The sequence below is a fragment of the Onthophagus taurus genome, chromosome 1, assembly GCF_036711975.1.
Source record: "Onthophagus taurus isolate NC chromosome 1, IU_Otau_3.0, whole genome shotgun sequence".
Classification (NCBI taxonomy): Eukaryota; Metazoa; Arthropoda; class Insecta; order Coleoptera; family Scarabaeidae; genus Onthophagus; species Onthophagus taurus.
Window position 1 is genome coordinate 16,128,090 of NC_091966.1, and position 1,116,702 is coordinate 17,244,791.

The 1,116,702-nt window shown below is 33.9% G+C and overlaps 32 protein-coding genes and 8 long non-coding RNA genes across 65 annotated transcripts; 19 read left to right on the forward strand and 21 right to left on the reverse strand.

The window, feature by feature from the left end:
* Positions 1–562: 562 nt before the first annotated feature.
* LOC111429523 (DNA topoisomerase 2-binding protein 1-like) lies at positions 563–16,027 on the reverse strand. Of its 2 annotated transcripts, none has more exons than XM_071197698.1 (10): positions 15,868–16,027; positions 15,670–15,812; positions 14,723–15,608; positions 14,378–14,671; positions 8,748–8,892; positions 7,455–8,695; positions 7,237–7,404; positions 6,973–7,185; positions 898–1,361; positions 563–844 (listed from the first exon to the last, which is right to left on the reverse strand). In XM_071197698.1, the coding sequence occupies exons 1-10, from the start codon at positions 15,955–15,957 to the stop codon at positions 643–645; spliced, it is 3,846 nt and encodes a 1,281-aa protein (XP_071053799.1). In that variant the 5' UTR covers positions 15,958–16,027; the 3' UTR covers positions 563–642. The 2 variants fall into 2 exon arrangements, with proteins under 2 accessions (XP_071053799.1, XP_022921232.1); XM_023065464.2 differs by having other exon boundaries at positions 14,723–15,611; positions 15,868–16,026.
* A 659-nt stretch (positions 16,028–16,686) lies between these two features.
* On the reverse strand, positions 16,687–19,302 carry LOC111413078 (uncharacterized). Its single transcript, XR_011640957.1, has 3 exons — positions 18,991–19,302; positions 18,608–18,807; positions 16,687–18,506 (listed from the first exon to the last, which is right to left on the reverse strand). It is a non-coding gene; the product is annotated as an uncharacterized lncRNA (long non-coding RNA).
* Positions 19,303–21,161: 1,859 nt separating this feature from the next.
* On the reverse strand, positions 21,162–23,085 carry LOC111429530 (lipopolysaccharide-induced tumor necrosis factor-alpha factor homolog). The gene is made up of 4 exons (XM_023065476.2): positions 22,995–23,085; positions 21,720–21,839; positions 21,497–21,656; positions 21,162–21,417 (listed from the first exon to the last, which is right to left on the reverse strand). The coding sequence occupies exons 2-4, from the start codon at positions 21,802–21,804 to the stop codon at positions 21,324–21,326; spliced, it is 339 nt and encodes a 112-aa protein (XP_022921244.1). The 5' UTR covers positions 21,805–21,839; positions 22,995–23,085; the 3' UTR covers positions 21,162–21,323.
* Positions 23,086–34,391: 11,306 nt separating this feature from the next.
* On the reverse strand, positions 34,392–42,434 carry LOC111413088 (lipopolysaccharide-induced tumor necrosis factor-alpha factor homolog). 2 transcript variants are annotated; one of them, XM_023043939.2, is made up of 4 exons: positions 42,243–42,434; positions 37,740–37,931; positions 34,711–34,873; positions 34,392–34,613 (listed from the first exon to the last, which is right to left on the reverse strand). In XM_023043939.2, the coding sequence occupies exons 2-4, from the start codon at positions 37,912–37,914 to the stop codon at positions 34,511–34,513; spliced, it is 441 nt and encodes a 146-aa protein (XP_022899707.1). In that variant the 5' UTR covers positions 37,915–37,931; positions 42,243–42,434; the 3' UTR covers positions 34,392–34,510. The 2 variants fall into 2 exon arrangements, with proteins under 2 accessions (XP_022899707.1, XP_022899701.1); XM_023043933.2 differs by having other exon boundaries at positions 42,316–42,418.
* A 17,913-nt stretch (positions 42,435–60,347) lies between these two features.
* LOC111429570 (R and B) lies at positions 60,348–70,083 on the reverse strand. The gene is made up of 6 exons (XM_023065515.2): positions 69,695–70,083; positions 69,380–69,636; positions 68,770–69,277; positions 68,353–68,713; positions 61,481–61,787; positions 60,348–61,429 (listed from the first exon to the last, which is right to left on the reverse strand). The coding sequence occupies exons 1-6, from the start codon at positions 69,956–69,958 to the stop codon at positions 60,427–60,429; spliced, it is 2,700 nt and encodes an 899-aa protein (XP_022921283.2). The 5' UTR covers positions 69,959–70,083; the 3' UTR covers positions 60,348–60,426.
* A 241-nt stretch (positions 70,084–70,324) lies between these two features.
* Positions 70,325–71,404, forward strand: LOC111429560 (mitochondrial ribosome recycling factor 1). The gene is made up of 4 exons (XM_023065504.2): positions 70,325–70,589; positions 70,647–70,784; positions 70,837–71,047; positions 71,098–71,404. Exons 1-4 carry the CDS (start codon positions 70,388–70,390, stop codon positions 71,336–71,338), a joined length of 792 nt encoding a protein of 263 aa, XP_022921272.2. The 5' UTR covers positions 70,325–70,387; the 3' UTR covers positions 71,339–71,404.
* Positions 71,352–72,371, reverse strand: LOC111429549 (Proteasome alpha6 subunit). The gene has a single exon (XM_023065495.2). It carries the CDS (start codon positions 72,269–72,271, stop codon positions 71,432–71,434), a length of 840 nt encoding a protein of 279 aa, XP_022921263.1. The 5' UTR covers positions 72,272–72,371; the 3' UTR covers positions 71,352–71,431.
* Positions 72,372–73,555: 1,184 nt separating this feature from the next.
* Positions 73,556–103,034, forward strand: LOC111429491 (LIM/homeobox protein LMX-1.2). 2 transcript variants are annotated; one of them, XM_071197553.1, is made up of 7 exons: positions 73,556–73,657; positions 90,656–90,836; positions 101,716–101,933; positions 101,992–102,188; positions 102,255–102,375; positions 102,435–102,602; positions 102,653–103,034. In XM_071197553.1, exons 1-7 carry the CDS (start codon positions 73,639–73,641, stop codon positions 102,838–102,840), a joined length of 1,092 nt encoding a protein of 363 aa, XP_071053654.1. In that variant the 5' UTR covers positions 73,556–73,638; the 3' UTR covers positions 102,841–103,034. The 2 variants fall into 2 exon arrangements, with proteins under 2 accessions (XP_071053654.1, XP_071053689.1); XM_071197588.1 differs by having other exon boundaries at positions 90,659–90,836.
* A 39,519-nt stretch (positions 103,035–142,553) lies between these two features.
* LOC111429499 (uncharacterized) lies at positions 142,554–143,346 on the forward strand. The gene is made up of 3 exons (XM_023065427.2): positions 142,554–142,824; positions 142,889–143,014; positions 143,075–143,346. The coding sequence occupies exons 1-3, from the start codon at positions 142,746–142,748 to the stop codon at positions 143,209–143,211; spliced, it is 342 nt and encodes a 113-aa protein (XP_022921195.1). The 5' UTR covers positions 142,554–142,745; the 3' UTR covers positions 143,212–143,346.
* An 11,919-nt stretch (positions 143,347–155,265) lies between these two features.
* LOC111429490 (LIM homeobox transcription factor 1 alpha) lies at positions 155,266–168,938 on the forward strand. Of its 2 annotated transcripts, none has more exons than XM_023065414.2 (3): positions 155,266–155,574; positions 167,068–167,766; positions 168,022–168,938. In XM_023065414.2, the coding sequence occupies exons 1-3, from the start codon at positions 155,487–155,489 to the stop codon at positions 168,252–168,254; spliced, it is 1,020 nt and encodes a 339-aa protein (XP_022921182.1). In that variant the 5' UTR covers positions 155,266–155,486; the 3' UTR covers positions 168,255–168,938. The 2 variants fall into 2 exon arrangements, with proteins under 2 accessions (XP_022921182.1, XP_022921181.1); XM_023065413.2 differs by having other exon boundaries at positions 155,268–155,574; positions 167,068–167,907.
* Positions 168,939–175,703: 6,765 nt separating this feature from the next.
* LOC111429487 (U6 snRNA-associated Sm-like protein LSm2) lies at positions 175,704–176,412 on the reverse strand. Its single transcript, XM_023065411.2, has 4 exons — positions 176,304–176,412; positions 176,185–176,252; positions 176,042–176,132; positions 175,704–175,986 (listed from the first exon to the last, which is right to left on the reverse strand). The coding sequence occupies exons 1-4, from the start codon at positions 176,304–176,306 to the stop codon at positions 175,861–175,863; spliced, it is 288 nt and encodes a 95-aa protein (XP_022921179.1). The 5' UTR covers positions 176,307–176,412; the 3' UTR covers positions 175,704–175,860.
* Positions 176,413–176,746: 334 nt separating this feature from the next.
* LOC111429488 (anaphase promoting complex subunit 5 ida) lies at positions 176,747–189,531 on the forward strand. The gene is made up of 5 exons (XM_023065412.2): positions 176,747–177,220; positions 177,274–177,769; positions 178,901–179,144; positions 188,253–189,215; positions 189,343–189,531. The coding sequence occupies exons 1-5, from the start codon at positions 176,803–176,805 to the stop codon at positions 189,460–189,462; spliced, it is 2,241 nt and encodes a 746-aa protein (XP_022921180.1). The 5' UTR covers positions 176,747–176,802; the 3' UTR covers positions 189,463–189,531.
* Positions 179,152–188,246, forward strand: LOC139430564 (piggyBac transposable element-derived protein 4-like). Its single transcript, XM_071197727.1, has 2 exons — positions 179,152–181,955; positions 182,097–188,246. The coding sequence occupies exon 2, from the start codon at positions 183,936–183,938 to the stop codon at positions 185,622–185,624; it is 1,689 nt and encodes a 562-aa protein (XP_071053828.1). The 5' UTR covers positions 179,152–181,955; positions 182,097–183,935; the 3' UTR covers positions 185,625–188,246.
* A 10,085-nt stretch (positions 189,532–199,616) lies between the features above and the next one.
* LOC111429500 (uncharacterized) lies at positions 199,617–201,596 on the reverse strand. Its single transcript, XM_023065429.2, has 6 exons — positions 201,289–201,596; positions 201,049–201,220; positions 200,746–200,988; positions 200,125–200,693; positions 199,910–200,073; positions 199,617–199,858 (listed from the first exon to the last, which is right to left on the reverse strand). Exons 1-6 carry the CDS (start codon positions 201,523–201,525, stop codon positions 199,696–199,698), a joined length of 1,548 nt encoding a protein of 515 aa, XP_022921197.2. The 5' UTR covers positions 201,526–201,596; the 3' UTR covers positions 199,617–199,695.
* Positions 201,597–219,904: 18,308 nt separating this feature from the next.
* LOC111429501 (Cytochrome P450 305a1) lies at positions 219,905–222,195 on the forward strand. The gene is made up of 6 exons (XM_023065430.2): positions 219,905–220,192; positions 220,458–220,712; positions 220,779–221,297; positions 221,354–221,534; positions 221,588–221,847; positions 221,910–222,195. Exons 1-6 carry the CDS (start codon positions 220,105–220,107, stop codon positions 222,101–222,103), a joined length of 1,497 nt encoding a protein of 498 aa, XP_022921198.2. The 5' UTR covers positions 219,905–220,104; the 3' UTR covers positions 222,104–222,195.
* Positions 222,196–230,386: 8,191 nt separating this feature from the next.
* LOC111429492 (lethal (2) k01209) lies at positions 230,387–239,309 on the forward strand. 3 transcript variants are annotated; one of them, XM_023065419.2, is made up of 9 exons: positions 230,387–230,668; positions 230,970–231,106; positions 231,165–231,338; positions 231,885–232,162; positions 232,217–232,540; positions 237,819–238,074; positions 238,128–238,273; positions 238,328–238,678; positions 238,736–239,309. In XM_023065419.2, the coding sequence occupies exons 1-8, from the start codon at positions 230,622–230,624 to the stop codon at positions 238,640–238,642; spliced, it is 1,677 nt and encodes a 558-aa protein (XP_022921187.1). In that variant the 5' UTR covers positions 230,387–230,621; the 3' UTR covers positions 238,643–238,678; positions 238,736–239,309. The 3 variants fall into 3 exon arrangements, with proteins under 3 accessions (XP_022921187.1, XP_022921186.1, XP_022921185.1); XM_023065418.2 differs by having other exon boundaries at positions 238,328–238,675; XM_023065417.2 differs by having other exon boundaries at positions 230,388–230,668; positions 238,328–238,666.
* Positions 239,310–246,288: 6,979 nt separating this feature from the next.
* Positions 246,289–248,345, reverse strand: LOC111429497 (xylose isomerase-like). Its single transcript, XM_023065426.2, has 6 exons — positions 248,222–248,345; positions 247,843–248,124; positions 247,609–247,774; positions 247,160–247,555; positions 246,846–247,104; positions 246,289–246,791 (listed from the first exon to the last, which is right to left on the reverse strand). The coding sequence occupies exons 1-6, from the start codon at positions 248,295–248,297 to the stop codon at positions 246,609–246,611; spliced, it is 1,362 nt and encodes a 453-aa protein (XP_022921194.1). The 5' UTR covers positions 248,298–248,345; the 3' UTR covers positions 246,289–246,608.
* Positions 248,346–248,777: 432 nt separating this feature from the next.
* LOC111429493 (threonylcarbamoyladenosine tRNA methylthiotransferase) lies at positions 248,778–259,969 on the reverse strand. The gene is made up of 3 exons (XM_023065420.2): positions 259,090–259,969; positions 249,442–249,715; positions 248,778–249,378 (listed from the first exon to the last, which is right to left on the reverse strand). The coding sequence occupies exons 1-3, from the start codon at positions 259,856–259,858 to the stop codon at positions 248,787–248,789; spliced, it is 1,635 nt and encodes a 544-aa protein (XP_022921188.2). The 5' UTR covers positions 259,859–259,969; the 3' UTR covers positions 248,778–248,786.
* Positions 259,970–260,219: 250 nt separating this feature from the next.
* Positions 260,220–269,596, forward strand: LOC111429498 (uncharacterized). Of its 2 annotated transcripts, none has more exons than XR_002708195.2 (7): positions 260,220–260,303; positions 260,476–260,521; positions 260,713–260,820; positions 261,014–261,061; positions 261,241–261,273; positions 263,012–263,060; positions 269,081–269,596. It is a non-coding gene; the product is annotated as an uncharacterized lncRNA (long non-coding RNA). The 2 variants fall into 2 exon arrangements; XR_002708194.2 differs by lacking the exon at positions 269,081–269,596 and adding an exon at positions 263,258–263,378 and having other exon boundaries at positions 260,221–260,303.
* LOC111429495 (SET domain-containing protein SmydA-8-like) lies at positions 263,174–265,331 on the reverse strand. Its single transcript, XM_023065423.2, has 4 exons — positions 265,236–265,331; positions 264,875–264,992; positions 263,672–264,805; positions 263,174–263,623 (listed from the first exon to the last, which is right to left on the reverse strand). The coding sequence occupies exons 1-4, from the start codon at positions 265,251–265,253 to the stop codon at positions 263,379–263,381; spliced, it is 1,515 nt and encodes a 504-aa protein (XP_022921191.2). The 5' UTR covers positions 265,254–265,331; the 3' UTR covers positions 263,174–263,378.
* Positions 269,597–269,888: 292 nt separating the features above from the next.
* LOC111429494 (SET domain-containing protein SmydA-8-like) lies at positions 269,889–271,927 on the reverse strand. 2 transcript variants are annotated; one of them, XM_023065421.2, is made up of 4 exons: positions 271,830–271,927; positions 271,536–271,653; positions 270,339–271,472; positions 269,889–270,290 (listed from the first exon to the last, which is right to left on the reverse strand). In XM_023065421.2, exons 1-4 carry the CDS (start codon positions 271,845–271,847, stop codon positions 270,046–270,048), a joined length of 1,515 nt encoding a protein of 504 aa, XP_022921189.2. In that variant the 5' UTR covers positions 271,848–271,927; the 3' UTR covers positions 269,889–270,045. The 2 variants fall into 2 exon arrangements, with proteins under 2 accessions (XP_022921189.2, XP_022921190.2); XM_023065422.2 differs by having other exon boundaries at positions 271,536–271,752; positions 271,830–271,915.
* Positions 271,928–277,407: 5,480 nt separating this feature from the next.
* On the forward strand, positions 277,408–278,542 carry LOC111429486 (Myosin regulatory light chain sqh). Its single transcript, XM_023065410.2, has 2 exons — positions 277,408–277,545; positions 277,690–278,542. The coding sequence occupies exon 2, from the start codon at positions 277,696–277,698 to the stop codon at positions 278,218–278,220; it is 525 nt and encodes a 174-aa protein (XP_022921178.1). The 5' UTR covers positions 277,408–277,545; positions 277,690–277,695; the 3' UTR covers positions 278,221–278,542.
* Positions 278,543–285,168: 6,626 nt separating this feature from the next.
* On the forward strand, positions 285,169–846,898 carry LOC111415750 (protein bric-a-brac 1-like). Of its 7 annotated transcripts, none has more exons than XM_023047588.2 (12): positions 285,172–285,350; positions 299,521–299,584; positions 350,749–350,814; positions 413,232–413,268; positions 461,052–461,169; positions 523,415–524,221; positions 793,573–793,590; positions 805,432–805,492; positions 830,948–831,211; positions 831,725–831,873; positions 835,516–835,626; positions 835,702–846,898. In XM_023047588.2, exons 6-12 carry the CDS (start codon positions 523,466–523,468, stop codon positions 836,335–836,337), a joined length of 1,995 nt encoding a protein of 664 aa, XP_022903356.2. In that variant the 5' UTR covers positions 285,172–285,350; positions 299,521–299,584; positions 350,749–350,814; positions 413,232–413,268; positions 461,052–461,169; positions 523,415–523,465; the 3' UTR covers positions 836,338–846,898. The 7 variants fall into 7 exon arrangements, with proteins under 7 accessions (XP_022903358.2, XP_071053911.1, XP_022903356.2 ...); XM_023047587.2 differs by having other exon boundaries at positions 285,173–285,350; positions 830,945–831,211; XM_023047590.2 differs by lacking the exon at positions 835,516–835,626 and having other exon boundaries at positions 285,169–285,350; positions 830,945–831,211.
* LOC139430596 (uncharacterized) lies at positions 516,954–517,694 on the reverse strand. 2 transcript variants are annotated; one of them, XR_011640996.1, is made up of 4 exons: positions 517,669–517,694; positions 517,306–517,610; positions 517,156–517,247; positions 516,954–517,098 (listed from the first exon to the last, which is right to left on the reverse strand). It is a non-coding gene; the product is annotated as an uncharacterized lncRNA (long non-coding RNA). The 2 variants fall into 2 exon arrangements; XR_011640994.1 differs by having other exon boundaries at positions 517,306–517,688.
* Positions 807,485–809,981, reverse strand: LOC139430629 (uncharacterized). The gene is made up of 3 exons (XR_011641022.1): positions 809,848–809,981; positions 809,284–809,620; positions 807,485–809,229 (listed from the first exon to the last, which is right to left on the reverse strand). It is a non-coding gene; the product is annotated as an uncharacterized lncRNA (long non-coding RNA).
* Positions 846,899–849,866: 2,968 nt separating the features above from the next.
* LOC139430600 (uncharacterized) lies at positions 849,867–850,484 on the forward strand. The gene is made up of 2 exons (XR_011640997.1): positions 849,867–850,131; positions 850,188–850,484. It is a non-coding gene; the product is annotated as an uncharacterized lncRNA (long non-coding RNA).
* A 6,393-nt stretch (positions 850,485–856,877) lies between these two features.
* On the forward strand, positions 856,878–866,405 carry LOC111415753 (membrane palmitoylated protein 7-like protein metro). 6 transcript variants are annotated; one of them, XM_023047593.2, is made up of 11 exons: positions 856,889–857,008; positions 857,399–857,448; positions 858,185–858,465; positions 858,515–858,646; positions 858,831–858,860; positions 859,136–859,303; positions 859,357–859,553; positions 865,047–865,162; positions 865,413–865,697; positions 865,755–866,098; positions 866,148–866,405. In XM_023047593.2, exons 2-11 carry the CDS (start codon positions 857,400–857,402, stop codon positions 866,322–866,324), a joined length of 1,779 nt encoding a protein of 592 aa, XP_022903361.1. In that variant the 5' UTR covers positions 856,889–857,008; position 857,399; the 3' UTR covers positions 866,325–866,405. The 6 variants fall into 6 exon arrangements, with proteins under 6 accessions (XP_022903366.1, XP_022903367.1, XP_022903361.1 ...); XM_023047598.2 differs by lacking the exon at positions 857,399–857,448 and having other exon boundaries at positions 856,878–857,008; positions 865,518–865,697; XM_023047592.2 differs by having other exon boundaries at positions 856,981–857,448.
* An 8,610-nt stretch (positions 866,406–875,015) lies between these two features.
* On the forward strand, positions 875,016–875,510 carry LOC139430655 (craniofacial development protein 2-like). The gene has a single exon (XM_071197868.1). It carries the CDS (start codon positions 875,016–875,018, stop codon positions 875,508–875,510), a length of 495 nt encoding a protein of 164 aa, XP_071053969.1.
* A 7,056-nt stretch (positions 875,511–882,566) lies between these two features.
* LOC139430616 (baculoviral IAP repeat-containing protein 5-like) lies at positions 882,567–883,343 on the forward strand. Its single transcript, XM_071197793.1, has one exon. It carries the CDS (start codon positions 882,651–882,653, stop codon positions 883,137–883,139), a length of 489 nt encoding a protein of 162 aa, XP_071053894.1. The 5' UTR covers positions 882,567–882,650; the 3' UTR covers positions 883,140–883,343.
* Positions 883,344–885,622: 2,279 nt separating this feature from the next.
* Positions 885,623–886,054, reverse strand: LOC139430712 (uncharacterized). Its single transcript, XM_071197939.1, has one exon. It carries the CDS (start codon positions 886,052–886,054, stop codon positions 885,623–885,625), a length of 432 nt encoding a protein of 143 aa, XP_071054040.1.
* A 147-nt stretch (positions 886,055–886,201) lies between these two features.
* LOC139430736 (uncharacterized) lies at positions 886,202–886,807 on the reverse strand. Its single transcript, XM_071197981.1, has one exon. It carries the CDS (start codon positions 886,805–886,807, stop codon positions 886,202–886,204), a length of 606 nt encoding a protein of 201 aa, XP_071054082.1.
* A 13,656-nt stretch (positions 886,808–900,463) lies between these two features.
* Positions 900,464–974,536, forward strand: LOC111415754 (ankyrin repeat domain-containing protein 33B-like). 2 transcript variants are annotated; one of them, XM_023047600.2, is made up of 8 exons: positions 900,464–900,732; positions 900,808–901,021; positions 919,530–919,742; positions 920,776–921,330; positions 956,134–956,263; positions 956,421–956,561; positions 972,040–972,267; positions 973,217–974,536. In XM_023047600.2, the coding sequence occupies exons 2-8, from the start codon at positions 900,959–900,961 to the stop codon at positions 973,537–973,539; spliced, it is 1,653 nt and encodes a 550-aa protein (XP_022903368.1). In that variant the 5' UTR covers positions 900,464–900,732; positions 900,808–900,958; the 3' UTR covers positions 973,540–974,536. The 2 variants fall into 2 exon arrangements, with proteins under 2 accessions (XP_022903368.1, XP_022903369.1); XM_023047601.2 differs by having other exon boundaries at positions 900,932–901,021.
* On the forward strand, positions 903,863–904,616 carry LOC139430798 (uncharacterized). The gene is made up of 2 exons (XR_011641171.1): positions 903,863–904,018; positions 904,105–904,616. It is a non-coding gene; the product is annotated as an uncharacterized lncRNA (long non-coding RNA).
* A 19,218-nt stretch (positions 974,537–993,754) lies between the features above and the next one.
* LOC111415748 (TM2 and DnaJ domain-containing protein wurst) lies at positions 993,755–1,002,869 on the reverse strand. The gene is made up of 5 exons (XM_023047584.2): positions 1,002,140–1,002,869; positions 994,936–995,083; positions 994,659–994,863; positions 994,390–994,593; positions 993,755–994,317 (listed from the first exon to the last, which is right to left on the reverse strand). Exons 1-5 carry the CDS (start codon positions 1,002,389–1,002,391, stop codon positions 994,044–994,046), a joined length of 1,083 nt encoding a protein of 360 aa, XP_022903352.1. The 5' UTR covers positions 1,002,392–1,002,869; the 3' UTR covers positions 993,755–994,043.
* A 563-nt stretch (positions 1,002,870–1,003,432) lies between these two features.
* Positions 1,003,433–1,023,173, forward strand: LOC111415746 (coiled-coil domain-containing protein 102A). Of its 4 annotated transcripts, XR_011641027.1 has the most exons (8): positions 1,003,433–1,003,695; positions 1,004,143–1,004,828; positions 1,004,897–1,005,122; positions 1,012,874–1,013,080; positions 1,013,132–1,013,406; positions 1,013,532–1,013,586; positions 1,013,725–1,013,826; positions 1,022,509–1,022,596. XR_011641027.1 is itself a non-coding variant. In XM_071197830.1 (7 exons), exons 1-7 carry the CDS (start codon positions 1,003,585–1,003,587, stop codon positions 1,022,515–1,022,517), a joined length of 1,569 nt encoding a protein of 522 aa, XP_071053931.1. In that variant the 5' UTR covers positions 1,003,433–1,003,584; the 3' UTR covers positions 1,022,518–1,023,173. The 4 variants fall into 4 exon arrangements, 3 of the variants coding, with proteins under 3 accessions (XP_071053931.1, XP_071053934.1, XP_022903349.1); XM_071197830.1 differs by lacking the exon at positions 1,013,725–1,013,826 and having other exon boundaries at positions 1,022,509–1,023,173; XM_071197833.1 differs by lacking the exons at positions 1,013,532–1,013,586; positions 1,022,509–1,022,596.
* On the reverse strand, positions 1,023,045–1,029,651 carry LOC111415751 (collagen alpha-1(I) chain-like). 2 transcript variants are annotated; one of them, XM_071197823.1, is made up of 6 exons: positions 1,029,411–1,029,651; positions 1,029,141–1,029,197; positions 1,028,802–1,029,087; positions 1,028,606–1,028,746; positions 1,028,260–1,028,517; positions 1,023,045–1,027,602 (listed from the first exon to the last, which is right to left on the reverse strand). In XM_071197823.1, the coding sequence occupies exons 1-6, from the start codon at positions 1,029,462–1,029,464 to the stop codon at positions 1,023,266–1,023,268; spliced, it is 5,133 nt and encodes a 1,710-aa protein (XP_071053924.1). In that variant the 5' UTR covers positions 1,029,465–1,029,651; the 3' UTR covers positions 1,023,045–1,023,265. The 2 variants fall into 2 exon arrangements, with proteins under 2 accessions (XP_071053924.1, XP_071053919.1); XM_071197818.1 differs by having other exon boundaries at positions 1,028,260–1,028,544; positions 1,029,411–1,029,650.
* Positions 1,029,652–1,037,395: 7,744 nt separating this feature from the next.
* Positions 1,037,396–1,042,871, reverse strand: LOC111429473 (protein snail-like). Its single transcript, XM_023065395.2, has 4 exons — positions 1,042,724–1,042,871; positions 1,041,563–1,041,819; positions 1,039,112–1,039,487; positions 1,037,396–1,039,050 (listed from the first exon to the last, which is right to left on the reverse strand). Exons 1-4 carry the CDS (start codon positions 1,042,782–1,042,784, stop codon positions 1,038,500–1,038,502), a joined length of 1,245 nt encoding a protein of 414 aa, XP_022921163.1. The 5' UTR covers positions 1,042,785–1,042,871; the 3' UTR covers positions 1,037,396–1,038,499.
* A 225-nt stretch (positions 1,042,872–1,043,096) lies between these two features.
* On the forward strand, positions 1,043,097–1,050,327 carry LOC139430643 (uncharacterized). Its single transcript, XR_011641036.1, has 3 exons — positions 1,043,097–1,043,331; positions 1,045,892–1,049,807; positions 1,049,870–1,050,327. It is a non-coding gene; the product is annotated as an uncharacterized lncRNA (long non-coding RNA).
* A 28,458-nt stretch (positions 1,050,328–1,078,785) lies between these two features.
* On the reverse strand, positions 1,078,786–1,090,965 carry LOC111429472 (ankyrin repeat domain family member sosondowah; the record flags this gene model as incomplete). Its single annotated transcript, XM_023065394.2, has 6 exons — positions 1,078,786–1,079,104; positions 1,079,256–1,079,419; positions 1,079,479–1,079,502; positions 1,080,044–1,080,133; positions 1,080,192–1,080,264; positions 1,090,939–1,090,965. Coding segments are annotated over 6 exons (546 nt in total), but the record flags the coding sequence as incomplete, so codon positions are not given.
* An 81-nt stretch (positions 1,090,966–1,091,046) lies between these two features.
* LOC139430656 (uncharacterized) lies at positions 1,091,047–1,114,121 on the reverse strand. Its single transcript, XR_011641044.1, has 3 exons — positions 1,109,853–1,114,121; positions 1,099,503–1,109,798; positions 1,091,047–1,091,136 (listed from the first exon to the last, which is right to left on the reverse strand). It is a non-coding gene; the product is annotated as an uncharacterized lncRNA (long non-coding RNA).
* Between the last annotated feature and the right edge of the window lie 2,581 nt (positions 1,114,122–1,116,702).

The window sequence follows — 1,116,702 nt, forward strand, 5'->3', positions numbered from 1 at the left end:
AAAGTTTCTCTGATCTGGGTCCCAGGTCACTCTGGGGTTGCTGGCAATGAAGCGGCAGTGTCGTCGATTCACATTTTAAAACCACTTTAACTTTTTTTAAATCTTCATTCCATGATCTGTTAGGCTTAGAAGTGAAACGCCTGAGCTGGAATCAGACCAAATATCTGTCTGTAGTGAATGCTAATTTTCCAAATTCGTTAAGCGATTTTTTCACGTTATGCACTATTTTACCATATAATTCATCACTCACAAAGTCTGTAATTGGTGACCTCTTAATTTATATTTGGGCGACGTAGCATTTTCGATAGCGTTATTTGATTTTTATCTTTATTATTTTATTCCCGCCGTATTTCCCATTTAATTTTAAAATACGAATTTTAAAATCAAACACAACTTTAAAAAGGTGTCCCCAATCACCGCGTTTTTAGAACGATGAACAGGTCTTTGTATCCTTAGCTTTTAGTTGCTACATCAAACGGAATGAAAAAGAATCACTTAATTTTCATCAAATTTTTAAACATTATATATCTTCTTAAATCATTAATTATTAAAATAAACAAAATTAATAATATAATTTTTTAATAATATTGAATAATAAATATAATGACATTTGTATAAACCTGAATTAAATAAACTTTTATTTTAATCTTGATAATATTTCGCTAACTCAGGTAAACACGCATCGCGATCATCTCTTACATTTCGATAAAGAAAATCGGAAATAAAGGTAATATTTACACAAAATATCCCTTGTTTTGCAAGGGGAATAAAAGAAGAAAAATCGTGTACTATTTTCGGATCAATTAAACAATGAGTTGCGTAGATATTATCTTCAAACGGTGGTCTAAAATAAAAAGATTTAATTTCAAATTTAATAACGCAATAAAAAATAATTACGTAGCATTTACAACCATCCCACCACCAGCCTCGATTATCCTCACAATAGCATCTCGTTTGGCAGTAAAAATTATTGCTCTCATGTCGTGGAAAGCTCCATATCCCCTTTTAGCTACTTCAACTCTCCAATAATGTACAGGTTCCATCCAAAGCTTTTTATCTTTATCAAATTGTACTGTTATATCCTTATTCGCCGATGGATTTCCATATTCGAATGCTTCACAATTTAAAAATCGATTTTCTTTCGTGCACGCTTCAATATAGGATGGATGAAGAATCCATTTCCCAGCTGCCATACACGATAACATTTTTTCTGTACGTTGTAGTTTCGGTGCTAAAAGATGCGTTCCATCGGGATCGTAAAATGATAAAGTTGACACTTTTCCTCCTAATTCTTCGATTTGTTTTATTAGGATATTTCTTAAATCATTTTCGATTGTTGATAGTATAAAAACTGGCGTGGGCTAAAATTATTAATGCATTTGTGTTAAGAATGGTTGGAATGTCAAATAACCAAGTTACATATAAAGGGGTACACACCGATTGGAGGAATGCAGTACTAAGAATACACTAAGATGCATTTTTTGTAATATGGAACATATGAGCAATGAAAGAGGCACTCCCGCAAGAAATAGAAGCTGTCAGGAATACTTGAGGCAGAAAAAGATAAAAGTAATTATGACAAGATATAACTGCTCTGATTTTGGGGCATCTCAGATGATAGGTTTCCAGAATTGCCAAACAATAAGAATACTCAATTCTCACAATCGTCCAGTTATACATAATTGACCCAGCCTCAAGATACCAGAAGATCTTACAAGAAAACATTATCTGTCCCAAAAAACAGAGTATCCCGGAAAAAAAACGTAAACACGAAATCCCTGCCGAACTGTTGTATGACTTTAACACTGACAAAAACTGTCCTGGTAATTCACAGACAAAGAGCTTCCTTTCAAATTCTACAATTGAACTAACCCAAAACTTTTACACCAATCAAAGCTGGAGTTCACAAATGGAGTGTGAATTGATATCTAGAGATCGAGACATGAACTCTGTAAAACTAATAAAACCTAATATGCCTACTCATCAAATAATCGATTTACAAGCCTTAACAATGATGACAACATTTTGAAATTAATGACCTGGAACGCTAGAAGTTTAGTAAAGCCTTTATGGTTACCTAAAAGATAACCCACAGGATGTTATAATTTGCGAAACTTGGTTGAATAAATGTATAACCACATATAACAATGTGTAATAAAACAAGATCAGACGGATATGGAGGACTTTCAGTCCTCATCAAGAAATCTTTAAAATTCGAAAATATTGATATACAAGATCCGTTACCAAATATTCACTTTATTATCATAAAAATGTTTGATATATCAATAATCGTAGGCTACATTCCACCAAACATAAACTTTTCTATAGATGAGTGGAGAGAAACTCTCCGAGATGTGGATGATCCATTTATCCTCACAGGAGACTTCAACTCACTCAATGAAAAATGGGGATGTAGTTATAATAACAATAGAGATTAAATCAATAGCTAGAGAAAGAAACTTGACGGTCATGAATGATGAAAGAGCTATACTTCTTTCATATAATGAACACACAAAAAGTGTTATCGACATAACTATGATACCAGAAACTTGGGTGGGAAGAAGTGTGTGCTACTTTAAAAATTTCTGTTTATCAGTGAATCGTCTGACACCATTAAATCAGATTTGGTAGAAAGTAAGGATATATAACCGAGTAGTTTTTGTCTACAATAGACAGACAATTTCGAGTGGAATTTGTGAATACGATAGCACCCTCCCACACTCCATCACTAGAAGAAATTCAATTACAGAATACCGAAATCATAAATACAGACTCATCCGGATGTACCGAACTACAATCATCTATCAGTAGAACTAACACTAGACCTAGAACTAGCAACTTTCGGGTAAAGTCGTGCGTCTTTTGAAAAAATTTTTGACGTTTCGGATGCCATGTTAAATTCTCCCAGCTATGAGCTAGCAGAACACCTTATCCAAATTCTGTCTCTTTTTACAGGTAAAACAGAGTCATATTTCAGAGATTCCACACATTTTGTAGAATCAATCAGGAATATGAAGCTAGACCCTCAGGATATCCTGGTAAGTTTCCACGTGGAATCTCTATTCACCACACTACCAGTCAAAGATGCTGTGGTACTCATCCCGGAGCGTTTGTTAAACTATGTCCCAGGACTAGTAGAGTACTGCCTATCATCGACATATTTTAGCTGGAAGGAAGAGTTTTACGAGCAATGCGAAGGGGCAGCCATGGGATCACTGCTGTCACTTGTGATCGCCAAGGTTTACATGGAGGTGTTTGAAGAGGAAGCGTTAGAGAAGACTCCGTGGAAACCGAAGTTATGGCTCAGTTACGTCAATGACACTTTCGTGATCTGACAACATGGCAATTCAATTTCATTTAAAGAGCAACTCCAGGAATTTCTAGTCCACTTCAATTCACAGCACAACAGTTGCCATTCCTGGATGGGGACATGGAAGTAGGAGTATATCGAAAGAAGACGTATACGAATAGGTACCTGCAGGCTTCACCCCACCACCACCCACAAAAGGAGAGGTCCGTGCTTTAAGCATTATTTCAGTGAGCAGAGAGAATATGTGATCAAGAGAACCTGAGGAAAGAAGAATGATTCCTAGAAGATGTACTGCAGAAGAACGGATATACGATGAGGGATATCCAACAAGCCACCAAACCACGGAAACAGAAGGATAACTCAGTAAGTATGACACCAGCCGGTTTTATCTGCCTTCTTTATGTTTCAAGTGTGACGGAGCGAATTACGAGGTGTCTGCAGAACACCTCGCATTAAAGGGACCGGTAGTCTATCGGCTATCGTGCAGTTGCGCGAAATATTACGTTAGCCAAATTGGACGTAACATCAAATACCGCATGAAGGAACACGAAAGGGCTGTCCGACTGAGAAAAGTCCAATAGTCTGAAGTCGCAGAGCATTGTCACGGAGGAGGACACACCTTAGAGTTTGACAAAACAAAAGTGCTAGCGTGAAACGGACATTACTTCCAAAGATTGACGAGAGAGGCGATAGAGATTCATCGATATGGGAATAACATGAATAGAGAAATCTTCTCCACCCGGAATTGACAAAAACAACTTAGTTGACAGTTAGACACTAATTAGTTATTAATTATCTTTTCATGTATTTTTTGTCAAATTTTAACCGATTTTGTCACTTCGAACGTGTTTCTGAAGAAGGTTGCAACATGGCATCTGAAACTTCAAACATTTTTTCAAAAGACGCACGGCTTAACCATGAAAGAATTTGAAAACTCATTTTTATAGAAAGGACACAGCATCTGGCGCCGATGATATACAGGTGTCTCAAATGTGTGGAATATAGCCAATAACTTCACCATTTGTGGTTTTAAAGAAAAATGTTTCAAATACAAGTTTCTTTGTTAATCGTGGCGCATTTTTTGGCAATATTTGCTTGTTCGTATTGTTTTTGTTTCGTTGCTATGGCAACCAACATTGTTGTCAAATGACAGTTTCAACAATTATGTATAATTAATAATGTATGGGCATGGTGACACACATTTAATCTAATTTCGTCATTGGTAGCTGTCTTCGGCCGTCCACTTTTTGGAAGCTTTTTAACAGTTCCGGTGTGAAAGAATTTTTTTAATATTTTGAATATCGTGGATTGAGTAATTTGTGTATCCGGGTAAATATTATTGAACAGTGTACAAACTTCACTTTGAGTGCGTTTTCTATCACCCTACCCATACATCATTAATATTTGGATTCTTTGTCGTTCGCTTGATTGCACCATATTTGTTTAAACAGTCAATTTTATGACGTTTAAAGCTGTCAACGGCGTTATTGCGGCGCCTACTTTCATTGTAATTTGTTAATTTAATATTTTTAGAAAATGCATTATTTTTCGATTGACAATGTAAACAACAATGTAAACAAACAAATATCGCCAATAAATGCACAATTAATTAAAAAAATTTTATTTGAAACATTTTTCCTTAAAATCACAAATGGCTAAATTATTGGCTATATTCCAGACATTTGACACACCTGTATACCAGAAGTACTGGTAATATACCAGAAGAATGGAAAATGGTGTTGATTGTTCCAATCCTTAAACCCCATAAAAACCCAAACGATTCTAATAGCTATCGCCATATATCAGTGGTTCCATAACGTCGATCGCGAAGCCATTTGGAGTCGATCGCCAACAAAATCATGAATCTGAAATATCTATAATGTAGATATTTATGCTATAAAATTCTCAATATGCAAGAAATCATGACCATAGCTTTTAAAATCAGTAATTCTATCCGTAAAAGAAAGCAGTCACGAAGGATGTACTGAACTTGTGATGCATACTGACGTCAGGTGGTTAAGTAAAGACAAGTTCTTACACTGTTTTCGCGATTTAATTGACGAAATTTAACTTTTATTATAAGAGGCGACGATTACAGGATGTTGGAAGATGACATTTAGCTTTAAGATTTGTCTTTTCTGACAGATATTACAAGTAAGCTGAATGATTTGAATTTAGAACTTCAAGGACAGAATAAAACCATTTTTGACATGATGAGTTCTGTAAATGTCTTTAAACAAAAACTAAACATAATGTTATCTAGAACGAATGATAATAATTTCACTTCTTTTCCCAATATAACGTCTCATTTAAAAAATGTTGCTGCTACCAATATCGATTTAAATAGGTATAAAAATGAAATTAAAAACCTAATTGCATATTTTGACAATCATTTTCAAGAATTTAAATAAATTGATGTTGTGGCACTTTTTATCACTTATCCGTTTAATAAAAATATAAATATAGAAAAAGTTGCAGAGAAACTGTCAGACTTGTTCGAAAAGGATGTACATAAGTTAGAATGTCACTACAAAATCATAACACTGCAAAACGATATCTATGTTAAAGCAAGGGCATCTGAAGAAAATTTGTTGAAATATTCATCGGAAGACAAGTATACAAATTTTCGCAAATGTGTTGAGAATTTGTACTTATGTTGTGGTTAAACATATTTATGTGAAACTGCATTTTCATAAATAAAAATAATAAAATCTAAATACCGAACGGCATTGACAGATACTCATTTAGAATCTTGTTTGAAAAATACCCTAAGTATTTATATTCCCAACTTTAAAAAGATTGTTGATTCACAGCAGTGTCGAATAAGTCAAACATGTACCAATGCACCTGGGAGAACAATTTAATATCTGTATTAAAACTTAAAATATTAATGAGTTAAACGAAATGATTTTTTATTTCATATTGTCTTCATTGAAAAGATGTGATATTATTATAAGCAGGTAGGTAAATATGATAGGATGAGCCAGTAAGCAAGGTCGATCTTGGTAAGACATTTATATAAAAGTCGATCTTTGTCAAAAATTAGTGGACACCACTGCCATATATCCTTGCTATCATGCATGCGTTAGGAAAATCTTCGAGCGCATGGTGGCGGACAGACTTGAATGGTGGTGTGAAAAGAAGGGAGTAGTTAATAGACTGCAGTTCAGTTTTAGAAGAGGAAAGGGAGTGCATCATGTCGTAATATCATTGGTGACGACATAAGAATGGCTTTTGTAGAAAGGAAATCATTGCTAGCGATTTTTATTGACATCAAATCCAACAATATCCACATCCCCACTTCAATTCAGATAATGCAGAAGACCGGTATCCCCTATCTCCTCTCTAAGACAATTCACCAACTATTCGCAGAAAAAAAATCTCTTGGTACAAAACGATGCCTTTTGTGTCGCGCCATTTCTCTACGCTTACTGTCAGGCTCAGACTGCGACACGCGCTAACCCCATCATACCTCCATAAAATTAAGGAAAAAAATCCAAACTGTGAATGCGGAAATGAGGGAGACTTAAATCATATTTGGGTTTAGCCATACATCTCTTAAGACAGCTTAAGACTTTAGTGTTAGTTCTAACGCTACTGTTAGCTATAGTTTTAGTTATTATTTAGCATTAAATAAATAATAATTATAAATAAACCATTACAATCTGTTCTTGCTGTTTTTTTTCCTTTTGCGAATACTCCTCCCAACCAACAATACCCGCTTGAGAAATTTTAATTTCCGTAACCGATTCACTACAAGATTCTTGATTAAAATTCGACTTTCTTCGGATTAAACTATTTTGGTTAGTTGACATCGATATTTTTCTTTGCAATTTATCTAAATTACTATTTATTAAAGCTTTCCGCGGGGTATCCTAAAAAAGAATTATTAAATCTCAAAAAGAAAGAAAAAATAATAAACTCACATTGGAGTCTTCCTCAGTTTCATTTTTATTTAAAACACTACTAAAATTAATTTCATCGGTGGTTTCTTCTGGGGATGATTCAAAATTAGGTTGGCGGATTTTTTTGGGAGTTTCATCACCTTCGTGTAAAATTTTCTTCCATAATCTTCGTTTTAGTTCAGAAAAAGGCTAAAATGTAATTCGTTATAAAGAATTAAATTTATTGTAAGTATACGTACGGTACTTAAAGGTTTTGGTTTAGCGTATGGAAGTGAATTGATCCATTGCAAACATTGTTTACGTAGTCTTGGAGATGGATTTGATTTTAAAAAATTTCCATATGGTGTTTCAGGGGTGTCAACTTCATTGTATAATTTAGGCAGTGCGGGAGTTGATGGGGACAAATTTATTTTAAGATTTCCCTCAAATCGTTTAACGATGTCTTTAAGAGGAGTAATATCACTCCAAGCTTGTGGCGAATCTTCACGAATCTTATTAATTACATCTTTTTTAATTAAATTTTTTTGTATATTAGTATCGACATTCTCTTTTAATTTATTAGATGATTTTAATTCTAATTTTGAATCATTATTCGCTTCATTTTCAGATTCTGATGACACATCAGATTCTGATTCAACTTCAATTGGTTTTGGTGGCGCTTTAGAACTTCCAACTAAATAATTTCCTTCCCATTTTAATTTGCCACTTTTACAACAATCTAAAAGCCAATCTTTTGTAATAACGGGAAGTCCCCACTTAACAGCGGCTTCATATTTTTTCCCCTCAGCAATTGGGTTAATTAAATGCGTTGAAGGTAATATTTCGTTCCTATTAACTCTGCATAATTGTTCTTGATAAACAGCACCAAGTCTATCGACTAAATCCGCTAAGAAACTTCTTTCCGTGCCGGAATAAGATGAAATTGTAACTACTTTTCCGCGCAAGGGTCCGTTTTCGGAATTATCTTCGGTTATATTTTTTAAAATAACCGGTTTATGATAATACTCGATTGAAACAATTTCCAAATTTTGATTACAATCGGTTATAAAAAATTCCGTAACAATTTTAACATCCGTTGAGGCAACATCACAAATTTTTTTATAATTTTTTTTCAAATTTTTATGGATAAAAGCGGGAACAACGATAAAATCGACGTTGTCTAAATTTAAACGAGCCAATTCATCATCATTATTAATCGATATCGTTTCACCTCCTTTTTCTTCAATAAAATTTCGAATCATACCCATTTGATCCTCATCGAACAACGCAACTACAACTTTGATTCGATTAAAAAACGATGGTTGTCCGGTTAAATCATCTTCAGTTTCCGAAATTGAAACATTTGATGGATTTCCTGCGATTAAAACTTTCCTCGATGATTCAGTTTTATCCGATTCTTTTAAAGTGGATGATTTATCATCGATTTGTTTTGAATTAAAATCATTGTTTTGAAGGAATTGAGCTATTGTATCTTCCTGATCTAAAAAATTAAATTCGTGAATAACAAAAATAATCAAATAATTCAATTTAACTTGTTAAAGCTGGGTTTAAATACTGCTGAAGAATTTCGCTGTTTATATCATTAAAATCATCGGTTGGGTTAGTAATCGTTTCCTCTTTTTTATCATCGGAATTTGAAATTTCTTTTGATAATCCACATCTTAATAACTTTAAACCCTACAATATTAATTAATTTAATTAAATAAAAAAAAATGTCTTAACCCTTGTATGACCAAAACTGTTATATCATAATATATCATATATCATAATAACCGATATATCATTAGCGGAAGAACTTCTCTCAATCAATTTAACATTAATTGGGACTGTTCGTAAAAATAGAAAGGATTTGCCAAAAATATTAATTGAAATAAAAAATCGAGCTCTTTATTCATCCTGTTTCTTATTTATAAAGGAGATAACTCTAATTCGTATGTAACCAAACCAAAGAAATGTGTGATATTTTTATTATCTATTTCCCATGCACATGAAATAAGTAACTGCGAAATAAACTACAAACCAAACATTGTCTTGGAATATAACGATACAAAGAGTGGAGTTGATGTCTTGGACAAACTCATTCGAGAATATAGTTGTAGAACTACTAGAAGAACTGCTTCACATTGTTTATGAATTATTTGGACATTGCGACATACAATGCGTTTGTAATTTGGAATAAAAAGTCCTGGTTGGGCTGGAAATGTTTCTACCAAAAGACGAAGGAAGATGTTCTTACAAGAACTAGGTATGTCACTTATCCAACTCAAAATAAATCGAAGAGCATCAAAATCATCATATTGAAAAAAGATGGAAAGGGAATACCAAATACACTCAGCGGCATAAAAAACACATCAACTAAATTGATGACCAGTTTCAAACTGCAATAACTTTTTTGAACGTATTGCTCGATTAGAATAAGGTTTTTTTATTTGAAAGTTTCTACCCTTTGCCAATATTTCTGTATGTGCCTTCCTCATTTTGGCGGTCTTCAATTTCAGCAATGGTGAATAACGCTAATGCTTGTTTTCTTCCTACACTTTGAAGCTTGCTGTGGGGTGTACCGACAAAAGAAATTAATTTTAAACGTAAGGAGCTTGTAATCTCGTCTATTCTGATCACTTCTGGTTTTTGTTCAAGTTTCTATTGTTGTTAACACTAAAGTTACAAGCTCTAAAATATAGCGCAGCTTGCTCGAACGCCATCAGAAATTAAAGCAAGCCATGGATTTTGATGAAAACATTTCAGTGACGTTTAGTGTTTTTAACGTCGTTGACTGTTGCTAGACAAGAAAAATGCCAAACAAAATGCCAAATTGTATGTCAAACTTGACAAATAGGTAATAAAGTTATTTGATTTTTTTAGTTATTGTTTACTGTTTGTTTTGAAAATGTCCGGAAAATTTTCAATTAGCGAACAAGTGGACATGTTGTTAGTGCTAGATTTCTGTGAAGGAAACTGCAGAAGGAGTGTTGAAGAATATCAGAGAAGATATCCTAATCGCGTGAAGAATATCGCAAAGTTCTGTACACCGACTTCTCTGATGTAACCTACTCCACCCGTATTATGTTCGAAAGGTATAGGGGTTGTTGCCGGAAGATTTACGTAAGCGAGTAACTTTCTGTCGATTTATTTAACATCAAAATATTCATTTTCAGAAGAAAATTCTCTTTACCGACAGTAATCTCTGCCAGATTGGTTTGACGAGGTGCTATTGCAACTCAGACGGGAACACTGGTTCATGCATGATGGAGCACTACCTCATTTTAGTATTATTGCGAGGGATTTTTTGATTCGCCAGTATCCAAATAAATGGATAAGACGTGGAAATAATTGCCCACTAGTTTGGCCCCCGAGGTCACCAGAGAAGAACCTGTATATTCTTCATCGGTTACGTCATAAGTAGAATTGTGGCATCGCATTACGGAGAAATGTAATACCATAAGGAATAATCATCAATTATTAGAAAGAGTGGATTTCAATTTTGCACGAAGAATAAGTTTATGCTTGAGAGAAAATGGTGGACATTTTCAAAAATTTTTATAAATTATAAGTGTTTTGCCAAATTTTTGTTTCTATTATTGTTTAAGTTGTTTTTTATTAAATCATATTTGTTTATTATTTATGTTGTTTTACTTGTGTTTTTAAGTAAAATTGATAAAGATTTTTAGTTGTTTGAGAGTTTATGTAAATGACAAGAAGAATGTTCAGAATTTTCGATGATTTAAAGTAACATTAACGAAATAAATGGCTATAATTTATGTGTCAAGTGGTATATCATTAGAATCGTTGAGAAAAGGCCTTTTTTATAAAGCATGGCCAACTATGGTTTCCATTAGAAAAATTACAAATTTGTGTCATACCTCAAAAATTATTGCTTAAATAAAAAAAACAGTTAGACTGCTTTATTAAACATGTAATACCCTACAAATTTTTCCTTTACACATTTTTCCTAAAATCAATAATAGCGGAGCCATAGGTATCTAACGATATAACAAAAAAACAGTTTTTTCGAGATATTTAGTTAGCCATGCATTTTATCCAAAAAACAAAAAGCTCATTAAATTGAGTTCATGAAACTGCAATTCTTTCCCTATTTAATTGTCTCTCTATCTCCGCTAGTTTTCAAGATCTTTATACTAAACATGGAAAAAAACTCACCCTGTATAATAATAAATTTGTTGTGAAAAATCACATGCGTAGAACTAGTTCGGTAGGAAGATTAATGGAGAGTTTGAGTCAACTACATAGAGATGGCAGGGTGGCTGATAGTAGAGTAGCACTGATTATAAAGAGATATGAAACCTTGTTACCAAGAATGGTAGATATGCGACGTACTAATATGTTGGATATGTTCAGAGTAAATTTTGATGTGTATGTTCATGCCCCCAAAGTGAGAACTGATCTATTGTGCGCTAAACTAAGACAAACGTTGCCTGGGTTAGCTTTAATTATAATGCTTAAATTAATTTTATGCTTAATGATTGGGAGTTCAGGCGTCGTGGTCAGGTGCAAAGTTTATTCTCAGGGATGTTTCGGTGATCCCCGATCAGGCGTGTTCATTTCGGAGTATATGCGCTCGGTTTAGAGTTGTCTCATTCGAGAAAACTATCGGATCATGCTAATATATTTGTAATTGAATTGTTTGCTGTATGGTGGGCAATGGACTATGTAAAAACAAATAGGGTGTCACCTGTGGTGATATTCTCTGATTCGTTGAGCGTGATTCGTGCATTGGAGGTGACCATGGGAAGAAAGACGAAGGTACATTATCTGATGAATAGGGTCAAAGAACTTAGCTGACAGTGTACAGTAGAAAATTTAAAGATTGAGTTGGCTCGTTAGCAGATCGGGAATGAGATGGCGGATGGTCTGGCGGCGGAGGTGAATGGTCCATTGTATCAATAAGAAGTAGAATGTTTATTAAGTTGAGAAGGGAGGGTATTTTTCTTGCATATAAGAGTTTTAGAGTTTTGAGAATGCTTCTTTATTTTTTCTGTAGAGGACTGGAGGCTAGCTAATCTTGTGGTGACTGAAACCAGAGTTGGCTGGGCCATACAGTCCTTCTCATCATTTAAATCTGCCGGTCCTGATGGTATTCTACCTGCGCTACTACAGTGGTGTATGGCGGAATTACTATTACACCTACTAAGACTATACAAAGATTGCTTAGCATTTCGCTATGTTCCCGTATCTTGGAGAGAAGTAAAGGTAGTCTTCATCCCTAAACCTGGGAGGAGAGATTACACGGACTCAAAATCATATAGACCAATCAGTCTTTCCTCATTCGTCGGGAAGGCGCTTGAAAGGCTATGTGAAAGATATATTAGAGAAACGACACTGGAAGGTTTCCCCTGCACCCAAGCCAGCATGCATACACTCTGGGAAGATCAACAGAAACTGCCCTACAAGATATCGTAAGAGTTATCGACAGATCTTTGGACTATAAAGAGTCCACTCTCGGAGTATTTATAGATATCGAAGGAGCCTTTGACAGGACAGCTTTCCATACAATTAATAAAGCCCGAATAAAATCCGAATAATACAGAGATGGTCCTTTTCACAAGCAAAAGAATGCTGGGTACCCTTAGAGCGCCCTGGCTTTGCAAAGTTCCCTTGCGTTTTGCCAATGAAGTGAAATATCTGGGCATTAACCCTGGATAAAACGCTGACTTGGAGACCGCACATCGAAGGTAAGGTAAATAAGGCACGCATCGTGTTTGCTCAGTGCAGAAGGGCCGTTGGGACCTCCTGGGGTTTAACGCCCAAAATATCCCTGTGGATATACACTGCAGTGATACGTCCAATGATGACTTACGGCGCCGTAAACTGGTGGCCAAGAGTTAGAAATAAAACGATTGTTTTGCAACGTCTGGCTTGTCTTTACGTTACAGGCTCGATGATAACCACACCAACAGCAGCAATGGAGAATGTACCGTGCCTTCCTCCTCTCAATTATCCCGTTGAGGAGATGGTGATAGCAACAATGATCCGGCTGCAAGCGGCTAATGACAAATGACTATATAAATGTGGAAAATCGACTAGCCAGCTATGGGAGGAAGCATGTAACAAACAGCCACTCCTGAATGGCAGGATAGATACGATTCCAACGCGTTTTATCTTTGAACGACCGTATGAAATAAAGGTAGGAGAACAATTCAGGCCTGACGAAACTGTCCTCCAAGTATAGGTGGACGGATCTCGTAGGGAAACTGGCTCTGATGCTTCGGTTTATTCCGTCGAACCAACAATAAAAATTTCTAAACCGCTGGGAATTTGGCCCACCGCGCTCCAAGCGGAGCTGGTGGTCATTTCTCTGGCCAAAAAAAATTAGTAATAAAAAAATTATAATATATTCTGATTGCAGATAAGCCCCCCTCTTGCTCGGACGGTATCGCTGTTCATCCTCGTTGCTTGAGGACTGCCATAACAATCTTTGTGAGGCAGCCGCTAGCAATGAGATTACGATCTACTGGATAAAGGGTTATTCGGGAAATAAGCTACATGGTGGACAAACTGGCTAGGAAAGCTGCAGGCGATCGCCAGAACCATTCATTGCCCCCACAATAAGGTCTTTAATAGAGCTTCAAAAAGTGGAAACAAGTAAGAAGTTTCTAAACTACTGGCACAGGACACCAGGATGTCGCTAAGCCAAGGAGGCTCTGATGTACCCTGATCCTAAACGAACAGATTTATTCATGAGGCTGTCCAGGAAGAACCTACGTTTGGTCATAGGGCTAATCACTGGACACTGGTATCTACAGAAGCACTTACTGAACATGGGAATAAGTGACACCGACATCTGCAGAGGATGCGGTGAGGAGGAAGAATCAGGAGATATCCAGATTAGCATGAGTGGAATCAGGGCAGCACAACCAGGACAAATTCTAGCTTTTGCCTCCAAGATAATATGGCTGGAAGGACCCTAATACTGACCAAATGAGGGAAGTAAGTACAAGGGATCTGCTGAGGTCAAAGTGGTGCGGGCGGTTCACCCTGCCTTCCCGCGAATCCAGAATCCACCCTGTATCTAATACAATATCTAAATTTAATGCATTAAAAAAACCTAAGATGGTTCACCACGCATGGGTCTAAACTGACCCGTTATGGTCGTCCATGTTCGTTCAATTATTTTGGTCGTACAAGGATTAAATATCAACCATACTTTTTGTGAAATTGGTGAATCAGTAACATTAGGAGATGCACGCGTTTGTAAATTAACGACATATTCATCCTCATGGACCACGGATTGCGTTCGAATACATTCACACAACCACTCCAAACTAACAACAGGGGCGGAATGTTCTTTATACAAAGCGCGGGCGTCGTTTAATGTGGGATCACCAACAATTATATGAGTTATTCGATCCGATAATTGGTCGTATCTTGTCGCACCTCCCAAATTTAAAATTCTCGAAACTTTTTCGCGTTGATCCGGTGAAAACCCCGCTATGAAAACCTAAAAAAGATATGAATTAATTTTAATTACAATAAATATGAAATGATTTACACAACACCCATCTAAAAATCTTCCAGCTTGTTTAACTGATTTGATATCAATTCCATCGATGATATCATTAACATCATTTAATGTAGAACTTCTTCTTTTTCTTGTTTGAGAAAGTGATGAATTTGAATTTGACATAGATAAGTTTACGGTTTCTTGTAAAACACTAGAGTAAGGTGTTATGGAATTAATTGCACTCATCACTGAGAAATTAGGATTTATGTTTTCACGATTTTTAGTTGGAGTGGAAGTCTGTTTTTTAATTGTATATTCTTCCACTTTAAGTGCATAACCGTTTCTTACACTATCTAATAACCAATCGTGAGAAACGCATTTTATTTTATTAGTTTTTCTAGCTACTTTGTATTTATCCGAAGTTGTTGGACCATTACAAATAAGTATATCTGTAGTATCACAATGTAATTGTCCGGAATAAGTACCTCCATTCTCAGTAATTATCGTTTTTAATTTCTCGCGTTCCTCGATATTTGTAAAACCGGTAGTAGTTATTTTTAAATTATTAAAAGGTGGGCAAAAATATGTTTTAAATCGTTGATCGTTGCAATGAACGTTTTCTGTTTGAGAGAATTCCCAAACTACATCCACCCAATCAGGTAACATTATTTTTAAACCAAGCTCTGCCGCTTTAACATATTTTTCAGTTTTAACATTATCGGTTATTAAATGTGTGTTAGGTTCAAATAATCCCTCAGTAAATTGACCACCCATCAATTGGATTTTTTCTTTAAGACAATCTCGTTTCGATTTAGTAATATGCGAGGTGCAAACAACGCAATCCGACATTGCCATATTAAACACCGGCCAAGAAAAATTCGGTACTGGACGCCCATCGATTAAACAAATTAACAAACAATATGCACCAACAATTCTACTATAAAATATTCATTGGTTAATAAAAAATTAATAAATTTAGTTTGAGTTAAACGTACGTTGCTTTTGAGTCTTTAATTCTTTCATAACAACTCCCTTCAAATTTATCAAATACAATAAATTCCGTCTTTTGTAGTTCGGCTTCTGTTAAACTGTTATCATCTCTAATCCATTCAACATTCACAGAATTTCCTTTACATGCCTAAAAGAATAAACAGCGCTAACCTCAAAATTTGACTAAAAAATAAACGGATTACTTGAAACGCAGATTGCATTATTTCCGAACATTGGGTTTCATTATCGTATTCTTCGGGGATAATAAAAATAATCCGTAAATTTGAAAACATTTTAATATTTGATTTATAACATAAAATGAAACAGTTCTTCTTTTGAAGAACGTTTTAAAACTTATAATGTCGCGAAAGCGCTTGCGCGAATTGTGAATTTTAAAGTGTTTGAGGTGATTCGCGCGTATTTTGTGTTGCTTTAAAATGCAATTATTGTATATGGTTTACTTTAATTATAAATTATCATTGTTGCAATTATAGTATGTATATTATTATACGAGCATATGAGGACTATTATTCACTAAGGTTAAGTTTAAGTTTGTATTACCAGCATAGAAAATAGCTTCGTATAAATGCAACTGTCGAAAAAAAAATCTCGTTATCCATATGAACGGTGTTGTTATGAACGTATCCTCCTGTAAAAGCCTATGTTTTTATTTATGTATTTCACTTAAGAAGCATTATACAAAAATATTAAAAAAAAGATAAAATAAATTTAAAAAAATATTAAAATATAAAGGGAAATATTAACGGTTATAATTTTATTATTGTTAGGTTATCCAACTTGACTCGGTTACTATGGTGATTAAGATCCAAATATTGCAGGTGCTTGTCAAAATTAAAATTGAATTTAAATTTTCTTAAGGAAAAAGTTTTATTTAATTGGTTTAAAAGGCTGTATTTAACTCAAAATTGGTTATCTAGGGTATTATAAACAAGGTAAGTGAATTAAATCAAAAAAATATATTTTTATTTCTCTTAATTAAAATCGATTTAAATTGACTACAATTAACGAATTTGTTATAAATGCGAGATGATTGTAAAGAATTCGAATTGTTTTAAAATTAATAAAAATTAGGTTAGAATTGATAAAAAAATCGGAATAAAATTTTATTATTTTAAGGTTATCCAACTTGACTCGGTTACTATGGCGATTAAGATCTAAATATTGCAGGTGCTTGTCAAAATTGACGTTGAATTTAAGTTTTTTTTAATGAAAAACACATAATTAATTGGATTTAAAGGTTGTATTTAATTCAAAATGGGTAAATGGATGAAATTATAAGCAAGGTAAGTGGATTAATCAAAAAAAAATTTTTGTAGATCAATTTAAATGTACAAGAATTTAGGGTTAAATAACAATTAAAACTAGAACTAACACAAGACCTAGAACTAGAAACAGTCGGATTTAGTCGTGAAAAAAACAGTTGTCAATGTCAACTTTAATTTTATTATTATATTCGTAATCTTCATAAAATAACCTTTAAAGTGAGTCCAAACTTGACGGATTTACCTCAAAAAACCAAATAGTTCGAACTTTCAACTTTTAATTTTGACATATTTGTCAACTTCATAAAAAATCCTTTAAGGGCCGGTTTATCAATATCTAGTTAAGACGATTTATCTGTCAATTAAAATTGTAGCTGATAGATAACGTCGACGAATCGTTTATCCACCCGTAGTTTATGGTAATCTTATAAATAAATATGACATTTGGATACCCACTAGATGGGTTAAGTTTATATTACGAGCATAGAAAATAGCTACTTCGTGTAAATAGCTTCGTAGAAATGCAACTGTCTCAAAAAAAAAATCTCGTACTACCAATTGAACGCATGTGGCGTCATCTGTTGGGGATATTTTGAAATTATTCAGCTAAGAACCGAACCATTAGAATACTGGTTGGATTGGGTTTATATCTAAAAGCTCCAACCACAGAATAACTATGTGGCTTCAATTAACGTTCCGACTGGTTGGGAATTACTCAGATGGAATTACACCTGTCAAATAACTCCGCCACATTTGAATTTCACTGTATCATTATGACATGTGACATTGGGCGCGTTTACCAACTGTCATCGTTTGCAAACGGAGACCAAACTGTTGGCAACATTTTTAGTGAACGCAACCCTAACTTCAAACTGCTTCAAACGTGTTTGGTAAACAGCCGTCATTTTATCAATCGTAAGATTTTTCCGTTAGCAAACGCAAACGATGTTTCAGCGTGTAGTCATTCGTGATAGAGTTCTCTTTGAGGGGAACTTAAAGCAAGATTTCAAAAAAGAATATGCTTTAGGACTTAAAAAATAAATTTTCAAACAAAAATATTTGAAATGTACTGAATATCTAACACCCTTGCTTTTGGTGTTTAACTTATACTGCTGGTAAATAAATGCCGCAATTGCAGGTGGAAAGCGTTCATACAGTAACCTTTCCCAATCGTGATTAGAGAGGTCAGCGATAGAAGTTGACTTTTTTTCCCGTTCTTTCCGCAATTGTAGCTTCAAACGGTTAACTTGTCGCTGCAAAGTTTTTATCTTGTCCCATAACTTCTTCTTACGGGGACTGTGAGCTGATAAGGTGATTGGCGTCTGGTTTCCTACCGAATGAGAAGCTTAAAAATAAATAAATAACATATTGGTTACAGAAAATAAGTTGACCTGTTTCTATTTTGTGCAAATCTATTATAATTTTGATAATGTTTGCACAAAAAAACAGAAATATGCAAAGAAATTTACGAGGTACTTGATCATCCTTATAAGTTTGTTGCATAACAACTTCCTCAGATGGTAAGTTCTCATCATTAGAGGTGGACTGTAAGGGATGTCCTACAAAGTAAATACAAAATATTAAGTACAAATGCTTAATTTCTGGCGTTGATGTTAAGCATAGTATAATTGTTATACATGAATAGATGCATTAAACTTACGAGTAATTTGATCCTCCTTGTTCAACATTAACGTTGGTACTGCATCGTCACATAGTCTTTTCCTACTTTCTCCACGATAAGCAGAGTCCGGAAAATGACGACTGCACACTTTATACGAACTATTACTCATGAGGAATCCAAATTGTAACTTATTCATGACTAAAGGTAACAAGCCACATACTTCACCCCATTGCTTTGCCCTACAGAAATACAGAAACAAAGAAGCAAAGAACATAATACAGGTGATTCAAAAGTAGATGGCTAAAATGAAACCCCATGTAGAACAATCAAAAAGTAGCTAATATGCTGTATGCTGTTCTATAGGGGATTTAATTCCTGCCTTATATTTTTGCTTGCATTGAGACAAACAAAAACATACATACCTTTCCTTATCCTTCAGAAACCGAAATAAATGTGTGTCCTTTGTCAACGGACACGTATGACAACAATTTCTCACACAACACTCACTCATTTTAACTTCACTAACGTTTATTACAATAGCAAAAACCATACAATAAACCGGCTGACGAACAACGATCGACAACGTTTAAAAGTGACATAAACTAGCGCCGCCAGGGGAGATAAAGCGAACTCAGCCTATACCTAGCGCGTGCGAATCAGATTTGAGTTCGCAATTTTTTGTCTTTGTCCTTACTTGTTATACCTATACGCTGGGTGTTTGGTGTCATCTTAAATTTAAAATCAACAAAAAAGAATGGCGGAAGCCCGAAATTATTTATTTAATGGGTTAGTGTATACTATCTTTGAAAATGAAGAAATTCATGATAAATTGAGCGGTATGTACGCTCAATTGTAATTGTAATTAATTAAAATTGTAAATAAATATCATTAAAGCGCCATCTGCGGTTATCAAATCATATGTCTATCGAAAAATTGGCCGTTCACCAAATTAGCAACGCAATCGTAACCCGTTTGCGTTTGCCAACGTAAACAGAATTCTCTGGTGAACGCGCCCGTTAGCTGAAATAAAGCTATAATTTCATTTGTAATCTAATTATTTAATCATACCATTCTTTATGATACTCTTACCGACAAATAACTTAAAGTGATGTTTTCATTTGTCATTCTAAAGATACCTGGGGCTGATCACGAGTGTAGCGAGTGCCATAATTAACCTGAGTGAATAATAGCGCATTATATATGAGTAGAATACTATACTTTGTCCACGACTGCTATTGAAATTGATTCCATAAATTTATTTTTTTAAATAAATTTTGGAATAAGGTTTAAACGTCAATGTGACATAAATTCAATGTTACCAACTGTAACCAACTTCACAACAATTTGTCAAAATTGAATGTCAGTTTTATGAAACGTCATGTTTTTGTACGAAAATTAATTTATGCTTAATCATACGAAAAAATGAATTTGTTTACGTTTTTTTTAATGTCAAACATTTAAAAAGTTTTTTGAAATTTTGACGTTTCAAATAATATAGCTTTGTTCGTTGGGACTGCACTAGAGTAAATAGATAATAATATAGTAGTTTAGTAGATAATAAAGTAGTTTAGTGCAACTGCACTATCCCCAACGAACACACAACATCTGCTTAGTGCAAGTAGTGCAGTCCCAACGAACAAAGCTATTATTAGTCTGCCAAGTTTATTGCCCGTGAATAATGATTATTCACCGCTATTATTCACTCCGTGAAAAATGACTACCATCGCTACCATTTTGTTTTAGAAAACTCATTTATAAGGTATACAGACAGGGCTTCTCAAAACTCCCGGGGCGCAGCTATGTTTTGAACAAATGAAGAAAAAAATTTGAACATTTGGGGATCACCAGATAGTTTAGAACTTCCATGCAATGAGGAGTTTTTTTCGGGGATGACCACCCCTACATTTTTAAATCGCAACCCCTGTCGAGTTTTACCTTATTTTAACGGTAATGAAAAAGAAACACAACGTTAAGTTGTGTAAGTTAGTAATAAAGTTGTGTTTTAAAAACTGTGTCTGTTCAATTTAAATTAAAGAACTGTTAATAATATTACTATTAATTTTATCTACAACTATTGAATTATCTATTCGTTATACAATTGATTTTTGACGGGTAATGACACTCATTACCCATGACAGACAAAGTGTTGAATAATGAGGCCATTATTCCACACTTCTGACACTGCCTACTAATCAAAAAATAAAATATTAACAGAAATGACAGCTTTCTTATATTGAGGTTATGTCTGAAATGTCTATCAAGTTTATTTTTTTTTCGTTTTTTTGATTTTTTTTTTCAAAATTAAATAGTTGTAGATAAAGTATAGTATTCAACTTGCGTATAATGGATGTTACCCACTCAGATTACAACACTCGCTCGCTTCGCTCGCTCGTGTTGCAACTTCTTCTTCGTGGGTAACAGCCGCCATTATACGCTTGTTGAATAATATACTATTACTAAACGGTCAAATAAAGTTTTGATCAAGGAGTATTTCAAATAGTTAATTGGATGATTTTCACATTTATGAAATGTTATACCACCATTCCACAAGATATTAAGCTTTAAAATAAAGTAAATTAAAAATTATCAGAAATAAGTAAAATAGTTTATTAAAATTAAACTTTTTTACACAAAAAGGATTATTTATTAGTAAGGAGTTAATTATATCAATAGTAATAGTAAAAAGTAGTAATAGAAATATGAAAAAAGCCTTTAAACATAATATTTTTTATATAAACACTTAAATAGTAATCATTTAACTTTGGTAGGTTCCCAAGAAATGGTCGCAATTTGGACAATAATGATTAGTGTTGACGCATGTAGTCATACAATGAGGAATGCAACAGCATCTAAAACAAAAGACAAATCGTAATAAAATCAAAACACCACTCAAGTTAATAATATTTTAAATCCTTATTTCTAACTTACAAACAAGGCGATAAAAGACATGCCCAAAGATGAGTTCTAGTGGTAGCTTTCGATCTGATCCTTGTGTGTATAACATGATTGCAAAGTGGGCAGGTGGCATTTTGCGATTTTGGTCCGTATTGTACCATCGGAATATGTGCAGCAAATACAGTAGCTTGCACTAAAAAATGTACAACAAAAAGATGTAATTATAAAATTAATTAAAATATCTTATAAAATTTACTTTGGTTAACTGGTGGAGCTGATGGTAACGCCGGCATTTGTTCGGTTTCTAAAGTAGCATAAAGTGAAGGTGATGGTTTTTCCATTGTTTTATTCAATCTCGATTACAAATCAAAATTATCTGTAAATAGTTGGATTCTAACAGTTACCATAAGTACAAATATTTTCCATATAAATAGTGTGATATAAGATTGATTATCAGAATACGTTATACTATTAATATTATCTAATTTTTTTGTCTAGTTCTAGCGTCTTTAGATGCATAGCTAAACCAGAAACTTTCCAGTTCTAGTGTTAGTTCTAGTTTTAATTGTTATTCAGCGTTAGATTGTTGTATGTATATTTTTATGAAACTAAAAGTAGAACTAACACTAGATCTAGAACTAGACACATTCGGGTTTAGCCATCTTAAGATACGTATGAATAACCCCAATGTTTCTATTTCACGGTCTAGTGTTAGTTCTAATGCTAGTATAAGTACTAGTTTTAGTTATTATTCAGCGTTAGATTGTTGCATATTTTTATTGAGCTAAAACTAGAAACTAACACTAATATTGTTACACTAGACCTAGAAACGTTCTAGTTTTAATTCCCGGGATGTAGCACTTCTCTTAAACTTTACCGTTCTTGGTATAAAAATAAAGCTACGTAGATCGAACGGTGTGGATATCTGTTCGAATTTGTGTGCATTAAAATAATTCGTATAACGGATTTTTGGCTATAACGGGCATTCCTTGCCTGTATTCATCTGTTATATCGAGATTTTACTATACATATTTATATATCTTTTTAAAAGATATCACATGATATCCAACCCTACCAAAAAAATTTTATTGACAATAATATTTTCTTTAAATATCGCAAAACTTAATTAAGTTACATTTTAACTAGCTACGCATTTTTGTTATCAAAGGAAATCTATAAATACTTTATGGTTTTTAACTCTATGATTTCATTTGTGTATACATGTATAAAATCACACAACATTGTTTCAATATACATTACTACATCATTTCGTAAAGAAAGATAATTTTGTAGCTTGTAAAAGGTCATTCAAGGGCGTTCTTTATGCATTAGGACCGCGCCGTATCTTGAATGGACGATATTATGAACACATGTGGTTGAAAAAGGAATGTGGTGTAGATAATTTAAAAATAGGTCGAAATGAAGGAAGTGTAAACTTTTACCATATCAAATTAAGGATAATTAACACTTAAAAAATAAAGCAGTGCTAAAAACAATAATATTTTTTAAGATTAGTATAATTTTTACTCACTGGAAGGAAGAACGTGCACACTACAGAACTGTACGAGTGGAAGTTTATATCTGTTGTGGTATAATCTCAACCGCCAGACTACATACTCTGCAAAAATTAACGGCGTTGTGTTACTACGCCGGTTTGGATTTATAAAACAAGAAATATAGACGTATATTTATTACGTATTATTGTAAGAAAAAACCGCTGATAAGGTGTATTACCATTACGGAGATTAAAATTTGAAATAAAGGGGTTCCCCGAGAAATTGAAAGATTATTATTGTTTTGTATTAGTTATTTATACAGGGTCATCCACGACGACTGTCCATTAGAACTTTACAGGGTTCTGGCCAAAATACAAATTTGAAAATTCAGATTTAAGGTCGCCGTTCAATCACGTGATGTTCGCAAAAGTGCAAAAAAAATTTGTATAGTTCCGCTGTTGGTTAAAAGAGGTCGGTTCCTGAGTTCAATTCAGTTAAATTCAGTTATTCATAGCGACGCTTTTTTATATCAGCTTACAATTAGTCATCCTACCGTTGAATGATTTTATTCGTTATTTTATATATTCCGGTGTAGTCTTACGCGATTCCTATTCTCGATATTATTTGGTGTTTTTTTCGTGTTTTTTTGGTGTTCGAATGCCTTTTGGTTTGCGAAATCTTGAGGTTTGAAGGCCCTTTTAAAGTTATTAAACGCTTTCAAAAAACTTTATTATTTTAACTAGTCTACAAAAAAAAACATAAAATGTACATTTGACGCCACTGTATTTTTCTTATGTAGTTTGGTTCCCTAAACCCAAAAATCACATTTAAAATTTTTTCTATGGATACGTTTTGGAGATATGATTTTTTTTAGGGGTAATTTGATTATTTGCAGCAAATCTCGAGTTAGAGATGACCGAGTTGGTCGTGCTATTCATCAAACTAAAGAGTATTGTATAGCCAATAAATGGAATTAATACTTATTCCAATCGGTTTGGTAGTTTTAAAACAATGTGAAAAGGGATTTTTTTTAGACGAAATGTGAACCAAAAATTCATTCGATATCCTTGAAGACTCCGTAAAGTTTGCTCTTTTAATAAGACAACAAGGTACGCAGAATGATGGACTATGGAGAAATTACTAAAAATTATGATCTTCTATATGTAAGAGCACAGCTTTTTCCTGTACAGGTGTCCCAACGCAAAAATGGCTAAAAATTTTGGTTTATTTTATTTTTCCCGAAAACCATTAACACCAAGAAAATGAAATTTGGGAAATATGTTTAGCTTATAATAGGGCATGTTTCGAGCCTATTTGTACTTTCAATCTTCCCTTCTAAGTTACTAAACATAACCATCCCCGTTCAATTTTTGTCTAGATCTTTTTTATGACGATGATAAATACATTGGAAATATTTTATTTAGATAGACGAAAATATTCTAAAACTTTTGTTGTTCTTCGAAAAGTTAATAGTTCCTGAGAAAAAAATTAATTAAGCAGACACTAACTGTTAAGCTGTAGCGTTGTTAATCGAAAGTTGGAATGAATTTTTAAAGAAAAAATCTTAGAAGGCTTAGCAATCTTTGTCAGAAATATTTTTGACGTTTAAATGTCAGTGGTTTTCTTACTGTTATAAACTATATACCCTGTATATAGTTTGTTGGGTATATTTCTTATAGTTATTGAATAATTAACAAAAATTCTTTTTGTTCTATCTGAAACTAATGTATGTATTTAAAAGTTAATGTTGCTATAGTGATAACCATACGCATTTATAGCTAACGATAAACTTGAAATTGCTTCTAATCAAAATTCAATTCCAAATAAATCTTTAAGAATACGTTTTCAAAATTGAAATATTTATAACTACTTGATTTACATTTCATTGTTAACCTTATTTCTTCTTGGAAGGGGGAGTATTTGTAGTGTCATATCTACAAAATCCATTTCCTAAATCCAAGATACCACCATATATTTTTCCTTCGTCAAACAAAAAGATTTAGGGACCTTGTTTTTTTAAAAATATATCTTGGCAACAAAAATTTGTTATTATATAAAATTATTCATTCCACAGATTCATTCCTTTCAATAAACTCATAGAAGACACACGTGTATAAAACTGCTTGACTAATTTAATTTTGATTAAATGTTTTATTAATTATGTTGGGAAAATAAAATCTATTAACAATCCCACAACATTCAATACATCACGAAACTGTTCAAAGTTAAAATAATAAAGCAATATTTTATTCTTTAAATATCGCCATCTATAAGACGGTTGCCAAAATACCAAAGTTAGGTTGTTCAGTAGATTCCCTTACATATTTCAATAATTACGTGAAAATTGCACATTTTTAGATAAAACACAATCCTGAGATAACAACAAATCTATTATACTTGTACTGTCACGGAATCTCTTCTTATATTACACATCTAGTGAATGAAGCATTGTCACCTCGCTTAAGTGCTTAATTTGTCATAAAAGTCAGTTTTTATTACACCCTTTTTATGACAAAGTTTAGTAATTTATTATTGTTAATATAACAACTATTTTATAAAATAAATTATGTCATTCACTACTACAATATGTGTACTTCAATCCTGTGTATTTACTTTTCTGTAATAATTTGGCAGAAAGTCATAAATGTGTTAGAAAGTAACCTCTATCGGCCTATATGGGCCCATATAAAAATGGCCATTGAACGGTGACCTTAAGAGGCCTACCTAGCTGGCGAAAAATTCGAAACGAGATTCGGTCGTGAACACGCCTAATGCGGCAACACCGCTCCATGTGTACTCGATCGGGCTGGCGTGCCAGGCCGATGGCGACTAGGACTGTCCGATTGTCGGGTAATTCCCCGACAATCAGCGACGTTGATTTTATTCTTAGTTGAATGCATTTGAATACGAGTCGGGGCCGCTTTTTGGAACATAGCTGTTATTACTAGTATTTCATTATTATCGATTGTTAGTTAAAATTATATATTTTCTCGAAAAGGGATGTTGGTGGATGCCGATCTTATCAGATTCCTCATTATAAAATTTCACAGTATACCAAATTTTATCTGTATATGACAAATAACTGAAATTATTGAAGGTAATCTATACCTTAGGCATTTATTGATTTATACAGGGTGATTTATCAGTTCACCATCAAACTTTGTCATATGATAGCTAATCCAATTACAAAAAAAATTTTAATGAACATATGTCCTATTTTAATTATTTACGAAATTAACATAATTAACTGCTACATTTTTTTAAAACACATAAATATTACAAATATTGTTCAAAATAGCCTCCTTCTGAAGGAGGAATACATGCTTCACAATGACGAATTAAAGAGTTCTTCAGTCGAATTAAAATGTCTGGTTGATTTCTTGTTTCAGTAGCAGCCATTTGTATTCTGTTTAATAACTGTTCTCGTGTGTTAATTTCCACTTCATACACAATTTGTTTCATATGACCCCATAAGTAGAAATCCAATGGATTAAGATCGGGGGATCTAAGTGGCCAAGCAAATGGACCATTATTACCAATCCACTTGTTTGGAAAATATTGATTTAACCACTCGACAACTACTCTTCCGTGATGAGGTGGGCATCATTGTGCTAGTACCAGATATTTTGAATTACATTAAGAGGTATATCTTCAAGTAAATCAAAAAGAGTATTGTTCAAAAAAAATCTGTAATTTACAGCGTTCAAACGTCCATCAAGTACAAGCAAACCTAGTAAATTGTTGTTAAATATTCCACCCCAAACGTTGATGCTGAAACGTTGTTGAAATTTTCTTAGTCTAATCGCATGCGGATTTTGTAATACCCAGATATGTTCATTATGGTAATTATTTATACCATCTCGTGTAAAACATGATTTATCTGTCCAGAGAACATTTGAAATGAAGTCATTATTTTGAGCATGTTACTGCAATAACCATTCACAAAATGCTAACTGTTGCTGATTATTTCCTGGCTGTAGAGCTTGAACGTTCTGTTTACGATACGGATGAAGGACTTGGCGGTTCAATACGCGCCATGCAAAATTTTGACTTACATGTATGTTGTGTGCTATTCTTCGAGTGCTGATATAAGGATTATCAATGACAGCATTAATTACAGTTTCTTCGTCCTCTATATTAACTACATGCGGTCGAATAGGATTACCTGTTTCTCGAAGTCTTCTGAAAGAATTGCTAAAAACTGAATAATATGGCAAATGACGCTGTGGAAATCTTTCTTGATATTCTGGTACTAATTGTCGAGCATTTCAATTGCAAAAACCATACACGAAAATTATATCAGTATACTCTTCAGTGCTATAAGCGTAGATTTTGAGTTTCTTCTTGTATGTAATAATTAAACCTTACAGCAAACTGACATATTACAATGACAAGTTTTTACTGACTATTAATACATTCGCTGCAGAAAACTTTAAAGTGTTATATATATATTACATATGTCAAAGTTTAATGGTGAGCTAATAAATCATCCTGTATTTAAAGATTAAAAACGTTTACACTAGTTATCATAATTTTTGCTCTAGCAGTATATGTGGTTGAAATTATGCCACCACTTACAGAACCACCATATATTTTTATACAGGGTGCCCATTATTTATGGAATATAGTATATATCTCGGTAAATGTTGACTTTATAAAAAAACATTTTATACAAAAGTTGTTTAATATTTTATTTGTCATAATAGGACAGCAACACAACATTCAATTGTTTATATTTCAGAAAACAAATGAGCAACGAATAACACTTGAATTGTTTTAAATGGCAATGTACCCTTTTGTTAGGTTCATTTGATAGAGATTGTTTTTCTCCCTTATATCAGAAAATTTTTGAAAAAATGCAAAAGTTGTTTATTAAGAACATTTTTAGTTCTTTATGAGTTAATATATTTTTTTATTATTTATGTTGTATTATTTATTTTAAAATATACCTTTGGTATTTATTTTAATAATTAATCTAATAGTAAATGATCAGATAATTGTGCAAATATTCTCATTATTAAAAATTTATTGCCACACTTAAACATTGTTTTGCATTCTACGTAAATTAAATGTTTAAATTTAAATTAGTGATATAAAAATTTTTTGATATATCTGAAAATATTAATCGCTTCAGGTTTGTTTTTTTTGAGAGACACTACGCCGACGTCTCGGTTACCGAGAATACCAAGCTCCACTATGTCTCGGTCAATGTTTGGGACGGAGCAATATTTGCGATGTTGCCGTATTTATACTCCGAAAGCAATCAAACCCGACTAAACGTTTTAAACCCATTTTATTTAAATTTGCTGCATTTAATAAAAAAATTGAATTCTTTAAATATGATTTACTTTACAATTCACTACCTGGTGATGCATTCCGTTTTTAAAAATTTTTTAAAACGTGATTTTAGAAACGTTACGCGACATTTTTTGAAAAAACTAAATGCATCACTAAAAACTATATAAAAAAATAGAAATTTTGATGTAACAAACATACAAAAATTTTAAACGATGGCTGAATAAAATGGTATTCGTTGTTTTCGCTAATAGGTTATCCTCTTAAGTATTATCAAATGCGTTCTCTTCGACTAAAATATTTTCAAATATCTAACACTTCCGGTTATACCGGAAGTCGCAACCTACTTTGTTTTTTTAAATGGAACACCCTGTATATTTTTACATATATGGATTTGTCTGTTTTCAAGGTTTATGAATGACTTTACTTTTTGCAATTTGATTAGGCCGTTCTCGAGTTATTCGAATTTTTCTAGAAAAATCTGCTCCAGCAGACATTTATTCAAAAAATCAGAGAACACTCGGTTTTTGGGGTATCAATTTAGGATTCAGAACATGCTTAAGCAACATGATGGAGTATGTTTTGGTGCCGAGTATGGCTGTCTAGAACGTTTGGTCACTTTACTATGGCACGTTACCTTTTCGAAACTTGGAAATACCATAACTTCATTTCTTTAAATGGCACCCCCCATATTTTATTACTTAGTCGTCTTCGGTGTCTCATTTTACATCTTTTATATCCCATATGTCCTATACCTAACATTTATAGTTTGGGAAATAATTAAGGTTTATTGAAAAATGCACACAAATATCGATATTTAACCTAGTGTGTCATGAATACCTAGTGCGATCTAGTGAATAACCGAATGAAGTGGAGGTTTGAAAATTTGCAGACTTGTGATGTTTGATGCCAGCTTTTTAACTAAAGTATTTTCAGGTCCGGGTACTTGTGGTTATACCGGAAGAGGTGACAATTTTCATATTTTAAATGGAACACTCTGAGTTTTATAACATTTTTCAATCAAAAATGTCAACTACAACGTTACTTTTTATAATTTATAATTCATCTACTTTGACCGTCGGAAAAAAAATTTTGTGTTGGGAATGTTGTTGTGGTTATGTATTATCAGAGGATCAGTAAGGAAAGAGTACAGTTTGACATTTGCTAAAGCTATGGAAGCTAAGCTATTTGGAATTTAGTAATGAGGATTATTTGAATTTGATAATAATTTATGGAGAGTGCAACCAAATAATTGCGCGTATGTGTCGGCTGCAACATACAGGAGCCTAAAATTGAACAAAAATTTCAAAAATGTAATGAAATACAGGATGTTCTATTTGAAATATGAAAATTGTCACCTCTTCCGGTGTAACCGCAAGCACCCGGAACCTGAAAATATTTTAGTAAAAAGCTGGCATCAAACACAGAAGTCTGCAAATTTTCAAAAGGCCAGTTCATATGGTTATACACTAGGTCACACTAGGTATTCATGGGACAGGACACTAGGTTAAATATCGATATGATATGTATGCATTTTTCAAAAAACCATAATTATCTCCCAAACTATAAATGTTAGGTATAGGATATATGGGATATAAAAGATGTAAAATGAGACACCGCAGACGACTAAGTAATAAAATATGGGGGGTGCCATTTAAAAAAATGATGTTATGGTATTTCCAAATTTCGAAAAGTTAACGTGCCGTAGTAAAGTGACCAAACAATCTAGACAGCCGTATTCGGCACCAAAACATACTCCATCATGTTGCTTACGCATGTTCTGAATCCTAAATTGATATCCCAAAAATCGAGTGTTCTCTGATTTTTTTAACAAATGTCTGCTGGAGCAGATTTTTCTAGGAAAATTCGAATAACTCGAGAACGGCAGAATCAAATTGCAAAAAGTAAGATATTAAAGAAAAGGAGCGAAATTTGTTTGTTTGAAGATACAAGTTTCAAAAAAGCAGCTACGGCAAAAGAAAGACTGCTCTTGACGCTTCGCTTTCTTGCAATAAATGATTCCTATGTCAGCCTTAAATATTTATTCAAAAGTTCAACATCTGCAATATGTTACGTCATTCCCGAGGTATGCACGACGATAATTGATGCTTTGAAGGAGAATGTTCAGGTAAGTTAAATAAAAAGCATTTGATTGTTATAGATTGTCGTTTGTTATATTAAATGTTTATGCATGATTAGATCATGCATGCTTCTAAATATTAATTATGTTTTAAATTTGGAATTTTCTGAATCCCCTGAGTTTAAAAGTGTCAGTTGTTAATGGGCGTCTAAATGATATACTTGAATAAAGAACTGCTGGTGATGATGATAACGTCGTTGGAATCTGTGGATTTGAAAAACTTCTAGGCACGTCATATTTCTGATATCCGCATCAAAAATAATGTTATTCATTAAATTTTGCACTATTTTTGAGCATCGATCCGAATAGCAGTCCAGCTTACTTGCTACATATATGATTATTGTTTTTGACAAATTTGTTGGCCATAGAGTTTTAGAATACGTTCGCCTCATCAATTATGGGATCATGCCTCGGTCTTTTTCATACTTGTTTGGCAGTTTTAGTAATGTTGGTATTCCTACTTTGATGCTCTTTTCTTTTTGCATGATTTTGCAGGATTTTTGGTTATAGTTGGATTACCGTCAATCATTTCATTTTCTTTCATTCTAAAACAATCGTAAAAACAGTTATTGATAAAGTTACTAAGTTATCATTTGTTGTTTATTTCAGAAGACGAAAAATCCTGAAGAATTGTTACAAATAACTAGAGGATTTGAACAAAGATGGAATTACCTCAATTGTTTAGGTGCAAAAACGACAATCTTAAATTTATATTCAAATGAAATGTGTATTACAGACGTGGGAAGAAGAAAAAAAACTGGTAACATAGCAAACTGTCTCGGTACTACCTAAATCCAAGAATTAATCCAAGTGAATGGTTCTAAATTAACTTGGTAAAAGAGATAAAACCTAAACAATTGCTGAAAAGAAAACAGTCGCTGAAAAGAAAAGAAGTGTCATAAATGCCACTAAGCTAAAAAAATTAAAAAAAAACACAGATAATACGCAATAAAAGACGTGGGGAATCTCTGCCGGGCCCTTAAAATTAACGTCAATACTGGACGTGAGTATTGAAATTTGACGCCCGTAGTAAATGGAAAATTAAGGTCATGCTGAAAAACCACCATACGAACACTGGTCCAGATAACATCAAAAGTGATGTCACTCAATGTGACCAATAAAATCATAAATGTGCAAAACAGGGAAATAGTAATTAATGCCAAACTCCTGCTATTTATGGTGCTCTAGGACAATACAGAGAGCACTGAAAACTCCTCATAATAAATTACGAGCAGAAGTTCAAAATGAAAATAGAGGAAATACAAAGGAACAAATGCAAGAAATTCAGGAGATATGGGCATACGAAAATATTCTGTAGTTACGCAGAAGTGAATAATGCACAAAAAACCAATCATTGGAGAAGTTTGCTAGGCCCAGGAGACATAAACATATAAAAAAATTCTATAGACACGCAGCAGTTTGTGTGAAAAGCCCAGAAAACTATTCGTCGGAGAAGTGTGCTAGGTTCAGAAATGTAGTGGAGTCGCAGAAATGGCGGGAAAACTTAGGCAACCTATAAAAAGCATCAAAATTTAGGAGTTTTTCTGCAAAAAAGTGTCTAGCGAAACTACATATTGATACGCACAATATTCACACCCTTTACATTAACGGAGTTCCCGTCCATAGCCACTTGGATTCTATCCACAATAGCTCAAATTCATAACATAATCTCATCATTCTTCATACTCTCAGCAATCCCCTAAGTGATAATTGTACCTTTACGACCTCTCATGGCCCATATCAGTAACTTTTCAACTTTTTGCAGTTACTTCAAGGGGTCTGTTTCGACAGAGACTCCAGACGGATGTCGTAACTTTACACTGTCTCACTTCCCATTCAGTGCCGGAGCTGTTCCACCCCTGCACAGAACTTTACGAGTCTCCTTTTACACAATACGGTGGTGCATTTACTACTTCTCACCGACACGTAACCTAGCTCACTACATTAAACACAACGATAATATAAACGTAAGAGCCCATTTGCTTACTCTGCTGATAGTAGAGCTTACTCTGCCCTTTTTCTGTTTCAGATCCAAGCGCGAAGGCCATAAGGGCCCCTGGACTGTACCATCGCAGAACGGCATTTTGGCAATACAACTCAGCTGTAAGTATACCTTCCCTCTCCCACATTTAACCTCTGTGCTTTGTTTCAGAACCAGTCCCGAGGACTATGAGGCACCCCAAGGTTTATAGAACATAAGGTTACCTCATTCCCTATGCCTCTGTAGTATCGATTATTACCCCGCAAATTGACGTCACTGGTTCGATACAGTCAGAATAAAAGAAAGCCTATACTGTGGTACAGTCTATATAAAACATTTAAACCTCGCATCGTGTTGTGTTGTTCATAGAACCAGCTACGTCACTGACCCACCTTGCCTCTCAGAGGAGGAGAATCGGTATTGGGTAACCTTATGTTCTATAGACCTTGGAGGCACCCCAGGACTGTAGCATCACAGGATGGCATCGCGGCGACACAACATACTACATATCGACAAACGGCCGGCACTGGCACTAATCACCAAACTGCTCTAGTGGAAGATAAAGAATCACCAGTCATACAAATATTGCCACAGATGACGGCCAGAATGGATGAGTTCTCATAGACTCGTGCGTATAGAAACCAGATAAATCAGACTATCTATCCAGAAAACAGTGCGAATGGAGGAAGTGCAGAAGTAATTCCTGAAAAGATTGCGCACTGTCAAGATTTATCGATACAAAGAAACGATTTCTTTCCAAGTTACCCTTTATTGCCCACCTAGTCCTAAAACATTATGTCTTGTCTATTGTGGGTGAAAGGGGAGGTAGAATGTAATGATTGAAATACGTTCTTTTCCCGCTTGCTATAATCGCCGTTATCATTAGCTGCTCCCTGATTGAAGGTTAAATGGATGTAAAAATTAAAGTGCATCTTCGTATTTTCATTTTAGAAAAGTATTTCCTTACGCAAAAGTCGAAAAAAGATTTTTTTCGGACACTCACTGGAAATGCCTATATTTCCTTATTACAAATCGTAAAGAAAAGTACCTAATTTCTTTATAGCAACCAAATAAACAATTAATTATTTATTAGAATAAATATTAAACGTACAATTATTAAGGTTAGAGAAGCTTATACTTGATGTACACTGTTGTAACTGTAAATCACCACATGTTAGTGACGATTTTGATAACACCTCCTGATGAACTCCTGATGAATCACTACTTTATTTTTTTTGTTTGGTTGCTGTAGTGAGGGAAACGGCAGAAACGACAATTTGATTCTCGTCGTGTACTTTTTAAATAATTTCTTATAAAATGTAGGTAATTCATTTAAATTGAGTGTCCGAAAAAACTTCATGTATTATTCTTAAAGAAAAGTAACTTCTTCTTTACTCATCGCGTTTCTAATTCGCGATTCGTAAAGAAAAAAGTATACTTTCTTTACTTATAATACAAATAACTATTTTTTATCATCATTGTCGTGTCAGATGTCTTGTGGAGATTGCGTTTGGTATTTTGATTCGACAATGTAATTTACACTTGCAAGCACTGATCAGAAATCGTCAGATTTGTTCCGATCAAATATTCTTCCAAATTATCGCCGCAGCCACATGACCGTTGCATGACCGCAGGAAGACCGTATGTATGTGTGACCGTGACTTTATCGTTCGTTAATTGATAGTGTGAATAAGCTTTTCATATTGAATATTTCAAAGATATACAATTAACTTAATCATATTTAAATATAAACAACTGTGTGGTGTGTGAGTGCTGCTTTGATGATTAGGAAGATCGTGTGTGTTACAATTAACCAGTGCATGAACTTCAAAGTTTTCATTTTTTTTTGTATTTATCTTCGTAAATATTTAAAAATTGTTCTCGGTATTATTCTTAAATTCAAATTAAGAAATATAATTAATTCTTTTTTTAAGAAAGATGTATCTCTAACATTACAATACTCTAATGTCCTTAAATAAATATGTTAAGAAAATAATATTCAAATAAACTACTGTATAATATGTGATAATAATTTTATTCTTAATTATACAAGAATTACATAAGAATTATGTATTATAAAAACTTACTATAGATATAAATATAAACCGAATACACACTAAAAATGTTTAAAGTTATTAACTTTGGTAAGTACCAAGGAATGCGCTACAGTTTGGACAGTAGTGATTTGTGTTCATACATGAATCCATACAGTATGGTATACAACAACATGGCCAACATCTAAAACAAAAAATCCATTAAATATTTTTAAATTTGACAGGAAACATTATGACATTTTTTTTTACTTTCAATTAACCAGAAACAAATAGATATTTACCCGCATATGAACAGACAAAATGCCCACAAATGAGTTTTTGAGGTCGCTTTAGATTCCGTTTTGGTTATAATTCTGTTATTACAACTCGGACATGTTACATTTTGTTGTTTTGGTCCATACTGGGTCAATGGAGCAACAGAATGTAAAACTGTGGTTGTGTGAACTAAAAAATCAAAAATTAGTTAATGATTTGACAAATAATTATTTTTCTTCTACAACAGTAAAAATTTGTATCATAATTTTTCAGTTATATACTATAATTGCAGAGTTATAAAGCGCGAAAATGACAAATGTTATAGAGATTTCTTCTCCACCGAAAAATTAATTAAGATTAATTAGTTCACGTGGCAGCCATGGGTTCACCTTTGTCACCTGTAATGGCCAATTTTTACAGGGAGATGTTTAAGAAAGAAGCATTAAAGAAGAGTTCGTGGAATCCAAAGCTATGGCTCCGTTACGTAGATGATACCTTCGTGATTTGGCAATTGGGCAAAGAGCGATTCCAGAAATTCTTAGACCATTTAAACTCACGACACCCTATCATAAAATTTACCATGGAAACGGAAGCTACAAAACGGTTAGCTTTCCTGGATGTATGGAACTGGAACTGGAAGAAAACACACACGAACAGGTATCAGGCTTCATCCCGTCAACATCCACAACAGGATAAGTCGGTGATCCAAGCCTTGGTCCAACAAGCAAAACGGATATGCAACAAAAAGAATTTAACGAAAGAAGGATTTCTACAAGATGTACTCCAGAAGAACGGCTACACTTTGAGGGATATCTAGCGACCCACCAAACAACGCAAACTGAGGGAAGACGTGGTAAGTATTGCACCAGCTGGTTTTATCTGCCTCCGATATGTTTCAAGTGTGACGGAGCAGATTCCGAGGTGCCTAAAGAAGAACGATATCGATAAGACAAAGTGGTAGCAAGAACCGGACATTATTTCCAAAGGATGACAAGAAAGGTGATAGAAATTTTTCGATTTAGGAACAACATGAATAGAGAAGACGATCGGGAACTCAGCCGCACATGGAAGATGTTAGTTAACTCAACGAAGCCTTCTCTCTGATCTGAGAAAATCAATTTAGATTAAATATCTCTTCATATCTATATTATCAAACTCAGTATAATTTCCTAAATATTGTATTATTTTTAGAAAATGATGCAGTTTGTTAGCTAAATAATTTATTCCTGAAAAATGGTTCAAAGTCAAGCATCGAATTATGCATCATTTTAAAAAGGGAGTTTTCAAGCTTTAAATTGTTGTTCAAATTATTTTTCCTATGTTGTCAAACTCTAACTGATTTCGTCACTACGATCTAGTTTCTGAGGCAGGTTGCAATATGGCAACCTAAACGTTAAACACTTTTTCAAAAGACGCATGACTTAACAGGGAAGTTTCTAGTTCTAAGTCTAGTGATAATGTTAGCTTTCAACTTATAAGAAATTAAATGTTTACTAATTTTGTTACAAGTACCATTTATAAAGAAAAACATTTTTGCAAAACCCGAGTTGAAGTACTACTTGAAAGACTGTTGTGAATTTTTAAAATCTTCTCCTTAAATCCTCCTTGTATAATCAAGATGCGTTATAAATTCAGAATAATTTTGGAAGATTTCTAATATAACTTCGAAATAACACTCTTAATAAACGATCAGGTTTATTAAAGAACTAACCTACAACAACAACCTCCAAGACCATGGGAGTGGCAACAGTTAATTTGTTTGATAAGGGCAGAATTGAATATCAATCACTCCCTTTCAGAACATCCATATTAAATAACAGGAAGTAAATATGATAAATAAACTTTTTAATTCACGTTTTGTTAGAAATATAGTTAGAAAAAGTACAGAAAACTGGAGATGGGAGGGAAAAGAGATCGAGGAGGTTAGGAAGTATATTTACTTGGGGTATATGTTCAGGGAGGACAACAGGGAGGGGTCGCATGTGATAGCTATGGCAAAAAAGGCGAATAAGGTGATGGGACAAGTATGGGGTTGGGGGAAGAGAGTCTTTGGAAGGAATGTGGCAGCGAGGAAGATTATGTTTGAAGGTCTGGTTAGCAATGTGATGATGTATGGAGCAGAGATATGGGGATGGAGAGAGCAGGCAATGCTGGAGGACGTGCAAGCTAGATACTGGAGATGGGTGCTTGGGTGGCGAGAGAAACACCGGGGTATATAGTGAGGGAAGAGGTAAAGGTGGATAAGATCAGAGTGGAGGCGGGCAGGAGAGCAGTGAAATATGAAGAAAGAATAGAAGGGAGGCCAAACTGCGGGATCTTGGGGAAGTGTTGGAGGGAAATTAGAGAGGGAAAGATCAGATATGGGAAAGGAGACAGAGACAATTATTATAGACGAGCGGGCTACTCGGTAACTGAGATAAATAGTAGACGAAGGGTGGGTAGGGAGATCTGGAGGGAGTTAAGAGATAGAGATCGAGATGTGCAGAGACAGGAAAGAAGGACACAAATAAAAGAGGGAGGTATAACGAAAGGTATAGGGACATAATTACGGAGGGGCTGCCTAGATACTTGTTATTGGAAGGAGATGAGGAAGGGAAGAAGTTGGTGGCTAGGTTCCGTTGTGGAAACGAAGAGAGAGCTAACAGATACTGGATGGCCGATGAGGAGAGGTGGTGTAGGCTATGCAGGGAGGAATGGGAAACGTTGGAACATATGTTGAATGGGTGCAGTGAGTTGAGGGAGGAGGAGTTGGACCGAGGGCAGATCTTAGGTGAGGGGGGAGAGGGGAAACGATGGATGAGAATGGTTGTGGGGGTGAGGAGATAAAGGGATGGATGAGGGGATGATTGGGCCGAGGAGCCGAGGGTATGGAAATGGAGGAAGAGGGTAGAGGGTGAAAATAATATACTAATAATATATATTAGAATGTATTAAGAGGAAAATTGTAAATATCAAAAACAATAAAATGATTATTATTGTTAGAAATATGACGACGGAAAAGTGTAAAAATTTAAATTTAAACAGAATTTGAGAAAAAGAAAATTTTTAAAATTACCTTGCTGTACCGGAACACTTTGTGGTGGTGCATATGATGGTACATCACTTTGTGTTGGAGTATATTGTGGTGGTGCATATTGTGGTGGAGCAAGATCTGGTGGTGAAACTCCGGGTGGAGGAGGATTTTGTGGACATGGCATGTACTCTGTTTGACTCATATTTGATTTCTCCATTGCTATCTTCTAAAGATCTAAAAGAAACGTAAAAATGTTTTGATATTAATATGAAAGATTGTTCTTTAAATAAATGTAAAAATTTGGACACTTGATATCTACAGGTGTTTCAAAACAACGTTTAGAAATTTATAGAGCGTATACTACAGTCAAAAACACGTTGAAAAGTCTTAATCAACATTGATGTGATAATTACATCAAGTAATTATTTATATTATAATAATATTATTTCTTTTATGGCGCTTTTTCAGCGAGAAAAAGTAACAAGATTAATTTGTATGTTTAGACTGGTTTCGACTTGATAATAATATTTTGTTTATTTATTTTTCGTTTTTTATGGCAACCAGCCACAAATATTCCCCTCTCCAGAGAAAAATTACTATTCATTTAAATGAAACATTTAAATTGTTTTTTCTTTTAACTTGTTCTATGTATGAACTATTTAAAAGAAAAGCAGGTTTCAGTTTGTCAACACTAATGAGTTGTTCTCGATTTTCTTTAAAAATGCAAAAAGTTTTAGGAAATTTTTTAATAATTTTAAATGGTCCTTCATACCTTGCAGAGAAGAAGAAGAAATCTGATTTCTCTAGATCTTTATGTAAAAAAGGTTTATTAAGGGAATGATGACGCATCGTGGTTGATCTCAAGTTTGCAAAATGATTTAGTAAACTGATAAGAAGTGGAGACGTATCAATTGAACTATGAGAACTTAAGAAAAATTAACCTGGGAGTCTCAAGGGTTGACCATAAACTAATTCAGGATATGAACAACCTAAATCTTCTTTTATGGTTGAACGTAAACCAAGAAGCATAATAGGTAATTCATCTTTCCAATGAGTTGTATTCCCTCTAGCAATTAATGCAGTTTTTAAAGTTCTATGGAATCTTTCGACAATACCATTGCTTTGATGATGGTATGTTGAAGTGTGAATTTGAAACGAACCAAAATACTTATTAAATTCTTTAAATAATTGAGATTCAATAGAGTCAATTGAGAATTCCAAAACGTGAGAAGTAGTGAACGTAAAGTGTTTTAGTTGATGCAGTAATTGATGAAAAAGGAAAAGCTTCTGTCCATCTTTCAATTATTGTTAAAATGTAAGAACAACCACCAGAAGGAAGAAGGGGACCTACAATATCAATGTGAATATGTTCAAAACGGCCTTTAGGAATATCAATCTTCATAATTGGAGATTTTGTATGTCTTTGGATTTTTGAAATTTGACATTTAACACATGCTTTTGTCCAAAGAGATATATTGGAATTCATATGAGGCCAAAAATATCTTGTGTTGATTAATTTTTTAGAAGCTCTTATACCTGGATGAGAAATACTATGTAAGTCAGTGAAAATCGAATGACGTAATTTATCTGGAATATAAACACGTTGATGGGAAGGTGAAGAAATTTCACACCAAATTGGAATATTAGAAAATGGAATTGTTTCTTGTTTTAGACGAAATTTAGAATTAGGATTACAATTTTGAGTTTTAAGTAATTCTTGGAGTTGTTGATCTGTAGACGGAGCTTGTTGCAAAGTTTGAAAGTTCAGTTCGTACAAATCAAAAGAATCAGCATTGTTCTCTAACCTTGATAGAGCATCGGCAACAATATTGTTTTCACCCTTAATGTAAGCAATATCTGTTGAGTTATAAAGATAAGGTTAAAGGCTTATGATCTGTGCAAATTTTAAATTGATAGCCTTCTAAGAAATGGCGAAAATGTTTAATAGCTAAATAGATGGCTAAAAGTTCACGATCATAAATAAGTTGAATATTTTATTTGACTAGGGGAAAGTTTTTTTGAGAAAAATGCAATTGGTTGTGAAATGTTGTTGATCGATTGTTCTAACGTTGCTCCAATGGCATAATTGGAAGCATTGGTGGTAAGAATCAATTTGGCAGACGGGTTAGTGTGAGCTAAAATTGTAGCGTTAGCTAATGAAGATTTTGCCTTTTGAAAACTTTCTTCACATTCATTTGGCCAAGAAGAAATATTTTTTTGTTTAAGATTTTGAAGTGATGTTGATAGAGAATGAAGAGGATCGAGTAGTTGAGAAAAATTTGGAACGAACCTATGATAAAAATTTATCATCCCGATAAATCTTTGTAATTGTTTTAAAGTTTTTGGAATTGGGAAATCATTGATAACCGATATTCTTTCATTTGAAGGAAGAATTCCTTTTGAAGAGACAGTGTGACCTAAAAAATTTAATTGTGAAACTCCAAACTCACATTTTGAGAGTTTAAGACTAATACCATATTGGTCTAATCGATTAAATAGTTGCTTAAGATGATCTAAATGTTCATAAAATTGAACGCCACAAACATCATCATTTGATCTGAATGATATGGCCAATATGGTGTTAATCCACGGTTAATATGGTGCCAATGGGAATGGTTTGAGTACGTCATTTATATGCGGAAATATTTTCCAATCAGCAACTATCGTCACATGTAATGTTTCAAACAGTTTTTCACAGAAGCTGCTGAACGTCCACTAACTAACTCGCGTAACTCACATTCTGTTCACTGATGAAGCTGGTTGTACGAGAAATGAAATATTCAAATTACATAATCATGTGGGGTCTGACGAAAATCGTCGAGCCGTTGTGAACCAGATATCAACATCGTTTTACTCTAAATATCTGGTTAGGCATCATAGGGGATAGGTTGTTAGGACTGCTGGCACATGTTAGGACGATTTTACCACAACCGTGCAACAGTTATACACATACTTTGATTTCCTGGAAAACACTCTTCCTAGACCTTTGAGAGTAACTAACATTCCTTTCGGTGATGAAGCTAGTTTTACCAAAAATGAAATTTAAAAAACAACGGAGAATAGAGGATACGGCACAACGACGAACTATATGAGATATGACAACACACAAAATTAATGAGGCTCTGCTGGGCAGAGACACGTACCCTAAAGAAAGTGTTTCTGAGACAAATAGGAAGAAGACGCACGACTGGTAGACCAAGAGCATGATGGGGAGACAACGTGACCAGAGACGCTCGAGAGATTCTCGCGATGAGAAGCTGGAAAAGGGTGACCAGAAACCGAGTCGAAGCATAGAGGCGAAGCAAGGCTCGATTTGGACTGTAGCGCCATTGAAGATGAAGATTAGCAGTATTTAATATTTTTCCCACAGTAGGTATCTAGTCTTAGGATAACAGCATCTAGACCACCATTAGCACTATCTAGGTCTCTTCCAATAGTATCTAGATTTCTGCCAGCAGTAAGTAAGTAATTCGTCTTATGCTTCTGTAATCAGTACACACTTTCAGCGGTATCTAGTCCTCTGCCAACAGTACCTTGTCTTCTTTCAGTAGTACCTTTGAACAATCGGGGAGATTTGCGCCAACGAATAGAACAGTGTTTGAAAGGGTGCAGGTTTGCTTTTAATGCAGAACTAGTAACTGTATTGATGCGTGTGTGCGATATTTTGCACAAAATATAAGAAGCAATAAAACCATTATAATAACAAATAAAACAATTTATTACTATTTGTTATAATTATTGTGATATGCAATAGAATCGTTTCATTAAGTCGTTTCAACTTGCTTTCGTTCGTAGTATACGCCCTATAAATGCTTGTGTATAAACGTTGTTTTGAAACACTCTGTATAAAGATATAAGTTCAGAATACCCGGCAATACGTTATAACAGCTCAATAAATATTTATCAAAGATTGCTTCTACAATTTCAAAATAGGTTTTATAATGTAAATCTAAAAACAAGATGCTTACTTTTATATTTTAAGGCTATAATAAATCGTTGTATATAAAGTTACATTTTCAAGGTTAAACTAAAATGCACCAACTTAAATTTTTTTAAAGTATTTCAGGAAAACTGTAATCTTAATATGTTTTCTACGAATTTTATACATTATAAATAAGATTAGTCATAGTGGCATAAGTTTATGATGAAATATTTCAAGTATTTTGCTAGCATAGGTATATTCTTGTTGCACTATTTATTTGATTCCGTCAGACCGTATTTCTGTTATCAAACTTATGAAGGGAGTGATAAACTGTGTAAATAATAAATCATGAGTACTAATTTAGACTATGCCATTGCAAAATCAAAAACGATACTAAAGTAAAATCATTAATGTGAATTAAATGTTGGCATATAGAGCTACTTATAATTTCCAAAAAAATAACAGAGTTTGATATGATTTTATTATTTTTGCGCCATCATAGTAAAACATCTCTAAAAAGTATTTTGTGTCAAATCAGCACGTTGTTTTGTCTTTAATTGGCTAACGATAGTTCATAGATGAGAAATCTAATTAATTTCAAAATTATTACAAAAGACACTTACTTATAAAAAAGGCACACTTATAACTACGAAAATTAATATTTAAAATTTAAAACGTAATCAAAAACGTACTCACTTAAAGAGCAAAAACCTTATTCACTTAAAGAGAAATTTACACTATTACTGGTGCTAATAAAGCAGTCTGGTTTGTATGAAAACGTTCTTTATGAAGTGAGCGTTAAATCTATCCCCCCTTTTACTTCTTATCTAACTTCAATAATAATTTAAATATCCTTTCGCGAGGTTTACGTACTGAAAATACTTACGTAGTATTTGAGATGTACTTTAAAAGAAAATTATAATTAATGGAATATAATAAAACCGTTATATTCCTTCTTACCACTAGAAAGCTTACAAATAAGACGAGCTACCAACGATTCAAAACGTTCAAGCAAAATTATGGTGCAACCCATCTAGACTTAGCCAAAAAAAATATGCTTAGAGAATCTGGTGTTCATGAATGTGTTGATTTTTTTAATAATTTTTTCATTTGTTGTGATTTGTTATTGTTATTATCTTAATGCCGTGTTTCAACATTTTCATTTTTTAATCTTTGACGTCGTGCCAGAAGACGTTTTCTTTAAAACTAAACGATCATAGAACATGGAAAATCATTGCAAACTTTGTCTAAAATAGTCTGTTTAATCGCTCAGCAATAGAGTTTTGTTGTGGTGTATAGCTAGAACTATATTCTTGGATTTCCTTCACATGTTTTTAACTTTCTCAATGTTTCCACTACGTGGCTTTGAAATATGCATATGTTATTATATTATTATATTAATTAATGGAATATTATAAAACCCTTATATTTCTCCTTACCACAAGACAGCTCACAAATAAGACGAATTACCATAGATTCAAAACGTTCAAGCAAAATTATGGTGCAACCCACCTAGACTTAGCAAAAAAAATATGCGTAGAGAATCTGCTGTTCATGAATGTGTTGATTTTTTTAATAATTTTTTTATTTGTTGTGATTTGTTATTATTATTATCTTAATGCCGTGTTTCAACATTTTCATTTTTTAATCTTTGACGTCGTGCTAGAAGACGTTTTCTTTAAAACTAAACGATCATAGAACATGGAGAAAATTATTGCAAACTTTATCTAAAATAGTTCTGTTCAATAGCTCAGCAATAGAGTTTTGTTGTGGTGTATAGAACTATATTCCTGGATTTCCTTCACATGTTTTTAACTTTCTCAATGTTTCCACTACGTGGCTTTGAAATATGCACATGTTATTATATTATTATATTAATTAATGGAATATTATAAAACCCTTATATTCCTCCTTACCACAAGACAGCTCACAAATAAGACGAATTACCATAGATTCAAAACATTCAAGCTAAATTACGGTGCAACCCACCTAGACTTAGCCAAAAAAAATATGCTTAGAGAATCTGCTGTTCATGAATGTGCTGATTTTTTTATTTGTTGTGATTTGTTATTATTATCTTAATGCCGTGTTTCAACATTTTCATTTTTTAATCTTTGACGTCGTGCCAGAAGACGTTTTCTTTAAAATTAAACGATCATAGAACATGGAGAAAATCATTGCAAACTTTGTCTAAAACAGTTCTGTTCAATCGCTCAGCAATAGAGTTTTGTTGTGGTGTATAGCTAGAACTATATATCCTGTATTTTCTTCACATGTTTTTAACTTTCTCAATGTTTCCACTACGTAGATTTGAAATATGCACATTTGTTGCTCTCATCTCATTACTAATTTGACTATTATATTCTTAGTTTCTGATTTATTTTGTATGAATCATCAATTAATGTTATATAATACCTTTCATTGTTTTAGTAGCTATATTTGTTGGCTCCAACACATCGGTATAGATTAATTCACCAATTCTCTTTGATCGTGGTTTTGTTGTTTCCTTGAATATGGTAACTGTTGTAATTGTAGCTTTTCCTTCCTTATAGGTTCTACACACTTCATCCGTGAATGTTAAATTCAACAATTGATGCTATGTCTTACGTATATGAGCTTTTTGTACAATGTAATAAGATAACAGAAAATTGGTATTACATTGTGATTACAGATACCACATATTCATAAAAAAGAAAGATACACAAATCGCTCAACAGCTTCATACTAAAAATTTGCCTTCCATAAGCTTCTACAACAGCACGTAAGCGTCGTGGCATTGAAGCAACTAAATTTGTTGTCTTTTTTGCTGTTATTTCAGCCCAAGATCGACTAATGCATTTCAGTGTTTTGATTTTGCGCTGCCGGATCTTACGTTCCAAAAGCTCCCAAACATGCTCGATTGGATTTACATCCGGACTCTGAGGAGGTGTATTCAACTGCCTGGGTGCATAATATAGCAACCAATGTTTGATAAGGTTTGCAGTATGCTTGGGTTTATTGACTTGTTTTCCACTGATGGCTTCAAATTTTATTTTACGTACTTTACAGTTGGAACCAAATTTTTCAACTCCATTACTGCGTTTCGTTTTCTCCAAATTTTTGCCCGACCATTACTTCCAAAAAGGTTGTTCTTCGACTCGTCAGTAAACAAAATCTTGGGTCAGAAATCCATTCCCTTGTCGATATGAGATTGACCAAATTCTAGTTCTTTTTCTGAAATCAGCGGTTTTTTTGGGGTGTCCTGCTGAAAAAATCCATTATCGCCTAGACCTCTTTGTACGTTTTGAATTTGCAGACTTATTAGATACAGTCGTGATGTGGTCAGCTAATTTTAGTGCGCTAACTCTTGGGTTTTTGCTCACTTCTTTTAATATGGAGCTAATCTCTCTTTTAGATAGTTTCTTTGGCCGACCTGTACGAACTTTGCTAGTGAATGAATCAGTCCCATTGTAATTTTTGACGATGGCCTGGACTGTTGCTCGGCTTAGATTTACTATCTTGGCAATTTCGCCTTAAGATTTCTTTTCGATATTTTATCACCAATTTTCTAATTTTAACAGAAATTTTTTTCGCGACAAACTAAATACTAATAACTACAGATTCGTAATCCCTACTGAATTAAGAAAAAAGAAAATGCAATGCCAGCTTCTTTATGCAACTCCTACTTCATTTCTTTAACTTAAGTGTATGTATGTAGACTTTGGTCATGTTAGTTTTTGCATTATTTGTTGAATTTTTATTATGTAGCTATTGAGCGATTTGTTTTGTTTTTTTTTTATGAATAAGTAACTCATAATTAAATAGTGTATGTAGACTTTTGTGCGTCACTGTATATCTTTCTCGGAGACAAGTGCTGTATTTCCATTTAAAGTATTGTTGACCATCATAAATCTTCCTATAAAAAAGTCCATTTTCTGATGAAAACTTTGTTACTTTGTCATCAACTTTTATTTCTCCTCAGGGTCGCCACGTATGAATGTGCAGGTTGTTGCATTTTGAGCAAACATAATAACATTTCAAAGAACAAAAGTACAGATTCACATTTTGTTGAAATTAAGCAATAGACTGTATATACAAAATGAAAATACTTTTTAAAGATAAAGATTGTTTATTTATACGAATCGCCGAGTAGGCGACTACCAGGAACGCTATGCAAACATAAACACGAAACACGATATGTATACCTTTTCTAAATTTTATTGCTTTAGTGCATTTCGGATAAAAACTGATGATTAATGTACGATAACGATAATTTCTTCAGTTCACCTTTCATTATCGTATTATTAGCGAATTCGGCCCTCCTGGGGATGAAATTTGGGAAATAAATTTACCTCATAATAGGGCACGCTTAGAGGTATTGGTACTTTCAATTTTCCCTTTTAAGTTACAGAACGTGACCACCCCCGATCAATTTTGCCTAGATCTTTTTTTGTGAGTGATAAATACGGCAAAAAATCAGTTAGATGAAATCAAATAGATGAAAGTATTAAATTTAATAGTTTCCGAGAAAAAATTATTAAAATTTGTTATGTATCAATCATCTCTCATCCAGGTTTGTTTATTTTTCGGACTGATAGAAGATAATGATATAACCCTTTTACTATCAACGTATCAATATATTCATATTATCAGAATCAGGTTGAACGAAATCCTATATATCTAACACAATATTTTTGCAACCTTTACCATGTTTAATTTCGAAATTAAATTACTTAAGCCTAATTCCCCGAATAACTTTACCAATAGTAATCGTTAATTTAATCCTTTGTTGAGATGTCAGATGTGTATGTACTTACATTCCATATTTTGATTTACTAAAAAAATGCATAATTTTAGAAAAAAATATATGTATATTAAAATATACAAAAGACCCTTCAACAGATTAAATGTAAACACAAAATAAAAACATAGAGTATATTTTACAAGTTAATAAAAACAGTAATACAAAAATTTAGTTGTGGAAGTCTTGTAAACAATTCTTATTTGGAACGAAACATTGAAAAGTCATATTTGATATATTTTACTTTCGCAATTTTCTGACATTTTTTGACACAGATTTTTTGCACTGTGTAACAGGGCATTTCTTTTTTGTGTTTTGATTGTGGCAGTGTGATGCTGGAAGACAGGTGACCCCATTTACTTGATTCTCCAGCCTAACATAAGCTTTGTGTAATGTTTGCTTTGATGTCGAAAAGTGACGGTTGATAGACGCCAGGTAATTACTAGGGTACTTAGGTCAATCTTTCTTGGGCCATATATTAGTTCTACAGGGTCATCCACGACGACCGTCCATTAGAACTTTACAGGGTTCTGGCCAAAACAAAAATTTGAAAATTCAGATTTAAGTATTATTAATTCATAAGTACCGGCATTCCAGCAGGTTCTGAGTTAAGAGACATTTAGATTTAGAACAAAAATGACAAGGAATGACACGTTTTTTATTCTGAATTTAATTTCGATGTACATTTCAAAAGCTACGGGGATGTAGGCAGTAGGCATTATTTTCAGTTACATGTTTAATTTATTTTAATTTTTTCCAACAGGTGTAAATATGTCTCTAAAAATTTATTTTTTACACTCACACATAAATTTCTTCCCGGAGAATCTTGGTGACGTAAGTGATGAACATGGCGAAAGGTTCCACCAACAAATAAAGAACATTGAGCGGCGTTATCAGGGAATTTGGGATGAAAGAATGATGGGAGACTATATCTGGTTCCTCATTCCTCATAAGAGAGACGATTTCTCAAAGAAAAAGAAGGCAAAGCGGGGTCAAAGTTATTTCTAAGACTTGTGCATACTATTTTATTAGTACCTAAATGTTATAATCAAAATAAACTGAATGAATCACTGTATTTCGTGCTTTTTGAGAAAAATTACAGAAATAGGAAAAGCTGGATTTTGGCACATTGACTCATAAATGATCATAATTTTGATAGTTATAAAGAGTTAAGTATTTCAGAAGTTGAGTATTCAGTATTTAAGTGGTGTTTATAACTCAAAAACCGTGATGACTAGAAAAATTCTACGTGCACCATTGGATTCCACGTGAAAAAATCTATTAGAACCCGTTTTTACTTTTTTATTAAGTTTCCGGATAGCCGAGATACAGGAGGTGTCTGAAAATCGTAAATTTCAAACACTCCCTGTATATCAAAAACGAAGAGGGCTATGAAAATTTGGTTTGCGCCATTGTAAGTTTCACAAAAAAGTAGCTCAGGAAATTTGGACACCTGTACAGGAAAAAGCTGTGCTCTCACATATAGATCATAATTTTTGGTAATTTCTCCATAGATTCTCATCCTCCGTACCTTGTTGTCTTCTTAAAAGAGCAAACTTTACGTAGAAGGAAAAAAGAATTTTTCTGCGACTCTCCACGGGTATTGAATGAATTTTTGGTTCACATTTTGTCTAAAAAAATCCCTTTATCACATATTATGGGCCATTGTTTTAAAACTACCGAACCGATTTTAATAAGTATTATAACATTTATTAGCTATACAATACTCTTTAATTTCATGAATAGCACAAGATAGGTCATATCTAACTAGAGATATGCTGCAAATAGTCAAATTATCCCTAAAAAAAATCATAACTCCAAAACGTGTCCATAGAAAAAATTTTAAATGTGATTTTTGGGTTTAGGGGACCAAACTACATAAGATAAATACAATGTACAGGGTGTCCCAATTTCGATGTCCACATAGGCTATCTCCGAAACTAAAAGAGATAGAAAAAAAGTAGCTTACATGTCATGATCTCGTTTTTCGAGAAAATGCTAATGCCGAAAACTCCGAACAGCTATCGTCTTTTGTTTTCGCCCTATCGGCTAAAACTGAAAATTTTGCGAAAACGACAATAGCGAATATCTCACTTATTATCAAAGAATTCAGTGGCGTAGGTAGAATTTTTTTCCCATCTTTTATTTTCGAGATTTGAGACATAACTTTATTTTTTTAAATGGAAACCATAGTTGGCTATGACCTAAAATAATTTGTTATTTTCTTCTGATAACAAATATATCTAGTTTGTGGGGTATATTTCTTATAGTTATTGAATAATTAACAAAAATTCATTTTGTTCTATTTAAAACTAATGTATGTATTTAAAAGTTAATGTTGCTATGGTGATAACCATACATACTATGATGGAACATAATGTATCAATTTTTTTTGTTCTTTCTAAAACTATTGTATGTATTTAAAACTTAATGTTGTTATGGTGATAACAATGCCACAATGGAAAACATTGGGTACGTTCAGCAGGTGTCAACAGTTGAATTAAATCAGTCAGCTAGTTGTATGAGCTTTTATACAGCGGAACGAAATCGGCTGAACAAGCAATTGAGAATTAGCAGTTCAGCATAACCTAAAACTATGGCCAACAATAATATTTTTGAAAATTTTGTGTTATTACAAGAGATAATGGATGATGATGTTGATTTTAAGGCTCATTTCATTTTATACAGTTCTGCCAGTTTTCAAAATTAAAGCGGAGAAACAAAAAATATTAATCCTAACCGAGAATTTCACAACCGCTGACAAACTAAGCGCAGATTACTTACGCTGAGATATTTACTAAACTGCTACGTAACAGCGCTGACTTAGCATATCGTTCAGCCGCGACTGCTAATATAGCAACTTAACAGTTGACACCGGCTGAACGTGCCCATTGTTTCCAATTATTGCCAAAGTTTGTAGTAGTATTTAAAAATTCACTGACAACTCTGGCATTATGTGCTGGTGCTCCGTCATATTGAAAATATATCATTTGAGACTTATTTAATGGCAAATTGTCGACCAAAGGCACAATGTGCTGCCTTGATATATTGAGGTATTACCTGAGTTTAAGTTTTTATGGTAGATACTATATGCCAAAATTCTATTATCTAAAAGGGCACACCATATATTGAACCCCAATCTTCTTTGAACACTCAGAGACTTCATTGGTCCAGATGACATTTTGAACAAACAGCAGATTATTTAATTTTACTAAATATCATCTTCAGCTTTGTATGGTTTATACATATTTTTCTTTCATATTCGGAAGCAGCGGTTTTTGGGTCAGACGTCTTGTTCAATTTCTCTGCAAGATGTTGATGGATTTATCGCAAGTGAAGCCAACACATTGACTTCATCCTCTTGCAGGCCATTTTGGTAAGTTTTTGCACGTGGTTTGGGGATGGACCAAAAATCTATTAAATTTTCTGCTAACCGGCTGAAGGTTCTTACGTGCGGTTGTCTTCTTTCCGAATACCTTGTGAAATATAATTCCGCGGCTAACGTCGCATTCTTATCTGATAACATATAGCATTCCATCATGTTACATTTTCATAATTTTCGAAGTTCATTGTAAAGTTTTATTTAGTTTTGTTATACTTTGACACCTAACATGCTGGTGCATCATACCAGCTCATAATGCCAGAGTTGTTATCGAATTTTTAAATACAAACTTTGGCAATTATTTGATACATTATGTTCCATCATAGTATGTATGGTTATCACCATAGCAACATTAACTTTTAAATACATACATTATGTTTAGATAGAACAAAATGAATTTTTGTTAATTATTCAATAACTATAAGAAATATGCCCCACAAACTATATATATTTGTTATCAGAAGAAAATAACAAATTATTTTAGGTCATAGCCAACTATGGTTTCCATTTAAAAAAATAAAGTTACGTCAAAAATCTCGAAAATAAAAAATGGGAAAAAAATTCTACCTACGCCACTGAATTCTTCGTAAAAAGTTGCCCATATAATGTTTTCGCATAATTTTCAGTTTTTGCCGATACGACGAAAACAAAAGACGATAGCTGTTCGGAGTTTTCGGCATTAGCATTTTCTCGAAAAACGAGATCATGACATGTAAGCTACTTTTTTTCTATCTCTTTTAGTTTCGGAGATAGCCTATGCGGACATCGAAATTGGGACACCCTGTACATTATATGAATTTTTTTTGTAGACTAGTGTAATCGTAAAACAATAGGGAACCTTACGACGAGAAGTAGTGTCAGGTAGGTAATTGTCTTGTTGCAAAACAATATACTTCAAAATCGTATATATTTCACCATACCACTTGCAGTTGTAAGACAAAATATCTTATAGCATCATATTTTGGCTTCTTCGGATTGTACTGTTTTAAGCTACTCTTTTTTTAACAATCATTTCATTTATCACGGTGTTATCCTATAGGGACAGATACCGTATTTTGTTTTAGTTTTTCAATGATATTTCTGAGTTTGAATAAATGGTCCGGGGTTTCCAAAGGAAATTGGAAATTATCTACAAAGTGCAAATATTTTCTCAATTCCTCTCATCTTTACTCCTAACTTTTTCGAGGCGTTACATCTGCAATATAGGAAATTCAACAATTACTTATATTAGTGATACAGACAAGCAACAACCTATAACAAATCCCCAAATGGGTTTGCTATTGACATTCTGTTTAAAATTTCTCTCAGAGTTATCATAGTACGCCGGGATTAAAAAAGGGAACGATCAGATATAATTACTTGCTCTACAAGATGCATACGACCAACTCAAATTTTTATGCAGCCTATCTGTTATTATGGCTGACCAACTTCTACCGATTCAGCCGGCAAATTGTATGTGCACCACAACGAATTTCAATACATCCTGGCCAATTCGGACAATATACAGCGAGACAGTTCGACTCAAACGACGTATTACAATGGCGAACAGAGTCGTTATATGTACATTCAGATATACACTTTTCACAGACTTTCACAATATTCAGTTTATTATAGTTCAGTAGCTTAGCATCCTTTTCATACGATTTGCTATAGGAGCAATCAAAAACCCAGAATCACCATAAATCTATGATATTAAAGAAAATAGAGGAATTGTCAATATGTTTCATTCAGATCTACAAAACAACATAGTCTACAAAAGTTTCAGTGACAGTGATAAAATAATAGAGTAAAGTCTCTTTCTATCAACCTCTGCCATATCGCAGAAACTGAAACTCAAATTTCATTGGCTTTGAGTTATAAAAATTATATTAATCATTAAGAAAAAGAGAAGTTGTCAATGTATTGTTGGGCAAAATGTTGTCCCACTTAAAAATACCTGTAATCACTGCGTAAATTAGGTATAACACTCCAGTGGCCTATAATAGCCTACATCCATATTGGTAAACTACTGCCTGTTCATTGCCAACATATCTTCCCCAAAAAATGAGACTACTGGATTATTCTTTTTAATGGGTCTATCGTCTTTCATCCTTTTTACGTTATTTTTGAGTTTTTGGTATAACACGAAATGATCTAAAACATGAATATCTAAAATTACAGTTTGCGGCTATTCAAAAACTAGTAACATGTTTATAAGAGTAATTCATCCTTTCAAGGTTACAGAAATCTTAGCAGTTGAACTTCCAATCTTTACAATCCAGTGTATCACGTGGCGTATGAGTATCTAATAATCGTAAAATCTGTCTACCTAAAATAGAAGTTAATAAATAAAATCTTTCATGCTAACAACAATATCCAAGCAAAACGTCAATACCGCGAAGAATTATTTGACCTACTCAAAAAACAATTGTCAATGTCTAGTGACAACGATTCTTAAAGACGAACAAGGGCACACTTAGGGATAATTTAAAACCATGGAACTCTCCATCTTGCACTTTAAACAGTACAGACGATATGGGGCAGGACAATCTTTAGACATGTGACCAAAGCACAATGGATTACAAAACCAATATTTTCGACTGAAAGCATGGCAAAATATTTGGTTAACGTTTATCTCTTCAGAAAGTGTATAGGTAAGACAAGTGTATAAACACATCATAACAGCAATAAAATTGAAACAGCGTCACCTATACTTTGAGTTCTAAGGAGAATATCATCTAAAAGTTGATTATTATTGAATTAATTGACAAAAATTCCTCCCTCAAGTTCAGGTCAAGAATCAACAGAATCTATTTTAAACCTATACCAAGGCAGTACAGGACTATCAAATAAATCAAGGGCAAAAACGAATATTAAAAAAATACATCCTACAGTTGGATGTTAATCCACACTTTCAATAAAAATATGTACTATCCGTGCAAAAACTCAAGGCCCCTCATTTTAGAGATCGATATCTTCGTAACCACTCGATGAAAAAAATTGCGGTAAAGTTTATTGTAATCAGTGAACATTTCTGCGTATCACATGTTAATTTGGAAATTTTCGGGACCATAAAATCATAAATTAAAAAGAAACAGAAATAAGCTCTGCGGGGAGAGGGGAGTTCTGTTCAATCGGAAAGATGGTGCGTTCCAGACAGTACGTCGCATCTTTATCTTACCTACATAAAGAAATAAGGCACTCCTGAAACCCACCTCTCCCCGCATGGCTTATTTCTAAAACTATATGGAATATCGTAAAAATAAAATATGCCCCTTATTAAGAACATATCAGATTACCACCTGCTCAAAATTGAAATATAAAAAACAGGAAAAGGAAATGTTGTAAAACATTATCTTTCACATTAGAATATTCCCTCAATACAGTTTTTCAATTCACTCGAATTTTTGTTATCAAAGGAAGTAAATATGTATAACTGAAATAAGATATGGCTACGTGTAATCTCTTTATAGAACAGGATGGAGTTTAGTTGATATATGATATCGAACTGCAAACTGCACACCCAGCAAAAACGACTGATAAATATTACACAGAGAATAAGTCATCATTGTAAATATATTCTAATAAATATATTATATCGTATTTATGTCAAGAAGAAAGTGGTAACAAAATCGTTTTATAGATTTTGTATACACGTACTATAGCGTTTTAGCTTAAGCCTTTAAAGATATCGCTACAAATTTTTGTGGATTAATTATCAATAAAACAATTACCTTTTTAGCAAATTGTTAAAGTTTATTAAAATTTTTGAACAAAAAGTTTCTTCAATTAAACTTAAAAACTTGATTTCGTGTGCAAACTTTCTTTAATTTTCGCAAGTAATAAAGAAAAGTGTTTTTAAGAAACTTTTTCACCAATAAAGAAATCGAAAAGCGTAATTTCGATATTTTAGAAAATTCTAAGAATATTTGAAATTCCCATATTACTATCAATTTACCTAAGATTGGGCCATTAATAGATGTAATATTTATCGAAATTGTTTACAGGACTCTCCTAAAGTAACAAAAATACGATACATGTACATTTATTTTAAAATTAAAACTTTAAATATTATGACTATGTTATGAAACTATATTCAAACTTTTTTACATTTAAAATTAGTTTGTCTGGAATTTTGACCTGCTTAATCTTCCATTAGCAAAGCGGCCTTCTTGTCGGCGTGAGTTTATTTATTTAACGTATGGGATTAAGACACATCGAAAATTTAATTGCAAATACAATCACAGTCACGGTTCCGATTGCAAACCAACATTTAGTTCATTTATGTAAGATATTGATTCTGGAGTCGTGAACAGGAAATCTTCAGGTAGTCCATCACAGGCAAGTCGGTAGGTCATCATCATGATTGGCATGACAACCCTTTGTGAGTCTTAACCTAGGGTTCTGATATCTCCTCCGCCTGGTCCAGATATCTCAGACTGGACTGGTCTTTCGGTCTTTTTCCGGTTAGTGTTTGTTTCAATATCTTTTTTGGGGTCTCTTCATCCTTCATTCTTACGACGTGTCCTAACCCGCCTACGTTTATTTTTATGAAAGTTACGATTTTGGGGTCCTTGTAGATAAGGTACAGTTCGAAATTATAAAGTCTCCGCCATAGATCGTTTTCTAATATTCCTCCAGATATGTGCCTCAAAATATTCATTTCGAAGGTAGCTAGTGCTTTTTCGACTGGTCGTATTAATGTTTTGGTTTTTTTTGTTAGGTATTTATATCTTAAGTGTCTGATTAGACCGTAGTAGGTTTTGTTTGCTAAAAGGATCCTTAGGATCGTTCTTTTTACTTCATCGGAGATGTTATTGTCTGCATTAACCAATGAACCCAGACATACAAACTATTTCACACCCTCGATGTTGTAGTCTCCGATTGTTAGGTTTTGCGATTTTCTTGGGTTATTGGTGTGCATGTATTTTGTTGGGTTAATTCTTAAACCACTTAGTTGTGCTGCTCTTTCTATAAGGTTGAATGTTTCGACGATATCCCTTTTTGATCTTCCGATTATACCCACGTCGCTCGTCTGCAAAAGCCAATGTTTGTACACACTTGCTCATGATTGAGCCCCTGATATTTATATCTGCTTCTGTTAAACCTTCTCAACGGTGATGTTGAAAAGTATGCATGACAGTGCATTTTCCTGTCGTATACTTCTTCCTACTTTAAAATGTTGTGTTATCTCATTCTGCGACAACTCAAGTCGGTGGGTAGTCTCCTATAATAGGTTTCATAGTTTGATTTTCACCACATTCGCAGAAGGACGTCGATGTCTTGCCCATTTATAAAAGCAAAAAAAATAAAGAAAGTAGACTCATCTACCATGCTAGCTCCGTATTCTGTTTAGAGTTGACCAGGTTTTGCGTGGTAAATAAAACAATTGCTATCAATATAATTGTTCTGCTTTGCTATCAATTGTTGATGCCATTAGTCAGACTGAATTCATCATTTGTGGTAGTGGCTGTTGTTTTGATCGGTAGCTTACTGGATCACAGCGTCCTCAATCTCCTTGTGTATTAATAAGTTTTGGTTGCTCAAGATTTTCTTGTACTCTTTCGCGAGGGCATTTATACAGTCCGAGTTTGGGAGTGCTATAAGACTTAGTATTGGTATCATCATGTTATTGAGCTAAGCATCGATTCTGTGGACATGGGGACTCTTAATCAACACTGATGCACATTATTAAGCGATTTAGAAGACAAGGCTCAGGGTTATTGAGCGTAGGGTGGAGGCTGAAGTTCCCCTTGTTGTTCCACAGAGTTTATTGTTATTCGTTTTCAGTTTCTCCGCTGTTTTCATTATACAAGTGTATCTAAATTGATGCGAAGGATTTTAAGTGATTTTTCAGCGAAAATTAAGTTACAGTTAAGTTACAATTAAGTTACTCTTCTCCTTCAAGGTACAGCCCTCTAAAATTAGGGAAAAATTGTTTTTCTTTAATAAATCCACTATGGAGGAATTTGGAAGGATGAAATTTGGCAGATAACTATTACTAATAAGGTGACATTTTTTGACGATTTTTATAACCCTAATATCTTTTTACAAGAGGCTGAAAAAATCAACCCCATAATACTTTGCATTAGAACTTTTTAATACGTCTACATTTTTCTATTTAAAAACTTGATTTAAATAGTGGGATCCAATACGCAACTTTTTTGTCTCTTAACCTTTTCTCCTAAAATTGTTAGTTTGATCACAAAAAAATAAAATAATACACAGGCTCATGTGAATTAATTCAGAGATTGGTTATTATTAGTCAATGAAATGAAGTTATGTCAAATTGATCCCAGCATTATTTTATTTTTTGTGATCAAACTAACAATTTGTTAATTGTAAAATATCTAGAGATAAGAAAGTTGCAGATTTTTACTTGGAAGAGAAGTTATATGAAAGACCCCCTTAATTTTCGTTGAAAAATCACCCCTTAAAATTTTTCGCATCAATTTAGATACACCTGTATATTCTTTGAATGAAAGCGTTCTATCAAGTGTAAAACCTGCGTATTTTAGTATATTGTAGTGAGTAAGCCATGCGTGAAAAGCTTACTTAATCCTCTATCCGAATCCATGAAAATATACAGGATGTTACATTTGACATAAAAAAGTTACTAGCACTTCCGTCCAAACCGGAAGGATATTTGGTTGTACAATACGTAAAAAAATCGCAAATCAAAATTCAAAATTGACCAGTTCGAGTATTTTTGCCGAAGAACAATTGCTAATATTTTATTGAAATTATATAGTATAGTTTTATAGCTATTCCATCAAATCCAGGTGATTTGTTGTTCTTTTGGGCTAGCAAAGCTAGCTCAACTTCCTCTAATGGAGGTGGTTCTATCAGAGGATGGTTCACCTGTTGTTGCTCTTGTTCTTGTTGGTGGGAGATTTCTTCTGTGTTTCCGAGAAGTTGTTGGAAATATTCTTACCATGCTTGTTTGGTATTTACTAGATCTGCTATTATATACCCAGTTTTGTCTCTCATCAATGTGGTGTGGGGCATTTCTGAGGTTATTATCTTTAAAATTCCTTTGTATCTCATCTACCTGATGATTCAAATATTATCGTTTCTTTCTTCTATATATTTTATCAGCTTTTTCCCTGCCTCTTCGAATTCTTCTTTCCTTTCTCTTGTGCTTTGTTGCATATATTTTCTATGCAGCATCTTTCTCGTACTCGTGTTTTTGTTTGCCTATTACTTTTTGTGCTGCCTTCATTGTTGCTAATTTTATTTTGTTCCAATGTTCTTCTATACTTCATTGTCGTTGATTTCTGTTATGTTGTTGTTTATCTCTTCCTCGTATTTGCTTCTTATTTCGGGCTTCTGTAACCTTTACAAATTTAGTTTTCTTTGACGTTCTTGTTTTTTTTTGGTCTTTGTCTGTTAATTCTGCATCTAAACTTGATCTGTACCACGAGATGGTCTGACCCGCATGAAGTCCCTCTCCTGCTTCTTACATCCATTATGCTTGTTGCCCTCCTTTTATCGGTCTGATTGGTGATTACTCCATCTGGGGAGATCCATGTTGCCTTGTGGATGTCACGATGTGGGAAGCATGTAGCGCTAGCTATAATGTTTCGGCTAGCTGCGAAGTCGATTGTCATTTCGCCGTTTTCATTTGATTCTCGATGAAGACTTTGTTTCCCTATTCGATACGATATTCGTTTTCTTTTCCTATCTTGGCATTCATGTCTCCCAAAACTATTTTGATGTCATTTTTTGGGGCGCTATTGTATGTTTGCTCGAGCTGTCTGTAAAAATTCTTCTTAGTTTCTTTGTTGGACAGTGCACATTTATAAGTGTTATATTAATCGATATTCTTTCAGGAGAGCTGATCTGCATAACCTATATGAAGCATTATTAAATGTCGATTGGAGTTACTTGCTATCTCAGTCGTCGGTTGAGCGTTCATGTGAGGTTTTTTATGGTGAGCTATACTCTGTTATGGACACGTATGTTCCTAAAGTCAGAAGGAAACACACAAGGTCGAGGTATCCTGTATGGTACACTGCGGAACTGAATAGAATGCTTAAATTAAAAAAGCATTACCAATCGTACAGAAGGACCCATTGCAGTTATCATTACACAAGATATAGTCGCCTTCGCCGAGACTGTAAATCACGTATTCGGAATGATCGTCGTAGATATGTCGGGTCTTTGGAGAGAGATATAAAAGACAATCCTAAAAATTTTTGGCACTTTGTTAACATGAGTAGAAACAACTTGAACTCCCCAAGTGTTCTGAAATGGAATGGTAAAACCATAACCGATTTAGCTACTATAGTGAATTTATTTGCTGACCATTTCGAAAGTATGTATAGTCGTACCTCATTCGCTGCCTCCAATAGCCACCATATCAATCCTGTTATGACTGGGGTTTCTTTCGGTATCTCTGAAATTAGCTATGGCGAAATGGTGAAATCCTTCAATAGATTTAAGGCAAAAATACAACCGGGCCAGATGGCATTCCTGCATTTATAGTTAAAGACTGTGCACCTGCATTTCTGCGACCACTGCAACATATTTTCAATCTAATTGTAAGGAACTCTGATTTTCCGGAAACCTGGAAATTGAGCAGAATTTGTCCTGTTTTCAAAAAAGGTGATAGGTGCTGTGTGATGAACTATCGGCCAATAGCTATTATAAATAACTTCGCGAAGCTGTTTGAACAAATCGTAGCATACAACATGGAATTCTACACCAAAGCACGAATGTCTGAACATCAACATGGTTTCTGCAAAGGTAGATCCACAGCCACTAACCTGTTGAGTTTTACCGAATACGTATCTAGGGTACTAGATCGCCGTGGACAGGTGGATGTCATATACACGGATTTCTCACGGGCCTTCGATTGTTTAGACCTCTTCTTGTTGACGGAAAAGTTGGAGAAGTTTGGGTGTGATTGTTCTCTTATACGGCTTCTGTCATCCTATGTGTCAAATCGAAGACAATACGTCGAGTTGGCTGGTATTCAATCGAGAAAAATAAGCGTTACTAGTGGCGTACCTCAAGGATCCATACTTGGCCCTCTACTGTTCAATATTTTTGTGAATGACTTACCAATGAGCTTTAGCACCAATGCCCTATTGTACGCAGATGATCTGAAGTTGTTTACTACTATTGGTAGTGAACAGGATTGCATTTCACTTCAGTTGGACTTAAATAAACTCTACTCGTGGTGTACTACTAATAGATTGATTCTGAATACTTCCAAATGTCAGGTAATGACATATAGCCAGAAACGTAACACCATCACTTTTGATTATGAACTTGGGGCTGACTGCCTATCGCGCATTTCTGTGGTGAGGGATCTCGGTGTATGGTTCGACACTGGTTTGTCTTTCAATGTACATGTTGACAAGACGTCGACGAACGCCCTCAGAACACTTGGATTTATAACGAGAAATAGTTTGGAATTTGCTCATATAAACACAATAATAAAACTCTACTTTACACTCGTAAGAAGCAAACTTGAATATTGCTGTATTGTTTGGTCACCATCTTATTTAAGGTACATCACCACTATCGATCCTGGACTTTGGTCATTATCCGCCTCGAGGGGAATTGAACTATCCATATCTCTCACATCGTTATGGACTCCAGAGCCTTGAAGACAGAAGGAAGTGTATGTCAGCAAGATTTGTTCGGGATGTGATGTCGGGTGTGGTGGTTGCATCGGGTGTTTTGTCGCGATTGAATATAAAAGTTCCGAGGTTTGGTGCTCGTGACTTTAATGTTTTTACTACCAATCGCGGTCACACAAATATTGGACTAAATTCCCCATTCAACAAATTAATACGAGCTGCTAATACGACCGAATGTGTATCATTCTTCAATGTTTAACTTAGCAGTTTGTTAAATTGTTGTTATTTGATTTTTCATTGAATATGTTTTCTTTCTTTTTCTTTTTGTTTGTATATATTTACTTCTTATTATGTCAATTAATGTACGTTCTTAGGCTTAATTATGTTGTTTATAATATTATCTCTCTTTTTGGAAAACAAATTTCTGTTGGGATACTAAAGTTATTATTATTATTAAGGAATTTTGTTCTTATCCGAAGTCGGCTTATTCTTTCGTTAATTGCTTGAAAATCTCCAATTCACATAATCAATTATTCTTCTAGTTATCACTATTTTTGTAGATTACGCCTTTCTCAAAACTTTTCTAAACGTTAGGATTCGTTTCGCTTCATTCACCTTTTTGTATGTAACATTAGGATGGATATTAAAAAGTTTTTGGGCGGTGGCATAACGTTATACCGCGTTTTCTACTATTCTTAAATTTAATTTTCGACAACCTATTAAATCAGATTCTATTAAAATAAATTCCAGTCCATTACTGTAAGTTAAAATACTATTAATAATTTGGGTTAAAGTACAATGATGAATTAATGAGAAACTAATCTGGACGGTATTTTACTAATATTAGCACATCTTGCGCGGGAAGCGACTAAACGTGTTTTACGCGGATTTTAACATCTTTAGCGGGAAGCGACTAAACTGGTTTTGCATGGTATTGATGCCCGCTACACGGTAAGACTTTGGCGGCAAGATGTGTTAAAGTAAAAATATAAACCACAACATTTTAATCTTATTTATTAATCATAATCCTCAAATAATTCCATCAATATGTACAAAGATGATATTATAAATGCGATTCACGCCATAAACCTAGATAATAGCTTAGATATATCATCAACTAATTGTTCATTATAATTTAACTCGATTAAGTTCCGAAAAATATTAAAACGTTCGAAATCCATCATTTTATAAGTAAGCGCAAACACCACGCATTCGACTCTCAAAATATTCGTTCTCGATTCAACAGACCATTGGTAAATAATCGGCATTGATTCTTGGTTCATATAAATATACTCAACGCACTCAGTTAAATACACGTGTAAATCTGGTAATAAAAACCGATCAGTCATTTCCAATAACTCCAACATTATTTCTAAATCCAATTTCACGTAGATTTCATCACGTTTAAAACGTAAAAGAAGTAATAAACCTTTAAATGCCGCTGATTTAGTTCCAACCATGTTTACTTTGCGTTCAATCGATTCCTTGAAATTTCCATAAAGTAATCCTTGAAAATAATCACTTTGCGTGCTTAAAAATTTCCGATCAGCTGGAACTAATTCTTCGCTATCTTCAAATTCAAAAAGCGTTAAATCTTCCGGTTCGATATCATCGGTTTTCATGGAATAATCATCGGGTTTTAATACTTGAACATATTTCAAATTGAGATTGCCTTTAGGAATTTTACGTATGTATGGAATATAAGATGTAGCTAAAAGATGCAAACTTGTAATAATCCCTTGCGTTACGTCAGTCTTATTCACAGCGCTCATTATCGTTTTTAAACCATCGCAGTACATCATTAAATTTCTTAATAAACTCTTTGAATTTATCAAGTACGAAGCGCAGATGGCAACCTTTAATTTTAATTCGGAATCTGATATGATTAAAATACGCGTAATTTTGCATTTTCCTAATTCGGAAACCGCTAAAACTTTTAAATAACGCAAAATATTTTCAGCTACCATTGATAAATGATTACAAATCGTACATGTTAATGTACTATGTATTGTTGTTGTCTTACTATAAATGTTAGAAATTAAATCCGTTTCAATCAAAGGAATCAGAAAATCTTGATGCCTAAAAATAATTTTTTTAATAAAATAAGTATCAATTATTTGTTTAAATTACTTTAATAGTGTTTCTAAAACTAAAGATGGAGATGGATGTAATTTTTCTGAACCAATCCATAAATTAATAAGGATTATTATTAATTTTGGGTTGTATATTTCTGTAGGGACCGGCTTAGTTCTTGAATAACCACAAATTAAGGTGTTAATTTCGTTGATTAATTCGGTTAACGTTCTTGAGATGGGAGGAGTTTCTTCTTCAGATGCTGAATCGTATATTCCACTTGCTTCCAGTGATCTCAAACTTTGAACTTCTATATCTTCTGTATCGCTACATACAGGAGAATAATTATCTGAATCACATATATCTGAAAAATAAAATATGTTAGTTGTGTAGAAACTATAAAAATTTAAAGATTTTGTGATGTAAATGTTCAGTCATGAGTTGTAATAAAAAAGAAAAGAGGATGTGACGAGTACTATTCCTAATAGGTATATAACAGTGTTGTCCACTAATTTTTGATCAAGATCGATTTTTTATATAAATGTCTTGCCAAGATCGACCGAATCTTCCTTTTTTGTTGCTCTGAGGCCCAGATATAGATATTTCAGATTCATGATTTTTTTGGCAATCGACGTTATGGTCACCACTGATTTAGAGCTTATAAATAAAAAATGGTAATAATTGGGTTCAATCTTGTTATGGATCTAGTCTTTATCGCCCATTACTAATGTTTTATGTATAAAAAGTTTTTCTCCATCGCTTTTAGTTTTTGAGTTATGATTGAGTTAATTTTCGAAAATCAACAATTTTGATGTTTAATCGATTTAGAGCTTATAAATAAAAAATAGTAACAATTGGGTTCAATGTTATTATGGATTTAGTATTTATGGACCATTACTACGGTTTTATGTATAAAAAGTTTTTCTCCATCGCTTTTAGTTTTTGAGTTATAGTTGAGTTAATTTTCGAAAATCAACAATTTTAATGTTTAATCGGTTGAGAGCTTATAAATAAAAAATGGTAATAATTGGGTTCAATCTTTTTATGGATCTAGTCTTTATGGCCCATTACTAAGGTTTTATATATAAAAAGTTTTTCTCCATCGCTTTTAATTTTTGAGTTATGATTGAGTTAATTTTCGAAAATCAACAATTTTGATGTTTAATCGATTTAGAGCTTATAAATAAAAAATAGTAACAATTGGGTTCAATCTTATTATGGATTTAGTCTTTATGGCCCATTACTACGGTTTTATGTATAAAAAGTTTTTCTCCATCGCTTTTAGTTTTTGAGTTATGATTGAGTTGATTTTCGAAAATCAACAATTTTGATGTTTAATCGGTTTAGAGCTTATAAATAAAAAATAGTAATAATTGGGTTCAATCTTATTATGGATTTAGTCTTTATGGTCCATTATTACGGTTTTATGTATAAAAAGTTTTTCTCCATCGCTTTTAGTTTTTGAGTTATGATTGAGTTAATTTTCGAAAATCAACAATTTTAATGTTTAATCGGTTGAGAGCTTATAAATAAAAAATGGTAATAATTGGGTTCAATCGTTTTATGGATCTAGTCTTTATGGTCCATTACTAAGGTTTTATGTATAAAAAATATTTCCCCATCGCTTTTAGTTTTTGAGTTATGATTGAGTTAATTTTCGAAAATCAACAATTTTGATGTTTAATCGATTTAGAGCTTATAAATAAAAAATAGTAACAATTGGGTTCAATCTTATTATGGATTTAGCCTTTATGGCCCATTACTACGGTTTTATGTATAAAAAGTTTTTCTCCATCGCTTTTAGTTTATGAGTTATGATTGAGTTAATTTTCGAAAATTAACAATTTTGATGTTTAATCGGTTTAGAGCTTATAAATAAAAAATAGTAATAATTGGGTTCAATCTTATTATGGATTTAGTCTTTATGGTCCATTACTACGGTTTTATGTATAAAAAGTTTTTCTCCATCGCTTTTAGTTTTTGAGTTATGATTGAGTTAATTTGCGAAACTCAACAATTTTAATGTTTAATCGGTTGAGAGCTTATAAATAAAAAATGGTAATAATTGGGTTCAATCTTGTTATGGATCTAGTCTTTATGGCCCATTACTAAGGTTTTATATATAAAAAGTTTTTCTCCATCGCTTTTAGTTTTTGAGTTATGATTGAGTTAATTTTCGAAAATCAACAATTTTGATGTTTAATCGATTTAGAGCTTATAAATAAAAAATAGTAATAATTGGGTTCAATCTTGTTATGGATCTAGTCTTTATGGCCCATTAATAAAGTTTTATGTATGAAAAATATTTCCCCATCGCTTTTAGTTTTTGAGTTATAATTGAGTTAATTTTCGAAAATCAACAATTTTGATGTTTAATCGGTTTAGAGCTTATAAATAAAAAATGATAATTATTGGGTTCAATCTTTTTATGGATCTTTTTAATCGGTTTAGAACTTATAAATAAAAAATGATAATAATTGGGTTCAATCTTTTTATGGATTTAGTTTTTATGGTCCATTACTAAGGTTTTATATATAAAAAGTTTTTCTCCCTGAAATTTGTTTACTCAGGACTTTTTTATTCGATCGTAACACATTTATTTTTACAGTTTCGAATAGTAAATTTAGGATTAAGAGAAAATGGATCGCTTAAACATAATTTTCTGAACAACGGCAACCCAAGGTCAGTTCGAACTAGTCAACTAGAAGAATTGATTTTAGAACATGTAGATGAGAACAGTATTTCAGACATGGCTAGGCAATTTGGGACGTTAAAAACGACAGTGTGGCGTACTGTTTGAGATCAGCACCTTTACCCATTTCACTGCTGTAAAGTTCAGAAAGTACAGCTTACTGATTATCCAATTAGACTGAAATATTGCCAGATAATGCAACAAAAAATACAAATTGAGAATCAGTTTTTAGAAAAAATACTTTGAAAAAAACTTGGAAATCACAATGGAGATATGCTCTCAATGTTTGGGCTGAGATTGTGGGCGATTTCATTGATGGGTTCGTTTTCTTGCCGTCAAGACTTGATTGCACTACATATTACATCAACTGTAAACATGTTATTTACTAACACGGAAACGTATGATATGTAGGGATTTATTTTCAATGTTTCGAATGTTGATGGTAACTGTATGGCCAAAAATGTGCAATGTAATTACCACAAAGAAAGACATTTTTCTCTAGAAGTGTTTTTACGATTGGCCTAGCGATTTCGGTTACGTGTCAGCCCATTCAGACACCTCTATGAATTCGTAAATCACATTAATGCGATCCCACATAGTCTGTGAATTCCGAAAACAATTGTCCATAAGATTCCTCTAGAGAATAATATGCATCTCTACCACATACATGATAAATGATAACAGACTGAACTATTATCATTGAGTTTTAAATATGATTCTGGCATATCCAAACTTTTTATCACAAATGCTATGGACGCATGAAAGGTCTTTCAATAATGCAGCTGGTGTAAACTTGCATAATATGTATTATTGATTCGAGCAAAACCCACATTGCTTCCACCCCTTTTAGATTTTATTCATGGGGTAGACTGAAAGACTTGACTTTTCAAGAAAAAACAATAATCAGGGAAAATATGACAAAATGGGCTGGGATTTAAGCGGCGTTTTTTTTCGTCGAAATTAGATTAAATAAATGCATCGGGATCGATGGAAGGCATTTCGTACATTTATGAGCTATTTTTGGCAAAAAATTAAGTAATTCAATTTAAGTGTTTTGGTTTATTTTGTTTTATTATCATTTTTGATGTTTCATTAACCTTTAAACACGCCTCAAAAGTTTAGGTTAGTTTTGAACCAGTTCTAAACTTGGATAAAGTGTGAAGGAAGGTTATAGGTAATAACATTTTTGTGCTCTCTTATTTATTTGTTAAGGTAATTTGATCCGATTAAGATATACGAATTTTTAACATTTTCTTCTATAATTCGAGAACGGATGGAGATATCGAGATGCGCTTATCACTAATATTTACCAAATTTTATGGTAACTAAAAGTCTGTGAAGTAAATAGTACCGTTCCAATTAACTTTTTTCCAAAAAAGTATATCTTTTAAGATAGAAAATATCTTTTAAAAGAACATAAAATGACACCTGAGAAATTTGCTCTTCGCGGACTTATTTCGGAGAGCTTTGGAGCGATTAAACTGATGCTGAACGAATTACAGGAGGTGTCTCGAAGAGTTGGACTAGTTATCAACATGGGGAAATTGAAATTTATGACAAATCTTGTTTCCAGTTCTAACATCAACATAACATGAGGTTGTGAGAGTTGACAGCCATGTATGTACATATATCTTGGCCATGAAGTTCGTATATTGAGAGATAATCAAACAAGCGAATTAAACAGAAGGCTCGCCTTCGCAACTTACGGAAAACTTACATATTCCCATACATTCGAAAAAAAAGGCTTTCAATCAGTGCGTGCTGCCAGTTATAACATATGGCTCTGAAACTTTAACATTAATGGTTGCTATTGCCAGGAAGCGCAAAATAACGTAAAGATACATGGAGAGGTTGATGCTGGGTGTAACTGTGAAGGACCATATCCGAAATGAAGACCTATGAAGAACTGGTGTAAATGATGTAGTTAACATTGGGGCAAAACTCAAATGGAACTGGGCGGATCATATCTCCCAACAAACAATTTATGTGTTGCTAAATCTTGAGCACATTTGAACATATAGTATTGTTACTATTTATTAATTGTAATATACAGGGTGAGTTATTAGTATCCCGGCGGACGATAAAAGTTGTTTGACGCACCACTTTTTATTACGTAAAATTATTTTCATTTATACAGAATGTTCCATTTAAGCGTAACGGAGAGTATGTAGATTTTTTTAAATGGAACACCGTATACATTTTATCATATATTAAAGTAAGTATCATATTATGAATATAAGCATTAAATTTGTTTATACAACCGTATATGTTACTAACTCATAGCGTTCATAGTTCCTGAGATATTCAATTGTTTTTCCAAAATGTATCCATTGCAGGATCTTTTAAAACGATGTAAAAACGTAATTTTTTCCAGTTTTACCTTGAAACTATGTCAAATAATAGATAGTCAAAGCCAGTAGATATAGTTCATAAAACTTAGTTACTTTTGATGTTTTTCAAATGGCTTCAAACAACCTGTATATACAGAGTGTATCTGAATGACTGCAACAAACTTCAAGGGGTGATTCTTTAGTGAATTTTAAGGGTACTTTGATATATGAACCATGGGCGACTTCGGCTCCCCTAAGGAGCTACACCCCTTCAAAAATGGCGGAAAATTTTGGTTTAATTTTTTTTTCTCAAAAACCATAAACGCTAGGAAAATGAAATTTGGGGAATATGTTTAACCCTATTTGTACTTTCAACCTACCCTTCTAAACTACTAAACGTAACCACACCCTTTACATTTTTGCGAAATTTTTTTTATGCAGATGATAAATACATTAGAAAAATTTTACATAGATAGATGAAAGTATTCTAAAACTTTTTTGTCTCTCTGAAATTTTTCCAAAAACGACTAATTTTTGAGAAAAAAAATAGTAAAGCAAACACTGCCCGTTATACAACGAGGTTGTCGATCAAAAGTGTAAAAGTTGGAATGAATTTTGAATGAAAATATCTTAGTAGGCTTTGCAATCTTTATCAGATATATTTTTGACGTTTAAATGTCAGTTTTTCTTACTATTATTATTGTTTTTCAAATTAATTTTTGAATAAAGTTCTATCGCATTTACGCTCGTTCACTCGACGTCTCAAAATTTTAAATAAAACAATAATAAAGTAAAAAATAATAAAGTATTTAAACGTCAAAAATATTTCTGACAAAGATTGCAAAGCCTACTTAGATTTTTTCACTAAAGCTTCAGCTTAACAGTTAGTGTTTGCTTAATTATTTTTTTTTCTAGTTTTATCTATCTAACTGAAATTTTTCCAATGTATTTATCATCTTCATAAAAAAAATCTAGGCATAAATTGAACGGGGGTGGCTACGTTTAGTAGTTTAGAAGGGTAGATTGAAAGTACAAATAGGGTCAAAACGTGCCCTATTATGAGTTAAACATATTCTCCAAATTTCATTTTCCTAGCGTTTATGGTTTTTGAGAAAAAGAAATTAAACCAAAATTTTCCGCTATTTTTGGAGGGGTGTAGCTCCTTAGGGGAGCCGAAGTCGCCCATGGTTCATATATCAAAGTACCCTTAAAATTCACTAAAGAATCACCCCTTGAAGTTTGTTGCAGTCATTCAGATGACTGTATATTAGACACCCTGTATATTGTACATTGTATATTGCTCTGTATCAGGGGCATACATTTCAAGGGTATACATATATGTATACCCTATGTATTTCTTGATAGATCAATTGAGGCATTTCAAAGGGTTGATTAAGGGTGATGGTCTCCTAAATTGTGACAGATTTTTTAACCTTTTGGCGGATTTAATACATTATTAGTTCATTTCATGTGGAATTTAATTCTAAAACTTTTTTACTCTTATTATTTTTAAAAAAACATTGTCGTTTTCATAGTAGTGTATTAAATCCGCCAAAAGGTTAAAAAAATCTGTCAAAATTTAGGGTAGCATCACCCTTAATCAACCCTTTGAAATGCCTCAATTGAGTTCAATTTGCTACCAATTAATACCCTTGGTACCCTCATAACGTATACCAAATTTGGTTTTTCTAGCTTAAGGTATTACAAAGATATTGAACTTTTTAAAAATTTAAGAGCCAACTTTAAAGGCCTATAACTCCTCAGGTGTACAACTTAGTATAGAGGTAAGTTACGTTAAATCATCTTAATTTATTGTCCTCTACATGTCCCTGCTCTATGTCAGTTCTTATGTGAATCACCGTGTATAACATTATAGTTATGTTTTACTCAATTTAATTTGTGTTTACCTTCTCGAATTGCAGAACAGCTTGGTGAGTTTGGTCCATCTGATGAAATATCACTCAATTCACTTGGGCTTGTACATCGATTATTATCCAAGTTATTCCTCAAACATCGTTCGAGATTATTACTAAGATTACTAAAATAACTTTCTGAAATTTTATATTTTTTACTTTTTTCTTCACTATATGGTCGCATCCGTTTTTTCTTTCCATGCTCAACAGCTAGGATTTCTTTCGAAGATTTCCCACACCATTCTAATTTTTCAATTAAGACGCCCACTGCACCCGCCATGATTTGGTTTTTAACTGCTATTTCATCATTAATACATTTCTTAAATATTGATAACACTAAAGTTGAACATTGAATCTAAAATTTAAATTTTATTAATAATTTTTGTTTTTATTATGAGCGATTTTTCTTACCGAGGAGTTATCCTTGGTTTGCAAACTTTTTAGAACATCAACAAGAAGTTTTGAACATTCTAACGAATTAACGTATTGTCGATATCCCGGTTGTTCTAATAACATATTCAAGAAACTTAGATATTGCTTTCGTGTTTGCGTGTCATGTTTTTTCTCAACACGTTCTAATAAATGTTGAAAAATCTCTTGAATTGGAAGCTCTGTTCTCAAAGTTATACCTCTAGTACAATTCATAATAATTTTTATTACTCTAAACGGTTGGAAATCAAAGAAATCTACCAAAGCATACAATGCGTTGCCTTTTTCTGTCGATATAATTGAAACAAGCATTCCTGAATAAGAAAATCTCGAATATGCATATAAAAGTCGTAGAATATCATCTACTATTATTTTATTTTCATTATTTTCTACCCAAAGCTTTTTATATTTTATTAATAAGAGACCTATTGCGTTTAAAACATTATATTTTTCTACTAAAAGTCTTAATGTTGAACGTTTTAAGAGCTTTCTAAAAAGAATTAAATATTTAAAACGTAAAATTAAAACGTTTTGGGCGACATTTAAAATGTCAAAATGACAATAAGATTTATATTAAAGATGAATTTCATACCTCAAAGCTCTTATAGCCATAATTAAACTTCCTTCACTAATAAAAAATAAATTATCAGTATTTTCGCTTTCAAACTCAGAACACTTTATGATATATTTTACTATTTTTGGTACTAAATCTTGCTCTTTTATCATCATAGCATAAGAACATGAATGGTCGCATAAATTGCCAATAATACGAAAAGTTCTTCCTTGAATACTATCTTTTTGGCACCTTTCTAAAAGCCTATTTAATGTATGTAAGATTCCATATTTTAACTGTAAATAAAGAGTTTGTTATTTTAAGATTAGTTATAAAAGAATTTGATGTGCTTACCAATTCAAGGCAGAAATGATAATTAATACAAGCATTCCCAATCAAGCTCAAAGTTACATCTAAAATTGCTACACTCTCCTGTTGGAGACATAAAGTGATGCTTCTGGTACAACCTAAATCGGTTAATTGCTTAATTCGTTCCTCACATAAATGCTTATCATTCAGCCCTTTACGAATAACGACTAATATTTGAAAAAGTCTCTTGCTATCTTGTTGTTTCAGCAAGGATTTGCATGCACTTTCATAGTATAAATTATTTTCCATAGTTTCAGAATTCTGACCCTATGCTTCCAGTGAATAGCTTATTAATATGGTAATAGTCACCTTTTGCTTCATTTCGATGATATTTTATGGAAAAAGTTGAAAAATTCTATATAATAAATTAATAACAATTTACATCTGTCAAAATAGATTATATTTGGTTGCTTACAATGTTTGAGGTTATGCCGAAAATATTTCCTTATATTTATATTATTGAACTATATTTATTAATAATTGTAATATATTTTATAATTAAATTAATTTCCGCAGAATTTAATTTAAAAATAATCAATAAATAAAGCTAAAATAATAATCTTCTTATAGATCACACTCTAAAACTATTAGTATATTCTTTGGAACCTTTGACACTTTTGACAGTTGAAAAATATTGAGGTTAATTTTAAAAAAACCTAACCTAAAAATTAATTTAATATGAACAATTTTAAACGTTTAACAACTTTTACGTTTAAATATTTTAATTACGAAAAATTTGTGATAAAAAGTTCAACAATACGTACTTTATCATCACGTTTTTATGCAAATAGTGATGTAACACTCACCAAAACTCCATTTAACCATCAGTTCCAATTCGTTAGAAATTATGCGAAAGGAAAAGACAAGAAAAAAGAGAAAGGTCGGTTAATCGTTCGTATTAAAATTACCTAATTAATACCACAATTTAATAATCTAGGTAAATCCAAAGTTGTTGTTAATGAAAATGAAATAGCATCCGTGTTAAATATTGAGAATCTTAAAAAGCAACTTGAGTTGCCTTTAGAAGTTATGAAGAACGAATATGTTAAACAACTTTGTTTAAGAACTTCAGCAGGTAAACTTATTAAAACAATAAATTAAGTAAATTAAAAAATTTTTGATTTTAGGCTCTCTCGAACTCCTTACAATAAATTTCGAGGGTAAAGATTATACACTTCAAGAGATTGCCCAAGTTGTCCGAAAGAATCCGACTACTTTAGTTATCAATATGTCTATTTTTCCACAAGCTATTCCGATGGTTTTAAAAGCAATTCAAAAATCTGGATTTAATCTTAATCCCCAACAAGAAGGAACAACTTTATATGTACCAATTCCTAAGTATTTTGATATAAACGCCTTTGATTTTTGTATTTATGAAGATTTTTTAGGGTGACACAAGAACATAGAGAAAATTTAACAAAAGCTGCTAAACATCTTTTTATAAAATGTAAAGATTCAATCAGGGATACTCAAAATAAGCATTCAAAAACATTAAAGAGGAAAGATGGCTTATCAGAAGATTTATTAAGAAATGTTGAACAACAAATTGTTGCTATGGCCGATGGTTATATTTTGCAAGCAGAAAAAATTTTTAATAATAAATCAAAAGAATTGTTAGGGAAAGATTAAGATTTCAAAAGTGTTGGTTTAAATTTAAATTTATTTTATGAATTAAAAAGTTACAAAATAATTAAATCATTCCCCTCATTTTTCAGTTAAATCTTATTCCGTATCCATAGCAACAGCAGGAATAGGTTCTCTTTCAGGTTCTTGATCACCAGCATCATCTCTTAATGGAGGTGCTGGTCCATCAGCTCCCCCACCACCTCCTGTAGCTCTACGTTCTTCACCTTCAATCATTCTTAAATAAGCAGCCATTTGTTCTTCATCCAAAATAACAAAAGGTTGCCCTTTCCCAACTAGTCCAATTGAAGCATTCTTTGTTGTTAATTCAACTTCATTAGGAAGTGTATCTCTTAAAGCTCTCAAACCATGTTTAACAAGTTCTTCCAAACTAGTTGATTGTAACCCATCTAAATGCTTTTCAAGGTAAGTTCTAGCACTTTGTGATCTTGCTCCAATTGCCATTGCTTTGCAATCAAAGAAATTTGCAGATGGACAAGTTTGATAAATGTGGGGACCAAGTTCATCATATCCAACAACTAATAATCCAACACCGTAAGGTCTTCGATCATATCTTTGAGTACAAACTTGCATTTTATTTCCTAATTGGTTAATAAGTCTACTAACAGGCATATAATCGTCTAGAGAAAATTTATGGTTTAAACATTCTGTACGCATGTAACGACTTAAAATTCTTGCGTCTGCGGTTAAACCGGAAATAGCCACACCAATGTGAGTGTCGATGGGTATAATTTTCTTTTGGTACGCCGCTAGCTCCGAAGAGGCTCTTTTCAATGCAATAACGACGGCATGAGTGGCGTTTTTTAACCCTACCGTTGCTGAACCGAGTTTTACGGCTTCCATGGCGTATTCCACTTGGTGAAGACGACCCTGGGGGCTCCACACGGTGACATCACTGTCGTATTGATTTCTGAACATTTTCACTTAGAATCTTATTCCACTTTGTTTGAGAGAAATGTTTGAAGGTTCGGCGATTATTGTGCAAAATTGTTTGTAATGCTGTCAAAACCGGGGTTTTAGGGATGTTTGGTGAGATTAGGTTGGTACAAATGTGAAATAGGTTTTATTATTTTGATGATTATTTTAATTAAAAAATTAAATTATTAATGCAAAAAAGTAAATAATAGTAAGTTATTGAAATATTTATATGAGAAAATAAGTAATTAAAAGAAAATTGGGTGTCAAAAAGGGATACCTTTCCGTTAGTTTTATAGTTGGTGGATAGATGGCTCTGTTTGGAGCAATTGAAATTAAGGTGTTAGAGGTGGTCTATATTAAAGTATCAATTTAAAAATAAAAATTTTAAATTTATTTTACATTTATAATATATTATTATGTTTTTTATTATGATTTGTATTAAGTTTAAACAATTAAGTCAAAATCGAAATGGGATTGTTGTTCCTTTATTTACTCCATTTATTTTATATACAGGGGAAAAAATAGAGATAAATGAAAGATATACTCTATACCACCAGAAGTGCGAATGACTCACCGCTTAAAATCGTATGAAAAGTACATTCATGATAAGCCATTTCACTCTAACACTTATGGGCATAATATCTGTACCGCATGCAGAAAATAGTAACGGAAATCGATGAGTTATTCGTGTCTTTCGTCTATATCTACTATACATCTTACAAATTTCTTATGAATCACTTAATTAATTAAGTACAATTTATTGTACTTATTAAAAAAAATATATCATACAAAAAAAATATCATTGTATAAAATATTTCATCTAGTAAATTTAAAAATTTAAGCAAATAATTAAAAAAAAAGAAAAGTAGGAGAATAAAGAATTTGGAATTTTCAGTAGTTCTCATAAAACTTATCCGAGCGGGTATTCTTTTTGTTATCTCTCGTGAAAATTTCACGCGGGCACGAGCATATCACGGAAAATAGCTGTGTCTGCGAAAAATCTTCCCCGGCGCTTCACGTAGTTGGGGGATAAGACGTCGTCGCAGCGCCGGGAAAAATCGAAAAACACCCCTACGTCCTGATGTATTGACATTGTCTGGCCGCCCGAATCCTCCCTTTCTCGCTGTTCCATTGGATCCCCTTTTTCCACGAAGGGGTGTGGTCTCACCCTCTAAACGTTGTTCCACCCCTTGGATCTCGGCGTAGGAACACCGTGATGGCGGAATTCATGATCCACCACCAGAGGGACAGTCTATGGCACATGTGCTAAGTTGGTGCCAACTTCATCCCTTAGTTCTCTGTATTATACCAAAAAAAAATTTATATGTATTAGTATTTTTTATACTGTATCTTGGACACTTTTTCGGATGCTAATAGCTACAATGGGTAAGCTATCTACATCTGCTTAAAAACATTCTTTATCTTTTTTGTTGCTGGAATGTATGCTTGCTTAAAAAGCTTTTTTATTCAATATTTTATGATGGTTAGTACAATTTAATTATTTATGTTTCTAATTACTTATTATTAAGCAATGCGAAGATTTTATTGAGATGGTGTGTTTTAGTTTTTGATTCGATTTTTCTTTATTATAAATAATTGGGGACCAAAGAAATTACATTTTCTTAATAATAAAATATACTTTAGAATTGGTTGATGATTTATTTAAAAGCTACTATTTCTTTTCGTTGACAATCGAGGAAAAGGTGTTCACGTTATTGGGGTCGGTAAAGTTAAACAGATGTTTATAGTCGAAGACAGATCTATTGCCTGTAGCTATGTTGTTTGAAATCGTTTGTATGTCAGAGAAGCATTAAGCTTAGCACGTGTTCACAATGCTTGTTTGAATTGTTAGAGATTTAATGTTGAATATGTTTTATTTTCCGTTGGCAATTTCGTAATATATTATAATACATCTATTACGCATCTAAAAACTAATATAATAAACCTTGCTCCTGCAATAACTAAGTTGAATTATTTGTTTTCGGTATTAATTTCATCTATTAAATTAAATGAAATTTAAGCTAAGTTTCACATGTATGGATTACTGGCGCCAGAAGTTGTTCCCACAAAAATGTGATACTTATGTACTGGCACAGCAATAAAAGTGGCGTCAAGTGACGTACTTCGTGCTGGCATACATGTGGTAAAGCAAATGTGCTCCTTGGAACTTCATATGTTATTACAAAAAAAAACGAAAACATAGCTGTTGGGTGCGATGGTGGATTGCACGTAGAAATTACCTAGGTGCATCAAGTACATTAATTAGGGAACTATGTCATGAATATACATAATTATGTACATTATTATGTCATAATTATACACATCGCCAGCTGATTTTCCACTTCTGCACGAATTTAAAACCTTGTGTTATTCACTTGTATACGCATTGCGGATACTTCGTATTTTTGCCTTTGCTAACTTTTCTACAAAATTTGGAATTGTTTTCGGCATAATATCAACTATCCTTCTTAAGACTTCATTTCTTGCAGTTTGGTCCTTATGTTCTGGAATTTTATGATTCAATAAACAATGGTAATCTTCATATGTTTCCAAAAACTGTATTATTTGTTGTGATGTCCATTTTTTGGACGGTTTATTACAAGATTTTCATAATTTTGGTGGACGAAGACGTTTATACAGTTGCTCGTTTTCTTTACCAACACTACTATTGGTGCCAAAAAGTAGACATTCGGTCAACTACTCCGTTCACTTGTTTTAGACCTGTTGGTGTGTCGAATTCTGAATTTGTAGCCGAAATATGTCTTGTGATGTGTCCTTTTATCTTTTGGATGATTTTCCTGGTGTTCGAGTATCTGCTGCTTTCATTCACCCTCATCACACGATCGTACCACACTCTTTTTCCGATATTATTTATCCGATCTCTTCTAGCCCTATCCAGGATACTTCGCAACGTTTTCATTTCGTCAACTCTTTGGAAATTCTTACTTTTGCTTCTATAAATTCTTATCTTGATGTCCGTTCGCATTGATTTGACCACACTCAAGCATCCTGATAACGATGTCGCTTTATTGAACTGGTTGAGTCTAAGATACTTGAACTGACTGACTTGTTCGATGGGTTTGTTTTCTACCACAAGTTTGCATCTAATTGTTTTGTTGCCGATTGTTATGATTTTTGTTTTATCGATGGATTTAGTATAATAATCAATAATAGACTATATAACATATACAAGATCAATGAGATTGTGCTGCATACAAGATATTAAAGCCTCTATGAAACACAGAAATAATCAAGATTGGAAAATACAGCAGAAATGGCCAAAGAAACTATAATCAAAACAGCGGAAGAGGTATGTAGCAAAAATCTAGTGAAATGGCACAGGAGAAAACGCGAGCATGGATTAGATACAACTAATCTGGAACAGAAAAAAATTAAGAATATTACCGAAAACGAAATGATGCATAAGAAACCATAAAGGAAGCAAAAGCAGATTCTTGGGAAAAATTATAAAGATTGCACAGGTAATAAGAAGAAGTTGTGGAATACAATCAAGAGATTAAAAGGAATTCAAAGAAAATAGAAAAGGAACATTAAAGATCAAATTGACGCTCTACTAAAGTACGCAAACACTACATAGAAATGAAAAAAGAGAGGAAGATAAAGAGGAGGAAACACAAGATAAGGAAATAGTAGTAGAAGACAAAATAAAAATAAAAAAAGTAGAAGAAGCTCTAAAGACAGTGAGAAATGGAAAGGCAGCAGAAGTAGATTACATTGCACCGCAACTACTAAAGAAAGAGGAAGACAAGTTGAAAAATGGGAATATACATTGTTGTAAAGTAAGGAATAAATTCGATACAAATTCAGGGAAAATTCTTCCAGGAAAATGCTTGAACATCTGTGTTATTTTTTAACGCGCACTTTTTGAGATTAAATTGAAGTTCACCTAAGTTCACATTTTTAAATAGCAACCCCATTTTTTGTTTCATTGTTGGATTCTACGTAAAATTCTGAGCATTTTTCATGTAGCACACCCTACGTCGATATTCATTTGTCTTCGAAAATATGGCGTTTAATAGACAGAACTGTTTTTATTAGGCAAAAGACAATCCCAATGGATGCGCAAACAACACAGTATCCTGAAAAAAATAGTGTTTGAGCAGGAATTATCAACAATCAAATCATTGGGCCGTTTTGAACGGTCCACTATATCTTGATTTCTTACAACAATGTATTATCCCCAATTTAAGAAATTCATTTCCCAGTGTTAATGACCCGATGTTGCATGACGAAAACTTTTGGTTCGTACAAGATGGTTTACCACCACATGACGCAGTTCAGGTAAGGCATTATCGCGCATGGCCCCTAACATCCCCCAATCTCAAACCTTTGGATTATTTTTTAAAGGATCATCTCAAAACTATTGTATACAAAACTAATCTTGAATCGCTTAACGGCTTAGTAAAGAAACAATTATTAGAGTCCAGTATGAATTTATCAATCGTTTGGGATACTGTCAGGCACAAGAAGGGTTTCAGTTTCAGCATTTAATTAAATAAATAATTATTGTTCCTTATTAATTACCATGTTATCTTTTACCCGAAATAAAATAGTAACAGTATTTTTTTAATAGACATTTTTTCGAAGACAGCTGAATATCGACATAGTGTGGCTACATAAAAATACTCATCATGTAACAAGAATCCGTAATTGCAACCAAAAATGAGGGTTTCTATTTAAAAATGTCAACTAAAGGAACGTATCTCAATTTTGGGACAATCTTTACATTTCAATTTTATTTAAAAAAATGCGTTAAAAAATAACATATTTGTCCGAGCTTTTTTTGCAAGAATATTTCTCAAACTTTTATCGAATTTATTTCTTGTTTTATGTACACAGTATGCAGGGTGATTCACATAAGAAGTTTGACCACAGAACAGTAGTATAACGTGACGAAATACGTGTCTTTAGTTATTTAAGTTTTTTTTGAAAACGATAAAGTTTTTTAAAAAATACTAAGAGTAAGAAAAATTTTTGAATTAAATTCCACATGAAATGAAGTAGTAATATATTAAATCCGCCAAAAGGTTAAAAAAATCTGTTAACATTTAGGGTACCATCACCCTTAATCAACCCTTTGAAATGCCTCAATTGAGTTCAATTTGGTACCAATTAATACCCTTGGTACACTCATAACGTATACCAAATTTATAGCTTAATGTATTACCAAGATATTGAACTTTTTAAAAATTTAAGAGCCAACTTTGAAGGCGTATAACTCCTCAGAGGTACAACTTAGTACAGAGATAAGTTGCGTTAAATCATTTTAATTTATTGTCCTCTACATGTCCCTGTTCTGTGTCGGCTCTTATGTGAATCACCCTGTATAAGAGGGCATGCATACGGAGTCAATACCGAGTGAATGGTAAAATAATACATTATTGTTATTATTCTAATACATTAAAACCCACAAATTGTGAAAATTACAGAGTAATAGATATATTTCTTGTCAGTAGCTCTAAAAATATACACAAAAATACTAGGAAAAGATTTAAGACAAGTCAATCACAACAGTAATAGATAAAACAATAGAAATGGGTAAGGATCTATCCCTAGCTTTTGTGGACCTTTCATAGACCACCAACTTATGAAGTCTAAACTTGGCCGATAAAATAAAAGCATTAACGCAAGTGAACATAATATAAACATGTTCAGTTGACTTAATTAATAGAATTTAAAAAGCTGTTTTTGCAGATCATCTTCCGTTTCTGCCATGATTGATGATCATTCTTGCTCATTCTATAGCTTAAATTCCACGATGACAACTGTATAACTTTGTGCATTATCAGATTAAATAGGCGTAGGCTTAAGTTGGCCTCTTGTCTAATTACGCCTGGTGTTAGAATATTAGCTGCTATGTGCTCGCTTGTTTTACTCTTTGTCATGTTATTAGTGTTTAGGATTTGGATTAACTTTACAATATTAGATAGCGTTTCTTTCGCACATAGTAATCTCAGAATGTCTTGTAGGTGTACTCTACCGAAGGGCTTCGTTATATGAACGAAGCAGATTTTTTCCTATTTTGTCTAAATCCTTGTTGTTCTTCCCCATTTTCAATTTACGATTATAATTTCTCTTTTAGAACGCTTACAAATAATTTCATTAATGCTTCGAAGAGTTATTCCTCTATAGTTTTCTGAGCAAGTCTTTTGGCCTTCTTTGCAAATAGATATTGTAATGCTTCAGTGTCAATCTTCTGGTATATACGATGAGTTCAAGATATGGTTGAAAAAATCTACAATTTTCCATTGAGCTTTTCTCCTACGTATTTTAAAGCTTGTCATTGTCCACTCCCGTTGCTATTCTATTTTTTAATTTCCTTAGTTTTCATCCAGCTCTTCCTCACTGATTGTTCATTTCTCAATTGTTTCATATTTTTCTATTTTAGTTGTGTCTGCAGTACTACATAATTGTTGGAAATAACTTTCCAATGTTTCTGGCGGTATGCCTTTTGTCTATTTTCTAGGATTTTCCGTATTTTCTTTTGTGCTCTGCACAGGTCGTGGTCCATGTCACAAGTAAATTTGCTCCAGCGATTTCTCTTAATGGCTTTTTCTATTCCTACACTCCACATACCTATAGTGCGTTGATACTTTATTGCTCAGCTCTTGAAGTTAAATAACTTTTCCTTTTTGTCTGCGAGTTTTCAGATCACATAATAACTCAAAATGTACGTGTGTAGCAATACGCGTACTTTGTAGTATTACGCGCTGTGGATGTGGGATATATCGCTAGAAAACATACTTTTTACCTCGAAAACTTACATGGCAACAGAAACAATAATAATTTGAAGATGTTGAAACTAATTCTATCGTCACCACTCATTCCAATCCTCTGTTTATTAATGTCTTCAAAGAACACAGAGATGTAAGTTGTACAGATACAACTTGTATCCATATCACCTATAGCTACCTAAATACTGTTACATTCTGAAGATGATCTTTTTAGTAATCTAACAATCTTGACTTTCTGAATTTACAGATGTTAGTCGTGAATATTAAGAATGGAATTTTTAGTAATCGTTGGCCGAAATTTTTTTAATCCAGTTTTACTTGAAAACACCAACGTTTTTGAAATTTTTGTCTGTTTTTCAGTTGTAAAACGTATATCCATGAATTGGGGAATAAATCATCAGATTTGGAATTGGAAACTAGATACGCATTTATCGTAATAATCTAGGGAAAATTCGTGTATTTGTCGTTTCGCTTTGTAGGCAGGTTTTCTTATAAGAGAAACTTATTATACAATAATAAGTAATATTATCTAGCAATAGAGTGTTCTAAGTTTAATTTAAAATATAAATAATTTTTTAACTCCTCAAAATAAAATTTATGTGATTTTTTTAATTTATTTTTTTTTTCTTCTTCCAAATTAGCAGCTTTTGTTACATACAAGATTTTTTATATCAAAACATTTTACTTCATGATTTATAAGATTTTTTTTTAAATTTTACGAAACCCGATAGGAATAGATCTGATATTTTTATCTCTTCTTGTAAAACTGTATTATAAGAATGATAACTTGTTAAATGTTAAATCGCGTTTAACTCCTTTGTTCTCTATAATCGAGAGTTATTGTCTTACATTTTGTAACAAATCTTTGATTATGTTCTTCATATAAGGATTTTTGATTGTAATACAGATTTTTAGTGTCCCAAATTTATAAACAAAAATGTTGACAAACACATTAGAAAAAAATTTCAAAATTGAGAAAGGTTATTTTGATTTCCATATATTACTTGAATTTGTGGCGAACTATTTTATTTCTTTTTCACAATTTCCAACATCTTATATGGTTCTTTATGGTTCTTTCACGGTCGACCGTTTCAAATCCTAGTAAAAATTAAACTTTTATTTTCCAGGTTGTCTTTTAGTTTCAGTAAAAATTGTATATCGTTTTCTAATTTGTAGCCTCCCAATTTCTCTTGTAATAATTTCCATTTAACAAATCTAGAGGTTGTATATTTACAGTAGAAAAGTCATGTTATTTATTTTTTTATCTGTTAGAATAAAAAATTTTCCCCCATAAAAATACGGACGAAACTGATCTACATTCCAGATAATAACCACTAATCTTGTTTTCGATCGCGAGGTTTTTTGAATTAACTCTGCTCCAATTTTCAATTACGTAATTGCTCACATTAGTAACAAAAAAAAAGATTCTATAAATAAAGAAGATAATACTATATCTAATTTGGATATTGGAGGATAGATTCAAAACTCTCTTAAATTGATAAGGTTTCAAAGTAATTTTGTCGGAGAAATATGTCTTCAGTAATAATCGGCTAAAACCACAAACGATTTGATAGCCTTGTTCTTCAGGGATGCATTCTTGTTTACGTTTAACGCGGTTTGCTACGTAGAGTAAAAATGGTTTTTATATAATTTTATGGGTAGAAAATGTTTTTGGTGTATTTTTAATAAAAATTAATGTAAAATTAATTTGAAACCAAATTAATGTTCCAATTCCTTCTTGAGCCAGAATTTTATCAATTTTGGTATACATATATGAACTTAACTTGTTATAAATGGTTATGCAGAGAGGAATTAAAAAAAAACATAATGTCTAAATTTGTAGAAATAAAGAAATAATTTATATCTTATTAAATAATAATTAGATTTGCATTAAAATTGTTTCTATTTTATGAAGATATCCCAATTCATTCCTGAGATACGGTATTATACGTAACCTCATTAATGACTGAGTTGAGTTAAAAAAATTGTACCAACAAGATTTTTAGAAGTGAGGAAATACTTTTAGTGTTATGAAACTAAATTAAGTTGACTATAAAATGCTTTTTATTACATCTTAATATCTCAATAACTTTATCAGATATGAATTTTTCAAAAATTGGAATTTCTGAAGTTAACCCGTCATAAAAGGGTAGAGTCATTAAATCAAAATTTGTAGAAATAATGATATAATTTTTAATTGCTTAAGTGTTGATTAAATTTGTTAGCTTTAAAATGGTTTTTATTTCATGAAGATATCTCAATTGGTTTTTGAGATATGATTTTTGGTGGATGCAGAGTTAAGTTAAACAGAATGTTTTACTGGGATATATAGAAACAAAAGAAATATTTTTGTTGGAAGTGAATTAAATTTCATATAAAATGGTTACTAAGTCATCTAAGTCTCTCAACTTAACATAAATGGTCATATTAAAGAAAAATAAAAATAAGTTATATCACCAGGATTTATAAAAACAATTTATTTTTGAAAAAAATATTTATTATTACATATTTTAGTACGTCTCTCTACTAACCAACTATCCAACAATCTGTTGTCATCCATCCGCCCCACATGGTCCCTCCATGCACTGCGTCTGATTCGGGACCATCAGACTATATCTTGGACACCGCAGAGTTCTGTGATGTCTTCGCTTGTTGTAGAGTTTTAGCCCTTGTTTCCACAGCGTAAGTCATAACAGATCTTACGCAGGTCTTGTACATGTGGATTTTACTTTGTATGGTCATGTGTTTGTTTCGCCATATTATATCTAGCAAATACCCCGATATTAAGGCTGCTTTGGTTGTCTCAGCCTTGACTTTCTCGCGAAACTATAATTTGAACGTGAATAATAAAATATCGAGAAGAAATACCTTGAAGCGTAGTGATATTGTTCTTAATTTTTGCCGCAGCGTTGTAAAGACGAACAACCGTGAAATTTAGTTATACTTACATCAAAAGAGTTTAAGGTTCATCGTCGAACTATATTACATTTACGGAATCGCGTGAGTGTTGGCTCTATACAACAACCTTGTTTGAAACTTTCTGTTACTGTAAAACCACCTATTAAGGCATTTCCTAGTTTTATTTGTTTCCTATTTTCTTTTACATGGTTTGAGTTAATGCAAACAGATGGTCAATAGTAGATCTCCCTACTCTGAATCTGTCTTGTTCTTCTGTCTCCATTGTACTGTAGTCGTTTTCAGTTCTAGTTTTAAGTATGCTTCCATATATTACGCTGATAGTATTGGTTCCCGATATTGTTTCATGTTGATACATGACAACTTTCACTTCTTTGGTACTTTCTGATAGTTTTGTGAGCATCTGGTTTTGTTTATCTGTTCCATATTCAATAAGTTCTCCAGATATATTCCCCGGTTCCACTGTTTTTCCATTTTTTAACGCAGTTTTTTTTCAGTTATTCTTACAGGTGATCCTAGCATAAATATATTTGTATTTTGAAACTACTTTCAGTCTTCTGCTAGAATCTTTTTGAAATATTGATTCCATATTTAGCCTGATATTGGTGAAATTTATCTTTTATTCGTTCCAGTCTCATCTTCGTGTTGTGACTAGAGCATGTTTCTCCTATTTTCCATGCCTTTTTGTAATAATTTTAGAGCTTAACACGGTGTTGTATGAGTGCGGGAAGTTAGCCCCCCATTTTTTGATTTTTAAATTTTTTATTGTTGTTCTAGATTTATAAGTACGAAGGCTTTCACGGCCGGTGTGAATTAAACTAAGATTAGAACTAAAACTAGAACTAACACTAGAAACTTTCGGGTTTCGGGGTTCGAAGTGTTTGAAACCACTCCGAAACGTCAAACCTTTTATTAAAAGACGCACGGCAAAACCCGAAAGTTTCTAGTGTTAGTTCTAGTTTTAGTTCTAATCTTAGTTTAATTGTTCTAGATTGTTCTAGAGTTGTTCTACATTGTTCCAAAGCGGCAAATCGAAAAAATAAAAACTCCGCGAGAAAACCGACAAAACAGGTTTTTTGACTAGCCCCCCATTTTTGGAAAAATCAAATTTTCTTTGTTGTTCTGGGTTGTTCTAGTTGTTCTAGTTATTGTTCTAGAAAATCAAAATTGTGGGATACAGCATTACGAAGTTATAACTAAAAATAGGTTTGGCCGCCGAAATGTCTGGTTGATTGCTGTGACCATAGCTTTTCTATTATCAATTCCATATTACAAATATATACTTATTATAGCTAACGCAATCTGGAACAGCTATTATTTTCACTAGATCAACTCTCTAAAGGGCACTTTACTCTTTGAAAATTAAAGTTTTTCGAAGTTTCAGTCAGTAATTCTTGTGTCAGCGGTTTTATATTACACAATAAGAATTAAAAAACACAGAACAATCTAACATAACTCAAACTTTGCCGATTCAAATTGTTCTAGATGTGTTTTGCGTTCAACACGAACATTAATTTTGCAAAATCACATATTTTTTGTTGCTCTAAATTGTTCTTGTTGTTCTAGGTACTTAAAATGTTTATTTAATCACTGCGGTTTTAGTTCTTTTAAAGTTTCATATTAAAAATTACTACTTACAACAATTAAAACAATTCAGAACAGCTGTTATTTTCACTAGAAAAACCTAAAATTTTATTAGTTGTTGTGATATCGGATAGGTTTTGTTGAATCAGTGAACCCAACCTTTAATATAATAATAGTTTTAAAAAATTAAAAAAATATGGAATAATCTGACCATCTAATTTTCTAAAAATCACCTTTCTATTTAAACTTGTAATAATAAAACATAAGATGCGATTTAAAGTGTATTTTATTTTGTAAAACTATGTAATAAATTAATAAATAAACTAAACTAACAAAACAATAACTATTCTTTCACAAAAACTGTACAAAAACTTATTCTAAAGTAAAGTATAACTAAATAAATTAAATCATCTAAATAGACTAATATCACGGAACTCATTTACACACATATATGCACATTTGTGCATTTATTTCTGTTGCTTCTTCAACTTGTATGGATTTTTTTCTTAAATCATTAAATAATAACCAATTGTTGGGTACAAATGCCGTGTAGTATCCTACATCACTCAAAGAGTGAGTACCTTCGTAGCTGATGATACTTGCGAGGATATAGACTTTGTTCTGGAGTTGTAAATTGCGGGGGTAATCGAGTACGGGACGTTAGCTCCCTATTTTTTGATTTTTAAATTTTTCATTGTTGTTCTAGAGTTGTTCTACATTGCTCCAAAGCGGCAAATAGCAATAATAAAAACTGCGAGAAAAACCAAAAAAACAGGCTTTTTACTAACCCTCCATTTTTGGAAAAATGATTTTCTTTGTCGTTCTAGTTATTGTTCTAGAAAATCAAAATTATGGGATTCGGCATTACGAAGTTATAACTAAAAATAGGTTGGGCTATTCATTTAGAAATCATGTTGAGAATGTTTGCACAGATTGCTTTAGTTTCCTAAAATTATTTTTAAAAACCGGTTCTAGTAAAGCAACATATAAAAAAGAGCTGAACTATTAACAGGAATAAATTATTTTGGAAGCCAGAATATTGCTGGCGTGATAATAGTGAATGCTATGTCAAATATTACGTTTCTTTGCACACAACTATTTAAAGAAGAATTTAGTTATTGTAGGACTAAAAACTGCAATAATGGTTTAAACGTTACTTTCCATAAAAACATAATTTTACCAATCGACATTGACATCGTAACAATATTTGGCTATGCATAGCTAAAGCAAGTAATAGAAAACTACATGCAAACCCTAAGCAACAATTGCAAAAAAATGTGGTCTGTTTATAGAAACAACGAATGGAGAGAACAATAAAACAAAATTGAGTGATTACGCACGCAATTTGTAACTCCACAACAAATTCTATATCCCCGCAGGTATCATCAGTTACGAAGGTACTCAAACTTTGAATGATGTAGGACACTACCTGGCATTTGTGCCCAACAATGCCAATTGGAAATTATTTAATGACTTACGAAAAAAATCCGTACAAGTTGAAAAAGCTACTGAAATAAATGCTTAAATGTGCATATATGTTTATAAATGACCAAAGTGATTTAACCGTATTATTCCATGATATTAGTTTATTTACATAATTTAGTTTATTTAGTTATAGTTTACCTTAGAATAAATTATTGTACTAATATAGTAATACTGATCGAATAGTTATTGTTTTATTTGTTTATTTATTAATTTATTACTTAGTTTATACAAAATAAATACACTTTAAATCGCATCTTTTGTTTTACTATTATAAGTTTAAAGAGAAAGGTGAAACTTGTGATTTTTAGATAATTATGATGGTCAGATTATTCCATATTTTTTTAGTTTTTTAAAACTATTATTATATGAAACTTTAAAAGAACTAAAACCGCAGTGATTAAATAAACATTTTAAGTACCTAGAACAACAAGATCAATTTAGAGCAACAAAAAATATGTGATTTTGCAAAATTAATGTTCGTGTTGAACGCAAAACACATCTAGAAGAATTTGAATCGGCAAAGTTTGAGTTATGTTAGATTGTTCTGTGTTTTTTTAATTCTTATTGTGTAATATAAAACCGCTGACACAAGAATTACTGACTGAAACTTCGAAAAACTTTAATTTTCAAAGAGTAAAGTGCCCTTTAGAGAGTTGATCTAGTGAAAATAATAGCTGTTCCAGATTGCGTTAGCTATAATAAGTATATATTTGTAATATGGAATTGATAATAGAAAAGCTATGGTCACAGCAATCAACCAGACATTTCGGCGGCCAAACCTATTTTTAGTTATAACTTCGTAATGCTGTATCCCACAATTTTGATTTTCTAGAACAATAACTAGAACAACTAGAACAACCCAGAACAACAAAGAAAATTTCACTTTTCCAAAAATGGGGGGCTAGTCAAAAAACCTGTTTTTTCGGTTTTCTCGTGGAGTTTTTATTTTTTCAATTTGCCGCTTTGGAACAATGTAGAACAACTCTAGAACAATCTAGAACAACAATAAAAAATTTAAAAATCAAAAAATGGGGGGCTAACTTCCCGCACTCTAGAATAAGTTATTGTACTAATATAGTAATACTGATCGAATAGTTATTGTTTTATTGGTTAGTTTAGTTTATTATTACTATTATAAGTTTAAAGAGAAAGGTGAAACTTGTGATTTTTAGAAAATTAGGAAGGTCAGATTATTCCATATTTTTTTAGTTTTTTAAACACTATTATTATATTAAAGGTTGGGTTCACTGATTCAACAAAACCTGTCCGATATCACAACAACTCAAATTTAAGGTTTTTCCAGTGAAAATAACAGCTGTTCTGAATTGTTTTAATTGTTGTAAGTACTAATTTTTAATATGAAACTTTAAAAGAACTAAAGCCGCAGTGATTAAATAAACATTTTAAGTACCCAGAACAACAAGAACAATTTAGAGCAACAAAAAATATGTGATTTTGCAAAATTAATGTCCATGTTAAACGTAAAACACATCTAGAACAATTTGAATCGGCAAAGATTGAGTTATTTTAGATTGTTCTATGTTTTTTAATTCTTATTGTGTAATATAAAACCGCTGACACAATAATTACTGACTGAAACTTCCAAAAACTTTAATTTTCAAAGAGTAAAGTGCCCTTTAGAAAGTTGTTCTAATGAAAATAATAGCTGTTCCAGATTGCGTTAGCTATAATAAGTATATATTTGTAATATGGAATTGATAATAGAAAAACTATGGTCACAGCAATCAACTAGACATTTCGGCGGCCAAACCTATTTTTAGTTATAACTTCGTAATGCTGTATCCCATAATTTTGATTTTCTAGAACAATAACTAGAACAACTAGAACAACCCAGAACAACAAAGAAAATTTGAGTTTTCCAAAAATGGGGGGCTAGTCAAAAAACCTGTTTTTTCGGTTTGCTCGCGGAGTTTTTATTTTTTCGATTTGCCGCTTTGGAACAATGTAGAACAACTCTAGAACAATCTAGAACAACAATAAAAAATTTAAAAATCAAAAAATGGGGGGCTAACTTCCCGCACTCTGTCATATTACAATTTTTACTCTAATTCTTTTTACCAACTACTCTAAAATTTTTACACGACACGATTTTTTCCATGCTATCCATGGATGATCTTCGTAGTTTAGTATTTAGTCTGGTTTTTAAATGTTGAAAACTTATTTTTTAACTTAATAGAAGAAACAAGTAGTATAAGAGGGGAGGTGTATTTACTTTCAAACATTTATATTTAATTATCAATTGATTATTGTTTGTAGTTCTTCTTAAATAAGGAAATCACCTGTAATTTAGATTATTTTCGCCCCCGAATAATATAAGGCCTGTCTTGCTATATGAATCAATTAATCACGCTTCAGTAATGCCCAGTAATCCCCCTTACGATCCGATTATACGGTCCCGTGCCTATTAACAACCCCATGGTATCCCCTAGGATGCTGTATCAGTTAGGAATTTGATATTTATATCCTAAATATCTTAAAAGTTTCCGGCTAAATTTTAATAGGTACATCCTAGAAAATAAGGAAACCTTTACAACACTTAATATGAACGAGAATAAAATCTGAGTTATCTTAGATTTTGTTAATCGGAGATTGATATAAAAGGGGTGTTTTGGTTCGTATACAAGGGGTTCTCTATAAGCGCTAATTCGTATGACGTTGCATGAAATTTGATATAAAGAGTTAAATGGTCAACTATACCCTTGCAGCACGTACTGCACCCCAACCCCCTATTGCCAATTTGAAGATTGATGAAGTTTTACCGCAGGTGGCTTGTTAGGGGATTTAAAATTTAAAAATAGAGCACCCATTATAGTTTAGTTTAGTTTCAAATAAAACTCTTTGTATGTAAGCGTATAAAACGTCCCCAATTTTATTTTGGTAGCTACATTTTGACCTATGCGAAGTTAGCCCCCAATTTTTCTAGCCCCCAATTAGATAGGATTTTACATGTATAGTATTTTGATTATAACAAGAGAACTAGTCAACCGATTTCGATAAACAATGTCTCATTCGAAATCTCTTTCGAATTCCGCTAAAACGCCAAAATAATGCGAAGGTACACGAAAACAACACAAAAATGACCTTTTTTAAGTGGTGATATCTCGTAAACGATGTACCCGATGATCAAAATCTATACGTCATTCGATTCGTAATAGTTTCTTCTATCGAAACCATAAAATGCCCGATTATTTAAATGACTTCACGTATCTACCGACTGGAACTCTAACCCCCAATACGAAAATATTAATTTTGATTAAATTCGCTATAACTAAAGAACGGTTTGACCGATTTTAATATTATATATCGCAAATGAAAAGGTTGCGTCTGGCTGAATGTAGAAGTTATAAACATTAAATTAACAATGTGTATACACGCATAACATAGTATTACATGAAACTGTAAGTGTATTTTTCTCGAAACATCCTTTTTACATCTGGTTAACACGATTCCTAAAAAACTACTCATTCGATTGACTTGAAATTTGAACTGCAGTTTCAAATAGCATCTTTCTATCGTATGATCTACAGAGAAGCTGATACGATATATACATGATTTATTTTTGAGATAAACTTATCGATTTGAAGAACAAAATCGATTATCTTAATTTGACTAGGCGCCATTTTGCCAATAACATTTTTTTTGCTTAGTTCTAGTTCAATCGATAATCACAAGTACATATATAGAAAAGAACATAATTTGATTTTTGAGTTTCAGATCATTTCAAGGATAGATATTGTGTCAACCAGCAACTTAGACAATCCACGTACCAACTTGGTTGAGGGACAATGTAAAGATTATTTTCTATAAACAATTCTTTTTAAATAAGTAAATATATCATGAAAACATATGCAAAAGATTAAATTGAAATACCACATAGTTTGGTAGCAAAAAATTCCCGAAGAAATCACGTTATTTAATACAAAAAAAAGAGACTCCCCCATTAAAAAGTTTGAATTATACTAGTATTATTTGGAGTGGTTTACACTCAATTTCAAATTATTTCATGTTTTGACAATGTTGATTAAAGCTTTATAATTTTTCAAGCACAAAATGAAAAAAATTCACAAGGCAAGCACAAATCCAAGGAGTAGCGTTCAAACGGTTTTTATCTGGAAAAATTACAAAGTTCAAATCGCGAATCTTCCCGATATGTTTTGATCAATTAATAAAATTGAAAACGACTCACCGAATGGATGTTGTTTCCCTTGTATTTTACTTCGAAGCTCAGCTGGAAAGAAACGATAAACTAATTTATTGTGACAAAAAAATTAATTAATACGATACCTTTTAACATCCATAAAATAGCAATCCCATGATGTCCTATATCACATCACCAATATCACCTAACACTTAGCATAAATATAGCACGCATTTATCACTTAATTCAAATAATAAGTTTTATTTTTCTAAACTACTTTATCACTCTTAAATGCCCGCATATCAACTAAAATGCGTTATTAGCGAATCAACTTCCAAACATCCCCTCCTTAATTTATTGTGGGAACAAGGAATACTGGAGGTGAATAAACAAAAAATGTAAAGACGACGGGCCAAAGCGGTTTTAAATCGTTTTTTGGTTTTAAAACTCAACCTTTCAATAAAAAAATTACTCGTTTTCTCGAAACATTTCAAATAAAACTTACGTCATTTTACTAAAATAAAACGCACTAATCGAATTTCAATGTCCTGCAAAAGAAAGTGTATTCCCCAATATAAAAAAATTAATTTAAACTAAATCGACTATAATTAGAGAACGGTTTGACTGATTTTAATGTTTTATACCTCAATCGAAAGTTTGGGGGCTAGACTTCCAATCGGCAGATTCACGGGATCATTTCAATAGCCGTACGCAGGTAATTAGTAAATTTTGAAATCGGGCATTTCCACCTTCGCATTCATTGTAGATCATACTTTCGATCGAGATGTTGATGACCAAAATTGGTCAATTAGTTGATGTAGATAATTGATGTTTGATTAATTCGTTTTTTGTGTTTTAATTAAAATCCCTAAATATTTAGAATCGGGCATTTCGACAACCGCATTCAGCCAAACACAAACTTTTAATTGAGATATATGTAAAACATTAAAATCCGTCAAACCGTTCTCTAATTATAGTCTATTTAGTTTAAATTATTTTTTTTATATTGGGGGCTAGACTTTCGGGCGTTCACACGTGCATAACCAACGAGAAGAACACGGTGTCATTCCGAGGGCTGTACAAGGTTAACGGGAGCGAATTGAAATTCGGGCATTTTGTGATTTCTATAGAAGACACTATGACGAATCGAATTACGTATAGATCATGATCATCGGGTAAATCGTTTACGAGTTATCACCACTTAAAAAATTTCATTTTTGTGTTATTTTCGTGTACCTTCGCATTATGTTGGCGTTTTAGCGAAATTTGAAAGAGATTTCGAATCGGGCATTTCTACTTTCGTATTGGCCAAAGATTAAGCTTTCGAATGAGACATTGTTTATCGAAATCGGTTGACTGGTTCTCTTGTTATAATCAAAATACTATACACGCAAAATCCTATCTAATTGGGGGCTAGAAAAATTGGGGGCTAACTTCGCATAGGTTACATTTTGATGTACTTTTTTAAATTTATTTCTGTTTCAGCAGCTGGAATTCTTCCAATATGCGGCATGTGCTGCAGACCAATCAACGATCGTTATTTATTAAGAGTAGGAGACGTTTCTTATCACGAGTATTGTTTGCAATGTTCAGCTTGTGGTGATCGTCTGCATCAAACTTGTTTTGTTAGAGATTCAAAACTGTATTGCAAATTAGATTATGACAGGTAAGTGTTGAAAATAAAGTAATTTGGTGAGAATTTAGTTATGATCATTAAAATTTTTGTAAACTCATCTATTTTGATTTACAATAGAGTGATCATGTTGAACAACACACAACGACCTACCACACAATTGTAACCGTTTGGCAATTAATTTCATTAATCGCTTTTCAAAACGACAAACGACCGACGGCAATTGTTTTTCCGTTCATGTTTTGTTGTTTCGTAACGTGACTGCCAGTTACGGTCGACACCTTGTCGCCATAAACGTAATATACGGCGGTAATAAACATCGGTGTGGAGATCGCGGTCCGCGGAATTCTGTCGTTTGTACCTGTCCAAACGTGCACAAGGGGGGGATTACGAGAGAGGGCGATAAAATTGAATTCGATTTCGATAAATCTCAATAAGCGTTTCTCCTTCTTTCTCTGTCGTTTACGTTTCCGTCGCCTCCACCATATGTGAGTTTAGGATTAGGGCAAATAACGTCTCCTGCACCATATTGGGTTTCCTCTACTTTTCCCCAAAGCGCAATATGTTTCTTGGTAGTCGTATGTAGCGGTTTATATAACCCTCAACATAAAGAGAAGAAATTGTTTTTAGGGGGAGGGCGTTTCAAAGCACCATCAACAATTACAGAAATTCTTGTTTGGTGATATTTTGACTTTTAATTCTTTTTGTTTTTTATGTAAATAAAAACCACCTGCTACGCATCAAAAGAGTACGTCTCGTTTTTCCCCTTGCGATATCATCCCTATAAAGGCATCAGATGACATCCATCCTTCGTCGATCTAGATTACTGGCGGCGAATTAAACGCCTCTTTAGCCCGCTGGAATACATTAGCGTCGCCGCCTGTGGGTCGCACGTGCATGGAGGCGCCCTATTGTATTTTTTTGGGGGTGGTCGGTCGGGTTTGAAAAGATAGGGGGTGACATTGCCCCATCCGAATACATGACGAGACGGCCAGCAGATGCTCCAGATTAGATACAGGGGGATCCCTCGTGATGCCCTTGTCTTATCGTTGCCCTTTTTGACCATAAAAATTTGTTATTTCGTGGATATAAAAAGTGAGATTATAAAGAAAGGAATTTATTATTATATGGTGAGTATTTTTTGTCCAGGTAAAGACTTATTAAAAAAAACTGTTTTTTTATAAAATTGAAACAAAATGTTTTAAACTTTGAATATTAAGTTTTCGAAACTTTGGGGTTAAGTTATAAGTAATCGAATGGATCATATTAATTGATTCACCTTGTTAATCTAATCAACGAGATTCTTCGAGGATGTTTCAAAAGCAACCTTCCAAAGGAAATTACATGAATAACAAAGAATATGATTTTTCCAAACATTTGGAATACTTTTCTAACGAAATTGTAAAAGACTTACTGGCATTGGATTTCAGTTATAATGTTAATAATGTACCAGAAATAAAAACCAATGATGAAGATGAGGATGATGAGGACATGAGGATGTAATAGAACAGAAAGACAGAAATGACACACCAAAACCTAAAGAACAGAAAGAGTCTAGGTCAAGATTACATCACCAGAGAGTTACTGAAGTATGTTGAAGAGAATTTAAATCATAAATTAACAACTTTAATCAAAATAATATGCTGCCAACGTAGAATCCTTGATGATTGGCAAATCAGCAATACGATACTATCTAAAGAATAATAAAAAATGCAAGAAAACTACAGAGGAATAAATTTACTATGCATTATCCAGAACTTAAGGACAAGAATCATAACAAACAACATAAATAAATATATCTAATAAGCAGACGAACAATAGGGAAACGAACAAAATCTATAACTACCTCGAAGACGTTAGGTCGTGGTCTCGAAAGAGGTCAGTTTATGGTATATACACGAAATCATACAACATTTTAAATGCCTAGACATCGAAATATTTGGATACGGGGATGTTGATACGGAAATAAGAAGTCAAGCTACAAGTGCATCAAGTACAACTGCACAATATACCTAAATGACACAATATGGCGAAATACACATACTCGAATTGAAGCCACAGCACTCATCTACAAGACCGTAATTAGAGCTATCCAAAAGAAAGAATACTAGAGATTACAGAAGTGAAAGTAATGCATAGAATAGCTGGAAAAACAGTGATGGGCATCGAAAGACGTGAGAACATTAGACAAACATACAGGATAGATAATATCAATGACTTGATTTATTGTTAAATAGAAATTAAACAGAAAGAAGAAATAGAATAAGTGCGTTAATACCATGACAGAGGAACGAGTGGTAACGAAGGACAAACTATCTGTAGGACGAGGAAACATCGGAGAATCTAGAAAAAGATGGAGCGACAACTTTTCCAACAACTAAATTGATGCCAAGGTGTGAACAAAAACAGGCAATTATGCCTAAATACAAAGGAAGAAATAGAAGAAGCCAAAACTTATCTGCAGTAACTTTCTGATTACAATTTTATTTGTACATTCAAGTATAATTCTAGCTAAATTTTTAATAAGATCTATATTGATGCCGGATATTTCCATAGTTCTCACTAGGTTCCTAAAAGGTGTTGAACGATGTACGACGTAATAGCGCAAATGATGCGCCTAACAAGTCTAAAGATGATTCACAGCTTTGTGTAGTCTCCTGAGCTTGCGGTTGAAGATAGTCTATTTTTTTTAGTTATTAAGTCAATGATACAGGTGGAGTACTGAATTTTGATTTTTTTCTTTGTGGCAGAGTATTTTTGATCTTAAAATTATCGTAGGGTGCAGTTGTTACAATTTTAGAAGTTACGTTTATAACACCATATTAATTTTTTTTAATTATATGCTAAGGCAACACGCTAGAAAAACAACGAGAGGGCAGATTGTTTTACACTATTATACGGATTAAGGATGCTTACGTTGAGGTGAACAGTGTAAAATCTCTACGAAAAGTTTCTCTGGGCAATAACGTTATGGTTCATCTTTACGATATACTTTGAAATGAGGTTCGGCTAACGGATATGATCCATTGCACAGAAATATATTTGGGTCTTTAACCAAAAGGTTAAAAGTTTTAGATTTTAGGTAATGAATCTTCCGTACGAACTGACAGTTAAGTATAACTCATCAGAACCTTTCACAAAAGATAGAAATTTGGTGGCTGGCCAAGAACGGTTTCGGTATTTTTTAAATAACATATGATATATTTATTCGTATAGTTGGGAAACCCCACAAAATGGTTGCAAGACAATAACAGATCCGATTGTTCTAGTGGAGAGGAATCTCAACACGTAACTATAGCTGGTGCAGAACCACATTTAATTAGTCAATCATAGCTAAACGATCTTGTTGGAGATTTATATTTGACCAAAGAAAGATTTAACCCTACCTTTTATTTAAAGAAAGATAATCAAGAAATTCGAGAAAGATATTCTGTAATAATATTGATGGTTCAATGGTAGCATTAGGTCACTATCATTTAGCAGAAGAATGGAGACTAACTATTGACGGATCAAAACTAAGTCAAAACTAAAGTTTTACTGTAGGAAACATATTTTCATCTTTATCTACATATTAAGGGGCTCATTCAAAAGAACTCTACGAGATTTTTAGATTTACTCTGGAAAAAATCAAATACGCAGGGTTTTATCAGGCAAATATGTGCAAATTTGGAAGTAGTGGCTTCAGTTTTTGGATGAAATTCGGCTATAAGAAGTATTGTTGTTTCATTCGTTATGTTAACCAAAACTGTCCTTTAAGATCTGATACTTTGTAGATGAGGAAAATATCAGCAATAAATGACTAGTGACACCCGACAAAATCATTTTACCGTCGTTGCACATGAATGTTGATTTAATCAAGGATTTCGTGAAAGCATCTCGTAAAGATGGAGCATAGTTAGAGTTTTTGAAAAGTATATTTAGTTTAGTGAGGCTAATTAAGCAGGTAATATTTGGAGAAGCTGATATAAGTTCATCGACAATCCCACTTTTTTAAGAAGTTTTACTTCCATTAAAAATCAGCCATGGTTAGTTTCTGTCGATGTCACAAAAAATGTCCTCAGCAAATACAAATCTATGAATTTTCATGAAATAATTAAATTATCACTAAATGCCTATCATAAACTACATTGTAATATGTCCTTAACAATCCATTTTTCTATCGCTTTCTCCATTTTCCAGTTTGAGAAGCGATATCAAGGCAGATGGGAACATACCATGCTTGTGTACTTTTATTGATACCAGTTATTATCAAAATATAACTTGTTTAATGAACGCTTTTGATATGCTAACTCTCCCTAGAACGCTAATAAACAGAAAAATGCAAGCAGTGTAACCGAAAGTAAGAAGATTAACATTGATTCAAAAAAATTATAGGATGCAAGACTTGGAAAAGACAAGCAAGAGATAATGAAATATGAAGGCAAAAATTGAAGGAGGCCAGGAACGGAGCGCCATAGAAGAGACTTAATTTTTATTCTATTTCTCTCTAAAAACTGTTATTTTTGCTGGTCTACAGTAAAGGTGTCCTATATCTATTTTCCATAAACGCTCTTTGAAGATATTTTCTAGCTGAACTTAAAACTCGTAATGAAACGTGTATAACATTTAGTTGTGTTGAGGGTGAATGGTGAAATTGTTCAGTTACTTTACTTATCAGATTATTATAAATATATCTTCACTTATTTATGTTGGTATTGATATACTCATATAATGACTTTACCCAAGTTTATATGTGGTTTTCCCGTCTTACCACTTTCTTGCCAGCCATACATATTTTATTTGCCTTGTATCTTCCATCTTGTATATCTTCCATTTTCTATTTTTATACCATCTCTTTTTCGTGATTTCCGTACTTGCTTATTTCAATTCAATGATTTTTACTTTTTCATTACTACCTATCAACAATACTTGTGTTTTCGTTTTATTCATTACCATTCCGAATTCCTTTATAATCTCATTCTATTTATTCAAACTCTCATTAAGTTTCTTATCACCTCTAGCTATAATAACCACGTCATTCGTCGAAAGCTCCTTCCAAAGTTTCGACCGCTTGCATATTTTTGTGTCCAACAAGAAACCTCTTTACCTTCTATAAACACAGTTGAACTTAAACACCGCGTCTAAAGCTTTCGTTTGACATAAATTTCTTAGACTTTAAGTTTTTATAGCTTTCTGCATTAATATTATGCAGTTATTTTATATATCACTTTTATAATGTTTTCTATAATTTGTTTCATTGTGAATACACGGACCTGGATACTTTTGCAATATCTAAAACCAATTTTTATTTCATCCATTATTTGTTCTAAAATTTTCATGTCCTTACTTATAAGTGTTATACCTCTATAGTTATTACAATTTTTATCTCCTTTTTATATATTTGTGCTAAAAGCAATTTGCCAATCCTTTGCAAAAAGTTTTTTCTTATCATCCTTGTTTCAATATATGTAGCAACACTTCTCTTCTGTGGATCCACATATTTTAGCATTTGTGAATGAGGCTTCAGCGAAGGAACCCAAGACTAGACTAACAAACTAAGGCTCGTAAGGAGGTTGGTCTACTCTATCTTTCTTTACGGATCAGTGTTCTTTAAAACAACGGAAATAAAGTCGAAGTTCTGGAGACATTTTTCTGGCGCAGACTATCACAACTTAGTTGTGGTAGTTGAAAACATTGCAAAATTTGTTGGCCACATGTTGCGAACAAGCGGTCTCAAAAGACTTATCTTAGAGGGCATAGTACCTTATCACAAACATCACGGGACAAAGTATGGCACACACATCAAGATGGCTGGGAACAAGGATGAATGGAGATATGCTCTGGAAAGCAACTCATGAAAGCACGATTCTCGAATACGAGATTCTGACTGAGAGGATAATTTCATTGACTGTCTTATCATCACTTGGTAATTTACTGTTCTTCTTATACAAATATAATTTAGTAGAGGTAGAACTATGTACCATATATAAACCATTTTTTTGTACACTCCATAATGTAAAATACATCAGTGGATAATGAGCTTTATGAGTTTTATAGCAATAATAAGTTGATTAATGCAACTTTTTCTTCTACTCCAGTTAATGACATTGATACTATGAAAAGCATATCTTCAATAAAAAGTAATTCTACGGATATAGATGGATTAAATATTGGTTTAATTATGTTAATCATGTCCTCATATTCTTTTATATTTGACTCATATTGTAAATTTTTGTATAAGTGATAATGATGTGTGGAAGATTGCTCTGGTTAGACCATTACCAAAAATAATAACCCTATTGATTTTATGCATTTAAGACCCATAAGCATCCTTCCTGTAGATACTATCGAAGGTAAATAAAAAAATTTTAGCTGCGTGATTTTATAGACAAAAACAATATCTTGCCAGAAATGCAGTCTAGATTTAGACCTGGCTTCAGCTGTACCACTGCATTAATTTCCATTATAGATTATGTGGTGTCTGAAATAGACAAGGGAAATGCCACAGTTTTGTGTCTTGTACATTTTTTCAAAGCATTTGACACAATCAACCATAACCTACTGTGTTCTATTTTGCAATTTGTTGGTCTGGATGACGGGGCCGTTGAATTGCTACGGAGTTATTTAAAAAATCGTTGACAATCAGTTATTGTTGGTGACAGTATCTCGGGTTCGTTGAGTTTATCGTCGGGTGTACCACAAGGATCCATTCTTGGACCTCTTTTGTATACTGTGTATACATGTCATTTTAAAACCTTCATAAAATATTTTAGATCGCATTTTTACGCTGATGACACTCAACTGTACCTCTTCTTTCCGCCGTCTGATGTGACAGCTACCTGCGAACGCATTAACTCTGACCTACAGAGTATTCCTGAACCCGTCAAAGACCGAATTAATCCTTTTTGCGCCTAAAAGATAGAGACAGACTCTCTTATCCAAACTTAATATTTTTGTAAACAACACAAATGTTACATAATAATACTGTAAAAAGTCTGGGACTATTAATTGATGACGCACTGAAATTTAATGATCACGTTAATAAATGTACCCAATTAGCGTACTGTAACTTAAAACACATTTACAACTGTCGAAATTTTTTAAATAGAAAACTTAGGGCTATGTTCTGTGAATCACTTGTTTTATGGCATGTCAATTATTGCGATGTGATATATTCTACTTTCATCTCATATCTCGCAAAGAGGAAGATACAAAAGGTATAAAATTCGTGTTTACGACTAATTTATGGTATTAAACGTCGGCAGCATGTTAGTGATTGGTCGATGTAAACTGGTTGAATATGCAGAACCGAAGAATTTTGCATTCAGCCTGTTTGTATTACAAAGTGATAAATTATCAACAGCCCCCTTACCTTTATAACAGGATTCGATTTCGAGCCGATGTCCATACATTGAATATAAAATTTAGAGATACACTGACTCCTCCAGTACACAACCTTCAATTTTTTTTAAAATGCTTTAATTACCAGATTACTAAAATATTCAATAATATTTCATTGGACATCAGAAAATCATTGTCTCAGAACTCAATTAAACGGAAATACTTTGCATTGTTATTTGATGCAGATTGAGAGCTCTCTGTGTTTGTTCTTGTCTTTGTTTTTAACTGCGTTGTTGTCATTCTTACGGATTATTATTATTTATTTATTAACTATTTTTGATGTGCACGCTTCAGTTAATTCTAGTTTGTAAAGTCGTTTACTAATTTGCTTTTGTTTTGATTTACTTTTGTTTCGCATAATATAATTTTTTCTCTCTCATGGTTCTGTTGAAAAGCGGTTTAAGACCGAACTTCGCCTTTTTTTTCACATTTGTATTTTTGATTCTTTATTTTTAAGTTTACAAGCATTATTTTTATTGTGTATTACTAGTGAAAAAAAAATAAAGTCATTTATTATTATTATTATTATACAGTGTGTCCGTAAAGTAACGCATATAGGGGATAAAATTATAATAAACGGTTTATGGAAAAATCCCTGAAACGGGTCTAAAGATTTAAACTTTTTGCAATTTTTTGGTGTAGATCTCAAATTTTTTCCGCCATTTTTAAACGAGTTATGTCGTCATCGATATTTTTTTTAAATGGAAATCTCATTTTTATTGCGGAATATGAAAGAGAATTTTTTTCTGAATCCAGTACAGTCAATATTAATATTGGTTACATAAGAAAATTTTCGAAAAAAATTACTTTAAGTTTTAACTATTCAAATTTGCTTAATATGATAAAAATAGCAACCAATTATTCTAAACAATTTCCTGAGTGCCAAAAACTGATTTAGTAAAGCTTTTTGAAGTGTGGTGGCGCATCATCTTGTTGGAATAACCGCCGCGCCGTTGGAATTGAGTTGTGTCAACATTATCGGGATGGAAGGAATGACATCGCTTTGAAAAAATTTAAACATTTCTTTCCACTTAAGGTTTCCTCAAATTTTTTGTGGACATTTGGTGTGCGACTTTCTTGGCTAATTTGAATTTTGGGTAGCGCAATACCGACAACTTTGTCTATTTACTTGTCCACTCAATGTAAATGTCCCTTCGTCAAAAAATTTGGTTTTTGACAAAGTCTTCGTCATCGTTGCAAAATTGTTGTTGCACAAACTACGATTCATTGCTCGTGAATGAGGTTTACTTTATGGGAATGATATTTTGCTGGTTTTAAAATTTTATGAACCGTTGATTTACTAATGTCGAAATTAGACCCAATACTCCTTACAGTAACATGAGGGTTTTCTTGCCCAGCCAAAACCACGATTTGTTGAACTTCCCTTGCAACATTTAGTAGGTCAGATTTCGAGAATTGCTTCGAGAGATGGCCATGATTTTAAATTTAGTCACAGTTAGGCTCACCATACTTTGGTTAATGAGTTGGCGATCAGAATATGTTGTATTAAAGAGGTCAACTACTTACTAAATCAGTTTTTGACACTTAGGAAATTGTTTAAAATAATTGGTTACCATAGTTATTCATGGCTACTGTTATTTTCATCATGTCAACAAATTTGAAGTAGTTAATCTTTAAAGTAATTGACTGTATTAGATTAAAAAAAAATCTTCTTTCATATGCCATTTGAAAAAAATACTGATGACGTCATAACTCGCTTAAAAATGGCGGAAGAAATTTAAAATCTATACCAAACAATTGCAAAAAATTTAAATCTTTAGACCCGTTTCAGGGATTTTTCCATAAACCTTTTATAATGATTTTATAGCCTATATCCGTTACTTTACGGACACACTGTATAACTCTGGCCCAAATGACCGATATCGCCATAGTTATCGATCAACAGCGCAATATTGGTTTGATATCTACATACATTTTCGTAGGAGAAACCGGCCATGAAAATTTTGGCAGACAAATGCAAATATTACGTTTTTACATTAATTTTAATCACGCTAAAATCCCAATTCAAAGCACCATTGTCTTTAAATATTACATATATTTAAAGACAATGTTTTTACTAAGTTTGTCATTACTAAGTCGTTGAATGCAACGAGCTGTATAGGTGACCATCTTTTTGCTGTATATAAGAATATATAACACTATTTCCTTTTCACTAAGCTGTCAGCGAAATAAGTCTGAACGAGAAGCATAAATGAGCCAGATGATATTTATGATAAAATGTATAACCTAAATTCACTTAATTAATGACTGTAAAATTTGATTATTATAATTTTAAACAATGTTAAATTATTTTTAAAATATTTACATGTGATGATTGGCCCTTTAGTTACCAAAGGACAATGGTATGCAATACGGGAATTGTGAGTTAAATTTCAAAATGTTTTTCATAAATTTCCATTCTTTCAACTCTAAAAGCATTTTTTCCCCCTTTTCATCGCTTTTCCGATTTTATAATTTGTGCTGCATTTTGTTTACCATTCGAATAATATTGTTAAATTGAACAAACGAATGTTTTATTACAAAAGCTTAGTGTTGTTTAGTCGAATGGATTTACGTTTCCAATGAGACGTAACGTTGGAAACAAGGAGGGAGACGTGCAGGCGTCTCTTTTGGTATCGCAAGCACATTGTACATTGTTCGTCCCGCTATTTCGACGACGGTATGCGAAGGGGGCACTATTTAATTTCGTGCACGCGTTCGGCAATAGAACAATGATAGGGCTGGGGAGCCACGGCGCTCCGTTGGAAAGGGCGAATAAAACGTACTCCCTTCCAGGTCGAATATCGCCAGTTTTATTCGACCTTCGGCCAATACCGAGAGGGAGAGTTTTACGAGACAGTGAATTATTGCCCCAAGTTGTGCCCACGATCGAATTTCAATTTAAATTTTTACAAATTGTTTAGGAGTTTTCCTTATTACTAATCAAAAAATTTTTTTGGAAATAAAAAAAGTTCATTTTACTTCAAACCTTTCAAGAAATGTTATGTGGAAATCGTCAAATATTTACTTAGCGAAAGGAACAAAGTTCACGTCGACATCGTCGTCAACGTAGAGACGGAAAGACAAACAGGAGCACTTTAGATATTGCGACGTTTGTCAGTTTGTCTCTCTTCCATCTCCGGAATTAGCTTCACTTCCTAAATTCCACGAAGCGGAAATAAAAGAGTGGAATCAAATTAGTTTTCAATTTTCAATCTCTGCTATGTGGGAAACATAATTTAGGAAAGATCTCGTCGTATTGTTTGCGGTCCCTTGACGTGGCACTTATCAAAATAGGGTCCACGTGTCGTTTTTCGGGTTTGTTCAGAATTCTGTCAACGCGTTCGCTTCGACCCTTAAAGCAAATAAACCTTTTTGCTCCTGGCTGCAATAACGGCATTCGTCTTTATGTTTATTACGTTTTCCACAAACGAAACGGTTGCCTATTTCACCTTTTATTACAACATTTCTATTTTCCCACCAAACATTCAAACTATTATTTGTGCAAAGCTAACAGAAAATTTTATTTCAGAATATACATCAAAAAATGTCTTAGTTGCTCTGAAAGAATATCACCCGAGGAACTTGTAATGAGAGCATGTAACTACGTTTTTCATTTAAGATGTTTTGTTTGTGTCGTTTGCGGAATTCGTCTCCAAAAAGGTGATTTATACATCATTAAACAAGGACAACTATTTTGTCAAGTCGATTATGAGAAAGAAGTTGAAATGCTTCAAGTTTATGGTCAAGGTTAAAACAATATCAAAATCATCAAAAAAAATTTAATGATTAATTTTTTTTTAAACAGGCGATTTTCTTTATGACGATTTATTACAATCTGGACGACCACAAGACGGTAGAAGAGGTCCTAAAAGACCGCGTACGATATTGACAACTCAACAAAGGAGAGCTTTCAAAGCTTCGTTCGAAATCAGTCCGAAACCGTGCAGAAAAGTTCGTGAAGCTTTGGCAAAGGATACTGGTTTGAGTGTTCGAATAGTACAGGTAAAGCGTATGCAGAAGTTGAAAGGATGGCATTTGAAAGGGTGGTAATCGTATTAATTCCGGTAGGTTTGGTTTCAAAACCAACGCGCGAAAATGAAAAAGATGCAGAAAAAAGCTCGACAGGACAATAAAGATACGAAAGATGGCGAGGATGAAAAGAAATTTAGTGTGAAAGAAGAAGAACAAAGTAAGTGGAAAATACGATCTTAATTATTTTTTAGTTTCGTTGTTAATTTTTATTTTTAGGTCCCGGAACACCGTTTTTTAATGAAAGTAGTGATAACGAAGCTGGTGATTTAGATCATATGCATCATAGTGATTTGGATAAAAAAACTTTCTTTCACATCAAAGAAGAAATCGATAACGAAGAAAATTTCTTAAAATATCAAACGAACGTTTTTAATTCCTATACCGGTAATAATTTTGTTAAATAATTTTTATTAATTACTATTTTTTAATGACAGATTTCAGCCATAAAAAAGAACCGAATGTGATGTGCATACCGTTACAATCGATAGAAGCCGCTCGTTCGAGATCATTTATGCTCCCATCTTTAGGAAACGCAAATCCTGGATTGAATCCAATCGATCGACTCTATTCGATGCAAAATTCCTATTTTTGTAGCGAAGATTTACCAACGATGGAACACTGAGGATATTGTGCCAATTCTGTACAGAAGAAATAAAACAAATTAATTATAAAAAAGAACTACTATTATTAACCATTTTCTTATGAAATTTATCTTCTATATTCTGATATAACGTATCTCACTATTAAATTGAACTATTTCTTCTAAACGTGTATGTGTCTGCATGTAAATAAAATGTATGTTTAACTATTACTTAAGGAAATATGTTATTTATTGTGTATTTATTGATATTAATTAATATATAGTATTAAAAAAATCATCTTTTTCTAAGACATCAAATCAAAATAAAATGTTTTAAATAAAAATGTTGAGTAATAAAGGTAATAACAATCATGACAAAATATGTTTTTTGCCACAAATTGTATCAAACTGAATCATTATAGATTTTTTTTCCTAATTGTTATTTTAAAGATAAACTTCAATAAAGAAATGTTTTGTATTCAAAACATAATAAAATGAAGAATACTGAAACAACAAAGGCGAAGGTGTTTGCAGGTAACTGGTCATACAGGTAATTAAATGTCAAATCAATTTGGCCAGACAAGAAATTATGAGTAATCCTAGACAATCGAATGAGCGATGAAACGGGAGCAAAAATGCTTTTAGAGTTGAAAGAATGGAAATTTATGAAAAACTTTTACACAAAGCTAGACTATCTTTGTGGACTTCTCGTGGTCTTTGTGGAAGAAATTGGAGTCTTACCCCTGAAAGACTGTACTGGCTCTATGTGACTGTGGTTAGACGTATGATCACATACGGAGCAGCAGCTTGGTATAGGAAAGTATGACAGATTTCAGTTATTATATTAGTAAACTTTCACGAATTCAAGGAGTAGCTGGATTGACAATCTCTTAGAATATCTCCTTTGCAACCATTTTCAAATTTAAGCACAAAACCGCCCCGACATGTCCAATAGGCTATGGAAGACATTATAAGCACTGATATTGTGTTATCAATGCCGTCAAATTTGGCAGGATCTGTATCAGTGATTACTGCTCGATACCAGATTGTACAGCCCAAACGGCAGTCCTGAATCGAAAACGAAAACTCTCTGGTTCAGGCAGATATTTGCATGTTCACAAATGGATCAAAAACGCCAGAAGGGGTCGGGGCAAGAGTATAGTGCCAAACACCTCGAATTAAGATAGCTTATAACCTGGGTACGTACTGTACTGTGTTCCAGGCTTAAATATTTGCTAATGATAAGGGTGCTAAAATCCTTCTTGAGAGAGGGGTGAAGAACATGACAGTACGATTTTTCTCAGACAGTCAAGCCGCTCTCCAGGCGCTGCAGGCGGTGAAAACGGTGTCGGCTCTGGATAATGACTGTAAAAGAACTTTGAACACACTGAGTTGTGATAACAGAGTTTCTTTTATCTGGGTCCCAGGTTACTTGGGGTTGCTGTCGATGAAGCGGCAGATGAGCAGGCACTTGAAGGCACCGCTAAACATTATTAAAGCGTTTGTGGGACCAGAACCAGCAGTTGGTGTATCATTTGCGATGGCCAAACATAGGATTGGACTGTGGGCTGAAGAGAGACTTCGCCTGCTGTAGACCAGATGTTTATTAACATCGCCACTGTCAAACCCGGGAATATTTTAGGACTTGCTCGTAGCAACACTAAAGTTGTAATGAGTGTCTTTACTGGGCACTGCCAATTAAAGATACACCTCAACTTGTTGAGTCTTGCCGATTATGTGCGGAGAACGAGGCGACGGTTGAGCATGTTTTATGCCACTACTCTGCTGTTAATCGTATCAGATTCTCGATATTGGGTCGCAGTTTATCTCCCCATAGGATCTGAATTCACCGAGCAAGGTGTTAATGTTCGTTAAGAGTTTTCTATTTGGGCATTACACGAAATTCGCCACAATCCTGACCTTTTCCATAACGTTTTGTTTGGCGATGAAGCGCATTCCAATCAATAAATTTGCTATCACCACAACCGTTTTTATTGGCACTACGAGAATCTTCATAGGTATTGTTCGCCAGTGGAATTAATAAAGATGTTGGTCCATAATTTCTGTCAATAATACTGATAAGCCACAAAGTAACACCTTATTAAATACTGTTTTTTAATATATCAGCACCTCAGAGATAAGGTGTGTTAAGTCACAAACTCGAAATTGTTAAGGAGAGAGATTTAAAAGTGGACTTAATGTTGGAGATAACTCATTTCGCAAAAAATGTTACTTAACACATCTTACCTCTGATTGTTAAGGAGGAGAGAGATTTGAAAGAGGACGTAATGTTTAAACAAATACACATGGTGGAGATAACTCATTTCACAAAAAATGTGACTTAACACATCGTACCTCTGAGGTGCTGATATGGATTGGACGAGGTAGACCAAAATTGTGGCTGTTCACTTTCTTGATATAACGCCAATACATACTTTTTCGTGGGAATCCATAAAAGAAGTGGTAGATTTTACTGTGTCTGTCGATGTAAATGACGTTATTGTCCGGATACACGAAATAATTGCAGAAATAAATGTTGATTGTTTCAATTCTGATTGCTAAGTATGAGTTAGGTGAATAAATTAGTCTAAGTTTTGAAGAGATTTCTTTATTTCCTTGCTAACATCTATGTGATCATAATCTATAAGTTCTTTTAAAGTTAAACATGTTGACATAAAATGGACATTCTCGTCTTCATCTTCTGTTAGTGTTTAACTAAAGTGCTAACGTGGCCGAACGGTTCAGAATTGCTTTATAAATACGATAATAAATTGGTTTACAAAAAATTAGGGTCGGTTCGTTTCCAATGTCCATTTTAGTTAGATGAGGAGCGCTTTTTGACAAAGATTCTCACCAAACCACAAGGTAATTGGAACAAAAATGCAATGTAGGTACCATCGAAAATCACCTTCAATCAGTGAAAAGCATAGTAGTGAAAGCAAGGGCGTTGGAAGGGGCATTAATTAAATAAAACATATTTTTATATTAAATAAAGTAAAGTAAAGAGTTATTACTAATTAGCTAAAGTTTAATCTATGACTCCATAGCGTAAAGCGTTAAAGTTTCACGTAATCCCCGGACAGGAATAAAGTCGTTCGAGACCGCATCAGTTGTAAATTTTTGTTTTACGAGAATTCGGAATCTTATGGTTCAGCTTCATCTCTTCAAATTTTTAAAATTATATTTTATTATTATAGTAGAGGTGTGTTAGTGTCATTGATGCAATGGATATACGAAATTACTCTAGAGATCAAGGATAGAGACGATTGATGAAACTCCAAATTACTCAATGAAGAAATCCAAATTGGCAAATTTTCTCTTAACCCAGTAATTAACATTGGTAGCTAGGTTTAGAATCATATCGTTGGTAGCATGGAGACGTTTTCTGCCATACCAGGAAACTCAATCGGTTGAATCGGCGATTATCATTATCCAGTTATTCTTGCTATTGATGTTCGTAAATTGATTGTAACTGTCTTCATTAAAGTCACAGGTCAGTTCTTTCAGGTATAAACGACGTTTTCTGACAAGACTATTGTTATTTGCTTTGTGAGTTATGTAATTCTTCACGCTGCCAATATTTAGCACCGAAAAGTGAACAGTTAGAGGCCAACCACAACTAACTCCCGAAACTGAATATGAAGTTTTCGTTTTATCGGCGACATGAACTACCACTTTTGTAAGATTGTAAAATGTAATCATCTCATCAGGTTTAAATTCTTCTCCTGTATATCTGATATCTAATGTATCGTCGTCATGCATGGTTGACAATATGAGCATGACATTCTTCTCTTTTTTTTGCACATAGGAAACCAGAACACATTCTTGGCCTTTTTTTATATTTAGAAGATCGTGTGGAATTTCTCGTGAATCTATGATTTACTAAAAGTTCTAAAGACATAGAAATTACGTAGTTATTCCCTGAAAGCCTCTAGTATCTCATCGCCCGTGGTATATTCGCCAATGTGGTAACTTGCTTTACAAAGATCAACAAATTCGTCGAATTGTTTTCTTGTTGAGGTTAAATTGTCAACTTATTTATTGATTTCTGGTAGCAACGTCATCAAACCTCGTTGCTGGTAATAATGTGTAAAAAACCTCCTGATTGACATTGTGGTCTTCAACCGACATCATCGGTTCACAATTTTGTAATATTCACATGATGATTTCTAACCCTGCTAGGTGTAGATCTATCAGTACCCTCGTTTCGTCAACGGAAGTATCCAGACAATCTTTCGCGACCAAACCGTTCGCGCAACCTCCCCAAATATACTTAGGTAAAATTGATATTTGAGAATATTTGCCAACACTCCAATGGAGTCTTCGCATTTCTAGTAAAAGATTTCACACCTGAGAGATGTGTTACAAAATTATGTTTCCTAATCTAACCTGCTCTAGAAGAGACATGTCTGAACCACTGCGTTATAAGTCATTTTCACTTTCAAAATTAGAATTGTGAGATGGTTCTGATCCTACATTATAGGCATTATGTTCACTTGGAGCGTCACTTTCTACATCGTCCGGCAGAAGTCTCACACCGAACGCACTCTTACAACAAATAGTATTTCACAACTAAACAAAACGACGCGTTACTGAAATAACACCAGTGGATGGTAGAATCTAATATAGCGACCAACGCCGCGTTAAAGAAGCCGGAAAAGTCTTTTTGGTCTGACGCTATAACAGTTTAAACTTCCTGGTCGCAATCAATTACAATAAGTAATGAGTTTCATTTTTAGTTTTATGTACATAAGATAATATGAAATTGAAGTAAATGTATGTGTAATAATTTTAAAGTAATAAAACTTATATCCTTTTTTTATATACTTTTAGCCTTCATTGGAAAGGGGAACTTTGAACGCTTTCGTTGTTTTAACCTTCAGAAAATTTAAAAATATAACGACCGTTATGGCGATAACTTTTAAATTTTTGAAAAAGTGATCATGTATCGCAAGTTTTGTTATCTAGTGATTGGCTGAAAATGCGACAAAGAGTTGTGGTTCACTTTTCTTTCATCTACGATCTTATTACTTCCCGCAAGCCATCTTATCTCAGTCGTAAAGTTACGATCAGAACAGATGTTCATAACTTGAATCTCTGCGTTCAAACTTATTGTTTTGCACGAAAGGGTGTTTGATATACGAGGCGTATCGGGAAAATAAGTACCGTATTGACCCATTATGTTGCATGAGATTGTCACAAAACGATTAAATTATCGGAAATTGTGTTCCCGTTGGGTTCCAAAAATGCTCACGGATGTTCACAAAACGAAGCGACTTGGAAGTGCTTTGACATTTCTTATTCAATACAATGATGAAGAATATGAATTCTTAAGCAAAATTGTGACCGATGATGAAACTTAGGTTAGTCATGTCACTCCAGAATCCAAACAACAATCGATGGAGTGGAAAAAAGAAAAATTTAAGACAAGTTTGTCGTCACTGGCGGCATCTTTCTATGAAGAGGATATAGATAAGTTGGTTTTCCGCTACGACAAATGTCTGAACAATGGGGGCAACTAAGTAGAAACATAGTTTAAGACATGCTCTTACATGTAAAAATAAATATTTGGCGCAATAAAGTATTATTATTATTATTAAATTTGTAATAGCAGGGACGCAGAAGGATTCAACAAATCGACGTTTCCACTACATAACAAATAGAGAAATATAGAAAGAAATTTCATTATATCATTTCAACATAATATTTTTCAGTAAATTTTGTGAATTTATTGAAATTTAGAACACAAGAAGCTGAAGGTGTGTTGCACGACTACTTTGACTTCTATGTCGTTAATGCAGAGTATAATTTAATTCATATTCAAAATGAACTGGCCTAGGTTCTAAGAAAAAAAGAGATTAAGAAATATCCCAAATTTTCTGCCTTGGCTGACGAAATGCCTGGCATTTCAGGAAATGATCAGTTGTTCCTCGTTATTTGGTACGTTGACAAAATCTATACAATACAAAAAGAATGATTAGGATTTCAATCATTAGAAAAAGTTGACGCCGAACTGATAAAAGTCGCGATCCTAATGACTTTCAATTGGACATAGACAAACTCGTGGGCCTTGGAATATATTAATGACAATATGCTCAGTTCGAGAAATTCAAAATTATTTTTCAATCCTTAAATATTTCCGAGTAAGTATTTTACATAGAAGATTAGTGATAAATTTATGCGAAACGGGATGGCAGCAAAATATGAAGCTATTCGATTTTTTTTCTATAACTTTGTCAAAATGTACAAAGCCTTGGAAGATCTTGCTACGACATTTGGCAACCTCACAATCAAACTTCATTGTTGTCATTGTTATAATAGCAAAGTACATTTCGAAAACAGAACCTACAAGTCAATACTTTTCAAGACGCTAGCATAAATATTTATAACATTCACAACCAAATAGTAACATTGAAATACAGAAGACACTACGGAAATTATTTTGCAAGCCTGTATCAAAGAGTCAGTGTAATGTAATGCCACATATTACATAACAACAAAAATATAGGTCAAAGCAAAATACAGGTACTAATTCGCACGATCAATACTGTCCTAAGATTTCTTTATGTACCATATTTAGCCTCTATTATATTTTCAATAACCAGTCAATTTGAAGAAAATAATATATCATCATATGCTTTGAGCTTGCTATACCCGAAATTATGAACATTTAAAAAATCTACAAATTTCAGAACTAAATTACATTCTTTTTAATTAGCGTTTTTGACTGTTCCAACAATGTTGCGTTGAAAGAAATTTTAGCACGTTGAGAGTTATTCATTTTGATATGATACTTTTGTTATTTTCGCACTCCAATGACATTAGTTTTTTTCTTGGTGCCATGATATAGTAATTCATTACACAGAAATTTTGCTTTTACAAATACATCTTTTTTGAGATTAGTTAAATTAAGTGGTTGTTCCAAAGTACCTACTTTGTGATTCTAGCTGTTTCGTTTCAAATAATATTATGCCATAAAAACTATTATTCCTATCAGATCTTCTCCACTTGAAAAGCGTTTATCATATTGCGTCGTTTACTATCTTATAAACCAGATGATTGAAGAAAATCGGTTTATGATAACCCTTTGTGCATCGTTTCGCTCTGTAGCTTTACTAAGTGATCCATTCCCATTAATCACCTCAAATTGTTTAAATAAATTTAGATTTTTCAGAAACCTTTAAAGTAGTGATGGAACGGATAGTGATTTTGCGAAAAGCCGGATACCGGATATTCGGCATCCCCTTCGGCTGGATATCCGGTTATCCGGCATATCTAACCGGCCATTATGGTTATAATTTGTGGTGCATTTCTGAAGTGATACCCTACATTGCCACATTATTGCGATATTTGAATAAAAATGAAATTAATAAGAAAGGTGATAAGATATGTCAACTTATTTGGATCGAGGATACAAAATGAACTTTTTTGATGCTGATTTAACTAACGAAGCAACTCTAAAAAGAGGATACTTTAATTAATAATTGGCGATATTTCCACAAGGATCCTTCATGAAATGAATTTTATAGAAAATTTTGAAAATTATCGATGAAAATGTTGCAAATTTTATCAAAACTTTAAATATTGTTTTCTCAAAACCTAAAAGTTATTTTTCAAAACGTGTTGGTTCATTGGAAAGAGCACACTTTTATTAACATTTTGGGAAATTTTCATATTCAGTCCAAGACATCGATTTTATATGAATTATTAAAATTTAATCGGCGAAAATTGCAAAATTCGAAAAATTGTCAATTATTTCAAAAAATTTTTCCTCAAGAACTAAAAGTGATTTTTCCAAACAGCTTGTTGCATTAAAAAGGGGATTTAATTAATAATTGGTTATATTTCCACAGGGATTCTTCAAGAAATTAATTTTATAGCGAGGTTTGAAAATTATCGATGAAAATTGCAACATCGAAAATTTTATCAAAACTTCAAATATTGTTTTTTCAAAAACTAAAAGTTTTTTTTCAAATCGTGTTTGTTCATTGGAAAGAGGACACTCTTATTAACACTTTGAGAAATTTTCAAACTCATATTACAAGAATGATATGGATTTTATACGAATTTTTAAAATTTAATCGGCGAAAATTGCAAAATTCAAAAAAATTGTTGGTCATTTCAAATATTTATTTCTCTAGAACTGAAAGTGATTTTTCAAAACGGTTTTTTGCATTAAAAAGAGGATACTTTAATTAATAATCAAAAGTGATAACAGCGACAGTTCTGTTAGTAATGAATGTGATGATTAATTACTAGCGAAGAGAAGAAAACTAGACGAAATTGTAACAAGAGATTTTATATATCGTATTGGTATTGTTACAATGAGGTTGCTAAAAACATACCTGATATAAATAAAGTTGTATTCAATGAAAAAAGTCTTATTGGGGTTGAACTTGATTATTATCTACAGTGTCCAACACTTAAAGAAGATACTAATTCCTGTGAATGATAGAGTACTAAGTAATAGATTTTTAATATCCGGCCAAAGCCGGATATTTGGTAACTATCCGGTATCCGGCTTTGGATGCCGGATATCCGTTCCACCACTAATTTAAAAACATCTTAAGTAAGAATCGGAGTCGGAAGAAGTCGGAATTTATTGTTATTTAGATAAAACTAAGATTTCTTTCATTAACATGTAGACAAGATGTATAAATACCAAAAATCATTTAAAAAAAAATTTATCAATGGGAGAAGTAATTTAATTCAATCATTGCAAGTTGTCTCAAGTCACCTGGGATGCCTCATATAACCTCTTTTGATGGTACTTTTGGCGGAGATATAAAAATAAGAACTCAAATTGACTTTGAAGCGGATAACAATGCAATAACAAAATTGTAAGTTACAAAATCGCATCGTAAAGCTACACAAGGATCGTGAAAATTATCGTGCCATGATTCATAATTATTTATATCTTTCATAAAAACACTATAAAACGAAATTTTTTTATTGTAAGATTTCGTTTGATTAAATAAAAAATATTTTTATCAAAAACTATCACTTTATTTTGTCTCTTATTTCCTACATTTACATACGATAAGAGTAAATAGCGTTGACAGTCAGGTGTATTAATGTATGTCAACCGTATAATAATAAAAATGAAAGAAGATTAATATTGTGAGGTTTACAAGTCGCACTTGTTGCTGGCTCTTATTGACACATGCACGTGATAACTTATCGGGGAGCTTTTTTTTATGGCTAGATTCAAATGCTTGTGCGGCGCAGGTGCTCAACCTTCATTTCGTCAAGGTTTACACCTGAACGCGTCACCTGATAACACATATTTGTGAACATCCTCAGAGAGATCACCGTCGCTGACATTTGCACACAATGGCACTATTTATTAGTGTTTGCCCAATCGCTACTTTGATTTTTTACCGCAGTTTTATGTGTCAGATTGTTTTTTCTGTTCCCATTTTGTCACCAGTTGACGATTATTTGTATTTACCATCCACTTACATAAAACTATATTAATATTTTCTCTTTTCGTGTATGATTTTATTTCTTATTTTTATGACGTTTTTTTTTTAATTAACTTTTAATAGTTTCTACAGAAAACATTTATAAAGTGTTTCGATATACAATATTGGTTTTTCGGAAATAAACTCGAACATCGTTACGTCGACGATTAAACCTAGAACGTTAGGTGACACTAATGCAAGTTTATGTTGGAAAGGGTCGAAAAGGCTTCCCCGTTCGATAAGGGAACATTACATAATACCCGACATGACCTCATGCAGAGCAACGTTACCATCATCTATTGTAATTGAATCTACACAGCCCCTTTATACTTGCCATAACGACCTTTTCCTGGTCCTATTGATATCAGATCTCTATCAATAACAAGATGTAATCAAATTTAAAATTGAAAACAACCACATTGTTGCGCTTTAATATTGTTATTTCTCGTATTTGAACTTGGAACTGACTTTTCTTTACATAAAACAACCCAAGATACATTCAAAGATAAAGAGGGACCAACTTGGAATTGCGCTGTGGAGTCACTATAAACAAAGCTGTGGGGCGGGGAACACTTTCCCTTCGTCTATATCCCATAGCAGTAAATTCGGAGTTCGTTCTTCCTTGCAGACGATACTACCAGTAGCGTCACGGCGCAACCTCCGGCGCAACTTTAATATCTCGCCGGGGGTGTAGTCATCTATCAGATCCAAACAGACAAGATTTTTATTAAAAGTCCGACCAGCTACGTCAATGGGACTCCGCCGCCACCACCACCTAAGGCGGCGGAGGGAGAGGTTTCCAACCGGATGAGGGTTGCTCGAAAGGGAGAAGAGAAAACGGGGATGCGAGAATCGGAGGAGGAGGGGGAAAGTAAAGACGTAGAGTTGGCAGCTTACATATGAGATGCTCCGATCTCTCTTCTTTATATATCAGTATACCGAGCCCAACCCCTCGTTTTCTGGCACAGGAAGCGCCGAAAGTGTCGACGTAGTCTCGAGGGCTCCAAGACGTAAATTCATATTAGAAGTTGTAAAGAGGTCAACGGGTGGAAAAGAAAAAAGAATTGAAACGGAGAAGAAGATGTAGTGTGTGGAAATATTAGGAGGAGTTGAAATCGTTCTTTTTGTTTCCTTATAACAAGATTTTTGAATTCATTTATAATTAGTTTATTTTAAACTCAAAGACTTTCAAAAAAAATTTTATCCTTCCGGATGAACAGTTTTAAAAGTCCATAGCCATATTTTGAAGTATTATGTTTACACAACACTCTCATCACCCTGTACTTTTATCATCATCGTCATCATCATGTGCGTTTTTAGATAGCAGATTTTCTTTGTATCGAACCCGACTTATTTGTCTAAATAGAAATGTGTTTTACGGTCATTAATGATTCGATCATGCGAACCAGTGAACTTGTGGATCGTTCGCGTTGTCACCGATGATGTATAAAATACTAGCGACGACATCTTCATAGCCCCCGAAACCGGCGAGGGTCGCTTTTTAGGGGCGGTGATTTATCGCAACGAATTTTCCGCAATAAATTAGGTGGAAGTGGAGTCGTGGACAAAGCAGGTGTTCGTGTGTGCTGCGCAGACTGACGACACTGAATTTATTATAGATTCAGAGGACCTTTTGTGGTTGTCCATATTCATATTATTTTATTTCATTCCCTATAAAAAAATTAATATTTAAATTAACTGATAAAAACTTCCCTCTCTAAAGACTCTCTAAAAGTCTTCAATCTGTTTGCGTGGTTTGGTGGCTCGTTGGATATCCCTCATTGTATAGTATTTGCCGTTCTTCTTCAGTACATCTTGTAGGGAACCCTTTTCTTTCTTTCGGTTTTCTTTATCACATATCCTCTCTGCTCGCTGGAATAAGGCTTGAATCACGGACCTATTCTGTTGTGGGATGGTGATGGGATGAAGCCTGCAGGTATCTATTCGTATGAGTCTTCTTTCGATATCTCCCAGTTCCATGCCCCCATCTGTCTTCCTAGTGACTAACACATCCAAGAATGGTTTGCAATTTCCGTTTCCATGGTTAATTTTATCATGGGGTGCTATGAGTTTAGGTGGTCTAGAAATTCCTGGAGTCGCTCTTTTCTGTGTTGCCAGATCACGAAAGTGTCATCGACGTAACGGAGCCATAGCTTCGGTGTCCACGTACTCTTCTTTAGTGCTTCCTCTTCAAACATTTCCATGTAAAAATTGACGATCGTAAGCGAGAGAGGTGATCCCATGGCTGCCATTTCGCATTGCTCGTGGAATGCTCTTTTCAGCTTAAATATGTTGATGATAGGCAATAGTCCACAAGTCTTCGGCAAACTCTCCGGGATGAGTTTCTGGCGAAGACCATCCACGGCATCTTTGGCTGGTACTCTGGTGAATAGAGATTCCACGTCAAAAGTTACCAAGATATCCTGAGAGTCTAACTTCATACTCCTGATTGATTCTACAAAATGTGTGGAATCTCTGGCATATGATTCTGTTTTACCTGTAAAAGGAGACAGAATCTTGGCAAGGTGTTTTGCTAGTTGATAGGTGGGAAAATTTATTTATTTTCTTTTGTAATTAATTTTTGTAATTCATATATCCTTGGAGGGACTGGGGCCTGTACAAATAAACTTCTCTGTTGTTCTGCTGCCCATAAAAACTTCCTTTTTTACTATTGTTAATATTGAAAAATAAATTTTTTGATAAAATTGATTTTTTTCTTATAAAAATATGTTCGAAATGGGTCATGGGAAGACTGTATATCAATTTTAAGAGACATTTAAAATTCGCAAGCAATCCTATATGTGTTAAGAATGAAAATTTCTTAGTTGGGTTTCGGGGAATTACGCCGATGATCATTTTTCTATGTCCAGCACTAGTTCATCATCGCTCCTTCTTCAATCTTCCCTGTAGAACACCAATATATTCCGCAAATTGTCTCACTCCATTGATAATCTAAAATCTTTGGTTCATTTTCGCATTTCCTAATTCCTTGAAAATCATCTTTGAATCATCTTCACTGATTTCCCTTTGTCTTACCTTCTTTCACAACTTCTCTCTGTTTACAGATTATGTAATATTCGCTAGGCGTTTCAATACCTACAGATTCGCTATGTGTGCAGAAAAGGTCCATAGTAAGTTACCTACCAAAAAATGTTACATGCAATTTTGTTCCTTTTAATCTATTACAATAAAGATAAATTAACTGTACTATAGGGACATTCACATATTTATAGAAATGTTATGCTACTTATTTTTTGAATAGAAAATATACAAAACATTTCAGATTTTCTTAAATTGTAAAAAAAGTATATAGTACTTTATATTCCTAAACTTAACCATTTTAGGAATAACATCAGAAGCAGATGCGCAAAATAGTTATACATATTTCCTCGCTAACTACCTACACTGCTATTCAGCTTTTCCTGAAATCATAACAAAAGGGGCAAAAATGAATTGTAAAAAATGGGAAACAGAAACATTAAAAAAAAATAAAAAGCCAGTTAGATGCCTTGAACACAATAATATCCGTAACTCAAGACCTCAGACTTAACGATACGTATAACGATACAATAATTTGAAAAATAAGTATTGAGTAGAAGTAGATGTGGCTAAGAAGGAAGCAAATGGTAGATTTATTCAAAGTTCTGAGAATAAGGTTGCAGCCGCTTGGAAGCTTTGTGAAAAAAGAATGCGGAAAAGGTGAAATTAAATCGCAAAAGCCCTCTAACTTAGAAATAAACGATTTGAATGGCTCATTCGTAAACTGCAGACAATTAGACTCTAGCAACAATTCGCCTAATACAAATTCATTTCTACTATCGAAACAAAAAACAAACAAATACATCGCTTGATCAGATTACGTACATAGAGGAAGAAGGACTGCTACAAATAGTAAAAGACCCATAAAAAAGGAGTACAATGAATATATATGCATTATCAACAAAACTCTTAAAAGAAGTAATAACTTGTGTTTCTAAACAATTAACAGACATTTTCAAAAAATTTATCAAAGAGGAAATTTTTCCATAAGAACTAAAATACGGGAACATTGTACCAATACAGAAAAATGGAAATCCCAACGACCTGAATAACTACCGTTCAAACTCTGTCCTACCTACAATGTCCAAATTTTTGGAAATTGTCATAAAGAAGAGCTTACATAAATATTTGACTTATGAAAACTTATTAACGACTTACCAACACGGTTATCAACTAGGTAAATCCACGAACACAGCACTGCTTAATGTATTATAAGTGATCATAAGAGGTTTTGATGAACAAAAATATACTCAAATTACCTTTTGTGGTCTTAGCAAGGCTTTTGATCTTGTAAATTATGACATTCTTACTAAGAAATTGTACAAATACGGAATAAATGATAAGGCCCTTAACCTGTCGGTTTCATATTTGGATCAGCGACAACAACAAACTCACTGGAAACGTGAAATATCGGAGTGGAAGAGATTCGAAACAGGAGTTCTTGGACCGATTCTTTTTTGATCTACATAAACGATTTTTCCGATTTTGTAGCATCGGATTCACTCTGTCTTTATGCGGACAATATTTCCTTCATAAACGTGGAAAAGGATATTAAAAGTCTTCAAAAAAAAAACTAGTACAACAATGGTTGAGGCTGAAAAGTGATTCAACTCGAACAAATTACAACTAAATAAAACTAAAACCAAGTTACTCACGTTTTGTACGAAAACCAATGATCACGTTACAAATCAAAAGACTAAATTCCTTCTCGTGATGTTTACGAAAACTTCGAGTTGGTCGGAACACATATCGCAGCTTAAAAAGAAATTAGCAACTTCAATATATTGTTTAAAATTAATGGTAAAAACTTACCATCGGCTGAATCACGAAATGTGTATTTCGCATACTTTCACAGCATGGCGGTGTTTGGCTTAGCGATATGGGTTGCTTCCAGTGACATAAAGAAGTTTTCAAACAACAAAAGAAAGCGATAAGAACGCTAGAGTTGTAGAGATCATTTTAAAACTCTAAAAATACAGACATTACCATCTTCTTCTTTTACAAAAACAGGGATTCACTAACTACAATTACAGAGTCTCACCCCTACTGCACCAAACAAGGAGATAACATCAAACTTCCATATCATAGAGTAACAAAATCACAAAAAAATTTTAACTTCATTCAAAACATTGAATATGAAGAGTTTTAAGAGATCGTTCAAGAATATGCGCTTAGGAAATTAATTCTACTCCATAGATAAATATTTTACAACAATGAAGACAAACTAATGAATACCTGTTTTCTTTGTTGTCATTGTTATTACTACTTTTATTTGACGAGAATATTGTACATTTTGATAAACTTATTATTATTATAATTATTAGAAGAAGATGGGTGAGGATATGCTTTAATAAATAATTAGGTTAATAATTAACTTGATTATCCACTTGGTAAAATCTCCTTTTACTCCATTTTATTTTTCGGTTTTCCCCCCGATATTTTTGCATACATTTTATATGCTGTTTTCGGCAGATTTATTCCTGAATAAGTCAATAACAATAATTAGTCAATAACGCTACTTTTCCACATCTAGCTTTCACCATTCCAACATTTTAAAAATATCATGCAACCTATTTCCTTTAAAACCGTTTTACCTTTTCTTCATCACATTATCTGGCTTCTTATCTCTAATTTCGCTACATTGTATGCATTTAACATATCACCACTCATTTCTTCCCAAACCCCCTCTATTTCATAATTTACTTTATCTCTTTGCAACTTCTATTTTTGTTAAGTAGCAGACTGAAGCTATCTCCTTGAGAGATCCTCTATTTCACATCTATGCTTCCTCCTAATTACCGAGCAGCTTCTAATCCAACATATCAAAGCCCTACAGTAGTCCCTATGGTAGCCATATCGGTTTAATCCTTTTTAATGTCAAATAAGCTTTGCAAATCGCAAGATTGAGGTTTTAATTCTATACAGTATATCCCCGGATCGAGTTACAAAGAGCTAACTATAAAAGTTAACTAATTATTCCAATTTTTATGTAAAAATTGAACTTTTTTCTAAATTGAAAATTTTTCAAGTTCAATTTATGATATGTAACCATAGAAACCATAAAAGTTATAACTTATGTTAGTGAGATTAAGTCTTTTCATGCGATGTTAACCGTGAAAGAGAGAATTTATTTAGTACTGTGCTATGGTACTAGTGAATCATGTTTTCGTGTAGTTATACAAAAATTCCAGCAAAAATATCCAGACACAAAAATATCTCATGTTGGGGCTCGCAAACTTATGAAAAAATTTTTGGAAACGAGTTCTGTATTATCCATAAAGAGGCAGACAAAGAGACTAAATGAGGAAGACGCTGCTTTTCAGATAGCTTTTCAACAAATGACATTTTTTCTTCCCAGCATTGTCGTTATTGGAGCGATGTAAATCCAATTACCCTTAAATTTTATACGGTCAATGTACTTTCAGCAAGACAGTTGCCCAGGTTACCATTCACACATTGTGCCAAATGGTTAAATTTACAATTTCGTCAAAAATGGATTGAACGAAATGGTCCTATTTGATGGCCAGCACGTAGTCCTGATCTTAAATTATGGATTTTTATTTTTGGAGACGATTGAAACAAATTGTTTACAATGAACCATTACAAGATGATGCAGAACTATTAAAACTAAGAATAATTAAAGCGATAGAATCTCTACCACTGGCGGAAATTCGAACTTCTTATAAAGAATTTAGAACTCGTCTTCAAATGTGTGCCGATTTTGAGGGAATTTGTTTGAATGTGGATTTGTTCACTTACAAATAAATGATATTTATTACTTACATAGTGTGTTATTACATAAATTTACATTTAAAATATTTTTTGTAATTCGCTACGGTAATGGAAGCTATAACAGTACTCAAACGGGTGCTGTAATGAGACTCTTTACAGCATCCGATGTTGTAATGAGATTTTAGTAACATTTTATGGAACCAGTTCAAGTTGGTGACATTGGGTCATTAATTTTTCTAGTTGTCAATGTGACAATTTTTGTCTATGGATGTTTAAACACGTTCTTAGCATCGAATACAAGGTCCACAATGATGAGGACATTGAACACTAAGCAATTCTCTTATTTTGGGAGGTGTACATGAAACATTTTTTTTCAGGTGAATACATTTTGTGTTTTGACAGTTTCTAATTGTCAATTCAAATTTCTATTTTCAAGTGTTACGGTGTTACCAACTGCTGCATACCTATTTCCCTACATTGTCAAAATTTATTTTATTTTTGTTAAAAAAAAGGGATAAAAACGCGAATTACAAAAAATAGCATAAAAAACACGTTTCATAAGACTTAAAGCACTCATTCATTAAAAAACTCGTGGCTTTGCCACTCGTTTTTCGATTTGAATTCGTGCACTTCAAAAGTGTCTTACGAAACTTGTTTTTTAATATACTATTATTCAATTAGCCATATTTTAATTTGATTTGTCCGTATATTTTTCACTAACATAAGTTGTAACTTTTATTTTATTGGTTTCTATGGTTACATATCGTAAATTGAACTTGAAAAATTTTTAATTTAGGAAAAGTATAATTTTTACATAAAAATGGGAATAATTATTTAACTTCTATAGTTAGAATATAAAGTTCGTGCGATTTAGTAGTTTGAACATATCCGACGCATTATTTATGCTGAAATAAGTTTGAGAAATCAGTAATAATTTTTTTTTTCCTCTTTGTAACTCGATCCGGGGACATACTGTATATTCATAAGAATTTTGTGGAGTGTTCCTCATCTTTGAGACCTACACAGTTGTTTTTCGAGGATAGCATTGCACACACACAACCATATTACGTCTGGTATGACTTCATAAAAAGTTCTTTCCTTGTATGATATTAATATACATGTATATGTTTATAAAGAGCCAAATTACGCGTAATTTTATGTACCAAATACTCCAATAATATAAAGAACAGAAGTAAACAACATTTATTAAGTGATTTTACCGGTTATGTTAGTAAGAACAATACATTTTGCATGAGCTGTTCAACAATACACTGATTTCTGAAAATGTGTATGCTGTGCGAATGCAAAAACCGCTAAAGTCGCCTAATAAATATACAGAGAGATAAATATATTGGAGTATTGATTTTTCTCTTTTATTTATATAAAATTGATAGCAATATGATGGACGACTTTACCCCTTTAATTAAAAAACATCAATACAAGTTACATATTTTTTAAACATTATGAGTAAAAATATAAACGATTCTCAATATATGCACTCAGATTGGAAATGATTTAATGTTTTGTCTTGAATTAATTAGTTAAACGCGTGAGAAAGTTTAAATGTGATCATAAATGCGAACTAATATCATGTGGTAACCGCCCTTTATAAAATTATATAATGAGGTTTAGATTTAAATGAGTAGTAAACCGCCGGCGAAGTCGCACGGGCGTCACTCGACCTCCATAACTCAGCCCTTAAAGCCCTAGTCGCGTGTCTCAGACATTTATTACTAGGAATAAAGGTCACGTGGCTGAGGTCATTAAATAGTTGCGGACTTCATCATTGCGGTCGTGGTGGTGGTCCACAACCTGGTTTAAACTTCCGTTTATCACCGGAACAAACTTTGAAACTTATCGGCTTATACTTTATAATTTAATTAATAAAATTAAGTTTCACTAAATATTTTTGGAATGATGAAATATGTATAGGTGTTTAGTTGTCTTCAAATGTTTTATACCAAAATGTTATCAATAAGTTGACTTGAAAAAGGAAAAATTGAAGAAATTGTTTTACGTTTTTATTATGAAACCATATTTCATACATCAATCTCAATTTGATATTCAACATAAGTTCGAAATCGTTTTCCACATTTAAGGTTCCTCGTGCATGATCAATCGATGTAATTAATAACGAGACGTTTAATTTCTTTCGTACTATGGCACCGTCATCGGGGGCGAAGCGGTAGCAGCAGTTCGTTCGAAGGCAGTGTGGTGTCGGCGAAGAAGAATGCGCCCCCGGATTTTTGCACGTGACGCCCGTTTCACCCTGACGCTCCCCGACCATTTATCTGACCTATTAAAATTCTCCCGACGGACGCACTGGCGGCAGTAATGTACAACTGGCAGCATGATTCACGTTGCAAGGAACCCAAGCACATACTTTGTCGACTCACGACACGTTTTCAAAAGACTTTTCCTAGTTTCCAATAAAAACGAAATGAAAAAAAAAATTAACTGCAAGAAATATCCTTTTTACAAAAATCAATGTTATTATAAAATTGTTGATTAGACTCAAAGATGGTGATGATTTTCGCTTGCACCATATCATAAAGTACTGTCTGTATTTCCTATAGTCTGTGTTCACTAAAGTCTTTAAAGGCGAGGATCTGGATAGTTAAAGAGGCTGGTGGAGGAAATATAGCTCGTGGAAGGACTGCAATAAACCTTTATTATCCTTTATAAACAGGTAAAAGTGGCTCGACCTGTCACGAAGGGCGACTCGGTGCCGCCCTCGTCACGCTGCTTAACTGCCACCCCCAAGCAACTGTCAAAGTGCAATATTGAGAACCTCCCCGTTTTACGACTGCACGACATGGCTTATGCGAACTCTTCTCGGAAATTACGACACCCAATTTTCACTGTTAGTTCGTAAGCATTTATACAACGCAATTATTATATTTTGTATGATCTTTTCAAATTTATCGAATTATTTAAAATTACAAATACTAACATAAAATGTAATATATTAATGAAATAAGTGAGTTTGATTTAATATTTTTGGAATTTAAAAACGAGCACATAACGAGTATTATAAATTCAGAATTTCCCATTGTCCCCTTTGTAATTGGGATGAGTATTTGTGCCATTTGTAAACAAAACCAAATAATACACTAATAACAACGACGAGTGGACGTTTATTGCTATAAATGTTGTTAACCAGTTGGCAGCCGTGGCAAATAACGATCTAATATGTATGAATGTATTGCAACTACTAAAACACAATAGCAAATGTTCCAAAAATACTACGAATAGAGCTTATTTCCGTTTAATTTAAACAACTTTCTTATTTCCTTTTTATAAAAACTCGAAGACAAAAAATAACTTTGGTAAAGTAACTTTGATAGTCGGGAAGAGAAGTAAATTGAATCCAGGCAAACATCTTAAGCGGGCCGGATGGAAAGTGTAAGGAGAGAAGCTGGTGTAGTTCTAAGTACCGCTATATCCGCGAACACGTTGAATACATTACCGTTGGAGACAGAGAGATTAAACTTTTGGGATATAAATGGGTTAATTTTCATAATCCTTGCGGTACCTTATTCTATTGTATCAGAGGTCCGAAGAATATTTAATCTTACTTTATTACTAAAACTTAAACTTTGTTTATTTTGTAAATTTATTCAGATTCTAAATGTATGTGGTAAATCAAATAACATTATATTATAGGATGATAAACATTTTGCTATATTTTATTTTATTTGTTATTTAACTATAGATATTCGAATTTAGTCTATAACATGTTCGATATGTCATTCTCTTACTCTTTTAGTCTTTAAAAGTCTAGTGTGATTCCTAGATATCTAACATCTTTTTTCCATTCTATTTCCTTGTTGTTGATTTTGACATTTTCGAGAGTGGGGTTGCGGTCTTATTTATGTACGAACATTACTGCTTCTGTCTTGTTTTCGTTGAATTTTATTTTCCATTTTTCCATATAACGTAATAAAGTAGTAAAGTTGGAATTCTGGAACGCCAACAGCAGCAGACCAAAGAAAAACGAAACAACGCTATTCCTACAAGAAAACAAAACAGACATCTTGCTAGTCACCGAGAACCACTTATAACCAGGAATAAACTTCAAAATCCAAAACTACAACGTAGACAGAAGGAACAGACCCGATGGAGGACGAGGACACGGAACTGCCATCCTCGTAAACAGAAATATCAAATATGAAGAACTTCCCGAACCAGACATCATCCACCTAAACTCAAACGGAATAAGGATAAAAACAAAAAAGGGACCAATAAACATCTTTTCGGTCTACCTCGCACGTAATGAAACGTTCAAAAACTCAGAATTCAAAGAAATTTTCAACCACAACGCAACTGCGATTCTCGTCGAAGATCTAAACTGCAAACAGCAGGATTGGAACAGTTATATCGAAAATAACCACGGAAATAGATTAAAACATCTCGCAGAAAAGGAATGACTAATGGTGATGGGCCCAGAAGAGCCCACGCACATTCACCCATCAAATAAGTCAGTAGACGTACTCAACATAGCAGTTGTCAAAAACTTAAAGCACCAAACTACGTTAAAAACAATAAACGAAGCCTCGTCCGACCATTACCCAGTTCTCATTCATTCAAGAAACGCAAGAAATAAAAATAGTCAACTGGGAAAAGTACTAATTGTAAGTTGCAATAAAAACCAAGATTGATTGAGGTTTAATCCACTCGACAGACGAACTGGAACACACTATTACAGACCTAGAGGAAAGAATAACTGAAGCCCTAAATTAGACCACACAGATGAAAACAATAGATCCAAAAAACATGCAACTTTTAGCCGAAGTAAAGAAAAAACTAAATGAGAAAAGAAAAATCAAAAAAGAATACGTAAGAACTATACATCCAACGAAATATACTAATATAAACTAATAAAAATATACTAACGAAATATACTGATGTAGACGGGATAACAAAATCGTCGAACTAAACTCGGAAGAACTTTCCTCTTGGAAAATGACTTCAATATTCACGGGCAAAACAAGCAAACCAAAAATCCCACCACTCAAAACAGAATTCGCAAAAGCACTAAAAAGCCCAAACCAAACAGCAACACAAACAAAATACGAAGAATTTCACAACCACATAAAAAACTCACACAAACTAGACGACGAAGAAGACCAAAAAGAAATAGAACCAGTTACTACAGACGAGATAAAAGAAATAATAAAAAGCTTAAAAAAAAAGAAAAGCCCCAGGAAGAGAAGGGGTCACAAACGAAGCCCTAAAGCATCTTTCAACCGAAGCTACAGAAGAAATCACAAAAATTGGAAACGCAATAATTAATCTGGAATACTTCCCCGAAATCTGGAAAGCAGTAATAATAGTACGCAAGAAAAACAAACCAAAAATGAAACAAGTTCATACCGGCCAATCAGAATTCTACCTTCAATAAGCAAAGTCATCGAAAAAACCCTACAGAAAATCATATACATATCAGATATATCGACCGACAAAGCCGCTATAGCACAATTCACAGATGACACAGCAATCTTAACTTCAGGAAGAATGAAATCAGCAATAGTTAAAAAACACCAACAAACAACAGACCAAGAATAAGTTATTCCCATTCGTGTGATCTCTGGGAATTATACCCCAAGAATTCGTTCTCCGAAGTACTCTTCCAAAACTTCAACCACTCTCTTTGTCTGATGAGATTTTGATAAGACTGATGAGAAATCTCACTTTGGGTAATAGAGATGAAATTATTTTCTGAAATTTTACCGTTTTATACAATACAAAAGATCACTTGGTATTCTTATCTTCAGTTTTCCGACGTGATGATGGTGAAAGCTTTTGAGTTGTTGTGGATGTTAAGTCTACCTTCATGCTTTTCATATAACTCTTCAATTTCTATCTTAACGGTTAGAATCAGGAGATGTCTATGTATAGGGATAATTTACTATGTTTCATAACACTTTATTCTGGAATTTTTCAAAATATTTGATGTTCAAGTCACTGGCATAGCTCCAAAGCTGGATGCCGTAGTGCCATATTGATTTCAGGATCTGATTGTAAGGCAGTAGTTTGTTGGGGATTGAAAGTTTAGAGTTCCTTCCCATCAACTAATAGAGCTGTCTGCATTTTAGGGCTAATTCTGTTCTTCTTTTAATTACAATCTTTCCATCTAATTTTGGTGTCCAGAGTCATGCCCAGATAGCTTTCTTCTGATATAAAAACAAAATCTCCGAAAAGCGTTGTATATTGTAACTCATAACAATGTTATTGAAATAGTGTGGTAAAAAATATGCCTTCAAAGCTTATTATAGTAAGAAGTTGAGTAAGATTCCTAAAGTGGTTCTTAATTATGACAAAAGAATTTGTGGTGTTGATAGAAGTGATAGAATAGTTCCTGACATACAAGTTACAAGAATTGGATGATGAAGTGATATAAGAAAACATTTCACTTCAAACGTTATTTACTTGAATTCTTACATATTGTATAAAAAATATAACTTATAATAATAAATTATTGAAAAATACGAGAGTTAGCAACAAGTACGGTTTTGTACCAACTACTCCATCAGATGCTAATTTACTAACAATAAAAATATGTACATTTCTTCAAAATGTATTGGTGAGACTAGTTACTTGTAGTCGACCTGCGAAGCGAATTTGATAAATTATTCTTGTCTATGAAGATTCTTATAACGCAGTAATTTTTAAGTTTTCAATAGTAATATTTTCTTCAAAAACGCATTATTAATTTTGTAACATATATAATAAAAATGTAACCGGTATGCAACTACGTTTCACTGCAAGTACTTGGCGCCGAAATATTTTAAGAAGGTTTTTTGTCACCATTTAAAATATTGGTGGCGAAAAAAGGGCAACGATCACGTGCTTTTTTGAAAATCACAGAATCTCTACCGTAGTTGTTTTTACCATATAAGGATCTATATTTAGCATCACGAATTTCTGGAATTTTTAAATCGTGATTGTTAGGTGAAATAGAGAGCAGGAGTAGTATCAAATTTCAAAGTTCTGTTAAAATAAATATGTTAAAATAAGACGAACCCTGCCAACGGTAAAACCATTCATAGACCTCCAAATCGCACCTTTTACCAGATGTAGATTTAAATTGCTTTCATTATTGGCAGAAAGTGAAAATATAATCTTTATCAAAAAAGAAAAATTTTCGTCTGTTGCTTACGAAGTCTGGAAAATGCTTAAATGTTCTAAAAACGTTTCTACCTCCTATACTAGCTGATACAATAAACCACATTAAATGTCTATAGCATCATTTTTCCAAGATTGATATTGAAGACTGCTATTGAAAGTTTGAAATTATGTTTAGTTATGTTTTGTATTAGATATGTTTAAGCTATATTTATAATACACTATGTTAAATGTATTAATTCTTTCATAATATTTTTAATGTTTTGCATATTATTGATAAAAACAATTTATTTCCAAGTATACCTTCCCTTCTTTAGTTTTCTTTGAGATAAATACTGTACACAATTAATCATCTTGTAACTTTTTCAAAACTAACAATTATCTACCATCTACTAAGTCACTAGAGAGAATGGAGTTTATGGTTATATTTTAGTTTATCTGAGGCCGATTTTGTTACTCTTGAAATTACAAATTAGTATTTATCAGATAAAATGAATATAATTGCCAAATTGTTATTTGAAAAATATACTGAACTACGCCATAAAAATAATATGCGACTAACGTTTTTTTATTTTATAGCTAATATATCTTAGATTTATTCAAAACTAATGCCTTAAGAAATAAAATTAAAACTAGAAACTTATACTGTGAATCTATTACAAAACTTTTTGATGTTGTGGAAGCCACGTGGCAACCGTCATTATGAACAAGAAGGTGAGAAAATTGACAATAATAACAATTTTGCAGTACTAAATTCACTAATTAAAGTGAAAAAATCCTTCATTGAGTCTAGTAATAACTTGCATATTCGGGTTAATTCTATACTATCCACTCTGTTGATGTTATTCTTATGCGAATAAATTTCTATAGCCTCTCAGAACATTCTCACAATTAAGTTAACAAGTTGACTTCATATCATGTCTTTCGTCTTCTGCTTCTCCTTTTTTTTTGCTTATTGGATCTCCTTTGGGATATAACTATTCCTCTGGAATATGTTTTTTAGAAGTTGTTCTTCATTCTTCAAATTTGATTACTGAAGAAATTCAAACAAGAAATTAAAAAGAATTCAGGAAATGACAAATTGGGTGGACACAAAAAAAGTCAAAAATTTTAGCTAGGGCATCAGTGATGTGTGCAAGTCATATCAATCAGTAGAAGAGCAACATTAGTAGAGAACCATTAGTAGGCATAGGTAAGCAGATAAAGCCTCTTAATCCTTTGATAATACCTTTGTCAGCTGGAACTACGACAAACAAAGGTTCGTGTTTTTTTCTTAAATCATTTAAACAGATTGCATCTAATGATAATGGCATCATGCGATGAGAACAAACCAGTTGGCTACTATTCCTTGATGTGTTAGTGACCAGAGCAACAATGGGTAACTCTAGCTAGTTCCATCACGCCACCTCTCACACCAGTAGATGTCTATAATTCGCATTCGTTTTCAAAGATGTAACGAGGTTTTGCAACAGGGAAAATTTGAAATATTCAGAACCCAGTTATACACCGAGAGGCGTCAAACGGGCCAGCAAGGAGATGAAGCAACAGACATTAACTTGTCAATTAGTTAACTTATTAACTTCATCTTCTCTTTGTTTCAGGTGTAACGGAACGAATAGCCAGGCGATTGACATTAATGGTCCATGAGACCTGGCGTCTTATTTCTTATTTAGACACCGACTTTTATCAATGTTTAACTACAACTTGTAATTTTTCAGGAAAATGTACTGAAATGCAATGCAATACGATATCAATAACATTTTCAAGCCATGAATAAAAATAAATGAGGATGTAATAAATAATGGATAACCACAACGCATTTCTTATGACTTATGAATTTAATATTGTCAAATAACCAATATCCATTCCTTCTTTGTCCATCACTGGTACACATAGATCGTTCTTATCGGCAGCCGTTTATTAATGCTTTCGTGACGTGAACGAGGGGTTTGAGCCAGCGGGTGGTCCCCGGTATTAACTGTAGGCAGGCGTCAGACACGCGCGGCTTTCAGCTATAATCCGTTCGTCAACAGGATGCGCCCCTGTAAGGATTAGCCCCCCGCAGAACGTGTTTATATCGCCGACATAAAAGTTCGGCCCGCTCGCGGATGCGGCATTAACTTATTAAACTGGTACGTCCGTTCGTCCAATAAAGCCAACGTCAATCCTAAATGTCAATCCAAAAACTCTGTTTTTTAAATCATTAGTTTTTTATCAATAAAACCGGAATCATTTATTAAAATTTTATTTCATGATACAAATTTTAAATTCTCAAGAGTGAAAATCGTTTGATTTTAAAATGATTTTGTCGTGTTTTGTTACAAAAGAACAAATCGATGGGAGATATTGAGGCGATCAACCGAACAACCCTATTTGCCTTAGATAAAGTAAGATGCACACGTGTAGAGCGCCGCTATCGACACACGACACTAACTTCACCTGTGACTAGCGTTTGAGATTCCCACGAGATAACCTAGTCATATGGAACTAATCTCCATAGACAGGTACTTAAACCGGGGTGTTGGTCGGAAGACTACAATGATACTATCTACTATACTACACACTTAAGTAGTTGTTTTTACAATCTTTTATTTTAGTTTCAATAGGTTTCCTAATAAACATATCGAATAAATTGAAATACTCGATCATTGTTATTGTGCGTTGATAGTAAATAATTAAAAAATATGACCTATTATAGCTCTGTCTACCATATGGAGTATTAAATCAGTCAAAAATTTTTTTTATTGTCCGAGGCTTGCAAACAGTTATACTGAATATGGTTATCGCGTTATCGGCGTTATTTTCATTTCCGTTCGCATAAATCATAATAACAATCTAATAAAGAGATCGACCGGGGCTCAAGTAAATAAACGTCAATTATTTTATTAATAACGCCCGTTGACAAATTTAATAAAGCATATGTGTCGTGGGCAAGATACGCGCAAGGAAGTATGTCACTCATTCGAACTACTACTTAGTTAAACAAACACTTAACAAATTTTGATATAACTTATTTACACATAGGTGATTTGTATGTATTGGAGTATTGTAAGTATTCACGTCTTATTAATGTTTCATGTACTGAAACACAAGATTTTCAATATTTGGTCTGATGAAAAGTAAAATGATAGCGATTGAGCTGAAATTTAATAAAGCTTTAAATAATAAGGAACTTTACTTTCATGTCTAATATCATGGATCTCATCGGCATATCATCGTGTCAATGTAACGTGCGTTATAACTTGGAATCTCTTCATAACGTCCATTCAACTGCACATAATAGGTAATCTCAGCGACGTTAATTGCAGGTGCGCCAAATGTATGCAGCAAAAAGAATTAAGAGAAAAATCAGAAGTATGGTGAAAAAATAAATGTAACGTTATTTTTTAATATAACATATTCAGACATCTTTCACAGCGTACTCAAACTACGAAATTTGAATCGAGGAAATAATTCCGTTTAAAGGCAACTTGAACATGACAGTGTATAATAGGGAAACAAAGATCCTGAGATGTGAAGCTTAGGGCTTAACTTATTTTGTCAATTCTCTTATACGACTTTATTATTTACCAAGTTTCCACTACTTTTTTGAGCTCGAAACGAACCTCGAAAATAATGTAGTCATTATGGTTTAACATTTTCAAATAGAGGAAGTAAACTTAGACTTGGAGGGAAGTTATGTGAATATACTACAATCAGGAACAATAAGATCACAAAAATAGACTCTGAAGAAGTTTACTGGACTCGATACATACAAAACTGGTTAATTAAACTTAAATTAGAACTACCACTAGACCTAGAACTAGAAACTTGTCTTTTACGTTACGAGCCGTATGTGTTTTAAAAAAGTATTTGACGTTTCGAATGCCATTTTGCAGCCTTCTTCAGAAACAAGTTCGAAGTTCACTTCGAACTTAGTTCTAGTGTTCGTTCTAGTTTAATTAACAATGGCCGCGAAAGCCTTCGTACTTATAAAACTAGTCAGCTTTGGAAAAACATTTTTTTACTATAAGCTTGGGTTGGTAATTGTGTTAATAGTGGTAATTGTGGGTTGGTATTTCATAAAATTTGGTTTTCTCTCGGATCACTTCTGTCATTGCGTGCTTCATTACACATTACATTGTACCTTCCTCTACAGTGTTTAATTTACTAGTGGTGGGTGCGTTGTTTACAAATTCGACTGCATTCCCGATTATTTTAGTCTTCCATCGCAAATATCACGAAAGTCCAGTATTTACGTAGTGTCCATAACCAATATAAACATGTTCAGGGTAAGAGAATTATAGAGTTTTGCAACAATGCTTTCAAATAAATCTTGACATTCCACAGAAAAATATCTATCAAAAAACTATTAACGCAAAAGGAAATAGAGAAATAAGTACAACGAATAATGAATGGCGAAGGGCACAGTAACTGAAAGGCAGATAACATAGAATCAGAATTGAGTGAATCTGCTGATGGAACCCCATTAGATGAAGACATGCCTTAATCTACAAACGATATCCGTAAACCTGCCAAGTCAGCCAAAGAAGTATTACCACACCTATCTAAACGAACAGCAGTGAGGAATATTATTCATTTGGTACTAACCCGAAAGGAAAAGTAAAGAATTCCTCTGCTATAAGCGGACACTTCTTGCATGCGGATGTTATATTAGATATTATTATCCCCGAAATTCGACACGAATGCAGAAATTACTAGGTAGGCCTAGAAATATTCTAGTCAAGCTAATATATCTCAAATATCAAAGAATGCTCTCCTTCCAATTTTAATACTTTCTGCAGCAAAGAAAGATAACCATTTGGTCACAAAACGTATGCTAGAGGATGGTTCATTTTATAAGGGGTGTATGAGTACTGAACGTTTTTCACTTTTGTTAAACTGAGATTCGATGATAGGAAAACTAGGCAAGAAAGAAAGATGCAGGATCCATTCGCACATATTTGAGCAATATGGAACATTTTTGATGTGCAAAACATCTTATACGCCATCATCGTATCTTACTATGGACGAGCAACTTTTGGGTTGCTTCCATGGTACTAACAAAGATGTTACCATGGATAACTGGTTTACATCTGTTAGCTTGGCTGACGAATTGTTGAACAATTTTTACAGACTCTATTATAGGAAGGTGGCATAAAAACAAAAGAGAGATTCCCCCGAATTATTAAATGTAAGGGGTAGACAACCAAATATGTCTATATTTTGTTTTGATCAAAAAAAGACCCTCTTATCTTACATGTCAAAGAAACAAAAAGTAGTTTCACTTCTTTCTGCAGTACACGAAGGGCCAGAATTATCAAAGATGAATAATAAGCCAGCAATTGTTCAAAATTATAATGTAACAAAAGATGGTGTAGATACCTTTGATCAAATGTAGTCTAATATGAATTGTTAATATCAATTTGTTGAGAGAATAACAAAAAGATGGATTAATATCCCAAAGATATATAGCAACGATGCAGAATCTGAACCTGAAAACATGAAACGAAAATTTTGTTTCTACTGCTCAAGTATGACCACCACATACCGCAAACAGTGCGAATATGCTATTTGTAGTGAATAGAGAGGCAATAACAAACATTTTTTGTGAAAAGTGTTTTTTGTTTTAGCCGTAAAATTTAAAATAGTCCAGTATTAACGTTCATAGAAAACAGTCCAGGGATCTAGGTTAACTTAAGATACCTTTACTTCGGATTATAAAATAATAAAACTATAGCTTTTTTATATCAGAAATAAAACAAAATTGGAATAATTTACAACCAATTTCGGGAGTCATTATTTGTCAATCTCTGAAAAGATCCTATCCTGTTATTCCACTATATTCTATAACTTATACTTGCTCTTTAATTTATCTATTTTATTTCTATGTAATTAATAATAAGCAAGTAATAGATAGCGTCCAGAGTACGCTCAAGAGTAGATAACCAAATTGTACTGATTACCTCCTTATGAATTTTTGTCATTCTGACGAAAATTTGAAACATTTGTGGAAACAATATTAATTTCGTTTGAAGAATCCTTTGCAGCTGGTATTTTTAAAGTTGTTCTTAGACTTTCTATGTGATGGAGGTAAGTTAAGGTGAGTCTTATCATGTGCGAAAGACAGATATCTCGAGGTAGAATTTTGTAATCGGGTGTAAATCTAATCTTCTTAAATATCCCGTATATCTTTGTAACATTTTGGTATATGAAATAACATTGTTATACCTTCATGTAATAAAAATGCATGTTTATTAAGTATTTATTAATTAAATATATGAAAAATATGCAATAAAAAATCAAATTACACGAATAATTAATCTACTAAAAATATTAAACCATCAACAAAGTTAACATATCCCTCCAAAAGGTGCTTAGATTCTTTTTATATAATTTTTGAGGATTTAATGAACAATAAAAAAAAGTAGGGTTGGATTGGTAAAAGGTTGGAAGTCGTAACTCCAACTTTTTAAAAAATTTTCACAACTCATTCACGGATAATAAAGGATAGTCAATTATTGCCGTGGAGAAGATAACGACGATAAAATTCCTCTGTGCCAAATTGCTACATATATGTAGTTTTGAGTAATATACTACATACAAAGTTATAAGTAATTTGTAAGAGTAGTAACATGATTTCAACACAGTTAACTTTAATAATTACGGAATGAACTTTAAACAACCATAACGATAAGGTTTATGAAAATAAAAGGAAGATGAGATGAGGGGAAGTTTACAGCAGTACTTAAAGTGTTTGCACTAGCGTTTACGAAGTCTAGTAAAAAATGACTTCCATTTCCTCACACGTATGATCTGGATTTCTCAGTGAAGACAACTGGCATCGTTCTGAATCATTTAATCAATTGCAATGCAATGCTACAAATCATCCTATCGAACTTCACATTTTTTCAGTATCTTAATAACGTCTTGCAAACGTCAAAAAAACAATTTTGTCGATGATTTCGACATAAAGTAAGGAATCTGCCAAATCAAATAAAACATGATGAATTGCTCGGCATTCATATCATTCTTCAATGACTACGTCTCAAACAAATGAGATAATCCAGAAATAAAAAAGGAGTTATTTCGCAATGTATTTTTCTGAGAATCTTTGAAATTAATCTTCACCTGAATAGAAATTAGCAAACCGATTTGAATTCAAATTCGACACAGATTTTAATTCATTGTTGGCCTTTTCATAAAACTTCATCTGATAGCTAAAAGATATGTGCGATGAATTGGTTGTAATTGTCTATAACTTATACTCTGGACTAAAGGCTCAAAAACGATAATGATGGAATCAAATTGCATGCAATTTATAATATGCAATTAATAATCAGTGCACCGATTATTAATAAGTTATATGGTAACAGGTAGTACATCCCAAAAGATCTACTGTCTAAATTTTAGTCGTTCTGGTCTTGTTGCAATGCTTTTTAATCATCTTTAGACATGTTGCTTGAAGGTTCCAAAGAAATTCTCTTTTTAGTCGATTCGATAAGAAAATCAAACAACATAGAAATGATAGGTTTTGAAAAACAGACTGTAAATCCTAAGGACATTGATACTTCTAATAAATCTTTGAGAGTCTTTGCCACTGTTGAGAGTCTCAACTACCTGAATGCTCGAATCTTTATCAAAAAAATCAGAAACAAAACTGTTTTCGGGAAAATTATCTAAGAGAATTGGTGCATATAACATATTATTGTTAGAACAATTACGTAAATTTGTTCTAAGCAAGCTCATTGAGTTACAAAACAATTTGCAAACATTTTTTTTTACATTTTTCAAATACATAAAAAAATAAATTTCTTTCTCTTAATCAACTATTACACTCATTATAAATTTTTATGTATAATAGTATTTTCTTATAAATCTATGGGAATCAACCAATTCTAAATTCCCAATCCTCTCGATACCTCTTTCTTTTTATTATCACCAGATTTTCCTGATTCCCCTTTTCCAAAACTCACCACACACCACGTAGTGACTATTTAACTACTGATTCACTGGTGCTGATAACCGTTCCCCGAAGGGATCCGGAGCTTAAGGGCCTACTAGGTGTGTGGGGTAGTATTCATAGGCCCCCGGGGAAGCGACGGTATCGCGTCGAAGCGCCACAGTTTCAATCGGCGTGCCCCCAAAACGGCTACGGCAGGCCCGGCCGGCGGCAATTTGTAAATAGCCGGGCCACGTGCCGCAAATACCGGAATTGAATGTTTTCTCGCCAGAGACACGTGGCCGAGACTGTTGACTGGTCCCACGCACCGTCGGATATTGCTAATATGCGGGGGGCGCGCACGATAGAGATTCGGGGTCGTCCCTTTCCGTTAGAAAGCTCCAACAACTTCGTTTCGAAATCGACACGTGAACGACAAAGAATTTCAACGCTGATGGAGATTTTTAAAGAACGGGTGGATGAACTTCAAAGAGATGAAAGATTTAAATTTAAATGATTAAAATTTTAGTGTAGAAACTACACTGATACAATAATAAATAATAAACTTATACATATATCTTTGCCTTATTAATAGATTAGATATGATTACAAAAATGAAATAATTTAGGATATAGAATGATTTTTGATATGTGGTAATAAAAAGGTTAGTCAAAAAGCAATCGAGCATATGCAAAAGTTTATCTTAACCCTGCTGAGAGGAAAAGGGTCCGAATTTTAATTACGCGACGTGAAGTGTTCGACATCCACTTCAGGATTCAATATTGATATAGCGAGAAGCGGCTCGATTCGAAAAGGGAGATATCAGCCCCCTATTGTTGGTTCTTACTTCGAATCCCCCCTTTTTGAATAAAAAAAAACGTTCCATCCGCATTCTTCTGATCATTGTTCGAAACCCCGAAAGAGAAACTAATATTGAAAAAAAAAATTATTGAAAAACATCAGTAAAAGAATTTTTTGTGCTTTAAACCGGTTATTAAGTACGGCGAAGAATTACTTAACATAGATTGATTACTTTGCGACAGTGGTAACAATAGATGAATAGACGTCTCATCAGGAGCGATTAAACCAGTAAAGCTGACACCGTTCTGCAGGTTTGCAAACTGAATAATTACAAAGGGTAAAGGAGTGGCGACCGGTTGCGGCTAAGGAAGTGCTAAATTCGTAAACAAAGCGTTACAATTTCCCTCTAAAGCCTAACAACCTGTGAAGTGATTCCGTTCATAAAGTACGACAAAATGCGGCCGCTCTGTTCAGCACTTGTTGAACTAATTTGTCGCATTTGTTCCAAACAAATCTCCAAATCCTATTATAAACACTAAGTTTAATTTCAAAATTCTCCAAAAAGTTTGCCTTTGATTGTTTGAAAATCGCTTTGATATCTCGAATCCCACGGGGAAGTTACCATTTGACCGTTTACACTTTGATTCTCTATATAAAACACTAATGTTCGTATGGTAGAGTATCGAACAATGGCCTGTGACACGTGACGTAAACAATGAAAGCAGTCTCGAATGTGCAAAACAAAGTAATCATTCCTGCCTCGCTTTGATGTTAATCCGGGCTTCACCTGTCCGGTGAATCAAATAAAAGAGAGACGGAGAGTTGATCCCTTTTTTTGAACAAAACCAGATAAAGCTTTTATGTACCTACACGTTCACCTAAATCATCTACTAAAACTTTACTAAATCCAACCCTTTTTTTATCACTTTTTTTTTATAAAATGATTTATTAAATTTAAGATTTATATTAAAATGTAATAAAATGAGATTTATTAATTATAAAGGTACTAATTTTTTACTGAAAATATATTTGTTAGTCTATTACTAAAAATAAGTGGTGTAAATAACTCAAAAAAGGCAATAATATTTATGTATGTAAAGATTAGATATTATATGTGTTAAATATCGATATTAATTGAATCCGAGAATACAACCAAAAAGACAGTAAAGGTGAAGGGTATACAGAAAGAGAATAAAAAGAAAGTGGTGAGATAAAACAATTTTAGAAGATCAAGGGGAGCAGAAGACAAAGAGAAGAAAATGTATTATGAATGAAGAAAAACAATCAACATAAAATGCTGTGATCGTTAATTTCGAACAAAAATTAGTGAGATGGAAGACGTAATATGGAAGTGAGAAGGCAGCGCACAATTTAAATTAATAGAAAGCAGTATAGAAGAAATGAAGCTTCTTACAAATGGAAAGACTTTTGGTAAGATAACGGTACGTCAAGCAGAGGAAGGAAAGTAAATAAAATAGTGATCAAGATGTTGGTTATAATTGCATTTTGCACAAGGCTGCACAGGGAAAGATGGGAACGGCGAAAAAGTGCAAGAACGAATCAAAATGCCCAAATTTCCAAGATGTAGAACACAGAGCAAACGTAGAAGATTGCCTGATATACAGAGGAAATGTAACAATGTACGGAAATGATAACATAGAAAGAATGGAAACAGAGTACATCAAACATTAAGCGGTACAAGAACAAAAGCAAGAGTTAGAGAAGAAAGAGAAACTAAAATAGGGACAAGACGTAAAACACTTCACGACGGTCACAAAGAAAAAGAAGAAATGAAAAGAATGAAACAAGTGCCCAAAGCTCTCCAGAGTCTCCTTAACATAGAGGAGATGTTCCTAGAGACAGCGATCCAATAACAAGGGGCTGACATAGCAGATTAACAAGAGACGAACACGATAAAAGTGGACAGATTGAAAACAGATAGAGAGGCAAGATACATTTATTCAAATAGTCAACAACTTCATAAGACATAAAATAGGACTGTGGGCAAGAGCTTCCTTGATGTGAATCTGGGTAAGTTTACCATCTGGTCTCTTTATTTTTTCCTCAAAACAGTCAGATGCCGATTTTGAAGAAATCCATGACGTCCTGGAAAGAAAATTGTTGCTCAGTTACAATCTGATGGAATCAACGAAAATTTCAGAACGAGGATGATGGACCTAATAAATAACAGAAAAAAATGTGGCAAAGAAAAAATTATAATTAAGAAGCACACCCGGTATAACAACCTATTCCGAAAAGCCCCTGTGTCATTGACATAACATTTGTATCAGAAGAGGTTTCCAACTCTATACTGGACTGGGTAAATGAAGGAGAAAATTGAAGTATTGAACTCCCTAACCGTTGCATTAATCAGCCAGTAAAATATAATCAGTAATAGAGCCGAGGACCGTGAATAAATTAGAAATCCTAAAAAAGAGTTTTATAATCTCCCTAAATAGCCAATCTGGGAGCACAAAGAAAACCAATGTATTTGTAGACCGAAGAAATAACTGAAGCAAGAAGAGAATGATTAAGAATGCATAAACAAGTGCAGAAAAGGAAAAGAGAACGAAATAGAAGCAACGTTGTAAGAAAGAATAAAAAATCAAATAACCAGAAGTGAATGGATCTTTGTCAGGAATTAGAGCAGGATATCTGGGGTACTGAATACTAAGTTCATCAATTCTTCAATAGAAGAGAATCAACATAACGAATATAGATGCACGATGATCCTTTCACCAAGGACGAGATGTTGGATACACTTGAAAAGTTGAAACCCGGGAAGGCTTCCGGAAAATGCAATATCATTAACGAGATTCTTGGAATGACTGCCTAAGCCAACGATTTAGAAGGAGGCTCCTCTGCCTTTTGACTACAGTTGGAAAGTTACTTGAAGGTTAATCCCGTATGGAGTCCTTTAAGGCCGGTAATTATACAGGTGATTCTCAACTTATACGTATAAAGTTGAGGAATTATTCCTCAACACGAAAAATGACACAAAATTTTTAGTAAAGTTTTCTGTTTCCTAGATATCCGTGATATTTACTTTCAAATCAAGAATACATAGAATATTTTAAAGTACCATCACAGCAAGTTTTTCAAGTTATTTGCGATATTTTCTATACACTGGCCCGGCCTAAAGTGTTGGCAGATTGTCTCGGCAGCATGTATCCGATTTTACAATATTGCTCAGTATTAACTTCCGTGGCATACACTATGCTTTTTAAGAGACTCAACATAAAAATCAAGAGTATTGAGGTCGGGCGATCGCGGTTTTCTAACCATTTTACCACCTTCTTTCAGGAAACACATTATCTACATGTCGCCAATTATATCGGATATTTAGGAAACTAACAAAGTTATCCTACAATTTTTTTCACCCGTTAGTCATTATTTATCATAAGGAATAAATCCCCAAGTTTATGCGTATAGGTTCAGAATCACCCTATATAATATAATAATAATAATAATAATTTGATTTTGATTTCCCTCAATCTGTTTCAGTAAAATTACTTTTTCGGATCCCCTTGGGTTTTCAGACTTTCTGTTGACGTTAACAAAGCACTATTGTCCGGTAATCTGCGGTGGGTATTTTCCAGGAAATATGCTGCATGTCAAACATGCTTGCACCTTAAAGATGCAATTTCAAATGTCCGGCAGACAAAATTTCCTCACCTCAAAATGAGGAATATTATACCCTTACATGTCAATTATTTCCTCTTTAACTATCTCAAATCAACTAAGAGATTACTTTGAAAACTAAAACTGGTGAAACGAACTGCTGAGAATACAAAATGACAAAGTAAACTGCAAACCAAAAGCGTAGTATTATATAGAGAAAGAGTACAAGTGCAAGATGTGTAAGATATCTGGATGTTATTCTGGACAAAGATCTCAAGATGACAACAGACATAAAAACAATTTCTGAAAGATTCAGATTCATACTGATGTCTAGAGTTAGTAGAAGAGTCCCTCGTACTGGAAGAAAATAGCGCTATCGTCCACAATCAGCTTTGTGATCCTCTACACCAGCGTTTCTTAAACTGTGTTCCGCTGAACCCTGGGGTTCCGTGGAAAACAGTCAAGGGTTCCGTGGAAAACAGTCAAGGGTTCCGTGAATCGTACGTGATACTTTTTACATAATATCAGCTTCAACGTCTAGCTGTTAAAAAGCTAGTCTTGAAAACAATGGCACCGATACAAATCAAATGGCCCCAAAAGAAAATAAGCCAGTTATAAGTGCTTCTACAAGTGTTGAATCTAAAATAGTTACTAAAAAACATAGGAGGTATGATAAAAGATTTATGAACAGTAATGCTAATCCGCAGTGCGTTATATGCAGCAAAGTTCTTCCAAATAGCTCTATGGCTAAGATGCGTCGACATATGGAATCTATTCATGGAAACCTTAAAAAAAATGTTGAATTTTTCAAGCGAAAGTGTGACGAACTTGTGAAATTAAAAACATTTATGGTTCAAACCACAAAAACGATTAATGAAAAAGCAACTGAGGCTTCTTACTTGGTCAGTTATCAAATAACTCAACGCAGTGAAGCCTACTCAATTGCGGAAAATCTAATAAAACCTTGCGATATGGAGATGGCAAAATGTTTGTTACATGAAAAATCAGCAGAAGAAATAGGTAAGACTATCAAATCACACGACAGCTCAGCGCATCAGAAATTTAGCAACCAATATAATGAATGAACTTACTTTTCGCCTGAAATCATGCAAATTTGCACTACAAATGGACGAATCTACCGATGTAGCTGGGCTCGGAATATTAATTGTCATCGTTAGGTACCAGCATGAAAACGCAATATCAGAGGATCTTCTGTTATGCAAATCTCTACCAACACATACTACTGGACTAGAAATATTTAGACTCTTAAATTCTTTTCTTGAACACAATGTACAGAATCTGTACAGATCTATCTATACTACTGATAGAGCAAAAACATAAGTGGCACAATTAATGGGGCTGTACAGCTTATTAAAAATATCGCCAAAAACTGTTCTAGCAGTCACTGTATGCTTCATAGGCAGGCACTTGCTGCAAAGAAATTATCCCCCAGTTATAAGAAGGCTCTCGATGATGTGGTCCAAATCTCGGCCTCTAAATAATCGTTTATTCAATATCTCTTCTGTACATACTGAAGTCAGATGGTTGTCACGAGGAAAGATACTAACCGGTTTTGTTTAAACTAAGAGACGAAGTACGTGCTTTTTTAGAACATAATTTCGAATTGGCTGCCTATTGGCTGATTACTTATTTTTCAATAATCTTAATTTAATACTTCATAGCAAATAGGTAAATGTATTTACTGCTACCGAAAAAAATCTTGCTTTCAAGAAAAGATAGAATTTTGGATAATTTGTGTGCGCTCCAATGAATATGATAGCTTCCCAACTATAAAAGACTTTTTGGAAGATGAGAAGATTGAAATACAGCAGACATTTATTGAAGAAGTTCTTCAACACCTGAAAGATTTGAGTGAAGCTTTTCATAAATATTTTCCGAATTACAGGTAGATTAAATATCAACAAGAACTGTGGATTAAAAATCCATTCATTATCAATACACGACCTTCAACCATGTCGCCAAAAAAATATGAAACTTTGATTGAAATGACGTCTCATTCATCGTTGCAGGAAAAATTTAAATCAATACCGTTAGTGTAATTTTGGTGCAGTTTGAAAGATGAATATCCTCAATTGTCGCAAAAGGGCGTTTTGGCACTTTTACCTATTACATATATGTGTCAAATACGATTCTCAGCTTATGTGTCGACAAAAAATAAATATCGCAACAAACTTGACAGCAACCTGACATGAGAATTCAACTTTCATCCATAAAGCCTAATATTAAGTATATCTGCGGTAATAAAAAGTGCCACTCTTCCTATTAAACGTTATTTTAATAACTTTTATATTAATTTTAAAAGTACTTTTTGAAACAAATAAATATTGTTTAAAATAACTCTAATTATTGAATGATAACACGATAAATGTGGTCATTAAAAAGGGTTCCATTCATCAAAAAGTTTAAGAAACGGTGCCCTACACTCTTCCCGCTATTCTCCTTGTAGTAGAATGAGACACAAAAGATAGATCAATGTAATTCGAACGATTCAACAAATATATACGATCGTGATCACATCCAGTTATTGCACCACCAATGGCGGCATACACGATCGGTGACTTTGTAGAATAGACATACCTAAACCTTTTGACGTGGGAGATGACAAGGACTAGAAAATAAAGAAATTACAAATATACAGCAACCATGTAAGATGATAGAGACGTCACAGACAAGAAGGTAGAAATTCCCTGCAGTACTAGTGTACTTATAAAAACATGTCAGGATGGAAAAATAAAGGCTCTTCCACAGACATAATACATCACAACACTAGTTACATAAGACAAGAGATTGCTGGTCATAGTTGCTTCGGAAGCTCCCTACAAGAAATAGTTGGTTGAGGGTTTTCGACTGTGCTAGATTTCAGGAGGCGAGGTGGATCTCCTAATGAGAAACAGCATAACCAAGAACACCGTCAATAAGGCAGCGTGAGCAACACATTATCTCAAAAAAGTTATAGAACCAACATCATTAAAACCTTAATCCAAAAGGTAATTTTTGATTAGCAAAGTAAATTTGATAGGGAAAGATCATGAATATAGTGAGATAGTACACTAAAAAATTGTATGCTGTGGTAATTAATTCAGCATCGAGTTCTTGTAAATATGAAGCTGAAATTTTGTTGAATAATAGTAAGTTATTGATTAAAAGGAAACTCAAAGCCATTATATAACCGCATGATTAACCACAAAAAGAATAAATAAAAACATTGGGTTTTTGTGTATTTCCAAAAAAAAGAAGCAAAAATTTAACCGTGACACTATGAAATGGGTGAAAATAATCGTACGCTATTCGTTTTTGCGTATCCTCTCTTTACGATTCAATGTTGGGGGAGCAATAGTTTCGGGTTTACAGGTGATCCGGAGTATTGTCCCGGATCCGATTAGAATTCGCTACGCGATAATGGGCGAAGTCGGTCTGCTCTGAGGACGTAAGGCCGTGACAAATTGGAAACAGCTGCGTGTCGCGTTTGACGCAACGGTGACACCCCATTTACCGGGGGTCTAATGCTGAAAGTCGTCGCCCCCAAGTCCAAAATGGGGGTCACTTGTCGCTGTGCGAGATTGTTCTACGTATTTACGTCGAGACCCCTGTCTAATGTTTCTTTGTTACAAAAGCTGGAAATTTGGCGTTAAATTAGATCGGAAATTTAAGGGTGATAATAAATTTTAGCAGGTGTAAATAAATATTTACTTTGATTCAAGATTTTGCTTAAACTATAAGAACAATTTTATTAGGAAACTAAAAAGAAAAAAATATAAATAGAATCAGATGTTTACTTGGTGTAAATTTAAGGTCAAGATCAACGAATAAAATAACATTAACCATAAATAGAATCATTTCAAAATAATAAAATTTTGTTTTTTTTTAAATTTGTTATTGCTCAAATACGATTAGAATCCTTAATTCTTTGATACTATTATTTCTTGTGTCAATTATAACAACAATCATACGCACCACGTGATTATAAAAATTAGATAATAAGCAAGCCGATTAATAAAATCCTTCTTCTGAATCATCAACGCATTCATTCTTCTTCAGAGTGTTCGCAATGTATTCGTTCGTTGAAAATGATGCAAACACTTCGCGTATTTATCGGATATTTTATCAGGTTCGAAATTAAAAAGTTACGCGAATATATATTGGGGCAAACTTCTTTCGTAATTGCACCAGTTAATTTTGCAAGTGTACTATAAACAAATCTAAATAAGTAATCTCTTAGAATGAATACTTCAACAATTATCGGAATATTAGTGGTTTTACAAATTTTAAACGTGTCGTCGTCACCTTACATAAGACAAAGTAAGTAATTTTTAATACCATTGAATAAAAATAAATGTAAATTAAAATCGGTTATCGTTTAAAGATTATAGTTCACGTGATTGTCATGGGTTAATCTGCCCTGAAAACACATTGAAGTGCGTTAAAAATAGCGTCATTACAGAAAACAAAGATGCGATGAGGTCGCTTATATCTTGTGTAGGTAAAAGAGGTAAATAAGATTTTATAAATTAATAATAAGATTTATTTATAATTGCTTAATTTTTTTTAGGTGTTGTTTTAATGACAAAAAGTATTTTAGAACCAAATGAAAGGAAAGATGGACCAATTCGCTTACATGTTGTTACAACTGTTATAGAAGTTCCTGCTAATATTAATAAAAATTATCATGGAAAAAATTACTATTAATATTTATACGATTTTATTTTACTGTAAATACTTAATCTTAATAAAATGTTTAATAAGCTATAAATAAAATTATTGTAATAAGTAATCTAAGCAAAATTAAAATTAAAAAAATCGTTGTGTCACTAATTCAAAGAACTGACAAGAAGATTATGTACAAAATTAAAGCTTTCTTTTTAGGATGTGATATAAACCTTAATAGAAATGATTCAATAATATAATAATGAAGTAATCACTTCCTACTTAAACACCATCTTAAACACCATCAAATTAAAGACTTAAAAATATAGTGCAAGAATAGCCGAAATTTATGAAAGAAAGTGGACCAATTAGAATACTAACCGAGAGAAATTAACGAGAAAATATTGATAGAGTTATTTGATTGAGAAAATTGACTTCGGATGGCATCCAATTCTGAAGCTAGCCTCTAAAATTGTCCTTATCGTGCTGAACATCGATAATTTCTTTACGATACGGAAATCAAAGCTAACAACAAAGCAATACCCATTAAACTGCTGCCAAATAAATGACGAAGCAAACTGCACTTGTACTGGTTATTAAAATATTCTGTATTAAACATAATCTGTCTGCTTTATTTTTTACATGTTTCGCCTGACTTAGTTTTATATATGTCTTTATAACGACAAATAATATAAGATAAGTTATAAAGACATTTTTTGACACGTAGCAAAAAGAACCATACCAAAAATGAGAGTCTCTTAAAAATGTACCCGTTATAATTGTGATATTTTAAGTTTTTAATGTTAATTCAAAATTATTATTTAATTATTATTATTATTATTCCTTTTTCAAATTGTTATAATTTTCGAGACATATTATGTTTAATACAGAATATTTTATTAACCAGTAAATGCAATTTTTTACAATTTTCATTCTTAACATTTTAATTGAAAACTGGTTAAAATGAACTTCAATATTAATTACAACACCAGGGATGAAGCCCTAGTAAACCAAAATGTCGCGAAAAACCTTCTCTATCATTGCTGAGACTTTTAAAGCGATTAGTAATGGGGCACCCAATTCTTGTAAAGTAAAATCCCAAAAACCTATAAAGTGGTTAATTAAATATCATCAAAGCTAAAGATATGTTGATTGCTTGAAAAGCTTTGCTATACAAACAACACTTGAAATGAGACGCGAATTTAAGAAAATATTTATAACCCAGTCTATTTTAATCGCTGATTGAGTTTTGGACCATTACTAGTTAAATGAATGACCTAAGGCTTTAGCCGATGTTTGAACACAAATTATAGGTTTCTGTGTAATCAGTCTCGTATCATCCCTTTAGGATCATCTATCAAATTGCTAAGTGAAAATAAAAGTTTTTCATTCTAATTCACATTTTCCATTTTAATTAAATCTGAGGATTAATCGTGAAAAACCTACATTATCTGTTCTGAGTTGAGCTGAAGCGATGAAATTTGTGTTAACAAGTTTTGGATAAATATGGCAACAATAACAATATCTTACCCACAAGCGACCTCGGTTTAATCGAATAAAATCGCTGAAGTTTGTGTTAATAAGTTAAATAAGAATATGTAAGTAATATGGCCTCGACTTAATAGAGTGAAATCATATATTTTGCACTTTAATTATAATAAGTCGAGGTGGCTTGCGATGGAAACATAGTAATGTGTTGATCAGTTTCGGATTGATATGATATTAATTGTATCGGCCACAAGCGACCTTGACTTAATCGAAAATACTTTTCTACATTTTCTCTTCTGAGTTCAGCCAAGATCGTTTGGGGCCGAGACGCTACCGTGTATGTTTGTCAGTTTAGAATGAATATGATATACCCATACATTCCTCACTCTAATTAAAGCCAAGGTCGTTCTACAATGAATACAATACTAGTAATATAGAGAAAAATATTCAGAAACAATTTAAATAAATCTAAATAGACATTATGAATAAAAACGAATACATAGAAAAAACCCAAAATTTTTTTAAAGAAACAATATTACTTCAATTAATTACAACCCGACTATAAAAGTTTACACCAAACTAAAGAAACTTGTTAAAGAATGTAACTTGTCTAAATTAAACATCAAGAGTTATAACTCAATACTCATGATCCTTTAGCACCTACTTTAAAAAGTCTTATTAAATTACACAAACCCGATAAAAGCTTAACACCTATAATTAGCAATAAATACAGATATAACAGTTATTATATCACAATTTTAAAAATCAATTCACATATTGCATTAAAAATTCAATAGATGTAATAAACACAAAAATTGAAAAAAATATACACTTATCTTCTTTGATATCAAAAACCTATAAACAAATGTATCAGCCTCTAAGACCATCGCCATAATAGAAAAATTCTTAGCTACTAATAAATTTAAACTAAACTTACAACTAACTGAAATATATAGTTTCCTAAACATTTTAAAACATATTTGCGATCAAATTTTTTTTCATATTTAATAATAAATTTTACAATATGACTGATCGACTCCCAATGGGTTCAAAAAACTTTTTTTAGATAAATATAGCCCTTTCACTAAAGACATAACATTGTATTTTTCGATATGTGGACGATATCGTTATAATTTATAACGGTAATCCCGTTAAATTTCATGCCTTAAATAATATCTTTAATAACATTTGCAACCTAAAATTCACTACTGAACTCGAGAATAAAAATAAAATTAACTTTTTAAACATAACGATTCATAAAAATTCTAGAAATAATTCACTTAACTTTAACATCTTTAGAAAAGATACAACAACCGACTGCATTATCCCCAAGAAATCTTTTCATTGTCAACAATTCTTATTCAATCGCTTAATCAATACATCCTTAGACAAAAATTCCTTTAATACTGACTTAAAGAAGATCATAAAGATAGGTTTAGAATTAGATAATGGATATAACTTCTCAGAAATACTGAACATATACTACAAAATACATAGAAATAATGTAAATAACGTCATATTTCCCAGATTCTACGTGAAGAAACAATATATATATAACATTGCCTTATCATCCTAATCTGGAAAATAATTTTAAATATAAAAAAAATAATATAACGCCCCCTTTTAAATCCAATAACAACATATGACACTCGTTAATTAATAACAAACACAAATTTTAATATTGGGAGAAAAGCGGTGTATACATAAGATTCAGTGTGATGATTGTGACATGTTTTATATATAGGCCAAACAGGCAGAAATCTAAAAACAAGTTATAAAGAGGATATACTTCAAAAACTAATTCAGGGTTTTTTAGGCACATTACGGAAAACAACCATAAAACTAACTAATAAAATAACTTCTACTTGCTTTATTTAAATATACAGTCGGACATGTTTCGGGAATTAAGATGCATAAACCTGACATACCTATCAGACTTGTTTCAATCAGACATACTTGTTTTAATTCATCACCAACAACAAAGATAGGCGAATTTTTAATGACAATTTTTAAGAAAATAGATTTTAAACCTACATATTCAATTCTTTTAGCTTCATAAATAAAACTAAAACACTTAATTACAAAAATAAAATTTTAGTCTCCTTTGTTGTCACTAACTTTAAATTTAGTATACAATATATTTAATGATTATTTTAATAATAAAAATACAGTCAAAAATTTAAACATTTTACTTGAACATTTAGTTACACAAAATTATTGTTCATTTAATAATGAATATTTTCATCATTTTTATCATTTGTCCGGTTTATTGTCAGATATTTTTTTAAATCACATAGAAAATAATTTTATAATGAATAATACTAATCCTTTTAGAAATAACATTTCAAAATTCGAAAATTCGATTGTTAAATTTATTGAATTTCTTAATAATTTTCATCCTAACAACTTAATTTTACTTATGAGATGGAAATAGAAAAAAGTATAAATTTTTTAGATCTAAAGATTAATGGGACAGATGAAAGTATAACGTATGATATTTTTAGAAAACCTACAATGGTTCCTTCTACAATACCTTTTAATTCTGCTCATCCATTAAATCACGAATTTCAGATTCCTTACTAATAGATGTTTGAATTATCTTTTATCTGATGAAAATAGAAATGCGGAATTTAATTATATATATAATTTAGCAAAAAATAATCGTTTCCCAAAAGAAATTATAGACAAACTTACAATTAGAATTCAGCAACAGAAGGATACATTATACATTAAAACAATAAATACCTCAATTTACAAATCCATTCCTTTTAACTTTATTTCCGCAGAAAGCAATAGAAACAAACCAATTTTAATGTTTTACCACTTAATATTTATTTTTTAAAAAACCTGATTTGTTAATTGTACCCTTTTATAGGTAAGACTTTCTTTCATTTATTCTCTATTATAATTAATTTTATTTTCAATTTTTCCTTAGATTTGATGTGATTTATGACGTAATTTAAATTTTATTACAATCTGATTTTCAATTTAACATGACTTGGTTTTTTCTTCAGAATAATGTTTTTTTAATTGTTCTATTTGGTTTGAAATCTTTCTTACGGTTCCTGATGGTGAGTTCCCTTTTCTCTTTTTCTATTATATATATCTTTTTCTTTTTTTAGTCTTTCTTTTATAAAAATTTTTTTTAATTGTTCAAAGTTCACATTTCATTTATAATTTGGTTAATTGATTTTTAAATGTTACCGTAAATAATATTTTAATTTGATTTTCATTATTTTAGCAGCTTGTCGCTAAAGATGGGAATATAATTCCAGAAACATGTACGACTGTATACAGGCTGTTTCGTAATATATGCGCAGGACTTCAGGATGTGATAAAGGCATAAGGATGCCCAAAAATTTGAAAACAAGTTTCTATCAACTTATCCTCTAAAATGCACCATTTTCGAACAACAGCTTTTGTAAGCATTTTCTACTCATAATAAGCTAAGTTTTGTGTGAGAAAAAAATTTTTAAAAGTCATAATTGGTGAAGATTTTGAAGGGGTAGTGGTTGTTTTTCTTACCAACTTCTACGCCCCTGAAAAAAGCACGGTTTTGAGACGCCCATTTGAATCGCCAATGTTTTCTACACAAAAAAGATACTGAAGGTCATGAGCTCTAAAGTTGACCGTTTCCAAGAAAAATCAACTTTTATGTAAACAATGTTAACTTTTATGTAATTATGTTAACAAAATTTATGTAAACGTTAAAATAAGTAATAAAAGCACGCGTTAACTTCATAATGCAAAATAAAAAAAATGAAAAAATGATACAAAAGTTGTCTTTTAAAAATTCTCCAAACCGACATTTCAAAACGAATTTCGGACATTTCAGCGTTTGTGTAAAAAATTATATAATTTATTTTTAAAAGTAGGCTTTAAATTTTATAACAAAAGTTACCTACCTCCTGTCAAAATAACAATTAGTTTGTACCTGCAAAAAGGAAACTTGTATTACAAAATTAAAAATGAATTACACAAACGCTGAAATGTGCGAAATACGGAATGACGTGCGGTAGAAGAATTCGGCAGAAGCAAGGCGGTTGTATCAAGAAAGACATCCTGATCGCCCAGTACCACACCATAACTTGTTTCTACGCATTCACCAATGACTATGGGAAAATAGAAGTTTTAAAAGAAATACTGCTGATAATAGGCGGCCTATGGAAGTTGCAAATCCCCAAGTTGAAGAGGATGTCCTCAACTAAATTGCTGAAAATCCGACCACAAGTACCAGAAAAATTGCTCACAACTTAAACCTATCTCACTCAACGGTTTGGAGAATTTTGAAAAGGTAACTTTTGCATCCCTACCATATCCAAGAGTGTTTTTGCACGTGGATGCAAGACAAAATAGCTTCTGTTTACCGATGAAGCATCTTTCTCGAAGGATGGTATTTTCAATTTTCACAATAACCACATATAGGCAGAAGAAAATCCCCATGAAATTGCAGAAGACCATCATCAGCAACAATTTTCCGTAAATGTTTGGATTGCCATCGTCGGTGATCATTTGATAGGCCCACATTTTTTATCGAACAGATTAAACGGTGCAGATTATCGATAATTTCTAGAAGAAGTACTGCCGGAACTTCTGGAAGGTGTACCGCTTCAAGTAAGACAAAACATGTACATTATGCATGATGAAGCTCCGGATCCTTTAGTTTGGTTGCTCGCCAATACTTGGATGACGAATACCCAGACCGTTGGATCGGTCGAGGAGGTCCGCACCCTTGGCCACCGCGATCTCCCGATCTTAATCGTTTAGATGTTTTCTTTTGGGGCCATCTGAAAACCCTAGTCTACGTTACTCCAGTTGAAAATGTTGACCAGTTAAGAGAGTGCATTGTTTATCTTGCGACATAATTCGGAACACTCCGCGAATTTTCCTGCGTGTTAGACAATCAATGTGTCGAAGAATTGCTGCGTGCATTGAAGCCAACGGCGGACATTTAGAACATTTAATTTAACTGTGTATGATTTGTAATTGTTTTATTTTAATTATGTAATTACGAAGTTAACGTTTGTTTTTGTTGCTTGTTCTAACGTTTTAGTAAAATAACATTTTTATTTCAAAAAATTGACCATGTTATTCAACATAAAAGTTGATGTTTCTCGAAAATGGTCAATTTTAGAGTTCATTGTACCTTTTTTGTGTAGAAAACATTGACGGTTCAAATGGGCGTCTCGAAGTAGTTTTGTAGTTTTCTAGTAGTTTTATAGTAGTTTTATTAGTTTATTAGTTTAGTTTTGTAGTTTTATAGTAGTTCTGTAGTTTTTCCAGTGGCGTAGAAGTTAGGGAGAAAAACAACCACTACCCCTTCAAAATCTTCACCAATTTATAAATTAATTATGACTTTAAAAAAATTTTTTCTTGCACTAAAACGCTACAAACACTGTTTTCTGTACGATAAACGGTTCCGGAGATATTCGCAAAAAACGATTTTTTTAATTAAATTTCAGCACCCTGTAATGCAAAAATGGTGCATTTTAGAGGGTAAGTTGAATGAAACTTTTTTTCAAATTTTTGGACAAGCTATCACATCCTGAAGACCTGCGCATATATTATGAAACATTAACTTGCAACATGGATTCCAATATATAACCATAAAACTAGCTTAAATAATATGAATAGTCTTAAAATATTGACTAAATCTAAAGAAATGGATATGTGGGAGGAATTCTACAGGGAGGATTTTAATACAAACCGATATTTTTTGAAATTTTTGTATACATTATAAACCCGTTCCTCGAGTCGTGGTATTTTCGTACGAAAGTATTTTATACTCGTTTGTGCTCGTGTTTAATATAATTTATAATGACACTTACAATTTTAATATTTTACAAGTTTGTAACAATTTAATTTATTAATTTTTAATGTGTTAAATTTCTGTATAGTTTTTTAATTAAGTTTTTAAAACACGTGTGACTGTTTATAAAACAAAATAGTTGGTCCTTTATATGATGTGCCATCACTTCAATTTAAGAATTTTTGACAATTAGACAGGAAGAACTTTCGTATTATAAGTTATTTATATAAAAATACTTTTTACTATTGCAATGGAGCCTGATGACGGTTGTAATACGGTGCCCGATTTTAATTAATATACATCATCTTTTGAAAAAGATATAGATTTTTTAATTTATTTACTTGATGCTATAAAGATGAACCTGGAGGCAAACATTGCTAATTTTTTTATGTAAAATTGAATGCTCTTTATGATTGGTAGGTCTTATTGGTCGTAGCTCGACAGCAAAAAAACTTATGATTTGATTTATCAAACGAGCAGTAACAAAACAAGTTTCAAATTATTATTTCTCATACTCGAAAACATAAAATTACCAAATGTTATGTTAATATATGGGAAAATGTATATGCATATATTGTATACATATAAAAATATAAAAAAACTTCTTACTTGCTTAATTTTTAAATATTTATTGGAACCGGTTTCGACACATAAAGGTCATCATCAGCCAAAATGTCATAAATGAAGAAAATTCTAACGTTGAATTTTATAAAAATACCGCATTGAATATTAAAATTTAAACGTACAACAAGACGAACACAGATTATTGTGCGCTGTGTTCGTCTTGTTGTACGTTTCATTTTAATTCGTAACATATTTATTTAATTTTAACATTTTACCTTAGTTTATTTATTTAAATTTTAATATTTTAATATTCAATGTGGTATTTTTATAAAATTCAACGTTAACATTTTCTTCATTTATGACATTTTAGCTGATGATGATCTTTATGTGTCGAAACCGGTTCCAATAAATATTTAAAAATTAAGCAAGTAAGAAGTTTTTTTATATTTTTATATGTATATGTATACATATACATTTTCCCATATATAATATAACTTGCAACATGGATTCATACAATCAGTTATGTTAATAGTACAAAAAGCTTCAAAATTATCAAAAAATTTCGAAATAAGAATTTAACTTTCAATGTCAGGGTGGGCAAATTTATGTGTTATTATAAGCTATCTCAGAAACTATAAGAGATACGAAAAAAGTAGGTGCCATGTCCCGGTCTCTCTTTTCGAGACTAACTCAATCCCGCAAACAGCAAACCTTTATCTTCTTTTGTTTTTAAGTTATAGCCAAAAAGTCAAATTTTCGTGATTTCAAAAAATGCTCATATTTCGTTTATTTTTGAAATTAGAGAAATGGGGTTGATACCTTCTTAAGACACTTTTTTAAGTAGAATATACTGCCGTTGAAAAATTTTAAAAATATTTGATGATTTTTGAGACACAACACAAAGTTGTATTTTTTTAAATACAAACTATAGTAGATTATGGTGTTATTGAAAAGAGCATATTTTTAGCTTTCCAATGATGTACTGCACGCATGGTGTATTTGCGGAAAATAAGCGTTATTTTTTAATTCTAAAATATTAAAGATTAATATACAGAATTTTAATTATAGTAGGCGAGGAAAACGTTAAATGCCACTTAGTTACTATAGTAACGTGAGTTTACTGATCATTTCATTTATGTATTTTTCGGAACGAGTTTCCCACTTAAAAATTCCTTATTATCTTTAAATACATATCCCAAACATCGTTTCAATGGAAAGTCCGCTGCCCAGTTTATGATCCCTAATCTTCCTCTATCTCACCCAATTTCAAAAGAAAAGGTTGCTAGAAAACTGGGAAGATACTACCGAAGATTTCATTCATTAATACCCAGCTGTTTTAACCGAACAACCAGTAAGTTTAGTAGAAAATGACAGTTTGTGACTGTTTAGTTCCTGAAGTTGTCCATATTTAATTATTCATTAATTAATACATTTCTAGTATTTTTAATAAACAACCTTTACTTGCTAACCATTTCTTATTGGTGAACAAAGTCAGGGATAAGATGTTGAGAAATGTAAATTAACTATTCAAAGTTTTTATTCGTTGGTACACAACCAACTTTATCCTGAATAATAGTACAAAACCACCTTTATTCTGTCATATTATAGCCACTAGGTAGTATTTATTGTCCGGACCCGCCTACTATAATCAAAATTTTGATTAATTTGGCGCTTACTATTTTGGAATTGAAAATTAACGCTTATTTTCTGCAAAGACACCATACATGCGATACATCATTGGAAAGCAAAAAATATGCTCTTTTCAGTAACATCATAATCAAGTATAGTTTGTATTTAAAAACACAACTTTGTGTTGTATCTCAAAAATTATCAAGTATATTTAAAATTTTTCAACGGTAGTATATTCTACTTAAAAAAGTGTCTTAAGAACGTAACAACCCCATTTCTGTAAATTGAAAAATAAACGAAATATGAGCATTTTTTGAAATCGCGAAAATTTGACTTTTTGGCTATAACTTAAAAACAAAAGAAGATAGAGGTTTGGTGTTTGTGGGATTGGGTTAGTCTCGAAAAAAGAGACCGGGACATGCCATCTACTTTTTTCGTATCTCTTATAGTTTCTGAGATAGCCTATAATAACACCCAAATTTGCCCACCCTGTACGTCGAAATCCACCGACATCTCTCTAAGAGATGATGGATTAAATCGTCATATTTTGGTGTCTAGTATATCCCGTATTCGAATTTCCCATTTTTTTTGACTGACCCTGTATATTTCGTTTAATAAAAAAGTTTTATAAAAAATGCATTCATGTATATTTGATCCTAATTGTCCATATACGTCAAATAGGCAAAAATTATCCAACATGCGTCCTTAAGTAATAATTACATACGCTCATCCCGCTGGGTTAACTTTACATGTTTGTATCAATTCCATAAACTAAACCCGCTTTTCAATGAACAACCCCAGTTTAAACAACACTTTTCGTTAGAATTTTCTTCCAATAAGTTCAAAAGACTTAATTAGCTGTTTCTATAATTAAACCTGGTATAAAAATTATGAATCACTTTTTGAGAAATGAATTGTTACCAACTTTCGATGATTATCTTTAAGAATGTTTACAAACCTCATTTCTTGGAAAGTTTTGTTTAAAATAAAATTGAAATACGTATAATTTAATAATAATGTGTGTCATTAAAAATGTTGTTTAAATTTTTTTCTTATAACATTAAATTTATATTATAATACATCATCCAACTCAACAATTAAATTGCACCCCTTTTAGTGATTATAGAAACGGAGTAGTGATGCGTGCACAAGTGTCCTAATAAACGTACCTATGTGGTCCATATAGGACAATAAGCAGTTTCGTAGAAACGCACTCGTTGCACGAGTGGGCCAACTAACTCGCTCGGTTGCACAATGAAAACCGCTGGATGCTGCTCTTGTCCGGAGAACCCACCACAACACATCGTAAATCGACGTGATGTCCCTGATGTTGGCCGCGAAATGAATGAATGAATGAAATTATTTTTGCATGAAACGAACGAACTGAGCGGGGTTCCGCCCTATCCGTTCCAGGGTTCGACGATTGTGCTTTGCCCACCATCGAATAGTTGATAGAGCGGAAGGATGTTTCGTTTATTTGATGGATCACCAGATCACTACCTTTTTTAACACGGAAACTCCAATGATATCGTTATTACGGTGAAGGATAATTGAAGTGGCTATTTCTCCCTATTTCCGATGGGACACTTTATAGAATTCTTTAATGTGTTTTTTTGTGGGGATATATCTTTATTTTTTTGTCACCAAAAGGGGGAAATAAACACATCTGCAGAATAAATTTATTAAGTTAAGTTTAAGTTTAAGAAAAGTTCACATCTCTTAAATAGCTCGCAAGCTTAACATTGATTGAATATCGTCACCTCTGTCTGCGTAGATAACAGGATTCCAGGCAATCTCGTCATACTCCTGCAATTGATAGCAACTTGTAAAGCGTCAATCAAATAATACACTTCTGTGCGAGTTTTACTCACACAGAGTATATGAAAAGAATTATATTTCCATCTAAAAAATCAATAGAAGATATCAATGATTAGATTAGGTAAGATTATGAAAAATATTAAATTAGCTCTAATAATTAACAAAAAGTTCAACATTGAAATATTTATTATTTTGTTTAATATAAAAAAAAGGATGGATAGGGAAAATATGATTAATAAAAATAACCAATTTTGAATTAATTAATTTTTGGTACTAATTTGTAACGAAAAAATTGTTTTAAATATCGCCGATAAAAAATATAAATCACAACAAAAAATTTTCTACATTGGTAATCCTCATCTACTTTTATTCAATTCGTAAATTTTTTGTTAAAATCAACTTTTCCATCCAGTTATCAATGCAACCCATCCGTACAAACCGACCTACTCATTTATTACAATCTCGTCAAAGAGAACCATGTTTACATGGAGACTTTTATATTAAAACATAAGAACTAATAAGAAAGGAGGAGAATAAAAAAGGAGAGGTCGTCGCTTCGGAAAAGTCCTTTGACAATAAAGAAAATTCGAAAGGCGCAAGCTCCCCACCGCCTCACCGGAAAAGCTTCGGAACACTGAAAACGAAAGCTCCGCCCACGATGCTGCGCACGATTCCGGGCGTGTCCTGTTTCGGTACTACGTTTTCGGCGGACGTCGAGCGTCGCGACGTCGATCGACGTTCAAAACGCTTACGGGGAGCTTTGAGGGTGGGGCGTTCAAACCACCACCCTAATAGCTGATATCAGTAACAATCTATACGCAAAGCTCACCGGTGCGACATATAGTAGACAGTGTGAGAGAACATTTTTGATGTGTTTTGGAAAACGTCTTTTTTGAGTTTTTCGAAAATAAATATTTTTTTTTGAAAAATATTTTCGAGCACTTTTTGTGCCGCTTAGAGTGCATTGTGTATTACAGTGTTATTTTTTTTTTTGGGAAACTTGGTGAAGATGTTGGAGTTTTATCCGAATTTGAATATCAATCCGGTTCTTTTACCGGACCATAATTTGCAAAACTCTGAAAGTCATGATAGAAATGGTAAATATTTGATTTTGATATTTAGAAATTAGAGTTTGCCGTGGTTGCTTTTTATTACCATTACTTTTGATTATTGTTTATATGTCAAATCAACTTTTAATGACTTCGTTTTGATACTGAATAATATCAGTTTTCTTATTTGCAAGCATTCAAGATTTAATGTTGACTTATTTGTAGCTTATTAATTGAATTTGAAACATAAAATATATGATTTAAAATTTTTCTATAATTAATATATGCTACAAATGCAGTACAATCATAAATAAAAATCATATTTTTATTTTAATTTGAAATTAGTAAATTTTTGATGTCAACATTTAAAATCCGTCGGAACATTTCTGTACTTTAATAATTATAACGCAAAGCGGGATAAACTATATTTTAAATTTATATTATCTTAAATAATATTATTCGAGAAATAGTTCTTGATGTGAATTAATAATTCCTATTTTAGTATTAGTTTTAAAAAGATACAATACTTACTTGACTTGACTTAAGAACCATTAATTAACTCGGCGTTTTTCAATCTGTAATCTATAAACAAATTCGTGTTCAAATTTTTTAGAAATTTTTTAAATTTAAAGAGTTTAGAAAATGGCACTGCTGCTTAACCCAGTAACGTTGTTTCCTTTAACCGTTCTCTCAATAATATCCCATACGAGTTGTCTTTCACATCAAACTGAATCTATTAAAGGGTTGGGTTGTCCTGTTTCTTTTGGGATTAGACTATTCGGAGCTGATGAATAAATACGCTGCTACTACCTTATGTCATTGCCAAGATTTCGTTATCAAAATCAAATCGGTTATCGAATATACCAGGTTATTTTCTTGCATGTCTTCATCATATGTTTAAAGCAATTGATTGAACTATTATATCAAGCTATCTTAGTTGTTCTTATATTCACCATTTTAAGAGTTACAGTAAGTTGAGGTTGGAACAAATTATCAAAATAAAATTTATAATGTTTAGGATATGGTATACTAGATATTAATGGATTGAGAAAACTCATCTAATTTCAAGGTTGTTCCACGATATACATATACCGTATTTTCTCGAATGTAATCCGCACCTTTTTTACAAATTTTATGTGCTCTAAAATCAAATGCGGATTACAATCGGGTGCGGATTAGATTCGCAGTCGTATAGTTGCAATTTGGAAAATAGCAAAATAAAATCACATTATAACAGTAACACTTTATTAAGGGTTTTAGAACGATATTTACATTTTATGTATCATTTTCTTCCCATATTACGTCATCTTCGGATCAATACGAATCAATTCGGATTATACAAAACTTCTTAAATGATGTTATAATATTGTTTTCAGGGATCGTTTTCCATGTCGCCTACACTCACTGAACAAGTTCAGAAGCTCCTTTAATTGCTCCCGGTTTTGTTAATTCTCGAGCTTGTAAATATACATATACATACACAGGTTGTAGTATGGATGTTATTCCACCAGGTATTATTATTATGACAAGAAGTCTAAACCAAGGGCAATTTAGTCTATGATTAATTAATATCCTTATTTAATAATCCTCCTGGTCTAAGACTCCATGCTTGTCTTAATCATTCCATCATCAGCTTTTCCATTATCCATCCTTTTTGTTGTGCCCTAACTAGGACGTCATTCGGGAAGTCTTTCAGATTTCAGAATGGTTTTTTTCTCAATATTACTAATGACAGTAATTTTTCCCTATCACTTGTTACTGCTAGCATCAATGTTATGCGCAATTTTTCGCAACCACTCGTTTATAAAGAAATTTCCCACACACCTCTTCTTTCCAGTGTGTAATTGGGTGGCATATCCAGATATACTACCATTTCGTTGACATTTACAGTTTGAGACAAATTGAAATTTTCTTGAAAATCATTAGGAGCTTTTGGGAAATATTAGTTCTGCGTCTCAACGATAACATCATTCGGCGCATAAATCCCACAGTCTAACCTTTGCTAGTATTAAAAATTTTTTAGTCCCTCCTTTCGTTTTTCTTGATAGAACTAGATAACTGCCTCGTCAATTTCATGAAATCGTCTCTCCTTTGGCCCGGTAAATTTTTTGCACGATGCCTCACAGTCTACAATACCTACCTGGTCTTTCCGCAACAGCCGCAACATTACTCTCATTATCAGCAAAAATTGTACCAGCTTTTCAATTTCCTTAACGCTAACTTAATAACATCTCTTTAAGCTTTGCTGTATAGAAGAACCTTTTAGATTTTTGCTACTTTTTTTTTATAATTACGCTATTATATATATAATTAAGCACACAGCATGTTCGAGCTACTACGAGGGCAGTATATGAACGGAATTCGTGCTAGGCATTACTATTTATTTTTAAAATTATATTTATTTTCCAATTTTTTCTGGCTTGGTAAATTTAAAGTCTAGTCTAATAAAAACTCGTCGTAAGCAAGGTTTCTTTAGGTGCATCAGCGTCAGTCAACACAAAAAATACATATTTATGGTTAACAACAAGCATCGCATCGTTTTGGTGTTGTCGAATTGCTCAAAGAAAGATGCGGATTACATTCGCAAACTAAATTTTTTTACCACTATGCATTTTTAAAATCGGGGTGCGGATTAGATTCGAGTGCGGATAAGATTCGAGAAAATACGGTATTCATTTAAAAGCAGTAACCGGTTTCAGAACTGTATAAAGATACAACCCACTTGATGTGATCTTTAGACGTGTTCCGCTCCTTCAAAAAATTTTGATTTATCCTCAAGACAAGCGGTTCCAACCCTTATCGGTATATTTCCCGATATAGTGATATAGAAGATAGTCTACCGATATATGACTTAATCTATCGATTTTTATGAGCTTTCTGTTTTATTCTACAATTCTAACCTATTGCAGTATACTTCTTAGAATTACGATTATATTGTGTTTTTTAGGAATGATAGTTTTAATTCTTATTCAGCGTTAAATTGTTGTATATTTTTATTGAACTAAAAGTAGAACTAACACTAGACCTAGAACTAGAAACATTCGGGTTTAGCCGTCTTAAGAGACGCACGGCTAAACACATTTGCTAATTCAAAGTGTGAAATAGTAGTTACCCATGAGTGACGTCACGAACGGGCCGTCGCGTCAAGCTGTACACCTGTTCCTGTATCAAACAACAATTTCTGACTTTATATTTAAACCTACCAATTTTTTGCCATTGATTCTGCCGATATTTGACTGACATAGGTTGGCAACGCTGCTCAAGACGTAATATGATTCTCAACATCATCTCACTTTGTGTTTGACGAAAGCCACCAGGTTGGCCGAAACATTATCGCGCTGATTTCGTTAAAAATAAATAACTTTCCTTCATCGTTTTTTTGTATTTACATCCAGTTGTAACTATCCAAACTTGATAGGTTCTTTTTTTATGAATTGTTTGAGATAAAGGTGGCCAAAAAATTATAACCAAATCATCAATAGTGAATTCGTTAAAAACAAATTTAAAAAAATTACTAGTTTAGTTTATCGATTAAAGGGCGAAATTTAAAAACTAAGCAAGTTCTTCATTATGTATTTGTTCAAAGATGCAAGATATAAGAACCCCTGTACTTGATGGTATCTAATAGCTCATATATTTTTTAATGTATTGAAGGTCAATGTCTTCATCTTTACGCCACTACATAAGTTCTTGTAAAAATCCAACATATTTTTATACATTTATTTGAGAGTTTAAAATTATGAATTATATTTTAAAATTCATCACGCACACTTTCTGTTATCATCAACTCTTTAAGTGATTTGTCAAAAAACTATTTACTAGTAGCCTTATGGGGTTCATCTCTATAATTGGGCTCATGACCGGTAATGGGTTAAAATGTTCAAGAATAAGCGCGACAAAAACGAAATGGTTTTGCTAATACATTTTAAGTAATTTATACGATTTTTGAAATGTTAGTAATTTAGGAACGGGAGGTATTATATATTTCAACATCATTCAGCGAATTCAGCGTCCATCTCTATTCAGTCAATATTTCGCTACAATGTTCTAACTATTTGAACACCTAAAAGTATGGACGCAATTTGCTAATTAATTTTTCCTCACATAACGAATTACAATCATTGCTTTGGCAGAAATATTTCGCAAACATTTGATCTTCAATAGAGAGGATTCCATAGTCGGTAGATTACCAGGTTTGTTGCCAAACGATTTCAAATCACTTGTTTATTTATAGTGATCATCGCAGGAACTCATAAGCTTCAAGAAACAGCATTCGAAATGTAATACTGGCCCACAAATAAAAAAGACTTTCAAATCAATCAAATTTTATTAACAATTTTAAAAAACATTTTTCCTTAATAGTAAGTAAAAAGTTTAAATAAGTCATCCCATATATAGTTGTACTTAAAGTAGAATGCCAAATAAAAATTCCGCATAGAAGAAAGTACTCTATTTTCAGTTAGTTTAAAATGAGTCTTTTTATATGAAATGTTTGTTTACATTAAAAATTGAATCATGGTATTTATTTCACTACATATATGAGGATTGAGGTACTACTAATCGATATTTGCCTGCATTAACATTTCAGAGCTGGTTATAATTATGTTCTTTGCCTGGGCATTACATCGAGGTCACCAAATATGTGGGATTGATTACATTACTACGTCATCATGTACGCATCACGCACAGATTAATAATTGTAAAATAATAAACAGTTGAAATTTAGTTTATGCTTTTAATTGAACACTGAAAAATAATAGTAATATAAATAGAATGATTACGAATATATATTTGATATATAAATATAATATATTATGAAAATTAATTATTAAAACGTAGATGATAAAAAAAAATTGCAGAATTTCAGATTTAATTAACTTTGGGTTAAAAAAAATTTAATGACCTGGAAAATAAATAACAATTATCTTTTATTTTTGTTATCGATTAAATATCCTCTCTCGAATTAATATCTCTTTAACGATATAAATTGTATCGTCTCGACCACAAGCACCCTAAAGAAAACAAAAAAAAAGTCGTAAGCGTGAAATATAAATAAATATAATATTAAAAAATATTTCAGCCATGATATTTAATAATATCATAGCCTTGGAAGCAAGCGACCTCGACACAAATATAAAATTGCGCGATCTTTGTGAAATAACTACAATATTAAAGGACATATGTGAGCATCACTGGGAATGAATTTAAACCCAACAAAGATACTTCCTTCGCAATATTGGGGTGTAAACACTATAATATAAAAAATATACGTGATATTATCAGTGTCGAATGCAGACTTAACAAAAATGTCTGTTTATTCCGCATATTTATAGTTAACTTCCTCATTTCGGAATTTACACATTTTTATGGATTTATACACTTTTTGTTCTTGCTTCTTATTTTATTATCATTTTGTCTTTGTTTATTTATCCATATTATTGTGGTAACGAACTAGTAATCGCTTGCTATTTAGTATCCTCTTTCAACCTTCGTGTCTAGTACATTATTTTTTGCTATAAGTGTGGATGACAGATCTTTTATTTCTACTTTCTATTTCCGTTTGGAATTGGTGGATGTCTTTGTTTAAAAAACGTATTTGTTACTATCATATTTTATATTGTGCAAAAATACAACAATCTTTCTTATTTTCTCTCCATGTTTTCCTATTACTCTGTTTCGATCTTTAATATAAATATCAATTGTATTAAAAAATGTATTAATTAACTTTAGGATTAACAAAATTTCTCTTTCAACTTAACGTTTTTTAACAGTCTCCATTGTGATGCCTTGGCCACACGTGATCTTAGCATTAAAAGATATGATTAGTGATGAATTTCAAATTAGGTCTAACAAAGGTGCCTATTTTAATTTAACGTTTCTTGAACAATTTACAATATAACGCCTCACCCGCAAGTGACCTCGGCTTAAAATTTCATGTTCTTGATATTTTTGTATAAATAACTGTTATATTGAAGAATTCTTTAAGCAAGAATTTAGGTTTAGCAAAATTTCTTTTTTAATGTAATTCAATGTCTTTTAATTATATGTAGATTGCATTTCGTAGGTTTTCGAATTTGGAAAGAAGTTGTGCAAGTAACAAATTTAAAAATTTATTTGGGTTTACAAATTCTAATCAAATTTGCTATATACAGATCATTGTCAGAATGCGATACCTGCTCCTATATTGGTTGACGTTGTTATCAGAAGTTGTTGTAGTTCTATTGAAAATCGATATCCACACTATTACAAAAGAACACAAAAAACAATACAACATTTTTTTTTCAATTGAAAAATAATATATTAGGAATCAATTCGATAAAAATTCGAGGTATATTCTATGTTATTTTTTAACGCGCAATTTTTGAGATAAATTCAATTCCAGAGAACCGTGATGCTATAAGTGATGAACAGATTAAAAATATGAATTCATTAGTTTTTGATTTACATAAGAAAAATATAATCATACAATAAATACAACAACATTTCTATCGCATATATTAAATTTAACAGCATTCAGATCCGAAAATATATTAATGGATCATATCGTTATCCTATTCAAAATCACGATCATTCGAAAAAGTACCTGAATCCGTTGGAAAATATAACCTAGAATCATTGATATTCTACAACACAAGCGTCTATACGAAAACAGAATAAAAATTAAATTAAACAACGACAAGAGAAAGGTTAAACATTAATGTAACCAAAAACACTAAACCCTAGTTTTGGGAAGAGGTTGGATATCTGACAGAACTAAAAAAGACTATGACCTGTATGTTGGTTGCTCACAAATCGAAAGAACCTACTCAACGTGTATGTACGGACAAATGTATATGTAGGTATAAAAGGAAGTTTGACAAAAATATTTTAAACAATTATACTCCACTGAAGAGACTACACATGTTAATGAATCTGCGAGCACAAGAACTACTATCCGGATAAACAGAGAATCTAAACAAAACAGAAATTGATTCAGCTATTTAACAGTGTGTTGTGCCAGTCAGAAATATTAACGAAACGGCATAATAGTATAACAACCCTATATTCAAAAAATGCAAAACACTAGCCTAGAAAATTACAAAAGAATAAGTTTTCTAAACACATCTATGAAGTTGCTTACAAGTGTAATAAAAAATAAGCGGGAAAATTTTATTACAAATACCAAAGAACAACAAGGCTTTAGAAAGAGTCGTTCAATAACGGAAGCGTCCGTTCAGCGCTATTCGTTATGAAACAATTAAAAGAAGAATTCACTGATTTCAACACAGCTGCACAGGTATGCTTTGTCGATTTGTCCGAAACATTTGACAGAGTGCGATAGGGAGATGTACTAAATGGGCCAAAAAAATGAATAATATACTACGTTGACAATATTACGATAATCGCCAACTCAGAGAATGACCTGCAAATACTACAAAAACTAAATGCATATGATATCGTAGCAAGATGAATTTTCGACAGGTAGATGTACATATCGCCAGTATTCACGATCCTGCAAAAGACCTGAGAAACTCAGGCATATGAATAGTAAAGTGCGGATGTACAAGAGCTGCATCCGCCCAATAATAACTTACGGCATTGTAATACATGAAGACACACACGAAACTAGGAGCATGTTAAGAGGAACAGAAATGAGAATGCTGAGGACAATCTCAAGAAAGATCAGAGCTGAAGAAGACAGCGCAACAAATTTTGGCACAACCACGTCAGTGAAATGTCAGATAACAGATTGCCGAAATTTGTGCTTACAAATAACCCACCCGGAACCAAACCTCTAGGCACCAAAAAGATCACCAAAGAGATAGAGAAACAGCTTCTGTCTACTTCTTAGGGTATAGTTCAGATACAGACCTTAACAAGAACAACACATACAACGGTCTAGAGGTCTAGAGAGAGGGGGAGAAGAAGAAGAAGACATTTTTATTCCCCAATGCCATGAAAGTTATAGAAAACAACAAATTCATAAATAAATACATTCCCATATCATTTTACTAATTGATGCCGTTAAACTAAACTGCAATTCGGACTGTTTGAGTGTTGAAAATGGTCATGGCTAATTATTAGATGATGTAACTTAATTAATTTTAGCTTGGTTCCTGGAAGAGTGGAAGTGTTCTCGAAAGAATAATAAGATTAATACCGAAGGTATATTTGTTTTATGCTGGTATGTTGGTATGCTGTTATAACCTCGAACAACAGTCGATTCAAAATTAATGATCATTTATGTATATTTAAGGCTATGCACAAATTTGTTCCTTTAATCAAATGTATTATAAACTCCACGTCACCATCCCTTTCGATAAAGGAGAAATCCACATATTTCTTGTCTACATCCACCCACATCAGCCTCTTGAAAAGAACATTTTCTCTAAAGCAGCACAATACAAATACGTAATAATAATAGGCGATTTCAACCTTAACCCATCTAAACACAAACAGTTTCAATCGTTCTTAGACAACTCTTATTTCAGAAAAAGACATGCAGACCCTACATTCCTGATGACAGCAAATAACGACACAACCCCGAATATATTAATCCACACTGAAAATATTACGGAAATTGTAAAAGACATAAGTCTTACAGGTGATTTATGCTTCGACCACTTGCCGATAACGTTCAAAATCTGCACAAATCAAACCCCACCAACCCATACCGAAAGATCAAAATATAACCTAACTAAATCCAGAACAACACAAATGAACTAACATCCTACAAGATTTTCACAACTCCCTTACACACGCCGCCACTCACCGAAAATAAGATACTCTCCATATATATATACACTCCCCAACTACATACTCGAAATAATTCACAACATGAGACGAATATACAGAGAGTATAAACGAACAAACAACAGAATACTAAAAAAAGTACTAAACAGAGAAAACAAAATAATTCAAAAATTAATCCAAAAATACCAACTGGATTTTTTGTATGTTTCTAACCAACGATAGATGTTGGTTAGAAACATACAAAAAAATAGAAACGGATCGCGGCAGAACATATGGCAGAAAATCAAAAAAGTGTCAAAATACAAGAAGACCAGCGACATTCCGACAATAACGTACAATAATATAGAATATAGAACAGATCAACAGAAATGTGATATACTTGCCCAACACTTTCAAAGTGCGTTCATCCCCAAACCAAACCACGATTACGACAATCATTACCAAGAATATATTAACGAATGGTACACAAGATTTCTAACTATAGCAACCCACGCGCATAACGGAATACTAGAAATAACTCAAGAAGAATATGATGAACAAATATCAAAAGGCAAAAGTTAATGCCCCGGATTGGATTTAATAACCAAAAAACTACTGAGACAACTAAACCTAGAAGTACATAACTTAATCCGTAAAATTTTCAATTTCTGCCAAACCGTATATTCCCATCAACATGGATAAAAGCTACAATTATAATAATCCCCAAACCTGGAACAAACCATTCTCTTCCACAAAGCTACCGCCCTATCACCCTACTGTCTGCAATTTGAAAAATCTACGAAAGTATTCTTAACTCCAGAATTCTTCACCTTATCAAAGACAAAACCCCTATATATTTGGCTTCAAACAGAAACAATCAACAATTCATCCACTCATTATTCTCACAAATAACATACAAGTAACGAACCTACATCACCGAAAAACCACGATCTTATTTCTTGACATAAATGAAGCCTTCGACACAGTCTGGCACCAGGGCCTTCTATACAAGATGGATAAACTAGGAATACCTACACCCTACCTGAAAATTATAGATGAATATCTTCGCGACAGGATACTGAGCATCAAAATTAATAATGCTACATCCTTCCCTTTCTCCCCTCTCCAAGGACTATTTCAAGGATCTCCAATCTCCTGTATAACGTCTACTGCTATGATATATACCCTCCAACCCATCCAGACACCAACTATATTGATCCGGATAGCTACATACTTCAGTATGCAGATGACACAACATTAATATCGCATGGAAAAACCTTCAAATAGTAATAGAATCACTCCAGACGCTATGCAACAACATATCATCATGGTTCCACAAATGGAGAGTCACTCCCCATCCGGACAAATTCAAACTATTGAACCCACATTCCAGAATCACCGATCAATTCCAGCACATTACGACAGGCACATCAATTACAAAACCTACAAACTTGGTCAAATATTTGGGCATAACCCTGGACAACAAGTTGAAATTCAAAGCACACTACAAAAAGATACAAACTTCCTCTGTTCACAAGACGAGTAAACATTTTAGATAAATAATCAAGAAAGCAGAAAGAAAATATTTACGAATTCTGACAAAAATTAGACACTCGAACAATCCACTTCACAACATAAACAATGAGGATCGACATTCAAGAATGGAAATAAAACCAATCTCAGAGAGGCATAAAATACTGAAAGAAAAATTCTCCAAAAATGCCGAGCAAGACACCCTACATCAGATGTGCAAGACTCGAACGAACGAAGAAAGTCTCTATCTGTATTATAAAGAAGGATTCTGTCGATTTCTATGGTTTATCATTTCATGCAGTCCAATCATTGCAAATGATCAAAAAGTTTCTTTATGTCTTCATTCCCAACAAAAATAAAACAAAAAAACAATTTTATTTGAGCTGAAAATCATAATCGATTTTAATTAGATGCAGTAATTTGTATACCGATGTCGTAAACTTTGCATTTCGAGATAAATTGCGAGAGATAGAAATGAAGCATTTACGACCGAGACGATGCAATTATGAGGCTGCTATAGATATATCACTGCGAATTAACGACAATGCTTTTGTATTTTTGGCAACCGCATAAAACTATAGTTCGGTAACAAACTTTACTTCGAAGTTTCATCGCCGCTTGCCTTTATATTTCGGATAACAAGTATGTTTTACTTGAACTGTAAACAGAATACACAAAACTAAATGCAAGTTAGTAGTTGGCAATATCGTTTAGCAGTTGCTAACCACCATTTAACAGTTAACATCAAATTAAAAAGAAATCCATTAAATATTTTTTAGTGCACTTCCTATTTGTTATATGTATAATATAAATAGGAAAATAGAATTGGTAACACTCAGCAAATTGACTCCTTAATAAATCATTTATGAGACTTTAATTAACCTTGCTTTCTTTTAAACATCCACCCCCTACTTCTCAAAGAAACAATAAAAATCGGCTAATTATACAGAATAAAGCTTTCCGTCATCTCAGTTCATGCGTAAATTCGCCTTTCAGTGGTTTTAATCTCAAAAGCCACCCCGCGTCCTGTCTTTTCCATCAGTCATCATACCACGCAGCCTCATTGACATTCATTATATACAGCGAGAAAACGGTTTCGTTGTCCGAAGGCTTTCCGCCAACATCGCCGTCTATTTGTTCGGCATTCATTATCCTCCCCGTAAGAGTTTCCTCTTTCCGTCGGGACGTTTAACGTTTTTCTTCCCCCTACGCACAACTGAAATCATTTCACACAATCCATTCCTAGTTTATTTATTTTATTTCGAAAGTTTTTTTAAAACGATTTCTTTTTTGCAGACGACGCCTTGATCAAATGCGAGAAAAATTATGAAATATGTGAGGGTTGCGGACAAAAAATTCACGATAGGTATTTAATGAGAGTTGCGGATTCAAGTTGGCACGAACATTGCCTTTCTTGTTGTATATGTGGAGTATTACTCAATCAAACATGTTATACAAGAAACACCAAAGTTTATTGCAAAACAGATTACGACAGAATATTTGGTATAAAATGTTCGAGATGTGGGGATCGTCTTTTACCCCACGAAATGGTTATGAGAGCACAACAACACGTTTACCATTTGCCTTGTTTCGTTTGCGTAGTATGCTGTCAACCGTTACAAAAAGGCGAGCAATTTGTTTTACGCGCTGGACAATTATTCTGCAGACAAGACTTCGAAAAAGAAATGTACCTTATGCAACAAGCAAGTTCGGGAGACGATGATATTTTAGACGAAGGAAATCGACCGCGCGACGGAAGAAGAGGTCCAAAACGACCGAGAACGATATTAACCTCGGCTCAACGGAGACAATTTAAAGCATCTTTTGAAGTCAGCCCGAAACCGTGCCGAAAAGTCCGGGAAGCTTTAGCGAAAGAAACCGGGTTAAGCGTGCGGGTGGTTCAAGTGTGGTTTCAAAACCAAAGGGCTAAAATGAAGAAGATACAAAGGAAAGCGAAACAGGACGACGGCAAAGGCACTTCAGAAAAGGAGAAGGGTGAGAAACACGACAAAGTTATTAAACAAGAATCACCGTCTAGCGAACATGGACATTACATGGGCCTCGGCAATATTGGCGACTCACATTTTCCAACCTCAACGAGACCGCTTAATCCCAATATACCATATTCTCCAGACGGTGAGTTTACATTTTGAAATGGGAATTTAAATGAAAATGTAAACTGTTTTGTTGTGTTACATTAAAATAACCATAAAATTATTTTAAAACTATCTTATTTTTATTTATTTCTAGATGCATATCCAGCACATTCAGGTGAAAGTTTCTGCAGTTCAGATATATCATTGGACGACAGTACAAATTTCGATCATTTAGACGAAGGAACATCTGATACGATGTCGATTCAAAACTTGGAACTCCAATCAACCCATCAACATAGTCACGAAACGATGTCCGCGACGGGTATAGCAAACCCCATCGATAAACTCTACCTAATGCAAAATTCTTACTTCAATTCGGAACAATGAAAGGCGGAGTTATAATCTGTCTATCTTCAGTATTTACTTTTCTAGTCAATTCCACGAAAAGAAAAAATAATAAAAAAAACTTGAACTGATTGTTTTTTCTAATGTTGAATGGAATTTAAACTCAAAAAGTTTTTTAAAATGTTGTGGATAAAAATGTGGTGTATGAAAATTTAAATGTATATATGTACACAAACTACAATTTTAGGGTATAGATTTAACGGTATTGCTCTTATAGGAGACAAAGTGCAGGCTGTTTGTTTTTTAAGACAAAGTTGTGTAATATATTAAGAACTCATTTTTAAACATATTGTATAGGCCTTAGAAACGGTCAATCTGAGGTATTAATTCTTAAATTTAGGATTAAATACAAATGCTCGGGAAATTAAAACATTCTAACTTTAAATAAAATTAACATATTTTCTCATGTTTTAAGTTGAAATGTTAGGAAGTACTTTAATTACATTATACTAAATAGTTTTTGTACATATCGTACAACTATGATTTGTTTTTAGAGCTTTTTAAATAGTTTCCCGGGACAGCTGTATATAAAACACGTGGTATCTCACAGAATAGATTATTCCAGTCGAATTATTAATTGTGATGATATATTTTGCCAAATATATAAATATATATGTACTTTTAGATTATGTATATTTTCAATAAATAAATCATATATCAATATTCTCAAGTTATTTCACATATTTACAATTTTCTGTAAATCCTTTTATTAAGTTCTGACTTCATAACAATTTAATTACGTTTGTACAATTGAAGCCTTAAAAATACGGACGTTAGTATATCAACCTAAAATAAAATATTCTTTGTTAAAGTAACGACTATGTACTTAATTCCTTGATAATAATCTACTGGAAATTACAATTTTTGACATTAAACGAAAAATTAAAAAATTCGTAATCTAAAACTGATAAAAAGTAAACTACTTTATATATTCCTTTCTGAAAAATATTAACATGCTCAAAACAGCACGTCATATTAACAGTAATAGTGAAAATAACGATTTTGAATGTGTATCCGATTCTGATAGCGAGAATGAATTATTGGAGGACACTGACGATAAAATTCAGGACCAAAGAACGAAAGTAAGAAGGAATAAATTACCGTAAACGTACATATTCGATTGAGTTTCACAGGACCAGAACCACTCAAACACTCATCGCAGTCGGTGCCGATAAATGAGGCACAGCTACCAAATCCAGCTAGCTCCTGAAAGTACTAAACATATTTTTATGCTAGATATGGATAGTTCGATTTCAACACAAGGTAGTCCTTCTCCTCCTATGACGCTGCAGCCCGCTGCCGAACCCTGACCTCCTACATCTTCATCCTCCATACTTCCCTATCTCTCGCCTCTCATTTCCAATTCCTACATCCCAGCACTTCTCTTGCATTCACATAGACTTTATCCTCCCATCTTGTCCCTGAGCCTCCCTTCGGTTTTACCCCCTGCAGTTTCCTATTTATTAACATTCTAGATGGCTTTTCTTCGTCCATTCTGTAAGTTATTGAAAGAGTTGAAAGAAAAAAGGGGTTTCCTTGCAAACCGCATAATCGGTCTATTAATGCTTGTTGCACTCATAGCTTCATATTATATCAGCATGGACTTAAGCTTGTTTTTGAAAGTATTAACTACACCTAATACAGAGTTTGACTCACAAGTGCTGCAAACATTATTTCATCTACCAAATATTGATAGGAAAGCATCGACTTAAGATAAACTGTGGTTGGCCATATAATAAATACATATGATCAACATTTAACAACCATTAAATGTGTACGGCTTTCTAATGCGTTTTCAAAATGGTGTATACAACCAATTGACAACATTGATAAAAACAACATTACGAAAAAACAATCTCTATACAACCAATTGTCAACATCTACATATAAAAATAGATGCCCAACCAAACCGAACGGGATCTGGGTACGCCAATTTTGTTTTTTCCTCAAGGAATGTAACTCAAATAAGCAGTAAAATGGAACCATTAAATTTACATACATGTAGTAATTGTAGGAGGAATTGTAGTTTACTTCTGGACGGGTCACAGGCTTTTGATAAAGGTGGCCAACTGGTTGTATTCATAAAACTGAAAGTATGGTTACCTCATCAACTGTATGTTGCGTGTATACTGCATTATGTCAGAAAAACCAAACAGGACAAGTTGTGGGGGTAAACGAATGCCTATCATCCTGTTGAAGTTAGAATCCTACGAAAATATCCTTGGATCCATCTTACACCTTTTATTTAATGTAAGTGCATAGATATGTTAATTAACATCTTTATATCTGCCTCTTATCTCTGAGCATATGAGTGGAACGATGAAGAATAAAGTAAGCAGACAGTATTTTGTGGCATCGAAAACATGTCCCGTTAAAGAGCTTTTTTTAGCCATACTATTTACAAAAGCTTTTTACAAAAATTGCACCACGGCATTCGTAAACACCATCATAGACGCCAATAACGTTAGCATCAACAATCGAATACAAAGTAATAGAAAACTTCTTGTAGGTAAAGAATATAAATATAACGAACCGATTTTTTAGGAGGCTGGATAATAAAATGTTTTACATCCATAACTCCTGAACAATTAGAAAGAAATGTTCCAAAGAGTATAAAAGCTGTCAATAATTTACTGCACATTTTGGTTATTAAATCGACAGTTAGAAAATAGCTGATTTCGTAATCCTAGGAACAGCCATTTGATTTTCAATTGATGTTACTACTTTCATGGAAAATTAGTAGTCGTCCAACGACTACCGCGCCTCATCATGCTATACGAGCAGTAGTTTATTCACGAAAATGCTGTGTGCGACCTCCAAATAAAAATTCTTTCGCGAGATAAAACAGAGACATGCTGAGGAAATTTGACCATATAATTGTTTAAAAAATTTGCTGCTACATTCAAAACGTTGCTGATCCATCATATACCAAGTTGTTCGTTCTCGACTTCTAATATAGCTTGTAACGACTTCCAATGGCGAAGGAATCTGAACACTTAGCTGCGTACATGACGTCAAACGAAACAAAATACAAGTTAAAAGTCATGACTTTTGGTATTTGAGAATGCCCCAGTTACTTTCTAAAACTGATTAAAGAAGAAGTTTCACCCAGATTCCATGGAACAGCTTCATCATCTCCTGTATTACTATCGCTAAACTTCGAAAAACTTTAAACACTTCAAGCAGACGCTAATAGCAAGGCATTGCTACGGTCCCGTACCAGAGAAAGGATAACAAAAGAAAAATTATTGGTTTTGCGCATTTTAAATAACATTTTACGGTTCACGTTTCAGCACGACAACTAGTCAGCTTTTTAATAAAACTGATTTCACTCTTTACACTCAATCTATGATTATACGTAACACCGGACGTGGTTGTCTTGCGTTCTTCGGGATAGTCTTTTTAGTTTATTAGCGAGTAACTGCTCATATAATGTAGATCCATCCAGCGATATCTGGGATTGCCGTTTGGAAGCTAGACTTTCCAAGGCATTACTTGCTTGCTTCAAATGTTCTACAGTAAACCCTCTATATAGCGAACACCGATGTAACAAAATTGTCGTTATTGCGAATCAAAATTATGTCACTAATGTCTACAACACAAGTTATATGGCACTTTTTTTATTATAACGAAATTTCATTATAATGAACTACGAACAATTATTTCACCCGTAGAATATAATTTCAATGAAAACTATTATCGTAATTGCGAACACGAAAATTTTCCTTGTCTACTCAGTCAAGACCATATTCCAGCTAGTTTTTAGTGGTTAGTTTTGGAAGTGGACGACTTCAGACTTACTTGCTTCGCGAATGTTTCGGGTTGAAGCCAAGATGAATCAAGATGTTTTTAATATTGATGAGACTGGTATTTTTTTAATCTAATGCCAAACCGTACTTTAGATTTTAAATTCAAAAAATGTTATGGGGGCACTAAAAGCAAAGAAAGAATAACAGCAGTTTTATGCTGCAATGCTAACGGAAGTGAAAAATTAAAACTATGGATAGTAGGAACATCAAAAAACCCAAGATGTTTAAATAAATTCGATCGTTCCCATTTGCCATGCCATTATATCGCTCAGAAAAATATCTGGGTAACTTCTATAGCATTTCGAGAATGGCTTCTTCGTTTTCAATGCAACATGGCAGCTCTAAACAGAAAAGTGTTGTTAACAATGGACAATTGTTCAGCACATAACGTTATCGGATTTGATTTGCTCAATGTTAACGTCGTTTATTTTGCGGTTTCCACAACAAGTGCACTGCAACCTCTTGATCAAGGCATAATTGCAGCTATGCAGAAACGATATCGTGCACGACTTGTTAGAGCAGCAATAGAATCAAAGCCAAAATGGAATATTTTACAAGCGATAAGGGCGTTGATTCGTGATGTAGCTCGTCAGTAGCTTTTTAGTTATATGCTTTACTCATTGATAGCCTGAATTTGCTGATGTAGAATGGGAAAATTATCAACAAACCTTGTCAGTTCAACTGATACAAGTTAGTTTTATTATTACATCAGAGTTGATGGTGCGATAAGGACTACAGAAGCAGTAGACATAGACTTAGCAGTAGTGAATATAGACCAAGAAACCGAAGAAAAAGAAGAAGGCGAAGAACACGATGAAGAAGAAGTTAATATAATAGCACCTTTAAGAGCTGAAGTTTTAGCCGCTCTCTATACAATCCAAAGGTAACACAAATATTATTAGTTATCCAACGATGTAATTTCATGGATTCTTTGAATAAAATTACTGAAGAATGCCTAAGACGAACAATGCCCATTCTGAGGCAAAAAATAAGTGATTATTTTCAAAAAATTTTTATTATGATATAACGTACTTATTATATTAAACTTATTACAGTCGATGCTAATACATATGTTTACGTAAAGTATATATTTTTAATTTGCTATTTTATAAACCTGTTAGTATTTTTTTCAACTTAAACAATTTAGCGACATATGCAGGCCACGCCATCTCACTCTCCACCACTAAGTGTTCTCGAGTTATATCTTTGCGCAGTAAAGCACAGCCCCGGCTACCTGCTCAGTCCATGCCATACCATACCATCAAGATACAAATACATTGACGAGTCGGAGAGCGAGTTTTTACTAGTTAGTTGCTGACAAGACCACCATTTTATCATTAATCATCGATACATCGATCAAGGTAAGCCGCAATTTGAAAATTTAATTCAAGTATTTTACAATTATTATTTTCTGTCTCCCTGAAGATGGCAGCAAATAGAAAAAGAAAATACTAAGACGAATTCCTTAATTACGGTATTACACAAATAGAAGACAATGGTACAATGAAACCACAGTGTGTTGTATGTATGAAGGTACTGACTTCAGAATCTTTCAAAAAAAGTCAATTGAAGAAACATTTAGATAATTTGCATTCACACCTGTCTTCCAAACCGCGAGAATACTTTGCAAATTTCTGTTAAAAGACAAAGGTTGAATAGCAACTTGTTTGGTACATTTGATCAGCGTTCAGCATCAAGGGCTAGCTTTGAAGTAGCCTGGTTGATTGCTCGAAATAAGAAACCATACACTATTGGTGAAGATTTGGTTAAACCAGCTGCTGTAGAAATGGCAGAGATTATGTGTGGTCAAAAAGAAGCGAAGAAACTGAATTCATTGCCCTTGCCTGCGAGAATTGTGAAAGAACGAATTTCTATATTAGCAGAAAATGTGAAGGAACAGGTTATTTTCGCATTAAAACAGGCTAAATATTTTGCTATTCAGCTTGATGAGACAACTGATTTTAGTAGCAATTCACAGCTAATGGTATATGTTCGCTACAAAGGTGCAGATAATTTTGAAGAGGAATTGCTGTTTGGTTTGGCAGAAGCAATTCTTGAACTTCGATCTAATACTGAAGCACGTATTCAATTTGAGAGTAAACCAAATCTGTCGTCTTTTTGGATGTCAAAAGCTGCAAAGGCTTTCAAAATTGCACATGAAGAGGCGGTTAAAAAATTGTTGCCATTTGGAACAACATATTTGTGCGAACAAGGTTTTTCCACTCTAATGAACATAAAAACGAAGAACAGAAATCGATTAAACGCTGAAGACTGTATTCAAATCGCTCTTACATCAAAAAGTCCCAATTTTTAAGCAATTGTATCGAACATGAAACAACATCATTTCTCCAAAACGTGAAAAAAGAATGTTTTCAATTATTCTTTTTTTTCTAATTTTTGTTTGTACCACCACTATTATTATTATTATAATTTGTTACAGTACCCAAAATTGTCAACCCTCAATTGTACCCCAATGGGTTTCAATTTGTTATATACAGTTGAGGAAAAAAAAATTCGCCCCCACAGAAAATATAAGTAAATGATAATTTTTTGTTATTTTATAATTCATATGATATTTTTCTTGTATTATTAGACGAAAAAACTAACATTGATAAATTGAATAGATGATGTTTAAATTAAATTTTTAGTTATTGTTTTCTTTTCAAAATTATCATGGGGGCTATAATATGAAAGATGCTAAAAAGAGGCGATTTCGTTTTTTTTGCTCTTCGCCATGGATAATATCAACTTACACACAAATATTTTGGGGTAATGATTAAAAAAGTTCTCCGACCGCTGCACTATAGCCTACCCATTATCATTAATTATAACAAATTAGTTCGTTATATCGCAAATACGAACATCTCATTATAACGAACGGTTTGCTTCTCTTCTTGCGTGTTCGCTATATAATAATAATAATAATAGTTTATTGGCATAAAAGAATACTACTATGCTATATCGAGGGGTTACTGTATTACACTTAATTCTTGTTTCGGGCGCAATTTTCTGTGTGTTGGTCTGGCGTCAGGGGATGTTTCCTGCTCAAGCTGAGAAATTTCAACCTCTAAAGATTCCTCAACCTGGGTTTCCTGTAAAACATAGTTACAATTTTCACACAGAACCGATACTGTATTCCAGGCGGAAGTATTTATTATTCACATGGGTGCAAAAATCCTTCTTAAGGGGGAAAACATGACGGTATGATTTTTCTCAGACAGTCAAGCCACTCTCCAGGTGTTACTGGCCGTCAAAACGGTGTCGGCTCTGATTAATGATTGTAAGAGAACTTTAAACACACTCAGGTGTGGTAACAGAGTTTCTCTAATCTGGGTCCCAGGTCACTCTGGGGTTGCTGGCAATGATATGGCAGATGAGCTAGCATGAGAGGGCTGCGCTAAAGCGTTTGTGGGGCCACTAAAGCGGTTGATATATCATTTGCAATGGCCAAACATAGGATTGGACTGTGGGCTGAAGAGAAACTTCGCCTACTATGAACCAGTTCACCTGGAATGAGACACCCTAAGTTGTTTATTAACTGCCGATTAAAGACACACCTCAACTTGTTGGGTGAATATTAGTTTCAACCATGAAAACGTCGTATTAGAAAAAAATATGTAAATATATTTTATTAAATTACTATTTTATTTCATTCCTTGAAAGTACCTTATTTTAACTTAATTAATTCCATAAATGAAAACATATTCTTATTCTAAATTAACTTAGTATTATTAATTAAGTTTAGGTTAAATCATTATAAATCAAATGTTATAACAGAACTATCTTGCTGGAACACTGCTTTCTTTCCTTGCAGCATCTTGTAACAGTTGAGTATCAACCTCATCCGCTGGTAATTGTACATATCTCACCACAGATCCACGAATGAAACAGTTTTTCACCGACAACTAAAAACATCCGTCTATTAAAAATATTTATTATACTTAAAATAGCTGTACATACCATGTGAGGGTATTTTTCAGTATCTGTAACACTTATATCAGTCAATTTGATATTTAAGTACTGATCCACGGAATGTAAAGTACCACAAATGCTATAAAAAGTAGTTATTAAACAAAATACTATATTTTTGGAGGTTAGGTTACCTTAAATCGTTTTTAAGTTCAACAACAACATCTTTTCCAACAAGCGATTTGAAAAATGAGTAGAACAACTAAAAAATAAGAAATTTATCTAAAGAGAGTTAATTTTAAATAGATCTTACCATTTTTTGTTGTTGTTAAAAACTGTTTATAACTTCAAAAATCGATACCTTAAAGAACCGGCAATATGTCATAGACTTATGTTGAAATGGAGATATTGTCCGTTTCATGATGCGATCAAAAAATTTTCGTTTAATAATTTCTACAGTTTAGTTTATAATTAATAATACATTTCACTGTAATTTAAATAATTAAAAATAAATATATATCAACGTTTTATATTAAATTTCTATATTACCAGAGTTCGTTCGGATTCACTTCATTTATTAATGTACCTATCAATCCGAATTCGAAGAGATATATTTCAAATAAAAAAAAAATTGTTTAATTTATTATTGTTTTAATATAAATAATGTACTTATAAAGTTTTGTGAATTAATTCATTAGTTTATATTAACGTTAAATTTATACATTTTACTTGCAGCTAACTTCTGAATTGTATGTATCTGTCAAACTGACGTTTAAAACTTTAAACGTTCATTTCACAAACATTTCGCAGACATGAATGCGTTTAAAGATATTTCAATAATAAAAAAGCGTTCCCGGCGTGAAAACATAACTCCTCACAGGTTATCAGTAGCAATGTTAGTGTACGAATTTTCAAAATTCCGGGAATCGACGGATTTTTTCTCAATGGAAGAACCTTTAAGGAGAAGTTTGTTAAGAACTTACTGTATTGTGATACAAAAGTTGGTACAAGGCCCCGATATATCTTTAGACGACTTCTTAAACACTCTACGTAATGTGGACCATATAGCAAATAAACGTATTGTAGACATGGTTGTTTCAAACATTAATTGTATGATTAATATTGGTATGAGATGGTTATTAGATGTTTTGGATAATATGGGTAGATTACCCCCTTTTGAGGATGTTAATATTCAAGGGATAATTACACATATAAGAAATAGTATTTTGGGTAAGTTTATGTTTTTATGTTTATATAAAAATATATTAATTATTGGATTTTAGGCTACTTCTTAAGAACTTTTATTATTTATTTTGATCAACTATCATTTTCTGAAGCTAGTCTTATATTAGATATGTATATAGCTTATGTAAATAAGTCTAGTTTATCACAAAATAGAAAACCAATCATAGAAAAAATTATTGCGTTGGGTAATGATTGGTATAATAACAAAAATCAATGGTCAAGAAGACAAGCTGATTTGTTTATTTCAACACAAGCTGGTTTATTAGCACATGACCAAACGAGAGCTTTGAATCCAGTGGAATTACATAAACAACTTAGATCTTTATTGGAAACAAATCCAGATATATCTGAAGCTTACTTTTTAAGTTATTTAAATTGTTTACGAATTAAAGAATTTTCTGGTGCCTTAGATAGTTTACATTTATGTTTTGATAAAACAATTTCAACAAATGGTAAAAGTAATGAAGAAAAAAATAAAAGTTTTCGTTATGCTGTGTTAAATTTAGCTATACTTAAATTTCATTTTAATCATAAGTAAGTTTATTTCTTTCCTAAAAATACAGCAAAACCTTAATATAAGGGACTAATACAAGGAAAGGAGTGTATGTTATAGCCAAAAGTCTGTTATATGAGAAATTTACACTTTAAACTGTTTGAATGAATAATTATAATGTACAGCTATCCATACTGTTGCGTTGTTTATTTTTTAGTTCAATAAAAATATACAACAATCTAGCGCTGAATAACAATTAAAACTAGAACTACCGACGTTGATTTATACATCATATAGACATAGACAACTCAAGGAATAGCCCTAGTTTATCTATGAACATAGAATAGAGCAACTTGAGGAATACCCAAAGTTGGATTTTATTTATGAGCGCTAACATTTATATTTAAATATACCTACTCATGTATTAAATAGATAATATTAATACTATGACTTAAGTCCATTACTATCATCTTTTAGTTAAGTTTATCTTAACCCTGTAGCCCATTATGTATGGAATATAGCATATATCTTGGTAGGTATCAACTTTATAAAACAACATTTTATACAAAACTTGTTTAATATTTTATTTGCCATAATAAGACTGTATTCAATGGTTTTTAATTCAGAAAACAAATGAGTAACGAATAATACTTAAATTTTTTTAAATGGCAATGTAATCTTTCTTTAGGCTCATTTGATAGAGATTACTTTTCTCTTTACGATGGCGTAAAATTTTTGTATCCTTACATCAGAAAATTTTTGAGAAAAATGTAAAAATTGTTTATTTGTTCATTTTTTTTTTATTTGTTGCTCATTTTTTTTCTGAAATAAAAACAATTGAATGCTGTCTTATTATGGCAAATAAAATATTAAACAACTTTTGTATAAAATGTTTTTTCAAAAAGTTGATACCTACCAAGATATATACTATATTCCATACATAATGGGCATCCTGTAGATAAACCCATCTACTAGCCAATCAGAGTGCGTAAAATAGCCGTAACCATGGTAATAATCCTTTAGATAACTTAACCAGAAGATGGTAGTAACGAGCCTTAAAAATATTTTGTCCGTCATATCCAAAGTCCGTTATATCGAGGTTTTACTGTATTATTATTTGATGCTATATTTTGTTGTTATACTTAAATTGTTTATGTAAAAAAATATTTTAGGAAAGAAGCATTGGCGGCTCTTAAAGAGTGTATAAGGAGTGCTCAAGAAGCCAATGATAACGTTTGTCTTCAATATGCTTTGTCTTGGCTGTGCAGCGTTTCCCAATCAAATAAAGATAAATTAATTGAACACTCAATTTTAAAAAGTTTAGAAATTAATTTATCGTATATCATGTCTTTGGGAATTTTATCTTTTGGTCAATTTGGAGGGATAACTTGTGGAAATCCAAAACAAATATTTGAGGTAATTATTACGACGTGTATTGTCGTCATAAGGAACCACCCCTGATTAGTTTGAAATCTGTTCCAGTATTAATATACAACATTGTTTATCACTTTTAGTTTTTCCCTATACAGGGTCATTAGTATCCTGTAGTGATGTAAAGTTTAGTTACTTTTTAGTATTTGTAACTGTCCGTTACTTTCAGAAAAAGTATTCGTTACTTTGTACTCGTTACAAGTAATCGTTTGCGCTTGAGGTTCCAGTACTAGTTTGCGCTCGAGGTTCGATTACTCGTTTTAGTTGGACTACATACTTATATGAATTTATTTTATATTACACTTATTTTTGAAAACAAATACTGTACGTATATTATATTGTGTTTGTTACGCTATTATGCACTGTGCACTAATATCAAAAAATAGAGTGTAGGTTATGGGATTTACTTTTTCACTGCATATTATAACGACGAATTTTTCTTAATTATTATTATTTAATTATTAATAACTTACGTTTCACTTATTATATAACAAAAATATTTGAAAGTAGTAACACATTAACAATGGAAAACAAAACTTCTTCTATAAAACAAGCAATAATAAAATAAAATAAAAATATTAAAACAACAATAAAAGATATTACAGCTTATTATTGCAATGTAAAAATAAATTTTGTTGCGCATTTCGACTTTTAAGTCGATTTCGCCTATCCAACAATACTTGGCCTTTGGAAAAAGTAACTGTTAGATCCAAAGTAACTGGTACCGATGTGATACGGTAACAGTTACTTCGGATCTCGCGGAGTAACGAGTACTCTTATAACGAATTGTTACTTTTTTTACATCACTAGTATCCTGGCGGTCGCAAATAAGTAAATCGTTTAAGAAAGAAAAAAATGTTTCGTACAAAAGTTGTTTGACTCACTACTTTCTATAAAAATGATTTTCCTTTATACAGGGTGTTACATTTAGGCGCAACGGAAAGAATCTAATTTTTTAAATGGAACGCCCTGTTTAATTTATCATATAATGAATACAATTAAGATTATTTATTCGTAGTAGTAGGTATTTGCCGATTAACAAACCTCCTCCTGGAATGTCAAGGTCATGGTGTCACCGCGTGACCTTGACCTTGCGGATCCAAAAGGAACTTCGCAAATCGGTAAATAGAAATGAAGGTCAACCCTCCCCCTAGCCATTATTTCAACCTTTAGTCCTCCTCTATATAACATTACGGTTCAGTTCGGTTTGTCAGGTTTGTCAGTTTGTATTCTGAGTTGATCATTTCACCAGATTGAATGTTTTAAGTAACCTGTTTGTTAATTTGAGAATAACAAAGATGACTAAACAAGCTGTAGTAGATTTGCAAGGATACAGTATCCCTCATTTTGAGATAAGAGAAGTTTGTGTATTGGACACAAATTCCACCGTATATATTGCTAACTCACAGCGTTAATAAAACCTGAGATATTCAATTATTTTTATAAAATGTGCCCGTTGCAAGACTGATACGTGATGACCTTGATGGGCTATTCAACCTGGACATAACATACAGATGTTCTATTTAAAAAAACTTATGAAAAAGCCATTTGGAAAACATTAAAATTTACTAAGTTCTATGAACACACATAGTTTAAAGGACAAATCAGCAAAAATGTCGTTTTTGAAAACATCCTGCAACGGACATATTTTGGAAAACAATTGAATATCTTAGGAACTATTAACGCTGTAAGTTAGCAGCATATACGGTTGGATAAACAAATTTACTTATATTCATAATATGATAATGATTGAGCCAAATTTCTCAGAAAAGCCCTACGTCAGATTCTTGGAATCATATAACATCCTACACCCTGAAAGTCATTGGCGGCGGCATAGCAAGTGGGTTTTTATACTTGCAATAAGCATTTGATTATCGTGAATTGCAATCGATTTACGTAACGTAAGTTGTTTTATGCATTTGCAGTGTAATTTGTTATGAAAAGAAATCAATGGAAGTGAGAAATAAAAGACAGGAACTTAATTCTCAGTCGAAGGGTGTTATATTTAAGGTGATTAATTATTTTAAGGCAATTTTTCCAAATGAAAACAGAGTTAAAAAAAAGCGTGTTGTAAGTGTCTCTGGCAACTATAAAGAGAATCTTACATGAAGGATGCGATTTACAAGCTTCAAACAATGGTGATGATAATATAACATTCAGTTTTCCTAAAAAACGTAAGAGAATGTGCACAAAAACCAACATACATAAATGGGAACAAATGGATATTAGAAACATGATTTATATTTTCCACAAAACCGAAGGATATCGCGTTTCTCTGATACAATTACAACAAAAATTAAGTGCCAAATATAACTTTACGGAAAAACGTACCTCCCTGCAGACATTTATTGGAAACCTTAGATTTAAGTGGTGGAAAACTATGGACAATCGGCGGTTACTAATAGAGAAGAATGATATTCGTACTTTAATGTTGAATTATTTGGATAAAATTAAATATTATTGGAGCCAAGGTAGACCTATTGTCTTTTTAGATGAAACTTACATTCACGCAGGTCATACTAGTTCCAGTAGATGGACAGACACTAGCACATTTTTTTTACTATCACCCATATCTAAAGGCAATAGATTAATTATTGTTCACGACGCGACGGTGGTGAAAAGGTTTCATATCTAGCTGTCTCTTGCCACAACTGTATGATATTCAATATCATAAAAAACAGCACATTGTTTACAAATTCGATCGTCTGCTAGAAGAAAACGGATATGTGGGTTTAAGGCTCCCATCCTACCACCCCGATTTAAATTCGATTGAAATGAGCTCAAGTTAAAAACAAAGTAGCGAAGAGAAATGTATTATTTCAATTAAACGTTGTGAAAACTCTGACAGAAGAAGAATTTTCGTTGGTTACTGTTGAAGACTGGTTGAAGTGTTGTCAAAATGTTGTTAAAGTTGAAAATAATTATTTAGAAAACGAGGTTCGAATTGATGAGGCAACAGATAGTTTAATTATTACAGCTTCTAATAGCGAAACTTCTAGTGTGGACGACTTTTAAAATTTATCTTATAAGCTGTGTGTCGGTTAATCCAATACAAGTTTCTTTGTATGTTCTGTTTTTTATCACCTGGTTTATTTTTTCAAAAAAAACAACGTTATATTTTTTATAATTTAATTTTTCACAACATTAGTTTCTGAGATATTCACTAAAAGTGCAAAAAATATTCGAAAAATAACGTGAAAAATTTAAAGGTACGCCACTGCTTGCAAATATCAAGCCGTGAATAACCGTTTTTTTAAGAGAATAGAATGTTATTGATTTTTTCTGGGAATTTTACCTCAACAAATATCGTACTGACTATACATACTTTATGTCACACCTAAATGCAATAGCCTGTATAAATGAAAATAATTTTACGTTATAGAAAGTGGTGACTCTATTAACTTTTCTATAAAACATTTCTTGCTTTCTCAAACGATTTAGTAACTATCGACAATCGCCGGGTGTGGCGTTACTTTTAATAAACAAAACAGGAACACAAGGAACACTTGTTGGTAGAATTTGGCACAAATTTTAATAAAAAAGACGACACAAACTTTTTTTTTTCTAGCAATAGCCTTCTCTCAGTTGACTATGTAAAAATCAACTATCGCAAGACTGCGTGTCGATATCCATACTGCTCGTTATTTACCTGGTTACCTGTCTTGCGAAAAATCAAACGGGCGGAACATCTTTTAAAAGTTGCACGCGCCATATTTTATAATATCTTCTTCTACTTTCAACAAGGCACAATTCCCTATTTGTCAAGCCTTGTGATTTGGGTTTTATTCCGTAGACGAAGAGATCCAGCTCTGAGCGCATCTCTTGGAATATCGTCTTTGTGGTCTCTTTGATTCCGGTCGTCCACACATATAAATTCTTGCCATTCTCTTCTTACTCATTCTTTCTACATATTCCTTCCACTTCTTTTTTCTGCTTTTTATCCATTTACAAAACGTTCATCCTGTATATTACATCTTTCTCTGAGGTGTTAATTTGTTTATGTCATAGTGTAACATGTAATAGGTATATAATAGGTATAAAACTTCCATTTCCATTCTTCTTATCTTTTGCTTAGTCTTCTATGTCTACTGCTTAGATGTAATCCCTGATTAAGGTATTAAGGAAGGGACATCTTTTTCTGATTTAAGCTTAAATTATAATTTTTTCCATAAACAATAGTCGAATGTCTTAATGTACGATACCTTTAACCACTTAACGTACATACCCGTGTCTGACACGGGCGCGCTTAACTGGCAATTTTGCACAAGCCCGTGTGTCGCACGGGCAACCGTATTATCTTACTAAAACAAATTTTATCGGCCGGTGTGGAATATTATCGAATTAAAATAAACTATAAATGTTTAGGAACATGAAAATGGATCCCAAATTCGCATATTTTCAAATAGATATTTATTTTTGGTGTACAAAAAAAATGTTTTGTTTTATTTCTTTCGCGTCTTCATATTTATTTAGTTCCGGCTGTGGTTCCCGCCTATTCGAAGTTTATTTACTACCTGCCTGTTCAAAGATACAAATAAGGATGTTTACAAAAATATCGTGTTATATAGCCGATCTCAGCGGCCCTTTAGCGCAGTTTAGAGCAGTGTTTGTGAGTTATAGTTCTTTATACAGTACGAGCGTAAAAATTATTTTTGGTTTATATTTTATAAATTCATCATTATAAATACTTGGTAAGAAATATTGTATGTGTCTATTTCATATTATTTTGTTACATTTGTTTTTTTGCGTTACTTATTTTAGTAAAACTATATCAAAATGAGTGATAGTAGTAGTAATGATACTGACGTCGAATACGGCAATTTAGAAGAAAGTGGATCTGATGAAAGTGAGGAGAGTGATCTTGAATCAGATGAAATCTGTTCCGATGAAGATCATTTTCATTTATCAAGAACTTGGTGTGCCATTGATACAGATCAGCCACCCCCTGCACCACCTAGATTTTCATTTGTGGGAACCCCAGGTTGCACTTTTCCAATACCTGATGGTCAAGATGTTTTGGCATATTACCAATTATTTGTTGATGACTATTTGATAAACCTTCTGGTGACCGAAACGAACAGATTTGCCCAACAACAGCCGGGATCATCAGCGACACCTTGGGCACCTGTAACTGTTGCAGAAATGCATATCTTCCTTGCCATAAAAATTCTTCAAGGTATTGTGAAGAAACCACAAGAAAGAATGTATTGGTCAACAGCTGAAGTGTTTCAGACACCTATATTTTCTAAACTTTTCACATACCAACGATTTTATCAAATCCAAAGATATTTACATTTTGCGGATAATGTAACTTACAATAGTGCTACACACCCACACCCCAAATTGAATAAAATTTGGCCTGTATATGAGAATCTAAATGGCAAGTTTAGTTCTCTATACATTCCTGAGAGGGACGTCAGCATTGATGAAAGTTTGATGATGTACAAAGGTCGTCTTAGCTGGATTCAATATCTTCCACTGAAAAGGGCTCGATTTGGCATAAAATTATACCTGTTGTGCGAATCAAAATCGGGCTATGTACATTCGAGTATAATTTACGCAGGAAAGGGAACCCTTATTAGCAATAAATATAAAAATTGGCCTATGTCTTCCCAAATAGTTTTGTCTTTGATGGAACCGTTACTGAATTTGGGATATTGCGTAACGACAGATAATTTTTACACATCCCCTCAGCTAGCAGATTTTTTAGCACAACGTAAAACAGATTCATATGGGACTATGCGAATGAATCGGCAAGAAGTACCCAAAGAAATTCGGGAAAAAAAATTAAAAAAAGGCGAAATTACCGCATTTCAAAGAGGAAAAGTTATGGTTTTGAAGTGGAGGGATAAAAAAGACGTTTGTATGCTTTCTACTGTCCATAATTCCGCAAGGGAAACTACAAAAAAGAGGGACAAAGACGGTGGACTGATAAAAAAACCTAAGGTTATTATTGACTATAATAATACAATGGGGGGCGTTGATCGGCTAGATCAACATTTGCATGATTATCCTATAGCAAGAAAAAGAGGGAAGAAATATTACAAGAAAATATTTTTCCACTTATTAGACATGTCGCTATGGAATGCTTTTGTCTTATATAATAAAAACGGTGGACAAAAGAATAATTTACAGTTTCGGCAGGCACTAATTGAGAAGCTTATAGAGAATTTTCATTCAACCTCTTCTACCAGGAAAGGTCGACCTAGCTATCAACCTGGACCCTTACGATTGACCGAGCGCCATTTTCCCGAATATGTACCACCAACGAAAAAAAAAGCTGCTCCATGTAGGTACTGCGCTGTGTGTTGCAATAAGAAGAACAAGGAAGGAAAAAGACCAAGGAAGGAAACTAGGTACTATTGCAAAAGTTGTGATGTAGGATTGTGTGCTGTGCCTTGTTTCATGGAATACCATACAAAACTGAATTTTTGTGTGCATGAAGTGGTTAAGGTCCTTTTATAATAAATCTTTGATATGGTGATATGTGGTGAACATGTTTTCTCATATAGAGGTCACAGCTGAATTTGTTTTTTCATAGATTCTGCTTCTTTTGCTTTTAAGTCGTAATTAATGCGACAATTGCAGTTTGGCAAATCTATCTTGGCCAGTCATTTGCAGAAGAAGGAGTGCAATAGTAAATTTTGAAATGAAATCGATGAACTCACAAGATCGTTGACAGTATAGAGCATAAAATTAAGCTGTTTGAAGGTTGTAAATTTTATTACGTTAACTCTATAGTAACTTTTGCTAATGTACATTTGTGATAATTGTGTTTTTGTTATGTGGTAAAGGAAACATCTATTAAACATAAACCCAGGTAAAGAAGTTTACTAAAGAGTTTACTACCTATTTTCTGATTAAAAATAAAACGAAAAAACTTCTTAACTTGCTATATTTAATAAATTTGAAGTCAAACTAGTTTCGGGGCTAGCCCCATCCTCAGTGACAATGTCAATAGAAGGCTAATATTGTAAAGTGAAGATAATCAAAAAGGCAATTGAATGCATGTATAAAACTGAAGGCGATATAATGCGGTGTTAAACGTGTACAGCAAAATGATTAAAATGGCAACAGCAAAAAAGCACGTTATTTTAAACGCTTGTTGAAAAATAATCAAAAACCATGTTGAACCTTTAAAGAGACGTGAAGAAACATTTTAATCATTTTGCTGTACACGTTTAACACCTCATTATATCGCCTTCAGCTTTATACATGCATTCAATTGCCTTTTTGATGATCTTCACTTTACAATATTAGTCTTCTATTGACATTGTCACTGAGGATGGGGCTAGTTCTAAGAATTTCCCTAAGCACTCCTTATCTAGCTGCTAGATAACAGCAACATCAAACAGAATTGTTTTCGTCACTCTCATCGCAGTAAACTAAATTGGATAATCAACAATTAATAAGTATGGTTTTTGCTAAAAACGCTTTCTGGGGTCAGAAACATCTTTGGTATCATAATCGATACTTGCTCTGTAGGTTCAATGAGTTGAATATTGAAGTTGGATAATTTTTTGATTAGTTTATGATGTATTTTATCAAAACATAGTCAAACGATGAAAACTTCATGCGAAAATATGAGTGAAATTTTCTAAGAAGACTAAGTCTTTGCTGTCGTCTCGGTACCATATGTTAGTATGGGTCGTACATTGGCTTTATAGTATATTTTCGTTTTTTCTTCTACGCGCATATATTTCTTTCGCCATACAGTATCCCTTACACAACCCGCTACCCATGTCGCTTTTGTGACTTGTGATTGTGTTTCTCAACATAGATCAATATGCAGCTCGTAGCCTCTTTTGGTTTTTTGGATATTACCACACATTTTCTTTTCTCCGTTGATATTGATTTCATATTATACTGCTTAGTTGTTATGTTGAATTAAACGGCGTCATCAGCATTGCAGACATGTTTTTGTAGCCACAACATCTAAACAAAACCAACGTGCCCTCAGTGTACAACTAACAACTACTTCCGCGCATGTTCAGAAGTTAATCGCAATGGCGTAAAACATGTAATATTTCATACAGCGCCGACTCGGTCATTATGACAGAGCCACATTTCCACAAATATCTTTACAGGGATGATAAATATTTGAAAGTTTTTGTGGTGGGACTACATTAGTCGTGTATAATTTATATTAAGGATCTCTTTGTTCCTTAATATAAAATCAATAATCATCTTTTGACTTCTGTTGTCAGTCCATGTTATTTAATTCCAAATGTAACATCCTTTCCGATATGGCCATTAAAGTTCCCTAATATTAGTATGGGGTTTCTTTCTGGTATTGAATTTAATAGATCTTGAATAGTGTTCATAAAATATATTCCTTTCGTGTTTGGGACTTTCAGTTTGTTGAGCGCATATAGATGTGATATGCAGTATAGAGTATGAGTTCTTTAGTGATGGAGTTATCATTATTATCTTTCATTCATATGGTGTATGTCAATAATACTATCTTTACCTTCGTATTTCATTCAATGAGCAGATGTCAATTTACTGATTTTGCATTACAATAATAATTTCTTAATCCTGTTCTTCCATGATTCAATGTTCCATGTAGCTATTATTAAAATCGTTTTCCTTTTTCTCGTCTGTGTCTTCGCCATTCCATCAGTCCAAGTCTGAGGCTTCATTTGAGTTCTGTAGGCATATTCTATGATACCACTCTGACAGGTTATTAACCTCATGAAAATGAGATTTTTTTATTCACCTTGTCTAGTCTAATTTGGGCCGCTGTGGTATGTCATTTCCCATCTACCCATCAATCCAACTAAAGAGCTCAGATTGATTGGGGCCCCTATCTGCCATTTGGGTACGCGTCCGATAGTAAACAGATAACTCCACAGGCATAATTAATATTAAAATAAAACAATGTTGACCCATTTTCCGGATAATCTAAAAGTGATAGATAATTTTCTATGCTAAATTATTTAGATTAAGACAAAATATAAATCGACGAGTTTCGGCTCATGATGATGCTTAATACTTATGACGCATACTGCGTTTTACTCAACATAGATTTATTTCATATAATACAATGTTTATATAAAATAAAACTTTGTTTTGTAAATTAATTTGTTTTAGACAATAACAAGAAGTGATGTATTAAATTGTCAATATGGTCACCGCGATTTAATTTCACACAGTTTTTCACAAAAATCAGCTTTATGGCAGTTTTACGGGAAAGTAAATATGTCATCATTATGGTCACAACTTCTACTAAATTTTAGTACAACAGATAATTCATTAACAAGGAATCATTACGACGAAGGTTTTTGTGAAGCCTTATGCAATGTAGCGAATAGTGTTTATTTAGAAAGTAATTATGATTCGGCAAATGCCATATTTTCATTTACAAAACAAAGATTTCCCAATGAACCGTCTTCACATAACTGGATGTTATCTGAAAATATTTTCCAGTTTACTTATCTTTTATATAAACAAAACTATATCGAAGCTGAAATTATAGCTGAAAAAATCGCTTGTATAAATAAATGGGATGCTTGTTTACGAATCGCCGAATTATTAATTCATCAAGAAGATTATAGTCGAGCACATTATTGTGTTAATAAAGTATTAGTAATATGTCAAGAATTTAAGAGAGTTGTGAGAATGGATATACAAGTTCGAGCTATGATTTTATTAATAGAAATCCAATCAGCGATTAGTTTTCCGAGTTCAGTACCGTATGGAATTTTAACACTTCTAAACTCAACTTTAGCGTATTGTAAAGATTATTATTTGGATTATTACACTTCATTAGTTCAAGTACACATAGCGAATGTACAATTGTTATTAGGAATGCCAGGGGAGGCTTTAAACGTTTTAAGTCATTGTGTACCACAAATATTATCACATGGGAATGTTTATAATCGGGCACAAGCTTTAATGGTGTACGTAAAATGTGTTGTGGCTGAAAGTTATTGTAAAAGTGAAATGGAAAGAAACGCAATTATTTTAAGGGCTGCAAAAATGTTGAATGGTGTTAACAGGGATTTTCAAAAATTGGAGGTTTATTATGGTGTTAAAGATGTTTTGTATTTGCAGGTAAGAAATTTATTGCTTCCTTTGTCCAAAAATAAGTCTTACAATAAATTTTATATCGAAGATTTATTTCTGCATAGAGGGGGCGTTTTGAAATAAAGGTTAAGTTATTAATGTTGAATGGTTTTAGGCTTGTTTGTATAATGAAATATATGAATTTAATGAAAGAAATAATTGTGCTTTGAAGTATAAGATTTTAGATGAAGATTGTCCTAAAACGAATTACATGACATTAGTTACTTTTATGTAAACTTAATGGTTTTATGTAAGATAATGTTTTTAAAATTCAAAATATAAATAATATATTATTTAATAAGTTTACTTGTCTTTAATTTCTGATAAAACGGCTAATATTTTAAATGTGATAACTTTTTTATTTTTCTTTCAATTTTCATGATTTTTTCTGCAAACTGTAGATAAAAATGTCGAATTTCATGTTCAATATCCAGCCTTTTGTTAAATGCTGGTCATTTAGTCGGTATACAGGGTTAATTGAAACGACGTTCTAGGATCCTAATTTTAAAACACCTGTGGAATAATTTAGTGTGTAAATTGTTTCAAAATATAATTTTTGTTAAGAACCATTCGTTCCCTACATTTTGTTTTTTGGTTCATGTCTCTAAGTGCATTCGTTCATTTTTAAGAGCGAAATGAATTTGTCACTAACAATTTACTTAAGATACGTTACTTTTTAATAAGGTGGCCTTGTTCATTGTTATTCTATAGATAGTTTGATAGCATCAGTTTGTGAGACAACCAATGAAAAGAAAAAAGGTAAGAAAAGCAAACAAAAAAAAGAAAAACTTAAAAAGACAGAAAATAAGAAAATTTATTAATGCAAAATAATTCAATTCTAACCTAAAACGTAACCCTATGTACAACTTTTTTACAAGACATTTATCTTAATATTTTGTGTTACGACCTCTAGCTCTTATCACAGCTTCCATATATCGATTCATGCTGTCGATAACATTACAAATGGACTGCTGCGTAATGTTTTGCCATTCTTCTTGGAGAACTATTCGCAGTTCATGTACAGAAGCTGGAGCTACTTTGCGGTCTCCCACCCGCCTACCGAGCATATCCAACACATGCTCGATGGGATTTAGATCGGGCGAACATGCTGGCCAGTTCATTTTATTAATACCCACTTCATTGAGGTATTGTGTAACAGACATGGCTATATGAGGCCGTGCATTATCCGGTATTAGGATAAAATCATCGCCTATAAACTCACTAAAGGGTTGCACGTAATTAACCAATATTTCCCCGATATATCGCTGGGCAGTTAATGATTCATCGATGATGACCAAATCAGTGCAGGCTTCCGGGCTTATTCCTGCCCACACCATTACTGAACCACCTCCATAACTCAGACGGGGACTGAATGTGCATTCCGCAAACCTTTCTCCATTTCTTCTCCACACTCTTTTCCGCCTATCTGAAGAATGTAAGCAGAACCTGGATTCATCGGTAAAGAGAACATTATTCTATTGCCTCAAATCCCAATGTAAGTGTTCGATGGTAAATTGTAGTCTAGCCACCCTGTAGCGCGGAAGGAATTTGGACTGCTGGTCTGCAAGCTTTCAACCCAGATTCCGCGAATTGTCCACGCACTCACATTTGTATCTTGGATCAGTCGAAGCTCATTTTTCGTCTGTACTGACGTTAAATGACGATTCCGCAAAGCTATAACATGTATAAATCACACACATTTATAAAATGTAAAAACAGCAGTGGTTTTTCGTTTTCTACCGCTTCCTGTCCTTCTCTTATTTATTCCAGTTTGTATAAAACGTTCTACCACTCTTTTAATAGTGGAGCGATGAACATGAAGGGTTCTTGCAACATATTCATAATTACGCCTATCTTCAACAAGAGCAACAGCTTTAGCGCAATTTTCAGCACTTAAAACGCTGTTTTTCCGCAGGGTGTTTTAAAATTAGGATCCTAGAACGACGTTTCAATTAAGTTAATGGTACCGATTAAATGACCAGCATTTAACAAAAGGCTGGATATTGAACATGAAATTAGACATTTTTATCTACAGTTTGCTGAAAAAATTATGAAAACTGAACGAAAAATAAAAAAATTATTACATTTCAAACTGCGTTTTTTTTGCACCTATAAATTGTGGTTTTAAAAGAAATGATAAAGTACTGAAGATTATAACAGTTTATTTTTGAATTTATATTCTACTAGATTATTTTCTAACTTTACAGCAAATTACAGCTTACGTAAGCGGCCTTGATTACAATCTTTTCATCATCAACATGATACTGTCATAGTATTTCCATACAAATAACTGTTTTAGAGAAACTTATATTATGGTAATATTATGTTATCAAGGTGGAGGGTTATATTACACCTCCCTCAGAATTATTGCTCAACTACACTTAACCGCAAAATTAACGCACCACTCTGACTTTTGGTTTTATTTCGAAAAATATTACATATTTCCTATAACTGATTCATTAATATCAGTTATAATAATTGGTTCATTATTACGCCTTTTGTATAAGATTTGTTCGTCTTCTTTATTTAATTTTGAAATCATAGCAGCTTTTCATGAGGGGCTTGTTTTTTAAGTAAATAAGCCTCACTTCTAAAATAAAAGTAGGTATTTTTTTTTATTGTTTTACCAATTGATAAGATAACTGTCATTCGTGCAATACATAATGGAGCATGCTAGACGAAATTTAAATCGTGATGAATGTGTTCAAATTGTAACTTTGTCCAATGAAGAACTAACAAATCGCAAACTTGGTAGGGAAGACTTAGTACTCAAAATTTACGACCTCGGGCATCAGCTACTGGTCCCAGATTATCTGCAAACCACCGAAGAAACAGATTGGCTTTTGCAAGAAGGCACGTGGATTCTGAAATCCATCATTGGGAGCAGGTGTTATTTACGGATGAGTCACGGTTTTGCCTTGTAAGTTCTGATCGTCGTCCAAGAGTGTACAGAAGGACAAATGAAAGATATTCCACATGTAACATTTGAGAAACCACATTATACGGAGGCGGTTCAGTGATGGTATGGTGTGGAATATCTTTAAGAGATCGCACGGAACCTTTTATCATTGATGGTGGACGTCTGAATTCTGAACGATACATAACATACATTTTAGAACCTTTTGTGATACCTTTTGCACCTTAAATTGGCGATGGGTTCATTCTTATACGGGATAATGCGAGGCCACATTGGACATTATATATATTGTTACTGAATATTTAAATTATGTTAATATTCAAGTCCTTGAGTGGCCAGTCTGTAGTCCAGACCTGAACCCAATCAAGCATCTTTGGAACATAATGGGACGGAGGATTAGAAGTCAGCATCCACCACCTAACAGCTTAGACGAGATGCGACAAAGTCTTATTCGCGTATAGGAAGATATCCCTCAAGAAATCATCAGATCTCTAATTGAAAGTATGCCACGACGATGTCTGGCTACAATAATAACCAGAGGTGGTAACACTAACAAGGGAAGTGTCACAACTGTGTCTCACCGATTTCGATGCAATTTGGTACAGTCATAGAATGGGCCAAAATAAGGTTCGTACATTTTTTTATACGTGCGGTAAAAGCCCCTGGGGCGAGTTATAGGGGTTGAAAGTTTGGAGAAAAAGTACGTTTTCACTTATATTTTAAAAATGAAAAGTGTTATCAAAATTTGGTAAATTGTAACTGATATTCATTTTAAAAGAGCTTTCTTTTGATGTATCACACATATACCAGAGGGTTAAGAAGGGCGAACTACCCCTATTTTTTTGGAATTATTTAAAAACCACCCTATCGATTTTGGCGGCATTAAGTATACTTCCAGCACGTTCAAAAATATTAGTTAAGGGTTTTTTCCCATTCGCTCTAGATCATCCCCAGCGAAGTTACGGGGGTTAACATGTAACCACTTTTCGTAAGAATGATGTGATAAAATTGTCAGGTATTTTGAAAATACTTTAACAAAACCGTAAATTAGTCGCACAATAAAATGTTTAATGTAAAATAAGGCATAATACACCATTTAGGGGTGGTTGGGGTTAACCACCCCCTTAAAAATTAATTCTATCCCGGGCATTACTTGTTGATTACGGCGAAATTTGGTACTGTGTTTGTTTTATATAGTTTATTAGTTTATTTTTATTCTACATAATGTTGCCAAAAATACACCTACCAAAAAAATTTTGGCACAATATTTGTTTTTTTAGTGCCGCTTGCTAAAGGTCATTTCTCAAAATAGTTTTTTCTAGTATAAAAGAACGTGTGCCCAGTGGGTAGATTTTAGTTTCAGAGCAACTGACAGAAGCAATGGTTACAATAAACCCAATAAACGTTTTAAATTTGCTAATGACAGTTTTTACTGTTATGAATATTCCCCAGACTCCTGTAAATGAAGCAGAAGTTAGTTTAAAAGAAAATATACAGCGTATTTTAATGGAAAGTATGGAAGACTACAATATGCAAATTGAAGACGAAACTGTATTAATTTTCGATTCATCCAATGGCATCAATGACGGTCAGCAAATTATTGAAGACCAGGATACAACTGACAGGTTTGTAGAAGATACTGATGCTCATTGTCCATTGAAGGATGACATCGACTACGAGTACAAATTAGAGGCGGTAAATTACTGGACAAGTGGGAAGAAAGGTTATTTGAAACTAGAAACCGTAAAAAACAAATACCGAAAAGTAACGTCAAAGACCCAATTGCACAGATGGTCTAAATATATTGAAGAAAGAGGGACATACAAAGAAAAATTAGCAGAAATTACCGAATTTGTAATTAATCAAGCGAGAGCCGCCGTAGATAATAAATTGCCACTACATGATATTGATATACGCAGATGGGCTATACAAGCTAGAAATGAAAAGAATTTATCTCCTCAACTGTTCAAAGCATCTCATAGCTGGGTGCAACGTTTTAAGAAAGCAAATCGGTTAGTAAGCCGAAAAATAACAAAATTTCTATCCCAAAAACAAATTGGAAATGTTGATCGAGTAAAAACTTTAGCAAAAGATTTCGTTAAAGAGGCAAAGCTACAAATCCAAATATATGGACCTGAAAACACCTACAATTCGGATCAGAGCGGTTTTAACTTGGAATTCCATTCGGGAAGAACATTAAGCGATTTAGGAGTTAAAACCGTAGAAAGTGTGGTCCAGTCGGTGTCATCTACAACGCACAGTTACACAATTCAACCCGTAATATCTGCTGATGGGAAACTTCTTTCTCCACTTTTTATTGTTTTAAAAGAACCCTCTGGCAGCTTTGGACCGAGGGTAGCAAATACAATGTTTAAAGCAGACAATATATACGTTTTGGCATCAAAATCTGGAAAGTTAACTTCAGAACACATGAAAAATTGGCTCCAAAATGTATATTTTCCAAATACTGGTTCTAAATCATTATTATTATTAGATTCTTGGAGTGGCCATTGTCCTGAAGTTATTAGTGAAATAACTCCATCAGGTACTAATTTTAAACATTTATCTATACCTGCAGGGACAACAGGTCAAATACAGCCCCTAGATGTATTTGGTTTCAGAATATGGAAAAATTTTATTAGAAGATTCTCTGATCAGATTATTCTTTACCAGTATGATGTCAATTTACATCAGAGGGATAACATATTAAAATTGCAATCGTTGACGCATAACCAGTTGGCTTCCCCTCGGTTTATAAATGTTTTTAAATACGCATGGTTTGCAAGTGGCTATATAGAGGAGAGACCAGACCATTTTGAAAATCCCGTGGAAGTTTGCTTTTCGAGTGAGAAGCCAACGTGTGATATCTGTGGGGATATAGCGGTCATAACATGTGCATGGTGTAAAAAATCCTTATGTTTAAAACATTTTTTCCACGACTTTCATTTTTGCCAACACTACGTAGAATAAAAATAAATTTAATATTGAAAATTAATATAATACATAAAAAACGTCAATTAGTAATGTAGAATAAACTTCTTTGGTATATTGAACTATTTTTTTTGTCAGTTGCTTTTTAACTCATAAATAAATAAAATATCTTATTTATCTAGTAGTTTTATATTTATTATTTAAAGAAAATGAGGGTAGTTTACCTCGTGGAACATCGATAGATAGATTTTTAAAAAACAATACCACAGTTACGATGGCAGTTTTCATCTTCGAGGTATAAACAAAAAACTACCCCTAATTTGTAACCCTTATAACCATTTTCAAAAATTTTTACTTCAAATATAAAACAAACACAGTACCAAATTTCGCCGTAATCGACAAATAACGCCCGGGATAGAATTAATTTTTAAGGGGGTGGATAACCCCAACAACCCCTATATGGTGTATTATGCCTTATTTTACACTAAACATTTTATTGTGCGACTAATTTACGGTTTTGTTTAAAGTATTTTCAAAATACCTGACAATTTTATCACATCATTCTTACGAAAAGTGCTTACATGTTAACCCCCGTAACTTCGCTGGGGTTGATCTAGGGCGAATGGGAAAAAACCCTTAACTAATATTTTTGAACGCACTAGAAGTATACTTAATGCCGCCAAAATCGATAGGGTGGTTTTTAAATAATTCCAAAAAAATAGGGGTAGTTCGCCCTTTTTAACCCTCTGCTATATGTGTGACACATCAAAAGAAAGCTCTTTTAAAATGAATATCAGTTACAATTTACCAAATTTTGATAGCACTTTTCGTTTTCAAAATATAAGTGAAAACGTACTTTTTCTCCAAACTTTCAACCCCTATAACTCGCCCCAGGGGCTTTTACCGCACGTATAAAAAAATGTGCGAACCTTATTTTGGCCCATTCTATGACTGTACCAAATTGCATCGAAATCGGTGAGACACAGTTGTGACACTTCCCTTGTAAGTAGTTACTGATAACCTAAATACGGTTCAAAAAAAGTTCTTTGTGTTCATAACAATAATGATCATTTTACATGATTTTGTTTATTTTCTGTTGCACTGGTGTGAAAACGCACCAGCGTTTTTAAAATTATTTTCCAGCCATACATTACCAGATTTCAAGGTGCTAGCTGTTTGAACGATAACACTATAAGGTTGTTAGGTTATACATATCAAAATATTTCATAGTTCTTGCTATTTAAACCATATTTGCATCAATTCTTTTCTATGGAACATTTCTCAAAATATACAATAGAAATAAAACTATTTTTAGTGCATAAAATTCTTTAAAATTTTGACATTTGCAAGTTTTTAATGCATATTTTCCTCATATATATCTTGAAACGAAAATAAAAATATGAATTCTGAAAATACGTCTTGAAACATTAATGGTGCAAAAACACACCATTGGGATGATTGATGAGATATAAGGATTACATTATCTTATATTATCAGAAACCAGTTTAGACGCATTTATTCGGTGATTTCCCTAGAAATAGTCGTTTATGGACATAGTGTGTCAATATATGTGTAGTAAGTTTAGCGGTTATTTACATGAAGAGTGCTTTGCGAACTATCATAATAAATGATTATACCGTTCATTCCATTGGTGCGTTTTTGCACCAATTTTAGTATAAATATTTTTGATCTTAAACTTCATACTAAGGTTGGTATTTGTTATTATTATGTTGTATTAGTATTATTATTTATTTACGGCTAATTTATTACTTAGTTAATGAGTGATAGCCAAAATTTTTGTGTTGTTGTTTATTTATTTTACCATCCCAAAAACAATTTTTTTTTCAAACAACTGTGTACATTTCTATACTTTTCATTCCATCTTATCTTACGGAAAATTATAAAAAATCGATTTTTTTTAATATAAAGCATCGTGGGACTAAATGGGTTAAGTCAAACTTATTGTTATTATCGAAATAATTCTGTTTATGTATTCTATTCCTAATATGTTTTTCAAAATGTATGATAATTTTGACTTTAATTATAATAAATCGAAATATATATGTTGTGCGTTAATTTTGTGTATATGTTGAATATGTTATATTTTTTAACGCGCATTTTTTTAGATAAAATTGAAATGTACAGGTGCCCCAAAATTTAGACTTTTTAGTAGTCTTGTTAGTACTTCTTGTAGAATCTTTGGCAGTAGTAGAAAAGCAGTCGATGTTTTTCTGAGGTTAGGTTTTCTAAGGTAGTTACAAAATAAAAATCCCATCATCTGTTATGTGTCATAAGTACCGTTCATCAATGTAACCTATCATGTTTATAAGCCATATTAGCTTAGATACCAAATAGAGGAATGAAACCTTGGGAATCTCTCATACAATACGTTGTAGAAAATCTTCAACTGTCGCTTATCAACAGCACACTTTGAATTTTGGTTTAGGCACATTATGCTTGATTCTTGGAGGACACAAAGTTCTGAAGCCAATGGTGTAGTTAATTTGAAAGCTAATGTCAGTTCACAACTTCCCAACATAAGCGTCTAGTGTGCGTGATGATTATGTTGAATATGTTTCTGGACATGGTACTGTGCCTTGGCAACTGAATACAATACACAACGATGAATAAATAATCTAGAAAAAAATAATGATGTAAAGTATACTTACTAAATTGGATGAGGATTTGATAATTCTGTTTTATACATCGTTCTAATGACGTTATTCTTCGGATAAGCAATAGTAAGAACAGAAATTTTTATTTTCTTGACAATAGAATCCAAAGCATTTTGTAGTAGACGTCCTTTATTTTTAAATTTATCCTTTCGATGGTTTCAAAGACATGATAACACTAATTAAGACACACTATTATAACACGTTAAGAATGTCGTTCCTTAATATCAGCGGTATTAACAGCATAACTAGCACCCCTCAATTTCGACAAGGACTCCTCTTTAACATCGTTTCAACCCAGCTCTTAATTAATATCATCCAGAATATACCTCTACCTTCATCCTGACAAACCTCAAGATTATCCGGCTGTTACTTAATACCACCCTTCAACATCGTTTCTGATACATCTCAATGTCACCCGAACCCAACATTTAATACGTCCCTGACTTACATCAACATCATTCCGAACCAACACGTAATATCATCCCAAATATTCTTTTCTATCGTCCCTGACACACATCAACATTGTTACGAATTTCTTTTAATATCGTCTCTGACACCCCTCAACAACATCCCGGTTATTACTCAGCACCATTCCTGGCAGCAAGACCATCGTATTGTTGTCTTAATATCGTCTTTGACACATCTCAAGATCATTTCAACGATTAGTACTTAAAACGTAATCATATTCTGGATTGGTGGCGCTGTTACTAATTTACCACAAGTAACAACTGGCAGAAGATGACAAAGGAATACTAATCTGCCTCAGAGTTAGCCCCAGAGAGCACGAAAAAGGGAGTGATGTGCATATCCTAAAACCACACAATGTCTCCAAAGAAATATCCTGATGGATGGTCTCGGAGAATAGGTTGAAGAGTTTTAGACAATTGTCTGAGATGTGGTCCATAACGCCCAGGACCGGGGGTACGCCTAGTTAAAAAAAAGATACTGCCAAGTTTAAGAAAAAAACCTGTTCATAGTGTTGCGATTTCCATGTCACTGAGGATATTTTCTATTAATATAGAAAATATGTTGCTGTTACAACAATATCGCAACAAGAAGATCCATTCAAAAATATAAACGTAACGAAAACTTGTCAGAAACAAAATTCTTCGGTAACAGCTGATTGTAAGATATCTTTTACAATTAGAAATAAGTGGACATAAAAATTCTTGTCAATGCATTTTTAGCAGAAATATACATGGAAATAACTGAAAAATTTGATTACGTAGTTTCTGATCGTGTATTGAAAATTGAAACCACATCTCGAATACAATTAAGTGTTGCATGGTCACCGAACAGGCAAAGTTATTCAGCCTCCTTGTTAACTGCCATCGGTTGTTGTCAAAAATAGAATTGCTTATTCAAGTATTATGATGAAACTAGAATTAAATCATAACCAGATAACATCAAGAAACCAAGATAAATAATAATTGTGCTTTATTGTTTGTCTTGTTTTCCCTCTTCTCTGATTTGAGACAATAACAGTTTCTATCAGTACAAAATCGATTATAGAGGCTTCATTTTTAACTTACAGACCCTTTATAAATTGATGCATTTCTTTGTCTAGGGAAATGTATTGATTATATTATGGTCATTGACAAGACAGAAATCAAGCATTCTTTTTCTATTATTATCATTGGTATTCTCTCCATGTTTTTCTATATTTGTTTCAACATTACCGCTTTACATTCCTGCTCTGCCATTAAAGTTTTCATTAAGTTTCTTATTAGAAAGTTTTTCCAAGAATATCACTTCTTCATTTAAGTCGTTTACAATCAATATTGACCTTAATAAATTAATTGAATTACTATCTAACTCGAAATCTACGAAATCTTGATATTAAGACTTTACAATATTTCTACTAGCGACATTGAAGAAGAAATGTGTTTATTGCAGTTAATGCAGTAATTTTATTTTATCCGCAAAAATAATAATTATAACTATATTATAGTTTCTTTCCTCTCTTCCTGTGAACTGAATGTTGTCTACGTTGTGTTTCATCATCGTGTAAAGTAATAGAATTCCAAACCCTAACATCGTCTGGTTGCATCTTATGTATTTTTAATCCACAATCACCATCTTCTAAACCTTTACCAACGTATGAGATTCTAAAAATAATCACAATAAATAGAAGACACCCAACTGTTTATACAGCTTACTCTGAGTTGTTATAGCCCGATTTAAGATTATAAACTCTCCCTTTAGGTGAAATAAACCAACAATAGTCAACAGGGTTTCTCGTAGTGCTACACCCCATGGAAGCTTCATCAGAATCATCATCAACCAATACAGTGTAGGTACAGTTTTTTGTAATTACTATGACCTAAAATATCTAAAAATCGCAAAAATATATATATATTTTTTTTAATCTTACATCTCGCTGTTGTTTATATGCATCTAATTGGCTGTCCTTAATAAAATAGCAAGTCCATGTTCCATTGTGAAATTCAGAATGTGGATCATGAATTATTAAAGCGCATTCTCCAAGTTCAGCTCTACTAATTACATCTGGTAGTAATAGGTTGCCTTTTGGGTCAAGAATAAAACATTTAGAATATGACTCTGGTACTTTACAACTGAACAAGAATTTTTCACGAGGTTTTATTGTAATGGGTTTAAATGAAACGTTTCGAAGATTATAATCAGATTCGTTTCCAACAAAAATAATATTTCCTCTATTCTCAATTTCACAAGTCCATGGACCTTTTTCTGAGTCCAACAAAGGTTTTTTGATTTCCAACCCGCAAATATTTTCTTTTAAATCGGTGTAAACGGATGTATATCTTGACGTTGCGTGTCCTGGCCATAAAAGAAATTTTTCGCCGCTTGGTGATGTCATCGTGCAATAACTCGGTGGTTCATAGCGTTTCCAATTTTTTATTCTACAACCGAAAGAAACGTATTCATCCGTTTCATCTAACCAATTATGTGAGGTTGATTTTCCTACAAAATATCCAACCTTGCTTAAAACTTTTGATGCAATTATTATTTCTACCTTCAATTTTCAGTTCTATGGTATATTTTAAAGCCTCGATAGATTGAACAACACCGACTTTACATATCCATGTTCCAATATCTTCAGCAGTTGGTGCAAAAGTATAAGTACAATCGTTTGAAACGAGCTCACCCTGGGGATTGTATAAGTTGCAATAAAGACGAGGAGTATATTCGATTCCACATAGCATCGTTGTTGTCGTTCCTAAATGCACTGATTTCACCGATCGTAATGGTGCAGTTTCTATAAGAAATTAGATTTTTTTTATTTATTATAATTTATTAATTTTAAAACTTTATTTACGTTTTTTGCTGTATACACCAACAGAAAATGAAGAATTATATGTTTTTTCTGGTACAGCGTTTGCAACAACAATAATCCACTTTACCGGATCGTTAAAAGTTGAATTATCTACCTTAAAACCACATCTTCCAAATCCTAAGCTTTGAATGCGATCTTTAAAATTAAATGAATCCTAACAAATACAATTATAATAATTTAATTAAATAATTTGTTATTTAATTGATTCAAATCATATCTCACCATAAAGTTATCGCTAAAACTGACGTTTTTATTGTGGAAATCCAACGAAATCATCACATTGCTGTTATTTTGCTTGAAAATTGCAGTACAACTAGAAATTGCCAAGTTTGTATCGGTTACCATCTGAAAATAACTGCCCCCTTCTTGAACCAAGATTTTAGGTTGCAATAACTTTATTGAATTGACTAAGTTCAAAATTAAAAGAAAGGGAATTAAATGTACTATAAAAAGTGCCATTTCTCATTATCAGTAGAAATAGCTTTTAAGGATACGTGTTAATGAAAAGACGAGTTGAACGAATTTCCAAAAAAATTTTTTAATAACAGGTATATATACACAGTGGTATCCTCGTGAAGAAAACAATAACAGGAAATGGAAACCCTGTGATAGTAAATTAAAATTGATATTTCGTTGTAATCAAATATTGTAACAAATATTTGTGTATTTTTATGTACAAAATAGAGATTGTATATCTTATCTATAAAAAAAACAATAATAAGTATTCTCGAAAGACCGTTAAACCGTTATAACAAAAAGAAACATTCCAATTAAACACAACAAAAGCAAATTTGTGCATTACAACACCCTTTCGTGTAAAGCAACGCACAACTCGCAGAACCGGGAATCGAATTCCAAAAACGAGCAACTTGATATGTGTCGGAGATTCAAGTTATGAACATCCGTTCTGGGTAATAATAATAATAATAGGAAACCATAACCGGCGAGACGATAGCAACAAACCGCCCAGCAACAAACTTTTTCCTTTATATTTCCACCTACTTCTAGGGCCCATATCTTCGTTATCTAGAAAGATAGCGAAAAACTAAGCACACGGTTGGAAAGCTTGGTCTTTTCTCTATCTTAAACCAAGATAACCAACCTATCTTTTTCGTCCGCCGATATGTTGATAATAAGAGCAAGAAAAAATAAGAAACGTCGCGCTGCATTCCATTTACCTCAAAATTAGTAAATTTCACGGCCTTGTGCAGCCGTTACCAGACGGAAATTCAATACATGATTTACATATTCGGAAAGAGGTGACCTTGGACTATCTTATTTCGAGTTTTTGTCCGTCAATATCTGTCGGCGTCTGTCAAAAAAACGCCCCTGAAAAGGAGCCTACAGTTGGCAACAAATTTTACTTTTGTATTTTCATCTATGTACTTTTCGGACGGATATCTTTGTTATTTATAACGCTAGCGAAAAACTAAGCACACGGCTGGAAAGCTTGGTCGTTTCTCTATCTTAAACCGAGTTTGCGTCGTCCGATATGTTGATAATAAGAGCAAGAAAAAATAAGAAACGTCACGCTGCATTCAATGTACCTCAAAATTACCAAACTTCACGGCCTTGTGCAGCCGTTACCAGATGGAAATTCAATAAATGGTTTACATATTCGGAAAGAGCTGACTCCGGACTATCTTATTCCGAGTTTTCGTCCGCCAATATCTATCAGCGTCTGTAAGAAAAACGCACTTGAAAAAGCCCCTACCTTTGAAAACACGCATATATTTCTTACACTAATAACTTTCCTATTTGACAGGGGGAAAACTCTACAACTATATTCACCTTATGGGAAATTTCCTGCTCTTTCCAACGATGTGTGACGCACCGTGATCATACATTTGCACAATCCTTTTTTCTGACTATGAACTACCTAAACCACGAATTTTTGTCGCGGCTAAACCACGCTTAGGTCAATAACTCTCTTGTATGACGGGGAGAAAACTCTAGAACTATATTCATCTTATGGAAAATTTTCTGCTCTTTCCAACGGTGTCCGACGCACTTCGCTTACGCGTTTGCATACGAGTTTTTTAAATTGATGAACTGAGTTAAAATGCAAAGTTGGTAACGTTACCAGATTCAAAACCATCAAAACACAATTCAACAATTCGAGTCTAAAATCACTCAAATTCTTCCAGATTCTGATAAAATAGGTGTAACATGAAATAATCTTTCCGTTTTGAACAGTTTAACATGTTTCTAAACGTAAAACTATCACTAGAACTAACACTAGACCTAGAACTAGAAACTTTCGGGTTCGCTTCCAACTTGTTTTCTGAAGAAGGTTGCAACATGGCACCCGAAACGTCAAACATTTTTCAAAAAACGCACGGCTCAACCCGAAAGTTTCTAATTCTAGGTCTAGTGTTAGTTGTAGTGATAGTGCTAGTGTTAATTTTAGTTTTATTAACACCGGTCGCGAAAGCCTTCGTACTTATATGTTTTTAAACGGTTTTAAATAAATTAAGAGTGAATGAAAAATTATCTGTCAACATGAAATGAGGTTAGGATTCTCTCTCGGGTAAAACTTTGTTCCAATTTTTCCTTCATCAAATAAGAAAGTTAAGGTAAGAAGTGATTGCGTTCTGCTACCTGTAGGTTGTCTTTCAGGTGCCTTTCTTTTACAGACGCCGGCAGATATTGACGGCGTCTGTAAATGAAAACTCGAAATAAGACAGGCCAAGGTTAGCTCTTTTCGAATATGTAAACCATTTGTTGAATTTCCTTCTAATAACGGCTGCAAATTTTTCACTATTTTTCTAGATAACGAAAATATTGGACTGAAAAGTAGACGGAAATACAAGGGGAAAGTTTGTTGCTGGGCTGAAAAACGATTGTGCAAACGTGTGATTGAGATGTGTTATATATCGTCGAAGAGAGCAGAAAATTTCCCATAAGATGAATATAGTTCTAGAGTTTTCTCTCCGTCATATAAGAGAGTTATTGACCCAAGCGTGGTTTAGCCGCGGCAAAAATTCGTGGCAGCGCGACGTTGGAAAGAGCAGGAAATTTCCCATAAGCTGAATATAGTTGTAGAGTTTTCCCCCTGTCAAATAGGAAAGTTATTAGTGCAAGAAATATATGCGTGTTTTCAAAGGTAGGGGCTTTTTCAGGAGCGTTTTTTTTTACAGACGCCGACAGACATTGACGGACGAAAACTCGGAATAAGATAGTCCAAGGTCAGCTCTTTCCGAATATGAAAACCATTTATTGAATTTCCGTCTGGTAACGGCTGCACAAAGGCCGTGAAGTTTGGTAATTTTGAGGTAAATTGAATGCAGCGCGACGTTTCTTATTTTTTCTTGCTCTTATTATCAACATATCGGCGGACGAAAACTCGGTTTATGATAGAGAAAAGGCCAAGCTTTCCAACCGTGTGCTTAATTTTTCGCTGTCTTTCTAGATAACGAACATATGGGCCCTAGAAGTAGGTGGAAATATAAACGAAAAAGTTTGTTGCTGAGCGGTTTGTTGCTATCGTCTCGCCGGTGAAACCATAACATAGTAAATTAATGTGATCACCAAAAGCAAGCTGATCATCAATGACAAGACCCAAACTCTTAACCGAATTCATTAGTATTAACCGTGGTCCAAGCATCTTAATATTAATTCCATCTGTATTAACACATAAACTACCCCTTTTAGTAAATAAAATACATTGTGTCTTGTCAGGGATAACCAAAAGTGTATGTCTCTTAATCTCCATACATAAGTATGTATTTATTTACGTGATAATTTAAGGTGTGATCATATTGGAGAAACTGATGTTGTTGGGTATGAGCAAATTTGGTTATCCATACGCATTAAATCGAAAACGTACGCGATTGGCTGTGTTTACAGGACTGAGACTGTGTCCCAGTGTGTATTCGTGGAAGGTTTTGAAGCCCAATTGTTGGAAATACGATTAAGGTTTGATTATGTTTTCTGTTTGGAGGATATTAATATTGATGTTCTTGATACTAGCTACAATTATGTTGTAAGATTGTTGAATATGTTTCAAACACTTGATATGACTCAACTAATAAGTGAGCCTACCCGAATTACTGATAGTTCGATGAATACTCTTGACGTTATTGTGGTGTCTGATTCATCTATAGTATTGGAATCTGGGGTTCTTCATCCTGAGATCTCTTATCATGAACTGGTTTTTTTATTGATTTAGTTGTGCAATGCTTAAACCATCTTCGTTTTGTTACACATACAGAGACTTCAACTCATTCAATTATGATTCCTTCGTTGCAGAATTAAGCCTGATATCATTTCAGGCTATTTTTGCAATGTCCATTGATGATAAATTGAAGTTTGTTAATGATCAATTCTTGAATTTGTTTGACAGTCATGAAACCTTGGATAACGGATAATATTAAGTTGTTACAAAATTTGAGAGATAAAGCTAAAAAAAAATATAAACGTAGCAAGCAAATATCGCATTGGGAATATTACAAACAATTGAGAAATTATACTAATTTTGCTATTGATGCTGAAAGGAAAGCATATTTTGAGCATTTGCACAAAAACTCTAATCAAAAAAGAATTTGAAATGTGTTAAGGGACTGTCGTATATTGCGAATTAAAAATAATAGCCTACCAGTTCATTTAAGAAAAGTAAATGAAATAAACTCAGCATTTGTATATAATGTTCCAGATAGTCAATACGATAACAGTCATTCTGCATTCTTTTATAATAGTAATACTTTCAACAACATCGGGTCTGTATTTCGACTTCGATCTGTGGATGAAGATATAATTTTAAGCTTGGTGATGAATATGAATGGCAGCTCTGTTGGTCATGATGGTATATCTATGGATATGTTAAAACTTACACTTCCGCTTACTTTACCATACATATGTCATATACTCAATTGTTGTATCGAGGAGAAATATTTTCCTTCCTCTTGAAAAATGGCGTATGTAATCCCTCTGCCTAAAAAAGATGCGCCTGTAACATATAGTGATGTTCGTCCTATTAGCATATTGCCTGCTTTTAGCAAGATTTCGGAAAAAATAATTAGCGTTAAATTAAGAGAACATTTAGTACATTATAACATTTTACCTGAGTGTCAGACAGGTTTTGTACCTAGGCGTAGTTGTACTACGACTCTTTTGAATATAACTGATGATTTGCTTAGAATTCGGGATCGGGGTGATTGTGGTATTTTGGTTTTATTAGATTTTACCAAGGCATTTGATTCAATTAGTCACCAATTGCTTGTATCAATTTTAAACTACATTGGGTGTCATCATTCTTTCCTAGACTTAATTAAATCTTATTTAAGTAATAGGCATCAATGTGTCAAGTTGTATGGTTAGGTTTCTAATCCTTTACATGTTAATAAAGGTGTTCCACAGGAATCAATATTGGGCCTTCTGCTGTTTACCGTTTATACGTCCTTATTGCATAATTGTATCAAATATTGTAATGTCCACATATTGTATGCGGATGACACTCAATTGTATTATGGTTTTCCGTTTAATGATTATGAAAATGCTGTAAATAAAATTAATTGTGATCTTCAGAGTCTGTCAGTTTATGTTCGTGAACATTTTTTGTTTTTGAATACGGCAAAATATGCTGTTGTTTTGTTTGGTAATGAAAGACACGTTCAACAACTGCAATCATTGGTTAAAATCAGTGTTGATAATAATGTGATTCCTATATCACTACAGGAGAAGAATTTGGTTCTTATTATTGAGAATACATTTCGATATCGGCAGCATATTTCTAGACTTATAGGTTTAAGTTTTCTAAACCTGAAGGTTTTGTATCCTTTTAGGAATGTTTTCAGCATCAAGCAGACAACTTTATGTGAAAGCACTGTGCTGTCCATTTTTAATTATTGTGCTCCAATCTACGGTCCTTGTCTCGACGTTGCAGACGTGTCTAGGATGCAGCGTGTGCAAAATGCTTGTATGCGGTACAAGCATTAGTACTTATAAATTGAAAGATCTTGGATGGCTTAATATGAGGTCTCGTATTAAAATGCTATCACTTACACTTTATCCTAACATGATTGTTGATCGCAATCCACCTTACTTAGCTAGAAAGATTTATTTCAGAGGTGACTTGCATGTCAACATCAGAAAGAGAAATGTTATAAATCCTTCTAAGCATAGGACCACCCTATGCTCATGCCTGAGCGATCATTTTCCTACTGTGTATATTCTCTATACAACTCTATCCCAGATTATATAAAGGTGCATGGCCGTGCGTTTAAGTGTTTGTTGTTTAATTACCTTTTTAACATGCAGTGATTTTAACATTGAGGAACATCTCGGAGGGTTATTACATTTTATGTTATGTTGTTTGATAGCATTTATTTAAATTTTAATTCTTTAAGATCGGTAATTTTAGGGATAATACGGAATTTTAGCTTTAAGTTCTTTTTAGGCATTTACCCTAAGGCCTGTTTTGATAGCTTTTTTTAAATTTAAGGCTGCGGTGGAAGAACAGTAATGGTCTTTTGGCCATGGCACTGAATCCGCGACCTTATGATTCTTCAACAGTTATTATTATTTTTCTTTTGTTTTATTTTTATTTTTTTTTTTAGGTTTAATTGGCATTAATACAGTTTTTGTATGTATTGTTGAAGAATAAACTATTATTATTATTATTATTATTATAACTGACTTAAATTCTCCGTTATTTTATCAGAAGCTTCCTATCGCTCACTAGGTAGGAAATCGAAATAAAGTAGGGAATCATCGCTACTAAAAAAAGGCATCATCATCTACCTTAACTCAAGAGTCTGTACTACAGTATGGATATTTCCAGAAGTCTGCGAGTTCAATAAAATATTAAGAAATAGAGTATCATTTCAATTTTATCTTCGACAATCTTGGTTCGATGATTTGTAACATTGACTAGGGTAAACACGCCAGTGGTCGACCCCTTAAGACATATTTCAAATTCAAAACCCAATAAAAAATAGACCTAAAGGCACAATAAATTCATCTTTTTTAAGTAAGATAGGTAGAACATTTGCTTTTGGAAATCTACAACCGATTCATGCTAGGACAAAATAAAACTAAAATTATCCTAAAAAAGGTTCAAAAGGACCTAATGTACCAGTAGTCGACCATTTCCTCCCTTGAGTCGACCAGTATAAGTCCAGTGGTCGACCGGCATTTCTTTAGTCTGCAGTCAGCTTATTTTTTATAACTCGTAATATTTTTTCAGTAAATTTATTTATAAAAATGAATTAAATATTCATGTTTTAATTTTTTATTTGGTCTAGTCAAGAACATATGCTCATTTATTAAATCAAAAATTATAAACATAACAAGTCAACTTAAAAAATTTACAAAGCAATGGAATCTTAACCACTACTGCAGAAATTAACTGAATTCTTATGGCAAAATTAGGAGCAGAGCGAACACTTATAATTCCTAAAGTCTTCTTCCTCGTAACCAAGTCCTATGAATATTATTGCTAATGCTTCATCAGCCTGTATAGCAGTGTTTCCAGCTATGTTTCCACTGTCACTAGATTTGAGGTCCTAGAAATTTGTGATTCTCACAAATAATCTAAGACAGTACTAATTTTATCTGTATCGATGTCTTTGGTTTCAATCTCTCTCTTTAAAATGAGAAAGACCTTTCTTTGTCGTATTTAAGTCTTCCATGGTAATTGAATCGATAGCTCTCAATGTTGTGTTTTCTAATCGATTCTGAACGCATTTTGTAAAATCTACGGCCAATCTCTCGGGTTTAGTGGAAAAAGACCACATCGTTTAAAGCAATTTCTAATATTTTTTGGCAAAGTAGACAAACGTAAGTAGAAGTGGTTCAATTCTCTGGACCATTTTCGTATTGTTTCCTCTGTAATTATTGCGCGTGATTTTGACAGAGCTTCGGGCTCCCGAAAGACAATATTTTGTCGTCTACAAAATGTCCGTCTTTGAATTGTGTTAGTCTTTTGTATGTATTCACAATGTGTTGAACCGATTTGAATAATTCTTCCTTCTTCAAGGGGAATCCTGTCATAGATAAATCCTTTAGCCACAAAGATAATTTTTTTCCTCTTCTTGACTGAGATACCCCCATAATCAAAGGCCTCATTTTTATTCTGCCTTTAAGCCTGCCTATCAGGCTAGTTTTGGGAATCTGAAAATTTCGAGAAGTTTCTCTTATTCCCATACCATTATGAATTGCATCTGTTAAAGATGTTTGTGAATATCACTCTTGGGAACACTCTATTTTTGGTTTTGACTACTTTGAATCGACTAGATTTGACTAGAGAGAACCATCTTCTTAGAGCTGTTTATGATTTTGAATAGTTCTTTTTTAAGCAATTTTTACGTATTTTAAGAAGCGGTCGATGACTAGAAAACGTTTCGTACACTAACACTCCAGTAGTCGTCCACTGTGGTCGACTAATGGTAGTTTATATTAATTGTAAAGCCTATGTTCGACCACCCGAAAATAAAAATATATACTATGTTTTTAACAACTTTATTTAAAGAAATAGTAAAACTGTTCTATTTACAATTGGGTCTATGTCCAGATTCTAATAAAACACGATTACAATACTTTTCTATGCTTATTTATGAAACACGTCATGCTTAGTAAAAATCCAGGTTTACTTAGCTCAAACCTTCAACTCGGTATGCACTTTTCTCAAATGACAAATCAGGGCAGAACTACCATCATTATTTACTTACTCATTTACTTGTAATTTGGATGAGAGACACTAGTAAGTAATTATTGACACAAATTTTAAAAGAGGAAATTTACTACTCTTTTATTTTTTTAACTTGTAGTTGAGGATGGTCGACTACTGGAAGCGGTCGACCTTAGGCGTGTTTATCCTACCAAGTTTTTACATAACAAGTCTCAACTTGTTGCTATATTAAATTTAATATTATTTTTATTAGATAAAACATCTAACGTCATTTCTATTACCCACCTAAACTTTTAAAACTAAAAATAACTAACTTAACTACATATATAACACCCCCTTTTCTCTTTTAATAAAGTTTATAATCATCAAACTTTTTAGGTATTTTTCTTTGTCTCCCTTCTCGCTTCCTTGATTCTTCCTTCACTTTTATTGGTTCTTGCTGTCTTATTTTGGCCCTCGAATTGTTAATATTATTCTTATTCGTTTCTTCTTTCAAATTGTTTGTATCATTGTTATTTGTTTCCTTCGTTTTCTCTTTTAACCCCTCTTCTTGTTTTTGAATTCGTTCAGTATTCACTTCCGTTTTCTCTGTTTCCATTCTCTTATCATTATTCTCACTACTTCATTTGGTTGATTAGGTATTTCAGGAATTAATGTCTCATTTTTGTTAATCTCGCTATCATGTGGTCTAATATGTATTACATTTCTTCTATACAGTGTTCCTTCCATATTAACTATACATGTATTATCATTCAGTTTTTCATCAATTTTCCCTTTTGTCCATGCTGTTGACTATCCAGGTTTCATTTGTATTATTACAGATTGTCCTATTTTTAATTCTGATAATTTTCGACTTTTCAGGTCGTAATAAAATTTGCTTTTCCTTTTGTTGTTTTCTAAAATTTTAGGAACATTACCTATAATTTTAAGTTTTAAATTGTTTATGGGTAACGGTATTCCGGTTCGTGTACTTCTCGAGTTGAGTCTGGAGTATTTGTCCAATGTAAAATACTATACCACCGCTGATTCTGTTTTTCCGTTTCCTTTTGGATGGTGTGGAGACGAAGTTGTATGTTGTTTTTCCCAGCTGTTACAAAATCTTCTAAATTCCACACTCGCAAAATTCGTACTGTTATCCGAACATATTTTTTCAGGTATTCCATGTCTGCTGAAATTCATCTTACAACATTCAATGAGTGTTTTTGGAGTTAAATCTTTTAATAAATCTAATTCGAAATAATCCGAATACTGGTCAACTGTAACTAAAAATTTTCGTACTTTGTTATTCAGTTCTTGTGTAAAAACGTCCAAAACGACTCAATACCATTGTGACTTAAATGAGCTTTTTCAATCATAGTTTTTCTCAAATTGTATAGTATTATTCCATCTTGCACTGATATTTCGTGTTTGTACTGATTGTATATTTTTATGTCTTCAGGAATGATTTTCATTACAGATGGCCAACCATCTATAATAAATGTTATCATTTTTTGTAAAGTTTTGTCTTTCAATGTTTCCTCTTTAATTATTTTAAGTCTCTCTTCGGTAACCTGTAAATAGGTCGCACTTTTCACTTTTTCAAATACTTTGAAAATACTGATTCTTTTATGCTTCGATATTTCATTATAATAACTATCGTTTAATGGAGTACGAGACAATTTGTCGGTTACTACATTGTTCTTTCCTGTGACATATTCTAATTCAATTTTATATCTTTGAAGTGTCATTAATATTTGTTGTTATCATTTTGGTGCATTGCAAACAGTTTTTTTCTCGATTTGGGCATATTTTTTCAGATTTAGTGAGTGTTCTGGATAAGTAACCTATAACACAATTCTTTTGAAATGCAACTGCTCCCAATCCGAAACTACTAACATCACATTCCAAAATCACAGGTTCTTTTGTGTTGTAATATTTTAAAGGTTGAATATTTGAAGCAATATCTTTAATTTTAACAAACTCTAATTGCTCCTGATCAGACCATTTAAAATTCACATTACTGTGCGTTAATTGTCTCAAAATAAATAATTCACTGCTTTATATGATTCTTGATATATCGACTTAGATAAGTGATCATACCGATAAATCTTAATAATGCTCCAATCAATGCAATCATTCGGAACTGGAAATTTCTTTATGGCATCGACCTTTTCCTGATCTACCTTTAAGCCATTGCAAGACAATATATGACCATAAAATTTCACTGACAGTTTACACAGTTTTAATTTCTTTTTGTTTAAATTACAATTGTTCTCATGTAGTTTTTCGAATAATTTTTCTAAATTTTTGTTATGATCTACATATACTTCTTCCTCTGTATTACCTGATCCGTAAATAAGAATGTCATCCGCCAAAACTTTAATGCCTTTTAAGTCATGTAGATGATGTAGCATATTTTGCATTTTTACTTGAAATATTTTAGGTGCTGATGTTATACCAAATGGCATCCTTTTCCACCTATACTTTCCAAAAGGTGTCCAAAATGTTGTTAATCTACTACTAGATTCCGACAATGTGACTTGCCAAAAACCCTTCTTTGTGTCTACTGTTGAAAAAACTTTGGCTTTACCCAACTCTGGCAATATTTCATCAACCGTAAATTGACAATGTGGTCTTTTACTTTATTTAATGGTATCGGGTCCAAACATATTCTAAATGTCTTTTCCTTCTTTACTAATAAAATGTTACCCAACCCAATCTGTGTTATGATCTTTTTTGATAATTATACCTTCTTTCTCCAAATGTATCAATTCTTCTTTCAAATCTTTTCTCAATGCTGTTGGAACTCTTCTCGGTGGTTGCCTTACTGGTCTTGCCTCTTCCTCCAACTCTATTTCTACATCCCCTGGTAGAGATCCATTGAATCCATCCTTTGAAAATATCTTCATAATGTTCTACTATATTTTGAGCCTGTTGCTTTAATTTGAACAAGCTGTTATATTCAATTTTTACTTCATTACAATATTTCACTAAACCTAACTCTTTACTAGCTTTAGCTGACAATAACAAACCGTGATCTATATCAACTACTACAAACTTAATGTTGTATATTTTATTATAACGTTTACATTTAAGATAAAGTTCACCGATGACTGGTAATTTTTTATCGGAAATACAATAGAAGCGGTGAGACGATTCACTCAGTTTAATCGAATTAGTTTTAATAAATTATTTAAATTTTCATATCTTACTATGCAAACGTTTGAACCAGTGTCAATGTCACATTGTACTTTCAGCCATTTATCATTAAAAAGAAAATCTAGCTCTGTAATAACATTACCGCCACTTGAACAATTATCGATAATTTTTTCTATTCGGAGTTCTTCATTATCATCCGAGATTTCTTATCTTCTTTCCAGCATTTCTCTTGGCATCCTTCTGGTCTTTCTTGCACACTATAGCGAAATGATTTCCTCCTTTACATATATTGCAGTGTTTACCATAAGCTTTACAAAGTCCTTCCTTTAATTCATGGTTTTCTCCACAAAATCGACATTTGTTTCTATAATTTATTACCTTGTTTACATTTCCTTCCTCTACTTGAATTTCTTCTAGTCTTTTTGTTGTTATTTCTTCAATTTTACACATACCAATGCATGTTTCCAAGGTAAGATCTGATTTAGACATTAATCTTTTTCTTAAATCTTTATTCTTAATTCCGAGTACGATTCTGTCCCTCAATAAATCATTGGTAAAATTTGTAAAATCGCATTTTACTATTAACAACTGCAATTTCATTAAATAATCAACAAACGATTCATTATCCCCTTGTTTACAGCTGTTGAACATCGTAGATTACATTTTTCTTTACTGCCAATTTCTTTTTTATTGCAGCTATTAGACTTTCTACATTATCTAACTCGTCTTCGGAAAGATTAAATCTATTGTATTTTATTCTTACATTATCACCTAACCCAGCAAAAAACGTTTTAACTTTCTTCTTTTTCTCACTATCGGGCTATTTGTCGATTCCGGACACTATGTCATAATTAAGAAATAAAAGAAAAATAACTTCTTTCTTGCTTTTTTATTAAATTTCCTCGGTACCTCGGTGACATGTCATTGTGTTATCGTTTTGTTATCATTAGAGCTTGGATTTTTATGCAGTCAAATTATAGGAAATATGCGCATAAATATGCAAGCTTTTTATTCGAAATATGCAAAAAATATACAACAATATGTGGAAATATGCAAAAATATACCTTTCTTATAGTTGTTATCAATCTATTTCTATCACATTTTTGTATGTTTTGCACTTTTCACATGTTGTTCTATATGGGACTTCTCACACGTTATCTTAAAAAAGAATATTTAAAAAAGTTAGCCATAGATACTCTAACAGATTAAATATTTAAATCTGAGGCTATAAAGCAGATTCGTATTTTTCATTGTCGATTGTCTAGAAACATATGTAAAAACATATCCCAAGAAGATGGGACATCAAATTTAATATAGTTTTATTTAGTTTTAATTTAACAGTTTTTCATTTTATTTTAACTCCTAGTGTAAAAGTCTATGAGAAATACAATTTCGTTGGCAACTCCGCTGAAAACTCTAATTTTTAACTTAAATCTTTGGCTAAAACGCTACGACATAATTTTTAAAAAAATATTTACAACTTTGGCACAAGTTTTACAAAATAATTCCTCATTATTAAAATTTAGTTCGGGATAACTTTTTATCCACTGGGACACAAGTCACGATATCACTTTAGGCATTGTAGATTAATGTTCACTCACACTGAACACTGCCACAGTAACTATGGTTGGGGATTTCCTTAAACTTAAACTCAACAGTACGAGTGATTCCCCGCATGTTTCTGTGAATCGTTGTAAACAAGAAACCAACCCGCATTCAAAAAATATCGTGTATTGTGCTTTAAACTAAAAGGTATGTTCGCATATTTAAAAATCACGCCGTCATTATACTTATTTTATTAAACAACAAGAAACAAATCTAGTAAAATGACAAAATATGCGAAAATATGCAGTAAAAGGTCGATTTATGCAACAACCAAAAAAATTGTAAAAATATGCAAAATATGCAATTTTTTCATTGTACCATCTGCCTTATTTTTATGTAATTCGCCAAGAAACCAATTTTGAAAAAAATATTCCAGAAAATAAAGAAGATGCATTTTGCATAAAATCCGAGCCCTAGTTATCATGTCATGTCCGTTTGGTTTGAGTTTTCATTTTTAATCTATTAACATCTGCTTATTAAAGTGTTTTTATCTCTTTACTTCATCACTTTTACTTCTCCAACTCAACATAACATAACCCCATTTTGGATTTTGAATCCCTTTTCTTTGAATTTGATTTTTTGATATATGTTTTGAGAAAGCTAATCACCTTCCATTATTTTCACTAAAAAAAAAATTTTATGCATGATTTATTTCATTGTGATGATGGTGTTCTCAATTGTTTCATAATTAGATTTATTTGACCATTCGGCTGAGGATGACTGTTTAGTCGAAACCGGTACCGAGGAAATTTAATAAAAAAGCAAGAAAGAAGTTATTTTTCTTTTATTTCTTAATTATATATAAATCTTGCAACATGGATTCTCTTACACTATGTCATAATCTTTCCAATTTTCTACAAAATGATCAAAGTTTTGCGATACATCGCCCTTGTTTACTACTAATGGTGAAGGCCATGGCATACATACTTGTTGTTGCAATGTTTTCTCGGATCGCGTTACTTTTATTTCTTCGTTTAATACCCTCAATGTTTCTGTCTGTTGCATTAAAAGATTTACCAAATCGGTAGGTAACGACATGTTTACTTATTAGTACCATTCGTCACACACCTGACACCATGTTATATTAAACTCCGTTTAATATTAAAAATGTATTTTTATTAGTTAAAACAACGTGGCTTCTTACAAGTTCTTACATGTCATTCTCTATGATCTAACGTCTTTTCTATTACCCACCTAAACTCTTAAAACTAAAAATAACTAACTTAACTACTATAATATATATAATACATAGTATACCGTAAAGAATTGGTCAGCCTAGAGTCCAGCCCTGAACTCCATCGAGATGTTCTTGGTGTATCAAGAAATGAATTGGATCGCAAAATTAATCGTCCAAAATCTGTGAAAAAAGTTACTTTAATTTCCAAAGTAGAGTGGAAAATAATACCACTAGCTATAATACAACAATTTGTGGAAAGCATGCCAAGGAGGATTGGGTTGCGTTGTATCAATACTTCATAGATAGTGTAGTTACCAGAACGACAAGAAAATTGGTACTAAATTTAAATACAACTATGAAACAACGGAGGTGTAAGGTAACTACAACACCAATAGAGCTCGACCAGGAGAAGAACTTTCCACTTACACTTCCCATCGTGTGTCGAAAAAAAATCCCGATTCAAACGCAGCGAACACATTTTTAACACTTTTTACACAATTTTATGAATTAATGATGTGAAGATGAAAATTGATCGTTGTAAATTACTTTAAAATAATTAAATATTGTACACTTCAAATGCAAAGTAATAAAAATTTAATATATTTAGTGCCAACAATAATATATTCAAGAAGATGTCAAGAAATGATGTTAAGAAAATATTTTTATTTAATTTACCCAATTTATTTAATCCATATTATTTAGAGAGATAATCAGTTTATTTTAAATTTAATTCAGAATTTATTAAATTTATTTAAACATTTTAAAAATCTTTTCAAAGAATTAAAAGACAGGAAAATAAAATAAAAGAAATCTTAGAAATACTTATATTTACTTAAATGCTCCGCATAAGTAAAAAGATTTTTAAAAAACGTAAATACATAACAAAACAACTGATATCACGGTTTTATAAGAAATAACTGAAAATACTTCTTCGAAACCATAAACCGATTGCGTAAAAGAATGCGAATGAAGAACTTTCCACAGCAAACAATAAAATAAGTAAAGTAATCCCGAACAAAATAGAATCCCTCTGGAAATACTACGAACGCTATGTTTAAATGTTTAAAAGTTCAATGATTGTACCGAAGGACCACTTCTTCTCACAAGATGAAAAACAACTAATCTGCACTAAACCAAAAATGTACATTAAATACAATGAAAAGCTACATTGAGACAATGAATTAAGTAATGGATTTTCAGCCGATTCAAAGGATTTTCGGCTGAAATGAAATGAATTCATTGTCTCAATGAAGAGTGTTACATTAATTATATGAAATCGATTTCGCTGTAACGATGAACATTTTTCATGAAATTATAAAGAACTTATCATGATCTAATGCAACTTTTCATTTGTCGAATGGAAACAAGTCTTTGTCTCAATGCGCCCATATATATTTATTATACTACATATTTTTGGAAAAATACACACTTCTTCACTCAACTGATCACTGTTAAAGATGCGACAATGCGACGAGTTGCGCAGTGGTCTGACGATAAAGAAATCGCTGACTTAAATTCGTGGAATACGGCGGTGTAGGCTTGTGATTGATGAATTTTATTCATTGATATAAAGAACAATATTCTTAGCAGTTAAAATCATTGCATTGATGAAACTTCTTCTTTAATACAATGAAGTATTTACATTATATCAATGACTAATAGTCGTTAATACCATGTAAAGTTTGATGAACACCTTCATTGTAATTACAAAAAACTTCTTTGAGCCAATGAAATGTCTTCAAAATAATATGCGTTGCATTAATATGCGTAAAGTAATATGCAATGTAATGAATATGCGTTCATCATATTGCTAAACAGGGTTTTTAGTCTATGAACAAATCTTCATTGTGTCAACGAAAACCTTCATTGAGACAATGAAAATCAGTCAACAATCACTGTTCATTGATATTATGAACAACATTGTTTTCAGTGTGGTCGAAAAGCTAAAATGAACGAAATGTCGTGTAGACCAGCTTGTCTGATAGCCACAGTTTATTTGGTGGACCTAATAAAGAGTTACATATCAAGTAAGACCATCGTGTCCAAATTAGAAAAAGCACGTTCTTACATGCTAAATAAGGACTTTGATTCCTACCATCAATACATGGCTGCGGAAGGGCTACGGAGAGTCAAACCTCTACCTCACCCAATTCCTGACAAGACACGATATCTGTGATACGTTTCTGTTTAGCATAATAGTGTGTACGGAAGACTGCTGTTGGAAAAGTTCAAGAAGTGTAACAGCCGAGTAGTGGGAGAAAAAATGCTTAATGCCATTTCTACTTCTTCGGCGTTACAGCTCGGGGTGAACCTTAGCCAGCTTCACGACTTCGCGCCATCCATCTCGATCTGCAGTTCTGCTTTTCTAATTTCGCATCTCCATACTTCTTACCAATGTTTGTTAGACTCGATCATTCTTCTGGTAGCTGGTGATTTGTCATTCTCATGACATGTCCAATCCATTTGAGACGTTGGGCCTTTACAAAGCGTACAATGTTTTCTCTCTCTAAAATACAATTGGAACATCGAATATTCGTCTGATTATTTTTCTTTCAAAAACAAGAAGTTCTTTGTATCGTTAGCTGTCAGGCTCCATGTTTCTTCATATATTTATCTATATATTTATCCATATATGGCAACTGGCCCAATCAGAGTTTTGTATATCCTGTTTTTGGTTGTTCTGGAGATGATTGTAGACCTGATAAACTTTTTGTTAGCGTAATAGGCTCTATTGGCAGCAAGTATTCTCCTGTGTATATCGGAGCCAATCCGGTTTATGTTGTTTATTTCAGCTCCCAGATACACGAAATTTTCGAAGTTTGCAACCTCGATAATGATATCATGTCTATTTCATCGTCCTTCTTTTGGTGACAGGTTTAAGTATTTTGTTTTTTTCTACGTTTACCTCCAGTCCAACCTTTCTGGCCTCCTTTTGCAGCTCGTTGTAAGTCTCCCTGAGTTGGTTTTGGTTCCTGTCAATTATGACGATATCATCGACATAAGGAAGGATCACCTTGAACTTGTAGAAAATTGTCCCACTATCCACGATATTTGTTTGTTAGTGCTGCTAGAAATGCCAAGTTGAATAATGTGGTTGAGAATTTAATACCTCTAATAAAAGACAAAATTAATAATACCATGCTTGAAAGCTAGATAGAGGAAGAAGACAACGATACTATTCTTACATATGAATGTTCAAGAAGAAAATGATACCATATAGTTACAGATATTCAAGCTTGTATCAGCGAAAGTTGTCGACCTGATTCAGCACATTATTTCTAGTAATAAAATACCTAGTCTAAATGTGATGAGATACAAACTGTCCGAAGTTGTTTGTGTCACGTTTTTTAAGTATAAAAAAATTAATCAATCATATGTTGTGTAAAGGAATGTTGCTCCCATTCTTAGTGATAAATATGTTATCGCGATATTCACTCGATTCATGACTGTATAAAAATGTATGTTGTCTAACTCTTTCTACTAATTTTTCAAATTTTTTTTTTATCAAAATTGGAATGCGAATCACGCGATGCGGTAGCAAAATAAAAACGTGATACGCGTGTTAGTAATACTACGAGATAAGACATAATATTTGCGAGATTATTTCAGTCTGATTCTAAATTTGGTTACACGCAAAACACTATTTATCAATTAATAGCAAAGTACATGATAAGTATACTCGGCGAAATAATTACACTTCCCATCGTGTGTCGGAAAAAGATCCCGATTCAAACGCCGCAAACACATTATTCTAACACTTTTTACACAATTTTATGGATTAATGATGTGAAGATGAAAATTTGATCGTTGCAAATTACTTTAAAATAATTAGATATTGTACACTTTAAATGCAGAGTAATAAAAATTTTATATATTTAGTGCCAACAATAATATATTCAAGAAGATGTCAAGAAATATTTTTATTTAATGTGCTTAATTTATTTAATCCATATATTATAATTTAGAAAAATTATCAGTTTATTTTAATTTTAATTCAGAATTCATTATATTTATTTAAAGATGTAAAAAACCTTTCAAAAGAATTAAAAGACAGGAAAATAAAATAATAAAATTTCTTAGCAATGCTTATGTTTAGTTAAATGCTCCACATAAATAAAGGGATTAAAAAAACCGTAAATACATCATAATAAATCAACTGATATGAAGGATTTATAAGAAATAACTGAAAATACTTCTACGAAACCATTGCAAAGGAATGCGAATGGACAACGTCATTACGGATTTATTTGAAGTATATAATGGGATATCCGCATCAAATTTCTATATATATAATACCTTCCGTACAGGCGATAAGCTCTTATTTCAACTTATGTATAGAGATATAGATAGTAATAGTAGTGTGTGTAGATTCTTGGCCAATTGCCCAACGGCATTTAGTCCCGATTAATTCATGTACAGACATTAATTCAATTTAACCGAGCAAAACGGGACGTTTTAAATTTCTGATTCACTTCTCAACAGCCTCAAGATGTTATTTGTCTTGAGTCTTATATTGATATTGATGTGTTTGTTATACGTACATACTTCTAGCAAAAAACCTCATAACTTTCCTCCTGGTAAGTCGCTCTTAATATTAATATTTACATTACGTCAGTGATTTTATCAATTTTATCAGTGAATGGGAGGTACATAGAGTTCAATATTTGAACTATTAAACATTTCATTTCAAAACACGGACAAAACAATTTACAATTAACAATTCACTTTGTATTTATAGATATTTTAATTTCATCTCATTTTTAGACACAACAGACTTAATTGAAGTTGTATATTTTGTGTAACATTTTAACGAGTAATTAATGAATTTATTTTTTTACACAGGTCCTTTTTGGTATCCTTTTACAGGATGTATAAAAGAATTAGGAGAAATCTCAAGAAAATTAGGAGGTCAACACAAAGCCTTCAATTTCATGTCAAAACAATATGAAAGTAACATCATTGGGTTAAAATTAGGGAATAGAAAAGTTGTGGTCGTTTTATCGTATCCATTAGTTAAACAAATTTTATGTTCGGAAGATTATGATGGAAGACCAAATGATTTTTTTTTGAGATTAAGATCGATGGGCCAAAAAATTGGTATAAATATTTATTAACAATCTTTTTTAATTTTGTGGAAAAATAAAAATGAATATATTTTTGTAGGTATTACTTCCGCTGATGGGGAATTATGGTTAATCCAAAGAACTTTCGTAATGAAACATATGCGTCAACTCGGTTTTGGTAAAGAAACTATCGAACGTATGGTTCACGAGGAATTAGAAGAGTTACTTTTAACATTCGAATATTCCAATAAAACCGCAGTACAAGTCGGTCCAATACTTTCAATGTCTGTACTAAGTATTCTTTGGCGTTTAGTAGCAGGAAGTCGCCTCCCAAAAGATGATACTCGCCTCCAAGACATGTTTAAGCTCCTAAAAATTAGACAATCCGCTTTTGATATGGCTGGAGGTCGTTTAAATATGTTTCCGTGGTTGAGATTTATCGCCCCAGAAAAAACCGGTTATAATTTAATATTGCGATTAAACGAGCAAATGCGATCATTTTTTCAAGAGATTATTGATAAACATCATGAGGAATGGAACCCGGGGAGAGACGACGATGTTATTCATGCTTTTATTAGCCATATGAAAGAAGGAAACGATGTTCATCCAAGTTTTACAAGTATTTTTTAATATTTTTGTATTTGTAATATCATATTTTATAACCATTTTTTTTAGATGATCAACTTTTAATGATTTGCATCGACATTTTTATAGCAGGATCACACACAGTTACTTATACTTTAGAATTTGCGTTTCTAATGATTATCTTACACCCAGCTATTCAAAAAAAGATTCAAACTGAAATTGATAACGTATTTGAGGAAGATCATGTTATAACTTATTCCGATAGAATGAAGTAATAAGTTATTAATTAAATAATATTAAATTATCTATAATAATTTTTTTTAGAGTACCATATGTTGAAGCTGTTATAATGGAGGTCAAACGTTTTTGTCATGTAACACCAATAACGGGTCCAAGAAGAACTCTTCGTGACACCGTTCTAGATAATTATTTCATACCTAAAGATACAACAGTATTAATTAGCAATTATTCAGTTCATATGGATAAAAATATTTGGGGTGATCCTGAAGTGTTTCGACCGGAAAGATTTTTGGATGAAAATGGAAAATTGGTCACTTCAGAAAAACTTATTCCGTTTGGATTAGGTTAAAAAAAGCGATATATTTAAAATGGTTTGATTTTTATTAAAATTATATGTTAATTTTAGGTAGAAGACGATGCCCAGGAGAATCTTTAGCCAGATCGTATATTTTTTTGATTTTCGTTGGCGTTCTTAGAAAATACATCATAACCAATGCCCCAAACCGTCCAAAACCAACAGGAACGCCTATTCCTGGAATTACATTAATTCCCGAGGAATACAAAGTTATGTTAATTAATCGAATTCAGAAGAAAGCTTGATTTTATTTGCAATTTTTGAATCTTAGCCAAAATTAGCACAATTTTTTGTTATTATAATGTATAATATTAAAAATACATTCCAAGTAAATAAATTGCTTTTTTATATCATAATTAACATTTTCTTAGAATATGTGTATTGAACTTAAGGAGAGAATTTAACTAATATTCTAGTTCTCTATAATATTCTTCTTATAATTAGTTTAATATAATAATTTATAAATAATAATTAATAATATTCATTTATAAATATTAATCATTGATTGATAAGCATATACGCAGAGCTCATAAGTTATTTCTGTTCGCTTCCTTTATGCTAAAATACTGCTTCTGCAACCCTAGTTCGGAAAGATTGACTTATTAGCTATAAATATTGACTTAAGCGTATACGCAGAGCTCATCAGTTATTTCTGTTCACTTCATTCATGCCAAAACACTGCTTCTGCAACCTTAGTTCGAAAAGATTGATTGTTAGCTAGAAACATTGACTTAAGCATATACGCAGAGCTCATAAGTTATTTCTGTTCGCTTCCTTAATGCCAAAATACTGCTTCTGCAACCCTAGCTCGAAAAGATTGATTTATTAGCTATAAACATTAACTTAAGCATATACGAAGAGCTCATCAGTTATTTCTGTTCACTTCCTTCATACCAAAATACTGCTTCTGTAACTCCAGTTCGAAAAAATTGATTTATTAGCAATAAACATTGACTTTAAAAAATCGGAAACATTGCTGTTTCAACCTAGTTATCGCTTAATCTGTTATATCACACCTGACTCTTCTGCAACTCTCACATACGTATACTGTGGGGGCCAATATTGCTTTCACCAGTTCATATCTACAGTACATATTTTAGTTCAACTTACAAATTGAAAGAGTATAATAATAACATTTATTAAACCCAAGCATTACAAGAAAAGACAATAACATCATAATTTAATACAATAATGTACATAAATAAGTGAATAAAAGGAAACAGTGACCAATCTAGTAACCGATCTAGAAAAGTATTATCACTTTGACAATAATGTGCGATCTAGATAAAAGAATGACTGTAGCAGAAGCAGCTACAAAAAATACCGTTAACGAATCTTATATAAGAACTATTCGTAAAAATAAAGACAAAATTCGAGAAAGTGTTGTAATTTCAATTTGAATCTTCAACATTTGGCTGATATACTAGAAAAGGACGTATACAAGAAGTTCAAAACGCGTTTATTTTATAGATGAGGATCAAACTCAATAAAGAGCTACTCTAAACTCTGGACTCATTAGAGATAAAGCTACAAACCTATACGACAATTTTATGAAAGGTGCAACCTCTTCATCAAAATAATGAACTAGAACCATTTGTCGCCAGTAAGGGTTGATTCGACAAATTTACAATCGTCACAGCCTTTACAATTTGAAACTAATGGAAGAGTCTGCTTCAGTCGATCACGAGGCAGCAAAGCTGTAATCAGAATTCCTAAAGAGGATACTTCAAGATAATGGTTATGTCCCGCAGCAAGTATTCAATGCAGACCAGACCGGTCTTTCTTGCAAAAAATGCTCTCAAGAACTTTTATGTCCAATAATGAAACTAAAACACAATACTACTTTACCACAATACGGGACAAATTACAACATTGCTGGTTATTATTAAAATTGTAGAACAGTCGCGCAGTGAATTGAAAAAATCCACATTGAATGGTTGCTGGAGGAAAATGATCTGGCCAAATGTTGTCACATTAAAGAAGGATGATGAGAATTTGCATAATGACATCCAGGCTACAGTAGCTTTAGGGAGGTCGTTACTGGAAGTGATCATCTCCATAAATTGGAGAAAGAGTAACAGATATGTTGATAGACAAAATTCCTATAACAGAACGATGTTTAAAGGTCAAACGTGAGATCAGTAATGCCTTAGCAAACCTTTGCAACAGGGGTTCCAAAATTAAACAAAACAGCGCAAAATCACAAATTTAAGTAACTTCAAATCAGTTCAAAATTTATGAATTCATTATATTTTCAGACAATGCAGTTGAGAACGAAATATAACAACTTACTTTTGCCTAATATGCTGTAATCGTCTGTCTTATAAGTAATTTTATTAAACAAATATGGAGGAGATTTATTAGTTAAGATCAAGGGACAAGCCGAGTGGAGAGCTCAGCGATTTAACATATTCAACCAACCCACCCATCCTAATGTATGCGAGATTCTCTCATATTTTCGAATCCCATAGACAAAACATTTTGAACTCTTTGTATCCTTGTTCTGTAGATACTGGCAATACACGATCCGTTCAAAACATTATCGTAATTAAAGATTGAGAGAACCAATGCATTACAAAAATGTATGCGGAGTTTCTGCTCCTATAAGTGTCTACTATTCTATTATAAAGGATTTTTAAGGTAACACAACAGTAACACCAAGATCCCTCGACTTCTTAGCAATTTCCAAAATATCAGAGTTAATTCGTACACTCAAAGTGTCATTGATCTTATCCAACGCTCTCCGGCCTCTAAAGACTATAACGGAAAGGCGAAATTTGATATGGGCTTAATAATGCTCTAGAGCCGAACACAGTTGGGAAGTGTAAATTGAAAACAAAATAGGTTTAAGTATAGAAGCCAGACAGCTCTCCATTAAATTACTTACTGTGATCGGTTGCAAAGACAATTCTGCCACTATCAATTCCAATTGTCAATAATATCCAAGAGAGTGGTCGTGCAACTGAAGCCAGAACAGAATTCCGATTGGAAAAGCTTTTTGAAAAACAAATTAAGACTGACAGGAAAAGGAAAAGTAAAACAAAGAACCACTTTACCACATTAAGAAATGTTGAATACGAATAAAATTGAATATAATTAATACCTTCTATCAAATGTGAAACGCTAATGTTCAGCGAAGAAAATGTTGTACATCACAATCATATGTTTATAAATTAAAACTTTTCTATAGGAGAAGTAGATCGTTCGGGCAAGGCAGCCAATAATTTTAGGATTAACCTGCAAGTTTCAAATCATCTGCACTGAAGACTGCGACTTAGCTTAGCGACACAGTATTTAGCTTTGTCTATGTATTGTGATCTACGTGTTTTAAAGCTGCGTTGGAGATGATCGCTCCTCACTGAGGTTAGTAACCGAAAAGACCAAAATAGTTTACATTCGTGTCCTTATGTAGGAGGGAAAGAAACATTCTTAAAAATGGATTAACCCATCAAAACGGCCACGGTACCATAAATTTAACTGTCATTTCATTTTTCTTAATTTTTATCGTAATTAATGAATAAATCGCAATTTTTTTGGTGTGAATTTCCTTTACTATGATTCCCACATCATATGGTATAAGAATCGTTAAAAAATAAAACCATAAATTTCGTTATTTTTAACATTTTTGCAAATTATTCGTAAACCACAACCGATGGGACACCCGGTATATAATTGTAACGGAATGCTAGTAGTAGTGAGATTGTCATGTTTCTGTTTAGCTGGGATACCTATATGGCGATTTTCAAATAAAGTACATGGTAGATTTTTAACTTCAACGTGGTTTATATGTATACATATAATAAAAGGTTTGTATAAATAAATACTATTTATACAGGATGATTTATTATCTCACCATCAAACTTTGACATATGATAGCTAATCCAATTACCACAAAAAAAGTTAATGAACATATGTATGTCCTATTTCAATTATTTACGAAATTATATATATTATTTAGTGTAGTTTAGTGCAGTTTCACTTATACTATTCGTTGGGCCATGCGCAGTGCAATTTCGTGCAGCCAGTGCAAGTTAGTGCAGTGTATTTGAGTGTAACTAAAATGGCGGAATATTTGGAAGCGTATTTTGTAATAATTAATATTAAATATTAAGAAATAAACCTTATAATAATATTTGTTGTATTAAAGAACACAGTACATTCAATCCCAGTAGAGGCAGTAGAAAATGGACAAGATAGTCGATAGATAAATGGACAAGATAGATTAAATCGAGGCGAACGGTATAGATTCGCGTATAGCTTGAAGACGAAAGCAGCTATCGAAATGTGGCAAATGTAAACTGATATCATTTTTAAAGAGGTTTTCATTGATATACACATATCTGAAGGTTTCAAGGGGTACACTACCCCTACTTTTTTGGAATAATTTAAAAACTACCCTGTCGATTTTGGCGGCATTAAATACACTTATAGTAACTTTAAAAATATTAATTACGTGTTTTTTCTCAATTAGGGGTGGCTAGGGTTAACTACCCTCACCACCCCATATTTTTCTTTTTGACAAGTGCTACTTATCGATTTTGGTACAATTTAGCATGTGATTTCTTTATACGTTAAGTAGTACTTTTGAAAGAACTTATAAGGGTTAGTAGTTTGGTGTAGAAAATATATTTCGCTAATAATTTTCATACTCCTGCCTCCTACACAAAAATCCTCAGCCACCCCTAAATGTCGTATACACAATTCCGACACTTCCCTTGTCAATGTAACTAAAATGTCAGAACATTTGGAAGCGTGTTTTGTCATAAATGAAGATGGAGATAAAATCATCGAAAAGAATTGTTATTTGATTTTTGTAGGTAAGTAGCCATAATATTATTATTAATACAGTCAGAAATAAAACCTTATAAAGCGCCCTTCACACGATCAATATATATTGTCAATAAAATATTGTCAATTGTCAATATGGCCAATAAATATTGACAAACTGTAATTGCTTCAAACTATCAATATTTATTGACAATCTACTTAGTTTTGCATTGGCTGTCAAAGATGTCATGTCATGTTTATATGTGTTAATGAACCATCCTGGGAGTTAATAGCACTTTCGTTCATTAAAGTATATCTGTCTGAATTCATTATTACGCGATATAATCCGTAATATAATCCTACTAACGTAGGATGGTCAATATCTCCCTCAAACTGTCAATATATCAAATATTTCCGTTTTCGTCAAACCATCCCATCAATATTTATAATATTGACAATATGTCAATCTTTCTACTCACACGTTCAATAATATTGTCAATACTTAGATATTGACAATATATATTGATCGTGTGAAGAGCGCTTAATAATTAATATTTGTTGTACTATAGAACACAGTACATTCAATCCCAGTAGAGGCAGTGGAAAAAGGCCAAGAATTTTATAGTTTTGAAGATGGGCGTACAATACGATTAAGAAATAGTGATGAAGAAAATAAAGAAAATCAAAAAAAATGGATTGGGATGTCGCAAAAACAAAATTATGACTGCATCTATATAAAGAAAAAAAAAGTTTTGTTGAAGAACGGAAAATAAAAACTTTAAAGAAAATGTGGAATTTGATAAGCGATAGAATGAAGGGGTATGGGTACATTGCATCTCCTCCCCAAGTAGAGAACAAGTGGAAGAGTCTTAAAAGAGGTTATAAAAACAAAATTTTAACATCAAAGAAAACTGGAAGAGGTAAAAGATCCTGCCCATACGAAACGGAATTAGACGATATTTTATCAAATTGTGTAAAACACAACATGCACGAATGAAATGACAAATTCTTTCTGGGCCACGAAGCTTCAGGTGGTACAACTGCCGGCATCTTTGTTTCAACAATCCGAACGTGAGTTCAATAGATACACGGCATTGGCTGTGTTTTCTATTGAAGTGTTTCTGTGCGAATGTTAGATGTCCATTATCTTTATATGGCACTATTACACGTTCTGATAATGGATATGCACTATCTCCTAATATACAGCTATCTATAAAACAAACAGTACTTGTAAATAAGTAAATATACATATACTACTGACTGTTAAATAATCTAAATAATTGCCTTCATCATTACTATATAAAAAATTATACAATGGAGAGTTTTGGAAGACTCGTGCATCATGAACAGATTCTGGAAATCCAATAAATAAGTCTATAAATTTTTTTTTATTGCATGTTCCTTGTAATATAATAGAAAAATAATCTTTTCTGTTGCAATAATCGGTCTCTCTTTCTTTTGGCCTATCAAATTTTAATATGTGTTCCATCTATTGCACCTGTAATAAAAATAAAAAGCAATTTCTTTAAAAACATGTTTCTTTTAAAATAAGGAATAACATCCTGAATTGTAACAATATGTATACTTAATTTACAAACCATACAAATAAATGGTGTGGCGAATCACACTAGGTTACGCGAATCACACTAATCCTGAAATTCTTTTATAATACTCCTTGGTATGTTTTTTCTTCTTTAGAAGGCAATTTTATAACATCACTTTTTTGGCCATATTACTTAGCCAAAGAGATACTCTTGTTATGATATCATGCAAACTACTTATTGATAGATCGAATCTATCAGCCACATCCCGGAATGACAGTTTAATGGTCACAAAACCATAAAAAAGCTAAATAATGCTTTTCCGCCTAAATGTTTCTGTTACCTATCACATGTTTTATTTATTTCAATACTAAAAAGAATCAACTGTTTAATACTATTACCTGCGCTTAATATTTTTTGATAAATTTCACTAACAGTAAATTTATCAATCAAAGTATAAAAGCTTTGCTTATTCTAAAGTGTGAAAAAAAATCAACTTCTGTGTAACTAGAAACTATTTAAAAACAATTATTTATGAATATAATCATGTCCAAATTATTTTATTTTTCCTCAGTGCAATAATTTCTTATGGTTGTCCTCGCGTGCTTGTCAACGCTATAAGAACATTTATTAAGTAATTCTACATCACTGTCAGATGAATCGCTACTAAAAAAACATTCTGCGATGATTTCATTTTCTGCGACTATTTCACTGACAATCTCCTGTTCATCCATTTCAAATATTATACACTTTTTTTGATAAAAATCTGTTCGTTGCGATCACGGTTTACACACTTTTCTGATCTGCACTCAGTTGACAAGACATTGCACTTACTTACACTTAATTGAACTAGCACGTCATACTAATGCCATGTTGTGCAGAGTAGTGCAGTCCCAACGAACAAAGTTCCTGTATTAACTATTTAAATGTGACAAATAATATTTTTGGTCCATTTTTAATACTTAGCACATGGGAGGACCCAAACGTAGAATTGCACTGGAATGAACTTCCAGGACAAAGAGTGGGATAACCCAGAAGTATGATAACAGAAAACAAAAGAGCTTTTATGCCTCAGCAAAGGGAACCTAAGGTCGCTCTCATGTTTCCTGACAGGCCATAGGCTCCTAAAATACCATCTATTCAACTTTGAATAAGCTGAGGATCAAACTTGTTGACTGCGTGTGAATGCGTTGCCAGAGGTCGCCTAAGACACAAAATTTTCGAAAAGGTTTTGCTGACACCTACTGTGACATAAACGAACAAGTTCTTGGAGCAATATTAAGATTCATCAAGGACCTAGATTTGCCGTAAACCTTTGGAGGGATTAAGTTACAATAGATCTCATAGATCGCGGTTACTAGAGCCCGGCAGTAATAATAATAATAATAAAGGTAGACATAGTGTTCTACAACTTCTATAATATGATTTTCGATCAAAAACGGCAGAACGTCTGGACTCAAGATCTTTGTTTTTTGAAGGTTCATCCTTAGATCCACTTCTACTGATACTTTTTGAAGCTGATCCAGCATATCATTTGTCATTTGTTGATGAAAAATTAATCATTTGTTTGTCTCTAGGCACTAACTATTTCTACGTAATTTTGAAGTTCTGCGTCTCCTCCTTCGGAGTGGTTCATTTCTTTTAAAACCCAGTGTACATAGAAACACCACTTTAATTATTAGCTCAAGACAAATATTTTTCGGTTAATTAAGAGTAAACTTTAGCAGTACTCATTAAGTTACTATCTTACATAATCGTTATAAAAATTAAGAATAAAAGATGTTTTATTTTTGATTATTTCGGGCAAATTAAAATCTGGGGACATTTCACTATAAATTCTAGGGGAAAATCAAATCTGACGTTTGGAATATTTTAAGAGGTAAACAAACTTACAGGTTATGTATGAAGTATGAAATATTTTTATATAAATAATGTAGAAATTAATTATTTCCGTAATGCTATCGTTCAATTAAATGTCTGAATATTATTTTAATACTGCTAATCGCTTTTCCAAAAACCAAAAACGCATTTCTAATATGTCTATTAGTATTTTTTGTCCACCCTGTACATAATTAATTTTCTCAATTCAATACAGGCAAATAAGTATGAATATCTGTGATTTTGTATCACATAATACTCCTAATATATCATTTTTAATCTCTTCTTTAGGAGAAATCAGTACTTACACAAAATAGATAAGAAAGAGATAAAAAGTAATCTCTTGGCACTGAATCAACAGAATCTACGTACCTACTTCCTATAATTTAGAGCGAGCATTTCTAACAGAGATTAGAGCAATTCCTAAGGAAACAACAAATCCATACTGCGCAGAATCTTTACGAAATACATCTCTCTTTCCAATGCAAACAGTTAAAGAGAGTGCAATTTGCAAAAAGAAAATACGTGCTAATTTGCTCTGACAGTAGTTCCTAAAAGATTTACAAACCAATACATAATGGCATCGATTCATTTTGACGCCCCGTCCTCTGCAAGTTCCGACAGGTAAACATCAGCCCCACCAAATAAATACGTGTATAAACCGTGGTTCCTTGTTATCAAGTACGGAAATACCGCGATGCGCAGAATTTCACGTGTGCTGTGTGCGAAACGTGGGAAATACACCGCAAGTTAGTCGTTTGCGACATTCCGTTGGTTCTTAACGGTGACGATATACGCTAATTGGTCCGGTTATTGCCAGTTTAGTGTCTACTAAATTGATTTTAATTTAGGAGTGAAAATAATTTACCGAAAACATAACCTCAAACGTCACCATGACTTCTGTAACAACCGTTCTTTATTGTAGCGATGGTGGCGAAACTCAAGCCGATTTCTCTGAGGTCTTCCCTGATATTGAGGGTGAGGAGGAAAAAAGTGGCGATTTTTATAATACACCGGCTTCTCCCATTACTGTACCATATTGTCCTCGACCGCCTTCAACTGGTAAAAACGATTATAAATCATAAATGTAAACGATAATTAACATTTTGAATTGATTTAGGTTCACAAAAATCTCCTAGACCCAGGCGGCAAAGAACTACTTCTATTAATCAGTCTTATAAGAAAACTGCCACTGAATCAATAATGCGTACAAAACAACATAGGACAATTTATACGGCTGGAAGGCCCCCATGGTACAATTGTGCAGGGCAACAAGTAGAACCCTTTGTGATAGGTAAGTAAATTTTAAATAAAAGAATTAAATTAAAGTGTAAAGCAAAATTAGTCATTTATTTTGTTTTCAAAGGTGTTTATCTTAACTTATTTGGTATAGATAACTCTTATACTACTTTAGAACATGTACAGAAACACTGATAAGATTTATTCCAGACCTGCAAATATTAAATTCTTTTTTATCACAAGAAATTCCATTCGATATCAAAAATACGTAAACATTTTTGTGGTTATAAATGGAATTATATTACACTTATCGTTCTATTGTTTCTTTCTTTTGCATTACATTCAATTTGATAAACAAAAAAAGTGCTACTTCAATATATTTTCAAATTAATACCTAAGCTAAAGCATTTAATAAATGACTTTAATGACATTGAAATTCTTTTAATTTTGTACATTTTTATAGAATTGCTTAACATTATCTATCTATAACATTTTGAAAATGTTCATTAATCATACTTAACCACTTAATCACTCTCTTTATATTATATTATGTCATAAGAACCTTTAAATTAATTAAAAATAATTTAATTACTTATTATAGGTATATGTGGAGGCAGCGCTTCTGGAAAAACAACAGTAGCAGAAAAAATAATTGAATATCTAGGTATACCTTGGGTGACTTTACTTAGTATGGATTCTTTTTACAAAGTATTAAACGAAAAACAACATGATATAGCCCATCGAAACGAATATAATTTCGATCATCCCGACGCTTTCGATTTTGATTTACTTATAGAAACGTTGCAACGACTGAAAGAAGGGAGGAAAGTTGAAGTTCCCATTTACAACTTTGTTACTCATTCTAGAGAAACTAGAACTGTATGTTGATAATTATTAACTTAACTTAAGAAACTTAAAAGTATGAATTTTTAGAAAACTATGTATGGCGCAAATGTAATTATTTTCGAAGGTATTTTAACTTTTTATAATCCTTCTGTTTTGGCAATGCTCGATATGAAGGTGTTTGTTGATACGGATGCTGACGTTCGATTAGCGCGGCGTTTAAAACGCGATATTCAACAGAGAGGACGTGATTTGGAAGGGGTTTTAAAACAATATACTGGGATGGTACAACCTTCTTTCAATCATTATATTGCACCCTTAATGGCGCATGCTGATATAATAATACCTCGGGGTGGTGAGAATGAAGTTGCTATTCAATTAATTGTACAACATATTCATACACAATTACAACTGGTAATTTTTACATCTTATTTTTATATGTATAGTTAAGTCATAATAACATTGAACTTTAGAAAATTATTTTTATTTTCAAATGGAAATTTGAATCTTTAGGTTCTACAGTGTGGATTTGAATACCTCTTACAGCTTACCAGGAAAGTTCAGCAAAATTTTTAGCTGCGCTGGGATCAATAGTGACTTCTCACTAAGAAAAATGTAAACTGAGGTCTTGAAAAGTTTGATGATTATTATGACTTGACTAAATATATTTAAAAATATGAAGGATAAATTCAATTGTATCACTAAGATCAAGGAATACCAGATACTAAATAATTGTCTTAGGTGTCTATTAACACAACATTGTCAACCTTATAAATGGTGAAACATGTTTTGTGGTATTCATTTTATTTAAATATCTAATAACTCATTTTAATCAAATCATTAAAGCTATTATACAGGGTCGCTGATATGTATGAAAATGATCAGTTATCTCCTAAAGTAGCTAGAAAAAAATGTTGAGGTACAAAAGTTTTACTATTTTTTAAAATCTATTACAATAAAGACAAATTAAGTATACAGGGTCAGCCAAGAAGTTATGACGAAACAAAATTACGTTTTCTTTACTGGAACACCTGAAACAATTCATGTAACACATCATAGACCTTAACTAAACCGTTTTCCAGATATCGAGCTTTTAAAAATTTACGAATTCATCAAATTAGTGACGTAATTTATCTTTGGGCGCAAATTATTTAAACTACTTTTGTATTTTTGACATGTGTTGCTTTGACATGCGTGACTACATTGCTATGGAAATGAGAAACTTTCGAGGTACCTTGATGAATTATGGACATAATCGACAAAAATATTTTTGTGTATTTTATAAGAGTGATTTTCAAAGTTCAATATCTCGAAAACGGTTAAGTTTAGGTTTATGATGTGCTACATGAATTTTGTTTAGAATTTCGAGATGTTCCATTAAAGAAAACACAACTTGGTTGCGTCATAAACTTTTTGACTGACCCTGTATACTTAATTGGTCTTTATTGTAATAGATTTTAAAAAACACTAAAACTTTTGTATCTTAAGATTTTTTACGTCTCTCATAACTAAACTCATAGAAGGGGCTTCCTGGTTGACTTTGTTAAAATAATGCTTCATTTCTGAGTCTGCTGTCTCTTAGAATCCGTTTCAATACCTAACCTTTAACTATAACGGTTTTTTTGGTTCACCATTACTTTCTAAAATATGTTCGAACGAAGTATTTTCTTCATATTTGTGTATCATACTCGATACACAAGAAGCAGTAGCTAAATCGTTCGATCAATTAAAAACTGAAATTGGATTTGAATCTTAATGGTTTTGAGTCTCTTAGTGGTAACAAACATCACGACATTTTTAACAGGATACTAATATCAAGAAATAATCGATTTTTCAAGCTAACTTTACCTTTTTTTTAAGTTGCACTAAGGATTTACCAACAGAAAACATTTCTGACTATTGATGAACCAACGCAGAATGTGTGATTTGCTTGAACTAACCAAACGAAATTCAGTTATGAGTTTCAAAAAGTCTATATAAATTGACCAATTTTTTTCAGTAGAAACGCTGCTAATGTTATGTATAAAATAAAGATCAATTTTCTTAAGATATTCGCTTTGAAAGCTTCTTTGAAGAGGTGTTTTTTAAAATATCATTAGATTTATTTGTCAGTTCGACTGGAAGAAGCATATTAATTATTTCTTTCAGGAAAGATTTGATTTTTATATTTGTTGTAGCCAAATTTTGTCAGTATGAAGGAAAGTGTTTGATTCTTTGCTTGTGCTATAGCTAGCAAAGCATATTGCACTAAAATTTTGTGCATAGTGGACGTCATTGGTTGCTAACCATTTAAATTTATATAGGTATAATATGGATCCAACAGTGGCGCCGACTTTTTAATATTTAAGGGGGGGCTGAACTTTTTCAAATGGTATACCTTATTACAATACAATTGTACACTTTTACAATTTTCCGGGGGGCTCAAGACCCGTGCCGCCGACTACGGGGGGCTCAAGCCCCACAGCCCCCCCGTAGTCGGCGCCACTGGGATCCAATGTCCACTAGAAGTTATTTTATTAGTTCTCCAAAATCACTTTTATGTGACTATGTATCTTTCTTTGTTTTACAATTTGCTTCTCATTTTTTTTATCTTAATTGCTTGACCTGCTTTCAAAAGGTTTAAAAAATACATAATTCGAATTTTAAGAAATCGTTCCTTATACAGGATTTTTCTAAATTGGTGCGAAAGATTTCAAGGTTTCATATAACTTTTTATTCAAAACCCCTTAATTTTACTAAAAAATCACCCCTTGAAATCTTTCGCATCAATTTAGGAACACCTGTAGATCTTGGTAAAGATACAAAAACAGATATAAGAAAACGTCTACCCTCAAACCACTGAGGTTGCTTGCGCTGGATTTGATATATCTAGACGAAATCGTTATTTTTAGGGGATTCTAGTCTCGCTCGCAAGCGACCACAGTGATTTAAGGTATAATCCTGTCTTATATTTCTTTGTAAAGATACAAAGTCTCTTATAAGAAGACCTTCAAACTGCCGAGGTCGCTTCCAGGCGAGGCGCCGAATTCCTCCTTTCTATATGAACCTAATGAGACCTTAATTTTTCGTAATATGCAGTTGACACGTGGTTGCTACGAACTACGAGCTGAATAGCATGATATGAGGGGGTGAGGATATAGTGCGTTTTATAAAAGCACAGCGGCTATGATAGCTGTTGCAGCTACACAGGATGGAGCATGACAGACTAGCGAGAGTGCTGACTGAATGGAAACCGACAGAGAAGAGAAGGAGGAGGAGGCCAGGAAGGACATGGAAGATGGCAGCGGAGGAGAATTTATTTTTAATTAGATAATAAGGGAGGCCAAAACCCACCTAGGATTGTTCTGCTGCATTTAGAACATATTGAATTTCATTTTTTTTTTCTGACGTCAACAGACTCTAACAAAAGTGACCCTTACAGAGCGGCAATATTACGGAGAATATGGTGTGAGCTTCTAACATTTAATGCGCTTTTAATACAGTCTGCGGTTGATTTTCCTCAGACACTGTGTAGTATGTACAAGAAGATCTATAGGATGGTCCATAAAGTGGTTTCTTTTTAATAATTAAAAAAAATTAACAAAAATCAATTTATTTCGGTATATTATTGGTTTATTCGAAAGACCAATCATTCCCATTATGAAACACGATTTCATTCATGTGGTTGTCTGGGCTAGCTTCACGGTAGCGCATCCTGTTAACCCTGTTTTCCAAGAACTTGACGCGCAAAAGATCGATTGTAGCTAAAAGCTGTGTGGCATGGCGCCCTTCAATTTCCGGCCACAAAAAATCTTTTATCATGCCTCTATAGCGATCACCGTTGACCGAAATTGCGTTTCTAGCAGCATTTTCAAAGAAAAATGGCCCATGATGCCAAAATGCTCCAAAATGCGCACCAAACTGTTACTCTCTGAGGATACATTGGCTTGTCGAGGATCACGTGAGGGCTTTCCGATCCCCAGGTGCGGCAGTTTTGCTTGTTAACATAGCCGCCGAGATGAAAATGCGCTTTGTCAGAAAAGATGATTTTTCAAGCAAAATCGTTGTCCATTTCAAGCTGCTCTAAGGCCCAAACCATGCCCAATCTGAGAAGCGATAACAAAGCGGATAGTCGTGTGTCTTCAATTGATTCAGCAATTGGACCTTGTAAGCGAATAATGTGAGGTCTTTGTGCAAAATTCGCATCCAGGCTTGTGCGTGAAATGTTGACTTGTTCAGATCGATGGCGAGTTGATGTTTCAGGACTGACTCGTACATCTCGGCTACGGCAGCCACATTCCCGTCAGTGCGCACCGTACGACGGCGGGATCCGTGAGTGTTATTCACTAGCATGCCAGTCTTACGAACTTTGTGCACAAACTTGCGTACAGCAGGCGCGGTAAGTGCCTCATTTCGGCCAAAACTTCTTTTCAATAAACGCACTGCTTGGGTTACACAACATTGACTTTGGAAATAGTTTTGCAATATTTTCCAACGTTGTTCAAGCGTAAAACGATTTATTTCGTTCCGCGGAGATATGATACTGACTTTCTGTCAAGATTTACAGCGGGAAAGAGCTGCCACTGTCTAAATAACATATTTATGATTAAAAAAAAACACTAAATGGACACCTTATGGACCATTATTTGGCCCAAGGATATCACAACCTTGTTTTCCATAGTTTTAATATTGGTCTCATATTAGTAAATGCTGCTGTATAATGCACCTCTTTCATTTTTTTTCTGTTTTGGGCGAAGATTAGATTACTAATTTCACAAAATGAGCTGAAGTTCGTTTTCCGGATTTCACCAAAGTTGATTCTGCCAAGTATACATTTTCTGATCTGTGTTCTAATATAACTACTTCATTATGCCATTGTTTATTGCGTCTCTCGAACAATATTCTTGATCTGCCATACTTCTTTTGCCAAAAGCTATGATGGCAGTATCTCCGGAACACCCAAGTCTTTATTAAGCCATGTCACATTGTTATTAATAAAACGCTCGCACACATAATTACAACCACTCTGATAGCAACTCTTTTTTCATGAGATAAATTTTTGACCCCCTAAAAGAAGCTGCTCAAGTAGTCACAGAAAGGTAGTATTGGGATGAGAATATAGTATCTGTTGATGTGTTTGAGTGCCACTTAGTTGACCAGAATGAAAATACTTAACTGTTTTCTTTTGAGAACAGACGTGTCATTAATGATGACCAAAAAGCAAGGACAATATTTTGGAACTTGATATTTCGAATCATATGAAGTCCACTCTCAATAAATTCTCTCTTATTCTCAAATCGACAGTGAAGAGAACAGTGAATCAGAATTGTGGTAATTGATTCAATATCCTAATCATTTGCTGGAAATTGCGGATTATGAATCTCTTTCATTTAGTACAGTTCTAATAAAGCTAATTAATTAGAAATTTTCCGAAAAAACGCATTTTCTGTGAAAATTCCTCCTCAACTATAAGATATAAACATAACCAACAGTTTTATAAACTTCTATCACTCACAGGATGCAGTCAATTGCATCCGTAATCAATTTACATTGATTCTGTAGCTTTTATTTTGCTATTTACAATTAATCAAAACCAATCAAATTTAACTATATTTAAAATGTAATTAGTGATTATGAAAGAATTTGTTCTCCCATGTTTTTAAATAATACACTATACTCATGCCTTCCTCTATTTTCTTTTTTTTTTTTGTAGAGAGGATTTAAATTGCGTGAAGAATTAGCACAAACTCATTGTAATTTAAACCTACCCCGACCAGATACTGTAAGATTATTACCTTCAACTCCACAAATTCAGGGATTACATACTTTTATACGAAACAAAGATACTCCTCGGGATGAGTTTATTTTTTATAGCAAAAGACTTATTAGGTTGGTTATAGAGTATACGTTATCGTTAATGCCGTTTTCAGAAAAAATTGTTGATACACCTCAGGGAGTTCAATATTATGGTAACAAAAATCGCTAAAGCACATAATTTTTGGAATAAAATTTTTCATATTAGGTAAAAGAATGGCCTCAAATAAAATATGTGGCGTTTCAATTTTACGAGCTGGAGAAACTATGGAACAAGCGTTTTCAGATGTTTGTAAAGATATAAGAATAGGAAAAATTTTAATCCAAACTAATTTTCATACAGGGGAACCAGAGGTTTTAAAAACTAACATTTTTGTTAAATGTTTCTTTTAATAAACTTGTTTATAGCTATTCTATTTACGACTTCCAAAGGATATTAAAGACTACAAAGTTATTTTAATGGACGCAACGGTTGCTACGGGTGCAGCGGCAATGATGGCAATTAGAGTTTTGTTAGATCACGACGTAGACGAAGCAAACATTCTAATCGTTTCACTTTTAATGGCCGAATCAGGAGTTCACGCAATCGCTTACGCCTTTCCGAAAGTCCAAATCGTTACGACGGCTGTTGATCCCGAAATAAACGATAAGTTTTATGTTTTACCTGGAATTGGGAATTTTGGGGATCGGTATTTTGGGACGGAACCGTCTGATGAATGTTAAGGGATAAAAATAGGAGCTTATCAGGTGATATTGGTTGTAATTACGTTAATTTACTTGTTAGAATAGAACAATATTTATTTTTGATTTTAACAGGCTCGAATATAAATATGGATAGAGTACTATAAAAGAAAATATAGATGCAGTTAATTTTTTGTAAGAAAAAAGTATACTACAACGTATTGTATCTTATTATCCTTAAATTGATGGTGATTTAAGATAACTTAAAGTGTTAAAATGAAATTGATGGGATTATTTTTTATCACCATTGATATTAAGTTGCCTTTAAATATACAAATAAGAATGAATGAAAAGAAATTTTTAAGTAGTTATGTTATGAGATACTTAAGTTTTTTTGTGCTTAAGTTATAAGATCTAGTCTCGATTTTTTGTTGCTGCTGTATTTTATATTAATCTAAAAATTCTGCACACAATTTTATTATTTTATCTGTGGTTTTATTTATTCGTTAGGACTCTACTTTTTATTAATTTTTTTTATTACTAGTCTTTATTTTAATGGCATAATGTACTATTATAAAAAAGTGTACCAAGGCTTTAAAAGAATTTAAGTTTTCTTTTTTAGGCTTTACCACCTTTAATGTTCGTTTATGTACTTTAAATAATAAATTAAGCATTATTAAATAATAAATTAAGCATTATTAAAAAATAATGATTAAATTGCTTCTTTAATCCTCACATACTTTAATGTATATTTATCGTATCGATCTTTTTTTAAGTTATTTTTATAAGTTCGAGACGACTCAATCGAACCACGCAATGAAATTGATCATCGCCCAAGGAGTGATTGCAAAACTGTCAAAAATTGAAGATCCGCCATTTCCAGTATATTTAGGAACGACCACAAACACGATCTCTTACTGGACTGGATGACTTACAACCAATTGTGGACGAAACTAAGGAGATAAATGCACGTTATAAAGAACGTTTAAAGAACTTTTGGGAGTATTTAATACATTCTATGAGAAGATCCACTATTTGCAAGAGTTAACAGGACCTCTTATTAAGAACTCATTAGTTCTTGACTTTAGAACAAGAACTAATGAACAACAATGTTCGTTGAGTAATACCTCAAATCACCAAGAGAGGAGCTTTGAATGCCCTGGGTGAAATAATAACAGCAATCTCTGGAAACCTGGACCAACACTAACAACCAAGAGTGGTGGACCAAAAGGATGCTGTTAGATATGACAGTACAATTGCCACACTAGAGAAAAACCAGTAGGAAATACCAAAGACATAAGAAAACAAATATCTTTATAATTGAAAGGTATTAACCTCTTAAGCGCTTTTTACGTCGAGCGTATGTGGACAACCTGGTGTGCGATTCGTTTTGACGCATGCGAACATATTCGTCACACCCATAATCTTTATTTTTAAAATCGTCATGCCCACTGCGTAAAAAATGAATTACAGTTTCTGCTTATTAGGTTTATTTCATTATTAAAACAACATAATAACTATCACTAGAACTAACACTAGACCTAGAACTAGAAACTTTCGAGTTAAGTCGTGCGTCTTTGCACTAGTACCGTCATTCTTTACTTTTGTTTTTATAACAAAGGACGCAAGTTTTGTCGGCTTTTGTTTTGTTGTAGGTGGAATGAAATCTGGGAAATGTCGCTCTAGTAGCCAAGAAGGCCTTGGTGTCCTTGATCGGTCTTTTGAAAGATTTTTCGCCAAGCATTTCACCAAGTTTTCTATGAATTTGGTAACAATTTATGGTAGTTATGTTCAAAAAGTGGCGAAATATTTTCAAGTAAATTTTTTTTAGGTTCCTGGCAGAGGAATAAAAATATAAGTATTGTCCGCTAGGTCTACACCGCGCATGCCTGTGTTGTATTCTACAACTGCTATAGGCTTTTTTTACTGTATGTCCTCTTTTCAAAATTACATCTTGAGTGTCGTTGTCGTGGAAGGAGCTTACCATTATCATATCTTTTTTGTCTTTCCATTTCAACATCATCTGCTTCTTTCTAAATTGTGCAATTTGTTCACCTCTTACTACTTTTGTGTTTTTAACTTCTTCTGGGATTCCTCTCCTGTTTGATCGGACAGTTCCTACACAGTCAGTCTCACATTTCTCTAATTTATCACTGAGATTAATACTTGAGTAATAATTATCTAATAATAAACAGTAGTCATCCCAGGAGTGAATGTGTACGTTCCAAAACCATGATAGTTTTGGAACTTACACAGAAGATACCAGTTCATCAGGGTAATGAGAACCATATAACGTATCTTCACTAGTGTATATGATAAAATGTGGTCGAGGAAGATCAGAATCGCTCCAAGGAAAGTCAACAAAAGAATCTACATTTTTATTTTCACTTTCAAAATCGTGATCTGAAGAATCACCAGAAGCATCGCTGTAATCGTCGTCCGTATCGGAATCTTCAGAATCACACATATATACATGTAATTTTTTTTTGCCATGTCCAAATGATAAGAACAAATCACCGAACAAAAGCGCAGAAATGTGTTTTAAAAGCGAACAGCGAATTAAAACGTGAAACCAGTTCAAACATGTGTTAGACCGAAGTCTATGCTAGCTAAATATGGAATATACTTGGCGAAAATCTTCGTGCCTATTGAATATCACTTTAATTTCTAAGATGCGGATATATTCGGCATACCCACTTCGCAGCGACTTTCGTGATGATGATTATATACGACATAGGCGCTTAAGAGGTTAATGAGCTTAAGGCAAATTTGGAGAAGATACAGAAAAAGCAACTCGTAATGGAATCCATAATACAGCAACTTGGCGAGACAATGAAAAAAGTAGTCATATTTGAGTTGGTATTGAAGAAAAGAACTGCTCTAAATGTTATGTTATTTCAAATTATCAATAATATCATAACTATTAATTTTTTATTAGATAAATTAATCGTAGCCAAAACTTTTGCAAAATTACAAACGTATTATCCTTTTACAAGAAATGAAAAATATTCAAAAACTAAATTCGAAAAGAAAATTACCCATGCTAATCAATGAAGACAATATTTATTCATTGGAAAGAATAATCACAGTTAAAGCGTTTAGAAAACAACATAAATACAATTTTCTCCTAGAAATTCCTTTATGAACCTCCTACCACCGACTTATCAGCTCAATATTTTGAAAATCACAATCTTTATTTGATCGAAAATAACATACGATACATTTCCACGAATTAACCATGCCAGCAAGTCAATGAAAAACGATTTTTTTGTATAACTAATAGTAAACCAATCCAAAATGAGAGTTTTGCACTTATGAAGCTCAACGTACAGAAAAACCGTTCGTTAAGAGTATTTCAAGAAATGAGTAGCCTTTAATAAGTCCCGAAAGAAAACGTGTTACAATTAAATGTGGCGAAAAAGAAAAGGATGGAATGTGGATTGGTACTCGCTGGTATCACGAAAATATACGAACTCAATCAAAATTCATTGTAAATCGAGAATTCCAGATTCATCAACAAGTGAATAACCTATCAGAAGCATTGTCTTAGTGGAAGTGAGAAGACTACAAGCAACCCAATAGCAGGACCTTAACCATACCACGGAGGCGCTATTGAATTGATTTGAAAGAAAAAAAAAAAAAGTTGTGGTTCATTACTATGAACCACAACTATTTTAGAATTGTGCATCTAAACGTGCGTTCACTGACGACTCACTTTCATCAGTTTTCGGATTTGGTTGAGTTCAGTTCTTTTGATATTGTGGCTATTACGGAGATCTGGCTAAGTCCGATATTATTTAGTCAGTGTGGGTATAGACGGCTACACTTTTGTATGTCTGGATAGACCAGTTCATAAACTTTTTGTAGGTAAAATCTTTAATTATCTCAATCTGAGTTGATAAGAACGGAGCGATTATCGGTTCAGGTGAACATGGCGCTCGCTTGGCAGCCCTTTTGGCAAGCCTATCAGCGTGCTTGTTACCTGAACAAGTCGAGTGTCCTGTTGTCCATTGAAATATAAGACAGTTATTCACTGCGGCCTTCTCCAATGTCAGATGACAGCCCATAACAAATCCCGATGTAATTGTTATTCTACTCAGGGCTAAAATAGCTTATCTACTGTCAGTATAAATTGTAAAAGACTTACCTACTAAGTTGGATCTGACAATAACGTCAGCGGCAAGTTGTATGGCGAATAGCACCGCCTGTATGACGGTGGTACTTTAACCATCAGTGTAGATTTTAGGGCTGTTTTTTTCCTCTACTTCTGTGGAACTTGGGTGGATGAGATATTTCTTCGTAAAAATGTGTTGTAGGGGTGTAAAGTCACTAGTACCGCTCAGAGTATATGATAATTTGAATGCATAACGAGTGAATACAATTATATTATATTCCAGAGGATACAATATATGCCAAAGGATAGAGGCGTGACAAATTTCTTTTGAAAATCGATGTCAGGCCTAGAAATAACTTTTATTTTAATTTTTTGTTTCGCGTTATTTTCACGTGATATTTCCTGAAAGTTATGAAATATTATTCTTAAGAATGAGTAAAAAGAAAGGAGTTCGAGATTTGTCAGAATCGACGCAGAAAGCCATCATATAGGGTGCTCGACAAGGATGCACACAGATCCAGCTTACCACGCAGATATCATCGGTATTGAAGACGTGGTTGACACTTGGTTGCTTCGTGACGAAGAAACTAAAATGATAGACCTCAAATCACCAACCGGCTGGAGGACACGAACGGCGCGATGCTGTGCAGAGCGAACACACGGCTCACGACGGTGGACATTAGGGTAGAATTGTGGTGTTCTGCGCAGCGCCAACCGTCTACATCGACGGTCAAGAGGAAACTGAAGGATGCGGGACTCATTGGTGGACGTCCGGTAAAGAAACCACTCGTTTCAGGTAAGAACAGGAAGGCACGTGTGGAGTAGGAAAACATCCCTGTGGAGCGACGACAGCAAGTTCTTGCTATTCGGAACTGATGACATATCGCATACGGCATCCTTTGGGCACTCGCTTCGATCCCAAGTACCTGCTTCCCACGATGAAGCATGTCGGTGGTTCCATCATGGTGTGGGGGTGCTTCAGCGCTGCTATCACCGGCCCTTCTGGTTCGCATTACGGGCACCATGGACCGCCAGAAGTACAGGGACTGTCTGCAAGATGACATGCTTCCTTGGCCACGCAAAAACATGGGTCGGTGTTGCCTGTTTCAGCAAGACAATGATCCCAAGCACACATCCAAGAATGTCCAACTGGATCGCGCAGCGTTGAGTGGCGATAATGGACTGGTGCAGCCAAAGCCCGGATCTCAACATCTTCAAACCACTGTGGGACACTCTTTGACACAAGTTGACGGGCATTCGGACCACTTCCGCCGACGAAAAGCTCCAACAGCGGCAGGCGAAGTGGGTGAAGATCGACCAGTCCACGGTGCATTGATCGATTCCATGCCCAGATGTCAGGCTGTGATCAACAGGATGGGTTACCCAACCAAGTACTAGGTTGCTCTACATGGCTGATTGCCGTTCACGATTGTTATGTTGATATTTCTTGAGTTATGATTTATTTTTGTTAACATCGCTTTATAGCGTATTTTGGTATTTTAATAAAAATAATTTTTTAATAACTCTAAGTTGAAACGGATTTTTCTATACAAATCTATGTCATGTGAAATACATTGCAAAAACTATGGTGAAGAAATGGTCTGCTTTAATAAAGTTTCAAAAAAGTTATGTGGAAAAAACCAAATTATCATGTACTTTTGAGCGGTACTGTACATTCCAGAATTGGTGAGAAAGCCATGTCTTATCTATAGCCCTCCGTCATTGACCGAATGCAACGTATGCTTTTTTTACTCTATTATCTAGGTGGGCTCTCCATGTCAATTTGTTGTCATGTGTGATGCCCAGATATTTGACCTCTTTTGACAACACCAATGGAGTATTAGCAAGGGATGGCATTCTGGGCTTGCCAAACTTCCTCATCCGTGTGAAAAGAATCAACTCTGTCTTCTTAGGATTCACAGGGAGTCTTTGTTCGTCATACCAAGTCTCTATCAATTTGAGAGCTACTTGCATCCTATCAAAAAGCACGTTTATGTACTTGCCTTTGACGAGAATGGTTAAATCATCTGCGTAACCAACTGTAGTAAAGTTGGCTTCAGCGAGGCGGTTCAAGAGGTTATCCAGGGTGAGGTTCCACAAAAGTGGGGATACTACACCCCCTTGTGGACAGCCTCGAGTAACTCCTCCTTGGAGACTGACATCGGCAGCCCTAGCTTAACTATGCTATGTTTAAGAGTGTTCTCAATCGAATTACAAAGAGTCGGTGGAACATTATGCTCTAACAAGGCATCGTTAATATCAGAGAAAGTTGTTTATCAAAAACTCCCTCTATATCTCTCTACAAAGCTGGTCACTGAGTGAAGAGCCGTTAGTGTGGACTTGCCCTGAGTGTAAGTGTATTGATTAGGATTTACTGGTTTAGTTGGAAGACAGAAATCTCTAATGTAGCGATCGCACAGTCTTTCCAGAGTTTTCAAAAGAAAGGAGGAGACTGATTGGTCTAAACGATTTCGGTGTGAAATAATCAAGCTTACCTGGTTTTGGTATGAAGTTCACCGTAACCTCACGCCACCGACTGGATATATAGCGCAACGCCAGGCATGCCTGGAAGATTTCCACTAGGTGAGGTACTAAATCCTCCAAGCCCCATTGTAAAAGGACTGGTATAATACCTGGTCCTGGTGTTTTGAGAAGCTGGTGATGGCCCACCGTATTTTTTCCTCCCTGCAGATCTCTTCGGCTGAGATCCAATCATCTGCACGGAACTACCGGAACCTGAAAAATATACTTCCATTAATAGATGAAGACTCTCCAAAATGTTGTCGGTATAAGAATCGTCAGCCTTTTTTAGTAAGCCAATTCGTCGTTCAGGGTCTGAAGCCAGAACCCGATTTAGCCGAGAAACTTCCTTGCAGGAGGAAACTTCCTCACAAAATTTCCTCCACGTTTCTCGTTTTCTATGACGAACGCTTTTTTTGAACTCCGCTAATTTTCTTTTATAAAGTTTCATCAGGTACTAATAGAGAGTATTTGACAAACCTGGTATTAAGTACATTTTGATTCGAATGAACCGGGTATCGAGTACTCCAAAATGTACTCGGAGTACATTTTTCTGTATTTTTACTCGGGTACTGCCCAGCTCTAGTTAGGGATAGCTGGATAGTTCTGAATTCTTGAGTGCGTTCGACAATCAATGATTCGACGATGCCAAGCGGATATTTACGTGTAACCATAACAAAATCGTAAATAAACGATGTGAAATTTGTTGTTGATTGAAATTAATCATTATGATGTCATTTTGTTTATCTACCTTGAATCATAATTTTGGAACTCGCGCGTAGCTTTTTAAGGAAACGCTTTTAGACACATATTTATAAGAACTTTTTCTACAGTTTGGTTCCATACATCACGTTAATGATTTAGATACACCCTATATAATAGCAAATTTTGTCAGTATTCATTATTTTATATAATAAAATAATTACTGTTATTTTTGTATTTATTATTTACATTATTTTTTATTAAAAATAGGTATAGAGATGTCACGAAAGATCAACATTACGGGAATCTTATAAAATCAATATCTTGTCCGCCTAACAAAAGTTTAAAAAAGTCCAATTTAAAGAAATTTTATTAACGAAACATATTTTTTACAAGAACAATAAAGATACATCCAAAAAAATAAATAATTTTTAAAGACAATCAATCGATAATAAATATACAAACATAAACAAAGACCATGTAGAAAATAGATCGAGTTTGAAAGGAAAAAAGTTAAGAAGAAGATCGTGTTGTGTATGAGGAAATGTGCTGAAACTGGTTTCTTTAATAAAAGTGCCAATATCAAGGTAATTAAACCAATTAACACTTTTATTATTTATTTAAAAGTGTAATGAGTGCTGAATCTTGTAACACAACATAAAAATCTTCTTCCTACTTGAGAAATGGCGTTTCAACGTTTCTGGTTAAAACTGCTTGCCAATGTTCGGAACGAGATGGAGGCGGCAACATCACGTTCGATTCTTGTTTTCTGCATTGATCTTCGCAATCATCCAAATTCGCCTCTGAACTATTGAATTTTGAACCCCAACCAGAAGAAAAACTAACATATCTCATCTAAAACGAAAAAATTATTAATAAAAAAAATTAAAGAAATCATTATAATTCAACCTGAATACTCTTATTCAATTGAATATCATTTATAAATTTGATAGCAATACGAAGAGCTTTAGCATAAGTATCAACGGCAGTGATAAAAGCTTCCGCTAAATCTTTGGCGTCAAAAGTGCTTTTATGATGCGGTACATAAAAAGTCAATCCGCCTGGTGACATTCCTCCATTTTCAACGATCGATTTCATGGTCATGGAAGCTTTATGAATGTCGTAAAGGTTTTTGTTTTTAACATCAACCGAACCCAAACTTCCATAACTTAATCAAAAAAGAAATTAACTTTTATAATAAAAATATGAACTCATTTTCTTACACATTTGCCATATAAGTAAAATGTCCCGGTTTAACAACCAATTTAACTTGTCGATCCAAATTGTAATGTTTCAAAAAACAAAGAGTACTGGAAAAATCGTAACAATATTTACTCCCCTCGTTTTTATTTCGCGTATCGAAAACGGTTTGCATCAATAATTGGCCGCGATATCCGATTCTATCCTTATGTTCGATCATCAATTTGAGGAATTTGTGGAAATTTTTCATTTCTCGATTTAAATCGGTGTTCATGACGTTGAAATAACCTTCTTGGGAGCCAGAAAACATTACGTTTTCAGCCCCCAATTTGTTTGCAATGTCCAAAGCTCGTTTTGTTTGATATCCGGCGTAAGTTACCACGGTGGCTTCTGGGTTGGTTACTGCTCCATTACGAAATCTATTAAAAAAGAAATAAGAAAGAATTGGGAAAAATGGTTTTACACAAATTACTTGTAAGTATTTTTAAAATCAATTCCAATCCATAAAGGACGAATTCCACTTTTTTGCTGGTACTCTTGAATTAATTCGACAATTTGCTCGTAATTGTATTGCGTTTCTTCGGATGTTTCTCCTTCCGGTGCCAAATCTCTATCATAAGCAGACCAATACTTCAATCCTTAAAATTACAAAAATGTTTTTTTCTCTCTCTAAGAAAACGAATTTTGATAATTTTATTAATCTCACCCATTTTCATACACAATTCAAACATAGCCCGAACTCCTCTTTTATAATTTTCCAAACTATGAGTATTTTGAACATTGTATAATCCAGTTGGGTTTTCACTCCATGGTCTTGGGGCACATCCAGGATAAGGAGTAAAAGCTTTTCCAAGAAAAATGCTGGGTCTCAACCAATCCTCCATGGTCCTCCCATGTAAGCGTTCGTTTGAATTATAATAACGAAAATAGAAGTTGTCTTCATGATGAGTGTAAGAAGCGTCCGGTTTGTAATCGATTCGTCCCATAACTGATGTTGAATATGAATACGTAAATTTGGAATAGAATTCTTCCGTTAGAAACGACGTGCACGACGCTGATTCCACTTTATTTAGCGTATAACTTACCTGGGAAATTGTCGTTGTCCAAACTCCTTGTTTGCTCGCGAGTCTTTTGGCGTTTGATGTTACCTGTCGCAAACATTTTAGCTCCTCTTCGATTACGCTGACGGAGACGGTCTGTGCCCGAGATGTCGCAATTCGCGTCTTTTATACCGGGGTAGTCTTTAAAAATTTGTTCGTGCGGTCCAGGGTCATTTCGGGATTCATGTATCCAAACTCTCTTTTGTTCTTATCAAGCAGCGTGAAAATGAGGATAAAAGGGAGTTATTGAAATTTATATGCTTCGTAACCTTGAGGACGTTCGAAGAAAAAATAATGTAAACGATCCTCAAATATATAATTTTATTAAATAATTTCATTGTGTTATTAAATACTTAATATTGTTTTATTACATTATTTTGTTATATATTGATTTATTTTAAATAGAGCTTTAAATCTAGATAACTCAATAATCCAATAAAGCTAATAGGATTTTTTTTAATTATATGTTTTGTTACAAACGATTTCATCCACTGCGTACAGGATTCATGATTTCAATTAAGGAAAATAAATAAAAATTCAATAATTTTTATTATAACATATATTTTGATATAGAAATCCAGATCAATCGGCAAATAATAGCAAAAAATAGCGCTGTTAAAGCATACCAAAGCTTACTTCCTTCTCTTAAAACCGTTCGTATTCCAGAAACTTCACCCTGCTTTAAAGGTTTAGTTAAACCAGGAGCGACAACATTTCCATCATAAACAACCCCCATCATAGAGAATTTTGTGGCACTTTCAATTTTAACGGTAACAAGTTTTCCCATTAACTCATCTTTTTTTGGTATTAAAACTTGTTCGTAAAATTTATTATGCCCCACGAAATGTTCGTTATCATGGGAAATTTCTGTTACAAGAATATCCTGGACTTCACCGACTTTATGGCCGTATGGTTCATAAGAATAAAACAGCTCTGTTAATTTTTTTGTGCGTTGTTTAACTTCTTGCGCTGGAATTCTTTGCATTTTTGCGGCGGGAGTACCTGGTCTAGGAAAGAATTGGTTGATAAAAAGACTAGGAAATTTATGTTTTTCGCATAAAACAAGTGTGTCGTTAAAGTCTAATTCAGTTTCTGTTGGAAATCCGCAAATTATATCGGTTGCTATTGTCATTCCTGGAACTCTAAATAACAATAAAATAATCAATTTATTATTTTTTTTGTTGTAATTAATTTAATAAACTTACTTTGATTGTAAGAAATCAACAACATATTCGAATTCTTTACATGTATATTCTCTTTTCATATCAGCTAAAACTTGATCACTTCCTGATTGAACAGGAACATGAAGGAAACTATAAACTCTTGGATGTTTCATTATTTTTGCGATTTCTTCCAAATGTTCAAGAATGTAAGGTGGATTTGTCATACCTAATCTTAATCGGCAACCTTCTGGAATTACCTCTACTAATTTCCATAATAATTCTGGTAAAGAGGAACCAATATCTCTACCATACGTGCCTGGAATAAAAAATGAGTTATAACTAGAATGGCCACAATAATTTAATTATAAAAATAAAGTACTTATATTAACAAATTTCTAATAAAACTTTACGTTGTATTTGAGAAAACATGATTTTAGGAGAAGAGAAAAATTCGATTAATCCTGCTAACTTCCTTGTTCTTCCCCCTTAACATTGTCTAACTATCATAATAAATAAACTCATTTCCAATATAACTAGTTAGGTTATATAAACTTACTGTGTAATCAGATATTCTAAACATATATTAAAAGTTGAAATCTACAGGAACTTGATCCGTTAGAAGATTTGGATGAGATGATGAGGAAGAATGATCTCTCCACGAAGAAATTCAAGAACAACCGATGGAACCGTGTCCCCTTAACATCGAGAAAAGCCAGAACGAATTCTTTGTGAACGGTGACCCATACATTTAACATAACAAATCCAAACATTTAACATCTTCAACTAAGCTTATTTACCACAATTTTCGCAGCATGCGACATTTGCTGAATGAAAATTACAGATACCTAATCTTCAGTCCAATTTCGTCCAAAGAAGCGAAACATAGAAAAGTCCCCGAAGAAATTATGTGATTCAGACAGAGCCCTAATGCTGACAAAATTGCTGAGCTTATCAACATGCGATGTTCCACCTGCTTTAAATCCATGTCACATGAAAAATGTTCCAACGTCACTGTTTTACAATGATTTTCCAGGTTAATCATCCGCTCCACAACAAGTGTTAAATTTATTTTTATTCTTATTTATTCATATTGTTCGCAAAAATGAAATTTTCCAAATGTTTCAAAACATAAGAATGTTTTACACCATGCACATGTTATGACCCCTATATCCCCACAGATAACACACGTTGGCTTCCAAAAACTTCCTTCTTACTCGAAAAGTAAACCTCCACGGGATTTTCAAAATGATCTGGTCCCTCCTCTACATATCCACTTGCAAACCATGCGTATTTAAAAACATTTATGTAAACCACATAATTGTTCTATAGGATCTGGGAGAATCTGGAGATCTATGGGACCTGCACAACCTGCACTAACTTGAAATAACCGACTCCCGTCAACGCTGCGCCAGCCAGTCGCCAATACCTTACAAGATTAAACACGTTTTTCTGACCGCAACTATCAAAACTTCAAAAATACAAATTGCAAATTATTTTGCATAATTTAAATTTTTAATTAGTAAAGAGATGGGATGGGAATTAGGAATGAATCGAACACTATGTAGTGAATGGTTAATGATAAAGTATAAACTATCACTGCTAAATATATAACTAATATACGTATGATGATAAATGTTAGGTATAAAAAAACTTTAAAAGATTATTATTTTACTTACTATTGAAAGTACTGGAAGTAGATAAACTACTTGAAGTAAACAAATAGTTCCTCAAGTATTTCTTATGACAAACAAGTAGCCAGTACATTTTAAGCTAAATACTGAAAGTACAAGTACTAAGTACCTACAAGTTGAAAGTAAACTACTTAAAGTAAAAAAGTACTGAATACTTTACTTGGAGTATATTTTTACAGCAAGTAGCTCAACTCTGTTTTCTGCTTACTAACTGATGTGCTTTTTTAAAACATTGCGGTCATCTTCTTTTAATTTCTGGCTTATATAGCCCATTTGCATATATCTATATAATGTAGTGGCAATTTGTTATCTATATAATGATATCTATTAGCTACCCTCGCTTGATTAATTACAGATTCTGTAATTACTACTAATTTTTCTCTATATATCCCTATTTCTTCTATATATTTAGCCCATATCTACAATTGTAGTTTTGATTGACTTATCGATATTTGTTTTTTATGGATTCTAGTTTTAAATAACCTTTCTTCCTACTTATCCAGTAATTGACCATCTCTAATTTCTAGTTGTAGTCGATGTAGTCATCCTTCAATGGACAATAAGCTCAGTATCTTCTACAAAACTTTCACTTGTATCCTGGTCTTCAATAATTTGCTGACCGTCATTGATGCTATTTGATGAGTCGTAAACTAACATAGTTTCGTCTTCAATTTGCTTATTATAATCTTCCATACTTTCCATTAAAATATGCTGTATTCTTAGTAATAAAATACCTTATTTATCTAGAAGTTTTATATTGACTATTGAAAGAAAACCCTACCTCATTAAACAGCGACAGAAAGATTTTTAAAAAACAATACTAATTAACATTTAACATATTATGATGGCAGTTTTCATTTTCGAGACATAAACAAAAATATTCTCTAATTTCTAGCCCTTATAAGTACTTCAAAAAAATTTTTTACTTCACATATAAAACGAAGACCGTGTCAAATTTTGCCAAAATCGACAACGCCTGGGAGAGAATTAACATTTAAGAAGGTATTTAACCCCAACCACCTCTAAATGTTCTATAGGTATGCCTTATTTTAAAGATTTACATCAAACATTTTACTGTGCGACTAGAAAGAAAAATAATTCAATTAAATACCGACAGTAAGCTCATTACATTCGCGTACATAATGCAAATTCTCAATTATTACGTTGATGAGGCGGTGATAGCAACAATGATCCGGCTGCGAGCGGCTAACGATAAATGGCTTTATAAATGTGGAAAATTGACAAGCCAGCTATGGGAGGAGGCATGTAGCAAACAGCCGCTCCTGAGTGGCAGAACAATCCATGCCTGACGAAACTGTCCTCCAATTATGGGTGGACGGATCTCGTAGGGAAACTGGCTCTGGTGCTTCGATTTATTCCGTCGAATCAACAATAAAAGTTTCTAAACCGCTGGGAATTTGGCCCACTGCGCACGGAGCTGGTGGCCATTTCTGTGGCGGCTAAGAAAATTTCCAAGAAAATTAGTAACAAAAAAAATTATAATATATTCTGATTGCAGACAAGCTCTCCTCTCGCTTGGGCGGTATCGCTGATCATCCTCGTTGCTTGAGGACTGGCATAACAATCTTAGTGAGGCAGCCGTTAGCAATGAGATTACGATCTGCTGAACAAAGGGTCATTCGGGAAATAAGCTTCATGACATAGTGGACAAACTCGCAAGGAAAGCTGCAGACGAATCTCCGGGATCGCCAGAACCATTCATTGCCCCAACAATAAGGCCTTTCATAGAGCTTAAAAAAGAGGAAACACGTAAGAAGTTTTTAACTTACTGGGACAGGACACCAGGATGTCGCCAAGCCAAGGAGGCTCTGATGTACCCTGACCCTAAACGAACAGATTTATTTATGAGGCTGTCCAGGATGAACCTACGTTCGGTCATAGGTCTAATCACTGGACACTGGCATCTACAAAAGCACTTACTGAACATGATGGGAATAAGTGACACCGACATCTGCAGAGGATGCGGTGAGGAGGAGGAATCGGCGGAACACATTCTATGCGACTGCGTGGCCCTCCAAACATTAAGGTTAGCCATTTTTGGAGATATCCAGATTCCCATGAGTAGAATCAGGGCAGTACAACCAGGACAAATTCTAGCCTTTGCCTACAAGGTAATATAGCTGAAAGGACCCTAATGCTGACCAAAAGAGGGAAGTGAGGCGGTGCAGCCTGCCTTCCCGCGAATCCAGAATAATGCAAATAATAATATAATGGTAATAAAACGTATAATTTTAGACATTTTCGTGTATAGATCTTTATACTTATATTGTGCAGAGAATTTTTAAGATGCCGCATTTTGGTTATTGTTCTTATGCATCTCCTTTCTGCTTTATCAATGACATCCTTAGTCTTACATACCGAGATAATTGTTAGTGGGTATGTGTCCATAGTCGAAAACCGGTCTACATATGTCCATTTCCATTTATGTAACCATTTTAATACTTGGTAGTAGAGATTTTGTAAATTTGCTGTAGCTTTGTCTAATGTGTTGCTATGTGTGTGCAACTAATTTACGGTTTTCTTTAAAGTAGTTTTAAAATACCTAACAATTTTATCACATCATTCTTAAGGAATGTGGTTACGTCTTAACCTCCATAACTTTCCTGAAGTTGATCTAGATAGAGCCAATGGGAAAAAACATAAATAACTAATATTTTTGAACATACTAGTACATTTAACGCCACCAAAATTGATAAGGCGATTTTTATATAATTCTGAAAAAAATAAGGATATCTCCCACCTTTTCACCCTATATGTGAGGTATATGTATGACACATCAAAATAAAACTTTTAAAAAATGAATATTAGTTTGAATTTCCAAAAAGTTTAAAACACTTTTCGTTTTCAAAATATAAGCGAAAACGTAATTTTTTCCCTTACTTTGAACTCTTATTCAACCTTATTTTGGTCCATTCTATGTACGAAATTTCTTCGAAATTGGTGAGACACAATTCGGTAAGACAATATTCTTATTAACATTCCTCTGTGTTAATGATATTTTAAGCATTTTTTGGATTAAAACCTTGTAATGGTAAATAACATGCTGATAAGTGAAAATATAAATATTTTGAGTCAAGTTTTGCCTTTTATGCTACTAATTTATCATACAATCTACTTATAGCAAGGAAATAGTAATATTCAAACTTGTTAGTAATATTTCTGAAAATCCCAAGCTTAAAAATCAAAATTAATAACGAAAAACCAAAATTCAACTTTTAGTTAAATAGTACTTATAGGAGGAGTAATACAATGAAGCTTCTGAAACTTGCTAAAAGTACTGTCATGTCTAAGAAAGAAGATTAGATACTGTAAAGCAGTGGTTCTTAACTTGTGGGTAATTACCCCTTGGGGAGTAAAATGTCAGTATGGGATGGGTGACCGAGCCACATTGATTTCTACATTGTTTTGGTAAACTGGCTCGTAAACTACAAGAATTACTACTATTAATTTTGATGCAACTAATGTGATAAAAAAACAACAAAAGAAAAATTATAACAGAGTGAAACAAAAGGCGACGCACATCTTATTCTTTTTGTTAAGTTGTAATGTAATCAATCGCGTTAACTTGATTGTTTAAGTGATCTTATAAAACCTTGCATAGTAGATGCAGTAAAGTTTGTTATGGGCGAGCAAAATGTTGCTAAAATTAATGAAATATCTCTCTTCCCCAGCACAATTCAAAATCGTATTGAAAAAATGAGTAACGATATTTTAGCCACAGTCATATCGGAACTAAAAGAATGCCCTATGTTTGTACTGCAGTTGGACGAGTCAACTGACGTGTCTGCTTGTTCACAATTACTCGCTTTTGTTGGCTATTTAAACGTTGATCGTGTTAAAGAAGAATATTTGTTTTCTAAATCGCTACTCACCAGTATGCGCGGTGGAGATGTTATTCTCACTCTAAAACAATTTACTGAAGAAAATGATCTGAAGTGGTCGTACATCGATATGCCTCGACTGTTAAAATGCTACCTGCTAATTGTCTGAGGGTGTTTAATGCAATAGTGAAAATTTGCAACCATATTCGGATCAGGGCCACAAATTCGAGAATTTTTACTATTTGTCGTATTTGACTGACATTTTCAGTGAAATTAATATTTACATTTATTTACATTACTCATTACAAGGAAATATAAGCAATATTCTGATAACGCAAGATAGGATTGCTAGTTTTTTGCGAAAACAAGAACTTTACAAACGTAGAGTTCAAGTTGGTGACATATCGATGTTCACGCACTTGTCCGAAATATTAAGCACATACAATGAAGAAATATTTCACTAATTCTACAGTTTAGCACCTATCTTCTTTGATAAATTCGTTGAACCAATATTTCTCGGACATAGAGAACCGTCAAACTTTATCCTAGATACTGAGACCATTTTCTACAGATGAAGAAATCTTCAAAGAGGAAGATGTTTCAGTTTCTCAAACTACGCGAAGAGTACATCACAAATGGAATTCCAAAATTGTGACTTAGCTTTGTTTTGGACAAAAAATCAGAGCGAGTATTTTATTTTAGCTGAAAGGGCTTAAGAATTCTAGTCCCATTTTGGAATACATATAGATGTGAGAGCGCCTTTTCAACTTTTGTTTCTATCAAAACAAAATCTAGGAATCGACCCAGTGTAGAGCATGACTTGCGATGTCTTGAAAAAATCTTGTAAAGAAGAAGCTAAATCTACCATCCCATTAATTATTATTCAAAATTTATGTGTAATATATTTAATAATAATAACATTATTATAGTACTGTATGGTATTTTTTATGAAGGGGTAAATCTCCCGTCCCGGACAGGTAATATGAGTAATGATGGTGAAAAGGTTAAGAAACACTGCTGTAAAGCAAGCAACCTTTTTTTCGTGAAACCTCCCCGGATTATAAATAATAATATTTTCATTAATTTTTTCTTTTGATTCAAGAAATAATCTCGGCCTACTTCAAAATCGTCAGCCGCCTCAAGTATCACAAATAACACTTATGGCGGCCGACGTCTTCGAAGCTGAGAAATAAGGAAATGTATTTCGCCCCCTTGAATTCTTTCTACGCCCCCCTGACTAGGAAATCCTGCTGTAAAGGAATGTTATGTGTCTTACTATTAAGCGTCAATGATGATTTATTAAAATTAACAAGAAAATTAATGTTACCACCAAATCACCTAATTGTTGATCATAAACTATAAAATATATTTTTAACATTAAATCCAAAGGTGGAACTAGAAATCTCATAATGTATTTTTTTGCCCAATCGAAGAGTGTATACAGATATGATTCACACCCACCTCACTGAAGGTATGAGTATGCTTTTTTCTTTAAAGTATATTCTAGAGTGTTTAGAATGGGAATCCATTGACAGAAAAAAATTTGTGGATCGTTTTTCTGTCTAAAAGTTCATTTTTGTAATGCTCTTGGTGCAGACTCCTGATGTTCCTATCAACTTTAATCCTCTTTTTCTGAAAACTAATTTCTCTAATCTGTGCACATAATTCCAACATTTTTCAGCGGATTTTCAAAATTTCATTTTATCATTTTACTCTAGGAAAGTACGTAACCATTTTTCGATATATGTAAAGTTGTCTACTTTACAACCATTTTTATGTATGTTTTTTATCAATAAATAGGACATTTCTTGTAAAATCAGCACAATTTCGTCAAAAATATATATTTAAAAAAAAAATCCTAGGCAGGTCCCTAGTTTATGAGTTTAGAAAAATAATCATAGTCAAAATTTGATTATTGGACTTTTGGTTTAGGAGAGGATTTCTCCTAAACCAGAATTAGCACACTAATTGACCCTGCATGGTTTGCAAGCCTAATATTGCAGACATCTAGCAGGTGAAATTTTAATAACTGTTAATAAATAAAATACGTTTGTAAAACGAAAAAAGCTGCTTATTAAAACCCTCCAACCCGTTTTTAGAAAACTTTTTTTCCCCACATTGTAAAAAAATCTTAAAGTTATCTTTATTTTTAGGTCTTTTTTTGGTGGTTCTTAATTCGTAGAAACAAAAATAAGAAAAATAATGAACATTACCTGGAAATGAGTAAACACATTTATATATATATTTTTTTTAATTTTATAGTTTTATATTTAAAATTTTAGGAAAAATTTAAGAATAGACATCAGGCTTAAAAAGCGTCGATTTTTTTTTTAACCGACGGAAAAATGCCTAAAAAACACGTTAAAAATAAAAAGAAAGTGCGGAAAAGTGAAAAAATGACCGAAAAATGAGTTTGAAATTTCGACGTGACGTCACAAAATGTGACGTCACGAAGCTTACTTACGACGTATTTAACACAATTGTATGGATAACCCAGGTCCGAGAAAATTATTTTTCCAGATCCACGCACACAACACGAATAAAGAAGTAAAAATTAAAACATTTTCTCAAATTTAATGAAAGAATTAACAACTTTTAGTATTATAACGCATATTTTGGGGTGATATACCCATGTTATTTTGGTTCTTGACCCATAATGACTAAACGTCTTTATTTACCATCTACCTGCTCGTGTAGATCTGTGTTTTTACCCCTGCTTCGAACCCGACCCGACATTTCGGGATTACGCACTAGTTTAAATGTTAATTAACCTAACTCAAAATCTAATTTCTACACAAAATTCGCAAAATAATCAGTATACAGCGTGTCCCGTATCTTCCGCATCAGAGCATTATACGGTTGTAGAATACATTATTCTGAAGCGATCTTTCTAATAAAATTTTTTCGAAATGTTTATAATAACCGCACGGGAACTGTTTAACGACGACCAATAACGGACAACTTTGATTCATCGAAAAAGTTTATTTCTCTTTCCATGACGAAATTATTGGTGAGTACACGTGGGAAACGAGTTATCATCGGCGTAGCGGACCGGCCGAGGGTGGCACCGATTACCTGAGTCTGATTTGCGATCTGCTGATTGGACGAAAAACAGTTCCTTTAAACAGTTCCCGTGCGGTTATTATAAACATTTCGAAAAAATTTTATTAGAAAGATCGCTTCAGAATAATGTATCCTACAACCGTATAATGCTCTGATGCGGAAGATACGGGACACGCTGTATTAGGTGGATCCAAATGTAACGTTTTTTTTCAACAAGACCATACCAATATTTGACCCACCCGCTGCTAAAAAATCAAATCTATCATAAAATTAATACTGATATAAATTAGTAAATTATGTGGATCCGAATGTAACGTTTATTTTCAACAAGACCATACCAATATTTGACCCACCCTCTGCTAAAAAACCAAATTTATCAATAAAATTAATACTGATATAAATTAGTAAATTATGTGGATCCGAATGTAACGTTTTTTTTCAACAAGACCATACCAATATTTGACCCACCCTCTGCTAAAAAACCAAATTTATCAATAAAATTAATACTGATATAAATTAGTAAATTATGTGGATCCGAATGTAACGTTTTTTTTCAACAAGACCATACCAATATTTGACCCACCCTCTGCTAAAAAATCAAATTTATCAATAAAATTAATACTGATATAAAGTAGTAAATTATGTGGATCCGAATGTAACGTAAAAAGGGGATTGGAGAACGGGGTTTCAGGTAGAACGTAAGAAAAGACATTTCAATCGTTGTGTCGTATACCTAAGATACAAGATTATTTAACTCGAAATGCGTTTTAAGAAACTGTTAATTCTTTATTTTTTGTTTAAATTATTAAATTTCCAATTTTATGGAATAAATGTAATGTGATTGGTTGTGAAAAACAAAGAAACGATCGGAATTAGCAGTGGTGCTGCGTAAATATACGAGTAGAGCATGGTTGATGACGTCAGAAAACGTGACGTCACATCGAAATTTCAAACTCATTTTTCGGTCCGTTTTTCAATTTTCCGCACTTTTTTTTTATTTCTAACGGCTTATTTGAGCGATTTCACACGGGTAAAAAAAAAATTGGCTATTTTTAAGCTTGATGTCTATTCTTAAATTATACCAAATTTTATACCTGTATCTTCTGATGTTAACCAAATTTCAACAACACCCTCTTGAAAAGCTTGTTGGGCCCTCTCAACAATTTCTTCAGGTGGATAACTCCCCAATTCACCCCTAGCATGTTTAGTTTTACAATAAGTACACTGATTCAAGCAGCCAGTGTTGATGGCAATAATTTCAATAAGAGGATTCTTTCGTACTTTAGGTAATAACAGCGAAGCGCCTCCAATTTTTTTGCCATTTTGTTTTTTAGTCCCATACAGTTTTACAATATGTCCTTTAAGAGTTTCTTCAACTACTTCAACCACACGATCAATTTGTTGTACTCCAACAACACTTAATCCTTGTAAATAACCGGACTTTGGAGCGCCTTGTGGAACACATCCAGCTAAAACAACATGTTTACCTAGCTTTTTGCCTGATTCTATAGCGTTCCGAAAATGATCCTCAGCGGGGTTTTTTACAGTGCAACTATTTAATAACCATAAATCGGCTTGTTCTTTATCATCAGTAAGTTTATAACCATATGCAGCTAATTGACCAGCCATGTATTCTGAATCTGAGTTATTATGGGCGCAACCCCATGTTTTAACATAAATCGTTTGAGTTCCTGGGATGTTATCTCCAATTGCTTGGGGCTCAACATCTTCAACCGTTTTCTTTTTAGCTCTAATTTTAATGGATTTTCTTGTACTGTAACGCTGCTTTGGTGTTATGTCTTGAGATGAAATCAAATCTTCAATATCATCGATTATTTCACTACAAACACCAGATCCTTCCATTATTATATTTGATATAAAATGAATTAAATGTAACAATTATTTTGAGTTGAGGTTAAGTTAAATGTAATAATTAGTTACTTTATTTATTTTAATGTTTGCTATGAACACGCTATTTATATGTTGGTAGTATTGGAAAAATTAACTTCCGTTAAATCTCTTGTATAGAGCAACCAATTTTATGCGATTCTACAATTTTAGAATAATTTTAAATATTCGTGGGGATTTGGTAATTTGTTGTTAATGTTTAAGTTAATTATTGATGAAATAATAACAAATATTTTAAAATGATTTGGATTGTACCGATTTGTTGAGATGTATTTCGTCATGTTAATATGGATGGGTGATATAGTAAGCGTCGGGTATAAATACCGGCCATCTCTCTAAAAGCCGTCTTTTTTGACAAAGATGTCTTCTCGTAAGGTTCGTTGTTGCTTATTGTTGAAAGGTAAGTTTATTTTGATCATTTTATAATTGTTTTATGGTAAATGATGAGATTTGTCTCGTTCGTATGAATTTGTTGATTAGAACTATTCACTAACTGATTTGTTACGTTAAAATTATTATTATAACCTCAAAGTTTTAGAACCACGTGTTTCATATCAAACTTTTATTTACAGATTATTTCCTAAAGCGACGCTTTTTGGGGTGTTATTATAACACTTGGTAAGAATTTTTACATACTATATTTATTGATTGGTTTAATTTTTCTTATTGAATGATGATTTAATTTTTGACAAGCATATGACAGAATTATTATTGTTGATACTTTGTTCTGATTTAAGAAAAAAGATTGTTTAATAATATTTTTGTGATTATTGTTACTTGAATTGTAATATATTTTCTACGTTATATAGAAATCTTTCTGCAAGAATCCTTGGATTTTGGTTTTGGAAGAAGAGGAGGGCCTTTGTGGACTGATTTAAGAGAATGAAAATTGAATTAAATCTGGGAACTGAGATTATGTAGGTAAAATTGATGTAATATGATGTATTTGTAATTAAAATTATTTTATTATGATGTTAACTGTTACCGTTTGAACAATCTTTGATTAAATTATAAGGCTGCTATTTTTATAGTTCTGAATCAATAAAAATATAAGAAATCTTTTTGATATTCTTAAATGATTGTATTTTAATATATTCTTTTTTATTACAGGCTTTATGCAGTAAAAGGTGCCTCACCATCAATATTATAACATAAAAGGTAAGCTTTAATTCATAAAAAAAAATTATTAACATCTAAAATGATGAACATTTAGTTATCCCTGTCTTACATAGAATTTGTGGGGAAAATTTCATTACTGATTCAATTCTTAATTTTTTTTTAATAAAATTTGGTTCTAATCAGAAACATGATTCTAAGAGTTTATTATTTTGTTACAGGAATAGTTCTTGGGGGACCATCTATAAAGATTAGTAAGTTAAATATTGGTTCATATGGAGTAGAAACTAAATTCTATGTTGAGCATATCAATGATTTTCAAGCCACTGAAAATAGCATCTATTAGGAATAAAACTTTTTTTTTTGAATGTTATTTTGTTAACCCTTCAGTGGTGACATCTTCATTTTTAACAAATGATAATGGCAATTTTATAGACCAAACAATTTCTTAATACATTTAAGCTAGGCACACATAGTCGACCTACATTAAACTTAAGATATTTATGTCCATCAACTAAACTATTGGTCGACTGAAAATTGGGTTCAAAATCCAATTTTGAAATTTTTCTTAGAAAAATACACACCAAAAAGTATATACAAAGTTATATACTAAAGTGGTGGAACCTATAATAAATACCTTATCAAAACTACATTTGGATAAGTACTGATGAAACTACTGATATTCTTGGTAAATACGTCGTTAATGTATTAGCAGGGGTTATGCATCCTACTCAGATGTCTCAACTTTCCTTAATTAAATTATCAAAAAATGAATGTTGGTGAATAAGTTACTAATATCCAATTGAAATTGTTTGGTAGTTACATTTCATTGATTATATTTGGTAACTGGTTACTGTTATTAATTATATAGTTAGGTTTGAAATTAATATTAAATTTAATAAACTTTTGTAATGTTTTTGATAATTTATATGTGCTGGACTCAGTGGAACTGATTATTGGCCTAACCGGTATATTACTGTTACAAATCTTTGGCAGGGCATACAGTTTAGTATCTGTGGCTTCATAAGTGTTAAGTTACAGTACCTAAAAGTTCTTTTATTATTTCTGTTTTCTTTAACTATTTGTTTTGTCTTCTTATGAAAATTAATTGTTGTGTCCTTATTTATGTTTTTGAAATTATTTTCATTCAGGAAATCTTCATATATGTTCTTGGTTCTTTTCTTCTTTTATGAGAATTTGTTGAATTTCCTTGTTAATTAAATTTTGTCGTTGTCCTTTAGTTGCTGCTTGGATTTTCCCTTTTTTAGCATTTCTTCTTCTTTCTTGCTAAATAAAAAAAAGTAGTATTTGTTACCTATGGATGAAACTTATGTATTTCTTTCTGTTTCTTTATCTGGTCCATTCTTTTTTGCCCTTCTTATCTCAACTTGTTCAACTTTTATAATAGTATTATCGATTCTCTGCGCAATTGCATGTCCATTGCGGTTCTTTCGCACATAAAACATCCAAAGTTAACAAAATTTTCTACAGCAAACGCCCAATAGTGGTAATTCTCGCTGTCTAGTAACTTTGGCACGCTCGAAATGTAATTTCCAGCCATACTTGCACTACTCGACGCGTTTTTGTCCATTACTTTACTTAATAACGTGCTTTTAGGTCTAGTGTTAGTTCCAGTGCTACTGTTAGCTCTAGTTTTTGTTGTTCTGCAAATATCTGAGCTTATGATGGAAATGGGTTAAGTAACGCCATCTTTTGCCCGACGATTACGGTACTGGAAGATTAAAAATCTGTTGAGCCTTTAAAATTTAATTGATGGTGTGCATCACCACTGAAGGGTTAAGGTTGATCAAATTGTTTGAAGAAAAAAATTATTTCATAAATGAAATTGTATCGTTTTAATGATGATAAATTTAATATACAATTATGAATACGCAAATCATGATTTCTACTTGCCCTCACTGAATAATTTAATCAAATCTAAAAAATGTGTGTGAAAAATATTTGTTATTAAATAATTAATTCATTTTATAGATAACCCATGAAGAATTATTGAATAGAAGATTAATTCAAAGTGTATGAGGTGAGTTACACCTGTAAATAAATATCTTAAATTCAATAAAATTTTGTAATTCCCTTAAATGATGGTTTTAATTAATATACGCTATGAATAACTTTTGATTATCAAACTATGACTGAAACAAATCAATACATTTATTACTTTTAGTTCTGATTTTGACCAAAAATATACATTTATTTTGTTTTTTATTTTAATTTTAGAACTAAACCACATGAAGTTCAATCCACATCCAATTCAAACTGTATCTGATTAATTAAAAAAAAAAATGTGTAACATCAAAAATGTACGAATAAACGATTTTAAAAGAAAGAAGAAAATAAATTAGATGTTATCAATTAAATCCTCCAAATTTGTTGAAAGTTGAATATAAGCTTGATTAGCCATCTTCCCAATCATTCCTTCCTGACTATTTTCAGGTTCTAATGTTAATATTTCAGAGGATTCTTTCAGTAATTTTATGGCTTCTTGAAGTTTACTTCTCAATTCGTCTTTGTTAATTACATCAACGTTGTAAAGGTTCCTTGCTAACATTATAATAGGGGCATGAAGTTCATAAAGAATCGTACCTAAAAATAACACGATCAATTGAAATTCTATAATTATTTTCTCATTACCTCTTAATCTTGTGTATCCAGGTTCAAGAACGTTAATATTCTCCATAATATTTTGACAAAGTTCAATTTTTCTTTCATATAAAATATTTGGTAGAATATCCATTGTGTATCCTTCAACTTTTCCATACATTTGTGCCAAAGAAATACGTAAAATTGTAAAATAGGCATGTCTTGGGTGAAGTATTGATCTGTATTTTCGATAAAGTGATTCTTTTGTTTCTATCGCTGAAGCATCTTGTTCCATGGCTTCAGCTTGATCAATTTCTTCTTGAATTGTTTTAAAAACTTTTTGGACCGTAGTTCCCTTTAAAGAATGCTGGCAATGGGTACATTTCCATTCTGATTCAGGATCTAAAAGTGGCGCTGTTGATAAAATTACCCCGTTATCGCACTTCATACACTTCAACGTGCTCATGTGAGTTCCTAATTCGGTTGGGTCACTACATCTTTGGCAGTTACAATCGAAATATTTACTTTCTTTCAAAAATGCTCTCCTTGCCATTGTTGGCCACATGGAGTATGTGTAACTTGTACAAAGTTCTTCGCCTTTATTGATTGAAACAGACGCTTTTAATGTTACTTTAAAATCTTCTTCGTTTCCCTCCCCATTACTTTCTATGGAGTGAGTTACGTTTGAGACGCAATTATGTGAAAAAGTTGATAATTTTGGATATAAACATCTTATAGCGTTTCCAGATATAGTTCTTGCTTCGAAAGCATTTACGTCCAAAAGACCACAAACTTGATGAATAAGATCTTCACTAAATCGATCGCATTTACAAGTTCCTCGAAGATAACCAACTATATTTATGGTGTTAAATTTCCAAATTTCTTTTTCTTTGCGGTCGTTTAAGTGTGCTTCCATGCAATTAACATGTTTATCCCAAATATCCGGGTGTTTTTCTTTAGCTAAAAGTACTCGAAGTGGAGTTATGCATTCGTATTGAAGACATGGTGCGTAAGGATCTTGAACATTCATAAATTTCGCCATAGCGTTTGCAAAAACTTCGCATTCTGCGTTTTTATGGGCCGGAATATTTTCACATGTTTCGTTACAAACTGGCCATGAACATTTTGAACATAAATATGTGCAGTCTATGTAAGCATAGCAACCTAAGCATACCGGTGGACTATCTACAAAAAATGAAAATTAATTAAGGAGAAATGGACAAAATGTTTCTAAAAACGCAGTTTCTACTTTACCGTTTTTGGGTCCATAAGCAAATGGCTTTTCGCTAAAAATTAATTCGCCAGCTTTTAAATCTCTATTGCTAACTGCGTACCGGCCAACTATGTCATTCCTACGCTCTTCAAAATCAGCCTAAAATAAATTTTCCAGTTGGCCAGACGATAATTTTAAGTGTATTCTGTAGGTTAGCACCAAGGTCCGTTGCGTGAACATACTGTGTAATTAATACGCAATGGACCTTGGGTTAGCACAGCAAATCGAGAGAGGAAGCAATATTTCAAAGCTCATTCTCGGCTGTGGTAAAACAAGCGGCAATAGTTAATTGAGCGACAATAAATGGTAAATAAATAAATACGAGTTCCAATTAATACTTACTTGTTCCGGTGTAGCCATCGTAAAATCGGTGCTCTAACTTTTGCAACCTGCCGCGATTTGGAGATTTAGTTATTTATGCCTAAATTTAAAGGGAGGCAAAAATAGAATTTCCACCTCCACCTCAATTTACTATTTTGGATCAGTTCACGTACTAATTAGTTGTTGGATTGAATGAGAGAATATATTAATATACTAGTAACTATTAGAGAAAAAATTTTGTTTTTTGATTTGATTCAATATTTGATGTTTAAATTGTTGTATTAAATGAAAATTGACATTATTGGGTTGCCTATAAATATAGTTCTCATAAAAATAATATAAGTATTTAATCTTTAATATTATTTCTTTATAAGTTAAATCGTTTCACTTCTCTGATATAACTTTATGGAAAATTTGATAGTTATTGTCTTTGATAGGTTTCCCGAGGAATGGTGTCAATGATAGCTGAGTAAATTGAATTGCCTATATCGTATAATATCGTCAATCATTGATAATATATTATCAAATTTCTTTAGATATCCTTTGAATTGTAGTAATTTTTTAGATTCCTAGGTGTCCTTGACACATCTTTATGACTACAATGGCAAGTCCTCTAAAAATATTTAGAAATTGTGAAAAATTCTTGGATATATTGGAAAACTTTTGGAACTGACTGAAAATTTAACTTAAAAATGTCAATGTCAAATTTACCACATTTGACATTGCCTAAAACTTATGGAAGCTTTCTAGGTATTTGACACCTGTTAACGTCTCTGGATATTCTAGAGATTCGTTAGAAACGTCTAAAAATTGTTGAAATTGAAACTTCTTTCTGAATAAAATTAAATAGTTGCAGTTACAATTTTTATATCATATAAAAGTAGCAAATTCTTAAAGATCACACTAGATGGCATACAAGTTATGAGAAGAATTATGAAGAAAATGAGAAGGCTCCTCAAAGCGCTTATTCGATCATACATTGTCGTCTGCAAGGTACAGTCACACGAAGCTCGTTTAGCCAGCGGCATGTCGGATCTCACAACAGCGCTTGACCTTGAGTGTGCATTTCCCGTGAACATGACTGTACAGGTTTAAGGTTAGTGACATGCATCTTGGTTGGTAGAATTTTACGTTTGTCTCTAGTTTGTGGTTGGCCCGGCATCTTCGATTATGGTATATGGTTCGATCCATCGATAACCAAACAAAGCCAGCCACCCATGTGATTAATCTCTTTTCCAGGTGTAAAATTCGCGTCTCCTGCAGATTATTGACAATGACGATACTCATTTAGGCTTGTCTATTTCGCTCTCCTATGTTTTCTGGTTGTTAGGAATGTTCTCGATGCAGATTTCCTCCCCATTGCGTTGCAATGCATACTGTAATAGAAGGTGCAGTCGTATATATTGTTTTTTTCTTCTATTCTTATTTCGATGAGATTTGCTTGAGATCCCACTTACGAATGGCGTTATAGAATAAATAGAAATCCATACTTTGAAAAGGTTTCTTCCGTTGTTGCAAGGCTTAGCGAAGACGGTGATGACGAGGGCATATCGATTGTTGCTGAATTAGATATATGTTTCCATCAAATCGACTGGCAGATAGTACTAAGAAGCAGCAGGATCGTGCAGCACATAACAGGCCCTGTCTTGAAAGTAACATAGGTCCAATATTTTCGATCCCAAAAATATTACTGATGGATGTGTCGATGTAAGTTAGTAGACATGTAATATTGTCTCACCAGAAGCGGTTGGTGCTACCAATCCTCTTCCGTTGGACATATTGCTCCATTTTCTTGGTGTACGTTCCCAATCCTGATTAGGTTTTCATATATTCAACGAAGTCTAGGAATTCAATAGGACGAACTAAAGGATCCAATTATTAATATCCTCTCGTTATCTAGTGAGTCCATTCAGTAATTTTTCGCGGATATTGGTTTGTGACAAGTAGTCCGGAAATTCATTATCTTGTTCTAGAATATGTTTGATGTTAAATTTAAACTCCTGTAATAACAGTAAGGTATATGGTATTGGTATGGATCGGTTATGTTTACTAAGGTTAATGACCTTCAGGGAAGAATGTTGGATAAAGTTAGTAATGTGGCGTAATCCCAGGTAGGTTGGGGAAGGTTAGTTATGTTCAGGGTTAATGATCGCCAGGTAAGAAATATTGAGTAAGATTAGTAACTAAAAACGCGGAAAGAAGAATTCTTAGAGGGCTACACGGACCAGTCAAAGACTATATCACACAGCAGTATAGAATGTGGACTAATAGAGAACTAGAAGAACTATATGTATAACCAGCAGATATAGTAAAAGTAATAAAAAAGGAAGATAGATTGGCCGGTCATCTGAAGAGACAAGACAAGTCGTTAAGTTTGTATGGAGAGTGTTCCGAGATGGCAAGCGGCTGCTAGGAAGACCGAGGATGAAGTGGAGAGATAATACTGTAGTTGATCTACGGACCCTAAATATCGAACTACCAGAAGAACTAATATTGGACCGCAGCAAACTGAGGCAAACTGCACAGTCAGCGAAGACCCACCCCGGGTTGTAATACTACGCAGAGAGAGATAGTGACAGATATGAGCAATGAGATTTTTAAAATAGCTCTTCCTTCTGTTATAACTACTACAGATAGTCGACCAATTTGTTGTGCAATCTGGACATGCATGCTACTGGTTATTTCAGAAATAATGACACAGCAGACAGCATCTGGGTAACGATCAATTATCATTTATATCAATTATCCTCCAGTTGACGGACTGAATCTGTAAGACCTGCCAAATTCATTCTTTTATTGTATCTTTCCAAAAATTTTTCGCCTTCTTATTTTTACTAAATTTTTTAAAAAGATATTTTTAAAAGCTCCGAGTGTCAATACAGGGTGTTCAGAAATAGGCGGATAATCTACACGTAGCGACATTCTTCGTTCGATTTTAAAGCGAAAATCTTAATTGTAAAATGTTGTACCATGCTTCATACGTCTTCATGAGGTTTTCAAAGCTCGGATAATTTGTCCATAAATAATAATCATTAATATTCAATATCAACAGATATTGAAATAAGCTGTAATTTAGAATAAAAATAATTATGAAAACTAGTTAGTTATTTTCTTTACTTTAAAGTTCGTTTTTAACATTTTTTCATTATCAAAAACGCATTTGGCAAGATAGTAGAACAACATTTTAACATTAAGATTTTCGATTCAGAGTCGGCGTAGAATGTCGCTACGTGTAGATTATCCGCCAATTTCTGAACACCTGTATATAGAGAATTATGTAAAAACTACCTCTTTACTACCTCTTCCTCCTTCACCAGTTATCACGCGATGGGGAACATGGATTGAAGCTTGTATATTTTAGGTATACAATTTTGAAAACATTAAAAACTGCATTTTACATTTAAAGAATGATTTGATACTTACATGGAATTATCCATACATCGGTCGTGCAACTTATCCACTCGCATTGTTCGATTAAGTCCATTACTTTTGCCTTCACTTTGTCATATGTTTGGGGCATTAGTGACGACTAGAAATATTTTTCAGATTTAAAACTGTATTTAGTATTGACGTTTGGATCTGCTAAACCAAAACTTCTAAAAACAGTACTTGCCACTATAGAGTATGGCGGCATGTCAACAATTATAAAGTCCATTGGCTTTATCGATTCTCTGAGCAATGTCCATTGCGGTACTTTCCCACTTAAACCTTCCAAAACTAAAAAAAAATTTGCAGTGAACGCCCAATAGTCGTAATTCTCGCGGCCTAGTAACTTTAGCACACTTGAAATGTAATTTGCAGCCCATACTTGCACTAGTCGACGCGTTTTGTTCATTACTTCACTTAATAACATGGTTTTCTTCTAGGCCCATAACCTGTTGAACTGGAGGATACAAAACATCCGCGTGGTACGAATGAGGGTGCTAATGGACCAACATTTTTTTAAGATAATCTCAACAAGGTCTAGTGTTAGTTCTAGTTACACCTGTTATTCATAGTGAATTATAAAACTAGAACTAATACAATACTAGAAGTAGAAATAAAACTGAGGACACTTGAGGTCTAGTGTTAATTCCAGTGCTACTGTTAGCTCTAGTTTTAGTTGTTCTGCAAATTTCTGAGCTTATGATGCAAATGAGTTAAGTAACGCCATCTTCTGTCCGACGATTGCGGTCACATAGTCAGCCGCATGAGACTGTAAGCCCGTGTACTGGAAGATTAAAAATCTGTTGAACATATAAAATTTCTTTGGTGTATTAGACCGTGCGTAACCACTGAAGGGTTAAGATTGATAAAGTTGTTTGAAGAAAAAAATTATTTTATAAATAATATTGTATCGTTTTAATGATGATAAATTTAATATACAATTATGAATACGCAAATCATGATTTCTATTTGCCCTCACTGAATAATTTAATCAAATATAAAAAATGTGTGTGAAAAATATTTGTTATTAAATAATTAATTTATCTTATAGATGACCCATGAAGAATTATTGAATAGAAGGTTAAATAAATATTTTATATTTAATAAAATTTTGTAATTCCCTTAAATGATGGTTTTAATTAATATACGCTATGAATAACGTTTGATTATTAAACTGTATGCAGTCATACAGTTTCAACTTCAAATCAATTCATTTATTACTTTCACTTTAGATTTTGGCCAAAAATATTCATTTAATTTGTTTTTTATTTTAATTTTAGAACTAAACCACATGAAGTTCAAACCACATCCAATTCACAATGTATCTGATTAATTAAAAAAAAAGATTTTGTGTAACATTAAAAAATGTACGAATAAACGGCTTTAAAAGAAAGAAGAAGATAAATTAAATGTTATCAATTAAATCCTCCAAATTACTTGAAAGTTGAATATAAGCTTGATTAGCCATCCTCCCGATCATTCCTTCCTGACTATTTTCAGGTTCTAATGTTAATATTTCAGAGGATTCTTTCAGTAATTTTATGGCTTCTTGAAGTTTACTTCTCAATTCGTCTTTGTCAATTACATCAACGTTGTAAAGGTTCCTCGCTAACATTATAATCGGGGCATGAAGTTCATAAAGAATCATACCTAAAAATAACAGAATCAATTTTAATTCTAACATTATTTTCTGATTACCTCTTAATCTTGTGTATCCAGGTTCAAGAACATTAATATTCTCCATAATATTTTGACAAAGTTCAATTTTTCTTTCATATAAAATATTTGGTAGAATATCCATTGTGTATCCTTCAACTTTTCCGTACATTTGTGCCAAAGAAATACGTAAAATTGTAAAATAGGCATGTCTTGGGTGAAGTATTGATCTGTATTTTCGATAAAGTGATTCTCTCGTTTCTATCGCTGAAGCATCCTGTTCCATGGCTTCAGCTTGATCAATTTCTTCTTGGATTGTTTTAAAAACTTTTTGGACCGTAGTTCCCTTTAAAGAATGCGGGCAATGAGTACATTTCCATTCTGATTCAGGATCTAAAAGGGGCGCTGTTGATAAAATTACCCCGTTGTCGCACTTCATACACTTCAAAGTGCTCATGTGAGTCCCTAATTCGGTTGGGTCACTACATCTTTGGCAGTTACAATCGAAATATTTACTTTCTTTCAAAAATGCTCTCCTTGCCATTGTTGGCCACATGGTGTAGGTGTAACTTGTAAAAAGTTCTTCGCCTTTATTGATTGAAACAGACGCTTTTAATGTTACTTTAAAATCTTCTTCGTTTCCCTCCCCATTACTTTCTATGGAGTGAGTTACGTTTGAGACGCAATTATGTGAAAAAGTTGATAATTTTGGGTATAAACATCTTATAGCGTTTCCAGATATAGTTCTTGCTTCGAAAACATTTACGTCCAAAAGACCACAAACTTGATGAATGAGGTCTTCACTAAATCGATCGCATTTACAAGGTCCTCGAAGATAACCAACTATGTTTATGGTGTTAAAATTCCAAATTTCTTTTTCTTTCCGGTCCTTTGCATGTGTTTCCATGCAATTAACATGTTTATCCCAAATATCCGGGTGTTTTTCTTTAGCTAAAAGAACTCGAAGTGGAGTTATGCATTCGTATTGAAGACATGGTGCGTAAGGATCTTGAACATTCATAAATTTCGCCTTAGCGTTTGCAAAAACTTCGCATTCTGCGTTTTTATGGGCCGGAATGTTTTCACATGTTTCGTTACAAACTGGCCATGAACATTTTGAACATAAATATGTGCAGTCTATGTAAGCATAACAACCTAAGCATACCGGTGGACTATCTACAAAAAATTAATTACGGAAAATTGGACAAAATTGTTTCTAAAAATGCAGTTCTACTTTACCGATTTTGGGTCCATAAGCAAATGGTTTTTCGCTAAATATTAATTCGCCAGCTTTCAAATCTCTATTGCTAACTGCGTACCGGCCAACTACGTCATTCCTACGCTCTTCAAAATCAGCCTAAAATAAATTTTCCAGTTGGCCAGACGATAATCTTAAGTGTGTTCTGTTAGCACAGCAAAGCGAGAGAGAAAGCAATATTTCAAAGTTCATTTTCGGCTGTGGTAAAACAAGCGGCAATAGTTAATTGAGCGACAATAAATGGTAAATAAATACGAATTCCCATTAATACTTACTTGTTCCGGTGTAGCCATCGTAAAATCGGTGCTTTAACTTTTGCAACCTGCTGCGATTTGGAGATTTAGTTATTTATGCCGGTTTAACTAAATTTAAAGGGAGGTAAAAATAGAATTCCCACCTCCACCTACAATTTACATTTTTGGAACAGTTTACGTGCTAATTAGTTGTTGATTTGAATGAGAGAATATATTAATATACTAATAACTATTAGAGAAAAAATATTCTTTTTTGATTTGGTTCAATATTTGATGTTTAAATTGTTGTATTAAATGAATGTTGGCATTATTAGGTTGCCTATAAATAGAGTCATAAAAATAATATATAAGTATTTAATCTTTAATGTTATTTATTTATAAATGAAATCGTTTCACTTGTCTGATACTACTTTGTGGAAAATTCAAGTTTCTTTAGACATCCTTTGAATTTTGGTAATTTTTTAGATTCCTAGGTGTCCTTGACACATCTTTATAAATACAATGGCAATCCTTGCAAGTCCTCTAAAAATATCCAGAAATTGTTAAATATTTCTGGATATACTGGAAAAGTTATACAACTGACTGAAAATTCAAGTTAAAAATGTCAATGTCGAACGTGGTAAAGCCTTTAAAACTTTGGAGTTCCAAAACTAAAATGCTCCAAACAACTGTTTGGAGCATTCAAATCCACTGCGCAGAGAATTTTGTTGAAGATGTTTGACCATCTACATTTTGTGCATGGACTGTATACAGGGTGATTCTCAACCTATACGCAAAAACTTGGGGATTTACTTCTCACGAAAATAAAATAACATCACAGCAAGTATTCGAAATTATTTTCTATCAATTGGGCTCCTCGAATCCACAATCTCCCGCTAGCGCGGTCTAAACCAGAGTGTTGGCGAATTGTCTGGACAGCAGCATGTATCTGATTTTGCAATATTTGCTGAGTATTAATAAATACAACTAGAACTAACACGAATAAATAAGACGGACTATCAGTAGAATGCAATACATTTAATATTTTATTGTGTTATTGTAGGAGGAATAAGCATCAAATTTTGGGTCTGAGAGACCGAGCCCGTCCAACAGTGTGATTTATAAACCACCCATGAACTGGTGTGTTAAACCATCTTCAATTATGACTTGTTTTACATGCTTGAATTTCAGTATATATGATGGATATCTGACATCTAATATAATTTCGTATACAGGATTTGACATCTAATATAATTTCGTATACAGGATTTCCCATAACTCCCGGGACGGAGCTATAAGTTTTGAACGAGTGAAGAAAATTATTTGAAAATTTGGGGATCACTAAAGTGTCATAAAAACGACATTTAATATAATTTCGTATACACGGTCTGACATCTAATATAATTTCGGATACAGGGTTTCCCAAAACTCCCGGGATGGAGCTATAAGTTTTGAACGAGTGAAAAAAAATATTTGAAAATTTGGGAATCACTAAAGTCATAAAAAGTACATTCTTGGATAGTTTAGAATTTCCGTGCAATGTGCAGTTTTTTTAGGGGATGACCACATCTACATTTTTAAATAGCAACCCCTATCGAGTTTTACCTTATTTTAAAGGTAATGAAAAAAAAACAACCTCATAAACCAAAATCCTATATCTTAATTCTTTCATGAATTATGAGGGGTTGACTACTAAATGGGAAAATAAAGTGTTTTCATGTGTATTCGCACGTTTATTACGATTTTTATAACAAATGTTCAAATTGTCGACCTTCTTCGGTCTCGCAATGACCCAAACGCTCATAAACCATCACGAGCACATCCCTAGTGATATTGGTGGTTTCTTCAAATATGAGATTTTCCAAATCATTTATTGATCCTGGTTTTGTTGCATAAACTCTACATTTCAGAAACCCCCAACAGAAAAAATGCAGTGGTGTTAGATCAGGAGATCGTGGTGGCCACTCAATTTCACCTGTTCTACCAACGGTTTGGAAACGTGCGACTAAAATGTGGAGGAGCACCATCTTGTTAGAACCACTTATTGTCAATACCATTACGGGCATACGGCACGTACAGCTCTGTTCAGATTTAGTGCGAATCGTCCGCTGTTAGCTCCGACATGATGCTGGTACTGGAAGAACACGGAGACATCTCTTCCCAGTTTGAAGTGGGCCGAAGAATGGATCACCCTTTTTTTAAATGTGTTAATTTTATATTATTTTAAATCTTTTTTGATATTTTTAAGAACAACAAATACATAATTTTTTATATGTTCCTCTAATAAATGATTTTAGAGTATTTCTATAAATAAAACGTCAGATAAAAATCTCAGTAATATAATTAATATAATATAAAACTTATAAATAAAGCTTTATGAAACTCTCTTTCAAATTTTAAATAGAATTATTCACTGCCAAAATTACGTGCATTCAAATTTGTCCGTTTTCTTAAATACAACATGCCTCTTGTTCCTGGTCAACGAGAGTCAGGTTTGATTACGAGGCGAGCAATTATTGCACTTCATCAAGAAGGAATAGATAAACGGGAAATTGCCGAATGTGTAGGCTTATCAGTAAGATTTGAAGAAAACAGGAAAGTTGGTCTTACAACATCTAGATCAGGCTGAAGGCTTATTCTTAATAATGCTCAACGAAGGGGAATTGCTGAATACGTCACCGCCAATCCATTTACAACGTCCACAATTATAAAATATTTAATTGGATTGAATACATTCGACTGCTGGAGGATGTTTTGATACCATCAGTAAGAACCTTGTATCCAGAAGGGATTGTCCAAGACAATTCACCCGTGCATTCTTCAAGAATTGTTCATGATTGGTTTGACGATCATAATGAGGTTAAACGAATACCCTGGCCAGCGCGGTCACCTGATCTTAACCCAATCGAAAATCTATGGGCTTTGGTGGAAAAACAGTTCAATAAAAATGCCAACTTTTCGATTCGCAACGTGGATAATCTGCGCCGCAACATTTCAGTTGTGTGGGAATTGTTTCACGGCAAGGATATGTGCAAAAGAGTAGTAAATTCGATGTCCACCAGATTGCAATGTTGCATAGAGAATAATGGGTTGGTATTATACAAAATACTGATAATATTTGATGGTATAATGGACCTTATAAAATTCTCCCCAATTAGATTATTATAATATTTATTATATTTTATATTATGTATTAATTATTTATATTACAAGTGGGCTAGAAACATAATTACAGTACGAGTGTTTTATGCTGTAATTATGCTCTAGCCCACGTGTGATATACAGCATTTTATCTACGACTGCTAAAAATTACTAAAAAATCAATTTCTTTAAAAAAGTCTATTTGACATTTATAAAAATATTCTGAAATGATTGTTGACAATTTTGAATTGTCAGTTTCAACAACATGTTTACTTATCTGGAATAAGTGTTTTGAAATGTAAAAACATAATAATTAATGTTTATAATAAATAGTATTGTTTATGTAAGTAGATAGCACGTTTTCTTTTGTATTGTTGCTCGTTTCAATAAATTAAGTCTGTTCTGATTAGGCTAAAAATGCGTTACGTAATGAAACCAGTGCGGTAATGAACTTCATTACGTAACTCAAATTACCTCAAATGAGTGCGGTAATGATGGCTTATCCAAGCAGTCGTAGATAAAATAATATATTATATTTTTTGTTATATAGGAGTAGTATATTTTATTATACTGATTTTTGATTTTATTATATTAAAATTGTTTGCGATATATTTCAATATATAGTTTATATATAACTTACTATCAATATATAATTTTCATTTCTTATGAGGTTCGACTTATCGTTCCACTGTATTACCAAAGTAATACAGTAATTATTAGTAATTATTTTCATTTACTACAGGAATTGTGTAAAGTAAATGGATTGCTTATACTTATTTATTTTCTTAATTTTTCTTTGTGATTCAGTCATCTTGGCCATAAATCACATCACCCCGCATGCATGTTCGGAACTTTTACAACACTACAGAGCAGATAAAACTTGGATTGAATGCCTCGTGAACGTAGGTCGTTTCTAGTACAATTTTATGCCTCTACGAGCGGCTCTTTTCGCATTATATCTGAACAGAACTGTACACTTGGAACCACTTGATTTTCTAACAGTTGCAGATATCAGTCTCCGTCCAAATTTTCATTAATTAAAAATGGACCAATTACATTCTCTCCCATAATACCAGCCCATATATTAATTTTTTGTGATCTCTGAGTATGATCTTCTCTTATTAAACATGGATTTTCGTCACTCCATTCACTAGGAAACCACCACTATCATTAGGGATATGCTCCTGATGGTTCAAAATTCCATTTATGAGCGTTTGGGTCATTGCGAGACCGAAGAAGGTCGACAATTTGAACATTTGTTATAAAAATCGTAACAAACGTGCAAAAAAACATGAAAACATTTTATTTTCCCATTTGGTAGTCAACCCCTCATAATTCTTGAAAGAATTAAGATATCGGGTTTTGGTTTATGGGGTTGTGTTTCTTTTTTAATTACCTTTAAAATAAGGTAAAACTCGACAGGGGTTGCTATTTAAAAATGTAGAGGTGGTCATCCCCTAAAAAAACTCCACATTGCATGGAAGTTCTAAACTATCTAAGAATATAGTTTTTATGACTCTTTAGTAATCCCCAAATTTTCAAATTTTTTTCTCACTCGTTCAAAACTTATAGCTCCGTCCCGGGACTTTTGGGAAACCCTGTATTTATATTTGGTTTTTCAGGCAACATTTCAGATGACAGTGAAGGCTAAATATTGATGTGAATCCTGCATTACTTTCTTGTTTAATAACATAGCTTGTTTCAACAAATACTTCATTTTTATATATTCAGTTTTTAATAAATGTTTCATTTAACGTTATGATTGAGTACCAACGAAACCGTTGTTGGTTCGTTTAAAAATTACAATTAATAAACGTATTCTTTAATGTTATTTGTAAATAAGTTTTAAATCGATATTATAAGTTTTAAAAAAGTATTTATGGAACGTATTTATAAATAAACGTTTAAAATTATGAAGAATACGTTGACCGAATTGAGTTCAAAATAACGTCGTTAATTGGGTTGCCTATATTTTATGAGTAACACATTAAAATTAATTTTTATAAAAATTGTACTTTATTACTAAATAATAATTATTTATATATAAAAGTTATGTATAAGAAATACTTTGTAGTTGTTTTATCTCTTAAAAATATAATACATAACACCAAAAATAAAAAAAAATTATTCTTAAAAAAATTAAGGTTTTTTCATTGTTATCTTACACCAAAACTGTTTTCCGTATATTTAAGATAAACTAAGAATTTTAAGAACTTTTATCATATGTTACGTTTATCGATGACTATTTTGCCCAAATAAGGATAAAACCGCCATGACCTCTTTTTACACAAAAACTTTCTCAAAAAAATCACCACATGGTAAAGATATTAAACTATTTTCGAATAATTTTAAAGAACATTACATATCTTAACTAATACTTAATTACAACCGATCAAATTCTAAAAGAAACTTTTAAAATTTCTCTTTTTCGAGATAGCAATTTAAATTTCCCGCTAAAACTTCAAAAAATCTTTGTGTTTTGATTGGTTGGTAACCTAGGTGTGGTGTGAGCAAACTGAATCACTGACCAGTTTTATTTACCCGAAGAAATTCCTCTTCAGTTAATCTACGTTGTTCTTTTGGATATAAACGCTTTTTACCTTTGCTTAAACTAACCGTAAGTAATTAAGATTTAATTAAAACCGTTTGTTTTCATATATTCATTCCTCATTTTAACCTTGCTTATTAACGTCTAGATTTTCCTTAATATTTTACCATATCCTTTTGTTATCATTTTCTGACGTATACAATTTTATTTTAGAACACCATGTCTTCCCGTAAAACCGTAAGCCGTCGTGGAACAACGAAAAAACGTGCTCAAAGAGCCACCTCCAACGTTTTTGCCATGTTCGATCAGGCTCAAATTGCTGAATTCAAAGAAGCATTTAACATGATTGACCAAAATCACGATGGGTTTGTTGACAAAGAAGATCTCCACGACATGTTGGCTTCTTTAGGTAAAAACCCCAGTGATGATTACTTGGATGGAATGATGAATGAAGCGCCAGGCCCTATTAATTTCACCATGTTCTTAACACTTTTTGGTGAACGCCTTCAAGGTACTGATCCAGAAGATGTTATTAAGAATGCTTTTGGGTGTTTTGATGAAGAAAATACAGGCGTAATCAATGAAGAACGTCTAAGGGAATTATTAACAACCATGGGAGATAGATTTACTGATGATGAGGTTGATGAGATGTTTAGGGAGGCTCCAATTAAGGGGGGAGTTTTCGATTATGTTGAATTTACTCGTATTTTGAAACATGGAGCTAAGGAAAAGGATGAACAATAAGTTTTGGGTATATTTGATTCGAGTAAAAAAGTAAAATGAGAAAGTTATTTAAATGAAGAAATGGTTTTTTTAATTTATAGATGTAAAAGAATTATAATTTAAGAGAAAATGAAAATTGGGATGTGACTGAAAGGGGTTTTATATTTCTTTTTAGATTTGGAATTTCTATTATTATGTAATAATACAATTTTTTTATACTATATAAAAATTTAGCCATATTAAAAAATTTTTACTTAGGTGCTTTAATGTTAGAATTATTTTTCATTCTTGGATTAATATTTGCAAGGTTTTATAACACAATAAATTGTAACATTATTATAAATTGTTTTTGATTTTGTTATATGCATAATCTTGGTCTTCTCTACTAGAAATTTCATATCTCACAATAACCAAAGATATGGAACTACTATGCACTTGTACTGTCTGACATAAAATGCAACATAGCTTAATAGTACAGGCAAAACTACACAATAATTTTCCAAGGAAAAGTTTTGCTTGGAGAAGGTGACGTCCTTATGATAACTCTGAGTTTTCGTCTTAAGAGACGCACTGCTAAACCCGAATGTTTCTGGTTCTAGGTCTAAAGCTGAATAACAATTAAAACTAGACATAGAAACATTTGGACGTCTCTCAATACAGCTAAACTGCAATGATTCTAGTTCTAGGTCTTGTGTTAGTTCTAGTGCTAGTATAAAACTAGATCTAACACTAGACATTCTGCACTACCTTTTCAAGTTCAAATTGGCACTAATCAAATTCGAAATGGCATTAAATAAAACCAATTTGGCAACTATCAACATCAAATTGGTATTAATCAAGATCAAATTAGCATTCAATAATTTAACAAAACAATCTTTAATTCATACTTAACATTTTAAATACATAATTTTATACTTGGTAACAAACAATATTGTTAACTTAAAAGGTAACATCCTTCATGTTTAAAATAGAGGCGATGTTCTTTTCAATTCCAGCTATAAACCTGTTACAGTTAGTAATTTTTGGAATATTGTTCCTAATTATATTTTCTAATTTTCGAATTCTGTACTCTGTTTGAGACAAATTTTCTCGGTCATTTGAATCTCCAAAATATTTGTAATTGCATTTACCAAGGCCGTATTTCAAAATTGACCAAGCGTGTTCAATTGGGTTTAGCATTAGCCTATAAGGACTTAGCCTTACATGTTTATGATTAAGAAATTCTTGTTCTTCAAACACATGTTCAACACTACAATGGCAAGGAGCATTATCAATGACTAAAGCCACTGAACTTTAGCTATAACGAGCTCTCCTTAAGCATTGTGTAACAAATCTTCTTCATTTATGATAAATCAATCCCAAGCTACTGATATATTCGATAAGATGCACATTTGCTACCGGCAGCAATGAAAGTACAACGACTTTATTTTTTTTGAACGGCTTGGATTTCGTTTAAATAATTTTGAGCGTTTTTTCACTTTGAATTTCAAGCAAATTTCTTATGTATTGAGATGTTTTTGTTTTAATGTGAACATGAGGCCATCAAGGTGTTGCCGAATACACTCCTTACTTACATTAAGCTGAACCTCATTTCGTAATGTTTCTTGCAACTGCTTAAGTGTGATTTTAGGATTTTCTTCAACTTTAAGTTCAAAGAAACGAATGAACATTACTCAACCTGTAATTTTTATTTTACGTTCCCTTCTCCTGGTTTTTCTGTTTCTTTTGATTTTCTACCCATCTGAACTGTTCTTTTCAGAACACCAAAAATTTCAGCTAAATTGCGGCGTCTGGCGCAATTGCGTATTGTAAACGGCACAAATTTGGTGTTTTAGGTTTGTTGCTTCCTTTTCTTTAATATAAGGCATTTTGTAGACAGTTCCTTAACAGTGACAATTTGTAATTGATTAATAATGAGTTTAGACATGCATGGATTTAGTGGCGCCAATAAAAACTAGCGCGTCAGTAAAATTAAATTGCATGTGTAAACATGAACTGTCATGTAAGTTGAAATCATGCATGCATGGATCGGAAAAGTCTGCACCCTTCTGAAACTGGCATAGATGAGTATCCACAAAAACACATAATTTTTTAATGTCGAATTTAGGTTATATTTCATTGCATTCAAATTAAATCCCAATTACGTCAACACATTTAACGATAACGTTTAATTATCCACATTAAACCTAGAATATATCTATTTTCGTTTCCGTTGAGGTCCTAATTTGTGTATATAGTTATAGTTTATATAGTTTATTATGACTAAACAAAGTGGTCCGCAGAACTGGCGTGTCACTTATTTTTCTTTTCGCACATGTAGTGTAAACCTTTACTGGCGTGCAAATTGAACTGGCGCCACCAAATCCATGCATGTCTAAACCCACCTTAATGTCATTTTAAGTTTGATTAGTGCCAATTTGAACTTGAAATGGTATATAATATAGATCATTCGAGTTTAGCCGTCTAGAGAGATGTGCGGCTAAACCCGAATGATTGTAGTTCTAGGTCTTGTGTTAGTTCTAGTGATAGTGCTAGTGTAAAACTAGAACTAACACTAGACCTAAAACTAGAAACATTCGGATTTAGCCGCACGTCTCTCAAGACGGCTAAACCCGAATGATTCTACTTCTAGGCCTTGTGTTAGTTCTAGTGATTACATTACATTACATAGACTACGTATCGGGTAGGCGGATCAATCAACCTTGCACCGCGACCGTAAGAATCTATTGTGCCCCGATAGATATCATTATCAAATTTCACCGTGCAGTCCAATGCTCTTAACGAACATTGGCAGTGGCATAAAACATGCTCAACCCAACGTCTCTGCTTCCTCCACACATAATCGGCATTCAACATCGTCGGCTAAACTCAACACATTGAGGTGTGCTTTTAATAGGCAGTGCCCAGTAAAGACACCCATTAGAACTTTTGTGCTGCTACGAGCAAGTCTTACAATATTCCCGGGTTTGACAGTAGCGATTTTAATAAAGACCTTAGCATGTCTCATTCCAGGAGAACTGGTTCACAGTAGGCGAAGTCTCTCTTCAACCCACAGTCCAATCCTATATTTGGTCATCGCAAATCATACACCAACTGCTGGTTCCGGTCCCACAAACGCTTTAGTGCTGCCCTCTCGTCCTTGCTCATCTGCCGATTCACCCAACCCAACCCAACTCAGATCACAGAAACTCTGTTATCACAACTCAGTGTGTTTAATGTTCTGTTGTAATCATTAACCAGAGCCGACACCGTTTTCACGGCTTGCAGCGCCTGGAGAGCGGCTCGATTGTCTGAGAAAAGTCGTACTGTCATGTTCTTCACCCCTCTTTCAAGAAGCATTTTAGCACTCATGTCAATTTGTTTGATCCAGGACTGCCGTTCAGGCAGTACAATCTGGTATCGAGCATTAATCACTGATAGTGAACCCGCCAAATCTGACGGCATTGATAGCGCAGTATCAGCACTTACAATGTCTTCCGCAGCCCATTGTTAGGACATGTCGGAACAGTTTTGAGCATATTGCTTAAATCTGTAAATGGTTGTTCTAGCCACTTTCTCTATATGCAAATACAGAGGAGATAGGCCAAGCAGAACTTCCATTGCTAGAGTTGGCGTTGAGCTTATCGCACCAGAGATTGTCAATCCAGCTACCCGTTGAATTTGTGCAAGTTTAGTAATAACTGAAGTCTGTCGGACTTTCCTATACCAGGCTGCTGCTCTACATACGAGGATCATAGGTCTAACCACAGTCACATAGAGCTAGTATAGTTTTTCAGGGATAAGACCCCAATTTTTTCTACAAAGACTGCGACAAGTCCACAAGGATATTTGTGCAAAACACCTTGCAAATGTCCATTCCATGACAGGGTTTTGTCTAGGATTACTCCTAGATAGTTGACTTCCTCTGCGAAAGGAATTTCTTCATCTTGGATAGTTGTACGGATTAGTCACGGGTTTGTCGAGAGGTTCTCTCCCTTACACCAAGCGCAAATGGTATCTAGGGTCACCTGAAGGACTTTAGATATCCTTGACAAACAGGTTCCTTTGACCATAACGACAATGTCATCAGCATAAGCTTGTATTTCTACACCAACGGCTTCAAAACGGCTAAACCCGAATGATTCTAGTTCTAGGTCTTGTGCTAGCTCTAGTTTTAGTTCAATAAAAATATGCAACATAGTGATATTTTATGCTAACTAAAGCTCCTGCTAGTGTTAGTCTAGTTTTAGTTGTTATTCAGCGCTAGATTGTTGTATATTTTTATTGAGCTATAACGGACTCTGCGTTCCTAGTATTGATCCGTTATATCGAAGTTTTACTGTAATGTCAAATTACAGTTAGTCACAAAAGTCTATATACAGCACCTAAAATAGCAATAATATCTATATAAATATAGATATCGCAATAAAGACTATTAAACTCATCTTTGTGTTACATTTAAAACTACTTGTGTTTATTGACGAGCATACCACATAAAATAGTACTAAATCAAGTGCTCCATAGACGGAGCAAAATATTGACTACTGACAGATAAACCTCACAAAAGTCAACATACAGTTACGCATTTGATACAAAAGAGCTTACACAGACATTTCTAGTTAATATTTATGTTATTTTATGTTTAAAAAGTTCACAGTAATAATTGTGAGATGTTCACAGTGATAATTTCAGTGTCAGTAATATTCACTAGTTAACTTACTAGTGAATATTATATAATTTAAAATAATATGGAAAGAAACGAAATATCAGTTGAAGTTGAAAACAAAAAAGACGCGCGAGATCATGTTCTATGTAAAATTTTGTAGAAATAGTATTTTATTTGCGGGGTATATCAAACTCCACCTAGTATGTACATGTGAGATTAATTCACCTAGTATGCGGAAGGTTAAGAAATGGGGGAAAATCATATGGTGAAATAGCTAAAACTGTTGACAAAAGTCGAGCAACAATCCAAACAATTATAAAAAATTATAATTTAAATGGAAGTGTATTAAATAAATCACACATTGGTTGTCCAACAGTTTTAAATCAACGTGATCTCCAGACAATTTTAAAACAGGTGTAAGAAAATCTTAGAACAAGTGCTCCTTAACTGGCAGAAGAAATTCAACAAGCTACCCATAAAGTCGTCCATCCAGAAACTGTACGTAGAGTGTTAAGATTTAATGGATGAGTTCCATGAAGAAAATCTTTGATTTCTCAACAAAACAGGCAGAAAAGGATTGAATTTGCTAAAAGATATCTTGCAAGTGACTTTAAATTCTGGAAAACAGTTCTGTTTACTGACGAAAGTAAGTATAATATTTTCGGATTGGATGGTAGACGAAAAATTTGGCGGGAGGCAAACCAACAAATGGAAGCAAAAAATTTGCTCCCAACCGTTAAACATGGTGGAGGGTCGGTAATGGCGCTCGATGGCGGCTTGTGGGCTAGGAAATTTGATTTTTATTGATGGTATCATGGACCATAGACGGCATTTGGAAATATTGCAAGGCAATATGAAAACATCAGCAAAGCGCTTAGGGCTTGGAAATCGGTGGATCTTTCAACAAAACAACGACCTAAGCATTCGCTACCCCAATCGCCCGATCTCAGCTTTATTGAGCACATTTGGGATGAGGTAAAACGAAGGGTCCGTAAATACAATGTTAAAAATAAGCTTTAAAAGATGCGCTAGACAAAGCTTGGACTGAAATACCAGTCAGTGTAACAGAGAATCTCCAGATAGTTCTCTCAGTCAATAATTTCAAGTTTTATACATGTGTTTGTAGACTTTTGTGAGCTGTTAATTTTAGTTTAATTTTTTTCCTAAGATTGTATTATTGTAAAATAGTTATGATGTTTCAAAATTGTCTACATTCAGATAGTAACAAATATTTTTAAAACGAAATGTTCAATAATATGACGTATTATTTAACTGGAGCGATTTACTTAGTGTATGTAGACTTTTGTGACTATCTGCATATTGACATGTTGCATTTTATGTAGGACAAAGTAAGTAGGTACGCCCTGGTTTCTTGGAAATACATTTTTGACAATTTTGTATATTGACAATTCTGTTTCATATGCATGAAATAAAGGGGAAAAGGATAAAAACATAAATATAATAATAAGTGGGGAAAGACTGGAAATTGTGGATAAATTTGAATAATTGGGCACCATTATTACTGAGAATGCAACAATAGACAGACAAATCCAAATAGAATGCAAAAAGCAAGTAATGTATATATCCAAATCAATAACACAATTGTGGGCAAGAAGGAAGTCAGAACAAATACAAAATTAAGAGTTTATAAAATTATATATACACCGACCCTTACATATGGAGCTAAAACATGTCCGATGAGAGATAAACAAACCAAAAAATTTCAAGAAGAGTAATGGAAATGGGAATAGTTGGAAAACGAAGGAGAGGCATTCCAAGAATGGAATCGAGGAGATAGTGCGCAAGAGAGAACGAAGTGAATAGTATGGCAAGGACCTGACTTATGATTAACCCAAAATAAAGGAATGACATCAAAACAAAGTTTCATATAGGCAACCAAATTTACATGAAACCTTTACGGATGATATTTAATAATACCATAATTTATTAAATATTCTTAATGATATGAGTTAATACTTTTTATATTACTTCGTTGTTTGATAACAACAAAATAATAGAAATAATGAATAAAGATATATTATCATTAAAAAAGGTTTCTGTAATCGCCGTCGCCTATAGTTCAAAAATTCTCCACCGCCGTCGGTTTAGAAATTCCACATTCGGCTCATTCAAACTGTCAAACAACACGTGCTCGCACTTTGAAACTGTAAACAACGACCGCGGGCAGCCATCTAACCTCTTCGTAGGTGGAAAATGATCAATTTTAAGGTAGGACTTGCATCGGGGATTGAGGCGTCGATTTGAACAGGTTCAGGGACCGGCTGGCGCCGCGACGATAGCGCCGCTACTTTCGACGTTCGCCGCCGCCACGACGCGTCTCTCCTCCACCTGTTTGCATGCATTCCTATACGGCGACAGCCTTTGGTCGTCGTCTCCGAAACACACTTGTTTTAACGCGATTTTAACAGTTTTTCACGTTTTGTGTTCAGTTTTTGATTAGAACGTTTGGTGCATGTCCGTTTTGTGCTTGCCTTGAGTTTGCTAGGTGAGATTTTTCGCTTTTTATTTTGCTTTTACTTCGGTGTGCCCACTTTTGTTTATGACGTAAACATAGTAGGGGTCACAAGACGCCTGGCGTCTTCGTGTCCCGCTCGTCGTTTTTGACCATTCCCGTGCCGCTTATTTTTACGTTAACGTTATTTTATGCGATTTCGTTGCCGTTTATTATTTTATTTTAACACAGCTAATGTTTTTGTTTATATTCTTCGATGTGAAAAGTGGAGGCGTGAGTTATAGGTTAGGTACTAAATCAACAAGTGGTTTTTTAGTACCCTACTATTACAACTTACATTTGATGTTGTTAGTTTTTATTCAAAACTTGATTAAGATCTTAATTTAACATAAACATTTAAAGACTTTAAATTAACAATAATTTTAGTTAAAAAAATTTACTTTTTTATCAAATTTCGTGTTTGAATATATTGAACTCTTTAAATATGTATGTTAAAATTAAGATAAACATATTTAATAAAAAAAAACGTTTGCTCTTATCTGTAAGATACAATTTTAAATATTTAAATAAGTTTTTTTATTGTGATATAAAACAGATATAGTTATCTATAAATTCCTTTCAAGCTTTCACTTTAATCTTGGAATACTCTCTATGAGATGGCGCCACTCACCTTACTTTGAGCTTTGTGGATATATGCTGAGGTTTTGTTTAAAATAGTTTATTAAGATTCAGATTTCACGTTTTGAATACTATTTTATAAACATTTTTTAAGAAATTTCATCCTAAATGATATCTTTATTTAAGTTGATCAGATTTTTTTTGCCAATACGGGACGAACTCAAGTTAAACGAATGTCAAATAAATTGGATTAATGATAGTCTTGTTAGGAATGCTTTTGTTTAAATTTTTGGAATGGTGTTTTTTATTTTTAATAAATCTAAATTGATTTGCGATTAATTTTGTGTAAAAATTAAGGCACTTGTGATTTTAATCATAATTTGTATTAACTGCCAACAAAGTGTGACAGATATGTCATATTTGAGAAGAAAGCAAGTTCAGCTAAATAACATACTTGCCATTTATTGGCTTTTATGACAAAACAATCTATAGTGTTTGCAATACTAGATTTAATGTACACCAAAGTGAAATGCTACAGAAATCACCATACCATATACGCCCTTTAACGAGATATACTTAACAACACATTGTTGTACTACAAGTTTTAGATAGATCTTGGACATTAATAAAGTATTGATTAAAGCAAAAATCTGTTTTGAACAGTCAGCGATTCCAATAATAGCAAGCAGTTATCGATGCAAAATTTATTGTAATTTCCTATTACCTAATGCAAATTGAAGCAAGCAAATTGAAATATTTTGTTTAAGGGGTAATATTAGAAGAGAACGTGCTATATTATTACTCGGTATTGGTTAGTAATTCTTCTCTTGAGTGCAGCAACAACCATTAAAATGCATAACGGAAGGGTGTGTAACTTACCTCTTGCGTTGTTATTTTACGCAATGGTGAAGAACGGAAGTCGTGTTTTGAAAGAGCCAGCACTTTCTGCCTTTTTAACTACCTACCAGATGTATGCTATCTATTTGCGATCTCTAAGGGATACTGAAAAGAACAATATTGGTAAGAGTTCGGTTGGTAGTCCAAAAACCAAGTTGTTAAAGCAAATAAATTTGGAAATTAACTTGGGACTAAAGAAGCATACTTTATTTAAAATTATTGCTGGTTAATTATTGCTGTTGATGTTTGAGCGATAAAATTATGCCTCTTTTTGTGTTTAGGTATCTAGTTTTGGCTGCGCAAATTCTTCTTATTGGATCATAGAAAAGCAGTTTTATCTGCTTTATAACTATGCAGTTATAAATTGCTAAACAGGATGCCACGTCTATGTTGCTACAAAATGACATACCAGACATAGTTGTCTTTTATAACTACAGGACTAGAGAACAACATAAATTCAGGGTAACAATGTTAATAGAATATGTAAATTAAATCAAGATATCTTCTCAGATGAAGATTTTTTGATAATTTGTGTATCAGTTTGACCACGTCAGGATATTGCATCGTTTGGTTTCTTTCGAAACAGAATGTTGAATACGGTCAAGCGAAGGAATAGATATGTAGCCGTTTAAATAAGATTGAATAGACTATTCAAAATCGCACTGGAATAGGAGCAGTTAACATAGCATTTCAACACCAGATAAAAGTACAATATCCTATCCTATTCTGCTATGCTATCCTAATACTAAGAACAAAAGTTTTCTCTTAATATATTTGGCCATAAACATGTTTCTAAGCGAATCGCTCAATGTTTTTATTTGAAGATTGCAATTCAAATATAAAGTAACCCAAGTAAATTGGTTAAATGCCAAAGGTATGCAATCCTAAAACAACACATTTGCAGACTAACCGCTTCTTGAAACAATACTACCAAACTTCAAAGCCACTTAAGCACAGTAATTTAACTCTAAAGCTTACGAGACAAACCTCAAAACAGCTCCACTCTAAACAAACTCAGTAATCTTCAAAGCCAGCTAATCCGACTCCAGAGCAACATAAGCCAACTCCAAAGGTTGATCATCCAATTGATCTTGAAAACAATTCAACACTAACGCAACACAACTAGAAAGTAACCTATTCTCAAAGCAACTTAATCCACACTTGAAGTAACTCATGCACAGAATAACTCAACGCCATGGCCAGTTTATCCAACTGGAAAGCAGCAACGTTATCTTAAACTTTAAATAATAATTGGTACAGTTGGCTTGAATCTATTGTAATAATAATTTAACACGTGATTGGATTAGTTTAGAAACTCAGTTCTATTAAAGAGCAAACCAGCTAACTTCAAACCATCTCAACTTTAAAGCAACTTTTTTTTTGTGCAGAGGAGGGGAAAATGCTATAATGGAGTACATAATGGCTTACTGTTGACGGCTAAAGATGTTGGGTGAAAACCATCATACTTCAGCCGGCCGTGTGAGAATCATATGCGTTACCCACTAAACCAATTCCATCGAGGTATTTCCATTTTACATGGTGACTCTTTTTCCTGACAGCTTGCGATCTATATTCTCCTCGTAAGTTGCAAAACAAACTTCTTTCCTACTTCTTCCATCTTCCGTTTCACTTCATGCAAAAAATCAATAAATAATAATCAATATATTATACTGCTACAAACCTGACTTGCCATATTTTTCATTTGCTTCCTTCGTCTTTATGATCTTATTATCGCTTGCGAATCTTTCGATGTTCCTCCACTTGTCTTCGCTCTCAATCATAGCAACTATGCAATTTTCCGGTATTAGTGTTCTTTACAATTTTTGGTTTATCTCCGCTCTTACCTTCCTGCACTGCTGACATTCAAGGTATCTGCTACACCATCGACTTTGTCAACGCAGTACTTTCCTTGTATTGATAGAGGTGTGTTTTAAAACAGCCATATTCACTTATGAATTGGCTCAGAGAATAGTTTATTTCTCCACATTGCTGTGTTATCTACGGTGTTAATTTTGGCATTATACTCTTCGTCCTTCAGCCTTGCCTGTGCCTCTAAAGCAACGCTATCCAACCCTAAAGTAATCTAAAGCAACGTAACCAAAATATAAGCCAATCCCAAAGCAACTCGGTTACAATGTGATTCCAATCCAAACCAAGTCGACCCAAGTTCAAAGAATTTGAAATTTGAAACAAACCCCAAATCAACTCAATCTTAAAGTAACATAATTACAACATAGCCATCTCTAAAGCTAACTAATCCAACCACCAAAGCAACCCAATCCCATAGCACCACAACTCCAAACCAATGCATTCAAACTCCAAAGTAACTCAAACGTCTAAGCAAGCCAATCTAATCCCAAAGTAACTTATTCACAGAATACCAACTCTAAGATCAATCAAAAACCCCCACTGTAATTTAAACTTGACGTGTGATTAGGTTAGGTTGCTTTCGGAATCCATGCCCGTCACAAAGCAAGCTAAGTCATCTTCAAGCCAACCCAACCCTAGCCATAAAAAGTTCCCGAAGCAACTCTCCTACAAAGTAATCGCGTCGAAAGCAAGTTGACCCATTTTCAAGGAATTGGAATTTCATGAAAATCTTCAAAATTCACTACAAATCGCGCATTAAAATATTTTTAATCCCTTCGGAAATAGTTTTCAATAAACTGATTTGTTGGACAAAGTAAAGTAGGAATGTTTTACTTTGTCCATGAATGTTTGTAATCGCCACAATTTATGTGTGAAACGTTTGAAATGTGTCACTATTTTCGAATGACTTTTAATCCCTTGTATATATAACAGTTTCCGGATTAAGCTTGTTTGGTTCCTTTTTTGTGATTATGAACTAGGAGTTATTTTTTGCACACATCTGATTAAATGTTCTCATCACTTTCCTCCTTAATACTATCACCAGAAGAGACAGGATTTCATACATTTCTTTCGTATTCTACTTCTTCATTGTCTGCTTCATTTATTTCTATTACTTCTACATTTATCATCATCATTCTTACTTTCTTCGGTTATAAACTCAGGTTTGTATATCATTCAATCACTTTTCCGGTCTCACATTCGGATTCAACAAGTTTGTGTATTACATAAAACACTACATTGAGTACTACTACTGCATTTATAGGGGGTATTTGGGTTAATTTTATATTTTTTCTTACTTTATCAGTTTCAACTGGCTTATAAATGTAATAGTGATGACTTCGAATTTGGAAATATAATTTGACCGACCTGATGATAACTGGTAATTATAAATATTGGAGGGCAATCGATGTAAGCGATTTGTTTGTTGCATAGCTTAATAAGTTGAAGAAAATATCCGATATATTTAAAATTGACTTGGTTTAGTATCGGAATTTCCTAAATAATGGTTAACTGAGAGAAAGAGTCAGCTAATAAAAAATATAGGTTATGAATGTTTTTGACACAGTCCGTTCATTTTCTCTTGAAAAAAATGTTCGAGTTTCAATTAGAAAGAAACCAAAGCTTTTTCAATCCGGTTATAAATTTCATCTGAATTCCCAAATCAAATACGATTCCGGACCGTATTCTAGGTCACATGAAAAATAGACATTATCCTCCGGGTAGTGCTGTTATATCATCGAACATTTATTCGGGGCGAAGCCCCATGGGGGCTCGCGCGCGTACAAACGCTGGTATTGTAAAAATACGGTCGCCGTCGGTAATTTCCACACTCGGCACATATGAGACTAACGTAAAACTCTACACAGTTGTAAATTATTGATCTCTACGACTCCCCTTTTATTTATTTTGGTCTCCCTAATTTATATTCGGCCGGACGGAACCCATCGCCCGATGGCTTTTATTGTTTTAAACGCCGAACGACCCCCGCACCGATGCCACAGAAAAAAAATAGAACGGTCAACGTTATAAGCCCCACGATGAACGTTCCGTTTGTCTCATCCTCTCTATATTCCCCACTTTTCAAATATCGACAAAGTTTTTACTTCTGGGGGAAAAACCTCTATAAAATTTCAAGAACTTTACAGTACACCAGATTCATTTTTTATTGGAAATCATAATCTTTTTTTATTATTTAAAATATTCATCAATAATAAACTTTACTAATTACATCAAATATTCATTGAATTCCATTCAAGGCTACATCCATATTAGCGTTATCGTGATGGTTGCCATTGTCATCGGAACACCTACATAGAACATAAATTATATCTCAAGTATGTGATGATTGCGCCTAGTAATCGAGGGGACATTAAGCGGCGTCGGTGTTCGCTTGCGCGCCTTCCTCCACGCGACTTCTTTGTCGAGGTCCCGTTTGGCTTCGGGTTAAATTGCATTCCAATCATAAATAAATAACGGCAGACGATTTTTCCACGAAACATCTCGACCGAGCCTCCGGGACACGATTACAAGACGTCAAAACGTCCGCGAGTTAGTAGAAATAGAGAGAGAACGAAGAAAGGGATTGGTGGAGCGATCTGAAGGAAGGAATGGGCCACGTTGTTATTTATCGGCATAATTACATCATTAATTTTTAATTGTCCCGCGAATAATCGGCGCGATTGTTAACATAAAATTACCTGTCAAATCGCATTACTCCCCGAATCAATCATGGTGCTCATAAGAAAATAGCATAAAAGAAGAAGAGAGAGACTAAAAAGAGATGGTGAAGAATGGTGAGATGAGGGGAGATCTATTAATATTGCGGATTTACTAGATTCTGCATCGTAAGGATATTGGGAATAGAGAAAAAATTTTAATGATGATGATACTTGATGGGTTATTGGACCAGCATGATACCAACATATATCGATCGTGTTAATATAGACTAATTTCCATACTATTTATGTAAATTGCTGTGTTTTAATTATTAATTTTCATGATGAGTCAAATTTGTATTATTACATCCTTTGTAATCAAATCGATAAAAACAGCATTATAATGATGTGAATTAAAAAAATCATACCAACGTTTAGAAATGAATATGAAACATTTTTAATTTTCACTTTAAACTGTTTGAATGAATAAATTTAATGCACACACATTCGAATAGCTATCCACATTGTTGCGTTCTGTATTAGTCTAATTTTAGTTCAATGAAAAATATACAACAATCTAGCACTGAATAACAACTAAAACTAACACTATACCTAGAACTAGAAACGTTCTGTCTTAAGAGACGTGCGGCTAACCCAAATGTTTCTAGTTCAAGGTCTAGTGTTAGTTCTAGTTTTAGTTGAATGAAAAATATACAACAATCTACAGCGAGCTAACACTAAAATTAGAACTAACACTAGACATAAAACTAGAAACATTCGGGTTTAACACGTTCGGCATGGCGTGGTATAGCATTAGTGCCTCACTGGCTGCTCTACCTTAGCCGGTGTGGCATCAATGAGTGCCTCAGTTCATAAATTCAAAAAGACGGCATGATTTTTCTATTTGCCTCACTACAATGTTATATAAATAGACATTCAAAAGTACCACTTGCTTCTAGTTGCTTTATTTTGAGCTACATTTCTACCGAATGGATTTAACTAAAACTAGAACTAAAGTAGCACTATCACTAGAACCAACATTAGACCTAGAACGGCGTTTCGGATGCCATGTTGCAACCTTCTTCAGAAACAAGTTTGTAGTGATTCTGTATTGTTGGCGTAGCAAACCACACATCGATTTCTCTTGTGTTCTTCCAATTTATGTAAGTTATTTGTTTCTTGAGGCTTCACCAGCAAGTTACTTGTAGATAAGAGTGTTTCGGCAATCTTACTCAAACCTTACTAAGTGTAATTTCTTTGAATAATAAAACTACATTGACCTATGCAGAACCTAAAATTAGTTCAATAACTAATTTTCGATACCATTTAGTACCTCGTCTCAGGCAATGCGCATATGCTTCTAGCTGGTCAGATAAGTCAATATAAGCTTTCGACTTTTTGTAGTCAAAAATAGCTAAAGGTTTTTCTATTTCCTTTCCACGTTGTTGAACTCGAATGATTTCGTCGGTATGTTTTGTTGTGAGTTTTAGCATAAGTGCTTTCTTGGGCAATCATTTCATGTATTTTCAGTTTTTAATATAAAACTTTTTTTGAATTTAATTTTGTTTGCCCTTACGGTTCTTACAAGATGTGTACGCCTTTTAAGCAGTCTTCTAGCTAAATAAACTCTGGTGTAATAGTTATCGGTATAGACTGTTCTTCCGGAATCTAGAAGGTTCTTTAGTAACGATAAAACAACATTTGAAGAAACATTGCCATCTCCTTGGTCATCTTTTCCACAGTACACCTGGAAATCATATGTGGTATACCTTTACTTGTACTTGTATACCTTTATGCTAAATTTATATTTCTTGTTTTTATGTACTGTTTGAACCTTAGACGCTCATGGAATGGCACTAACGTTTCGTCAATGCATATACAGCAGTCGGACGTAAAAACTTCTTGAAATCTTTCTGCTATTTTTTTCATCAAAGGTGTCAACATTCGGAGTATATCATTAGAAAAACTTGCATCTTCATTATTGTTGAAATGCCACATCCGCAATAGCTGTTCAAATCGATTTTTTGACATCACATTTTTCACTTTATTGGAATATACAATATCGATACTCCAATAAGCCTTTAGACGTGGCAATTGCATTAGTCCCATCCACAAAAACTATAAAATGTTTGAAACTATGTAAAACATTTATTATAACTTTTTTCCAGATAAATCCCCTACTGTCAAAATCGTTTGCTGTCCTTACTGAAAGAAAAATTTACTCTCCACCCATGCTTAAAGTGTTAACCGTCTTAAGAGACGTACGCCTAATCCCGAATTTGTATAGTTCTAGTTCTAGTGTTAGTTCTACTTTTACTAGCCGTATAAGGTCATATTTAGAAGCGGGGATGATTGGACGAAGGGTGGGCAGAGACTGAGGCAAGGACTCCTCAACTAAAAAGAGGAGTCCTTACCTGGTACACGCATGCTTCAAAGACAGTTGGATCTGGAGTAGGCATTGGCATTAGTGCACCAAATAGTTGCATTAAATTGTTCCTCAGCTCGGACATAACCTAGTTCTTGCTATAAACTTCTGCACCGCTTTGAACCTACAAAAGGAGCAGAAAGGTGAACCCATAAACATTTTCAAAGACAGTTGTGCCGCCCTAAAGGCAATTCAGGCCTACACGTGTGACTCCGCACTGATCAGAGAGTGTACCAATAACCTGTGAGAAATCGCTAGGGGCAATGATGTTACTCTATGGTGGGTTCCAGGTTACAGAGACATTGAGGGCAATGAGAAGGCGGACATGCTGGCCAAAGAGGCAGCGAAAACGCCCTTCATTAGACCGCAACCCGGTTGTGGACTACAAAAAAGCCATCTAAAACAAGTAATCAACAGTTCGGAGGCCTCAAAAGTAGCCTTATGCTGGAAAGAACTTCCAGGTGACAAACTGCGAAGAGTATGATAACTCCGTCGCAAAACTAAACCAAAGAGGCTGAGGCCTAGCAAAAGGGATCTAAGGACGCTTTCAGGTTTCTTAAGTTGCAACTTTCTCTGCGTTATCAGAGGCCGCCTAAGACACAAAATTTTCGGTAAAGCTCTTTTGACTTCTACCGACCTAAAGGAACATGACCTTGGAGCAATACTAAGGTTCATTAAGAACCTACATTTGCCCTAAACTTATGGAGGGCTAAACTTACAATAGATCTTATAGGTCGTGGTGATGAGAGGGGCGCCCCTCAGCCCGGAAACAATAATAATAATAATAGTTCTACTTTTAGTTCTAACGTTTACTTAATATTTGGGTTTATCCTCACTTGGGCGTTTATCTTTATATTATATCTTTACAAAATTGTTATAGAAGTCATTTTATGATTTTATTCTATAAACGTTTACATAATATAATAATAAATCAGTTTTACAGTCGGAAATAAAACTGTCATCTGTGCAACTTTAATATAACAAATCAGATTTTGAAGCGTTGAATATATAAACAATAAAATTATTTTATAACTCCAAATTTATAACAAAAGTCGTAATAGATCTTTTTAATTGCCAATAACTCATTGTGATAACACAATGAGGATTCTTCTATATTATAAATTTAAGTGTTAATTACCTTTCTTTCCGAAATGAATATACAAGCCATTGTTTAATAAAATTATTAACCTGCATTTAATAAAAAGTTATCATAAATGATAACCCCGGTTATTAATTGCTTTGATCGTCATTTACATAATCGAAAATAATTAAGCATAATTAATGTAAAATGGATGGATTTATGTTTCACATCCTATATTTTGCGATGAAAAGGAAAGTAATTGCAAACAAATTTTTACCATCTTAAAATTAATCACTAGCTATTAATATAAATAACCTCACAATACTTTCATACTATTTACTTGTTACAATTTGCCGTTTAATTAGTTTATAATGGAAACGTTTTCCTTAGAAATATAATAATAGAGTTGGGTTCCTCTCAAATGGCTTTTACTTACGATTAATTTCATAACAAAAAAGATGAAATAATGCATCTTATAAACATCCTTATTGTTTTCTGGTGGTAATATGAACATTTATACTAGACGCGTTAAAGTAGGTTCTTAAACTACATATATGAGACACCGACGCCGACTACGAAGTAATACACTTTTCGAAGGATAAAATTAAAACGTAGTCGTAACTTTTACGAGTGTTACTACCGTCGCGCCAAGTTTTAGAAAAGACTTTCGCCTTGGGAGTTTCGACCCGAAATGCTTCCTAAACAGTTAAAATGCAATATCCGATAATAAGCAACTTTTATATAAGGACAATATAGGCGAAGCCGCTTCTCTTATTTATAAAGTGGATGGCGCTCGACTGTAAATATGTACGACGACTGGCACGCTATTAAATGTAAAGAAGTATACTACGGGTAGAGGAGGCACTTTGGCGCGGGACGGCGAACTTTATTCGCGGCCAAGCGCCATTTTTAGTGTGTATAAAACTGAAAATTGAAAACTCGACGCTCCCGACCGAGGAATTATTGGACTGCATATGGGTTTCAAGTATGAATTACGTAGATGGGATGTAGCCTTACTCTCTTTCTCTCTATGTGCCTTAAGTAATATAGTTTTTGCATTTTTTCGTATTCGATGATCGTTGTAGGGAAACCGGTTAGTGGCTGAAAAGGACCTGCATTAGTCCTTTTTCCCTCTTCAAGTGCGTAAGTTCTTAACAATTGTTGTGGACTTGATGTAGTAACCTATTGTTAACTAATGTACCTACTCTTACTTATGTAAGTACAGAAATATCCAAAAAAATCCAACTCGAGTTATTCCCCAAGTTTTTCTATTCCATGTTCATAGATAATCTCGGGGTATTTCCCTATATATCTAGTAATATCATAATATCTATGAAGTCTGTACGATGTATAAATCAAGGACGGTAGTTCTAATTTTAATTGTTATTCAATGGCAGATTATATTTTTATTGAACTAATGACCATGACCTAAATTCAACTCAGACACTAGCAGTTAGAATGCACTTGATTGCTTTTCCACAGTTTCACAAATTTGAAGATGAAGGTGTTCATTAACGCCACAGTCATTATCACCAAATATTTAAATTCAACATAATTATTCAAAATTGCAAACGTGTTACCATGAGAGATACAGTTTCACTTAAGTTGTGTAATATATTTTCCAGGAATTTTTGTAAATGAGTTTTACTTAAAATTTTATATAGTCGGAAGGTTTTTACTGTGCAACAACAAAAAATAAACAGTGTAACCTAACCCTAAAAGCGCAGGCATATGAAGGACCGAATGTTTTCATATCAATAGAAGTTGCAGAAATTAAACCCTGTTTCTGAGACAAATCAGCAGACTGTACAGGATTTCTCTAAAGGCAATCTTTGCCTCATACGCTTACCTAAAAGTATTCATATTTTCCTACAATGTATCTTCGTTACATGTTTTTATCATTGTAATGATTATAGATAATGCATGAATTTTAAACACAGAAATTGATGACATTGTATATGACAAACAATTTGTCGGTGATATTTCGGGTTTCTTTTCATTACCATTTGCGCGTCCGCTGTCCCATTGCGTTGTGGAAATAACTATTGCCTTTCTAAGTGTGTTTGAATTAAGTTATAAATAACGCTGCTGTTTGGGTAAATCCCAGAAATTGTTCTATGCTATTAATTAACATAACATAACAAACAGTTAACAAACACTGCGACTTATCTGGGTTCAAACAATTTCATACATTAAACTTTGTCATTGTCAAAGCTTTTGACACTATTGGATATGCTTTGCGATAGTTAAAAATAGACTGCGGATGTTTATTCGACGTTGAGATCTATCAATCTTAGGCCATGAAATTGCCACTTGCCTGTTTAAATCTAGACAGATTAATCGTGCTACAGGGTAGTATATTATTATTTTCTTGTGAAACAAGTAAAATGTCATATGATGATTTACCACTACACGCATCTTTTGAGTACCAGAATTATGAGGATGCTTTCAGCAAGTTGCGAGAAATCTTAAATATTAATGATTTTGAGTTGAAGAATAACATAGCCTTAATCCTTGCAAATCAGCTGTAATCCTGTTTGGATGTGATAGACCATGTAAGACTGGAGGTTGGAGGGGTTCGGTACCTACAAAGCCTCCAAGGTGGCAAAAACCACATGTTTTGGATAAAATGATAGAGGCATTTAGACAGTTTTGTGTGTTCTCTATAAAAGACAACTAAAAAAGCTGGAGGCAGGGTTTGTATCACTGTCAAAGCTTTTGACACTGTTGGATATGCTGCGTTGTGTTTAGCTTTGCGATAGTTAAAAATAGACTGCGGATGTTCATTTGACGTTGAGATCTATCAATCTTAGGCCATGAAATTGCCACTTGCCTGTTTAAATCTAGATAGATTAATAGTGCTACAGGGTAGTATCTTATTATTTTCTTATGAGACAAGCAAAATGTCATATGATGATTTACCACTACAAGCATCTTTTGAGTACGAGAATTATGAGGATGCTTCCAGCAAGTTGCAAGAAACCTTAAATATTAATGATTTTGAGTTGAAGAATAACATAGCCTTAATCCTTGCAAATCGGCTGTAATGCTGTTTGGATGTGACCATATACGACTGGAGATTCGTAACCTACAAAGCCTCAAAGGTGGCAGAAAACCACACGTTTTGGATGAAACGATAGAGGAGTTTAGAGAATTTTGTGTTCTCTACAGGGTGATTCAAAAAACCGCTGACAGACTTCTAGAGTAGATAAATTAAGATGAATAGTCTTAATATACATGGGGTCGCAAATGCCTCGTTGGCGAGATATAGTGGATCAAAGTTTCTTTAAAATTAAACATTATCTGCAATAAAAAGCACTTTTTTAAAAATATTGTCTACGCCATTGCTTTTTACTCGTGTAAAGTGATCAATTATCTATCAATTGGTCTCTTACAAAACTTTGATCAAAGCAAGAGTTTTTAAGAAAAACACGTTTGTAGAAAATTTGTTAATTCAATCAAAAACTGTTCCTTTAATCAAAGTTTTGTAAGAGACCAATTGATAGATAATTGATCACTTTACACGAAAATACTGCGTTTGACAAAATTAGCAGTGGAGTTGAAAATATTTTTAAAAAAGGGCTTTTTATTGCAGGCATTTGCGACCCCATGTATATTAAGACTTTTCATCTTAATTTTTGATGTATTTCCTGCCCTAGAAGTTTGTCAGCGATTTTTTTGAATCACCCTGTATAAAAGTCAACTAAAAAGCTAGAGATGGGGTTTGTATCCACAACAAACGTTGTTACAAATTTTATGACACATGGTGCAAGGTTTACTACCGAACGAATTTTTGTATCAATATGTAGGAGTCGACGAAGGAAGAAGAATTTGTTAGAATCTAAACGAAAATATCCCTAATGATTGAATTGGATGATATAATCAATTCGATATGGTACAGTTTTCCTGCTGTTCCAGTTCATCCAATTTTTCTGTATGCAATGCGATTTCTTTTAAGATCAAGGATGTTTTACGAACCACTAACACCAAGAACTTCACATGAACTTCGATAACTTATTACTATAGCGTGTATTACAACATCCATCGAGATAAACTGCTTCGTGTATAGGTGAAGAGTTCACATCGAGTGTTTATTGTAATGATCTGTTCAAAAATTTGAACACTTACATTTTTAGTGTAACGTCATTTAATATACCTAACTACAATACTTCTTGAATTATAAAAAGTCTGAAATGAAGTAATGCTATCTTTTAAGTAATTAATGGTAATATTAGAGTAGCTATTTATTTTTATTCTTCCTCAAGTGGAATCCCGTCGATTGAAACAGATAAATCGAATGCCCGCCTGAGGTACTTCTCGTTCCGTTTTGTATAACCTCCCGCCTCGACTACTCGCGGCGTTAAATAATATAATCCTGGATATCTCAGCGGGATTTTATGGCTTCGCACGTTCTCCTCGTAGCAAGTTCAATCTGGACGCGGTACGATGACAGATGCGGCCCGATATTAATATCGATTGAACGAGAAAGAAGCTAATTGTTTCGCGAGGGAATTGTTTTGCCTCAGGAATAATTTTGAGTTAGTTACAACATTACCAATGCGATTGTAAATTAGAAAATATAGCAATTTATTAAGATTTTCGAAATGGCAATTAAATTTATTATGAGTGTATAAAGTATTCGTTTCTTTGTTTTAGGAATCGTACCTGTCAGCCATTATTCTTTGGAATAACGTAAGGGGAAAGAGGCCGTAAATACGAGGTAAAGCAAACATTACAGTTTAAACATTAAGAGCTTTGGTTGTACGCGGCGCGGTTCTCACCGCATTTATTTTCGAGTTGTAAAAGATTTCCCACTTTGCATATTATAGCGCTGAGCAAATATAGTAAACGCGTTAATCTTCCATTCTGTTGTACGTACGTACGGACCATTTTATGTTTCCGCGCCCGCGGAATTTATGGCAGCCTACTGTTGCGCATATCAAATTCGATCGGCACGTTTTAAAACAAACGGAGAAAGAGAAACCTTTGTGCGTTTTTTAAACCGACTTCCGACTACCGTTAAAACTTACTATACTTACCGTATCAATTAACACTTTGTTCTTTTAAACAAATTGATTTAGAAATTTAGGTTTTTTTTGTTTAAATTTTTCTAATGAGATTAGTAGGTAATTGTGTAATAAGTGAAGAAAGTGAACAGTTGGGTAGGAATCGCAAAATCATTGTGAAATCAGTGTAAGGACACTTTCGGTGAACCGACGTCGGGTTGAGTCGAGGGGCAGGAGTGGGTCGACGGGGGGTTGCGCCTGTTGCGAGGATTTCGTTCTCGGGCCGACGCTGCTGCCGCCGGGGGCGTCCGCCTGTTCGCCCGTAAACCGCACATTTACACAGTTCTTGACTCGCAATTTTATTGTTAACATTTTGCGGGCTCACTCGTCCCTTTTCGCTTTTCCTATCTAGCTCGTTCGTCCACAATAATACCATTAAAAGCTTGGTCACCTCGTTCTTTACTGTAATCATAACGGGGTGGTTTCGACGCCTCACTTATACATAAATTTAATTACCCACTCGTCAAATTAACAATTCGGAATATTAAACTAATACAATACTATAACATTAAAACAAATTAACTCATGAACTATTATACTCTATTTTTTTAATTCGGAGGAGTGTTTTCAAATTTAAGCGCCAAAAGATGGGTTGCTATTGGTCAGTTTTAAGCAAAAATTACACTAGGAAAATTAAACTAAAACTAGAACTAACACTAGACCTAGAACTAGAAACTTTCGGGTTAAGCTGTGCGTTTGTCTTCGAACTTGCTTGACTTCGAACTTGTTTCTGAAGAAGGTTGCAACATGGCATCCGAAACGTCTAAAACTTTCTAGTTATAGGTCTAGTGCTAGTTCTAGTTTTAGTTCAATAAAAATATAGAACATAATAGAACTAACTAATAGAACACTAGAACTAACACTAGACCGAGAACTAGAAACATTCGGGTTTAGCCGCACATCTCTCAAGACGGCTAAACCCGAATGATTCTAGTTCTAGGTCTTGTGTTAGTTCTAGTTTTAGTTCAATAAAAATATACAACATAGTAATATCTTATGTTAAAATATTATAATACCTAGAACTAACACAAGACCTACAACTAGAATCATTCAGGTTTAGCCGTCTTAAGAGGGTTTAGTGTGGCTAAACCCGAATGATTCTAGTTCTAGGTCTTGTGTTAGTTCTAGTGATTACATTACATTACATAGTCTACATATCGGGTAGGCGGATCAATCAATCTTGCACCGCGACCCTAAGAATCTATTGTACCTTATTGTACCCTATTGGTCTTGTGTTAGTTCTAGTGGTAGGTAGTGCTAGTTAGCATAAGATATTGCTATGTTGAATATGTTTATTGAACAAAAATTAGAACTAATTATTACATACAGGATGAGTCGGCAGGAACTGACTAAACTTTAGGAGTGTATTGTTGTTATCCGATAACTACAATTAAACATAATCTTATACATTAACATTCAATATTGATCATCAGCGTTATTTTAACAATTGTTCGAAAATATCGCCATTAACTTCTAAACATTTCCAGCTTCGTATACTAAGAGCTCTTGTTGCTTTCCTAATTGCTACATGATTTTCTTTAATATTAACTGCAACATTTAGAATGCGCCTAAGAAGTACATCCCTAGTGTCCACTTTGACTTTGTATACTTCATTTTTGAACCAGCCCCACAAACAATAATCAAGTGCTGTGAGGTCTGGAGATCTTGAAGGCCAACTAATAGAACTACCACGACCAATCTAACGCCCTGGAAACCGTTGGTCCAAATGTTGCTTGACCTGACGAAATGCGCCGGATCTCCATCGTGTTGAAAGCACATTTGCCTTCTAATCTTTAGAGGAACATCCTGCAGTAAATCATTTAATTCATTTTGTAAAAACTCTAGGTAGTGGTTTCTTGTGAGGTGATTCTCCAAAATGAAAGGGCTAATTAAATAACCGTTGATCATACTACACCACACATTTACCGAAAACTTGTGTTGAAAGTTGTTTTCGATTGTTGCATGGGGATTTTCATCGGACCATACGTGACTATTACGAGTATTATGTAGGCCGTCACGGGTAAATGTTGCTTCATCCGTGAAAAGAATATGCGATACAACACGATGATCATTATTTATCCACCGACAAAATTCGACTCGTTCAACATAATCTTCCGACAGTAGATGTTGTACCTTACCTAAATGGTATGGACATAAGCATTGCTCGTGGAGTGTGTTTATTACTAGTCTTTTGTGGAATGTCTAATTGAACAGCAATTCTTCGTGAGCTAGTCGTTGCATCTTTATCTACTAGATCCAAAATATTTTCTACTTCATTTAAACATTGACGCGTAACTCCTTCAGATGTTATTTTAACGCTGAGAAGTGTACCGGTTTCACGCAGTTTATTGAAACCCCTAATAAAAACGTTTTTATGAGGATGTCTGCGATTTGGAAACCGTTGACGATATTCATCTGCAGCAGCTGTAGCACTCTCGTCACAAAAACCATATACAATTAACATATCTGTATATTCTAAATGTGAATAAGTACCTGGCATCTTGTACCACTTAATACAAATCAAAATGTCAAATCTACGTTAAATGTTTAACAGTAGTTATGCAATCAATTGAAAACAAATGAAAATCGGATAACAACATATGGGTTTTTTTACATTATTTTCAAGCGTACAATACACTCCTACAGTTTGGTCCGTTCCTCTCGACTCACCCTGTATATATAATATATATAATAATAGAACATCCTGTATATTTTGTCATATTATGAATAGAATTAAATTTGTTTATACAACCGTATATGTTACTATTTTATAGCATTCATAGTTCCTGAGATATGCAATTATTTTTCCAAAATGTGTCCATTGCAGGATCTTTTTAAAAACAATGTAAAAACGACATTTTTTTAAATTTTTCCTTGAAACTATGTCAGATAATAGTCAAAGCCAGTAGGTAAATGATAGTATCCAAAGATATTAGATACGCTATATAGCGTGTTCATAAAGCTTAGTTACTTTTGATGTTTTTCAAATGGCTTTTTCATGTTTTTTAAATGGAACACGCCGTATATTGTGTGCAGGTTGAATTGCCCATCAAGTTACCTTTAATTAATGATAAGTGTGTCATATATCTAACTTTAATAGATTTCCTCATATTTAGAATTTAAAGAATAATGTGTAATAGAATATGCGTTATTGTACTTAATATTACATTCTGTCTATGTTTATCAGTTTTTTTTGTTCTTCCTTTTATTATTTGATTAATATTTTATAATGTAAAATAATTTTGCTGCCATATACCAGATTTTAATGCGACTTGGTACTTTATAAAATTTTAAAAAGATGTAAGTAATAAAATATGCAATTGTTCTGCCATATAATTTACAACTTTAGAGAAAATAAGATGCACATGTTAAGAGATACCTAAAGATCTTTTATACAGCACATTAATGCTTGTAGATGAGAAAATGGGCAGCAATTTGAACAACTTCTAAATATTAATTAAATTAATACCTACTTAATAATTTAGTAATTAAAAAAGGGATTTATTCTTCTGCCATTTAATTGTATTTTTACTGTATTTTTTTTAAATTTTATTTTAATATAATATTACCGATTTAAAAATGACAGACATACAAAAAAGAAAAAAAAAGTGACAATAAGGACATATCAAAAGGAATATCTGTCACTTTTTAAGTACAATAATGACATTTTATTATACGTTTTTCTTTAAATTCTAAATATCAGGAAAACTATTAAAGTTAGATATATGACATACTTATCATTAATTAAAGGGAACTTGATGAGCAATTCAACTAGTACACAATATACAGGGTGATCCATTTAAAAAACTTAAGAAAAGGCCATTTGAAAAACATCAAAAGTAACTAAGCTTTATAAACCTGTATAGTGTATGGAACATCTTTGAATAGTAGCTTTCATCTACCTACTAGCTTTGACTATTGTCTGACGTAGTTTCAAGGAACAATCGGAAAAAATGTCGATTTTACATCGTTTTTAAAAAGATCCTATAATGGGCACATTTTGGAAGAACAGTTGAATATCTCAGGAACTATGAACGCTATGAAATAGTAACATATACGGTTGTATAAACAAATTTAGTTGTATTCATAATATGATAAAATATGCAGGATGTTCCATTTATACAAATTTACGTACTCTCCGCTACGCTTAAATGGAGCACCCTGTATAAGTGAAAATAATTTTATGTAATAGAAAGTGATGAGTCAAACAACTTTTATATAAAATATATTTCTGTTTTTCAAACGGTTTAGTAACTATCGAGCGCCGGGATACGAATAACTCATCCTGTATAATACATTAAATTCGTAACTACAGTTTATTTAAAATCCTCTCTGGTTTTAAATTCCCGCCAAAAATATAGCTTTAAAAAATTACACTGTGTAAACGTGACTTTTCATTTTAATCCTCCAAATTAAAAAATAGAGTACATATACAGTGTGTTAATTAATTATCGCACCCGACCGACGACATCATTGCAGGTATGCAACCAATATCACAGTATTGGTATTGCTATATGCGATTTGCGTATTTGGTTGCATACTTGCAATGATGCGTCAGGTACGATAATTAATTAACACAGTGTAGAAGGTGCAATTTTAGCACCGTTTTTGAATACGTTACGAAAAAGTTATGAAATTTATTTGATATGATAATTTTTACGACACTGCTAACATCTTAATTTGTTTTTCAAATGACTTGTCCTTTGAGTTTAACAATGAATTTTAAAAATAAATATAACGCAAACTGAAAGTACCTTTTTATCTTCACGCTGGTCGTTCGGGCGTTGGATCGTTCGTGATGTAAAGCCACCGAAAGAGCACTCGACGTTCGCATATGGCTCCATAAAAAAGATCGAAACGCTAATTGATCGAAAAACAGCATGGCACCTCGACGTTAACTTAGTAATCTCGTGCCGCGGGCGACCAAAGAGCATCGGCGGCCGATTCCTGCGGCGAATCTCGCTGACGTCGAGGGAAGCCTGGGGACCAATAAAGCAGGGCCCCAGCGCACGCCAGACCTCCGTGGGTGGGCCCCAATCGCCTCCTCTTGATGCCGGCGCATCCACAAATTGATATTCCATCGACGTTGATTGACGCTCCAACCTGTTCCTCCATCCCGGTTTCTATCTATACTCGTTCCCCCGTTTTGTGGGGATGGATTTTTGGACGCGATCGCGATCGCGATCTAGGGAGAGGATTCTCCCCGACACCACCCCGGGACATTTTCCGGAAAGGTAGAAATGGAAAGGAGTCGAGGGGAAGTCAGGAAATAGGGGGGCGAAGGGCTTGGTTTTCGACGGGGCCGCGAGTGTCTGGCGGCGCTCCATTAAGCCCCACGGTCGTCGTCGTCTCCCCTTGCAAATATTTTGATCTAATAAACGGAACGTTAGATTACAACGCGGCGGTGCGATGATTTGTCGGAGGAGGTGGCTCGGGGGATCGTCGAGGGTTGGTCTTGTGGCTGGGGGAATAAATCGTAATTTCATTCTGGGAATGTCTGGATTCTACTTGGGGTTAATAACATTTAAAATTATCTTTTTACTTAAACTTTCGATATTCAACTATTAAAATTAAACGTTTGAGTCAACGACCTTCTCCTTCCCTTCACTATTCCCAGTCAGCATGTCGTGAAAACAAAGACTGGGGCAACAATCAAATCATCGTGAACGATAGACTATGCAACAAATTAGATTGTAGCTTATTAGAGCAGAATTGTGTTTGGAAGCGAACAATGTTGACGGTAACGCAGCGGATGTAAAGGCCATTCTTGCAAGTTCCCTCAGGTCCCAAACCGACCGATGGAGTGCGCCAATTTCGATCATTCAATAATTCAAGATGGACAACAACGTGTATATGTGATCCAATACACGGTTGGTCGACGTACGATGGCGGAATTCTATGGGGTTGTTGTTGGAATTATACGCGCGCTGCCCCACTCGTAGATGGCGCTGCGAGACGCGGCGGCGGTCCCATGGCCCGTCGCGACGAACCTAATAACAGAGTGCCTCGGCCATAATCTCCACGGGGTTGCCGCTACAATTATAGATATTACAATATATTGTCTGTCCGGTCAAATTACCTCCAATCACGGGCATTACCGGTCGTACCGGCTAATTGTTGATAACATTCCCGGACAGATGATGAATTATCTTCGATCTCCATTCTTAATTTTGTATGAGGGAAAATAATTGAGGGTACGATATACTATAATATTGTTACAAAATATAGGTGTCCTGTTTATGAGGTTTTTGAGATATTATCATTTGTGATTTATCCTTTTTATTTTTTTTTCTTTGGTTATTAAGTATTAATAAAACTTTCGTTTTTGTTTCGAGAGGTCGATGTGTGTGCTTTACAGCGGTCGCTGGGGCACCTCAGACATTCGATATTTCGCAATTACGATTAAGAATAAATTTAGCCTGAAAATTTACAACAGCAGTAAAACTAACGTTTTATGGCCGTTATTCATATAATAACATCCATGTTAAGCGATCCCTCCCGTTCGTTACGTGCCGTTCAGATGTGGTAATAACGTTGAAAATAATCCTCGAATTTATGGGTGAAAAACACTCGCGAGACTTATCACAACGGAATTAAACACGGTTGCCCGCGCGTGGGTTTTTATGCGCCTTGGTATGCGTTGTTTACGATAAGCTCGTCTCAGGTGTACGCACCGATGGCGATTAAGGGTTTAAAGTTTATATTTATTTCTTAAAAATATTGAATTACGGCGGGTAAAGTAAGGAGTTCGTCTTAAAACGAATGCATCGGTATAACAAAACCGACATAAATTTTAAACACAACAAGAATATGAATCGGGATTATAAATATGGAAATGTATTACTTTTTTATAAATGTAAAAGTTACATTGTATATTTATCATACATTTACTATTTATTAAGTTACAAAGTTACAAATAAAGATGCTACTGTAACTGTAGAATCTCTACCTATATATTATCCTTAAAAGTTGCTGTTAAATTAAGATATAATAAGTTACCATCTCTCGTTGTTCTTTTCAAAATTATTTTTCAAAGTAAGTGAGGGCTACTTTTCTCGATGATCTTGAAAATTTAATCTTGTAGTCGACTACAATGATTGATGACGTCGTCAACCATGAAGGTTACAGATTTTCATATAAATGGTTTATATGACGATGCGATCCCAGATCAAATCAGATGATAAATCATAATCAATTTAAATAAAGAGGTAAAAGTTCAAAGTCTAAAAGAGACAACGCCAAGTGCAGAGAGAAAAGTATGTCGCCCCTGGTTTTAAATCTGGAAACATTCCAAAACTCTTTTAACAAAATGCGAAAACAAGTCATAGGAAACGATTAGGAAAATCCTATCCGATTAAAATTTTCAAAACAATAGGATTATTCTAAAAAATAGATGTGGTTTAATGTATAAAGAATAAGAATTTAAATAAAACTAAGTTAACTTAAAAACCAAAATAAGCCCTTTCCTAGAAATAAGACTTACTACAATCTTCCTCACATTAATTTCGTAAACATTATAACAATATTGTAAAGTTGTAAAACTTGCTAAGGTTACATCTAAGCCATACACTTATGTCTAAGTATGCAATTAACTGTAAATTCTCATAATGATTGTCTAAAACATCCGATTCGGTTCCAACCACTTAGCTAGTACTTGGTAGTCCTTATTAAGGAAATCAAAATAACACAAAGGACATAATAACAAGAATGAAGGAGAATATCATGCATCCTACTCGAAGGCATAGTAAGCAAATCAGAGTACTTCGTGAATTACTGAAATTGTGACTATCAACATCAAAAAGCCTAATCAACATGATTATTATTAAATATTATATCTACGTGTGCCTATATGTAATATATTGAGTGAGTTTCATAACTCACTCAAAAAAGTAATCTTTTTCTCTTTAATTTAGGATTTCTTCTGTTATTGAACAAATGATGATGCCAAGATTGGTCCCATCTCTTTGGTCGTCTTCCTGCTGTCTTCTTCTCCCCTGTTCGATTGCGTTTACATGTTTTAGCTATTTGGTCTTCAGCCATTCTGTCCACATATTCTTTTCATTGTCAATGTAATGTATGTCGTATCTCTTTCTTATCGCCTTGTTTGTTTGCCGGTTATGTAAAGAAAGTCGTTGAATTGGTCTGCGGGACTCCATCTGTAGCATTCTTACTTTCTGCTTTATTCTCTATGTTTCTCTTCTGGTCTCTGTTCCGTAGGTTAGGACTGGTTGACCTATCGTCTTGCATATTGGGTCGCTACGATTTCTTAGGTTTTGCGCCTCCTTGTATAGATGCGATCGCTTAAAATTTCGACTCCCAAATAGTTGAAGATCATCACTTGTTCTATCACTTTGCCTACCAGCTCCAACTTGCATCTACAAAGCTCCTTAGATGAGTTTTTTTTTGTAGAAATCCTGATATTGTAGTATTACTGTTCATCCCAGAAAAATTAACATCCCAACAATCATACCCTCTATAGCTAATAGGGCCCATTTTTTATTATTGAACTTAATAACATATGTGGTGGTGTTAACAGAGAAATAGGTCATATTGAAGATTAACAAACCAGAAGCATTGAACTGGAGAATAATTGGGTTTCGGTGGCGTATAATGAGTGTTCTGCTAACATTTTAATCTTAACGTCTTGAGCTCTTGTATCATATAAATGAATTGAATACCTTTCAATCAGCAGATTTTATAATGAAAGAGAAAGGACTGCAAGATAATCTGCTTTGCAATCGAACAATAAGAATTATGCATGATGATCGTTAATTACACCCACACAAAATTCATAAGAGCCATTTGGAGTACAGGAATTATGCTGATTGAGAAAACTTTTTGAGGAAGTACTACAACTGAGTTATTCATTTGAACTGTCGAGCGGTTTCCGAAGCCTTGTTTCCGGAATTACTCCTGTTGCAGACCACACACTCTGATTCATACAGTTGGGTCATTGCTGTGTTATCCATTCTGCCAGAGTAGCTGAGGCAATACAAATGCTGATGGTGTGAAGACCTATCAGCGCTTGTACTAGATCATAATGAAACAATCTCGGATGGCTAAAGTCGTATTATATCCGAAGAACACGGGACGTGGTCTTGAATTGGGGGAAGTATCTGGGGAAGACGTAGCTCTAAGGCTGTGTTACCAACCAAACATCTACGAATGTGTTGGACCGATATACAGAACTAGCCTCAGCGGAGGAGGTTATAGGTATTGCCTAGGTACTTTATTGATAGTGACGATACGAGGAAACCCAAGTTCGTGCGGTAATGTATTAGTATTCAGCTGCGGCAATGCCAATTATTTTGCAGTGCCCTGTAACATTTTGCTCTCGAAAGGAAAATGGTCCTTTGAATCTTGGGGAGTCATGAACCGGAAATATACATTGTCCCTGTCTACTTACTCAGTAACGAAAAATATTGCTTCATTATTTAAAACCAGTTTGTCAAAAATACTATCCTTATCCATACACTATTCTATTTGTACACAAAACATAACTCGATTCATTTTGTCAGTAGGCACAAGGGTTTGTAACAATTGGAAGAGATTAGACTTCTGTGTCAACCAGTTGACTTCACATTACACAGACGTTCTGTAGCTTTAAATTGCTAATATCATCATCGAATAGAATTGGCATACGGCGCAACTTTTTGGAACTTCTTTTCTGTAGTGGCGTATACTGTTATTAAGCAGATTTGAATGAAATTAAAGCATACCATACGGTTTCTGCTGGTCTGTTATCAACATTGCTAACTGCTACTCTCCTTCAAATCTTGATAAATTGCTTTATCAAAATCATAATTAAATTTTAACACCATCTCATTAGTTAACCATTTCTTGTAATATTTTAGTTTTGCTTACATTTTGTTTTTCATACAATATATTTTTTCCATTCAATTCTCCTTCTCTCTGTGAAATAATTTTTATTGGAACATTATGGTTGGTTATAAATTTTTTGTTGGGCCAATCTATGAATTGTTATAACAAAATAATTTCGACTATTGGTAACGAGTACGGCCAATGGACGTGTTGCGGAAAAGCGCGGCGCATGTTTTGCACAAAAAAGGAGGTACAAAAATAAAAGGGTCAAATAGCAAATATTTAAATAAAAGAGGGCAGCGTACCGACGCTCCGGTAGGTGGCGGTAGGAGAGTGGCACAGCGCACATTCGTTCGTACCTCCGCGAGAGAGCCAGAATAATAAACGATATGGGTGGTCGGCCGTTCAAATAACTCCGCCTTTATTTGTATTGAACCCACCCAAATGTCCATTCAATACTTCCAATTAATATATCAAATATTTATGTAGGTATGCGCGCTCGCGTCCAGTTCCATTCTCTTGTTGTTTTTCATCAGAGCTTTCTAGAATTTTTTATAAATATATTTCAGTAGCCTCAATTTTTTTAATTTAAAATAACTATAAGATGAAGATTACTCAAGGACATTGAACATTATTAGCATGTATATCGTTTGAAATCTAAGGTCGGGTTATTAACGAACGTATACACATCCGATAAGGATCAAGTCTTGAGGCTATTTAAATGCACTATCATGATATCACCTAAGAAATAGAGCATTAAAGTTATTTTTACAACGAGTCATGCACGGTAATTGCCAGTTAAGTAAAATTAAAAAAATGATCTAAATGAAGATGTCGACTAAAATGCAAATGGGTTGATAAAAAAAACAGTATAACTTGTTGACCTTTGTGAGGTAATTAAAAGTTAATATAAGCATTAAAATTTATGCGACTTAGTATCGTCCTATCTAAAACATGGTCGCCAGTTCTTAATTTATGGCTAACTTCTAAATAATTGCGATTAATTAAGAAGTTCTTCGAATTCGCCCCCCAGTACTAATTATTACATATAAATCTGAGCTCGATCTCTTCTCGGATATTTCGCGACTGCAGAGGCGAACTCTTTAATTATATATCATAAAAGTTGGCGGCCAACTTTAATTATATAATTATTTATTTTTAGCCCTCCGGTTATTGCGTCAAAAACTTCGTCCCTCTCTGATTATATTCAGCGACTGAGAAAAAATGCCTAATTACTTTTTAATAAGTTCTGTCACCGAGTACCGGCTTATTACGATTCTTTTTTACTCATTTTATAATTTCTTTTTTTTTTTTCATCGTATAGAACCCAATACAGTAAAACAGACAAAATATTTATAAGTCAGTACATCAGTGTATTTCAATATTAATATTAACACTCATAGGTAGAATCCAATTCGGGTTATTCCCCAAAATGCCCTATTCCATGTTCATAGATAAACTCAGGCTATTCCCCGAGTTGCCTATTCGATGTATAAAGCAAGACGATTTTAATTATTACTTAGTGCCAGATTGTTGTATATTTTTATTCAATAATAAAAAGTAGAACTAACACTAGACCTGGAATTAGAAACATACGGGTTTAGCCGTACCTCTGTTAAGGCGGCTAAACCCGAATGTTTCTAGTTCTTGGTCTAGTATTAGTTCTACTTTTTATTCAATAAAAATATATAAATTAGTTTCTTGGTCGATCCAAGTGCTAAAACACTTGTTGATCTTCCAGCAAACACTATTATATATAATAATTAACCTAATCCCGAGCGTACAATTTGATACAATTCTCTTAAAGTAGTATTTGAAATGAAATACCTTACAATTTTCAAAAATATCTTTGGAGGAAGAAATAATAGTATAGTTAACGGTTGAAGATTGTAGTTCAACAGAAGATAGTGTGAAACCTTATGAACTATGAACGAAAAGTTACCCTGTTCCAGTGACGTAGCTAACATAACTGGCACCCGGGGCACATCATGTATTGGCGCCCCCTCCAGAAAAGATATAAAAATTATCCTAAATATTTTGTATGTGTTGGAGATTATTTGGCACCCCCCTGCAAGTGGCGCCCGGAGCATGATTGACCCCCTTGACCCCCCTCCCCTCGCTACGCTACTGCCCTGACCTACAGCCTTCGCACGCACAGGAACATTTGATTTTTGCAACATGTTAGATCTGGTGGAGTAAAGGTGGTTTGGCAGCACAATAGGTAAACAGTACTTATTTTTATAAATGTATCTACGGATAGCACTAACATATGAGTGTTTAATTTAAACAGAGTATCACTGGGAAACCTGCTTGAGCACAGGAATACACATCAATACTATGGTATTAATTTCTGAATCACTTGCACACACTAACAAACCAAAGCAAAACACAGACTGAACGAAAGAACAATAAAAGACCTTTAGATACCGCCAATCTACACAATTTCTCAACGTTAAGAAAAAAGATAGAAATCTGCGGATATTCTTAACTAAGTCAATATGAAAATTCCATTTAAAGTTTTCATCCACCATAAGTCCCAAGTACCTGATTCTGTCCGCCATCCTTATAATACTATAGCAAGAACAATTACGACCACCACTTATACAATCTCTATTATAAACACAAATTTCATTAAGATGTAGAGGGTAATTGTAAGTTTGGATCGTCAAAAAGTGGGATTTTGTGTCATTCAAGGACAGATAATTATTATCCAGGATGTACTTAATAAAAGACATATGTCTATTAGTAGTAGTAGCAGCGTCATCCCATGACACTCCGGAAACCGGAAGAATCGGGTCATCGGCGTACGACAACAATTATGCGTCCACAAATTTATGGAGGAGTAAGTCGTTAATATACATCAGGATAAGCAGAGAAACCAGGATTTATTCCTCCGGCACTCCGCAGGAAAAATAGCGACTATCACTGTGTTGTTGATTTATAAATAAGCTGAGCTCTATTAGATAAATAAGAATGGACAACATCAAGACACACCCCTCTAACACCTAGAGATGGAAAATTCTCGAGAAAAAAAAAAGAATATTCTCGATTTTGAGAATTTTCTGAGAACAAGCTTTTAAATACATGAAGGACATTGAAACATGAAATTAATTACTATGAAGGACTTATTGACGTAAAAAATAATTTATTCTTTGAAATAAATAACAACAACAACGAATATTATTCTAAGAAAAATTAAACAATTATTAGTTTGAAACTAATGAATTTTCAGACAGCTCTGGTAAAGTTTCCAGAGCTTCCAAATCACTGCATTCAATCACTTCAATATCAGAAAGGTCTTCATTGCTTTCATTAACCTCCACATTGATGGCACAATCGAATAATTTTAAATTATGAGCAATGATGACTAAAGCTGTAGGTGCTGAAGCTTCTTTCTGTTGCTGCACTCGACGCAGGCATTCTTAATGTAGACCCAAAACAGGTCCCCTTCTCTACCATACATCGGGATGTAGTTTTTCCACGGATTTTAAAATATATGGTTTTCCTATTAACCCTTCTTTAGATCAATAAAGGGTCAATTCTGCCATTAGCTCTGCAGACTCATCTGGGGTTGTTGCAGTAGCCATATTTTCTATACACTCAGATCCTTGTATTTGTTGTTCTCTATTAAAATGAATTCTATTAAAATTTGGATCTAGAAATTTTTGCAGCAAGATGGATCTGATTTATTGCCATTTGCTTTCTCTTAACTAAAAAGTTACTTCCCCTTCCTCTTGGTTAAGCGAAGGGCTGCTTCAAAATGACTTTCCAACTAATAAAAGCATTCAGCTACTTTTCTTAACCTTGGTTTATCTCCTTCAAGTTGGGTTATATATTTAACAATAGCGTTTATTAGGTGATAAAAGTTTAAATAAATGTTTTTAACACATATTATGTATTATTATGTTTTATTTTTGAAATGTCTCCAATTAACAAATTTAGCATATGAGCATCCATAAACAGAAATATGTTTGTATTTTTCATGAAGTATATTTCTTGTTTTAACCATTGAACTGGTATGTCGGTTACTATAGCTAAGAATTTTATAATATCAAGTACTCTCAAAATTTCATCAATTTTTTTCAGCAATATATTCTGTGGTATGTCGACAAATATTTGTTGGCAAAGTTTTATAAAACACAGGGTTTGGTGTAGTACTAATGAAGTTAAGTATGGATTCGTTCCTTTGGTTTCCTCAACTATAACACTATGCTAAGACAAGCTAAGAGCATTCGCTTCTCCAATTTTCATTTTAATATCTGCATCAACTTTTTCATCTTCGGAGTCCAGTAATTCATTTGATAATAAATAACGTGTACGTATTTTGAAAGATGGTTTCAAATGTTTGAAAAATAATTGCCAGTGATTACTTTCAACATTGGAAGATGGAGTACCTGTAGCATAAACAGCCCTAGCTAATAGTTAATCTAGCTTCTCTTATTAAACTTTTGATGAAACATCAATAAAACCATCGAGTGTGGAATTCGATGAGAGTCTCTTAACCTCTGATGTTGATGTATTATCCACAGCCATTTCATCGTAATCTAAAACTAAAATGTAAAAAAAGAATTTCCCGAACTGTCCGAGTTTTGTCACCGGCTGAGGGAGCCACCATGCACGATGAGAAAATTAGCTCGGAGAATTTTGTAGTGGAGAATATATTCTTACGAGAATATTCTTCTCTTTCATCTCTTTTAACACCATACAAATACAATTTTGCAATCAGTATCTTATGAGGCATAGTATCAAATGCTTTTGCCAAATCCAGAAGTATTCCTATAATGAGAGTAGAAACATCCAATGCATTACTGACTTTCATGGTGAATACAGCAAAAGGATCATCAATCCTTCCTTGACGAAAACCATACTGACAACTGGATGGAATGTTGCAGGAATTTAAAAAGTGTTTTAGCTGATCTTTTTATGCCAGATAGATGGACCTATAATTTGTTAGCCCTGCAAGACAACCTGTTTTATGTATAGGAATAACAACGGATTTTTTAGAACACGTGGAAAACATCCTTGCACCTAATATCTTTAATTTTTTTATTATACTTGCTGATAGGTTATGTACGTTCCTAGATGAACTGAAATAATATGTTATTATTGAAAACCTTGAACTACTGCCTCGGCAACTTGGCTTCCTCGGTTTCTAAGTCTGAAGGCACACGGCTATGGATAGCTGTCCGAATTTGTGTGCATTAAAGTGAAAATTACATTTTTTTATATAACGAACACTCAGTCCCTTCCCCGTATTAGTCCGTTATATCGAGGTTTTACTGTATTTAAAATTTTTATTTTTGGGTTTGCGTTTTTGTTCCGCGGAGCATCGAACGCGAAACACAACAAGGATTTTACTAAAAGGTAATCATAGATTATTCGTGTGAATAGAACCGCTCTAGACGTTTGTCCGAAAAAGGATCCTCCAAAGGGCATCGGAAAGTGTCCATCCCTTGTCTTCTACTTTGTCGTATTCTTACCCCCAAAACTACATCGTGCTTTCAAGATTTGAATAATTGACGAGGATTTTAAATCGTTCATGATCCGAAACGCACTTTCATGGATCACCGCTTTCCCCGGAAACTTTCTCAACTTTAAACGGATTTAAATATTTTAAAGGAAAAGGTTTTGACCTCAGATTTAATTACTTATAAAATTGTATATAATTTTCTTTAACTATATATTTTTTATTATTACACGTCTGCTACCAACTCAAGCGTTTCAGCTCCTTTTACAATTCATCTCTCACCGGAAACTGCTGTCTCTAAACTATAATTTACTCTTAAAAAATCTTAACGTCAACGCCAAAAAGCAGGTGCTATTTCTCAATGTAAAATTTTTTTTAATAATAAAATAGAAATTTTAACGATTAGGTCAAGTAGGAGATATAATGGATGTAATGTTTTAACGGTTCATTTTAAAAATTACTTCTAAAACACCGTGGTGTGCTAAGAAAACATCATTTACCTGAATTTTGTTCAATTACGTAAGCCAGTGGCGTTCGTTAAAGGATAAAAAAAAGTGGCGTGCTGTAAGGCGGCCATTAGAAAATTACAATTTGTTATTGGAAATAATAACAGAATAGCAAGGAGTGGCTCGTTTCAGCACTCAGAACTGCCCGAATGCACGAGATTTTCTTTACAGTATGGATTACTTTGTATACCGATCTATATTGTTTCGGTAAAATATTCTCACCTAAAACAAAATAAATCGAAATGGGGGAGCACTGCGTTTTCACGAAATGTTTAACTGTAACGATTTATTACATAAAATCGACTTGGGAACTTGCCCTTTCCAACAAAAATAACTCTCGCTCCGCGGCGTTCGGAATCATCGTTCGCTAAATTATTCATAAGACAAAGCGCTCGGATCGGATCGTGAACATTGAATGGCGGACGGAGACAATAGCGACTTATATTCTTATACTTGTGAAAAATGTACATCATTTTCGTGAACTGAAATAATGTAACCTTCTCGAAATTAACTTCACGTCTTCACGAGAACGTGAAGTAGATTTTTTTGACTCAACCTCTAAGAATACTAAGGTTTACATCCATTGAAGTCTTCTTATTGTATTTTCTGTTTGTATTGAAGTATTAGTGACGCATAAAAACAATAAATTTATTCATTTTATTTTTTTCAAACAAGTAGTTAAGCGAAGATTGATAGAGTTTCAGGTATGTTGAGCCTAAGAATGGCCAAAACGGCTTAATGTTATACAATTCGAACGGAACGACAGTCGTCATCGTGTATCATATTCTACGTATTTGGTCGGTCGTGTATGTATGTGTATGTGCAACCAACAATTCCTCGACAGAGGACCGCGGGGCCCGGTAGAATAATAATCAACGAAGATATAGCTGGTCGACAATATTAATCAATCACGTTCGGCTACGTTTCGATGCTAATGAAAATTAATTATTCGTCAGACTGCATGACACCGCCCCAACAGCACCTACTCTTCCGCTCTTGCCCCCTTGTTATAGTTATAAGTCATCGTTCTAATCCATATTCCGACACAAGGATAATTTAATTACTGCGCGGGCGGATGTGTACGAATGGCTCCGTTGTCTGTGCGAAATTTAACCGGTATAATTTCTCCCGTTGTATATAGGGGTTGTAAATACAACGGAAACTTACATCAATCAATATTAAATGGTTATAATTATAGTACATTTTAATTAATAACATTTTTTTATCATTCATCTTTTTATTCTTATTTATCTTATTTATTTATTGGATGAATGAATATGATGTAATTAAGACCAAAAGTCTAGTTACAATTAATGTTAAAAGAACATATAAGAAATTTGGACTTGTAAAACATGAACTCTTAAGGTTAACCTATGTTTTCGCAGAAAGTTTAAAACTTCCTTACAAGTTCAATACAGAAAAGCGAACTGGAACGAAAGCTTTACAAGTCTATAAGTCGATCTACCTAGGATATTAAGTGATGACGAAACGGGAGATTGTTGCATATATGAAAATGGTAATCTTACAACAATAAAAGAGAAGCGTTATGTTGGAAAATTGCAACCTTAAAAATGGGTCTTAATATCCCTCGTCATGTTATATGTTTTCTATTGTACTTCATCAACAAATGTACATGTTTTTACATAACCTATTGCAAAAGATCCTGTTTTGCTCATGGTTGACGATCATCAAACAACATGATCATCGACACAACGAACTTGACTTCATTTCGTATACTCTTTATCTCCAAACTCAACTCCTTCTGCCAGCCAGTTCCCATCATCCATATCGCTGTCAACCATACCAATTCAATTCTTCCTTACCTTCTCTCACTCTCTTCCTCTCCACTCTACTCCCATCCAAACACTCCTGCAAGGTAAGCTGCAGGGTGTCCGATCTCACTAAAAGAAACCATTTCATTTCATATACTGGAAGAAACCATATCCACAATCTATCTCTCCTATCTTGGCACACAAACAGCAGCCTTTTGACATATACTTTATGTACTATTCAAAAGTATGCTGCTAAAATCATGCTTGTTGTTTGTGAATGAGGCAAAAGTTGTTATAAGAAAAGCTGAATTACGATAATTAAGTAAATTTTTACCGTACCAGAATTGAAAAGGATTTGTGCTTCGGTAAGATCTGTTATATATCTTTGGAACGAGTTGTTATATCTTCTTCTGCGAAATCGACTGTCAGTTGTCTTTCTATCTCTTTGGTGGTCTGGTTCCCGGGTTATTTGTAAGCACAATTTATGGCAGTCTCTTATCTGGCATTGAACGAACGTGGTTGTGCCAAAATCTGTAGCGCTGTCTACCCCATCTCATAATCCTGTATTGGTCACTGATGTTAAAGTTATTAATTCTGTTCCATCTGGTCTTTCAAACAAAAATATATCTTTGTTACAAAGATATTACAAAGTCGAAACATTTTAAGCCTTTCTCTAATGGAACGAGCCGAAGTTATTTGCGGCCGAGGCGTTGCCTCGAATGGGGTTCATCTTTGAGTTTCTAAAAATAGATATTACGTAATCGCAAAGTTACTTGGTGATCAGTCCAAGCAATTATGTTACCTAAATATAGTGATGGAAGGCTGCAAATGTATACAAATATATCCTTCTGATCCACACGTTATCATTGAGTTGCATTTTATGGACAGACCGCTTACCGAAATTGTGTTAAATAGTGAAGGTTTATCACTTATTAAGATTTCAGGTTTAGTTGCTATCCTTATTCCAGGAATCCCTCCATTTTTCCATCAACCACTACATATTGCATCCATTGCTGTAAATATCTTCTGTGTCTCCTTTGCTAAAGAGAGGTTAAGAGTCGAATAACAAACGGAAGGAGTAATACTTATCTCACTACCCATAAAAGAACTTTGATAAAAAGGAGACAACTAAAATTAGAAAAACCGAAGATGAAAGAATTTTCACTCTTTTTTTGAGAATCACATACATTTATAATGTATGCCCTAGATATTGCGACCTTGGTTAATTTAAAATTGTGATTTACTTTATGCTGCAATTTTTTGAAGTCTGTGTATATTCCAGATACTGTAATTTTGATTACTTTGAAGAAAGGATGCAGAAAGTTTCTGAAACATTGCAGAATTGATTCCTACAAATATTTCTGCAATCCAGCTGTACAGTAAATAATAATCGTTTGCTACTCTAACTAAGACAGCATATTCAATGTATTTTCAAATTTTGCCGTCTTGGTTATGTTGAGATTGTAACATATACAATAGTTTTGTCTTCAGTTTCTTGCAGAATTTGTTACCAGTTTTTCTTCAATTATTTAGAAGTACATCGCTATGCTAAAAATATTTTTGAGGAAATTGTGTTCATTCATATCAACGTTGTATTCGATTCATATTCTTGTTTAATTTTTTTGGGGAGCTTTTCAAAATTAGCTTAGAGATTTAAATTCTATATGTCTCATCATTTACTCTAAACACGCTTATGAATAATTTTCGCAGAACACCTCGTTACCGTCTTTGTTTGTAGGAATTACAATCGAAGACAATCATTGATTCGTCTTCTTTATAAACAGACACTGAATTTGGTGAACAAAGAACACTAATTTAACAAAACAATTTGTCGCCACTCAACATCAAAGTGTGGCTGAATATCCTTGCTGACGCTCATATTAGTGAAGTATATTTAAACCTGAATGTCAGCTCTTTTAGAGTGAGTACAGGATGCTCTGCATCCAAATGTAGACCAAATGTGCACCCCAAGTTACTCTTCTCGGTGGATAATTGTGCATCAAAAAAAGAAATTTGAACTTTTAAACAAAAATTGATAAACAAAAACGGTTAAGTCAGTAAATGTTATTAGAACCTCAGATTTGCAAGGTTGATGAAACTGGTAAAAAAATGTCAATGTATCGTTATTGTAAATTGCGCAGAGCAGTAACGGTTAAAAACAAAAAGAGTCTTCCTGTTTCATACAAATTATATAACAAATTAGTGTCTGTAGCTAGAAAATTTCAGGAAGAAGAAATTGCTACACTACCGCATACAAAGTTTTGATGGGTTTTGTCACGAACGATGTATCATTTTCTGATTTCAAGTAAATTGAACGATTAAAGAATGTTCTAAACGGCGTTTGAGGTACCAAATCAACCTAACCACGTCGCTTGTCTCAAACCAGACGATATCAAAGATTTGGTTACAATTTCTTAGTTACTTGGCACATTGTAGGTTTTGTGTAGTAAAGCAAAAAAGCTTATTAATCAATAATCTATGGCAGATGCACAAACGAAGTCTATATCAAGTCAATTGCTGTTAAAATCAAAGGTGTCTAAGATGTTGATCTATGAATGTCATGAAGATAAGAAGTTTGCAAAATAACAAAGAAGAGTAAGAGGTGACAAACATAGTTGATGTTAATTACAACCACTAAACTGCAATAATGTTTCTAGAAGAAAGAAACCTCTTCAAAATCCTCAAGATATCTACAAAATAAAAATGAATAATGATATGAAATTAAGTGCTTCAAACAGTTCAATATATCAAAGCTTTCCGAAATAAGACATTCTTCTGATATCTTTTTACATCACCTGGAAAATGAATACTCATCAATTTATCATAATTATTAAGATGGTTATTGTTAAGTTTAATAAACGGTTATAGTTGCCAGTCATAGTTATATGATGTATTATACAGAGTGTTTCAGAAGTGAGGCAAGAAGAGAAAAGTGAGAAGGGGCACCGCCATGCATAAACCATATTCCCTGCCTATCGGCAATCGGAATGTCTTCTAGGAAGCTCATACAAGTTATTTTGCAGAAAAATCAAGTAAGATATTCTGGAAAGCCTGGGTGGTAAAAAGAAAGGGCCAATGAGATTGTTACCAAGAAGACCACACCAGACATTTAAGGAAAACGTATGTTGATAGTCGTATGAGGGTTTTCTTCATGCCAAGTATGGGTGTTTCGAAAATTAATAATCCCGTTTTTGGTAAAACAAGATCCGTCAGTAACTAGGAGGGTAGCTCAGGAAGTTAGGGTTTCGTGTGTATTTGAAATTTCTGCTCTTATTATAGTCTTCTATTATAGTCTTCAATGACCGCCATACGCTTGCACTCGAAACATCGAAACGAAGTAACAATCTTCTGGCGCTAGTACTAGGACATAACTGAACAGCAATCGAGTATCAGTTCTTCGTGTAGGTTTTAGCGTGCCAGTTTCCGTAAGACGTCTTTCAATGCTTCAAACGTTTTACGATTTGGTATCCTTCTAGTGGAAAAATTTTTCACGGTACCTTCGAACAGCAGCAGCTCCATTTTTATGTACCACGCCATAAATTAACAACATGTCTGTTTGTGCTGCAAAAGTGAACAAATTTGTGGTGTCTCCCATGATAAATAATAACAAATTAAATTCTTTGTACAGCACTAGAAAAACCACTACACCAACAGTGGTAAGCACTAATTAACATATTTAATAGTAGATATTTAATCATCTGTCAATCAAAAAAACAATATACGATTGTTGTCCATGGCTACTCGATTAACGCAATACTTTCAGATATTTTACTTCAACTTTAAATATCTTGGTAATAAATTAATTTGGGACATATGTTTATAAGAACTTTTCTGTTTATTTTGTGCTGATGAAATCCCTAAAACAGTGCCGTGCAATTTTGAAACACTCGGTATACTTATTATGTTTGTTATGTGTTATGTTAATGTATCTCCGGACTTGTTCTTAGAAGCAGACGCTTCATTTACCCGGTTTATATAACTATCTTAATTGTTCGCGTTCATAGAATCAATTATAGCACTTAAGGTGGTAATAACATATGGGAGTGGATGAATTAATTATGTGGCCATGTTTAGAATATGTTGATTGAATGAGACTGTTGTGATACTTGTTTCACAAATACATCTTTGAGCCTTACATTCAAGTAAATTGCCTCTTACTACCTAGGAAAGCTGTTCAATATAAAAATTTTCATTCTCACAGATCACTCGATACAAAGTAACTAACAGTAGTTTGGTTATATTGGGTTTAGTGTTATTTAAATTTACGAAGAGTCGGTCTATAATTTTGTGGCTATTACGCGCTGTATCCCACATTTAGATAATAACGACGAATCTCGTATTGGCGATCGTCTCCTACCTAATTTAATCTTAGGTTGCTTTTATTTAAACCGCCATCTCATGGAGATAATATTGGGCCGCGGCGAGCCTAAGCCGGCAATCGTCCGCCGGATTTTTACCCATCGCTCAAATTGCACTTCGAATTGCTTATTTATTCGCGCGCAGTCCGAAACAAAATATTCAGACATATCGTGACCGCCATCGGGACGTAATTCCTCGGAATCGAAGGCCGCGATCTCGCGCGGTGATATCTCGGCGAAATATCGGACCTCGATTATGGGGGGATCGGGGAGCATAGCCGCAATTAAAGGGGTCTTCTGACCGTGCGCCTCGGGCTCCCTGTAAACGCGGGAAATGGTGACGGAGGGGGCGAATCTCTTCGTGTGTGTGTACTTACCCTCGAGAGCCGCTACCGTGTGCGTATCTCTATCTGTCCGCTAATTACGGATTAAGATATATACGGCGAAGAACGCCCCTTCAAACCGGCGGCGTTTATTATAAATTTTTTTTGCGCTTCGAATTCGCGATAGCCAATGTGGTCGTAATTGCCGAGTGGAAATCGAGATTACGTCTGGAGAGCGTTATAGTTCTTAGTGTTTTTAGTTTTATGTTGATCATGATGGTTATATTTTTAACAGGTCAGAGATCTCATACGCAGACGCAATGCTGCAAAAACTTTTCTTCGAAGACATCCTTCCAATGCTAATTGGGAAAGCTTCCGTGCTTTACGTAACCGCTACAACTACCGTTGTAAGCATTTAAAAAAATTGTATATTTATCGGAAATTGTCCTATGCTATCCCCAATACTTTCTGGAAAGCCATGCGTTCTCTTGGTGTAGTTGAATCTCCTTCTTACTATTATAGTTTTGATTGTGATTCTCTGGTTAGTTATTTTGTCGAATCCCTCTCGATGATTCAATTAAGGTATCACTAATTCTCGCCATTAATGCTAATATCAGTTCCAGATTTTTCTTGAAGTTGTTTGACGAATTCCAAATCCGCCAGGCTCTTAGACATTCTCGGTCCACTAGTATTGGTGTTGATGGCTCCACTACTCCACATATTTAACTTCTCCATCGTCCTTCGCTTCTATTGGGAAACTAGCTTATGTTGTACCCATACCTAAACTTAGGTGTCCTACTCGTCTAAGTGATTTTCGTCCTATATCTATTATTTCCGTAATTTCTTGAGCGCTTGGTGTATATATGCAGGCAAAGCGGTATTTGGATGAGCACAAGATTACCACTGAATTTCAATATGGTTTCTGGCCAGGTCATAGCACGACATCCGTGCTTATCAAAATTACTGATGATTACTGATAGACTTCAGCAAGGCATTTGATCATAGCTTGTTGGTGGCAATTCTATTTTCTGTAGGTTTTTCGTCGAGTTGTGTCGCTTGGTCATACCTTTCTAATCGTTCCTTGTGTGTACGTGACTCCTCATCTTCCTACTCTGTATTTACAAGCCGTTGCGGTGTGCCTCAGGGCAGTGTTTTGGGTCCACTTCTCTTCTCCGTCTTCATAAATTGCATTACTAAGATAATTAAGTGCAACTTTCACCTATATGCAGACGACCTCCAAATTTATACATCTGCAAAGACTCAAGCTATTGCTTTCTGGTCAAGACCCATCTGACACTTGATGATAACATCATACAATTCTCTCAAACAGTTAAAAACTTGGGGGTGATGATGGATTCTGCATTGGTCCCAGATTCAGTTTGTCTGCAGGAAGGTTTATTTCTGCTTCTACTCACTACGCAAACTTGGTTGTTTCGTTCCATTTATTATTCATCGCAACCTCTGTTACTCTTTAATTCTCTCTCATTTGGACTATGCCGATGCCGTGTACCCAGACCTCTCGATTAGTCTCCGTAACAAATTAGACAGGTTACAAAATAATTGTCTGCGCTTATTTTCGACCTGAGAAACTATGACCATGTTACACCATATCGTTATCATCTCGAGATGCTCAACGTTGAGAGGCATAGATCCTTTCGCATATTAACTACTATTAACTTACCTGTTCACTGCATTCCAGATCATGACATCTCGCTGTCTTCCTACTGGAGCACAGTTTGATGTCTCACTCATGTTTCCCGTTCATCGTACTGAAATATATCACAGATCATTCACTGTACAAGCTATAACTCTGTGGAATAATTTACCCACAGAGTTGCGTAATGCTCGTAGCTTTTCCGTATTCAAAGCCTTGCTAAGAAATCAAATGTTGTCATCAGTTATCTGAGACTGATTTTTGATGTCATCTGCTTCTTCTCGTTTCCCTCTTCAACGGACAGCTTTATTTGCTCTTTTCCAATCATTTTTTTTTGCTTGATCTAATTTTCTTTCTTTCTTGTTCTCTTGTATTCTTTTTCTGTTATTTAACATGTAGACTTAGTTTTATAACTACGAAGGCTTTAATGGCCGGTGTTAATTGAACTAAAACTAGAACTAGCACCAGAAACTTTCGGGTTTTGCCGTGCATCTTTTAAGAAAAGGTTTGGTTATTGGAAACAATATATAAGTCGGATATCTAATTAATAATCAATTAAAGCTAATTATAAGGTAATTATAATTATTAACTAATTGCGTCGCGTCCGGTGTGAGGCGGGAGGAGGTCTTCGTGTTCACCACCATCTTGTATGTTTTGCTAATCTCCCAGCCATCCTCTCTGTTGACGTTATTTCTATGTCGATGGATCTCTATGGCTTCTCTTGTCAGTCACTGGTAATATCTGTTGTCCCTAGCCATCACCTTTGTTTGTTCGAAGTCTATTCGGTTCATCAACCTTACAGCCCTTTCATGCTCCATGATGCGGCACTCGACGTTACGTCCAGTTTGGCCAACGTAAACCTTCCCACAACTACACGATAGTCGGTAGACTCCTGCTCATTTTAATGGAGTTAGTTTGTCCTTGGCTATCTGGAGTGTGTTCCGAATTTTGCTGACCGTACCGTGCCTCACTATGATGTCGTTTTTCTTGAGGTGCCTGGCAATTCGTTGCGGTACACCTGAAACATAGAAAAATGGGGGAGACAGATAAATCCAAGTGGTTTTGTACATACCGCGTCCTCTCTCGGCTTTCGCTGCTTGATAGCCCGGTTGATGTCCCTCGAAGTGTATTCGTTCTTCTGCAACTACTTCTTAACACTAGAAAGTGTGCTCCTTCTTCAAGTTATCTCCTTCACATATTCTCGCTGCTCGCTAAAATAAAGTATGGATCACGGACCTCTTCTGTTGGGGATGATGATGTGATGATGCCTGGAAGTACCTGTTGGTATGGGTCTTCTTCTTATATACACCAAGTTCCCTATCTCCATTTATCGTCCGGGTGACCAATACATTTAGGAAAGGTAGTTTTTCGGCAGTTTCTGTTTCCATGGTAAACTTAATCATGGAATGTTGAGAGATCAAGTGATCCAAGAACTTTTGGAGCCGTTTTTGACCATGTTGCCATATCACAAACGTGTCATCCACATATCGGAGCCATAGTTTTGGTTTCCACTGGCTCTTCTTCAAAGCGCTTCAAAGCTCGTAAAATTCTCCTTTCCAGCTGAAATACGTCGATGACTCCACTAGATCTGGTACGTATTCTGGTAATCCCTCCGGAATAAGTTTTTGGCGGAGACAATCTACTGCATCCTTAACTGGTATTCTAGTAAAGTAAAAAGGGATTCCACATCGAAACTCACCAAAATATTCGCAACATCTAACTTTATACCTTTTACCAATTCCACAAAGTGTGTAGAATCTCTGACATACGATTCCGTATTCCTTGTGAAAGGAGACAGAATCTTTGCAAAATATTTCGCCAGCTGGTATGTTGGGGAGTTGATGGCACTGACGATAGGGCGGAGGGGGACGTCTGGTTCATCTTCGGTAGCCCATAAATTCTTGGTGGTACCGGAGCCTGCACAAACAAACCTTTCTGCTGGAATTCCTGTGGATTTTATCAGGTCCTTCATTATTCTTACGATTTTGTCTGTGGGGTCCTTCTTGATCTTCCTGTAGGTGGCTGGTTCCAGTAGGTTCATCATTTTGTCGTCATATTTTTTCTTGTTCATAACCACGGTGGCATTCCCCTTGTCTGCCGGTAACACGACGTGCCTTCTTTTCACCAACCGTCAAGTTGGATTTCGGTGGTTTTGCTGACTTCAGTACTCTCGCAACTTCTTGTCGGATCTCTTCGGCTTTTAGTGCGGGCATCCCACGAACAGCTGCTTCTACATCACAGATGATTTTCTCTTTTGGGACCTTCTTCGGGGCGATTGCGTAGTTTAATCCTTTGGCGAGCACAGTGGTTTCGTCTTTCCTTAGCGGGACACTCGATCTGTTGATGACGATTGTTTCTACTGGTAATCTCTAATATTAGACTTAGTTTCTTTGTTTTTTCTTTTTTTTTGTCATAGTTGCCATATCAATTATTTATCTGAATATATACATACATTTCCGGTTGGGTCTTTTTGAAAACATCGCTTCTGGCGATAAATTGACCTTATGTCAACCTTGTGTTAATTTTATAGAATAATGTATATTTTTCTGTTATTATTGTAATTCTTGGTTATATTTTTAACCAGTTTGTTGTTACATTTTTTTAATCAGTATTGTAAGAATTTATTTACTGATTGAGAAGTTAATAGATGTGTTGCGGTTGAATTGGAGCACAACTGGTTGTAAAACGATCGATGGTGACTTGACATGGGTAATATTTTGGTCAAGCAGTTAAATATATCAAGGGACCGCGCGAGCATTTATAATTAGGTTCGCGAATATATATCGGCATGTCAACGCGCAAGATATTTACAATTACACATCTAGGGTTCGTAATTTATTTATTGCATACACGCCGGCACCGATTACAAACAGCGGCGCAATAATTCTATCTTTACCTGCGCTCGAGTTCCGAGTTTGTATCGGGCCACGGCACTGCTAACGAAATAAATTAATATCGGTTCTCGTTAAAGTGGGGAGCACTCGAACTCCGCTTCGGAACGATTTCGTAGATTAAATATAATCCGATATTAGCTCTCGAATATTGTGTTCGGCAACTTTAAATTAAATTCGCCGTGCACATGAAATAATATAATTTGCCGGGGCGGGAGCTTGAGTGCACCCCTGGAGACCGCCTACCGTAATTATATTTATTATATTATTTATCGGAAATGCATGCTGCGCCTCGGCGCTTTCCTAGCGCGGATCGTTAACTGCGGTCTCTTCATAGACACTACCACCAACCAACGTAACACATTTTGTGTCGATACGCATATCAATTAAGCGATACTTATGCTTTTTATGTAATCGGTCTAATTTCCCGAGAAAACATAGTTTACATGAAAATTTATGCTTTGTGTACTTCAAAAAATGGATCAAACATGGGTGCGACCATAATCGCATCGAACCACAAGAACGGTCACTCTAATTGATACCGTTTGCGTTAGCCATTACCGACGGCCTTGCGCGAATTACTTGGGCCATTTTCTTAAATTGCCTATCAAGCAAATAAGGCACGTTTCCAGTTCTTTACCGAAGACAAACGGCCTCCTTGTTATATGATTTACAGGTCTCCAGATAAAAATAGCAATTCCGTTTAAAAGCTTGCCTCAAAAAAAAATAAAGGGGAACCGACAGGATATTTACTATGCTTTGTATCCTTGCAGCTCTCCATGTCATCATTTTTCCGTACTGAAAGTGGGTATAGTAGCCATTCCAAAGCGTCCACCTTGGTAAAAAAGAGAATTAACTAGAACGTTGTATGGGTTATGTCCTCGACGGCTCTTCGATGTTTTATTAAATGGGCGCGCGTTGCTCTGCATTTACCAAAGAAATTATCCACTCGTTCTGTTTGCGATCCTCTCAGCTCCAGACGCAGGATTGTTAATCTGCCCCTTCTCCTTCAGACATCGCCTTCGGCTCTCTGCCACTTTTATTATATATTCTTATTGTGTAGAACGGAAGATTAAAATTGTCTTTCCGTTTGTATTCTGATTAGAAGAATCATTTTAAGTGGATTGGTCCTTCTAACCGTTGAAGTATAAGCAAGGGTATTTAAAAATCTCTTGCAATTTTATTTAACGCCATAAACAAATAATGTATTATCGGGCATAACCATTTAGCGAGATAATGGAGCGAAGACTGGGTTACATATTCCGGTAGAAGATTCTTGCACAGAAACTAGTATATCGGTATTGTCAAACTCGTTACGTAAATCAAATTGAATTCCATCTCGAGCGGATACATCGCATCGAGCGCATCTGAATAATTTTGAATTCATTAATCGGTTGAATTGGTCCTGGAAGTCCGAGCGACGATCAATTTCTAGCTCTATTCAAATGCGCAAATTATTTACGACCGACTTGTATAATGAGAATAATCGGAGACACGGCACTTCCTCGTCGTGTATGAATAGCAATGGGCGTCCGCGGGTTCTCGTGTCGGCTGGCGCCGGTCGGCCGAAGGACCTCCGTTTCTTCCTCCGTCGGTTTCGTGTCGATTATCCATCGGACGATCGGGATTTGCATTATTAGCGAACATAAATGTGCGCCGGCCCGAGGGCATAATATCCCTGTTTAGTGGTAGCCCAATGGAAATGATCAGATGCGCCGCGTGGAGTATTCTCCGTATTATAAACAAGAGATTTTATTAAATTATACTGTACGCCGATAGCCACCGTAACATTTCCGACCCTGCTTCGAAATACTGCAATATTCGGAAGTACTAATCTGTGTGGAGGTCGAAGTGAGCAGGTACGAATTACAGAATATAAAAATTCGTTGGTCATGGGTTATTCCTGAAATTACACGCCGCCGATGAACTTAAGGCTTTAATATTTACTATTACCACTCAAGTTCATGGTTGAACCACACAAACAACAACCATGGGAAACTATAACGTATAACAGTATATACTAGTCTCTTCTTTTTTCAGGTTTATAAATTTGGGGCGAAAACTTTTTTTTTTATTGAAATATCCCTTTTTCTTGTGGCTTTTAGTTACCTGAATATGAATACTTGAAAGCAAAGGCTCGGTAGCTTATTGTGTTCCTTCTTCAATACGTAACAAATTTTTGGCGCCCACTTTGTACTATTTTTCTACCCTCGTTTTCTAACCCCTTTTCTCTTAAAGCCTTTTCTTACTCTACTTGGGTTGAGAAACAAACAGTTTTGCTGTTCGCCACCTTTTAGGCATACATATTTGTCTGTTTATCTTCTCTCCTATTTCCTCATGATTGCTGTTATTTAGGATTTCGAGAGATTTTCTTTGATAGTTTTTATGATGACTTCATGGAAATCGTATCAATCGATGGTATAAGCCTGAGATACAATATGAACTTGCCTCGAGAGGTGTTGAGGATGGTGTCGGTGTTGATAATGAGAGAGTCTATTTGGTTACTCACAGTATCCCTTTTGATGATTGTATGTGAATTAATGAAAGCTGTTGCTCCTGAAAATGTTGCGCAACGGAATCAATTGATGTTGGTTCTTAATACTTTTAACATGGATGTGGAACATGCTGTTAAAATTAGTCGTTGAAATACTTCTGCTGATGTGTCATATTTGGCTACTTTCAGTCTACGTTGTTGCTGTCGCTGAACCTTCTTCCACTCAGAAAGGAGAACCTCTTGTGTTGTCATCTGAGGATGCTGAAATGGCCGTTGCTTCTATTGTTGCAGGTTCTTCTATGGTTCCTCCGTGTAACCCATATTATGTTGCGAACTATAACGTCATTGTTGATTCTTTTGACTCATAGTGCTTTGTTTACGGCTACTCCAAAATTACTGGCTGATCGTGCGTTGTAGTTGTATCGTGCCCGTAAGAAGACATTAAATTCTTGACTATGATGATCGCTTACTGGAGGACATTAAGTGTCGTAGGGTGAGTTCTCCCTAGCCCATGAGTACCTATTTATTGATTATGTAAGGTTTGATAGAAACTTATCTCCATTTTATCAGTGTGCGTTGGCATTAACTGAGGTGTTTTCTACTGCTTAATTGTCGTCTTTCGGTAAACGAATCGAATGGAGTAAATATTATATGGATAGTTTTAAACCACCGCCATCCAGAAAGACCACAAAACTTCTAGAACATAAGTTGCCTTTTCTTCTGATTTTGAATCCTCTTCGTCAAAAACTAAAGATTCTGATTTTCGAGAATGTATAGCCTGTTTCTCGCGGTCGTAGTACTGCTTTTTCAACACATTTAACTCGCTGGAATTGTTAACGAACTGGACATGTCTCGCTTTGATGTCCATTGCCTCAAAGAAAACATTGTTATACTTGTGGTGCTCAAGGCGTGATCAAATTTTATTTGCCCTAAGTGTAATACGCCTACAGGAAACTAATTCGTGGGTTTTTTAGCTGAAGAGTGGTCCCTACTATTTCTTTAATCTCGGAAATTCCTTTTTCTGGTTTACCCGATCAACATCGTGCTATTCTAAGTTTCATTTTTGCTAGTGCTCTTAGAGATGAGAGCAGTAGCAAACACCCCCCCCCCCCCTATCTTGGTGTTTCTATTTATGGCTATACTATTAATGGTTTGTTCGATTTTGGTGCTTCTAGAACCGTATGAGGAGGTGTTGGGTAGAAAGTTTTGAGTGTGTTGGGATTACCGGTATCTGAGTGTGAGTCGTCTTGCTGTGATATTCTTATTATACCTGAGGTTTCTTCATCTCAAATTTTGGGGATTGATTTCTAGAAACTACTTGAGTTTGCACCTGACTTCTGGACTAGTCAGTGGAATTTTTCTAAGATTCCTGCAAACAATGTTCTTACCTTACCTTGCTATGATTTCTCTTTCGACCAACAACAAATGTTACACTTTCTTCTGGGTAATCGTGTCCATACTTCTGGTAACCTTGGTTGCTCTATTTAGATTGAACGTCGTATTCGTACTACGGCAGAACCTATAAAATAGAGTTGTATAATATGATTAGTTTAGGTGTGGTAATTTCACATATTTATTGTATACGACATGTTTTAAATAACGATAAGGTTACATGTAATTTTATTGGGGTCACTAATGACTGCAATGAAAATATTTTGATATGATACTTGCAATATGGGCGTCTGAGTTTCTGGGCGTTCCGTGATTCATATTTGATGTCAAGGTGTAAATGTGTTTGGGAATCCCTAATTTTTCTACTTTTTTGCTACTCAGTACTTTGCCTAATTCAAGTGTTGAGAACGTAGCGTTTTTATAATTTATAACGCTTAATAAAGGTGTAGTAGATATTTTATGACAGTTTTAAAGAAGAAACTGAAATTAGTGGTGAAATTGATCAGGATGTTACTGCCAATTTTGATGATAGCGGTGAAGAAGAGTTTTCTGTAGAATACAACCTCGAAAATGCATCTCTTCCTTGCTGTTCGACCCACTGGTTCAATCTGCAAATCTAAATGTTGCCTTGTTGTCTTCTCATCGCTCATTCGTCCCACGCGCTCCATCCATCAGAGTCTCGCTCGTAATGAATCCGACCATATAAAAACTATGTATCTATCAATAGTAATGCGCAGTGCTTCACGGATGGAGAAGTATGTGTGAAAAGATCCAAGTTACCTACCAACATTCGGGAAGTTTTGGATAAGTTTTTGTTTGGATATATCGACTAATACAGACAGTGATATGTCTGCGTCAGATGAAGAAACTGATAGTGAACTTCAATATATGTATATAAAATTTAAAACCTAGTTTGTTTACTCATGCTCAGCTAAATAATTTTCTGGGGTTACGGCTTAACAAAGAAGAAATCAGAAGTATTTGGTTCCACAGTCAAGGAGAAGAACTTGTTGACAGTAGAAACTATCATTTATGGATATAGGCGATGAGAGGAATATTTTTCTTAATATTTCAAACAAGCAGATGTTTTAGTATAGTATTTAAATATTTGTTTATCGATTTATCCGATTTGTGTATAGATTTATCTAAACGCCGTTCTATTACACCTTCATTACCTGTTGTTCATTCTGTACATATGAGGGAAATGTATAAAAATCTTTATATAGTTTTAAATAAAATAAACCCTGATTGTGCTCATGATTGGCAGATATGAGGTGATTTGAAAGTGTCAGGCATGTTTGTTGGTCAGCAAAGTGTTAGGCAAGTTCTAGCTTCTTTGTACCTGTAGAGAAACAAACCTTGTCGACTCGAAAAACTTTCGCACAAAATATTTGGACTAATTAAATAGCTTAAATAGCAAAAAATTAAAGAAGGCACGTTATTCGGCCTTGTACACGGAAACTGATATCCGACTCCAGCTTTGAATTGCAAATGACAGTAGTTTAGAGATCGGGGCAACAAAAAGGATACACTTTAAGTTTCTATAGTTGCCAATATGATGGAGAAGTCTAAATATGGATGTTTAATGAGGCTGAAGCTATAGTTTTTGAAGAAGCACCTTGATTTTGTTCTAGAGAATTTGGGTGATATTAGTAAAGAGTAAGGAGAACGGTTTCAAAAAGACTCAAATTTATGGAAAGGCGGTATCAAGGTCACAGGAATACCAACATAATAGGAAACTACTAGTGGTTATTTAAAAAGAAAACTAAGAAGACTTCAGTAAATAAAGTTGTATACAGGATATCGTAGACCAAACAATATTACAATGGTGACGTTTCTGAACATTTCAGAAAAAGTTTTAAACAATTGTCGTTTTTGTCTATTAATCCAACGGTGGCCAAACTGCGGTTCGCGAGCCACATGCGGCTCTTTGAAGGTTTATTTATTATGGCTCTCGATAAATGTACCCGAGTATCTTTTTTTTAGTATATTTAATATAATTTCTGTACAAACATTTTTTTGTAATACCTTTTTTGCATACCGTTTTAATATATACGTGTTTAATTGCGGCGCGCGAAAAATTTCAAGTTGAAAAATGGCTCGGAGTATCAAAGAGCTTGACCACCCCTGTATTAATCTATAGACAGTCAGGCAGAAAAAGAACTGTATCTACAGACGTAACTATCATAAAAGGCATAAGAATCAGCTATAAACATTAAATTGTTATTAAGAAGTTGTTTTTTTTTGTTCGATTGTGTAACAAAGAAAATAAAACACAACCTATCGAGAAGTAAGTGTCTGAGGAGTAATTCTCTATCCTGATGAAGTTTCCAATAGTTGTATTCTGAAGCCAGAAGTTATTCGTCGACGAAACGTGATTTCCGAACATTTCTTATAAAATAAAAATTAACCCCTCGTACAAATTTAATTTAAGTTTTACTACGTCGCATCGCCGCGATAATTTGATTCCGAAAAATTAAAGTTGAAAGGGGAGGCTTTGAAAAATCCGAGAGGAGGATTCGAATCACTAACCGGACTGTCGATCTTGATTAACGTCTCAGTATTCGCAATTTAACTTCGTTGAATATGTTTTTAACCACTCGACACGACTTGAAGAGAAGAGGAGTCATCCTCTTTCGCTACCGGGGTCACCAATAGTACTACTCTTCGATGTTACAGTCATGAAGTTCTTCTTCGTGCACGTTGTGTCCGGTGGCTACTTATAGTTTGGTCGTGTACCTCCTTATGTATATACATTTGCCGTGATTTGCCGTTTGCGTTTAGAATCCACGACTCAGACGGCGTCGTCGTCGTCGACGGCCATTTTGGATCGATCCAAGAATCGATATGTCATTATATTAATCCCCGGTAAATAACGGATGGACGGCGCTCCCCGGCCGATGGCCATTACTACCGCGATCGTGATTCCTCATCCTACTTAATGTGCGGGGGCTTCGGCAAAAAACTTTTAAAAGCGCCGTCGACATCAGGTCCCACTGACATCAGTCCGTCTGCATTATCTCTCCCTATCGAGGGCCAGGTTGTCGGTCATTTACATATTTATGGACGCGCTAAAAGTGTCCGACGTAAAATCTCCTCTCCACTTCAATTGACACACTACACTTAGTTATTATTTTTCATTGATGGTAATTTGACGTTCGGGATTTTTCGTCTCTCAACTCATTAAACTGTGCGGATGTTCTCTTTCAACAAATCCATAGAGATCCATCCCATATTCTGAAATTCCATTTTCTGGTCTTGCAATATTACATTATTATTGTTGATTTTGAAGAAATTGTTTCATAAAATTGTGTTGGTTATCTGAAAATCAAATGAGATACAAGATATGAATAAAATAAAATGAAGGCAACAGTTTCACCGTTGGTAATTATTTATAGCGTAGATGAGCAGGCTCGATCGTATTACGATCGGTCGCGGCCGGGCGTAAATTTTTCCGATAATATATTCCGATCGCGTTACACATGCCATTAGATGTGTAAATATTTCGCTCGTAATTGATAATTATAAATTTAATTATACCGGCGCGATTTATTACCTGCTATTTAGTTTCAAGCGGCAAAAATCACGGCGATCGTGTGATTTACGGCTTGTGACACGGCCCGAGGTTTGTTCGACATTGTCACCCGTCTCTGTAAAATTAACTGCCTGTTAATATAAAATTAATGTATTATAAATTTTCCGCTCGTCGTGTTTTTCTTGATGTCGTCGGACTCCGTCGGGATTATACCAGCGTCGATCCGCTGTAATAATTTAAACAATGTTATTAAATCTAGTACTATTGGGAAATCAGTGATTTAGAAACCAATAGTGGAAAGCTAATATAATTTCATATATCCACCCAACCAATTATAATTTATTTGAAACCATAAAATATCACTTACATTTTTTTAAAAAATACATTTAATTATTTATATTTATACTCACAGGAAGTTTATACTTGTTGATACATGTTTTTATTATTAGAATCATGAATATTAATTATTACCCGGTGAAACATGATAAAAACAGTGTATACCAAGAGTTATAGCTTCTAGTATCATAATTCCGATTAACAAAAACTTGTGATCAACTAGATGTAATCGTTCAATTAAGGAAGTTGATATGAGAGAAAATAAACTTAGTGGCGCGCAGACGTGGGAATATTACATGCTCTAAGGCGCCGCTTTGTTTTAGCACTAAATTACTCCAGCTCATATAATAATAAGTAATAAATCTAGAAAAGAAACCGGTCGTTATCAGTTGTGCTGACTTATTTATGCGAGCCGATTGATGTACAACGAAATTATAGGCCGCGCTCAATAATGCATCAACTAAATTTATACATACACAGTGCCGCCGCCGAGTCGCCTCCTACTGCAATATCGTGAGGGAGCAAACAGGATGAGGGGCAAAGGGGCTTTTAAAATATACTCCCCGAGAAACTTATCCTATTATGTACCCTATTCGGATTAGTTTCGGCTTTGTATACATAAAATATCTTTTGACTATCCCATAACTTTTAGTAGCTTTAACTTTTCATATATTCTATAAACAATACATCACAATTTCAAGGTTATCAAGTCATATTTTGTATAGATTTACCATGTTTGTTCATTCAAGTTTTCTTTTTAAGTGAGATATACGGTGTTGTATACACAATAGTGAGAGGATTTAATCACCTAGATGCATCACATGAAATGGGACAAAAATTCTCAATTTTGTATGAGATTATGTGTGAGAAGTATTTTTTTAATGATAGTAGAAATTATATCTATCTTAGTTTAAAATGAATACTCAATTTTAAATGATCTATAACTTTATGTACTTTTGAACTAATTAAATAAAGAATGTAATTGGAGAATAGTTTGTATACCTCTCGATCGCGTTTTATATTTAATAGTCTCTATTGTAGCGCCTCGGCTCCATGCGACCTTGGTTAATCCCTCCTAACCAGCAGATAAATCTTCACTATCTTACCATCTACTTGATAAACTATCTAGATGATAGTTGCCATGTTTACAGTGGTCTTAAGAGTAGTCTCCTTGTTAAGACTTGGATTTATCTATCGGATGAATAAAAGTAAAACAAATCTTTGTATACCACGCAATATTTTTTGGCTCGAATCCACTATGGATAAAACAGATATGTAAGGACTGCTTACATGTCTGTTTTATTTGTATGTAATCGTTTCATTATGCTTCATTATTTAAGATGAGTGAAAAAGTAAATGAAGGTATGTTACGGAAGAGAACTTTACACAGACAGCACGTAGTGAAGTAGTGAGGAAAGTGATATAATCGTAATTCTGGTGTTTGAATCTGAGCAAATACAAGAAAGATAAATCAGTATTGGGGTTACACCTATAAATATTATTACAAATGTGCATGTAGTTAAGGAACATTGTTCAGCATACTGGTGAAATTGCAATTGCTGACTCCAAAAACTATCACCCTGTTTATTGGAAATCATTTCATCTGAACAAAGTTTAAGAATTAATTGGGAGCCTAAGGATTGAAAGGCAGTTTTCATGTTATTGAGAACTCTAATTATATTTAGGCACATTAAAAATGAAAATGCTCGATGTTTCAGAGATTTGATCATTACTGGACTTATTACAACACTGGAACTATGTTTGCAGAATTAATTAACCGAAACTTCTAAATCCTTAAAAATTTAAATTCAATAATCCCATGATTGTGCTTGAATATAGAAAAAGCAAATACCACAAAATATTTAATATTGGCTATACCAGATGAATTACTCAGATGATTTTATTTTTGGGGTTGGGTTGGGTTGGGTTGAGAAAAATAAGTACTTATCTGATTAAGATCAGGGCTTTGGACAAACTGATGATCAAACTTGTCGACTTTGCAGCGACGAGTCAGAAACAGCTGAACATATACTGTGTAATTGCGTCACCAGAGACCGTCTAATTGTAAGACACAAAATTTTCGATAAAACTCTCTTGACACCTACCGACATAAAGGTTCAAGACCTTGGGGCAATACTTAGGTTTATCAAGGACCTACATTTGCCCTAAACTTTTGGAGGGCTGAAGTTATAATAGATCTTATAGGTCGCGGTAACGCGAGGAGCCGCTCCCCTCAGCCCGGCAGCAATAATAATAATATCAGGGCTTCAAGTATATTGACACATGATCAGCAGATATAAACTGAATGCTAGTATTAAAGTTCGATAATGATTTATGAAGTTACCTCTATAATTGTGCGAAAGTATCATTAGCAACATCATTGCAGCTTTATACCTATTGAAAACATTACCACCTGTTGTCATGAAATTTTTCACACTCTTTTCACTAGTTGATCATCCACATTCCATCAACAACACAGCCCTAGTTGATATGAATTGGTGTAGTCTTCATCTATATGTGTTCAAATTTCGAAAAGTGCTTTAGGTTTACTCCTCTTTGCTCCAAAAATTATTCATTGTGGCACGAACAGATCAAAGCCCTTTAACGGTTGTGTACTTAAGATGCTTCGATACGAGCTAATTTGATATCTTGCAACACTTCACATCGCCAGCTGATGACTGCTATTGCGCTCCTCTGCACTCAAACGGTAAATAACATAAATCTTCTGAACTACCATCTCTAAAAGGAGCATAGGCAGTTATTGCTTTTATATGCATAAATAAATATCTTATTTAATATTAAACGGTTGATAAAAAGGTTGTGTGCGAAATCATTACTCATATTTAAATTTGAAAAAAATTTCTTGGATTATTCTTCTTGGACAAGATGGTTCTTATTGTAAATGATTTTAGTAAAAGAAAATATGCGTTGTGGACGAGCTGTGTGGTGTCTTGGTTCAGGTTTTTATGTAACATAATCTGGGTTCCATGCAATATAATCTGTGTTTGAATGCCAACAAATACTTATTCGAGCTGGTACTCTATAACTGGTTTGGCTTTGTAAATCTAGATGTTGATTCTTGTGCATAGATATAGGGCCGAATAATAATAATTTTGTATTGAATGTTACGGCTGAATTGGATTTCTTTAATGATTTAGCGACACGGTTGCGGACATAGTCAACTAATTTTACTTTTTCTTCTACATCTGTTTTGTAAATTGACAGATTTATCTAATTTTAGTCTGCAGTAATGACTTGGCGGTAATGAATACAAAATAGAACCCCAACAATTTGATTTATTTTATACGTATACATGGACATCATGCCTGTAGTACTCCTAAAATACTCCTACAACATCTCTTTGTTTGTTGGTTATCCCATCATCAAAGGATTCAAATGATTTTGAAAATGTTTTTATTTCAAGATATCCTATGTTGTTATAGCTACCCAACAGACCGTGTATAATGCAAATAAAGTTATCAAGATGACAATCCGACTTGATATGAAACGTTGGAAAATAAATATAATGACTTTACTATAGAAAATCTTAATCAAAGATACAATGTATTTATGTAGTACTATTTTCAAGCTATTTTACTGTTTTACTGAAGTCAATAAATAATCCGCACATCTGTGAGTTATGCTATACACTTAACTGATTAACCAGTATCTTCTGCAAATCAAAACAGTGACTCGATCACAACAGTTCAGTGTTTACTTTTGAATGTTTCGAAATGTCGACATTACAAGTTCTCGTCTCCGTGTTCAGCACCTTCTTATTTATTTGACCTTGGGTTTGTCCCGCAGATTATAAGTTACAGATAGGACCAGAAAACTCTTCATTATGAGACAAGATTCATTTGGAGACTCTGTTTTATAACTAGATTTGCTTGAGTGATCTACAATATGTGTTACGATATTGTATTCTAGGAACAACGTATGGCAAACTTATACTATTTTTGAGTGTTTGAGAGTGCTTTTGAGAAGATTGTTATAAAAGTGTATAAGCTTAGTTAGAACTTGGTAAAGAACACTTTGGATGTATGTTTAGTAGTTGTTAATAATTCTTATCTTTGATGACACTCTCAAAGATAATCCTAAATACTTTGGAGATACGTTTATATCAAGAAGATTAATTAAAGGAGTGCTTAGAGTAAGGTGGATAGATTTAACTCCTAAACCACTCTCAATTGATTGAAATTAAATACGTTAGTTTACGTTAATTAATTGATCGTGCCGAGACATTTAAGGATCTAGAAATAGCACCTGATAGATTTCTTCGATTCCCTTAACCATTATATGTGTGTCTGTTTTTTAGAATTTAGGGTTTATTTTGAGAATGGTTAAAGGTTTCCTTGATTTAGATTCCTTCTGTAATCTTTCTTTTGACAAACCCAAATTTAGACATTTATCAGATCAAACTCTTACCATAATGTTATTATCAGCGAACATAACTTTATTAAAAAAATACATATTATCTTTAGTGTTAACTGTTTTAATAATAACGAAAAGATAAAATTGTGCATAAACTACAAAACTGATTCGTATAGAAACCTTTTTTTTACAAATTTGTAGGTATAGATAAGGAATGTGTTTTGACACACGAATTGTAGAGTTAACTATACTACTAATTTACTGTTATATCTCTTTTATTCGTTTACATTTCGAGAATTGATGGCGTGCATACGTCATGTGATATCAATTTTTTATGAGGAACCGCAACCGTGTTCGTCCACATATAGTATGCAGTTTGCATGCCATGCAATTGTTATATGTATATGAGAAAAAAACACCATAATTTGAGGTAATGTGAGTTACGGATTCTATTCGATATGGCGGGGCGCGCGTTTCAGGGTAACTTCCGTTACACAGAAACGCAAATTTATATCGTGTGTCTTTCGATTATTCTTTCCGAACGGGTTTAAATTCGTAAACGAACGAGACGGTTCAACTGTCAACTTTCGGGATGCATTATTTACATTTATGCCTTTTAAAGTTAGGTGGTTGTTTGTGAGCACGACCTGAAACTAGAACGAGCTAAATTTAATGTTATTCAAATATTAATTCTTAAAATATGGATTATTTTTAAAGTTGAACTTGAAAGTGTTAGTGTTTGATGTTGAATTATAATTTCAGTCATCAAATGTATTCATCTTTGCCAAGAAATCGAGCTTCTATTCAACAAACGGGTTCTTTGACTAATCATCTCCGTTACAGCTTCTAACAATCGATGCCTGGAGGCGTATTGGAAATCGGCCGGAAATAATTAACCGTCGGCAGCGCCACCTGACGGGTCGAGCGCGTAACGTTCGTCGGCGCCACGATGCACGCGCGCGCCCCGGCGTCAAATAAATTAATTAAATTAAATTAAATTATTCGCAAGGCGGCGCAATTATGCGAGCAATAATTAAATTGCGCGTTATTTATGTTAACGGTAAATTTAATTAAATTAATATATATGGATTTCGAACGGTTATAATTTAATTAACGTTCTGTAATAAAACACAATTAATGCCTGGTATATATTAGACGGGAACGCGCTCCCCGCGGCTGTAGACGTGGTAGTTGCGTTGGTTGTAATACTACTCTCTACTGTTGAGCTTTGCGGGAAGTTTGCGCAATTCCTGAAATACCATATAATTAAGTTTCAGCTAAAATGGATTACAATTTTTCATACTTATCGAAAATAGATTTCATTAGATGTTTTTTTTTGCAATTCAGTTCAAAATTGATCTTATTACATTTAATAAAATTACAAATACAAAGAGCAATCTGCGCGCACTTGGTTGCCACGAAATTAAGCCATAATTTTTTACCGAACCACCGTCAGCGGGGGATGACTTTCATGGCGAACTTCAGAGGGATCGCCTGATTTCGCAGTCCGCTACAATCAAGGCCCTCTGGGAGGTGAATTGACAATTTGTATCCATTATATTTATGCATTTTTACTAAGGCCGGCCTCGCCGGGGACGTGGGCGATGGCTCCCCCACGGTTCTGCGCGAGTTTTTTTTCCTACCGTTTCGCGTACGCGGAGCAACGCATGCCCCAGGGGCTGATTGAGTGCCCATCCATTCGATATTTGATAACCAAATGTGATATATTTGATTTTTTCGTTTTCCTGGCCGCCATTTTTTCGTTCCCCGTTATTGCCCTGGATGGATTTGCATTAAACCCATGCGTCCGCCCAACTCGGTTGGTTGCTTTGGGAGCCACGAAATTGGACCGCACAGATGATGTTTCAAATAAAAATATTTAAATATATGTTACTTATTTTAATAAGATTTTATGGTTACAACAAATATTATTTTATTAAAAACTTTTTTAATCTAAAATCTTTTCCATGTAAGGAGGTCTTGTTAGTAAAGTATGATGATCATGTAGGAAATAGGGTTAGTTTGATGATGAGGAGAATCGAACGGAAATTGTAAAGTATTTTGGATGAATACGAATTTTACAGATCGATACGGAGGGCCGTGTTGGAGATGACCGTGTCCGTGGCCCCAGCACACTGACCAATTTACATATAAAAAATTCGACAACGTAATAACAAGACCGAGTTGGACATGTCAATATCCGGAACAGACAAAATTAAAAAGTGGAAAAAAATTCGGACCGAACGGGCGGCCGCGCCCGAAAAACCGGTTTTATTTGTTTTGTATTAAACATTTTTTGAAATTCGTTTTCTGGAAATTGGAAAAACGAAAAAGACAATTATTGTACAGCTGCGCCAATACTTCCCATCGCCGCTCCCACTGCCTCGCCTACTGGCGCCCTCTAACCGATCGCTCTCTCGACTCGATATGCGAACGTTTACGCGGCACGCTGTTTCGCACGGGGAGGGCGCTCCCATTTTTTGCGATTTATATACCCTTCCGTGTCAAAATACTCCATATCGAAACATTCCTTCAGTTTATAAGAATAAACTATGATCTGGCACCACTTAATGTGACATCAATATTCTCTTCAAAACGTACATATTAACTAATTAACCGCTGCCAAACTGTTATTACTATTCCTGCCGGGTGAGAGGAGCGACCCCTCTTGTCACCGTAGCCTATAAGAGCTATGTAAGTAAGCCCTCCAAAGGTTTAGATCAAATGTAGGTCCTTGATGAACTCTAGTATTGCTCCAAGGTATTGTTCCTTTATGGCCGGTTTACGTTGTTCCAGTAGCATTCCAGTCCAGTGCTGGAAACTTAAGCTGGAATGCTACTGGAGTAATGTGAATGTACCCATTCCAGTAAGCAATCCCCTCCAGTCAAGGTTTATAGAACATAAGGTTACCTCATTCCCTATGCCTCTGTAGTATCGATTATTACCCCGCAAATTGACGTCACTGGTTCGATACAGACAGAATAAAAGATAGCCTATACGTGCCTATTCTGTGGTACAGTCTATATAAAATATTTAAACCTCGCATCGTGTTGTGTTGTTCATAGAACCAGCTACGTCACTGACCCACCTTGCGTCTCAGAGGAGGAGAATCGGTATTGGGTAACCTTATGTTCTATAGACCTTGCCCTCCAGTGACTGGGTCGACGGTCTACTTTTTCATTGCAGCTCGCCCATTCCAGCGCCACTGGAATAGTGTAGACCGCCAATCCAGTGCTGGATAGGGAATTCTTAACGAATCGGTTAAAAATCCACTGGACTGGAGTGACTAGGTGAATTATTAGACTGGAATTATGTGAACGATATGATCCAGTCCAGCTCTGGACTTGATCACTCGACTGGAATAATGTGAACCGGGCATTATGTCGGTATGTGTCAAGTGAACTATACTGAAAATTTTGTGTCTTAGGAGGCCTCTGGCGACGCATTCACACAGTATACAGGTTGTTTCATAATATATGCACAGGACTTCAGGATGTGATAGCTCGTCCAAAAATTTGAAAAAAAGATTCTATCAACTTACCCTCTCAAATGCACCATTTTCAAGCATAGCGATATCTAGTGCTAACCAGCCAGCCCCGGATTTAGGTATGGGCTTTATATTCTGCAGCTAATCAAGGAGTCCCCTTTCTAATTTACTGATTTAGCATACTCAGAAAATGCAATTTTTCTCGGTTTTTTTGTTATACAACCTTATGATGTGATATGTTCATCAAATAGAAGGAAATATTCTCTATCAAAATATTCAAAAAAAAAAAACATATGCGTCTCATTTAAGATAACAATGTTCGTTACCATAGCAACGAAACTAAAAACAATACACAAACAAATATCGCCAAATTTTGAGGGAAAAGTGTACGAAAGATGTGTTTCTTTTATTAAAATTAACAGTCACACTGGATTATATTTGTTTAATTCCCTACAAGCATTTCTACAAGAACATGGACTGCCTCTGGGGCCTCTGGTTAATTGCTGAGTGCAGTCATTTGACAACGTTACAAATATGACCGGGCAATATAATGGGTTATAAGAACATGTCAAAGAAAACAATAAATATGCTGATTATGTGCCATGTGCTGCTCAGTCTCCAAATCTTGTTGGTAACGAAGCAGTTAAGACTACAACTCAGATCATTAATTTTTTTGGAATAGTTCAACAAATATGTCTTCGTTTCTACTTCTTCCCACAGATGGGAGCTCTTAAATAGTGAAGAAAAACTCAAATTTTCAATAAAAAGTTTGAGTCAAACTAGTCTTGTCATTATGATGGTGTCAGAGCGTTAAAAGCTAGTTATGGCAATATAATGGTAATACTAAAAAGTTTTAGTGAGAATAGAAATGAAAAGCTCCATTTTCGATAAGAAGCTCAAAATATATATAATAATTATAAAAAGCTAGAAACCGCAATTTGAACAGTGTTTTGGGAGAAAATCGTAGAGGGATTTAATGCAATTGGCAAAAAGTTGCACACCCCATGCTTAGACATATGTGAAGGTTTGAAATTAATTAGTTGATTAGTAATATTTATCAGCCACATACGGGAGCAATCAGATGACATAGCGAAAAAATTTTCTGACAAATCGACGGCAAAGATCTTATTCCGTGAGGTTAAAAAATTTAATCGGGAGACACTAATTGTAGCTTTAGACAAGTTGATCGTGGAGTCAAATAAAAGAGATAATGCCTATAAAGTATTTAGTAAGATTTAAATTTTTAACTGATTTGTAAGACAAAAATATAGGGAAAATTAATCTGGAAAGTGCGTGTGTCTTGAAAGACGCGTAACTAAACCCGAATGTTTCTAGTTCTAGGTCTAGTGTTACTTCAAGTTTTAGTTTAATAAAAATATACAACATAGCGATATCTAGTGCTAACTAGCGCTGCCTAGCTCTGTCGCTAGAACTAACACTAGACCTAGATCTAGAAATATTCGGGTTTAGCCGTTCGTCTCATAAGACTGAATAACATTTAAATCTAGAACTAACACTAGCATTTGCACTGGCAATACTATATTCTCCATAACTTTTATGACATTAAGAAACTTTTCATTTTTTTTCAAAATAAGTACCTACACCTTCATTAAAAATGGTTTTTATAAGAAATTAATTTTTAACTACAAAGTATGAGTTACATCAAAAAAAAGTTTTTAATTCAGATACTCTTTTGCTTTATTAATTTGTGTTATTCATTATAGTAATAAATTAGAAAAAAGTTGTTAGATGTAGAGTGATGAAAAACACTTAATTGTTGATTATCATAATGGTACACAATGAAGGTATCAAGATAACACCAAAGATATATTTCATAGCATTTTATAATCAGAGCGGGCGTTATATCTCGTTCTATTTTCAATCTACATAATTACAGCTCACAAGGTAATTACGCATTATCATTAATCTTTCACCTATCATGAAGCTCCCTCGATTAAATATGAATTAAAATACGAACTGTTCCTTCTCATAATTAAGTCAAGTGGGTCGGTAATTAGGGCATTATTTATTAAAGCGTTCAAAAATTAATCGACCTCCACATTCTTTATTCCAACTTCGAAATAAGTACTTGTATGAGTATATTGTTACATAGGGATAGTGCATATCCTTATATAGTACGCACATACAACGAGAGTAACATTAATTTGGCATTGTATTAGCTTTAATCTTAGCACAATAAGCAGAGTTGGAATTAAAAAATTAGCTTGTTAACTTTAATCTGTTAACTAAGGAGGAATTAAAGGATGTGGTTGGAAGGAATGCAAATAATGGTATTCAAATATATACAGATGAAGCTAAATCTAATGAGAATGTAGGAACAACTGTAATGGTTTATGCAGTAGGCATAAAATTATACTTGAAGAAAATCAAATTATGAAAATTATATGTCAATTTTCATGCGGAATTGCTAGCCATAAATCGAATCATTAATTATATTATGATGACATATTGAAAGGTGTGATTTATGTACTGATAATATATTTGCTTTCGTTAGGTTGAAAAGTACGAGAACACCGGAAAGAAGGAATCAAAGAATTAAAATTATTTTGTCAGCATGTAAATAAACCATGGCCAACAGCTTTCAATGCCGTCCCAATATATGTGGATGAAAAGCAAAGCTCATATTTTACACACTTTAATTAATGATATTAATATAAGTTTAATGGTAACCAATTCACTCTGCTTGATTATGGTGCTACTCCTTATGATTATGATATGTAATGGAGGTAAAAGTTTTGCACTAGTGGTTCCAGGTTATGAACCACGGAACCAGTAAAGAAGTACCATAAAGTATTTGATCTCTCCACGAAGTAGGCAGAAGTAGATTCGAGAGTAAAGAAAATCTCAGGTACAAAGCAAGCGTTTTTATGCCGTTGCGTTCGCCACGCTTATTTCTTTGAGGGAAATAAGTAGGAAGGAATGGATACGGAATAGATTTACGATGAAGGCAAAATTCAAATTACGGAAAAAGTGATTCATATTTTTGCACGACAAAAATTAAGACATGGTTGAGACTCGTTGCAGTAACCTTCTTGATTTCATTTTCATTAATTGCGTCGAGGAATGTGTCAACATCTGTCATACTGCAGTTTGTTTTTCTTGGTCTGAGGCTGTCAAATGCAATCAAAACACCTTACTTAAATGACAATTCCACGACAATTCTCAACATCATTTTTGAAGAATGGAATACCTGTGATAAAATAAGCCAAAAAGATTTGCGAATCGAAAAAGGTGACAAGTTGCACTTTTCAAAAACAGATACAAAAGTGCCAATGATAAAGCAATTCAAGACAAATACTTTCCTTGAATTACGAACAAATATGTTCAATTTGTGAGTACAAGAAAAAACAATACAATAGTAATTTTTCCACTTATTTAGAGAAAATAAAACCGTTTTTGATACTTATCTGAGCTTTGATATTGACGTTGTCAACATACACCAGTGGTGGCAACTTGGAAACTAAAACAACTTTCTAGCTTATTCCCTTAATAATGGTAATGCTGGTAAGTGTATTTTATAGATTTTGCCGTTGCCGCTGTCTGCATCGATATTTCCTTAAAAGGAACTTTTCCGGGAGTTACAAGTTTCTTTTCATAAACACAAAATAGAGATCTCATATGTAATTGATTGATTATACTATTACTTGTGCCCAATTTATAATAACTACCTTCAGCTACTTGTCATATAATGCCAAGGACAGACCTTAGATATCTTCTTCCAAGGTCTCTGTTAAGAATTCTGACATGAAGTGTTGAACCAATTGCTGAGAGATGTAACTTATCTGAAGTAATCTTAATTGATTCTTTGACGTCATTATGCGTCATTCAATCAGCATTTATATTAAATTTTTGTATTACACATCTGAAATGAACTGGTTTTATACAGTCGGTGCAAATAAAATAATTTGAATAAATTAGACAAATTAGACACTTTGCTTCTTCAAATTCTTCTTTTCGTTTTGCACTATCCTCGTCGTTCCTTTATCGCCGTCATTGATGTTCGGTTCTTCTGCATATATTTGATAAATAATTTCTTACGGTAAAGAGCTAACTTTTCGATCTACACAAAACGTTCCCTTGTTAGGAAGTCGTTTGATGCTTGGATGGTAGCCTCAATTTTTCATGTCAAACAGAGATTTTTGAACAGAAAGCTGTTTTTTACATCTTAATTTGCCCTTTCTATATTGCCTTCCTTTGGCTTGCCCTGTACTATTTTTAGCTCATGTTACATATCTTGTAGATTAAAAACTAATAATATTTCAAGAATATGACACGCAACTTCCTCTGCGCGTTTTGTTGAGAAGGGTTGTAATACAAGAAATTTCGTGAGGTGATCTTAATATATACCATAATGAATTTATAATTTCCATCTAGTTGAGATTGGAAATCAATCAAATCCACCTGACGGCGACTATTTAAATGCTGAGAAATTAATGGTTTCACTACCACTCCTTTTTTTCAGTCTTCTTTTTTTGCTGACTTGCGTTACACTTGCCTTAATAACTTTTTATATGTCGTTGTCTTGTTTGTATCCTTTTTATTTACTTCCTCAAGCATCATATCTCTTCCTCCATGTCCGAATACAAGAAGGACGTCATAAAGCACGTCAAATAATTCGTCTCTTGTAACATAAAAGATTACTTTAGAATCAATTTCTTTGATCGGTACAATTAATTTTTCGGTGAGTATTACAAGTGCATCATAATGTTGGAACATTTTATATCTACAATTAAAATCATATATTTATCACGCACTATTTGTTTTCGACTCATTTTTGTTTATTAACTCTGTAATTTTTTGTTTCATTTTTCTTTTTGTTTCACTTTCTTACTGTTTATGGCTTAAAAATCGCCCTGGTATACATAAATACATAAACTGGACAAATGAGAAAATTCTTTTTGAAAAGGAATCTTAAACTTTGTTATATCGTCCTATTACTTCCAAAACTCGCTAAGTGACATTTTGATATTTTGGAGAAAAACATTTCAAAAGATTATTGATAGCTTGTAAATCAGTATTCAAATGTAATATTTTATTTCTTATATTTTGAATTATGTTATGTTGTTAGGTATTAGTTTATAATATTATACCAATTTCACAAAGTCCTATAAGAACAAAAACTAAAAAAAATTGTAGTTAGTTAATTTTTGCAATTAAAATAATAAGCACATTTGCAGTAATAAATCATATTATATTAAGGATACAAAGGCAACGTAAAATAAACACAATCTAATAAACAAAAACGAAATATGATACAGAACAAAAAAATAATATACAGTTTTATTGATCTTCTTTGGATTCATCGTCCTCTTCACCTATTGCTGGTTCAGTAGTTGTCTCTTTTAGTTTGTTATCTACAGGTAAAGATTCATACCACGGGTGTAGTTCCTGCGGTATAATTCCTTTACGACTTTCCTTATTGTATGCTTTTCTAATACTAGTCTGGCTTATGTCTGGATTTCTTCCTCGGCCAAGTATACTCAGTGTATTGTAGGGACCACTGTGGCCGTACCGAAACTTGATAGTGCCAGGGTTTTGTTTTTCATAACGTAAACATTTAATCCGCAACCAATTAACTTTATTCCCATCTTCGTCTTTGACACGATTTTTTTATAATTTTTTTAGATCCATGATATCAGTAAATGTTGATTGGTGTACATTATAGGGATGTGCATTTGATCGGTTTCTGGCCGATCTTGCTCTTCTCATAATGTTCATCCACTCAGATACTGAATAGACAGGTACAAAACGTTGTTCTTTTTCGATAGCATACTATCTACCTCCATAAATGAATGATTGGAATAAACGATGAATTGGAACTGCAATGCACTATTGCACTTCCAATCTCACTGCTGCCCCTTTTACCGTTTACTTCTGACCATACTATACAGTGTGCATCGTTGGGAGGCTTTGATTCTTAAATTGTAAAATTGTACATGTATAGTTTTTGGGAATAATACAGAAGTGATTCGGTAGCGGACGGAATCTGAAGAATTTTCGGTAAATCAAACAGTTACAGACAAAAATGCTGGATTCGAATTTGATTTTTGTTTGTCTTGTTCTTTAGCTTCATTTGCTTCACATTTTCTGGCTTGATGGTCTTGATACTTGGCTATCAGGTCGTCAGATCATGTACTTTTTGCCTCACTATACTGGTTGCATAATAGACACTGATTCTGTTTTGGCACGAAGAATGACAAATTATAGTGGGTGCAAAATATTTTTCTATACATCGCTAGACTTATAGGTATCCTGCTATTATTTCTGCAAATGTCTTGATACAAAACATTCATTCTATTAATTGAAAGTTTACAGGATATGCTGCTTGACTAAGTCTACATCCTTGTATGTATCTCTCCATGTATCCTCTCCAGAAAAGCTCCTCCTATTTGTTCTTTAAAAGCTGTTATGATTGGTCCGTTGCTTATACATAGTGTTGAAAAAAAACTTTTTTCAAACCCGTATTTTAATATCATTTTTAAGAAAATGAAAGGAACGGCTACACCGTCGTCTTTTATAGAGCAAACGTTTGCGTTAGGACGACGTGGTATACACGAATGTACGTGTTTTAAAATAAAGTCTTTCTGACGTTGGAAGTTTGATAATCCCCGAAACATTTTACAAATTTCTGCCCTACTGTCCTCATTAAAGTTTCCTACACATTTAAATTTATATTATATACAGTCTACTGGTCGGGGTAACTTAGCCTCACGTATGCCTTTTTGGGATTTATAAGGCCAGCAATCATAGCATCTTTGTTTTGCAACATTTTTAGCCCAATTGGAAGGATTCGATTTCGACCAAGGTGATTGTTTTTGCTTTTGTTTTTGTTCCCTCGTATTAGATCAAGCTGAGTGTTGATCCTCATCTTCTACAATTTTATCAAAGTTTGGTACCGAATCTGATACTTCAGAATCAGAGCTACTAAAATTCTGTTGTTTATTTGTAGATTTTGGATCCCACGTTTTGTCCTTCACAAAATCATTGTCAGATTCTTCCCAAAAAATAATTAACGTTTAATATTCTCAAGAATAATATAAAAATTGTTTTCATCATACGCTGTCCTCTAAATCCATTAGTTCCAAGCATGTTTACACACTTAAAATATTTAAGTAACTAGTCGTACACCACGAGGTTAACTGACCAAGGCAAAATCTCTAACTGGTATGTAAACAAAGTGTAACTAATCCATTTCTTGTAAAAGCTAAAACTCTCTAAGTGTTAATGAATTTTTGCGTTTACGATTTACCCACACTGAGAGAAATAGATTGTACGAATCGTATTATAGAAAAAATATTATACATGCAGCAATTCATTGTATTATATTCATTATATTTATTGTACTGAATACAATCTCGTCTCGCTGTCACTATTCGTAGTAAACGTATTATACCTTATAGTATATTTTTTGTGCATAGTCCATTTCTCTCAGTGGAATAACTACGAAACTTGCTTTAGGCGAAGTTCACTAATTGATTAGTTTTGATTTTAAAATAATTTTTGAAAATTTCCCCATAGATACTCCACTTCAAAATGCAGTTAGTGGTTAAGTTATTCCGATTTTCTTAAAAATGTCAGTTAGTGAATTTTGGCAGTAATAGGGCGATATATTCTTATAGTATTCGGAGGTATATTGTCTAAAGTAGATGGTTTTCTTCTTATGTGTTTAAGCTGAGTGAGGTATACTTGGATGCTTTACAATATCTTCTAACGGTATTAGACAATGGCACAAAATAAATTACGGATTCTCCGCTTTGTAAGCAGTCCCATTCAGACACACACGGATTTATTTAAACGATGAGAAACGCATTCCTCCATCAAATTACCAGATAGCCGCGGAAACAATGCGGCAACTTATATAAAGTATTATTTCCATGTCTCGCCGTTTACATATTACACGATTTATACCGACGGTTTCGCCGCGACTTGGAGGGATTTTCGTTTGGGGGGAGAGAAGGGAACGCGACGGTCGGTCTCGTCTGATTCACAGGAAACCGTTCTCCCATTGTTTCGCTCATTGTATTTAGAAATATTCTCCTCGCTCGCTCTTCTCCCGATTGCATATTATACTATACTACCGTGGCGGTAGTGTAGGTAGAATACATCCGCGTGTGCCATTCTAGGAACAATTTACTTAATGCAGTCTCTGCCAGTATATCTTCTAAATTCTTAGCCTCGGTTCATGTAATATTTTATTACAGCATGTATACGGCAGCTCGTTTACTCACAACTTGAATTATGCTCAACAAAATATGCGTATAATGAAAACGAAATAATCTACCTATATTATTAAATGAGAATTTTAAAGTTAATAAAGAAAAGTTATAAAATTTTAATTGACCTTTAGTAGGTAAATTTGTTTCCATAAAATCAGTTTTGTTCGCAGGTTCCAAAGTGAGAAAGAGAGAAGGAGAGCGAGTTACACGGCGAGCCACCGGACGCAGATTAACAGGTGAGATTATCTCGGAGACTATTAACTAATAGCACCGGCTTACTCGTCTTACGCGTTGACTTAATGCGCTGTCCACGCGGCCTTAAGGTATTACGCACGTTCGTATGCCCGATCCGGGGACCAATTTGTCGACGATTTAGCCCGGAACAGTTCCGCTCCGCGCCTCGGTTTAACTCAATTAAACAGGTGGTGACCACTCCATTTATTGCCATTTATCCGAACGGCAAATATTGTCAATTTTAAACGACTCGAGATTCGCGCTGGCTCGCTAATGGACCGCTATTTCTCTTGATCGGATTACGAACCGACACCGGATATCTGTACGAGTGCACGGCTCTCTCCGAGTCTCCGGAGTCCGTAGGCGTCGGACCACGTTGATCGTATCGAAATATCAGTCTTGTATTATATGTCTTTAGCCCTCGATAGGGGGTCCACACAAAATGTTCTGAATCTCCTATTGATAGCGATCGATATTTCTATCTATTCTTGTAAAGTACTAATATGTTCTAGAAAACTTAACGTCTTCGCGTAATATTAGCGTTTATCAATTTGATAATCTCGATTATCCGGAAATATTGTATTATGTGTATTAATGAGAATTATTGACATTGGGAATACTAAACTCCAACCGGAACCGCAAAATAATTAATTCGCCTTTAAATCTGTTTTCTCATATCCTGTAAATATATCATATAAATGAAAAAGAAAAACATTAATTTTAAATAAACGGAAAAAATTTATACGGAAACCTTGACATTAAAAAAGTGAATATATTCAGAATAACAATGTGTTATGATGCAATAAAGTAAACTGCATTAATTAACTCGATCTAATATATAAATTAAAGAAAACCTTTATATGACTATGTTTTATGTAGAAGCTGGTATAAAAACGAATATAAAAAGTGGAGTCTAATTAATTTTTAATTATCGTTGAGTTCTAATAAAAAAAATCGGAGTTAAAAGTTTGCTTGTGGTGTTTTCAATACACCTTTTGTTAAGAATTTTAAAGGTCTTCGATACGCTGAAAAAAAATTAAAACTTTTCTTTAAATAAAAAAATACCCGCATATACGTGTGTTAACGCTTCAAATCTTTTGAAAATGTACTTGTTGTTCCTCTTTGAACCCTGATTCTAGAAGTTGTTCCCGTTGAAATGTACAGATGGCGACACAGGGGTCGCTTTTTTGAATATTTACCTGCCCCGCAACACGCGTTCGGTTCCCGTATTTTTTACCTCTTTTATCCGCGGTTTATGGACGGATTCATTAAAAATAATTGTAGTTCTGACTTCTGTTCCGGCCCGATAAGTGGGTCACAGCAAAGTCGGTGAACCGACCCTATTGTACAACTCTTACTGTTGCGTGCCACCCGGTTATTGTTTGCAAATACGTGCGGTATTATTTTCAACAATGGCCTATTAAACGTCGCCCGGGTTCGTGCCATTTTGTTAGGAATTCGTGAATTTGAGCGATATGCATTTATATGTGGTTATGTTATATGTACAACAGACGGTGCTTAATACTTAAAAGGGACTATCTCTTGCCCGGGATCTTAGTTTTGCACTTCAGACGACTGAATAACGCTTGCAACTTAAAAGTTATAATAGTGCTTCTTGGATTATAAACGATCTATTTTAGATACGGTATGAAAAATGCTTTGTGTAGCATTCTAACTAATGTTTGTTATTTGCATTCATGTGGGATTTAATTACGACAACAAAACATGAATATGCAATAAGTTGTTCAACAAAAAGTTTGTCAAATTATGTAAAAAAAATAATTTTAATCTTAATAACATTTGAATGTGAATAAATAACTATCGTACTTTAACGATGAAATATTTTATTTTTATTTTTTAGTTGCTATCGGTTCCGGCGTGTTAATGTCATCCTCAAGAAACCACGTTATACAATTTTTGTTTTTCTCTTTATCATATTACTTTACTTTCTCTTCCTTCAACTTTTATTCAAAGTGTTTAATGTTCAAATTAACTTGTATTAACTCTATTAAATCTACAAGACCACGATGTTCTTTACGCTTGTGACTAAATTTAGTCACAAGACTTTACCCACAAGATTTATTCTAAGTGTTTAACGTTTAATAAAACTAGAATAAAAGTTGAAAGAACAGAAAGTAAAGTAATATGATAAAGAGAAAAACAAAAATTGTATAACGTGGTTCTTGAGGATGGCATTAACACGCTGAAACCGGTAGAAACTAAAAAATAAAATCTTTCATCGTTAAAGTACGATAGTTATTTATTCGCATTCATTAAACACACTATGATAAAAAGGAATCAAAACACAAATATCAATAACATTTGGTTGATTTTAAATAAATTGAAAATTGTTGATTAAAGTTTGGCATTAGTTGGCTGTTTTGATAAATAGTAATTCTTTCATCCAGCTACAATTCAAGATGAATTCCCCAAATATTGGAGATAACGTTGTAGTAAGGGTTATTGGAATAATTTAGTACTTAAATGAAAAAAGAAATACAGCTAAATGGCGTAAAAATAATTTTTCAAATATCAAGTATATTATGGATATTTTTTCAAAATTTACTTGTGATTTTTCTTGAACTCCAGTTCCTCTCAATTGGTTTTCTGTACTTTGGTTTTTGCAATATATGTTGCTCATATATAAATGTATTAAATAGCAAAACTAGTAGCAGGGAACGTTGTACAACACCTTTTGTCATTCTTTTTACGTTGCAAAAACTTTTCACTCATCTTCACCTGGAAGAAGTATCTATCCTTCCTTATCGAGTTTCCTTTCAAGTTGGTTTCGATCATATTTGCCAGCGGGCTATCTCGTTATAAGTCGTAAGCCGTATATTATATGATATTAATATTATCATACGGTATTACTCGGTGTAACTGGAAACTAATGAATGATATTGCCCAATTATACCAAGATCGCTTGCAGTCGAAGAGTAGTAATAAATATTATATGATATTAACATGATATAATATGTTGTTAAATGCAGGATATCGGCTAAACTAATGAGTCATTCTGATTACAATTAACATGATATCATATTATATTAATATCATACATATCAACATGAACAATATGTCTTGTAACTTGCGATTGAGACGCTGCAGTTAACAAAATATCATATCATATTAATATCTAATTCTTAATCCCGTTGAGATGGCTTGCGATCTAGGTGTTACATTTAATATCATATAATATTAACTGCCTACATATTCATATAACACATATTACAATGCCTCGGTCGCAAACCACCTCTGCTAAAGTAATGAGTCGGTTGGCTTGATTAGGCCGCAAGGAACCTCGGTGTAATCAAGACGAGTTCACTTTATAATTTAGCTTGACATTAGTGGCTGCTCTTCCCTCAATTATCTAATCTGTAAGTGAAGTAAAGTGATCATTATTAAGTTAAGATTTTAACACGTATTATATTGGTTACTCGATAAAAATTCGAACTGTTTGTGTAGAGTTAGGAAAATAACGATGGAGGTACCTAGCACAGTACGCGTTTGAAATTAGCAGAGGTTTTGTTGGAAAAATGCGGGATACTCAACGAATTAAACATATTAATAGATATATATCATCATTTAATGAAACTGTCATAAAGACCCATACATTACGAGCAGAATAAATTGTAAAACGGAAATAATCTTTCGTTATAATAGACATTTTCTTTATTGCCACTTTATCAACAGTTATATTTAAAATTACTTCTTATTTTTTTTCTCTAACGATAAAATAAGCGTCCCATCAACTTATGATCATTAATTTATACCATTATTATAGCGTATTTGAAGAACATATGTGGTGCAAAACCATTTATGAAAACGGACAACATGGAAGTGAAAGGGAAGACAAAAAGATAGCTTGAGTGCAAGGCAATTATAAAAGCGTTTAATGCATACATAGAATTATAGGTCAAGTGAAATGTCTTTGTCTGCTTGTAGCATAATTTGAGCTATATTTTTATTAACCGGGGTTGGTACATTGTCCTCAAATAAGAATATAACCACAGTTTTGGCATAGGAGATGAATTAAATAACTATTAACAAACTTATCTTATTGGTCTGATTATGTTTGTTAGTTATTACGTTATAAATAAAAATAATGATAAGTTGCTTGAGCAAGAAAAGTACGTATCCTTTTACAATATAACTTTCTTCTCCATATCAACTAACTGAAATTGATCTGTCAACCATAATAGGTGCAAAATGGGTATAATAATTGCAATTTCCAACTATAGCATGACTATCTTGTCATATATGAACTAATTTCCCATTCTTCGGAATAGCTTCAAGAGAAACAATCGTTAATAACAACAATTGTAGAAAGAAAATATTCACAAAATCTAAGGATTGAAAAACGCATTTTATTGCTTGCTCTTTTTCCGAAGATATTAGATTTAAAGACCTCCCAAAAATTACTGGTTGCTTTGAAAACGTATTATTATTATTAGCGTATCAATCGAGTCACAAGACCTGTGAGTGCTGAGAACATCATTCTATTGTGGCACAATATTAATTTTTGTGTGTCTCGGTTTTCTATTTTTTTTTTTTTTTCAACACTGCAAAGGAGTTCCATTTGTGTGCAGATTCTTAATGTCACACATAAAAACTTCTACAGCAGCCAACAATATGTAAATGCCGTTTCTATCAGTGATTTTGTATCTATCATAAATATTAGAAAAATAAAAAAATCACCAGTGGTGTCATCACCAGGTCATCACCAGCTTAGGCTGCTTGATATTGGATCATCAATTTTTAACGTGACAAGTAGTATCTTTCGTTCTTGTGTTTTTCTTGTTAATCTACATCAGCTATGAAGTCCAACGGTTTTTTCTTTTACCGCTGAAGCATTAAGAAATTGTTATCCTCTCCAAGAGACTGTATTTGAGTATCTTTAAAGATTAGTCCATGAGTACCTTAACAATTTATTTTATAAATCTTACACTCAGGGAATTTAGTAAATATAGATAGTTCTTCTTAACATTGATATCATTATTGAAGAAAAGAAAGAAGACGAGTCCAAATAATAAGGCAAACAGGGCATATTGAAACGAGAATATCAAAGGGATCAAGAAAGAACAAGTGTAAAGAACAATATCTCAAAGAAAAGAAAAAGAAGAAGAGGAGAAATTACATAAAAGAGACCAAACACGACGATCCACCGCCAATACGTAGTATAATAGTTATAAACGTAGCAGACGCAAGACGCATAAAGATAGTGAAAAATAATACGAAAGCAGTATGGGCTACAATGGGATTAACATTTTAACAAATGAAGTTGAGAACTTAAAAAGCCTCGAAGCCAATCTTCAAATAGAAGCATCAATACTTTACATCTATTAATTTACAGGTGAAAAAACTTATGGTCGTTATTAAAAGGAAGAACTATTAATAAAATAACAGGGATAAATGTTGATAATTATCATAAAAATAATGACCCCGAAAGGAAGAGTAGTTGACATGGTTATGGATAAAAGATATCCGAACGAGAAGGCATAGTGTGGATACAGTCATTAATAGTTCCAATATTAAAGATCGGTAAAGATGGAATAACCACGAAAGCAGAACACCAATAAGAGTGCTAAATCTAAGAGGATAAATACAATTGGACATGTTAAAAAAATACATTAAATAGTTACTAGAAGAAAGAAAAGAATATAATACTAGATGAGCGGTACGAATGCAGAAATGAGCAGAAGATAAGAACTAAAGAAGTGATAAAAGCACGTCGTAATTAAGAATGGCCGCAAAAGATATTTGTATCCATCGTGCAAGACAGAACTTTCTGAATAAGGCTAAAAAAGAGCTATTTACTAGAATTGGTGGTGTTGGTAGAGTGGTTACCAAAAAAATCACCACTATCATCAATCATATTCAATATAATTTGACAGTACGGCGGCATGTGAAAGCCCTAGAAAATTAAAAGACGTTATATTTACCCAGATGACATCACGGTAATAATATCGTGGGTTGCTTTTAGCACGAGATACCTAATTATATATTTATCGATGCCCTTCTGTCCCTTTTCTAGATTTTAAACGGTGCGGAAGTTTATAGCAAGAATTTCAGCTTAAAAATGGTTATGCTGAGTGGCAATTAAATGCGGCTATTTGGTCCACTAATGCCTATACCTACTCCGGATCTAACTGTTTTTGAAGCATCGGTGTATTCAATCATAGCTGCATCTAAACATGACCTTATACGGCTGGTCGAAATTATATTCTGTCGGTATAAAGGCTGTTTTAATTTCTATCAAGTAGTTTAGACATGTGTTCTTGAATATTTCGAGGTGTCCTCTGAGGTTACCCTGTATCAACTTGAGTGAAGAGCGTGTTTTCAGTGATAACGTACTTAAAGCTGCCTCCTTTTGTATGTATAAATGAAGTGGTGTGAGCAACCTTCGGACAAGATCTCATTGCGCTCGTTATATTAAAACATGCTAACCGTTGGATTTGTGTCAGCTCTTATTCTGCTGTCTTATGATTTGTTTTGGCCACCAAACCAGTGGGGCATAGGCGACCATGGATCTGAGTAGTGCTACGTAGGCCCAGTGAAGCACCCGTGGTTTAAGACTCCAGTTCTTTCCAAGGAGCCTGCGGCAGATCTGATTAGCCTACATTATCTAGTTAAGAAGGAGTGTCTATCTTTCTAAGAAGATGGATACAGAGTGACAACGAAGATAATAGAACCACACTTTATGTAGCCTGCGGCAGATCTGGTTAGCCATCATTATCTAGTTAAGGAGAAGTGTCTATCTTTCTAAGAAGATGGATACAGAATGACAACGAAGATAATGGAACCACACTTTATATATGGTAGGAAAGCGTATATATAGGTAATGTAGAATTCGGTACAATAGGAAAAGAACTAAATAAGGTATCCGTAGGAACAAGGACATGAAGTAATTCGGATATTATGCAGAATTATTGTCATCATCTTCAATTATCATCACTATTATTGTTTGGTCAATGTGGGTGGCAATAAGTACAGCGTTTTAGGATCCCTCTACAGACTTACTTAACAGGCCATTAATATGATCATCAAAACGTTTAGTTGTACTATAATATTCTTATACAGAGCGCGGCAAAACTCCCTCCCTAATTGTTGAAGTTTAATTAAAAAACAAATGGTACAAATTAACGAAACTGTATTAACATGAATGGAACCTGCAGAATAGGAAGTTACGTTATTATGTTTTACAAGTTTCTCTTTTTGAACAATATATCGCTCAAGTGTTTTCCTTCGTTATCGATGCATTGCCGAATACAAGTTCGGAAGTACGCCATTACTCTAATCAACATTTCTTGAGGAATACGAGCAATCTCTTCTTAAATCGTTTATCGTAGGGCTGGCAGAGTTCTCGGGCGATGTTTATAAACTTCAGCCTTAAGAAACCCCCATAGAAGAAAATCACAGGGAGTAAGGCCTGGAGATCGTGCTGGCCAGTGGATCCGCGCAAAGACATTAAGCGTTCTGGGAACAGCTGCTTCAGTTCTTGAAAAGATCTTCTGCTTATGTGAGCAGTGACCCCGTCCTGCTGAAGCCACACATCTTGTTGAATCTGTATGTCAGCAGTGAGTCCGTGGTGCCATAAAAGTTTGAAGCATTTGAATGTATCGATCCGAGTTAACGGTCACTGTCACTCCTCCTTCAAAAAAGTACGGGCCGATGATCCCGACACTGCTAATTACTTACCACACGGTAACACGTTCACTATGCAGAGGCTTTTCATGGAGTTCCCTAGAGTTTTGTGCACTCTAATAACGGTATACTGTATGAGCGATATACTGTACTAAAAAGAAACTTGTAAAACATAATAACATAACTTCCCATTCTGTAGATTCCATTCCAGTTAATACTGTTTCGTTAATTTGTACCATCTGTTTTTTTAAACCTTCAAATTAGGAAAGGAGTTTTGCCGCACCCTGTATTATCCTTAAAATCTAAGACTTCCCCAAAGCAACACGAACCATTCACTAACTTTCCGATTTTATAGAGATCCCTAAATTTAGATGTGAAGCTATCCCATTCATTTGAAGCCTTACATTCTTTTCGATTAAACAAATTACAACTACTTATACAATGTTATCAAATGAAACTGTCTGAAAAATATTTCAATGACATATAGAAAAAATTTCACTTTCTCAAAATATAATTACAATTTAATTTGATTTGAGTTTTTATTGCAAAAATATATGTAAGTTATTACTTCTAATATTCATTAAATAACAAAAATTGATCAAACTTCTTATTGTCCCTAAATCACCTGTGAAGTTTCAGAAAATTTATGGATTTGACATTACACGATAATCTAAAACGAACATTGAGAGAACGAAAAATTCACGATGTGTTTCGCATTATGCCCGAATTTTGTGTACCGGAGATCATTATTTACGGTGAGTGATATCTTCTAGTAACTCAACGATGTTGTTTGGGTGTAGCTATCCTAGGCAAAACAGGCATAAATTGCATCGAAACGAAGGTAACTCGGCGCGCGAGAGCACACGGCTGGCGCTACGGTTGAGTAAATAATTCGAAATTTCGGCTAATATTGATCTACGGCACGATTAATCAAACGTGACAATCGAAGTCGTTTTGTTAGCGTCCTTTTTTCGACGCTCCCGCTTTATGTAGCATAAATATTTCCGTTTATCGGTCGTCCCTCGCCGCCACCCGACAAGATATATATCGGCCACCATGACGTTTATAATAATCCAAAAATATATTTCGGGTAGGGGCCGTTATCCTGACAGTGGGCACTCGTCAACGACGATGGGACGACCCTAACCCTTTTGTTTTTTTTGCACACATATATATGCACGGGAAACAAAAAAAACGAACATTCATTATTCATCAAATGTGGGGGGACCAGTGTAATCAAAACAAATCGTGCTAGCAGACCCACTGCCCTACCTCTCGGTAATAACTTCCCTTGCCAGGGGGATGGTTTCAGGCAATGGGACCTCAAACCATGGCCTGCCTCCACGTGGGATTCAGAGAGCGGGGTTTGGGGACTCCCCCAAAGCAATTCGCCATGGGGCCTATATCGAAACCGAAACTCGGGACGCAACCCCATGCGACAGGAGAGGACCCCAGTTGAGTGGGGGCTTTAAAACTGGGGTGTTCGCGTACAATCAGGGAATAAACAACCAAGGACACGCCGCACCAAAAATGTTGGCAGTTTTCAAAATACAATATTGAAGAGTTCCACTGACACACAGCGAAAATGTGTGTCCCACGTGGACAACCGACCGACAATCGGGAAATTGTGCTAACACGAATACACTTCATTTGCGAGGTTTGCGTTATTGTTGATTCGTGGACACAAACTTGTAGAATGTAGGTGTTAAAACGTTTAATAATTTGCAAGGTAAACGTTGAATTTAAATGAATGAAAAAAAAAATACATTGTGAATAATACAATAACAGGTTATTTTTACATTAAATTGAAAGTAAGTGTTGTAAAAAAATGAAAAAGACATGAAATTACGAGTTCGTTATTGATCTTCGCCGTCGTCTTTTTTGATTTGCTACTTTAACTTCAATCGCCCACCGTAGAGATATTGTACAATTTCGAGTCGATACGACCCGTTATAAATCTGGACGAGAGATGAAATATGCAAAAAAAGACCAAGTGAAGAGAAATTTTATGTGAGCTAAAAGCCTCCCTTTACTCCGGGGGTAGCCATTAGTAATTCAGTCAACCCCGATCACATGTGGGCAAATTCCCCTCTAATTATTGTAATGGATGGCGATTCTGTCCGTTTTATTTTTACATTCGGCGCGGCAGAAAAAAAAATTAAATTAATATTGCATTGAATTTTTTTGACGCGCTTACGGTCGGACTTTTTTTTTCACACACATATGTCCGTCCCTTTGCAATTTTATCGCGAAAATGTACACACACGTATACGGTGGTATACGCGGGCCGGGTTCCGGTTCAAATTGAAATGGCCTGAGTATATATATAGTGGCCAGAGAAAAGGGATGCGGTTAATGACTGACATTTTAAATTTTTTTCACCAGCGCCGCCGCCATTCCATCAAACGACCCGGAATACCTACCGTTTTAAATATGGAAATACAAGATGTAAAGTACATGTTTTGCGAACGATAACGTTTCATAAAAAGAAAACCGAAATAAAGTACCTAATTTAAGCTTTCCGATTATTTTCTTTGCAATGAATTCGAAATGGGATTTTAAACGATGAAATAGTTGTTTTGTTTTTTTATTTTGTAAACTGAATATTTCTTTATGCATTCCATCCACAATACTTTGTAGTTGGTGTTTATAGTTCGAGCGAAACGTTTTAAATACAATGGAGTTTCAAAAATACAATAGCCGCCTATATCGTGACTTGTCAAACATTCTAAATTGCCAAATAATGAAAAATATTAATATGCAGGAAGTGAACTTCGTGTTCTCTTTTCTGTGTCGCTGTTATTTTGTACATGTGCGGCAGTTTGATTGCACGATTGCTTACTCATGCTATCCTCAATAGAATCATAATCATATAATACATAACGTAAAATTAACATTAAAATAACTAATGATTTAGTACAAAAATATAGTCAATCAGTTTTTTTTATTTTAAACATTTAATTTAGTATATAGTTATTATTTGTGCTTTTCCAGTATAATTTATTATTCAACATCAGCTCTATTTCAATTAGGTAAGATTAATTAAAAATTGGCGTATCAACATAATTTATGGTGTCCTAAACATTATATTCTAGACTTATTTATAAATATTAAATTTTTGGAATCACAATTAAGACTCACATGTACCTGTGGAAAGTTATGGACTTTTTAGTTAGTATGAAACACATTTCAAAGCGAGTTTATTCTTAAGCATTAAAAGATCAAAAACAGATACCACAACCATGTTTAATGTCAGTAATCAGTAACCTTGACTATTACAGTCATAATGCAGTGTTCTAGACGAATAATTTAATTAAGAGGTTCATAATATATAGAGTTGTTGACAACATGTCTAAAAAACGGATAAGATATGTTATTCAGAAAACATTGGACGCTGTATGTCCAAGTTTGTCTATGTTTTTCATTACTTATCATTAATGGGTTAGTTGTGCGTGAACAACGATTCAACGATATTTTTAATGCTATTAGATACAAAGGTTTTGATGTATTTGTTTTTCCTACACGTGGTTAAATAAGATCGATGGATCCACTTGGTTTGTTTTTGTATTAAAACAAGCTGATATATTTTAGACACTACCAGTAATATGAGACAACTTTGACTGGCACTATTAATTAAGATTAATGAATATACTCCAAATATTCCTTGTTAGGCAGAGACTTTTTCTACATGCTTGTATATCGTTGATTGATTTTGAACCTTGTAGATGTGAACTCAGAAACTTTGATGAACTTATTCTTTTCGTAGGAGCTAAGTAGTCAAGCTAATTGACGTTATTTTTACCATTAAAGATTCTCAAATATTTAATCGTGCCAGTCCAACAACAACTTTCTTTATCTTTATTTTTTTAACAAAATCTTTTCCTCCTATGATTACGAGTAATGCAAGCTTATTATGCCTTTGAGCTAAGATACAAGCTCATTTTTGTAATATTGAGAATATTCATAAATATATTATTATGTTGATATAGATAAAATAACTGAAACTGTCTAACTTTGAGTAGCTTCATTTGAAGAAGAAATCTTATTGGGATATTCCTGAATTCATTAAAGATATTTTCTGTATTGTATATTATGCCTGTTGATTTTAAATTTGTATAAAAATTTTAGTAATCACGAAGTGGACAGTTTTTTGTATAGTTTTTAACTTATCTTACTCATATCTTAAATTATATCAAAAATTTTAAATGTTTATATCTATTAGTTTACTGTTTGTGATTACTAGAATCCTTGAAAAGATGTTGAAACAATGGCTTGTAGAAAACCGTGATAAACTTGGGTTGCTTCTTTTAATTTAAGGAAATGAATCATCATAATATTGCGTCGATTACTGCTTTAGATTTTTAGTCCAGCTTACGTAAGATCTTTTAGTTCCGTTTATTTATTTTTTTTTAATAACATCTGTATTAGATATGATCAGTACAATCTTAATTTACAATTAATTTGTTACTTCTACAGAATTGTACCTGAATAACAAGCTAAACGAGTGCGGCTTAAGTGCAACAATAAGTATTTTTCTAAAATTAAATTTTATTTAAGCTAAATTTAGTTTTGACACTATATAAACAAATTTAACATTCTTCAATCATCTGAGCTCCTGGGTATTCCCCGGAAACTGGATCTTTTCAACGTTGGTATGTCACAGTAGTCTTTTTCATGTTTCGCTCCGAAATCTTGGATTACTTCATTAATCTATTTAATATCCATATAAGCATCAGTTTAAGAAATTTGTTTTGATTACTTTGGATGATCAATTGTTTGGATGGCTTAGTACCACACATCTGTATCTCGCGAAGATGTATCCAGTCAAGATGCGCTTAATAATAGATCAATAAAGTAATCACTTCGATCGTTGAGTGTGGAGCATTTAGCGAGTACATGTGTCTACTTTTGTCTAATCTCCTCAGTATTCTATCTAACATGATGCTTTCAGTCTACCATCAAGGTGGAGACCGAGATTTTTTTTTGATTGTGCTTGAAAAATGGAGCATTCTTCAAGAAATACAGTTAGGTTACTATTAATCGCAAAATTGACGTGGATCCATTTGAAGTTATTAAATTGTATTTTCCAATCTTTAGTCCATTTATAAATTTTGTTAATTGTTACTTGAAGTTTCTCCATAGCGTTCATTTGAGTTGAGTTTTTTTACCATAATAACTATGTGATCAGCAAATATTCCAAATACCTAAAAGTGGTCAAGTGGTCCTAAAAGACTGCCTTGTAGAACTTCAGCCTAGATCGGGTTGAATATTGAGTATGTCCCTTCATGTGACACAATAAACTCATATTCAGAATGAGGGTTTTTGCGAACTTGTAGACAAGTTCCTGACCACACCTTGTCAATACCTGCGAAACGTCTAGAAAAACTGTAGCACAGTATTTTTGCTCTTCAAATCGTTGTTGTATTCCCAATAACGGTTATCTCTCTTTACACTTGATCTATTGTAGAAGGGCGAATACGAAAGCCAAATTGGATATCTCATATTGATGAGTGGTTTAAAACATTTTAACATTAATCTATTTATGATGTCGGACAGATAACAGTGAGATAGGCCAGTATGATCCAATTTGTTCTGTCGATTTATCAAGTTTTTTTAGCGTAATTATCTGTGCCGTCTTAAAAAATTGCGGGATATGCTTCAGAGTAAGTAGCATTAAACAAGTATGTGTACATGTTGATTGCTTTTCTTGACAGTTCTTTTAATAAGTCAAATGAAAATTCACCAATTCCAAGAGCTGGTGAAACCAGTTGATTGTTCACCATTGATGTTGTGCACTTTTAATCAGTCTTCTTGCTTTTTTTTTTCTTTTATCATATCTCTAATTTCAAGGCGGTAATTAACTTCATGTTCTGACTTTGTTCTATAAGATTTTGAGCCTGAACCTCAAAATCATCTTTACTTATTAGTAGTGATCGGTCGATACAGATTTTTTTGCCGATACCGATATTTTAATTGTTTTGTCATTTTCTTATCCCAATCGCAATTTAAAGAAATTAAATTATGATTATTAGCGTCATGCGTTTCTTGCAACTTTTATTTAAACAAACTATGTACTATATTAATTTTTGCTGAAAATAGGTTGAATACCTTGTTCCTTTTTGTTTTTTAAACTTGTTTACTTGTGTTTTCCATCCTGTAACTCCTGAGGCCCGATTCTTGAATCGTAAGACTAGATTTTTATGAGAAAATGACACTACTTTTAGCATTATATGAGTTTTTGTATGAAAATTAAATGAAAATGAAACCTCTACGGGTTGGGTTGGGTTGGTAAAAACGTGTTTTTTCATTGACCTACAATTAATAAAAATTAAAAAGAAATAATTTATAGTTGTTTTATTATAAAAAAATGTTGAATGGATTTTTACTTTCAAATAATTATATAAAACAGTTAATCTTAAATATATATATTTATCAGCAGAATTTTGCCAATACCGATTATCTGCAAAATTTGCCGATATGCCAATACGATACCGATGCACCGATATTTATATCGGTATCGGTCGATCACTACTTATTAGTCTTGCGTTTCAACTAATACAATTTTCTAGCCTTACTCTGAACTTGTTTCAATCAGTATAGTTGTTAGAAATAATTTGTGTCATCGTTGTATATTTTTTTTTGGTTACATAAGTTATATTTTTAACAATATTGATACATGATCAGTGTTGTATACTTCTGATTAGCAAGAGACTAGTAATTATAAAAATCGCCATTGTTTCATAGAAAAAGAACTTTTGTCAAGATCTTGTTCAATTAAGTTACATTGTTATCAACAATACAAGTTTGGCAACGTTTAATAAATGTATAAGTTTCGGGTTTGAATCAGGTATCTGAACATATTAAAATTATGTCTATTTTTTATGTCCGTGTGATTACGTCCGAGAGATTAGTGAGTGTGGCGATGGTCAGCTTTCGATTAGTTATTTGAGACGACCTATGTTTCATAAATTTAGGTATTTCGAGTAGCTTAAATCTAGAGCAGTGACTTGAAAATCGTCCATTTTCGATTTGTCTTTAAAGAAATGTGCTGTTTCTTCCCATAAGGTTCACTTTCTGCAGATTCTATTAATATAAAGTATGGTTTATCAACAATGTACTAATTTTCACTCCTTGATGTGCTTCCGCCTGCAAAGTTAGTTGATGCGTGGGCGTTTACACACACCAAAATCATACAACCCCCTTATATTTTAAACGGTGTGCACATAAAAAATTCAAATTATAGGGAGTGGTTTGAAGTACTACGTGCCTGGTGTGACTAAACGTTTTGGAGAAAGTATTGGTAGCCGCATTGAGTCAGAGGAAGATTACCAAAAGGTTTAGGTGCATTTATGATTAACCAGTCGGGTTCTATTGTCGTACAGAGCCCACCTACATTACCACAGACTTAGGCCAGTCTTATAAACAACTTAACTTGCAACTTATCCTGCTACACGAGGTACTATAGTTTGTGTGGAACTAAATAGATAAATTCTAAACTTACCTTTTTTGCTATTAGTCTACATTCCTGGGATGTCATTTAACTATCACTTCATTTGTGGGATAGTTAAACTCAATTAACTTTGCGTGCATAAGTTTTGTAAACCCGGATGAAGTCCAAAGTATCTTCGGCACTGCCTTATTCAGCACTGAAGAGATTTTACCACCTTGAAATAACATTTGTGAAAATTGATTGAAAACTATTTAGTAATGGTTTTCTCTTTCTTTAGTCAAAGGATTGCTAATGAATTTTTGAAATATAGATGTTAAGTTACGTTGGTCTATTAACTTTATAGGCATCTTAAACGTTATGAAGTACTAAATGTATTTCACCTGCATTGAAAAAATTGTTATAAATTTCAAACATGCCTTTAGAACTGAAAGTAACTGTATGTAAATACTGCCTTCGTAAGTCAACTAGATAATCAACAAACCCTGTCGGAACATAACCTTTAATTATAACATCTGGACTGTAATGAAGCAAAAGCTTTAATAACACAACATAACCCCATAATACCTCGGTATGTTATCGTATATAACTCAGGAACGTATAATATTTAAGCTCCGGCATGAGCATGCAAGCTCGAACTAAGTATACACACGCTTCAATCCAATTAGTTGGCCACGGCATTTTTATCTCATTTATGAATACAAATTGACATGTTGCCACTCGGTTTTTTTTCGTTGGACATTATAATTACCGCTAATTGTAAGTACAGCGGAAACTTGTATGGATTTCAACTCAACGTATACATAAATAAACGCACACACACGTTAGGTATATCTATATATACGCGCCATTTGCGCGATTTACGTAACAGGTATCCCATGTTAACTGTACGAGCATTGCCGAACAAAGGCGGATAATAAGCATTATTACTTTTAATTAATGCCCGTTTGTGACTGACATTTGTCGGCTAATTTTTATATAATTCCCGGTTTTAGGCTGCACAAAGGATGGGAAGCGGGTTCGGTTACGCAACATAAACACGTACAAATACGCGTTCTAACGAGAGTAAATAGGAAGGAAAAAAGGACGATTGTATCGAAATCGCTATTATAACAACAAAACTAATAATAAATAATGGCGGAAATTGCCAACGTAACGCCAAGCGATACTGAGATACGTGTTGATTGCGTAATACGACAAATGAGATAGTTAAATTGTCTAGTTGTTCCTATAGACGGGCGGATAAGGTTCTCATTCGAACTGACGGCACGTTATCCTTAATCACAAGTTTTGTAACGGAGTATTTTTTCTCTTTTTTTATGTACAATTGTTTTGTTGCATTCGCTAATTATTATAACGACTTCCTCTTGCATGGGAATATAAATTTATACAATTATCTACTAGTGGACGGCTTCAAAGCGGTATTGTTATTTGTATGCTGATTTATAATTATAAAAATACAAAACATTTATCTTAAAGTACCGTCATTTACACGTTGTTGTTGAAATGTTATAAGATTTATGTTTGTGTATCTTTTTAAATAACTTTATTTTTTAAAAGAAACAATTTTTAAAGGTAATAACAATAGAGAACGAAAACTCGTGATAATTCTATATTACCGCTCTCTCTTTTTGTAATTAACTCTTCAATACAAACTAGCATGCAAGAATAAAATATACACAAACCGACTTGATAAATAAGCTACTGGTCTTTCTCTGTCTCACTCACTGCAAATATTATTCTATTTGATAGAATAAAGAATGGTGTCATTAGTGGGCGAAGTAGACGCTGAGGGGGGAAACAATAAAGTGGCAATTAGCGGTATTTAGCAAATATTCACGATGTTCTGCGGTAGATAAACATGCGCTCTCCTCAGGCTGACGTCGGCCGCGGGAACGAATTTTACTTTAATTGTCTACGACCATTAATCATGCCATTGATGTGTTTAAATAAACACGAGCCGACGTTTGTCTAAAAAAGAGAAAGAGGTCGAAGCTGAAAAAAGGCTCCGGTACAAGCCTTAGTCCATTGAATACACGAATATTAATTATACTTTTTATATAGTTAATTATATAGAAATGATGTATGGCGTGTTCGTTAGTACTTTTTCCAATTTTTTTTTTCGTCGTCCGCATTCGTCGACGTCGTAATTATGGTTTATTTGAAATTCGTGTTCCTTTTTGTTTGCCATGTTTTCCAGGTCGCCCCTATACGCGACTTAGTTAAATAAACCTTCATTAAATATTAATCAACTTCTTGATTGATTTGTAGATTAAAATGTTATTTTTCCTTGAACACGAATGCAAATAAATATGATACGTCATTCTAGTCTAACATAAGATATCGTCAGCAAACTTTCTATACCTTGTGTATAACATGTTTTACAATAAATAATTACAATGATATTTTACTTTATCTAACTTGATCACGTTTTATGTACCAACATTACAGAAAGATGAGAAATTACTGGTAGTATTTCAACAACCAATTCAGAGCGCCGGTGTTCTCGAAACTTTTACCGTAATGTAAAAACAAACGGACAGTAAAAAAGGCGAACAGTTCTTTTAAATATAAATTTATGGAGCACGTGTACATAATAGTGCGAGAGTCCGCGGACCAAACGGCCACGAATAACTTGCGTCGGCATGCATTCAATGCACGAATATTTATTGCTCGCATTGGACTGATTTACTGACGTAAGGATATACGGTTCTGTTTATGTGAAAAGGAGTGTAAGGGACAAAACAGAAACTATCGTGTAAATGATATGTTAGCTATGTAATCAATCCTCAATAATAAATACTGCACTAATACTAACAAGAAATGTATAGAGAAATATACAAAGTTTTTAATAATAAATAAATTAATTTATAACATTTGTAATACAATTTGTTCTAATTAAATATAGGAAACTTACCAACGTCGCGAAATATAAGTTACAATTTTGTGTACCATCAAAAATTTAAAGCATCAACTTTACGTTTGAGTAGATACTTAAAAATCTTATGTCGTCTGACTTTGTAGTTCTGTGTGGCCACATAATGGAAGGTGAAGTAATGTAACGAAAGAAATGCGCCAAAGTGTGTACCATTATTTGCTAGAAAAATTGACAAGAAGCGAAAAACCGAAAACAAATTTCAGCGTTTGGAATCCTGCTAGGAAATTCTTGATTCTGATAACATTGCTGCTGGTGCACCTATTGTTAAGGATATGACAAACTTCCTTCTTGTTGATGAGAAATGGTTTTATTTAAAGAATAAATCGTCAAGTGCTATTATTACTCACGACGAGATAGAACTTTATCAAATATGCAACATTAAGAAGATTCATCACAAAGGTTATGTTTTTGGCCGCTGTTGCTAGTCCACGGTGGGACGATTGTCGTAATCCGTAGTTTGATGTTAAATTAGGCATTTGGCAAAACAAGAACCAGCTAAAGGTAGAAGTAAAAATCGTCCAGCTGGGACTCTAGAAACCAAGGTCATCAATCTGTGACCAAGAAAGAATACAGAAACATAATATTGGATAAACTTCTACCTGAGATTGAAGCTAAATGGTCTAATAGTCGCACTAATATCTGTTTTTATTGAACAGGACAATGGTACTCCGCACTTTGATAAAACACTACAATGAAGCTGTTACAGTATAAGTACGAAGGCTTTCACGGACGGTGTTAATTAAGCTAAAACTAGAAGTAGTAGCACTACCACTAACCTAGAACCAGATACTTTCGGTTAAGCCGTACGTCTTTTGAAAAAGTGTTTAACGTTTCGGATGCCATGTTGAAACCTTCTTCAGAAACAAGTTCAAAGTGACTTCGAAGTTTCTGGTTCTAGGTCTAGTGTTAGTTCTAGTGATTGTGCTATTGGTAGTTATAATTTTAGAAGCTGTTAAATTTAGCAAATACTCTAATAAATGCAATGTGTCAACCTCCTAACAGTCTAGACACTAATATACTAGATCTCGGTTTTTTTCAGTGTCATAAAGATACTTCAGTACAAAATAGATGCTTCCAATATCGATCAACTTATTCATTCCGTCACTGCCGCCTTTAATCAACTGAATCGTGATACACTGAATAAGATCTCATCAGCAATACATTGTAGAAATGATAAAGTTAAATAGTGGCAACAATTATAAATTGTCCCATTTAGGCAAAGACAAAGTGACAAGAACCTTACAAAGATTGGCAAAGATTACAAATTAAGTAACTCCTACAGTCCGATGTCGGGCTTTGGCGTCCTTTATCAGGCTCCCCCATTCCTGCCTATCCCCAACTCTCCACTTCCAACACCTCGCACCCAGAACCCCCCTCGCGTCCTACTACACAGCATCCACCCATCTACTTCTTAGCGTTCCGACTCTCCTCTTAGCACCAAATTACTATTTAATATCTTCGATGTTCTGTTCTCATGCGCAGTACATGACCTGCTCATTGCAATATTTTAAGCTTAATAATTATGAAGATAGGTGGCTCCTCATACAAACTATAAAGATCATTGACCTTCAATTCCTCTCTTCTATTGTCCTTATTACAGTTTTATATAATCCTGTTTTCGTTATTCTATAGTAGCTGTTTGCATTTAAATATTAGTACGAGGGAAGATTAGTAAAGATTATCTCGTGACAGTCCTCACCCTCCTTTCCAAACCTGGACCTCAAATACATATATAACTCGTCAACCAATTATATGGAGAGACCTCTTCTATATCTATATGGGTTGGATGCATTTGGTGAGCACATGATTGGACCATTATCTTGGTTTATTTTAGATTGACTTCCAAACTTACTGTCCTAACCACCAATTTAGTCTCCTTATAGTGATACTTATTCCTATTAGGGATCGAGATATACTTATAATGTCATCAACGTATCCCATGATTTATTGTTGTTTTATTTGCTATTGCTGCCTTTAGCATGAATGAAATTGATGCTAAATGACTTTAGCACCAAATTGAATGCTGATGGCGCCAAACTGTAACCCTGCTTCAATCCCTGACTACTTATAAATCTATTTGTAAGCTTATTTTGGATTTTATCTTGATTGATAGTCTCACTCATAGTTAGCATAACTAATTTAGGTGGTTTTGCTGGTAGTTCAAATTATTATTAGGCTTGATACTATGACATTAATACAGGAATATATTATAAGAAATAGATTTTCAAAAAATTTGTGCAGAAATTTACATAGAGAAGAATTTTAATAACCTAAAATTAAAATAGAATCCCTATTAAATAGTTCAGATAATTAATAACCTGTACATAATGGGGTTTATTTTGTATTATAAAACTTTCGCATTCCATTCATCGGACGGCGGCAACGGCGAGCGTCGCGACGCTAGTCCGATGACAACGCAGATAAATTGTTCCCTGTCGATTTGTAAAAGTTCAATGCGGAATTTAGTACCGCTTCCATCGGCCAAACGGTAGTACCTGACAGGTTCAATATTCGTCACGAGAACTAAATAGTCACTTACTTACTCAGCGTTTGTGTCGGATGATTTCAATCTAAATTATAAAATACCAATCAATTTATTTACATTTGAGACGTTAAAATCCTATTTCGTTAATTTACACACAAAGAAAAATAAATAATAAACATTGCATTTTGCTCGTTTGACAAACAAAGTAAGGGTTTAGTTTATAAAGTGTTGTAGGGTATTGTAAGGTAACGAGCAGTGTATAAATATGTACCCGAGCGTTATGGGTCTAATGAATAACAACGAAACAGGAGAGTAAGCGTGGTATAAAAATGTATAATTAATAATTACCGCCAAACGGTTCATGCGTTATTTGCTCATTGTGCATTATTAACGGGGTTTCAGCAAAATTTACTTTATACGCGTCCCGTGAGCTCGCCTCCGCTCAATTATTTACAACTTACATCACGCCAGAAATAAAAAATTTACGAATACCCTGTAAGAGTAATTAGGCAAATTCCTCGGCTTTACGAGGAACGTGAAAGTTCGAAAACCGACGGTACATTTAGGTGAACGTTTGTCGTTTAATAATAAAACGGTCGTATCGGTAACGGGGAGTGTGCACATTTATTAAAAGCAATGCATTAAAACATCGGATTGTTGCCCTATTGTTCTCTAATCTGTAAGTTAAACACGCCTTGTTTAATAGTTGGCCGTGAGTCAGAATATTAGGTGTATTCATATTTTAATAATCACAGAGACGTAACTAATTTCACCGGAGCAGCCACTCCTAAAGATACATAACAACAATTTAAATAATAGGTGTATGAATATATGGGAAGGAAATAATATTGTAGTAATCAACCTTCGACTTCATTAGTCATTCGAAATTACATTTCATCTCTTCTTATAATAAAACCTATAACAGTAGAATCTAATTTGATATTATGAAAGTGTTGTACCTATTAACAGAAATTGATCAGTTTTATACCTACAACAGTGTATGTACTCGTAATATTTACCTGTGGGAATTTGTCGGGAATATTTTCGAATTACGGCTCAATCTGTTTTGTATTGCAAATAAAGGACCACACGGGAACAGCTTGGATTAATGAAATTTTTCAAAACTTTAATAGAACTGGCGTCGGGGGATGCCAGTGCAAAATTAAACATCCCCTTCACAATTATTTTTGCACCTCTCAAAAATGGAAATTACCTTCCAACAATTATTTTCGACAATTGTACATTTTTCGATCTATCCGGAAATAATTATTGATAGTCGTTATAGAAACAAACAACCGACTTTTAATCATAATTTCCATGTTTTCAAAATTAATATTCTAATTTTTTTAAGTAAATAATTTTACTTACAACAAATTAGTTCAGAATTAATTTTTGTATCACAATCTTCTTGGCGACTGGATCATCTTATTGAAGGTCTTAATTATAGAGAATCCCATTCATTCTCTATAATTAAGACCTTCAATGGAAAGAAGTCTGTTGAAACATTTACATAGTCCAAAAGAAATATTAAGTATTAATTAATTGATTAATCTATGATAACAGAGTTAACGATCAGAACTAACCAAGAAATAAAAAAAAATTACTAAAGAATGAAAAGCTTTGTATTCACCACAATACTACTAAAAACTAATTATTGGCTAAGCCCCACTTTAACAATTTTTCTGATACCTAGGCGGTTGTTACCATAGTTACAGCTTTCTTATTGCTTAAAAGTAAGATTTATGTATCAGATAAATTTATCAAGAGATTAACTGACGGCCACAGAAATTCTAAAAGGAATTTTGGACACAAAACTAGAGTGCTCCTAAAAAAATATTGTCATGTTCTTAACCTTGCATCACGGTGCAATAATAAATACATCAGCGTTTCAAGTTTTCTTGAACGACATATTGTATCGCATGTTCTGGGCTCCCAGTATCTTGAATTGGTTTCAAACTAATATGCATAGCGTGAATACAGCTAAAATACATGCTGTGAATTTCTCACTAAAATGTTGTTAAAAAGTCTGTTAAATATCAGGGGGTCTATTTCGACTCGAATCTGACGAGGAAGGTTCACATTCGTTATTCGCAGTCTGGGCGAGTTAGTGTCTTTTGATGTTTGATGAATGAATACCATGGTTATTTTTTAGGAATCTTACGCATTGCTTTGTTTAAAATTCGATGTTGTTAGGATTTCTGCTTTGTTTTTTTCCTTAATCAACGGTAATACTTCTGTATACCTGAAGTACCTCAGTGATACCTGAAGAAAGGAAATGTTTTCCCTAAACAAAAAGTTTCACAAAAGTAAAAAGTTTCAGTCTAAACTCTACTACAACCGACACCCTAAATGAAAAAGATATGTTTTCCCAAATCGAGAAAAACAAAGCACAAAAAATCTGATTTTGGAACGAAATGAAATGATTGAGAAATAGCAGTACCACCAACACTAAGGTACCGAGCAAAATATAAAGAAATCTCTAAAACAGTTAGAAATGACATCAGAAACTATCGCAGTTAAATAATTCAGGAAATGCAAGACGTTATTGTCTTGCTAAGAGCAAATCCGAATTAATAAAACTAAGAAACAAAGAGGTTTACCTTACTTGAATTAGAGATATCTGAAATATCGTGCAAATACAAAATATATAAAAGCCATAATCAAGAATGATTAAATCTTGACAGTCTTACTAAAGGATGTCATAAATCAAGGATCTGAAGAACAACCGGATATCACTATTGAAGAAATGAATGGAGCAGTGTCTAAGATGAAAACTATTAAAGCCCCGGTGTGGGTGAAGTTGTCGTAGAAGCAGTAAAAGCTGTGGACGAAGAAAGTGCGAAGAACATTTTAAGAAAATACGAACGCGTTTCCATCTATGCCTACAGTCAAGCGTTATACCAGATAAATGACAGGAAGCTATCGCCATAATCCTCTATAAAAAGGGGAACATTACGAATCTTGGATACTAACGCTCGATAACACTCTTTGGTCACCTTTGCACACTATTCACCAGAATTAGAGTTCTACCAAGTAGGATTGCAATCTAGGCTTGAATAAACGACTGTCTGCAAAGTATAAAGACCCTTATTGAGAAAACTTTATTTATAGACTTCCATAAAGCTTTCGACACGAACTAACTAAAAGTTATCATGGACGCCCTGGAAAAATACCGCGTGGAATATAGATATTTCAAACTCTTCTACAATATATATATGTATATATATGCTATCATTTCAGTTAAACTATATAAAGTTAGCATTAATAAAATCGCATTAAAAGCAGAAGAGGTGCACGACAAGGAGCTACTATGTCGCCCAAAATATTTATAATCATTTTGGAATACGCCTTTAAGAAATATGACTGGGATGCAAGAGGAAGAAATATAGATGGTGAGACACTTAGCCACATATGTTTTGCAAACCTCATCATCTTAACAGCTGATAATTTAGATGAGGCAAAAGATATGCTGTAGGAGTTGACGCATGTATGCTCTAGCGTGGGCTGAAGAATGAATCTTATTAAAAAGTAAGATTATGATAAACATAGTTATGAGTCAATAAATGGTCAATAAATACGTATACATAATATATTATGTGGGACACGAAATACGAATATCCCGAGATGATCAGATAAATATGGAGTAAGACCCTGACTTTAACGAGTGCATATGCAAAAAGACTAAGAGTCACACAATATAAGATGGAGAGGTCAATACTGGGATTGAGTTTAAAAGACCATATTACAAGCTAGGATCTGAGGTCGAAAACCGGAGTGACGGATATTATCTATCAAATAAACATACTGAAATGGAATTGTTCCGCACATGTGGCCAGAATGAAGTACGATAGGTGGACAAACAGATTGATTGAATGGAGATCATGCATAATATGTAATAGACGAAAACCACCTACGCGCTGGACTGGCGGCTTGAAAAGAGTGATTAGAAATTGGATTCAGGAAACTCAAAATAGGGAAAAGTGGAAAGCCATGATGGAGAACTATGTTCAGCAGTGGACGCCAAAGGTTTAGAGAGAGAGAAGCAACCTTCATTACATGTTACAATTTTCTCCTAACTTCATGTTCTATCCATAATAATAAATAACGAATAGGATCATCAAATAAATTGAATTAGTAAGTGGTCCTTAACCAAGTAATCATAAAAACTTTGCTGAATCGAATTTAATAAATAACTATCTAATAAGTAATAAGCGATTTAGTGTTGGGTTATTACAGGAGACTTAATCTACGATGATTTTTTAAAATGTTTGTAAAACAAGCGACGGATAACATTAATTAAAGTCCTAAACAAGTCAATGCAAGGATCACTTCTAGAATTCCTGAATGTATTATGAACAATGGAATAACTACCGCAAATGGGTTTGTTGTAGCATTTTTGCCATAACCTATTTTTATTGAACTTTGTATTACTAAATGAAGCTCACAAATCAGAGCCCATACTCAACGTTCAGAATAATAACCTTATAATAAGAATAAACCGGTGGTTAGATTAATCAAGATTAATCGCACTACATTTATATAAACAGACACCGAAACAATTCACTTAAGAAGAAAATTCTAGGACGCAAGTTTAAGAGAAATGATGGATAGAAATCAATGGGTAAAACCACCAATTACATTCAGAAATTTCTAATTAAAAAGTAGCAGTAAGGCAATTCACCCAACTTTATCCAAAGGTATGAATTTCTGAAAGTTGCAGAAAATGAATTTGTTTACAGGGATAATAAAAAAATCCTTTGAGTAAAACCAAACTAAATTGTCTTCAATTCTAAACAAGTCTTTTGCACCAGTTATATGTACCAACCTTTATATATGGATCGGGATTGTTGACCACCTGTTGAACTACATCTCCGAAACAGCAAGTACGTCACAACTCCCGTGTAATAAATAATTCCCAAGTTTATTTCAGTCCGTAAGATCTCGTGTTTAGATGTTACGCATAAAAAAATAATTAATCAAACAAAGGAAAAAACAATTAAGTATATCTTTACTAAAAACAAAATAATTAATAAATTCATGAATAAGCAGAAAATACAACGTGTGCTATTAAATATATTAACAATTAATTTTATGTTCTTACCAATTAATTAATGACTTCATAAAATTATACCGTGGTTATTATATAAAACAAACCACACTATAATGTTTTGTTTTAACATTTTTATTAAAAATAAGTAAATTGATTTACATCGCCTCTTGAATAGCGCTTTAATACCGCTAAAGCTCTACATGCCTGTAGGACGGGATTATTGTTCAATCATCTTTATTATTTAGCTTCTACCTGTGCTAAAAAGATTAGTGTTTGAAACTGAAAATATTTGTATTAAGTGTTTTCTTTGATTATGTGTGTATTCCATTCTGTAGGATGTAGACAGATTCTTTTTTTTTTAGTTGTGAAAAGCCGGCACACCTGGTGCTTTAATATGCGCGGATTGGTCGGGTTGGGGGTTTTGGAATTTCCTCGCTCTTCACTTCTGGTCGGGTCCGCTTGTTGCTAATTGTCCTGAGGGCGTACGTTTTAAAATTAATTGAATACGGTCGCACACGTGCGAACATATATTTCGTGCGGCGCGGCAGCGTTCTTTTAATTTAATTTCAATTAAACTTCGGTCGCCGTTAAAAAGTCGATAAACCCGATGGTCTCTGAATTATTCACGCAATTTTTATTATTATTTTTTTAGCAAGGGGAGGGTCGCTGGGCCCAATTTACGTCTTCAAGGCCGCGTGTTTAATTAAAAATTCCGATTAATTGGTCGCCAATATTATTCATTTTTCGGCGGCTCTTAGTGTGTTGTTTTCTGAATAAAAAAAAGTCGAGATTTAAAAATTGCCGAGATTTCTCATTCGTAACGGTTACATAAGACATCGCGAAGTCACTTGACGTTACGTTTTAAGCACGAAGGGGAATTAATTTTTAGAAAAGAATTTAATAAATTTATCGGGTCGAGTGTATATCACGAGTTGGTATCATAAAGGCGAGACAGTAAAGTGCGGACAAAATTAGTGAGCCCTTTTTTATGTTGAGGTGCTGACGTGAGCACGCGAACGAACTCACGCAAACATCGTCGTCTACGGAGTCTACGCGCGTCGCGACACCAATCTAGAGCATCTAACAAAACGGGTACACGCCATAAAGGCAGCTCGAGTTTAAGTAATTTACCGGGCAATTAAGGGCGTATATATATTTTAAAGTTTATAAACAGAAGGGGTCGTTGACAAAGGGGCACAGTCTACCCGGGCGGTTATTTCCACGATGGAAATGGGAACATTTATTACCCTGAAAATTACTACATTATTCTAAGTTAACTTGGCTCCCGAGCCGTTAACTATTAATAGTTTTGCGATGTATATAGGAATTACACGCCTTCCTTCGAGGTTAACATCCATATTCTCAAGATTGCTTTTAGAACTTATGCTATTAAACGACCAGCCTTTGTTTACTATCGTCCAGCGATAAAGGAGAAACGATCTTTTAAACATCCAACAGTATTACTTAAACATTTTAAATTGTTTTGCTAATAATGCAAATTTAAATTTTAATCGAAACCTTTTATAACATTGCATAGCTTTCATACATCGACCGGTGATCAATACTAATTCATAAATCAAAGTCCCTCCTTGTACGGGCAACTCACGACATTCTATCATATTTCAAAAACATCAACCCATTATTCTAATTACTACAGAATGAATATAGATGATTTTAATAATATAACGGCCCAACGGGGGGGCACCGTTGGCTCGAAGGGGCCCCCACGGTGCCCCCTTGTCCCCTCGGAGCGCTCGCCTGTGGCGGTGTTTTGCTTTTGTTGTGTAACTGAAATCGCGGCCTCGTAAATAATATAAGAGGCCCGACGAGTATCCGTCTTGGTCGGACCTTAAATTCGCATTAGTAATACGTTTTTGTTTTGACTTCTCTCTCGGCGGGAAATTAAAAACCGCGAAACAAAGACGGACGAGCGCGCGAACAATCCTCGAGGATTAATAGTAAGTCGAGAATATCAATTTGGTTAACACGTAAAAAGGACGAGGCGTGGTGAAAAATTGCTTGCACAAACTTTATTTATTGTTCGCTCTGCCAGATGAATAAATAAAACGGACCCTGCTGATTAATAAAAAATGGATACAAATTTTCAATTGTAAACTTCTTTCATTAATAATTTAAATTCTTTTTATTTAAGTTAATTTAACTTTTTAAATTGGAAAAAGCAATAAAATTAATACCGCCAGATAGAATTTTAATGATCCTAAACAAGTTACATTAAGATATTGATACTTGTGAAGAAGTAATATACAGAAGACGACGAAGAAGATAAGATCTCGAAAATGCCAAGAAAGAAAATGAATTAAGAACGAATTTATTTTAATTGATACGTGATACTGAAGAGATAAGAAAGTCTTAGAGAGTTTTATGGATTTTAAAGCGAATGCGGACTCAGCATAAAATATAAATGAATATCAAGATTATATTTTTCTGTATTTTATACAGTATTTAAATAAAAGTTGCCGTTTTTACGATAATATTAAAGCAAATAAATAAAAAGATATTCTATTCACAAATAAAAAACAAGCTAATTTAGTGAATTATTTTAATTGTAGGAAATGTTCATCAAAAGGAAAATATACATTAAAAATAAAGTTAAATAACCACCGCTACATGTGACTACATTATTTGAGCGATCATTCTCTTACAACTTACCGAAATTTTATAATAGTTTACCCCAATCATTGAAAATGTTGAGCTTGCCGGCGTTTAAAGTAAAGATCAAAAAATATTTATATGGAGAACAGTGTGATCATATACAGGGCGGGACGCATGGAATGCGATGATTTGGTTTTGCTTTTTATGCAATTATATTATTATTTCTAAAAATTTTTTTTTTCTTTCGTTTATTTTTAATTGGTGCGCTATTATTATTATTAGCTTTTTTTGTACCTAGTTTACTTTTGTTTTCTTTTTGTTTTTTTTTTATTATTATTATATTTTGTTTATTTTTATGGCAGGGTTGAGTGGAAGAGAAGACGATTGTCTTAACTTCGCCCTTGCCAACCAGTTACATTTATATTGTTATTTTGTGAAATGCCATTCTAATAAAGTCTATAATTATTATTATTATTATTATAATTTATGAATAATAAAAATAGAAGTGAACACATATTTGTAACGATTATAAATACAATAGGTAAAGCCTGTGCTCAACTTACTAAGAAAGATGTAATGATGTCAAAATAATATCTACTTAACTATCTTATTATGATAACCAGAAATATGTGGAGTGAATACATCGAGTTATTCCTTCATGCATATGTTGCATAGATAAGTTTAAAAATAATTGATCAAAAAAATTATTCCATTTTTGAAAGTTTACTGTAATGAGTTACATTTCTGTTATCATCATAATAAAATGTACAATGTAATAAAAGTTCGCGATGTTTACCTCCAGGTTCATCATTTTTCGTAAAAGAATATAAAAACCACAATATTTACATAAAACGATGACTAATTTATTATAAAGAAATTTCGGTGCTACAGATCTGTTTCGGTTACATATGTAACCGTCTTCAGGCACGACGTCGTATTTAGCACTTCATTACAAAGGGATTAACAATCATCATATATATTACATCATGGTGGAGAAGCATCATAGTGAAATTTGTGGAGTGAAAGCCGTGAAAAACTATTAAAATTCTTTCTTAAACATTAGCAAAATGGGGGGAAACAGTAACAAATTGTGTACGTTTTATGCAAAAAAATCCTTTTATTTTCTCGAATAAACGTATGTATATGAGAAATGAATCGCTATTAACATAAAATTAATTCTAAAGTGAAAAACAAATGTAATGAGCTGCGTACTCCAAGAAAGTCTGCACCAAGTTTTCTCCACCATGATGTAATATATACGATGATTGTTAATCCCTTTGTAATGAAGTGCTAAATACGACGTCGTGCCTGAAGACGGTTACATATGTAACCGAAACAGATCTGTAGCACCGAAATTTCTTTATAATAAATTAGTCATCGTTTTATGCAAATATTGTGGTTTTTATATTCTTTTAATAAAAGTTCGTTTGTAAAAGTGATGGTTTCCAATCAATATCTTGCAACATATTGTTTGTATAAAAATTACTTGTTGCATATAAATTTACTTGTTCTGATATTTGTGAAACCAACCACATTTCCTTAAATGCCAAATAGGTCTATAATCTTAAATATTCCAACATTTTCGCCTCTATTACTTTATCAATGGAAAAGTTGAAGTTAATTCACAGGGTTTTGATTCACATTTACTACTAATACTATTTCTTTTAGAATAGATACCAAAAGATAAGACATATTCTTTCATTTTCTTATATATAAAATTTTATAATCATCGCTGTCTAAATCAATATCATGGAGGTAATATGGGAATAAGTGACATATCAGTAAAAGTATTAGAAAGGTGTAAACAACATAAAGGCTAGATTAATGGAGAAGGAATCTAATGTTTGACGACATAATGAGAATTGATGTTGGGGTATGGAGAAAGAATTGAGACTCTTGGGTATATATGTAGTAAGAGAAGAATTGAAGTTAAAGAAAATAAGGTTAGAGGACATGAGAAGAGCAACAAATTATAAAGAAGACCTACAACAAAGGAAGATTACAAGATGTTTGTGAAGTCTGGAAAGATTATTGTAGCAGCGAGAAAAAAGTATACAATAGAAGAAATACAAAGCAAGACATGAGAAGGTGTAACAATACCGACAGTTCTAAATGGTAAATATAGAGGTATAGAATAAGAGGGAAGAATGTTGATGGTGATGGAAGAGGAGGACTTTTGCCATAGAATGTCTTTCTCGGTTGATAATTTAAGGCAGGAAGAACTTGTACTCGTTGGAGTGAGCAGCTATTTGAAAATTTTCAAAATTTACTGTCAGCAACTATTTTTTATAGTTATTAAATTTCTGAAACGAAACATACGAAGATATTTATTGTTTCTAAACACTCTATACTCGCATTTCAAATTTATAGCATGCATAATTGACTGATTATGTTATGTTGATCCGTAAAGCAATATTGTATAACACACTGAATACTTTCATTCCTATCATCGACTCAGTTAAACTACATAAACCCAATGTTCAAAACAACTGAAACCGCTTTATTAATTGGGGGTTTATTAATGAATTGAAGCGGTACACTAAACAACCACTAAAATTTGAAAAATTAAATTAACTACTCCCATAATGTCCTTCAATATATGTGCAGAATATGAACTAGTAGCTTGAAATCTTTAAAGCAGACGTAATCACGCAAATCGTCGTATATAACACCAAGTAAATGCATAGTTCATTGAAGAACTGACTTCTGAAAGGACAATTTAGTCTTCCATTGGTGTTATGTTTGTGCAGCAGTATCTTGTGTTCTGCTAACATAATCTATTCTTGTGCCAACAGTAGCTAGTCTTCTCCTAGCTATATGTTATCTTTACATTCTTTACAAGCTGTATCTAATCTTCTATTAGTAGTGACTAATCTTGCAGTAGCAAAGCCTAGTCTTCCAGTAGCAATGTCTAATCTTCTACCAGCGACAGTTAGTTTTTTGCAGCATTATGTGTTTTTTCTTTAACTATGTCTAGAATTCGGTCAGTAGTATTCAATGTTCTCCTAACATAACCTAGTTTTCTGTTAGCAGTGTTCAGTTTTCCATTGGCAGTATCTAGCATTCTCCCAGCTATATGTTGACTGCTGCAAGCAGTATCTACTATTCGTGACAAAAGTCAAGGCCCCTCACTTTAAAGATCGATATCTTCGCAACCGCTCGATAAAAATATTTGCGGTAAAATTTGTTGTAATTACTGAACATTTCATCGTAACATATGTTAATTTGAAAATTTTCGGATCCGCGGTTATCTTTTTATCGCGAGTTAAGAAACAGAAATAAGCTCTGCGGCTAGAGGGAGGTTCCGTTTAATCGAAAAAGATGGTGTGTTCCAGACAGTACGTCGCATCATTATCTTACCTACATAAAGAAATAAAGGCGCGACGTCCTGTCTCTGGAACACACACCAGGATCATGTTTTTCGATTGGACGGAACCCTTCTCTCCTCGCATAGCTTATTTCTGTTCCTTTTTAATTTACAATTCGCTTAAATCGCTCTAAAAAAAATAGAGAGACATCATATCTGACAAACGCAATATTAGTCATATTTTGATCAAAACCGCATTGAAGTCCGCCTACCCGTTTTCGAAAAAATAAAATATATTCCTCATTAAGAACACACCAGGCTACCACTTGTTCAAAATTGAAATTTTTTTGTCACATAGTTTTTAAGAAAAAAAATCGCAAATTGGACAAAGTTGCAGGCATCGTAAAAAACGGGTACTTTTTTCATTTAACTCGCGATAAAAAAAAAACCGCGGATCCGAAAGTTTTCAAATTAACATAATGTTATGTAGAAATAAATGTTCAGTGATTACAACAAACTTTGTCACAATTTTTTTTATCGAACGGTTGCGAAGATATCGATCTCTAAAATGATGACCCTTGACTTTGGGCACCGATAATAGTTTTCTATTAGCAATAAATATTCTTGTATTAGCAAAGTCTAGTCAACCATTGGCAGTATCTAGTCTCCTGCCGACAGTAGCTAGTCTTCTCTCAGCTATACATATAATGTCTTCTGTATGTAATATCTGGTCTTCTATTAGTAATGCTTAATCTTGTGTTACCAGGGTCTAGTTTTCCATTAGCAGTAGGTACGTAGACTTCTCTCAGCTATATGTTGACTTCTGTAAGCAGTATCTAGTATTCTATTAGCAATAATTATTCTTGTATGCGCAAAGTTTAGTCATCCATTGGCAGTATCTAGTCTCCTGCCAACAATAGCTAGTCTTCTCCCAGCTATATAATGTCTTCAGCATGTAATATATGGTCTTCTATTAGCACTGCTTAATCTTGTGTTAGCAGGGTCTAGTTTTTCGTTAGCAGTAGGTACGTAGTCTTTTCTCAGCTATATGTTGACTTCTGCAAGCAGTATCTCGCCTTCTATAAGCAGTGACGAGTTCCATTACTATTATCTAGTCTTCTGCCAACAGTAGGTAATCTTCTCCCAACTATATAAAGTCTTCTGCATGCAATATCTAGTCTTCTATCAGCAGTAACTAATCTTGTATCAAAGTCTAGTCTACCAGTAGCAGTATTTAGTCTTCTTCTAGCTTTATGTAGTGTTTCCCTAGCTATCTATATCTAGTTCTACGAGCAGTAAGTTGTTTTCTGCTTGCAGATCTAGTCTTCTAGTAGCAATATTTACACTTCTACGGTTCGACGGGCAATATAATATGATACCTAAATGCCTAAGCAACTTCTAATAATTTACAATGGTACCTATCTAAAATTGTATATGTATTAATTAATTAAAACATCTCAAATGAAAGATCAGTATGAAGAATGTAAAGCGAACACTTTTAAAGTGCTAAGAAACCAATCTAATTGTCTTGAAGAGATTAAAAGTGTTGCTGAACTTGCAACTAAATTACATAACTATTTTGTTTAAACTTATTTTTTCAAATGCAAAATAAAATTAATAAATTAATGTTAAATTGAAACATAATAGAATCACACCGTTATGGGGCATCGACTTGACGTTATTTGCTTTTCTCCAAGCACAGAAATTTTCATTAGCAGTAATTATATTAAATTAACTTCCATCATTATATAAAACATAATTCCAAACCAAAATGTTTGAAGATCCCTGGCGAGTATTACTCTCTTGATTTTATTTTGTTTATTCATGAAGGACTTCTTGCTGCTCGCCCCCATCATTAAGCTCAACTTTGTATCAAACGTTTCTATGGCTGGCCTTATTTTATTAAAATTTTCGGCACTTTTCGCCACCCTCGGCGAAATTATTATTTTGTTCAGATATATTTGAACCGAAGTATTTGTTTACAACAATCCTATCTAAACAAATTTAATAATGCATAGCTTGAATAATAATCCGGGATTGCAGCAAATAACCTGATAGAATATTTAGAACAATATTTTGCCTGTAATAGTAATGTTAACAGTATTTCTATACATTGTTTACAATACTAAATTACCCATGAATGATATTTATTTCAAAACAGAGAAATTAATTTATGTATATGTTAGGACTAAATACATTCATTTTTAACAATGTCCGTAGGGGAGTCGTTTCAATTAAAAAGGCTGCACCCAACAGTTCATTTTATTAAAACTTTAAATCCGTCCCAACTGATCAAATTTACCGGTGCCCCGTTGGTCACTCAAATGCAAAACAAACGCAACCCAATTACCTAATCTTGTTAGGACTGTTCCAGTCGTCCGCGTAAAAGGGATAACGTTCCTGTATACGCTTGGGCGGCCAGACGTTGCCCTGCATCCTTCCCTTACCTATCCCAACGACGCAACCTTTGGCCGGACGCTCAAGGTTGACCCCATTATTCGGTCGTCCGGCTGTGTCGGATCGACTACAACCCCCTTCTAATCGTATACAACGACGGATTTATCCAGTGGTATTTAACTTGTCTAGTGGTAGATACAAGAAGTATTAAAATAGATTTACACTGAAAAGGTATGTAAGTGAAAGTTAATTGAAGTGGAATTGTAATTAAATTACTTCTAACCACTTTTAATTACCTTATTCAAGTTTATCTTTGAAAGATAAAGGTAAAATTTATTATTTCCCGATCATGTTTGACATAGTTATTATGAAAATACATATCTAATACTTGTCTTTTTAGAAATAATTAAGGTTTGTGGATAATATTACGGCAGAATGGATATAAATTTATATCACTTTATTAGCTCGGATCACGTAAGCTATTAGGAGATCGGTCGAACGTACATTAAAGTAACGCCTAGTATTAAATTCCCTCTATTTCCAATTAACTCGAGTGACTGCGAAGAGCCTTCCGTATTTTTAAAACGGTAAAGATGACGTAAGATAACGAGGTCGTCGAACAGATACGAATATAATCTCTTAATTTGTCGATCGATTGATGCTTTATATTAATTCGTACGTATAAATATTGCATAAATTAATAAGCTGATGGTCAATATTACAGATTGCTACCATTATGACAAAACCTTCATTAATATTTCACTAACACAATGCGTAAAGTATTTAGAGGAGTGCACAGTTATTGTTATTGTCCTGACGGTCTCGCGCTGAAATTGCTCAGACTATAGTACAATTTCCCAACTATGACAAACCCTAATGTCTGGACAGGTCGTTGTTTATAATTAACAAGGAAAGGTCTGGGAGAGTAACTTTAGCGCGAGATGATTACAACCGACGTGTTAATATAAACGAATTTTAATAATAATCTTGGCTTTATTTCTCCAACAAGATCCAATTTAATAAATCTAATTCTGACATGTACAGTGCACGTTTATTATTTATCAACGCGGGTCGCTTCGGACAATTGCAGTTGACAAACATGCACGTACACGTTCGCTAGCGCCGCGGTGCTACCGGCTTGACGTCGTTCTGGTATTGCCGATGCCAGAGCGAAGCCGATACTACCACTAGCAAGCAGCAGCAGCGTTTCAGTTCCACACACGGTTCTCGGGTAACGAACGCAAACACTGCCGCCACCATCGGCGACTATTATTTGAATATAACATCATGATCCACCTATCGGCTGCATTATTAATTAATACAAAATACACAACGTGCATGTTTGTGCCGCATAATTGCAACTAAATTTGTGGCACTTTCATAAATTAACTGATATTGATATTGGTTAATATTTTGTTTAAATTTGCGCGCATAAATTGCATTTATTGGAACATTATGGATTCCTTGTTATTTTGTCACAATATTAACGAGGACGACCGATAGGGTTCGCACAGGATTGTACAACGGTTACGAGTTTTCGACGCGTTGCTTCGTTTCCGTTTTCGATTTCCGATCCTGTTTTCTTTGGAGAATCGCCGTTTCTCTCTAATTACGTTGTACAAATATACTCGCACGATACAACCGCAATTACGCAAATACTTTCTTCTATCTACGTTCCATCATTTTAACTGACGATTCAATCATACAATACACAACAAGCTTTAAACTACATACAAACAACACAATTGTTATTTTTAACGCAATTTATTCATTAAATACACTTTTGAATTTCTATACTCTATTTTTTAATTCGGGGGAGTGTTTTCAAATTGAAGTGTTAAAAAGAAGCGTTGCTATTGGTCAGTTTTAAGCAAAAATTACACTAAGCAAATTCGAGATGTTGCCGGCCGCCTAGAAACATGTTTCTCAGTATGGCTAAACCCGAATGATTCTAGTTCTGGGTCTTGTGTTAGTTCTAGTGATAGTGGTAGTGTAAATCTAGAACTAACACTAGACCGCGATCTAGAAACATTCGGTTTAACCACACGACTCTCAAGACGGCTAAACCCAAATGATTCTAGTTGTAGGTCTTGTGTTAGTACTAATTTTAGTTCAATAACATATGCAATACACGGTGATTTATTAGCTCACCCTCAAACTTTGACATACAGTACCGTTCAAAAGTATAGGATAATTTGGTTTTTCCTACATAACTTTTTTGAAACTTTATGAAATTAGACAATCTTTTCACCATAACTTTTCCAATGTGTTTCACATAACATAGACTTGTGTAGAAGAATCCGTTTCAACTTTGAGTTCGATGTCAACAAAAATAAATCATAACTAAAGAAATGTCAACATAAAAATCGCGTACAGCAATCAGCCATGTAGAGCAACCTAGTACTTGGTTGGGTAACTTGCTGTTGATCACAGCCTGGCATCTACGGGGCATGGATTCGATCAATGCATCGATACTAGGCTGGTCGATCTTCTCCCATTCCGCTTGCAGCTGCTGAAATCCGGGCTCTGGCTTCATCAGTCCATTACTGCCAATCGACGCTGCGCGAAGCAGTTGGCGACGTCCCAGGATGTGTGCTTGGGATCACTGTGTTGTTGGCACAGCCAATTTCCGACCCATGTTTTTGCGTACCCAGGGAAGCATGTCATCCTGCTGAATGTCTTTGTACTTGTGGCGGTCCATGGTGCCCGTAATGCGGACCAGGGAGCCGGTACGAGCAGCGCTGAAGCACACCCACACCATGACGAAACCACAGCCGTGCTTCGACATGGGATGCAGGTACTTGGGATCGAAGCGAGTGCCTGTAGGACAGCGTATCCACGACATGTCATCAGTTCCGAATAGCAGGAACTTGCCCTCGCCGCTCCACGGGACCTTCTCCCACTTCTGCTGGGTCCAGTTGAGGCGCGCTTTCGCCACTCCACGCGCAGCTTCCTATTCTTAGCTGAAACGAGTAGTATCTTTACCGGACGTCGACCAATAAGTCCTGCATCCTTCAGCCTCGATATGGACGGTTGGCGCTACGCAGCACTCCACAATTCTCTCCGTATGTCCACCGCAGTGAGCCGTTGGTTCTCACTGAACAGTCTCGCAACGTTCCTGTCTTCTAGCCGAGTGGTGATTCGAGGTATACCATTCCGTTTCTTCTTCACGATGCCCCTGCGTGTCCACCACGTCTTTAGCACCGACGAAATCATTGACTGTGCCAGCGAAAACTGCGTGGCGAATTGCATCTGTGTGCATTCTTGTGGAGGGTGCCCCACAATGATAGTCTTCTGTGTCAATTCCGCTAGATCTCCTTTCTTTTTACCCATTATTAAAAATAATATTTCATAACTTTCCGAAAATATCATGTGAAAATAATGCGAAACCAAAAATTAAAATATAAAGTTATTTCCAGGCCTGACATCAATTTTAGATAAAGGACTTTTTCTTCAAACGTCATTAAATGACAACTTTGTTGTCGTGTTTACTCGCGGTAGAAGTAAGTCATTGTTGCATAACGACGGTTGCTAAGATCAACATAGCAAAAAAGTACTTCAGCGTTATGGCGCTAAAGTAAATTTCACTTTAGCGCCATAACGTTGAAGAACATTTCACTTTAGCGCCGTATTATTTGCAACGTTTGAAGAAAAAATACTATGTTTTATTCGGAAGAGAAGCAGATTCGTTTGTGGCTGGTCCGTCATTGCCGGACTCACTTCGTTCGTCCGGCAAACTGTCGGACACGCCACAATTTTAACGGCTCATCTGTCATTAGCGACTCACTGCGTTCGTCGCTAAGCGACAGACCACGCCATAAAAAGCACTGCTTCTCTTCCATATAAAACAATATACTATTATGGTCCAATACACGCCATGAAAAATTTTGACTTACATGTATGTTGTGTGCTGTTCTTCGAGTGCTGATGGAAGGATTATCAATGACAGCATTAATTACAGCTTCTTCCTCCTCTACATTAACTATATGCGGTCGAATAGCTTTTGATGGAGCAGGATTACCTGTTTCTCGATGTCTTCTGAAAGAATTGCTAAAAACTGAATAATAGGGCAAATGACGCTGAAATCTTTCTTGATATTCTCGTACTGATTGTCGAGCATCTCCATTGCAAAAACCATACACGAAAATTATATCAGCATATTTTCAGTGCTATAAGCGTACATTTTGAGTTTCTTCTTGTATGTAATAATTAAACCTTACAGCAAACTGACATATTACAATGACAGCTTTGTTTTTATTGAATGTTTGAATTTACTGACTAGGTATATGTCAATATTCAAGAAGAAATTGAAATATTATGATATTAGAAACGTAATCGACTTAAAAATAGCGTTGAAGACTAAAATATCACCTCAATTAACCAGTAATTTAACGAAATTGATGTCGAAGTGTCTAGCAATAAGTGCTGTTGTTAAGCAAACAGGCAAAGTATTAGTGTTATTTCAAATGAATATTTTTCTGTTCACTGTTCGAATACGGTTTTTACTGTCAACTTGAGTAATTCGTGATTTTAAAATATTTCGGGGGGTGTTCGAATACAGATTTTGCATACTGTATATGTATATGTCACAGGTAAAGCGTTTATTTCAGTTAATGTACACATTAGCCAGTCATTGTATACATTAACGTAACGTTTTAGTGAAAGTATTTACTGATCATAGAGTGTATACATTTACTAGTGAATGTGTACATAAACTAGGCAGTGTATGCATTTGCTAACAGACGTTAGTAAAAGTTATAACAATGAAAATTTCCGGTATAATTTTTTTAATGGAAGGGATTGCATGTGATGCAAGTAGTAAGTAAGTAAGTGTAGTAGTAACCATTTTTTGGGTTGGGTTGGGTTGGTTTGGGTTTCGTTATGTAATGTACTAGTAAACGTACTTTAAGCTTTAACTGGGCGTCATTAGTAATTGTATACATCAAATAGTAAAAGTTTACGTTTCGTATTTTATATACCTACACATTAACTACATAAATTAGTTAATGTATGCATTGACTAGACCATGTGTACATTCGCGGAATGAATGCTTTAACTGTAACATATGCATCAATAAATATTCAAGTCAATCAATTGTAGAGTCTCGCCCGCAAGCGACCTCGGTTTTAGCCAAGACGGAGAGAGTAATATTACTGCTTATTAAGCCGAGCCGTTGTAAACTATATCATCATGTTTTGTGTTAAAATGGTATAAATTTCAGCCCTTCGACTTCAAATATTCAAGAGTTAATAGTACTAAATTATATATTTTCCGTTTGCAGCTAAGCCGAGGTCGCTTGCGGGCGAGGCGCTGTATATGATGACCATCAACGTGGTATTTATTGTAGCGCCTCGCTCGCAAGCGACCTCGGCTTCAATTACAGCAGATAAGTGTTATTTGTGTCTATTAAGCCGAAGCGCTATATCTTCAGACGTACGGCTAAACCCGAAACTTTCTAGTTTTAGATCTAGTGTTAGTTCTAGTTTTAGTTCAATCAAAACATACAACATAGTAATATCTTATGCTTACTAGATCTTATGCTACTAGGGCTCGGAATTTTACAAATTTAAATATTCGAATAGGCATACAATTTTCAGTTCGAATAGTCGAACAATTCGAATATTTATTAATATTCGACTAGTGGAATAGTGGTCCACTAGTCGAATCGTCGAATTTTTCAAATATTCGGATAATTTAATTAACAAAACGTATACTATTAATTTTTCAGAATTTCAGGAGAAACAAATAAACAATTAAGAATATGTTTTTTCCTCGTTAAGTTAAAAATTAATACAACATTAAAAATATCTATGTAAATATATTAAACGGAATGACAACATTAACGCACTGCAAAACAAAAAGCTGATTTAAGCAAGCTCTATAAGTAAATATTTTCTGTATAAACAAAACAAGATGACATTAAAAAAAAGAATGGATCAAAAAATTGTATCAAATAAAGTAAATTATTTTCTTTTAACGAATTTTCAAATAGTCGACTATTATTAGAATAGTCGACTATTCATATATTCGACTTTTCGGCTAGTAAATTATGAAAATTATTCGAATTACGAATATTCGACTATTCGAATTATTTGAATACGATTCCGAGCCCTACTATCTACCACTGCCACTAGAACTAACACTAGACCGAGAACTAGAAACATTCGGGTTTAGTCACACGTCTCTCAAGACGGCTAAACCAGAATGATTCTAATTCTAGGTCTTGTGTTAGTTCTAGTGATAGTGCTAGTGCAGTTTACTTAAAATCCTCTCTGGTTTTAAAACTCCCGCCAAAGAATAGCTTTGAAAAATTACACTGTGTAAAGGTGACTTTTCATTTTACTCCTCCAAATTAAAAAATTGAGTATAATATATTCATAGTTTAAACATAACTTTAACTACAAATCATATACATATATGCATGTAGTAAAACAGTAAAAGTTTACTCAATAAATTCATTGAATGGGCAGAAGCGTCTAGTGTTTATGAAGGTGTTCGGAGCCGCTTCATTACAACCAATAATAGGACTGTCCTTCGAGCAGTTTGTTTAATGTTTATGTGCAGGAAGACGCTCCCGTACACCTCGGCACCTATAATCTTCGTAGTCACCTGTATATAATTATATTACAAGTTAAAAATCTCGCGAAAGTGAAGAATTCATCACGCGTCGTCAGCCCGGTTGTTAACGCAAAGAATTATGCATGATAATGCCGGTAATCGAGGTTAGCCATAAAAAGAAGATCCGTTAAAACCGGACTGTTTATTATTAGCAAATGCCGAAGCTGGGTCTTGTTTAATTATAAACGTGTTCCGATTAGGATGTACATAAATGCGTTTAACCACGTCTTGTTTCTGGTTGTGAGCTGTGCCCACGAGGGGCGGCGTGTGATATATCTGTTCTGAGGCAATAACAGTGTACTGTGGCGCGAATGACTGTGACTATCGGGCTAATATTGGAAACTATAAATTGGCGCATTTATATATCATTAAACACGGACTGGGAAGACATCAATTCTCGGAGCCCAATAAATTATTTATCAACGGAGATATTATGGCGCGTAACCCACACATATCGCGGCGGCCCGACGCACACGGAGCCGACCCGGTCATTGTCTATTCTTACCGGATTAAATAAATTACGGGCTATAACTTACCGCGAAATCATGCATAGATTGCCGTCGAGGCGTTATGCACGGACGCCACTGAATTACCAACCGTTATTGATGATTATACAGAGAAAACTACCGCTTAAGAGACAATGTTGTTGATTGTCGATCCGAATTTTAATACTCATTAGTCTTTAACACATTATGTAAATCATCAATCTATTCTTATTTATGGTGTTTAAATACCATAATTAATTAAGTTATCGTTGGTGGTGGTTGATTTTGGAAATTTCCTTACTGTTTTAAACCTGTGGTCTCCATTGTTAACTATACAATATCAAATCAAAAAATATCTTTTTTAAAATCAAGGTTTGCGACACCCTGGCCTGAAAGTGTCATTTGCTTGTAGATTATATTCAGGCAAACATTGGCCATACATATGCGATAGAAACAACACTATTATAAAGTTTCTGTTAGTTAGATAAAGGGGGAAACTGCAATTTTGTGGATCCAACTTACTCTGTAGGTAGGCTGTTTAATCATTTACGTTTAACGATTGTTTAAGTTCTTTTTTCCATCAAACATAACATGTTCTTGCTAAATGATTTGCAGTATCTCTTGATAGTTTTTAACAACATAGATCCAAATGTCTTCTTCATAATGTGACAAGCCACTTCCAAAAACTGTCTACTACAGGGTTGAAGGGATTATATGTGTTAAGAAATATAGTAGTCCCACTTCTTTGACTTTTTACCAACAGGTTTATTGATGAAAGATTCGAAGTCATCTCGTTTGTAATTCAGAACCTTACTCTCCTCATATATTGATTGCATAATTAATTTATTAACATAATCACTTTATACCAAGAATACTGAAGAATAATCTAGATAATTCAATACTTAGATAAACACTATACTTGATTTGCACCCGAAACTGATCGTAAATGTGGACACTTTTGTAATGACTCACACCCTTATGGCTGAGGTGATAATTTTTATCTTTGTAAATTTCGGTATGTACTGAATAGTTCCATTAAGTAGGTACTGAAATGTACAAATATCTGTCACACATGATCTCCAGTTATATTGCCTGGACGAATACTTGAATAAAACCCCACATTGAATTTGTGTTAATATAAACGGACTCATTGCAATGATATCGTATGGCGAGGGCTTTTCTCTTATTGATTTGATAGTGAACAGGGAAACAAATGTCTTGATTTCTTCGCATCTTGTTTTCAATTGTGCTGTGAATTGAACCTGCTTCCACCTTTGCTGTATAGTTAACTCGAGAAACCCCATTTCATAATTTGATGTCTTCACACTATAATTTTGGAAGGCTTGTGCTTGTGAAGTTCACTAAGAAGAAATCTAAGCGCAAATAAACGAAAATGTTACTTTCCAAACCTCCATAAGTCTCAGACCATACAAATCATGAAACATCTTTATCATTTAAATTTTAAAATGTCAAGTTGTACACTTCATTTGTTGTGAGTTTCGTTTTGAAATATAGGAGATCAATAAGGTATACACAGACCTTGCCGGCTAAAGATGATTCGGTCGATTTTTTTATTTATTCTTATTTTTTACTTCGCGCGCTTGGTTTTTACTAGCAATGTACTGTTCATGAAGGATAACATCTAAATTTCCATTTTTGTGCACCATACAAGAATTACGTTGATCTTTACTTGGAGAGTATACATATATCTAGGTTCATTACCCTGAATGTTTTCAAGAACGTTCTCTAAGAATACGATATTTTGTTTTCTTGTTTATAATAGCCAAGAAAAATCAAATTTAGGTGTCAGTAACTGTTTCATATAAGTTTTAAATACAATTTCCGACTTGAAACTCCACAGTCATGCGATTCCATCTTCAGCAAATTTTCTAAAAGCTCAATTTTCGAAATGTCAAGTGTCTATTGTCTTTAGGATTTCTTCCCAATTGATAATGTTGCAAGGAACACTATCTTACATACTTGCCATACATTTTCACATTCCCATTCGATACCTCCAAATAATATTTAAATCGGATTTGTTTGCGTGATTCATTAGGTAAAATTGTCATTCAAAAACATTCAAACAACATTCAGAAAACATTCAAATTTTTGTTTTGAACCTTTACTAATAGTAGAATGGCCTTTCATCGGTACTGTAATTGGACGTTTCTGTTTCTTAACATTGTGTTCATATTTATCAGATGTGTTTTTAAATCTTATATATTCCTACATATCTTTCATATCCTCGGTCCGCATTCTTTAACCTTTCCCAATTTGAGGAATCATCTTGTTCTTTGGTTTTCCTCTTATATCTTCAACTGCCACCCGGGGGTAGTTCAACTGTTTGTACATACATCTTGATCATCAGAATTACACGTTTCAAGTTCGGAAGGTATATACTCAGAACAAGAGGGGTTTTTCTAGTTGCTTTTTAATCATTTCGTTTCTAAAATGTTCATTAACCTGAGATAATCCTCTATGTTCTTCTTCTACTAACTAATGATGTTGATTAGTTATTTGTCCTGGAAATGCTTCCGACTACTTCTCCAGTCCAGAAATTGGACTGATTGCTCTAAATTCCTTCTGCATCATACGATACAGTGTTGCTGTTTTATGGTATTTAACTTCTTTCTTCTTCTAGGATTTTCTTGTGTCGCCTATCGCATTGACTATTGACAAGCGAGGTTTTACAGACATCTAGAATACAACATAGTGATTACTTTAGCGCAAAATAACCTTAAAACGCCATATTTTGACATTACATTATCAACGACGATATGATATAACCAGCAATGTTGTTGATGTCGATAGTTTTTGTTTATGGCCATTGCTTTCCATTGATTACAGTCCAAAACTAAATAAGAACATGCAAACCTGAATCAAAATGTTTAAAAATTCCTACATTTTCTGAATTTCGGGTATCATACACCGAGAGGTATTTGGAATACGCAACAAATTCAACGATGTGATTATAAATATTATACAAAGGCGGATATATAATAACTATATGCTGGCTTATGTTTAACTTTTCGGCACCGAAAACACTATTTACTACATAATCATACGTGTTTCATTTAAACTGGGATATAACAGTCAATACAGAAACTAAATATGTCTCAACTATCTGGTCCTGAGATAATCGTGGAAACTTGAATAACTTTATAGTTTTGCTAAGGACGCTCATAATGCTTTGGGATTTAACGGAGCATTCTCTTCGCACTAAGGATTATAAATGATTCACTAATATTGTACGCTAATATTGTACACTAATCATAACGAGACGAGTATTATAAAACCACCGCTTTTTTTAACTCAATTTTCCATTAATAGATAGATACATAAAACAATGTATCAATCAATTTTTGAATAAATTGAAGTGGAATTTATTCAAAAATTCAATTAAATAACAATAAAGAAATCTATAAAAAGTCGTTTTTCTTTATTTATCGAGACAGAATCGAAACCGGGCATATTCGATAGGTACGTAGAAGCAATTTATAGAGGGCGAGTTAATTAAAAATATTGATTGGTTGATTTCATGTAAATTACTCTTGCAGATTGGGAAGATAACGGACCCCCTCTCCACCGGGTTCGGTGTCATTATTATTTTAAACGCGTGCTCGTAAATTTCTGAAAATTATTAACTGAATTTTATAAAGGCATCCAAGGCGCGCGTTTAAATAAAATTGACCCTTTCCAGCAAATAAGCAAACAATGTTTTACGTAGATTAATATCGTTACAAAAAATTTTTATCATCAAGTAAGTGTCTAATTAAAAAGTATCCTTAAACATATCGCCGTTGAAATTTGATCGAGCGTGCACCGCCCCGCATAATTCCAGTTTAATTATAAATTACCACGCGGTAGATCACGTGATTATTATGTTTATACCCTTACCGTTCCGCCGCGTTATTTATTATTTCATTTCCGAGTAAGTGAGGTGCATTATGGGTATATCGTGTAACATGGTTATGGTCGCGACATTGTGTTCCCTAAGGAACGACGTTCGTTTTAATTGTAACATTAAACCCTTATACAATCGCGAGCATTTTATTCCGGTAATTGCTTCGTTTATTGAAAACGGTAACGTTCTCGTATTGACGATCGCCACGGGTTTAAATAAGATCGAGGGAAGAGAATTAAAATGCGGAATCAATCACATGTGCGTCCCGCGATGTCCGTAATGGTTTTCGGAATTTACATTGCACCAACACGGTTTATCTTTGTAAAATGCACTTTGTACACAATAGAGTGTTACGCTCAGTAGATAGCTTACATTATGCTTCTATTGAAAGACAGGAATTTATAAGATTTTATACGCCACATCTGTTCGGTTATTAAATATGTTTAATTATAAAGGGGTATTTTTAAATTTATTCCTTTTAATTTTTTTTAATGGTGTATACTAACAGTTATTTTTATAATAGTTTAGTAAATACAGTAAATCCTTGGTATAACGGATTAATACGGGGAAGGGAGTGTTTGTTATTGCCAAAAGTCCGTTATAACAACTTTAATTTACACTTTAAATTGTTTGAGCAATTAATTGAAGGGCTTATTGCTAGAACGTGACAAGTGTATATAAGTGAATTGACCAATAAGTGTGTAAAAGCTCGTGAATTGGATCGCCTTGTGCGTGCAAAATGAAATGTAGGACTTTCCTAGAAAGATGTCATGAAAAAGTATTTAAGAAATTGTGGGATCTAGGATTCTATAACTTGGAGAATAGTTACCTTTTTGGATGTATTGAGTTATCACCTAAGAAACGTTCCTATCATAAAAAACAAACTAATCAAGAATTTAGCAGACACTTTAACGCTAAATATTTGGTGACTGTTGGTGAAAAACACATAAGGCTTTGCAAAATCGAATTTATGAGTGTTCATGGTCTTCAATCCTCTCGCGGCAGGATCAATAGACTCGTCAGCAAGAAAAATTTAGGAAGCTCAAACTGCAGGTAAGGACAAGAGAGGAAAGCACAGAAATCGGCCGAATCAGTTGACTGAACACCAAAAACAATCAGTTCGAGACCATATACCGATGATACCAAAGTATCAAAATCATTACAGTAGGACTGAAAATTTTGAGAGAACCTATTTAAACTGTGATATGACCATCGCTAGACTTTACAAAGAGTTTTATGTTCCTTGGTGTCAAGAGCAAGGTATAAATGCTGTTATACCTTGCTTTATAAAAACTTGCGACGATTTTAATTTGAAAATATCTAACAGTGCAGTAGCTTGTGCAAATAATGAGAAGGAATTACAGCAACTAAAAACACAGTCAAATTCGCACGAAAGTAGAGGCGGTTGCAATGCAAAATTTATTAAAAAAGATGAATCTAAAACAAAAGCAGAGAAAAAGTGGGTTATTTCATTCGACCTGCAACAGGCGATGTCTATCCCGAAACTAACCGCAGGACCAGCTTTTTACTGCCGAACGATTTGGCTTTATAATCTGGGTGTTCATGACTGACTAACGAACAGGGTTTTATGTATTTGTGGAGCGGATGAGGTAAGTCCCATTTTGAAAATTTTTTTCAAAACGATTTCATGAATTTAGAACCTTTGCTATCTAACATATCAAAAAATGCACACACTGACAAAGGTGGACAATTAGAGTTTTTTAAAGTTATTCTTTTCATTTTAATGTAGATGCTCCAAAATCATTCTTTATAGAACATTCAGTTAATGGAACTTATGATGAAGTTACCATTAAAAAGAGAGAGGGAGGAACAATCTCTACAAGCGATCTCAATAAAAAATATAACAAGCCTCTAAAAATTTTCAAAAAAAGTTAGATAATGTGTACCAACATAGACTAATATATTGGGATACGTCCAGTAGCCATAAATTTTTCCTCTCTCTGAGAGCAACATACGAGGAAATCGAAGATGGGGAAGTTGTAAAATGATTTTTTGTTAATACATCTTTTTGTTTATAATACAAGCTTTTCGAAAATATTATAAAGGTTTGTCATTATAATATTACGTTCTACAAATCGCAGTAGTTCAATGTTTTTTAATGTAATAATGTGACAAGCCACATTTATTCAAAAATAAAAATCATTAAATCTACTGGTGTTCAATTTTTAATTTCCTATTATGTTTCCTATTCTAGAGTAAAGTATAATTTTAATATAAAGTCACTTTCAATGTAAAATTTTCACCACAGAAATTTTAATATTTTTCTAATTTCTTGAAGCTGATTTTCTTAAAATTTTAGTTTGGTGGCTTGTCACGTAACAAAATCACACACAAATTCGAATAGCTATCCACACTAGAGATGTTGTAAACTAGTATTTTGGGGAACAGGTACAATATGTTCTAGATCTTGAACAAGAAACATGCGGGTTTAGCCGAATGTCTCTTAATACATGTACTTTATGGTGTAATGTGGATTTTTATATAATTGAATGCCTTCGATGGTCTTGACTTTCCGTCATGTTTATAACAGAAATGTCACATTGCCTAACGTGGGTAAGTTTCACTTTGTGAAGAGGTTGATAATATGGTTCATTTGCATTGAAATAGCCGAGATGTTGAATACTTACGAAGACAGTGAAGATGGCATGGAAGATGACGATAGCAGTATTGCAGATCCAGATTATCAAGCTGAAAATGAAATGGAGTAAGAGCAGTTTTCTAGTGATGAAAATGAAGACGATGAAGTGAACCTTGATGAGATTATTCATAGCTGATCCGTCTCCATCTACTGCTGTTGTACCAACTGAATTGCAATTCATCTTCCTCGAGTTACTAGTCATTGGAATGGCACCATTGGAACTCCTATAATTCAAGAGATAATGCTTGTAAAGATGTTTGAAAAAATTCGCCAATCCATTCATTTTAATGATAATTCACAAAACTTACCCCGCGAACATCTGGAATTTGACAGACTGTTCAGATTCAGAGCAATTGTTCAAAAATTGAACAAAAACTTTGCCAAAATTCCTTAAGACCAATATCTTTGCGTCGATTAGCAAATATGCTCTACGAAAGCAAGGAATAACTTGAAAAGATATAACCCGAAAAAGTCTCACAAATGGGGCTATAAGATTTACGTTCTTAGTGGAGTCTCTGGATTTGCATACAAAATTGAACCTGAAACTGGCTCAAAAAATGTGCTACTACCCAACGAACTTGATCTAGGCGCATTCTCAAATGTTGTCATGCGTCTGTCAAGTGAAATACCTCACAACCAAAATTACAGATTGTATTTCGACAATTACTTTACATCTTTGCCATTGCTAGAATACTTGTCAAAAATGGTATACTGAGTCTTGGTAGGATTTCAAGGATTTCAAATTATAAATTACCCACAGACAAAGACATGTCCAAGAAAGACAGAGGGTATTCTGTTGAGTATGTTGCTGATGTCAACGGTGTAGATGTAGCAACCGTAGCCTGGAAAGATAACAAAGTGGTTAATTTGGCATCAACTTTTGTGGGAGAAATGCCAAAAGCTCCGGCGAGGAGGAACAAGAAGACCAAGTGGTATCAATTGATCGTCCAAATATTGTTGGAGAATACAATCGCCACATGGGTACTGTTGATCTAATCGATAGCATCATGGGACGCTACAAAATACAGCTTCGCAGCAAAAGGTGGCAGGTTCGAATGTTTTACCATTTATTGGACTTGTGCATGGCAAACGCATGGCTTCTTTACAAAAGAATTCATAAAGCAAAGGGCTTGCAGGATAAACCTTTGAACTCGGCTTGAAGTTGCAACAACTTTATGTAAGCTTGGCAAAACGACACAAAGGTCCAGCACAACATGTTCCTCCAGTGGCAATCAGGCAAGATCAGACAGGACACTGGCCTGTATGGACAGAAAAGAGAATACACTGCAAATTTCCTAAATACTCTGGTGTCTCACATACAATGTGCGAGAAATGTGGCGTCGCTCTCTGCTACAATAAACACTACAATTATTTCAAACTATTTCACCTAAGTTAAGTTTCCGTTTTGATGCAGTGTGACATTTCTGTCACAATCCTTTTAATTCTATTTTTTACAGATAAAAATAGATTCTAGAGCCACGTGTATTTTTATTTCTTTCGATTAACATTTTTCACAACTTATTTTTAAATTTTGATATCTTGCACTACAGAGGGTTAAGACGGCTAAAACCGAATGTTTCTAGGTCTAGTCTTAGTTTTATTTATACAATAATCTAGAACTAAATAACAACTCAAACTAGAACTACCGTCCATGATTTATACATCGTATAGGCAACTCGGGGAATACCCGGAGGTTATCTATGAACATGAAATGAAGCAACTTGGGGAATAACCCGAGTTGGATTGTATCTATGAGCGCTAACCTTTGTATTTACATATACTGATTAATTAAATAGATAATATTAATAGTATGACTTAAAAATATTTTGTTCGTTATATCCGAAGTTCGTTCTAACGAGGTCCGTTATATCGAGGTTTTACTGTAATGAGTTACTGTTCTAATAAATATGTATAGTGAGCTAAAAATGTATCTCTTTGTAGATAATCATTCATTTTCAATTTTTTACAATCATTAAGCCACTAAATGGACGAATATATAAATCGTTGTTGATCATTAAAGTTTCTATAAAAGAAATTCCGTAAAATATAAACGTCACAAAATTGATACCATCTACATATTTTAGCAATATGTCTTTCGGTGTTTTAATTTAGTGAATGGCTCGTTGACATATAAATGACAAAATATAAAATTTACAGCGCAGTTATCATAATAACGAATGAGCTGGCCTAGTTTCTTTAACGGTACTTGCAATAAAAGAGCGATATGTGTAGTTTATAAGTATAGCATAGCTGCTAAGCTTTATGCGGCGAGTACTTTAAAACAGGAAAAAAAACTTAGTAGACGGGATAAGACTTAGATAAGTTTAAAGTTAATTCTTTCGCGCGGCGAAGAATTCTTGGTGTAATTTATAAAGTTTGGTATCGTTTGACGGGTAAAGAAGCAAAGTGGGGCCGGGATGCCTTATAACTACCGTGAGAGCCATTCAAAATGTGAAATATATCGATACATTTTTAAAAGGGGGAGACGAAGGCGCGGTACGCGAACCGGGGCCGTGGAACTTTAATGGTCTAATAACAGACGTGTTATACTCTCAAAGTATCCACGCCTCTCGCCGTTGTGTTATTAAGTCATTTGCGTCATAAATCGTCGGCAGAATACAACTGCGGACGTGTGTACGGCGGGCGGACCAAGAACGTGCTCTCTCACCGTTGTTTATTCCCGGATATATTTATATCTTCGCGGGGGTAATAACTTGAAATTGTTTTCGAGTTAGCGGGAATGTGCAATTATGCACCATTAGAACAGTTTGTCCGTACGTTTTAATGATGCATTCGTTCGTTATCAGCGGGTATAATTGCTACTGCGATTGCCGAATGGTAGGGAAAAAATCAGAATCTAATATGAGTGTGTTTGTAGCCCCCTGCGTTGTGTAGTAGCCGCTGTGGCTACACATGGAGGCGCATTGGTGTGCGCCGCCGCTGACCGAAATGAAAAATTCAGACGAGTTCGTACCGTAGGCGCAAATGATTTATTGGGGGAAAAGAAAAACACGAGCGGAGAATTCAAAACCATTTAGTCCCCCGTCCGCCGATTTTTATTCTTGATATTGATCCTCGAATTTCAAACGGGACGGCGGCTCGGCGATAAAAAAATCGCCAATAGCAAAACGCGCGAAATTGCCAAAATGGCGGCCACACCGCGTAAAAAAAAACCTAAAAAACAAATTGGCAGCCGAACGTTCCGTGAATTAACAATTAGAAATTATGAAATGCTATTCGAAATACACCGAAATGTTCATATTTTTCTATTTCGTCTTATTTTCATTACAAAACATTTCATCACTTTTAATACTTCAATAAATAACGATAACATATTTATTTTCCACTTATATAAAATACTGTCCACTTTAATATTAAAACAAATTAATTTTTTAAACAACTGCCTTTAATGATAAAAATATACAACAATCAGCGTTGAATAACAATTAAAACTAGAACCAACACTAGACCTAGAACAAGAAAATTTCGGTTTTAGTCGTGCGTCTAAAAATGCACGGCTAAACCCGAAACTTTCTACTTCTAGGTCTAGTACAGAGACTTGCAGAGAATGGCTCACATAGTGAATCATATGCGCTGATTCGTTGCTGCTGTGTTGCCTTCTTTCGTCAATAGTTACTCTGAATCATGTTATGTTCCTTAAGTCCGAACGACCTGCAACAAATGGATCACATGCCGAATTATACTAATCGATTCGCTGCTACTCTGTTTCTCTCATTCGTCAATAGAACCGACTATTTCACAAATAGTTCAAAACTATTTGTGAAATAGTTATTCGAAAAGTTCCGTGTAACGATGTAAATATAAATTTTTGCTGAAAAAGTACAGGATGACCAAATAATAATAATAACATAACTTTATTATTAATACATATATGGGAAAATGTATATGTATATATACATATAAAAATATAAAAAAAACTTCTTACTTGCTTATATTTTAAATATTTATTGGAACCGGTTTCGACACAAAAGTTCATCAGCCAAAATCTTTGCAAGCGGAAAATAAGAAAGAAAATCAAATCAAAATCTAATTTCGTTATAAAAATTATATAACTTACGTCATAAATGAAGAAAGTGTTAATGTTGAATTTTATAAAAATAACACATTTGAATATTAAATTTAAATAAATAAACTATTTTAAAATGTTAAAATTAAATAAATATGTTACAAATTAAAATGAAACGTACGACGAGACGAACACAGCACACAATAATGGAAATTTTACAATGAAAGTAAGTACACCACCCGAATAAACCTTTTTGATAAGAAGGAATATAATGGGGTTATAAAAAGTGTCAACTTGGTCGTTGAGAAAATTTATTTTTTTTATTTCTCCTATGATTATCGATTTCAAATGTTTCCAAAATATCCAGTAACGGAAACTTACTATTTTTTGGGAAAAAGGATGTGCAGAATCGTCAGGAATAATTGTAGGAACTGTTGTTTGTTTTCTAAATATATCATATCTCAATTTATCATCTTCATTAGTCAATTTTAGGTCTAAAAAGTTTAGTTCCTTATTGATTTCTTTTTCCAACGTGAACTTTGCATTGAACTTTGATCTGCAAGAAGTCTGCATTGTTAATATCCCATATTATAAAGATGTCATCTACATATCTTATCCATTTTATGATATTATTTTTATAAGGATTATTATTAGATATTATAAAATTATTTTCGATATAATCAAGGTAGATTTCTGCTAAAATTCCAGATAAGGGCATCCCCTTTGGTAAACCTTCATTAATCTTATAAAAGTTATCGTTAAAAGTGCAGTAGTTTTGTGTGACTATATGTTTTAAAATATTATTAAGTTGTAAGGTTATATTATTATTTTTGAAATGACTATCGAACAGGTTACTTGCTAGTTTTAGAGTTATATCTATAGGTACATTGGCGTAAGAGTTTGTAACATCAAAGGATAAAAAATTTTATTTGCTAAATTAAGATTTTTAGTGTTTTGAATGAATTCCAAGGAATTTGATATAGAAAATTTAGGTTTAAAGTTATCATTTGAAAAATATTGAGCGTAAACATGACCAGTTTAGATATTGGTGAATTATTGAAAGCAGTAATAGGACGAATAGACATGTTTATTTTGTGCAATTTAGGTAGAGAATAAAGTTTTGGGATTTTTGGGTTCATATTTATGAAGTATGAACTGAAAAAGTTATTTCTACGAGCAGGTTTTATATTTAGGTTAGGAGAAAATTTTATAAGTGTTTCTTTGTTTCTTCGAGAAGTTTATAATTTCTCGTTTTTCTAATGATCGGATCAAACGAATTTTTAATTAATTTAACGTGGCTATTATCTTTCATGAATTGTTCCGTTTTGTGTATATCTGTATTTTTATCAATGATTACAATACCCACTCCTTTTACTGCTTTTATGAAAACTGCATTATTATGTTCAATTTTATTTTTAATAGATTTGATTGTTTCATAATGTTGGAATGACTGTCCAAGTTGTAATTTATCATGAAGATGTTTATTTTTATATTTTTCTAGTTTTTTCCGTTACCTAATTAATAGTGCCTTGGATTACCCATTGTCAAAAGAAAATCGTGTTAAAGAAATCAATTATATCTGATTATTGCTTAGCTAAACAAAATGGTTTTTCAAACAATATAATCAACAATATTTTAAATAAGATTACATTAACTAAGGATGTTTTATATACTAAACCCTTAAAGAACAACATTTACAAACCTATTACTTTTAATGATACTTCTCAACAAACCCATAAGATCTTTGCTAAATATGATATAACATTGGCTTATAGTAATAGAAAAACAGTTCATAACTTGTTATCGAACCAATACAGTGAAATTCCGAAAAAAACAACATTTTTCAATTCAAGATGCCGTTTACGTCCTCTAGCGACCATCTTAAAAACCTGAAAATAATTTCCAGGATTTTCTCTTAGCCACTTTAGTTATTAAATTTTTATCGCAAGTCTCTAAAATAAGTAGTTTCCGAGATATAGTATTTGGCACGCTAATTTGGCCACCCTGTACTAAACTTGTACAAAGTTGTGTAAGTATAAACATTATCAAAAATATTCGAGATGAGTTTAAAATTAGTTAAAAACCCAAAATTTGTCGAAATTCATTTAAGGTTGACTAAACTTTTAAAAAAGTTTCTAACATAATAAAAATGTGTCTAAAACTGTGTAAACTTATCTAATTATTTAAAATCGCAAAAATTTTTCCAAACTTGGCTTATCTTTCACAAAATTTTGTACAAATTTTCGAAAATTTATTAAACCTTTACTAAATTGTCTAAATTTGTCCTACAAAAAAGCTAACGGAAAATACTCTGCACCAAATTGAAAGTAAGTGGCTTTTTGAATCATATTTTATAAAATTAAGATAATTTTGTACAAGTTTGGAACAAGTCCTTTTAAAATAAAGGACTCAATCTCTGGACCTTTTTAATAGATTTATTTTTAAGTGTATGTATGTACAAAAAATTACTTAAAAACAATTCTAAGAAAATTTACTTTAAAAATACTATACACATGTATTTTTAAAGTAAATTTTCTTATTTAATTAATTTTAAGGTTATGTTTTAAAAAAGTTAAAAACTTACGTCAAGGTTGAATTTATGTACATACTCTGAAATCATTAAAAATATTTTCATTTCTAATTGTAATTTTAAAATAAAATATTACCCCAGATGAACGAGAAATTCAAGCCATGGTTGCTTGAGTATCCCAATGTACTGGGTCCGCTGGCTACCAAAAATGCTTTTATCCCCAAAAATCCTACCCTAATCCTAAATTCCCACACTACCACACCCATTCAGTATTATATCGTTTAATACAAGTTTTAAAGATTTAAAATTTATTACCAACTTCACATCATTCAATATAACCTTGAGGCGTATTTGCAAATGTCATATTGTCTGAGAATAGCATTAACAGTTAAACTGAAAATAATATTAGATAAGGTTTTAGTTTCTGGAAGAAAGTTCTTTAAATCATTTTACAACAATTACCAATTTAACGAAATGAAGATATTTTTAATGATTTCCGAGTTCAACCTTGACGTAAGTGTTTAACTTTTTTAAAACATAACTTTGAAACTAATTATTCACATGTATTTTTAAAGTAAATTATGTTAGAATTGTTTTTAAGTAATTTTTTGTTTATACATTAGGTAGTTCTTGAGGATGATTGAATAGATCGTAACCGGTAAAATTTAAAAATAGAAATAAATCCATTAAAAAAGTGCAGAGATTAAGACATAGAACTAGAATCATTCGGGTTTAGCCGTCTTTAGAGACGTGCGGCTAAATCCGAATGTTTCTAGTTCTCGGTCTAGTGTTAGTTCTGGTGGCAATGGTGAAAACAAATTGGCAGCCAAACGTTACGAAAATATACAATTAGAAATTATGAAATAATATTCGAAATACACCGAAATGTTCATATTTTTCTATTTTGTCTTATTTTCGTTACAAAACATTTCATAACTTTTAATAGTTCAAAAAATAACAATAACATATTTATTTTAAAATTTAAAACATTGTCACTTTTATTTTATTGTTACAAGATGGAAAAGGAAACGTTAATAATAATATAAACAATTTTAGACAAATTTTAAATTATTTTGAACATGTATGGCCATAATTTCAGTAAATCATTTCAAACTATTTTGTAAAATGTTGATAATTTTAGATACGTTTTGAATATATTAGACGATGTTTAGCCAAGTTTAAATAACTTTGGATAAATTAATTTTGGAAAAGTTTAGATAATGTTAGTCACATTTTGATCAATTTAGTCCATTTTTTTATAAGCTTTGACAAATTTAAGTAACTTTCGACAAATTTTCGTGATTTTACACAATTTTGAACAAGTTTAAATAATTTTATACTCATTTTAATTATTTTAGCCAGTTTTGTAAACTTTTGCGAAATTTAGACAATTTTAGACACATTATGATCATTTTAGTTAATTTTGAAGTTTCGATAATTTTAGACTCAGTTTGATCATTTTTGCCAATTTTAGACCTAGGGATCAGACAGTTGGACACGTAATGACGTCAAGATCGTGAGAGATACCTTCCAGTCTCTCCAAAATTTGAATTTCCTACCATTATGTATCTGGAATTGTTATGAATTAAAAAAAGATACTACTATGTTGCGTAAATTGTATCTTAATTTAAACTTAACATTACTTTATGTACGTATTAAAATAATAGCGATTATATACAAAAGCACTGCTGTGTACGTGAGCCAATGAATCATTCTAAATGATTCGGGAATACTTTTAATAATTCGCTGCTTTCATCTCTATCGTTAGACGATAGAGACGTCTAGTACTTGATGTTATAGAACAACTTTGCAGCGTATTGAGCGTATCGTGGATTACATTGCTGCGCGCTCTTAATGTTTTAGTGTTGATTTATGTTTCACTCGAGCGAATGAAACCATTCATACAGGTCTCTTGTCTAGTATTAGTTCTAGTTTTAGTTCAATGACAAATGTACAACAATCTAACGCTGAATAACAACTAAAAGTAGAACTAACACTAGCATTAGAAGTAACACTAGACCTAGAACTAGAACCATTCGGGTTTAGCCGTCTTAAGAGGAGTATGGACAAATCCGAAAGTTTCTAGTTCTAGGTCTAGTATTAGTTCTAGTTTTACACTAGCACTTTCACTAGAACTAACACAAGACATAGAACTAGAATCATTCGGGTTTAGCCGTCTTTAGAGACGTGCGGCTAAATCCGAATGTTTCTAGTTCTCGGTCTAGTGTTAGTTCTGGTGGCAATGGTGAAAACAAATTGGCAGCCAAACGTTACGAAAATATACAATTAGAAATTATGAAATAATATTCGAAATACACCGAAATGTTCATATTTTTCTATTTTGTCTTATTTTCGTTACAAAACATTTCATAACTTTTAATAGTTCAAAAAATAACAATAACATATTTATTTTAAAATTTAAAACATTGTCACTTTGTAACGTTAACAAAATACTGTTCGAGTTAAATATTAAAACAGCAAACAAATTAATTTATTAAACAATTGCACTTAATGAAATAATTCAATAAACAACACAAATTTTTTTTACTTATAAATTCGTCATAAAATACGTGTAAATATTCGAAATAATATTCTAGAATATATTTCGCAATAACTGTTGTTGCCGTAGAAATCGTCCTTGAATAATTAGACGTCCTGATTTCAAACTTAACAAATCCGCTTTCTGAAGATCGCAGCGTAATAAAACAAAGGGACGGAGAGAGGGCATATTCCGGGCTTTGCTTAAGTATTAATGTATGCGATCGCATAAAATTTGAACTTTCCGAAATTTAATTTAACTTCAATTTTGTATTCCCGGATCGGCGCGCTGTAACAAAAGAATCCGAAACTAGCTGGTTCCGGAATCCGCCCGCCGCCGTTCGCGCACAAATACAATTACCGGACCCTATGCATAATTCCGTCGAGACTTTTATTATTAAACGAACGTAAAATCTATAAAATATTTCGAAATCGGTGCGTGGCACGGGGAAGGACGCCTATCCAGCCTATCCTAACAAAAAAATTGCTAGAGTTTAATATTAAATAATTAATTTTAATACCGCTCGCACTGGTCATAAATTCCTAAGCACTGTAAATATTTAATGCCCAAAGGCAAAGGCATCGGAGCGCGTGGTGTGAGAACCGAGTGTGAGTCTCGTCCTTTCCAAAGAGGGATAGAGCGAGAGAGAGGGAGACCGAAATGGCGTGAAACGACGGAATTTCGCGCTCCCTTCATAAGTAATAACGCTTCACATGCAATAATCATTTAGTTGCGAAGTAATTTGCGCTCCCTGCCCGCCTCCGGAGGTAAACAGCTTTATAACAACAAACATATGTTCGACTTATGTATGTATGTTCAACGTCTCAACTGTCTTCACCTCTTCAAAATCCATCCTTAATCATTTAGATAATAAAGAGCTGTTAGTCTACTCAGAAGATTAAATATATATAATTGTCAGTTATTGTATATCAAGGTAAAGTTTATCTTTAACGACTTGAGAGAGAAAGTGAGAGAACGCTTGCGGCCGAGGCGATATTATCTCGTATTGCCATTAAAGAAAAATCATATAGAGGTGTATATAATTTTCTTTTTGTAATCACATAAAAATACTTAATTATAAATTTTGGATTAAATTCATTTAGTTTAGTTCTGTTATGGAAAATTATGTCGACGTGTTAATAGGCTATTTATTACAGATTTAATGGTAAGTTTTATCGGTCTGCTGCGTTTAAGTAGTTGAACATTTTGCCGCTTTGGTCAATAACCCGACCAGCCCATTCATGCTGACATTATATCATAGGTCTGATCTTTTGTATCTACACGCTTTTTGCTGGCAATTATAGATGGTAGAAAATATAAACACGAATAATTATTTGAAATGATAATGTTCAGATAGAAAAGTACTAGTGGCCAATTTAATCAGCATGAATCCAGCATAATGTATTTGTTAAGTTTATTTTCTTTACTTGATTTTGTTTGTGCAATTTCAACTTTTTACGATTCATTTTTATGTTATCTGTATTTTGTAACTGTAGAAAAAGAAGTAATTTTAGAAGTCGCATTTTCTGCTGTTTTTAGATGAAAGGTGTTTGGAGGTATTGAAAAATTTGAATGTAAGATTTAAATTTTTTCACAATTTGTGTGTCAAAGTCGAGTATTCTGTTTTGGGTAAAGTTACTTTAGAGATGTATTAGCTTATTAGAAATTTTTTAATTTTTGTAGATTGATATTCTTGGGAAAATTTGGTAGACACTTCTATGTCGCCTGCGAATAACGCTAAATTTCTTCGCTGGGGAGGAGAGTATCGTTAAAGTAGTAGAGGAAGATGTGTGGGGACGACAGCTTATTTGAGGGTTGTGTTATGAACTGGTTGTGTTTTGGGGGGAATTAGTTCACAATTTGCTTTGACTTTAAAGAACCTCTTGTTCAGCAAGGATTTTATATTTTTGATGAGATTTGCTGCTGGATTAATTTATTCTTTTAAGTAATTTTATTGTCAGGCTAGTAAATTAACATACATTAACAAATTACATCTACAAAAGGACCCCGTCATTTACAAAATAATGATCATATCGTTATCCATGCTAGTTCAATTTCTTATTAATAGTTCACGTAGTTTTAATTCAAGCCATGAATATTCCTTCGGCTAAAGTCATACGGTTGTACTGCTTTTGTTTTTGAATGTGTTCGTTGTATGTTTAGACGAATTTACCCAGACATCGCAGGCATAGGTGAGTGGTTGAATGAGTGTTTTATGTGTCAGAATAGTACTAAGGAATAAAGTTGTTTTAACTTTCCGTGACTTTGGTTCATTTCTTGGAGTGTATGGTACTTCTATGTTAATCTGGTGTCAAGGAAAATATTAAGGTATTTGAAAGGTACATTTACGTCATTTCATCTTATCGCTTCTCCGTTGATTGTTAACACCGGTACATTTTTAATTTGCTGAGATGAAAAAATTCGTAAAAATTTCTTCACATTTGACTAAGGTGTTTATAGCCACTTGAATATTTTTAATCGCATCTATGAGTTATTAAACAGAGTAGGTATCATGATAGTGCCTTGTTGTACTCAGTAATGTTCGATAATTGTGCAGCTGGTGGCTGATCAACAAATGCTTTCGGAATCCAAAGCTATGTTCAAATTTACTACTCATTTATTGCTTCTTCCGTCGAAGAAGAAGGAATATGGCAAACAACTACAGAAAGAGGTTTAGAATCTAGGCTTTACTTGCTGTATATGTAATGATTAATTAGGGCCCGAAAATCATCATCAGTAGATGTGTTTATTTTAGTTGTGCCTGTAGAGCAATGGGGTTTTTAAAATCCTTTTTGAAATATTGGTGGAAATCGTTTAATATTTGGAGTAGTTGTTTGACCTGAGGTAGATGGACTTGGTTCATTCACTTTGTTCTTGGGTCAGCTGACCGATTGACGATTCGTTTAATTTTCTGTTGAGATTCATATTGTTGAGGTTTTTGTACCCGTTAGAGCTGCTTTTCGTTTATACTGTTATGTTGGGTTGGTGTTCCGGATAGCACTACAAAAGTTTAAACTATAATGGCTTAATATATGACTTGTCATGTCAGGCGCAGCCAAACATTTTTTTGATGTCAAGTATGGTCAGATGTGTTCCTTCATTATGTTTGTGATGGAATAGCAGGCTGTTTTGATAGTTTCGGTAAGCTTTTGGATAAGAGTATCAGTTGGAGCACAAAGTTTAAACCAACTTGTTTGCGAGTGGTATTTTATATTTTTATAATTATTGTGGTAGTTACTATAGGGTAGTGATTAGACGATAACTAGTTACCTTTGGATCACTTTGGGATTGGTGTGTTGAGTCTATTGCAATGCTATTATTGTAGGCTAGGTTGAGGATGTGGATCTGCACATGTAGGAATTTTAAGCTTGATCCTTAGTTATCCAGCTTTAATCTACTTACTTTTCTGTCGTTATTATTGTAGGTAAAGTTATTCCAGTAGTTGTTTAGAGTTGTATAAGCCAACATTGTGCGAATCTAGCAAGATTCGATTTTTATTATTGTTTTGTTTAAAAGAATAAGTGCAGAGGTGATGTGATTGACGTAAGTGATAAGACCTTGTTTCGTGGTTGTTTTACCTAAACATTTATTGTGGTAATAGTATCCTAAGAGTTAATGCAAGAAGGTTGTTATTAAAGTTTCTTGGAAGTAGATGATGTCACTTTCTTTTTGTGATGATTTTTTTGATGTCTGTTGTTGTTTTTTAAAAATCAACACTATGATTTTTCGCAGATTCTATCTATGTTCTGGCATATCTTAGAAGTCGTTTTATTGCGATGTATTTCACTTTTTAAGCATCATTGTTGGCAAGACTCTGGTTATTGATGCGTGTAATGCACGAATTCTGTCATAGTTAGATATTTAACGACTCATTTCTAGTCATCCTATTTCGTCGTACGGAGAGAGATATGTGTTGCTTTGTACTTTATTGTATAGTATTTCGTAACGCATCATTGAGATGAAGTTGTAATGGTCTTGCGTGATAAATTTAACCCTTATCCTTGCTAGTCTTCCTTTCCTATGCTACAACTTCCATGTCAGCATGTTGAACATCTTGTAGCTTCTCGTATTTGTTTTTGCTTAACTACAGTCTTTAGCTCTTCTATTATTGGGAAAGGTGTTACGTCTATGGACGTTTTAATACGATTTATAATTATTTTACTCACGTTAACGAATGCTATTTTTCTGATGAGGATTGTCTTATCCTGTAGGAGATTAAAGATGTTCGTTGGCTTTATATCGGATTTTTAGGACACTTGGAAAAGCAGTAAAAACTTTGACGATTAAGATTTACGTCGACTACGACTATGACCTTTGATCGAGAAAGCTCATTCGGTGTCCTTTTGTACTAGAAACGAACGAGCTTCCAGTATCCGATTTGCCTGGTATAGCTGTCTCCAGAATGTTTCTTCGAATGAATCTGTTAATTTATCATAGTTCAAAATTTCTATCATACAATAAGTTTAGTTGAGATGCAGTACCAACTTTATTGTTCACAATAACGTTGATGTACTAATTTTGCTTATCGATGCTCTACAATTTCTGTAAAGTATGATTCATATACAATATTCAATTTTATTTTCTAATGTATTAAGGTTAACAATTTTAGACATAAATACCATATTTTTCAAAGTATCTATCCATAATCTTAATATTAAATAACTGATATTTATTGATATGCATTTGTTATTGATGTTTATTAATGCGTAATAAATAGATTTGTTTTTACAATTAGACGAAGATCCTAAAATCGCAAAAAGAAAATCTTTGCCCAAGATTATTGAACTTGGTATACACACCTGAACTTACCTAACATTATTGTAAACATTGTGTAACAACCATGACCTTATGTAACATTCCTTATCTACGTTCATTGATGCCAGCATACAAACCTTCTCCAAGATAGCAAGTAATTATTACGCAATGTTCATGGCCACACTCAACATTACTTATCAAAACTTATTGACCCTATTAAACAAATCTGATTTTTCTTAACATAACAGGTACACATGAAACAAATGTATATAGCACATTTATACCTAATAAACCATATTTGTGACCTCTCATAATAAATCATATTTGGTTATCGATTTTATTGACACTGATTATAAAAATATTTTAACTTTGACTGGTTTGATTCGAAATTAGCCTTGTGTAATGTGAGGGCATTTAAATTTTAAATCTGACCTTATTGATCTGACTTACTAATATAATCATCGTTCCTCGTTGTTGTTTTACATAAAAGCTGTTTTCAGGCTTTTATAAAAGTTTACATTCAAACTGTTTTTGTTAAATCTAACTTATTGTGACAAATTTCAATTAATTTTCCTAATAATTTTGAATAATAAATTGAATTTCTCAAATTTCAATATTTATTCTGATTAATATGTTTTATAAATTAGAACTGCATTCTAAACAAATTTTTATGGGTTACCCGTTACATATTTGTTATTCCACCAAATAAGTGGAAACGTATACAGACATAGAAAGTGTAGAACATTCTCTCTATATTGTACCTATATATGTACATTTCCAAGATCCGAAACAGAAGCACATTTATCGATTTCTTCGCTGGTATTTACTATAACACCTTACGGGCGTATTTACACTTCTCATTCACAACGCCTCGAATATATTTCCTCTTACCTCGAAAACATGTATTTTTTTAATTAACAGTGATGTTGTTGTACTACCAAATACTTTTGTTTTAGTTCTAATTTCAATCTTATTTTTTAAATATGTTAATTATTAATTTGAATTTTTCAATTTTTTTCAGAATCATACACAACGTCTATATTAGTATTCGAAAGCTGGTAAGTACTAATTTAGGTTCATTACTGACTTAAAAAAAATATTCCACCTGTTTGTGTATTAGTGTAATGATGAAAAATTTGTACAAAAATGGAAAATTCGACCAGGTTGTTGGTATTATCCTTTGTGAAAAGTTCGTTTTGGAAGGTGCAAAGGTATACGGTTGTGTTATACCTATATTTGTTTATCGCATCTGTAACGTGCCGAGTTGTGGACGACCACCTACAAAAAAGGAGCACAACCACCGGCATACGAATAATTATAAGAGCATATGGCGTAACGTAATAAAACCGCTAATCATCTCTGCCTTTTTTACGTTTCCGTCATTACCAAATAACATAATTCCGACGTGCCGTGGCCCGTGATTACAGATTATATACGGACATACGCCGACGCGATGTCGATGTCGGTCGACCTGTTTTTAATTATCGTCATCGCAAATGACTACAAGTGGCAAAAACGTTTGGCACAACCTATGTGTGCCGTACGATCTAAACTATTTACATACACGTTACCTATTCTCGGTGCGCAATGGCCTCTCCCAACTTTATATTATTAATGCGCTGACCCACAACTTAACACTAGTTAATGTATATTTTATATGTAATATCGCATGGATTTACTACACCCTTTTTTTTGTTGTTTACGTGATGCATATCATCAATAAGTTACGGTCGCATTCCTGCACTATAATATCGCCATGACCATATTTTTTGATATTACATATTTATTATAAAAACGTTATTGCAAAAAAAATCTTTACAAATACTTTGAAAATACTTTATTTTTATCTTATTTAAATATTAATTACAAACACTTTCAATCACAACTTAATTCATAAACGTATTAGAAAGGAATTTAACCTTAAATGTTTGAATTTAACCTTTCAATACACACTCGTGGGTTATCAGTCCGCTCAATTTAAATTTTTAATTTCGCATTTGCGCTATCTTTTATTGGCTGGCTCTTTCAAATGACAATATTTAAATGAATACAAATATTGCATATTGTCTATCATTTTAATAGACATTATAAGTGCTATTATCATTCCGACTGTCTGCTTTAACTCCATCTACATCCGGAATTATAAGTACGGTTTCTACTACAGCAGCTACTGGATACTTTGCTTTTGAGAAGCATAATATTTTGTCAGCTTGCTTTTCTAGTGCGTGCTTTGCAGATAGTTTCGAGCTTCTTAAATGGTTGTAGATTTTTTATTGACTAAGAAGGTGAAATTACCTTTTCCTTCTATACTATTTTGAACTTGGTCATTTTTACCGATTTTTCCTATTGTGATTAAAGTAATAGCCAAGTTGTTTTTATTGGCTTATTCAAAAGTTTTTAAAATTGATTGACCCTATATTTTTAATTTTTGATTTTGAGGCTTAGTTTTTCAAAAAAAAAACAAATAAAGTTTGAAATCACAGGGCGCGAACTCTAAAGTACGTCACTCAGATTTGAGCGTACGATTGGAGCTCCAAAATACGTCACTCAGATTTGAACGTATGATTGGAGCGTATACAAATCAATAAAATTCCTGGAGAAAGACAATGCTACGAATCTTATGCGCTAGAAGAAAACAGAAGAAAAAACGTCATCTGGAGTCGGGGGTGGGTAATTTTAAACTTTTACATTAATTATTGCAAAAATTAAACAATTTTCGCACGTGAAAACGTTACTAATGTTCCTAATTTAATTTAGATTATTGATTTTTTGAAAGACGGTCTTTCTAATCGATTGGCCTTAACGGCCCTATTGTTAATTGCACATTTCAGTAGGATGATGTATTTCCATTTCCATATTTCCTTCATCCTCTGCTTCATTATCTTTGTCTTCTTTTGGAGTTGTTCTCTTAAGTTCGATATCTTTATTACAGTGCTCTTTTACACATCTTCAAATTCCTCCTCTGTGGTAATTTCTCAACTAGCATCTGTTGGCAAATATGTTTTCAAGCCATCTTTAGTTTTACAGCCTAACATAGCTTAATCTATTCCAGAATGATGAGCCTTATTTTTCATGAATTGGATAAATTTAATTCCTTTTGACCATTTTGTGGTATTATTTGTTTCAAGCCACGTAGGCGAAATACTTTTTAAGTCCTGATTGGTTCTCTCAACCGTACCTTGGGATCGGCTGTATCTCGGTTTCCATGAACCATTTTGAGTTCATATCACATTTCTTCACTAACTTTGTTACCGGCGAGACGATAGCAACAAACCGCCCAGCAACAAACTTTTTCCTTTATATTTCCACTTACTTCTAGGGCCCATATCTTTGTTATTTAGAAAGATAGCGAAAAACTAAGCACACGGTTGGAAAGCTTGGTCTTTTCTCTATCTTAAATCTTTTCGTCCGCCGATATGTTGATAATAAGAGCAAGAAAAAATAAGAAACGTCGCGCTGCATTCAATTTACCTTAAAACTACCAAACTTCACGGCCTTGTGCAGCCGTCTTGATAAACTATTATAAACTTTTAGTCGCTGTCTGCTTGTGACTGCATATCAATTAGATCTACCTGGCATCCTGAATTAAAATTACTACTTTTAAATCCCTTACTCCATGGCATTTTCTTTTTTAACATGTACTAGGAGCTTTTCTACACTTCCAATTTTTATATTGTCATAACTTTTTAATCATTGATATTCTTCATGGGATTTACCCGAACTCTTCTCTTTTAGATTTCAAGTTGCTAATCTATTCATTAAATCGTTTCTTCATCTCTTCTAAGTTAGCCATTATACTTGACGTTATACTTCACGCCCAGTGTTTACACATATGTCTTCACAAAAAGTATTTCCCTTGGGGCCAGTTTAGCGGTGTGATTGCCAACAACTAGTGTGACTGCCCAATTGCCAACAAACTTGCGTTTCCTTGGCAATAAAATTAAAATATTGAAAAAATTCTATACTCATGTACACTATTAGTGACGCACTTGAATAAACGAACAGTACAGTACTACTAAGTAGTGAATGCTGAACAGCATAAAAAATTAGTATGATGCGTACCACTTGGATTCATAACCAGGATTCATAAGCAGAAAATGTGGTAGTGCATATAGATATTTGTCTATATCTTTTCTTACATTTACCGACATCTTAAGAGAAGCACGGCCAAACCCGAATGTTTCTAGTTCTAGGTCTAGTGTTAGTTCTACTTTTAGTTGTTATTCAGCATTAGATTGTTGTGTATTTTTACTGAACTAAAACTAGAACTAACACTAGATCTAGAACTAGATACATTCTGGTTTAGCCGTCTTAAGAGACACATGGCTAAACCCGAATGTTTCTAGTTCTAGGTCTAGTGTTAGTTTTAGCGCTAGTGTTAGCTCTAGTTTTAGTTGTTATTCAGCGTTAGATTATTGTATATTTGTATTGACCTAAAAATACACCTAACACTTGACCTAGAACTGAAAACATTCGGGTTTAGTCGTCTTAAGAGACGGACGGCTAAACCCAAATCTTTCTGGTTCTAAGTCTAGTGTTAGTTCTAATGCTAGTGTTGGTTCTTGCTTTAGTTGCTATTCAGCATTTGATTGTTATATATTTTTCATTGAGCTAAAACTGGAACTAACTTAGAGCCGTGCGTCTTCAGAAACTCGAAATTTTATAGGTCTAGTGTTAGTTCTAGTTTTAACTGTTATTTAACGCTAGATTAATAAAACCCGACTCCTTCTTGTTCTCCATTTAGTGTTAGTTCTAATGTGTTAAGTTATATATTTTATACAAAAAAAAGTAAATAATATACTTTGGATTGACCGCGTGTGATTGTGTAAGCGAGTGTACAAGGTTAAAATATATTCATCATGATACTGTTTGTGGTTATATAGTCCTCGACAAAACCATTACATTAGAGATTAAAATCATTTTGATTAATACATTAGATAAAGATTTAAAATAGGTTGAGTATTGTATAATTTGACTCACGTTCTCCCCATCATAAACGATACGGTCGGAGAGAGATGAAAGTGCACGTTTATGTTATTCGGAAATGATCATGTTTATGTGCGAACGATAATCATGTATATGTAACCCGAAGCCGTAATCTCCTTATTAATTTATGAACGTAATGACGATGGTATTGAACAGCGAACTGCGACGACAATGACGTCCGCTAGTAATATTTATTTGGTTAGTAATGACATGGCTAATGCTTGCGCACAATGTATTAATATGTAGTATTTGCGAGACAGTACAACTTTTTAGTGCTCGCAATAGGTCATCAGCGCAACTGCATGTTTATCGGGCTAATAATACCTATACTTTGATGTGGAAACGTACTTATTATCGTTGGATGGTTTCATTGAAAGCCTATTTACCTTACAATGTAAACGATAAAGAGGCTAATTTTATCTAGCTATGATGATCATTTGTTAGTTTTAATTCAAATCTATACGATTCTCTTTTGAAGATTTTATTTGGGTAAATCCAAAACTTCTTGTTACTAAAATATAAGAAAAAACTTGATAATGAAATAACGAGAGAGAATATTAGTGCTTGTTTATCCGGTGGTCTCATCCTGTACTTTAATTTTTTTCAATGACTTTTGCCCGAATGGTACAAATTATAGCTTTACCCCGTGCAAATGATAATAATTATAGATTTCTTTGTTCGTGCACAGTCGGACCATGTGTTTTTTGACCCAATTATAGGAACCGTCTAGTTAGTGCAGTATTCACGAAAACTTTCACGCAATTAAGGCTGTTCTTTAAAACATATTTAAAAAAGAGTTTCTTAATATTTATTAAACGAAATTTATTAAATTTATTTCTAACTAATCTCAAAATATTTAAATGATTAAGTCGTATGAAAGTACAAGTTGTGGTTTTATAGAAACACGATTCGACCTCGTCGTTAACGTAGTGAAACTCGATTGTAATTTGCTTATAATTATTTGCGATATTTGAATGTGCCCCAATTTATATTATTTATTGATAGAATTTATGTATTATTAATATTGCGTGTTTAGGCACGTTCGGTATCGCAATAAATTATTATTACTGCGACTCCCCGCTTATTTATATTATAATAATATAAATACTAACCATGAAATACTAGCATATTCGCGTAGCGTGTTTGCCCGCGTATGAACCGTACATTTTGTATTAACAATCAATAGTGCATTACATTAGAAAAGGACGGAACTGACTAACTGTGTTCTCTATTTAAAATAAACAATTAGAATGTTGTAACCAATGATGTGTTGTTCGGTTTGCCAATATTCCAGATCATTAAATTCAATTTCCATTTGAACAAAATTTACGTACACTTCCTCTACAAAGATTCAAAAGGAATACCGCAATTTATTACAAAATAGTCTTTAGTTTCATTTAAATATTCAACTTGAGTACATTTCTTTCTCATATAATCGAAACCGCGGCCTTAAGTAACGATATTAAAAGCGATCGGACCGCATGAACTAATCACGATTGACGTCTTTATTGCCAAGGATTTAATTTGAAACGCGACCGAACGCGTTATCAGAACATCGAAGGGCGTTGTAAAAAATAATTCAATTACCGCGGACGCTGCGGTAATACACCGTGAAAATGTATGCGAGCCCGAGGCAATGTTGTTAATTCACTCAATTTATAGTTTCGATTCTCTTATTTCTCGGCTCTCGGGTGTCGCGACCGACCGTCGAGCGTTATAGGAAACTGGTAATCGTTTTATTAATAACAATAATTGCAATGTAGTCGATGGATTCTCAGAGTCTTTACGGCCCTGTTTATTGATATGCTCTTTAAGCTCCTATAACTAAACGTTCTCTAAACGGTTTCCAATTATTAAATGGTTTGAAAGTAGTTAAAAAGTTTTATATTGTGTATAATATTATATAATTTAGTTGATCTCATAGGTTTATTGACATTGTTAGAATTGTTTTAGTGGATGCTGAATTGTTTCACTTTTTATTGTAGGATATTCTATCTGGAGCCCTTGAAAGAAGGAGCTTTCTTAACTGCCAGAAAAAAAGGAACTCTTTTCAGTATCTTTCAAAATATCTTGCGTTTCGTAGTGTTGTTTTGAAATTTCGTCGAGTGTACCTCAGAACAATTGGAAACTTCTTATTAAGTTGAAATTATTCTCAATCTTCTTGAAGAAAAGGTAGCTTTCTCTTAAGTCTGCAATGAAAGGGTATGTCAAATTTTCTCTGGTGCATTGGAATCCTTCTCAGATTTCTTTACATATTCAGCCATTATTATTGTTGATCTAAAATTTATGGATTGTTGTGCAAGAAAATCTTTTTGAAGAACAGGTGGCTTTCTCGTGAAACTTCAAACTATGTCAGTCTTGCTTAGGAAAAAGGGAATCCGTTTGATTTTTTCTGGTGCATTAGAATTCTTATCACGTTTCGTTACGATATTTAGCCATTATCATTGTTGAACTGAAAGTTCTGGATTGTTATGCAGGATAATGAGGAATTTATTTACTAAGTTGGAGTTGAATGATAGAAACTCTCTAAGTCAGCATACAGCCTTTTTCATCAAGTCCTGGGGTCTTTCTCAGAAAATTGGAGAATTTTTCAGTATGAAAAAGCTTTTTCCTCATCTCCAAAAAAATCTCAGGAAATTATGTTTTTCTAAGGATTAGTTATTTGCTGTCTACAAAATGTCATTTCCAATCTTTGTCCGAATGCTACAATCTTTCTCAATTTTCCTCGGGGAGTCTTGAATATTGCTTAGGAATATGACGAATTTCTCCAAATTTGCGAAACGTTTGCAGTCTTACTTACAATTGATAAGTTGCCAAACGCTTTCAAAATGCTTGCAATACACGACACATTTTACCTGATTTAAATAATTATATATCTCCAACCATTTCCAAGTTCTCCATATGATGCAGAATTTTGGATAACCAATTTTTTATCATATCACAACATCTCGTCATGACTTACTAGTCGAACAGATAATTATGAAATAGTGTATACTTTAGCGCTGCCACCTCTGCAGATGTGTCGTATGGCTTTAAATCTGAAATTCATTATACAACAGCACGTATAAAATGCGTAAAGCAGAGGTTCTTTTTCAGATGTAGACGTCAATCATTCATATATTTTTATACTTTACAAGAACTCGAAGTAATGAAGACCTATTAACAGTTATGATGTTTATAGAGACTAGTCATAAAAGAGAAGATCAAAAGATACTTGACCAGGAACTGTATCGGCATTTTTTGGTTTGCAGAACGCAGGTTTTGCTTACTAAAGAACCTACTACACACTCATGGATTACCAATTTTTTCTTTTAGCTCTGCTATTTATCAATTTGTCCGTATGATCGTGTACCTTACTTTCTGGGTGATCTTATAACTTTTTCTTACTGTAATCTACAAAACTAACTTCGGCAATCTACAAAACTAACTTCGGCAATCTACAAAAGGTAATGCTATTACCAACTGTATTACAATTGCTTATCGTATTCGCCGCTAATTTAACAGTGGCCAATTCTGCATTGTTATCTATACTGAAAGATCCCAGAAAAGAGATTCGTGTAGTTGAATTACAGTCGAAGTTCAAATTGGCCTTAAAAAGCAGGCTTCCTCGCAATCTTGTTTTTATCCAACCCGTAGTCTTGGGTGGATCTTCAAGTATGCCAGGTTGATACACCATGGTTGCAGAAGTTTGTTCTGAATGTAATATTCCAAGAATACTAGCAGTTATTTTTAGCTGGTCAGCAGCTGTTCACGGAATGTCTTTCTCGTTTGGTATTCCGTTATCAAAATTTAGTCTGCTATCTGTTAGATACATGCTGATGTCTGCCGTCCAGAATCATGATTCTTCTCCTGAACTAAACCAGTTCCTCTTAAGGAACCGAGACTGAACACTATGTTACACATTCCAACATTTACAAACCCAACCAACTTGAATTTAAACTGTCGTATGATAACAGACATTAAATACATAAAGAATTAGTTATCATCAAGTCAATTTGATTTATAATCTTATAAATATTTGATTTCCTTAAGACTTTTTATTTATATGACATTCTAGCTCGCGGAGTTGAAGTAATTGGCAATCTCATCAGATAATCAGCTTGTAAACCATAACCTTAAACTTCTTATTTGTTTTAAAATTATTCGGTACCGGTTTTAAGCCATCTTGATTGGTAATTCAATGGATGATATAATTACAAACGTAAACATGTTTTGATTTCGTTAAAAAATGACGTTCAGCAGATGTTTTGTATAGCTCTCAATAAGGCGGATATAAATTTACATTATTCGATTCCATCAAGGGTTGAATGACAGAATTCAACGATTAACGTCACCATCGAACGGTTGGGTTGTATTGAATCTTATTGAGTATGTAAATTGATTCGAATATTCATAATTTAAGATAGAATGCAATAATAACAAGCAATACAATTAACCAGGTGGCCTTATATCATCACCAAGAATTAAGCTGTAGATTCAGATAGTAATACAATCAATCAATTCAATTCTGTCAAAAGGGTTTCTTGATAAAATCTGTTTATTGTGAATTTATGTCCATCCTATTGGGGACTGATTTTTTATTTATTTTTTCAGTTATTGTAGTTCATGTGTATACGGGGTGAATTAGGAAACAAATATTTGATCTGAAGATATTACACTCATAAAATTTAAACAAAATTTAATAACAATTAAAATGTCCCTTCGGTGTTGGGAGGAAAAGCAAATGTTCTGCTTCATACAATTGAGGTAATTGCCATATCAAGCATTATGTTTTGCATCTGTATATCTGATTTGCATACTGTTTAGCTTTTGGCGTGATTGAACTTATAGTTGTGTGACATTATTCCGGCCATGGCTCTCACGTTTGGACTGCATCGCCGTAAACAGTAATTTACGGCTTTGTGCATTCCTTATCAGATCCTACATTGCACAGTGACCAACCTGCACACACTTGCTACATATTCTATTCAATTGAGTTAGCTTATTCTAAAACAATAAAGCTAGTAAACAAACAAAAAGACGAATTAATCAAATTTATTCGTAATCTTGTACATCCGATTCTGTCTCTCCGTCTTCATTTTTTTCATCTAGAAACTTGACGTTCTCCAATTTTTCTGCATTAATTTTAAAAAATTGTATGTACGTCGGGCTCAGCAAAATGTTGCTACAGCATCTTGGGTGTCCTGTTTTATATAAAACAAAGTTGGCGTACGATGACAGGAGACATCGTTTCTCTGATTTTCGGTTTTTTAGTACATGATAGATCGGCACTTTGATATACCAGGTATGATGGCTTTATTTTGTCTGCATAGAACCGTTTAGTCTTGAGAACCACAAACACTTCTGAAATGGTGCTATACTTTCTTAGTAGACTATGTTCTAGCATCACTATTTCAAAAGGATCTTTAGACAAAGTATTCCGTATGAGCTTTATGTAATAGTCGGGATTATCAACTTTTTCTGTCTTAAGTTGTTTTTCTCAATCAGTGCGAAACACCGATCCACTGGCATCATGGAGTAGCCAGGTACTGGATAGTATACCACCACAGTTGTGAATATTCCCGATGCGCAAAGAGAATCTAAATAAGTAAACAAAAATCTGTTCTTATTTTGAGAAAAACCGTTGTCACAAAAAATGGTGAGATTGTTCTGATTTTCCTTCCTATGTTGCTTTAAATAATAATCTAACGATGATATCACCTCGTTAGGACCTTTTGTTGCAAAATTTTCAGTAAAGATAAACATGATGGCTTGATTAACCATAATATTGTTTATGCCAAAATTATGAAGCCACAACTACCAAAATGTTAGTTACGGGTAGAGGCAATTTTTTTTGGAAATCAAAACATAACTAGTTCATTCCTAGGTGCACATTCTTTTTTCTCTTTAAGTAGATAAAATCGGCCTGCGCTCATTGAAGATGGAGTTCCTTAGCTGTAGTGAGGGATCGTATTCTGTTTTCGTCCTTTCTGTGTTTTGCAGAATTAAGATCAGCTAAAAACCTGGTGCATATATCTTTTCTTAGATAAGCGAATCAATAGTGAAAATCTTCTTTAAACACTTTGTAAAATATTCCATAGTTGACTGGATTATCAGGGAACGTTTCGCAATAATACTTATGGAGATATATTGAGATATTGTAAGATCAGAACTTAAATATTTCTTCTATCTATTTCATGTTAGTTCTTTAAAAAATCAGTAACTTTCACCAGTGTGTCTGTCGATATTTTATTTTTTCGAGGACGATATTTTCCTCTACTATCCCTGACGTCATCTATCTCAAACTTTAAAATCTTTTTTCTTATTATATCTCTTTTTATACCGTGTAAAGCCAAAAAGGTGTTTTGACAAACAGTAACAGATTGTCTCTCAGCTGTAACTTTGTATTCAAAACGTTCCTGGGTGATTTACTTTTATTAACATGCTGCGTAGCCGGTTTTGCAATTATACGACCTCGTAAATACAAACTTTGCTCACTGTGGCTTAGTTTTTGGAAACTATATCTTATTAACGATATCTTATTTTTAAATTTATACTGCGGAATCTGGCGTTGTATTCGAGAATTTCTTAACGTCGTTTTCTTCTGTTCTCTTGCCCATCGCGTTGGATCTGATTTCCTTTTCCTAAGTTCCTCAGTCGTATTGGCTTCATCTTCACCTTCATTGTCGGCTGATGTTCCAACACCAGTAACTTCACTTTCGGACGGAAGCCATTCACCACTTCACAAACCATTTCACTACCCGGAAATGGTTCTACAAACATAGTACGTGTTACTAGAATAAGAAGAAACATACGTTTTATTAACTTACCAGGTACACTAATTGTTTCACTGTCACTCATATTTGGTGTTACATAGTAATAAGAGTAGAAGGCGCGTTGACCTACTGATAATGTACTAAACTTAAACTAAGTACCAGTAAGGATACTGAAACTATTTTTTACAACATGGGGACTTTTTCCAACATAGAGACTTCTCACAAGAAATAGCCAGTGGAACTATACAAACTCATATGAAAATTATGTTACTTAGGGACGTTATATACAAAAGCCAGTGGTAGCAAATGAAAGTACACTGTGGTAACTAATTATCGTATCCGACGCGCAGTGGTCCATTTCGTAAATCCAGGTGGACAAAATTAATATTGAAAAAAATACAACTTTTTTAGACATTACATTCAAAAACGCATAAAAAATGTTTTGAAAGTCTTCATCACTGCTGCACGAAACTAAATTCTTCATCTGTCGAGTCCTCCTCTGCAGTGATAGATTCCTACTCTTGAGAAGACTTTTAATAATGAAATTACTTCATCGGAAATATTCTCTATTTTCTTAGGAGCGAGACTTCTGAAGTTTGTAATTAAACTAATAACATATTGAACAGATCTAAGTAATTAAACTTGGGAATATCCACAAGTAGGCCCATTTCCTTGTGAAAGTGATCTTAAATTAATCTTTTTCGCTTGTCCACATTTTCCCGGTTCTTTTTTCTCACTTGCCAGGTTTGAACTTCAAGTCTGTAGACAATGTTCTGCAGGCTGCGTAAACCAGCTCTGCAGAAGTTGATGGCGCAACTACAGGTAGTAAGCGTCTTTTCTTTGTTTTGTCACTTGCCTCTTCGAAAACTTGTTTGGACGACCCAAATGTACCTTTGGCGATGAAACTTCACGAGAGGAGCCTAGTTTTCTTATTGAAGCCGCGTTTAAAACAATTTCAGGAAATTCAACTATGCCGTCGAGCGACTTAGCGTTTCTTGTTAAAAAGTTTTCTAGTATATGATGACATTTTTGCCAGCAGTCTTTTAAATGCACTCAAAAACTGTCGGTCACTTTTAGTACACATCCGGTTACGTGATCATCACAGTCTTCTAATCTTAATTTGTTTATTGTATAACTGTAGTAACTTTTTCATGTTTGTATTTAAAGTGATGATTTGATTTGTATAAATAAGAATGACAATTTTATCTGAGCAAATGTCAGTTTTTCCTTATACATATATATTATTGTGAAATCATAGTAAAAAAACAAATTATGATGCAAGAAGGAGATATGTGAATCCATATTTAATTTTTTTTGGAGAGGTTGGAGAAAGGATCAAATAACATTTAAAACTTTTTATTATTTAAAAGAAGGTGAGGAAACACTTTTATCAAACAAAATAAACAAAATAATTTTTAACAACACGTACAAGATATCAAAAATCTTCCTCAGAAGAGCTACCGACAGCTCACTGAAGCCACTGAATCGGAATGTGAGTTTTTTGAAGTATAATACTTCAACTTCTTCATTTTCTATTGCTTCTAAAGACTTTTCCTTAAAATCGCTATAAAACAACTCAGCTTTTGAGAGGTGTGTTTGATGCAGCGCAGCGCATCAAAGTTTTTTTCTTCTTCTGTATCTGCATTTTCTTTCTTATTATTTAAGATGTCACATGTTTTGCAAGTGTCTTTGCGCGCCATTTCGAACTATATTTGTGGTTTGTATGGACGGTTATCTTGTTTTAGTCGGTGCATATCCGGTTCGTATTTTAGACGGTACATTATTGATATGTTTAAATCGCTGGCCAGGTAATATTTTGTGGTTCTGTTGGTATGCGCATGCACATGTTCTTTGAAATCATTCGTAATAATACAAGGTCTGTTGGAGTGTCGACCCCGTTTATCTTGAACGGGTGTTACGTTAGTACAAAGATGCTTTGCTATGCGTTCTAAGCGTTTCTTACCAATACCATGAAGAACGCATACAGCAGTTTTGTAAACCTCGACATCGTTACTGGTTTAATCCCAATGTTTAATTCACGTGGCGTAAAGACATTGAAATTTATTGTACATATCACAGTTTAGAAAAATCATGTAAACTGCTTATCGTTGTTGATGTTAGAGAACATAGGAGGTTGTCGAGATGAATTCGTATCTTTATGCAAACATAGGTTAATACCATACATAGAAGGTTGTCTAACATCATCGACAATATGACGTCTGATCATAATACAGTGTAAACTGTCAAAATGGAATAAAAACTTATACATTTAATAATACTACCATGTATTTGTAAGTATGGTTTTCTTATTAATTTTTTTATTTCTTTTTTTCACTGTCTAACAACCGCTTTTACGGTATTAACCTCGATAAATATGAATCTTGTTTGTCCTGGTCTGCCAAGTTATTAAAAGCCGTTATAATTTTTAGTTTTTCCTCTTCCGAAAAATTTCTAACGCATCGTTTTCTGCCTTGCTCTCTTTCTGGCACAAGCTTACCGTTGATGTGGACTTGTAACATTCTCCTCTAGCCCTTTTAATTTTTTGTATATTTCGTTTCCATATTTCTTTTACAACCGTGTTTCTGTTTCACCCTTTCTTCCTCTTCAGACCTATCACTATCCATTTTAGTAAAGTTACTTTCACTGGAAGAGCTCATTACTGCGTAATGGCATAACTAGTATGTTCAATTAAAAATCTGTTAACTCTAAGCTACAAAACATTGCAAATGACATTATAAAACATCAATCAAACACCATCAACATAAAAATTTCAGTATTGTCCTCACGGTACAAAAATTTCATTATTTATGTGTGGTGGACAAATAATAGTATGGGATTGTCTGGTGCAATAACGGTGCAATAACTTATCCCATTATTGCACCCGTCTACAACACGAGATAAGTAATTTCTCTCACAATTCTGATTCAGTTGGCAGAACATAATCCGCATTTATGTTAAACGATAAATACGAATTTTTTTAACCGTTTTTAACACAATTCCCATTTTCTTAAAATTTGGCGTATATCCCCTTCTTGCACCAGGCTCTTCAATTGTTACAAACCACTTTATAAGAAAACACTTTTGTGCATTTTGTCCAGCTAAAATAGCAGTCCGAACCACTGTGCGACGTCATCATTGCAAGTATGCAACCAATATCACAGTATTCGTATTGCAATACCAATACATGCTTGCATGGTTGCAAACTTGCAATGATAACGTCGGATACGATAATTAATTAACATAGTGTATATGCTATTCTACAACAAATGGCACAAAGAGTACCAAAACCAGAAAATGTCGCTTAGGGACTTACTGCACGAAACCTTTCATATGGTAAATATATTTCATATAGATGAGATTGTATAGTAAACTACGCTGACTGTTGCTGATCGTGTGTTTCTTGCGACCTCGCGCTAGCAACCCGGTAACTCACGCTTTATATACTTTAATCAATATTAAGTCTCGTAAACAATGATTAAACTTAACGGTTATTGGTTTTGGTGCGGTCGTTGAATGCGAGACGCACACGGCCGGCGAACGCGCGCGCCATCGCCGCCGCCGGCCGGCCCCGATAAGATATACGGCCATCGCGTCCAGGACCGGGCCTGAACGCCTGGCTGTACACACAGATATAACTATATTTATTAATAGCGCCCGTAATGCCGCTCTCTCGGGGCCCGGGAACGTTATGAACATATACGGAGCAATAAATACGCGAACGCCGATCATTCAGCGGGCATTAGCCCGTTCGGGATTACGGAATCCGCTTGGAAAGCTCAGCGGTGGCGAGAGAGCGGCGGGAACGCAAAAATCGACGCGCTCCGCGCCTCCACCGCCCGTTCCGCCGACGTGTTCGGTCGTCTTTCTCGAATATAAATGGCGCTGCGGCCCGATGGTGGTTTTGTTGATAAATCATGCGCGATGTTGAGTGCGTTCGCTGTTACGTCGTCGGTGCGAGATTGCCCCGATACCTTAATGATTGGGATTTATAGTTGTGCTGGTGGTATTATGGTTTAATATAGGTGGGAAGATAAAGAAGACCAATAATCCCACAATTTCCAACGAATTACAATTATTCCATTTCCCTTTTCATATCGTTATTCTTTATCCTTTGATGTTTGAAAGTTTGTCTCAAATTTTCGAGAATTATATCTGTATAATTTATTAAAAGGACAGGGGAGCAATCATATTTTATTCACGCTGCAATTTCCTCGAATTCACTTGTAAATAGTATTGTAAAATGCATATGTAGCGGACCCTCATTTTCATGCAACGGCAATCTTCGGAGGACGCCGCTCGGATTATAAATATTATATGGGCCCGTTATGTATTACATATAAACGTAAAAAAATGGATTCAATTTCCATTGGTAATCGCTTATTTATTCATCTGAAGCTGTAATGTAGTTAAGAACAGGCAAAATTAAAAACAGTTTTTTAATACAAATAATATTTTCCATTTTGAAGTTATATCTTCGATCGAATGGTGTATGTTATTAACGCGGTAGCTAATAGCACAGGCATTCAATATTTAGACACGTGAGCGCTCTACTCAGGTTATTGTTGGCGCCGCAGCCGCCATTATTCGTCGCCGTCGAATTTAAAACAATGGTGTACATATACATAATGCAAATCGGCCTATAAATAATTCTATAATCATCCATTTATAAAGTTCCACTAGCTCCAAGTTTCGATTGGGTTGCAAATAATTCATCGCCTCATTTGTAATGGATGTCGACATTTTAAAGCGGCGCGGCTGCTAGGTCGCCGAGGAGAGCGTCGCGACGCCCGGTGTCGAGTGGCGCCCTCCCCTAAACTGACGTCAGTTTCATTTGTTGACTCTAGACTCTGCTGAATCGCGCCGCGCGATATTAAATTTTTAACTCCCTTTTCTGTCTTTCCATTCCGAAAGGAACATATGTTTCTGGTGACACCCATTTTTAACTTAATAGGAGATTAAATCAAATTAAAAATCGCCGGCCGTTTAAAACATCACTTAAACAAAATTCTTAGTAAAAGCTTTAGTAAATAGACGTTTTATTTCGTTTCCTTTTCCCGAAGGAGGATGAAAGCATTAAGTACACCTTCCTACACGTATCGAACGAAATCATAAACGATGCCCGCCACGCGGCACTTCCTCGACGCCTTTTATGCGTTTGGCGCATTTCTCCGGAGATCGCATTTGATGGGCAACGGAAAAATGCGTCGAGGCTATTAAGTCGTTTCCGCTCTGTGTCTCATTACCATCCGCGAAACGGGGCTTTCTGGTATGTACGTTTTCTTCGCATTGTGTCGCCCGGTGGTACACGCGTTTGCTAATAACGTCACCGATGCGAAATTTACGATGGAAACGATTATATTGCTACGTCATTACGTCCAAAACAATGGACCGGTCTTTGAGAGGCGCATTCAACTAAGGTAAACGTAAAGGTATAGTGCAGAACCGGCCTCTTGTTCATGAAGTAAACTACCCACGGACCCACATCCTGTGTTATATCCGTAAGCTTTACCACAAATATTTACCCTACTGTTCAATTGTATTGTAATGGAATTTCCTTTATACGTGATGGATTTTCATCGATTTCTGTTGAATTAGCTTATCAAAGATTATTATTTTTTTAAATTATTCATTTTTTTTTGTATGAGTCGAATTTGGGGTTTACTAAAATTTATACCTTATCATGTAAATATTATATAAAATTATGGAATTTTTTTATTCCGGTCCTGAACTTACATAGAAGACATTCCGTTCAGAACGATAACGTATTCTCGGACAAATAAATATTCCTTTGTGGGTGTCCACAGACAATTGCCGTTTTGGTCGGTCAAATTCGGTCAGTACGAGAGAGGACAAACGATTTGATGACACTGAAATTGTACGTCTCCGCTAAAAGCTAAATTGTTTAGCCGAGCACGTCCGGAAAATTGGATATTCCAATCCCGGCCGATTTTATTATAATATGGAAACTCGACGACCGTGAGGTTCCGTTCTCCCTTGGGAAAGGCGGGAAAACGCAATTCCCGTGCAGGTCGCGGTCAAAAGATTTTTTCTGGACGCGCGCTTACAGAAACGGAACGGAAAAATGTTGTAATCCGACGGCCGCGTACACGGGTCCGCTAAGTAATCTAATAGAGGCGAGGTTCCGCGTGTCTCGTTTGACGTGAGCTTTTAAGTGAGTTGTTCGCTGTTTGCGTAAAACCGCCTCTTTTTAATTACGTGACACGGTAATAATTTTTAAATTAACCGTTGTTGAAAGCGCTTTTTCTGAACGAGACGCAATTTTTCGTTTGGGTTGAGATAGGAAAAAAAATTTAATTATTTTATCGTTTCATCGCATAGCTACTGCTCTGTCTCTGTATCTCATATCCAAATGAAAGAAAAATGCAATATTGAACATTTAACTTTTTTTATAGAGTATAATCCAGCAAATGTCTTTAAAAATGAGGAACATCTTGTTTTTAATTAGATCTTAACCGTCGGAGTATACAGGATGTCCGGTATCTTTCGCATCAGAGCATTATACGGTTGTAGGAAAGATTATTCTGAAGCTATCTTTCTAATAAATTTTTTTCGAAATGTTTATAATAACCGCACGGGAACTGTTTTTCGACGTCTAATAGCAAATCGTAAATCAGATTCAGGTAATCGGCCCAACCCTCGCCCGGACCGCCTCGCCGTTCAAAACACGTTTCTCACGTATACTCACCAATAGATTCGACATGGAAAGAGAAATAAACTTTTTGTGTGAATCAATATCGTCCGCTATTGGACAATAGCGGAGAATTTTAAACAGTTTCCGTGCGGTTATTATAAACATTTCGAAAAAATTTTATTAGAAAGATCGCTTCAAAATAATGTATCCTACAACCGTATAATGCTCTGATGCGGAAGATACCGGACACCTGTATACATATAAGTTGGAACATGCTGTGCATTGTGGGATCAACTTGACCCCATAAAGAAATATAGGCTAGAAGCGTCAGAAGACATTTTTTTATTTCATAATTGTTAATAACTAGTCGATTACTGGGTAAAACATTTATTTTTTATTCGAAGTTTTCGGAACATGTATTACGCATTATAACACTGTGATCTCCACATATAAATCGTTTACAGTTTTTCTGAACACATCTATAAGCAGTTTTTCTATCTTGTGTCCTGGGGCAAAATGTACAACGAGACCTTTTCTTAAGAGTAACAGTAGCACTACTATTGGACTGCCTTGATGTACGTACTAGGTGTTTCAATGCCACTACGTTTCAAATTGTGTTTCACGGGATCCTGTAATCTTTGTTTTGTACTTCTTCTTTTCATGTGTTATTTAAGGAGAATGAAAGCTACAGTTCTTATAAAATGTCTGCCATGTTATTTATCCTTTATTGCGTCTGGATTCGTGCTGCTGTACAATACTAATGCATTTATAATACTACAGCACTTATACAGGGTTAGACAGAGAGGTATGGATGATTTGAAATAACAGTTACGCACTCATTTTTCAGCGAAACTTAAATTTTATTTTTTTTTATGTGTATCTTGAATGTTGCCATTACAAAAATTAAAGAATTTCTAGTGTTATTGTTTCATTTAGGGCTTCAAGTGTATGTGGTTTGTTTATGTATACTCGTGCTTTGAGGTTGCTCCATAAAAAAGTCACAAAATGAGGCGTCCAGAGAAGGTCTGCCTTAAAAATTCCATAGCTGCTCTCGATGTATGGCATGTCGCTCCATCTTGTTGAAACCATACAGTATTGAGGTTAATACTCGACCACGTCTCCATTGTTACTAATAACTAAATGGCGGCTCCTGACGAACAGATACCCCCACTCTTTATCCACCAAGGTTCTCCGCACCTTGCGTGGCGGTACGTTCAAATCATCCATACCTCCCTGCCTAACCCTGTATTTAGCATATGATAGAATATGGTTATTGGCCACCTCCTCGTTGCTCTTTGTACTGAATATGCACTGCATAATTTATCCAGCTTATCGGTTTTTGTTTCTATAGTGGTTGCTCTGTCATGAAATGTACTGAAAAGAACCACGCTTTTATTTATTTTGGGGCCGTAAGAAAGCATTTTTGATTGTGGTCTAAATCCCTCTATAATTGAGTGCACAGTACGACATTTGCTGAGTAAAAAATCACTGGGTATTTCTTTTCTATTCTTTTTTAGTGTTCTCAGAAGGGCGATTTTTTTTAAGAAGACTTTGTCCTACAGGAATAGAAGTGTACCAGTGGTTAAATTTCGTCCTGAATTATAGTATATTGGTTACGTGATTTCCATAACAACATTATGGGCCAGATCCTTTGCAAATCTATTGCCTTTCTTATCGGCATATACTTTTCCTCCTAAGAAATAAAAGGTACGAGCACAACAGATACCGAATACTTTTATACCGTATTTTGCTGGTTTCTTTTCCTTCCTCTAAATAGTATCAACATTCCAAAGTTGCAAATTCACTTATCGTGTAACATTTCTTACAATTTTCGACGAAAGGAGTCCAAAAATTTGAATACGCTGCTAATTTATTGGTGGGTCCCTTTCAATTTTATTGTCAAATCTTAAATTGGCCAAAAGGTATACGAAACGTCTTTTAGACATCGTTCAATGAAACATAGGAGGTCCATACTTAGTACTCCATAAGTACTTCATAAACACCACATAGATAAAGAAGACCAATTATTGCTAAGATTTCTTGGTTGTCTGTTTATTTTTCATAAGTTTGTAATTTTTTGTTATTTGTAGTTTTGCTCTGTATTTTCAGGTTGGTAAAGACTACTATGCAATCTATAATATCATCACTGATAAAACATCTCAGTGCGTCAATGGGAGTTCTTACCTCTTTTCCAGCTTCTTTTGCACCAGGTAAATTAGTCACCAAGCTCTTGGCACGAGTATGTGTGGTTGCTGGGGTAATTGCCTTCTTATACCACTTGGTTACATTATCTTTTCCTGAGAAATAACTATCACTCTCATCACTTTCTGTCGCATTACCACTTTCTGTATTGTCTTCATCGCTACTCACTTAATTTTCAGATTCTTCACCACTACTTTGTGCCTCGATCACTTCTGGCTCACATTCATCATCGCTCGATAAAATATCTGTAGGTTCTTCGGAAAAATCATCATCTTCCAGAAGGGCCAACAGTTCAGCTTCATTTAGACCATTTCTCGTCATATTTTACTTGCACTAGAAATGACATACATTTTACTAACTATACAAAGAAAAAAGTACGTAATATATTACCTCCAGTAATTCTAAAACATAAAATAAATGTTTTATTGTAAAACCTTACGTAAAATGTTACGAAACTGCATCACTTCACTAACATCTATCTTTGAAATATGTGAAAAACTCGATTGTTTACAACAGAAATCGTAATTCGGTGATTCCCCAACTAATAAATTTCTCCATTACATGAAACTGCAACTATAGAGTAATTCTTTTTAGTTTTGTGAACGACGGGAAGATGGCACTAATTGTTCTTTTTAATACATATTGATAGGAAAATTTATAAAATTTTGCGTCAAAGTCAATCTCTTATAGTAACGGAAAAATACATGGAAGGAAAGAAAATGTTAATTTCATAGCCAAATTTAGAACGGCGGTGTCATATTGGCCCTATTTATGCACTCCGAAGGTTAATCTAAATGAAATACAGCAAAACCTCAATATAATCGACCTCGTTAAAACGTACTTCGGATATAACGAACAAAATATTTTTAAGTCATACTACTAATATTATCTATTTAATACATCAGTATATTTAAATATAAATGTTAGTGCTCATACATAGAATCCAACTCGAGTTATTCTCCAAGTTGTTCTATTCCATGTTCATACACTCCGGATATTCCCTGAGTTGCCTATACGATATATAAATGAAGGACTGTAGTTTTAGTTTTAATTGTTATTCAGCGCTGGATTGTTATATATTTTTAGTAAACTAAAACTAGAATTAACACTAGAACTAGAAACATTCGGATGTAGCCGCCTTAAGACTAAACCCGCAACTTTCTAGTTCTAGGTCTAGTATTTGTTTTAGATTTTATTTAGCGCTAGATAGTTGTATATTTTTCTTCAACTAGAAGCAGAGCTAACACTAGATCTAGAACTAGAAACATTACGGTTTAGCCGTCTTAAGAGACGCTCGGGTAAACTCGAATGTTTCTAGTTCTAGTGTAGTGTTAGTTCCAGTTTTAGTTGTTATTCATCAGAACAAATCCGGAAAATTGGTTATTCCAATCCGGGCCAATTCTATTATAATATGGGAAATTGACAACCGTTTGGTTCCGTTCTCTTTTGAGTTATTGAAAGCACTTTTTCTGAACGAAATGTAATTTTTCTTTCGGTTGAGTTAGGGAAAGATACACGGCATCTTATATCCAAAAGAAAGAAAAATTTAATATTGTACATTTAACATTTTTAACTTTAACTTTTTTTATAGAGTATAATCGAGTAAATGTCTTCAAAAAGGAGGAACGTAAAACCATAGTCTTTTATTTTTCTAGAATACATTTGTTAAAATGCCGCTGTAACTTTAGATGAGAAAAGTTGGGTGAAGAACCCGTCTGGGAAGTTAAAATTTTACGCTTTGTAACGAGGTTTAAAAGGACAATAAAGACAAGTGCCGCACGGTCGATTTTTATAGATTCAACGGGATTAAATATTTTCTTTTTTCAAGGGAAAAACGGCGCTCCGACGGCGAGCGGCGCCGAACACTTCGGAAGTGTTTTATAAAGGCCCAGGTAAGTATGTAAAATACTCGCTCCGCTGAAACTTTCAGCCTTTATGTAAATAGAATAAACTTTTTACAGCGGGAAGTGGGCCGGGCTTTATCATCGTGCTATACACTTTTGTAATTAAATTTTATACAAAATCTTCTACAGGGATGGGCCGTCGCGCAATGTCGCGCCATCTCGTTTTTAATTAGATTTTAATCTAAATGAAATAATAGAAAATTGGATGGGATTTAAAGCTTTAGATATACTTCAACTCTGAGAAAAGTTATTTTTCATTTACCCACCTAACACCACACAGAGTGATCAATTGCGAAGCTGGTTAAAATTAATAATATAAAACTATACAGTGTGAGCAATCTAATTGTTTATACATTGATGTCGGTCATCATGGTCCATTTTTTAATGTACCACTTCCGGTTAAGACCGGGACCACTTTTTTTTCTGTTTTCTGTTTTATAAAATCTATCAACCTCTTCAGATAAATGCTTATGACACCTACTTTATATGAATTAGATACAAATTAATCACGAATCTGTGTACCTTATTACACACTTCTTATGCTTCTTCAGGAGAGCTTTTGAACTACTTGTTACATTCTCCATATTGGGCGTTCTTACTCTTACTGTACCTTGTCCTCACAAATTCCCATTTTCTCCCATTTTGGTTTCTTTAGACGATAATTCTTTTCAAATCAATTTTTTTTGATCAACGGTAACTTGTGATGTTATCCAGATAGAACAACGTTATCCTCTCACTGTCTTATAAAAGAGAATACCTTACTATCAACTATGCAATAAAGGTAAAATTTCTGAAGATGAGACATTTATTGACCACACTACAACTAAGTTAAGTGTAAATACTAAAGATTACGTTATCCGTAAATATACTGTCAAAAGGTAAGCAAGAATATGACGGTTTTTCATAATATGATAGACATTAGTGCATTGAACTAGTTTAGACATTTTCCAAGGGTTGTTGCATAAACACCTATTTTATTATCATAAAAATTACTTTTATATCCACCATTTCTGGGGCATGCTTCGTTGTAAATAGTCTAACATTTCAAATTGCTAATCAGTTGAGTGTTACAACACGGTAACTTCTCGTTACCGATCTCAATCCCGGGTAAAGGAGGAAGGTTGGGGTTGAGATTAGCACCCTATCCCCGAAAAGTGTATATTAGCTGACAGAACCCAAATAGAGGCTCGGAATAAGACTGATCACAATGACCACAAAACAGGCAACTGGGAGGCTAAAACGTATTTAGTGCAAAGGTAGCACAACGACTATATACTGATCTACTCTGGAAACCCCAAAGATAAAACTGCAACGACCGACGTACAATATAATCAATGACAAATGATTCAGACATCATTACCGGCATTGAATATAAAAAGGACAGAATGTTAAAAGTGACATTAAACATAATGATGGATACAAAAAGAAATCTATAAAATAAAAAAAGCTCGTTAAATCCATTCGATCTGTTTAAGTGCTTTTGAAACTTCATCGATTTTTGTCCATTGCCCATTTTACATTCTGATCACGCGATTTACATCATATTGGTTGTTGGATTTGTTAAGTTTCCTTGAAGAGTAGTTTGTCTCAGCTGATTTTTTAGACTTTTCAGGTAATGTCATATGGACGTGTTTTTAAACGTAGATAGGACATTTTGTTGTTCATTTTGAGTTTTGTTGTGCGGTGAATTCTCTTTTCTCGCATTTGCTGTAGAGTATTCAATCCGTCCATTTGTTCAGGTGCCGGTCTTGAAGCCCATGCAGCTTTCTGAATATGTAGGGTTTAATTTGTGATCGTTATTTTTATATCATCCCTCGATTTGAGTCAAATTTGGGGATCGATGGAGGTACCTAATGCATCTCCGAATACGTGCTAATTGGTGCTCTTGTTGGTAAGAAAAGTATTTAGAAATTTATTAAGTTCTGCGTGCATCTAGATGTAAATTTACAAAGAAGGGTGAATGGTCATATGATAAGTCAGAGAAATGGTCTATTGTTATGCATGTAATTCGATTATACGCCCTTTCATCACGCAAACATCAAAAGTGTCAGGAATTCGTGGTATGTCAAAGAGCCAGTACGTAGAGTGTCTTGTAGAGAGTGTGTTGTTCAACTGAAGTTAATAATTTTCTGCTTCTTGGTATCCTAAATCCTGGATCCCCAGTTGGATATTTGGCGTTTAGCATTATAGTCTCCAGGAGCTATGATCTGTCACCTAGTTCTCTATAAAATGTGTTAAACTCATCCGTTGAGATACTTTTATTCGGTGGGCAGTACATGGGTGATAATATTGGCTGGTCATGCCAATAGCCTATACTTATAGACGTAGCTCGGATGATATTGGTGTTCGATGATATGTTTTATAATTATTGCAGTTTTCCCTTTGCCTAAAGGAAGTTGCATAACATATAGCGAGTAGTTTGGCATTTTGCGAAAACTTTTCTTTGTCATATGTCTTTCAGAGATATTTGCACATCATAGTCATAAAATTGTATGTTCAACGGCTTAACGTCTTGGCCGAAAGCGACCTCGGCTGCAATCTATCCCGACTTACGAAGATAATGGTGATATACTGTTGGTATTTACACACGTACGTACATCTCATGGATAGACATTGTCTGAAATTAGTCAAAATGGATTGAAAGGTCAACAAAATGTATAAAGAAATGTTTAACAAAAAACAATTCCAGATAAAAAATCAGATATCTAGCGTACGTATTTTTGAGGAAATCTTTCTAATTTAGCACCATAATAGTGTTAAGTACAATATTTGAGATTCAAATTTTTGTAATTCAGCAATTTTCACAACCACCTTAGTATTCGACCTAACTAATTTCTTAGCAATGTATTTTTGTGTCTGGTTCAAAACTAGACAGAAAATGATTGCGGCGCCAGAACTTATTTAACATTTTGAAATATTAACATACATTGACATTTCTACGAAGTACTTATTGATCATAATTCGGCAATAAATCCGCGTAACTGCTACCGGCTATGTTTACATTATTTTCGGCGGTAATAAACAATCGACGTCGCCGCGCATACTTATTAACTGCGGCTTGATTGAATTCTCCTGCCTTTCGGCATAAATTACACCGTGGGGCTTAATTCGCGAATATATTAAATTATCTCCTCGGACTTCGCCCTGAGGGGTCTCGTCTCTTCTACACGCGGCCGCCGTACGTGGGCATAAAAAATGAAACACCTATCTATATACATCCTTGCGTGCGGACGCAATAAATAATCATGAAATAAGAGACATCTGGGAGACGCCGAATTAATTTTCGAAAGTCCCTCGCTGAAAGAACGCATCTCTACCCCTTTATGTTCCATGATGGGCCAACGAACTCGACTCCATGAATGGATCGTATTTATGGTTTATAATACCTACCTAATAAATAATTTTCTCTTGTTCGCCTTATTTCCGTTTATTATAATTGCGCTCGGGTTATTTTTCTTTACAAGCGGACGCGAGTATTTACAACACGCATAAAGATATGTGGACGAACGAAATATCCCATACATAATAAGAATGTAGTTAACACCTCGCATTGATGATTAGTTACTATAATTTTATACAGCTTTAAATAGAAAAACGAATAAAAATAAAAAACAGGTGAAAACGATAGGTAAAGGCAGAACGAAATTTATTAAGGAAATAAAAATACTTTGTGTAGGACGTGCCATTTCCTTTGTCCCTGACTAAATAAAGCTTATGTGCGCCAGAACACGTGCGGAAATTGCATTATTTTATTTATTCTGATCGCCTGAGTCATATTTCAAGTCCTGGCAATTTCTTTGTGTTTGATGGGAAATGCTTCACAGAATATTATTTTGATTCTCATGTGTATGCAAATGATTCCTGGAACGAATCGTAAGGCAATAATATATATTTAACACCATCGCTTTTTCGCAATTTATTTTAGTACCTTGTGAATGCGTGAATAATAAAAGATCATTTATTTTCATATATTTTTTTTTAAGTAATTGGAAACCTATTTCAAATTTAAAAGATATTTCGTATCGAGTTAGTTCGTGCAGTGTTACATTAGAGGAACATGAGCGCGTTGTAAATGTGAAAACCACAACTCAATGCCGGGTTAGCATGTTTTAAACGTTCATTTAGTATAGCTTCAGGCTCCTGTTCGCACTCAGCTACCGTATTATTGCACGCAATTCTCGCTTTTTGATTGACACATGTTCGAACGTTTTCGTCCAACCGTAAATGAATACCGAGTCATTAAGAACTTAAATACGTATTACGTTAGTAGGGCTTGGTAAAGTTGAGAATGAAAATGGAATGTGGAAAGAGCTAAAGTGTAAGGTTATGTAGATCAGAAATAATGCAATAAAGAGCGTTGCACGCGGATGTTCGTGCTCTAAACGCTCACACAATCTGATGAGGATAATTCCCGTGTAATCAGCAACGTTTGGGCGGCCAGCCTGATGCTCCGAATGTTTGAATTATAACCGACCGTAACCAGTAATTTGGCTAAAATATATTATGACAAATAACACTACTTTGATATTTATATGCGACATTTAGCGATCGGTGAGATACGGGCTCTCGCGCCCTTATTAAGCAATTTAACCGTCAAAAATGGCGATGTTATCCGTGCGAGCGGGCTCGAGGATAGAGGAACACCGCACCGTGTCTTCGAACCTCGGCTTCTTTACTTGCTCGGGCACGTTCTGTCGCTTTGCCACTCTGCCGCGTGTAGCGCCCTCCGGTGGACGACTTTCTGGCGGAGGCGGTTTTCGTGCTCGCTTATTATTAAAGGCAAACAACGTCCATGCGAAATGTCCGTAATGTGACACGATAACGTCCCCAGTATTACGTTATTCATATCTTAATAGTTTCGTTTGAATGTTGACCTACACGTACTCTGTGCTGCTTTATATTGCAATAAACATATCTATATTGCCGGATTTTCACGATGGAGAGCTTTACGTATAGCTCGACATCCAGGTGGATCTTACTATGTTGCTAAATCCGGTTTAATATTTAAATTTACGACTGTATGTGCTATTTCGTAGGTATAGCCATACTTATTTTATGAGGTGTTGGGTTACACCATCACTTTTAAGTGACCTATAATTATATCGACTTACGTTGGGACTTGTTTTGATTCAAAAACGGCAACAAAGACACTTTCCTTCATCACTAATTTCCTTTAATACTTTTAGATCATTATCGACAACCTCATCTTCCCCTTCATAAAATAAATAAATAAATTCATTCTTTTACGTCTCCTTTGCTGTTACTAAGAATGATTGGAAACTGATTGGAAACGATTTTTCCGACACTTATGAAGCTATTCTGTAAATGCATGATACACATTTTACTTCAAGAGCAACTAGAAATCCGTATATGTGATCTGGACTGCGGAAAGGGGATTTAGGTGTTAAGAGGCCGATTTTGAGATTTTGAATCATTTTAAAAGTGAATAGTGCGGTCTTTTCAATGAACGTAACCTCGAAAATTTAATGACTAAATTAAAAACGCAAATTGTAAAATTTAATTTTAGATTTTTTTTTCGTAGAAATGCTTATAAAATAAAAAAAAACACATTGAACTTTTTTCGAAAACAATAATGAATTTTATTGGCATTAATAACAGCAAGAATTTAAGAATAATAATAATTACTTGAATCATCTTCAACATGTCTCATTTTTCGTCTTTTTTGCGCCTTTAACACCTTTTTCTTTTTCATGTCTCTTTCTTTTCTGTTTTATTTTCACATTCTGCTTCTTCAAAATATCTTCATTTATCCTACCGCGGTTATCTTTTGTTTTCTTTTTTCTAACTTTTTCAGCGGTTCCGGTGCTAGTTCATTTTGTTTGTTGGGATCAGTTACTAAGTTCTGAACGATCTTGAATAAATACCACTGTCATTCAAGTGACTTTACGACCGTTTAAGCTTTTCTGGCATTTTTTGCTCATCCACTGGCTTGAACATACGTCAGTCGTATGTTCAAGCCTGCTCAAATTCTTCGCTATTTGCATATTGTTTCAGCTTCACTATGCCATTCTCGCAAATTATAAAGTTGTGATTATACCTTTCAAGCAAGTAAAATATTCTTTTAAATATGATATCCAGTAGTACCATGTAACTTGTTTAGCCGAAACTGGCTTGTTATGGCCGCTGGGAGACGAATCGGTGACACATTTCATCAAATCTCTATACTTATCGATATTACTTCGAGCGTATTTACAGTTAAAGATGCCAAAATACCTATCTGGTGAAAATTTAGTATGGCCCGTGAGAAGGAAATTGTATAAAATAAATTTCTCCATTCCACGAGCCACTCTTCACAACAACTATGCCAGTAGCGTATTATTTTTATTTTGTCCCACGCAATTGTCGGAGAATAGAACCAGATTACCACTTCTAACCGAATTTTCTAAATAACGATGCAAGGTACTAACGACACAGTTAGGACCTTTTCCAATGTCATCCTCTTCATCTATGAGATAATTGTACTGGATTTTTTTTTTTTCATTGACGATACCAAATACAGCACATTTTCTCAGCGCTTTGAAGTACGCCAACCCAGGTTGCTGAGGGCTTACTGGGTAATGTACTGTTTGGCCAAAGTCGAAATATAGTACTTGAGTTGGATCTTCAGTGGTACACTATGTTTGATAATAAGATCGTTGATTCTTAACTTTTGCAATGTGATCTAAAGCTTTTCGCAGCAACTGCTTTTTCATGCCCGTTACGTACGGTATGTACTTTATCCAAATTCTACTAAAAGATTTGTAGCTTAATTTACGTTCGTCCCTCCGTCCAGGTCACATATAGTAATTTTCTTTGCGATAGAACGTATCACACATATCGTTTAATTGATATTGGGTAATTTTTGAATGTGATTTTAGTGATAAGAATTTTATATATGCTTTCAAAATAATTAACAGAATAATAACAGAGTATTTATTCTTTGTAGCAAACCAAAAATATTACTTCAGTACACACCGCTGGTGCATCCTAGGATGAGATTCCAGTTTTAAATTATGAATTTTGAGATCTTTTTTGACCTAACATGGGAGTTTATGGCTTTTGTTATGTGTTTGCCCTGTTGTAGTCGGCTCTGTATTTCTGCTTGACATCATCTGCTGTGGTCTATCTTAGTTCCAAGGTAAGAGCACGCTTCGCATCCTTTAATTACGATGTTTATTAGGTGTGTATCATTCGGTCGTATACTTCGATTAATTTTCTTGCCATATATTCAAGGTCTTCTTCGTCCTGCGCTACTACCACCACGTCCATCCCTCTACATTTTGCTTTCTATTCTTCAACAGTGTTCTGCATATCTATGTTGAATAATAGAAGTGACAGTGTGTGTCCCTGTATATTTCTGATATAATTCTCCTCTGTATAATTCTTGTACTGTCTTGATTAACGTGACATTTATTGACGTTTGCGATAGCGGTTACCGCAATTTTTGTTGAGTGTGGCAGGATAACGTCCCCAGCATTACGTTATTCATATCTTAATAGTTTCGTTTGAATGTTGACCTACCGGGCGCACCTACTCTGCGGTGCTTTATATTGCAATAAACATCTCTATAGGGTGTTTCATTAATAATGGGAAATATTTTAACTGGAGATACTACGTGTCAAATAATGACCATTGACCAAAAATAGCTTTATTCAAAATCGCACCGTTTTCGAGATGAAGGTCTTCAAAGTTCCAGAAAAAAAATCGTTTTTTCCATCTTTGAAAAATTAAAAAATTTTTGAATTGTCATTTTTGTACAATTTTTCGATTCTTCAATACTTCCTATGTAAACAACATACTATATATTCACCCTTCGTAACGATTAAGTTATTATTTTTCGAGATATTTAAAGTTAAATGAAACTTATTATTATTTATTTATTGTTTATTTTATAATGTACAAAATTTAAAAAACACGTAACAATTGTTCAATGTGACCCCCATTAACTTAAATAAGTTTAGTAATTCTTTCGCTAAAGGATCTTCTAACTTAAAAAAAACAAATGAGCAGAATTGACTATTTGCTGCCATAGTTCCTAACGATTATTTATTTCTTGTGAGTATACCATTGATTTCATATGGCCCCAGAAATAGAAATCTAACGGATTACAATCAGGAGTTCTAGGTGGCCACGGAAATTAACTACCCCTGCTAATCCAACGATGGGGAAATTCCTGATCTAGATAGATGCGTACCATCAGAGGATAATGAGGGGATGCTCCATCTAGCATGAACCACATATCTCTTCTTTGGTTAAGTGGAAGTTCTTCTAGCTCGTCGAAAACTGAAGTTTGCAGAAGCTCCAAATACGAGTTACCATTCATATTTTCTGGCAATTCATAAGGTCCCAACAGACTATCTCCAAAAATACCGCACATCTTAAATTCTTGTTGAAAATATGATTCTCGGAATAGATGGGGATTTTCAATATCCCAACTGTGGCTACTTCTCCAGTTGAAGACTCCTCTACTTGTAAAACTGGCCTCGTCGGTAAAAAGAATGTTTTTAATAAAATTGCCATTTTAATTTTTTCTATTTAATATCCACTGAGCAAAATTTAATCGCGAAGGATAATCTCTAGGCAATAAGTTTGTACGGATGTAAAGTGGTAAGGCCATAGATTTTCTGGTTTCAGTAGTCGAAAAACTGTTGGGTAGGTTACTCTAGTCATTGCTGATAAACGCCGAGTGCTTAGTTCAGGATTATCAGCGATTCGCACTAAAATGTCGTCCTCCTGATCAACAGTCAAATTTTTAGGTCGTCCCACATCATTTTGGGTTTAAATTGTCCAGTCTCTCCTAATCGACGAAAAATGTTACTGAAAGTTTTGCGATTAGGTTGAACTCTGTTTGGATACATGTCTTGATACTTGTTTTGATTCAAAAACGGCAACAAAGACACTTTCCTTATTAATTATTTTTCTTCGAGCAGCAGCAAGGAAGGAATAATTTTCTTCTGCATAAACACCAAGCATATTTCTAATATTTCAAGATTCGAAAAATTGTTATGACGTGGCATTAATCAACTTGTTAAATTTGACAACTATGAGAAGCAAACAATGAAAATCAACAAATGCATAAACTGACAACATCCTACTAGATCGAAACGATTAATTCAGACCAGAGCCAAATACACAATACCTGAACTTATTTTTAATATGTCGTACCCACTTAATACCATGAACGCATTATCATTTACTAAATGATATGCAGAAATGATTAAAGTGGCATTTACTGATCGTGATTTTATAAATAAATGTAATAATCAGTTTATTTGTCATAAGTTGTTTTTTAAATTTTGTTCATTATTAATTCCGCCAGTGACGTAGAATTTGAGTGTTGACACACTCGGATTTTTGCTGTTTAAACTATTTTTAGTCACAAATCCTTCCGAACTTTCTCGTTTTTCTCGAAAACCAAGTATAACACGAAGTTTCTACAAGAGGACTATATTTTTAGCATTTTAACTGGCCTATTAGGTGATGCTAATTTCGTGCTTGTAAATCGAAAAACAAAAAAGTTCTATTGGTGTTAATACAAGGGGATATTTTTTCTCCTTGCTGTAATTTTGCTGATTTTGAAAAATTCCACCATAAGAAGCATGTAATAATACTAAATCGCCATGCCAAATTTTATTTTCATCGAACAAGTAGATTAGCTTAAAGATGGAAAAAACAATTTTTTTTCCAGGAACTTTGAAGACCATCATCTCGAAAACGGTGCGATTTCGAATAAGGCTATTTTTGGTTAATGGTCATTATTTGACACGTAGTATTTCCAGTAAAAATATTTCCCATTATTAATGAACCACCCTGTATATTGCCGGATTTTCACGATGGAGAGCTTTACGTATAGCTCGACATCCAGGTGGATCTTAATATGTTGCTAAATCCGGTTTAATATTTAAATTTACCACTGAATGTGCTATTTCGTAGGTATAGCTATACTTATTTTATGGGGTGTTGGGTTACACCATCACTTTTAAGTGACCTATAATTATATCGACTTACCTAGGGACTTGTTTTGATTCAAAAACGGCAACAAAGACACTTTCCTTATTAAAAATTTTTTCTCCTTTTTTTCTGTGTCGGTAATTTTTATTGTTCCATGGCGTTGTTTCCTTATAATTAAATTTCGTACATCAGTGTCTTAAGCAGCTGCGGAGACACGTTTACAATACCCCCGACCATCTGCCCGTATCTATCTGAAATCTCTGCCCCCGTTCTCGGTTACTTCCCACCAGGTGAAAGTTAAAGTTCGGCCGGCGGCAAACGAGAGAACCGCCGCTTCACACACAATCGACCATGTGTGGACGACATATCGTACGAGTACCGCAACACGTACGTCATACGCGAAGGTATGCAAATGTTGAGGAAGACGTTCAGGTCAGCCGGAGGACGCACAATAACTTGCTGCCGCTATTTTATTACTTTATTACTATTCTAATTTTCGATTTAAATACCTTTTCTATGCAAATCGAGGCCGATCTCCGGACGATATCGCGAGGCGCTCTCCCGAAACGCGACCGGGCGTCATAAACGCTCTATACACTGGTTTCATTGTACAGCCCGAGTAGAGCAAAACGGCGAAACGGCAACTGTGCACGGTTATAATTTCGCGCACCCTCTTCTGGCGAAATATGACGTGCAGGAAACATCGTCACGGACCTATTTGCACGTTTAAAACTCTTCCATATCCCAACAAACGAACTATAAGTTAACTAACTGTACTTCTCTAATCTGATTTCTCTTTCTTAATTACTTCTTAACCTGTGGGTGTCTGTATACATGATTACTACTTGGGTTATTAGTATCTTGAAAAGGTCAATACTTATATCCACCTACAGAAATAATCCCAAATTATTAAACTTTATTAGGAAAACTGTGAAAGTCTTGGCTATTAAATTGATAGATTTTATATGGGTGTTTGCGAATCGAAAAGCGTAAAAACATGCAAATTCTGTTAATAGTTTCTTCCTCATAATCAACCTGGTGGTAATTAATATATGGAACTCATAAACAAACCATACAAGCGCAATAACACAGTTTATGGTCGAAACTGAGTATCACACGGCTGTATTTAATAAGCACTTACTAGATTTAGAACTCATCAAAATAATTACGCGAAGTAAAAACTTGCGCAAACCAATCCGTTCGTTTAATGCGTCACAATTCGTCGGTGGACGATGCATGTTAGCTTACGCTTACGTAAGCACGTCGACTTTACTGGTAGGTTTCTTTGATTTTTAATTTAAATTAAGCTATTAAATTTTACTTTACCGTTGGAAATTGCATTAAACGCGAGCTGCGTTTCAGCACTTCACCGTTTGCAGAAATATTGCGTTACAAGGCTTGGAAAGGGAGAAGTCGTGAGGGCGGTTTCTGCATGACGGCCGGGCATTGAATGTTTAATGTGGCGCTTGTGGTTAATGTGTAAGTAATTTATAATATTTTAAGCCAGCAAAATGAGCTTTGACTACTAGCGGAACGAGTTTTCAGATTAAGTGATATGATTATCGTTAATAATAAACTTGTAGGATTTTAAGTTTTTTTTTGTGAGAGGGTTACTACTTTTCTCTATTAAATCAGTTTTGCAGCTCCAGTTTATTACAGAATCTCTTCCGCTTTCAAACCGAAAATTATTAAAGAGTTTATTTTATTGATTATGTCCTGTATTTTTTGTTATTATTTGTCGACATTTTGTTTCGTTCTGCGTTGTTTAACGTTGCATTAGTTTAGTATTTATTTATGATAAACTCTTTCAATACTAATTTTGACGCTTTTGGGTGGAGGAATACTCAAAACCGATCTGTCATCAAATTCCTCGAATATATTTTAATAATTTTGCTTCATCAGTACTTGATATAATTCATAACTATAAATATGAAATGTTTCAGTTAATGCTAGGGATTCCTGCAAGTCAAAGCATTGTGTCAACAGTTCTCCATCACTAATACCCTTTAATATTTTTATGTGATTGTCGACAACCTCTTTTTCTGACACTTATGAAGCCAATCTATAAATACCGTGATATAATAGCGCATCTGAAAACACTTTTTCGTTTTCACATTTTACTTCAAGAACAACTAGAAATTCGTATATAGTAATTTCCTTTGCGATAACAGGTATCACACATATCGTTTAATGGATGTTTGTTAATTTTTGAATGTGGTTTTAGTGATAAGAATTTTACATATGCTTTCAAAATAACCTATCTCTGACGCGAGGCGACAAACAGAGTGTTTATGCTTGTAATAGACTAAAAATATTACTTCAATACAAAACGCTGCTACATCCTAGAATAAGATTCCAGTGATGATGTAAAAGTCAATGTAAACAATAAGTAAATGAATTAATATCAAGTATACATTTCTGGACACCAGTTTTTCTCCATGCATATTGATTCCATTGTCATATCTTTGGGTTCTGCAGTTTTGCAATAATATATATCCAGTTGTTTTAGCTGTGAGATTATATAATTAGTGTGATATAATGTGGTTTTTGTCTGCCAAGAAGCAGATAAAATGTTCTTCAATGATATATTTGTATTAAAAGGCTCTCTGATAATTGACTCAATACAATTGACAACTTATTTTGAATATTTTTCCGAGATAGTGATATTTGCTTTTGACATTTTGCAACATTGCATCAAACCATTAGGACTCAATCTAAGTCAGATATTAATATCTGTGTATGATCTCTTAAGGCCAAACTATGAGATATATACTAAAATCTTACATTTACAAATGTTGTTACAAGCTTTTTAATCTCTTCTCTAAATTTAATCATTTAAACATACAATCTTCATACAGTTGACTAGAATTATAAGACTTTAGCTAATCATTAAGGTTTTTCCAAATACACTCTCCCTAATTATATACTAATTCTTGTAATTTCGAACATTTGATACGGAAGGAAATAACTTTTACCCTATACCTATAATTATTAGTGGTTACAAAGGTAGATCATTTAAAGATTTAGATTTTCAATTCCGCCAGTTATACGGTGGCGTAATGATGATACTGTTCATTCATTATTCTCGCTATCACTTTCAGCTGAGTTCGGGTTAGAGTGTGAAACTGAAAGTGTGTTTAGAAGTTGAGCTGAAACTTTAGATGTGCAACTGAAAATATGAAAGTGAAATTTTTGTTCTCATCAAATTCATGATTTATCCATTGTTTTTATGTTTCTGAGTCTTTTTGTTTCTTAGTACTGAGGTATCTACCTCAGTACTTTAGCTCTAGCACTGTATCTAATAAATACTAAATTTGTTTCAAAATTGTTTTGATTTTGTATGAAAGTTGTCGTAGGTGGTTGATGGACCTAATTAAAGGACCTAGGCAGTTTCTGACGTTATTTTATGCTATCAGTTGAATGACTTGCATTTTATGTTTGGATTGTTGTGGTGGTTGTTCTGATGTTATGGTTTTATGTAAATATGTTTAAAACGCTAGGAGTTGTTAGGTTGCACAACGGTGTGAGTCTTGTGAGTAAGTGTGAGTTGGTTTTATAAATATATTAAATTTAATTCATTATTTGTCTTCAGGTAGTCTAAAAATATATTGGCCAATACTAGGGAATTTAAGGGAGGCCCATATTCAAATTAATAGTATTTGTTGTGAAGGGTGAAGAAGTATTTGTTTCTCAAGAAGTTCTGTTTCATTTTTAACATTGATGAGACAGGTTTGTTTTGGAAGAAAATGCTTGCATGCATATTTATAGCTAAAAGGAAATGTCTATGTCAGGTTACAAAGCAACAAAAGACTGCAAACGTTAATTTACAAGAGATAAAACCCTAGAACAATTATAATGAGTCTAATATCCTTCTTCACCATATATCTAACAAGAAAGCATTTCTCAAAATTATGGTATTACAGTATTGAAATAGTGCGAGATGCTTGAAAAGAGTTTAAGGAAACAACAATTCAGAAAGCTTGGAAAACGTTATGTCTAAGAGTGCGTTCGTGACCCTATAACTGGAAATGAGCTGTATCTGGACGTAAACGAACTCTATGGTTCCCATGACCAAGAAAGATCTATTTGATGAAAACATTGAAATACAAGAAGAATACAAGGAAGTTATGATATTGAAACATCTCTAGGATTGAAAACTAAAATAGTAAATAAAAATAATAAATTTTGAGGTCTTTTCTGACCTAACAAGGGAGTTTATGGCTTTTGTTCTGTTTTTGTATATGTTGTTGTCCATCGTAGTTCCAAGGTAAGCAGCATCCTTTAATTAAGGTGTTGTCATTCAGTCGTATACTTGGATTAATTTTCTTGCCATATTTTCATTTTTTTTTTTGTCTTCTTCGTCTTGCGCTACTACCATCTGGTCGTCAGTAAAATGTAGGCTATAAGCGTTGTATATTCATCAAGTTCTACGACCATCCCTCTACATTTCTTTCTCAATTCTTCAAGAGCGAAGCACATCTATATTGAATAATAAAGGTGCATGCTTGTCGGAGTCGTTTGATGATGTTGAAGCTTTCTGATATTTGTTTGTTTATCTTTACTGCTGCTTCTGCCCCTCTATATAATCCTTGTATCGCCTTGATTAACGTGATATTTTTGCTTGCCACAATTTTTGTTGCGACATCGTGTCATTTGTCTTGATGACATCCACAAATAAAAGATGTGTTTTTCTTCCTGTAGCTACTTTCTTCTCTGTGATTTGGTTCAGACTGAATATATTATGTTGAATAAGTAGATCCATTCTTTCTTTAACCAGTGCGGTAATTAAATAAAATCGAAAATTTTTGTTACAACTGGTTTATTTTTAAGTTTAAGTTCAACCTGACATGTTTCGGTCAAATGACCATCATCGGAGGTTTCGTACAAGGATATATGAGAAACAACATACAATAAAATAGAGCAACTGCTAGCAGATGTGTGTGGAAATCTTCTTTGTAGGTAATATCAAGATAACCGGGAGCCACGTTAAAGTTGAAGGTTAGGATGCATTGTGACATCAATGCATCCTAACTACATTTGACCGAACCATGTCAGGTTGAACTTAAACTTAAAAATAAACCAGTTGTAACAAAAAAATTTCTATTTTATTGAATATATTGTCCTTGGACGTTCTACCCGCTTTGAATCCCGCTTGTTTTTCAAATTTGTATCAAATTTTTCACTATTCGACTGTATAGTCTGCTTAAGAAATTTGTGACTATTATACATATCGGTAGTTATTACAGTTCTTTCGATCTCCTTTTTTATGGATTAGTGTTATCCACTCTTTCTTCCAAGCCTGTGGAATTTCTTCGCCATTCGCAAAGTCTTGAAAGATATCGGCCAATATTTCTATTTCTCTATTTTAATTAATAATTTTGTAATACCTAATAAGGAGTACGCATAAGACAGTTAAAAACCAGATTAAAATTTCCGCAATTACCCCAAATGGTTGCAATCGACCATTTAAACTTGGTCATAACACAAAACGCTTAAGCTGTTCTCCTTCATTTCCCCTTCAAGAAGTAGAAACAAAGCGAACGATGTAAATTACGATGTTTTTAATTTCGCGCGTCTGGCGTGTTCCTCGTTCCTATTTTTTTCTTTTATTTGCATCGAAGGGGGAAAGCCATTAGTTTTAAAATTAAAATATACATCACTCGCGGGCCCGGCACCGAAGCAAAAACAAATGGCACCCGGGCCCTTCTCGCGATATTACACTATGAAATTTATGATAAGTTATAAAGAACGGGGCCACGGCTAACACAAGCGCCATTAGCGCAAGCAGTTTGCGTTGTTTTTTTTTACGGCGTAACCGCTACATCGAAGCGTTATAAAGACGTGCTGACTTTCGTGGATTTATACTTCTCTGGTTTAGATTTTCGGGTGTATGGTCTGGTTCGCCATGACGACGACGACAAAATTATCGAAACGACCAACTTTGCTTTCGCCTCCGCATAATTGAGTTATAGTTAATGCGTTTTGTCCCCCTTTTACGTGCCTTGAACTTTTGTATCGCCAGCCCTTTCGCGTCTCGTCCGTGTTTACCCTAATTAACGGTTTGCGTCAAGTTGCCACAACGAAAAGTTTGCAGAAGTTCCATTAAAATTCTAATTGGAAAACTACGTTTTAACTGTTCAATAGGCACATTTAACTTATGATCAATAACAAGCTCCGTACAATTAGTTATGGGGAAAAGTATGATATATTAATAAATTGCTAATTAATAATTGGGTTTTATAAAAGATACGGTTATGGTTCGTCTGATTGTCGTACAAGAAGTATATGTAGGTTATTTTTCCTTAACTACACCATTAAATCAAACCAAGTTCCATCAAGATAGTAAGGAGAATACAAAGCGGTTACACGAAACGAGTAAAATATGCAAGAGGTCGATGGTATCGGGCTGCCTACGGATGACGACATGAATTTATTAGTAATTATTTAAAAGTGTAATTTATCACGGTTTTATGGAAAGACGTCCTGCAGACGGCTATTTTCGGTCCGCCCCGCATAAATATCGTTTATTTACGGATGCATTATTCACGGCCGTTCTACGTAAAACAGTGATTGACGCTAATTATACGTGCGCCTATTTATTTGTTGTGCGTGGGTAAAATGAAAGGGTGCCAAATGTTTACGCCGCCCGGTATTTCTTCGTTATATTAATAAATAAACAAACATGAATTAATTAGTGCGCGAGCTTTAGTATTTGTATGATATCGAATAGTTTGTATTATTGTTTACGGAACAACATCACCACATTTTATACACTTTTTTATAAATCTTTATTGTTCGTTATCCAAACAGTTTAATTATTATTTCCGCACGAGAATAAATTACTGATTTCCTGATTTATTCAATTAAATAGAAGATTACCCAATTAGCATTGAGTATGTGTAAATAAAGGATATGTTTACATATTAAATCATTCAACGGACGTTAATGGTAAAGTGGGTAAATGTGATCCAGAAAATAAAGATAAATTTATCGATAAAATGTTGAATTGTAGTGACCTAGTAAAAGTGAATTATTTCTTTTCAGTTAAAAGAATTCATATAGTAATATACTAGAATTATTATGACGATAAAATTTATGTAAATTTATATGGAATAGTTAAAAGGTAACTTAATGACGCAACAAAATAATTCGCTGAATACTGATATCATAAGATAATGTAGTATAGGTATAGTTGAATGTGATTACAATATTTAAGATATTTAACAAATTAGGAAATATACAGAAACCATCTCGACTTGTGATGGAATTAGTCGGTCAATGGGGTTACAGCATTCTCATCCAATGGCAAATGATGAAGTAAATTGAACATTATTAACAAAAGCAAAACATAGATGAACGAAAACTGACATTATTGAATTTTGCACAGAAATTTAAAAACTATTTATAATATTTTAAAAATTTAAAGCTTTTCATTTTTAGGAACTAATTCGTTTAACTTTAAATTAACTCCATGAAGTGGTTCATTAAAATTTGGAGCAGTTGGATAAGTTGATCTTTAGATTTAAATTATTCAAGGTGGCCACTTCCGGCATACTAGAATATTTTTTATTACATATTCCGAATTTCCTTACAATATGTTGACATTGATTGATGTTGAGGATTGGTCCTTTTAATTTCGGCTTTTAAATCTGCATTTCTTGTCCATTAATTCAGATAGAAAGATAAAAATTGGGAATGTTTTCAGTTATATCGGTCTCTCATACAGAATGTTCAAAAATTTAAATACCGTTTTGTTATATTTACTTGCCAAAAAGTAAAAAGTTTTAAATGAATTACACCATATTTTATTTGTCTTTCTATATTGTTTTATTTGAATTTTATTTTGTATTGTTTTATTTTTGAGATACAGGAGTAACTCGGTTTACGTATTTAATGGAGAATACTTTCACTTTTCGCACGTACAGTAAAAAAATACGTAAAATGAAAAATATTTCTTTCTACCTCCTTAACATAATCCTCCAGTTTTTATCAAACCGAACTTCACAGGTTCCAGAATTTCTTATCAAGACTCTTTTTCATGCAACAAGGTCTTCCTCAAGGCTCACCTTTGTCTCCTTCCCTTTACAATATTTTCTGCCACGACATGCAGTGAATTTCCCCTAACTCGAATCACTAAGGGAGCGGAAGAAAACTTCGAGTTATGGAAAATTCGAGTCAGAGAAACACATTTAAACACATTTGAAGCCTAGTCAATCGCTTGAGCTTAGAAAAATAATTCGACTTAGAGGATAATTCGAGATATAGAAGTTCGAGTTAGGGGAATTTCACTGTATATAACATCGAACTTATGTATTTTAAAAACGAATCCTACATCCTCCAATATGCCGATGACACTGCCATAATAGCACATGCCAAAAACTTTGCCAGATACGATTAATAAGACGCAAAATATGTTCGAGCGAATTAGAAAGTGGTTTCAAACATGGAGAATACAGTTACATTCAAGCAAAACTCAGTTACTTGTTCCGTTTCACTGAATCAACGAAAAATCTCCAACAATAAATGTTTTGAGCATCAACTTTTCTCCATCACCTACTGCCAAATATCTGGGTATGCTGTTGGATGGTAAATTCAAATTTAATGTCCATGCCATCAAAACAAAGATGAAATGCAGAGTGATAACGGCGCACTTTAAGTTATAAGCCTATAGGAACAAAGGCATTTCACTCAAAGTAGCAACCCAAATTTCCAAATCCATCTGCAGGCCCTTGATCGAATACGGAATAGTATTTACACGATTTTCTACTCCAAGGACAATACAACATTTAGAAGTAGCAGAACGTACTGCGCTAAGAAAGATTACAAGAATTAGACATCCAAACATAACCTTTCCAACCAAGTTTTATATGAAACGACTGGACACACCAATTCAGGAACGAGGATTACGACTAGCATAGAAGATTAGCAAGTATTTTCCAGAGTCGGTGCTTGAAAGATTGATGAGGACGAGTACAGTCAACGTTCCAATATTTCCCACACTTTTTCACAATATTTCAAGAATGCAAAATACTGAATAAGAAATAGTCAAATTGTACATTATTTATCTCAGGCTGAAAGACCTCGGTCGATAGCCTGTTTAGGACCTTAGGACAGTTTAAATTTAGTTTATATTCTTCACATTGGTATAGATGTATTATATTTTATTTTATTGTTTTATCCATGAGGTCCTAAATAAATTTTCATTACTACATATTATTGAAAAATATTTTTCATTGTTATCACAGCTATGTGTCTAATAATATGTCTATCATGTCGAATAATGAAGTCTAATTCAACATCCGGATCATCCTCGTTTATTTGATTCCCCATCAAGAACAATGCAGTGCAGTATTGTCATCTTCTTCTTGTTGTTACACCATATGGTCTGTTTAGTTTGTCCATGTTATGTCCTAGGACGTAGATTGTCAATTGTTCCGCCATATTTTTGGTGGTCTGCTAGGTGGTCTGGTACCTGGGCGTTGTATATCAAGACAGCCTTGGGCTATCTGTTATTTACTTATTTGGCATTCTGTTTACGTAATCATGGCACGCTTTTTTTCGTTGTCTGCCCCATCTGACGATATCCTGTATCTCGTACTTTTCTCTGATGTCCCTGATATCGACATACAAGAGATGATGGAGGAGCAAACAACGATAGTCAACGAAGTCCAAAGAAGACAGCCCCAATGCGGCCACGTTCAAAGAATGGAAGAATCCCGAAGAAAGCGATGCAATGGAGTCCTACAGAAAGAAGAAGTAGGGCATCGAAGATAAAGAAGGCATTCTTCGAAAGAAACCTGGCACAAGGGGAATGGGAGGACCGCAAAGGTTGGAAATTTGCAATCGGAAAGCGGAAAACGCTATGAACCGAACTTATATAATATATATAATTAAAAATCACCTTGTTACATATTTCAAGAATTGATTGAAATGTAAAAGTAATTTTGTGATGTTTAATAGGGAAAATTTCTGAACATGTGTCGAATAGAGTGATGAGGAAAAATGGTGGAAAATGTATCAATATATTTTTGTCGGATGTGCCTTTATTATTTTGCAGCAGTTCGAACGGGAACGGACAAAAAAAGGAGCGCGCCAGGAAAAAAATATAAAAAGGCAACTGCCGCGCGCGGGGTTAGCGCGCTATTTTTTCAATGAAGCATTATTCAGACGGGAATATTTATTTTTTACGTAGCGCTCTTGTTTTACGGTCCGATAGGAAATGGGGAAAAAAAGAAATTTATTCGACCGTTTCCATTCTGATTTGTTGTCTGTTTTGCTCGGCGAAAAATTAAAAACGGCACAAAATTTCGACGTTATACATCTCGGCAAGCCCGTCCCCAAATTGTTGTATTTTCAGGTGTTAAATTTGTATAATTAGAGTCGCCAGTGGCGTACGTGCAACGGTCACGCTCGTTCAACTGTACAGATGTAACAAACAATTCACCGACCGTGCGGTTTTGGTCGGGCGCGAACGCTTATTGCGCCCAATCGATTAAAAGTCGCTGTAATTTTTATTGCGTACCAATTTATTTATTTAATATTGAACAGCCCGTTTGCGTGCGGCCCGCACCGCGGAATCAACAGGTTTTTCACACAATTACGGGATTAATTATAGGCTACATCCAAAACCATTTCTACACTAACGCGTTGACGGATTTTACGGTAATCAAATTATTATGTTCCTTTATTCATAAATTATTTATATTTAGAAAAATCGTTTGCTAAAATGGGCATATAAACTTTATTTGAATTATTAATCAATTAATTAATTAAATTATTATGATGTTATTAAGCGATGAGGAGAATATATTAAAGCAAAGGCTATCAACTTGTTTTTTCAATAGATATTATATAATATAATAGATTCCAGTTTATTTTTATGATCGGTGGGTCGCTTTTAATACTGATTGAGTCAACTGTGATATAGATAATATAGTATATATTCATTAAAAAATAAATACTTATTATTTATTATACATTGAAATCTTAGTCAATAAAAGCGCACTCATGACAATAATCCCTTTGTTGCTTTAACAAAATGATAATAATAGTGCCTCTTATCAGGTCCACATCTTAAATTTGTTTCTTTACTGAAAAATAGATAACGTTTCAATTCGGTAATACTTTAAAGCCATAATATAAAAGTTTGCTAAAGAAGTGTAAGAAGTGTTAAGTCAGATTTTCGTAACTGATAATTGTATTGAACGGATTTTTGGAATATCAAAATAATATGCATTACTTAAGGAGCGTTCAAGTTGCCTTTTGATGCATGATCATGAAGAATGTGAGAATGATAAAATAGAAATTTCAAGTTCAGCCTCTTTACAATCTATAAAACTCATCGTAATGAACTACTCTTGAAATTCTATAAGAAGAGGAGGACCGTTGATAACTTATAATAGCAGAAGTAATCATCTTACACTCATAAGAAATGAGTTTAGTTTAACAAGAATCTTTTAAAAGGCAACCAAATAGAGATACTGTAAGAAACGTATAAAAATGTTTATGTTTGTTGAGGAATATGTTAGTGTAAGAAATTGCTGGATTCAAAATTACCGAATGTTGATAGCAATGGGTAAAGTCATGTCTTCAGATATCATTATGAATTAACCTATTTTCGTTAATTATGTTGTCAGCGATTATTGCCACGTTACCAACTTTGGACGTGGATCGCACAACGAAAAACTGTTTTATTAATTTAATAAAACATCAAGGTAACTAGCGTTGTGCTCAAATAGCATTTGATCGTTAAAGAAGTCTTGTCGAATAAAAAATGATTATTTTAAAACCTTTATCACGTGATCAACGAATAGCGTCATATCAAATAGCGCTTATTTGAGTGAACTTAGAGGTCGAACTATTATTCAATCCACAGATCACAAGATGATAAATATTGAGGTATGCTCATTCAATGCTTTATTAGTCAACCGTGTAGTATTTTATTATTTTACAAATGTCAATTAACAAAAAGAAACTGTTAACTTTGAAAAATTGTATTTTTGACAATGAGATATGGCTCCAAAATCCAAATAAAATTTAAAGCTTCCTTTTTAACCTTTAGCGGGCCGGGATTTTAGTTAACATATTGTCTGAAGAAAATCGATACAAAATGTACTTTATATGATATATTTATCATTTATAAAGTACTGATAACAGTACTGATAAGTGGTGGTCTATGATTAATATGATGTACGGCTCTAAGTAATGTTACTTGGAAAAACAAAAAAAAATATTTGAAAATGGATGCAATGCCGATTTTAGCTTAATGTATCAAGAAAACTTGACAACTTTAAGAAATTACACTTATTTTATTTATCAATATTAAGAAATAATTTTATTACCAAATGAAACCTTAAAGTTTTATTTTTAATTGATTTGTCACACTCAAGTTTCATTAAAAAAAAATTACAAAAATTGTGTCGGTGTGTTGAGAATCAATATTTACGTAAATTTGGGTGGAGGCGATGGGGATCAATTTTTATCAGACATAATCTGACATACATAATCATTTTTAAAATAGTTGCTTAAATCAGTTAAGAGCTAACATAATCAGCTAATTGCTTAATCGTCAATGTTTCTAAGCCATCCATGATTATCATTAATAACTAGGGTACTTTGGATGAATTGGGTGATTAAACACGTTGAGAGTACTTACAGAATTTACTCTCTAATCTTTATATATCATATACAGTGTGGCCCATGTAAAAGCGAGACCCCTCGTATAATTTGTATTTATTGTCCTATTTTGACAATTCTAAAAAATTGTAGAGTGGAAACAGTTTTTTACCATAGGACAAAATGTCACATTTTGATTACAAAAACTAATGTCATGTTCAGGGCTTTTCTTACAAAAGATCTGAGTACACCACTAAATTAGGCACGCTTCGAAATGGGTATATACCGAAAATATTCAATGGTTTCAAAATGCTGAAATGAAGAAAAAATATATAAGATATTTGATTACTAAATCACTCCCATACTAGATTTTAAAGTCTATTACAGCCTTGGCAATAAGTATTAAGCACCCAGGTTAACTTCGGAAATATCAAATTAAAATAAATTGAAACAACTTGTATAGGTTTATAATGTTTATTGTTAACAAAAAATTAATAGGCCCACCTTTTGCCTTAGTCACGGCCTAATTTCTTTTTGGTAACGAGGACACAGGTTTTTTACAGTCTTCGGAACTTATAGCGTTCCACTCTAGGCGCAACCGGTCTTTTAGCGCATCTTTTGAATAAGTAGTATGACGCCTAACATTACGCTTCAATAAACTCCATAAATGCTCTATGGGGTTTAGGTCCGGAGATTGGGCAGGCTAGTCCAGGAGCGCTGTATTATATTCTCGAAACCAAGTCATTGTGCGCATAGCTTTGTGGCATGTTGCGTTATCTTGTTGAAATTTAACGCCGTCCAAGTTTATTCCAAGACATTTTTAGGGTACTCAATACTTTTGGCCAAGACTATAAATACTGAACACTCCCACAGCGTTGGATAGAGACTTTTAAAAGGTGTACATGTTCTGGTGCTCTTGTATGCGCTTGACCCTCGTAAAATTCAATTTGGAATCGTTACTTATCTGGTAATAGGCAAAAATAAATAAAAAACCGATTGGGTTGGGTTAATAATTTTTATACTTTATGTTATATTTAGGCATGCAGAAACTTAGAGCTATGTAGTTCTTCTAATCTTCGAAACAATATATAGGGAAGTATTTGAAGTGACCCTACAATATCTACTAAGTTAAGTATCTCTTTTATATGACAATATTTATTACCATTTTTTAGTTACGAAAAAAACTGAACGCGTAACTGTGTGTAAAAACATATTTTAAATAGTGTCGTATATAAGAAATAAGTAATGTTATCCTAATTTTCTGTGAAAGGAATCCGCGAAGGGTGTATCTAACAACTCTATAATGGAGTTGTATGTCTTAACCACTCACAGAATTCAAAATTATAATCATCACCTGTGGCGCTACAACCCTTTGTGAATCTTGGCAACCCAAAGTTTCCTCTTCCATTAACCTGCTAAACACAACAATACTACAATACAACAAATGCTGTTTCTATAAAATTTGTGTGGTTAGCATCTCTTTCATGTTGATAATTTTCGTTTGTTGTATTTATTGTTTATTATACTTTAAAGTCAATATTTGTGCGTTTAATTATGGTTATTGGACCATTATGATATTGGGCAAATTGTTCAAAAATTGTGTTTCCAAATACTTTTGTCTTTTTTTGTATTTTCTGTTTGGCACATCCCTACTCATTATCTTTTTCCTTTTACCTTTTTCATCATTATCACAAACTTTCTTCATACCTAAATAAAGACGATACATTAAAGAAATATATAATAAGCATAAAACAAGAAAACACATTTTTGAAAAATGAATTAGTGAAGAAGCAAAATTATAAAATTATTATCGGATTTGAAGATCAATACGGTGATCTTCGGTGATCTTAGACTGTTTTGTACTGGTTCTGGTCTGGAAAAAGCTGACATTGTCATAATCATCAACGACGAGCAAAAGATACCGATAATACATAAGTAAGTTCTTGTGGCCTAAACTGGATAATATAGTCTGCACTAGGGATTTGTGTAACTATAGTACTGGAATTTTTTATCACTAGATCACACACCATAAGATTTCATTCTTTATTGCTACCTTAAATTTGCAACATAACAAACACCATCTAGAAAATTTATTTAGATTTATGGCACAGTTCAAAATATTCTGTCAAATAAATAAAATATGGGTGAATAATTTTAACTGTAGTTTCATTTAAAATAATAATCAATTAATTCGATTAAATGACGCATATTTTAATTAAACATAAACAGCTATTATATCTACATTTATATTACTATTATTATTAATTATTAATAACATATTTAGTTATTATAGAGCACAAACATCGCTGGAAACCAACGGTAAATGTGTCTTACAATTACAGCAATATAGTCTCTCTGACAAATATTTGTGCATATACGCACCACGCAAGTTACTCTTAATTATACTGAAGTACCAATTACATGAAAGTACCCAACCCATAGAGAAACACCGTTACAGTCTATTTAGCATTTAACCTATTTAGTATAGGTGTACTACACATTTCACAAAGATCATTTAAAATATACCTCAATTATAGAGTCATTTTTATAAATTGAGTTAAACGCAACTGTGAAATACTTTAGAAATACACATTTTTATCAAGCTTTAGAGATTATCGCAGATGGTATTAAAGAGCTCTGGTCTCGCATTTAATATAAATGTAAAAACGTTCAAGTTAAATCGCTTTATATATATTTTAATGAAACTCGCTCCGAGCTCGTCGCTCGTTATATTTAAAATTCCCTTAATTTAAATCGGTAATGCTTGGGTCCGCGTCTTGGAGGAAATTATGTGAAAAACGCATTATAAATCGCACGTTCTCGTAGTCGCGGGCACCAGGAGCGTTAAAATTCTAATTTGTTATTACCTCACTGAAGGGATTCCCACCCACCGCGGAAAGGGTCGCTAGATACGTCTGCGAAACTATTACCTTTTGCATATAAATTATGCTGACGGAGTCTCCCCGGTTTGTAATTTAAATATTTCGCATTAAATTAAAAATACAATTTACTTTGCAAACATTAAAACTTGAAATGAGAATATTAAAGAAAAATAGGATGGGGGGAAACTCCCGGAAAAGTTTTTGTTGAAAATATAATATCAGTTAAAAAATCGTTCTCCGGAGAAACTCATTTTTCGACAGAAATTCGTAATTAACGTAGAAATATTCCGATATCCTCGAGTCCGTTAGGTTTACTGCAAATTTTTTCGCTCGACTGTCGCAATATGGAGGCCAAAATAAAAATAAAAAGAATCTCTGCGCGAATTGGCGAACGTTTGCATACAATATTGTTCCTTTTTTAGGCGACGCCGCTTTAATTAATAAAAAAAATCTCTCACACGCTTGGCTGCCGTCGTATATCACGCGTTTTTAGCATCAACGATTGAATTGTCGACGGCCGCAATAAAACCGTAATCATTTTACATTGTTTTGCTGGGACTCGACCCCCCTAGAAATCGCGATAAAACACCAGAAACGAACTTTGTTATACCGTAAAACTGCAATATTAATCGAGGGGCGCGGGCGAGGTTCCAGTTTTTCGCGATTTCCAGTACCGCGTTCCGTTTTTCAACTCGGATTTTTCAACGCGCCGCCGAAATGGGCGTCATAAAAGGAATGGCCGCGATTTAATGAAAACTATAAAATATTCGCTGCTCAGTGCACTTTGCTTTTGAACTCGAATTTTTATCCTAAATTATTAATATTGTTATCTATTCTGCATATTACGTTATACCTACAAGTTCTATAATATTAATTAATATTTTTTATTTTCAGTTTTTTGTCTCGATTGATTACGAAGATCTTGTTGATGTAAGTGGACAATCTTGGAATAACGGTGGCAAAGTGGGGATCCACGGACTCGGATCAAAATCATTTTTGTTGACTTTACTGAGTAAGTAGATTCTTTTTTTCATATTCTTATTGTGTTAAGTAGACACTTATGAGATTTCACACATTTGAACGTTTTAAAATCATACTTGGCTTCACTTCAAAGTATTTCATTAAAAGTTGTCGTTACCGCTGTTGGTAGAGAGAAAAAAAATACAAACGGCTAGACGTTCGTACGGAAGGGGGCGTAAATATATTTTGCTTTCCATTAGTATTTCCTGATTTAAAAGTTGGTCGCCGGTCCATTTGACAGTAAGCTAGTTAGCAAGCGAAGCCCGAGTGCAAATCACCAAGAAAAACTTTTAAACAGTCATTGCATAAAGCAAGCTTTCAACGGGAACTTTTCAGGGCCGTGGAAGGGGTGTAAAGTGAGGATGGTGGGCGAACGTCGTGGACGTAGGAAAATTTCCTAGAGAGCTGTCGATCAATAAAATTAATTTTTGTTATTAACGATTATAATATATTGCGTGAACGCTTCAGTTTTTCTTTAATTAATTCTTTTCGAAGTAAATTCAAGTCCGGTTCTAGCGCCTTCGAAGCCTTCCTTACCCCCCTTTGGAAGCGTCGCGTCCTCCTTCTCGCTTTAATTTAATTAAGAAAACTTATTTCGCTCCAAGAATTATTTGAATTTTTATTCTTTGCTTTTTTTTCATAGCCCGTCTCACTCCGTGTAACTTTTAGTTACCCGCTCGATAGCGAGGAAAGCTCCGCTCTTTATTTTTCGAGATGGAAATTCTAATTACTTGTGAATAATACCCTTAATAACCATATTTTTTCGACGTTTCATTAAAACTGTTTACTAAGTCCCCAATCTGAATTTTCCTTATTACGAAATTCGCTTTCCCTTATTTAATTAAAACTTTGTCGTATTTACTTTAGCATTTTTCCATCACCATTCGAAAGATGCGAAAATAATATTGTTTATTCGTTTTTATCGACTGCTTTTTTATTGAAAATAAATACAGTAAAAATTTAATATAACGGATTACTACGGGAAAAGCTCGAAGGCCCGTTCGTGACGTCAGCACTGAATAACAGTTAAAACTAGAACTAATATTACAGCTAGAAAGTTTCGGGTTTAGCCGTACGTCTTCAGACTTAGAAACCGAGGCAGTCGAGCTGCCGAGGCAGTGGCTCTAGTACTTAAAATAAAGTAAAGTTTTCTTTAATAAGCCGAGGCAGTACTTCAAGGTTTTCAATAATAACATATTATTTAGATACCGTGCTGCCGAGGCAGTAGTGCTAGTACTTAAAATAAATTAAACTAGTTACATTAAATTAAACTTAGTTAGAAGATTAGAATTACTTAAAAGCTGAGGCACCCAAGCTGGCGAGGCAAAATAAAGTTTTCCTTAATTTTAGTTCAATTAAAGTCTCTCAGAAATAAAGTCTCTTAAGACGGCTAAAACCGAATGTTCTACTAATGGAAATCTGGATCCTCCTTACAGAAGTGTAGAATATTATTAGCAGCCGACTAGGTACTGCTGACCAAAGGGCTACTGGTAGAAGATTAGATGCTGCTTACAGAAGACTACATGCTATCACTACAAGACCAAATACTACCTCCAAAAAACTAAATAGTGCTAATACAAGTAATATCGTAATTTGTGGAATGATCTGCCTTTTATCTCAATGCACTGATAACTAATCTTTAACCAAATTGTTACAATGGAATTACACTAGCCAAACAATAAAGTGTAAGAAATTACCAAAAATGATACTGGTCAAACTCTAAATTGAAAGTTATTGTCTGAAATTACACTGGCAACAGTCCAAATTGTTAGAAATTGTCCACAAGCATATTTGCAAAACTCTAAATTGCAAGACATTTTCTGGAATTACATTGGAACACATCAAACCACATAAAATATGTGTAATATCACTTGGAAAACTCCAAAATATTGTCTGCAATCATACTGACAAGAGTGTTAATTGGAAGAAATTTTCTGGAATTACGCTGGCTATCTTCGAAATAGCAAGAATTGTTGATATTAAAATTCCTTGAGTATAAAGAATTATTTAAACGGTATTGATTGGGGATCTGTCTTTGCCGGGATGGACGTAGAAAGCATGGTTGAGGTTTTTTCCGCTCATGTTAACTTTGCTATTAATAGATATGTTCCGAAACGAATTTTACCTACAATTCCCTTGTTCGTATAATAATAATCTTTATTTGTTTGTCAATACAATACAAAAACGTCAAGAAAAAAGGCAAAAATATAACCATTCTACCATTCGTATTATTGAGGAAAAGCTACAATTTCACAAAAAGTGGAAGTGCGGTGGACGGAACTGTGATTATACAACAATCTAAAACTAGAACTAACGCTGGATCTAGAACAAGAAAGTTTCGGGTTTAGCCGTGCATCCTCAGGCCTAGAACTAGAAACGTTCTAAGGGACGCTGGCTAAACTGGAATGTTTCTAGTTCTAGTTCTAAAAATATACAACATAGCGATATCTAGATTATCTAGTGCAAACTAGCGCTGCTTAGCACTATCACTAGAACTTACATTAGACCTAGAACTAGACACATTCGGGTTTAGCCGTTCATCTCTTAAGACGTACGGCTAAACTCGAATGTTTCTAGTTCTAGGTCTAGTGTTAATTCAATGGAAATATATAACAATCTAACGCTAAGTAACAACTAAGACTAAAACTGATCCTAGAACTACAACACTAGACCCAGAACTAGAAACATTCGGAGATAGCCGTCTAAGAGACGTACGGCTAAACCCCAATGTTTTTAATTCTACACTAAGAAAAATAATAAGGTCGATTTGCAAAGTACACATTGGTAATTTGGACCCTATGATATGGTCGTATTATTCAGTTAAGATAGTAAAATTAATCCCTATAAGGAAAATTTACAATCAAGGAAGAAATTTACAAGTAATTTATCAAGTAATTTTATTCTCTATATTGTAAATTTACAGTATTGAGGGAATTTTACACCAACTTCTCTATTACGAAGACTTTGACATATGATAGCTAATCCAATTACAAAAAAAAATGTTAATGAACATATGTCCTATTTTAATTATTTACGAAATTATAACACTTTAAAGTTTTAATTTTTATATCATAATTAACTGCTACATTTATTTTAAAACATATAAATATTACAAATATTGTTCAAAATAGCCTCCTTCTGCTAGAATACATGCTTCACAACGGCGAATTAAAGAGTTCTTCAGCCAAATTAAAATGTCTGGTTGATTTCTTATTTCAATAGCAGCCATTTGTATTCTGTTTAATAACTGTTCTCGTGTGTTAATTTCCACTTGATACAAAATTTGTTTCATATGACCCCACGGGTGATCCAGGTGGCCAAGCAAATGGACCATTATTACCAATCCACTTGTTTGGAAAATATTGGTTTAACCACTCGACCACTACTCTTCCGCGATGAGGTGGGGCACCATCGTGCTGGTACCACATATTTTGAGTTACATTAAGAGGTATATCTTCAAGTAAATCAAAAAGTGTATTGTTCAAAAAATCTCTAATTTACAGCATTCAAACGTCCATCAAGTACATGCAAACCTAGTAAATTGTTGTTAAATATTCCACCCCAAACGTTGATTCTGAAACGTTGTTGAAATTTCCTTGGTCTAATCGTATGTGGATTTTGTAATGCCCAGATATGTTCATTATAGTAATTATTTATACCATCTCGTGTAGAACATGATTCATCTGTCCAGAGAACATTTGAAATGAAGTGATTATTTTGGGCATGTTGCTGCAATAACCATTTACAAAATGCTAACCGTTTCTGATTATCTTCTGGTTGTAGAGCTTGAACATTCTGTTTACGATACGGATGAAGGACTTCGCAGTTAAATACGCGACATGCAAAATTTTGACTTACATGTGTGTTGTGTGCTATTTTTTTCGAGTGCTGATGAAAGGATTATCAATGACAGCATTAATTACAGCTTCTTCGTCCTCTACATTAACTACATGCGGTCGAATAGGTTTTACTGGAGCAGGATTACCTGTTTCTCGAAGTCTTCTGAAAGAATCACTAAAAACTGAATAATATGGCAAATGACGCTGTAGAAATCGTTCTTGATATTCTTGTACCGATTGTCGAGCATTTCCATTGCAAAAACCATTCATGAAAATAATATCAGCATACTCTTCAGTGCTGGAAGCGTACATTTTGAGTTTCTTCTTGTATATAATAATTAAACCTTACAGCAAACTGACATATTACAATGACAACTTTGTTTTTGTTGCATGTTTGATTTTACTGACTATTAATAAATTCGCTGCAGAAAACTTTAAAGTGTTGTAACTTCGTAAATAATTGAAATAGGACCATTAGGTTCATTAACATTTTTTTTTGGTAATTGGATTAGCTATCATATGTCAAAGTTTGATGGTGAGCTAATAAATCACCCTGTGTTGTAAAAAAAACTGTAGAAAGTTGGTAAATATGCGATAAAATGTACTGTTACAAAAAATCACAGTAAAAGTTAGGAGTACAATAAATTTATTGTAACTCATACCATAATATAGTTGTAAATTTCATAGCATTTTTCTCAGTGTAGGGCTAGTGTTAACTCTAGTTTTAGTTCAATAAAAATATATAGCGGTGAATAACAAATTAAAACTAGAACTACCGTCCTTAATTTATACACCGTATAGACAACTCGGGAAATACTCCGAGCTTATCTATGAACATGAAATAGAACAACTTGGAGAATAGCCCGAATTGGATTCCATCTATGAGCGCCAACATTTATATTTAAATATACTGATGTATTAAATAGATAATATTAATGGTATGACTTAAAAATATTTTGTCTGTTATATCGAGATTTTACTGTACTAGGAATCGGCTTCTTCTTTTTTGAGTGATGCGTCCTCGAGCTGAATTAATTAACATTTCGCGTGAGCATTCATTTTTATGAGCACAATTCAACGGCAAGTTTACCGAGAACACGACCGTACGCAGTCATTACAACAAAACGCTAATTTCAATTAATTTTAAACGGCAACGTCCGCAGGTACCGTAGCCATTAGCAATTACATGCTTTTGCATGTCATCGAAACATTTAAACCTTTAGCGTTCTCATACTAACCTAAACTATGTTTAAACTATGTTTAAACGGTAAACAAGAAAAGATTGTAACTATAAACTAAATAAGAGTTAATTCTCGACAACTTTACAGAATTTCTTTTTGTATGTTTACAAACTTGTTGTATTTCAATGCTAATTTGACGTTATTATTAATTCAATGATGTTTGTCTAAAATCAAAGGTAATGTGCCAGCCTCGATCTTTGGCCCGTAACAGCAAATTACCTTTTCCATTACATTTAAAAAACGATCCGTGTAATGAAGGGCGATATCGAATGGTTGAGTTGACGCTGTAAACGAAAGTGAACTCTGTTGGGGCAAGACGAACGATCAAGCGTAGACCGTAGCGGTTGGATATTATTGTGGTGGTAGAGAACTTTAATGAATTACCAGAGGCGTATCTTGATGTAGTACAAATATTTATGTTTCTTATGAAACACAACACTAAATTAACATTACTTATAATAGATTATCTGACTTCTTTTTTGTTTTTTTTTCTCCATTTAAATTTAAATTTAAATCACGATTTAGTGCATCAATAATTATTCAAAATTACATCAAAAATAATTAACGAAAAAACTGTTTAATTGATTTTTAAATTTGTTATTAAAACAAGTTCATAATGAAATTATTAATACATCTGTCCGAAATTCTACGAAGAAGATTAAATTATTATGCTGGTTTTATGGCTCCTTAATTGGGACGCCACTGGTTCCAAGGATAACCGTGATCGGAGTCGCGACGGTGACGGCGGGCGGATCGAGATGGGTGGCCGTTGGCTCGATTATTATGCGCAGATGCATTCAGCAAAATATAATCGCTAACGAGAAAACGCGATTCCGTTATTAAAGAATCATAACTTAATGGAACATGCCGAGGCGGGGGCAGTGAGATCAAGTCGTAAACATGACGGATTTCGCGGGCTACGCCATGGGAACCTGGCCCGATGAATCAAACATCAAACTAATTTATCCAGTTCGCGACGCTTAATTTTAGTTACAAATCATTTGCTAATGTTTGCGCAGCGCGCGGTTGCCATATACGACCGCTCCGCGTATTATGGCTGCGCGTCATATTAGATTTACGCGAGCACCATTATGCTAACTCTCGTGGTTTCGAATAGGAAAGAACGACGACAGCTACACGGCTCATATTGATTTGGTTTAGGATCCATACAGAATATACAAGAGTATTAATAAACAATGAATTATTGGGATAATGCTATGAATAGACTATTTTTCAAAACTCAATGTTTCCATTTTTCTATTAATATACATGTTTAATACATATGCCCATAAATGAATCGTTTCGTCAATCACGTTTTCGTTCCGGATGTAGTTGCTCGACGACGATGCTGAAGTCGACTGACGATATTTTAAGATGAAGTGATAAGGGTGTGTTTACAGCGTTTGGTTCGTTCTTATTCTCTCATGTTCTTTGTCACTTCTATCTTTTCCATCTCACGTATAGAACGCAACAAGTTAACATAGGTGATATCTTAGGGATAAGGATTTAAGGCGCTCTTGTTCTACCTTCTCAATCATCTTGTCATCTTGTATATTGTAAAACAAATGTGTATGCGGACAATACCCAGTTTTTTATGAATACTTAGCTAATATCTGTAAAAAAATTCAAAGCCCCTATTAGTTTGATAGCTATTCAAAACACTTGTTTGTGATATATCTTTGTTATCCAAAAATGTAATGCAATATCTATAAACTTCAAAATGTTCATTGATTAAAAATACACTCTAAAATGAGTTCATATTTTGATTTTTTTCATTTTCTTCATCGTGTACGTTGATTATTCCTCAAATACTAAATTATTGCATACTGTTTAGCAACTAGCAATAACAATACTGTGGTGTGCATGTACTTTTACGTGGGGATGAATTCCTTCACAGCACTTAGACGGGCCCTTTGCACTTGCCCACAATTAACAATTCATTTAAAGGACAGAAAAGCAGCCCAATGTTTTAATGATTAGTAAGTGCAATGATTCTTCTGGATCCTTGGCAAAGCTGCCATCAGTCTTTTTTAGAATGTCACAACTGTGTTTTTAGCCGCGAGACCCACCTTCTCCACCTTCTCACAAAAACCTCTCCAGGCTTCTGACTGGTGTGTTTTAAACAAAGTCCAGTCAGAATTCAGTCTAGTTTGTTTTGCTTTATTAAAAGCTTTCCTGCAGGTGACCCTCAGTGAATGTACATCAGGAGTCCACCATGGTGTTGCCCTTCCTCTCTCCTCCACTATTCTCTCAGGACATGCTCTGTGGAAAGTCTGAGTCAGTGTGTCACCTACGAGGTTTGAATAATTCTCCAATTCATCGGTATTCCCAGGAAGGGCATCCGGTAAATCTCGCAATTGCTCGTTTAGACAGCTTGCAAAAATGCTCAAGTCAGTCCACCTTTTTATACCTTACCGTCTTTTTGAAGAACGTAATTGGTCCTAATTCAAAAGTAATCCATCTATGGTCAGATATAGACGCTTCCTGGCAAACACACCACTTGTTAATCAACAATACTGTTATCGTCCATTTAAACAAGCAATTTTACGCATAAAAGAGAAATAATAACAATAGTCTAGTATATTTATGTAAATTTTTCGATTTTTGGTTCAGTTGGTATGAAGGTTTTAACTGATCTGCGTCATCTAGTTTTCAAACATGTTTCGTCGCTATAATTTGAATCATTGAACTAAATCTCCACGCTTCAACATTTTACCTCCAATCAATTTATTAGGAGTTCCTTTTTAATAGTTCTATTATGTGTGATAATATCGTTTTATTTTCTTATTGCTTTTTTTTATGTAGAAATAGACATAAAGATTTGTTAAGTACTCCATGCTATTTTAATTTTAGTTATTTTCCGTTGGCTGTAGAACTACTTTTCCTATGTTATTTTCTGGATATACAAGTTGAGTTAATATTCCCCATCCCTCGAACATATCTAACCACTGTTTCAGATTTTCGATAATTATTTTGTACAATTTTTTTTAATTCTACATAGTCGAGTTTTTATAGTAGAAGTCGTCCGAAATATCTTTAAACAGCATATTTCTATCTATTGAACATTACTACGCATCATACAATGCACATCTTTTCCATAAAATAAGATACAAACTTTTTTCTGCAAACATCCGAACCTATAATATGTACTTTTCGTCTTCTTTGGACTGCACTGTTATCTTTCCGGAATCTAAAATGGTTCATTGCCACCATGTTATCTCTGGAAATCTTCAGTTTGGAAATTATGTTAGGGCATTATTTTGTGGCAAGGGCCGTTGTCACACACCACTTCAACTTAACTTTTCGTTAATCTATTTTTAAGAGTTGGACTTGTTATAAGTTTCTATGTATTGGAAATAGGGTATGGACTCTTTCATTAGAATCATCAATCCAGGTTTTGCCATGGACATGCGGAAAATGAATATGCATACATTAATTACTTAAACATAAAAATTTTTGAAATAGTTCAGCTTATATGTACTATATTTTTTGTGCCAACATTTTTAGAACACCTTATATATTATAACTAAAATATGATATTTGAAAGACAATGAAATAGTGTTGCTTTTAACAGCATATAGTTAGCGTTTGCGCACAACCCTGGTTTATGGTTGATTTCAGTTTTGAGGTGTTATTGCAAACACGCCTAAAATATCTTAAAAAATTATAAACTTACCTCCGGGGTACTGTTAGAACTAGAGGCTATAATTAAGGAATTACCGTTGCTTATGAAATACATATGGACTTATAATAGAATAATAGGTAATAATGTTTGAAGATTTGAGAAATGAAGAAGTAAGAATTCTAAAAATTGTTAAAAATCAAATAAATTCTGACAATTTTGATAATGTGATACTGGAACTTATCCAGTTGAAGAAATTGATGTTCAAATAGTTTCGTGGAGTATTAGTAGGAGAATAGTTTGTGATCGCCCTATGCCACTTATCCATACAAAGATAGGCTCATTTTAGTTTAATTCCTAAACATTTATGTGCACTTTATTAACTTAACATGAAGAAAATGCACAATTTCAGTCGTGGGGTTGTAGTCTTTGATCACTCCCCGACTACTTTCTATATTGTGATCGATTTTTTCCTGCTATCTTTGAGTTTGTCTTGCTTCAAACTATTACTCATGAAAGAGTTGTTTTCATTAATTTTGAATGAGGGGTTCATTCAATGATCTCTATTGATCATTCACTCTGATGACTACTTACAACCAACCTGATAGTTCGAACAGCTTGGCGATTTTTAATATACAGTTGTTGATAACTTGCCAGATTGGACTCTGGATAGTTATCTACTTCGTCTTGTGTTAGTCATTGTGCAAGTGTCGTTTCATAGGCTGTGGTGTGCATAAATTCTAATATTTCTGTTAGCTTCTTCTTCTGCTCCCATGATCTTTTTCGATCTCTATTGAAAATGCCAAATGATATGCTTCCACATTAAGACATCTAAATACTGCACCAGACTGTAAACGCAGTTGTGAAAATTTCCATATTTTTTCCTCTACCCATTACATACTAGTAGGTCAACCACATTTCTATTTATTATAGATTCGTGTTAACCAACATTTTTATTTTGAATTATCATAGGATAAAAATAACAACTCAAATGCAGAAATGACTAGCAGAAAAAAGATTGTCTGCCATATAGGTATTTAGGATGTTCCTTTCTCTCTAACCGTTGATTATTTCAGTATAGTACATTTTAAATTAGTATCAATCGCCTGCAAGATTTGAAGAACCATGACAGTTTTAAAAAATAAGATACAACCGTCATTAATATCTAGGGCCTAACTAAAATATACACTAACCCACAATATTCAATATTACAAATCATTTGACGGTATTTATTGTTAAGAATTACAGCTAGTCGTTTAATTTAAATCTTTAGTACCAAGTTTCAATGTATTTCGGCTGATATTAAATTAAAGCTAGCTTTATTTCGTAACTATAACTGACCATCACATGATTTGTCCTGTTGAGAACGAAGACAACGCTTAAGCTATCCACTTCTCTACTTCCTGAATGATTTTGATTTTCATATTATTGATTTTCATATTTCTCATCTCCAGTATAAAGTTGTATTTCATCTAATTTTTTCAAGATAAAATTCGCTGTGATAAAGTATTCTTCATCCTTTGCAGCTAGTCATAAACCAGTTCCCTAGAAAATTATTGGAAAAAAGATTATGTTACGTAGCATATTAAAGTGTTGCACATATTGTGCCTAATAATAACTCTAGTCGCTTTACTTCGGACTAACTTTTGCTTATCGTGTTATTTACGTTTTATTTAAATAAGTTTCTCAATTTTTAAAATATTTTAGTCATTTGTTTTTTTCTCAAAGTGCCAACGTCTCAATATTTCACCCAAATTATTTGAAAGGTTGATATTCTTTCAGTCATTTCTATCTCTTGTTACTTAAGGCATATTGCTCCTCTGGCTAATTTGTAAATTACAAGAGCAATACAATGCTTTCTATTGTCATATTAGTCTTCAGAACTTGTTTAATTGCTCACTGTTTCTTTAATTACTCAAAGTACCAACGTTTCCATATTACGCCAAAATTATTTGATAGGTTGACATTTTTTTAGTCACTTTTATCTCTAGTTACTCAAGGCATATTACTTCTTTGGCTTATTTCTTAAATTACAAAAGCAATACAATACCTTCTATATCATATTTGTCTTAAAAACTTGTTTAATTGCTCACTTACTTATTTCATACCAAATTTGAATAATTATCAGTCTTGAAAAACTTTCAATAAATTGGAAAAAGCATAAATTACTGCACAGGTTGTTCAGAACTTTTTGTTGCTTTAGACTGTTAGATAACTTAAAGGTACTTGATTTAACGACCTCGTACTCCCAATAGTGTTTTTACCACAATTATAAAATATACCTAAAAACTGCGTTTGCATTCCTATTAAAACACTTAATTATGTATATTTAACGAAAAACCTTACATACTTTTTTAAACCACAGATTTCTTGTAAGCATTTAGCAATAAACACTACATACCCATTATTAATTTTTATCTAAATCGACTTTCAGTATTTTTAAAATGCTAGAATGCAATTAGCTGTAATACAAAAAATGGATTATGCATAATAGATCATAGTTGATGCAATGCAGCCCGAAGTGAACGCGTTTTGATTACGTCGCATATCCTGAGGGCTTTATTTATCGCCGAAAACGGCGGTTCGGCTAGCACGTTGCACTCTCCATACAAATGTAAATATGCAGAAAGTCCACTTGAATTATGACGGGCCGCACTTTTTGACAATTTTAACGCCGCCCGACTCCGCTCGCACCATAAAACTGATATAGTGCGTCATTGGCTCTACTCGGGCGAAATCTCGCCATTGAGTTATTATTGGGTTCGGATTATGCGGAATGGGTGTGGACTTGCTGTCTACCATAAACGCCGTTTACCGCGTGTAAAAACCGATAGAACCGATAGATAGGCAAATTGTGTTAAGTGCCGTATAGGCGATCGTAATTCATCCGATAGGTTACCTTTTCTGTATTAGGTTTTATTAGACCAACGATCGATTAAGTCGTATTTATGGGTGCATAATAAGCTCTTGAGACCAACAACCGTCCCATTGATTGTATGAAATTCCAAATATTTTTTTTGAATATTCTTATAATCTAAAGCACATCAAAAGAATAGCTCATAATTATAGTGTCATCAGAGTTTGTACTGTTAATAGCTATGTCGGTCGTGACAGTTGTGTAAAATATATTTCGTCTTCACGGGATGGTTTTTAAACAATAAAGAAATTAATTATTCCAACACAAAGTGTTCCCCACAGCACGTCATTATCTATTTACAATGGTCGGTAAATTACAGCTTGTGTTTTAAGAGTACAACATCTACGTTTTACATCCAAATGAAGTTCCTAGTCTTTATGATGGGCATTTAAAATCTTAATCCTTTAAATAATCCAACTACAAATTAATAAGAACAATACATAAAAGGATTCAACAATCGGCGTACGTGACGGATTAGAAATGTAAATTTCAAGAAATCCATTTAATCGGTCCCGATAATGGATATTGTAATTTAATATATGGTAATAAAACATAACGCCATTGTGCCGCACTTAACGTTTTTCTTAAATAGAACAAAAGCGTATTGTTACAGGTTATTGCTAGTAAAAATAATAACGCCAGATGTGATTCAATGCAAATGTATTTGTAAAAATATAATATACGCACACAATAATTTTATTATCGCGTCGTTGCAAACGATTTCCAAACGCGATTTACTCTATCGTCTCGCACGGTATAGCCCAAGAAATATAAGTTTTATCACGAGCACACGGTGTTAATAGGAGCTTTGTTCTTAGTTACGGAGCGAGGTGAGTTAGAAGTTTGTATTATACGGTCGGCTACAAGTGGAGTGATTGATTGATTGATCGCCAGGATTTATGATGCGATGAACTACAAACCTTTATATTGATCGAAATAAAAAGTTTTATTTTCGTTTTATTTTTGGGACCACATCTAATTTAATTTTTTATTGGAATATCGATCAACATGAAAACTTTCACATTGTAACTAAAATGAGAAAATTTTATTTCCGTTAATTACAGGATTTAATAACGTACCATCGTCAACAAATATAAAATCTAATGTGCAAGGATAATGACCGTCGGCTCGATAGGCAGCCGGGCGACTTTACGGCGTGCTAAAACGATCTCATTGCGCAGAATGGCCGTTTTTAAGTGCTGAAATTTCTTCGGGACGCGATAAATTTGTCTTCGCAGGCGGGTTGTACTAAGTAAATATTTAAATTGCTCCCGGAATATACCGCTCTGTGTGCCGCCAGAGGTCGCCTTGTCGCGATTTACACGATTTCGACTCTCTCAACCGAGCTTAGTGAATTAAAATTATTTTATTGTCGAAGTTTGTGAGAAAATTGTTAAAACTTCAGTTTCTTTGTTGTCTCAATGTAATGCATTTTAACCGGAAACTTATTTGAGATTGAAAAGTAGTAGGTTGAAGAATAAAGCACAATTGGGTATTATGGACTTGGGGTTAAATCAACATGAAAACCGTAAAGGCGAAATATATAAAATAGCAGGAAAATTGTTATTTTGTCCACGTTTAAATAAAATATTAGGAGTGCAGCTTGATACGAGATTAGTGTTATTACTGATTGATCGATACGGCAGCCATTCCATTACTTGTGTAAACTTTAAACCAACCCATCGTATATTATTTACCGGCGCGATTTCCTGTATAACGTGCCTGAAACCGATATCGGCGTTCCCATTACACCAAAAGCTTGCTTTTTCAGACGTCATTGAACCAATGCTTCATTTCACAAGTCCGACTTTTTTGTCACTTTATACCTAAATATTATTTTCTTTAATATCTTCATTTATATGATATCCCACAATTATACCGATAAATTGATAAATTCAGTGTTAGTTCTTGAGTTAAGATTCAAAGATGAAAAAAGTGTATATCTATTACAAATTTGATTAATGAACATGTTATGACATTAAAATTTTTTACTCCACCTTTTTTAAATAAATAAAATCATTAATATACGACGTTTCGACGTGTGCACATTTATCGTTCCAATCGTGGAACCACATCATCGATAAACATTTAAAATAACCAATGCTTATATCAAAATGGTAGCACCAAAAAAACCTTGTAGGGAAAGTGTGAGTTGACGGTGTAACGAGGTTTTATTAAAAACGATAAAACTGCTTAAAACTTACAGTCCAACTCAACATTTTTCTATTATACTAGAAAATAATTAATATTTGCAACCAAAAGTTTGTTTTGTTTTGAAGATGTTGATTTCATTTAAATCTTCCAAAATGTTTTTATTGTGTATTAGTTTTTTGTTGGAAATTTGTTGTTAATAACTATGTCGTTGTCTTGTAGGAAAAACTCTTCTAAAAGACATTGTTTCTTTAAGGGTTTTTGTTACGGTAGGAGTTTGGCTTTATACAGGGTGTCCCTCAACGATTGTACAATACTGCATCAGCGTATTCTCTGATCGAAAACAGACAAGAAAAGTCTAATAAACATAGGTCCGAAAATGGACCAATTTCGAGATATTCAAGTCGAAGAAAATCGTTCAACCAGCATAAAAACAACGAATATTTAACAAATTGGAAAAGATTCATGTCATAATAAATGTTCAATATGCGCACCATTTACTTCTAAACACAAACGGATACGTTTTCTAAATGAACTTCTAATGCGTTCAAAGATACCAGGAATTTGTTTTACTGTGTCAAATGCGTTACTAATTTTATTCTTCAAATCCTGCACATTTGTTAAATGTCCCCAAAACCAAAAATCTAACGGATTTAAATCTGGTGAACGAGGTGGCCACGGGACAGGACCTCCTCGGCCATACCACTTACTGCCAAATCTGTTATTTAAGTATGCTCGAGTAGCGCGTGCATAATGTGCTGGTGCTCCATCGTGCATAAAGTAGCAATCTTCTAGAATTTGTTGAGGTAATTCATCAAATGCCTCTGTAAGGTCATTTTGTAAAAAATGTATGTAGGCATCGGCTGTCAATCTCTTTGGAAGAAAAAATGGACCTAATAACTGATCACCTATAACTCCAGCCCATACATTAACACTGAATCGCCACTGATGATGAGTTTCTAGTATTGCATGGGGATTTTCATCGCTCCAAACGTGCTCATTATGAATATTAAAAATTCCGCTTTGAGTAAATGTTGCTTCATCCGTAAATACAATGTTTATGGGAAAGTCGACGTTTACTACCTCTTCCTGTATGGTCCACCTACAAAAAATCTCTCTTTTTTCGCCATCATTTTCTGTTAGAGCTTGAACGGTGTTGTAGTGATAAGGATAAAGCAACTGCTCCCTTAAAATGCGGTGAACGGTTGTTTTGTTAATGTTTTCTTGTGCAGAAATTCTTCTAATGCTGGTTGAGGCATTTTCATCGACTCTTCTCAAAACTGCTTCTTCTAATTCCACCGGCCTTGTGTAATGTCTCTCCGTGGAATGGCTGTGGGTTACGCTTCCCGTTTCTTTTAATCTGAGAAATAGTCTGCTAAAGGTGTGACTATTAGGCAATCGTCTGTTCGGGAACCTTTGCGCGTAATGATGAGCTGCTAACGACGCATTTCCATCAGCTAGTTCGTAACAATACACCATATCCGCCATCTCTTCCTTGGAGTACTTAATAGGAGCCATACTTAATAGTTTTATTAAATTAAATAGTAAAATAATAATTTCGTGAAGTATTATTATTTTTTTTTGATTAGACAACTTATCGTAATCATAACGACTTAATTATTATAAAAACAAATTTAAATTCATGATGTTAACAATATCAACTTATGAAACTAAATCTTTGAATATCTCGAAAATGGTCCATTTTCGGACCTATGTTTATTAGGCTTTTTTTGTTTATTTTTGATCATAGAATACGCTGATGCAGTTTTGTACAATCGTTGCGGGACACCCTGTATACTGATTTTTATGTTAGTTTAAATCGGTCTTAATAAATACATAGTGATATATCTAATGAAACAAGTATCTTGTAGATCGAAAAAACCTCAACAATCCCTTAAAAAATTTAAATCTTTTGTAAATCATGTACAAACATTTCGACATTCTAGAGTAGAGTGGTAAGAAACGATTTGCCTCTGATTTAACTTGAATTGGCATTAACAAATACGACTCCATAAAAAAGTAGTAACAAACATCAAATGTAGTATTGACATCAAACTATTAACCTCTTAAGCGCTTTTTACGTCGAGCGTATGTGGACAACCTGGTGTGCGATTCGTTTTGCCGCATGCGAACATATTCGTCACACCCAACATCTTTATTGTTAAAATCGTCATGCCCACCGCGTAAAAAGTGAATTCCAGTTTCTGCTTATTAGGTTTATTTCATTATTAAAACAACATAATCTTCACATATTCTTCACAGAAATAAATATTATATGTTTACCCCATAAGTTTAAACTAGAACTAACACTACCACTATCACTAGAACCACCACTAGACCTAGAACTAGAAACTTTCGAGTTAAGTCGTGTGTCTTTTGAAAAAATGTTTAACGTTTAACGCCATGTTGCACCAGTATCGTCATTCCTTTCTAATTTTGTTTTCATAACAAAGGAAATCTGGGAAATGTCGCTCAAGTAGCCGAGAAGGCCTTGGTGTCCTTGATCGGTCTTTTGAAAGATTTTTTTCTTTAGCATATTTTTCAACAAGCATTTCACCCAGGTCCATCAAAAAATGTAGCCGATGTTTTCTATCACCAAGTTTTCTATGAATTTGGTAACAATTTACTGTAGTTATGTCCAAAAACCAGTAATATTTTGTTTCTTGAGGTTGCGATTCTGTAAATCTTAAATTCTGTATAAATCAATTTTTTTCTTAAAGCTAAATAAAATCCTTAAATCTAAATCTTTAAATTTAAATTTACAGCTAAATTCTGTATAAACCCGGCATTAATTATTGCAATATCAATGCAGAGTTTACACAAGTTACTGCAGTTTTTGAAACAACAATATAAATTTACATCTTAATTATACAGCATAACAATGGCAGAAAATTGTCTTAAAAAATTCTTCCAAGACCTAAAAATCCAGTTATTCCAGTTATTCCAGCGGCATGTGGCAATCGTAAAAATTTTGATGTTTTTATTGTCTTTATCAATATTGAATTTAGGTGTGAATGTTTTATAAAAAACTACACAATTTGAAACGATGAAAGTGATATATTAATTTATTTCTGTGTTAAGATCGTTTCAACCAATATGTTGGTCTTCATCAGGCACTTCTAAAACGGATGTATAAAGTTTGTTAGTTATGATACATTTTAGGAATTTATGGACTTTCCTTTTTGTTTTTGTCTGTTCTTATTCCCTACCTGACTGTTTTTACATGACTACATCTTTATACTGCCACCCAGAGGGTTATTTAGTACATGTTGCTCCGATAAATTACATCTTGTGAGATCATCAGTTTAATATTCGGAATTAACAATTTGCTGTCTCCATTTTTTTTCAACTCTCCATTTGTAACACTTTAAGATGGTAAATATTAATACTATAAAATGTATCATTACCAACAAACTTTGTACATCCGTTTTAAAAGTGCCTGATGAAGACCAACATATTGGTCGAAACGATCGTAGCACAGAAATAAATTAATATATCACTTTCATCGTTTCAAATTGTGTAGTTTTTTGTAAAACATTCACACCAAAATTCAACATTTACAGGATGAACACAGAGTCAACACTACCGAAATTTATCAATATTATCAATTTCTTTTTCAGTCTGGCCAGTTCATCAATCTAACCAAAAAACAGAGTTTTGCCGGGTGTTTGGTAAAAAACCGTGTTTGAACCAATTAATGGCAAGATCGGATGTTAACTTGCCTAATTTTTTTACAAATACTGCAATGTTGTCTGCTTTGTACAAAGTATTTACATGCATCACCACTTGTAGTGATGAGTATCCATGATTAGTTACTGTTAAGAGTAGTTTTTGATATTAACCGTTTTCTAGAAATCCGCCTTAAAATTATCAATTGTTACATTTTTATAAATTTTCCGTAATTTTTAACAAGGATGTACAATTTTCAAAAAAACGCGCCTCGCATTCTGGATTCCCGAAAACGGACATCAGATTCGTCATCAGCGACCCCTAAAACTCCCAGTGACATGATTTCGCAACAATCGCAAAAATAATTCGTAAAATAATCGTACTTATCTGCAAAATCAGAAAGGGTGATTGACCCTTAAAACGGCGATCGGGCAGAAATGACAATATACGTGTCGAATATTTTTCCATACACTACTTCCCTAGTGTTACTTGTAAGTTTTACGAAATTCGAAGATAGCGTATGCGATTCATTTATTTCTAAAGACTAGGAAGGTAGGAATGGTATAATTCATTACATCCACCTTATTATATCGTCCTTTTGGTAATGAATTAAATGAAAGATTAGATTTTTGTGTCATTTATTTTGAGAAATTTGCCCATCGTTGCCTCTGAGAGCTCTAATAATCTAAGGAATTTATTTACTCGGAACTAGTAGGGTATCAAATTACAAATTCAAAAGAGATCAAGAGACGAAGAGAAACAAAGTGTCACACAGATATTCTGAAGAATATTGTAGATCCGTACAGAGTATTATTAACGAATATAGCTCGGTATATAGCGAAATTGATTTAATGAATTTTGATTGATTTCTCATCTTATCAATATCGTAATGAAGAACGCGTACTTTATACATCGTTGAATCCATGTTAAAACAATGCTACAAATTGAATTTGTGCTTAACACCGACACGCAACTGCCTCAAATTGTTTATCCCATAGTCATAACTTTCTTTTTTGCCCTTTCTTGATAATTCATTTTATCACTTTTTATAATAAAGGTTGTATAATTAATGTATGTTTTTGTACTTGCCGGCATATTTTGCCTCAAGACACAACGAATATTTTCGCACCTGCAGATTCATTCTGATGGTTGTGATGTTGATTTCATTGTTGTTGTTTCATGTTGATCATTATATTTTCATTAAAACTGCACTCGAACGAAAGTTTTATACCGAAAGTAATAATATAAATGCTACTCTGAACCCTTCGGTCCGTTATTATTTCTTATACACTTCAGATTACCTTTATCTTTTATCCTGTTATTCCCTTCTTAATTTAAATCAAGAATTCAAAAATGTGAAAGTCAAAACGATTAGGAGAATTTTAATTAAAAATTACCTCAAAATGAATAATAACAATAACAATCTGTAATACAGTTTCTATTAATAATCGTTTGAATATCTACTTTATTTATAAGTTATATAATTACAGTGCCCTTAATGAAGTTTCTTAAAATGAGAGAAGATGTAAAGTTATAAATTTTGTTGAAAATGCGAAGATATACGAAACTAGAGATACAAAATAGCTGTATGGCTGGTAAAATAATGGCACATTAGTCTGTCACAAGACCGGCACATGCAACATATTCCACACTTCGAGACAGAACGTGTGCACATATGCCCAATGCTTTTGACCCGTAGGCGTTGAGTAGCTGCAGATCGAATATGCGCCAAGTGCGTTGCGAGCCATAAATATTTTAATTATAAATAAATACCAGACAAACTAAAAATAAATCTGTAATTTTTAAGTGCGTTGCACTCGTTCTCGGCTCGCCTGCTTTAATTCCTTTTTACTCTTTTTTACATAAAGGCCCCTACTATATCCTCACGTCGCGTCGCTTATTGTAAACATATTTACTTCGCTCGATCAAAATAAACTTTACAGAGAATTAACCTTTTTGTAAGCTACTTTTCACACGTTTGCGGTAGTCGGTTACGTGCACTCGGCAAATGTGAACGTGTATCGCTACTACTGCACGGACTGCTAATTTGAATTTAACCCTTTTTGCTCAAAGAACCCGCCCTGTCTTTAATGGACGCCGCCAAGCGCTGAATAAAATAGAGATAGAAACAGAAATGTGCGGCAGAAACGAGGGGGCAGGCCTTTTAAAATATGCTCAACCAACTACATGTGTGCATTACAAGTAGCCGTTTTGATCACACCAAAAGAACAAGCGTGTGTTTTAGCCAATCTTTGTTCTCGTCCCCTCCAGGGTAAAATATATAATTTTCGGATTTTAATTTAATCCTTAATTTGCATTTACGACGACTCATTTGAATATTTGATTATATCATTCTGCACAGCTTGTTTTGTATGCCATATTTTACCTTGGAGGAAACAAGATAGATGAAGAAAACTAAAATCGTAAATACTGTTGTGTTTCGACTGGTTGAAGTCGAGTAATTATATACTTATAGATTGGGAAAAACAAGGATATAAATATGATTATGTAATAAAAAACGTTGATACATAATACATAATAATGCGTATGAAATAAAAATAAAATATATCGTGCCATTCTACTTGAATAAACTTTGAAGTTTCCTGAACTGTTTAAGGCAGTCGTTTACTTTATCGCAAAAAGAATGCGCGAATGGAGGGAGAAACCTTCGTCTTTTGGGTAATAAATCGCGAATGAGAAACGGGCCGAAGCGAACGAAACTTTTTATATATAATAAAAGTTCGCTAGAGTAAATTAGACGTCGGAGCGTTGTTACTTATTTAGATGCTCACCCTCTTCTTCTGCCGAGGACCGACCCCCGTTGAGAAGGCTCGCTTTTATAAATATTACAATAATTAAATATAGAGTGGATGATGTTAAAATTGCATAGGGTCGGTCTGGTTAACGGGGCGGGGTGTTGCAGGGTGCCCTTCGTCAAATAATGCCGTTATTTATTTTTATAAAAGCACCCCGATTGGAAAAGTACGAGGTATTGATTTTTCTTTCACAATATACTCTAAATTAGATTTGAAACAAAAAGAAATTTTAATATTGTCTCAAGTTAAAACGTTATCTTGTTGTAATTTAAAATTTACATCAGAATACTTTTAATTTTAATAGAGGCCACCCTCCTCTGAATTTTTCTCAGAGTTTAAACTTTATGTTTCTGACAGCGCGAAGAGATAAGAAGCCTCCGCCGCGCCGCACAACCCCTTATCCTTTAACGTCTTTTTCAATCTGCTCTCATTTTAATATTAAAGGCAGTTAATTTAAGGTTTAAAGGAATACTGAATGTTTTAAATAATTACATCCAACTCCACACTTAGACCTTGAAGAGTTTCCCCATTCTCCCCGTCTCATTTCGGCCTCAAAGTCCGCTCCGTTTCGATGCGTATAACAAAAGAATAAAGCGGCCGAGTTTGGAGCGGCGTATTAAAATGCGAAATTAGCGTAGCAACGATTCGGGTTCAGTTTAAAACATAAACGTTAATATTAAAGGGGGCAGGGAGTTGAGGACTGAATCCAAGGCTCCTCCGTTTTCTCGGCAGCCCCGCTTCTCGAACAATTGAATTATTTACCAAACGGATTGGCATAGAAGAGCGAGTTCTATTCAAATTGCACCTTAAATATTACATAAATGAACCGAAATAATTCATAAGTTTGTAGTCTGCGCGTTTAGGGTTATTTACAATGCACAGGGAAATATTTATGACCCTTGGAAGGGGATACCGTGTTGTCTTATTGCCGAGTTTGATTCGACTCAAGTATTCATGCCCACGGCCCGACGTCCTCCAGGGCCGTCTTCCCTGCAATTTGTTAATGCATTACGTACTGGTTCTCTGGACAAGCTTTGTATCAATCATTTCGCCAATAGGGTGGAATAAGAAACGTCCCTTAGACTATCCGCTTTAGACTTCTTTTCATTTTGAATTTTAAAAGATGAGCACTTTAGTTATCGGTGTAATTTTGATGGCCGTCTTCCTTTAGAAACTTCATAATTTACTTTTTCGTTATAAGAACAACCCAGATAATCATAATACCACGTGTAGCTAAGTCCAATCCGTGTGTCTTGTGGGCCACTTCCTCAAAGTGAAATACTTTGAAGTCTTGAATAATGAAAACGGCCAGGGCATTACTCTAAAATCGTTAATAAATGATGACGTGGTTAGACTCGTCCCCTCGCGGCGTCTGCATCCCCCTTAAAGAGCAGCACACACGTTCAGCTGCTACACTAATACACACACGACGGCGCACCATCTTACGGGATGCCCACTCTTCGGAAGCTGTCCCCCTCGACTCCACCGCTCTCCCCGCACCGTTTAACACTTAATAATTCATCGCGTAGTCGAGATAAGACGGGGATTGCGTTTTCGCGGAGTCGGTGGCGGCGACGAAGGGCGGCGGATGGTGGCGGCGGCGCGAACGTACGAGGAGAGATTATGCAGTTGTCGGATAACGCTTACAATATGCGCCTGCCGCGGCGTATTAAAATTAAAGCCCCCACTGTTCCGAGATGCTTAACAAACCTGATACTTAATGGTCGGAGTTTAAATACAAGGCTCTTTTATTACTCGTAGTTGTAAGATGTAACGTACGATGATATACGTGATTTAAATACCATACGTAAACTATTTATAATATTATATGTTAACAGAGTTTTAGTCACCGGGATTATTATTTATTGTACATACAAGATATGGTTTTATTTCATCATGAATTATTTAAACACCCATCCAATAACAGTTTTGTTTATAGTAGACTATAGATTTATCGACTGTCAAGCAATAATCCGCAGGATCTGCATGTCTATGTCAGTTGATATCTACATTATTTTAAGAGATGTGAGAGGCGGGTGAAGGTGTGTACTTCAATAACCTCAAACGAATATTATTTTCGTTAAGAACAATTCGTTGCTTACATTATTTCTTTTCTTGGTGCAGTTAAAGAAGCTTACAATTTCAGGTTTAAGCAATTCTTTTAATTCTGGATAATAACATGGGAAATTTCGTTTAGAACTTTTAATTAGTTCTACAAGTCGTACGACGAAATCTTGTGGTTCCATCTGAATCATTCCTCTTCGAGCTTTGACCTTCGAGTTACAAGCTTTTGACAATTTATTCAGATCCTGGTAAATTTTGAAAGCTTATTGTAAACACAGATCTGGTTTTTATAGCTTGATTTCCTGGACAATATTTAGTTTTTTCATCTTTGCCTCACATATGTTACCTATTAGTGTTGGAATGCTTCTCAGTATAATATTCGTTGTCATTAACTTCTTCCTCACTTTCAGAGCTCATTTGCATGGTTAGGCCAATCAGCATCTCTCTCTATCTCTATTCACATTGCAGAACGTTTTTGTTTTTCTTCATAGGATATATTGAAAAATTTACTTGTAATAAAAAAAATGTAACACATGCTGCTGATACGAAAACTTATGACTTATGACCTATCATGAATATTGTAATAGTACTATGTTGTCTAAATTGACGGCTTGAGTACGAGCTTTCTATTCAAGTGTGTAACCCTTAAGTGATTAACTATCGCCCGGCGAGTATCGGGTCATAATGACCAAAAATGTTACTTATTACAGTTTAACGATGTTAAATTATTCATTGTGACTATGTTACTCATTACAATATCTAATTCGAAAATTATTTATATAATTGAGTCAATAAGAAAAATGGAAAATATTAATAAATTATGTAATACACTAAATGATATGGAACCAGAAATTCAAAATAGTAAAGTGACACAATCGGATGAAGAAAATGATAATTGGGTGTATCGCCTGTATACTGTATATAGAGATAGTTCTGACCAAAATATGCTGAACTCTCATAGTGTGTTTGTCAAAACAGCCGCAATAGTCAAAATGTAAACGCAATGTAAGGATGTTTCAAATTATTTATGGACGATGAAAAATTATTACACACACCAATCAAAAAGCTAATGCATATTATGCTGCTGATTCTAAATTCTAATTCTAATAATAACGTGTGCAGAAGAGATCATACATTATCAAAACAAATATGTCATCAGATTTGATGATATTGAAACACAAAAAGAAAGAACATATTTATGTAGATAAATTAGCACCTATACGATACTGTGGTTGAACAACCAGTGACATATCGGGAACGCTGTTGTTTGCCGTCAAAAACAGGCTAATTCGGAATAAAAATTGATCACTTTAACAAACTATTGTTACAATTTCGAGGTTTATCTTGGAAAATGCTGCAAATTCCTGAAAAATTTCACCGTGAATGGGTTGAAAAACAATTAACTGATTTTTGGAAGAAATCTAATAGTGTAATAACCACAAATATTTTCTTGTAGGAACAATACGTAAAAATGGAAAAGACCTGCCAAAATCTTTAGTCCATGGTTTTTATATTCATCATAATTTCTATTCACAAATAAGATACACTTTTTGATGTGGGTCAAATTCGGTTAGCGTGTCGCTATCCAGCTATTCGTCATCATAGTGTTAAAATATGCACACCACGTTAATATAATGACTTCGTGCTTGATTGCCATAAAGAAATCATAAACTGTCATTACAATACCAGATTTTGTTAAAGTTGCTTTATATTCATAATATATATGTATCACAAAAACCACAAAGGTAGGGCTTTGAGTAGGTGTTCAACTAATTTTAATTTATTAATATTTACTAATGTAATAATAATTCTCCAATGTTGTGCAATATTGTTTTCAGAAGAAACCTCGAGTATCTTGTGGTAATTATAAATACTGCAAATCTTCTTTTTACTTTATATTAAATAAAATCAGTATTTCCTTCTTTTCCTTCTTGCGTGTCAACCCATAGTGGTTGTAGCCTGCTTAGTGATATTCCATACTCTCATACCATCACATAATCGCCTCCACCTCCTAACTCTCATTCTTATTCAAATCTTCCGCCACATCTTTCATCCATCTCTTTCTTTAGTCTGCCTCTTGTTCTTTGGCCCGCTGCTTCATAATCTGCAACTGTTCTTGTTGTCCTCTCATCGCTGATTCGTCTAACGTGCCCTATCCAACCAAGTCTCCTACTTTTAATGAACTTGTCAGGTTCACCATCTATCAATTGGTCTAATTCGTGATTCAATCTGTGAAGCTAGAAAGAAGAACTATTGTACTGTTTGAAACGTGTTATCACCAACTTTCAGGTCTGCATTGTTGCTTATTGCTGCATTCTTCTTCGTTATTCAATATGGTCAGAGAAGTGAGAGAAATCCTGATCCTCTCAATCCTCTCACCGTTGTACTGATAATTACTATGTGTCATCGGTTTAGGCGAACACTTGCGATGTTTTACTACCAATACACTCCACGGAATTTAAATTTCTTCCATCACCAGATTGAACAGTGTAGTTGACAGCTAAATGTAAATATTAGCTCTTATTAAGCCTAGGAACGGCATAAGGCTGCTTCTATTAATTTTACATATTTCATCAGTATCCTGAATAGTAGGATTATGCAATTGTAAAATAATTTCAAGTGTCCATTTCTTTGGGATTTTCTCTTTGATCTATATCGGTATTATTAAGTCATATATTCTCTTCCATAGTTATTTATGATTCTCTAGGGTTCCAATTATATCTTTAACTTCTTCATAGGTAGAGATGTTCAACATACTCTTTACATCGTTGCAAAATGTCATTTTTCTCTGCAAAAACATTTCCCTGCTCATTTTTACATACATTTTCATCTTTTCATCTCTTAGATCTAAATACTATCGTACTTTCTTTCAATTTCCTATAGAACCTTCTACTCTCATTTTTGTGGTGAGGTTCTACCATTTCTTGTACCTTTCTGTTAAGAGGCTCTTTCTTTTTCTAAGTTGAATCACTACACAAAATTTTATTACAAAATTTTGTTATTCTATGTCCAAGTTTTTTATCGATTCGACCCACTGTACATCATCTACGGAAAGCCAACATTTATTTATCTATAGCAATGTACGTGGAAATGTACAATATTTTGCTAGACTGAATAAATATGTTCCACATTTCTCGTTTGGTGTCAAAGCTTCATTACAATACAGTTTTATCATAAAACCTAAGGCGGTCTAAAAGAACGCAATTAGTAAAAAATGCATTGTTAAATCGCGCTTTTATTCTTGTAATTGCTTGCTGTCAAATCATTATTCAAAAAAATTTCTTAAAGACATAGTTTCAGATTTGAGAGATTTATGACCATTTTTGCGTTCGATGAATGTCTTTTTAAGTAATATAATATGACAATCCTTACCAGCTGTGCCGAATATACTCAATAATGGTCGACATATCTAAATCTTCCTTTATTTATTTTAAAATTATTTCCGACTTCTATATATTTATTTTCAACTTGATTTCTGTTATCAGATTCAAAAATACATTAAGCATTTTGTTCATATTTTTCAGCAATTTTACCAGAGTATTATTATTATTTACTAAACGATATACAGAGCAATATTATCGTTTCGGAACAAAAACTTTGGCGCTTACAACAAAAAGAGAGAAGTAGATTTCAGGTTGTAGAGATAAAATACATGAGAAGAGTGTAAATATAGAGGGCATATATCAATGTTGCCTGTCATTAATGCTTATAGTTTAAATTTGATACCACATGTTCTGCTTAATTTCTTAATTCATAGCAATGACACGGTTAGTTGAGATGAGTAACACTTCCTCAACACTTATTACGCATTTTTTTGTTTTCATTAACATAGGAAATTAAGATCTAGGAAGTATCATTTATGTTCCTATACATTTTCGATAGTTACCAATGGTAAATCTTTACCACCATGATAATAATTTTATGTACTTGACACTATGCACCATAAACGAATAGTGATATTGTTATCATACAATAGAAATATGGAATTATTTCGCCTGTCTCCATTAAAAAAATTATGAGGGATTTTTCATTTTAAGAGTAAAGCACAATAAAATAAATATCTCGTACAATATCGAAACGATATTTATAAATTTAAACATAATAAAAGATTTGTTTGATCTTAATAATTTTAGTCATCTTTATAGATTTTGTAATGGTTCTTAAGAAACCTTTAAATACGTACATACAAACGTGTGCCAAATTTAACATCAAACACGTGGCCCCGAGCGCATTTCATATTGAATTAAAACCATTATAACGTTTAATCTTTATGCCCGTGTTTACGTATCGGGCGATCTGAGGGGCCGGTTGTTTTGCTGTTTTCGATACATACAGTTAGCTACTTTACGATCCTCGGCTACAATAAATCTATAATAAGTATTGCGCTCTTTAGTGCACGTGCTCGATTTTGAAGACGGGCGTAAATCTCTCGATTTTATTTATATAATTATTGTTTCAGATGCGATAAATCCATTATGGCCGCGTTTTTTTAATAAATAAATTTTATTGCCCGGATCGTTTGTTATTGTTGAGCGAGGACTCGGAAACGGATTTTATTTATATGCGTATATCTGCCATCTCGCTCCTCGTATCCCGAAAGCGGCTGGTTTTGTGAATATCGCTCCGCTTATGTGATATTTTGAAATGAAAAGAGACCATCCGAACAACCTCCAAGCTATAAACATCTCCATAATGTTGAAATAATAACCATTTCGATGTCGTTATGTATACCTACTTTATATAACCTAACGTTTTTTTCAAGATTGTATAGGAAGTAGATCTTATAAAACTGACAGCAATGTATAAGATCTATCAATAAATATCCATGTTCGTTGTAACGCGGAATTTTATATACGAGTTTTATGAAATATTTCATACTTTTTTTGGTAGAACGAAAGAACTCTGAGAGTGTTGAAAATAGATATACTGAGCGTTTTCTGCGAGCCTATATTTTGCGATTGAAATTCCTCTTTCGCGTATGCGCGAATTCCGTTTTAGTGGAACCGGCACAACGGCAAAAAAATCGCGCCCACCGCTCGGGGATAATATGCAGCGAGTTTTTAATTCGATCAAAATCACGATTCCTCAAAAATCCGCCCAAGCGACGGTTTATTAATCTTGGGATTGTGCAATTTCCAATTTGGACGCGCTACCTTCGTGCGAATTTTTGTCATCGTAAATTGGAATGCTTCCTACCGTTGCATTGCTTTCCGTTTTTTCCAAATCGGCCAGACAAATATTGCAACATGATATGTGAACGTTCGGTTCTCTACAAAAATTTCAATAGGCAGGTTTCATCATTTCACCGATACACTTTTTTTTTAAGTTTCCAAAGAGTTATATGTACCTGAAATTCCAAATTTAAATCAACAAAAAAATTCCGCGAATCTAATAATTTAGTTAACGAGAGCGTCGAGTGATTTTTTTTTAAAGTTCGATATAAAGGTACGCCTATATCGAGGGATTTGGTAGAGTGCACATACCTCGAACTATATTTCAAAACTATAGAAATATCGGAACAATGAGGTGGCCGCGAAGCACGAGAAAAAAAATATCGCGAGTTCCCCACGTCGAATTTTTATTTGCGACACGAATAATTAGTTTCGCCGCAGAACAAAGAGGTAGTTTTTTCTGTCGTGCATTTCCCAAAAACAGTCGAAAATATTCGAATTTCGGATTGCATCCCTTTAGTACTCGCAAAATTGATACGCTCTCTGTAGAACGAAACGTGAGGCCGCCGGATATGTCAGGATAAATATGCTGTATTTGCCATATCGGACGAATCGAACATAGTTACAAAGGACCTTATGGGGTAGCTATCGATAACATTGCTTATTATCTTTTTTATCTAACTCTAATGAAGGGTTGATGAAAATATCGAGATATATGCAGCTTGGGTCAAACCAATTTATCTATGATCTCAGTAGTTTACATAACAAATAAAGTATATTCAAAATTTCCATATAAATAGATGTAACGTGCACGATTTATAGCACCCAAGTTTATCTAAATAGATGTAGGACGACATTCAAATTATAAATCCAGATGAAACTGAGTGCTAGGTAAATGTATATTTTATCGGGTCAGGCAATCTAGCAAATTCAATTAGACGAAGATTAGTTGTAGAGGGAGCCTGAATTGCAAATTAGTTCTGGTCTAAGTTCCTATCTCCGTCTCCTTCCAGGTTTGGCGTTTCTCGGTATACGAAGTTAACTCACGAAGTTTGCGACTCGTCCAGGTAGAAAAATATAGAAGCCTTCGGATATCAATTTGTTAGCATAATTTACTTAATTAGGCCAGACCGGCTCCTAAATTTGTTTGACGTTGATATAAAGGTCTCTGCGATTACCATAAATACTTGCACGTATACGTTCACCCGCCTAATTGATATTAATTGATTAGGCTACTTAAATTTATCGCTTTCTAAAATTGTTAGGCTAAGATAACCAAGTCAAGGATTTACATAAGAAAGGATTAAAAAATAACATATTCTACCATTATAAATTTTATTTTATAAGGAAGAGAACTCCCAGACAATATTTCCAACACCATTATAGCATAAAAAATCAAATATATTATGTATAATACTGATTATGCGGGTAAAGCTAACGCTCATCGTATTAAAACGGGAATAAGGCAAGGGTGTCGCATTTTTATGACGATCATTCGTTGTTATTTATACCCGGATGATCTCGTCTGAATTCCGTAAAGTAAATTATAATTTACATCTCATTACTACATCGTAAAACTAACACTATATCTATTTTTTTTTATTCGAACCATGTCGGCTGTTATAGGTAACAGGTAGGCAGACGCTAAAAGGGCAATTAAAATGCTTTTGAAATCCCGAGAATACGTGTTCCCAACGCGGTGTGTCGCGATCAAATTTGTTAAAAGATGTTTCCACTCAATAAAAAAATGATGGTATTAAACTCGAAAAGGAACGTTTTAGTTTGGATATTAACAATTATGGAAAAACGATCATTTTAAAACCGCTATATTAATTATTTTTGAACGCGTCGGAATAACATTTTAAAATTGAAATCGCTTAATTGCGCATATCATTGGAGCGTATTATCAAGCCTGGCGGCAGCTTTTATAATTAACCTATGGCGACAAACAAAACGTGCAATTTTACTCCAGTTTTTGTTTGGACTCGCCCCAATTCGCGAACAGATTCAATTTAAACAATAATATTTTAGATTAAACGGTCGGTGTCGATATATGTATTTTAATAGTTTTATTGCGACGGCGATTACATTAACAATTGGCGAATTGAAAAGCGGAGTCCGGCGCGGATTTTTCGATTAATTGTTGCCCACGCCGCCGGAGCCCGCACTGTTTCGCGATCAATTAAAATAAAACAGGTGCTATTTTGAAATTTCGCTCTTGACGCTGACCATTTACCGGCGCAACTCAACTCGTCCGATGGTGGCCAATGGTGTCGGTATTTGAACGACACCCAATTAAAAATAAATCAACCGCGGTGATGATGTTAATCGCTTTTCGAAATTTTACAACCAGTGCATTTGATTTAAAGCATTAACACCCCACCGACCCGAAATTACACGAGTTACATTTGTTCTATTTGTCCGCTAATGAGATTTATTTTATATAATTAAAAAGTTATTTTCTAATTTAAAATTTTTGATCGATTCTTTTATATTTAAAAGTGTTTATTAAATACGTATTGCAATTCAAGTTCGTATTTATTATTACGTAAGATAAAAAGAGCCAAGTCGAAATATACGAGCAGATTTATAGAAAGCGTCGTAAAGTCGCTCCATTTGTAAACCGGCCAATTACAAAATTAATTTATATCCTCCATATTATATCCGACAACGCGAGATTCTCACTAATGGCTGTTCGAACGGCGATTCCATTCAGAAGGATTAATGCTGGTGGTCGCCGTGGGGCCCGATGTAATCACTGCGTGTACTACACGGTCTCTACGTAGGCAGTACGTTAAAATTTAGAATTATTTATAAAGCGCCGAGTGCCGCGGCGAGACGTTAACAATTCCCATATGTATATTCCTTGCAGTTGTAAATCAATCATCATTAGGCCGCCCGGTACGTAGTTTCATTATCAAATCACCAGGCGAAATTACGTTGTCATGCATTATGCCGTTCAACCATTTGTTACATAGATCGGAACGGCTAACCCTCTCGACCGAGAACAATTCAATTATTATTACGATAAAACCACTAAAATACTGTATTTTCGTTTATGTAATTCTAAGGGACTTTCATACGAAAATAGCACATTTTGAATAAACATTAAATTATGTCAATGATTTCTTTACAAATAAAACCTATACATATATTCATTTCTCAGTCAACATTCATTCCCCAGCCATCAGATATATGTTAAGCTCAAAATAAGAATAAAAATTAACATCAGTAAAATATAGTCAAACAAATTTGCAAAAAAACTTGTGTTTCAAACAAGTTGCATGAATTAGCATCAGTGATACCAGCGCCTATCACTGATGCCCGTCGTTAATACCTACCCGTCGTTAATACCCGACGGGTAGGTATTTCTAAAATGGGTATTTATCCGGATATTTACCGGATTTTATTATCAGATTCCAAAAAAATTAAGAGGAAGATGATGAAATGAACGTTGAAGATGAAGAATTGTCAACAATCAAAGACGTATTATCATCAGACGAATCTGTCGTAATTTAGATTAGATCAAGTTATTATGATTATTATCATCAAACAGCCCTCTGCGTCCATCGTTAGACATAGACCCTCTTCTGTTCCATTCTTCATTCGCACGACATAACCCGCCCAGTTCCACTTAAGCTTTACCACAATGTTGACCATATCATTTACGCCAGTTCTTCTTCATAGGTTTCCATTTCGTATGTAGTCCCTCAGAGTTAGACCCTGGATCGACCTCTCCATCTATCTTTGCGTTACATGGACCCTCCTGGCAGTGGCTACCATTAATGTTAAAGTTTCGGAGCCTTATGTCATAACCGGAAACACGGATTGATTGAAAACCTTTCTTAGCCTTTTCTCTTGAAGATGTCTGTACGTTTCCCGTAGGCTGCCCATACGAGTGTGATCCTTCTGTTTAGTTCGCTTGTTTGATTATCTCTCGATACACGAACCTCATAGCTCATATATACATAGCTGTCAACCCTTTCAATCTCATTATCCCCAATGTTGATGTTAGAGCTGGGAACAAGATTTATCATAAATTTTGATTTCTCCTCGTTGATATTTAGCCCGACTCTTGCACACACCTCCTTTAAGTCGTTCAGCATTAATTTAATCTCTCCAAGGCTATGCGATATAAGAACTATATCGTCCGCGTAGCGCAAATTACTTAAGCATTTACAATCAATGTTTATGCCTTTTTGGGTCCAATCCAGTTTAATCCTGTTTAAATGCACTTTGAGGACTGTGATGAACAATTTGGGTTCAACAGTGTTTATTTAATTTATTTAATTTGGGCTTCAGTACTTTCATGCAATTTTACCGTCATTGTAGCATTCTTGTAGATGTTATAAATAAGTTTGGTATATCGATAATCGACTCTGCATTCTTGAAGTGCTTGCAAAACTGCCATCAACTCAATTTAAATTAAATATTATAAATACCTACGCCGTATGGGTATATACGCCCTACAAAATGTATCATTCCAAAACTTAATTTAGAAAATGCGCCAGTTCACCAGTACAGATTTGTCTTAAAATCGATCCTCAATCTTCCATTTATGATGATGTCTTCGAAAATGCGAATAACCCGGAGCTGATCTATTAAGAGTTTTAAATTTTTCCACCTGGTCATTACATGAAGTCATTCACCACAATCCTGATTTTTTCAACTGTATTTTGTTAACGTGTGGATTGGAGTTTAGAAACAGAATATACTTCATTTATATTTTTTTCAAAAAATACTAAATTGTTAAACTTACAGTAATATTTGTACGAACTTTTTGCCATGTCTCTGACAACACATTTCTTGAGTACAACGTGCAACAATATTTTATTACCATGATAAGAAGTACGGGACATGTATTGGGTTGGACCAATATATCTCGCGAAAAATCTTATTTTACTGTGCTAGTCATGTTATCGCCCATACAATTTCCATATTTACCACTTACCATAAATTACAAACTTGTATTGACCAAAATATTAACAGTGTTGATGGTTTGTTGAGGAATTAGATAGATAATTTTCAGGTTTAATACGAGGTAAACTACCAACATTTCATTAATTATGACAAAGAACAATTTCCTGATTTTGCATCTGCAAAACTATTATTTTGGTCGCAGTCAGCATCAATTCCATTACTGCTAGTTTCATTTGATAGTGTTTTAGTTTTTTCTTAGGTTCCTCAATTTGGTCACCATCCTTTTCTGATTATGATTAACACACTTCACCTTCTTCACACATTGTATTGTAGGCCATGAAATCACCCAAGTATTTGACACAGCGTATGTTATATGTGTCTGCAGACCCAAAATTGAAAATGTTTATACACAGTAGGATTAGTGGGTGCGGCGATCAGACCAAAAAAGTAACTAAATTATTACTTGCAATATTTCGAAACTTTATTGTATTTCTACAGGCAATTACTAAAAAACAACGAAGTTACTTACAAGAAAAAACAACCTCTATATTTACTTACATCATAATTAAATGAAATCGGTACTGTTGAAATACATCAAAACAATTCTTGACTACTCATCAAGACCAAAAAAATTCAAAGTTAATTAAAACATTACAAGATGGATGAAGAGTTATGAACTTAAAACGTGTACGAAACGAGGAATGCGTCGAAAACAATTTTTGAACCGGTATGAAAAACTTTGCGTCTGCGTATCATCCACTATAACGTTCAACGCGCAAGACAAAAATAAAACAGAAAACCGCCAAATTTTGAATTTGAAAAGTTAACAAAAGAAAAAAAAAACCCAACAAAAACAACAAATAAAAAAAAATATAGTCAAAATTTAAATTAAAAAGTTAGTGAATCATCATCTTTAGGATTTACATTAATCTCCTTTCTGGTTCTACCCCAGTGAAAAACAAAAGAGTAAATGTTACTTAAATTACTGGCATCCGTCTTAAAATTAACAGTATTTTCATTCAAATTAATTTGATACATCAAAAGCAAACTATTGTAATAATTCGCATCACTGTCGAGAATGATAGGATTTTCAAAATCAAAAGTATGATTACAAGTGACTATATGATTAGCCTAAGCACATTGAGTTTTTTTAGTGTTAAAATAAATTTAATGTGACCTGATAAAAATGTTTATCGCTTCAGATTAGGATAAATATTGATTATTTCCCCAGATTGCGCATAGTCTTATTAGGTTTTCTTTTACAAGCAAAATACTTGAACAAACTATCAATATCGACAATTTTGTAGCTCATCAGAGAAGACCCTGAGAGTATTCAGGAACGTATGAGCACCGGTTTGCTAGGAGTCATTACTTGCAATGTCAATAACCGTCATAAATATGATAATTACTGACAGGTGCCATAAGATTGAAGATATCGCAAAGTTTTGTAATCGCTGCATTTCCTTTACCTATAGTTCGCATAAGGACAACTAATGTCCCGTTGCCAAAATGCAATAGTCCTATAACATAATATAGTGATTTTCGACCTATAAGCATATTGCCATCGCTTTCTAAAGTTTTAGAGAGGATTGGTTGTACTCTTGTGCTCTTGGATTATTCTAAAGTCTTTGATACAATAAACCATAAATTATTATTAAGTATTTTACATTATATTGGCATAGATAATTCAGCAATAATTTGTTTTAATAGTTATCTTTTAGGTAGATCTCCGCGAATTAAAATTAATAACAACTTTTCAAACGCGCCTGTGGTGTCCCCCAGGGAAGTATATGTGGTCCCCTTCTTTTTATTATTTATACAAGCATGTTTAGTAAAGAAATTAATTTTTGCAAATTTCATGCGTACGCTGATGATACTCAACTGTCTTACTCTTTCCATATTTCCAAATTTCATACTCATGTAAATATTATTATTCGAAAATCTTATTGTATTATAAAATCTTTATATTCTTATAGGCATATTCTGAACCAAACTGTCAAGCGTTCACTCACCGACTCTTTGATTCTGTCCTTATTTAATCACTGTGATTCGGTCTATGGCAGTTGTATTACTAAGGAATACCAAAAGAGAATTCAGTATGTTCAGAATAGCTGCTTGCAGTTTATTTATTTCTCATAAGCTTGAGAACTGTGGATGGCTAAATATGTCAGATTACATGAAGGAGTACTATTTTTCAAAATACTCGTCGATAAGATTCCGGTATATTTACATAAAAAAATTAGATATCGTACTGATATACATAATATAAATATTCGACGTAAAAATCTGCTTACAATTCCTCGTCACGTGTCGTCTGCGTTTCGTCACACTTTTAGTTTCAGAATTCCGGTTTTTGGAATTTTCTTCCGGTATCATTTAAATCGACAAATCCCAAGCATTTTAAATCAAAATTTAAGGGGTTATTGTGTGAGCGGCAGTTCGGTCAGGGGTAGTTTTTTTTTCTTTTTAGTAAAGTTTATAGTAGTATAGTTTTTGTTGTTGCGTATATTATTGTATTGGAATGTAATTTTGTTTGTTTATGAGGGGCTAGCGGTTGAACAGGCTGCATTTCGATGTTGCCTGAGTTGGCCCTATTAGCTTTTACTATGTATATAGTACACATTGTTTTTTCTTTTCATTGTATTCAAAAAAAGGCTAATAAAAGTTATTATTATTATTAATACAGTATTAAGGTCAGTAAGGTTGAGTATTTTATAAATTGAATAAAAAGTGAAAACTGATTCACATTATCAAGACCAACAAAATTTTCTGTAACGCAGGTCCTATTGATTTAGGACTAAACCGATTCACCTTAACAACGTTCAAACATCCTTACTATTAGCTTCACAACTATCTCTCTTGTATTAAGAGACACACGTTTCTCTCTCCGTATCCAGTCGTTTGTAAGATTTCACAATATTTTATATGGTCTTGTCGCGAAGATTCTGCATAAAATGACTAGGAGCTTATGACAATTCAGTAAATTCATTATGATAATACCTTAAATATTCTGCCATCCTACCCACATATGGGACCCACATATCCGACGAGTTGTGATTGATTTTACCACTAGAAATGAAGAAACAGAAAGTCATGTATCAGCTAGCATTGCAGTAAATTCTCATGTTAGTATTCAACAACTTGCAGATGACGCCACAATATCGAAAATAAGGACCACATTCTGTTACATTCTATCGCTTCAAGATGATTTAAACATCGATTGAGTTTTTACCAAATTTTGAAGATTCATAAAAAAAGCTACATCTTTTGAAGAAATATTTAACGTGGTTTGTACTTTTCTTCCATTTTACAATTTTAACATTTTTACAGTTTTCAATTTTAAATTTTCAATTTTAATTTGTTTCTGTTCAACTTTATTTTATTGTGATAGCGTTTTACATTGTTACATCTTTATATATTGGAATGTTTATCACTTTAATTTTTTGGCATTGTTTCTGAGGATGACTTTCACCAGTCGAAACATGTAAAACTACAAAATAAATACAATATACAAGTATGATTATTGGTTAAAATGGATTTTGAACTAAATCAACTTACATCTTTTGAGCCTCATCCATATATTCATGTTTTCATCATCAACTTTGGCATGAGCACACTGGGTTGGTTTTAGCCTATTCTAAGAATCTCCGCGATCTTAGGAGAAGATCTTATCTGTTCTGTTCCGCATCTTTCTTCTATAGTTGATGATAATGAGGAATTTAATGTCTTCTTCCACTTGATCCATATGTCTGGTACTTGAGTTTAGTAACTCTCTTGGCATTTCCTTCGTCCCTCATTCCCTCCATATGGCCCATCCAACCCAAGCGGTCGATTTTTATTAATTCGGCAAAATGCTTCTATCATGCCTCTTCGTGACCTTGCAATGATGTCAATATCCTCAACAAATGCCTATATTTGTACGTCTTTATTCTTAATTGTACTTTCGTATTAATACCCGCATCTCGTATAACCATTTCGAGTACAATGTTGAAAACCCTTTATTTGTTCTAAATCTTAGTGGTGTTTCATTTTGTATTATTAATGCTAAGGGTAGAACGTGCATTGTTCTAATAGCAGAATTAGGTGTGTGAGTATATTAAACTTTTATATTTAAAAAATTTCCTGTAGATGCTGTCATAGGCACTCTCAAAATCGGTAAACTAATGGTGAGTTTTGATGTTAAATTGTTTTGCCTTTTCGAGAATTTGACGTGTTACAAATAATTGGTCGCATAATAGATAATATCTTGTAAGCCGAATTTAACAGGATGATTGTTCTCTAGTTGAAACACAGGAGTCGTTCGCCTTTCTTATGTAATGGAACTATTACGCCAAGGTTCAGGCTCAGGTAATCGGTTAGATGTCCATACCCTTGTGACAAGTTCATGAAGCGTCAGCATCAGCTTATCATCTCCTTCTTTTATTGGTTCCACTGCGATTTCAACCGATTCTGGTGCATTATTATTTTTGAGTTTGTTCATTGTTGGCATAATTTCACTATATGTCGATCGTGCTTTTTATTTGTTGTCTGCTAAGTTCAGCAAACCCTCTTCGCTCTTATTTCGTTCCCGTTCGTTTTTTTTCTTAGTAAATTTAGCACTAACAAGTAGTGGTCATAGTCGATGTTAGGAAATCGTCTGCCTTTTGACTTCTATTATAGTTCTATCATATTGACTATATGGCCATCTGATACATTCACGTTCTCTTATGAATGTTAAGATTCAAATTTTGCAATTAAAAACATATTGTGCTGTTTAAAAAATTGTGAGTGTCACCATATCTGTGTCCAGCAGCGTAAAAATCTCGGCTTATTGTAGGGCTGGAGTTAATGATAATTGAGGGGCAGTACTCTTACTTTCTTTGATAGATTTGGTATACTAGTTCGTATCTTCTTGTTTTTTTGGGGCAATTCGTTATCGCATTATTCAGTTTGATTATTTTGTTATCTACTACCATAACGATCATGATGATCAGCCAAAACTACCATGGAGGCCCTATTTACAATATTCTAAATAGATTATTGAAAAGTTTAAAAACATGTCAAAAATAGTACAATTATGTGAAACCAAGGTAGCAACAAAATAAAAATGGTGTGAATACTAATCATTACTTGGCAAATTGGTGAATTGTTTTATTTTTTATTTGTACTTATCTAACACTTCCGGAAAATTTTCTGAAATAAGAACAAAACAATCTTGATGAATTCATTTTAAACTAATAGTCTCCTACTCTTTAAATATCATAATCTCGTTAATGCTCTTTTATGTTTCCAACCCAACCCAACTCTTTACCCAATTACAATTTATAAAGTGTTGGTTTTGCATCAACCGAATTTCCAAAAAATTTAAATTTAATCTTAAACTCCACAAATAAAAGAAAATGTTGTTTTGCTCAAATTTAATTTTGAAAAGTCACTCTACATTTCCGGTTCAACTCTCTCGTTAGGATTCAAAACCGCTCCAATCCGAGAGAACAACCACGTTTATCGCTCGTTTGTGCTGGAGCACACCGTCGGTGTTGCCCGGACCGCAATTAATGCCGCGCTCGCCATTATTTTAACGTAGCAATTTGTACGTCTTAAACAGTGTTATTTAGACGAGGAGAACCGTGCGGAGAGAACCGCGAGACGACCGCCGCCGCAACTGGACACTTCCTTTTATTTGTTTCCAAACGTTGAAATTAAAACGCAATTATGGATTTTTTCGGACTCCGCCACCACTTCTCATCCGACAATAACACAAAGAGAGGTGAATATCTTCTACAGGTGCGAAGAAGTATGCGTTCACCTGCCAAATGCGAAAATGATATGGTGTATAGAGAGAATCTTTCGTTTTGTTTAAGGTCCGTTTTGCACGATGACTTAAAATTAACGTTCTAAGCACAACTTGAAGAATTGGTTTACGGTATGTTATTTTCTCTGTGTGGCATTTGAAATTTTAACGAAAGAAATAATGACAAGGAAGGTTAAAAAGGTTTGGAACGCCTTGTTTCATGGATAAAATTGTTAACGCATTTAAATTTTTTTGGCCAGTTTGAAAATATCTAGTTACTTTAAAATCGTCATCCCCCATTTGATTTCAGAACGCCTACACGAATGATTTTGGTCAGGTTCTATTATCCTTCGTTCTTCGTCTCTCTCGTCCAAAAATAATAGTGTTTAATGAAGGTGACAGCGCGTCGTGCTCCTCTAAATTGAGTGACTCGCGTTTTTAAAACAACAGTCAATTAGTAACTCACTGGTCGAGGCGTTGTTTTAACTAAAAAGTAAATGGCCCCCCTTTTTTCTTTCCCGTTACTGCTTTGGGACCCCTTTCGTTTTGGCGTGGGTTGTCGGCGCGGCGACCGGTCGTTAAAATAATTTCGAAGCTCGGCGACACAACCTTTGTTTCGACTGTGCACGCCGGGAGCTTGAAAAGTTTAACATCGGATGCGTTTCGACGTGGTCGTTTGTACTACTTGATGTTTTTTTCTGTTGGTGGCGCGGTTTCAAAGCGAACCTTGTAACGGTTGTAAATTTTCAAGGGTGAAGTTAAAACTTTACGTAAGATGAATATAAGAATCCTTGGTTCATAATTTGTTGATGAAGCAAAAAACAAATTGGGAATGACTAAGCCAAACCGTTAAAAATTCTTTTTCCGCGGTTCGTTAACTGAATTTCTTTTGAAAATGTATAGCTAAACGAAAACAAAACTTGGGCGTGATGTCGGCATCATTACACGTCAGTAAAATCTTACGTGCGTGCGTATTTATAACAAGCGCAGCTGGTCGAACACAGACGGTTAAGTATTACTTTAATAAATTTAATTGACGTAAATTGTTTAAATGGTTATTCTATTAAATGCTTGCGTCGTAAATGCCCGTAGCCGGGAGATACTGTTCGCAGTTATAATAATAGAACGACGTATTATTTGGTTCAATGGAACGCCAAGTGCGCGCCGAATGAAACCATACCGTAATTTCATGACACGATAAAGGCTTATTTTGCCCAGGAGGTTGTTATTATCATTCGTCGACGTGCACTCTCTGTTATTGTAGAGAAAGTAATAAATGTAATGGACGGTGAAATTACTTTTCTATGTGTGCAGAAATAGAAACTATGGTAATTAGCTACGAGATTTGGTCACGTATGATTATTAGCAACTGTAAATTTGATTATCTTGAAGGCCAATAAATTTAGATAAAATTTTACAAAGACACAATTATTTAATCAAATAGAATGTATCATGGAGAATGATATTTGGGGATCAGAAAACTCGATGGTTTATAGGTAGTAGATCTCTATTGTAAAAATACTGTAGAAGGGATTACTAACGGCTAGTTTGAGAATCTTGATACATTTATATCAGAATTTAGATTGAATTAGTTACGTTGTTGTGTGTGCTAATGGAACTTGTTTGAATACTATGTGAGTTTAATGATTTTCACTTACCTCTAAACAAGATAACTCTATCATTTGACCATCCATCAACTCCAAACCAATTGTAATTCCTCCATGCCTCGAGCATTCATCAGTTTTTTATACTGCTTTATGTGCACATTTGTGCTTCTTTTGTTCGCGAAATATTTGCTTTTTCCTAAGGGGCGCTGAAACTATACTAGTTTGTGCTGCAAACGCAAACAATTCTCACATTATTGCCCAACATTTGGGGACTGATATGGTTCAGAATGTTTATCTCAGCCAATTGTGTCCATGTTTTGCTGAACATATCTTAAGATACGCTATATTCTTGATCTTCCTACTTGATGGATATTTAGGTTCGTAAAATGTTCCAACACGTTGTAATTCCTTTGTTATTTCTAACAAATTTATCAATAAGATTTTAAGGTTTGTTTCACTTTCTGCTCGGTTTTTGAAAGGTAGCCACAGATATTATATTTTGTAGTTTGGTACTAATAATTTTCCACACAACAAGAACTTAGCAGCTAATTCCACCGGATTGAAGAAGCACAATTCTAAATCGTTTGATATTCCATATAAAATCATCTTAAAATCATCTTCTTTTATAGGTTTAGTTTATCAACAAAATATGGATTTTCTTAGTTCTAAATAAGCCTTACATTTTAGTAATTTGGAAGTATTAAGTCTTAAGTATTTGTTACTCATCATGTCAAAATTTAGCTTTTTGGAGAATCGCTAAAATCGGCTATTTCTATGTGGAGTCAATAAGAAAAATCATAAAAATTAATTAATAATAAAATCAATAAGACATTAGCGGCAGTTTTCTAGATTTCGGCAAAGCCAGAAAAGTGATACATGGAAATTAATTTGATTTACTAACACTTACTCTAGGGAGCAAGGGAGGACGTGTCGAGTTGTCTTCCATAGACTGCTGGTAACAATTTCTCACAACCATAATCTTGTATGCAAATACAGGTCATTATACGGAATTCCCCTCAGATTTTTCCGAAACACGAAGAGTAACATTTTGCTTCCAATTTGGACGTGATAAAGTATGCTTCATTGAGCTCGTTATTTGTCTACTATTTTTATATTTTGGAATTTTTACTACCATGAAACAAACAACTTCCGATTATCAAAATAAGGTTGATACCGAGCCCATCAAGTATAAAAGAAAAAGTTAAAAAATAAACTATTTTGAAGTTTGGTTAAAATGAATAGTCGTAATGAAAAATAACTGATTATGCCCCTAACTAATGCCCCTAAGTTGGACTCTCTACCAAACCTGCGTCATATCTCTATCTAGTTTACGTTGAGGCAGCATCATATAAAATTTACTTAATCTCTGCTTCAAGTATTCACCATGTTTTTCTATCAAGTCAACTTTATACATAATGAAATATCCATCAAGACCGCATCATATCACTGTCTGGTCTGCAATTCTGCATTTGAATGTGCATCAAGGTTGCATAAAACCTCAATCCACTCTTATTAAATGAGAATGATATCTTTGAAGTCCACGTCAAATCTCAATTATCTATCCTAACTTGATATATGTATTAAAGGTACATCAAATCTACTTTAAATCTTTATCATTCCTGCATTAAATCTTCATTAAGTCTGTATCAATACAACTCCATAGAAATTATCAAGATCATCTATGCATTAAATTCTCACTATATTAAGTCAATTTTGTATATTGCTAAGTGTCCATGAAGTTGTGTAGATTTCTTCAACGTTACGGATCAGATTTAGAATTTAAATCTTCATTATCCAAATATTGCCTTTCAAGAGTGTCTAACATATCCTTGTCGTTTTCATGCTCTAGCTAGTGTACTAAAATGAAGTGTTTAATACTTAATCGGAATGTCATACTGGTCGAATAGCTCCATCAAGATTCTTATATGCAATGTATTCTATATTTAAATTAATTGTTTTATTGGGACTGGGATGTTTTTCACTGTAAGTTACTTAATTTCCCATTTCTCTGCTACAAGATTCGTTAATGTTAAATAGTTTAGAACAATCTCCTACTTTTTACAAGCACCCGATGTTTTAATTTATCTCAACATTCTGTTAAAATATTCGTTTGAACCTTAACCGAAGCCGATTATTTCCGAAATAAAATGCTCCTCGAAAACACAGCTCTACAACAAAAAAATTTTTTTTATTGCCCTGGATATCTTTGCAAATTTTTATGTTTTCAAGTGCCCAGATTACGAATATATTCATGAAAGTACTGAATCTGCTTTCATGATGATGTGTTTTTTATGATTTTTCCTTATCTTATATTTTGAACATTTATCGACTTGTTACTAATAAAATTTATTTTCCCAGTCATAATTAGGCTTCTGCGCAACTTTTCCGCGCATACAAACATCACGTGATCCCCACTCTAAGACCCCTTGCTCCGCAGAACAGCTGAGATCTCAGTTATTTAACAATATTGAAGTACTTACACGTGAATCTGGATAAGTTGTCATGTGTTAATATTTTGTTTCAATTACTGAATGTCCATTCTAATATATTTGTCTTGTCTTTTAAAACATGAGTTCGTCGCGAAGAAAGTATGTTTACACTTTCTTCGTGAGGATTTATTTTGTCGTAGTGATTTATTTTGTCATATTTGCGGTGTTTATATAACAAAAAAACTAAAAAGAAATGTCACAAACTTTATCGAGGAGACTTATGCTGAATATTACGGTTTTAAAATGGACAAACTAGATAAATCATGGGTTCCTCATAAAGTTTGTAAGTCCTGTATTGAGTCTTTACGGTTGTGGAAAAAAGGAGAACGTTGTGGATTAGGCTTTGGTATTCCTATGATCTGGATGGAGCCTAAGAATCATTTCGATGAGATGTCCAGACTTACAATCTACAAAATGTCCTGTTCTACGCAGTGAAAATCTCCCTCGGCCTATTTACGTTTCTAAAGTAATTCGCATGCCCTCAGAAACAATAATGTTGCTAAATTCACAGAAATCGGAACATTCAATTCCAATTGCCCATTCAACAAAACTCAAAGAAGAATATGAAAATGTAAAGAAAAAATTTAGTTTTATAAAAAATTAATTACTCGGAGAATGGTTAATTTTGTACTTGGTCAACAAAGTGGATACACGAAATACCCTTGCTTGTATGTGGGACAGTAGAGCAAAGCAACTTCATTGGGAACAAGATGTTAACCTGTAGATCAGTGTTATTCGTCAAACACCAAGTAGCGCTATCTGACATTTACATGATATAATATATGTTTCATTTAGTAGTTATTGAATGAAGTAAAGTTTTTAGAAAATGTTTATATTTCTACTATCATCAGTGATAAATAGACTTGTTTGTAAGTAACGCTACCTACAAATGGGTTGAGTTGTAAACTTATGAAATTACTGCCGACTCAAAAGTTGTTCATATAATGTGTGAACAAGTTGTACCACTTTTTAAAGAAGTATTAAACTCAAAATTATTGGAAATTTACTGTAAAATTACTTAATAAGAATGTTTTATAAAATCGGATTAAGTAAGACATGACATTTTTATTACTTTATAAAATGTCTTCAGGAAACAAAGAAGCCTGTAAAAGTTTATAAAACAAACTTTTTTCCTTTTTATGGATAAAAAAATGAAAACTTTGGAAACTTATTAAATTTAATAACTTTTCATACTATGGAAGAAATGAATTCATTTCTTCGAAAGTAACACCAATGATCGTGATTCGATAAAAATTAATTAAATTCCATTCATTTATCGAACGGTACCACACCTAATGAGAGGAATTGGTCGGTTGTGGGAGTGAGAGAGAGGAGACAAAACGGATCATTGTGCGCCCCCTTGAAAGCCGACAGGCATTCAATTCGAGACAGGCATTCCTCCCCGTTCTTAATTAATTATTATTCATAATTATATTGAATTATGACAGCCGATTTACATTTTCCTATTGCTCGAATACTTTCGATCCGCGTCTCCCGCGGCCTCCACTCGATTATTGATGGTCAGCGTTAATAACCGCCGCCTTAATGAAGTAATTAAAGCGAACCGAACTCGGGATGTGATAAAATTTTTAAACGCCGCGATAGAAGTGGATTCGTTTTGGGAAGACGACTATGGAGGGAGGGAGAGCTTTATTAATTCTTTCGCGGTCGTTTTCGGCCGAATCTTAATTTGACTTCATGGTTGATCGTAAACGTTAAGAATATTAAAACAGTTTCTACAAAGAGCGTTTTATTTAAGAACGTCACCACCTGTCAAGAAGTCGAGGATAATAATGATCTAAATAGCTCAGAAACTTCTTAAAACTAATTAACATGAAACGTTTCATAGAACTATTTGTCTTTCTCTTAGTATAGCCACATTTGCCAACACTGTCTCATTGTCAATTCAATCTATCCGGGCTGTCTTTTATTTTATGATTTTTTTCTAAGTCGAATGTCCACTCGACATAATTCATGTGTGTGCCTTGTATACGTAATTAACTGTGTTTTAGCACGGACAAACGTGAAGTTATTATACGGAAATGGACGACGCATTGATTATTCGAATGCAAATCGGTTTGTTCGGTTCGGATGCCATTGCATTTACTTACCTTGGTTGTTACGGTTGTTATCGTTACCCTTCTAAATGCGAAACAATGAGCTCGCGCATAATCCGCACGGTTCGACCACCACAATTCGAGAGGAGCGTTAAACGACGAGCAAAAGTGGGAGAACAATCGCATAATCCGTTTTTTACGGCCCTATATTAATGCATATGTTCTAATGAATTGGCTTAATTTATAAAAGACATAAACCGCGCGCGCACGCCGCGCTTGCATTCGCATGGACCGATAAAATTTATGTGTATTCTAATAAACGGTTTTATTGTTTTAGTTGGAACGAAATAGCTCGGCGCCGATACCGTTTCCCAGAATAATTATTACAATTACTAATTACGAATTACGATTACAGAACAACCGTTCGATGCCGCCGCCGTCGTCTTCTCTAGACAATGAACAGTTTTAGTTCTCGTTAAATCGAAATAGAAATAAACCAGGCTATAATTTGTAGTTAAACTGAAAACAAACATTATTTCCTTTTAATACTTAAATTACAAGAAATCATTTAATATGAGTATTAAAAGTAATCTTCTCCTTTATGTTAAAGTAATAGAAAGCGATAGAAGTGTATATTATAATCGTAAACTCAACTTTACTATAGCCGCTAGAACTAATAAAATGTAATATCTATAATAGTGTAACGACTACGTTATTTACTGCTATCAACTCGCAGTCTGGAGCTACATTGAGCTCTTTAAGTAACTAACACTGACATTGTAGTTTGATATCACTTATTTCACAAACTATTTGAAATAATAAGAATTTGTATTAAAATAAATAATTCGTTATATTTATCCCAAGTATAATATAATGAAGAGGTTTTAAATTTTAATAAGAGAACTTTTCAGGCCAAAAAAATTTCTAACCCACCAGCTTTCGAGTCAATTGTTGGAAGCAGGTAGATTTATAAAAAAAATTTTTCAACTAAAAACTTGTCTAGTCGGATTCTTTCCTTTTTTAATATAATAGAAAACCAGACGTCCCTCTATTTAACGGAATATATAAATATACCAAAGTGATTCTAAAAATATAATAAGAATTTTAAAGGGGGACAAATCTCTTTATAAAATCTTTATGGCAGGATATCTATACAGGAAAACCTCGATATAACGGACCTCGTCATACATATTATCTATTTAAGACATCAGTATATTTAAATATAAATGCTTGTGTTAGTTCTAGTTTTAGTTGTTATTCAGCATTAAGTTGTTGTATATTTTTCATGGCACTAAAAGTAGATCTAACACTAGACCTAGAACGGCTTTATTGTTCTAAGTTTAATGTTAGTTCTAGTGACAGTGCTAAGCAAGTTAGCACTAGATATCGTTATGTTGTATATTTTTATTAAACTAAAACTAGAACTAACTCTGGACTAACACTAGACCTAGAACTAGAATCATTCGGGCTTAGCCGTGCGTCTCTTAAGACGGCTAAACCCGAATATTTGTAATTCTAGATCTAGTGTTAGTTATAATGCTAGTGTTAGTTCTAGTTTCAGTTGTTATTCAGCGTTAGGTTGTTGTATATTTTTCATTGAACTAAAACTAGAACTAACCCTGGACTAACACTAGACCTAGAACTAGAAACATTCGGATTTAGCCGTGCGTCTCTTAAGACGGCTAAATCCGAATGTTTCTAGTTCTAGGTCTAGTGGTAGTTCTAGTTTTAGTTGTTATTCAGCATTAGGTTGTTGTATATTTTTCATTGAACTAAATTTTCTAGTTCTAGGCCTAGTGTTAATTCTAGTTTTAGTTGTTATTCGCTAGGGTATTGTATATTTCTATTGAACGAACACTATACTTAGAACTAGAAACATTCGGGCTTAGCCGTACGTCTCTTAAGACGGCAAACCCCGAAAGTTTCTAGTTCTAGGTCTAGTGTTAGTTCTAGTTTTAGTTCAATGAAAAATATACAACAACCTAACGCTGAATAACAACTGAAACTAAAGAACGCAACGGTGTAAATAGCTGTTCGAATTTGTGTGCGTTAAAATTATTCTTTCAAACAATTTCAAATGCAAATAGACACTCCCTTGCCCGTATTAATTCGTTAAACTTTTTAAATGTATCAAATTTTAATGTTGAAAATAGATAACACATAATTCTGAACAACACCAATATTCTTTACCTATTAATTTCGACAGATTTCTAATTTGTTGGGATATATACATTCGTAATAATATTTTCCTTTTGCGCCCGGTCAAGATGTAAATATAGAGAAACGCATATAAGCTTCTGAAAATAAATAGGATTTGCGCGGTTTAATCTGTAAAGTAAATTATTGCAACATAAGCAATCCGTTACACAATAAACGTCTTAAACAAATTGTAAGGATATCCGGTGGTGCAAATCCTTTAGATTTATCTGAGGACTCTTTGAACTGTACGATTTCAGTGTAAGCAACATTAAATCTTAAAATTATTATTACCCGATCTGAATTGTTAGGTATTTTATACAATTACAAATCCTTTTATCTATCTTTCTAATAAATTATTACCATTAAACGGGACATTACTAAACTATTAATAAAACATTTATGTTTAGAACGCAAAAGTATATAGATATACTTATGTAGGTTTTATAGCCCAATGGTGTTTATTAAAACTGACTGAAATTCAATTATTCAGAATTAAAATCACAGCGCATTAGCATATCGCATTGTATTCGTAAAAAGTGTAACTATTTGATACTCAATTGCACTTAGCAAAAATTATCAGTTGCATGGTCTACCATCTGCTGCTTCCGACTCCATTACAAATTTTACTTCCGACTAACGTGTTCTGACATCTACTGATGTAGAAGCCAATACAACATTAATGTTCTTAGTTGGTGAGGAGCCTGATGTAGAAGTTGTAGCGTCTACATCAGTAACTGCCAACCCAGTTAATAACGAATTAGAATTTGTAATAATGTCGGAATCATATGTTGACGGCATTCCAACAACTGATAATAGTATTAGGCCTAAAGCATTAACATTATGACTCATCAAATGTAAATCTTTAACTTTTTCTTCGATGTAGATAATAATAATTTCTTCAGGACCCCCAGCGGTCTTCATTGCATTCATACGAATTCTTACATTTTTTTTCGCACTTCCTTTTTATTTTGGTCGTACTTTCCTTTAACACTTTTTACATCCCGGGCAATACCTGTGGTCGCTGTCATCAACCGAGCTATTTCACTCCATGTCTAAAATAATAAAACATTTATTTTATATAATGTACTACAGCGGATGTAGAAGCATTATTCCATACTAATTGAACACTCTGTATAAATAAAATTATGTACATACTTGTTGTTTTTCTTGCCAGTGCACAGTGTAACTGGTTTCAATTAGGATTACCATTTTCTCTTTCGAATAGTTCGTGTTTCTTCGTTTTCTGTTTTAATTTTCCATTTTCGGGTTTGAGAACGGTACAGAATAGTCACACATAAACAGTAAACACGCGATTGCACGTGATTTGCGATGACATTTGAGGTTAGAATCAGTTAGAATACGCTTGAAATGTCAAAATATTAGGCCTTTTAACTGTATGGTTGCCCCAAAAAACAACACTAGATTGTTTGGATATCTGCAAGGATTTCCTAGCTGTGAGATAACTTGAGGTGGTAGGAAGTGCGGGAAGTTAGCCCCCCATTTTTTGATTTTTAAATTTTTCATTGTTGTTCTAGATTGTTCTAGAGTTGTTCTATATTGTTCCAAAGCGGCAAATAGAAAAAATAAAAACTCGGCAAGAAAAACCGAAGAAACGGGTTCTTTGACTAGCCCCCATTTTTGGAAAAATCAGATTTTCTTTGTTGTTCTGTGTTGTTCTAGTTATTATTCTAGAAAATCAAAATTATGGGATGCATCATTACGAAGTTATAACTAAAAATAGGTTTGGCTGCCAAAATATGTTGATTGCTGTGACCCTTTGATTATATATAATATGGATTGAGCCAACGAGAGAGATAGCTTGCGCAAGGTGATCGAACCGAGATAGACATAGAAGCGTACTGCCATATAATGGGTGTACTGATAGAAGTGAGATAGATATAAAAGCGTACTGACATATAATATATCTATCTTTGTTACACTTTCACATTATCGCTTTCCATCTGCGTCTATTCACCTTGAGCAACATTTTTGTTAGTAGATATATTCAGTTAGCTCAATCCATATTATATATAATCAAAGCTGTGACCATAGTTTTTCTATTTTACATTCCATATTACAAATATATACTTATTATACCTCAAGCAATCTGGAATAGCTATTATTTTCACTAAAACAACTCTATAAAGGACACTTTACTCATTGAAAATTAAAGTTTTTGGAAGTTTCAGTCAGTAATTCTTACGTCAGTGGTTTTAAATTACACAATAAGAATTAAAACACATAGCACAATCTAAAATAACTCAAAATTTTGCTGATTCAAATTATTCTAGATGTGTTTTACGTTTAAACTAGGAAAAAAAGGTTTTTCTGGTTACACGAACATTAATTTTGCAAAATCATTTCTTCTTAAAAATACAGCAAAATGCAGACCTGACAAGAAAAATAATAAAACAACAAATGAATAATCCAACTATTCGATCAGCAAACAAAAATCCACTATTTATGTATATATACATTATGTATTAAAAACTAAATATCTCTCTCTATCTATATATACTATACATATATTTATTATACAGGTGTCCGTAAATGACGTGTACAACGCAAGACCACAAGTACCTTGACCAAAAATATGATAATTTAACTTAACTTATCTATATACAAAATTGCTTAGTTTAGCATCAATTGTTTCCATAGCATACTACCTGGGCAGTTGTCCAATTAAAAGAATAAATGGCTATAATTTTAGATCGTTATATGTTTTTTAATTGTTATTGTATCATTTAAAACCGCTGACGTAAGAATTACTGACTGAAACTTCCAAAAACTTTAATTTTCAAAGAGTAAAGTGTTCTTTATAGAGTTGTTCTATCGAAAATTATAGCTGTTCCATATTGCTTTAGGTGTAATAAGTATATATTTGTAATATGAAATTGAAAATAGAAAAACTATGGTCACAGCAATCACCTGAAACTTCTTTCTAAGAATCAATATGGTTTCACTGAGGGTAAATCAACAAGTGATGCCATTGCGGTACTTACAACAAAAATTAAAAATAGTTTTGAGAAATCAAGGTCTTGCCTAGCTGTTTTTTTGGATCTAGCTAAAGCCTTTGACACGGTTGACCACAGTTTTTTGTTGCGTAAGCTCGATATTTATGGAGTGAGAGGTATACCTTTGAAATTAACCCTAGGATGCATAAACCGGGGCTCACAGGCCCGGCGAGCATTTAGTTACTATAGTTATTTGATTGGTTAAGTATCCTAGGGTTAATGTGAGACTATCTGCACGAGAGATCTCAATATGTGAGGATTGGTCAAAGTCTCAGCTGTTCGGTATCGATGAATGTCGGAGTGCCACAGGGAACAGTTTTGGGTCCGCTTTTGTTTTTTATTTATGCAAATGACTTGCTTTCATTAACACTCAATGGAGACTTAATCTCTTATGCGGATGATACCGTTCTGTTTGTGGAAGGCCGTTCTTGGGCGGATGTTGAAGATAGAGCTATAGCAGATTTGAGATTAATAAATAACTGGCTAAATAGCAGTAAACTTATTTTAAATGATAGCAAGTCATATTTTATGAGGTTTACCATCAGAAAGGATACCATTAATAGCTTTTCTAGCATTCCAATTCATGAAAACGATTGTTGTGTGGACGATTGCAATTATTGTAAAAGAATTACATCTATGCAGGTTGCTACTTATTTGGGTGTATTATTTGACAATTATTTGAAATGGAATGCTCATATTGCAAGGATGGTTGACAAGATTCGGCGTTGTACTTACATGTTCAAAAGATTACGTCATGTATGCGATTTCAAAGCTATTAAGATATTTTACTTTGGAATTATACAATCAATCTTGCAGTAGTGCATTTTGGCATAGGGCTCTGCAGCTGATTCTTAATAAAAATAATGATGCATAGGCCCCGTACTTTCCCATCTGCGTTGTTGTTTCCTGAGTGTGACTTACGTTGGTGAAATCTAGGTGGAAATACTTTTCAAAAAGATGGGTGAAATCACTTAATGATGGCATGATAGATGGAATTTTTTCAATTATGGTTTAGGTCTTTCAAAGTTGAATTGAGTGTTGTATAATTTGTTATCTTTGTTCACAGTAAGAATAATGTTTATGTTTGAATTTTGATCATTTTTTTTTTCGAAAGCCGCGTGCAAACTGATTTTTCAGTTTTTGCGGTTACCCCCATGCGCCAGCTCCTGGTACTGATCATATAGAAATTAGTTATATGGCGTGTTACCGGAGTTTTTGTTTTATTTATTTATTTATTCATATTTGGGACACGTACAGGAAAAATCCCAAAAAAGTGTCCACTACAATAATACAAAGGAAAAAAAACCAAACTACATAAGAAAGAATAAAAACAAAAAAAGACATCGAAAGCATGAAACAATTGAATTAAATTAGCAAGCACGAAGCAGAAAAGAAAATAAACACAGACACTAGATTGGTCCACATAATCATCGATGTTACGCGAATAGAAAAACAGAATAATAAGGACTATAAGAAAGGACAATTTTTGTTGCTTTTCTTTTCTGCCCCACCACTCGCAAGAAATCAATTTAAATATGCTAAACGAATGTGTATCGATTGAGTAAATTAATTTTACAAAGCAAAGAAAAACTAATGACAAATACTTAAAGTTAAAACGGATTTTTTAAACGACATCATTGAATTACAAAAGTGATCAATATTGAAACAATCAGACTCAATAGTTGTGTTTACTTATGTTTACTATTAATTTCTCTGTAATTTCTCTCTGTAAACTGGATACAAAGATAAATAATAATAATAACTAGACATTTTGGCAGCCAAACCTATTTTTAGTTATAACTTCGTAATGATGCATCCCATAATTTTGATTTTCTAGAACAATAACTAGAATAACCCAGAACCACAAAGAAAATCAGATTTTTCCAAAAATGGAGGGTTTGTGAAAAAATCCGTTTTTTCGATTTTTTCGCCAAATTTTTAATTTTTCTATTTGCCGCTTTGGAACAATGTGGAACAACTCTAGAACAATCTAGAACAATAATGAAAAATTTAAAAATCAAAAATGGGTGGCTAACTTCAGAATACGCTTGAAATGTCAAAATATTAGGCCTTTTGACTATATGGATTCCCCAAAAAACTCACTAGATTCTTTGGACTGGTGTGAAGTTATCCATAAATCCCAGCAATAAACTTAAAACATTAATAATTCCGTAACCAATACGATTTGGGTAACCAAATTTCACACACAGGTCACTCTTACCCTCAAGAACAGCTAACCACCCCATTTGGTAAAAAAAAAATTTTTCAACCCTCACCCCCGAAAAAGGGATGTTTTCGCCCTGATGGGCACCTTCGAATTAAACGAAATTCTACCACATAATAGAACACACTTCTAAGTATTTTTATCAATTTTCAAAACACCGTAAGCCCTAACGGTTTTCGAGAAAAAAAATCAGTATTATAAACCGCGGATGGGACTTTAGGGGTGAATTTGACCCCGTTGGGCACCTCCAAAATTGACGAAATTTTAGGATGATTTAGAGGATGCCTTTAGCGATTGAAATCAACCATCCAAACACCGTAATGTATTACGGTTTCCGAGAAAAAAAATCTGTTATTAGACACTATCGGTATACAGCGCGGCGCGGACTTTGGGGGTGAATTTGACCCCGTTGGGCACCTCCAAAATTGACGAAATTTTAGGATGATTTAGAGGATGCCTTTAGCGATTGAAATCAACCATCCAAACACCGTAATGTATTACGGTTTCGGAGAAAAAAAATGTGTTATTAGACACTATAGGTATACAGCGCGGCGCGGACTTTGGGGGTGAATTTGACCCCGTTGGGCACCTCCAAAATTGACGAAATTTTAGGATGATTTAGAGGATGCCTTTAGCGATTGAAATCAACCATCCAAACACCGTAATGTATTACGGTTTCCGAGAAAAAAAATGTGTTATTAGACACTATAGGTATACAGCGCGGCGCGGACTTTGGGGGTGAATTTGACCCCGTTGGGCACCTCCAAAATTGACGAAATTTTAGGATGATTTAGAGGATGCCTTTAGCGATTGAAATCAACCATCCAAACACCGTAATGTATTACGGTTTCCGAGAAAAAAAATGTGTTATTAGACACAATAGGTATACAGCGGGGCGCGGACTTTGGGGGTGAATTTGACCCCGTTGGGCACCTCCAAAATTGACGAAATTTTAGGATGATTTAGAGGATGCCTTTAGCGATTGAAATCAACCATCCAAACACCGTAATGTATTACGGTTTCGGAGAAAAAAAATGTGTTATTAGACACTATAGGTATACAGCGCGGCGCGGACTTTGGGGGTGAATTTGACCCCGTTGGGCACCTCCAAAATTGACGAAATTTTAGGATGATTTAGAGGATGCCTTTAGCGATTGAAATCAACCATCCAAACACCGTAATGTATTACGGTTTCGGAGAAAAAAAATGTGTTATTAGACACTATAGGTATACAGCGCGGCGCGGACTTTGGGGGTGAATTTGACCCCGTTGGGCACCTCCAAAATTGACGAAATTTTAGGATGATTTAGAGGATGCCTTTAGCGATTGAAATCAACCATCCAAACACCGTAATGTATTACGGTTTCCGAGAAAAAAAATGTGTTATTAGACACTATAGGTATACAGCGCGGCGCGGACTTTGGGGGTGAATTTGACCCCGTTGGGCACCTCCAAAATTGACGAAATTTTAGGATGATTTAGAGGATGCCTTTAGCAATTGATATCAACCATCCAAACACCGTAATGTATTACGGTTTCCGAGAAAAAAAATGTGTTATTAGACACTATAGGTATACAGCGCGGCGCGGACTTTGGGGGTGAATTTGACCCCGTTGGGCACCTCCAAAATTGACGAAATTTTAGGATGATTTAGAGGATGCCTTTAGCGATTGAAATCAACCATCCAAACACCGTAATGTATTACGGTTTCGGAGAAAAAAAATGTGTTATTAGACACTATAGGTATACAGCGCGGCGCGGACTTTGGGGGTGAATTTGACCCCGTTGGGCACCTCCAAAATTGACGAAATTTTAGGATGATTTAGAGGATGCCTTTAGCGATTGAAATCAACCATCCAAACACCGTAATGTATTACGGTTTCGGAGAAAAAAAATGTGTTATTAGACACTATAGGTATACAGCGCGGCGCGGACTTTGGGGGTGAATTTGACCCCGTTGGGCACCTCCAAAATTGACGAAATTTTAGGATGATTTAGAGGATGCCTTTAGCGATTGAAATCAACCATCCAAACACCGTAATGTATTACGGTTTCGGAGAAAAAAAATGTGTTATTAGACACTATAGGTATACAGCGCGGCGCGGACTTTGGGGGTGAATTTGACCCCGTTGGGCACCTCCAAAATTGACGAAATTTTAGGATGATTTAGAGGATGCCTTTAGCGATTGAAATCAACCATCCAAACACCGTAATGTATTACGGTTTCCGAGAAAAAAAATGTGTTATTAGACACTATAGGTATACAGCGCGGCGCGGACTTTGGGGGTGAATTTGACCCCGTTGGGCACCTCCAAAATTGACGAAATTTTAGGATGATTTAGAGGATGCCTTTAGCGATTGAAATCAACCATCCAAACACCGTAATGTATTACGGTTTCCGAGAAAAAAAATGTGTTATTAGACACTATAGGTATACAGCGCGGCGCGGACTTTGGGGGTGAATTTGACCCCGTTGGGCACCTCCAAAATTGACGAAATTTTAGGATGATTTAGAGGATGCCTTTAGCGATTGAAATCAACCATCCAAACACCGTAATGTATTACGGTTTCGGAGAAAAAAAATGTGTTATTAGACACTATAGGTATACAGCGCGGCGCGGACTTTGGGGGTGAATTTGACCCCGTTGGGCACCTCCAAAATTGACGAAATTTTAGGATGATTTAGAGGATGCCTTTAGCGATTGAAATCAACCATCCAAACACCGTAATGTATTACGGTTTCCGAGAAAAAAAATGTGTTATTAGACACTATAGGTATACAGCGCGGCGCGGACTTTGGGGGTGAATTTGACCCCGTTGGGCACCTCCAAAATTGACGAAATTTTAGGATGATTTAGAGGATGCCTTTAGCAATTGATATCAACCATCCAAACACCGTAATGTATTACGGTTTCCGAGAAAAAAAATGTGTTATTAGACACTATAGGTATACAGCGCGGCGCGGACTTTGGGGGTGAATTTGACCCCGTTGGGCACCTCCAAAATTGACGAAATTTTAGGATGATTTAGAGGATGCCTTTAGCGATTGAAATCAACCATCCAAACACCGTAATGTATTACGGTTTCGGAGAAAAAAAATGTGTTATTAGACACTATAGGTATACAGCGCGGCGCGGACTTTGGGGGTGAATTTGACCCCGTTGGGCACCTCCAAAATTGACGAAATTTTAGGATGATTTAGAGGATGCCTTTAGCGATTGAAATCAACCATCCAAACACCGTAATGTATTACGGTTTCGGAGAAAAAAAATGTGTTATTAGACACTATAGGTATACAGCGCGGCGCGGACTTTGGGGGTGAATTTGACCCCGTTGGGCACCTCCAAAATTGACGAAATTTTAGGATGATTTAGAGGATGCCTTTAGCGATTGAAATCAACCATCCAAACACCGTAATGTATTACGGTTTCGGAGAAAAAAAATGTGTTATTAGACACTATAGGTATACAGCGCGGCGCGGACTTTGGGGGTGAATTTGACCCCGTTGGGCACCTCCAAAATTGACGAAATTTTAGGATGATTTAGAGGATGCCTTTAGCGATTGAAATCAACCATCCAAACACCGTAATGTATTACGGTTTCCGAGAAAAAAAATGTGTTATTAGACACTATAGGTATACAGCGCGGCGCGGACTTTGGGGGTGAATTTGACCCCGTTGGGCACCTCCAAAATTGACGAAATTTTAGGATGATTTAGAGGATGCCTTTAGCGATTGAAATCAACCATCCAAACACCGTAATGTATTACGGTTTCCGAGAAAAAAAATGTGTTATTAGACACTATAGGTATACAGCGCGGCGCGGACTTTGGGGGTGAATTTGACCCCGTTGGGCACCTCCAAAATTGACGAAATTTTAGGATGATTTAGAGGATGCCTTTAGCGATTGAAATCAACCATCCAAACACCGTAATGTATTACGGTTTCCGAGATTGTCTGAAATTTTAGGATGATTTGGAGAGTGGATTTTTGATAGAAAAAAAAACTTTTGATAAAGAATGAAATTTATTATATTAATGGTCTGTTTTACTTATAATTAAATTGTGTAATGGATTGAGAATATTATTATAATTAGTTGCTACCGCGTTCCAAACCGCTTCCAATCCTTGTTCATTTAAGTGAATGCCATCCCTGTGTAGAAATTTGTATTAAACACATAAGAAAAGAAAAATTTTCACGTTGTGTTACCCTTCCATCATGTTTCTGTTAACAATTGCTTCAATGTCGGTACAATTGATTTGCTTTTCAGCACAAAACCGTTGAATGTAATGATTGATTTCCTATAAAGGCATAGAGAGTATTTATTTATAGCATGACATAGAAATTATAATATCTTACGTTCACAGACTCGAAGTTTTTGCAGGGAGGAATTGTGCAAATTTGTATTCCTTTAGGATTTAAGGAAAGAAGGAAGCGGAAGAGGTGAGAATATTGGGACTTTAGTTGGGATGGTGATGTTTTGTGGAGTATATCGTTAGTTCCTATCATTATAACGATATGTCGTTCAACAATATCTCCACAAAACCAAGGGGAACATGTTTTTGGAATACACTTTGCGCGCCGCAAAAGTTTTAGTATTGTTTGACCGCCTACTGCTAAGTCGAGGAAATATTTTCCGTTGCTTGTCCGTTTTGATTGTCGTCCTAAAAATATATACCATTAGTAGGAATTAACTTCATATCTGTTAAAACAAATACTTACTTTGTATAGTACGTAGCATTCGGCAACAATTACTATCGCCCAAAAACAGTAATTTCGTCGGCATCTTCGCTGGTCACTGGTTTTAACAAGAGATAAGCAGAACAACTGATCTCTGCAATAGCTGAGGAACCTTTATATATTATTAAGTTCTTACCTGTGTTACAGTAATATCGATGGCTATGATTGGTCAAAGCCGGTGTAAGTGTACTTACAATGCACTAACTCGTAAGCCACGTACCTGCTTAAGTGACCTTTTTACTGAAAAGAAGTTAAAAAGGAATTCCCTGTACATTTATTAACATCAAAAATAAGTTTCTGAATATCACTAGTTCTTTATTAACTTCGCGCTTCTAAATGAAGACGTCGTTACCTCGCCAAATATTAATATATATATATTATATATTTAATTAAATATAACTATATTTGTAATTTATAATTTATATTATATATAAATATAATAACTTATTTATACACAATATATTATATACACAAAAATATTAACGAAAATATCGAAGCAGATTGATTCTAAAAAGAACCGATAAAATATCCATAAAGCGCGAACTACAGCAAAATATATCAACTAGTGATCTCCGTCCCCAATAGAATAGTTTAAGCACATTTATAAGTTTACTCCTCACCCTTCTGGCAAAATCTAAAAAAAAACAAAGGCGCTCTAAAACAACGCCGAATAAGTCGGCAACTATTTTCCCGGAATGCACTTATAATGCAAAAAATATGGACATATTTTTTCCTTAATACCTGCGCCTTTTGTAACTGCACGTGGCGGAGTTCTTACCCTTTGTCAGTAACGACTAAAAGCACATAAAACTACAAAATGCCTTTCTTAACAAAATTTATTTTTTCCATGAAATATTAAGAGTTTCGCAGTTTTCATAATCTATTAAAATCGCTAAAGGCACCTGCTATCTGGTCTACATACGTGTACAATTTAATAACAAATTTTTTTCTCTGAAGCCGTTAAGGGTTACGGTGTCTTGACGGTCGATTTAAATCGCTAAAGGCATCCTCTAAATCATCCTAAAATTTCATCAATTTTGGAGGTGCCCAACGGGGTCAAATTCACCCCCAAAGTCCGCGCCGCGCTGTATACCGATAGTGTCTAATAACAAATTTTTTTTCTCGGAAACCGTTATACCTTACGGTGTTTGGATGGTCGTTTTAAATCGCTAAAGGCATCCTCTAAATCATCCTAAAATTTCGTCAATTTTGGAGGTGCCCAACGGGGTCAAATTCACCCCCAAAGTCGACGCCGCGCTGTATACCTATAGTCTAATAACAAATTTTTTTTCTCGGAAACCGTTATACCTTACGGTGTTTGGATGGTCGATTTAAATCGCTAAAGGCATCCTCTAAATCATCCTAAAATTTCGTCAATTTTGGAGGTGCCCAACGGGGTCAAATTCACCCCCAAAGTCCGCGCCGCGCTGTATACCTATAGTGTCTAATAACAGATTTTTTTTCTCGGAAACCGTAATACATTACGGTGTTTGGATGGTTGATTTCAATCGCTAAAGGCATCCTCTAAATCATCCTAAAATTTCATCAATTTTGGAGGTGCCCAACGGGGTCAAATTCACCCCCAAAGACCGCGCCGCGCTGTATACCTATAGTGTCTAATAACAATTTTCTTTTCTCGGAAACCGTTATACCTTACGGTGTTTGGATGGTCGATTTAAATCGCTAAAGGCATCCTCTAAATCATCCTAAAATTTCATCAATTTTGGAGGTGCCCAACGGGGTCAAATTCACCCCCAAAGTCCGCGCCGCGCTGTATACCTATAGTGTCTAATAACACATTTTTTTTCTCGGAAACCGTAATACATTACGGTGTTTGGATGGTTGATTTCAATCGCTAAAGGCATCCTCTAAATCATCCTAAAATTTCGTCAATTTTGGAGGTGCCCAACGGGGTCAAATTCACCCCCAAAGTCCGCGCCGCGCTGTATACCTATAGTGTCTAATAACAGATTTTTTTTCTCGGAAACCGTAATACATTACGGTGTTTGGATGGTTGATTTCAATCGCTAAAGACATCCTCTAAATCATCCTAAAATTTCGTCAATTTTGGAGGTGCCCAACGGGGTCAAATTCACCCCCAAAGTCCGCGCCGCGCTGTATATCTATAGTGTCTAATAACAATTTTTTTTTCTCGGAAACCGTTATACCTTACGGTGTTTGGATGGTCGATTTAAATCGCTAAAGGCATCCTCTAAATCATCCTAAAATTTCATCAATTTTGGAGGTGCCCAACGGGGTCAAATTCACCCCTAAAGTCCCATCCGCGGTTTATAAGAATGATTTTTTTTCTCGAAAACCGTTAGGGCTTACGGTGTTTTGAAAATTGATAAAAATACTTAGAACTGTGTTCTATTATGTGGTAGAATTTGGTTTAATTCGAAGGTGCCCATCAGGGCGAAAACATCCCTTTTTCGGGGGTGGGGGTTGAAACAAATTTTTTTTACCAAATGGGGGTGGTAAGCTGTTCTTGAGGGTAAGAGTGACCTCTGTGTGAAATTTGGTTACCCAAATCGTATTAGTTACGGAATTATTAATGTTTTAAGTTTATTGCTGGGATTTATGGATAACTTCACACCAGTATTCTTTGGATATCTTAAGGATTTCCTAGCTGTGAGATAACTTGATGTGGTAGGACGACCGACTCCGTAAACTATTAGTTTAGCGGTATCTTAACACGTTGACTGCCAACTACGAGATAACTCGTAGTGTACGTTCTGGCCTAGGACGCCAAGTACGAGTTATCTCATTATATTTTAAAAAAACAAATTTTCCATGAACAGAAAATTTATTAATAAATGAACAGAAAATATAGTACTATCTGATTTATACAAAATCATTATTGTCTTTATACAAAGTAATACGTTTATTGTTTATGATACTTTTTGAAACAATCTTCCACACAAAGAGCTGGTTTCTCTGCACAAACTGGGCAGAAATAACGCGTTTCTCGGCGTTGTTTAGCCTGAGTACAAATTCGACATGGCTTTGTGGGCCGCTGTTTTTTCTCGCTGGGTGGAATACACTCCAAATAATGAAGATTTTGCAATCTTATTTTCTCCGCAACTGGTTGAAACTGTTCTCCCATCAACGCAATGACAAATTCTTCCCTAAATTTTATTAGTTTTATTTTAGATGCAGTTATTTTTTGAAATATTTTATGCGCATTGTGTATATATATTTCTATAATGTGTAAAGCAACCTTTTTAGGCCACCTAATAGTTTTTCTTAGGCATGTGTAGTAAGCCAGCATTTGATCTGATCGATCAATACCAGACATTCCTTTATTATAATCTCGAATTATATTTGGTTTCGTCGAAAGTTTACCATTGCGATTGGATACCTCCACCATTTCAACAACATGCATGTTTGAAATAGTCAAGACTTCTCGTTTGTCTTTCCGTTTAAATACAGTAACGGGACCGTTTCGCTGCCATGTAACTTCCCCTTTTTTCAGCTTTCGATTTATCACATCTTGGGGATTCTAATTTCGGTTCTTTCGTAAAGTTCCACATACATAAGTTTTTCGGGTTGTCAGTAATTTTGTAAGTGTAACAGAATTATAAAAATTGTCCATGTGTAGTGTATATCCCTTATCGAGATAATCTTCAGCTAAATGTAAGACTATATCAGTTGTGTGACCTAAATTATTGTCAGTTTTCTCAGATTTTCCGCTATAAATTCTTATTTTCATGACTCGCATAATTCATACAGTTTGATACCATATTTATGTTTTTTATTTTTTATGTATTGGCGAAAATATAATCTTCCACGCCATAGCAGCATTGATTCATCAATACAAATATTTTTATTTGGCACGTAGTTTTGGCTCATAATATCATTGAAATGATTTAGTATAGGTCTTACCTTATATAATCTATCAGAAGATGGTACTGAGCTATCAACTAAGTGAAAATAACGCAGTAGCAATTGAAATCTATTTCGACTCATATGCGATCGCCAAAACATTACATTATATAGTTTATTTCTACTCCAATAATGCTCTATTGAAGGAAATGTACAAGGGCCCATTTGTAACAAAAGTGCAATAAAAACTTTCATTTCTGACACTGTTACATCTATCCACTGTGACGCCCTGTTAGATTTTTTTATCTTTTTAAGATTTGCAATTTCTTGCTTAGCGTATAAATTAGTTTGCTCAACCAATAATGCAAGAAACTCCTCCGAAAAAAATAAGTCTACCAGCGTTTGCACTGTAAGATTTGTCGTTTCCAACTTAAAACCAACTTTTTCTTGGAAAACAAATAATTCAGGGTTTTGTGGAATTTCTGTCCACAAATTGTCACCCGTACTTGATGTGCTTGCTTCGGACACATCATTATTATCTTCAGTTTCGGAGACTACTTCATAATCACTGTCCATTGAATTTTCAGAAAATTCGGAATCGCTACTGTCGTTACTACCCTCGTCCAATTGTGAATCGCCGGGATTGTCGTAAAAATCAACTTGTTTTTCAGTCCGTCGTCGTTTCTTATCCATATTGAGATATTTATAATTAATTAATAATATTAATTATAAATAAAAATTATAAAGATACACACTCAAGAAAGACGTAAAAACGTAATGCACTCCACTATATCTGATTTTCTACTGACGAAGTTAGACGCATCAAGCGACAAGTCGAAACGTGTTTGGTATGTACGAATTAACTCGTAGTTGACTTCTGCGAAGAGTTTTTTGTAACAGAAGCCAACTACGAGATAATTCGTATGATCGTTATTTTCTAAAAAACACATTCCCTACGCTTTTTGATTATTTATATTAACCCTAATTTAGAGTTTATAACAGTATAACATAATAAAATTAATTTGTCTTTTTGGACCGGAATCCTGAAAATTGTCGTGGCAGTCAACGTGTTAAGGGTTTAGGTTACCTAATAGATGCCAGCGGTTTGGTAGTAACGGGCCTAAATGTCAGGATACTGTTTTGATTATGTAGATATTGTTTTATTTTTATTGTTTTTTGTTTGTTTGTTGCAAAATAGTATGAGAAAAGTTTAATTAGACATTTGGTTCTTCCCACATAGATATGGGTACATGTTTGTAACAAATAGAAAATATGTATGTATGTATGTATATGAGAGGTAGTTAGTCAATAAAACGGCGGCGTGTAGGGGCGTCGAGGGGTAAAACGCGTGGAAAGGAGGCGGCTGCGGGCGGTCCGTCGCCGCCACCGATTCGGCCCGCTTTTTAGGCCTCCAGGTGTCGAAGTATCTCTCGCGTAATTAGCGTGCGTCTATCGGCGAGGCCGCGATCGGTCCGAACCCGTGGAGTCCACGCGGTCTGCGGCCGCTATGGGTTGGGTGGGGGCGGTCCCGGCGTCCTGGTGGGGACCCGTAAGGCGTGCGCGAGAGGTGGGTCCGCGGACCTCCCGTCCGACGCTCGCGCCAGTATCGCCCCAGCTGCTGTGGTGACGCTTTGTCCGCCGCGCTCTCTCTAAACGTCGACGACGACTACGACGCCGACAACATATCGACGCAACAACAACCCCACGTGGTGACGCCGTCGCCAATCGCGCAAAGACCGACCGACCGCACTTGTTCGCTCATCTTTTCTTCTTATTGTTAGTGACTGTTCTCCCGATAGACTGTTTAAATGTGTGCGTGTGAAAACTAACCACCCTCAATAATAACCAAATCGACAGTTTCGTTGTTTTTTTTTGTGTTTCGAAACTTTGGTGCTCGTTACAGGTGACCGCGATAATAAACGCCGCCAAGACGACGTCCGAAACGGAAGACGCCATGCAGCACCAGACGGGCTCGCCCCAGCAGTTCTGCCTGCGTTGGAACAACTACCAGAGTAACCTGACCAACGTCTTTGACCAGCTTCTCCAGAGCGAGTCGTTCGTAGACGTCACCCTCGCCTGCGATGGTCACTCGGTCAAAGCTCACAAAATGGTCCTGTCCGCGTGCAGTCCCTACTTTCAATCGTTGTTCTTCGACAACCCCTGTCAACATCCGATCGTGATCATGAGAGACATCAAATGGCCCGAACTGAAAGCGGCCGTCGAATTTATGTATAAAGGCGAGATCAACGTCTCCCAAGAACAAATCGGACCGCTTTTAAAAGTCGCGGAATCCCTGAAGATCCGTGGTCTAGCCGATGTAAACGGTGAGCAAGACGTAATAGGCACCACGACACCCACCACTCAGGCTGCTGCCGGTGAGGTCACCAAGACCCCAACTCAACAAGCCCCAGAAACCCCAGAATGGGAAAGCCGTCCCGAAGGTGGCGAGAACGTGCCACCCAGGACGAAAAAGAGACGAAGATCGGGCGAAAGAAGCAGCCTGAGTAGTCCGGCAGAGAGCGCGAGCATTGATATGCCAGAACCTGCCCCGTCTGTCGAAATGTCTCCAGCACCACCCGCGACACCCTTGCCACCGCAAACACCCCAAGAACCGCTACCGTTGACTCTTCCGATACAGCATCCATCGCATTCTTCTGACGACATGGAAATCAAACCTGGTATTGCTGAGATGATTCGCGAGGAAGAACGGGTAAGTACCTAAATTTAAATTTAATCTTTTTTTAAACCTCGTAGTCTTCGTTTTTCCCCTATAATTACTACCACAAAATTTTAATTGAAAATTCGATGACTATGCAGAAAAATCTTAAAAAAACCTGTTCATAAAATCATCTCCATTCATTTCGTTTTCAAAATATTTTAAACTATCAAAAATGATAACTCCACAAAAAAGGTTTCAAAACAAATCCAACTTTGTAATATTGTCTTACTGCACTTCATTATTTATAAATGAAACTCTGATGACTTGACAAAAAATTGCATCTCTTTGGGACCTTTTGATAAGAAAAATTAAATTTTACATCATAATTTGTAAACAAAAACTTTCTTATGTGAGAAATCCAACTTTGTAATATTGTCTTAGTGCACTTGATTATTTATAAATAAAACTGATGATTTGGCAGAAAACTGCATCTTTGGGAGCTTTTGATAAAAAATATTAAATTTTACATCTTAATTTTTGAAAAAAAATTTTCTTATGTGCTTAATCCAACTTAGTAATATTGTCTTAATGCATTTGATTATTTATAAATAAAACTCTGATGACTTGACAGAAAATTGCATCTCTTTGAGAGCTTTTGATAAGAAAAATTAAATATTTCATCTTAATTTTTGAACAAAAACTTTCTTATGTGATTAATCCAACTTTGTAATATTGTTTTACTGCACTTGATTATTTATAAATGAAACTCTGATGACTTGACAGAAAATTGCATCTCTTTGAGAGCTTTTGATAAGAAAAATTAAATATTTCATCTTAATTTTTGAACGAAAACTTTCTTATGTGAGAAAGCTTAAATTATTAATTTAAGAACAATAGAATATCTTACTCATCAAAAAATCCAGCCTAAAACAAAATTAAAGTATGTTGACATTCCATAACTTATCTCTCTCAACCAAATATACATATAGTTATAAAAATAGACAGATAAGATTCCCCGAAAAAATAAACATTGAAATCGTTATCGTAATAGTTACGATTTAAATAAATTTATGTAAATAATACCCCGGGATAGATAGTATGTGCTTCGTGTGCTTGTTTGTGAGCTTATCCAAAACCGAACAGATAACAAAAACCAGGAAAAAACAACAAATTCAATCGCTGTAATTTATTACATTTTATTTAATTTATTTGTAAATATACGAATTAATTGGTGTGGCCACAAAGTTTCGTCTTCGCGCATCAAAACACGCTCCTCCGATTGCTATTTTTAGGATGTAGCTTTAAATAGTTGTTGACCTGTTGTGCCGCATCATGTGTCAAAACCATTAGCGATAAATAAAAATGAATGAATGATGTCATTACTCGCGAGGAACTAGAGATTGTATTTCGCGATGTTGGCATAAAAATTAAAAAAAAATCGACGGTTACAAGTTAATTAATGGAACGTTATTAACGTAATTAACGCGAATTCATAATAAGATTAAGAAATATTTTTGGCGCCTAGTAACTAATTAGTTGATTTACTATTAAAGTTGAGATTAAATAATCGAGTAATTATTAATCCCGAATTTAATCTATTGTAAAAGTAATTTGAAGATAAAGGCTTTCTAGAAAGGTGGTATTTAATGAAAAAATTCTAAATGAGAAATAAAAATTCTTGAGATAAAATTTTTTTTAAATGTGTATTAACAAAATGATTAATAACGAGATATTTCATAACATTGTTTTTGAAAATATTAAAATTTTATTTTGTATTATTTTATCGAAGACCGATATGATGTTGTTTAATTTAAAACGTAAACATAATATATATATTAAAAGATCCACGAACTCCGCAATCTTATTTCGGGTTGAGCACAATTAATTTAAATTTTTAAACGCAAAACAAATTAATTTAAATTCGCTATTGAAAAGAACAAAGAAGGATTAAAATAAACTAAACCTTCGAGGGTGGGTGTTTAAAAGATATAAAGCGTTAAAAAAGATTAATAAAAGAAAAAACAAAAACGGCGCCAAAAAACTGGTACCGAAAAGAAAAAAAAATTAAAAAAATGGTGAAAGAAAAGAAGATTCGAAGGCGCGAATCTCTATAAATATGCGAGAGCCAGTTATTCGTCTCGGTTTTCGTTGTTTTTCCGAGGTTTAAAAATACTCGTAAAAGTGGTAGTAGAAAGGGAAAACGACGGTAGAGGTTAGCGTGAGTCGACGGCGTCGGTTTCGAGCGTCGTCGACGTCGTCGTCGACCCCTACATCCCCTGGCGGCAGCGGGTTAGACGTGCCAGCTGTTCTACGATCCTGTTCCCAGTCGGTTCAAACGAGTCGAGGTCGTGTTTATAGTTTCTTGAATGAACCCAAGCTCAAACGTTTTGGTTCAATGGGAATTGATGTGAATCGATTCGTTTTAAAGGAGAAAGAAAGTACACTTTCTTAAAATAAATTTAATTAAATCGCATAAGAATTAAAACCTGCATTTCTTATAATTGTTTGTAGTTACACACAGTTCAAATAGAGTAAATCTATGTTTATTCTTTAATCTCTTTTATTATCATCACTTTCATTTTTATCAACATTATTAATAATTTACTGTGTTAAAACAAATAATAGACTTCGTTTATCATCAACAGACAAAAATGTTGTTACATCCCGATATATAATGAATGAATTTTATGAAGTCAGCTTGCAAAGGGGTGAATATAAAGTCCGTTTCACTAACATTGATCGGTACTTCACAACTAAGATCATCCATTGAGTTGCGTTTTTATATATATTTACTTAAGTTTATTACACTTTAATTTTATAAAATAACTTGCGCGATTGATTAACTTGTTTCATTTATTAATTAGTATAAATACAGTTTGTAAGGATTATTTATTAATTCCATGCACCATTTACATACTTAAAGATCTGTCATTACGCAATTAACATCTTGTAACGTTATACAATCGTGACTAATATCCGTCTTAACCACTAAATTAAGTAATTTATTAAAAAAATAAAAATTAATTACGAGGAATTATTAAATTTGAGATTCATACATATTATCTCATCATAACCTAACTTGATACTTTTCTTTTTTGAGATGCAAGTTGTACTATATGGATTGAAGAATTTGAATCTCACGCATATTAAAACAACCACGCAGTTTTAAATGAACGATGAATTCACTGTCTAAACAGCAATTATATCAAGCTTTTATGTTAGTAACACACCTTGCATGTCCCATAAATTACGTATTCCACCAATTAAAAAACGCAAATATTGATATCTCAACATCAAATTTTAACACGGTCCTCTTCAAGTCGCCCGTGTGTTCCGACAATAGCAGTATGTGTCAGCTTCGAGTTACATCCTGAATGGACTTCGATCTGGTTTTGAGTTCATTGTTAAATCACTCTCAATGTCAGCTGTTATGTTCTTGTACGAAATCAGGTTCGCAATCTGTTTAGCCATTTTTAAGATATTTTGCAAATTTTCGAAGATATTGAAATTTTAATTTATTCCAATTCATATTTCTAAAGTTTTTTATATTAGTTTTTGACATCGCTTAATTGGTTTAATTTAGAAATTTACATAAACCGCGGAATCAAGTTTTCAAATTCAAGTAGGAATAAAAAGAGAAATGTCAAATTTGTTGTTAAATTAAATTGTTTCTAGAATTTCTATAAGCTAGAATAATAATAATTTCTAACGCAGTTGTAACACCACATAAATATAAGTGGAAATATTAATTAAAGTTAGTGATAATAAAATAATGTAATGCATCAAAAAATAAACATCAAATCCAAGCTAAGATACATGCATCCAATTTTCTCTTCGTTGCGTTTAGATTGTAACGAGCATCCAGGCTAAAATATGCTGGTAAAATGTGGTACGCTACTAGCACATATTTTGCTACAACCCAGATCTTTTTCAAAAAATTGCGATAAACAACTCCCGCAAATCTGTTTGGCCGAAAACTATTTTCAACAACTCAGTCGGAATTAGTCACGTGTTCTAATTACTACAACTTGACGAGCGGTATCTATCTATTCTTACCATAATTTTGCCGTTGTAATTGTATTTGATCTTCCCGATCCTACAGCTTCTTTAATTATTGACCATAATTACTAGACGCTATAAACTTTTCCACTTAGCATAGAAAAAATTAATAAATCACAAATGAATATTTAACCAACAAGATAACAAGGTATTTCTGATATCCATTATAGTTGATAAGCTCAACACAGTACACAGTATCTTTACTTAAACTGCAAATAGTACAATAAATTTTTGATACGCAACAGTTTTTACATTTAACCACTTGTATATGGTATCTCGTAATAATATAGATCTTCTAAGGTTTTGCAGTTACCACAACATTTACACAAAGGGGTATAACTTTTTAATTGATTTCTTGTTTTGATATAAGCTTGTATTAATTTATTGTTGATGATCGAAAGGATCGATTACAATCGAGGTGGTTTTTGGCCGATGCGGTCTTATGTTATACTAATGCCTAAGATAAAATTCTAGGGCGTTTGTATACCAAGTGTATAATGTTCCAAAGGTTTTCTTGAATGTTCCATTTTTCTACTTTTTGGTTTATGTCTATTATTGATTCCTCCAACATTATAACTATTATAACCAAACATTATAAAATACTTGTATGGGGATATACAAGTATTTTGCTACTCTGGTCCACGTTTCCTGTCTGTCATGATCATATATTTTATCTGCCATATCTATTGTAATATTACATATTCTTCTATTTTGAGATAAAGTACTATTTCTTCATAACTCAAACTTGTAACATTTCTTTTGTACTATGAGTTTATCTTTTATGTAGCTCGTTCGTGTGGCAATCTTTTTTATTCAGGACGTAAGTCTTTACACTTAATAAGTAAAACATACCCTTTATTCTTAAATGATTGATTTTCATCTCTTTTTATTTATTTATCGCAACCTCGTTTTAATAAGGATCATATTCTGTATCATTTCCAATTTAACTAATTTTCGTTTTTCCAATTTTTGCTTTTGATAATTACTTGCGACTAATACCACAACAGTTCCCTATTTTGTTTGAATTTGACTTCCATTTCAAATTTCATTATTGTGATGAGATCCCTCCTTCTTTGTAACTCTATATAACGTAATTCACTGTTTAAAGTTAAAGTTAGAGGTCGGCAAAATCAGAGTTAAAGTAGTCTTGAAGATCATAAAAAGCCTTCTTTTGAAAAAATGTTTCATATTATTTTTCAAAACGAATTGATCCGTAATAACTTAAACGCTTTAACGCAGTATCAGTTAACATTTGATTTTATATAAAGGAGAGAATTCGGTATATTATTTGGATAAATATATTAAGTTCAAAGAAGTTGCCTCTATAATTATTTCGGTAATTCAGATCCTCCAAACCACTTCTACAAAAATACTGGTCGCGCGAGTTGAGACACCACAACATAAGATTCTGTAACCAATATGTACAATAAAATTGGCGTAAAAAATTGAAATAAATACCATAAGAAACGGTTTTAATTACACAGAAAAATATAGAGTTTAATTTTTGATTTAATTTGCTTTATCATACTAAGCCCAGGTCAATGTACAGATCAAGGTATTTAATGGGGTTCCGACTAGCACCCGAGTCCGTCCTAAAAAAGAAATTAAAGAATTCCAGTTTTTGATTTATGGTTTATAATTTCTATTTATCTTTTGAATTTGGACGACATTCCCTCGATCTTCTTTTAATGTTTTATCCGATGAGCTTAAAATCTTGTTATCAATTAATGATTCAGTAAGCATTTCTTATGGTTGTTATCACTTGCAAAGTTTTGTCATTGACAATGAAGAGCCATTATAACTGAAAGTTTTTTTTGAGATGTTGTTTTCCTTTTTAGTTTTAGTTAGTATTTCATCAAATAAATTTTATTTCCAATTGTGTGCGCTTTTAAAATTTCATCATGGCAATTCAATTTAGTAGTTTAGGAAATTCTAATAACTTCCTTCTTTATAATAGTGGCTTTTTCCAAGGTTTTCCTCCTCTCTCCAAGTCAATTTGTCCTTTGTTGTAATGATCGATCAATGGGTTTGAGTGACTCATCTTAATATAACCTTATATAACCGAAAGATAAATTCTTGATTTTTCAGATTAATTTTAATCTATCTAGTAACTTAAAATATTGTATGTCAGTGTTGAATCATAGGAAGTAAATATACCACATATAATGTTAATGTCTTCCAAGAATTGTATTTTAAATATTTCAGTAACTAATTTAGATAGATATTATTCATTTATTATGACTCATCCAATATTAAAAAAAAATCGAGTTTAACTTATTTTTTCTTGGCATTAAAATATATTGCTGGTTTACAATCAAGTACAATAAAACGTCGTTTTTGAGGCAATTTCAAAGGGGCCGCCTTTAATACGTTCAAACATTTATACATAAGAAATAATTTTCTTTGAATAAAGCGTGATTCAACCTCGCTCTAAATATTTATATGCTCCGGCTATTATTAATTATTAATATTCAAGATTAGTGCGCAGTTGCGTATTATACTGTTTGTTAGCTTAAATTATTCATAGATTATGTGTTTGTTTTTTATGCACGGTTTGTTTGCTCTAACGCTCTATGGTGTGATTGCGAATTAAAATAAATCTTCATCTGTTCAACTCAGCTCGTATTTATCGAGTTTTTTCTTATCTCAAAGCTTTCGTTTGTAAAATAAGTGGGAAAGAGAAAATTTTTGAGTATATTATTTGGTTGTTTTCTTAAATCAACGTTTGGAAATGGAGGGAGAGACGTTAAGTGGTCGTGCCGAAAATTCTTCCCTCCCCATCGAAGGACTTAATTTGTCCCCTTTCTCTTTCGCGGTGTCACGGAATCGATTACTCGCTAGGAGCACCACATAATGGAATTGGAATACAATGCCGACGTTCGCTCGGCGGGCCCCTCCTCGTTTTGGTTTTCGTGGTTGTTTTCGTTTGCTCCATCGGCAATTGACTCCGCTCGTCGACGACGTCGTCGTTGTGCTACTAGTTTTCGGGCCCCCTTTTCCCGCCTTTTTTTATTGTCTTCCGTCGTCGATTGGTTTCAATAAGGTCTCGATGAAACCACAAAGAACACAATTTATCACATTTTTTCTATTTGAAAAAAAAAATTAAAATATTAATTTAAATTATGTTAAAAAAAATTCCAAGAAAGTATAAATAATGAAATATCTCGAGGCAGTTCTCTTAAAAAGTTTTTCTCATCTCGAAACGAGGAGAGAGAGAGAACACAATGTAATTTATACGGTGCCCCTTTTTACATAAAAATAAGATTAATTTATCTGGACGTAAAAAAAGGGCCGCCATTAAAATATAAATAATACTTTGCCGCAGCGGTTTTCAGGTAGAAGTGGAGAATTTTTAAGAGGATCTCGTCGAGGTTTGAGATGAGGGGTGATGGGAGAAGAGGGCGAGGGTCAGGGGCGGCACTAGAAAAATTACTCCTCCGCTTTAATATTTCTCTAACTTTATTGCCGGGGCAAGAACGACGCCAGCCAGAGCAACGCGGCTGCCGCGGCCACGTTTCAAAAATATTTACATTCCGAATGGCGCCGCCCCGCCTGTGTACACATTTAATCCAGTTAAGGATATGGGAGTACTTGTAAATTATTATATCGGATTCAAAGAGAAATTTCATTCCGATACATCAGATCATAAATCTTGATTAAACCCCGTTTTAGAACTTTATATTGCCACTAACGGAACATTAATATCCTATCTAAAAGGAAAATACAGTGAAAACCTCGATAGAACGGACTTTGGACATACCGGACAAAATATTTTTAACTCATACTTTTAATATTATCTATTTAATAGCTACATCAGTATATTTAAATATAAATTGGCGCTCATAGATAGAACTCAACTAGTTATTCCTCAAGTTGCTCTATTCCGTGTTCATAGATAAACTCGGGGTATTCCCCAAGTTGTCTATTTCCGGACGGTAGTTCTACTTTTAATTGTTATTCAGCACTATATAGTTGTATATTTTTTATTGAACTAAAACTTGAACTGGACCGTGTTATGCACCACTTGACTAAGCGACAAATGAACAATGTTGAGAAAAACGGGATTTTCGTTTTCATTGCTCTAAAAATATAACTTCTTAGAATTATCAGGCTCAAACTATTGAAAATTGTTTGGTGCCTATCTATTTTTATCACAGAACACTGATGAGAGCCATCACAAGCGCAGAATCCGCTTAATCAGTCGTTATACAGGGTGTTTCTGTAAGTCGTGGCATAAATTTAATCACAAATACTAGAGTCAAAATGATGCTTTTTGTAAAAATTTTTGAAGAAAATTATCTAGAGTTTGTTTTTGTAGTTTTCAACTGGTTTCTATTTTATATAGAAGTTAAGTCTAACTAGTTTCGGGCCTTGGCCACCTTCAGAGACTCTACAAATAGATTAACATCCCTCATCCTATCCATTTTACAAACAAATTTCTTAATAATTCGTCTTCTTTTGTTAAAAAAGATCACATATCAAAGTCGAAATCAGATTATTAGTTACTAATTTACAAAATTAAAGTTAAAATACTGTAAAATTAAATTAAGGACGAAGTGTTACAAGTTTACAGGTTAAAATTTAAGAACGCTCTTTTTTAATAAAAGAAATATTAAGAAACTTGGGAAAAATTCAAGAATCATCATGTGGCTTAAAACACGACGTTTTTTTTAATCAATGTGAAATGACCCAAAAAGCACGTTAAAAATAAAAAGAAAGTGCTAAAAAGTGACTAACACTAGATTTACTTCAGTTATAAAATTTCTATTGTATGATAACTAACTTCAGGTTTAAAATGTCAACGTCAATTTTGACATATTTGTAATCATCGTGAAAATCCATTAAAATGAGTCCAAACATGATACGTTTAATTCCAATATTACTCGAGATATAAGCAACTTGTCATTTTGACATATTCTTACTTTTTATAAAATGTCTTAATATTTGTCACAAAAACAAAAATATAATAACAAATATTAAGGTTGGTATTAATATTTAAAAATTAAATTGCTATCTTCATTGTTGCTAACTTCGGGTTTAATGTTTTTTATTCTATTTTTTTTTTATTTTTTGAGATAAGTGCGTCATCTTTAGACTCATTTTGTAGGTTTTTTAATGAAGATGACAAATATGTCAAAATTGACGTTGACGTTTCTAACCGGAAGTGATTGTATCTCCATTAATATCAAAGTTAAATATGTCGAGTTTGGACTCATTTTAAATGATTTTTTATGAAGTTGACAAATATGTTAAAATTAATAGTTGAAAGTTCGAACTTCTTGGTTTTTTGAGAGAAATGCGTTATGTTTGAACTCACTTTAAAAGTTATTTTATGAAGATTTTGAATATAATAATAGAATTAAAATTGATACTGACAACTGAAACTTTTTCCACGACTAAACCCGAATGTTTCTAGTTCTCGTTCTAGTTTTAGTTCAATAAAAATATTATACAACATAGTAATATCTTATGCTAACTAGCGCTACATACCTTTGCCACTAAAACTAACACTAGACCGAGAACTGAAAACATTCGGATTTAGTCTCATGTCTTTCAAGACGGCCAAAGTATCGGGTTTAGCCGTCTTGAGAGACGCATTTCTAAACCCGAATATTTCTAGTTCTAGGTCTAGTGTTAGTTCAAGTTTTAGTGCAATAAAAATATTCAACATAGTGATATCTTATGCTAACTAGCGCTACCTACCGCCGTCGTTTGTAAAATGGATAAGATGAGAGATGTTAATCTATTTGTAGAGCCTCTAAAGATGGCTAAGGGCCGAAACTAATTAGACTTAAATTCTATATAAAATAAAAGACATAACTTTTAATTTTATACTAACATCTAGAAAACGACCCTGGTCCGAAGTTGTCGAAATTGATAGTGTCGCTTAGTCAAGTGATTTATAACGCGGTCCAACTAACACTAGACTTAGAATTAGAAACATTCGGGTTAGCCGTATGTCTTTTAAGACGGCTAAACCCGAATGATTCTAGTTCTAGTGCTGGTGTTAGCTGTAGTTTTAGTTGTTATTCAGTGCTAGATTGTTGTATATTTTTATTGAACTAAAAGTAGAACTAACACTAGACCTAGAACTAGAAACTTTTGGGTTTAGCCGTACGTCTCTTAACACTTTGCTGACCGGCAATTTTACACAGAAACTATGTCATGTCACCGGCTATTCTTTTGTAATTGAATATGAAAGTAAAACGTTTTAAATAATCTCCAACAAATTTTATTTATACTGAATAAAATGAAATTAAACTTTGGACATATTTTTCGTACAGTATCCGCCAAAAAGTTAGCAACACCCGTTTTTCTTCTGTTGCATTGCATCTACGTTTCTGATTCTTGAATTTAGATATATGGAAGGTTCATACCGATCTTTCGATCTAAAGTAATTTCAAGATGGTGGCCACTTCCAGTTCAGCGAAAGTAGATCACAACTTCGTTATATTAAATGGAATGCTATAGTTTTTATTGCACCTTTTAATTATATGCCCATAAATATGTTTGATAAAAGTTACTAGTACCTAGCATTTTTCGTTTTCGAGTTATCTTGATTTTAAGTTTTTTTTTTTGCATATTTCACCATGTTATTTAAAACCACATATCTCGGCCAATATTAATTAAAGAAAGCTCTCACTTGGCACGATTATTCTTCAGATGAGCATTCATTTGAATCTACAGAAATCCATTTCCTAGCTACTTCTAGTAGACATTTTTTGTATCTTAGTTTTTTTTTTTATACCATCTTATACTTTTTCAATAAATTCGATAAAACTGCTATTCGCCAAATACTGATCTGTACGGTCGACTCCTTTCATGTGTTTGTTGTATTGTATTATGCACGAAGGTTTCATTTCGTGTACCATACGAGAGAACCATACATACAAGTATTTTCTTTTCTAATAATATACCAGCTATAGAAACGTTGTTGTAGTAATTATCTTGATATACAATGATGCCAATAACCAAAATACGGCTGCAAGACTGATAATATAGTTTCTTGTAGTTTTTGTCCTCCACCCGAATAAATTTGAAAGTTGCAAATGTTCGTAGACTCACTTTCATAAACCATTCTCAGTAAAATACGATATTTTGTAATCTTTGCCGGATTATATGTTTTGAAGCTGAGACGTCCTCTCCATGGTATTATTGCTTCATCAAGTGATAATTGCTGTTTCGGTACATTGAATTTTTGGATTAAGGTAATCTAATGGAGGTCTAATTTTACAAAGTCTGTTTCTACAAGGTGCATTTTGTACATTATCACCGAAATGAAAAAACGTAAGAATTTGCTCGTACCTCATCCTGCTCATAGTTTTAGGGAATATTGGTGCTTCAATCAAAGGGTTCGTTGACCAGTAATCTCTCCAATAAGCTTTTTTAGTTTGTCCCATTAATATCAATAACCCAAGAAACTTCTTCATATCGCTTGTTGTAACTTCGTTCATGGTAAAGTTTTAGCAGAATTCTTATGCAATTTTTTCTACTAAATGAAAAAAGTACTCATCAAAAATTAAATCCGTTACTTCAATTATGCTCGGATTCACTATCGGATTCTATAACATTTCTTTCTTGCCGTTTTGGTGGTATAATGTCAGATTCATCACTACAATTTATTTCGAAATCACTCGAACAATCAGATAAACTATCCGCGTATAATTCATTGAAAACTTCTTCGCCGATACGTTCCGTCATTGTTGAAATTTTTGGAATTATACTAAAATTGTGATAAAAACTTAAATACCAAGAAAAGTAATTTTTTTGTTATAAAGCGGACACGACTAAGCATGATACGCCAAGTTTTTGTAATATTTTATATCGCCCTTGGTGTCATAAATTGAAATAGATAATGCAAGTGCAATGACGAGTTAACTCGTTACCGGTCAGCAAAGTGTTAAGATGGCTAAACTCAAATGTTGCTAGTTCTAGGTCTATTGTTAGTCCTAATGCTCGAGTTAGTTTTATATAGACAAAAACTTTGTTCCATGTTCATAAATCTATAGAATTTTTAAACGACCTCTAAAAAGTAAAAATAAAATTATGGACATTTCTTTCTATTATTGGGACCTGGTAGAAATCAATATCACCTAGATTATAATCATGCGAAGTAAAAGTAGTAAATTATTAATTATAAAATGCAATATTCTCGACTCCACAAAATTATTAATAAATCAGAACTTTCTGTTGCATAAAAACAGAAAGTTCCCTAAATTTCAACTCCGTAAATTTAATATTAAAGTTGTTCAGTAAAAAGAATTAGTTATAAATAAAAAATATACTCGTGTATTGCCATCTCGAGAATGATAATAATAATAAGCAAGGTTCTCCACCTGCGCCGCATGTCAACTATCGGTGTCAAGGGGGAGCAATTTGTACACGTCAACTGCGCACGTCAAATTATGTCCAAGAACAAGCAATTCAACACATTTTTCTTCCCAAGTTCCATATGAATTATTTATGAATTTCTTGTCGGCATTGTTATTCGCGCATTTCTCGCTCCTTCTTTTAAATATGAAGAAAAAATGGATCTATTTGCGAATTATTTTCTATTCAAATATGTAAATTCGCATTGTGTTAAGTCGTAGATAAAAATTAGATTGGAGTAAACGTTATTCAAGGTGACGTTTAATTGTTTTTGTAAATAAAAAATCGGGATGATTTTTAAAATATCCAACAACCGTTTGTTTTATAATTAGCAACCAATTTGAAAGTTACTTTACCAAAAAAAAAATAATAAATTGAAATAAAAAGAATATAATCTCGTGTACCAATTTTAAAAGGTATTTTTTCGTGGAACACCTATTTACATTTCGTACAATATCCTATTATCGTTTCGATTACAGTCTTATACGCGGTGTAATTTTCCAAACAATCACCATCAAGTATTACACGTTACACAACAGGAACACGACGTAATTATGCGCTAAGGTAATTTATATATAAATTTCTTTTTTTCTTTTACCGTATAAAACAAAATTACCTTTCTTTGGTACCTGTACCGCTACCTTCACGTGAAACAAACATCGGGCAACCTGTAATTACCTACTACTTCTACGACGCCAGTAGTATTTTCCAACCTTTCTTGGTACGATTCTTATATTTTAAATTACGTACACTTTTTTATAATATAGAAATAAAGCAATGAACGGTTGTCGCATAAACCAGAATCTTTTAAAAAAAGCGGACGGTAAAAGTTGCGGCGGTACACGTACGCTTTTATTATTCGATCGAGTGTGTATATTTAAAAGGCTAATTATCTACCGCTTTTATAGGACTCCGATACATAAAATTATAGATCCCAGATGCGTACCGAGCGCGCTAAACGTGCACTTTGTTGAGAGTGTTACGACCGTTTTTACAAGTTGCAATCTCAGACGGATTATAACGTAATTGTTACCATTTGTGATCAACTCGAGCCGTTTAAATCTTGGCAATATCCTGTATATGGCATATGACGCTAAGTATGTTTCTTAAGCAACGGTTAAATATTGATGATATGCACAACAGAGGAAGTTGAAGGAATAAATTGTTATGGTCTTATTAAATTCGTGTTGGATTGACAATTTATATTCAAAAATCTTGTATAATACAAGTTTTTATTAAAAGTTTGGTACCGTAGAGTAAAATTACATATATTATTCATGTATTATATACATTATTATTGATGAGAAAAATGATTTTTTGTTTTTATTTGGGTTTATGCTTCAAACTTTATTATTTACATTTTATAGATTTTTGCTTTATTAAATAATGAAGATTCTTGATCATTACGACGTAATTCCCTGTGGTAGGATTAGTTACAAAGAAGGAGTGGTTTGTTGGGCAGAAAATGATATGCTAGCGTCTTCAGTCAGAGTTCGCAAATTCATCTTGCATCTGCAGATAATTGCGTTATGTACCACCCAGAACAATATCGAATATTTATGACTCACATTTTGTTCCCCCTAAAAAGTATCAAGACAATTATTTGTAGGGGTTTTAACTCATCGTCTTTAATAGGTGATAATGATACGCAAAATGCAGATTTGAACGCTTTTCTTAACTTTAATAGTCTTAGTGAAATAAACTGCGGACCTAATGGCGTGAGTAGAATAGTTGATGTCGTTTTGATGTCCCATCGTAATTTGCTTTTGATGTACGTCCAGTAGAAGGTTCTCTTGTTGCGGAATGTGTTGTAGACAATTATTACATCGCTTTACAGGCGCTCTATCTATATCAGCAAAAACTATAATTATGCAGGACTTTCAATACTATTTCCAACAAGTTGATCTTATCAAACCATATTTTGATACATCTGCGCTTTTTGGGCTTCCTTGCACCCATTTATCGCTGTTGCACCTAATTCAATCTAATCGGTGAAATTTTTTTGAATATGGTTATAAATCGGATGCTATTGAGGTGGCCTTTCTTATTAATGATTTACCTCAAATTTTACAAAGTACTTCGTTGGTGCTTCGCTAATTTCTACTAATTTTAACATAACAGTATTGGCAATTTCTCTTATTTTGGATATCCAAATCACTTTCATTTTGATTTAATCATACAATAAGGCTCGTAACAACCTTTCTCTTCCTTTATTCAAATGTAAACGGAAAAGGATTCAAACGCGATTTGAAGGTTGCAACAACGCACTCGTATAACCAGAATCACATGTACTCGCGTGGTTGTGGTGGAGATGTGTGAAAGAGCGTGTGACATTAATAGATTGTTGCACTCGGCTGTGGCGCTAAATTTGTCTGATTGCGGCAACACTATAATTTTTGTTACCATTAATCCCTTAAATTTATCACATCGTTTGTCTACAGTCAAAAATTTATTTTATTTTTAATCTGATTAATTAATTTTCAATACAATTTTTTATTACAAGCATTTCAAACAATGCAAAATCAATTTTATATACCAATATATATCAATTTTTAATACTGCACACCACTGCTATATAATATATAGGTTTTCTTATGTTATATAGGTTTAATTTAACGTCCTTTCTATTCAACGATATTTCCTGATTATTGATAATGATCAAGTCACAATTTGTGGCTGGTCTTGTATATTGTCTTTATAAGTATTTTGCTAGCTCAAGTATACAGAACATACAATAAAAGGCAAATATGTTTCCAAAATAAAGACAAATAAAGAACAACAAACATTGATGCTATCGATGATATATCGGACAACGAAATGGTGTCTGAAAAATATGTTAAAAAAAAGAAAGAGTATACTTTATAACTACTTAGGAGCAACAGCTGCGTCCTAAATATTTCTCCAAACTGATTTCTTTAACACCATCTTATAAACCGTTACAAAGCAATTATTTATCTATAGATTCTAATGAAAATATGAATTTACAAGCTTATTTGCAAGAAAGTATAAATAAAACATCTGTTTGGAAATCTTTCATTACTTCATGATGATTTTCTAATGAGTAAGTCAAAGAGTTCGTACGAATAAACGTACGTATAAAATGAGGTATTTGACGTTGTGATTGAGTTGCTGCCTGCTTTAGATGCTTGAAAATCAAAAGGTATTGGTGTGGCAATGTTGGCAAAGGTGTTCAGGAAGCCGAAGGAGATTAAGTTGCTTAGATCGCGATTGTAGACTAGAATCTTGGAAATAAAGTATAAATTTTTTGTTGTGATATTCGAATATAGGTCGTATCATTCGTGCCTACACGATTCTGGACCAAAAAGTTAATCAAGAAATGGCTACCTTTGCTGGCCGTTATCACGACTATGAATTGATGTTAAAAAGTGCGTTCAAAATGAAATTTAGCCAAGGTTCCGAAATTTGCAGATATAGGGAAAAATTTACATGGTTCTTCACTGTTCCAAAAATTGAAATTGATATAGGGAAAAATTAAATTCCTGATCATTATAATATCCTACGGCATAGACCAAATCCATTTTGACAATAAAACCACCGTACCAAAACTTGTTTCTTTCAAGTCAATGAAGGCTTGCGAAAAGGTTGATAAAAGCACCTCGGAAACAGCTTTACCAGTTCAACCCGCATTTATGGTGGACTGATAAAGTATCTTAATAGTTTTATCACTATTTGCGAATACATTTCACGTCATAGTTAAAGCTTTTCGGTTTGTCGTTAAAGTATATCTTAATAAATAATTTCTCATAACAGCCACAAATTTATTCCTTGCAAAAATGTACAACTTATTAAATTTACTACCTAATTTATATTAAATTGCATTTCTTTTGCAAAAACTGAGCTTAGTTAAATCTGTCAAAATCGACTTGAGCTATTTTCAAATTTACTATTTTTCATCTCAAAATCAGCCTTTCAAGAATTCTTTACTACCAACCATGATTTATTCACTTTACAATTTGGAGTTGTTGTATGAAATGTACCAGTCGGATAAAGATTCCAAAAAGTGTAAAGACCGTCTACAAAGTTAGCAAAAGTGACTATTATAGTAAAAACTAGAAGCTAATCAGAGAAAGTATCTCAATTATTTGACGATGATACTGAAAGAGAAATTGCAACGTTTATCAGAATGTTGAAAAGCCTATATTATGAGTAACACTCACGATCTTTTACTGGCCATGGAAGAGCGTTTTGAGTTCTCTAAGTGTTCTCAAAATTGGTTAAATTTTAGTAATTTACAAGTGGTACTCGTTTTGTTTTGAACATATCAGCACGTTGTGAATTTCCATAAATACAGATGATTACAATTAAAAATTCTTTTGAAGTTATTTTTGAGTTAATTAACAAAAATTTAGCTTTGGGAAAGCCATTTAATGCAAAGGTACAGAAAGAGATCAGAATAATATCAGGGTTTTTTTGTTTGGACAGCTTCAAGTAAATCATAATTAGCGAGACACATTTAGAGAGTGGGGTCTCCTTCAAAATGCTTTAGTTGATAATGAAGATTAATATAAGATGTTGAAAATTTTACATAAACTAACCCTCTGCTAATAAAGGTTAAATGCTAAATACAAAGTTGAGAAATATTACCAGTCTTCTCTAATGAATTTAGAATTTCTGACTTCTTCAATGAAAACTTTTTAAGAAAAGCTTTTTAAATGTAATGTTATTTCTTTTTTGTTGCGAATTAGTATTTTGCACATTGTTTTCTATTCATATTTTAAAATAAAGTAACAAAACTTTATTTCTAAGTTATTTCATTTCCATACATTCCTTTTTCAATAAATATTTTTTATTCTATGTTTATGAAGGTAGACGATTGTGTGTTGCTATATCCATCAAGAAACCACCAAATACAGGTAGTAAAAGTCGGGTTCAGAGGCATTCGAAGGTTGATAAACTCAATAAGTTGAGGCAAAATATATCGTATTTCATCCGGCACAGGTAGTTTCTGAGCCTGTGCAGTGGAACGAACCCCAAGAAAGGCGGTTCACATACATATACAAAATGCACATGGAAGCCGAGCGCAGCAATAATTCGACGTGCTCGAATCGATACTTCGAATATTTTTTACCCCCCATTTTTCCAATATAAAGTGAATGAATCTGAAAAAAATGCCGTCCGAGGTAAACACGCATTAGCTTTGTTATAAAAAAAAGAACGTGCAAGCCTGGTAATAAAAAGTATTCAAAAAAGGGTACTTGCATAATTCACCGTTTTGAACGCTATTCGATTCGTGCTATACTAAAAGCTTTAGTGATGTGAACCGAAAATATAAGATTTTACTCGAAAAATTTTCAATGAAAAATTGTTTGTTGGATATTTATGTTCCTGTACTTAATCAGTAGGGTATTTTTTTAAAACAAAATTTAAAAGCATATCAAATATTTTTTAAGTAAACTCAAATAACACAAAATATACTAAGAAAAAACGAAAAACCGTTTTTAAATGGTTCTATTTTTTTATATTGGAATATGTTATGCATGCAACTGACACGAAAAGCGTTCATATGTTAATTTATTGAAATATTTGTTTTTGAATATCGTTTTAAGGTTATATGGTTAATAAAATGTTCGGAACCGAAATAAATGTCATTTCATGGTTGTTTTTTGGTCTTTTGTGTTATTATAATTTTCGTCTATCTTTAAATTAAACAAATTTATTTGGTTTGGAATTTTTGACCGCTAAAGTAAATGGAACAAATTTTTCTTAGAATATTCTATCCACAAGAGATATGATTTAATGGCTGTGTAAATAAGTATATTTGTAACTTGATATATAAATTATTAATATTTACTTTTTTATATTTCCGTGTCTTATTCATTATAATCGTATAAAATTATTAAAATTTACGACACAAATTATTTTTTTCCAGTAAGTTTTTATTGCGTCATGTTTTTCTCATCAAATTACATACAAATTGCGTTGTAATATATTATTTTTTTTATAAAATACCAACATGTAATTATAACGTATCAGCATTCAAGGAAATTGAATTAAAAAAAAACTAACGACATAAACAAATATATGCGATCGTGTATACGTGTGTGTATAATTTAATAATAACATTTCATTGTTATTATTCATTGTTAGAGATTTCCCAAGAAAAGAAATAATTGCGGACTACGCCGCGATTATAATGCGAATTTTAATCTTGTCACACCCATATACACTTTGGTTTCCTGTGAAGGCACGTTTGCATACTTCTTGTATATTTAAATATATTCTTCGACGTGGTGGTACAAGAATTTAAACATCCTGACAAATCTCTGATGATGTTAAACGATTGTCTTGTGTGATTCATCAACACCACCCAAAGTTCGCTTAATCGTTTCGTTTTAGTCGAATCGTTTGCGACGAGAACTTTGCTGGGCAGTTTCAGACAGACATTTAAATATATTTCTCAATTAAAAGTACGTGAATAATTTATTTCTCGCTAAAAGAGAGTGGTGGCGGCGCGGTGGTGGCGAGAGAGTGGTGTGGGAAATTCACCCGTTTTAATTTTTAATGGTTGAATTATATTTTTCCCCAGCTGGGCTTGAGTGGCTGGGAAAATTGCCAAGACCAAAGAAATAGCAGCAAAAGTATCGATTGTACTTCATTCAGCTTAATTATTTTGTACGTATACTTGATGAATAAATTACCCGATTCGAAGGGTTTGTGGTGAAATATTGCGAAGAAACTAATACCTTATAATAGGTTCTTCAAGGAAACGATCTATCTAGACTCTATTGTAATATTTCACAATTATCTATTTTTATTTATTGTTTTATATTTGCTCATACACTTCCGGCGTTGTGTTATGGTTTAAAATTACTTAACCAACATGTGTCACAATAAACTTTAAAATCAGTTTCTAATCTGGAACCCATATGTTGTGGCGTTTAATAAATTTATATATTTTAGAGTATAAGAGATTTTATATGTTTATAATAGATAACCTCGATATAATGGATTAATACGGGGAAGGGAGTGTCCGTTATAGCCAAAAGTTCGTTATATGAATAATTTGGTAGAATCTAAGAGGATTGCTACATTTCGAAAATAGGTGCACAGCTCGAAGGCCCGTTCGTGACGTCAGCACTTAATAACAATTAAAACTAGAACTAACACTAGAACTAGAAAGTTTCGGGGTTAGCAGTGCATCTTCAGACTTAGAAACCGAGGCAGCCGAGCTGCCGAGGCAATAGTTCTAAATTTTCAATAATAAAATATTATTTAGAAACAGAGGCAGCTCTGCTGCCGAGGCAGTGGCCCTAATAGTTAAAATTTTCTTTAATACAAATATATTACTTAGAAGCCGAGGCAGCTATGCTGCCGAGGTAGTAGTTCAAGGTTTTCAACAATAATATATTTAAAAACCGAGGCAGCTGTGCTGCCGAGGCAGTGGTTCAAGGTTTTCAATAAAAACGTATTATTTAGACACCGAGGCAGTAGTTCTAGTACTTAAAATAAAGTAAAGTTTTCTTTAATTTTAGTTCAATAAAAATATTCTTCAATGTAATGCTCAATAACAACTAAAACTAGAGCACTATCACGGAACTAACACTATACCTAGAACTAGTAATATTCGGGTTTAGCCGTGCGTCTTTTAAGACGGCTAAACCCGAATGTTTCTAGTTCTAGGTCTAGTATTAGTTCTACTTTTAGTTTAATAAAAACATACAATAATCTAGTACTGAATAACAAGTAAAACTAGAAGTAACACTAGACCTAGAATGAAAAACATTCGGGTTTAGTCGTGCGTCCTCAGACTTTCTAATCAACAACTTTTTTCAAAACTTTCTAATTCGAGGTTTAGTGTTAGTTCTAGTTTTAGTACAATGAAAAATATACTACAATCTAACGCTGAATAACAGCTAAAACTAGAAGACTAGACCATGAACTAGAAACATTCGGTTTAACAGTCTGAGGCCCACTACTACCACTCATAGATAAAGTCGCCGATAGCGTTATCTATCGGATAGCTTAAAAATTGGTTACTACCACTATATTTATCTTATAGATACCGCTATCCAAGGGATAACTTTTGAAATATCTGTAACCCGTGGATTGGGTGTCGGATAAGTTGCTATCTAAGGGATAACTGCGGATATCTAACCTTAAATAGAATTTATACTGATGTATAAAATTCGAGCGTTTTACTATTTCTGTTAAAATAAGAAAAGTAGTATAAACGTAAATAAAAAACTATTAATAATTAACATTAGATAAAATCATCATGGATAATTTCTTCGACATTGGAGATGAAGAACAAATTTTTGCAGAAATCAATGAATTATTTCCTATAAGAAGCGAAAAGATAATAAGGAGTAGAGTTGACCATTTAAATATTCATTCAGATGTTGAATTTAGATAGCTAATAATAATATCTTAATAATAATAATCCCTTAGATAGCTTAACCAGAAGATGGTAGTAACGAGCCTTAGGCTCGTTAGTAAGCTATGGTAATAATCGTGGTAATAATCCTCTAAGGGATTATTACCACGGTTACGGCTATTTTACGCGCTCTGATTGGCTAGTAGATGGGTTTATCTATAAGATAAATTTAACTAAAAGATGGTAGTAATGGACCTAAGGCCCGTTACTACCACTCATAGTTAAAGTCATAGTTAGCGTTATCCAAGAGATATCGTAAAAATCGGTTACTACCACTGCATTTATCTTATAACTAACGTTAGCTCAGAGATAACTTTTGTATTAGCCATAACCAGTGTTAATGAAAAAACATTTTTTTTTATTTAAAAAGCAAACGCATAAGAACTTAACTAACAATACGCAAACTAATATATAAAATATTAACTAAACTAATCTTCATAACAATCTTACTTCTTTTTTTTTCAGAATTCTAAATTTAGTAATTCAATTTTTTTGGAGTGTTGCTCTTTAGCTTGCCTCTTTATTAACAACTCTGTTAATTCGACACGTTTATCCATTAATCTGTTATATTCATTATCGATTATTTTGTTTACCATTTCTATAAATAAAAATAAACTATTAATTAAAATAATTGGTTTGGAACCTGAACTCAAAACTTTTCTTCTCCTCTTTCTCAAGTTTTGTGGCGTCCATGAGGACCAATCATTAGTATTCTCTATTTGTGGTGGTGGTGTATTTTCTTTTTCTTCCACAGCAGCACTTGAAATACCATTTGCTGCTTCCGACTCCATTACAAATTCTACATCTGACTAACTTCTTCTGGCATTTACTGATGTAGAAGCCAATACAACGTTAATGTTCTTAGCTGGTGAAAAGTCTGATGTAGAAGTTCTTCTACGTCAGTAACTGCCAACCCAGTTAATAACGAATTAGAATTTGTAATAACGTCGGAATCAACTGATAATAGTATGACGCCTAAAGCATTAACATTTTTATCTATTTTAACATCATTCAAATCTAAATTTAGCTTTATCTTTTTCTTCGATGGGGGTTAACGTAGTAATTTCTTCAGGACACCCACCGGTCTTCATGGCATTCATACGAATTCTTAAATTTTTTTCACACTTCCTTTTTAATTGGTCGTACTTTCTTATAATACTGTTTACATTCCGGGCAATACCTGTGGTCGCTCTCATCAACCGAGCTATTTCACTCCACGTCTAAAATAATAAGACATTTTTTTATATAACATACTACAGCGGGTATAGAAGCATTATTCCATTCTAATTGAACGCTCTGTATAAATGAAATTATGTACATACTTGTTTTTCTTGCCAGTGCACAGTATACCACAGTATCACTGAGATGTAGGGCTAAACCTTACATCTAGTTAGTAAACTTTTAGTTCAATAAAATTATACAAGAATCTAACATTGAATAGCAATTAAAACTAGAACTACCGTTCTTGATTCATACATCGTATAGACAAGCAGGGAGTACCTCGAGTTTATCTATGAACAAGATAATATTAATAGTATGACTTAAAAATATTTTGTCTGTTGTACCCAAAGTCCGTTCTAACGAGATTTTACTGTATTAGATAAACATAGATTATTTCTATTCGTTGGGACGTAAATGTTAATTTACTTTTGCTGAGTTGTTGTATTCGTGCTTTAACAGCATCAGGATCGGTATACATGCGTTTGGCGTGCCGCAGACACCGGTGCAGCAGGTTTGTTATTAGTCATAACAAAGATAACTTTATGTAAATATTAAAAACAGCGGCACTAATGTAATTTTGCCGGTGAAACAACACGCGAACGAGGAAAATTTTTACAAGACATGTCGCGATTTAACGCGAGCGCGGACGGGCGCGCCGACAACAACAGAAAAAACGAAAAAAAGAGGGAAAAATACAGTTCGTTAGTTTTTGATATTTACTGCCTTTCGCAACGATTTGTGCGCGGGGGAAAAAAGCGCCCGACCCCGCTCAAATTTATGAACAGGGAGACTGTATTGTTTTTGCTCCTTTTTCTCCATTTCTCGTATGGTTATGCGTGCGTTCGCCGGACCACCGCCAGTTTCCCAGCGAATCAAATTAAAATTAATCAAACTGAATTTATGCACACGCAATATGGTCTCCGTTTCGAAAACTGCACCGTTCGCGGGCATCGGATGCCCGACTGATATCCATCAATCCTCTCCCTTTTTTTCCAACATCAAACGATACGCAAAATCCGCGTATATTTCATTTTCGAACTCTTTATTCTTTTTGTACTTTTCGGTGCCATTCTTGAACAACATTCTCGTTAACCTTGGAACGTTACAGATTGCTTGTTGTATCAGCATGTTGCTCCTATCGTAAAATCCATTAAAGTTACAGTTTTAATATACACATAAAGTAATCTTTTTCGACGTGATGGCGATGTGACAATGGTCGATGGCACCAACGTCAACGCTGTAAAGATGCGAGATAACCAACGTCCTCCCTCCAACCCCAGCCATAAACTTCGTTATTGCTTCTTGACGATGGTCCATTGCTTTAATATGGCTTCGTGGCTTTATGATACTTTTATGTCGACGGTCTCGGATCTTGTTGTTTATTTGTTACGCTGTTGTTGATTTTGTATTCAATGTTATTTTAGGAAATTCAATTATTCATCATTAATTACATGGAAAAGTGGATACAAAACGTTACACATACTTAATTGGTGGATGAAATGTGTATTTTAATAAGTCGGATTGAAATTAACATATCCTAGAAGTCTGTTTTATTTTTCGACTGTATTCAAATTAGGTTCCTTTGCTGAGATTAAATCTTCCGACCGAATTCGTCATGCAATGTTTCATACATTGTTCTAATGCATATTCCCCAGAGCGATTTTATATAACTACCTCTCCTCCACCTGGGCGCACGAAACGCGAAGCGGCTTATTAATCACCTCGGCCCGTTATTGTTACGTTTTCCGACAAGTAGGAAGTTTTGTTCCGCGCCGCCCAGTCGAGACTGTTTCTAATTTTATAAATGACCCGTGACGGTGTTTGTAATGCACACTCTATTTATCACGTCTCCGTCGTCCTGCTCCGCTCCGCACCGTCGCGGAGAACTTGGAATGGATCTTGGTTGGAAATTCCAGAAAGTGCCACATATTTTGTCTCGCAGCGAAATTTTAAAAGTTTTCTCGGTAGTTATGGCCACGCCACTGCTAGCGACAGAAACTTTTAAATGTAATATATGTTGTTTTGTAAAAGTACCATGCTAACCATTTCTTTTCTCAACAAAAAAAATTATTTCGCGTATATTTTTAACCGAGACATATGCAAATTATGGTCGTAATCACAACGCAATTCGTCAGATTACACAAAATTCCCATGTTCATTAGGGGCGCATTATCTAAATTACGTCGATTGCCCTTCTGAGTCTTGCTTAATCCGGGGAACAGGAGTTTTATCATTTTTTTGTCGGTATCACGGTAATTGTTCACATTCACGCCGACACAATCTGAACAAATTAGGGTCGGGGCGGGGTTGAAAACCCCCCGTGAATGGGCCCGCATCACGCTATGGGTCCGTCGCCCGCGAAAGAAGCCGTTGCCGAAAAGCGAGCTTTACCCGGCGAAAAGCTTTTAAAGGTCGATGTTGCCTGGCGAATAGGGAGAGAAGACAAACGGCTCGAAATTCTGGTTGATCAATGGAGCGAGTAGGTGAACTGTTTTACGCACCATGAAATGTAAAATGTAATTCTACCAAAAGTTAGATTTACTGTTTTTATATACAGAAATTTATCTCAGTTTATGTAATATATATTTGATCAAATAAATCAATTTTACTACTTTATATAATAAATAATGATTATCTTTATAACCACCTTGAAAGGATTTAATGGTCAGTAATGAATTTAGATGGATCTAAAATACAATTACTGAAGACATTCCCTTGGCACTGACAAAATCGACGATTACAACGCATTTTACCCGAAATATTTAATGAGAGAGCGGGCGAATATGCTTCGAATCCTGGTGTCTCGTAATTAAACACAGTATATGTTGATGAAAGGATCGTTAAATTTTGTCATAAAACTAACTTATTGTATGTAATAACAATATTTAGTTAGGTTCTATGACATAATTCTATAGTTCTATGAAATAACAATTTGGTCACGTTGTCTTTTAGATATCCTGGGAAAGAGAACAACCTGCCAATATTTTTGTCATTTTATTACATTTGCATATATCATGGCTTTAATTCATGACCACCTAAAACAGCTGTTCATGTTAGATGAATTCATTCTGGCATAAAATGTCGTTTATGATTTTTTAGTTGTAGTCACTATTGTGTAAAATAATGTCTCGTACATTTTAGACAAATTTTATACCGTGTTTAACAAGTTTTCCAGCAACTTGAGCGGCATTGTTGGTAACTGAACCATCTCATTTTTGAAAAAATTTAGCATAGTGATCCTTTCGAACGATATTCTGCTTCACATATTATACTGGAGTAAGTGTAATTGTTGCTAATGAATTGGTCTTAGATTCTTCCCATAATCCTCAGTTCTGTTTGTTAACAAAACCTTTGCTTGGTTTTTTAAGCCACAAAGCGGGATGACGAGAATGTTGGCATAAAATAGTAGTAAGAAATTCAGGCCACTAACTATTCATAACTTAACCTGATATTTCAATAAATAATTAGGAAATTGGGTAGCCGTCTTTGGAAAGGTATAATAATGATTAGTTACTAATTTAAAAGGAAAGGTATTATTGAAGTAATCATCCTGTAAATTACACGTCACTATTTAATTGATATTATTGCGAAAGATTTAAAAGCTTATTAGAAGAGCCTGCAGAAAATTGGGATACCTTAATTATTTATATATTCAACACTATAATTAGATATTTTCGTCATCACGTAGATGAAATTTTTAAAATTTGTAGTGGTTGGCAACAAATAAATGGAACAAAATGTACAAATTATAAATGGTGGAAAATAAAAATGATGAGAAAAGAAAATCGATTTCCAAAAAAACTCTCTTATGGAATGTCTTTTTGTAGAAGTCGCCTCAAAGCTAGATTTTTACACAATAATTTGGCTTTACAGGGTTTATGCGATCTTGGCCAAAATAAGCTAAAATTCACCTTTTTTTGTAATTAAAGATGTTTCAAACGAGAAAAATTGCTTCTATTTTTGAAACACATCCTGAGCTGATCTTGTGAAGGTATTTATTCTAATATAATCTATTTTGATTAAAATATAATAATTACATGAAAAATTTCATTTGATCTTCTTGATAGTCTTTAAAGTGGTTTTTGTCCAACATAAGCATTCTTACAGGTACATGTTAATTTATTAAGAATAATATACTTGTTGTCTTTTGGCCGAAATTTACAAAAAATCCAAAAAAGAAATCGGTTTGCAGAGAAATAGAAGATAACAATAGTAATTTTTTTCCTTATTTGCTGCTATAGATACAATGCAGTTAAAATTTTATTAAGCAAAAATGCTGTTCTATTCGATATTTGCAAAAATTTATGGTTTTCTTAAAAATATGAAATAGCAAAATTGTTCAGAACTTTTGCCTAGATCATTAGAGATTACGAAGCCAGACCACTTAATTTTATCATGACTCATGAATAAGACATATGAGATTGTTCAAAACAAGGAGATTGGCCAACATTTTTGCTAACCAAAGATTAACCAAAAAGAATGGCTAGGATCCATTAACATTGAGTTCAATAAACCAATGTTACCCACACAAAATTTTATTATTTATTCATACAGAATTCCGTCAATCTGTAACTTACTGGGACTGTTTGAAATTCCACTACATCGCACTAATTAGTTCACCAAATAGAAACGACTGCATCAAAATCATTTCCTGTTATTCTTAAATTGCGGGTTGATTTATTTTCACCGGTTTTCTTAAATAAAGAAAAAGTTTACATGTGTTTCTTACTTTTTAGTCATTAATCATTTTTTAACTAACACACTTAAAAATGTTACTTCGAAATAATTAGAAAGGCGCAAATATTGATCACTACTGAGTTTTGTTACTTTCTTCCAGGCCAAGTTCTATTACAAAAATTTTATATAGAAGGTTCTTGAAAATGAGTGTTTTAAATCTAAACAAGACTACAAACTTGAATATAATAGGCAGGATGATTTATTTTTTTGATACGAGCTTCTTTGCAATCGTTAAATACATTTTTGTTTAGCTTCCATATAGGAGTGTTCCTTCTTTAAATACAAAACGTTAAGGTAAATTGAACGAAAGTCCCTAATGGACACATTTTTCATAAAAACTAGGCGAAATTTTTTGCCATTCTTCTATCAAGCTAGTAAATCTTGAGTATTAGGTCATTATCTTGGTAGTACTGCCACTCGCTGCCTAAAGATAGTTTAGCCACGCTTCGAGATATGTAAGTTTTTTATTTTTAATGCTTATATTCCGATTCATTATTCCTTTGATGAAATGCAAAGATCCGGCTCCAGTACCTGAAAATAACTTTTTTCACAAATTTTATACTAATATTTAAATTCTTTTTGCTAATTAAATGGTTGATGCACAGGTTTTTTTGTTGTTTGTTTTTGTTTTTAAAAATTTTGTTACGACAGTAATATACATTAAAATGTCTTTTTATATCATGGATCGTGTAGAAAGTCCATCCCTAATCTTAGCAATCTCTCGTACAGATTTTCCTACCTAGTACAGTTTTCCAAGTTCAATAGTGTCTCCGAAATGTCCTTTGTATGAACATTTCGAATCAGGAGCTAACCAGACTTCTACACGAAGAGCCTTTTGGATGAGATGATATTATGATGCTAGTGTCAATAGAGGTTCTTTGTTTGTCGAAGGAATCTCCAAAGATTCTTCGCTTTTCACGCACAACAGTTATAATTTTTGTGCCACTTTTTATTTTGATTTCAGAACCATTAAATCGCTTCAATGTTAAGAGTTTTATGAAACATACATTCATTTTCTACACTTATCTTTTAAAACAATTGTTTCCTGTGCCTAGTTCTAGCTGTAACTTCCCTTATTATTAAATAATCAACATATATTTTCTTTTTGTCCCAATTCATTGTCTCGACGATATTCCTAATTTCATCCTTCCAACTTTGGAAGCTTAATGTCGGTTTGTTTTTTGATCACTGCTTTTTACTATTTCTTTCATCAAGAGTGTCTGGTCTTCTTCTTGGTTGTTGTATATATACTCTGATGTCTCTGATGAAGTATCATTAAATAATTTGCAATTTAACGCTATAAATTTATGATGTGTGATATTATTTGTAAAAACAAACTCGACTATATTTAGTAACTATATTATTTTTTATAACAAGTGACCAAGGTTAATAAAATTAACCTTCTTATTAATAAAACTTGTTAAGACCTTTATAACAATACCAAAACGGAATTGTCCTAGTTTATTAAGACTAATAATTCTGTTATTTATTTTTTGTTTTTTTTACATAAAAATTAATTATGCTTAGTTCAATACGTAATTTATTTACAAGTTATTTTTGAATAGGTAATTTGAAAACGTGTTAAGCTTTTATATATATTTTTTTTTTTGATTAATGGATCTCCAAATAGTAACTTTACAAATCAGATTTTAATAACTTATTTACAAATTTCTCAGAAAAAAGATTGATGAAGGAATCTTGTAAAACAAGAGTTGTTTGGGATGGTTAAAAGACACATCAAGCGAGCGCTGATTTAGAGTGTCACGCGAACCGGTGTCGGATTACTTTCGCCACTGTCCGCAGTGGCGCCACAGCCGTCATCATATCACAATTGTTTCGAGCCAGATTTCCCTACGCCCTCTCTGACCAACTCGGTGAGCGCCATCCAGCGAAAATTTGGTGGTGTGCTCTCTGTATTATTATACAGCGGATTTAACACGCGGCGTGCGCCACGCTCGAACAGCCGCTGTTTGTTCAGGTCCGTGTTTTATTTATGCGTCCTCACTTTCGGCGATTTTGTTTGATAATAATTTTGCACTTTAATAACAAATATTAAAATTCGCGCCGCAACCGTCACGTTGTCCCGAACGGGACCACCCCCCGATCCCTCGTGCAGATCATTACACGTTTATTCCCAATGGATTGCTCGTGATATTTCGCGATATATCCAATTTACAAATTTCGGTCGCGTTAAATATTGTCGGCACGTTTAAAATACTGCGCGCCACCGGAGTCCGGTGGGTAAAAATTAAATCATTAATTAAACACTGAATTTTGTTTATGAGGAAATATTAAATATTTTAAACGGTTAATATTCATTTACCTGATTATTTCTACGAGCACGTCCGTCGCATTAAATTTTACGTCTATTTTCATTTAATTTATTATATTTTTGCCAATTTCAAACTAAACCTTGTATTATTTATAATTTAATTTATATTCATCACAATTCTAAATAAACACAAAAATTAAATGACTAATATTGAGGTTTTAATTCTACGAATATTAATATTTAAATAAATCAAAATAAACCGCAACTAATTTTCTTTAATACAGTAAAACTTCAATATAAAACATTAATACGAGGCAGGAATTGTCCGTTATATGAATAATTTTAATGCACACCAATTCGGACAGCTATCTCACACCGTTGTTACGTTCAGTCTACGTCGCTTTATATTTATACCAAAGATGGAAGAATCTAAGAATCTAAGAGGAACAGGTTCACAGCTCGAAGGCCCGTTCGTGACGTCAGCGCTGAATAACAATTAAAACTAGAACTAACACTATAATTAGAAAGTTTCAGGTTTAGCCATGCGATTTCCGACATGCCGAGGCAATAGTTCTAGGTTTTCAATAATAACATATTAACCGAGGCAGCTGTGCTGCCGAGGCTGTGGCTCTAGTACTTACAATAAAGCAAACTTTTCTTTAATACAAATGCAATACTTAGAGCGGAGGTGGTACCCATGCTGCCAAGGCAGTAGTTAAAGGTTTTCAATAATACATATTATTTAAAAACCGAGGGAGCAGGTTTAGTTCTTAAAATAAAGTAAACTTATATACAAATATATTACTTAGAAGTCGAGGAAGAGGTTCTAGTATTTACTAACACTAGACTAAAATTTGGCAAACAGTGCAATGTTATCATTAGAAATCGTTTAAGATCACTTTTGAAAATATGCAACCACGAGATTAATGCTATACAGGCTGTTCACAAAGGTTAATTCTTAAACACTTAAATTTTCCGACTGATTCGAAAAGCCTATTTCATTTTAAAATGATTTTCATTCTCAGAAATTTTGATTAGACGTATCGTTTTAGAGTTATCCACAAAAAGATACTACCTCGTTTTTGAGATACTCGTAGACGCCCATGAAAACAAATCGTAAGTAAAGCAATTTGTCAAATTATTATTCAACGGACAGAAAAATCTGGATTTTGTTAAATACAATTTTGAGCATTTCTCAAACTAATGGTCATCAGTAGTCAATAGTATATTTTTCCATCATAGTATGACAAAACTGTGCTCGCCACAGATGATCAGCAATATTTAATTCTTGCACAGTCGACAAGTGGTATGATCTTGAGGATATTATGAAATGTCTTCTTATATCAACAGTACTAGCAGTACTAGATCTGCAACAAAATCCAAAATGTTTTCTTCTAGTTCGGGTATACAAAGTTATCTCTGAGTCACTTACATACTTTTAGCAATGTTTTTTAAAACATTAGTCTGATTACCCAATATTTTAGCAGAACTTTGAAGACCCATATCTTAGTCATTTTTGGGTTTAGACCAAAAATTTTGACAGGGATCGACATCATTTTTACAGTAGTATTTGTGATTAACATTATGCCACGACTTACAGAAACATTTGTATAGCATCCTGCTATGGGATTGTGGCAGTAGGAGCAATTTAGAAGTAGTGCAAAGATACCAAGACAAATTATAAAGGGGCATTGTAAATACACCACGGGTTTTGCAGATATAGTTAATCAGGGTCACCGTTAGTCAGACCATTAGCGAAGCCATACATAATGGTTTCCATGATGTAGAAACCATCCATATTCTTAATAATATGAACCAGATCAGAAAACTCAAGAGGATCAGATTCTGTTTTGTTTGTTCTGTTTCCAGTTTTTGTTCATAACAAACTACCCATCTTTTCTGTATTTTTCCTTGCTTCATGAGAAGTCGTCACCCTTAGTCATTGCTTGTTATAATCTTAGGTTTAGATCCTTTCCTATTCCTATTTACATTTTCGTAAAATTTCCTCGTGTCCGAATGTGTTATTAGTTTCTCTAAGTCCTGCCTCTCTTTTTTTCGGGCTGTGAGTACTGTTTTCTTCCTTCCTCCATAATCTGTACTCCTCCGCCGTTTCTTTGGTTCTGCGCTGCTGCATTTTTCGATACACTCTTACAAAGTGACCTATGGTGCACGTTATTTACATACTATTAGTAATGTTTTTTTATCAGAATGACTGCGATTGGAAAACTTTTTACAATATCGTCTCGCCGCTGCGTTAGCATTGCCTAAACACTCACCCAACGTTGAAAGCATACCAGTTTGCTCACTAAAACTGTAATTATTTGCCATTTTAAACACCATACCAACGTATGGTGGGTAATATTTTGACAGTTGCATCCCCTCTTTACTTACAATTTGTTTTCATAGTTATACCTACGATTAATAAAAATATTTCAAAATCGAGGTTGTAACTTTTTGCGAATAAGTAAATCATTTTAAACTGAAATGGGCTTTTGGAATCGGTTAGAAAATTTAAAGGTTTACGATATACTAAAAAAGTTTTGAGGAATTAACTTTTGTGAACAGCCTGTACAGCATATTAATCCCGTGGTTGCATATTTTGAAAGGTGATCTTAAACGATTACTCATGATAACATTGCATTATTTGCCCAATTTTTAATTTCTAAGACAAACTATACTGAAAATATTTAAGAAAAATTTCTTAACTTTGATGGCATATACAAAAAATTTTTACACTGATCATCATCATTTTTTCCATAGTATTTGTGAGTAAAATTATGCCACAACTTACCAAAACATTCTGTATATCGTATAGACAAGTCGGGGAATACCCCGAGTTTTGGATTCTACCTATGTGCGTTAACATTTATGTTTAAATATACTGATGTATTAAATAGATAATATTAATAGTATTACTTATCCAGGTTTTACTGTATTTACACCCGAAAATTCAAATATAATAAACATAATGAAATAATAATTTCACAACAGCCGTTTAAGTCAATTAAGCAGCGATGTCGAAATAAGCGACAATAATTTCAACGACACGCATATTATAAACCTGTGACTCACACCGTTGGGGTCCTCTAGAACGATCCGAGACCAGAGCTTGATTCGCAATAACGAATTCCGTCGCAATTTTCTCTTAAATTATAATAATATTCCAAGCCTATATACATATTTCGTCACTCGGATAAAGTAATTACCGTGCTCCCACCCGGTTTTATATTAACCATGAGTCAGCGCCATCGTTTAAAGAGCCGTATGTTTAACGATTACGACACACGAAAACATCTTTAGAGTCTTATTTTATTAATAAGGTCACGGATTCGAATGTTAGAAAAGAAATTGATGTCCAAACTTAAGTTGTTACAAATATTCTGTAAACCGTGAGACTCTTGGCGATAACACTTCCTGTTTTATCGTTCATAAATTAATATTGTAATGGTTTCAAAATAAATTGGTTTGAATTGAAATAGAAAACTTATGTGAATAGAAACACATTGTATTCAAATGAAAAGAAGTGGTTATAACAATACCTCGATAACAATAAGTGTTAATATGAATTTCTAATTTGCAGTCTCTTTATGATACAAAATCCAAAAATACAACTACAATTTTTTTTGTTTTCTTCATTATTGGTTAATCATAAAAAAGTAATTTATTCCAAGTAGGTAATCGTAATTGTATCAGCAATGTTTTCAAGTCGGTAGTTGACGGAACTATAAGAGGGGAAATTCTCCGGTGTGAAAGCTCTATTTAGAGTCCGTTGTAGCGCCCCTTAACATCTTTCAACGCGTTTTGTTGAAGCCATCGGCACTTTCACACTGTGGATATTTAGATAGGGATCGTCAACCACTCCGCCTCCGAGGGCCGTCGTCACGCACCGTGTGCTTTCCCAGATGAAGATATTTAATGGCCGTGTAACGTTGCCGTTCCTTCTGGACGTGGGGGAAAAAAGCGGCTACTACTTACGAATTTCACACTCGCTTCCGCCCACAGAATATTCAGATATTTCCCGCGCGTTACATATTCATAAGCGTTCGAAAAATATTAAAAGAAGAACTCGTCTTTTCTGGGACGGACGTTGTGGACGTATTATTTGTTTTAAATTCATCTACAAACACTCACACACGTACGTAATAGTTAGAAACCCAGCGGTGCGTCGCACTTTTTTCCTGTGTTTAATTATGGCAGCACGTTTTTATGATGTGATGCAGGCCCGTGTTGGCAACTCGACCGTAACAATCAACTGTTTTGTACCTATTACGGATAACATTCCGTTTTACGTTCCGCCCATTACAGCAGGTTTTTTGTGACTTAAATTTTTTTTGTTGTACTAAGAATCTTTATTCTCAATTTTATTTCAATAGAACAATACCTGCAATGTTACGCAACCTTCTTAAATCTTCTTTTAAGATAAATTTGAATTCTAATATTTTTTTATTACTTCAATTTACTAAGTCTGTATACTTAGCGTTAGAAGAGATTTCCTCAAAATTAGATGTTTATAAGGTCACCCTAAAAACACCGAATCACAATGTTTGTGTACTTCGAAAATAGGAGTGAGTATTATGCACTATCAAGAAATGAAATATATAACTAAAAGTCAAGAGAAAACCACAATCAAGAAGATGAGTTCTTATGTGGAGGAGATAAATTTGACTATTATTGCAAAAATTATTGCAATTAATCCCACTGCAGTTTAGCAGTTTACCCAGTTCAATACCTATTATATAGACTTCGGCAGAATGAAGGTTTTATTTTGCGATTTTTCTCAAAGGAGAACGATCAAAAATTCGTTTTGAATCAGATATTAATGAACATGATGAAACTATTATATAGTTCAGCATTTATTTTGTTTATTATAGCATGAATTGGCCGTAAACAGGTGGTCTCTTCTGTTTCCATATCTTTGTACAGTAATTCTGTTTTGTCGGCAAAGTCTGCATCTGTATCTTCTTCTTAATACAGTTTCCGCCAAAATAGAGAGGTTGTTGCATTTTCGAAGCAATTGAATAAGTCTGTTCCTATTATTGGAATATTTTTGGGTTTGAGAAAGCCATTTGACATAGTATGTCATAATGTGTTAAAATGAATTATTATGTATGGAGTTTATTAATAACTTGCTTATCGTAAGTTTGCAGACGCTCACGTGCTATCATGTGCAGATAACACTATTATTTTGTTACATAAAAGTCCCTACTCCTTCTATACATTTGAATTATATTCAATATCGACTTGATAATTTAATTATCTGATGTGTCTGGGTGATTATTACTAATCCCGTATCTATAATCAAACTTGCAAGAAATATCATCATAATAAATCCAATAACAGAAAATATTTTGGTCTTGTTTTAGTAGCCACCTTTAAATAGATTTTTCATATTGAATTCGTCGTTGTAAAAGTCAGTACAAGAATTTTTGTGTAACCACTTCTGTTTCAGTGTTGGGTTGGGTTTAGTTCTAGTGAGCAAACAAACAACTACTGCTCAAAGTGCATGGTGGAAAGAAAGGGTCGGGTTGGATTTTCTTTTAGTGGTACAAATAATAACTGTGTCACGTAATGTTGTTCCTGCATTGAAAAAATCTTGGGTTGGGATGGATGCATTCCATTTTAGTGGGGAAATTACAACAGAAATCTACATGAAATACTTGTAGTTTTTGGGTATCAAATCTTAGATCGGTAAAATCTTGTAAGCGTGCATGTACTGTCAAAATACGCTGCAAAGAGCTTCTGCAAATATTTCATTATTGAGTACATTACATTACATAGAATACATATCGGGTAGGCGGACCAACCAACCTTGCACCGCGACCCTAAGGATCAATTGTACCCCGATAGATATCGTTATCAAATTTCACCGTGCAATGCTCTTAACGAACATTAATACCTTACTCGGTGAAAGGTCATTCAAATCTTTTGTGGAGATAATCTGCGACCCAAAAATCGAGAATCTGATACGGTTAACGGCAGGGCAGCATTATTGAGTATATCTCTGGGCTACAAATTTGTTACTTGCGTTAATGATAATGAAAAACTAACTTATGGGGAATATTAATTTAATTAAACATTATTTGATCTAGCTTCTAATATACTTACTAATTACTTAATATCTGAAACTCCTAATTGAATCTTGTCTTGCATCCGTCAAGATGGAACATGTAAGTTCCTTGAAGCAGTTCCTTATTTTCTAGTAAGTAGAGCAGATAAAGTGTACCAACCCTAAAAACATGCTTAATGATCAGGTAACTTACAAGAAATTTGATAAAATAAACTCGGTGATAGTTCTAGCATATTTTCTGTACAAACATTGAGATCGATTATCTTTACAATTCTTGGCTTATTTGGATTTGAAGTAAGATGTTCTACTTTACCATTGATCTTCTTATCTAATTCACTAATATATCTAGAGAATCTTTTATATACTCTTTTTAGGAAAGGCAAAGTTTTGTATCTGAAGTAAATCACAGCTTTGATCAAACTTTGGTCTTTGAAAGCATTATTTTTACTTTTACTGATAACATTGATAACAAGTTTTCTTGTACGCCTATAAATCTCCTGTTCTTACTAATTTTTGGTTCCATATTCCATATCATTGTGGCATGATTTATGAAATATAGTGTTCTGAGACGATAAATATCTGTTGAATGTTGGACCTCAAGCTAAACAGTTTTGATATTATTGAAATATTCATTTATCATATTTCATTTACTAAACACAAGGCACGCATCCTTGATAAACCTTCCGCTGATAGATTGATCAATTGAGCTTAGTTAATAGTTTTCTTTATTAAACTGATGGAAAATCCAAAACAGTCCATTGCAGAGCTATTTTCTCACAATCAGTGTTTATTATGGTGTGAATCTCAATTTGGTCGACAACATTTAGACCAAAGATGATATGAGCTTATATCTGCTGATTACGTAAAAATACAAAAAATGTTAAAATTGATTAAGAGATGATTCCAAAATAAATCAGATTGGATGTGTAGTTAATAAGTTTATTTCGAATAGTGTAACTTTATTGGTTTAATGATTTGCAAAGATTGAATCATGTCACAATAATTAACATTTGTTACAAAAACTTTCTTTATCGCTTGTGTAATACTCTATAAAGGGACTTTGCAAAGGTTCTTTGCCAACGTTTCAAGGTTGCGTAGTAAGGGTAGATTACCACGACACAAAACTTTCTAACAAGTTGTTACATTTTATAAAGAAGGTTGCAAACATACCTTTAAAAAACGAATTAAGTGCTTTTTTTTAGAAATCATCTGGTTTGTAATATCATGATTATCATTGTTACTATTCTTCTAATTTAAATTTTTTATAAATATAACGTGAAGACGCTTAAATTAGAAAATTTATTATTTAAAGTTCCTTGCAGTTGTAAAACTTTTATATGTTTTATGTCAAGGAGAAAGTAAAAGTGACAACGTCCTTGTCGCCCAGTTTTATTGCACAGGATTTGCATTTGTCTCTCGCACCCACCCTCGACGTAAATATTAAAACTTAAAACGGGCACTTTCAGTTATATTTCACCTTTTATCGTTCTCGTTACTTCCCACTAACTGGAAAGATTTATCAAAACGTTGTGAGTAGGTTCGATCTCTTTCCAGATAAACACGGTTTAACCATAAAATGTTAAGTGTTTAATTACTTCAAATTGAATATGTTTTTATTTTTAATGAATGGTGCGACTATGGAAATGGTACAACGATAACGTTTAGTGCAAGTTATAAATTGCATATTAAGTCTCGACCCGTGTCGACTGCGTTTTATTTATATTTGGAGGTCGAATTAGTTCTATAACGACAGGATGGCTCTTGTTATATTTTATTTAAATTAATGCACCGTAGGCGAAATATTACCGCAATTACCCGATGCTTAACTTAGTCGCGAGATGTCACTATTTTCAAAGAGTACAGCCTACGTTCGGAGACGGTAATCTGTTAGAAAATGACCAGAAAATTACTTTATAAAGTTAACGACTAAAATTACATCATTCTCTTTTTACAAAAAACAAACTGATCCAAAAAAAGAGGTTACAAAAAAAAGATTACCCAAAAAAAAAAGGATTATTATTATCTAAGATTCTAAAGCGTTAGGTTGAGACTTTAACTATGTGAACGTAAATTACAATAATGATCAACGAAAGCATCGTACGACGATAAAATCAAAATTGTGTGATTCTCATCGGTGACGTTTATAGCAGATTCAGAAGGATTTATAAGGTAGCTAAACGAGTAAGAGAGAAAGAGGTTTCTACGTTTATCTCTTACTCTCACAGCAAGTTACATTCCCTTAAAACCACTAATCAAATCCACCCTCGAGCTAGACACTGGGAGTTCTCGCCGAAACATTCAGACTTTGCACCTGCTTTAGCTTTTATTAGCTTTTGTATTTACGTTATTTATCGAAGTGTTGTAGATAACAATGATTCTACACGCCTAGTAATAAACGGTTTTCTTTTTATTTAATTTTTATAACATAATTTAAAAATTATCGAGAATGTAATAACCTCGACAACATATTTGTAAGTCGTACTATTAATATTATCTATTTAATACATCAGTATATTTAAATAGAAATGTTAGCGTTCTAGTGCTAGTATATATCTTTTCATAGAACTAATACTAGAATTAACTCTATACCTAGAACTAGAAAGTTTTAGTTCTAGGTCTAGTGTTAGTTCTAGTTTTACTCTAGCAAAATCACTAGAACTAACACAAGACCTAGAACTAGAATCATTCGGGTTTAGCCGTCTTGGGAGACGTGCGACTAAACCCGAATGTTTCTAGTTCTATGTCTAGTGTTAGTTCTACTTTTAGTTCAATAAAAATATACAACATAACGATATCTAGTGCTAACTAGCGCGGCCTAGCACTGTCACTAAAACTAACATTAGACCTTGAAGTAGAAACATTCTGGTTTAACCGCGCGCCTTCAGCGTATTTAAAGTGCAAATTAATAAAAATGTTTCATATAACGAACTTGTGGCTATAACGAACTCTCCTTCCTCGTATTAATTCGTGAAATCGAATTTTTACTACATTTCTATCTTTGTTAATATTTTTATCCTCTTCAAAAAAATCCTAATTAGAGATTATTTAGTCATAAATTCATCGAATAACCTTGGTTTGCTTATTAATTTTATATATACACAATACATACTTGCGTAACGACATAAAGATATACGAGAGAAATATTATTATTAACGACACGAAAGTGCCTTCGGTAAATAATATTGTTCTTTATTTTTTTTTTCGTAACTAAAAGACGCACGCATACATAAAAACATATTTCTACCCACACATTATTATATTATTTGTTGATGTGTGGGCGAAGAAATATTATTTTCGCAACATCATCGCTGTTAATATATTTTTATGCCAATTAAAATTGAAACAAAAGCCGTGGTTATTAAATTATTTCTCGTATGTAAAAAAAAACTTGTGCAAATGACGTTTTCGATTTAAAAGGCGGCTATTTTTGTTGTGAATTAACTTTGTGTTAAACAATTTACTCAAATTGATTCGATGAAAAAATGTCATATTTGTAATAAATCAAACGCCAATTTACGTTGAGTAATTATTGTGCAGTTTTTTCCAAGTGAACAATTTTTTTTATTTAAATATAAACTTGTTTTAAATCATATTTAACTATCCCCACAATTTACTTAATGAAGATATTACTCTTTACATAAATTTTAACATGCAAATATCTTAAGTAAACTTAATTCGATCTATATATCTTTGTAATAATCGGCTTATTCTAATCTGTAAGATTAATTTTATAATTACTTTGAATTTAGATATTAAGAGGTTTATTAATGCTAATTAAATTGTATCTACATTTATTTTAAGAACATAATATCGTTAATTATTCGATAAGATTAAGGAAATAAGGAATTTAATTTAATCTAGAAACAGAGATTCATTTTATTTATTTTTTCGCTTCGTTCAAGTAAACAAATAATAAGTATTTTTTTTATTTATTGATATCGGGGAGCAACATAATTATTTTATACGAAAACCTTAAAGTAATATTTAATGTGATTACAAATATGTTGTCTTAAATTAACATTATTAAATATTTAAATTACACATGATGTGCGCAGTCTTCACAGCCTCGCGGACCGCAAACTTAATATTTCGTGGGTTACTCGAAAGAAGATCGTAACTCACCCGATCCGCGGTTCTTTCCATCCTCAGAATAATCGAGTTACGATATGCGTTTGTTCGTGGAGTTATATAAGTAGTATTGTATACATAATGAATTGAAGAAGAATTATTGTATAAGGTCTATAGGGTGTGACCTTTTTATTTCTGGCCTCTACGTTTGTTTGATTTCTTAGACGCTCGCCATGGTATAAGGTATGGTGTGAGATGTCGTCCGTAACCAAGTCATCATGGATCACTTTATTACATACCTCGGTTCGTCAACTATTTCTTGTATCACTTTAAAATGAAAACGTTGTATTTTTTATATATGGCACTTACTGGCAGTCCTCTTGCAACCTGCATGCCATGCAGTATTCCTGAGCATCTACCTAAAGCAAATTAAATCAATAAGTATTTCGCAAGGGTGACCCATTGAAATTGATTTGTATGATTTTTATATGAATAATGTTATTAGAAAAGATTTGTCACTGATTTGGGCATAAAGAGGATTATTCGTTCAATAAGAAATATTGCTACAGGACTCAATGGGTTAAACATTAAAATGATCAATATTGTTAGCCACCTATAATTCCTCAAATAAAAGATATTGTCAACTCCTGCATATCACACTGCCAATTTTCTAACATTTGGAAAAAGTTAAAGGTGGCTCTTTTCTCAAAAAATAAAAACTTCTTTGCTGACCTGCAATCATTCAGTATCTTACCGGTGTTGGCCAAAGTATTAAAGAAGATTCTGTGTGAGGGAAATTAGGGGAATTTGTTTATAGAAATGAATCGTCAATCAGACTTCAAATCGACTCAACACCACATTTTTGAACTTTATGGATAATATTCTGAGATGTGCTTGCTTGATTGTTCTAAAGCTTTTGATAGAATGAGTCACAAAATGTTGTATTCAATATTAATTTATTTTTAAGTCCCAGTAAATGGTTGCCTTGATTCTATAGTGGTAAGAGTCAAATGCTCGCAGTGATCAATATTATCCCGCCTATTGTATAATATCTACACAAGTCATTTTAAAAATAATATTTTTAAAATGTTCACCTCAGACTATGAGAAAGAATAATAAAGGGTCGTGCACTACTTCATTATAATATAATGTAGTGAACGCATGTGCCAGAATTAATGATTTGATGATTTGCTTCAGCTTTGCGATGAACATAGCTTACGCACAAACCAACAAATGACAGAATTAATATTGTTAATTAATATTGTTAATATTGAATAGGAGTCTATGCCTGTCCAGTCCCTTACATTCTTCAACTACAAGCATTTTCACTTCTTATTCTTTAACCTTCCTTGCATTATGAGCACCACATCATTGGTGATGTGCTCCGCGCAAGAGATCTCGAGCATTTTTGGAAAAGCCACATTTCAAAGACTTCTATCCGTGTCAAACCATTAATTCCAAGAGACCTTGTCTCCACTTCGTGTAACAATACTCAATAGATGTACGTTTTCACAAATCGGTGTCGAATATCTAATAACGAGGTAGAATTTGCTAGGAGTTTCTTCATTCTTTGAAAAGCGGATCTGGTATATTCTATATAAGCTCGCACTTTAACCTCTTGGTCAAGATCGTCTGTTATCCAGCAACAAAGATACTGGAATCTGTGTACGGGTTGTATCTCCTTGTTGTAGATACGAATATTAATGCAGGGATTTGGCATACGTGTCACAGCCAATACTTTTGTTTTGTTTATGTTTATTTTTGAACCCTAGAGTTTCTCCCTTAGTACTGTCCGCAATAATAGCTGTGTCGTCTGCGTTGATGAGGTATTCTCCGTTGACTTTGGTACCTTTCTAAATATTTTCAAAGGAAAATTGAAAATTTAGAATAGAAGAAATAAATAATAGTGAAGAAAGTCTGAATGTCTGTTGTCAGATGAATGTTTATTTTGATCGATGCCATTTCCAATACAGGTTCTTTATAAGGGCCTCATTTTCATAGTCTACAGCATGTTGTGTTAGGGTTTCAATCAGTTATGTACGTTTTACTCGATCAAACACTTTTTCGTAATCAATAAAGCAGAGGAACATGTCTTTGTGTTGATCTGGGCACTTTTGTAGCAGTATCTAAAGGGCAAACAGTGCTTTTTTTGTACCAAGTCCCATATGGACTATACAGCTATTAAGGAATAAAATTAGCATTAAAATTAACAACGTGCAGTCAGTGTCTCCTTTAGTAAATCTCTGAAAAACTTAGGTATTTACAGAAGGCCTATGGCTCAGAAAAACTTATTTATTCTAATCGGGGCACACAAATAAAGCAACTAAGCGATTACTATGTTATAACATGGTGTTATCAGATTTCAATTTTGCTGACTGTCTGTATTACCTGCATTTATCTGCATTTCTAACTATGCACTTAAATATAAAATCCGAATAGGTGCAAAAGTTTTGTATACGTTTGTGTTTGACGCCTGGCACATGCGGTGTGTGCTGTTTCGCAATTTACTAGTTGGAGAAAAGCCTGTATACTTGTTTACAGGCTTTGTATACTCTAACACTGCATGTACATAGAACAGATTTTTTAAAGAACAGTTTTACCTATCAAAAAATAAAACTAATGCAACCAAATAATGGGGGTTTGTGGGAATGGAGTGTGGGCGGTGGGACTTACTATCTGTTTATGTTGTTTTTTTGTGGTATTTGATTATTAATTTTGATTATTGACTTTGAATTGGATATTGGACTCTCGTATAATTGTTATGATTGTATAATGGATTAGTAGGGGAATGGCGTTAGCCGAACTGGTGTATATTGAACACACAAAAGTGCGTTGTTTTCATATAGACTTTAGGATGAAGTAATAGAGAAGATAAGTTAGTCTGCTACACTAAGGTATTGTCTTCTCATATATCAATACAGTTTTCAATATAGTATATGAGTCCTAATTGAAGCCTCTTGGTCGAAATGTAATTTCCTCAGGTTAAGTGGTCGTCTAAATGGATTTAATTTCAGTTTGAATTAGAAAAGGAATATTGTCTAGTCTTATGGACGGGTCCCATGGTTTAGTATGGAGGTGAGTTGTGGAGATTTTTTTCCAATGACCCACTTTTTAAGAAGCAATTTGGGGATTCCTATGTAAGGCAACAGTATCGTCAGTGTAGGTGGCTGCCCTTATGGGACTCCAGCTCGTATGGGTAAATAATGGGGTTGGCCTTCCTATGAGACAAAACAGAATTTCTTCAAATATAATAGCAGTACGGAATAACATTGGTGTGGTAGTTGCTCTTTAAGTTTAGTAAATAACTTTAGTAATAAGTAATGGTAATTTTTACAATAAATTTCTGCAGTCAAGAAATGATACAATAACTAAATAAAACGCGTGATGAAGTTGATATGTTGTCATTGCTTAAAGAATTTTCCGGATTCATGAGCGTGTTTATATTTATGAAATGTTTCGTAATATAAAATATGCACTCGAAACAAATTACATTATTTCCATTCGAACACGCAATCGTGCACCGTAGACAATTCCGCAAATGCCTCCTAGAATAATACGGAATGGTAAGCAATTTATTATAATAAATACAACCATATATATACAAACATCGTCCAAAGAAAATTACTGCTTATTCACATCTGTTATTATGTAATACAACTAAAACGCGTAATTGTAAATATAGAAACTATATAGATATTATTAATAATTATTTTCAAACGTTTTATGTTTCATAAAACGTTTGAAAATATGCCTACCCGTGTGTGTACACACACGTTATATACGGCGGCGTAAACGCCTTCGTTCGGCCTCCTTCTTCCTCTTCAATAACTAGAAGAAAGACGAGCAGCACGCAACATATAAACGCCGCCAGTTTACATTCTAAACGTTCGCGATAAAAGATTCAATAAACACCGGGTTTTATATTCTATTAACGCTCCTTTTACGATTATTTTATTCCCTCGGCGCGGCAATTCGGCGATCACGTGCGCCTAATTTGACGATTCAATCGCGCCCAACCTCGTCTTGTGCTACTATATCTTAACACGGCGACGACAGACGGCGCTGTCTACACGTACTCGGAACCGACAGTAGAATTCCGCAGGATTTCCAACAGAACCTCGCAGGACCCGACCATAACCCATTCAGTCGGTCGTAGTTCGTAGTAAGTGGACAAATCGAGACATTGACCTTTTATAGTAAAAGGTGTTACTATTTACCTATTACTCTTACATACAAGATATTTAAACGCAATAAAGGAACTCAATAAAAGCACAATAAGGTATTTCGATTTCTATTAAAGTTAATTTCTTTAATTAAAGAAATTGTAATAAAAATTGTTACTAATTAAGTAGTTTTCCAATTAAGAAATAAGAGTAATTAGTATTTCTTGTTTCTATGGAATGAATTTTTTTTTATTCAATTATAATAAATATGAAGAAAAAAAAAGCATTGAAGAGTAAATTAAACACATTCCAAAGGAATTGAAGTAAAAATTAATAGAGAGAAGAAGCCTTTGTCCTTTCACGCAGTCATTGTGCTTCAATCTTTTGTGGAAAAAAGAACCCTTATTTAGGGTGGAAGGGACCGCAATTACGCTTATTTACCGTATCAAAGGCGCAAAAAGGTCCTTTCGAGTAGAGTTCTGTGTTTCTTGGTTTTTTTCTACGTGCCTGGCGAGAAAGTTATTCAAACGATTTGACGTGATATGCCCTTCGGGAAAGAATCCGAAATAATCTGGCGATTGTAAATAAATAATGCGGGAAAGAAGTCATACTTTATCGTTTCTATCGTGACCGGTCATTAATAAAAGCCGTGTATAGGAAATGTATGTCCATAAATGTGCATAATCCGCATTAAAATTCAAGTTAAAATAAAGTCGGGCAATAAATACAGAAGAAGGAAAATTATTAGATCTGTTGGTAAGATGGGGGTCTCGGACTACGACCGGTCTTCCGAGTTGCCCCTACATTTGCATTTCGAAAAATGACAAACACGTATTTATGATAACGTGGTCGACGCGACGTTCAAATCTGGCTTAGGAGGTGTCGCCCCTGGAGAAAGTCTACGTGTTTCTCTCTCTCCGCAACAAATGAAGCAAAACGGAACGACGCGAATACAAATGAATTCTATATTTCAGAATTAAACGGTCGTAAATTTAAACCGGGAGACGTCGGACCGCGGCCGCATATGATTATTTCAAGACCGTGGATATATCATGATGTCTCAGGGCGGAGACACACCGAACTATATCAACCGAAAGGTGCGGCAAAAACAAGATGCATCAATCAACAACCGTATTTGCAAAAATAAAATTCTTAAATTTTTCTTTAAATTGTGAGATTGCCGCACAATCTTATTTAATGATAAAATTGTTAATCCTATATACAACTTGGAACCACGGTCTTTATTTTCACATTTTCTTTTATAGGGTGCAATAAACCGTTGGTATTCCCTGCGCTCGCGACTTTAATGACAACTCACGTACCTTAATGATAATTTTATCTGTGTGTTCTTTGATAACGTTTATGGCATTACGCGCTCTATCGATTATAAAAATGCACGTTATTCCGTCAACTTTCCACTACGCCGCTACCGTAACCGTATGATTTCTACTTCTTCACGTCTTGTTACTTCTTTTAACGTTCTGTCAACCGATGTTGGATAACACGAAACCTTTGTTATTTTATCCTAGAGGGTCTTTTATTTTTTATAATTTTATTTTTTAAATACAACTCTATAGAGACATTAGTATCAAGACTCGGGTTTGATATTAACCTTGAAAGTATCATTTAAAATTTAATTATTTGTTTCTGATGTTAAATAATATATTCAATGGGTTATCTGTTGTTATTATTAGATTATTATTTTAGATTTTGTTTTTAGTTATTTTTTTCCTTTAGGTTTGAATGTTTTTTTTATTTATTGTCCTATCTGTATATGATATAATTTATTCAATTAATTATGTTCCGTATCTTATATTAAATTTCATTTAAATGAGATTATAAATTTTCCAAGATAGAAGTCATCAAAAGGTTGATGTGCTACTTTAGTCATTTTAATTTTCCTCGTTTATGTTGGTTTACGAGTGTGGGTGTGTCTATTGCAAGTAATACTATATTATATCGTTACAGCTACTTTATCCTGGAAGTGAGCTCGTATTTTAACATTGATATTCTTAGAAATAGATGTAAATATAATTTCAGAACTGCTAATAATCCTGAGCTACGATTTTTTCAATTTTGGTTTTTGTAAATCAGATTTTTACACAACTCATACAACTTCTGTTGAGCGATATCGTATTATATGGCATCGTTAGTAACAATCCAAGTTTATGCCAAAAGAAAGTTGTTACTTGATAGTAAGTTTTGATGTTGCAGCATTTTTCGGAAATATTTCAAACTTATTTTTAAATACACCAATTTTAAATATAACAATTTTGAATTTATATCACGACATTGAAATATGGTAACATAAGTGAGTGTTATTTTAGAATATTGTTCAGAAACACTTCAAAGATATTTTTAAATATACCAAGTAACATGGAATGTTCAGAAACACTTTAAATTAGATGCTATAGAATATTGGAACATGACCAATGACTTCAAGTGAGCAATCTTTTTGAAGCATTTCTCAGAGTTGTTTTAGAATAGAGCCATATTACATGGCATCTTCAAAAGCACTTCAAATTTATATCAGAACGAAGTTAGAACATAGCAAAATTAACATCAGTAAATTATCATGCTGTTGTATTGCTCTAAGATACTTTTAACTTACTCTTGAAACTCATGATAAAAAAAATTCGGAGAAATTCTTAGATATGAGTGCACTTCTAATTCTGCAAATACTAATATTGCTTCGAAGCGAAACTTTGAAGACCATGTCGACAAAATTCCTAGCCACTTAAGATCAATTGTGCCATATAATAGCCATATTTCCTCATATTCCCTTATATTCTTTACTTTATATACTAAAACTTTCTAAGACCACTTTGTATGGTCTTAGCTCTGTTCAACTTTATACTGCTTACTGTTACGTCTGTTGCGTCTCGGGAATAATCTTTTAAAATTAAATTTGTTAACATTAACATTTGATAATGATTTAAAATCTAAAATAATTTGCCATATTTATATACTAATAAGTTAAAAAATCGTAATCTACTTGGCCATAAAATTTTCAAAAATTCAAATCATTATAACCACGTTTTAATAATAATTCGTTTAACAGATTTTCTTAGATTATTGGATTAAAAAATTTTAAAGTGGTTTGGTATTTTATCTATACTTATAAAAGTATCAACATTTACTTGTGTGTATATCTTTATTAGCTATTATCTGAATTAATCCTACATTATTTTTAGAGTAAATAAGTTCGTAAAGTTTATAAAAGTCATAAATTGCTTTAGAGTGTTTTAACTCTAGTTTTATTTTAAAATGCATAAATACCCATTGAACAACATTAATCATAGTTTCTTTCATAAACGTCAAATGCAACAAAACCAAATGTAGAACCGGTAAGAATACAGCTGTCTTCTCGATTTTATGGCCTCTGGGTGTTTATTAATATTTACTTAGAATTGTACATTAATAAGTAAACGAACGTTGGATGTACGTAAGCGCCTGGAAGGCTCTGTACGGATTCGGAATTTTTATGCAAAACGTTCCTTACTTAACATTCATAAATATTCTGCACATTAAGGCTATGAAATATCTCCGAGACGGATTTATAGGCTTAGGTTCTAACGGGGTACAAGCTTTCCTGCCACCGCGACTACTTTGAAATACTTGCAAATGCAAATCTTTTCATACTTCTACCACGGACCAACAACAATTGTACATATATTACAATAAATCGCCACATTAGTATGTTACATTAAAATAAATTAAATTGATTTCTTTCAATAAATCTATTTCTATTCATCTTAATGTTAACGTTGAAAATAGTTTGAATCAATCGCTTTATTAATACTTATGTTTTGTTGAAATTGCTGGACTAATAATGGTCGGACTATGAAAAGTTTTCAATTGATTCAATAAACCGTAGCCCGATAGAATTTTATTTTCAATTTAAGAACGCGAAAACAAGCTTTAATGGTGAAATGTTAATTTACGGGCAGCAGTAAATGTCAGAAGTGCGGGTGAAAACAACACGTTTCCTCACGAAATTTCTATTTCCGATTATTTTCCTTTTTACCAATTAACAAAGCCGTTAAATATAACTTTGCTGAAATGCATTTCATTGATTGATGTAATATCTAAAGATAATATTGTGGTGAACTTCAAATTTCTAAAGTTATTAAAATTTGGTTATATTAGATTATGAGTTATTATAACAACGTTCGCAGCTGCGCCGTGAAAAGTCATATTTTATGCAACCGCTACCCAATCTAATGTATAAAATTTACAAGTAATCCCACAGCTTTCAATTATTTACAGCAACACCTGCCTCACATTCCCTTACAAATTTATAGTTTGCCCCCCGCTTTTATTTAAACGTAACATTGTGTTTTCATGACGTTTCCGATAAAATCAGAAGTAAATACACGCGCTGTACACATTGAATACATTAAAAAGCGGCGTTTAAAATATTCAGCGACATGAATTTATTATAAAATCACGTTCGCGATGGCACAGAGATTGCGGTCGCCATTAAATATTGGGAGGTGTTGTCGATTTTAATAAATAACGCGGGCAATTAAATAAGGCGCCGCAATGCCACCTTAATATTTCAGGATTATCGATCGGTTTATTCAAAACAGGTTGTGACTCGAACGGCTCCACATTTTGTGTATACGTTAATAATATTAATAACGTTATTAAAGGAGGCCCCGGTACGATTAAACATTTCGGACAGTGCAAGACATGCATTAAAATAAAATAAATTTCCCTAAGGCGATCGTAAACACCTTGCACAATAAATTCCATATTCATACAAAATAATCTTAATCGTTTCTCCTACTTCTTTTTCACCTGACCATAAATATTTAGTACCACCTTTCCTCTTCAAACAAAACTAGATTACATCTTTAGTTAAAAAATTCTATTTTTAGGATTATTTGAAGATTTGTTAACAATGGTGATTTACGTTAACAAATTTAGTCTCATCTTCGTTTTCCGTTTTTGAATGTCACAAAGAGAAGACGTTGAAAATATTATTTCGTATTAAACGTTCTCGACGTCAAGGTCTCCATAAGTAGAGGGAAAACGAATCACTTATTGTGCACGCACCTGCGACCAACGAGAATTATGGTTGCGTTTCCTCTTCCTTTCCATAGTACGTGCATCGAAATGCGATATCGTATCCTCGTTCTTTCGCCTCGGGAAGCTCTAAGAAGATCGAGGTGATTATTAATCCCAATAAATGATACCACGGTCGTTTTAGTTATTATCGGCGGTTGTGTTGGTATTTCTGTATATAAATGAAACATTTTCTTTTTAACCTTTTAGGTTTTATTTTTGAATTACAGTAAAACCTCGATATAACGGATTAATACGGGGAAGGAAGAGTGAAGACTGAAGACGCACGGCTAAACCCGAAACTTTCTAGTTCTAGGTCTAGTGTTAGTTCTAGTTTTAGTTCAATAAAAAAAATATAATAATCTAACGCTGAATAATAACTAAAACTATAACACACACTAGCATTAGAAGTAACACTGGACCTTTTTTTAAAATTTATTTATATACAATGTAATATACAACATGAGGAGTCGCCTTCACTCTCCTAAGCACCTTGTGGGTTAGCTTGGGTTAGAGGAAAAATAATTTACAATAAGTATAGATCTTGAGATGATCTTCGTTGCAATCGCCTGCGAATATTTCTTCTGCCCAAATTATAGAGTTCTGTTGATTCACACATGTGTAGTCGTTCGTGGAACTTTTTGGTTTTCGTTGAAATAAACTCTTGGATCATTTTAATGCCCAATTCGTTGTATAGTTGCTTCTTTGTGATAAACCATTCGGCGTCCACAGCTATTCTAAATATCTTATTTTGTAGTGCGCACAACTTTTTCCGCTTTGATTCTGCCGCATTTTGGGCGAATTAACGAGGTATAAATTAGAATAGTGCATACAGATTTAAGGGAATATTTCCTGATTATGATACTATACAATTCTGCCACAAGTTTCATTCAATTTAGCTTCAAGTTGATATGATATTTCCAAGTGAGTCTCGTATCCAAATGAATCCCCAGATCTTTTACTGCTCCTTCATTGTTTTTCCACGCTATCTGTTTGTCGTTGATAACTAATTGTTGAGGATTTCTTATACGTCTCAATGTGAAAATTTTTGCTGCACATTTTTTTTAAGGGAGTAAATACACAGGTAAGATAGAACTAACAGTAGACCTACAACTAAAACATTCTTGTTTAACCGTCTTAAGAGATGCACTTCTAAATATATTGTAACAACTCGGGGATTACCCGTGATTATCTATGCACATTGAATAGAGCAACTTGGAGAATAACCCGAGTTGGATTGAAAAGTGTTTTGTTCGTTATATCCGAAGTGCGTTCTAACAAATTCCGTTATATCGAGGTTATACTGTAATTAATTTTGTTTTTTTTTGTACAACTGGAATGTTGGAAGTATTAATAGTTGTGTGTATTGTTATTTTTAGTAGTTTAATCACACATCGGAAGCTGGTTATCACGAGGTCGAGATAAAATTAATTTAATCGTGTTTCCGAGTTTTAATACACATATTTATTTAGATTTATTTTCAAAAGCTTAATATAAACGCGTGAAAACGGCTGTGGGATTAAAATTTTTATTAAAATGAAAGATTTAAATTCTAAATGTTGGTCATTTTTTCGATGTTCAACATGTGTCCGATTTATCATGCTTTTGCAGATTTCTCCAAAAACCAACTCTATTACGGTTTGTGTTAGCAAATCAAACAAGAGAATACCGGAATTATTACCGACATAACAATTGAAATATTTCGCTCTCAGGGCTCTGGCGCAATGAGTAATAATTGTTGATGTATTGCAAAAAAAACAATACATCGATTGTCACCGCTATTTTTGCAGAAATGCTACCAATGTGGTGGTACTCCACCGAGTCGAAGCTAGGACCGGATTTATTAATTATTTCCTCGATAGGTGGTTTCGTTTTTTGGTTCACGGGAGCGTACCGACTAATAACCCTTATTATATATAATAAAAAATGATTAGTACGTAATTGCCCCGGTCTAATTTAATTTTCCTCTAATTAGTAATTTCTCGCGGCGCCGGAAAAAGGAGCGCTTTACTTCGACGTTCGTTAATTACTGCGCCCTCTACACATCATGTACGTTATATACGTATAGAAGTGCGTTTTAATAATTCGGTTGTACCATGCAAATTCACTATACAAAATTAATATGGATATATAGTAATACTTGGACTCGGAGGGGGTTCCGTAATTGTTTTATAATTAGTGTCGAATCAATAGTACCCACGTTAACTGGTCGCCGCGCAGCTGGCATAGTTTTTTTTTTCTACTCTAAAGCAATTAATAACTAAAAAACCCGTTGGAAGGGGAAATACTCAAATAATTCATTTATAAATTGAAAAGAAGAAAAAAGCGAAGACCAGCATAAAAATTAATTGATCGATTTTTAATGGAATAACCGCCCTCTATTTTTAAATATTTTAATAGAACGATTAACTTATTTATCAATGGAATAAGATTTTTAAAAAGAATTCTTTTTTATATCATTGAACTTAAATTAAACTTACAATATATCTCAAGAATCAAAATTGTATCATTGTTTCAAGTTGTGACTAACGAAGAAGCTTAACAATTACAAAAAATGGACGTCTTCATAAAATTTAAGAATTTGTAAAACTCCGAAAACGTACCAAAAATCAATAAGACAAATAAAGAAATAAAGAGAAAATACTTGAAATTTGGTAACACTTATAGTTGCATCTTACCAAGTCTTTTCTTCGTATTGAGAAAAGTTTATAGATCTTGTGCTGTGAAGAGATGATGCATTGATGGATCTCTACATCTGGAACAGCGTGGAAAATAAAACTAATGACAAGCAAGATATATCACAAGAAAAGTGGTGAAGCAGTAAATAGCCTGAGAGATAGAAGAAAGGCTAAGAAACTAAGTAATATAACAAAGAAATGGGAAAATAACATCGATGCTAACTCATGCAATTGGTGCTTGGGGCAGATTTCTGAAAAAAATATATAAGCTGGCGGAAGTTGTTATTGTACAAAGAGAATCAAACCAAAATTCGACACTTCCAATCATAGCATCATCTCCTTTATTTTGGATTTGGAGACACTGAAAAGCAAATACTAGATTTCTTTTCCAATATTAGGAAAGGGAGATCGTTTGAAGATGTTATCAATGAACTCGGACAAGTGATGAAAAAGTACTAAAAGGATATATGGTAGTCGTTTTTGTTAACATATCAAGACATACCTCTGATGTCCGGCGATCTTTGAAACACTAAAAAAGGTGAGCAATAAAAGGGGTTGATCAATGCCCACATCTTTTGAGACGTAATAATGGAAGCTCAGTCAATGGTTCATTAATAATTTATTAATGAGACTTAATCTTTCTAGAAGCAGTCCGTAGTAAACGTTTCAATTCCACGACACGTGCAGCAAACTTGAACACACCTAGAAATCTTAAAGAGTGCAGCTACATACTGGATCAAAAGAGAGGAGACTACTAAAAAAAATCTACCAAATATAGACAATACCAGAATGATATTCAGTTGTCTTCACTATGTCAGAAAAATTTCCTTAAAATATAGTCCTTAAAATTTAAATGGTGAAAACCATTTTTTCCTTTTCATTTCCTTTCCTTCTTTTTGCGCAAATCGCTACGATTTGTAAATTTATTTGTGACTTACATTTTTTAATTTTGCGCGATTCTCATCTCACTCTTTATTCTCATATTTTTATAAAACGATGTGATTATCGTATCATATACATACCTTTATACTGTATGAATACATTTTATCATTTAATACATTTTCAGTGCGTTATTTTTACATAAGAAACGCTGTGCAGCAACGTGACTTAAAACGTGTATTTAACGACTGTAAATAATTTTAGTTCACAATCGTTTGTTTCAATACTTTGTTTTAATGCGACGAAATCGCACCAGTTGTGGTTTCTAGACTGAATACTTTCAATGAGGGATACCATCAATTAGGGATTCAATCAACGACTCTGTTGAATGTCAGCGATGACTTTTTTTTTGAATCTTGTTAAGTGTTCTATCTTCCTTAGAACACTAGCTAGCGAATATTTTATAATCATGTACGCATATTGGTCTTTTGGCCAGGCATACAACTCTTTGTATTATACTTGGGCACCTATTTTTAGGATCACTGTTATATTATATAACGATAATTGACGTCTTTAATTCTTTTTCAAAGCTTTGCAACTTATTAATATCTAGTTGGCCCAATGCAATGATTTGTCTATTCTGTGCAAAAGCACTTCTTATCATAATCTTAACATAAATCCTTCCAAATCTTCTTTTGTAGTGATAATAGTTGTTTAGTCGAGGTTTGTTGTGTCGCGTTATCTTTAGTTATAGAGTCTGTGCAAAGTACTTTCTGATTTCTTGAAGTGTAACCAAATCAGTGTTGCACTTTTTCTTGCAATTTGAAATTTGGCAATTGTGATTTCACCATTTTTGTCCAGTGCAATTCTTATAATTTGGCTATGTTATTCCTGGAGTATTATTTCTGATTTTTCCTTTAAATCTAGAATTAAGCTTCAATTGGTTTGTTGCGTTATCATTATCACCACTTTGCGTCAAAAGAAGTCGTTGACATCTCATAGCTGTCAATGTAGAGAAGAGGTTGCAGGTTTAAATCAACAGTAAATTGTTTATGGAAGTATTTATTTTCATGGATATTTCAGTCGGATGTTTTGGTTTGTGTCCTAAACAATAAATAAATGTTCTCAGACGTTCTAACTACCATGATTATTTAATGGTAATATGACATATGTAATACACATTATCCCAATCCTGCTTGGATATCTTCGATACTGATACTTCGATCGTAGTAGATCTTCACTTCGCTGTTGTAGGTCTTGTAAGTATCTTCACCTACTTCACTGACCAGCACACGAATCGTTACATTCATTCGTTACACTCCATATAAAAACTATTGTTTAATTAATACATTGCTGTGGTTCTATCTATTGCATGACGACATAATTTTCAAAAATTCTTGCAATCAACAACTTTATATCGCCTATTATAGTACACTTAGCTTTTATGGTGTCGTTTAGACTTCTAATATAAATCCTAATGATTCGAAAATTGATCGTGTTCTTTTCATTCTTCTTTTATGCTTTTGTTGCGTTGATCACAAAATATTCACCCTTTTGTAGTAAATAAATAATCTATCTATATTTTGTGTTTCGGAAACGTTACATATACAGTATTAGGTTCAAAATGTTTTCAAAACACAATATATTTAAGGAGATGTATGATTTTTATAGATTTTCTTCATTTTACAATATGACATAAACCATAATTTATTAAAATTTTCATTTAGGCTTTCATAGATACTTAAACTAAATTGATTTATTAACTGTAGTGTAATCCACTACAAAATTTTTCTTCATAGAAGTAATAGATACATTACTTTTAAGGGCATAATATAAATACAAATCGACCGTTTTATGATGATGAGAACATAAATAAAAATACATTATCGCTTGTACATACCTGTACATCGCCTACATCTTCTCATACGAAAGTTATGGGACACAACCATCCTGTATATTTAAATACTTAATGAAATAATTAACATAAAAATAAATGAAATATAATACCATTTCTTTTTAAAATATTATCTTTAATCTATGACACAACCATTAAAATTTAAGTTGAAAAATAATTTAAAAAAATAATACGCTACTAATTAGGATACTATTCATTCTTTTTGAATAAGCTGGTTTATTCATCATAATCAGTAAATTTATCGTAAACACAAAATGCCCTTTGTCCTTACAAAGCGTAAAAGAGAAAAGTAAAATATCTATAAAATAAATCATCTGAAGTGATAAATGATCCGGCTGCCGGAGTATCTCGATCCTTCTTCGCTTGAGAAATATAAATCCGAATCGAATACACAGAGTATGAGTGCGGGCATAATAAGACTTTATGATACAAATTCCGTTCTGGGAATGAGTTATTTCAGGAGGAGAGACCGGTCGAGCGTGGTGTGAAGACGTGTCGCTTGTGCGGGGGGGAAAATCCGGGGGGCGCTTTCGGCCCCCACACGTCTGCGTGACTCATTTAAAATTCAACGCCGAAGAAAAACTAATTTAATATGAATAAGTAATTTCGTATAAATATAAAAGTTGTTGCGCGGTGCAGACATTAACTAATATAATATTCTATTATTTTTTATTCGGACCGTCATGAAATATGAAAAGGAAGTGTATTTTTTTTCGGGAGGGGGCGCATAAATTATTTATATTCAAATCCATTGTGAGCGCCAACGGCGGCAGAGAACTCGTCTCCCCTTCGTTACCCCTGCTTTATACATTTAAAGGCGACTACACACATCGAGCAATCAATTTTAATTTATTTTAATCTAAAATTAACCCAGGATATTAATTAATTATTCCGTTTTCATTTTTCTTTCATTTTCATTGCGGACGCATTTATTAAAATAGAATGGTATGGGTGTACAAACCCATAATTAAATATTCGTATGTAATGGTATTAAAATATAAATTATCATATTTAAATATTTAAACAAAATTTCAATACTACATATTATTATTATAACGTGGCGTGTTCCACACGTGTCGTATTTGTTATTATTTCGTTCGCAATGCGTTTTATCCGAATCATAAAAAGATAATATATATTTATTTACCCATGCTCAAAACGTATTTATTATATTTATATTTTAATTAGCTCGTTTCTCTTAAGTTGTAAAGTTATTATCAACTTATTGTAAATAACGATAGCGGCGTCCTTTTGTGACGCTTTGTGTTGATTCTGCCTGGGTTGGGCAATAAAAGTTAATCATTACTTGTAAATAGGTATATTTTCTTTTAATCAACTCGTACCATTTTATTTTATAACCGCGCACCGATTAGCGTGTCAATTAAGAAACTGTAAAGTATAAAAGAAAAAGATTTTTTTTATAGTATATTCATATTTACCTTCCTATTAATTTATCGTGTCAAACCTTCAATTTAATTCCACGTTTTATTATAAAAGCCGTGCATGTCTAATTAATAAATCATAGAACGCTCTCGTCGAGTGCATTATAGATGATGTGGCAGCTTGTATAGCTGGACTAACGGCCAGTTAAAGATTTTAATGTCGAGTACCCTATTAAACATGCAGTTGCATCTAATAAATTACTAATGGATGACGCAATCGATCCGTTATATTGTAACTTTGTGAATTATTAACGGATTTTTATATCGTTGTTTATATCACTAACACTCTTAAATATCTAAATTGTGATACAAACTTATCTAGAAACTTGTGCGTCTCAAGATGCAGAGCTAAACCCCAAACGTTCTAGTTTTAATTGTTATTCAGCTTTGTTATATATTTTTATTGAACTAAATGTGGAACTAACACTAGACCTAGAACTAGAAACATTCGGGTTTAGCCGTCTTTAGAGACGTGCGGCTAAACCCAAATGTTTCTAGCTCTAGGTCTAATGTTAGTTTTAGTGACAGTGCAAGTGTAAAACTAATACTAACACTATATCTAGAACTAGAATCATTCGGGTTTAGCCGTCTTTAGAGACGTGCGGCTAAACCCAAATGATTCTAGTCCTATGTATAGTGTTAGTTCTACATAGTAACAGTACTAGTGTAAAACTAGAACGAACACTAAACCTAGAACTACAAAGTTTCGGGTTCAACCGTCTGAAGAGGCACGGCTAAACCCAAAACTTTCTAGTTTTAATCGTTATTCAGCAGTGTTATATATTTTTATTGAACTAAAAGTGGAACTAACACTAGACCTAGAACTAGAATCATTCGGGTTTAGCCGTCTTTAGAGACGTGCGGCTAAACCCAAATGATTCTAGTTCTATGTATAGTGTTAGTTCTACATAGTAACAGTGCTAGTGTAAAACTAGAACTAACACTAAACCTAGAACTAGAAAGTTTCGGGTTCACCCGTCTGAAGAGGCACGGCTAAACCCGAAACTTTCTAGTTCTAGGTCTAGTGTTAGTTCTGGTTTTAATTGTTGTGCAGCGCTAGACCAAGAACTAGAATCATTTGGGTTTAGCCGTCTTAAAAGACGTACGGCTAAACCCGAATGTTTCTAGTTCTAATGCTAGTGTTAGCTCTAGTTTTAGTTGTTATTCAGTGCTAGATTGTTGTCTGTTTTTATTAAACTACTAGTAGAACTAACTAATACAGAACGTAACACTGTGGAGATATTCGAATTTCTTAACATTAAAATTATTCATTTAAACAGTTTAAAGTGCAAATTAAAAATTGTTCATATAACGAGTTTTTGGGTATAACTATAAATATCAAAATTTTAACATAAACTTATCGAGAAACTTTTTCTATAATGATTTTACAACCAATATTTTTGATTTATGTGTTTACCCTCGGAAGGTTATCGATTTAAAAATTTTTAAGGCAAAGTACATACACAGACAAAACTAAATAAAGAAAAGACCTGGATGTTGTTTTTGCGTTGGAAAGTTTTCCAAGAAAGCTTGCCGAGGCGACGTCGTCGCGCCGTTGTTCGTCCAAATGTGAGCGTTCGCTGCCGTTGAGGAGGATGAGAAGAAGAAGAATTTCGAGCTCTTTGTTTATTTTCATATCATTGTAAATATAAATTTGTGCCGAGTGCGCGAGGGGCCGTAGGCTGAAAGGGGGCCGCGGAAGGGGCACGTTATTTATTTTTCGTGCATTCCCGCCGGTGTCGGTGCGCCCCTCATGTGTTTGCCTTGTCCGCATGTATAAATATATGTTATATTGTCCCTGGGACAGTCCCGTCGACTTGACTGAGAACATATGCGTTCGTTTCTCTTCAACAACCCCCGCGGATTCACCATCCTCGTTCTGAGAGCTGCGGCTTTGTCATCTTTCTTCGGCAACTTCTTGTACCCGCGGACAGTGTTGACGGTTCTCATTTGTACCTACAGCCCACACAACCCGGAGTTAATTTGTTTAATTTGTAACCAGAATGCGCTGTTGCGAAGCCGGTGTTCTATCTTTAGATGGGCTATTTTCAATGACAAAGAATATTTCAAAACTTCCTAGAAATCTTTTTATACATATATTATATTAATTTATTTTTTTTTAATTTTCAGGTGAGTACCTCGAATAATAACTCTTAGAATAATCCAACATCATTTTATTAAGTAAGTATTTTAATAATTCATTTTATTTCTCCAAAACCCATTTAGAAAAACACTTATAGGTGCGTTGTATATAAATACTTTACTTCTCCCCCTTTTAAGGTAAGGGCCGGAGTAACAAACAAAAACTAGTCGATTAAATGAATAATAAATGGTACAAGGCAAAATATATTAACGATGCATTACATTAACGATATAAATTCTCATCAAAAAGCTATTTGAGGGGCGCGTGTGTACGTGTAGGTACGTGAATTCGCGTCCTGTCGCTTCTTAATGACCGTCCCGTTCCGTCGACCGTACCTTTAAGTTAACTTTGAACTAAATAATACCGCCGGGGTAAGTGCGATTTGATATGGGAGAAAAAGCGTCGGCTCGAGACCGTACTGAGAGTAACACAAAGAAAGAAGCTGTGAAAAAAGATGAAAGGCCGACGATGGGAGAGGAGAGCGCACATCGGGCGCGCGAGCGTAAATGTACCTTGGCGATTTCTTTACGACTATAAATTATATTGCGAATACCATCTGTAAACGAGTGGATCTTTTCGTGATACGTCCGCATTAAGGGCGCCTAAGAAGATGCAGAGTGCCGGTTAAGTTTTAATATAATTGCATACGCACGAGTAAAAGATGCACGACAGGCAGCAACGAGTTTTTTCGTTTTCGTTCCATTCGATGGACGATAATCATTCAAATGAAACGGAAATTACAGCGGATCCGATGCCAGGCAGCTTTTTCGTTGCGAATAATTTAAATTTTTTTTGATACATCTCTATTATATTTCCGACATGTTGTCCCAACGATAATAACATACCTATATAGTTTTATTTTGACAAAATTTCACTAAATTCTAATAAAATATAAATGCATTTTAAAAACAAATTATATATTTGCAATCAATTAAGTAAATACATATTAATAGAATTAAAAGTTTGGCTATTTGAAAAAATATTAACTCTAATAAACCTAAATGTGCAAATTTATATTTTTTTAAGAGTTTGTTCTAGTATGGATAAAATAAAAATCAGAAATAATGTTAATATATTTGGATGTCTTAAAGATTTAACAATTATTTGGATCATTTTAGGTAAACTTGGATCAAAATATAGTCATTTCTGAACATTACTTTGATATAATAAACGTGGGTGAAATTCATCGTTTCTTAGTGATTTAACATTTATCAGTTACCTACTAACCCAAATAGATTTTTTAACGATGATATCGTGCATAGGTGTTCTCTCAGAATTTCTGGTGGCAGTGAATCCAATATTAATCTATTGTGTGATAAATTATAGAAGAGTGAATATAGAAGTGTTACGTAGCTTCTTCTTTATTTGAAAGACTTTAGAAGGATTTTAGATCTTTTTCTTGCTACCACAATTTGTTACTGAAGCACTGTTTAATCTGTACCTCAAAGAAATTGAGGTTTGGGTGCAGGCAAACGTAAATGGTTAACAAGATCTTCGTTAATCTTTGATTCTGAAATGTGGGTTATGTTCACTATAAATGATGCATTGATGTTTACTAGTATAAAAAATGTAGGGGCTGACTCGAGAGAAAGACCTTCTATGAAAATGCCCTGAAATCTAAGAAAAAATATGTGGTTGTATTTATAAATTTTTAGAACATGAACTTTTCTAGAAAATCCAAGATATTCTTAATAGTCTATTAATTAATCATCTGGACATATAAAATGCCTATAATTTCTTAGAAGTATTTATATGGAGATCCTGAGAAATCTTACAAGTTCAAATTACTCTGCAAATTCTTGAAAATTTCTAAAAAATATTATGATAATCTAAGACATTTCTGGATAAATATTAACTTAAATTAAATATTTCTAAAAAAAGTTTAGAAGCTTTTGGAGGAGTTTAGAAATATCTAAGAAAGCTTAGAAACTTTTAGATAAGTTTAGAAATTTTTGGAAAAGTTGAAGAATTTTTGAGACGTATAGAAATTTCTGGATAAGTTTAGAATTTTCTGGCACATTTAGAAACACCTGAAAAAGTTTAGAAACTTCTGGATAAGTTTAAAAATGTCTAGAACATTTAGAATTTACTGAAAAAGTTTAGAAACTTCTGGATAAGTTTATAAATTTCTGGATAAGTGTAGGCATTTTTCTTTGTAATTTCTGAAGATACTACCTGGAAATTCTATAATAAAATCTTATTATTAAAAATTGATGGGGGACTTTAACAAATCTTAAATATTCTTTAGAAAATCGGTACAAATCTTTAGATATATCTGAGAATCTTTGAAAATCACTGAAAATTTCGAGAAATTTTAGATAAATTTGATAAATTTTTAATTCTTGGGTTTGACTTTCTCTTTCCATCAAACATAATACATCGCTTATATTTCGTTTTAGTTTGAAGGAAACAGTTTCAATTAGGAACTGTCGCTTATTAAGCTTTTCTTATTTTTTTGAGTATCTATAGAGTATCCAAGCATTTACTCCAGCTTTATCAAGCATTCCGTACCAGTATCTCTAAGGTCGTTGTCTAGTTTTCCAATTCACTTAGCAATAATGTACCAGCTGGTCAGAGGTATCAACACCACCTTTTATAAAGTTGTAAATTCGATGATACCTTGTTTTTTGATATAAACATCGTTAGTAGTCTCTCTGTTAAAAGAGACCAACATCATAATGTTTCTAATTTGATCTTTCAAAAAGTAACCAGTCTTTGTTTAAAACTCAACCTCTTTGGATATTTGGATATTTTCAAACCGATCCCAGTTAGTGCTCGCTCATTATTTCATCATTATTGATAAAATACTCTTCAATAATAAATTCTCTCTCTGTTCCGCAATAATAGTAGCAAAAGAAAATAAACATGGAGCGTACCACTTATTATCAAAATGTACTGGTAACGGATCTGACATCATCTTTCAAATGTATTGCGTTATCATATTAAATTAATATAAGGAGATGCCTCTTGGCCATCTGGTTACGAATTGTAATCTGTATCTTAGTAATATTGTATTATTAAGAGATGCTGTGGAGTTTGTAATGGGAACTCCTTTTGTCCAGTTCTTACTGGTTCAAAAGAACATTTTTTATATGAATCCTGTATGACGTGAGCTACTGTTGCCGTTAAACTAACCTTCGGATATAACCTTTACTTATTCTGTATGAAGTGTCTTTGTCTACAAGCACATAATCAGATGGCATGTATTTTCTCAAGTAGAACCAATTTTCGTGAATACAATCCTCAAAGTGCATAAATTTAGGAACTAATCCTCCAGCATCATAAGATTCACCTTGGCAATAATTTTCAGAACTAAATAATTGTAGCTTTCAATTATCTTTCCATTTCTGTAGTAATGTGATTCATCAAGTACTGAAATTCGCAAATCGACCTTTGCTTGAAAATTCATTTGAAAAAAACTGAAGTGAATTAGGTTCAAAGATTTATGAGATAATATTCCTCCATAACTAGGCAATTTTCAAAGAAGCATATTTTTATTGGGAAATCATGATAGCAAAAACCCAAGAAAATACGCATACTTTTCATTTAACTCTTTTTTGGGAAACGATTAAGGTTGATAAGGATAAGTAACTACTTGAAAATGTTATGCCATGACTCTAGTGTTCGTAATTCTTATTAAACCAAAACTTTTACCCCACTACTCAACTTCGTTATCGAAGAAGTTAAAGTTGTAAACCAGCTAATTATTTTATTAATGAACACCCTTATATAAAAGCTTGGATCATCGTTATTGCTTAAAAATATATAAGCCGTTATTTCTGTTAAAAGTCGTCCAAGCATTTGTCGTTTTATATTACATTGAAATAGAAAGTAGATGAACATGCGATAGAGTCGAAAAGAATCTTACTGTATCAAATATCTTAACTTGCATTAAAATGCATCTAATTTAATAATTTTTTTGCTTTAATGAACTCCATATTCGTGAATCGTAATTTTACCCTTACACTGATCTCTTTAATATTTATACAGATGGTCTGTAAAGAAATAAATAACTAAGTAAAAATCTATCTTTTTGTTTTAAAAGTATCTTATCGCCATTAAATATTAGGTTGCCCATACATACTATTATCCCATGATTAATTACTAAACCTTATAATTATTATCTTAGTTTCCCTTGATAAATGGTGTAGAATGATGATGCTTACAAAACGGATGAGTAGCTATAACATAAATTGTTAGGGAAAACCCTAGCATTAAATATACATATTATTTCGTCAAAATGGACATACATAATATGTGATATACTGATGTGCATTTTCTGGTGGTTCGTATCGACGGTTTGAGTTCGCTTCGGGCAACTTTAGATCAATGATTAATAGATCTATAACTCTAAGGGTCCAGGTGAGGTGCTACACCGCACTAATAGTCCGTCGTAATATATTTCGTAGGAATTAATTGTCGGTGGGCATTCATCTTGCGCGACCACGTTAACGTCAAAACAAGTTAGGGCCGGGTTCGGAGCAATTACGTCATAAATTGAAGGCCGTTTTTATTATTGTTATTTTTGGATGCGTTCGTCCCGCGTCCTCGCTTATTATATTCCGCGTCCGTACAACGCCGACGCCACACAGCGTAGGGCATTTATTATTGTGAAAACAAAAATAATTTAATTGGGATTATTACTTTTCTGATTTATCGTTTTGTGTTGGCGCCGCGGGGCCGGCCTCACGGAACGAAGAAAAAGGCGTAATTGTATATCTGGATGTTTAATGCGCGGGTTCGTTCGAATCCGAGATCCGATACGACTGTGTCTACTGCTGCTTCGTGCTGCGACTTGCCATGGGACCGTGGCGGCTGGCTATTAAGCTCTCGACTTGCGCCCGGACTCTGATACTTCAGCAGGTTTTTCAGCACGCAAGTCGTTACCGCGATGATTGATTCGCGTTGCTCCGTCTACAACACAATCTTGTTGGATTTTTGCATGCACGCCTTTAAATGGCAGCAACACAGTTGTAGTTCAACTTGTAAAAACTTTAATTGGCCTTCAATCAATACAACTCATCCACAACTGAAAATGATGTTTTCTTCAAGATATTGATTATCGTACAGGATGTAATTTCATTTTTGTTTTTGTTGGTTTAGTCTTGACACTGGAGTGATTTTTTTTGAGCAACGTATTTCGAGTTTTATTTAATGTAACTAACGGTAATCAACGTGCTGTGATGATAGGATACGATAGCTTGATATTCGCGTACCGGAAGCGGTCCTGTCCACAACAACCAGGACACAACGTGAAATTAAATGGCGGTAGATGGCTAGCGATTTTTTGACATCATAAACTAAACGGCGGGTGTCAAAAATAACGTTCTGGCACTACAGACAAGTAATTAAAAATGGCAACCGGACCGCGCGAGCGCCATGCCGCCACCGGTCTGACAAAAAAAAATCGCTTCCAATCTATGCGGCTTCGGTGGCGGTCTCGTGAAAAAAACGCATGCAGTGCCCATTGTTTCCGGCCGCAAACCGTTTGCAAAATTTCATTATATCCGCGCACCGACTGAGGGACGGCCGTACCGAAATGAAGGTGTAAATTGGATTCCGGGATTTATTATATTGAAAAGCTCGCAGCTCTTCGTCCGGTAACGGAGGTGGCGAGCTTTCGCTGCCACCACTACCGTTCCCGGATCCCCGTCTAATCGGCCGATAGTTTCCTATCCAATTTATCAAAAGTGCCACACCAGCACCACGATCTCACACAATGGAGAATCGACTCTTCATCATACCACCTTGGTAATTTTTCATCTGTTTTCAACAATACAACAAAAAATCAAAACCCAATTAAAAAACAAATAAAACGTCTTTTAAACTATAATAAAAAATAAATATATGATATAAAATAAGTTTTAACGTCTGTGGTAAAAGTGTAAGCATCGCGAACTATGGGTTTCGGTTAGTAGGGCGGACCGGAAGTCGTTATGTTTAATTTCGACGATCGTAAAAAAATAATTAAAGTTTCCTGAGTCATTACCACACAGTTTTTTTGTTAGTTTACAGTACGAGCATATGTTCGTAGTTGAGGATAGGGAAACAACGGGTCCACGCACGCGTTCCCCGCCTCGTGTGCAACACGTGAATAATCCAACCTTTATATTACTTATTCATATTATAATGATTATTCCAAATGATCTGTTGATCCTCTTCATTTCAATACGATCGATTCCCCAGAAAAGAGACGAAAGATTAATTAGATTTTACGAACGTAATATTTAATGCACAAATAAAAGATAGAGAACGTGGGTTGAGAGCGTTATTTAGAGATTCGTAAATGTTCTAAAATGAAAGTGAATTTTCTTACAATAGAAAGTAGCTGCAGTACTTGTATTTGAGATTTCTAATATTAATTATCATATGAACATAACAAAAATCGAAGCGCGAGTAATTGTGGGAGAGAAACTCGATATGCCTATGGCGGAAGAAAATTAAGAAAGTTGCAGTTTAAAACGAATTGAATCAATCTACTTCAAATATTTGTTAGAATACTATAATAATAACCAACGATAATTGAGGACAACCTTTTTAAAAACATATTACAGCATTTTTCATCATGGTGAAACACAATACCTAAAAAAAGTCTCATTACATAATTTTTCGAATACCTGTACAAGAATAATATTTAACAACATCCTGCTATTAACATTCCTCTTGTTTTTATTCACGAAAATATAATCGCCTTTATTGTTCCTACTTCCAGGTACAATTTTACACCTGTCAGCAAACGGCAAACTTCCCCATTCTATCTCCATCTCTTTCGACTTTTGCAGCTCGTTTATGTTGAATAACGCCGACAGAGAAATTTTCAACGTAACCTACTTTACAAGAAGCAACAAATGCCGTTCCGAATAAGAATTGTTAATTATCCAATTGTAAGTTAAGATGGGGTCCGACTCTTTTTTCGGCATATCCTTCTCATTTAATCACGTTTAATTATAATGTCGGGTCGAATTTTAAATTATGGATTCTCGGAGACCGATTGAAGTAAGGGGGCGTTAATTTAAATTTTAACGATTTATTCATGGATGTTAATACGCGTGATGACACGCCGGGAGAGAAAGAAATGGTAATTTTCCGGGAGTTGTAATTATTTCGTAATTAACAATTTGTTCCAGTTTGAATTTATTATAGGGTAATTAATCAAGGCCACGTAGAACGGAACATTATTTACATCTATTATGTACGAGAATGATTCTTCGAGGGGAGAGAAAAAAGGACTAACCATGATGAACTTATATTCGTATAAAAAAAGTAGTGGATGAGAATATAATTAAAAGACAATTTCCATTACATGCCTCATCATAAAACTTTTATCAGATACTTTATTACAATGCAATGATTTACGGAAATGGTTGAAAACCCTAATCATATTCCTTGATATTGATGGCAAAATCGATAATGATGATATTGATTGCACGATTTTACACGTATTGTAAGACGAGTTTGGGGAGATGAGACGGATCGAAAGCGAATGTAATTATGTATATGTTACGATCTATAATTCCACGTCTGGGTCCGGTCGATATAAATTTATAAAGATAACAACGACGGCCGACTTTTTATTATTACATATTATTATTATATGCCGCGCGAGCGCTAATATCCGTGCCCGAAGCATGTAAATTAGAAAAAAATTACACACACCGCCCGACAGTTGTCTCAACGTAATGATACTAGACAACGGATAGACGCCGGATAGTTTTGCATCCACGGTTCGTTATTACTTTAATTTGACAGTATACAGGATCTCGATAATGACAGTTATCGAGTTGAGTTTCTCGAAAAACTCCAATGAAATTTTAACTTTGTATATTGATGATAAGGTAAGGGTAGTGTTTTTAGTGTAAATTCGTAGAAAAATTATATACGCCTCTATTCTTATCTCGTACCTACTTATATATTTTTTCTTACTTATTTACTAAGATCTTTTTAAATTATAATGTGAAAATTGTAAATTGTACAATGTTTTATATACGTAATTCAAATTTAAGTAGCTTATAATAATAATATGAGAAGGGATTGAAGAAAACTACATTTTCTTGGTTATTAGATACTACTTGACTGCTTCCTTTTGGTTGCTTTCTAAAAAAATCCTCGGGTTTGTCTACTCCAAAAGTAGGTAAGCTATCATTTCCATTCTGCCAACATGTTATAAACATATCAAATTACTGGTGGGAGCAGGTTTGCCAATATTTCTGTATTCATCATATACATCTATAGTTTAATCCTCAACATTGAGATACATTGCATAAGCATTTTCGTAACTATTTCTGCTATATTACCTTACGTCTAAACAAGTACAACTTACCAAATAACAAACGTATTTATGAAGAGTTTGTAGCAAACGCGTTTCTGTCCCTGCTATAATTTTATCAGTTTAACTCTTTGAATGTGTTTGTTGAAGCCACAATTACTTGAACCATTATGACAATGATCAATCAGTTAAAAACATCAATAATTTCTATTTGAACATTACTCAAGTAGATTGGGGTAGTCTCTATTGTATATTCTTACTCTCGGACAGCTTTGAAAGTTTTATAAATTTAGATCCAACTTCTTTGAAAATATAAAGCTATGATATTTGATACGAAGAAATTTGACATGTCTTTAAATTTGTGAAAATACTATTCTTAGTAGTAACCTAACACGCACTATCCTACTCCTATACTTATCTTATTTTGTTCAAATAAAAATAAACAAGTAAAACTTGAATTTTCCGCACAGACACTCTTTTGGAAAGCTATTTTTATTCAAATGTTGTCAAATTGGTAAACATAGTGCAAAAAATCACCTGGTGTGTGTCATCATAGTATTTATTGTGAGGTCGTGCTGCAAGCAATCTTAGCTTAATAAGAGAAGAGGAAAACAAGCACTGTGGTTAGAATTATTATCTTGTCGAAAAATCATCTCTAAATCTCAAGTAACGCACATGAAGCGTAATGGTGTTCTCAAGCATGTTTCTGTACATGTCCATCATTTCCTAATAACAAAGAAGAGAATTTGTTCCGCAAGCATAATGTATGTTCTTATCTAATACATTCCTATCGTTCCTAAGAGTAGATGCTTTGGATCATTGCTCTACAAGGCGCTGGACCATAGTGCTTTAGTCGAATGTTGAGAAGATATTCGCGTGTGTATTCATCAGTCTCGCTCATCAATTCTTTGCGGATACAGGTAAAATTGTAAACAACGGTAAAAAAAATTCTAATTGACAATCTTGTACATATTGGAGGGACCCAATATTGAAAGTGTTCGGATCTTTGCCATAAACTTCTTAGCTATACATATACACTATATAATATAAGGTGGCGGAAAAGAGAAGGAGTCTTACTTAGATGAATCAAAAATTCGTCGATTAAATGAGAAGCTTTTTAAGGTCTTTTGTTTTTTAGTAGATAATAGTTTTTGCAGATTTAAACATTTTTGATGATTTGGAAAAATACAGACTGTCCAAATTAACACCTTATACAAAATCCAACATGATTCCAAACATCTTCATTTTTATTATTACCTCATAGAAACATTATAAATATGTGTACAGATACTATGTGTATCCGGGTTCGTAGAAGATATGATATATGTTTCAGTTGAGCCATAATATACATGATGTTTCTAATGAATATCTGGGTTTTGACGCTTTATAGTATTTATTACATGAAACTTAAAATCATAATTAAAGCATGAAATTAAGGAGTAACTCAAACAGTTATACCTACAAGCTTACAAATGTTCAATATGACCACCATTCATCACACGGCACACTTCAAGTCGATACGTGACATTCAACCAATCGCGTACTTCGTTATGCTAGTAAGGCGCTGCACCATCTTGCTGCCAAATGAAGTTATTTGGTTCGTCTTATACCTATTGGGGAAATAACCATAGTTGTAGAGCATGAAGATAGGAAATACCAGGTACAGTTGCTTCTCCAAAGAAGAAAGGCCCATACACTTTCCGCACTTTTCCTTTTCAGATATGGCACAAAAAACATTCAGTTTAGGGGAGTCTCGTTGCGATTCGACAATCTCGTGAGGATTTTCTGAGCCCCAGATGACCACTGATGTGAAGTGTGGATTCATCACTGAAAACAACATGATGCAGAAAATTGTCATGCAACAATATTTCATAATTTCAAACCATGATCTGTAGGCTTTAGAGTCTGTAATAACTGAAAACGATACGGACGTAGTTATAAGCGTTTCTATAAAACTTTCCAAACAGTCGTCACTGGAATTGTTAATTCACGACTAGCCTTCCGAACAGATTTCGTCGGGTTACGCGTGAGAGACTCGGTCAACACTTTCTTCGCTAACCCTTAGTCGTCCCGTACTCCTTTATAAAAGCAGCCGGTATTTTCAAACTGACGATACCATCTACGAATGTTATTATCGCTTGGGAGATCACATCTGAATTTAATCCGGAACGCACATTGCACAGTAACTACAGATTCGGACTTTGCAAACTGCAGAACACAAAAAGCTTTCTGGTCTCTAGTCGCCATTTTTGCTACTACCGCTTTCTAGCGCATGCTCACAGGGTTTCTAGCACATGCGCATACCTAAAAACAGAACTGTTTGAGTTGCTTTTTCATTTCGTATATTAATTATGATTTTAAGTTTCATGTAACAAATACCACAAGCCGTTAAAACCCCTATATTCATTTAGAAACATCCTGTATATTCAGAACTTTGCAATATTTTTAATCTTGTTGTCTCCCCATTAATGATTGTTGAAAGCTTAAGATGTTTCGCAGCATTCACAAGCTGTTGAAGGTATTTTAACAAATAGAATATTGTTTCATTAGAACCTCTTGAAATAATTGATTTAATTCGAAAATTTGTATGTACATTTAACAGAAAATGACACTACGTTGTTATTTTCTGAATTATTCGGATTACTTTTGACGTTTGGGCTTTTAAAGCGTTCTCGAATTTCTACTAAATACATACACTATGATGCTTCAGAAAAGTTATAACAGTTTTCATTTTCTGGCCAATTTAGAACGATGAGGATTTTTGATCCATTTTCTACAAGCAGCAATCAATGAAGATTGAATAAGTGTCGGTAGTAAATGAATCGATTTTCGTCTAGATCCAAAAGATTTATGTGACTTGAAACTTTGTGCCTTACAACTAACAAGGGTGAACCAGCATTGGAAAAATTTAATTGGTGTGAAGAACACAATGATGAATCCACTTTGCATTTACTTTTGTTAGAAACAGCTCAAAAAGAAAAAAGATAGCATAATAAGTTGCTAATTGACATGTTCCTTTATCTCGATTCCTAGATCGTATGACAGATTGTTGACGCAGATCATATTTTGCGTATTAGCTTCTGTTTTTGTTATACTACGTTTTTAATTACTCAATCCATGCTGTAATGATGTGACATGCCAAGATATATTTGTGAAACTCCAGCAATAACAGTATTTACAACCAAATCTTTCAGAAATTTTTTGTTATGGTTTGGAAATTATATAAAATTCCAAGAAACAATTTGTTGAGAACTCATTGAAACCACATTTACCGTACACATTTTTATTTTTTTCTATTTATTTTATAATGTTTTCTTACATCCAACATAAAATGTAAATATGAAAAATGAATACACGCACATCGAACGCAGTTTGAAGTCATAAAGGCAAACAACGGTGTTCTCTCCGGTCGTCATTATCCTAAATAAACCGGACTTTCTCGATAAAATATTCCCTCTGTCGGTGACGGCTCCATTCGACCTGGCATAATGGACATTAACACGTTCACAGCGACGATGTATGACAGGTACTTTTCGTGGCGATTGATGTTTGCGACAGTCGTTAAAGCTATAAGGACTGCGATGCCGCTACAGGACCAACGTATATCATACCGTTGTAAAGGCACTATGACACGAAGCATGAAAATGTATAGAGATATACCTCGAACATCAATGATTAACCAATTCTTTTCTTAAATTGATTTAGTAATTTTATTGTTATAAATTTATTTTTGGTAATGGTTAAGTTTTATGAAAGTACAATATATTTGCTTCTTTCGGCTATTACATTTTCATAACGAGAGCCGGCTGCGTATTTTATTGTTTTAATAATATCGAGTCGCAGCCGTCGGAACCGGCTCAGGGTCTCGACGACCATTACCAGGCCGTAACTTTTTGTATGCACCGGCGATATTATAATAATAACAATATGGGTTTTATGCGGCCGGTGAACATTATCCGTGATACATTTCGCAATTGCGGACGGCGAACAAGCGCGTACAGGCGCGCTTTATGGCGGCCGACTCGAAATCCGGCGTGCCCCCTCGAACGTTACCTTCGAACGAATAAATTCTGGGCCCGTTAATAGGCGCTACGAGCCTTAATTCTTTCAAGCGGGGCACCGGTTGTGCGTGTACCTTCGATATTAATAGTTTTTACGGCCACTATTTCACAAAACCGGCGGTATCGGACCGGACTCCCATTGGTCAGAGCTTTTTGCCTCCGCCCAGCAACTTGAAATTTAATGTTCTTACAGTATGGAAGTGGTAATATACTTAAAACACACCCTATTCTATATTGAACAATTTAGGTGCCTTAATATTAAACAATAAATTCTAGGATTTTTCTTAACTCATAGTAGCAAGATAGTATGAACACTTGCGACATCGTTATAAGATGACATAATTGAAATTCAGAATAAATCAGCTGTTTAAGAGGCATGTTAAAAGTTAATAGTGACAGGCCAGGAGCGAAACACGGGATCAGGCTGAGGACCACGGGTAACCGCGGGCATTTACATTTTTTGCGGCCTCCCATCGTTCGAAATATATAGCCGGCATCACGCCGAAGTACATCGGGTAAACTGTCTTCGGAACGCGTTACTGCGGACATAAAACCAAGCGTACCGTGAAACGCGCGCTGAAGGAACCGCTAATTGCCCGATTTAATTAATTTCGAATGTAGTAAAATTTTATTGTATCTCACTCCTTCAGAACTGCCGAAGGGTAAAATCGAAGCGGCCTTCTTTTCATCTCTTTTTCTTCTTCAATAAATAAGAGAGAAAAATTTTATACCCACCTATTTAGCTTAAAATTATCGAATACACCTTGTTAATTTTGCATAACATTTTAAAGGAATGTCTTTTAAATCACAATTACATTTAACACAACACATTCAATTAGACGGGAATATCTTGTATACAATCCATACTTAACAAGCCCTACCCAAATGGTTTATTCTCAATCCCACGTGCTCGTAATTATTTATAAATTCAATCAACAAATAACATAATCACTTTCGTAAAAGGGAATTCATTATGTTACAATATATCCGCTCACTATTCTCTGCCATATTAAGACATCTTATTTATTAAGGGATAAATTTAAATAAAGTTCATATATAACTTCCGGGTGTTAAATTCATCAACGTCGATAACAGATAGTTAGTTTTGTTGTGTTAAAGAACCCAATTGACGCTTAAATTTCCTGAATGGTTTTTATTGTATACATGTTGGCCATAAACATGTATAGTTTGTGTCAAGTTATAGGAATATCGTAACCCAGATGCCGACGAGTGTTCCGAGCTTCGAAAATGAAACGTGTAAACATGGAAAGGAAATAAGGGAACATATTGCCAGTTTAATATTTAATTCAAATGTCACTGTTCGCGATATAAACAACGTCGTATATCTTCGCTATCTAGCAATAAAAAGGGAAAAAAGTGGCGCATTTAAATTTCACCGGATTGCAATATCCCGGACGTACATTATTTATTTTTATTTTTTTACCGTGCTCGTTCACCCGCCACGCATTGAGATTGCTCCGTACGAGTGCAGCAACAGTAACAGTAGCAGTAGCACGCGTTTTCATTCAAGGTTTGAGAGGCTTTATTTTGAGCACACAATGGGGAGATTCGTCTTGCGTCGAGATCAAATGAATTAGATCTTAAGACCGGGCCAAATCTTATTTCGTCGTCATCGTGGAATTGTTGAATGAGTTTTGAAGTCGCCAAAGAAATGTAGGACAAAACTCAAAAGAAACTCCCGTTCATTCATGCTAAACGGGTCGCTCGGAATAGCTCAAGCCATAAATTTTACAATAAGTGAACTCTGAAAACGCTTAGAAGTGCCACAGTAAACTGTGTAATGACCAAAGCCGTAACTGAAAGTCTTTAGATCGTGTAATAATAAGTAATTGATGCTAAAATAAGTAGTTCTAATTTTAAAATATTTTATGATAAGAAATTATCGTTTGAATGGAAAATGGTGAAACTGGCATTATCGATTGTTGGGGAATTAAAGTTGGCATTCAGTAATAATTTACTGAGCGCCTTGTACTTATGAAAATTGAGATTAAAACAAAACGAATATTATGGCCACTTCCCAAGGCTAAATTAATTGGTGTAACTCGTCGAGGTTCACTTCTATCGGCGTGGTGAGAAGCGTGTGTGTCGTTAATTTTATACGTAATTTATCATGCAGATACGATAAATTGCAAATTACCTATCGATTTCAAAATAAGTTAATTGCAAGTTCTCCCACAAGGTGATCAATTTCGTTCTCGTTTCACTCGGTCGGAGAACGGCAACAAAATGCGCTGATTTATCCCAATCTATTTATCAAACATCGGTTTGAGACATAGCAGCATAATTCATCAGCGGCATCGTGCTGTACACACATGGACACGTCCGTCTCGTCGCTTCAGCTAAGTACCCCACGGGTCGATTTGATCTCCGCGATCCACATATCCATCACGGACGTTTTTAAGGTATTATAATAAAGTAATTTCATATTTTAATGAGCTGGGTACGGTGAAAATAAAATTACAAGCAAGCCGCGCGGCCGGCATTACTCAATATCCGATGTAAATTGGCCCCTCGGAACGTATCGTGTTGGTTTAAACTCGTCTTTTTCGCGCGACCGTAATAATAATAATAAAAGGTTTCGATCAGGAGAATAATAATGAGATTTTTCAATCGATACATCACCGGCGACGATGATTTATTCGCCCGGACAATCGGTTTTGTATTGGGGATGTATCCTACATTAATGATATTTTACCCTCGACTTCTTTTCAAGTATCTTGATGAGTTATGAACCAAGGATGCACATGAGTTTTCTTTACATATTATTATTATGTTTATAAAACATCTATGGCTATAAAATGAATCTAAAATTTTATGTCCTATCAGCAATAAAATACACCCTTTTCTTAATTAATATTATGATTTATGTCCATGTTTTTATTATAATGTTCAAAATGAGACATAAAAGGAGAAGTTTTTACTTACAATTTTATTAAAATATTTGAGAAATGTAAAAATAATGGACAGGCAACAAGAAAACATATAAAGAAATAAAGTTATAAAAATGTAAGGAATGGGAAAGTCGTAAAGATTTCTTTAAAGATAACATGAAAATATATTTAAACATCTTCAAATATTTTTCTTTTAATTTTTTTTAATATTCTTAAGATTCCTCAAAGATAAAGATAATCCTCAAAAAGCACGTTAACATCAATGCTTATATTCCTAAAATGGTATGACATACAACTAGATATTGACGACCCAATGTACCAGTGATGTTTAAGTACTCATAATAATGATAAGTCACCGTGTATTGGCATTTTTGTGTCTATACAGAAAGTAAATGTGCGACTTTCAAATAAATTGTTTATGTTCGTAAATCTGTGAGGTGACAGATTTAAAAAATTAAAATTGTGGAAATTAAATCTATTCAAACAAACGTAATAATTGTTGATTGCTAAAAAGTGGTAATTTAATTATTGGTACAAAAACAACTTAAACATATCTGCGTAGATCAACAAACCAGTTCAAAAATAACATTTTATGACGTTCACAATATTTGAATTGTTAGCAGTAATTTGGATTTAAACGTTAGCAGATAGTTTTTCTTTCGTGGTTGTGACTACAGGCCATGTTTAAATTTACGTTAAGATTAGTGATGTGAAGTCTTAAGTCAAGTGGTTGCATGTTCTGTTATAATTGGTACAATACAATGTGTTCTTGCACATAGTAAGATTGTGTTTTGCACAAGATGCAAAATAATTTTCAGGTGACGATATTTTGATTAAATAATCTGTCAATATCTTCTCGAACCATCACTCAATAAAGAGGCTGAAATGAACAATTAAGTGTATTAAAACTTAGCTCAAATGAAAGAACCTCATTAACAAAACTAAGTATAATCAAAATTAATTCGAAAACCATAATTTATGATAATTTTACCTGTTAATAGTTGAAATCTGTGACAGTTGCAATTCATAGCTGTTGCCGATGATAGTCGCAATCGGTGGATATTAATAACGATAGTTAAAGCATGAGTGTAGAAAGCAGTCCAACCTTTTATGCCAAAGACGTAAAGTAGCAATCCAAAATCAACTAACTCAACAAATTTAAATTCTAGCACAACTAAAAGATATTGTTTAGATAGTAAAATCTCAGTCTCAGATAAGTCAGATGAGTCTATCTCGATCCACCTAACTACAGACTTTGTTTTTATTATTTAGAAATCTGTGGGCAAATATCGAACTTCACTGCTTTCGTATCAAACTCTCTAAATCCTTTTCCTTTAGAACTTAACTTCCGTACATTACTTAATGGTGTCTGCATGTAGTTTAATCTTCCTCAATATCTGGGATTTTTTCATGATGATTTTTGCTCTTTTTCCATTTCCAATCAGTCGCTCTATCTTTAGTTTGACTTAGGTTATGGTGCTGCAATGATCTTGTACTACTTCCGTTGAGTTGGCTTGTGATTATAGAATCTAAAGCTGGTTTTACTTTATTATAACTCTTCTTATTTATCACAACTCATTGTGATTTTGGTCTTCAAAAGGTTTCTCTTTCATAATAGTCCTCTGTGATATATACGTCATCATCCTCACTATTGTCCTGCAATTTTGCTTGCAATATAAAATATCAGAATTATCTCAATTTTCCTTGTGTTGATTTCATACAAACATGATGTATTAATGACCATTAACCTCTTCATAAAACCAACATTTGTCATTGTTCATTTTTTTTTCGTTTTGTAAGTGGCTGCTAAACACTCGATGGCCTCAAAAAAATTGTCAGATAGACATCTGGATTCACTATAATATTTCATAATTTACTAAATCCCAGATTTGGTCTTCTTTCACTATTCATTCCACTCTTTTTTCTGCTATCATATCCAAAGGAAACAATTTAGCTGTAACTTCTGTACTAGATGCTGGTACTGTCCTGTAGGTAAATGTTTTTCAAATTTCAACATCTTCAAATATTTTTCTTTTAATTTTTTTTAATATTCTTAAGATTCCTCAAAGATAAAGATAATCCTCAAAAAGCACGTTAACATCAATGCTTATATTCCTAAAATGGTATGACATACAACTAGATATTGACGACCCAATGTACCCGTGATGTTTAAGTACTCATAATAATGATAAGTCACCGTGTATTGGCATTTTTGTGTCTATACAGAAAGTAAATGTGCGACTTTCAAATAAATTATTTATATTCGTTCAAATTAAAATTGTGGAAATTAAATCTATTCAAACAAACGTAATAATTGTTGATTGCTAAATCCCAGATTTGGTCTTCTTTCACTATTCATTCCACTCTTTTTTCTGCTATCATATCCAAAGGAAACAATTTAGCTGTAACTTCTGTACTAGATGCTGGTACTGTCCTGTAGGTAAATGTTTTTCAAATTTTACAGTTTTTATCCATAACGAAGAATTAAACGCGTTTTCCAGTAAAACATCTTTGCTTTTTTGCGTAGATAAACTGTGGTGAAATAAATTTTGTTTATTCTTTCAATAACGAAGCATATCTAATGCAATAAGTAATGCCCACCGTTTTTCCAAATACCAACCCACAACAAATCAACCCAACCTATTGAAATCTCAGGTGTATGGTACAACACCTTCATGGAATACTAAAAACATAGCAACCCAACTCATTACACTTTTTTATAAATGGGGTTGGGAAATATATGGACAGACAGTCGGCTAAGTCCAGTGGAGTATGTGATAAAGGCTTCGAGGAATCATTAGAAAAAAAACCCATTGTTGCTTTTCTAACTGCCTAAAACCGTACCCTCTTCACAAATTTTGGCAAAAGTTTTCCCACATGTTGTCCCATAGATTACTCCAGAGTTTCAGAACCCGTGTCATATCAATGTTATGTGTTAACATTTGCATTAGGAAGTGGTCTACCGTTCCCTAAGCTTTCGTTGTCCAGCTTTCCATATCCCATAGCAATGACCTTGTTTATACATCTTAATTATTCAATCCTGCCGACACCTATTAATTAACTTCCTCCTGCCTTTCAACTGGTAGCCTTTCTATAACTCTATAGAAGATGTCCCAATGATCTCGATCAACTATTTAATACAAAGCACCAGAATTAGTACTAGATTTTAAAAGTCACTATCTCCCCAAATAAATATCTTTTATTTTCATAACAACTGTGAATTTGTAATATCGAAATGTGATGAAATGTCACAATTCTTGCGTAAAGTTTGCAGTGGAGACCATTTAAGTATCTTAAAATTAGTTTCTCTTTTGCTTCAGGGTTATTTTTGCCGAAGTTGGCTTCTGGCGTTAAAGATATATACTTTTCTGTGAGGTGTCCTCCTATCTAACAAGCTGGAGCTTAAGTAACGTAACCTCAATCTTTGATTTGGAAATGAAATTTTACGGAAATGAACGGAAAATTTTTCCGTTTTCATAAAAATTATGCAGTCACAAGGTTTTCTCTTCAAGCTTTCTAGATTTAATAAATTATAAAGGAGTTGTACGATGTGTCCACTAAATATCACGCCGAATGACAACAAAACAAACTTGGGTTGAATTTGTTTTTTCTGCATATTCACAAAGATAATTGATAATAAATTCTATTCTGTCCGTGGAGGAATACAAAAGCTTTTCTACTCATAATAAGTGCTCAATTGTAGATATTCATATTGTTTTAGGAAGGGTTATGGAATTCTTGTCAAAGATGCAATTTTTTTACCCATTCACACCAAATAGTGCAAAACACATCAAATTCAATACAATTCTTCTGTCCAATTTTATGATATCATCCAGACTTGATCACAAAAAAAAATTTAAAATGACATTTCATTTTTCCATCTCTCCTTTATACTTTTACAGTTGCTATAATAAAATTACCTATCAGAAATGTAACAAAAATTGGAAGGAGTAAATTTATCAAAAGGGAAAATAACCCGAGGGTTCTCCCTTCTTTTAGTCTTCACCCTTTTGAGACCAACATAAATTCAAAGTTAATTTGAGTTCACATCGAGCCTTTTTCATAACTAACTCGATTAATTTATAACGTTCTCGAAAAAGAGAATATTGTCCGCCTCTTCGTGTTGTTCAAAAGTCATCCGAAAGTGCATCCATTATGTCTCTTTCTGTGGCAATTTTCTTTCACTCTAATTACCAATTAAAATAATATCCGCTCCGACATAAATCTGATTATAAACATAATTGCGGACTAATTGAATATATGCATTGAGTTTCTCGTGCCAGATGTTGACTTTGTTGATCTTCGGCAACCGAAACCGGATTTTTGACTTTATTTAATTTTATTAAGTTGTTGGAATGCATAATATACACGTTAAGTAACGATAGAGTAAGATCACGAATGTCTTCATTGGTCGGGTTCTGAAAGATGTATTGATTTAGACTACTAAAGGAGTTATCGTGGAAAGAATCTTATTAAGACCGTAATAAATCTTAGTCGTTGATTAATGTTACCCGCATAATATATTTTATAAGTATTTTTTGAGGTGTTCTTTTAAATAAGGGTAATAATTTCTCGAATAAATTAAAATTTAATGTATACAACGAATTCAGAGGTCCTTATTTGCATAATGGGAATTAAATTCTTACACATTAACTTGATTGAAACCGAGATTTTTTATAAGAAATCTTGACATTAAAAAAATTGCATAGTGTATGTAATTTACAGAACACACGTCACAGGTCGTAGAACAATAATAATTTTTATTGCTGTTCGTTTCGCTTCTAGACCGACGGAGAGAGATCGCCATGCGAAATATATCTGCTGATGCTCATTAAAATTTATAAGAACATTATTTAATTGTCGGGTGCAAAGGTCGGCCGCCTTCCTCGCGCAAAACGACGGAATACAACCGCGCATACGAATGCACGCGTTTATAAATGTGTATATGTTAGCCGTCAACGGCCGGTTCCAGCAGAGAGGAAACGACAATAAATAAAACTTAATGCACGTAACGCAATAACAACCGGCCGTAATTGCATAATTTTTATACCATTGTTTGCATGTAAACCATGTTGAAGATACATCATCGTTTGGATTGGGTTAATAGAAAAAAAAAGAAAATAAAAAAATGTTATGATTACAAATATGAAAAAAGAAACAATTCGAACAAAATTTATTTAGGTAGGCAGAACGTTTCGTTACATTTTTCACCCCCGTTTACATTCGTTCAAGGGGCAGACTTTTTCTCGTTGCCCACTCGTAAAAATCGAGCTTTATTATCACAAATAACATTGAACCGCAGGATCCCTCTATTCAATTATATACATATATATATATATATGTGTGTATATATATTTATTTTAAAGGGAGGACCTAGCCCCGCGGATATATTTTTTCCCTTTCGTTCAGCCAATATTTATTCAGTTCGTATATTTATCCAGCATTTCGTTGACAGTTTACCATTTAGAAGAAGGACGAGTGTTTTTATTAAATAACTTTCCGAAAAAATAAACTTAAAAGAATAATATTTATAAAGAGTAATACAGGAAATTAACTACAGGTTGATCGAAGAGTAAATGGCATACATGCATCAGTGTCTTGCAACCGACGACGGTGAATTATGGCCTGTAGGCATTGTAAATTATAATCGTTAACCAGACAGAACCAACAACGTTCGGGCTTGGTGGGGACAAGAATTACATGAAACATTAAGATGTGGGTTTATGCACGACATATTTTAGCGGTTAGGAATTCACTCGCATTACAGTGTCCGGACCTGTTCGGACATTAATTTCATCTATGGTGATTATTCCGATGAGGAGACGGGAAAAGGGAGCTCGGGGCGACCGCACCACACTCACCCTATACGTTGCGTTGGTCCGGCACAGTACATCACGTATTCACCTAGTCGAGTAACATAAACACATCCAAATATCCATTGTGGGGCGCCCAGAATCGGTGACATTATTATTAGCTATTGACTTGGCGAGGATTTCTCATTGTTTCTGTTATTATATTGTTGCACTGTCATTGCCTACCCCGTACGTATTGTACACTGCCCTTATCGACCAGCTCGTTTATAATCGTTCTCTCATCTCACTGTGTTGGCTAACATTTCCATTGCTGAGCTACCCTTCTGCTCATTCCAATTGTTCAAATATACGATCCACGATCCAAAACACTGTTATGTATAACCATCCCCAACTGAATATCACTATAGTAAAACCTCGATTACGCTAGAACGGAGATCGGATATAACGGACAATATATTTTTAAGTCATACTATTAATATTATCCATTTAATGCATCATTATATACAGTAAGGCCTCTACATTCGCGAGGTTTAGTTTCTGAAAATACGCCGCGAATGTTGAATCCGCGAATATTGAAGCAGTGAATATAGCAACAACATTAAAAATTTCAATTAGGTATAATTTCAAAAATTACAAAATTATACTTACGACTGAAATTTACGCAATAATTTTTGTATGCAGATCTAATATACTAAAATAATTATAATTGTTTAAAATATAAAAAAAATAAACTCGATAGCAATAATAAACAGCAACAAAATAAACTAACAAAAAAAAGAACAATTAACTGTATATGATTTTAAATTATTCTTATAATAACAATTAACATTTCTTCTCATCAAGAATAACTGCTTTAGAACATGACGGTTTAAAAAATGACAGGATAGCACTTTGCAACGCTTTATGTTGCATATCCTTCTGAAGCTCTTTGTAAGAGGCAAGAAGAGAATTGTGGCCATTTTTAAATTTTGTGCTTCGTTCCGTTAATTGATCATGTTCTACTATCTTTTCAGCAAGATTATTTGTATAAATCTTGTATAAATATATTAAGTTCCTTCAACGTTAATTTCTTACATAGGGAATTAATATCTTCTTCATCCGTTCCTGATTCATTTTCTATTAGTAGCGCTTTTAAGTTTGCACTGGATAACTCTTCCTGTTGGTCATTGACGAGAGATTCGATATCAGCTGCTACAATGGTTCGAAAATCATCTCCCGGTAGCAACCGTGCAGAGAGGACAGCTCTGTCTAATGCCTCATCAACTTCACTTGCACTTTGGGCAGTGTTTTCTTCAACAGTTTTTTCCATGCATTACTCACGGTTGATACTTTAATGTCATTTAAAGCAAGTTTATACATGTAATCGCATGGTCATATTGTATAACTTCCACACATCTTTTATTGAGAGAAAAATGTCATTTTGTAATTTCTCATGTACAAAACTGAACGTGTGCCGAATATAATGACTTTTAATAGCTTTTATAACACCTTGATCTAAAAGTTGTAACAAGGATGTTGTGTTGTGAGGAAGAAATACCATCTCCACACATGGGTGAGCTAATTTGAGAACATCTACTGGATGAGATGGTGCATTATCCAATATCAATAAAATGTAAACTGCTAAATTTTTGATTTTAGACAACGTTCCACTTCTTTAACGAAACACTTTTTATACCACTCTATAAATACCTGAGAAGTCATCCAAGCTTTTGAATTAGCTCGCCAATTCGTTCTTTAAAACTCGTGGATTAGCTGCTAGATGTATTAACATTGGTTTTATAATAAAGTCTCCACTTGCATTTGCACAAAATAAAAGTGTAACTCTATCCTTAGCTGATTTAAAACCAGGAGTTGTCTTTTCATTTTTTTAAATGTATGTTCGTGATGGCATTTGTTTCCAATAAAACTTGGTTTCATCCGCATTAAATACTTGTTCAGGACGGTAACCTTTTTCTTCTATTAATTTTATTATTTCACCAGGAAATTTTGCACCTTGCTGATGATCAGCTGAAGCTGATTCGCCACACAACTTAATGTTATGGAGATTAAAGTGAATTTTGCTTTTTAGCTTGCTTTAAATTTACAGTCATCTTCAACACAATCTATATCACCCGAAAAATGTTGACCCTTGGCTTTATCCATTAATCCAAATTAATCCATTAATGGTATATTTCTGCGACCTTGGTCTTCAATTTTAGAGATAAAGAGACTTCTCCATTTTTTCGATAGTTACATCACGTACTTGTGACGTTACCTTTAATGATCAAAGTATGCCGCTTTATATGCTATTTCTGATTACATCTTCTTGTTTCTTTATAGATCTTATCGTAGATTCATTGACACCAAAGACCCGACCTACTTCGGTAGCTCTTTTCCCTTCCCGGAGCATATCAAGAACTTGAATCTTTTTTTCTAGAGTTATAACTGACTGCACGGTTGGCAATTAATTTTATTTCCGTCGCAGGTCTTTTTGTAGCCATTTTGAGTACTGTTGTAAGATTAATTGCTTATAAAATTATGGTGTAAAAAAATCAGGAGAAATACTAACCTGATTGAAATACAAAACACAAAAATTAGCACCTAACCTAACACAAACAACCTAACACAATCGATCATAAATGAGGGATTCCCAGAGAAACGCATGTGTGAAGCTGGTTGCTTGTACATACATGCGAATACATGCTATGTATTCGTGAATAATCGAGTCGCGAATGTTGAAAAAGGTAACAAAATTTAAAACGCGAATATGCGAATCCGCGTAATTTGAAATTGCCATTGTCGGGGCCCTACTGTATAATATGCTACTCGGCTTATTCCCCAAGTTGCTTAATTCCATGCTCATAGATAAACTCGGGTTATTCCCCGAGTTGTGAGTATACGATGTAAAAATCAAGGACGGAAGTTCTAGTATTAATTGTTATTTAGTACTAGATTGTTGTATATTTTTTATTGATTAAAACTAGAACTAACACTGGACCTATAACTAGAAACATTCGGGTTTAGCCGTGCGTCTCTTAAGACGGCTAACCCCGAGTATTTCTAATTCTAGGTCTAGTGTTAGTTCTAGTTTTAATTGTTGTTCAGCGCTAGATTGTTGTACATTTTTATTGAACTGAAAGTAGAACTAACACTAGACCTAGAACTAGGAAATTTCGGGTTTAGCCGTGCCTCTTCGGACGGCTGATCCCGAATGTTTCTAGTTCTAGTGTTAGATCAAGTTTTACATTAGTATTACAGCAAGTATCATCGACCACAACATGAGCAGCAAATAGAAAAAATTAATTAATCGGATTTTCTTCGTTTTACACTGTACATCTGGAATTTTGGGATTGGGGTTCTCATTCCGAAAAACAAGTTTTCCCTTTTTACATTTGGCCGTGCGTCATGCGTCTACTTGTTCCACTTTTTATTATTAAGTTTTTCGAGTTTTTAATGGTTCATTACACAGTTTTGATTGTTTTTGAGATTTTACGCCACTTCGAGTTACAAGTAAGTTATATTTTTTGCTTCTTAAATAGTGTTGCTTGACTTACGTTTTTTCTTTGTAAAATCTTTTAGCAATAAAATGTTCTGAAGAAGATTGTAATCAACAATCGAAATATTAGCTATTTTAAAAAAGTTGATTTACTGTTAATTCTGCTGACCGAAAATCCCATCAATTAATTTTTGCTATTTGGTTTACATTAGCACTGTCACTAGAACTAACACTAGAACTAGAAGCATTCGGGTTTCGCCGTCTTAAGAGACGTACGGCTAACCCCGAATGTTTCCAGTTTTAGTGTTAGTTCTACTTTTAGTTGTTATTCAATGTTAAATTATTGTATATCTTTCATTGAACTAAAACTAGAACTAACACTAGACCTAGAATTAGAAAGTTTTGTATTTAGCCGTACTTCTTCAGATGTTCGCACGTTTAAAGTGCAAATTAAATATTTTTCATATAACAGACTTTTGGCTATAACTTCTTCATATTAGTCCGTTGTATCGAAATATCACTGTATCTTCATTCTATACAGACATAATCGTCGATTTTATTACAAAATAATACACAACTAGAAACAATTTAATAAATAAAACGGATGACGTGGTTACTTTATAATAGATGTAGTTTTAAAAAGAGAATAGTAGATGACTTTGTAAAGTTAAGCAACCTAATTAGTAGCCTATCAGTCGACGAAGTAAATTTAATTATTCAACTGATGTATCAAGATATTAACGTAATATTCAATTCCGTATTAATACTCCGTTGCATTAATTAATTATTTAAAACCAAGAAACTGAACTGTCATTTTTATTAATAGTAATGGATGTGCTATTTTATGAAACACAATTTATTTTAATATTTAAATAAAATTACTTACATATCCACATTAGATGTAATTGCATATTTTCTATAAAATTCTTTTTATATAATATGATATTAACATAATTAACTTAATCGAAATTCTTTGAAAGCACATAAACTGGCGGTACTAAGAACTTTATTATGGAATCATTGGGTTTTATCTCGAGTGCGTTTTAATATTGGCGTTTAAGTTCCGGTTATAATGAGTATGTAGATTTTAAACAGAGAAAAATATTTTTATCGTATATTTATAGTATACAATTAGTTGTGTGATTAATGGACGTTCATAAAGTGTGTTCGTCCCTCTCTTCGTTCCTCTCACCCATTTTCCCCAGTCGTCGTCGGTGTTTACGCACTCTGTTAGCCTTCTCCTCTATCAGACGTTTTATTAAAAATGTTTTGATTAATGAAGTTATGCGGGAACACTATTGTATTATAAAGCTTATAGTGTTATTAATTCCCTCGAACAAGATAAATAATAAATGTTATCTCAAATGGGAATCATTTAATGAGGCGACGCTGAATGACCACGTTGTTGATCTCAAAACATAGTTGTAGTGTAAATATGATCGTTTATTTAGTTTTTTTTTTAATTTTTAATTTTTGTTGTTAGTTTTCATAGACAATCGATTCAACACCGATTTGGAGGCTGTCCGTATTTCTATAAAACCGATAAACACTTGTTGATTATACGGTCGGGCTGTGTACAGGCCGCCGGAATAAAGTGACCACTGAAAGCTGGTACTATTTTACCGTTGTTTTAATAAATAAAATTTAATAAAATTGCCACGCTTCGCGACCGGGCTCGTGAATGGTGTTAATTTACACCACTTTAAAATGTTTACGCCCGGTAAAATATTGAAAAATATTCAACGGGATTTATCAATTTTTCCTGTTGAATAGTTTCTTTATTTTAAGATAATTAATTTATTACTTTCTGCTTAAAATAGAAAAAAAAACAATAGTGCTTTTTACTTTCTAAAAAATTTAATTAAAATATATCCAAACACAATTTTCAATCCTAAGCGGTAAAATTTCAATTAAATCTCTAAATTGAAACGTCCAAAAAAATTCGTTTTCCTAAAAATATGTTATTACCCCATTATGTTTATAGAATACCAATTGGATAAAACTAGCCGGTTTTGTTGATGAAAACCTCCGCCCGTATAATGGGTTGGTGATTGCCAGTGTGCCACAATTGGTTCCCGTGCGGCTGTGTACGGAATGATAGCAGTTTTAGTATTTAATTTTGCCATTCAATGCCATTGATACCCCGGGTTTATGTTTTCAATTAAAAATATATCTCCCATCCGCCGCGCGTTTGCCCTACGTTCTCGTTTTTTTATCGCCGAACTCCGCTACTCTAGATCCTCAATAAAATTTCTATACAATACGAACGTACGTTTTGTATTTTTGTTCGCGTTTTAAGAGAATACACTGTTAAAAAAAAGTATCAAACATTATGTTTCCAAATATTGTATTTTCGTGCGATCGAAAGTGCTTCAATCAAAAATTTATATTCTGTATAAAAGTTTTCATTGGGCTATTAAAGAACTCTAATTTTTCAAGATCAGAAATATGTTTATAGACAAGGATATTGCATATGGCACCAATATTTCTTGTAAATTTTGCGAAAAATACAAAATGCCAAGAACTGTGTAATACATATCAATTATACGTAATTAGTTATCTCTGACCAATAGTCAACCAATCGTTAACTAATAGTTCCTTCTTGTATCACGTCGTTTATTTCGGACGTATAAGTTTCTTCAATTGTTCCACAGACAGTTATCCCTGGCTTCCCTAAATTTTTACCACCAAACTTCTCTGGCCATAGCTTCTCTTCTCCACTTTCTGGACTGTCGTCCCATTTTGCTTTTGGCTTTCCCTTGGTCTCGCTCCTGTTAACCAGTTGCTTCGATATCCTTCCCTCCTTCATCCTGACCTCATGTCCAGCCCATGGCAATTTCTGGATCTTTTTGTACTATGAAAGTATTAGCTTCTTGTAATAGCTGCATTACAATCCTTGTCAGGGTCTTCCTTTTAAAGACATGGCTGCCATCCCGCACCAACTCCATTTTGCTTCCGTTTTCCCAGCATAAAGGTACGAGTGGAAATTGAGTAGGAGAGACTAGAAAGTGTTGTCCCCATTTGAACTCCACTCGTAAAGAGTTTAGTTCTTCTTCATAAAGAAGCTGTATATAGCAAACAATATATTATGTGTCTGGAAGACATAAAAAAAACTTGCCACTTAATGAGTCGATAATTATTGTAATTCGTTCGATTTAAGGCGATTGGAACCGAAATTTTTACAAAGTAATACTCCTGTTTTACATGCCTAAAAAGATTAAACCCGTGCTGATGATCATTTCAATGCATCATTTAAACATTAACTGATGAAAACTGTCCTATACATAGTACCACTCCACTTTTGTACTACTCCTACGAAAATGGTTACATCACTTAGCATTAATTAAAGAATTGGCGAACAACCTTGTCAACTCCCATACGCACAAGAGAGTCAACAATTTTAAATATCCGCTAGAAATTTGCAGTGGTATCGTAAAGATTGTAAATGTTGGAAAATTCGTTCTTGATTTGTCGGTATAGAAAGTTTTTGACAAGATGATAAGATTTATGATATAGAGTATTGATCAAGAATGATCAAGGTTTGTTAAAACTGTCTTCAATCTTGATGCTAATTCTACGTGAAAGTAATATTCGTATTAGGAAGTTCAGAAATTAAAGAAATGTAGTACGGATAAAGTAGTTGTTCTTCTAAAGTCTTCCATTCAATGCTGTGAATGTCTAATTTATTCGCAATTTGCTGTGTACTTTGGCGATTCCAACATCCTGAGGTCGTGCAGAATTCGTTTTATTTTTTTTTGCAAATGCCTACTTTTCACGTAACTATTAGATAATATTCGCGAATGTGGCTTGATAAAGACGAGTTCGTGGTAGTTATATTGTAGGCTATTTTCACGTTGTCTACTTTTTCATCAATCTCATTTACAAAATGTATAAAAAAGATGTTTAAACAGCTGTCTCAGTCCCAATTTTAAATTGAATTTTACAGGTCCATAAGTGTTTATAAACTTGCTTCAAATTCTTGATTCATTAGCTAATAAGAATAAATAGATGATTTTTATGGTTTATATGATGTTGAATATGTAACATTACAAACTTGTACGGGTCGGGTCACCAACCCTCTCTCTTGACTTTTTCAGACATCTCTCATTGAGCAACTTCTTTAAACTTCCCACCATGCTAGAATGCAATTTTAAATCTGTAAGGTAACTTTTCAGTTCCTAAAGGAGCATGCTCCTTCACCAAATCTTGGTGTAAACTCTACTTAATCGATGCTTCATAATATTAGAACATCTTTTCTTGGATGAGTTATTGTTCCTGCTTCAAAGTTTTGACTCCCAATAAAATTGGATCTTCAATAATTATATCATAAGTACCAAACTGCAACACAAATTAGTTCAAATTTGCCGCAGGCATATCTTCTGCCATCAGTGTCTTCACTGTACTGCAGTGGTTGTTGATAATAACATAAACTATCGGAATGTGTTCTGACATTGATAACGTGGAGGAATGATTTTAACCTTAATACGCCAAGATCCACTACAACATTAACATTAACCAAAAGACCTTTGATAATTAAAGTAAAACCTGGTTCGTTGTGAATTCTTAAATTACACTAGTATATCAATTATATAAAATATCAATTATTTTATTAGTATTTTTAGCTATGATATTAGTGCTTAATAATCTTCTTAAAAGGTTTATAGAAACCATCATATTTTAATGATCTTTAATCTACAGAAACACTTACCGTTAAAAATTGAAACAAAAGTATAAAAATACTTCAAGACTCATCATAATCGTCGGTGAATATTGAATGTCCCTCATAAAATATAGAAACGTCTTGATCAATATTGTTGGAACTCAGGAATTACATTTAATAACTTGATGTGCTTTCTCGGAAAATACCACTGTAAAATTTAATGTGGTAAATTAGTTGTAGTTTGTTCTGAACGTTAAAACCGGTCGATCAGCCGAAATTGCACCTTCGCCGGTGTCCTAAATAATGACAGTAATAATAACAATAATAATTTGGAACTTGGTACGAAAATATACAATATAGGAATGGTCGGGCATAAAGTTCCATTATCTTTATTTGTTTTCTATTGTAATGATTATTGCAGCGATTTCCTGCAGCACGTAAAACGTTCACACATAACGGCTCTCTCGCACACACACGGTAGGATAAAAATAATACGTAATAAATATTATGTTTATTAGCCTCATTGTGCATTTGTTGTAGTAATTTTATTGTTATCGTTATTACCTACTCACGGCCCCCAGGAGCTTTCTTTCTATCTTCACTCTTTCTTCTCTCTCTCTCCACGTGTATTCCATTTCAAAGTTCAAACTTGACGCCCTGTATGTGGTTAGGTTTGGTTGTCGTGAACCTATTTCGCTCCTATTTTATACTATTTTAGAGAAACGAGCTGAATAGGAGTAATCTCGAACCACAATGTACACCGATAACAACATCCTGGTTTATTTTTTATGACACCTGAACCGCGTAAAGTTAAATAATTACAGTTATGTGAGACATCCACACAATGTATACTTTAATTAAGTCGCTGAGAGTACAACGAGTATATACATTTTAAGATAATATTATGTGAAAGTAATATATCAAAGTCAATTATGCTTTACTTTATATTATATTATGCTTTTTTATTTTTTATTCTTGCTTTAACGTTTGTATTGGTATAAGTCTCAAATAAGCAATTCGACAATAACGGTTTTAAGATTGATCTGGGGAACGTTGTATAGCTTCGAACGCAAACAGTATTCTAAACGCTAGAACGCTCCATAGCATAGTGTTAATTGATATGTAAATGATTCTGTAAAGGAGGAGAGCCCATCGCCGTTGCCTATTTCGGTCGGGAGCGTTAATTATTCCAAATAAATATCAACGCCCGTTTGCCGAGAGATGCAAATTTCACACATCATCAGATTGGAGTAGTTTACAATAAAATTCATCCCGCGAAACAGTTCAATAATTGAATTTTGTTGAAAATTACAAATTCTTATCTCAGAAATAAGCATCATTTTTAATACAGGAAAACCTTCACTAACTTTGAAAATTACACTTTAACTCGTAGAAGTGTACCCTCAAGTTTTAACTAAGTTCACTCATCTATCATCTGTAATTGCTAGGTGTGTATGCACGTAGATATCTAAGTACGCTAGTTTCATTATGTAATTATGCATTTTCCAAGATTACTGTGCATTTCTGCGGGTTTGTCTACAATTATTTAATGTTTAAAACGTTTCTAATGTGTAAAATTAATCAATTTTTGTTTTGTTTCAGGTGAGTACTTATTCGGATGTAGTTCCCCTAGAATTTGTAAGTAAAACTTTGTTTGTAACTAAATTCTAATGGTATTTCAAAACTAGAACGAACAAAAAAAAGTTTTATGATATGTTCGGGACATATCACCGTATCATTTGCACTAGGTATAGGGTCTAGCCGTTGACTATAAAAAAAGGGGTAACCGACAACATTAGGCCAGAACAAATGTAAATGTATCCGACGATAGCGAACCGTTGTGCACACGACCAAAATGTATGTGTGTTTACGGCCTGTGTTGGGGGAACGAGGGGGCACGCAGTAAAACCCGATGATTTCGCAGCTCGACGATCAGCGCTCGCGCCGATAGCTGATGGTTTTATCACTAACACTGATTGCGGCCGATATTTCCCGACTATAAACCTGCTAACCGCGAAAATATTCAAAACGCCGCGCTAATAAGCGTTATCGTTTGCGTTCATTGCTTGTTCATATGACATCGAAGCATCTCCCTTCACCGCCCTTCACCATTTTTCATCACTTTTCGCGAAATCTATACACATGTGCTGTACGAAATGGCCATTTGTGAACGCTATATCAGATCGAGTCGCAGAAATATCTTCGTAACCACCTTGCGATGTCTACAACTATCGATTTCCTTGGTTGGCAAGTCATATTCCTTCTTGATGGAGTTACACGAGAAACGTAACTGGCGCGAATAACGATACAAATCTCGCGAGTCTGCATGAGAGAAGGATCGTAAATTGCAACAAATCGAGTAGCAAAGTTTGAAAGATGTTAGATTGCGTTCGGGAAATAACTTCGTTTTCTTTGCGTATGCCTAAATCAATTTAGTAACAAATATAATCATCAATGAAAAATTAAAAAAATAAATTTCAAGATTCACGTTGACAAGAATCAAGTTTCTCTCCATAATAATTATTTTAATAATTGTACTTGATCACAGATACGTAAGTAGTTGTTAGGGTATTCATGGAACCACGGTTTCTTTGTGAAGTAGAGAAAAATATATACATGTATATGGGCAGGTATGAAAAAGGAAACGCCGACAGTAAAGCGAAATCTGCGGCCCGCCGTTATTAAAACGAAATTATAGGCATAATTAAATAAGACCATTAAATATATTAATGACTTTTAGATTATACACGTGGGAAGTCGGAACCGCTTTTATTATTTTCTACGGGTCCTTTATGCTCGTTTCCAGCTAAACGGCGAACTCGCCGTTCTCTGGCTACAACGGTTCGTGACCGAGAACTTTCCCGAAAACTTTTTATTGCCGATAATGTCAACTGATACCCGCGTGGGCCGAAACAATTTCCACTCGCTCAGAAACAATTTCCCTACCCGGTATGTAATAATTATGTATTGCGGCGGTGGTGGGTTTGGAGGTCGGAGAACTGCGGCTACGAAGCTGTGGATATCGAGGTAGAAACGACGAACCCCATCTCGAGTTATTAAACACTAATCTGCAATAACCGGGCCGTATGGAGGCGTGCGAGTTTGTTGACTTGTTGCCATTTGCTGCATCGCTCGGAGGATTTTTAATTTTATTTCTGATGATGCAAACAGCCCACAATAGAGAAAATGCTCCGTGAACGAGATAGTCTTTTTCATTTGGCGCACGATTTAGAAAATCCGAAAATGAGAAATTTCTGAAAATGCCAACGTAGGTATTATGACCCTATTTTACTTTTGTTCATTACAAACTACAGTACAACCTCGATATAATGGACCTTGTTAGAACGGATTTTGAATATAACGAATATAAAATATTTTTACCTCATACTATTAATATACTAGAAAAGATGGTAACAATAAACCTTTACTGTGCATCACATATGATGTACACAACTTATATTCAGTCTGGGCCTTAACACCTATTTTAACACCAAACGCTAAATCTAACATATATCCTAAATTGATTAGAGTCAAATTTGCAGAAAAACGGAAAGCGAGAAAGAAATGGCAAACCACTAGAATTCTTAGTGATAAAACTAAATTAAATAAAATAACAGCCGAATTAGGAGCATTAACGTATAGCCACAAACCAAATAATATTCAAAATTACTTAAAAAATCTTATTGATGATGTCAGTTCTGATTACTCTCTGTAGAAGCCAACAAGAAAGCTTAAGGTTCCAAAAACACATACGCATTCAATTCAGAAACAGTCCAACAACTATATTAAATATTGTTCCTGGCATAATTCAAAGTGTATGAGCAGAGTAATATAGCATCTGTAAGCGTGAAAGAGCTTTATTATGAAATACAAAAATTAAATATAAAGTAATCAGCAAGTGATTACAAATCTGTTAGACATAATTAATGTTGCTTTTCAACAAAAGTACGTCACAAGTATATGGTAAATTTCTGAAATAGTAATGATACCAAAACCTGGTAAGCTCGCCACAGATGTTGCATCATATATGCCAATCTCGTTATTACCGTTACTATCGAAAGTATTACTATTAATAAGACTAAAAGTTGGCATAGAAGAAAAAGCTCTAATACCAACACATCACTTTGAGTATCAAAATAAATATGCAACAATAGACCATGTGCATAGAATAACGAATACTATCGAAATAGCAATGGAAGAAAGTAAAGTCTGCTCTGCCGTATTTTTGGATTTTGCACAAGTTTGCGACAAAGTCTGGATGGATGGTTTAAATTAAAATCGTATCTTTCTGATCTTATTCACCACTACATGAAATTCAAGCCGGCGTTCCTCATGGAAGTATGCTTGGCCCAATACTGTACGAATTCTACAAGTTTTAACAGCTACATCTTGGCTGTTACAGAAAATGAAGAAGTTGCTGCAAATAAGTTACAATTGGCATTAAATTGAATCGAATAAACTAGACCAAACAATGGCTAATAAGATGACATAAAAATAAATCGACATACATACATAAATGGTAATGCAGTTCCTTATGCCGACACCGCAAAATATCTTGGTATGACACTGGATGCTATATACAAATGGAAAGCTGATGTCAAAAAAAAAACGTGAAGAACTAGCTATCAAATTTAGACAACTATATTGGCTTATTGGCAAAAAATCTACATTATCACCAAGAAACAAGTTACTAATATAGAAGCAAGTATTAAAACCAAAATGGACATACGGATTTCAACAGTAGGGTTGCACCTTCAAGACAAATGCAAATCTGATTCAAAGATTCCAAAACAAAGTACTAAAAGTGGAACTAACACTAGACCTAGAACTAGAAACATTCGGGTTTAGCCATCTTAAGAGACATATGGCTAAGTGCAAATTAAATTTTTTCTTTTGGTTATAACAGACACTTCCTTCCCCGTATTAGTCCGTTATATTGAGGTTTTACTGTATATGAAAAAAGTTATAATCAACTAAAAGTCAACTCGTGATTTATTTGAAAATTTAATACAATTTTTAACGCAAAATCACCCGTTTGCACTTACATATAATAATTAAACCGGGTTGAACAATACTAGTATACGTCGCAGTCATATCTCTTATTTACAATAACGCATATGGGGCGCCCTGTGCACATTATAGGGGGACGTTAATTAGTGTATTCAGAGCCCTTCTCCCCACGCGCGACGAGAACTATTGTGTACAAGTTTCCCCTTGTCACATACCCCCGTCCCGAGCGATTTCACAACCCCGACTTTTTTTCTTTTCTACGAAATATGTATGTATAGTATATAAAAATGGCGAGGGATTTAAATTTTAAATTAGCACGCGGGGGGCGGCGCGAACGCGGAAACGACAAATATGACAAATGGACGACAACCGAGGTGGTACTGCAACTCTTTCGTTTTAATATTTCTACAATTGCTTATGTATTATTCAACGGACGTCCCGTTCTTGATTTGTATCAATATGTATATAAGTCCTAAATAAATCGAAATTCAAATTGCATAGGAAACAAACTACATATAATTTACTAATAGAATAACTTAGTGGCAATTTTTTAAATTTCAGAAAAAATTCAGCACATATACAATTTAGAGATTGCTTTATTTTTCATAACTAGTTGTAGTGGGTACAGTTGCCATTATGTATTCGCAAAGCTCTTTGTTTCGTGAAAAAAAGTACGCCGTATAAAATGTACATGATGCGGGGCGCGGAATGTTTTTGTTCAGTGTATATTTTTATTTCGGAAGTGCGACTGCTTTTTTTTTTGTTTTTTTGGAAGAGGGTGGTCGAAACACCGCGCGGGGTCAGATGGCAGATATTATTGTCGCTCGGCCTATACCGCGAGGAAAAAAGTTTAAATATTTAATACGAAATTTTAAACATACACGTATGTTTTTATGGCGTTGATTAAGCGGACCGGACAGCGTTTTTAAAAAATTACCCTGCGAAATATGCAAATAACGCTTTACATATGTGATCACTTCGTTTTGTTTCATTAAATTTATAAATTGCGCTGAATTTTCGCATCGTACTACACAATTCGCTGCGTATAGAGAATATAAATGCGTACTATACGCTCCAATCATTGTGGCTTTTTCTATTTTGTGTGCTTTAATTAAAGTTGCGTGTATTTTAAATTTCTGTTCATTTAAACATCATAAGACCTTTTGATCCATTTTGCTTTTTCTTTGGCTGTCTTGCTCAATGTAAGTTATTCTCAGTCATGATTATTTGTTTCAAATCTAATACATGCGCTTCATAAGGTATATTGTAATTTTTTGATTGTCGACGAATTATTGGTGTTTCTTTATTTATTGAAATAGTTACTTGCAACAAACTCACAAATTATGACTTGGAATTGTGGAGTGTGCTACAATATCGACAAGACAGATCATAGCACTAAATGGACTTCATTGTGATTGGAGATTGATTTATAGTTAAATCCGTCTGTATTGCAATATTAACGATTAAACCTGGCTGATATGACGCACTAGCTATATATTTTACGCCGGTTATTTTACACCATAATTACTGATCAGGTTCCACACCATTTTTTTTCTACAGAAATTTTCTTGCATTACTAACCTTTATATCACTAAATGAAAGGACAACACCTATGTTAATTGAATTTTTTTCCTGGGACGTTTAAATACTTCGCTTCTCTTATGCTAGTTGATTAAGAGATTTGGATTAATTTTGATTCACGGATTAATTTAAAATATTTCTATTTTACTAAGTAAAACTAAAAGAATTTAATTCACAAGATCAACTTTAAAATTCATTTTTTAAGAGAAACTTATTTCTTTGGGTTAATAGTGCTCGAAAAATAAGAAAATGTGCTATAATTCTAGTATTTATTTCATGGTATAAGGGATACCAAGAAAATATAGAAACTTGTAGAAAAAGATATTATATGTAAATATATTCTCAAGGTTTATGCAGGGTGATACAAAATACGAGCATTAGAGAATGTTACATCTTTAGATGCATGTGATCCTTGATTTCTCCAGGTGATCGCATTCATCGCTGATTGACATGTTTTTATCCTTTACATTTCCATTTGTATTATCACTTTACTTTTTTAGGTTTTATTTAATCCTATTTTTCCTGATTTTTCCCTTTTCTTTACTCTTCGTCCAAAACGCAAATTTTGTGCTTTTGCCAGTGTTCTTTTTTTGCTGCAATTAATTATTTCTAATTTCTTGAGCAACTTGAGAACTATTTCTTGTTACGTTGTTTATTTCGTAATTTCCATGACTTCTTCAAAACCCTTGTTTTATATTTTATGTTCTCAATCTTCTTTGTTTTGTTGTCGTTCTTTTTCTTTATTTTCCTCTTTTTTTGTATCTTCTTCATCCTTTCTTTTTCTTCTCTGGTAATCTTAACGTCTCGACTTTTATTTTATATAGTTGTTTGTGCACCTTTCTTATAAAGTTCTTATTGAGTTTTTAATACATTTAATCGGTGATGAAATGAGTTCGCCGCCTTAATTAGGCCATGTGGGCCATAATGGGCCATAATAATTAGTAATTTCTTTATGTATTTAAAGCCTTCATTGCAATTTTTTCTACACGAGGGTAAAAAGCTGGTAACGATGCAATTATATTATTTCGTGTTTTGTTCTAACTGACTTGGGTTATATTGAGAAATCGTAGACGTTTGTCAAGTCAATCTTTACACTTATTGGACCGATGAAGCCTATTTTCCTTTAAATTCTGTTGATCAATTATTGGGTAGAGATCTATAGAAATTATTATTATTGATGTATTACCAGGAATATACCTTTGTTAATTTTTCATTTATATTATTCTGATATGTTATAAATTTACTTCAAGAAAATATATACTTTAAGAAAAAGCTGACATGTTTAAACTTGTTGTCAAAGTTTATAGAAGGTGATACAAAATATGATTTTTCAAGTTCTAGCAGTTTCTAGCATTACAAGATGTGGTTAATTCTTTAGACACAACATGTGATCTTTAGCTTTTTCATTGTCCTGGTAGCTAATCTTATGCTTTTGTTGGTATTATTTGTGTGTCGCATTTATTTTTTTGAATACTTGGACAACTTGTTGGTGTTTTCAGTTTGTATACTACTTCTTGTGTTCCGTTATTTCGCAACCTTAGGTGCTAGTTCCATTGATATACCTTGCATAATCAAATTTGGACGTTATACAATTGCATTGTTTATTACTAAAAGGACGGAAGTCAGTTTTTTCAGCTTTGAGGTACTTAAAAACTTTTACGCTTTTTGACATTATTGTTTTTCATGTATATCTTGCTCATATAAGCAGGTGATATGCACATACAGCTAACACTATGTAAGTTATTTAGAATTTTAATGCCTTTGAAAGATGTACATAATACATCAGAAACTGTAACTTCTTCTGTAAATTAGGAACCTCTCCATCCGTATAGGCTAAATTCGTTGGGACTTGCATTAAATTCGATTCATAATACTTAACTGACATGAAATCAACAGCTCAATTCCATTCCAAAAAAATGCATTTAAGATCATTTCGCTTCGTTCACCATCTTAGTAGGAGACAAGTACCACAATTAATGCATCAACAATTACAGCTTCCATACTTTATATAGACGTTTTGCACTGGTTTATCACTGATTAATCTAACATCTGAGATGTATAATCTGCCATTTTCAAGAATAGTATTAACGATGAAGTTTTGATAACGGTCGTAGTTGTAGAGTATGAAAGTGAATAAAAGTGATGTTGCGTTGTCAGCTGTGGTGGATGCGCCATCAGCTACGATTGTGGACGATCTAATCTCATCGGCCAAGATGCCAACATCTGCGACGACGGATATCATTCGGAGCTGCGTCTGCGTAACTCTAGCAAAAACAAACTACATTGAACGTGTGTGCATCGTCTCGTTCTCCTTATCCTTCTTGTCGTTTACTTCCCCAACTCATCAACAATCGAATGACTGAAACGATAATAAATAGAAAACGACTTTTCTCTCTCCTTAAATCGAGTGCCAAATTTAATTTAATCTAAACATAGATAGCCTTTTCCTAAAATAAATAAAAAAAATCATAAGTATAATAATACATAGTTACGCAGCTGTTTTAATTGACAACCACGTTATATCCTTAAACAAATATTACGTAACACCATTTACATTTCGAAGCGCGCCCGTTATAATTATAATAACCGCGGTATTTCGAGTCGTAAAATCGAACGGTTTTCGCGTACACTTACTCCAACCGGCGCAAACAATCGCTGGCTATCTCACAGACGCACAATAATAATAACAATAACCGTTATAACGCGAAATTACATATAATAAAAATAATAATAAAAGTAAATGATAACTATAATCGCAAGCGTAATAATAATAATAAGTAATTGCGAAGCCTAGAACTCGTTTAAGGTGAGCGTCTTACGTTAATTTTTCCTTCCTGCTTATTTACAATCATTTTATTCGTGGGTTATTTTATTGTGTTTTGGTAACCGTAACAATCTTCGATAATCTTGTAATCGAGGCAAAATTGACATTCTTGCGACGTCTAGATTCTATGCGTTCGAACCGAATGAGAGAGGCCTAGTTGCGCACTGCACCCTCGTATAACAATATTACACATAGTCGTAGGGCTAATATGCAATGCGGCACATTTATAACGTTACCTGGGGTTCCGTGTGGATTGCACCTGTACACATGAAGGGGTTTTCGAATTGCTACGCTCCCGTTACGAGGCGGTTCTGGAATCGCACACTCAAACTGCCGGGGCCCGCAGCCGTCCTCGAATTTCAAGATAGGATCTTGAATTGTGTTCTCCAATTTAGGTTTTTGTTAAATTGCTCTGCAATTAGAGATATTGGCGTCTAGTGGTGTACACAGAGAGGTCCCAGTCCCGTTTGCGTCCATCGAATTTCTTGGTTCGTATATCGAGAGGTTGAATTTGTGCTTTACGTACATACATAGTTTCGAATAGATTTTAAATTTGCAGGAGCGTTATTTATTTTTTGTAAAAATTTTTTTTCTAATTTGGATTAACGATATTGCATTGTGGCGGGTTTAAGTGATTGAATAGTGACAAAGTTGGAAACGTTGTTTTGTCCTTTTCTTTTGAATTGGAATCGATCGGATCGAAACGAGAGAACGGGCGTTTGAATTTCACGAAAATAATAAAATATCGCTTCGAATCTCTTTTTGGCCATACATTTTTTTGTAACGAGATGAAATCGAACCCGCAGTAAAGCAAAAAGAAAGGCACTGCGTCCTCCATAAAAAAGGTAATTACTGCACGCGGGGGAAAAAAAGGGGGGACACAGTATCGGCGATGGCGAGTCCACGTATCGCAGGCGCCGCGCAAAAATTCATAAAAACCTCGCTCTGTACGTGTATCGTACGTACCCATTTATTGATTGCATATTAAATAATACAAAAAAAAGCGGTGCCGCTCACACGCCCCCCCGCACACTCTCTTTCTCTCTCTCTGTATGCCCGGTATAAAAATGAAACAAATCGTAAAGTCATTTCGCTCAGACACGTCGAAATTTCACGTACACATCCACACGGAAAATAACTAAAAACGTCCAGGGGGAGGTCGAAGAGAAAAAGTGGTGGTTGGGGTGAGAGTGAGGCGGCACAGTTCGTTTCGCTCATCGGTCCGGCCGCTCGCATAAACGAAAAAACATAACGGAGCACATTTTCCTATACTCATATTTCAAATGGCTATTTTTATTTGTCTGTCAAACTTTTTCCGCATGCCTGAAAAATGTTTAATTATTTTTCGCGTTTCACATCGAGAAGCGGACGCCTCGCCGGCGCTCGCATCTATATCACCGATATTTCATTAAAAACGGCTACTGAAAAAAATTCTACTGTCCGAACGGGCCGAACAGTGAAGGGTCGCATCATCATGTATTTATATTCTCCATGGACTGTCGCTCATCCAACGTATTTTATATCAACCAGACTTAGTTGTTGGTTTGTAATATATCACGACAGATGCGAGGTGTCTGTACTAGACTTTTAATTATACTCAAACATGGTCACATTAACTTTTTCTAACTTTTTTATGGTAAGTAAAAAGCTAATTTTAACACTGAATAGCAATTAAAACTAGAACTAACACTAGACTTAGAACTAATAAACTAGAAACATTCGGCTTTAGCCGTGCGTCTCTTAAGACGGTTAAACCCTAATGGTTTAGATCTAAAACTAGAATCATTTGGATTTTGCCGTCTCAAGAGACAAACAGCTAAACCAGAATGATTCTAGTTCTAGGTTTATAGATATACTTATTGAACTAAAACTAGCATTAAAACTAACAGTAGACCTAGAACTAGAATCATTCGGGTTTAGCCGTCCTCAGACGCCCGGCTAAACCCGAACGTTTCTAGTTCTAGGTCTAGTGTTAGTTCTAATGCTAGTATTAGTTCTAGTAGTAACAACTAAAACTAGATTATATTATTTCATTTATTTAGTCTAGAATTGGAGTGTATCGAGCCGCAAGCTTAGGGTTTTTTATCGTATTATTTTGTTTGTTTAGTTAAGTGTTGAAATGCATAGAGGTGTTTATATTTAAGTCTTTGGGTAAGGGTTTTGGTTATGACTTTAAATAAAAAAGGAGCATGCGAACTCTAAACCGTAGCTTTCATTCCATGAGTCTTCACGCGTCTATGATTATCACGTCAGAGCTTTATACGGTTGTAGGATACATTATTCTGATACATCATTTCGAAATGTTTATAATAACCACTCGGAAACTGTTTAAACGAACTATTTTTCGTCCAATCAGCAGATCGCAAATCAAACTCAGGTAATCGGTGCCACCCTCGGCCGGTCCGCTACGCCGATGATAACTCGTTTCACACGTGTACTCACCAATAGATTCGTCACGGAAAGAGAAATAAACTTTTTCGGTGAATCAAAGTCGTCCGTTATTGGTCGTCGTTAAACATTTCCCGTGCGGTTATTATAAACATTTCGAAAAAATTTTATTAGAAAGATCGCTTCAGAATAATGTATTCTACAACCGTATAATGCTCTGATGCGGAAGATACGAGACACGCTGTATATTAAATTAAGTTTGATAATAAAGTTTATTGAAACTTAAAAACAAGATTTTGTTGTTAACCACCGCCTACCAGTTAGAAGATAAATAATCAGCCGCCTTTAGAGACGTACTAAATCCGTATATTTTTAGTTCTAGATCTAGTGTTAGTTCTACTTTTCGTTCAATAAACATATACAAGAATCTATCGTTGAATAACAATTAAAACAAGGGACGGTAACCTTGCTTTATACATCATATAGACCAGCGAATCGCAACTATTGGGTCGCAACCCAAATCATGGTATACAAAACTTTGAAAACTACTTTATTGTATTTCTAAAATTAATAATTCAATTTGTAACTTAATTTAAACATACATTAATGAAAATTTTACACATTTAAACACAATTCAGCTGTTTCAATGGCAGTTTGGTTGCACATAATAAAAACAGGTAAACGCCCTTCGCGGCGAAGTTTTTCTTTATTCATGTGCTCAATTTTATAGTTATTGCCTCCTGAGGCCATCATGGTTGACCCATGCACTTTTGTAGTGTCAAGAATACGTTATCTAATTTTTCTTTAGTTAATGTGTCGAAGGCACTTTCAACACAATCTATTAATTTATCCATAGTTTTTGGCGACGTTTGGTGCTGCAAAGACTGAATAGTATTGAAGAAGCCAAGATCTAAATTTAATATACCATCCATCTCTTGATCCTTCGGCCAGCAATTCTGCATCGTTTTCATAAGAATGCGGTTTTGCATTATCTTGTTGAACATAAGTTGTCTTGGCTTTATGCGCTTTTGGGAATTTTGATCTAGTGGCTAGTAAATCGTTATCGATAATCATCTTTTAGCATTCTGCTGCGTTAATAGACTCGATATTTTTGGTCACCGTTGTTCCTCTTGCCCGGTTCTTGCTGTTTCTTTTTGCAGGTTCTTATAAACAAAAGTCCAGAGTCCTATTTTGCTGTTGATATATTGTTTTCTGGCTCTGTCATAGCGTAGTTTGGACACTGTAGCCATAAACATAACTTTAGTTATGAACCGTTTGCTTTTGCAGTGCCTTTCTGGTTCTGCTTCGTTCAGCGTGAAGTAGTATGACATTTTAAACCTTCGACAAATAGAACTCTAGTCTCGTTCTTTTGTTACAATCCATTAGTAGTGGCTTCACTGTTGAGGATATTCTTTTAAAGTGTTGGCCCTCTTTGAAAATGTGAAAAACGGTCGATTTTGGAATGTTAGTGCCACGAATTGTGCCACGGCGATTAAGTGGAGTTTCTTTGTTTTTATCCAAATTCTTAATTATTATTTTTATATGACTTAAAAATATGTTGTCCATTATATTGAAGTTTTGCTGTAATTTTATAATAATCGACCATAAATCTTTTTTCAACATCCGCTCTTCTCATTTATAAACACTAGGGATCTTCCGCGTCTATGACACGTGTGAACATCATCCGACAATCAAAGTTCTGCGCCCAAAGGCTCGCAGAGGTCTATCAGACACGTTCCATCCCAACAACCCTTCGCAAAGGATGAAGGGTGGAAGGGAACAAGGGAATGAGGTGGCAAACCGGGAACGTACACTGACAGTTGTTTGTCACCGACAACGCGACGCTTCGTCGTCGGCAAGCGTCGGAGGACGTGCAATGTGCGCCCCTAACCGTGTCGCCTTACCCCCCGCAAGGGCTGTTTTTATATTTTCGCGTTTCGTCCCCCTTCTTCCCATACCCTTCACCATTTATCGATCCGTTCATATTTTCATACGGCCGCGTTGTATTACATGTGCTCACGCACACATTCTCACCGTCTTATGTATTATACGCTCTGACAGTACAAATAAGAACGCACACTCGCACACCCCGCAACGAGGGCATTATATTTTTATAATACGTAACGTATATATCGGGGCGCGTTCGTGGGGTATCTTGCTAGATTTCTAATGAAAAATCGTCCTCAAGTGACGTTTGCATTTTGCCAAAGGCGCGTTTGCGAGACGACGGACATTTATTACTTTTTCAAATAACATTACAGTGACAAGCATTTAATCACAATATTTTACATAAATCTTATCTTGAATAAAAAAAAATTTTATCATAATAAATTATTTGTAGCCAATCATCTAAATATACAAAGTTTTATTTCTAAGAAGGAGGTAATTTAGTTGGGAATTCATTTCGTGTCAAGAAACTTGACCGGTTTTCCGTGTTTGTAACAACTTGGAGGCTCGAACTTCAGCGTTGGAAAAGTGACAGTTCGATATAGCTTTAATACGGCGGGTGACGTGAGGCCAATTGGTCTGCACGCTATCGTTAAGAAGTAATTAACGCATCACGCCACGCGTACAACGACCAAGTTCGTTCATTTTGTTCCGGAATTGCAAAATCCGGACGATTAATTTACAAAATGACTATAACAGCAACAACAAAACATTGTAGGTCTTCAAACGGAGGAGGGGGGCGGTTGTAAAAGGTGTAATTGTGCCGACAACATGTTCGAACGCGAATTAATGACAGCGGTCCCGCGGGATTTTATAGCGTGCATATCTGCCGCAATAATTGGTACGTAGTTATTCAATTTTGGGTGTCACAGGCGTATCGTGTCCCCGGCACTCATTGAAAAGTCGTAAAATCCAGATAAACAACGGATGCTGGTGTATATCATTGGTATCATTACTGTTTTATTGCGGTCCTATTCGGAAAGATAATACTGGGGTTGTTATTGTTTAAAGAATGAGGGTGTATCTTCATAGCATAATAAAACCTCAATATAACGGACAAAATAGTTTTAATATTAATATTATCTATTTAATACATCAGTATATTACATTGTAATATTCAGTACAGAATCCAACTCAAGTTATTCCTGAAGTTAGTATATTCCATCTTCATAGATAAACTCAGTATATTCCCCGAGTTGTTTATACAATGTATAAATCAAGGACGGTAGTTCTAGTTTTAATTGTGATCAGTGCTAGATTGTTGTATGTTTTTATTAATCTAAAAGTAGAACTAACACTAGATCTAGAACTAGAATCATTTGGGTTTAGCCGTACGTCTCTTAAGACGGCTAAACCCGAATGTTTGTAGTTCCAGATCTAGTGTTAGTCCTAATGCTAGTGTTAGTTCAAGTTTTAGTTGTTGTTCGGCGTTTGTTTGTCTATATTTGTCATTGAACTAAAACTAGAACTAACACTAGACCTAAAACTAGCACGGCTAAACCCGAATATTTCTAGTTCTAGGTCTAGTGTTAGTTCTAATTTTAATTGTTATTCAGCGTTAGATTGTTGTATATTTTTTTGTACTAAAAGTGGAACTAACACTAGACCTAGAATTAGACCTAAAACTAGAATCATTTGGGTTTAGCCGTCTCAAGAGACGCACGGCTAAACCCAAATGATTCTAGTTCTAGGTTTAAAGATATATCTATTGAACTAAAACTAGAACTAACACTAGATCTTCTGAAGACGCACGGCTAAATCCGAAGCTTTCTAGGTCTAGTGTTAATTCTAGTTTTAACTGTTATTCAGCGTTAGATTGTTGTATATTTTTATTGAACGAAAAGTGAACTAACACTAGAACTAGAAACATTCGGGTTTAGCCGTACGTCTCTTAAGACGGCTAAGCCCGAATAGGTCTAGTGTTAGTTGTAATGCTAGTGTTAGTTGTAATTTTTAATGTTATTCAGCGCTAGAATGTTGTAATTTTTCTTGTAAAATAAATGTACGCTAGACCTAGTAGAACTAACTAGAAACCCGAATGTTGGCTCTACTTTTAATTGTTATTGATCGTTATATTGTTGTATATTTTTATTGAGTTAAAATTAAAGAAAACTTCACTTTATTTTAATCAATGGAACCTCTGCCTCGGAAATATGACTATCTCGGCTTCTACATAATGCATTTGTTTTAAAGAAAAATTAACATCATTTTAAGAACTATAGCCTTGGCAGCACGGTTGCCTCGGTTTCTACATATGTTATTCTTAAAAAACTGAACTACGGCCTCGGCAGTTAGCTGCCTCGGCATCTAAGTAATGCATTTTTATTACAGAAAAGTTTACTTTATTTTAAAAACTAGAACTACTGCCTCGGCAGCACGGCTGCCTCGGGTTTTAATTAATATGTTATTATTGAAAATCTTGAACTATTACCTCGGCAGCATAGCTGCCTCGGCTTCTTAGTAATATATTTGTTTTAAAGTAAACTTTGCTTTGTTTTAAGTACTAGACCCACTGCCTCGGCAGCACGGCTGCCTCGGTTTCTAAATAATATGTTATTATTAAAAACCTACAACTATTGCCTCGGCAGCTCAGCTGCCTCCGTTTCTATATCTTCTTAGATTCTACCGTTCTTGAATAATTACGGATTTTTGGCTATAAAAGATACTCCCTTCCCTGTATTAGTCGATTATTTCGAGGTTTTACTGTAATTCAAATTGTGTCTAATAAACGTGATTAATTGTAAAAAAAATAAGTTTAAGTAATTTTGATTTCAATTACACAACTCTATTATTAGTTCAATTTGCTATAAATTTAGAATGCATTGTAACCCCGTCGGTGAATATATGAAATTTATGCGACAAACGCCAATAATATATACAGAATTAAATATTACGATTTATCATACACAATAAATCTAGCGGTTGGCCGCTCGCTAATATCTTCCAATGATGTGTGTGCTTCCGGGGTTGTTATCGAACCCGACGCTACCGACGCGCCACGACGGCATTCGAATTAATTTACCACCTATATCGACGGTTGGAGTTGAGTACGGACCTGGGACGATATTTCACGCGATTCGCTTCGTAAAATATTGATGAATAAGGAAAATGCCGGAACAAATAAACACATTAACTTTTATTATATTCATCTATATTTAATAAGGTCGTCAATTTTAATGTATCCGTGATATCGGTATTAAATAATAAATGAACTTTGATTTTCTTTGGCCTATTCGGTTTTAACCTAAAACAAATGAAAACAACTAACAATAAAACATTTCATTGTCATATATCACCCGAAGAACGTTGACGTCGAAAGAAATTGCGTAAGGATTTTCGATTTGTTTTCGATCTCCCGTCGACGTCGTCGTCGTTGGCGTCGACGACGCATTAGTTACGTTGCCTCCGTTAATTAGTTGATTAATTAAATGATTAATCAATTGATCGGTCCGGCCCGGGTTGCTGTAATTAGTTTTAATTGAATCCAGAGTCATTAGCGTCCGGGGCCAGCCCTGATAAGCTATTTTGGCTCGCTCACGTACTCTACAACTAGCAGCGGCCAGGCTGCGCGTCGCGACGCACATACTCCCGTTTGAGCACATGAGAAGAGATCCTATTCGTTCGAAACTTCGAATGAATCACGAGAGATATATGCGCCAGATTATCCGCCCAATACAACTAACTAAATTAATATAATTCCGAGAATCTCGTATTCATTATTGTATTGATATTTGTACGTGGGTGCTCAAATAAATCCCATGTTTTGTTGAAATATTGGTAATTACTATGTGGATGGGTAATGCAATATTCATCATAATTGAATCTGATTTGATCAAAAATAATGTTGCAATAATATAAATAATTAAGATGAGTGGGGGTTTCTACATGTGTTTCATAAAGTACTCCTAGCACTAATAGGGTATGTTCTTTATTCTTTTATTTTGATTCTTTTTATTTATTGAGTTTAAAAATTTCTATCAGGATTGACCATTAGCACAAGTTTTAATGTTCTCCTAGAAATTGGTTCATTTCCGAGTCACAGAGCGTAATATTGTAGAGGAAGAGAACATGATCGAACGCATTTCCAATGTTGGTGCTTGGCGAATATCCACATATTTAATGATACTAATATAGCATCCATAGCAGTTTTCTACTACAGCGTATTCGACATTGTGTGTTAAAAGATTTCCTAGACTGTCAATTTCCAACTGCCCAGATCCTAAACAGCTGGCATTTTGTCACTTGTTGAATAAAAATAGGAACTTGTATTACTGCATTTTATTTTTGGATTAATTATAATTAGAAAGAATCACATAATGGTCAGACATCAACTCTCTTGCCATCATAGAAAATGTATTTCAATAATGATTCAGGATTTGGATTGGATGTACTTCTGGCAAGACCTAATCGCTGGACTGGTCAACGTGAGCCACATATTTGTCCAGAAAGGTTTCCAGACCTCAATCCTGGTATTACAACTTGTGGGATTAGATGAAGGATTTGATTTAGCAAGAGAAAGTTGAAACACGCTAGTTTTAATCCAAACAATTTTTGAGACTGCAACGTAAATAAAAGACAACCGTGCGAAACAAAGGAGTGCAGCACAAAAAAATCACAAGCGTACAAACAAATATATGCGTGAAAATAAAAATTAAAGTAATTGCTTTTTCTTCTACTACTTTCTGTTGCCCCTATTCTACCTCATCGTGTTGGGCCTCGAATCTATCTCTGTTTGCGACACTTTTTCCCACTGGATTCTTCTTCTTCTTTTTGGTTTCACATCTCCTCTATTAAAGCTCCCAAGCTTAGTTCTTCTTTGACACTCTTATTTCGTACTGTGCTTTCATATTTTTGATCTATCTTAACACTTTTACTAATCATGTTTTTATTACAACTAGTAGTTATCTATGTGTAAGATTAGTCTTTTTACTTAAAAAAACTTAGAGAATCTACTTGATTAGTGCCGAGAGAACCCTGTATTTTACAAATTCATCAGTTGATTTATATTTGTTTGGTTGATTGGAGAATAAAGAAAAAATAATATGATCGACATTTAATTTATCGTGACTGTTCGTGGTTGTTACACATAACATGATAATAAATATGAAGCCATTTTGGGATGGTTCACGAGGGCATAAAATCGACCGATCCTGGTATACAAACATACGCGGCAAACCGTCAGTGGCGGCAGCGGCGGCAGGGAGCTCTGCGCCAAACGGTCGGATTATACATAAATAATTAATTGATTAGCAGGTATCGCAGTGATCTAATAATGTTACTAACTAATCAGCTAAACAAATAGATAGTGCACGACCATAATTCATGGCATCATGAGAGTAAATGCTTGTGATCAATACGTATTGAATACACTATGCAAATAGGTATGACCATAAGCAATCGTCCTGCCGAATGGGAACGGACACCGGACGTCGATGGCGCTTTCGAGGGCACGTTTGGCCGACTGCGCCGAAGTGCACCCGTATAGTTAACATTGACACAGCCCACTATGTGACATTGCATCGCAGTGCAATAATTGCATATACACATATACATTATAGCGAGTACCGCAAACAAGGCGTGTTTGAGAGGATTAAGCAGATACTGATTCAAGAACATCTATCTCGTCCTGTTTGAGGGCTTGCGGTCCGCCGTCGAAATCGACATAATCAGCCGGAGACCCCCCCTAACCCTTTCTCATACACCGCCATCGGCCCTCTCTCTCGGCTATTCGACATAGCAACCAGCACGCCGCAATGTCTCCCCCACACTCTAAACGCTATTCGACCCCTATGAACCTCTCACAACGATCCCTTGACACGTACCGAATAACGGGAACCTATCTCGAATCATCTCAAACAACAAGTTAACCTATATTTGCAATTATTTTTTCAAAAGTTTTTAAACTTTTAAAGAAAAAGTTTAATAATTTTTTTTTCTTTTTAGTTTTTTTTGTCGGTGATACAGTTTATACGAAATCTACTACTCGACGTAGAAGAACATTTTATAGAGTTTATTATCTGGGATGAGGGGATTGCTTTCGGTCGATAGCCTCCTAGAGAGAACGAGAAAAGCGGACTCGGTCGGGAGTCTGGAGCTTGCCTCGAGGCGTCCATCTGCTCTGCTCTCTCCTTGACATTCGAGGCGGCGCGGCAGCCGAGATCAGCTGTTCTACAGTAGGTGGTGCTGACCTTGGATCGGACAGCACGTAAACGAACGCCTACGAAAACCACGTCGGTTTCGTAGACGCGAGAGAAACGGTCGAGAATCCTTTTTTTTTCTTCTCGTCCGGACCACCGACACAGTTCCCCGGCTTTTACTATCACTACCGTTACCTACTCTCGTGGAGTGAACACGACACAAAATACATCGTAACCACCTTTCAATGTCATCATCCTATAGTGGAATTGAAGAGTCAAATTGATTTTATTTCCTTATTTCTTTTTTGTCGTTGATTTTGATATCACTTTACTTCTTATTATACCAATGCTGTTTTCGTCGTAGCAGCATTTACTACACAAAGATACAATTACCGTTGAGATATTACATAACGTCACGTTATAATTATTAATTAATTATAATCAGTATATTTAAATATAAATGTTAGCGTTCATAAATAAAGTCCAACTCGGGTTATTCCTCAAGTTACTATATTCCATCTTCATAGATAAACTCGGTATATTCCCCGAATTGTCTATACGATGTATAAACCAAGGATGGTAGTTCTGGCTTTAATTGTTATCAGTGCTAGATTGTTGTATATTTTTATTAAACTAAAAGTAGAATTAACACTAGATCTAGAACTAGAATCATTTGGGTTTAGCCGTACGTCTCTTAAGACGGCTGAACCCGAATGTTTCTAATTCTAGATCTAGTGTTAGTTCTAATGCTGGTGTTAGTTGTTGTTCGGCGTCAGATTGTCTATATTTGTCATTAAACTAAAACTAGAACTAACACTGGACCTAGAAATAGAAAGTTTCGGGTTTAGCCGTGCGTCTTCATACTTTCGTCTTCGTCTTTAGTTCTAGTTTTAACTGTTATTCAGCGTTATATTTTTATTGATGGCACTTTATTTCTTATTATACCAACGCTATTTCCGTCTTAGCAGCATTTACTACACAGACATACAATGATCGTTGAGATATTACATAACGTCACGTTATATCATCCTTAGCGAGATGGGCGTGTGTCCGTTCGCTACCGCATGTCTTCTGCTCTTATTCTACCCGGGCTCCGTTGTGTTTTAATTATGTTTAATTAAGTTTTAATTAAAGTGCACGCATTGTCGAGGATGGCGGTAGTGATGTCACAAAGGCAACGACTTTGTCTGCGGTAGGCCGGCAATGTTGTTTGATAATTTAATATGAAAACGTGAATACGAACCCTAAACTATTATTATTCTTTTTTTTTTCTTCTTGCTTCGCGGAAATGGAGTCTTTCGTGAAACCGTCACCTGCGTGCCGCTGCGCCTCCCAACAATCATTATCTGATAAGGCGTAATTAGTTATGTGACGCTCTCTATGATAGCCGTTATTAATGGCCATTTTTATTTTAGCCCACGCTGTGGTTGAAAGGAAAATTATTTTGCTGATGTTCCCCGATGCTATCTTTTGGCCAGCGGTCGTAAAATGAAAATAAATCACCTTTTCCATAAATATCTTTATGGGCGTTGATGATAATAAATTAATCAAGAATTTAATTAAATTCGTTTACTATTTTTGTACCTTATTAAATTAATTTACATAAAAAATCTCAAATGAACCTTAAGAAATGACAATGTCTTTTGAAATGAAAAAAAAACCGTTTTGTAATTGCACTCATAAATACATGTTCCATAGAACAGATGGCATAAGAAGTACAGTTAAGATGATGAGAACAGGAAAATTCCGAGAATAAATCGCGTTCAAGTAATATGGGAAAGCGGAATGACACACAATGGGCTCGTGCTCTACGTGAACATGAGGAAACTTCTCCCACACTTACGTGCTGATTGCCGTCTGTCGTAAAACACGTCGTTTCGAGGGAAGGGACTCTATGTTGTTGGTGCTGTTTGTATGGCCGTTGAATCAAAACATCACGTCGCGACGCCTCTTTCACTAAAGCGCGTATCCCGAAAATCGAGTTTGAGCTTGTTGAAAAGCTTTGATCTGGCTCTCAGCCGTGTCGCGTGGATTTTTGGTCGCAAATCTGAATATCGGCCGAGATCGATGGCGGCCCCTGCCCGTCCGTCCGTCAACGCGCTTCGGCTTTAGATGCGTGGGCTCTCTGAAGGAATACATCAATACCTAAAAAGGCAATAAATTGGGAAAAAAGCACCGGGTCTAAATAATTCCCAGTGATGATAAATATTTTAGGCGCTTTATCGCATTTTTTTTCGACACTCGGTCCATCGTTGGACCCCAAAAAGTATCAGAGCGCACTCGTTGGCCCCGATATTGAATTAACCTCTCATCTCATCTCTTCCGCATCTATCGGCATTCAATGTTCGTGTATATCCCGTATTTACACCTGTGAGTTTTGAAACGTAAAAGGACGGCTTTTTCGTTGGAACACTAATTAATAAAGTGTTCAAAAACGGTTTTTGAAAGCGGTGTTCTCAATTTCTTATTTATTTTTATTTTTTATACTTTTTTTGACACAAATTTTTTTAAAATAATATTAAAACATAAAAATCTGATGGAAAATGTTCGGTTCCAATCGAAAAGAGTTCTTAATTGGAATCGTAATACCCGAATCGATACGAGGGCCTCGAGGGCGGTTGTCGAGAGGAGATGGTGGTGGGGTCGAGGGGTTCTGCGTACCGACGGGCGGCGGCGTCGGCGGTGGCAGCGTTTTGAGAGAGAGACGGTCGTCGTCATCGCACTAACGTAATTACGTGTGTATACTTTAATTATTCACAGGAGCAAACTAACTATTGTATCCCATCGATTGGTACCCGGCTGCCTGCACACACGAGCCCGCCGGGGCCCCCGGACGGTCGCCCCCCATTTGCTCCGCGAACCTATCGGTCCTCGGTGGCGGCATGCGACGTATGTTCGCGGCGGCGGCGGCCGTGGTAGGCAGTTGCCTTCGACGGACGCGAACGCTGCCGCCAACGCCGCAACTCATGCATTCTCTTGCCGCACAATGGCCCCGAGCATGTATTGTGTGCGCATTCTGCTAGATTATACATGGCCGCCGGTTTGTAGATCATTAATTCATGAAACGCGCTCCAGATGGTGGCACGTCCAATGCTTTGGCTACCAGGGTAACCGTCGTGGACCAAACGATCGACATTCTCAGTTTATGATATAAATAATTATAGAAATTAGCTTTAAACTTTTTCAGTATATTCATTTCATTAATCAATTTCAATGTGAACAAAAGAGTAAAGCCAAGAACGCAGACAATAACATGTAAAAACTATGAATTGATGATGTAATTATAGTGTTTATTTTGGTTATACTTCAACTTTTAAACTCTTTTGTTGTCATGTCATAGACACACATAGACATACTTACACCACTACTCTTGTTGTGCATAAATCAGGTAATTTCTCACTTGTAACAGTATGTTGTTTTACAGTATTTTATCTTAATTGCTTTAAATTTGTAACAACTGTATCCTGACTTTAAGATAAAGAATATATGCCATAAAGCTGCTTCTAGCTTTTATCTTCAAGAACGAGCTTTCTTGGAATATTCTTATTATTAGTTCTGTAGTAGCCCATATCCTTTTTTGTTTGTATACTTTCGTGGATCATTTACAAGTGTTCCCAAAACGTGTTTAGCTGAACCTTTTCATTACTTATCTCTGATTCTATCAAGTATTTTCGGATTGGCGACATCCAGTTTGGTAATGTGTAATTACTATTTTGCTTTTTGTCTCTCTAATATATCTTTCTTGAAGTTGATATCACAAGTTTCTGCAAAGTTGTTTCCTTCTGCAACCCTTTCTTCCTGCAATAAAGTTTGATGGGAGAACTTCAATTGGACTTATAAGGAATAATTTAAAAAAATCATTCACTTTTTAGCTTCAATCACTTTTCTTTCTTGAAGCTAAAAAATTGATCATTCCTGGCATCTCAATCAGATACATCACAAGTTTCTGCAAAATTGTTTCCTTCTGCATCAGTTTCCTCCTCTCATGAAGTTTGAGGGGAGGATTTCAATTGGACTTATGACGAAAAATTAAAAAACAAATTATTCGAACTATTTTTATTCCTTTTTACACAGTAAAACTGAGGTTCGTAATGAAACCCATATAGCACTTATTGGGAGTAGGAAAAATATAAACCTGAACAGATGGTTTAATCGAGAATTGAAACGAATATGTTAGTCATTAAATAATAAAGTAAGTTTTAGTTCAGAAATGAAAGACTTAGATTGTGTCCACATATTGCAACACGCAGCGTTTGCTGCACACAATTCTGCTACGCGCAAGTTTGAACATATCAAAGAATAGTTGGAGTTGTGTATTTTTCTTATCATCGTGTGAATTAAATAAATTAAAAAACAGCACTTGAACGATGACATTTATTGTAAAAAGCATAGCTTTCTAGCGCTCTAGTTTTCTAAAGCTTAGTTTCTTTCACAGTTTATCATTTCTAAGTTAAGTTATATTAATAGTTTTTTGTGAAGGAACCTTCATATTATAATCCGATGAGCTCCTGTTTTATTTTATGTTCGTTGACGTCGTTTTCCTGAGGATGACTGTTGCAAAGTCGAAACCGGTAGAAAACTAAGCTTTTTACAATAAATGTCATCGTTCAAGTGCTGTTTTTTAATTTATTTATATTAAAGTCCTGTTTGAGAGACACGCCTTTTGAACAATTTTTTTAAGCAGTTAACTATTTCAACGTTTCTAATTTTTACCAGAAACTCTCTTTTTTCTTTTAGAAGTTGCTTGAGTTGGTTTGAGCTTTACAATAGCCAATTAGAAATATTCAAGAATATCACATTGTCTTTTGATTTATTTTATCTTTAATAATGACCCCAAATTCCTCATAAAATCGAATTCTAGTAGAACAAAAACGGCGAAGTGGAGGAAAATAGCTTAAGAAAATGTAAGCGTTAGAGTTGGTAGAATTTTGATACTTTCCAAGTTGATTGTCTTCTATGTTTATGTGATGATTCATTAAGTTTTATAACTTTGTTTATAGCAATTAACATTAACTGGGGCAAGTTAAATTTGTAGAGATGAGTTGTTCCTCGTACTGTATTGATGATATTGCGCTCTACACGATACATCATTCTTGTTTTGTCTTATGAAAATAAGACATCTATAGATATACAGCGAATAGACGGTCATTATTTTTAATTCTTTAAACAATGGTTTACAGCTCTCCATTTAATTTGCATTCATGAACGCTATGACTGTTCTTTTTTTGTATTATAAATATTCGTTGACTCTTGGAGACCTTCCCCAGAACAACACACTATAAGACATAATGCTTTGGAAATTCGAGTAATACACCACCATTGCTGTATGTCGATCTGTCAATTGTGTCAATTGATCTGTTTTATGTATCTGTGCATTCCATTTCAGAGAACTCTCTAAGAGTACTCCCAGTACTTTAGCAGCAGTTGCATCAGGGGATTTAGTGTGAAACTCAATTCTTTGTGTTTTTTTCTCATTCAGTTGCAGTGTATTAGCTTTAAACCAGTCGGAAGCGACCATCCGACTAAAAACTTCATCTTCTTTTAGCTTATCATTGGAAATCGCCTCGTTAACAAGAATTGTAAAAATCGGTTAAAACGTCTGAAAATATTATAGTACTACATATTTTCAAGGATTCAGGGATCATTAACATACAGCAAGAAAAAAATGAACCCCAAGATGGATCCCTGTGGCACACAAATCCCAACCTTTTTAATAGTCTACGTGCAACTACCGTTTTGTACCAGTTGTCCTCGGTTTGTCAAGTAAGATTTAAATATTGAAATCGTCGGGTGCCTTATACAATTATGTCATTCCATAGTAATCTTCCGATTTACTATTATTTAGTTGCATTATAGTATTGAATATCTCTGTCGTCGGACATTTGTAGGAAACAGTACAAAGAAACTAATATTACATTTAACATAATTCATGTAATCGCTCGGGCTGCTAAGGCTAGCAATTTCTTTTGGTTTATTCGTAAAGAAGGTATTGAGGTCTTCAGGGTCTATGTTAGTTTTGATACTGTGTTTGGAATTTATTCTTAAGTTGTTGTTAATTACTTACCAAACAGCTTTTGACATATTCCTCGCTCTCAGAATGTAGTTACCATTGTAGATTTGCTTTGCCTTTTTCACTTCATGTCTATATGTTCTCTTGTTCTTTTGTTGTTTTAGCAATTATGTCTACTTCATCTACTTCTTTTCTCATAGTTCTTAAATTTTTATTGTACCACGATAATGATGTCGTTCCATTAAACTGCAGTTTTAGCGGAAAGCATTCATTGAAATGCTGTCTAACTGTATTAAAAAAAGTGTGTGCTTCTTGTGCGTCATGTATAGAACTCAGATAAGTCCAGTCAGTACTCACTATTTTCTGAGTAAATTGCATTTTGTTCCTAGCGTTGTAGCACCCTGTGAGAGGTAGTGTTGTCTTATATTTTTTATCGTCTCCCTCCAGAACTGCCAAATAGCATGATGGTCTGACAGATGAGGATTTATGACGGATACAGTACTCATTTTCATGAATGAACGTAATAAACAAGTTGTCAATACATGTTTGTAAGGTAGTTGTTATGCGAGTTGGTTGAAAAAGTTTTTGTTTTAATTCAAAAGATTCCATAAGATCTTTCAATTTCTTAGTTGTATGGCTACTTTCCATCAAATTTATCAGGTTAATACCGACTATTTCAAAATTCTAGTTAGTTGGTTATGTTGAATTAGTGATTTTATTTAATATAGTACAATAATGCAGAAAAGCAATAATAATAAACCATCATTTGAAGGAAATGTAAAGGTTATTAAAAAAAAGAGAATAAATATCCAAGTTTTATAAATAAAGATTAGCTAAAAAAGTAACGTATAAAATGATAAAAGGAAGATCAAAATGTAGTGAGGGTATGTAATACAAGTATGAAAATGAAATTACCCCGTTTAAACGAGGGTAAAAAGGGAGTTTCAGCGTTCTAGATATCGCATCAAAGGAATCTAAAAAGTGAAAAGCGCTTCCGCTTAGTTAAGTCGTGCGGGCGGCTGCCGAATTATACGACAAATTTCGGTCGTAATGGAATAAAACGTGCGGCCCGGAACGCCGCGCGCCGGTCGGCCAACGGATAAAAAAAGGCCGTTAAGGTCGACGGCGTACATTTCGCGAATAATTAAACTACAGTTTAGGCAGACGTCCGGCAAAAGGGACCGTCACTTACACACGAACACGCCCGCAAACAGCGACGGCGTACGGGAAAAGCCGCGATGCCGCCGGCCGCCTCTACCGCCCCCTTGCGTTGACGTCCCACGCGTCCTACAGCGTTCACATACACATACATACACGCACTACTTGCTCGCTCATACACATGCCGACGCCGATATGGAATTATTAGATAGAGCACCGTCGAGTGTAGTACTACAAGGGCCTAATGGACTACGTTCTGAAACGAAGTAATCACATTAGCGGCCATAATTACTAAACCCTTTGAGAACGGAAATGCATCCATATCCTGTTGTGCATAGCGGCCGCACGGAGTACCCCCTCTGCGTCGCGCAACCGACGCAGACGCCGCCGCCAGAGGCATCCGAAGGGTTTTTTTGAGTCAACCGTCGCACAGCCCTCGGGTCCCCTATTTAATGCACGTAACTCGATTAATTTATTGTCAAATTGCCTTAATGCGATTGTTTCACGGCAAATGGCCGTCACCACCACCGCGCCACAACCACGGCCTCCGGACGCGGTCGCACCGGAACCGGTAAGATTCGGGCAGGATGCGGACGGGACGGGACAATCGGGGTCGGTCGTACCCAACAAACCCGCTTACCACGCAGTCCTGCTAATTGTCTTCCGATGGTACAGCAAAGGGCACAAAAAGAAATGCAATTAATGCCAACAACGACAAATCCGGGATTAAAAAATTTTATTTTAAAATGTCGTTTCAATTATAAATCGATTACCGATCATGTTATTTTTAATTTCCTAACGAAAATTACCAACCGTATTTATTATAAGTGTTTTTGACGCATTTAGTTATTAAATCTTCAATAAATTATTAACAAATTATAAAAATTACTTTACATATTTTAATCATTCATTCGTTTAATTATAAAAGTTCTAGAAAAACTCAATTTCCTTAACCGCCCTGCCATTAATTTTACATGAACTAGCCGTATTCGCTTTTTCCTTATTTATTCATCACTTTCAATGTCACGGCGATATTTAACCTAGCGCGATTAATAATTAAAACGTCGATGCGTCGACCACTCCTTGAGTAATAAGTCAGACTCATGTGGAAAAAGGAAACGATAATACAATAATGACCAATAATATAATAATAATATAATCTATTTTGCCAGTATTTGGGAAAGTGATTCAAGCACTACATGTTTTTTTTGCTGGTCGTTCCGTTGAGAGTAACTTGCTTGAATATACCCAGTATATTTTATCTTCTCTGGATGATTCTTGTCTAGTTGACTCAGTTTATACGGATTTTAGTAAAGCTTTCGACAGGGTGGATCACAAGTTACTTCTGTTTAATCTAACGAAGTTTGGTATTCAAGGGAAACTTTTGCAATGATTTGCTTCCTAACTGAAGGAGAGATGCCAGATTGTTTCGGTTAACGGGTTTTTCTCTAATCCTGTGTCCCTAATTCCTTCTGGTGTTCCCCAGGGTAGCCATCTAAGCTCTTTACTGTTTAAATTTTATGTTAATGATACATTTAACATCGTTAATTATGCCCAATGTTGAATGTATGATGACGATCTAAAAACTCTATCTCCGTATCTCCTCACCTCTTGATTGTTCTAGATTGCAATCTGATTTAAATAATCTTCATGCTTTTTGCTTAAATAATGTTCAGCACAAACAAACTTTTTGCGCAGAGTACACTGTTACCTTGTCTTTCTAATACGATTTCTGCAGCAGAAATAACAATCTACTCTTGTGGTCTTGTACTTTTGTTGTAGTTGCTGTTGTGTTTATAGTGAGTTGGTTACTTTGTACTTCTGGTACAACTTGTATTATAAGCTATTTTAGTTGGCATTGTATATATTTGTTGTTGTAACGACGAATAATGTTTTCTTTTACTAAGTCCTTTCCAAACTAAACTCTTTCCAGCCGGGATTAGTGAATATCCATTGAAGCTATATCAAGAATATGATAAAATAGGGCCATGAGAGTTGAATATTGTTGAGCAAGCTGATCACCCACTTCAACAGCTCCTTTAGTTTTGTTGTATGACAATATAATTTCAGGCTTGTAATCTTCATCTTCTCCTCCTATCTTATCATTGATGTGTTGGTCTGATAGCAATATTACTGCTTTATTTTTTTGGCACGTATGATAGCAGAGTACGATTGTCTCTGTATGCAAACATAGAAGAATTTATAGGTTTATATGGTTTACGCAGCAATTCCTTTTACGAAGCAGAGGGTCATATTCCATTCCCTTCAGCCAAAGTTTATTTGATTATTGCAGACTAAAAGTTATCAGTAGTTATTCCATGTTCTGCTGGTAAGTGGTTTACTAAATCTAGTACGACTCTCTCTCCTTGGTTATTTTCTGGTTGCTTAGTCATTTTTCCTAAAAAAAAATATGCACACATTTCATACTCAGATAACTTTACCTAAGATATAGCATAACCTTGCCCAGATATACCTGCATATTTATTATGTATGCAGAATCTCAGTCAGCCACGGTCCAAATCTTTATCCCAATTTTGCAGTTTTGCTCTTCATATACACACGGAATCGAGCTTTATCTCTATACGGAAAAAATTTTCATCCACGCATATATGACCATCTGGATTGCAGCTAATTTTACATTTTGCAATAAACGTATGAGAAGTTGCAACTTGTCTCATTTATTAAAGATTTGCGTGTTACATTTGATTCCAAATTATTATTTGATCAACATATTGATACGGTTGTCTCCAAAGTCTGGAGTATGTTAGGATTTATTATGAGATCCACTGTAGCTTTTTCTAACATTGATGTAATTAGATATCTCTATTTTGCCTATGTCTAAAGCACACTTAACTTTTGCAGCATCGTTTGGAATTCCTGGTATCACTCGTTTAAATCTAGAATTGAGCGTATTCAATCTAAATTCCTCAAGCTTCAAATTTTCCGTTCAATGCATTAATTACGAATCAACTTGCACTTCTTTTCGTATGTTAACCCTCGGCCAGTGTCGCTTTTGTAGGGATATGTTATATTTGTATAAATTTTTGAACAACAAATGTGATTACCAATGCTTGTCTGTTCTATAGGTGTTCGTATTCCTTCGAGACTACTTCGGTTTGACTTTCAATTTATAACACCTACTCCTACAACCAATGCCTGTCAAAAATCTCCTTTATTGAGAATGGCAAAATCCGCAAATCGTATTAACATAGATCTGTTTCAGCATTCTTTCTATGCATTTAACAAATTGCTCTTTGCTGCAGTTGGTGTGTTCATTTGATATGTGATATTTATATCACCTAGACTTAGTTATATTTTTTGATTCACTTTTGTACCATTATTATGAACTGTAATTTAACTTGTATACAACTGGTTGTTTCTTCTACAGTGTTATTGGGTTCGACCTGTTTCTGTACTCACTTGATATAAATAAATAATTACGTTAAATTCCCATTCGTAATAGATATAGTTAATGATGATAGATAAAATTATAATAAATAAGATTTATTATTAACAGATAGATGAGGTCTTAGCACGTTTTTTTTTAATTATTAAAGCAACGTTGTTGTGAGATTACTACGTGGTGTGGGTGTGAGGAATATATTATAAACAAGTAGATGCAGTAAATAAAACGCCCACAGAAAACCGGTACAAGTTAATTAAAATTACACTTCAAGGATGGACGTTTTAAAATGAAAATAAAAGGGAAGGTATATATAATTTATATTTCTTCTTACAATCTTGGCTTTAATAATACGCTATCAAAAATACAAATAGAATTTATTTATGAGAGTTATTAATACGTGTCCGAACCAATTTGTAACGCCACAGAAAGTTAATCTCTGATTGGAGCCTTTGATTTCGACTCATGTGGATCCCCTCCGGTGTACGCTAACCTTTATACGTAAAATCTTTCGTCTCGCACACCTTTCCCTTAATTAATATCTAACGGACGGGAAACAAAACTGGTAAAAGTAAATATATATCTAAATCTCTGCTACAAAAGATAAATGAAGGCGCATACCGAGTACCGTGTAATAATTTATTTACGTAACGACCCGGTCCGTTGTAATCTAGGGACGTTGTTACCACCGGTGGTAACAATAAAATAAATTAATTCCAAGAATAGAAAAGGGGAATTTATTATTGAACGGTTTCTTTTCTGCCTCTCTCGTATATAACTCTATTATTTAACTGACCGGCTTTGTTGAAGGTTATTTATTGTAAGCATAGTGATTTTTAAAAGTGGGTACTGATTGGATACCAATTTATAACGATTATTAATAAAGTGGAAATTATTTACAACATACCTACACGTACCTTTTAATTACCAACGTTAGATAGTTAATACTTGTTGTGTTAATTGCTCAATTATATAAATTTTTTGTTATAATAAATAATTTGATTCAAATTAAACTTTTTAAAAGGTGCCTCGTTTTATAAAATAAATGTCAAGGAGCAGTTATTCATTAATTTATTTTTTTTTAACTTTTAAATCATATCAAACAATCCAATTTATATTATCCTTGAAAATGAATAATATTTTATGGAAAGGCACTGTGAAATAACTAAAATAGGACAGTTTTACTAGTTAAATATTTACGTTATTCATAGAATCAGGTAAAACTTTAACGCGTTGTGATTCGCAATAGCGTGTTAGCAAGACGCGCTCCGAGTATAACTACGTTATTAAATCCGGGAAATAGCGTTAAGCGACGTTGGCCGCAACGCGACAAAACTTTCGGGCGCCCTCGCGTTTTATATGTAATTAATTTAAAATATAATTCCATCAAACCTCATCTCGCAAGCTTTCGTACGTGTAGCGAAACGAAACAAGCACGATATTTTTATATTATCCACCAATATATAAATATATAAAACAAAATTAACATAAATATTAGTATTAATTTAGCCGTTTTAAAACGGAGGACGAATTAATTAAACTTAATTTATAAACAACGCGGAGCGGACGGATAAGTAATGTCAATGTGAGAGGGGTTATAATAATAATTATATTGATAATAATAAACGCATTGTTATATTAGTATCACGATTCGACCGGAATAATAATCATGTAAACAAACTGTTTATCGACAACGGCAACGAAGATGCTTCAACAGACAGTATTTGCTTTCAGGACGTTGATATATTTATTATAATGTCGATATATTTATATATAGAGATACATTGTAGAGGTGATTCATTTCACTTAATTGGAACACATTAAATGTTAATAATTAATAAACATTATTTTAATAAATTTTATGCAAAATATCCACTATTTTTTTTAATTATATAAATTTCAAAGTTGGAATTCCCATATAGCTTGAATCGCTTAAGGCTAGATCTACACATTTTACCATAAAATTAATTTATTGTAGGTAAATCCTTACTTAATTCACTGCAATACCCGTTAAGTAGTGCTAGGTTATAGTGGTATCTCAATTATCGTGTCTATATCGGTGTGCATCCACACAGAACAGTTTGAGAATAATTATGATATTAATGTTCGATGTAACAGACCCTTCTTCTTCTTCTTTATCATTTCACCTAGATATCATCACAGCGTTGGGGTGTTTTTGAGCTCCTCTATTCATCTTCTAAAACTACGTCTGTTCCTTGCCATATTCTTTACTTCCTCCTCTCTTACGGACTATCTTCTCCACTCCTTCCTCCCATTCTATCCTTGGCCTTACTCTTAATTCTTCTCTTATAGTTTTGTTCCTAATTCGATTCATTCTTGCTTTCCCCGCAATCTTTCTTCAAATTTTTTAAAAATAACACTCAAGCTTGATTTTTTTTTGATTTTGAGTTCTACTATCTATATTCAATTACTGTTTTATTCCAACATGCAACAAAACAATACCGAAGACAAATTAATATTGCTTTTGGTTATTTCTTGCATTACTTAAGAAATTCATTCGCTTTAAATTTTTCATTTGAAATTGCTTTTTTGTATTGTACTGTTTTAAATGTTCATTAAAGTTTGAAAGAAGAGTTATAAATTTCCCTTTTGTATTTCAAATCATTATTAAATCAATTGAGGCCATCATCACAAGGCTTGGTGCTTATTTTACGTAGTGGAAAAGACGTAATAATATTATGAAATATTTCATATGCATCATTACCAGCAATCCATTCAAAATTTTGCAATGAGTTAATTCAACATTTTAAAATTGTTTATTTTACCATTTAGAGTTATTTCAGAGATTCTATACCTCTGATTTAACGAGTTTTTATATAATGATTAGGTATAATAAAATTAGCAAACAAATAATATGCAGCATTCGATGAGAACAGTAGTATATAACATGCGAACGAATACTCGATTTACAAGCGTTTGTTTCTCAAAAATAAGTAACTGGAGGAATAAACAGCTTGAATATACCCGGTTTAAATTAATCTTACAGTAAATATAACAGATAAGTACATACTTTACTGGTAGATTTACCTGAACTTAGTATAATATTCCTACGGTCCGCTCACACCTTACATACCTCACCATCTGTTCTTAACTAGGTGCTTATGGCATCTCTTAAATAATATTAGTCTTGATATCTTTTTCTAGTTTTCATTCCTAAAAACATAGATATTTTCTAATTTCTTTTATAGCAGAACCGTTATCTTGCAGAAAGAATCTTAGTGAACCTTAATGCAAAAATAATTCTCCAACATTTTCTAATACCATTTTGCAGAATAGATGATTTAAAAGTTTTTGACAAAGTTCATTCTAATAACGGTACAAATTATGTTATTGGCTATTCATGACATTTTTTCTTCGACACTTCTTTAAAGAAATAAAATGCCATTAATCCATAGAAATAAGGTGACAGAACTGACAGAGGAGGTTTTGACAGAATTTGCAACTGAATTATTGTATAGTGCTTTGTATTGTTGTACACAGTTCCAGTTTATGATAAATATAAACCTTATCCTATCAAGCTGGTAAGGCATATGCCTACTTCCATGGGTTGATATTAAAGCTGATATGAAGGAGCATGTGTTTGCCAAACAAAACTTTTTGTTCGTTCCCAATCCGACCCTACATTTCGGTCCATATTTGAACTTTTCTTCCATAAATACTGAAGTGAACAGAAAGGCGTTGTTGTCTATTCGATCTAAACGTGGTGCAGCCGATATCTTGGAAATTCTACGACCCTTTCTGTTTCTTCATGTGTTACTTTTTCGATTATCTTATATCTTGAGCTTTTTAATAGAGACTTACACCTTCTCTAAACAATGGAAGATAAAACATATCTCAGTGTCTAAAATGCCCAACCCAACCGGGTTTCGTAAACATCATAGCACAACCGATCGTTTTGATCAAGATCAATTATTACATACGAGGTTCGATGAATGATTTAATTCTGATCGCTTTTGTACTTCTTGATTTTTGTAAAACTTTCGGTATGGTCGACCATGGAACTGTATCTACAAGAACATATTTTGACCTCATATTATGAGAGGCTTTTTTTATAAAAAATGATGAGACTCAGTCTAGTATGCGTGGTGTAACTACTTCCATGGTGTTATTGATAGAATTAAAACCCAATTTCTAGATGTTAGATGTTAAAATGTGCTGAAGCCGATAACTTTGACATGTGCAGTTCTTTTTATTGAAACGATTTTCAACTTGTCAAGACATCACGATTATGTACGCATTAAAAATCTAGACGAATTTCCTAGGTAATAGGTAATCTCTAACCTCTTTCCTCACATTGTCAGAATTGTGTTCTTGGCGCCCACGTGTGAAAAAGGTTACAAGAAACATTCACTTTACGTTTACAGAGAAGTAAGTAGAGGAAGTTTACAAAAATTTATTGTTTCGACTTGTATATAATTAGCTATTTGGGAACCACCCCTTAATTAAACAAAATGTCGCAATCTCAACCTGTTCAAATTAAACGAAATCGACCGTACATATAATAATAGTTATTTATGTACCAGGACGGTAACGTTCCTCGTTAGCTTTCATAATAACGTGGCCGTTAAATTCCAGCTTAAATGACATGAGTGTATTAAAAAGAGTTGCTTTACAACCATGGTCATTTTACCTTTTTTTTTTTACAATTCTACAAGTAATAATTATCTTTCTAATGATTGACGTGAATTTTCTAATTCATCTTTATCTCTTACAAATACTTAAATTTGATTTTCGTAAATTGTATGAGATGGGTGTTTAGATTTATAATTACTACTAATTTAATTAAAGATAAAATATTAAATTAAAGAAATCTTGTATTTTTGGTAATGTATCGAGCAATTATGGTTTCAGTAATGATTTGCTCCTTTAATAACTCGTAATAATTTCAACTAATAGCTGTCGGAAGACATTGGAGAGAGGGTGAATTTGTAAATGGGAAGGACAGCGTCGTCTACATCGTTACCGTTCTCGCCGACCCTTAAATTACCGTAATTCGGCTAAGTGAGAAGACGCCATATTTTAAAATTCATCAAGATGGTTGCTTCTTACGAAAAATGAATTACCTCTCGAAATTCGAGTCAAAATAATTTTCTTGTATATGATAAATATAAATATGTGTACTTCCTACCTATTAGCTTGATTTTAATGTATGTTTTTATTTTCTTTACAGGTAAGTTTCCGGTGTATAAGCTCGCCAGTTTTTTACAATTGCTGCGTACGCACGAACGTAAGTACCATTACGTGACAAAGTAAATAATCGCAGAAGAATTCGTGGAATTACTTTTAAAATTTATAACTCGCAATCAGCGATTCATCGGAAATTATTTACAAAACGTTGGAAAAACGATGCGCCCGGCTGCGTCGACAAGAACATGATTTTGCAATGCCTTTTGCAATACTTGTTATTTTAATTAGTAGACAAAACCGGCTCCGGGTAATAAATAATAAAAAAAAAACGGAAACGACAAGAATTCCATTGCACAGACTTTTTCATTCTCATATCATCGGTTACGTCTAATAATATTGCGACGGACGACGTCTCCTGTTAATGAGATTCGCGACAAGAGTTCGCGTGTAATTTATATAGAAAACGTACCTCGTGTTATATGTACACTCCGTTCTGCGTTAGAGTGGATTACAATAATATTTGCAGCATCCGCAACGCGTTGCATTGCAAATTCGTCGCTTATTCATTCCTAGGAATGTGAGTTATGAAATGCACCTTCGCCTAACGTTTTTGTTGTCTGTTTCTTAACCGGGTATGTACCACACACGTTATGTGCTAGTCATGAATAGTTTATATAGCGTACTAGGGTGACAAAAATCTTTCTACAATAAAACCTCGATATAAAGGACCTCGTTAGAACGAACTTCGGATATAACGGACAAAATAGTTTTAAGTCATACTATTAATATTTTCTATTTAATACATCAATATTGTAGTGTGCCATGCACCATACAACACTTAAACTTTTAACACACATTCTTACACTGCAACACGAGAACGTTTATTCTTCAGCCATAGATCTTCTGTCATAATCTATCTTTCTAGGACATCCTGCTCTATATGCTACCCTATTGTTCGCTGATGCATCTAACACAGGTATGGGAGCTGTTTTAACACAAACCATCAAAGAAAAATCTCAACCATTAGTATTCTTTCCCAAAAAATTTACTACATGCCAAACCAAATATTCAACTTTTGATAGACTATTAGCAATCTACTCTGCCATCAAATTTTTCAAATATTCCTTACATGGAAATCAATTTACAGTATATACAGATCATAAACCGATTGTCACATCAATTTTTTCGCTCACAGACAAAACTCCTTGTTAAACCCGATATCTAAGCTATATTGCACAATTTACTTCAGATATCAAATACATCAGAGGAAATTCAAATATTGTCGCAGATACTCTATCCAGAACAAATATCGGATCTTTAAATTCATCTTATCCAGATTTTCTAACCCTTAGCAACGCTTAACTTGCTGACACAGAATTATCAAACTTACTGAATAAACAATTCTTCAAAATCTTATCGTTTGGCACATCAAACATCACAATCTAATATCAACCTGTGGTGTAAAACCTCTTCATCATCTCCAAGAATTTATATTCCACAACAGTTCAGACAAGCAATTTTCGACAAAATAACTTATCTCATCCTGGAATACGTTCCACCATTCATGCAATCAAAACAAGATTCTTTTGGCCACACATGTCAAAGCAAATTCATGTTTGGACCAAAAGCTGCAATCATCAACAATCATAATTCCTAAAATTAGATTTGATCATATACATATCGACTTGATTGGACCACTTACTCTGTCCCTAGGTTGTACTTATGTACTTACAGTTATCGAACGCTTCACTCGATGGCCAGAAGCTTTTCCGATAAAAGATATCACATCTTCTACTATAGCGAACACACTTTTCCGGTATTATGTTAGTCGATTTGGTATACGATTTGGTTACCACAATAACACATGATCAAGAACGGCAATTCGAATCATACCTTTTTTCAACATTTAATTAATTTACTCGGCACACGATAAATACACACATCATCTTCCCATCCTCAAGCAAATGGAATGATCATTGGTAAAGGAGACACTACTAGATGGAACAACAATCTACCCCTCATCTTACTCATCACTTAAGGAAGATCTAGGTTGCTCCTCAGCAGAACTGCTTTACGGACAACCACTAAGACTTCCTGGAGAATATGAGCCTTTCCTCTCCAGTTTATGAGACACTTTTTCCAAATTAAAACCAGTCAATACCAATCATAAAGACTTGCACAAATCATATTTCGTTTTCATTAAAATTGAAGGTTTGTAACCGTCGTTATCTTCGCGCTACGAAGGTTCCAACCCTACCCGAAAGTTTCTATTTCTAGGTCTAGTGTTAGTTCTAGTTTTGCATTAGCACTGACACTAGAACTAACATTAGACCTAGAACTAGAAACATTCGGGTTTAGCCGTCTTGAGAGACGTGTGGCTAAACTCGAATGTTTCTAGTTCTAGGTCTAGTGTCAGTTTTATTGCTAGTGTTAGCTCTAGTTTAAGTTGTTATCCAGAGTTAAATTTTTAAATTTTTTTGACTCTTTTCTAAAACGCACACTTCCTTCCCCATATTAATCCCTTATATGGAGGTTTTACTATATTAAGATAAATATGATTAATATGAAGCTTTTAGTTATCGTGGCGTAATAATGGATGGGGTATAAGTAATTTTTCATCACATTCTGAAAATGGTTATAATCGTCAGAAAAAGGTACATCAATTTCGCAACTTGGTCGCGTTTTATTTCCGACGGGTAAAAGGATTAAAGTATCATGACATATCGGCAGTTCGCGAAATAAATGCTCCGTCGGTATTGTAAAAGTTCTGCCGCCATTACGTGCTAGCATAGACGGGATTAATTTTAAAAATTCTATTACGCTGAAAAATGGACGTTCCAGCTCGGGCCGCCAATGCGACTGCTGCCCTCGTCCCCCTCCCGCAACCCCATTCGTCTATAGAAAATTGACAAATTGATCTAATTTAAAACAAACTGAAACTGCAATCGATAAGTCGCGTTCCGTAGGCGTCCGCTTTCGGATATATTTAATAACCGGGAATAACTCCGCTAATTCCCTCCCGGCCCCTTCCTGGGTTTCCCGAAAGTTATCGGGGAAACTTGCCCGTGCCTCTCTTCCTCCTCGCAATATTTCATTTGTTAATTGTATTAGTGCGCAACTACCGTATACATGTGAACTTCCAATCAGCTAATTGCTGATAATTGTACTTTACAGCGTTTCCGCGACTCCGGGCTTGATTAAATATAAAATTTCACTTATTGTTTGCATTTCTCGGCTCTACTTCCCCACCGTTTATAAATGGTCGGTTCGCATCGACACGTCCTTATTTAGAAAGCGTGTTCTACTTCTACAATTCATTTTCCTTTCAATGTCATCATCATCATCATCTCCAAACAATTTTAAATCTATAACACTAACGAGCAATTCCAGTCGTCAGTCATCCGACAAAAATTAATAATTTATTCATATAGTAAAGTAAACATTATCCACGGACGGAATAATTTAATTTAATTTACATCATACGTACTACATTTTGTTGATACAAACTATTTGCTGATGCATTGTCAATGTTTAATATCTAAAATTTACGGCTCCTACATTGTTATTTGTTATAAATGAATTGTTAATTATTAATCAATTTAATTATCATTATTAATGTTGATTATTACTAACAAGCAACGTCTATCACCGCATTCACACTCATTTTAACCTTGCAAGATAAAGTAGCTAGGACAAATGGCTCTATATATATATGGAACGAAACGCTTCCCATTTATATATAATACTTTTTTTCCAATATCTATGAATATATTAACTATTACCTTGATATTTAGAACACGTTGTTTGTAGGTACTATAAATAATTAATTCTTTGTGTAAAAATAATACGCAATCGTTTCCCGTCAATGTTAATATCTCATAAATTTTCACCTTGTTTTCACCTCTATAATATATTATGTGAACTCTTTCAAATTGTTATATCCAATTTATTTGTTATACGTGAGATATCATTGATTAAGTCGATAAAGTTATTTTAAATTTATGTTTCAATATCGTGTTAACTTCTCGAGATAAATTACGCGTGGTATTTGCTCGTTTGCATATTTTATGGCACCGAAATCGTAAATTGTATTAAATATCGTTTAAACTTCGCTACGTTTATAAAATATTTTTGAGTACTATATTAGAAAGGCAAATATTAAGTAATTAAAATTAGCATAACAGCGCTTATCAACACCAACCAATCAACCGAAGACCAACGTCATTGCGATATATTCACCACTTTCTAATTATTACCAGTTCAATATCGTAGATAATTAAACTTTGGCGCTTTAGTTGATTAAAACCCGATCTTACGTTATTGATAATGTAATTACCATGTTTCTACAATTTCGCTTGTTATTCAGTTTTTATTACTATTTCGAGACGTTTAACGTAAACATTTGAAAACCATTTTCAATCATTTTCCATTTTCCTTCATAACGCGGTATACGATATTATTTAATAATCATGTGTAATGGTCCTTAAGTAGGCCATTAACCAAGGCCCGTCCCTGTATAGCTTTTTGTGCGAGTAGCGAGCCGAACCAAGAGCTGCACATGAACCGACACCGTACAATGTAGCTTTTGACAGATAGCTATAATAATACGCATTACCTGAGAAAATTGATTGCAGCCTGTAATATTCTTGTCCGGAGCACATTAGCCAGCGTCCCGTATTTATAATGAATTGTAATTACGTACGTATAGTATCGTAACCGCCGTAGATGGCGTGGTGAAATTGAACAAGTCTTAAAAAATTCTTACTGCTTGACTGATATCATAAAACGAAAGCGACATCAAGTAAACTTACATAGTATATTACTTTCCTCTTGTTGTGTATTGTTTAAGACATAACTCTTTCGTAATTACTTTCTTGTAACAATCAAGAACCTATCAGCCTATTTAAGTGATAAAAGAATTCGAAAAATAATTTATGATCTTCAAAATACAGCAAAAGTTGGTTCTAGTTTTAATTATTATTCAGCGTTAGATTGTTGTATATATTTCATTGAATTAAAACTGGAACTAACACTAGACCTAGAACTAGAAACATTCGGATTTAGCCGCACGTCCCTCAAGAGGGCTAAACCCGAATGATTCTAGTTCTAGATCTTGTGTTAGTTCTAGTTTTAGTACAATAAAAATATGCAACATAAAATATAAAATATTTTAAAAATTTTTGCAAAAATCACCTTAATTATACGTAAAATCCCAACATACCTTAAAATTTTTCCATCAATTTGTAAATTAATTTAGGTACTGCAGATGAAACATTAGTTTCGAAACATGTTTACCAATTAAATTAAATATTTTAGTATTTCTCATAAAAAGTTTTTACTCTTTAATATATTTTTTAATTATTTAAGAAATAAGGAGAATTTCATCCCTTTTTTTATTCTAGGTTACTCTAGGTCTAGTGTTAGTTCTAGTTTTAATTCTATAAAAATATGCAACACAGTGATATCTAATGCTAACTAGCGCTACCTAGCCACTGTAAGTGATGTTAAGAGATGTACAGCGAAACCCGAAAGTTTCTAGTTCTAGGTCTAGTATTAGTTCTAGTACTAGTGTTAGCTCTAGTTTCAGTTGTTATTGACCGTTAGATTGCTGTATATTTTTATTGAACTAAAATTAAAGAAAACTTTACTTTATTTTGAGTACTAGAACCACTGGCTCGGCAGCATAGCTGCCTCGGCATCTAAATAATGTATTTGTATTAAAGAAAACTTTACTTTATTATAAGTCCTAGAACCACTACCTCGGCAGCATGGCTGCCTCGGCATCTAAATAATGCATTTGTGTTATAGAAAACTTTACTTCATTTTAAGAACTAAAACTAATGCCTCGGCAGCACTGCTGCCTCGGTTTCTAGATGATATATTATTATTGAAAACCTTGAACTACTGCCTCGGTACCATAGCTGCCTTGGGTTCTAAATAATGTAGTTGCATTCAAGATAATTTTACTTTATTTTAAGTACTAGAGCCACTACCTCGGCAGCACAGCTGCCTCGGTTTCTAAGTCTGAAGACGCAAGGCTAAACCCGAAACTTTCTAATTCTAGTTTTAATTGTTATTCATATAATGGACTTCGGAAATGGCTATAAAGGACACTCCTTCCATATTAGTCCGATATATCGAGGTTTTACTGTAATTGAGTATAGTGGGTGTGTGAAAGTCGCTATAAACTTCGGCGAGAGAGTTTTCGTATTTAATCATAGACCGTTTAAAGTTAATTAACTCCGGAGTTAATTATGCAACGGACAAAAAAAATATTTTGTGTTTTAATTAGATGATTATGTGTATACCCTGACTTAATTCGCTTAAAACCTCGACTATGCAACCCGAGATATTACCTATCTTAAATTACCACGTTTACGTCATATCTCGCTTTATGTGCTTTTTTAAGGTTTTTCTTCACGCCTCCATTCGCAATTAATGATTTGCAGTTTCAATGAGCACAATAGGAAATTGCCGGTTTGGCTGGCGAGAAACACCGCGCAATTATCGTAAGTAGAGAGGAGACGAAATCGAGAGTTCGATTTAAATATAATTTCATATGTAAATCCAAAAGGGGTGTGCAATCTATATGGTAATAATAGATAGCTGCGGTCGTATGACATTGGCCATTGCATACACACGTTGTGGGGCGCCGGAAATGGACAAGGAAAAGGGGGACTCCCAGATATGAGCTGTAATATTCGAACGCGAATTTACAAATGCCCGAACACATACTAAGCTAAGCTCCATCTATGGGGCCAAACTCGATCTCAGTCGTTGTAGGGGGTGGGAGGATTTCGCGTGCGCTTGCCACGTACGTGGGAATATGTGAGCCTGTGCTGGAGCCACTCGTAGTATATGCGACTAATAATATCAATTCCTGGATTCCGCGCTGTAATCATGGTTCGGTAGGAATGTCTGTTGGTTATGCCGTTGCGGTTATGGTTAGCCAGGACACGTTGCCAGGATCACGCCGGGATACCAATTCCACGGATTGAATTAGATTCCGGTAACAATGAAATATCTTTCTTTTGATAATATTACGACGAATCAGTCAACAACAATAACGATTTTTTGAACGACTCAACTCACTAAAACTAAAATGAAATAACAGTGTATTTTGTTAATGTATTTGCTTTATACGTGAATTCTTTGATTGTTCATATATTGTCTCTTTTCATCGCCAGCAATATTAACTTTTTCCTTTCAATCTTTTATGAACATGTTTCGTTGCCTATTTTTGTTTGGTATAAAGACGCAGCGGGTGGCATCGCAGACGCAAAGGAAGTTACCCTGTTGTTTATCCTATTGTTTATCTCAATCTCTCAATAAACAATCATGCAATTAACATGTCATCGCTACAATAGAATCGTTGATGAGCGTCATTTCCTCAAATGCTCTCTTTGTTCTAAGCGTTTGAACATGTATGTATCGATGCATTTGGAACCGCATTAAGGTAGGCGATCATGTGGGTTTAATTTGGACTGTTTCGATTTGTTAAGGTTTATTCTTTCTCTTTTTACTATTACTGTTAAAACCGATTAATTAAAATGAGTAATTATCATTTTGTAAACTGAGGTAAAAGATTTTAATCCTTTTGCGGCGGCTTATGCATATTTAATTTTCAATTTGTTTAATATTACCAACTCACTTTTTATTCTATATCTTACTTATTTTTGAAACATAGAACTTTCTTAATGATTCATGAGTTGGTAATGAGTCACATATGATTTATTTTTTTGTATTAGTTCACTTTTCTGATTTATTTCTGATATTACCTGAACATTTTTGGTATCCTGCCAAAAACTACCAGTGATAGACGACTATATAACAACAATTTCGTGTTTTCTCATAATACAGTACTTGGATGTCATACAATGCTTTGATGGAAGTACATATCTTACTACATATATTATGATCGTCCTAAGTTGAAGAACCTTTCTATAACTTAAGCTAAAGCCAGATAATTTAGTAGTAACGATAAAGAAAACCAATAATCATCACCCATTTGGTGATAGAATTGTTATCTGAAGTGCAATGTATAAAAATCATTAGTGCATTGCTGAACATTGAAGGTAATATCTTGAGAGCATCTGACAATCAAAATGAAACCATACTGTACTTACTTGATTGATCTGAAGCAGTTTTAAGAACAGTATGGGTTGGCCCATAGAGACGATGTTAGTCAGAAAATAACGGAAGTCGTCTAGTTAAACTAGCTGTCGAGACGTCTGGGATATTAAGCAAAAATTTGCTTATGTGTTTAAAAAAACATCTACCGTTGTAACTTGGACATCATTAATCTATCGATTAAAGGTACATTAACACCATAAAATAGTATTTGAAGTAGAATTTTCAAAAAGATCTCTATATTAGAAGGTAAATAAATAAATTATTTATTTAATGATGTAAGTTACAGTCTTGTAGCTTGAAATAATCATAATTCTTGGTTAAAATAAAGTTATTGTTATGACGGGTTGGCGCGAGATTGTGTGCTCTTTTACAAATATTTTATCTATAGTATTTTCTTACCAGTATGTTCTCAGTAATGCGTAACTTAGAGTGTGACACCAGTGAACAATGTAGGTTGGGTTAAGTTGGGCTGATTCTACAGCTATCCCGCGTTTGGCGAACAAAAACACATGGTATGGAAGTGTATATAGTATAACAATGTTTTGTATCTACGAAAATTCGCTAGTAAGTGCTGAAAAATCCCATTAAGATTTGCATAGTATTGCATAATCACTCTATTTTCGTTAAGAAGCATTGGGCCAAACCGCGACGATGTCTTGATTTCATTCTATTTGAGCAGAAGATTTACTGCGAGATGCCTTTGATTGCAAATTATTGCTTAGATTTGAGGGTTGAAACAAAAATCAGTATTCTTTGTTAGTGGTGTAATAAAAACTCCAGGTGAAGATGAAATTCTGGAAAAAGAACTACATTTTTCAACAGATAGGAATAAAACGAGCATTTACAACTAGAAGATGATAAGAAAGATTTTAAGGCAGTTGAAAGTACTAAATAATGTGTTGATAATGCGTTGTAAAGTATTGAAAATAATCGTCCTTGATATGACAATTTTTTTAAAATTAGGTCTTTTCTTGTCGAGCTGTTTAGAAGTACTTTGTAATTAATTTGCAATCATAAGTATCGATTGATTAACAGATATGTGCCACTAAGATTCTACAAAGGCGTACGAATGTAGTTCAGAAAGTTCATAATACAACTTTAAAATATGTGGCCTATCTAACTTGTTCATTAGATTGCAGATACTCCAGGTTCAATATGTCCCAAGGACCTCAAAGTAACTGGCACACCACACCACACAGCGTCTTGGTCTATTGTGTTAAGATCCGGTGCAAAAGGAGACCATTCTGTAAAGTTTATTTATTAACTCGGATCTTTCACCATACTTGCACTATTTTGATCTTGTGATCCAAGATAGAGATTTGCTGGTAGATTAAATTGATGATTTTGAAGTGCTTGGAACTCAATGACTTATAACAGCTTTTATATTGTCGTCCAGGAAGGTGTTAGTAAAGATTTTTGCCAAGTAGTCTTGAATTATCCTAATCGGATAAGAAAGTCCGTAAATAAATCGTCTGTGAAGTTTACTGTATCATTGAACTCGAGTTTGCCGCGATTTTTCAGTTCTTACACACCTTCATTGATAGAATATCTTTGAGAGATTCTGAGATATTGAACTTAACTACAAGAATCTAGGTTGGATCATCTTTCGTATATCCTCATTAACTAAAATGAATAGCTATTTAAAATTGTAATATAAAACCTATGTTTAAACAGAAAAAACTAATTCTAATTATCAATCAAGAATTTGCGTCATTTCGCCACCGTATTTAAATAGAATTGATAGAAAAAAAATTGCATATAATAACAGACATCAATAAAAAAATTTGCCGAACGTCCTTTTGATGTAACCAATTATGGGCGGAAAACCTTTCGTTATATGTAATTAAAATAATTCGCTTTAAAAATACAATTATTATGTCAAAATCATTTATTAATAATGGTCTACCTCTCTAATTTTAACGCAATTTATTTTTACGCACAAGGAGAAATCAAGAGAAGGTCGTAAGTACCTTGAAACGTTATTTCTTCAGTAAAAGTTGACGCAGCCGAATTATTACTGGACACCATATTTATAACAACTTGTATTAACTGAACGAAATTTTACGATTAAATTGAAGGACAAAAAATGTTTTTCCAACATTCGGTTTTCGATTAATGTAGATTAAAAACAATAAAATATAGAATAACAATACTGTTTACCATCAGCGTTTTACAATCATTAAATAAAATCAACCTTGAGGACAATTGATACATAATTTTTTACAACTGGATAGAAATAATAAATCGAAATACCATTACCATTACACTCGGTAAACTAAATAAATGAGATCCGATAAGTCGTCAGAGGCTTTTTAATCGTTCCGAATCCGCCTCAAGCTATCTGTTAAATCGCGATCGTTGAAGGAATGCAAACATCTGGTAGTCGATTTCAATATATTAATTATGCATATGCTATGGACTGACATCGAGGGATCCAAAGTGCGCGGAAAACAGGTTCTGAACGTATTTATATAACAAAGTGTCGTTTTTAACTTTTTTCGCCCAGACCAATAAATAAACACGATACGATCGAACGGCGAATTAATACTGCATTACATATTATTATTATTATTATTGTTTTACGTCCGAGATATTTCACAATGTTCCCTCGACACAGCGATTACTATTACTGTTATTGTTATAGCTGTGTTTATGTAAACGCAAGAATCGGGTTACAAAACGTCACAGACGAAGCCATACCGGCAAGTTCATATACTACACGAAAGACAGAAACATTAATAAGAACGACGTATGTTGGTAATGTGCAATTCCGACGTACTAAATACCTGTTACGGGCACGGGAACTGTCCATTTCGAAGCGACATTATTATTAAATATGGTATTAATTCTACGTACAAAAGAAAAGGAATGCTCATAACATTGTTGATATTTTCATTTCTATTGGATGTCTTGCGTGGGTTTATGTTTAATGCATGTAAACTATTAACGCGGAATTACTACTTACTTTTATAGTGACCACAAGAAAATTCGTGATTAATTAAAATGTAGATGAAGTTTATGGTTTTTTTGTATAATTTATTATTAACTTAATTAATTCTTTCGAAATATATCTTAATCTTATATTATAAATTATATGTACGTAAATACATGTTACACACGAGTTCCATTCCTAATTACAACATAATAACCGATGACGTAATCAAATGAAACAATTTAAATAAATCCTGATTACCAGCTATTATTTAAAATTGTTGCGCAAAAAAAAAACCAAACAATAAAATTTTATTAAGACTTATTTATAAGTTGTCCTTCGGTGCAATAATAAAAGAATCGCTATTAATTGTATGCCGGCTATGTGTATAAATCAATTACGTTTTGTACGGCACCGGATAATCGAGAGAGAGACGCATTTACATACACCTATAAAAATTGAAATTAATTGATTTTTATGTAATGCCGCGCCCGCAAAGGGACGGTCAATTAGTATCGATTGAAAACCAGTCGAATGCCGATTGTACTTCAAAGATACACTTCATAACTTATAATCGACGGTTCGCAATTATTTTTAATGCGTAAACTTTCCTATCTTTAAACATGAACGCAAAAGGTATGTTAGGCACGACATTGTTCTATCTTGTAATTGTTAATTGTATTGTTGCTTATTGTATGGGTTTTGTGGCTGTTTCAATATGGAATAATGGAGTTATTCCAAGAACCATTAAATATGTTGAAAGTTTAAATTATCATAAACTGTGATAAATTTTTAATTAATTATGTTATCTATGTTTTAATTACGAAATATTAAGAAAAAACTAAAGACGTTTTTACTATAAACGGCATAAACGACATTTATTTGATTTCCCAGGAATAATAACAAATTTCATCACGTCATATTCAAATAGGCATTTGCGCTATCTTTAAATTAATATTGTAGGGACTGAAGTTTGTTTACGATTATGTCGCTTTAACTGTTGGATGCAGATTAAAAATTATGTTCAACGGTGTAGCTAAGTAGAAAGTGACCATTTCGATGTTTATGCCATTTTGACTTGGCAGCAACAATATATCTAGACTACTTTCGAGATTTATTCATATCAGAAAATGGCATCTCTAAATATTCCCTTCAAATCTTCAGTGTTGGAAGAGTAATAACAGACTTCTTCATGCAGCCTAAAATCTTGTAAGTGCCATTCCAGACTTGTTCTTGTAGCTTATAATTCATATAGCACAATTATCAATATTTTTTCTTACACTTTGCATTCTGTCATCTGTACAAGTACAATAATTTTTTTGCAATACGATAGTCATTATTATTTCAGATTTATTCTCACCAAAATCATCGAATTCTTCTCTACAATGCTCTCTCTCATTGTATGTGCTAGTTACATTATTAGAATCGTGCTCGAATGATAATCCTAGATTATCATTTCCAATCACATCTGGTCGTAGTTTATTCCAGTACGCATTAGGAGTTAATTGTTTAATTTCATTATTTGATAATCTGACACACATTCTAATATTGTGAATTTTTTCATGTATCCATTATATAGTAGTATCTTTTTCTATGTGTCCTAAAATACAACTGATGAATGTCGATTATTTCAAAAATTTATTTCTCAAGAACTAAAAGTGATTTTTCAAAACGGCTTTTTGCATTAAAAAGACGATACTTTAATTAAGAATTGTTGATATTTCCACAAGGACCCTTGACGAAATTAATTTTATAGCGAATTTTGAAAATTATCGATGACAATTGCAACATCGAAAATTTTATCAAAACTTCAAATATTGTTTTCTCAAAAACTAAAAGTTCTTCTTCAAAACGTATTGGTTCATTGGAAAGAGGACACTCTTATTAACACTTTGAGAAATTTTCATACTCATATTCCAAGAAATGGATTTTATAGGAATTTATAAAACTTAATCGGCGAAAATTGAAAAATTCTAAAAAATTGTCGATCATTTCAAAAATTTATTTCTTTAGAACTGAAAGTGATTTTTCAAAACGGTTTTTTGCATTAAGAAGATGATACTTTAATTAATAATCGAAAGTGATAACAGCGACAGTTCTGTTAGTAATGAATGTGATGATAAATTACAAGCGAAGAGAAGGAAACTAGACGAAACTGCAACAAGAGATTTTATATATCGTATTGGGATTATTACAATGAGGTTGCTAAAGACAAACCTGATATAAATAAAGTTGTATTCAATGAAAAAGGTCCTATTGGAGTTGAACTTGATTATTATCTGCAGTGTCCAACACCTAAAAGAGATACTAATTCCTGTAAGTAATAGGTTTTTAATATCCGGCTTTGGCCAGATTATTTGGTAACTATCCGGTATCCGGCTGGATTTTAAACAATGGATACCGGATAGTTGTCGGATATCCGTTCCACCACTAGTAATCATGTATGCAATAGTAACCCACCTTTTTTTACTGGTCGTTGAACAAACTAGAAATGTTAATGTTTTTTTCCTTTAAATGAACGTGGAGTTCATGCTTTTTTAATCAGCAATGGTTTCATTATTAGGCCAGCTGAAAAAATACTTGCAGAAAAAGATGGCTTATTTTCAGCTGAAGAAGTAAAAGTATTAAATAAACAATTGAATAAATCAATAGCTGAAAAGTTGATATTAATTTTGCAAAATCAGTGCTACAAATTTGTCTCAGTTTTTATTCAATTGGTTATTTGATGCATTCCAAAAAGGTGAACTTAGTGAAGATTGATAAGTAGAAACAGCTTCAAAGCCTTATTTGTTGTTGTATTTGTATCAGTAGTAACTTTTATTTGAGTTGTGTCTTTTAGCCATATCATTAATACTTTTTCCATTCAATAAATTTCTTATGAATGAAGTTGGCTCAGAAGATCTTCCAGAAGATCCAGATTTTATTCAACATCAGAAAGATCGTTTATTTGTTAAAAATGTTTACAACAGTAATTACAAACCTAAATCATTTAATTATATCATTTTCACCAATTTGTTGTAGACCATATTTTGTAGAGCTTATACAATTCACATTTGCTGCAACTTGTATTTCTACAATAATACTCTTTTTTTAGTCTTAGCATGAGTTTCGTTAGCCTTATTTTCAGATACGAGCTTATTACATACTTGTCCACACCTATTAAGCAGATAAATGTATCTGCTAGATCTTCTATTTGGCAGTCTTCTTTTCTATTAACGCTTCCTTGCATGTGTCCTTTGTTCTCACTTCAAGACATTGTCTAGAATGTTTTTAAAAGTAAATTTCTGATTACTGTATGTATAACTTTTTTCTATTTTTTTTTGCTTCTACCGATTTTGCTTGTTTCCGACCCTCATTTTCAATTACTGAGCAATATCATTATCTTCATTTCTGTGTCAACTATTTTCTATTCCCTGGATGCCGTTTTTAGTTGAGTGTTAATTGAGGATTGTTTCTGGACTGAATTAATTTTATCTCATTAAATAAATTTTACAATTTAATTGTTTCGCCATATTCAATTTCAAGTGTTAATAAAGAATAAAGTAATCTCGATACGTATAAGTATAAATAAATACCAAGTAAGAAATTTATTTGGATTTTTCTTAATATATATTTGTAAAATTTCCATGTCACCGATTTTTAAGAGAAATTCAATTTTTTCACTGCTTTTATAACAGTTTTTGGAAGTGGTTGTTTCGGGGGAAACCCCGCAACCGAATCGAAACGCGGGTCTGCTCTCTACACAGTTTTGGCAGTCTTTTGTCGTACAAAGAGTTCGATTTTATCGTGGGCTTTTATTTTCACGTTATCGGACGTCATCGATGATTGCTCCCCGCGGTCTGCGTTGTTTAGTTTTTTGCTTGTCGCACCCCGTTCGGGCGCGGGTACTTTTTCAACCACGCGGCGTTTGTTCGAAAATATTTTTTTCCAATTTCGCCTGTCATACACAATATCGGGCACGACTAAGCGCGAGCAGAGATACATGAATTTATAAATAGGACGCCGCGATCGTTCCGCCAGACTTCCTTTTGCCGTATCAATACTGCAAATCAATTTGCCAGGCGTTATTTTTTATCGAATTTTTTCGTTTCGTTCACGGGTCATACGAGCTTTTGAAGACTACAATTCAATTTCCTTCACGTTCGTTTAAATGTACCTATTTCATTTTAACTTCTATTTAATTAATTACTTAGATGAAATGAATCAATATTTATGAAGAAATTAATCCACTATATTTTTTATATGTTGAAATGCAAATTAAAACTGAACAAAGTTCTGTTTTAATGCGAAGTGGAAGTATCATTTCCAATAATTCATAGCTTTGAATGGGAATGTAAATGCGGTGTCCTTGACACGGAATCTACTCAGCGATTCTCGAATAATTCTCTTCTGCCGTCGACCAACTCTCCATGTGGAGCGCCCAGACGCCTCAGTTTTATTTTTCCTATTTTGGCGCTTTGTGAGCGTCGAGTCACTAACTAGCAACGCGAAAAGCGCTTTCTCGATTAACAATGGGTAGTTCTCTCCTTTCCTATTTAACGTAATTAAATTTTTAAAGACTTAAATTTATGATCCATTTACTTGGAAAGAACTTTTAACTTTAGCAAATCTACAAATCTTAATCAATAAAAATTAAAATTTTTAAGATGAGAACATAATAAACAATAACCTTCAGTCTCAATTTATCCGGTTAATTAAGACCAAAGAAAACTTAATACGTTTTATTCGAGCGCCGATTACGTCACATTAATAAAGGAATATTCATTTCGCGAAGCCCTCCCAAGATAAAAACTTGTGCGCAGTTAATACAAATCGACTTTAATATATTTGCGAAGCGCGGTTTGTCTTTTTATTTAAATTACTTCTTTATAAGTTTGACATTGACGGATAAGTTAATTATTTTTTTTTCTGTCGGCCGCACCGCAACGAAAAATTTTCAGAATAAAAAAGATTTGTAAGAAGCCGTCTTATAATGCGATCCCTTGTTCGGCATAATGACCACATCTTTTCCTTTTTAATCCTACTTTTTGTTCCATACAAAGAATGTAATAATTATTTACAACCGTTTTAAAGTTATGGAAATTTGGGAAACTGTATAATTACTTTTATTTTAGCAATTTAAATTACTTATAGTAATTACTTTATGACCTATTTTATCTGTATAATAATAACTATTACTGTTAATTATTTAAATTTAAATTTAAATTAAAATTAATTAACCTAGATTATTTTAAAAGAATTTTTTTGTTGGATTGATTCAAATACAGGATGCTTTTAATCGCATCTGTAACATCAACTCTTCTGAATGTGTTTATAATTTGGGTGTGAACGTGTTTTAGCGCTCGGTCGAAATCAGATGGCCTCATAACTGGTCCGTTGACTATCCCCCCAACCATCGTCTACCCAAAAGTAAATAGTCTACGAATGTCGACGCGGTTATTTGGATCGTTAGACAGCGCCGCGGCGCTAGTTCTGTTTATTTGAGCTGGCGTCGCGGACTCGTTCGCGCCAGTTTTAATGGTATTTATTAATGGATTGTTTGGTTATGTTTAGTTTATATCATAGTAATAGTTAGAACATGGATTGCAAGAAATGAATTCGGCGTCAATGACAATGTAGCACGTTTAGGTTTTTAGGATCTGGTCTAGAAACTCTAGATTGATGTCGTATATTTCCAACTTGACGTCGCTTATAAAACTGTAAAATATGTGTGCGATGGTCGCCTGGCGTTAAACGAAATTTAATTAAACAAGTTTTATGTTCCGCCGATCGTAAAAACTGTCGCAATTATTACAATGTAACGGTCCAAAGACATTAATACCTCGACCGGCGCGCGCTCAGGCCATTACATTGTATAAATATGGTGGCGTTGTCGTCCCGAACGGCCATCATTTCATTAAATCCCGGACGCATTTTCTACTACCCCATTGCGTTACCGTACAACCACAATGTTGTGCTTCATTCTAACAGTAATATGTTTGTTATGTTTTAACATTTAAGATTTCAACACCAAAAAAACATACCATTTTATCTGACACCGGTTTCTATCATCATTTCAACCCAAAAATTATTTTTGCTTTCGTTGCTAATAAGTTGAATGGACATAACATGTCCAGCTTTATTGGAAGCAGAGATGATGGTGAGAGAATCGATGGCAATGAAATTAGTGCGGCTCTGTAAAACCCGGTATAAACTCGATCCGAACGCTTGTAAAAGAATGAATCCTATTAAGAGCTGTTTGACTTACTCTGCACTCTCTATCATTTATCTTCACATATAAATACCTTCTCTCAATATTTTCTTTCGAAGATAATCCAGGTCTATCCAATTTGCAGTTACTTAATTTTATATATTTTTATTTTTATATAATTAAATTATGAAGCTTTTCTAAAGTCGCCAATTAATAATTTGTTTGCACTGCATGAAAAGTAACGGAAAGGATAACATAAAACCCAAAATTTTGTTTTTAGTGACATATAAATATACCTGGAAGTTCGTGCATAATAAATGTGTTTACTCATTATGTAGGCTGGGTCATCTGCTTCTGGAAAATGACCAAGTAAATTCCGTTCTTTTCTTGGCCACCTCCCGCCAACATCTAACAACTATTTTCTTGATGGTCCTCCTCGTTTCTCGCATGATGCTTATTTTAGTGAGGTGATTAGATCTTTTAACAATTAAATTGAATTAATCTTACTCTAAGTTGAAAGTTATCTACTTTGGTATATCCCACGTTATTATTATATCAATAACATAAACAGAGTCCGATTTTCTAAAAAATAGAACCTCAAATTTGGCTTATTTTCCCATAAAGTTATCGTTATAGCAAATGGTGAATCAACATGATTTGACTGATACATTATTAATGGAATCGGAATAAATATATGAAACACAGAAACTTGGTGATTTTTAAACTACTCCATGGTAATAATCAACGTTCATTCGCAGATCCTAAATAAAGAAAAACAACCAGATTTGCATAAAAAAACCCATTAGGATGCATTCCGAGGAAAATTAAATAACCTAATCTCGCTAATGATATTAGAACTGCTCGCAGATAGCAGTGTTTAACCTGACGAAGCATTTACAAGAGGCAGTCTGGCATGCAACCCAGAACTATGAAAAACTACTAGGGCAAGATATAATTTCTTCTTCAGTCAAAGAGAAAAGTGTCGAAGAGATAACTAAGCAATCTAAATCAAGGGATTGAAGTATTGAGCAACAACGGCACATTAAAGATGAGAATAACTTCTGGGCTAAAAATGACAATGAAAAAGCTGAAGTCTTCTCAAAACATCTAAAGGACGTATTTAAATCTTTGTCGTGTGAGCTATCTACGGAAGATGAAATCTCCACAACTAGCTCCTTAGACATGTCATAAATAATTTCTATAACACCTGGCAAGTTGTTTAAGTCATTTTGATTCATAAACCAGGAAAAAAGGCAGAAGGTCTTCGTAAAGCTTTATATCAAGAGACCCAATATAATTATAAAAAATAGGGAAGTAATCCCGTATCATTAATTTGGCTTTCGTGACAAACACGGAATAGTAGAGCAAATTCAATTAATCAACCAACCAAATTAATAAAGATCTAAATATTAGAAGATATTGTTTTGCAAGCTTTTGATAAGGTGTGGCACTGAAACTTGCAAGCCAAACTAAAAAGGCTTCTTCTCTATAGTCAAAGTAGTAAATATTTCAATTTATTTCTGCCAATTACGAAAAGTATCACCAACGTATACTGTTGAAAGAAAATTTTATTTCTGTCTTCACTATTTTTTACTGTTTTTTTAAGGTATTGTAAATTTCAATCAGTTACAACTTCAACAGCTCTTTATATATTTTATGAATTATTCTGCTTTATTGTTTTATGAATTGTGGTGTATACTGGTAGCTTTTTCCTTTAGGCTGCTAACATCTGCAAGTTTTTTGCTTAATTCTAACATCTTTCTCAAAAATTTGCTGAATTGTACTAAACTCTGATAGTTGAGGATTTTTGATATGATGCAAACAACTTATTTTAATTGTATTTCTGAAATATTGTTAAAATTTAATCTTCATTACTTCTACATAATAATTACGTAATTTCAAAATTTTAATAAACTTTTGCAAATTTTTTTTAAAACACTGATGGTTTCTAGTTATTTGTCTCAGTTATTGGAGGGGATAGGCAATCTATTTGTAGATTTGATATAGCTGAACATAAAATCAATAAAGTTCACTCTTTATTAATTGGAATGAATGTAAATTCATATAAACATGATTCACCTTCCTTACAATACAATATAAGCGATTACATAATTTTACACAATGAATTGAGTATAGATTTTTAATATCACCCACTCCATTAAATAATTCTTTTCAATTCTCGCCGTTTATTCAGACTTCATCAAAGGGTTTTTTTAAATATGAAATTTACATGTCTAACATTTTCTTACGTAAACGTCTTTTTATGTTACTTTTGTGTGAAGTATTCCCCACTTTGTCTACTAATTTACATTAATGTATTACCTCGTCCATCGCCTGCATCGTCAACACCGAAGCGATTCTACGATTTGTGCCAAGTGCCATTAGTCGAGCGTCAAGCAAGCTTAGTTGTACTTTATTAAGTTTAATGAAAAAATTATGCTCGAAATGGAACACATTTAAATTTTTTTATAATATAACTATCACGAATAAATATGAATGCTTTTCGAATAAAAATCGTTCATTGATTGATTTTATTCAAAGCATTCTCCATTTATAGACCAGGACTATATTTTTTTTGTTCGTCTTGTTTTCGTCTTAATTAACATTTGTTTTAACCTTCTTGAACGTTCTCGATATATTTACGCTTTTGTTATCGCTTTAACGTAAGTGTAAATATTGGATATATGTTGGATCTTGAATATACGGATTTGCTATGTGAGAAGGATGTAGCCCAATTCGCAATTGTAGCATGTTACATATTGCAAAACAGTCTTTGAATACCACCCCGGTTATCCGGTTGAGCTTCCGCTTACTAACAATCCGACGAAATATCTGTAGATATTGTAAGGTAGGTACATTCATGGCGGTAACAACCGGATCATTTTCTAAAAAACTATTTTTTTAATCACCTAGAAATTCCTTTACATAAGATGAAAACTTATGATGAATGTTCGGCATATTAGTACTACTGACGATTGAACGTTTTTTTGTCATTATTTTTGTCATGATGTTATAATAGTCAAGATTTAATTCATAATTTGATCGTTTATACTTTTAGACATGTTGTTTCTAATATTTTGCCAGCTTGGCTATCATATTTATGATATAAGACTTAAGTAATCAAGAATTGAGCTGGTATTCAGCGAGATAGTCGAAAGTAGAGTAAGCACGAATACTGATAAGATATGATTGAGACCAGAAAAAGAAGACATTGCAAATTTTATTTGGGGAGACGAGACGATGTTTGTTAAAACAAGATACTTTATTTTCTAAACCCATATAAATCAATGTAGCCGCCTCTATCATCAAACAAATGATTCCATCCATTTCTTAATAATGGGGTTTTTAATCTTCTAAAGTTCTAAACTTTTAAAACGGCTAATCTGTTAAAAACCAAGGACAATTCATTTAGTAGTCATTTAGTATTTTTGTAGGCGAAAATATTGAAATTTCAACATGGAAATAAATAGACATTCCTAAAGTTTTATGAGTATTGTAAATGAATTTTTCAATCCATCTATGTATTATTTTTTTCTCATGATTCGACAATCGATGAAAAACGTTTTCATTGTTTCATTGTATAACACAAATATCGCCAAATCTTTTTATGATGAATTTATCCGTTATCTTTGATAAAAAATATAATATAAAACGCATAACTTGTTGATTGTAACTCGGAATTTGAATAAAAAAAAGGAAAATCATATTTGAGTGAAACTAAAAATTGTATATGAATAACTTGAAACTCCTAACTTTTATTTTTAAAAAATCATTAAATTGTTCAAATATTGCAAATAACGAATCCATCTGGTTTGAATTCACAATCGAGTAATTTTCAGAAACCGACATACAAATTATATCACTTGGTCCCCTTTCAACAATACGGCGATCAGCGCGGAAACCGTTTATTTCACCAGCGATACAACCACCATTAAAAGGGTAAAGAGATAATGGAATGCCTCATCTACCCAAATAACTGTAATTAATCAGGGTACTTACCAACGAGGTATTCCTTATACGCTGTCTTCAACCCCGCTGTTCCTTCGGGCTAATTGTTTCTAGTAAGTTGTAGCCTCGCCGGTCTTTATAATAACCGACAATGAATGGTTTGACATTATGTCGAATCTGTAATTTGTCGCCGTTGTCGTGTCGTTAAATACGCAAAACGGTCATACACAATGGGGGAAGATACTAGTTCGCATCGAAATCGACGTAATGTTATTTCTTAATTATGTTATTCATAAAATGGGGCGAAGGACGAAGGCGTATACGTGTTCAATAAACAGGTGGGCCTAAAATTACTGTTTAAACGACAATTATCCCGACAATATTAATTTATGTCCTTCAGCTAAGTGCTTAACTACCGGTAATAGTAATAAGTAATAAAATATTTCTACTGATTGATTCTTCATGGTGGTACATAAATATTGGAATGTATCATTAACGACAGTGAAAAACATAAAATAAGTACAGTAAAACCTCGATATAACAGATCTCGTCAGAACGGACTTCGGATATAACGGACGAAAAATTTTTATGTTATACTATTAATATTATCTATTTAATACATCAGTATTAAATACTAACTCTAATGTAACTAACTCTAAACTAGACCTAGAACTAGATATATTCGGGTTTAGCTGTAAAACAATCTAACACTGAATCACAATTAAAACTAAAACTAACACTAGACCTAGAACTAATACTAAATCTATTACTAGAAACATTCGGCTTTAGCCGTGCGTCTCTTAACACGGCTAAACCCGAATGATTCTAATTGTAAGTTTAAAGATATACTTATTGAACTAAAACTAGAACTAACACTAGACTTAGAACTAGAAAGTTTCAGATTTCAGCGAAAGAAATCTTGTCTTGAAGTAAACTTCTTGTCTTGTCTTGAAAAAAAGTCAAGAAATAGCGACAATCTTGTCTTGACCATTTTCTGAAGAGTTCTTTCCGTCTTGTTTTGATTCAAGAATCTTGAAAATCTTGATATTTCTTGATACAGCTTTAAATTCCCGTCTTCAATCAAACAACACAGTCAAACAGTTTCAAAAGGTTTTTAAGGAAGATTATTTTAATAAATTTGGTAAGGATTTTCAAAATCCAAACCCCTCAAATAATGAAAATAACGATTCTAAAGATAAAGAGTTCGATTTAGATATAACATGTCTATTTAACAAAACTAAGGACCCTGCCACACTGACTGTGATAGATCCTTGGAGACAAGAAATAGAAAAATATTTAGGGGAACTCCGAGAAAATAGTTCTGAGGAGGATATACTGGATTGATGGAAACGGCATCAACATATTTATCCCGTTTTGTTAAAAATGGTCAAAGGCTTTCTAGGAACTCCAGCAACGTCAGTACCATCGGAAAGGCAATTTTCAAGAGCTTCTTTAACTATTACTAAGTCTAGAAATAGATTAGCCGTCGATTCTGTAAGAAGTCTAATATGTCTAAATTTATGGATTTATTAATCCAGACTTTAATAACTCAATACTTTATATTAATGATAATAACATATGTTTTGGTCAATAAATACTTTGTTTTTATAATTCATTTATTATTTATTAATCAAAGAAATATTTTAAGAATTCCTGATTCTTTCCAAGAATTCTTGAAATCATCTTCATGATTTCTTGTCTTGTCAAGACATCATCTTGAAATTTACAAGAAATTGGCGACCCCTAGTTAGTTCTAGTTTTAATTGTTATTCAGCGCTGACGTCACGAACGGGCCTCGACGTAGCAGTCCTCTTCTTTTTGTGCATAAAAATTATTCATTTTATATAACTGACTTTTGGCTATAACAGGCACTCCCTTCCCGGTATTAATCTATTATATCGATGTTATGCTGTACCATATTTTCTTGTTCTTTAATAGAATTGTGTGACAGTAACGTAAGTTGCTTGAGGCATATTCAATTAGCGAAGGGTGCTAGCGAATATTAAATTTATTTGAATGGACACAGTGTTTCGTTCTTTAACGAAATAGAGGATGCACGTCATTTCGAGTGGGCTAAGCGACCTCGTTAATGTATTCTTAAAGATGGACGAGTGAGATTGCGCCACCTCGAGGTGTGTATGTCTGCTGCTGCAACGAGAAATGAGAATAGAGGAGGAGAACGTTGTGAGAATATTTTATGAATAGTGGTGCCATTTGCAGTTCCTTCGACGGCATTTATGCGCCAGATTTATATCGGACCAGTAGTATTTTAAATTGGAAATTACTTTTTTTTACATCGACGGCGGCTGCAGAGGGAGAGAGTGCAAGAAGGAGGCTATTGCCATCTGGCGGCGCGAATGTATTGTACGAAACGGATGCGCTAGGCCGAGAGAGAAATGCAAATGCGGTCGCTCCTAGCGCGTGTTTATACGCCGATATTGAAATAAATAAAACAGATACAATAATATAAATTGAATACTCTCCGAGTTTAGTTTTAACGCGGCCGAGAGGCGGCGCGATGAACGAACTCGAACTCGCTCCGACCGTATTTTATGAAAGTTTTCAATTGTCGAGAACCCCAGACTCTGAGCAACTGTTATCGATACATTAAATTCACATTTATACTCGCTCCGAAATAAATTACTCATTTATTTTTTTTGCTTACAGCTTCCAAAGTTTTTTTATCATCACTACAGCTGCTGCTTTTACAAATCCATTTATAAATTCAATAGTAAATCAAATATTGCCTAAATATACTTAATAATAGTTGTTTTAAATTAATACCCGCATTCGTAACTAACAGATGTAGACATCATACAACCTCTATACTATTTGAGTACAGCCTACACATGGCAATAACGGGCACATTATCATTCGATACGGTTATTTACGGTATAATAAGTTATAATAATGACGACATGACTCGGGACGTGACGTTTGTTATCTCTTGAGCGGCTTCGTCCGTGGGAAACCATGTTTGTAATGCCTTCTTTAGAGGATTTGGAATTTCCGTAAGTTCCTTAAGTAGCCCCCGCTGCATGCACGAGGAATTTTTTTTTGATTACTAAATCTCATTGAACATTTAAGTTTGCTCGAATAATCTTTAATGCACGACTTTTTATTTGGTTTCACAAAGACATTTCGATTTGAGATTCATGAACCACGTGTTAGCAAATACTATTAATTTTACATTACGTTTAGCCAGTCAAGTACGCGAAGACTATCGTGATTTCAGTTTTATAAGGCCGGTCTTACAGTACATTAGCGATGATGTGGAATGAGGATTTAATAAATGAAGAAAATGTAGATTTTTCTTTACTTTTGCGGTCTCATACCCTCAGCAACGCTCTTGTTAAGGTAATAATTTAACAATTAGTAAGACAATTTAGTCTCGTTAAACACTTTAATATTCATGCTAAGGCGTAACTAATATCGTCTGCATCGGTTTCCTGGGCGAGAATGCAGTCGCATTACGTCAGCTTTTAGTAGTCGAGAGCAACGCGCGCGGGTAATAATTAAAAGACCAATTAAAAATACAAACGTAATTGGAAAAGGAAGAACTATTTTATCTGAACGTTAAAGCCTCTTATTCTATTGTTCTATAAAAGAGATGGATTAACAACCTACATTAAATAATCGTTTTGTTTTCGAGTCGAACCGAGTATTTTCTTTTGAAACAAAAAAATTTATAAATCCAACTCTTAGGTATTATTTGTTCTGTTTGCAAAAATAAACACGATCAAAATCAAATGTTGCCTTTAATGCCTTCAGAAACTTATTGTTTCAATGTTATTTCATCTCGGGCCCGAAATAGTATCGGCTTCCTCGAAACGCCGCTTTTATTTAGTAAATAACTTTTAAATAAACGGTCTCCGCTTTTAATGACGCCGTTCGGCATAAATTTATTGGCGCATTGTTTTCCTTGAAATTATATCGTTGATTCTATGGGTTCTCGTTTCCATTATCCATTCTCCGCCCCATTAGAAACATTAAAACAACAGAAAAATAATTTACTAACAGTTAATTTATGGATCAATTATATTAAAACCTATCCAAAGTTTACCCACAATTATTTCCAGTCCCAAATTAGTTTGCATGAATATTGAATTGTTCCATGCAAGAAAAAATTAATTAATATATTAAACATTAACATTTCAATAGAAAGTATTATCTTTAGTGAGTAAAAAGTTCTAAACGCACGACATAAATACATTTTTGTTAATAATGTACTTAATCAACTACATATTTTTCTTAGGAAAGATAAGATTATTGGGTGATTCATGGTTCCTAAAACATCAGCTGCTCAAAGTAGAAGGGAGAATAAAAAAAAGCATTTACCTTTTAACTCTAAAAACATCTGTTGAATGTTAAAAAAAACTTTATAACGAACAAAATAAGAGCAGTTATAATTATTTACTCTCTAGAAAATAGTTCAGATATCAGTACATTACGCTGAGAAATTTAAAGTGGAATAATCACTCCATGGTTTGCTATACTTTGTTCGTTGATGAAATCAGACAAAAAAATTGAAGCAATAGCGGAGAAATCGAAAGTGTTTACGAGTGATGTTTTTGGGTGAAGTAAGATCGTCATCTTTTTGGCATTTTGTATGGCACTGAGAGACTTACAATATTTACAAACATCCCGATAGATTCAAAACTACATACTAATACATTATCCAAATATTTATCATGTATGGCCAGAGATGTGTGGCATCCGTGGGCTACTAACGCTCTTCTGTGTTACATTTTTCTATGGAAACAAGTTATTAAAAAGTGACAACATTGCTTATTACTAATTGATGAATTAATTGGATAATAATGTACTTATTTACTCAATTGGAATTAACGATCAAATGCAACAAGTCTGGTGATCGCCACAGCTGCTTAGAATACCACCAGGTCTGCAACGCACATTAATTTACATATGCTTACTTTAATCGCCACTGTTCAACCGCTTAAGACTCCGTTGCTATTTGCTATCCTTGTCATATCAGCCTATACATTACTTTCTTAAGTTTCTGCATCGGGTATCATATGTGGCATACATGGGCCTAATCACAGATGTGTAAATTGATGTTGTAACCCGAGTTCACATCGTCTTAATTGCACTCTGTTCTATATCCTTTCAACCTAAACATCATTCTAACATTCCATGTAGATTAATATTATATCATTATTATAAAATAAAAGAGTTTAAGTAAACCTGAGCCAGGTTGTAGTTGCCTTTCAATCACTTCACTGACAAATATTTTAATCTTATCGAAATTTATTTGGGGAAGCATATCTGATTTGGTGCCCCATATAATATGTCCCAACCTTGCAGGACATCCTACAAACTCCTTTTTTTTTCGAAGTTTCCTTTTTGTTACTGCAATACGTTCCTTTGATTGATTTTTCCATTTCTCACTTCAATGTCCTCCTTTGCGTTACACCTTAAATGAGAGGTAGACTGATAAAATCGCCAGATTGTTAAGGTAATTAATCGTTTCTCTTTTTTTTGTTGTTGGCCTATTGGATGTCTTTCTATGTTTAACCATTTATCGCATAATCTGTTGGTTGTCTAAAAAAGACTACGATGGACATTATCTGTCGGTGGTGATCATACCACGATGAAGCTTATAGCTCCTGCTGAACACGCAAGAGTTATACCTACTTAGTGTCCTTCTTTCATTCATGGTGAAATCTTATCATTAGTTGCTGGATTTTTTATAAACTCTAGAAGCTATTGTATACAGTGTTTCCAGTTGACAAAAGTATCTTATATAATAAAGCTAGCATTATTATTATAGTATTAGAGGTACACATCCTCCGCAATGGTCAACCGTATTAAGATGATCGTAGTAAGTGAGAGCAGTAAAAGTCGTCCGGGGGCCCATTTAGCCCTGTGGTTAAGATGACTCAGAATTTGGCTCAATTTAAAGTGCCTCTTTATACGAAAAATGCTTAGTATGATCAGATAAAGAATCGCTTCCCGCTAAACAAAGTCAAAATGCTATTTTAATCTTATCAAAAGACTAACTATTATACTAATTCAAAAAGATGTCTGGCACATCTTGCCACAGGTTTGCATGCCTAGTAAAAAAAGGGTATTTACTCCAAAACCATACGAATGAGATCGAAAGGATTGCTTGATTCGTTGCAAAGTTGTGACATTGGTGCATGATCTTCGTTTGATACATTATCTTTACAAGTAATGTTGAAGATATGTGTCGTATCAAAGTTAATGACTAGAACTAATTGAGAATAAGCTTTAACATTCCACTGTTTGGCAATTTGCTGCATATTTTACTCCTCTATATCTCTCAGCCCCCTCAGACTTTGTGATGAATTCTCTGATGTAGATTATGATCCGAATATCTGGGTGATGGTTTTGTACACTTTTTGGAGATTTGAGTCCGAGGCCATACTTTAACTCTAGTTTAGATCACCTCTACAAATACAATTACTGCAGGGCCGCACTATTATTCACACAACTTTATCAAAAAACTGTTTCTTAAGAACAATGACAGTTTGTCTGTCTCTGCTGCTGTTACCTCTCCTGTGCACGGATCTCATTGCGTCCTTACCTACATTAAGGATTTAAATTAATAATTCTTCAAATTATGAAGATTTTTCAGCTAAATTTGTTGCTTTTACTAGCTACAATAAAATAAAGAATTATATGATGTATGTATGTAGTTTCACATGGGAGTGATGTGAAGGACAGCAGCGAGGTTGGGACAGTCACAAACAATATGATTTACCGTCTTCCATTTCACATCCTCTACAGAGGGATGTATTCGCCAGCTTCATGTAGAACATGTGCTTACGTAACCTGCAGTGTCCGATCAGGAAGTGGGTAAGGAGCCTTAAGTCACTTTTTGATTTTTCTAGGAAGTGAGTAGATCTCTTCCGATCAAGGTAGTGCAGAGTTTTCCTTGCAACGGCACCTACTGCTGTCTCATCCCATCTATCGCAAAAAGCTCGATGGGAGATGGAGTTGACAAACGGTTCATGGGAGAATTATATGATGTTTACATTCCTTCCATAAACATAAAATATCAAATCCTCAAAATGATAATAAATTTAAATGATATAGATTGTAATGATGATAAAGATTTGTAATTGTGGTCTTGAATGGTGTATTACGTGGAAGATTGTATCGTAATATGTCGATTGAATATTAGATGAGAATAATGTATCATGATATATTGGATAGTATCGGTTGATAGAGAGAGTAGGCGACGCTAAAACAATATTGGTACGCGCAACGCGGCAGTATTGTCTTTCGATTTGTGTAATAATAATGCGAATTTATAACGAAATTCCTGCGACACATCAATAACGGTAGGGTCGGGTGGCGGCAGCGGTTCGTTCGGGCCGCGGCCCCGCCGTTCTGGCCATACTAATTACAATTAGCTGATTTAGTTGCGAGCGCTGCCACGACCGGCCGAGACCCATCCTTTAATTTCCATCATTACGTTTAATGGCGTAAACTTAACTGAAAAAATGGCGAAATTGATTTAGCTAAATTATTGTTATGACAGCGGTGGCGGTGCGCAAGGCATATTTCATCGCAAATGGGCATAGTTGCGGCCAATAACTACAATTACGGTAGTGACAAGGCGAGATACATGACCGGCCCGAACCATTAGTTATCGGACAAGTCTCCAATTAACATTTGTGATAGCGGAGAGGACGAGAAGTGCTCGTGGATAGTTGGCGGCCGGTACGCCCTCTGCTGCGGTCGGTCCGATGCCGAGGGAAAAATTAAACCCAACAGATCGCTATCTTAATTATCACACGTGTTTCACGTGACCGTTACAAGTACGTACGACTCGACGACGTAAACGGCGGAAAATGGTCGTGATTTTTCACGTGGATTGTGAAAGGAAACGCAGCCGCCGTATCACCTCACCCGACAAATGGAAAAACCTCTTATTAAACGGCACGGAAACTGTAAATTATGTATCTCGATCGGACGTAAATTAATATAGAAAATAATTATAAATTTAAATCGCTCGGACCACGCGTTTCTACTTAACTTTTTATTAACTAATTATTTCATTACACGCAACTACGGTATTTATTTTATTACAAAATGAAACATTTTGTGTGGAGCACTTATCTTATTCCCACGAAACACGCTATTTACTTGATATACGTACTAAATAATTCTTTTAAGCGTTCCAATTTATTATTATTTTGCATTTTCACGAAATATTACGAAACCCAGCTATTTACAATGCGGAATGAGCAACGACTTGCACTTAATCACTAATACGCCACGTCTTGCTGGGAATGTTTACAGCTAAATCTCGGCAAATCCATCTCGAGACCAGAACAACGCCGTCCCTGTATTCATATTAGATCACGTCGCGGGCGCAGTTAACATTTATCGGACTCCTTTTACGGTTTATTGCGACTCGTCGATTTCGTTTATTTTCCCCCTTTGCCTGGCGCTCGAGATGGAAGCCTGTAATCATCGTTCCTTTTCTCAACTTTTGACCTCCCCATCTACACGCGATGGAGTCGCGGCTACATGCACCAACTAAATCTTATGAAAACTTCATTTCCCAAATAAGAATATAAACCCATCAACGTCAAAATACATCAATTTTTAATTATGTTTTTAAAATCACGCTTGATAATGATTGAGTGTCGTAAATTAAAAAAAAATAATAATGTTGATTTTTCAAATATCAATTAAAACATGCGTATGAATATAAGATAACGAATGTTTAATTTAGAAAATGGTAAATAAGAATGTTATCTTAATTAATAAGGGGTCTTAATGATACATTTTTGTTATTATTAAAATCAATATCAAATAATTGATGTTGAAACTTATTTTAATTAAAAATTGTTTTTCGAGTCTAATTAAAATAAAAAGATATAACTTTTACATATTTAGCGTTATTGTGCAAGTAGATCAATAGTGAAAGAAGCTTCAAAAGAAAAATTCAATACTTAACTGTATATATTAGAAGGAAGTTGGAAGTCAGTCTACTAGAATTATCATCGATTACATAGGACATTAACATAAAAGAAAAATTGAAACACAATAATGGAGAAAGGAGAAAACTTAATTCAAGGAAATGAGCTGCAGCTGTAGCTTTCTTCCTTTTTGTAGTCGTTAGATTTAAAAAGCTTTATTTTCTAAGTACGAATGCTTTCACGGCCGGTATTAATTAAACTAGAACTAACACTAGCACTATCACTAGAACTAACACTAGACCTAGAATCTTTCAGGTTAAGCCGTGCGACTTTTGAAAAAATGTTTCGGGTGTCATGTTGCAACCTTCAATGTTGCAACAAGTTCGAAGTCTGTGAGTGTTTCTGAAGAAGGTTGCAACATGGCATCCGAAACGTCAAACATTTTTCAAAAGACTCACGACTTAACCAGAAAGTTTGTAGTTCTAGGTCTAGTGATAGTGCTGGTGTTAGTTCTAGTTTCAGTTCAAGCTTTATTTTCTATTTGATAAATTTTTTTAAAATGTTTTGCTTGATATGAGCTATAAACGCAGCGTTGGATAAAAGAGAGTTAAGATAGAAATCTTAACATACGTGGGAATTAGAGATGCGAGGGGTAATAAATAAGGGGCCACTTAAGACGTCGGCGCGGTGCGAGGCGGCGCTGGGGGTCAAAGGGGGGCAAAAGCGGGGCGAAAAGGGGGCGGGACGGGCAGATCGCTCGCTGATACGTAACGAAATCTGACGTCCCGAGTCACTAATTACCCGTGATATATCACTATATAAACAGCGGCTGCGGTGAGGCCAACGCTCGAAAGTGTTAAAACACTGGAAATATATTAGTTCCTGAGGTCGGTTCATTTACATGACGCCCGTGCGGACGCCCATATTTATAATAGTTATCTAGTAACGCATAGGTAAGAATTATTCGCGTGGATTTGCATACGACCGCCGTATATCATAGCGGGGGCTTTGTGTCTTTCATCGCGGCACCGTACACGCCGAGCGATTTTTTAATCTTTGTAATTAAAATGAGTTTCCTCCGCGCATGAGGATATATGTTGATGGGTTCCATATACCTACCTGCAGGCTCACCCCTTTCCACCGCCAGCACCGTCAACGTGGCTTTGTGCCACAAAAATTCTTCATCGATTCGCGCCTCTCGCATTTATTATTCATACTGAAAACGCCTCTCTCCGTCTTGCTTCTTCTACTTCATCCTCCTCTTCTTTCGACGACCGACGATGCCTCGCGGAATTCTTCATCGCGCACCCTCTCCTTTCGAGGCGTCGGTCGTAGTTGCGGCCGATTCTACCCGCCTCCGCTATTACCACTGGAATTACGGAAACGTTAGACACGGCTCGGCTTTTCCTTCTTCGGGATTCCGGCCCGGTAGATATGTATGTGGGACGCCGGTTGTACACCTCAAGGATAATAGCTACTGCAGGTCGATCCACTGTCGTCATACCTTCCTTCTACCAGAATCCATTATTCTAATTAAATTCCTCTGTGCTGTATCAAAAACAAAAGAATATCTCGACGATATTACACATAGTAAAATAAATAGAAAATTTTATTTTATTACATATCAATCTTGTTGTATACTTTTTATTTTATCACTAAACACTAAATGAAGTGACACTTCTAGTTTCTAAGTATTGAAGTATAAATTTGCTGGAGTGCGATCCTAGAATTAATAGAATTTTCAAAACACATTTTTTTCCAAAGAGTTTATATTGGTATTGAGAGCTAATACAAATTTTTTTGTGACTGCTGTCCTTTCTGGTCATTCAAGGTCTTCATCAACACCTGGTTAGTATTCGCCATAGCTTACGCCTTCGAACCATTGCACTCTATATTTTTTTACCTCTTTTTATTTTCTTTATTTCTGCTTCTCTACAAGTTTTTTCGTCGTCGTAATGTTTTTCAATTCTTGTTTGTATAGTAAGGAAGTAGCGTTAGCAGTTTTCTTGCGTTTTGCGAAAGAAGACTGTTCTGGAGAATATAAAGGTACAGCAATAGTCATAATTGTGGTTACTATAATGTTGTTTGGAGTAAGTCCAAATACGACCTAAAACGTCATTGTTAGTGCTGGTGGCTGCTAGAAGATTAGTTCCAGATATGTTTAGTACAGATTATCTTCATGGTTCTGGTTCAGTGAAACTGGCTCTCAACTTAATACGTTGACTGCCGCGGGTATATCACGCGCATTACTACACCACAAAAGTGTGTATCAGTTTTAATAGATACTTCAGTCAACGTGTTAATTGAAGCTGCTAAGACATTTGCCAAATTTTTGCAATATGGTTAGATCATCTGGTAGTACTACATCTTCTGAAGCCATTAAATGCTTTTACATTGAAGACGCCTGTAGGAAAACCTTGAATCGTGACAACCATTCCTGGATTGCTGTGAACCTATGCTGTTATTTGATAATCATCGTTCTGAAGACAAAGAGTAGTATGTGCGTTCGAATGTTTCTACGAACTTTTCGAATCATCTCAATAACAAGACGCATAATTTAAGATTCGTTTCAGGTCTGTGATTCTCTTATTTCCTTTCCGCCTCCTTTTTCTATGCTATTTGAATGTTTTGGGGTTAATTGAAAATCTTACCAACATACATTCAGGTTGGTGTAAGTTGTTGGAAGATGTGTTATTCATCCTCCATGGGCTACATTAAAAGAACACGAATTACTTTGGGCTCCACAAAATATATATATATAACATTAAAGACACTGTGTACGGATGGCAGATTATCGTTAGAAATTTTGACTTTGTAAATGTGCTGGCAGCATATCCTATTATTACGGCTTAATTTCTAAGTAATAAAAGTTGTCAAAAATGTATCAAAATACTGCTTTCTCAGGCCAATTATTTAATTAATTGGTTTTTCTTCACCACTCTTAATCATAATGTGTGAGGTTCTTTATACACATAGATTAATAAAGTTAGTTAAAGTGTTCCTTCATTGCAACCTGAGATTTGCAGGATTCTCTTTAAGTACCTCAGCTGTAGTTTTGGTTTTGCTAAGGACAAAATTCCTCCAATCAAACGTATACAAAATTAATCTTAACCATGAGTCATGCTATGTGGGGATGACTTCACAGTATGTATAACCTCTTCAGATCCCAGCCTAACTGGGGCTAGGTATGAAAAATTGGGCATCAGAAACGGGTTGGTGGAAAATACATACTTACACATTTTTAACTTTTATTTTTCTCTTGGTTAAAGAAAAAATTATGTCTATTACTTTATTGGACATCAAGACTTATTCGAAAGGATTCTCTAAGACAACACAGTATAGGAAAAACGTTTTGTTTTGAGAAGAAAAGAATTATTTTAATAATTTACTAACTTTTTCTTTAGGAATTAATCAACAATTTTAACCTTAAACTCTAAAATGCCAAACCGAGAAAGTACAAAATTGTTTTTACAGTCCACTTACTAGTTTTGTTATTGATTTTGTACTAACTTATCATACGACTAATAAGATCTATGCCACCCAGACAGAGATTGTATTGTTTAATAATATTAGGCCTGGGAATAAAAATCCATTTCAGATCTTTCTTTGACCATCTTATATTCTCCCAAACAAACAATTTCGAGTTCTACGACCAAAATGTTCACAAATGTCATTGGTAGGTATTATAATTACATGTAAATTAAAACTAAATTAAAACCAAACACCTGAATGTTCATTTAATTGATTTAAATGAACATTCAGTGAGTTTGAAGAGGTTAAGGTAATTCTGCACAAAATCGTTGAAGCTTGCTTACACTACCTTTTGGACTATTTTAACACAACACGAGGAGTGTCTCAATTTCTTAAAAACCTTTCTTTTTTGCCCTAGCAAAATTTTGCGAGACGCCTCACAGTTTTTAATCGCAGCTTTGTGTTTGCGCCCTAGTTGAAAGTCTTTATTCTCATCAACTCCATACATCGGCATTACGGCTTTCTTTTATTTCTACGAAAAAAAGAATAACTACTTATTTGAGTTTTACTCTAAGATCGTTTCTTTAATTTTGGGCTTTTATAATTGTCATGACAAATCAATATATTTTTTTACGATTTATAAAACTAATTATATTAAAGCACACTTTTTAACATTAGGGATTTCAACTAAAAAAAACTGTGATATGAAAGGATTTACGGTGTCTTTGATGGTTACAATAATGGTGTTCATTTCATGTGATAGCGGAAACCCGAATTTTGCTTTTAGTAATGATAATTGCTGTCAACGCACGATTATCTCCTTTTTTTTATTTTTTGTTATTAACGCCAATGTAATAGTAGAGACACTGATAGCATTAGTTAGTACAGTATTAGTTTGATGTCCATTGAAGTTCAGAATTTGAATATTGAGTACATATATCAATAAATTTTATAGAAATTTCTCTCACACGTGCGATTAGCTAAGATAAGTTCCATAAAATTAAGAAGATGACTGAGTGGTTCAGATTAATTGAAGCATATTATGATTGTCCCAGATTGCAGGAAGACTTGAATCATTCATGCCCACGAGTCAGGAATTTGAAACTGAAATTAAAGACTTGGGACTTTGGTGAGTGGAACGTTCAATCTAACGGTATTTCAGGTGGTCTTAAGAACTCTAACACCATTTTGCCTTATAAAGCAAACATTGATTGAGATCGTACTGTTCTAGGTATAGGGTTAGGGACTCTGCCAATATGCTACCATAAGTAACCTTCCTAAGTGTACCTTAGATAAAATCGATTATAAAGTATTGAAGTAATAAATGTATATAAGTGGATAGTAATTGTAAGTAAAAGAATGTTGATATTAAAATAATACACGATAACCGAGCGTTAAGTCGTATTAAGCTACGGACGATGCATAGAGAAACGGGATTCGTTTGGAATCGTCTACAATACGAGATTGAATCGCCACTGAAAACAGAGTTTAAAAAAAAGCCGAGCGTCCGTCGCCCGATCGGATAAAACTTGTTATTTTTATAATTAAAAGGGCGAGAGAGTAAATGGGACGCCGATGTAAATTGAAGCTTTACAAATCGGAATGAATAAATCTTCGCCGCGCGTTCAATATTTGCACGCGAATATACTATCTGATCCATCCGTCTTTTATATGCATTAATTAAATGAATTTCCATTGAGGTATATGACAGTGCAGAGATGCGACCCCGTGATACCGCGATGCACGTTGGAGAGCATTTGAGAATTACGTTTCTTCATTGTTGTGTGTGCCAGGACCCGAGAGCTGCTGGCTGCTGCTGCCTCTTTGGGGCCGACGAAGCCTCTCTCTCTCGTAAGCCCCCCGTATATACACGTATGACGGCGGCTACGGAATTATGGAGTGGGCCGGCGATGAGCGCCCTCTCTCTGTACGTTGCACGCGCGGGTATACTAATCAAATCCGATTTGTTTGAACGGGGGCGAAACGTAAAAAGGTTTTTATAATGAAGTGCTTTCTGCACGTCGTGTTGTATTTTTGTTCAGCTTTCGGGTTATTGAATATGATTGTGCGCGTTCGTTTACGTTCACGCTTTAAAAAGAAGAGAACGAACGCAACGCGGATATAGGAGAACGTGAAAAACGCGCCGCCACCATCGCCAACGCAACCGCGACTGCTGTATCGAATTTTTTTTTATTACTGAACGCAACTTCTTTTTTTAAACTTTTTTCGCCTCATTCGATTTTTTTAGATTCGTGCAATCAGTTTCCCCGCGTCCTGCCTCCTCTTTCACCCTTTTCCCTACCAAACTACCCCGTCGATACGCTGACGCGATCATCAAAAAGAAACCTCGTTTGGTAACTACCACACACAAAGAATCCGTATACCACCGTTACCTCTCATCTACCTCAAAATTTACCATGTCTTTTTATCTATTTATTACCTTGTACATTATAGACCTAATTATACAGCGTGTCCCGTATCTTCCGCATCAGAGCATTATACGGTTGTAGGATACATTATTCTGAAGCGATCTTTCTAATAAAATTTTTTCGAAATGTTTATAATAACCGCACGGGAACTGTTTAAAGGAACTGTTTTTCGTCCAATCAGCAGATCGCAAATCAGACTCAGGTAATCGGTGCCACCCTCGGCCGGTCCGCTACGCCGATGATAACTCGTTTCCCACGTGTACTCACCAATAGATTCGTCATGGAAAGAGAAATAAACTTTTTCGATGAATCAAAGTTGTCCGTTATTGGTCGTCGTTAAACAGTCCCCGTGCGGTTATTATAAACATTTCGAAAAAAATTTATTAGAAAGATCGCTTCAGAATAATGTATTCTACAACCGTATAATGCTCTGATGCGGAAGATACGGGACACGCTGTAGACCTATATCTATTATACCTGCAGTTGGGAAGATATTTGAAATATTATTCTTAATCTTTATCAATGATTTATCAAAAAGTATGCCAATGCAGACAAAAAGTATTCTTTTTGCTGATGATACCACGACTTTACATGTGTCAGTTTTCTCACAGAAAATGAGACAACAAATTGTGCTATCACATGAAAGCATTGTAAAATGGCTCTCCATAAAGCAACTTAAATTAAATGAGTCTAAAACACATGTTTTGCATTTCTCTCTTCGTCAACTTGATTCAAACTATCAATCTGAACCTATTAAATACCTCGGTATTTATTTAGATTCGAAGCTAACATGGGATGAACACGTTTTTCAGATAATAAAAATATTAAATATTCGCAATAAGAAATTTAGTCAATATAGTGCCATTCGAGGTAATAATAAAAGCCTATTTGGCTATTTTTATCCTTATTTATCTTATGCGGTACGGGTATTCCGAACTCAGAGGTGATGTGTCAGGGTGATGGCTGGCATAGGTTTTGCTGAGTGTTGTCGGCGGAAGTCTGTTGATATCAAACTTTTGGCACTCTTACTAAAAAACAATGACTGTCGCAATTACAATACCCGAACTAAGAATGATCTTACTATAAATTACAGCCAAACAGCTAGGGCAAGAGATGGACTGAATTATTATGGTAATAATTTTTTTAATGCGTTACCTTCTAACATTCAAACATTACCAACTCTATCCTTTAAACGCATGGTTTTGTTAGTGTTGATTTTAATTCTATTGGCCAGACTGTTTCGTAACCCATTATCGATCTTTTCCAATATTTTCCTTTTTTTGTATTTTTTTAGTACTTGTGTATACTTTTTTGTAAAGAAATATTTGTATCCTTTTATGACATGTGAAAATACTTAATGTATGAAAAGCACGAAATATTATTATACATACAGTATGTCCACGGAAAAGGTGTTGAATAGGAAAAACTTTTTTATTTTTAATTTTATTGAAAAAAGTTAATCTTGATAAAAAGTTTTGCTAGTTCTTAGAGTAAGATTGGGATAGAAACATTTAACATATTTTATACACGGTGTTCAGAAAATTGAAAAAACTTTAAATTTTACTAGAGTAAAGTGCATTTATTTGAGAAGATAAGGAAATAAGTTACTAGGAAAAGTTATTCAAAAGTAAAAGGTAGTCTCTAAACCAATTTTCGAAAAAATCGGCCTACTTTTATTTATTTGTGATCATTTTTGTACTAGTTGGCGTTGATAGTGACAAGCTTTATTGACACTTCGCTTTTATACTTTATTACCCGTAGTATTGTCAGCTTAAAATGCTTACTTTACAGCAAAAAATTTACTTGGTGCAATGTTATGAGAAAGGTGAACAACGTTATCGTCGAGTTATTTAGGAATTTAATGAAAAATTCCCCAATGTGTACATTTCTGAGACTGCCGTAAAATAATTTTGAAGGTTTAAGCACTGGGTCATTGTTGCAAATACCTAGAGAAAAGAAGAGATACGATGAAAATGATGTACTTTGTTGGTATTACGTTCAGTAGAGGAACACCCGAAATTATTATTAAGAAGAAGAGCTGAAAATCTCCAATTTGTTAAAAAGTCGCAAATTCAGAAGATATCAAAACACAACAAGATACATCCATACAAGCCAGTTTTTAGTCATGTTTTGGAAGTCGGCAATGAAGCAAAACGTTTGGATTTCGGTGTGTGGGTTGGCAGTATGGAAAGAGGATTTCATAAGAAAATAATGTTTTCTGATGAATCAATTTTTTCGACCAATGGTGTTGTGGCTTCGCAACATGCACGATATTGGAGCATTTTCGAATACCACGGAGGCGTCAGTACTGTAATCATCATTCATCGTCATTACAAGTAAATGTGTGGTGCGCCATTTCTTATTACGGAATAATAGGGCCATACTTCTTTGACACTACTTATAATGCGAATAGTTATTTAGCTATGTTAAGAAATTTCCTCGACGGTGAATTAGACAATCTTCCATTAGAATACAGTCGTTTATTTCATTTTCAACAAGATGGATGCCTAGCACATTATGCAGTTAGACCATACGTTTCCAAACCACTGGATTGGAGACAAGGACCAGTTCAGTGGCCTCCTAGGAGTCCAGATTTAACATTAATAGATTTTTTCTTATGGGGCCGATAAACAAATTGTTTATCGCACACTCTCTCGATGAATTACTTGTTCGTTTAAAGGCATGTGCCCAACAGGGTGGTAGTGTGTTTGAGTAAATAAACTTACAACTTGTGCATTGTTAATTTGGAATTAAAATAAATTTAATGATCACAAATAAATAAAAGTATGCCGATTTTTTCGAAAATTAGAGACTACCTTTTACTTTTGAACAACTTTTCCTAGAAACTTATTTCCTTATCTTCTCAAATAAATGCACTTTACTCTTGTATCATTTAAAGTTTTTTTAATTTTCTGAACACCGCGTATAAAATATGTTAAACGTTTCTATCCCAATCTTACTCTAAGAACTAGCAAAATCTTTTATCAAGATTAACTTTTTTCGATAAAATTAAAAGTAAAAAGGTTTTTCCTATTCAACACCTTTTCCGTGGACATACTGTATAACACTACTCGTCATTTATGGAAAACATAATAAGTTGGGCATTGGGCGTAAGCATAGACCTTCTGTTCCTGAACATTTATGTGATGCAGATGAATTCAATAATTATTTCTTGAACAATTCAACATTGATCATAATTTATTACAATATTATAACAACACTACGTTACGAAATTTTATAGAATTGTTACTGTAACACGTAGTGACTTCACTAAAGTTATATCATGTATTCACTCCATTGCCGTTGGAAGCGATCTTCTTGGCATAAATACAATAAAAATGTCGTGCCCATTCTTATTAGATATAATTACGCATATCATTAATACATGTCATATATATATAGTCACTCCATTGCCTAAAGTTAACTCTCCTAAGTGCTATACCGATTTTAGATCTATAAGCATTCTACCTGCTCTTGCTAAAGCACTACAAAAAATAGTTTGTTCTCAGTTACGTGAACATCTATTGTTTTATGACATCATACCTGATAGCCAGTCAAGGTTTAGACCGGATCATAGTTGTAATACTGTACTAATGGATGTTGTGCAATTATATTAGTAGATTATTCCAAAGCTTTTGATATGATAAATCATCATTTGTTGTTAAGCATTATACGCATTATATTGGTCTCGGTCAGATGGCAATTGATTTTTTTAAACATTATCTTCTGAACAGAAGGCAACATACGAAAGTTAAATTCTTATTATTTAAACCAGAATTTGTCTCTAAAGGAGTTCCTCAGGGCAGTATATGTGGTCCCATGTTGTTTATCATTTATACTAGTATGTTCTACAAGCATTGGAAGCATTGTAAACACCATGCTTATGCTGATGATACTCAGTTATTAATATCATTTCCTCACATTGAGGCTAATGTTGGTGTTGTCAAAATAAATTCTAATATGCAATGAGTTGTTGACACTTCTGAGGCACATGGCTTAAAAGTAAACTCCAGCAAATCTAATGTGATAGTATTTGGTAAGAGGAATCATATCAAATTTGTTAATGACAATCTTAAAATTTGTGTAAATAATCAGGAACTACAACACGTACACCCTGTGAAAAATTTGGGTTTGTTAATAGATGATGATTTAAAATTTAATTCACATATAAATAAGCTAGTACAAAAATCATATTGCGTATTAAAACCCCTTTATACGTATAGGCATGTATTAAATGAGAGCAGTAAAAGATTCTGATTCTTTGATTTTATCCAATTTTAATCACTGTGACTCAGTCTCTGGTGCCTGCATAACTAAGGACAATTGAAGACGGGTGCAATATATCCAAAATGGGTGTTTAAGACTAATTCATGGAATACGAAAGTACTGCAGAATCTCGCAAGTGTGAGATTGCTGTTATTTTATTTTATTTTATTTTCGGAAGCTGAAACGGTGGCTGCAATTTAACTTATTAATTTATCTTCTATTGCGGTACCAACGATTCGCAATTTTATAACGCGTTTTAAAATTTCACGCCTGATTTGGTTACTTGGCGACAACGGTCCATTAGCCTTCGTTGGATAACTCGTCGTGGGTTACGGTCTTTACGCTCCATCGTTTTCGGTCTGGCGGTTAAGGTCGGTTTTATTGTTACGACGCGTCGTCCCACGAGGAAGTCAATTTCGTCCCGTATTTAGTAAATAAAATGAATATTTTTAGACCGACTTTAAATTAAATAATAAAGCGTGATTAAAATTAATAGGAAAATTGAAATAAATAAATGCTTAATCACGAAAATAATTTCCATTTCACCATATGGTGTACGAAAATAAATACAATACTCGGTTTTTAGCACTTATTAATATTATATTTCATTGAAAATAAATCCAATTATTTTTAATCGATTGAACCGGGCCGCGCAATGAATAAATAAATAACTGATTCCTAAAACTATTACAGCCTCAATCCACTTACCGCTGGTAACAACGATATTGTTATGCTTGTAAATAATTCAGCTCGAACGGATATTTGAGCTTGTCCGTATTTTTTGACATTTTAACGGGATGTTTTATTAATACACTAAATGATGGAATAATTAATCGATGATAAATTGGTGGCAATTCAAGCGTTTTCCCGGAAAAATCGCATATAGCCACAACCGAGAAGAGATTAAATGACGACACTTTTAAATAATTCATCTCGCTATATTTTAATGTTAATTCACTTGCATCGTGTAAAATATTCACAATTTAAAACATAATGTGTTCAAACTGAGTTACCTCCATTTAACGCTTTCCACAAAATCAATACGATCATAATTATTATTTTGTCAAATGTAATCGCATTAAAATATATTATAATATAACAACAGATGCAAATGATCTAGGTATAAACTAGTAATAAACTACATACAATTTCCATTCATTATAATACTCAAACTATTCTCTATATATAAAATAAATAAATAGAATACATCGTGTTTTTAAGTTAAGCAAATTAACTCTCATAATATAACTGAAATGTTATTTCTAGCCAAATCGTTTAAAGAAAGAGGCATATTTAAAATTATAATATACTCCGACGTTGTCGCCTGCAACTATGTCTCGGTATAACCATACCTACATGTCGTATTACCGCAATTTAAAATGGTTTTTGCGGCACCCCGACTTATGAATATTTCGCCCGTTGCAAATTCCCGCAAATGCACGATGTCGGAATTATTAAATTTATTGCACCAAGTTTCCTTTTCAGCTTAAAAATACTTTATACTTAATGTCACATGTTGGAGAGTAGTAACCGTTAAAATGCGAAAACTCACTACGGGAAATTATTGCGGACCCAGATAAAAATATTTCGAAAGTTGTAATTTTCCCTTGCGGAATGAAAATGGAATGAATTAATAATTTTCTTTTCTTTTTTGTTTCAGGTAAGAGTTGTTTATTTTTTTATAAACACCAACAATTTCTATCCGCGAACGAGCAAGTGAATACAAAATGTATTTAAAATGTAAGTAATTCAAATGTTTTGCCAAGTTGGATTTAAATGTAACTCATATATATTACCGGAGATTGCCAAAATAACAATTGTAGCACAATGTTAATATTATAATATGAACGCGAAATGTTATACACCTGTTTTAAATTTATTCATTTATTTTTGGTTTTTGGTTGCGTCGTTATATTATTAGTAACCTATTTTCTTATTTATCGTTCGATATTATTCATTTGGATATAATTATCTATGAATAATGTAAAATTTCTGATCTGGAGATTCTAACTAAGTTGCATCCAAGACTTTAGAAACTCAACTTATTGTTAGATTTTATTTAAATACCTTAATAAAACAATTTGCTACATAAAATGTTTATGAGATAAGAAAAATTACTTTAATTGTGTTGAAATAATGAAATCTCCATTAATTTTAATTATTAAAAGACGTCTGTGAAACCTTATTATAAGGTAAATATATCAGCGATATATTTATAGTTATACTAAGGTTAAGACTAAAGTATCTTAATAGATTGGAATATCATGAGTCAAAGTATTTATGCTCTTAATATGTGTATTGATAAAAGTAATATAAAATTTAATGGAAACGAAACTATTTTATACCATTAACAAATTATTATTCTTGTCAAAGTTAAGATACTATATTCATATTTTTTCGTGGTTAAAGAATACATATGCTACGAAATATTTAGAAATAAAGCAATCAATTTATCAATTTCAATGACTGCATATAGCAAATGTTAGTGAATGACTCGAGCTTTAAAGCATAAAAGTATTTTCCATTTTATTTTCAAAAACATCAAAAATGTCTAGAAAATTACTTAATTACATTTAAATATAAATACTTATTTTACTGCTAAACTTCCGGTCTTCTAAGTCTTTATTATTATATATAAATAAGACATCAAATAGTTGTAAGTTGCGTACAAATGTTGTCTTTAGATGTTCTACATTTGGTACCTTATAAATATTAATTAGATACGGAGCGGAACTTCTAAACTTTACGAAAAACTTTTAAAAGTTGTCGTTACCATCACCGCCTTTTTCTCCGCTTACAAGCTCGAATGAAAAAGGGACAATTTCGAATTTATAAGACGCAATTTACTCACAATTTTACAATCGTGATTTACACAAAGTGTGGCTAACCTGGAAGGCAGTTAAGATGTTGTGCAACATAGATTGTTTTCTTTATATTTTGATCACGTCACTATTTTGAGTTATTGCACATTATCTGTATCGTCTCTATATTTCTCTACATTCTGATCGAGCAAATATTTTTGTGTCATTTCCGCACAATTATTTCAGTGATTAGGGTTAATTTGAAGTTAAATAGCATTCAATCAAGTTTTTGTGTGATTTTTTGTTATATCTGATACTTGATTGTGCTGACATAAAGCTAGATGGAAATTGTATTCAAAACACAATTTTCTGTCTGTTGCAAATGCCGGTGCAAAGTTAAGTTCAATAAATAAAATCTAATTGAACGGATATATTCCCGTTTTTACGCAATATTACCTTGCGTAAGAGCTTTTGCAATAATGATTAGTGTCACATTTGGGTTGACATTTTTTCAAAGATCCAAACACAAACCGATCGAATGGTTGAAGTTTATGAGAGCGTTTTCAAGTTAATATGGATTGGGTGATTGTCTAATATTAATAGCACTGTGCAACGGTGATGAATTTGAGTATTTAACAAAGTATTAAAGATAACCTAGGAATATTTCGTTTTGTATACATCCTGATTGGTCCATCTCGTATAAAATGGTACCACGCTCGATGTTGAGTACAATACTTTTTCGGATGATGTAAGTTACCTATCAACTTTTTATACCATCTGTATATTTCCTATTAATTTCTAACCTTCCCAGTCTTGACCAGCACAAATTCATACGAAGTTCTATTGAAAAGTTGTACTGCTGAAGATGAATAAAATATATAGTGTGATAACTTGATGACGATTTAAAATTATTAAGTCACATTCAGGAATAATTGTTTGGTAATGAACTTAAAATTAGTACCTTCAATATAAGAAGGTAGCTTCATGATGGCTCACAACATAGCTAATCAAAAAACTACGACTAAAATTAGGAGTAGAAAGAATAGAAGCAACATACCAAAAATAGTCTGCGACTTCTTAGCGAAATTAGACACAAACCACTTGTGTCAAGATAATATAGCACAGTAATGCAAAAAAATTCTTTAAAAACTGAGAATGTTAGGGTTCTTCCACCTTGTTACTTTAAAAGATGTTCGTGGCTTGTTATAGATGGACATAGGGAGCAAAAGTCATATCGTATTTTGTAAGGCACAATTCGCTTGAATTGGTTTGAAGTATTTTCTCATCTTGAGGTATGAGGTGGTCTTCTTATTTGAATTTTATTCCAAATAGCCAAATGCAACGAATATCCAAAAGTGTTTTAGAGTTTGTTGCGTCAAACAATATTATATTTGTGGTACAGTATAATAACGGTCATAAGAGATACATAGATATATGAAACAAATAAATGTTCTAGACATCTTTTAATTTCGACCGACTTTATAGAAACATAACTATTTTGGCGATATCTTCCATATTCACATATATCATCATGTAAAGAGGAATAATGTTATCTGCCTCTGCCATTTCCAAGTACATATTTGTCTGCGATAACATCGAATTTGATGCTTGGCATTCATTAGTTTGCTTTGAATTTGCGAATGACAGTAATGGAGTTGACTTTAGCAGTTTGGCAACATTCGTATACCACGTTTTATGGTTAATTGTCGTAACACAATTTTTTAACACACTGTTTTCGCTTGTCCTACGTAATGGTAGAAAACGGTGTTGTTCAAAGCAATTTTGTACTAATTGTGTTATAAAATTGTGCGTAAATATTATAAAATGTATATGTTTTGAAAAGCGGTTGTTTGTGGTTACGAGATCACCATCTTTGCTGTTAAGTCCGGTGCAAATCAACTCGAAAGCAACCCAACCCAAGAGTGTCACTTAACAAAACGCTACAGCAAGAAAACCCTAAAGTAAATCAACCAGACAACTCAACTTCAAATCAACCCAACCCCATATCACCTTAACTCCAATGCAAGTCAACTTGAAACAATACAACCCGTTAGTAACCCAACCCGAATGCAATGTCGAAATTATCGAAGATGAAAATTACTTCTTAATACCATAAAAAATTTCGAGTTATGTATTACAGCCGTTTTCGCCAACCAACATTGTCTTAGGTGACCTTGTTCTGTTATCTAGTCTTTAATGTCTACTTTGTGATTGCTACACTTGTATGACTTACACATTGGATTAGGTTTCTTCTTGGTTGTCATCTTCCTTTTTCAGAAATGTTATCTTTTACTTTACATACGTACCATTAAGTTACAATGTAGTCAAACAATTGTAGTGGTTTTTGAAATTCAGTAACGAAAAATCACAACCTTTTTATTATTGCACTATCATAATTAGGCTTTTCTCTACACGTTTTAAAAGTTTTCAGCTGTATAACCAACGAAGCAAATAGTTTATCATGGATAATAAAGTAAGCTGAATGATCAACATTATTCCTAATTTTATACAGTCTATTTCTATATATACAAAAATACTCTGCTTGAAAATGTTAATTAGACTTAAAAGATTCTTTTCATATTCGTTTAAGTAAAAATATGCCAGAAGACGACTAACAAATTTGTAACCATTTGGCAGTCAATCTTCGTATTTGTATGGATCGTTGTCAAATTGGCAAAATTTCAATTCCTTACTGATTTTCAGTAATTGGAACAGTTGATTTGCGTCTGTTTCATATTTTCAGATAATTTGTTTTAGTAATTCGTAAACACTAAATTTTCACTGGAATGTTAAAGTATATTATAAATTCTGCTGGTTAATGTTGATAAATAATAAAAGATTTTCTTAGTTCTAAATTAAGGCACAGTTGATGTAATCAAATTTTCATGAAATTAGTTGTAGGGTGGATACATGAAACGAGCACATTCCAATTGTTTGCTATTCCTTCTGCTGTGGATTTGGATCAATCAGAGTAAACGCATAATAACTTGCAAATTGCTAATGGGAAATGGTATAAACATGTATATAGGGACGGTATAGTGTTGCGGGCACGGTTCCAGCGATGTTTAGCATACGGAATAGTACAGATAAGAAAGCAGGATTAAATAGCGTTCGATGTCGGTGGTACTCTAATCACCGATTGGGCCTCGTAAATCCAGCCGAGGCCGGTATTAATTCGACCCTTATTGCGCGGAATTACGCCGAAATAACTACTCCTCTGTACACCGAACGTATATCAATTTAAACAATAATCAGTATCTACGGTTACGACTGTTCCGGAAGCGAAATTATTCATATCGTTCTGTATCGTGGCCCGTACCAACGACCATAGTGGCCCTCGTTGCGTTTGTGTGCGACGCGTTTATAATGCCTTGTTTCATTTATTACCCGGTAATTCATTGTATAAATTTCAAATCTACAAACACCGCGGTCGTCTCTCGTATATTGGATTCAACCGAGAGAGAGGATCAAGTTCTGAAAGTCTAAATCACCGATTAAAGAGCGAGTGAGAGGCGAGACCACACAGGCGGATACATATTTTCTCAAAACCCATCCCGGCTGTACTAATATTAAAATACCGATTGTTTTATTGTATTCTAATACAATGCCATTGTTTTAGGTTTAATAGGGAAAGCGACGTCTGTGTGTATTTTGTGTGAATACCATCTTCTATACTTCTAGTAATCTTTTCAATTCGGCATACGTATTACATAATAAGCGGCCGGCTTTTGTTAGCCGTTTAGTAATAATGTAAAACTAACTTTTTCATTCTCTCGCATTATAAAACCGTAATCGGAATCGTTTCGGTTCGTTTAAACTGATGCATAGCGTCGGACAAAAGTGGAACTCGCAAATAATGGATGACACTCGTTCAGGAAAAATTTAAGATAGGTAATTATGCGAAACACGGCGCGGTGGCGTCGCGACGCTCGCCGCCGTCGGGGCGTCACAATTCCGTAACGACGACGGAAAACTTTCGGAAAAACTCGGGAGACGGCGACGCTGCCAACGCCGTATCATTAAAACATAAATCCGGTCCGTTTCGGGAAACAACTACATCGTTCATCACAACAGAATTAATTCAGAATGTTTTCTGTGTAATTTGTGCATTTTTCAAACCGACCATAATAACCACCACTGGTAATAATACCTCGTTGTTGAATAGTAAAAACTAAGGGGAGAACTAGCAAAATATTGCGTTTTGTTTAAATATTCATTACCACTTCCAATTCATTTCCAATAATTTATACCGTTATGTATTTGTCTTTAAACTTTATTATGAAACAAGTTAGAATTTGTAACATCTCCAATGGAGTATCTAAGCTTAGCCCTTATCTCTTCGTCTAATGAAACAAACTCTTGCTTTTGAACCTATCTCAATCAAATCTGATCAGTTATTTTGACATAAGACATAAACGAATAGGTCCACATTTTCATATTTTTTATTTTGACTTCTGGTGTCAAAGTACGTTCCAAGTAGAAATATGTTGGGCACGTTTGTGCCAGTCTCGCGGTGAGTAAGTTGCAATTAGTCGGCGCGCCGGTTTAGATTTGGCGCAATGTGGGGCCCTCGCGTGATGCCCCGGCCGAAGAGAGTCGCGCACAACTTGTAATCAATAGTAATGTAGCATGCTCGCAGACTTGACTAATAACTATTAATATGTCTTGCTGCCATCACGATATATCAAACACACTGCTCGGGCTATACCCCCCTAGAGCTTACTTGTTTGCCAGGATAGCCCGCTAGCGATCCGTCACGATTCTCTTTTGCAACGACTTTTCTGTTCCGTCACTGCCACGTCTACTCTATTCCAATTAATTCCACCGTTTCTATTAGAAATAACATCTATATAGTAAAATTATTGCTAAATAGATTTACGAAACAAAAATTAACGGGGCCGGCTGGAAAAGTGTAGGTAACAAACGTACTTTAATTAAAAATGTATACAGCAGTCTCCGGTGTTTATGTAGTTTTTAATTAAACGCACATGCGAGCACGTGCGGCGTAAACGCACGTACCGTATAGGTTGGAGGAAAAGTTGCGACCTCTGCCGGTGGGCGGCGTCAAACTCGAACGACTGCCCCACAAAACGCGAAAAAAAAAAAGAGTCGGATCGTACGCATTATGGAACGTGTTAGACCGCACTATTTGAATTTAAACGGTACGAGGAACATTATGAATATTAAAAATTTCGCGGCCGCTTAAAATTTCAATGCAATTTGCATGTTTGATGAGCGCTTTGTGTTTTAATTGCGGTGTAATATTTAATTCAAATTTTCCGTACAATTAAATACACGTAACGACGACCGTCCCGTATGGCACGTCGACACGTTGTGTGTGTCCACGATCCCAAAAACCGTTGCATTCTGCGCCACGCTCTACAACCCCAATAAAGAGTTATGACAGCATTTTCATTACCAGGAAAAACGGATTTTATGTACCCAACATTTTCGAATCCAATTCATACTCACATGTTTTACTTTCAATTTTAACTAACACATATTTCGTATACGAAGTCATTAAAATTCTGATATTTAAATTTGATTTTTACTTTTTCATGCCTATCAAGAATATCAAGAAAAAACGGCCGTCAAACTCATGAATTCATTTAGACTATTTTTAGCATTAGTTGCAGTGACAAAATTTGTTATATAAGCCATCTTACTTTAAATTTGATCTTTTTGTATTGTATTTTTTGAATATAACTTTGCTTTTATAGTATGGGTGAAAATCGCTTTTCTGGATTTCGTTCAATAATTCTCTTGGTGGTGGAATGTTTGTGTTTGAGCTTGATTTGGAACGTACTCTTTGGTAAGAACAAATCAAATTAGTTGTGTCAAATTGGATGAGATGTCGGTTTTTTCCACCCAAAGCAAAAGAAAGCTATCATTAGGTAGAAACTCTTCAGTAAAGATGTGCGTTGACTTCTTCCTAGATTGGACTGCATTGTCATCTGCATTATTGGACTGTCTATGATGTGGGCTTTCCGCATTGCCTTTAATTATTCAGTAAAGCAATAATTCGCCATTAAGCATAAAGAAGTATGATATGTTCGTTTCCTCTTGTTAGACATTTTTAAGGTACTAGAAAAGGTTTTCCGACTTTTCACGAATCGTTCGATGACTTCACCCCAACTGTCCTCTTCAAGATCTTCTATAGAAACCTTGATTTGCTTTACGAAACGGTTGTTCTTATCTTGTTTTTCTCTCCTATTAAGTGACTTAACCCTCGGGGAATGGACGTTGGGATGTTTTTAACGAAAGTCGTATTATGCCTTTTTATTATGGCGCTAATTTCTGCATATTTCAGGGAAATTTTCAAAATGCATCGAATTAATTAAGGGATTATCATTTCTATTTTAACGACGATGTAGAGGATTGTAGAGTTCCGTTGGTTGAGTTGTATGATAGATTTCTGGTGAGAATCGCCGAAGTGTTCTCCTGTCCAAGATGGTTAATCTGGCCTTCCAACTGGGATGTTTGCAGTTAAGGTCCCCAACCTGCATAAATATTTCTCTCTGGGTTTAGATCATAATTAGATCGGTGTTCATCTACGCTTGGAGATTCCAAATGTGTTTTCCATGTTCTTCAGCGTTGTCGAAAACAGCAATTCCAGCTTTTCCATTTGTGTTACATTAAAGCAATGTGAGGCATCATGAAGATTTCGATAGCTTTCTCACAGTTGATTATCAACCGGGTTTTTGCAGTCTTTATATTTATGGGGTTGCATTGGGATGGATCATCTTTGGCGGCTTGATCTAGTTCTTCTTATCCACGTTGAACCTGTTTTTATGTTTAGTTTCGTTTTACCAATTCATTTTCGATATTTTAATAACTGGATGACTTTGAGGTCAAATTTGCTGGGCATTTGGGCTTTTCTTGGATTTTTGTTTTTACACATTCGATCGTTGCGTTGTGTGGTTGGTGATTTGGTGTGCAGTGCACTTGTGCAAAAACCTAGAGTGCATCTTCCAGCTCCTTGATTCTCTGACTCTGAAATACCAAATATATGTTCAGCCATTTGATGCTTCTTGGAGCTGCGTGACAGTTTTATTGTTCATGTCTATATGGCTAGTCAATTTTTATGTTGTTTTGACTGTGCAGTTTCATCTGGTGAATTTCTGTGTCTCGGTTTGGGATTAGTTGGTGTCGCTGTCTGTAAATGACTAGGTGATTGCTTCATGAGCAACAATTAAGGACGATGTCTTAAGAATGTTGGGAGTTCTAATACGAAGAGTTTTTTGTTGCGGCTTTTGAAGTGGCGAATTTAAATTAATTTATTTATATTTATATCAGTTGCTACTTCTATATATTTGTGCAATGTATTACTGTCTAAATGTATTCGAATGACACACATACATTGTAGTATATCATTGAAGCAACCTAAATGCAAAAACTTGTATGTGTAAATACTTCTAAGAAGTGGTACTTAATCTATGTATGAAAGTTGATCGTAAACCAACTTAACTTAATGAACACTTAAACATCATTAGACTGATTTTATTGCATTATTTTAGTTCCTATGAAATTCACCAAATATTAGATTGTTCGGAAATTGGTAAATTACATTGAGAGATGGTGTGGGGGTAGATTAGGACCCGAGCCATTCCTAGAACATTTACATATCTCTATTGTCATAGAATGGCAAGTGTAGGATATAGTTTAATTAGTTCATAAGTTGGTATGTCTCTACGATCCGCGGGCGTCTCCCAACTTTATCGCGATCAATAGGGGCGCCGCGAAGGGTTCCCACCAAGTTCTTGCAAGTTCGGAGCCGTCGTCATCGTACTTGACTGTTTGTCGTATAAACAACCTCTAAGGAGGTAGGGCACAGACCCATCCACAAACCTTCGTGTTATTGCGCCTCAAACCTGCAACGTTGCCGAAAGCACAACCTGCCTCATAATAAATTCGCATCTCTAATCGAAATATGTGTGTCGCTCGGAATGTCGACGATAACGTGTCACCTAAAACTCGAGAATCAATCTAATACTTTATTAAGAAAGGTGAGAAATTTGACAGAACTGAAATAACTTATTGATTGCAGAATTATTCTGGAAGATTTAGACGTTGGATACGGCTATTAAAGCTCTTAAATTCCAAGGTGAAACTATGTAGTATCAAAAATCAAAAAAATAGAAATGAAAACATCGAAATTACAAGGCACATTGTATGCTCCTATCGATGTGTATTGGGGCGTTAATCCCGAGCATCCTTAATTGTATGCCAGATCCTGTTGCCCCTTTAGATCTTGTGAGCCGAGAAGGCTACTGATTGCACGTTGCCCGTCTTCTTGGTCCCCATTAAAGTACGTATGGGTAAAATCTAATTGATATAAAATTCGTTCGCATAAAAGATTACGGCCCGCGGCCCGCAATTATCGGCGTGAACGTGCTCATTACCGAACATCAGTCATAGGTTTATACCATTATGTCCGGTCCGAGGCGTGTCATGACAAGAAGCCACACGACGCGTCCAACCGATCGGCCCGCTGAAGACCTCTCCGATTGTTAACGTTAATGAATCACGCCGGCCATAATTATAAAAAGTATTGGGATAATAGTAGCCTGCCTACATCTATAAAATACTTTGCACGGGTGTCGCGATTTATATTCACATTCATTCTTCCCGTAACCAGGTAATTCGACACTTCCCGTCGTAACTCTCTTGAGATTGCGTATCAATTCCCGGCAGCAAGAAATAACGCGATGACAGTTACTTGAATAATAATTGACGCTTACGTCATTTTAGATTTGCATAAATTATCTAACAATCGTGGTATACTAACTTATACGCGGTTATTATAAGATTAAGAACCGTACCATTTAATGTAATTAAAAATTAAAGGGAAAAAATGTATATACCACGAGATCTATTTTTCAATTATTACAGTGGTACCACCCGGAGATATTTTCTCGGGCGTCGCGTTCTTCTCTCATTTTTATTACAGCTATTAACGTTTATATTTATCTATAATTATATCAGTGAGGAGCGGATTACCTTTCGCAAGATACAGGGCCAATTAAATTCATTTAAAAGTTATTATAGGATTAGTTATGGACGCGATTCATCTTTGACTTTAACTTTTCTTGTAACGTTCATCTGATCTTATTATTGCGTCATTTTCTATTTTTCCCTTCAGTTCACGGTATCGTATCCCAATACCAACAAAAAAATTATTACGTTTCGTTATTTTTTTATTTTCAGTGCTAACAAGGGAAAATTAGAAATTCCATTAGTATGATGTAATCGAGCCATAAAATCAACAAATGTCAAGTAAAACGGAAACCGGAAATGGTTACTTTGGAACAGATCGTTATGTAAAAGCCAGAAATTAACCTGAGTAGACCTTTAGAAAATACACAATCAATTGTATATTGAAAGAGGCAAATGTCATCTATGTAATGAGAGGCCATTTAAAGTGTAAACACTTAAAATATGGACTATTTTTTATTAAATGAATCACCTTTTATTTTTATTAAACTATCGTCTCACCACTTACCTAGTTTTCTCCTTTTCGTCGAGAATAGATGATTATTGAGCAATAGGGAAAAAAAGTTAAAGGGTAAGGGACCGTTTTAGCTCGAGCAATAATTGGCCCCTAAGTATTCTGGTATAGTGCCAGTGGCGCGCGAGGGGGCACAGATCGGGCGGTATACATGCATTGTGCGCCCTCTGCACTCCGAGATGGGGTTGAAGGGTTATAATGGATGGGACACGACCCCCTTGTACCCCTCGTTTGATCGATACTACCGGCGTCGGGGTGCTCACTGCCGACACTTACAGAGCTTTGGTTACACCCCCAGCCCCTCTTTCGTCCGTCAGCGTTCCACACCCCACACCGCGTTGATTGCTAATTTAATAATATACGAGAAATCAAATTTCTAATGTATAATGTTACAAAAGTATATTATATAATTTACATATTTTAGTGAAAAAGTTACTGGAGGCGGGGGACAACAAATAAACCAACTGGGGGGGTGTTGTAAGCGGTGAAAGCCGGTGGTACGGGGTTGCAACGTCGGCTTTGGGCTTTCCGACTTGTAATCGGTTCAGCAAACAGCGAAAGCACAAAAGCCCACGAAGTCGGAATGTGGGATTATTATATATCGACGTCTGGTTGCTTGAAGTGTTTACCGGTGAGATTAAGCTACTTTTTCTCTAAACCAAAAGATATATTTGAATCCATAAAATAAATATTAATAAAAATACTTCAAAATTTAATATTTTAATGATTTTTAAAACTTTTAACACGGTATTAAAAGATATTAAACTGTAACACGAATAAGAGAGAGATAGCGAAAAAAAAAGGGTAAAATACAGAGAGATTCGTTATCCACGGTATCAATACCGCCATTTGGAAGCGTACCGAGCGAGCCGTTCTATCATTTTCACTTGGCCTGGCCGGAATAAAAAGTGTAATTAATTTTTGAGATGGATATGTAAAATATTGGGCCGCCGATACGATTGGAAAATAAATCCGAACGAAAAAAGTACTAGGCCGCGATCCGCGATATTGCTATCTGCTTTCGCGTGCACGGCTCGTAAAAAAGGGTTAGAATGGATGCACGCGTGGGGGTTGACGAGAGCTAAAAAGCGTCCTGATGATTCGTCGATTCGCAAAGAGACGAAATCCCCGTCGCCTTTTGCCACCCTCAGCGATGATTCTCTCGCCCTTCATCCCCCTTTTTTTCATTCTTTTACACCCTCGTACACCGAGGGATTCATTAGCTGTATTAGGAGCATCGAGGATTAGTTTGTCTTTTCAACCTATCGTCACATACACCTACACATTTTTAAACGTATTTAAACCTCCCGTTTAATTTTTTACTCAATCTATATCAATATAAATATAAATATAATAATACAGTAATGTGCACATTTTTGATTTGCACTTTAACACGTTCGCTGCCGCGTGGGGCGACATCCGTGCCTCACAAATTTTTGTCTTTGTGTGGCGTGGTACAACTCGTGTGGAAGTAGGGTTTCATGCAAACATTTTCTGATGGGGTTTTGAAATATTGATATCTGGCAATGATCATTTTTAGTAAGGGTCGCTTTCGAAGTCGATCTGGCACACCTGAGCATCTTTAGTTTATCTTTTTGGATTCGCCTTGAAATAATCCAAACATGGCTCTTCTTGATTCATTTCGAAATCTGGATCTTCTTGAATTGCTTCTGACATCTTTTGACAGGTACGTGAAAGGATTTCTTCTTGATTATCAGGTAGAATTTCTTCTTCTTTGTACGATATTCTATGAAATCAAATCTTGTCAATCTTGCTTTATCATCAATTTGAATCCATTCTGGAATTTCATTGCTTTCGTAAATGTTTCTGGCCATGTTTTCGTGGCTATCCAAATAGCGTAATATTTCTTCATTGATGGTTCTATCCGCATCGTCTGCTTCCTAATATTCGTACATAGCGTACTTATCTAAACTTCGACAGATACTTCGGGAGAATTTCGAGATGGACCTCGGGAAAGACTTTGAGACAAGCCCTGTGAAGGACTTAAAATAGAAATACTTTAGGCGTGAATGCAATTTTTTGAAAATTGATGAAAAGTCGTTTTTGCTATTTTTGTTGATGATTTGTTAAGCTTCTTTTGTTTAGATGCTGTATTTATAATTTGTGATTTTGTTGCAACCACTTTTCTTGTGATTTCAGATTTCCTTTTTTTCGAAGCTTCCTCCGCATATTCTTCAGTGTCATCGCTTGAGGAACTGAGGGAAAAATTATCGGATGTTCAATCACTTTGTAAATGGTGTTCGTCATCATCCGACATAAATGTATCCTAAAGCGCTTGCAATTTCGGTTTCTAGTTCTAGGTTTAGAGTTAGTTCTAGTTTTGCACTAGCACTAATACTAGACTTAGCACTAGAAACATTCGGGTTTAGCCGTACGTCTCTTAAGACAGCTAAACTCGAATGTTTCTAGTTCTAGGTCTAGTGTTAGTTCTAGTTTTCGTTCATTAAAAATATACAACAATGTAACGCTGAATAACAGTTAAAACTAGAACTAACACTAGATCTAGAACTAGAAACATTCGGATTTAGCCGTCTTAAAGCTAGGTGTCCCCTTGCGAGAAATGATCTCGAGAGAAGCTATCGATAGTATTTTTGCTGGTGGACACGCATCTGAGAGTAACTATCAGAAAGTCCCCACTAACTTTCGGAGAGTGAACAGGTTGAGACTTGTACTCAGGTGGATACGCACAATTTATCTATCGTGAGAGTAACTGTTAAAACACGGTTCGAATTTTGCTGCGAATAGCTGCGAGTTCTCTCAATATAATACGTTTAAAGACGACGCATAAAAGAAAATAGTCCTAAGAACAAATATTTGAATTAATTGAAATGTATGAGGAAAATTCAGTTCTTTGAAATACCAAGTCTAAAGAACATACAAATCGGGAAGGGAGATATGCAATTGTAACAAGTATTGGACAGAAATTTAAACGGGATTTGTACCATAAGTAATATCTAGTCTTCTGACAACATAATTTGGTCTTCTGACAATAAAATTAAGTCTTCTGTTAACAGTATTTGGTTTTTTATTGGTAGTGTGTAGTCTTCTGTAAGAAGGATGTGATTTGTTTGCAATATCTAGTCTTTCACTAGCAATACTTAGTCTTCTGTCAGCAATATCTATTCTTCTACCAACAGTATTTCGTCTTCTGGTAGTAGTGTGAAGACTTCTGTAAGAAGAATTTGCTTCATTTGCAACATCTCGTTTTTTATAAGTACTACATAGTATTCTGCCAGCAATATCTAGTCTCTTTCAGCAATTGAGGCCTTTAAGTTTATATTTTTGCTAATAATTTTCCAAAATACTGCCAACCCACTATTAAGCTACGGACACATTTTACTAGTCGATACGGTCCTGAGAGAACTGTGTGAGAAAAAGCTCTCGAATGTTTTATAGAAGCTCTCGAAGAGCTAAAACAGTCTCAAGTAGATACACAGTTGTTGTAGATATCGAGAGTTACTCTCAGAAGTTTCTCTCAAGTAGACAGCTAGCTTAAGAAACGTACGGCAAAACCCGAATGATTCTAGTTCTAGATCTAGTGTTAGTTCTACTTTTATTTCAATAAAAATATACAACAATCTAGCACTGATAATAACAATTAAAACTAGAACTACCGTCCTTGATTTATACATCGTATGGAGAACTCGGGGAATATCCCGAGTTTATCTATGGACATGGAATAAAGCAACTTTGGGGGATAACCCAAGTTAGATTATATCTATGAGCAGTAACATTTATGCTTAAATATACTGATGTATTAAATAGATAATATTAATATCCGTATTAATGGTTTTACTGTAGTTACACAATCAGTGTTGATGTTATGCTTAAAAATAGTAGTGATGCAATTTTTATTTAAAAAAAAAATATTTATAATAAGACTATAAATAAATATGAATATACACAATCAAAGTAATTCTATAGATGACGAAACTCGTTGAGAAAACATGACAGTGTGCTCATGAATTAGTCATCAAATTTTAATCAGTAATTATGAATATCCATAAAAGTTTTCTAGAATTCTTAATAAGTAAGATGAGTGTAATTTAAAGTTAGTTGTAGTGCGTAACTTGAAAGAATTATGCGCACTTTAAGAAAATTACAAAAAGATAAATGACGACAAAGGAACAAGTACGTCCAAGTTTGAAAAAGAAGCCCAAAGTGGTAATATTTTTCGTTAACTTCGAGTGCAATTTTGCGAAAGCCACGACTATAATCTTAATTCTTTCCGCCTCGCTCGCGAACAATTTAAGTAAAAATGTAAATCTTTTAGTTTTACTACATTCCTCCCTTGGAGGGAGCGTTGTAACTTCTAGGCGTGGCGTAAATCGTTATTAATGCGCAATTATGTTACTGCAGTGCGGAGTAGAATTTCTAATAAATTAAATTGATTGCCGACTTTTTCTGGCGCCGTTTCCTCGGCGGCCGCGTCGCCGAAGCGAGAAGAAAATAATTTTTAATTAAGTTAATTAGGGTTGATTTATAGGCGATGATAAAAATATTAAATTAAATTAAAGGGAAGGTCGTAAAAATTCTCCTCTTGTATTCGGCCGGCGCTCCAGATAACTTTTAAATTAGATTATCGTAATCTTTTGGGAAAAAGGAATCTTTAGATTAAGAGTGAATATAACTATCACGCGATTCGAGCATTTACTCAAGTCCATAACACTCCATTACCCCCTAAACAGCAACTATAAATAACAATATAAACATATTGGATATAAAGCCTTACTTCTAGCCATAAATATATTAAACGTAAGGTTGTGTTATCTCCTATAAATTCGTTGGAAAACTAATATTTCTTGATACCTGTAAACTTTTCAAAGAAATAAGTTCTTAGGCCTAGACATCATCTCCAATCATTCGTAAACGCCCTTGAATTTCTGACAAAGCGCCGTCGGAAGCGCTGTAATTCCATTTAATGTCAGTGCGAATTCAACTTAATACAATAATATCTCTCCTTCCGACTTCATCCCACTTTAGAAAATACTTTTTCTTCGTCTCCTTTCGTTTCGCGAATTAAACTAAATTGAAATACGGCGAGGAAATCGACCGGCAGAGCCTCTCCGGCCACACCGCCATTCGCATCAAGTTATTGCTTTTTATATTTTAGTCCGATTTGGAATAATTGCTTTTGTAGCCGCGCAGTTGGCCCGGTTCCGCGCCTCGCCAATTTTTATTATTAATCCTCTTCCCCCTTTAGTGTTTCATTTTTTCGCGAATTTCTCCGTGCAGACGGCGATGGACGGATCGACGGCGCCGTCTGGTGTTGCCAAAAATAAATAGAGAATAAAGAAACAGCAACTCCTTGTAGGCGCATTATGTTTCTATTCTATTCGAAATGATGGATGTATGTATCATTTATTATTGTCTATTATCACGTTTTCCCACAATCCTGTACACTCGTCGAAATTGAAGCTTTGAGACCTTTATAAATAATGAATAAAGTATTCTTAGTTAATCTTCTTGAATTTTTAACCACAATTCTTCGAGCAGATTATTAAGTTGGTGAAAATTGCAAATGAATAAATTGAAGACCAAGATATTATATCAAACAAACGTTTAGCTTAAACTTGTCCTTAAAATGTCTGTCTTGTAGCGATTATATCATTATACTGATCAACCATTGAGACAATTGCATGCGTTGGTTAATTTTATGGTAACAAATTTTAAACTGGAGTGATGTGATACAGAGTTTTCTTTAAAACTGTGTACTTTGATGATTAGCTTTTAAGCGATGTGTCCTTAACAGCTTCTCCAAGATTGTTAAAAAAAAGTTTTATATTTCGGTTAGGTTTTAAAGACTGATTAGCCTTTAATTTTGACATAATTATGAGTATCTTCTGGCATGATATACGAAAGCTATGATGATGAATCATAATGCCGAATCTTAAAGAGAACACGGTTTTGGATGACTTAAAGTTTTTGCGGCTAGGTCATCGTCGGCCGTGTAACGGTTTTGTAAAAGTGGTTCTTGCTCTTACTTGTCTAGATCATTATTCCATCGAGTGGTCCAAGCTTCTATTCAATGAGACTCATCAGTAATTCATGTGGTCTACATATGGACAAGGTCATGAGATTTGTGCCCGAGACGTTACATCTCAAACTGTCAAAGATAATAGGTGTATGGGGAAAACGCTGAAAGTTGAAAGTTTCAATTTTAAATAATCATATCTCTGAAATAAATTGAGATATTGCAATGAAATACAATTCGTTTTGTAGCAAACTTAATCCAAAGCTTATAATCCAAGTCTCACTTTTGAATTGGAATAAACCTTGAAATCACGACGTTTTGAGTTTAGTTTGCATAACAGTGAACAAGAAAGTAATAGAGGTTGTTAAACTTTAAAAGAGTATATCTCAACAACTGATTGAGATATCGTAATGAAATAAAAAACATTTTAAAGCAAATTTGACGTAAACTTAACCCACCACAACTCATTTTTTAATTCCAAAAACTCTTGATGTTACGACTTTTTAAATTCATTTCTGCACACTATTACAAACTTTAGAGGTCAATCTTTAAAATGTTGTTAAAAACTAATTGAAATATTGAAATGAAATAAAAAGCATTTTAAAGCAAATTTCATGTAGAATCTATAAACATAAATGCGTCTTTAATGTTCTATTAATCTTGAAGTCACAATTTTTGAATTCACTTTAGCATAATATTGATAATTTTAAATGTTAAGTTATCAAGCTTTAAAATGTGCTATCTCAATCATTGATTGAGATATGGTGGTAAAATAAATATCATTTTAAAGTAAATTTAATCTAGACTTAACATACCAAAACTTATTTTTTCATATCAATAAATTTTGATATTACGATTTTTTTAATTCTTTTTTGCTTAATTTAATAATTTTAGAGATCAAGCTTTAAAGATTTGTATCTTAAGAACTAATTGAGATATCGAAATGAAATAAAAAGCATTTTAAAGCTAATTTCATGTAGAATCTATAAACAAAAATGCGTCGTTAATGTCCTATAAATCTTGCAGTGACGATGTTTTGAATTCATTTTAGCATAATATTGATAATTTTAAAAGTTAAATTATCAAATTTTAAAATGTTCTATCTCAATAATTAATTAAGATATCGTTGTAAAATACATATCATTTTAAAGCAAATTTAATCTAGACTTAACATACCAAAAGTTATTTTTTCATATCAAGAAATTTTGATGTTACGATTTTTTGAATTCATTTTTGCATAATGTAATAATTTTAAAGATCAAGCTTTAAAGATTTGTATCTTAAGAACTAATTGAGATATCGAAATGAAATAAAAAGCATTTTAAAGCAAATTTTATGTAGAATCTATAAACAAAAATGCGTCTTTAATGTCCTATAAATCTTGAAGTGACGATGTTTTGAATTCATTTTAGCATAATATTGATAATTTTAAAGGTTCAGTTATCAAGCTTTAAAATGTTCTATCTCAATAATTAATTGAGATATCGTGTTAAATAAATATCATTTTAAAGCAAATTTAATCTAGACTTAACATACCAAAACTTATTTTTTCGTATCAATAAATTTTGATGTTACGATTTTTTGAATTCATTTTTGCATAATTTATTAATTTTAGAGATCAAGCTTTAAAGATTTGTATCTTAAGAACTAATTGAGATATCGAAATGAAATAAAAAGCTTTTTAAAGCAAACTTAATCCAGGAGTCTATAATCCAAGAGTCATTTTAAAACTAAGAAATTTTGATGTTTTGATCTTTTGATTTTATGTTGGTATTTCGATTACATTTGTTGTATCTTATTGATTGAACTAATTGAGAGATATGGTGACGAAATACAAATGTATATAATTATGAATGTTGCTAATATAGCTACCACCAATATATTATAAAAATACGCTAGCGATCATAGATTTCTTCGCGTTTAACACGAACATTCTTCTAGCCATTAATTCATCTTATCTTAGTCACGCTTATTTTGCCTTTATTATGTCACATAAAGTGAATAAATGGATACTTTCCACATATCATGCATACGCTCGTAGCTTAATCGGCTAACACCCATGAACAAAAGCATTGCAAGATAAGGATCTAATTCCGACGTGGTTATTGGCGTCCATACATGCTGTTTTAGTATGAGATATACGCGTATTAACATTCATTTTAACATAATTTATAATGTCATATTTAACTAAAAACGTACTTTTTTGTAAATTTATTTTTTGACGTGCTTGTAAGAATAACTTATTATCAATTTTAAAGTTATTATACAGTCTCCTTGTCACTTAAAGTTCATTAAACTGCGGGTTAATTTATTTAAATGAATAATTAAAATCATCTCGATTGAAGAAGAGCTTCCAATACAAGAAATCATTATCATGCAGACTAATGAGCAACAACAAAGTATTAAGTTTGTATTAAATATGTAGAATGGAATTCATCATAAAAGTAAATTGAATTTAGCCCAACTGATGAACTATATCGATTATTATAAATTTGTAGGAACAATTAACCCTGATTTAACAATGCTATTCCTACATTATTGGTAATTTTACGAAATATCTAACGATCAACGTTGTTGCGCATACTATTATTGTGGCGTATTCTGTTTTCGATTTAATTCCTAATAACAAACAAATTGTTAGTTGTGTTTTGTGATACATAGTTAATAATAAACTAAACCACCTCATTAATCTGGATTTAGAAATACTTAGTTATCAAAAAAATCTGTGTTGATCTAGTTAGATAAGCAGTGCTATTTAAATTGAGTTATGTGCGAAAAGGTATGAATATCGGACATTGGACAACAAACAACGTAACACCAGGAGCATTACTAAGCTGTTCATATCACGGGAACACCAACAACCGGTTAAGCAGTATTTTATCCCGGGTACAACACGTTTGACGCCGAGCGTCGAGCAAACGAGCCGCATCACCGTAGAACGAGTTTGTACACGCACGGGACACGTCCGCTCCATGACGTGCAAGTGCTATCGCAAATCCTGATCGAAGGGTTTCATTATTCCGTTTCTCATTAATCACAAAAAAAAAGCGGTCCGCTATGGCTCGGGCGTAAATTCAAAAATCTCGTTAACGGAATAACCCTTGCGTTGTATTTATTGTGAATCCGAATTTGGCGAGAGACTCGTTCGATACGGGCAGGGAAATAAAAAAAACAAAAAGGGGGAAAACATTTTTCGCGAGAACCGGAGGCTCCCGGGTTTTCGGCGATTATTTACTCTTTTATGCGTGGCTGCCACGACCACGTCAGGTGGGCATGCGTATGTGTGTTATGTTAGGGGTTTTCCAAGCCCCCTGTTAATTATTTATAAAACATACAATGGGAACCCTGTGTTTCCGTTGGTATCTCTACCGAGTATGGTCGGCTATTACTTATTAATGATTTTAGGGTGGAGCACAATTTGCATACATAATTTTATAAATAGATTATATGAAATTATTCGATATATATGGGAATGGTTTGCAGAATATTACATGGTTGTTAAATTATTTATCACTCCCTTTATAATCATATTCTTTTCTTTCCTCAATGTATTTCAAAATAATCTAAAATTTTGGATCTTAATAAACTACTTTCAATCAAACTATCTACTGAAAGATCAAGTTCTCACGTCATTGAACCACCCCGTGGCAATCACTCTTTCTTGAAACCTCGATGGAATAAAGCGCCCATCGGGGAGTCATAACTCGAGCGTCCATATACGTGTGAGTATTCACCTACGTGTGTGGCTGTCAGTAATACAAGTCTGTGTACATCATTATCGGAATGGTTCCACCACATCGGCCGCCGCCGCGATTCCGTGCGCATCCGCCCCCGCAGCTTTGAGTATTGTAATTTCGCGGAATGAATCAAATATGCAAATAATAGATCTCGGACGATATATAACCACGTTTAATTTACGGTAGTAATATTTACTTTGCTTGATTATTTTCGTAGGCAGACGGTTGCCACGCCGCGTTCTTCGCTCCGCAAAAAATAATAGCCTCCAAGCACGAAACTTAGGACGGTCCGAACTTTGTTATCTACGTAGCCACAAGAAGCACGAATATCCGAATGCGTAAAATAAATTCGTTCTGGGATAACGTAATTAATTACTATACTCTATTTTTTAATTCGGAGGAGTAAAATGAAAAGTCAAGTTTATACACCGTAATTTTTCAAAACTATTTTTTTGCGGGAGTTTTAAAACCAGAGAATAACAACCCTTCTTTTTGGCGCTTTAATTTGAAAACACTCCTCAGTTTAGCCGCACGTCTCAGTATGGCTAAACCAAAATGATTCTAGTTCTAAGTCTTGTGTTAGTTCTAGTTTTATCACTATCCTATACCATTTCAAGTTCAAATTGGCACTAATCAAACTCAAAATGGCATTAAACAAAACCAATTTGGCGACTGTCATAATCAAATCGGCATTAATCAAAATGAAAATGAAATTAATCAATTACAAATTGTCACTGTTAATAAACTATCTACAAAATGCCTTATATTAAGACAAAGGAAGCAGCAAACGTAAAACGCCAAATTTGTGCCATTTACAATACGAATTGTGTCTGGTGCAGTTTAGCTGAAATTCTTGGCGTTGCACAAAGAACAGTTGAGATGGGTAAAAAATCAAGAAGAAGAAGAAGGAAAACCAAGAGAAGGAAAAAATAAAAATTACAGATGAACATCACCGTTTCTTTGAACTTAAAGTTAAAGAAAATCCTAAAATCACACTTAAGCAGGTGCAAGAAACATTACGAAATGAGTTTCAGCTTAATTTAAGCAAGGAGTGTATTCGACTACATCTTGATGGCCTGATGTTTACATTAAAACATACGTTTTGAACCGGAAAGAACCAAAACAGTCGAAGTGAATACGAAAATATCCGAATATATAAGAAATTTGCTTGAGCTTTAAAGCGAAAACATGCCCATAATCTATTTAGACGAAACAAACTTTAATTTCTTATTCTCGCGAAGTCAAGGTCGTTCAAAAAAGGGAAGTCGTTGCGCTTTCATTGCTGCCAGTAGCCGGGGAGCAAATGTTCATCTTATCAGATGTACTTATCAGCTTGTGATTGATTTATCATGAATTTAGAAGGGGTCATTTAAAAGAGAAAAGGCTAATGAGTTTGTTAGCCAATGCTTAAGGAGAGCTCAAGATAGCTAATGTTCAGTGGCTTCAATCATTGATAATGCTCCTTGTCATTGTGGTGTTGAAGAACAAGAATTTTTTGATCAGAAACTTGTAAGGCTAAGTCCTTCTAGTATTTTGGAGGGAAATGAGCAAGAAAACTTTTCTCAAACAGAGTACAAAATTCGAAAATTAAAAAATATAATTAGGAACAGTATTCCAAAAATTAATGTAAACAACTGTAACAGGTTTATAGCCAGAATCCAAAAGCACATCACCTCTATTTTAAACATGGACTTTTGAGTTAACAATATTGTTTATTACCAAATATAAAATTATGCGTTTAAAACGTTAATCAAGAATCAAAGATTGTTTTATTAAATTATTGAATGCCAATTTGATGATGATTAATGTCATTTTGATTTTGATTAATGCCAATTTGATTATGAAAGTTGTCAAATTGGTTTTGTTTAATGCCATTTTGAATTTGATTAATGCCAATTTGGATTTGAAAAGGTATAGAACTAACACAAGACCTAGAACCAGAATGTTTCCAGTTCTCGGTCTAGTGTTAGTTCTAGTGGCAGTGATAGGTAGCGCTATTTAGCATAAGATATTACTATTTCGTATATTTTTGCTGAACTAAAACTAGAACTAATACTAGAACTAACACAAGACCTAGAACTAGAATCATTCGGGTTTAGCCGTCTTGAGAGACGTGCGGCTAAATCCGAATATTTCAAGTTCTCGGTCTAGTGTTAATTCTAGTGGCAGTGGTAGGTAGCGCTAGTTAGCACAAGATATTACTATGTTGTATATTTTTATTCAACTAAAACTAGAACTAACACTAGACCTAGAACTAGAAAGTATTCGGTAATTTTTGCTTAAAACTGACCAATAGCAACCCTTCTTTTTGGCACATCAATTTGAAAATACTCCTCCGAATGAAAAAATAAAGTATACATGAAAATAACTTTAAAATGCTTATAAATAATTAAATGTTTATGTATAATGACGTGGAAATGCGAAAAAGACAAGCGTTCTCCATTAACGCGTTTATTTCGAGAGTTATTTCTTTCGGGCCGTCTCTTTCAAATAATTTACTGCCGGGGTTCGTGGTTGAATATCCAGGGTTAAGCCGACGAGAAAACGGGGTCTGGAAGGGTCGAGAATCCCGAGATTCCGCCAACAAGTGTCCGGTTGAATCCAGACCGCAAGCGTGCTAGAGCAAAAAGCCGTCCGGGCGTTAGTAAAGCTGTGATCTGCATCACGAAAAGAGGAAGAATGTTACGAAACAGAATGGCGCAAATTCGACGTAGAAAGGACGCGATAAGGTTGGAAAAGCATCGTTTCGCAGACGTCCCTACAGGGATTTACAACCAAAAAGAGGCCGAGAATTGGATCGGAAAGCTTTACGACCGTCGTTCCGCAGTTAATTGTAGCAGATTTAATCAATTAAAAGGAGACTTAATTATCGACGCAAATTGAATATTTTGTTCGCCGTTTGCATCTAATTAAGCCGACCGGAGGAGATTCGCGTCACCCTACGTCGCGAATTATGAATGTTTATTTATAAATTATGCAAAAACTGGCCAGAAGCGAGTTCGTTCTGTGTATATTGAAGTGGACGGGATGGTCTTTTATTGAGGACATTTCCTTCAGCCTGACCCCACCCCAACGCGTCCTTTTTTTCATATTTCATACGTTTCGCCGTAATCTTCGCATTTAAATATGCAAATTTCCCTATTGTCCTCCTTCTATCTCGTTGAGTTATACGTCTATTTTATTCTCATCATCTAGCAACCTTCCTGAAATATAATGGGGACCCAGCTATCGTTTATTTCAATGAGAACAAATGGTTGACGACGGACGTGGTCAATTATAATTAACTTTAATTAAAAATTCAAAGCTGCAAAAATCTCGAAATTAGTTCGACCTAAATAAAAGCTCACGCACGATATATCTACTCAACTCAAGTTTAGGTCTAAATCGGAAAATCACGCGATCGCAATGGGAATAACATGTAATTCTTCTAATGAAACGGCTTAATTGAAAAAGTGATTTGTTTGAAACCGGTTCATGTTAATCACTTTTCGGCTTTTTACGGGATTAAAATACTGGGGACGATTCATATCGAAACCGTTACGGCGGTACCGAAAATGGGGAAGAAGTGTGGGAGAAATACCGGATTATTGTGCGTATTGTATGCAAGGCTTAGTAGAAGAAAAACCGGAGGCCGAATATTTTGTTATAAATTATCGTTTTTATTGCGCCGTAAACCCTAATCCGAAATTTATTGCGGAGAATATTAAATTATTTTGTTGCTTCGGTACTGGGGATAATAAATACGGCGGATATTAAAGTTAAAGACGCGTCTCTGCTTTTATTTTGATACAGGCGGGAGGACGAGGATCCAGATATATTTCCCGAGATATAAACCCGGCTATTAAAGATACAAGTTTATAATCCCCGAACCCCTTACTCCTCGTCCGTTTTTATATTACTTCTAATAACCTCGGCGTTCGCCGGTACAGAAAAAAATTTATTTTTATCGTCTCATTTTATCTTCGATTAGTTCAGACTTCGTTACAACAAAACATTCTTCCTTCATAATTCATTGCGTAAGAATTATATCCGAATTAAAATACCAATTCTAACTACCTAAGAGCAGGTTCCAAAAAGGATAATCATTACTTTCATATTATAAATTTCCTTATTATAACATTATTGTTGCATAATGCTTACTGGAATCTGTTGCTCAGGAATTTTGATATTTACTCAGAAATAATAATTGCATACTACAACACTGCATACAAAACAGAATAACAGCTGAAAATGGTGTTTCTTCCCTTACAAAAAGTTATTCCAATCAAAACTGCTGTCTAGAAAAATAAAAAAAAATTACGAATAGTTTTCGGCGCAAAATATGAGAACGAAACCTACTTACGTCGTACTAATGGCGAATTAAACAACCTTGTTGAAGAAGAAAACATTGTTAGATTTCCCGAAGCTCAAACAATAAGCTAAATGGCACTCATGTTAAGAATGAGTGAAACCAGGAAAGCAAAGAAAGTATTTGCGAGCAAACCAGATATACCAAAAAGTAGGGGAAGACCTATTATGAGATGATTAGACGGTGTGACTAATGACATAAAAAAGCTGCGTGTTCAAAATTGTAACAGCACTTATTAGAGTGGAGTGGAGGCAGATTGTTCAGAAATATGATGCCATATTTATCTAATTTTAGGGAGATCATTGAAACTTCTTTGAAGACATCTCTTGTTATCGGCAAAATGAGAACAGGAGATGTTTTCAAGAATTTTAAAATCGTTCACAAAATCGAACTGTATAATAAACAACAACAAAAAACTCTCTAACAATGACAAGACGAGGTAAACTGCTTTAAATATCTTAGCGGCAATATTATTTTGGCTCAAACAACGAAAAGATCTTTGATATCAGGTTACTTGAAGGACATAATTTAGCAAAGCAAGTATATGTCCCTAGAGAGCAAGATTTGCGTATATAATAATAATAATCTTTATTAAAATACATTGTTCCCAAAGTGGGATAATATTAGATGAAAAGTTTTAATACTACCCAGTTCAACGTACTGTCTACGATAACACATAAGACGTAAGGAGATGTATAAGATAGCAATCGCAACCAAATCTGTCCAGTTTCATCATCAACAACAAAAGATCCAAACGTATCCACGACGGTCCAGTGCGGCAGATACATATCGAGCAAAACTTAGTAGGTTAGTGGTGGCAGATTTACATCTGTAGAAACCATGTTGATAAAAAGAATCTTAAGAATAGCGAAAATGAAGATGCTAAAGTCAAAGATGGTCTTCCTAGAGCAAACAGACGACCACTCGGAAGACTATCAATAATTAAGGAACAAGTTAGGTTTCTTTAAGTTCTTACTAGTTTGCAAATGGTTTTCTAACTTAACTTTTCCTTTATAACCTATAAAAATGATTTGATCACCACCTCAAGTTAATTCCGAAAATAAAATTTACAAACACCTTTTTAATAACAAACATAAATTTGGGGAGAAAGAACTTAGTGTCATTTATGAAGTAAAATGTTCAGAATGTGACATGTTATACATTGGTCAGACGGGTCGCAATATACTAGCAAGATTTAAGGAACATTTAACGAAGGATAACTCAGCTGTTTACAAACATATTCACAACTTTAACCATAAAATAGATATCAATAGTTTAAAACTTGTCAAAAAGTCCACAAATCTAAGGAGTTGGACCTTTTAGAAAAATATTACATTAACATTAACAATTACAATAATCGCCTTATAAATGATATTAATGATTTTAATAACTTTAGATATTTCACTAAGTTCATAAAATAATCTTATTTTCATATTCAAATTTCCCAGTTTCTTAAAAAACACCAACTTCAACAACAGCTCCAATAGTCCAATTTATCAACCATCCGAGACGGATGGACTCCAAATAATTTTTTATTTCATAATTTGTAAGTCATGAACTCCATTACTTAACCAAATATTACCCTTTACTATTAAATTACTATTTGATAAGTTTTTTATAATAATTTGCCTTTTTTAACGATGAAACACGTCAGTCTTAATAATTTTTTAAAATTATTTATACTAACTTCGAAATTTTCAGAATTTATTATAAATTTATAACACGCCCTTCAGGATTTTAAATCTTTAAATTTTTGGATTTTGCGAAAAACATTTTAAAGTTTCTAAATTTTGATTTTGAATTTATAATGATGGTTTTGAACGTTTGGATTTAAATTTTGACTTAAAAAGAAAAAAACTAATGAATTGTCCTACCTCTGATTTTTGTTAATATCCAATTTTCAATCCGATTGCGAATGTGGTTTAGGAATTTCAACTCCTTTGATTTGACGGTAACTTAATTATATATTTTCCGTTTAATTAATTGATTACACAATGTACTTTCAGTCGTGCCTGACGATGGAATAAGTTATTCCGAAACTTGTAACACCGAAATAAATTTTAATAATAAAATATAAAGCTTCATCGTTAACCTTGAGTTTTAATAGTTCTATTCATATCGATTTAGTGGTTTTGTGGTTTAAACATTTTATGTTATTGCTTTAAATCCTTCGAAATAACACATTTTTTCTTTGTCATATTATGATATGACATTTTACTGTTGTTAAAACGATGAATTAAAATCGAAAACGTTCATAAAGAAGAAATTAAAATAGTTACCTATTACAGTAATACCTCGATATAATGGGCTTCGGATATAACTCGAAAACAACTTGTATATCTTTCATTGACCTAAAACTAGAACTAACACTGGACCTAGAACTAGAAAGTTTCGGGTTTAGTCATGCGTCTGAATAATTCTAGTTCTCGGTCTAATGTTAGTTCTAGTTTTATACTATCACTAGAACTAACACAAAACCTAGAACTAGAATCATTCGGGTTTAGCCGTCTTAAGAGACGTGAGGCTAAATCCGAATGTTTCTAGTTCTCGGTCTAGTGTTAGTTCTAGTGGCAGTGGTAGCTAGCGCTAGTTAGCATAAGATATTACTATGTCGTATATTTTTATTGAACTAAAACTAGAACTAATACTAGACATAGAATTAGAAAATTTCGGGTTTAGTCGTGCGTCTGAATATTTCTAGTTCTAGGTCTAGTGTTAGTTGTAGTAACAGTGCTAATATAAAACTAGAACTAACACTAGACCAAGAACTAGAAAGTTTCGGGTTTAGTCGTACATCTTCAGACGTTCGCACATTTAAAGTGCATATTAAAAGTTTTTCACGTAACGGATTTTTGGCTGTATTAGATGTATCTAAAATTACAGTGAATCACAACTTGTTGAAGGAAACAATACATAATGTTACAAAATTTATAATAAATATTTTTATTTAAAAAGAAATGAAACGAAAAAGAGAGCACAATGTTAGGTGTAAAAAGACGTTGAGTAACATCTAGTAAAACGGTACGATGAGAAGCTCAGGATGCCAGGACAATATCTGGGAGATGCAAATAGCGGTTCCGACGATTTGAGCCGGTCGTAATCCGGGAAAGCGAGCAGAGCAGAGGAGCAACAGCAGCGACGGCGGGAAGGCAACGACGTAGCGCCGTTGAAAGTAAAACCGGTAGAGTCCTGCGGGTTCCCGGGACGTCCCGACTTCGTTCGTGCACTCACACAAACGAGCACACGAACACGTTCACCGGACGACGAGACGCACACTTTCAGGAAGCAGCGCCAAAGAGCGGAGGCGCTTCCTGAACGGCACCGACCCCGAAGCTCCACGAACATCGTCACATCCGCTTTAAGGCCGACACCTTCGCTTCAGCTTTTATGTATATTTTCGGATCCACACGGTATACCCGACTACGCTTTTCAAACTATGTTAGCTCTTACTTTTCGCTATCAAACTCTCACTCACGTTTGTGTTTATTGTCGTTTAGTTTTCAACAATTTTCGTTTTAAATATTCAATGGAATATAAAATTTCGTTTAAAAGAAATATAGTGCTTTAATTTTGCGTAGTAAAATCCAATACTAATGTTTCATAAAAAGAGATGGAATGTAAGTAGAACGAGAAAACGTAAAGGGGCAGTTAGGAAGCGTCGGTAGATTCGAAAACTTAGCACATTCAAGGCAAACTTATATAAGTAATAGCAGTTGGAAAACGGCCACGAGAAGGAAGAAGAACTCGAAGTATTTAATTTATTTTTCGGTGAAGATACATTTATTTAAATAAAGTTGCCGGACAAAATGAAATAAAATATAAAACAACATAAAACTTTAATGCCGAACTCGAAACGAGGAAAGGGGTAGTTTGCAAAATTAGAAATCTACCTTTATTATCATTGTATACCCGAATCTCGTCGCGTTGTAATATTTTTATTGCCCACTAAAACTTTCCCACTACTGGGATTTCTTAAAAAAACTACAATGTTTCTTCGTTTGTTTGTCTGGGTTTTTCCCTCTTTCTCGCGCCCTATACGTTTTTACATTTTATAATGTCCTTTACAGCCCGGAACGGGTCTCATAAAGTCGGATACGGCGGCCGTTGCAGTTCTGATCGTCGCCCCTGTTTCTAGTAATGGAAAACCGTCAAATGGGGGACGTAAAAAGTTTTCATATAACAGAATAAAACCGCTCTCCGGCCCTCGGTATTACGTCTGTTTAGAAATGTGCTCATATTGTATACTAAAATCTACTAAAAACGCACGTAAAATCCCTCATGTGTCGCTGTGTACCCATTTCTGTGTGCTGTTACCAATAAAGGATCACCGTAGAGTTGGATAAACGACACGGTTATGAGAAATTTCTCGTTTACCATCCATACATTAATAAAAGAAGGAGTGTTTCGAAAAGCTACTAATGAAAAATAAGTGAATAAAATTAAAAAAATTTTAATTTTAGAGGAGATGAATTCGAAGATGAATTTTAATCTAATTTACTCATTTAATTTTTCTTTTAGAAGATTTTACATTTCTGTAACCATCAAAATGGATGGAAATTTTCCTTTGTCGCATCCGAACCACACCCCTCAACACCACGTTTTATCTTTCCCCGAGCCCGCTTTCTCCAGTTTCATTCTATTGTAAATTTTATTTCAAGATGTAGAACACCAAGTCCGTGGCCATTCTCGATTCTTCTTTTTTATTCGATTTAATATTTTATTTTCTCATCGCGGAGGGGACCCTATCTCGCCGCCGGCTGCCGATTCGTTTAAATTTTTTATATCTAACCGGACTATATAATTACACTTTCCATTGTTTCGTGGAATTGAAAAGAAAATTGCCTCGGGGCGGAAATTCTTCCGCCCCGTCCTCTCACTCCTAATGACGAGGAGGAAGGCGCGGTTCGTTTGTTTTCGAGATTGCCCCCGATAAAAAAAAAATACCGTACGAAGAAATATATAAATTTTATAGCGAAAAGTATAAAACCTTCCGTATAAAATAAAAACGCGATCGCGCCATTTCTATCTATACAACAGGCGGCGGCATAAAATTTGATTGCCCTCTATTGCTAAAAAAGAAACTTGCCGGGCGACATAAAAACTCGAATCGTCCAAAATAACTATAAAAAAGTGTATGGTATTTTTTATACTGCCCATACAATGTTACTGTACAACATATAGTAGTAAACAGGATTAAGGACATACATGCAATCCGATCTAAGATAATCTCAACCATGTCAAATCTGACACTAAACCGATCTGACAGCAGCAGCATGTGTAGCCGACCATCAGACTAAACGAGATACCAAAAATGCCCAAGGCTAACTGGCTACCGTAAGATCTTATCGTCATCGCGTTAATGCCCGTGTACTGTAATTTTTATGTGGGGCGCCATCTGATCAGGACGATCTCAACGGCTTTTTAATGTTGCCGATAGGGACCCACCCGAATCTTACAACCTATCTTAAATCTCTGTCGCTATACCTTAATAATACCATTAAAATTTGTTACAAAGAAGTTCCATTTACCCTCTCGTCACGATAAGTTTACATTAAGTTATTTTTATTTTTTACATCAACTTAGTTTCTCTCTTTCATGTGGTGATTTCTTTTGAAACAATATATTGTCATAATCAAAACATCTGCTTGTCTAAAACACCAGATTGATATTTATTCCTCTGAATCCCCCGAGCTACAAAGATCGTTACTTTTTCTCTACATCGCGCGGTAAATATAAATTAGCCATCTATACGTAATAAGCCTCCCTTTGTGATTCTTCCGCGGCTCGGCTCGTCTCAAACACGTGACGGGGTCGTGGGGGCATTTTGCTTATGAACTTTGAGTGCGTTCAAGTTGAGAGAGCCCTCAACCGTGTGCCGCCGCCGCCGCCACCGACGTAGCTACCTCCCTTGCTCCGCAGCGGTCCCCCACGAAAGCCACTCCACTTGCCCGGGGCCCGTGTTTACATCAGACATGTATAATATATACGTCTATCTGCGTACCGATAAAACTTGGATGACTGTAAACCCGGGTTTGCATTATTAAGCGCGGGGCGTGATGGGGTTGGCAGTCGGGGGCGTACCGACGGAAATTTACGATTGGCCGTTAATTTTGAAACGTGATGAGCCTTCTCTAAGAATGTGGTCGAAGGTAAATTGAATTACCTTTTCGTGGTCTTATATCTTATTAACCCTTAATTCTAATGGGAGTCACATAACTAATTGCTTGGGGTGTAAATGATTTGGCTAAACTTTTTTAAATAAAAAAAATAATCATGTGACTTTAAAGCTTCAATAACATATTTTAACAATCTTAGAAAACACTTTAAAAGCAAAACCTAACATATAAATAACTTAATATCAACAACGTAACAACGCAACATAATGTATTCCAATAATACCTCTCTGTGAAAGAACTAACAAGTATTTAATCATCACAACCATCATTCACTGCACACTAATACGGAACGAGTGTCACATACATTTTTTAGCACAAGTTACATAATTTCCTTCTTTTTTATCACTTTTTCTGGGGCATAGGTGACACCTTCCTTGTTTCTTAATTTTATTGTTGGACAGTCCTGGGTCCGTATTTGCCGGAATGAGATCAATTAATCTTCTCTTTAGAGGAGATTAGAGGAGTTAGAGGATAGTTGCAATGTTCTTCTAAAATTCAATTGTTCTTCAACATTTTGTCTTTCATTTTTCATGTAATTATAAATTACAAATGCGTTTATGCCTGCAATATTTAATAAGGCAAAAAATAAGTTCACCTCTTTGTTCTTATTGAACAGGGGCATGTGGCGGAAAGCTAGTTTACAACATCTACTACCTTTGGTAACGTTGTAAAATGTTATCACTTCTGGTTTCTGAACCGCAGATGATCGATCGATTTCTACTTCTTTGGTACATGCGATACCAGTAGCATTTTGTCTTTATAACCAAATAGACTGCTTGCTGTTTGGCGATGCCTGCTTGGTAGAAATTCATGAGGAATTTGCCTGTTGGTTTTTTTAAAGTACCAATAATTCCAGAACCAGTGAAATACTAGTATACCAGTTATCTGTAGCAATATTCCTATTTGAACCTTTGATGGGTATAACAAACCTCGTCACTACCTCACCAGGAGAATTGCTCTTTGCATTTGTACCATGTGGTTGAGCTCCAGTGTAAAGTCCAAGGATATACCTATAGAATGTTCTACAATCAACTAGATTCTAGACTTCTACATTTTTAATCCATATTTAGAGGGTTTATTAGAAATATATTGCCCTCGACGGACTAAGCATCTGGTCAATAGTGTAGCATTGTTCAACGAATAAATCGAATATATCTCTTATATGTGCCATATTGTCGGTTTTTAGACGATCTGGTCTGCTTGTCAGAGAATCAAATCTAACGCATCCCATTTCAAACAAAAACATGTTAGACCTCATGCATAAGCAATGAAGAAAACAAATGTACCAAAAATGCGTACTGAAAATGAACAAAATGTACTGAATTCTGAGAGGAAATGTTGGAGGTTTTTTTAAGTCATAAGTTGAAACAAAACTTGTAAAATGTATTACTTTTATCACTTTTGAACGGTATTTACTACATTCTCTAACAATGTACTGATTTCAGTACAGTTGTACCGAATAAGAATTTTGTACTGAATTGCTACTTTCATGTACTTTATCCCTAAAATCGTACTGAATTCAGTACAATTGTACCGAAACGGCAACACTGCACATAAGTCCACATGTCCAGAAAAGTAAGATGGGAAGCTCTCCATATTCCAGTCATTATTAAAATACCAATAAATGCTATTACTTCAGCTGCAGTGGTATTCTGCGCATCTCGCTTTCTAGTGATGTGTTCTTTTATTAGATCTATGTATTCATTTGTTTTTTTCTTAATTAATACAAGAATTTCATGTGTCATAAAGAATTCAAATGGGGAGATCGGAGTTGTTGCTTATTCTACTTGCCGTTAGGGCCAGGAAGATGGGATATAATATTCCTTGCTCTTGTTCTTCTTGGAGTTGGAAACTCTTTTTTTCACTTTTTTTCTTCGCTTGATTAAGAGTTAGGATTAGCCTCCATGGCGTCAGATTCGAGTTTCACAGGGCTCTCGTGATCTTCATTTACCGAATCACCTTCAAAGTTATTGTCATTGTTGGAAATCGTCTTCAAGCATGATAGTTTGCACTATTTCCTCTAGTTCGTGTTTTCAAACATTAAAATTCACTAGGATCAGATGGACCCCATGCGAGTAATTAAGGGTTAAGAGAAAACTTTTTGTGTTTATTCATATTTGTTTGGTTTGGTTATCATTATATCAATGTTAAAACTTTAATATATCTTGAAAATCCATTTGGTGAGAGCGGAGAGAGGGTAATAAATGTAGACGTAATTTAGCGTTGTAGAGGGAAGGGGGGGAAGGTAGAGGGCGAAATATAGATGTCAAAACTGGAGCGTCTACAGCGCCACCTCGACTAAATAGTAGAACTCTCGGTTATATCGCGGCACATTAATTATAACTTGCGTAAATGTAATATTACATTCCGGCAGTGCCATCCAAATGTTAAATTACATTGGAAGTTGGGAGTCGGCGGTGCACGTTATCAAGAGAGAGGGCCGGGTCCCGGCGCGAATTATATTATAATGAAAATTAACTTTTAATTGACAGTGCGGATAATTTCAGAATTGCATCCCCGGAAATAATGTACGCTCGCTCGCCGGCGGAAGCGAAGTGTTGCCGGCGGCGGCCGATAGTTTTCAACACGGCCGCTGCGGCGCCGCCAAAACTCGGGATTAAAACAGATCAATTATTATCATTATTATTACTATTGGTGTTATTATTGCTGCCCCTCCGGCCGTCCGTCAAACAATGCGACTCGTTGACGCGCCGCCACCCGCGTCACCATCCACACAAATAAACTATTTTAGGCTTTTGTTTTGTTGATAGCAGCTCGTGCGTTATCTTTAACCTGCACATGCACCTGTTCTTTTATTTTTGCATTCGTTCGCGTTCTCTGAATAATCAAATCGTTCGCCACCAACAAAATACGCACTAAAATCTTTTAAATAATCTATATTCAAACACGAAAGATCGGATAGCTAAGTCGAGTGAACGTAAAAAGTATGCCAGTTTCGATTGATTGAAGCGTTCCGGGTGGTTGAGTACCACAGCCGCCGGGGGCGCCACGCGATTCAGGGTTCCATAGCCCACTCTGTTGCCCATTTACGTCATCCCTCTTGGCAAATACCCACCACCCTCTGGGTACCGTAATAAATACGAACAGTGATATTCTGGAAGCATTTGTATGAAAAATGGCAAACGACTGCGTGCACTCATCCCTTACGATTAAATCAATACTCAACCCCTTTCATTACTGCTCAAAAAAATTTAACTTACTATACAGGGTGATGATTGTCGAAAAAATTTCTAATTATTTTCCTTAATTTTTAACTACGAATAATTCGAACATGAAAGATCGTCATCATATTCGATTGTTAGTGGTGTTATTTTGAAATTGAGAATGTTATTAAATACGCGAGCGAATGTATACGGGCCGAAAAGTGGCGGTAGCGATGGTGCGAAGAGAGGTGGGGGCGGGGCGGGTAGAGTTGGAGAGGCCGAGACCCGCAAATCGGCCGATCAATCGATATAATACAATCATCACATTGTGTGTTAATTATGAAATACTATCGTAGAATGTTGACCGCTGTTTGATTTGGCGCGCGCGCCTCTCATTTTCCGGACCATCGGCGGTGTCGGTGGTGGCAGCGGGCGGCCCGTGCCCCCGTTTGTCCATCCGTCCGTCCGGGTACCCTCACCTGCTCGCGCTTTTCGCCGAATGTCATTTTAACGCCGTTCCCGGACCGAAACGCGTTCATTTTGACGGCTCCCGTTCCCCACTAATGCGATTATTTATTGTGAACGTTAATATTATTGCCAATTAACGGATCGGCGCCGCACGTTCGAAAAATCACACGGCCGGTCTCCCCAATCCAGCCAGCACTCTGCGTGTGCACTGCAACCGCAAATGTACCGATACGCCGGGACTCAACTGCTCTCGTGTTTATATATTCGAAAATAACGCCCGTGACAAACTGCTAAAAACTTGTCTGTGTACTTGTAATAATTTCAGTTAACGATTGAATTTTGTGTTATAAACTTGTTTTTCTATAATTTCTTAATATATGTTTCAATACTATCACAATAGTTAATACACAATACTGATCATAAATTCGTTTTTTATCTAGTTTTGATTCGACATTAATGATATGTTTTGTTGGTAACAGTTTATAATTGTAATAACAACAATACATTGATGTCAACCTCTTGTTGAATCTCTTCAGTCCTCTGCCAAACATTCTAGTTTCTTGTAAATTTGCCCTTTCTTCTCCAATACATTTACATCCCCTATGTTTTTGTTCGCTAAAAGTTGTATCTCCTGACCGAGGATTAAAACGGTGTATCTCTAATTTATAATGTTCTGAGGTATCTTGCTTTTCTTTGCGTTGATATCTTGTTGGATAAGTTGCTGACAAATAATATTTTAAGACATTAGTTCTGAAAAAAGAAGAATTGTGAAAAATTTATAGTCCCCTAAACAGGATCAAATGCATGTCTGATAACGAGAAGGAAATTCAAAATCCTATAAACACCAATAAGATGCATAATGAGTCCATAAAAGAGTAAGAGATGCAGTAAAAATTGCATTCAATTTGAGAATAAGAAGAAGCAATGTAAATCACAGGTAATCAAATTCTCAAGTTACAACAAAAGGTAATATTCAGACACATAAAGAAACAAAATCGTTAACATATTTAATTAAAAATAAAAAATAACAGTGGCAACAACAAGTTCTGGAAAATACAGATGTTCTTCTATTTCTAAAGGTATTCTACAGGTAGAATGAAGTGTTTACTAAAGAAGATGTAGAAAGCAGAATGTGTTAAACAATGATAGATGAAGTATGCATATAGTACGTATATTGTAAACAAAAAAAAAGAAGGCAAAAACAGAGGCAGAACGTTAACTTAGAGTCTAATGAATATAAGTGCAGAATGCATAATGGGCCAAAGAGAAATAAATACATTAAATTTACTCAAGAGGAAAGATGAAAAATGGGTAGACTGCTAAACATAAATCTTATAGCGACATGGATATTAGAAATAGAAACGGGAACGTTTTAAAGACGATATGAAGTACAGAGGTTATATTCAGAAATAAAGACAATAATAAGTTTTGGAAACATAAAGAATGCTGATAGAGTACAAGGAAATATTCAGTAGATGGTGTATGTTATGAGAGACCATCATATTCAGATGTTAATTTACACACTTATATATAAAAAAATTTGAAAACAGTACATGTCAATGTGACCTTGAAAAGAGAGATTAGGTTTTCAAGAAATTACAAACTTCAGAAGCAATAAAGTTCAGATGTTTACAAGAAATTGAGAACATTTGCAGAATGTTGAATTTGCTAACGAGGAACAGAGTCAAAAAATTGAGTCTGAAAAATCAGTTTATAGCATTTATAGCAGTAGATTAGCTAAAGTAGATCAAGTAGATCATACATAAATTTCAGAGATTTTTAAGAGGACCGGAGGTAGAATCCAGAGTCTGCTCAAGAAGAAGTACTGGGATAATAGAGATTATAACAAAATGAACCTAGTTAGATATATGAGTGACAGAAAAGTCCTAGCGCGAGGGTATTAAATCTCGATACTGTAAAGAAAAGAAATATTTAAAAAAATTATCTACTTTCACATCTTTCTTATTTACTATCTACTACTTTTGAGATAGCTGAAACATTCCCACGACAAACAAGTTTTCTTTCTCTCTCTCTCTCTTAAGGAAAAGCAGAACGTCTTTCTATAATAATGTCTAATGGTAGCTCACATACATAAAATATTTTCATAGAATGTAAAACATACAAAAATATGTTGATTATACAATGATTGCAACTGAATCAATAAATTGGTTAAAAGGTCTATTAAAGACCTAGGAATTGTTTTCACCGATTACTACTCTGCAAAAATCAAATATCAAACATGAAAGCCCACAATCAATACCTTCCATGAATATATCTATAATAAATATATTTTATGATGAAAAGCTTCGAGATCTTTTTAGAATGATGCAACCGCACAAAACTAGTAATATCTTCGCATAAGTAGATTTAGTAGATAAAGCATCTAAGAGACCTAGGACAAAAGATTCAATGACCGTCAATGTCAATGATATTATTTAAAGATATCTTTGGAAGTTTATGAATTATATGAGCACGGCGTGACACCAAAAACTCGCTAACATCCCATAGAGGATAACATTATGCCTTTCACTAGAATAAGCAGTTTGGAAAATTCAATCAACTAGTCTATTTTCCAAAGAAGTTAATAATCTATGCATATCAAATCTTTTAGTCAAACGTTGTTGAAAGATGCTAGCTCTATGTGACTGGTTAGATCTATAATCGCGTACAGAATAGCAAATAGTAAGGAAAATCCAATAGATCTGTTTTGCTATGTTTGTGTAAAATGGGAATAAATATACTATCGGAAACAACTTGCTGAATCGTATTTATATCACATGGTAAAATTTTGCGAATAAAGGAAAAATAAAATTATTTTGATATAATCTTAATGATTATACTTAATGGATTAATAAAATATTCATAATCAACATTGTTATAATGTTTGCATTAAATTGGTTTGAAGGTATTGTTAGATAAATTATTTAGTATTTTAGTTTGGAAAAACGATGGTGATCTGTATCGAAACGATGGTGATCGTAACGTAACACAGCAAACGCATTTATGTCGAAATAAAAGTGGTCGTTGATTAAGGACGAATGCCCACATGAAAGGTAGTTACGCGGTGCGACGACACAAACGTGCGGGGGGATGGACCGCCCGTACACATAAACCTTAAATTAGTCGGGTGGCAGGCGGGGAACGACGGCGGAAAACGGTATTTGCGGGGACTCGAAGGGGCGGTGGATTCGATCGGGGGCAATCGTAATGCCTGCCCTCGTATCGGGGCCAAATCCCCGCGACGGGAACGGTTATTGCAGATTAACATCCTGTGTGCATTGTATTAATGCCCGGGAAATTATAAGCCGCGCGCATGATAGATAGAGAAAATTTGATTTTAAAACTGTCGCTATCTATATTGGATGTTGCTTAATATACGATGCAATCTACCGTTGTTATTACACGGCCGCCGCCGTCAGGTGCCGCCCCCGTACCGCTGCAGCTCCTCTCTTCTCTCAAACGGGTGGTCGTGCAGGGTGACGCGGGGTGGCGGACGACGGCGCCGGGAACTACCCGACAAACTACCTATCTATCTGATGTGTACCTGTTCGCCATCAGCGACGCCGCACGTACGGCGCCGGCACCACCATACATATGCATGGAAACATTGATTGCCAATTTACAGCTCTAATATATTAGTCCCTGATTGAGTTTTGCTGTAAAATAGGAATAATGCTGACGTGCATTCGTTCCACATTATTACAGAGCTTAAACTTTGATTAATTCGACGGACGAATTGCGTCGCTGCCGTCGTATCCCGAGCGTACGTCTTCATTTACATACACACGTACTACTTCGTACTATCTCCATCCCCACGGCGAAGCGCACAAGTACTTACCACCATGTAAAACGATTTCCCATAGAACCACATTTATATCACTCCTATGTAATTCCAATTACATTCTATATTACGATTTAAAAACATTTTTTCCATAATTAATTTCTATATAACATCCAAAAAGAAGGATTGTTGTTAGTCAGTTTTAAGCAAAAATTACACTAGGAAAATTCGAGATGTTGCCCGCCGCCTAGAAACATTCGGGTTTAACCGCACGTCTGTCAGTGTGGCTAAACCCGAATGATTCTAGTTCTAGATCTTGTGTTAGTTTTAGTGATAGTATTAGTGTAAAACTAGAATTAACATTAGACCGAGAACTAGAAACATTCGGGTTTAGTCGCACGTCTTTCAAGACGGCTAAACCCGAATGATTCTAGTTCTAGGTCTTGTGTTAGTTCTAGTGATAGTGCTAGTGTAAAACTAGAACTAACACTAGACCGAGAACTAGAAACATTCCGTTCAGCTGTACCTCTCTTAAGACGGCTGGTAGGTGGTAGACAGCGCTAGTTAGCATAAAATATCACTATGTTGCATATTATTACTGAATTAAAACTAGAACTAACACTAGATCTAGAACTGGAAAGTTTCAGGCTTAGCCGTGCGTCTGAAGACTACACCAGCACTATCACTAGAACGAATACAAGACCTAAAACTAGAATCAATCAGGTTTCGCCGTCTTGACGTCTTCTAGATCTAGTGTTAGTTCTAGTGCTAGTATTAGTCTAGTTTTATTTGTTATTCAGCGCTAGATTATTGTATATTCTTATTGAGCTATAACGGACACTGCCTTCTCTATATTAATCCGTTATATCGAGGTTTTAGTGTAATGTCAAATTATAGAGTATAGAACAATGTGACATGCCTTCTCTAGAATACGATTAAATAGGTTATAAATCTCTAAAGATTTCTGTTATGCACAGTATTTCAATGTCAATTTTCCGGTTCAATTAACAAGGAAAAAATTACACATCGTTCGGAAAATGTGATTTTCCCCCGAACCGCTGAACGAATGTGTTTAAAATTCAGCGAATCGGAGACAGAAGCGTGATGCAGAATGGTCGGCGCGGGTGGTAATGTAATTCGGGTTTATAATAAAACCGTTTAAAATTTATGAATAATGAATGAGTGCAACTGTCGATGGTAATTTTTCACTCGGAAAGAAACGGTGATTGAAATAAATTGCTACAATATATAAAATTGATACGTGTCAATCGATATTAATACCGGCGCCGAGGCCCTTTTACATTGAGGCGTGCATCGGTTTTTGTCAATTTCGGTTCCGGCTATTCGATTTTTATTTGCGAAATCCTCTTGACCAGAAACGACGATTTCAACAAAGCTTTTCGTTTAGCTTCGGGGACGCAAATTACAAGGCAGATTCGCTTTTTAAATCTACCAGTAATTCTATAAAAGATGCATATAAATACGTAAGCCGTTTTATCTATTATACATGATCGTGGAGTTATTCCTTTGAATTGTTCATTTTAAATTATTAATCGCAAACCAATTTTATTCTATTATTGCAGTGGATCAATTCAAGAACTACTTTAACGACGTCATAGGAAGTTTTATTATTACGTATAATCAAGTTTAATTTAATTGTATTGCTCAAGCCACATTTCTAATTTATAATCATTTTTGTATCTCTTTTTCTTTTCTTTTTTCAGGTAAGTTTAAAATCCCCTTCGATCCGCTATCGGCTTATTATCCGGCATACGGGTAAGTTCTCGTAACTTTTTTAAGTCCTTACCTATAATGCGCCGCGGGAGGGCGCTGATTTCCATAAATCGTGATTCCCCGAGTCCGTCGCCAGAGTTTGCAACTCGCCCCAATGGATGGGAATTATTCAAAGGCCCCCCTTAAAAATGCAAACATATTGATGCGCCGCATGAATAGATATTATATGTTCTCGAGGTGGGGAGAGAGTGGACTTGAAGGAAGACGGATGAAATATGCAGGCCTGGTCGAGACGAGGGCATACATCTTAATGTCAAATACAGTAATATGGGGACGTTAAAGTTTGATGCGGTGCAGTCGCCGAGAGCCACCACGACCCTGAATTTTGAGGTTAACAATCTCGGGTTCTGAAGCAATTTCCACGTAGAATAGGTTAATGTGACTTAGCTACGTCCTAATTTGTTTCGTTAAAAAATGTTGTTTTGATCAATTTTAAAATATAACATAAAAACATTACCTTCCGGATTAAATTTATATGTTGGGGCCAACTGACATTAGTAGTTATCTGTATGCCGCGAGACACCTTTGAAACGAGTCGTTAAACTCGCAGTTAGAACCTCGTTAACGTTTTAATTGTTTTGCCGAGTTTATCTAAAGTCTGCGCAGATGCCGCCCCCTGTACAGACGCCGCCACCACCGACGTTGCCGTCGCCGCCGGCTGGGGCCCGCGATACTAAGTAGATTTATACGTAAGTTGAACGCGACGTCGACCGTCGCGATGCCTGTAGACGGCAATTTCCGTGATTCATTGTTCGTATGCTATTAAAATTAAACTAACTATTACATTTTATATATCGCTTACCCCCTCGGTCGTCTTAAACTTTCCTGCGCCCGAGGACCGCTTCCCACACCACTTTAGTTTCCTGTTCACCCTTGCCACCCCTTTAGCCTTCCAAACGACCCCTCTACAATCTCCCACCTCCACTGCCGCCGCCAAGTTTCTCCATAATATGCAAATGCAGAAACGGTAGTACATCTCAAAAGTTTCCGACGTACATTTTTACATGAAATATGCGCCCCCGCGTACGTATATATTCTAATTTAAAATATAGAATACAAATTTATATACGGTGCGAGTTGGTGGTACGAAACGCGGCCCTCCAATTCCCGTGGGTAACGTTCAATTTGATAAATGTGAAATAAATACTAAACGAAATTCAAAATGGGTGAAAGAAAACCTGCGATGTTAAATTCGGTTCACCTGACCCTCTTGTTACAACGAAAAGAATCCGATAAGATATTCTTCTAATACTATTTATATGTCCCCGTTTCACGCAAAACACCTCGAAGGTCTTTTAACAATTTATAGATGACATTTTGGGATCTGAATGCAACACCACATCCTTTTAGATGAGATCTTCAGAGGCGAAAGCAAAAAGTGCCTTTCTGTACAAAAATTGCCGGATTGTGCGGCAGAGGTGTGCGTCAAAGGGTAGTCCGGCGTTAAAAATTCAAAAAAGGGTATAATATAAAAGAGGGCAATTTAGAATCTCAATAGGGATATATTTTTAGAGGGAAATGTTTGAAGTTAGAGACCCTTCTAGGTATTTGTACACAACGACCCGGTCCATAAACGAGCCTATCATTCAAAGTAGAAGAAAGGACTGAATCTGAAGAATCTGAAACTGCTTTATCAGGGCGGGATTAAAAACATTTCCATAAAAATTTTGATTCAAATTCACGCGGCGTCGCTTTGTTACTGACCTGCCTTTCGTCGGAGGGGGAGGCGCACACAGGCGTCGCGACGCCTTAGGTCTGCACACTCTCTCACTTTGATGTCGCGCAGATTAGAGAAAACATCTGTTCTTTCCGCGTACGTGATGATGCGCGTCGTACTCGCACTCTCCAAAAACACAATGCTTAGTTATTATTTTCCTCTAAGGAATGCATTTTTATTCCGTCACAAGTCCAAAAGAGGGCTGCTCAAAGCGAGTATTCCTAAGAAGAAGGAATTGCAAATCACAACACGTATATATTTTTTTCTTTTGAATTAATTTTCCTCGATGATTAGATTAACCCTTTAGTACGCGCGTCAAGTTATCAAACAATATTACATGCTCCGGTCTGGAAGACCGTGATTCGTATGTAAATATGGTTTTATCATGTCAATTGCCAGTTTTTGCAAAAAATCTGCGCGTTTTCCGAACATTCCAGCAACATTTAGAATGGAATAAAATATAACCATGGACCACCGTCTGGTGTTTCTAGCGCAATTGTAGTTTGCACATAATTGATCCATAGTATCGTCGCCGCCTATTGTATGTTGTTATTATTGCTGGTTGGCGCTGTTCTCCGGATTCTTGATCAATTGCATCATCCCGATGTATGGTTGATACTAATAATTGGTGATGGAACGGATAGTAATTTTGCGAAAAGCCGGATACCGGATATTCGTCATCCCCTTCGGCCGGAAATCCGGTTATCCGGCATATTTGTATCCGGCCGGTCGACCCGCTTTTAAAAAATGGCCGGATAGACCGGATACCGGATAGTTGCCGGATAGCCGTTCCACCACTACTAATAATACATTTTTACCTTTTTTAATATCCGGCTATGAAACTAAAGTGCACGTTTGATGCAAACCAAACATACTGGATTTTATGGGGTGCCTTACTGGTTTACTGAATTCTAAACGAATTTCTCTGTTATTTTTATTGTCCCAACAATGGTTAATTTTTTCTTTAGCAAAACATCAACTAAAGAAATACTGAAAACCAAATGTCTAAAGTGACGTTCCTCCCCGAATGGAATATTGTCTCACAAAGTCTTTGCAGTGGGTCTTTAGGACTATTACTTTTTTGGAAAGGGCCTTTTGGCTGCTGTCCTTCATAAACCTCCATGTTACATGTTACACCTCCTACATGTATAATAGTATACGCGTGCATGTGTCGTTGCAAAAATTTAATTAATTTAAAACTACATCGCCCCCTAAAAGCCTCCAGTTTTTCATCAATTGTGACAAACTCACACGGGATGTAACCAGTTTTACAATTTTTTTACAAATTCGTCAAATAATTGCCGAATATGTGCTAGATTCTCAAATTTTAGTCTTTCTGGTCGTGTAGTTTTATCGTCAAATCTTATACATAGGTACATCTAACAAGTAGAAATCGAAAAGCTTGCAACTCCACGTTAGTGGTTGGGTGAACATCGCGGTCTCGTGAGTAATTTTCGACCACCGTATGAATAAATGAAATTCTATTTTCTACTATTGAAGAAATCATTTCATCACTTACACTGAGGGAAATTATTCTTGACTTTCAAGAAAAATTTATTCTTGAATGTATTTCTTAGAAACAAGTATAAGATATTCTTAAAACAAAAATATTTTTTTGTTTTAAAAATAGAAATATTATCGAATGAAGTATCTCATATTCTTAGCATCGAAGAATATCAATTCTTTGTATCAAAAAGTCATTCCTGCGTCAATAATTTATAATACTCAAATGAAGAATTATACAAGATTGTTGTTACATGAATAAGTTTTTCTAAAAAGACAGATACGTTATTGTTGATATAAGAAATTTATTCTCGATACGAAAATGGGATTGTTGACGAAACAGTAAGATACTCTTTTTCAAGATGATTGATTTACGTTCACTAAAAATTCGTTTTCTTGAGAATCAAGAATATTTGTATACTTGCTTTGAGAATATGTGGTTTTTCTTCACTTAACAAAATGATCTTCTTGTAGATATACAAGAATATGATAAGCTTGTGCCAAGAGTAATAATCTTCGTTCTAGAATATATTTCCCTCAGTGTAGGAAATAAAATTTGTAGAGGTTCTTTTAGATTGCTGGTCGGTAATTTTACGTTTGGTCGAAATATATTCTCTGGTCTAGCCCTTTATTATTATTATTGCTGCCTGGCTAAGGGGAGCAACCCCTCTCGTTACCGCGACCTATAAGATCTATTATAACTTTAGCCTCCAAAAGTTTAGGGCTAAAGTTATAATAGATCCTTAATATTGCCCCAAGGTCTTGTTCCTTTATGTCAGTAGGTGTCAAGCAATTACACAGTATATGTTCTGACTCGTTGTTGCAAAATCGACAAGTTTGATCCCCAGTTTGTCCAATGTGGAAGAGGTGGTATTTTAAGAGCATGGCCGGACAGGTAACCTGAGAGAGTCCTTAGATCCACTTTGCTGAGGCATAAAACCTCTTTGGTTTTGTTTTGCGACGGAGTTATCATACTCTTCGCTTGTCTGTGACCTGGAACTTTTTTCCAGCGCAAGGCTACCTTTGAGGCCTCTATTAGGTGGCTTTTTTATTGTTGGCATTTTCGCCGCCTCTCTGGCCATCTCGTCCACCTTCTCATTGCTCTCAATGTTGCTGTGACCTGGAACCCACCATAAAGTAACATCATTGCCCCTAGCGAATTCTCTCAGGTTGTTGTTACACTCTCTGATCAGTGCGGAGTCACACGTGTAGGCCGGAATTGCCTTTAGGCCAGCCCGACTGTTTTTTGGCCTAGCCCTTTCTTATTTGGTATATGTTTATTACATTTCGTAACTTTGTCTTTTCGAAAAAAATTAATTATTCACTTTCGTCGGGATCTTCGCCATCTGAAATTTCCTGTTCAGTGTCGCTGTCTTGTTCTTTCATGATTACAATAACTTCATTTTATTCGTCATCTGATGCAGAATCGTTTGTATTGGTTTCATCATCGATTTCACATCGCGATACAAATTTAGGCATATAAGCCTCTTAACGTGCCAGAATTGGAAACTCAACTATAATAATATATAATATATTGCCGATAGGTACTGTGAATGACGTAATCGTTCGGCATCAGTTTTTGTTTTGTATTTGTTTTAACGTCTGCCCGGTCTTAGAGACTCTGAAGGGTTAAATGATTAGGTTAAATAGTTAAAGGACAACGGAATGTATGAGTAGTTTTTTTCTTGTGGTCATCGTAATGTACCCGGAGAGTTGTGTGTAATGGGGTAGGCAGACGGCACATATGTATCGCTGATACAGAGCTCATATTTTAGGGCGAGAGGTGCATTTTCCTCACACACCTGTACAAATAAAAGGCAGACAACAGCGAAATGTACTAGGGTCGGTAAAAGCGCGAATAAAATTTATCGGTTTTTTTCCGGGCGACCCCGCCGGCCTACGAAATGAAAAAATACGCACAGGTCCATATCTTACTTAATATATACTGTACATAAAAATCCTTTTTATACGTTTTCCGGGAGCGTAGGTGGGAATAATTTAAGGGTTGTTTACATATGCACCGGTTCGCAGGGTGGCGCGCCAATGACGGCAGAGGGAGTCGGCGTCGCCGCCGCGTCCTGCACATACATAAATCTCGATGCATCCTCTGAAATAAACAAACAAAGCATGCACACGCACATACATATGTAAAACGTAATACCCGTAGTCAATGTGATAAAAAATGGAGCACGTATCGCAGAAAAAAGGACCGAAAAAAGCGGCGCTTCATTATCAAAGTGTCGAACCGTATTGAACATGCATGATTCATGTACCGAAACGACAACTTCAATGCAAAAATATGCACTTCTCGCGTCATAAACAGGACATATATTGCACTATACATTATTAATAGGGGATGAAATATGAATCAAAAGGATGAATACGACAACCGGCTACACGTAATACACAGCGAACATCCCTCCCAACCTTCCGCGCCTTCGCCCTTCCACCTTTTCCACTTCTTTTATACTTTACACTTACACGCGAAAGGCCCGCGTTGTTTATCTTAGGGCAAAAACGGACGGACCTTCTTCCTTCCTTCCTTTCGTTGCTTTCGTCTATGTACGTGTGTTCGTCGCACTTACACCCTCCCGCCACCATTACATACCGACGCTTTTTGAAGCCAGTGTTAAGGGTTTTTTTGTCTGGGAGCGCCCATTTCTATATGGACGTCGCTCTAGATTAACTTGCATACGTCTACGAGCAGGAAGTTAAAAGATTCCTTTGTGAGATCCCGAGATATGAATCGAATACTAATGCGCTGGCAAGGGTATTTTATGGAGCACTAAGGAGCTGCATTAATTTTGAATTCATACTGCAGGACCTCTTTTAAAATGAAAAATAATATAAGCTCTTTTTATTCACGTTATATCAATAGTATTATATTCATCAAAAACAAAAATATACAATAGAGAGCTTTAACACGATGGGTCTTTCTTTCCGCATCCCATTATGATTCATTTTGCATTTGCAACCAGATTTCAACACCAATTACTAATGCATCGGGTCCCGCCTTATACATTAGGGATTTGAGCCGGATTCGGGTGCATATAAATGCGTAAAATGAATGAGTCGTTAGGGGTGCTACGAAATGCGTTTCCATTTCTGCTCGTTGCCGCCGTTGGATCGCCCGTCGGTCCCGGGGAAGGTATTTAATTTGATATCGGGCCGGAGGGGGCGAACGGGGAGGCGCCGCCGCCAGAATTAGAATCCGTTTTAATTGAACGATACTGGGAATTGGGCATAAACGCAATGATAGATCGTTGAGATTCCGTCCGGATCCGCGAGACCGCTTAATTAATACTCGCCTTGGATTACCGAGAAATTAATTTCTCGAGGGAGGAAAGAAGATACCCTTAACCCCCGGTTTGTATAAGGCGCTGGGTTCTATATATTATATTAAATATTGAATTATGTTCCGCTTCGAAAGTTCACGCCAGACCGCGGCAACGGCCGTTTGCGTATTCTGCATTTCAATTATCTTGAAGTAGTTTCGTAACTCCGAGACAGATCTCCTTGATAATATATGGACGAAATAATTTAATTAGCTTTTCGAACCAAGGGTGCATATAGTTAACAGCACTTAAGATAGTAAATGTACGAAATTATATCATCTTCAAAATATGACATGTAATATTTCCTCTTGTTTGCATTAAATCGTCGCGATAGTTAAATTTTAACGTTGAGTATCCATCCCGGTGTAGTAGTCTTTGTAGACATCATCCTCTCCTCTTCTTAACCTCCTCATCCTTACTCATTGTGCTCTCGGTAAGATAATGGATATCGCTAATGCCGTGCTGCATCTTATTGTTTCGAAAGCGGCTCCTCTCTGTGCGACGCTGCCAGTAATGGTAGAGGGTAATTTACAATGCACATACATCACTTATAAAGTTTACCGATGTTGCCACCTTAACATTTGCTCGTGGCGCACGAAGTTCGGACAAAGAGGGGGAGAGAACGAACGGATGATTTAGTGGCTCGTTTACGATCCAACTTTAAAATGTCGTCAATTAAGGGGAGAAGAATGCTCTTTGGAATTATAACGGACGATGCTAAGCCATCGTGTACTCGATCGATCGAAACCAAGTAAACAGTCTTATTCTTCGTCGATTGAAGGTAACCGTCAATTGGACGATTACTCTTTTGTGTGCCACGCACGATTGGTCTTCTATACTCGAAGAGATCTCTTGAGTAGCGATTTCTGAATCTTGTTATTACTTTACGTGATGTAACGTTTCCTGAAGTAATCTTATTGGCTAAACTAGCTATTTATATTTATCATTTCGTTTGGAATGTAGAAAGAGTATCTAATTACACAGAAAATGTTTCTAGTTAAAATGTTAAAAAGTATAGAAATGTGAAATACCATGGGGAATAATGAAGGAAATGTGTGTTTTAAATGTGAACCTCGGTTAAAACCTAAACGATAATCCTGTTTATAAGGCGTAGAGAGCGAGCGGTTTTCGAGCGACCCCAAAAATCCCGTTTGTAGATCTTTTAATTAGCGTGGTAGAGGTTGTAGTAGGCGCCGGCGGACCGGTTTGTTAATTGCGTTGTCGACGGTCGGAGGGCGCTGCTGGGGTTGAGATGTCAGCAACCCCTTTTCGGTTTCAGTGTTCTCACTTGCCGCCGCCGCCAGCACCCTCTACCGCCGCACACACGGTGCGGTGCGCTAGCAGTTCTCCTTGTTCAATTTCGGGAGCGCAAAAAGGGAAGAGAGGGTATTATAATTCGGTGATTTAATACGGTCCGACACTCTTCGCCCCCTTGCGGCTGTCACGGTACTAAATTGATACCGGAGGACTTTTTGATCTTGCACCGGCACCGATTGTCCTGTCAGATCAAGAGGTGCAGGATTCAATTAAAATCGGATTTGAACGCTGCGAGGTATAATTTGCGCTCTCTTCCTCATATGTGATGTAAAATAAAGTGAATTATTGATTCAACTTCATTACGATCACTTCAACATTTTTTTTCTTGATTCATGAATATCCTGAAACATTAGAAAATTAATATTGGCAGTACACCGTTCCGTCGACACCACGATACAATAACAAATGTTTATGAATAAATCATTAGGTGGAATTTTAATGTATTACTTGTTTCAGGTAGGTTAAATAGTTGATGAGCTTTTATTTTCAGATCTGTCGCGGGACTCAGACACAATTGTGCATTACTTATTACGGTTAATGTATTTGCTATGTAAAGATAATTGCTCCTGTAGCGGAATCGAGCTCGGGCACGTGTTCCGCAACGTTGACATTTGCTTAATGAATCCTTTATGGGCTTTTATTTATTCGTGGGAGTTAAGTAATCGCTAACGATGACCGTCACTATTAAAGCTGGTCGATATATTTTATTTTCACTTTTTCTTATTATTTTAAGTTTTGTTTTAAAAGATATTGCTGAAAATTTTGTGGTAGCAATAAATTAATTACAAAGGAAAAGTAAAATTAACACTAAAACTAAAACTAACGTCTGAAAACGCACGACTAAACCCGAAACTTTCTAGTTCTAAGTCTAGTGTTAGTTCTAGTTTTAGTTCAATGAAAAGTGTACGAAAATCGAACGCTGAATGTTATTACTAGTGCTAGCTAATCAAAATGAGGAAAGTGTCACTGAAGTAGTAGAAATACGTGTCAAAGGGCCCAAGAAGAAGAGGCAGAAATTGATAAAAAATGGAGAAAACGGGAAAAACAGACTGAAATTCTATGATACAATTATGCAGAGGGAATAATTGGTGATACTTTTGCAACTTGCAATAATCGTACAGATTATTTTCTAACACTGATGGGTAACTGTGTGAAAGATATTACCTTTCAAAGTAATTTGTACGCCACTCAAAGCAATAAAACGTTAAACTTGAAGGAAGAAGAGTTGCTGTATTTCCTTGGCATACATTTCTTAATGGGTTATCACAGTTTGCCAAGCTATAAGCTCTTCTGGAGTAATGCTGAAGACTTGGGTGTACCACTTCTCATACGAACAATGACCCGTAACAGGTTTCAGGAGATTTTACCATATCTGCATGTCAATGATAACAGTATTATTCCTAAGAACAATACAGATAAACTATACAAGATCCGTCCGTATTTTGAAACACTTAACCGTCAGTTCTTCAGTTATTGTCATGGAACTAGGCGGTTGGCTGTGGATGAATCCATGATAATCTTCAAAGGGAGGTCCACTATTGGTCAAGCTTTCGTGCTTACAGATAAGAAAGGGTACATAAAGAAATTTGATGTGTATCAGGGAAAATCTCCTGAAACTGAAGAAAAATTTCAGTGGAATAAAGTGGAGTAAGAATGGAATAAAAATAGAATGATTTATTTCGATAACTTTTTTACAAGTATCCGTCTTTTGGAAAAACTGAAAATTGAGAAAACCATAGCTTGTTCCATAATAAGGTATCACAAAAAATTGCAGCAAAAATTTGGTAGATGATAAACGAATGAAAAGAGAATATAAATGGAAGGACAGTAAGTGCGTGAAATTTTGCTCTAATTTTCATGAAACAGAGACCACCATAAAAGGAAGCAAAAGAATGGAACGAAAATTGATGTGCGCTGTCCTTCAGACGTTGATGATTACAATAAAAACATCAACTTCGACAAGTGTATGCAATCGACTACCGTTCTAAGAAATGGTGGCACAGGCTTTTCTTTGGTTTTACAGATATATGCTTCGTCAATTCCTTTGTCATATATACTGAATGTGAAGAGGAAAGGATGACGCTATTAGATTTTCGTCATTCTGTAGCTACAGGTCTGATAAATAAATATACAAATTTACTGCGTCCACGAAAATGTCGTAGTGCAAGTTCTATTTTGTTACTGATGACGTAAGACTTAGGAACCTAGGTTCGCACTGGATTACTTTTGGAAAAGGAGAGGAAGGTGTGAAAATTGTTCTGCCAAAGCTATTCAAACCAGACCCCACTCAAAATTAACTGCGTGCAATGTTTATTTATGTTGTAATGAAAGAAAGAACTGTTTTTCTGAATATCATAATGTGATTTAGCTAAAAATCACTAAAATATATTTTAATGCCTGACGATACTCTCAAGTAATGGGGGGGATTGTCATATTTCGCTATTTCAAAGGCCTTTACTGGTGTATTTTAGCGTTTTAATTCTGTCACAAAGGTTCAACATTTTTGACTTCTTGGGACACAAAGGGTTAAGAGATTAGCACTGTTTAAAAATTAAAGTCTTTTGGTTATTATAAGTATTAGTTCGTTATATCGAGGTTTTACTCTATAACTTTTATTAACTCCATTCGAACGGCCTTTATACACAAAGTTACTACTTGAACTTCCGCAGTACGTACAGAGAAGTACACCGGAAAAGAAACGTAATTGAAAATATGAAAATATTTACCCAACTTTTTATTAGAAAAGTGTCGTAAACATTCGCCAGAAATAACAGAAGCGGCTTCGGGGTGGCTTTCAATGTTTGCGGCAAAACATTGGCGGCTTCGGTCGTAGAAAGCTGCAAGCTTCTGGCACCGGAGGGTGCGGCTCCCAGCGTGTTTACGGGACTTTTTTACTGGTAGCCAGGAACGCGTTAAGTGGATAAATAAATATTGCAGCTACGGTTTGCCCCGTTTTTCGAAGTCTACGTCTGGCGATTTTCGCGGCCGTTTACGTGTATGAGCATCAAATTAAATTCAAAAGGGTTTGTTTTCTGAGCTTTTAACCGACCAATTTAAGCTCAATTTAGGATGAACAAATTCACACACATGTTTGACGATTCATTGACTCATTCTCAATTTGAGTTGAGATTTTTACAAACAGAAATGCAAACACCGTCAACTAGTAAATAATCAACTGTTATTTGAGTGTGCGATAAACGGCTTTGAAGTTACATTGAAGTTGAAAGGAAAAATCTGAAAACAAAATCTATCTTTCAGCAATTAAGTACGCTTACTGAGCGCTGTCTAAACGTAGCGGATGTAAAATCAGAAATGGATAATTTGAATTCGAGTCAATATAATTCGAGTCGACGTTACACTTGGTCGACACGTTTCAGCGCGCCGGTGTGAAATCGCCTGAAAATGAAATTGTCGGACATCAATTTTCCAGACTATATACCTCCGCCGGGCTGCAGGATTGCGATTTTCTTCCATCGACTTAATCAGATCGATAGCGACCGCCGACGCGAGGTCGGAACAAAAGGAAAACTCCGTTGTAATCTACTTCCGAATGTCCGGTTCGTTTGACACTCGCCAATTTGAATTTTAACGTTTTACAAAAAGGTATCTGTAAATAATAATAGGCGCGAAATGTTATAAATATTCATATAAAATTATTCTTTTATTTGTCGACATCAAAATGGTGCTGTTAATTGCCGATTTCGGATCGGAGCGCACAGTTTTTAAAGTTAACTCCATCGATAAAAATCTATGCAAATTTCGAAAATTATCGCGAAATATTTTGTGTGTCCATTACGGAAATGATTCGTAAAATCAGAATTTAAAATTAACGCCTTATTGTCATGTAGATTATGTACATTTTATTTATGGAATCACCGTTTTTTCTATACTATAGGAAAGTGTGAGGGAATTTAAATGTTGTTTGTCATGCGTTTTATAATGCGATTTAAAAAGTAAAATGTAATCGAAAGGTGACCTTTACTTAAGGTTGGCTATCGTATAACGGAAAAGCACTTAACAATAGTCAATAGTATTAACCTATGAAAGTATTCACATTTTTATGTTTTATACTGGAATAAATTAATCCTATTTTTAATAAGGAAAAAATATACCTAAAGTTTTTATAATTTTAAATTAGTCTTTATTTAACAAATTTATAAGTCTTAAGGCCATCTTCAGCAACTATTTTGAAAAACGTCGTGAAAAACATTAATATATCAAAGTTGTTGTATAAATAATTTTTACATAGTTATAAATTGTTAAAGTTATAAAATAAAATTAATTTGATATCTTAATCTTCTTCACGACGTTTTTCAAAATAGTCCCTGAAAATGGCACATAGCCGAAACTACTAAGACTTCTAAATTTGTTAATTAAAATCAATTTAAAAGTATAAAGACTATATATATTTTTCCTTATTAGTAGTGATAGAACGGATAGTGATTTTGCGAAAAGCCGGATACCGGATATTCGGCACCCCCTTCGGTCGAATATTATGGTTATAATTTTTGGTGCATTTCTGAAGTGATATTGCCACTTATTGCAATATTTGAATAAAAATGAAATTAATAAGAAAGCTGATAAGATATGTCAACTTATTTGGATCCAACATACAAAATGAACTTTTATGATACTGATTTAACTAATGAAACAACTCTAAAAAGAGGATACTTTAAAGGAAATTAATTTTATAGCGAATTTTGAAAGTTTTGGTTGAAATTGCAACATCGAAAATTTTATCAAAATTTCAAATATTGTTTTCTCAAAAACTAAAAGCTATTTTTCAAAACGGGTTGGTTCATTGGAAAGAAGACACTTTTATTATCACTTTGGGAAATTTTCTTACTCACATTCCAAGAAATGGATTTTATACGAATTATTAAAATTTAATCGGCGGAAATTGCAAAATTCAAAAAAATTGTCGATTATTTCAAAAATTTGTTTCTGAAGAACTAAAAGTGATTTTTCAAAACGGCTTATTGCATTAAAAAGAGAATACTTTAATTAATAATTGGTGATATTTCCACAAGGATCCTTCATGAAATGAATTTTATAGCGAATTTTGAAAATTATCGATAGAGATTGCAACATCGAAAATTTTATCAAAACTTCAAATATTGTTTTATCAAAAACTAAAAGTTATTTTTCAAAACGGGTTGGTTCATTGGAAAGAAGACAGTTTTATTAACACTTCGGGAAATTTTCATACTCATATTCCAAGAAATGGATTTTATACGAATTTTTAAGACTTAATCGGCGAAAATTGCAAAATTCGAAAAAATTGTTGATCATTTCAAAAATTTATTTCTCAAGAACTAAAACTGGTTTTTCAAAACGGCTTTTTGCATTAAAAAGAGGATACTTTAATTAATAATTGGTGGTATTTTCACAAGGATCCTTCAAGAAATGAATTTTATAGCGAATTTTGAAAATTATCGATAAAGATTGCAACATCGAAAATTTTATCAAAAACTAAAAGTTATTTTTCAAAACGGGTTGGTTCATTGGAAAGAAGACAGTTTTATTAACACTTCGGGAAATTTTCATACTCATATTCCAAGAAATGGATTTTATACGAATTTTTAAGACTTAATCGGCGAAAATTGCAAAATTCGAAAAAATTTTCGATCATTTCAAAAATTTATTTCTCAAGAATTAAAACTGGTTTTTCAAAACGGCTTTTTGCATTAAAAAGAGGATACTTTAATTAATAACTGGTGGTATTTTCACAAGGATCCTTCAAGAAATGAATTTTATAGCGAATTTTGAAAATTATCGATGAAAATTGGAATATCGAAAATTTTATCAAAACTTCAAATATTGTGTTCTCAAAAACTAAAAGTTATTTTCAAAATGGGTTGGTTCATTGGAAAGAAGACACTTTTATTAACACTTTGGGAAATTTTTATACTCATATTCCAAGGACTGGATTTTATATGAATTTTTAAAACTTAATCGGCGAAAATTGCAAAATTCGAAAAAATTTTCGATCATTTCAAAAATTTATTCAATTTCGATCAAAACGGTTTGTTGCATTAAGAAGAGGATAATTTAATTAATAATCGAAGGTGATAACAGCGACAGTTCTGTTAATAATGAATGTGATGGTGAATTACAGGCAAAGAGAAGGAAACTAGACGAAACTGCAACAAGAGATTTTATATATCGTATTGGGATTGTTACAATGAGGTTGCTAAAGATAAAGTTGTATTCAATGAAAAAAGTCCTATTATTATCAGCAGAACTTGATTATTATCTGCAGTGTCCAACACCTAAAAGAGGACCACTAATATAAATATATAGGAAAAATAGTCTCTGAAGATGGCACATAGCCGAAACTAGTAAGACATAAATTTGTTAATGGCCAGTTTAAAAGTATAAAAACTATATATTTTTCCTTATTACTTAATACTGATGTCGATTATAATTCTAATCCTATTTTTAATTTTTGATCTTAATTTTTATCAATTTTAATTTTCTAATATTAATTTTAAGTCCTTCAAAATGATTTAAACCGACCTCATATTACCCTCAGAGACTACTACAATGGAGAAGGGCAACCGGAATTGAGACAGGGTCAGGGAGGAACGAATAAGGGATTTCATCGCATACACACACACACACACAAGCAGGACATATCTATAGTCAGTGGCGTTGGTCGGTTTGATGATGCATAGATGTGCAAGGGTGGTTCAGTGGCGTAATACGGGGAGGTGGAGGGAGGGATTAAAAGGACGCGGGAGCGCGGTTAATACGACAAGGATGGTGGTATCCTGGAGCGCACAGGAAGCGCATATCTGACACCGGAAATGCTGACATTGTCCTGTTATCGACATCCAGTGTATTCCTGCTGGTTCCGCCAATGGCGTGTAGTAATTACATCATTTCGGAAAATGACTTATGCGGAACAGTGCGTCCGTCCTCCGCGTCCCCGCTAACCATGATAAAGTGGAAGCAAGACAGCCGATAAGTCAACATAATTAATCTCCCCGAATTTAGTGTGGACCAGTCACCCGAGCATTAATCATATAATATTGACGTTAATTAGTTATGGTGACATGATGTGTGTATTTATATAATTATTATATTGCGCCTGGTCGCGACGCTCTATTCGTCCAAACCAACCCCTAAACCAGCACTAGTTCGCCGCAGTTTGTAAATTAGAATTTATTGATTAGCATTGGTAGAGATAATGTGCAATAATTCGAATATAAATAAAAATAAACTTTATGTCAAATGATTCACAAACTAATAATCAAATTGGAGAAGAAAATAAAAGTGTTTAATTCTAGATTTCTTTTTCTTGTTGTAAATATAATCTAGATAACTGAATTTTTGCACGGTGCTGGCAATATCGGGTTTTGTTCTTGCATACAATAGTCGGTGCGATCAGCAAATTTCCAGTCCAGACGTACAGAAGTAATATTTCACGTGCGCCGGGGGATTAATGTAAAAATTCAATTACATTTTCGTGAGCAAAATTGCCAAACTAGCAACAAATAACGGGCGGCCGGAATAAAACAGCGGCTCGCGCTAGGCCGTACTCTCGCAAAAAAAGGCATCTGAACGGAAATAAAAAGTGCGGGCCCGGGAAGCGATTCCATACAACGGCTGAACGGACGTATCGGACATTTGAGCGATGCAAATTAAAGCAAAAAGTAAATTACTTTTTCGTAACTAAAATTATGGGGCATTTTTGTTGCACGCCCGAATGGAAACTGTAAACATAAATGCCGTTGTTGTGCTGCCGCGCCTAGTTTTTCGTCGCGGTCTTTTTGCTTTAGTTTTTTTCAAAAATTTCCCGACGCGCGCGTGTGTATACGTGAGTGCGCGTCCACGTTCGGGGGCGGGAGAAGGCCGGCGCGGCGTTGATTCCCGCCTCCGCGCATTCCGTCCCATTTCGGACGGGGCGCTTATAAAAACGGAAGCCAACTCGTTCGTACCGTGTCATAATGCAATTACGCTTAAATTGAAATGTACGATTGATTTTCCGTTTTTCGAATCGAAGTTGAATTAGAACCAGTACCGGACTTAACTAATATCTTTATCTCCTCAACACCTACCTAATCAGAAATGTTTCAAAAAATATTTCAAAATTACTTTTTCATAAAACTCTAAAGTATTGTGCCGCATTTTCTTCAAACGTTTCAATCATATAATTTATTTTTTATGTAATATCCTGCTTAATCCGGTTCTGAAAACTTCCTCTCACATGAACTAACACATAAAGGGTTCCACACGTGTTGTTTCATATGAGGGCGGCAGGTAGGCCGAGGTAGGTTGATGGTACGGGTCTAAACTCTAATATGTGTGTTAATCGCGTTAAATGTTGAGATTTAATCTTGTTTCATACGGTCTGCCGATGCAGAGGGGGGTTGGTGCCTCGTTGGTGGTGTTGGTACGCATTGGCACCGAATTAAAAGGGTTCAAACTCATATATAGGGTCCGGTAATACGCCCGGAGAAAGATTAATCGATATTTTAATGTTCATTAACACGCATCTAAATGAAAACTCGTTCGGGCCTCATCGGCCCGCGCTAATGCCATTTCCCCGCAAAAATCACGTTAGCACGCCATTTTCCATGCAAAATTGTTCCGCAGAAAAATTCAATTTTGATTATTTTTACCATATATACACAGTGTACCATTTTGTTATAACCAATATTTAGTTTGAATAATTTGACAACTAGCTATCAAATCGCCATGTTTGATGGCGCTTTAGTACAATTTTAACCATGGCTCGCTACACACCTAAAGAACGTGCAGAAATTGTAAAATTTTATTTCCTAAAAAGTTACGCTTCCTCATCGCGCGCACATATAATAATATCGCGGTTGTCCAACACTCACAGCCAAGACAATTAATAAGTTTGGTGGTGAAATTTAATGCCAGTGGCTCACTTCTTCCTGGGAAGTCTTAAGTTAAATGCAAAATCCGAATAGAAAAAAATATATACAAGAAATAATGCATAACGAATAACGATAAAAAAGTTACAAACAAACAAAAAATAGTTAATCTGTTTAATAATTATTATATAAATGTGGTGGATAAGCAGCTTAAACATATCCGTTTACCGACAGGGTATGTAACAGAAAGTGGATCGTGTCCACACTCTTTTTATTTAACACCCGTAACTGAGCATGAGGTAAAATCTCTAATACAAAATCTAAAAAATAATAAATCACCGGGAAGAGATAGATTATATCCATCTCATTTTAAGCAATCAATACTGATCCAGTACACAAGAAAGGGAATACAACATCGTTTCAAAACTATAGACCTATGTCCTTAGTATCGACATTAAACAAGATATGCGAAAAAGCTTGATGCAACAAAATCCAAAAGTATGTTGAAAAAATTAAGTTAATATCCCCCAAACAATTTGGATTTATAACGGGTGTATCAATTACCGATGCCATCACACACCTGACAAAACTTTTATACTCTCTGCTTGGAAAGGGCACTCCAACATTAGCAATATTCTTAGATCTAGCAAAGGCATTTAACTCAGTAAATCATCAGCAATTATTGAATGCTCTTGATGCCACAGGAATAAAGAGTATAGTCAACACTCTATTTTGCAGTTATTTAAGGAACTGAACGCAAACTGTCTAGTCATGACTATGTTCCGGCTATGTGTTTTTGAGGTTGTTATTCTCGTTTGTTCTTGTTTACCACCTGTTTCTTTGAGTTTTTAGTTTTGACTTGTATCCAATTGTCTTAGTGATGTTTATATATGTTTATTCGTGGAATTTTCCGTGAGAAGAATTTGTTAAACTTAAATATTTGGAGTCAGCCTGATGTTTTGCAACCTTTACTTATGAACCTTTTTTGGCGTCGTGCCTGATGACGATTCTATTGTGAATCGAAACATATATGTAGCAGAGATCCTGAATAACAAATATAATTTCATCTTTACATTTAAATTCTTTTATTAATTTATCAAAGATGAACCTGGAGAATCTAATAGCTATAGCAAACTGTCAAAGTTGACTTTCTTATAATCGTTTGTGGACAAAACATCTTTCATGCCATTCTTGACCTATGGCAATCAGCTGCCAGTCTACGATGAATTGTCTGTTAACTTGACAACAAATACCCTATGCGTAAATCCACACATAGTTTTCGTTATCTCGAAGTGGTAATTGATAGTCACTTGAGGTGGGACAGGCACTTTGAAACTATATATCAAGAACATTGAGAACTTTACTGTATAAATTCAAATATCTAAGCTCCATACTTAATGCTTATCATTAAAGACATTGTATCATTGTTTGGGAGAGTCGGCACTTAAAACCATTGGCGATACTACAGCGTATGTTTATTAAGAAGATATTAGGAAAGGAGAACTTGTACCCATCAGCACACCTATGTTTAGAGTTTGGAGTTTTAAATGTCCGGAAGTTATTTATATTGGAGGTTATAACTTATACATGCAAAAATAGACATTTGCTAAGAAATGTGGACCATTACTACGATATAAAAAGAGTCATACCTGCTTCAACCTAACTTTGCTAAGAAAATATGGGAACAGTGCTACTTGGTTTTACTGTACAAAATTTTTAACAGACTCTTACCTGAAATGTACAAAATATATATATTTGTACTCAATTAAATTTCTGAAGGAAAGGATCAAATCATTCTTCCTGAGTTGTTTTAATATCCTTTGCTTTGTATCGATCTTTGTTCCCGTTATGCGCCACTCTCACCAGTTTGACCTCTCTACGATGATGATATGGCGAAGTTTAAACTTGGATTTGTACGTGTCCCCTTACAAAATGACTCAATATTTATTGCCAGTGGATAAGTCAGGACGCGTTCAATACGGCAAAAACATGCAAGACATGCTTGCCGGTGAGCTTGATTTTTGGAGCCATGTCATCATGACCGACGAAGCACATTTCACATATTGTGGAAGCTTTAATTCGCAAAATGTTCGTTATTGGGGCACTGACAATGCTGAATTAACCTTTGAAGTGCTCAAACTTTGTATTCGGTAAGGTTCATTGGGACGTACTTCTTCGAAGACGACAACGGCACTACGGTGACGGTCAATGGTCAACTACGACAAATTGACATGGAGGACTTCTGGTTCCAACAAGGTGGTGCAACATACCATACTGCTCGATAAAGAATGGTTTGCTGAGTACCATATTTGCAAATCGATTGATAATGAAAAGTGGTAAGTACGACTGGCGCGTCCTGAACTCTTCCTGTGGGATACCTTAAGAGCAACTTCTCGAGCTACTTAAGGCCAACATAAGCCATGATATCGCTGAAATTACAATCGACACACTCGCAGACGTTATGAAAAACGTTGAAAAAAGGATCGATTTTGTGGTGACAGCTGGGAGAGGTCACCTAGAGAGACATCATTTTCAGAAAGTGACTAAACAAATGGTTAAAAAGTCCAAATTTCAATAAAATGATAGAATTCAAACAAAATATTGAAAACAAAATGGTACACATTGTATTATTAACCTATAGTTATAGGTTGTGTGCAGATGAAAGTTCAATTTTATTAAAAACATCGCTTTAAAATGAAATCAATGTAGTTTTTTTTAATCCCCGGTAATTGCACTAATACCCGCCAGTCTCTTATCGCATTTATCCTCGACCCTCGCCGACTGGATTCAATTTTAAATTTGCCCGGTGTCTATTCGCGTTCGCCTGTGCGAGAGTCGTTTCTCTTCATTCTTTTTTCAATTTTTTGTTTCCTCGCCCGCTTGTTCGAGTAGTAGCGGTCGCCAATTAGCAAAACAGGTGAAAAGCGATTGTTGTTTTAAGAACCGGAGCGGCAAGTTCGCACCGTTGCAATAGGGGGCGCCCGACATCAACAGATGTAAAATAAAAGAATAATGCATTTTAATTAATTCGAGTGTGTTAAATTGAATTCGTTGTAAATTGTATAAATTTGCGCGCCGGCCCGCATTAAAATTCATTAGCCATAATTTGGCGTCGAGTAATCGCCGACAAGGGCCTCAAAAATAGTTCTCGTCACCACTCCCTTCATTCGGCCAAGTTGATTTTTGCATCTTCTTATTGTCAAAGAGGAAAGCAACAGCTGCGCACCTTGTTTTTAAATTGATCAATATGAATGGTACACGTTACACAACGAATGCCGCGGGTTACCAAAGATAACGAATTGCGATCGAATCTCACCAAATGAAACACACAGTTACGCACAACAGTTCTTGCGTATCTGGAGCGACCATTCAATATAAGAATGGTTATAACCAGCGCCGACATATATAGCACACACACACTTGTTCGGAGCGTGTCCGATCAGACGCAGTGGTCGAGATATTAAATATTATTTTTGCCCGAGATAAACGGTCGAAACTATTAAATTTTAAGACCTTATACATTAAAGATTAAATCGGCTATAAATATTGGACCCTTAATAGCCGCACTGACCGCGACCGGCCAACGCCGTATCAGATCATATCTGAGGAATTTGTGTATCGGTAGCAAACCAATGAGAAATCAATTTTATTATTACGATTGTACCGCGGCGAGCCCCTTTTCTTGGAACACCTGCGTTCCATTTTTAATTTTAATTGTGCCAGTTTTTAGATTTTCTTTTTTTTATTCCTTCTCGTGAGTTACCACAATCCGATCCCAGTTTACCTTGCTAACACTTGATATACTAGATTTATCAGAACAACAATATAATTATGTATCTTAATCATTAACCTATAGACATCAAGGCTAAAACTTACAGCAATTTTATATGGGACTGATAATATAATAAAATTAGTGTGGATGTAGTGTACAATAAGACAGCTTTGGATAAAGTAAAGTAACGCTTTTGTTATACATTTCCTATAGTTGTATGCTCTGCCTTGTCAGTATCCAGATATTTCATGGATGATTTTCTCGTTTTTTTACCAGCTCCATAATGTTATCTTCCCATGTGAATGCGGTCCCTCTTTTTCATTGTCTGTTTGTCATTCATGGGTACGCTTCATCTCTCATACGAACAAAGTCCACATCATCTGAGTTGCTTGTTTTCTACTTCATCAGTGATTGTTTTGTTACTTCTGGCTCTTCTGGTGCTGATCTGGTTAATCTCCGTCCTTTTCTCTTACTGGCTATAAACAACGTGTCATCTGCGAACATCAGGTCCTGCGTTGTCAAAATGATTGAAAATCGATTTATCGTATATTCAAATGTATACAGCATCATTAAAAGAGTAATGAAATCATTTCAAACTGATTAATGTGATTGAATCTGATTTAGTTTCTAATCCAAAAGTTTTCTATCTCTTTTAGTTTTAGAGTTATAAGCTATTTTAGTGTTGGACCAGCAAAATCATCAGTTTTTTATCTATAAGTTGGGTTGGGTTGATAAAATTGCTTCATGGTATATAATCGTGTATTAGAAAGTATTCGAGGGTTAATAAGGGTTGGTTTTGATACGCAAAGGTTTCTCCTGTCTCTTTTCGGTGTTAAGTTATAACCGGTTATACTGTTTGAAATGCAAAGTCAAAGATTTTTTATTCATAAGTTGGGTTGGGTTGTAAACCCTGCTTCACGTGATATAATCGCAGATTAGAAATTTTTTCTGGGTTAATATGGGTTGTTGTTGATGCTCAAAGTTTTCTCCTATCTCTTTTTGGGTTTGAGTTATAACCTGTTATATTGTTGGACATGCAAAATCGAATGATTTTTATTTATAAGTTGGGTTGGATTGATAAAACTGTTTTATGGGATATAATTGTGTATTAGAAATTTTTCCTGAGTGAATATATATATGGGTTGTTCTTGATACTCAAAAATTACTCCTATCTCTTTGGGGTTTTGAGTTATGACATGTTATACTGTTGGAACTGCAAAATCGAAGTAATTTTATTTATAGGTTAGGTTGGGTTGATAAAATTCTTCGTGAGATATATTGTTTTTTTTTCTGGGTTAATATGGATCGTTTTTTATTACCATCACACGCCACTATTTTGCTGGCACTCTCAGCAACAGCTACTTTAAACCATCTCGATCACAAACAATAAACTTCGTGTTTTATGACAAAATCGTAATGTTATTCCCGACTTTCTGAATATTTAGAAGCAATTACGAATATAAGAATATAATCTTTGCCGTTCACGGAGCAAAAATCATCGATTATATATATGATCAATTAAGATATGTTCAAAATAAGATGATTCGTCATAGTAGTTGCTTAGGGTTAACTTTGGACACTGTTGGTACTCATGCACAAGACTTTTACGAACAGTGTGAATTTAATTTATATCAAAATGATGCAACATTCAAATAATAGTAAAACATAGATAACTCTTTGTAACATAGCTGCTAGAAATGCATCCACTGTTTTTGCAACATTAAAAGAAAATGATACTAATGTCACTGCATGACCAGTATCATAATCGAGTAATAAGAAAGGTTTTTCACATTATGATGTTCAATATAAACGACGATGTTTGCAGAGTAGCAATAACCGCCTTAGTTCTTTTATTCAGAATTTATAATCACTATTCAAATGTAGTTTCATTATTTGTAAAAAGTTATAATTTATATATTCGTTATGGAGCAGCACTAACATTGAGAATAAGTTGTACAGGAACAAGGGTTTGCGAAGCCCTTTGATGTAATCAACTTTTTAAAACCTTCTATATTTGCTTATCTTTCACGTTTACAACAGAAAAGCGTGAATATGTTGCTACGTCCCATAATATAATCAACTTCATCTTAAAAATAATCTTTCCAAATTCATAAAAGAAAATCTAAACGACCTCCTTGAGACACTTGAGAAGTTATATACTGAACAGACAGTAATTCACTTAGAAATGTATTAGATTCTTCCTCCGTTATAATCAGGTTTCTATCCTAGGTTCGATTAATTGTTTGCTTTATTTAATATCACCATATCATATAACATCTTCATCGTATGATAATTATGTAGTATGATAATGATACGCACTTGTATTACTTGCCTTATATGAAGCAATAAGAGATGCGTACTCATTTGTAGTAATCATGGTGTAAAAAAACCTTCATTTTAGAATTGATTTTAGAATTGTCAAATTTAGGGTACTATAGAACTATGAATTTTATTGAAGGTGTAAAGATGAGGATGTTAACCAAAATATAAATAACATATTATACGTTGATTGTACTTTAAAAAATTGTTTACAAAACAAATATCTTTATTTTTATGCATAATTCAAGATTTTTTTCTAAGAAATAATTATTCAATAATTTTTTTTTATTGTAAGTTATAAAAAGTCTCACCCACACAGAACAGAACACTCCCCAACTTATCTTAAATTCATGTATTCAATTATTTAAATTGAGCCTGCTTCTCGTCCCCCACAGCCTCGTTGTACAAAACCGCATCTGTGTACCAACGATGACTCCCTTATTTCTTATACGATCATTGAAAAAAAAAATGGTAATTGATATAAAAATGCAATACGATGATTTTTTTGACGTTCCCACCTCCTTATGTTGTTTTCTTTAATAAGATGATAATAAAGCATTTCGCTACCGGCTTTTCTCTCCCTATAACGTACGTTTATTTGCTTGTCGTGGGGTGTAGTTATTGGATTTTGAACATGAACCGAGAAGTCTTGTGTTTTAATAAAGGTACCACTGTTCGGCTCGGCCCGGCAGACATTTCGATGCATAGTAATTTCAATAAGCATAGGGGGAGGGCGGAGAGCAATATATATTTCATGAAGACGGAACTCGACGTAATAAGACGGTTATTTGTAGTAGAAGGTTACAATAAGGAGAACAACGGTATTATTAATAATTTTTAATATTAGGCAATGAAACGGAAAGAGAGAACGAACGAACGACACACTCAAAGTCAGTCGGATTTATCAACAAAGAAACACATTGTCGTTGAAATTCGTTCCGTTAAAAATACATTTAAACATTTTTAACTAAAATTTACGATCCTCCGAAAAATGTAAATATCGGTTTTAAACTTCGATATATTACAAAACTCGTATATTACTCAGTCTTATTTTTAAATCTGTTCGGTGATTTTTACGACCGCGCTTATTTTAAAGTAAAATATTTATCTTTTCAATAAAATTTATAATAAAATCATTCCCAATACCTTTGGTCTTTATAATCTTCAAACGAATACACCAAATTTATTTCGTATTTCGAATCGTTATATTTTTAGTTTTCTTTATTATTTTCGTTTCTTTTTGTTTCAGGTACGTTAATTTTGCGTTAATAATACTTTTTGGGCCGTAAAAGGTAGGATTAGAATTAAGTGTTTTTGAATCGATTTGATTTTCGTTTAAAGGATTTTATAAATTGGAAACACGGTGTCGCGCGGCTCACCTACTCAGGAGCTTAATTGATAACCGCGCTTAATCAGGCCAGGTGAAAATTACATGATACACACACCGGCATACGCGTATCAGATTGTATAATTAAACGACTAATTAATGGCTTGCCGAATTTGCCGTTTAAAATGTTTGGCAACGGCACTAACGCGTTCGCGACCAACAACGCCACTCACTCCGTTTATTTTTCCACACAAGCACCAATTTGTTTTTCGACCACTTGGTCACACCTAACCCTCAACGATTAATTCTATTGTCACTTTTACAATCTTTTTGAAAACATTCAAAATAAAGGTCTAATACATAAAGATATACAAAGAGAAAGTCATTGACCGATTGGATAACGTCTATAAATGTCCATATAGTCAAGTGTATGTGTCTAACCGCTCAAAGGAGACAAATACAGAATTATATGGAGTGCAGGAAAGCAAGTGCGGAGTACATTTATTATTGTCCCTTAACTAATTTTAACCGGGGGCTCTTTGTTAAGGTAACGCGCATTTTGACGGTAAATTATACGCGGCGATATAAATCAAACAACTTTGTGTACAAGTAAAGTAGCGTAGTGCGAGAAAAATGGCCGTCGAAACGACCGTAAACCACACGGATTTAAAACGTTAACACATGACAGCGCTGCAATAAAACAGCTAATTACATTTTCGCAAGTACGAACTCAGTCGTAACGGCGCCAGACTCGTCCCGTCACGAGTTCAAAATATCCCGGACTCCCTGACCACGTGTAGTAATATCCCGTAACATTCACTTCATACTCCGACATCCAAATTAATAATTATGATTATATTAAACTCACCGGAAGATTTTGCAATAATAGTTCCTACATAAATAAGTATTCAAACCGTCATGATGATTTGTTTTGATTTTTATATTTTTCTGTTTATCCATTAGATTGGAAAATTTCAATGACCACATTTCAAATCAGTTTTTCCCCTTTATAGCATAGATTACAATTTTTAATTATCGTAATAGCTGGTAATGTTTGCTTCCTAGAAAATTAAATTGAATTCGAAACTATCAATTCATTACAAAAGAGTTACATTATAGAAGCACCTCTTATGAAAATTAAGAAATGTATGCCAAGGAAGCACAGCAACTCTTCGCCTTCAAGTTTAGCGTTTTATTGCTTTGGGTGGCGTACAAATTACTTTGAAAGGTAGTATCTTTCACACAGTTACCCATCAGTGTTAGATAATAATATGTAGGATTATTGCAAGTTGCAAAAGTATCACCAATTATTCCCTTTAGATAATCTTATCCTGGAATTTCAGTCTGTTTTTTTCCCGTTTTCTCCATTTTCTATCAATTTCTGCCTTGTTTCCCTTCTTGGGCCCTCTGCCACGTATTTTTGCAACTTCAACGCCATTTTCCTCAGTTTGATTAGTTAGTTGTTCTACTTCTTCATCTTCCAGCATAGGTACCTCAATGGCACTAGTAATAACAATGTCATCTTCTTCATTCTCTATGTCCGTCTGTTTAGAATTATCCAACGAGATTTTCTAATTCAACACAAACTTGTTCAGCCTCAACCAAAAGTTCTTCATCAGTCAAAGCTCTGTTCAAGTACTTTGTTCTAGTTTTAGATGTTATTCAGCGGCTAGACTGTTGTATATTTTTTTGAACTGGTAGTAAAACTAACACTAGACCTAGTAGTAGTTCTAGTGCTAATGTTAGCTCTAATTTTAGTTGTTATTGAGCGTTAGATTGCGGTATATTTTATTGAACTATAATTAAAGAAAACTTTATTTTAAGTACTAGAACCTCTGCCTCGGCAGCAGGGCTACCTCAGCATCTAAGTAATGCATTTGAATCGCTTATTACTGAAACAACTGAAGTCACTTTTTATAAGTTTTCAAGAAACAAAAGAAACATTTTATATGAAAATTGTTACTTTTTAGAAAATTTTAATACTTTACAAACCTAGGTTTGCACTTTAGGTAATAAAGCAAAATAACGAACTTCCATTTGTTGTAATAAGCTCAAAATTCTTTTTCAAAAATATTGATTGAAGTTGTTTCTCAAATAAATAAGTACATTTATGAATTCAAAATTTTATTTCACACGAAAGAACGAAAGTTTACATAAACATAAGACACAGTTACTTAATTTTGGTCTGTTTGCGCTCCTTGACCTTGGTATTTTCAAGAATTTCTTCGTAAAATTGTTTATAATCGTCTTCTACCCATTGAAGTAATGTTTTGATATTTTTAAGTTTTGTTTCTAAGATTGGTAAGTTATCATTGTAAGCTTTTTGTTTTGGCAACTTTTGGGATGAGTCAGCTTAAAGGCGTTCCAAATGAATCCAGTAATATATTCACTGACCTTAACAACGCCAGGATTTCTTGCTTCATGAACAAAGTGGTGAAATTTTGACACTGAAAATGGAATTCTTTCATTTATATTAATGTTTTTCAATTTCATCAGAAGCACATGTAGCGTTGTAGTATTTTGGCCACCATTTTTTATAATATATAATGTCTTCTGTTGCAACTTCCTTTACAGTAAAAGCGTTTTTGACACTAGAAGTTATAATAAGTTCATTGAATGTATGAACAACTTTCCGTAAACTTCTCTTAATCACTCCAAAATCTCTGTCGCAGGGCAAAAAATTTCCTCACAAGGAGTAATATGCTGCACCTTTTGAAACCTTCCACTTTCAGTTAAGGCCATGAATGCTCTTATTATGCAGTAATTCTTGTGATGCCCTGCACAATTATCAAAAAACAATCGGAGTTCTTTTACATCAAAAGAAACATACTTTTCTATAGATTCCATTATGAATGTAGTGACTTCATTAGGGCCTTTTGCAGTTACACCCTCATGGTAAATATAAAAAGAGGATTTGTTTGTCTTTAAGTCGTGAATGCAGAACACACTTATACATAATTGAGATAGGTAAACGATCTTGTACAGGGATCTGTGGCAGTTGTAGATTCTGTATGTGAATCAAATGCCATAGCTGCAAAATCTTGTCGTTCTTTACAGTCTTCTGCAGTCGTTTCAGCAACAGCGGCTCTTTTTTCATTACCTCCTAGAGATGGACTCTTGATTTTCAGGGCTAATTCCTCACACTTGTTGCATGCGTCTACTTAGGGACGGCTAAACTGCAAATTAAAGTTGTCATGAAAGAACTTAATGTAATGAACTTAACTGTATTTAATTTTTGTGCCTGGAAATTTTTGTGCTCTAGATACTTGAACTTCTTTCCAGAATAATGAGATTCTTTAACTGGGAATTACAAGATATGAGTTCTAACAAGTTCTCTTTCACTTTGTTCAATGGCATTTCTTTTAATATTTGTACCCGGTTTATCACAAGGAACTTAATCATCTACAATTAAACGCTTAATTCTTTTAATTCGTTCCAAGCTAATACCATGAATATTTGCAAATGCTCCGTAATAAACCTTTATTCTTTTTTCTTCGATATTAACAAAATGTAGAAATGTTGCGTTTTCTTCTTTTGGGTACAGTTGTAGCTTGTAGCAGCCCTTGCAGATAAATGTTGTGCTCAGTTTTAAACTATAAAATTTAGTAAAAATTAACTTCTTCTGTGCATCACTTATAACGTCAAAGCATCTCATTGGACATCTAAAAATAATAAGAATGTAGCGAATATGTTAACACTAAAATAACAATAAAAATATCTCTCAAATAGTACTTACTAGCATCCAGCTTCAATACACTTTGCCTGCACAACTTTCTTCTTGTAATTAATGTACTCTATTCCAGAGACACGAGCATTCCTTATAAAATTTCTTTGATAATTACTACAATTTCTAACACCTTTACGACGCTTTTTTGCAGGCTCTATAGCATCTTCTTTCTTTGCAGCTTCTATAGGTGTATTGTTTTTGTCACGAGAACAACTTGCTTTATTACCGTTCATAATATGTAATTATTAATAATTAACTCTGACAAACGATAAACAGCGCGAACTTATTTTGAGGTTAAGTTTGAGCACGGCATGGCACACCAGACCATCATTTGTAATAGCAACAACCTAAGTCGGCGTCTTATGTTGTTTCAGCAGTGAACGGCTGTGGCGACATGGCTGTAATTCGGTAACAGTTAAGTTCTTTCAACACCAAACAACGGGGAATGGTCAAAACTGTATGCTTACATGGATAACTCTAAATGGCCAAAAAGTGACTTAGGTTGTTTCAGCAATAAGCAATTCATTTATATTAAACAAAAGTTTACTATATTTTAAGAACTAGAACTACTACCTCGGCAGCATCCCTGCCTCGGCTTCTAAGTAATGTATTTGTATTAAAAAAAACTTTACTTTACTTTAAGTAGTAGAGCCACTGCCTCGGCAGCACAGCCACCTCGGTTTCTAAATAATACGTTATTACTGAAAATCTAGATCTATTGCCTCGGCCCTCTATTAATGAGATATATCGAGGTTTTACTGAATTTAAATTAAAACCTTTTATGATTTTTTTTAAACCTAAGCTATTTTAATTCAAAATAGAGGAGTTTTAGGTGGATAGAACGTAGGGTGAGTTACGCCACGATGCATAATTGATGCCATCCGCGTTAACGTAAACAGTTTTATGACGCGGACACGTATAATACACAAAGTCTGCGCGGCGGCCCATGAATGTTGCAGAAAATTATTAAAATGCAACAAGATGTCGACGGTGTTTAGTTTAGTTTCGCGAGCAGCCTTTTTAATAATTCATTGACGCCGGGGCGTCCCGTAAATTAGTAATATCCCGACGCGTTCGCGAGGATGCGGTTAAATTTAAATGGCGAACAGGACCACTTAAGGGATAGAAGGGGCAGAAAACGTCGCCGCCGCTCAATGCTCGTCGTTTTATAAACACACCTCGACATCGTTCTCTCGGATTTTCGTTTCGTTGTTGTGTACTTTTCATTCGTACCTACCAACGAAATGTGCGAAACGTGTTTTGTATATTTTAAGGCGGATTTAATTCGCGAATAAACGGACACGGTGTGGTGTACCTACTCGGAAAGTTGTTTGAATTAAACGTGAATTAGTCATGAAAGTACAAATTAATGTTTTTCAAAAATAATCTGATTAATTAAACGGTTTACTTGATTTGAATAAGAAAAAAATACTTAGTGAGGAGCTGATAAGTACTAATTGTCATGTTGTAAATTCCAAATATGGATTATCTAGATCTTACGAATGAGTTAAATGAATACATTGGCATGAATATACGGGTTCCGATCAAGAAGAGTTGTAGCACCGTCGTTTAAAAATTTATCTACTCCGTACGATCAGGAAATCATTTCCTTTGATAATTACTTTTATTCTTCGGTCTGCGCTGATCATATCAAAACGTGTCCATATAATTAAATTTAATTATGCGTTCAAAATGGAACGTGGGGAATCAGTCAACTATTGTGCTCTTGGACCGTCTCGACCTCTTCATAACAAAGAAAACACCAAGTAAGAAAAAAGTGGAAATAACAAAAATAAAAACGATCCGAACCGGCTCGAACGAACGACGCTCACGCAATTAAATTGTACTTACATTTGTATTTAGTAATTTATTATGTTCTACATAATTTCTACCTGTAATTAAGCACTATGTAATAACGGCCGCCTAATAAATTGATTCTTTTATGGAAATTAACTTATTGGACGTATCCCATAAGGTAAATTTAAATTGGAGTTATTAAAACGATTGATAAGAAATATCGACTCTAACATTACTCGATATATTAAATAACTTGCTCGTTCGATATTAGCTGGGAACGTTTATTTGTATATAACATAGCAACATTTCACGATCTTAGAAGCAATTACTGCAATAATCTTAAGCAATGTTCTCACGTATCGCAAGTATTTTGATTTGAGGTGGAAAATCATGTGATAAATATGACAAGTATAATTTAGTGTGAATTAATCATACTCTTTACATTCAAAATCCGATTATGCAAAGGCATTTTTAACAAATTCGTTGCGTTATGACAATTTAATATCTAGTTTAGAAACGTAATCATATAATTTTCACATAATACTTGAACTTTCTGATTTTGCAATATGAATATTACAATATAAAATTAATGTAAATTTGATATCCAGTTCAATGTACTTGGTCACGTTTCTACAAGCTGAGCATGTGATAAAAGACTCCATTAGATCTTTTTTTAAGTAGTGATTATTATCTAAATACATAGTTATCTAAATAGCTAGAAAGTCATATATAAAAAGGAGAAGAAATGTTTAAATGGTCAGTTTCTCTCTGTCTTAATAATGACTTCTGTATATTATTCAATCCAGATTTATCAATTTCATTTATTAATGTGTATTCAAAAATAAATCTCAAGTGCAATCTTGTGTTCGACATATTTACTAAATGTACGACGCACGTAATAGTCACGCGATTTAATTCAAGCACAACAAGAATCTAGTTTGTAAGCCAAAATATTTTTTTTTTAAATGTTAATATTCTTTTTTAGTTGCTTTGAAAACCTCCCACTCACTCGTGAAAGCTGTTCATAGTTATTCTTATTTCCAATTTGCTCCCAATACCTTACATTGTTACTTGTTTGGTTAATAGCAACCATATAGATAGTGATAGATGATAGATAGTAATAATTTTACAATTCCGAAAAGTATTTGCACGACGATTCAGGTACACTTATCTGATATGTTTAATCTATTTTAAAAAAAATGTATATTTTGACAAAAATATTGTCAGTTTGTTGTAAAAGTTCGACAAACCGTGATTGTGATTTTACCACTTTTATAACAAAGCTTTTATATGGTCGTGGAATCAATAATTGTAAGACTTGAGTACATAAAGGTGTCTATGGCAATAGGGCCATTATGAAATATGACTAAAAAAGTTTCTGTGATACCCGTTATAGTCGCTGGCTGTTGGAGCAAACAACTTTATAGGCAGAATAGTTATATAACATAATGACGACCGACCTGGCTTTCGGTATGTTGCTTTCTTCTTCCTCTTTTTCATCCAACCACCTCTAAGGCTACCCATCGATCGTCTCCTCCTACCAACAATCAGCACTACTCCCCATCATACCTAACGGAAGTCCTGCCGCAACCCGGTTGCAGATGAATGCCCTTACTAGACACCTCACCAATCCATCCATCTTTCATAAACCTATACACCCCTCTTCCAGTGCTGTTGCTATTTAACCATCAAAAATAATACAAAACTGGTTGTATTGTACTGCCTCGATCGCAAGCAACCTCGACTAAACTTGCAACGTAAGCCGTGATCGCTTACGATCGAGGCACTGCAATTTATAACATATTAATATAAAACTTTCACATATATTGTACTTGACTCCGGTTAAGCTTATAACGTCAACTATATGGTTGGGTCTTCTAATCCGAGGTCGTTTGCGACCGAGGCACTACAATTAATACCATATTAGTACAAAACTAGTTCACATATATTGTACTGCCTCAGTTGTAATCGACTTCGGCTTAAGATGTTGATGCTGTAAGCTTGGCCGAAGTCGCTTACGGCCGATGACTTTAACACCATATTAATACAAAACTGTTTCGCATGTATTCTACTGCCTCAGCCACAAGCGACCAAGGTTTAAGAAGCTGACGTTGTAAGATTAGCCGAGGTCGCTTGCGACCGAGGCATCACATTTAATACCATATCAATATAAAACTCTGCACATATATTTTACTGCCTTGGCCTCAAGCAACCTCGGCTTAGCTTATAGCATAATGCGGCTCAGCAACATCAGCTGTATGATTTAGTCTCCATAAAACGAAGTCGTTTGCTTGCGAGACACTATAATTTTGTACCATATTTACACATATATTACAAATCCTGCTGTATTTGTGTAAAAAACAAAGGCTAAAGAGCACGTTTCTTACCAAAATTGCAGTGCTAGTTCTACGGAAGTGGAATCTAGGAAGTGGGAATCTAACAATTTAATAGATAGTCAGGATCTGCACAGGGTGTCATTTTTATCTATTATATCTGATCAAGGATTAACATACTGACATAACTTCACGTTGTCTAAATATCGTAGATTGTTCGCTGTTTTATTTATTACTGATTTTCCTCATATCTGCTTATTTTACAACTAAATTCGACGAGCTATTAAGATCTCAGTTACAATAACTAAATGAAACTGGTACTTTCCATTTGCATTCTTTTGCACAACAATTTTGATTGCCGCATTTAATTTAAGTAGTTGTGTTCGATGTGATTCATTGGATGCGTACATGATTATGATCCTCAACATGAGCCAGTATAATTGTACGAAATCTCTCTGCATTCCGCATTTAGAGGATACGTGCTACTACTATTGGAATCCACATTTTACCTACGTTTTAGTTTGTATATAAGAAACATGTCTTGTATAAATATCTTTAGTACAAAAACATTAACTGTTTAACAAATCTGCTACAAAAGCAAAAATTACAGTGCTAGTTCTACAGAAGTGGCATCTAACAATTTAATACATAGTTAGGATCTGCACAGGGTGTCATGTTTATCTCTTATATCTGATCAAGGATTAATATACTGACATAACTTCACGTTGTCTAAATATCGTAGATTGTTCGCTGTTCTATTTATTACTGGTTTTCTCACATCTGCTTATTTTACAACCAAATTCGACGAGTTATTAAGATCTCAGTTACAATAACTAAATGAAACTGGTACTTTTCATTTGCATTCTTTTGCACAACAATTTTGATTGCCGTATTTAATTTAAGTAGTTGTGTTCGATGTGATTCATTGGATGCGAACATGATTATGATGCTCAACTTGAACCAGTGTAATTGTATGAAATCTCTCTGCATTCTGCATTTAGAGGATACGTGCTACTACTATTTTAATCGGCATTTTACCGTTTTAGTTTGTATATAAGAAACATGCCTTGTATATGCCTTGTAACATTAACTGTTGAACAAATCTGCTACAAAAACATAAATTTTTATTATTGTATTCGAAGTTGGCATAATTATAACGTTTTTGTAATGGATATAAAAATATGAATATTTGCTTCAATTCCAAACTTTTTTGAAAAAATCTACTATTTAATAGAATTCCATATTGAATTTGGTTTCAAAAACTTATTTAATATCAACTTTGGAAAAACATTTTACATTTAATTTTAATTTTAATGATATTCAAAAATATACAAATTGAACTTTTGATAAAGTTTTTTATACAATATAGAGTATTTTAATACGTTCCACCTTCTGCATAATCCATCGGTGTAAAAATCAATCAGCCGTTGTAAAAACATTAAACTATCCCGCGCGTGCAATATACACCTCGAATTTATTCATTTTTATGCGGTCCGTTTATTCGGCATTTAGCGGCACGGCCGTTCGCGCTAGCGGCTGACACCTGTTATTTTCAATTTTCCGTTATTTGGAGGCCACCGTTTCCCGATTGCGGAATGCGAAATTACACGAATCGTTTGATTAATTGTTTTTGTTTATCATGATAATTACACCTATTTGTAGCATTTTGAATTGTTTTCACCCGATCAACGTTCCCTACGCCATATATTTCCCCATCTCTATTATGACTAGTTAACACAGTGGACTGACTACGCTCGTTTTCATCTCAAAATTAGCACTGATTTATTATATAATGGCACAAACTCCCTTTAGAAAGATTAAGGTTAAAAAGGTATGAAGAGAAAGTAAGTAAATTTAAAGTCAAATGTACATGAATATAGACCGTATTTGTATCACTGATTGATCATTTTCGTTGATTGTCGCTTTCACCTTAGTATTTACGATAGAGCGTGTATACGGTGTTATTATAGCACGCATCGGTTGAGAAGGAGGTAGGTACCTATTGTTTGCAAATGCCGAGGGTTTGTTAATACGAGGAGAAGACCGTAAAGTACGCGGCGGTTAAAGTTGCGGTAAAATGGTACTCGAATAAGGAGTCTCCTTTTACAAAATGCCAATTGCCACGTTATACCAATTGCCGCCTCTCTCTCTACACATATACACACTGGGCGAAAGTTATATGAAATATTCATAAACGCCGCAGAGACCGTTATTATTCCATAACGCGGCGGACGCGAAGGGGACAAGTTGCCTTAAAAACACCGCCCGTGTCGAATCGGAACGGGTAACAATAAGGCGTAGGGTATGATAACATCTTTAGTGTAACAATGTACAACAAATAAACGGGGCCGGAACGGGCGACCGAACCAGAAACCGCGGCGAGGAAATAACGACGGAGCGTTAAGGTAACAGCCGATTTCTCGCTATGGTACCGCCACTATCGGGATGTTAAATCGGACAATGGGAGCGCAGACGGGATGAGTCCATCTGCTTCTTTACGTCAACGCCGAAACGATGTTGATATGGATCTCGTATTGTTTATTCTTTGACGATACCTTGCTATAACTCCTAAAATATATTTAATGGTCGTGTCACTTTGGTTTCTCAACAACCATCTCACCAACTGCCAAATATAATAAGAATTTTTGTTCAAAAAATAAATCCTTTTAATTACACATTCACCCACTTAAAATTTCCATTTATAACTAACTCTACTAGATATTAAATTGTACCTCATTAACGTATAGTTCTTTGTTACCGGAAGCGATAAAACAATTTAATAACATATTTAACCAAAGCGGGTCGCATAAGGCATTGGTCCTTTAAAACAATGGTGTTTGTTTAAAGCGGCAGCTGTTGGTAGGTCGTTTGATGGTAAGCCGCCGCCAACAAAGTCGACCGCCCACTCGACGTTCTCCACCGTTTGTACGAAGAAGAAGAAGCAAACCGATCGCGAAATCCGATTTGTTTACTGCGTATTGTCTTGGGCCTCCGAATAATGAAAGGACGCCAAATTAATTCCATATGATTATAAAACACCCGTGCGATCCGGTTGGGCTCGATAAACGACCGAGATAGTGTGTCCAAACTGGCATCCATCTTCCGTTTTAATGAGCTATTGTCGAAGACGTTGAGCCCCCGAACCTGTTCGTGTTTTCCGGCGGCTATCGTCACGTCGTTTTCGCGCAACAAAACCTCGGTCGGGTAAAGAAATGTGTTCACTTCTTGTGCGAGTGATTTGTCCCAAGTGACAATCCATCAAGGATCGTGGCCGAAAAAGTTTCGGACTCGAAAAACGACGACAGACGACGCGCAACAGCTGAAGTCGTTAACACTTAAAGTAAACTTACTTAGGGTCCGACGAAGCGGCGGCTGCGTGCGGCCATCGGTAATGGAAGCAACATAAACACATTTCTCGTATACATTTTAATACGTTCCACTAAAAACTCAACTAATTACCAATGCAAATAAACGGTCCTTAACAGTCGGTCTCGTCTATTTTTAAGATCACAGGCTCGGGCAAGATGGCTGTGAACAAATATTTGTAATTGTAAACGAATATGTTAAAGAAGGGGGCTCCATACATCCGGCGTTAAAGAAACGCATAAAATAACAACACGAAAGCATCGGTTCTGAGAAAAAATATTTTAAAACTTTATTTCCTCAACTCGGCAAATTGAATTCGTAACTATCAAAAAGCAAAAAAATAAGGAAAGACTAAAAGTTTCGACACCCTCAGCCCGTTTCAGTTGCGTGTAACTTGACGGTGAGAACTAATTCGCCTCGGAGTCACGAGAGTATAGAGAGGGCGCCCGAAACGGTCGAGCTCATAGCGCGGCGCCTCGAGCCTGAAAATCACTTGCCAAGCCTTTTTAATCCTCTAATTATCCTTCGGCCCTTGATACGTCTACGTGTTCCAAAATTAACAAATAAGGTTTCTCAATTCACCCCTTTTTATAGCTTTACTACTTCTAAAACATGAAAGTTGCGGAATATTGTTCCATTAACGATCTCGTGGCGAATAAAGCAACGCTGTGTTGCGAAACTCTTCAAAATCGACATCCATAAAACAGGAGGAATAATTTTATGTATCGTCTAGTTTTACTTCAAAACTCTGGAATATCCTACCATAACATTAAGAATTTATCCTTTGTGCTTAGTAACTTATAAGCATTCTAACCTGCCAATAATATACTTCGTAAAAATCTATTTGTGCTGTTTTTTTTAAGGATTGTAAATTTTCGGTAATCTTAAGAGGAGAATATGTTATAGGTTTTTAATGTCCTACCAAAACGCAGTCAACGGTTTAAATTTTAAATAAGCCCACTATATTGCCTATTACATTACATTAACGTGTTAAATTTATGGGAATCTATTTAGGTATTATAAATAGACCAGGCCGCATGTAATATATTCTAAATTTATTCGCCACTTATACATAGTAGCAGTCCAGTATACACTAAATATTAATACGGGAGCGCAGAAGTAAATCACACTAAATAATGCTACCGTATTAATAATTCGGCGAGTATAAAGCTACCATGTAATGGTTTGCCGTGCTTATATTATTCCCAAAAATAATATTTTACGGTAATTACCGTCCCGCTCTCTCCAGTAGTCGTCGACACTCAGATCGTGCCGTTATATATATTTACAGCGCGGAATAAAGTTGTTTATGAAATCCAGGGCCTCGAGCGGCGCCGTTTAGGGTCAAAAGACCGATACATTTTCTTATTGCAGTCTAGCAAAAGCGGGGGGGATGCGAAAATCCCGTTCTCGAAGAGTTTATTTCCGTTCCGAACTGGGATAAAACGTGAATACCATCTCTCTCGTCCGATCATAGACAATCTTCATTCAGGGCATCTTTATATTCGGTATAATTAATTTGTAATTTTAAGACATCTGGAAATTATTTTGAAAGAAACTTTGAAAATCTACTTCATTGTCTTTTATGATTTTAACAATGGATTGATTTTGTAATCAACACTTACAATTATTTTCAGCAAAGTGCAATGTTACAAAAATAATTTTCGGAGTAAAGAACTTTGAAGTATAGAGTGGCAATTGACCTATAATACTTTATTGATTTTTGCAACCTTAATGACAGAGAAGTATCTAAAAATAGTTACATTTCAAATATATCTGTATTGATCCATTTTTGTAATTTAGATTTTGAAATAATATTTTGCCTAATTTAGTCAGCACATATATAAATTTCTATTACAATCGGGTTCAATATATGTTATATGAGGCAATAACTGGGTAATATTGTATTGATATCATCATGGCAGATTTCTATGACATGATATAACGTTAAATTGGTCAAATACCCAACCCAATCCAACCTAAACTATTATTTAAGGATTGTAGAGATGCCCAAATATCAAAATATAGGATATATCTTTTTTACTGTGATATCAGCCTTCGTGTGTATTACGCCTTCTATATCTTATGCTATAATTATTAATTATAACCAATATTTTTTTGTAATTAGTATAAAAAAGAACGATTTGAATAAGATAAATCTATAGATTCCCGTACAGACGATGTCTGACCGGTGTCAGACATTAATTGGTTTGTAATCGCGCAGTAATGCATTGATAACTATCGTCTACACATTTCTGCAGTTGACGACATCATGATGTCACATCGCAGATTGACTGATAATGAGCTAGTACGTTTATTAAGTATTTTTCAGCGAGTTTGAAAATTCTATCAGTTGTTGATAGTGTATCCGATGAGGATGACGACATCCTGCCTCAAAGGTTTACATAAATTAGCATAAATTTTGCTAAAAAACAACTTAACAAACATTCTCGATTCCTCTTGATTATGTCTAAAGTATAACTAAACCCATTTTTGGGCAAAATTTTATAATTTCACAGGTCAGGTTCAAAGACAGGTTGTTATGTATAGATAATCATTTTGGCATCGAATTTTTTGAAACCTGGGGTGCACCAACTAGACACATTTTATACTATTATTAATACTAGAATGAGTATGCAAAGAAAGCTTAACGCTTTCGTATTGTAACAAGTAAAAATTCTTGTTACAAGTCCTTTGAATAACTTTGGCTAAAAATGGTGGATTCAAAAATTAAATTTCTCGATTATGTGAAAAATCTCAAGTGATATTCTTCTTCACTGATATGATTGTACACAAGGAAATCAAACACAACGAATATACCCTATATGTTCAGCAGATGTACGGCTAAGTTGAAGATGAAAATACTTCTGCGTTATAAAATAATCTGAACTAATCAATTTCATTTCTCAAATGAAATGAAATGAATGTTCATATTATGTCCTACAATCTTTTCGTCTTCATTTTCTACAAAGATTTTGTTAACATTTCGAACACTTAATGTTAGTTTTCTTATGAAGGGTTGGGTTAAGTTGGGTTTGGTTTAGCTAACTAAACGTTCAAATATCTTTTCGATCGGATTTGATTTTTTCGCCTACAATTTCGTATTCCCTTATTTGGTAAATAATCAGCATGGTCTCTACGCTTTTACCACTACGTTACTGATTTTGTCTTCTAACAAGGCGGCGATTTGTTCTTTCTGATTTAAAATGTTTTTCTTTATTACGTTCATTTTCTAAATGTCCGGTAACAGAAAATCCGAATCTATCCATTAAAATCAGTCTTATTTTCAGAATTAAGGCAAAGAACACATAATTTTAGGATTAGGACGTACTCCAATTTACCTTAAAATCGGTTATAGGAAGTATTTGTGTTAATTAGGAATAATTTACCATTTAAATAATATAGTATAGGAATATGTAGTAATAATAACATGTTGAAGTCACCAGGTAATAATCATAGTTAAGAAATGTTATCTGGTATGCCAAAAATAGCAATTTCACGACACGATATAGCATGAATTTAGCCTATTGTACTAAAAAAACTGTTCACTAGGAACATTGGAAAACGTTCTAACACACAAACAAACATTCTGACACTTACAAAAAACACCTCATGATGTATGTATTGACGACCCCTTGGCTGGATTCTAGCTAAATTATCGTTGAGGAAGTCGTAATCAGTTCAGCCTATGCAACCACCTCTTTACATTCTGTATAGAATATTTATTCTTTTCTATATAGACACACACATACTATTGCACTACAGCCCATTGTACCCTCTTCTACAACACGCTTCCATTCGAGTTAATTTTGGGCTAAATTGCACCAGTTCTGCAGGACGCTCAAATCCTCCCTAACATTGCCCATCCATCGCCTTCCTGCGCGCCATTCTCACCACGTGTTCCAGCCACCTCAGTGTTTGGGCATTAATTAATAAGTTCTGTTATCTCGTAGTTCATTAATTATCTCCATCCTACCAGGTTTGTAATATATTTTGGCCCACATATACTTCGTAAAATATTTCTTTCAAACTTGTTTAACAACTCTTGGTGAAGATTATTGAGTGTCCATGTTTTAAAGTTTTGTCATGCTATTTGCTTCTACCATTCAAACACCGTTTCCTGTATATGCATTTTGTATTCCATACCTACATATGTTCATGAGTTTCAATTACACCTGAAACATACTTGTTCATACCCTAACATCAGTCCTTATGAACACTCTCAGAAACCTCTCACATATCTTTATCAATATCCTTCCAGTTCTCTTACGTCCTCCTCTATCCTAAAATATTTTGCAATTTTTAACTTCTTATCACAGCTGCTCTTTCTTCTACTGATCCACTACTGGCAAACGTTCCAACACGCAGACAAAGATTCTGACACTTACTGACAGAACCTCATGATGTATATATTGACGAGCCCATAGCCGGATAGCAGTCCAGCCTATGAAACCAATGTTTGAATACATTCCTGCTATTCCTGGACTTCTTGTACGTCTTTTTACATTCTGTATAGAACTTTTCTTCTTTTCTATACACACACACACATACTATTACACTATAGCATATTGTACCCCTCTTCTACAACACTCCTCAACACTTCCCTAACATTGTCCATCCAACACCTTCCTGCGCGCCACTGTCTTTGTCGGCATTCTCCACACGTGTCCTAGCCATCTCAGCCTCTGGGCATTAATCCACGTTGACAGTTCTTCCTGCAGTTCTCTTATCTCTTAGTTCATTTATTGTCTCCATCCTACCCGAATTGTATTATATTTTGGCCCACATATACTTCCTAAAATATTTCTTTCAAACCTGTTTAACAACTTTTGGTGAAGATTATTGAGTGTCCATGTTTCAAAGTTTTGTCATGCTACTTCCTTTTACAATTGAAACACCTCTATATACATTTTGTATTCCATATCTAGACATGACTTCCAGTTATACCTATACATACTTGTTCTTACCATAACATCAGTCCTTATGAACACACTCAGAAACTTCTCCCATATCTTTATCAATATCCTTCCAGTTCTCTTACGTTCTCCTTTATAATAAAATATTTAGCTATTTTTTAACTTCTTATCACAGCTGCTCTTTCTTCTAGTGATCGACTATTTATGCCCAAACACATCAGCAGATATCGATATCGCTCATATCATCTCTAATAGTCACTCATAAGGAAGTGTGAGAAGAAGAAAGGATGATTTAAATTAACTCTTTTACAAAACTTGGAAACACTTTCTTGTCTACATAAAAGTTAATATTGTGTCATTTATGGCTAAAAATAAAATAGTTATGTTTATGAATGGCTTATATGAACTATGTAAATTAATAAAATCATTTTAATTTTTAAAAATTTCTATCGAAAATCAACACTAATCAATACATACAAATAATCAACTCCAAAACCACTATTTATAACGTTCATCTGACCGTGTTGGTTTGACGGGTGAAATGGAAATGCGTAACGACAACGTTGAGGCGCCGGCGTCAGCAGTATCCGATCGCAATTTTATCATCGATGGCGCCGTTCGAAATAGATTGAAACGAACGGCGACGTGTCGATAGTAAATAAAACATTTTATCATCAAATACCGGCCCCAATTATAATAATTTGTGAGTAATTCGGGCACAGTGTGGCTCAATTACAAGCAGCGCCGGGCACAGTGAAAAGCGGTGCTGGCGTGGCCGTAATGTGGCCGGCATTAATCCGGTGCTATGAGTGGAAGGGGCGAGGGGGAGGCGGCGTCGCGACGCCCGACTTCTCTCCGGCCCGAGCCGCAATTTATGCCGGGATTATAAATTGCCCTGAAAATTTCTACAGGGCTCTTCTCCCGTTGAAGGCAACTGTTCGGAAAGCGAGTGGGGTTGTTAACAACGTTTTAAGAACGATTCGTTTTTTTTTTAAGACGCATTTCTAAATGTACATTATACAAATCCTATTTTATCGTTCAATTATAATTAAGATTAATGACAGAAAATTAATGTGAATTTAACTATTGTTCTATTTATAAACGTGAAATGGCCCAAGCAGAGAGCATAATCTCAAGTACCGTCGAATAACAAAGCAATAACTATTATAATAATATTCGAGAAGTTGGTACAGTTCTGTGCCCAGGACGACGGAGATGTGTCGGAATGCCTATGTTATGTCTAGACTGTTTCCACAAAGTTTCGGCCAAGTTTCGCATCTTATTGTTCCTATTTGATATAACGCTGACCGAATAATATTATTGTTTCTCGGTCTCTCCCCCACACGGCAGCCCGCCTCAGCAGTTACAATCGTTAATAATAAACACGCTCAGTTTACTTACTATTCTGCACTCGACTGGCTGCCGGTATTGCCAGCGACGGGAAACTCTGCCGCAGCCGCCGAGCGCACTGTTATTATTTAGTTAGCTGCGAATTTCCAAACCGTTCGAAATTAAGATCGTGTATAAATTAAGTTATAGCGGGAGTCAATATTTATCGAAAAGTTCCCCCCGTAATTAACTCTCGCAAGTTTAATTTCGCTTTACAGTTAAATTGAGGACGCAAAAACACTTGTCTCGAAAGTTCTTTATTGACAAATGTAATAGAACGAAAAGAGAAGATTAAAAATTAAATTAAAAATAAAAAGCTGTTTAAATAAACCACAATTGAATCGCGCCGCTTAATGATAAAACTTATCTCTGCATCTAACATTATTTATTGAACTTTCTAAATGTTTATTAAAGATGAAGGCTAGATACATTATTAATATTGATTGGTAATGTAACCTCAATTTTATGAATTTACCAGGTAAGATAACTTAAAGTTGGTAATTAAAAAAGTATCTACCTTAAAAAGAAGCACATTTTTTTTTCTTTTCAAAGTTGAATACCAAAGAAAGCCTTTTCATCTACGGTGAAACTTTTAACTATATAAAGAAATATCGTTGGCGGGATAGTAGAGCAAAAAGGGGGGTCGTCACTTTTGATATGCTCGACCCAATTTTACAGGGCGAGATAGGGCATGTGCACCGGGGGTTCAAAGGGGCGCTCAATCCACTCCCGGGGCGGTCGGGTCACTAGATAAAACTGCGCGGCATACATAACCGGCCGTTTCTCCGAAGTTTACACGGCGAATTATCCCGTAAACATGATGTGTAGCGTGCCCTCGATCATTTTAACTCGAATTTCCCAGCGTGACATTTACATATCGGTGTTATTTTCTGGGAGAAGTTGTTACGCGCCGCCCGGGTGCTCATAATAAATGGCGCCCCGGACGTCTAGGAGCGTCTATATCACAATGCTGTTTTGTCGGCGCTCCCACTCACCTCGGATGCTCGCAATTATTTTTCACCGGCAACTGTCGTTACTCATGTCCGTCCGATTTATGCTCGTGTTTTCGTGATGCTTTCAGAACCATTTAATCCTCCCTCGTTCAGAGTTTCTTGTAATGTTAAATAATACTTGATTAAAACTGATAGTATTTTATCTTGTTTACAACTTTGACTTCTTCCTCTAAGCCCATTTACTCTGCCTACTTACTAGTTATTCTAGTATACGATTCAGTTATATTAAGGTAAAATAACTTAGAAAGAGCCATAAATATGATTATTAAGCCGGTTTATCGTAGCCATTTCTCTTGGAGAATAACAGAAATTAAGAAGTTATTCCGCACGGCGCCGCGTTATTCAAATGGCGCTCTTAAAACGTAATCCAATTCCTAAAATAAACGTCGTCGAGACGGCGCGTCTACGTTCAACAATAGCCGGCAGTTATTGTTGATATTATTATATTCTATAATAATAACAATAATCGTGAAACTGCCCGGGTACATTGCACGCGTATAACAATAATCATAACAGTAATCGTTTATAAGACGTATATACGGCGGTCGGGGAATTTCATTAGTTCAATCACGTCCTGCTGGCGGCGTTGGCGACGATCTCGTCGCCGCCTTTACTGCCTCTTTCGAGAAAACACAAACGAACTGCTAAAGTGTTAAATTTAATGAACACGACGAGACCGATCCCAATCTATTTATAAAAGCAAATCCACAACCCCACATCATTCGGTTGCCAAACCAGTCAAAACAAACAAAACTTTTACTTTCATACATAATCTTTTTTATCTTGCATTAAAATTTCTTAATATAAAATTTTTGAAAAATTGACTTTTATCAAAATAGTCTAGAACCTCTTGTTAAAATGATAGAACTCTAAAAATCTCATAACAATGAAATTACTAATTTCTGGAATGCACGCTGTGATGGACGTGAGATGGAAGCTCTATTTTCAATAAGATTATGCCTGGAAACAGGGTTTCTTAGAATTTCCTAAACTTAAATAAATTTCTATTTAAATAAATCGCAATAACTGACTTGTTGAGCTGAAATTTATTCCAGATGCAGTAAACGTCTTACATTTAGATATCGAATTCGCTATCGTTTATATGACCACCGCGGACATGTTCGCAGCTATAGTTGTAGGCTTGCTATTATAAACCAACGATTTAATGGAACCCCATATAAAGAAATGTAACGATATTAAATCACATGGACGAGGTGGATCAATACCGATGGTTTCTTTGATAGATCAATTATTTAACCAGCTGTGTCGCATGTGGCAGTAATTGTTGCCAAAACTAGTTTTTGAACATCTCACGATAGCGGATACTGTATTGGCACATTGACTGTGCAATCATTTTTATCGACAAAAAATATGGTCCAATCAAACCTTTGGCATCAAATCCACACTACACAGCCATTCTATGTGGTTGTAATGGAGTTCCTTGAAGCACATGTGGGTTTGTTACTATCCAATAAATATATTTTGCTTATCAAAAAAGGCATTAAGCCAAAAATGAATTTTAGACTAAATATCATTTTCGAAGAAAAAAAATTCAGGATTTTTTGCAAACTTTAATAAAAACCAATGAAAGAAGTTTTGACGCTTCAACTGATCAAGAGGCTTCATTCTTTGAGTTAGTCTCATGTTGTGAGTTTGTAACCCAAGATCTTTCCGCAAAATTCGCCACAATGTGGTTTGAGGGATTACCAATTCTTGTAAACGACGTGGAGCCGATTGTTTTGGCTCATTTTGAACTAAAGCGATTACGGTTGCGATATTAGCGGTTGTCTCATTAGCAGAACAATAGTGATTACCTCGACTCGAATTTACCCACTATAGCAGACACAGTCTGCCTGGTTGAACGATTATTACGAGGGAAAAATAAAGTAAGCGCTCTAAAATTTAAGACAATCGTTGCTCGTTCATGAATTTCATCATGATAAAATATTAACCTTCATGTCAACATCGATTCACTTAATTATGAAGATTCTAATTTCCTGTCGATTCTGTATGATCAGGCTGCACTAAATGATTTTGTCAAAGATTTAGGTTTACCTAAAGATAAATCTGGAACTACCTTTTCTTGGTATAGACATCGAGAAAAGTCATTTATTGAGTTCTTCTCTGAAGATGGTAGCTATGTTTATTGTAATGATGTCAGTGCCCTCGTGCAAAAACGTGGACTGTTATATATGGACCCTGACACTTTTATGACACTTTTTAAATCACATATAACTTTAAAAGTAACTAAAAAACCCATGTTTGTTGTACATAACCTCAAATATTTCAAAATCCTAACGTGATGGTCCAAATCTACGCTCGGATTCTGATTCCACGCAGAAAATTGCTTCGGAAATGATTGTCAGCTATCTAATAACAATCAACATCCCTTTTATGCAGATCTCGTTCATAACGTTCATCATGACAAAATGTTAACCTTCATGTCAACATCGATTCACTTGATTCTGAAGATTCTAATTTCCTGTCGATTCTGTATGATCAGGCTGCACTAAATGATTTTGTCAAAGATTTGGGTTTACCTAAAGATAAATCTAGAACTACCTTCTCTTGGTATAGATATCGAGCAAAGTCATTTATTGAGTTCTTCTCTGAAGATGGTAGCTATGTTTATTGTAATGACGTCAGTGCCCTCGTGCAAAAACATGGACTGTTATATATGGACCCTGACACTTTTATGACACTTTTTAAATCACATATAACTTTAAAAGTAACTAAAAAACCCATGTTTGTTGTACATAACCTCAAATATTTCAAAATCCTAACGTGATGGTCCAAATCTACGCTCGGATTCTGATTCCACGCAGAAAATTGCTTCGGAAATGATTGTCAGCTATCTAATAACAATTAACATCCCTTTTATGCAGATCTCGTTCATGACGTTCATCATGACAAAATGTTAACCTTCATGTCAACATCGATTCACTTGATTCTGAAGATTCTAATTTCCTGTCGATTCTGTATGATCAGGCTACACTAAATGATTTTGTCAAAGATTTAGGTTTACCTAAAGATAAATCTAGAACTACCTTCTCTTGGTATAGACATCGAGAGAAGTCATTTATTGAGTTCTTCTCTGGAGATGGTCGTTATGTTTATTGTAATGATGTCAGTGCCCTCGTGCAAAAACGTGGCCTGTTATATATGGACCCTGACACTTTTATGACACTTTTTGACTCACATATAACATTAAAAGTAACTAAAAAAGCCATGTTTCTTATACATAACCTCAAATATCTCCAACTCTTGACGTCATGGTCGAAATCTACGCTCGGATTCTGATTCTACGCAGAAAATTACTTCGGAAATGATCGTCAGCTATCCAACAACAATTAACACCACTTTTTCGCATATCTGTGTAATTGGTTTATGTAAAAATTTCGATATATTTTTAGAGAATCTTCAAAAGATTTTCAAGAATGAAGATATTTTTTGGGATTGTATTTTCAAAGATATCATAAGATACGATTGTCTTGGTTTCCAGCGCATTTATTCAAGGATTTCAAAGATTTAAAAGATCTTTTAAGGATTTTCAAGAATATTTAAGAGATTTGTATCCAAGGATTTTATAATGATAATTTTCAATGTTCTTGCAATATTTCCACTACATTTCTCCTAAGGGTTTATAAATATTTTATAAGTTATCAAGGCATTCATAATCAAATCTAGGAATTTTCAAGTATATCATAGAGTACAATACACAAAGATTTTCAGAGAATTATAAGGACTTGGGATATTCAGGATAATTTTATAGCAGTTTCAAGGTACTTTTGGATACCATTACTCAAAATAAAACTTATAATATATGAGTTAAAATAGAAAAAAACACAAAAAGTTATCTTATTGGTGTTAATTTTCTCAAATGGAATCACTGCCAAGACTCTGAACCGAAATAGCGACGTTCGCCGGTAATTAAACTATTTTCTTCGGCGTCAAACGGGCGTAATGTGTCGTCGGCGTCCGCAGAATCTCAAAGTTTCCCCCATAATTCGCTCCGTACATCCTGGATCGCGCTTATAAATCAGTTAATACCGGCGCGGTTTTAAATGCGCACCGCGAAGCCGTATATTTTCGCAGGCGTATAGTTCTTCGGGCGTCCGAGGGGTTGCGCGGCGATCCGAACAGACACACTAAATCAAAAGTATTTAAAATTAATCTTGGTTTCGAGCCAGACGGCAAAATCCACCCGGCTTATAAATCATTGCCGAGTCAAATATGTTTTAGCGGTGAATTTTAATTGCTCTTCTCTCCCCCGATTTTACTCACCTCATCCTCCAACGATTTCCATCTATTTGATGTTCAATAACCACATCGAAAAAAAATCTTAAATATTTCATTACAACGGGAATTGGTTGAATTAGTAGGTATAATAGGAACACACAGGTTTCCTTTCTCTATTCTGCGCAATTTGATGGGCTACGGTGGTAATATATTCTCTCATCATATAAAATGATATCAGACATGCATCGGAGAGTTTATGAGTCGGTTAATTGTGTGATACATATGACAGGATGGCGAGTATCAGTGGGTGGTGGTCGAATCCCGAACGGATGGGTAGAGGTTTAATAATCTGGACGTAGTCGTGCTTAATTCTATTAAGCGGGAGCAGCGGGGCCGACCACTATGGCAACGCGGAATGTTCGAACCTGGGGGACGAACACGTATGAAATCGATATAATTAAAACCGATGTCTGCCAGGACTTTGATTTTAAAGAAAATTATTGAAACGTCTTTTTAATACATTTTTATTGCACATCTTTGTAAAGTAAGCAAGTTTTTTTAGCAATAATCACGTTCGTAATTTAATCGAAATATCAATCAGCCAAGGGGCGAAGTGCTCTTTAATGGATTCGTCGACCAAACGGCGTCGCAACGCGGAGGTGCGATAATAGTACAGGCGCTGAACGGCTTGACTGTTCACTCTATGCACTTTGAATAATTTACTAAACATTAGCACTCTACCTCGTGTTACGGTAAATGCTCTCTCGTGGATATATGTACGTTTGTACAACATTTGACCTTTAACGATTGATTTGAAGAGTTAAATTTAATTGGTATCATACATTTTTGTTTTAATAAAAAAGTCGCGATTGAGTAACATGAACATAATTTCTATTGTAACAATTGTCAATTGTAGTTGGAGATCGTGTATGGAGTTCTTGCGTTTCTTTCCGGTAGCTCGTGTTGTCGTCGTCGTCGTTGTTGAACGTAGTGGAAGAGGAATGGCAGCAACCGAAGAAGGTATTCGCTTACCTCTTTATTTATTAAGAGGCACGTGAGATCGCCGTGGGCCCCGTTATATATGTATATATGATTTCTTGCGGGGGTCGTCATCGTGAGCGGTGCCACCCACCGCGGCGCCCGCAGCAAGAAACGGTGGCTTCTCCGCTTCCCAGAGGCCTCTCTATTTACAATTGTACGCATTTATCAGCGACCGGGACGGCCGCTCATTTATGTCAAAATCGACAATAATGATACATCGCCGGACATTATTCCTGCGGCCGCCCCTCCTTGCTGCGCCGCCGCTGTCTCGTTTGTTTGTCAATTTACGACGGTTCGAGTCGGCCGAACGTCCGCCGCTGCGTTTACCACTAAACGTTGCAAATCCAGCGTCCCTGATGCCACTGACGGACATGGGCGTGTATCTAATGGCTTGTAATGATCTTTGCATTGCAGGAAATATGCGACTCGTTAATTCGAACGATTTCAAACGCTAAAGAACTAGACAGAAATGCAACAGAATTATGTTCCTTAACATCTCTTTGGATTTTGCAATAAAATTTATTGTAACTTATTTATACTCCATTTTTTAATTTGGAGAAGTGTTTTCAAATTGAAGCGTCAAAAAGAAGGGTTACTATTGGTCAGTTTTAAGCAAAAATTACACTAGGAAAATTCGAAATGTTGCTGGCCGCCTAGAAACATGTCTCAGTATGGCTAAACCCGAATGATTCTAGTTCTAGGTCTTGTGTTAGTTCTAGTTTTAGTTCAATAAAAATATACAACATAGTAATATCTTATGCCAACTAGTGCTACCTACCACTGCCACTAAAATTAACACTAGACCAAGAACTAGAAACATTTGGATTTAGCCGCACGTCTCTCAAGACGGCTAAACCCGAATGATTCTAGTTCTAGGTCTAGTGATATTTTATGCTAACTAGCGCCTACCAGCCGTCTTAAGAGAGGTACAGCTAAACGGAATGTTTCTAATTCTAGGTCTAGTGTTAGTTCTAGTGTTGGTATTAGTCTAGTTTTATTTATTACTCAGCACTAGATTATTGTATATTTTTATTGAGCTATAACGTACTGCCTTCCCCGTATTCCTCTCTATATTACTTAAAGAACAGTACAATCAACTTAAAAACATGTTAACACGAGATATTCAGAAACACAAACGAGAATATATAAATAACACAATAAATAAAAGCAAGAACTCAACAAAGGCACTGTGGACTTGTGTTAATGATATTTGTAATAAAAAGAAAACTGAAACTAAAATAACACAGATTAATATACAGGATAAGGTAGGGAACGGAGATAAGAAGATGGCCGATGAATTCAATAACTATTTCATTGGATTGGGAATAGAAGAATTGGATTGGGAAATAAGCTAACAGAATTGATCATCCGATAGATTTTCAGGATAACATTACACATGTACAAAGTTCGATATACCTCCCTGAAACAGTCGAGTTGGAGGTTGCTGAAATCATTAAAAGACTAAAACCAAAGAATGCCCCTGGTTTCGATTAAATAAGGGCAAAAATTTAATCAAAGTCACAGATATCATAGCGTTCCACTATCTGCAATTATAAATAGGTTTTTTGCTGCTGGTTACTTTCCAAAGATATTAAAGATCGGAGTAATAAAGCCAATATTTAAGGATGGTGACAGATATCTGACTAAAAACTATTGAAATATTAATATAACATTAATTTCAACGTGAGCGAAGGTGTTCTAAAAAAATTCTAAAGCGTAGACCTGTAAAGGTTTTTGATAAAGATAATGTGCTTTCACCTAACCAATTTGGCTTTAAAAAAGGAAAATCAACGGAAAACGCAATTTGTGCCTTAACCAGGGAAACATATGAAGCACATGTTTCATACATGTGGTGTCCCACAGGGCACAGTTTTGGGACCTCTCAAATAGTTTAATGAATCTTAAACTGAGGGGATCGGTGATCGGTTTTGCTGATGACACCGCTATATTCTATAGATCCCAATCCTGGGAACAACTAAAGATGGGAGCTGAAAGGTATTTCACAATGGTCAAAAAATTGTTACAATTGAACAAATTAACGTTGAATATAGAAAAAACTAAATATCTGTCTTTCGCTTCATATAGCAATCATCTGCTAAAATTGGGAAATCTTGTTATTGATCTGAAAATTTTAATCTACAAGCATCATTGGTAAAATAATTAGGCATAAAGCAGATTTAGATACCTGTCACAGTCTCTAAATAAAAGACACTTTATTCCCTTGTGCAATCCCTTATGTCATACGCCGTTTTGGGTTGGGGAGGAGACAACGATACTCATTTGGAAAAAATTAATAAACTACAGAAATGGATATTAAGAATAATGTACAACAAAAATATAACATTACCTTCAAATGAGTTATATAACATAAGCCAGGTATTAGACACAAGGCAAATATATAGTCAGAAAGTGTTGATGTACGTACGCAGACATAGTCAGTTAATGAATCAAATAGACGATTCCTCTAACACAAGAAACAGGAACATAACTGCAAAACTTCCAAAATGTAATAAAAGAATAGGACAGCGTAGCCTAAATTACATAGCATCAAAACTATATAATGCGATGCCCCCAGAAATAAAAAGATTATTGCATTCCAACTTGAGTGACGCCATAGTGAAGAAACAAATAAAAAACTGGATATTCCACGAGGATTCCACGGTTTTTTTCTGAAATGATCTAATTCGATGAGCCCAAAGAATAGAACAAATTACACCGACCTAGACTTCACCAACGAGTTCATTGAAAAACCACATAAAAGCGGTAATAATTTAAGTATACTGCTTCAGTGGAAAACATCTATTCTATGTTTATTCAGGAATTATTAATCCGTTATATCTAGGTTTTAGTATAATGTCAAATTATATTAACATGTTGCGTTTTATGTAGGACGTCCTAGTTTTTATTATGTTTATACAAATGAGTAGTTAGATTCGTAAGTACAGTTTACTTAAAATCTTATCTGGTTTTAAAACTCTCGCCAAAAAATAGCTTTGATAAATTACTTATCATTTTACTCTTCCGAATTAAAAAATAAAGTATAGTAAGGAAAAAATTTAAGAAAATTTGATTTTACGCAAGATCTGTGTTGTTTTGGTGTCGCGAGGAATGTTTTATGACTTGTCCAGAAAAAAAGAAACTGGTAGTAACTATCTTGTACGCGACATAAACAATAACTCACCGCCATCAATCACACTGACCTTACGCAACAGACATTTTGAAAGCTGGTTTTGCTTGAACAGTCTCTATTAGTACTTGTTAATGACAAGAACATGCTTCCAGATTTTCTGTTCTTTTTTTTACCATCATAAATTAAATACAAATGGAAATATCTTATTTATTGATTTATTAACAAATGATTTTCCAAATTTTAGCTGTATAACATTTGGGTGAAAAATATTTAGAAAAACAAACATCCATATTTGACCGCGCGGGGTGTGCAATTACTGGTGCTAACTTAGATTTATGCTGCCTGATTTTTTTGTTCAATTGTGAGTGAACAGCCGTTAATTCCGCGAGGCCGTATTTCAGGTCGGACGTCGCTTTTTTTACCAGCGAATGTTTATTTACATGTGCAGGCGTCGCGGCGACCCCGCAGGCGGTAATTTATGTGGACGACATAAAAATCCAATTTTTGCGTGTCGTTATTCCGCCACGGTGACGGCGGTGTCAGAAGCGCACACAGAGCGGCGATTATGGCTGGGATTGGAGCCGACCGGGTTCGCTATCCCGATCTGCTGCTTTATTTACCATTATTAAAACAATAAATTCGCCGTAACGTCACATTTCGCGCTGTTCTTTTCGTTCTTTTTTAAAGCAGGTCCGGGAACCGCCGCAACGCTCGACCCCCTCCGACAACTGATCTGCATTGTAAGCCTGGCTTCGCCGCCACCGACCCATTATAAATATCTAAAATAAACTGTTTTAATCTGGAATGAACGGACGACCCCGGAACCGGGAACGGCGCGATGCCGCAGCTGCCCCCATGCCAAAAATTACCATCGTAAATATCGCTTTATTAATTTTATATTTAATACGCTCGGCAAAATTTAATTTCATATTTTTGGTCGCTCTCGTAAACATCAACTAAATACCGATCCTGTCGTCGAGGCTTTCAAAGATTAAACGCATACGCTTTTTATTCCACCAAATTACTACCCCTTTTATATGGAACTTAATATACTATATTAACTAGTTTCAACCAACTTTTTTGACACAAAATAAATTTGCTGTATTTAGGTAAATCTTAATGGACCAGTTTTGAAGTAACAGGTTGAAGTCAAATGGTAAAACGGGAAAAGGCAAACGAACAGGATTTATCAACGGAAGAGATAAAGCCGTCGTTACGTCAAAGGGACTGGAGCTTTCGGGATTTTATTGCGTCCGACTTCGCATTCCTGGGCGATCGCAGCACCGCCCTCGGGTCGGAACGCGCGTACAAAAAGCGGGCTATAAACAAGAAGCAACAAGCGGCTGGGGATTCCTTCCGTCCTTATGAACACGCTCGTACTAAACCCCGCAAATTTAACAACTCCGTCCCGGATCGGGACGTTGTAAATCACCACCGAAACGCCTTTAGTGGTCGAGATTTCACTACACGGAATCTCGGTCTCGTTAAATTTGTCAACTTTCGTGTTCGTCCATCGTTTCGACCTGGGGCGCTAACGTCGGCGGCAGCTTTAAGCACTATCAGACGTGAACAAGTTCGACTTCAACGAGTCGCGTAACGTAGTAGCACTATTTCATATAGTACACGCCAACTAGCGACGTAGATGAGGCACTGTACGGCCATTAATTTCACCAAATGTCACTGGGGTGGTTGTTACTCATGAGCACATTTCGGACCCTCGTAACTTACAAACCAACGTTGTAAACGTCTCGTAGGTTTGTTCAAAAATTACTGTATCTCTATGATCTTTAACATAGATTTCGATGTAATGTTTGCATTTCTAACATCAACTTTACCATAATACATTTAGATATGAACGTTGGAATTGAGGGTTGTTTTTGTTTTAAAATCTTAAATAGAATGGTGAGTGCAATGTGTTATTCCTTTTTCTTTCATGTCTCATTGCAACTGGCAGGAATTCGAAGAAATATTATCCTTTGCCCGTCAGCTGTCGTCGCTTTGAATAGAGACAGCACCAGCCAGATTTACACTAAGCATAAATAACAAATGATGCCAATTCGTCCGTCGGACGGGCTAATTCACCGAAGACGATTAAATCATGCCACCGCGTGACAGCACGTGTGATGGATTCTGCTGCGGGTGGCGTTGCCGCCGCCACCGTTCTGCCACCGATGTATGGCCGAAGCCAACACTGCCCCAACCCCCGACGTCCTCTATTATCGTCGTCAATAAAATATTCGCGTACAATCAATCCGCTCAAAACGAGCATAAATTATTTCCTCGCTGTCGCGTGCAATCAATGTTCCTGTTTTATTGAGATGGCGCGATATAATATGACGGAACGTCTCCAATGTCGACGGAATGCAAAACTTATACCGTCCTCGACGTCGTTTGTGCCTGTGAAACAGATTAATTAATGATACGTATTACAGATGCGGCTGGCGGTGGGCGTGCCAGATCCAATAATAGGATTTGATTATAATGTACTGTCTTTTATTTAGAGCTTCTGCACAGTGCGATATCGAAATTTCCGTCACATTTAGATATCAACCAAACCATTCGACCAACATTTGCGACTATAGCCACGTAACCGCCGACGCCAAACTTCAAATTATTAACCGGCACGTATCGATAATCCTCTTTTATTAACTCGAGTCGCAATAACACACATACCAGTAACCACATAATCAGGCCTCGTTCATTATTAAGTCACTTCCAGGAAGTAGCGGCATTCGTTTCCAAACCTATCCTTTTTGTTTAAATATTACCCGTAAGGCGTCGATACCTATTAATATCCTTTTCAACGTAATTTCTCTCATGTGTAGCATTATAAAGAAATTTTTAGCGCACGGGCCGTTGATGTATTGACCAAGGAAAAACGGGGCGCGATAATTACCGATAGGCGCGCCATGTAACGACTCTTCGCAACGAAAGAAAAGACCTACCGGTAGATATCATAAGAACCGAACACCTAATGGACGTTCAGTTTAGTAATTATCTCGCTAAATAGTAATTACACGCAAGAGTGTAAATGCATAATGAACACTGGGAGTTCGTACATTATACGACTAATAGACAAACCGGTAGCTGACATTTAATTGACTTGGAAAAATTATCAGATTTTGTATAACTGTTATGGGGTATAATCAATTTTAACTTATTACATGAAAAATTATCACTATTTAATTTAGTTGAGTACTTCCTCAATTATTTTTCTTTCAAATTAGTAGCGAAAATAAATAATAAATGGTGGTATAAAACTACTTCTTGGTAAATGGAAAATCATTAGAAGTGGTGGTTAAGAAAAGGAAGTTAGAGATGAGATAGGAAGGGAAATCATTATTAATGAAGCGTAAACAAATTTCTGTTATAGAACCTGATATCCGATATTCTTAATATCCTATTTTGCATATAATTAAATATATTGATCTTACTACATAGTACGGGGGCTGGTAGGAGTAAAAATTAATAAATCTTCTCTAATGACCATAATATCAAGGAAAGGAAGAGTTGTGGGATTGATATCATTTGTGAGCTTATAGACAACCGTATTATTGATAGTTTATATAACCTGATTATGTATGTATCGGATGAACCAGTTGATACTGGTTTGTTTTATAACGGTTTATAAGAATTAGTTGAGTACATTTTGTACTGTTATGAGGAATACGTTTGAAGATGGACTTCATTTTGCATAGAAAACGGGGTATTGAAACATTGTTCAGATGTACAGATAAGCTGAACTTTAAGGAAAGTTTACAAAAGGGATAAAACCTTAGTCTCTCATCTGTTGGAAAACCAAATTGAGTCGTTGTTCGATAAACAACCTAAGAAATATCTACAACCTGATTTTTTGTATCACTTCGGCCATTATCTCACCGTATCCTCTGTAAATTGAAAAACTCTTGGTTTTCGCCATCGTAGCCGAGATATCGACAAATATATTATATAGAGAGGAAACATTGCAATAGTTCTGGGTTGACATCGTATTAATAATCTTATGATAGCACATTATACCCACATTACACATTACAACGTCTCGCTCGCAAGCTATCTCGGCTTAATGAGACGAAATCATGGAACGTCTGATCTAATGTCTGCCGAGACTCTGCAATAAATATCATATTAACTAGTCAATCTATTCCAGTACTTCGACCTCAAGTGATCTAAGTACACATTTTTTTGTGGTGTATTTTTGTCTTTATTAATTTCCTCTCTTTCATGGATAAACCCATTTTTTTCCATTGGTGACTGGAACATGACTTTTGCTTCTTCTGTGCAATTTTAGCCCTTGGACTCCTAGAACAAATTCGTTCCTCATGAAATTTCAGCGATCACTGGAAAATGATCTTAACATGAGTCAATCTTCGTTTCAACTTATATTTCCTTTATCTCTTCATATCTATCTCATGATCTATCTCCCACGATTTCAACCTCACTGTTCTTGATAGCATTCGTCGATTTTCCCCATTCACGTTCTTCTCGATGAACACAATTCTAGCTGCTTCTCCACCACAATGGATTTCTGCTTCTATTGCTTCTATTTTTGTAGTTGCTGAATTATAAACTATTTATAAATCCATATTATGAGACATGCTGAGTTGGTCTTACTTATAATGAATAAGGGGTACAACACAGTTACTTAGACATTGTTTGTATAATATCTTCAAAAATTGAAATTTTTCAAAATTGATCTTTATTTAAAGTAGTTACACGATATTACGAAATTTGCATTAAACACGTTTCTTGTTTATTAACCATTTTTTGTTCATCTTATGATGTTCATTTTTAACATTTATCAACTATTCTTGTATTACTAGTTATTGATTCGCATGCAGCTTTGAAACGATGTAATTTTACGAAGCATGTTCCTGCATGGACAACGGATTCTATTATGATTAAGAAAAAGTGTCGTGATGATGCTGTGATGTTAACGTATTTTCTTGATGATTACACTCAACTTTCTCTACTTTCTAAGCAAGCTTCAATCTTTTTAAAACCATCAAATTGATATCAATAAATCAGAAAATTTTAAAAAAAATATTGTTCATCCAGGTAGCTCAAAGTTTTGTGTAATCTAACCTCAAGGTCTATATCACGAAAAAGTTTGCGATCAAAACGGGAAGATAATCAATCTCTCGAGGTAGATCTTTTTAAATCTCCACTTGCGTTATATTTTATCAATTTGGTATTAATGGTGAAGTTTCAAAACTAACATCTCCATGTTAACGAGAATCTGTGGCTTCCTATAGTACATCATTTCCATCTGGATTTCATAAACGTTCTTGATTTTTGGGCTGTTGTAAATTAATTGTAATCTTATCAAAATATAATTTGATCTTGTTTGTATCTACAGATCAAAATGAATGTTTGAAAGCCAACCTAACCTTTACTTTTAATTCATTAAGTTATCATTTATTAATCATATTAACAAATGTACGCATAAGGGTTATTACATTTTTAATATGATTAGATGGTTTTAGAAAGATGCGACTTATTTTAATAATTGAGTAGAGAAATGAAAGCAATATTGTAATTATTAATTAATTACACAAAGGGCTCGTTAGGATTAATACAATATGCTGGGTAATATTGAATTACAAAAGCTTAATGGCTGTTCATTAACATTGCGCTCGTCGTTACTTTTTGATATTAAACTCGTCGTTTAAAAATTAAATCTTTTTAAGGTCTAGGACCAATAAATATTTTGCCAAGGGTCTCTAAAATGTTTCAAAGCGTTTCTAAATATTCTCGTTTCGGCTCAATAATAGCTTAATCCTGCTTACAACTGTGTATCGAAATGCAATGGATGACATTTTTCTAATTCTTCTCGAAAATTCATGCGAAGCTATCTGTGTGGTAGGCATCAATATGTTATTTACTTCACCAAAAAAATACATTGAACTGTTCGGTTTCCGTAGTTTTCCTGGAGGAAAAACAAAGTGATTTACATTTATGTTAGCCAAACTTCAAAACAAGTTGTCACAAAATATGTAAAATTTTCTGCTGGGCCAACAACTTCGAAGCTGTTTAACGTAGTTTAGAACAATATAAGCGCCTACTCCCCATTCTTTGTATAATGTGTATAATTTGCATTGTAGGATGTTGGTAACGTTCAAACTGACTTATATTCACGTTTCTTGTATAACCAACCCATAATTTGTAACTACAGCGTATCGGGTTTCCACTTATTGCTGAGAGGATTGGAGTCTAAAATAAGCTTGATCAACACTGTTGTGGATTAAAGATGTTAGTCTAAACATCAAAGGATCACTTTTCACCTCTAACTCAAATTAAAAGGAAACATCTTGAATTTTTAATATAAGTGTGTCATTCCACCTCAATAACAAAAGTATCAGTATAAGTTGAAATACAAAAAATATCATTCTATCAGATCCCGTTGAGATTAGGTTTGAACTTTTTCAGACAGTTTAATAAAAAAACAAACTGTTAAAATGATAATTTTTGTGTGTTAACATTTCCATTATATATTTATAAAAAATGTTACTAAAAATATTTTCTTTCTAAGAAAGGTAGTAGAAAATCTATTCCGTTAACGGTCGCACATGATCGTTTTGATTCTATAAATAATGCACAGTCTCGCGCGGTATATTTTAATAGTGTCATTACACGCCGTGCAAGCACGTGAAATATTATTAATAAATCCGTCTTTAATGTTCATTTAATAGTAGATGCCAAGCCCCCAGGTCGTAGTTTTCCTATATCTAAACATAGGTAAATTATCATTTTTTGTATAAAAAATGCTTCGAGCGTGACTTATGCTCCTATCCAGGAAATCGTAAATTGTCGTATAAACGCATATCGAATTACATCTCTTTTTAAATTACATCGTTTTTAGAATTACGTCGCTTTTCGTATTACACATTGTAAATTAAAAAAAAGTGTCTCCATCGTTGATTCGTCACGTCTGTTCATCAACATTAAATATTGAATCGGAACGATAAATTTCCGATTCGACATGAATGTTTCAACGTTGAAAACGTGGTGCATATTGCACGTCGAAAAGGTGTGAAAACTCATCCTGCACACGATAATCGACATAATTAAACACTTTCATCTCCTTATTTCCGTGTTAATACACCAATTTTCATTAATAGTTTTGATAAAGTATTCATAAGACTTCAGTATAAGCGCCCCCTCACCGTGACCATTGCACAGCCATTTTGTTTACCAACTGGGACCTTAATTACAAATGTTGGTATATTATTTAAATTACAATTACCAACTTTGCGTCATAATTAACTTATTGCGTTTACTGGGCAACGTTTGCTCGCCCGGAGTTGGCTACTTGCACAGCGCCGCCTCCGAGGCGTACCCGGAAAGTGGAAGCCTTTAATGCCGTCGCAATAATTTCATTAAAACTTGAAACGGCACGTGCGCGTTCAATTATATCGGAATTAAACATTTATAAATCTTTATTTGCCTCGGCTTTAATGCGTCTTGCTATTTTCGGACCAAACGCGTCGTTTGATCTACACAGTCTTCGGTGGCGATCGTCCGACCTCATTTAATGATCACACACCAATTTATAATTATGCACTATGTTTAGATTTACTTACTCGTATTTGTTACCTAGTAAACATTTATATTCGGTTAAAGCTACCACAATTTTTGTTTCAATTTTTCAATTGAAGGGTAATATAACTTTTTGATTGATACTCTATTCAAAGAATTTATATAAATATTGAAAAGCTAAATACATCTATGTATGCATATAAAAAATTTACCCGCAATAAAATACAGCAATTTAGCTAAAATACAAGTTTCGCCACGTATTTTGTTACGCACGTTAATAGGGCCATGAATGAATAAATCCATGAATGAAATCCCGAAATTTGTTCGTGCGGCGGATCCAGTGGTCGCGGGACAAGCGCTAACACGTACGCACACACATGCCGGAATCGCGCGCAACCCCGATCCGCCAACGAACACGCACACGCTCGTCTCTTGAGTAATTTAAATTTCAGCGCCAACTAATCATTTGAATTTTACCGATTCAGGTTACAAATTAATTCATGAATAACAATGGAAATGAAAACGACGAAACCCGGACGAGTTCGCGCACGTGTGTTCGCGTTTTCGACTCGTGCGCTCAACGTGAACGTTTCATTTTCCACACAAATTAGACAGACTGTGAAACTGTTATCGGCCTGTTTGCGGTTTAATTGACTAGACAATAATGTCTGAAATATTAATTTTTGAATCAAAAATTTCATTTAAATATTTATGCTTTTAATATCAATTAATTTGATTTGAAATAATAACGTTAAGTTTTTGTAAACAACTAAAACTAGAACTAACACTAGCATTAGAACTAATACTAAACCTAGAACTATCAACATTCGAGTTTAGCCGTTTTGAGAAACTTGCGGCTAAACTCGAATGTTTCTAGTTCTAGGTCTAGAGTTAGTTCCAGTTTTGCACTAACACTGTCACTAGAACTAACATTAGACGTAGAACTAGAAACATTCGGGTTTAGCCGTATGTCTCTTAAGACGGCTAATCTTGAATGATTCTAGTTCTAGGTCTAATGTTAGTTTCGGGTTTAGCCGTCTTAACAGATGTACGGTTTAACCCAAATGTTTCTAGTTCTAGGCCAAGTGTTAGTTCTACTTTTAGTTCAATAAAAATATACAACAATCTAGCTAAATAACAATTAAACCTAGAACTACCGTCTTTGATTTATACATTGTATAGACAACTCGGAGTATACCCCTAATTTATCTATGAACATAGAATAGAGGTCCATTATATCGAGGTTTTACTGTATTTCCAATATTTAATTGCATTTAAAGAAAAGAGTTCACTGTGATAAAATATATAATTTGTGACTTTCAAAACCGAATTTTATTATTAAAAGGTTGAGCCGTTTCTTGATAACTTGCCCAACGTTCAAAACAATTGCATCACAAATAGATTTTTAACGATTTGTTTCAAAACTATTTAATTATAATTAATCTCTAAATGTACGATTGTGTTTACAAATTTTTATCTCCGAATTTAAATGAGATTTTTGAAATTAGATTTCACCATAACAAAATACATTTACATCTCTATATATCATAACACTATTCGAAGAAAAAGATTTTTATTTTTAACGTAAAAACTATATTGAAATGAAAAAAATCATATCTCAAGAAATAATTGTGATATAAAGATAAAATAAAACGATTCCTCATTTTTCATAAAAACCTGGTTGTTATGATTTTTTCAACTCAACTCTACATTTTACCTTATTTGTAACAAAAAAGAAATTAAAAAAAATGTATTTCAAGAACGAATTGAGATATCATGATGAAATAAGCATTTTAAAGCAAATTTTATGTGCCATAAATAATTTCTTATTATTTATAAACCTAGTTGTTATGATTTTTTAAGCTCAACTCTACATCATAACTTTTTCAAAAGAAAACGATTAAAAAATTATATCTCAAGATCGAATTGAGATATCATGATGATATAACAAATATTTAAAAGCTAATTTAATGAAGGTTTAATGAAGCAGAAATAATATCTTAGTTTCTACAAATCTGGTTGTTACGATTTATTAAAGTGAGCTTTGCGTCTTAACTTATTTAAAACAAATAGGAATTTAGTACAGAGTATCTCAAGAACGAATTGAGATATGATGATGAAATAACAAACATTGTAAAGCAAATTTAATGTGTCATAAACTATATCTTATTTTTTATAAACCTGGTTGTTATGATTTTTTAACCTCAACTCTGTATCTTAACTTATTTTTAACAAAATTTCTAACAAAATTAAAATTTAGAAAATTGTATCTCAAGAACGAGTTGAGATATTATGATGAAATAATAAACATTTTAAAGCAAATTTAACACAGATTTAATGAGTCATAAATAATTGCTTATTTTCTATAAACTTGGTTGTTATGATTTTTTAAGCTAAATTCTGCAGTTTAACGTATTTAGAAAAAGTAGGAATTTAGAATATCATATCTCAAGAACGTATTGTAATATCATCATAAGATAACAATCATTTTGAAGCAAATTTAATGAAGATTTCAAGTGTCATATATAATTATTTATTTTCTATAAACATGGTTGTTATGATTTTTCAAGCTTAACTCACATCTAATAAAAGAAATAGGATGTTAGAATATGGTATCTCAAGAACGAATTGAGATATTATGATGAAATAATAAACATTTTAAAGCAAATTTAATACAGATTTAATGAGTCATAAATAATTGCATATTTTCTATAAACTTGGTTGTTATGATTTTTTAAGCTAAATTCTGCAGTTTAACTTATTTAGAAAAAGTAGGAATTTAGAATATCATATCTCAAGAACGTATTGCAATATCATGATAAGATAACAATCATTTTGAAATGCAAATTTAATGAAGATTCCATGTGTCATATATAATTATTTATTTTTTATAAACCTCGTTATTACGATTTTGTAAGCTCAACTCTGTATCTAATAAAAGAAATAGGATTTTAAGACATGATATCTCAACAACGTATTGAGATATTATAATGAAATAACAAACATTTTAAAACAAATTTAATGAAGATATAATGTGTCCCAACCCAATCCAACCCAACCTCAATTTTGCATCTTAACTTATTTAAAAAAGTAGGAATTCGGAATATCATATCTCAAGAACGTATTGCAATATCTTGATAAAATTACAAGCATTTTAACAAAAATTTACTACAGATCTAATGTGTCACAAATAGTTTCTTATTTTCTTTTTTAAAATTGTATCTTAAGACCGAATTGAGATATTATGTTGAAATAACAAAAATTTTAAAGCAAATTTAATGAAGATTTAAAGTGCCAAGAGTGTGTATTCGATTTTTCAGTTGACTAAAGCAACCATTTATACCATATTCCGATGTTAGATATTCTATGAACACTAAGTAGTACTTCATCTATTAAGACGTTTATGCCAACACAATAACTTGTTGATAATTTTGAACGAATTTGTCAAAAACTTCTCGAATCGTAGCTAGTCGGTTTCCTTTTTCCAATGTTACTCCAGTCATTGTTGATTGATTAACACGGCCATTTTGGATACAAGTAGACCATGAATGTACTGAGTTCTGTTGACTTTCTATTTATATCATAGTCCCATCATATAGAAAAGACTCATCATATAATATGTTTTCTTCATCTTCATTCGTCAGTAAGATGTTCACCCTTCCAAACAGCTCCATTGATGTGCCTCCATCTTTTCAGCCCTCCCGTTTATTAAGCTTACTATCTGTTTGGCAGCTCGTTACATAATGCCACATTAAGTTGTGCATCAGCATGCGCCAAAATTGTTGTACTTAACCAACTTGTCGCCAATCACATCATGTTCATTTGGTGTTTGATTGTAAGCTCGCTGTGGCTCGCTTTATTTTTACAACCTTGCACAACATGTTATGGCAATGTATTTGGAGCTAATGCGCTGGTACACATCATTGGAGGATACGATGAAACAACATCAGGCACGATGAACCTAAGACATCAAAAGTCCTTTGTACGGATTCCAAACAAGCTACAGAAAAAATGATCGATGGAATCGGTTTAATACTAAAAGGTAGGAAGGAATTACCTAGTGAGAAATACCAAGAGTGACAAGTAATTTGTTCTCGATCAGGGTTCAATTTTAAAACATTTATTTAACTCATTTAAACCAGTTTATTTTTCGACTTTTTCTGACACATTGAGGAGACATCAATTACTTCAAATATTCTGAAATCGTAGAAAAAAGTATTACTTATTATGTGTGATATGGATTTTCTTCTTTGCGTTAACATTCTTGATTATTATTTGTCTCCTTATCTAAGTTGTTAGTTTGTTCTAAGTTTGTTCCAAAATCTTGCACTCCAGTATATTAATATTTATTTGTTATAAGCAATAAAATAAAAAACCTAACTTAAAAGGTTGTTTATAAGATAAGAAATCTCATTTCCTTCATTTTATACATTAATTGTCTATTATAAGCTTAAATCAATAAATAACTAGGATTGATTAGTTTGGTTTAAATTTTACGACTTACTATCGTCTTCTAGACTGTGAGCTCCTAGAATAAAACAAGTTGAATATTTGTGGGGCGGAAAGAAAAACAAATGTTATTCGTGTAGAGAAGGAAAGTACGAAGGAGAAGGAGGAAAAGCATGGCTGGAATTATAGTTTCGTATCCCATCACGAGTAATGACCGGGAGGCAATGTTTATTTTAAATTTAATTGCGGCGCCCCCGGTCCGCGTTTTACGCGACGGAACAAATAAATAAATAACGCGGGGCAGCGGCTGCCATTAAAAAGTAATTTCGTTTGTTGTAACGAAAGCGAGAGCGCGCGACTCGGCAGCAATTCATCACGCCCTTGCGTCAGGGCGATGATTGCACCTTTTCGTACGTACCAATGTAAATAAAATGTAGATATCGGGTTGCAACATCTCATTAGGTTCCTATCTCTCAACAGCCTTGGTTGCTGTTGAACGGCGACAAAAAAAAACGAATCCTACGTTGCAATTTTCTCTTATAAGTCTTCGAGATGAAGTTGTTCAAATTAGGCGCGAGACGTTCGATGACAGATGCGAACGTTCGAAGTTCTTCGTTACAAAAAAAGAGGCAGGGAGCGCGATTTCGATCGCATTCGTCATATGTCATATTAGTTGCGCGGCTTAATACGCGCCGTTTCTGCGGTTATGCTGTAATTAGGGACGATCTCGACTGCATAATGTTGATTGCGAGAGTCACATGTCGTCGCGGCACATTGCCATCCGATAAAATTATTACTTACGCCACATCGTTTTTTTTTTCTTTTGAAGAGGGCGGTGGAAGAATACTACACGTCTTAAGAATGTATTTATGTAATCCATCATTCGAAGGAAGTCGTTAAATGTACTTAGATACAGGGTGTCTCATTTACATTCTTTACAACTCTTTAAATAACTTACGTAACATACCAACTAAAATACTAATAACTCTTCATCAAAGAAACATTCGCAAGAATATGAAATCTTCAAAGAATTTTATTGTTACGCGGAGTGTACGTGACGTTTTTACTTATGGTTGTTTCTTTCTTTCTCGCACTATTTAGTGGTTCTGTCGTCGTTCGCAGATGTCATAAATTTAAATGGTTTATAAAAATGAATCGCCCTCATCATACTAATCAAGAGACCGGGTAATTACAATGTGTGTACACTCTCGGAATAGCTATTGCAATAAACGCAAACCCAACTCGTCACGCACCGTCTCGATATTACAAACAAGCGGCAAAACGCGGTTTTAATTGGCGATACTATCTGCGGAATTCGCATTTGCATAATCGAACAGGGCATTAAGGGATAAGAACACGCCTATAAGAAACAGTAGCCCAACTCTTAAACCGGGAAATCGAATCGACTTGAAGAGTACCACTGAAAATAATCAAGAATTTAAATTATTCTAACAAGAACGATTTGAATCATTACTCTGTAATTAACTTCGGAATGTTACATTATTGCTATGGAATAACAAAGTTTAATAAGAAGGAAGTATGATTGGAGTGAAGTGTGAGTTGATAGGAATGGTGATTAATGCAAAATCGAAGCTTATTAAAGTAAAATAAGCGAGGATCTTGATAAGCGTCGTGTAGCCGTAATCACTTATCGCAAAACGCATTAGCGCTACCGCACAACTAATTGTGACAAGGTGTTTATACGCGATTTTAATGGGACTAGAACACACGCGACGACGTATGTGTACACGGTGGCGCCAGCGTGCGTGTTTGTAGCGAACTTTTCAAAAGGGTCGCGGCAATCGTCGCGGACATTTTGAATAAAACACGCCGACCGTTATTATAATTTATATAACTTTTCCCGCACGAAACTCTGCCCTCTGGTCGGTTTGATATAAAAATTCCGCGTCAACCTACACCATAATTCGTGCCCTCCGCCCCGTCGCATCGCCGTTTTGTATTTATGGTGTGTCCTATAGTACGATTTCTATTGTTTCAGAAGCTACTTCCACAAAACGTAAGTGTTTTCCCCTTCTTTACTTTTGCCGAGATTACATCTACCCAACCCAAAGAGTAATTGGAGAAGTTAACAGCCGCACGAAAGCTTTTCTTTATTTGACGTTCCCGATGTGTGGGCGATACCAGTATTTTAAGCACCTTCCTTCTCGACTACGAAAATAAATGCATGCTATAAATATCTTCGTAAACATTAATAAAATTGATTTATACTTTGACACAAAAAATTGTTATTAAATTTAAATTACATTTTTTCATTAATCAAACAAGAAACATAATGGGTTTAAAACGTTTTTTAAAGGCTACATTACAAAAGGGTATCGTCTCGGGGGATTTTGACATCCAGGGATAAACTGGAAGTAAATTGTGACATAATGGAACGAGGTAGAAATGGTGGTAAAAAACGTGTATTAATCGACCCTATTAATACGATTTTGTGGTCAACTCGAAGTAGAGTAACTCGAGGACGGAAGGAAACGAGTAATTTGTAAAACTCCGACGACTGCGAAGTGATCAATTAGCGGGCTTTTAAACCGACCCGCTAGGGTGGCGCGCGTGCACGATTCCCTCTTCTTCTTCTAATGGGATTATCGATCCTGGCAGATTCTAACACGAAATAACCGAACGCATCTTTAATGCAGGTCTTTGAAAGGAGGAAGTCTTTGACGTGTCCGCCTGGCGCGAGTTAGGGTCATATGTGAAGCGCGAGCATTACTAATGCAGCGGATTGCATGAAATAGAAATCAAACGATAGAACGTTGAGCACATAAGGGCGTTGGATTCGAAGAAACGTCCTTTTAATAATTCACTATTTGAAATGTAGCTTAAAATAGAAATAGGTAGTTTAAATTGAAGTTCTGGGGGTTGTTTGAGAATTATAACAAAAATAAACAGGAATAATCAATTAGTTCTTAAGAAAAGATTAAACATTTATAGATTTATATATAGGAAATAAAGAAAAAAAGTACAGTAAAACCTTGATATAACGAATTAATGCATGAAAGGAAGTATATATTTTAACATTAAAATCCGTTATATGAAAAATTTCTATTGTGCACAACTCGATGGCCCGTTCGCGACGTCAGCGTTGAATAACAACTAAAACTAGAACTAACACTAGAACTAGAAACATTCGGGTTTTAGCCGTGCGTCTTTTAAGACGGCTAAACACGAATGTTTTTAGTTCTACTATTAGTTCAATAAATTTTTTAAACAATTTAACGGTGAATAACAATTAAAACTAGACCTAGATTTATAAAAATTCTAAATTTTCTAATTCGAGGTCTAGTGTTAGTTCTAGTTTTAGTTCAATAAAAATAGAACAAGTAAAACTATAACTACCGTCCTTCATTTATACATCGTATAGACAACTCGGGGAATACCCCGAGTTTATCTATGAATAATAACCCGAAATGGATTCTATTTACGAGGGCTAACATTTATATTTAAATATACTGATGTATTAAATAGATAATACGACTTCAAAATATTTTCTTCGTTATATCCGAAGTCCGTTTTAACGAGGTTTTACTGTAGTGGTCATTTTAAAGGGAGGAGTTTTAGTTGATCTCCATTTTCCTGTGTAACAGTGCAGTATAACACGCCCGTATATGCTAATTTTATAGAACACGTAAAGGGGGGAAGAACTAAGGTGCGCAAAAGATGATGCCCCACGACCCATTACGTTCCGCGAATCGTGCATATGTCCGTATAAAAAACGCATGGCCGCATATTTTTTTCCTTCTTTTCTGAAAATTACTACTTGAGCACCGATTGTTGCGGCGACGCTAAGTGGAACGGGAGAGGGGAGAAAAGCCGGAAACGCGATTTCCCGGAACGGTGGCCATTTTTATATCGGCTCTAAATTGTCAAGCTCACAAGCGATTCTTTTGTATCTAGTAATATGAAGTTGCGCGTTGGCACGCCGTAAAAAGGTAAGCCGCGAGATATATTTTTACTATACCATTCTGTAAATATCGCATGTCGTCGTCCTCTCAGTTTGCTCTTGGTATCGTTTCAGAAAAGGTACTTGTCTGAAGCGGCACAAAGTCGGCATTAAACTTTATGGCTGGCGACCGTAGCAAAACGGATCAGAATGAAATAAATTTAGCTCAAAATATTTTTGATTTATTTATGTTACTTTCTACAAGAATTTATATATAAATCGTAATTTGTTTATTATTTTATTTAATATAAAATTTTAAATTTACATATTCATTATCAAATAAAAATTAATTTGAACAAACAATGAACTTTTCCGATAACTATCCTGTTTCGTTCTTTATTGCACAAGTTTGTAGCTCCAAAACCCTTATTCGAAAATTGAATTTTCACTTCTATCCATATCTAACTTTTCTTTTAATAGAACAATCTGAAATGATTTGGCATTTATTACGGTACACCACATCTGCTATCCACAGTTAGTTTTTAGATTAATCCAACATTTCTAAGTGTTTTGCATGAAGTATTACTTAGATATCTTCAAGATACTTGCTTTCTATATCTCGATGATATAATCTACTCACCATCACTTCAAGAATACACCCAAAAATTGATTATGTTTTTAATTGGAATATCATTTCTCAAAGATCTATGCGATTACAGCAACAAAATTTTACCTTTGTTTTTCAAGCTATTTTACTTGCTTTGAAGTAAAGCGAGAGAGAAAGCGGAAAATTAAATACACCACTAGAGAGCCTAATTTTTTCTTTATTTTAGCATTATTCTCTAAAACTGCCAAAAACCGTATGCAATTGCCGTATTTAGATATTTACGGTGTCATAACTTTCTTATATGATACGTTCAAAACACTGAGGATATATACAGTCGATTAGAAATTTTCTGTTCATGCAATGGTGTATAATAGTAATCGATAACTTGGCTAAAAGATTGCTCAGAATCAACAAATAAGCTATAAAGATGTGTAATTTTTTGCCGTTGTTGATATCAACAGGAGAGAACAATTTTAGATGAAGGAAAGATCAGAGTTCTGAGTGATGTATTTATATCTACAATATCTCTAAAGATAAGGATGATATCGGCAAGGTGGAAAAATAAAGTTAAAAATTTGTTGTTGTCGTCGCATTGGTTACGCAAAACATTTTGGTCAGCATTCTCCCTACTTGAATGATGCAGTTTCACGTGAAATAGTTGATAAACTATCAATAGCATAGGTGCAAAAACCTATTTTGAAGAGAGGACTATTAATTGGAATATCTCAAAAACAAATAGCAGCCATGAAACGAAAATCAGTAACAGAATTAACTAGTAGAAGTAAACACTAAAAACAGGGACGCTTGCGGGAATCTTGCAACGCTTATAATAGTAAAACTTGTAATCCACATCTTTGATATACATATTACTTTTCCAATAAATGAAAGAAGAGACTCTTCATGTTTCTTGATAGACTTTCGTTTTTCAACAAAAAGTACTTCATAGTAGTACTCAGGTTCAATCACACCTGATGGACGTAATTGCGTTACTTGGTTTTTTCGCTATCTAGAAACACTGTTATTTGAAAAGTGAATTGAATTATAGTTACCTGAGCTTTGTTAGTAAAGAACGCTATGTTGCAGATCATAGCTGAACGCTTGTATGTGTAGATGGCTTCGACTTATCCATTTTCTCAGAGATCACCAAGGAATCTTACAATAAGTGCTTTATCAACGTATTCATAGCTGAGTATGACTGTAGTATGACGAAAGATCCTAATATAGTAGGTTTCGGCACTCGCAAAATTCCCTGTCTTCTTAATTACAAGGGATGGATGCATAACCTCCTTGCATCCCCCTTAATTACAATAAAAGATCCCAGATGACCGAAGTATTATGACAAAAATTACTGAAAAGCGGCTGAATTGAAACTTTTAAAGATAAACACGACTCGTCTCTGATATATTTGATGATAAACCATATTAACCCAACAAGGGACTTAGTTTCAAACTTAATTTTATATCTTGATATAATTTTATTCGTATTGTTTTCATTTTCTTCTTGGCTGTTATTTTATATCTTGATTAGCAATATTTTTAGTGGATTTGAACCTCATCACTTACTAACTTTGCAAAATCTGGACTCATTTTTGCATGAATCATGGAGTTTATTCCAATCATTTCGTGTTAGAAATTATGTTAGAAAACATTGTTAATCGAGATTTTTCAAACTCCTATTTTATTATAAAGTTGATACTTTTCCTTATAAGTCTTATCAGTTTCACAGAAATATTCAAAAAAAATGTAATGGTAATGATCCTAGCGAATTTACTCCGCATGTGTAATTACTGAATAGTTTAGCTGCTTATAGCCCATATTCTTAGAAGAAAAATAGCTTATTTGACACATTGAGCAGCATACTTATCGTTTAGATCCAATCTGGTGTTATTCACCACGACATTATGTAATCAAACATCACCTCAGTCTTCAAATTAATCTCTGCCGTCAACAACTAACTCTTGAAACCGTATAGTTCTCGTTCCACTACATTCATCTTCATGACACTTTCTTTGATACTTTGATAAACATTTTATATCACAACTTGCGATGCAACTCATTCATTTTCCTTCTTGACCATATTTATAGCTATCACATAATTATTTATGTCAGCTCATTTCAAATCAAACACCCTACTCCAAAATTTTTCACTTTCCCATTTTCCCCATTTCAACTTCACATTAATTTTGAACAACTCTTCAGCTCATATTAACAGTATACTTCATATACTACTTAAAATTGTGCATAATTTATCACAACTAATCGAAATATTTAGCAACTTTTTTTCATAAAAATTGAGCCTGAAAAATAATTGGTTATATGGCATGAAAATTGAGTATCAAAAAACAATTTTAATCTACGCTTTCGAAGTACATTTTGGTTAAAAAAAAAGCAAACCTGATGGTTTGTAGACATTGAAGGACGTGAACATCACGTGGTATCACCGGACGTGTTCGTTTTCGTTAGAACAAGTGCCGCAAAGAGATACTAAAACCGTTGGAAGCGCAAAACATCGAATTTATCGGAAGTTTTGGTTGGTAGTAGCCCGCTGAATCGTTGTAAATATTTTACAAGTGGTCGAGAGGAAATTGGGGCTGCTGTTTTAACAAATCGCAGTTTTCAGTTTCGGTCCGAAAACACAGATTTCCATTACCAATATTCAGATATTCTGAAAAGTACAAAACCGTGACAGGCTGCAGCGCGGTCATCGCAGCCACTGCGGCCGACACGTGTCAACGCTGCCGTGCCTCTTTGACGCCGATGTGCACGACAGAGAGGTTAAACCTAAAAACGGTTTGGTTTTAGGCCAATTTCACGGTTTTGTTTAATAAAAGTCCTAATATATTTAAATAAATTGAAGCTGACCGCATTTGACATTCACCGCGCTGATGGTTAACTATTTAATACGTGTATTCACAATTTACCCTATCGTTTTTACATTTCCGAGTATTACATTTGAAATTCGTTTCATTTCGCTGGAATAATTTCAAAAATTGGGCAAAATGTTTTATTTATTTGGTATAATTTTGGATCATACACAGCATGATTTTCGCATTAAAAAAATCGTTATTCAAAATTTCCATTCTCGTTATTTTAAGCGTCTAAGTAATAATCGGTATTCGAGCGTCAATTCACGAAATCTAGAACGGACGTAGCAATTTTTTGCTGCACGAACTTGCACAGCTCGCAGAAAATAATGGCGTACGGGGCGATATTTATTACATTTCTTCCGTGCTCGATATTTACCTTTCGCATCGTTGCCGCATGTCGATGTGTATGTAGGATGCCCTCGGCGACAGACGTCGGTTATATTGCGGATACACGTTGCGGTCGTTTAACGAAGGCCCCCAGTGAACAAAGAAAAAATTTCCCGACCGCGATTTAACGTTCGTACAGAGTACGATTTAAAAAATGCCCCTGTACTCGATATTGATGTACAGCTAGCGAAACTGTACGTATGCATTTTTCTGCCGGTCGAATTTAAAAAAAGCGGAGCCTCGTTTCTGGCCGAAAAACAACGTCCAACAAGCGGCAGCACACACCTGCCCTCGAATATTTCGCCCTGAGTGACGTGCCCCGTAGAAGGAAATGAAACTGTCGAAACGTACAAAAATTATGAGAAAAAGTCGAAAAATTTACTCCGATACTTTTAATAATGCAATCCGAGAGGTTTTTAAAAATTTTTATTAAAACAGATAACGTTCAAGAGGACTATTTTCATGTACAAGTAGAACGATAAATCACAAGTCGAGACGGCAATGTTTTGTATTTTAATTATGTAAGTTGGATTAAGGTCACGAAATACGAATTTATACCCTCCATTCGATGCATACATCATCCTTTAAGCCCAACAATAAACGAACGGAAAAATCGAACAAAAAGATCCGATAGGTGTATAGGTATTAAAATAAATTGCGGTGGAATGTCATAAATTTTATTCCGTGCGAACGGTTATGTAACTCGAAAGGATCATACTTCTTTTGTTGAAATGTATCCGTGGGCAGGTGCAATTATGCATTGATAATGCATTTCAGCACTCCCAGACAAATTCCAACCATAACTTTTGATCCAAAAAGCATCTTCAATTCTTAACAAATACAGTAAAACCGCGATGTAACAGATTAATACGGGAAAGGAAGTGCCCGTTATAGCCAAAAATTTTTAATTTGCACTTTAAACTGTTTTAATGAATAATTTTAATGCATACTAATTCGAACAGCTATCCACATGGTTGCGTTCTTTATTACTTAGTTCATTATTAGTTCAATAAAAATATACAACAATCTAGCGCTGAATAACAACTAAAACTAGACCTAAGACTAGCACTAACACTAGACCTAGAACTAGAAACATTCGGATTTAGCCGTTCGTCTCTTAAGACCGCTAAATTCGAATGATTCTAGTTGTAGGTCTAGTGTAAGTTTTAGTTTAATGAAAAATATACAACAATCTAAGGCTTAATAACAACTAAAGCAAGAATTAACACTAGCATCGGAACTAACACTAGACCTAGAACTAGAAACATTCGGGTTTAGCCGTCTTAAGAGACGTACGGCTAAACCTGAATGTTTCTAGTTCTATTTCTAGTGTTAGTTATACTTTTAGTTCAATGAAAAATATACAACGATTTAGCGCTGAATAACAACTAAAACTAAAGCTAATACTAGCACTAGAATTAACACTAGGCATAGAACTATAAATATTCGGGTTTAGCCATCTTTAGAGACGTGCGGCTGCAGAACAACTAAAACTGGAGCTAACACACTAGAACTAACACTAGACCTAGAACTAGAAACATGCGGGTTTAGCCGTTCGTCTTTTAAAACGGCTAAATCCGAATGTTTCTAGTTATAGGTCTAGTCTTAGTTCTAGTTTTAGTTCAATAAAAATATACAATAATCTGGTACTAAATAACAAGTAAAACTAGACCTAACAGTAGAGCTAGAACTAGAAACATTGGGGTTTAGCCGTCTTAAGAAACGTACTGCTACACCTGAATGTTTCTAGTTCTAGGTCTAGTGTTAGTTCTACTTTTAGTTCAATAAAAATATGGTACAAGAATCTAGCACTGAATAATAATTAAAACTAGAACTACCGACCTTGATTTATATATCGTATAGACAACTCGGGGAACAAAGATGTGAAAAATACTTTGAAAAAGTATTTAAATACAAAATGCAAATAGTTTCAAATTTTTGTACTTGAAATACAAAATACTAAATATTTTTGTAATTTAGTACTTAAATACAAAATACAAAGTACGTGTTTTCAAAATACTTTTATTAACATACTTTTTATAAAATACTTTATTTAAACACCACTACAAGATTTTTTTTTAACTTTTCCCATCACACGTTCAATATATGTTGTCAATCTGTGTATTGCCCCTTTATAAAATTTACATTAGTGAACTGGTTAAATAATCACATGAACTACAGCTTGGCAAATCCAATCTAGCGGCTCTGCCACAGATTAGTCGTAGATTATTGGTTGTCTCTAGGAAATGAACCGCAGAATTAGATTAGATTGTTCATACACAGCTTATATGAACATAAATTTATTTTGTTGATTTTTAAAATCACTAGTTTTTCAAATAACTCGTCGCTCATTTTCATTCTGTTAGGCCTTATTGTCATTCCGCCAAAGCTTTCTACTGGAGCAGAACCTGGAATACGGGTATTATATTTAATAAAAACTTTTTTACTATCTTTCAAATAATGAAGTATTTCTAAGTTAGTAGTGGTGTTACTGTTACTATCACTTCTTATGGACGAATCTGATGAATCCTCAAACATGTAGTGCGTCTAATTTTTTTCTTTCCATTTTCCAATAGCATTTCCTATCTCATCATCCGTATTTCATCAACACAGATTTTTTCACATTTTCTCGTTTACATTTTGGTACCTATTTTAGTTTAAAATATGGATGGGAATCGGCCGCCAATATAGCACCCTTTGCAGTAGGTTCATCCAAATCCAAGTGACAATTAAAACGCTTGTTTATACTTTTTTCTATTGTATCAATTAAAGTACTTTGGATTATCAGTTTTTAGCGAATTTAAGATTCGTCGTATACGCATTAGTTCCGGTAGTAGTCCCCTTCTTAGCTTCTAATGGCGTCAGCAATTGGTTTTAAACAACTTATGTATTCCGAAAGGTAGTTTACTTCGTTGTCTTTAAAAAGTGGCAAGTTTAGTTTTCTTAACGTATCATTTAGCTGTTCTTGCACTGTCAAAAATTCTCGAATACAGTTGTAATAAGAGTTCCATCTAGTTGGGCATGGAGAAGTAACAGACCTTCCAGTACACTCCAAATATATCTCGCATGCTTTTGGAGATCTAGAACATAGATTCCATACTGCTTGACATTTAGCGAAGACTGCTTCATGAAATTTTTTGCAAGGATTATTTTGTGTTCTAACTTGTTCTATATTCCTTGCAACTATCAAATGCAGAGTATGAGTTGCATATCTCTCATGATTAGGAAGTAAATATTCGTCATGATTATCAGTTTGCTCCGGGAGAGCTGATGTAACTAAATCATCCTCATCATTATTATTTTCATCATCATCTTCAGAGCTATCGAAATTTTGTTCGCTCCATTATCAGTAACAGTTTTTATTAAATCATATTCTGAGTGAATGTCAGAAATTAGTTCGGCAACTTTGTCGTATGTGTGAGATCCTCTAAATCTAAAAGTTTGAGACTATTATATATAGAAGGAAAAGTCAGCAAAGAAATTAAGTTTTAGACAATCATGTTAGAGACGTTTAAGAAAAAAGTATTTAGTATTTCCAAAATACAAAATAAGCTACTAATAGCTAATATGTATTTTGTATTTGTATTTTAAATACATTTATTTCAAATAAGTCACATCTCTATTGGGGAATACCCCGAATTTACCTATGAACATGGAATACAGCAACTTTGTTAATAACCCGAGTTGGATGTTAAAAATGTTTTGTCCGTTATATTCGAAGTTCGTTCTATCGAGGTTTTATTGTAATAAATATGTCTTTATATCAAGTTAAAATTAAAAAAAACAGTTGTGTTTTTTTAATCTCTTTATACTTGGTCAAGTTATATAACGGTTCATGTAACAACATATTATTTATTGCGTTACCATTCTTGTTAATACCTGTATATGTAAGCAGCTGCTCCATCTACCTATATTGGAGGTACTCAAGACCCACAAAAAGTGGAAATATGGTAGAAATACCAAAATAAGCTATAACGGTGAAGGAAAGCTTTCTTACGGTTGCTATCTTAGTCGACAACGCAGTCCGTCATTCGCGATTAAAACGTAAACCGTCGGCTCTAATAGCACGAAATAACCTTTAGGCTCCGAATGGGGCGTACGCAGTTTCCGCTAAGTAAGTTATTTCTCTTCTTTATTGGATGCGCCTTCATATTTATTGCATCGCCGGTCCACGGACGGGCCCTTTTAAATTTGACTGCCGTTCAGACCGACGCAGGAATACATCAACGAGGACAATAAAGTATACCTAACAAGCTGGACAAGTCGTAAAGAGTATACCTTTATATAGAAGCGGTCGTAAACAAGGGCTACCCCGGTAAAACTATTTGCGCAATTGAAATTGTCACATAAATTCCTGCGGAGGTCCCCCTACTTTTATTTTTTTTTCGTTTCCTTTACTCTCTTTCTGTGCGGTTTCCTGCATCGCCAAGAGGAGGTCGTCGGCGGCACGTCGATACCCTATTAAGGCTTAATGACGCCCCCACCGCCACTTTTACCGCAATTTTCCCCGACGACACATATTGTAAAATTCATACCGCGTTATTGGCCCGTTTCGTCGATTGATTTACTTCAGAATCATTTTATCCATCTCAACCATAAAGAATACTTTTTAATCGAACTAAAAAGGTTAACTGTAAATAAAAAAAATAAAAATATTTTCTCTTAGCAAATCTCCTCCCACAATTCTTTATAGAAACAAAGACCAAATCACAAAATCGCAACAGCCATCGTCGACATCATAATGACGACGGGAATCGCAGCAATCAAACTTCGCCAAGATAGCGGCAAGTCATGCAAGGCGTACAAGAAGTGCTTCGGAACGTGAGTTCTTGGATGTCGGCGTTTCGCGATTGGTCGATGTCTCGCCTTCGATGGCCAATACTCCCGACCAGGCGGTGAACGCCGTGTAATTACCGTTGTATTTTTAACGAGCCTTCTCCTTCTTTTCGCCTGCCTCCTCCTTTCTTGCTACCTCTCTTCTTATGTTTCTTCGTGCCGAAGTCGAAGGCTCTCTCCAACGGCTATGGACAACCGTACATTTTACATGATATATTACATTCGGCCGCCGGTCATTCTGATCCCTGACGTTGTCAATGTATATATTTACATAATTTTGTACGATGAGGATAAGTGGATGAGGCATCTGGTAGCTCTTCATTCAATGCATATCTTTTTTTGTGTAACATTATATTTAATATAAATTTGTAAATTAAATGCAAGGATATGTTAGTAAAAATACTTTTGTGAGCGAAAATTCTGAAGAGGCCTTATGAGATTTCATTTATTCAGGTTCGACTGTAGTTGCCGTTTAAAAATGGATAAATTTCCTTTTACGCGGAAGTACGGCACAAAAAGCTGCAAATAAAACACGTGCCGGCAGCTCACAGGGGTGGTAGGTGGACGTTAATGTATTCAGAATTATACAAAGCAAAAAAAGCGGCGATAAATTTGTATTCATTATTTTCTCTCGGTGTGCGGAAAAGTCTATTGCCCGGGGTATTTTGCTCGTCTGTTATTATTTCAACGAAAGAAAAGGATGGTGGGAGGAAGCACAATAAGTGCGAAGCGACTTATTTATTTAAATTTCCAACGGAAGCAAATAACTTAGACCGGTACGCATTTTTACGGTATTATGTAAATGGTGACACGCGCGAGATGGTTTTTACTTCTTTTATTTTAAACCCTTTTGTTTTAAAATATAACCAAGCAGTACAAAGATTTAGTTCGCGATAAAACGGTACTGGTAATTTTATTTCGGGGAATCGGCGCGGCTTTTCAGTTCCTGACAGGACGAATTTAATTAATAAGCCGCGTCGTTATTAAAAAAAGCGTACAACATGGAGGAAAAAGCGGCGGAGTCAACAGCCCCGGCCACGCATTCCTTTAATGGTCGCACACAAATTACATTCCGGGCGTAGCATAAATTAAGAGAATTTAATTACGGCAACAATTATAAATAAAGAGTCGACCGTATTTTATGATAATTTTATGTACATTGCGCTATTAAAACGCATTTATTCCACCAACGTAGCGCCACACACGGCCCAACGCTCTGCCCAACAATGACAAACGACCCTAACGGATTTTTCTGTTTCAGGCCAAGCTGTTGGAATCATCCCATGCTTGGCTCGGTGCTGCCTCCACCTCTTCAATCGCCGGTAAGTGTCAACGTTTTTTTTATATTTTAAGTTCTACATATTTCATTAGTTACTGTACTTATAAGATTTTATAATATTAGTTTAGATGTATTCAAATCAACAAATTATATCTACTCAACAACTGATGTCGTATTTAAACTGAACTATTTTTCAACACACATCAATAATAATCTACAGTGTGTTAATTAATTATCGTACCCGATGTCATGATAATTAATTAACACACTGTATATAAAGTGAATAAATTCACATTCTATTATTCTTAGAAAATTATTGTGCTCGGTTATGTAAAATATTTTTAAACCATTTTATATTCTTTAACATTTGTTATAGAATAGTATATAAAATCATTTTGATTTATTGATATAACTACATTATCTATATCTATAACAGAACAGATACCATGTTGTCAACAACTTTAATACTAATAATTTAAAATCTGCGTAGTTCCACAAAAATTAACGTATACCAATACAGTATGTATTCGACACTTTTTGAAATGCATCAAAGAGAATTCTCGTAGTAGCTCTGCGCAACGTTCCATCTTGGATCTCAGAGAACGACATCAAAGAAGAATTCAACCAGACCATATTGTTAAATAAAAGTAGAAGATGTGCGTTGTTGAATCACCACCATACAACTAATAAAGAAATGCTACAGACACATGTAAAGTTATTGCTCACTCAAGCCTAAATGAGTTAAAGTTAACGAAGAAAATACCGACCCACCTATATGTTCAAACTACAAGGAAGCTCGCCCAGTTCGATGGCATAGATGATGGAAGAAAGAAGATAGAAGAAGTAACAACAATACAATAACTTTCATGTCCAAAACCAGATCAATTTCCAAACACAAAATAAATCCTCTCTAGAAATCCCTCCAACTTCGGCATCCATCATGTCTCCTTAAAACTCACTAAATTTATCAAAGAAAAACAAACTTAATTATTAATAACGTTTATACCCTCTTACAAAGTCTATATTGCTTGTATATCAGTATAAATAATCCAAACGGCATCTATGTCATTTACCTTTCAAACCTAAGTGAAGAGATAGTTAACCCGACATCTTAGATACAAAAAAGTGCAACTAATACAAGAAATGGCCTAATGTGATTCAACCTAAAATTTGCTTCAAATCTTAAAATATCTGGATTAAATATAATTAACGGATATTGATTGGAGAAGTAGTCAGAAACTGGAAGATATTTTAAAAAACTATTTATGCAAGATAATCAAACGAAATTGGTGATTTAAGTCTAATCCTAAATATCGAGTTTGAATTTCACAAGTATCATTCAACTATCCATCAACTGGGTTAATAACATCCTTGAACAAGGGATTTAGAAAGGAAAGTTCACGGTGGGTCGCTTCTTAGACGTAGTAAAAGCGTTTGATAAAGTCTAGCTGGACTGATTTAAATATAAATTACACAATGTAGAACTCCGAAATGACTTAATAGCAAAAGCAAAACAGCGCTATACTTTTTTTGAAATAATGAACTCATCGTTAATTGTAATTGTGGTAATATTATTGCCCCCATGAATAACACCTTGAGTGATTAATAACACCATTAACACCAAAATTAAAATTACTCGGAGATTGTTTTCTTATGTAAAAGTTATCATTACTGACTGTTACGGATACCTAATTAAAATAGCAAAATAAAATAATCTGAGGGTCAATCTTAGACAAAACTAGATTTTTTTTTAATTAATGGTGGGTTTTGTAAAATAAAAACTTTTTGATATATTATAAGGTTACACCAAATTTTATATTTTGGGGTTGAACGTTTTTTTTTATAAAAATTTCTAAAAACGCAACTTTTAAACGTTTTAAAGTAAAGTTATAATACATTTAGATGAGCAAAAAGTTGTATCAATTTCAAGGAAATTAGAAATATTTTCAGGAATTTTCCAAGATTTCAGAGTAAATTAAAAAAATGAGAATATGTTTTATTATGTTTAAAAATTAATATCTCAAAAACTAAAAGATATTTTAAAAATCGTCTTTTTTATTGGAAAGCTAATAATTTGTGTTGCAAATGTTAATAATTTCATGTTAATGATAATTTTATAATGATTAATTGGAATTACAATTTATTATGATTTTCTGAAAATAATTAAAAATAATTGTTTATTACGAAAAATTTCCAATATTGATTCTTTTCAATTTGCAATATGACTTATCAACTAATCTATAATTCCAGAGTCATACAATAAAGCATCTGTGTTTTTATAAAGTAAACTTTTCATCGCTAAAATATAGCGATGGAATAATAATGCACTCAATTTCCAAACTTCTCTGGGCAGAGACTCGTCGCGTTGCTTCGATAGTCGTCCTTTTTCTACGTGTATTTTTTTGTCAATAACAATAATATATTAAATGAATTAAACTCAACTATTTTCAAGCCATAATAAGTAGGCGCTTTGTGGTTAATTGCCAAACAGTTGAGGTGAAGCTTTCATTAGCATTCTGAGTATGCAGTTTACCGAGAGATTACAGAGAAATTAATAGTAAACACTATTACTATGTATATATTTATCCTATATTTACTATGTATATATAACTATGTATATGGACTAAAATATCTGATTAGTAAGTGGTCTCCAGATAGATTTTCATAAATTGCCAACTGATGTTTTTGTACATCTGAATGCTGTTTTATTCTCGCCTGCTAGCAGATAGTGCTGATGATTAGTATTTTAGTCTATAGAGCACATGTGATAATAGGTGGCCATTATCGTTTTTTTTATATTCCCTTTTCCCTCGTTATTTGCGTTTATCGAAGCCATTAATGGCTTTGCACCATGTTTTCTTTATACACAATATCTTTTAAAGAAACCCAAGTTTGCATTTGGTTTTTAGTAGATGTTGTTGTTATTTTCTGAACTTTACAGTTGTGGTAGGAAATCTTGTTACAATAACTGCATATTCAAATACCTTCGTGTTCATTTCTTCATGATAATATTTCGTTTTTTACCTTCAAGCACTAAACTCAATTCAAACAACAAAACCCAATTCAGAACCAACATGAAAAATTATTAATTGTCTTCCTTTTCCTGATGAATTGTTAAGCTCTTTATTTAAACCTTCGAAAAATGCTTGCCTCATGGTTTGAATGAATTTATCTACTCAAACTTTCCTTTTAGTATGACCTTCATTAAATCATGTCTCATCAAACCAGTATATTGGGCCTGCTTGGGGACTCACATTCTTTGTTTCCGGTATTCTTATATTCTTTAATCACACGGTAAACTGTTGATTTATATATCTTACCAGCAGCCTCTACAATTTTATCAGAAATCTCGGTCATTTTCTTAATTTAACTTTTGTCATTAGTGATGTACTGCTTGCATAGATTTTAGAATACTTTACTTTTCTGGTAAATTAAGTGTCCCAAATCCAATAAATTTCCAAAAATTTTTAAATACGAGGTATTTAACAAATCATGAACAAGATGATTTTATATTTTTCAAACTGTCGCTTTAAAAATTAAGTTAAAAGAAAATATTTTTCTCCAAATCACTTTGTAATAGGGAAATAAAATTTTCTGATGCAGTACTAGTATGTTTGTGGATAGTTTATACCAAATTTTAAGTTTCCAGAATGAACAGTATTTTTCATAAAGTAGTTTAATGCCTCGGTTCAAATTTGACATTTAATGAAAATGAGGTTAAGGAAAAACCAATTTATTTTGTCCGCCCGAGATTGTCCACGTCCATTTTCTGTCTTGCAGCTTATCGGAGAAAGTATTCATTAAATAAAAATGCAAATTCTTTTAGTCTCTCACCTCTACTTTTTCTGTTTCCAAATTCATATTATTTTATTTTTGTTTCTTCCCTTTCTTTCTTCATTCGTGCAAATTATTATTGTAAACATGTGATATGCATGAGATTTGAAGGAAATAATGTTGTTGCAGTTTTCAATATGCTGCCATAAAAATGTTTTACGATCAAACTCCGTTTAACGTTCTGAAAAATACAAGTACAAATAATTGTTCTTAATTTTGTACGCTAATATTTTATTCTCATTTCAAAGAAGAAGTAGAATTCTTTGTATCTTCATCTGCTACATCTTCTTAACTATTTCAAATAATGGAAGAGAACCTTTTTGAAGCAATTCGCAATCTGTGAAAATATTCAAACAGATGATGTACAAAATGATCGTTGAGAGAGATAATAAAATAAATAAATCCCCACAATAATAATTTTCTCTGACAAATACCTCTAATATAATGATTTTTATGATATTATTCATAGTCATGTAAGGGATATTTTTAATTTTTAATCATATAATATAAACTGAGGTCATTTTGTAGCACGCCCCATAGTTTACTGCGCAACAAAATACTTACATCAATATTTTATATGGACGATATAATAACGTAATTGAAGAATTCCAATCATATTTTATAGTTTCGATTCAATTCAAACCATTTAATCGATTTCGATCATTTCGACATGAAATATTCACGCCTAAAAACGAATATTAAATTCGCCCACTGCCGGCGCACTTAGATTTCCGTCTCTTATATTTATAGCAAGCCGGTAGTCTCTGGAGCGCAACCGCTAAAATATTAAAAGTACGGAGTATTGGGGTATTTCAAGCGGTAAATAAAATAAAAATTGAACCGTCCATGAAATATAAATTGCCACGTCACCTGGTCTATTGCTAGTTTGATTTCCTTCGACGATGATGGGGTGGGTCGTTTTAAAAAATAATGACGTAATTGGAACAACCTTTCCATTACCAACATTGAAATAACGTTAAAAAAGTTCCGTAATTACAAAACGGCTAACTATCATTGTATTTCACTTATAGTATTTCTTTAATGACTTTGGAATGTAAACATACCATTTACCGGTTGATGTTTTATTAAGACTTTGACTTAAGTATCTAATAGGCATTAGGTATCCATCTTAATTATTTGTTGTTATGTTATGAAAATGCCTTGAAAATAAAATATAGTTGTGTTAAACGTCGTAATAAAACATTTCGATGACGTGCATTTAAGCGAGATGTTTCGAAAAATTGCAATTACTACGTACTCGCAGGAGATTTATAATGTTTTATTTCAAGATAAACATTTACGATTTAACGTTAAAGCTGGTTTTATATTTTTGCATCCAAAGGCCTCCCATAAAAACGAGTATAAAGATACACGCGATTTTTATTTTTTATTTGCATTATTAAAATCTATCGCGAAGAATATAGTTAATAGGCCACTAAATCATCATTTTTAAATGGCCCGTAAAAGTAAATTAACAACGATGGGCGGTATCGAACGTCGAAAATACGTTTTGTTGATCGAAGAACGATACGCGCCGATTTTATTAGTATTCGCTTTGTTTTTTCGGACAACTAAAATAAACGTTTAAATATTTAATACTTTTTTATTTCTCGAATCCGTTATTATTTTTTTTTATTTCAAATATGTCCCTATTAATTTCTTCGAGGTTTGTTGAAAACGTTTTAAAAGGAAAAGTAACCTCGTCATATTTATACAATATAATACCATTATCTTCTTTTAAAATGCAATTGAATTCGCGCGTGAATAGCCTACAACAGTAAATCGCCTCGAATCGAACAATAAATCGCGTCGCGAATGGAAGCAGCGAAAAACTAAAAACCAAACTAAAAAGGTTCCAATTTAAAGCCGACCCAGCTATTTGTTGAAATCCTAACCCCGGGTTCGGTATTAAATCTCAATAAAGCCGGCATAAAAACAATAAAGGCCCCTCGCATGCAAACGATAAGTTTTATATTTCCATTATTTGAACCGATATCGCTAGTCCTTAATACCCGTATATAACGTATTAAAATTTCTTTATATTCGAATAAATTATTTGAAATTAAACAAATTTAACTTTATTAGAAATTTACGTTGCATATTAATACTGTTAGATAATCTAATCTGATCATACACTCTCACAGGTAATACCTTGACATGTCATATGACTATCCCTTAAAAGAGAGATGTTCCTATTTTTAAGATAAAGTTTCATTATTCGACGAAACGTTTAATGATCTATCTGCATTCCTTTTCTACAAAGTTGCCAAGCTTTATTCACACTTCATCAATACAAAAAGCAAACACAGCCTAAAACCATTTCTTAGATCTTACTGATGTTGTGTAGCTATCAATATTTTCATCAATTCTGTCGGCAACCTCATAAGTTTGTTGTATTGTGAAACTGCAAAAATAACGAACTCACTCACTGAGTCTCAACAGAATGAAAGTCGCTCAACAAATAACAGATTTTTATTGTGGCAAAAATTTGATTTCAACGGTTATTAGAAACGGCTTAATTTTAAATTCCAAGATAGAAGTTATAACTTCTTAGAATATCGCCGATTTATAGAAACCTTTGTAAAGTATTTGATTTCATTATAATTCTTCTTGCTATATTTCTAATCTTTCTTTATGGAGATATAGCCACTTCTTTCTTTATTATTAGTACAGAAAACTACATATTTATTCTTTTATTAATTTTATTATAGATGTTTATCTAAACGAGTCATGAAGAGAACACTTTGAAATTAATTATTAAAAAACTACTTATAGTTTTGATTTAATGTACGGTATTGTATACAGGGTGTTTTAAAACAACGTTTAAATATTTATAGGGGTAGTACTACAGTCGAAAACAAGTCAAAAGTGTTAATCAACATGGGTCCGAAAATCAACCGTTTTCGCGATACAGGATGTTTAAATTTTTTGGGACTCTACGTTTTTTCTTTTAAACTGTAACTACTACAGGTTTGATAATTGGCAAATCGATACTATATGAAACTGTCTCTTTCTGAGAGTAGTATGATGTTTCCATTGCTTCTAGTTAGTATAAGTTATTCCATTACAAAACGTTATGCCATTAGTTACCAAAATTTGGCCATTACAAGAAGTAGGCTTTGCCTTACGTACAATCTGCTAAGATATAATTTGACGTTTCGTTCAAATTACGAAATAACTAAACCTATTTCGTTTAGGTTTCGTCTTCCCTTTAGGATAATAGTCTTAATAGTCCGTATTTTCTTCAGCTAGTTGCAATCCCATTTCTGTCATCTTTTCCGATATTCTCTCCAGGAAATATTGGGTTTAATTGGGCTTCCTTTAATGACCACAGCTAAGTCGTTTTTAGTCTTGTATCTATGATGTTCTGTACAATCGACGTTATCACGTCCTCTGTCCCTCTTCCCTTTATATAGCCAAATTGGTTATCACTCAGTAATTGTCTCCTTTCTATTTCAGCTTTTATTCTGCCATTGATTAGTCTTTCAAGTATTTGTCCCATCACGCTCAGAAAGCACAATGGTCTGTACGCTTGATCCTCTCCATCTTTTTTTGATTTAGGTATTAAGATAAGTGTTGCTTTCTTCCAGATATTTGGAATAGCCCTCAGAAACCCAACCCAACCCAAGCTAAACCCAACCCAACGGAACCCAAGTCAAACCCAACCCAATCGAACTGAACCAAACCGACCCGAACCCAACATTCAAGATATGAGCTATATGTAGACGGCCATGCCCACCATTTTTGATCTTTGAACATCTTCACCAACAGTACCCACCAACAGAACAATGGAAAACACTATTGCAAATCAACAGTGTCCTCTAAAAAAGATAGCAACGCCCTGTTTTTTTTGTTCCATTGCACTTACGTTTCTGAAATATTCCTTATATGGGACGTTCATCCTGATCTTTCGATCTAAGTTACTTTCAAGCATGTTACCACCTCTAGTCTACCGCAAGTGGACCATAAAGTCTTATAAATATAAAATCTATCTTATAGAGGATGCTCAAAAATTGAATTTCCAATTTTCACTATTTAATTGTAAAATATCAAAAATTTACCTACTCCAGTGTACTCTCGGTACATACTTTTATAACCCCTACAGGTCAGCAATAAATAGCATTAAATTGCTCCAAATACCTTACGATTTTACTTACTCACAGTTATTTCCAGCTTTTAAAGAATAGCAAATAAAATATATAGAAATTAACCAAACATGGAGAATATTTGATAGCTTAACAACCTTGCCTTTATAAATTAGCCGAAATAGATAAGATTAATAATAGAATATATCGAGCAGACTAAGGAACAAGTTGTGAAATGAAAATTGTCTAAAGTGTCTGCGAAAGCGTCAAAAATACTTTTATGCTTTCAGTAACAGCAAAATCAGTTGGGGAAAGCTCAAGCAGTTTAAAGGATTTTTGATATCCTTTTGTTGTATCTCTATTGTTGGCTATACTATAATATTACTGGCACTAAAAGAAATAAAAAATGAAAAAATGTTCCAATACCGACGTTTTTGCAAATTTCAAATACTAAATTAGATTAGATAATGAAAAAAACATTGTCGATGGATTAAATCCTGTTGTGTTAAAAACGAAAACAAAAGTGATATATATTTAACACTCGCAACTTCATCAATCTAGAAGTGTCGCATTAGATTTTAATTCCAGTTGAATATTTAATAAATTAAATATCATAAATGCTAATTTCTGGCGGCTTAAATAGAAACGTTGTGATTTATGACCTAAACGTTGTATCTCAGCTCAAGGATGTAAATTTTTTAAAATGTGTCTAATGGAATCTGCAGATTACGGCCCAGTCGTTTTAGGTATAATAACATTATTGTTTGAAGAGTCACTGAATTGGTATTTGCATATCCTGTTACTGCCGCGCACTTGCTATATATGGACACACCTTAACGCATCTTTTCTTTCTTAAACGTTTTAGGAGCATCAAATCAATCATTTTCTAACGCTTCCTCAAATTCACTCTTATTACAAAGTATTTTGCTGAAATCCAATTTATTAACCTATGCAAGTTATTTTAAGAAAGTTGGTTAACCTTAAAATTATATTTCTGTAGTCAATCCAACATCACTCTTGTGATGTTTATTTATTATTCCGTATTTAATCCAACTCTGGTTAGGTCAGCTCTGTTACTATTTTTAAACATTGTGTCAAAATTTGTTATGATGCGATTTGAGAAAATTGAAAAAAAAAAGATGAAGGCTTTAATAAAAGTTTTGGAATTTTAATTATAATATATAAAATTTTTCTCTCTCTTTAATTTTCTTAATTAACGTGCTGTAGGTAACATCTCAGATATTAACTTCAATGCGACTAACAAATTTATCTTGACAATTTAACAGTTGCTTATAGCGCATACATATTCCCTCACTCATCTCATGTAAATTCATATTTAAACGAAATGCCAAGCCCTGAGCAAGAACAGCAACAATGTCAGTTCATCGTCGACCTCCTCCACTTCTTCTTCGTCTTCCTTCTTTAAAGCGAGTATTCTTTGGTTCTCTTTCTTTGTGTCGTGTTTACGTAGGTCATTACGATGTTCGGGGATTATAATTTAATAATAATAAATGCAGGAGGAGGCGCGACGGACACCGGTAATTTCGCGTAGGCACGCCGCAATACGCATAATACGAAGAAAGGAAGATTGCAAAATAATTGCCTTCAGCAATAATTACATTTATTTTATAAGGCGGACCAGCGGCGAGAACCAAACGAACGGAGCGGAGACGATTATATTTGAATTTATTTTAGATTAATGGCGGTGCCTATGTAAATTGCCCCTTTTTGCAATTGCTAAAATTATTAAAATTGCAATTGTATTTATTCAATGCAATTCTAAAAGTCATCGTCTTACTTTATATTTGATATTTGTGTTAAGAATTGAATGAATAAACCATAACTAATAACACAAAATCAAAAAAAAAAAAAATTGAATATTAATATTAATGCATCGTTTGCTGTAAACATTTCAACTATTCTCGAATTAAATTTGCAAATGTGAAGGACAATGAAAATTAACATTACAGAATTGTGGTACCACTCCTGATAAATGAAAAAATTTACATCGCAGATGACCGCTTACCATTTTCCTATTCTTATAAATTTTTTCAAGGCGACAATGTCCTTTATATATAGAAAGAAATAGAAGGAAGGGGGAAGGAACGTATAACGCGCGCGATAACATTTTATTAACGTAACCTTTCCGGTGCAAGCCGGGCCACTTCAAAGTCGATATTTATCCGCATCGTATAATAAACGAATCGTGCGATGTATTTACGAGACGAAGAATAATAATAGGGGCCTTCTGGTATTTTAAACTAAATGTCAAATTCATAAATGCTAAGCACAGCTCGACGCTGACCGACAGACAATCCGTCTCAAACAATAAAAGTTGAATTACTCGGGATTTATGCCTAAAATTTTATGTAAAAGAAGTTCACATTTATTTCCACAAATTACAAACCTTTATAAATTAATTTATTTTTATTACCACTTTAAGAAAATAATTAAACGAATTAATTAAACAAACTCTTCAAATCATAAAATTTTATTAATTTTAATGAATTCTACTTCATTTATTTCAAAATGCGGTATTTTTAGACAAACAATTATTCCATTTTGGTATTATTCAATTTTATTTTACATTAACGAATTAATGAGTTGTTGCAATTGTTCGACCATCTGTTGTAATTAATTTAAATTCAAGGTAAAGTTTAAAAGGCATTGAGATATTTTTTAACAATAATTTTGACTTACTTGAAATTTACAAATTAATTATTTGATAAATTATGAAGGCGTCAAAACCGGTATTAATTGATCTAAAACTAGCACTATCACTAAAAACTTGCGGTTTAAGCCGTGCGTCTTTTGAAAAAATGTTTAACATTTCGTATTCCATGCAACCTTTACAGAAACAAGGTTGATGTAACGAAATCGGTTAACATTTGAAAATATATACATGAACAGATAGTTATCAACTAAGTTGTTTTTGTCAAATCCGGATGGAGAAGGTTTCGTTAAGGTAATTAGTATATTCCATGTGTTGCTGAGTTCTTAGTCGTCTTCTTTATTCATATTGTTCCTATGTCGATGAATTTTTATCATCCTTTGCAAACAACCCTGAAACATAATGGAGGCAGATAAAACCGGCTGGTGCAGTACTTATAGTGCTAGTCTTCCCTTTGCTTGCGTTGTTTGGTGGCTTGCACTACAGCCCATTCTGAGCCTTGGCCTTTTCTACAACAGTCATCCATTCTCAATTTTGGGCTAAATTACCCCAGTCCTTCACCTGCAGGGCGCTCAAATGCTTCCTAACATTGTCCATCCATCGTCCCCTTGGCCTTCCTCTTGGTCGACGATCCTCTGTTATTTGAGTAAGTACTTTGCGCGTCACTCTCTTGCCGGAATTCTCTACATATATTCCAGGCAACTCAGTCTCTGGGCTTCAATTCACGTCGATAGTTCTGGTCCTTCCTACAGTTCTCTTATCTCGTATATTTTATTTCATATTTTGGTCCATATATCCTTCATAAGATCCCTCTTTCAAACTTGTTTAATAACTCTTGGTGAAGATTTTTGAGTCTCATTGTTTCAGATCCATAGCTTACTTACAGGGTGTATGATCGTCTTGTACAGCCTTTCTTTACAGCCTCTTGTTAAAAGTTTGGACCGTATACGTTGTTATTTTGATAAATGATGGAGCCTAGATATTTAAATTCATTCACCATTCCAAGGTTATTACTTCCAATCTGAATAATTACTGCTCCCTGTACGACCTGTTACCACATATTTGCTTTTCCCTTTATCTATTTGCAGATCCGGGTGTTTTCAAGGGCTTCCTATAACGCTGCTCTGCTTCTTTCAATCAGTACTACAGCATCCGTATAGTCAAGGCAACATCAAGGCAACATCAAGTACTCCAGTACTTGATGTTGACGATTTATCGTACCTCTAGGGTTCAGTGCAATTCCTCGTATGGCCATTTCCAGGAGGAGATTAAACAATTGCGGCGATAGGACATCCCTTTGCTTAAGACCAAGTTTAATTTCAAAATCCTTTGACAGAAGGTTACCTATTTTACATTGACCCTTGATTTTTTCCACTGCAGCTCTTATCACTTTTCGTATCTTTAGTGGTATTTAACCTTTGTGTAACCGTTGTATAACTAGTGAATAGCTATATTAAATTCCTAATATTTCTCTACAATTAGTCTTAATATGAATATCTAGTCAATGGTGGATCGATTACTTTTAAAACCAACAAGATAATCTGCTATTATTGTTTCTGTCACTTTAGTTAGCCTATGGATTACCTCCATAAACAATTTGTACGTAACCACAAGCAAGGTTATGCCTCTATAATTCGAGCAAATCAGTTTATCCCCCTTTTTGAATACGGGATAAATTATGCCAGTTTTCCATTCTCTGGGGAACTTTTCCATCTTCTTTATTTTTCGAAACAATTTATGAATGGCCATCGACAGGTCAATTCCTTGTATTACTTCTGCCCGGATTTCGACTACTCTCAGAAATTTGTTGCGTTTCAGTTTTTTAATTGCTCTCCGAAGTTCTTCTAAGGAAGGTTCCTCAGTGCTCATGATGGTCCGTTATAATGGACATCTTCTGGAGTGCATCGTGTAGAAATTCTCGTAGTTCTTTCTTTAAATTCTTTTTGTTGTATATCCTTTCCGCTCGTTGAAACAAGACTTGCATCACTGAGCTCTTCTGTTGTGGATGGCGATGGGACGAATCCTGTCTTCCTAGTTATCAAAAACCATTACATCTAGGAAAGGTAACTGTTTTGCAGCTTCCGTTTCCATGATAAATCTGATCATAGGGTATTGTGAGTTTACGTGGTCTAGGAATTCCTGGAGTCGTTGCTTTCCATGTTGCCAGATCACGAAGGTGTCATTCACGGCATCTTTGACTGGTACTCTGGTAAATAGAGATTCCACAAAATGCGTAGTATCTCTGACATATGTTTCTGTTTTACCTCTATAAGGAGACAGAATCTTGGCAAAGTGGTTCGTCAGTTGATACATTGGAGAATTTAGCGTAGTGGAACATCCGCTTTATGGATTTTAGGTAATCCATATATTCTTGGTGGCCTATACGAAAAAACTTCTTTGTTGTTCTGCTTATATTTCTGTATTATATGCTAAAATTTGTTTTACTTGATTTAAAAACGACAAGTTAAAATTGGTTTTCATTGGAAATCTTTTTTTTTCAATTTAATCCATTGAAATTGGACGAAGAGATAAAATTCACATACACGAATCGATTCTTAGCTTTATTGCGGTTACAAATCAAATTAGCTCGCCATTATTGCTGGATTAAGTGCTGTTTAACAAATCAAAGCCAATTTTCGGAGCGGTCGCTGCGAACTACTGCATTTTTAATACCATTGAAATTGAATAGATGTGTGGCGTACGTTAACCCGGTTTATTTAGTATTTGAAATACATTATGAAATCGATCGTTAATTTTTAATTATGTTATAGGTCTTTTTGAAATGAGGACCACACACGTAGTCTTCGCCGAAGTTATTTATTTATAAAATGCCAATTACCACAAAAGCGCGTATCACTATTATACGGTCGTTTTATTGTTTTATTTAACTGCGGACATTAAATATCGGCCCGGTTTTATTATTCATTAATATATTCGTATTCGGATGGTCGGGATAAAAAGGTATTAAAATTCGTTTGGTGCGATTCAGGTCCGCCGCCACACAAAACTGAAAATAATATTATTATTAGAAAAGAACGTTTTACGACTGCAATATAAATATAGGAGCGGCTTTAACGGCTGTAATAAATATTATTAAAAACACGGTCCACGGGCGTTATAATCGGAATAATGAGTTCGGTGAGCTAGTTTATGTTGTACGGTGTATAAAAGTACACAGAAACGATTTAATCCCAGCCGCTCCGATAAAATACACTTTATACCGAAATATATCCTACAGTAGTTGTTAAATTTATACCCTACAGTTTTACTTTACTTAGAAACATTAGTTTTTTTATTTTATCTTAACCGAAGTAATTAAACCTAACAAAAAAATTCATCTTCATTCACTTCTTTTATTTTCAATCTTATACATGAATGCATTTTATAAAAGCCATTAATTCTTGGTATTTGAATGAAGAATACAAAGAAAAGTATTCATCTTTTCTTAACTCGCCTAACCCTATCGGCCGTCTTTCAGTCGTAATTTACAGTCCATATACATATGCGTACGAACAAAATAAAATAGCTGAGACAGAGGTAATGATTTGAAATGAGACTAACAAGGATACCTTCATATGTTATCGACAATTGTAATCTTCGCATAAAAGCAATCATTACGTGCTCGTATTTAGTTTAGCGCGCGGTTATAGAATAAACAATCACCAGAAACAAATCTCTTATTGAAAACCGCGTGGCCGCCAGATGTTATTTATTAACGACGACGACGGCCTCCCGACAGGTTATTTATTACTTTTATTTAACGGCGCTCGAAGTATAGCAACCACTTTCATGCATTCGTTCGCGATTATCGTTTGAATTAAATTAAAACGGCCCAGCATGAAACGAATCTTTTGTACTATCTTGAGAACGCATTCCTATCGGGTCGAAGGTATTTTGTATCTTAACACTTTTAAAGTCACATGTTTACATAAATATGTGTTAAAAAAATATTTCGATTTTCGTGTTTGTTGAAAATTATTAAAAATCAAACATTTATTTACGTTTATTAATATGAAGATAATTATTGCACAATTATATTTACAACCGCGCCGCAATAAATAATATGTAATAAATAATGAAATATATATATTAATAATTTATTTATCAACGGTAAATATGATTACATTTAATCAATTAGCAAATTTATTTATTAAAATGGTATAATAAACAAAAATATTGTGAAATAAATATAAGTACTATACAATAATAATAAATATTTGTTAATGAATTATAAATATTTACAAGTTTATCAATTTACAATTTAAATACAATTTTGGTAATGCGATTAACACTTTTATGAAGTTCAGATCAAAAAGTGTCATCTTTTAATCGAAAATGTTCTTACATCCTAGTTAGAAAAGATTATGAAGCCTTTTCAAACACATTTATTTTAATGTGTACCAACGATTTGTTATAGTTAATTCTATGATGTTGAATACATGGATATTGTTAATGTTGATGTCTGACAATTATTACAACAGCAACTAAGCAACTATACTGGACCTGTGTCCTTTATAAGCACCAAGAGAGGTCGCTTCCCTACTATAGTCACCTCCTCTGGTTCAGATGGTAGCTCGACGAGACACCATCTGAGATCTTTTTAGATTTACTTCTTTTACGGAGCTGTATTTGAGGCTGCGTTAATATATAAAGATTACAAATAGTACTTGCCCAAAGAAATATTGACTTCCGAAACTTGGAAACAGCTTGATTAAATTTTTTAATTGAATTACGTGCGAATTAACCAAGACTTTATCTCCAACCTTAATCTCTGGTCAGTTCATTACGAAGATTCGAGATTAACACTTTAGATAAACGCTAAATCTTTTCTTTCCGCCCTATTAGTTTAGAGATGATACAGAAGAATCAAATTTTGAAGAACTCATGATGTTGTTTACAAACTGGGCAAGTTATTATGTGACGTGGTATACCAAAAAACTTTTGGTGTTTGGAAAATAAATTGTTCTTCTTCAAATTGTTCGGCTGAAAATGGTGGTGTGTTTTATAAAACCGATAGGAAAAGATTAGTTACCCTTGCTAGATTACTAGATACTGTTTGCAGAAGACCAAATACTGTTTGTAGAAGATTAAATGCTGCTTACGCTTACGATAGATAAAGTACTGTTAGTAGAAGACTAATTACTGCTACAGGAGGACTAAATACTACTAATAGAGAACCAGATAATACTTACACAACACTACATATTGCTGGCAGAAGAATAAATAGTACTTGTAGAAGATTAAATAGTGCTGGAAAAACGTTGAATACTGCTGTTAATAGACTACATGCTGTTAATGGACGAATAGAATATACATGCGGTATAATATAAACAAGACATTGCTTGCAGAACACTAAATATTGTTTGCAAAAGACTAGATATTTCAGCCAGCGGATACTAGTGAGGGTATTCATCTTCTCCTATAAAGCATAATTTATAACATTTATAGTAACAGCTATAAAGTTTGTTGATTGCTTCCTTCATTTCACCCTCCATATATTTGCTCATATAATTGGTTCATAACATTAATTCTAGCAACACCAGTATAACTGGCGTTACCTTTTCATTTTCTTTTCATTTTCATCATTAAATAATCATACAGTCCATCAATCTATCTATAAGCTTTTTCAAGTTTTTCAATCTACATACTGTAGATTTTCAGTGCTCCTCTTTGGATGCCTCAAAGGATTCTGACTCTTGTGTTGGCAGACTGGTTTTGAAAACATATCAGCAACGTCATATTTTTCAACAATAGATTCCATTTTTATATCAAAACTTATTCGTTGTCTTGATTCATATTTCAATAGGATGTTCTTCTACTTCTTCTTGTTGGAGTATCACAACTTCTGGTTCTGTTGTAAAATGGTAGCATTCAAGTTGCTTGAGGTCTTTGTTCTTCTTGCTTTCGTTGTCATTTGGGGAATTTCTTTATAAAGTCAATCAACGGTTGTGACACAAACATTCCTTTTGGTTTCGTGCCACAAAAAGTCTATAATAACATAACTTTTCCGGTTTTTTTAGTCCATCAGGAGTTATTAAATGTTCTAGGAAAACGAAACCACGAAAGACCATAAGGTGACACAAAGGCTCTATTAGTGCAATCTACCACTACTAATTTTATCCCTTTGGTGATGTGTAAATGATTCGCATTCTTGGATTATGTTATCCTTAAGTAAATAATCTGGTTCTTTTTAAAGATATTTCTTCTTCATTGAGGTTGTTACTGTTGAACTCAAATTGATTTGGCTGCTGCACTGTTGAAGTGCAAAACATCTTTGGAAGTTACGTCCCTGAAGAAAGAAATCCTTTTGTATTGATAAATCATTTTCTATTTTTAACTAAATTTGACAATAATTTAACAGATGGCAGGAATGTTTTCCTTGTCGGTTCACCATGAGGATTTTTTGAAGGAATTTACTAATTGTTTTCGTAAGTAATGAGAATTGGATTATTAAAAGTTTGCCGGTGTTGGTTACCTTTAACAATTAAGCAAATGTAGTCAAACACAAATTGAAGGATATTTAAAAAAAAATCTAAACAACCTTTCTGATGATTCAACAAAAATGTGCTTTATGTAAATATGTTCATGCCATATTATTTGTGTAAACCTAAAAGATACATCAAGGATAGGAGATAAAAAATCATGAAACGGATTCCAAAAACACAACAAAAAATTGTAATGGAGTGGTTAAAAGTAAAATTATAAATAATTCGTATCGGTTTTACATTTATGAAATCGGATGTTTTCGTGTTTGAAAAAAGACCAAAAAGGATATTATTGGAAAATATGTTAAATATGGGTCGATATTTATCATGTAACCAGAATTTTGGATACAAGGAAGAAAAAGATTTTATCTCAGGTTTGATAGCCATTTGGGACAAAATAATTATTTATTATTTATATTATTAGGCGTCAATTAAGAACATAAACCGAAACAAAAAACACAAACCCTTTTGTAATCTTCAAAATTGGCCCGTGGAGGTCAATTTATAATAAAGCGTACTTAAGAAATTGATTTCATCTTAACTTCTCTAACTTTGGAGTGTTGCACTCGTTTAGTATGAAGAGCTCAATAAATATATTTATTTAGAAGGACAACAGTGACTTGCCTACAAACTTTCTCGATTGTCAACGATGAAAATTCGCAGCGAAATAAGTAGCAATTTAAACAATAACACTCATCCAAGTGAATACATTTATTTGTATTAATACCAGTAATAAAAAACTGGATTAAATATGCATACACATAACAATATTTTTTTAAACATACTACTAACTAAAGTTTCTATTATAAATTAATTATATGCTATTTATAAATTACGTATAAAAATCTGAATTCTTGGAAAACCTTCCTTACTTTTTCATTAAACAAGTCGCAACAACTTACATAAATCTGCATAGTACATACCAATTATCTTTAACAAATTAGTTTTTAGAAAGATTTAATAAAAATATCTTTTGATTGATTTCACTTATTAACATTGTAAACACCGTTTCTTAGAGAAAAAAATTTGCAACCTTATATAATTAAAAAAAATTACAAGAACAAGAAACCACAGGCGTTGATTAATATCAACAACTATAAAATTGTAAATGTTTTTTTACAACGTTTTCTTTTTATACAAAACGAGAAAAAAAAACATAATGTTACATAAATCAATATCTTTCACGCCACCACGTGTTGGAAGTTGTTGTAACAAACTACAAATAACCATTTTTGTAATTTAATATAGGGGTATTTACAGCGCGACAATATTTTCGATCATATGTGTTCAAAAAAAATATGTACTCGTTTTCTATAGGGGTTCTACACGTCTTTTATAATTATTAGTTCATTCCTCGAATCGCGTTTAACAATTGCAATTGTAAAAGGGAGTGTAGACCATATGTCCTGGTTAAAAGGTGTGTCTGTGCGTACGTGACAAGGGGGCAGGTACAGTTCCACGTGTCTATTGTACATTTCTATGTAACGGGGGCGTTATTAAAGTCTTAAAGTCGGGGTTTGAAGCGCCGTAATTATGTTGTCTTTGGTCGGAGGGGCGCAATAGATATTATATTGTGCGCGGTATAGAAATAAGGCGACGCCGGGTTCATATTAACCATCAGAAATGACAGAAGTGTGCACATGTCGTGGGGGATGCACCTGCTCCGTGCAATTATCCTTCGACGGACAACCCATTGTACTTGGTATTAACCGGATAATTTATTGCTTTGTGGTTAGTGGTGTTCTCAGAAAGTAATGTTCGCGGTAGGGAAATTAATTAAGTAATTATTTGAGGCATGTGTTAAGTATGAAGGAACGCTCGGATACATACAGGTGGGATTTCTTCGTACTTATTTATTACACATGGTCACTTTTCTTCGAATAAAATCTTTTTTTTAATCACAACCTTATTTTTGATTTTATATTTCGCATTGTGTCAAGATGATTTTATTAAATCTTGGAACGAAACCGAACATTCTTTCTGAGCAACGTAAAAAGCCTTGTTTTAAATTCCACAAAGATACTTTGAAAGTTTACCTTTTTCTTGGCATTCCTCACTGTTTTACTCAGAAAGTATATCTCATAACATTCTCTCGCGAACTGCAGGAGAAAATATATAGAATTAGTATTGGATAAGTTTTCTCGTTAGTTTTATGCGAGTTCGTCGGGGTTTTCGTGATTTTATTGTTGTTGGAGATGGCAGCCACCCTTCTACCCCCGTAGCCACTTCGGAAGCGTTTCTTATCTTTCTCTTGTAAGTCCAATGGAAGAACACTTTCTAACGTTTCTGTGTTTCTTTTTCTATACGTACACAAACTTCGCCGCTACTAGAAGAAATCGCAAAAGGAATACCTAATATAAATGAATTTAAATAAAAAGGTATATCAAAAGGATTGATGTTGTTATTTCTTTTTAACGTTTTGCTTTAATCCTAATTTATTTTTTATTTATTTTTAATTTGTGCATGAATATTATTTAAAATTATTTTGTATACGTTGTTTTTGCTCTGTAGATTTGTTGTTATTTTGTTAGTATCACTTTGACAGAATTGCACCTTATTATGTTTTTTATTTTTTTTACGTTCAGATTATCCAAACTTGCTAAAGTTAAAAACACCAACATGGACCCAAGATCAACTTAAAGAAGCTATAGAAGCCGTTGTAACGCAAAGGATGAGGTTTACTCAAGCTTCGGCTAGATACGGTATTCCAAAAGGGACGTTATACGATAATATATTAGGAAAAGCAAAACGAATGGCTGTATTAGAGGAAGCAGGTTTAACATCGAATGAGGAAGCGGCAGTTTTAGAATTTTGCTGTGACGTATCAGTTTCGCCATATAATAGGCGAACCAAAAAGTCTTTAAAAGCGATATTAAATTACGTGGAAAATTTAAGAAAAATGAGAGATCCCGAATTTATGTTTACGGGTTTGTCGGGGTTTAGATGGTGGTGGGCTTTCTGTAAAAAGCATAGTATAGTTTCATTATACTATGAAAATAACGGAAGTAAGTTAAATAGTTCGATGTAGCCGGGCTTCGTTTTAATCCTCTCGTCGAAAAATTACTGGCGTTTTCCTGCCTCCTAGAAGTTGCGCATCATCGGTGCCATTCAAAAAATGGACGCGACAAACACAAAAACGCGAGCCACAAAAAAAAAGTTCGCAGCGTTTGCTGCGAGATACGATTCAGTTTTGCAATAATGGTTCCAGCGGAATTTAAAAAATCGCACAATGGCGCGCTTTTGCCGTGTCTTTTTTGCGCGAAAATATTTTTTTGCGTCGCTTGCGCAATTTAAACTTGTTTTTATTTTCGACGTGATTTCAATTCGCCAGTTCGCGATTGGAAATTCACAAAACCGAACTGCGACTGAAAGTGCCTGCCTCTAACTTCGAACATTCGACGCCATGCTGTTTTCAGTGGCATATGCAGCTGAAAAAAAATCTAACGTAAAAATAAATCAAATCAATCAAGTGCTTGTTTTACGTCATCAACCTCAAAATAGTCATTAATCATAAAAAAGTAATAAAAGACTGTTTATAATGATTTTAAAACCATTAATTCTTAAGATGATTCGAAACTGCCATTTATGGAATATATTGATATGAATAAAATCAAAAATAGCAATAATTAACTTTAGTAAAATGAAACATTCCTCAATATATTCTTGTTAATTTTATGTTAATTTCTTTATTGATATGTTCAATAAGCGTGCTTCCTCTATTTTTGCATTCCATTCGTTTCTTTTTTGCGTAATGCACATCAATGTGCCATTATTACTATTGCATTAATTACAGTGTAAACGTACGTAGAGGGAGAGAGAGAGAGCTGTGACTATATTTATGCATCTAATTGCAGTTAATAATATATGCGTGCTGTGTTATATGACTGTTGTATGTAGTTGTCATGCAATGCTGCGCAAATACAGAACACATGTTTTAGTTTTGTCGCGCTCTACACACTAACCGATATCCTTTACGTTTTTAAACTCCCTCGACGTTCGCAAACAACTCGTTCTAGAATATTATATTTATGTTGGATAATGTATTTATACATGAATGTAAATTGAACAATTTGTACATAATATTTTTAAGTTTATTTAGATTGAAATAATATCGCAAATTGAAATTGATCTACAAAAGAAATAATGAATTAAATAATAATTATATTAATTAATAGTAATTTTAATTGATTTATTCGGTTAATTTTTTATTCCATCATGATAATTAATTAAAGTAAATGCATTAGTAGTTGATGTTATAAGTATAAAAAAGGTGTTTTTTTTTAATTCAGAGTTTAGTTGAAATTGTTTTTAGAGGAAAGAAAATTTATGGTAATAAAATGTTTTGAATTATTTTTTAGGATTAGCATTTAGTTCGTGATTTGAGTTCTATTTAGTAATTATTTTTATGAGACCTTCTATGAAGATTTAGCGGTTGATGAAGTTTGTTTTATATACTCGTCCATCAAAACCTTTACTTAGACCAGACTCGAACCAACTAACACTATCAACCAAGATTTAGCCAAACTTTACTCACATAATGTTGGTAGCACAAAACACAACCAAATATTATGATTTGAGTATACATTTTAATCATGAATGGAATATTTATACCAATTTAGGTGCTAGATTTATTTAAAATTATTAGCTAATCATTGTATTTGATATCGGCCAAAATCTTCGTTTATATGGCATGAGGCTTACTATGTTGAATACTGCTGACACATCATAATACTTACATTGTGCTAGTTTTCTTGCATTTATACCGATGACATACATCAAGGAAAAGTATTGATCATTTTCGTGATTTTTGATTCTCTCCACTGCATTAAGAATGAAAATACAAAAAGACACGCATTTGAGTTCTTATCTAGAACTAATTGTTCTCATGTGATCAGGTCTAAAAGTTGATCGGAACTTGAGTTATTAGTTACTTAATCAATGTCACCATTATTAAATGTTCAAAGTAAAACTTCAACTACCTAAAGTTTCCAAATAACACTTGTGTAGCTTTGATTCGTAAGATTTTTGTCCAATTCCATTTTCATTCGATTATACCGATTTGTGCCCTCACGACAACGATTTGTGATATATTATGTCTTTGTCTGACTAGGCTGCGTTAAAACTACCCCTGTTGTGTTGAAAGTGTGACGATGGTTGTAAGCACCCGCTAAAAGCATACCTACAAATAAATTGAAGAATTCCCATCATAAGCTACGAAGAAAAATGCTGTATTTATTTTATATATATAACCAAGTCAAACATTTAAAGTAGCTTAAGTTAAACCAAAAAACAATAGTAAAGTAGCAAACCATATATTTTGATGTCTAGTAATGAATTCTATGAAATGCTTACGATACCACTACTAGACTCCTCTCATCAGTGATGAGTTGTAGAATATCATTAGATCTGGAAAATGAAATTATACTGTGCAATGATAACTAAATCGAGAAATATACCTATTTAAATTCTATTTCTCCAGAACTTTTGCAAATGAATTTGGTATAATTTTTGACAGACAAGATTCTCTTAGAATATCCAGAATAAGAGTTTTTTTAGTTGACACAACCTAAAAACATGTCATATTGACCCAACAAACTCGTTTTAATGTCAGAATGATTTTCTATGATTCTTTTATTGTCACTAATAGGACCCCACATAATTATTGTTTTGTTCAACGCTTGGTATCAACTATAATAGTAATTTATCACTTGTGGAAGGTTCTCCTATGGTTTATATTTTTTGTTGCTAGGTCCTATATCTTACCGAAATAATGTTAATTTCTAATTTTTCCTCTTTTCTTTCTTTAAAAGACGATGTAGAATTATATACATCTTTCAATACTCATCTGATAACATTTCCAAAGCGGTTGTAACTTAACTTATTCTTTCCCGTAGAATACTTTGCATTCTTTGAACGCACTGAAACTTACAAAATAATAATATTTTAATGTTTGCGCCGTAGGTCAACGTTACCTAGCTAGAACAAAGTGTATTTTTCAGCCTTTAATTCAATATTTGACGAACTTTACGATTAATTCTGCAGCAAGTACGTTTATTTATGCTATTATCTTTGGAAAAATTTCAATTTTGTCTTGAAGGGGTAAAATCAAATTGGTATGTTTTGGTCGACATAAAGTAAATTTACATTTATACGTAAATTAATTTTTCAACTGTAATAGTACAAAACACCGTGTTCATTCCCCTAACACATTTCCTTTATGGAAATAAAATATATTCATCGTAGTAATATAAATTACCAAGTTTATGGCATAAACCATCACAAGAGAATCGATAAGAAATATTTCTTAATAAAAGAGATTATGTAATTTCTCGTTAACAGAAGTAAACTCTTAACTTTGAACTTGAATAATAATTTGTTCACAAGACACCAACTTGAGGTCTTGGTTGCATCGCTTCGTTAGCAAACGATCTCGGCATCTATTATGTCCAGAAGATATCAAGAAGACATGTTGCATAGCTTGAATGTTATTCTTCATCTGTTAACCTGGTAAAGGCCATACATACATACTCTGATGTAGGAAATGATCTACCTCCAACATATTTAATAGACACAGTTTGGTGGTATAGCAAAGACTCATAACAGGCAATTTTTTAGTCAACCTTGCTTAAATAAATATTTGCACAATATACAAAAAATACTTGCCTCCTTCAATAGTTATTAACAGATTTTCATACACTTCGGCATTCATATAATCAGCGACAAAATTCTAAGCTTAATTTGTTCATCACAACTTAAACTGCCTTCTATTTAAATGTGACATTTAGAGTATTAGTTAATTCATCAGATTGGTTCAGAGATCTGAATTGGTTAATTGCTACTTCAAGTGTTTACTGAAAACTGATTAACCCGAAATATATCAGCTTGCGGTGCATATCCAAAACTGTCGACTAGTTTGAACATCTAATAGCACTTATTTTTACATAACTTTTTTGGTTTTGTTATTAAATTAGGCGTTTTAATTTGGGTAAAAATTTGGGTGACGCTGCTGAAAAATAAGGAACCTTTACATGACACTCTTTTGTAAAAGAGTTCTCTCCCGGTTCATGGCAATTGTCCTCAATGACCCAGTCCAAACACTGTATTGTGAAGCATTCCAAGGATAGACATTTCACTTTCTAAACAATGTAAAAAAAATCGTATCATTCATTTCATTGTAGGAATAAGAAGGAATTTTTATTCCGTTATTTTGTTAACGAAAAGATTTTCCTAAAAAGTTTCTTAGAGTCAAATACATTTAAATGAAAAAGTATGAATAAACTATTAATATTATATTAACTATTACATTTACTTTAATTCAATTTCAATACTAGTCACATTCCATCCTTAATTTTTCAATTTTTTAAAGTAATTATTTTTTTTGTGGATTAAAACAAACTTATCATTTTTTGTATATTATTACGTTTAATTATAATTTTTTAGTTAGTTATGAATAAAACCGTTAGCAATAAAAATAAAAATTAACATTAAATTTTATCTTTTTAAATACGTTGTACAAAAAAATGTTTTGTTTTATTATTTGTTAAAAAGTGCCTTTTCAAGTGCTTCCCAATTTACGATATTTCTTATTATTATTTTTTTAATTGTTACCTAAAACAAAACATTTCTATAAAAATTATTTTATTAACCTCTTTTATTTTCTTAGTATTAGAATTGAATCGTTTGTTTGTAAAAAAATATTTTTGAAATAAAGACTTTCAAACGCAGCTGCGTTTAGTTTATTTTGTATCCATCGTTCGTTCGAATTTAATGTAATTTCCTTGCCAACGGAAATAACATGGATTATTTGCTACAAATGAGGGCCTGAGCAAAGACAATAGCGTAACGATATATTGTGATGTTATTACACCACAATACCCCCTCGGCTGTAAATCGTCGTGAACGTGAATGTTTCATTATTCACCATATAAAATTTTTTGTGTTCGTTGACTACATTTTCTTATGGTGCGTCGACGAAGCGCCCATTAGGTACACGAGGGTCTAAAAAACGCGACATCGTTTTCTACATCATTTTCGCAATTATAGAAATTACCCCACGGGGGAACATAACGCCGCTGCAGTAATTTTATAAAAATAAAGAAATCATAACTCATTCTTTTTACAGATACAACGGTGACATTAATAATTTTTTATCCAACCCTCACACGTGTAATTATTTCTTCTGTTTCAGATAAAAATCAACACATTTGGTAATAATAATTTTTTATAACATGTATATTGTTAGTTTTAAATATAAATTAGATATAATCAAAAAACTAGCAGAGTTTGGTTTTATTATCTTCATACTACTTTGATTTTTTTTTAAGTTTTTATTATTACATTTACCAACTCATCTAGTTTTTCTTAATAAATAAATAAATAACTTGTTTAACGGTATACTAACTTGGTGCTCATTTTTTCAGCAGATAGCTACCAGTATCAACTTCAATCGATGTGGCAGAAATGTTGGAATACCAATCAAAGCTTAGTTCATAACTTGCGTTTTCGCGAACGAGGACCGTTGAAATCTTGGAGACCTGAAACCATGGCCGAAGCCATATTCTCGGTGCTCAAAGAAGGATTATCACTCTCACAAGCAGCAAGAAAATACGATATTCCATATCCAACATTCGTTTTATACGCAAATCGAGTTCATAACATGTTGGGGCCATCTGCTGATGGAGGTTCAGGTACGTTAATCATTAATTTCAAGAAATAGAACCAATTTACTGACTATTTATTTTCGCGGAATTTAAAGATAATCAGTTTTCATATAATTCCTGGGATTAAAACATAGAAAGTTTATTTCAATTTCTCGAAAATTCTGTTTAAATTGATTCGCATTTCTATGAAACGATGAAATCATAAATAAAAATCGGTTTATAAAACAATTATATTTTCAAAGTGTTATTAAAAAAAGTTATTAAAAATAATGATTTAATAAGTACCAGTTAAGTTTTTATTTTAATTTTAACTTTGATTATAACGTCAAAGATAAATTAAAGATTTAAAAGGTGGCGTATATAATTATTATTTACTCGTAAATTATTTTTAATAGATAACCTTGACAGCGAAATAAGTTAATAGTATCCTTTAATAACCATAAAATAATAATTATATCTTATTTCGATTTTTTGTTCAAACGTAATTATCTAAATTATTAATTATTTAAAAAAACTTATTTTGTTTTTTATCTTATTCAGATCTCAGACCAAAAGGAAGAGGTCGCCCACAACGTATTTTACTTGGAGTATGGCCTGATGAACACATTAGGGGCGTAATCAGAGCCGTAGTGTTCCGGGATTCTCATCAAATCAAGGAGGAACCTTTGGGTTACCCTCGTATACAACACGTAAGCATCTCATTTTATTATATTGTGCCTTTTTTTCTGAAACTACTACTATTCTGGAGATAATGTTTAAAACAGCGATATAGGATGATAAATTATTTGTTAAATTTCATTTTTTAACGTTGGATGATTTAATTTTACTTCAAAAGTTTTTTCTCGAAAGAATGAATTAAAAATAAAATTAATCAGATTTAAAATCACACTCGAGCGTATTGTAGAGATTAATACGACATAATTCCATTAATCATAAAATGTGACAGCCGTACATAATCGAAAAAATCTACTGCTACCTGCATTTTAATTAGTTATAAAAAGCTACTTTGTATTTAATCAGTTATAAAAGGTATATTGCTTTTAATCCTATATAATCTGCATCGTTGGTCGAATTTTCGAAAGATAGTCGCTGAGATTGTTTGTATTTTTTTAATTTAATTGAAACCCAAAATTGGTTCACCAACGTTTTTGTATGATATAGATTATTACTGAATATTTTATTATTTATTGTGGTCCAAAACAATCATTTTTCAAATCCCAATCTTCTCCTTATTCATTGCCGAACTCATTCAAAAACACCAGTTATTATTTTGACTGATATGCTTGTGGCAAAAGTATTCCTCATTTGTTCAGGTTAGATTGTTTTTTCTTTAACTTTACATAGTTATGCAAGAAGGAAATATAAAATATAAAATCTCCACCATGTTTGAGCATCGCTACATCCTTCCATTTCAACATAACCATCCCTTTTTCACTTCGTTCCATCTCAGTGTCTTACTGACAAATCCTTACACTTCAAATTACGATTTGATTGCAAGTTCGACTGGATATCGCTTATGTAGCTTTTCATTTAATGGACTCTTCAAATCATAGTCTTGATATTTTTAAGCAAGATACCAAAACTTTTCCAACTCTACCCGAATAGTGACGATCTAAAGTTCTAATTGACTTTTAGATTATTGAACTTTTGTTAATCATAATTTCTCATAAATCTTTTCTAATGAAAATATAAAAATTAGTATAACCCTTTAATTATACTCTTCATAAATAATGAATTTCAGATTCTGATGCAATTAAAAGACCGATGCCTTTTCAAAAAAATATAACGTTGTGCCTAATAAAGCTTGAAGGTCTGCTTTTGGTCAGAAATAAGTTGTGTGCTATTAATATGTAACACGCCTCTTAAACAAACAAAAATTGTCTCATAAACGCTGAGAAACCATATTTGACAAATCAAAGAGCATAATGAGTTACCACAGATAGTGATAAGACTTAGAGGTGTGTTTCTAATATCATTCATGCTCAGCAGTTATCTTCGAAATCTCTGATTCTATGATACTACAAAGTGGGAACACAAAACATATTTAAGCATCTCGATGTCGTCAATAAAAGATCTGCATAAAAGATTATGGACCAGTTTTAAGTTTTAGTAACTTGTAACGAGTCATGTAGCAAGCCACAAGATGCTTTTTTTGCTAAACTTTACAATAAACTGAACTGTCTCAATGGAATAACTGACTAATTCTTTATTGATGATGATCCATGCTCAGATCGAAAACAGATTTGCGATCAACGTAAGTCTGTTCCTTTTTGTAATAAAGTTTGTGGCAATTTTTATGACCTTTATCTTTGTCTATTTGACAGTAGTATTTTTAGTTGAAACCCCCATAGGTGTCCAAGACGGTGCTCAATTTAGTGTTTTTTGTTCTATTGAAGAGATTCATTGAAGTATATCCAAATAACTGCTGAATATAAAATTTAGAAAGCTTACGTTTATAATTATCAAGAACCCCTAATAGTTGAGTGCGCGTTGATCATCCGATGAAAAGTTATCAAGTATGTCAAGTAGGTTGAGCTTCTTCGTCTAGTTAAATTGCAATTTTTAACTTTCCATCCCTTGTGGAATTTAAATAGAACAGCTTAGAGTTTTAAATCTTGATTTAATAACCCAATTTTCTTGGATTAATGCAATAATATTTTTCGTCATGTCAAGATGACGGCAATGGGTTGCAACTCTGATATGATGCATTTTGTATTACACTACCCTTACTACAGCACTCCAAATATCACTGGTATCTTTTATCATTGTAATCGAGTGGAAGCGCAACAGTGAGTCAGATGCATAAATCCTAGAACCCACATCAGGATTAACTAAGATATTTCGTCCACTACTACGACTGGAAAATTATTTGGTTGTTTTTGTCGTACCCTTACAGCTTATTCTGCATATACTCGTCTTACTGGTACTATAAAGATAGCAGATTTTTCCTTCTCTACATTTAATAATAATAGATTGTTCACGAGTTTGAATATCAATGTCTGGTCTCCCCATCACTGAATACGACAGAAACGCATCTTAATATATCATTTTTTATTATAGAATGGGTTTCTGCCTCTTCTTCTTCGAGTTTCTTAACGAACATTCGGTAGAGATGATCGATTTAGGTTGGTTGAGTGTGAATGCTTTGGCTGTACCCAGATATTGGGGCAAAGGCGCTACGAGAATCGCGAGAATTCTTCGCCTTCCTTATTTTTTGACCTCTGCTCCACGGCTTAATTTTTATACTAGACTTCAGTGAAGTCTTCACCGTCATACTTTTCAGCAACAGATGTGGAAGTAACTACAAATTTACAGTTTAGTTTTTCTTTACAATCGTAGACCTATCCAACATGATATTTGGCGTATGTTGAAAATGTCTCATTGTCTTCTATTCAATTACACAATCCAGTGTAATTAATTGGTGGTGATTAGTAGTTGGGCGTTGCACAGGAAGCATTTTATGTCCGTCATTATATCTGTATTGATTTTTGATGACGAATGTAATTAAACACTGAGTACTTGACGCATAGGCTTCAAGATATTACCACCTCTATCATTCTTTAGTATAAAGACTAAATTTCAATACACTATTTTTTATTTACTGTTTTGGTGTATGTCGTAAAATTATGTATTTTTCTTTACTTCCCTGAAATATCCAATTGTGTTTCTTTTTTATATTCGATACATATGATAATTTTGTAACACTTGACACTTTTGACACATTTTATCGTTTTGAAATGCTTTAAATGATCCTCAGGTTTAATACTTTACAACATATTATGACACTTTTTAACTCTGATAATTTCTAGATAATTTATTCAAAATTAGTTATTAAATCTTTTGTAGCGTTGCATAAAACTCCTACCAAAACTCCTTAACTAATCCAAAATTTTCATCTCTTCAAAACTTGGAAAAATTTAATAGGAAGAAGTAAAATCATTCGGACACATTTGTCAACATTTGAAATAGTTGTTTTAGTTAGAACCTTAACAGAATGTTATTTAGAACCTTATTACTCGGTCACTATTCAAAGTGAAACATTAAAAATTGATGCAGTTACTCCTGACGTATTCTTAAATAGAACGTCAATATTCACAACAGTTTATCTTATAAAGGTTGCTCGCACTTCTTGAAAATGTTATGCATTTGTATTTGCTCGACTCAATACGTTACCAATTTTCTACCAACTTTTATCTCAAGATAAATAAACTATCAATAAATTCCTATATCGATGTCCTAAACATTATATCCATCACTTACCTTTATTGCCTCAAAATTTAATATTACCTTTTTTTTTGATACAAAACCTATAAGTTTATCTATTATTACAGCCACTAAAAGCCCTACCCAACGTCACAAATTTCAGCAAATTTACATCTAAACAAGAAAAAGATTGGGACTCTCTTATGAAACCACAAGAAAATCGTGCTGAAAATTGTTGGGTAAGGGCTTCTTTTTTAACATTTTACAAATAAAAATTGTTTTAAATAATTTAACAAATTTTATTTGATTTTCAGGATGGTGTAAATATGCAAAACTACCCTAATAATAATTGTAGTAGTAATGGACAAGAATCTAATGTATCCCCGGGAGCAGCAGCAACAGCAGCAGCAGTAGCAGCTGTTGCTCAAGGTTTGAGACAACAAATGTGTAGTATGGTGGCAGCAGCGCAACATCAAAGTTCAGCTCACGATACAAATCCAGTGGCGAGTTTGGTGAATTCTTTAGCTCTCGCCGGTCATTGTGGAGGAGTATCCATGGCTAGTAATGGAGCTCCGCCGATAAGTATGAGCCATATGGCTTCGATGAGAATGGCTAGTCCAGCTGGAAGTATACAAGATCTGAGAATAAGTCCAGCTGGGTCTGGATTAGAAAGTCCGATATCTTCCCCGTTAGGATTAACGGTTTCGAGTTCAATGGAACCGTCCATGGGTATGGGTATGGGTAATAACATGGACGTTAGCGCGTTGACTATACCAGGAATGGGGGCGTATAAACCGCCTAGAACATTTGCTTCACCAAGGCCTGATACATTATTTCATGAAGATATTGACGAACTCGTCAAACCAATGCATGGATCGAATTCAAACAGGCAAAAGGACCCAATAACTTCCATTAAATTAGAGCCCCTTACGGAGTGTCGTGGCGAATGAGCGCTTGAGGTTCTACAATGTAATGTGATAAATTATTATTAGTTTATTTTTCGTTTTTTCCCTCTTTTTTTTTGGTACGTTTGTCAGAAACAAAAAGAAGGAACAAACAAATCCGGACGAGCCGAATCTACGTTTATATTCGACGTCGCTTAATTAATTTTTTAATTATTATTTTTCTATTTTTTCTCTCATATTTCAATTAACTGTTAACGTATTTAACAAAAAGAAAAAATAAAAACAAAATGAATTTTAGTGAGTAGTAGTACGTTTTTGGACGGTTTTATAAAATTTATCGAGAAAACGCCAAAGTTTCGGCCAGTTTCTATATAAAAGACTGTTGTGTATATGTATACTGATTGTTCTAAATTCAAAATTAGGATCGTGTATTTTCGTGGTATTTATCTTTGTATTCTTAAGTAGACTTTAAAAAAAAAAGGTTTTTCGATGCACTTCGGTCACATCACATTGAGAAATGATTACGAATATAATTGACATTCCTCATTCGCTTTCCGACAATCTTACTCTACCATCCATTTTTTACAACGCACACGTTTATCGCAACATTTAAGTTTTAATTTATTCATCAAATTATTGGGCTTTTTTATAATTGTCCTATTTCAATTTTTTTTCATTACTCCAGGCACCTGTACACTACAAATCTTTTAGTTAGGAATTATTTTTCCATCAAACTCTTGTTGCTACATAATTATTATTATTTTGTTTTTTTCTATTATTTTGTTGTTTACATTTTTGCAGCATAATAATTTAAAACCAAGCGATTAAATGAGTTTAAAATTAGAAAAAAATAAATAAATAAAATCAATATTTGCGGGCCAAATTATCTTTTGTTTAATTTTAATTCTTAATCTAATTTTAAACTTTTATTTGATCTTTATGGTCGTTTTCGTACGTGTACAGAACAATGTTGTTTTTAATTTTTTGAATGTTGCATCCTCATATCACTCACCATCATCGTCATTTAAAAAAAAAATGAAAAAAATTAAGGTAAAAATACGATCACTTCCCAACACAATCAGTTGGAGTAACCCAATTATTAATCATCAAAATTGATATTTCGCGTTGACTATATATATGAAAAAAAATATTTTTGTAAATTGTTATAGTGGTGCTACTTAGTATAGTGCTGCCTTAATTTTTGGGTTACCTTAACTTGTGATATTTTAAACCTGCTGTTGGATCGGTCGTTTTATAAAGAAATCTTTGCAAAAATATCTCGTCATCAATCTCTCTTTTAAAAATTGATAACCCTCTCTTCCGATTTTTACTTGTAAGCGTCGATGTTTGTAATTTTTGATTTTTACAAGTAATTTCACGGAAAGGCGTGTTTTCAATTTCAATAAGAAGTGACTCAAACACGATTCTTGCAACCGTAATTCGCTGATATATATAATTGTAAACTGTTATACGAGGTACACCAAAGTCATTCTCATAGCCTGAAAGATGAATAAATATTTATGTACAAAATGAGTTTAAGCGCGTAACGCATAAAAAAACAAAGAAGATATTATAATTGTATATAAGGTATAATCGATATATAAATATAAATATTATAAATATTTAAACTTTGACATGACGTGAGGATTATTATTATTAATTAATTAATTAATTATTATTACTGTACTCCATACTCGACGTCACTGGATTTTTAAAACAGTGCAATATGAATATATTATAAACTATAACTGTAAACATTAATATTTCTTTTTATTTAAAGAAAACAAGTTTTTAGGTACACGTAATTTTACGAATACTTGTACTACTTAGTTATTATTACGTAATAATCTATAATAATACGATTAAATTTAAATAGGTCAGTGATTATCAGTATTTTGTAATTCTACTGGTCTCCTTAAATTATTTAATTTATTTAGTAAATATTGTAATTAATGAACAAAAAAAATTGCGAGAATAATGATAACATTGTATAGATATTTAAAAAATACACTGTACAACCGCTTTGTTATTTGTGCAGTTCTTAGCTTCTATTATACAGTATACGATCTTTTAATTTTTTATTAATTCATTACAAAAAAATATACTCCCTAAAAAATAAGGAATTTCTATTTTATAAACGATATACAATGTGATTATTGGATTGTTTAACATAAAGGTGAATATGAATCAGAATTAAGGTGTTGTAAATTTAATTCACATAATTCCAGTTACACGAATGGAGTGTGAAGAAAATTTTAAGATTTTTTTTAAATTTTATTAAATGGATTTCAGATATAATGATTTGTTTGGTCGATCACAATAAAGGTGATCTTTTTCTTCTGCATACGAAGACATAGATGATATAGGGGTATGTAGATACAATTCTTTTTTTTATCAAATTCAGTATAACAACGTGCAAAAGCTTTTATATCTAAATGTAATATGTTTTTGTTACAGATTTTATTTTTAAGTTATATAAATTGCTCTTTGTTCTCAATTTTTTGTATTTGATTGTATGAAACACTAATGTTTGCATTAAGATATATCATATTTTGAGATCATTTTAAAAAACAAATAATCTAAAAGAAAAGTCTAAATTTTTATACATTTCAAACATACAGGTTGTTTCTAAATTTGATGGGAAAGATTTCAAGGGGTGATTTTTTAGCAAAAATTAAGGGGTCATATAACTGTTTGTTCAAAACCTCTTCTCCACCAAGTTATTGCACTCTAAAGTTAAGGGAAAAAATCTGCAACTTTCTTCTCCCTTGACATTTTACAACTAATAAATTGTTAGTTTGATCACAAAAAATAAAATAATGCTGAGATTAATTTGACATAACTTCATTTCTTTGACTATTAATAACCAATCTCTGAATTAATTCACTTGAGCCTGTGTATTATTTAATTTTTTTGTGATCAAACTAACAATTTTAGAAGTTAAGAAACACACAAGTTGCGTATTGAATCCCTCTATTTAAGAAGTTTTGATGCAAAGTATTATAGGGGTTGATTTTTTTAGCCCCTTGTAATAATATTTTCCGGTTATAAAAATCGTCAAAAAGTGTTATTTTATTAGCAACAGTTATCTGCTAAATTTCATTCTTCTATATTTCTCCATAGTGGATTTATTAAATAAAAACAATTTTTTCCCCTAACTTTAGAGTGCTGTAACTCAGTAGGGAAGAGTTTTGAACAAAAAGTTACATGAACGACCCCCTTAATTTTTGCTGAAGAATCACTCCTTAAAATTGTTCGCATCAATTTAGAAAAAACTGTATATTAACGTCAAAATATTGTTCATTACTTTTAATGAAATTTAATTAACTTTATTTTTTTGGTAAATTTTGTTATCATCTTGTGAGTGAAATTGCACTTTTCGTGTCCTACCACCATTATCAGGAAATGCTTGTTATAAATAATTAATATAAATATAATATATTGTAATAAATTTTGATAAACCATTTCTAATTTAAACTTTAACAAAACCATAACACTTACTTAAAAAAATGTTATGAAACATATTTCAGTTTGAAACATATTTCGGTTTAAAACATATTTCCAGCCATTGCCTGATGATGGTGATGATGAAGAAACCGGTGGAAGAAAAAATGAAAACTTATACAGGATCTTTCTGTAAGTAGTGGCATAATTTTAATCACAAACACTATACTCAAAATGATGACCATTCGTGTAAAAGTTTTTGGTCTAAACCCATAAATAGCTAAGATATAGACCATCAAAGTTAAAAATTTCAACATTTCTTAATTTTATGGTTATCTGTAAAAAGTACTTTTTTCTAAAACCGCAGCATCAATAATACATTTTTCCATCATAGTATGGCAACGCTGTACTTGCAACAGATGATACAATTGCCGTTCATGTAGGACATGCCACGTACCTTTGGATATTCTGAAATGTCTAAACAGTTGCTATCAACAGTACTAGCAGTAGTACGATATACCACAAAATCCAAAATGTTTTCTTCTCCCGATATCCCATTATTTATATACTTCTGTCTTAAATTTCCTGTCTCATATAAATGTCTTTCGATGTTTAGAAATGTTTTTCTGTCAGGTTGTCTTTATTTACAATTTGTTTTCATAGGCACCTACGATTAATGAAAACATTTCGAGTTTCATTTACGTAACCAATTATGAAAAGACTAATTTTGTTTGACGAACGTAATATTGTTATCATATTATTTGCAAATTACGTGAGTTAAACAAAATTAACCGTTTTATAATGTGTTAAGTACAAAATTTTATCTAATTCCATTGAAAAAGCAATTTTTGTTCAACACTTGACTTATTCTATTAGTGACAAATTATCAATTTATCATGTTGTAGTTAGGTAATGGAATTCATTACATAATTAGTTATAAAAAAAGTGACGTTACATAACGTCAGAAAAACATGTAAAATTTTAAACATGAATAAAGCTTCTAGAATCAGTTGGAAAGTTTAATGGTTTATGGCACAATAAACAAGTTTTAAAGAAACAATCTTTGTGAACACCTGTATTTTCAATAATGGTCTTAAACGATTTCTTATGATAACATTGCACTGTTTGCCGAATTTACTTTTTCTAAGACAAACCATATTGAAAATATTTAAGAAAATGTTTAAAAATTTCTTAACATTGAACGCCCTTCTTAGCCATTTATGGGTTTAGATCAAAAATATTTACACGTATTTGTGATTAAAATTATGCTACAATTTACAGAAACACCTTGTATATTGTAAAGTGTAGTTTTTTTGTTTAATTAAATTTTAGTCGCTTCATATGATTACATAATGGCTAGTATTGCAATGGCACAGACAGTTAACCAATCTTTTTCTTCAAAATTTTTTTCTTGATAACTGTTTGTTCGCTGTTAAAAGGTTTTAACCAACTACATATGACAAAGGCAAACTGTAAAATTCTGTGACTCTTATATACCCTCTTTAACACCCAAACATTGAATCATTTTGTACAGCTTAACAAGGTTATCCACGAAATATGCGTGATAAATTTAAAAGTCACAAATTTTGAAACTTAAAAGGCCACAGGCTACTTTCAAAACATTCAACAGAATAATTCTCCAACAGTAATCGTTATTAACATGTGTGCACATTTTGACGCCTTGCTGTTTATTTCAATGCTTGTTTTAATTTTCTTCGATACTTATCTTTTGCAAATATCGTATTGATAATCTATATAACTTTCGTTAGAGATTTTAATATGAGAGCACAAATAATATTTTATTTAAACAACATGAATAAATAGAAAAAGTTTGATTTAAATCTTCTTCGCTATAAACTTTATCAAGAATTGGTAGTGGCATACTTATTGAGTTTAATTCCAACTTTGCCACTGTCAGAAAAGTCTTAAGTCAATCTGTGCTTTTATTCATCCAAGCACTTAACATATGTGTTTTATATTTCCTTGTGATTGCGGATATTGCAGCTTTTTACTTGTTACTTTACAGCCCCCCACACAACAAAAAGTTCTATAATCACATAACACACTAAAAGTAACTTTTGTGATTACAATACAACTTTAAGTGTACGTATTTTTATAATGAAAGAGACAAAATTTCTTTCCACGGTTATAATTCGTCTGAAAACCTCAACTGCTGATCTAGGAATATAAAAATCATTTTTTAACTCAAATAACCTTGTCTCTACGATATCGTTATTATTATATTAGTATTCTTTAACAAGAATTAGGACTACCACAAGATCTTATTACTTCTTTTTTTTTTAATTAATACCCCTTTTAAACAATCTCCATTATGCCGTATTTTCTAGTTCCATATTGTCTATCAATTAATTTTTTTTGAGATTATATGAGTAAAAATTTCACAAATAACTTCTATTACAACTGTATTTATCCAATGCGTTTCGGATACAAAATCGTTTTTATTACTCTGTTCTTCCAATTTTTTATTAAACTAAAACTTTACGTTGTTAAGTTTTTTTAAGAAATCAGTTCCATTAGTGTTGATGTTTGATACATACATAATTTTCCAACATACTAGGCTTATTACAAAATAACAGCTTATTGTAAACTTATTGTAAAAACCGAATTTTATAATTTAGCTACTTATACATGTTTGATTAATTTTGCACACAGGGAAATTCTTCCAATCATCAGAGAAATTCAGATTAAACCATCTATTTTAGCTTATCGTTATTTGTCAGAATAACAAAAAAGGTTTTATTCGTTGTTTCATATTCTTTTCGAATAGTGTTTGAAATTATCATTCTAATTATCCTCATGCCACATTCCATGTTTCGTCCGATTTCGATACTTTGTAAGCACACCAGTTAAGGACTTTTATATGATTTTATTGGATGCTTTTATATTTAGGTTTCTACACGTCAACAACATTAACTAATACTTCACTATATTTTACAGCTGATTTATTTCGGTTTCTTTTGGTCTTTCTTGGAATGAAAAATATTGGATTTTTGAACGATATTCTTTTGTAACGTTTGTTTCAATACATGATTCTTTTTGTTTCTATCTGGTCTTCCATAAATTCTTCACAACCTTTCTTAAAAGGAACAGTTTGAGACAACTTGAGTTTTTGAAGTTGCAAATATCGTATCTATCAAAAATTTTAACTATAATAAAAGTAATTTCTGTAAAGTTTTCTATCTTTTTATTTGTCTGCTTTGTCTTCGTTGTTTTCTGCGGTGTGGCCTCTATTTTGCAATTTGTTGGGAAACGGAACTCCCCTTTTTTTGGTTATCCTAAATAAATTTTCCTCTCGTGAGAATTACGTAAAGCATCTTTATAAAGTTTTCATTCCAAAATTCTTTTATATCTTTGTAAGCATTAAAATATTTCTTTTTAAATTATATTTCCGGTAATTTCTTTGTATCTTGTCCTATATGCATCTAAACAGAATGAATTTGAATTGCATTTCGTTGCTAATCGATACCTCTCCTAATGAGTAAACCATGACTGAACCGATGGTTCTTTTTTCATTTGGTTCTACAATTCTTTGCACCATTTATGCAAATCCTATATCTGTTATGGTAAACCTTCCGTTTTCCTTTGTTGATATTTTTAGCTATTTAAACAAAAAAGATGTGAGTAACAACTTTGTATATATTGGGGAGCCCATTTGATAATGTGCAATAAACAATATTAAAACTGGAAAGTTTCTAATAATCCATATTTTGGTCTCAATGAGGTGGAGTAGTTGCTAGACAAAAAAATGCTAGAAAGAGTCCTTAATCATCTCGTAATGTTAGTCGGTAGTTTTTAGATGCACCCTGTAATATTTGATCATTAATGTGTCTTATGTTCAGAAATTTTCTAAGGGATACTTGGACGTTCCTTTCTCTTTTTTATTATAAACATAACTCAAAAGAACATAATATAAAAATTAACAGAAACTAACAGCAAATAACAAAAACTAACAATAAGTAACAAGAACGATATTACTAACAGTAATTAACCAAAATTAACAACAAAACTTATATGTCAAAATCTTCAAAAAATGTCTCAATTAATTCAAATTCTTACTATTAACACTACTGACAACCTTATCCTGAAAACATAAGATTTGCATCCGTGTTCCAGAACTAGCTATTACGATACTTTGAGCTACTCTTAGTCTTTTATTCATTTTACACAAACAACAATATTTCTTTTAATGCCTTCATGCTCACAGGGAACAAGTAATAAAATGAGATGGCTTTCTAATTCCGTCTTTATAACTACTTCTTATTAAAGCTAGGATATTATTATTGTTATTCCCATTAGATAATCATTGAATAAAATGCTTCTGCCCTAACATAGCGAAATTTTGACATAAAACACGCTTAATTCACAAGTTCTCTCGAAAGTGCAGAAACAATAGTTATCTATAGCAGAAAAATAGTTAATTCAGAAATTTTCCTAGTAAAATAGTATGTGGTTATTTTGAGGTTTGTCTTATTAGTTTATAGAAGAATGTCGTGTTAAAAGTGTTTGTCCAAATACATTTTCGAATCCATAAAAATACCTTAAGTATATTATCAACTTGGACATTATAACCTTAATTATTAAATTTACAACCTAACATCATCTGTACTTTGTAATCATTCATGAATCTATCGATTTTTCAAATTTAAGTGAGTTAGTTTTGGCGTGAAAAAGTTGGTCAACCTTTTTTCAACCTCTAATCTTTTAACATAAACACACATTTTATGGTAATTTATCAGTTGAGTAACATTTGGCAACTAATTCTTTTAGTGTTAATTATTGTTTATTTTTTAGTGTTAAATATGGAAAGATAAATTACCTTGTACCTAGGCCAAAATATAATTTGGCCAACTATTTGCGTAAAATAATCATTAATCCACCACGTGTACAAGAACAGCTCTCCTGGAGAGCATCATGATTCAAAACCAAAAATAAGTTTTTTCATATTAAAAAATGATTTTTTAATAGCAAATTTAAATAGAACCGCTTAATGAAGTAATTCCATTAACTGCTATTGTGATCGCAAATAACAAGCTTATAAAGCTAAGCTTAAAATATAAAGAGAACAAAGAGCAATTAATAAATAGTAGGAAAATGAGCTTGTTATTACAAACAAATCCCCAGCTTTTGCTTTAACGCTCACAATTAATTATTTCCAGTTTAGCTGATTCTATTAAAAATCAATTAATAATTAAAACATGTTATCAACAAAATTGTTGTATCTCAAATCCTCATTACAAAAAATTAGATTTTTTAAGATAATTAATGGTTCATTTATAATTGAAACTTAAAAAGAAAACACCTTATTATAACAATCCATGTTCACCTTGTATATCAGTATATTATCAACTCAAATGCCAAGAGTTATATTATGTAATATAATTTTGTAATGAAATAATTAAAAATTAAATCGTCCGATGTAGTCAGGTTTTTTGACTTTGGCAGCCTAATTATTATACATAAAGGATATACATGTGCTAAACTATGTATGCGTCAGCGAGGAATTCCCCGTAAAACGTTTTACTTTTTCAACTTTACTCCATCCCTCATCATTTATAATTATCATCGTCTTAAACATCCAAGGAAAAAAAATTGAATAAACCTGATTGCTGATTAGTTATTTAAAGTAAAGCGTTATTACTGAACTTGTAGCTATGCCAAATGTATCATATATGTTTACTCCGTTAGTGAAAAAAAAAACGGAATAAGAATATAGTGAATATTAGGTGTCGTGTATGTACAAACAAAGAGTGTAGTGCAACAGCCTTGAACATACATACATATTTAACAGATTAAAAAATGTAATAGTAATAATGGAACATGATGAAAAGACATTTTAACGAACAACGTGCAACGGCAGCACATTAAATCGACTCAGTTAGGTACGCGGGGGTAGCACATACTTAACGAATTGAAATCAAAACTGGTAACATCATGAGGGAAAAATGAGGAGATAACATCAATCTACTTGGTATTAATAAACGCAGGCGCAAGAGGAACATATAAAAAACATTATTCTTTCAAATAGACAGTAGCGACGATACTAAAAAAAAATAAAATGAAAAAATCACTGAGCCAACATAAAAATTATTTTTGTGATTTGTTTAGATTATAGGTATATGAGAATAATGTACAAAATTTATATAAAAAAAACATTGTAAATGTAGAAATTATAAACGATTTAAAAGAAATTATAAAAAAAATGCCTTCCTGCCATTTTGGGGTCTGCCACGCTTTGCGTTTGTCTTTGCGGAAAAATAAAAATTGTACGTCATGTCGTGATATTGAATATTTTTCAAAAGTGGCCTTTGATCTTATAATTCGTTTTTAAAAATAAAGATTGCGCGGGACATTTCGGAATCCTAAAAAAAATGTAAACGGTAACATTTATATACCCTCTATACTTTTTCAGTTCGAACGTAGTGTGTATTTCGATTCTCGACTAGGCTTTATGTGTTCAAAAGTCAAGTAGTAAGTGCCTTCCAAACTATGACCACTTAAGTCATCAAAAAAAATGAAAAAAATTTTAAGAAAATTATGACAAAATTGTACGGTTATGATATGTTATTTAAACAAAAAAATTAGTATGGTATCACCCTAAATGGCATGTTCTTTTTCATATCTCTGTAAAAAATTACATTTATATAACTTATTATGTAAGCAAAAAAAAAGTGATGTGAGATTGGCGTACATAGGTTTTTCTAGACTCTCGTAATCACTCGAAATTCAGGAAAAAGCTTTATTTTAACGTATACTATTGAGACAAACATATTATAGTTCGATGTTAGTGCAAAATATGACATAGCGTTATACCCTTATTGAATATGAATAAACATAGCCTCTTTAGTCAGTATAACAATCGATGAATTATTATTAACAGTTGTGCTACTAGTAGAGACAGTCTGAGACTCATGCAATGGCCCAGTTGTGCGTATTCAAGTCAGTATATGTGCAGTCTGTTTAGGTTTTTATTTCCTCTACCCCCCAATTTCTCTTTTTCTCTCTATCTTTCTGATTTCATTAATCGTTTTTTACAATAAGGATCGTATTGTTTACTCATATGTTTCCCCTTTTTTGTTTAAGCCATTAATGCACAATATTATTTTATGTCTGTATGGTAAATAAGAATAAATTGTAAAATATATTTTCTGTTGTTTTATTACCTATCTAAAGTAATTAATACAAGTTCTTGTTGTAAATATGAATTATTTACAAAAAAAATTAACTTTATAATTATTTTTGATATAAGACAGCGAAAATCATCGAATTTCGCTATGGTGTTCTTCGAAAACTTTTGATGACTATGGACACGAAGTAAGCAAAAACAAATAGAGTAAATAATGGGTTGTTTATTAACATTCTTTTATATTTTATTTATTTATACGAGAAAGATAACTAATTACTTTACAAATTAGTTTACTAGTAGATCTAAGTGTTAAAACACTTGTTGATTTCCTAACACTATTTTATATTAAAGGCTAAATAATTTGTCCAAGTAATGTAATAAATTAAAATCTAACCTAAAATAATATTTAACAAATATTTAAACGTAATTTTAAAGTATCTAACAAAACGTTATTACGAGCTTGCAACTTGACACAATTCCCTTAAAGTAATATTTGGAATGAAATTTTTTACTTTTTTCAAAAATACGTTTGGAGGAAGAAATAATAATATAGTGATGTAATAATAATATTGTATAATGGTTGTAGATTGCAGTTCATAAGAAGATAGTTATTAACCCTATGAACTATGAAAGAAAAGTTAGCTTGCCCTACAGGAAAATTTTTTGATTTTTGCAATATATTAAATCTGGTTGAATAAAGATGATTTCGCAGCACAATTGATAAATAGGTAGTGCTTATTTTGATAAATGTATCTACAGAGAGCAGTAACATATATGTTAGCACACAGACTATGTCTTTAGAATCTTCATAACCATAATGCTCCGAGCAACATATCACATTGAAAGTTGATCCAACATTTACATAGATAACCTTGAAGCAGTCGTTGAGTACCCTTTTTTGGAACTAAGTCCGTAGAAATTTAGACCTTTGGATACCGATATAATCTGCACAATTTCTCAACGTTAAGAATAATCTGCGGATAATCTTAACTACCAAGTACCAGATTCTATCCACCCTTTTTATAATACCATAGCAAGAACAATTATGACCACCGGTTAGGCAATCTAATTAAGATTTAATGAGTAATGATAAGTTTGAAACGTCAAAAAATGGGATTTTGTAGAATTTAAAGACAGATAATTATTATCCAGTCAGTACTTAATAAAAGACAAGTTTAGTAGCAGTAGTAGCAGCATCATCCCATGAAACTCCAGAAACCAGAAAAACCGTGTCATAGGTGTACAACAACAATATGTACGTCCACAAATTTTAAAATTAAAGTGAAGTAAGTCGTTAAGGTACACCAGGAAAAGCAGAGGACCCAGGATTAATCTCTGCGGAACTCCTCACGAAACATTGCGACTATCACTGAGTTGTAGATTTATAGCAACAACCTGTGCTATTTTAGATAAATAAGAAAGGACAAGATCAAGATACACCTCTGATTATACGCAAACTAATAATTTATACCGTGAATTTCACTTAAGCTGCAATATACAAACACGTATTTTGATAAAAAACATGGCGTACCTACTTAGGTGCCCTTCGTAGACAGACTTCAAACAGAAATAGTTCCAGTTTTAAATGCTTTAAACCTTTCTCTCTTATTATGGTATCAACACGGCATCCATGCTCATAATTCTGCAGTAGTGCGTCAGTATTTAAATACAACATTTCTTCATTGTTGGGTAGGACGCGGTGCAGATTCAGGTACCATCTTTCCAAGATGGCGGTGCTATCGGTCATCTCACGAGTCCGAAAAATCAAGATTTTCATAAGGATCTCAAGTTTTAGGAACCTATCGAATTTCATCTTTTTCCGACCTTTTTCTCAGCAAGACTACCCAATGCCTGCGCTATACAAGCTGTCTTGCAAAAATTGCGGTAAAGTTTATTTTAATCACTAAACATTTCTACATAACATATGTGAATTTGTGAAATTTTTGTCTCCGCGGTTTTGAACGAATTAAATGAAAAAATATTCGATTCTTAAGGGTGCCGGCAACTTTATCCAATTTGATTTTTTTCTAAAAACTATCCGATGAACCAAAATGAACAGATGATAGCCTAATGTATTCTTCAGGAGTATATTTTATTTTTTTGATATTCCATATAGTTTCGCGAATAATCGCGGTTTAGTAGGATGCGGTTATGTCAAAAATGGCTAGGTTGATTTCAACGCGGTTAACCAAATAATTGCGTTTGTCGAAACCCGTCATCCATTTTTCAAAGTTTTATTTTTCTTTTTGTTAGAGCTATTTACGCGAATTATAAATTAAAAGGAAACAGAAATAAATCATATGGGTAGAAGGGGCTTCCGTCCAATCGAAAAAGAAGATAATAAACAACGATCTGGCAACAAAAGTAATTAGTATCAGTAGCTACACAAATTAATGGTCACAACTCATCGACGTGCTTTTTCAAAATTTTCAGCCTACAAATAAATTGGGAAAATGCCAAAACCTTTGACGTTAAAAGAAAAACAAATGATCATTAATGACAGAAAATTTTTTGACGAAGAATAAAAAATCTTGAAAGACTGCAATGAACATTAAGAAGGCAGGTGATAATTGACTCAATATTCATCGTGGGTTGTAAGTGATAAATAAAAGCTCCTTGGGAACGATGAAAAATTATTTATTCTTAATATAAGATCAGTGCTTATTTATTCTTATTAAGAATAAATAATTTTTCATCGTTCCCAAGGAGCTTTTATTTATCACTTATTAAGAAGGCAGTTCGTAGAACTCCAATAGTGAAAAGAGTAAGTGTCGATCCAACTCCAAAATAGAGCAGAAACAAAATAGAATATAACCAAGAACTGCTAGGAGTCATCAGAAGACTGTTAATAATCTTTTTAAAGATTATTTAAAAAAAAATTTTGTGTGTAACTTGGGTTGCCTATTTCAAGCCCCACACCGTACTATGTTGGATCCTAATTTAAGACATCCAACTACAGCATATAAAAGAAGGGATATCATCACGTGGCTTCAGGAAAGGAATGTCGGTATCCGAAAGTTACACTTCTTTTACATCGATGATCCTTCTTTGATACAACAAATTAGGGATGGTGAGGTAAATTACTTTGATTACCAGTTGCTCACTACTAATTTAACACAATTAAATTAAAATGAGCCTTCGCTAAAAAGCGCGACAAGGAACAACAACACCTTTAAAATTAACGACGTTCTCAACTTGTGTCGAGATGCAATTGCTTCTGTTACGCCACACATCTGACAAAATTGCGTCAGGTATGTTAAGAAAACTGAGCATAAATACATAGAAAAACAAAATCTTTTGCCACCAGGTGCGAAGAATACCTTAATATGGATGATACCACCTCATCAGAAGACCTCTCGGAAACGATGTTTGGTGAAGAAGAAAATGAAGGGGAGTATGTTCCATTAATTCCTGATTGCCTTTTGGAGCACACATTGGGAGAAGAAAGCATTTTTTTTCACCAAGTGGTTGTAGGAAGGGCCGGAAGGAGGTGTAATTATATGTTTGTAGATGTTCTATAAAAATTTTAAATATTGTAAATAATTTAAAATTAAATTTATGAATAATTAAGAAATATAAATGGTTAATAAATGTTTTACAACAATGAATATTTTACTTGTAATAACAAATTACTATTATTTTATTAAATAATAGTATTTGTTAGTATAGGTACTTGGTGCATTTGTATATTCTACCGAAGCGTTTGGAAGTAATAAAATCGAAACTCTTGGTTAAAGTAATAATTAATAATGATTAACGTATTTATTATTAAATTTTCAATAATCAATATCAGGATAAAGGTGAGTTTAGACATGCATGGATTTAATGGCGGCAATAAAAACTGGTGAGCCAGTCAAATTAAATTGCATGTGTAATCATCAACTGGCATGCAAGTTGAAATCATGCATCCATGGATCGGAAAATTCTGCATCCTTCTGAAATCACAAAATTTTCGCGTGTAAACAAATGCTTGCTCATCGGCTCGCCAGTATTTAGTTAGATTTTCGTTTCGGTTGAGGTCCTAATTTGTGTTTATTGTAGTTTATATAGTTTATTATGGCTAAAACAAGTGGTCGGCAGAACTGATAATCAAATTTCATGAAGGCTATAAATTTTATCCGTGTTTACGGGATGTACAGGGTGTCCAAATTTCGATGGGTTTGCAGGATATCTCAGTTATTATGAAAGATAGAAAGTTGCGGTTTTCGCGAACCTGAGCTACTTTTTTGTGAAACTTATAATGCCTCAAACCAAATTTTCATAGACCTCTTCGTTTTTGATATACAGGGAGTATTTCAAAATTTACGATTTTCAGGCACCCCCCGTATCTCGGCTATCCGGAAACTTAGAAAAAAAGTAAAAACGGGTTCTAATAGATTTTTTTACGGAGAATCCAATGGTGCACGTAGAATTTTTCTAGTCATCACGGTTTTTGAGTTATAAACACAACTTAGGTTTTTTTAAATGGAACCAGCTATATTTTATTTTTTTATTGAACTGGATTTTTTTCAAGCTTTTCAATGATATATAATACTCTATACTTACCTTTATAATTAACCTCGAAATTGAATAAAATACATTATTTTATAAGTAGGCAATGATAAATAGACTGCCTAGCCTGACGTCACAGAGATGGGCGGAGCTTATATCGACTCCAAACAATTTCGTTGCTAACCACAGTTGCTAATGATAAACCGTAATAAAAATGTCGTTTGAAATGTCATAAAAAGTCACTTAGTTTATTTTATTTTAACACTAATTGAAAAATTGCATATGGTGATTTACCGTTAGCAACACACTTAGCTATGAAAATGTTTGAAGTCGATATAAGCTCCGCCCATCTCTGTTACGTCAAGGCTTAGGTTGTCTATTAAGTGATCACGTTGCTAGGATACCGGAATAAACAAAGTAAATATAGTTAATTACTGTCAAACTTAATTTTGAATTTTGTGCTAACAATAAGTCGTGTGTTACTTAATTACCTTTAATTAACTTAACTTAATTATCTTTTTCTTGAAATGGAGCGCTATGAAAATTATGAAAAATATGACATGCTAGCATTTTACATTCATGCAAATGAAAATGTTAATCAAGCTGCTGAATTATACATAAATAGGTAGAATGCAACATTTATCAGCAATAACATTTTATTAGCAGATTGTTTCACTTCAGATATCCAGAAAGAGCGCAACCAAATTCAAAATTTTTTTTGCGAATAAAGCGTAATTTGATCAATTATGGAAGTTTTTTGATGCCCAGGCCAAAAAAATATAATAAAGAAAATCGGAATAACAATGAAATTACCGTGTTAGGATGTGTGGAAGCCGCGCCTAAAACATCATGTAGGGAAATTGAATGTCAAGTTGGAATTAAAAAATCGACAGCCTGTGCGATTCTAAAAAAGTATAAATATAAACCCTACGAAAAACAAATAGTTCACCACTTACACCCGGGAGATGCCGAACGACGTTTGGAATTCTGTAACTGGTATTTGAACCATGCACAAAATAATATTGAATTTAGTTCCTCTATTATATGGTCTCATGAGGCATATTTTACCAGCACAGGAATCTATAATCGTCATAATAACAGGCATTGGCATCAAAAAAACCAACATATTATAATTGAGCGAGGTTTTAGCGTGGCATGTTTTATTATTGGGCCACGAATTGTTTACAAAATATTTGAAGGAAACCTTTGCGCTAATCGCTATTTGGCCCTCTTGCAAGAGGCTTTGCCAGAGATTTTGGATGATATTCCTCTTATTCGGCTAAATAATATTTATTTTCAGCAGGACGGAGCTCCCGCTCATAATGCGTAAGTAGTGAGTCGCTACCTAACTGCAGAATTTCCTGGTAGGTGGATAGGCACACATGGTCCAACGCGATGGCCAGCAAGATCACCTGATTTATCTATTTTGGACTTCTTTTTATGGGGATATATCAAGAATCGGGTATATAGTACCCAGAATCGAACAAAATAGATACATTTTTTTAATAAGTCAATAATTAATATTATAGTATTTTCAAAATTCTTTGTTTATTCTGGTATCCTAGCAACGCGATCACTTAATTTATCACAGCCTACTTATAAAATAATGTGGTTTTTTTAATTTCGAGGTTAATTATAAAGGTAAGTATAGAGTATTATATATCATTGAAAAGCTTGAAAAAATTCTAGTTCATTAAAAAAATAAAATATAGGTGGTTCCATTTAAAAATACCTAAGTTGTGTTTATAACTCAAAAACCGTGATATCTAGAAAAATTCTACGTGCATCATTGGATTCTACGTGAAAAAATCTATTAGAACCCGTTTTTACTTTTTTACTAAGTTTCCGGATAGCCGAGATACGGGGGTGTCTGAAAATCGTAAATTTTGAAATACTCCCTGTGTATCAAAAACGAAGAGGTCTATGAAAATTTGGTTTACGGCATTGTAAGTTTCACAAAAAAGTAGCTCAGGTTCGCGAAAACCGCAACTTTCTATCTTTCATGATAACTGAGATACCCTGCAAACCCATCGAAATTTGGACACCCTGTACATAGCAGTGCTTATCAGAACACAATCCAGAAGAGTATCAAAATTTTGCTTTGTCATTCGTAGATGATTTTTATAGCTTGCAGAATCTTCTGCTGCGAGTTCTCGTAGAAGTTTTGCAGAAGCACCCAAAGTAGGTCGACGACTAATCCATGGTTTAACATAGATACCACCTTTTCGTCGTTTCTTTTTCTGCATTTCTTTTATCTTTTTTTGCACTAAAAGTTTAGCGACTATTTTGCATGCTTCGGAAAGTTCACTCGATATATTGCGCACTGTGCAATACACTTTAAAAATGAAACTGGCGTATCACTTATTTTTCTTTTCACACATGTAGTGTAAACTTTTACTGGCGTGCAAATAGAACTGGCGCCACTAAATCCATACATGTCTAAACTCACCTTAAGTTAATATTATATCCCCGTTAACTAAGTTAATAAATTTATGTGTTCGGGAGGGCATGTATCCGGCAGCTCTTAAGACAGGTTTAGTCGTTCCCGTGTATAAAAAGGGAAATCCTGAAAATATTGAAAACTACAGACCAATTTCACTGTTACCTATTATATCTAAGATCTTTGAAAATGTATTGAAAATCCAAATAACTAGGTATTTTGAAGAAAATAAGTTATTCACTCCAACCCAATTTGGATTTAGACTAGGAAAAAGTACTACACACGCTATAATTGATTTTGTTGAAAATGTGTTAACATGTTTTGAGGATGGAGAGTACTTGACAGCTATTTTTTGCGACCTAAGTAAGGCTTTCGATGGGGTCATACACGATTTTTTTTTTATTATATTTTCTGAAAGTTTGTATAAAAATATAGTTACCGTTATTTTTTTTTTGAATATTTTCGAACAAAATCATTGTTAAAAAAAATTGTTGAAAATTTATATACCCATTTGCGCAGTTGTTGCAAGTTGTTGACCATGTTGTTCATGAAATTCAAAACGTTTACGCTTTTGTGATACATATTTGAGAAGTTAATCATGTAAATTTGACATCATTTTTGTCAAATTCTAATAAAATATTGTTCCATAATTTTAACAAAATACCAAATTAAATTAATTCCAGTTTTAGTTGTTAGAGGAATGTGTTGTACCATTGATTATATTACTCTAGATTGCTAACCATATGTATAAAATCGGCAACTGTGTATGTTGGGTTGCATCACGCACTGTTTATTCTCAAAAAGAGAATAAATGTAGATGAGTATATATATGTTACCGTCAATCTGTATAATTCAGGTGCTCTATAGAATGCCTAGGTAATGTATAAAATACCTGGGGTGTCTAGACAATGTATGAAATATTATGAAGATTATTGTCCCTTAGATACTTTACCTAGGTAATGTATATAATTCTTAGGGATTACATAGAGTACCTGTTGGTCGACCGGCAATGTGTAAAATAAATAGATTTTGGTCTGTATTTATCAATTTTTACCCATAATAAACTTTTTTACAATCTATAAGTTATTGTACAAAATCAAGTAATAAGTATTAAAAACTTAGGAAACGAAATAATTCTGTAAAAACAAGACAGATATTATTCTTACATGAGGAACTATTGTGACATTTTGAAGTGCATAAAATCTTACTTTTACGATATGAACACTTTTTAGTATCACAGTGTTTTTTGCAAGTACATTTAATAAATTCCTGACATGTCCCCGTAGATTACAGATTCGCAACTGTATGGAGCGTCGTTTCTTGATTAGGGAGATCTTATTTTTTCAGTAGTTCTTGACGGCAAACTGTAAGCTGCTGTCTTAAATACAAATTCTTTACAACACCTTGCTTTGTTCCTATTTTATAAAGTTCGTCATTTTTTGTAAGACTACAGCTAGTATATTGCGAGCATCACCACAACCTCTGTCGACTTCCGGAACACGGATTTTTACAGTGGTACCCAATGTCATATGGGGAAATTTTTTTCCAGAAGTGTTAAGCATTTTCTGAACTTGCTCTGTTAAATTATCATTGGAACTACAGCTAAAGGGTTTTTTAAGCGTAATGGGCAAACAACTTTAGTCTTCTGCCATATCTTTCTCCTTCACTGTTCTCGCGTTTTACACACATTGTCGGCTTCGCATTCGGTATTTTATAGAATACCTAGGCAAAGTATAAAATTAGTAATATTTCATATATTACCTAAACGTTTTAGGTATTCTATAAGTTGCCTAGGTATTGTATAGAATACCGGATTATGCAGATTGCCGGTAACATATATAATGTATAGCAAAGGACCAAGCACTGAACCCTGCGGAACACCCACATGTTCCACGCTTTCACCGGATCTTTCCTTGTTCCACTCAGTATATTGTGTACGATTTGTTAGATAGGATTCCATTATTTTATTAGCAACGCCTCTTATGGCATAAAAGGTGCCATAAGTGCAAGAACTGGAACAGGTCTATAATTTTTCGAATCGTTTCGATCACCGATTATAGTTGGGAGCAATTCTAACTTTTTTCAATGGGTCAGGAAAACCAGCTATATATGGTATAACTATTTTCCAGGTGTTGCTTTATTTTTCATTTTACGAACTATCTACATTACTTCTTTTATAGTTGTAGGTTGAAGAAATAATGAATGTCGTGTAGTGCTGATGTATGCTCACGGATGCTGGTAAAGAAGTCGTTCAACTTTTCTACCGTGATATTACCATTTTTCTAATGGTAGGTACTTGTCACATTTTATTATCCATTTATTATTGTTAGTAATAATGTAGATAAATAAAATTACGTGTAGTTACTAATTGGTCCAAGGTTGTTCCAAAGTACAATCCTGTATTGTACCTTGAATCAATTCACATTCTTGCTTTCAAAGAATTTTTTTACCCATAAAATGAAGTACTTCGCGATGAATTTTACCACTTAAAGCATTGCAGAATCAATTTAAACCAAGACATTTGATTAATAACTAATAAATTTTGAAATATTAGCTTTAGAAACAAAATGGTCCAAATTACAACACCTTCCCCTATTCAGTGCCAAGTTGTTGTTTATTTTGAACGCTTGTTCGGTCTAGTTTTAATTGAATAAAAAACATTAATAATAATAAAAGTAGTAAAATCGGGCATATCTGAGCTTATGATATAAAAGGGTTAAGTTATATGGATTTAATGCAAAAAAGTAAATAATAAAATTCTAATAAAAATTAAATTTTATAATTTTAACTAGCGCCATCTGTTGCCCGGTGATCGTTTCTATTGACAATTGCGGATTGAGAGTTCGCCGCGTGTGATTGTGTAAGCGCGAGCGACATCTTTCAAGGCGTGGAGGAATTAATTATATTTAGTCGAAATACAACTGTATACAATAAAATACAATTATTTTGTCTAATTCAATTATTTTTTATTAATTATATTAAAATTTAAATTGTACCAATTTAATATAACCCTTTTTATATTAAAAATCAATGTTATTTAAAATTGTTGTCACCACTGCCCCCTTTCAATACAAAATATACAGTTGGCAGTAATGGACGTAAATGAACCGTCTTACATCACGCGTCAGTTTTCGATAAAGAAAATTGATTGATTCATGGATATTTTAAATAACATCACCGCAAAACCCACCACGAAGGTAACGTATAAACATGCGGTTATTTACGCAACTGCCTCATTATTAGAACAATGACCGCATTGAAACGTGGGGCCCTGCCGTTTATTGATCGCGCGAACGACATACAACGCACCACGCAATATATTTTTAACTTTCAACTGTATTTTTGTTTATTCAGCACGTTATCGTATTTCAAGATATGCATATTCTTCAGTTTATGCTTTATAAGTTTCCCATACACTCCCTCCCTTTTTATCCTAACAGTTATTATAGTTAAACAATCCCTACTATTGTTTTATTTATTTTAACGCTTACAGAAAAAGTTTATTTTTTATTCTTGCTAGAACTTTGCTTGTGGAACAGTCGTTAATTAATGATTGTGAAGTAATTTGTTGTGGGGTTTCTGTGTAGAATGACAGCTGAGGTTATGGCCAATGGAACTAAAGAGAAATGGGATCCAGGTGAGGTTCAATTCTTGAGTGTAGGTTTTATTTAAAAGCTTATTTAGTATCTTATTTTTCCTTATTTGTTAAGTTTGTAACTCAATTTTTTGCTGTATTTTATAAGAGTGTTCTTTTTAATAAATTGGTTTATTTAGATTGTATTCGATTTCTTTTATTTTTATGCATGTCCTTGCTGTTATTATACAGGATCGCTGATATGTATGGAAACAGTCGGTTAAGATACAAACGTTGTATGTTAAAATCTATTAGATGACTTCCTTTTGACTAACCCTGTATACGGTATACAGGCTCAGTCAAAAAGTTATGACGAAACAAAGTTACGTTTTCTTTAATCATTTCTCACTCCGTATATATTGCATATCTCAATTCATCTAGATGTTCATATAGCACATCATAAACCTACACTTAACTCTGTTGCTAAGAAAGTAAGAGATGAATTGAAATATGGAATAATATACAGGTATTCTATTAAAGAAAACGTAACGTTATTTCGTCACAACTTTTTGAGTAACCTTGTAAGTATACAGGGTGAGTCAAAAAAGAAGTCATGTAATAGATTTAAAAAAACACTATAACTTTTGTCTCATAACATTTTTCGGTAGCTATCTTACTTCAGTAAGATAACTTCAATTGAACCTAACATTTAAAGCGATTCAAATTAAATAAAAATCCTAATTGTGTATTAGGTTGCCTATTATAGGCGGTTTATAATAATCTTTAAACTTATCTTTAGCTTTATCAAGATTATTAACATCTTTACAACAAGCTAACGAACTGCCCTCAACGGATGAAGAATTAGGTTTTCTGAGCGATCTTCTACAATCAAAAGAACTCCATGCCCTCGTAAACGTTCACAATAAGATAATTACTAATGGAGCTAGCGATAAGTTCTTCCCGATCCTATCGACATCGATGAATGTTATGTATGATGTCCTCCAAGTAATTGCCTCGAGGACGAGTCTGTCGGAGGATTGTAAAGAGTTATTTTATCTTTTCCAAAAACCACATGTTCAAGTAATTTTGATCAAAATGAGTCGAAAAAAATGTAATGCGATATTTTCAGGGCTTGTTATATGCTCACGATGCTGTTGCCCAAAAAGATTATTACCCACATTTACCCGAGATTCCTTTAGAAGTAGATGAGGATGAAGAAACAGTTAAAATAGTTCAATTAGTGAAGAGTAATGAACCTTTGGTAAGAATCACTTTTTAATATAAATATTTTTATCACGATCATAAAACAACTCTAAATTTATTAATTAATCGAAAAGGTTTTGTGAAAAACAGTAAAACCCTTTTATGCAATTTATGCAATAAAAAAATGAGACTACTTCAGCTTTCTTTAGTACATGTATTATTTTTAATGCTTGCTCTCAAAGTCGGGCGCTCAGAGTGCCGAACCAATCGTTGTAAGTATTCACAAAAGAACAAAAAAAGTAATAATTTATAAAAACAAATTAAAAAAAAAGAAACACGTGTAGATATTGTGTTGACTTTGTTGTTTTCTTTCTTCTAAAAATCTATTCTTCTAAATTAAATCAATGCACAATCTTCTTGTACATTCCACCCACTAATCTTTCATATTTAACTATTAACCCCCAACTTGTTTAAATTTAAAAAAGAAATATATTTTAATTGAGATAGATTAAACAAAAAATATTAAAAATGTGGTTATTGGAAACAGGGAGCGACGATAAAAACCGATGAGAAAACTGCGAAAATCGTTATAGCTCGGGTAATGCATGGAGGTGCTGCTGATAGATCTGGATTAATTCACGTTGGTGATGAAGTAGTTGAAGTTAATGGAATTAATGTTGAAGGAAAAACACCAGGAGATGTTTTAACAATTTTAGTAATTTTATTTTTTAATTTTTATTATATAAAACTTTATAAAATAATTTTTAGCAAAATTCTGAAGGTACAATCACGTTTAAGTTAGTCCCAGCTAATGGAAAATCATCAGCAAGAGAAAGTAAAGTAAGAGTGAGAGCTCATTTCGATTATTATTCATCGTCAGATCCATATATTCCATGTAAAGAAGCTGGGTTAGATTTTGTAAAGGGAGATGTTTTACATATTGTATCACAAGATGATGGTTACTGGTAAGATCTTAAATTGTTTTAATTTTATATTATACAGTCCGCGTCAAAAGTAACCCTCCCTGTTGGGGAAAAAAAATGGTTGGAAAAATCGTCCTGATTTTTATTTGCCCGAATAGTTTAGTGTAACATATTTGATTTCTATCCCAAAAAAATCATCTTTTCCCATAAAACTCATTTTCACCATGGAGGTTAAGTGGACAAGAAAAATGCCCAAAGAATCCACACGTAATACTTGAGAAGCCAACACATCGAGTGTGTGCAATATGGTCCAAAGGCATCACAGGATTATTTTCTAACCAGACATTTTGCGCCCTTTTTGGGCGCAAAATGTTGGTCTACAAATCGTCGGGGGAAAAAATTGGTCTACAAATCGTCGTTAGCTATTCAGTGGCATAACACAATTCATCCATTGAATATTTATCTTGTAACTGCTTTACTTACGTTTAGAGCGTTTAAATGCTCAATTTGGCGTTTCCAGTACTAATCGAAATTTAATTTTTATTATTTAATATTTCATTATTTTGAATTAGAATACACTCCTCAAAATACTCGTGCAGGACTTCAACTACTTGATTAGTCCGATGAGATTGTGTGCCATCCTGCATTATCTTCGTTCACTTGTAGTAACATTTATTTGGAGTCTGCAGTCGTCAAATCTGCATCTGCTCTTTTTGAACAACATTGCTGTGCTAATGTTAATTTCACAAAGACTCCCGGTTGATTTCAACCTGTCATAAAACTCATCTGCATGTTGTCCATGAGCTATTTGAAACGTATTTCGTATTTCCGCCATATTTTCAGACATTTGCTCGACGACCAACATTGTCAACAGACAAACACTACCCCCACAATCAAATATTGGTTAATCAGTTTTTATTATATTAATATAAATTTGGGAAAATGCGAAAAATAAAAGATACGCGACAAGGTAAATAACGAGCGGTATGATAACCTGACTATCACACCGTTAGGTAGGTATATACTTATCTATTATCCTGATAACTGTTAGATTTACTTCAGGGATACACCACTGCCTACGCGAGCTTTGGTTTATCACCCAATATCTTACGGAGGAAATCCAAACCTTTTTCCTTCCAATATCGCTTACCTTTTTCTAGCCTGTAAGACCAGCGTGTAAGAATACGGCTGAATACTCCACAAATGGTGAATTTGAAAACAAAGGATATGGTCCTTAGGTGAGCAAATGCTACCCCTCTACAAAGAGCTACCTCATCGGATCTGGGGGAGGCAAAAATTCGCTACTTAGGCCACAACACATCTTATACCGTGATTTTCACTTAAGATGCAATATAAGCATGTATTTCCATAGAAATCAGAACGTACCTACTTACTTTGTACCATGAAATACAACATATCAATATAATTTGACATTAGTAGTATTTTGATAGATCATACATAAGTTTAATATTAACATTAAAGCATGTACACAAAGGAAAAGAAAACTTAGCTAATGATGAGCTCATGACGTGCTTCACGATACCTACCCAGAAATTTATTTGTTTTTATATACAGGCTGATTCTCAACCTATACGCATAAACTTGGGGATTTATTCCTCATGACAAATAATGACTAATAGATGAAAAGAATTTAAGTAAAAGTTTTTTAGTTTCCTAATAATGTGTTTGGAAGATTGTCCTGGAAGATGGATAATTCGAGATGGTCCAATGGCTTGGCCACCGTGATCACCCGGCCACAATCCTCTTGATTTGTACTTTTCGAGTCACTTAAAAAGCATAGTGTACGCCACGGAAGTTAATACTGAGCAAATATTGCAAAATCAGATACATGCTGCTGCCCAGACAATCCGCCAATACCCTGGTTTAGGCTACGTTAGTAGGAGATCGTGGATTCGGGAAGCCCAATTGATAGAAAATATAGGAAATATCTTCGAACACTTGCTGTGATGTTATTTTAAAATGTTCTATGTATTTTTAATTTGTAAGTAAATATCACGGATATCTATGGCACAGAAAATCTTTTACTACAATTTTTTTCGCCGTGAGGAGTAAATCCCCAAGTTTATGCGTATAGGTTGAGAATTACCCTGTATAAATTTATTCATTCTCTTCAGTTTATTGTTTAACTATTTTTTTCGTAGAATCACGGAACGGAGATATTCCAGAAATTATGATTTCAGGCGCTATCTTTCCAAGATTTCGAATTTCATCTTTTTCAACTTTTTGTCGACAAAACTATCCACATGCCACATACTGACGGAAAAAATATAAATCAACCGGTAAAAATCAATCGCCACAAGATCACGTACCGATTCATGATCATCATCCAGCCTCTAAAGTACACTGCTGGACGTAGACCTCCCTTATTTGCTTCCATTACTCCCTATCTTGTGCAATTTGCATCCAGTTATTGTGCATACGCCTTAAATCGTCATAGTATATGGTTGGAGAACGGCCTCTGTTCCTAAAAGTATCTTATGTTGGTCTGGATCGTTTACCCTCGCAGTGTGTACAGCTCAGTTCCACTTCAAAATAATCATTCTTTCTATGGTATTCGTGATTTTTGTTCTGTCTAGTATTCCGGCATTCGGTTCTTGATCTCTCAGAGACAGGCCCAATATTAATGTAATTTCCAACTCTCTTTGTACGGTTTTGTTAGCTGTTTTCTTCGTCAATGTCTGCACCAAGGTCTGCACCATACGTCAAAACACTGTGTACACATTGATTAAAGATTTTTCTCTTCAAACACATCGGAACGCATTTGAAAACGAATTTAAATCGTCCATAGGTGGTCATTCTTAGACGGCCCCTGGCGACGCAATTGCACAGTATATGTTCAGCTGTTTCTGACTCGTCGTTGCAAAGTTGACAAGTTTGTTCCTCAGCTTGTACAATGTGAAAGAGGTGGTATTGGGGTTATGGCCTATCATGTGCCTCAGATTTTATCTGTTTGCACATGTACGTATAATGGAGGAAATTTGTTTTTTGGAAAAATGGTGTCGCCTTAACTAACACCTTTCTGTGTTGCAGTCGTTACCATATTCATAAAGAGTAACACAAACTGTAGCGTTCTCATATACAGGTTGGTCCATTTAACTTGAGACAAGCGATTATCTCGAGAACGGTTCATTTTACATAAAAATGAACCAAATGAAAGTTGTTCTGTGCGAAGGGGAAAACTATATGACGATAAAATTTTTTAACCTTGACCTTATTTTCAAGGTTATATGAAGGTCATGACCAATTTTTTTAAATGGCACCCTATATATTTTATTGGAAAGTAATTAAAAAAAAAATAAACAAATTTTACTGTGTGGTTTTGCCAGTACAACGGCAAAACATCTTTTGAAAAAAATTGACACTTCTTCAGAAACAACTAACATTTATAATCTAGCAAGAACAAATAAGATTTATGAATCTTTAAACATTTTCCTACCCGCTTCGATACATTGTCTTTAGTTCTTAATTCTTAGAATACTATTTAAGAATGCTCAATAAAAAAATCCAGAAGAGGTACATCGGGTGACCTGGCTCGTCGGAAATACGTTTGGAAAGAGTTCTAAAAGGTTCCAACATTTCTCCGCCTTTGCCAATTTGATAACAGAATAACGCATAAAAAACAAGAGTTCGTGGAACTGCTTATGTCGGCATTTTCAGTATATCGCTTTCAGAGACTTAATTGGTTGAATTGTTTTAAAATGTAACAGGTAAACCTAAATTTGCATAAAATCTGCTTGGCAACAAATTCTGAATTCATTCCATCGTTTTACATTAAGGCAAAGTGTTTAAACTAAGTCATTAAATCATGTATACTCTAAGTGTGGCAGAAAATGTTGAAATGATTTTTATTTATGGAGAAAATGGCAGAAAAGTTGCTGATAGTATAGCTTTGTATCGAGAACGTTTTCCTGATCGAAATACGCCTTCGAGAAGTACCTTTTAGAGTTGTGAATGCTTTCACTAACACTGGAAATGTAAAATCAAGAAAAAGAACTCGGCGAGCAACTGTAACTACGGAAGAAAAAGAAATTGCGGTATTAGCTAACCTTAAGGTAAATCCTCAAGTTAGCAATCGACGATTTGCAAATGACGCCGTAATATCGAATACCAGCATTTTAAGAATATTAAAGTGCAACAAGTATCACCCATACCACATTTCATTGCATCAACAGCTTTATGGAGGTGATTTTGAAAATCGATTAATATTTTGTCAATGGGCACAAGAACGAATGCGGTTGGACGTCAATTTCTTTGGTAACGTGCTATTCTCGGATGAGTCTACTTTTACAAACAAAGGATAAGTCAATAAACATACCATGCACTATTGGAGCGTTGAAAATCCGAGATGGTTGCGTGAAGTAGAACATCAACGACGTTGGTCGGTTAATGTTTAGTGTGGCATAATTGATAAATTGATCGGTCCATACTTTATTGATGGTATGCTGAATGGGGAGAAGTACCGACATTTTTTAGATGACGTCTTACCAACGTTACTTGTAGATTTGAGCAGGGAACAAAGACAAATATGTGGCTGCAAAATGATGGGCGTCCAGCACATTTTTCACATGTTGCACGTTTAGCTTTAGATCGGGATTATGTTGCGCGATGGATTGGAAGGGGAGGTCCAATTTCCTGGCCTGCCAGATCACCTGATTTAACACCTCTTGATTTTTTTTGTGGGGCGTCCTTAAGGATAATGTTTATCGCGAAGTACCGACTACGCCAGAAAACATGAAAGAGCGGATAAGAAATTCATGCAGAAATAGTAGCCAAGAAAACCTTTTAAGATGTAAAGAAAGTATTGAAGAGAGAATACTTGAGAGAATTGAGAAAGTATTAAGTATTAAAATAAATGTATTGAAGTGGGTGGGGAAATATTTGAACATTTATTATACATTTTATACTTGTTGTTGATTAATAGTATAGTTTAATCATTTTTTTTATAAATAAACAATATTTAAAACTATTTGAATAAAAAAATTATTTAGATTTTGTCTACAAAAGATGTTTCACCATCGTACTGGTAAAACCACACGGTAATTTTTTTTTTATTAATTATTTAACTTTTATCCATAGATTCAGATTTTGCAATCAAAAACATAGGGTGCAATTTAAAAAATTGGTTGTGACCTTCATATCACCTTGAAAATAAGGTCAAGGTCAAAAAATTTTATCGTCATATGGTTTCCCCTTCGCACAGAACAACTTTCATTTCAGGCCTTATGGGTTTGAAGAAGTGATATTGGAAAGGAAATTCTAGGTTTGGACAGGAAAGCTCGCAGGCAGGATGTATCCCTGAAGTAGATCTACCAGGATAATAGATGTGTACCTGGTGGCTATCAAACCACTCGCTATTTACCTGGTCGCCTGTCCTTCGAAAAATCTAAGAATTGAGTTTAAATAAAAATCGATGTATTTTGGGTCATGACGATATTTCGAACCGTTTTCAAATTAGACTGGAAGGAGAGTTACTTTTGGTGCGAAGTGTATATTTAATCTTAATGTTCCTTTTAGGTGGCAAGCTAGAAAAGAAGGTGATCGAAACATGCGAGCAGGTTTAATACCAAGTAGAGCACTACAAGAAAGAAGAATAAGCTTAGAAAGAACTTTGGATAAGGACAAAGAAAATGGTACTTAAAAACCCTCATGAATTTTTTCAATCCCAACTTAATCCTGGCTTAACAATCAAAATCAAGCTTTATTTAAGCATCATGTTTTAGCACTAACTCCATTGCATGCGCATCTCATAACCAATCTGCACTTTTATGTGGAATGTGTTGAAAGATAAATTAAAAAAAAAATCGATCTATAATTTAATATTTACACATTTTATTTTTAACACTTATCATGTTGTACTAACGCAAGTATCGGTGGCCGTAGGGCTGTGCTCTGTTTCAGCTTTGCCTGTGCTATCCTGCAGCCAGTCCCCGAAATCCCCCCGTTGCATATCCAAACCTAAAACTAAAAAAATTATGTATGACATAGCGGAAAATGATGATTTCGATCGAGAACACATTGCCACCTACGAAGAGGTTGCCAAATTGTATCCAAGGCCAGGCATTTATAGACCAATAGTGTTAATTGGTGCGCCGGGAGTTGGAAGAAATGAATTAAAACGTCGACTGATCGATATTGATCCAATAAAATACAAAACACCAATTCCATGTAGTTATTTTAAAAATACGCTTTAAATTTATTTTACTTTTTGTTTTTATATTTTAGTTACCAGTAGACCAATGAAACCAGGTGAAGTAAATGGAAAAGATTATTTTTTTGTAACTAGAGAACAAATGGAAGCGGAAATCGAAGAAAATAAATTTATAGAATACGGCGAATATAAAGGAAATTTATATGGGACTTCCGCTGATAGTGTTAAAGGTATCGTTGGGCTTGGAAACGTTTGCATATTAAATCCACATTATCAAGCGTTAAAAATGCTTCGAACACCTCAATTAAGACCTTATATTATCTATATAAAACCACCGCCTTTAGATGTTCTCAAACAAACAAGAGAGGCGATGCATGCCAAGTCCACTTTTGATGTTAATAGCGCTAGAGGATTTACGGTATATAATAAAATTGATTAAAAATAAAATAATTATTTAATTTTTTTAGGATGAAGAATTTACTGATATAATCAAATCTTCATCCAGAATCGAATACTTATACGACCATTTTTTCGATGAACAAATCGTAAACGCCGATTTAGCATTAGCTTTTGGACAATTATTAGCCTCAGCAAATCGTTTGGAAACTGAACCACTTTGGGTGCCTGCCTCGTGGGTACAGTAAATTGTTACCCCATTAATGTTAAATATTCCAAAAACCAAAAAAAAAATGAAAAAGGTTTATTTTATTAACTATATGTATAGTTGAATTAACAAGAAATTTTTTTATAAGAATCGATCAAAAGGAAAATTCTTTTGATGATTTATATCCCATCAATAGAATCCAAAATCAGTTAATATTCGTTAATAGCTAGATGTTTTAGGATTTATGTATAATAACGAAAAGGTTAGAATAAACTAAACTATAATTTTAATTTATATAAAAACCAAAGAAAATATATACGAAACCTAATAATGGATAGGAAAAATGGAAATTAGAAAGATGAAGTGAAATTAGCTTTTTTTATAACAGAAAAAACACTTCCTTGTATACAATTAAAAAATTTGGGGTTGAATGGATTAAAACTAAGGATAATCAGCAGTAGGTAATAGAGAAGAACAATATTTGTTGAACTATCTGGACAAAATTAAACGTTATAGGAGGTAAGACAAACCAATTGCCTTTTTTTGTTAAATTTATATTCACACTGACCATACTAGGTCCAACAGTTACTTAGATAATGCCACTAACGATTTGTTATCAACTTTATCTACAGGCAATCGATTAGTTATTGATGAAACGAGGTTTTAATCAGAATATTTCTTTATTTTTAATCGCTTTTAACTCATTTTAACTGACTACCATAACAATATAAATTCGTAACATTAAATTGATTCGATGTGTCCATCTTAAAAGTGTTGTTGAAATTTGTAATGCACTGTATTGCCCAGTACAAATTTTCGTAATCCATTGCCCGAATTTAACTTTAACTGAAATCATATAAAGAAATAACGTGACAAACAAGAATTATTTATTTAAATGAGGTAAATTCAAAATCTTTTTGTTTTTTTAAGTTTTTTTTTTATTTTCTTAATCATAAAAGAGAGTAGGTTAAATTGGTTTGTGAGATTTTCTTTCTTTATTGTTAGTGACTGATACGAATGATGAAAAATATCGAACAGCTAATCTTAATGGTGTTGGAACATTTCTTTTTATTTTTCAATGAGGAATTTTACTACTTGAATTCCACTTCTCGCCAATTTTTTTGTAAAACCACAAAAACATTATACTATATTGCGAAACCTAAGATAACTTAACAAGAGGACGAAGTAATATTTCTTGCCCCTTTTTCTGGATACAACGTATGAGGATAAGTGTTGATCAATGCTATTAACTCTGCGTGTGGTGTGATTATTAATACCATTTTTGGTTTCTTTGTTTTTTACGCATTTTTACGTCCACCAATCAAATTTCCATCTTATAACATTTATTCTCATCTAAAACCCCACTGTATCTCTCATTTTCAATTTTTTATTTTTCAATTCAGATTGTACTTATTTTTGCGGCACTCGTAATGTTTCATAATAATAAACATCATAAGATATTGGAATATCTCGAATCTGATTCTTTTTCAGTGAAATGTATTGAAAAATGTGTTCTTTGATGTAATTACATTGTCAAATTTTCTATTCTAATCTTCATCGTTTATTAAGATTTGCTGGGAGGTGTATAAGAATGAATTGTTTGTCCAATAATGACGGTAATCATGTTTCATTTCTAGTATAAGAATAATACAATCAAAAATAGTTTGATTTCAATTGGATTTGTGTCTTACCCAGACGACTTTTTTTATATAGGATGTTTCACTTAAAACTCCCAGGCCAAGTATCCCTGGAATGGGTTGTGATATTTTAGTTTTTGTAAAAAGTTGTTAGAGTACGTAAATAACTCTCGTTTTTAAGTATTATTATTATTCATTGTATAAAACTAAAGGTTGCACTGCAATCAAAACAAACTTTTCCTCCATCATAAAGTTTTGGTTAGCTGCATGTGATAGAAACATCAAAAACTGTGCAACTTTCATTAGTAACATTGATTTCAATTATTAGTATGAACCAACAAGGTAGTCACAACAATAGTTTCTAACATAAATAACAAAACATTAACAAAACAAATTAATAAAGTAAAAAACATAATTACCTTTTAGCTTACTAAATAAGTTTTTCATCATTAATACGTAATAGTTGAAAATTCATTTCATTTTTATGCACGCACAATTCGAATCATCTGATCAATTCAATATAATTACCATTTGTACCAACCTATTTTCCTGGAAACCTACAGTCCAGGTACTGAGTCACTCTCTGTGCGTTATGTGGAAGTGCGTCATGTTCTTGAAACCACATCGTTCTTTTTAATAAATTAAAATCATATTTAATTTATCTTAATTAGTGAAAAGAACCATTTTAAGTTAAAGTGTTTGCCGTTTATTTTGACATACTCAAAATTATTCCATAAAACATAAATTCATAATAAAGTTTCTATCAGGACTACTAAGTTTTTCAAATTAATATTGATAAGGAAAGTTGTACAGTTTTCGATGTTCTATGCATCTAATAAGTTTAAGTCTAATAAGTTCGTGTTGAAGGAAAAGTTCCTTTTGACTACTGCGCCACCTTCATTTTTGTACAATGAATAATACGTAACAACTGAAGTCATTTAGGTACTCAACTTCTTACAAAACTTAAATATCTCAACCCATACTAGAGATACTTGGTTGCGAGTTTTAAGTGAAATACCCGGTACATGCTGATTTTATTCAAATCAAGATATTGGGATTAATAGTTAAATAGTTCATTTTAAAGAAGTTTAATCTGAATTTAAAACTGGATTTTGTATCGAAAATATTAAATCTCCCGTTTTCGCCTTAAATTTTAACTCTCTAACTATATTTAATCTTATTTCGTTGGAAACTATTTTGATATATCTCTGGTATCTTTTTGAAACTCTATTTTCATATTTGTACATAATAGTTATCTAACTACCAATCGCTGTTCTTATACTGTTGAATGCGTTACTCTACATTAAATACAGTGTTATATCACATTTTCTGCCTCTTTGAATATATTAACTCAAAAACATGTAACAAATAATTAATAACATCAAACTTACCATTAAATAACTAACTTATTATTGACAGTGGAGTTTTTTTCATAATATTCTTGAGGTATCTTTCTTAAAATTAGTACACATCCCAATCGTATTATTTGTTATTAGTAGAGTGAGATTAACTGTAGACACGCTGACAAACATAATACTCTTATAATTGTAAAACTGTTAGTTTTATGGTATTTGAATCAGCATATTTAGTAGTAGGTATTATACAATCAAAACATATTTTTTTAATTTGGAAAATTTTTGACAAGGTGGTCTCAATAAAATCATTCTATCCAATTATTGAACGTGGTAATAACTCACAAAATTCAGAAAAGTCTCAAAGTTGTTCCTAAAACTTAAAATATTGTTGATCTATTGAATTAATAAAAACCTCTATATTTCTTCGGCCTAGCTTAGAAACGAAATTGCAAAAATTAATTTTACTAATTTTTAACGAGTTGATCAACAATATCAGCTTTATAAAATAATTATATCTACACATAAATTTACGAAACTTTTTCATTTAGCATATTAGAAGTTATTAAGAACTATTTAGGTTAACACTTTATTTCAAACTTATTACAATAACATTGTTTAAATATGATATTGAAAAGACTGGCGCAAGACTTTTTTAAGATAAGAAAACATTATCGTTATGCTAACGATTTAAAACCTCTGGTTGTTATAGAAAATAATTGATTTTGGATTCTGTATAGTGCATCATATGAGGTTATTTCGAATTAAATAGTGTATAAATGATTTTACATATAAAAATAAGTCGACACAATTCTTATGTAAACTTTGATAGCTATGAATACAAAAGGGTTATATCTTCAAACCACATTTTCCTTAATAACAGACCGATAAAAATTGGTAAATCTCAAAAGTTACAGTACAGACTATTTTTTTTTAACATATTAGACGTGTTCAATTCGAATTTGAACTAAGAATTGCTCCATCACAAAAAGTTTTACAGATATCCTAACGTAATGGTGTAAAGGAGTAATTTATTGATTAATAAATTTATGTTTATTATTTCAAAACATTATTATGTAATAATTTCATTAATTTCTCTTACCATTTTTTATTATTTTCTGAAGGAACAACGATTCAATCAAGAATTTTATTCTGAATTTATTATTTTATGTCAGGTCCTAATAGGCGATACATATCTAGAGTGGTCCCCATCAGCTCTATAAGGTTTAAAGACGATATTTAAAAATCTGTTCCTTGAAGTGCGTCAAGACAATCTTACAGGAGTTCTAATCAGGCAGGCGATATCATCAGCTTCTCTAGTATTAAATTGCGTTACTTTGGGAAGCAAAACTTTTTTTAACATGTCTCTTTAAAAAAATGAGGCGTCGAGATCTCTACAAAGAAAAAAACACATTAAACAATGACTTCTTGGCTGTGAAAAGATCGTTTGTGAACTTTTGTGGATTACAACAAATTTCCGTTGGGATTCTTATACAATCTGCTGATTTTAATTCTTAAAGCAATTCTTAATCAATCAATAAGGCAACATTGTAAGCGTTGAACGAAATCTCTTTCATGAAGTTTCAGAACACTACACATTTTTCTGAACGTTACAATTAGTTCCGTGCAATACCAGATTTGGTTTTTGCCGCTATAGTTGTTTTTAATTTTTGATTTCATCCGTAAATTACTACTATTTTTGGAGCTTCTCTAACTTATCCAGTTTGGTTTTACTGATGCAAATTGATTATTTCATCAGCATTCCTAATCAATTTTAAAAGAGCTAGTACATCATGCATTTAGTAGCTGATTTTGTTGTGTTAATTGGAGCTTCCTTTGACCCCCAGCATGGCTTTACTTTTTTTACACGTTTATTTTGGAGTTTCTTTATGCCAAATATCGAAACCAAAAATGTTGAATTTTGATTTTTATAAAAAAAATCATTCTTTACAAAGCAAAATCGGTTAGAGTGATTTTTTTTAATAATAATTTTGTGTAAGGAAACTTTAAAATTGTTTGCGTTAAAATTATGTTTGTTGTTGAATCGCCGCAATAGTTTTTGAGCTAATCATTTGGGGGGTACTAGCTTCGAATTTACAGCAGAACTACATCTTTGATGCGCTACTGTTCAAAAGATCTGAAACGATTTCAAATAATAAGAAAATAGTTATCGACATACATTACTTGACATTTTCAGTGTTAACAGTGAGCATTTAGAAGAAGTTCGAAAACGTCCTCATTAACAAATGTAATAGTCTCAGGACGAGCTGGTGTCATGGTAATGAATGGATTCTGAGGAAAGGAATATTTTGCTACTATAAAATCCGTAGGGAGTTGGGTATACCATATTTTTTCACAAGAACGAGTTTCTTCAGAGCTTTACTCATTTTTCATATTATTCTTATTTTCTATGTCCTTTTTCATTCACATATAAAATCTCTTCTGGGACAACTCCCTCTTTTCTTTATTTCCTGGAAGGTCTACCGCTTCTTTGGTCACCTTTAGCATTTCATGAAAAAGCTCATTACACTTTTTACAACTTAATACAACCATCTCCGTAAACGGAGGTTTGGCAAAACCTTCCTTAACAACTTCTCCTCATCTTCGCCCTTCCACTGCTTCTACTTTTCTTTCACATGCTCTGTTTCTTCTAGGCAATGTTCCACTTCTTCAACTTCTTCGCTCAGTTTTCTGTCATTTTTTTTGTTTTCTGCTCTTATTATCTCTTCTTCCACCGTTGTCAACAGATTGTAGCATTTGTTTTTATTGACAGCTTCAACCAGTTCAAAAATGAATATTATTTCATGGTTTCTATAACATATTGAAATTATTTACACAAAAATAACGCGGGAACTAACAAAATCTTCATCTACAAAGATATCTTGTGGAAGTCTTCGTTTTAGGCGGGTAGTATCTGTATTATCTAGTATCTAATATTTCCTAGTTAATGTTCTTGAACACTTGGACACTTTTGGCACTTTTTGAGGTTGTGTTAGTGTTTTCAATGTATCTGCGAGTTCTTCACAAACCATGGGGCATCTACGCATATTCTTAGTATTTTATTTGTTGAGCTCGAAACTGGGCATGCATTATATGTTATTACAGGTCTTATTAACAATTTGTAAAGTAACATAGCCCATTCGATCTTCAGTTTCGATTTTCTTAATAATAGGACAAAATTATTTCAGCCTTGCATATGCTTTGTTTAATTTGTTATTAATATGATACTTCCACGTAAGTCTTTGATCCAAATTTCTTGTTTCTTATTTTTCCGTTTAATGCATGACCTTGGATTGATATTGTAATAAGATTTTTAACTTGCCTAAGAGTAGGTAAATATTATGACCTTACATTTATTTGGATTTAAGTTAACGCACCAAGTGGATAACCATTTATAAATCTTATTTATAGAATTTTGGAGGTCTTGAATGGATTTTTCAAGATTTTCATTTCCGGGCATTATTATTTATTGTAATGTCCTGCTGCTAATATTTCTTTATGGCATATATTCTCATTTTCGCCGTGAAGGTGTTCTGATTCTTGTCAGATTCTTCACATAATTTTTAATTTGAAACGCTCGCTTCATGCTGTGTAACCACATAACATAGAAGCCATTCGGATATTAATGATCTTTTACTCTTACTAAATACATGTTCCGAATCTTTTGTACCGACTATGTGTCCATATCCTTGCTCATTCATTTTCTTTTACTTTCTTTTTTACGTTTCTAATTTTATTAAATAGCACCTTGGTCCAAACAACCATTATTACGGTTTTAACTAACAAATAAGTATTTGGGGTGGAAAATTGGACAACGTTGACTACTTTGTAAATGAATTACACTTATCTTAACCAATTTAAATCTAAATTATTAAGAAATATGTGGTTTCAAGTTATCCCCAATCACCTTAATTTATAAATTATTGCTGATGTTACTTAATTGGAATACCTTAGATACGCTTAATTAAGATATTGTTGATAATTTTTTTAAATTGTAAGTTTTCCTTTTCATTTTTCAATAATTTAACTAAAAACGTAGAAATTATGTAACGCATATTTATTATTATTTTTGAATAAGCACTGTTATATCTCAAAATTCACCAAAGATATTTATAAAACCAATGAGAAGTATGGCAATTGCCTAAAAAGAAAATGATTTATTATAATTATTATAAAAAGAAAAGAAATAGGCAATAGCTGATTGTTGATTTCCGTTATAAAACGATAAAATCGTAATTAATAAGTAATGTAATATTTAGAGTTGATTTATAATATAGATATTACAAAATATAAAATCGAAAAATGTAAATCTAAAAAATGAATATTGTTACTTTTAGCAAAACGAAAGAGATCCTGTTAGAAATAACCACTGCCATTTAATAAATACCTAACAAGAATGTTGCGCGATAATTCTAAAAGTACATAAAAAAATCGGTGTTTACTGCTAACTAAGTAATCGATGTTGTTTTTTTGTCTTTTTCCAAGAAAGCGAACCATTTACTACACCCCGTTTTACTTAAAACTTATATAGGATTTATATAAATGTTTATTACAGAACATATATCACATTATAAAATTGTACCTACATTATAAAATAGCAAAGCAAAAATAAATGAATCGTATAACATGCCTTATTTTAGAAGTTTAAGGAATTGAACTTGTCGATATATGTTCTGTACAACTTCACGAATTCCAAGGATAAAAATAAAATAGATAAATAGTTTTAATCATTCTCAAATCACCTATTAAACGATGATAGCAAATACAATTCTGATTACATTTGTGTATAAAAGTGATGTTCCATACGTAGACACACTCACACGGTGACTGAAAACTATATAGTAAACGAAATATTTATTGCATTTGCACTGACGGACAATAAAAAGAAAAAATGTTAAACGCAAAACGTACGGTTGATAGTTGGACATTTTCAGACACCGAAGTATTAAATATTATTGTATCTCATAGCCTGGGATTATTTACTGCTTTTATACTACACGCGCATAAAAGTTACACATAGAAATATATACTAATACGTATTATAATACAACAAATTAGCGTGGCTTAAAAATCTAAGTACAAAATGAGAGTACAGAAAAATATCAAAAAATTAAAAAAATTTAAACGGAATGTTGCGGTGCCAATCTTAAATTGTTTCAGTATTTAAGCAGTAAATATGTATATTTTTTGTGTTTAATTTTATTTTTTAATTCTTTATACAAACGGTTGAGTTATTAAAATAAAGATTCAAAGTCTCATTTAGTAGTGTTATTTATTTTTTAATTACAAAAAAATTCAATATAACGGAATATAGCATATATTTGTTTGTAAAGTTGTTTAAGATTTTATTTTCCATAAAACAAATGAGTAACGAATAACACTTGAATTTTTTTAAATAGCAATACTCTTTCCTTAGGCTCATTTGATAGAGATTTTTGTTCTCTTTTCGATGACGCAAAATCAAGAAAGCATCATGGACGTCTCAAAGTTGACTGTCGATTTGGGATTCCCAGCGAGTATCGCTTAATTTTTTAAGGGTGGAGATTTTCACAGAGGACAGAGGAACTAAATAAAAGAGTAAATAAGTATAGTATGCATTACTAAATTCAAGAATTCTGGAATTGGGAATTGACCTAAACGGAAAGGTGAATATAATTCAAATCTACGCAGCAACGAAATTTTTACTCAAGCCTACAGAAAACCTTCGATAAATACAGAGAACAAGGAGAGAAAGTAATTATAATGGGAGACTGGAATGCGAGAATAGGTAATGATATACACAATGGGGGAGGAAGTATAGGAGAATATGGGGATCAGGGAGAGGCAATGATGAATAGAAATGGTCAAAGAATGCTTGAATTTTGTTACATAAACGATTTATTGATTGAAAACACTATGTGGTGTCAAAGGAGGCAAGATAAATATACGTTTGTGGCGGAAGAAAGAAAAGCTAAGAGTATTATTGATTACATCACATACACCCAGAATCTCCAAAACAGAGTCGAAGAGGTAAAAACTGAAGCAGAAGCAGAAATGGGAACCAACCACGGACGAGTCATGGCAACTATTAATAACATAGAAATCGAAAGAGAAGAAATGACAACATACACGAAAATAAACATCCATAAACTAAGGCAGGAGGAAGAAAGAATAAAATACCAAGAGAAAACAAACAAAGAATTACAAAAACCAGAGAATTTAACACTGAGGAATGGTGGAGAATTTTTAAAGAGATAATGCGAAATAAAGCAATAAAGGTGTATGGAATGAGAAAATATAATAATTAGGCAGAGAAAACACTGGTGACAGAAAGAGTCACGGAAAGAATACATAAAAACGATTTCGGAAGAGGATAGAGCAAACTACAGAACGAAGAGAAATGCAGCTAAGAATATGGTAAGAGTGACTAAAACGAAAAGTTAGGAAGAGTTCAGAACAAGCTTAAATGAAACATACGGATCGAATAACAGGAAATTCTGGAATCAAATAAGAAAACTGAAGGGAGATCAAAAGAAACAAATAAAAGCCGTCAAAGATAAAAACAACGAGATCAAGATAACTACAAGGGAAATTCTGGACATATGGGCGGATATTTATGCAGAGAAGTTCAAGGACAGAAAACGAATTCAAACAATGAAAGAGGAAAAAGAAGATGAAATAAAGACAAAGACACTACAGACATAGCAACTGAAGAGATAACAATGGAAGAATTAGAAGAGACAATGATGAAGATGAAAACAGACAAGACAAGATAAATCCGGAGATAATAAAACATTTGGGAATAAAAGGGAAGAAGTGGGTTTTAAGTCTAAAAAACCGCATGAGAGTCGAAAACAATCTCGAAAGATTGGGAAGATAATATCATCCTACCAATACATAAAAAAGGAAGCAACTCGAACTGTGAAAATTATAGAGCCATATGTCTATCATCTACAGGTTACAAATTATACACAAAGATAATAGAAAAAAGGCTAAGAAGAGTAGTGGAAAATAAACTGGAAGATGAACAAGCAGCATACAGAGGAAGCAAACAAACGAATGATACATGTATGTATTTCGAAATATCATTGAAAGGAAAACAGAGACGGGCATGGGAATGAACTGTACCTAATATACTTGGACCTAAAAGCAGCTTTTGACACGGTTAACCGTAGTATTATATGGAAGTGTCTAGAACAATTAATGGTACCACAAAAACTAACAAAAATAATAGAAAACCTGAAGTAAGTAAGGGAGAAACATCAAATACTTTTGAAATGAGCAAGGGAATAAAACAAGGCGATGGCCTAAGCCCCTTATTATTTATAATATTAATGGACAGAGTGATAAAAAATATAAATACAAACAGTAATATGTTATAAAAGTTTGGAACCAGTAAAAATAGATAATTTACTCTATGGTGACGATATAGTGCTGATAGCAGAGAACCATATAAAAAGGCAAAGAAGTTAGTTGAAATATGGACAGAAGTATTTGAAAAGATGGGGCTAGAACTGAACGTAAATATATGTAAAATCGTAGTAATAAATAAAAAGGAAATAAGAAATAACCCGAAAGAAATATAGATATATTAAAGAACAAAAGATAGAAGAAGTATCATCATATGAGTACTTGGGCAGTATAATAGCACAAGATGGAAGGATAGATTTAGAGATAAATGCAAGCATAAAGAAAACAAACAACGTATATATACTCTAAACAGAAGAATTTTTGGGAAGAAGGAGATAGATAAAGGGATAAAATTGAAAGTGTACAACTCGGTGGCAGATGACGTAGTGGGATAGGATAAGGAATGAGGAAATAAGACTGGGAGTAGATCAAGAGGAGATAATCAGCAAAATAGAGAGAAAGCAACTAAACTGGTACGCCTAAATAATTAGAATGGAGCATAACAAAACACTAAAAAAGGTATTTGCAGCAAAGAATAAGGATAAGGGAAAGAGCGGAAGATCTAGAAAGAAGTGGGAGAAAAGAATAGCAGAAGTTAAGAAGAAGATAGGGAAGCCTATAGCAGATATAAGGGAATTAGCCAGGAACCGGAGGGAGTGGAAGAGGTGGATGGAGGAATAGCAAAAAGATTTATCCGACGCCATCAGGCAAAAGTATTAAGAGAAGAAGAAGAAGATTTTCAGATGCTTCCTTAAAATGTTCCATCTAAATATTTACTGATGCTGCTAATAAAGTAAATATTTATTGCAAGATTACGAATAAAGATTAAAAGACAAAATTATAATTGTAACATCAACATGGTACAAATAAAACTAACGGATTAAGGCCAGTAATTCTCTTTTGCAAGCCCTTGTTTCTTCCTTTCATGTTGCCGCCATTATCAAAACCTTGTCCCCTGCAATCGTCTATATTGAGGTCATAATCACAAATGTTTTTAAAATAGCTTCTGTGAGACAGTAAAGTTGTATCATCAATTTCCAAAAATTTAATGTAATATTCTTTAATGCTTAAAGCGTCCTCGGTTATGTCAGTGCAGTTAATATTAGGGAGAGTTGCTCTTTATGGTTTATATCAGGAGTACAGTCAGCTATGGTAGCAAAATACTTTGAATTCCTTACGTGGGATAATATTGTGGATTTAACTTGCCATTAATTCTATCAATTCATTTTGTACATATTTGCTACAATAATGGTCAACGAACTCACCTTTTATTGCTAATTTGACGTGCTCCTCCATGATAGGGTCAAACTTTGTCAATAATTGTACGAGCCCTAGAAATTTGCCATTATTAAAAAGTAAATAGTTTATCAGAAGATCGTCTGAAAGCCATATTATTTTCAGCTAAATATAATATAATCTGCATCAGTCGTTGAAGCATATTTTTCTATCGTAAGCTTTCCTTAGAAATTAATTTTTGTGTTTCTTTGTCAATAGTTGATCCAGTTTTTAATCTAATATCAGCTTCAAATAACTGATGTAAAACTTGCATTCATTGAAACTGAAGTACAGAGGAAAACAACAAATAATGGGGCATTTTAAAAAGAGAATTTAAGCCCTATATCAAAGTATTGCTATTTATTGTTGATTTAAGTTTATTTTCACGTTTTTTGCTGTATTAACTACTTAATAGACTAGCGAATGTCCCATAAAACCGCCACTGCATTAAACAAAACCAATTTGACGACTATCGTAATCAAATTGGCATTAATAAAAATCGAAATCAATTACAAATTGTTACTACTAACAAACTGTCTACAAAATGCTGCTATTCTTGAATTATTTACGAATGGCAACGGGCGCAGTTTAACTCAAATTCTTGGTGTTGCAAAAAGAACAGCGTTCAGATGGATAAAAAATCAAGAAGAATAAAAACCAAGAGGAAGTAAATGTAAAATAGAAATTACAGATTGACATCACCGTTTCTTTAAAATTGAAATTGAAGAAAATCCTAAAACCACACGTAAGCTGTTACCAGGAACATTACAAAATGAGTTTCCGCTTATTGTAAGTCAGGAGTGTATTCGACAACACCTTGATGGTCTCATGTTTACATTAAAACAAATACAGTTTGAACCGGAGAGAACCAACACCGTCGAAGTGAAAACAAAAACATCTCAATACATAAGAAATTTGCTTGAACTTCATAGTGAAAACACGTCCATAATCTATTTAGACGAAACAAACAAAAAGTCCAATGCTAAACCCAATTGAACACGCATGGTCAATTTTGAAAGCAGGTGTAAAGGCGCTAAACAAATATTTTGGGGGGAAATGACAGAGAAAATTTGTCTCAAACCGAGTAGAGAATTCGAAAATTACAAAATATAACTAGGCAAAATATTCCAAAACTTAATTAAACTAACTGTAACGCATTTATAGCCAGAATTCATAAGCACATCACCTCTATTTTCAACATGGAGGATGTCACCTTTTGAGTTAACAATATTGTTTATTACCAAGTATACAATTATGTATTTAAAATGTTAATCACGGATTAAAGATTGTTTTGTTAAATTATTGAATGCCAATTTGATTAATGTCATTTTGATTTTGATTATATAATGCCAATTTGATTATGGCAGTTGCAAAATTGGTTTTGTTTAATGCCATTTTGAACTGGATTAGTTCTAGTTCTATATCTAATGTTAGTTCGAAGAAAAATATACAACAATCTAACGCTAAACAACAGCTAAAATAAGAACTAATACTAGACACTAGCATTAAACTAACCCGAATGTTGTCATTTTTAATTTTAGTTGTTATTCAGTGCTAGATTGTTGTATATTTTTATTGAACTAAAAGTATAACTAACACTAGACCTGGAATTGGAAACATTCGGGTTTAGCAGTCTTAACAGATGTATGGCTAAACTTTCTAGTTCTAAGTCTAGTGTTAGTTCTAGCATTGTTCTAGTTTTAGTTATTATTCAGCGCTACATTGTTGTAATAGAACAGTAGTATAGAGAAGTGCGCACTTTGTGATAAAATAAAAGCAACACTACCCCCTCCAGATTCGTATGGCACACACGCGGGAAATTTGATTTCTATATACTTTACTTTCACTTCTCTACTTTCCTAAATGGAATTCTTTATTTCAAAAAGTGCCATTTTGAAATATTTGGCATTTTTTAGTTGGCTTTAGAAATAAATTTAAAATTTATATTAAAACAAAATTTAAATACAAAAATAACATAATATATTGTTTCTAAAAAATATATGAATAAATAAACAATAAATATAAATACAATAATACAACAAAAACTTAAAAATCATTTTAAACAAAATATAAAAAAAAATTTAAGAACGAGAAAAGAGATTTTTCTTCCATGTATATTGCACCCATGCTCACATAAAACAAAATAAACTGTTAGGAACATTCTTAATGTTCCTTTTTTTTAACTATCTCTTGTGGACTTCGTTAATATTCTTATCTTTTAAATATTTATATACATTTAAACAAGTACATTATTTATCCATAATCAAACATTTAATATCATCAATTTGACAAAATTGATAAGAATTAAAGAAGTCCACATTAGAATTTTTAAATGTGCTCTCAATTGGGCTTAAGTGACCATACTTATCAAGAAATTGATACATTTTTTCATGGACTGCATTAACCATCTTAATAAGCTCATCACTTACATAATTTAAATGTGTCTCATTGTTATACTCCTTGAAAGAAGTAAACAAATGATTCTCGTTACATTCTGCAGAATATAAATTTTCTCGGCACGTATCACAGTCCGGAATATGTATATTCTTCAGAAAACCAGCCACATAAGCCGTTACTTGATTATCTTCTATACTTGGGTTTAGTTCGATATCTGAGAAAACAGGATTTGAATCCATTTTATCACTAGAATGAAAATCCTCTGGAAAATGTACTAACAAATCTTGTAGGTTCCCCAAAGACACAATACAATAATCGTCTTGACAATTCCGTCCCCTACTTAAGGGTACAGAAAAGTTATTAACGATAAGAGTCTTCAAGGCAGCTACGTATTGATGACCTGTGGGATTAGTGTTAAAAAAGCCATGTTGGCGTACTTGGCAAAATAAATTTTCTGCCAACCTTTAAGAAATCTAACTGACTTTGTACAATCCCTACTGTCCCGATCAATCATTTGCCATTTGGTGATTTAGGTAACAAATTGGACCAGAACTGTCAATGTGTAATCTTTTGATAACGCGCACCGAAACTCTACCATTTTTTGGATATCGAACCCACCCATTCAGCGAATGAAACAATTGATCCATCAAATGAACAAATTCGGCAGTAGCTAAAGTCAGCAGGTAAATCTTTAGTTACATGAAATGTTTCTATCGATGTAGTAACTGTGTGGCTCAACTGAGCAGCAGCCACTTTCACCTTCATTTTAATGTAACTATTATCAAAATTGAAATACTCTGATTTTAGTTTTGGCAACTGTTTGTAGGTTCTACGCTGCTGATCTAAATTGAAGGCAGGCTAAATATGTACAAACTTTGCGCGCTTATTGCTTTCATACGCAATATCATATCGCAACAACGCATTTCGTGTATTCTTTAGTAAATGTGGCACGTCATAGATTGTACATATTTTTTCTCCGTTTACTTCAAACACATAATCGTCGTTACCACAAAGTAATTTACATGTAGCCACATTAATAGACCCCTGATCACAAACAGTTGCGACCACCTTCAGCCCAATTGCTTGCAAATTACTAAGTATTTTTACAATATAATTAATTGCTTTAGGGAAGTAGCTGCTATTGTATTTTGAACAAAATAATAAGCAACAACTTGATTATAATTTTTTTGAACCCCTCTGACCATGAAAACCAATGCATGATTTGCCATTTTATTATTGGTTCCGAGTTCACCCAGATCTTCGAATCCCGAAATTCTTTGTTCATGAGCCTCATAATGAAGCCCACTACTAAGTTGAACTTCGTCGAAAATGAGGGTGCAATACTTGTCAACATCATTCATGTTCCTAACCTGACGTTCAAGATAATCCATAACATTTGGATTTATACCGGTACGAAAAGACATGTTGGACAACAGGCCTTTTAAAAGTCTTATGTAGATAACGATATAATCGTGGGGTTCTTTTGTAGATAGATAAAGCAAATGCTTTATCTTCCATAGTCCACCTTTTACCTGACAGAGCTCAACTAGAATTGCGTAATTGAGAGTTAATAAATTCCTTTGTTACAGAATTCAAAATAAATTCGATGAACTCAAATCGGCCCTCATCATATAGTTTCCTAACAAAGCTCACATCAGCTTTAGCGCTTTTCAGCTGTGATCTTAACTTTGACAATTTCGATTGTATATTACGATGAATTTTATTATCACGCGGGTCTAAATTTTCTTTTAAAACTCCTGTTGTTTCAACATTATCCAATATACCGCTCAAATCTACACTATCCGAATAACTAAAGCAGAACGAGAACGCAACGATGTGGATAGCTGTTCGAATTTGTGTGCATTAAAATTATTCATCAAACAGTTTAAAGTGCAAATTAAAAATTTTTCATATAACGAACTTTTGGCTATAATGGACACTCCCTTCCCCCTATTAATCCGTTATATCAAAGTTTTACTTTATTTTATTATCTTTTCCACTTTGAAAGTTCAGCGCCATCTATACACCGAAAGACAAATTAAATCCATATATTTATATAAACTAACATTATTTGATTTATTTTAATTAATTTTTACAAAATTTTATTATTAATAAAGAAATTAACAACCCAATCTAATTTTTATTTGAATTAATTATTAAAATATGTTTTAACAACTTCTTAATATTTTATGATGTTAGGTTGGTACCACTACTGTTTGACGGTTGTTTGAATCAAACTGTCATAAGAATAAAGAAACGGTAAAGAGGTTAACCTCACAACAAACCGTTTTATCTTCATTCGAACGTGTTATAACAATGAGTACTACAAGAAAAACAACTGTCGCACATAACTCTGTACAATCAATACTTCGACCTCAGTTTAATCACAAAGAGTACGGAGAATTTCGTTTGAAGATGATAGCAGAAGAAAGCCGTTTGGAAACTTTCAAGACGTGGGTATTTGACGATTCGAAACGTTGTAACAAAGCGAAACTTGCTGAAGCGGGATTTTATTTCACTGGTAGCAAGACCGAACCAGACGTTGTGACGTGCTTCTTATGTTCGAAAATCTTGGATGGTTGGGAAGAAGATGATGACCCTTGGGAGGAACACATTAATCATGCTGATTACTGCGAATTTGCTAAACTAAGGAAACCAATTAAAAAAATAACATTTGAACAGTTGTTAGATCTGCAAAAATCTGTAATGTTGGATAGTGCCGAGAAGATTGCTGATGTATGGAAAAAAAATGTTGCGGACTGTATTAATTTTATTACACAAAAAGCGCATGTTTCTAAAAAATAATAATATAATTTTTAATTAAACACTATAGTTTTTGGAATATATAGGTAAGAAATAATATTTTTTGTATAAATGTTTAATAAATTTTTAATAGTAATTTATCTTTTTACTTTACATCTTTTTAAAAACAGAATAATGTTGGAATATATAAGTACGATATATCATTTCTGTATAAATAAGTGTTCAATAAATAAACATTTATATTAAGTTACAGTATATTTTGTTTAAGATCCAATGTATGTAGCTGTTTGTGGGTGGTTTTACAATTCTTTTAACATTCTGTGTAAAAGGTTTGGGAAGAATGAAAGAACATTTCTCAACTCCATTCTGATAATTTAAGGTTACTATACTTACTTTATACAATAGCAATCAATTAACTAGGGTAGCAATAATACTCAAATCAGCATTTAATAATTTCTTGTGAATGTAAATATTTCATTACATTATTTTATTAGCCATCTTTGTAGTATATTAAACACATTATTCTCTTTTTACAAAAAAGTACACAGTGTGGAGGGAACTGGAAGGTAGAGATAGATATGTAAACAGATCGGCGTGCACAAATGAAAGAAGAGAAATACAATATCAAATACAAAGTTAAAATGATGAAGAAAATATCCGTACAAAAATGTGATATCTAATAAAGCAAGATGGAGTTTCCACTATTTCTGTAACGGTCTTTATTGTCTTCATTGTTGAAAGCCATACACCCATAGCCTGGGTGTATGGCTTTGTATGGTAGTCCTACCACAAAATGGATGCTGCCACCTTTTTTCTAATAACTTTTCCATTGTGTGCAGCATGTATAATAGTTACGGTTGTGAAGTTAGCCATAGATTTTAAAATCGAAAAATGACCGATTTCTGCAACTCAAAACGCAAATTAAAATTAATATTGGAGTTTAGCACTTAGAACAACCCCTATACAAAAATTTTCCCGGGGGTGTTATTAAAACTATGCGTGATATGTTTTAACAGTTTAACAAACCTTTTATTATCTTTATATATTGACAATTAATAATAACAACATTCACTTGTTTTATATTATATATAACTACTCATAAAACATTAATGCACTCTTGATTGGGATTGCTTTATGATAAAATATAACATTTCAACACTCCCCCTCAAGGCCAATCATAGTTACAAACTTTTCTAATTTTGGTTTTGGTAACGGCTTTGTTAGTACGTCGGCAATCATTTCTTATTGCTTTTTTCCATTCTTCTTCATCTTCTTTTAAAGCTTCCTTTAAAGAAATATTTTCCAATATTTGCTTCCAAATTTGTATCGTCGTACGTAGTAGTCGTTATTTTTAACACATTTATCTTAACTTGGTTTTTAATATTTATTATTTCATCTGGTTCATTTTCTATCTTCAATTTGTAAATTTTTCTAGGTCTACCTTTTTTACCAGTTTTTTCTAATTTAGGTCTGCCTCTTCCTCTTTTCAATTCAATTTCTTTTTTTGTAGTTTCTTTTTCACACTTTTCATTTTGATTTAAATGTATTCGATCTTGTGGGTTTAATTCTGGATTTGACGGTGTATTTTCTATTTTTTCTTGATTTATATTTTCACTAATGATTGGGAATTCTACCAATATTTCTTATGTTTGTTTCTTTTCTTGTTCTAACAAAAAATCTTCAATATTTACATTTCCTTTTTTTTTAATTTTACGTCTCTACTAAATATTACGTTTCTTTTATTTGGAATATAAATTCTATATGCTTTCGCTGTGTCGGAATATCCGACAAATGTTCCTCGTACTTCGTTCCTCGTATTTATATAGGTTCAAATTTGTTTTTGTTTGGAGCTTTGTTTAGAACATATACAAGCCTTTGGAAAATTTGTAAGTGTTTTAAATTTAGTTTTGAATTAGCTAACGTTTTATAAGGAATTTCTCCATTAATTCCATTTGAAGGACATCGATTTCTTATGTCATTTGCTGCGTTGATTGCTTCTGCCCAAAATGATGGTGGTAAGTTCGATTGAAGTAAATTACATCTTGCAGTTTCTACTAGCGATCTAATTTTTCTTTCTGCTATTCCGTTCTGTTGGGGAGTGTACGGAACTGTTAATCTTCGTTTAATACCATGTTTCTCCAGGAATTCCTCGAATTTTTGATTACAATACTCAGTACCGTTATCAGATTGTAAATGTTTAATTTTATAACCTGTATTATTTTCGACTTGAGCTTTATACATTTTAAAAATATCTTTAACTTCGTTTTTATTTCGACAAAAATGACGAAATACTTCTTACCTCCTTTTGATTCTGTTCTCATTGGACCACATACATCGGTGTGAATAATTTGTAAAGGTTGATTCGTTCTTACTTTTGTAGATGAAGGAAATTTTGTTTGCACATGTTTTCCAACGATACACCATTCACAGGGTTTCAGCTTGCTTTTCTCGTTAAAATTCAAGATTTTTGTTTTCTTTAAGACTTCTTGAAGAGATTTTTCATTTAAGTGTCCTAATTTATAATGTCAGTCTTGAACTTTGCTTTCATCTTTTATTAAATTTGCTTCTTCTTCTTTTTCAATAAAGTATAAGTCTCCTTTTCTATCTGCTATTCCTAGTACATTTCCGTTTCTTTTATTAATTATAAATGCTCTATTCTTTGTAAATTTAACATCATATCCATGATCTGTAATTTTAGCTACAGATAATAAATTGGTGCGCAAACTTGGTACATATAATGTGTTTTCGAGTCGGACTTGATCTATTGAAAAATTATTTTTTAGATTTATTTTTATTTTGCCAATTCCTTCAACGGACGTTTTTTGATTATTGGCTAATTTTAATTCTTTCGACGTTTTATGTATCTTTTCAAAAATTTCTTTTTCACCACTCATATGAGATGTAGATCCGCTGTCGGGACACCAAACTTGCTTTTTATTTTCTACTTCATTTATCATTGCTTTTGATTCATTAATGTATAATGTTGAACTATTAGATTGTTTGAAGACTTTCTTCTTTTGATTAAAATAACAATCTAGTGATTTATGTCCTATTTTTCCACAAATATGACATTTAAATTTGAACATTTCATTTTTAAATTTATTTTAATTTGGTTTTTGAAAATATCCCCTATTAAATGTTTTTGGTTTATTAACATATAATACATTTCCTTCGGTTTGTTTATTTTCTCTTTCTTCTCTTGCTTCATATTCTTCCAGTATCTTAATTCGCTGTACCTCAGGTTTTGGTAGATCGTCTCTGGTTTCAATGGCAATACGGAAATTTTCGAATTTTTCTGGCAAACTATATAACATGATTATTGTAAGTAGATCTTCGTTAATTTCTAAATTCATTTCTTTTAGTTTGTCTACAGTATCAAAGAAATTATTTAAATATTCATTTATATTTTCTCCGTCTTTCATTTTTGATAACGTCAATTTTTTTAATAGAAATGCATTTTTAGCAGGTCCGCTTGATTGCTGTATTGTTTCTAGTTTCTTCCATACTTCATACGATGTTAAACAATGTTTTACTTGTTTTAATTCTGTAGGGTCCATAGACAGTATTAAGTCTGATCGTGCTTTACTGTCCTTTATTTCCCATTCTCTAATTTTTTTGATTGATTCATCATTTTCCGCTATTAAAGTTGGATTTTTTAATGTTCCATTGACATACTCCCATGCGTCGTTTTTAATTAATATTGCTTCCATTTGCAACTTCTATGTTTCCCAATTATTCTTTTTAAGAGGATCAATTTTAAAACTTGTAGACATTTTTTTTAATTTATTTTAGTTTGTCTTCTTATAAAGGTTTGTTTTTATTACTGTTTTATATCTGGGCCCATAACCTATTAAAATTATGCGTGATATGTTTTAACAGTTTAACCAAGTTTAACAAACCTTTTATTATCTTTATATATTGACAATTAATAATAACAGCATTCACTTGTTTTATGTTATATATAACTACTCATAAAACATTAATGCACTCTTGATTGAGATTGCTTTATGATAAAATATAACATTTCAACAGGTGTTTTCATTTAAGGGCGTAAAAAAGTCCCAAAGTTGTGAACATCGCGTGCGCACGAATACTGTTCGACCAAAATCGAAAAATGACGAATTTCTACAATTCGAAACGCAAATTAAAATTCATATTTGAGTTTAGCGGTCTTAGAATAACCCGTATACAAAAATTTACGGGGGGGTGTTTTCATTTAACGGAGTAAAAAAATCACAAAGTTGTGAACATCGCGTGCGCGCTTGGAAATTCAGAGTTTTTGATTATTAGGTTGAAAATATGTAAGAGTGTAGGGGCGCCGTCGTTGACTAAAAATGTAGGAATCTCATCTGTTGTAGTAATTTCGTCGTAACTGACTGGAGATACCAAAGGTGACAGAATTAGTATCATAAGCAGCGTGATCGTTAGCACTAGGTTCAAATTATGCAGGATAGTACATAGCCTCAAAATGATCGGCAAATAAGTTAACTACTGTTGGCAAATCGGACACACTTTCATCGGCCCACTTGAGAGAGCCTGGAGATCTTATATTGTTTCTGCTCATGTTAACATATCCCTCAGGGATTTGACATAACCTTGTGCGATGATATTTGCAATGAGTTTTTCTATACAATTTATGGTGGTGTTTTTTTAATCTAAGTATTCTTATTAGGTTAATTGAATACCATACAGGATATTTCGACCTTGCATGCTTGTCCTCAGATTTAAGTACGTGAGCGTCCAGGTCGTTTTATAATGCTTCATAAAAAACATTACAGTATTGTTCAACCGATGATAACGTAAATAAATGAGTCCAGTCGATGTTAAGCAGTGCCTCGTACATGTCAGGCAGATAAGATAACACCTCGAGCTATCAAATGTGCAGGCACCGTTACCGTAATAGTAAGTAGTAATGCCGATTGGTAATTATCTTCTCGTACCAATGTAAAGTCTGAGTGTTTTATTTAAATCTCAAGTTTGAGGAAGCAAGTATCAAATCAAGAGTTCTATCAATGATATTCATTACATTATTTAATTGCAGAAAGTCATTATTACTGCAATATTAAAATCACCCATGACTATGCTATCCAAAGACGTATCCAACATTGATTCAATGTAATCGAATGTGTAACTATACATACATTCCTCCAGCTATAACAGGTGCGAAATAGCAGACAACAATGTTAAAAGCCGATTTCGTCTTTTTAAAGTCAATCCGTACAGCTTTCAAGTCAATTGATTTAATAGAACAGGAGGCAATTATGATATTCGAAGTAGCAACTCCGGAATTAACAGTCAGTAACATCTCTCCACCCTTACGGAGAGATCGATCACATCTAAAAACGTCATACCTGTCTGGAAAGATCTCGTAGTCTAGGACGCTCTTCTTGACCCAAGTTTCACTGAGAGCAATAACATCAAAGTCTGATGCATCGACCGAAGTAAAAAATTCATTGCTTTTTGTATTCAATCCGCGTGTGTTTTGATAGTATATGTTGTACTCTTTCCGTTGGGAAGTAACTAGTTTTTCTTAACAATTCTCGGACATCCATTAATGAACTGTATTCTTAAATCATTTTCACCGTATTCAAAATCCGCACATAACAAGGGAAATGAACAATCAAAGAAAATTTTGCGTAAACGTGTGGATGGAGCTCATTGGAAATAATTTAATTGTCGTATTTTTTACCGGATGGTTTAATTAGCGCAGCATACAATGAATTTTTATATAACAATTTAATAGACCTGCTTGACCATGTACCTTTAGAAAACAGATGTAATGTGGTTTTCCAGCATGATGGATGCCTTGCACACTATTCCCAAAATGTTGAAAATTCATTAAATGAAATGTTTGAGTTGCACAAATTGGTCATTTTTCGATTTTAGTCGAACAGTATTCTCGCGCACGCGATGTTCACAACTTTGAAATTTTTTTCGCCCTTAAATGAAAACACCTCCCCGTAAATTTTTGCATAGGGGTTGTTCTAAGAGTGCTAAACTCAAATATTAATTTTGATTTGCGTTTTGAGTTGCAGAAATCGGTCATTTTTCGATTTTAAAATCTATGACTAGAATCTATGGCTAACTTCACAACCGTATAATAGTTGATATGCAGAAGGGGTTGAGGAGTCGTCCGTTTTCTTGCGTATAAGGATAACTTTTTGTACCTCCTATGCGTCTTACATATTTTACGTAAGTACTCTCGGAAGAACAATTGATTGAACTAGAATCCGAATTAGAACACTAAATGATCCCATTGAATCTCATTTAGTCTTCGACCGTTGTGACGTTAAAAGATCTGGGCAACAGCTCTGGAAACTAAAATCAAACCACACTTTCTATTATCCTGGAGACAAAAACACGTCGGTTGGGAACACTAGTTTTCTGATCCATAAACGTTGTGACCCAAACATAGTGTTCTACACACATTTTTTAATGTATGCAGCGCGATTCAAATATCGCTAAACTGAAGCTCTATGCGGAATAGTCATTTCAAGTCGAAATGAATGGACAAAGTTTTTTCTTATTGACTTTTGTAGTCAATAAGTAGAGATAATCGATATCAAATTTTTATCATTCATGTAAAGATAATAACAAATTACAGTTTGCTCCAATTGATTCTTGTTTTCGAGATATACACTCTTAAAGTTTTGTTAATAGTGTTGGTTCTACAGTACAACTTTAATATCGAATATCTCGAAAACAAAAGTCAATCTGATTTTTAGAACACTTATTCTTTATTTTCATTTTAAAAATAAATATTGTAGATCGATAAGAAAAAAATTTCTTTCATTCATTTCAACTGGGAATAGACTGTTCTATATGAGATTTCAGTTATACTATCCTATACTTTTAAATCACTCTGTTTGTGCTTTAACATATTCAATAAGTATGAAATAGTATAAGCTCTGTCGTATGTTATATGAAAAATTGTTTTATACAGGGTCATCCACGACGATCGTCCATTAGACGTTTCTGGGGTTCTGGACAAAATAAAAATTTGAGAATTCAGATTTAACTATTATCAATAGCGTTCTCTTCGACTAAAATTTTCAGATTTCTAGCACTTCCGGTTATACCGGAAGTCGTAACCTACTTTATTTTTTAAATGGAACATCCTGTATATTTTTACATATTTAGATTTGTCTATTTTCAAGGTTTATAGTTTATTTTTCAAAAAAACCCTAATTATCTCCCAAACTATTAATGTTAGGTATAGGACATATGAGATATAAAAGATGTAAAATGAGACACCAAATACTATACATATTATTCCATACATATTGAACACACTACAGGGTGATTCACATAAGACCCGATACAGAGCAGGGACATGTAGTGGACAATAAATTAAGATGATTTAACGTAACTTACCTCTGTACTAAGTTTTACACCTGAGGGGTTATAGGCCTTCAAAGTTGGCTCTTACATTTTTTAAAAGTTCAATATCTTCGTAATACATTAAGCTAGAAGACCCAAATTTGGTATACGTTATGAGTGTACCAAGGGTATTAATTGGTAGCAAATTGAACTCAATTGAGGCATTTCAAAGGGTTGATTAAGGGTAATGGTACCCTAAATTTTGACAGATTTTTTTAACCTTTTGACGGATTTAATACATTGCTACTTCATTTCATGTGGAATTTAATTCTAAAACTTTTCTTACTCTTATTATTTTTTAAAAAACTTTGTCGTTTTCATAAAAAACTTAAATAACTAAAGACACTTATTTCGTAATGTTACTTAAAATAAGCGTAAATTCAGTAGTCGGCTATGAAATTGTACGTCAAACTTGACAAATAGGTTATAAAATTATTTGACAACAAGGTTTTGCGGCTTTTTTTTGCTAATAATCGTCTGCTATGTCTTTTCCCCATTTTAATTAAAAAAAAACACTAAAAAATAATTCTAACTAACAATCGATATTAAGGTCGCGGTTCAATCACGTGATGTTCGCAAAAGTGCAAAAAAAATTTGTATAGTTCCGCTGTTGGATAAAAGAGGTCGTCGAGAGTTCAATTCAGTTATTCATAGCGACGCTTTTTTATATCAGCTTACAATTAGTCATCCTACCGTTGAAATATTTTATTTATTGAGGAATATATTCTGGTTTAGCCTTACGCGATGCCTATTCTCGATAATATTTGGCGTTCCTTTTTTTTTTTTTTTGCGAGATGTTAATATTGTTATAGTTGGTGTTATTTTCATAACTTAACATTTTTACTTTTAAACAATTAATTTTTATTTTCAATTATTTATTCAAATATTTCTATTACCTAAATTTTGGTTAACACAAATTTTTTTACCAGTATTAGATCCTAACTCAACATTAACAATGTATTACAACAATATTAAACATTTTCGACCCAATTCCACAGGAATCAGATTTTTGGCCATATACAGGGTGGATCAGTTTTTAATCGGGAAGCTTTACTAGGATGTAGTATTTGCCAAAATAACACAAGTTTTTTATATAAACATAGGGTCCCAACTTTTTTGTTTTTGAGCTATGAGCTGTCAAAGTTGAGCCAAAAATTTACATTTTATCTTTTATTTCGAGTATAAGTAAACCATAGAATTTGAATTTTTGTATGTATGTACTACTGGCTGATACCTTATTTTCAACCATACCTTAAACTTCCCTAGCACCCTCTAAGGGGATGCAATTCACCATCCCCTTGATTTATTTATAAGAACTTTTTAACGCTATGTAATATTAACATAAAAAAAAATGGGTTATAAGAACATACTTTAGTGGTACTTTTTTGTCTCTTTAGTATTTTCTTTAAGGTGGCGATTCGAACCTCTTGGGTTCATAAAATTGATAAAAAAATCGGTTTAATTTCGTCAGTCAATGATTAATATTTCAACAATATTCATGCATTTAATTTTACAACATTACTGAATTCGCCACTTGATTATATTGTATACGGGGTGTTTCGGTGACTCGGGGAATAAATTTAACCACATATACTAGAATGAAAATGATGACGATTCATGTAAAAAAAAATAGTAAAAGTCTTCAAATTTCAAAGATACAGGCCATCAAAGTTAGGAAATTTTAACACATTTTTCCAAATATCTTAAACACTATTTACAGTAAAGCGCTGAAATTTGGTACTGTATAAATCAATGTCGTGTAAAATTGTTAGGCAATTTATGAGTTGAATCGGTCCGCGGGAACAATGCTTACCGGCTGTTCCTAAAGTTTGTTTGCTCAGAACTTTTTTATTCTTTCATAACCCTACATTTATTTTTGCAGTTTCTAATAGTAAATTTAGTTTAGAAACTTTTATTACTCTTAGATAATATTCATAAAAATCACCGTTTTCGTGTTAAATCCAAAAATGTTGGGTTCCGATTTCAATAGTGCTATTACTAAAAAAAAAAGAAATCTAAGTTTTTGGACATCCTTTAGTATTTTTTATTACTTGTCTTGTTATTTTATGTACTTTTTTTTATTATTCCTGTTAGTGTTGATTTTTAATTTATTGTTTTTGAGTTCTTTTATTAAACCAACTAAAACAAATTAAAAATGTGATTTAGCTAAATCTACATTTGGACATGTTGCATACATAATAGTTATGACAGCTCAGTTCGATTTTCACTTGTCATTGCTAATTCAAATTATTTATTTATTTATTTTTTTTAGTGTTATTGAATTCGGAGCCTAACATTTTTGCATTTAATACGGAAACGGTGGTTTTTATCAATATTCTCTAAGAGTGATAAAAGTTTCTAAACTAAATTTACTATTAGAAAATGCAAAAATAAATGTAAGGTAATGATAGGATAAAAAAGTTCTGAGCAAAGAAACTTTATGAACAGCCTGTATAGCATTGTTCCCGCGTTCCGATCCAACTCAAAAATTGCCTAATGATTTTACGTGATGTTAGTTTACGCTGTACCAAATTTCAACGCTTTACCATAAATAGTGTTTAAGATATTTAGAAAAATGTGTTAAAATTTCATAACTTTGATGGCCTGTATCTTTGCAATTTGAGGACTTTTACTAATTTTTTTTACATGAATCGTCATCATTTTCACTCTAGTATATGTGGTTACATTTGCTCCCCGAGTCACCGAAACACCTGTATATGATGGTTTTTTATTGTGAAATAGTTTTGTAAAAATTGTTATTCTAAGATGGTTTTTTTATTGTAAAATAAAATTAAAGTTGTTATTGATTTTTATTATTTTTTATAATGTAGAACCGTTTTTTTTTTGTGAATAAATAGTATTATTGTTATCTATGTCTATTACAAATTATTATTACTTTACTTTAGATTATTTATGTTCTTATATCTTGATAACAATTTTCTGTGTTATTTCTTACTTTCTCAGTGTTAATATAATCATTAAAAATTAGGGCGGAAGGACTGTGATCAGCAACTCATTCATAATTGCCTACAAATCTTCTATCTGTTATATATATTTATTTACTCAGTAGTTAAAAGAGAAATTGGATATGAACAAATGTTATTACCAACTCAAGATTAGTAATCAATTTATAATACGTTTTATAACATTTTATTGGCAATTAATTATTTTTTATATTTATTTTTTTTTAAATTTTTAATTAGTACCTAAAGCCATCTACAAAGTAATTGCCAAAGGTTTACTTAGTACTGTTTTGTCGATTTTAGGCAACCCATTTTACACCTTTTCGTAATGACTAAAAATTGTGACAAAATCGCATATCTTCAGAAAAAACACATTCATGAAATAATCACACAGCTATTGCACTTTTACGAATACGGAATCTGTTCCTAAGATACATAAGCATTAGATGACATATTTGCCACCTCGTTTAAGTCCCTAATCTCTTCTAGAGAACGATTTGTATTAAGCCCTTATTATGACTAACTTTCGTAATTTATTTCTGTCAGCGTCATGATTATTTTAGAATACTAAATATGTCATTCCGTAGAGTAATATATGTACTTCAAGCCTACGTATTTACTTTTTTATAAATATGTAGCATTAAGTCGTGAATGTACATCTACGTAACCTCTCCCGGCGTATATAAAAATGGACGCTTTGAACCGCCCCCTTAATGCAGCGTTGTTTCAACAATCGACCTGACTCGTCGTGTACTCGTCAAATGCAATTGAATGCAATCAACTCCGAATAAAATCAACGTCGCTGATTGTCAGGGAATTACCCGACAATCGGACAGTCCTAACCGCCATCGGCCTGGCGCGCCATCCCGATCGTGTATACATATATGGAGCGGTGTTGCCGCATTACGCGTGTTCACAAGCGAATCTCGTTCCGAATTTTTTGCCAGCTAGGTAGGCCTCTTAAGGAAGTATCTCCAAGATACATATACAGAGTGTATCTGAATGACTGCAACAAACTTCAAGGGATGATTCTTTAGTGAATGTTAAGGGTACTTTCATATATGAACCATGGGCGACTTTAAATTAAACCATAATTTTCCGCCATTTTTGGAGGGGCGTAGCTCCCCAGGGGGCCGAAGTCGTCCATGGTTCATATATGAAAGTACCCTTAAAATTCACTAAAGAATCACCCCTTGAAGTTTGTTGCAGTCATTCAGATACACCTGTATACAGTATTAAGATTAAATAAATCGTCTCTACTGTATAAAAATTATCCAGGTATATGCCGTACCAACCACCACACCATACTAATGAGGAAGTAGACTTCTTTTATGAAGACATAAGCATGGCTTGGATTTCCCAGACCATAAGATTCACATACGCACAACTGCCTTGCCTGACCCGTATAGCCCTCGGATAGCCGAGATACAGGAGGTGTCTGAAAATCGTAAATTTCAAACACTCCCTGTATATCAAAAACGAAGAGGGTTATAAAAATTTGGTTTGCGCCCTTGTAAGTTTCAGAAAAAAGTTTCAGAAAATCTTTCATAATAACTGCGATACCCTGCAAACCCATCGAAATTTGGACACCCTGTTCATTTCAACATAGTAAATCAAATGATTTGTCTTTTAAAAAGGATTCAAGTTCATGACTTTTATTTTTTAATACTTCAATATTATAATGGAGCAATTTCAATTGATATGACGGTGTATCGACCATTCCCCCACCGGGACCATCGATTTCCCTCTTTAACAAAATATCGTTATCTAAACTATCAATCCGTTTTTGGTAACATAAATAAAATTTGAGCGATTCTCATTAGTACAAACTGTAAATATGTTACTTTGCAATCCATATTGGGTAGCACTCCACCAAATACACCACTCACTAAAATTCAAACTACAATTTCGAAACTTCGGTAAAATAATGCTTTATTATCTACTACGAAACGATGAAAGTTCCTACCGAAGAAACTCAACTGTTATGTTTCCTGTACCATTGTTAGCTCCAACTTTAATATTTTCTTCCTAGCATTAATGAATTTCTGCCCACAAACTGTCCGTTTATTTGATTGTTAAACTGTCAAGTAGACGCCCAGTGCGACGTCGTTGAAATTTTTCCATATCAATGACTTTGATAGGGGCCGAATTATCGGTATGAAAGAAGCAGGTCTCTCATTCCCAGAGATTGGGAGAATTCTGAATCGGGACCACATTACAGTTGCTCGGATATGGTCTTTATGGTCCAAAGAATAGTATTCAGAGACGCCGTCCTGCTGGAAGACTCACCCGAAGAAGCAACGCACGTGAAGACCGACTCCTTAGGCGGATGGCTACCAGGGATCGATTTCAAACAAGATCGATTGCTGTGGATTGGATGAGAGCTTTGAACCGACACTTGTCGATGGCAACTGTTTACAAGAGAAATTCTTCCTTTGGGCTTTATTAATACCGTTCCATTAACCTTACCTTCGGCTTCCATTAACACCTCCCCATAAAGCAGCCAGACTTGCATAGTGTCAAGAACGGCAAGGATGAAAGACGATGTCATTCCATTGATGAACCCACCATCAATGGAATCACATCGTCTTCAGTGATGCATCAAGGTTTTGTTTATGGGTGAATGATGGTCGTAGAAGGGTGCGACGACATCGAGGGGAAAGACGGAATTTGGAGTTCGTTCAAAGACGACACACACCCTTAACACCTGGGGTTACGGTTTCGCGGGCGATATTAAACGCACGTCGTTACATCGGAAACGTTCTGGAACCGGTGTTAGTACCTTTCATGCAGACGTTGTAGACTGCTGTGGTTAGAAGAAGGTTCCTGGACTTGCCGCCGATTGAAGATGTCTGGGATATGATGGGTCGGCTAAGACAAGTATCCAGGCTTCCTGAGAATCTGGATGAACATCGACACCATCTAGAGGTTGCATGGAACGAGATACCTCAGGACATCGACCAGTTAATAGCGAGCATGGGTAGAAGAGTTAATACATGCATAGCTGCGCGTGGGGATGCAACCCACTACTAGCTTTTTCTTGAAAAATGATAATTTTTGTTTTCTTTTTTTCAACTAAACTTTCATCGTTTCTTAGTTGATAATAAAGCATGATTTTACCGAAGTTTCAAAAGTGTAGTCTAATTCTTAATGGGTGGTGTATTTCATGTGAAAGTAGTATCGTTCCCTTTTACTTTTTTTAAAAAATCACAAAAATATGTAACCGCTGCAGATAACGTCCTCTAGTTTATTTGTTTCAAACTAAACCGTCTTACATATTAAAATGTAAACATATGAAAACGGATTGTCCACCCTTTCCTTATTATGACATACAGGATGGTTCAGTTCTTAATCGGGAAATTTTACTAGGACGTAGTACTTGCCAAAATAACACAAGTTTTTTTATATAAACATAGGGTCGCAACTCTTTTGTTTTCGAGCTATGAGCAGTCAAAGTTGAGCCAGAAATTTACATTTTATCTTTTATTTCGGGTATAAGTAAACCGTAGTATTTGAAATTTTGTATTTATGTACTACTGGTTAATACCTTATTTTTAACCATATCTTAAACATCCCTAGCGCCCTCTAAAGGGATGAAATTCACAACCCCTTTGATTTTTTATAACAACTTTTTAACGCCATGGAATATTAACATAGAAAAAGAAGGGTTGTAAAGCTTATTCATTGTTGGTACTTTTTTATCTCTTTAGTTTTTTCCTTAAAGATAATAGTTTTAGCGTAAAAAAATAAAATATGCTACATTGTACTGTAAAGTGCTGCTATTATTTAAAAAAAATTTTTTCTTTATAGCTGGCTATGGAAGTTGTGCACTTACTAGGATCTACTATCCGTGCAAAAAGTCAAGGCCCCTCATTTTAGAGATCGATATCTTCGTAACCGCTTGATGGAAAAAATTGTGGTAAAGTTTATTGTAATCAGTCAACATTTCTGCGTATCACATGTTAATTTGGAAATTTTCGGGTCCGCGGCTTTTCTTTTATCGCGAGTTAAGTGAAAAAAGTACCCGATTTTTTGAGAGTGATTTTTGGCAATCTCTAAAACTATTTGACGAAAAGATTTAGTACGTCGCGCCTTTATCTTACCTACATAAAGAAACAAGGCGCGACGTCCTGTCTGGGACGCATCATCTGTTCCAATTGGACGGAACCCCCGTCACCCCGCAGAGCTTATTTCTGTTTCTCTTTAATTTGTAATTCCAATAGATCGCTCTTAAAAAATTAGGGAGCTCTAATTTTGAAAAACTGATAACGGAATTCGATATTTGATATATTTTGGTCAAATCCGCGAGGAAATCCACCCAGCCGTTTTCGACATAACGGCGTCTTACTAAACCGTGATTTTTCGCGAAACTGTTTGAAATATCGAAAAAATAAAATATGCCACTCATTAAGAACACATCAGGCTATCACCTGTTCAAAATTCAAATTTTTTCGTACGATAGTTTTCGAGAAAAAATATCGCAAAGTTGACAAAGTTGCCGATACCGTAAAAAATCGGGTACTCATTTAACTCGCGATAAAAAGAAAACCGTGGATCCGAAAATTTTCAAATTAACATATGTTACGTAGAAATGTTCAGTGATTACAACAAACTTTGTCGCAATTTGTTTTATAGGGCGGTTGCGAAGATATCGATCTCTAAAGTGAGGGGTCTTGACTTTTTGCACGGATAGTAGTACTAACTAAATAACACCAATTAATTGTGATTTCCTGAAAAATTTTTATATTTTTTACAAGGAGAGTATTAACTTTAAGGAAAATACTAAACAGACAAAAAAGTACCACTAAAGAATGAGCTTTACAACCCATATTTTTTTATATTTTTTTATTGATATTCCATAGCGTTAAAAAGTTCTTATAAAAAAATCAAGGATGTGGTGAATTACATCCCCTTAAGCGGCGCTAGGGAAGTTTAAGGGATGCTTGAAAATAACCCGTGCGACGATAGCAACAAACCTCCCAGCAACAAACTTTTACCCGTAATTTCCTATCTACTTTCTTAGCTGATATCTTCCTTATAATTAGGGATAGCGAAAAACTAAATGCACCACTTGAAAGCTTGAATCATTCTCTATCTAAAACCGGGTTTCGTCTGCCGATAAGTTGATATTAAGATCAATAAAAAATAAACAACACCGCGCTGTACTTAAAATATAGCAGGAAATTTCCGATAAGATAGATATGGTTCTAGAGTTTTCTCCTGCTCATATAAGAAAGTTATCGACCCGAACAAGGTTTAAAAATCGCTTAAACGTATGAATTTTGCAGTTTTTGGCCAAAAATGTACGTGTGCAAGCGCGTGATCGCCGCGTGTTATACACCACTAGAAAGAGCAGAAAATTTTCAATAAGATAGATATGTTTCTATAGTTTTCTCCCTATCAAATAAGAAAGTTGTTTAGAGGAAGAGTATTTAAGCGTTTCTGCGTGTAGGGATGGACATTAAGGGTGATTTAAGCATGACGCCGATAGATATTAACCGACGAAAACCCGGATTAAGATAGCTGAAGGAGCGCCCTTTCTGACTGTGATAACAGTTTTTTAAAATTCGGTTTCGTAACAATTGCACAAGGCCTTGAAGTTTGGTAATTTTGAGCTATTTTAAGTACAGCGCGGTGTTCTTCATTTTTTATTGATCTTAATATCAACTTATCGGCAGACGAATCCGATACGAACCCGGTTTTAGATAGAGAAAGATTCAAGCTTTCAAGTGGTGCATTTAGTTTTTCGCTATCCCTAATTATAAGGAAGATATCAGCTAAGAAAGTAGATAGGAAATTACGGGTAAAAGTTTGTTGCTATCGTCGCACGGGTTTGAAAATAAGTTTAACTAATAGTAACTAAGTACAAAGTTTCAAATTCTACGGTTTATTTACAGCCGAAATACAAAACAAAATATAAATTTTTGGATCAATTTTGACAGCTCATAGCTCGAAAACAAATGAGTTGCGACCCTACATTTATATAAACAACTAGTGTTATTTTGGCAAGTATCACATCCTAGTGAAGTTTCCCGATTAAAAACTGAACTTTCTGAATCTCTAGCGGTCGAATTACGAACTTCAAAACAAATTCCACCTATTTCTCTTGTTCACTTTGCTTATAAGGGCTTTTTTCACAAACTTTGAGCCTTACGGTTGTCAAGATACAGCCGCTCTGTACCCTTAACGGAACAGCCGGTATTTGTCAATAGTCTCATAAGTGTGCTTTTTCTTCTTTGAATTTCAGGCATGATGATGTATATTGATGTAAAATTACTCAGAGGTTCATCGCAACGTTAACTAAAATTTTAAGAAATTTTAAAAATTTTTAATAAAATTGTTCGTCTATAATGATGAATTCTTTTTTAATCAAATAGTACAAAAATAGTACAAATTTTTCTGTAATCACCGACATTTTATAACAATTATACTAGTAAACATTATTATTTTCAAAAATATATTTAGTATAAGCGGATTTACATGTTTACAACACCTTCTATATTAGAGAAATGAATCATACCTATTTTTTCATTACACTTGAGCTAAGTGAACGAACGCTTACACCACGTACGTTTAACGGATCTAATTCTAACGCAAACACAAAAGTCTTGGCACACAATGCTTGTTGGCGTCATCGTTCGTAATTTTAATGCGTACATGTAATTGAAAACGATTACAAAACCGAGAATCGTTCATTTAACTATTCATCGAGTGCAATTAAAGTTAAAGCCGCTCAATAAATTATCATCGTTAATTGGATTGTGTATTCGTAAACGCGTATATTAGAGCTTTCGTGCGTTTCTAAGTATCAAAACACACCCTAATTGCGTGCTTTCCAATTCTAAATTTAGCATTAATTAATCATCTAATTGAAGTGAATATACGTTTAATAACTAAATGTAATAATTATTTTAATCAAAGTTTTTATTTAATACCTTTAATTTAAAATAATTTTTTTAAGTTCTAATTGAATAATTTTTTGATTCAGTTTATAATTTTCTTGTTATCTTTGTTGGATAATAGCGCGCATGTTAGGGTGCGACCTTTGGCACACACGAGCGCCTATTTCACCAGATATTTTGCACGTTTCGATGACTTCGGCCAGAGGCGGCACTTTCGAAAGCACGACGCGCCCGTGGCTTGCCCTAAAAAGCTCGCGCAAGCTTACGATCAGGTCGTATGTGTAAGTTTGTTTCTCAAAACCCGACAACGTGTCGTCTCATGTAGAATCAAAAAATATCTCGCATGGGAAAGTTCACACACGCAACAACGCGTTTCTACGAACAGAATAGGTGAGTATTAATTTTTTTTGCTTTTTTTCGTTGATTTATAAATATTTTATCGATACATACATTTTTTTCTTTTAGTTTTGTTTTCTGAAAATAAATTTTATGTCTCTGAAAAATTCGACCACTTAGAATAGAGGCATTAAGCTCTGCCAAAAATAAGGAGTTTGTTTAGATTAGTATTCAAACTCAATTTCTTACGTAGGTTTTTGGATCAGTGTTGAGTTCAAAGATGAAGACTTTACAATCGAGAAATAATCACGTTCGTCCTTGCATTAAAGAAGTTACATACATTGTAAGTACACAAAAAAAACGTTTTTATTTTCAGTTTGGCAGTTTAGATTGCATGTACGTTTTAATCGTTTAGTTTCGAACTTTCCGAATTTTTTAACCTTACAACCGGATTCGTGTTTAACCTTGCAATTAGATAAGAGATTCCGTGGAGATAGTTCTAGCGATTTATTCCTATACTAAATCGTTATATCCGCGTCAGGTGCAATACACCAATTTGCACGCGTTAAATTTAAACCTAGTTAACCCAATTTTGAGTAAGAAAATGAGAAAAAAGTGGATTAATTTATTATAATCTTTTAGTTCGAGCGCAGTAATTTATCAATTAAAAGTTTTGTGAAGTGGAAAAGTTTTGAGTATAATTCGTCTTAATAATACAGTAAAATCTCGATTAACGGAAAATTTTAATGCACACAAATTCGAACCGTTGCATTTTGTATCAGTTAGTTCTACATTTAGTTCAATAAAAATACACAACTATCTAGAGCTGAATAACAACTAAAACTAGAGCTAACACTAGTACTAAAGCTAACACTAGACCTAGCCGTCTTAAGAGACGCACGGCTAGGTCTAGTGTTAGTTTTACTTTTAGTTCAATGATAAATATAGAACAATCTAGCGCTAAATAACAAATAAAACTAGAACTAACACTAGCATTAGAAATAACACTAGACCAAGAATTAGAAATATTCGAGTTTAGCCATCTTAAGAGATGTACGGATAAACCCGAATGTTTTTAGTTCTAGGATCTAGGACTAGTGTTAGTTCCACGTTTAGGTCAATAAAAATAAACAAAAACGATGAATTTATCGGGTTTAACGGTCAAAATGATGATTAATGAAACAACTTTCTAAAAGCGCTAATATTTCGATTGTTTATTCAATCTTCCTCAGAGCTATTCAATGCTAAAAGGTTTTTACAAGAGAAAATACCTACAATTAAAAGTCTGATAATAACTCAAGAAAAAGTAACTAGTAAAAAAACAACTTACTTGTTTAATGAGGCTAGGGAATGAGCAACGTTTGACTTCATAACAAACTTGTTAAAATTTTTTTATTTAAAAAAAAAAATTGAAAATTACTAAATTTGTCCATAATAAAATTGAATTAAGAATTACGTTAACAATTTAAAATTTAACACACAACCCTCGGGAAAACAAGATGGACATTACACGTTAATTAAGTTGTTAACTTCAAAAATTTCTTCAATTGGCACTGCATCGTACGGCTTATCGGGACACATGGCTGATATTTTGAGTCTAGCATTTTGTGGTAGAACTACTTACAATATTACGAATACTTTTCAATTCGTGGAAGAGTTTAGGGGTTACAGCCTCCAACGGGACCATATCCTGATCTCACTGGACGTTGTGAGTTTGTTTACTGTTATACCTTTGGATTTGGTAAATAGGATTGTTGAGGAAAGATAACTGAAGTTTGTTGTTGGGATAAAGATACATTTTTATTGGGTTTAAAAATACTTTTTGAGAACTCTAAGTTTACTTTTGATAATGTGACCTACAAACAGATTGAAGGTACCCCAATGGGATCAAAATTGTCACCAATTTTAGCATTGATAGTGATGGACTACGCGCTGGACGAAATATTGACTAAAAATAATTCTGTTCGTATTCAATTTATGAAGAAGTATGTTAATGATTTGATTTTGGGAGTTCATGGGGAGGATGTGGATGTCATTTTGACGTGTTTTAATAATTTTCATCAGAGTATTCAATTTACAATCGAAAGGGAAGTTAACAACAGCTTACCCTTCCTTGACACTAAAGTTATTCGGGATCCTGATAATAACATTCAGTTTGACTGGTATGTAAAGCCAACATACTCAGGACGATATTTAAACTATTTTTCGAATCATCACATAAAACACAAAACCATTCGTTGTATGAAACACAGAGTTACCAGTATTTGCAACCACCAATTTTTACATAACAATTTACAGTTTCTTAAAAATAATTTTATTAACAATGGTTATCCGATTAAGCTAATTAAGCTAATAGCTGCGTGAAGTAAGCTTAAATAATCCTTCACAACTTACTACTGTTTCGACTGTTTATAAAAAACTTCCTTACATCGAGAAACTGAGTAACGGACTAAAACAGGCTCTTTCATGTATTGAGAATGTTAAAATCGTTGAATGTTATGAAAGCAAACTGGGAAGCCAGTTTTCTAAGTTAAAGGACAGGACCCTTGAGGAACTAAAGTCTAATGTTGTTTACTGTGTTTCATGCAATGACTGTGATGGAAAATACGTTGGACAAACTTTACAATGGCTAAAAAGCAGAGTCTCGAAACATAAAAGTGATTGTAGATTATCAAACACCGGTTGTGCTCTATCCCAACACGTCATTGACTGTAAACATTCTTTTGATTTTGATAACGTCAAGATTCTTGATTCGGAACCCAATTATCATAATAGGCTTTTTCTGGAATATCAACTACACCAAAAACACGGTTAACTTTAAAAATGATACAAATAATCTCAGCAACATATATGCATATTTGTTTGCTAAGGATAATTCCAACCAACACCATAGTGACTCGGATCAACACAATAATAGTATTGACAACTTTAATTTTTCTACTGACATGGTTTATTTATAAGTCGATTTTGAATCTAAATTAAATCTTTAATTTCATTAACTTTTGTCAATATAATTTTGGTTTACATTGTTGCTTAATTTTAAATTTTAAATTTCCCGCTGGTTATCTTCCAATTGTTGGAGTTTGCGCTGTGGTTGACATGTAGCATACGCCGTATTTTAAAAAACGTGTTTTTTATTGTAACAACTTATTTTAACGTGTAATGTCCTCGTGTAATTTCCCGAGGGTTGTGTGTTAAATTTTAAATTGTTAACGTAATTCTTAATTCAATTTTATTATGGACAAATTTAGTAATTTTCAATTTTTTTTTTAAATAAAAACATTTTTAACAAGTTTGTTATGAAGTCAAACGTTGCTCATTCCCTAGCCTCATTAAACAAGTAAGTTGGTTTTTTACTAGTTAATTTTTCTTGAGTTATTATCAGACTTTTAATTGTTGGTATTTTCTCTTGTAAAAACCTTTTAGCATTGAATAGCTCTGAGGAATAGTCGTGGATACATCTTGCCAATAAAAATAAACAACTATCTAGCGCTGAATAACAATTAAATGTAGAACTACCGCCCTAGATTTATACATCGTATAGATAACTCGGGGAATACCCCCAGTTTATCTATAAACATGGAATAGAGCAACTTGGGAAATAACGCGGAAATAACATGGGAGCGCTTACATCTATATTTAAATATGATTTAAAAATATTTTGTCCGTTGCATCCGAAATCCATTCTAACGAGATCTGTTATGTCGAGATTTTACTGTATTTATATCGAAAATTCGTTTTTTACAAGACCTTGATGGTTACGTAATTTAATGAGAATCGTTATAAATATGACGAGTTCACATGCAGTGCTTAATAATCGAAAACTAACAACAACAAAAAAACTAGGAAGGTATAATTATTTTCTATTCACTTGTAGTTGGTAATTTCCTCTTTATCATAGTGCAAGTTTTGAGCCAATAAATCCACCATGAGATTAATTTTGATGTTTTTTTGGATTTGTGTATTTATGTGCCCCATAATTTTAAATTTGTGTATTTTTATGTGTTTTTCGTTTTGGTACATTTTAAAAGTAAGTAAAAAAAATTATCTTCATAATTTTTAACTAAAAATAACTTAAACATATCAAAATATAATAACTTAGCTTGGTTGTGTTATTACAGTATGAATTATTTATACGGAAGTGTTCGTCACTTCGACACATATCCTTTCCGAAATTATTCCCGTCGTTATTTTACCATAGGCTCCGCCACCAATTTTAGACATCCGCAAAACATACGCTTTTCCCTGATCCTCGCCCTGATTCCTATTTATATTGTAATGAATCCGATATTGGGGCGTGTGAAAACTAATCGTCCTTCGCGTGCGGAATATTAATTTCGAAATTCCTATTTTGAATAAAGGTGCAAACTTGTCGCAACACGTGTCGTGCCATCAGCGAAGATTATGCGGTGCTTCGTTCTTTTTAATTTTACTCCGTCTCGGATTCGTAACGAAAATTTGAAGCAGTTCGCTTCGGAATTTCAATTATGCCGTTCCTTCGAAGTATCGTTGTGTTTCCTGTCGCCCTTCTCGCAAAGTTATTTCTCGTTTTAACTTGTGCGTGACTGAAATGTATTCGTCTTAAGAATTTTTACCCCAAAGCGAGTGAAGCGAGCTTCTCCCTAAGTTTTCACTTTTCAAGTATCGAAACGCAAAGCTTCGTGTCGTCGACTGAAATTTTTGCTCATTTTAACGTCAGAGAATTACTTATTTTACTATTATTATTTTTTAATTATTTATTTTGTTAATAGTTTCAGCGTTTAAATAATTAGGTGGTTTCATTGATTATATGTAATCTATTTTTCCGCTTATCAAGAAATCCGAAGGTTAACAGGTTTTGCCCTGAATGTCTAATAAAGGGTGTTTTGATTGACTTGGAGCGATATCGTGCGCCCTAATTCTTAACCGGAAGTCCAACCTACTAACCGACAAGAATGGTCAAGTGCATGAAATCGCGGTGACCGTAATAAAAATACATTATGGAGCCGAATCGAATTTGTGCCCTAATTTAAATTAAATAAGAAATATGGTAATCTTAATTTATAAGTTACAGGAATCTGAAGTGATTTATATATAAGTTTTTCCAACATAATTATAATTGAGTTAAAAAATAATTGTATATACAATTACGTAAGATACAGATACGTAATTCGATTTAGTTTGTTATCAAATGGAGATAATAATTATTTTGTTTGCTGATTATTGATTTATTTCTTCTTTTCAAAGTAATCAAATCCCTTACAAAGTATAAAAGAATAATAAAAAAATACACCAACAATTTTGCAGAAATCGTGTTATTTTACATCTTTATTGCGTAATGATAATAAAATATACTTGTTATAGAACAATGTTGAAGTTAACATCCTTAACATTTTGCGTTTGCAGCCTTTTACCTTGCTGAAATGTGTATATCGATAATATTAATAAATTTTTGGACCATTAAAAATGTTTTGAAGAAATTCCGGTGTACTATATTAGATGAACTTTCAAATAGTGTCTGAAAAGTATCAACCCAAGATACCCATTATGATACCAACCCAACTATGATAAACACATTGCGGTTCTGTCGCAAGCAATGTTTTAGCCCATATCAACCCATAACTGGCCAACACATTGCCACCTACGGCCGAGACGCTACAATTTATACCAATCAACCTGAAAATGATCAACACAGTGTCTCGGCTAATCTCAGAACATAGTATGTAGGACTTTGCCTGCTTATATGAAGGTCGCTTGTGGCTGGGGTGATACAATTGATTTCATACTAATACTGGATTCTTTTTCTTTTTATAGCGCCGTCTTCGAACGAAGGTTGGCGATCCAATTGACGATTATGAATTTTGATGCTGCTGAAAAAATGTTAGTCAGGTGCGACCAAACCATTGTCGCATTGTCCAAGATCTTTTAGTCATGAATTTTGACGTCTTCCTACAGATCTATTCCCCACTTTTGCCTTCAATAATCAATCTAAAAAGGTGGTGTTGCTTACCTCATTTTATATATTCCAAATGGTACAGCTTTTTTTCTTTAACGGTATTCAAGAATTTCCACATTGATTATGTTCTCTGTCCATGTTATTTTTAAGAACACTGGATAGATGTACATAGCCACTAAGTAATCCTATGGTGTAGGTTTAAATATTTACTAGTGCAGCCCTTCTTCATTTGGAAAATTTTCTTTCTGTTCGATTCTTGCTGCTACTACATTCTTGGAATCACAGTTCCCGTTTTTTGTAGCATCCAGATATTGATATCAAGGTACTTAAACTAGGAATATCGTTGATAAGGAGACCCTCTCTTCTTGACGTCTTTGAGATGATCATTAGCTTTGTCTTAGAGGTGTTTATTTGAACTAGTAAGGAACTAGTAAGCTCATATGGTCATTACCACATTGAGTGGCGATAGCATTTTTAGGTAATCTTTTAGTAGTCTCTAAAGTTGATTTTAGGCAACCATCTGTGAATGTCAACGCGATCAGACCTTCATCATCTTTTCTTGCAATCATTTTCATAGCTTGATATACTTGGTCTGAGCCTGTAGCTTTCCCATTTATTGGAGTCCGAAGGTTTGCTTAACATCTTCTTTTGTAATTTTGAGACTTTACTAACTGATGCTTATGTTACTAGATGATACTAAAACAATATATTAATTGTTTCCACCGAAACAATTTTTTTTAACCACATCAAGATTTTGTTGTTGACGTCGTTTAGGATCCCTTTGTTGTGTTTTTGTTTATTGGTAAGCTCTGAACTTTTTTCAATTTCAATTTCTTTGCAGGTCTTTAATTTCATCGCAGCATTCTTTAAGCCATCTTTCTTTGGTTTCTCGACAAGCTCTTCGAATGTGTTTGTATAATATTTATTAACATCTTTGTTTTTTTCTATTCTTCTCTGGTTCATAAGTTGTAGGATTTCGTCATTTATCCATTGGTGCTTTTTGTTGCTGGGTGTATACTATATATCAGTATTTTTGAATTGATTCCAATTTATTTTTTGCAGTTTTTGGAATCGATTATCTTATTTCTCTGCTATAAGACCACGGACTTCACGTCACTTTACGTTTATTTTCTTTTGAAGAATTTGTTTTTTGAAAAGATTAAAACGGTGAATTTTCATATACATTTCAACTGGGTTGTGATCGCTGTTTATATAGTCGCCGAGGATGTTGTTTGAAGTATGTGTTTACGACTGACATTTTATGTTTATTGCTGAAATCGATCAGCTGTCTCCTCTCTAATTTTGCGTTCCAAGTCCATATTCCCATATATGTATAGCGGTCCAATGTACCGCTTTCTTACTTCAGATTTCTTTGTTACCAGAAGTCATAAATATCTTTTCTGACCATAATTATATTGTACAGTAAAAAACACTAACCAAAATAATTAAGTATACTCCAACTAACTATTGTACTTACAAAAAACAACGTAGATTTACGTTTGCGGTTTAGAAGAAATTGTATCAAAGTTTATTTACGCCCGAAGCACTGAAATCAAGACTATTAACATTGAAACAGAACTAGAAATATAAATTTTCATAAATCAGTGATTACCCAAGAAATATAATAACTGATTACTAATCAGTTATGAAACCAATTGACTGTTAATACTTATTATTTTCTAGATATGAGAATAAATAATAGCAAAAATACATCCACCCTGTCATCGTCGTGAGGGTGATGAAGAATTATAAGGAGAGTCAAGACCTACTTATTTATTAACTTATATTAACAAGCACAGAGTGAAAATTGTATAAATAAATGTTCAACAACATAGAGCCATTTCTGCCCTTGTGATTACTTGTCCTTTTTGGTGTTTTCATATTAGTTTATTTAATGATGTTTTAATAAAACCATAAATTAATCGCTCTACAACCAACTTTATTTAAAGGTAAAATTACACTAACTAGCAATATTATCTATTACATATTACAATGACTCAGTCTGCGTGCTCATCAATTAAACAATCGGTTATTGACCAAATACTTACTCCACGAGCCGCAGAGTTTATTGTTTTTTGCTTCAACATATGCTATTTTTATAAATTACATGAATTTCTAATTCTAATTATTCCACTACACCTTGCTCTCAGGATTTTCACCATCTGGTTGAGGGAAAAGAAGGTTCACTAAGGGTTAGAATAGTTGTGGTTCTAGCTGCTAGTATACTGTTAACATGAAAAATTACCATTTTCACCAATAAATTATTATACTTAACGCAAATTATTGAACATTATTTTGAAGAGCTATTTCATTGTGTTTGACAATTCAAACTTGTTTAACAATGATTTCTTTTAGTAACAACATAATTTTGAGGTTAACTCCGTTAATAAACAAGAGTTTAGCTTTGTCATTATTAGCTAACTTATCGGAGCAGATAAAATATCCAACAAGCTGCTGAAGCACATACTCTTTAAGAAAATCATAGACTGCAGGAGGATATCAACGGAATAAAAAGAAAGTGACCATTCCAGTGTTTAAGAAAGGAAATTAAAAAGACCTAGGAAACTATCGGGAAATCACGCTATTAGGTTTAGTGCTAAAGCTATTCACAAAAATCCTGGAAGAAGAAATATCTTCCCATGGGTTAAGCGAAGATCAACAAGGCTTTAGGAAGAACAGGTCAACTATAGACGCCATCTTTGCAATCAGACAGATCGTGCAAAAATCTATAGAATACAACAAAATAGTATACATGTGTTTCTTATATCTTACGAATGCTTGGACCGCGTATCACTTCCAGACGTTGTGAGACTCCTCAACAAGAAAAATGTGCACCCAGATATAAAAAACATTATAGTCGTGTTAAATACGGACAATTGGACCCAAATATAAGTGGAAGGCAGAAAGACACGAAGAATATCTATGCAGACAAAAATAAGACAAGGCTATAGCTTAAGTCCTACCTTTTTCAATTAGATTATGGACGAACTAATAACTAAAATGAAGAAGATTGGAAAGGGATACACATTGGGAAACAAAAACCTAAGAAAATCTGGTACGCAGACAATGTCGTGTTGATTTCAGAGGACGAGGACAATCTATAGAGAATGCTTTTTCAATTTGAAAAAACAGCTACCAAGTACCACATGACTTAATATCGGGGTATTTGCGACAAGACTTGCGTAAGACCTGTTATGACTAACGCTGTGGAAACAATTGCTGAAAACTTTACAACAAAAAGAATCATTCGAACAGCAGAGATGAGGGCCCTACGATACATAGCAGGCTACACTCTGAGGGACCATAAGAGAAGCGAAGATATCAGAGAAGTCTGCGGGGTCTAAGATATAGTCCGATGGTCCTGAACCAGACGCCGCGCATGGAGGAACCATGTTGACCGGATGGATGACAACAGATTGCCGAAAATTGCAAGGGATGGTATCCCAAGATCAAACAGACTACCAGGACGCCCGCCCACTAGATTACCTCACTATACGCCAGGTTTCTAGATTATAGAGTATAAGGCAAAGGCCTTAAAAAGAGGAAGAAGAAAAAGTGAACTTATCGTTTTCTCGACTCTCTTCGACTTTTGTAACAGTTTTATAATTTTTCAAAACACGAATTCAACGAATTACAAAAGAGAAAAAAGTGAGTTATTAGGCTAACTGAAAACATGTTTTCGGATTGACTATGTATTGGTTTTCTATTGTGATTGCCTTGATATAGTGATCATAGATCTTTCCTATGCTTCTTTCATCGCCTCGTGCTGGAAGTTGTTTTCCTTTTACTTATATTGTGTTTAAAGATCCTGCGCTACCATGTCAAAGTTGATGTTTTTATCATTTTCAATTTATTCTCGTTCAAGTTTGTAACAAAAAAAGCTGCTTCTGCACCATTGAGGAACAAGTTATGTTTCGTGCCAAGCAACTTTATTTAAGCATCAAGGGCTTTGATGCTCAAACTATTCAGTCAACTTTCTTTTTGATCATTTTGGACCAAAACGAACTTTTTGTTTCAAGCAATTTTTTATTTAAATCTGCAGTTTTTTTAGTAAAACTCTATAACATCGTGATTCCAACTCCATATTTAATAAATTTATGGTTTTTATAATCTCAAAAGTCTTCGTTTTTTACAAATTATGAAAGTATTTTTCTAAACTTTATTTCTTGGAACTTTTCGATGTCATGAGTTGTAAGTTTTTTATTTTAATTTTAATAATGTTAATAATTTAACAGGCTTTTTATTGTAATTCATACAAATACTGTTATATCAAGGTTACTTTAAAAAAGTTTTTACTAATTCGAAAAATCTTTATATTTGTGATTTCCGATACTTTTGATCATAGTTTTGATCATCAAGAGCATAATTATCTCAATTTTGGTAATAATTTCATATTGTTTATCGAAATTTACACACTTCACCATATAATTCTTGAAAATTTAATTCTTCCAAAATAATTTTTAAAAATGTTACGATTTATAACTAATTATTAAATATTTAAATTTTTATTTTTCAATACTTTTTGTTTCGACCATTCAAAACATTGTTATTTCAATGTTAGTAACAATATCGTATTTTTATTTAAATCTACAACTCTTAACAAATTTATGACGCCAAGACGAGCTTTTAAAAAGTTATGAATTTTATAACATTAAAGCCTTCAATTTTTTGCTGTTTCGGTACTTTTAAAAACAATGTCGTATTTTTTATTTAAATCTACACTATTTTAGTGTAACTCCTAAAAATGTTGCAATACCAACACAATTTATAAAAAAGTTATGAAGTTATATTGCGTTAAAGAATGAAATTTTTGCTATTTAAACACTTTTTGACTTGATTACCCAAAACATTTCTATTTTAATTTTTAAAGAAGTGTGGTAAATTTTATTTGAATCTACACTCTTTTTAATATAACTTTTAAAAATTTCGTATTTCTAATCCAAGTTTTATAACAGTTATGAATTTATTTTTATTTTATCTTTATTTTAGATACTTTTTGGCTCAATTTCTGGAACAATAGTTATTAATAAAACTTTTATATCAGATATTCTTTCCTTTTTAATTTTATTTTGTTGAGTAATTAAATAAGGAAAGAGATTTAAACACACAAATTTTTCTTAGTAATACTCAATTTAATCTACTTAATTAACCCATTTTTTATACAAAATAACGTCATATTTACTAATTTGATATACATATAAGATAATAACTAAAACAACACACGTTATTCACAACGGTGATGTTAAAACCATAAGCCCACGCTACTAATTCAAATAATTGTGTTTAACATTACATTTTTCTTTATTCGAAAAACAATATAACCGATGTTCTGGTTTCGAGTAAATCGGTCAATGTCAAGAGTACCGTGGACAGGTAACAAATGAACAAAACAACGATAAAAAAATTAAAGTAATAAATCAAATTTGTAGTACGACGGTGTTTATCGGAGCAACAATCGGTGAACAAAGAAGAAACTTCCGACGGTGTTTTTGAATAAAAGTCGATTAGGTTTCGCCGTATGCTGAGGATTCCCAAAAGGAAATTGCTCCGTCTGAAGGGAAAAATTTAAATTAACCTACTCGCCACAAGAGTGGCACTAGCTCGTGAGCTTTTACATTAAAAGCTTGACTGTACCAGGCGCCGGTTTTAACGGGTTTCAACTTGTTAATTTGGCTACCCAGAATTGATTATTTATCAACGTTAACACCTGTGAAATATATCTATTTAAAAATAAAAATAATTCATTAACGATTTAATTTTTAACATCCACGCTTCTATTAGAAACTACAATTGACATTTTCAAATGCCACGGTATTGATTGGGCGTTTTATCCCTTAATAAGTAGGACAATGGTTTTGAATAAACAATTTTATGCAAATCTTAATGATAACTGTGTACTTTAAGCAATTTTAAATGTCAAGGTTGAAATGTTTTAATAGTAAATATTCTTACTTATGCGAAGATAGCACCCTATTTTTGTAGTGTTTTGATTATAACAAGAGAACGTCCCAACCAATATTGACGAACAATATCTCATTCGAAAGCTTAACTCTTGGCCAATACGAAATGTCCGATTTGAAACCACTTTTGAATTCCGCTAAAACGCCAAAATATTGCGAAAGCATACGAAAATAGTACAAAAATTATCTTTTTTTTTAGATGGTCGTTTTTTTAGACTCGGAAATGATATACTCGATTGTAAACAACAAGATGTAAAACCACAATTATCGAACTTTCACCTTTTTAAATTTTTCTGGATATTTATGTATCTGAGAGTAAAAGTGCATAGTAGCAATAATGAAAAGAATGAAGTTTGCTACAAGTTTTATACTAAAACTTTTTCTCTAAAATGTTCCGACTCCGAGTGCGGGAAGTTAGACCCCATTTTTTGATTTTTAAATTTTTTATTGTTGTTCTAGATTGTTCTAGAGTTGTTCTACATTGTTGCAAAGCGGCAAATCGAAGAAATAAAAACTCCACGAGAAAACCGAAAAAACAGGTTTTTTGACTAGCCCCCCATTTTTGGAAAAATCAAATTTTCTTTGTTGTTCTGGGTTGTTCTAGTTGTTCTAGTTATTATTCTAGAAAATCAAAATTATGGGATACAGCATTACGAAGTTATAACTAAAAATAGGTTTGGCTGCCGAAATGTCTAGTTGATTGCTGTGACCATAGTTTTTCTATTATCAATTCCATATTACAAATATATACTTATTATACCTAAAGCAATCTGGAACAGCTATTATTTTCACTAGAACAACTCTCTAAAGGGCACTTTACTCTTTGAAAATTAAAGTTTTTCGAAGTTTCAGTCAGTAATTCTTGTGTCAGCGATTTTATATTACACAATAAGAATTAAAAAACATAGAACATAGATTCAAATTGTTCTAGATGTGTTTTACGTTTAACACGGACATTAATTTTGCAAAATCACATATTTTTTGTTGCTCTAAATTGTTCTTGTTGTTCTAGGTACTTAAAATGTGTATTTAATCACTGCGGCTTTAGTTCTTTTAAAGTTTCATGTTAAAAATTAGTACTTACAACAATTAAAACAATTCAGAACAGCTGTTATTTTCACTAGAAAAACCTTAAATTTGAGTTGTGATATCGGACACGTTTTGTTGAATCAGTGAACCCAACCTTTAATATAATAATAGTTTTAAAAAATTAAAAAATATTGAATAATCTGACCATCTAATTTCCTAAAAATCACCTTTCCCTTTAAACATATAATAATAAAACATAAGTTGCGATTTAAAGTGTATTTTATTTTGTAAAACTAAGTAATAAATTAATAAATAAACTAAACTAACAAAAGTTGTTTTTCAGTTGTTGTGATATCGGACAGGTTTTGTTGAATTAGTGAACCCAACCTTTACTATAATAATAGTTTTAAAAAACCAAAAAAATAGAATAATCTGACCATCCTAATTTTCTAAAAATCACAAGTTTCAGCTTTCTCTTTAAACTTATAATAGTAACACATAAGATGCGATTTACAGTGTATTTTATTTTGTATAAACTAAGTAATAAATTAATAAATAAACTAAACTAACAAATAAAACAATAACTATTCGATCAGTATTATTATATTAGTACAATAACTTATTCTAAGGTAAACTATAACTAAATAAACTAAATTATGTAAATAAACTAATATCATGGAATAATACGGTTACATCACTTTGCTCATTTATAAACATATATCCACATTTGTGCATTTATTTCAATAGCTTTTTCAACTTGTACGGATTTTTTTCGTAAGTCATTAAATAATATCCAATTGGCATTGTAGGGTACAAATGCCGGGTAGTGTCCTACATTATTTAAAGATTGAGTACCTTCGCAATGGATGATACCTGCGGGGATATAGAATTTGTTGTGGAGTTACAAATTGCGTGCGTAATCACTTAATTTTGTTTTATTGTTCTCTCCATTCGTTGTTTCTATAAACAGACCACATTTTTTTGCAATTGTTGCTTAGAGTTTGCATGTAGTTTTCTATTACTTGCTTTACTTCTATTACTTGCATTACTTGCATAGCCGGGCATAGCCAAATATTGTTACGATGTCAATGTCGATTGGTAAAATTATGTTTTTATGGAAAGTAACGTTTAAACAATTATTGCAGTTTTTAGTCCTACAATAACAAAATTCTTCTTTAAATAGTTGTGTGCAAAGAAACGCAATATTTGAAATAGCATTCACTATTATCACGCCAGCAATATTCTGGCTTCCAAAATAATTTATTCCTGTTAACAGTTCAGCTCTTTTTTTATATGTTGCTTTACTAGAACTGGTTTTTAAAAATAATTTTAGGAAACTAAAGCTATCTGTGCAAACATTCTCAACATGATTTCTAAATGAATTGTGTGTACGGGCAAATGCTAAACTATGAAATATACTGTGGAATCCGCAAGTATTTTGAACAATACATTTTTTATTGAAATAGATATTAATGAAACTTACTTATGAACTTATGAAAGAATTACTAACTGAAACTTCAAAAAATTTTAATTTTCAAAGAGTAAAGTGTTCTTTATAGAGTTGTTCTAGGGAAAATATTAGCTATTCTAGATTGCTTAGGTATAATAAGTATTTGTGATATGGAACTGAAAATAGAAAAACTATGGTCACAGCAATCAACTAGACATTTTGGCAGCCCAACCTACTTTTGTTAGTTTAGTTTATTTATTAATTTATTACTTAGTTTTACAAAATAAAATACACTTTAAATCGCAACTTATGTTTTATTATTATAAGTTTAAAGGGAAAGGTGATTTTTAGGAAATTAGATGGTCAGATTATTCAATATTTTTTAATTTTTTAAAACTATTATTATATTAAAGGTTGGGTTCACTGATTCAACAAAACGTGTCCGATATCACAACTCAAATTTAAGGTTTTTCTAGTGAAAACAACAGCTGTTCTGAATTGTTTTAATTGTTGTAAGTACTAATTTTTAATATGAAACTTTAAAAGAACTAAAGCCGCAGTGATTAAATAAGCATTTTAAGTACCTAGAACAACAAGAACAATTTAGAGCAACAAAAAATACGTGATTTTGTAAAATTAATGTCCGTGTTAAACGTAAAACACATCTAGAACAATTTGAATCGACAAAGTTTGAGTTATTTTAGATTGTTCTATGCTTTTTAATTGTTATTGCGTAATATAAAACCGCTGACACAAGAATTACTGACTGAAACTTCCAAAAACTTTAATTTTCAAAGAGTAAAGTGCCCTTTAGAGAGTTGTTTTAGTGAAAATAATAGCTGTTCCAGATTGCGTTATCTATAATAAGTATATATTTCTAATATGGAATTGATAATAGAAAAACTATGGTCACAGCAATTAACTAGACATTTCGGCGGTCAAACCTATTTTTAGTTATAACTTCGTAATGCTGTATCCCATAATTTTGATTTTCTAGAACAATAACTAGAACAACAGAGAAAATTAGATTTTTCCAAAAATGGGGAGATAGTCAAAAAACCCGTTTTTTCGGTTTTCTCGCGGAGTTTTTATTTTTTCGATTTGCCGCTTTGGAACAATGTAGAACAACTCTAGAACAATCTAGAACAACAATGAAAAATTTAAAAATCAAAAAATGGGGGGCTTACTTCCTGCACTCTCCGACTCCAGTAGTCTACCAACTACAAGATGTAAAATCACGATTTCATGTAATTTTAACCTTTCTAAATTTTTCTCAATATTTATGCATCTAAAATCAAAAGTGCAAAGTAGCAATATTGGAAAAAATGAAGTTTGGTACAACTTTTATACTAAAACTGTTTTTTAAAACTTTCCTACTCTTGTACTCCACCAACTACAAGATGTAAAATCACGATTTCATGTAATTTTAACCTTTCTAAATTTTTTTCGATATTTATGCATCTGACAGCAAAAGTGCACAGTAGCAATATTGTTAAGAATAAAGTTTGCTACAACTTTTATACAAAAACTTTTTTCTAAAACGTTCTGAATCCTGTGCTCTACCAACAACAAGATGTAAAACCACGATTTCATCTAATTCTCACCTTTTAAAATTTTTCTCGATATTTACGCATCTGAGAGCAAAAGTGCAAAGTAGCAATAATGAAAAGAATGAAGTTTGATACAACTTTTATACTAAAACTTTTTTCTAAAACGTTCCGACTACAGTACTCTACCAACTACAAGATGTAAAATCACAATTTCATGTAATTTTAACCTTTTTAAATTTTTCTCGATGTTCATGCATCTGAGAGCAAAAGGGCAAAGTAGCAGTAATACAAAGAATGAAGTTTGCTACAACTTTTATACTAAAACTTTTTTTCTAAAATGTCCCGACTCCAGTACTCTACCAACTACAAGATGTAAAATCACGATTTCATGTAATTTCAACCTTTCTAAACTTTTCTCAATATTTATGCATCTAAAACCAAAAGTGCAAAGTAGCAATATTGGAAAGAATGAAGTTTGCTACAACTTTTATACTAAAACTGTTTTTTAAAACGTTCTTACTCTTGTACTCTACCAACTACAAGATGTAAAATCACGATTTCATGTAATTTTAATCTTTCTAAATTTTTTTCGATATTTATGCATCTGACAGCAAAAGTGCACAGTAGCAATATTGTTAAGAATAAAGTTTGCTACAATTTTTATACTAAAACTTTTTTTCTAAAACGTTCTAAATCCTGTTCTCTACCAACACTAAGATGTAAAAACACGATTTCATCTAAAACTCACCTTTTAAAATTTTTCTGGATATTTATGCATCTAAGAGCAAAAGTGCAAAGTAGCAATATTGGAAAGAATGAAGTTTGCTACAACTTTTATACTAAAACTATTTTTTTAAAACGTTGCGACTCCTGTACTCTACCAACTACAAGATGTAAAATCACGATTTCATGTAACTTCAACCTTTCTAAATTTTTCTCAATATTTATGCATCTGAGAGCAAAAGTGTAAAGTAGCAATATTGTTAAGAATAAAGTTTACTACAACTTTTATACAAAAACTTTTTTCTAAAACGTTCTGAATCCTGTGCTCTACCAACAGCAAGATGTAAAACCACGATTTCATCTAATTCTCACCTTTTAAAATTTTTCTCGATACTTAAGCATCTGAGAGCAAAAGTGCAAAGTAGCAATAATGAAAAGAATGAAGTTTGATACAACTTTTATACTAAAACTTTTTTCTAAAACGTTCCGACTACAGTACTCTACCAACTACAAGATGTAAAATCACAATTTCATGTAATTTTAACCTTTTTAAATTTTTCTCGATGTTCATGCATCTGAGAGCAAAAGGGCAAAGTAGCAATATTGGAAAGAATGAAGTTTGCTACAACTTTTATACTAAAACTGTTTTTTAAAACGTTCCTACTCTTGTACTCTACCAACTACAAGATGTAAAATCACGATTTCATGTAATTTTAATCTTTCTAAATTTTTTTCGATATTTATGCATCTGACAGCAAAAGTGCAAAGTAGCAATATTGTTAAGAATAAAGTTTGCTACAATTTTTATACTAAAACTTTTTTTCTAAAACGTTCTGAATCCTGTTCTCTACCAACAATAAGATGTAAAAACACGATTTCATCTAATACTCATCTTTTAAAATTTTTGTCGATATTTATGCATCTAAGAGCAAAAGTGCAAAGTAGCAATATTGGAAAGAATGAAGTTTGCTACAACTTTTTTTCTAAAATGTTCCGATTCCAGTACTCTACCAAGTACAAGATGTAAAACAACGATTTCATGTAACTTCAACTTTTCTACATTTTTCTCAATATTTATGCATCTGAGAGCAAAAGTGTAAAGTAGCAATATTGTTAAGAATAAAGTTTACTACAACTTTTATACAAAAACTTTTTTTCTGAAACGTTCTGAATCCTGTGCTCTACCAACAACAAGATGTAAAACCAGGATTTCATCTAATTCTCACCTTTTAAAATTTTTCTCGATATTTATGCATCTGAGAGCAAAAGTGTAAAGTAGCAATAATGAAAAGAATAAAGTTTGCTACAACTTTTTTCTAAAACGTTCCGACTCCAGTACTCTACCAACTACAAGATGTAAAACCACGATTTCATCTAATACTCACCTTTTAAAATTTTTCTCGATATTTAAGCATCTAAGAGCAAAAGTACAAAGTAGCAATATTGGAAAGAATAAAGTTTTCTACAACTTTTATACTAAAACTTTTTTTCTAAAACGCCCTGAATCCTGTGCTCTACCAACAACAAGATGTAAAACCACGATTTCATCTAATTCTCACCTTTTTAAATTTTTCTCGATATTTACGTATCTGAGAGCAAAAGTGCAAAGTTGCTACAACTTTTAACTAAAACTTTTTTTCTAAAACGTTCCGAATCCCGTGAGCAAAAGTGTAAAGAAGCAATATTGTTAAAAATAAAGTTTGCTACAACTTTTATGATAAAACTTTTTTTTTAAAACGTTCCGGATCCCATGCTCTACCAATAACAAGATGTAAAACCCCGATTTCATCTAGTTTTCACATATTCGAATTTTTCTCGATATTCATGCATTTGAGAGAGTGAAAGTATAAAAGAGCAATATTTTTAAGTACAAGATTTGCATGTTCCAAAACGCGGTTTTGTTCTAAGGACTGTACAAGGTTAACGGGAAAAAATTGAAATCGCGCATTATATTTCGATAGAAGAAACTATGGGAAATCGAATGACGTATAGATCTTCACAATCAAGTACATCGTTTACGAGTTATGACCACCTAAAAAAGATCATTTTAGTGTTATTTTCGTGTGCTTTTGCAATATTTTGGAGTTTTTGCAATAATTAATCGGACAATAGTTTCGTATTGGCCAAGGATTAAGCTTTCGAATGAGATATTGTTGTTCAAAATCACTTAAGCCTCATATCTAATCTTTTAACTTGATTTTTAGGCTGTGGTTCCAAATCCATCAAGATTTATTAATCGGCGAATAGCGGAACTTCCTTCTTTAAGATATGGTTCTTTAGGATCTAAAAGTCCCGTATCAGGACCACTTCGATTATCAAATAAAGTTGTCAATTCTGAAACTTTTCCAAGAACAACAAAGAAGATATCCTTAAAAAATGAATGTCAAGAAGTTGATAAGTTTGGTGTTAACAAAAACGTAAGTAAATATGTTATAATTAGAATATTTTTGTTTGGTTGGGGTATTAAGTTAATACGAGCTATAATTATTATTACAAATATTTTCAGAATGCATCATCGCATTCATCCATCGATTAAATATAGATTGAGTTGTTAGGATGTTTGGTATTTACGCCGGGGCTGTGTAAGCATCGTTTCCTGCAATAGCACGTACATAAACTCACACTATTTAACAAAGTATGTACGCGTTGCTCACGAATTGGTATTTGCTTACATTAACAATTTCGCCAGCTTCGTTCGTTAGCACGGAAATGATAATAGAGAACATAAATTTTTCGATGTGTCGTTGATTTTCATCGTTAGTTATTCCTTGTAAATTAACATAAATTAAGATTGATTGAGAAGATAAGTCAAACAGTACTTATACTAAAAAAAAGTAAATTGTGTCTCTAAAGAGAAATACGAAACACCTTAAGATCGATTTGATTGGAAAGGTTTTATGCTCGTAAAACCATCATCTCACAACATACTATAAAAATATTTGCTTTAACGCAACTGAAACGGGTAAACAAGTTCACGTGGAGTTCCATATTATCCTGGATTCAAGAGAATAATTTGAGAAGTTAAATCTTTTTGTTTCAACGGGACATTATTCACAAAATAAAAAAATAGATATTCTAAGAAAATGTTGTTGGTAACAGATTAATGTTAGATTTTTAAATTTTTCAACAAATAATTTTTTTTAATAGACTCATCGCAAATCTACACCAAAAACTTCTTAATATCTGTTGATGAACTTATAAATAAACGCTCTTATAAACATTTATTCAAAATTTACCTTGAACTTTCTCCGAATACAACCACGAAAAAGAAATGTTTATACTATAATTACGTTAAAATTTTTACGATTGCTAAGTTTACATAAAGTAGTTTCAAATTCCTGCGATTAAATTTGACTTAGATTTAAATCCGTCTGAAATAAGAAATAAGAATAACTGAAACACCTGTAACTGCTGAAACTACAACAGAACCCTTTATTTTTACATTTTCAGCACCGTCGAGTCCGTTTTACACTTCCGCCGGCGGAGGGCGCCAACAAAACCCGCTCGAACACGTTTTCGGAGTCTCTAAAACGCGTCGCGGCGGGAGATCAGCAGCTGAAATATCGTTCAGGCGCCAGTTCGCGTTCGGCTGAAGCGCGAGGCGTACGTTTGAATTCGATCCAATCGGAGCGCTCAACATACAACACTAGGCGCGAAGTTAAAGAAGTAAGGAAAGAGCCTAAAGGGAACGGTTCTTGTTGTTTGGCATCTTTGGAGACGGATTACGAAGACGACGACGAAGAGATTTTAGCGACTTGTGTTCCCGTTTCGGTAACCGCATCTCCTGCTGTTAGGACTCGCATACATCCCACGGGACGTTACGTTCGTGGCACCCTGTCACCCACTGCAAACACGGCGGCCCCCGTGGCCCCAAACCCCGGAGGACAGCTTCTGCTCCGAGCTGCCAGGGATGGCGAAGAGGGGCTTCTCAGGGACATACTTAGAAGGGCTGCTTTGGTCGGTATTGCGGATGCAGACATCAATGGTACAGATAATAGTGGAAGAGTAAGTTATTTTGAATTTTTTAAATAATTGTTAAAATAACCCTTTTAAACATCAACTTGAAATAGACTAAAACTATTAAGTGGTTCTTTGAAAGAAATTTTTATTCAGTTACACGAAAAAATAATTTAAATTTCAATCACGGTAGCTATAATAGAAATAACTACGTCAAGTAAGCTTATCAAACTCGATTTTTATTGTTTGCTCGGCACCAGGGGAGAGCGACTGGGAAGTTTTAACTAGTTTTTCGGGATACGAGGTAAATTCCCGAGCATTGGTGTTTGTAAAGTTTTATAGGAGTTAACTCGAAGCCGCGTTGGGTAGAGCATTAAGTGCCGAACTTTACGCGGAACTAAATCGGAGAAACCTGACTAACACGAGCTTTTGTTTCAAAACAAGGGAAGTTTAAAAAAAAATATAAATTTGATTCATAATCGGGTCATTTAGAATCCCGGCGATAAACTTAAACCCAATTTACAGCTTTAAATACGTATTTATTGTTGATACAACGGCTTATAATAAATCTCAATTGTAGAATTTAAACTTTTAAATGAACGTTTACCTTAAATGATTAATTACGTCGTATTAGACACTTAATGTTTTGTAGTAAAGCTTTTCTAGGTCACTTTGAAATAAATCTGATATATTTCGAATACAGGAAAATTCGATTAAAATATGTATAAATTAATATGAAATGAATGGATACAATATAATTTGGTTATAATGGTTGTTCATTCTTGAAATATTTGAGTTTGCATTCACAACGCGGCTTGTATTTATACATAAATGTTGTAATAATATTTATTAATAATAATACATTTAGTCAAATCTTGTTTGTTTGCAGCATTGTATGTGTAAGTATTTTATTAAATCAGATTAACAATATTGTTAATTAAAATAAGATACTTTACGGCGATTTCGAGAAATGTCTGCATTCTTCTTCAATTCGGGGATAGTTGACAGCTAATTAATTTTTGTGCAAATTTATTTTCTTCTTGTTGCTCTTTCTAGAGGCGTATCGCCTGTTTATTTTCAATTTCCCTGCGGTTTCCCCGCTTTCTCAGCACTTCTTGTGATGTTCATTGCCAAATGGGCCACCATCGCTTAGGTGGTCGTCCTATAGGTCTTCTTCAGTGTGATGTGTTGTTAGCACAATCTTGGCTATTCTGTCGAGACCCATTCGGTTCACGTACTCGTTCCATTCTCTTCTTCTTCTTATCCACCTTACCACGTCATCTGTTTTGTACTTTTTTCTTGAAGCTGTATTTCTTTGCCTGTCGTATCTCATCATTGCTCTTAGGGTCTTCATCTCGGCTGTTCTCAGAATCAAACGTATCAGTATTTCAGTTCTTGTTTCTGCATCCTATGTCACCAGTGGTCGTATACATGTTTTGTATATTCTCGACTTACAATCTGTAGTTAGGTGTTTGTTTTTTCACATTGGGTATCTGAAGTGTCCAGATATTGCGGAAGCTTTATTGACTTGTTTTCTCATTTCATAATACAGAAACCCCGTAGTTGTGATTTTGCAACCAAGGTATTCGAATGACATGATTTGTTCGATGATGTTATTTTCTATTACCAATTTGCTGCACAGCGGTTCCTTTGGAATGATTACGCATTTGGTCTATATGTATAAATTGTCATGTTAAGTTTTTCTGCCTGTTTATTATAAACCAGTAACATTCTTTTGTCATCTTCTGACTCAGCAATAAGTACTGCATCGTCTGCATAACATAATACGTTTATTCTATTTGTTCCCATTCGATATTATAAAAAATACCGGTTTGTGAAAAAATACCTTTATCAATTCATTATTATGTTGAACAACAGAGGGCTGAGGCATGGTTTTCGTCAGCAATTGGCATTATTGAGGCTATCTTGTCCACAAGAGTTAGTTTGTTGGATCTGATTTTTCGGTAGTCTCTTCTGGATTTGTATTATGTTGTAATGCGATATTTAACAGTTTCGTGTATTCTTTTATAATGGCTGTTCCTTCCGTATTTTATCAGTTCGTTTGGTATGTTGCCTTGAATTGGGGTTTTCCCGTTTTTGACCTTTCTCATTGTCTCTCTTACTTGCTCTTTGGTTATTTGCTCGTGTTCTTCTGGGGAGTCGCTTTGTGTAGTTTTTATTTGTGCTTTCAATGGGGTTTTCGTATGTTCGTATAAACTTCGTATACACGTTTCTTCAGTAATTGTTTTTAGTTGTATTGACAGCACTCTTATGTCTATTATTTGTTGAGGGAGAGACATACGGTTGTTAACGATATAAAAAGTGTATTTATGTTAATCTTCATGGGAGAAGTATGTATAATTTTTTGGCAATTCATTGTGTGCACAAAATTTTGTCACCATTTCACCATTTCTATTAGTTACATTTTCGTTGTATGTTTGTTTGACCCTATCCACCACCTCCTTTCTATTCTGTTTTGCGGTATATCGTCCAGCTCTGCTTGTAGGTTTTCATGGAATTCTATCGACGCTTTTTCTGGTTTACCTAAAGTCAGGTGCGCACTGATATAATATGTAAGGCATGATCAAATTTATTTTGATTACGTTTATTTTATCTTCGACATTATCGTCGAAACAATACTCTAATTGATAACAAGCACCCGCAGAGATGATGTACAATGCGAACCGCACTAGTTATTGCTGCTGCAAAGGGTAGTTTTGAGGAATATCCAAATGAATCAATTCGTCTTCTTTCGCAACACTTGTAGCTAGTCCATTCATTTACGAGCTTGCAAAAAACCAACACTTGCAAAAGTTAAAGCTATTTAACTATATATGTAACAACTAAAACCCATTATTGAGGTGTCGTTTCATCTACAAAAGCCCACCGTTTAATGTATTTTATCGGATGGCGGAATCATTGCCCATATTTTTTCAAAAGTGCTGTTGGTTGGAGCATTACGGTCAATGTTATTTTTATATTTTTCGTTAAATGTGCTACAACTTTGGTTCCACTATCTTATGATGTCACCCATCTGTATTCTGTTCGGAAAATTTGAAAATTCTCTCTACAACGTATTGCTAATAGAAATTAAAAATATATTCTGTAAAAACTGTAAATAAAAACAACATTCTTTGGCTAGCAATAGGCCTTATTACTGTTTTGTAAACTCGTAGCTTGTTATTGTGGCATACATTTTTGGATTTTAATTCGCCCACGAACTTTTGCCAAATAGACTTAGTTGTGCGAATTTTCCGCATGTAAACATGTAATCAAGAGGATAACTAAGTAGTATAAAATCTTCCCTACTTTACAAATAATATTTTGAATTAGTTTTCAATTTCTTTAGTTCTCCGCTTGAAGATAGTTTTTAGCCCTCAAATAGTACCAAGTCCCAAAAACAATGAGAGAGCTTTATCAAGAATTACAAAACATTCTCGACAACATTTAAAAGCAGGACGACATTATCATGATAAAGTACAGAAGAAATTCTTAACGAAAGCGCTCAGAATGAACTGCGTATTATACGTTCCATTTCCAATTGCACATTTTCTACAATAAGATAACTATCTGCAAGCAAATTCTACAAGTGTGTCGATACCCATATTTAAGAAGGAAATTGTACACACAGGAATCGTCGAAAAACAACAGGAGTTCCGATAAAATAGATAAACGCTATATTCATACTCCGTCAAATCAATAATAATTAATAATCAATAATAATAATAATAATTATCGAAGTAGGGAAATATAGATCGACACATTATAGCAATTAATTATCAAATAATTGAACAGCAACAACACAACATACATAATGAGCAGACAAAATACCAGTACTTTCGGGGATAAGGCAGGGTGACATCCTCAGTCCCATACTATTCAACGTTATTGACGACAAAATTATCAAAAATGTCTAGACCACTGACGACAAGTCCACAATGAGAAACAAACATATCCTATATTAATATCCTAAGACGAACACAATTTACAGTTATTATATAGATCTGAAGCAACTGTAAAAATATTCAGCATGACCATTTCAATTCAAAAAACATAATCTCTTACAGTGTTTAAAGAACCAAGTAGATGCAAACTAGTGATATACGGACAAAGTGTGGAACAGCTAATGAGTTTTAAATACGTAGGAGTCTGCATAAGCAACAATATAAACTTGAAGTCAGCAGTGTATGCCCAAACAACTAAAACAGCAATTATAACGGGGTATCTATCAAAAAGCAAAGAATTGGTTGGAGAGACCATGTTAACAGAATGGTCGAGAACCGATCAGTGAAAATTACGAAATTGCTAGCGGCGTGTAGGTGCCCGTTTAGCGGTATAAGGAAAGTTGGATATCAACATCGCAAGATGTACCATAATGAGGCACATATTAGTATATACAGAATAATGTCCAAAATTAAGCAGAAGGCGAGAAGGTAGTCTTTTTTTCAGAAATATAGCTACAACATCTTTATGATTTTCTGATCAAATGTGGCTGATCAAATCTGTAAGAAACGCCCAGGTGTTATTTTATCTAACTATGTTGTTTATTCCATCTCGTATTCCTCTGTTTTTCCACAAGTTTAGTTTATATGGTGTTGATGTCATAAGCTTGGACTTTCAATCTTCCACAGATTTCTTATATATTCATAATTAGAATTTGTCGTACTTAACATGGAGTTTCTTTCATGCTGATTTGATGACAGACTTCTCGACATAAGTACTCTGATAGTTGCTCTTGTTAACATGGTGCTTGAGTAGCTACAAATTTCTCGTTATTGATTCACAGATTACATTTATCTGAAGTAAATCCCGCTGTTACCAATTGAGACCACTTAAACAGCTGCTATCATGGCAATTAAGCCCTGGTTAGCTCAATAGGAAAGTCATTAATCGGAGTCCAAGGTAATGGAAAGTGATTTGACTTGCATTTTTACCTGTAACATCGCATTTTCGCCAGATGCACTGTTTGCGTGTTCGGAAATGTAGACATCCAGTATGTTTCGTATTTTATTCTTAATAATTATCACAATGTTGTTATTTACAGTCATAAATGGAGTGTCCCGTTTCATTTCACTTCATGTACAAATTTATTTATCTATTAATATCGTTTGATCATTTTTGTTACCAAAATGTATTGGTTTGTTACTTTTTTCAATTGTTAGTCATTTTTGTGTGGTTTATGACTTTACAATCTTGGTTAATTGCGAGCTTCAGATTCCTGTTTCCTTCTTTATACAGCAAGCATATTGTCTTTAACCTCCATTAACACCTTTCTAACTTCATTTACTTCTTTCCAGGCTTAATTTCAGTCTTTATAGAACTCGATAAAATTTTTTTATTATCAATATGGCTCTGATTACCGATAATAAATTAGCAAAGGCTTGCAAGGCCGGTCTTATCAAATTAAGAACAGGCGATAACTTTTGAAGAGAACTTTCAGAAACAACTTCACTTTTGAGCTGAATTAACTACTTAAGCTTTAATTACAAAATTTGAAAGATAAGGAAAAAAATTTCAAACTTGACATACACAAATAATTATTTTTTTGATAATATCATAACACCAACAATAAATCTACTACAAAGAAATCTAAGATTTTTAAGATTCGTTTCGGTTGATTAAAACAATAAAAGAAAATGATTTATCAAGTAGTGTTTATAGGTCAACGCAGAACCGTTTAACTTCTCCTTAACGCTACTAAAGATGCTATCATTATTTCTTTTTATACTTTTAAAACTTAGTGATTTGCTATAAAACCGTTTTAAACGATACATTTCGTTACAAATAGTATTAAAATCTGTGCTCAATTGCTACAATAAACAGCCTTTATTTATTTATTATATATTCATAATTAGAATTTGTCGTACTTAACATGGCACTTCTTTCATGCTGATTTGATGACAGACTTCTCGACATAAGTACTCTGATAGTAGCTCTTGTCAACATGGTGCTTGAGTAGCTACAAATTTCTCGTTATTGATTTACAAATTACATTTATCTGAAGTAAATCCCGCTGTTACCAAATGAGACCATTTAAACTGCTGCTATCATGGCAATTAAGCCCTGGTTAGCCCAATAGGAAGGTCATTAATCGGAGTCCAAGGTAATGGAAAGTGATTTGACTTGTATATTTACCAGTAGCATCGCCTTTTCGCCAGGTGCACTATCTGCGTGTTCGGAAATGTAGACATCCAGTATGTTTTGTATTTTATTCTTAATACTTATTACGATGTTGTTATTTGCAGTCATAAATGGAGTGTCACGTTTCATTTCACTTCATGTACAAATTTATTTATCTATTAATATCGTTTAATCATTTTTGTTACCAAAATATATTGATTTGTTATTTTTTTCAATTGTTAGTCTTTTTTGTGTGGTTTATGACTTTACAATCTTGGTTAATTGCGAGCTTCTGAATTTCAGGCTTACAAGGTATTCAATTTTAGGTATTCAGATTCCTGTTTTCTTATTTATACAGCAAGCATATTGCCTTTAACCTCCATTAACAACTTTCTAACTTCATTTACTTCTTTCCAGGCTTAATTTCAGTCTATATAGAACTCGATAACATTTTTTTATTGCTCAATACGATTCTGATTACCGATGATAAATTAGCATAGGCTTGCAAGGCCGGTCTTATCAAATTAAGAACAGGCGATAACTTTTGAAGAGAACTTTCAGAAACAACTTCAGTTTTGAGCTGAATTAACTACTTAAGCTTTAACTACAAAATTTGAAAGATAAGGAAAAAAATTTCAACCTTGACATACACAAATAATTATTTTTTTGATAATATCATAACACCAACAATAAATCTACAACAAAGAAATCTAAGATTTTTAAGATTCGTTTTGATTGATTAAAACAATAAAAGAAAATGATTTATCAAGTAGTGTTTATAGGTCAACGCAGAACCGTTTAACTTCTCCTTAACGCCACTAAAGATGCTATCATTATTTCTTTTTATACTTTTAAAACTTAGTGATTTGCTATAAAACCGTTTTAAACGATACATTTCGTTACAAATAGTATTAAAATCTGTGCTCAATTGCTACAATAAACAGCCTTTATTTATATTTAACGTCCAAACATTTACGCGTACAATGTTATTTCAAGCGGTCGAAGTTTTTGCTTCATTTGTTGGAATAATCAAATTTATTTTCCTAAAGTGACGAATAACAGTTTTCTACATAACCTCTATTCAATTCGATATCCTTTTAGTATCCTTATTTATTAAATAAATTTCATTTAAAATGAATGGGATATATCCGGATCGTTATGTAAATAACAAAGAAGCTTATTTTCGAACATCCCCTCTATTCAAATAAAGGCACCACCTTAGGTCATAACTCTTATATAACCGCTTTTAACGTCCGCTACCTTTATCTCGAGATATGAAGTGACCCGACGGAGAATGAAGTTATTTATAGACATCTTGTCAGAGCTTTTATACCTCAAACATATGTCCCATTTTCTCCCTTGGTCGTAATATGACGTACAGGTTGTGCGTAACCACCCTCTTTGATATTATCAGAAATATTATTCTCACAAACTAAATAACAAAGTTTGTGAATACCTTATTTATAGTTTTTGAATAGAAGTTACCTTAAGTTTAATTACACAATAAATCTTAGAATGCAGTCAGTTTAACGTTGGAAATATCAATCCATTTAATCGAAAACACCATTATTTATTCGTCGTTGAAATACAGCAACAAGTGACCTCTAGTACCCGAGAGTACGATAGTTAAAAGTCGTTTTTGTCCTACTTTTCGTCTAGACGGTTTATTTAGAGAAAACACCCTTGACACCGTGACAAGGGGAAATGCATAGAAACGTCCCTACAAGTTGATTTGTTGGGTCTGCACACCATTGTTTAGCTGTCAATTGAAGTTAGCTGATAACGTCGATGGCCGTAATTACTCTTGGCGCGGCGTGAGCAAGCTGCCGTGTTCAGTATTATTCTGTTGAAGTAAGAATGACTTTGAAAACGACTGTTTACCAGTGAGAAAACGACAAAAATAACGAAACAATTTTATATTTTAAAATGTATATTAGGCTGTCCCACTTCGTTTGTTGTAAATTACTAAATCAATCGTATGTAAATAATTTATGAAAGCTGAAAGCTGCAGTTTGCGTGTTATGACCAAAATGAACCAATAACAGTTATTTTGTAGAATGATTACAAAAATGTCTCAATTCAGCGTGAGCGATTGTACATCAATTGAGTTGAGTACTACATCAAAAAGAAATACAAGAAATTAATGAAAGTATAGTAAAACCTCGAAATAACTGATTAATAAGGGGTCCGTTATAGCCATAAGTCCGCTATATGAAAAATTTTTAATTTACTTGTTAGTTCTACTTTTAGTTCACTAAAGATATACAATAATCTGGCGCTGAATAACAACTAAAACTAGAGTTAACTCCAGCACTAAAACTAACACTAGACTTAGAACTCGAAACATTCGGATTTAGCCGTGCGTCTCTTAAGACGGCTAAACCCGAATGATTTTAGTTCTAGGTCTAGTGTTAGTTCTAGTTTTAGTTCAATGAAAAATTTTGCAGACCTCAAATTTTACTAGACCACATTCGGGTTTAGCCGCGCGTCTCTTAACCCATTAAAGCCCAAATAACTTTTTCTGTTAAAAAGAAAGTATGTTGGGTACATTTTTATTTAAGTAGAGCAACTGATAGTTTTTTTCTATCTTAGTTTTTGTAAAAAAGGTTGATCTATAACACACGGAATAAATCTTTAAAAAAAAATATTGAGAAATATAACATTACATTTTAAAGTGTTTGTTATGAAACATACTAAAACAAGTAACACATATGGGGTAATATCATATTTTTGCAAAACGTAAACAGTCGACTTTTGCACATTGGAAATTGACATCGACGTTGATTTGCTCTCGTTTCGATAAAATGTCGTTTCTTATCGACACTGTCCAAAACTTTGGATTTTGAGGAAGATGGAACGCTGAGCAGTCTACCCTTCAAAACACTTGTTCCGTGACCAATTTTTAAATATATCACTGCAATGTGTTTCCTAAAATCTTCGATAGGAATTGACTTCCTTCCATAAATTCTTCTATATAACAAGAAGAAATTTACAACAGCTATATCAATTATCCTTATGAATAGACCAGTACAATTTCTTACCCCTTATCGCTATAGAATGTTTTTCTAGAAGTAAATTATGATGGTCTACCCCACACATGTATGGATTATAATGGTGAAACTGCCTTGGCTGAGCAACTTACACTTTTGATTTTTGTTCTCTGCTTCATCTTGCACTGGTTCTATGGTATCATATTTGTGTGCATACAAACACATTTGTTATCATTCCATTTTACCAGCAATAATTTGTTTTGGCCATCAATGATCATATAGGATCCTCGAGGTAACTTTACTAGGTCTTTGCTTCCCAATGGACATTTTGTAGTCCTATTTTCTCTGATATTACCTGTTGCACGTACATGCATTTCTTTTAATTGACGAAACAAGTCAAGGTTGCTAAAAAATATATCAAAATAAAAGCAACAACTTTTTGGACTTTTTACAGCAGTTAGCAATTTCAAAATAACTGCAGTGCCGAGAGGTTCTGATTGTGATCCACTTTCCTTGCATTATACTGTATCCAGTATGAGGAAAAAAGAAATAACAAATCTTATTGGTTTACCCTTTATGAACTGTTTTAGTGAGTGGTAGCCGTAATACCTTAATTATGTCATTTATCAACAGATTTTCTTGAAAAATAGCAATATTTAAAAAATTTGCATTTACCATATCTAACAACGGCCTAATTTTAAAAGATTTATCGCCTTTACTTTCATGAGCTTTGGTATGTATCAAAGATTTTATTTCAAGATAGGTCATAGCTCTCTAGTCATAGCATTTTTCTCAATAGGCTATCCCAAATCGTCGTCGCCTGAACAACAATCGCGCTCAGATGGTAATGTGTGGCCGCGCTAAATACAAGAAAGCTAATAAAAATTTTGATCTCATTCTTTGTGATCACAAATCCGTATTTATTTTTCTGATCAGCATATCTCATAGTTTCTTCTACAATCATGTCGCAAAGAGCCGTAATCACCATCGTCAAAAAGCTGTTCAAATATGTCCACCGGTGTCTGTTGGCTCTATAAAGTTCTCAAATTTTCTTCTTTTTGTAAATATTCATTTTCTAGATCAAATAAGTCATAGGCTGGGTCCATTTTATTCCAATTTACATTTACCTTCTTAGGTTTCTTCAATTTACGTTTTTTATTAATTAGCGATTTTTGTAGTCTCTTCTGCCTCGGCTTCTAAATAATGCAGGTGTGGAAGTAAATTGCATTACTGTTTGTCTTTTTCTGCGTACTTGGACCACTGCCTCGGCAAATTTATTAATACAGTTGGTGTTAAAGAAGTTTGAATGACTCATTCTATACTAGCAAAAGCTCTACAATCACAATTGCAGACAACCTCGGCTTTTAAGAAACGCATTCTTATTAAAAACAACTCTAGCGTCTGTCATTGTAATCAAGTAGTCTCCACTGCCTCGGCAGCCCAGCTGCCTCGGCTTTTAAATAATGCATGTGTGTAGTAAAGCGCATTACTGTTTGTTTTTTTCTGAGTATGTGAATCACTGCCTCGGCAGCACAGCTGACTTTGTATTTTTACCAAGATTTGTAATGAACGATTTCTCCTCAATTGGCCGAAGTTGCTTACGGACAAAACGCTGGATTTCATATATCCACACGTAATCGTCAACTGTGGGAGGTTCTAATACATTTAAGCGACGTATATTATCTTCTTCATCACTGTCGTTCAATCCTTGGAGCTGACAGTAATCGAATTTTTAGGGATTTTAGACGTTTTCTGTGAAGATTGAAGAATTATTAGTGGGATCCGCATCACTTTCTTCCATTGATGAGCTTCAAGTACATAAGGAACCTCAGTATTTTCCTCATCAAGGATTTCCTCGTCTATCAGCTCATCTACTTCTAGTGGCAAAGCTAATATATCCGCTTTTATCTGCTCAGAATGCAAGTAGTTCATCACATCTTGCAAATTTTTAAAAATTTCTCTTCTGTTCATAGCGTTCAGTGATCAATACAAGGTTGTAAGGTGTAAATTGATGCGAAAGATTTCGCTGGGTGATTTTTCAGCAAAAAGCGGGGGTCTTTCATAAAACTTTTTGTTCAAAACCCCTTCTCCTCCAAGTAACAGCCCTCTAAAGTTAGGGGGAAAATTGTTTTTATTTAATAAATCCACTATGGAGGAATTTAGAAAAATGAAATTTGGCAAATAACTATTGCTAATAAAATGATACCTTTTGACGATTTTTGTAACCCAAAAATGTTATTACAAGCCGGTGAAAAAATCAACCCCTATAATACTTTGCATCAGAACTTTTTAGTGCGTCTAAATTTTTCTATTTTAAATTTTGGTTTAAATAGGGGGATTCAATCTGCAACTTTTTTGTCTCTTGACATTTTCTTCTAAAAAAAAATAACATAAAACACAGGCACATTTGACATATTTCAGATTGATTTTAAATATTTTTATTGTAGAGATTTTTCATAGTGGACATTCCATCGGGGATAGGTATATTAAATAAAAGCAATTTTTCCCTTAACTTTAGAGGGCAGTAACGTGGAAGGGTTTTGAAGCAAAAGTTATATGAAAGGTCCCCCTTAATTTTTGCTGAAAAATCACCCCTTGAAATCTTTCGCATCAATTTAGAAACAGCCTGTATATAGATCGTTTTTTGGAAAAATCAAAGAATCTACGAACAATTTAAAAGAACTGGCTTGATAATTTGATAACTTTTCTTGCCATAAAATAATAACGCAGCTCACTTACCTTCAATTTGTTTTGTATATAAACGATTAAAATACTTTTTTGTGCACACACTTCGAAATCAAGCAAACTCGGGGCCTCACAAACTACTCCCATACGCCTGACAATACAAATCAGTATTGGAATAAAATGGACCCAGCCTATGACTTATTTGATCTAGAAAATGAATATTTACAAAAAGAAGAAAATTTGAGAACTTTATAGAGCCAACAGACACCGGTGGACATATTTGAACAGTTTTTTGACGATGGTGTTTACGACATGATTGTAGAAGAAACTATGAGATATGCTGATCAGAAGAATAAACACGGATTTGTGACCACAAAGAATGAGATCAAACTATTTATTAGCTTTCTTGTATTTAGCGTCGACCACACATTACCATCTGAGCGCAATTGTTGGTCAGGCGACGACGATTTGGGATAGCCTATTGAGAAAAATGCTATGGTGATAAGTACACATTGCCGATACCTAAAACAACGGTCTAGTGGTGAGAGTGAAGGGTTTAGAGGTGTCAGCTTTTTTCCCAAGTGGTTGGTCCACTGAAACTTTATAGTTCTAGGTCTAGTGTTAGTTCTAGTTTTAGTTTAATAAAAAGTATACAACAATCTAACGCTGAATAGCAACTAAAACAAAAAGTAACACTAGCATTAGTACTAACACTAGATCTAGTACTAGAAACATTCGGGTTTAGTGGTCTTAAGAGACGTACGCCTAAAACCAAATGTTTCTAGTTCTATGTTTAGCGTTAGTTCTACTTTTAGTTCAATAAAAATATACAACAATCTAGTGTTGAATAATAATTAAAACTAGAACTACCGTCCATAATTTATACATCGTATAGACATCACAAGAATTACCCCGAGTTTATCTATGAACATAGAATAGAGCAACTTGGGGAATAACCCGAGTTGGATTCTATCTATGAGCTCTAACATTTATATTTATATACTGATGTATTAAATAGAATCTAGATAATATTAATAGTATGACTTCAAAATATTTTGTCCATTATATCCCAAGTCCGTTCTAACAAAGTCCATTATATCGAGGTTTTACTATTCATAGTTACAAATTACACACGTCTTTATTACTGATACATTCTTATGAAGTGTTTATTATTCTAATTATTGAATGTGAGGTGTTGTTGAAGTTATTTGAAAGTTGGTGTTTCATAAAATTCATTTTATATGCGGTTTTTAACTGTTTCACATTTTATGTGTATATAAAATTATGAAAGAAAGTCATAAAACCTCTTCAAGTAGCAGCAAAAATGATGTATTCCTAGTAACATTATTTTCTAACTTCCGAAATAATTTTTAAAAAGTCAGCAAAATTATTTCAATCGTCGACGCATTAAAATCATCTAATTGAAATTGACTACCAACTTTAAAGTACTTAATAAATAACACGTGTGAATGTTATTCTCTGTTTGACCGTTGGTCATCCTAAAATTAAATGGTCGTTAACACGGACGTTTTCGGACCGATTTTTCCATTGTTTATGTCTGTAACATATCTAAGATAAACGAGAACTAAAAATAGGGCTACTTTTAAATTTTTATGAGAACATAACGCAGATTTTTCGCGGTTATTTTAGTTTCTAAGAATTTCGCATAATGTATAATTGGGTAATAAAAACCTTTAAGTTGAACCTAAAGGAAAAGAAAATATTTCCTTAGGTATCTGATTGCTTCGAATCTTCTGTACTACCTCTTGAAAGTAAATAATCCTAAAAATAGATTTTTCCAACGAACATCAATTTGCTGGCGCCTCCTCTAACGCCATAACCAACGAAAAACATTTTCTTTTTTTCACTTCTTTCAATTTCTACTTGAGGCTAACACACGGGAGCTTATTTTTTTAGAACACAGCGCCGTGTCAGCTTTATTTTTAAATTGGGGTAAATAGAGCGCGGTCAATGAATAATGCTATTAATTGTAACGCACGTCAACGCGAAAATATTTCAGTTATTACAGCTTCCCCTCTAACCACATTATACCTAAACAATCGCAATAACGCGAAATATTTCAATGATATTGAATATTGCTTCGTCATATAAAAATAATCTTTTCAAATAGTTGTTCATTATCAACTTGACCTTTATAAAAATCCAACCTATTTAATGTCACGAATGTCTTCAATTAATCCTACAATTTACGTTTTTTTTCCAGTAAATATTTTTAGATTTCGAAGATAGGTGTCGATGGTAAAGGTCACATGTCACACGTCTACTTAACGAGCTTTTATGACTACGACCGGGTCCTATCGTATCTGACATATCCCGGTGCATAGAACATAATTCCTGTAACATTCTCTCGTGAAGTGAGATGAGAGGAGTGCAGCGTGCTAGTTGCAACCGGCCAGATAACTTTAACAATTGACAGGTGCAATGTGCGAATTATGCATGCGGATAGATTAGGTCAAAGGTGAATTTCGAACACGCAGCGCTGTTTCAAACATTGAAACTCGCGAGTTTATTAGAGTTTACTAATGCGCGCGCACGCCAAACGGCTTAAACATCAACGACCGGCTCGTTCGCGTGCAATTTTATTAACCCTTCACACGTAAACCCTAATTTGTTATAAATGAGAGTACTGGGTATAATTTTAATGATCTAGCTACACTGAAACGATCGTAAATTACATCGCACGAGGTTTTTATTTTATTTCTCTATTGTTAAAAAAACAGTTTCGTATAAAAGTGAGACATAAAAAATTGGTTTGTTGCTATTGTTACTTTTTATATCTACATAAATTTGTTTTTACTAAAGGTTTACTCGTTAAAAAAGAGAATTCAAAGCAACCGTTTTGTTTATTTGAAACATCATCATGATGAAAGAACATGTTTGGTTGACGTCAATCACTAAAGTAAAAAAACTGAAAAATATTCCTCTTAAAAATATTGTTTCTAATTAACCAAGTTATTTTGATGGACAATACTGGGTGTTTTAGGTACTCTCATTTTGGATAATAAATTTTATTCTTTAATTTCGCTCTAAAATAAGATTCAAATTCGAGATATTTATTTGTATATTACACTGTATATTTATCACAAAGAATGTAATATATAAGCATTTTTATTGTTTTTGATATTTACAATTTTCCCCTTAATACATTCTAATATATCTTATAAATATATTATTTTCACCCTCTACCCTCTTCCTCCATTTCCATACACTCGGCTCCTCGGCCTAATCCTCCCCTCATCCATCCCTTTGTCTCCTCACCCCCACAACCATTCTCATCCATCGTTTCCCCTCTCCCCCCTCTCCTAAGATCTGACCTCGGTCCAACTCCTCCTCCCTCAACTCACTGCACCCATTCAACATATGTTCCAACGTTTCCCATTCCTCCTTGCATAGCCTACACGACCTCTCCTCATCGGTCATCCAGTATCTGTTAGCTCTCTCCTCTTTTCCACAACGAAACCTAGCCACCAACTTCTTCCCTTTCTCATCTCCTTCCAATAACAAGTATCTAGGCAGCCCCTCCGTAATTATGTCCCTGTACCTTTCGTTATACCTTCCCTCTTTTATATGTGTTCTTCTTTCCTGTCTCTGCACATCTCGGTCCCTATCTCTCAACTCCCTCCACATCTCCCTACCCACCCTTCGTCTACTATTTATCTCAGTTACCTCGTCTATAATAGATGTCTCTGTCTCCTTTCGCATATCTGATCTTTCCCTCTCTAATTTCCCTCCAACACTCCCCGAAGATCCCGCAGTTTGGCCTCCCTTCTATTCTTTCTTCATATTTCACCACGATGTCATCCGCGTATGCTAATATATGCACCTTTCTACCTCCCACCACCAACCCTCCCATCTGCCCCTTCCCCAATCTATCCTCCAGGTCCGCCGTATACAGTGCAAACAGACTTGGGCTCAGCGGACATCCCTGCCTCAGTCCCTTCGTCGTCCAGAACACGTCGCTCAGCTTATCTCCCATTTTTATCCTAGCCATAGTCTCCATGTATATTTCCTTCACTCTCGCAATTAGATGTTCCGTGATCCCCCTCCTCCCCATCTTCTCCCACAACTTTCCCCTATCCACCTTATCAAAAGCCGCCTTCAAATCTATAAACAGGGCGTACAATTTCCCTCCCTTCTTATCCACCTCTCTATCTGCCAGATGCTTAAGCACGTACACGTTGTCGATTGCTCCCCTTCCCTTCCGAAAGCCTGCCTGCCCATCCGGCAAAATTCCCCCCAACTCCATCTCCTCCTCCAGTCTTCCCAGTAGTATCTTCGTGTATACCTTGTATGCCGAGTCTAGTAGGTTAATTCCCCTGTAGCTCTCTACCCTTCCCTTATTACCCTTTTTATATACTGGGCAAATTACCCCCACTTTCCATCCCTCCGGAATCCCACCCCCTCTCCATACGCTATTCATCCCCTCCAACAACTTCACTTTCACCACCCTTGATGCTTCCAACCATGCTTCGTTCTGGATCCCATCTTCCCCTGGCGCCTTTCCCTTCTTCAATCCCCTAAGCACTGCTTCCATCTCCTCTTCTGCTATCTCCTCTCCCCCATCTCCCTCATAGCGTCCCAAATCCGTTAGCCTCGTTTCTACCCCTCTCAATAATCCCATAAAGTAACTCTTCGATTCTGTCATGTGTATTTCGCTGGTTATCTTCTCCCTACCCTTCTTTCTCTTTTTCAGATACCTCCAGACCTCCCCTTCCCTTGTTATCCCTCTAATCTCTGCCGCCTCCTTCTCCGTCAGTTCTGTTTTCTTTCTACTGCATAACTCTCTGTATCCTCTCCTGGTCTCCCTATATCTATCCACCCCTATCTTCCCCCGTCTCCACTGCCTCAACCTCCTTCTCGCCTCCCTCTTCGCCTTCTTGCACTCGCCATCATACCAGTTGTTCCTCTCTACTCTGCCCCCCCTACGTACACACTCCCATTTCAGTGTTGCCTCCCGCACTACCTGGATAAGTTCTTCCAAACCATTGATCTCTTGTATCTTCTGTTGCCAAGTGTCGAGGTTTCCCCTGTAGAATGCTACCCCTTCTTCCGACCAGTCTGTCACAAAGAATGTTACATCCGAATTTAAGTTAATAAAAGGACTCAACAAAATACCTGGTTAAAATAGCATCGCGATTTTTCTGGAAGTTTATAACATGGAGATCAACACCTTGGCGCTCTTCAAGAATTGTTCGAGAATTTTTGTTTAATTGTGGATTTGTGTATTTCCAAGACAGAAGTTGACTAGGTTTTTTTATTGACAAGTTAAAAGTTAAATATTGTTTCTGCCAACAAATGGCTGATGCACAACGTTTGGATTCAGAACATAAGTCTTCTTCTCCTGAAGTAGCACACACTAAAGACTGTCTCATCTGTGGTATGGGGGATATCTGAAGGAGCAAAAGTCTCATCAAAAATAATGTGAGGGTCGAACGAATGGATCTCAGTAGCTCTGAAGACACTCTGAATGCTATTTATTACGTATGTCAAAGTTCATGTCTATATCCTATTGGACACTTCTCCGAAATCACTCTTCTTCAAGTTACTGGTTTTGTTCCTATCATAAAGCGACAGAATTTCCTCAACCCAAACAGTTGCAAATCTGGATGTTTACATCCAGATGAGATAACGCTCCATTAAATATCAGCACAACATTTGTGGTATACGTTTCTACCATTCTGGCTTCATATGCTGGCATTTGAAGATCACCATAGGTGAAATAGCTGTACCAATACCATTGCCACATGCAACAATTGTTAAATTTTCTGCATAATAAGGTGAAACTAGTTGCACCACTGTCTGTACTAGAACAGCTTGCTGATTATGAATTGCGAGTCAGCACTCTTTTTCATCAATATTAGGGATTCTTCCAAGTTTTTTAATAACATTTTTTTTCATTAATATGTTATCAATTATGAATTTATTTAATTTCACACTCTGTATATTATTCATTAGATAAATGAACTTTTCTGTTATCAGCATGCTAATCGCGCTCAATCAAAATATATGTGCACAAAGTTTGTCTGCTTGGAATTCGGAGTCCTTCGGAGGCTCTTTTAATACACATTCTATCATCCGCTCTTTTCATTGCAGCCTTCAACAGCTTTTCTGTCCAAAGGGCTCTCTTCGGTATATTCTGATTATAACAGACAATAATCAAGAGATAGTCGTAACTTCTAAAGGCCGTTTTTCTTCATTTTGAAGAAGGTTATTCATTCTTTAAGAAGGTTAGTTATCATCATGGCAATTTTTTTCTGCCCCGTATCTTCCCGTGAATAATAGTTTGTAAAAATAAATATTTCTCCACCCGTGTTACGTGACTAATGTGCTCCAGATATCTGATTTTAATTGTCTTCACAATATCTATTTCCTTCTCCAATCCTATAATTTCACTGCGTTTGTTTTTCTGATCATCCAGCTTATTTTCAGGATTCTTCTATAATACCACATCTCAAAGGCTTCAATCTGGTCGATATTATTCTTCTTAAGTGTCTACACTTCCATACTATATAAAACCACTTAACACGTAACATTTTAACATTCTAATCTTGAGATGTCAATAAGGTCGTTGATGCATAATACGTTCCTCATTTTGTCGAATACAGTTTCTGTACAATTCTTAATCTTATTTCCTCCGTATATTCAAAATTTTCATTCACAATTGTTCCCAAGTACTTGTACCTACCGACCCTCTTCACTAGCTCTCCGTTAATCCGCAATTGTTCTTATTGTTGTTGTAACTTTCGAGATAATCATAAATTTGGTCTTGTTGCTATTGTTATTCAGTGATTCATTAGTCTTTGCAGTCCTGTCAAGGATTCTGCTATAAGTATAGTATCTGATGTTGTTGATCGCCTTTTCGTTTACTTTTACTCCCGTTGCTGGTTGCTCTGCTAATACTTCCTGGATTTTGTCTTCTGAGTATAAGTTAAAAAGCAATTGCGAGAGAACACATCTTTGCCTTACTCTTCGTTTTATTTGTATGTCCTCTGAAAGTTCGTTCTCTACATATACTCTAGCCGTTTGATTAAAAGAAAGGTATTTTATTATTCTGATATTATTCTTGTCTATATTTTTTTCTTTTACAATTAGAAGCTGTATGAGATGATTAAGCCGAACCTTATCAAACGCTTTATTAAAATCCAGACGGTACACATGAACAGGTTGATTGATATCTATGCATCGTTGAGTCAACAGGTTAAACGCAAACAACGCCCCTCCAATTTTCATTGCGTTTCTGAAGTCAAATTGGATTTTGCTAAGATCTTGTTCAATCTTCCTAAAGTAATGTCTTAAGGGCGTAACTCATTAGACTTATTTTGTAAATAATACCAGTCGTGAAATAACAGTCGTTACACCCACCTTTTCACAATTCACCATAACTTTCTGCTTCTCTATGGTTTTGTAGGTACATTTGGTTTACAACCAAAATATCGCAAATGTTGTAAACACGCCCCAACAGCTTCAAGACTAGATCCTCTTACTATTTTCAGATCAAGCAGAACCATTCCCGCGAGTATCTAAATGAAATTATATGTCATTGTTATGTTTACCAACAACATTATGAATAGCATCGGCAATAATAGTTTCATTCTGAAATGTAAGTTACCTACATGGTGGCCCTAAACCGGTTCAATAGAATACCCAAAAATAATCGTCTATAGATTATAGCCTAATTTCCAAACCCCATTTTGTTCTCATAAATCTCTATTTCAACATTTATTGTGTTACCCTTTCCAAGATCCTACTAAATTATTCGCAGAAGCTTGTATCATAACACCATCAAACGCGATAATCCAGAATCTGAGGCTAAGAATGTGATTGACGGCATCCCATTCCCAGATTTTTGGCAATCATCACTTTACTAGTTTCTATCACTACCTGGCTGGATGTGCATTAGGAGGCCTGGTCACGTGACCTAATCGGGGCGGTCACAGAAATCACATAAGCAAAATGTAATCGGAGTTGCTGGCGGTTTTTCAAATTATAAAAGATAGTTCAGATTTCTCTGACCTGGTTGCCACGGCATGGCAGCCAAATGCTTATTTAGCGTTTATCACTAGTAAAGTAGTCATGAATCACATCACAGAGAGGTTCATCAACTTTAGTTGGCTGAAAATGCGTTCTGTTTTGTAACATCTATCACCCTCGCAATTGCATCTCGCTGCTTACTCCTATTGTATATAAGCTTCAATCTCGACCATATTAGCTTTGCAGTACCGAAACGATGATTATTGCTTGTAAGAAGGAGGTGAATTCTCACTACATTAATCAACATGGCGTTTCTGGTGAGTTTCCATTGTTTCATAAATCTATATTCTCTTACATACTTGTTGTATAATGCACTCAATAGATTCGGATATGTCGTGAACAATCGTTTGGCAATATCTGATCTTACTCACGTTTAACATTTTCAATTTCCACTTTATTTCTACGATTCATAGTATTATATAGTATCTGTACATAGTATCTTTATATCTCACCTAAACAACCTATGCTCTGGTGGTATCTTTTAAAGTTACTCAACAGAAGAGTGACTCGTTCCATAATTTTCCTCCACATATAATAAAACATAACTATTCATATTTCCTTTCAACAAATTATTCGCTTACACTATTTAACTCTACAAAATATGTAGTTCGGAGTAGAGCTACCGACATCATCCAATCACGCTCCCATTATAATTGTCAATGTCTTAAATGGTCTTTTCGGTAGACAAAGAACTATTAATTAGCTTTCCTACTACAGAACCATCTCGCTTCCGTGTCCAAACCCACTATAATTGTTTTACCTACTGCACACGCTGCAACACTTTAGCCATCAAAGATTTAGTTTAATTGGAACACATTTACGTTAAGGATAATCTATTTTTTCCCATTTAAGCTTATAAACCCTTTAGAATAATTTGCATAAAGAACCGTAACAACAACACTGCCCCTTTGGTATTGTCGAAACGACTGGCACTTTCCCCGGAGGACAAGCTACATCAACCACCTGGAATAGTTTCAGTGTGTTCGGATATATGGGATAGCGCCGACTTACCCACTGCATTTAAGGAAATAGTGACTCTTCGAACGATCTGATATCGACGAATCAAATGAAGCCTTCGTGCACTTTAATTGCTTTAGGATCGCGATAGCTAGCTGCAATCATCTTGGGTACTAGAACCATGATCAAGCATTACAAACCTTAAACAGTCAACACTAATCCGGTTAAGTGACAATAGAAGACTCCGACAACGACCTTTAGCCGAAATATTTAAAAATTTAAACATGAACTTTTTTACCGTAAACATATGAAATGGCTTAATAGGCTTAAAACTCTTCATAATGTCATTTAAGGTTTATATGTGTAATATGGTACAGATATAGCGTTCCTTCTTGAGTATCCGGATGATACAAAAATAGTAAAATCTGAAATAGCAGATATCCTAAACTCCTTGAACGAGAAGAAAACGCGAAGAAAGTAACCAAAAGAGACAAGAAAGAAGAAGAATGAAATGAAGCTATATTGCAGCCAATAATAATTATGATTATTGTGTATATGAAATGTAATAATTAGACAATTAAAAAGAACTTTAAATAGAGTATCACTTTCTGAGAAGTATTTATACAGAAACAACCGTTACATTTCTTTCATCTATTTATAGTTATACCCAGAACTTTTAAAAATTCTCGTTTAAAACTAACTTTGAAAACGTCTAACGGTTATAAAGCCACAACTTGATGTAGTGTACATAAAATAAACACAAGTGACACACTTTCATTAGATGATACTATCTTGGGATTAACAAAAATACCTTTGCTTTAAAAACATCATAAATTAGTTTAAAACTATTTAAAAGATTCCTCTGTTGTGACTTTAGTTTATAAGTAGTAATTTAAGTTAAAAATTGTCTTGATAATTTCAACTGACGGTTCGGCGGGAGGTAAATTGGTAAAATTCGTGAAGTGTTTTTCAATCAAATCCTGGTTGAAATTTGTTTTTTAAAACGGCTTATTGAAGAACCACTTGACGTATTTACGTCAGGGATTAAATACGAATCAATTAATTTGTCCTTCGCGCCAGGAGTTACACGCAATAAACAGGGCATTAATTTTTTTTTTGTTTTAATATTTTCCGTAGGTATATTTTACAATGTGCTAACGTAAAAATGAGCGGATGAAAATTATATTTGGAGGTGTTTTGGGAGCTCTCTTAAAAATACCGAGAACGCTGACGGAGCAACTGGGAAAATGGAAAATGTTCAGGATGAAGTGACTTGAAAATTGGGGGTAAAGTGCTTCCGGGTGGCGAGGAGGAAATTACTTTCATAAATAGTGAAATATTCAATTTGTGTTTTCTTTATTTATTATTTATACGTTTAAACTTATACGTTCATCCGTTTAATATTCTCATTTATATTGTGCAAGGTTTGAAATTTTACGTAAATACTTTTTGACGCATCTTTTTCGTTTTCATTGCCAGAGTAATAAACTAACTGGTAGTAAATATTATTTGTTACGACTTTATGTAGATGAGTTTTAAACGTAAAATATTTTCTTTGTAATATAATTCTTGTGTTTATTTGAATTTAAGATGAAATATTAATTTTGCAACACAATTTCGATTTTATTTTTCTGTAGGCGTGATTGCCTTTAAGCTGTTCTACTTAATAATTAAATACAATCCGGCAAGTGTTTCAATCTACACGAACGAAAGATAATCACTTGCCTTGCCCTAATTTCTTTATTATTAAAATTCACGCTTTTATCGATTTCAGATTATTTTACGTTGATTATAATAGAACGCAACAGCGTGTTATTAAAGATATTCATTTATTAATATAATTAACCTTTTTTGATACTGTTTTTATTAACTCGATCTCACTTGATTTGTAATTTATTGTGTGTACGCGAGATTCGGGCCATGTTTAACGCACGCAAAACAATTTGTGTCATGTTCTTATAACCTTCTGATAGTATCACGTGTATGGATCATAATTTTTCGCACGAAATTTACGTTAGAGGAACAATAGACTTAATCGGTTGAATACCAAATTTATTTTACATTGCGTAGAATAAGAAAGCCAATGAAACCTGAATTATAAATAAAAGCGAAACAAAAAGTGTTTAGTGCTTATAAATAGAATTACACATTTGTTTGCCGTCTCAATATTTGATAACAAAAACCGCAGAGCGTGAAATTCGTGTCAGCACGTTGCACTGTGAAATAAAAAGATGAGAAGATTCGTGCAAACCCACGCCGTTCGTCGTTCCAAATATAAAAATACCACACGTGCATTAGCATGGAATTAAATACTAAACATCTCGAATTTGATCCTTTTGATGTCTTCTTTCCACCGGTTCTACACACAATATTTATTGCTGCGGTGTACCGCAATGCAACGAACGAGAAATTAACTTAACCGAAACGTTCTTTTTATTGTTCCGGTTCAAACGTGAACCAAACTGATTAACACTACAGTAATTGTCCATGAACATCAAAAGAAAACATAGTAATTGTTTGTGGTTTTCATTTAATTACACCCACATTTGAAACAATTCGTAGAATTGTGCATCGATTAATTGGTGCGGTTATTTATCGCAGTATTTCAAAAAATAGTTCTGTTTTGATAATAATCCGACAATTAATGTAAATTATATACCACCAGGAGTTCAGACCTAAATTAATTGTTATTTATTTTAGCAGTTCTGGAGAATGAAAACATAAACAACAATGTTTTGTAGAGTTTTTGCGTTATACAGATTGATCTATAGGGGCAATCAAGAAAATAGTAGTAGAGGTAGCGAGAAAAATACGTACTCAAATGTTTTAAAGTTATATAAAATTTTACGAAAACTACTATCTTTAATTAAACTTCTTTAATTTAAAAGGATGTCAAAAATGATTTATAACAGGTGTCGTGTGTACAACCGTAGAAGATAATGTCATGTTAAACAAACATAATTCTAACTGGTTGTGGCCCATACAGTGTTATGGTTCTCCAAACGTAACTGTATTCGTGTGGTATACACTATCGTGCACGGAAACTAGTTAAGATACGTCGATTGTAAACATTTCGTTAATCTTTCAAATATATTAAACACTAAATGAAGATATATCGTCTATATCTTTATTTAATTCTTCTTTTCTACATCACATAGCGTGCAAATACTTTATTTAACATTTTTATTAAGAGAATTAATTCTGAACTTATTACAAATTACTATCAGTATACTTTGCATTATTATTTAGCCTTTACACTTAATTCGGGAAAATGCAAGCTAGCATTATTGTTTCTATCGTGAGCCATCATAACCTTTTAACTTTAAATCAAAATTGGCTACTGCTTAGTATCAGTTCCTATGATGTAAATTCATTAATAGGTTGTACATATCCATTTCTATTTGATGGCACAACTTAACGCGAAGAGATAAAGTACTGGCACAAAATGGTACAAGAACTGATTAAAAACTTAGCTTGCACCAAATAAATATGTATAAGATCATATAATAATACTATGGTTTAACTTAACTTTAAAGTTATTATGTGATATTTGTCGAAAGGAGTTGAGATAGATCAAGAAGTAAATGACAGACTGACATCCTTAAATACATGCTAATGTATTAATTTGAAAAGTAATTACACGTCCGTTTCTGTAATATTGTTAATAAATTTTTGGACGAACGACGACTTAATATTTGCCAATTCGTTACTTAGCTTACACAATGTAATATGAATCTGCGTTTACGAATGTTTAAAACAATTAAGAAGTTATTGAATATATTACAATGTGTTTGATTTGCACCATTTAAAGGAAAGTTCCATTGCCGGAATGTATTAAAAAGGCATTCCTTAACGCTTGCCAAATGCTGTTGGGTCAGTTGGTGCTGATAGTCACGATAAGAAATATTGGACAGTAATTAGTGGAAAAGAAATTACTTAGAGTTAAGAAGAGGAAAAGTAAATACAACCACATAGAAGAAAGGAAAAGAGAAGTTGGGTTAGGAAGAGGGAGAAGAGGGAAGATGGGTGGCGACGCATCCTGGAACAACAATATATCGAACTTGCTGTGAAGTGGTATGGTACTATAATGAGGAACTTGATACAAAAGGATGGGTTGATTCACTTTATCTATATAGATATGCATTTTAATTAAAATCTAGGCAAAAGTGAACAAAGGAATTTTAAATTTACCCCAACCTCGATAAAGAAATATACTAGACGTATTTATAGACTCTGGTATTGATAAAGGAAAAGGAAATGAATTGGTGCTGTGCAGGGCGAAAGAAGAAGCGAAGGATGAAAGAGAAATAAAGAATGGCAAAAGATTGTGACAATAACAAGATAGCATAATGTGTTGCAGATAGGTTTGTTATTCAGGAATTTTAGTTTATCAGACTTTAGAACCCTAGACCAGTAGAAGGGTTGTTTTCTTATGGAGCTGGTGTCTGGTTTTGTGTAGCATCCACCTTTCTCCATCTGTCGCGCCTTATGAAATGGCTTAAGCTGCCCGGGTTGCACCACAAAGAGGTTGAAGAGGATAGCTGGTTGATCTAAGTGCACAGTACGAAGCACGTGTGTGTACTTTGTTTCGTCCAGTTGCATGGTAGGAAATAATGAAAAATAACGAACCAACTTTTTGAAAAGTTAAAAATTCAAGAACCACTTCTCAAAAACCTCTTAGCAACTATCTGGAAAGTACGTGAATGGAGTTATCAAGATCGCATGGAAAAAGTTTAAGAAGATAGGAAAGACGCTTTTTAAATCTAGAAAATCGCGTAATAATAAATTATTAAATCGTCTCAGTTATTTTCACAAAGGTAGGGGCGAGTCTGTTCTTGCTCTCGTTCGGTTAAGAACCATAAACTTCATTTTATAATACTCAAAGCTAGAGAAATAAGCAATTAAAATTATTTTGAACACTGGATGACTCATTCTAAAATACTTGTGCAATCCCCAGGTTCCAGATATTATCAGTCTTTTGACGTTCGCAATACAAATATGGGGGCGTTGCTGTTTATGTTAGAAATTATATTCATAGTGAACACCTGGATGTTCATCAATTTTCTACAGAATTAGAGCTGGAGTTTTCCTATGAATTACCTCCCGATTTAAAGCTATACATTATTATGACTTATCGTTCTCCGTCAGAAACCTTTACAGACTACTGCATCAAATATACCCGAAGCTTTTATGCCTGAATTTAGTTGTTAACATAAAAAATTTTGCTAAAAAAATGTCTCATTAATATTTACTTTAATTGTAGAGTTTCTCTGTTAAGACTATTAATCTATTAATCTTGAATCATCTTGGAACGCGCAGTTATATAGGGTGGTTTAGATTTTAATTAGGAAACTTTACAAGGATGTAGTACTTGCCAAAATAACACATTTTTTAATATAACCATACGGTCTTAAGCTTTCCTAGCACCCTCTAAGGGGATAAAATTGCGGAAAGATTAATTAAAGGATTTGCAAAGAATTCGAACCAATATTTAGAAAATATTTTCCAGGATTTTACAAGGGATTTTCTCAGAGGAAATTCAATGGTTTTCAGAAGAATTTCATAAGAGTAATTCCACCCTCGGTATGAGATGCTAACGATGTAAATAATTATTTTCTTTAATCTCAAAATCAATCTGCCTGTGACCCTGACTTATTGCACGTTTATAGCAGTGGCTATAGCAGTTGCTTCTGAGGGAGTGGTGTTTCGGGCACTGAATCGAATTACAACAAATGCTGTTAGCAATAATGGAAAAGCAAGGCGAATGCTTCTACTAAGTTCTCTGATCATATTGCGCTATGTTTGTCACATGGTAAACTTTTGCATTGAGAATTCTATATTTCTTGAATAATGGAAGAGTGCTCTTGTTACACCTGTTCCTAAAGCTAGTAGTTGCTAGTAGGTTTGTCAGTTGTAGGATCTACGGCCAATTAGTATTGTACCCGTATGGGTAAAGTTATAGAAACAATACCGACTAGGTTATGGGAACATTTAAACGCTTACAGTATGCTTCCTTCTTTTTAATTGAGCTTCCGTTCTGGGTTCAGTTGCACGACGGCTCACTTGGATGTCACTGATAATATACTTCGTGGAATTGACAATAGATTGGCGACTATCCTTGTTCTTGATTTTTCTAAAGCATTCGATACCTAGCATCACCCGCTACTGGTTGTAGTCCTTCATTATATTGAATTATCGCAATCTCCACTTACTTCTAATAGAAAGCTGTCTGTACAGGGTAGTGTCTTGTTAAGTGTACCACAGAGTTCACAGAGTTCCTTGGACCTATTTTGTTCTCAATTTACATTTCTCATCAAGATTTCTCGCTTCTTCGTAGAGCCCATATGTACGCTGACGATATTCAGCTTTATTACACTTTCCTTGCTTCAAATTTTGCCCCAGCCCAATGACATAACTATTAATCTTACGAAGTCATCGATGATAGTCTTTGGTACTTTGAGTGTACCAACCGGCTCTGACATTTTGCAAGTAGTTACTATTGATTGCGATTTACGATTACAATCAATCACATACCGGTGATCTTCTGCGTCGTGCATATGCAACCATGAAAATGCTTTATAATAGTAGATACTTATATAATAATAATAATAATAATCTGCCTTTATTTCCAGAGCAAAGAGAACAACAATAATAATAGTAGCTATAGTTACTATAATGCAAAATAAAGATAACCAAAAAAGAAAAAAAACAATATTTAAAAAGAAAAATAACTTAAATACAAAACAGGTGGAAATCCTAAGGCGAAGTTCAGAATGCGACCATAATATGGCCCGCTTCTGCTCTTCCACTTAACCTTAAAATAATTGCACTTTTATTCAATCGTAGTACATGCCAACTCCTAAAAACTAAAACTATTAATTGATTCTGCATTATAATCTTCATTTCACTTATAATCTAACTTGTATATGAGCTAATAACGTTCTGAAAGCACCCTCCCTTTTAGCCCTAATGATGACGGGGATAGAATTATACAACTTATAGTCACAGTAGCTAAACGCACGACAAAACAAAGCTGTACTACTATGAGCAGGCGGATTAACAACATTTTTATTTCTAATATTTATACTGTGTAGATCCCCTCTAAACTGAATCTTTTTACTCAAATAATTAGGCGAGCCAGTTGTGACAACCTTGTGATACAGCACTGAAGCCTGTAGAGTATAACGATTGTGAATATTCAGCCAAGTTAACTCTTTAAGCTTATGAGAGATTCTTTCAAATTTTTTTATTCTGAATATATATCTCATGCAAGCGTTCTGCACTCTTTGCACTCTCAATCTTTCCATGGAATCCAAACATGGATAGTAGACAGGAATACAATAATTAAGCAAAGACAGTACAAAACATTCACAAAGCATCTTCATTTTTAAATTAAAAATATCTTTGAAAGAGTAGAGTAATTTTAATTTCAAAAAACAAACACTTAATGTTTTAGTAATGTGCTGTTTGTACCTAAAGGCATTATCAACAACTAGCCCAAGATTCCTTGCCTGATCAACAATAGCTATATTGCAACCGTTCAACCTAAGAATCAGATTAGCTTTCAATTCCTCGACTTCCACATTTCTGCCAAACAGAATAACTACACTTTTATCAGGGTTTAATATCATGGCGTGATTCTTTGCAAATTCACTGACATTCGCTAAGTCCTTATTAATTTTCCATGCTGCCCCCTCATATTCACGAAACGGAACTTGTACTTGTACTTTCTGCCTTGCTAGAATTTGAGTGGAAAACCATCGAAAAACAGCTCAACCTTTGGGAATACTTCTTCTTAAACCGTTGCACATACAATAATATATTGCTTTCTTCTAATGTAATTTCTTATTTTTTTATTTATTTACACTATTAAGTCATGATGTTATTCTCTTTTGGTGTAATAATTGGGTTTAATAAATATTATTATTATTATCGCCAGACATTTCTACCAATTTAAAGAGATTTGAAACTATTTAAATTCTCTTTTAAAAACATATTTACGTAAAGTGTTTGTTTCTGTCATTCAGACTCACTTTCTGTTATCTCTAATAATAAAAAGAAACTTTTTTAATCATCCATGTTTATTTTCTATTGTCAAATGCAGTTTTGTAATGTAGGTCGCGGTTTCCTGCTTGAATGGAGAGGAACGATTTACGGATTGTCATAACAATACGCATCGTGCGGTTTGTTTATGTAATGGTAAGGACGTTCTGCATGTTGTAAATCGGAAGGATACGTCGCCACAAAAATATTTATGCGTTTCGGAAAACTCGTTTCATTGTTTCCACGTCTTTGTGTCTTTTAGCGCCGTCGAGGTTGCGGTAATATTAGGTACTTTGAATTTACTGCCGCATCTGGTCTGCTTTTTAGTAAAACAGAATTTTGCGTGTTCGTTTCTATCAAAGAACGGAATTTCAAATTAAAAAAAATGTTTAAAATTTTCGTATGTAATTTCGTTTATCCTGGCACCGATCCCAGGGATCAATCTCTTTAGAAGTACGTAAGAAGTTTTCTTACGATTGATTTGTTGAAAGTTTTACTAAAATTAAATCTATAAGATTTAAGATGGTTCTTCGAAATGGTGTATTAAGATGGTCTAAATTTAAATAGGAAAATAACTTTTGATATGGTTCGGAATTATATTTTATTAATTTTGTGTAGCTGATTGTATATTGATGACAATATTCGTATCGATATGATGAGTTTTGTACGTCACCGTGGCGATTAATATTACGCAGAGCTCTAAAAATATTTTCCAACCGACGAGTTATGAATCCCCAGTCAATTTTTGGCACGAATAATGTAAATTGAAGCCTCGCGCGTAACAAAAACCAGGTGCCTTTATGTTTATATTAAAAAAAGTCGACATAAAAAAAATCTCGATCCTCGTTATCAACGTCACACGATATTTAATTTTAAAAAATATATTAAAATATTAACCCACTAAAAAATTAAACTATTCAATTAATTATTCGTTTCTAATAGATACACATCAAAGCTCAAGATATTAAAGTGCAAAACCTTGTACTCCTTCCGATCCGCGCATATCCATAATGAAAGAGGATATCTCTAAAACGAATGGTTTGCTATGACCTGCGCTTTACTCGAGGATTTGACGTTCTAGATCTCTGCAAACAATCCCTGCAAGGATAAGTACAATCCGGGTGTTTCAGGGCCGGTAATGCATTCGATGTCGCGGGGACACATACACAATAAACTCGGTATATTCTGTGGTTTCCTTGACTGACTTATCGTTGCGGTCGTCCCTTTGTATCAAGGACCCTCTTGTTAGCGGTTACGATGTAAAGCGGTTATGTGAAAAGGGTAAAACGTAATTTACAAGTACGAACGTGTGTTACATGTTCATTGTGAAATAGAACGTCGACAGTTTTATACATTGTTACGATTCAATGAATGGTATCAGTTTTGTAAGGGTGTTCCATACCGCTTAAAAAAATTAAACCTGGATATGTTTGTAGATAGGTTATTTATGACGTCAAGAAATCTGAAACTGCTAAGGTTGGTGAACCTTGGAAACTGCATCACGTGCATTGCTTATTCAAATAAACACAAGTTAAATCCCGTCAGATAGTGATGCCGTCAGTTGTATTAAATGTAGAATTCCTCCTTTTTAAATTACAGCAAAACCTTGTTAGAACGAACTTCGGATATAACGGAGAATTTTAAGTCATACTATTAATATTATTTATTTAATACATCATCAACTCTAGATGGCTCTCTGCATGTTTTCAATTTATCATTTGTGTCAAAAGAGACTATATCCCATGGAAATTGTTGACTAAATTTTGAACTGAGTTGCAAAATCGGCCAAATCCACTGCTATTTGTGCATCAGAACTATCAGAAGCGGCCGAATCCACCGCGCATGGTTGATTTGGTTGATGGTACCTCCTTAACTATCTTATAGAAACGCTGAATTTTTGTTCATTGCGGTTATTACGTCGTGTAATATGGAAATTAACGTTGAAGAAGAAACTGATAAACCACGGAAACGCCAATATACGGATACGACCAATATCGTGGAAAAGAAACAGTGATAAAATAATGAGGTGTGTAATGGCGGTAAATTTTAGAGAGTATGTGCTCAAATATTTATTTGCAGATATTCATCAGCTACTCCTCCGAAGATGCCTACATGTGGGCATAATACAAAGTCCTTCAGATGATCAACAATTAGTAAAGAAATTATTATATTTCCAAACGCGATACACAGTACCCCGAAGAATCTAAAACAAGATTCTTTTATACTAAAATATATTGAGGTGAATTTAACCAGACAAAGAAAACCAGTCAATAACAGCAGGACAGGAAAATTGTTTTCCTTAACATTTTTGATTTTGGATATTAAGGAACTACAAAGCATGTTTGCCATCCAACATTTCTTAAAGTTCTTAGTATTACTAGACACAGGGTAGAAGGAGTGGCACGACGTTAGTTCCTTGAGGGTAAGATTCCACAAGAAAAGAGGGGTGGTGATCAAAAGACTGCTAAGTTTACTTCAAATTGCGCTGCTATTAAACTTTTATTAAGCAATTCAAATGCACAGAATCCCATTACTGCAGGGAACGAAGTCGAAGGTACTATCTCAGTAGTGATCTCTCCATTTCAAAAATATGGAGAATGTACGAAAAGCAAGTTCAAGATCCCGTCCTTAGTGTTAAGCAATGCTACTTCCGTAAGGTTTTTATAACTTTTTTAAATATTGGGTTTGGAACACCACAAACGGGCATGTGTTCAAAATGTGTTGAATCTAAAAAGACTGCATTTTTAACGGAAAAAAGGATCCATAAGCTTCGTGCAAAGGCTTTTTTAGCCTATTGAAGAAAAAAAAAAGACGGAATATGCACTATAAGCTTTGACTGTCAAAAAAATTTCGCTATTCCAAAACTTCCTGATCAGGCCGGAAATTTTATTTATATAACTTTTCTATCGTCCAAGGTAGTTCCAAGGATCCTTTAAAAGGGAACACGTTTTTATACATCTGGGGAGAACATGATTTACCAAAAGGATCTAATGAAATAGCGTCTTGTGTTTATCACAAACTGCAACATATAGATTTTACAGGAATTTCTCTACAACGATGCGTTGCAGATTGCTGTGGAGGCCAAAACAAAAATTCTTATGTTAATGCTTGGAAAGTGCCATTAAGACGCCTTCAATTTTTGAAAAAATAGCATGCATTTTCCATGTTCCTGGGCATTCATTTATTCGGCCCGATAGAGTGTTTGCAGGGGTAGAAAAAGTCATCAGAAAGAAGAAGGTACCTTCTCAATCAGAGAAATTTTACACAATTTTGCAAAGCTATGGCCAGGTATTTCACTTGGGAAGTGAAGTTCCTGATCTTGATTGGAAAAGTGAAGTTAATGCAGTGGCATTTCAAGTTTCAAAGAGTAGCATTCTTATTTAAGGAGAATTTACTTATAAGTCCGAGCTAGAGGGTTACAGTGGAGTTTGTACAAAGGGAAAATGTGCAAACAAAGCAAATCCTAAACAAATTTCTACCGGAAAGATCCTAAATGCCAAACCTAGAACTACTGGAAAGGGGTAGACGTTTCGCCAAGATATCACCTGACATTTCAGTGCATTGTCGTAGTTTCCTGCAGGCAGACTGAAAGTTTGTCAACATCTAAAAGGCGTTAGACCTCGCAAAATGTTTTCTAAAAACCGATTCAACATTTTTGAAAATCTTTTGATATTTTTTAAGAAATCGAAGTCTTAAAAATTTGAAAATTCTTTATTAAACCCCGGAAATGTTACAATTTCGTACGTCAAAGGAACGTATACGTGTAAATGTGCAAGAAAATACGAAGTAGTCGATTCCTTGCCGCATAAATAAACTCGGAGGCTTTCGAAGACCACAACTTGGCGAATTTTGCATCTGGATTTGGGCCTAACCCGTACAAGATCCTACTGACCAAAGAGTTCAAAGTTTCGCTAAATTGGAATGTGTCCACAAAAAGTTACTATTTGGTGTCGATTTCGGACTGGCGGTATCATAATAACCAATTTCTTTTGACCTGAATTCAGCGATATGGACGTGGACGCCATGTGCTTCTAAGATGGCCCAACGTGCCACACAACGAATGGACATTCTGCATGAACTGTCAAATGTAGAATATCTATATACAGTGTCTTTGTAATTTAAATCTCAGAAACATATTAAGTTTTGTATTCTTTGTTAAATATTTTAGGCATACTTGTTTTTTTCTTCCTGCCATATTCTAATTCTTTGAAATTTGTTTCATCTTTATGACCCTACTTTTAATAGGTGCATTACGGTTCCATCCATCGTACTGTAAATCTCTAACAAACGGGCGTCATGTCATTATCAATTTTGACTCAAGTCTTCAACATATTCTATCAAGTCAAGGTTATACAAAATCGAGCTTTCTTCAAGGCTACATCATATCTCTATAAGATCTGAACCAATACTGCATCTAGGAGTAACTACATCAAATTTCCTTCTAGGTTATACAAAATTTCCATAGGTTCTTTCTTATTAAATCTGCATAAGCTCTTTGAATTCTACATTAAATTTGACTTGACAGATTTTTATGAAGTCTGCGTTAATACAATTCCGTATAAAGATACATAATCTCTGTATCGAGTCTCATGTTTTTATTAAGTCAAAATTGAGATTTAAAGTAGAATTAATGAAGGCTTAAGAGAAACTTTAATGCCAAAGGTATAACGCAGATTTGACTTCAAAAATTGAACACTTTAAGTCTATGTAGCATGCTTCTATCAAACTAACATTACAACACACGAATAGAATGCAAATTAAAAATTGTATATAACGGACTTTTAACTATAACGGACACTCCCTTCCGCATATTAGTCCGTTTTTTTACTGTATTTATCTATAAACTCTTTTAATGTTTCAACCTGTAACGTAAATTCAATAATTACAAAATAATCCTCATCAATTCTGTGCGCGTTGCAACTCTCATAATCAGTAGCTTTGGAGAACAGGTACTACGTTGAATTTCCAGACGGTTCGATAGTGTAAACGCATTTCGTTTGGGTCGGGTCAGGATCTAAATGTCAACCGTTTCGAGTATGCAGATGGGCCTTGTTGTAGCTCGTGGTAGCTTTACATCTACGGGCAAGATAAATTGTGCAATTTGTATTTACGGACGCGTTTCTACTCGGTTTTGTGTGACCACAAAAAAAACATTGGGTGGAAACTATTTAGACGAGAAACGGCCGATGTTTTCGTTTGGTAGTTGGAACTGTTTTAACAAAATAGTATCGTGCCAGTTCTATGTCTATAAATAATACAAGTTTTACTAGTAAAGGTCGAACATTCGACATAAAAGTAAACATCTTGAAAGTTACATGTTTGCCAATGATGTACACGTCATGTATCCATTTATTTCTACTTTTTTTGATTGACTTAAAGTTTTCATAAACAAAATTCGTTTTACAAAAGGGTTTGATCTTGAAAACGTCGGTGTTGTAGCTGTCGGTACCAATTTATGCACCGAAATCTTTAATTTAACTTGACCACATTACGTTACAAATTTGAGTTACGACGTCTTCCGAAAATATAACCGTCTATGATGAACGCGGTTCGAATCGTTTGATCTCAGCCTCTTCGTGTTTATGTACTTTGTAAAGTTGGAATTACTCAAGTTCGCTTTCTACATATTCTAATTCTACATATTCTAAAATTAAGCTCGACATTAAACAGCAAACAAATGATACCATTTCTGTATCTGCAGAATATTACGTACTTCTCTAAAATACTAACAAATCATATATTCAAAGATCATATTGAAACCTTAACGGTTATATTGTTTGTGCTATTAATCATAATAATTCTCTTCATTTACATGAACAGGTTGAGTGAAAACGTCAAAGAGTAAAATCGATAGTGCATTCGGGGGATAATGAAATTTGTTGCCTTATTTTCACGGGCGTAAAGTTCACTTGAGAGAACTTTGTAACGCACTACACTTAACGTCCTAATAAAATTAGGAAGCTCTTTTCAAGAAAATATTTTATATTATTTTTTTTTGTTTCAGACTGCTTTAAGTTACATAGCATCCAACGGCTCTGTGGAAATATTAGACCAAATATTACAACTACCGAATTTAGATCCAAATATATCCGACAATGAAGGAAACACGCCATTACATTTCGCCGCTCAAGCAGGTAAATAATGACCCAATTTTCTACATTATTTCAACACGAATAATCCAGCTAACATCGTTTACTGTCATATGAACGTTGAATAAAGTAGCACTTTCTACCTACGACACGTTCTAATAATAATTTTTAGTCTCACGAGGCATTTTATTTTTCATTTTAGGACAAGTTGAATGTCTGAATTGTATGTTAACGCGTTGCAGAGGTATAGAGATCGACTCAAGAAACAATTTGGGATTTACACCACTCATGAAAGCCGCATTGCAAGGGAGAAATAAGTGTGCCAAACTTCTTTTATTTGCTGGTAAGTCAAACAGAATTTTGCCCAAAACAATGTTTTCTATTTTAATTGTTTTGACTATCACTTTTGCGCGTATAAGTAAACGTGTCTAATAGGAATACCATGTTTTTGAACCAAAAACTCTTTATCATAGAATTGTTCAGATCATAAATTGTCTTAAATAAGCGTGATAACCTGATCTGTTCTATAACGGTTTAACCTACAACTACTATTTTCGTTTGTGTTGTTGAAATTTATAGTTTGGCAAATTTTAAAGGTTCTGTTATCATTTATTATTCCAAATTTATCGTTATTTTAATCATATCCTTTTGACTTAAATAAAAACAAAGTTTATTTTAAAATTTAATTTTGTGTATAGTAACAAATAAAAATCAAAGGTTATAGAACAAAGTCTTATATTGATTATAACTGTTAAAATATTTACATCCCGAACATATAAAAGGGCACCAAGACCCCTTTCCTAGGACCGAACCAGGAAAGGACGTCGCAATATACAGCCTGATTCAGAGTAAGCGCCTTATTTTTTTTTAGCCACACTATGGGTACTACTTTCAAAATATTTGGCAGTAATATGTTTTAGGATATTCTCTACACGATGGTGATATCATATTTTCAATTGGACGAATTATTCCAAATAAATAAATAAGTAGATGTTTATTACAAAATAAAGTTTAAATGTTTCTTTTGTGTCTAGCGCTACTTGATATTTGGACAAAAATAACATCGAGTGTAAAACATTCATGCGCTACTAGATTAAAATGTGTGCTTTTTGATGGGGAAGGAAAGGAACTTTAAAAAAAACACAATACTGTCGTATAAAGAATGTTTTTAGGATCCCAATAAAAAAAAAAAAAATTTGGCATTCCATTTAAAAAAAAAAAGTTGACAGTCGCCATTTTGAAATAATTCGACCAATTGAAAATATGATATCACCATCGTGTAGAGAATGTCCTAAAACATATTACTGCCAAATATGTTGAAAGTAGTACCCATAGTGTAGCTTAAAAAAAAATAAGGCGCTTACTCTGAATCAGGCTGTATATTTTATTTGAATTCACTGTGCTAATCGTCGGTTATGAACATCACTATTTCGTTCTCATATACAATTTTTTTGCTAAGTTACCACAACTACGCGCACTCGTTAAGTTCTTGATTAATTATTTTGAATTATTGCTGGTTTCACCTCAAATAAGATACTACGATATCAGCTATGACTCTCTTAATAATAATAATAATAATGAAATGGCGAAGTTCAGTGCCGAGACACTGCTCAACTTAACTTTAAATTCCATTATAATACTGCTTATATTATTCCAACGTTCAACAACAAGCGAACAAACTTGACCGAAAATTTAACAAAACTAAAAACAATATGTAATAATAATATAAAAAAATAAAATAAAAAAAATTTAAATTCTTAAATAATAAATAAATACCTCTGCCAACACAAACAGAAACAAAAAAGTACCTTCGCCTTACATTTAAACAGTTAAGATGACCGTCTGTTGATCAAGTACGAAAGCAATTAAACAGTCGCTTTTTAAATGAGGAGACGCTTGCAAGCAGTTTCGTTTCAGTGGGCAAATCATTGTACATCTTTACAATCTGGTAACTGAAGCTCCCCTGGACCACAAGTTCAAGTTATGAATGTCAGTGCGGATTGAATTTTTTTACATAAATATTGCAGCTTTTCTCTCTGAATTATGTTGTAATAAAACATACAACAATGCAGCTGCCTCCTACGGATCATATTAAGCCATTTTACCTCTATTAACTTATATGAAATTCTGTTATACTTCCTAATCCCAAAAACAAATCGCAGACAGACGTTCTGAGCCCTCTGTATGCACTACTCATCAATCCTAAGTAAAGACGGCCCACACTACATCTCCAAAATAGAATTTTGATAAATCAGCGCATTACAAAGTAAAATCTTAGTGTTGACAGTGAGAAGATGGCGAAAGGGGTACAGAGCTTTTAGTTTACCAAACGCACCCTGAAGCATACTTGACACGTGACGCCGGAATCTCAAATCCGAATCCATCACCAACCTTAAATTACGTGCTTCAGATACAGTGGGGAGCGTTGATCCGTGGACCGTTACCTTTACATCTCCACCATAACGCAAAATATACGCCCTTCGCCCAAATATTATGACTTTTGATTTATTCGGATTGATTATTAAACTGTGATGGTTGGCGGCAGTCACCAGATCTGACAATTCTGTATTCAATAAATTCAGATAATGTTGCTGTTCGTGAGGTTTATATGATATATACACCTGAGTATTATCTGCGTAAAAATGAATTTTGCAGTACTTAAAAATATTACTTAAAGGTGCTGTGTAAATTGAGAACAGGGTTGGGGAGAGCACAGAAAACGTATATTAGATTGATGGTTAGACAGCTGCACATATTGTTGTCGACCCCTAATGAAATTCTCAAAGAATGAAACTGCCGAATCTTCCAGCCCATAGTGCTTTAAAATAGTTAGTAAGAGGTTGTGATTTACTGTATCAAACGCTTTCGTGTAGTCCAATAGAACAAGTATGTCCCCTCTATCTGTTGCACCCATTATATCAGCGATTACACACCTTAAAGCAGTCGTACAACTATAACCATGTCTAAATCCAGACTGAACCGAAGGAAGGAATGATGTTATTAATTTCCAGGTGATGCTGCATCTGAACATTTATAATTTTTCCATGATTTTTGACATTGCCGTTAGTATACTTATTGGGCGAAGGTCAGCAACGAGGATTGGATTAGCAACTTTTGGTATCGGGCGCACGACTGCTACTTTCCACAAGGAAGGAAATACACTATTTTGAATACAAAAATTAACAACATGTGTGACATAAGGCAGTTGAAATGGCATACAGTACTTTAATGTTTTAACCGATACTCCATCGGTACCAAGTGCATTGGATTTAATTGATTTTAAAATCTTCAGAACATCGCTTTCAGAGACTGTAGAAAATCCGAGAGGGTTTACAACACGTTCATTTAAGTTGGAATACTTATTATTATCAACGGTGGTATTGGTGCTGGGAAGCGAATCAATAAAGAAATCGTTAATAATAGAAGCATTTTGAAAGTGGTTAGGAAGTGATCTATGTTTGGACAATACGCAATTGCGATGCGTATTTGTAACCAAGTTACGCGCCAGATCCAGTAGCACTAGTATATTTTCATTTAGAAATCTAACTTTTTCATGTTTAGTCTGAATCTCATATAAAATTCGCCAGGGCAATGATGCGAAGAAGTGCTCACAAAACATGAACTCGTTAAATCCAACGTAATTCCAATATGTCTTGAACAGGGGTACAACCTGTGGTGTATGCAGCTCGACAAAGACCAGACAATGATCCGACAAATCATTATCCAACACTCCACTATCAGACACTAATTTATCGTTGGAGAACAGAATAACATCAAGCAAGGTGGCAGTTTTCGGTGTGACTCGTCTTGGCTCGTTAATTAGCCGGTGTAGTCCAAACACCTCCAGTGTATTAATTAATTCAGAAACAGCTGCCGTGTCAGATTTGAGCATATCTATGTTAAAGTCCCCAACGTATAAAACATCATCAGCCAATAAAGTAACTTGTGCCAATACTTCTTCAAAAGAAGCTATAAAGTCTCCAGCAACTATGTTTGGGGGCTTATAAATAACACCACACGATAACGATAATTTCTTCAGTGAAACCCTTATCCATAATTGTTGCATATCATCTATTTGTAGATTGTATTCTCTCCTTTATTGCATTCGTAATCGTGCTTGAGGAGTACTTGAAGCTCTTGGCACCCTGAAAGCTGTAGTCCTTGATGTATACATTTTGGCGATTACTTCCTTTTTTGTCCCTTGATACCTTCATATATTTAGTGTTTGTTTCCTTTATCATGTGTATCTTTTTCGTGCTCGCTTCTATCTTTCTGAACACTTTAATCATTTCTTCCCGCGTGCGACTCATACTCGGTATATCGTCGGCGTTAACCCAACCCAACCTAACCCTCCTTTGTGAAGGTTACCGATCCCCAAGTGCAGTGCCACATTGAATATTACTGCATTTCCTTGGTTCACTCCCGATTTTATTTTGAACATTCCGATTTGGCATCCGGTATCTGTACTTCTACTGCCGAGTTGTCCATTGTACATCACCATTCTCACAAGTTTGCAGGGTATTTCTATCAGTTTCACTTCCCCCTCAAGCTTATTCCTGTCTGTTTGCTCACAGCACTCCTCTAAGGTGCCTCTGTAATTATCACATACAGATTTGTCTCCTTTCTAATGTGGTACGATTACTCCCACCTTCCATTTCTCGGGAATCCTTTCTTCCGCCCAGCAGGTTGTTATCAGGTCATTCCCTTTCTATTAGTACTACCCCTTCTCTGCTTCTTTTTTGTTTTTACACGCACTGTTTTTGGGTTGATACCCTGTTATTTCCATCTTAATTATCTTGTAGAAGTTCCTCTATATATTCTCCACTTTTCCTCTAATATACTCTTATCTATTTACACTATACTTATGTTTATTGGTTATATTTTGGTTTATGTACAAAATTAATACAAAGGATGTATTGCCCCCCGGCATTTATTGCAGTACGATTTCACCTTAGTCATTTCTTGTATACGTTTCGTCGTTTTTACTATGGATGATTGTCCATTCATCAATTCTGTAAAGCAATCAAACGGAGTATGGTTGTAACCACAATTACGAATTCTGCTCAAAGTAGCTGTTTGTCACCTTTGAAGTCATTAGTACTCATCAGTAACTGCCATTAGGAGTCCGTTATCGATGTGGAACAAAAGATGTCCAAATCGTACTGAATAGATTTTCCGCGATGTTTTGTACAGGTTGTGAAACTGTATCTAATTTATTTAAATAGATTTTGTGTATAACGAGAAGTTGCCATCTTCAATCTTTCAAAATCAGTTATATAAGATCGTGTCTTCAGCGTCCTCGATAATGTAAAGTATCGTGATGACTGCAGGAACTCATTTGTTTCATTGAAAATTCTGACATTTCCTTCATTGTACCTATACCCCAGCATACTATATATTAAGGTACAAAGTCAGCACTTTGTCACACATGGTGAAGTCCATAACCACCACACTAGAAACAATACCTAAATATTCCAGATTATCAAAGGGTCACCAAAGTGTGAATATTGTTGCTGTTAAGTTTTTTAACAAACTGCCAGTCACTGTCGGCGGATTGCCTCTTAAATCTCTAAGGAACTTCTTGATTGAGCGGGAATACTACTCATGCACTCACTTTTTAAACGACACAATTACGTCCGAAAATTTCAATATATGTGTATCGGAATCGTAATTATTTTTGACTATGACTATTTTTGTTGCGTTTATTTTTGGAATTACTACTATTTTTGTTATGATTAATCTATTGCGTTTGCTTTGTTATAATTATTATTATACTTGTCTGTACGGTTATTGTAGTAGTGATTGACGAGTGTAACACTTGAATGTTTTTGCACAATAAAGATATTATTATTATTATATGCTACAAAGACTTACTACAATTTCATCTTATAAAGCCGAGGTCGAGGCTCAGTGATTAATATCACATCAACTTGAAGCTAGTTAAGCAACAAACGACTTCTGCTTTATTTGATAAAGTTGTAGATCTTTTGAATGATTAAGCCGAGGTTGCTCACGGCCGAGACGTTGCAATATGATGACAAGTTTCAGGTTGATAATTATTTTGTTAATCGTTGATTCGTCAGAACTCGATCGTCCTTCACGTCAAAGAAATTCCTGGCTGTAAATATGTGATTTATTCCTCGTATCGAAAGAAATCTCTACTCGCACAATACTCTACCTATTCACACCTCAAACATCTTTGTAACAGAAAACATTTAATGGCCCACATCAACTACTGTGAGTATCTCAAACGACACCAACGCAATAATCCAAGTGTACCTTCTCGTGTTCTCTTCACCCAAACACTCCAGGAAATGTTTCTGGAACACTTAGTCAGTTAAATGTTCCTCGTGCTTTTAAATATTCTCTGTATATTAAAGTATATGAAAAGAAGGCAATACTTAAACGATACATTCCACCTCCAGCCATCTCAAATGCTGATCCTCTATAATTCATATTTAAAATATCTTATCTATGCAATAAAAATCACTCATTCATCTTCTCATCTCTTTCATATAAGATACGATTTTCCTACAACAGATGCCCTGCATTAAAATCTTTGCTTATAACCGCATATTTAGTACTAGATATTCCTCGTCTTCTAACAGGGTTACAAGCAACATATTGATCACACCTTCTCTTTCCCTTCTCAAATTTAACTAAATTCGCCTTAATTTCGTTTCTGGCCTACAAATAGTTGATACTGTTCTATGTCATCTTTACAACTATTTAGAATTTTCCGCAATTACTTATTTCGTATAGCCACTCCTATTCGAAAATTCCATCACATAATTTATGTATTTAACAAGACACGAAATTCCACGTGCTTGTCCCGCAATTATTAGGATAACAGCCTCTTCTGTAAACCCTTTTCCACTGCAATCATATTTGGTCGCAAGTGTCTTGTAACTACAAGGCTCCTCTCTCGAGCATTTTAGATCTCAGGTACGTGGCTAGAGTGGGGTTATGACCAATTCTCTTTATTTTGCATTCGAGATGTGTAATAAAAATTGTAACCCTGAATCACAATTGATACCATGTCTTAATAAATTTTTATCTCGGAGTGTTGGTTTATTAAAGTTAGTAAATAAGTACTGCTTCTTCAATCGTTATTAAATTGGTACATAATAAAATTTCCTCCTTTTAAATAAAATTTCATATAATAATAATAAACATTGTATAGATTCCATCAGTTTCTAACCAACAAAGACCGATTATTAAATGATAACATTGGCGTTCTACGCCTATATTCGAGTTGTAAAGGCTTAGAACTCATTAACAGATGCTGAAATAATCGTTTAAATCCGGTGTTGGTTGGCTTCTTACTAAGTTCTCCTCAGTTTCGTTAGTCTTCAGATGTGAAACTGACAAACTGTTTCTAGCATCATCTTTCTTTGATTATAAAATTTTCCGTTATAAAATATTTCGTAGAGATTTGTGTTATAAAGCAACAATATATATTATAATAAATGTTAATAAAACATTGATTTCAATAGTGTGACAACCTAATAGGTATTTTGTTACAAATCGATCACCATTCCTAACTAATCCTTTGATCTTCATTGTCGCAGTAAATGGAATTAATACATAATCAATTAAATCAACCATGTTTACTATTCGATTACACGTCCAACTCTAAAGCTCTTATTGATAACAACATTCCCAATAATGTTGAGGTAATTAATATAATTCCATAATCTTTACCTAATTTGTTAACGATTTTATGGCCGATAAATAATTAAAATTATTAGATAAACTAATAAACCATTTTAAAAATATTTATTTATGAATGTTGTTCTATATGTACTAAAAGTAAACCATCTAAACTAAACGAACGAAAAGCACTTCTTTTATTGACGTCTATATGACGCACGCAGATCTAGTCAAATCGAAGGCAACGAAACCAATAAAGATTTCGTTGCATCAATAAACGTATTAATAAAACAATGTTTCAATAAAGTATCCTCTAGCGATGATTACTCCTCGAAACACCTAAATCTTTGGTACAAAATTAACGACCAAAATTTGTTGACTTTTTCTTAATACGTTCCGATGAATCACCAATCCAAATCTAATTTTAGACTCAAAATTGTGAGCGTGTAGTTTACTGTGAATAAAAAAAAGTTATTCGTAACCCCACTCGGAAAATAGAGCCCAACGTCACGTTTAGGGATTTATATTGTAATATTATTCTGTAATACATGATCATGACGGCAAGAAATGTTCTCCTATTCACCTTCGTGAAATTGCGGTTTTATCTGGATTTAACAGCGAGGAGCGTCGTCAGTCGCTTGAAAGCATAAGACATCGTGTGCCACTTTGCCCTTTAACGGTAAAGTACGTACTAAAGGTTTCTTGCTATTCTCAGACATCCATTAAAAGACGTTTACATTCCTGTCTACTTTAAGAAGCGAGAAGTCCTTTTTATAATTAGATCCGTTTAAGATCTGATAGGTTTTTATTTTTATTTGAATAAAGGTGGTAATCGAGGATTGATGGCATTTATTTAATACTTTTTTGAAAAAAACTTCATATTGATCTTGAGCAAATAAACGTTTTCAATTTCCGGAAACTGTCGCGATAATGGAAAAATATACCGGATATATACAACCGTCGATGTCGTTCGACACCGATATCTGAAGAATCAACGACAAATATTTTTTAAATTTATCTCATTAAAGTTTGATAAAGATAATAAAAGCGGATCATATAATATATCCCGCTTTTAAATGTGCTTTTAAGTATACAAATTCACTAATTCGACACTGAGTAAAGATTGGGGAAATTCAAGCATCCATAAAAGACCGTTGGGACATTTAAGCTCAGCAGCGAATTCAGTGCTGAATGTAGATGTTCCAACACGAACCCCGTTTCCTCGAAATGAATTTTCTTTTAATGGGACGGAATGCTGAGGATTCTTCGGATTCCGAACAAGCGGTGCAGCGAATCTGCTTTGTTAGTTTGAAAACTCCATTCCCAAAACCAACTCAGAAACAGGATTATTCTCAAATAATACTTTAAGAACTCTTTTTTCAATTTTTAATCCACAATTACTTTCAAATTTATAAATCAAACAAATTTCTATTTTCAATTTCTTTACTATCACCGCAGTACAAATATTAATTTACTAACGATGTGCGAACTGACCTACTCCATGTTCTTAGCAGTTAACCCAGGTATCAAACCACTCAACTAAATGAAAAGTACATATCGCTAAGACATATTAAACCGGATTAAACCTAAATGGTATCCTAAATAGACTTTTTTTATAGCAATTAAGAGGGGTTCACCCGGTTTTTGATGAAAACTGCATCAAAGGGTATACGAAATCGAGTACAAAATGCACTCGCTATTCACAGTAATTAAAGGGGGTAATTTTTCGTTTTCAACCGTTCGGCTTGGAAAATATGTGAAGTCGTTGAGTTTAGCTCTATATTGCCTCCGGATAGATGGTTTTGAAATAAACCCTTTCCCCTTAAAGCGGGAGGGAAAGAGGAAGGAAATATACCGCGTTCATTAAATAGGGGTCGTTACGTGGAGTAACGGATGAAAGATGTCAATCGATAGCGTTTTTGACTTTAATTGATACGTTACCGCAATTGGTGGAGCGAAGTGAACTGCTGATCGAGTACTAAATTTCGTTCAGGAAGTATTTAAAAAATTAACTCCAAGTTTTTTGATTAAAATTTATTAAAAAGTTATGTTTGATATTTAATATTTAGCGTCTTTTATGCGTATACCTAATTCATTTAAATCTTCATGAATATTAATTTCTAAAATGTACCGAAAAATATTCCGCAATGAATTTACATAATTTACTTCTTACCTTAAAGAGAAAAATCGTGCATTTTTGAACCTAAGTTAAGCATGAATATTTATACGAGTTATCTATGTTTAACAGACTGGAGATTCCGGAAAAAACGTAGACATAATTTTCTTTAAGACATTTTTTCTAGGTTAAAATACCGTTTTTATTAATTCAGTTAATATTTTTCCATATTCTGATTTCATATTTTTCGATATTGATCAGATATGTTTATACAGTAGAGTCCGTGTATTACGTGCCCTCGTTATAACGTTCAATCAGATGTAACGGATGTTTTTTCTGCCCGTTCAAAGTTGACTTGCATGTACTTGTATCAGTTTAATTTTTTGCTAGTTGTAGGTACACGTTCGATCAACTTATAAACATGTCGAACTCGAATGTAAGCAAGCATGAAGTTAGATTTGAAAGAAAAGGTGGCGATTATACACGAAAAAAGTAAAGACAACATCGTTACCGATAAAATTTCTGGAGGAACAGCTGAAGTTAATAAAGATGTCGTTTGCACTTGGTTAAAGCATGTTTGGTAAAGCCTGAATTAAGAAGAAACTACAGCAATGATAATATTTTCAATGGTAATAAAACAGGACTTTTTTATAAACTTACTCTGGGTCGTACCCTAAAGTTTAAGGGTGAAAAGTGTGTACGAGGTATAATGTTTGTAATCTGCCGATAAACCTGCAACAGATAATTGTTGTGCTCTTCACCAGGAGACGAAAGCTGGGTCTACTAATTCGCCCAACTATCCAAGGTGAAGCAATTCCTTTCTTAAAGGAAGTCAAATATCTAGAAGTAATCCTAGACAAAAGTAATCCTGAACTTGTCGTAGAGTTTGTGGAAAAAATTGGGGAAAAACTGTACTGGCTCTATGTAACTGTGGTTAGACCTATGATCACATAAGGAGCGGCAGCCTGGTATAGGAAAGCCCGACAGACTTCAGTTATCAGTAAACTTTCACGAAATCAACGAGTACTTAGCTGGATTGGCAATCTCTGGTGCGATAAGCACAACGTCAATTCTAGCAATAGATGTTCTTCTTATATCTCCTTTGCATTTGCATATAGAGAAAGTGACCAGAACTACCATTTACAGGTTTAAGCAATATGCTCAAAACTGCTCCGGCATGTCCTACCAATTTGCATGTTCACAGATTTATCAAAAACGCCGGAAGGTGTCGGGGCAAGAGTATACTGCCAGACATTTCGGATTAAGCAAGCTTACAGCCTACTAATAACTATTAGTACCTACTGTACTGTATTCCAAAGGGTAATATTTGCTATTGACATGGGTGCTAAAATCCTTCTTGAGAGAGGGGTGAAGAATATGGTAGTACGATTTTTCTCAGACAGTCAAGCCGCTCTCCAGGCGCTGCAGGCCGTTAAGACAATGTCGGCTTTGGTTAACGACTGTACAAGAACTTTAAAAACACTGAGTTGTGATAACACAGGTTCTAGATCTGGGTCCTAGGTCACTCTAGGATTGCTGGCACCGTGAGGGCAGCGCTAAAACGTTTGCAGGGAGAGCCAACAGTTGGTATATAATTTGCGATCAGTTCTCCTGGAACGAGACACGCTACTTTATTAACATCGCCACTGTCAAACTCGAAAATATTTTAGGACTTGCTCGTAGCAGCATTAAAGTTCTAATGTACGCATAACGATATAACGTACGCATTGTTTGATCCCTTGAGGATACGTTATAACCGGAGTCTACTGTAATTGTTAGATTTATTTGATTTTACTTGACTTTAATACTTCCACATATTGATTTTCTTTCTTTATTACATTATAAATGTAAAAATTTTCATTTCACAAATTTCGTCAAAAATTAAAACTTGAAAATATGTATAGTTTCAACATTTTCTCTTTGCTTCGCATAGCCTCAGTTGCTCTTTTAATTAAACATTCATTACAACAATTAAATGAAATTGGACTTTGTTTCGGCTGAAAGGCGGATACAATATTGTATCACGCATGAGATTCAGCTTATTACATTTGTAAACCACCAGGTCGTTTTTGTAATGAGAATAACTCAGCTGTTGTTTAATTGAAGAAATGTTTATTAACAATGAAAAAGTAAAATGATTTAAATCAGTTCCTTTAACCTCGCTGCATACGCACTACTTTATGCCGACGACACAGTATTGGTCTCGCACAGTAGGCATATCACTTCTTCGGTCCGTAAGCTGCAGACGCTCATAAATGAAAGGGAAAATTGGTACCGAAAATGGCGCATCCTACTCAATCCCACAAAAACACAATTTTTTGTCCCATTCCTTTCACCTCGCGCTCCCTCTCCCACAATTAAAATCCAATCAACGGCAATCTCCGTCTCACCAACCTGCAAGTATCTTGGCATAACACTTGACAAAACGCTTAAGTTCTCCACTCATGCAACCAAGGTGAGGATGAAAGTAAAGACACGCGCCAAACACTTTAAATCCCTCTCGTTCAAAGGTCGTGGAATCTCTACCTCATGTGCCTCGCACATCTACAAGACCATATGCAGGCCCATCATAGAATATGGATCAATACTGCTAAGCTACGCACCAAGAAGAACGAAGTACCACCTGGAAGTAGCGGAAAGATCTGCACTGAGATCCATCACTCGAATTAGGAACCCCCTCTTTAACCCTAGCAATGATCTGCTATACCAACTTACCGATATACCCCCTATCCATACCCGCCTTCAATCTTTGTCCGATAAATCCATCCTAAATTTTCCTACCAACGCCTTGCAACACACGCTTATATCGCCTCGATTACTCCACCCTCGCAACAATCCACCTTACACTACAAAAATTACGGGCAGAAAATCCTTTTCGGTAGCCCTATCCTCACCCCTTCACTTTTTTATTTTTGTTGTTATTCTTATTTTTTTATGTAGTGGGTACAGAGTAAAATTTGTTTTTCTTCTTCTTCAGTTTTGAAAATAAATGAAATTTATTATTTCATTTATTTTTATTAATTACATAAGCAGAATTTTACACCAAGACATTCTCTTTCACCCCTATAAGCTAATGGTTATCCAGCAACTGAAAGAAGAAGATTTTGCACACCGCCAGCAGTTCGCTGAAAGAATGTAAATGATTTTTGCTGATGAACCAATAATAATGATGACCGATATGACTCATTTTCAATTGAACTGTTCTGTTAACAAACAGAACTTCCGATATTGGACAGCAAGTGAGCAGCATAGTGAGAAAGTCGCCGTTTGGTGTGCTGTAAGCCGTCATGGAGTGATTGGACCTTAGTTTTTCAAATACGCACAAGGGTTAACTGTAACTGTAACATCCAACCGATATGTTTTCATGTTGGAAAACTTTTTGATCACAGAATTGATCTTCTCTTAGTCCTTTTTCTTAGCGTGTGTCGTCTTGCAGTAATCAATCCGACATTATTTTGTGTAATTTTCGTAACAAGAAGATTTTTATAGGTTAGAGTTAATCTCGTTCCTAACCCCCCGACATAGAGGATCAATGACTCTTCTGTTTGTAAGTATTTATTGATCGCATCAGTATGGCTCCAATATCATCACTTACTCTCTAACCTACCAGCTTTTTGAGCTGTAGGCACAGTAAATTCATATTTTGTCATTTATTGGCTTTTTTATGTTATCTCTTTGGTAACCACAAACTTCTCTCTCTAACTTCTCTTTTGCATACTTTTTTTACTTATTCAAAAAATTTTGCCTCAGAAATGTTGTAATTAAGCTAATTTAAAGGAAGACCTATTTAAAAGCAAGAGCTATTTAAAATTTAATTTAAAAATGTAGACAGAGAAAATTAAACTTCTTTCTGATATCTGATTGGCTATTTTCTGGCTTTTTCTAACTTTGTATTGACTGCTATTCATCTTCTATCTGTTTTATGGTACAATTCAATATAAGTATATGTCGTCCAAACTATGTCTAAATTAAATGTGACGTCAACGATAATTTTGTGCGTATCAGGAATTTATAGTGGTTATTATCCACCAAAATGTATAGTTAGAAAGTGTTCTTCTCTTAATAAAAGTTTTATAAACGGTGCAAAAAGGTGAAAAAGCAAGTTAAACTACTTTCTATCTCTTTTTTGGATATTTATTGAGTTCTTTTTGGTTCCTGTATATCTTGTTTTTGTTTTCTTTCTGGCTTTCTGGCAATGAATATTCACTCTGAGGGCCTTTTCATGGGCAGATTATGCTATATTTTTATAAAGGTTTTAGAAACATTCTTTTTTTCAAAACAGGTTAAGATATCAAACGAATTCCGTCCTTTCTGCTTATTGATTAGTTTTCTTTCTGATCTTTTTAACCAACTATCATTTAATGATCTGAATGTTAACGTTTTTACTGCTATCAATATGGTACCCTTAAAACATACATATATAATCTTGTATAATCTTTCATGTTAAAACATGCTCGCCATTTGGATGTAGTAAAGTAGCATGAACAAATGGAGTAAAGCCTGCAATTTATCCAATTCCTGAAAAATTGTGCCAACCATTCTGTAGTTAAAAAACTCTTTGGAATACAATGTTTGGTATAGACCCAAAAGTTGGTTTACAATGTCTTCTTTGTCGAAAGAAAACATTGCTGTATTAGAGGAGAAGAAGATTTAAAGAATCTTTTGCAAAATATAGAGAAAGAAATAGAAGGATATCAATAATACTGATAAAAAATATTAATAACGAAGACGAGGATAATGAACAAGAAACTGAAAAATTGAAGAAGCAAAGTTTAGTTACATTTGCTCAGAAAATCATTCCCTTTATACTGATTGTTTAAAACCATTTTATTTCAAATGTGTAATACAAATATTTAAATAAAGACCTGTAGGGAATGGATGAAATATTATGTCAGCAAGCAAAAAATGAAGGTTTCTTCAGACACTCCCCTCGGAAATTGTTGGTTCAACAGTTCGTGTCAAAGTTCCTAACTTAGATGGTAGAAGAGGAGATCCGATGTCTGTACTTGCCATTTTATTACAAGTTACTGAAGAGTTATTGAGAAGTTATTATAAATTAGATCAAGGCAATGGAAAAATCAATAAATTGTATCAAAAATGGTTATCATAAGAAACAGCGGTAACGACACAGTCAATTGGTAAAAACAATAAAAATAAATAAATAGCAATAAAAATAACAAAAAAGTTTAAAATTATAAAATTTTCCAAATTCATTTTACTTTAAAATAAAATTAAATGTTAACTGTTAAAAATTAAATTATAAATATAACATATAGTCTTGTTACAAAGCTCCTGGAGAAATTGAACCCTGCAACAATACAATTTCGCATTATATCTCTATCTAGTAATCAATACACGTGTACATATGTCTTCAGAAATGTTTTCAGAGACGATCAACCTTCTCAGCGGGAATAGATTTATATTCATTGTCCCGGGAAACCTTGTTCACGGCCTGGTTTTATTCGCTTGTAGGGCAACATACAAAACAAAATCCTATTTCGTGGTTGGGTTATCAACGTATTTCCTGCGATTTGGCCGTCTGCAGCGTGATTTAAGTAGGTTAGTTCGCGTTTTCCGTGGGGAGGCCGTCGGATTTTTGTTACCAACATGTAGTAACCTGACGTTTATTGCTATTACTTTATCATTGTAATAAAATAGCTTATAAATTTTTAAACTGCTATTTATAACATACCAAAGTAGGTGGTTTATAAATAATCCCTATACTGGCTAGTTATTTATGTAACAATGTTTATGTATTTTCTTTACTGAATACCTTTAACGCATACCCAGAAGTAAATATTTTCTTTTACCCGGTAAAATAAAACACTATAATTTCTATTTTCTTACTAATACGATACAAGAAAATGTTTTACCAATAAATTTTATTTTTTAATTTATCTTGGTATTTTCTAAAATAGATAATTAAAACTTTTATAGCTTCGAGATTTTGTTAGCACGTTCTAGAAACATTTTCAGGTGAAAGCAGCTTTTATTGTTCGGACAAATAGCTCGGTCGACTAATGGCTGTACCCTTTTGAAACGACTGTTTCAGGAGCTAACCCGACCCTTAGGGACAACGGACGTGGCCTCCGGGCGGACCAATGGGCCCGATTTTGCGGCCGTTACGTGTGTGCGGACGTTATAGAGAAGTTGGCCAGACAACGCTTGTTAGAAAGGTCCACGTCGTACGGCAATTGGGGCATTGAGAATGAGATGGGAGCAAGGATTCTTCTTGGAAAGGTCGTTCCCGTACCACAAATCCCACAACAATCCTCACACGGTAAGGATCTTCATTATATTCTCATATTTAAATCATAAAAATTAAATTGAATACACAAAATCATGGTAATAATGAAGTAGTGTAACTAAACAATATCAGATGATTTTCTTTAGGGCTTGTTCTACTTTTACACAATAAGAATTGAAAAGCACGGATTCTTATACAAATGAATTTCCACAAAAGAAGCCAGGTTGAATGGGAAACGCTCTCTGCGTTTCTTTCAATTCCCGGAATGAAACATCGCTTCGTGTGTAAATCCCACTTACATTTAATGAATCCTCGCGTATAAAGTAGACAAAAATGAAACAATTCGGTTTCTATTTACTTTTTGATTATCACGTTTTTCATCAAAATCTATTTTCTTCATTCCTGCTGGGTGTTGATTACGCCCGAGGTCGCAGAAAACGGGGTAGCAGGGAAGGTTTTCGCTCATCTGGAAATGATGATTAAATCCGCCAGCATCTGAGACGGTGTAAAAAGTTTATCACCGTTTTACGATGGTATTTCCTGCTCCGTAAGCTGGCGATATCTGCGTCTTCGGACATCTTTTTTATTACCTCGGGTAGATTAAGGTCCCCCTGGTATTATGACTTAATGCTCCTAAATATGGGGTCAAGTATCCGTTCTTTACTAGTTCTAGCTGATCAATTTATAGATTTTCTAGTTAATTTTAATAGTTTAAAAGTGAAACATAAAATTAAAATAAAATTGAAATTACGTGTGTTCATGTGAATACTTAAATTGACCGTATCGAGCACATTTTGTTTTATGAATAGTTTAAATGGAAATTTCGTTTGGAATTGAACATGAATTTTATCGCATTGAATGTACAGTTACAAAAAAATTTAGCTCAACATTTTTAATCTTTTATAATTGACACAAAAAATCTAATCCACAAATAGATTTCCTCGTTTCAACAACACTAATAGATTTGCTCTGGACTTTCTAGGCATCAAGTCTAAATTAAGAAAGGTATTCAGGACGTCTTCCGGACCAGGCCAGAATGACCACGTTTCCAGCGCCAGATTGGTTACGCAATTGACCAGCGCCGCTCTTTGTGCTAGCACGCCCGTCTTACCAAGCGCACCAACAGTACCTCCCGTGGTAAAATCTCTTATCAGACCATTAACAGTTCCGCGTCTTCAAATAACCCTCGTCAATAACAACAACGAGATCATCAACTCCAATCTAACTAACGGACTTTCAAAGTCGCAAACAAACGTAACCGATGATTCTATCATCAAACCAGCACGTACCAAGAAAAAGAAGTAGCAGAGAAGGTTGTCCATGTAATTACTTTTTACATGGAAATTAAAAGGTAGTTTTTAAAAGAGACTGTTTCATTTTTTTTATGTTTTTCTCGATTTTTGTAAATGTACTTATTTTTACAATCTCAAAATGAAATTATTATTACTCTTTAAATAATAATAATAATAATATTAACATGTCTATAAACTCACGTGTGTACAAGATTTCTCCGTCTAGTTATAAGCGATTAAAGTTTTTGCTGTATTAAAAAAAAATAAGAAGGGAAATAAATCGTCTTCCAAAATAAATTTCAAGCGACGAAGAAGACGTAAAAATACATCAACCAAAAATTTATCAAAGTACTTAAAACAGCTACTGAGTGGCGATGTTTTCTGTTTCGGGTCCAAGTTGCATCGCTCAAAAAACCGCTATTGGTAATTTTTAAAGCGGGGACCATAAAATTAAAAGAAACAAGTTGGGTATAAAAAAGATCTGATTATATTTATATTTGTAGAATCCGAAAATTGGTGCTATTTGATGCAAAATTAAAAAAAAAAAGTTGGGTCAGTTTTGTAAGAATAAAGAAGAGTTGAATATAAAATAAATAACGTTGTAGAATATATAAAAATGTGTATATGAATATATTATTATTACCCAGTAATACTGTTTGTGATATTATATAGATCTGTGTATTTAAAAAAAAATAAAGTGGTTACCTTTTTTTGTACCTCTAACTTTATTTTTGTTGGAGTAAATTGTAACTTTAGGGACAATTTGTGTATTTAGAATAAAATTTTAGGGTGTAAGTTTTAAAAGCGTTTATAAAATGGAAACAACCATTTAAAATAAAAACATAAACCTAAACAAAACTGTGTAACATGTTGAAACAATTTTTTTTTATTATGAATAACATCCATTATAAGACATCCGATTTAAAACGATTTAAAAATATACAAAATGACAAACTATAAATATTTATCTTTGTTGTGTTTTGTATCAAAATAAAGTCATCAATAAATGATGGGTTGTGTTTTTTTTTGTTGAATCATTAATAATCCCATAAAGTGGGACACAAATATGTTTGCTATTTTTATAAATGATTGATCGAAAAACTAGGTAGTTAAATTTAACGAATCCACATCATAAAAAATTACTATAACAGAAATATATCATTTTGTTAAAGCAAATTATACTTTAAAAAGAATTAAATGGAGTAGAAAAAATGAATTCACAAATTTATTGGTAGAAAATTGTATTAAAAAAAATTAACAAATTGTAAGAAACAAGTTCACGATTGGGAAAGCCTTCAAGTCAAGTACTAAATTAAAATGTCCCAAAATCATTTTTTTCAAAGAATGCCGATTACAAACTATGGCTATGCAATAGCAGGTTCTCCAAGTTATCGAAATTGTTTATTAGGTATTTATTAATGTTATAGAAACTTTTAAATCCAAGGTAGAGCCACAGGTGAAGCCATATTTTAGATTCGGGCAGCACATTTAACAGCTTGGCGGCGTAATAGTTCACGACATCTCGAACTCTCACAGTACGTGTAAAATTTATTTCAATATCGTTATTATTTCGGGTGCTGTAATAAGACTCCTTACAGCATCCGATGCTGTAATGAGATTTTGGTAACATTTTATGGAACCAGTTCAAGTTGGTGACATTGGGTCATTAATTTTTCTAGTTGTCAATGTGACAATTTTTGTCTATGGATGTTTAAACACGTTCTTAGCATCAAATACAAGGTCCACAATGATGAAGACATTGACTCTGAGCAATTTGTCTTATTTTGGGAGGTGTACATCAAACATTTTTTTCAGGTGAATATATTGTGTTTTGACAGTTTCTAATTATCAATTCAAAGTTTCTATTTTCAAGTGTTCCGGTGTTACCAACTGCTACATACCTATTTCCCTACATTGCCAAAATGTACTTTATTTTTGTTAAAAAAAGTATAAAAACGCGAATTACAAAAAATAGCATAAAAAGCACGTTTCATAAGACTTAAAGCACTCATTCATTAAAAAACTCGTGGCTTTGCCACTCGTTTTTCAACTTGATTTCGTGCATTTCAAGCGTGTCTTACGAAACTTGTTTTTTAATATACTATTTTGTAATTCGCTACGGTAATGAAAGCTATAACAGTACTCAAACGGGTGCTGTAATGAGACTCCTTACAGCATCTGATGCTGTAATGAGATTTTAGTAACATTTTATGGAACCAGTTCAAGTTGGTGACATTGGGTCATTAATTTTTCTAGTTGTCAATGTGACAATTTTTGTCTATGGATGTTTAAACACGTTCTTAGCATCAAATACAAGGTCCACAATGATGAGGACATTGACTCTGAGCAATTTGTCTTATTTTGGGAGGTGTACATCAAACATTTTTTTCAGGTGAATATATTTTGTGTTTTGACAGTTTCTAATTGTCAATTCAAAGTTTCTATTTTCAAGTGTTCCTGTGTTACCAACTGCTACATACCTATTTCCCTACATTGCCAAAATTTACTTTATTTTTGTTAAAAAAAAGTATAAATACGCGAATTACAAAAAATAGCATAAAAAGCACGTTTCATAAGACTTAAAGCACTCATTCATTAAAAAACTCGTGGCTTTGCCACTCGTTTTTCAACTTGATTTCGTGCATTTCAAGCGTGTCTTACGAAACTTGTTTTTTAATATACTATTTTGTAATTCGCTACGGTAATGAAAGCTATAACAGTACTCAAACGGGTGCTGTAATGAGACTCCTTACAGCATCTGATGCTGTAATGAGATTTTAGTAACATTTTATGGAACCAGTTCAAGTTGGTGACATTGGGTCATTAATTTTTCTAGTTGTCAATGTGACAATTTTTGTCTATGGATGTTTAAACACGTTCTTAGCATCAAATACAAGGTCCACAATGATGAGGACATTGACTCTGAGCAATTTGTCTTATTTTGGGAGGTGTACATCAAACATTTTTTTCAGGTGAATATATTTTGTGTTTTGACAGTTTCTAATTGTCAATTCAAAGTTTCTATTTTCAAGTGTTCCTGTGTTACCAACTGCTACATACCTATTTCCCTACATTGCCAAAATTTACTTTATTTTTGTTAAAAAAAGTATAAATACGCGAATTACAAAAAATAGCATAAAAAGCACGTTTCATAAGACTTAAAGCACTCATTCATTAAAAAACTCGTAGCTTCGCCACTCGCTTTTCAACTTGAATTCGTGCATTTCAAGCGTGTCTTACGAAACTTGTTTTTTAATATACTATTATTGCTTACTTTACGATATGAGGTTGGATGATTTTTAATGTATTGTAGACAGTGATGTAAAATTACGGTAATTTATAATTTGTGTAAATTACTGTTGTAAATTATGGTTATTTTTTCTCAAAATTTATTCTCGCGTAATTTAATATTTTTTTTGATAAATTCCTACGGTAACCTATTTATTAGTTTGATTCAAGGACAGTAGAATCTACCTTGATTTTGATTTAATAAAACCTTTATACAAACTGCAAAGGAACATTTAAAATAAACTATGTAACAAAAACTCTAAAAATGAAACAAAATATGAATTCTATGTAATTCAAACACATAATTCAGAAAAGCTTCTTTGTGTTGTGCACATTGTTGGTGAGCAATTTAAGATTTCTGTTGCTACTTTGCATAATGATGTAGTACAACAAAGAGACTTCCATAATATAACAGAATACTACCCATAATTTTTGGATCTAGTAAATTTGCAGCTAAGTGTAAAGGTGTTACAGCCATATCTTTTCGTGCTTTTAAAAGTGATAGAATTGTTTTTACTTCTAAAACTGGGCATTCACTTTGTAGCTGATCATTCAAATGTTGAAAATAGTCAACAACATGAGAAATGCAAGGTAGGGAAGTTTGTACATTTTTTTAAATTATTAAAATGGGATTTAAAATCTTATATTCAAGCTGTCCCTAGAATATATCGTTTAAAATATTACGTTTAATATTTTCGTCTAGAATACTTGTTATAGTTTCTGTTATAACCAACTCTTTTAAGTTTCTTATAGGGGCTTTACAGCATTATCAAAACATCGAGAGCGCATGCGCAGACACATCCTAGCTCCTACCGGTAATTTATGAAAAATTTGTTTGGTAATTTACAGCAAATTACGGTAAATATTTTGGTAATTTACAAGGTAATTTACACATTCACATCACTGATTGTAGACATATAATATATATACACAGGTGTCCAGAAATTCAACGTCAAGCGGATACCGGGTAAGAAGCCAACCCATACCACTCTTGTATGAGCAGGTGTATGGGTTGGCCGTTGATATTGAGTTGATAAAGTTGGTAAATTATTTTGCAGGAAATTCAAAGGACATATTATGAATGTATGAATTTTTTAAATAACGTGTTGTTTGCAGAAAAACGGGCAATAATATTTCTTTATATATTCCTTTTCTTTTAAAGGAAGTTTTTATTTTATATAATTTTTCTTCTTCTGATTGTTAGTAACGCATTTCAAACTCCTTGTGATTTTTTTTCTTTGTATTTATTTAAATTTTTTAAATTTAGTACGACGTTTCGAGCGTAATATTCGCCCATCTTGAGGTACTTAACACTACAAAACATCAAATTACTATAACCTATATCGTTATCTAAAATTAAACTAAAATTTAAAATCCAAACAACATACAACACAAAAATTCTTTAAGACAAACAACATCAAAATCTAAGTATAAAAATATAACATTTTACGTCAATTGAGTATTTATTGTATTTTATTTTAATTTTAATTCATTTATTACATGTGGAAACTTCTTCGTATGTTGGAGTTGTGTTTCATATTGAATTTAACCATGCGGTTTGGTTTTCATGTAGAAGTCGTCGAAAATGTCGAAGAAAACCTGTTTTTGATTGTATTATACCTCTACTCCTCCGCATGTTTCTAATTTTTATAATTTTTGATTTCTCATGTTAAATAGGTACCATTTTGGAAATTTTAACTAAACAGGCCATCTTTTAAAATTATTTGCCAAAGGTGCTGTACTACTCCTTTTTTTTAGAAATCGTGTGTCAAACTTAATAGACATAAATTTTTTCAATCTTAACTTAATCAAGCTAATATTTTTTTCGCAATAATAACAACCTTTGTGGTTAATAAGAATTACATTATTAAGAAAATCACTATTAAATTGCAAAAATTTCTGACTAATATCTAAAGATATGATCTACGGGAACGATTTTTAACATTTTCAAAAATATGTCTACCACTTAACTAAGAGACATGGAATTTTTTTCTTATTTTTTGACGTTGAGTTTCGGGACACCTGTATATGAAGTATAATGTGCGACCCAAAACGTTGCTCTGAGCGACTCCAGCACGTATGGTCAGAAGATTGGCTTGACCTTCCTGTCGGACAAAGAAGAACCTCTGCTCCAAATATGATCACAGTAGAGAATGGTATTGTTGAGGTAGCTGACTCTATCGAAAGCCTGCGAGATATCCAAGAGTGCCGTCGTACAGTAGTTTTTTTCTTCGAATGTCTGTCTCAATGTTTGGTGTTTATTTACCTTACAGTGACCTGTAACAAGTCCCGTAATTACGCGTAAGGCGTTCTTACCCTCCCTCACAAATTCCTGTGCTGCGTCAGCTGAGAGCTAAAATAATAGTAATATATGTAACTATTAGCTAACGGGCACCTTTATATCTATTCCACCAGTCAAAAAACGTTATGTGGGTTAGGTTTTTAATTAACTCAATATGACATACCTTAGATGGGACAATTGTTGGCAAAGGGAAGCAGGGCATTTTCCCAGCCTATCGGCGTGCTTATTTCCCGAGTGAGTCGAATGTCCCTTAATCCACCGCAGTGTGACACTGTTTAGTGTTGCCGCCTCCTCAAGCGCGAAGTGACAATCCATAATCAGCGCAATTGTCTACTGCCGGTAAAGATTGCAAAGGTCTTACCACTGAAATTGAATCTAACAATATAGTCAGCAGCCAGTTTTATAGTGACCAATTCCTCTTGCTTAACGGTGATGCCTTCTCCAAGTGACATGAGCAGACGGAGCCGTAAATCATTACAAAAGACTCCCGCTCCTGCCCCAGTCCGCCGCCTACAAGAACCATCAGTGAAGAACATTATGAAGAACATTTTGATGATGACAAGATGATGTGCAAGGCCGTGCTAAGGATTGACAAGATATGTGCAATAGTTTTAGCCTATGAAAAATGATGTTGTGAGTTATGTTAAGATTACAAAATCTAATAAAGTAAACCAAAAATCTAGGTAACAATTATTTAGGTACGTAACAAGCCATGAAAGTGTTTGTTTACGGATGCAATAGGCGTTTCTCTTTTTTTTCTAGATGTTTCTTGGCGTCACGGCGGCGGCGCCCCAAATCACTTGGTGTATACGTGGATGGCGCGGCCCTGATGATGTGAGGAATAACATGTTTGTCACACTTAATATAAAATATGGGGGATCGATACTATTTAAACGAAAATTATTGGTAAAGGTCACACACGCAGTATTGCATGGAAACGAAGCCTGATCTGGGGCAATTAAATTCGACCCACGGACGCGTTGCGAGTGTTCTCCAAACGGTTTCCGGTTTGATAGCGTTCGTGTCGTCCCTATTGACTTAATGGCGCTATAGCGAACCCGAAATGGAAAGCCACAACCAGTACAAAAAGAAAAGGCAGAATAGAGGGAATATAGATGAAACTTGACAGAAGCTTAACTAGAAGCAACGAATTGAACGATCGATATTGCCACAATTCCTCACTGGCCGCATAGTATTTATTAAAATAATACATACTTTAAAAACATGGGCAAAGTCCATTATGATACATACCCTCTTCCACTATCAGAGGTAGAAGGAAATAAAAGGATGATTGGTAAAATATGTTGAACATGAAATTAACATTATCTAAAATCTTATCAAATTAGATAGGTTTGTTAATTACGTAGTTAAAAAATAAAATAGATGTTAGGCGAAAGCTTGATTTTACTATAATAGATAACGTGTCTTGTATCGTTAGAGGGCATTAGCACCCCAACATTAATAATTTTCAGACCAGTAAGTTGTAAGAAGCCTTTATGTTGATGTGTGAAAGTGCAATTGCATATTCAACAAATAGAAATTAAATTTGACAAAAGAGAAAGAAAAATAAAAATTAATTAGTTATTAATGATTAATTTAATTGTCAATAATAGCACAAAATACGAACAAGACAAACCAAACAAATAGAACATAAGCTATTAGTATAAGTGTTACTTAAAATTACTTACAAAGGATTTCAAATCTTATTTTTTGCTACGGGTATCTCTTGGGAGTAATTTCTCTTGACTGAAAATCTCACTTCTCAACTCTACTCTTCTTTTTCTTCTCTGGGTTTTGACTCTTGTTGTTTGCATCTACTCTGTGGACTCCCTTCTTGACTGGACTGGACTAGATTACGAACTGCTGTTAACACTGCCGAACTGCACTGCTTTTGTTTTTTTGGGACTCTTAGGAACTACTACGAACTGATTGCTAGGAAACTGCTCTTTTTCTAAACCAATGGAAAATTTTCTCCGCCGAACTACCTGGTCTTTTCTTCCGTCTGAGATTTTAAACCTTTTGCTTCGAATGCTCTTAACCTAAACAATTGTTTCCAAGGTCGAAACAGACTCGAATTACTAGAACCGTTGCGTACTAAACTAAAACAAAGAGATATCATACAGAGAACCCTTCTCCAAATGATCGAAAAGCAAAGGCAAAATAATCAATCAATAATATTAATCGAACTCGCGGTTTGATACAACGTCCAGATCACAAACTACTCAAATCTAGAGAATAATTAAGTATATACCTATACTGATTAACAAACGTAGAGATGAAAGAGAAGAATATTCTCGTAAGAATAAAGAAAGTTAACAGACCCTCATCGAGTTCCATACTCGATAGTTTTATTGATGTTTCATCAAAAGTTGAACAAGAGAAGCTAGGTCAACTATTTGTTAGGGCTATTTATGCTACAGGTAATCCATTTGCCATTTTTGAAACTAATCACTGGCAACTGGCAATCATTTTTCAAACATTTGAGACCATCTTTCAAAATGCCTATACGTTATTTATTATCAAAAAAAATTACTGGACTCCGAGCATTAAAAAATTTATGCAGACATTAAAATGAAAACTGGAAAAGCGCAGGCTCTTAGCTTACAGTGTGATGGTTGGAGCAACCAAAGGAACGAATCCATACTTAACTTCATTATTACTACATCAAACCCTGTGTTTATAAAACTTTGCCAACAAATATTTGTCGACATACCGCAGAATATATTGCTGAAAAAATCGATGAAATTTTGAAAGAAAAATTCTTTACTATAATAACCGACAATGTCAGTGCAATGGTTAAAGCAAGAAATATACTTTATGAAAAGTACAAACATATTTCTGTTTATGGATACATTGCTCATATGTTAAATTTGTTGGGGACATTTCAAAAATGAAAACCATGTCTCCTATTATGGAAGATGTTAAGGCTGTTATTAAAGGAATTAACAATTCTCACATTTTATTGGCTACTTAAAAAAAATTCAAACTGAAAGAAATTACACCAAAGCAACCATTTCCTTAAAATTACCTGTGAAAACTCGATGGGGATCAATTATTCATAGTTTACAAAGCCTTCTTGATACAAAATATGCATAAAAAACATTAGCAGTTTGTGAAATAGTTGTAGATTTACTTAGTAAACGAAGTGCAAAGTTGATATTGGATGAGAATATTTTTTGGGTAAAAGTTTGAAACTTTTATCACCTAAAAAAACCCTATTGTTAAATACAGATAGACCAAGGTTAAGTCAAGTAGCTGAATGCTTTTATGAGTTGCAAAGACTTTTTGAAACAGCCCTTTCCTCAAGCCCTTTGCTTAATCAAGAGGTAAGGGAAGTAAAAAACTTTTTAGTTAAGAGAAAGCAAACGGCAATAAATCCAATCCATCTTGCTGCAAATATTCCAGATCCAAATTTTAATGGAATTCATCTTAATAGAGAAGAACAAATACAAGGAACAGAGTTTATAGACATTATGGCTACTGTAACAAGCCCAGATGAGTCTGCAGAGGTAATGGCAGAATTGGCTCTTTATCGATCTAATGAAGGGTTATTTGGAAAACCATATGTTTTAAAATCCGCGGAAAAACGACATCCCGTTATATGGTGGAAGGGGTCGACATTAAGTAAAGTAGCGGTCAAGATACTAAGTATGCCGCGTCGAGTGCAGCAACAGAAAGAAGCTTCAGCACCTACAGCTTTATTCACACTGCGAAAAGAAATGGGCTGAATGAGCTGGTAAAATAACTTTCATTACCTATAATTTAAAATTATTAAATTCTGCCAGCAATGTGGAGGTTAATGAAGGCAATGAAGACATGTCTGATATTAAACTGATTGAATGCAGTGATTGGAAACTTTTCCAGAGCTGTCTGAAAATTCATTAGATTCGACCTAATAATTGTTTAATTTTTCTTAGAATAATTCTTGTTTTTTCTTGTTTCTTATTTGTTTCAAAGAACAAATTATTTTTTTACGCCAAATATATTCTAAACATAATAAATAAGTCCGCCATAGTAATTAATCCCATAAATATGAACCATGCCACGATACAGCCGTCAGACTGAATTTGCCGAGCTGTATTTGTTCTCAGAAAATTCTCAAAATCGAGAATATTCTCCTTTTTTTTTTCTCGAGAATTTTCCATTTCTAATCAAACATCAAGTTTGTTTTTCTATATTATGCATAGCACAATTGTATAACACCTAGTAAAAAATACATACTAATTAGTACTTATTTTTAACACCAAATTAAACTAGATAATGTTTTGCAGCTTTTCCTAGTGGTTCAGTCTGCTTTACCCATAATTATTGATAAATATCATATATTTACCGTTTTATGATCAAAACGCAAAAACGATGCGAAACACTGCGATACGCGGAACACACGTTTAAACTATTATTGTTTTTGTTATAATTCCGCACTATTGCTCGCGTTTGAATCGACTAGGACACTAGGTCACTAAATCGAACGGCTTCATCCTCTGAAGGCGACGCAGGACATCCTCGTTGTCGAGAAGCTGGATGGCTTCGATGTTGGGATGATCGTGCATTCTCTTTTGATGTTTAGATGCGAATGATGCAATTTCTGATGACACCGATGCTACTTTCAAGTCGCGATGGAGGTTGGTGTTTCTTATATACCAGGGTGCATTCACTATGCACCTTAGTACCCCACAGTTGGATTCCGTATGTCCATTTTGGTTTTAATACTTGCTTGTATATTAGCAACTTGTTACTTAGTGATAGCGTTGATTTTCTGCCAATAAGCCAATATAGGTGTCTAAATTTGATATCAAGTTTCTCACGCTTTTTCATCCAGCGTCATATCAAGATATTTTGCGGTGTCGGCGTAAGGAACTGCATTGCCATTTATGTGTACTGGGACATAGTTTACTTTCTTATAAGTAAAGTTTATGTATGTCGATTTGCTTGTATTTAGTATTATTAGCCATCGTTTGGTCCAGTTTTCTATTGAATTTAAGGCCAATTGTAACTTATTTGCTGCAACTACTTCATTTTCTGCAACAGCCAAGATCGCTGTGTCATCTGCGAATGTAGCTGTTAAAGTTTCTGGTACCTGAGGAAGGTCGAATGTGTAGAGTAAGTACAGTGTTGGGCCAAGCACACTTTCTTGAAGAACTCCGGCTCGTATTTCATGTAGTGGTGAATAAGCGTTTTCGTATTTTACTCTAAAATATCGATCAGAAAGATACGATTTTAATAGTTGACTGTACGTTGATGGTAGTATTTGGTCTAGTTTGTAATTTAAACCATCTAACCAGACTTTGTTGAAAGGTTGTGCATCATCCAGAAATACGGTGGAGCAGACTTTATTTTCCTCCATTGCTATTTCTATGGTATCCGTTATCTATGCACTTGGTCTATTGTTGCATGTTTTTTCCGAAACCCAAATTGATGTGTTGGTATTAGGGGTTTTTCGTCTATGACAGGGTTTAGTCTTTTTAATAGTAATTTTTCAAGCAGTTTTGTTAGTAAGGGTAATAATGAGATTCGCCTATATGACGTAACATATGTGGGGGGTTTACCAGGTTTTGGTATCATTATTATTTCAGCAACTTGCAATATGCTTGAGAAGTATTTCTGTTTAAAAGCAGCATTAATTATGTGTAATAGTTTTGTAATCGCCCGTTTTGGTAGATGATTCAATGTTTCTCCATTAATTAAATCATAGCCTACTGATTTCTTTATATTTAGTTTTTGTATTTCATAATACAGTTCTTTCATTTTTACACATGGTGTATTACTCTGCTGATCACTTTGAATTACGCTAGGGACACTATTTAGCATAGTTGTTGGACTGTCTGATGTAAAAGTTTCTTTCAGATGTTCAGCAAACAATTTTAACTTTTTCTTGATTGCTCTTAGTCCAATTTCCATTATTATTTCGAATTGGAGGTATATGTGTTTTTGGAACTTTAAGCTTTCTTGTTGCCTTCCACAGAGAATAATCAGTACTGGCATCGTCAGTAAGTAAGTCTTTTATGTAATTTTGAATATTATTATCTTTGTGGCTATCTGTTAATGCTCTTAATTCGGCTTTTATTTTACTTAATTTATTTCGGTTTTTCTGCAATTTTGTCTCTTATGAATTTAGGATAAATATTAGATTTAGGTTTTGGTGTTAAAATTGGTGTTGAGGCCCAGACTGCGTTTTGTATGTCTTTTAAGAACATTTCTACTTCATTGTCAATGTCTTCGTTTGTTTTCATAAGAGCATTAAGATTTTCACTTCTATCTGTTGGCCTGTAAGTTGGCTTCTCAGTGGAGAGCACCTCACAGTTTAGGGCCTCTATTGCATGGTTCAGTTCTCTTCCTTTTGTATTTGGCAAGCGCGAATCCCAAGACATATGTTTTGCATTAAAGTCTCCTCCAAGTATAAATTTGTTGTCAAGATGTAGTAGAATATCCTGATAATCTTCTCTTTTGAGATTATGTTTCGGTGGTATGTACAGGGTCAGCCAAACTCGACGCCCCACCTCTTTTATGGGAAATGGGTAAAATTTTCGAAAAAAAAAATTATACCATTTTAAATAATATCTTCTCAGCTTTAAGAAACATCAGACGTTACAAATTTTGGACGGCAACGTTAGGCGTCGCGACACATACAAATTTACTTTTTCAACGAACACATTTTTTTCTGTTTAGAAATAGGATGCCCATATAATTCTTAGCATTATTGAATGAAAAAGTTTTTTTATATCTCTAATAGTTTTTAATATATAGCGGCATACGTAAATTAACATTGATGAGCATCATTCTAGTAATTCTTCCATCATAGGTAGCCATGGATTGGAAATATATGAACATTTGTTAATTTGACTCAGTGTCAAATTTAGTCTTGCATTTGTTTCTTAAAAATGGCAAATCACCAGGAAAAGGTTGACATACTTTTAATTTACGGTGAAGCTCGCCGTAATTCAAGGGCAGCTTGGAACAAAATTTAAGAAAAAATACAGACGCGTTTTCCTGTAGGAAACATGTTCCTATTAAAAAAATCGTATGCAATAATGGCGTCGTAGCTGAAGTTTGTCAGTTTTTTGAACATAATCCTAGAGCATCTGTTAATATGGCAAGTTAACAATTAAATATTTGCTATTCCTCCATACGTCGAATACTTAAGAAGAACGGATATTTTACATACAAATTGAAGAACTTGCAGCTTTTAAATGAAGATAACCGTAATAAACGCATAGATTTTTTAGCGGATATGGCCATATTGGAAGACTACAATAGAAGGATATATAATTACATTTTATGGACTCATGAGAGCCGATTTGTAAGTAATGGACTTCCAAATAGGCAGAATGAAAGATACTGGGCCACTGAAAATCTTAATGTGATTAATAAAGTCGAAAATCAAGGCCACTTTGGAATTAATGGCCATATTTTTTCGATTACAATTTTAATGGACCAATCTTTCTCCATTTCTTAGAAAATGAAGTGCCTGATTTATTACAAGATATACCTCTCATGCAGGAAAATGTATGGTTTCAAATGGATGGAGCGCCCTATCACCATTCTGCAATTGTTACGCAATATATGAACCGCGTATATCCTGAGAGATGGATAGGAAAATCTGATCCAGTGCGTTGGCCAGCTAAGTCACCAGACTTAAGCTGCATGGACTTGTTTTTATGGGGCACAATCAAAAATATTGTATATAGTACTCCCAGAAACAATGTTGAACATCATAAACAAAAAATTCGTGATACTCTTAGAAAAGTTACTCATAATGAAGTGAGAAGTCGCTTTCAGCCATCGAGATACATATAATTTACTGGAGTACGTGCTCACGATATTCGCTTGGTCGAGAAAACGGTCCGATTCGCCAGCATGTTCTCCCACCCTATAACGGCAAGAAATACAAATAGTACTAACTAATGGATATAATTCAGCATGAATTTATTCAATATTTACTAAGTAATTCAAATAATGTTATTCAATAATGATGAAAAATACCAAATAATACATATTTAAGTTATTATAGTTAGGAAAAAAAATAAAATAAATTTTACGTATGTTACATTGAAGCTTTTTGCCGTTATGGGGTGGGGGAGGCCGGATCGTTTTCTAGCTCAAAGCACGCACTCCAGTAAACATAGTATATCTCGATGCTTTCAGCACAGTTTGGAGGTGAATGACGGTCAGCTTGAGCACACTTTGTAGGTGCAACATATTATGTTTCTGTTGTTTTGATTTATTAAAATGAAACAACAGAAACATTTTTAGTCCATGGCTACCTATGATAGAAGATATATCAGGATAACACTCGTCAATATTAATTTACATATCCCGCTATATATTAAAAACCATTAGAGATATAAAAAAACTTTTTCATTCAATAATGCTAAGAATTATATGGGCATCCTATTTCTAAACAGACAAAAATGTGTTCGTTGAAAAAATAAATTTGTCTACGTCGCGACACCTAGCGTCGTCGTCCAAAATTTGTAACGCCTGATGTTTCTTAAAGCTAAGAAGATACTATTTAAAATGGTATAATTTTTTTTTTCGAAAATTTTACCTGTTTCCTATAAAAGAGGTGGGGCGTCGAGTTTGGCTGACCCTGTACTTACGTTGCTCCTACAGATATTAAGCCATTAGCAGTTTGAACTTTTACCACTGTAGTTTGGTGTTGTTCACTACTAATTGTATTGTTCAAATAGTGGTCAACATTCCTTTTAATAATAATTGCACTTCCACCTCGATCCGCATTACTCGGGTGAATTGTGTGATAAATATTGTAATGGTTGATGTCTATATACTCTATATACTCAATATTGTTTTCTTTAAGTATTATTGATAGTGTGTTTTGATGCTGTCGAAGACCATTGGAATTCCACAGCATTATTTTTAGTTGCTGCTTTTTAAACATTTTGATTTCTTTTTTGAATCGCTCCTTGGTTTAAATTGCTTTCAATGAAATCTAGATTTGTGTAACAAACCGCATTTTGGGATTCGAAAGCGATTAAAAAAAAATAATAAAACGCAATACAGGCAGAACTTTGTAATTTAATTACGAAGTTGCGTCTTGAGAACCGAGGGTCCAGACTAAATACTACGTAGGCGGTTCTGGCAGGAATGTGCCGAGGTGGCAGTTAGAGTAGATGGAGCAGGGAAGAAATGAAGAAAAAATCGGGGAGTCGGTTACGGGATTGGAACAGAAAAGCATCGGGCGAAACCGGGAAATTAAAGTTTTTGTTGTGTTTTTAAATTCGAGTCGTGCGATTTGAACTTATAGCAATTTAGTTATAAAATTCGTTGAATTGGATTCTCTTTCTTCGATGAATATTTTACTTTAACAAACGGGTAAGCGTTATTAAAATCTTAAACTTCCGATTTCTCATTGAACCTGCTAACCACCTCGGCAAATTTCGTAATGATGTTGTTGAATAGCTTATGTCATGTAATTTTTACTTTTTAAAACCTTTGTCAGTTGTTTTTTTTTATATATAATATAATACGTTCTTGTTCAAAAATAAAGCAAACTTATTCTTTAGCAGTGAAATTTCGTTTTCTTTCAATCTATTTTTATTCTTAATTTCAAATTACTGCCGTTTGCTTTCAAGTGAACGAATGCAGTGTGCCAAACCCTAACTCAGTCATTGCTAGCTATCAAGAAAACGGTAGTGCGTGGACAGTTGGGTACGCGAGCCGCTCCGTGGACCTAGCTAGGAAACCCACTACGGGAAACGAGAAGTTCTCGAGAGCTAGTTAGTGACAAACTGGTGTCAGGTGTGGGGTTGGCACAATTTGATGTAAAAGTAGAAATAAAATCTAATTGTTATTTTTTTATTTTGTTTTTGTTACTATTTCGTGTTTCAAAATTTAAAGATTTCGAGTTAATTTTCTTTAATGTTTTGTCAATCATTCTTTTGTTTGTACGTATAAAGTAATAAATTTTGTCGTGCAGGGGTTAGTAGGTGAATATTTTGTGACTATCATTAAAAATAATAAAAATCTTAATCACTATGAACGCCGATGATAACGTAGCAGAAATTCCGGGCGAAGCTGAAGGTTCTATTCTAACAACACCAATGATGGTTACACCGATTTCTTTAGGAATGTTAGCAGGAACGGTAGAATCTTTTTCAGGTCGAGAAAATGTTAAACTGTATTTTGAAAGGTTAGAGCAACGTGCGATCTTAGATAATTGGAATGAAACACAAATGCTTCATATTGTTAGGTATCGATTGAGTGGAGAGGCTTATAAATTTTATAAGGCGGAAACAAACTTACAGAGTAATCAGGTCACATATGTAGAATTACGGGAAAAATTAATTAAAAAGTTTACCCCGCGAAAATTACCGGGAGAAGCACTAGGGAAATTAATGCGCGCGTTCCAAAAACACGATGAATCCGTGTCGTCTTACGTAACCAGTATAAAGTCTATCGCGAATGAGATTATCGAGGAGGACAAAGCGAAAGTAACAGCAGCAGAATTACCGGGAGTTATTATAAAAATTAATGAATTAGCACTAAGTCAATTTAAAGTGGGAATGAAACGTGAATTAAGTCAAATGGTAGGAACGTTACTTATGCGTGAAACGGATTTAACTCTAGATAAAGCGGAAGAGATCGCATCATTTGAAGAATTAAATCAGGCTACAAACCGAAATCGTCCAAATCGAATTAATATAGGAGCGGTGGATACGACTACTAGATTATGTTACAGATGCGGAAAGTCAGGTCATTTTGCGAAATTTTGCAATGCACAGACAACCGTGTTTAATTGTTATAATTGCGGGAAACCCGGTCATATTAGTAAACAATGTAGGTTACCTTCAAATAAAATGCAACCGAACTACGACCAAAGGCGTGACCTCCCACGCCGTGTTAGTTTTCAAGAGGGTCATTCATCCGATAAGGTAAACAACCGCGACCGAAGAAATTTTTATTACCAACAGCGAGATTATCAAAACGAACCGCGACGTAATGTAAACGATAACAATTATACGGGCCGACAATCGCCCCCGCAGGTTACTAGATCACCGCAAATTCCCGCAAATAACAGGTACAATGAGACGAACTCTTTAAACGCATATCGTCCTGCGGTGAATACCCGAACCGCAGGAGACTCGAATTAAAGGGTTACGATAGGTCAATAAAGTCTGTCGAAAATTATGACCCAACTGTAAATAAGATTATACCGCATATGAGACTCATTTTTGAAACACCTTTTTCTATTAAATTGTTCAATAAAAACAAACCAATAACGATGTTAGTAGACACCGGTTCTCCTGTTACGATAATTAAACATTCTTGTGTAATTTCGGAAGCAATTAAACCTATGTCGGCCGTGCAATCGGAGAAGTCCTGTACATATTGAAATGTGTACCAAAGAGAGTGCAAGTAAGAAAAACGTATACTTGTTACCATGAACTTCCTGTCTCTGATACGGATAACCGGTCCTATTTTGAGTCGCCAATGACACATGTACTCCTGGACTATGCAGACCAGGTTGACCGCAACCTCATTAATTCACCAATGTATCAGATTGAAAAGCCCTGGGTAGCCTTAACTCCACTGCAGGTATCCCAGACACCACCTGATGGACTTCTACCTTATGAAGATTCAGAAATCAAAATTTAGTACCATTATGAATTTGGGAGTGGCCGAAATTTATAACAACGAAGACGTCAGACAAGCACAAGAACTAGTACAAGTCGGCTTGGAACGATCAGCTATAAACAATGTCATTATTAGAAAAATCCAGGGAAAGAAGACAGTAAAATAGGGACTGGATTCAACTATTTCATGCGGAAGAGTTGCGTAAATTTGCTAAGAGCACGTTATCGCACGAGTGATTGTTTTATTGTGTTTCGTAAAGGGACTCGCTAGTGTGATATTGAATGGCTACGCAATATATAAAACCTTGGGATGCGGTATCGTCATCTTGGCCAGTTGTGGAAAAATTTTACGATGTGGCTTCTTAATCAGAGAAGGGGTGAGGATCTTGCTTCGCCAGAAACTCCGACTAACATAGTTCCTGAGGCAACCAATTCCACAAGCCCTGAAGTGATGGTTTCAAATATATATTCTGAGGTACCGACCTCTCCAAGTTGGATGCGGAAATAAATGGTAACCAAGATTCAGACAACTTCGTCTGTTACAGATCCTATTAAACCAAGAATACTTACTCCGAAATTGTCCTTCATTCAAAAAAATCCTGAAATATACGATTCCTATCATTTGTAAATAATCATTAAATAAAAAAAAAAAAAAAAAAACATTCTAAATAAATCAACAATGTCTTATCGTCGACACATAAATGGAGCCAGCTGAGAACATGTTTATTTTCCACCGAACAAATGTAGTAGCACCCGTCAGGTCGCCCCGAGATGTGATGACAGCTTCTCTACTTCGACTACTTGACTGTGCGTGCGTGGTAGTTCTTAAACGTTTTGGTGTGAAGGACTATGTTACAACTTTTAAAATAATTTTTAATAAATTAAGTGTTAAAATCGGTGAAAGACTCTTAAGAAAGTGACTAAAATGCATATGTAAAAAAAAAAAAAAAAAATTGACTTTTTGTTTCAAAAGAATATCAATAAAAATGTGTTTTCGTAATTAAAATTATGTGAAAATTGGACTCTATGTTACTGAGAAGTGTTTAGATGTAGACTTTTTGTAACGATTGAGATTGTTGATTCTTAAGATTTCAAGTAGATATCGGAAATACTAGAATGCGGTTTGTATTGTTCATTTTGGTATCATAAATAAGGCTCTTAAGGGAGCCTTCTTTTAAAAAGGTGGGAGGGATGTAACAAACCGCATTTTGGGATTCGAAAGCGATTAAAAAAAAATAATAAAACGCAATACAGGCAGAACTTTGTAATTTAATTACGAAGTTGCGTCTTGAGAACCGAGGGTCCAGACTAAATACTACGTAGGCGGTTCTGGCAGGAATGTGCCGAGGTGGCAGTTAGAGTAGATGGAGCAGGGAAGAAATGAAGAAAAAATCGGGGAGTCGGTTACGGGATTGGAACAGAAAAGCATCGGGCGAAACCGGGAAATTAAAGTTTTTGTTGTGTTTTTAAATTCGAGTCGTGCGATTTGAACTTATAGCAATTTAGTTATAAAATTCGTTGAATTGGATTCTCTTTCTTCGATGAATATTTTACTTTAACAAACGGGTAAGCGTTATTAAAATCTTAAACTTCCGATTTCTCATTGAACCTGCTAACCACCTCGGCAAATTTCGTAATGATGTTGTTGAATAGCTTATGTCATGTAATTTTTACTTTTTAAAACCTTTGTCAGTTGTTTTTTTTTATATATAATATAATACGTTCTTGTTCAAAAATAAAGCAAACTTATTCTTTAGCAGTGAAATTTCGTTTTCTTTCAATCTATTTTTATTCTTAATTTCAAATTACTGCCGTTTGCTTTCAAGTGAACGAATGCAGTGTGCCAAACCCTAACTCAGTCATTGCTAGCTATCAAGAAAACGGTAGTGCGTGGACAGTTGGGTACGCGAGCCGCTCCGTGGACCTAGCTAGGAAACCCACTACGGGAAACGAGAAGTTCTCGAGAGCTAGTTTGTGACATTTGCATATAATGTTTTTATTGTTTCTTCTTGTTGCAGTATTTTTTTTAGTATTAGATCTAATTTACTATCAGCCTTCTTATCGATTAATGTACTTACGTTTATATAAGTACATTAAACATCAAGTGAATTAACAGATTAAGAATATCCATAGAAGGAAAGTATAACGAAAATAATGAGTCACCATCAACGTCTTCGGCAATAACGTCCTTTAGACTAATCCGACTAATCGGAGTAGGGAATATTAGATTTTTTTGATACTGTCCTCAATATCACCAACATAATCCCGATATAATCCCCCATACTTTGAAACTCCCCTTGAAAAGTAAGCAATTTAATTGTACCCAGTATTATGGCGTGATATGAATGCCGTCCCTATGTACCAAAGAATAAATGCTTACTGAAATAGGCAATATACTGAAAACTCAGTGACTATGAAATCAATACTATTTCGAAAGATATTATTATAATTAAGTTGATTCAGATTACATAGACAGAAAACTTATTCTAATATACAGATCACGAAAAAATCGTAAAGCCGACGGATACAAAATCGAGCTCCTAACAAATATGTGGTAAATTAATGTAACCCAAAGGAAACGATGGATGACGCTTTATGGACATATGTGGTCAGAAACATACGCACAGTAAATATGTAGTGCAACACAACCGGTTTAGAGCATCAAACCAAGGGCATCAAGGTTTATTACAGTTTTTGGCCAGACCAGACCTCGTCTAATTGTAAGTCTGAATTCAATATATAGATCAAATAATTTACTGGGAAGACTGTACAACCTTTAGAGTCCGAATTAGATGAAACCAAAGAACAAAACGGCGACTCAAGCAGTTGTTAACAAAACTGAATGCAGGTCCTCACTATTCGTTTGAGGAAACAATCGCTTTCACATCTTGTAGCACCTTCACCAGCCAAATTTCATGAAATCTCTTTTATTTTGTTTTGTTAATGTCAATCTTGCAGCTTTGGCGTTTCGTGTTATACGTTTAAATTAATTTAGTTGGTTACAGTATCCAACAAATCTTTTCCTGAGATTAGAAAATAAGGCTATATTTGTAAAAGTCCAACTCATTTATTTATAGCATCATCTATTAAACATACACACTTCTATACACACATTAGTTACTTAAAATAAAAACTTTAAACTTAATAGACAGCCTGTAGAGGACGATTAAATGTTACAATAAAAACAAAGACCAATTTTACAAATTTCAGATTGATTTAACTTAATTTCTACTCAAATATTATAAACTGAAGGTTAATTTTTTATATTGAAATTGGTAAAAGTGGTCTTAAATTTAGTTTTCTCCCCTACTGAAAGGAGATTTAATTTTTTAATAATCACTGATCAACGGATTTATTATTTTTTCGTTTCCTTTTAGTCTTAATATTAGATAATATTTCATAAGCTTGTTGAATTTCCATAAACTTTTCTTGAGCTTCCCTTTGTTTTGCTGGATCTTTGATTTTATCCGGATGAAACTCTCTACTCAACGCTCTCCATTTCGCGGTAATCTCAGATTGAGAGGCTGTGGGTCCCAAACCTAACACTTTATAGGCGTTTTGCTCGCCATTTACATCCGATAAATCTATTATTTGCTTATAAATTTCATACCTAAAAAAAAACAAAATTATTTATTAAATATTTTTCGAACAAATTTAAACAAAAACTGTCGTAAAACATTACCAGCCATGATGTTGAGCATAAATATAAATGTCATGTAACGATTGTTTAAGGTCAGTCCACCAGGGAGACGTGAAAAAGTGATGAAAAGCTTCGTGTACAGGAACTGTATCGCCATTTGAATCGGTTATTTTTCCGTTAAAGTAAAAGTAACACGACCATAAACTTAAGTAAAGTATTCCGCACGTCGTTAAAACAAATACACGTCTAAAAAAGGAATAGTTGTTTTAACAAGCAAATTATTTTTTAATTAAATATTTAAAATCAATTACTTGAAAAATGATTTTCTTTTTGGAGGATCTTTTCTCCATTCCTTTGAAAATGTATCAAACGCAAGAGCCGACGTAACGATCATCGATGAAAACCACACGCTTTCATCAAAATAGATATATCTGACTAGGTATCCTACATAAGCGCCCCCAATTGCGTACCATGGAGAACCTTTTTCTCTACCAATATTACCTACTATCCAAACACCTATTCAAAAAAGCCATTTTTTATTAAAGATTGCGGTTAATTAATTAAGTAATAAGGTTAGTTTTTATTCACCTAAACTAGCTCCTAATGGTATAAACCAATGCAAATACTGCCAATTATATCCGCCAAAGTCATCTTCTGGTATGGCAATCATTACTAGTTGTCCCCATAAGTAGGATATCATTAGAGAAGACATAAACCTCGATATAGAGAAAGGAGGCTAAAAAGTAAAAATAATTAATTTTATGATTATTATACAAAATAATTACTTATAAATTAGTTATAAAAGATTTAAATTGACGGATTTAAGATCGTTACAAAAAATGTGAACCGTTACCTTTAATTCATTCATAAATTAAGCTTAATTGCAATTTTCAAGGTTATTTATTTATTTAATTACACTTTATTTAATCAAGTAAAAATAGACGAATAATACTATTAATACTATACGAATAATAGTAATGTAACAAATCTAATAATGAAAAATAATAATAAATCTAACACAATGTTATTAATAATAATAATGTAATCGCAAAAACTGGATCGTATTCAACAAAGTACAGATAAGCTCATATAGACGCAATTTGTTCATCACCCCTTGAAAAACAACTTTCATTGCCCATAATTTAAAATTATTTAATTCTGCCATCAATGTGGAGGTTAATGAAGGCAATGAAGACATTTCTGATATTGAAGTGATTGATTGCAGTGATTGGAAATTTTGCCAGAGCTGTCTGAAAATTCATTAGATTCCAACTAATAATTGTTTAATTTTTCTTAGAATAATTCTTGTTTTTTCTTGTTTCTTATTTGTTATTTGTTTCAAAGAATAAATTATTTTTTTACCCCATGAAAATGATCATCACCCCTTGAAAAACAACTGAATCCCAAAAATCAAACAACATAGGCGTAAGAACAGGGATATTAAATTTGTATGCTAAGTATTTGCTGCAAACTCTGAATACGATCAATATTGTAACCACCGAGACGAAATTTGAAAACTAACACCTAATAAAGGAAATGATCTTTGGTGGATGATTACAAGATCGTAAGTTGATGGGATAAAATCTACACGTTTAGAAATGAAACATATAACCTCAGAAATGTGATTAGGAAATGAACATTTACTGAAAGATCTATAAAATATTACATATCATGAAATTGATCATTATCATGTTACATTTCTAATTGGAAACAGAAGAAGGAATCTTACTGAATTTCATAAAACTAATTAAACTGGAAATTAGTAGCAAATACCAAAAATTGTATGTAAGTCTTCATATGAAATGGAGTTCATGCTACCATTAGTTGTACTGTAGCACATCTATTTCTGAGAGTTTTAAATGTACGTCATAAACCGGAAAAACTAGAAGTCGCCAATTTCGTTATTGCTTGTTTAATTATTTTATTCTATTATCTTTATTTTCTGAGCCTAAGTTTTTTCAACTAGTTTTTCTTATCTGAATCTCAGATATCTTACTTGCTCGCTTTTGGTCTATTCTTTGGGATTTGGCAGTTAGAAAGAAGTTTTACACTTTATAAGAACAACCGTTGTAATACGCTTTATGAATGAACACTTTTTATTTTTGAGTTAAAGCCGTCTGGGTCTTGGGTACCAACTTTTAATCTTTTGTGGCAGAAGGGACTACTAATTGTTTTTTTCATGTCAGCTGAAATAACAGTATGCATTCTACAATATTCTTTGAAGTCGTCAAGGGCTGCATTACTACTAACAATAAGAGAATATGTAGATAAATTTAGTTTTAGAATGTTTTCCCCTGTATTGTAGGACAATGTAAGAATGCAAGTGTTACCAGTTTTAGTTCGGATGAAATATGATACTTTTTAGGTGTAGAAGAACTTTGGGTTCTACTTCAATTTGTAGTTCATTATGACATGTTCTTGCTTGGAGATCCGTAACTGCACGATTCAAAATACATCCAAGTTATATTTAGGTGTAATAGAGAACTTATTAAAACTTAATTAATTTGCCGAAACATCTCTTTACTTAAATAGTATATGAACCAGTTGCTCGCGCTTACCGGGCCTTTTCAGTTATACATATTAACGATATAATATCGAGATCTTGTAGCGCTGACAAATGTTCTGTACCCACATTTTCTAATCATTTTATTTCATTAATGTTATTTTATTTCATATATTTCGTCCATCATTTCAAAACTGAAACGTAATTGGCGATCTGATATTTCTTGCCTCAAATTTGCCCAGAGTCTAAGTATTAGGAAATATTTTATTTTAAAATGCCAACACTAATTTTAAAATATTCAATGACATCGTCGATTACAAGTGTGTTTTCTAGCCATACTTCGAGAATGGCAAGAAAACAAATTAAACTATAAGATATAGATTCATGATATAGATTGATACATAGTCACGAACTACGACATACTACTCTGGATTTTTATTCTATTATTCTACATCTCCAAATATTAAGAGCTTCTATGAAATGGGTAAAGAGAACAGATCCCTGACATCTAAATATGAGGTTCGGCGAAGTTTTGCAACGATATCCTCCACATTAGTTTCAAAAACCAACCATTCTCAAATTTAAGAGAAATAGATTTGTCAATATCCATGATAAGTATCTTCGATAAAATATTTTCCTGCTCTTGATTGAAAACAGTTGGTCTTCTCATTAGTGGATTTGAATCTTTCATACTTTTCAATCAATCCTTTAGACTTGACCGTGGAAATTATTTCATAGCACGGAAAATGTATGTCCAGGAATAGGTTTTGCGAAGTGGATACGAACGACCGTTTATATAAAGTACAACTTATTTTAGTAATAATTATTCAAAACATTCGGCAGTTGGTTTTTCCAATGAAACAACTTTTATAGACGAATCTATTCACTGACGCCTAAAATTTAGACAGTATATTATGAACAAGAGGCATAAGTACGGAATAAAGCTGTATGAGCTTACCACATTTGTTGGTTTTGTTTTGAATATACTGGTCTATACTGAAAAACGCACTATAATAGACAATGATCAAGAGCATTTCCACACGTTTTCATTCGTAACGGACTTACTAAAAGACTATTTGAATAAAGGGCATGAAATATACCTTGATTTATTACACTAGTATCCGGCTAGCAAAATATTTGTTCTAAAGGAAGACGTTATGATATCAACAATGCATAAACACCGAATAGTAGAAGCAACAAATAGAAAAGAAAAACAATAAAACCAGAGTGTGTTCTCGCCTACAATAAGTAGACTACATGTCCGAAATAGACAAATCAGACCAGATGATGGGATACTACTCATCACCAAGGTAAACCATAAGATGGTACAGAAAAGTGTTCTTTCATCTTATAGATATCGCAATGTGGAATGCCTATTACATATACAGGGTGTTTCATTTAAAATGACATATGCTTATATCTCGAAAACCAAAACTCGAATCGAAAAAAGTTTCAAGTAAACTTTTTTTTGGTGAAAAAGGGGGCACAGGGTACACATGAGCAGATTTTTTTTCAAGGTTGCCTAAAGGTCTTTCTGACGTCATTTTCATTTTTTCAAATCGCACATATACTTTTTTCTTTCAACGTCTTGAACAACTTGACAAACTAAGTATTTTTTGCTTAAAAAATTTTTTTCTTAAATTCTGCGTTATGAAGATATCTACAAAAAGAAAAATAAAACAATTTTTATTTTTCAAAATGTAAGTAAAAAAATTTAATTAATAAAAAACGATTTAATTAATCGTAAAACAGTACTAAAATTCTTCTTCATTTTTGAAATCACCTTAGAACATTGATTAAAATGTATAAAGTTACCTTTATACATCGATTAAATGCTCAAAATGATGACCATTCACTTCTAAACATATCTGAATTCTCATTGAAAACGTTCTCTGCACATCGCCAAGCATTTCTTCAGTTATTGATTCGCAAGTTGCTCTGATACGGTTTTTCATATCATTTGGTGTTGTTGGAACCTGGTTGTAAACTTTCTCTTTGAGGTAACCCCAAAGAAAGAAATCGGGAGAAGTTAAGTCGGGTGATCTAGCTGGCCAATACACCGGTCCATTACGTTCTATCCATTCTTCAGGAAACATTTCGTCTAAAACTTCTGTTGCGGCTAAAGCATAATGAGATGGATACCATAGCGCAAGTCTTCGCTCCAGAGTAAGGTCTTCCAACAAAACCGGTAAATCGTTCAACAAAAAATTCCGATACTTTCTGCCATTCAAATTGCCATCAATAAAAAAAGGTTCAATTATTTTATTGCCAACAATGCCGCACCAGACATTAACTGACCAAGGCTTTTGATGATCAACTTGTCTTAGCCAACGAGAATTTTCATGTGACCAGTAGTGCATGTTATGACGATTTACTTAGCCGTGATTGGTGAAAGAGGAGTCGTCGCAAAATAATACATTGAAGAAAAAATTTCATTCAATCTTAATTTTTTCATTGCCCAAGTACAAAATTGCACACGATTTTCGAAATCATCGCCATGTAATTGTTGGTGTAGAGAGACATGATGCGGATGAAACTTATTAAGTTTCAAAATCCGATGTACACTCGTTAACGAAATGCCTGAATCTTTCGACAATTGACGGCAACTCACATGAGGATTCACATCTACAACTGCTAAAACAGCTATTTGATTCTGTTCACAACCGACCTTGCACGGGTTCGTTTTTTTCCTCCACGTTACCACATTCCAGAAATTTTGTAACTCTTCGATATAAAGTTTTAGGACAAGGCGCTCTTTCTCCAGGAAATTTTCAAACATAAATGCGATGGGCCTCAGCGAAATTTTCACGACTTTCACCGTAAGCTAACACCATCTGAATTTTCTATGGAGTAGAGAAGTGCTCCATTTTTGCTTTGATCACAATGATTTTTTCGCTTGAAATTTTTATCCTACGTGCAAGTTAGCGCACATCCAAACAAGGTTTAGAACAGGATTTACTCGATTTATAAACATTAAAAAAAAAAGTTAATCGACTTTCTAAAACGATTTCAAAAGTTAAGAAGAATTTTATTATTATTTTACGATTAATTAAATCGTTTCTTTTATGAATTAATTTTTTTTTAATTACATTATGAAACATGTTATAAGGGCGTTTAGGCAACCCTGAAAAAAAATCTGTTCATGTGTTTTCTCACCAAAAAATGTTTACTTGAAACTTTTTTCGATTCGAGTTTTTGCTTTTGAGATATAAGCATAATATGTCATTTTAAATGAAACACCCAGTATAAGAAGGAAAGAGATACAACTAAAATTGACCACCTCTTAAGGTTCAGAGTAGAAATTTATAAAAGATATGCTACAGGTCAATGATGGATATACTATGCCAACCACAGATCAACAATCAGAATTCCATTCTCTGAAGACAGTTCCCTCCACACAGAAAGACAAATCCACGATGAAGAGGTGTCGCCGTGTAGTAGAGATGGAATTTACAAGAAATCCAGATACAACTGCCCGGATATGTTCAGAAAACCGTGGTTTATGCGTAGATCCATGCTTTAGAATCTGGTATAGTGCTCAATAATTATGTTTTGTTAAAATTTTGGGGTAGCTGTAGTATTCATTTCGGTTTGTATAGCACATTAAGTTGTATTTAGAAAAGAAAAGAGAGACTTTGAAGAAATTCAGGTGTGTCCAGCTGACTGAACGTTGTTACAGACATATAATGGAGGGAATCCATGTTGCAAGTCATTTCAACAAAATAAAAAGTTTACTTCACGCTTGCTTGTAGTATTTTATTTGAAAACTAGTTTCGAGAGTGTTCTCTCATCATCAGTTGAAAACATCAGTTGAAGGTTTTAATGGTTTTGATGTTTTGATTTTGTTTGTTTTTAATATGTTCGTGAATAATATGATGCTTTCCTCGACTTTTACTGTACAAGTCTCGAAATTTGACCGTAAGTTTTTGCCATTTATATATTTTTATTTTTGTTTTATGTCTTTCAATTTTCTTTAATTCATTTTGATGCTATTTTTCGTGCTAATACAAGAAATCTTTGTAATTTCATGTACAGTTTTCAACTGGTGATGAGAGAACACTCTCGAAACTAGTTTTGAAATAAAATACTACAAGCAAGAGTGAAGTAAACTTTTTATTTTGTTGTTACAGAACTTAGAAATTCTAAGTCCAGTACCGACGTCCAGTAAACTGGACTAGGTCTTTTTTTACAAAAATTTTGCAAAAACGTCCTATACAATAAACCAACATGTAAATAACACATACCTGAATCTCGAAATCAAAGAAACTACGAATGGTACACGGGAAAAAAACAGAAAAAAAGAAGTTGAAGGAACATGTAGAAAAATTGAGTAAGAAGAGAATGGCAAAAATTTTTAAATTTTAAATGAGGAATTGTCTCTAATCGAAGGTAGAAAAAGAAGAATCTTTGAATAAAATGTATGCCAAATTTCATATCTGTATATGCTTCCGTTCTCAAAAATATTTCACTTTTAGAACAAAGCCGTTATATTCATAAATATAATTCATTTTTTTTTCATTCTAAATACGCAACGAATCATGAAAATATATTTACGTAAAGAAATTTCTTAAAATGAATCTTTTATGATAATGAAAGTACACGCGAAACTGTCAGTGTCATCTCAAAGATTGCTTGTACTAGTGTAGATGTTCGAAAGGGTTATGTTCATATGGTAATATTAGTTTTCTATTTTTAAAAGGTGGTGGAACATCCCCACATGGCCCAACTCCCACGGTCTACCGCAAGATTACACCGCAGTGAAATCCTTCCCGTAAGATTTTTTTAATTTTTTTTTCTAGCTCGCCAGCTCACTATTTCACTAGTATTTTTGCCCTCAATTCAGTTAATAATCGTCATCAACCATCATCATTTAACATCATTTATTATTGCATTATGTTACGTTATCTTGATGCATACAAAAATCGTATGCGTTATAGTGTCAAATTAAAATAACAGTATTTTTAATTTCAAATACTTTCTATTTTTAGAATGAGTACGCATTGTAAAGTGCAACACATTTTCCATTGTAAGATAAGCATAAGCAAGGATATTTACAGAATGATAAAAATTTATATACTCTCTGAAAATGACGTGTACCTACTTTACAATGATAAAAAAAATATGAAACCTACACGAATTAAAATTGGCATTAATAACTACGACTCAATATTGTGGTAGATATCTACAATTAAATGTTGTCAAAACACTCGTAAATAAGTAATAAAAAAATTGATAAAAGTACAAACAATATAATTTGTTCGTATAATTTATTGAATCATTTAAAATTACCTTTTTGTTTTCACGTATTTTTCTCATCATCTCCTTCATCAAAGCTGGATCCTGATTCACTTCTTTAACATATCTCGGAATCTTCGTAATATCAGCCAACCACCCCAATCCGTAGCCTCCAAGAGTACTCCACGTGAGAAAAGCCTGTGCATCTCTTCTCAAATAAAATAAGTGCAACCCAAAAATTCCTCCAAATACCCAACAAAGATATGCCAAAAACACACTTTTATTCGGCTTCCTTTCTTTGGCCATATTTCAATTTTGTTCAATTTACAATTTTCACCACTGAGTTAAAACCTCAACTGAGCGGAAATAGCGATAACACTTCGAAGTTATTCAAAATATTCACTCATGATCGTCGTTTGAAAACGAACCCGAACTTCTTTATCTGTAACAAACTCGATTCTTATCGTTTGTTTATAGAAAAGTCCCCGGGGAAGCACATGATTTTATACTGCCACTACAGCACATTCAAGGGTTTTCAGTTATCTTTTTTTCTTTAAATTGCCCTATCGTTTCGGTTCACTTCGCGCGTGTTCAATTCATATTGAAACGAAGACGTAAGTTCAAGTTCAACGACACGTATTGTGATACTACCTAACGCAGTCCACGTCGTCGTCTGCCGTTGGACAGGTAAACAGGTTACGGTACCTTAAGTATCATCTCTCTCATACGAATGTTACAAACGTTAACCACGCAAAAATTTATATATAAAAATATTAGGTTAATAAAGAGAAAATTTATACCTAATAGGATATAAAAATAGTAATGAATACTTTTTAATCACTTGTTTCTGGTTATTATCTTTAGAAAGGCATAATTTTATATAAAGTTGAATTAAAAATGATGATAAATCCTCTAATCCGAAATCGGTGATGGTTGAAACTAAGTAAATCCTAAAGAAAAACACATATTTCATTAAAATATTGTAATGAACATCAATAAAAAACATTAAATTAATAACTATAAATTAAAATTCAAATATTTACTTACCGATCTTAAACTTTGACAACTAACGTCATCTAAAAGAGGTTATATTTTAATCAAGCTTAAATTCAAAGTACCACCATTACATAATAGATGTCACTAAAGAATTGAATTAAACTAGGTATTTTTAAACTAAACTACTTCTAAAATTCATTTAAAACATTTCTAAAATTGTCACATAATCATTTTCGTATCGTAATTATATAAATTGTAAATTATTTCATGTTATCTAAAAAAATATATTATTTGCTACACGGTCAATTTACTTGTAGTTGTCAAAAAAGGATAAACAAAAATCTGGTGGCAGTACTGCACCGTCGCAGGTTGGGTAAAAGGAGTGTCAAAGAGTGATGTCAGAGATGTTGTGAATGAATCAGTATTCATATGAATAACAATAAAAGAAACGTGCTCGTGCGGTTTGAACACGAATAAATGTAAAAGGAAGAGAAGCCGAAAGTATGTCCCAGAGCACAACGAGCGGAACGTCTTCGCGTAGGCACGTTAGGGACCACGATTCGGCCTCTATAGCCTCTTCTAGATTTGTTGACACCGATTGGGAGGCTAACGAAGTGAGTTTTTTAACTTTTTTTTAATTAAAAATACTCTGATTATCTCACGCAAACTTATAAACAAATAATTGTTTCATTAGTAAACTTTAAGTCATTCTCTTTTTGTAGTTTTTAAGTTTTAGTTTTTATTTATCAAAATCCTTGTTCAACTTCACAAATTATAATTATACGTTCTAACCTCAAAAATTATGTATCTAACTTCAAATCAAATGTATGAAATGTCAAAATGACATTTTTTAACTTCATTACAATTTTAAACTAGAAAATGATATTTAAACGTCAAATTTTTATGCTTTATAACCAATATCCATCCTTGTCTAACTAATTGAATTATACTTATTCCTCCTTTTCATTAACTACAATATGACTTGTAGGTGGCGCTAATGTCCGTTACAGTTTCCTGTAATTACTTTAAAATTTAAAAATATTTGATTTATCATTTTTTAGGCCATGAGACAACGAGAATTAGAAGAAGCTAGAGCGAGGGCGACTCAAATGGAAAAAACGATGCGTTGGTGGTCTGATTGTACGGCAAATTGGCGTGAAAAATGGAGTAAAGTAAGAAATGAACGCAACACAGCCCGCGAAGAAAGTAAACAGCTTCGTTCGAAATTAGACGCCGCTCTAAAAGACACTAATTCAATAAAACGCGAAAAACAAGAAGTAGAAAACCAAAATGAGCAGTTAAAAAAGGAAATAGAAAAAATTCACATATTACTTTTAAAACATTCTGGTCAATTTGAAACTCATATTTTAGAAGCTTTGGGTGATGATCCCCTGAAAGATTTTGTGTTTAGTTTTAATAATTCTCCTGTAAAAGAAAGAAGTGAGATGAATGGTGTTTCAACGACTCAGGTAGAATGTGATAGTACGGCTACATCTATCATCGATTCTGAAAAGGATTCAACGATAGAGGAGTATATTTTACAAGGGGCAGTTCCTAAGCACGTTTCTGATAGGGATTCGTTAGAGAAACAGAAAAGTCCACACACGACGACTGAAATTTTAAATGGTTTAAATATAAGGGATAGAAGCAGTCATAAAGAAGACGATGAAGAATATGTGATACAAAAATTGTCCATGTTACAGTTGAGATTAGATGAAGCTACGAAAACTTTACAAGCTGAAAGAGAGTAAGTTTTCTGAAGATTCCAAATTGAAGATATTTATTTATCTTGAATATTAATAGTCTTGCTTTTAGCGAAAAACTCGTTTTGCATAGAAACATTGAAAAATTAACTGGAGAATTACAAGAGTTGAAAGAAAAATGTGATGAATTAAGAGATGCAAAACAGGATGCTGTTAGAGAGTTATTACAACTTCAAGATCAACATCAAGAAGAGATCTGTTTGTTAAAATCTGATTTATTAGAAGAATCTAATACAAGGGAGAATTTGGATCGTAGGATAAATGAATTAAGAACAGAAGTAAGTTTTTTAGACAACTAATGTTTGTATAAAGTAAGCCTTTGTGAGGTTGAGTGGAGAAAAGCAGGGTTTAAAGGTATAAGAATATGATAAGTTGCACTTACTAAAGATAGTAATTTGTTTCAATGTTGGTATTATATACAGTTAACTTTTAACAGTTTTGTTGCACTTTTGAACATTATCTTCAAGTGAACTTGACTGTTATAACTAGTTGATGAAGATGGTAATGTTGTTACCTATTCTATTTAAGTCGTTCATCGCATTTAGTCATTAAATGCAACGCTGTTAATTCTAATTGGAGAGCCATACAGTAAGATCTTAAAAAGATAGACATGTGTTGTTCATCAAAATTTTCGCCTTTTCACTCTGAACCAAGATTTCCAATGTTTAATAGGGATTTTTTTGAATGCAATGGAAAGTTTCTTATGTTAACTCTTACTGGAGCAGGTGTTTGATATAAAATTTTGCTCAACTGGAGCAAAGTTTGTAAAGTTTGTTTTTTAAAGATTCTTTAAGTAAACAATTTTAAAAGGTCATATATAGGTTGAAATCATCATATTTCATCAAAGGATATACAGTTTTTTAAAAAATTCAAGGTCCACTTCTTGTAACACCACTCCATTTGCATATAACAATAAAATATCCTATATTTATTTTGATATTAATTTTACAAAAAAAAACAATAATCTTGACAAAAACAAAAATATATTCTTTAAATATAAAACAAAAATTAGAAAAATATTTATTGTGATAAACTTGGAAACAGGATTTTAGTTTCCCCAAAAAAGAAGTGGTATTTGACAAGTACTACATAGACGGGCTAGAACAACTCTCCTGAAATCTTTTGCTGTTAATCTATTAGGCAGATTCATTATTTTATATAGGCAATATGCATTTACCATAGAAGCATTTAGAAGTAGAAAAATATATGATGAATCGAATATATCAACACTGTTAATGTTGAATATTTCCAATATATTTTCATTTTTTTCTCTTCCATTAACTTTCGTGCAATCTTCAGGACTGTGATAATTTGGTAAAAGATGTACGGACCTAAATAATATTTTCGTAAATATTTTCGAGTCACATTCACTCTTCCAACTGCATACAGGGTAATTCAAATTCGACCCCAACCATTGAGATCTCAGAAACCATAAGAGATACAGAAATAGTTAAATGGGGGCAAAGTTGCGTATCTTAGAGCTCATCATTTTTCAACAAAGTTTTTATATCTAGCTGTTTTAGTTTTTAAAATATGGCCGAAAAAGAAAAAAATTACTTTTTTTAGGCCCATACTTTGTAACCCCTTTTCATGGGTTTCTTAGGCATACAGGATGTTTTAAAACAACGTTTAAATATTTATAGGGGTAGTACTACAGTCGAAAACAAGTCGAAAAGTGTTAATCAACATGGGTCGGAAAATCAACCGTTTTCGAGATACAGGATGTTCAAATTTTTTGGGACTCTAGGTTTTTTCTTTTAAACTATAACTACTACAGATTCGATATTTGGCTAATCGATAAAGTATGAAACTGTCTCTTTTTGAGAGTAGTATGATGTTTCCATTGCTTCCGGTTAGACCGGAAGTGATAATAAATACCACTATTTTTCAGAAAAATTCAAAAATTTTATTTAACTATTGGTTAGATAGCTTAATTCTAAACAACATCAATTCGAAAAAAAAATTTGTACTCCTTAAGGTTTCCGAGAAAAAAAATATTTTTTAAAACAAATTATTAGAAAAATTGAATTGACACAACGTAATACTAATACTAATCAAAACGAAGCTTTTTACTGAAGATGTTCAAAATGTCGACCTGCAGTTCATCAGTACATCAATACAGTTTCTCATTTTACGTTCAAAGGAAGCCCGAACTCTTTCAAATAACCCGTAGTTTTCACGAATTGTCTGGCAACCCTGTTCTATTCGTTGCCGCAAGTCTTCAACATCGTTTACAGGTGTCGCATACACTAAGCTTTTTAAGTAGCCCCATAAACAAAAGTCTAGCGGGTTCAAATCCGGCGAACGTGCAGGCCATGCAATGGGGCCTCCTCGTCATATCCATCTCCCAGGAAACCTTTCATTCACCAGAGATTTAATCTTTGATTTAATGGTAATCCGGAGGATTAAGGGCTTGGATACGTTGGGTATGATAAGGGTAAATAAGTTGCTCATGGAGAGTTCTCCAAACAACATATCCACCTGTACCCTCTTGAGCCGAAATTCTTCTCACACTTGTTTCGGGATTTTCAGCAACCGTATTTAAAATTTGTTCTTCTATTGCCGGTGTACATACGGATCTCTGCCGTCCGGTATTATAAGACCTTTTTTCAAACGATCCAGTTTCTTTAAAACGGTGAAAAAGTGACTGAAACGTAACATGTGAAGGTAGCCGGCGATTGGGAAATGTTCCAGCATAGAAACGACGTACTCTCAAACTATTTCCATTGGCACGGCCGTACATAAACACCATATCGCTCATTTCAGCATTTGAATACAAGACCATTGCAAACAATTTCTCTTCAGGTTTCGCAAAATCAAATTACTGGAGTTTGGTTATTTCGTGATTTGAACGAAACGTCAAATTAATGTATCTTAGCAGATTGTACGTAAGGCAAAGCCTACTCCTTGTAATGGCCAAATTTTGGTAACTAATGGAATATTCAATCAATTTTCAATTAATTCACATTGAAAATTGACCGGACCGCGACCGACCCGTGACCGGCCCGTGACTTGACCGATCGTTGATCGATAGTGTGAATAGGCCTTAAGGCGCCTTTTAGGAAGTACTTCGAGTTCGGAATGGTTTTTCTTTTTAATATTATTAATAATGGCGGCAATTTTCTCATACCATCGGTTGCTGTTAATCTGTTACGCACAATTCTAGTAACCACTCGTTTTTAAAGAAACTTCCCTTACACCTCTTCTTTCTAGCGTGTAATTGACAGTACTGCTAAGGGGTCTTAGATGCGAGTTAGGTTCTTTCAATGAAAACCACAGTTTTTTAAAAAACTTTAAACTTATTTATTTTTACAATAGCGATTGCCACGATACGGAGTTCGTTTGAGAGTTTTCGATATTTCGTTTCGCTACTACTATAAAAGTAGGGAATTCTCTACCGTTAACAGTAATTTTTATAACAATCAACTGCTATCATAACGTAAATATGCGTAAATATGACGATCACGGTTAAACCACGCTTTCGTTATTTGATATATTCTATATTTCATTATTTCAAATAAATTTGTATTTTGTAATTATTAACACAATAAATTCGATAATTATTAATTAACAGGCAAACATAACGTTGTATTTAATGAATAGATCAGCTATAAACTATGGGTAATTTAGCGCCTGACACTAGACAATGGATGTATGGGCCAAAATGGTCTAACACAGTTGTGTAGATACACATTGTAGTTCTCCGATTCACTCCTCATGTTCATACAATAGTCTCGCGCAAAATGATAAGCTTTGAACTATCTTGATTGCTGGAACATTGGTTTAGCAAATATCTCTATTGATGTTCAATATTTATGAATGATTAATTAATCACACATACGTGAAAGTATTGATTCTTGAATTAATATCCGATATAAATTGACCAAAGAAATAATGTCACTGAGGAGACGTTTCTGTCTGATGTAGGCGAGTTTATTTAACATGTTGACTGCTGGGTTGGTCAATATAACCGAATCAATTTTTGACATATGACACACCAGATGTAATTAATATAAATAATAATTTTGACCATGTAGACCAGGGATGGGCAAACTGTCGATCGCAAACAGTTCGACAGTCGTTCGCAGTCATTTTAAATAATTTACTAGGTACATTTCAAATCTTTTAATTTAAAATGTGTACTAAAAATTTAGCAGAAAATTATGACACAGCAACTTTTGTTTTAAAAGCCTATGTATCAATCCAAAATGGCAACTGAAGCATCTTATGTCATGTCATAACATACGTTTTGGAAAAATATAAATAGTCATATGGGGATAGGGAAATTTTTAAGGAAGCTTTTGTTGACGGCAGCGAGAAGTTATTTTCCAACTTTAAAAATAAAAGTGAAATTAAAGATTTCTCTTAAAGTTCTTTCTCGTAAAACCGTAACTCGTCGTATTGAAGATATGAATAAAAATGTAACTCGAGAATTTGAAGATGACATACAAAGTTGCCGTTTCTTTTCGTTGCAGTTTGACGAGTCAACAGATATCGTTGATACTGCATAATTTTTCCGTAAAACAAGAATTTTTAACAATACTTCTGATAAAGGGAACAACGCTAGGTCCAGATAAGACGGCAACTTTTATGCCATTTGCCAAAAAAACAAATTTGCCTTTGCATAATTTGGTTGCTATGTCTACTGACGGAGCAACTTCAAAGATTGGTAGAAATCATGGATTTTTAGTCATATGCAAACAAAATGAATACTGATTTCATATCCTTTCATATCATAATTCATAATTATGCCTTATGTGCAAAAATATTGGACGTTCAAGATATTATGGATGCAGCAGTGAAAATTGCTAATTCGATAAGAGCGCGAAGTTTAAGGAGGCGTCTATTCCGTACTCAACTTGAAGACAATGACTCGAAATATGAAGATTTACTTCTTTTTTGTAATGTTAGCTGTCTCAGCCAAGGAATATTTTGGAAAGATTTGGCATTATTGCATTTTTTGTCACATTGGGAGAAAAACATGAACAATTGGCAGATCCAGTAGGTGCAAAAAGAATTACTTTTCTTACGGATTCTATGGGCCACTACAACTGGCTTAATTTACAATTACAAGGAAAAGAAAAAATATTATTGAATTGTTCAGTTCGGTAAATGCTTTTAAAGCAAAATTAAAACTTTTTGATCCCAAGTTAAAAAGGCAAAATTTTAAATATTTTCCATATTTAGAAAAACATATTAAACTTACTGGTAAATGTGACATTGAAATGTTTTGTCCTGAACTGGAAAATTTTAATGAAGAATGTGAGAGACGATTTGCAAATCTCAATAATCTTCAACCTATTTTTGAATTTATTTCATTTCCTTTTGTATAATTCGATCACGAGAATATTTCATCAAATCTAGCTCATACTTTTCAATTGAATTCAGCGGCTCCACAGTTAGAAATTTTAACAATACAATCAGATATAATTGTGAATGCACGTGCAAATAAAAATTATTTTTGGAATTTATTACCAGAAGAAAAATATCTGTTATTGAGATCGGTGGCACTGAGGATATTTACATTTTTTAGCTCCACTTATCTATGTGAAGCAGCTTCTCTCAAATAAAAAACATCAAATCGCTATAGGTATAACGGAGTTCTCTGACTAATGACATACCTAACTTTACAAGACTTGTTGATAAAATAGAATGTCACGCATCTACATCAAAAAATTAATCCAAAATATTTATCAGTCATATTTAGAGTTCAATTGTGTACGGTGTTGTGTTTCTTGTTTGAAATAGTTATTTTCGTGTTTCTCTTGGAAAAATGTTTTGTATTAACTTAGAATTTTGTTTGTTCAGCCTGATTTTTTAATTATTTGACTGTTTGGCTGATGATGACATCTTAGTATGTCGAAACTGGTACCGTATATAAATTTATTTATTAAAAAAACTTTAGAGGTCAAGAGGTCTACTTATTATTACTTATCCCCTAACATTTGTCAATGAAGTACATTGCACAAAATAGTATTTAACGGCAACTAAATAGTATTTAGAAATAGTAGAATAGTAAATAAAAGGAAAAGAACTTAGAAAAATAGAAGAGTAACTCTTTTAGAAATTCAACAACTGTTGCTGAATTGTGTTTGGTGAGATAAGGTTTGCTAAATAGTAACATCTTTTATTACTCATAAGATTCTTTAACATCCTTAGCAAAACTACTAATTAAAAATCAAACAATTAAAACCATGTCCGTTAATCAAATTGTAATTGGATGGTAATTTGGTGAGATATGGTCTGTTCAAAGTATACTTATAGATATTGTAATGTTCCCAAAATTTATTGTCTCTGAGCAACAAAAAAATACAAACGTCACTTAATTAACACAAAATTGTAAAAGAAAACTGTTGACTCCACTCTCAGGATCACAGCGGGATCATCGCAAAGTAACATTCTTCTAGTAACACTCAACTTCTAGAATCGTTATAAAAATATATAATTCGGGAGATCCGCTATCGGATCTCCCGGATCTGGAAGTTCAAATTCAACTACTCTTGTTTTGTTTTGTTTTCAAACAACCTAAATTTTTTTTTTAATCTCCTTAGAATCTGTTTTGATAATGTATTAACGCCATTTGTTGACAATATCATCACAATATCTTTAAGACTTGAAACTTAGAAAACCATGGGGTAACACGATCCTTCTACTCTACTATCCTCTGTTGCCACAATCTATGCCAAGCTTAAAACTGTATATCACTAAGCATGACAGAATATTTCAATAATTCGTCGATAATAAACTGACTGAATATTAAAGTTCTTTAATAGACATCCCATAATTGTAGTTTAAAAATACAAAAAAAGGCAAGAATATAATGATCATATCAATCATGACCGGTTCATTAAGCAGACAATGCTCTTTATCCGGACGATCAAGGTCGGTATCTGCTCCTAGAGCAGAAGAAGAAATTCTGGCACGGATGGAACGTAATCCGGGGTCGAGTGTGCTGAGAATATCAGTCGAGCTGATATTCTCGACTTGATTGATGAATTAGTGGTCCTCTTGTTTGGAGAATCCTTCACGAGGAACTGTTTTATCCCTACCATGTACAACGGGTACAGAATTTAAAACCACTTGATATTCAAGCACGTTTAGTTTTTTCCGTTAGCTTCTACGCAATGATGCCGAAGACAACCGTCTTCTTGCCAATATTCTTTTTACTGGTGAGGCCGGATTCACACGGAATGGTGTTGTTAATTTTCACAACATGTATGTTTGGGCCGATGAAAATCCCCATGGAATAATGGAATCTAGACATCACACACGTTTTTCATTAATATTTTGGTTGGGCATTGTAGGCGACAGGTTTTTAGGTCCTGTTGTTTTACCAAACCGATTAACAGGCGCTGATTAGTCTTTTTGACGACATTCCCTTAGACCAAAGGCAATAAATGTGGTTCTAGCATGATGGTGTTCCGCCTGAATTTCGATTGCGGTTAGAGAACATTTAAAACAAACTTTTCCACATAAATGGGTAGGAAGAGGTGGACCTGTACTATGGCCTACAAGATCGCCTGACATAAACCTTCAACTTCTTTTTCTGGGGATATTTGAAAACATTAGTCTATGGTGGTACTGTGAATACTCTCGAGAAGCTGCAGCTACGAATTAATCAACAATGCCAACAAATTGGAGCCAATGAGGAGATTTTAGAAACAGTTCTATCATCCTTCAGACGAAGATGTACCTGTTAGGATATGGAAGGAGGGCATTTTGAAGATCATATTTAAATTTATTCTTTGTCTTTGTTAGAAACTTCTATTATTTGTTTGTTCATAATAAAATATTACAATTTTTTTATAAATAAAATAAATATATAAAATTTTATTAAGACTTTTTTTGTTTATTTTGGTCCATACTATTACCTCTTTAAATGTTTTACATTCCTGTTTTAACACCTTGTATATAAAAATTATAATAGGATAAAATATAATATTGCCAAAAATATGATCAATACAAATTATATATGAACGAAATTGATCTTATGTTATATTTATACTCCTATATTTTACTTTCATATTAGTTAGAACGACTACAAGCTGAAAATGCTGCTGAATGGGGTAAAAGAGAACGATTAGAAACTGAAAAATTAGCTCTTGAAAGAGATAATAAAAAATTACGTTCGGAATTACGTGATATGCAAGAAAGACTAGAACGAAAAGGACGGCCTATATCTAATTCTGATGCTGAATTAAGACATTTACAACAAGAAATTTCAGATAAAACTAAGGTAATAAATAAATATAATTTTTTTTTTTTAATATACCATTATACTTTTTAGGAAATCACTGACTTAAAACATACGCAAACGAAATTAAAGAAAATGGTACAAGATAAAATGACTGAATTAGCACATGCAGTAAGAAGAGCTGAACAATATGAATCGGAAGTAAAAAAATTAAGAACTCGAGTTGAGGAATTAAAACGAGACTTAACGATTGCCGAAGACGAATTAGATTCGTCGACGAATACGATTAGGAAACTTCAAAGGGGTAATGATGAGCTTCAAGAGCAGGTCGATAATTTCCAAGTACAGTTACAACATCTACACACAAGGTACGGCTTTTTTAAATATATTTCATTTTGATTTTATCTTTGGTTATGGTGCTTTTATGTTTCTTTAAAATGAAAAAAAATCTTGCTCTACCTTGTTTATTTCTTGTTCTGCTTTAACTTCTAAGCGAGGAGAAAATGGATGGTGGCGAGGAAATGGCAGTTCTAGAGGATAGCGATGGTGTAAGTGTTGATCTTTTTCAACTTTATGTTGTTTTGTTTGTTGGGGACTTTGAAATGTCTATTCTTTTCAATAATCAATGCTTGACCAATCTTTGTATTATATATCCTCTATATATATTTACGCGGGATTTTGTGTAGGTCTATCCATTACTTTTAAGATCTCAATTGTCAAGTGATTATAGCTGTTGATAAGATGCTGCATGATGTCTTCTTCCTGCATATGCATGAAGTTATTTAATAGTAAGTAATTTTGGCTTTATTGATATGGGTGTAGATGGTAGGGAAGCAATGTAGGTGTAAAATAGTATTAATAAAATAAGTGTGTTGTTGATGATGACTCTATGGAATTCCTTATACGGTGCGTCCATAAAGTAGGTGATATAGGCGCTAAAATCGTTATAAATGGTTTATGGAAAAATGAAACGGGTCTAAAGATTTAAATTTTATGCAATGTTTTGCTGTACATTTCAGATTTTGTTCGCCATTTTTAAATGAGTTGTGACGTAATCAAATTTTTTTTAATGAACTGAGAAAGTTCAACTTAAATCGTTTGTTAAGTAAGGTTCCTAATAAATAAAATTGATTGTGTAACCTCTAGGTATAAATGCTTATTTAAAAGAAAATCAAATATTTTTGTTTGTTTCAATTCTAGTGTGAGAAATGATTCATCGAAGAACATTTCAACATTAGCAAAGCTATTAAGAATATGTTGTAGAGCATTATGTTTTTGCAAGAAATTGCGAATGTTGCAGATGTTTTGTTCTAACTCTGTAATCGTTGGTTCTGGCAGGTTGATGTTATGTTGATTACCTGTACCGTCGGCGTGTTCTTTATGGTCACTATTATTGTTTGATTTTTTTTTTTCATAGTTTTTTCTTAATTTTTGTTCTTTTCATCTAACAGTTCATCTTTTTGTTTTATTAACTTTTCTGTTTCTTTTTTACGATGATCCTTGTTTAAAACTTATAACTTCTTTCAACGTGTTTTCAAATTTCATTTAACAAAACTTTAATGTAAACAACGTTCCGATTCGAGGAAATGTATCAATTAAAATGTTCACAACCCCTTTGCGACCGTTTTTATAAATCAACTTTATTTCTCCGTCTCAACTTCTAACCTCTTTTGACGTCGTGCCGAAGAAGAAGACCAAACTGGTCGAAACAATTGTAGCACCGAAATAAAATAAACAATCATCATCGTAAAACTTACTTTTATTACACTATTATTGTTGTCGACTTAAACTTGTACTGAAGTAATAATTAATTACTTCGTCGGTTAAGACCTATCTGCAAATTACGTCGTCATCAATACGTACATATTCTTCAAATTTGTTTTTCAATATTACATTATTTAAATCAGACACTACTTCAACTGCATTCTCGTCATGGGTATTATTTCTAGCTGGGGTTTCTTCTAACCAAATATTTAAAGGAAGTTCGTTTTTAGAATTAAAATTCTCTTCGTTTCCAACAAAGCCAGTATGGCGGAAACTGTTGCGTATTTTTTGTACGGACGCATTTTACCACGCTACGTGAATAACGTTCACCACATTGACGACTTTGATGAATCTTCAACATGCGATACATTTTTGCAAGAAGAATACGCCTATAGTTGCTCTTCAAACGTAGATCTAACGGCTACAGTCTTGAAGTGGTGTTAGGTGGCATGAATATTAGGTTGATGAAATTCAGATTTTTCGCCAATTGTTCACCACGCCCATGTCTACTGCGGCAGCGTCACCCACAATCTTTTCAATTTTGATTACATGACGTTACTTGAACCGTTCAATCCTACTGCGATTTCAATGAAATTCTCCCTCTTGCATCGAACTTCCAAGTTCGTCAGCGTTAGTTTGAGGCAGATTACTCGTAATTGTAACATTATATGCCCTTGTTTGAGAAATCACTTAAGCAATCCTGAGTCCAATTCATCACGATTTGATTTTCGAATTCTTTTAGCTACGGAATTCGTAACTATCCACTATTTTCTCCCTTACATTCCAAATCGCGCCCACAGTCGATTTATTAATTTCCCTGAATAATTTACTTTGTTCTTTCCACTCGACTGCTATTATTTCATACTTCGTTTTTAACGTAAAGCTCTTTCGTTTTTCTGTTACTTCGATACCATTTGAATTCGCCATTGTAAAAACCAACAGAGTTAAAGAGTCAGCGCCTTTTTAAGATTCGAATAATGACACTTCCAAGTTTGCGCATCGATGTACGATTCGATTTTTGGGTATTCCTCGTACTTTTCATGTCAAATTACCCTATATAAGCGGTAAGTTTACACCTTTACTGCGTTTAAAATGGTCAATTATAAGCGAAAGGTCATTCTAGCTGGGTTCATTATATCCGGAAAAGATTAACACTTAGCTTATGGAATTTATTTATTGCCTCTTGCAATGGTTCACAATAATCGGAAGTTCGTTATAAACGAGTTCATTATAAGTGAACATTACTGTATATTCGAATTAGTGAAAAAAACAAATTTCCTGTAGAAATAATTAATAAATTGTCCAAAAAATACTAAGATAGGAGCCACTAAGGAAATTTTTTCAAAATATAACATAAATTTAGCTTATTCCATACTACTATTACACTATTCTTGTTAAGGGGGCGGTTCAAAGCGTCCATTTTTATATACGCCGGGAGAGGTTACGTAGATGTACATTCACGACTTAATGCTACATATTTATAAAAAAGTAAATACGTAGGCTTGAAGTACATATATTACTCTACGGAATGACATATTTAGTATTCTAAAATAATCATGACGCTGACAGAAATAAATTACGAAAGTTAGTCATAATAAGGGCTTAATACAAATCGTTCTCTAGAAGAGATTAGGGACTTAAACGAGGTGGCAAATATGTCATCTAATGCTTATGTATCTTAGGAACAGATTCCGTATTCGTAAAAGTGCAATAGCTGTGTGATTATTTCATGAATGTGTTTTTTCTGAAGATATGCGATTTTGTCACAATTTTTAGTCATTACGAAAAGGTGTAAAATGGGTTGCCTAAAATCGACAAAACAGTACTAAGTAAACCTTTGGCAATTACTTTGTAGATGGCTTTAGGTACTAATTAAAAATTTAAAAAAAAATAAATATAAAAAATAATTAATTGCCAATAAAATGTTATAAAACGTATTATAAATTGATTACTAATCTTGAGTTGGTAATAACATTTGTTCATATCCAATTTCTCTTTTAACTACTGAGTAAATAAATATATATAACAGATAGAAGATTTGTAGGCAATTATGAATGAGTTGCTGATCACAGTCCTTCCGCCCTAATTTTTAATGATTATATTAACACTGAGAAAGTAAGAAATAACACAGAAAATTGTTATCAAGATATAAGAACATAAATAATCTAAAGTAAAGTAATAATAATTTGTAATAGACATAGATAACAATAATACTATTTATTCACAAAAAAAAAACGGTTCTACATTATAAAAAATAATAAAAATCAATAACAACTTTAATTTTATTTTACAATAAAAAAACCATCTTAGAATAACAATTTTTACAAAACTATTTCACAATAAAAAACCATCATATACAGGTGTTTCGGTGACTCGGGGAGCAAATGTAACCACATATACTAGAGTGAAAATGATGACGATTCATGTAAAAAAAATTAGTAAAAGTCCTCAAATTGCAAAGATACAGGCCATCAAAGTTATGAAATTTTAACACATTTTTCTAAATATCTTAAACACTATTTATGGTAAAGCGTTGAAATTTGGTACAGCGTAAACTAACATCACGTAAAATCATTAGGCAATTTTTGAGTTGGATCGGAACGCGGGAACAATGCTATACAGGCTGTTCATAAAGTTTCTTTGCTCAGAACTTTTTTATCCTATCATTACCTTACATTTATTTTTGCATTTTCTAATAGTAAATTTAGTTTAGAAACTTTTATCACTCTTAGAGAATATTGATAAAAACCACCGTTTCCGTATTAAATGCAAAAATGTTAGGCTCCGAATTCAATAACACTAAAAAAAATAAATAAATAAATAATTTGAATTAGCAATGACAAGTGAAAATCGAACTGAGCTGTCATAACTATTATGTATGCAACATGTCCAAATGTAGATTTAGCTAAATCACATTTTTAATTTGTTTTAGTTGGTTTAATAAAAGAACTCAAAAACAATAAATTAAAAATCAACACTAACAGGAATAATAAAAAAAAGTACATAAAATAACAAGACAAGTAATAAAAAATACTAAAGGATGTCCAAAAACTTAGATTTCTTTTTTTTTTAGTAATAGCACTATTGAAATCGGAACCCAACATTTTTGGATTTAACACGAAAACGGTGATTTTTATGAATATTATCTAAGAGTAATAAAAGTTTCTAAACTAAATTTACTATTAGAAACTGCAAAAATAAATGTAGGGTTATGAAAGAATAAAAAAGTTCTGAGCAAACAAACTTTAGGAACAGCCGGTAAGCATTGTTCCCGCGGACCGATTCAACTCATAAATTGCCTAACAATTTTACACGACATTGATTTATACAGTACCAAATTTCAGCGCTTTACTGTAAATAGTGTTTAAGATATTTGGAAAAATGTGTTAAAATTTCCTAACTTTGATGGCCTGTATCTTTGAAATTTGAAGACTTTTACTATTTTTTTTTACATGAATCGTCATCATTTTCATTCTAGTATATGTGGTTAAATTTATTCCCCGAGTCACCGAAACACCCCGTATACAATATAATCAAGTGGCGAATTCAGTAATGTTGTAAAATTAAATGCATGAATATTGTTGAAATATTAATCATTGACTGACGAAATTAAACCGATTTTTTTATCAATTTTATGAACCCAAGAGGTTCGAATCGCCACCTTAAAGAAAATACTAAAGAGACAAAAAAGTACCACTAAAGTATGTTCTTATAACCCATTTTTTTTTATGTTAATATTACATAGCGTTAAAAAGTTCTTATAAATAAATCAAGGGGATGGTGAATTGCATCCCCTTAGAGGGTGCTAGGGAAGTTTAAGGTATGGTTGAAAATAAGGTATCAGCCAGTAGTACATACATACAAAAATTCAAATTCTATGGTTTACTTATACTCGAAATAAAAGATAAAATGTAAATTTTTGGCTCAACTTTGACAGCTCATAGCTCAAAAACAAAAAAGTTGGGACCCTATGTTTATATAAAAAACTTGTGTTATTTTGGCAAATACTACATCCTAGTAAAGCTTCCCGATTAAAAACTGATCCACCCTGTATATGGCCAAAAATCTGATTCCTGTGGAATTGGGTCGAAAATGTTTAATATTGTTGTAATACATTGTTAATGTTGAGTTAGGATCTAATACTGGTAAAAAAATTTGTGTTAACCAAAATTTAGGTAATAGAAATATTTGAATAAATAATTGAAAATAAAAATTAATTGTTTAAAAGTAAAAATGTTAAGTTATGAAAATAACACCAACTATAACAATATTAACATCTCGCAAAAAAAAAAAAAAAGGAACGCCAAATATTATCGAGAATAGGCATCGCGTAAGGCTAAACCAGAATATATTCCTCAATAAATAAAATATTTCAACGGTAGGATGACTAATTGTAAGCTGATATAAAAAAGCGTCGCTATGAATAACTGAATTGAACTCTCGACGACCTCTTTTATCCAACAGCGGAACTATACAAATTTTTTTTGCACTTTTGCGAACATCACGTGATTGAACCGCGACCTTAAACAGTTGTCTAATTACTGTTTTAATAATTAAATATAAGCATTTATATAGGAAAGACGGGTCCAAGATTGGAAAGTAGAATGATGAAACATAAGAATAGAAATAATTCTAATGCTTACAAGCACAGAATCGAAAACAGGTCACGAAACAGACTACAAAAGTGTTAAACTTTTGCACAAATTTATAAAGGCTTTAAATTACACTTTTTAGAGGCTTTTGAACAACAAAAATGGCAAAAATAATAAGTGCACCCTTTAAGAATTTAAATCACATCTGTTTTTAAATGTTTGAAAGACTTCTAAGAATAGATTGATTTAAGAATGTATTGATATTTTCACTACTTTAATTTCGTAAAATTTTTTTCTTTCAAACTTTTTTCGAATGCGATGAACTCAGTCTCTAAATGTATTATCTCGTATCATCTACTATTTTTATCTTGTTTTTAAGTTTTAACATCATTTTAAGACCACTCTTGTAACATGGATATTATCAATATTAAGTTAAATGTTCAAGTTATGTATTCTGCGCAACTTGGCAATAAGCTATACAATTTTTGAATTCTTTCTAACAATTTCCTAAGATATCAGGAGTTATTTGCTGTACTTCATCTCGGATTCTAATTTTATGTTTATCATAAGTCATCATAAGCAAAGTAACTCTTTGCTTATAAAGAGGGAATCATCTTATAAAATGGCTTACAGAATCGCACAATCGTATAAGAACTTATTTCACTGTGCATTTGTGCGATAATAATTAGTTAGAAAATACAACATATTGTCGGCTTAGTAAGCCACGTAACTCTAATTTTTACCAAAAATAAGATTTTGATGTAATTATGCAACAAATCATTAAATCTACAATTCCGAAAACTGTGCGTATATTGAAATACAAGTTTCCGCCCAAATGCTTAAAATGAAAAGCACTTAACACTACTGTCAAATTTAAAAAAATCCAGTTTTTTCTGTCTCCTGTAAAATTTTCCGAAACGGAGTTACGTGGTTTTCTTACTTAGCCGACGATATGTATGTTCACCTTGCTTTCTTCTATAATAGCTGTCAAATTGTTGTTAAGTTGGCAAAAGGCAAAGGAATTATCTTATGTCATATTTTGAAATCATTTTGAGTCAAACTAATGTTTCAAATTTCAGCCTTTGATTTTATATTTATACACTAATAATTGAAATTAAATTAATATTTAAGTTCAACTACCTTGTTACTGAAAATATTTCTAGAAATCAGAAAACCAACATATGTTTTATAAAGATCCTAGGTAATACCAACAGACACCGTAAAAATTTGACTTTGACAGGTATTACAGAAAAAAAAAAACTTTTATGTGGTGTATTTAACTATCATGAGCTTTCTAGAGACATCAATCTGCCATTAATGATGAACTAGAAATTGAAAAGGAGATTGTAAAGCGATTTGATAGACTAGAGCAACACCCATCTGTGGTAATTGCAATCGCACTAGATCTAGATCCGCGTTTTAAACTGATTCATTTTAGAGATGTGACTGCTAAAGTTAAAGTCTTCAGTTACATAACCAATTACGCAAACAGTATGCGAACAACGGTTTTAAGATCTGAGTTTTCTGACGAATCTAAAAAGGATGAAAACATGGAACGTGACATATGGAGTTACCACAAAGATTTAACATATAAAAGCATAAAATATAGAACTACCGACAAAATCAAACTTTATGCAGAATTCCATATGTTTATATCATCATCAGTTACTCTTATCAAAGGAGATGCAATATCAATTTGGGATGACATGCGACCATTATTTCCATGTTTGTATAAAATAACAATGAAATATTTGTCACTCGTAGCAACTTCGGTGAACGATCATTCTCAGAAGCTATGTATTTGGTTTTGTGGTGTAAACTTTACTCTTCAGATATCTCCAAATGAAGAAGTCCGGTAGAGTCAAATCTTCCAGATCACTCTATTGGCCCTCTTCAGCCAATCCATCGATTGGGAAGGAGTTGGTTTAAATGAGGTCGGATAGGAACGCCATAGTGTGATGGCATGCTATATTTTTCGAATTGAGTTGGGTCAACATTATCGGGAAATCTGGCAGTTGTGGAAGGTCATTCGTTCCGTCGTAAAAAATTTAAATATCTAGTTAAGGTTCCCTCAAAAAAGTATGGGCCCAGGATAGGATCATTTAGTACGACATGCGGATCTTCTACTATTAAATGTTGTTTCGTCAGAAAAAATTATGTTTTTGACGTCTTTGCAAAATTGTTGCAACTGCTCACAAAATTGCGTTCTTCTATCAAAATCATCATTGAGCTCGTGAATGAGGTTCACTTTATAGGGATGATATTTTGCAGTTTTTAACATTTTGTGAACAGTTGATGTACTGATAGCTAGATTCGACCCAATATCTCAACAGTAACATCAGGGTTTTCTTGCACAGCCGAAACCACGTTTTGTTGAACCTGCCCTGAAGCATTTGGTATGCCAGACTTCCACAGATTCCATACATGCCCACGATCATACTTTGGGTATGCAACTAGTTCTTTTAGAGTTTGAGATCGATCCTCAACCTGATGCTGAATAACAACTGAAACTAGAACTAACACTAGACCTAGAAAGTCTCCGGTTTACCCATACCTCATTTCTCAAATATTAATAACCTGCCTATTGCCTGTCAACAATATCGAATGTTTGTATTCATTTAAATATTGTCATTTGAAACAGCTAGCCAACAACAGATGGCGTCAGTCCGTGTATGTCTACTATATATATAGAAAGTTTATGAAACAATAAGCTTTACTGAATCAGTTTTTGGCTATTAAGAAATTCAATCAAATAAATAAAACAACTATGTTTTTGAGATGGATAATTTTAATAATATTTAATAATTTAATAGTTACTCATACTATTTAAATTTTTAGATCCGTTTCAGGGATTTTTTTCATAAACCGTTTATAATGATTTTATTGCCTATCCTATATCCTCTACTTTATGGACGTACTGTATATTTGAATAACTACAGAGAATTTGAAAACAATTATAAAGCTGATTAAATAAGACAACTTATTCTTTGAAGGAATATTTTATCTAATTTGATTAACTTCATATCTCACTGTTTTCAAATTCCCCATATAGAGCCAATCAGGTATAATAACTTTTATATAACTTTAATGTTTTGAATATTTTCTGTGTAATAGGTTGCGTAATAGCAGTTCCTCAAATTTGCTGTCCCATCGTGGTACAATTTTAAATGAAGACGTTAGTGATGAAGAGATTAATTAATTTTAAAATAATTTAAGCGATTGAGTTGTGATGGTTACTTTTAGTTTATAATCATTGCAGGCTTCTGATACTAAAAAAGTAACTTAGGATTTAAGATCATACCATTCCTTGATGTTCTCTTAAGTTTTTTATACTAAACTACATCTACTCACTGCCTATTTACTGCTTTTAGTATCATTTAGTTTAGAAATTCATTCTAGGTAGGTTCTTATTCTTATTTATATGAACTTTTATCTATTTCTTATGTAAATTATCGGATACCTGCAAAGCCTAAAGATGTACATTTAATTTATTAATTTATTTATATTAACTGTAAATAAAAAAAGTTACTTACCAAGTACCTACGAATATTACGATAGATAATGAGCTATTTATTTTTGTAATTGTGAACTGGTTGATTCGTCAGTCTGACTTTAAAAATTTCTAACGACTGAGTTTTTACTTATATGTATCTACTTTTCTTATTGACTTTTTTACACAATCTCTATAAAATGCAATTATTTAATCAACGTTTACATTTGTTTATATAAGACTTTTATTGTATAAAGACGAGTAACATCAATAAACATTCAAATAACAATTATTTTTATCAATTATATATTAATTATAAACAGAAATAAATATCCATTTATGTAAAAACCAAACAAATAACTTCAACTAAAAAGATACGACCTAACATTTTATTGGGGAGCCATCTGGATTTGTTTTAGGTTTAGGTAAACAAATTTTCTTTCCATTATTGTATACGCAAGTATTTGTAAAGTAACCACAAGTTGATGTTTGAGTATAGTAAACAGATGGTACTTTTTTTCCTGTGTGTGGACTTTGATAACCATTTTCCGTTTTTGCAACTGAAACAAATTTGGGGTACGAATCTCCGCTTCTTACATGATATTGTGCGGGTTGATAGGTGTAACTAGTACCATACCCAAATCCATCATTTCGTAATTGACTTTTTGATTGTACAGTATACACGGGTTTCTTATAAGTTATTTTTCCTGTTCCGGGCGATAAATTCACGCTTTGTGCATGAGAATTTGGTCCTTGAGCTTCTGTTCGATCACCAGACATTGAAGAAGTCACTTTTCCTCTGAACCCTTGAGGAATTCGCATTCCAGGAGACCCAGGAATGAGTTGACCTGGTTGAAGAACTGTACCTACAGGTAATTTATTACCACGGTCTTGAATCACGGTTGCATCAAGATCTTCTAAAGGATCTAACACTATCTGCTGATTTTGCGAATGATTTTCTTGTTTAATTAAAGTTCTTGTGTTAACACCTGGACTAGGTTCCATTGTTTCTTCATAATCGGCTTCGTCATAGTCATATTCTTCTTCATCTGTGGTTCTTTCATTATGAGTGTTTCCAGCTCTTGTTTTGGGTGGTGAAGTGGTGGTCTCCATCTCAGTCTCTTCCTCTTCTGATTCCTCCACTTTATTTACATTAATAGAACTTGTATGAGTATTCGTAGACGGTGGTTGATTATCAAAATTAAGTCCTGGAGGTTTTGATTGAGTGGTAGCTACAGTTGCATTACTTCCGGACGCTGCCTGAGCAGCACCTGTGTATCGAATCCCCATAGCGAATTTTCCTTGTATTTGTGCTTGAGATTGTCCTGTATAAGCACCACCTTGAGCGCTTGCTGATCCACCTCCTTTAAAGGGCGTTTTTTGATTATCTTTTTCGTTTTTATCATAAGGCATAAATCCAATTTGAGCTTGTGACGAAGTACTTCCTGGGCCATTGGCTTGCGAGTCAGCCATTCCACCTTTTTCACTAGCTTGTACTTGTGTGTTTGTACCGTGTTTAATTCCTCCACTTTGCGCGCTTGAACTTGTTTCGCCAGTAGCAGAAGCGACTTGTACTTGCGCTTGGGACTGTGATGCACCACCACTTCCCTGTGAAGAACTCATTGCTCCTTGCTTTCCTCCAGAAACTGAAGTTTGTGAACCTCTTTTACCATCTATAGTACCGGCGGAAGCACTAAATGAACCACTACCTGAGTAAATACCAGAAACTTGAGATTGTGCAGTACCTCCTTGATAGGTTCCTTGTGCAGACGCTGAAGCTTGGGTTTCGTTAGCTACTTGTTGCACGGAACTCTCTGCCTGCGATTGTCCATCATCTCTTGTTAGACTTTCAGCTGTTTCTTCACTTTTTCTGTAATCACTTGGTCTTCCAAATTCATCTACTACTCCTGACGGTTGCCCTGGTGTGTATCCTTGTCCACCCGGTTTCGTACTTGGAATACCCGGACCATAATAACCGGGACCTCCTGATTCTGGTGTGTATTGGCTTGGTAATCCCGAACTGGGTATTTGTTGCCCTGGTACGTATTGACCAGGTATTGTGGCTCCCGGGCCATATTGTATACCGGGAGGCATTTGTCCGGTGGGATATTGATGTGGAACACCTGGTATAGAAGGATATTGAGTTGGGGAAGTAGGTGCAGGTCCAGAGGGATATTGACTTGGTGGACTGATACCTGGCGTCGAAGGATATTGACTTGGTGGACTGATACCTGGCGCCGAGGGATATTGACTTGGCGGACTGATGCCTGTTCCCGGGGAATATTGACTTGATGGGCCTATTCCCGTCCCATATGGATATTGACTTGATGGATCAACGCCTGACCCCGAAGGATATTGACTAGATGGGTGAATTCCCGTTCCATATGGATATTGACCTGACGGATCAACACTTGGTCCATATGGTGTTCCCGGTTGATATTGTCCTGGAATATATTGTGAACCATCACTTGTATATTGGCCAGGAATATGCGTTCCCGGTTGTCCTGGTAATCTAGAAATTTCGGTGCTTGGAATTTGTTGACCAGGAATTCCTCCGCTTGGAACGTATTGACTTGGTATTCCAGGCGTTGTTGCGGAAGGTGTATAGTGTCCTGGAAGATGCGGTGTTCCTATTCCTGGAATATGTTGTCCATGTCCTTCTCTGCCAGGAATATATTGACCTGATAATTCTGAGGTACCCGTGCTAGGAATGTGACCGGGATATTGTGCTGGAAATCCGGGTGGTTGTACACCTGGAATATATTGACCTGGTAATCCTGTTCCGGGTAAGCCTGGTGGTGCAGTACCAGGTATAGCCTGCCCTTGTGATGGTGGATAATAACCAGATATTCCAGATGTTCCTGCAGTAGAAACAGGCGGACCTTGTGGAAATTGTCCAATTTCTGGTGTATATTGCCCTGGAATTCCTGCACCGGGCAAGTATTGTTCATACAAATGTTGTCCAGGTTTTCGACCTTCTGGCATGTATTGTCCAGATACTCCTGAAGGTCCCATAGGTGTACTTGGCTGTCTCACATACGGCTCTGGTGCGGTTACATCTCTGTGATGATCGTAAGTACCAGAAAATTGACCAGCGAACGTTCCATTCCTACCCACATGAGATCCATAATCTCCAGAAAACTGTCCCGAAAATCGACCATCAGGTGTTGCTTGTTGTTGGTCGGAGATTCTCGATGTATCTGCTTGTTGGTGTGAATCATATCTTCCATGAAATTGTCCGCTAAACGTTCCACCCGTTGTGGAACTGGGTGCAGGTAGACGTGTATCTACAACTTGAGAATAAGGTATTCGTGGTATTGAAGGTGTTCCGGGTATATAGTGACTAGATGGTGTTCCTGGTCCGAAACCGGGTGCTCCTGGTACAGCTGGTGTTGCAGCTGGAATTTTCGATACGCCTGTAGGAATTCCTGGTTGATAAGTAGGGCCTGTAGAAATTCCTGGTTGATAAGTAGGGGCTCCTGGAATCCCTGGTTGATAACTAGGTCCTCCAGGGGTTCCTGGTTGATAAGAGGCTCCTCCAGGAATCCCTGGTTGATAAGAGGCTCCTCCAGGAATCCCTGGTTGATAAGTAGGGGCACCAGATGTTCCAGGTTGGTAAGCAGGTGTTGCAGAGATTCCCGGATGGTAAATGCTACCTCCAGGAATTCCTGGTTGGTAACTAGGTAGGCCAGGGATTCCTGGTGGATAAGATGGTCTTCCAGGGGTTCCCGGTTGATAGGGGGGGCCATCAGGACTTCCTGGTTGATAGGAGGGTCCTCCAGGAGTCCCTGGTTGGTATGTAGGTGCTCCTGGTAGATAAGCGGGTGCTCCAGGAGTCGCTGGTTGATAAGTTGGGACACCAGGAGTTCCTGGTTGATATATAGCAGCTCCAGGAATTCCTGGTTGATAAGTTGGTCCTCCAGGAGTTCCTGGAGGATAAGTAGGAGCTCCAGGTTGATAAGTAGGTCGTCCAGGAGTTCCTGGTTGATAACTAGGTCCGCCAGGAATTCCTGGCTGATAACTAGGTTCTCCAGGAATTCGTGGTTGATAAGTAGGGCCTCCAGGAATCCCTGGTGGATGAATCGGTCCTCCGGGAGTCCCTGGTTGATAAGAAGGAGTCCCAGGTGTGCCAGGTTGATAAGTAGGTCCTCCAGGAATGCCTGGTTGATAACTAGGGCCTCCAGGAATCTCTGGTGGATAAATCGGTCCTCCGGGAGTCCCGGGTTGATAGGAAGGAATTCCAAGTGTGCCAGGTTGATAAGTAGGTCCTCCAGGAATGCCTGGTTGATAACTAGGTCCTCCAGGAATTCCTGGCTGATAACTAGGTCCACCAGAAATTCCTGGTTGATAACTAGGTCCTCCAGTAATTCCTGGTTGGTAACTAAGACCTCCAGGAGCGCCTGGTTGATAAAATGGTCTTCCAGGAGTTCCTGGTTGATAAGAGGGTCCTCCAGGTGTCCCTGGCTGGTATTGAGGGGCTCCTGGTGTTCCTGGTTGATAACTAGGTCCTCTTGGTTGAAAGCTTCCAGGGGTTCCAGGTTGATAAATATGATCTCTTGGTGACCCTGGTGGATAACTTGATCCTCCTGGTTGATAACCCTGCCCTCCTGGAATACCTGGTTGGTAAGTTGCTCCTCCTGGTATCCCCGGCCGATGACCAGTCTGTCCTGGTTGGTATCCAGGCCCGCCTGGTATTCCTGGCTGATAGCTAGGTCTCCCTAAAATATATATGTTCTTATTGTAATAGCATGTTATGTTTCATATAGTATTGATTAAGCTAACGATTGCAAGGTATTTGTGGCAGTCGTTATTATCTATTTAATTTTTTTCATAGCTTGTAGCGAAACACACTGTAAAGCTAGTAATGTGGAAGGACATCATAGTACTTATCAAAGAAAAAGATTGAAAAGTCCATTTCAAACAAACCTTCAGATGGCATACAAAATTCCAACTAAAAAGTGGCATTAAAGATATGAAAACGATAAAAGCTTCTGGCCGAAAATTTATGTACTCTTGATTAGTATTATGTTGGGCTATAAGTTCATTATTATGGCTTGGTAGAGTGTGAGAAGAAGATGATTTCTTGAAAGAGAATTCTCTTTTCAAATATATTCGAAATTAGTTATCGAAAAAACGGTGATATGATGGTGTCAAAGACCGGTTTGTGGGCCAACTTCTGATACATTTCACACACGCAGTGTATTTATCAATAATAATTGAGGCAGAAATAAGAAATCGATGGAAGAAAGAATAAACTAGAATAGCTTGTTTTTAATGTTAACTATTTAAAAAATATTAATATAAATATATTCTTGGCCTCAGTTTGGAAAAGCTGATTTAGGTGACTCTGAAGAATGAACTATCAAAATACATACCTGGACCACCAGGTATTCCAGAAATATATTGTTCTCCTGGTAAACTTATTCTACCAGGTATCTGAGGTCCCGATATGGTACCTGGTACTCCGGGTGTGAATCTTCCCGGTGTTCCAGGAGTACCTGGTTGATCAGTTCTATAAATATCTGGTCCCATAGGAAATCCTGGAGATTTTCCTGGTGTACCAGGAATATATTCTGTTCCAGGCGTAGTGACGATTGTTCCACTTGGAAGAGGTGGGCGACCTCCTGGCGTCCCTGAAATATAAGGTCCCATTGGAATTCCTAATATAACAATTCAAATCAATTTAAAAAGTTTAATGAATATTGCCATTTAATTTATCACCTGGCTTATCTCCTGGTTTTCTTATTGTCTCAGGTTTGAATTGCATCTCTGCTGTGGGTCGACCATAAGGTTGATCAAAACATTGTGAACAATCAAGTCCAACACTTTGACTTTGTGCTTGTCCCATTCCATTACTTCCACCTAATAAATAAAAAACAATTAAAATCAGCTTTTCACAAATATTTTATTTACATACTAACGACTGCTCTTGAAGACCCATACGATGATTCAGCCTCTGCCACTCCTTTATCTCCTTTTCCAAAATTAAGATATTGCGATTGCGTTTGTCCCCGAATCGGTCCATAATTTCCATTCGCTCTTTTAAATCTTGTTTTACGTTCATAATTAATTGATGGAGAAACAAAAATTATCAAGGAGTCGTGACATATTTCTTTTAAATGTGGAGAATTAAATACATATTCCTGAGTAAATGTTTTTATGTAACATATTCTCTTTTGTGTATCTTTGTGTATACTAAATCCCTAAAAAATATATTTTTTTAATTTATTTTAAATTAAATTTTATGTAATCTTACAATATCTTTATCTACATATTCAAGGAGCTGACTTTCGTTTTCGTAGTACCCAGTACCCTGCAATAAAGACAACACGTCGCTATCTTATACGTAATAAAACAAGGAAGTTTGTTCTTAATATTGAGGAATTTAATTGACCTCGGTGACATATTAAGATAACAGGAAGCATAGTTTTCTAGATTCATTCTTTTCGATTTTGACCTAATTCTCTTTAAAAATATTCTTCAATTTATTTAAATTGACTTTATTAATTTTTTTTTTAATTCTTACCTTAATGTAGTTAAAGTTTAAAAATAACACTAATGTTAATACTAAGTATTCCATTGATATGGATGACGATTTCGTTTAAAAAAATTGTTATTCACTCACTAAAGTATACATTTGTTTCGATTAATCACTACTTTAAAGTTAGAAATTAAAATATAATCTACATCAATTTGCAACAAAGTAGGTGTTCTGCACAGCTTATTTAAGCAGAGATCTATTAATGAATGAATGAGAACAATGCTAAACAGTTTCGTCCTCATTTTTTTTTAGTAGGAGTACGATTTTTGGAGTAAAGGTCACAGTGATAGCTTTTACTACTTTGATATTATGATGTATTGTGTAATATAAAGACCCAAGACATTTTTTTAAATTATTACAATAAAGTTTATTACTTCAAAATTACAAATACGTAAAAATTATGTAATTCAATCAGTTGGGAAGTAAGTTGAGAAGTTCAATTTATATCAGAATCAGTGTAAACTGTTCTAAATTTAACCTTAAAAAAATAAAAACTTGTATCAAATTATAATTGAGGCGGTCAGATGCAAAGGGATGTAAGTGACAAAATTGCGATTTAGAGATAATGAACTCCAAAGTTAAAATACTTCAGACCAATCAAGAGCAATGGAAAATGTGATCTGAATACTCTACTTGCTTGGACTGTATGTATTCAGTTCAGGTTTCAGTATAATTGACTTTTCAATTTTTTGATTTACAGGGCATTTATCTCAAGGCTGCTTTCAATTGTACCTCTTTGAAAGATTCCAAAAATGTTATTTGCTACTAGACTATACAGGGTGTTCCATCTCAGACGAGCCACCCCGTATATTTCTTATCCCATAGTGATTAGAAAAGTTTCCCGAAACCCCTCGAATGATTTTGTTTGGGGGACATCTTTTGACGTCATTTGAGGCTTCAACGAGCAACCCCCTGTTGTTTTATTTATCAATCACAAAATCAAATCTGCGTGTTTAAATCAAATGTTCAAATTGTCCTCCATTGACTTCCATACAATAATAAATTCTCTCAAACTAAAAAATAAAAAGAAAATCAAAACATTTCCATATGTTGCCTTCATTGTTTGTTCTTAGAAGGTGTTTATCTGGTTATAATACGTTTAAATCAATCTGTTGAGTTACTACTTTGCTGATTTGTTTAAAATTTCCTCATGATATCCTCATGTATTTCGAGAAGCTCACACTCAACATCCGGAAAAGCTAAACGTTTGGGTAGGAATTTTGGGAGACCACATAATTGGACCTCTGTTTATTCCTGGTAATTTAAATGGCGAAATTTATCTTGAAATGCTGGAAAATGTGATTGATCCGTTAATAACAAAAAAATTAGAAAACGATCCTCTACTACTTGAACAACAATTGCATTTCCAACAAGACGGAGCTCCTCCTCACTACGCCGCACCAGTTCGCCAATACCTCAATTTGCAATACCCCGGTCGTTGGATTGGAAGGAGAGGTCCTATAGAGTGGCCTGCCCGTTCTCCTGACCGGAACCCTCTGGACTTCTTCTTGTGGGGATCTTAAGTCCAAGATTTTTGTGACTCAGCCTGAAAATTTGGATGAACTACGCCAACGAATTGTAAATGAGTGTCGTCACATAACTCCAATTATGCTGAACCATGTTAGAGACGGTTTTCAGTCAAGATTGTATTATTGTATGGAAGTCAATGGAGAACAATTTGAACATTTGATTTAAAAACGCAGATTTGATTTTTTGATTGTGATAAATAAAACAACATGATAAAACAATTCAATTTTTTTATTTATAACCAAAATATTCAAGGTTGCTCATTTGAGCTAAAAAATTGATTTTTGGCGAAAACGGTTCATCAAATTTACGTTTTTCATACACCGTTGTAAAGAGGCTTCCGAGACCTTTCAAATGAAGTATCACTCAACCCCTCTCCCCTATTCAATTTTGAGCGGTTGAAGCACCCCCTCTTAGGGGGTTGCTCGTTCAAGCCTCAAATGACGTCAAAGGATGTCCCCCAAACAAAATCATTCGACGGGTTTCGGGAAACTTTTCTAATCACTATGGGATAAGAAATATACGGGGTTGCTCGTCTGAGATGGAACACCCTGTATTTTAATTTAGATTGTGGCAGAACACATTAAAAAGAAAAACAAATATGAAGAACATTTTTTATTGAAAAGCAAATAGGTACATCAAAGTTTATTAATTTTTATATTATTCGTCAGAATCCCATCTGTAGCTGAATAGCCATGTTCTTCGGAAATTCCAGGAGCTTCAATTTCTGGACCTAGATCATTGCAGTTATCATTTGGTAAAATATTTTCAATTTTGGAACCCGTATGTTTTATTGAGTTATAGAAGTCATAGTGGATAGGTGGTGTAAATTCAAGTAGTTGAAGATTTTGATATTTGGCAGTTTTTATTGATAGTGACTCGGGATACAGTGGTGTGTTAACTGATATTGTGCAGGTGTGCGACCTATTTTTTTTTTAAATCAATCTTAGCAAGATCTATTTTCTCGTGTAGACTTTCTTTATAAAAAATAGTGTACGGATTGCCTTTTTTCAAATGGAATCATTAAATTTTACGAACGGGCACATTATCTTTTAAATTTTTTTTAAATACAAACTGTTGGTTCTTTTTGTCTTTTCAATCAGTCCAAAGTCTTTCTCACACTCCTTACAGGAGTGACCAGAAACCAAAAGTTTGTAATCTACTCAATGTATAGATGCGGTTTGAATAATATGTCCCCAGTTCTTTATGATATTATGGTTTCTATTTTGTCCACCCGCATTATCGCTAAATGCTATAATATGTTTGACACTGTTGGGAAGTTGCTGCACGTATCTGAGTAAACAGGATCTAATCTTCTAAGATCCTCTGGATGCTTGACTTTCGTGCCACATAAACGTTGCCGCCTAATTGCTAACAAGGTCATTTACAGCGAAATTGCGTCCAAATTTGCCATAGATAATAAATTTAATACAAGTTAAGTTTTTTGTACGATCTCAATCAACTTGTTACTTGAAATCAAGAAAATCCTCAATTAATGTTTGCAATAATATATTGCACTGACACGCAAGTTAACCTTTGCTTGGTAACAAAGTTTTATGATTTCCTATCTTTACGAGTTATATTTGGGCGATTACACAAAAAAATCTGCAATAAGCTCAAAATTGCAAAGAGTATTCGATGATTAGCTTAGGAATGTTACGAATTGTTACTAGCTTTACGAATCCTCTTATATTTCTACCTATCCTTTTAACCTGCCACGTTGCAGTATTACGAGATAATTATAGATATTTAATTTTAGCAGTAATTTCCCCTTTTTTCTTAAGATCATAAGAATTTAGCCAGCCTCTTTAATATCCATTATTCATTTCTCTGGAAAATAGGTTACGTTTTTTTTATTTTTGCTTTATAATTGGAACTTATTGCGAGTACTGTGGTTTGCTTTTGAACTATGCTACTAAATTTTAAAAATTTATTACAGGATTGCGTTAAGTTTGCATTACGTTGTTGTCATTTATAATTGATAACTATTCATTTCGAGATCAAATTGTTGGTTTAGAAAGCTCTTTAAGAAAGTAGATTTTTTACAAGATACATTGCTCTAATACGGCGGGATTTGTGCCTTTTTTTTTACTAAGATTTGATACCTGTTTTCGGTTAATATGGTAGGATTAATTATTCTGGTAGTCCCCTTTGCTCTTCCGATTCATTTATATCATCATTATGAAAGTAATGAACCATCGGATTTAACATTTCTAGTCAGCCCATCAAATACATCTTCTCTTCTTAACCTTTAGAAGACGGGGATCAGCACTTAAGTGGTGGTGGAAAACAAATAATTGTATTCAAGTTTTATACGCTTATAATATGCATACGCAACTAAGGACTTCTAAGGAATCTAAAGTTGAAGCTATTGATACAGCAGATGAGCATCCGATGAACCTAATGTTGATATGGTTTATGACAATTGGTACTACCCCTCAATAAAAGGCTTTACTGGACAAGCTAGCATTATTGAAAATATTTCAGTAAAAGGCGATACTCCATTAGATTATTTTGAATTCTTTTTTGATTTGTTTCTCCTAGATACCATAAGAATACAAACCAATATTTATCAAGACCAGAAATCCCGAATAAATTCGTGTACAGGGTGTCCCAATTTCGATGTCCGCATAGGCTATCTCCGAAACTAAAAGAGATAGAAAAAAAGTAGCTTACATGTCATGATTTCGTTTTTCGAGAAAATGTTAATACCGAAAACTCCGGACAGCTATCGTCTTTTGTTTTCGCCCTATCGGCAAAAACTGATAATTTTGCGAAAACAACAATTGCGAATATCTCACTTATTATCAAAGATAGAGTATTATAAATAAAACATTATATAGGCAACTTTTTACGAAGAATTCAGTGGCGTAGGTAGAATTTTTTTCCCATCTTTTATTTTAGAGATTTTAGACGTAACTTTATTTTTTTAAATGGAAACTATAGTTGGCTATGACCTAAAATAATTTGTTATTTTCTTCTGATAACAAATATATTTAGTTTGTGGGGTATATTTCTTATAGTTATTGAATAATTAACAAAAATTCCTTTTTTTCTATCTAAAACTATTGTATGTATTTAAAAGTTAATGTTATTATGGTGATAACCATACCATGATGGAAAACATTGTTTCCAATTATTGCCAAAGTTTGTAGTAGTATTTAAAAATTCACTAACAACTCTGGCATTATATGCTGGTGCTCTGTCATATTGAAAATATATCATTTGAGACATATTTCATGGCAAATTGTCGACCAAAGGCTCAATGTGCTGCCTTAATATATTGAGGTATTTACCTGAGTTTAAGTTTTTATGGTAGATACTATATGCCAAATATCTATTATGTAAAAACGCACACCATACATTGAACCCTAATCTTCTTTGAACACTCAGAGACGTCATCGGTCCAGATGACATTTTGAACAAACAGCAGATTATTTAATTTTTCTAAATATCATCTACAAAATTCTAATCTTAGATTGACATCTCCGGCACGTAAATAATGAGTAAGCCCCGCTTTGTATGGTTTATACTTATTTTTCTTTCATATTCGGGAGCAGCGGGTTAGGTCAGACGTCTTGTTCAATTTCTCTGCAAGATGTTGAAGGATTTATAGCAAGTGAAGCCAACATATTGACTTCATCCTCTTGCAGGTCATTTTGGTATGTTTTTGCACGTGGTTGGGGGAAGGACCAAAAATCTATTAAATTTTCTACTAATCGGCTGAAGGTTCTTACGTGCGGTTGTCTTCTTCGGATACCTTGTGAAATATAATCATGTTACATTTTTCATAATTTTCGAAATTCATTGTAAAGTTTTATTCAGTTTCGTTATACTGACACTTAACATGCTGGTACTTCGTACCAGCACATAATGCCAGAGTTGTTATCGAATTTTTAAATACAAACTTTGGCAATTATTTGATACATTATGTTCCATCATAGTATGTATGGTTATCACCATAGCAACATTAATTTTTAAATACATACATTAGTTTTAGAAGTGGTACCGAATACTATTTTTCCATCTGCTTGATTTGATATTGATGAACGCGCATGTACTATTCATGATCAAAACTAAGCAAAAAACGTCTTTTTCATTTTTAAACTTTCGTTTATGTGTAGCAAGGGATTTACTGAAATTAGATTCTATGAACTGTCGCCTTCATCATCTGGAGTCGATCTTCGACTACAAGGGCGTCATTTTCCTACAAGAATTGCAGATGAAACCTCACAACAAAAATCTTTGCAACGTAATTGTGTATTATGCACAATGTCTAAACAAATAATACATAAAAGGTTATGTGTCGAACCATGTTTCGAAATGTATCATACAAAAACTAAATTGGCATAACACATTTATATATTACAATCAAGTAAAAAAAAGTTAAAAAAAAAAAGGTAAAATGTACAAAAAATAAGTCTAAATATTATGGCGTTAGCTCAGAATAACGCTAAAAAAGAGTATTATATTAGGAAACATTCTACATAATATAATATTATGTTACATACAAACTATGAGACAAAAAGGTTTATTACCTAAATCTTACATTTTACATGAAAATAATTCAAATGAAAGTTGTTCTGTACGAAGGTGAAAGTAAAACGATGTTAACATTTTTTGACATTGACATTATTTGCAAAGTCATATGAAGGTCATGACCATTTTTTATATAGGACGCTATATTTTTTATTGAAAAATCTGAATCTGTGATAAAAAAGTAAAGTATTCTGTAATAGTATATTAAAAAACAAGTTTTGTAAGACACGCTTGAAATGTACGAATTCAAGTTGAAAAACGAGTGGCGAAGCCACGAGTTTTTTAATGAATGAGTGCTTTAAGTCTTATGAAACGTGTTTTTTATGCTATTTTTTGTAATTCGCGTTTTTATACTTTTTTTTAACAAAAATAAAGTAAATTTTGGCAATGTAGGGAAATAGGTATGTAGCAGTTGGTAACACCGGAACACTTGAAAATAGAAACTTTGAATTGACAATTAGAAACTGTCAAAACACAAAATATATTCACCTGAAAAAAATGTTTGATGTACACCTCCCGAAATAAGAGAAATTGCTCAGAGTCAATGTCCTCATCATTGTGGACTTTGTATTCGATGCTAAGAACGTGTTTAAACACCCATAGACAAAAATTGTCACATTGACAACTAGAAAAATTAATGACCCAATGTCACCAACTTGAACTGGTTCCATAAAATGTTACTAAAATCTCATTACAGCATCGGATGCTGTAAGGAGTCTCATTACAGCACCCGTTTGAGTACTGTTATAGCTTCCATTACCGTAGCGAATTACAAAAAAAATATTTTTTATTTGCGTTGGTATTTTGCCAGTTAATTGGGCCAGCCTGTATAAAATTTCATAATTTATAAAAAAAAATGATAATTCCATCTTATTCGGCGACCTCCAAACTCTTTAGAAACCATTCTGTTCAAATTTGAAAACTTGAAAATTGTTTCTTACCTTTACGGACCAGGACTACCACTTAAGTGGTGGTCTATGTTATTAGTACTTTGTATATGATAAATATATCATATGAACTACATTTTGTATCGATTTTCTTCAGACAATATGTTACCTAAAATCCCGGCCCGCTAAAAGTTAAGGAGAGGACGAAGGTGGACGCTTTTATTATGCTGGTAGCAATTTCTTAAGGCATTCTCTAAAAAAATTAGTCCTTACAGTAATAACATTGAGTTACTGCTTAAGTCTAGCAAATCAACTTTCCAGTACTAGCCAAGGGATTATTTTTTTTCTTTCATCAGTGAATCGATTAATATCGAGTGATTGCATTGGTAATCCATTCTTTATTTTCTGTGTTCTATGTCCTAATGATACTCGAATTTGTTGATTTGTATTTTGCGGCATTTCTGGAATTCTCGTTCTGTTTTCTCCATGGTCATCTTATTCACTTTGTCAGAGTCTTGCCTGGATATGGAACTCGAAATTTCGAACTACAGCCGAAATAATTATTTACTTAGCAGTTGTAGGTTCTTGAATGTCTGGTGTAGTCTTTCCCGTAGTAAGGCTGGTTAAATGGATCAAGAAATCCTCGAGCCTTTATTTGCCGTGAATTGTTTGACTTTGCATTGGTCAAACAGACCATAGATACCTATTCCTCGGTTTTCTTATTTCATGTTCTTATTTGGGAATCACTTTATCCATCGCATCGTTGATGGACTTAGCGATTTGTTTGATTACGTTATTTACATCAACGCTAAGTATTAACGTTTATTAACGTCATTACGCATACTTATGTTGTATTTCATTCTACCAATTTGTGATTCTGTATTCTCTGTTGTGTTTATTCAAGTGATTGATTGAGTATGACTCAAACTCACTATAACGAACGATTTGTTTTCCTCTTACATGTTTAGGATTTACTATAATTTAATAAGGTGTTACTAGTTTAAATAAATCAGTGAATGAAATTACAGCATATTTTATTGTATAAAAGTACACAAATCTAGAAAACACAAAACTATAAAAGTACACGTTTTAAAAAATCTGCGTTGTACAAAAAACTACTGTAGGAATGAAACTTGAGTAAGCCTTTGAAATATTCGGGGAATGAACTATTATTTAGTACAAAAAAAAACAACAAAAACTTACAGATTAAGTACACAACATTAAATTAAATAATAATTAAGTAAGTACATCTTTTTGATGTTTCACTTAAATCTAATATTGCACTAACCGACCGTTAGATTTTTATAATTATATATAAATATCACCTAAAACCTAATCTACTGTTCTGACTAGGGAACTCAATATATCATTAGCCGATATAGGTTATAAATTAAAAAAAAAATAAACTTAATAAGTATTAAGAAAGAAAATTGTATTAGTAGGAGGGACTCAAAAAAAAAGATATTTTTTTACGAAACTATCAGTTCTTTGTCTCTTTATATTATAGCTGTTAGTTAAAAAAAAGAAGAATAAAAACTTAAAAACTATGCGCTTTGGCAGCTTTTAGCTTTATCCTCCGCACATTTTTGGACTAGTAACACTCTCGCCTATGATTTCATTTAAATAAGAACTAAAAAAATTTAAGAAGTAGAAAGTAAAAAAAAATAAATTAAACCCGGGTAGCGTATCGGCTAATAGTATCACGCGAATACCATAGCCAACAGAGGTCCTAAAACTAAATGAGATTACGAAAAAGCACAATGTTATACAATATTTACAATTTTTGAAGAATAAATTTAATGTACATTTTTTTTAATGGGATAAATAAATTATTAGCTGCCATATACGAGGACAACAATTCTAAACAATACAAATAATAGCACCACAATGAAATAGCTCACACATGATAATGTATTTACAACAATGAATAATAATAATTATTATAACATGGCACATGTGAATTCACAACTTAAACTTACTTTTTAAAAACATTGGAAGGCACAGTATAAGAGCACTTTATTTTTTTAAATATTGTTATTAACGTAAACTTAAACTGTAAATTGGACGTAACATAGATAAATGGTCCCTGATAAGGAATTTATAATTATTTTTAGCAAGCACTTAAACCGCAATTGCCAACCCTATAGAGTAACTCGAAGATCTTTCCATATTTTGAAAATTTTCCCTTCCGTACTGATCTCTCCCAGTTGAAGGAGAAAAATCCATTGGTTGATCTTGTAACATTTGACCCATCCCAGTAAATCTAGCAGCACTTAAAATCACTGACGGATGTTGAATTTTCGAATATAATAATCTTTCAGGATTCGGCGATATTACAGTCGATCTGTAATAAAGTGGTGATCTCACTGGTCTATTAACAGGTAGGAATTTTTCGGGATTTTTTATTCCAGATTCCGAAGAATGAGATACGATAACGGGCGTTGGGGAGGCTACGTTTTTATCGGGAGTTGCTTCGCGCGATGAGTGCCTACCATTAATTCTCATACAAGAAGATTCTTCATGTTTGTATAAATATGATTTTAACGCGAAAGCTTTTCCACAACGTAAACAAACGTGAGGTTTTGTATTCGAGTGGGTTTGAATATGAGCTCTTAAATTTGATTTATCCGCGAAAGCTTTACTGCATATTGTACATTTAAATGGTTTTTCACCTAAAACATTTTTTTTGTTAATTCAATTTTGTTGTGTAATAATAAATAATAATAATAATACCTGTGTGGGTTCTAATATGTCCTTGTAATAACCAAGGTCTTGAAAAGCATTTTCCGCAATATTGACATTTACATCCTTGGTTATGGGTTCTTACATGCATGGAATAAGCGGGCATACTAACGTATAATTTGTTGCAATGAGGACATCTTCTTGCTTTTTTGTCAGCGGGGCTTCGGTGAGTTTGTCTATGTCTGGCCAAATTGCTTGAGGTGCTGTATCTTTTTCCGCAGTCTGAACATTCATGGTCGTGACTTTGACCGTCTTGAGATTCATTAATTTTTTCGGTGGATGAATCAAGTTGCATTGGTTCAGATTTTGGAACTTGATCGATTATGACACTGCTTGGGGATAAAGTTGTTCGGTCAATACTATCCCCCTAAATCAAATAGATTAAAATAGAGTTGATTAAAATATTTATTTATAAAACCTCGATGTAACGGATTAATACGGAGAAAGGAGTGTGCGTTATCGCCAAAAGTAATAAAAAAAATGAATTTGCACTTTAAACTGTGTTGCACACAAATTCTGAAGCTATCCATACCGTTGCGTCCAGTCTACCTGGCTTTATATTTATACCAATGACTGCAGAATCGATGAGGACTGCTACATCCTGAGAACAGGTGCACAGTTCGAAGGCCCGTTCGTGACGACACGCGTAGGTATATAACTACTATTTCACACTTTGAACTAGCAAAGGGTTAATTTATTTTATTTGTGCTTTGTAATGTTGTTAACTAGAGTTAACACTAGCACTAGAACAAACACTAGAACTAGAACCGTTCGGGTTTAGCCCTGCGTCTCTTAAGACGGCTAAACCCGAATGTTTCCAGTTGTAATTCTAGTGTTAGTTTTAATACAATGAAAAATATATAACAATCTAGCACTGAATAACAACTAAAACAAAAACTAACACTGGTATTAGAACTAACACTAGACCTAGAACTAGAAACATTCGGATTTAGCCGAGCTTCTTTTAAGACGGCTAAACCCGAATGTTTCTGGTTCTAGGTCTAGTGTTAGTTCTACATTTAGTTCAATAAAAAAATACAAAAATCTAGTACTGAATAACAACTAAAACAAGAACTAACACTAGCATTAGGTCTAACACTAGACCTAGAACTAGAAAGATTCGGGTTTAGCCGTGCGTCTCTAAAGACGGCTAAACCCGAATGCTTCTAGTTCTACGTGTAGTGTTAGTTCTAGTTTTCGTTCATTAAAAATATATAAGAATCTAACGCTGAATAACAGTTAAAACTAGATCTAACACTAGACCTAGAACAAGAAATATTCGGGTTCAGACGCACAGCTAAACCCAAATATTTCTTATTCTAGGTCTAGTGTTAGTTCTAGTTTTAGTTCAATGAAAAGTATAGACAATCTAACACCGAACGACAACTAAAACTTGAACTAACACTAGATCTAGAACTAGAAACATTCGGGTTTAGCCGTCTTAAGAGACGTACGGCTAAACCCGAATGATTCTAGTTCTAGATCTAGTGTTAGTTCTACTTTTAGTACAATAAAAATATACAACAATCTAGCACTGACTAACACTAGCATTAGAACTAACACTAGAGCTAGAACTAGAAACATTCGGGTTTAGACGTGCGTCTCTTAAGACGACTAAACCCGAATGTTTCTCTTTCTAGGTTTAGTGTTAGTTCTACATTTAGTTCAATAAAAATGTACAACAATCTAGCACTGAATAACAAGTAAAACAAGAATTAACAGTAGCATTAAATCTAACACTAGACCTACACTGAGGGAAATTATTCTTGGATGTATTTCTTAGAAACAAGTATAATATAATCTTAAAACAAAAATATTTCGAGCATCAAAGAATATCAATTGTTTGTATCAAAAAATTCATTCTTGCGTCAATAATTTATAAAACTCAAATGAAGAATTATACAATATTGTTGTTACATGAATAAGTTTTTCTAAAAATAAAGATACGTTATTCTTGACTTAAGAAATCTATTCTCGATACGAAAATGGAATTGTTGACGCAACACTAAGATACTCTTTTTCAAGATTATTGATTTACTTTCAGTTTTCTTGAGAATCAAGAATATTTGTATACTTGGTTTGAAAATATGTGGTTTTTCTTCACTGAACAAAATGATCTTGTGGATATACAAGAATATGATAAGCTTGATCCAAGAGTAATAATCTTCGTTCAAGAATATATTTTCCTCAATGTAGAGCATTCGGGTTTAGCCGTCTTAGCTAGCACTGAATAACAATTAAAACTACCGTCTTTGATTTATACATCGTATAGACAACGCGGGGAATACCTCAAGTTAATTTATGAACATGGAATAGAGCAACTTTAGGAATAACCCAAGCTGGATTCTATCTATGAGCGCTAACATTTATATTTAAATATACTGATGTATTAAATAATGAGGTCCGTTATATCGAGGTTTTACTGTAGACTTAATTATTTACCTTTTGTAAATGTGGTCGAGGTGCTCTAGATGATTTATCAAAAAGTTTATGAGTATAGGTAAATGTTGGTTCGTCATTGTTTTGTGAATTAGCGGTTGATAAATGACGATAATCTGATATTTTTCCAGCGGCGGCGGCCAAACTAACTTCAGCAAGTTTTGTGAGATTATAAAGTTCGTTTGGGCATTCGGAACTGTTATCAGATTCCTGAAAATCTGGATATTCGGCAACGCTAACTACGCGTTCCGGGCTGCAATCTGCAACAATAATAAACAACCTGTAAGTTACTGAATAACCAAACTTTGAAGGTAATTGCTAGAATACGCCATGTGTTTTTGTTGTCAGTTCATTACTGTACTGCGAAGAAAAGGTAAACACATTCCTTTGTATACTAAGGCGTCACAAGAAATATGCCAAAATAAATTTTGGAGGCCTTCCTTTCGCATTGTATCCGGTTAATAGCGTTAAAACAAACAATTTCTACGTTCCCGATAAATTTATTGTGGCGAATTGTTTATTAGTTGCACATAAATCGGAGGCTCCACAAGGTGTGATCGGCATTGTGCCAAATTTGCAACAAGTTGCTATCGCTGACGCACAAAAACGTCCAGCTTTATAGTGCTACGATGACAAACTTTATAAAATCAAACGAAAACGACAAACATATCCGCGCCTGAATTTTAAACCCAAATTAAACGGGAAAACCGAGATTAGAAGCGTTCTTGGAATCGATCCGCGCTTCGAATATCGACATTTTCCAACATGAAAATAGTTTCCAAGGGTATTGGACGCGACATCGTAACAAAACGTACTACGTCCCGACGTCGTGTCATCCAAAAATTTTACGAGATAACATCGTCAATGGTATATATAACTTTACCGACCTAAATTGACTCTCTCACCATAATTGTGATAGTTAACTAAAGCCAACTATTTTACGAGTATCGGTTACAACGATCTTATTTTGCATCGATTTATATTTATGATAAGACATTTCAATACATTAGATGATTGCATTAGATAATGATTAATTATTTTGGGAAACGCAATTAGATGAAATGTATTGGGTTATTTTATGATGAAATGTTATGAAATTAAATCATGATAAACATGTTGTAACAAGTGATATCAAATAAAATAAATGATATTGAAATAACTTACCTTTTTGATCGGTATCTTCGCCGTTGTAACGACGATGAGTGATCAGGAACGCTCTAGGCATGGCGATGAGTCACAAAACGTTGTTTTTCAGAGTATTTCAAGCAGGTTCCTTTCGCTTCAGGACCGCTTTAGGAATCCTTCCAGAATTCTTCAACAAGACTTAAAATAGCTTTTTACAGTTCAAAGTCTTCAATCGATCACGCAACAGGTGTGGAATAAATTTGACAACTTGACAATTAGAAACATACGATTTTTCATCCAAAATTATTCCTAGTACACTCTTGATGTATCAAATTAAAAATAAAATCTAAGTGTTTTTGTGTTGGTGTGAAACGACGACAAGGGGGGTTTGTCGTTTCTTTCGGTGGTCCGCTGAAAATTGATGGTGGCGTGTTGGTGGTTGGGTTGAAACTGAAGTGCAAGAAACGTGGTAGCTGTTCTATATTTACGAAATATCCGAGGCGCGTGCCAAGTTTCAGTTTAGAGGGGGATCCCAAGCTTCTTGTGACGTCTGTCTCACTCGCATCGCGCGGAGCTCCCTTCGCTTCAAAATTCGTCCCATTGGGCCTCCTGCGTCGTATGGACCCTTCTTGATTAACGTCGAAGAGGTACTTGCTTCCATCTTTATCTTATGATTATCGTCTTTGTTTTTCTTAAAGATTTTTATCGTGAGCTTTATGACAGAAATGTCAACACTTTACTTTGTTGAACACGTGTTTTTTAGATTTATTTAATTAAAATAATTTCTTAAAAACATTAAGAAGTCAGCTGATTAATATATCTGGTCCTTTTAAAATCTTTAGGGGGAATTCCACCTGGCCTGTCTAGGTCGAAGTCTAGCACAACCTCTGACTTCCGACTTAAAGTCCAAATAAACTCTCACCCCCGATCTCTTTGTATACAAACCGACGACGGGCGATGTTCTGTTTGGGGTTGGGGAGGTTGTTTGGTGACCTTATGGCGTCTGCGAAATGTCTTGTGTCGCTTCCTGAATCTGAATCACCTGGACCGTGATTTATGACTAAGATATTTGGCAAAACAGAGAAAAACAATTAGTAAAGTCTAGGAATTAGAATAAATTTTTCTGTGTATATCTGTAATTTAAAGAATTGTTTTGCAGGAAATGGTTGTTTAGAAAGAAATCGTAATCACTTATTCCTGAATGGAGTTGTTCCAATATTGGATTAATGAACACAACACGTAAATCTATTTTCGTAGGTTCCACAGTTTCACATCCGTTCGTTTGGGTGTAGTAGATGTTGTCGGTCGCTTTTCCTAACTTCGCTCTAACATTGAACATGATTCAGAAAGCTTTCGATGACTTTTTCTTTTCGTTTCGTCGTCGTATATCCTATAAATAAGTTTTACTGTTGCCATTTGGTCGTTATAGCGGTGTGAAAGCTCGTTTTGTTTTCAAGTCCACCTTTAACTGGTCAGCAAACAATAAGGGGAAGTAATTGAACTTGTTATTTGAAATTTTTTGTTATAAAGTGTGTACAAACATATCAAATCTGCAATTAACCAACATTTGGTAAAATGATTTATTGTTCAACCGGTTTAATTAAAAAATCTGCAGCCCATTCAGTCACTTCCTGCGAGTGTGAGCACGTGCACGCCACGGGCCTTCTTCATTGTAGGGCACGAGGTTCTGCAAATAGACGAGAGAACTCGACACACCGAGCTACTCCATATGTTAATTTTCTGACACATTTTCATTAATGAGACACCAGATTTCGCTAACCCGTTCAAATGTGGTCGCGTACCCGCAATAACCGCAGCGGAAGTGGAGAAAAACAAACTGAAAAGCACGTGTCCATTGCTGAAACTGAAGCACAAAGAACCTGGCAGGATGTGCCGGTGCGTGCTTTATGCTTTATTTTCCTTCGTTCCTATTTTTAATTTTTCGTTCCAAGTTTCGTGTAAGCTTAAGTTTCTTACGTTAAGACGCACACCTGAACAATATCTTTACTTTGACAGGTTTACTTTTTAAATATTTTGGCTAAAATTAAATAATTAATCTAAACACTTAAAATTATTACGTATTTAAAAGAATTATACTTGGAGCTTCCTGTTTTTGTCAATATATTTCTAAATATTTCAACGATCGCGTGGGTTATTCCATTTTATGGGTATTAAACTATTTTTCTCAACTTTTTTCGTAGAATATAAGCGTAAATATTTTGGAACGCTGAAAAATAATCGTTAACAAAGAAAGTAAAACTTCCTTCTCTTTTAATAAATAACTTCCAGGACAAAGCGACTCTAAAAACGAAAACATGGAATATTCGCGTATATTTTATTTAGACTTTAGGCGCAGGGTTCAAAGTTCTGGGAGGAGGAAATTAGTCAGCGAATATAGGCACCTGTTAATTTTGTAGTTGGCACTTATTCAAGTTGCCCTGTTGTTGTGCCAGGTCCATAGCGTGCTAATAGCCGAACCTACGTGGAATTAAGCTTTTCGAGAAGAAAAACATCTTTCAAACACCTGTACACATCAAGTAGTGGCCGTTCCCTCGCACGTGTCGAATTTTCAATCTAACTTTAGATGTTGTATATTTAGATCCAGTTCGAACCGTTCCGAAGAGAGAATCCACACTTAGGCATAAAAATTTTGAAAGAAAACAATCATCTTCAACGTTTTAAACTTTAAAGAAATGATAATAGATCATCGGAAAAAGGGTTGTTATGACTTGTTTTGTGGAGATGAAACACTTTTATGTTAGAAATAATAATAACAGATTTTATCGTTGGGAAGAAATTGTTTCAACAATTATTAGGAGTTTGTGTTGTGGTTTTAGAGATCAGTTTTCAACAAGTGCACGTGGCTGAGCAGAGAAAGCAGCAGAGCAGGAATCGTGCTTTCGGATGTTGAATGAATGCCTGCGTCGTTACTCAAGGCGTCTAAATCCGTCGCAGGAATGCGTCAGGACGCTAGCGGCGTCTGAAACCTTTTGGCTACACGCCATCAACCACCTCTTGCTGCACTACCTATCCTAACTTGCACCCACTGACTCATGGTACAGATCCAATAAACGACAATGTTCAAATTCCAACTTTTAAAATCATCCTATTGTTCATAATTATTTCATCATATTCACAACTAATTAAATATAATCATAAATATATATATAAAATAATATTATATCGTTTAATCCTATTTTTTTTTAGTCACAAGGGGAAAATTGATGACTCTTAGTGATTCACGGCCATGTTCTTGGATTCAACATGCCAGGTTCTGAGAAGATCACACGCGAATCCCAAATAGACCGCGTGCGCGCTCGTTACTTTTTTATTAATGTTTGGGCGGTGCTACAAAAATCAAGGCGACATTTGAAAGCGCTAGTTATTTTCGAACGGGTCCTTTTTCAAGGACGACATCGTTTAATAAGACCACAAAGTCAAGATATAAATAACAGGGAAAAGAGTAAAAGAAATATTCCAATACGTTAAGATTACATTTTAATTTCATCATAAAGTCAATTTTAATAATTTAAAGGAATTTAATGTATCTAAATAATAAATATTATCATGAAAACCACTTTAATGAAGCTTATAAAATTGGGTAATTTGGCTACAACATTTCAATTTAAAATTTTCTATCTTGAATATAAGGAAAGAGATGGATCGACTCCAAAATGTATTAAGAAAAATCTTTTTTAAACCTTTTAAAAGTAAGAATGAAAGAGAATTTACTTTAAACCACCGCCACGAAGCTGTTTTTAGTTATTTCTGGAACAGCCGTACTGACGGTAGTTCTATGGCCACCAGCATCCTGCTGGGGGAAAGAATGCGTCCTGCAGCGTTTTCACCGATTCCTAACGTTTTACAGAGGCAGATGTGCAGAGTATAAACAAAGCACGGGCCGCTGCGAGTTTTCAGATCGTTCTTTTAAGCCTCAAGTCGATCGTTCGTTACATTATTATTGTTTATTCTGTGGAAAACTACCTGGATCAGATCTATTTTCGGCACCCGATTCAATCGTTTTTCCACGTAGCACATCATAGGTTATATTCTCAATAAATTAGCGCTTTGAGAAAGCAAATATTCTCGACAGTTATTATGAATAATCTTTCATCTATACAATTAACTATGAAAATATAAAAAAATTTTGAAACATTTAAAAAACGGATACATTCTTTTAGAATTTATAAGAGGCAGGTTTTAGAGATTCTAGTCTCACTTTATTTATTACTCGTAAAGGGGGATTTAAAAATAGTGTTTTACAGAAACATCGAGTATTGAAGATAAAAAAGAAACTTTAAGAAGTTTATAATTATGTCGACAACTTAATATATACAGTAAACCTCCATATAACGGATTAATACGATGAAGGGAGTGTCCGTTATATGAAAAATTTTTAATTTGCATCAGATTCTTTGCTCTTTTTACTTGATGTATTGTTGTTTAATTTCCAATTGTACGCAATATGTGTCAGCTTTCCTGCTTTTTCACTTTCAAGCCGATTGCGTCTCTTATTGTGTATCCAGCTGAAAGCACTGAATTGGAATAATTTGGAGTATATTTCAGTTGCTGCTGAAGTGACTGGTGCTGACAAAATACGAACAACAATTTTGCTCAATGTAGTAGGTACTGCTGCAGAGTCCTTTCCACCACGACAATGGGCTCATCGATGCCAGGCTTGTATTTCCCCATACAAAAGCTCTACTCCACAAACCTTCATAAGACTTATACTTTGCCAAATTAGCTATAATGTCTAGTTTCATTTGCTTGGCTACATTGGTTGAGTCTCCCTCTTCGGGCTGCTTGTGATGTAGATTCATTGGCGAGGTTTTTTGTCTCATCTAAATGCCCCTCTTTCTCCTTTGTCCTGGTCACAACGTCAGAAGTCCGCGATGGCTTGAATCACTCGAGGTCTACTAGTGTAGGAGCTGATGAAGTTGATCTCAAACTTCTTCTTCCTATATTGGATATTGTTCTTACTTCTATTACTCACATTTTTAACTTCTCCTTTGAACGATCCTCATTCCCTTCAATCTGGAAGGTTGCTCATGTTGTCCCTATACCTAAATCCAAGAGTCCCTCAAGTTTAAATGATTTTCGCCCAATTTCCATTCTATCTGTTCTATCCAAAGCTCTCGAGCGCCTGGTTTGCCTACAAGTTCAAGAGTATTTACAAGAATTTAACTTGCACAACGAGTCTCAATCGGGTTTTCGTAAAGGTCATAGCACGACAACAGCACTTATTAAGATTACATATGATATTAGGTATGCTTGCAACAAACGTTGTGTTATCCTTGTACTACTTGATTTCAGCAAGGCGTTCGATTCGGTTGATCACGATCTCTTGTTAGCGTCACTAGCTGCCCTTGGATTTACTTCTTCATGTTTATCTTGGTTTCGAATCTTACCTTTCCTGTCGTTCCTTGTGTGTGCGTGCTGATTCTGCGCTCTCGTCTGCTTGTGATATTAAATGTGGTGTACGACAGGGTAATTATGTTGGGTCCGTTGCTCTTTTCGATTTTTAGTAATGCCGTCACCCACTGCATTTCTTGTAATTATCATGTGTATGTGCAAATTTACACTACGACAACTATTGATGATTTTCCGGAAGCAATTGCACGTCTTAATAATGATTTTTCTAATATTTTGTATTGGTCTAAACGTTATGGCCTTAAATTAAATACTGCTAAAACTTAGCTTGGCAATCACCTTTACTGGCAAAGGTGAATGATTTTTCATCCATTCACTTAATGCTTGACGGAGACAGTACTCAGCTGTTAGACATGGTTAGAAACCTTGGGGTAGTTATGGATTCTACAATATCCTGGAAACCTCAAATTCGATCCGTCTGCAGAAAGGTCTATCATTGTTTCCACTCGCTGAAAAGTCTGCGTTGCTTCCTTCCTCCCATGGTCCGTCGTAATCTTTGTTTTTCTTTGATTTTCCCCCATATAGATTATGCTGACACGGCATATCCTGATCTTTTGGCAACACTCCGAAACAAACTGCAAAGACTTCAAAATAACTGCATACGGTATATCTTTGATCTCGAGAGATCTCAACACATAACTCCTTACCGTAATTATTTACAGTTATTAAGCTGTCAGAACCGTAGATCGTTTCATATATTAATTATGTTATAAACTGTTCTTCACAATTAAACACCAAGGTATCTGTACTGTATATTTCAACGCTTGTCGTCACATGGTTTACCCACTAGATCTCAGTTAGTTTCTCTGCTTATGTTTCCAACCCATATTACCGAGGTTTACCATAAATCGTTTACTGTGCAGGCGATAACCCTTTGGAATAGTCTGCCTACTGAGATTCGTAATATTCCTTACTTTGTGACATTTAAAAACCATCTAAAACGTCATTTATTTGCTCTTCAAGTATCTTCCTGAGAACTTCTTCTTCTCCTTCTACTTTCTTTTCTTCTCTTCTTCTTTTATTCTAGCAACTATCATTATGCACCGTTTTTAGTGACCATAGGTTTAGCACACCAGCTTGCCATTTATTTGTTGTTTTTCTTATAATCTGTTTTTTATTTAAATCAATTGTCATTGCCAAATTTTTATAAAAAAACGGTCTGTACCACCCTAGATACCATGTTCTATGACCACGCTTTATAATATTTTCCACTAAATAATAAGTAAGGTTGTGTATATTCTAAACGAAGTTGTCACTGTCTTCACTTTAAAGACGAAGCCACTAATCTCTCGTCACTTGGCTAATATCTACGTGTTAAAATTAAAACTCGTGAGCAATATATTAAGATAACATAATTAAGTGCTATAATTAAAATTTGAATATTGTTTAAAAATCAGAATTACTGGAAGAATCTGAGTCTTCCGCTAGTTGGATGATGACAGGAGGTAAATCAGTTATTAATGAATTTCCCATTAATGTTGTCCAATCTTTTTTAATTAGTTCTTTCTCCGAGCTGGACTGAACATGTTTATTGTAATAAGTTTTTAAGAACGCCCAATTATATTGGCAATTGTATGGAGGAAGGCGAAGAACAGTATGGCCATGGTCTCTTATTAATTTGTAAATTTCAAAGGATTTTTCAATTTGAGGCTTGTAATAACGGATTATTTCCTATAACGATTTTTTATTTAAGGTTGGTTCAAACTGTATATTATGTTCAGTTAACCATTTTTTCATATAATTTTTTTTGTGCAGAAACTTGGAGCTTTCTCGATTTGTTTTGAGTGATATGGAGCATTATCCATTACTACCGCACACTTCGCACCCAAATTATTTAATGCTGGAAGTAATTGATTTTTCACCCATTCCATAAAAATAATTTACGTCATATTTTTATGATAATCTCTGTGCTCCGTGTTGTCACTGAGCAAGAGATCGCAATTTGGCAAAAACCCTGACGAAGTGCCTGCGTGCAAGATTGTAAATCTTTTTCCTTCGCATTCTGCTCTTTGCGGAATACCGAATCTTTCATTTTCATTTACCCATTGATAAACTTGGGTGCCATTTTCGTAAATCCAAGTTTCGTCAAGAAAAACAAAAGTATACTCTCCGGATTCTAGGTATTGCAAGTATGTTTTTAAAAATGTAATTCTTTTTGAACCTATATGTGGTTGTTCAATTAACACTTTTCTATTGCTAATCTTTTATATCTATATCCCATAGATTTTATAATTTTATGTAATTTTGATTTACCATTAGTAAAATCACATTCATTTCTTGCAAAATTAAGTAAATCATTAAGATTAAAATACTGTTTCTTTTCATGCAATTTTTGTATTTGTCTTCCTAACTCTTCTTTAATAAAATATAAATTATTATCCGTTTTGTAGTTCATTTTACAACGCCCTTGTGTTTTTGGTTTTTTTACAGTTTGATATTTTTTGTAGGTTTGAATAATTTTAAAAACCGTCGTACTGTGAACCTAATACAATTATGTTGAATATAAATTTAATTTTAAAACTCAAGTGCAATACACATACATCAAAAATACGTGAAGCTTTATTACATATATATTTTAAATTCGTATTTGGTGTCTCCGTCTGTACTTCTTCACAATACCTAATTATAGAGATTTTTCGCGTTTAGACAGTTGACATCCCGTTCCACCCTTTCTTAACATTTTTATGGTAGATTTAGCAGCAAAAAAATTATATGAAAATTGTTTTTTAATCAATCTTAACAAATTTGATAGACAGTGGTGGCACACAATTAAAGTAAAAGTCACGACATGCGCTTTTACTTTCAATACCAACTTGACGACACTTTGACAATTGATTTAAATAAAAAACAGATTATATATAACTTAGTATACGGCTGATTGATTTGGTCCTTAGGAGATATCGCTTACTCGATAAATCGACTCTTTTGCCCGTATTTATGCATTAAGTTAAATGTATATGTTACGGTCAATGTGTATAATTCAGGTACTCTATACAATGCTTAGGTTATGTATAAAATACCTGGGGTGTCTAGGCAATGTATGAAATATTATGAAGATTATTGCCCCTTAGATACTTTACCTCGGTAATGTATACAATTCTTAGGGATTACATAGAGTACCTGTTGGTCGACCGGCAATGTGTAAAATAAAAAGATTTTGGTCTGTATTTATCAATTTTTAGTCATAACATAATAAACTTTTTTATAATCTATAAGTTATTGTACAAAAAAGGCACCTAGTATCTTCCTGCAACTAAGTAAAATCACAATTATATTACATTAAACTTAACATTTTTCTGTGGTAACTAACATAATGTCATTTGTTTATAAGTAATCAAGTAATAAGTATTAAAAATTTAAGACACAAAATAATTCTGTAAAAACAAGACGTAGATCTACTGGCCTCTCAGAATTGAGTAAGTAAAAAAAATTCTCTTTCTTCTGTTCTCGCCTTTTACACACATTGCCAGCTTCGTATTCGGTATTTTATAGAATACCTAGGCAAAGTATAAAATTAATAATATTTCATATATTACCTAAGCGTTTTAGGTATTCTATAAATTGCCTAGGTATTGTATAGAATACCGGATTATACAGATTGCCGGTAAGATATACATTTTCCTTAATTTGTATTTTTTTTATTATGGCAATAAATTTATTTATTATTGTTATTAGATTATATATAAATTCCATAGCGTCAATTTCCTCGTCGAGAGAGAGATTGTATTCTTTGGAGGTTGGATCTAACATTGTAGCAGTCAAGTGTATAGGGCCCGTAGAAAACTTCTTTCGATCTTTAATTATTTTAATCAAGTTCTTCATCACCACTCAAAAAATCAGTAAGTTTATTGATGACATCAGACACAATTTCTTTAAGAGCATTATTAACCTTATAAATTAAAGGCAAATTTCCCTCAAGAACTGTAATCCAAGACACAATTGGATTCAAAATGTCACGTAAGATTATGATCTGCAGCTAAAAATGATTGTCGTCCAATAAAAGGGGTTTTATTTTCTTTGTTAGAACGATAGCTTTTTCATGTACAGTTAAAGTCTGTAAACCAACTCTGTTTGCGAGGAAACTTTAAAACAGACAAAACTTGAACATTTTACACTCCATTTATAACATCGGATATTTGGATAATAAATTGTTTGATTGAGGGAGAACTTAAAATATTATTGCATAAAAGATGCAGTGTGTGCCAAACATCCTAAAGGTACCAAGTGAGGATATATTTTTTTTTTAAACTAACCGCTTTTGTCATATTGGCCGCGTTATCACCAATCACTACAAAAATTTGTGGGCTGGTCCATATTTTTCTAATATTTTCCCCATTTCGTCTCTAATGTATTCCGAAGTATGTCCATTTGCTTTGGTTGGCAACAATTCGACAAAGAACAGCTCAGGTTTTGTAATAACGAAATTGATAACACCTTCATTGCGAATATTGCTTCAGCCATCACACTGTAAATGCAAAATTTGAGCTTCTTCCAACTGCACGCTAATCTTATTCTTCATATCGTTGTATTCTCTGTCCAGAAAAGTGGTTGCGTCTTCAAACGAACGGCTAAGCCCGCATTTTCTAGTTCTAGTGTTAGTTTTAGTTCAATGACAAATATACAACAACTAACGCTGAATAATAACTAAAACAAGAACTAACACTAGACCTAGAACTAGAAACATTCGGGTTTAGCCGTCTTAAAAGACGTTCGGCTAAACCCAAATGTTTCTAGTTTTAGGTCTAGTGTTAGTTTCACTTTTAGTTCATAATAATATACAACAATCTAGCACTTAATAACAATTAAAACTAGAACTACCGTCTTTGATTTATACATCATATAGACAACTCAGGGAATACCCCGAGTTTATCTATGAACATGGAATTATGCTAACTTGGAGAATAACCCAAGTTGGATTCTATCTATGAGCACTGGTTTAAGTCGAGATTTTACTGTATTTAAGTTTCTTTTCTATTTATATGTAATTTTAAACAGAATCATACATCACCTGCCCCAAGTTAAATTAAAACCGTATCAACACGTGAAGAACCGTCTCATTCCAATCATCGTTTCATCTTCTTTCAGAACGTTTCAGGTGTGTTAAATTTGATTTCTTTCGTTACTGACCAGAATTTGTTAGAGGGGGAGGTTGAGCTTTGAAAAAGCTTTTGGTGGCACGCGCCGAACTCGTAAAATCGTCGCTGGCAAAACCGTCTGCGTATACAATTCCTCTCACATGTGCCGGCCATTCCGCAGACACAACAAGAGGAGAGAGGGATTTGTCCCCGTGCCGTCTTTCTTCTACTTCTTCTCCCGCTTCCACCCGATCTATATGCCCACTCTGCGAGGCGATTTAATTTTAGAAATAATGCGCCCGGGCATCGAGAGAGCACGGGGCAATTGAGTGTAGTCTCGGGGAGTGAAGTACATAGCCAAGTTCTTCGGCATAAATCAACCACTCCGGCGTAGCTGAACTGCGAGAGGAATGCTTCCGAGAATAAACGGCAGCTTTCTAAACTGAGTCTGTGGTAAAAAAGTACGAACTTAGTGAGGAGTAGGGAATGTAAGAGAAATACGAAAAAGATTAAGGTGTATATAAATTAACAAAAAAGAACCTTTATCTTAAAACGTAATCTTGTAATGGTAGTTTTAGCCACGTGCTAAGAAAGCTATTTCTGAGTCATTCCAGATTGAAAATGTCTAGGGGATTGTTCGTACGACAACAAATTTTTTTATAAAATACAGCTGCGTGTTGGTTTGATAATTTTAAGCCACCTCAACGGTGGCAAGTGGCCCAGCACACATGTTGGACATGTGATATCTATGAGAGTACCACCACCGACGTTTTAAACCCAACAACATTAAATTTTTTTTTTAATAAATCGGAAATACCAAAGAGTTTTTTCGAGTCCGATTTTTATATCTTGAAAGATTTTACGTAATTTCTATCTTGAGACATCGTGACATACTTAAGTGTTTTGATTTTGCGTTTTTATGTTTATCTCTTTACTCTAGTTTCATAAACGTTCATAAAAATATACACACAGATATTTCCTGAAAAAATTCATTGGTGACGCTATCAAGCGGCCTTAAAAATCGAATGGGTGCTGGCCGTGGTGAAAGGATGTTAAGAAAAGGGGGAAATGGCCCTTCTTCCTGTGTCTTGACGTCGTGCGGCACGCATCAAACAAACACAACACGTGCTCTATGTTTTTTGGTTTGTAAAACACCTGTAGACAAATAGATTTTTTTAAACATTTTTTTAATACAAACAAAGTCTCGGTTGTATTAAGTTTTTGATTTATTGTCATTAAAAGTTTTTTTTCCTATTAATTTAATAACATTATACGTTACGATGTATTTAACAGTTTACGGTCTTGTGATTTTATTTTCAAGGGGTGCTTAAACATGTTAAAAGAAGATTATTAACGTTATTGTCTTAACAAAAGTTACATAATAAGAGAAATATTACTGTTAAAAGTTTTTTGATTTAAAGAATTAATTTAGTGCCAAATATTAGCTAATTTATAGCTTAACTAACGAAAACAAAAACTGTTGGTTTGACATAAATGTTCCGAATAATTCCTAATAAGGAAACCAAAATGGTTCATCGCACCAATAGTGAATACGTTGACATGTTAGTGATTTATGGGGAAGTACGCCAGAATTGTAAGAGTGCAGGAAGTTACCCCCCCATTTTTTGATTTTTAAATTTTTCATTGTTGTTCTAGATTGTTCTAGAGTTGTTCTACATTGTTCCAAAGCGGCAAATCGAAAAAATAAAAACTCTGCGAGAAAACAGAGAAAACGGGTTTTTTGACTAGCCCCCCATTTTTGGAAAAATCTAATTTTCTCTGTTGTTCTGGGTTGTTCTAGTTGTTCTAGTTATTGTTCTAGAAAATCAAAATTATGGGATACAGCATTATGAAGTTATAACTAAAAATAGGTTTGACCGCCGAAATGTCTAGTTAATTGCTGTGACCATAGTTTTTCTATTATCAATTCCATATTAGAAATATATACTTATTATAGCTAACGCAATCTGGAACAGCTATTATTTTCACTGGAACAACTCTCTAAAGGGCACTTTACTCTTTGAAAATTAAAGTTTTTCGAAGTTTCAGTCAGTAATTCTTGTGTCAGCGGTTTTATATTACGCAATAACAATTAAAAAGCATAGAACAATCTAAAATAACTCAAACTTTGTCGATTCAAATTGTTCTAGATGTGTTTTACGTTTAACACGGACATTAATTTTGCAAAATCACATATTTTTTGTTGCTCTAAATTGTTCTTGTTGTTCTAGGTACTTAAAATGCTTATTTAATCACTGCGGCTTTAGTTCTTTTAAAGTTTCATATTAAAAATTAGTACTTACAACAATTAAAACAATTCAGAACAGCTGTTGTTTTCACTAGAAAACCCTTAAATTTGAGTTGTTGTGATATCGGACACGTTTAGTTGAATCAGTGAACCCAACCTTTAATATAATAATAGTTTTAAAAAATTTAAAAATATGGAATAATCTGACCATCTAATTTCCTAAAAATCACCTTTCCCTTTAAACTTATAATAATAAAACATAAGTTGCGATTTAAAGTGATTTAAAGCGATTTAAGTATTTTATTTTGTAAAACTAAGTAATAAATTAATAAATAAACTAAACTAACAAAAGTAGGTTGGGCTGCCAAAATGTCTAGTTGATTGCTGTGACCATAGTTTTTCTATTTTCAGTTCCATATCACAAATACTTATTATACCTAAGCAATCTGGAATAGCTAATATTTTCCCTAGAACAACTCTATAAAGAACACTTTACTCTTTGAAAATTAAATTTTTTTGAAGTTTCAGTTAGTAATTCTTTCATAAGTTCATAAGTAGGTTTCATTAATATCTATTTCAATAAAAAATATATTCAAAATACTTGCGTATTCGACAGTATATTTCATAGTTTAGCATTTGCCCCTACACACAATTCATTTAGAAATCATGTTGAGAATGTTTGCACAGATAGCTTTAGTTTCCTAAAATTATTTTTAAAAACCGGTTCTAGTAAAGCAACATATAAAAAAAGAGCTGAACTATTAACAGTAATAAATTATTTTGGAAGCCAGAATATTGCTGGCGTAATAATAGTGAATGCTATTTCAAATATTGCGTTTCTTTGCACACAACTATTTAAAGAAGAATTTAGTTATTGTAGGACTAAAAACTGCAATAATTGTTTAAACGTTACTTTCCATAAAAACATAATTTTACCAATCGACATTGAAATCGTAACAATATTTGGCTATGCACGGCTATGCAAGTAATGCAAGTAATAGAAGCAAAGCAAGTAATAGAAAACTACATGCAAACTCTAAGCAACAATTGCAAAAAAATGTGGTCTGTTTATAGAAACAACGAATGGAGAGAACAATAAAACAAAATTAAGTGATTACGCACGCAATTTGTAACTCCACAACAAATTCTATATCCCCGCAGGTATCATCCATTGCGAAGGTACTTAATCTTTAAATAATGTAGGACACTACCCGGCATATTATTTAATGACTTACGAAAAAAATCCGTACAAGTTGAAGAAGCTACTGAAATAAATGCACAAATGTGCATATATCTTTATAAATGAGCAAAGTGATGTAACCGTATTATTCCATGATATTAGTTTATTTACATAATTTAGTTTATTTAGTTATAGTTTACCTTAGAATAAGTTATTGTACTAATATAGTAATACTGATCGAATAGTTATTGTTTTATTTGTTAGTTTAGTTCATTTATTAATTTATTACTTAGTTTATACAAAATAAAATACACTGTAAATCGCATCTTATGTGTTACTATTATAAGTTTAAAAAGAGAGGTGAAACTTGTGACTTTTAGAAAATTAGGATGGTCAGATTATTCTATTTTTTTGGTTTTTTAAAACTATTATTATGGTATAGGTTGGTTTCACTGATTCAACAAAACCTGTCCGATATCACAACAACTGAAATTTAAGGTTTTTCTAGTGAAAATAACAGCTGTTCTGAATTGTTTTAATTGTTGTAAGTACTAATTTTTAAAGTGAAACTTTAAAAGAACTAAAGCCGCAGTGATTAAATAAACATTTTAAGTACCTAGAACAACAAGAACAATTTAGAGCAACAAAAAATTTGTGATTTTGCAAAATTAATGTCCGTGTTAAACGTAAAACACATCTAGAACAATTTGAATCTATGTTCTATGTTTTTTATTTCTTATTGTGTAATATAAAATCGCTGACACAAGAATTACTGACTGAAACTTCGAAAAACTTTAATTTTCAAAGAGTAAAGTGCCCTTTAGAGAGTTGTTCTAGTGAAAATAATAGCTGTTCCAGATTGCTTTAGGTATAATAAGTATATATTTGTAATATGGAATTGATAATAGAAAAACTATGGTCACAGCAATCAACTAGACATTTCGGCAGCCAAAGCTATTTTTAGTTATAACTTCGTAATTTTGATTTTCTAGAACAATAACTAGAACAACTAGAACAACCCAGGAACAACAAAGAAAATTTTATTTTTCCAAAAATGGGGGCTAGTCAAAAAACCTGTTTTTCGGTTTTCTCGTGGAGTTTTTATTTTTTCGATTTGCCGCTTTGGAACAATGTAGAACAACTCTAGAACAATCTAGAACAACAATAAAAAATTTAAAAATAAAAAATGGGGGGCTAACTTCCCGCACTCGAATCGTAAGCTGAGTAGTTTCCTAACAGGCCAACACCTATTCCACAAAGATTCACCGCTCTGGAAATTCGTGCGCGAGAAACTGGTATACTACAAGCATGGCAAGGCAGGGGTGGTGGACCTGGCCGACAGGAACGAATTTTGGATGCCGAAGAAGAAATTTTAAATCTTGTCCAAGAAGACCCGTCTAGTAGTACTCGACAAAAATCTCGCCAATTAAATGGTTCAAATCGGATTGTCAAACAATTGTATCCTTTCCATGTACAAAAAGTACAGGCTTTACAACCTGAAGATCATCCGTACGTTTACAGTTTTGCCAATGGTTTTTACAAAAACACGCTGAAATTCCAAACTTTTCTTCATATGTATTGGCGACTGATGAAGCAACATTTACACGTAGCGGCATAAATAACTGTCATAATACTCATATCTGGGCTGTCGAAAACCCACGTGCTGTGCTGGTCAATGGACAACTTATTGGCCACTTTGTGTTGCCCAATCGATTGACTGAAAATGATTATCTTTTTTTTTGAAAATAACTTAACAGAACTATTAGAAGAAGTTCCTTTGAATGTGCGTCGGTCGAATGTGGTTTCTTCAAGATGGCACACTGTTGCATTTTAATGGTTTAGTTCGCCAACATTTACATAATGTGTTTGAAAATAAGTGGATTGGTCGAGATGGTCCTGTTTCATGGCCTCCTCGGTCATCTCACCTTAATCCCCTTGATTTCTATTTATGGGGCGTTATGAAGACCATGGTATACACCATGTGGATGTGGTACTTTCTACATTTATTTGAAATTATCGCGAAAATCATCATTTATCTATAAATATCTGTCAGCTTCTTTCTGTATCATTGTTATTTTCTTAGTGCCATTAAATTTCAATTCTTCTTAATACATTAGTTAATCTTTCTGAACTTCTTGTGTTATTTATACTAAAAACGATTTTATATCTTGTGGAATGAAGAAACGGTTGATCTGTGTTAATCTAATTTCCTAACTAAATTTCTAATTTTAGGATAGATTTAGATAGGATATGTACAGCAAAATTGTCGTTTTAACGTCCACTATGAATAATTTGAATAGAAAACGTTTTTCAACATGGATTTTAGTTTTTGTGTTATGATCGAATAAAACTAATATACAGTGTTGCCCTGTATAGAGTATATTTATTTGTAACTCTATATTAATTAATCGTATAATAAAATATTAAAACTTAAAATGGAGTATTTGATAGACTGTTTTATGTGTGTCTATCAGTTTATTTCTTATTTATGACTATAACAAAATCGCCATGGGAAAATACATTATGTTGATATAACAACCCATGGTGATATAACATGATGTTTCTATATAAAAATAATAAGAGTGCGTGATGCGCTACAATTATTCCCCCCTTCAATAAAATATTAAAACTTAAAATGGAGTATTTGATAGACTGCAGACAGATACCCATTACCTCATTTGCAAGATTTTAATTTGAACCTTCATGGTTTGAACCTTAACAATTTTTTCAAAAATCGATCTTGTACGAGCGTATCACCAGACACCAGTAGCAGAAGAAGATATCTACAAAACCGCTATCACTACCCCTTTCGGTCTCTATGAATTCTCAAGAATGCCATTTGGGTTAAAAAACGCAGCCCAAACGTTTCAACGATTTATAAATGAAGTAACTTCCGGTTTAAGTTTCATTTTTGTCTACCTGGATGATATCCTTATTGCCAGTAAAGACAAAAATGAACATTTAATTCACCTTCGACAACTTTTTGAAAGATTAGACAGTTTTGGAATCAACATTAAACCGTCTAAATGTGTTTTTGGAGTAAGTTCAATAGATCTTTTAAGCCATCATATATCTTCCAAAGGGTCTCGTCCAACTCAATCAAAAATTGAAGCAATAAATAATTTTCCTCAACCTCAAAATCTGAAAGAACTCCAAAGATTTCTTGGAATGATCAATTTCTATCACAGATTTGTACCCAATTTTTCTGAAATTCTTGGACCCTCTTTCGACCACACTTTGCAAAAATAATCAGAAGCAAATTACTGTGTGGACAGACGAGCACACCAACTCTTTTTCACGTGCTAAAGATCTATTATCCCAGTGCGTATATATAGCGCATCCAAATCCTTCAGCCAATTTGACAATAACAACAGATGCCTCTAATACAGGTATGGGTGCAGTTCTGTCTCAGGCTATTAATAATACGACCCAACCCGTTGCTTTCTTTTCAAAAAAGTTATCACCTAGTCAAATAAATTACTCAATATAATGTCTGACTTATGAGGAATAGAACAATTGTCACTCACCCAAAAATCAGTTATTATGATAATTAGTTGTAATAGTAGGTTTCTTCTTCTCTTATTTTTCTTAGGTAGATTTTTCTTTTATGAAACGCAGAATTGTTCTTGTCGTAGATTTCTTTATTCCGTATTTCTGGTAAATTTCTTCTTGTCGTTTTTATTTCATGTGTATATTTCGTCTTCTTCTAATTCTTCTTCGATTGGTGTTTATTATAGATTTTCTATATGGTTATTATTATATATTTTCTTTTTTGAAAATAGTCGGGGTCACCAATAATTATAGAGTATATTTATTTGTAACTCTATATTAATTAATCGTATAATAAAATATTAAAACTTAAAATGGAGTATTTGATAGACTGTTTTATGTGTGTCTATCAGTTTATTTATTATTTTATGACTATAACAAAATCGCCATGGGAAAATACAATATGTTGATATAACAACCCATGGTGATATAACATGATGTTTCTATATAAAAATAATAAGAGTGCGTGATGAGCTACACCCTGATTCCGCGGCATGGGATTTGTTAGTCAATTTTAGGTAATTTTGGTTTGTTGAATACGAAAATAATAAAATTTTTGTTGAATTGACTAGAGTCAATTACTATTTTTTGAGATAATGGCAATCCAGGAAATTTGGAAATAATAATGGAAAAGAGGAGAATATTTTTGTGCATTTTATGATTATCAAATGATTTGAAACAAAAAAGTGCTATAAATGATACAAATAATAATAAAATTAATCATAAAAAACATGTCTGTCATCATATGGCGATCCAACGTCCATGATATCTTTCCTCGATAATCTTGATATAACCAATCTTGATAATCACCAAGGTTGTCAGGAAATGACTGTGCAAATAATGCAATTTGATACTCGTACACAATATTAGGTCCTAGTTTTTGGAAATTTTGCAGCGTTTTGTTCCCCAAAAAATTTCTGACAACTGATACAAAGCTTATCCATGCTTCGTGATATCATCGTTGTTTATAAGAATATGGATTTGTGGCCATCAAAAATTCTATACTGGGACCAGGAAATGATTGACAAATATATTTGAAGCAATTGTTATCTAAAGCTTTAACAAACTGTTTTATAGGTTCAAGTTTTATATATATTGGTGGAAGAATAATTTTTTCAACAGACAAAGAAACTTGAATATTTAGTGTATCCGCTTTTCTGACCCAATAACAACTTTACCATTTTTAAATCTACACACACTGACTGATCGATGTTGATGAAATAAAATTTTCTCTAAAACAAGTTTAATTTTTTGATATTCTTCCCTAAAAGTAGTTTAATGAGCTATTGGGATAGAAGCTAATTTATTTCCGTTATGCAGCAATACACAATTCACAGTTTTTTTGAGCTGCCTATGAAAAGAAATTAAATTAAAACATTAAATTTAAAACCCCCGAAATATCATTACGATATACGATATCATTCGTCTCATTAAAATACGATGTTCGATTCGATAAGATGTTATTGATACGCCAGGCTGAAGGCAATGTTTTTCCTTTAGTTACACTCAAAAATTATGAACAAGGTGCTATTCGTTAAAATGTTGGACAACGATAATATTTGTTACGTTATACTTCGAAAAAGACACGTTAATAAGGTTAGTAAAAAACGTGTATTTTTTATAGAACGGTTTATCATGAGAACCAGAGTCAGTTCAAACGAAATAATTTATAGTCTGAGTCCTCATAATCATATGTATCTAAATTGACTCCATAAACTTATGCCGCAGAAAAATTGTTTTTGTTTCCTTGTGATATCATCAAGTTTAATGTTGTTTTAATTTTTGTTTGGTGTTTGTTATATATTATACTCTTTGCTATGTATTAAGTTTGTTATAAACAAATTATTTTCAAAACATTTTACTCCATCGCTTAGAATTTTTAAACTATGATCAATAACAAGTAAAATCAACATCATTAATATTTTGGGATTTCCAATTTTAACTAGAATATAGTTACAACTGTACTTTTACTTCCTACTAACTTCCGTCTTTCGTTTTATTGAATCATATTGGACAATGTTGCAATAGGTACATCCTGTGATGTTCCAATAGACGATATCTGGTGCAATTAGTTACTTCGAAATCTCTTGCTATATGCAAATAAACCAAATGTGCAAAAATACTCATTGTGATACTAATTGCTACCACTAATGACAGCTTTTGGGTTGCTATCAAAAACTACGATTAGCAGTTTGAGAGTTAGTAGCGTAAAATTGCTTTAACTGGAATTGAAGGAAATCATATAAAGAAAGTATCATTATAAGGAATTATGCAAAGATACAACGAACCCATGAATGAGAATGAGAAGAGCAAACAATTCGGCGCATTAAACGAATTAAATAACTGCCAATACTTCTAGCACGTACAACATAAAATAACATGGACAACAATTGACTACACAATCAGCCTATAATCAGCTCATATCCAAGAAACATAACACGAGAACGTTCAAAAAATAGTACGTGGTAACCATGGTGCTGTATAAACTAAGATTTGCAATAAAAATAAATAAAAGCAAATTATGTAGAAAAAATCATCGTTTAGAGCGTAGCAGAGGAAGGTGTAACGCACAGAGGAAAATCTGTACTAGGAGACACTGCGACATCACGTTTCCACTCATAACATAGAAAAAGACGATTCAGTGGATAGAAAAATCTAATATACCAACGCCTGCATATGAAGCATTAGGAAAGCACAAAGTAAAAACACCAATGGAATAGCATGAACACCCCAAGCCTAAATGGAGAAACGCAGACGTCCATACTGACGCAAGACCAAAAATATATAATGGTACCACAGAACAACTGTCAAGCTATTATAATCACAGATGTGATATACGCATTCGAAGCTAACTACTTAAATACGGAGGAGCAAACTGCAGGAGACAAATAGAGAATATGCTCTTCAAGAAAGTACTGTTGATATGTACGATAACACAGGAGTGGTATTCGATATTCAAAAAGGGAGATAACAAGAAGCCAGAAATCCAAAAGCTCCAGGCAATTATGGAAATTTCGGACAAACACTGAAAAGTTGTGTAAGTAAAGCACACAGGAAGGAATCTGGGATTGCCTCAGTGATAAGGGTGTCCTCTTCAAGTAATTATGAAAAAGATAATAATAGAAAAGTTAAAATGTCTGAACGTATACAAAATGCTATGCAACATAACTTGCTATGCAGACTACTTATAGCAGACAATAAAGATGACTTTCAAGGTTCCCCCATAAATTTTGTGAAACATGGAAAACATAGAATATGTGGATTTCTACAGAAAAAAACTATAATATTATTAGGGATCCTTGAAGTTGCAAGTTCAAGCTGGAAAAATAGAAAAGATGACCTTCAACTATCTGGGAAGCAAAATTTCAAGGGATCACAACCTATACAATCAGGAGTAAAATTAAGCTACAGATCAATCCTACGACTTTATTTACAAGTGTATTATCAGGTACACCAAGGAAAGGAAGCACCAATGGAGTCAACATATGCAAGTTCGAATAGCCAAAATATGCAAATGGAATCCAAAGGGCAGCAGGAAGATCAGTAAAGAGATGGGAGTAATCACGTCAATCATCCTTTAGAATAACAGGGGAAATCCTAAATTAAGCACGAAGAAGAAGAATAAATAATAGATACTCTGATAAAAATAGTTTTCTTTTTTCTTCTAATTCTATATTGAACCCCACAGAGAGTATAGCGAATGATAAATATAAAACCAATTATTCGAGTGTTTTCAACTATGATATGCAGCATTGATTATTTTGGTTAGGAAGGAGATCCTCTTTGATGTAAAATTTTAATGTTTCTTACATATATATTTCTTCCAGTCAAAAATCTGCCAGGTTGGATTGTTGGGGGAGGGTCACTTTAAATGATCAAGTATGTGTGGATGCAGGGAATGGACTAACGGTGATGTTTATACTTAGGGACAACTTCAATAGTGCAAACAAAGTAACAGAACATTTTGTTCGAGAGGCTCTTGTATGTATGGATTGGGGAGTGCATGCAAAACCGCACGCCACACTTAGGCCCCATTGGGCCCCTTGTGCATCCTCCCATTACACACTCTGGTCACATCAACCAGCCTAAGGATTTACCAAAGGCTAGGACAGCTCCTAGAGGTGCATTCCTGATGTCATCTGTGGTTGGCCATTCCTCCCCGAAGGTCCTCATTCTGAGGTCGGTCAGAGAGGGGCAATCACACAAGATGTGTTTAACCGTCTCGTCATCCTGTTCACAGGCTCGACAGAGAGGGGAGTCAGCAAGCTTCATGTTTTGAAGGTGCTTATTTTCTTTACAGTGTCCCGTGAGGAGACCTGTGGCTGTGCGAAGGGCACTTTTACCGAGCCCTACGAAGAACTGGGCTGTTGCGGCTGAAGGATATTTTAACAATTCCTTAGCGAGATGACAGCCCGGGGTACGGTCCCACCCGTTTAAATTTTTTTTGTGGGTAATGTGCTTTATTAACTCGATATGAGTGGCTAAGGAGGACGTAATTATCGGCTCGGGTGCACAGGGCGCTCTACCGGCAGCACGTTTGGGTAGCCTGTCCGCGTGGTTGTTACCCTTGGAGCCGGAATGCCCTATAATCCACTGGATTCTGACAGAATTGTATTTCGCGGCCTCCTCCAGTGCTTTGTTGAGAGGCTCTTGTTGATGTTTTCATTAAAAACCGAAAGCTTAAAAATGTTTAAGGTCCCTAGGTATTTCTAGATATTCTCTACTTTTAAGTATTCACAATGGATTGGGTGGTCCCACATACAGTTGTGTTATCTACTCCGTTATTATTCCATGTAACTGTTCACCAATTCCTTATCCATTGCAAAGAAATCAGTAACTATTGTTGAAGATTAAGCGGTTTATTTTTTTTCGTAGAGGGTCTTAAATATTGCTCTATATGTTGCAAATTCAACTTAACCCATTTCTTTGCATTCTCTATTTAGCCAAATTGAGCCCTTAAATTAAAATTTGCCGAGTTCGGTTAGGATCCATTAGGATCCATTAGTTAGGAGGGTTCCATTAAAAAATTTTGCAAAACAACAACTTGAAGAAACTAAAAAATTAAAAAATAAAATCATGTAAATAACATCATTATACAAACTAAATTATGACAAATAAAATAAGGTATTATAGAATTAGTTATAGGACACACAGCCTAAATTGAATTGTTTCATTACGGGTTATGTTCTAGGTAAGATATGTATTCCAAAACATTTAACTTCTTTAATTGCTCAACAGCGTTTTAAGTGAGCTATAGAGGCATATATATTGTTCTATTAGGAGTTTTACAATTAGTCAGATGCTAGAGCTTCAACCTTTTGCAAATTTTTCTTAACCGATTTTTGGCATCAAAGGTTTGCTGTATTTTCAAATTTATGTGTTGTTGAATCTCAATGCGTTAATTCTATATAGTTGTATTAAATTATCCGCTATCATTTAGAACTTCTTCTTTGAATTGATTTTTTAAACTTGGCATCACAGTATTTTCAATCCGAGCGTTATGATCTCCCAGTACAATCACCTTATCGTTTGTTGGAATATTGCCAAGTACTGCTTTGAGGCATCTCGATCTCCTTGAAGCACCTTACTAGTGTTCGAGGCGTAAACGCTTATTATGTGGGTAGATTTTGTCATTAATATTTATTTTGTTTTGTATTGTTGATGTTGTTTTCAAAATTCTCGTATAGCAGGATACCAACGCCAGAAACTGCTCTTTCGTTTTTATCCGATTAGAAACCAGAATTGATTTGGAATTTATAAGATTTATTCTTCAAGTCGAAACATGGAACGATATTCTTGAAATACACCTGTATAAATGTTAAGATGATAGTGGAATTGAAATTATTGCAAAATTAGTGACTACATACTTCTTTGGTACAGGTGTTCCTAAAATCGCAATGTTATATTAACAGTATGCTAACAAAAAATTCACTTAGTCTGTAATAGTCTGTAATACATATATTGCAGATTTTTAAACATGGGATAATTTGATATTTAGAATATTAAATATCAAAGAATAAATAACTAATACATATTCCATTTCTAATTTAAGCAACAAAATTTATTAAAATATTAATGGTTTTAAGAAGGAAACATAAAGATTTGACATATCTTTCAGAAAGACGAACTCCATCCTCTCCTTAACGAGCCTGATTAATTACATCGATAACTCTTCATCACTTTCCTAATTTCGAAGAATCTATTTATAGCGACACCGTCAAATTAGAACTGTTCGAATAGAAAATCACTGTGGACACTAATTAAAACATCCCTAAACAAAGACCTCTGAAAGGCGAAACCGCAAGGGTCGACTTCTTTTTGGTAAGGTGTCTGTATTAAACGGTCCCTGTTTGCAGTTGTTATAAACATCCGCATCAGTCCGTCTGTCTGTCGTTCCTCTTTGATGACTCGCGCCACTGCGTCATCAAAGAAAACTTCGCCCAACCATTAACTTCTAAAATCGTATTTATATCTGACTGGAAATACCTCCACTTGAAAGTGGATTATTATTAATTATACAAGGGGATTAAGAAGACCACACAAAAGGGACGCGGACGTTAAGATGGAATCCCCCTCGTTCAGTTTGACACTTGACTCGATTGTTATTAGTGGCGCACTGAAAAAAAGAGAGGATAACCGCTTCCTTCGACCTACAGGTTTGTTGCCCTTATGGAGTTAAAACATTGTCCAGATGCGACATCCGCTTCCGCGTTTTACACGATTTTATGACCGGATAAAGATGTGTACACAAATGGGCTACCTGTAATAAGTATCAATCTGTTGCAAGATCGTTAATAATTTTTACGATGTTTTACTACTCATTTTGGCAAAAGTGTTTGGCAAGACGTTTAAAACGTAAAACATTCAGTTTACGATCTCACTTCGAATATGACGACTTTCGCCTTGGATTTACGTCATGTGATGAATGAGAAGTTATAAATTTCAACGAAAACACGCGTCTTCCTGCCTACATTTCGTTACTTTTTTTAAACAATTTCGCTTCTCAATCAATTGAAAGGAATGCGTGTACGATCGCTAAAGTTTAGCGCGACATGTGCCAATATTAAAACGTAAGTACAACACAGTAAAGTTATGTTTGTAAATCAGTTCACAATTCTGCGGAGTGTTGTGGTCGTTTGGCGGTGCGTAAAGAAAAACGTGTGACAACTGCCCTTTATTAAACGCGAGAACGCTTCCGTTCGTAAAATATGAAGCTGGAGAGGAGAGAGAGTCCGGTCTAATAACGCGCGAGCAGCTGGCGCGGTTTCTGGTTTCTATCGGCTCCATAAAAAAGCCGCGCAATGAGCCTTCGGTGAACACCTTTTGCCGTAATCGGAACGTACCGCCAATCGTGTGCCGGGTTTTTGTTTTAAAATTAGACTCGCGACACTAGCCATTAATTTTGCGCAGATCCCGTTACGATGAGGTGACTTACACACAAAGGTTACAAATATTATTTATAAAGTTAAAAATTTTGAATTGGTTTCTTAATTATTTTCTATTTTAACTTTTATGAATCATTTATTCAATAAATAAAATAGTATACGTTTTTTTGTGAACAACTGTATTTAATTGATTGCTTGTGCTGAAACATTTCTAATTACAGAATTATTTTTACTTCTTAAAAGTACTATCAATAGTTCTCGGGTTTTTATATGAATGTAAACCGATATTAAAGATTATGAAATGGGTAAATGAATACATGAAAGATATCTTTTAAGATATGTTATCGTAAGGGATTAGATTTAAATTTTGTGTGTGTGTGTATCAAACCTCTACCTATGACCTCACTGATTATTTCTTGATCAGAATTAGTCTCTACCGAAGCCAAAGCAGATCCATGTACTTGGACCTCAATAGACATATCATAGTGACGGATGCCATGTTTGCCTCAGACCAAACTTAAGTGTGGTTCAACAACGCCCACTGAGTCATCGGTAAAGAACTATTTATGTTCTTATGGTATTCCACGCCTTATCCTTGGAGAGAGGAGTACATTTTCATCAGGCTAGATTGTTCGCCACACAAGTATGGGGCCTGAAAAAATTGCTAGTCGGTTAAGACCTCTATCACAACCTCAATCCAAATCTGGACCTCAGAGCCAAACAGTATTAAGTCCATTCTTTTTCGTTTTTGAGGTTATGATTGTTCCTATAGTATTTTTTCCGCTCTTTCCAATGACGACGCGTATTAAGTCCAGTTTCTTCCCGTTTACGAGATAGGTGTAGATTATTGATATTAAGTCCTGTATTAAATAGAACCAAACAGTATTAAAGGTTTTTGATACTTTTGGCACTGGAAAATATCCAGTATTTAGCTATTAAGTCCAAATGTGAGGTTAGGTGATTGGACTTAATACTGTTTTGTTTTAGTGTACATCAGTTGTCATAATATTAAGTCATATTATTTTGTTCGTGAAGTTAACAAGAAATGCTTGATAATTTTATAGTTTTAATATTTAATAAGTGAATAGGATCAACATGATGTCTTCAAGAGGCCAAAAGATATTACAAATGACACTAACACAAGCCAAGTGCAACGAAATATCTGAAAAACCTGTTATAACCTCACTTTTGGCTGAGGAGAACGATAAATAAGATAATTTATTTAATAATAAATATTATTAAATAATAATATTATTATAGAAGATGCTGAGATAGTTATGGAAATATATCCAACCACTAATAGCACGCAGGATATCCCTCATGAAAATTTGTAAATTCTTGCAACCGGTTATGGCAATGCTGCAGAGGATGTTATTTCTTTGAATAACAATGTGTACAATACCATCTTTGTTAGTAAAAATAATGTGCCTTTTTCCAATACCGAAGATATCCTACGAGACAATACAGACGAGTCTCAGCCAGCAGAAAGCTCACCAGAGCATTTTGTTCAAGGCAATAGGAATGAAGATAAAAATCACGAATACGAGAAACCTTCTAAAATCAATATTCTACAAAATATTATTATTCAAAATAATGACGATGGACCTCACTATAAAGCAGATGAAGTAGACGCAAATAATTTACAACACAAAGAAGACTATAATATTGAATCTGAAGACCCACCTTATCTACCTGAGGAAAATAGTGATACAAAAGAACTGGAAGAAGAACAAGAGGAAGGAGCTGTAGAAATCCGAGAAACTAAGGGAAAGAAAAGAAAAAGAAATTCCGTTAATTGGAAGAAAAACATTAGAAAGCAAAGGAGAGCTGCTGGTGAAGAATATCTGTCAGCCACCAATAAGCTTACTGGAAAAAAAGAAATGAAAGCACCTTGTCCTGATGAATGTAAAAAGCAGTGCAAGCAGAACATATCAGTTGAGAGTCGTGCTCTAATTCACTCACAATTTTGGAATGGTAGCATCGAACTTGACCAGAAAAGACAATTTATAGCTAGCTGCATAGAAGAAGTTCCAGTTGAGCGTGTACGTGCTAGAACGGGATCTCGTGCTGGTAAAAGAAAAACGTCGTTGAAGTATTTTTTTAGTGTAGATGGTAAGAAGTTTAGTGTGTGCCGTACTTATTTTCTTAACACCTTAAATATATCCCAAACCTCTGTACGTAATGCGTTATCGAAAAGATAACTTGGTGGTATCGTAATACCCGACCAAAGGGGTAAACATGAACCCTCAAACAAAATTGCCTCAAATGTAAGAAACAATATCAGGGAGCACATACAGAAGTTCCCGTGTATAGAATCACATTATTCCAAGAATAAATCCCAGAGAAAATATTTAGGCAGCCATCTCAACATTTCAATAATGTATCGGTGGTTCTATGAAGATTGCGTAGAAAACCAAATTCCTAAAGAAGATATCCCCAAGCAGTGGCTATATAATGAGATTTTCAATTCGGAATTTAATTTATCCTTCAAAGAGCCAGCGAATGATACATGTGACACATGTGATGGATATATTATTAAACTCAAAGAGTCTGTATCTCTGGAGGAACGCCTTGAATTACAAACTAACTATGACACACATCTTCGTGATGCCGATAATCGGTATCAACTAAAGAGAGAGGATAAAGGGGCTTTTAAAACGAGGCGAATACGAAAATACTTTCGGTGGATTTACAAAAATGCTTACCCACTCCTCTACTAACGAATGCTCAGAGTTTCTATTCTCTAAAGCTATGGACATTTAATTATACAGTCTATGATGCAACAGACAAAATAGGATATTGCTTCACCTGGGATGAATCTATTGCCGGACGTGGTGGAAATGAAATGGCTTCATGTATTCTGAAATACATTAATTTACATGTAAAAGAATCAATAGAGAAAATTATTATCTGGAGCGATAACTGTCCATCACAAAACAGAAATCTTCAGATGATTATGTGCTATCTTTCGATTCTTATGCTGAAGCCTTCTATAAAATGCATTGAACACAAGTACCTTTTACGAGGACATACGCACATGGAGGTAGATACAATTCATGCACGAATAGAAAGGCAAAAGAAAGCTTCACCCCAATTTTCTGTAATAACTCCATGGGATTGGCAGCAGCTTTTCAGACTTTGTGGTAACAATATTGAAGTAGCGGAAATGGAAACCATGGACTTTAAAAATTTTACCCTTTTATCTGAAAAATCCGGATCTTACTTTCACAATAACAAAAAAACCATAAATAATCAAAACTTTTTGATATCTAAAGTGGTTCATATGAAGTTTTTAATAGAAACACCTGGAGTTTTGTATTTTAAAACAGATTTTAATCAAGAAAGTTTTGAACAAGTTGATTTTAATCGAAGCACTAAAAGACTAACACGCAAAGAGAAGCGTACTGTTAATTCTAAGGAAGTTGTTCTCAGTGATAATAATTTAATGCTACTGAAACCAATAAGAGAGACACTAAAACCTATTTCAACTAAAAAGTATAATGATTTGCAGAAGTTACTAACATGGGTGCCTAAAAGATTCCATAAATACTTTAAAAATCTTCCACATAGTAACCTCAAGGAAGACGACTGAAAAATGCAATGACCCTTATTACTTATTTTCTCTTTAATTTTTAATTATTTGTTTATTACTGAATTTTAGGACTGATAGTTTTCGTTTGTAACATCTTGGTGTAATCTCTTTTACTTATTTAAAAAAAAAATTATTTTTAGTGTCTTTTTGCCTTTTGTTACCCTTTATTAATTAGTCATAATTGGTATTAATTCATTTTGATTCTACTTTGGATTGTTCTACTATGAGTTTCTTAATAATAATTCAGTATCAAGTCGCACGTATCTATAAATTCGTAGGAGCTATACAGTATTAAGTCACAAAATAGAGTATTAAGTCACAAGATATTAAGTCCATTGTTAGAACCAAACAGTATTAAGTCCCACAATTAATTTAAAATTATTTCAATAAATTAATGTAGGAGGTTGGTTATTATCAGCTTTAGTTAGCTTACAAAATCATAACAGGGAAAATAAAAACCTATGCTCTCCTATTTACAATAGTAATCGGTTTGAAAAATACATTTGTTCAAAATCTTCAAATTGCTCTCCTGTAAAATTTAAAGAATGTGACTTAATACTGTTTGGTTCTGAGGTCCAGAAATATGTTTCCTGATATTACACCTGCTTTCCGAGATGGCTCCTGAAAACTAAAATCGGGATCCAACTTGGTAACTTCTGCCTTTCTTTAAATAGGTGCTTCTTTCTAGACTTCCTGATTATTCTTCAATCGAATTTGGTCTCTGCCAAAGCCAAAGTATAACCAGTACGTAGGAATAAAAGGAAAGCACACCCTACACAATTCAATAAATTGGCACTTGTCTAATAAACCTGGCGGCCTCCCTCAATATTGTCATTGTGAGTACTGCAAAGTTGTGGTTTGAGCGCAAAGACACCTCATCAAGAAATCATCACAAAGCAACTTGGGTGTCACCAGATGGCATAAAGTACTTCATTATTTATGCTAACGTCAAATCTGGTCATTACCTGGACAAAAACATGAAAAATACAACCTCAATGATCACAGCAGAAATAGACCATGCAAAAAGTACCTTTAGAATTTGAAAGAAAACCAGAGGGCAGTTCAATGAACTGATTTGTGGAAGAGTAGACCGAAGTAATGGAAAAAATAATCAGGTCTATAAAAAACTATAGCTGTGTAGACCAGATAAATAGAGGAGGAGTACACAGCAGAAAATGATTTACTATGAAAAAAAACTAATAAAGAACAAAAACCGTCACCTTATAGGGAAATGATAGATAAACTAAAAACCAATAAAGCAGCAGGATCGGATAAAGTCGGCGCTGAACTAATAACAGAAGGAGGGAATAAGCAAAAGCAGGCGTATCGTGAAATTGTTAAAAGTATATGGACAAGTTTGAGAAATGGAACTCAGCTTACACGATATTATCTATTATCCATTCTATCTATTTATTAACGCAGGTTCTGCTTGCTGAGGTCAGGTATTATTTTTGATACGTTAAAATTCAAATATTTACATTTTGTACACATACCTAATTCTGCTAGTAAAACGCTGAGAGTGGAAAATGCAGTAAGAATAGAAAATGAACCAACACCAAGTTCAGAATAAATAAAGGGTTGTGGCTGAGTGATGCACTATCATCCATACTCTTCAAAATGGTGCTTGGAAAGTCGTATGGGATACGGACTTCAATACATTTGTCAACAAAAGCATACAAATATTGGCCTTCTGCTTACTAGAGAAAGCAGCGCACAAAAGTGGGCTAAAGTTAAATGTAAATAAAACAAGATTTATACAGAGTGTTACTATAAATCGTGGCATAATTTTAATCACAAATACTAGAATAAAAATGATGACGATTGGTGTAAACATTTTTGGTCTAAACCCATAACTGGCTATGATATGGGCATTCAAAGTTAAGAAATTTTCAAACATTTTCTAAAATATTTTTAGTATGGTTTGTATTAGAAAGATTAGATTTGGCAAACAGTGCAATGTTATCATAAGAAATCATAAGAAATAATTACAGTTTTAGTGAGCAAACTGACATGCTTTTAACCTTAGGAAAGTGTTTAGACAATGCTGACGAAGCGGCGAGATCCGTAAACATCTTAGGATACGCAATTTAAGACTCGAACTAGAAGAAAACATTTAGGATTTTGTGGCAAATGGACCAGCAGTACTATGCCGGTACTGTTGATATAAACAGTTCGGACATTTCGAAATATCCAAAAGTACGCCTTGGCGAGTCCAACACGCACAGCAATAAAATTAACTCCATACTACTTGTCGACAATACAAGAATTAAAAGTTGCTGATCATCCGTTGCGACTACTACTTTACTTACGATTTGTTTTCATAGGCACTTATGACTAATGAAAATATTCAAAAACGAGCTTGAATCTTTTTGGGAATAACTCGAAAACGATGCGTCTGATCAAAAATTTCTAAGAGTGAAAAGAATTTAAAAAAGAAATAGCCTTTTAGAATCGGCTTAAGGGTTTATGACATAAAGAAAAAGTTTTAAGGAAATAACCTTTGTGAACATCTTGTGTATTATCATTGATCCTGTGTTTATATACTTTCAAAAATGATCTTAAACGATTTCTTATGATAACATTGCACTGTTTGCCAAATCTAATCTTTTTAATACAAACCATATTAAAAATATTTAAGAAAATGTTTAAAAATTTCTTAACTTTGAAGGCCGATGACTTAGCCGTTTATGTGTTTAGAATTTAGACCAAAAATTTTTACACGAATCATCATTTTTACGCTAGTATTTGTAATTAAAATTATGCCACGACTTACAAAAACAGCCTGTATACGCAAGCTTATTAACAAGACATTTGCACAACATAGTTATAGAAGAGCTTAACATCGAATCTGCAGAGCACTATAACTGGCTTCGAATAACATCATCAAAAAATCAGAAGAAGATCTGTCACGTTAATAACAACAACAAAATGTTAAATATACAGGTGTCCAACCTAAGTGTCCATAGTCGAATTATGATTGAGTTTTTCAAAAGATGTTTCAGATAAAAGTTGAATCGAATCATATTTTATATATTGTAAAATTAGTTTCAGTAATGGCGGACTTCCGCTTCTACCGGAAATGGATATCAACTTTGTTATTTTAAATGGAACACCTGTATATTATTGCATTTCGGATTCTTTGTGAAATTTCAATGGTACTTTGTTAAGGATGCCTTAGTCTAACTGGTATCGTTTTTGAATTATGACGATTTTCGAAAAAAATGAGATTTGCAGCGTCTTATAAATTTGGAGCAATATACCAGTTTTTGCATAACTGGATGTAAAATTTAATTTCCTTTCAGTTTTATGTAGGTATTATGGTGTGATAATATGAACATGATCTTCAACGGTTTTGGAGATATTCCCGATTTAGGACTGGTGAAATGGAAGGTGGTTGACGCTTTGCAATACTACTAAAAGTTGAAGTAGGCTTGGAAAACAAACTAGGTAAGCTGTCATTAGTGTTCCACGCATTAAAACTGTCATTAGTGTTCCACGCATTAGAACTGTTTTACAAAGTATTATTTGTTAACATAATAAGGTTCATGAGATATCACCAACTACTCCTGACGATATGCGTCAACGCATTGTAAGAGCTTTTCAAGAAATCACACCAGAAATGTTCAGAAATGTTCAAAACTACTTACAAAAACGGTTTCTATTATGTAGTTAAAAAACGGACAACATTTTGAACATTTGATGCAATAGTGTTTTTTTATTTGTATTTTATTTCCAGTGGTCTTGTTGTGTTTTGTTAACTACTTTTTAAGCATGCCAGTAATATTTCTACCAGTCCCAAGCCTGGTAAAATGCGAGGGGAGGCGCTGCGAAATAAGTATCTATCGTTAAAAACTGAAAAATCAGGAATATCTCCAAAATCGTTGAAGATAGACACCATGATACCTGTATAAAACTGAAAAGAAATTAAATTTTACATACAGTTATGCAAAAACTGGTATATGGAACCTGTATATAACATTAATACGACCAGATCTGGGATATGGATTCGAAATTTGAGAAATGTTCAACAATGACAAAAAATTGCTAATATTATTGGACAGGAAGATCCTCCGATCATATTTGGAGATATGATAGAACCTGGCCAATGACAAGGACGCTAACTTTGAATTATACAGGTGTCTCAGCGAGACCGGTCATTAGACGTTTTTGGGGTTCTGGCCAAAATAAAAATTTGAGATTCAGATTTAAGTACACTGTTGGAAATAATTCACGAGCACACCCTATATAATCTGAACGCGTGAAGATAAATCCATAATATGTGCGGAGCACAAAGGTTTACTGTAGACGAGTTTATTCAGGGAGTTTCGAGTTGTTCCGTCGCGGCATTGTTGACTGAGCCGCCCTTCCAAGTGGAACATTCCGTCGCTATGGAGACCGAAGTGGATGGAAAATACCGGTCGTTTTTAGGGTGGTGTGAGGGACCACATTGTTATCGTACTCTGTGCGCAATGGATGGGCGATCGCGTTACTTAAGCGAGTTTGAGCGAGGAATGTTTGTGGGTATGCACATTGAGGGTGTATCGTTCTGTGAAATTGCCCTTCGTCTCGAGCGGTCGTTATCGGCAGTGCAACGGGCATGGTGAGAATGGTCTGAAGTAGGACATAGGTACCTTCAGCCGCGGCCGGGACGACCCTGCACGTCCCCAGCACACGAGGATCGCGCTCTTGTGCTCAGCGCTTTAGCGTCGCGTGTGTGTTCGTCAAGGCAACTTGGAGCTGTTTGGCCACCGGCAGGGGAAGGCGCACTCACTACACGAACTGTACGGCGGCGTTTAGTAGATAGTGGACTGGCGCGCGCGTCGTGCGATACAGCGGATTCCAGTAACACCCGAGCACCGCAGCATACGTCACGAGTGGGTCTACGCTAGGCATAAGTAAGTTGCCGAGTAGAGGGACATTTTGTTTTCCGACGAATCAAGATTCGAATTGAGCACCGGTGATGCTCGAATTTTAGTTCGTCGGAGCCGTGATGATCGTCTACTCGAGCAGTGTGCGCAAGAACGCCCTATCCACCGACAACCGAGCATTATGGTATGGGGTGCGATTACCCATGGTGGACGTACACGTCTGCTGCGTGTATAGCAGACCATGACGGGTCAACGCTACGTAGATGAGGTGCTACGGTCCGTTGTGCTTCCCTACGTTCGGCGGCTTCCAGGTCTGCTATACATGCACAACAACGTACGACAGCACATCGGGCGAGTTGTACAGACCTTTGTGGAAGAGCACCATATACGAATGCTTCCATGGCTAGCTCGGTTTCCGCATCTGAATCCGATCGAACATGTTTGGGACATGACTGGTCGGAGACTTCTACATTATCCGGCTTCCTCGGCTAACATTGAGGAGCTATGGAGGCGAGTTGAGGTGGCATGGTTGGCCGTCCCTCTCGCTACAATATAGCGACTTATAGACTCCATGCCACGTCGTGTAGCGATGGTACGCAAAGCTCACGGGGGATACTCTCGCTATTGATATTTCTCCTCCCAGCAGAGTTGTGCCATTCTCCATGTGAGAGTAAATTATACTACTTTAGTACTACTTCCATAGCAAATTTTATTGCGCTAGACACACGCGTTCAGATTATACAGGGTGTGCTCGTGAATTATTTCCAACAGTGTATAATCAATTGCGTTCTGTTCCACTAAATTATTTTCTGATTTCTAGCACTTCCGGTTATATCGGAAGTCGCCATTTACTTTATTTTTTTAAATGGAAATGGGTCAGAAATATATTTAACGTTTAAATGTTAATGTTTTTCTTACAACTATTATTGTTTTTCAAATTAATTTTTAAATGAAGTTCTATCGCATTTACGCTCGTTCACTCGACGTTTCAAAATTTTAAATAAAACCATAATAATAGTAAGAAAACCACTGACATGTAAACGTCAAAAATATTTCTGACAAAGATTGCAAAGCCTACTAAGATTTTTTCATTTAAATTCATTCCAACTTTCGATTAACAACCCTACAGCTTAACAGTTAGTGTTTGCTTAATTATTTTTTTTCTCAGAAATTATTAAATTTTAGAAGAACATCAGAGAGACAAAAAAGTTTTAGAATAGTTTTATAATAAAAATCTAGGCATAAATTGAACGGGGGTGGTTACGTTTTGTACTTTGGAAGGGTAGGTTGAAAGTACAAATAGGGTCAAAACGTGCTCTATTATGAGTTAAACATATTCCAAAATTTCATTTTCCTAGTGTTTATGGTTTTTGAGAAAATCAAATAAAAACCAAAATTTTCCGCCATTTTTGGAGGGGTGTAGCTCCTTAGGGGAGCCGAAGTCGCCCATGGTTCATATAACAAAGTAGCCTTAAAATTGCCTAAAGAATCACCCCCTGAAGTTTGAGCACGTCATTCAGATACACCCTGTATATGTTGGCATGAATAAATTTTGTTTTCTCTCTCTCAGTCACTTGTGTTAAATGGGTCATGTAAAAAGAATGAGGGTCGAAGAAACCCCCAAGAGAATTACTAAACAAGCGGTGGTCGGAAATAAGCTTCGAGGACATACCACGACTATCTATATGGACCAGGTGGAGGAAGACATTACAAAATGCGGAAAAGAACAGAAATGCTCTCAGAACAGGATAGTCACTGATGATGATAATAAAAGCCAAGAGATAGCCGCCAACTCTGACCTTTCAGGTAGCACCTTTAAATCATCTTGACAAATGCTTTGATATAGGTTCCCTTGCACATATAAAATAAGATAAAAAGTGGTGATGATATGTTATAGCAACACTTCCAGCATTACCAAAAAATAGCGTAAGTACATTTAGAGTTTTTCTTAGACTCTCCACTGACGAAAGTCCTCCACCGATCAATATTTAAAACAAAAATTAAAATTTTTAGTTATATGAATTTTACTAATAAAATACAGTGTTGTGTCAAAATACAGATTTCAGCAACTTTTGCAATTTTAAGATAAATTGCTTTTTAACGATAAAAATCAGCGTTCATTTCAATGAAAAACTATCAATCGGAGGAAAACTAGAATTACAACTGTTATAGCCTATTACTAACTATTATTACAAGTAATAATCGCGCTATTAACCATCAACGATGTTGATTATTTTGTTTGAAATAATTACTCAAACAAACTTAAATTTACTTTCTAAATGCAATTCCTTAATGCTTATGGTTACCTTTGTACATTATGTTAAAGCAATAAACAGAAATTAATAACAACAATTTTTAAATTTGTTAATGGACATCTATTATTCAATAACGGTACTAACCTACATTTGTAGTACACTAAAAATTTTCTGTTTTCACAGAGTCGGTATCATTTGCACCATGATCTGCATAGAAAACTCTTTAGTCGAGCTGTAAACCAATTTTCGGATGATTTATTATAAAGACGGGTCGAAAATTTCTTCAAAAAGAAAAATATACCTATATACAGTATATACATAAGATATAAAATTGTTCTTTGTATACAGAATAAAAAAGTAATCTGTCCTACTATTTGGATATGAATAGTTCAGTAATTCACTTAGAGAGGGAGCTGAAAACGTAAAATTTTTTTAGTACTGAAGTATAGAACCACAGAACTAAAAATTGTTGAATACAAATAAATTAACGGTATTATAACATTCAATATAAACAATTAATATTAAATAAAACCATCCACCTCTGTCATTTATTAATTTTCATCATAACACAATACAATTGAATATAAATAACATTACAAATCAGATCTAAGTACATGTCTTTTATATACTATCAAATCATATAATACAAAACCATTACGCTACATTTTCATTAATTCTGCCAGTGAGAATCAAAACCTGCTGCTGAATCCGAATCCGAGTCCTGAAGGTTCCTTTGGACGAGTGCCCTGGTATGACTATTTGGCGTTCCTGGTGTGCTATTTGTTCCTGTATTCTCCAACGGCCTCTTCATCTTTCTTTTGCTTTTTAACACATTTTCCTATGCACCAATAAAAATTAACTATTTATTTAATTTTATTATCATATACTGTTTTCTTTCTATACCTTTCCTTTGCATACTTTAAAACGTAAAAGAATGTGTAAGGCATTACAATAATTAAAAAAAAATATTGTTAAGGTTATTAAATTACCTGTGCAACATTATCTGCTGAACCCCAACCCTTGTGAAAGTTTGAGGTGTCAATAGGGTTAATTGGCACCGTATTCCCAACACCAAGAAAGTTACTGAAGGCTTCTGTTGTTTTCTTGACGCGTACATTTAATGATCCTATTCGTAAGAAACCTAAATCTTTTTCTATTTAAAAAAAACAACATTGAATATAACGTTTTTGGGGTATTAAAATCACTAATTACCTGTCGTTTTCTTTCTTGATTTCTCTGAAACGAGAATAGGTTAAATATAATAAGTCTTGTTCTTTATTAATATTTTATTATAACCAGAAATAAATTGCGGATAATACATGCAAAATAATATCATGCAATTTCCAACTAATCTACTTATTCTACATTTGTTATTTTTGGCAGTTCTAATAATACATTGTTAATTGCTATTCGTGCATTATTAAAATTTAAAAAAATCTACGAATATAAAACATCTAAAACTACGTGCAAAAATGTTAGTTACATGCATGCTAAATTAAAATATTCAAACAAAAAAAAAAGAAATAATTCTGAAAAAAAAAATAAAATGTAATATTTTGCTCCTTATTCAAGACTAGAAAAGACTAGATTAAAGTGCTAATCTACGTCTTGGAGGATAGTGTGTATGAACCAGTTTTCGTAGCGATTAACGGTTCATTCGTTTCGAGCGGTCTATGCCACTTTGTGCCGTGATGAAAACTTTTGCGCAAAAAGCTCGGTCCCTTCGACAGTGGCTTCACATGCTTAGCATATCGAATTTCAACCCGAGGGTACTCACTCTGATTTACGATCGCTGTTGCTTGAATATGTGACGTTTTATATTGACTCGGTGTTCTTCCACTATAATCTCTTATACCTGGTCCGGCTCCTATAATAATTAAATTCCCTTTAGAAATAAATTAACTAAATTTCCAAATTTTATTTACCATATGTTTGAATTAATAAATCGTAAACTTTTTCCCTACCAAATTGGGCGGCTATATGAAGTGGTGTATAACCCTGCGATTAAAAAAGATAAATGTTATTTTCTGTTGACTTTTATTGTTAAATAAACATAAAATTAACGTAGAGTACAGGACACATCGACGACCATCAATCATCATAAATACCAGTACCGGTCATTTTTTTGTGCGTAATTGCCCAATTAGAATGGCGGGCAGATTGTCCGGCGCTGACATAAACAAGCGCGAACAATGGCCGGCCCATAAAACTCCATTGTGCGCCGATAACGCTCGAATTCATTCGGCACGAGTATGTTAATTCGGCATAATGCAAATTTATGTGCGGCGGACGTGCGCGTGCATATTTATTTGCACCGAGCAATTTAGACAAATTCGCCGGAATTTAAATTGGGTGCGCGCACGCGTTCAAAACCTGCGCCCTACCCCAACCCAATACCGTTCGATTAAAGAATAGTTAAAAATTGGGCCGCGCAATCAATTAGCCTTAATAATGCGTTAAGCGAACTCGAAATCGGCGCTGACACTCGCAAACGGCCATTTATTAAATGCCGTTAATTCTCTTCGGACAATCGTTTCCAACCGTAAATTTCAAGTGGTATTTTAAATAAACATATCAAACTCTATTTATATGATTATTCTATTCAATGCTAATTATAAAGAGAAATTTATTAAAAACATAGAATAAGTAATCGGTTTTACATGCTGTGCGAGACCGCAATGATTTCTAAACATTAACATTAGATGTTAGCTAACTTTAAAACAATGTAATGCAGAGTGTTCTTTGCATCAAAGTTGATATGTAAAGTTTTAAAAATTATTTTATTAGGATTTAAGACTTCCTCTTTTTGCTTTTTAAGACTATGTCTTATTTTTTCTGCTTCATCAGGTCGCTTGAGATGCTGAAATTCAGAGTTCGTGTCACCTTTTCGACGGTCGTCCAACAGGTCTTCAGGTCGTCAGGTTTATTATCCGATCTTTTCAGGTTACACCTTTAATCGTTCTTGGCGTTCTTGACATTGTATTATTTATTTATATTGCAAGCAGTATTTCTCTGATATTAGCAATATCTAGTCTTCTGTTAGCAGCACGTATCGACGATGAGTATCTGTTTTTCTGCCAACAATATCTAGTCTTCTGCATGCAGCAGGTAGTATTCTAAAAGCAATATTTAGTCCTCTGTCATCAGTATCTAATCTTCTGCCCACAGAAGCTAATGTTAGCAGTATCTAGCCTTCTGCCAGCAGTATTTAGTCTTCTACAAGCGGTATCTAGTCTACTAAAATCAGTGGTTGGTCTTCTCTTAGCAGTATTTATTCCTCTGCTACCAGTATCCAGGCTTTTACCATTAGTATTTAATTTTCTGTCAGCAGTGAGTAGTTTTCTGTAAGTAATATCAAATCTTTTTGATTTTTGACGTATCCGCCTTAGTTTCCGATGCATAACTCAGTACCGGTCTTATTTTGCTCTCCTTGAACATGTATTTATTCCTCTACATGTTTCTTAGATATCCAGATATTCTGGAGCATTTATTAACTTGTGCCCTAATTACTTGGTGCAACTTTCTGTAGCTAAAGATTATAACGCCCAGGTACCAATGGTGTAGACTCTGTGTAAATGGGCAATCATTCACTGCCAATTTACACCTGCCACGCTCATCTTCGATATCACCATTCCTTCAGTCTTCTTCTCGGATAACTGTGTTTACTCTCTTCGCAGTAGTTTGGAATCGGTATAGCATTCGCTGCATAACATGAGATTTTCTATGATTTTTTGTCCCGCTCTTGACTTCGTTCACGCTTTAGATTATTTAGTCCATAATCAGATTGAGTAGAAATGGGCTCATAAAGTCGCCTTGTCGGATAGATTCCCTTTTGTCTTTATGCGTGTTTTATTGATCATATTTAGCTGTTCAATCACCTTAATGTAGTTGTATTTAGTCTCGTGTTAAATTATATTGACATGGACAAAGTAAGTAGGTACGGTCTGGTTTCTATGGATATATATTTTTGTGTATTGCTTCTAGTGAAATTTACTGTATAAATAAAAACATAGAAATGTTAATTCTTCCAATGACGTCACAGCAAAACCTTTGCGGGGGGATACGTTCATAACAACAGCATTCATAGGGAGTTGGATAACTTTATACAGTATGTTTATTTAACGAACCTTGGTCTGTCCCTCATTACGAAAGACCTATAAAGAAATTTGTACAAACAGAAAGTTGTTCACTGTTCAGTTTGCCACATACAAACTTCATATACAACGGAGGACCATATACAACTCCAACTTCCTTATATTAGTCCCATATTAATTCTCCTTAAAGCATTGAAATTTTCCAGCAACCGTTGGATATGTACATACAAGATGTACCATTTTGTTGTAAGCGATGTTTTTTGAATAATTTGAAAACAACTCAATATTCTGTTTGGAGTCGACCATTTTATTGAAATTTGGACTTGTACAATTTGTTTAGACACTTTCTAAAAGTGATGTCTGGTACCTATAAGACAGTGACCCTCAGCTTTCACCACAAAATCGGGCCTTTTTTCGACGTTTTTAAACACTATGGCGAGTGTTTCGGGCGTTATTTCGGCGATTTTCTGGCGTACGTCGACCTTAAGTTGCTCGAGAGTGTCTGGCTTGTTGACATAAACCTTGCTGTTAAGGTATTACCGCAGGAAATAGTCGGAGGCGTCAAATCAGGCGAACACGCCGGCCAGTCGTAATCGACATTTCGATATCAATCGATTTGGAAACATGGTACGCAGCAACATGACTGCTCATTGTTAATTGGGCAGTATGGCATATTGCATCATCTTGCTGGAACCAGTAGTCCTCCATGTCATTTACACAATTTCTGCACGTTCTAGAGGTGTGTAGCGATCCATGGTTCTAACTTGGCGATTTGAGAGCTGGTTGTCAAGTTATTCAAAAGAAACATCGGTTACAACAAAATGGTACACCCTATATAACTCCATCACCACCGATTGCTGGAAAATTTCAAATCAGGTTATGAAATATTTGTCTTACCTGGACTTTTAATGATGTTAGGCGTCGGCTCAGGTGTGTTACACCAATCATCGGTTTGTAAATATAGGTTACAGCAAAACACCAAGCATAATCCCTACAGAAACCACTATATGTATACAATCATTCGTTTCGTTTCCCGAATCACACTAACTAGACGGTTTGCGCTTATTAACACTATTCTTGAATTGTGATACTAACATAATCCGTTATTGTCAGTTAAACACGATCAGGACTGAGTCTTGGTCGTTTGGATATATTGTTTTGAGCGTATAATAATAGTTACAGTTAAGCGTTTTAATGTTATAATAAATTTAGACTAGAATTAGTCAACGTCGTGTTGAAGGACGTTTGTGCGATGACTAGTACATTATACATTATCTGTGCTGCTGATTAGCATTTGTTAGGGTCAATTTACCAAAATTTTCAGAAGAGTTACTACGATATCTTCACTGGTGATTGTTATGATGATGAACCACTACATGCAACGGCTAAAGTGATGATGTGTATGTTTTGCCGTACTGTCAATGTCTATGAAATACAACTATAAATTGGCTTAAATACTTTTTGTTTGATATCCTCATCTTCAGGTTTCGAACTGGACCATCCTAAGATGTCGTTCCATTTTAGGTGAAAGTATTTTATTTTGTTTTAATAACACATAATTGTGTGTCAACAATTCTGCTGCAGATGGTTTTTGTTGTAACTGAAAAACTATTCCAAAATTAAGCCCAAAATTTGTAAATTATGTTCATGTACTGTAAATGTAATATACAGGTTTGCAGTTGATCTGCAACGGTTCTTGTTGCATATTAGGTTGGGAATACCAACCAGTGTGAAGTGAGACCATGTAAGACAAACAATGACAAGTAAAGCCAAGTAAACTTAGTTTTGTACAATAAAGTATTAGTGAAGATCTTGACTTTTATTGACAGAACACACCAAGTTACGTCACGCTTCTTTAACTACTGTATACTAAGTTACTTTAAGCCATGCTTTATCCACATTATCTAACAAAGTGTTGTTATGAATTTTTTGATTTAAAGTGTGGTTAAATCAACGTTAGGCGAGTATATATTGTATATTCAGCCGATTATTATCTCATTTATATAATTATCGATGGATATGTGAAGTTGCACATACAACTTCTTTCTAGTCAATTGGCAAGCATCTTACTTCAAACATAAATCAATCACCGCTTGTTGTTTTCAAAGAAGGTCGTAGATCAGAGCAAATGATATTAGTAATGGATCTTCCTGAAGATATTGCAAAGTGTCATGAAATTACCTCAGTTAGTCTTGGTTTTGGCAATCCAGGTTTGATCCTTTTTGTGGATATACTCAGCTGGAAATGCCAACTACTACAAATATGGAAAAGTCATGAAACTTATATCAATTCCTAAAGAAAAGTGAACGTTGTCTTGTAACAGAAATTTATTTCGATATACAGCAGAATCAGCTGCTAATACTGGTAGTTTGATGCTAATAAATTCCTTGCAGTTGCTTCCAACTCTTCGATGTCTTCAAATAGTATTGTTTTACGATAATTTATAACAATTTCAATTCTTTTTTTAATCCAATAAGATTCTTTAATTATGAAAAATGCTACCACGTTGAAAATTCTATGAATTCTACAAATTCTATGAATTTGTCGCTTTGTTATACATTTTTTTCGTGACCTGAAGAAACAGCGACACTGTTTCTTTAATCACTTCCATGTCTTGCCTATCTTTGTGAGATTTTAAACGACATCCATTCGAAACATGTCTCCATATCTATTTGCTTTACGCATAGTTTCTGCAGTTTACTGCAGTTGGATCCTTGCCAAACTAAATTTCACCTGGAATACTTCTGCAATTGTAAAGCTTTCGGGTTTATTCCTCATACATGTAACACGCCTCTTTATTTGTTATATCACGTTGATCTTGTTATAGGCAGAAATATGTAAGAAAATTATATGGCTACTGTAATGATTAAAAGTGGTAAAATGAATCAATGCTGTGCGTTCCATTTATTGTCTTACATCAAAAATACCATAGAATTCAATTATTCATTTGTTTGGTGGATCTAAAGAAGACCTTCGACAGAGTTCAGCTGAAGGTCGTTACGCGGATTCTGCAAGAACAAGGACATTACAATCAAACCTCGATGTAACCGGATCAATACGAGAAACGCAGTGTTGGTTAGTGCTAGTGTAAAACTATAACACTAGACCTAGAACTAGAAAGATTCGGGTGTAGCCGCACGTCTCTCAAGACGGCTAAACCGAAATGATTCTAGTTCTACGTTTTGTGTTAGTTCTAGTGATAGTGTTAGTGTAAAACTAGAATGATTCTAGCTCTAGGTATAGTGTTAGTTTTACATAGTAACAGTGCTAGTGTAAAATTAGAACTAACAGAATCATCAACAAGAACTAGAATCATTCGGGTTTAGCCGTCTTTAGAGACGTGCGGCTAAACTCAATTAATTCTAGCTCTAGGTATAGTGTTAGTTTTACATAGTAACAGTGCTAGTGTAAAACTAGAACTAACACAAGACCTAGAACTAGAAACATTCTGGTTTAGCCGCACGTCTTTCAAGACGGCTAAACCGGAATGATTCTAGTTCTAGGTCTTGTGTTAGTTCTAGTTTTAATTGTTGTGTAGCGCTAGACCAAGAACTAGAATCATTCGGGTTTAGTCGTCTTAAGAGACGTACGGATAAACCGAAATGTTTCTAGGTTTAATGTTAGTTTTAGTGACAGCGCAAGTGTAAAACTAACACTATACCTAGAACTAGAATCATTTGGGTTTAGTCGCACGTTTTATAGACGGCTAAATCCGAATGATTCTAGTTCTAGATATATTGTTAGTTCTAGTTTTACACTTGCACGGTCATTAGAACTAACATTAGACCTAGAACTAGAATCATTCGGGTTTAGCCGTATTGAGAGACGTGCGGCTAAACCCGAATGTTTCTAGTTCTATATCTAGTGTTAGTTATAGTTTTACATCTTTATTTCTTGAGTTTAATAACACTTGCTCAGTGTTTAAATAATTATTAATGCAAATATTATTATTACACATTATATTAATATTACATGTATATTATAATATTATATTTTTCTTCCTATGACGTCACGTTTCCTACCTCACCCCGTCAACGTCAGTTTGTTGGAGTTGGATAACCTTATAACTTATACTCAACGGACTTTGGGACAGACCTACTAACACCTAATAGATTAGGTGCAGGGAGTATATATCGATGACATATACTAAGGATCTCATTTTGACCTCGGAAAAGGAGCACCTGGCAAAACTGCGGCTAGTATGGAGCATTTGGTATGCCTGATTTTGCAACCCTGCCAAATATTTTTAGAAACGCACAGGTAATATTCCTGAGATGTAGTAAATCCAGCGAATCGCCTAAGACCTACTATAGCGAGTAAAATTCGATATAACTTTTTCAGGCAGACTGTACCATGGATGATGGAACTCATTTCATTCTTGAAGCTATGGCATCAAACTTCAACGATTTAACCAGCCAAAATAACATATCATACCTTAGATTTCTTGATGATAATATCATTCCTCAAGTAGAAGCTCAGAACGTCTTCGTATTAACCTGGTTGAACATTTATCCGTACCAAAATAATACAAATACTGCCTAACATGCGCAGATTGATTTTCAGGTTGGCCCGACATAATTTCAATGGAAAACATGAAATCATGCACAATTGTAAAAGCACTAATTTGATGAAGAATTTCCCGATTTGATATGGCATTGTGAATCAAAAAATCTTGCAATAAGAGAAGGAATGTCAAATAATAATAATAATAATATCTTTATTTCCATAGGCTGTACAGCATCAGAAATTGTCATTACACTAATGATTACAAAAGATAGTCAGTACAATACGTACGTTTCGTCGTCTCACAGCGAACATGCACAGCGAAAATACAACAAAACAATGACAAAAGGAAACAAAACAAATTACTGCAATTCTCTGTCATCGTCGTGGTCCCATTCCGTGTTTAGTAAAAGCATTTGGATATAAGGAAGATTTTCAATTTATACTTGAAACGGTTGAAATCAAGCCTTTTAAATGTTATCGGCAAATGATTGTATAAGCGAATCATCATATGTTGAGGGCTATTTTGGGTGAGAGACAGTCGGCATTTCGGTATGTACAGATTGTCAGCCTGCCTAGTGGGGTATTGAGTATTTATATCACCACTCCTAGCAAACTCCGTAAGGTGTTTCTTTACATATAAGAGTGAATGCAGAATATAAACACAAGGCATGGTTAATAAGCGATTCTTTCGAAATGATTCTTTACATGATTCATTATAAGACAAATCAAACATCGACCTAATGACTTTCTTCTGGGCCACAAACACCCGTTGTGAAGTCGAAGAATTGCCCCAACACACAATGCCATAATTTAGATGGGAATAAACCAAACCATAATAAATAGTTTTGACAATTTCGGTATCAAGTACCTTCCGAAGTTTCAAAAACAAACCGAGAGTGAGGACAGCTTCTTTGAAAGAACTCGTGTCTGCTCATCCCAGGAAAAGTGTGCATCAAACTGGATACCAAGAAATTTCACATTGTCTGCAGATTCAACCGATGTTCCGTCGACTTTACCCGGCACGCTGAAATCAGGTTTATTGTATTTTGAGGTAAACTGCGTTAGTTGCGTTTTACCACAGTTCAATATCAAACCATTGGCGTTACACCAGTGTAGCATTTTGCGAGCAACATCAGTGATCCTCATTGACAACTGCGGAACTGATTTAGCCTTTATTGCGACGGAACGATCATCGGCAAATAAAACCTGTGTACAATCTGCACAAGATAAAGGGACATCGTTTATGTACAAAATGAAAAGCAACGGCCCCAATATGCTCCCCTGAGGGACTCCATATTGCACTGGGAGGAGAGACGAGTAGACAGTACTATTATTCCTTGACCACTTTACCAGCTGCTGCCTACCAGACAGGTAACTTTGAATCTACGCTAAGGCTGGGCCTCGAATACCATATCGACTCAACTTTTCTAAGAGCAGTTGGTGATGTAGAGTATCAAACGCTCTAGACAAGTCAAGGAATAGGCCACAACACACAGACCGAGCATCCAGACCCTCCACCACAGATGCATAAAAATCCAAAACAGCATCCTGAGTTGACTTATCAGTTCTGAAGCCAAACTGATGATTATTGATTATATTACACTTGTTAGCGAATTTATTTAGTCGCGTAAAAAATGCTCTTTCAAAAATCTTTGAAATTGCCGGAAGAACAGCTACAGGTCTATAATTGGACATCACTGAAGGGTCTCCCTTTTTGAAAATGGGGGTTATAGAGGCTATCTTGAAATTCCCCACATACAAACGACTCATTAATGAGAGCTGTCAATGTATCAGTTACAATGTGAGATACCTTGCCCAACAAGGAACAAGGTATCTCATCACAACCGCTCGAGTGCTTGATAGCCACGGACTTAATTATGTTAGCAACTTCTGAAGCTGTAACTGGAGTTAGAAAAAGTGAGCAGTTATTAGTTTTTATGCTTATTAGTGCCTCAGAAACATTTACAGTCGAGCAGCTCACCAATTTTCCAACAGAATTGATAAAAAATTCATTAAAAAGTTCAGCAATATCAATGAGAGCTGAGACCTCGGCACCATTATCACCTATAAAGGTATTAGTCGCTGTAATAGTTTTGTCTAAGGAATGCTCCTTTCGGGCCAGGTCCCATGCTATTTTCGACTTATTGCTTGCTGTTGAACATAGCTTACTATAGTACATATTTTTGGCAGTCTCAATAGATCCCAAATGACATCTCAGCCAATCCTTATATTCCGCATCTAAAGCCGGATTCCTTACTAGTTTACATAAGTGATGGAAGCTCCTCAGGTCGCTAGACTGTCTCCTAATATCCTGCATAATCCACCCCTTGTCGGTGGATGTGATAACAGATTTCCTCAAGGGGTAGCTGGATTGGAAGCCATTATAGAAGTGACTGTAAAATGACGAAAAAGATGCCTGAAAATTGAGATGGGAGTTTAAGTATTTAAAGGTGCTCAGGGTTGTTACAAAACTACTCAGATTAACCCTATTAAACCGACGTGTCAATGCCAAATGTGGGTGTATACCTTTGGCACACACTGGAATAGGAACAGAAGTAATTTGAGCAAGGTGATCGGAGAAACTCGTGTGAACCACCTTGGAGCTGTTAGGTACTACCACGTTAGTAAATATGTTGTCAATAGTAGTGGCTGATGCGTTCTTTACTCTAGTATGACTGAAGATTCGTTGATGAAGATCATGGGACATAAGAATATTAATTGTGCCAATCACATGGGGACACTGATAAGCCGCAAAATCCATATTGAAGTCCCCACAAACAACCAAGGGACCACGACGACTGCGAAAATTAAGAAGTAAACGCTCAAGTAAGCCCGCGAATAACGATAACTTTGATAGCGCGAAACTTAATAGCAAATCAAGCTAAAAACGAGAGAGAGAGAACTGAAACCTTTTAGAATTCGCGAAAACAGACCATGAATATTGTATTGGTTTGTATATTATGGGAATCACGATCTCTTCACTCTTCTTATGACATCCGATACGTTATGCAAAATTTTTACTAAAATTTGTGATTTGAGTTAGTGTAAGAATTTGCAGGAAATGTAAAACACTGTTAAATCTCACTATGTTGTGGTGGCATAGTTATTGAAGCATTGATTGTGATCAAGTGAAAGTTAACATGAAATGTTTCTTTCAATATCTTCTTTAAGAATTCTATGAATCTGAAACATTGTATGGTGCCCTTTTTTAATATTAAGAATTAATTTAAAAACGTAATACACTACATAAATTTTAAGATTAAGTCCATAATTACTATGTTAACAACCTTGATGACTAAAACAGTGCCATTTAGAAATTATTTTAGTTTGCAGGTTTTACGAGTAACTTAATACCTTTTATTACATACAAGAACAAACATATAAGTATCATAATTACATTATGTTGACAATTAAATCGTAACGTTGTCATCTCGGGGTTCGTGTTACAGTTCTCCATATAGTGAAGACGTCTCTTACGGGTAGACACTTAGCCCAGACATTAATAACCCGGCATAACGTCCCTAAACAAATGTAAACTCCGCGAACAAGCTGTTATCCATAATGCTAACGTTACCGTCGGGAGATGACATATCTACCGTATAAGGAATGTCCGGCATTCGTCCTCCCGAACCCTTCCCCCGGGAACCTTCTTCCCCAACCGAACCGTATATATACCTGCCCGGTGTCTGGACGCAACGACACGCGGCGACTTCGAAATTAGCGTCCGGGACAGCGACCATAACTTACCCGAGTTCTGTGATAATAAATAACGCGCGTCCGGCAAAATTCTTCGACGATCGGAGCGCGACCCGCACGTTATTATTCATAACCGCTTTATTTATAAATATGAATAAGTTAAGCTTGGGCAAACTCTACCGCGATGATTGCCGTGATGAATCTGAGGGCTGGCGTTTTGGATTTATGATCCTCCAAAGTGAAAAGAGAAACTAAGATTTAAACGGCAAACTAAACTTAGCTAAACGTTACATTGAGACGTATGAGCTTGCAAATGTGATAATTGAATTATGAGTTTAAATTTGTAATCAGGTACAAAAAATAAATGTGTACTTACTCCATTCTGTATAATCCGACCATCCAGTTGAAATTAAAATGGAACATGCAAGAATAAGCAACATTAATTCTTTTCTTACATTAAATAGTGAATAGTTTGGTTCCTTACCGTTTTAGCATTGACATCGCACTTGTAAGTCCCCGCAAAGTGCTTGACGATGTCCTCGTTGCCGTGTTTCGCGCCCCAATGTAGGACGGTCTGCAACAGATACGGATCGGTATAATAATTTGTCGACGGAACGATGGCGTCTTCTCCGTCGAGCAGCGTCGTCCCAAAAATAAACCGAACGCCCGACTCGACGAAGAAGTTAAAATATGTCGGTTACACGATTCCCGCAGATACGTCTTGTATCTGATAACAACGGCGGTTGCGAGGGGTTCGCTTTGGATGAATGTATGGGGTCGGTCGCGTTGTCATCATAATTTAGACCGAACCGGCGTATTCCAACGCGAGAGAAGGCTAAAAACGGGAACAAATACGGAGTTATGGGCGGAGAATACAAGGAATACCTCCGACTGACGAGGGGTGTACTAATTTTTGCTCTTGTATCCAGAGATGTTTCAAATTAGGTACCTTTACTCATGGTTCGGAAGGGTTAATTTAATTTGGAACGTAATACTACATTTTTTTAAAATTATAAATGAATAAGGGAGAGTAGTTTACAATTTCTTCATTGGCACATTTATAATCTATAGAAAGTAAGATACAAAGAAAGATTACTATTACATCACATTACTCCCACATGTTTTATACTTAACATTAGATTTCATCAACGATTATTACACAACCAGACCATCCCTGTCACTAGTTTATGTAACAATACGATTTGAAACGTCAAGATGAGGATGTTTAGTACTAATGAACATCATTACTTATCTTATAAGGTTTTATGTGTCAATCGCATAAAACCTTATAAAGAAGTTCTTAGAAAATGTTGAAGATAAAGTAATAAATTCGTTTGTAAATATTTATATTTAAATAATGAAAAATTTTCTTTTAAATAGTATAAGTCTAGATTTAATGTTATACACTTTCAGAACATATTTGTTACAATATTTCATTCATTAATTATTCAATACTTTTGATGAATAGAAACTAATGTTCCTTGGCGTTCTGCATGAAAGATTTTCTCGTGTTCGTAGCGGATTACTAGACTTGTAAATGGATGCTTTGGAAGTAAAATATGTATTATCTAGTATTGAAGCTTTACAACTCTTGGTAGACTTCCAACTACAATCACATTATTTCTACCAATAAATTAATTTATATGTTATTATATCAACATAGATATGAAATGTAAGATATAGTTTCGATGTTTATTACAGGATGTCTACCAAATAATTCATAAAATTTCATTTCTATTAACAGGAAAACAAAATTTTCACAAGAAAATATGCTCTTCTTATAGATGACGGACACATTGTGTTATCTTGATAAATTTTGTAAATGTAAACATGAGGAGAAGATTTATTAATTAATCCCAATCAGTAAAACTCTATGATGTATCCCAAAAACTTAGATAAAACACCAACATTTTACTAAAAATTTCACGCGTTCAATATGGCAACGTATAAATGAAGACTTTAACTTCTCTATTAATAAAACACAACAAATACCTCAAAAATCACCAAAAATAAAGTATAAAAATGAATATGCTCTATTCAGAGCAAACACAGGAGAAATAAAACGTAAAAAATCAGTTTTAGTTTCAACCCATTCGACCAATAAGATGAAGTACCTAAATTTGTCCTCGTAGCAACACTAACAGATAACATCATTAACGTTTCTGTTGGTTGTCACCTGAATTTCGTCACGCAACCCAACCTGCTTTACTAGCAATCCATTAAAAATGATTGGGCATTTATATAACAAACCTTATGTGTCAAGCATGCCTCAGTTTATAAAAAAGGTAGAAGGTGTAGAACGTATAATTTGTCGATGGTTAGAATCCTTGTTATCGAATAGCCAAGTACAAACGATCCATAACAACACTAATTCTAATTTTTTAAACTTGATAATCTATATATTTAAAAGGAAATGATAATTGAAATGGCAGATGTGAAATACTATTACCAAGAATATAATCTATGATCTCTTGTGTGCATTGAAATCTCTCGCTTGAAAAATGTCAACACTAATTTTCTATGTTTAAAAGTATCAAGAGTAATCCAAAAGAACTATCAAAGAGGGTTAGTTTCTAGCCAAATTCATATTCATGAATGGTCATGTCAATTCAGTTAGCAATATTAATTCCTTCATTTTGATCAATTTTTCTTATTAAACATATTAGAAGGACATTGTGAACACTTACACAAAAGAAATAAACATTTAGAGTTGATAGAAATCTCAAATGTCCTACCTTAGGATTAATATCAGACAAATGGGCTAAATGAAAGTCCATAAAACAGGGGCTTGTTCGTCAAAGTCAATATTGATTCTTTCAATAGGATATGTTCCCGGATTATCAGCTGTCCAAAGAAAGTATAAGATATTCCACACAGACAACGTAATATTTGTAAGACTTAATTGTATACTCTAAGATAAATGAGCAACTGCACAACAGGAGTCTTGTTGATAAGCAGCCGTGTTCCACTACTCTGAAATACCTAAGATTTTTAAGAATATCGGATGCTCGACATTTAGACAACTCTACTTTAAGGAAGAAACTCTTCATCGTCAGATGGATCATATTTATTAAAGAAACTACCAGTATCACAACAAAGAAGTCTATATGCAAAAAAATACGTAACACTAAGATGATACACTTAGATGTGAAGAAATTGCAATAACAAAAATGGATCATCTTTGAAATGATAATGGATTAACTCCATAGTTGAACGTTTTATCTGAACCAACAGTATTCATCATAAAATGTGGCGAGGCACAAAGTACTGCAAATTTATGATATTATCGTTGTTGATACAATAAATCCTTCTTTTTCGACATAGTGATTCCTAGCGACATTGCATTCACGCAAAAGCCCTAAAAGCCTTTCCAGTTCGTTATTGCCTTTCTGTTCAATGTAAATCACGGTAGTATGTTTTACTCGACGTACTGACGCGTGATATTGGGTTAATATGAGGAATTAAATCTTAGATTTTGTTGCATTAAAGTCTGTAACCAACATAAATTTAATGTCTAGCAATTATATCCTAAAATGCTTTAATACTGCCATAATGGTTAATATTTCAATTCGTTATGAATGTAATTTTGATTCGCTTTGAGTAGTCCTCTTGGTGAAGAAGGTTATTACCTTGAATCCATCTTCGTGTTTCTGCATTGCCACAGTTCCAAATCCTAGACTTCTATCAAATGCATTGGTGTGCAGATCGGTTGGAATATTCGGATTAAAAACTGCTGAGAATTGTGTCGATGATTAGATGATGGATAACATAATACCTGCCTTCTGACTGATTTGGTTGCCAAACGAAGGGAACGTTTTCTCTTACTAACTTGGCTGTTTTAACGCAAAATTTAGAAAACATTTTCGGAAACACCCTGTCCCATAAATTTTCTGAAGCACTACATGCACATTCAAGTAAATCGGGTTCCGTACCATTACAAAAATTTATATAAAGCCTGATGAAAGCTTGCAATATGAATGTGAACACTTCACCCAACGTATAGGTCAATTCAATGCAGTGATAGTGATGATTGGTTATGGAGTTCCCGTAATAGTTATGGTCTCCATAATATAAAAATAAGCGGTGAAGCTGCTATTGAAGATAAAACAGTTGCTAAGACAATGCTAAGCAATTCCAGCATTGGATGGTCAACAGCGTTAGTTAGTGTGTAAGTATTAATGACAAAATACATGTCGTGTATATGCCTAATAATAATATAATAGTCATAATTAAATGAGGTCGTGATGGTTATTTATATTTATAACGATTAAGATATAAAACTGTTTTAAAATTGTTGTTCGGAAATTTGTTTGAAAAAAGAAAAACAACCTGATAAGGTTACCCTTGTAGAGCCTGCAATAGAAAATAATAAAAAAAGAACTTAATTCAGATGAAAATCAACTGACATCCTCTGACTGCTGACAAAACATTAGTCTCCTTAGTTCTGTGCGAAATCGAGATAAAGACAACTGTCGCAACACAATTGGTAAAGATCCGTATGATTTGTAAATGTGATACGTAAACGATCGCTGGAACATTAAAGTTCTAAATTTCGGCGGATAAAAACTGACTCCCGACCTGGTTAGACGAAGCTGTTGTTTCAATATAATTTTATTATATAGATATTCTGGAATTCCAGAGACCACAATTCTGTGGAATAGAACCAAACTCCCTCCTGTTGAACATACTCAACCAACCAGCCTCTTTAAGTTTATAAGAAATTCTTTCAAATTTTTGAATTCCATAGATAAATCCAAGACAACTGTTTTGTACTCTCTGTATACTTCGCGAAGTGACCGCACCAATAGCGCCATGAAATATAGCAGACATAAAGTTAAAATGGGATAGCACAAATGCGTCACACAAACCTATTTTCACTTTTATGCGCAGGTTGATGCGGATAGAGGATTCGCAAACTGCAGTAAGATCGTTTAATATACATTGCAATCTGTTGCTTAAATCTAAAATTATTGTCTATCACACCAAGACAATTATCCTCTGAAACTCTTTTAATTAACGTATCATTCAACTTAATAGCCAAGTCAGGAGCAGCAACACGCTTTTGATTACTAAAGCACATCCACATAGATTTGTCAGCGTTTATCTTTAAGTGATGGTAAGAAGCAAGAGTAAATATTTTTTCCAGATCTTTGTTTATATTATATTCAACAACACTACTATCCGCATCCAAATAAGAAGCGTATAGTTGGGTATCATCTGCATAAGAGTTAATCTTACAAAACTGAATAAATTTGCTGAACTGCGAAGTATACATATAAAGAAAATAAGATATGACCCAACACAGAACCTTGTAGAACACCGCTTGTTACTACCAAATCACTAGAAACAGAATCGTAAATCTACACCCGCTGTGTGCGATCACTAAGATAATCACGTAAAATAGATACTGTGTCTTCACTAAATCCCAAATATCGAAATAATTTACAAATAACAGTATGGTTAACAGTATCAAATGCCTTAGAATAATCCAAGAAAACTACGGCGGTATTCATTTCTCTGTCAAGAGCAGTCAGCAAATCATCTGTTAAATTCAGCATTGATGTAGTGCAGCTATACCCACACCTAAAACCCGATTGCTGCGATGGGAGTAAATTCAGTTCCACATACTCTGCCTACTGTATTTACATAATCTTTTCTAAAATTTTGGAAAGGACGCACACTAATAGGTCACAAGTCGCCATATTCCTCTGGGTCACCCTTCTTAAGCAGCGGAATAACCACAGCACGCTTCCATTCCATGGGAAATACATGTTCAGTTAAACAACAGTTTAGTATATGGGTTAAATATGGCAAAATAGTCGGACAAGACATTTTGATCATGTCAATGGAGACACCATCCGCTCCAACTGCAGATGAGGTTGAGCCAAAGAGACCTCCACTGGTTTAAAAGAAAAGTCATTTTTAAAACTAGAACTATCATCTAAACCAGACCCTTGGAAGTCTTTAACAATTTCTATGACACTATCCACAAAATATTCATTAATCTTGTCAGGAAACTTTAAATTTGACGGCAAGGTAGCATCTTTATGTGATTTAATATTCAATGACTTCAATCTGCTCCACATTTGCCCTCCATGACCACGGATAGTAATAGAATCGAAAAATGCTCTCTTCTCATTTCTTACAGCTGTAGTAGTTAAACTTCTAAGAGATTTGTAGTACTCCCAATAAGCTACTTCACCCGAATGGCTAAATTTAGCTTTAGCCTCATCACGCAGTCTAATCATTAACTTAATATTATCGGTCATCCAGGGATGGTGGCTTAGTAAATCGATACCTTTTTATAGGAGCATGGTCATCAAAGAGGTTAATTAACGCATTTGTGAACGCAAAAAGAAACCTTCTCATTAATGTCACCAATATAAAATACATAATTAAACGGAATTGATCTTAAGTCTTGTAAAAAAGAATCACTATCAATATACTTTAAGAGACGCAAAAATTTAAATGTTGGAGATTTTTTAATTGTATTAATCCTTATGTCACAACATACCATATCATGATCAGAAAGGTGACACGGAATCACACCACTACGAAGTACCAAGGACCTATCAAATGAAATAACTAAATCAATAAGAGAAGCCGTATTCAGAGTTATTCTGGTAGGATGTTCGATGAGATTCTGACCTCCAAGAGAATCAAGCAGACTTAAAAGATATTCACTATCAATATTCATTATATTAATATTAAAATCAACACAACATATAATCTTGTCAGTAGTGCTTAGACAACTAGCAAATGAATTTTCAAACTCATCCAAAAAAAACCTGTAATAAACCGCATATATGGGTTGGTCTCAAAATATCTAGATTAGCAAATAGAAAATGTAGTTAGCAAATATTCAAAGTTGAACCTGATTACACCCAAGGCCCTCAAAGCAAATGATTTGCCATAATTTATTAACTATTACTATAAAAGATGTACAATATTGGCTAAACGACCAGATTTTTTTAAATGATGCGATTAAAATGTTGTAAATTCATCAAATATGTAGGAGTGCAGAGGAAGATGTTATGTCAGTGAATTTTGCAGAGGTATCGGAAGTGCGTAATAATATAATCTATGTGTTCATTGTAAACCTTACCAAGATTTTTCAGGAAGTCATAACTAAAGCACAATTTGAAAGTAGCAGATAAAGCATGGGTAAATTCAATGTAAAAAGTAGGTACTCTAACACGTTTATCACACGCAGAAAAGATTCCACCCAACCTCGAATGTGTCGTCTGGTATTACTCCAGTATTCGGTTACAATAATATCACAATTTTGTATAAATTAATGCCAAGTTTATTAAATGCAACAAGTTCACTTTCGCAAAATCAACGAGCCATCATCATTACGAAGCTAGAATTGTTACAACGGAAGTCAGAACAATTGACTGGGTTTTTCCATGTAAACAATGTATTGGCTAAACAACTTCGTAAAAATATTTCGTGGTGATTGAGGATACAACATGTGCATACAACAACGATGTTGACAAACTACAACAGATATCAGAATCCTATGCAAATCAGATGAGTAGCGTATGTTTATTGATAGCTCAAAAATAAACTTAAAAGCAAGGTAACTCCATCAAACAAACATGAAATCGGTCATTATCGGTTTAATTAATTCCACTGCACTTCTTTTATGGATTGATGCACTTAATTAGTTTACAGATTGCAAATTGTCAAAAAATTGGCTTAAATCATCTTACGAAAGTTACAAACAAAATTTCGAAGCTAATATAGCTAAACATTATGTGGGCTTTATTAATTGGCTTTTTTTGGGACCCGTTGGAACAATTTGGACGAAAAGCAGTGATCTGAAAGTTGTTGGAAAATAAGTCATTCATACAGTCAGAGAAAGTTTCCATTAGTATAACAATCATTAGTTTGAAATAGACCAAAGATCACCAACGGAGCGAATTTAAGACAGAATGCAAAATCCTTCTTCTTGAAGTGCTAATTTGTTAAGGAACAAACTTGAAACACTTCGAAGATTTTTTACAATGACATTTTATACACAGTATACGCACTTCAAGGAATGCAAAGTTCAAGCCTTCGTAGGAACTACGGAATACATCGACATAACGTTAGACACACTTTGCTAGATTGTGGTTGGCTGAATATGGAAAGACGATGGGTCGTGCCCGCTGCGGGATTTGTATACAGGTTCTTTACATCGGTGTCGTCGGGGCATCTGTTTAATAGACTTATACTTAGGGGAGTTGTATGCAATGTAGATATTCGATATAAGAACCTGCCGTCCATTCCTGTACATAATACTATTTTAGCTACCGTAATATCATGTTATTAAATAGAATCATCTTATAGTCGAAGACTTCCTTTTCGTTTAAGTCACTATTAGTATCATTAATTTTATTAGTTATAATTGTTTCAACTTAAATCTAACTCTAAATAAAATTATTTTATTTAGACATTAATGGTTTTATTTTGCTGAACACACGATAAAGAAGCAATAAATAACATCGACTTTTTTCAGCAGAATAAAACTTAATTACACTGAAAATTACACTTATTTATAAAACTATCATCTTAAAATTCCTGAAACGTTCTTCATTAATGTCGATAACATACTTTGAATGCCGTAGTCGACCTGATCTCGCATCCGACCACGTCGGTTATCGTAAAATTGTCACCTGGCCCTTCTCTCGCGTACGAGAGAAGAGTAAACTTTAATTAATGCGACATCGGGTTTAATTAACGCTCTTTTAATTGCGCAATTACGGCCGTATATCAAGGATTGTCGCTATATACGAGAGAAGGACGAGTTGTTAGTATCTTCGGCGCGATCTTATATACGTGTTACACCTGGATGTATTTCGCCACGGGCGGTCACTTCCGTTCTGAATTTTGACATGATCGATTTGCGATTTGATTGTTAATTCAAATAAATAATAAAACAAAATATATACTTACATACTAGAAAATCCAATTGAGAAGGTGGACGATCACGGATGGAGGAACACATGAAATAGAATGGTAAAAATTGCGGTTATTAGCATAAAGGTATGTTTAAATTGTAAATTTATTTTTGAAAAATCTAATTGGTAACTGATTATTTTGACGCCTTTAAGTTAAGAAAATGATAATAATTTTTATTGTTGATGATAATAATTTTTGTTTGTTTATTTGTAATGTGATGGTAACTTGGATTGATCATTCAAGTAGGTATTAGCCTTAAGAAAAGAAGTGGTCTAGACTCTAGAGGAGAGTTCTCCCATTAGCTTGAGAAGTTCTATCTAATATCTAATAACATGATACTTCGAGGAGATTGCATCGCGCATACCAAGATATACGGCAATAGAGGTTTGTTCCGCTGGATTTACTTTCGCCGTTACGGTTTTTTTCTTTTGTTTGGACATCGTTAGCGAAAGGATGCGTACGCGAAGACCAAGAAATTGGTGCTGAGCTGTCAGTCAAAGGAACCCTAATTTTTGTTGCGTACCGATGAAACACACTGATTATCCGACATTTCATTATTCATCTTTGTTGTTTTTCTAAGTAATCTACCTAAGTAATTAAACAAAAATTTAACATGAACTTGGTCATGTTGTTATGAATAACAGGTGTATTTTACATGGAGAACAAGATCAAAGGATTATATTAAAATAATTTCACTAATATATTGCAATAGGGGTGATTGTCGACAAAGCGTCGCAAACCCGGTGAAAATTTATTAAGATTAAGATGGTACGGGTACCGACGAAGAAGCAGGATAAGTGAAAACGTTCTTTGAAACGGGCAGGTGCTGGACAACAATTGATACAATTTTCGCTTAGCGTATCTCTTCGATCTTTCGTGACTGCCGTACTCACACGTGTATACACGCTAACGCCGTCCGATTGCGTTTCGAGTTTACAAACCATTGCCATCTGATATCAGCGCTTTATAATTGGATTAAAGCCTATTACCTTCACTTGGTCTGTTATTAACACACCTATTGAAAAATATTGCAATTTGTAATTCCTTCATAAAATTCACATTATATTTAGATTTTTTCCCAATAAAAAGTACAGTATAACGGATTAATATGGCATTAAAAGTCCGTTATATGAAACATTTTTAATTTGCACTTTAAACTGTTTGAATGAATAATTTTAATGCACACAAATTCGAACAGCTATTCACATAGGTGCGTTCTTTATTAGTTAGTTCAATAAAAATATACAACAATCTAGCTCTAAATAACAATTAAAACAAGAACTAACACTACCATTAGAACTAGCACTAGACCTAGAACTAGCAACACTCGGGTTTACCCGTCTTAAGAGACGTAGGGGAAGAAATGCTTTGGATGTATTTGAGTTAGCAGAAGAGATGAAGCTAAATCATCTATTTAACAAAGCAGCGAAATTAGCTGGTATCGACTGGTTGTCAGGATTTAAGAAAAGAAACCCTCTAACTTTCTATTAGAGCTATTAGAGTCTACCAGCATAGCACGTGCAGTAGATTTTAATAAATGAACCCTTTACTTATGAAAGGATGTTGACCAAGTGCAGTTAGTTTTGGAAATGGTTCTGGATGGATGGACTCCGAATTTTCGTCAAGTAAAATGTAACAAAATATTATTTATCCTTGATAATGATACCAGTCACATAACACTAACTGCAATAAATAAAGCAAGAAAACATAATATTATAAATGTTTGTCCCCATACCAGTAACCGTCTACAGCCCCTTTGCTGAACTGTGTTAGGTCTTTATAACACCAGTATGCAAAAGAGTTGATTTATGGCACACTAATAACCCTGGATCTCGGGTGTCATTATATAATATCGTAGCAATGTTTTCGAAGACATTTCTTGCTGCCACTATGTACAGGGTGCGGCAACATTACTTCCTCTTTTGAAATGTGTGCCATTTAGTTGGTTGATGTCGTAGCGGAGCGCAAGTGGTCTCGTTCGAGAGTGTGGACTATAAAGTTTTGTTCCGACAAAGTCCAGGCGCCATCATACGTTGGAACAGTGAGGAGCGTGCGTTTCCCGTTGAGGCCTACTTTTCGAGCGGATATTCTGTGATCACATCCCAGTGCGCCTTTCGTAATTGCTTTAATTTAGCCCCGTAGGCCACTGTCCCGGATCGGAAATCAATTGTTACGTGGGTTAAAATTGCTCCGTTTAGACAAACTGCAAGTGGGATAAGACGAAGAACTGGAGTCCCATTAGAGCACCTGAGAACATTGCGGCAGTGAGAGCTTTAGTGTTGCGATCACCACGGCTAGATGAGTTGGACTTAGGGGACATTTGGTTCCAACAAAATGGTGCAACGGCTCACACTTCAAGAGCATCGATGGCTGTTTTGAGGGAACACTTCCCAAAATGCCTAATCTCAATTAGGGGCGATTTGGAGTTGTGACGCCTTGGCAACATATAAGAAGAAATTGCCAATATAACCCCTGCTATACTGACAAGAGTCACCTACCTGATTTGATCTTCAAAATTGTGTAAAACAAAACTTTATGTATATCCATACATTATAAAAAACAAATAAAAATTTTCTGATTCATACATAGGTTTTATTAAGTTTTGAAAAAAGGAAGTTATGTTGCCGCACCCTGCATAAGGTTTTTTAACGTTTTCAAACGATAGGAATTTATCCATTCAATGATGAAATATTTTCTGACAAATGTTTTCTGCCTGCTGAAGTCACAGATATTCTGATGGAGGAAGAAGCTGAAAGACCGATGTCTGCGGAAAATTTTACGGATGACCATCAACCTGACACTGAAAATGTATTTATGGAACCAAAATCGAGCTGCAGTTCAAAGATGTTGCCCTGAAAGTTTCTCCGAAGCCAAGATCATGCCCGTAAAAACGAAAAGCCAAATTCACATAAGAAAGCTAGCAGAGTAAGCTTACTGCGAAAGATGCGAAAAAACAACAAGGTACCAAACGTATAAAAAGAAAACTTATTGAAAATTCCGATGAACCATGAAAAAGAATACCGTGGAGATGTTAAGCAGTGACAGTGAAGAGGAAGGTACTAACACTATGTATTTGCTGTCCAAGCAGGTATGGCGAATCAAAGGCAGACCAGGGATGGATGCAATGCCAGAATTGCCGAATTTAGCGTTAGTTATACTTTTAATTCAATAAAAACATACAGCAAGCTATCACTGAATAACAACTAGTTAGCCGTGCGGCTAAACGCAAAAATTAAAATTAGAACTATCGTCTTTGATTCATACATCGTATAAACAACTTGAGGAATACCCTAAGTGTATCTGTGAACGTGGAATAGAGCAACTTGGGGAATAACCCGAGTTGGATTCTATCTATGAGCGCTAACATTTATATTTAAATATACTAATGTATTAAATAGATAATGCGTGCAGCAGGTATTAATAAACCACAAGTTTATTAAGATATCGAAAGTGACCAAATCAATAGTATTTTTAACATACGACTGCGTGAAAGAGACAGTAAAAATGCCGTACTCTGGAATGAAGTGGTGGATCTAGAAGTACTTTACATCCTTACAACACATTTTTCTGAAGAAATATCTCACCCACCCAGTTCCACAGAAGTAGAAGTAAGAAACAGCCTTAAAATCTATACTGATGGTTCAAGTAGACGGGAGAAAGCTGGAGTCTTCTCGTATGATCTTCGACTCCACGTATCTGAACTACTAGGTAAAGGTACCACCATCATACAGGTGGAGTTAATCGCCATACAACTTGCCGCTGACGTTATTGTTAGATCCAGTTTGGAAGGTAAGACTTTTACAATTTACACTGACAGTAGACAAGCTATTTTAGCCCTGAGTAGAATAACAATTACCTCAGGACTTGTAATGGATTGTCATCTGACATTGGAGAAGGCTGCAGTGCGTAACTGTGTTATACTTCAATGGACAAAAAATACTTGACCCTTTCAGGGAACAAGCACGCTAATAAGCTTGCTAAAAGGGCTGCAAAGCGAGCGCCCTGTTCGCCTGAACCGATAATCGCTCCGTCCTTATCAAGTCAAATTGAGATAATTAAAGATTTCACCCACAAAAAGCTTATGAACTGGTGGGACAGGGTTAAGGGCTGCCATCGGTCTAAGGAACTACTTCGTTACCTCTCAGCAGGGGCAGCCTTGTCTTTCGTAAAGCTTGGTAGAAACGCTCTACGAATTGTAAAGGGACTCGTCACGGGTCACTGTAAGGTAAACAAGCATCTTCATAATCTTAAGCTTGCTGTTAGTCCTCTCTTTCGCTTTTGCGAAGAGAACGAGGAGACTGTTCGACACATCTTGTATGACTGCCCCACTGTACAAAACCTCAGAATGAGTGACTTCGGAGAGGAATGCCCGAGCACGGATGGCATCAGGAATACATCTCTAAGCTGTATTCTAGCCTTCGGAAATTCCTTAGGCTGCTTGATGTAGCCTGAGAGAGTGCAGGAGGATGTATAAGGGGCCCGTTGGGGCCTAGGTGCTGTATGCGTAAGCATACCCTTCCCTCTCCTACATACACATACAACATACGACTACCTCCATTCTGAACAACTAAATCTGATACTTGGTTTAGACAAATAGAAGCACAATTCGAATTGTCACGTATCACTAGTGACAAAAGCAAGTACAATTTAGTTGTCAAAAGTAGTGTCTTATACATTGTTAATATAATCAACGAGCCTCCAGAGCGAGACCTATATGCGACCCTGAAGAAAAGCATCATCAATCACCTATCTCTTAGCGAAGAAAAACGATTAAATGACTTTCTCTCAAATACGCATATGGGAGAACAAAAGCCTTTAGATTTCTACCTAGAACTTTTATCCAACATAGGCAGTTCTCAGGTAGTAAGTTCTGATCTTCTTTTGATGCTTTGGAAAACAAGGTTGCCAAACACTAGTTCAGTGGCGCTGTTAGCCTCTGGCAAAGAAGAGGTCACATATCTATTGAATATGGCGGATAGGATCTGGGAATCAGTCACTTCTACGCCAAACATATACCAACCTACACACTTAAATTACAACATCTCATTCTACTCACACAATTCAACAATTTCACAACCAACAAACACTTCCACTTCACACATCACTCAAACAAACACACGACATGTCAGAGTATGTTTAGCACATTTGTATGTTCTAAATAGTTGGCAAAATTTCCCCTTATGTCTCTCATAAATACCAAAGTAACGGAGGTAGAAAATGGACCGTACAAATCCGGTCTGGCTTTTTAATAATGTATCTCTATTTGGTAGAACGGAACATTTAATTCTATCCAAAACAGCTGTTGTGTCCACATCAATAGTATGAGTTTAAAATATTTTGTCCATTATATTGACGTTTTACTGTATTAATAAAGAATTGTAGCGTTTTTTATGGTTGTAAAACGGCTACAATTGAACATCCGGCGATATACAAGTAATCGACCGAAGAACGAGTGAACTCGATAACGAAGTGGTAAACGAATTCCGACCCACGGATACTTGCCGTTATCGGTGTAATAAAAACGCGTACCGCGGGCATTTTTAACGTTGTAATTTTTGTACCGTAAGAGGTTCCCCGTAGAAGACAGAAGAAACCGTCTATCTGGCAAATCTCCTGACGAACAGCGCAGAGTACTAATTGCCCGGAGGTCTCGCAGCTGAACCCGTTAATACGTTATCATTATCATTATGTAAATGACGAAAGAGGCACACCGCGTGGCGGAAGGAGAAGAAGACGACGAGAACGAGGAACAACGGTGACGTGTCTTTCGGTGGAAGGCACGGGGAAAAAGAGGAGTAAAAAGGGAGTCTCGGTCGGGCGGCTGCCCCATTTTACGCGGTGGCCGCGAGCGATTCTTTCTTTTTACGACCACTTTTGCAGAATAACGTCAATTCGGTTGCCTCTCTAATTGACTCGAACGCATTTAGCAGAACATTAAAACGTTATTGCAGTTTGTCTTCCATATGCGCTCGTCTATATAACTCTACATAACTCCATAACGATATTAAAAGATAGTTAATAACTATTTTAGGATACTAAATCATTATTCATAACCAGACATTAATCTTATGAAGTACCCCAATAAATTCTCGTAATAACGCCAGGATTAGTAGACCCGCAATTCATTAAGTTATTTGTATTCTAAAATAAATTTCGTTGTGATGGACTAGTAAAATATTACTATTAAATAAATCGTTAATTTTGGGGTTTGAGAGGTGGACGGATGTGCGCTGAAGAGGAACGACTTGAGTATCACCTGGGTCGCACCTGTCCCCGTGTTACACGATACGAACGTTTTACACAGTTGGGCGGACCCTAATAGGACCCGTCATTACGCGCAGTGCGCGACAAAAGGTCCTATTATAGCGTCGAAGAAATTCCCGTTGGTCATCGAAACGACGTTCTACCTAGATACGGACGCCGCTGCTTGACAGGTAAGGTCATCCTCATCGTCGTTCGTCGGGGCGAAAAACCCTTCGTCTACGGTTGAAAGATTAGAACCGTTTTGAAGGTGTTTATTTTAAACGGAAGCTTTAAAAACTTTTTGAGTTGTCTATACTATGTATAAATCAAGGACGGTAATTTTAGTTTTAATTGTTATTCAGCACTAGATGTTGTATATTTTTCATTAAAGTAGGACATTAGAGAAAACAAGTCATAGAGAGGGCTAAGAAATTAAATATAAAGTTCAATAAAAGGAAATTACAGTATAAAGTGCGTGAAGTAAAGTACTTGGGTCATGTGTTTAATAAAGATGGAATAAATATACATCAGCATAGAGTTAAGACTATAGAGTTATAGAAAATCCAAAGAATGTTAAAGCATTACAAAGATTGTTGGGAGTTTCAAGTTAAGATGAAATTAAAGATATATAGAGTTCTGAACCAGTATTAGGTACTTTTCATTCAAGGAAAGAAATCACTGTACAGACAGATGCATCAAAAGATGGTTTAGGTTGTTGTCTCATGCAAGAAGATCGGCCAATTTATCATGCATCCAGAAGTTTAACCGAAAACGAAAAAAGATATGCACAATGTGAGAAAGAATTTCTTGTAATTTCCTTTGCATGTGACAAATTTCATAGTTATATTTATGGTCGCAACTTTAAAGTTGTAACAGATAATAAACCTTTATAAAACTTGTTTTTGGCGGATTTGTTATCAACATCATTTATCAGAGAATCAATCTGATGACTTAACTATGACTAAAATAGTGCATAGTAGTGGTGGACCGGATATCCGGTAAATATCCGGCCATTTTTTAAAATCCGGCCGAATACCGGATAGTTACCAAATATCCGACTTTGGCCGGATATTAAAAACCTATTACTCAGTACTCCGCCATTCACAGGAATTAGTATCTCTTTTAGGTGTTGGAAACTGCAGACAATAATCAAGTTCAACCCCAATAGGACTTTTTTCATTGAATACAACTTTATTTATATCAGGTTTGTCATTAGCAACCTCACTGTAACAATCCCAATACAATATATAAAATCTCTTCTTGCAGTTTCGTCTAGTTTTCTTCTCTTCGCTTGTAATTCATCATCACATTCATTACTAACAGAACTGTCGCTGTTATCACTTTCAATTATTAATTAAAGTATCCTCTTTTTAATGCAAAAACCCGTTTTGAAAAATCATTTTCAGTTCTTGAAAAATAAACTTTTGAAATGATCGACAATTTTTGTGAATTTTGCAATTTGCGCCGATTAAGTTTTAAAAATTCGTATAACATCCAGTTCTTGGAATATGAGTATGGAAATTTCCCAAAGTGTTAATAAAAGTGTCCTCTTTCCAATGGACCAACCCATTTTAAAAATAACTTTTAGTTTTTGAGAAAACAATATTTGAAGTTATGATAAAATTTTCGATGTTGCAATTTTGATCGATAATTTTCAAAATTCGCTATAAAATTCATTTCTTGAAGGATCCTTGTGGAAATATCACCAATTATTAATTAAAGTATGCTCTTTTTAGAGTTGCTTCGTTAGTTAAATCAGCATCAAAAAAGTTCATTTTGTATCTTGGATCCAAATAAGTTGACATATCTTATTGGCTTTCTTATTAATTTCATTCAAATAATTCAAATAAATTTTATTCAAATATCGCAATAATGTGGAAATATAGGGTATCACTTCAGAAATGCACCAGAAATTATAACCATAATGGCCGGATAGATATGCCGGATATGCCGAAGGGGATGCCGAATATCCGGTATCCGGCTATTCGCAAAATCACTATCCGTTCCATCACTAGTACTTTTGATTCAAAGAAAGAAATCAGTGTACAGACAGATGCATCAAAAGATGGTTTAGGTTGTTGTCTCATGCAAGAAGATCGGCCAATTTATCATGCATCCAGAAGTTTAACAGCAAAGATATGCACAATGTGAGAAAGAATTTCTTGTAATTTCTTTTGCATGTGACAAATTTCATAGTTATATTTATGGTCGCAACTTTAAAGTTGTAACAGATAATAAATCTTTATTAGGAATCATGAAAAAAGGTATAAATAAAATACCATCACCGAGGCTGCAAAGATTAAAAATCAAATTATTAAGATATAATTTAAATTTAGAATACTGTCCTGGAAAAGGAACCATGTTCACAATCAGTCTGATGACTTAACTATGACTGAAATAATGCATAGTATTAAAGCGAACTTGAGCATAACGAATAAAAGAAGGTTACAAATTAAAAAAGAAACAAAAAATGACATCCACTTTGCAACAACTAATTATTTATGTGATGGAAGGTTGGCCAAAGGATTATATGAAATTAAATGAAGGCTTAAAACCATATTGGATATATCGATATGAAATAACTGTTTCAAATGATTTAGTTTTTGTTGGTGACAGACTAGTAGTACCGGAAGTATTGCAAAAAGATATGTTAACTATGTTAAATGAATCACTCTTTGATTTTTTTGGCCAAACTGAACCATGACATAGAACAATTCATATTGTCGTGTAGGTTTTGGAAAAATATAAACCTAATAATAAAATAGAACCTTTGATTAGTCATAACATTCCAAATCGTCCATTCAAAACAGTTGGAAGTGACATCTCAGAATTTGGAAATAAAAGTTATCTTGTACTGATTGATTATTATTCTAAATGGTTGGAAGTAGTTCCATTAATAATGAAAACATCGGAAAGCATAATAGATAATTAATAGAGAGAAACATTCAAACCCGAATGGTTCTAGTTCTATGTCTAGTATTAGTTCTAATGCTAGTGTTAGTTATCGATTGTTATTCAGCGTTAGATTGTTGTATATTTTTCATTGAACCTAAAGTAGAACTTACACTACACCTAGAACTAGTAACAATCGAGTTTAACCGTGTGTGCATTAAAATTATTCATTTAAACAGTTTAAAGTGCAAATTAAAAATTCCCTGTATTAGTCGATTATATCGAAGTTTGACTGAACGTTGTATATTTATAGATTTATAGTTTGTTGATGTTGAATCAAAAGAAAAACACGATGGATTTAAGTGCAAAAGGCGACGTCTATAAGAGAAGTGGACGCCCTGTAGGGTTCGGGTCCCCTCCGGTCATAACGCGGGGGCACGCTGTTTGTTTTAGGGCTCCCCGCGGAGGCTGCGCCCCGCTGTGGTCCGGGAGAGGGCTCCCCCTTAAAAGCCACTCTCCTTATCAGATCTCGGCACGATGACAATTTCGATCAGAGACTGCGAGCACGCGGGGCGAACGAACGAACGACGCGAATGTAAATTAAAGGTTCGATACGTTTTAATGCGGGGTCCGGTGTTTGGCGCCTTTGTAATAATTCCTCGACTGCGGGCAATAATTTCTTTGGCCGTATCTCGAGAGTCCACGAGTCCTGACAGACGTCTCGCCGCGGTGCTCCGACGATAAAGAATAAAAATGAAATATTCGGACTGCGAGGCCGCGCGGGTCCCGGGGAACTTTGAAGGTCCTTACCATGGGCCATTGTCCCACGGATATTAATGAATGTAAGGCGAGGATAACCTGTCCTAGTCGTTAACCGTAAGTGTACCTACTTAGTGGCCCGGTCTAGGAATTTTGGGGATATAAAAAGACTCGATGTAGAAACGCCGGGCTATATATTCGTTATGACAAAGTATCATTGCTTTAGGAGAATGTGAACATGTTCTATTCTTGTAGTTATTGTACTTTATTTTAATTTTACTAGAGTTGTTTATATTCAATCATTTTTATAAGCTATATTTTATTGTACAATGGCATCAAAAAAATCAGGAATACTTGTACCATAATTATTACTAAAAGAATTATATAAATCTGAAACTATAAAAAATATAATTTAAACGAATAAAATTATATAATTGAAAAATTACTTACCCCCTATACAAACAGCAAGCAACGAAAAAACGCCAGACATAAAAGAAAAGAAAACAGCAATTAATAACAAAAATAAAACCCCTAATAAAAACATTGTAAAATGTTAAAAATTATCGTCGTAAGTTAAGTTATTTTTAGCATTAACGTATGGCACCTTCCTACAATTTTCTCACATTAAAAAATAAAACGGGTAATGACGCGTATTTAATGAGCATGTTTATCGCCACATATCGTCTCTCGCATTGTGTTTTCGACTACAGTATGTATAATGATAATCGCATGTAGGTTGTAAATGGAACTTGAGCCTCCCGTTTATACACACAGATATCTATTAATGACTTCAGGAAGAGACGCGTGTCGTCTTTCCATTTCGTTTGTTACCGGGATAGCGACCGAGGTTAGACCGTAATTATTTTAAAATTAAATGGAACGATCATAAAGGATAACGTCGAATACAGTAATTCTGGTCGCTAACGACGGACGACATTAACATGGGGTTCTTTTACTAATTCGACAAAGATCGGCAGATAGAGATAACTTTATTGTGTTAGTTTTCTACTAGCGCTAAATACACTAATAAAACGATGAATCAGAAGAGTTGTTGAAATCGTATCTTTTGCGACAGTTGGTCTCACCTTTTCCATTTTCTTTTGTATTCGGAAATAGAAAAGGGGAAAAAATGAATGGTTGAGTAGTAATTAGCGCCATTTTATAACAACGCAAGCGCATCAACGCGTGAAAGTATACCATTGTGGTTTAGGAAAAGAAGGATAATTAAGCTATTATAAAATGCTATTTCAGTTTTGTATATACAGTAAAACCTCGATATAACGGACTAACTAGAACGGGAAAGGTTTAGGTCTACTTGTAGTGTTAACTCCACTTTTAGTTCAATAAAAAAATACAACAATCTAACGTTAAATAACAATTAAAACTAGAACGAACACTAGCATTAAAACAAATACTAGACCTAGACCTAGAAACAATCGGGATTAGCCGTGCGTCTCTTAAGACGGCTAAACCCGAATGATTCTAGTTCTAGATCTAGTGTTAGTTCTAGTTTTAGTTCAATGAAAAATATAGAACAATCTAAAGCTGAATAGCTCGAATATTTCTAGTTCTAGGTCTAGTGTTAGACCAACTTGTCGTGCAATATCTGGAGGAATAATTCGAGATGGATTCTATATATGAGCGTTAACATTTATATTTAAATATACTGATGTATTAAATAGATAATATTAACAGCATGACTTAAAAATATTTTGTTCATTATATTCGAAGCCCGTTCTAACGAGGTTTTACTGTGTTATGCTAAAATTATAAATTTAACGATGGTCTCCTGCTACGAAAAATTTAAGTACCAAACCTTTTTTAGATCTATGGGAACTTTTTACTTAATTACTTTACTGTTTGGTCTAAACATTTATATATTTTGAATAACAAAGCTAAAATTTTGCATAATTGAAGTCTCAAGCGGAAATAATTTATGATAAAAATATCGAATATCTATTACGAGGGACACAGCTGTTGTTGTTCTAATATATTCCTGCCTTTGACGTATATGTTGATAAACGTTAGTGCATGTCTCATGCCAAGAAGAGTTTTTAAAAAAAGCTTAACTAGGCTACATCTGACTAAAGTTAATACACGTCTCAATAACTTTCGTTATTAAAAGAAATCAACTTCACTATTTAACAAATATGAAAGTTTATTGGAAACTTTAAAATAAAAATTAATTAGTTAACTTTTGGGTAAAAGTAGCCAATGGTAAGTGACATTTAACCTCAGCACATCTGAAGAATGTTTTTCGTATAAATTTTCGCTTTGAATGAGTAATATGGTTTATGAACTATAATTATGAAAAGCAATCATAGTTTCAGTTTCGATCAAATCGTGTAACTGGAACTGATAAACCCGGAGGATATTAGCACTTTAAATTCATACGAGTGTTTTTGATACAGTATCAGGGGAAATAATCAGATATACACTTTCAATTAAACCGTGTAACCGGATGGTGTTTTATCTAAGCCCCTTCTTGTGATTTTCCACATAAACTAGAATTTAACACGAGGATTATTCAAGATAACGTAATTGTATGCCTTTCTAATTATAGAAAATTATTAAATATTAAATTACAATTGATTTGCATAAACGATAATTTCGAAATTACCGAGCTGCTGTACTTAATTTTCTGTAGATTACTGATGAATGTTTTGTTAATTTTGTCGGTGGATCATACATATAAAAAGCAAGAATAAAATGAAAGTTGAAAAATTTTCTCTACGAAATATTACTCAATTTAAGTGAGAGATCCAAAATTGTCTCCAAATTTTGTTCATCAATTATCAATATGGTCAACACAATCCATAAGTTATTCAGAGAATACTGTATTCTATTTTTAAACAGTCAAATCTAAACTGTTTTGTTTTGACTTCGTTTCCACCCCGAAAGTATATTTTAAATTCTGGGGAATATTATTCATATAATTAAGAATTGTTTTAATATCATTCTTGTTAACATTCTATGAACAGAAAACGTCATCACCAAATAGAGTACTGCTTAATGTTCATTCAACAAATTCTTAACTTTGCCTACGATTGCCCCAAATAGCAAGATGGCAATTAATTCGCTTGCTTAGTTATCCTTGTAATAGTCCGTAAAAAGTTTCGTAAATAACTCCCCACAATTATACGATTGTACACAATCAATGGTTATATTGACATCTTCCAAAACTTTATCCCAACCATGTCCATCTTAAATTTAATATACATTAACAATTTAAAGAATTCTTTCATATCTTCTATAATACTCTATCTACCAATAAGTATTTGGACACATGTAATAGAAAAAACATATAAACTTAATTCATATTCAGTACTTTGTAGAGTCTCCAGGTGCGGCAATTACAGCCTCAACCCGACTTGATATACTTTCCATAATTTCGTGTATGGTAGCTGCTGGTATTTCTTCTACTCGGCTCGTAGAAGACACGTAAATGTCACCCACCCCAACCCAATCCATACCGGAAGAAATACCCCCAGACCATAATTGGAACCTTACTGTTGGCGTAATGCATTTGGGCAGGAGGTCTTCTCCAGTCTGACGCCAGACCCAGACCCTGCCATCCGAACGGTAGAGGGTTAACTATGATTCGTCGCTGCAGGAAACCTGTGTGCACTGATCTACCATTGTCAATGTGTTACAAAACATTAATAGAGCAGCTCTGTTAGACTTCGTCATCAAAAGGTTATGGGCGGCAGCACGACCACAATTAAAATTAAGCATATGTGCTTCCTTATGAATGGTATTCACCGAAACAATACTCCTGGATGCTTATGGAAACTCCTGGCATTACATTGGACATTGTTTACTACACGACGTTAAACGGTGGAAAGCGTTACGGGCATCTGGACTGCAGATGTATATATTTACATAGATGTTCAACAACTTATTGGCAAATAGTATATTTATCACCTTTCACATTACTCTCATTCTTCAAGCACAATTCTATTACTTCTCGTAATCCTTACACATTTACCCTTTCCTGTGTGCATCTTCAACTTCTTTATCACAGTACATAGATATACCATCCCTTTACCTATGCCAACCCTATTCTGATAGTCTCCCATTCAAACGGTTTACATTTTCACATTTTCAACAAATCACCTTGCTTGCTTCCCATCACTACAAAACCCAACCCAATCCTGCGCGATTTCATCTACCACTTACACACCCTTACAAAGAGTAGAAAGTGAATCTCTTATATACCGTTGTATCCCTTATATCCCTTTTCCCTCGTATTTCTGCTTCGTATGTTAGCGTCCGTATTTTAACCATTTTTACACCACAATTAATTAGACTACAATAGCCAATTATGGGCTAAGCAATTAGTTAAGGCTGGTTCTTTTTATTTGCAAAATGTTAAAAAAATATTTTGGCTGTATAAATTGTTTTTGAAAAAAAAATTTTAGGGGCATTTAAATCGGTTAATTCACGAAGAAACTTACTGAACGACAAGGGAATTAGCAAAAAATAGTTTCAGTAGATGAGAAAGATTCAGAAATTCCGGGTGTAGGTTTTCGCATGGTTTGAACGACAACAATGAAACTAACAACCCAAAATCTCCGGCAGTTTACATGTTCGTATCGCTCAACTTATAGAGAATTCTTCAAATACGCCGCGATCGAAGCAACATGTTCGCCCTCGTGTGCCACAAACTTATCAAGTCTCTTTGTTGTGGTGAAACCCTTTGATTAGTTAGCTCCTTGAACCATTTGTCCACGAAGCGTACTAGTATCAATTGCATTGACAAGTATATTACAGGTCGAATTCGCTTTAATCCATTATTAATTAGCATCTTCTATACCTTAGTGGACAGAAACCAAGGTTTGCTGTTCTTGGATAATCTTGAATACTCTGTTCAACAAATTATACAAAACTATTCCTCCTCTTCTCTAAAAACCAATCATCCACAATCCTTTGTAGCTATCAACTACCCAGGTTTGTATTATGCCATGTAACATAATAACATTATAGGGATTATCCCCCTCATTTTTTAGTACTAGAATCTTCTGGGTAATCGGGTACATTTTCCTGTATTTCATCCTCTCATTGTTTCCGGGATTTTCTCACTGGTCTTTTCCTGTACATTCGGATGTCCAAGATTCTTTTTGTCACCTTCTTTCTCTCCATTCTCACTACATATTCCGCCTAATTAGGAGAGTGGAGTTTGTTTGCTGTGTTTATTCTTCTGCGAATTTCTCCCCTCTCCATAGCAGCTGAATTCAGTTCCACTCCTTATGAAGTGATCTACAATCTCCACATTGTCTTCTAATATGATATGTTCGTCTCCGTTACTACTTTTTTGTATTAGTATTTTTGTATTAATATTAGTATTTATGTTTATGTCATCTGCATAGACAAACAGTTGTAAGGTCTTATAGGTTAGTACGTATTCCTTTCCCTTGTTTATCTGTCTTATTTTGTATTCCAAAAACAGATTGAATTGACCTTATTTCAAGCCATTCGAGGTATTAAACATATCTGTTAGTTGGTTTTGGATTCCTACCTCTGCTATTGTGTCTGTCATTGCTGCCTCTATCATTCTGATTAATTTATGTAGCACCCCTAGTTCAATCAACATCAGGTACAGTTTATTTTTATCGATCGAGTCTTAAGCCTGTGTGAAATCTACGAAGATGTGTCACGTTTGAATTCTGCTTGATATTCGCCAATTATATTTTCTGTCAGAGGTTGTAGGTGGTGCTTAATCATGTATGTAAGTATTTTATACGCTATGCCTAGAAGAGATGTTTCGCCATAATTAGCACATTTTAGTCTGTCTTCTATTTTATAGATAGGACCAATATTGTTTTTTCAGTCCTCGAGAATTGTCTTTTCCTCCCTAATTTTCGTTATTAGTGCAATGACTGATTTTATTAGTTGTTCATCACCTAGTTTATAGATTTCATTAGGTATAGACTTTTGGTCTTGATTGCTTATTCGGCTTGTTCTAGTGTTAGAGGTCTGTCCTTTCTTCTCCCTCATCACTAAGATTTGCATCTTGTCTGATTTCAGTTTCCTCTTACATTGCAAATAGGGTTTGGAAAAATTATTTCTAGATGCTTTTTAATAATTCAATAAGGGATTATCCGAACTGTATTATATTATTTTATGTAACTTTATTTCTATCTACCTCTATCAATCAATTGTGGTTCTCATATTTTCAACTCTTCCTTTTCTAATACCGGTGCTATTAATCAACATCGATTCAATAACTAGAAGCGTTTCATTGTTCTCTTTCCCTTCACTATATATCATTTCAGGATTCAAAAGAAAATACGAGAAATACTTGTTATTGTTTTTAAATACTTCAAAATTTCACCTTGTTTTTCCGATAGTCGATTTTGTGCTCCGTAAAGAATTGACGGTAACCAAATATTAAATTTATAATAATTTTCTTGCTTTAATTTTATATTTCTAGTCGTGCCTGATGAAGAAATTATAAATTTCGAAACATGTTGCACTGATCTTAAAATAAAAATAAAGTTTTTCATCGTTCTCAAGGACTTTTTATTTGTCAATTACAATCCACGATAAACATCGAATCAATTATCGCCAAATTTCAAAAGAACAGTTTCACTGGGAATTGTTTAAACTATATTCTGAATGGTTCAGGGAATAAGAATTAAGTGCTTCCTTGTTTTCTTTAAATACTGACACCTGCGTTTTTTTAATACGTTAAAACAATTTGTATTTAACCAGATCTGTGGACGAAACTACAGACCAAAACTAATATTCACGAAGTTTCATGATAAATGTAAAAATAAAATATTTTTGGAAAAAAATATAATTATTAATCTTTGCTCCATTTTTAGAAAGACAAATTTCCTCAAAAGAGATGGTATCGCATAATATAAGAAATAGCCTTCAATTTTCGATGAAAAACGACCTTATGAAGTTGTCGCACCGGTTATGAATCTTCTTGTTTATCTTTGTGGGAGTGTACCACAATACCATTTAGTTTTTTGTAGCATGTATGTGCTCGTCGGGCTGTCAAGAAAACGTTTGAGAAGCCTGAACGGAACGATATAAAAAGGTTACGGCGATTATACGACATATTTACTTATTACAATAAATTCACTTTTTCGTCAATATCGCATTAAATCAAAATGGCCTATCGGGCGTACCCTATACATCACAGCGCAAATGAATTCTGCACGTCCGGCTATTATTTACGGGCAGTCGTCGGCCGTCGGCGTTTTTTCGTAATGTAATAAGTAAAACGGTCTTCCGCCGCGGACATGTTTAATATTTATGCCCCTCGGCCGTATGAAGGATCGTCCGCCGT

What these genes read in the sequence shown, in the direction of transcription:
- LOC111429523 (XM_023065464.2), bottom strand. Translation starts at nt 15,957, where the DNA reads ATGTTTTCAAATTTACGGATTATTTTTATTATCCCCGAAGAATACGAT. An exon ending in ATTCACCAATTTCACAAAAA is followed by an intron (nt 8,893 to 14,377) that starts GTATGGTTGATA and finishes TTAATATTGTAG; the next exon opens with GGTTTAAAGTTATTAAGATG. An exon ending in TTTAAACCCAGCTTTAACAA is followed by an intron (nt 8,696 to 8,747) that starts GTTAAATTGAAT and finishes TTAATTTTTTAG; the next exon opens with ATCAGGAAGATACAATAGCT.
- LOC111429530 (XM_023065476.2), bottom strand. Translation starts at nt 21,804, where the DNA reads ATGGAAAAACCATCACCTTCACTTTATGCTACTTTAGAAACCGAACAA. An exon ending in AGCTCCACCAGTTAACCAAA is followed by an intron (nt 21,657 to 21,719) that starts GTAAATTTTATA and finishes TACATTTTTTAG; the next exon opens with TGCAAGCTACTGTATTTGCT. An exon ending in TGTCTTTTATCGCCTTGTTT is followed by an intron (nt 21,418 to 21,496) that starts GTAAGTTAGAAA and finishes CTTTTGTTTTAG; the next exon opens with ATGCTGTTGCATTCCTCATT.
- LOC111413088 (XM_023043939.2), bottom strand. Translation starts at nt 37,914, where the DNA reads ATGGAGAAATCAAATATGAGTCAAACAGAGTACATGCCATGTCCACAA. An exon ending in AAGTGTTCCGGTACAGCAAG is followed by an intron (nt 34,874 to 37,739) that starts GTAATTTTAAAA and finishes TTGATTTTTTAG; the next exon opens with TTCACACAACCACAGTTTTA. An exon ending in TTTTGTCTGTTCATATGCGG is followed by an intron (nt 34,614 to 34,710) that starts GTAAATATCTAT and finishes TTTTTGTTTTAG; the next exon opens with ATGTTGGCCATGTTGTTGTA.
- LOC111429570 (XM_023065515.2), bottom strand. Translation starts at nt 69,958, where the DNA reads ATGGAAAATAATTTATACTATGAAAGTGCATGCAAATCCTTGCTGAAA. An exon ending in CTGTTCTGCAATTCGAGAAG is followed by an intron (nt 61,788 to 68,352) that starts GTAAACACAAAT and finishes TTTATTTTTCAG; the next exon opens with ATATATGTGATTCAGATAAT. An exon ending in GTTTTAGAAACACTATTAAA is followed by an intron (nt 61,430 to 61,480) that starts GTAATTTAAACA and finishes AATTATTTTTAG; the next exon opens with GCATCAAGATTTTCTGATTC.
- LOC111429560 (XM_023065504.2), top strand. Translation starts at nt 70,388, where the DNA reads ATGAACAATTTTAAACGTTTAACAACTTTTACGTTTAAATATTTTAAT. An exon ending in AGACAAGAAAAAAGAGAAAG is followed by an intron (nt 70,590 to 70,646) that starts GTCGGTTAATCG and finishes TTAATAATCTAG; the next exon opens with GTAAATCCAAAGTTGTTGTT. An exon ending in TTGTTTAAGAACTTCAGCAG is followed by an intron (nt 70,785 to 70,836) that starts GTAAACTTATTA and finishes TTTTGATTTTAG; the next exon opens with GCTCTCTCGAACTCCTTACA.
- LOC111429549 (XM_023065495.2), bottom strand. Translation starts at nt 72,271, where the DNA reads ATGTTCAGAAATCAATACGACAGTGATGTCACCGTGTGGAGCCCCCAG.
- LOC111429491 (XM_071197553.1), top strand. An exon ending in TGAGTGTTCGAATAGTACAG is followed by an intron (nt 102,189 to 102,254) that starts GTAAAGCGTATG and finishes TAATTCCGGTAG; the next exon opens with GTTTGGTTTCAAAACCAACG. An exon ending in CGTTTTTAATTCCTATACCG is followed by an intron (nt 102,603 to 102,652) that starts GTAATAATTTTG and finishes TTTTAATGACAG; the next exon opens with ATTTCAGCCATAAAAAAGAA.
- LOC111429499 (XM_023065427.2), top strand. Translation starts at nt 142,746, where the DNA reads ATGAATACTTCAACAATTATCGGAATATTAGTGGTTTTACAAATTTTA. An exon ending in GTCACCTTACATAAGACAAA is followed by an intron (nt 142,825 to 142,888) that starts GTAAGTAATTTT and finishes TATCGTTTAAAG; the next exon opens with ATTATAGTTCACGTGATTGT. An exon ending in ATCTTGTGTAGGTAAAAGAG is followed by an intron (nt 143,015 to 143,074) that starts GTAAATAAGATT and finishes AATTTTTTTTAG; the next exon opens with GTGTTGTTTTAATGACAAAA.
- LOC111429490 (XM_023065413.2), top strand. Translation starts at nt 155,487, where the DNA reads ATGTTGGAGTTTTATCCGAATTTGAATATCAATCCGGTTCTTTTACCG. An exon ending in TGAAAGTCATGATAGAAATG is followed by an intron (nt 155,575 to 167,067) that starts GTAAATATTTGA and finishes TCTTTTTTGCAG; the next exon opens with ACGACGCCTTGATCAAATGC. An exon ending in TATACCATATTCTCCAGACG is followed by an intron (nt 167,908 to 168,021) that starts GTGAGTTTACAT and finishes ATTTATTTCTAG; the next exon opens with ATGCATATCCAGCACATTCA.
- LOC111429487 (XM_023065411.2), bottom strand. An exon ending in GAACTTAAAAACGATTTAAG is followed by an intron (nt 176,133 to 176,184) that starts GTAACCTAACCT and finishes TACTTTTTATAG; the next exon opens with CATTTGTGGTACTTTACATT. An exon ending in CTGAAAAATACCCTCACATG is followed by an intron (nt 175,987 to 176,041) that starts GTATGTACAGCT and finishes GGATGTTTTTAG; the next exon opens with TTGTCGGTGAAAAACTGTTT.
- LOC111429488 (XM_023065412.2), top strand. Translation starts at nt 176,803, where the DNA reads ATGAATGCGTTTAAAGATATTTCAATAATAAAAAAGCGTTCCCGGCGT. An exon ending in AAATTTCATTTTAATCATAA is followed by an intron (nt 177,770 to 178,900) that starts GTAAGTTTATTT and finishes AAAATATTTTAG; the next exon opens with GAAAGAAGCATTGGCGGCTC. An exon ending in ATCCAAAACAAATATTTGAG is followed by an intron (nt 179,145 to 188,252) that starts GTAATTATTACG and finishes AATTTGTTTTAG; the next exon opens with ACAATAACAAGAAGTGATGT.
- LOC139430564 (XM_071197727.1), top strand. Translation starts at nt 183,936, where the DNA reads ATGAGTGATAGTAGTAGTAATGATACTGACGTCGAATACGGCAATTTA.
- LOC111429500 (XM_023065429.2), bottom strand. Translation starts at nt 201,525, where the DNA reads ATGGCACTTTTTATAGTACATTTAATTCCCTTTCTTTTAATTTTGAAC. An exon ending in TGGTGTATACAGCAAAAAAC is followed by an intron (nt 200,989 to 201,048) that starts GTAAATAAAGTT and finishes AATTTCTTATAG; the next exon opens with AAACTGCACCATTACGATCG. An exon ending in TCGGGCTATAACAACTCAGA is followed by an intron (nt 199,859 to 199,909) that starts GTAAGCTGTATA and finishes GATTATTTTTAG; the next exon opens with AATCTCATACGTTGGTAAAG.
- LOC111429501 (XM_023065430.2), top strand. Translation starts at nt 220,105, where the DNA reads ATGTTATTTGTCTTGAGTCTTATATTGATATTGATGTGTTTGTTATAC. An exon ending in ACCTCATAACTTTCCTCCTG is followed by an intron (nt 220,193 to 220,457) that starts GTAAGTCGCTCT and finishes TTTTTTACACAG; the next exon opens with GTCCTTTTTGGTATCCTTTT. An exon ending in ACTTATTCCGATAGAATGAA is followed by an intron (nt 221,535 to 221,587) that starts GTAATAAGTTAT and finishes AATTTTTTTTAG; the next exon opens with AGTACCATATGTTGAAGCTG.
- LOC111429492 (XM_023065419.2), top strand. Translation starts at nt 230,622, where the DNA reads ATGGCATCGATTCATTTTGACGCCCCGTCCTCTGCAAGTTCCGACAG. An exon ending in AGTAGAACCCTTTGTGATAG is followed by an intron (nt 231,339 to 231,884) that starts GTAAGTAAATTT and finishes TACTTATTATAG; the next exon opens with GTATATGTGGAGGCAGCGCT. An exon ending in TTCATACACAATTACAACTG is followed by an intron (nt 232,541 to 237,818) that starts GTAATTTTTACA and finishes TTTTTTTTGTAG; the next exon opens with AGAGGATTTAAATTGCGTGA.
- LOC111429497 (XM_023065426.2), bottom strand. Translation starts at nt 248,297, where the DNA reads ATGTTTGCGACAGGTAACATCAAACGCCAAAAGACTCGCGAGCAAACA. An exon ending in GGACAACGACAATTTCCCAG is followed by an intron (nt 248,125 to 248,221) that starts GTAAGTTATACG and finishes ATTCAACATCAG; the next exon opens with TTATGGGACGAATCGATTAC. An exon ending in AATTGAATAAGAGTATTCAG is followed by an intron (nt 246,792 to 246,845) that starts GTTGAATTATAA and finishes TTTTCGTTTTAG; the next exon opens with ATGAGATATGTTAGTTTTTC.
- LOC111429493 (XM_023065420.2), bottom strand. Translation starts at nt 259,858, where the DNA reads ATGGAAGGATCTGGTGTTTGTAGTGAAATAATCGATGATATTGAAGAT. An exon ending in GTTAACATCAGAAGATACAG is followed by an intron (nt 249,716 to 259,089) that starts GTATAAAATTTG and finishes TTTTTATTCCAG; the next exon opens with GCACGTATGGTAGAGATATT. An exon ending in GTTGATTTCTTACAATCAAA is followed by an intron (nt 249,379 to 249,441) that starts GTAAGTTTATTA and finishes ATTGTTATTTAG; the next exon opens with AGTTCCAGGAATGACAATAG.
- LOC111429495 (XM_023065423.2), bottom strand. An exon ending in TGCTTATGGACCCAAAAACG is followed by an intron (nt 264,806 to 264,874) that starts GTAAAGTAGAAA and finishes CATTTTTTGTAG; the next exon opens with ATAGTCCACCGGTATGCTTA. An exon ending in TGGATACACAAGATTAAGAG is followed by an intron (nt 263,624 to 263,671) that starts GTAATGAGAAAA and finishes TGTTATTTTTAG; the next exon opens with GTACGATTCTTTATGAACTT.
- LOC111429494 (XM_023065421.2), bottom strand. An exon ending in TGCTTATGGACCCAAAATCG is followed by an intron (nt 271,473 to 271,535) that starts GTAAAGTAGAAC and finishes AATTTTTTGTAG; the next exon opens with ATAGTCCACCGGTATGCTTA. An exon ending in TGGATACACAAGATTAAGAG is followed by an intron (nt 270,291 to 270,338) that starts GTAATCAGAAAA and finishes TGTTATTTTTAG; the next exon opens with GTATGATTCTTTATGAACTT.
- LOC111429486 (XM_023065410.2), top strand. Translation starts at nt 277,696, where the DNA reads ATGTCTTCCCGTAAAACCGTAAGCCGTCGTGGAACAACGAAAAAACGT.
- LOC111415750 (XM_023047587.2), top strand. Translation starts at nt 523,466, where the DNA reads ATGCAGCACCAGACGGGCTCGCCCCAGCAGTTCTGCCTGCGTTGGAAC. An exon ending in ATCTGCTGATGGAGGTTCAG is followed by an intron (nt 831,212 to 831,724) that starts GTACGTTAATCA and finishes TATCTTATTCAG; the next exon opens with ATCTCAGACCAAAAGGAAGA. An exon ending in GTTACCCTCGTATACAACAC is followed by an intron (nt 831,874 to 835,515) that starts GTAAGCATCTCA and finishes CTATTATTACAG; the next exon opens with CCACTAAAAGCCCTACCCAA.
- LOC111415753 (XM_023047593.2), top strand. Translation starts at nt 857,400, where the DNA reads ATGACAGCTGAGGTTATGGCCAATGGAACTAAAGAGAAATGGGATCCA. An exon ending in TGAAGAGTAATGAACCTTTG is followed by an intron (nt 858,647 to 858,830) that starts GTAAGAATCACT and finishes TTGCTCTCAAAG; the next exon opens with TCGGGCGCTCAGAGTGCCGA. An exon ending in ATAGCGCTAGAGGATTTACG is followed by an intron (nt 866,099 to 866,147) that starts GTATATAATAAA and finishes TAATTTTTTTAG; the next exon opens with GATGAAGAATTTACTGATAT.
- LOC139430655 (XM_071197868.1), top strand. Translation starts at nt 875,016, where the DNA reads ATGGGAGACTGGAATGCGAGAATAGGTAATGATATACACAATGGGGGA.
- LOC139430616 (XM_071197793.1), top strand. Translation starts at nt 882,651, where the DNA reads ATGAGTACTACAAGAAAAACAACTGTCGCACATAACTCTGTACAATCA.
- LOC139430712 (XM_071197939.1), bottom strand. Translation starts at nt 886,054, where the DNA reads ATGATAAATGAAGTAGAAAATAAAAAGCAAGTTTGGTGTCCCGACAGC.
- LOC139430736 (XM_071197981.1), bottom strand. Translation starts at nt 886,807, where the DNA reads ATGGAAGCAATATTAATTAAAAACGACGCATGGGAGTATGTCAATGGA.
- LOC111415754 (XM_023047600.2), top strand. Translation starts at nt 900,959, where the DNA reads ATGAAGACTTTACAATCGAGAAATAATCACGTTCGTCCTTGCATTAAA. An exon ending in GTACAGATAATAGTGGAAGA is followed by an intron (nt 921,331 to 956,133) that starts GTAAGTTATTTT and finishes TTTTTGTTTCAG; the next exon opens with ACTGCTTTAAGTTACATAGC. An exon ending in ACATTTCGCCGCTCAAGCAG is followed by an intron (nt 956,264 to 956,420) that starts GTAAATAATGAC and finishes TTTTCATTTTAG; the next exon opens with GACAAGTTGAATGTCTGAAT.
- LOC111415748 (XM_023047584.2), bottom strand. Translation starts at nt 1,002,391, where the DNA reads ATGGCCAAAGAAAGGAAGCCGAATAAAAGTGTGTTTTTGGCATATCTT. An exon ending in AAATACGTGAAAACAAAAAG is followed by an intron (nt 995,084 to 1,002,139) that starts GTAATTTTAAAT and finishes TTTACTTTTTAG; the next exon opens with CCTCCTTTCTCTATATCGAG. An exon ending in TATGCTCAACATCATGGCTG is followed by an intron (nt 994,318 to 994,389) that starts GTAATGTTTTAC and finishes GTTTTTTTTTAG; the next exon opens with GTATGAAATTTATAAGCAAA.
- LOC111415746 (XM_023047581.2), top strand. Translation starts at nt 1,003,585, where the DNA reads ATGTCCCAGAGCACAACGAGCGGAACGTCTTCGCGTAGGCACGTTAGG. An exon ending in TAAATGAATTAAGAACAGAA is followed by an intron (nt 1,005,123 to 1,012,873) that starts GTAAGTTTTTTA and finishes CTTTCATATTAG; the next exon opens with TTAGAACGACTACAAGCTGA. An exon ending in TTACAACATCTACACACAAG is followed by an intron (nt 1,013,407 to 1,022,508) that starts GTACGGCTTTTT and finishes TCTGTGTAATAG; the next exon opens with GTTGCGTAATAGCAGTTCCT.
- LOC111415751 (XM_071197818.1), bottom strand. Translation starts at nt 1,029,464, where the DNA reads ATGGAATACTTAGTATTAACATTAGTGTTATTTTTAAACTTTAACTAC. An exon ending in AATATGTAGATAAAGATATT is followed by an intron (nt 1,029,088 to 1,029,140) that starts GTAAGATTACAT and finishes TATATTTTTTAG; the next exon opens with GGATTTAGTATACACAAAGA. An exon ending in TGGAATACCTGGTGGTCCAG is followed by an intron (nt 1,027,603 to 1,028,259) that starts GTATGTATTTTG and finishes TATATATTTTAG; the next exon opens with GGAGACCTAGCTATCAGCCA.
- LOC111429473 (XM_023065395.2), bottom strand. Translation starts at nt 1,042,784, where the DNA reads ATGCCTAGAGCGTTCCTGATCACTCATCGTCGTTACAACGGCGAAGAT. An exon ending in CGAAGATACCGATCAAAAAG is followed by an intron (nt 1,041,820 to 1,042,723) that starts GTAAGTTATTTC and finishes TTATTGTTGCAG; the next exon opens with ATTGCAGCCCGGAACGCGTA. An exon ending in CTCGACCACATTTACAAAAG is followed by an intron (nt 1,039,488 to 1,041,562) that starts GTAAATAATTAA and finishes TATTTGATTTAG; the next exon opens with GGGGATAGTATTGACCGAAC.